The sequence below is a fragment of the Canis lupus genome, chromosome 19, assembly GCF_003254725.2.
Source record: "Canis lupus dingo isolate Sandy chromosome 19, ASM325472v2, whole genome shotgun sequence".
Classification (NCBI taxonomy): Eukaryota; Metazoa; Chordata; class Mammalia; order Carnivora; family Canidae; genus Canis; species Canis lupus.
This window is the reverse complement of record NC_064261.1, coordinates 2,385,914-3,525,092: the sequence shown is the minus strand read 5'-3', so window position 1 is coordinate 3,525,092 and position 1,139,179 is coordinate 2,385,914. Positions and strand designations below refer to the sequence as shown.

At 44.1% G+C, this 1,139,179-nt stretch overlaps 10 protein-coding genes, 8 long non-coding RNA genes, 1 other non-coding gene and 1 pseudogene across 80 annotated transcripts; 11 read left to right on the top strand and 9 right to left on the bottom strand.

Moving 5' to 3' along the window:
* The first annotated feature begins 9,845 nt into the window (after positions 1–9,845).
* LOC118351461 (cationic amino acid transporter 3-like) lies at positions 9,846–10,801 on the top strand (annotated as a pseudogene).
* A 15,943-nt stretch (positions 10,802–26,744) lies between these two features.
* On the bottom strand, positions 26,745–77,550 carry SETD7 (SET domain containing 7, histone lysine methyltransferase). The gene is made up of 8 exons (XM_025462307.3): positions 77,308–77,550; positions 68,947–69,076; positions 54,261–54,462; positions 50,101–50,290; positions 43,486–43,567; positions 40,726–40,843; positions 36,658–36,815; positions 26,745–32,328 (listed from the first exon to the last, which is right to left on the bottom strand). Exons 1-8 carry the CDS (start codon positions 77,345–77,347, stop codon positions 32,148–32,150), a joined length of 1,101 nt encoding a protein of 366 aa, XP_025318092.1. The 5' UTR covers positions 77,348–77,550; the 3' UTR covers positions 26,745–32,147.
* A 92,463-nt stretch (positions 77,551–170,013) lies between these two features.
* On the top strand, positions 170,014–207,087 carry MGST2 (microsomal glutathione S-transferase 2). 3 transcript variants are annotated; one of them, XR_007403913.1, is made up of 6 exons: positions 170,038–170,193; positions 174,769–174,868; positions 187,450–187,520; positions 190,186–190,267; positions 204,396–204,608; positions 206,718–207,087. XR_007403913.1 is itself a non-coding variant. In XM_025462308.3 (5 exons), exons 1-5 carry the CDS (start codon positions 170,136–170,138, stop codon positions 190,843–190,845), a joined length of 441 nt encoding a protein of 146 aa, XP_025318093.3. In that variant the 5' UTR covers positions 170,014–170,135; the 3' UTR covers positions 190,846–190,937. The 3 variants fall into 3 exon arrangements, 2 of the variants coding, with proteins under 2 accessions (XP_025318093.3, XP_035558003.2); XM_025462308.3 differs by lacking the exons at positions 204,396–204,608; positions 206,718–207,087 and adding an exon at positions 190,716–190,937 and having other exon boundaries at positions 170,014–170,193; XM_035702110.2 differs by lacking the exons at positions 170,038–170,193; positions 204,396–204,608; positions 206,718–207,087 and adding exons at positions 171,100–171,216; positions 190,716–190,937.
* On the bottom strand, positions 196,115–796,082 carry MAML3 (mastermind like transcriptional coactivator 3). 35 transcript variants are annotated; one of them, XM_049097303.1, is made up of 27 exons: positions 795,949–796,082; positions 794,926–794,982; positions 787,222–787,262; positions 757,960–758,041; positions 733,927–735,217; positions 728,984–729,168; positions 727,998–728,111; positions 725,902–726,064; positions 719,549–719,648; positions 714,046–714,183; positions 712,884–712,950; positions 712,274–712,412; positions 706,922–707,082; positions 705,976–706,122; positions 693,822–693,962; positions 672,615–672,700; positions 668,216–668,291; positions 666,127–666,152; positions 664,314–664,598; positions 662,472–662,581; positions 617,586–617,648; positions 611,360–611,457; positions 605,761–605,891; positions 365,744–367,240; positions 207,059–207,364; positions 203,272–203,356; positions 196,115–199,234 (listed from the first exon to the last, which is right to left on the bottom strand). In XM_049097303.1, exons 24-27 carry the CDS (start codon positions 367,109–367,111, stop codon positions 198,246–198,248), a joined length of 2,748 nt encoding a protein of 915 aa, XP_048953260.1. In that variant the 5' UTR covers positions 367,112–367,240; positions 605,761–605,891; positions 611,360–611,457; positions 617,586–617,648; positions 662,472–662,581; positions 664,314–664,598; positions 666,127–666,152; positions 668,216–668,291; positions 672,615–672,700; positions 693,822–693,962; positions 705,976–706,122; positions 706,922–707,082; positions 712,274–712,412; positions 712,884–712,950; positions 714,046–714,183; positions 719,549–719,648; positions 725,902–726,064; positions 727,998–728,111; positions 728,984–729,168; positions 733,927–735,217; positions 757,960–758,041; positions 787,222–787,262; positions 794,926–794,982; positions 795,949–796,082; the 3' UTR covers positions 196,115–198,245. The 35 variants fall into 35 exon arrangements, with proteins under 35 accessions (XP_048953260.1, XP_048953258.1, XP_048953263.1 ...); XM_049097301.1 differs by lacking the exon at positions 719,549–719,648; XM_049097306.1 differs by lacking the exons at positions 712,274–712,412; positions 712,884–712,950; positions 714,046–714,183; positions 719,549–719,648.
* On the top strand, positions 213,242–219,551 carry LOC112669309 (uncharacterized). 4 transcript variants are annotated; one of them, XR_004806943.2, is made up of 4 exons: positions 213,242–216,643; positions 217,274–217,353; positions 218,104–218,213; positions 218,422–219,551. It is a non-coding gene; the product is annotated as an uncharacterized LOC112669309 (long non-coding RNA). The 4 variants fall into 4 exon arrangements; XR_003142165.3 differs by having other exon boundaries at positions 217,274–218,213; XR_007403914.1 differs by having other exon boundaries at positions 213,242–217,353.
* Positions 293,852–298,738, top strand: LOC112669311 (uncharacterized). The gene is made up of 3 exons (XR_003142167.3): positions 293,852–294,803; positions 297,501–297,631; positions 298,068–298,738. It is a non-coding gene; the product is annotated as an uncharacterized LOC112669311 (long non-coding RNA).
* Positions 410,365–435,987, top strand: LOC112669308 (uncharacterized). The gene is made up of 3 exons (XR_003142163.3): positions 410,365–410,503; positions 413,569–413,648; positions 435,583–435,987. It is a non-coding gene; the product is annotated as an uncharacterized LOC112669308 (long non-coding RNA).
* LOC125753041 (uncharacterized) lies at positions 598,465–602,399 on the top strand. 2 transcript variants are annotated; one of them, XM_049097319.1, is made up of 2 exons: positions 598,465–599,353; positions 602,123–602,399. In XM_049097319.1, the coding sequence occupies exons 1-2, from the start codon at positions 598,974–598,976 to the stop codon at positions 602,397–602,399; spliced, it is 657 nt and encodes a 218-aa protein (XP_048953276.1). In that variant the 5' UTR covers positions 598,465–598,973. The 2 variants fall into 2 exon arrangements, 1 of the variants encoding a protein (XP_048953276.1); XR_007403912.1 differs by lacking the exon at positions 598,465–599,353 and adding an exon at positions 600,940–601,077 and having other exon boundaries at positions 602,123–602,260.
* LOC125753042 (uncharacterized) lies at positions 656,717–658,844 on the top strand. Its single transcript, XR_007403915.1, has 2 exons — positions 656,717–656,836; positions 658,355–658,844. It is a non-coding gene; the product is annotated as an uncharacterized LOC125753042 (long non-coding RNA).
* Positions 698,984–705,989, top strand: LOC112669310 (uncharacterized). Its single transcript, XR_004806948.2, has 3 exons — positions 698,984–699,758; positions 700,726–700,825; positions 704,520–705,989. It is a non-coding gene; the product is annotated as an uncharacterized LOC112669310 (long non-coding RNA).
* On the top strand, positions 763,793–806,159 carry SCOC (short coiled-coil protein). Of its 7 annotated transcripts, XM_049097321.1 has the most exons (6): positions 796,230–796,375; positions 798,125–798,247; positions 799,789–799,893; positions 802,409–802,480; positions 802,821–802,904; positions 804,555–806,159. In XM_049097321.1, exons 4-6 carry the CDS (start codon positions 802,459–802,461, stop codon positions 804,695–804,697), a joined length of 249 nt encoding a protein of 82 aa, XP_048953278.1. In that variant the 5' UTR covers positions 796,230–796,375; positions 798,125–798,247; positions 799,789–799,893; positions 802,409–802,458; the 3' UTR covers positions 804,698–806,159. The 7 variants fall into 7 exon arrangements, with proteins under 7 accessions (XP_035558004.1, XP_025318095.1, XP_035558005.1 ...); XM_049097320.1 differs by lacking the exon at positions 799,789–799,893; XM_049097322.1 differs by lacking the exons at positions 798,125–798,247; positions 799,789–799,893 and adding an exon at positions 797,908–797,987 and having other exon boundaries at positions 796,284–796,375.
* Positions 806,160–811,958: 5,799 nt separating this feature from the next.
* On the bottom strand, positions 811,959–860,818 carry CLGN (calmegin). Of its 2 annotated transcripts, none has more exons than XM_025462299.3 (15): positions 860,797–860,818; positions 843,044–843,196; positions 840,872–840,945; positions 840,148–840,206; positions 836,131–836,272; positions 831,954–832,035; positions 830,232–830,424; positions 827,032–827,221; positions 820,108–820,221; positions 819,786–819,936; positions 817,556–817,771; positions 816,225–816,350; positions 815,841–816,000; positions 814,733–814,833; positions 811,959–812,505 (listed from the first exon to the last, which is right to left on the bottom strand). In XM_025462299.3, exons 1-15 carry the CDS (start codon positions 860,815–860,817, stop codon positions 812,425–812,427), a joined length of 1,863 nt encoding a protein of 620 aa, XP_025318084.3. In that variant the 5' UTR covers position 860,818; the 3' UTR covers positions 811,959–812,424. The 2 variants fall into 2 exon arrangements, with proteins under 2 accessions (XP_025318084.3, XP_025318085.3); XM_025462300.3 differs by lacking the exon at positions 860,797–860,818 and adding an exon at positions 860,236–860,374.
* Positions 860,819–865,624: 4,806 nt separating this feature from the next.
* On the bottom strand, positions 865,625–918,243 carry MGAT4D (MGAT4 family member D). Of its 7 annotated transcripts, XM_025462302.3 has the most exons (13): positions 918,107–918,243; positions 905,440–905,598; positions 902,962–903,099; positions 897,216–897,349; positions 894,448–894,494; positions 887,894–888,007; positions 886,097–886,172; positions 884,448–884,562; positions 881,760–881,890; positions 876,659–876,766; positions 875,224–875,391; positions 869,283–869,398; positions 865,625–866,762 (listed from the first exon to the last, which is right to left on the bottom strand). In XM_025462302.3, the coding sequence occupies exons 1-11, from the start codon at positions 918,198–918,200 to the stop codon at positions 875,377–875,379; spliced, it is 1,131 nt and encodes a 376-aa protein (XP_025318087.1). In that variant the 5' UTR covers positions 918,201–918,243; the 3' UTR covers positions 865,625–866,762; positions 869,283–869,398; positions 875,224–875,376. The 7 variants fall into 7 exon arrangements, with proteins under 7 accessions (XP_025318087.1, XP_025318086.1, XP_025318088.1 ...); XM_025462301.3 differs by lacking the exon at positions 869,283–869,398; XM_025462303.3 differs by lacking the exon at positions 869,283–869,398 and having other exon boundaries at positions 903,076–903,099.
* A 20,295-nt stretch (positions 918,244–938,538) lies between these two features.
* Positions 938,539–969,797, top strand: ELMOD2 (ELMO domain containing 2). The gene is made up of 9 exons (XM_025462313.3): positions 938,539–938,677; positions 939,435–939,599; positions 941,955–941,983; positions 950,381–950,478; positions 950,731–950,860; positions 953,256–953,389; positions 957,311–957,379; positions 958,171–958,304; positions 966,212–969,797. Exons 2-9 carry the CDS (start codon positions 939,458–939,460, stop codon positions 966,355–966,357), a joined length of 882 nt encoding a protein of 293 aa, XP_025318098.1. The 5' UTR covers positions 938,539–938,677; positions 939,435–939,457; the 3' UTR covers positions 966,358–969,797.
* Positions 969,798–973,747: 3,950 nt separating this feature from the next.
* Positions 973,748–982,709, bottom strand: UCP1 (uncoupling protein 1). Of its 4 annotated transcripts, none has more exons than XM_025462317.3 (6): positions 982,487–982,709; positions 981,419–981,623; positions 977,796–977,993; positions 977,594–977,695; positions 976,208–976,388; positions 973,748–974,417 (listed from the first exon to the last, which is right to left on the bottom strand). In XM_025462317.3, exons 1-6 carry the CDS (start codon positions 982,610–982,612, stop codon positions 974,303–974,305), a joined length of 927 nt encoding a protein of 308 aa, XP_025318102.1. In that variant the 5' UTR covers positions 982,613–982,709; the 3' UTR covers positions 973,748–974,302. The 4 variants fall into 4 exon arrangements, with proteins under 4 accessions (XP_025318102.1, XP_025318101.1, XP_048953329.1 ...); XM_025462316.3 differs by having other exon boundaries at positions 977,796–977,996; positions 982,487–982,655; XM_049097372.1 differs by lacking the exon at positions 973,748–974,417 and adding an exon at positions 974,447–974,899 and having other exon boundaries at positions 977,796–977,996.
* On the top strand, positions 982,326–996,217 carry LOC112669338 (uncharacterized). The gene is made up of 5 exons (XR_003142180.3): positions 982,326–982,520; positions 992,598–992,717; positions 992,855–993,040; positions 995,515–995,601; positions 995,861–996,217. It is a non-coding gene; the product is annotated as an uncharacterized LOC112669338 (long non-coding RNA).
* Positions 984,757–990,811, bottom strand: LOC125753062 (uncharacterized). Of its 2 annotated transcripts, none has more exons than XR_007403976.1 (3): positions 990,675–990,811; positions 985,769–985,905; positions 984,757–985,491 (listed from the first exon to the last, which is right to left on the bottom strand). It is a non-coding gene; the product is annotated as an uncharacterized LOC125753062 (long non-coding RNA). The 2 variants fall into 2 exon arrangements; XR_007403975.1 differs by lacking the exon at positions 990,675–990,811 and adding an exon at positions 988,322–988,566.
* A 10,893-nt stretch (positions 996,218–1,007,110) lies between the features above and the next one.
* TBC1D9 (TBC1 domain family member 9) lies at positions 1,007,111–1,121,198 on the bottom strand. Of its 5 annotated transcripts, XM_025462320.3 has the most exons (21): positions 1,120,997–1,121,198; positions 1,068,874–1,068,984; positions 1,057,449–1,057,567; positions 1,050,899–1,051,127; positions 1,050,208–1,050,469; positions 1,048,051–1,048,258; positions 1,044,702–1,044,908; positions 1,043,612–1,043,782; positions 1,042,643–1,042,793; positions 1,039,771–1,039,985; positions 1,037,008–1,037,125; positions 1,034,983–1,035,268; positions 1,034,146–1,034,275; positions 1,023,783–1,023,881; positions 1,023,567–1,023,635; positions 1,019,435–1,019,675; positions 1,014,468–1,014,533; positions 1,013,117–1,013,203; positions 1,010,973–1,011,047; positions 1,010,774–1,010,877; positions 1,007,111–1,009,257 (listed from the first exon to the last, which is right to left on the bottom strand). In XM_025462320.3, exons 1-21 carry the CDS (start codon positions 1,121,124–1,121,126, stop codon positions 1,008,535–1,008,537), a joined length of 3,801 nt encoding a protein of 1,266 aa, XP_025318105.1. In that variant the 5' UTR covers positions 1,121,127–1,121,198; the 3' UTR covers positions 1,007,111–1,008,534. The 5 variants fall into 5 exon arrangements, with proteins under 5 accessions (XP_025318105.1, XP_048953327.1, XP_048953328.1 ...); XM_049097370.1 differs by lacking the exon at positions 1,057,449–1,057,567 and having other exon boundaries at positions 1,120,997–1,121,137; XM_049097371.1 differs by lacking the exons at positions 1,057,449–1,057,567; positions 1,120,997–1,121,198 and adding an exon at positions 1,080,043–1,080,180.
* On the bottom strand, positions 1,038,715–1,038,818 carry LOC112669350 (U6 spliceosomal RNA). Its single transcript, XR_003142191.1, has one exon. It is a non-coding gene; the product is annotated as a U6 spliceosomal RNA (small nuclear RNA).
* Positions 1,121,199–1,123,287: 2,089 nt separating the features above from the next.
* LOC118351472 (uncharacterized) lies at positions 1,123,288–1,127,045 on the bottom strand. The gene is made up of 3 exons (XR_004806937.2): positions 1,126,832–1,127,045; positions 1,125,161–1,125,264; positions 1,123,288–1,123,459 (listed from the first exon to the last, which is right to left on the bottom strand). It is a non-coding gene; the product is annotated as an uncharacterized LOC118351472 (long non-coding RNA).
* Between the last annotated feature and the right edge of the window lie 12,134 nt (positions 1,127,046–1,139,179).

Here is a 1,139,179-nt window from a genome sequence, read left to right as displayed (position 1 = left end):
TTATTGGATTCCTTTAATTTGCATGTACCAAAAGTTCGATTCCCGTAATCTGTCATTTCCGTATTTGTTTTTCAGACATTTGAGTCCTGTGAAATTTCTCACTTAAAATTATTTGAGTTTTGTGCTCTAATGCTATTAGATATTTATACTTTTAAATAGTTATGGAAGATTTTGTCTATTTTTCTTGAAGTCTTGGAGCGTTCTTTTAGTACTAAAACAAAAGGTGGATTTTCATATTGTTCTTCATTCCATAGAAATAACAGAGTATACAAAGGCATTTAATTTCATTACTTCTCTTGGCTCCTCAATCCTTTGAGAGCTCTGTTTATCTGTAAAATATGACAATAGGGCTTTTTAAAAATTAGACTTTTGTATAGGAAGTATATTCACATGGTTCAATGTTTGGGCCATGTACAGATGAGTAACGATGAAGTCTCCTCCCCACTCCGCTCAGCTCTGGCTCTTCCACCACAAAGAGTCATGATCACGAATTTGTGGTTTCTGGGCATAGCAACAAAATACCTGAGGATGAGGACATCTTAGGACACGTAAGCATCATTTCTCTCTTAGGCCTCATGGAATTCCTTTAAGTTGATCGTAATTTAGATTTCCCTCTGCTGGTGGACATTTGGGTTGTTTCCAGTCCTCTACTATTACAATATTGAGATGAATAACCTTTTACAGAAATCATTTTGTAAATGTGTGAATACGTCTGAAGGGCAAATTCCTGGAAGTGACATTGCTGGATGAAGTCTGCATTTGCGAGTGGGGTTTCCAACTGCCCTCCCCAGACGTCGCACTGGCAGTGGAAAGTGTTTCTAGACTCCCCGATGCAGGCTGTCACCGAAGTTTTTGATCTCTGCAAATCACTGGGTGAAAAATTGCCTTTCTCTCAACTGTGAATAGGGTTAAGCATCTTTTTAATGATCATTTGTATTTTCTTTTCTGTTGAATTGTCTGTTTCCTTTGTCCTTTTTACTGATTTGTAGGAATACTTCATATATTGGAGAAGTTCACCTTCTTTGGTGAATCTTTTTTCTAGTGTGTGTGCTTTTAAAAAAAGATTTATCTATTCATGAGAGACACACTCAATCCCGTGTCTCCAGGATCAGGCCCCGGGCTGAAGACAGGCGCTCAGCCACTGAACCACCCAGGGATTTCCCTGAGGAAGTCTTTTAATTACTGGGCCATGAGAGACACACTGGATCATCCAAATGGCAAAAAACATTTTTATGGTCACTTATTATGATGTTTTTTAAAAAGCCCATAGGTTTTGCTTTTCTTTTTTTCCTTTTTTATTTATTTCTTCATGAAAGAAAGAGAGAGGCAGAGACCCAGGTAGAGGGAGAAGCAGGCTCCCCGCAGGGATCTTGATGTGGGACTCGATCCCGGGACTCTGGGGTCACGCCCTGAGCTGAAGGCAGATGCTCAACCGCTGAGCCACCCGGGTGCCCCAAGCCCATGAGTTTTTCACGGCCTCCACGCACAGAGTTTATACCTCCTTCTCTTAAACCCACATAGGGTTTCGTGATTGCTCCTCTGCACAAGTAGAGCAGGACTTGGGAGCTCAGTTACACACCCCAGGCCTGTCCTGGGCCACTGGCTCTGGGCATCTCCGGCCACCCTATAAGAAGTCTGGCTGCCTTGAGGCCACCATGCAGGGAAACCAGGGAGACAGACGCCAGGGGAGCATCAGCGGTGCTCAGCCTTTAGGGAGACCCACCCCAGAACTGCTGGGCAGAGCAAGGCCCGCATTCCTGAACCACCGCAACAATAAGAGATAATCAGGGGCACTTTCATCTCGAGGTCCTGAAGATTGCTGTGCAGCAACAGGCATCACGCCTTACCGACTCCCGTAACTCCCACAACGACCGTTTTGTTATTGGCAGCCCCTTATAAAGACGAGAGGACATGGAGGCACCGAGAGGTTTCACCGTTAGGACACCTGGGATTCCATCAAATGCAAGGGGTCAAAGGCCGTCCAAGCAACAGACCCGCGTGGGATGCTAGGTGTGGGAGAGGGGAGAAAAGGGAGCCTCAGAACTTGGAAGTTTGCAGGAAACACAGGAGGACAAGCTTAGGGAGGAGGTTTAGGAGTTTGGGTTTGGCCGTGTCTATTGGGTGTGCCACTGGTACCTCAAGGAATCCAGGGGCAGTCGAGGCCCTGGAAAATAGTCTGGGGAGTTGTTTCCTGAAGATGAGATCCTAAAGGGATAGGCTGTTCAGCCAGAAAAAAAAAAAAAAGAGGAAGGACAGAGGCTCCGGGAGTGCCTCCTTTCAGGACTGTGATACACATGACCTATATGATTAAGTTCCCAGAATTTTCAAAACTTAAAAACGTATACTACACGGTTGGTACACGTGCAAACTTGGGGCTGTCACTCTGGAAAACAGCATGGAGGGGTCTCAAAGAGTTAAAAATAGGGCCCCTGGGTGGCTCAGTGTTGAGCATCTGCCTTTGACTCAGGTCCTGGGATCGAGTCCCACAGCGGGCTCCCTGCAGGGACCTGCTTTTCCCTCTGCCTGGGTCTCTGTCTCTCTCTCTCTCTCTCTCTCTCTGTGTCTTTCATGAATAAATAAATAAAATCTTTAAAAATAATAATAAAAATCAATCAATCAACCAATGAATGTGTGCTCAGCAGGCAGGCAGGCGGGAGTGCAGCGTGGAAGCAGCTCCCGGGCCCACTCAGTGATCTCCCGTGTGCGTGACCAGTTCGTGGAACTGACTCAATCAGCAGCTTGGGGAAGATGTGCGCTCACCGTGGGTCGTGCCTCCGAGGGGCCTGGGCACCAGGGCGCCCCCCAGGACACGCAGGCGGCCTTGCTGCCCGGGAGATGCTGTGGCTGGACCAGACTAGGCCCCAGACTAAGCCCCAGACTAGGCCCCAGACAAGGCCTCTCGTCCTGCCCTCATGCTCTCCCCTTGCAGAGCTTAGAATGTTCCAATCCATCGTATTGGGATGTCCCTGTGGCTTGGGCTCCGTCTACACAGCAGGCAGCCTCCGGGCTGGGGGGCCACAGAGAGGGGCCCTCCTTGGGGGCGCCGAGGCCTGTGGGCAGCCCTGGGCCTCCCGCCAGCCCGGGGCTCGCAAGCGCCCCGCAGGCCCCCACCAGCCCCCGCGTGTGCACAAGCCACGTCCCCACGGGCTGCGATCCCCGCCAACCTCCACGCAGCTGCCTTGCGCCCGATGGTGGACCGTCCTACCCAGGGTAGTCGGGTCCACGGACAGAGCTGAACAATCCGAAGCCAGACATGCTTTCTTGGCATAACTTCCATGAGGCATCAGTTGCCCCCAAACAGTGCTGGGCCCAACCAGACAGACACGCTGCTGGGCCCGCTGGGCCGCCTGCCAGGCCCGGGGCCCTCGGTCCGCCCCGCTCCTCCCGGGGCGCTGCTGGGGAGCAGCTGCGGGCCTCACACATTGTCCACGAAGTGCCTAAAAGGGTATTTTTCCGCGGCTTGGAGGGCAGCAGAGCAATGGCGAGACTTCCCCAGCAAGTGCCCCCCACGGAGGGCTAGCGAGCGGGACAGCCGGTGGCCGCCACGTAGGCTCGCCGTCTACGAAGGCGCGGCTCCCGGGCTTTCTCCACAAGCCCTAATCCCAGTGTCCCCAAGTCTCCTTCACCCTTTCGCTTCAAGTGTCCTTCCAGGGGCGCCTGAGCGGGGGGTCAGCGGTTGAGCGTCTACCTTTGGCCCAGGCCGTGACCCCGGGGTCCCGTCGCCTCCTTGCATGGAGCCCGCTTGTCCCTCTGCCTGGGTCTCTGCCTCTCTCTGTGTCTCTCATGAATAAATACATAAAATCTTTAAAAACAAAAAAATAAAGTGTCCTTCCAGCTGGGGTTGGGTTAAGCTACGTGTAACCGAAGCCTCTCCAGAATAGGGGTTATTTTTCTCACCGGAAGTCATGAGCTGTGGTGGCTTTGGGATGCCACTCTCCAGACCCCTTTTCTCTGTAGTGAACAGACCCCTAGACCAACTCCAGCCTCCCTTTCACCCGCCACGTGGAACAAAGAAGGAAGCAAACAGAAAGGAGAGTCCTCCTTCCGGGAAAGCAAAGCTTACCTGAGAATGGCGGGCAGGCGTCTGCCTCTCTTTGACCACAACTGTGGCATGCGGCCACACCAAGCTGTAGGGGACGCTAGGACTCATTGGGGGCATATATGGCCATCCCAAACTGATTTCTCTTACCTTCTTTCTAGGATTGCAAGTCCTTTCCTAACTATTTAAGACTGGGGAGTATCTGGGTTCAATTCCTCCACCTTGACCAAATGTGGAGAGTCCTGAGACGCATTCTCAGAATACTTAAAAATTCCAAAAACATAAATTTAAAAGGGCAACAACAACAACAAAAATAATAAAAATAAATAAAAGGGCAACAAAATAGATAAATAATTAAAAATAAACCTCTCCAGGAAATAAGGAATATCTATATGAAAAAACAAAAACCCTAAAAGCTCCAGAGGGACCCAAAAGAACAGTGGAGCTAATGGGAAGACTCGCCATGATCTTGAACAGGAAGCCTCAGAGCATAAAGACAGCGATTCTCTTTAACCTCAGTGTTGAACAGGGATTTAATAAAAACACTAACAGGATTTTGCTGTTGTTGTTCTAGGCTTTAGATCTTAAACCAGTTTTGAAGTTCTAGTGGAAAAATAAGCAAGAACCATAAAAACTTTGGGAAAAGAGAGTAAAACCAGAACTGATCCTATCAGACATTAAAACAATAAGCTATAATTATTAAAACAAATGGCACATGAATAGGTAGATTAATGGAACAGCAGAGAAAAATCCAGAAAGAGGTCCAAAAACATACAGAATTTAGGAAATGATCAAGTCGGCACCTCATGTTCAAGGGGGAAAGGACAGATTATTCAAAACCGAGTGTTAGGCCAAGTAAGTGTCATCTAAAAAGAAAAATTTGTGTTCCTATGTCGTATCTTTCACTGAAATAAATTTCAAATGGAACAAAGCTGTGGAAAAAAAAAGAACCGTAAAAGTATTATAAGAAACCAAGTGAGAATTATTTATTTATTTATTTTTAAAGATTTCATATATTATTCATGAGACCCAGAGAGAGAGAGAGGCAGAGACACAGGCAGAGGGAGAAGCAGGCTCCATGCAGGGAACCCGACGTGGGACTCGATCCCAGGGGTCACGACCTGGCTCAACAGCCCTAAATTTATTTATTTAGGGCTGCCCTAAATAAATAAATCTTAAAAAAAAAAAAAAAAGGAGAGAGACCTTCGCCTTGCTTTGTCACAAAGCCTTAAATCAAGGTCTTCAAACTAAAGCCTATTTATTATTATTAGCAAAACAGGCCTTTGTGGGTGTGTGACAGGGTGAATAAAAAGGCTTTTTTAGGACTAAGTGAAGAGCAATAAAATAATTATTTAAAGATGATCTGTGTTTTGTCTCATCCTTTATTGTGCGGACTCTTACTGTTCTGCGGGGTACCTGTGCAGGTGGCGATGGCCAGTGCAGGTGTGCCAGGTCTCCCCCAGGGCAGGCCAGGCACCCGCTCCATGGGGTGGGCCTGAGGCGGCCTTGATCACCTGCGACGGTCCCCACAGCATCGCAGGCGGGGTCTCGGGTTGACTGTCCTTGGCCTCCTGCCCCCCAGCCTCCTGCCCTTTGCGATCACTCCTCGCCCGGAGGGATTGCTCTGGATTCCCTAACAGTTTGGCTGGAAGGGCTTCAGGACGTGATGGTCGAGTCACGGCCTCGTGCAAGGGAGCAGTTGGTCCCCGGCCTGCGGGAGTGACCTTCGGAGTGACCTTCGGAGTGACCCTCGGTTACACTCACAGAGGACGCGTGTCTCCTGGGAGTTTGGTTGCATGAAAGTAAAAATGAAGCCACTCTGAGTTTAACTCCTTTGCTAAGCTTAACAAAACAAAGCATTTCTTTCTTTCTTTTTTTAAAGATTTTATTTATTTATTCAGGAGAGACGCAGAGAGAGGGAGAGACACAGGCCGAGGAGAAGCGGGCTCCCTGCGGGGACCTGACGTGGGACTCGATCCCGGGACCCCAGGGTCACGGCCTGGGCCGAAGGCACACGCCCAGCCGCTGAGCCACCCCAAAGCAGCATTTCTTAATTTAAAGACGATAATGAAAGTACTGAAGTCCCCACTTTCCTGTCCTGTATCCTGATGGCAAGCAAGGCCCAGCTCCGCCAGCTTGAGCCGTGGCAAGACTCCCACCAGCCGCCTTACACTGCTCAGCCTCAGTTTCCCTAGCTGCAAAGCAGGGTCAATGAGACCTGCCCCTCGCAAGCCTAAAAACGGTTATTATGAGACTGACCTCCCTAATGAGACCTGAGGCGCCTCAGGGGGACCCCATTCTGCGGTCGCCTGGGGTACGCTTCTCTCCATTCCGTCCCCTGGCTCCCCTTGCTCCCAAGTTGCCCACGACCAGAATCTGCTTGGGCCTCATGAACTGAACTCTGAGAGCCTCCATTTCAGCCTCCACAGGAGACACCCAAAGGGTCAAGAAGCCACCCAACTCTTCCAAACCGCGGGCTCCGGTCTGGAGTTTGTGACCAGCGCGGAGGCTTGCTCACATTGCCTCTGGCTGCTTCTGGAAGGTTCCGTCCCCCAGAGCTGACGGGCGGGAAACCCATGTCTCTTGGAAGCAGCTTTTCTCCTCACCCTTTCCTCCTCTCTGAGGAGGACTTCTCCCCTCAGCCCGGCGTTTGGAACAGGGAGGAGGAGGTTCTGGGCCTCAGTCCCTTTCTATTGCGGAGGCTGCCCACTGAGTCACCCTCTCCGGCCCCAGCCTCCAGAAGGCTCCCTGAGTCCTCTAGGCAGCTTCCGCACATCCCCAGGACCAAGGAGCTTCCTGAAAACCCATGAGCATTTTTGACACCTGAAAAAAGAAAGGGTTGACCTCAAAACATAAAAATGAAACAAAATTGAGAAACAATTAAATTCTACAAACTAAAAATTATGCTGACATTATTGATTGACACATGTTAATATTCACATAAATGGTGATCATACTTAAGGACACTTAGTAGATTAGATTATTTCCCTCTGTGTCTCTCATGAATAAATAAAATCTTTAGAATAAAAAGATCATTTGCCTTTATTTTATTTATTTTTTGATAATATTTATTTTTATTTGAGAGAGAGGGGCCAGGGAAGGAAGAGAAGCCCAAGCATGACGCCCCACTGAGCGTGAAGCCCAAGGCGGGGCTTGATCTCAAGACCCTGAGCTTAAGGGACCGCGTCACCCAGGCCCCAGGTTAGTTCCCTGTAAAAGGATCACGTACCGTGCTCGCTGAGAAACGGATTACAAATGAAATGGTTACCTTGTAGCTAATCATTTTAAAAAGTTTTCAGAAAACCAGTACCGTGCGTACATTTTTTTTTTAAAGATTTTATTTGTTTATTCATGAGAGAGAGAGAGAAGCAGAGACCCAGGCAGAGGGAGAAGCAGGCTCCACGCAGGGAGCCCGACGTGGGACTCGATCCCGGGACTCCAGGATCAGGCCCTGGGCAGAAGGCGGCACTAAACCGCTGCGCCACCCGGGCTGCCCGTGAAGCATATATCTCTTCTCACCTTATGGATTGTCTTTTCATTCTTAGGGTGTTTTTCTAAGAACAGGCATTCTTCGTTTTAGTATAGCTAATTTATCAATCATTTTATTTCAGTGTGTTTTTGTGTCTGATTTAAATTTTTTCCTTATCCTTTAAGTAAAAAGAGATATTCCATTTATGTTATTCTAAATGCTTTATGACTGTGTTTTTCATATTGAAGTCCTTAATTTACCTGGAATTGAGTCGTATATAATATGAGGTAAGGACTCAAATTTGTATTTTTTTTTTCATATGAATACCTTGTTTGGGCACCATTTATTAAGTAGCCCACCCTTTCCTACTGGTCTGTAGTAACCACTCTATCAATAAAGACACCATTTATGCATTTGTGTTTCTGGGCTATTTTATTCCATTGGTTTGTCTGTTTCCAGATTGATACTATACATCCTTCAGTTTATATCTTGATATTTATACCAAGAGCTTTCTATCTTGATATTTAACAGGAAAAGTCTCTCACCTTGCCAGAGTCTTGTTTTTTCTTGAACCTTTGTTTTTCTGTCTAAGTTTCAGATTTGACTTGTGAAATTCTATGAGAAATCCTGTTGGGATTTTCATCTGTTAAAATGCTCTGAAGTTGAAAAAAAAAAAAAAAAAAAAAAGCTCTGAAGTTAGCAATCAGTGTAGAGGAATGGACGTATCAACGATGTTGAGTCTTCCCACCCAGGAATATGGTAAATCTATCCATTTATTTAGGCTCTCTTTAATGTCTTTGAATAAAGTTTTCTGATTTTCTTCTTAAGAGACTTGATTTATTTTTAAGAACTTTCTTTTAGTTCTTTTTTAAAGATATCTTCACAAATCTTTATTGTCTGACTTCTTGTTGCTAGTGTATAGAAAGATCCTTGATTTTTGTATATTGATTTTGCATATTGGTTTTACCTAGGAACCAAGTGAAATATTTATTAATTTTATTTTATTAATTTTTAAAAAAAGATGTATTTATTTATTCATGAGAGAGAGAGAGAGAGAGAGGCAGAGAAACAGGCAGAGGGAGGAGCAGGCTCCATGCAGGGAGCCTGATGTGGGACTCGATCCTGGATCCCAGGATCATGACCTGAGCTGAAGGCAGATGCCCAACCGCTGAGCTACCCAAGCATCCGTATTTATTAATTTTAATAATTTATTTGTAGATTATTGTCAGTATTCTACATAAGTTATCAATCACCTGCAAACAAGAATCAAACTTTTTTTTTTTTTTTTTTGTATTTCTAATTCCTATGCAGTTTTTACCTTTATCTGGTTTTGTTGCACCGGTCAGGATGTTCACCATGATATTTTTTAAAAATATTTTATTTATTTATTCATGAGAGAGAGAGAGGCAGAGACACAGGCAGACAAGGAGCCTGATGTGGGAGTTGAACCTGGGAATCCAGGATCACACCTTGAGCCAAAGGTAGGCGCTCAACCGCTGAGCCACCCAGGTGTCCCTCACCATGATGTTCAATAGGAGAGGAGGAGCTGACACATGCATCTTGTTCCTGATCTTAAAGAGAATGCTCGAAGCTGCAGCTTTGAAGCCTGAGCAACCGAAGTCCATACCCCCAACCCAGCTCGGTTTGACTCACCCAGCCCTGAGACTCTCCTCTCCCTGGGCTTGCAACAGCTCCCGATCCTTGAATCCACTTCAATTGCAGCTAGAGTGCTGCGGCAGGCGCTTCGCAGATTTGGCCAGAAGCTGGCACGCAGACGTGCGCTGGAGCCAAGCCTGGCTGGCACTCGCCCTGGGTGTGGCCCTGGGTGTGGGCAGCACACGGGGTGCAGGTGTGTGTGTCCTGGCTGCTGAGGCGGCCAGAGATAAAGCAGGACCGTCCGCCGTGATCTGCTTCGTGGTGGCCGCTCTAGCTTCTGCGTTGGCTGGACTGTGCCACGCGGGGTCTGGTGCCCGAGCCCCCCCGTCGTGGTTCCGCATGTCTCCGCAGCGGTTGTGCTGCTCCTGATGCCCGTTACTGGGATCACTGGGGTCACCTGGAGACAGCCCCGGAGTTCCACTCCTCTGCACTTTAAGGGATCTGCTTGGGGATCCCTGGGTGGCTCAGCAGTTTGGCTCCTGCCTTCAGCCCAGGGCGCGATCCTGGGGACCCGGGATCGAGTCCCACACTGGGCTCCCTGCATGGAGCCTGCTCCTCCCTCTGCCTGTTTCTCTGCTTCTCTCTCTGTGTCTATCATAAATAAATAAATAAATAAATAAATAAATAAATAAATAAATAAATCTTTAAAAAAAAGGTACCTGCCTGGCCTCTCCTCCTCTAATGAGCATCTCTGTGAAGGCTGACCTCAGCTGCGTCACAGGGTGAGCTCGGGCCTTCCGCCCCGGCTGGAGCCTCCTCCCCTGCCTTATGGGTGCAGCCGGCGTGGCCCGGGCCTGCAGTCGGGATCCCTCTGTGCTCTTTCTAGCAGCCTCTCAGGCTCTATGTTCCCCACGCCTCGGTGACCCAGGCGATGGCAGCACATGGCCTCCTCTTCTGTGTCCTTGCCAGCGTGCACACGGGTACACACGCCCCATCGGGCCACCGTGGTCTCCGCATTACTGCAGCGTTCAGGGCACTCCTCTTTGGACTCGCCGATCTTGTGGGCCTCGGGTCGACTGGGACCCTACTTGCCTAGTCCCTGGTGGCTATTGGTGTTCTCATCCTCAGGTGTCAGCCTGAGCTGAGGAGTGAGGGGGATGGGGTGCAGCTGCAGGAGGAGAGGATGGCTGGGGTAGAGAGGCTGACCCTACGGGGGTCCACTCAGCTGCATCCCTACTCCGCTCTCCGGTCAAGCTGTCTCTGCCTGTCCTCATGGGTTGCTCTGCTGCTGACTCATCTTTGCCTGGTGTGGCCCAGTGGCCCGTTCCACTGGTTTCTGGAGACCCAGTGTGGACTGCAGTGGTTGTGCTGCTCCTGATGCCCGTTACTGGGATCACTGAGGTCACCAGGAGACAGCCCCGGAGTTCCACTCCCCTGCACTTTAAGGTACCTGCTTCGCCTCTCCTCCCTCTAATGAGCATCTCTGTGAAGGTTGACCTTATGATGCAGATGGCACTGGCACCTGGACCCGATTCGGGGTCTGGATGTGGATTGGGTTTGCCGTCTCCTTCGGCTCTGGGATCCAGCACAGCCTGGAAGAGGTTAAGAGTGACCGAGCCCCGCTCTAGTGTAGGGCCCAAACTGCAGACCTTGATCTCAGCAATGGTCTCAGCAATGCGTGTACACACTCAATTTGACGTCATCACACCCGAGTGCTGTCTGGACCCCCCGTGCAACAATGGAGAGCACCCCTGAGCACACGCGAAGCTAGGGCCCCCATGGGATGTGGGTGGGGAACACTAGTAGAGCTCTGTATTTATTGCGGAGGGAAGGATGTGTCTTTGCTGTTCCTCATCTCTTTTTTTTTTTTTTTTTTTTTTAGTGATCTACTTTTCACTTGTGTCTGTAGCTGCTTACTGGCCTTTTATAAAATTATTAAAAGAAACTAGAAAAAGAAAAAAATTAAAGAGCATGCTCTTGAAATTTCACTGGTAAATATGAGGTCTGCCGTAGATTTTTCATAGGTACCTTTTCTGACATGTTTTTTTTAATTTATTTTATTTTTTGTTTATTTTTTTCTGACGTGTTTCTGAACACCACCAATTCTCAGCAGACACTGACTGGGTGTTCTCAAGCCCCCTCCCCATTTTTAAAGATTTTTATTTATTTATTTTTAAAGATTGTACTCATTTATTCATGAGAGACACACAGAGATGCAGAGACACAGGCAGAGGAAGAAGCAGGCTCCTGCAGGGAGCCTGATGCGGGACTCGATCCTGGGTCTCCAGGATCATGCCCTGGGCCGAAGGCAGGTGCTCAACCGTTGAGCCATCCAGGGATCCCAGATTTTATTTTATTTTATTTTTAAATTTTTATTACTTATTATTTTTTTATTTTTATTATTTTATTTTATTTTCAGATTTTATTTTTTTAATACACCCAACATGGGGCTCGAATCCACAACCCTGAGATCAAGAGTCACGCGCTCTTGACCAGACCCAGCCTGGTGCCGCAATAGTGTCCCTGCGAGTTTAACTCACTTCTGACACTATCTGCCTGGAGATGGGGTCAGATCCCACAGGTTTAGGACTCACCCCCACAAGACTATCCCAAGTCCTGGTTGTCATGGACTGTAACTTGGGGTTCCCACCAACCCCTCCTCGGGTTTAATTAATTTGCTAGAGCAACTCCCAGAACTCAGGAAAACCACTTTACTCACTTGATTACTAATTTATTACCATAGGATATTAAAGGGTTTGAGGGAACAGCTGCATAAAGAGATACACAGAACGAGGTCCAGTAGAGTCCTGAACACAGGGGCTTCTGTCCCTGTGAAGATTAGGGTGGGCCACCCTCCAGGCATGTGGATACATCATGTTCTCATTCACCAAACTTGAATCTCTCCAAACCCCTAAGTCAGGGATTTCTACGAGGGCTTCAATAAATCATCACATAATTGATTAAATCATTGATTATTGGTGATGGAACTGGGTCCCTAGCCCCTGTGACTTCCTTAGAGGTCTGGGGATGGGGCTGAGAGTTTCAAGGCTCTAATCACCTGGTTGGTCCTGTGGGCAGCCAGCCTCTATCCTTAGGTTACCTAAGGCACTTTCCAAAAGTAACTCATTAACTTAAGGAAGGGTGATTAAAAGGGGCTGTTATTAATACCAAGCCCCCCCCCTTCATCTTTATTGCTCTGAAGCTGCTTGAAGAACTAAGGGCGAAAGATCAGATTTTATAGCAAAAGATACTCCCTTTGCTCTTATTACTTAGGAAATTCCAAGGGTTTGGGGGGGCTTGAGCCAGGAACTGTGGGCAAAGACCAATACCCATTTCTCATAAACCACAAGATCACACACATCCACGTTTCCCTCATTAAATCCCCTCCAAGTCCACCCTGCTTGTTCCAAAGTTATAACTTTATTACTCGCTTCTCTACTGGCCCAGGTGCTTCATATATCACGTCACGGAGTCTTTACAGTAACCCTTATGAAGTATTAATGCTGCTCTTAGAGAAATTAAGGAAACTTTTCTAAAATAGTATTGTGGGAGGGGCCCCTGGCTGGATCAGTCAGTTAGGCGTCTGCCTTCGGCCCAGGTCATGATCCTGGGGTATTGGGATGGAGTCCCTCTGCCCCTCCCCTTCTCTCTCGTTCTCCCTCTTTCAAAATAAATAAATTAATTAAAAATCTTTAAAAATAGCATTGCTGGAAAGGGATTGAGCAAGGTTTGCCTACCTTTGCAAGCTCTGCTTTCTTCCCGTAGCCTTGCCGCCGTCTCCTCGGGTTGAAATCCATCCGATATAAGGAAGGCTGTGGAGATGAATCAGAGCAGTTGATGTGAACAGAGGAGCCTGGGAGGGGAGGAGGTAAAGAGCAATGGGACTTTCAATGGACAGTAGGGCCCCCTCCCCTAGCAGGTGATGCTGAATTGGAGGGGGGGCGGGGAGGCAAGCATTTGACCTTGACTCACTGGGCCACCTTCACGCCCAGAGGTCTTCTCTCAAGGCTCCCTCCGGTGTCCATAGCCGGGGCGATCCAGATAATCAGGGGCTGCTGAGGGCCACAAGGTGCTGCCCACAGCCTGCCGCTCCCAAGCCGATCACAATCGCTCCCTTACTTTTGTTGTGTTGTGTCTCGTTTTGCTACCAGGTTGGCTCCCCTGCTTACCGCTTCCTGGACGTCATCTCAGCATCCTGCATGTCGCGTGTTAACCACCTGTTACTCCTACTGCAAACTCTTGCTGATGAGCCTCTCATTTCCTTTGATGAGGAAGTTAATAAATAGGGGCTGGACTTTGGCTCAGGTCGCATTCCTGGGGTTCTGGGATCGAGTCCTGTCTATGTCTCTGCTTCTCTCTTGGTGTCTCTGATGAATAAATAAAATCTTTTAAAAAAATCAACTGCATGGATCATAAACATATTCAAGACCCCATTAATTCCATCCCTGGGCCCACCCCAGTGAAGATTAGTACCAGTGTTCACCAGAAGATGTAGCAGTAGTATTTGTAAGAGCCCAGACTGGATACGACTCAGCTGTTCATGAACGTGAGAACACATCGAGCAGCGCTGCACCCAAACAGGAGCTATTAGGCAGTGACGAGAAGAGGTCAGGTCTGACCACTAATGTTCTGATGAGTCTCACCAACATTGTGTTGAGGGAAAGAAGTCGAGTTGGAAGGGCACGTACTGTATGGTTCCATTTATGTGAAGTGCAACTCCAGGCCAAATGAATCCATAGCATAGTGATAACCTTGGGGGGTCGTAACTAGAAGTGGTTTCTGGGGTGCATGAAATATTGTTTTGGAATCTGGATCCTAGTTAGTGGGTATGTTTACTTTGTGAAAATTCATCAAACTATACACTTAGGATCTGTGTACTTTCCTGTAAGTATGGTTTTCTTTCAGTAAAAAAGTTTACTTAATAAAAAATCAAAGAAATAAAAAAATATTTTTATACGTATTCAGCACACTGAATACGTTCAGTGTGCTCCTCTCACTGCCTTTCATTTTCCTGGGCTCTGCAAAAGGCTGACCCTGGTCACACAGAAAGCCACAGGGGAGACCCGTTTGCTTGCTGGGCACATATCGAATGAGTGCCCCATCGGTCTCGGGCCCCATGCAAGGGGCTAAGGATCCAGCAGTCCACAGAGCTGGAAAAGGCGGCGTCTCAGGGATGCTTGTATTTGAGCGATAGACGACAAGCACCAGACAAGTAAAGAAATGCACAAAGCAGCCGTGGGCTGGACTAAGGGACCCAAGAGGGTGACGGGCTAGAGGGTAAAGGGCAGGACTCCTGAGGTGGGATGGCTGGGGAAGGCATTTCCAACACGCACCGTAGGAGCTGGGCGCTGACGGATGAGAGAGAGAGCAAGCCCTGGAACGAGCAGGAGATCGCTGGGCACGAGGATCAGCAGGTGCAAAGGCCCGGTGCCAGGAGATCGCTTGGCAAGTCCAAGGAACAGAAGGTCTGGTTGGAGCCGGAGACTGGGAGAAAGGACTAAATGACACTGGTGGGGAGGGGACGCAGGCCACTGCAGATAGTTTGTATTTTAGTCTGACTGCAGTGAAAAGTCAATGAAGGGTTTCAGCAGGGCCAAGGCATGATCTGCTTTACTATTTTAAAACATCACTGGGGGGGATCCCTGGGTGGCTCAGCGGTTTAGCGCCTCCTGCAGCCCAGGGCGTGATCCTGGAGTCCCAGGATCGAGTCCTGCATCGGGCTGCCTGCATGGAGCCTGCTTCTCTCTCTGCCTCTCTCTCTCTCTATGTCTATCATGAATAAATAAATAAAATTTAAAAAAATAAATAAAAGATCACTGGGCTGTGGTGTGAAAAGTGGGGGCGGGGAGAGTAAGAGATGAAGGCAGCAGGCCGTGGAGCATGGCTTTCCCAGAGGCTCGCTCGGGGGCCCCCGGCTCCCCCGACACCTCATGGGTCAGGCGGTCAGCCCTCGCTGCAAGAGAGCCTCGAAAGGGGACTGTTTCAGGCACAGGAAGGCGATGGGAACAATGGTCTGCAAAGGGCCTTCGTTGGCCACTGGGCCTCGGACAGGCTGCTCTGGCGGCGGAGAGGTTTCTATGGGGCTCGTTTATAGGGGCAGTGGTGTGAAAGCACCCAGAGCTCATAGGGCTGGAGTCCTGGGCTTTTGACCTCACGTTCAGTGTGCTCCTCTCACTGCCTTTCATTTTCCTGGGCTCTGCAAAAGGCTGACCCTGGTCACACAGGTCCTGCTGCGTCTGCAGGTGCACATTACAGATTACGTGCAATGAGTATTTAACACAGGTACATTTTTTTCAGATTAAGGAATAGTGTCATGTAATCTTTTTTTAAAAGATTTTATTTATTTATTTGGCAGAGAGAGAGAGAGGGAGCACAAGCAGGGGGAGGAGCAGAGGGAGAAGCAGGCTCCCCACCGAGCAGGGAGCCTGGTGCAGGGCTCGATCCCAGGACCCCAGGATCATGACCTGCTGTGTCTGCAGGTGAACAATTCTTCCAACACTGTGTTCAATGTCCAGGGTACCTGGGTAATTATCCTGGATGAATGGGTCCGGGGGGTGGGGGTGCCGGGTGACCGGATCAGGCTTTGGGATGGGAAGAAGCCTTTTAAAAATGAAAAGATAGGGCAGCCCGGGTGGCTCAGCAGTTTAGGGCCGCCTTCAGTCCAGGGCCTGACCCTGGAGACCCGGGATCAAGTCCCACGTCGGGGTCCCTGCTTCTCCCTCTGCCTGTGTCTCTGCCTCTCTCTCTCTGTGTCTCTTATGAATAAATAAAATATTTTTTCTTAAAGAAAAGATAAAATAAAAAGTACTGTCTTGTGTTATAATAGGAAATACTGTTCCGGTGAACAGGAGAATGTAGAGACACCCCGGGGGGTGTGGGAGACAGTCCACTGGAGTGTGGGAAGGACGGGTAGACCTTGTGTTTGTGTGCAGATAGATGATACAGACCCAGAGGTTTAGCACTGACGATATTTAATACGTGAACTGACACTGGACATCAAACAGGCCCAGCAGCGCCCTTACGGTACATCCCCTTTCAGTGGATTATGGCAACATGTGTTTACACCTGCCTGCCTGGGGGGGATTTACTAGTAATATTATCTTAAGTGGTAAACTATGATTTTTTGTGATGAGATGGGGAGTGTCCATGAAATTATACTTAGAAAAACAATGGCCTGTAACTATAACTATATAAAACTATAAATAAATAAAAATATATATCTTCACGTGGTTTTGTAGCCAGAATGTGGCATTACAGATTACGTGCAATGAGTATTTAACACAGGTACATTTTTTTCAGATTAAGGAACAGTGTCTTTCAAGTAATCTTTTTTAAAAAAAGATTTTATTTATTTGGCAGAGAGAGAGAGAGAGAGAGAGAGGGAGCTCAAGCAGGTGGAGAGGCAGAGGAAGAGGGAGAGGCAGGCTCCCCCCAGAGCAGGGAGCCTGATGCAGGGCTCGATCCCAGGACCCCAGAGTCATGACCTGAGTCGAAGGCAGATGCTTCAGACTGAGCCACGGAAGCACCGTGTGTCATGCGTTGTTTTGTGCATTTTGCGCCCTTTATAACCGGTTGGGATGGTGATCTTTTCCAAGTAATGACACAACCCCATGTTTTCCATTGTGAAAATTAAGTGACATAACTAATGGATAACTAATTAGACAACCAATGGACAACTGGAATCCTAGATTAGTCACAACGAATGAAAAATATGAAGAATGTCACATGGGTCGGGGATTCCTGCTAGCGTGATCAGAGCATTATCTCCCTGAAGGCAGACTGACACTCAGAGGATTGCTTTGGTGTGTAAGGAATCGGACCAAGGGGAGATTTCACTTATAGACACGTAATGTTTGACGTTCTCTGATAGACCCATTCGTAGCACGCATTATGTCGCCAGTGGGACCAGGAAATTCAAGGAAGGCAATTACCTGGACAGAATTAGGATGGGTAAGGTTTGCCCCCGGGACACTTTTCTGATATATTTATGGTCACTTTCACTTTTTTATTAAGATTTTATTTATTTATTCATGAGAGACAGAGAGAGAGAGAGAGAGAAGCACAGACACAGGCAGAGGGAGAAGCAGGCTCCATGCAGGGAGCCCGATGTGGGACTCGATCCCGGGACTCCAGGATCACGCCTCGGGCCAAAGGCAGGCACTAAACCGCTGAGCCAACGAGGCTGCCCTAACTTTCACTTTTTAAAATTTCTTTTTTCCTTTATCTTTTTATTGTGGAGATTCAGGATCCTAGCAAAATCCACCGTATAGAAGAACGGCCGCCCCCCTCGTCACGTACCCATCGCCCAGGTTTAATCGTTATTCACACCAGGTCAGTGTGGTTTTGTCTCCACCCCACCCACTTTCTCTGCCTCTTGTATTGGACTCGGAAGTAAATTCCCAAATCCTGAGTGTTTCTTAAGAGAGTTTATGGACACCAGGCCTGCAGGTTTGACAGCCACTTTTGTCTTTCCCCGGGGACTGTAGATTTCTCTGCTCGGATCTCAAAACGGCTCCCAAAGAGCCAGTTTTGAGTTCCTGGAGGAGGCGTTAAAGTACGGAGGATTTTGAGCCCAAAGTGCTGAAAAAGTGAAAAAGGGACTTTTAGAGAAGCAGCCGCATTTTCTAATGCTTCTCCCTGCGCTCTCTCTGGCTGACGGCTCACGGGTCAGAGGCTCCGAGGCTGGAATGTTCACGTCCCACCGTGGAAGCGTCCGGGAGCTTCTGCAGAACACAGGGCATGAACTTTGAAAGAGCTGTTGGCTGCTCAGAAGTCACTGGCTTCCAGATTTCCGGCTGCGCTCCCCATGGCCTTGGGGGCTGGGAGTCTTCCCAGCATGAGCAGTATTCCAGGACACGCACACCCATGGGCCAAGGGCTCAATTTTGACTAGCTCTACTGTGTAAAGAAATTTTGAGAAATTTCTCTGATATCTCCATTCAACTGGGATACATTATTTTCCTTCTAGGAACCAATTTTGGTAGGTATGGACGGACACCCCCCACTGCATATCCCTTCATGTGGTATATAAATATACACATATATTTTTTATTTTATTTATTTATTTATTTATTTATTTATTTATTTATTTTATTTATTTATTTATTTATTTTTAAAGATTTTATTTATTTATTCATGAGGGACATATTGAGAGAGAGAGAGAGGCAGAGACCCAGGCAGAGGGAGAAGCAGGCTCCATGCAGGGAGCCCGATGCAGGACTCGATCCCGGGTCTCTAGGATCAGGCCCTGGGCTGAAGGCGGTGCTAAACTGCTGAGCCACCTGGGCTGCCCAAGCATATACATTTTAAAATGTAAAATTGGGATCCCTGGGTGGCGCAGCGGTTTAGCGCCTGCCTTTGGCCCAGGGTGCGATCCTGGAGACCCGGGATCGAATCCCACGTCGGGCTCCCGGTGCATGGAGCCTGCTTCTCCCTCTGCATATGTCTCTGCCTCTCTCTCTCTCTATGTGACTATCATAAATAAATAAAAATTAAAAAAAAATAAAATGTAAAATTGGCTATGACTCCATTTTTTATTTTAAGCTGCTTAAGATTCTCTTGTTTTGGAGAAAATATATTCCTCTGCCCCAGCTATGACCTAGAGTCTAGAGATCAGAGGAAGCTCAGGAAGCTGCTCATTGGTGAAAGAGTCTTAAATATTTTCATTTGGTTCTGCATGGTTTGTGCGTATGGTTCACTAGAAGGTGACCTCTGTCCCCTGGTGATCCATGACTCTCTCACAACTCATGGTTGACTCATAAAAAAAGGAAGGAAGGAAGGAAGGAAAAAAGAAAGAAAGGAAGGAAGGAAGAAAGGAAAAAAGAAAGAGGAAGGAAGGAAGAAAGGAAGGAAGGAAGAAAAAGAAAAAGAGAGAGAAAGAAGTGATGGGCCAGGGAAGTACAAGGTTAGATTAATTCAGGACTAATGAGTTTATAACCCACATTTTACAGAAAACTGTGCTCTAGCCAGATAGAGATTTTAAAGAGCTACACGACACAAAATGCTTTTGTTTTTAAAAAATAAACAAGTTCTGTTCAACTTAGTTTACTGCAGGCTTCAAACGTTTTATTGGCTCTTTTGACACCTGGGCTTATGCAGAAACTGAGAAAGCCCTGGACGTGGTGTCTTCACTTGGTCAGTCGAGTCCAACCCGCTGCTGGGGCTAGACATCCGCACAGGGGTTATGTGGTCTCTGAAACGTATTAAACCGTCCTTTTTATTATTATTATTATTTTTATTGGAGTTCAATTTGCCAACATATAGCCTAACATCCGGTGCTCATCCCATCAAGTGCCCCCCTAGTGCTGAAGCCTGGCGTTCAGCCCTTCAGGCGGGAAGGCTACCAGGCCCTTACCACAAGAGGGAGCTGCCATGCAGAATGACTGGGTGGTTTGGGGCCTAGAGGTGAAAACCGGGGAGAGGGCATGTGGCTTGGGGTGGAGACAGAGACAGAAGGTAGTCTGCAAGTGGTCACCCCATCCTTGCAGTTGTTTACACCAAAATTCAGCGTTGGCCTCGACTCCTAACCTCCCAGTGTGTCAGCATGTCATTCTGTCCTGTCATTGGACACGTGAGGCTTTGGCCACCTGGGCTACAACTCCTGGAGACAGCAAACGGCTCATGCCTCCTAATGCGCAGCAACCAGCTTCTTCGTCCACGGCCCTTGCAGGCTCTTGCCCGGCAGGCTGCTGTCCCCCGGGGCAGCTGAAGGCGCCCCTCCTGCCCTCCCGAGCTGCTGAAATTACCCAAAGTAGTCAGTCCCAGGGCTGCTCACCCTGCCTGGCCTGTTCCTTCCCCCCAAATCATGATAGAGGTCCCTGTCCACCGTCTTCCCTGCTCCCTTGGGCCTGGCAGTGATCCTTCCCGCTGTGGGGTCTCCCCAGCAGCGCCTGCGCCACGGGGTGCCCTCCTGCTCCCTTGGGAGCTGTGAGTAACCAACTGTCTTTCTTTTCTCTTCTTTTTATTTTTAATTTAATTTAATTTAATTTAATTTTAAGATTTTATTTATTTATTCATGAGAGACACAGAGAAAGACAGGCAGAGACACAGGCAGAGGGAGAAGCAGGCCCCATGCAGGGAGCCCAAAGTGGGACTCGATCCCGGGACTCCAGGATCACACCCTGGGCCAAAGACAAAGGCTAAACCATTGAGCCACCCAGGGATCCCTTTTCTCTTCTTTTTAAAACATTTTATTTATTCACGAGACACAGAGAGAGAGAGAGAGACCCAGGCAGAGGGAGAAGCAGGCTCCCTGCAGGGAGCCCGACGGGGGACTCGATCCCAAGACCCCGGGGTCACGCCCTGACCACTGGGCCACCCAAGCCTCCCAACCATCTTTCAGTGGCGCTTGTCTCCTGACGTGCCGGCCTCACTGTACCCAAATAATAATAAAATATACCTTGGAAGACAACCCCATGTCTTGTCTCTACAAGTCCTGTTGTCTTTGGCCTTATGGGATGTCTGAGACTCAATCCCTCATCCCGTCCCTTCTGTTCCCCTCCACCGTCATCTAGTTCTTCCTGCTGTCACCTGGCCCCACACTCGCTGCAGTCTGTTCCCCACCTGTTAGCGGCCAGAGCCATAGAGTCCTCTTGTAGCAGGTCTAACCGCTCTCTGCCCAGGGTACTCCAGTGGATGGACTAACAACAATGACGATCTGAAGTGTTTCTGGAATCTGTAGGAAACTAAGTTACACAAAGCTGGTTTGTTTCTAAAAACAGCAAAAAGTCTTTCAGGGCATCTAGCGATTTCCCATCACACTCCAGGTTAATCCACAAAGTCCTTCATGTGGCTTTGAGGCCCCAGGGATCTGGGTTCCTGCTCTTGCGTCAAGCTGTGCACCCCATCCTGCCCTTGCCATCCACCCTGGCCTCCTGGCTGCCCTTGGACACTCCACTCAAATTCCCACCTCAGGCCTTGGCTCCTTGCAGCACCCCCGGTGCCTGGAAACTTCCCCCAGGCCCTCTGGTTTGTGCTCTGCCTTCCTTGGCGAGGCCTCCCCGATCTCTCTTGCCCCATCTGGCCCCTGCACCCCTCTTTCCAGACTCCTTCCCCCTCCCCTGTCCTGCAGCAGCACTTCCTGCACAGATGGCCCTTCCCTGCCCAGGGTCCCCACACACGGAGGCTCCACGGGCAGGGACTTGTTATTGTTCACGGCCGAGCTGTTCATGTCCTGGAATCATGACCCTTCGATGGCAAAGCTTAAGAAACCAATGTTGAACAGCTGAGCAAACAGAGCATGAGCCTTAAAATAAAGACACCCTAGCCCAGTCATTGTTACTTCCAATCTTGGGAGCCTGGTTGTATGCATCGGGTCGGATGCCCTTGCTGCTCCCCGAAAGCCTGTCACTGAGAAGGGAGCGGGAATGTGCAGTCTAGACAAGGGGGCCTGAGAGGGCAGGTCCTGAAGAGTCAGCTGAGCTTCCCGGGCAGGGCCTCGGCTGTGCCTGGAAGCTTCCAAAGCAGTAGGGCCCCCGCGGGTCAAACACAATCTTTTTTTTTTTTTTTTACAAAACTCGTAAGATTTACGAATTTACGAATAAAGAAACTGAGGCACAGAGGAGTTATGTCACACAGGGCACGACGGAGTCGGGTGATTGCCAAGGTTCTGTTCACCACTGCGATCTACTGTCTCCCGGGCCCTGTTCGCTCAGTTTCCTGTGGGCTTGCTCCACAGCTGGTGAAGACCCACCAGCGAATGAAGCAGGTGACACCCACGCCACCTGGAGCCCACGGCATCACCGACGACCGTGTTACATGGTAGGATGGGGACAGTGGGATGCAGAGAAGAGAAAGGATGGTAAACTGCTTTGGGGAGTCTCGGGGGGAACAGGGGGTTGCAGGTGGGTGGCCAGGGAAGGCCTCTTTCAGTGAAGGCTTGAGGGAGGGAGGGAGCCAGGCTGCTATCTGGGAGGAGGACATGCACAGGTCCCTAAGGGAAGAGAGCCCCGTACTTCAAAAGAGGGAGGTGCATGGGATCCCCCGGTGGCTCAGCAGTTTGGTGTCTGCCTTCGGCCGAGGGCGTGACCCTAGAGTCCTGGGATCGAGTCCCACGTCGGGCTCCCTGCATGGAGCCTGCTTCTCCCTCTGCCTGTGTCTCTGCCTCTCTCTGTGTCTCTCATGAATAATTAAATAAATAAATAAATAAATAATCTTTAAAAAACAAAAGAGGGAGGTGCAGGTGTCTGCGGTGGAGGAGGGAACAGGGAGGGAGCATAGCATGCATCACTCCGTCTTTTCAGTTCCAAAGCAACCCTGTGCAGGTGGTTTTATCCACGTTTGCTAGAGTGCGACTGGAAACCCAACGTCACCTGTGGCAAAGCCGATAAAACCACTCCGACTGAAAAGCAAACATTCCAATAAAAAAAAATGGGCAGAAGACCTAAATAGACATTCCTCCAAAGAAGACACCCAGATGGCCAACAGACACAGGAAAACATGCTCAGCATCACCAAGCAGCGGGGAAATACAAATCAAAACCACAATGAGCCATCGCCTCACACCTACCAGGAGGGCTTGTCTCAGAAAAGATGAGAAAAAACCAACCGTGGTCAAGGATGCGGAGAAAAGAAAACCCTTGGGCCCTGTGCGAAGGTCAAGGCCGCAGCCGCCGTGGAATGCGGTACGGAAATTCCTCAAAGGATTGCACTGGAATTACCAAGTGATCTAGCAATTCCACTTCTGAGTATTTATCTGAAGAAAACCAAAACGCTAATTTGAAAAGACACATGAAAAAAAAAAAAAAAGAAAAGAAAAGACGTATGCACCCCCCTGCTCATTCCAGCATCGTTTGCCAGAGCCAGGATGCGGAAACCCCTACGTGTTCACAGGTTGCTGAATGGACGACGGAGAGGAGGGATGCGGACACAGTGGGACACTACTCGGCCATGACCAAGAGTGGAGTCCCGCCACGTGTGACAACGGGGATGGCCCCGGGGGTATTAGGTGAAGGGACCTAAGTCAGGCAGAGAGAGACAAATACCGTATGATTTCACTTACGTATAGAATCTAAAAAATCAAGCCAGACCACACACACACATGCCCAACACAAACAAGCAAAATGGAAACAGACTCACAAATACAGGGAACAAACTAGTCGTTGCCAGAAGGGAGAGGGGAAGGGATGGGGGAAAATAGGAAAAACCAAAAGTACAAAGCAAAAGACCGGTCTGACTGTAGAGCCTTCTAGCACATGCCCCAACCCCCCGCCCCCCAGGTCCCACCAAGGCCAGGCAGGAAGGTGAAGCCTGGCCACCGATGGGCCTTCATGGGGTGGAGGTGCGGAACGAGCCGGGATGGAGAAGCTGCAACTGAAATCCAGGCAGGCGGGAGTGGGAGTCCTGGCTGGGCAGAAAAAGGTGGGAAGCAGGTCTGGATGTCCCACCGACTGGCTCGGAGGAGGGGACCGTGGCGGACTGGTTGGCCAAGCAAATGATCAAGGGAAGGGAGGACGCCTTCCATGACTATCACTCAATTAAGACTAAAGTCACTTGGGGATCCCCGGGTGGCTCAGCGGTTTAGCATCTGCCTTCTGCCCAGGGCCTGATCCTGGAGTCCTGGGATCGAGTCCCCGTCGGGCTCCCTGCATGGAAACTGCTTTTCCCTCTGCCCCTCTGTCTCTCTGTGTCTCTCATGAATAAATAAATGAAATCTTTTTTTTAAATAAATAAAATCTTAAAAAAAAAGACTAAAGTCACTTAACATCTCTGTGCCTCAGTTTCCCCTTCTGTAAAATGGGATAATAGCAGCACCTGTATTACCCGGCGGTTAAGAAATCATCTAAATATCTAAACCCGCCTTGTGAACTCTACCCAAATGAATCTTCGTAGAAACCCTCCCACTCCCACCACTTGAGAATTCTCTAAATGGATGTGAATTAATTTTTAAAAAATCCACTTATTTATTTAAAGAGTCGAACCTCCTTTCTTTTCTGAAGGAAATAAAACCCTGGGTTGCAGATGAGGCACATGCTGTGGGGGGTCAGCCCAACTGTCATTTCTCCTTTCTTCTTGCTGGGAAAACCCCAGCGTGGTTCCGGCCACCCACGCTTCTCCACACAGCCCTGTGCCTCCCTCAGAGAGTCATGGCACCCCACAGCCCTTGCCAGTGATTTGCTTAGATTTCCTCAGTGGTAGAGAGGAGACCCCTCTCTCCATGCACCGGATGGTGGGTGTGATGTCCCGGACTGCAGCAGCCATGCTATGAGTGTGAGGGGGGCCGGCCCCTGGGGGCGAGCCTGACCGCAGAGCCAGAGATGGAAGGACCTGGCGGGGCTGCTGCCTCAACAGCTCCAGGGCCATCCAGTGTCCCATTCTGTGGGGGTCTTATTATGTGAGCTGATGAATCTTTAGTGCTTAGGCCCTACTGAGTTGGGTTTTCGTGGCCTGAAGCTGGAAGCATTCTGCTACCTTGAAGTAAAGACCTAGTGGTCAGCTAGAGAAATCCATTCATCTTTTTCTATTTTTTTTCATCTTTTTCCATGTACACGATAAGAAGCAAGCTCTGATGTCAAAACCATGGCTTTAGGTTTTCAACAAAGCAACAAAATGTTAAGAAAAATATCCACCACCAATACATTGCTGCAGAGTTAGCACTATCCTTTTATGGCAAAGGCAATACTTGTTTTCTAAAATAGCTTTGGGGCAGAGCTTCCTTATTGAACCACCGCACAGCAGTTGGATGCTGAGCTGAAGTCAGACGTCGGGCACAGGGGCAGCTGGGTGCCTCAGTCATTTAGTGTATGGCTTCGGCTCAGGCCATGATCCCGGGGTCCCAGGATGGAGTCCTGGAGCCGGCTTCTCCCTCTGCCTCCGAAGCTCCTCCCTCTTGTGCTTCTTTTTTTTCCCCACGATTCTCTAAATAGAATCGTGAAAAAAATGTTGAGCACAGCATAAAATCCTTCTGGATGACTTCTCCAACTCTGGAGATGGCCACTGAAATAATTTCGAGTTTATTATGAACCAGGAAGTGGAACAGTCTGGAACATTAAAACCTAAAGACAGAGATTTAGTGAGAGGCATATGTGCGACGATTCCTGAGACTAAAATAATTCGGTCTTGGGGCACCGGGGTGGCTCAGTGGTTGAGCATCTCCCTTGGGCTCAGGGCATGATCCCTGGGGTCCTGGGATCGAGTCCTGTATCTGGTCCCTCTTCTCCCTCTGCCTGTGTCTCTGCCTCTCTGTGTGCGTCTCTCATGAATAAATAAAATCTTTAAAAATAAAATAATTTGGTCTCAATCTTCCTCACCTTAGCTTATCCTACCCCCCTTGACTCCACACCAGTTTTGAGGTCTGAAAAGTTGCCAGATGCTTTGCTTTTGAGACTGTAGCTTCTCAGGCTTACCCCATTTGCATTAAAATTTTAATCTCACCCCCCTCTATCTCCCTCAGGGAGCAAGAATACTAATATTGTGTGTCGGTAGGTAAGACTCTGCCTTAAAGATCCACATACGGATGTGTCCCCATCCAAGTGATGAAGCCGATCCAGCGTCAGTTTGGATTTAGTCATCTTCCTTGCTTCCCTTTCCTTCCTTGGATGGAAGGAAGTGTGATAAAATCAAAGACTGAGGGATCCCTGGGTGGCGCAGCGGTTTGGCGCCTGCCTTTGGCCCAGGGCGCGATCCTGGAGACCCGGGATCGATTCCCACGTCAGGCTCCCGGTGCATGGAGCCTGCTTCTCCCTCTGCCTGTGTCTCTGCCTCTCTCTCTCTCTCTGTGACTATCATAAATAAATAAAAATTAAAAAAAAAATCAAAGACTGAGGGAGGGAGGGAGGGAGGGAGGGAGGGAGGGTAAAGCAGGAGGTCCCACGGATGCTTCCCCTGCTTGATGCCCAAATGTGCCTCCCTTAGCAACTCCTGGCTTCCTGGGATCCCCCACTCTGGGTCCCTGGGCACGGGGTGCGGCTGGTCGCAAAGTACCATTTTTACATATCTGGGAACGTGGTAGGGGTGAGTTTGGGAACGTCAGCTGTGATCTGGGGAGGAATAAAGGAGTCCCGGTGTCCTCAGCTCAAAGCTGTCCTAAGATTGCCAAAATCTACCACGTTTAATAAAATTCCCATTATCTTCTTTAAACCATGAGCTGAAGCTTCCCATCCTTCAGCTATTTCCCCGGTCACTTCACTTACATTCAATACCCTTAACATTTATGTAATCCACTAGACCCTTTGGGCTGATGTTGATAATTCTTTTGGATTCACAAGTATATGTGGAGTCATGCTAAATAAATATAAAGCTCCCAGCCATCCCAGACCCCTCCCCTCCTCACACCTCCTCTCTTCTCCTGCTTTGAAAATGGTAAATAGCTAATAACATTTTAAAACAACTCAAAATGTAAAGCTTGCTTAGTAATTTAAACATATAGGTAAACATGTCATAATGGGGCGCCCGGGTGGCTAAGCTGGCTAAGTGTCTAGACGCCTTTGCTCAGATTATGATCTCAGGGTCCTGGGATGGAGCCCCTGAGCCAGGCTCCTCACTCAGGGGGAGTTTGCTTCTCCCTCCCCCCCTGCCCTCCCCCCCATCCCGGCCCCGCTCATTCTCTTAGATGGATAAACCTTTAAAAAAAAAAAATCTAAAAAAAAAGAAAAAGAAAGTCACTGCCTTTCTGCCCTAAATGACCAAAGGAAGACAACGACAGATGATTGTATATTTTGTTTAATACTTGCATTGTTTCTATAGCGCAATTATAGCAATCTTTAAATTTACTTTTCATTACAAATATTTGTCAAGTTTTGTTTCAGAAACATTTTTCCTACTTTCTTGCACATGCACCCAGACACACTACAAAAAACTCATTCATAACACAGTAAGGGCAAACATTATTCATGTAAACATCTTTCATTAATTTCCCATAATTTAAAAAAATCATAGAATCATAGATATTGAATAAGGCTCATAGATTTAGTTCAGATTCCACGAAAGACCAATCTTTTGTTAACTGTGATGGGGTTAACTTTTGGTTGCAATAAATGCTGAAAGCACACCCCTAGGTTCCAATCCTTAAACATACCTCACAACCTAATAAATGCATTTCAGGATAAAAAGAGAACATAGAAAACCCAGGAGGAAACCTTTTGAAGGAGGGAGCTCAGACCACGAACCTAATTTCCTCAATGATAAGCAGGCATTACACATCCCTGTGGTTTCCCAAGACAAGAACTGAGGTTAATTAATAGTAACCCAAAATGTAACCGAGTCGCTATGTTAAGATACATTGGCATGTGTGTACATATTGCTAGTATACACAGTGAAAATTTGTCATTATTTATCATTTCATTATATCCAGGACCAAAGCAGAGGGGAAAAAAAAAAACCAAACCAAATCAAACCAAAAAAAAAAAAAACCCAAAAAAACCAAAAAGCCCCAAAACAACCCAGTCAAGTTGCATACCATTATAGAGGAGTGTTCTAGTAACGTAAGAGTCAGGAGAGTTGGGAGGTATGTCCCAGAGATGTGATTGGTCTTGATATTAAAACGACTTCTAACAACAGTGTGTAAAGTCACAGACAGAGGAAGCAAGGATCTGCGTTATCCGAGGACGTCTCTCTCTGGTTGGAAGTTTGGTGCTTCGGTGCATAGTCTCCCAGAGCTGAGACAGGAAATGGACTGTGCTGAGAAATGGGCCCCTTGCCAGCTGCGCCGTCCCCCTTCCTCTGGGTGAGGCGGAGGTCAGGAGGCAGGGCCTGCTGGCAAGACCGTGAAGTTCCACCCCGGGGTCTGAACCCCAACTCCACTGAGGGCAGCCTCCCTGACACGTGTGGCTAGGCAGTAGGGTGGCGGTGGAGGGCGGCCTGCAGACCCAGCTCCGGGTTCACGCGGCCACATCTGGCTTCTGATTCTGCTGCCCTGCAAAGAAATTGTGCTCTGGATAACTGCACCAGTGTCTCTAATGCCTCTGATTCACTCGCGGGCCCTCGGAGGCCGGAGTGATGTCACGTAAAGGTGGACACACCTCCACGAGCACCTAACTTACACCAGGAAGCGGCTTGAGGCACTGGGGAAGCCTACCAGCTCTCTCCGGGTCAGGTGCAACAACGCACGGAAGTTGCCGTGAGTCAGAGTCATGTGTAGGCTTTTTGATTTTTAAAAATCACAATTGATCTTGCATTGTATATCTCAATAGACTCAGAGAGTTCTCACCAAAAATTTCGTTAATTTGTTTAAATAGCACTGGAATAATTCAACTTCATTTAAATATATTCATTCTACCATGAAAATATTTCATACAAACATCTATTTACATACAAACACATTAAAATTTGTGAAAAGGGTTTCCGTCCCTGTGGTATTTGTATGGCTTGAAATCGTTTCATTGCTTTGAATATGTATGCACACATTTGGCAAAACAAAACTAGTAGAATTTAGTATCTTTAAAATTAAAAAAAAAAAAAAAGTGACACCAAGGCTCCGAATTCCAGAAGGGAAAGGTCAAAGAGAAAACCACCGAGTCAAGGGACCTCAAGTAGATGTAAATTCAAGATTATTTTGCGAACCTTTGATCTGTGGCAAAGAAACGTCACAACGATCAGTCTTGCAACATAGTTTTGCTTGTTTTTTTTTTTTTTCTTTTTTTTTTTTAAAGAAAAAAGAGGCCTGGGTTCTAAACCACTACTCGTAAGACACAAACTTGAGGCAACGGTTTTCAAAACAAGGCGAAACGGAAACATCTACCTTCTTGGAAGATCTTAAATGCACTTTGCAGTGAGTGACTTAAAATTTTACGTATTAAAGGAAAGTTTCTAAAGTGCCACGTACTGTCTCACGGAGAAGCCAACCCTTGAATTCACTGCTCACACTTCCTGCCATTTTAATGGTTCCATGTCATCAGTGGTTACACCGGCCCCCGCGTTGGCCCTTCTAGGTTGTGGGTGACCAGGAAATTGGTTTTTTCAAGTGTGAAGAACCCCCGGGGGGCAGGTACATTTAACACAAGCACCCCCCCGCCCCATGGGGTTCAAAGAGGTCTTGAAAAACGAATTTCCGGCCTCATTTCTTAGGGCGACCAGGAGGAAGGTTAAAGGAAGAACAGCCACCGCGCACCTCAGGCCCCCGCCTTGGCCTCTTCACGTCAGGCCTCCCCACGTCCTGCTCTGCGGCAGGAACCCGGGCCTCTCCCCCTCGCTGCCCAGAAGCCACCCGAGGGTCCCTATGGGGACACGCTCCCATGGAGGACTTCCCCTTCCCGACCCTAACTCGAGCTAACGTGTTGTCGCAGGGCAGCTGCTCAGGAAAGATCGAGGCTCGCAGGGCTGGCCTGGGCAGCCATTCCCTCTCCACTCCCTACCACAGGGCCCTTGCTCAGGTCACCAGGCTCGTGACCCCTTCCCTTCCGCCACCACGTAAAGCTGCTGTCACATGAGACACCCCGAGGCCTTCCCTGCCGGGCGAGGGTGAACAAGGCCCTTCCCTCCTCGCCACGATACCTCACGGGCCCCTCGATGTCCTGACCTACCTGCGGGATGCGGGGACTCTCGGGGTCCCCCCTCCCCACCCCGGGGTCCTGTCTGTGACAAGGCCTTCCACCCGGGAGTGTGTGAGGGGGGACACAGGGTGGAGGCACGAGTCCACATGGGGAGGAGAGCCACACAGGCCAGGGACGGAGGGGGCGGAGGGCATCACGACGTCAGCATTGTCACCCCCAGAGGGAGAGGACAGAGAGATGGGGCGGGAGAAAGAAAAGCCCAGAAGGCACAAACAGAGAGGCGGGGGCAGGGGGGCTGTCTCCTCTGACTTGTCTGAAGGTCACACACACTGCTGGGGTTCAGACCGAGAGCCGTCCTTCACCGTCTAACCTGCAGACGCACCGGCTGGTTCACTCCTACCTACAACTCTTAGATCCCTTGTAGCCAAAGAAAGACAAGAAGGAAAGGCGGATGGATTCCATCCGAGTGGGGTGATCAGAGCGACCCCCCGGGACGGAAGTCACCCCCCACCGCAGCCTCGGCAGGAACATCCCCGCCGCTGGGGCAGCGCCACCTGCCCCGGCCTCACGAGCCAAGGGCCTGGGGCCACCGGAAGCCGTCCTGCTCCTGAAGACGCTCAGCCGCTCGCCTTGGGACGCGCTTGACCGGAAGCCCCGCCAGCAGCCGAGCCCCGCCGGGCCGCCGTCACAGTTCACGGACCGTCTCTCTCTCCAGAATGAGGCCCTCCTGTCCTGCTGCGCGGCCATCGCACACCCCGCCCGGTGCCCCCTGCAGCCCTGACAACTCCCCACGTGGGAACCATGGGCTCCCCCCGCCCCCCGGCTGCACCCCTTGGCCTGGCCTTGTGCGGCGGTCGCTGCTGAAGACAGGGGCTCCGGGAAGCCTGGGCCTGCAAAGGAGGGAAGACCGTCCCGGTCTCCAGGGCGGCCCTGTGGGCCCAGGGGCCACCTGAGCGGGGCAGCCCCGGATCAAGCACTTTGGTTAAAGTCTTCCGAAGATCGACGTGTACCTGCCCAGAACCAGCAAACTTCCTGCCTGCCCGTTTCCTTACTGGTCTCGCTCCCAGCAAGCGATCCCCGCTTGGCCAGAGCTCCCCGGCGGCCGCGGCTTGGGAGGCTCTCGCTTTCAAGACCCAAGTGGCTCGGGCGACAGGTGCCACCCCTGGCAGCTGCGGGTGGGAGCAACTGGCTCTGTCCACAGCTCCCGGCGGCCTTGTCAAGGCATCGGAAGAAGACATGGCCACGGCACGTGGGGAGGGCGCTTACAGAAGCCCCAGACTCTCAGACTCCGTTCAGAGCAATCCCAGATACGTCACACACCTAACTAGCTAAACTAAAAAAACGGGTTTTCTCCTGATTTTTGCAGTTGTGATTACACATGGCTTGCAAAAGGGCTGAAATGCTATTGACACCGTTGCTTGCAAACTACACAGGTGTTGCTCTTAATTCACGAGGCCTTGAAGCAGGTTAGTGCTTTGAGATTACAATAATGAAGAGTTGGCAGCGGTAAGGTTTGGTTTGCACCTAGTGATCGGTATGTCTCTCCTAACAGTAGCGATTAACCCCCCCAACCCCAACTTTTCAATTCTGCGTTAGAATCCTAGTTTGCGATTTGACTTTTGAATTCAATGCACTGCGCCACAAGCCAGACTGCTCTAGGTTATGTACATTTAGTGTGTACCCGAGGAGAAGAAATTACTAGCACTAATTGAAGATATTGCAAAATTGCCACGGTTACTGCTTAGAAATACTAATTTCCTTCTCTCCTTTCTTAAAAGTATATATTACAACTCTCCCATAACTTAATGCACGCAAAGTAAATTCATCTCTTCTCACATCTTAAAGCAAAGGTATCTTTGTTTACATGCGAGAATAATAGTTCTATAATAATACCCCGGCCCTATGAGCCAGTTCTTTATATTAGGACATAATAATGAAACAATGATCATAGAAAGAGCCAGAGAGACCTACACACTGGCACGGACACGAAATCCATTTGGAAGTTTTTCTTCTCTTGTAAAAGACAGATCTAAGAGAATGGGACCGAGGGGTGAAATGGGTTGAAAAGTGGGGTTCTGTTCGCTGGGGGAAAAAAAAAAAACGAAGCCATTCTATTGCAAGATACAGATCAAAGGTTAAAAGGCGAATTATACTACATTTAGAGAATAAAAATGTAGTAATTCTCTACCCTCCGTACGGCGCGTACGAAAGTGTGAAAACACACTTTACGTCGACCGTAGGGAAAGAACACCGTGGAAAAACCACGGCTAAAAAATGACCGAAAAGCCCCCTTTCCCTTTTTTTTTTTTTCAGTCTAATCATTTGGCATCTGAGCGTGGTACAGATTTAGACTTGAACCACCCAAGAACATCACGCCGTCTGTGTCAAGTGTTCGACAATACCTCTCGGTAGGACGCTGCTGCGAGGCTAGCTAATTTTAAATCTGGCATGAGTAATACAGTCAAACCTAGTTAGTATGCGAGAGAAAGTCGTTGCTAACGCAGAGTGAGAGGATGTGATGTCACAGCACGAGCAGTCCCTGGTTGTCCCGTTGTCGGAAAACGTAGTGCATAGATCCGAGTTTCTAGTCGGGGTCTCCAAAGCCCAGGGCGGAGCCTTTCACTTCTGCTGGGTGGCCTGGAAGGCCTTCAGCTCCACCTGGTACCACTCGGGGGCTTCAGGCCCGCTCTTCCCCGGGGGGCTGTGGTCATAGCCGTAGGCAACCGTGAGCTCCTCGTCCGCCTCCACGGCTCGGAGTGTGCGGATGCACTTGATGGGCCCGAAACGAGGGTGCACAAACCTAGACATGGAGAGCGCACGGTCACTGCAGGGTCTCAGGGAGCTTAGAGGCAAAGCCTGGGGGTGGGGGGGGAGGGGAGGGGGAGGGATCACCGGGAGCCCTTCCCGGGGCGCCACCGTCCACCACATCCAGGGCGGCCTGCAGGGGGGCCAGCACCAGCTCCACCTGGGCGCTGCCCATCGAGGCGCAGGTCGGCCCCCCCCACACCTGCTGGCTTGGGGCCTGCCCTTCAGCACCTGTGGGTGATTCATACGCACTGTGCCCCCTGCCTCGTTGACCATACAGGGCACTCTGTATTTAGGATCCCACGGGCACGGGCAACAACAGAAACCTATGCCTCGTGAGCGACTGGATCCAGCGGAGCCGGTCCACACTCCAGCTCCTCTGGCCCGCAGCGTCGGGTCACCGGGCTGCACCTGTGGGCACGGCTTCACCAGGGCGCTTTGGGAGGTTGAAGGAAGAGCCCCCTGGATTTTCAAAAGCAAAGAACTCTGTGCTCTGCCCTATACCCACAGAGGAAGCATTTATCATCCTCTGGCATAAAAGTAGATGAAGATTCCTTTCCAGGAGCGAAGCCTAGACCTAACCTCTCTGCCAACCTGCTTTTTAAATATTTCCCTGTGAAGCACCTTGCGAAGGGAGCAGCCACAGCACCCTGGAACCCGAGGCAGGGCTGGCGCTAGGCCTGTTCCTCCGCCAGAGGCTCCCGGCCTGGCTCCCCCCTACAACCCCTGCCCGGAGAATAGCAGATAAATGAGGAACAATGGCTTTAGCTCACCTGCCAGCTTCTGAACCCCCAAACGGGCCCGTGTAAGGCATGGCCAGAAAGAAATTCGCTTTATCTCTATATGCATCTGATCAAGTCAATCTCATTCATTTATAAAGTCACATTTTGAGCAAAGGACATTGAGACGCTGCAGGAGAAGTTTCCAGGCCCTGAGTTAGATCGGCACATGGGCCGTGACAGTGAGTACATGGCTGGTTCCTACTGTTGGTGGTGGGGGAGGAGCGTGTCTGTGGCTTAAGGACAAAGGACCAAACAAGCTTGCCCGCACCCCAGGGGGCGTCTGTGTCCACCTCACTTGGGTGTCATCTTGCCTGGAAAGGACACGTGACTTGGGATCAGAGACTCTGGTGTGAACCCCGGATCCACGCACTATGACCGCCCCGTCTGGGAAGGCTCACTTCCGTCTCCCCGAATCCCACTTTCCTCACCTGCAGGTTCACGACAATCCGAGCAATCCCAGTCGTGGAAGAGGTGTCACTGGGAGAGACAGGGCCCCACAGGTGAAGCACCTCACACGGTGCCTGGCACGAAGCCAGGACTCAGTTTCTCCTAGTGGCCACGCGTGCACATGTGCGTGCGAGCGGGCATGCGCACAGACTCCTCACGCTGTGCTGCTCCATCACACACATCCGCGAATCAGGGATTCGGGAATTCCTAATTAAAAATCACAATTCTGGGGGGCGCCTGGGCGGCTCAGTGGTTGAGCCTCCACCTTTGGCTCGCGCTGTGATCCCGGGGTCCTGGGATCGAGTCCTGTTCCTTGCAGGGAACCAGCTTTTCCCTCTTCCTCTCTCTGTGCCTCTCGTGAATCAATAAAATCTTAAAAAAACAAAACAAAACACAACTCTTTGTCTCTAAATTAAAAACATTTAAAAAAAGATTTTATTTATTTATCCACGAGAGACGCAGAGAGAGAGAGAGGCAGGGACACAGGCAGAGGGAGAAGCAGGCTCCATGCAGGGGGCCTAATGTGGGACTCGATCCCAGGACCCCGGGGTCACGCCCTGGGCCGAAGGCAGGCGCTGAATCGCTGGGCCACCCAGGGATCCCTCTAAATTAAAATACTGCATTAAAAGATAATCCCCCTGAATGGAGCTGTAGCTAATCTTCTCGTATACTGACGAAATTCCGTAGAAGCCTGCTTGTGCTTCTGGTATAATCCTCTTTTACGGGCAGCTTCCTGCTTATCGTCATTATCTTCAGAGTAGAAAAAGGACAGACTGCAAAGAAACAACCCAATCTCAGGTGCTCATTCTCCCCGGTGGCCCTAGGGCACGGCCACTAGGAACACCTGGCCGCCGTGGCTGCGAGGTCCGCGTGTCCAGTCACACCTGGGGCGGCAGTCCCTGTCTGCTCGCCCACTCGGCATTTTGCGCCGGGCGGCAGCTTCTATGGGGACATCGCTGGGCTGATGTCCAAGTGCGCATGATCACACCAATGACGGTCCAAGCAAAAGAATGCCATGACTTGGTATCTGAATTTTACATTTTACTGTATTTTCAGGGTAGTCTTCCTATTTTTCCCCAATAACTAACTGTTCGCATTGGGCTGGAAGGAAATAACCCTGAGGGGTGCAGGGACTTGGTTTTGCACAGACGGCTCCCCTCCCTCGTCTCCTTGTGCGCCCTTCTCTTTGGTGAGAAAAAAACAGATCCTTGCAATGAAATCATAGAACTAATCTGGCTGAAAAGAGTAGTCTAAGTAGGTTTGTCACTGTTAGCACCGCTTTAAAGGGTAGTTGGTAATGGGGATCCCCGGGAGGCTCAGGGGGCTCAGCACCTGCCTTCGGCCCAGGGCGTGATCCTGGAGACTTGGGATCGAGTCCCCCGTCGGGCTCCCTGCACGGAGCCTGCTTCTCCCTCTGCCTGTGTCTCCGTCTGTCTCTCTCTCTCTGCCTCTCATGAATAAATAAATAAAATCTTAAAATAAAATAAAGGGTGGTTGGTCAGCTGCGTGCAGCCTGGAACGATGCTCTGGCCTAATTCACGGTGGCCACGAAGGCCTTGGAGTTAGGACCAGTGTCGGTCTCGTTTGGCACGACACATGTCCTTTGCCATCTCGACCTGCCCTTTAAACAGAGGTCGTAGCTTCAGTCCTTGCTGCCGGCTGCCGAGGAGAGCAACTCACTGCCCGAACAATCTCCAAGGCGTCTCAGGGACGCGAGAAGGGACATGCACAGCCTGGTCATTTTCCTACAGATTCACCGTGCGCGATCTGATCCTGCTTCTGTTAACGAGCGACAGACGGAGGGACGGCAGGCTGCAACCAAGCAGAAAAGGTTGCACGCAGCCACCTGGGGGTGCCTGGCATTTTCGGGCTGAGCTAAGGGGATCGGTGACGACGGGACGAGGCATGCAAACCGTACCCTTCAAGAACAGATCCTGGACTTTGGGAGGAGACCATCCAGGGGACATATATGAAAACTCCTAAAATATTTGTGGGGCCACTGTGTTGAAGACAGATTGGCAGAGTGCGTAGGGAAATAACGGGGGCACAGGATGTTAGGGGCGTTACGGAGAAAGCCATTGGGCTCCCTCCACGGAAAGAACACTTTAACCATCAGAGCCCGAAAGCTAATTTCATGATATCTATTTCAGTTTGTCCCGATAGCTGCCTTCGTGCACAACAGGAAGCTCCCCATCAATGGAGGTTTACAACAAGTTTGGGATCAGCGAGCAGTTGGAAGGGGAGGCTCATACTCTAGGAGGTAGGACTACTGGACTTTTTAAAATGACCGCATTGTCGAGATGTGATTCATATACCCTGGGATTCACTCACTGGAAGTGGACAGTTCAGGGGGGTTCAGGTGGGCAACCATCACCACTGCCTAGTTTTTAGCAGACTGCGCCACCCTCAAAAGAAACCCCATTCTTGTTGGCCATCAGCCCCATTTCCCTGGGGAAACCACAGATCTGTACCCTGTCTCTGTGAATCCCACGGTGACGGGCAAGTCCTATCAACGGGATCATACACCGTGGGGTCTTAGGCGGTTGGTGCCTTGCGCTCAGCGTAACGTTTTCAAGGCTCGTCCTCGCTGTTGCATGGGACAGTATTTCTTTCCTCTTTATTGTTGAGTAATGGGGACTCTTGATTTTATCGGTCTTTTCCAACACCAAGACCTCATGCTCTAGGTTAGCATCTTATTTTCTTCCTTCCTTTCACGTAAAACACTTCACTCTTCTCCCTCATGCAGAATAATTTTAGTTTTTCTAATATTTCAAATAACACCACCCTTCATTTTCCAGAGACCAGGACAAAAAAAGCACCAACGACACAGCAACCACAAAGGGTCCTATTTCCACAGCATTTCTACTCTTCTAAGCCCTTTGGCACCTGTGAGCCTACCAAGGCCAGAGAAGGGGCTGTTGGGATTCTTGAGTCTCAGGTCATAACTGTGAAGCCCCCGGGGAGAGGAGCCTCGGGGACTCGGAGCGAGTGGCCATCCTGGGTGCTGGATCACAGCTTTGACATGCCCTCCCCAGTCGCAGGGCCCGGGCGGTTGGGGCCCAGGTCCGGCCTGGGCAGCTCGGTGTCATACTCACATGTCGTAGATGCAGTTAGGAGTGAAGGAGTGATTTGCCTTGTGTCCCAAGGAGGCACAGTACTTGGACACGTGGTTGTAGGGCTCAGGCACATCAATGACCGTTTCTTCATCGAGGGAGAGGGTGTTTCCATTAAGGGCCCAGTCCCTGTTGTCAACCTGCAGAACACGAGAAAGCAAACATGAGAGGGGGCCCTTCTCCCCACACCTCAGAGAACACCAGCAGTACGAACTCATTTATCCTTCCATTTCACGTACATGAAAAAAACCCACGGCAGCCCTCTGGCCGTCGATGGTGAGAGCCAGGTGGGGGAGCACCAGCCAGCTCCACGTGTTAGGTACGGAGTTCAGCTCCCCTCACATGAAATGAAGGACTTAGAGTCTCTTACAAAGACACACGAAAATATAACCAGGTAGCCCTAGGTTGTTTCTTTCTTCAGGCTAAGGCCTGTCACCTCGAAAGCCCTCCAACACCAAACTCAAATGTTTACACGTCTGTTTTTTTATTTTTTTATTTTTATTTTTTTTAACTATTAGTCTTCTTTTTAAAGTTTTATTTACTTACTTATTTATTTATTTATTTATTTATTTATTTATTTATTTATTTATTTATGATAGTCACACACAGAGAGAGGCAGAGACATAGGCAGAGGGAGAAGCAGGCTCCATGTACCGGGAGCCCAACGTGGGATTCGATCCCGGGTCTCCAGGATCGCGCCCTGGGCCAAAGGCAGGCGCTAAACCACTGCGCTACCCAGGGATCCCTTTATTTATTTATTTATTTTATGATAGACATAGAGAGACAGAGAGAGAGGCAGAGACACAGGAGGAGGGAGAAGCAGGCTCCATGCCGGGAGCCTGACGTGGGACTCGATCCCGGGACTCCAGGACTGCGCCTTGGGCCGAAGGCAGGCGCTAAACCGCTGAGCCACCCAGGGATCCCCTGATTGTTTTTTTAAATAGTCCAAACAGGAATGCCCAGAAGGTTCAGCGGTTGAGCATCTGCCTTTGGTTCAAGGCGTGACCCTGGGGTCCCGGGATCGAGTCCCATGTCAGGCTCCCTGCATGGAGCCTGCTTCTCCCTCTGCCTGTGTCTCTGCCTCTCTCTGTGAGTCTCATGAATAAATAAATACAATCTTTGAAAAAAAAGTAATAAAAAAAAATAAAATAGTCCAAAGCAAGCAGAGTGTCAGCCACTTAGGGCCTGCTTTCCCCGGGACACCTGACGGCACATCTGCTAGCAGGTTAGATACAGCCCAGAGCCAGAAAGGCCCCAGGCTGCCTCTGTCCTTTGGAGCACTCTGGGCCAGAGACTCCTCACTGTAGGATGGTCCCCTCAGATGCACAAGCGCCCTCTCTTTCCTGGGAGCTCCCTGCCCCCCTCTTGCTCTGGATGGTGGCCCCTGTGCCAGGGCTGTCATCCCCTCTCTTGCTGCCCCATCCAAGCGCTGCCCGGCATCAGGGGAGCCTGTGGGGTGCTCCTGCCTCCTGTGGTTGTAGCTGCTCCTCAGATCAACCCCCAAATCCCTTTGACCCCCCTCCCTTTGTGAAGAAGACGAGGCAACAGAAAAACAAAAATAAGAACATCAACGGGAACCAGGCCACAGCGTCACCAGTTACCACTGCGCTTTCTTGGCTACAATGGGACTCTGCAGTGCGCTAACAGGCTTCCCTTCTCCAAACCACTTGCCCACTCCAGCCCACACCCCAGGATCTGGTGATGTCAGCAGAGCAGTTTTTTGGAGCAAGCAGGATTACATTAAAAACAATTTCTTTAAAGATTGTATTTATTATTTTAGAGAGAGAGAGAGCGCAGAGGGAAGAGCAGAGGGAGAGGGACGGGCCAACCCTGCACTGAGCACAGAGTCCCACTGGGTCCTCAATCCCACGACCCTAAGATCCCGACCTCAGCTGGAACCAAGAGCCGGGTGCTTACCCGACTGAGCCACCTGGGTGCCCCTCGGATCACACTTTTATTTTATTTATTTATTTATTTATTTATTTATTTATTTATTCATTCATTCATTCATTCATTCATTTATTTACTATTTTTATTTACTATTATTTATTTATTTTATTATTTTTTTCAGATCACACTTTTATTTTTATTTATTTATTTATTTTTAAAATTTATTTATTTTATTATTATTATTATTTTTTTTTCGGATCACACTTTTATATAGAACTGTTGACTCCCAGAGGTAAGCTGCCTCTCCTGTCCCTAAATGAAAACGATGCTCTTACTTGTATCTGATATTCATTCAACAAATATTTGCTGAGTGCCTATCATACTCCAGGCACTGTTCTAGGTGCAAGGGATACAGCAGGGGTGGGAGTGAAAAAAAATCTTCTTGGGTCTTAATATCCCAGGCCTGTCATAGGATACTGATGTTTGGCACTTGGTGCCATCTACCTTATGTTGCCGTTAGCTGTGTGTTTTTATTATATCCTTACAGGATCTAAAGATTTATTTATTACGTTAGAGAGCGGGGGTGGGGAGAGGCAAAGGGAGAAGGAGAGAGAGGGTCTCCAGCAGACTCCCTACTGAGCCTGATGCAGGGCTCGATCCCACAACCCTGAGATCAGGACCTGCACCAAACAGGAGTCCGGCTGACTGCACCACCCAGGCGTCCCTCCCCAATGAGATCTAAATGCCATGAGGGCAAAGACGGTGCCTCATTCACGTCCACAGCACAGCACAGCAGGAGTTTCACCCCGAGCCCGATTCTGCTACTTGGAATCCTGCTTGTACGCTGCTAGTTCCTGTATTTGTGACCTTGGACAAGTGGCTCACCCGTTCTGGGCTTCTGTTTTGTCTTCTGTAAAATATTAGAATTAATAGACTGCGTGGCAATAGTCTGAGCCACCTTGCATACGCTGAACCGGACTGCCAGGTGGCCAACCCGAGGCCTGGCAGTCACCAGGGGGTACTGAGTTTGGGTGCCAAGCCATCTCTGTCTGTACGATGCCCCTGAAGGGGCAAAAACTGCATTGTTTCACGGCATTTCCCCCTTAGCATCCCTTTGCAGTAAGTGAAAAGGGGGGGACCTGACTGAGGGATATGAGCAACACGCCCAGGTCCCATACGCATAATGCAAGTGAGCCCAGATGGAGACTACAAGCCAGGCTCAAGCGGCGGCCTTCTTGTCCTCAAGCGGACGTGTCAGGAAGGTAATTGTGACGCGAAGAAGCGAAAACAAAAAACACCTATGAATTCTGGAAAACATAACAAAGATTGTATTTTAAAGGCAAGAGGTGATGATTCTTAGCTTTTTATTTTTAGCTTTTTTTTTTTGGCAATAGAAGCCTTCCTGGCTGGATGTAGGCTACTGTAGGACTTTTGCACAAACAGAAGTAGGAGGCCTTCTTAGGAAGCACCCTGTGCAAGGTCATAAATTAATTACTGACAGAGTCCAGTTGGATCTCCATTTTTTTCAGACACTGGGTGTAGACAGTACAAAGCAATTGCTGTCTCGTTGACGGGTGCCTCCCATTCTCTATAAGATAGCTGTGAAACCTAAAAGAGACCCCAGAGAGTTCCCCTGTTCCTCCGGCCACGTGAGGCTGCAATGAGAAGAGAGCCCTTTATGAACCGGGAAGCGGTTTCTGACCAGATACCAATTCTGCTGATACACTGATCTTGAACTTCCAGCCTCCAGAACTGTGAGAAATAAATTTCTGTTGCTTATACGTCACCCAGTGTATTTTTAAGATTTTATATATTTATTTGAGAGAGAGAGACAGAACACAAATGGGGGTGGGGAGGGGCAGAGGAGGGGGAGACGCAGATTCCTTGCAGAGCAGGGCTTCCCAATGCAGGACTCGATCCCAGGACCCCGGGATCATGACCTGAGCCCAAGGCAGATGCTTAACCAACTAAGCCACCCAGTGTATGGTATTTTTGCTACAGCAAAGACTGCGATAAGACATTATCCCATCAATGTTACAAAAAAAGACTTTATTCTTCATACTTCTAGTGAATATGAAAGTAAAGGGGCTAACAGGAAAATGAAGAGTGTTTGAAACCGAGCCCTTTAACCAATCCATTTTCCACCTCCACCCCACTCACCTCTTGGTGTGTGATTCGGACTCCGTTATAAAAAGACATAACAGTATTAGGTCCCACCGCTACCTTTGAAAACAGTCCTTCTCCAGCACTGGAAATGAGAGATTCAGCAACATAAACCCTAAATAGAAAAAAGAGTCAAATAATGGTTCTTTTGGTTTGATCCGTCACTCTTTACATCAACCACCAGAATACCAGTAAGGCGACTGAACACAAAGCATCAGTTCATAGGAATCCCACGAGGAAGGAAAGAAGGAAGAAAAGTTAAATCACAATATTTGGCACTGAAAATGGAAGAATTAGTACTCACGTATCTTTTCAGAGTGGTGTTTAAAATCTGCTCGCTAATATGGGGATTATTATATAGAACAGCATGGGTGTGAACTGTGCGGGTCCATTTAGATGCAATTTTTCAAATGTCATTGTCTTATGACTTTCTTTTCTCTCTCTTTTTTTAAGGTTTTATTTTAATTTGATTTAATTTAATTTTATTATTTTATTTTATTTTATTTTTTTTAGGTTTTATTTTTAAGTAATCTCTCCACCCAACGCGGGTCTCCAACTCACAACCTCAAGATCAAGAGTTGCGCGCTCTATTGGCTGAGCCAGACAGGCACCCCCTCCCCCCATGACTTTCTTAACATTTTCTTTTGTCTTGCTGACTTTATTGTAAGAATACAGTGTATAAAACGAATCACATACAAAATGTGTGTTAATCAACTGTTTATGTGATCGGTGAGGCTTCCAGTCAACAGGAGGCTCTTAGAAGTTATGTTTTTGGGGAATCAAAAGTTAAATGTGGATTGTCAACTGCATGGGGCCAGGGAGGGGGTCGTGGTTTCACTGTATTCATAAAGCAACTCAGTGTTTGATATAAGGTTTTATATTTTTTTAAATTATGTTTTCAGTTAATGAGTAGTTTCACTGTCTTCCTGGACAAGTAAAACATTTCCAAGATAATTAAAGCTGTACCCGAGTCTGTCAATGCCAAATAGGAGGGGAGGACCGTTTTAATTAAGCCCGAAGATGAATCTTTCACATTAAAGAGTGACAAACAGTAAGACATATCCAGTAAGCACTTCCCAACAAAAGAGTTTATAACGGGTCTACCAACTATGGCCCCTGGGCCAAATCTGGCAGCTGCACATTTTTGTAAATAGAGATTTATGGAACACAGCCACACCTATTTATTTAGTGTCTATGGCTGCTTTGGCTTGCAGAAGTAGAGCTGAGCAGTTGCAGTAGAGACCCACAGAGCCTGAAATATTTACAATGTGGCTCTTTACAGAAAAAGTTTGCCAATCCCTGGTTTACAAGAAAACAGCACTCCATGATCACTGAACTGGATTTACTAGGCCAGCACATGCCCCTTCAACAACTATTTCAGTTCTTTGGGCACTAAGATGTAATGACTCTGGTGGAACTGGGCATCCTTAGTTTTTATTACATGGATCCTATGCCTATTTTATTTTTATTTGTTTATTTTTAAAGATTTTATTTATTTACTCATGAGAGACACAGGGAGAGAGGCAGAGGCACAGGCAGAGGGAGAAGCAGGCTCCCTGTGGGGAGCCTGATGCGGGACTCGATCCCAGGACCCAGATCACGCCCTGAGCTTAAGGCAGATGCTCAACCGCTGAGCCACCCGGGTGCCCCTAAACCACCGCTAGTTTTGAGGGTCCCATTGTACAGCATCATCACAACAACAGTAGCAAAAAAGACTGATAAATGTGAAAATCGTGCTACTGTGCTTCCCTCTGTAAATGGAGCAGAGCTTTGTATCCGGAAAGAGGGCATGCATTCATTGGGATGCTGTGGTGTGCGTCCTGTCAGTTCAACCAGGGAAGAGGCCTATTTTTCAGGTGGAAACAGAAGAAAAAGTGAAGGAAGTCCTTCTTTTTATTTTATATATTCATGAAAGACAGAGAGAGAGAGAGAAGCAGGCTCCACGCAGGGAGCCCAACGTGGGACTCGATCCGGGGACTCCAGGATCATGCCCTGGGCTAAAGGCAGGTGCTAAACCACTGAGCCACCCAGGGATTCCCAGGTGGAAGTCCTCCTTTGTGATCCATGCTTACAAAGAGCGAGGCAGAGAGAAAACCAACTGCAGGTGGCACTCTTCCGCACGAACAGGCCAGTTGCTAGGGGAGGAGGGTACCAGGGAAAGTCATACCAACGACCAAGGAGGGAGGCCTGGAGTCCGGAGAAGAGGAAATGGAACGGGCCTGGGCACTTGGGGAGCCAGCTCATAGAATCAGAAGCCTGTCACTTGTGAGCTGGAATGTTTTCAGGCTTCTTACCGTCTTTCGTTCACACCTGTTCTCCCTTAGTGACTAAAGGCTGTGGTCCAGACCCCCTCAGCTGGGCTGGTGAGGGAGGCATCCTGGTTCCTGCCCAGGCTAGAGCCTTACGGAGTAACATTCGAGGTGCTCCCCTAGAGGCCAGCATGTGGCTGTAGCTTCAGCTGCACCAGGGCCCCCAAGAAAGGGGACATCTGGGCAGGGCCTAGTGGCTGCCTGGCCCGACGGCGCTTTAGATGTAGACGTTTCCTTCTGGGACGGACACCTGGCTGCTCTGTGCTTTACAGGTGGGAGAAACTCTCACCGGGACAGATTCTAAATAAGCATAAAAACACTCTTCATCAGGATATATGAACATTTTTTTTTCTGCTCAGAGAGCCACAGAGGAGAATTAGTTTCCACCATTCGGGCTATTTGACTTCCCATAACAATGCCATTCAAACCACAAGGAAAAAAAAATTACCTCTCTGACTCATATGGGTCCGGAAGAAGAACACTGGTAGAAATGCAAGATGAAGTCGATTTATCAAAGTGGTACACGGAGCCTGAAAAGCAAACGGAACAAATCTCAGTCTAGAGATTACAGTTAGGGAAGGGCTTTCACAGCATCTCTTTCTACTCCTGGCACAGAAGGAGTTTAGGTGATGAAAAATGCCACTCAGGTTACACCAACTAGAATAAATTCTTCAATACAAACGAATGGTTGTTAGATTTGCCTTTGAGTTTTATTTTTAGGTCTTCATGAGCAGCCATCAGACCTATGCCTCAAAAATCCCATTTTTGCTTTTGAGTTTTCTTTATTCAAACGGTTTACAAAATGCTCGTGTGATTACAGTTTTTAATCAAGAACATGCTTTGTCATGAAATTTTGAGAGCTCTCTGGTCAGACCGGGTTGGAGGATGGTTTTAAAATGTTCTTGTAAAAAAAATAAAAATTAAAAAAAATAAATAAAATGTTCTTGTAAAAAAAATGTAAAAAAAATAAAAATAAAAATAAAAAATTGAAGTGAAAAAAAATGTTCTCGTGGGCAGGCGGCAGGGTGGGGTGGGGGGTACTCAGCAGTTTAATGCCGCCTTCAGCCCAGGGCATGATCCTGGAGACCCGGGATCGAGTCCCACATCGGGCTCCCTGCATGGAGCCTGCTTCTCCCTCTTCCTGTGTCTCTGCGTTTCTTTCTCTCTGTGTCTCTCATGAATAAATAAACTTGAAAATCTTCAAAAAAATAAAAAAAAAATAAAATTCTCTTGTGGTTTCCTTCCTACTAGAAGCAGTCCATAGACTCCAGCCATCCAGCCCTGGCAGTTGTCCCCTTCGCTAAAAATAAACACTCGCCTCACCAGAATTAGGAACAGAACTGCTTTTGATAAAGCAAAAACAAAGTCTTCTTATTTCTATCAAGGTGGTTCAGAAGCCAATTAGTAATTCATTCTACCCACTAAAGTATACAACCGCTCTAGAATTCACACTGGTTCTCTGCAAAGGATTAGCCCCTGAGAATCCTCCCAGGGCGCAGTGACGACGTCGGGTGCTCCAACGCCTAATAAGTAAAGAAAGATATTTTATTTTATTTTTTAAAATATTTTATTTATTTATTCATGAAAGACACAGAGAGAGAGAGAGGCAGAGACACAGGCAGAAGGAGAAGCAGGCTCCATGCAGGGAGCCCGACGTGGGACTTGATCCCGGGTCTCCAGGATCACACCCCGGGCTGAAGGCAGCGCTAAACCCCTGAGCCACCCGGGCTGCCCCAAGAAACATATTTTAGAATCAAAGGGCTTTACTCCTGCAAATTCTTTCAGGCACCAAGGCACCACAGATAATCCCATTAAGCAGCTCCTCCGTGGTTACGAGGTCCTCCTTCTGGCGTTTGTTAGATATAGTCACAAAACCCAAATGGATGTGTCAAACTAAAAGTGAAAAAGCAATCCAAATCAGTCTGCTGGGAAACAGACCGTTTGTGTATTTGAAAGAGAATCTCGCTCAGGAAACTGGTTTTCTAGAACATGAAGAACTGAGAGGCCCAAGGGGCCCGGGAGGAGCCCAGAGCCTGGCAAGGGTTGGAAGCCATATAACCCTCAGCCAGAGGGACAGAGCGGGCGGTGGGGGGTGCCTGGGGCTCTAGAGCTGGGCTCGCCCCATGGAAGCTGGGGTGCTGGGGGGTACTTCGTGGCGGGAGATGCCATCAGGACAGAGGCCACTGCTGGAGACGCTGCTGGACACACAGAGGCAGCTCCGACTCCTTCCCTTGTCGTGCCCCTGGCTGGGGCCTCCCTGTGGCCAAACGTAGACGGGAGCCTGGGCCATGCAGCCTGCAAGACGCAGCAGCCCCCGCCACAAAAGCACGGCGGGAGGAGGGCGACGGGTGCACCTGAGAGCAAACAGGTAGTGGCCCAACGCACAAACACCCAAGGAGGTCAGTTTAAGGAAGAAGCAACCCACACTTTCAAACCAAACTTTTCTGTGAAGTACATGCTCTGTTGTGCAGAAAATCTGTGACACCCCCCCCCCCCCCGCCCGCCCCGGCCTAACCCTTCCATCACGAAGCCCCCAGCGCCAGCTGCCAGTGCTGCTGCAGGCACGGGGCGGGGGCGGCCAGGGGAAGCCGCTTTCAGGGGCCGAGGCCACCTCCTCCAGCACACACGGGCCTCCTGTTCCTCCCACGCTGGCCTGCGTCCTGGGCAAACGGGGCCCACGCTCACTGCTCCTCCTCTCCTCGGGGACGCATACAAGCCCTTGGCCCAGCGCTCGTTCATTCCCTTGACGGACGTTAGCTCTAAGGGACCAGCCGAGCCTTAAGGACGGGACAGGAATGACCGCAGGAAGGAGCTCCTCGTGGACAGGTGGAGAGAGGAGGCAGGAAGCAAGCCAGCCTGAGCCCTGGCGAGGAGATCGGCCTGCAGCGAGCGGGGAAGCAGAGCGGCCTGCGGTTCCAGAAGCATAAGGAGAAAGGGGGTGGTGGGAGAGGTCGGCGGGGGGCAGGCTGGGAGGACTCTGGGTGCCATGTGTGCATGACGGTTTTCCTCCCTGTCCCCAGCCTGGACCACATGGAGGCATGACACCCGAAGGCCCGGGCCGCACCCCCCCCCCCCCCCGTCCCAGCTCACGGTGACGGGGGCCCCCAGAAGCACCCAGGCACCCCAAGCAGCTAGGCCTCCTGAGCCTGGGGAAACCCAAACCGTTCAACATGTGCTGAAGCTAGAAGGCATCCCAGCACCTTAGCAGGAATTCTGCGCCTCCCCCCACCTTGTCTGCAGCCCTAAGCTACGGTGACCAGGGTGCTTGCTGGTTACAACCTGGAGTTCTAAGCAAACGAACCCTTTGAGAATTACCCCCCTCGCTTCCCCAAATCTGCTGCTTACTCACACCAAGAAGGATGTAAAGATAACAGTGACTTTCTTTCTTTCTTTTCTTTCTTTTTTCTTTCTTTCTTTTGTTTTTTTTCTTTCTTTCTCTTTCTCTTTCTTTCTTTTTTTCTCTTTTCTTCTTTCTTTCTTTCTTTCTTTCTTTCTTTCTTTCTTTCTTTCTTTCTTTCTTTCTTTCTTTCTTTCTTCTTTCTCCTTCCTTCCTTCCTTCCTTCCTTCCTTCCTTCCTTCCTTCCTTCCTTCTTCTTCTTCTTTCTTTCTTTCTTTCTTTCTTTCTTTCTTTCTTTCTTTCTTTCTTTCTTCTTTCTTTCTTTCTTTCTTTCTTCTTTCTTTCTTTCTTAGATTTTATTTATTTATCTGGTAGAGAGCAAGCGAGCGAGCGCACCAGCAGGCCAAGTGGCAGGGGAGAGGGAGAAGCAGATTCCCGGGCAGGGAGCCCGTCGGGCAGCTCCACCCCAGGGCCCTGGGATCGCGGCCTGAGCCGAAGGCAGCCGCTTACCCAACTCACCACCCAGGCGGCCCAACAGTAACTGTGGTCACGGTGCTGTGTACTAGGTGCCAGTCTCTGTCTCTTTGAATGAAGAAACAGGTTCCGAAGGGATAAATAACTTGCCCAAGACCACTATGGTGGATGTTGAAGCTGGATCACAAATCAGGGGACGCTCAAGGTCACGGATCTTGCACTAAAACACACTGCTTCTGAAGTTTTAAAATTGGCATCACCAGTTGGCATCCTCCTCTGGCCCGGGTCCCCTCCCTTCTAAACATTGTAGGGCCGTCTCCTTTCAGGACGTATGCGAAGAGCACAGATATTAGAATTTGAAGTGCAAAGATTACTAATTTCAATTAAAAAACCCCCAAAATTTCATTTTGGGATGATATTAAATTTATAGAAAAGTTGCAAAGATGGAACAGAGCACCGCAATACTCAAGGGAAGAAAACCAAGAAACCTCATGGTTTCTTGTGATGTTAACTTCTTCTGTTACCTGGTGTGTTTGTCAAAATTAAGAAGCCAACATAGCTACGTTACTATTAACTAAACTTCAGACTATTCATATGTCACCAGCTTTTCCACTAATGCCTCCTTTCCGTTCCAGGATCCGATCCAGAATCCCACGTTGCATTTAGGCTGCCTCAATTTTTAACTTAAAAAAACAAAAACTGAGACATTTAAAACAACCAAGTTGGACCTAAGTATAAATGCTAGATTTCCTATTTTTGGACATTCTCCTCTGGAGATTCTCCTTCAGATCACAAATAGCAAAATATTATTTAGGACTATTCATGCATAGACTTATCTACTACTGTCTTATCTACTTTTTTTTTCTCTGTATAACCTAACTTAGAGTGCACATAGATGCATATTTTGCTTTCAAGGAATCAGACCAATTCAAACAGCTTTCTTTTGCTGTGCCACCCAAAACACAAAATCTTGGTTTTTCCCTTGTGTTTTTTTTTTCCAGACTTTCTATAATAAATAATTCTCTACTCAGAAAAAAATGTTTAGTATGCAATACTGTACTTCCTAAAGGAAACAGGATTTTTTTCTAACGTGGATTCCACTGGGCTCACTCGTGTATCCAGTATGTGCCCCGTGAGGATGCTGGGCTCTGAAGACGGCAGGGGATGCCAACACGCACTTATCTGTCCCAATCAGAGCTCAGACCGAATCAACTTTACAATTTGTATCAACCTGGAGATCGACCTAATTTGATCCTTTAGTATCATTAAACTGTACTTCAGTTTTTTTCTGAGACCTAACCTTTTGAAATTCATTGGATTACTGCTGCCATTTCTTCACTTCTTCCCTGTATTAGAATTACATAGCTATGCCTTCATCATGTGACTTTTTAGCATCTGCTACTGAAACACATGGTATCTACTTCCCCATCTCACTGATATTTGGCTTGGCTGCGTGACCTGCTTTGACCGATGAAAAGCAGGCAAAAGAAGAATGAAACTGGACCATTCTCTCACACCATACACAGAGATAAACTCAAAATGGATGGAAGATCTAAGTGTGGGACAAGAATCCATCAAAATCCTGTGGGAGAACACGGGCAACACCCTTTTTGAACTCGGCCACAGCAACCTCTTGTGAGAAACATCTATGAAGGCAAGGGATACAAAAGCAATAATGAACTATTGAGGGGATCCCTGGGTGGCTCAGTGGCTTAGCGCCTGGAGACCCGGGATCGAGTCCCGCATTGGGCTCCCTGCATGGAGCCTGCTTCTCCCTCTCCCTGTGTTTCTGCCTCTCTCTCTCTGTCTCTCATAAATAAATAAATAAATAAAATCTTTAAAAAAAATGAACTATTGGGACTTAGTCAAGATAAAAAGCTTCTGCACAGCAAAGGAGCAGTCAACAAAACTAAAAGACAACCTACAGAATGGGAGAAAATATTTGCAAATGACATATCAGATAAAGGGCTGGTATCTAAGCTCTATAAAGAACTTATCAACCTCAACACCCAAGAAACAATAATCCCTAGTCATGAAATGGGCAAAAGACATGAACAGACATTTCTCCAGAGAAAACATACGCATGGCCAACAAGCACATAAGACAATGCTCCGCATCACTGGCCACCAGGGAAATACAAATCAAAACCACGATGAGATACCAGTTTACACTGGTAAGAATGGCCAAGGTTAACAAGACAGGAAACAACAAATGTTGGAGAGGATGTGGAGCAAGGGGAACCCTCTCCCACTGCTGGTGGGAATGCAGGCTGGTGCAGCCACTCTGGAAAATAGTTTGGAGGTTCCCTAAGTAGTTAAAAATAGACCTGCCCTACGTCCCAGCAATTGCCCTGCTGGGGATTTACCTCAAGGATAAAGATGTAGTCAAACGGCAGGACACTTGCACCCCAATGTTTATAGCAGCAATGTCCACAATAGCCACACTGTGGGAGGAGCCTCGGTGTCCATCGACAGATGTATGGATTAAGAAGATGTGGTCTATATACACAATGGAATATTCCTCAGCCATCAGAAAGGATGAATACCCACCATTTGCTTCAATGTGGATGGAGCTGGAGGGTATTATGCTAAGTGAAGTAAGTCAATCGAAGAAGGACAATCATCATATGGTTTCACTCATACGGGGAATATGAGAAATAGTGAAAGGGACCATAAGAGAAGGAGGGGAAACTGAGTGGGGAAAAATTAGAGAGGAAGACAAACCATGAGACACTCCTAACTCTGGCAAACAAACAAAAGGTTGCAAAAGGGGAGGGGCTGGGGGGATGGGGTGACTGGATGACGGGCACTGAGGAGGCACTTGATGGAGTGAGCACTGGGTGTTATATGTTTAAAAAGTGGGCAAAAGTGACATTGAGTCAACAAGCTAAGCTTTCAGAAGCAACACAGCATCTGCTCATGCCCTGGCTTTCTGTGACCCACTTGGGAAAATCTTGACTCAGGTCACCAAAGTCCCTTCAGACTGGGTCCCAGAATTAAAACGTGTTAGACGTAAAATGATAAGACGCATTCAGTCCAGCCATGCCCAGCCCAGCCCAGCCCAGCCCAGCCTATACCAGCTGGAGTACAGCTCGTCAGCAGACCCGTATTTGAGGTGTGGAGGTGTCTGTTATGCAGCAAAGCTGATTAATCCACGATTAAAGTGAACTAGACAAAGAAATTAATTTCTCTTAACCATGCCTAACAACCTGCTTTGGAATCAGAGCAACCATCTGAAGCAGCTCCAACTTACTTCCAGGCATCAGCTCAAAGTGAGGCCTTCCTTCTTCGGTGGACATTAGGGTAGCCAGTTTTCCCTCTATCATCTCTCCGTCAATGAATTTTCCATAAAGTGCAGTCCTCTCATCGGGATACACATAGGCGATCTTCTCTCCAGTCATCTCCCCATCTTCATTTACTTCTCCCACAAGGCTGCCTCCATCCTGATGGGAGAAACCAAAAGCCAGAAAATATTATATGTAGTATTTATCTATAGGACACGACTTCAAGGAATTTTTCTTGTGCACTCCCATCATTGGTGGCCCTAATGCAACAGTTTAAGAACCCAGAGCTTTCACGTGGGTGAGAAAAATGTGATGCGTACCTCCCCATCCAGGCCTGTACAAGTAAACTGCTAGAAGCTACACATAGAAGCACAGAAGTCTGATCCAGGGAGTCAGAGACTGAGCTGCACTTCATAATCCTTACAAGCTACTGACACTATTTTGGTGTGTTATCTAAGAAGGAAATGGGTTGTATTTGTAGTATCAGTTACAAACACTTAAAGGGAATGTAACTAAGTGTTATTTTGGGGCCAATATCAAATGCTATGAGGATCTGTGGCAAGACCGTTTTACCGACTATTCGTACCATCTCACCTCTCCATGTTGGATTTTGGATTTCTGGTCGATTAAGAAAATCTTCACTTCAAATGTATTTAAGAATTAATTTTAGTGTACATGAATAAAGAGAGTTGTCTGCATTTCCTAAAAGATAAGCCAAAGGACTTCTGGACACTGCCTTTCTGAGAATCCTACACTGTCACTTTTTATGGCACTATAAGGAATAGTAAAAAAATAAAATAAAAAAATCAACTAAATTCCATCCCTTCCCCATCACCTCTTTCTTCCCCCTTTGTTTATTTACTGCTCCTTTCTGCGGCCTTCCAGGAGAGGAGCCAGCTGTGCTTCCTGTTTAACTGTCACTTGCCTTCATTCCTAAGAGTCATTAAATACTTTAGGGTGGAGGCCATGTATAATTCTGTATCCTGGTAAGTGCTAGGGACATGATAGGTGAACCACAAATACTTTTTGAATTGAATGGGGATACCAAAAAATAATCTAATAAATGATTTAAAAACATTGAATCTAGGGTGTAAGCGATATTTCCTCCTCCCCCCCCATGCAGAAGGTCTTCACAGTATAACTGAAAATCTGAGACCTTTGTGGGTTCAATATAACAACAGTAAAGCCATGACATCCTCTAAAAGCTTGGTTATTTCTCCAACTCAAAGTTCTAGAAACAGCCACTCAAAGTCGGCGGTGTAGGGTGATTTCTGAGCGATCCCAAATGCTGCTCACTGAGAGACAGCAGGAATAAATAACATCAGGTACCTGATTTCTACAGCTCACCATAGTCTAACTGCCCTTTGGAGAAAACAGGTCATAAATTTAAAAATGAACCACAGCACTTTCATAGAAAGAAAAATACTTGGCAACATTTTTAACGGACAGAAAGTGCATTAGAGCTATATTATGGCTCTTTCTCCTCCCAGAGTTAATTCTTAATAAGCGAGCATAAACGTGAATGATACTTTCTTGCAAGATCTGCCTTTAGGCTTTCAGGGGTGATGAGAGTTGAAGGGTGTTAGAGCATTTGTGCTTCCTTTTTTTTTTTTTTTTAGCATTTGTGCTTCTAACCTGCTGTAACTAATGTCAGCCAACGTTACTAGTTATTTGTACAGAATTCTTCTCTTTCTGGTCTCTCACATTTTTTTCCCTCTTAAATACTTTAAACTTTTGGTCAGGGAGGCAGTGAATTTATTTGTCTAGGACGATAAAGCGGAGATCCTGCTTTGATTTCCAAAAGGAGGTAGACATTTCAAACTGAAAACGGCATCACTGTTCCAAGATAAAATTTTGAAAGAAATAAGCTGTCCTGAGAGCAAGCTGATGAATACCGGAGGGCGAGTCATTCTTTCTCCTCCCTTTGTTCCTGCTTTGACTCTATGTCACAAACCCGTCCTTGTCTGCTGTGTCAGGGAGTGTCGGGGAGGAAGCTGCTGCCTTCCCGCCTCTGCTCGCTGGCTCCTCTTCATGGGAGAAGGAATCACTCACTTGATTAGTCAGAAGGCAGGCTCTGACACCCACTGACACCCATCTCTTTAGCGGGTGGGGGTTAACCCCTGCGGCTCCCAGGGGTCCTGCTATATTTTCACTCATGCTGTCCTGGGAGCAGTCGGTGCCTGCAGGCTGCGACTCTTCCCATCTCCATCCCTGCCCTGTCCTTGGGGATGCTCCCTGGGCAAGATCTCCAGCTGCAGCTGGCCCAGGGGTTTCGTTCAGAGGGGCAAGGAACAGAGGCCCACTGTGACGTGAGGTCCACATCACATCTCCAGTCCAACACTGCCATAGTGAAACCCACATTTTGGCCTCTGACACCTACCGACACAGGTTTTAGCTGATTCCCAATCCAGAGAGAATTAGAGGATGCGATTAGCCCCCTCGACTGCCAACAGATACCCTATATACAGCACACCTTCTCCCAAGTTATTTTTGAAAGCGTAAAACTCCCCGGTGCTTCTTTTATAAGGCAGAGTCTTCTCTTGGTATTTAGTAAGGTAATAATTAGCACCAAATGCTAAAACGTGGGTGTACAATTCAGGTTTCAAGACGCTACTACACTGAGTGATGCGGATCTGTTTACCTTGGCGCATCTTTGGTGTCTTGTAGAGATGCTAACTGGTCACAGTCACAGGCAAGAGGACAGGTAACAGGAGGATCCGGCCGTCCCTATGTTGCCTCTTTCCTATACCCAGTCTCCCAGCAGAGGGCTCCACTTTCTCTGACTTCATGATTCACTGTATCAGCGGATCCCCAGGGCCAGGGCGCAGGATGCTCAACTGGCCTACTCACGAGGCAACGGAAGTCTCAATCTTCCTAAGCTGCTATGTGCCTCCACCCATCCCTCTCCTGCTCACCTGACAGGTAACCAAAGGGACTTCTGACCTACTGCAGAGCCTACCAAGAACATATGTAATTGTTTTGGTAATTATTTTAAAAATGTTTTCCAGTATTCTTTCCTTAAGCCCTGTTCCTAGAGTATAACTTTTTTAAATTTTATTTTATTTTATTTTTTATTTTATTTTTTTATAACTTCTTTTTAAAGAACAAGAATAAGGAGATTTAGCTGGGGCTACTTTTCTTGTTACACATGTAATAGATCATTTTGTTTTGTTTTGTTTTTAGATCATTTGTTTTTATTAACATTTTCTTACTCATAAGAAGATAGGGTTCAGAGTAAGAAAAATTGTATCATATCTTGCCTTAAGCTTTGGACAAAATAAAACATTACTATTATTAGTTTTAGTTTTTTGGTTTTATTTTTCAAGTAAGAGCTACTATGTCCAACACAGGGCTCGAACTCATGACCCCAACATCAAGAGTTGCATGCTCTAGGGACTCAACCAGCTAGGTGCCCTGGTCAAAAATAAAATCTTGGGCAAAATATTTTCTAAGGTCTATTTCCTGAGACATTTTCTGGAAATTCACTAATGACAGATGGGATATTTGAAATGCAAACAACAACTAGAGCATTAATTCCCAACCCAGTGGGTTTTGCACATCATTTTGCTCTAGTGAACTCCAGAAATATTGGAAGATGTTATCGAATACTCAAAGGCAAGTTCATTTTTATCATCTTAATTTAAGCGACATAAGCCATAAATCGCTTATAAAGTGGGGAGGTGGGCTGTAAAACCAAGTAGTGACAGTGCGGTAAGTCCCAGAAGATGGGAGACCGCTGGATCAGTTCTCCTGCATGAGAACCAGAACCAAATGAATGGCAACCCTATATACTAAAAGAATATTTTTGAAAGGCGTATGTTTTTTGTCTTTATTAGTGGCACAATAAAGCAATTTTGTCCCAATTTGCTTGAATCAGGACTTCTTGTTCCTTTCCAAAACAACCTTGAAGAGGAATGAGCAGTAGCTGTGAGGCTCAACCATCTGAGTGCGTAGAGGTAACAGCGAGGGGCACACCTCGTGAGCCAGTGGCTCCAGCTCCTGTGACTCTCAGGTGTCACAGCTTCACATTTTCTAACATAGAGAACACATTTCACTCCTTATTGCGAGGAGTTGAAAAATTGGTTAAGACACGTTACATTCCAGCAAGACGAACAGTCACCAGGCTTACTGGGTAGTATATCCAGCAGACTCCATGCCGAATGTTATCCTTGTATTGCCCCTTGAAGATCAATCTCCCATCTGTGTCATACTCCTGGGCGGGCCCGTTCAACTCTCCGTCTACATATGTGCCCTGGAGAACGCCCCCGTCCTCATAAGTGTACACTCCCTGGCCCTGCAGGGCGTCGTCCACATAATACCCCTCCAGGGTGCTGTGAGAGAAGGGAGAACAAAAGGGAACAGTCAGACTGTGAGTCCACTCTTAGAAGAAAGGATCACATGCAAGGAACTGCATGCCCAGCTCTGTTTCGATGCTGACCCGTATTCAGTGCATCTCCTGAATCCTCTAGCTCGCTAGGAAAAACACTCCCGAGATATGGGTAGGATTGGGGACAGAGGGAGAGCTCATTCTTAACTTCCCAGGTCCCACCAATCCTTTGTGTCTGCCAGCAGAAAGAGAGAGGAACAAAGCCACAGGTGGAAACTGAGCACAAGCCTCATCTGATTATGTTTTTAGCGCAAAGATGCCAACCAACCCCGGGCCCTGCTCACTGCACAGAGACCACTCACGCTTTATTCTCTCAAGAGAATAAAGTCCAGACTTTATTGGGTTTTCAATTTCAGATGGCTTGTATACAGTGGTCTCTAATAATACAAAACTGGTTCAGAATGTAAATGTCTACATATTTATTTAAGGCATGAATGTATTACTTATGGAGGACAACTATAATTGATATCCAGCCAAGAGAGTCCCTTCCATTTCTTTGGATGATATATGGGGATATTTAAAAAAGATTTTATTTATTTATTCATGAGAGACACACAGAGAGAGGCAGAGACACAGGCAGAGGGAGAAGTAGGCCCTGCAGGGAGCCCGATGCGAGACTCGATCCTGGGACCCTTGGGATCACAACCTGGGCTGACGGCAAATGCTCAACCACTGAGCCACCCAGGGGGCCCTGATATATGGGGATTTAGTTAGGTCCATGCATGTGTGCATGTGTGTGTGCATATGTGTGTATGTACATGATCGTGGTAAATGGGGGCAAGTATGGGGACTGCAGGCTGACCCTTGCTAACATGGCCAGTGGCCTGATAGCGTGGAGACCCCTCCGCTCAACAGAAGAAAGCTCACGGGGTGCTGCTCGTGGTGAATTCACAAGAACCTGCCCCCCGCCGCCCTGCTCTCTCTCCCTCCTCCTAAAACACTCTGGGAATTTCAATATGTTTTCAGTATTGGTTTCTCAAGGACCACTGTCCAATGAAATGATCTTTACCCCCAAATTCCCTCTGTGCACTACAGTTTGGAATAAGGGAAAGAGCAGCTCAAATAATGTTTTTAAGTTTTTTTTAAATGTATCTATTCTTGAGAGAGACACACACACACACACACACACACACACACAGAGGCTGAGACACAGGCAGAGGGAAAAGCAGGCTCCCTGCAGGGAGCCCCATGCGGGACTTGATCCCGGAATCCCGGGATCACGTCCTGGGCCTAAGGCAGATGCTCAACCGCTGAGCCACCCAGGTGTCCCTCAAATAATTTTTAAAATTTAAAATGTTCAGCAACAAAGAGTCTATTTTAACATCTGCAGAGAGCATTCCCTGGGTTATCATGAACTGCGCCCACAAGCAGTTGCTGGGCGCCCTCTGAGGAGCCAGCACCAGAGGGGAGCCCGAGGGGGCATGGGGGGGTTGCTGGCGGGTACACACCGTGCACCGAGGGAGACGGAGGCCATGGGGCCTCGGGGGCTGCACCAGGCTGTGCCTGGCAAGTCCAGTCTCACTTACAGAAGACAGAATGATCAGTGATTATTAAATGAGAAGCACAACCTCCACAACGGTGGTGGCCTCTGATCGCACCGTAATTACACTGTGGGGCGCCCCCGGGGAGAGGAGTAGCTCGCTTTTGGGTTTGTTTGCACTACTGATGATCAACAGGCTGAGTAAATCCATGAAGAGGACAAAGTGCACCTTAGCACAGCCCTTGCACCAACAACCCAAATTCTCTATCAGCCAGGTTGGAATTCATGCGGTTCCAGGGCCACTGGACTCCCTGCATGGCCACAAAATAAAAATAAAAATAAAAATAAAAATAAAATAAAAAATAACGACCTTGAGGAAGGACAGTTAATCAACCGACCGAACTGGTGCAGTGGTGCAAATGGCCATGTGCTCCCCTGTCTTCCCCGTGGGAGGGCCAGGCTCAGGTCAGGGTCCAGGTGCAGATAAACCACAGGTTGTTTTTTAGTATAAATACGGCCCTAATATTGAGTGGCACACAATCTAAAATACTTATCGTTGCTTATCTGAGATGCCATTTTTAAAAAGTTCATTCATTCATTCATTCATTCATTGGACACATGGAGAGAGAGAGAGGCAGACACCCAGGCAGAGGGAGAAGCAGGCTCCCTGCAGGGAGCCCGATGCAGGACTCGATCCCGGGACCCCGGGGTCGCGCCCTGGGCCAGTGGCAGGTGCCCAACCGCTGGGCCACCGGGGGATCCCCTGAGATGCCATTTTAAGTGGGTGCCCTGGACCTTACTGGTCCCCCTGGACTGCGCACAGCCCCCCAGGGCAGTCTGTCCCGTCGTCCCGGCCGACGCAGACCAGTACGGACAAAGGGCGGCTTCCCTCCTAGCCCAGGTGACCAAGGTGCACAAGTGCAGCCTCTAGAGGCTGCTGCAGGCAACGGCTCGGCGCCCCCCCCCCCCCCCACCTGGGCTTCGGCCCGGGGAGCCCTGGTGCAGCCACGGGACCTGCGATGGGGGGCGGGGGGTCCTCGGGGCAGCGCAAAGGGCAGGCTCGGAAGCCCCGCGTCGCCAAGGAAGGCGGACAAGCTGCTCCGGCTGTCAGGGTGCTCAGGGTGCGGACGCCCTTCGGGCTTCCCTCCCGCGGCGCCGCCCCGCAACCCACGCTCGTCCTCGGCCGCGGCTCCGCCTGCACTGACCGCCCCACCCCGACCACCTCACCTGCGCGGGACAGGTCTGAGGACGCCCCTGCTACAGGCCTACTGGGGCTCCCCTCCTAGAGGCCCCTGTCGCGGGGCTCGCCTTCCAGAGCCCCCTGCTCACATGGGCTCCCCTTCTAGAGGCCCCTGCTCGCGGGGCTCCCCTTCTAGAACCCCCTGCTCGCGGGGCTCCCCTTCTAGAGGCCCCTGCTCACGGGGCTCCCCTTCTAGAACCCCCTGCTCGCGGGGCTCCCCTTCTACAACCCCCTGCTCGCGGGGCTCCCCTTCTAGAACCCCCTGCTCGCGGGGCTCCCCTTCTAGAGGCCCCTGCTCGCGGGGCTCCCCTTCTACAACCCCCTGCTCGCGGGGCTCCCCTTCTACAACCCCCTGCTCGCGGGGCTCCCCTTCTATAACCCCCTGTTCGCGGGGCTCCCCTTCTACAACCCCCTGCTCGCGGGGCTCCCCTTCTAGAGGCCCCTGCTCACTAGGCTCCCCTTCTAGAACCCCCTGCTCGCGGGGCTCCCCTTCTAGAGGCCCCTGCTCGCGGGGCTCCCCTTCTAGAACCCCCTGCTCGCGGGGCTCCCCTTCTAGAACCCCCTGCTCGCGGGGCTCCCCTTCTAGAGGCCCCTGCTCACGGGGCTCCCCTTCTAGAACCCCCTGCTCGCGGGGCTCCCCTTCTACAACCCCCTGCTCGCGGGGCTCCCCTTCTAGAACCCCCTGCTCGCGGGGCTCCCCTTCTAGAGGCCCCTGCTCGCGGGGCTCCCCTTCTACAACCCCCTGCTCGCGGGGCTCCCCTTCTACAACCCCCTGCTCGCGGGGCTCCCCTTCTAGAACCCCCTGCTCGCAGGGCTCCCCTTCTAGAGGCCCCTGCTCGCGGGGCTCCCCTTCTACAACCCCCTGCTCGCGGGGCTCCCCTTCTACAACCCCCTGCTCGCGGGGCTCCCCTTCTACAACCCCCTGCTCGCGGGGCTCCCCTTCTATAACCCCCTGTTCGCGGGGCTCCCCTTCTACAACCCCCTGCTCGCGGGGCTCCCCTTCTAGAGGCCCCTGCTCACTAGGCTCCCCTTCTAGAACCCCCTGCTCGCGGGGCTCCCCTTCTAGAGGCCCCTGCTCGCGGGGCTCCCCTTCTAGAACCCCCTGCTCGCGGGGCTCCCCTTCTAGAGGCCCCTGCTCGCGGGGCTCCCCTTCTAGAACCCCCTGCTCGCGGGGCTCCCCTTCTAGAACCCCCTGCTCGCGGGGCTCCCCTTCTAGAGGCCCCTGCTCGCGGGGCTCCCCTTCTACAACCCCCTGCTCGCGGGGCTCCCCTTCTACAACCCCCTGCTCGCGGGGCTCCCCTTCTACAACCCCCTGCTCGCGGGGCTCCCCTTCTAGAGGCCCCTGCTCACTAGGCTCCCCTTCTAGAACCCCCTGCTCGCGGGGCTCCCCTTCTAGAGGCCCCTGCTCGCGGGGCTCCCCTTCTAGAACCCCCTGCTCGCGGGGCTCCCCTTCTAGAACCCCCTGCTCGCGGGGCCCCCCTTCTAGAGGCCCCTGCTCGCGGGGCCCCCCTTCTAGAACCCCCTGCTCGCGGGGCTCCCCTTCTACAACCCCCTGCTCGCGAGGCTCCCCTTCTAGAACCCCCTGCTCGCGGGGCTCCCCTTCTAGAACCCCCTGCTCGCGGGGCTCCCCTTCTAGAGGCCCCTGCTCGCGGGGCTCCCCTTCTACAACCCCCTGCTCGCGGGGCTCCCCTTCTAGAACCCCCTGCTCGCGGGGCTCCCCTTCTAGAACCCCCTGCTCGCGGGGCTCCCCTTCTAGAGGCCCCTGCTCGCGGGGCTCCCCTTCTACAACCCCCTGCTCGCGGGGCTCCCCTTCTACAACCCCCTGCTCGCGGGGCTCCCCTTCTACAACCCCCTGCTCGCGGGGCTCCCCTTCTATAACCCCCTGTTCGCGGGGCTCCCCTTCTACAACCCCCTGCTCGCGGGGCTCCCCTTCTAGAGGCCCCTGCTCACTAGGCTCCCCTTCTAGAACCCCCTGCTCGCGGGGCTCCCCTTCTATAACCCCCTGCTCACTGGGCTCCCCTTCCAGAGCCCCCTGCTCACATGGGCTCCCCTTCTAGAGCCCCCTGCTCACTGGGCTCCCCTTCCAGAGCCCCCTGCTCACATGGGCTCCCCTTCCAGAGCCCCCTGCTCACATGGGCTCCCCTTCTAGAGGCCCCTGCTCACATGGGCTCCCCTTCTAGAGCCGCCTGCTCACTGGGCTCCCCTTCTAGAGCCCCCTGCTCGCGGGGCTCCCCTTCTAGAGGCCCATGCTCACTGGGCTCCCCTTCTAGAGGCCCCTGCTCACGGGGCTCCCCTTCTAGAACCCCCTGCTTGGGCGGGGCTCCCGATCTAGAGCCCCCTGCTCACATGGGCTCCCCTTCTAGAGCCCCCTGCTCACATGGGCTCCCCTTCTAGAGCCCCCTGCTCACTGGGCTCCCCTTCTAGAGCCCCCTGCTCACTGGGCTCCCCTTCTAGAGCCCCCTGGTCGCATGGGCTCCCCTTCTAGAGCCCCCTGCTCCAGGGCTCCTGATCTAGAACCCCCTGCTCGCAGGGCTCCCCTTCTAGAGCCCCCTGCTGGGGGGAGCTCCTGTTCTAGAATCCCCTGCTCACATGAATTTATTCACTGGCCCCTCAGGGCACACCTCTTTATATTTTAGCTCCCACACTATGTGATTCTTGTTTTTTCCTTTAAAATGTATGTAACCAAATGTTTTAAATCCCTGAGATCACATTTTATTTCTTTTTTTTCAAATTCAAAACAAAATAACCTTGTGATAATAATGAATATTCTCAAGCCCCTGGCATTTTTCTATTCAAAAAAGAAACTGACATAAAGGCGCTGTTTTGTGACCACTACATTGTTAACATGTGATATTATTTGAGAAGTAGCTGCATGCAAGTAGCTTTCTAATCCTTGCTGAAATCAGATTTAGAGGTACATTTTGGAGGAAGTCTGCTCTTACTGGCTTGACTGGAGCCTACCCAACCTTCCTGACCACCCCCCCGGTGTGGAGCTGTGCTGTCCCCAGAGTCTGCCCTGACCTCCGCAACCAGTCCATATTTCTCATCTTAGCCTCATCATGACCCATCACAGGACTTTCCATGTCTTTACTGATGGTCAATTTATATGTCCTATTTCACTAACTAGACTGTAAGCCCCCCCCCTTTTTAAAGATTTTATTTTATTTATTCATGAGAGACACACAGAGAGAGGCAGAGACCTAGGTAGAGGGAGAAGCAGATCCCCTGCAGGGAGCCCCACATAGGACTCGATCCTGGGACTCCGGGATCATGCCCTGGGCCAAAGGCAGCCACTCAACCACTGAGCCACCCAGGTGCCCCGATTGTAAGCTCTTTGTTGGAACAAATTAGGCATTATCCATCCATGCATCTCTCCCCTAACATACTTCAAGTGACACTTCCTAAATGAAAGAACCGAAATGAAAACTGGGCTGGTTTGCTTTGAGAAGAGAAGACTGAGAGGGAACATAACAACGGTAACAATGTTACTCAAGTGCAGGGAGTACTTTCTTTTTTCTGGGACATAGTGATTGCTCCCCTAAGTAAAAGCTATGATTATGCATGAGTACTCATGGGTATGATAGCTTTCTACTGAGAAACTGGGCTTAAAAAAGCATCAGGGGAATAGTTAGGAGATACCAGAATAGTCAAAGAAATTTACCAAAACTGCTTTAAATCTACTTAAAAAAAAAAAAAAAAGGCAAGAAAGATTCCTTGGTCTGGAATAACTTATGAAATGACCCATTGTGTGGCACAAGGATGGAATAAATGTGCTTCTTTAAGTGAAAAAAGTAACATGTATTGGTTGTTAAAACAAACAAAAACCAAACCAAGTAGAAATTCCCACTCCTCTTGTTCAGTTTAGCATATACCACTTAAAGCTTTTTTCCCCATTTATGTATCATGCACTTTCCCACCTCTGTTGTTGCTGTTTTAATAAAAATGGGATCATTCTATATACAGTCCTCTTGACTGGTATTTCCTGAAGTCTCTTTCAACATCTTGGCAGGTTCTTTAGTATGTTAAGAAACTTCAAAAATGATCTTTCGACTGTTAGATTTTTCTGGCACCAGCATCTGAGTCAAGTAACCAGAAAATGTAGAGAAAATTAAAACATAAATTTTAATTAAAATTCTTTCTGTACATATACATACAGACTATTGTTACCTGTTTTATCAAAGCTCTTGTAGTTAAAATTCCAGTAATAAATTAAATTAGGAAATCTAACTTAAAAAGAAATGGGGAATTTTTGTAATTATTTACCTAAACTGATGAATCTCAATTTTACTCAAACATTACTGTAACATCATTTTAAGATTCTCTTTAATATCTGAATACACCAAAGTCCTCTTAGGAGATTTGACAGCTTTGGCTTTTCCTCGGTACTCTGGGGCCTAGAATGTTTCAGGCTTTCTGCCTCATGAGGAATGAACTCTGCTCCCTTCCCCTACTGTGTTCCCTTCCTTTTGTCAGCTGTTGTAATAGAAGAACCAAGAGGGAAATTTTAAATGAATTTTAATTCTACCAATTAATTCTTAATTCTGCCATTTCTAACCACATTAAAGTGTGACTCTTAATATTAAAACATCGTTTGAGCCATTATTTTATATGACAATATATATTATCTTTTTAAAAAACTGAGATGCAACTGACATATAGTATTGTATCCAATATTATCTCTTTAAATACTGAAAACTAAGGAACCATAAAGAAGAAGAACATCCACAACAAACCCAAACCATCTGCTCAGGCTTTATCTGAGAGAAACTTCACCTTCTTGCAAGGTGTGATAAGCGAGCTGAATGAAGCACTATCATGCTTCCATGTAATACAGTGTCTTGTCTATCTTTAGAGGTTTTTTTTTATCCTTTAGGAGATCTGTGAGTCTGTAGGATCTGATTATTATAAAGGCTCAAGATGACAGTAAAATTTTTGAGGAGCAATTAGTGAAATTCAGTTTTTCTCTCTAAAAAGAAATTCTAAGGGGCGCCTGGGTGGCTCAGCCCGTTCAGCATCTGACTCTTGATTTCAGCTCAGGTCATGATCTCTGGGTTGTGAGATGGAGCCCCTTGTTGGGCTCTGTGCTCAGTGGGGAGTCTGCCGGGGGCTCTCTTTCCCTCTGCCTCTCTCTCCCTCTCTCTCTCCTTTTCCCTCTCTCTCCTTGTCTAAACTTTAAATAAATAAATAAATAAATAATAAATAAATAACCTAAGAAAAGCTGCTAGCCATTGTTATCAACGAATAATAACAGCAAGGGAGAAATAATAATAATAATCCATCCTTGATCTTGAAGGCATGATGCTATGTGAAATAAGTCAGACAAAGACAAAAATTGTTATGTCCTCCTTTGTATGTGGAATCTAGAGAAGCCTAACTCATAGAAACAGAGTAGAATGGTGGTGGCTGGGGGCTGGGGGCTGAAGAGGTGTTCTTCAAAGCAGACAAACTACAAGCTGTAAGATGAATAAGTTCTGAGGATCTCACGTACAGCCTGATGACTATAATTAACAATACCATATCGTGTACTTAAAAGTTGTTGAGAGTAGATCTTATCACCATTTAAAAAAGGTAATTATGTTAGAGCACGGAGGTGTTAACTAACCTTATCATGGTCATCATTTCACTATATAAATGTATCAAATCATCATGTCGTATACCTTACACTTACACATATCATATGTCGATATCGCAACAAAGCTGGAAAAAATGTAGATACAGAGCTATAGAAAAAAAAATCCATGTTTCCCCATATGTGCCGCCTAGGTACCCTCTACTCTGCAAGGTCTTTACAGGTTTTCTCATTCGATCTTCACAACAACTTGGAGAAGTCAGTCTAATTATCCCCACTTTACAGATGAGGAAACAAGTTCACTAGATCAGAGCTCTTCTGACTTGAGTCTTCAGGTTGACTTTCCATGTTTGCCAAGCTCCTACCAAAGTTGTTCAAACTCCTACAAAGAAAGTAAATTAATTCACCCCAGACTCCTTTGAACTGTTCATAATTCTAGCTAATGAGTGACTTCAAGTAAACTTCAAGCAAGCCAGAGTCAGAGCTATTTCCTTGGTCTTGTTAGAGGGGAGTGGCAGGTGCAGTGAGAAGAGGAGGGCTCTGGAATTGAGCTCACCTTCCCTCGAATCTCAGCTCTAGGCCCCGAGGCGATGGAGTAGGTGACCTTGGGCAAGTTATTTAACCACTCTGTGCCTTAGTTTCTTCATTCGTAAAATAGGACGCTACAGCCTATTTCACTTCTTGTGAACGGAGAAGGGAACCTGTCCAGCACTGAACAAATGACAGGTGTTCAAAGTTATCCATTTCCCCCCCCACTCCTTTTCCTTTGTGTAAGTCACAAAAATTTTTGTCTTAATCAGAACAGTTTGTTAGAATACAGACAAATATCTTTGTTGGGCCTGGTTCCAGCAGAAGCTGGATGACTACTGGGAACATAGAAAGGACTTTTGCCTTGTGTGGGAGGCTGGAATACATGACTTCAGAAGTCCATTCCGACTCCAGTTTCCCTGAACTGTGACCAAGTACTTTCAAAAAACCAAATACAATGGGGCACCTGGGTGGCTCAGTTGGTTGGGCATCTGCCTTTGGCTCAGGTCGTGATAATCAGGTCCTGGGATCGAGGCCCCAGTTGGGCTCTCTGCTCTCTAGGGAGTCTGCTTCTCCCTCTCCCTCTGCCTGCTGCTCCCCCTGCTTGTGTGCTCTCTCTTTCTTTGTCAAATAAACAAATAAAATCTTAAAAAAAAAAAAGAAAGAAAAACCCAAACGCAAGAAATCGTGCATGGGCCTGTGGCCTGGGAAATGTCAGCCTTTCTCAGTGACTCATCAAATGGTCAGCCTTGCTTAGATTAATTTGGCCAATGATATGTTAGAAAAGCCCTAACTAGATACATCAGTGTAGAAAATCAACACCAGGAGTAGTAAATAATACTTTGAAATCTAATTGGCACATCAAGGGGAAGCATCAGTAATAATGATTCAAAAAACCTTAAATGAATGAACTCACCTTTATCTCACAGTCAGGCTAAAACTCACACAGTTCCCTAATATTACCCAGCCCATAGCCAAGCTGCATTGAAATGCCTCTCTCTTGTTACCATTGTAAAATTTCAAGAAGTTCTATAAAGTTGCCTTTACATCCATAAATCTTGGTTGAAATGAGGACAATTAAGGAAAAAGTACATTAAAATGAACACCCAGAATTGGGGATTAGTATAAAAATTAGAGGTGTGTACATCAAAATACTCTGCATACTAAATATTCTCATAATATGTATTCCCCAGCCCCAACCTTCCCAGTACTCCAGCGGGTCCAGTGGTGCCAGACAGACTCCAGAGCCACAGCAGCCAAGCCTCCAGATCCCTTTCTCCTCCCTGTATCAATGCTTTCATCTCAGGACCAGAGCAGATGTTAAGCCCCAATGACCTAATCTTAGGCTTAGGACATTTTCCTCATTTCTTTACAAAGGGGGCTGAGAATGGAAAAACAGTAACTGCTTGAAAAGACAATTAAAAAAATAAGGTCAGTTTTCCCATTCATTCCTAGGTTGTGAGATAAATTATCTGGTAAATAATCTATCAGAATCTAGGTTCTGATAAGCTGGTTTTAATAAATTTTTCTGTTCTATATTTCAACATATTAATAAAGGAGAGGTCAACTGTTGATGAAGATCTCAAAACTAGCAAGCATTCTGAGGCTGAGATAATAGTAATGTACCATATTCATTTTGGCTATTTAAACTGATTTAGAAATAGAGAGCTGTTTCCTTATTTTACCTTGAATATGTTTAATTAAGATGCTTAAATTCTCTGCCAACGGTGGTCACCTTGGTGATGTAGGTGGTAGCGGTATAAAAAAGGGGGAAGCATGTTCACATTTTACATTAGTGTAGTTCTTAAAGTTTATTATCCTACCAAGTATTTTGCTACATGTGCGATTTAAAAATAGTCTGCTTCTGTCTAGGAACTTGGTTAAACAATTTACCAGGGCCATTTTTTCCTGATGATCTCAATATTTAAAATTCTTATTCAGGATTATCATATGCTATGTGACTCTAGAATTTCCCTGATATAAATGTATATGTTTAAAACCCTCTCAAAAATTAATATACCCAGCTTATGGCACAGATTGTGGTAATGGTTTCACGAGTATATGCTTACCTCCAAATTAATCAAGTTGCGTATATTAAGTGTGTAGGGTTTTTTGTATGTGAATTGTACCTCAGTAAAGTGGGTTACAAAAATCTCACACCCAGTGGCAGGTGTCATATAAGATTAGAATGCACCGGGACAGATTTTCTATCCTACACTTTGCAATTATCAGAACAAGTTCTGGCCATTCCAAACAAACCCTTTGATGGGAACATAAGCCAGCATTACAGGTTTGGACAGCTTTTAAAAACTCTAACAGAAACTTTTTGTTTCCTCATCTGTTATTTTAAGATCTTGATTTCAGCCTTTTGGAGGGGGGGATTTTTGCAGACTAAACCCTCCTGACTGGCAATGAAAGCATAGGGACCCACTTTGTTTTACTCAAAACATCAGACCCTAAAAATGGGGAGCAGTAACAGGGAAAATTAATAGACAAATGTAAATTAAAGTACTGTTCCATGGAGAAAGAGCTGACTTCTCATGATCACATCCTGCACCCTCCTTAAAAAGACCTAGTATGGCCTTTTGTCAGTCATAAGATTATCTCACTAATGTTGATGGCACATCCTTTCAGCAGATGTCTCATAATATTATCAGTATTTGGGCTTAAGAAAATAGGTGAGGGGCGCCTGGGTAGCACGGCAGTTAAGCATCTGCCTTTGGCTCAGGTCATGACCCAGGTGTCCTGGGATCGAGTCCCACATCGGGCTCCCTTCAGGGAGCCTGCTTCTCCCTCTGCCCATGTCTCTGCCTCTCTCTCTCTGTGTTTCTCATGGATAAATAAATAAAATCTTTTAAAAAATTAAAAAAGAAAAAGAAAATAGGTGACAGTGACCTTTTGAGAACCCATCACCATACCACTACATCACATGTCATAAGAGCAGGGGTACTGACTCTCTCCTCAGAGTCTTAGCCCCAGTCTATCTGAAGGAGGTTAACAAAGATCACCTCTTGGGGTCCCTTCTGATACTATCACTGTTTGATTCTACTATCTGACCTAAGTCTCTACAGATGTTTGAGTGGTACATGTGAAAACTAGTGAATTAGTGCCTCAAAAAGAAAACAAAAAAACCCAACGAATGTATTTCTATTCCACTGATGGTCACTGGCCTCATGTTTCAACCTGACCTGGTGCTTCAGCTCTTTGCGTCGAGACGCATATGCACATGGCTGCAGGGGGAAATGGAGAAAGCTACTTGCAGCCAGAAGTGACTGCCCTGACTGGGTAGTGGCTCGGGAAGCGTCAGGCCCCACTCAGCTCCCCCAGGGCCAACAGGATCAGTATCCTGGGGCTAACACAGCCCATTCGTACCACACTGGTGCACGAGATCAGTTTGGCCCTTCAACACTGTGTGTCAGGTCTGGGAACCCAACATAAAAATCAACCCCACCTAAAAATAAATAAATTAAAAAAAATAAAAAAATAAAAAATAAAATCAACCCAACCTGCTGGACTGTTTCTCCAGAGTCAATCAATCACAGGGTATGATCATCAAACTACCAGATTTAAAGCATGAGTGTGTGTGTGTGTGTGTGTGTGTGGTGGGAGTGGAATGGGTGTTCTGGATGAACGCCACCTTTTCTCAGCTCTCACACTCACTTAGCTAGACATTTTTTTTTTTTTAAGTATCAAATTAAGGGAAAGTGCCAGGAAGCCTAACAGACGAAACAGAGTCGATCTTCAAGGAAACCTCTGTCCTATTGGGGAAATAAGATATTTACATAAGTGTACATTTGTTGAGTGAATAAAAGAATAACTGCAGCATGAGGTAAGAAGGAACACTTTCCAGAAAAAAGGTATAAATAAACTGCTCTGAAAATGAGGCAGGGAAAGTTTCCCTCTGGACAGGTTAAAGGGATCATGAGAGAGTAGGGGCATGTGGGTGGCTCAGTCAGTTGGGCATCTGCCTTTGGCTCAGGTCAGGATCCCAGGGTGCCGGGATCGAGTCCCCCATCGGGCGCCCTGATGCTCAGCGGGGGAGCCAGCTTCTCCCTCTCCCTCTGCCACTCCCCCTGCTTGTGCTCTCTCTCCCTTCCTCAATCTCTCTTTCAAATAAATAAATAAATCTTAAAAAAAAAATCTTGAGAAAAGAAAGCACTGATACCAAATCTTGAAAGAGTCCTGTGTGGGACTCAGGTGTCAACCAAATATCCACAGCAGGGCAAAGGAAAGGCAGTGCAGGGAAGTATCTGTCCATTTAAGATGTGCAGTTTGTGGGGCAGCTGGCTGGCTCAGTCGGTGGAGCGTGTGACTCCTAATTTCAGGGTTGTGAGTTTGAGCCTCGTGGTGGGTATAGAGAGTACTTAAAAAAAATGAAGTCTTTTAAAAAAATGTATAGGTTGTATGCAAAGCTCTGCTAGTAAGAGATGCAGTGTGGAGGTGGAGCAAATGGGAGAGAGAAGGTAGGGATTAATAACGAAAATGAACTTTTATACAAGTTCTATGGTGGGTTAGTAGCGCTTTCTTCCTCTTTTATCAGATAATGGAGATCCTAAAGGACTGTTAAAAACTTTGAAAACAACCCACTTCATTTACAGAATGATGATTCTATAGAATGACCCATCTATTCCGGGGCCCAGGCCCGCTCCTGGATCCCCCTTGAACTGTCAGCTTAGACATTCTTTTTCCCAAAGGAATTCCGTGATTGAGGAAGCTTTGGCTTCTCACCAACACCCAGAGCTCAGAAGCAGAGCTGAACCCTGCAGAATCCTAGAACCTGCTTCAGCCAACTGCATTTCCATATTCCCCAGGGAGGCGGGCAGAGAGGAAGCAGGCCTCCCAGGGCTCCGAATTCCTCTAAATCTAGAGAAATAAATCCGCCGCCGGTGGCTCTCTGTTTCTGAAGCTGACACAGCTTAAGAGTCCTGGTTGGAAAGCTGCACCAGGACAGGCCCACCTATTTCTGCAAGAGAGAGTCCCTTCTACAGTCACTCCCCACCTGCAAGGCGCCTCGGCCTCACTGCTGGAACCGGGATGATGCGGCTTTCAAGAGCCCTGCTGACCGTTTTCTTGTCCATCTCTCGAGGACAGGGAACAAGCTGGGAAAATGGTGAAGCCGCAGAACCCACGAGGTGGCCCCCTGGTCCTTCAGGGTATGAAGGAACCAGGAGGGGACATCGGGCAGGGAGAGGGACTGAACGGAGACTTGAAAGAAAGGGGGAAATCATCACTACCCGCACTGTCCAAATTGGGCCCTGTGCAGTGACCTCATGGAGACTCATCCCCTGAGCCAGCAGGTGAGACTGGCCACCAGGCTGGGTGAGCCGAGCCACCAGCCCACGCGTGATGGGAGCTCCCTGAAGGCGGCACGACCCAGCAGTGGGGTCAAGGGCAGCCCAGGGGGCCCAAGCCTCAGGATGGCTTCCCCACAGCAGCGCGGGCGGCTTCCTTAGGCCCCCAAGCAGTGCAGACCTGCTGGGGTTGCTTCTGCCTTTTCTAGAAGTTGTATCAAAACCTCCACCTAAATCCTTTCATTGGCATCATCCCTGCAAGTAAAGTGAGCTGGTCCTGCCCCAAACAAGACAGGACAAGACAAAACTGTGAGTGCTACCTGCCGTCAAAGAAGAAGAACTTGCCCCGTCCATTTTTCTCTCCGTGAACAAAGCTCCCCTCGAATCTGTCCGTGGAGGAGTAGGTGACCGTGCAGAACCCGTGTGGCAATCCATCATCATCCAGGTGCCCTGGAGAAAGGGAAGCAGAAGGCACACCTCAGCATCTTCAATGCACTCCCGGCCCCGATCCTTCCAGCAAGATCCCCGGGCAGCCACAGGCCCCCTCCCTGCCTCGGGGGAGGGTGACTGCCCCCCGTTCTCCGCCTGCATCAGCAGGATCAATGTGTCTGCTGTGCACACTTTGTGAACAGATGGGGGCCACGGCAGACGGACGAGAGCACGCTGTAGACGAGGAGCCAAAAATAAGCTTGCCGTTTCCCAGGGCCTACCAGGGCCTCCGGGTAATGCCACCTGCATGCTTCAACTTACCAAGAACTTCCCAACATAGCAGTGCTCAAATCTGAAGTTAATGCCCTCAAACTCTCCTGCTTACTGCAATGTGACTCGGGTGGCGCCTTCGATCATCTCCTGTAAGGTACGCGGTCTTTGCACTAAGTTTTCTAATGGTAGGAAGTACAACACGACCGTACATCTCATCCACAGGAGCATGTGGGGGACCACTAGCTGGGCGACCTTTGACAACCCTTACTGCGGGGCCCCTGGGTGGCTCAGAGGTTGAGCACCTGCCTCCGGCCCAGGCCGTGACCCGGGGGTCCTGGGATCGAGTCCCGCGTCAGGCTCCCTGCATGGAGCCTGCTTCTCCCTCTGCCTGTGTCTCTGCCTCTCTCTCTCTGTGTCTGTCTCTCATGAATAAATAAGTAAAAATCTTTAAAAAAAAAAAAAAGAAAAGAAAAAGAAAACCCTTACTGCTTGCTGTTTGTTACACTCAAAGAACAAGGGACACAGCCACATCTCTGAAACTGCCATAGTGTTTATACACCTGGTTGTACTAACACATGAACTCAGAGTCCCTCTAAGCCTGAACTAGAGCTTAACCTTGAACCTACTGCTTTCCTTTAGTGCCTTTCAGCTTTGAGTGTTTAGTGATAACCTTGTCGTATACCCTGTACCACGATGTTCAGAGGGGTGATGCTTTAAACGCAGCTAGCAGTATCCGCAGGGCCGTCTAAACAGTGATTTTGAACATCCGCAGCTCTTATTACACTGTGAGCCTTAACTTGCTGGTCCTTCCTGGGTCACAGACTGGTATATTCCACTATTTATATTTACAGTCAACATCTAGGCTTTTGTCATGATCTACATATTTCACAAAACCCAGACGTCACCCCGTTGGTGTCTCCCCAATTATTCCGGTGAGCTAATTTTATGGAGGTGGGTGAGAATGAAGGCAGTAGTTAATCTCCTGGCTTTTTCCTTGGGTTAACAACCTGGGTCATGGATGAAAAAGGTAGGAAAGCATTAAACACGGTGTGCAATGCAGGGACATTAACACTTATGGGACTTCCAGATGGCTCACAGACATAAAAGAGAACACAAGCCATATCACCACAATGAACGCTTTAGTCTCCTAAAATGACTCCTTCTAACAGGATAAAAAAAGAAAAGTCATCCCTTAGACGAGGTTAAGTAAGCGTTATGAAGAACTAAAAAAGCTCTTAATTTGTGTTATTGATTACACAAACATAAAATAACAATGAACAAATACACTGTCTTACTGCTACATCTGACTCTGTATAGAATGAATTACCTAGAATATTACAACAAAACACGACAAATAAATCACAATCGATATGGCTCCTTTCCTCTTAACACAAATTATTTCTACAAAGGGCAGGAAATTAATGGTTAGAAAGCAACTAGGCCATAATTGCTTTCTTCTTCCTCAAAAACTAACTATACATGACATATTCAGTGATACTCAAGTCATATGAAATAATTTGGACAATTATTTTCTAACTATGTACTGACGACATTTCTCTCATTGAAATAAATTACACTTTTTTCTTTTAATAAAAAAACACTCCGTGTAGAGCTAAAAGCTTTCTCTTATGAAATGTTGGGATTAACATTTTTATGAATTTAGTATCTTATTTATTATGATTTAGGTATAACTATCAGAATAATCATGTTAGCCTTACATCGAAGTGTTTACTAATTAGTTGAAAACGTTTTCCCCACAGAAAGCAGTTCACACATTTCAGACTTTAAAAAGTTAATGTTTGATGCAATTTGTTGTTCTACTTTAGATAAAGAGAACGATTATGATAAACATGAGCACTAAGGGGACGGGGTGTGTGTGGGGGAATCCAGTGTAAAGACTGATTTCCACCTTCCCTCATTCACCACAGTCCTGTCCTATTTCAGAATAAAGCCTCACAGGTGCATCCCCATCGGTGGAAAATTAGAGTAAAATCTAAAGTGTCTTGTAACATGCTAAAAGCATTTGAGGGACAGCCCTAATCCCAATGGAGATAAAAGCAAAAACATCAATCCCATTCCATGAAGGATGCTTGTGTCAATGTGTCTTTCAACAGGCCATGAAGAGGCGTCTCATCCCCTTCTGGGTCTCTCGATGAGAGAGGAATAGAGAATGTGAGCCATGTCTTGGGCCACACCGAGTGTTCGGAAAGATGTGGGCCTGTGCTGCTTCCCTCTCCCTCCCTCAGTCTGCAGCAGGACCCTCCTGGTGGCTTCGTGATTCTGTTCTCCTCTCCTCTTTCCAAAAGGAGGACGATGTTATCAATTAATGGGATCAATTAAAAAGGAGCTGGAAATTCAAGGCTGTGATCCTTCGAGAATTCCACCCTGAATCTCTGACAGCCCAGAGTGGTTTTCCTAAGCAGTGGAGCTTTGTGTCTAACACAACCCAAACAATAACAACAACAAAGAGACTTTCAAGAGAAAGAAACACAGGGAAGAGAAGAGACTGGGTTGTTATGCGCTCACGTCTCCTTTCAACATTCACGTGCTTCTAGAGCAAGTCTGGTACAGCTCTTGTTCAAACACCATTTGGATAATAGCATCATGGAATAGTTGTCTGGGCAGGATTAGTCACTTAATGGAGAGGGATGCTGCTACAGAGAGAAGAAAAAAGTGTGCATACCTACTAGGCATCTGGCACTGCTGACGTCCTTTCCTGTGATCTCAACTAGACCTCACAACAATGTCCCACATTCCAAGCTTATTTCCTCATCTGAGGAAGCCCATGCTGTGCACTCAAGAAACACATTAACCACTCTGAATGTGCTAATGAATATCAAAAGCCCCTGCCCCAATTCTTTCCATCTTGTTCTCTCCAGATAAGGGCAAGCTAGCAGCATGCCCTTTCTTCCCTGCTGCTGGTGGAAGCAGGTATTGCCCAAGAGGCAGGCATCTTGGGGACCCAGGAGGAGAAGTAGGAGAAGCCTTTGGAGTTAAGATAGTTCTAAAAAAAAAACAAAACCAAAACCAAAACAAAAACAAACAACCACCAGGAACTTCAATAGCATGTCGTGGGTGCAAATTCCTATCCCTTCCAAGCGTTACCTAACTCAAAAAGAAACCCTAGTCCTCCTCGCTCTGATTGAGGTCACTCTGTAAAATGCTCCAAGTCAGCCAACAGCCGTCAGGGCCAGTTCCCCCTCAACAGAGGTTGAACACCAGACTCAAACAACAGGAAAATTCACTTGAATGACTGTTCTGTGTTGACAATGCTGTCCCAGCTCATGTGCCATCGATCTGTCCACAACATGATTTTAAGTATCTACAGAGATTAGAGAAAAAAAGGTAACAGTCTCATAGCTTTACTTTTTCACTTTGTGCTAAGGATCATTATCTACTGAACAGACAGAAAGTTAACATTTCCCAATCCAGTTACCTCTGAGCTTTTTTCCTGACCTGATGAGAGCCAGGCCTGTATTCTGTGCGGTGATGGTACATCTCAGCAAAGGAAACTCCCTCCCTCTGGGTCAGACACCTGGCTGCTTACAGCCTCAGGCTTACCCACAGGAGATCTGAGAGTAGGGCGTGTGTGTGCACATGCACGTGTGTGTGTGTGTGTGCGTATGTGTGTAGCGTGTTTCCTTCACAACAAGAGTTATGGCCTCAGGCTTACCTACAGGAGATCTGAGAGTAGGGCGTGTGTGCACGTGTGCGTGCACGTGTGTGCATGTGTGTGTGTGTAGTGTGTTTCCTTCACAACAAGAGACCCTTTCACATGCCTTGTTGATTCTGTAGAATAGAACTGCTTTTAAAAAGTACTACTAACAACAACAACAAAAAAAGTACTACTAACAAAAGGCAAACTTACTCTCTTCAGTGCAAGGAACATGCCCTCATGATGATGCACTTACACTGGTGGTTAAAAACATAATTTGATTTTTGAGGGTAGTTCTTTGTCAGAGCTCAACTATTAGTTGTGAGGGTCAGAATTTGACCGCGTGGGCATGGGGAGGGGTGCTATCAGTGCACTTAGCACCTATTTGTCCTAAGTGCAGAGCACCAGCCAGCCTTATTAGAGATGGGCAGGATAAGATATTAGGGGGACTTAAAAAAATATTTTTTAAAGATTTTATTTATTTATTTATTCATGAGACACACACACACAGAAAGAGAGAGAGAGAGAGAGAGAGAGAGAGAGGCAGAGACACAGGCAGAGGGAGAAGCAGGCCCCACGCAGGGAGCCCGACATGGGACTCGATCCCAGGCCTCCAGGATCATGTCCTGAGCCAAAGGTGGTGCTAAACCGCTGAGCCACCCAGGCTGCCCTAAAATTATTTTTAATATTTTGAGGAGGTTGGGGTAGCGGAACACTGATTTGCTTGTTTTCGTTCTGGCTCCTTTTGTTCTGGAAATTCTGATACTTCCTCTCTTTGAGTATTCTTCCTCAGTGGCTGCTGTTTTTCCAAGCCTTTCCGTTTTGTCCTGCCCGCTTAACCACGGATCTGGATTCCTTCAAAGAACCTTCTAGGTGATCCCTTCTCCTGCTCACCATTGCTGGTTCATCCTCCCAGAGCAGAGCTCTGATCCTGTCATTTCCAGCTCTACAGGGCCGCTGTGGCCTTCCATCGCTTTCAGCACACAATCCTCTTTTTCAGCCAGTGACACAGGCTCTTGCCCTGTCTTATCGTCCACTTTTCTCCTAGGCCCTGTTACCGCAGAGCCAAAGGACTAGCAACCAGATGCGCCTCCCTAACTACCGGGTGCCAACCTGGTCACTCCCCGAGGTCCCCTCTCAACTAGAATCAACTCCGCACCACCTCTTCTGGGAAATCTGCCCCCATCTATTTCCCCAGGCTAGAAATAATTTTTTACTTCCTCTCACCCGGCACAGTTCAACTGTTTGGATATGATACACTTATTTAAAATTATATTAGGGGCCACACTGTATTCATCTTTGTTATCTATGGGTAGTCAAAGAAATAAATCTAGCAATAAACACCACTTCCTACCGAACCAATAAGCCTGGGAGAGATTTTAAGAAGCCACAGCAGGATCTCAGGTGGCTTTCTCGGGCCCTCTGAGGCCTGGGGCCTGCTGTCTTCCGGGCCCAGCCAGCGGGAGTAAACAGATCCTCCCTCCACCGCCCACCTCCCCTCGGGATCCATGGCTCAGAGGCGAGAACCTCACCCAGGCCACAGTTCTACCCTGACACAGAACCAGCACTGAAGCTCTAGACCTGCAGAGTCCAACTTCTTCTCCAGGGTAAATTGTTAAGGAGGAAGAAAAAGAGGAAAAAGGGTGTCTGTTGGAGAGGCTGCAAGTTGGATTCTCTTTCCCCAAATACATTCCTCTGAAAGTCAGTCACTGAACTCTGTCAGAACCGAGCTCTGGAGTGATACAGAGTGACATCATACTGAACCGTTGCTTCCAAACTCAGTTACCAAGGACTTTGTCTATTTGACTGACTCATTAAAAATAAAAAAAATATGGGAATCTCTGGGTGGCTCAGTGGTTTAGCGCCCGCCTTTGGCCCAGGGCCGATCCTGGAGCCCCAGGATTGAGTCCTGCATTGGGCTCCTGGCGTGGAGCCTGCTTCTCTCCCTCTGCCTATGTCTCTGCCTCTCTCTCTCTCTCTATGTCTATCATGAATAAATAAATACATAAATCTTTCAAAAAATAAAAATAAAAAAATAAAAATAAAAAAAATAGGAAAAATGTAGAGAGACAGGTAGGGTGGAGCGAGGTTCTGGAGGGCTAAGCCTGTCTCCTACCTCGAGGAGTGTCCCTGAGTTCATTCTTAACTCTTCTGTGCCTCAGTTTCCTCCTCTGTAAAATCAGGCCAATAGCAGTGCCCTGTCTCATAAGACTGAGTGGATAATGTGTGTGTGTGTGAAGCATTGGGCGTAGAGCCTGAACACAAGAACTACACAACTAGAGCAGCGATGGTAACAACAGCGAAGACAGTTGAACTGCGGAGGCCAGAGGCTCTGTTTACGGAGAGAGGCAGGGGACCCTTCAACACCAAGATGTTCACACTAGCCTTTTACCAGCCTCCCAGGCACTTGGGAGGTGATAAGTAAAGACTGCCACAGATGACACTACAAAGGCCCACACTGGTTGGAGAAAAGCCCACTGGTACACTTCACCTCGTGTGCACACACACGCTCCAGGCACGGAGTTTGGGCCTTGGATGCTTGTAAGGACTCTACAGATTCTGCGCTACACTAATTGTTTACTGTCAGGTACAACCGAGTGACAAGTGTCCTGGATTGTCCCAAACACTTGAGGCTTAACCTAGTTGTTCCAGCAGCAGTACTAGCAATGACCCCTCTCACTCGCAAGCATATTCTGATTTGGGACGATAGTATACACGGCTCGGCCTACCGAGCAGATGCCTCCTTGTTTGTGTAAAGAACTACCCAGCGGACGACCTCGACAACAGCAGATGCAGGTCTCCAGCTGCCTATTCACGTTCTGCAAGGAATCCGGGGGCCGTGGACAACTTGGGCCTTGTATTTCTCAACAGCTTCAAAAAAGAACTGTGGTCTAACCTGGGGAGCGCCGCCCGTGATCAAGGGCTTGCACTGAATTTTTTACAAATAAAAGTAAACTCTGAGAACAGGCTCTAAGAATTTGAAAAGAGGACATTTTACATTTTTCACTGACCTCTTCATAACATGAAAGAACAACAGGTCAATCATTTCAATCAAACCAAGGCTTCCAACAGACCCTCTCCGTCAATGTCTCCATAAACCCCCAAGGTCGGCTTTAACTCCTGGAGAGTTTTGTGAATTCACAACATTGTGAAAATAAAACAACAACTGTCTGAAGCCGGGTAAAGAAATAAGTTATAGCAGTTACATCAGGATGGGCATCTTTCAGAGAACTCGGAATCATAATTATCATACTTAATCTCACCGTAAGACCTCGAGATCACCGCAAAAGGGGTCAATCATGCTTTGTGAAACCATAAAAATCGATTTCTTCTCCCAAGGCAGCGACGACTCGGTGCCCTTATGCGTTCGTAGTACAGCGCTGCCACTTTATTGTCCTGGGCCCTCTGGCACAACTCGGGCACACGAATGAGAGGCCAGATTGCACCCAAAGCTTCACCTTATCTGCTTGGTCGCTTGGGTGTAAAACATCCCGGGATCCCGGGGCGCCGCTGCCCGTCTGGGGTGGGGGTGGGGGTGGGGATCAGGGAGGGGGACGCGCTATGGCGAGGGTTTCCCAGGGCTCGCTGCTGCAAAAGCTGCTACAAACAGCTACATTGTATAACGTCCCCACCTCGCTTTTTGGAACTAGCAGGGGGAGAGGGGGGAAAAAAAAAGAGGTGGAGAAAGTCAGCAAAACAAAGTGGCGAGGAGCGTCGGGGGAGGGGCGCCGGAGGGGAAGGGGCGGAAAGGGCGGCCCCGCGGCGGGGGATCCGGAAAGTTAAGTGTCACCGGGCGGCCTGGGTCGGGCCTGCACCGCGCGGCGGGGGCGGGGGCGGCGGCGGGGGCGGGGGCGGGGGCGCGTGCAGGCCCGGGCATGGGGGCGCGCCCCGCCGCCTGCAGGGGGCCCGGCGCCCCGGGGAGCGCGGCTGCCACGTGCCCGGCTCGGCCCGAGCGCTGCGCCGGGGGCCGCCCGGAGGGAGGCGCGCCCCGGGGCGGCCGCGGTCACCGCAGGTCGCGGCGGCGGGCGGAAGCCGAGGGCTCGGGCCGCCCAAGCTGCGGGGAGGGGGGCGGGGATGCTCCTGCGCGGCGCCACCTGCCCCGACCCCGGGGAGGCCGCGCACGGGGCGCGGGCAGGTTCGCCAGCCCGAGGGCGCACGCAGGGGCCCGGGCCGCGGCGGCCGTGTCCCCCCTCCCCCCCTGCCCCCCTCCCCGCCCCGGGGCCCCGAGCCCGGCCTGCGCCTCGCCCGGCGGTGCGCGCTCCCGGCGGCTGCCCGGGGCCGGGGCCGGGGCCGGGGCCGGGGCCGGGGCCGGGGCCTCGCGTACCTTCCACCGCCTCCTCCACCATCTCGTCGTCGCTGTCCATGGCGCCTGCGGGCCGTGCCCAGCTCCGGGCCGCGCGCCGCCTCCCGTCCGAGCCGGTGCTGCCGGCGGCGGAGCGAGCGCTGGGGCTGAGCCCGGCGACTTCGGGGGAGGAGGAGGAGGAGGAGGAGGAAGAGGAGGGGCGGTCGGGCGGGCGCGCTGCCTCCCCCTACAGCCCTGGCAGGCGCTCGGCCCGAAGCCGCTGCGGCAGCGCCACCCCCCCCCGGCCCAGCCCCCGAGGCCCCGGGGCCGCCGCCGCCGCCGCCGCCGCCACTTTCCCGGCGAGGCGCCCTCTTTGTTAGGGAGCCGCCGGCCGCTGACATCACCCCAGCCGCAGCCCGAGCCCGAGCCCCAGCCCCAGCCCCAGCCCCAGCCCCAGCCCGAGCCGGAGCGCGCCCCCCGCCGCTGACTGACGGCTCCCCGGCCCTCCCCGGCCCTCCCCGGCCCTTCCCCGGACTGCGGCTCCCGGGCCCGCCCGACCCCCGCCCGACCCCCGCCCTCCCTTCGCTTCTGCTGGGGGCTGCGCTCGAGCGCGCCTCGGGGGGCCGGGACCGCGGGGACCGCCGTGACCGGGGGGGGGGGAGGGGGACCCAGGACCCCGACCTCCAGCTGTGCGGGGGCCTCTGGGGGACCCGGGACCGCCGTGACCCGGGGGGGGGGGAGGGACCCAGGACCCCGACCTCCAGCTGTGCGGGGGCAGCTCAGAGGACCCCCAGGTGACCGTCCTCGGGAGGAGACCCAGGACCCCGACCTCCAGCTGTGCGGGGGCAGCTCAGAGGACCCCCAGGTGACCGTCCTCGGGAGGAGACCCAGGACCCCGACCTCCAGCTGTGCGGAGGCCTCTGGGGGACCCCCGGGTGACCGTCCTCGGGGGGGGGGGGACCCAGGACCCCGACCTCCAGCTGTGCGGGGGCAGCTCAGGGACCCGGGGACCGCAGCGACGGGGGGGGGACCCAGATCCCCGACCTCCAGCTGTGCGGGGGCAGCTCAGGGGACCCCCGGGTGGCCGTCCTCAGGGGGGGCCCAGGACCCCCGACCTCCAGCTGTGCGGGGGCATCTCGGGGGACCCCCGGGTGACCGTCCTCGGGGGGGGGGACCCAGGACCCCGACCTCCAGCTGTGCGGGGGCAGCTTGGAAGCCCGCGGCGCCCCGCCCCCCGCCCCGCCTCGGGTCGGCCTCGGATAAGCAGGGCAGCGGCCCCGACCCGGCCTCGACGTCCTCCCGCCCCGCTCCACCCCGTTTGCCACCCGGAGCTGCACGGGGGCGGCACGCAGGTGCCCAGGTGTCCCTGCGTCGCCGCATCGCATCCCTGAGCAGGTCTCCCGGACGCGAGGGGGCGGGGCGGGGGTGGGGTGGGGGGACCTCCAGCCGGGTTCCGCCGGGCCGGGGCTCCCACCCTCCTCGGGACTGTCAGGCGGCTCGGGTGATGCAGAAACTCAGCAAATCCAAATGGCAGCGGGCCCGTTACCAGGCAGGAGAAGCCGCTTGGAAGGCCCGGCAGGTGCCTCGTGGCCGCGGTGCCCTAATGGCAGAGGAGCCAGCAGCGGGGGTCCCCGGGAGGCACCCTCCTGCCGGCACCACCCCCCCCACCTGTGATGCCCCGGCGGTCCCCTTGTTCCTCCAAGTGCCAGGGCGCTGCATAGACGCGGGCTCTTCAAGTGCAGAAAATCTCGGGGCGCCCAGCTCGGCCCAGCCACTTGGAGTCCTTGTGGCAGTGCCTCTTACAGGTGGCGGTAAAGGGCGGCTGTAAATAGCTGGTTAAATGGATGCAAATGCACACAATGTACCGTGGAATTACAGGGTGCTGCCATGGGCATCTGCCAAGAACAGCTACTGCACGGGAGGAGGGGGCAGGAGCGAGCAAAGAAAGTCGTTCCATTTTGTTTTCAGAACAACCAGCGAGACTTTGGGGATTTCGGAGTACTTCCAGCACCCCGGCGACCACGCCTTGTTTTTGGCTTGGTGCTTAAAATGCTAAATATTTTTTATGGAGTATTGTGAGTTTCTTCTTCAATTCAGTTTTCCCTTGGCGGAAAAGAGAACAATGTTAGGGACACTTGTCCCATGCACTGGCCGGGAATTTCAATCCCTTTGGGCTGTTTTACAAACAGAGGGAAGGGCCCTGGACCAGGAGTTAGGGACACTTGGGGGTCCTCGTGCTGCTGACCTGCAGAGGGGCCCTGGGAGGCCCCCCCTTGCCAGCCTGAGTTCGGGCTGCAGGAGATTAGAGGCTTAGGCTAGTCCGGTATAAGGCTGCTCAGGCCTAGGCTAGACCAGTCTGAGATCCCCAGCTTAGGCCAAACCCCTCGGAGGTCCCTTGGCTTAGGCTAGGCGGCTTTGAGTCCCTCCTACTCAGGCTCTACAGGTGTGAGGTCCCTCCAGTGTAGTCTAGACCGCTCAGAGGTCTGCCAGCCTCGGCTTGACCCTTCTGAGGTCCACCACCACCCCAAGCAAAACTGTCCCCACCCCACCCCCTACCCCCCCACTGCTGACGCTAGATTACTCTGAGTTCCCCTGGCTTAGAATACACGTTTCTGAAGTCTTCTGGCTCAAGTTTAACCTCCTTAAAGTCCTGCAGTGTAGATACCTAAGCCTTAATGCTACGTCGAGAAGGTGTTCCTGCAGTGGAAGATGAAAGAGCCGCTTAGGGTTACATCATTTTCAAACATGAACCACAGAAAGAGGATTTTATTTCTGTTCTTTTTTTTTTTTTTTTTAAAGTATCAGGTACTGAACTTGGTCACTCACTGGTTTTGAGTTATATTTTTTTCTTGTGTTTTGTCTTTTTTAAACATATCATCTCCCCCCTTTCATATTATATTGGTGCACAAAAACACACCAGCTACGCATCTTCTTCCCCAGTTTCCAGTTTGCCAGGGGGCAGAAAAAGATGCTGAAAACTAAAGGAAGCAGAAACAATTTATTCCTTTACTTGAAGAGAGCTAAAGCTGGAGAAAAGTAGTTGGAAGAAATCGCCCATCACAACCCCCGGGGGGAACCACAGACCTTAAGTCTATGGCGGGCGGGTATGTGGGCCTCGGGAGGAATCATGTCACAAGTGTCCTGTCCCTAACTTTAGGTTCAGAGGAGGATGTCCAGTTTCCCTGGGGCTGTGAGGTTGGTCCCCGCCTGTACTGCTCACCCAAGCTGTCGAGTGCTCACTTTCCACCTGCTACTTTGAAGGAACCCCGCACATGGCCCCCATCGCTGAAGTGGGCCTCCTCTGGCCTACAAGGGTTGGGGCGTGGCGAGGGGAGCAGCAGGGTCTTCTGATCAGAATGGGCAGTAGGGAGTGAAAGCTTCCTGAGAACCTTCCTCGGATTTGCACGTGAAGCAGGCAGCAGATGGGACACAGCCCCAGGCCCCTTCCCCTACCATTCATCCCTGTTGGCTCTGGCCCCAAAGTTTAGGCAAAATTGCTTTTGTGGTTCCCTTAAGACACATTTACATTTTTACAAATCAGTCTCTGTATGTTTTTGATTGTCTTCTCTAGACTGCTGCTTTTTTTTTTTTTTTTGTAGCTTCAGAGCCCAACACAGTGCCTGGTACAGAGGGAAGGTTAAGCATTGTCCGTGATGATTTTGCAGAGAGGAATATTTTGTTTTATATAAACAGCACTGAGTCTCACAGACTGGATCGTCTTCCTGTGTTTTGGCAAAGTGCTTTGTTTTAGCTCAAGTCTGAAGAGCGATTTTGAGTTGTTCTACTTTCCCACATCTACTGGCCTCAAATCTGCTTCCATCGCATTCTTTCCCACAGTTTCCTTCATTGAGAGCTCATTTCATAAACCCTTTTTGCACTTGGCTCCCCGCCATTCTCCTCTGTCGTACTCTGTCCCCACCAATGTGGTCACGGGCTAGAAAATCAATAAAGCTCTTAATCAGCATGTGCAGCGGCTGCAGCACTGCGGCCCAGCTCCTAACTCAGCAGATCCAGGAGCACCGCGGCGGGCCCCACCAGGAGGAGGGGGCTGCACGGGATCCCCGACGGTGGCCGGGCCGGGGTGGGGGAGCTTCCGTGCTCCCACAGACACGGGACTTTGCTAAACCACTAGATCTTGCTTCCTTTGCATCCAAGGATATACCCTTCTCACCAGTCTCAGCCTGGGAAACGTAAGTCCCTCTTCCGCTGCGGCAAGCAGTCACCATACTCAGTTATCTTATTCATTTTACTGTCCCTGTCATTCCCTAGAGAAGGCTGGTGCTTCCTTATAAGACTCATAGAACTCTGGCAATAAAGATATTTTTCTAGGCGTCGTGTATTTTGTGCACCTTCCTCCAGGTAGGGGCGACAGTCCTGTCGGTTCATCGCTGTGCACTAAATGAATTGGATGTGGCGCTCGTGCAGGATTCACTAGTGCTGGCAAGGGACCCCTGGCTGGTGACTGCAGGGTGACTGATCTCTCATCCTGCCCTGCTGGTAGGTCTGGAGGGGCCCAGCTGGTCTTCTGAGCCTCCAAAATCCTGGCAGGCAGGAATGTCTCAGGTGTCCTGCTGGAACCTGGGCTGGTATCCTGGCTCTTTGCTTATACTGCCAACAGGGAGGTGAGAGCAGAAGGGGCGAAGGAACTCTTAAATAATCATCAAGTCTCATCTTGGCACTGCTAACCCCTTAACAAGACTTTTTCCCACCAAGTCCACGAACGTGATTGAATTTCCACCCCATTTGTTTTGTATCCTTCAAGAGCTAGCCCTGCGACGGGGCAGTTAAGCTTTCTGGACCTTAGTTTTTCCATCTGTAAGTGGGCTCTAAAAATTCTTTTCCTGGGAAGAGTGAAATAGAGCACGAAGAGCCCCAGGGACATGCACAGAAAAGGGGAAAGGGAAGAAGCCAGGGCAACTCTAACAAATGGAATGGTTAAGACCCAAGTCATCTCAACTTAATGGGACTGGGATCTGCGGGGTAGGGAGAGAGAGAGAGAGAGAGAGAGAGAGAGAGAGAGAGAGAGAGCTTTATCTTATTCTAGGAAGAGAGGCATGGGCCTTTCAGGAGCATCAAGGTGCTTGGATCCTGAATTACTGAGTCACTAATCAAGTGGCTGTGTTAGTGACAACTGCAGAAGCTGGAGGGAGGGGTGGGGAGAGGAGCTGGGAGAGGGTGTGGGGGAGGAGATGTGCAGGAAAAGGAAGCATTTACAGCGCGGGGTGTGCAGCGGAGGGCCACCAGGTACATCCGGGGCACCAAGTAAAGGTTCGGGGAGCAAAGGAAGGGATGGAGAAGATTCATTCTGCTGGAAATAGACCTGCCTGCAGTCATGAAGAGGACTCCCGAATTCAGGGTGACCTAATTTGGTTACGGCAACAGGAAGTGCAGGAGAGCACAGAGTTACCTGACCCGAGGAAGTGGATCGAATAATAGGGAAGACATCGTAGTTGCCATGGCATTAAAATACCTCGCATCACATTAAGCGTCTTTTTTTTTTCCCTTTCTCTCTCTCTCTCTCTCTCTCTCTCTCTCTCTCTCTCTCGATTCTTGTTCTTGCAACATGTTAATGTCATTGCAGTAGATCCAGTAAACTAAATTTAGATCTTCTGGGGCAAGGGGGAAGGGAAGACGCAGCCCAGATCTCCCTATTTGGGTCCACTCTGGGCAAGTGCTCTTCCTCTGCCTTGTGCTTGGTGCTCTTGGTTCTTGCGGTGGTAGGATATGAAAAATCCGTGTCGGGCTTGGGTCTGGTGAAGCTGCTGAGTGATATTATTTGGAGGAAAAAAAATATGAAAATTGGAAAACAATTTTCAAAGAGGCGCCTGCTTTAAAAAATCAATGGGATGCTGAAATTTGAAAAACACAATTACCGTCACAGCCAAATGTGTTTTTCCTAAGTACTATTTTATATGATTGCTTTAAAAATTATTTTACTTGGCTGCAATTAAGATTTTTAGGTCCTGCCATCATTCAGATGCAAATGCTACCGTGGCAGGGGTGGGTACATTGCATGCTCTCTTGACATTACTGTAGACCGAGTGAATAAAAGGGTATTTCCAGCTGACTTATGTTCCATGGATGTCACCACATCCATCGAGGCCCTGATCTTGCCCTTCCTCAAATGGATTCACATTAATCAGACCTCAGGGGCTGATGTATACACCCAAATTACGACCAACAGACCAGAATATTCACGTTGTCACTGCAAGCACAGTCTTCCTCTGTAGATAAATATACTTAAGACAAATTCCACCCAAGTGTTTGCTTAGTTAGCCTAAAGTTAGAATGAATGAGGTTAGTTGTGTGGTTCCTCAAGAGAAATGCTCCTGACACAACGTCCTGAAATGGCGAGGCTGCCCACCGACCCCACTCATCCTTGCCTAGGTGGCCCTGCCAGCCTCTGGGACTTGGGGCTTCTTTTCCGCTTGCTCTTGTCTCCTCAAACCGGTTTCTCTGCACGGCATCCTGTACAGCCTGCTAGGCAGATTTACAGTTTTAAAGTCATAATCACATTCTATTTCTACCTTCCCCATATCACAGTCAAGTCACTTTGATGGGGATTTGGGGTATCGCCAAATTCTTCAGTCACAAATTTAGTTCCTGTCTTGGTTTACTCCCTCTGAATTCCAGTCCAATCCCCTGTGTATGCAGATTCTGCCAGCCTAACTTTCTGAGGGCAACGTGGTTCCCAATTCTAAGAGAAGCACCATATTTTTGCTTACGTGGGCCACCAAGAGCAGCCTGACCTGCCTTAGGGTACCCTGCGCTGTGGATAAAGGGATCCGGCTTATTATTAAGATCCATACATTCTGGGCTGTGATAGAGGGGCCCCAGGGTTTCTTGGGTATCCAGCCAAGGGAGAGGTCCCCTCCTTGCAGACACAGAGAGGCTGGCTTTCGGCTGTGATGACTGAGGCTGGGCAGTTTCCCCTCGAGGGGGCAGCTACGATGTGCTGGAACACAGTTGGAGAGCAAAGCGTACGCCTCATTGTCCAATTTTGAACTCAATTATCCGGGTTCAACGATTTTGAACTTGTTATCCGGAAATGAAAATATTCAAGTGTCCCTGTTAATGCAAGTCACAAACCAGGACAAGCTGATGAAGTGTTTGGGAATCCCTGGCATTGAAATGACCCCTTTGGCCTGTAAGCAGCCCATACCCTGAGGAGCCTGATGCTAAGCCGCCCCTTGTCTGAATGCACTTTGCTGGACACCAGTCTTTTTGAATGCAGAGTGTCCTTTCGGGTCATTTAAGGTCCCATTGATCCTGTTTGCTGAGTCTGTAGATCAATTCCCAGGAAAAGATGCTGTGGTCAACTTTTTGGAATACCTTTCAGCCAAATTTAAAGAGCCCAGCTCAAAAGCCCCTGTGCTCAAGATAGAAGATGACACAGAAGAGCCCCGGGGCAGGCCTTGCTTCGCCCGCACAGAGACCAATCCTAGTTGAGCAGCCTGGGCATCTCTTCCCAACCTGGCATCTGGTCGAAGCCTCAAGCCTGGGCTGAGCGCGGCTTCCCCATCAGAGCCGGCAGCCTGCTTGTTCAGTGGGGAAGGTCAGGGCACCGCCTCCAAACTAGCTTCCCCTCTCCGAACTGGCTTCCCCCGTGATCCGCTACCCATTGGGGTTGTGAACTGAAGCAGGCTGGGTTCATTCTTGGTCATACACAAGAGGGGGGCAAGTCCGTTTTCTTTTCCCTTCCGCCAATTCCATGTAAGATTTGGGTATTTTGCAATGAACTTTCCTATTTCAGAATAGTCTCACTGAAAATGCTTATTGAAAGATTTTGGATTATATAGTGGATTTATCTTTTTTTAAAGATTTTATTTATTTATTTGAGAGAGACAGAGACAGTGAGTGAGAGAGAGAGAAACTGACAGACAGAGAGGGAGCAGGAGGAGGGGAGAGGGAGAAGCAGACTCCCCCTGAGCAGGGAGCCTGATGTGGGGATCCATCCTAGGACTCCAGGATCATGACCTGAGCCAAAGGCAGATGCCTAACTGACTGAGCTACCCAGGGGCCCCAGTGGATTTATCGTATTTATTGGTTCATTTTCCTCCAAGGGCTGTTTCTCTTATTACCATTGTCTCCTAGTTTTTGGAGAGCTTTATCTTGAACAAAAGGTAATTTGGTGTCTGTGATCTTGTCTGTATCTGATGATCATCTCCAAGACCATGATGGGTCAAAGACTTGCCCAGGATCCCCACAACAAAAACATGACCAGTTGGGGCTCAGATCCAGGCTCCACTGGGCCTTCAACCATACCACACATCTCAGCGAGGAGTACGAGATCCTTCTGAGGGTGGGCGTGGAGGGCAGGAGAGAAACGAGAAGGGACTAGCGTGTAGGGATGGTCTACTGTATCCCAGGAGCTTGATCCTTATGATTTCATCTAATCCTGAACATGATCTTGCCAAGTACTATCTCCAATGATAGATGAGAAAGCCTGAGGGTCAGAGTCTGAATTGCTTGTCACATAACTAGAGGGAGCGGGACTGAGACATGACTGTCCACACCGTGGAAACGCACACAGAGAGGGAAGAGAAATAACAGGACAGTGGCGGAGAAACAATTCTAGAGGACGGTGGAGTAGAGGCAAGGTTTGGGGAGAAGCTTCACGTCAATTCCATGGTGTCTTCAGGCTGGATGTGCGGGGGCATCTGCGTGTCTAACCTCGGCAGGCAGAGCAATTTATCTCTGGAAATACGCTCTTACGGAGGTGTCTCAAGGGACCCTCCCTTATTGGAGATGACCCTCACTCATACGACTGCGGCCCAACTTGTTCACTTTGTTCTTCTGGCTTCGGTGGCCGGAGTGGAGGGCAGAGGTTAGGTTTGCTGCTGCTGCTGCATCAGGCCTCAGGGTGCTAAGCACGGTGCTGGGTGCTGGGTGCTGGGTGCTGGGTGCTGGGCCTGTCTGAGGTGTGGCAGGCTCGTTGCCAGGAGGCCTGCTCTGCCTTTGACCCTCCCAGACCAACCCACCTGAGCAGGTGGCCGGGTAAGGCAATCTTGGGAGGAATTTGTGTCCGCCCGGTGATTTTTCAACTGTCAGCACAGAGGAGGACAGAAAAATGCTTTTCGGAGAACTTCCTTATATTAAAAAAAATCCAGTCTTACTCTATAATTTTAAGCCATCACTTACTCTGTATTATGGTTCCATGTTTTTTTCATAGTTTCATTCAAGATGGATTTGTGGACGGTATTTCTAAAATCAATAATAAAAACATAAAAACCCTGTAATGCACGAATTATGTCACATGTAAGTAAGCAGTCATATGCTTTAGAGAATAGTAGATAATGTATTTGGTAGCACAACATCTGGAAATGCAGAGACCAAAATGTTAACAGTAGTTCTCGCAGAGTGATGGGACCTCAAGTGAGTTAATTTTTTGCTTATTTGAGGAAGTTTTTTATAATAACTATTATTGGAATCCCTGGGTGGCTCAGCAGTTTAGCGCTTGCCTTCAGCCCAGGGCGTGATCCTGGGGTCCCGGGATCGGGTCCCGTATCAGGTTCCCTGCATGGAAACTGCTTCTCCCTCTGCCTGTGTCTCTGCCTCTCTCTCTGTGTGTGTGTCTCTCATGAATAAATAAATAAAATCTTAAAAAAAAGATTATTATTAACTTATATAATTAGGAAAGGAGGGTTTTTTTTTGTGTGTGTGTGTGTTTTTTTAATCCTACCAGCCAGAAGCAAGCTTCTTTATTTTTCTAGGTTTTATTTTTTCTACATGTAATATGGAAATTCAGTTAATTTCCACGGGATAGAGCAGTTGTGAGGACCAATCAACACATTGCAGGTGGAAGTGCTGTAAAGAGTTCCAGGCACAGGGTTAGGTGCATGGGAGCTGATGGCCACCACCATCCCTACTGTCTTGATATTAGTTAAAGCTTCTGCTTCTACTCTTGCCTTCTCACCGAGTAGGAGACTGGCCTTTCAAGTCAGGTCGCGGAGGCTGTTGCCCTGCTTACAGCCTCTGGTGCCGCCCTTGCCCTCAGGACCAGATCTAACCAGCCCACCCTGGCCACAAGGCCCTGTAGGATTTGACTTCTCACCACCCCTGCAACCACCTCTCACATTACCCTGCTGCCTTCTCAGTGGCTGTACTGCAGCCACACTGACCTTTATTCATGGAATAAAATCCAGTTTTATCTGACCCCAGGGCCTTTGCACTCCCTGTTCCCTTTGGTGGAATTCTTTTCCCTCTATCTGTTCATAGCTGGGTTTTGGTCTCAGTGTAAAAGTCCCTTCGGGAGGCCTTCCCAGACCATCCAACCAAAAGTTACTCCCCAGGCACACGTCTCCTGTTCAATATCCCCCCCTCTCCTCCTCCCAGCATCTCCCCTTGCTTAATTTTCATCAAAGCATTTGTTGCTACTTTACATGTTGTTTATTCGGTTTATTCTGTTACCTAGTGTCAGTTTCCCCTATAAACCTGTGTGTTTTGTCAGAGTTTTCACTGGAGCGCCTTGCACTGGAGTGTCTAGCATGTCATAGGTGCTCAATACAGGGTTGTTGGAAGATTTAATTAAGTAGATGATCATTGTCAAATGGATGGACAATTTAACCACCACCTCCCACCACCTCCCTCTTAGAAGGCCGGCATTTTCCTAAAGAGCAGGAAGGCAATCGTGTCGTATTATTTCTTATTATTTCTACACCTCTCTCGCAGTTAGAAAGAGGATGATAGAATCATAACGGCCTGTTTCTCAGGGCCCCCCACATGTGGCCAGATTCACAGCTTTCTATCCCAGATTGAAACTTTAAAAAAAAAAAGGCTGCCCAGATTTGAAAAAAAGAATGCTTGTATGCTTTAACTCTGATACATGAGGCTGGACAGGCGGTCCTCCCTCTACAAAGAGGTCGTGTTCCCAACATTTCTTTGTGCATGTTGTTTGTCTCCAACACAGAATGCATTTTTCACTGGAAACAATGTTCCCGGACTGGCCCACAAAAGCCCATTTAACCCACATTGCTCACTAGAAAAAAATCGGTTGAAATTCTAGGAAACAAAATGAGGAAAATGAATGCGAAGTGCAATTTAAATGTTTATCTTGAATACTGGCGCTGGAGGAAAGGCAGCTTAAAGGAAAGGAGGATGAGGCTCTGGCCGGGGCGTGGAAGCTTCGGGAGCAGAGTGGAGGCCGGGCAGCGCATGTCTGGTGGGCTGAGGCTGTGCACAGGCCTGCGTGGCCCCAAGGAACATTCCAGTAGATCTGCAGCAGCCGAAGGCAGGCGGGCTGGGGCGTCCACCCGTGGCATCCGAGTGGCTGCACTCCACGTGGGAGAAATCCTCCCTAAAGCCTGAGTATGTGATAATCAGTGACCCGTGAGCTCCCTTGGGGGAGTTCTTGCTGGACTTGGCCGAGCACAAACAGGATAACGCAACTTAAAAAAATCAGAGGTTCAGTTTTGGTTTCATTGTTGAAAATCAGTGAGATTCACTGGGTAACTTCAGGCTTTGCCTCCCCGTGTCTGATCTTCTCACCACTACCTTGAAGCCAAAACTTTAAACCCCTAAAATTGAGAATTGAGGCCTCACGATCCAGGGGAGGGGAGTCTCCTCATAAGGGCATTCTAAAATTCCTCGTGTCATTGGAGTAAGAAAGTATGTTGTTTGGGAAAGACCCACTAACCTGAAACAACTCCAATCAACCCTAATTTTGGAAGCTTGTAGAGAGGATCTCCCAGTTTAAAAAAAAAAAAAAAATCTTTTTTTTTTTTGGCTTAGTGCTCCAAAAAAATTATTTTTTTTAAAGATTTTTATTTATTTACTCATGAGAGACCTAGAGAGAGGCAGAGACACAGGCAAAGGGAGAAGCAGGCTCCCTGCAGGGAGCCCCATGTGGGACTCGGTCCCCAGGCCCAGGGATCAGGACCTGAGCCAAAGGCTGATGCTCAACCACTGAGCCACCCAGGTCCCCCTCCAGGTAAAACTGATAAAAGAGGCAAAGAAATTTAACCCATGGCTGATCAGTTATTATTCCTTGCAAGAGGACCTCACGGTTACTGTGCTATGCTGTGCGGGATATCATTATAAATGAATTCTTAAAGATCATTTCAAAAGCAACAGTGGTAAATAGTTATACGTGCAGCGGGGATGAGACTGTTTAGAGGGCAAATACAAAAGGAGGGAACATTTCCAACTACCGTGTCCTGTAGGGAATTTCAAGTGCTTAAGCAGGAGAAGAACGTGCCCTGGGAAATTGTTGTTAGGTGATTCCAAAAAGGGCTCCCGTGATGATGAAGCCACTCGTGTTGAAGATGCTTGTGAAGGGCTTGAACAAAACTGTTTCTTGAAATGAGATTGCAAATAGCAATATTTCTTACATAATGTGTAATTTAAATATAGGTGCCACCAGATTAATTTATCTTTTAAAAGGTTTTATTTATTCATCTGAGAGAGAGAGAGAACGCATGGGAGGTGTGTGGGGGGGAGCGGGAGGGGGAGAAGCAAACTCCCTGCTTTGCTGGGGGCCCCATGTGGGGCTCCATCCTGGGACTCTGAGGTCATAACCTGAGCCTAAGGCAGACGCTTAACCGACTGAGCCACCTGGGTGGCCCGCAAATTAATATCTTAAATATTATAGATGTTTGACTCTTTCCTCGACAGCCCTAATAGTTTATATATCCAACTGGGTAAATTCAGGGGGAAAAAAAAATCTCATTGGAAAAACCACATGATACACGTGGAACACATCACGGACACGTTTGCGTCCAACACAGAGCACACAAGACTAAGAGTGAGGAGGTTACACTACCCAGGCTCGGGTCCTGGATCTGGTGCAGCCACGTCCTCGGGCAAACGCCTTCTCGCTCTGCAGTGCTCAGGGTCATCGCCTGTAAAATGGAAACAGTTGTGCTTCCTACATTGTGGTTTTGATCATCTTTATAAAATATGCAGACTCAGTTATTGATTAATTTATATGAAGAGCTAGAAGCAGGGTCTGGACAATCTCAGAAGACTCCATTTAAAGCCCTTTTACATTTTACTTAGTGTTGTGTTTTGGTATTTACCTTTTCCATCCCATCTGCAATTTCACTTTAAGCAAAATAATGCGAGGAGGCCATAAATACTGGCCTCGGCGGGTTTCTAGGAATAGCTTAGATTTCTCTTCTAGGTGTGGTTCTTCCATGGAGCTTACTCCATAGTGTCAGCAGCAATGTAACACAGAGGGCTTTAGGGGCCGATGGCCTAGACCAATTCTAAGTGCCACTGCTTTTTTCCCCTAATTTTTAATTTTTATTTTTTTAATTATTTTAATTTAATTAATTTATTTTTTTAGTGCCACCGCTTTTAAGCTGTCTGATTTTTAGCAAATTTCTTAATCTTACTTAGCCAGGCCTGCCTCTTTTCTGAAATGGGGGTGACAGTAAAATGAAAGTGGGGATGATAAACCCAGTTTGTTGGGTTATGGATAGGGTTAAATGAGATCACGCATGTAAAACCCTGCAACCAGGGATGGTCATTGTTGTCGTTATTTTAAAATCTAGGCTGGTAATTGTATCTGTGTCCTAGGGTTGCCGTAACGGAGCACCACAAACTGAGTGGCTTAAAACAACAGAAATGTATTGTCTCACTGTCCTAGAGGCTGGAAGTCCAAGACCCAGGTGTGAGCAGGGCCCATGCTCCCTCTGCAACATGTAGGGAGTCCCTACCTTAAGGACTGGTGGGATTTGCAAGGAGAGAACAAAGATCCCCTTGCTGCCTTCCTCGGCTCCTCCGAGGGCCTGGGGTTTGTTGGCCATCTCTGGTGTTCCTTGGCTTATAGATGCATCTCGCCCGTCACATGGCATCTTCTCCACGCGTGTCTTTCTCTCTGCTTAAATTTCCCCTTTTTATACAACCCCAGTCATATTGGATTAGGGCCCACACGAGTGACCTCATTTTAACTTGATTACCTCTGCAGAGATCCTATTTCCAAATGAGGACAAGTTCTGAGGTACTGAAATTCGGACTTCAACATGTCCTTTTTTTTGTAGAGGACACAATGCAACTCCTTACAGCGATAGTTCTTTCCTTTTCTTTCTTTCTTTCTTTCTTTCTTTCTTTCTTTCTTTCTTTCTTTCTTTCTTTCTTTCTTTCTTTTTTTCTTAGATTTTATTTATTATTTGAGAGAGACAGAGAGAGAGCATGAGCAGAGGGAGGAAGAAGCAGACTCCCCGCTGGGCACCGTGACCTCTGCAGGACTCGATCCCAGGACTCCGGGATCATGACCTGAGCCGAAGGCAGATGCTCCACCGACTGAGCCACCCGGGTGGCCTGCGATAGTTCTTTCTTTCAAACATTCTCCAAAATAACGAGTGTCTTACAATTAGCTCTCTAAAGTGTCTTCCCTGCAAGATGTTGTCGTCCTAGAGACTTTGCTAAGCAAGAATGTTGAGATATAAAAACAGAAATGCTTCGGTTGGTTCTGTTTGTCGATAAACCTGAAAGCAAGGAACCTGCTGTGTAAAAAAGGAGGCATTCTTTCCTGCAGGACTCTGGCAAGAGCATGTTGCAAATTGCCACTATCAGGCCGCCCTCAGAGTTAGTTGGACACGCCCTTAGATATCACCCAGTTCAGTGGTTTCCAAATCTGGCTGTAGGTAAAGGTCACCTGGGGAACTGTAAAAAAATACTGGTTCTTGGGCTTCATCTGTGAGATCTTCAATCAGAGTCGCAGGATAGAGCTGAATTTGTCAAAAGCTCTCTAGGTGATTTGGTTGCAGTTAACCTGGCACCAGCATCTGGAAGTTGCTGAGGCCCAAAGAGGCTGCTTGACTACCAAGGTTGGTCGGCTGTGAAGTAGTTGACCGATGCCCAGTTAAGGGCGGTTCCTCAGCTCCACCTTTTTTCTAGCGTGGTGCCAGGACTTTAAGACTGGTGGGATTTGCAAGGAGAGAACAAAGATCCCCTTGCTGCCTGCAGTGGTTCCAGAGAGCCTTTCGAGGTATAAAATAGCTTTGCAATGGGCCGCACAGGTTTGGCATGTGTCCTTCTAAGGGCTCTGTCTTTTTTGTTCTTTGTTCTGACACAATTTTCCACTTCGCTGAATCATGCTTCCGCATTTTAAAATATAAGCTTGTTTGTTTTCCCATTTTTTTTTTTCAAAAGAACGAAAAGGATGGTTATAAAGAGCCATCAACACCTTTCCATCAGAAACCGCCCATGAAAGGTAGAGGAATTTAAGGAGGGAGAGGCAGTCTGGAGGGAAAAGTGGCAGGAAATCATCTTTTCGCAGAGGCAGAGGCGAGGGCTTGGGATCCTGAAGAGGAGGAGGAGCCTCCCCCCCCCAGCCCCGCCCCATGGGGCATTATTTGGCTCCCTACCTTAAGACACTGCTTTCAATGAGACTCAGGATGAGCTAAGAGCTAAGAACGTGGTGTTGAAGTCAAGCAGACCCAGGTTCCGATTCAAGCTTTATGACCGTGGATCTGCAGCCCACACTACCGGAATAAGTGGGGTGACTTGAAAGTGGCCTCACTCTGCTGGCAGAGGAGGAGGCACTGTTTCCACCTTGCTGGTAGGCCATCAGTGGACCTAGAATAGAAACCCTTTTCTTTGCTCGAATGAGATGAGTGTGGGAGAAGCCAATTGTGTTTGGGGGGTCAGAAGAAGCTAGTGGCTGGTGAGGAGGACCTGGTGCCAGGCTGGAGAGGGTGAACCCCAGACACTGGTTTTGGGGGCAGCCGTGAGGCTCAGGAGTCCATCTCTGCAAGCAAGCAGAGCACGTAGGGGCAGAGGAAGGAGACACGGCAAAGACAGGACAACCCTGTGCATCTCAGACGTCTGCCCAGGCCCAGCCTGCCGGGTGGACTTACTCCTAAGCTGTGAATTCCTCCCCTGATTGAGACTGGTCCACCTTGAGGGGATGCTCCCCTCCAAGCCTCAGCCTTTTCATCTCTAAGATGGACAAAACCCAAGGCCTCCCTTGCAAAGTGGTCAGAACAAGTAAGCCCTAGGTCAGGAATGGCAGCAGAAGTCTCGATTGTATTGCTTACACATTAAGAGACGGCGAGGGAACATTCCCTCTCCCCTGGAGCTTTGAGAGGGGCAGTCCATCACCCTGGGAGGGACTCGGGCAGGTGTGTGGCAGCCACACTCCGTCACCCTATTTTCCAAAGCTTTATCTTCCGCCCTCTGTGATTGTGGCTGAATTAGCTGGAGTTGTGTTAGTTGTATTGACGCCGGGGTAAGTGCCGAATTGTGTGTGCGCGCTCTTTGTTTCTCAAAGACAGTGTCCAGATGTTATTTATATCCCAAATCCCTTCTTAGCTTCTGAAGTTTGCTAAGTCCTTTGATACAGCGATTATTAACCAATCCCTTGACACATTAACAATGAAGTTCTGGAGAAAGTGCAGATTCGGGTCATTTCGTCTCCGTGAGCTTCCTTTTACTATGTAAAAGAAGGTGGTCTGAGCAACAAGGAGGAACCGTCATCGAGATGAAATCCTACATCTCATCAAGAAGCACTGGCCCAGGCAGTCCACAGGGGGCATAATGCGGGAACCCACCGTTAGCGAGAGTGGGGGAGGATGTGTGTCAGGGACTCTCGCAAAGGGGGAGAACGAATCCACTCACTCTTCTTTTATCCTTCACCCAACAAACCCACATCGAGCCCCCAGAATGTTCAAAGGAATAGCAAAGCTAGGATACAGTTCTTAAGGAGCTCGCAGTGGAAGGAAATGTGGGCAGACTACAGACCTCCTGGAAGGGTTCGTGCAAGAGGGCGGATGGGAGAGATTGCCCAGGAGGTGCCAGGGAATGCAGTCTATGCCTTTTGATGAAAAAATAATCCTGCCTCCTTTCTCCACAGGCACCTTTCTTTTGTTAGGCATGCACCACTACACTGGGTTTGACAGGCTCTGAGTGGGACACTGGATGGGATAGCACTGGGTGTTATTCTATATGTTGGCAAATTGAACACCAGTAAAAAATAAATTTATATAAAAAAAAAGAAACATTTGATCAGGGTGGCCAGGGGATGAGAGAATCATGAGAAGGCATAGTCCGCCTGCCCCATCACTCTCCAAGTCAGAGGGACGAGCCAACGCCTGAATGGGCCCACTTGGCCTTGACAGTGGGATGGGTTCTGGGTTGGCAGCTCAGGTTATGCATGTGGAGGAGCTGGAGGGGCCTTCAACACACTATCCAGTATCTCCCTGAGTTTGAGAGAATAGGGTAGAGACTGTGATATCCTAGGACCAGCTCTGCCTGTGGCTCTTTTAAGACTTCTTTTCGTGATCTTATAATGGATCCACTCACCGTTTTGTGATGAAAGAAGGAGGAGTTATCACCTCTCCTATTTCACGCACGGGAATACCGACCAATGAAAAGCTTAAATAATGTTTCCAAGGTCATATCCTGAATTAGTAACAGGAATAAGGAAAGGATTCCCATTTCTGGTCCTTCCAGTTCCGTTGCTTAGGTGTTAGATCTTGCTGTTCCTTTAAATCCCACATTTAGGGACACCTGGGTGGCTCAGCGGTTGAGCATCTGCCTTGGCTCAGGCTCAGGGCATGATCCCAGGGGGTCCTGGGATTGGGTTCCCCGCAGGGAGCCTGCTTCTCCTTCTGCCTCTGTCTCTGCCTCTCTCTCTGGGTCTCTCATGAATAAATAAATAAAATCTTAAAAAAAAATAACCCCCACATTTAGTGAGGATTAGGGGCTGTAGCTATGACTTATTTCCCCCTTGACCTTCCTCATTAAAAACAGAAAAAGCGTAGCAACTCTTGCTTTCCTGTTCTTCTACTGCAAAACCAGGTTATGACTTTACTGAACAAGGCCCAGAAGATGGGTCACGTTTCCCCCTCAGCACGTAGGAATATCCTTGTCCTTTCGGCTATTGGTATTCGGCAGCAGCTGTGTCTTCTGGAGCCTGGAGCGCTCCAGCAAGAATGGGCCGGAACTCCAGCTGCTGGTGAGCAAGTGTTCACTATTTATAGCGAGAGGGGGGCTGCAAAGCAATGGAATTTTTTCCTTCTGAGTAGTTTTGATGCAACCAACAGGAAGTGGGCTGGGAGAGATGCTAAATTCTATGACATGAATGAAGTCTATCACGATACTTTTCAAACCTGGTTGGGCATCAGAAACCCCTGGAGGGGCTTGTTAAAATGTGGGTAGCTGGCTTAGCCCCCAGAGTTTCTGCTTTAGTGGGTGCATTGCTGGCAAGTTTTCAGGTGATGCTGGTGCAGCTGGTTGGGGAGCCCCTGCTCTGTTACGATGGGGGGCGTCTACAGGGAAGGGCTATCCTCCGTGGCCGTGGGTTGAACCGAAGCAAGGCACCGACGGGCACTTGTTGGTGATGTTGCTGTCTCTGTCAAATCAATTTCTAGAGCGAAAGTGTTATTTCATAGATAAAAGAGGGCTGCATTAAATTGAAAGGATAGGGTTCCTGAGAAGTATGTGTGCATACTATTTAATAAGAAATTATTTTTCATCTCCTTTTTCTAGTGGAAAGATGCAATCTACTTGGTCATATTATCACCTCGTAATGTTTGGAGTCAAAGCTGGCAGATTTGACCTCTCTACCTTCAAGTTCAAGTGGAGCCAAACGTAGGCCCTGTGGGCTAATGGGACCGTCCATCCTTGGTCAAGGCCAGGGAAAAGCAAGCAGGCAAGCCCTGGAAGGAGGTGGCTCAGCTGCTGAGCAGATCCAGACCTTGGCTTTGGCCTTTGATTTATTCGACGAGATTGGCCTGTTTAGGTTTTCTGCTGATTTTGGAGTGAATTTTGATATTTTGTGTTTTCCTCAAAAATTATCCATCCTCAAAATATTAGCACATACTTGTATAAATGATTCTTTTATAAGAATGATAGTTTCGTATATACAAATACTGAATCATGATGTTGTACCTAATGATTCCAGTGTAATGAAACCGACATAATGTCAGTTATACCTCAAATATATAAATACAAGTTTTTAAAAAAAGAATTATAGTTTCTTATATTCACTTCGAATTCCTAAGTTTATTTGTATTTTCCCCTTTTTTCTTGATTAGGCTAACTGAATAGATGATCTGTTATTGTTGCTATTTTTGTTGGTTGTCAATGAACCAGCTCTGGATTTCTTTGTCAAAATGAAGACCTGCAGAGGGTTTGAGATTTTAATCCAGTTGCAAGCTGGGTGGTTCGTCTGCTTGCAGAACACATGAGCCCCCCCTGGCCCAGGTGAGCCAGAGCATCCGCATTTGTGCCACTTCCCGCAGGTGGATGCCATGAGGACCCCGCACACCTGCCCACATAACGTGTTGCATTTCAGGAGAGGAATCTGAATCCCAGGCTTAGGGAACTTGAATTTTTTATAATGGACGGGAGAATTTGCCCTTGGTTCTGGGGAGAGGCACTCTCTATTTTTCAAAGCTGTTTGCTACACAGACCTCCCTGAAGCGATCGTCCAGAACAAAAGCAGCTGGTCCGTCTGCTGCCGAGATGTGCAGAAATGCAAGAGACACATGGAGCATTTTCTCCTCACAGTTCCAGTGATTTTGTTTTCAACTTCATGATACTCTGCTTTTATTTTTAATTCCTTCCTTCTACTTTCCTTAGATTCTCGAAATTATTCTTTAGCTTATTTTATCTTCTTGAATAGTCACTTCCTTAACATGCATTCCTCTTAAACCAAGAAGGTTTTAAGATAACGTTTCCTCCGAACAAATCTTGGACTACATCTCATAGATTTTAAGGAGTATTTTCAGTAGTTTTCCCAGGATCATTATTTGTTAAATTATAGAGGTTTTTCTCTCTTATTTATGGAAGTCAAAGGTGTTGAACAAAATTTTTAAAAAAGGTTTTATTTATTTATTCAGGAGAGACAGACAGAGAGAGGGAAGCAGAGAGAGAGAGAGAGAGAGAGAGAAGAGCAAGGAGCCAGACCTGGGACTCGATCCCAGGATCCTGGGATCGTGACCTAAGCAGAAGGCAGATGCTTAACCAACTGAACCACCCAGGCGCCCTGAACAAAATTAATCAATCATCTTTGGGTCTCCTTGCTCTCTTGGTTCACTCTGGAAATGACTGTCTTTTCTTTGGTCCCTTATATTTAATAGGATCTCTGTAACTAGCGTGCTAAATGAGGTTAAAATGCACTTCATTGCAATTTAAGAGGAAATGTAATTTGGAATTTGAAGATCTTGAGTCCTGACTCTGGCACTTCTTACTGGTAACCAAATAAACCAAGAGCCGTGAGTCTCACTTTTGTCCACAAATGTAGGATTGAATTACATGATCTCTAATGTCCTTTTCCATGTATGACCCTAAGACAGTTGGACCTCGTTTCAATTAACGTGGTGTAATGGTTTCTAGGCTGACTCGTTAGTTGAGGGAGAGACTGGAAAAGCTGAGTTCAACCCTTGCTCTGTTTTCTTGTGTGACACTCTCAGAGGAAAGAAAAATCACATGGCCCTGGAGGCTCCTTTCCTTCTCTTTTGTAGTAAGAAGCCAGCTCAGCTGGCTGGAGTAGCTAAGGGAGGACGAGGCTGATGCCAGAGGCTGAGCCCTGGAGCCTCTCCTTTCTAACAAGGCTGTTTCACTGCTCAGGAAGCTCCATTACTACCGAGTTATCCAGATGTTCCTTTGCTTCTTTCCCCAAATGTGTGTGGAGCACTAAAGGCACAGATTTCCTCTCCAGGGTGTGTCTCCTCCTCTGCTGAGTCCTGCACTCTTCTTTGGGAGAATCATGGGATCTCAGAGTCTCATCCATACTCATTACTTCTATGCCTGTAAGTTTTTCCCCCCATAAATCCTACTTTTAATTCACACCATGTGTGCTGTTAATACATGTTCCCATCCTTTTTGCACAACACATACTATTTGATGAATGTACCGCTAAGTGCTAAGTCTTGTTTAATCCCCACAACAAGCTTGGTAGTTAGGTATATCGTCCCCATTTTACAAATGGGGAAAATGTAGTGCTCAGAAAAGTGAAGCAATGTGTCCAAGGTCACACGGCTGGAAGAGGCAGAGGCAGAGTTTGAATCCACATCCTTTGGTTTTAGGGCCAGAGTTTGAATCCACATGCTTTGGTTTTAGGGCCAGAGTTTGAAACCACATGCTTTGGTTTTAGGGCCAGAGTTTGAATCCACATCCTTTGGTTTTAGGGCCTGTGCACTGTTCACATCTTAGACGTCATGGACAGTTTTCCTGCAGATGGCACTAGAGGGGCTTAGTCAAACAAAATTAGTATGTTATGACAAATTTTTAATAGAGAAAAGTGTAAGGGACACCTTTTCTAACTTGTCCCAAAGCACCACATGGATGAGCAGCAGCTCTGATATAATATGACTGTGCCTCGGGAGCAACTAATACGTGGTGATGAAAATGTAGTTTTTTTTCCAGATGACATGTTTAATTCCAGATACACTTAGCACTCATGAGACTGCAAAGCCAGGCGTCAGAGGGGAGGAGAGGGGCAGGGCCAGAGGTGTGGGTTCAGCGAGCCCAGTACTTTGACCTCAGAGGACCTAAGGCCCGCGCATTCAAGATGGCGCCGCTTCTCTTTCCTCGCTGCTCTCTCTTGGCCCTTATTTCTCAAATCTTCTAGGAAAATTATTGGAGGCTAGGGTGTTTGTTCCACGGCATTGCTGCTTGAAGGAAATACGTACTGTCGATATGGAAGGCTCTGGCTAGGAACATCTGTTTTATAAAGGCAGATGGGGAAAAAAATCTTCATTTTAAAGAAATTAACTTTATTATCTTTCAGGAGCTAAAAATGACCCTTTGGATCCACAGTGCCTCAGGCCCACATGGACTGTAGAGACCCCCTACCTTCTGAGTGGCATTTTGTTACAAAGTATCCTTTAATGCTTTTCCATAAGGCTCAAATGTCCTACTTCCACATGCTATTTTCAGTTTTTGTGAGCAAAATACTCTTCTGAGATCTGCCAGCCTTCACATTAACTCATTCCCTGCTTTTATCCATGGCTCAGCAAATGACGATTCTCTGGGCTCCAAGGAGGGCCCAGCCTTCTAGGTTCTCCCTTGACTCAACCTTCATCTGGTTGAAACAGACCGTCCCTTCTGGGCCACCAGCAGCCCTGAGCCGTCCTCAGAGTGCCCCGCAACAAGCCGCAGCAGTATATACACGTACGCCCTTCCAACACCCAGACAGGTACATGTGTGCATCCACAGGTGGGTGATGTGCCTCAACAGTGAGGTGAATGTTCACATGGTGCTTGTGAGGTAAAGCACAAGACTTTGCTGCCCCACTGCAAATCCATGCACCTAAATGCAAACGTTTGGACAGTCACACTGAAACACAAGCATATCCATATGGAAATGGATGTATCACCCAGGGAGAGCATGTGGGTGCATAGAGGTCTTCCTGTAAGAGGCATACGAGATGCCTTCAAAGACTCCCAATTTAAAAGGATCCTGGGGGGACATCCTGGGTGGCTCAGCAGTTGAGTGTCTGCCTTTGGCTCAGGGACTGATACCAGATTCCCAGGATCGAGTCCCTCATCGGGCTCCCTGCATAGAGCCTGCTTCTCCTCACTCTGCCTCTCTCTCTGTGTCTTTCATGAATAAATAAATAAAATCTTAAAAAAAAAATAAAATAAAAGGATCCTGGGAATTAGGAAGAAAGTAAAATTGGCACAAAGTCGAGAAGATAACTGCCTTGATGAAGATAGGTTCATGGACAACCAAAGGCAAAATAATAGGACCCTGAAATTTCATGTAAGCGTGGTTTCTAGCTTGGAGTCTAGGGAAAGGAATGATTCCAATAACATGATTAACTGTCATTCTACCAAGAGAGGGGGGATCTATGGTCTGCACAGCAATGTCTGTGGTAGGAAAGTAGTTTTGCGTAAGTTGTGTGAATGACTCGTATGAATGTCCTTTAAATCGATGTAGTTTCCATTTTACTGATCCCAAGTTCTTCTGTATTAGCTTTCAGATAATTAATTTGGCTCCCTGAAAGCATAAATACTGCTCAACTCAACAGAATTTTAGTAATACCAAAGATAGTTCCCCTTGAAAAATTTTTGGGACACTTCCTAGGGAAATATTAGATCAGATGTATCTCCTGCTACAAAGATAATAAGTATATCCTGGTGTGTAAATTAGTCTCTGGAGGGTTTGGTTAATATAAATTCATTCAGTAGAATTTGAGCTAAGAAATTGAGTTTCTTATCTTTAATATCAGCCAAAATAGCATCTCCTCAGGCAATTCACTCTAACTCCTCAGAAGTAATCTCAAAGCTTTCATTCATTCAATAAATAGTTATTTTGCATCTAATCTGTGCCTGGCTGCCTTCTAGGTAGGGAACAAACCACACAAAACTCTTGTGGAGTTTGTATTCTTGAGGAAATAGCACCTTGGACTCTTCCCGGAGCTTCACAGAGGGTGTGGTTACTTGTTTGTGGTTGTGTGATTGCTAGATTTTTTTTCCTCTTGTGTAAGGTCCATGAGGCCTGAGTCAGTTTTGCTAAGCTTTGTACATCTGGCACCAACACAGTACCGGGTTGTAGAAAGTGCTCAATAAATGTTTAAGGAATGAGTAAATTAGTACACTCTCAAAGCTTCATAACTGGACTCTGGGTCACAAGGAACTGATTCTAAAACCTTAGAGGCTTTTTAAAAAAAAAAAAACTTTTAATTTATTTATTCAAGAGAGACACAGAGAGTGAGAGAGGCAGAGATACAGGCAGAGGGAGAAGCAGGCTCCCTGCAGGGACCCCGATGCAGGACTCAATCCCAGGACCCCAGGATCACGCCCTGAGCTGAAGGCAGACGCTCAACTGCTGAGCCACCCAGGAGTCCCAACCCTCAGAACCTTTAACAAGTGTGCATGCTTGGAAATTATTAATGAACATTGCTCTCTTGGTACACGATTTCTGTCCCATCCAGTCTTTGGCATAACCTTAGAAAGTCTGAGCAGTCTGATCAGGAAAAGAGAGGCCCTGAGATTTGCTTTCTGGAGCTGCCCTCAGCTCTTACATGGTGAGGAAGTTGAACTGAGAGTTGGTGGTCCCATCATGGGGCCCTTGTGAGCACTGGGTGCATGGCCCCACAGCAGGGCTTGGGGTAGACCAGCTGGCCACATGGATTTGCAGGAAGCCCAGGATTTTGCAGCAAGAACTGAGACGAGGCTGAGTCGATAAGCGAGGAGTCCCTCACCCCACCCCACCCCACCCCAGCCTCATTCCTGCACTGAACCAGCAGTTGCCAGTTTCAGCATTTGAGGCCAGTGGCACGAGGAGAAAGAGGAGGATTGTTTAGAGTCCAGCAGATTGTGATCAGCAAGTACCTAGAGTACAAGTACACACAGCAGGGTCACATCCTCCACCCAGGACCATGGGGACAGCCAAACACATGTGCTAATCAAACACATCAGCAAGATGCCAACCCAGGCTCTAACCTGGCTGGTTATCCTACTACGGTGCAGGTGAAGATGTCTGTCAGTAAGGGAATGAATGACCACAAAGAAAGAGTTCTGGACCATAGCTTCACTGGGACAACCCTGGCAGGTACTACCAAATTTCACTACTTGGTTTTTACCAAGCTAAAAAAACCCCAATCTTTCCCTTCTTGGGGAGGCAAATGCAGATTCCACCCATTTCCTTGTCTTATCATATCTTATATTCCTCTTTTGTTGGAGAACTGGCTGGACTCTGTGTCCCAGAACAAACCAGGGACACCAAAGTTCTCTTCCCTCATATACCCTGGAGCCATTATAGGAAAGAAACAATGGGAGGGAAAGGCTATCTGAAAGAGTGAGATTCTAAGTTTTCATAATTAACTTTACTGAGATATTATTTCCATGCAATAAAACCACAGATTTTAAGTGCATAGTTTGACTTTTGACAAATGTGCTCATGAAACGAACAAATGCTCCACGGAGGACGTAGAACACCTGTGTTACCACAGACGTACACTCAGCCCTGAGGGGTGAGCATTTTTATCTGAAAAGATAGAATCCTAAGGACACATAAATGATCAGGTCAAAACAAACTTAAACCCAAGGACCTAAGTTATCTTTTTCCTGACACACCCACAGTTTTAAAGCTAACGAAGGTCAAAATGACAGACAAAGCAAAGTATGTACATTTTATCTGTATATCTCAATTTTAGTGGAGTGAACTTTGTGTCCTTGCTCTGCTTGAGAAGTTGGAGGATTTGATATCGGAAATTAAGAGAATTACAGATAGGCTAGAACAGGGGAGAAAAGACTATTTAGGTGAAACGGCAGGTGTCAGAAGGCTGGTATATCCTTATTCATTACAGCATTACTCAGTAGCTAAAAGGTGATGGATCCCTAGTGTCCATCAATGGGTAAACAGACTAACCAAATCTACGTGCATACGTATATGTGTATATACAATGGAATATTGCAATAAAAATACTGGAATAATTTAGTATTATTAAGCCTTAAAAAAGAAAGAAACTCCAACACATGCTGCAACACGGATGAACCTTGAGAATAGTATATTAAGCGAAATAAGCCGGTCCCAAAAGGAAATACTATGTGATTCTACTTGTGGGAGGTACCTCGGGTGGTAAAATTCGTAGACACAGAAAGTGGATGAGTGATTGCCTGGGGCAAGTGAGAATGGGGAGCTGGTAATGGGCATGGAGTTGTGCAAGATGGAAGGGGTTCAGGTGATGGATGGCAGCAATGGTTGCACAGCACCGTGAGTGTCCTTCACCCCTAAACTGTGCACTAAGTGTCCGTAGTGCACCACTAACCTGCACACCTAAAAATGGTTAAGATGGTAAGTTTTATGTTAGGTCTATTTTACCTCAATTTAAGAGAAGAAAAGGCAGGTGATGAGAGAAGTACCATCTGACTCCAAAGCCAGTGCTTTACCATGAGGTATACACTCTTCACTAGGCCAAAGGGGGTACAGACTCACTCTGTTTTCTTTTAATCATGAACCCCGCTCTGGACCACAAGGCCTTCTCCCATGACACCCTGAAGAAGTGCGTCTGTGGTGTGCATGCCTATGACCACAGGCTCACACGAAGCACACATCTCGAGCATTCCGCTTGGTGCAACTCAAGGTGGTAACTGGTGTGTGGACTTGTGGCAACGAGCTAATCGATAAGCTTGTTATTGAGTAATCCTTGTGATCACGCTGAATTGAGCTCAGTGGAAAAATGTTCATAAATTAACACTCCTCATAGATCTGCTAAATGACTGCCATGTTTAGGTACTGGGTTAGGAGCTATGTGTGTACGTGTGTGTGTGTTGGGGGACGGAGCAGCAGCTGGGGGGAGTGAAGAGGAAAGACCCCCGCTGATGCCCTTAAGGAGGTTATGCTGTATGGGGGAGGTTAGTTTGTATGCAAACAACTACAGAACAAAGTTCAAAGTTCAAAGTGGCGCAGTAGAGATAGAGATAGAATGTTAGGAGGAGGGCAACTGGAGAAGGACATTTATCTACACTGAGTTGAGTCCCGTGGTTGGCAGAAACAATTTTGCGTGATTTTCCGAACAACTTTGACATGGATATTATAATAGAGATCATTGAATTTTAGAGACAGCAAGCGACAGCCCTCCCCAGATCACAGTGGCAGGAAGTGACAGAGCCAGGATTCAAACCCAGTCTTTCTGACTCAAAAGCCAATGTTCTATTTGTTGTACCAACAGTCTCCAATTAGGGAACCGAACCCAGAGGTATTCCAAGATATCTCAAAGGGTATGTGGGTGAAGATGGCTGTAAGGGTGTGGTCAGTTTTGTTTTCCAAAAATAGGTTAAGCACTATTTCCCCACCCACATGCTCTTCTGGGATCTTGCACACCCCAACAAGAACAAGGAGTCTAGGCCTCTTCCTCCTTAAACGGGGGGTAGGCCTTTGTGAATATCTCAACTTACAGAGTTGGCAGGAGTGAAGCCGCATGACGTCTGAGGCCAGGTCTATCTGCTCTCTCACGATGCTGGCTTTTAGAATCCAGCCACCAGGCTGTGAGAAATCCCAAGGAGAGACCCACAAAGAAAGGAACCGTGTTGGGGGCCCCAAGTCCACCCCCAGGTTTGATGATTCACATGAGGTATCACAGGACTCAGTGTTATAGCTGGATCATGGCTAAGATTTATTATAGGAAAAGGATACAATGCGAAATCTGGAAAAGTAAAAGGTGCGTGGGGTGAAGTCTGGAGGAAGCAAGGCGCAAGCATCCAAAATAGAGTCACACAGGTCGTACTTAATTCCTCCAGCAATGAGCCATGACAACCCAGGTTAAGTGTTGTCTGCGGCGCCCAGGGTTTTTATTGGGGGCTCATCACATAGCTTCCTCTGCCTAGCATGGGCTAAGATTTCAGACCCTCAGAAGGAGAGCGGGCGTTCAGTATAAACCATAGTGTGTGTACAAATAGTTTTAAGCGCCAGGAAACAGGGCGGTGGGAACTCTCCCCAAATATGAATTCTCAAATACCAGTCGAAAGCCAGCCTTATAAGTAGACCTGAGTAAGGAGAGCTGTCTGGCTCGCTGCATTAAGCCCTTTCTGCACAGGACCTCAAAGCTTCTGACAGCCCCCCTGACCGAGCTCCCGGTTGACAGCCATCAACACCTGATGTCCATGTAAAGAAGTCCTTTCGGAAACACATTCTCCACCCCTTAGTCGAGCCATTCCCGCTGATGCCACAAGGAACCGAGTCGAGCGCTGAGCTTTCCCTTCTGAGCCCTTCGGCACAAGGTGCAGATTTGTGGGCAAAGTGCACGATTGTTATTGTTTCAAGCAATTAAGTTTGGAAGGGTCTGTCATGCAGCAATAGATGTGGAATCGTTTTCCAGATTCTAATCTTTCATACGTGTCTCTTCTAAAATTGATCATCCTGAGAACCCAGGATCGAGGCAGACCCTTCACAAAGATCATCCTTTCACTTAACAAACGAAGTTGTATGTGCACCTTCCAGGCTGTTTTGTCCTAGATCAGGAGTTGGAAATCTTTCCCTGAGAGGAGCTAGGTAGTAAATATTTAAGAATTTGTGGGCCACATGCTGTGTTTGTATGTTCTTGTGTGTATATGTGTGTGTGTGTGTGTGTGTGTGTTACAATCTTTTAAAAATGGAAAAACCTTTATTGGCTCGAGGTCTGTTCAAAAGCAGTCTGGAAAGGATTTGGCCATCATCAGCCAGCCTTAGTTTGCCAACCTCTGTCCTAGTAATTAAAACAGCAATCCCCTCCAAACAAAACCCCCCAACCCAGCAAACAGATAAAACCTGCAGTGCAGCAAAGTACCATTGGAAATAATGGTGTCGATCCTGAAAATATTTGGCTCGCAAACCCTTTTGCAAACCACATGTTTTCTAATTCATTGCTTTCAACTGTATTGAAGGAGAACCTAATTAAATTTTTAGCTGGTAAATCATAAAGTAGATCATACTTTAGATGTTAGATCACTATATGATTGTTAGTCTATAACCTGGAAGGCATTCAGAGAATGAAGTAAGATTGAAGTTGTGAAATTCATTGTTTTCACCTACTAATTCACGTCAGCAATATTCTCTGATGCATGTGTCTTTATTTTTTTATTTTACTTTTTATTTTTATTTTTTGAGCCCAACACCAAGCCTAACTTGGGCCTTAAACTCATGACCCTGAAATGGAGACCTGAACTGAAATCAAGAGTCAGACTCTTAATCAACTGAACCATCCAGGTGTCCTGGTGCATGTGTCTTTAAAAAATGGAAATAGGGGGGAAAATATAAATAAAAACGGGGCACCTGGGTGACTCAGTCGGTTAAGCAACTGAGTCTTGATTTCAGCTTAGGTTGTGATTTCAGAGGTCTTAGGAAGGAGTCCTGCATTGGGTTTTGCATTGGGTTCCATGTTGGGCTCTGCATTGGGTTCCACATTAGGTTCCACCCTGGATGTAGAGCCTGCTTGGGATTCTTTCTGTCTCCCCCTCTCTCTTTGTCACACAGCCTCTGCTCTCTCTTACTCTAAAGTAAATAAATAAATAAATAAATAAATAAATAAATAAATATAAAAGAAAGAAGGAAAGAAAAGAAATAGAATTCATATAGAAGCTTGTATCCTTCTACCAATAAGGAATATTAATGAAAAAATATAAAAATTAATTGTAAAAAAAGCAATCCCACCTAATTAAGAGATACATTTCCAATACAATTTTACATTTCATCTTTAGTAAATATATATATGTTGTTTTGTTCAACTGTATACTTCTTATAATTGTGATTCTAACTCAATCTAAAGTAAACATTTCAAACACTCAGAGGCCTAATAGTCATAGGAAATTGAAATTAATTTCAATTCCAATTTCTATACACATATTTATGGCAGTGATGTATGATCAATAAAATAATTTGAAGAAAAAATATATTGCATTAGCACAGAATCCAAAGGAGGAAATGGAATGGAATGAAAGTGCAAGGAGGAAAAGGAACAGTATAATATTTCCAATTGTCAGGAAGAGCTTATTCTTGTATTTTTTAAAGTGGTTGATGGTGGGTCTCAAATTGCTGTGATATTTAGATCCCACTGGATGCACTAAAAAGAGCGATATGACAGTTTTATTTTGAAATGTCAATATTTACAATATGCCAGGATAGCAGTTCTCATAGTGTGGTTCCTGAGCCAGCAGCGTTAGGATCACCTGAGAACATTACGGATTCCCAGGCCTGCCCCCAGACCCACAGAGTCAGAGACTCAGCGCTCCAGGTGATTCTGATGCAGGCCCACGTTTGAGAACCGCTGCATCGGAAATGACTGTCATTGCAGTTACTTAAACATATAATGAATAGCTCTTTATGTCAAAGTAACATATGTGAGGGGACACAGGGTCTTACAAAAAATTATTGAGGTCCTCAGGCAAAAATGTTTGAGGACCACCACCCCAAAGCCTGCACCTCTTTCTATTTTATTTATTTATTATTTATTTATTATTTATTTATTTATTTATTTATTTATTTTAAAGATTTTATTTACATATTCATGAGAGACACAGAAAGAGAGGCAGAGACACAGGCAGAGGGAGAGACAGGCTCCTCGTGGGGATCCCCATGTGGGACTCGATCCCGGGACTCCGGGATCATGCCCTGAACCCAAGGCAGATGCTCAACCACGGAGCCACCCGGGGGCCCCTCTTTCTGTCTTTAAATGAAAGAAGAGTTTTCTCCCGAGGAAGGACTAGCAGACTGGGACAAGCATTGAGGCTGGTTTCGCAGGAAGCGGGGAAGGATTGGGACATTCGCAGAAAGAAGAGTGTGACCTGCAGAGAAGATGCTATGCAACAGCTCAGGGGAGGGGCAGCACAGGTGTGAGTGAGGGGAGGGCGGGGATGGAGCCTGAGTGTGGGCAGAGTGGTCGCAGGTAAATCTGGAAAGACAAGATCGTGATGGTGCCAGGACTTTATTTTGAGCAGGAAGAGATATGGTCAGAGATACGCTTTATCGGAATGAGTGTGGCCCATAGATTAGGTGGGAGACACTGGAGGTGGTGAAACTAGATGTAGGGCTGCACCCTGCAGTCTTCACCCTGGGGGTTACCGTCCTCTCTCAGCTGGGGTGGTCCCTGCCCACCAACACTGAGGAGTGTGGGGGATGCCCGTCTGGGGTATAATAGGAAATGTATTTGGTCTTTGTCCCTGGTTCCTGACACAGGGCTCCTTATGCCTTTGGAATTCCCTGGGTGATAGGAGGGTCAGGTGGTATCCATAAGGAGCCCCTTTAGAGGACACCTGGGACTTTACCCTGATAGGTGACTTAGGTGGGGCCTCTGGATAGCCTCAGGATGCATCTGGTCACCAGAAAGACCAAGTGATGGGAAGGTTGGCACGTTCAACCCCACAAGCTGGCCTCTGGGAAAGGGGGTGGGGGGCTGCCAATTAAGTTCTCTGAGCGAGGAGGTCTAATGAGCTTCTGGGTTGGCGAAAGCATCCCCAAGCTGGGGAGGTGGTACACCCCGGCTCCACGGGGACAGAAGCCCCTGTGCAGGAAGCCCTTCTGGACCGTGCCCTACGTGCGTCTTCTTTTGGTTCCTCATCTGTGTCCCCTATAATATCCGTAATAATAAACTGGCAAAGGTAAGTAAATGTTTCTCAGAGTTCTAGGAACCGCTAGCAAATCAATCAGACTCGAGAAGGGGTCGTGGGGACTTAGGGCCAGTTGCTCAGAACACAAGTTGGGCTTGCGGTGGGCGTCTGACATGGGGCCTGTGGGGTTTTAGCCCTTGACCTGTGTGATCTGAGGCCGTTTGTTGCAGGTAGTGTCATAACCGGCTTAAATTTATAAAACACCCAGTCGGTGTCCACCGAGAAATGGAGGATTGCTGGATGGTGTTGGAAAACACTGCAGACCACCCAACCCAGGGAGACCGGGGACAGAGGGACGCATGCGGCCACTCTGAGGCAGCTGAGGGCCATCTGTCGCTTTGGGCTCTAGCCTGGTGCCACGTTTGAAATCCTTGCCATTCCCTAAGCAGAAAGCATGCCCACCTCCTGAGATCAATGAGATGTCTGCAAAATGCCAGGAGTTGTTCAGGCAGAAGGAATTCACCAACTCCTGGAGCACATTATCATTATCTTTGTTTCTATTTAGCCAAGGCCTGGCCAGGGAGAAAGGCATGACGTCATCAGAGCAATCGCCCATTGGCTGCCCATTCCCCGAGGGGAGGGCCGTCTTTCCAGTTGCTTGGTTCTCCTAAGTATTATTTGCAGCACAGATGCCTGTCCCGTCACTTCCTTTTCCAGGGTCCATGCCTCTGATACCATTAGGTTCCGGCAGGAGAGTGAGAGAACACCACGTGGCGGGAGATTGGAGTTGACACAACCATGCCCCTTGGGGGGGCGGCTCTGGGCCTCGTGCCAGCCCCTGTAAGGTTGCTTCGGACTTTGCATCACTACATTAATTCATCATGCAATATGCATGAGGGACAGGGGTAATGAAGCGGTGACACTAGCTCTTCTATTCGGTGCCCTCTGGAATGGGGGGCAAAGGAATTGGCTCCGTCGGTGCGTTTCATAGCGAAGCTTCCATTTACAGTTCACCTGCCATCTCAGGTTTCATGACCCGCCTCGTTCCTTGAAGGTTAATTACGGATATATATTTTTTTTAAGTCTTAGATAATGATGTTGAAGAAAAGGAGGAAATTGTCACAATTTCTTTTCTCCAGACTTGAATTTGATGTTTCTTTTGGATGACGAGAGTTCAGAGGAAGACCTCATTTTCTTGGCAGTTATAAAGCAACGTAATGCAAAAGTGAAATTTCACTTAACCCATCAAGTGGTTCCAATCTTTTGATGATGAAAAAAATGTAAAGAATAAGATTTCGCGGGGATGCTGTTGGAAAACAGCCGCTGGGCATGTACTGTAATAAAACTTTTAATGATGGCCTTTATTTTCCATTTCTGAGCTCATCTTTAGAGAAATTACTGGGTGGTGAACAAAACCAGAGCGATGGCCTGGCATACAAAAGTCCCTGGTTTCTGAGATAAAGGTAGCATCTTTTGGTGATTTAAAATCTTTCCCGGGAACTTGCTGCTTCTTTTAAGTAGGCTGATCCAGTCCTCCTGAGTATTCCCTTGGGGCTGGTGGAGGCAGGTGGAGGCCGGTGGAGGCTGGTAGAGGCAGGTGGAGGCAGGTGGAAGCTGGTGGAGGCATGTGGAGGCAGGTGGAGGCAGGTGGAGGCAGGTGGAGGCTGGTGGAGGCCGGTGGAGGCTGTTGGAGGCTGTTGGAGGCAGGTGGAGGCAGGTGGAGGCTGGTGGAGGCTGGTGGAGGCTGTTGGAGGCAGGTAGAGGCTGGTGGAGGCCGGTGGAGGCAGGTGGAGGCTGTTGGAGGCTGTTGGAGGCAGGTGGAGGCTGGTGGAGGCTGGTGGAGGGGCATCTGACCACACCTGCCACCTTTGTCCAGACCTTGCGGGTGTGGGGTTGAGGAAATCCTGAGAGGTGCCATTGCTTTACTGAGGACACACAGCCCCCAAATCAAGTGACACTGGTCCCCCAGACTCCTGGCAAGAGCCCCCCTCAAACCCACTCTCCCAGAGCTCCACCCCCAGCATCTTCGTGGGGCCAGGCTTCTCAGCAGCACAGCGCTCAGGAGGAGCTGGCCCAGCGTGTGTTCCCTTTCTCGCAAGTACACCAGTCTTTCTGGGACACAGACCAAGTTTACAGCACTGATGTCCAAAGGAACCATCAACGACATTGTGTTTTGTGAAGGGCTTTTATGTTTTCAGAGAGAGTTTGGGGTGGTATTTTTATATCTGAATGTTAAAAGCTAACACGGCATTGTGGTTCAAGGCCGAAGCTTTGGAATTACAGTGGGCTGGGCTCCTGGATTCAGCACTTATTAGCCGTGTGGCCTTGTTAATGACTTTCTGAGCTTCACTAGGTTTTTTCCGTAAGACTGAGACCCTAAATCCACGTCATAAGCTTGGTGTATGGATTTAAGAATGCATACATTTATATACATACAAAAATAAGAGAAATGAGAGCATGTATATTCCTAAATACATAAACATATATTCTTACATAAACAGGAGTTCTTCTTTATGTAAGAATATATATGATATATAAGAATGTGTATTTGATGCTCAGCATAGCGGCTAGCACGTAGCACACACTCCTAGAAATTAAGAATCTTCTTACTGATGCTACTAGAGTACATTGGAGCCATTGTTGAGAAGCTCCAGAGTGCTGCAACCTTTTCTCTCTACAAGATAACCCAACATGCGAATCTGAGAGGACTGGGGTGGAGAAAATATGTGGTCTCCACTTCAGGAGGCTCTCTCTTTACTTGGGTGCTGGGAGGCTGGGCCGAGGCTGAAATAATTCCTCTGGCCTCCAGCTCCTCTGCGGGCAAGACACGCCGAGGGTTCTCTCTCGGGTAGAAGGGTATGGAGGCTGTAGAGGAGCCGCGGCGTGGATCTCTCTTCCGAAGGGCTCTAACCACTGCTCTTATTTTCCCTCTGGGTTCTGTCTTTTGCTGGAATTGCAAACAGCCTACCGGGCTATCATTTTAGAAGATAGTACATTTCCAATCTTAAAAAAAAAAAAAAAAAAAAAATCTAGGATGCCTGGGTGGCTCAGTGGTTGATCCTAGAGACCTTCAGCCCAGGGGGCCTGCTTCTCCCTCTGCCTGTGTCTCTGCCTTTCTCTCTTTCTGTGTCTCTCATGAATAAATAAATAAAATCTTTTTTTAAAAAAACCTTTCTGGGGAAGTGTTTCAGTTGGAGACAGAGGGGACATCCAGATGGTTCTGGAAAGTAAACTTAGGTGAGAGCCTCTTCTTGTATCAGTCTATTGGCAATGAGAGTCCTCCTCCGACCTCCGCAGAGGACGCATTCCAGGACCACAGTAGCTGCCTGAAACCACCCTGGTACTGGCCCCTGTATATGCGATGCTTTTTCCTATGCATACGAGGGGGTTCAGGACAAGTCCCCCCACCCCCGAATGTGCCACTTTGGCTTGTGGATTATTTTGAATTCTCTGCACTTGAGACACTGTGGGCTCAAGAGAAACTTTTATCCGTCCCGTAACCACACAAAAAAATCTAAATTGGGGGTCTTTCCCAGAGTAAAGGTCATTAATGGAGATAAATCTCACCTGAGTGACCCATCTGCATGGCAGCGCAAGCATCTAATTACCCAACATTTGCTCTTCTTCTCACCCCGTGAAGCGCATTCCTTCCCTCTCAAGGCCCAGACCCCCTTCGCCCAGGTTCAGAATGATGAATATACCTCGTTTTGCCTGAGTGTCTTTGGAACTTCCACGTCTGTGTGGATTCCCTGTACGCACACTATTAAATTCGATTTTCCCCTGTTAATCTGTCTCCTGGCAATTTGGTTCCTGGTCAAGCTAGAAGGACCTTTGAGGGGATGAGATTTCTTCCTCCTGCTCCACACCTGTCCATGACCAAGCTTAGTTTGTAAGTTAGGCACAGTAAGGAATTAATGGCGGTAATTAAGTGGAACAATGGCAACAAGATGCTGAAGTAAAAGTTATGCGAATGTGGTTGCTCCCCCAGAATGGCTTAGTGTACTGTACTCCCCCCTCCTTCTGTGGTGATGTGTGACGACAGGGGCCTCTGGGAGCACATGCAGCGAGGTGGATGGCCTAGCGTTAGGCCCCTGCTGCCATCTTGATGATACTTGGGAAGGAGGATCTTTTGTTTCTGGGCTGCTCCATGGGTGGGTGACTGCAACCCTGGATAAGGGAGACCATGTACTGACACCCCGAGGGGTCAGGAGCCCCCCGGGGAGAATGGGAACAGGCTGACAGTGAGGAGACTCCACTATAAAGGGTGTTTTCAGAACTGCCTCCCACACACGCAGCGCTGACTTCACGCCCAGGGGAGAAGAGGGCTTTGTGCCTGGATTGGAAGGGCTGGTGACTCAGGCTTGTGGCACTCTGAGGCTCAAGAGGCCTTGTGTTGTCAATGATCCGAGTGTAAGCACGGAATGTTCTTTTTATTATTATTATTATTATTATTATTATTATTATTATTAAAGATTTATTTATTTATTTATTTATTTATTTATTTATTTATTTGAGAGAGAGAAGCAGACTCCCTGCTGAGTGTGGAGCCTGATGCGGGGCTTGATATCACCACCCTGAGATCATGGCCAGAACCAAAATTAAGAGTTGGATGCCCAACCAACTAAGCTCCCCAGGCACCCCTCAGAAGTCTCTTACTTCACCAGAGACCAGAGGCTTCTCTCCCATTTGGGGTTTTGGAGCCACCCCAGCCCCACAGGTGTCCAGGTAGAGCAGAGGCTCTGGGTGAGCGGAGGAGCCACCAGCTTGGAGGAGCTTCTCTGGGGTCTTCTCTGAGGTCCCCTCTCAGCCCAGCTTGCAAGGTTAAGGACACTATAAGTACACACCCTGGAGACCCCCAGATACACTCGAGTGCGGAGACTCTTGATGTCAAGCTGATGGAGGCTGTGAATCATGGAGACTTAGATATTGATATATATGAAATCCCATTCGTGGTCATGAGCTAGTGAAACCTGAGATACCTTCTGGCCACAGAGACACAAAAACAGTTTCCACAAGATGTATTCTTTAGGATTTAGCACTCGCCTCTCTAACCATTACCCATCCATTATCACTCACTAAAAATCCAAAAGCTGTTCAAGTTTAGTCTGCATCTTCCAGAAGCCCATTTGGTGGAAACTCTAATCACCTCACGCTGCTTTCCGCCACTGGATGGCACACAACCTGTTTCCGATGTTTAACTGCATTGATGGATTTGGCCAGATGCGTGGCAGCGTGGGACAGACCTGCAGTCAAGCCTGTGGAATTTAGAGGGTTCCTCACTAATTGTTGCATTAGTTCCTGAAGTGGCTGCGCTCTTCTCTAGCAATAGAGCCTCGTAAAGCAGTTTCTCTGAGGGGTTTTCCTCACACAGCCACCAGTGCTCTTGAAGACACCAAGGCCTTTACCTCAGGAACCTAGAATGCTTAAAAGCTTCGGACTCAGTCTTGGGGTGTCTTCTGACCCTGTGTGGGGATGAGTCGAGGGCCTTTCTTTCAGAGTCAAGTCCTCTAAACACTGACCTAACCCAAAAAGTCTTTGCTGATGAACACAATAAAACAACACTTTGAAAATACACGTCATCATGAGGTAACTTTAGGGTATTTGAGATGATTTCACGTAGACGCCACTTGGCTTTCCCACATCATGAAAGAGGAGTTACGTGAACATTGTGAAGTCTTATCACAGGAAACCACAGAGGAAATTTCAACTTGTACCTGGAAGGCCGGGTCTGAGAGTGTGCAAGTGTGATGCCACAGCTGGAGTAAGGATCTGATCACTCCCACCCCTTGGAGTAAATTCTTCCCTTGGCTTCTAGGCCCTCACCCTTTCCTGTTTCTCCTCTCACCTCCTTGGCTGCTCCTTCGAGTCGCTCAGCTGGGCCCTCTGGATGCCGGGACGCTTCCCTCTCCTCTCTGCACTCCTCCCCTGGTTGACGTCATGGGTCTCATTGGCTTCCAAAGCTGCCCGCATCCCGGTACCTCTGTACAACCTGTACGTTGCCCTGAGCACCAGGCTTCTTCTCCCAGCCTGCTCGACATCTCCACCAAATGTTAAATGGGCATCTTGAGGCTGACTCGTCTGACCCTGAGATCCTGGACTCTTCTCTCAAATCTGTTTAATCCACATTAAGGGAAGGAAGGAAGGAAGGAAGGAAGGAAGGAAGGAAGGAAGGAAGGAAGGAAGGAAGGAAGGAGAGAGGGAGGGAAGTAGAGAGGGAGGGAAGGAGAGAGAGAAGAAAAGAAAAAAGGAAAGGAAAGGAAAGGGAAGGGAAGGGAAGGAAAGGGAAGGAAAGGAAAAAATCCATTGTCAAGGTTCACAAGATCCATCTTAGTTGATGGAGAGTTCATCCTTGCAGTTGCTGAAATAACTTAGAGTCACTGCAGTGAGTTGAAGAATGGCGGCTCCCAAGAAGGTACACCCACGTCCTAACCCCCGTACCTGTGAATGTGACCTTATTCAAGATAAAGGTCTTTGCAGATGTCATTAAGTTGAGGATCTTGAGATGAGATCATACTGAATAACTGAGTGAGCCCTAACTCCAATGACAAGTGTCCTTACGAGAGACAAAAGAAGGGATGACAGAGGCGAAGGCCATGTGGGGGTGGGGGAAGGGACCTGAGTCATTGGGCCACAAGCTGAGGAATGGCCGGACCCCCCCCACCCCTCCCCAGAAGCTGAAAGAGGCGAGGAACAGAATATCCCCTGGAGCTTCTGGAGAGAAGGCGGCCCTGCCAACTGCTTTGTCTCAGACTTCTGGCTTCCAGAAATGTGAGAGAAGACATTTCTGTTGCTTTAAGCGTCCAGTTTGGTGGTGCTGTGTGACAGCAGCCCAGGAACCAACGTGGTTCTCTTGAACCTTTCTCTTTCTCTCGAAACTCATGTCCAGTCTCATAGCAAATCTTGTGAACCATGACAGTGGAATTTTTCCTTTCCTTTCCTTTCCTTTCCTTTCCTTTCCTTTCCTTTCCTTTCCTTTCCTTTCCTTTCCTTTCCTTTCCTTTCCTTTCCTTTCTTTTCTTCTCTCCCTCCCTCTCTCCCTCTCTACTTCCCTCCCACTCTCCTTCCTTCCTTCCTTCCTTCCTTCCTTCCTTCCTTCCTTCCTTCCTTCCTTCCTTCCTTCCTTCCTTTATCCTTCCTTCCCTCCTCCCCTCCTTCCCTCCTTCCCTCCTATGATACAAGTGCCTGACTTAAGCTTTGATGACTGAGGCCTCCACCTCCTAGAGGCGTCACTTCCAGATGGCTATCTCAAAAACACATGAAAACACACCGCCAGCCACAGACTAGGTAAAGAGCCCGGCCATCTGCCCACATCGAGGCTCCTTTGTTCCAGAGGTCTCCGTTGATTTTAATAACTGACCATTTGGACCACTTGTGTTGGCTCTTCCCACGTTTAAATTCCCGCTCTTAAGTTTTAAATTCACCCATGAAGAACGAGCTTGGTGAAACCCTAGGTCCCCACCCTCACCTCAATAAAAACAGAACCTCGAGCTGGCGCCCCCTCTCTACCGGTGACCTTGCCATGTGGCTCCAAGTGTGCTGGATAATCTCCAGTGTATGTAATAGACCTTTATTATTTTTTTTTAAGGTTTCCTAATGGCTATTGCTAAAGGATGTCTTATAATCATGATAAGAACCACAAGGGCTGGTCCAACCACGACCTTGGTTATTGGTAGGCTGAGACTGGCACACAAAACATTCTATTTTAGAAATCTACCCAGAATCTGACAACTTCTTACCACCTTCACTGCCATCCACCTGGCTTGAGCTCTCAGCATGTCTTGCCTGGAACACCGCAATCCCACTCATCTCCCTGGCTCTGACTTTGAACCCCAGCAGTGATCCTTTCAACATAGAGGTCAGAACATGTCACTCCTCTGGCTGCTCTCAGAGTCAGAGCCAAAGCCTTACTAAAAATGGGCTGCCATGGCCTTCATGGTCTGGGTTGGCCTCTGATGTCTGTAATTTCATCTTAGACTACTCCCCCGCCCCCTCTGATCCAGCCACCATGGTCCCTTTTGCTCTTCCTTGTCCAAATAAGTCATATTTCTACCTCAGGGCCTTTGCACTCACTTATTCTTTTGTCTGAAACCCTCTCCCTCCAGTTACCTACGTAGTTAATTCCCTTATTTCATGCAAGTCTTACACATCTCCCTCTCAGAGGGGTCCCCTCTGGCAGCTCTATCGAAAACTACAACCCTTATACGAGTTCCATTCTTCTTCTCCATAGCTCTTATTGCCATCTAAATACCATAGATCTTACTTGTTTGTTTATTGTTTTTCTTCACCTGCTGGAAGGTGAAATCCTTATGGAGAGGGAATTTGCTGGAACTTTTCTGTTCACTGCAGTAACTCCAGCCTCCAGAACAAGTCCTGGTACATAGTTATACTCAGTGAATATTTGTTTAGTGAATAATTGAAAATCGGAAAGCCTTCAGGCAGTGGTCTATAGGAATAAATGCGACGGGATGGCACATCCTGGCTACCTTACATTCCCATTCATCTTCTGGAGACCAAGAAAAGGGAGATAGTTCTATGCCATCACAAGATGTATTTATATATTTATTTTTGAATTTTATTTAAAATGTTTAATGGTAGTAAAATACCCCAATTACCATCCTAACCGCTTTTTAAAAGAAGATTTATTCATTTATTTGAGAGACAGAGAGACAGAGAGAGAAAGAACGAGCAGAAGAGGCAGAGGGAGTGAGAACCTCAAGCAGACTCTGAGTTGAGCGCAGAGCTGGATGTGGGGCTCTGCGTGGGGCTTGATTGCATGACCCTGAGATCACGACCTGAGCTGAAACCACACTCTCTGTCTTTATGATTTTGACTACTGCATGTACCTCCTGTGAGTGGAATCATATAGTATTTGTTTATTTGGGGCTGGAGTATTTCACTTAGCATTACTTCCTCAAGTTTCATCCACATTGTGACATGTGTCAGAATTATATTCCTTTTAGAGTTGAAAAGCTGTGCTTTCCAGTAGCACCTATTATTCCACTTGGGCTCCCCTGGAGTGATTCGATACCCTCACCACATTCACTGCCTGTCCAGCTTAGGACAAGTCACCCAACTTGACTCCAGGGTGAGGTCGTGATGTCGAAAATCACAGATCACAGGGTTTCCCATAAGTTCTGTTTCCCAAGATGTCAACTAGCTTTGCTGGGCGCACTGCTGGGATGGTAGGGGGAACTGGGCAGGTCTGCAGGCTGGAGAGAGCCCTTTCCCTGCCACAGCATCCTCTCTAGTACTCACACACTCGTGCCCACATGATCCAAATGGGGGCTTTGTCCTCATTTCAGTGAGTGCAAGTCAACTCGTCATTTCATGAAACCATCTCTATAAACCAAGAATTAACTCAGATGGCAGGCAGTCTGTCCAAGCAGGATTCAAGGATTCTCACAGTGAACTTCTCTCCTGGAAGAAGTGACCCTCTGGCTTAGGCAGAAGGGGGGAAATTGGGCAAAGAGGAGCAATCCTTATTGCTGGCGCTGAGGTGCAGAGAAGGCCATCCAATAATAATTAGAAAAAAATACATGTATATATTTCCTATGTGTCTGATACTGTATAAGTGCTTCTCAACTGACTCATTCAGTTTTCTTAACTTTATGTATGTGTGTAAGAACACTTAATATGGGATCCTTCTAACAGAATTTTAAGTGTACAACACGGTACTGCTATCTACAGGGACACTGTTGTACACGGGATCTCTAGAATTTATTCATCTTGCAGAACTGAAATGTTATGTACATTGTTTAGTAACTCCCCATTTTTCCCTAGAATGGGAACCACCATTCTATTCTCTGCTTCTATGAGTGTGACTTTATTTTTTTTGATACCTCATGTAAGTGGAATTATGCAGTAAAATAAAATCTTAAAAAAGAATAAAATCTTTTTTTTAAAAAAGAATAAAATCTTTTTTTTAAAAAAGAATAAAAATCAACTTCCATACTGTTTTCCACAGCAGCTGCACCATACACAGGGGTTCCAATTTCTCTATATCCTTGCCAACATTGGCCTTTGGTTTTTGATGATTGCCATCCTAATAGGTATGTGGTGATATCTCATTTGGTATTGATGTGCATTTCCTTGATGATTTGTTTTTTTTTATACATTTTTTTTTATTGGTGTTCAATTTGCCAACATATAGAATAATACCCTTCCTTGATGATTCGTGATGCTGAACATCGTTTATGTATGCCTGGGTACAGTATGTTTTCTTTGGGGAAATGTCTATTGAAATCTTTAGCTCGTTTTTATTTTTATTTGTTATTTTAAAAAAGATTTTATTTTTTCATTCATGAAAGACACAGAGAGAGAGAGAGGCACAGACACAGGCAGAGGGAGAAGCAGGCTTCCTGCGGGGAGCCTGATGCGAGACTCGATCCCAGGACCCTGGGATCATGACCTGAGCTGGAGGCAGGCGCTCAAACCCTGAGCCATCCAGGTGTGCCTTTAGCTTATTTTTAAATCAAGTTATTGTGGAGGCCTGGGTGGCTCATTCGGTTGAGCATCTGACTCTTGCTTTCAGCTCAGGTCATGATCTTGGGTTGTGAGGTCCAGTCCCGCTTCAGGCTCAGCAGCAGCGTCTGCTTGGAATTCTTTCTCCCTCTCTGACTGTTCCTCTCCCCCTCCCCACCCCAGCTCTCTCTCTATCTCTCTCTAAAATAAATTTTAAAAATTAAAAAAAAATCATATTATTAGTTGTTTTGCTGTTGAGCTGTAGGAGTCACCTCACCTCTCTTCCCCATTCATATATATATATTTTTAACTTATTTCTCTATAGAAAAAACAAACTGTAAGATCTCACCAACTGAGGAATCATCTTGCAAACAGTTGCATCTTCCAGAGAGCATGAAGCTTAATTCTGGCCCTCCGAAAGATGAAAGACGCATGTCGTGTCTTGTGGGTAAATACAGATGTATAGAGCTTTGAGAAAATAGGAGAGTGAAACTATGAATATACAAAGCAAAGTCAGAGTGGGCTTGTTTACATTACAAAAGGATTCTTTTTTTTTTTTTTTTTAATTTATGATAGGCACACAGTGAGAGAGAGGCAGAGACACAAGCAGGCTCCATGCACCGGGAGCCTGACGTGGGATTCGATCCCGGGTCTCCAGGATCAGGCCCTGGGCCAAAGGCAGGCGCTAAACCTCTGCGCCACCCAGGGATCCCACAAAAGGATTCTTTAACTTAGAGAAGAAACCAGTATTGAGTGCCTGTAAACAGCGCTTCCCTGGTGCAGATGAGCGCTTATTTGCCTAAATGGATAGGGTCAGAAAAGCTTCAGACTAAAATGTTATTAGGTCGATGTGATCTTTTGAAGATCAATCAGAAATGATGGCAAATTATCACTAAAATGATTATGTAATTGATGAGAAAATCCACTTGCTCCCTCCTCTCCAATCATCTTAGAATACACGTTGGAGGACGCATCTTTGACATGAAGCTACGCATCCTCGTACACGCAGTTGCCATGTGCAACAGTGACATTGCGGCTCACTGGGAGACAGTGTAGCTGTTGGCATTTCATAAGCTCAGGAGATAAAGCCAGTCTGTTTTGCAGACAGGCAGCCAGACCCATAACTTCTTATTTATAAACGGCACATACCCCAATCTTTCTGTGTGTGGTTTGTTAAAAAAAAACAAAAAACAAAAAACCAAACTTATTTTCTCTCACAAAGAAGGTTTAAGGGATTTGGGGGGCTCTATGTCTTAGGAGTGTAAGCAGTTGCTTATAAAACACTAGGCTTTCCAAATGCTAATTTAATTGGACCATAAAAACCGTGGCTATTTGAGGAGAAAATGTTGTAGCAGACAGAACCTGAAATTTTGCATTTCACAAGAAAATCCCAGTGTTCAAAACACTCAAGAGGACACTTGCAAAGGCTTTGGAGGTTAGACGCTCTTTGTGACTTTTTAAAAAATGTTGTCGTTAAATACACAATTCCAGTAGATTCCTTTTAACTGTGAAGATGAAATTCAATTTCTCCATAATGAGAAAATCCTGCAGAGCAGCGGGTAACTAGATTTTGTGTCAATCCGGACATATTTAGAACAAGAGATGATTCATTTCTGGCACCAGAGGGCACCAAAGCTCAAGTTGCTAAGAAGACTGCAGGCCCCGGTCCCAGCGTCAGGGCCGAGGAAGCCCTGGGAGGTCATGGCCTTCAGAGGAGACCTTCCCTAATTGTGTCAAGGGACACCGAGGAACATCATGGAAGAGATTGTTTTGAGCCATACAGGAAAATTGAAGTGATGGAGATCATGACCGACCGAGGCAGTGGCAACAAGAGAGGTTTTGCTTCTGGGACATTTGATGACCATGACTCTGTAGACAAGACTGTCATTCAAAAACACGGGACTGTGAATGGCCACGGCTGTGAAGGAAGGAAAGCCCTATCGAAGCAAGAGATGGCTAGTGCTTCATCCAGCCAGAGAGGCCGAAGCGGTTCTGGAAACTTTGGTGGTGGTCATGGAGGTGGTTTTGGTGGGAATGACAACTTTGGGGGTGGAGGGCACTTCAGTGGTTGAGGTGGCTTCAGTGGCAGTCGAGGTGGTGGTGGATACGGTGGCAGTGGGGATGGCTAGAACGGATTTGGTAAGGACGGTGGTTATGGAGGCGGCGACCCTGGTCACTCTGGAGGAAGCAGGGGCTGTGGAAGTGGTGGACAGGGTTATGGACACCAGGGCAGTGGCTATGGCGGGAGTGGCAGCTATGGCAGCTGTAACAGCAGAGCAGGCGGAGGCGGCTATGGTGGTGGTAGTGGAAGCAACTTTGGAGGTGGCGGGAGCTATAACGATTTTGGCAATTACAACAATCAATCCTCATATTTTGGACCCATGAAAAGAGGAAATTTTGGAGGCAGAAGCTCTGGCCCCTATAGTGGTGGAGGCCAGTACTTTGCCAAACCACGAAACCAAGGTGGCCGTGGTGGTCCCAGCAGCAGCAGCAGCAGCTATGGCAGTGGCGGAAGGTTTTCATTGCTGCCAGGAAACAGAGCTTAGCAGGAGAGAAGTGCCAGAGAAGTGACAGGGAAGCTACAGGTTACAGCAGATTTGCAAACTCAGCCGAGCACAGTGGTGGCAGGGCCTCACTGCTACAAGGAAGACGTGTCTTCGACAATACTCATGGGTATGGGCAAAAAACTCGAGGACTGCATTTGTGACTAATTGTATAGCAGGTTATTTTAGTTTCAGTTCTGTGGAAAGTGTAAAGCATTCCAACAAAGGGTTTTAATGTAGAGGTTTTTTTTTTTTTTTTTTTTTTTTTGCACCCATGCTGTTGATTGCTAAATGCAATAGTCTGATCATGACGCTGAATAAATGTGTCTTTAAAAAAAAAAAAGGAATAACTTCTCTAGCTTGTTTTTTTTTTTTTTTTTTTTTTTTTTTTAGCCCAGTCTACTATTTAACACTCTCCTGGCCAAGAACATCATTTGTTCATCCAGCTCATAGATATTTATTGAGCACCTATTACGCACCAGGGCCTGGGGAAGCAGTGGCACGTAAGAAAGGCAAAGTCCCCACCCTCCTGACTTTGCTGTCTGCAGGGGAAGACTGGCTTCAAACAAACCCCACTATGGGATATGATATGGAGTATGGGAAGGGCAGCAGGGGCCTAACCTCAGCCATGGAGTCACGGATGTGTATTGGCTGTCTGTGGCTTCTGTAACAGATAATCACAACTGGGTGGCTTAGAACAGCACAGTTATTCCCTCACAGTTCTGGAAGCCAGAAGTTGAAACACGGTGTCGGCTGGGCCATTCTCCCTGAGGAATCTGTTCCTTGTCCCGCCCTCATCTGGTGACTCCAGGCATTCCTTGGTTTGTGGCTGTATCGCCCCAGTGTCCGCCTCTGTGGTCACGTTACCTCCTCCTCCTCTCTGTGTGTCTTCTCCTTGTGCGTCTACGTGGTAAAGACACATTTGATTGCATTTGGGGCATGTTATGGATTGAATCGTGTGTCACCTGCCCTCCCCCTGCTCAAATCCACATGGAAACTCTAACCGTATTAGAGGTAGAGCTTTTAGCTAATTAAGGTTATAAGGATGGGGCTTTGATTCAATAGAACTGTTTTTTTTTTTAAGATAGATTTATTTATTTATTTATTTATTTATTTATTTATTTATTTATTTATTTCTGAGAGACACACAGAGAGAGAGGCAGAGACACAGGCAGAGGGAGAAGCAGGCTCCATGCAGGGAGCCGGACGTGGGACTTGATTCCAGGGCCTTGGGTCACACCCTGGGCCAAAGGAAGACGCTCAACCACTGAGCCTCCCAGGTGCGCCCAAGTTAAAGCTTTCTGCAGCAAACGCTCTTTGGTTTGTGTCTTTCTTGGCCTCCAGGTAACATGGGGACTAGGCCCTGCTTTCTCACTTTCTCTGATGCCAGCGCTCTCTTCGTCTCAGATTTTCTGTGTCTCCTCACCATCCCAGTCTCCCTTTTAGACCCCTTCACCCTCGAAGGATGCATTTTGTTCTGTATTTTCTCCTAGGTCTTTGCTCTAGGTTCTTTTCTCTTCTCACTCTCCAAATTCTTCCTAGATGAGCTCAGTTACTCTCAAGGCATCTTTTACTATCTAAAGTCTGGCCATTGTCCTAATACCCAAAACCTGCAAGTATTACCTTATATGGCGAACAATGTTACTAGGCTAAGAATCTTAAAAGGAGATTATTTTGGATGAACTAGGTGGGCCTTACATTCATCTGCTTGGGCCAAAACAACAAAATTCCTCAGATTGGGCAGCTTAAATAACAGAAATTTATTTTCTCATCTTTCATTATGCTGTAAGTCCAAAGATCAAGGTGCTGGTGGGTTGGATTCTAAAGAGCCCTCTCTTCCTGGCTTGCGGATGGCTGCTTTCTTGTTATGTCCTTACAAAGTCTTTCCTTGCAGAGAGAGAAGAGAGAGACTCTGGTATCTTTTCATCTTCTTTTAAAAAGACCAGTTCTAGGGCACCTGGGTGACCCAGTGGTTGGGCAACTGCCTTTGGCTCACATCATGATCCCAGGGTCCCGGGATCGAGTCCCACATCGGGGTCCCTGCAGGGAGCCTGCTTCTCCCTCTGCCTGTGTCTCTGCCTCTCTCTCTGTGTCTCTCAGGAATAAATAAATGAAATATCTAAAAACAAAAGAAAGCTTTAACCTGTCCAGTGGGTGGCCCTGGGGAAAGCCATTTTGGTGGCCACAGAGCCAGAGACCAGCTGGAGCGGGATGGGTGGGGGAGTGGATAGAGAAAATAGGTCTCTCATGGAGAGGCAGGAGACAGGTTGGAAGTGGGAACTGAGGGAGATTTTTATCTTATTTTTTAAGATGAGAGAAAATGAACACATTTAAATACTAATGGGAAGAATCTACAGAAAGGGAGAAACTGAAGATAAAAAGAGGAGCAAATCTGTCCCCCAGAAGTGGTTGAGGAGCGGTCCAGAGCTCAGGAGGGTAGGATGGTGAAGGTACCCTTGAACGCTGTAACCAGGGGGAAGGGGGAAGGTGGACAAAGGCGGGGGCTGAAGAGCTGGTAGCAGATGTTATCAAGGTTCTCTCATGGCATTTCTGCCTAGGTGGTCAGGGTGTGTGTGTGTGGGGATCCCCAGGTGGGATTAGAAGCAGCCACCCTGGAGATCAGGAGAGAGTTGACTCAAGAAACAAGGCGGGGCTGTCGATGTCAAAGAGATGTCATCTGGAAGGTGGTTGAGTAAGCCAGTTGGAAGAGTACCAAGTGACGGTTCTGTGTATGATTTCAGAGCGGCTGGTGGGACAAGGTCAGGGTGTGTTTATGAAATGAGGAGCTCTGGTCATCAACATGGATCCTGAGGTCACCTAAAAGTCTGATGGCTTTTGGGGTGGAGATAAAGAGCTCAAATGAGCCAAGATCTTTACCCGAAGACAGAAGCCTGTGTGGCTTAAAGGTAAATGGAAGGAGGAGGTTGCAGGAGGCTGGACTAGGGACAAGTATCCCTCTGGCTGATGGAAGTCTACAATCCAGTCTAAAGATGGGCTAGGAGCAATGTCCACAATAGCCAAACTGTGGAAGGAGCCTCGGTGTCCATCGAAAGATGAATGGATAAAGATGTGGTTTATGTATACAATGGAATATTCCTCAGCCATTAGAAACGACAAATACCCACCATTTGCTTCGACGTGGATGGAACTGGAGGGTATGATGCTGAGTGAAGTAAGTCAGTCAGAGAAGGACAAACATCATATGTTCTCATTCATTTGGGGAATATAAATAATAGTGAAAGGGAATAGAAGGGAAGGGAGAAGAAATGGGTAGGAAATATCAGAAAGGGAGACAGAATACAAAGACTCCTGACTCTGGGAAAGGAACTAGGGGTGGTGGAAGGGGAGGAGGGTGGGGGGTGGGGGTGAATGGGTGACGGGCACTGAGGGGGGCACTTGACGGGATGAGCACTGGGTGTTATTCTGTATGTTGACAAATTGAACACCAATAAAAAATAAATTTATTATAAAAAAATAAAATAAAAAATAAAGATGGGCTAGGTTTTCTCAAACTGAGTTAAAAGCTAATTAAAATGTCTTAACTAAACAATTACCAAAAATTATCCACCGACTTATCCAGCAAGTTATGCAATAAATGAAGGCGGCAGGAAAAAAAATAATCTACGGAACAGTCAAGGGTTGTTTTCATAAAGACATTCATTTCTTTAAAAAGTGGCAATGATAAGTGGCTTCAGTTCGAAGCCAAACAGTGCTTTCCATTATAAACTAGTTTGTATTATCGGTTTCTTTTATTCCAAGTGTGTTTAATCCAGAGTTGGCTAAATCTCTACTTTAAATGCCACAGTTAAGCCTCACTGTTCATTTCTGTCTCAGTGGAGATGGAACAGAGCTGACCACTGGACTCATCATAGCTTTAACAAGCCTTATTGAAGACGGCTACTAATTTCACACACCCTGACTTTTTTTTCCCCAAGCCAAATCCTACTTCTTTTATCTCTTTCACAGTGTATACCCCTTAATGAGTTTATATTGTAGCCTAAAAATCCCCCCTTTAAAAAGGAAGAGCTTTGATAGAACCCCATATCTATTAAGCATGTCTGAAGTCAGGTCACTGCTTGAGCACTGGAGAGGTCACATTCAGGAAAATTTCTACTGTAACAAGGAATTTATATATATATATATATATAATTTTTTTTGGCTTTTAGGAATTTATATTCTTTTGCTGATATAATTTTTGCTATCCCAGGGACAAGCCGGGGTCTCCCTTTCTCTGATCTTTAGCGGAAGAAAATTAGTCCAGGATGAGATTATTTTTCCAAGTGCCTCGAGTGGCTAGCACGGGGAAGCAGTCCCATTAAGTGAGAATTGACAATGTGCCAGGCTCTGGGCTAAATATCTTATTACACCTAATTTAAACATCACAGAATCCATAAGGGAGCTGTTTTTATTATCCTCATCTTATGGACAAGGACACAAGTCCAGAACTTGGTTACATGCCTGATGGGCACAAGCAAGTGAAAAGCAGAACTTGAATTCAAAGTTAGATCAGTCTAAATCCAAAATCCGTGCTATTAATGACCTGTTTCCTACTGTGATACGAATGCAGGACTAATGGCTGTGTGTGTGTGTGCACATGTGTTTCTGTGTGCATGCGTGTGTGCAGGTATGTGTGTGCACATGTGTATGAGAGAGCAAGAGAGAGAGAAAAAGGTTTTCAGTGAGGATTTGGAAAGGCAGGGACAGGCATGGAGAGAATAAAGAGTGCTGTGAAGGGATAGGAATAAGTGAGACAGAGAAGTACTAGAAGTAAGGGGAAAAAAGCGAAGAAGCATAGATATATATTTAATGACAAAACTATGAGATGAGGTGTGGGAAATCTTTGTCCCTGCGAGAATATACTTTTTCACTTTTTTGCTCCATGAAAATCCCAAGGGATTTGGGATTTGGGACTGACTAGAATAAATTTTTTACAAAGTATTCTAATTTTGTTTGTAATCATCTCTTTGTCGTGGTTGAAAGGACTATAATTTGAAGCCCGGCCTTCTGTTAGCCTGGAAGCAGAAAAGTGACCGCTGTTAAGACAGGCAGATGTTCATTTTACTTTGGAATTGACTCTTAGATGTGCCATCCCATCCGGTGGCACGTCCTCACCAGAATTTTCCGGCTACAGGGTTGCTATTAGCCTTTGAGTTTAAACCTGGACCCAATTATATTCCATTGATCTAGATGTCTTTCCTTCTGCAAGAACCACAATCGTGATTATTGTTGCTCTATAATAAGTTCTTAAATTGACAAGTATGAATCCTCTAACTTCATTCTTAGTTTTCAAGATTACTTTGATTATTCTGGGTCTCATGCATTCCCATATGAATTATGATTATGAGATCAGCTTGTCCATTCAATTCCGGAAAAAAAAAAAAAAAAAAAAAAGAAGGCAACCCAGATCCTGACAAGGATTGCATTAAGTCTGAAGATAATTTGGGGAGTGTTGCCATTTTAATGACATTATCTTCCAAGCCATGATCTCAGGAAGTTTCTCCACTCATTTAGGTCTTCTTTAATTTTTTCAGTGACGCCTATAGTTTGCAGATCTTGCATTTCTTTTGTAAAATTTACTCCTCAATATTTTATTTTTTAAATACGATTGTAAATGGAATTGTCTTCTTAATTTTACTTTTGGGTTGTTCATTGCTGGTATACAGAAATACAGTTGATTTTTGTATATTGACATTGTTTCTTGCAACTTTGCCAAAATCACTAGCTCTTTTTTTTTTTTAATATTTTATTTATTTATTAGTGAGAGACACACAGAGAAAGAGGCAGAGACACAGGCAGAAGGAGAAGCAGGCTCCATGCAGGGAGACCCAGGTGGGACTCCATCCCAGGACCCAGGGATCATGACCTGAGGATAAAGCAGATGCTCAACAGCTGAGGCACCCAGGCATCCCACTTACTAGCTCTAATAGTTTTTTGGGGTGGATTATTTAAGATTTACTGTATGTAAGATTATGTCATCTGCAAAGAGAGATAGTTCTATTTCTTCTTTTCCAACTTTTATTTCACTTACTTACCTAGTTGTCCTGGCTAGAACCTACAGTACAAGTCAAATAAAATATGAGAACAGACATTCTTGTCTTATTCCTGATCTTGGAGGGAAAGCATTCAGCTTTTTACCTCTAAGTATGTTGTTAGCTGTGGGTTTTTCACAGATGTCTTATTAGGCTGAGGAAGTTCCCTTCCATTTCTAGTTTGTTGAGTATTTTTACCATGAAAGGAAGCTGACATTGAATACATGAAAAAGACCTGTGTTCCATCTATCTTTTGCCCTGTACATGGAGCAGACCCACTCTTGTTAGAGCAGAGTGGAGGAAAAGCATACAGATAGAGACCCTGTTGCTAGAGCCTTGATATACATTATAGGATGTTGTACCCACTAGGGTTATCTTTGAATGTAAAAATACTGACCTCAGTGGTTAGCCCTATCATGGCTCATTTTTCTGATGTAACAAACAGTTTGGAGGTTGTCAGTCAGGGGATAGATGCTCATGAATGTTGCCAAGGACCCAGGACCCTTCCAGATTCCCACTCTACCATCATTAGATTTGATGCTCATCTTTACTGAATGGCTGTCCACCTCCATGACTACATCGGTGTTCCATGAGGGAAATAGAGGAAAGGAGTGAAGGGCAATGAGGATGAACTAGGTGAGGTTTTTTTTTTTAAACTGTGAAAACAGTGGTATTTCTAGAAACTCCATTCAGCAGAGATTTCTGCTTTAATCTCATTGATTGCAGGATCCCTGGGTGGCACAGCAGTTTGGCGCCTGCCTTTGGCCCAGGGCGCGATCCTGGAGACCCGGGATTGAATCCCACGTTGGGCTCCCGGTGCATGGAGCCTGCTTCTCCCTCTGCCTGTGTCTCTGCCCTTCTCTCTCTCTCTGTGAGACTATCATAAATAAATAAAAATTTATTAAAAAAATAATAATCTCATTGATTACAATGAATTACAAGGTCATCTCTAGTTGCAAGGGAGAAATGAATTTTTTTTTCAAAAGATTTTATTTATTTATTCATGAGAGACCCAGAGAGAGAGGCAGAGACACAGGCAGAGGGAGAAGCAGGCTCCATACAGGGAGCCCCATGCGGGACTTGATCCCAGGACTCTGGGGCCATGCCCTGGGCCGAAGGCAAGCTCTAAACCGCTGAGCCACCCAGGGATCACAGAAATGAATATTTTTAACGAGGCATGTTACTACCTGTTTAAAAATTGAGGTTCTAACAGCTAGAAAGAAGGGGAAAATGGATATTGCTTAAGGTACTAGCTTGTAAGTAGAATTGCTGGGAGTTAAACGCAAGCAGTTTGATTCCAAAGTCCATACTTTGCATTAGGGATTATGATAATCAATAGATGCATTTTCCCTTTAATTTATTTAACCAATTAATCAATCAATCATTAGATATTTATTTGTTGGGCTTCGTGTACATCGATAAGCAAAACGGATAAACCCTCTGTTCTTTTAGAGGTTTACCTTACAGTGGGGGATGGAGTGGGGGGGCCAAGAAAATAAAACAACCAACAATTGACATCTTAAGCATATTAAATGAGTCAATCATAAAGGATGTTGGAAGGTGGTAAGTATTATACAAAAAAAAGGCAATAGAGCAAGGGTAATGGGGACTGGGAGTGGGTGTATGTGGATAGGTTTCCCTGAGGAGGTGGTGTTTGAGTGCAGATTGAAGGAGGAGGGGGAGTTCTTTGGAATCCTATCCAATTCCCCTTTTTCTATACTTGTAAATATTTCTCAGTGAAATTTGAGCCCGTCTAATATCTGCCACCTCCAATCTATAGGGTGACATTGAATTTATAGCACCATCTGTAGCCTCCTCCGAATGTTCAGTGTGCAGAGGACTCAAACTGAGATACCAACGTACTGGAAACCAATGATACACGCTTGGTCTCAATTATTTGGACATTAGATGAAAACGGATAGTCCTCCTCCTCCCATATCTGATCTACATACATGTGTCGACTCAATCCGAAGGACGTCTATGAAATTCAGGGGCAAGATAAACATAAGTGACCTAGAGAACCAGAGGAGAAGCTACCGGAAAATAAAGCCAAATAGTTTGCTCGCTGGCCTTGGCTGTTATGCAAATATCTTCCAGTGAAATCAGCGTGATAATACCTGAGAAGTTTTGAGGCTTTTTTTGGTGTGTTTTGTTCTCACTTTAGATGCTTGGTGGCTTGACATAAAATATTCATTGAACTGCTTGAGGGAAATATTTTTGATATGTCAGTTGTCCCCCCCCCCCAAAAAAAAAAAAAAAGAGAAAGGAACTAAAGTGGCCTCGAAGTAAATGTCTGGGCTGAGCATCCAGTGTGTTTCAACCCTTGAGAGGATTGTAAACTCCGTGAGGCCAGGGGGTGATTGTCCTTCTTGGTGATGCTCAGTACTTATTTGTTGAATTAAAGGAGACAAGGAGAAAGGAAGAAGAAAAGGAAAAAAGTTTAAAAAAGGAAAGGAATTTAAAAAGAAAGGAAAAAAGAAAAGAAAAGAAGTTCTTTTTATTCCACGGCCTTAGATATACTGCGTGGTATTTTGAGTAGAGGAAAGTAAAATGTAAGCCTGTGTTTTGGGGACAAAATGTTTGTTGAACTTTCACACTGTATGTGTACTAATTGCTTTTTACTAAGATGATTGTGAAAGAGGAATCTGTGCTTGAAAAGGGTGACACTAATTCACTCATCTTTAAAAAATTTAAGTGTAATTGAGATACAACATTATATTAGTGTGAGTGTACAGCATAATGCTTTGACATTTGTATTCACTGTGAAACAATCACCATCGTAAGTGTATTTACAATCTATAACCACACAAAGTTACATTTGTTTTCTTATGATGAGAACTTTTAAGATTTATTTTCTTAGCAACTTGCGAATTTGCAATACAATATTATTGACTCCAGTCCCCGTGCCCTACATCCCAGTCCATGACTTATTTATTCTATAACTGGAAGTTTGTGCCTCTTAATCTCCTTCACTTAGTTCACCCACCCACCAACCCTCCTCCCCACTGGCAAACCGTCGATCTCTTCTCTGTATCTGTATGTTTTGTTTGTTCATCTGTTCTGCTTTTCAGATTCCAGGTAAAAATGAAATCGTACGGTATTTGTCTTTTTCTGTCTGGCTTATTTCACTTAGCATAACACTCTTGAGGTCGGTCTGTGTTGTTGCAAATGGCAAAATTTCATTCTTTTTTATAATCGAATAGTATTCCATTGCATGTATATGCCATATTTCCTTTAGCCATTCATTCATGTATGAACATTTAGGTTGTTTCCACATCTTGGTTATTGTAAACGATGCTGAAATGAACATAGGGACGCGTGTATTTTTCAAAATAGTGTTTTGTTTTGTTTTTCAGATAAATAACTCAGAAGTGGAATTGCTGAATCATATGATAGTTCTATTTTGAATTTTTTGAAAAACCTCTATACCGTTTTCCACAGTGATTGCACCAATTTACATGGTCACTAACAGTGCACAAGTGTTCCCTTTTCTCCATATCCTCACAAACAAGATGACAAGATGTCATAAGACATCTTATTTTTTGTCTTTTTGATAATAGCCACTCTGATAGGTATAAGGTGACTTACACCTCATTGTGACTTTGATTTGCACTTCCTTGATGATTAGTGATATAGACCATCTTTTCATGTGCCAGTTGGCCATCTAATATGTCTTCTTTGTAAACATGTCTATTTGGATCCTCTGCCCATTTTTTAAAATATTTTATTTATTTGAGAGAGAGAGAGAGAGAGAGAGACAGAGAGAGAGAATGAGCAAGGGAGGGGCAAGGGGAGAAGCAGGCTTCTGGATCCCAGAACCCTGGGATCCCAGGACTCTGGGATCATGACCTGAGTCAAAAACACACGCTTAACTGACTGAGCCACCCAGGTGCCCCATTTCCATTTTTTGATTGGATTGTTTTTTTGTTATGGGTTATATGAGTTCTTTATATGTTTTAGACATTAACCTCTCATTGGTTGTATGGTTTGTAAGTATCTTCTTCCATTCAGTAGGTTGCTTTTTCAATTTGTTGGTTTTCTTTATTGTGTAGAAGCCTTTTTTTTAAAGATTTTATTTATTTATTCATGAGAAACAGGGAGAGAGAGAGAGAGACAGACAGACAGACAGGCAGAGACACAGGCAGAGGGAGAAGCAGGCTCCATGCAGGGAGCCAGAATCAGGCCCTGGCCAAAGGCGACACTAAACCGCTGAGTCACCCAGGCTGCCCTGTAGAAGCTTCTTAATTTGATGTAGTCCCATTTGTTTATTTTTGCTTCTGTTGCCCTTGTTTCTGGAGTCAGATTCAAAAGATATTGCTAAGACCAATGTCAGGGAACTTACCACTTACTCTTTTCTTCTAGAAGTTTTATGGTTTCTGGTCTTACATTCAGGTCTTTAATTCATTTTTAGTTTATTTTTGTATATGGTGTAAGAAAGTGATCCAGTTTCATTCTTTTGCATGTGGTTGTCCAATTTTCCCAGAACCATTTATTAAAGAGATTATCCTTCCCTCATGGTCTATTCTTGCTTCCTTTGTTGTGATTCAATTGACCATATATACATGGGTTTATTTCTGGGTTCTATATTCTGTTCATTGATCTGTGTGTCTATTTTATGCCAATATCATGCTGTTTTGATTACTATAGGTTTATATTCAAAAGTTTGAGATCAGGGAGCATGATGCCTCCAGCTTTGCTCTTTTTTTCTTGGGGTTGCTTAAGCTATTTGGGATTTTTTTGTGGTTCCATATAAATTTTAGGATTGCTTATTCTATTTCTGTGAAAAATGTCATTGGAACTTTAATAGAGATTGCATTGAATCTGTAGATTGTTTTGGTAGTGTGGACGTTTTAAACAATACTGATTCTTTTAATCCATGAGCAGGGAATATCTTTCCATTTATTTGTGCTTTCTTCAGTTTTTTTCATCAGTGTAGTTTTTTATAGTTTTCAGGATACAGGGCTTTCACCTCCTTGGTTAAATTTCCAGGAATTTTATTCTTTTTAATGTACTTGTAAAAGGGATCATTTTCTTAATTTTTCTGACAGTTCATTGATAGCATATAAAAACACTACAGATTTTTATATGTTACTTTAGTGTTACTAGAACTGTTATTCTAGCAGCGTTTTTGGTGGAGTCTTTAAGATTTTCTCTATATAAAATCATGTTGTCTGTGAATAGTGATAGTATTACTTCTTCCTTTCCAACTGGGATGATTTTATTTCTCATATCTAATTTGTCAGGCTAGAATTTCCTATTTATTTATTTATTTAAATTTTTTTCAGGCTAGAATTTCCAATACTGTGTTGAATAAAATTGGTGAAAGTGGGCAACCTTGTCTTGTTCTTGATCTTAGGGAAAGAGCTTTCAGCTTTATGCTATTAAGTATGGATGCTAGCTGTGGACGTGCCACATATGGCTTTTATTATGTTGATGTATATTTCACATTGGTTGAGACTTTTTTTTTTGCCCTTAAACTAGGCTAATTTTATTTATTTATTTTTTTTAAAGATTTAATTATTTGAGAGAGATAGAGAGCACAAGCATGTGTGAATGGGGGCAGGGGCAGAGGGAGAAGGAGAGAGAATCCTTATGCAGACTCCCCACTGAGTGCATCCCCTATATGGGGCTTGATCTTAGATCTCAGGTCTGAGATCATGACCTGAGCTGAAATCAAGAGTCAGCTACTTATCTGACTGAGCTGCCCAGACATCCCAGATTAATTAATTTCTAAAAATCTATGCCATACATCATTTTGGGAGGAAGTATGTGCCTAATGAAGTAAAAATACAGTATCATAACTCCAAAACTGTTGTGAATCTTGGGAGTGAACCATCTTCCTGATAAAGTGGATCAGAGCAATGATGGGCAGTCCTGCATCAAAAATTTAGAATATGATCTGGGGAGGGCTAGAATGTTCACAGCAACACTATACATGTGGTCACGAACCAGGCCACCCAAAGGCCCCGATTAGTAGAAGCGATGTGTAAATCCTGCATGTTTAAGCAACAGAATACTTCACAACAATGAATGCAAAAGTCAACAAACTATATGGCTCTCCCAAACATAAGGTTGAGTAACAAAAATGACATAAAGGAATATGCGCTGTGTGATTCTATTTTTTCTATTTTTCTATTTCTATTTTTGATTCTATTATTTTTTATTTATTTACTCATGAGAGACACACAGAGAGAGGCAGAGACACAGGCAGAGGGAGAAGCAGGCTCCCTGTGGGGGGCCCGATGAGGGACTCGATCCCAGGACCCTGGGTTCACGCCCTGGGCCCAAGGCAGACGCCCAACCACTGAGCCACGCAGGAGCCCCATGATTCTATTTTTTATGCAAGTTCAGAAATAGGCAAAACAGCCTATCATGGTTAGAAGCCAGTCAGGGTCATGGTTGTACCTGAGGAGGCAGAGGCTGAAAGGGACATGAAGGGCTCCTGGGTGTTGATAATGCTCCATCTCAGGACCTGGCTGTGTCTGAAGCTGACTACTATGATTTGTGTATCTTCGTGTACATATGTTACACTTACATAAAATTTTAAAATACATAAGCAAAAAATGGCAGTAGTCCAGTGTTAAATTAGGCCTGGGCTGAACGGATAGCTCTGCTGGTCTATATCCACTTTGTTGAGAGTTTTTATCTCAATGTTGAGTTACTGTCAATGTTGAGTTTTGTCCAATGCTTTTTGTGCATTTATTAATTGTGATCAAATTGTTTTTAATTGTGATCAAATTGTTTTTATCCTTTTTTATTTTTATTTTTTAAAAGATTTTATGTATTTGTTCATGAGAGACACGCAGAGAGAGAGAGAGAGGCAGAAACACAGGCAGAGGGAGAAACAGGCTCCATGCGGGGAGCCTGACGTGGGACTCGATCCCAGGACCTTGGGATCACACTATGGGCTGAAGTTGGTGCTAAACCGCTGAGCCACCCAGGCTGCCTGAATTTTATCCGTTTTTGAAATGTGGTGATTATGTGGACTGATGTACAGATGTTGAACAATCCTAGCACCCCTGGAATAAATCCCACTGGATCAAGGTGTATGATCCCTTATGTATTGTTGAATTCGGTTCACTAACTTTTGTTGAGGGTTTTCGAAGCTATGTTTTGTTGTTTTGTTTTAAGCAGGCCCGAACCCTCGTTTATTTCAGTGTCAACAACATCTCAGCCATCACAAAAATAAACTCTACCAAGGGCGACAGAGGTCTCTGCGGTGAGGCTAGGTCCGGCTGGCAGGTGGCACACATCAGAGGTGTCAGGCGGCACTGCCTGGGAGCAACTTAGGAAACTGCAGGGCTGGTGACGAGGGAGGTGTGAGCAGGTACTCACGTGGGGCGGGCACGAGGTGGGCACGAGGCGGCCGCGGCCTGGCTCTGCTCGGGCTGTGCCGCAACTACGCGAGCAGCTTCACACCGACCCTCCCAGCCGGGGTGGTCTGGCCGCAGGTGGTGAGGACAGTGAAGACCCCACCACAGCAGCCGTGGCCACGCAGCCCAAGCCTCTTTTCTGAAGCCGCAGCCACTTGAGGACCTCGGGGAATTTCTCAGGCTGGCCCAGGTGGGGCAGTTGGATGTGCACACCTGCCCGCAGCCTGGTGCCCAGGTTGGATGGGCAGGTGAGGATGTAGCCCAGGTGAGGGTTCCACGTGAATCTGTAATTATTGGGCCTGAAGAATCTGGGCGAGGCCATTGCGAGTGAGTGGACACGGTCACGTTGCCCCCTTTCTGCATGGAGGTGACCCACAGGTGGTCCTTCCAGTGGATCCCCACCAGAGAGGTCTTACTGTCATCGTGCCAGATGCTGAGGCCACCAACAGGGGCAACACGTGCTTGTGGAGGAGGAAGGGCTCGTCCTGGAGCTGCTGCTGCTCCACCCATGCTGTGCACCTTGAGCATGCTGTACCTGCCACCCTGACGGGAAGGCGCTGGGCCTGCTCTTGGGGCTCAGTTTCTCGTACATCTGGGGCAGGGGGGAGTCAGCCCCTTGGCCACGTGGTTGTTGTGGCCTCTGACGTTGCAGAACAGGGTGTGGTGGCCGTGGGAGAAGGGTGGGGTGGTGGGGGCACTGGGTCCATCTTCAGCTCTAGGTGCTGTGCAAGAGAACAGCCTGAATCTGGTTGGTTGGTTTTGTTTTGTTTTTAAGATTTTGTATTATTTTAGAGAGAGAGTAGGAGCAGGGGGAGGGGCAGAGGGAGAGGAGAGACTCCCCGCTGAGAGCAGGGCCCCACACAGGGCTGGAGACAGGGAGGTGGGGGGGGGAGGGGGGGTCTCACCACCCTGAGACCATGACCTGAGCTGAAGTCGAGTCCTCACCTAATGAACTAAGCCACTCGGTGCCCCCCTGATTCTATGTTCTTGAGGGATATTGGCCTTTGCTTGCTTATTTGCCTTCCTTCCTTCCTTCCTTCCTTCCTTCCTTCCTTCCTTCCTTCCTTCCTTCCTTCCTTCCTTCCTTCTCTCCCTTTTCTTCCTCCTCCTTCTCCTCTTCCTCCTCCTTTTTCTTCTTTCTCTATGTGTCCTTATCTGGTTTTTGGTTCCAGGGTAACACTGGCCTCGTAAAAGGAGTTTGGAAGCATTCCCTTCTCTTCAATTTTTCTGGAGGAATTTGAGGAGGATAGGGATTGATTGAATCTTCTTTGAATGTTTGGTCAAACTCACCAGCGAAGCCATTTGGTCCTAGACTTTTGTTTATTGGGTGTTTTTTGATTCCTGGTCAGACTTCTTACGAGCAAGCGGTCTGTTCAGATTTTCTATTTCTTCATGATTCAGTCTTGGAAGACTGTATGTTTCTGGGCATTTATCTGCTTGTTCTTACATAGTAAAGACCATGTGAGTATTAGTGATTACTGTTCTTATTGTCGTAGCTGTTATGTGATGAGCACTGTGGGAGAAGAGACACATACGGGGTCTTATTTAACCCAAGGCCAAGTACGAGTTTCCGCACATGCGATGCTTTGTACTTTATCTGAAGTGGAGTCTGGCTAGCCGACTTGTAAGCAGAAGCACCCAAAGCAGATGCACTCAATGTCTTAAAAAACAACACAACAAAGTAACCATTTTCCTAGCGGTTCTTCTAGGTAAGATCATGCGGAATAACTAGAGGCTACGTTTTCATCTGGATAGTCAGGTTTTTCAAAAAAATGTTTTTAACTTTTAAAATATGAATGCCCATAAGCAGAGATTATATATAGTCTCCTATTTACCCCAGCCCTTATCATTTCTTATTGTTTTAGTTTAGCCACTTGACAATTTATATGACGTATCTGACCCCTGGATGCATTTTTTTTTTTCCTGGGTTTTCTGACTTCATCATTATTTTATTTTATTTTTTAAAATTTATTTTATTTATTTTATTTTTTAATTTTTTTTTGTAAATTTATTTTTTATTGGTGTTCAATTTGCCAACATATAGAATAACACCCAGTGTTCATCCTATCAAGTGCCCCTGGATGCATTTGAGTTTTATTTTATCATTATTTTTAAAGATTTTATTTATTTATTCATGAGAGAGAGAGAGAGAGAGAGGCAGAGATACAGGCAGAGGGAGGAGAACCCGATGTGGAACTCGATCCCAGGACCCTGGGATCACGCCCTGGGCCGAAGGCAGATGCTCAGCCACTGAGCCACCCAAGCATCCCTGCATTTGAGTTTTAAATTTTGCCAAAGACTGAAGTTCCTACCACTTTCTCATTCTGCACATTGTTGCTCAACTTCAGAACTTCAAACTGAATTAATACATGCATTACTTACCCGTGCTTTGCCCCTTTCCTCCCCGTCTCCTGGCATTTTGCCTACAATGCAGAGGGAGCAGTGGCTCTGGTATAAGCATCTTATCTGCCCACCTTGCACAAGTTGCTCCGAAATGGAGAAAAGCCTCTATGAAGCACATAGTTTGCCAGACACAAAGTCACACACATCTGTCGAGGGACAACACCAGACTTGTGTTCTGAGTTCCAGAGCTCTTAAGACGGCAGGTAGAGGAGGTGTGTTCATACTGCGGCCTAGAGTACAATCAAATATGTGTAAGTTGGCGTGTTATGGGCCTCAGCTCATTTTTAACTAGGTCTTAAATTTATATAGCACCATTCTCTAAAAAGCAATGTTACACATATTGGATCTAAAGCATCACCACGCCACTCTTTTAAAGTAGATGAGTGGGTGGTGTATGATCTGGAGAAGATATAGCCACCAAATGGCTGCTCATACTAAAAATATCTGAGGTTATATAGATGTAAAAGCCATGGTTTTTATCTATTCCATGCTAAGAGCACAGAGATTTGACATTTCTGGTTCATCTGATCGATGCAGGTAGCCCAGAGCCGTACCATTCAGCCACCCTATTGATAACACTCGCCATTTCACTTAGGGCTGTATAAAGACTCCCAATGTCTACAGTTCCCTCAATGGCCATTAAAGTCACCGAGGGGAAAAAAAAAAAAAAAAAAAAAACAACTTCAGAAAATGCAGTGTGAATAATGGCAGCAAGAGAAGACATTCCTGGTTATAGCCCACTCATATATTTTTGAAATGTAGGTCAGATCTAGAGGAAGTGAAAGAAACTTCCTGTTGGATTTTCATTTATAGCATGTGTCTGGAAATCTCTAAATGTAATTTCTTGGTGTAAAATAAACTGCAGAAATCTGGGATGTGTCAGTCGGCTTTATGTTTATTGAAGCTATTCTATTTGAAGCTGAAATGTTGTAAAATTATATAGTGGAGTGAACAGCTACAATTAGTTTAACAGACATGACTGTATTCCTCAATTGAAAAGCTGTCAAGACCTCAACAATCAGATACAAAAAAGAATCAGGAATCCCATAAAACCCTGTCTCTTAGGAAGGATAACATTTCTCTTTGGTTATTACACATCTCTTAGCATATTTTACTACTTCTGCCCTTTTTCATTGTTAAAAAAAAAGCCACGTCCCAAAGAGAAACATTCATAAATAATGTTTTTAAAAGTTTTGAACTGATTGGGACAACTTGGATGTTTTGATAACTCCAACCGAGCTCTCAAAATAAAAAGAGTTTGGGAAAAACTGTAAAACTGTCATTACTGTGATAGACATCCCCATTTACCTTATCTATAGTCTACTTTGATTTTGGATTTTTCTAAATTGAGATGAGAACTCTACTAACGTTGATAAATGCTATTTGGTGATGATAAATATTACTTGATGTCTCTTGTAGTAGACACTGTTGACTGCCTTAGTAATAACAGCAGGAGCTCTGAGTTTGTGGTTGTTGTCCACACTCCTTCATGTGAAGGTACCTCACATGCTCTGTGTTGGTCACTTTAGTTTCCATCCAGGGGTAAATGAGGATTTCCTTGAGCCAATCCGGATAATCCCATTTTCCTTGTCAGTGGCTGCTTTAAGGGTGGGCTTCTGGACCATATGCAGAGCTTGGGACATTTCCTGGAGAAGGTGTCTTCTCCCGTTTTGGAGGCTGTTGCGTGTGTCTAGGATGCCTGGAAGAGCAGTAGTTATGTTGTGATGCTGGCACAAAGCCAACACATTGAGAGCAGCGAGGATGTGAATCTGGGTCCTCCACTGTATCATTAAACCATCAAAGCCCAAAGAAACCTACACTGAGACCTTAAAAAATGTGGGATGATTAATTTTTTTAAATGTGGAAACCAAATTCAGTTAGGACTTGCTGTTACTTGCTTTCCAGACACCCTGACTGATACTGCAGCAAAGAAAAGATCTCTGTAATGCTGTGGGAGTAGAGCCTTCTGCTTCATATACTGAGCTAAGACTTGGCTTCTGGAAGACTAGCAAGGCAGCATTCCTATCGAGCAAAGAGCAATGCACCCAGGGTCAGAATAACTAGCTTTAAGTGACACCCCTTATTTATTATTTGTGTGACCCCAGGCAGGTAATTTAAGCTACTTCAGCCTCAGATTAATAATGCTAACTCATGGGCTGGTTGTGAAAGTTAAATTAAGTGATACACGTGAAAGTCCACCGAATGGGTCTCCTTGAGGGCAAAGATTGCGTTGTGCTATCTTTGTATCCCTGTCACACACTGGGTAGCATGTAATAGCAAATACACATATATCATCTACTCTGGCTAGTGTTTGTCATGTATTAAGTATTTGGTATGTATTCACTTATTGAATTGTCACAGCAACACTATATTATTACTCTCCTCTACAGATGAAGAAAAAGGCTCAGCGAGATTAGGTCATTTGTTCAAGGTCATCCAGATAGGAAGTAATAGAGCCAAGATTTGAACCCAAGCAGCCTTCACAGGGTCTAGGGTCTCAACTACACAATAATCTGCATAGTAGGGATGCATGGCACCTGGTAGGAGTTCAATTAAGGTTCATTGTACAAATGGGACACAGTAGTTGAATAACAATTTCTTTTTTAAGAAAGAATGTGTTGTATCATGATTTTTTTCCTCTTGAAAAAACAGTTCTTCCAAGTGTAATGGGCTCCTGTGACCACTGGTCAATTTAGGGGGCATTTTTCCATTGTAATAAGAGTGGCCTACAAGGCAGCCACCTGCAGGATCAGACCTGAATACAAGGACTATTCTCTCTTAAGTCTGAAGAGTCTCTGAAATGAAGACTCTGCTTAGGTCCTTTATGTCCTCTTCTCCCAAATGGCTTCTGAGAACTTATGCTGATATTCTTCTGGCTTAAGTATAACATCCTGGACACACACCCGTGACTACTGGTAGCTAAACGTTGGTTATCGTAGGTGAGTTCATCTCATTGCTCTGCTGTGTCCCTATACCCTGTGGCACTACCATGTCTCTGTCCCCACTCTCAGCATCTGTACTGCTCTGCTCGCCACACTACCCCCCTCCACCCCCATTAAAATCTGTGGTCAGCAAACAGTCCCGAAGGGAAGAATTCTAACAATGAAGTCAAACACATAAATGATCAAAATAATAAATTCCACACTGTGATACAGCATTGACTCATAGTTTAATGAATGTGCTCTTTCTCTGCAGACAATTAATAGAAGGACATTTCTCAAGTCTGAGAGATCAAGCTGACAGGCCGGTGGGGAAGAGTTGGTCTGGGAAGGAAGAGTGACAAATGACATCTTAGAAGGAGGATATCTACTCTTCTTGCCAGGCCATACATTTAGTTTTCTCAGTGATCCTATCGCTTCTGAAGTTTGTGGTCTTCATCTTTCCCTCTCCATGCTTTCTTTCCCTTTCTCCACATCTCACCTTTCTCCATCTTCCTAGGGAAGCCACAATTTCCACAATTTGTTTACAGTCTATTACAGGACCCAGAACACCACCCCGAGACTGGTCTTTGTGGGAATATTGCTTTAAAATCACTCCATATTCCATAACTCATAGGTCTTATAAATATAATAATAAGAATAATAAGTTTAAAAAGTTTATAGGAAAAAAAAGGACCTAATAAACATTAAACTATAAACTAGCACTGTCCAACAGAAATATAATGCAAGCAGGGCACCTGGGTGGCTCAGCAGTTGAGCATCTGCCTTTGGCTCAGGACATGATCCCAGGATCCTGGAATCAAGTCCCACATCAGGCTCCCTATGGGGAACCTACTTCTCCCTCTGCCTGTGTCTCTGCCTCTCTCTCCGGGTCTCTCATGAATAAGTAAATAAAATCTTAAAAAAAAAAAAAAGGAATATAATGCAAGCTACATATGTAATTTAAAATTCTCTGGTAACCACATTAAAAAAGTAAAAAAAAAAAGCCAAGTGGAATTAATTTTAATCATATATTTTATTTAATGCAATATATAAAATATAAACATTTCAACATATCATCACATAAAAATCAATGAAATACTTTATGTATTTTTTCATACTAAGTCTTTGACTCTGGTTCTATACTCATGACACATCTCAATTCAGACTAGCCATATTTCTAGTACTATTGATAGCTCCATGTGGCTAGAGCAACCATATTGACAGTGCAGCTCAATGCTATTCATATCTTCTCACATAGTCTAATTTTTCTGAACAGTCACATAAATTTTGCATGCATTTTGAGCCAGTGTATTCAAACTCTCTTGCAATCCTTTCTCCTGAATTACTGTATATATAAATAAATGTCACATGTATTTAGATGTTGCATGTATCATGTATACTAAACATATAATATATATTTATCTCTATGATTGCTGCGGTCTATATAAATGACCAATCATTTATAAAGTCAATCTAATGATCTTCTGTTGTGTGTACTGATTGCTTGTTTATTTGCCTATTGGGCATCTGGGCAATTTATCACTATTCTCTCTTCCAAGTATTACTGCCATGAATGCCTTTTTTAAGAGTGGAATTCATTTCTTCCTTTTTCTATCGCTCTCCTTTCCTTCTTTCCTATTCTATTGTCCCTTTCAGGATTATAGAGAATGGGTTGAGAAACCTCCCTTTCCTCGGTTGGTCCAGGATTGACCACCTTGCCACCATGCAAGTGCCACGTGAGGGCATCCATGTCTTCTGTGATAAAGGAAAGTCAGTTACCAACTTGGAGCCCAGAGCAATTAATTCATGAATGTGTAGAGAAGGAACAAAGGACGGTAGGGGTGAGGGGAGCTTGAAAGGTGTTGAACAAACAGCGCTTTCATAAAGGTTTTGCAGGAGAAAAGAAGAGCCCTTCATTTTGAAGTGTAATGAGAGGATGGAATAGCAAAATAGAAAACACACACATGAATATGGATACAGCTCTCCACATGGCCCCACTGACTAGAATATGACAAGGAAAAGACTATCATGGCTTCTATTACAAAGGTGATGGGCTGGATGTAATTAGGGATTAATCTGAAATTTCTAGTACATACCCAGTGTCTCAGGAGCTTGACAAGCTGCCATCTCTCCAAGATCCCCAGGAGGAGCAGTGTGGCTGGCTTAATCCGGAGGTGGGAGGGGTGGCAGGGGAGGGCCTGCCCATAGCAAGCCACTTATCACAGTGCTAATGAACTGGGAGGCCTTCCAAGGGGGGAACTGGAGTGGTGGTGTCACTTTCCCTTTGTTGTGTGCACATTAGCCAGCATCTCTGCAGGGGCGGTGACTTGTCTGCAAGGAGACAAGTTGCTAGGTAACCAGGGAATATGAGAGAAGCCCCCTCCCCATCCCCAGGGAAGCAGAGTGCCAAGGGGATTCCAAGAAGGATTGGTGGCTAAAAACAAACAAAAACAACTACAGCCTTGAAGATGGAAAGATTAAGGGCAACTCTAAGGAGCAGCAAGCTAATATGTTGGGGAGGCGGTGGAGTGAAAGGTTTATTGGAAGAGAACCGCTGTGACCTGGGATTGGAAGGAGGGGCCAGAGAATAAAGGAGGCAGAGTATTTAAAAGGGAGAGAGGGGGCACCTGCGTGACTCAGTGGGTGAGCGTCTGCCTCTCAAGTTGTGATCCTGGGATCAAGTCTGGCATCAGGCTCCCTGTCGGGGAGCTTGCTTCTCCCTCTGCCTGTGTCTCCGCCTCTCTCTGTGTCTCTCATGAAAAATACATAAAATCTTTTAAAAATTAAATTTAAAAAATAAAAGGGAGAGAGGAAGAAGATTGTGGGGAAGAATGCATCTCCATCATTTCCAGAAATGACCTCATTACGAGAAGTGTCCTGGAGCCTCCGTTAACTCCAGGGGCCTTCAGAAGCTTAGGAGTCTGCAAAACACAGGCCGAGGTATGGTCTCTGGACCAGCCATGTCTTCTCTGGAGACTTGCTAGAAATGTATCAAACCCCACCCCAGGGCTCCTGCTTCAGAAATTATGTCCGGGGGATCCCTGGGTGGCTCAGCGGTTGGGCGCCTGTGATCCTGGTGTCTGGGGATCGAGTCCCACGTCAGGCTCCCTGCATGGAGCCTGCTTCTCCCTCTGCCTGCGTCTCTGCCTCTCTCTCTGTGTCTCCCATGAATAAATCAATAAATCAATAAATCAATAAATTAAATTAAATTAAAAAAGAAAGAAAGAAAGAAATTGTGTCCTAACAAGCCCTCCAGGTGATTCAAAAACACCCAAAAGATTGAGAGCCACTGCAACAGTGGGCTGATACGGCTTTTGGAGGGTGAAGAGGGGATGGCAAGGCAAAGATCGCACCAGACAGAGTTAAACGGAGTTAAACGGGTGAGGAAAACTTTATGCAAGACTATAGCAAAAAGGAGTGAGGTCAGAACAACTCAGTCTGAACTCAATTGCCCTGAAGCAGAGGAGGGAGGGTTTTTGAAGACTGGGGTGAGCTAGCAGCAAAATACTAGAGAACATTGGTGGGAGAAGGGTGTGTGTGGGGGGTCACTGTCCCTTTGTGTTTGCTAATCAACGTCTCTTATTTTATGACTGGAGGGAGTTTTACAACTTGGAGCCAGAGGTCCTGCTGAAGTTAGCCTCCTGGCCTCCCACAGAGACTGGAGATGGGCGAATTATCTCCTTTGATGATTACATTTCAAAGAGATGGTCCCTAGGTCATAGAGAAAGACATTCCTAGGTCGTAAAATTGGCAAGAGGCCTTAAAGAGGATTTATGTACACCTCAGAGGGGGCAGAGAAAGAATTTACAAGTTTTCTAATGAAAATGCTCTAAGAAAGGAGCCTGTCTGGAGTTTTCAGAAAAGCTGATGGGAATGGGAAGGCTGTTTTGGTCAGGGGGTGGGGGAGGGGGCAAGCAAGACGCTTGGCACAACGAGGGAAAGTCGTCCCCTCTTGGAATTGAGTTCTCCCCTGAATTCTCCTGCTTCTCTTTGCATCTTACCCCCAGCTCGTGACCACATCCCACAGAGCCGTGTTGGAGGTGACAGACAGAGGCCTTTCATCCTATTCCAAGACACTTCCTCCGGGTGCTGGATAGGAGGGAGGCGGGCGGAGGGCAGAGTGGGGTGAGATGGAGAAACCCGCCTGCACAAAGCCTCAGTCCGTCTCGGTTCTGCTGGGTTCGTTTCTCTCCTGGGAAAGCAGACGGGGACACCCAGAGAGGGAGGGCGGCTTGGGCTGCACTTGCTTGCTTGTCTCTAAGGGTTTGCCGAAGAGCAGCGCCGATGGGGCCAGACTCTGGGTTGCAGAGGACAGCTGGCTTTGCTGGGGGCCTTTCAGATCGCCTGCCTTCTGGCTTGGGGGCGAGGGAGGCTGCTTTGTCTTGGAATGGCAAGGTGGCAGCTGTTCCCCGAAGTGCAGCCAAGAGGCCTGGCATGGGGCCTCGGTTGGTGCACCAGGGGCCTTGGCCGGGGAGGCTGAGCAGCCCCTCGGGCCCAGCTCCCCAACCCACGCGCCCTCGAGCACCTTCGCTCAGCTAAGCTGCCTGCTGCCCAGCGGAGCACCGAGGCTGCCAGGGCCCCCGGCTGATGCTCCAGAGGCGCTCACCTGAGGCCCAGCGTCTGCCGCGGCCTACCCGGTCTGTAAGTTGCTTCTGGACCAACCAAATGGTGAGTTAGCAAATCTAAAAGTTCTGAAAAGGTCCACTGTTATCACTTTATCTTGGATCCTTTTCTTAGTGTTTCCTTAGACCTCGGGCTTTGAAAGTCACGGCTGGGTCCCAGGCGGTGCGTGTGTCCACGCGTGTGGAGGAGAACGCACGGACTGACCCGGCACTCCTTTTGTCCACCCTGCTACTGCCTCTTACCACCTTTGATTTCCTCCGTAAAAATGTTCCTGAGCTCCAGATCCAAAAGAGGGGTGCGTCCTTCATCACGCTTAGGAGTTTGAGAACTGCTGCCACAAGAACTATCACAAGATTGGCCATCTTGGCCATATTATAAGTATTAGTATGTATTAATCTAATTTAAAAACCCCTAAATTGGGCAGCCCGGGTGGCTCAGTGGTTTAGCGCCGCCTTCGGCCCAGGGTATGATCTTGGAGACCCGGGATCGAGTCCCACGTCAGGCTCCCTGCATGGAGCCTGCTTCTCCCTCTGCCTGGGTGTCTCTCTCTCTCTCTCTCTCTGTCTCTAATAAATAAATAAATAAATCTTTAAAAAAAAAACCTAAATTAACTAGAAAAGAACATCATCCAGGACATGGTAACATTTTTGTTTGTTTGTTTGCCTTGCTAACAATGCAACACATGCAGGGAAAATGCTCATTTGTGTAAAAGATTTACAAACGGCCAAACCAACAGTTTAGTCCCAGATAAGAGATGAACGCAACTGCATGTACATAAAGAAATTATTTAGCGAGTGCTCACTGTGTGCTTGGCAGGCACGTGGCCGGACCCCCGGCTCCTGTGGGTCTCTGGGACTAAGCTGCCCGACTGATGAATGGAAGCCCACGGAGCCTGGAATTATGGGCATCAAAATAACTTTCCCGGGGCTAACAGTATTAAGAGACCCGTTTAAAAGACACTATTTTAAGTACATTTAAAACAATGGTTCGCATTTTACACTGTTCAACCTGCGGAATACAAAGACGTTTTCCTTAGGCTATGAACTCTGAACACACCTAAGCCCAAGGATGACCTGGAGCAACTGGTTTCAGCCATGAGAGGAGAAAGCTGGAACCAAACCCAACCAAACCATATCCCCCCAAATTGTCTTTATTCCCTCTAATTCTAAGGAGCAAGTCGGGAGGCTCTTGTAAGCATTTGCATTGCAAAGCAGGCTGGCAACTGGCTTGGGGAACCTGCGCCCCTGCACCCCTCTGCTCCGCCCTGGGTGGTGGCCCCCTGCCCACCGAGAGGCTGACACGTGAGCCCTGCGGCTGAAAAGGGGCCTTTGAGCAGCTCAACTGTTTAACTAATTAATGCAGTTGTCCCCCTAAGTTAGGAAGGGGGGATGAGTTTGTGAGCAATGCACCCGGGGGGGCTCTATCACAGGCTGGCGCAGGGTGCACAGGCCGCTGCAGCCCCGGAACCTGCGTCCCCTCCCCGGGGCTGCGGCTCGGCCAGGCCTGTGGCGGGTGGCTCTCCTTAGACTCCACACCGGTCCCCAGCACCAGGGCCGGCCCAAGCCGCTTTGCACCCTGGCATAAATCAGAAGGAGGAAAAAAACCATCTGCAACTCCCACTGTGGAGCTGTCGTCTAAACTGGGAGATTTAAAAACCCAGCGGACCTCTGAGAACACGACACAGTGACCGGAGACCAAGGCAGAGAACCCCCAACCCCACAGCTGCCTTTGTGTGAGGCCCAGCATTTGGCTCAGTCTGAGGGCCAGAGCCAGGAATGCAGGGACCCCGGGGACCCCAAGCAAGGGGAGGGGGAGGCAGGCAGGCTGGCCCCGGAAGCCAGTGTCCTGCTGGGCGACAATCTGTGGGTCACGTTTCTCTCCTTCTCCCTTGCCCCCAACTTATGCCAACCACAGCCAGACCTATGACACCTAGTGAAAGAAGATCCAGGTTTGGTATCCTAGACTCACCTTCCCATTTTATTATTATTATTGTTATTATTATTATTTTTTACTTAAAAAAGTGCTTGTTTATTCATTATTATTATTGTCGTTGTTGTCATTTTTCTGCAGGAGTCCTCTTGGGCTGCCATAATGAGGTACCACAGGCTGGGTGACTTAATGCAAATGACATTCTCACCCTTCTTGAGGCTGGAAGTCCAAGATCAAGAAGGTGGCAGGGTTGGGTTCTGGTGACGCCTTTCTCCCTGGCTTGTGGACAGGCCTCCCGTGGCCTCTCCAGGCGTGTGCACTCCTGTGTCTCTTCCTCCTCTTTTTTATTTATTTATTTTCCTGAAGACTTTATTAATTCATGAGAGACACAGAGAGAGGGGCGACATAGGTGGAGGGAGAAGCAGGCTCCCTATGGGGAACCCACGTGGGACTCGATCTCAGGACCCTGGGGTCACAGCATCACGACCTGAGACACTCAACCACTGAGCCACTCAGGTGTCCCTCTTCCTCCTCATAGGACCCCCGTCTTAGTGGATCAGGGCCCTATCCTTGTGACTCATCCAATCCTACCTCCCTCCTTCTGTCTCCAAATACAGTCACAATGAGGGTGAGGCTTCAACAAGTGGGATTTGGGGGCACCGTTCTCCCCATAACACAACTCTTTCCTCTTCTTCCCGCATTTGCAGGTCTGTCCTTTTTTTTTCTCTCCCTAAAGCTCTCCTATAAGCTCCACTCAGGGAGGCTGTGGCTGGCATGCCCCTAGGCCTATGGGGACGGAGGGCTGGGTGCTGGAAAGGTGTCCTTCGTTAGGGGCCCCTGATGGCGTGACGAGCACGCGGGGCCCGGGCTGCAGACACCGAGGGACAGGGCTGCGCGTGGGCTGGGATGCGGACTTTCTCTTCGCGTTCAGCTTCTAGAAAAGGAGAGGCATACCTGTATCCACGTTCCCATTCCCATTCATTCCCCACCTGGCCTGGCTCCCTCCACAATTCCGAAATGTTTTATACTGAGAGGGCTCAAAACTGCCTGCTGAACATCTGTCCGCATCGCACTGCGAGTGTTTCTCTGCTCTCACAGCCACTCGGACTCCACTTCTCACACCAGCTCTGCGGGTTTATTCCCACACCGACCAATTGCACAGCACTGCCTGGAGGTCCTATCATTTAATTCAGTTCTGACCCTACTAGGGGATCATGTCAGACCACACAGGAAGTGCAGGGCAGTTGCCAGTCCAGGTTGTCACCTGTGCCTCTGACCTAGCGGCTATACAGCGGAGGTTCCAACGATCACCCTTCCCGTTTGATTGATTTTCCAGAGCAGAACTCACAGAACTCAGGGAAACGGTTTGTTTACTAGCTTCGCAGTTTCTTATCAAAGGATATAACTCAGGAACTGCCAGATGCAAGAGATGCACGGGGCGAGGCATTTGAGAAGGGGCGAGGACCTTCCACAAGCCCTCTCAGGGAGCCACCCTCCCCACGCCTCCATGTGTTCACCAACCTAGGAGCTCTCAACCCTGTCCTTTTAGGTTTGTATGGAGGCTCCATTAGGTAGGGACGATTGATTGTATCACTGGCCATTGGTGATCGATTCAAACTCCAGGCTCTTTCCTCCCTGGAGTGGGGTGTGTGTGTGTGTGTGTGTGTGTGTGTGTGTGTGTGTGAGTTCTAACCTTCTAATCACGGGGTTGGTTCTCCTGGCAACCAGCCCCCATCCTCATGGGCTTTCTAAAAGTCATCTCATTCACATAAACTCGGGTGAAGTTGAAAAAGGTTTGTTATAAATAATAAGACACTCTTTTCCCCTTCACAGCTCTGGAGCCACTTCAGGAACCAAGGCCAAAAAGACCAAATATTATAACAGAAGATGATCCCATTGCTCTAATCACCTTGGAAATTCCAAGGGCTTTAGGAGCTCTGTGCCGGAAACTAGGGACAAGCACCAAATGCATATTTCTTATTATAAATCACAGATTCATATACACCTATACACACTTTGTTCATCCAAGCATGCATTCAACTGGCCATAGCATTTAGCCATAACCCAACGTCCCCACCTTGACCTAACTAGAGCCCTGCAGACAGACAGATCTTCAGTTCTTGGATCATCTCCTTACTGGGCTGTGGGACTGTACACGAAATTTCTCTCCTCTTCCATTTGAATTAGAAAAGTGCTATTCAGGGGATCCCTGGGTGGCTCAGCGGTTTAGTGCCTGCCTTTGGCCCAGGGTGCGATCCTGGAGTCCCAGGATCGAGTCCCGCGTCGGGTTCCCTGCATGGAGCCTGCTTCTCTCTCTGCCTCTCTCTCTCTCTTTGTCTATCATGAATAAATAAAATTAAAAAAAAAAGTGCTATTCAGCTTTTAAACACTGTCGCCCACATGGTGTCATTTTATCTTGGGTAGTAGGAACATGATAGCGTTGTTTTATTAGAATGATGCCGTGGCTATTGCAACTGTGCATTTTTGGAAAGGAGTAGAATTCCTCTTACAGACTGATGGTTCTTTTCTTTAGAAAAATATCTTGAGGGGCGCCCGGGTGACTCAGTCGGTTAAGCATCTGACTCTTAATTTCGGCTCAGGTCATGATCTCAGGGTCATGAGATGGAGCCCCGAGCCCTGCATCAGGCTCTGCACTCAGCAGGGAGTCTGCTTGAGCTTCTGTCTCTCCCTCTCCTTTGGCCCCTCCCTCAGCTCACGCTTTCTCTCTGAATAAATAAATAAGTAAATAAATCCTTTTTTTAAAAAAAGATTATTTATTTATTTATTTATTCATGAGAGACAGAAAGAGAAAGAGAGAGAGAGGCAGAGACACAGGCAGAGGGAGACGCAGGCTCCATGCAGGGAGCCCGACGCAGGACTCGATCCCCGGTCCCCAGGATCAGGCCCTGGGCTGAAGGCAGGCACTAAACCACTGAGCCACTCAGGGATCCCCAATAAAATCCTTAAAAGAAAAAGAAAAATACTTTGAGGGGCTCCTGGGTGGCTCAGTCAGCTGAGCAACAGCCTCTTAGCTACAGCTCAGGTTACGATCAGGGTCATGAGACTGAGCCGGGCGTCGGGCTCTGCGTTTAGCATGAAGTCTGCTCAAGATTCTCTCCCTCTGCCCCTTCCCCTGTGTGCGCTCTCTCAAAAAAAAGAAAAGAAAAGTACTTCAAAAGGCCTTTTGGAAGTACGTGGTGGGATCCCCGTGTGCGGAGGGTTGTGGAAAAATTGCACCACTGCGTGGGTGTTCAGTCACATGAGCTCCACAGCATTGTCCTGGAGGCTTGCACCCAGGAGGGCAGGAGGGCTCTGGGGGCCAGATAACTTGGAGAGGAGGAAAGGTAGAGAAGAGTCTCTGTGTAGAAAGACGACCTGAACAAAACTGGCCGAGTTGGAACCCAAGGGGGAAGATGGCCCTTGCTATTAAGGAAGGTACAGTTTTAATCATTTCTAGACTTACGCTCTTCTGTGGGTCTCCTCCTTTATCTGCAAATAGAGGCACACCTCAGAGATGTCATGGGTTGGTTTCCAGGCCACCCCAATAAAGGGAATGTCATGATAAAGCGAGTCAAATGGATGGTTTGGTTTCCCAGCGCATATAAAAGTTATGTTTATACACTGTACTGAGGATGATCAAGTGTGCAGTGACATTATGTCTAAAAAAACGTATGTACCTTATTGCTAAAAATGCCAACCATCATCTGAGCGTGCGGCAAGACATCATCACTGACCACAGACCGCTGTGACAGATATTATAACAATAATGAAAACGCTTGAAATATTGTGAGCGTCACCAAAATGCGACACAGAGACACGAAGGGAGCAAATGCTGTTGGAGAAACGGTGCCCACGGACTTGCTCCGAATGGGGTGGCCGCAACCCTTCAATCTGTAAGAACACGCAGTAGCTGCAAAGTGCAATAAAGCTGAGGATCCCGATTCTCCAAGGCTCATGCAAGAGGTGAGAGACTCCGACCCTTTAGCACCCATAAGCTGGGTACTGACCTTCCAGTACCCGTGTAGATTCTCCGTTCAACACCATGGGCTCACCGTCCCTTCCTCTCCCTTCCTTGGCTCTCATCCCCTGGTCTGTCTCAGCCTCTCACTCCCACGTTCATAGGTAGATCTCACCGGTAGCAATTGCTGCCTCTCTTCCAAGGTTCTGGCTTCAAGCATCCTACTCGACGACTACCCTTACGTGTCCCTTCTGCTCACTTCCTGCGGTACCTTTGCTCTAAAAACAATCAAACACACAGGGATTCTCATTTTTAACCCGCCGACTTTCCCATCCTTGCATTGCCATTCACCCTCCGTGACCTCACCAATCTCCCCACCCCGCCAAGGGCCATCCTTGATGTCACCATTGGTTCCTTCCCCTCTCCTCAAACTTCCCTGGCGAAGGTCCAGCCCCAGTTAAACCCAACTCTCTGCCTAGTCTGTGCCTGCACCCAAAGAAAAACTGAAAGCCACCGGGAAGAGTCACACATCGTCCCGATTGTTTTCACTTTCAATTCATAAACTTGAACTTCCAGTGGGCAGTATCAGACTGGGGCCAATCAGGCAAACAAGCTGATTGAATACCCAACATGGTGGGAACCCAATAGAGACAACTGGTCCCCTAAGGGATGGATGGACAGAGAAGTCAAATGGGCGGGGGAGGCATGAAGCTTGTTTAGGTTGGAGACAAAGAGGGGGACAGCATCGTCAGAGCCCAGGACCAAAGTCATTGGGTGATGGGTGGAACAACGGCGAGCCTGGTGGGAGGGAGCCGGAGACAGAGATGCAGATTGGGGCCAGAGAGGGTGCACGCAGAACAAGACGGAGAGGTTCCCTGGCTTTGTCTGCCTCGGCCCTCTCAGCTCTCATTAGGGTCCCCACTAGCCAAGGCAGGCTGGAGGCCTGGGAACACGGAGCAGAGCAGGGAGAGGGTGAGGAGAGAGCTGGGGAACCACAGTCCTTCCCTTTCGCTACTCTGGCTCCTCTTGTCCTTTCAGTCCGTGTGGGTCAGGGTTCAACCTGAGAAGCAGAAACACACACGTGCACACACACACACGTACATTTGTGTTTTAGTTTAGGCTGCTTTCCTGGAATACCAGGCCTGGGTAGCTTATAAACAACAGACATTTATTTCTCACAGTTCTTTTTTTTTTATTTTAAGATTTTACTTATTTATTCATAAGAGACACAGAGAGAGAGAGGCAGAGACACAGGCAGAGGGAGAAGCGGGCTCCATGCAGGGAGCCCGATGTGGGACTCGATCCCAGGACCCCGGGGTCATGCCCTGGGCCGAAGGCAGATGCTCAACTGTGGAGCCACCTAGGTGTCCCTATTTCTCACTGTTCTTTAGCAGAGAAATCCAAAACCGAGGTGTCAGCAGACTTGCTATGTGGCAAGGCCTCATTCCTGGTTCGTAGATGACCGTCTCTTCACTATTTCCTCACGTGGCAGAAGGAGTGAGGGAGCTCACGGGATCTCTCTCACAAGAGTATTAATCCTATTTATGAGGCTTTACCCTCAATCCCTAATCTCCTCCCCGAAGTCCCATCCTCTAATACCAACACATTAGGGGTTAAGATTTCAACATAGGAATTTTAAAAGGACACAAAAGTCACCTACATACATAGGGACTTTATAGGACTAGACCTCGTGTGGGGTGGGAGCTGGCTACGCAGCCTGGCTGTGGCTTCTGGTGCCGGGGCCCGAAGTCAGTAGGGCAGGCAGTTGGGAAGGAAAGACGTGAAGGGAGGAGGAAGCAAGGACATACTAGGCCCTCGCAGGATGGGCTGGACCCACGAGGATGGACTGGGTCACGTCCGCCTCTCGCCCTGGTGGCCCCGATGAACCCAGCACTTCTCAGAAGGAGGATATTTCTAGCTGAACTAAACTGACACTATACAAACCCATCAGGTGCATGTCAAGATGGACTCTGTAGTCTCCTTTCAATGATACTTAGATGTAATTCTAAATTAATAAAGCAGCAGAATAATGCTTCCCTCCCTCACTGTGTAACTGTCTCCCATACAACCCAAAACACTCTTTCTCCAAAAGATGACCCAGAGTCCCTTTTTCCTTCTTTGGGTGATAATTATATGTCTTCTCACAGAGTCACACTGTCTCTGTGAGATAGAGGGTTACAACTCATGAACACATTGATGCTAGATGGCAGGTGAACAGAAGAGGGGAAAAGAAAAACCTAGTTACTCTAGACACAACTTCATATCAAAACGAGAGAGAAACGCTCGTAACTATGAATTACCATTCTTCCATTCTTGTCTCTACTACGGATCGTATGGTCTTAGCTGGTCTTTATGACCACCTTCCTCCCTTCCTCCCTTCATATTTCCTTTGCCCAGAGCAAATTTGACTCGACATGATTCTCTGTCTTCATTCCTTAAGGCTCTGGGCCATTAGCAGTTGTGATAATGTCATTTCCCGTGGACTTCCATCCAAGGCCTGCGCGTACTACGAGACACTCGAGGGAAGCACCTGCAGCCCAGGTGAGATTCAAGCCTGACCACCTCAGCCAGGACACAACCCAACCGGCGGGATTGCGTTGATTCACCAGCGTGAGGAACCCAACGTGGCCAGATGGCAACCTCAACTTCCGGTTTTAACGAGACCATTGCGGAGTCCACCGGTGGAAGCGCTCCTTCTTTGGAAGCTAAATGTCTAGGCTAATGTTGTAGGGTTGGGAAGTAGAGCTTTCCTAGAGAATGTCACCGTCTCCCAAATAATCACCCAGGTGCTCTGTAGCAGGCCGATTACAAAAGATACTTTCAGGGGCGCCCCAGGTGGCTCAGTCGGTTCGGCGTCGGCCTTTGACTCAGGTCACGATCCCGGGGTCCCAGGAGGGGACTCCGTGTTGGGCTCCCTGCTCAGTGGGGAGCCTGCTTCTCCCCTTCCCTCTGTCTATTGCTCCCCATGCTTGTGAGCTCTTGTTCTCTCTCTCTTTTTTTTAATTTATTTTTTATTGCTGTTCAATTTGCCAACATATAGAATATAGAATAACACCCTGTGCTCATCCCATCAAGTGCCCCCCTCAGTGCCCGTCACCCAGTCACCCCTACCCCCCGCCCACCTCCCTTTCTACCACCCCTTGTTCGTTACCCAGTCTTGCTCTCTCTCTAATAGATAAATAAAATCTAAAACAAAACAAAACAAAACAAAAAACAACCCCGAAAACAACAACAAAACAAAAGATGCTTTCATAATGGAAGGGGCACGCTTTGTTCTCATTAAAATAGACACCTATTCTGGATACTGACTCACCTTCCCTGCATGCCACGTGTCTGACAACAGCACGACGCTGACGGTGAGGCTGGACTCAGCCGTGGTGCCTGCACCATCGGGCCTGACAGTGACGGGACATCTTGCGTCTTGAGGAGGGCAGGCTGTCCTTGCAAGGGCCGAATAGGGAGTGGGCTGGGCATCGCTTGGGTCGTTAACTTGCGCTGGTTTGCCCTCTGAGGGGACAGCAGGGCATTCTGGGAAAAAACAGGGGCTGGAGACTCACAGTGGCTAAAATGAGCACACGATCACTCCCCAGCTTAGGGAACCTAGGACCTCCAAGCGCAGGCCCCGCTGGCCACTGTCACACAGCAGCTGCCACCTTCTTTTTTTTCTCTCTTAAAGATTTTGTTTATTCATTCATGAGAGACACAGAGAGAGGCAGAGACACAGGCAGAGGGAGAAGCAGGCTCCCTGCGGGGAGCCCTGATGTGGGACTCGTCCGGGGACCCCAGGTCACACCCTGGGCCAAAGGCAGGTGCTCAACCGCTGAGCCCCTCAGGTGTCCCAGGAGCTGCTGTCTTTATTCTCCAATTGGGCATTTCTCTCGTCTCCCCTCCATAGCTTTCCCTCTGGGAAGGGACGACTTCTTTGGGATTTCTCTAGGACTTTCTTCTAAATGAGGCACCATGTAGCCTGGCCTGGGGCACCCCCGGGTTGAAAAGACCCCTGTGGCTTGAACTCTCAACCTGGGGACAGTCTCATCACCTGTAGAGCCACCCAGGGTATGGCAGGGACATCCAGGTGGCCTTCCACAGACTGTCTCCCGGAAAGTCTAGCGAGTGGGGGAGTTCTGTGACCTCCGGGAGTGCTCGGCATCGGAAGGCCATCAACAGAGAGACATGAAGGGAAACAGGACTTTTCATAGAGAAGCAGATGGTGGGGGTCCGGGGGTTACTCCAGTTAGTTCATCAGTTAGAGACACCAGGGCACGTTGATCCAGCAGGGCTACCATGTGACTGCCTGGCACCGATCATTTTGCAGCTACTTGGATTGTTTTGGCCATTTTTAGCCTTAACGTCAGATAATCACTGAAGTTCACGAAGTGAATATTGTGACTTAGGACATTTCCTCTCATTTCTTGGGGCCAAAATCAAACGAAAAATTTTGCCCTTTGCCTGGGATTTTAAAAAATCAGTGATGGGGCGAATTGTGTGCTCCTCCCATTCTATATCGAAGCCCGAAGCCCCCAGCACCCTAGAACGTGGCTGTATTTGGAGATGGGGCTTTCCAGGAGGTAACCAAGTTCAAGGGAGGCTTGAAGGAGGGCCCTAATCCAGTCTGGCTGGCGCCCTTCGAAGAAAAGGAGGTTAGGACCGGCACAGAGACCCCGGGGATGCGCCCAAGGGGGGCACCTGAGAAGACGGCTACCTGCAAGCCAAGGGGAGAGACCTCAGAAGAAAAGGAACCTGCCAACACCCTGATCACCCTGGACTCCCAGCCTCCAGAACCGAGAGGAAAGAAGTTTCTGTCGTGCAAGCCACCCCATCTGGGGTGCTTTGTTACGGCAGCGGGAGCAGACTCGGCCGGGCCCCTGGGGTCAGCGTGGGTGCGCTGGAGGGGACGCATCTGGGGGATGGACACCTGCTGCCTAGCGGAGGGGCTAAGGCCCTGGCTGCACCCCAGCTCCGCGGCCCTCACGTGGGTGGGAGCAGGGCCCCAGGGTCAGGGTGGAGGGAGAATGGAACCCGGGCTGAGGGTTAGCAGCAGGACAGGAAGGAAGCAGGAGGCACACTCCCGGACAGTCAGCGGGGAGCCAACCCAGGATCCGGGGGGCCGGGGCCAAGCACGAGGCTTTGCTCCCCTTAATCCAGGTCTGTTGTGACACCTCTCCTGGCAGCTGTTGTCCCCGTCGGCCTGCGGCCTGCGTGTGCAGTCCCGCCGCTCGCTGCGCCCTCCGGTGGCTCCTGGGCGTGCAGGCCTTCCGCTCCCTGAAGTGGCCCAAGGTGGGGGACACGGCCTTGGGAAGGAGGGGACCCCGCAGCATGCCGCACTGGGCTGCAGCCAGAAGCGGACTCCGGCTCCGCATCTGATGAGCTGCACAGTCTCGGGCAGGTTAATTCATTTCTTTGAGCCTGAGCTGCTTCATTTAAAAAAATATGCATAAAAAAAAACCAAAATGTATATGGGTCACTAATCCCAGGAGGATTTCGTGAGGATTCACGGGTACAAGTCCCAGGAACAGCGCAGGAATGTGGTGCCTCCTGACACGCTTCACCCCAGCTTCCCTTCTTCAGGCTCCCTTGCATTCCTCTCTCCCCCACTCCCACCACGACCGAACGGGACTTTGTAAAGAAATGTTATTACTGCTGGGGCCCTGCTCTCTTGGTTTTAGCGGTGGGGTCGGGGGCCTGGAAAAACCTGCATCTGCATGTTGGGAGAACAGGAGCAAGTGGGTCATGGGAGTCCCGGCTGCGACTGGGGGATCCCCCTCCCCAGACCCTGCCCTGGAAGGGATCAGAGCTAGTGTCTCAGAGCTGACCGTGACTTCTCATTTTTAGAAGAGGGCCCCGCCTTCTGACAACCGGGCACAGGTGATGGGCATGGATAATTGTTTTACGTTATTACTTTTTGAGATCTCCTCCAGGCCGGAGAATATTATGAGTCCCTGAACTAAAGCAACATTGGCAAGTGCAGGAGTCATAGGCACCAATTATCTAAATAATGCAAACCAGACTAACGCTATGCAGGCGTAGAACAGGTTCAAATTGGGTTAAAGGTGAGAGGGAGGAGATAGAGGACAGGTGCATGTAGAAAAGGGATTCCAGCGTGTTTGAAAATAACTGAAATATTTTCCCCACACATTAAAGAAAGCCCTGATGGTGTCCCTCCTCCATCTCACTGGGCATAGGGCATGTTTCTGCATGTGGCAGCTCCTGCACACGTCACGCGCTTTCCTGGGCCTGCCTTTGTCTTCTCTAACACGCTGTTCTTGGAATACGAGACTTAGCCGGGCAAGAGTCCCACCCTAAGACCTGGAAAATACTCATGACAGAGGAAAGAAGACCTTGAGCACTCTGGTGACCTGGGCTCCGTCCTCTTGCCCTCGACAGTGGCCCCACAGACACTTCATACCGAGCCCCCTCCTTGGAGCTAAGTCCTCTCTCCGTTAATCTACCTGGTTGCTCCAGTCCAGAAACCAGAAACTCGGAAATCCTGAGTTCCCGCTTCCCCTTCCCCTTCCCTTCTATTAGGCATATGCAGCGGCCAGGCCAGAGTGCCTGACCTCATCTCCCCTGCACCTGCCACCCTGGCTCCCCGTGGGGTGTCTGTAATGGGTCCCCTGGGAACCCTGGCCGTCCCCCTGGTGTCCCTGGGTCCTGTCTGACGTGACACACTGTGCAGCATCTGGTGCTGTCAAAGGGGCAAGTGACATGTGCTGGTAGGCAGGGCCACTAGCCTGTGAGGACGCTGTTCAGGTGAGTGCTCAGGTGTGATAACCCACCTCAAAGCTGGGGGTTTGGAACAACTGTGTGAGTAAGGTCATGGGTGACTTGGGTCAATAGGGCCGCCGTAGGGCTGACGGATGTCTGCCCAGGGCAGCCGGCGGTGGAAGGTGAGTGCTGCCCTGATCGTGCCCTAGGCCCACCTGCCATCGGCCTCATGCACAGCTGCTGCTGGGCCCCTGGGTGGCGCTGCCGGCACGGCCTTGAGTGGGGGCCTGGGACCAGGCCTTCACCCAGTGCGGCAGCTGGTAGCTGACCTCTGACCTGCGGCCCAGGGCTCTGAGTGCAGGCACCTGGGGGGCAAGGCCGCGGGGAGCTGACCTCTGGCCCGCTGCCCAGGGCCCTGAGCGTAGGCACCCGAGGGGCAAGGCCACGGGGAGCTGACCTCTGACCTGTTGTCCAGGGCCCTGAGCGCAGGCACCTGAGGGGCAAGGCCGCGGAGAGCTGACCTCTGACCCGCTGCCCAGGTCCCCAAGTGCAGGCACCCGGGGAGCAAGGCCACAGGGAGCTGACCTCTGACCCGCGGCCCAGGGCCCTGAGCGCAGGCACCCGAGGGGCAAGACCGCGGAGAGCTGACCTCTGACCCGCTGCCCAGGACCCTGAGTGCAGGCACCCGGGGAGCAAGGCCACAGGGAGCTGACCTCTGACCCGCTGCCCAGGACCCTGAGTGCAGGCACCCGGGGAGCAAGGCCACAGGGAGCTGACCTCTGACCTGGCTGCCCAGGGCCCCAAGTGCAGGCACCCGAGGGGCAAGGCCGCGGGGAGCTGACCTCTGACCCGCTGCCCAGGGCCCTGAGCGCAGGCACCCGAGGGGCAAGGCCTGGCCGCGGCCGTCTGAGAAGTCTCCCCGCCCCGCCCGCCGGCTCTCGGGGCCACACGCGCAGCGGCCAGGCCCGCAGGAGGGGACGTGGCCCCCGCGCGAAGAGAGGATCATCAAGGAGTCTGGAGTAGGCGTGCAACTGCCGCAGGGCGAACATGGCCGAGGGGAGCCGCGCCGGAAGACGTGGCCTTCCTTCCGCCCTTCAGAGGACTCGTCCTCACACGCATCCCCGGGGGGTGGCCGCGTGTCTCGGCGCGACCCACCCGAAGCAGGGGCCCAGCTGGGACACCCCGGCCTCCCCCTTGCCGCCCTGTAGTGAACCGTCCAGATAAAGCGTCGGCGTTCAAGTCTCTGTGCCCGAGAGACACGGGCTAAGCCGCCCTCCACACCTGTCACCAAATCCGAGCTGCGCTTCTAAAGATTGACTGATTCATGAGAGAGACAGAGGAGGCAGAGACCCAGAGACCCAGGCAGAGGGAGAAGCAGGCTCCCTGCGGGGAGCCCCATATGGGACTCGACCCCGGGACCCCAGGGTCACACCCTGAGCTGAAGGCGGCGCTAACCCGCTGAGCCACCCTCGTGCCTCTGATCTGTGCTTTCAAATATCTTTCCTGTCCACTCACTTTTCTCCCCCCACACTGACATTCCCTTGGGTCAAGTGCCATCTTCTCTCGTGTAGACCGCCATATACCTTCCTAACAGGCCCTCGATGTCTACACTAGTGGTTCTCTCCCATCCGTCCGCACTGAAGTCGGAACGATCTTTCTGAAACAAGTCTCGTTGCAAAATCTGCCCGCTTCCTTTTTTTAAAAAAATATTTATTTATTTATTTTATGATAGACATAGAGAGAGAGAGGCAGAGACACAGGCAGAGGGAGAAGCAGGCTCCATGCAGGGAGCCCGACGCGGGACCCGATCCCAGGACTCCAGGATCGCGCCCTGGGCCAATGGCAGGCACTAAACCGCTGAGCCACCCAGGGATCCCCAATCTGCCCGCTTCCAACGCTTTAGTGGCTCCACATCCTCATTACGCAGCAGGGCTTCCAGCCTCAGCACCGTTGACATTTTGAGTGGGATCGTTCTTTGCTGTGGGGGCCTGTCCTGTGCAACGTCAGATGTTCAATAGCATCCCGACCTCTATGTGCTCGTTACCAGTAACACCGCACTCTCCAGGTGTAATGAGTAAAAATGCCTTCAGACGTTGTCGGATGTCCCCAGGGTTGGGAGGTGGTGGGGTGCAAAATCATTTAAGTTGAGAGCCTCTGGTCTAAAATAAGCATCCTTGGGACACCTGAGTGGCTCAGTGGTTGAGGGTCTGCCTCTAGCTCAGGTCATGACCCGGGGGTCCTAGGATCGAGTCCCATATGGGGATCCCTGCAGGGAGCCTGCTCCTCCCTCTGCCTGTGTCTCTGCCTCTCTCTCTGTGCCTCTCAGGAACAAATAAATAAAATCTTAAAATAAATAAATAAATAAAATCTTTTAATAAAATAAAAATAAATAAAATAAAATAAAATAAAATAAAATAAAATAAGCATACTTAAGGTGGCCGTGTGTGGGCTGGCCCTACCTTCTCCTAGGTCTCCATGCAACGGCCACCCTGCACTTCTAGGATTCTTAGCCATGGGGAGGCCTTGTCCTCTTCAGGCCTTTTTGCTGCTGTTCCTCCGCCTGGGACATACCCTTTGCTCCTATCTCTCCGCCCCCAAACACACACCTGCACATAGTCACCCAGCTGACATTTTATTATCAGTTCTCAGCTAACACGTCACTTGCTGATGGCTCTTCTGGGCCCCCGGGCTAGGTTACGCCCCAACTGGCATCTGGGACTTCTCGTAGTTCTCATCACAATTAATTAGCTTTGCGAAGCCTTGTTAATACTTGTCCTCACTCCTTTGTCAACTCCACGAGAGCAGGGCTGCCGTTCCCCTTGCTTAGCACAGAGCTTGGCAGGTGAGAGGTGCTTGGTGCATTTGATATTGAATGAATGAATGAATGAATGAATGGAGAGTGAATACTACTTACATGCATTCTTGGGACTATCTTCAGATTCCTTCCTTGCTTTAGATTTTTCTCTGCCCCTCCAGAGCCGGGCCCTCGCTCCGGGTGTGGCTGAAGGCTCCATCCTCTGACGTTTTACCAAATTAAACTGTCTCCCTGGTCCTGAGAATCTCTCCAGAGTCTGCACAGCGTTCTGACCCGCTCCCCTGCAGCGGGTTTCTGCAAGCATTACGTTGGGCTCCCGAATCGTTCCGAACTGCTCTGGAGGCCACAGGTGCATTGAAGGATCAAGTCAAGGTCCCAGATGTTGTATTTGATTCTTTGGATCTCCCCCAACCCCTCTGGGTGTGGTCGCATCCACCAAAGGGGACTTCATTCGTCTTTTCTCACCTGTCACCCCTGACTACCGACCTCGGATGGTTTCCCAACAGGGATGCCAAGTGTCAAGTGTCCTGTGCTGGGTCCTAAGTCTTTGGGGGCACAAACCGTGTTCAGATCATATTCGTTTTTTTTTTAATTTTTATTTATTTATGATAGTCACACACACACACACACACACACACAGAGAGAGAGAGAGAGAGAGAGAGAGGCAGAGACACAGGCAGAGGGAGAAGCAGGCTCCATGCACAGGGAGCCCGACGTGGGACTCGATCCCGGGTCTCCAGGATCTCGCCCTGGGCCGAAGGCAGGCGCCAAACCGCTGCGCCACCCAGGGATCCCTCGTGTTCGGTTTTGAATGGGTCAGGGCTAAGTCCTGGTATTTTTTACATGTAAGCGCTTGTGGGTTTTGTGCCCCGTGTGAGGCTCCAGGGCGCTGGAGCATTCTTGCTGGAAATGGTCAATACGTCGATGTCTGAAAACCTGCAAAACGTTTTTTAGGGCATTGTCTAGAAATGACTTTGGCAAACAGTTTTTGTTAACTGACTTTTCTGGTCTGCAGATGCGCATTCTTGGGACACTCCCCCCCGCCCCCCCCCCCCCCGCCCCCCCCCGCCCCGGCCTGGAAAGCTGGAGGAGGAAGGAACTGCACCCCAGAGCCTACCTGGTCCCCAAGCTCCAGCTTCCTCCAAAGGTGCGGAATCCTGGGATTTACTCCCCCTCGTGGTTTGACTAAATACAGCTTCTCTGGATGAAAAAGGACCACGTTTAAGCCACAGCTCCTCGCAGCTCTGGACGTGCAGCTGTTCAGAAGCTTCCAGTTGCAAATTAAGCTTCCAGTTGCAAATTAGGGGTGAACCGAGATGATGAGTACATGCGTCCTTTGAGAAGAGAATGGGAAGTGGGCTCCTGGTGGGGGGCGGTCAGGGGGGAGCGTGGAAGGGCAGGCCGTGTTGTCTGGAATTTGGTCCTGGATAGGTTTGCCTGGGACCTGCCAGAGACCCACGTTCTGAGGATGTTTTGCTGACAACGCCCCAGAAACAAAGGCGAGAGCCAAACACAATCCAAGGGAAAGCAGGAGGGATAGACACAAAGAAAGAAAAGAAAGAAAAAAAGGAAACCAGGCAACCGACCTTTGAAATTCTTTATCCTCTTTCTACGAAGCAGAAGAAAACAGGAGCAGGCCTTCAAGCGTTAGGGTGTTGCCCCAGGCTTTCCTGCGTGGGGCTGGTAGACTGGTCTGTTGTTTTTATTTTTTATTTTTTTATTTTTAATTTATTTTTTTATTTTTTTTATTTATTTATGATAGTCACACAGAGAGAGAGAGAGAGAGGCAGAGACATAGGCAGAAGGAGAAGCAGGCTCCATGCACCGGGAGCCCGACGTGGGATTCGATCCCGGGTCTCCAGGATCGCGCCCTGGGCCAAAGGCAGGCGCCAAACTGCTGCGCCACCCAGGGATCCCTGTTGTTGTTTTTAAAGATTTTATTTTTTATTTGTGAGACACAGAGAGACAGGCGGAGACACAGGCAGAGGGAGAAGCAGGCTTCCTGCGGGGAGTGGATGTGGGACTGGATCCCGGGACCCCAGGGTCATGCCCTGAGCCGAAGGGAGACCCTCAACCACTGAGCCACCCGGGCGTCCCAGTTATTGAGTTGTAAGAATTATTCTTGTATTCTAAATAGAAGGCCTTTACCAGATATATAATTTTCACAACTTTTTCCTTATTCTAGGGTTGTCTTTTCAGTTTCTTTTTTTAAAAATAGTTTTACTGTTTTATTTTTTTTAAAGATTTTATTCATTTATTCATGAAAGTCACAGAGAGAGAGGCGGAGACACAGGCAGAGGGAGAAGCAGGCTCCCTGCGGGGAGTGCATGCGGGACTCGATCCTGGGACCACAGGGTCACGCCCTGAGCCCAAGGCAGATGCTCCACTGCTGAGCCCCCCGGGTGCCTGCCCTTGGTGATTCCAATGTGAGAACCACTGGTCTAGCTGCACTCCGAAGCCAGTTAGCGGCTAGTGCTGGGAGCCCCAAGGTGCAATTAGCTGAGACACAGGCCGCAGCCAGACTTCTCTCTGCCGGTACCTCAGAGCACCCCTTTGCCCCCAGCTCAGCCTCGATTTCCCTCCTCTGTCTGTCTTCTCCTCCTGCCTCCCTCCAGGCACCCCAGGAATCGCTCCTCTGGAAATCCCTGTCTGGCCCCCAGCATCCCCCCTGGGCTGCCCACCCCCCTGCAAAGCCCTCTGGGTTCCTCCAGCCCCACCCCCTCCTTCCTGCTACCGCAGAAACTTCCATACCCCTTCCTGGGCTCCACTGACGCCCACGTCGGCTTACACCAGCTGGTTTATTCCCCCGACCCCACCCAAGAGGGTGTGTGATCTTTCCTCTTTGGGGAGCAGGGGGGTGGAGCCATTGGGCAAGCCCCCAAAGACTCCTGCATCTGGTTCCTTACCTGTAAAGTGAGAATAATTTGCCACCTCACAGGAGTGATGTCATGTGAGGCCAGGTGTGCCAAGCCACCCGGATCAGGTGCTTCCCAGTGGATCCCAGAGGAAGCCTGGAACTCTACACGTGTCTATCACTTGGGGTGTTAGGTGTCGGTAGCAGGTGGTGAGGACTCCTCTAAGAAACAGTGCCTGCCTGGTGGTTCTCCACTTTGGTCAGACATTGGAGTCACCTGGGGGGACCTTCAAAGTGGTGAGGCGCCTGGGCTGAGCCTGAGACCAGTTAAATCTGTATTGCTGTGAGTGGAGAGAGCAAGCATGAGTATTTTTTTTTTTTTTTTAAGCATAAGTATTTTTAATGGCCACTAGATTCCAGTGCACAGGCAAGGCTGAGAACAAGGCTTTGGGGTCGGTGGGACTGGAGTGTACTGATCTCGAGCAAGTCAGCAAGCTCTGAGTTCGTTTCTCCCATCAGAAAAATGGGAATAAAATATGTACTTTGTCGTTTGATTATGCAGATTCGTCGAGACGGTTCTGCACAGGGCCTGGCCCGGTGCTCAGGTTCTCCCTTCTGTTGGGGGAATTGGGAGCCAGGGGTGGACATCCGAGGCCCGTGGCAGGCCAAGGCCCTCTCAGCAGCCCTGGGCCCATCTGGCATGCCTCGGCCCTCCGGGCTCAGCGCTTATCTGCCTCGTGCTCGTGCTGCTCTGGGTCCAGCAAGTTCATGAATCCAGCTCTCGCACAGCCCACAGGGAGCCTGGCTTCTCCCCACGGGGCAGGGTAGGGGTCATGTCAACGGCTTGATTCCGTTAAAAAAAAGTGAGTAATGATTAAAAGAAAGAGGCAAATGAGTAGTGTCCCTTTTGTCGTTCAATCACCGATACGCAATATGGTCTCTCACTTCGGGGCTAAAGTTTTGTTTAATGTTGGGCAACCTGGAGACGCGGCCAGCGCTTACATCATTGCCATGAGAATATGTGCTCTGAGGTGTAGACATTCCGCTTACAGATCCCCCTTTCAGGACACGAGCGTAGCACACGTGAGCGTGCCCTGGCATGCATGAGCGTGTGGTCGCGTGTTTGGAAGGCGCGCACGGGTGTTTCCAGTGTGTGTGGGTCTATACGAGTGTGGGCGTGCGTACGTGTGTGCGTGTGTGTGGCGGGCTGCGCGTGCTGGGAGTTGTCGGGGATGAGGATTTCTCATTCTCCTCGCCGGTCTCTAGGTTCTGCTTTGCTTTATCCCCTCCTAAGCCTTACGTAAACTTAGGACAACTTGGGCTGAGACCTTCTATTACTGTCAAAAGCATTTTGAAGTGATCCAAGCACTCCGCTTCCATTCTTCTGGGAAACCCTCGCAGGCTTGGCCACCCCTGCAGCCTTCTGCGATCATCCGTTGCTTTGTAAAGTGGCTTCTCGACAAATAGATGGTGTCTCTTCTGCGGCCACCCGGGGCGGGAGGGCGTGGGGGCTGTGGCGGAGAGGGCTGTGGGCGGCCTGCCACGTGCCAGGTTCTGGGCTGTTGCACTCTTTTCGCTGTACTACACCGGGAACTGATCTTTATTTTCCTTTCTTTTCCACTCTTCTTTGTTGCAATTTTTAATTTTTAATTTTTTAAAGATTCCATTTATTCATGAGAGACACAGGGAGAGATCCAGAGACACAGGCAGAGGGAGAAGCAGGCTCCCTGCGGGGAACCCAATATGGGACTCAGTCCCGGGACCCCTGGATCACGACTGGAGCCCAAGGCAGATGCTCAACCATTGAGCCATCCAGGCGTCCCTCCACTCTTCTTTTGTCCGCGTCTTTGAGCCCGGAGGGGGCATCCCTGGCACTGGGTGACAGGCAGCTTGTGTCTGAAGTTTGGTGTAACCCGACCGTAACCCTCCCTGTACCCGGTTGATCCCAGGACAAAGGTCTCCTCGATGGGAAACATGCCTTGGCCTCCTGAAGCTCCTTTGTCTACACCCAGGACGGCCCAGCAGAGCGCTCTAGTTCCTAAAAGGGGAGGACGGATCCTGAAGGGTCGCTGCCCTTCTCACTTGTCACGCCACGTAGGTTGGGGCAGGACTTCTGATTTGGTGTATCTGAGTTTGGTTTAAACGCTCGCTGTGTCGTCACAGCAGCCTTCAACTGGTCGGGACTTCCAGTAAGCTAATGCCATCAACCCTGGGCGCGTGGAGAAACTTCCATGGTCTCTTTTTCAGTTGAGAGTATCGTGGCTGTTGGTATTTTAATCGTCCTGATTATTTCTGGCCGCCCTGGGGGAGGGCGAGCGCTTTCTGCGTGTCCTTCGGTCAATTAATGAGGGCTGGGGAGAGGACGGGGCGGCAAGGCCAGGGAGTGATTGGGGGGATGCGACTGGTCCGAGAGAGGGAACATGTCTATAGTTAAATATATCATTTCTTCCCATCTATTACCAAAATTACATGGAAATCGTTAGAGTTAGCATTTCATGAAAACGGCTCTTCCACATGGCTCAGGGTGGCTTTTATGTTGCCAAACTCTGGTCTCCCTGTTTTGCCTTACCCAGAGTGTCTTTTTTTTTTTTTTTAATGATTTTTATTTATTTATCCATGAGAGACACACAGAGAGAGGCAGAGACACAGGCAGAGGGAGAAGCAGGGTCCATGCAGGGAGCCCAATGCGGGACTCGATCCCAGGACCCCCGGGGTCACACCCTGGGCCCAAGGCAGACGCTCAACCACTGAGCCCCCAGGTGTCCCCCAGAGTGTCATTTTAGTAACAAACACTGATTAACAAGGTAAATTTGCAGAAATCCTTATAGATTCTTTTGAGTTTGTATAGGTAGTGTATATTATATAAATATTCTCAAAACCACTTTATTATAGTTACCAATATGCTGTTTCTCCTGCCCCGACCCCTTTCCTTATAAAAGCGTAAGCAATGGGATGTGTACCAGAAGGATCTATGTGTACTGCACACAGGGACAATGTTTCTCATCTTCAGTCCATCCAGGTAAAATGTACAGAGAAACTCAAATTTTTGCTAGGTTCTGTTATTGCTGTGGCAATATTTCAACCACAGGATCATCTGGGAGTTTTATCCCCACAGGAGGTGATGAGCAGTTCATGATTCAAAGCTCCATTGTCCTGTGCCTTCCTAGAGGCAGAAGCTATACCAACTTTCGAGATCGATCGAAGCAGCTTACCCACGAATGCACGAGGTTTCAAAGCACTTGGGCACTTTGTTTTTTTTTCATCACATCAGCATCTTTTAGGATCTGGGTTTGGAGACTGGGTACGACTGGGCTTGGAAAAGTGAGTAGGGATTGTCAAGATTTGTCTGGGAAGTGGGAAGAAGGCAAACCAGTGGGAGCCAAAGAAGGTCATTCTGGAATTGTTGGGGTTTCCTTCCAAACTAGTTCCCTAGTGCAGATGGCCTGGCCCCGAGTTTCCCAAAACAGGAGCTATGAACACTTAAGACTTGCGGCCATCGCCTGGGGGCCCCATTCCCTGCTCCCCTCTTCCTTCTGCTGTTTCTCTTTCTTGAAGCAATTCTCTTGCTTTGTTTGAGAGCCCCTGCTTGCCCACAGGCCCAGCCCAGACCTCTCCTTCCAGGCCTGTCATTTGAGGAGGTTATTTTAGGACACAGCCAAGAGGAGTTCAGGGCCCATGGCTTGCCGGTTAGAGTCCCTGCCAGGGACTGCAGGGGAAAGTTTGGTGCGTCCTGAACTTCTAGGATCTGCCTTCTTACATAATCGTCCTCTTCAGTGATTTCCAAACAAACAAAGGCAGAGGGAAGCTAAAGAGGCCGACAGGGCGTCATGAGCAGACCTGGTTTGCAACTGTTTGTAAATTAATTTCCCCATTCCTTATTCCCGACTGCTAATGACAGGCCTGCCGGCCCCAAATAGTCACTTAGGCTAAGTCCCGCGTCAACGCAGCGAGACTTGACTTAATCACTGTTTCGTTAACAAAAAAAAATAATAAAATAAAATAAAATAAAATAAAATAAAATAAAATAAAATCACTGTTTCAGCTCTCTGAGAAATGGGATCTTAAACCAGTCCATGAGGAATCACCGGATCAGCGGTGGTGTGGCAACCTACCTGGTGAGACCCCTGCCGTGCCCTGGAGGCAGGTCACCTTGCAGTCACCAATTTACCTTTGCACTCATGTGGCTTCCTTGTTCCATTGCCTTCTGCCTGTAATAGTCTTTCATTTGGTGCAGCCTCTGGGAGCCCCTTGCTGTCTGCGGGGTGGGATGCGGCCTGATGCAGGAGGGGCTGAATAAGGTAAATGAAGTCTTTCAAATGCACTCCGCTGAGTTTTGGTTTTAACAGTTCCCTGTGTGTATGGGCTATTTTTTATTTTATTTTATTATTTTATTTTATTTTATTTTAGTTCAATTTGCCAACATATAGCATAACACCCAGTGCTCATACCATCAAGTGCCCCCCTCAGTGCCCGTCACCCTGTATGGGCTTTAAAAATTTTTTTATTTTTTTAAATTTTCCTTCCAACTGGTTAAAAGGTCATCCCGGTTACCCTCATCAATGAATTCGATAAAACCTTTGATATGTTTTCATTTTCTATGTGTCTGAGAGGCATGATTTTTACCTTTAAAATAAATCTTTTAACACTAGGTACCTTGTATTCCAAGTACTTTTCCAGATGCTGATGGGGAGCAAGAGTTTTCTGTCCCCTCAAGGGTCTTCCCCGCCGGACTAAGAATCAAACTGACACACTAGGTAGGTTAACAGGAGAAGATCAGATTTTGGGGTGCGCCTAAGGGACATCCACATAGAAGTGGAAATTCCAAAGACAGGCAAAATAACATAGACATGTCATTCTGAACTAAGGAGAAGAGGGGGGAGAGGTGTGGGACTTGACAGGGAGGGAATGGGCATGGGGGAAGATGAGAAAGTGTAAATGTTTGGTAAACAAATGTTTGCTGGGCCCTAGGGGGCTCTGACCACACAGCACCGTACCTGGGTCACAGCACACTGTCGTTCTCTACACCTGGAGCAGCTTCTCCATCTGAATTAGCTGTAGGGGGTTGGTAAGGAGCTTTTCCTGAAATCTGCTGGATTTGATGGCTTTTTGATTCCAAATGATCTTCTCACCAGAGTGGCTCATCTGGGGGGTGGCCTGGCCCTGGCCTGTTGCATAAAGCCCCTTTGTGTGTTGATTCAACAAGCACAGAACACCTTTTTGGATGCTATGCGCGCTGTTTGACGTGCCTGAGACATGTTAACTGACTCCGCAGACCAGACCCTGGAGCACTCAGGTGTCCCTTCAGCCCTTATTAGCGGCTTATCCACCGGGAGGCTCAGAATCCTGGTCAGGGTTGTGGCATCACCAAGGGCCAGGGGAGGGTGTCCAGGTGCAGACCTGGGTGAGGCTGAAGCCCACAGGCCTTCTCCTGGCCCTGGGGCTCTCTCTCTAAGCCTCCTCTGGTGGGGGAGGGAGGTGCGGCATGGGCAACTGGCAAGCCCGGTGGGGGCTGAGCTGTCCTTGTCCTCTGTGGGTGCCCCTGGATGGCGCGTGCAGAGGACCGAGCTGGGGCTCCCGGGGCCGAGCGGCTGTCCCAGGCCCCAGGCCCTGTCCGGGCCATACCAGAAGCTCTCGTTGGTGACCACCAGTCCATGATGCTCTGGCTGCAAATTACATAAAGCCTTTAACTGTGGTGGAGCTGAGCACTCAAACATTTTGAGTGGTGATTTTTAGTTTTGTTTTGAAAACAATAAACAGAGATGAACCTGAAAAAAAAAAAAAGCGGGGCGGGGGGTGTGTGATGGGGAAAGAGCCCCAGGTTGTTCTGCAGGAAGCTGCAGCTTTAAGGAGCAGAAGGGTCATGTTGACAGAGGGCAGGGGCTGTGATAAACGGGTTCCATAGAGGAGCCCCCAGCCACGGAGGGACCCGCACCCTACCCGGTGGCGTGGGGCATTCCTCTGACCGCCCGATGACTGTTGTGCTGTGTTTCCTATAAACATCAACTTAAAATATTGCTCTTTGGGGACCTGGGGTGGCTCAGTGGTTGAGCGTTTGCCTTCGGCTCAGGCCGTGAGCCTGGGGCCCTGGGATCGAGTCCCGCATCGGGTTCCTGTAGGGAGCCTGCTTCTCCCTCTTGCCTAAGTCTTGGCTTCTCCCTCTCTCATGAGTAAATAAAATCCTTAAAAAAAGCATTGCTCCATTTCTTCCCCCAAGGGCCCTCTTCCTTCTCAAAACATAGGTTTCGGTTTATTTATTATTATTTTTTAATTTATGGTCACGCCTATGGGAGAGTCAAGGTGACAGTGAGACGGCATGATTCGCCGGTAGAGCACAATGGGAATCTGCTGGGCCCGGGTTCAAATCCCCCTGCTCCTGGAGAATGAGGTTAGAACCCAGCTAACCCAGCATTAAGCCTCTGGGGATTAAGTAAACGCTCCCAACTCTTTTCCCACGAGAAATGGCCACAGGATCCGCGAGGCCCCGCAGTCGGGCGAGAGGCTCGAGGGCCCAGAGGGGGGACGGGCGGGATGGAGGTGAGGCGGCTGGAGGAGGCGGCCTGCGAGCGCTGCTGCTCCGCGGTAACCTGCCCGCGCCCCACGGGGGCTTCCAGCAGGCTCGGGGCCTCGGGGCAAGGGGGGGCTCGGGGGGCTCGGGGCGCGGGGGAACCCGGGGCTCGGGGGCTCAGGGCGTGGGGGCGCTCGGGGCGCGGGGGGCTCGGGGGGGGGGCTCGGGAGGGGGGTCTCGGGGGAGCTCGGAAGGGGGGGCTCGGGGTTCGGAGGGACTCGGGGTTTGGGGGGGCTCGGGGCTCAGGGGGACTCAGGGTTTGGGGGGCTCAGGGGGGCTCGGGGCGCGGGGGCCTCGGGGTTTGGGGGTCTCGGGGGGTCTCGGGGCACGGGGGGACTCGGGGTTTGGGGAGGCCCAGGGCTTGGGGGCTCGGGGGGCTCAGGGCTCACGGGGACTCGGGGTTTGGGGGGGTGGGGGCTCGGGGGAGCTCGGGGCGCGGGGGCCTCGGGTTGGGGGGGCTCGGGGCACGGGGGTACTCGGGGTTTGGGAGGCCCGGGGCTTGGGGGGCTCGGGGGGGCTCGGGGTTTGTGGGGACTCGGGGCTCGGGGCGCGGGGCTCGGCCAGATGCGGATCCGGACGGGCAGCCCCGGGGCCACCCGCCCCGGGACTCCCGCTCCAGAGCAAAGGTCGCGGCGGACGCCGGCTGCTCGGGGCTCCCCGGGGCCCTGGGCCCGCCCCGCCCGCCTGGGGCTGCGGCTGAGGAGGAAGGCCGCCCGCCGGGGGAGCGCCCGCGGCCCGCCCTCCCTCCCGGAGCCAGGACGTCGGTGCAGGATGCCGGCGCGCTCGGTCCTGCTGGCTGCCGCCTCGGTCCTGTCCGCCTGCCAACAAAGTAGGGGCCGGTGCGCGCGCGCGTGTGTGTGTCCGCGTGTGCCCGCGTGTGTGTCCGCGTGTGCCCGCGCGTGCGGGGGGGGGGTCTGGCCTGTGAGTTCCCCCGCCTGGAGCCCGGCTCCGCGGCGCCTCCCGCTCTGGGGACTCGGCTCTGGTACATTCCAGGGAGCGCTTCCCTCAGAGGGGAGGCCGGAGGCCCCCAGGGCGCAGGGACGCTGCCCTGTCTGTGGCACAACCCAGGCCCCCAGTGCAAACCAGCCTTACAAATGCACTAGCCCGGGCGGGGGGGCGGGGGGGACTCAGGGGCTGCCTCGGGCCCAGGGCGTGACCCCGAGGTCCCGGATCCAGTCCTGCCCGGGCTCCCTGCATCGGGCCTGCTTCTCGCTCTGCCTGGGTCTCTGCCCCTCTCTGTGTCTCTCTTGCATAAATAAATAAAATCTTAAAAAAAAAAAAAGGTTAAAAATACCACTACCGGTGGCCCGGGTGGCTCAGCGGTTTAGCACCTGCCTTCGGCCCAGGGCCTGATCCTGGAGTCCCCGGATCGAGTCTCACATCCGGCTCCCTGCAGGGAGCCTGCCTCTCCCTCTGCGTGTGTCTCTGCCTCTCTCTGTCTGTGTCTCTCGTGAATAAATTAGTAAAATCTTGTTTTTTTTAAAAGAAAGAAATGCACTGGCTAAGCTGAGGGGAGCGGGCTGGAAGTACGAAGTGGGAGTGTTCCAAGGGACCTTGCACCTGCCTGGACGGTGCTTGTGATTCCGTGAACCCTGATCTTTCAGTGAATGCTTCTTAAGGAAACCGGCTCGGGCAGGCACGATCAGCAGGTTTAAAAACGTCTGCGGAAACTGGAGCTTCAGGTTGGGCGACCAATCCCAAGTTTGAAAGCACCTCCCCCTGGGGGGTTGGCATGTCCGGTGCTGGCTGTGTCAAGGGCGTTGGCTCCACGGGGGCACACTTGCCCAGTGCTCCTCACCTTATCCATGATGTCACCTTAACACGCTAGATGGGGCAAAGGGCCTGGCCACCGGTGAGCAAGCCTCGGAGCCACCCATGCCTGCCTGCGGGGGGTGGGGGAGGCCCAGGCCTGTGCGCACCATCGGTGCCTGGCCTAAGCAGTGCTGTGAATCTACGAGAACACTGTACTGTGCGAAGACACACGTTCAGTGGTTGCACTCCCAGCCTTTTCTAGACTGGAGCAGGGTGTTTGCCGCCCACCAAAGCAGCACTCAGGTCTCCAGCACCCCGATGCTGACCCAGGGTCTCACAGCTGTGGCCCTCCTGTGCCCCAGGGAGCGCAGGAGCAGTTTGCATGCCTCTGCTTGCTGTGGGGGTGCAGGGGACAGTGGGGACTGGCCAGAGGTCAGGTGGGGGTGGGCAGGGGTGGGTGGAGACGAGAGGAGATCCAGCCTGCCCTGCCATGGGTGATTCAACTGAGTCCATTTGATCTTATTATTTTTAAAAGATTTTATTTATTCCTGAGAGAGAGAGAGAGAGAGACAGGCAGAGGGAGAAGCAGGCTCCATGCAGGGGAGCTGATGCGGGGCTTGATCCCAGGACCCCAGGGTCACACCCTGAGCCCAAGGCAGATGCTCCACCGCTGAGCCCCCCCACACCGGGCGTCCCCAGCTGAGCCCATTTTAAAGATCTTCCCAGCTTTGTGCAGCGTCCCATGAAGCGCATAGAAAGGAGCCCCGAGAGCCCAGCGAAATGTAGGACTTGTGCAGTGAGAAGCGGGCAGGGCAGGAAGCTGCCTGGGAAGGCGGCTGCTTGTGCAAAGGCCACCTGCTGGCAGGGGCTGCAGGGGGGTATCGGGGAGGTGGGCTCTCTAGCGCCAAGCAGGTGGATGCAGATTGGTGGCCCTGAGACTCCCCTGGGGGGTGGGGGGGAATGGTAATTAAGTGAGGTATTTAGTTTCGCTTTGGTGACATCGGGCTAGCCCCAATGACTCCGTTTGGGGCCTGTTGTCTCCTTTTTAACAGCGGTAGGCATGGAACATTTACTGATTGGGGTGGGGGGAGGAGACAGAGAGAGAGAGAGAGAGAGAGAGGAGACATAAGTGGCATAACTCGTTGACACTGAGGACCAGAGTCGACTGCTTCGGCAGATGCCTGGGGTCTATGGAGGGGCCACCGCGAACCACGTAGGGGCAGGTCGGGTTGTGACCTGTATCTCGTATCTGTCCAGTTCGGCCACTAAGCAGCCGGGTGGCCCTGGCCTTCGATGTTCCCCTCAGACAGGGTTAGGCAGGACACTGGGTGAGGATGCCCCCCAGGGGCCTGGCCTGGGGTTGGTGCCCTGCATGGTCAGTCCCCACCCTTGGCTGCTCCTGCATGGACAGAAGCTGCCGCCGCCCTGAGCGGTGCCCCCCCCACCCGGTGCAGGAGCTGAGCTGTGGCCGGGGAGGGGGGGGACTTGGGGGCATGGGGGGCGGGGGGCCTTGGGTCACTCGCCCCGGCCCACACATGCCCCTCTGGACAAGTGAAGGAAAGGGGAAAGACAGGCCAAGCAAAAGGCGAATATGGTCAAGTGGTTTCTAGGTGACTGTGAAGGCGGGAAAGGAAACAGAGGCTCTCCGGGGAAGGTAAAGCAGCCCTTGCACCCTCATCACGGGGTCCCAGTGGTGGACACGGTGTGTCTGTGGCCCCTGACCCGGGAGATCCCTCCGGAGGAAATGCATCACGCCCAGTGGGAAACTGGTTCTGAGACATTAGCAAGTAGGAAGCGGATCTGGAGGTACTGGAATAAGGGAGACCAGAATAATGTGGAGACAACTGGTAAGGAACTGAAACGGGAAGAAATCATCCGAAGGGAAATAATAGACCCCAGAGCTAATTATGGGGTAAGAAAAAAAGGGGGGTGATAAGGACAGGAGGTGAGAACACCTGACCGAGGAGGCAAGCGTGGGTCTGAAATGCAATGAGGTTTTCCAGGCCTGGTCATCAGATGTGAGGGACTCCGGCACTGGGCTCGGGAGGTCTGTGCAACAGACCAATGACGGAGAACAAAGTCATAGTCGTTTTAGAGTAGGGAAACTGAGTCCGACGGGGAGACATCATCCCCTAAAGTTTTCTTGTGACCGTCCCTCCTTGCTCTTGTCATCTCTAGGGAGCCGCGGGTCCGCTTTATGTCGCTGTGGATTCATTTTTGAGACGTTTGTATAAGTGAAACTACCCAGCACTAGTCTCTCCTGATCTTGCTGCTTTTGCTCGATGTAATAGGCTTGAGGGTCACGCAGGTTGTTTCCTGCGTCAACAGTTCATTCCTTTATATGCTCTAATAGTATTCTATTGGATGGATATGTTGCAATACTATGATATGTTTATCCATTAACTGGTTGATCCACCCTAACCCATTGGTGTTAGGGTTCTCCAGAGAAGCAGAACCAATACGATAGACACACACTCACACACACACACACACACACACACACACACACACACACACAGGCATTTGTCTAAAAAATTGGTTCATGTCGTTGTGGGGGCTAGCAACTCTGAAAATTTACAGGCTGGGCTGGAAGGCTGGCCAGTCTAGCAAGAGCCGGTGTTGCAGCATTGAGCCTGAAGGCAGGGTGGAGGCCGACTTCCATTCTCTTTGGGGGAACCGCAGTCTTTTCTCTTCAGGCCTTCAACTGATTGGATGAGGCCCACCCACACCAGGGAGGGTAATCTGCTTTTTACTCAGAGTCTGCTGATATAAATGTTAATCACATCCAAAAAATATTTTCACAGAAACATCTAGACTGGTGTTTGACCAGACAGTTGGGTGCCGTGGCCTAGCTTAGTTGACACAATAAAATTAACCATTGCAGAGGCGTTCCTGATTTTTGGTTGTTATGAATAAAGCTGCTGTGTATGTTTGTGCACACATTTTTGTGTGGACACATGATTTAATTTCTCTTGGAGAGATAACTAGGATTGGAGTGACCGGCTATATGGTCTACGTATATCTAACTAAAAAATCCTTTCTAGGTGGTTTCCTAAAGTGATTGTACCATCTTACATTCCACCAGAGTGCATGAGAATTCTGGCTGCCATTATAGCCTTATTTCTCTTTTTTAGTTGATATGATTCGTCTTTTTTTTTAATTTTTTTTAATTTTTTATTTATTTATGATAGTCACAGAGAGAGAGAGAGAGAGAGAGAGAGGCAGAGACACAGGCAGAGGGAGAAGCAGGCTCCATGCACCGGGAGCCCAATGTGGGATTCGATCCTGGGTCTCCAGGATCGCGCCCTGGGCCAAAGGCAGGCGCCAAACCGCTGAGCCACCCAGGGATCCCTGTCTTTTTAATCTTAAACGTTTTACTAGGTATGTAATGGTATCTAATTGTGGTTTAAATTTGTGTTTTCCTGGGCAACTGGTGGCACAGCAGTTTGGCTGCAGTTTGATCCTGGAGACCCGAGATTGAGTCCCATGTCAGGCTCCCTGTGTGGAGCCTGCTTCTCCCTCTGCCTCTCTCTCTCTGTCTATGAATAAATGAATAAAATCTTAAAAAAAATAAATTTGTGTTTTCCTAATGAATAGTGATGTGCCACATTCTAATGCCACATTCTAATTGTTAATCCCTCTATACTTGCAGGTTATTTTGCTTTACATGTAGGAAAGGCAAGATTAAAATACAAAGTAACGCCCCCGGCCGTTTCTGGGTCACCAGAGTTTGAGAGGATGTTCCGTGCACAGTAAGTAATGCTTCCCCCACCCTTGAGGGATCCAGGCCTCCCACGTATAGAGAACTCTGATCGGGAAAGACGCGCAGAGAATGTATCCCATTATAACAAACCACCCTTCACAGCCAAGCCCCTCGTCATGATGCTTGAAGCTTGAAGTAGCTAGCACATGGAGTCTCTACCAACCTATATTTTGAATTTAGAGGGTACGTTTACAGAAAAGGCTGGGATCTTAAGAAAGACTGCTATCCACGTCTAAGCATGGCAGTTTGGTTAACTGTACGCTGAGAGTTCAATAGCCTCCAGCCGGATTAGCTATGACATCAATTTTCCATCTTTATTTTTCCTTTCCACTTGAAACAGAGATGGGTTAGTGTTATCCTCTGTCCATGAACCATTTCCTAAAATCTCCAACCTGTAAGAATGAGAAAGTTTTCCATTTCACACATATGTATAGTGATTTTGATCATCTTGTCTTTTCAGATCCACACAGAATGTTCCACCATAAACACCATGAATTTGGCTGCTGCAGATGCTAGGGCTCCCTTTGTATTTCATCCCCCAAATAAGTGCTTTTAGAAACATTACATGTGTCACCATTTATGTGTCACTCAGTTCTTTTGTTAATACTTTGGGATTTTTCATCTATGAGTGACGTGGGCCTATAATTTTCCTTTCTTATATGATTTTTGTCTCACTCTGATATCAAGATTTTACTAGTCTCATTGAATGAGTTAGAGAATTATTTTCTGAGAGAATTTTAATAAGATTGGGAGAGTGTGTTCCTTTAAAATTGTTAGAATTTGTCTGTAAAATGATCTGTACTGATGTTTTCTTTGTGGAAAAAATTTTAAACTGTGGATTTTGATTTCTTTCATGATAATTAGATTCTTCAGCTTTTTATTACATCTTGAGTCGTTTGGGGCAAGTCATGATCCTTGAGCTGCAGCGTTGTCCTCTTGTCCATCTCTCTGCTTCCACAAGAATCACATAGACTATTCTGTAGGCTTGAAAGTGTGGGATGAATACACTGGTATAGAAGGGAGAATTTTAAGAGGTGCATAAAGATGATTTTTGCAACAAAATTTTATTGAGGTAAGAACATGTAATAGAAGATATACCCTCTTAAAAAATTGAAATGTATAAAACATTATTGTTTGTAGAGGTCGTGTTGTACAGCACATCTCCAGAGCTTGATCTCTTACTTGATTGAAACTTTATGCCCAGGATATGATTATCAGTAACATCGGACGATGTGGTGAGAAACTCATTTCCACTTTAATTGTCTTTGAATCTTTATGATTATGTCGAGTGGAAGGCATTGGTTTGGTGCCAGTATGTTCCACACTCCAGTATTTATTTTTATTAGTGTAACATATGTATATGGTCTGAAAGTAAAGTGAGATTACAAGCTCGAAAGCAACAAATAACTCTCCTTACTGCCAATCCATCTCCAGAGACAATCACTGGCACCCTTCTGACTACTACTTTTGGTATTTACTTCCATGTTTCTAACCATTATGATTTCACTGCTATTTATTAATTCATAAATTTTAGACATTATTGATTAGCTTCCTTTTATGGAATAAAGAATTTGAAGTCTCTGCACTTCCTCTTTTCCTTACCTCCACCTTCCAGTATAGTTACATCACTTTGTTGAGTTAAACCAATAACCAATGCTTATATTATTGTTATTAATTAAGTAATGTTCAAAGCTGAGTCAGATAGTATACTATGATTTCATCTTCCTGTGAATTTTTTGTTTTACCTGGGGTTAATGATTGCCTTTTTGTTTATTTGTTTGCTTAGTTTCATCCTCAAATCTTTAACAGGACTGAAAATCTTCTCTTAATACATTCAAATACATTAATCTAGTAATACCATTGGTTTTTGTCTTGGATAATCTCTGCTTGAATCCTCCATCTTTCTGCTCCAATCTGGAGGATGCTTTTTTTTTTTTTTTTTTAAACATTTTTATTTATTTATGACAGTCACAGAGAGAGAGAGAGGCAGGGACACAGGCAGAGGGAGAAACAGGCTCCATGCACCGAGAGCCCAACGTGGGATTCGATCCCGGGTCTCCAGGACCGCGCCCTGGGCCAAAGGCAGGCGCCAAACAGCTGAGCCACCCAGGGATCCCCTGGAGGATGCTTTTTAAATCTGCTATATGCTGTCATTTTGGGACTTCTCATCATCCTAGAAATTTATTCTTTAATATTTTCCTGATTTGGATTGCCTGTTTTCCTGTATTTCCTATTTCCTATATATTGATTTTTCTCTCATGTTGGTGGAACATACCCTGCAGAAGTTTCCTGAGAGAGGGTAAATAGTTGGTCAATTTTGAGACTTTAAATTTCTATATATGCTTTTATTCTGCCTCACAGCTGATTGTAGGCTTGGTTAGACATGTATTTCTACGTTAAAAATCCTTACCCTCAGATTTTTGGAAATATTCTTTTGTTATTTTCTAGTTTTCATTGATATGGTCATGATGTTCAATGCCATTCTAATTCCTGATTCTTTGGAAACTGTGGAAGCTTTAGGATCTTCCCCTCACCCCAATGTCCAAAGATGGTATGGTGCTGTGCTTGTTTAGAGGCATCTGTCTTCACTATGCTGAACCTTAGATAAGGCTTTTTTATAGCCTGACAACTCATGTCTTTCTGTTCTAGAACTTTTAAAAAATAATCCTTTTCCCTGAATTACCTCTTCTCTGTTTTCTCTGTTCCTTTATTCTTAAAACCTATATTAGTTGTATATTGACCCCCAAATTGGTCATCTAGTTTTCTTTTATCTTTGGTTTTTCATCTTCTTGGACTGTTGTTCTTTCTGGGAAATTTCTTGAACTTCTGTTTACTAATCTTTAAAAAAATTCAGACATCAATTTTAACTTCTAAGAATTAATTTTTATTCTTTGGTTGCTCTTTAGTTATTGCTGCTATCAAATTATTCCTTTTCTGTTTTATGGATGCAGTTTATTCTCTTATATTTGAGGATTTTAATGATAATATATTTTTTGCCTTCTTGTATCATTTCTGTTTTTTCCAAGTTCCTTCTGATTTGTCTGTTTTAGCTTTTGTCTTTCATTTTTATTTATTATTTGCCCATTAAATATTTATTGAGCACCTCTGTATAGCCAGTGCTCTTCCAGCAGTTTGGGATATATCAGTGAAAAATTAGACAAAGATCTTTGCCCTCTTGAAGTTTACCTTATAGAAATATTAGGCATAGAAGATAGAAAGTAAATAGATAACATCCTAAGAAAATACTATATTATGAGAGAGGTGGTAAGTGTTAAGGAATAAAAGAAAAAGGAGAACATTGTAAGGAGCTTTTTGGGGTGGGTTACTGGGGGGTAAGTTGGGGCAGGTTACTATTTAGGGTGGTCAGTGTAGATGCCACTGAGAAGGTGACACTTGAGCAAAGGCTTGAAGCAGGTAGAGTTAGTCATGCAAACATGCAGAGTAAACACTCTTGAGGTGAAAGGAATAATTATTGCAAAGACCCCAAGTGGGAATGTGCCTGGTGGGTTAGCAAAGAGGTCAGCGTGGCTGAAAGGAGCTGACAGGAAGTGGCGGGAGGTAAAGTCAGAAAGGTAATGGATGGGTCACGTAAGGCCTTAAAAGGCTGTTGTAAGGACTTTGGCTTTTCTGTGAGCCAAACAGAAAGGCATTATAAGGTTTTGAGCAGAGGAATACACGATCCTATGTTCTAAAAGGATCATTTGGTCTGCTTTGATGAGAACAGTCTATATGGAGGCATTAGTCGAAGCAGAGAATTCGGGTTAGGAGGCTACCTTGAACCAGGCAGGTGGTGAGAAATGGTCAGATTCTGGATATGTTTGGAGAGTAGAGCCAAGCAAATTTCCTGACACAATAAATATGGAGTGTGAGAAGCATCAAGAACGACCTCAGGGTTTTGGCCCGAGCATCCCAAGAGACAACAGAGAGAGAGGGGGCAACAGGAGAAGCAGTTTGGGGGGGAAGACCAGGAGGTTCCGTGTGACATGTGTCTGAGACATGACTTATGCTACAGCTAAGGAGGGGCTGTAAGCATGGTCGTTCACCAGCTACTCAGATCATTTCCTCTTTCCTTGTAAACTACGCAGTACATTGTTTATGCATCTGAGTGGAGAGACCCAGGCAGGTGGACATATGAATCTGCATTTCAGCAGAGAGATCTAAGCTGGAAACATAAATTCAAGAGTCATTGGCACACGAAGATAATTTAGAACCATGAGAGTGGACAAAATATTAAAAAAAAAAATTTTTTTTAAAGAACTCTTTAAGGGAGTGGGTGTGGGTAAAGGAGAGAAGAGGGGCAAAGACTGAACCAGCCTTAGAAGTCAAGAAGATAAGGGTCCAGCAAAGAGATCTGTGCAAAGGAGATCTTAGAAGCTTTACTCAAATGTCAGGTGGTTCTTGATTGGCTGTCTGTGCAAATTTAATAAAGAGCATCAGCAAATGAATTGGAAGCTCTGTGTGCATGGGTGGGGCTTACTGAGTGGGCAGCTTCCCGAGAGGGTGATTGATCAGCAGCAGCTTTCTTTTGGAGACCCCCAAATGCCAGTATCTGTAGGTTATCTTTCTGGGACCATTTGGTTTCTCTAAGGAAACCCCGTAAGCCCTCTGTGGGGGCAGGCAAGTATGGGGTGAGGGAGGAGGATGGGTGGGTATACTAGGTCTCACTTCTAGAAACCAGACAGTGTGGTGGGTGAGGGAAGGAAGGTTCTTCTACTATACAGTATGTGGGTTAGCTCAGGTTTCAGCACAGAATTTTATCCCTACCCTCCATTGCTCCTGGACTCCCCTGAGATTCTCTGTCTTGGGTTCTCTATTGTCTAGAGAGTGAGTGCTGTCCTTCTTCAGAAATTTGCTGATACCTCTCTTCCCCTGCCATGTCTGCTCCCACTCTCTTTGTTCTTGATGACTTTATATCTACTTTTTCCCCTTTCCTGGCATTTTAGTGAGGCTCCAGGAGGAAGAAGAAATAAACATGGGTTCAATCAGTCACATTTAGCAGGGAGTCCTCGTGATGTGTTCTCAACACCTCTTGAACATCCATTCTCCTGTTTGACAGAGAGAGGGTCTCATGCGCCGAGCCTTCAGCAATCAGCAGCATCTCATGAGAACTTGGCAAATTTTGTTCTCATGGGATTTATACTTATCCTTTATTTAGAAAGCGATATTCTTTTTCTACTCATAAAATTTCATTCTCCCTAATTTAAGTAAAAAATAATATAACTGATTTATAGAAAAATAGTAAGATGCTATATGGAGACTCTAAAATTTTGACACTGATATATTAATGCTGGAAGTCTGGGAGATGCTGTACTATTTATAAAAATCATCACAGGAGGAAATTCCACATCTTCCCACCTTATCTTCCGTCATCTGAGAACTTTCCATTGGGGAGGGTTGGGCTTCCAGCCCATGCAATCCTTGGGCCGCTTCTGGTTTGTTCTTATACTTTCCACAAATTTGATTTCTTTCAAGTTATTGCTGTCTTCCTTCTCCATCTCTTTTTAAAAAAGATTTATTTATTTATTCATTTGAGAGAGATTGAGTACGGGGAGGAGGGGTTGGAGGGGAGGAATAGCAGAGGGAGAAGAGGAGGGAGGGGGAAAGAATCCCAAGCAGACTCCATGCTGAGAGCGGAGACTGTTGTGGGGCTCAATCTCACGATCCTGAGATCAAGACCTGAGCTGAAACCAAGAGTCAGACACTCAACCTTAAATGAGCCACCGAGGTGCCCCTCTCCCTTCTCGTATACAGCTGAACACCGATTTGAAATATTTCTCTTAAGTTGCTGTTTTTAAAAAAAATGTATACAAACCTAATATCCTTGTTAGAAGTGTTTTGTTTGTTGTGTTTGATTAATAATGGTAGAAGAGAGAGGGATAAAAAAATAATGGCCAATAAGCAAGGCAGAGGGAGTGAGGAGTCACAAAACATCTTCCAGGGCACGGTAGTTTAGTAATTGTCCTGGGTTCTCTCTGAAGGGTGAGTGGGGATGGTCCTACTCACTTCCCTGAATTCCTTCTTAGATGTTCCATAGCACTAGCCCAGATCTTTGCCTTGGGCTATACGGTTTAGGTAAATTAGGCCAATTCAGATTGAATTCATTGCTAGTGAAGCTATTTTAACCTTACCAGAGGCAGTTGAGGCAGCATCCCCTGGGATACCCGGGTCATTCCAAAGCCTACTCGGCTATTCTTGTCTTCAAGGGTAGGCTCTGTTGAACTCTGCAAGTCCCTGAGAGGAAATGACTTTTTTTCCTGACTCTCCTAGACCAAAGCATTGAGTCCTTCAGCTTCCCTTGAAGGTCTTATGACCTTGGCTATATCAGAATGCTGTCTTTTCCCTACTCTTTTTTCCCCCCACTGCTTTGCCCTAAGTATGGCCAAGAAGCGTGGTGTTGGGACTGATCCTATCTCTAAGTGGGAACCGACATCTACCAATCACTTCCTAGGTCCCTCTGACCACCACGGAAGTACCTATTTCCTGTCTCAAGCTCACCTCAGGTTGGATATTCATTTGCCAAGCCAAGGTGATTATTATGGCACCCACTTTACCCATGTTACCAGCCCAGGGCCTCTTCCTCATTCAGGTCCTCTTCTCTTCCTATAGGGAGGGCCTGAGAGAGGACTCTCTAGAGTTTTGCAGTCTTTTGCCAGAATACAATTTAAACTTGTGAACAAAGTAGGTGTAGTTTCAACAAGGGCCATTCCTTCATGTTATTGCTAAGCTTAGAAATTTCTATCTAGTCTAATTTGGGTACCTTGATTCCTTTAGATTGAAGGCTTTTATAAATCTAAAAAGTAGATCCAAGTACTACCTTGATCTTGTTGCAATTTAAGTATATTCCCTCTGATTCTGTTCTCACCAGAAGAGAAGAATAGCTGCTAATGACCCCACTCTTTTATACAGTTGGGGACCATTATTAAGTACCTTTCATCTTCTGTATTTTGAGGCTAGGTAGTAATAATTCTTCAGCTCCCCCCCCCCCGCCATTAAAAAATCTTGGTGGTTCTCTTTAGACTAAGATTTTTCATATTATTTCTAAACCTGAAGCCTAGAAATATGTGTAGTGTCCCAACGATGGTTTTGTTAGCGCTGGGTAAGAATGAAGAATTTCCTCTTACTTAGTTCTTTGAGCACCCCTATTTGCTTAATATTGAATTATTCAGTTCCTGTTCCAGAATCAGCCTGTCACAAGTAAGCCCAATCATCATGAATCTGAGTACTCTTGAGAAATAGTACCCTCTTCTTCAGCTTCAATGATAGCTGTATTATTATTATTCTTATTAATTTTTTTTGCTATTTCACTTACTTTTTATAGTCATTTTGAATTCAAATCCTGAAATTTAGAGGTTAAAACTAGTGGCTCTAATGTATGTCTAAAAACTATGGAGAAGGGAAAATTCACAATTCAGGAATTCTGCAACACTGAGCTTATAAGTGATATGGGTCACCTATTTCTGTAGTAAGTACAAATAAGTTAAATAAAATAGAGTGGACATATTCCCATTTTTCTGACAAGTGCACCCATCTTAAAATCAGCTGAAAGCCTAAGATGTACTTACCCACTGAGTTAGAAAGGGCTGGAGGTCCCTGAGGAGAGAGAATGACTCTGAATGATGAGCTCTTCAAACTGTAGCATCCTCCTGCACAAACCATCTGTATCGGTCAGCTCAGCTGCTGTAACAAAACACCACAGACTGAGTGGCTTAAACAACTGACATTTGTTTGCTCATACTTCTGGAGGCTGGAAGATCACGATCTTGATCTGAGATCAAGGTTCTGGCTGCTTGGATTTCTGATGAGGGCTCTCTTCTTTTGGCTTGCAGATGGCCGCCTTCTTGGTACGTCCTCACTTGTCCTTTCCTTGGCGTGTGCACGCCAGGACAGAGAAGGGGGGTGGGCAGGGTGAAGCTGGTGGGTGTCAAAGAACTCTCTGGTGTCTCTTCTTATAGGGACACCAATCCCATTAGATCAGAGTCCCACCCTTCTGACCTCTTTTACTGTAATTGCTTTCTCACTCCACATACAGCCATACTGGAGGTTAGGCCTTCAACTTATGAAAATTTTTAAAAAAAGATTTTTATTTATTTATTCATGAGAGACACCCAGAGAGAGGCAGAGAGAGGGAGAAGCAGGCTCCTCGAGGGGAGCCCGATGTGACCCAATCCTGGGACTCTGGGATCATGCCCTGAGCTGAAGCCAGATGCTCAACCACTGAGCCACTCAGGTGTCCTTCAACATACGAATTTTGAGGGCCACCCACAGTCAGTCATGCCACCACCAAATAGCTCTGTTACACGAGCTGGGCAAGTCTCAGGTGGTGGGGGGCTGAGAAGCGGCAGCAACGTGGATGAGGTGCAAGCCTCCCTCCCTTATCTGCTCATCCCGTTGCTTATCAGCAGCATCCCTGAATTGGGGGTTTGACTCCTGCCCTCCTGACATCACAGGCAACTGCTCTCTGGTGTTCCCACACAAGGGTCACTTGACAAGGAGCAATTTAGATAGTTACAAATCTATATAGAAAGATTAACTTCCACGGCTTTCATCCCCGAGCCTTTTCTGAACATATTAACCTGTTGCTCTGACCCTCAGCCAGTGTAAATAATTGAAAAGACTCTCCAGGGTTAAAAGCCAGCAGACTGAGGCGGGGTCATCTGTTAATAGAGCAAGCTACTCAGGGCGGTGTGCAGCCCCCTGCTTCCCAACGAGCCACCAAGGAGCAAACGAAAACTTGAGAGAGGAAAACCTCCTAAGAAGCCTTTAGCTCACCTTGTCTGTTTTTACTTTTTTATTTTTATTTTTTTGTTTTTATTTTTTAAACATGTTATACCATTCGAAATTCACTCTAGCTAATCGGGTTTTTCCATCTGGTACCTGGTTCAGATTTTTCTCTGAACAGGATTGCTATACACAGTTTCCTGTTGTGTGTTTATTAGAACTCCACCAAAGAGCAGAGTAATTCAGAAGTGTTTGAGGTCAGAGGTGTCCCAAGTGACGTGTGCATGCTGAGGGTGCGCTGAGGAATCTGCTGGGAGGGTGAGGAGATTTTGGAGCTTCTTTTTATATTTGCTCTTAAAATCTCTTCCTTTAATTTCTATTTTGTGTGTGTTTTACGATGTATATGATATTCTCTTCCAGTTTGTATTAGTGGCGCTAATGAATCAACCCCATGTTCCCAGTGGTTTAACACAATGCAAGGTTACACCCTGTTCACACAGGGTCCCTCATGGGTGTTCCTGCTTGAGTGGCCTTCCATGTGGCCATGTAGAGGCCTATGCTCCGTCCATCTAAGGGGTCTGTCCCCATCCATGTCCTCGGAGCTCTCTCCCCTCAACCAATGTATGTGTGGGGTGGGGAGGAGGGACCTTGGCACACCAGCTCCTTAATCATTTGTCTCAGAAGCGACAGGATTTACTTTCTCTTTCCATTGGCAAGAAGTAGCCCCACCCGAATCCTGGGAGGCCGGGAATCTAGTCCCTGGCTGGGCCGCTACCCCACAGCGCCAACTTCACACCATCTTTGTGGTCAGCTAGCCGCTTCGGCTACGCACAATAGGACGTGTGTTGCTGTTGTTGTTGTTTGTTGTTGTTGTTCTTAATGAGGTTATGCAACCATCAGAACTATACACATTTGGAGACTAGTGGTTTAGGAGCTGCTAAATTTGGCTGTCAGGCCAAAACTTGATCCTTTTTTCCAAAATGAGGTGAACTTAGCAGCATAGTTAATGAGGAAGACAGGATCAGTTGGTACTTAGTTCGGGACTGCCCTCACTCCTGCCAGCCCTCGGGCCCGAGGGGGACATTGCCGAGGCCCCACCGCCGGGCTCCCTTGGAACTGGGGATGACCCATGAGACGTTTCAGCAGCTTTAACTACTCCATCTCCGTAGGCTCCTTTAGGTCATCCTTTATGGTGACCGGCTCTTTCCAGTTGGCCCTGGGCTTTCCTGGTCTTAGTACTCAAAGTTCCATGTGCCAGGAAGCCCTCAGCTCCAGGCAGACCAAGACAAGTTATCTGGGACTGTCCTGGTTATAAAACTGAAAGAGTCCCATGTTCTGAAATCCTGCTCAGTCCAGGGTGATTGGTCCCCTGACTGTCTTTCTAGCAGATTCTGTTATTTGCCCCTGGGTAGAATTCGAGCCACGTCGTGACATCTGCCTATATAGCAAAGGAAAAGCTGCTCCCTAATCATTTTATGGGAAACTTCAATATCAAAAGAGCACAGGAAAAAAAAAAAAGAGCACAGGATTACTGAGCAAAGAGGTCTCTAACCGCAGTGTGGACATGCAGGAAAGGGGTCATAAGCAGCTCTACACTCTCTTCCCACACGAAGGGAAATGGGCACAGCCACTGCCAGCTGTTTCCTGTTGCATTTGGAGACTTTTCCCGAGGATCGCCTATAGTACGAGGACAGGCTGTATCTGCCTCCGTGTCCAAAAGAGACCAGAAATTATTTTCATTGTAGTTTTCTCATTGATGTAATTAGTCGTTGAGGGGACTGTTAAAGAACAGATCTTCAGAGCCTGGTCCCCTTGAGTTAAACAACGTTCACTCGCTGTGAACAGTCCTGGGGCACCTCCAGGCATGGACCATTTAGCTGTGGCTGCAGAAAGACCAGAGGGGGTGAAGAGGCTGTAAGGAACCTGTAGAATGGGATGCGAGGTATTTCAAGGCCAAGCAATCGTGGTATTCTCAGCAGGCAACCAGGAGAAGACCATCTGCGGACAGCTGGCCCCGGGCTGGCCATCGGAGGAGTATGCCCAGTCTCCAAGAGATGATGTTAAGTGGACAAAACCTCATTTCGGAGGGCCTAGGTCAGCAAAAGTGGGGCCAGGAGAAAAGTATAACAAGCAAAGCTACGACCTGAGGTCAGGGTGAGGCCAACGATGGCTAGCTGCTTCGAGGGGACAAACGGACTCATTTCTTGGGAGCCGAACTGCCCCAATATTCCAGGCTCTGCCCTCAGGGAGCACAAACGCAGTGACGTTCACACCCTTGCCTGAATCTCAATGGCTTCTAACCACCTCTGCTCACACCCAGGACCTCAGCACCCCCCCTTCCTTCCTGGGGCCCCACTGATTATGCACCTGGAAACAGCCCCTTCCGGCTAGCATTTCAAGGGAGGGAATGTGCAGCTGTCCTACTAGAGTCCTCCCCCAAATCCTGTGGATGCAAGCCCCATTAGCTTTGGGAGCTAGGTTCTCAGGGGCCCAGCCCTCAACTGGAAATCTTAAGAGCTGGAGTGCTATGCGTGGTCCTCAGGGAGAAGCTGGAAGTTGAGGACTCCTGCCTGACGGTGTGATGCTGTGCCAGGGGGAGAGGGAGTGACGTTCAGTGTGGTGGTTTTCTCCTTGCCTAAACTGTAGGAGTCACTCAGCTGGTTTGGGATTTCTTTTGGAGGGAACTGCTCTGCGTGTGGTTGTAGAATCAGTGTCTCCGTGGGAGGAGGAAGTTCAGGAGCCTACCTGTGTCGCCATCGTGGTGGCAAAAAGCAAAACAGAACAACTTTTTAAATTTTTATTTTTATTATTTATTATTATTATTATTATTTTATTTTTAAATTTTTTAATTAAGAAAAGAAAGCCACTCATGGTGACCTCGGTTAGAAGATATAGCTCTTCAAGAACCAGTATAACTATTTCTGGGCCAACTGCCTCATAACCTTAAGTAATCAAGCTTTAAGGAAGAATGTGGAATCATTTCTGATTCTATGCACTATGCGGCTTCCACCAGGATCAACTCGAGACCTCATTACAAGTTACATTAAGGTTCTTTCCGGTTGTAATATTGTCAGCAAGGAGCACAGCCAACCTAACCAAGACCACTTAGGGGCGTAGCATGGGAGGGATGAATATAATTCATCTTTTTTCCCTTTGCTAGGTGCAGATGAATTACAGTTCCCAGAGAACGATTCCATTTTGCTTAAAATAGAATCAAATTTTCCGTCCAAGTCTTCTATGAATAGAGGCAATTTGACTTGCTGTTAGGACAGAGCTTTGGAATCTGGTGGGGACCTAGTACCTTTGATTCTCTGCAAGGCATCACTCAGCTTGTGCTCTCAGGACTTAGTTTTTTCCTCCATAAAATGGGAATGAAAAAATACTCGTTTACTTCTGGAGATTTTAGGGGAATTACCTAAAACCATTTTTTTTTTTTTTAACCGCTGAGGAACTCAAGTGGAAGGCAATGAATATGTAAGAATTTTGGGGAAGAAAGCCTATTAATATAAACCGTGTTCCTTTCTGGGTTCTTTAGAGAAGATATGCAATGCATTTTAGGGTTAGAATCAAGGCCATCTCAAGATCTGTGTTTTGGAAAAGGGCTAGAATTCATTCCTAGCACCACTGGCGGCTCACGTGGAGGAGAGTGATTCTTGGCCCTGATCTAAGGTTGAAACAATTTTTGAGTCTTATCTTGGAAGACTCCTTTGACATGAAAACACACTAAGTTTTTATGTAATTCTTATATTATTTTTATAAGAAGAGGTTGGGCATTTGCCTCCAGATGAAAGCATACTACTTTAGTGTATAGTTTTCTCATAAAATAACCCGTGTCTTTATTTTTTCCTGCAGACAAAACTGTGTGGAGTTTTACCCCATATTTCTGGTTACATTGTGGATGGCTGGATGGTATTTCAATCAAGGTAATTTATTTATTTTTATTTTTTAAAGATTTTATTTATTTATTCATGAGATGCACACACACAGAGAGAGAGAGAGAGAGAGAGAGAGAGAGAGACAGGCAGAGGGAGAAGCAGGCTCCATGCAGGGACCTGATGCAGGACTTGATCCTGGGTCTCCAGGATCAGGCTCTGGGCTGAAGGCAGTGCTAAACCACTGAGCCACCCAGGCTGCCCAATCAAGATAATTTAAAAATACGGTCCACTCTGTTCTAATAATGACTGTGGTTCTTAGAACCCTGAAAGAACAGATGTGCAGCCATACATGTACTGATCCCAGAAATTGTTTTAAATGAAATTATCCATGGGTGCCTGGGTGGCTAAGCAGTTAAGCAACTGCCTTTGGCTCAAGTCGTGATCCCAGGGTCCCGGGATCGAGTCCTGTGTCGGGCTCCCGGCGTGGAGCCTGCTTCTCCCTCTGCCTGTGTCTCTGCCTCACTCTTTCTCTGCCTTTCATGAATGAATGAATAAAATCTTAAAAAAAAAAAATCTATGTTTGTGTGCATCAAAGAGTACTGCTCTGCAGGTAAGCTAACTTTGGCTTCACTTCAATTTAATTCAGTAATCAAACAAAAAACAAAACAAAAAAAAAAACAAAAACTTGGAACAAACTGTATGCTGGGCCTTCCTGGATAGAAATGACATGAGCTCTGTCTTCAAATCTGATCCCTTCGTTCTAGTTTATCTGCAGCAATTCACTCTAATTATCATAGCTGTTATTTATTGAGCATTCACTATGTGCCAGGTCATGTTATAGATTTTTGAACCTCTCCACCATATCGGGTATATAAGGACTAAAAACCTTCTTATGAGGTAGGTTCTATAATTAGTGCGTACTTTACAGGGGAGGAAACTAAATCACGGGGTAAGTCATTTGTCCACCTTAACTTTCTTGAGTGTAGGAGAAAATTGGCTCTCAAGTACAGGCAGAGTCTGTAAGCATCTTCCCAATAACACACACACCTTCTCTTGAGTTTGCAACTCTGTAGGCCTCTACCTTCTGTTTGGCTGGGAATATCCTTGGTGAGCGGAAGGCGTCCCCCCTTCTTCAACAGGGGGGCGGAGCAGCCTCAGCTACCCTAGTTGGACAAATTCAGTCTCTCTTGCTTTCTGATAACTTACCTCACCTCTGACGACTGGTTGCTACGATTTCAATAAACCCCAGTCCTGCTGCTTTCAAAGGCAGCCCCATCCTTGTCTTCGTGTAATTTTTACTGTCAACTGAAGGATCTCAGATAAAATGTCCTTCAGAGAGAGACTGCCTAACTCTAGTCCAGCTCATGTTTTTGTTCCCTGAGGGCATGAACAGAGGCAGTTGTTCCTTGTCAGGTGAGGTGGCCTTTAACAGCTAATCAGAAAAGTGCCTTTGAGGATGGGGCTCCAGCTCTGCTATTTGACCCTCTGGATTTCACTGTGGTGGGCTGAATAAGGCGGCCCCAACCATCAGAAAAGGATTTTTTTTGTCATAATTTTCCATTCTTTCCCATGAAAAATTAAGTTGCCTGTTAATTGGCCTGAAGAGGTCTCATTGGCTTCGTGGGAGTTAAGCCATTAGATGGGGTGTTTCAAACGTGCACCCTGCTCAGGATCTCAGAAAGGGGTTTTGTTTTTTTAAGTTTTTTTTTCTATATTTATTTATTTGGGGAAGTGAGAGCAAGCAAAGAGGGGAAGGAGCAGAGGGAAAGAGATAAGTCATTAGACGTGCTGAATGTGGAGTTCAATATGGGGCTCGACCTTGTGACCTTGAGATCATGGCCTGAGCCGAAACCAAGAGCTGTATGCTTAACCGACTGAGCCACCCAGATGCCCCTAGAAAGTCTTCTTATGCCCCTGCTTGCCAGACATCTTCAGAGGCAAACACTATTCTGGTCTTTTTCATCATAGTTTAGTTTTGCCCATTCTAGAACTTTACATAGTTGGAATCATACAGTATGTACTCTTGGGCAACGCCGTATTCACTCAGCAAGATGTTGAGACTCACCATGTTGTTGCAAGTGCCCATGTCTTTTCATTGCCGAGCGCTGTTCTGTAGGATGATTATCTCAGTTTGGTCATCCACTCTCCTGTTGGTAGGTTTCCGGGCTCTTTCCATTTTTCCCATTATGAATAAAGCTGCAATGGACATTCTGTACAAGTCTTGTTATGGACACGTGCTTTCATTTCTTTTGGGTAAATAGGTAGGCATGGGATTGCTGGGTCAAAAGTATGCTTAGCTCCATCAGAAACTACCAGAACTTTTCCCCGAGTGGCTGTACTATTTTTCATTCCCCCTAATAATGTATGGGCCAAAATTTTATGTTGTTGGTCTGTTTAAGTTATAGCCATTCCAGGGAGTATGCAGCGGTGTCATCCCATCGTGGTCTTAAGATGCAGTTTGCCGATACTGACTGCAGTTAAATAATGTTGAAAAAATTCTCGTGTGCTTATGGGTCCCTTGCTCATCTTCCTGCATTAATTATCTATTCAAATATTTTGCGCATTAAAAGAATTAAGTTATTTTCTTTTCACGATTGAATTGTTGGAGCTGTTTGGGTATTCAGGACACGTGCATGTTCTGCAAGCATTTTCTGTTTTCATGCATTTTGAGAGCCCGCCATCATATTCCGTGTCTTCTCTATTTTCTCTCTAGTTTTTGCTACTTGTCTCAGTCTGGTGTACATATACGCCCGTCACCAGTATTTCTGGGGATATTCAGAAGCAGCTAAGAAAAGGTAAGGAGAACCTACAAATTGGGTGTTTAGGCAAAGAGTAGCAGGATGGAGTCTGACTTAGGTGTGTGCGTGTTCCTGAGGATAGTGACTGCTCCGAAGGCCGCGATGGCACGAGTGACCTGTGTGCCATGCACAGCCAGGTGTGAGATGGGAGCCTCAAGTGCAAACTATGCCCTGGATGTGCGCTCGTGGCCGCCATACTTTAAATTCTTGCAAGAATTGTGCACTATCTCCAAAAAGTTGCAAAGCAAATAATCCTGCCCAGTCTTGATCATCCTTTGAATGTTCAAAGGAGCCAACTAACCTCTGTGGCTAGGCATCCTCTTCAATTTATGTGATGAATCAAGATTTCCAAATGGCAAAAGCATAGAGGTCCAGCCTACCTCAGGACACCTCCCTTCATCCCTGCAGCTAGTTATCAACTCTCTGCCACATGTCTGTCCTGCAGGATCACGGGTTTCCGGCTGAGTCTGGGGTGTCTGGCCTTGCTGACAGTCCTGGGAGCCTTGGGGATTGCAAACAGCTTTCTGGATGAATACCTGGACCTCAATGTCATCAAGAAACTGAGACACTTCTAATGTTCCCCCCTTCCTTTGCCCAAAGGCTTGCAGAAGCTATTTCCACTCTGAAGGTTATATGGGGTCACTTGATAAATTTTTAAAAAGAAAAATCTTTACTTTGTTTTCCTTGAAATGGCTTTGTAGGAACATACCCTGTAGAGAAGACATTTCCTGCTTAAGAATTAAAGTCGGCTATGAGGGGATCGAGCCGTACCCTCAGTGGAAGTGCACAGAGCCCTGGCTTTTGAAGTGCATGCTGAAGTCATGATTGCTTAGGTGGGGAATAAACAGCCCGACCATGAGCTGGGCTTCCTGTGGGACCACCATGGTCACCTGCCCCTAAGACCACTTCTCCCCTGACGGATGCTAATAAGGAGCCAAGCTCACTTTATTGGTGGTAGGAAAGCAACAGATGGCTGCGTGTGGGGGAAGTCAGGCAGATGTGTGGAGTAGCCAGAGAAGAGCCATTGACTAATAGCACAAAATGAATCTGGTTGCGGAATGTTCTTGATAAAGAAAAAACGAAAAGAAAAAAAAAAAGAGGCCTATCTTTTTTTTTTTTTTTTTTTTTTTAAGGCCTATCATTTTTAAGGAACCATCCAGAGACTGTGTGCAGTGATAGCGAGGATGCTAGCTGTCCTGTGTCACATGGGACTTGGGGCCCGCAGCTGTTGTGACACAGAGATGCAGTCACTGTGTGGCACGGTGCAAATGACCCTTCTTTACTTTCCTCATCTGTAAAGTGGGAATGAGTTCACCTCACAGTCTTCAGGGACTTTAGGAAATTGGGAATTATGAGCACATAGGACACATTTTAACGTCAGGAAAAGGGCTCTCTGTCAATTCTTCTAAAGCAAGTGGACAGCCTTGAGGCTGTTGCAGGCATCTTCAAGACGCTGTCTATTGGGACTTTTCTTTTTTTGTGTGGCTACAGAGGAAGTTTTAAAGACGATGAATAACAGAAAATGAAATAAAGGCATTTAAAAACTAGTGTCTCCAGAATAGGGGGGAAGATAGGACAAGCCCTTGACTCCCAAAGAGCAGTACTAAATATTCCAAATGCCCTGAGAACATCGTGATCTGGGAATGGGGATATCAGGTTCCCCCCATTCACTGGCTGTTTGCCTGGCATAAGGCACCTCATCAATGGGGCGGGGGGGGGGGTGTAGTGAAGAAGTGAAGACCAGAGCCAGACCACACTGTTCCTCTTCTAGCACTTGCAGGCCATGCTGCTGCAGCACTCTGGCTCTCTGCCTCTGCTTTCCCTGGGCAAAATGGGGTTGTTGCTCACTCTAAAATGCTGTGTCTCTTTCTTTCTTTCTTTTTTTAAGATTTTATTTATTTATTCATGAGAGACAGAGAGAGAGAGAGAGGCAGAGACACAGGCAGAGGGAGAAGCAGGCTCCATGCGGGGAGCCCGATGCGGGACTCGATCCCAATACCTGGGAGCACAACCTGAGCCAAAGGCAGATGCTCAACCACTGAGCACCCGGGTGCCCCAAATGCTGTGTTTCTATGGTCCTTTTTACTTTTTAGTATTCTGATCAGTTCTGGTGACTTGACACTTTAATTGTTTTACACGTGGAAGACAAGGAAGAAAGAGTGCAAATGTTTGACCCTCAAGAACAATTACTGCATAATCATATCCATAGGAAATGGGGGCAAAACACAACTGCCCCAACCTACACTTTAAGATCTATAAACAATTTCTATTTTGCATCTGAATTGGAGCTATTTAAAAAGGTAAACTACAAGGGCACCTGGGTGTCTCAGGGGGTCAAGGTCAAGCGTCTACCTTCCACTCAGGTCATGACCCTTGGGGTCCTGACCAGGTCCTCAGCCTGGAGTCTGCTTCTCCTTCTCCCTCAGACACTCCCTCTGCTTATGCTCTTCTCTCAAATAAATAAAATCTTAAAAAAATAAAAGGGTAAACTACAAGTTCACACACACAGAATTTAGCTGAAAACTTGTGGAAAAAGATGGGTGCACTAGGATATCAGAGCTTTGTATCCGTAGACATCTGAATCATAAAATTTATTTCCTTTGTTCTAATTCTATTGTCACCAAGGCAACCTCTTGATTATTTTAATTCCTATAAATTTGGCTACAAGGAGGAAACACACTGGCCTGAGAGATGTGAGTTTCCGATCTGAGAGTTATATATATATGTTTTGTATATTAATGAGTTCATGGGGTTTATTTTTAGAAATCAGGTTGTCTCAAGAAAATGTTATGAAAAAAGGGATGGGGAACTATTCTATATTAAAAAGAGTCTTAAGAGGCATAAAAACCAAATGGCAATATGAGATCCTTGATCAAATCCTGGTTGGAAAAAAAACAAACAACAACAACAACAACAACAACAAACCCAGCTGTGGAAGACATTTGGGAGACAATTGGGACAATCTGAATATAAAGTGAGAATTAGATGATATTAGGGAATTAATGTTAATTGTGTGAGGTGTGATAACGATCTTGTAGCTAAGGAAGAGAATGTCCTAATTCTTGGGAGCTGCTTGTTGAGGGGTTGAGGGGTGAAGTAGCTGAACGGGTATAACTTATTTGAAATGGTTCTGCAAAGTATGTATGTAAAGCACATATGGCAAAGTATTAGTTTCTAAACTGAGGCAGGTGTGTGGTTATTCATCGTACTGTCTACTTTTCTGTCCAATAGAATGTTCATAATGAAAAGCTTAAAGATCATTTCTAAGAAGTTAAAACCTAAAATCAGATTTTTGGTTTCAGCTCTGAAGTTTTTTTTTTTTTTAAATTGAGCACTACATGCTTGCTTTGGGATCTGTGGGACTGATGGGGCCGCAGCATGAGCGGTGGCCTAGCAGCTGTCCGGGGCATGGCGGGGTCACTTGGGCCCCACTTGTGTGGATGCTGCCATAATTGCCTCCACCTGTTGCATGAAATCAGACAGGTTGTGGTAGCTTACCCAGGAGACACCAGAGTGGGAGTCAGATGTCCTTGGAACTTAAAAAGAGACCAGAGGACAAAACTGAAGAGAGAAGAGGGGGAAAAAAACAAAAAAATAAAATGATACAGGGCCGGGCATACAAACAAGTAGCCCTATTCCCTTCCCAGGCACTTCCCCTCCCCCTTTACAGGGTTGGTGGTGGGTGCCGTATTTGTTAATACGGAAAAATACCAGGTCATTTGTTTTTTGCTCTTTGTCTCCAATTTTCCTTGAAAAGAATGGTCACAGGCTCCTCAGGTGAGAGAGCTCACCTGATGCTTCTGGGCACTCCTTAACTTTCAGCACTAAAATACATCTTTCTCACTGGGACAGATGCTTCGTGGCTTCCTGGGTAGATGTCTACTTTCTGCTTCTTCCCCCTTCACACACTTACCGCACTGGGATTTGCGGATTGTAAATAGGTCCCTAAGATTACTTACTAGGAGTCGTTCCGAAGGAGAAGGGGCTGCCGTTCGTCCAGTGCACAACACACTTTCGTGTGAATGAAAACGTGTGGTTTTAGTTACTCGGGACTAGACTAAGTACTGCACTCTTCTGTTTATCAGCCTTCCCACCCTCCTGCCCCTACCGCCCGAATCCGTTCATCCTTCAACCTCCTGTTACCTGCAGGAGTGCTGAGCCTCATTGGCACAGAGCCTGGCGTCCCACTGTTCCCTCCAGCCCTGAACCCCAGGCCCCTGGGGGGAGGGCCGGCCTCTTCGTCCACTGCAGTCTTCGTCTTGGTTGGTACGCATTAAAACTCACCTTTGTTTTGGGTCTGTTTTTTTTTTTTCTTTTCTTTTTAAGATCTTATTTATTTATTCATGAGAGACGCACAGAGAGAGAGAGAGAGAGATTGAGAGGGAGGCAGAGACCCAGGCAGAGGGAGAAGCAGGCTCCATGCAGGGAGCCCGACATGGGACTCGATCCCGGGTCTCCAGGATCACGCCCAGGCTGAAGGCAGGTGTTAAACCACTGAGCCACTCAGGGATCCCTGTTTTGGGTCTGTTTTTGATGATGATTTTATTCCGTGCTTGTGGCCTATTTTGCTGCTTAACCCAGATGGTTTTGAATCGTGTCGTTTGACTATGCTTTTTCCAGTTTGATGGGAAGTCTTAGGTCAAGTCTCCTAGAAGGGGAGGGGTGGAGTCACATGTGTGTGATTCACCAACGGAGGGCCCCCAGGAGGGTAATCAGAACAGAGTGGGGAAGGGCGAGAAGCCAGGTAAGGGGCAACTAGAGGCGAAGTCCCAGCCTTTGCCCGATCCCACAGCGGGGCTCTAGAACCTACATCCTACCTTGGAGCTCATCCAGGCTACCTGACCCCGTCCTCACACTCTAGCACTAGTGGGTCACTGACTCCCGTGGATCTGGAGAAATGTACACTTCTTACCATCCCCAATAACCTGTAGATGGTGCAGGCAAAGCCAGGCCCGGGCCCAGGGCGGTCCTTCGGAGAGAGATGCGGCCAGGGCTGGTGGAAATGAGGTGTCCATGGGGTATGTGCGTGGGTGCGTGCACAGGCGGTGTCCACTATAGTGGGGCAAGGCCCCTGTGTTACTTTCCCTTCCATATATTCCTTGAGGTTTCTTCCTTCTTTCTTCCATTTATTTATTTTTAAAGATTTTTATTTATTCATGAGAGACAGAGGCAGAGACATAGAGGGAGAAGCAGGCTCCCTGTGGGGAGCCCAATGCGGGACTTGATCCCTGGACCCGGGATCACACCCTGAGTCCAAGGCAGATGCTCAACCACTGAGCCACCCAGGCAGCCCTTTTTTTTTAATGAAAATTTTATCATCAATTTTCTAAATCCTCTGAATGAACCAGTTGAAAACTGAATTGTGGGGATCCCTGGGTGGCTCAGCGGTTTAGCGCCTGCCTTCGGCCCAGGGTGTGATCCTGGAGTTCTGGGATCGAGTCCCACGTCGGGCTCCCTGCATGGAGCCTGCTTCTCCCTCTGCCTGTGTCTCTGCCTCTCTCTGTGTGTGTCTCTCATGAGTAAATAAATAAAATCTTAAAAAAAAAAAACTGAGTTGTTTCAGCACGAATCTACAAATGGGAGGGACTTCAGTAGGTTCCTTTCAACGCTAACTTTTTTCTTCCCTTTGCTACATCCCTCGGGTTGCAAAGTTTGAAAGTTTTAGTTATGTGGTTGAATTAAAGTGACTGGAAATGATTGATCTCCACTGTTAAATAAAGGTTTAATGATATCAAGAATTTTGAGACAAGAACTGCAGTTAATCAACTAAAACCCAGGCATTGTATATCTGTTGAATTTAGGTGGGAGATCCAGTGACAATCCTAAAATAAACTATGCTTTGGGTTGATTCAGATAATGATCTTTTATTTGTTTTCTTTTCTTTAAAAGTGGTATGTCAACATCACTTCATTTCTACATTTCAGAGTTCTGTACATTTCTTAAAAGGAAATAAGCAATGCTCAATGTACAAAGTAAAAACAGAAAACTAGAAAAATCTGAATAAAATGGAGCAAGTTGCCATAGGTCATACAGTACAAATTAGTCATTAGATGTCATCTGAAGTGCAATATACCACTGCTGTGATGATGAGTTAAGGAATGAAATAAAAATACTCTATTTTAAACAAACAGTATATATATATTTATATGTATATTTTTTACAGATAGTAGACCCAGTGATATCTGCAGTATTGTAAAAACTTATTTACAAATAACTTTTTTTTTTAGACATTACATATACATCAGCACCGTAGTAAAAACAAAAACAAAAACAAAACAAAACAACCTTATGAAAGTCTACCTCTCTATTGAGTTGGTCCCAGTACTAAGCATTTGGAGGAAGCTATTAAAAGGTAATGGAGCCCCCCGCACCCCCTCAGCCACCTCCAGTTTCTCATCATTGCTTCTATGTTTCCTGTACCTTTCAGATAAAGGTAATGGTTTTCCGTCTTGCTCGTTTACTTCGTTTGTTTGTTTTTTTGGTTTTTATCTGTTTCTACTCGAGACTTTCCATGGCGGGGTGTCCCTCCCAGGCGAGGAGGTCGTGGTCAGCTGCCACCACCTGTTCCCAGGAGGAGCACAGCCCAGGTCTGGGCCTCCTCTGTCCTCCAGCCCGCCCTGGCTTGGTGCATCCACCACCTCGACGTGCGAGCAAAGCCAGTGGCAGTGTGTGCACCCCGCCTTCCACGGAGCCCCCGCCTCAGCCCCCCTTGAGTGGGCCCCAGAGGGAGCCAGGCTTTGGGACACGCAGGGAGCGAGCATGTGGTGGGGGCCGAGCACTGGCCCCCCCAGTTCTCTAGACGAGGATGAGGCCACAAGGCCTGCAGAGGCTGCAAGGGCCTCGGGCTCCGGAGCCCAGGCTGCCCAAGCCTCGCACAGACCTTGCCGGGGGACGGGAGAGAGTCCCAGAGAGGACACCTGTACGGGCTCTTGGAGCGGAGGACTTTGCCCCCGTGGAAGGAGCCGTGTCTTCCTCCTGTTTATTGTCCAGACGTGTCAGGTGGAGCAAGTGACTTAGCAGTTCCTTGTCCCCCAGTGTTCTGGGTTGGGCTTTCCGGCGAGGCCAGCTTCCCAGCATCGCCCCTGGGCTGCTTCCACGGGGGGCCAGCGTGGGCGCCCCTGGGCGGGCCTCACGGGGGCTCACAGCAGCTCACCGGGGAGCTCAGAGGGCCGGCCTGCCTGCCGGGCCGGAGAGCTGCCCCCCAGCCACCGTCGGGGGACCGACTCCAGTGCCGCCTTCGCATCCCAGGCCTCATCGAAGTTCCCGCATCCGTTCTGTTCCAGGCCCCCCAACGCAAAAGCTTTATCTGCCAGCGTCTACGTGGACCAGCCGGGGCAGGATGGGGCGGAGGCCCGAAGCGCCGGGGCAGTGCTGTGGGGGAGGCGGGATGGCCTCGGTGCACCTGCGGGACACGGCACCCCGCTCTGGGGCGCACCCCCCCCCGGGTCCGTGTGAGGGGCTCCTGAGGGCCAGCACCGGGCAGCAGCCAGGCCTCCCGGGACCTGTCCCCGGCCTCGGCTGACGCCCCCATACAGTGAGTCCTGGCGCCTGACCCTGACCGGCGGCCTCGGCTCCCGGAGGGCCGGCCTCCTGCCCCACCTGCCTCACCTGCCTCCACCTGGGGCTGAGCAGCTCCCGGAGGGCCGGCCGCCTGCCCCACCTGTCCCACCTGCCCCACCTACCCCATCTGCCTCTACCTGGGGCTGGGCAGCTCCGGGAGGGTTGGCCTCCTGCCCCTCCTGCCGCACCTGCCGCACCTGCCTCCACCGCGTCTCCCTCCGTGCGGCCCGGCGCGGCGCGGTTGGCCCGATGGCCGCGGGGAGCGGGGGGAGCAGGCCCGGGCCCGGCGGGGCACCCGGCGCTCTCCCGGTCGGCCGGCTGCAGTTCTGCTCAGTTTATGGGGTCGACGAAACAAAACCGGGGCCGGCTCGACAGCCTGTTTCCCTGTCACGCGCGGGCTCCTGGGGCTCCCCGGCTAGGGGTTCCCGAACAGCTCGTCGAGCTCCTGCATCCACTCGTCCCCCGGCCCCGCCTTGATGATGGAGTCCACGAGGTCCGCGCCGTCGGGGAGCCCGGGGAACGGAGCCGCGGCCGCGTCGCCGCCGAAGCCGTAGGGCCCGTCCTGCGGGGGGTTCCGCTCGTAGGCCTGGCCCGGGCCGAAGCCGCCGCTGGGCACCTGCTGCGGCGCCGGGGGCGGGCCGAACGGCGGCAGCCCGGGCACCCCCTGGCCCAGGCCGGACAGGAGCATCGGCCTGGCCTGGCCGCCGCCCTGCTGCCCCGGGAGCGCGGGCATCACCTGCCGACCCGCGGCCGCCGGGGCGAGGGGCCTGGGGGCGCCCGCGGCCGCGTCCACCACGGGGCCCAGCGCCTGCGGGAAGTGCTGCTTGCTCAGCCGCGGCTGGCCAGCCTGCAGCGGGTAGCCGGCGCCGTTGTTGAAGGAGCCCAGGTCCCCACTAGTCCTCCCGGGCACCCCCTGCAAGCTCCTCTGCTGCCAGCCCTGCGTCCCCTGCTGGACGGTCCCCAGGATGCCCTGCAGCCGGGGCGGGCCCTGGGGCCTCTGCAGGGCCTGGCTCACCGGCCCCTTCATCTGCGGGTGCTGCTGGGCCATGGCCGAGTTCACCAGCATGCTCTGCCCAAAACCACTCACCATGCCCACCCCTGGCCCGGAGGCGGGCGGCCTTGTCCCCTGGGCTTGGCTGTGTGCGATGCCCATGCCACTTTGGTTTGGGTGCTGCAACATTTGGGTCATTCCTGTGCTCATGTTGTACATTCCCGGCTGGCTGGTAGGCGGGTTGCTGTAAGGGGCCAGTCCCATCTCCGACTGGGCTGGGGCCGTGCCCATGGTCCCCGGGTTCTGCGAGGGCCCCATGCCCATCATGCCTGCGTTCTGTGCCATCAACCGTGACGTTCGAATGCTCTGGAGGGCTGCCTGGCTTCTCACGGCTGCTATATCCTGGGGAGAACCTACAGGGGAGAGTAAGACATACCCGTTCACTCCTCGCCATCAACAACTTACGTGTTGTTGGGATTGTCTTCAGGCATGACAAACACTTCCACGTGAAAGGGTCTACTCTGATGATAAGTCCTTAGTAAGCAACAGTCATTCTTCTATAACATACGGTGATCGTAAAAAAAAATTCAGAAACTATCGAAAAGTACAGAGATGAAAACTGAAGTTACCTGAAACCCCCCACCCAGAGGTAACCACTGCTAACTCCTATAAACAGACACGCGAAAATAGAGATGTACAGGACCCACGCTTTTGTAGTTGGCTTGATATACTCTGCTATTATTGTTCACATCTGAAAAGCAAATTGTTTCTCACTCATCTTGCTATGATGCCCTCCTCAACCAATCAGATCCCATTATTCTTGGAGGTGAGAGGGAATTCACCTCCTGGGCTAGATTAAGAAGAAACGGCTGACCACTTTGTGTCTTCTCTTTGTGAAGTGGAACATGGTTCAGTAGAGAATACTATCAATAAAGAGCATTACACTAATTTCCCTTCAGACTCGAGCAGGATTCGAGAGGTTAAAGGCCACCGCTTCTGTTATGAAGCTGTTTCGACAGATGGGACATTTTTTGGATCCACTCTATAGATTTCCACATGCTCCAGATTCTCTGAATCATAACCTGTCTGTGCAAACTGGCCAGCTTCCTGAGCTAGAAAAAGAAATCATCCTGTTTCTTGTTCCTCAGCAGTGAACTTTATCCATTTCTTTTTTTTTTTTATTAAGGTTTTATTTATTTATTCATGAGAGACAGAGAAAGAAAGGGAGGCAGGGACAGAGGGAGAAGCAGGCTCCCCGCAGGACAAGGAGCTCGACGTGGGGCTCGATCCCAGGACCCCGAGATCATGACCTGAGCTGAAGGCAGATGCTTCACTGAGCCACCCAGGTGCCCCGACTTTCTGCATTTCTGCAGTCAAGTCCACTCAACTCCTTCAAATAGGCACTATTTCTCTTAGCAGATGGCTAACATGGTTTTAATGATGTTTAAAAGTTGGCCAGAGTATAAATGCCAACTCCTTTAACTCTAATTAGGCATTACAGTGAGTCCCTCTTTACATGGTCCTAGGAAATTTCCAGATTCTCCAGCCAAGAGAATAGAAATGTCACCCTCAGAACTCTGGTCAATGTTGTAAAGGGCTAGGAGGTGCACAAAAATGAGTTTTTTTTCCTGTGTCCCTGCTAATGATTAAGTCTATGAGACAAAGAAAAATAGTTTTTTTTTTTTTTGACACTTAAAAAAGATGCAGCATGGGAGCCAATCGATATTATAAGCAAATGCGATACTACCTGGAACTGGGTTGAGAAACCAGATGAGAACAGTGTAAGCTTGTTAAGCCTGGCACCTGGGCAGTAAGTGTGTTTCTATCTTCCTGATGGGGTTATTGATTTTTGGGCAGCACATATGTCTCCATATTTTCTTTCTTTCTTTAAGAAAGAAAATTATGGGAATTTTCATTATAACTTAAGTTTTTGTGGCTTGAGATCAATATCATGCTGCATTGAGAAATGAAATGGTTTCTGTGGGCAAAGCTGGAAGGGCTGGGGGGAGAGCTCTAGAAATGTTTCAGTTTTCTGTTTTAAGCTTCATTATATCTAAGTGATTTAAAAAAAAAATCAAAAGTTCCTGTTAAACACTGGATGGAAGTCTATATTGCAATTTGTAATCTTGTTACGAAGTTTTGTGACCTTAACGACTAAATCTGTATTGACTGCATGGCCAATCTGATCAACTGTGGTGAAATGGGTTATTGAGTTGTTTATAAAAAAAATTTAAGGAGAAAATATTGCTGACTCAGAGACTGATTGGCTAGACCCAAATTACATAAACAGGCTGATGAGCTGCTGGAAACAAAAAGACTTTCATATTTTGGACATTTTTCTTGTATGTTTATAAACGCTATGTTGAGGGACTGGAGATGGTCTGGGCTACTTTGGTGAGTGGGATATAGGTGCCTCTCTTCAGAGGACAGAAATGCTGCAATGCCTTTTAAGAGGTATTGAAGCCTTAATCCAAGCCAACCTCTATTTTTATATACGATGACTGTCTTATCTAGGTGGAACTCTTAAGAAAAACAAAAGGGGGCATTTTATTTTATTTTATTTTTTTTAAAAGGGGGCATTTTAAAACCAGCAATCAAGGGACGCCTGGGTGGCTCAGTGGTGGAGCCTTTGGCTCAGGTCATGACCCTGGGTCCTGGAATCAGGTCCTGCATCAGGGTCCCTGCATGGAGCCTGCTTCTCCCTTTGCCTGTGTCTCTGCCTCTCTCTCTGTGTCTCTCGTGAATAAAGAAGTAAAATCTTAAAAAAAAAAAAAAAAAAAAAAGAATCTCTAAAACCAGCAATCAGCATCTTATTTTTATCCCAAGGAGAAAGCAAAACACTTTTATTCATCTAGTTTTATGCTTTTAAAAATATATAGAGAAAAAAATGCAAATGTGCCCAGAGAACTACCTTGTCTTTATCTGATTACTATATATGTTAAATAATAGACTAATTTTTTCTTCTTTTATTTTTAGCCAAAACAGGTATTATTGTGGGACACTGTACTCAAATTAATTTTCTTGTCCACTGGTTAACGTAACAATGTCAAAGAAAATCCTCCATATTCAAATAGAGATCATGTGCAATTTTTTCTTAAAAGGGTCTGTTTTCCTTTTTCACTCACAGGAAGCCTGTATTTGTGAAAAATAAGCATTTCTCCATAGGCATGTAACATTGCCCAGAGGCATAAAACTCAATAAGAGAAAGATAGTCATTAAACCTTTGAAATGTGTAGTGGTGAGAATGCGTGGAGGTTCTCATGCAAGTTATTCCTAACAGAACTCTCCAAGGACAATACTTCTTATCTACCAATTTGCTATTTTCCCAGATACATAACATTATGATATCTAAGGTGTTAGTAAAATAAAATAGGGAAGGGAGTAAAAAAAAAAAAAAAGAAAAGAAAAGAAAAGTGTATAAAAATCAGCTCAGGGACCCTACAATGTCACCGGCTGCTTATATTAAGTACAGCTAAATTTCTAGGTTGATTACTTAGGGGGTGGGATTTTAGAAAAGTTCAGAGTAGAACTTTTAAACTGGACCCAAAGCATACAGAATAATTCGAAATACAGAAGAAGTATTAAATTTCGGTGGGTCCCTTTATTCCAAAAGATAATGAATGAGTTATGAACCTAGAAAAGTCAAGGGATGCTATGCTGGGTTTAGAGGATTTCATTTTTTTAATTAGTTCTTAATAGAAATCATTGGTTTGGGATGCCTGGGTGGCTTAGTGGTTGAGCGTCTGCCTTCAGCCCAGGAAGTGATCCTAGGGTCCCGGGATCAAGTCCCGCTTGGGGCCCCCTGCATGGAGCCTGCTTCTCCCTCTGCCTCTCTCTCTCTCTGTGCCTCTCATGAATAAATAAAATAAAATAAAAAAAAAAAGAAAGCAAACGAGGTTAAAAAAAAAAAAGAAAAAAAAATGCAACCAACCCCAACCCATCCCCAATATTTCTCTTAGAAAAGTCACATCTCAAAAAAAAAAAAAAAAAAAAAAAAAAAAAAAGAAAAGTCACATTTCACAGGAGAGGTGTGACACAGGGCTGTTCCTCCCACGCTCCCCGAGAGCAGATCTTGAACCAACCGGGGGCCAGTATGTCCTTACTGCCTATCAAACTACGGAAAGACCTCCGTAGGTTTGGTCAAGAACGGCTGCCCCAGCCTAGCCCCCTGCAGCCACTCTGACCCCCCGTGAGGCCCACCGGGGCCTGTGTGTGACCCAGCCGCCAGAACGGGGAATGCATGGCACAGGAGGGGGCTCCCAAGGTGCATCTTCTGACTGATGGAGACCCTCTGCCTTTAAGTATTTTTATTTTTATTATTATTTTTTCCTTTAAGTATTTTTAATATGACCCGAACACAAACCCCGCCCAGAGGGCGATGCCACTGGCGACACAGGCATGTACACTTCACAGCCAGGGGGTATACAATGCAAGGGGTGGGCAGCCTCACCTTGGAACTGATTGACCTGCTGCACTGGGTACGGGCTCCGCTGCTGCTGGAGGTGCTGGCGGGGCAGGTGTGTCTGCTGCAGCTGCTGGAACGACAGACAGCGAGGGCAGGGAGGTGACACGGGGAGAGACAATGAAACATCGTGGCAGCATTGAGGAAGGCCGTGTTAAGGCCCGAAGCGCTGCGCAGAGGCGTGAGGTTCGTCCGGGCAGGTGCACACAGCACGAGGTGGACCGGTTTTCACAAGAGGAACGCGTTCCCCGTGACCAGCACCTGGCTCCAGCCCGCGGGCTGGGCCCAAGCCCCGGATGCCCCTTCGGAGTCTGGACCCATCCCGGAGGCCCCCAGCCCGCCCTCCCACTCCACGCACACTGGCCGGGTCTGCCCCACGGGGGTGCTGGGTGCACTGGGTGGCCTTCTGCGCTCCGCTCGCGGTCACTGCCATGCGGGTCCCTTGGGGAGCACCTGGCACACCTGCTGCTCGCGGGGGGCGGGGACCGCGGGGGGGGGGGGTCTCGGCCTGACTCTCCAACAGCAGCCTGCATGCGCCTCCTAGCTCTGTGCCACTCAGCTCAGGGGACAAGCCACTCATTTCTAATGACCTACATAGATGCTTCCAGCATAGGAAGATGGGCTTCTCAGAGGCTATATATATAAAAATAAAGGCTCGTCTTATTCCCACGAGGCCACGCTGCCTGTCAAATACGCCTGGGCAAGTACAACACACCTCGTGCCCTGGGGAAACCGCGGGGGACTCGGCGGGTGCCAGCGGCAGGAGGCTGGCGACCTCGTCTCTCTCTGTCGTGCACGGGGCTTCCTCGCAGCTGCTGTGATTCCCCCTACACCGCGTGGGGACAGGGGAGGAACCCCGAGCGACGTGGAAAAGGCAGGGGAAGGGGCCTGTCGTCACCCCCTCCAGCCCCCGCGGAACAGTCGCAGGGCACCTGCCATCCGCCCGGGCTGCTAAAGACCACGCAGCAAGGTCTTTATCATACACATAACCCCCCTGGAGCACTTCGCACCTAACGCATGTGTTTAGTTCTATTTTTTCCTCTTGTTTTTGTTTCCGGGCAGCTCTGTAATCTTCTTTCTCTTTCTTTTCCCCTTTCCTTTCTCTCCACAAGGCCAGCCGGCTCTCTGGCAACCGAAGAAAAGAAAGGCCTCTGCCCCGCTCACCCCATCCTGCGGTGCCTGCCGTGGCGTTTTGCACAAACTGTGGAAATTGATTAATTGTGTGGATAAAGTGTAGATGAGGAAGCACGCCAGTCTCCTGGGCGGCAAGGGACAGTGAACCGAGCCCTCCAGGGGCCTCTCCTCAGCCTGACTTGTCGTATTAGGTGAGCATCTAAGCGTCCCACCGCCCACTGGAAGCAGCAGCCTCGGGGTGGCCCGGGGTGGGGGTCAGGGCTCCGGTTCCAGTCCTGGGCCGTGCCTCCCTAGCTCCGAGAAATCGCACGAGCGCCCTGGCCTCAGTTTCCTCACGGGTAAAATACAAAAGCCTTCACGATCACCAACACCTCTTCTGGGTCTAAAATCCTAGGTTCCGTGGAACCTTCGTGAATGCACGAGGGGTGACATGCTCCGTGCTCTTTGAGAATGAGGGATCAAAACACTTAAGTCACACGTGCTTTGCACGCGCTCTGCCGTGGTTCCGAAGTCCACCAGAACCGGTTCAGAGCCCCCAGTCCCCCGCTTCGCCCCTCACCCGGCGTTCAGGAAGCCCCAGGCTCTCTAGTCGCTGGGCTCCGCAGGCAGGTTAGTAGGACACCGGGGCCGCTGGCGCAGCGCCAAGGAAGTCAGCGTGGCATCCGTGTGGCAACAGCGTCCTCAAGACCAAAGGCTGATGGCTCAGCACTTGCAGGCCCCGCGACAGCGCCCCATCAACTGCGCGCCCGGGCAGACGGGCCGAGCACCTGCCTCCCCGCAGCCTCCCAGCCTCCCTTCGGCCCCGTCCCACCGGCCTCATGGCCGCAGCCCTCATGGCACACTCTGGGACCCCGGGGGCACGGGACAGGTCCCCCCACACCTGCGCACGGTCGCCCAAGAATCTTGCATGCCTTAGTCCACGTGATCCTTACCCCGGTCCCAGGACAAAGGCTGGGGACTGATCGAACCTCACCTGGCCCATGAGGAGGGAGGGTCAGAGGTTCTTCCAAAACCCTACACGAGCAAAGGATGGGGCACGTCCTGAGTTACACTGCTCTGCCCTCAGTCCCTCCTCATTGCTTGGTGCCCACAACCTGCTGGGGATGGCACCCGCTTCCCGATCTTTTCCAAGGAGCCCTGTGCCTCTCTGCATCCTGGTTCAGAGGGGCGCCCTGCTCCCTGAGGTTTGGCTGCCCTCGCGGAGTTCCCCCCCCCCCCCAGCTGGCCTGGCTACCCCGTCCCCTACCTGCCCCTGGGTCATGGCACCCACGGCACAGGCCACGGCTCAGAGCATCAGACGTGCCCGACCCTCACTGGATTGGCGGAGGAGAGGCCGTCCAAAGCCCAGTGTCCATTTGTCACTGCCTGAGACATGTGAGCCCGGTGCCTTGTCACACACCTTATGCAGGGTGAGAGGGTGAGAGGTTTGTTTGTACAGGAGCTGCCAGGCGGCTGACCGACCTTGGTAGAGGGGAGATAATTACACAGCTGCTCAGGAACAAAAGTCAAGAAGGGAACATACGGGAACCGGGCTCAGCAGTAGGATTTTTCTCCTTGGGGGATGACTGGTGGTGTTGCTCTGAACTGCAGCTCTTGGTAGGGGCCTTGGCGGGTCTGCGTCCCACGAACTATCCCATGTGCAGATGGAGACACAGATACGGGCACATACTGTGTGTATATACGTGTACGTAGCATATGTGTTGTATTTTATGTATTGATAAATTTCCAAAATTCGGATTGTATTAGGAATGTTCTGGGAGGGGAACTGGCACGCAGAGCTCTGTTGGGCTCTCAGCCTCATATGACGACCTCACACCCACCTCCTGTCATCAGAGAGAGCTGCCCTGTGCAGACCCCACGGGAGCCAGCGAGCCATCTCCTGTGGAAGGCCTCAGGCCTTCCCCGGGATGCTAGGGAACCAGGCATGGCCATCTTGAAAAACAAAACACACAGACCTACAGAAGCAGCTCTCAGGGAAGGCTTTCTTCCAAAGCTGGAGGAATTATATGGCAAGGGTGGACAAAGATGCCGAAGGTAAGGCTTTATTTGTGTTAGGCCTTCCTTTAACTCAAAGATTTCTTGAGCTGTTTTAAAGCTGTTGGGAATCTTCTTAAGTTTGCACCCTTTCCGTGACCCTGAGTTCAGGTTTCCAGGTAGTTCTGTGAGCCCTATTATTCTTCTATTGTTCCTGTCCCATTGTTCATGACCAATTCTGTAGAATTCTCCTCGATCCCTCCTTCTGACATTTTCCTTCAAGAAGCAAAGTTCTCTGAGTTATTTTCTTTTTCTCTTCGTGCTAGAAATATTAGCGTCTATGAAGAATGTGAGGCAGCCTCCCAGCCCCCATACTGATGGGCGCAGACCCCTGCACCAGAAACCAGAAGAAAAGGAGTCGGGCTTGAATCGAAGAAATGTCTCTGGCAAATGGGCCTTCGCTTGATGGCCAAGGCCTGTCTTTTAAGAACAAACTCATTCACTCTAAGAAAAAGCCTAAGTAATTGAAAGGTCTACCTTCTGCAGGGTCTTCTGTGATTGTGGGAAATGCTGGACTGTGACTATTTTGACAAAGGACATGAACTGGAACTCTCCCGCAGACACCAGGCACTGAATAAATGCTTGATGAATAAATGAATCGTGTTACCTGCTCGGCCAGAATCTGCTGCTGCTGTTGCTGCTGCTGCTGCTGTTGCTGTTGCTGCTGTTGCTGCTGCTGCTGTTGCTGCTGCTGCTGCTGCTGCCTTTGCTCCCGCAGGAACTGTTGCTTCTGCTGCTCCATCAACTGGGCCCGCTGGTCAATGAGCATCTGCTTCATGATGGCAGCCTGGGGCTGGGTGCTGAGGAAGCCAGGACCCGCAGGACTGGCTCCGGAGACCATGCCACCCGAGCCCGGGGGCACCGAGGACTGCATGGAGCCTGTGGTCCGGGGAAGTCCAACTGGGTGCTGCTCCTGGGAGGACAGCAAGACGAGAGAAGGCACAGATTTCATACCCTTTTCATGAAAGGAAGCATGGGGCAGAGGTCTTGGCTTGTGGACCTGAGAGGTTCCAGGAGGCACACACTCCATTCCACAAAAACAACCCAGTGATCCTCAAATCTGGCCTTGCCATAGTGGAACTGGAGGCCCGCAGGAGGACAGTAAAAGAGGATGGCTCCAGGAAATCTGAGAGCAAGTCCAGCCTGTTTGATTAAGGGACAAAGACTGGGCAACCAGCTAACAGTCTGCACTCCTCCAAAGGAGAGAGACCAAGACCCCAGGGTGGGCTCACCTCAAGTCTGGAACGAGAGAGCCTGGCCTTACCTCTTAGCCTTTCCTGCCTCCCTGGCCTAAATGGACTTCTTCTAGCTAAGTGGAGAGACATTCACAGAATAATTCTGGAATTTTTTAATCATTAGATCTACTATTCCATGGAATTCTAATTGATTGCAACATTTGAGAGCTTTGCTATACGTAAAAAAAAAAAAAAAAAAAAAAAAAAATTCCTGCTAGTGGGAGTTGTTGACAGTGAAAACTGGAAATGTGTGTTATTGAACAAAGCTATATAGTCTCCCGACAACTTTAAAAATAGAACTGAGCCTCCTATGTCTGGGACAATTTATAATGTGGGGGTTGATGGGGGTCTTCTGATTTTACAACTGTCTCCATCAAACGACGGGAATTTGTAAGGATTGGTTCTTAAGGAGTAGGAAGTAAAGTGGCAGAGAACTACTCACAGACTAAGTGACTACCTGGAGAGCGTGCTCAGAGGGGAAGCCTATAACAGCCAGCCAGGGTAGACTAAGGAAAAAAAAGCCTGATGGGAAGCGTTGGTAGATGACCATACGATTCGGCTTCTAGATAGTTCCTTTCTTGTTCATCTACCAAGCACACCCGGTAATGGCAAGTATTGTGTGAATATCCCGCAGAAACGTCCCCTTTGATTCGAGTTGCCAGTGATTAATCGGAACACAGCGGATCTCATGTCTGAGATGAGCACAAATTAAGTGGGCACACATGCAAGAACTTACCGGTCATAGTACAGGTACCATCATGAGGCCAAAATAGTAAGAAATGAGTATGAATAGTTCTATAGTTATTTAAATATTTTTGTATCCAGTTAAGCTAGATTTTAATATTTTTCCTACTTCTGCTTTGCTACCTTTTTGATTCACATATAGTCAAGCATGCTGGCCCTGTCCTCTCAAAAACATACTGTTGAGCGTGACCTCTGGCTCTCCTAGACAACAGCCCCGGATCTGATTCCGCACAGCCTGGACTTGTATACCTTCCCCTGTTGTGTGGTGCTCAGCCCCTCCTACTTTTCTTTCCAGGTGCCAGATACCTCAACTACATCTCCAGCTGCTCTACTTCCCTCCCTCCACCGACACAAATGAAACCAAACAAACAACAAACCACTATCCCTCCTCCCCTGGGAACGAGAGGCCAAGAAGTCCTGCATAGTTAGTGCAGGAGCCCAGGTCACACTTAGCAAATGGAAGAATCGGAAAGAGCAGAATTGGAACGCTGAGCTTGAGTCTAAATTTAGTATCCCTTCCACCAGCCCAGGCCCGTCTCGGACTGTGGGGCCGTGGCACCAAGTGTCCACCCAAGACTTGCTTGTTAGCTAAATATATAGTCCACCTCCCATAAGTGCACAGTGTTCTATTTTTCAAATGTAAGTGTCATTGCAAAACCCTTTTTGTCTTTGGGTATTTTCTCAGTAGACAATTATTAGGTAGAGAGCTGTGAAGTCTTTATGTGAAAAAGAACTTATACTAAAAAAAAAAAAAAAAAAAAAAAAAAAAAAATTGCCAGAGACCTTAATGCTACCACAAAGTTTCCTTTAGGCCTGATCCCCAAAGGCATCAAGATATCTCAGAGTCTTCCGTTTCCCCCCCAATACTTGTTGCCCATTTCCCTGGCCCTCCTCCTAATGCGATAAAGCTGCTTCTTGCCACCCTTAGAAACAAATGGCTAATTTGACTTAACACTTTAACAAACAAATTTGCAGTGAAGTATAAATAGTTAACCGCTCAGCAAAAATACAGACTACAGGTTCCCCTCTACCGTCCCCTCTGAACCACATATTTCAGTGTATTTTATATTTTCCAGTTTTGATAAGGAAGAGTTAGGAAAAAAAAAAAAAAAAAGAGAGAGAGACCCAAGGGAAGATAAAGTTTGCTTCAGCTCATTTTATGAGAGGGCTAGTCTGGGCGGGCCCCGGCTGGCCCTGTTTCTCTTTGGGCACTTTGGGATATTCTTGTCCTGTGTGAGCAGCCCCGGGTAGATGGGGCTCATGCCTAGAAGGGGTAAGTAGGGCCGCGTTGCTTTCCTAGCCTTTTCTCCACCCAGGAAAGAAAGGGAGAGGCAAGTGAGGTAGTGAGGTAGATACATCCAACCACTTTTGGGCCCTGTCTTTTCCCCCAATGGGGGAAAAATGTCCCAAAGAGACAGTTAGGTTATTACTTCCCAGGATCATGCATTTCTCCAAACGGTTCCCTCCCAAAGGTTTTGCCTTTGGGTTTCTTGCGGAAGACCTGGAGACCCAGGGGCAGGAGGGCCATGGACGGTTTAAAGGCTTGTCTTCCATATGAAACATTTGTGAATCTAGGTTGATGCGCCTCTAGAACTTGCCCAACGAGCTCTGCTGCACTCAGCAGCGGGTGAGTGACACCCGGAGCCCCGGCCTCAAGTGTGTATTCCAAAGTGTGAAGCACGCAGCAAGTGACTCGCCTTACAAATGGGGCTGGCTCAGGCCATTAGCTGTTTCATATTACATGGCAGCTTTTAACCTCCAGTCTACCAGGGCTTAATGAGCAATGGCCCGTCGCATTTCAGGATTTCAAGCCGCCGCTCTTGTTTCTAAGGAGGACACACACTGCGCGTGCAATTAGAGAAAACCAGGCTGGGCTTTCGTCAGAGAAATGTAATGCCTGGAAGCCAAATGATGCAGTATTTTTAGTTTTAATTACTGGCTCCTTCTCCAGCCCGCCCCCTGCCCAACCACCTCCCTTGCATCTACCAAGAATCTTAACTCAGTAGCCTCCCCCCACCCCAAATCCTACTGGCCCCACCCATCCTCCTAACTCCCCAAACCTTCTCACTCTCCAGTAAAAGGGGGGCGAGGGTTAAAACCCACAGACCCATTTCACATAGCTTCTTCTCCAGGGAAGAGATCTTAGCAATTTTCTAAGGGCTGGAGAGAGGCAGGAGGTGTAAAAAATAATAATAATAAAAAAAGTTAAAGAATAATGTAAAAAGCCAAAAATGCCCCACCTCCTCCAAAGAGGCAGTTTTCTACTTCAAAAAACAGCTGTGGTAAAAATATCTCCCGAGAGCAGCCAGCTGTTTATTTATAAATCTGCGCGTAGCGAGGCTGTATTTCTCCTAAGTGTTTTCAAGAGCAAGCGGGGTGCTGGGGTGACGGGGCCGGGGCTGCTGGTGGTGACCCGGGGAGGGGGGGGCGGGAGGCCTCGAGGTTGCGGGGTCGGAAAGTGGGGCGAGGTGCGGGGGCTCCGGGAGGGCCCAAGGCTGCGGGGTCCGGGTGCGGGGCGGGGGTGCGGGGGCTCCGGGGGCCCCAAAGCTGCGGGGTCGGGGTGGGGGCGGGGGTTCGGGGGTTCCGGGGTCCAAGGCTGCGGTCCGGGGTGCGAGGCGGGGGTGCGGGGGCTCTGGGGCCCCCAGGCTGTGGGCCGGGGTGTGGGGGCTCCAAGGCTGCGGGGTCGGGGTGGGGGGCGGAGGTGCGGGGGCTCCGGGAGGGCCCAAGGCTGCGGGGTCGGGTGCGGGGCGGGGGTGCGGGGGCTCCGGGGGCCCCAAAGCTGCGGGGTCGGGGTGGGGGCGGGGGTTCGGGGGTTCCGGGGTCCAAGGCTGCGGTCCGGGGTGCGAGGCGGGGGTGCGGGGGCTCTGGGGCCCCCAGGCTGTGGGCCGGGGTGTGGGGGCTCCAAGGCTGCGGGGTCGGGGTGGGGGGCGGAGGTGCGGGGGCTCCGGGGGCGCCAAGGCTGCGGGGTCGGGTGCGGGGCGGGGGTGCGGGGGCTCCGGGGGCCCCAAAGCTGCGGGGTCGGGGTGGGGGCGGGGGTTCGGGGGTTCCGGGGTCCAAGGCTGCGGTCCGGGGTGCGAGGCGGGGGTGCGGGGGCTCTGGGGCCCCCAGGCTGTGGGCCGGGGTGTGGGGGCTCCAAGGCTGCGGGGGTCGGGGTGGGGGGCGGAGGTGCGGGGGCTCCGGGGGCGCCAAGGCTGCGGGGTCGGGTGCGGGGCGGGGGTGCAGGGGCTCCGGGGGGGCCCAAGGCTCCGGGGCTGGGGTGCCGATGCAGGGGTGCCGGGGCTCTGGGGGCCCCAAGGCTGCGGGGTCGGGGTGGAGGTGCGGGGGTTCTGGGGGCCCAAGGCTGTGGGCCGGGGTGCGAGGTGGGGGTGTGGGGGCTCCGGGGGCCCAAGGCTGCGGGCCGGGGTGCGGGGCGGGGGTGCGGGGGCTTCGGGGGCCCAAGGCTGCGGGCCAAGGGGGCGGGGGCTCCGGGGGCCCCAAGGCTGCGGGGTCGGGGTGGGGGGCGGGGGTGCAGGGACTCTGGGGGCGCCAAGGCTGCAGGGTCGGGGTGCGGGGCGGGGGTGCTGAGGCTCCGAGGGCCCCAAGGCTGTGGGGCGGGGGTGCGGGGGCTCTGGGAGGCCCCAAGCCTGCTGGGTTGGGGTGCGGGGCGGGGGTGCGGGGGCTCTGGGAGGGCTCAAGGCTTCAGGGTCGGGGTGCGGGGCGGGGGTGCGCGGGCTCCGGGGGCCCCAAGCCTGCAGATCAGGGTGTGGGGCAGGGGTGCGGGGGCTCCGGGGGCCCCAAGGCTGCAGGCCGGGGTGCAGGTGCGGGGGCTCCGGGGGCCCCAAGTCTGCAGGCTGGGGTGCAGGTGCGCGGGCTCCGGGGACCCCAAGCCTGCAGATCGGGGTGCGGGGCGGGGGTGCGGGGGCTCCGGGCGCCCCAAGGCTGCGGGCCGGGGTGCAGGTGCGGGGACTCCGGGGGCCCCAAGCTTGCAGATCGCTGTGCGGGGCGGGGGTGCGGGGCTCCAAGGCTGCGGGCCCGGGTGCAGGTGCGGGGGCTCCGGGGGCCCCAAGCTTGCAGATCGGGGTGCGGGGCGGGGGTGCGGGGCTCCAAGGCTGCGGGCCCGGGTGCAGGTGCGGGGGCTCCGGGGCCCCAAGCTTGCAGATCGGGGTGCGGGGCGGGGGTGCGGGGGCTCCAAGGCTGCGGGCCCGGGTGCAGGTGCGGGGGCTCCGGGGGCCCCAAGCCTGCAGATCCGGGTGCCCCGCCAGGGGAGCGCGGGCTGCAGGGCGCCGGGCCGAGCCGGCGCGGCAGCTGCGGTTCCCCCGCTGGCCCAGCAGAGGGTGGTGTCTGCCCGACTGTCCCGCGGCGCGGCCCCGCCCCCCCCCCCCCCGATGGCTTAATCAGGACCCCCCCCCCCCCCCCCCCCCGGTCTGGGCGGCGCTGCGCAGCCGAGCCAGGCAGTCAAGTGTTACTGCGTACAGCAGGTAGCCTGGCAACTGAGAGCATAATACCGAGCAGATGGCGTTCGCACGGCGTGATGGACATCACACACGACAGCCTGAGACAATCCAGGAATTCCCTGGTGACTCGGGGCCCTCTTTACACAAAATGAGCTCTCTCTCCACTGCCGTGCATCTCTGGGGTGATCCCCCCCTCCTCCGACTGACACCGAACTGGTTTCTTATTACCGACTTTTCTCGCAGCCCGAGGGGAGGGAGAGTGCAGGTGGGGGAGGGGGAGGCCCGGGGGCGGGAGGGGAGGGCGGGGGCGAGGGCCTCCACCTGCAGCGCCCCCCCCCCCCCCCCAGCCCAGGCTGCACAAAGCCCGCGCGGGAGGGTGGCCTCGGCTCCGAGTCTTTGCAATCCCGGGGCCTACGAGCGGCCTAAATGAAATTTAGGATTTTACTTAAAAAGTCCCCTGGGGCGTAATTTAGCCTCTTGACTCTATCCTATATGCTTACAAGTCCTTAGGGGGCTCTAGGAAGTCGGGAGAGGGGCGGCAGGCCCGAAGATGCCTCTCGGCGCTGGCGTCTCTAACAAAGACACCGAGGAGGCCAGGCGGGCGCGGGCGGGTGCCCCGGGGCGCGGGGGTCCTCGCAGGGCGCGCTCCCGGGTCCCTAACCACTTCCGCCCCCCCCCCCCCCCCCCCCCCCGCCCAGGGCGTGCATGCCCGGCCGGGCAGCAAATGGGTGCGGAGGGCAGGCGAGGAGACAGGAGGGTTGTTCATGTAGGAGAAAGTCAAAATAGTACAATGGATGTCCCAGGAAACCAGTCTATGCCTTTCACGTACACTGACCTGGATCAAGTTATTAAAAAAAAAAAAAAAAAAAATCAGCCCCTCCAGCCCAAAAGGAAGTTTGCCTACATTCTATACACCAAGAGGCTCCTATGTCCAACCAATCACCAGCATCCGGAGGCTTTCTCCTGCAAAGGTACTTAAGCGTCAGAAGAAGGAAGTCTTTTCAAAGGTGGAAGCTAACGTTTCACGCGGAACATCCCACTTGCTGGGAAAGAGCTCAGCGGTTTTATGTCAGAGGGCAGCAGGGGGTGAACCCCACACCCATTGCAGCCTGATGGAGGCCTCTGGCTCTGACACCCCGAGGCCCAGAACTGGCTGAGGATCTGGGAAGCCATCTGACCTCTCGGTTTGGGTCCCCACCTCGTCACATGAAAATCGGATTCTTAAGACTCTTCCCTTGACCAGTGGAAACTTTGGAGGTGAAAGAGTTACAGAAAGAAAATGGTTATTAAGAAGATGCCAACACCTCCCCCACTGCCAGTTTGGGCAGTTTGGGAACCATAATGGGCTAAGTTCAATCAGAAGTTCTGAAAGTGGGGTTCCAGAATCAGCAGCCTTAGCATCACCTGGGAGCTTGTGAGAACTATCAGTTCGCAGGCTCCACCTGAGAATTCAGGGCCTAGTGAATCAGAACTTCTAGAAGTGGTTTAAGTGCCCTCCAGGTAATTATGATGGCCCACGGTTTGAGAATCACTGGGGCAAATAGTCGTCCTAATTTATTATGGGCGCTGACGGCAACCTGGGGCATCTGAGTTCTCTGGGCCCTGATTTAGACTGCAAATCTTGCACTTTCAAAAAGCAAGTCAGACTGCTGAGTTGCTTAGGTTTTTATTGCAAATTCTTCAGCATTGGGAACAAAATTCTTCAGTTTTCAGAGGGCTGCTCAGGCAGTGCAAACCCAAGCATTCTGAAAGGAGCCCATGGCCATGATTCTTCCTGGAAGGTCGGTAGTACTCATGCAAGTCTGCCGTGGGGGCAGAGCAGCAGCCAAGAGGGAGGAAGAGGTGAGGCCCCCGAAAGTCCCTTGCTAGGAAAGGAAGCATAAACATCACCGAACTACCCATCTCCTGGTCTGATACAAGATACAACTATGGAAAGCTGTCATTTGAGGAGAGTTCCCTCTGTGGGAAAAGGTTCTTCAAACGCGGAAAAGACCAGAAGCAACAATGGAAGAAGACAAGCTGCATTTGCAGAGCAGCTACTGGATGCTTTCACCTGCATAATTAAACACATTTTGTTGATTAAAAAAACCCCAAGTCTCTGAGAGGTTAAGGAACTTGTCTGACGACCCACAGCTGGTGGTGGTGTCTCTGGGATTCTCACTTTTCCATTGACCATAACATGCATCTGGTCTAAATTGAGCAGACCACCCAAGAGGACTGTGGAGTAAAGAGAAGTGGGAAGGGGGCGGGGGGTGGGGGGAGAGGAATGGGCATAGAATTAAAAGGTAGAATCTCTACAGGGATCAAAGGACGAAGCTGAAAGAGCACGAAAATATGCATCATTTTTTTATATGTTGCCTGATGCCCAAAATTAGGATGCCTTTGTGGTATCAACTTTGACATTTAAAGAAAGGGCATAAGATTAGACCATCCAACCATAAGTGGAAGGAAGAAACAAAATGAAATAAAACCTTAGAATTCTCTTTGAAGTCGATCAAGTGTCAGGGCAGAAACTTGGTCTCAGGATGGTGGCTTCTTTTACAGACTCTCTTTGTCCTTGTCCAGAACAATTTTTCACTGTGGGTCTGGAGAGTGGCTTACAATAAACTCACTGCAGAGCCCCAACGGGGCCCACCCCACGTAAACCCTCCCCCGTTTCTGCAGATTATTGAAGACGATTGGATAAAAAGGTTTGTTTTATGATCTCTGATGGTTGTGTCCCCAGGACGATAGAGTTTTGAGGCCGTTTACCAATATAGAGTTTTGAGGCTGTTTACCAATATAGTTTTGAGGCCGTTTATCACTGAACTGGCAGTAACTTGAGGCCCAGCGGTAAGCCTGCTAAATGGGTTCAGCAAAGTTTTTGGTTCAACCTTGAAGGAACAGTTTACGTTGGAGGAACCCACCAGGCCTGGGTAGGAACACAGTTCCAGCACAGGCCCGGAGGCTGGCACTCCTGACTGCACAACCAACAGCTTGTTATTATTACTGTTACTGTTTTAACCTCTTGATCATGCAGCCCTACAAAGTCAGGGTGACAAAAGAGCTGGGTTTCTGTTTCTAGCTTAGCTCTAAAGCGATGAGGACTGAGATGTTCTTCCCAGGTTCTCAATGAGCAGAATGGAGTCCCCGCCCCCCCCTTCCCCCCCCCCCAGCATTTAACTATTGAAAAAATACATGTGTTGCTGATTCTCCCCCTGATCCTGGGAAATATTTGAAACAGTGCATAAAAGTAGAAAGAACCAAAAAAAAAAAAAAAGCGCAATATTTATTTTTAAACGCTCAGAGGCAACCATGTTAATATTTTGATGTGTTTTTGTATTTCCCCCAACTTTTTCCTCTGTCGACAATAATCTGCTTTCCATGGTCATGGTTATGTTCCATACAGGACAGTAGCACTGTTTCTAAGTGACACAAGAGAGTAGGAAGTTTCAGCCTTCCAAATGCATCCAAGTTAGTTTTGGGGTCAAGTGACAGCCTTACGGGAATATATCTGCCAGGCCCTGAGGTTCTGTAGGAGTCTTCTAGCATCCAGCAGGGAGCGAGGTCCACAGTTGCAGCAGAGTAAATGTTTGCTGAGCAGAACTGCCTACAGCATTGGCCGTGATGAATCCTAGCCTGACCCAGTATCCTGTATGACCCGAGAAGAGAGGGGGAAAAAAGATGGCCCTACAGTGGACGGCTTCTCCCAGCTACAGGAAAGGAGCCTCCAGTGACGACGAAAGAAAGGGTTAAAGTTGGTGGTCCAGCGCCAAGACTGGATGCACCGACCACAGGAAGGTCAGGCTTTCAAGGTCTTACTTGGGGGGTAAGAACAACAAAAATACCATTTGTCCTTACCAGTGCTTTGAACGCAGTCACCATAGGTCCCTCCAGTGGAAACACAACTTTGAGAGTTATGCTTTTCCTCTGCCTTTGATGTAAATTATAGAGTCCTTTTGATCCCTTTGTTGTGATTAATCCTACCAGCAAAGCAACTCTAAATTGGTTAAAAGTTCATTAGTGTGCAACAATAGGAGCTTGATTAAATAAATTATGGTACATCCATACCATGAATACTAGGCAGCCAATAACAATCATGCCGTCTTAGACTGCCTAATCACACAGAGAAAGGCTTACAATGTATAGTGAAGAGGAGGGGCAAAAAAGCAGTTTCTAGAACAGTACTCACACAATAATTGTGTTAGACAAGAATTATAAGTGATTTTTATTTTTATACCCTGTCAGGTTTTCTGTTAGGAAAATGTTACCTTGAGTAAATATTACTTTTTAAAACATGCTCTAAAAAACCAAGTCTTTGAATTGTCCAAAAAGAGAAAAAAGGAGAAACAAAAGGACAAGAAAAGGGGGCCTGTTGTTTTCAAGGATTCCAGAGTTGTGATGAAGACTGAGGCTTCCCCTCATTTCTAGGCATCTGGTGGCATTTCTAGGCAGAGAAGGAAGCACAAGGCAGGTCCCTGGGCCTTCCGCAAGCAGGCACAAGAGCACAGGTACCTCGTGCTGAAAGCACCTGACCCCACCTGGGGAGGGGATGGAAGGCTTATCAGAGGTGAGGGCTCCGAGCGGCCCAGGCAGACAGGAGGGGAATGGCTTCCAGGGTAGAGGCCCAGAGAGATCAAAGATTGAATACATCATACCCTGAAGTTCCATTTCTAAGGCTTCATCTCATGGAAGGAGTCACAGCTTTGTACAAAGATTGATCTGAATGGTTAGCTTGAAGGGCTCAGAGTAGCAAAAATTAAAAACAGCTTCTATGGTAAACATTTAGAGGATTCATTAAACTAGGAGCCCCCCCGCGCCCCATCCCATTAAGCGTACTTCATCTGGACGGACGTGGATGGGATGTAGTGAGTTCAAGGGAGGCCCTGGCCGTGTCTGGGATCGGGGCCATTTCCACCTGAGCCCACCTTATGCTGTGGCATGTGCATAGACATCCTTAAGGAGCAGCAGCTCTCCTTTCAAGACCCGGACATAGCATGAACATGAACAAACTGGGTTTAGCTACAGGCTCAGCAGCTGGGCCAGCTTTTCATGGCTTCCACAGAGAGCTCCCACATCCCACAGAAGGCCCTCCTGGGCACTGACCACGGTCCAAGAATGCTCCAATTTACCGGGAACAGCCTGTCTGTGCTGCACGCCCCTGCTCTCTGTGGCTTTTCTCCAGGGCCAGCCCTATCTTGAACTCGAGAGATGAGTGGAAAGCCACCATCATTTGCCCTCACAGGTTGTCTTCTCCACAGGGCTGCGAGAAGACCCCAGCCCCAGAGGCCCGCGCGGCATCTGCTCCCATCCCAGTGGCCCGAAGGACACATGGGCTGCAAGTGGTTTGACAGCTGCTCCAGGAATGAGGGTTTGTTTGTTTGTTTGTTTATTTATTTATTTATTTATTTACCCAATGTTTGCTGCCTGCCTTTCCTGCCTGGATTTAAAAATAGAGAGGGGGAGGAAGGAACCTCAGCTGTCTTCAGCGGGGCTGCTGTGAAGAGTTTTTCTCTTGAGCTACTGTTCCCCCAAACTGTACCTTTCTCTTTTATTGCCTCCCCCACTTTCTGATGAAGTCATCACAGCGAAGATTGCATAACTGATGCAGAGGCCTATCTTGTGTTATACTGGGAGACAGGCCAACGTTTCCATTTATAGACAAGAGCACTACCGCGCTGCCAAATGGAGCTCTCTGCTGCAAGCACTACAAGACGGGAGGAAGGGAAGGAAGGCTCCGAGCGTGAGGGCGAGCTGTGAACAGAGGCGGGCGCCCTCCCCGTCCGCTGGGCCGCCTTGGAGGGGGGCTGGCTGCCTGCGAAGAGCCACTTCTACAAAGCTGTGTGCGCTCGGCCCTTGGTTCTCGGGCGCTCGGGCTCCCCTGGCACCAGGAGACGCTGCCAGGGGGAGGGTCTGGTCTGTCCGGTCAGCCTGTTCGGCAGGTTTTCAGACTGCTGAGCCTGTGTGCGGGCAAGCCAGGTGTGAGCACCCCGAGGCCCCGACGGGGGGGGGGGGGACTGGCCTCGCCGCACTCCGGAGGGCCGAAGCCAGGCCAGCCGTCGTGGCACTGGAGGAGGCCAGGACTCCGGGGAGGGCATGAGAAAGTAGGAAAGAAGGAGCAGCATGTCGAAATCTGGGTTGGTGCATCACTTATTTAGAGATTTTGGCTGAGAACCAGGTTCTCAGAGGAAGCAAGTCTAGAAGAGGGGCTCCCACAGGGCCAGGGAGGGCTTCTGGGCGGCAGGGAGGCCCTGGACCTTACGTCCTCAGTGGTGGTCGGGTTTAGATTGTTAGATACATTCTGCACACGGGGTTTTAGGGAGGGTCACTGAGAAACCCTGACAGATCTGAAAGATACCTTCTATTTTATGTTGTTGTTTTTTTTAAAGATTTATTTATTCATGAGAAACGCAGAGGGCGGGGGGCAGAGACACAGGCAGAGGGAGAAGCAGGTTCCGTGCAGGGAGCCCGATGCGGGGCTCGATCCCAGGACCCCAGGGTCACACCCCGAGCCGAAGGCAGACGCTCAACCGCTGAGCCACCCAGGGGTCCCTATTTTATGGTCTTAAGTTGTACCCTTAAAATACCAGATCACGTGGCTCTAAGTCTATTATGAATTACTACTCTTTATCAGTCCCATGCTTATCTCGTGAATGGTGTAATAGCACCATGCTATCTTTAAAAATAAAAACATCATGTTTTTTTGGGACCCTATTGACATTTCTTCGTCTCGTAAATACACCTGGTGACTCAAAGAAGTAGAAGTGGCCAGGGTCTCTTGTTAACCTTGAGCAGAGTTGGGGACAAACTGGGATAAAAAGAGTCTGAGAAGAAACATGGGCTCCAGGGATTCTCCGCCGTTGCACCCGCGCCGCGGGCAGCACAGCTCCTGACTCCCACCTCCCACCTGTAGTATCCTGGTTCATGGAATCTGAAAGCAATTAGGAACCATCCTCTACAGATCTTAAACTTTTCACCCAATGTTATCAGGACTTCAGTCAGGTAGCATGACTCCACAGCACCCGGCATACAGCAAGTGCTCACAAATGTTTGCTCTTCTTAGCACCAATATTAATAAATGATGAGAAAATTCGAAACTTTAAGGAGGGCTGATATTTTTGGCTCATATTCTGTTCTTAATAACGAGACCAGCTCCTCAGCCTTATCAAGGAAAATATCGTCTTGCACAGGAGAAAAACTCAGCCGATAGCTAACTGTGGAATCAGGCCCTCGCGTGATGGCGAAGCTTCTGTGAAACTTCCATTTTAGTGAGGAATAAACCCACTCATGTCGACAACAGCGCACAGGCCTTCTAGGATGGGGGTATGTGCCCGTAATCGTTTGCCACTTATCCCCTCTGAAAGCATCAGCATTTCTGCTTCACCCTCTGGGATGGCTCCCGCTCTCCCATCCCTCGCTATCAGAAGCTAAGGCCGAGTCTGACCTCCTTGTCATAGATCACCTCCAGTGCCCAGCCCCTCTCCACTTTCCCTACAGTTTCCTGGGCTAATTCTTCCTCTAGCTAGCTGACCGAACCTTCCCCTCCTCTGTCTTCCCAGGGCCGGGTGAGCAACGCTACAACACGCACGTGATCTCTGCACACAAACCCCTCGCCCCCGAAGCAGCGCCTCCTCCAAGAGCTTTCCCAGCTGCCACTTCCCTCCTGGTTGATGCTCGCAGGAGGTCAAAATCAGGACGGGGAGGGTCAGGTGATTAATGTGGGAGGTGGATACGGTGAATATGGGGAGCCAACCTGCTGCTCAGGGGCCTGATCAGCCTCAGAAGGATCTTCGCATTTCTGGTCTTCCTTACCGTTGGGCCATTTCCTAATATGCAGATTTGTTATCTCCAACCTTGAGCCAACCGATGACCTTCTCCTTTGGGCTGCTTCTCCTCTGTAGCCTCCCCCCATCATTAAGAATAGACAGCTTCTCAATCGGCCACGATGAAAATCCCAACCAAGTCAACCAAACCCTTTCTGGAAGCTGAGGATAAATAGGAATGGCTGGAAGCCTGCTGCGGAGTGTGGAGGTGGGGATGATGACCCCCTAGGCTGAGCTGTGGGTCTATCTCAGGTTCCCATGACGTGACACCCAGGAGAAGCCAGTGCAGGAGAGAGTCCCTTCTTTATTTACCTTAGGTTTTTGAGGACTTACTTTTTTACTGAGGATTACTTTCTATATAAGGCCCAGTGAATATTACCTCTTAATTCATATTTAGGAGCATGTAAAAAAGGGTGACAGGGCCTATCTATCTTTCATTCCTTTTCAGGGGTAGTTGTAGAGCATTTCCAAGGAAAGAAGGAGTCCCTGAGCCCTCATTAGTTAGTAAACACAAGCTTCCCCCCGCCCCCCCCGCCCCGGGAGTCGAGGCCTATGTACGGGGTGTGGAGGTCTATCTCACAACACGGAGGGGCCACCCTGCGCCTCGGAGCCCAGCCACCATTGCCATGGAAATATCTGGGGCTTCTGCGGGTCCCACCCACTCTCAGTACCTCCCCAGAGGCTTCTTGGGGACAGAGTCCAAATATATCCCGCAGGCAGATGCACACACATCCCAGGTGGGAACCTAGAAAGGCCCGGAATACTCTGGACTCACTTTTTTGCTGAAGGACTCTGGTAAGAAACAGTACCTAGGTGAGTGAAATGTACTTGCCGAGGCTGCTAAGCCCCCTAAGTTCAGGGCCCTGGTCCAAGGACGTGAAGCCTCACGCCTGCCCCTGGAAGCTGTACAGTGCTGTGCATCCTTGATGGCATCTCCGACTTGAGTTTTTCTTAGAGAACACTTGGCCCCAAATAAAACCCAGGCAAACAAATAAAACAAAGCAGACAAGTAACAACTGACTTGCATAATAGAATATGGAGAGGCCTGGGTATGGATTGTGCTTGCCAGTTTGCTTTGGCTTTCTGCATGGTAAGGACTACTGCTCCGTGGCCAAAATGCATCCATCACCCTAAAATAAGTGCACACCACAAACCATGCACCTGAGATCTGAGCACTAGTACGTTACATATACTTTGCCACTGAGGTCTTTTTTCATTTCAGACATCACATCCCCCTTTAAAAAATGCTTTGATTACCCTGGGAATTCCCAAGGGCCTATGGCACCCCAGCACGATGGCAGGAATCTAAGAGAAGGGCCACTGTGGCCTCGTCCCGTGGGACACCACAATCCCAGTGGAGAGACAAGGTCTCCCTTCATAGGAAAGCTGGAAAATGATCCCAGCTCATCAAAGGTGAGCCTGTGGCATGTGCTGTGGTTCCACAGGATTTCCATAAAGCCAGCTGGGCCAGACCTGGGATGGTCACAGTTACATGGCAGAAAGGGGGTGGAATGGGGGACACATGGGTTCCAGAGACTGGTTGCCCTGGGGCAAGTCCCCAAACATCTCTGAGCTTTAGTATCCTCCCTTATAAAATGATGACACCTGTGATCTTGAAGGCTCCCACCTGCCCTAAAATTCTCTGGTTCTGCTTCGGAAGAGCTTCATGGACATGGGCACACTTGACCAGAAGCCTCGATGGAAGCAGGTTTGGATTTGAGTGAGCAAAGAAGGAAGGAGCAGCCACTCGCAGGAGGGAGGGGACGGTGCTCAGGCCCCATGCTGAGGTGTGCACTGGGGTGTGGGAGGAAAGCTGCACTGCGTGGTCTGACCACGGACAGGCCTGCATGCAGTCACGTGCCCCGACCAACAGACGGGAGCCACAGCAGTCTCGCGGAGGGAATACAGTGATCAGAGCGTTACTTCCATAAGATTAAGCTGGTGTCAGGTAAAGCAGGGATCAGAACGGGGCCGGATCAGAAGGGGAAGAGCAGTGGGCAGGGCTGAGAGGCAGCCCGGGAGGTGAAGGCGAGGTGGCCGAGACCGGGCTACCGACCGTGGGAACTGAGGAGGGATGCGCCAAGCCACCTGCAGGGTGTGTCTGGGTAAGAAGAGGAGCCCACGCTCTTCACCACGTGCAGTGTCCGGGGTCCCCCCCCAGCCCCGGTCCACTGGTTCTCACCCTGCCCTCACGTGGCTACTGAAAATCTGGCCCGAGAATGTGATCCCCACCTAAAAATGGAGCGTGAGGGACAACTGGGGAGGGGCTCAGTGGTGGAGCGTCTGCCTTTGGCCCAGGGTGTGACTCCGGGGTCCTGGGATCGAGTCCTGCGTCGGGCTCCCTACATGGAGCCTGCTTCTCCCTCTGCCTGTGTCTCTGCCTCTCTCTCTGGGTCTCTCATGAATAAATAAATAAAATCTTTATTTTTTAATTTATTTTTTAAAGTAAAATCTTAAAAAAAAATCAGGTATGAGGGATTCCAGTTTTCTTGGTCCTCCCTCCTCTTTCACAACTGAATTTATTTAAATGTGAGTACAGTACACCACCTGGCTTTTCACCGAGAGTAGGACAGTGGGCATGTGCCTCGAACACTTTCTGAGCCCTAAAAGCATATTCGGGGGCCGAGGAGGAGATGCCAGACAGTAGCAGGAAATGGGACCACAAGTACTTTGAGAGGAAGAAACCTCATTTGTGTGCTTCCTTCACGTGTTCTCTCAACTTTCTACTAACTGCTCCGTGTTTTTACTTAATGCTTTTCAAGGCCTGATGAGGAACAATGACTGCGAGATGGTCCCCAGTTGAAAGGGCTTAGATGTGACAAGTAGACCTCATAACAAATGTGACACCTGGTGTTTCCTAGGCTGAGTTGCTGGGTTTACATTCTATGGTGGATTTTTTAAAGCAGTCAGAAAATCACCCTGGGTCTCAATGCTAAATCTTGTTCGTGTGATGTAGTTTCCTAAGATGGTTAATGTTGCATTTGTAACACCCACCTTGAAAACCTAAACTGGAGATGATAATAAAAATCATCTCTGGGGGATCCCTGGGTGGTGCAGTGGTTTGGCGCCTGCCTTTGGCCCAGGGCGCGATCCTGGAGACCCGGGATCGAATCCCACATCGGGCTCCCAGTGCATGGAGCCTGCTTCTCCCTCTGCCTGTGTCTCTGCCTCTCTCTCTCTCTCTCTCTGTGACTATCATAAATAAATTTAAAAAAAATGTGTTTAAAAAAAAAAATCATCTCTGGGATCCCTGGGTGGCTCAGCAGTTTGGCGCCTGCCTTTGGCCCAGGGCGCGATCCTGGGGTCCCGGGATCGAGTTCTGCGTCGGGCTCCTGGCGTGGAGCCTGCTTCTCCCTCTGCCTGTGTCTCTGCCTCTGTCTCTCTCTCTCTATCATAAATTAAAAAAAAAAAACAAAATATCTCTAACTGGGCAGCCTGGGTGGCTCAGTGGTTTAGCACCTGCCTTCGGCCCAGGGCATGACCCTAGGGTCCTGGGATAGAGTCCCTCATCGGGCTCCCCGAAGGGAGCCTGCTTCTCCCTCTGCCAGGGTCTCTGCCTCTCTCTCTCTGTGTCTCTCGTGAATAAATAAATAAAATCTTAAAAAAATAATGATAATCTCTAACAAAACAGTTTATCTCTGCAAAACCGGGTAGGTCACTGAAGACTCATGACTGAGGGTGCATTTGGAGCTTCCAGGGGAAAGCACGCTTTTTATGGGCAACTGGGAAACCAGGTGTCTTCTCCAAACGCATGATAAAAATCTTCTCTTTGGAAACCTTCGTGCCCCTATTGAGACAAGGCCGAGGAGCGCCGGTCCGCGGTGCCCAGGGCTCCCACCACCGGCTCTGGAAAATGGATTGCTTCACCTATTTGTTCTGTCTCTAATCTGAGGGAGGGGCTGCAAGCCTCCCCATCTGTCTCTCTCGCTTTCTGGGCCCCTCGTTGCCATGGTCTTTCCCGCAGCGTCTGAGGGAACAAGATGCCTCTGACGTCTGACACTGGACCTCTGCAGGCAGCCAATTTGTTTTCCTCTCGCCGCCCCACCCCCAACTCCTCTCTCCCTTTCTAATCTAGGACATTCTTTCTGTGCATCCACCAAAAGTAATGTGTCAAACTATGATTATGTTTTCTTTTATGAAGCAAGTAGAAGGGAGGCAGATTGCTTCCCTCCTCTGCCCAAGCAGAGGTAATCAGAGGCCGAGGGGGAGTGGGGGCGAGTGGGGCCCGGCGTCTGCTCTGCTGGCCTCGGAGGGTCCTGGCCTCGGCTCCTCTAAAGGAATCCTGGGCCAGCAGCGGGGGTGGGGGGTGGGGTGTCTCCCGGCTACTGTGCACCCCTCGCCCCTCAGCCGTTTCGCCTGCGTCCTGGTGGGGAAGCAAAGGCCTAAGAAGAGAGCAAGGCCCTGCCCTCCGGTGTTCCGGGAAACTGCGGCTCAAGTGACACATTTCCTAGGCTCCTGGCAATCTCAAGGAAGTTTGTGGGTTCAGGAAAAGAAATCCCCTTAAACCCTTAAAAGCTAACCCACACTTGCGCGCCGTTGAGACAGAGCAGATGTCATTTGGGAGTTTTGCGGGGAAGAAGGGGAGAGGACACAGAGCAGGGGGCAACTGCTTTTCTGCCCGGACAGGGGATTTTCTTTTTTCTTTTTTTTTAAAGATTTATTTATTTATTTATAATAGATACACAGAGAGAGAGAGAGAGAGAGAGGCAGAGACACAGGCAGAGGGAGAAGCAGGCTCCATGCACTGGGAGCCTGACGCGGGACTTGATCCCGGGACTCCAGGATCGCGCCCTGGGCCAAAGGCAGGCGCCAAACCGCTGAGCCACCCAGGGATCCCCGGGGATTTTCCTTCAAGTGTTTGCATCCACATTTCGGGGGTCAGGGGCTTTGAGAAATCCCGCGTGGTGTTTATCCCTTGCAGCTATGATGTGATCAGTGCCAGGCGCCAAGAGCAGCGGGGCACACGCAAGGCGAGGCCTGTGGGCACCGAGCGGCCCCCGAGGAGGCTTCCTCCCTATGATTGCAGCCGGCGGCGGCCAGGCCCGTCCTCGGGAATGAGGCCTGTGGTGCTGAGGCCGCCAGAAGAGACACATTCTAGCTTCCAATTTCCAGGGCTCGGCCTGGAATGTGACCTGACGTTTCTTGCGCTCCTCTTGCAGGCCCCAAAGAAAGAGGCCCACTCCTCAGGACGGTGCCAAGGCGGGACTGGGACACCAGGAGGAGGAGCTGGAAACTCCTGCAAGGGATGCAAGTCAGGCCCAAACCCCTGGAGCCGGCACCCCGGGGGGCTCAGGGGCTGAGCGTCTGCCTTCGGCTCACCGCACAATCCCAGGGTCTTGGGATTGAGTCCCACATCAGCCTCTGCCTGTGTCTCTGTGTCTCTCATGACTAAATAAAATCTTAGCAACAACAACAAGGGTATCTGGGACCCAACAGCAAGAGCAGACGGGAAGGGACAGAGGGGATGACATTATGTCCAGTACATAAATGGACATGGTTGGAACCGAGGGGGCGGTGATGCCGCTACAGAAGCACCAGCTGGAGGAAAGTCCCAGAACAGACCCCGGCTGGCAGGTGCCTCCATCCCCATCCCCAGAGTAGGATGGGGTTTGGCCTGGAGACCTTCTCCAAAGCGCCACTCTCTGCTGTCTAGATGATGGGCGGGAAAGAACAAAGGTGCTTTTGGAGGGAAATTTCCTATTTTTCCTTCAGTCTGAATGCAGCTTTGGAAAGTTGAGCAACTTCAGGGGCCCGCACCTGAGATGTCAGCTGGAGGAAGGGCAGGGGAAAGAAGGAGGGTGTCAAGCCGCCCAGCTCTTCTGCAGCAGCCGTTCTCAAAGCCTGCTAACTTCATCCCGGCTTTGCTGGGCTGGCCTCAGAGGAGGGCTCCTCTTGGGGCCTCCTTGGTGCGCACCCCATGTCTGATCCCGCATCCGTGGCCAGCAGACTGGGGGCATGACCCGCTGCTGCTCGAGGCCTCGGAGCGCCTCTTCCCCACCCAGGCCCCCAAACTCTCAGCAAAGAACAGTCCCCCTGTTCTAAGCAGAGCTCCAGTGGAAGAAGTATTTTCTTCCAGGGAAGATTGGGAATTTCTTCACATTGAGGAAGAACAAAAGCTAGCTTATGAACATACGGTTACTACGTTTATAAATATAATATATACCCTGAGTCTTCAAAATAATGGTGAAGTTCATTATTTTGTCCTAACCCTTTTGCTTTTCAGGGTCTTTTTTTTTTTTTTTTTTTTTTTTTTTGCAGTAGTGCAGATTTTTAAGACATCAATCATACATTCATGCTAAAGCACTAAAAAAGTTTTCCCTATGAGAAATGGCTACTTAAGCACCAAGGGGCCAAGTTCTAGCTTTTGAGGCATCCACATAGACATTTGCATATATTTCCTTCCTAATCTGTTTTCTTGCATATCTGAGTGAAGATCTGATTGTTTTTTTGAGGCAAGACGCAGCCACAGGAACAGCTCGTAAACCTCACCACAGACGCAGCCCCCAGAGCAACAGGAGCCGTTTCCTCTGGCGTGTGAGCTCCCTCACTGTCAGAGGGGGGCCACCGATCAGAGAAATCTGGGAAGACATGAGTCTGTCAGAGCACGTGAAAGGACGTGACACGGAGTCCACATTCGTGTTGCACAATTTGCATGAGCACTTCTGGACAAATTCCGTTTTCACATGCAATTCACAGACCTGCGGCAGCCGCGCTAATTGGTGAGGTTGCCACTCAAGTGTGCTACTGAACGGGAGCTCTGGCTACCCGGATGAATAATACAGAGTTCGGAGCAGCACAGTAATTATTTTACAGTTATTCTGCATGACCATCCTGCCATTATCTTTGCCCCCGGCCCCCAGCCCCCGGCGGAGGTGAGGAGGAAAATCCCCACCTGCGATTCCGGAGTGGGATTCACTGTATTTGAAGTCAGCTTGAGAAAAGGAAAAGAGACGGCAAGGGAACAGCTATCATTTCATTAATATGGATGGATTATTCATGTCACCAGAGTGACAGTGAATTTGATTGTACCCTGAAGTGCCAATAGGATGCCAAACGCAGCCGTGAACGACACAAGTAACTCTGGGTGGCGGACTGCTTTGGGATTCATCTGTGAGAATTCCAGTCTCCCACGATAAGGTTGTTCATGGTCCGCATGATATTCCAATGCTAAGTGAAGGGGCACCCGGGGAGGCTCAGGGCTTGAGCACCTGCCTTCGGCCCAGGGCGCGACCCCGGGGTCCCGGGATCGAGTCCCAGATCCAGTCCCCGCAGGGAGCCTGCTTCTCCCTCTGCCTGTGTCTCTGCCTCTTTCTCTGTCTCTCATGCATAAATAAATAAAATCTTAAGAAAAAAAAAAGATTCCCTCGGTGCCTCCCATAGCCACCCAGCAAAGGAGAAGGAGGGTGACAACCTCTCAGCCCCTTCCTAGGTGGCATTAGACGCTTTAGAAACTCAGGACAGATGCTGTCCTGTGGGTCACTCTCCATCTCCAATAAAGTCAATTGTTCAGAAAGAAGGAGGGGCCTTTGGGTCCCTGGTCCTCCTTCTGCAAACTGTCAGGCATTTGCTGTCTCTGCACTAAATGCAAACCAGACGGACTCTAGAGATGCCTTTTGGGGCGGTTTTGGGTTTTCTTCCCCTTTGTTCCTTGGAGATACTAAGCCTTAAATCCTCTTTGAATCTGAGAGTTACCGATGGCGCTGGATCTAAACCATATCACGTCACGTGATGAAACCTGACCCGGTGGCATTCACTCCTGCACGGATGCTGCTGTGTGACCTCAGTGCAGGAGCCTACCCTGGGCAGCTGAGAAAAAACACATTGCAAGAGCCAGTCAGGCTCGCCTTAGGTTCAGTCAACCTCGTTTTATATTTTACCTAGAAATGGTCTAAGGTCACTATGTCTCGAATTTCAAAAGTCAGTGATACCTTGTCACCTGGCATTTCCCATCCTCAAGCTTAGTTACTGGCCACACTTGCCCCCTCCCTCTCTCCTAGGGGTGGGAGGAAGTTTGGGAAGAAAGGTTTTTGTTGGGCTTTCACATTCCTGATTTCAGCCCCAGTTGAAAAGGGTCATCCATCTGTGGGGAGTAGGATGGGGCCTCCTCGCCGGTTTGGGACAGCCGGCAAATGGTGTCTGTCGGTCCGATCGCTCCTTTCCCCGGGTTCAAGACTTTCAGGCCTGGAAACCAGCCCCCAGCCTTCAGGCTCCAACTCTGGTTCGGACACGCAGAGTAAGCAGGATCTTATTGTAAGATGGATCTCAAGCGCAGGTGGGGTGGGTGGTCACCCATAGGTATGATTTCCCAGATAACAAAATGCCTCTTAGAAACTCTCTCCCATGTCTCTGTCCCAGTAGAACGTATTCACATTTGGGCTTCGGTTTTCTAGGACATCACTATGACACTTAACATATTGCTGAGGGTGGCTGGAGCCCACACAGTCCCTAACCCCAGAGAGCGCTTAGGTTCCAAGTGGTGGCATACAGGATGTGCAGGCCTGGTGGACCTTACGCCTTGTGGGAGGGAAGGAGAGGACACGGATATAAACCCAGCCCAGGTCACAATTCGGCCCACGGCAAGTCACAGCGTTCCAATGGCATCTTTGACCTCTCATCCACAAAGGAACCATTCTTCTTTCTTGCAATGTCTGCTTGCAAGGTTGTAACAGCCCCTTTGATAAAGAAAGGTACACATTCAAGCAGAGACCTCCATGGAGCCCCATGCGTAAGGAGGCCTGGGCCGCATTTATCACTACTGTGGTCCAGGCCCAGCAGCAGAAGTCTGAAGCTCATCATCGTCAGCTTGCCTCTCAACTAGACTTGTCTTCTCCCTCGCGTGTGACGCAGGGATTCAAATTCTAACTTTCCCTGCAGGTAGGGGTTGCAAGGATTTCTTTACAAAATGTTGCAGATGTTGACCTCAAGGTTCTCTCTCTATGTCGTATTGCATCAAGTGTAAGATTCATAAATTTGAAGACATGTGTTATATACCTCTCGAAAGAAAGAAAAGAAGCTTCCGCTAAACTCTAGAGAGCCATTGGCTCTAAGTTCCATCATGATTTCAGACATGTAAATGTCTGCATGTTGGGATCAGTGAGATATGGTATTTTGGCTTGTTGGCTACATGGACCCAGGCTGGGGCCTAGGCACTTGGATAGCTGGCACGACCAGGGTGATAGTCCTCTTGCCTACATGGCGTATCTACCCTGGACCTGGCCTGGCTCTCTTGGTGCTCACAGCCTCACATCAGAAAATGGGTGAGTGATGACAACCTGTCCTTGCCCTCTTCTATGGGAACCAAGAGAGGACGGCTGGACGAAGGGGGGGCTGCTACCAGAAGCCCTGGAAGCTGGGGCTTCCCTCTCCTGGCTTCATTCAGAGCAAGACTTGATGCAAAACCTTTTGTATTTTTCTAAATGATAGTTAAAAAAAAAATCTTTACCACGTAGCCTTGCACATATTTCTTCTAAGAGAGCATGTGTATAGATAAGAAGTAACACGGCCACTCGAATAAACACAGGATTACCACCAAAAGGATTTTAGATTGATTCTGGAAGAAAAAAAAGCTAGGGGCAGGCAATAATTTTAAGGAAAAAAAAATTGACCCTCTACATTTATAACGGTAGTTCTTCAGGCTGCTAATGCTCCTGGTCATCAGTCGCTTCCTTGTGGTGACAATGGGAAGAGCTGAGAGGAAGAAAGAAGACAGGAGGCAAAGTTTCTGCAGCCGGGCGATTTTTTTTGGACCTATCTGCTAGGTCAAGATAATAGGATACAATACAAACCTGAGGAATTTATTCTTCCTGTCTTCAAAAAGACTTACTGCAGTCTTGAATCTTGTTCAGGAAAGGGCTCAGCTAATAAAAACCAGATTTATAGAAAGAGTGGGCGCCACCCGACTCCATTTCTATTTTCCTTTCATTTCTCTTTCCCTCCTTCCTTCCCTCCTTTTTCTTTTTTCTTGTGGCAAAATATACATAACATTTATGATTTTTACCACCCTTAAATGTACACAATTCAGTGGCTTTCAGTACATTCATGCTGCAACCACCACATTATCTCTTTCTAGAACTTTTACATCATCCCACCCAGAAACTCCGTACCCATTAAGCAGCCATTCTTATTCTGTTCTTTTATAGTTTTTTTTTTAAAGTTTTACGTATTTATTCATGAGAGACACAGAGAGAGCGAGAGAGAGAGAGAGAGAGAGAGAGAGAGAGAGAGGCAGAGACACAGCAGAGGGAGAAGCAGGCTCCATGCAGGGAGCCCGATCCCAGGACCCCGGGGTCACGACCTGAGCCTAAGGAAGACGCTCAATCGCTGAATCACCCAGGTGCCCCTCTTTTTAGTTTCTTTAATTAGTTTTGCTAGGAGCATCTTAACCCTTATGGACATTGATCCGAATTTGGAAAGGAACGTGATGCACGTGAAGCGGGAAAAGTCTGGACCAAAGAGCCAAAGATGTGTTTTAGAAGCTGGTAACAGAGCTATTAAAAACAGGCCTTGAGAAGTCAGGGTCTAAAAGTTGCTGGGAATATAAAATATGGTTTCACAAAATGACTCCAGGGGAAAACAAATGTGTTACCTTTTATGCTCCTCACCTTCGCACTTCACTGAGGCTGAAATTAATAAGTTTGCAAGGCTACTCAAGCCAAATGGATATTAAATCATCAAATCCTAGCCCTGCTCTCTTCTTCCGTCTGTCTGTTGGTTCACCTCTCTTTCTGCTCATGGGTGTACCTTTACTGAGCAAATATTATGCATGTGCCAGGCGTCGGCCTGCCCAGGAGATACACAGGATTGGCCTGCCCGCAGGTAACTCCTGCGTCAGAATGGGGACAAACAAGGAAACAAAGAGTTATGTGTGCAGCGAGCAAGACAGGGATGAGTGGATGATTAATTCCGTTCAGGGGCTGGGGTGGGGGCAAGGGGTGGGAGTTCATGAAAACCCTCTTCACCCAAGGCAGACTTGATATTACCTACTGTGTGTTGGACATTAATCTGTTGCAATGTTATAAAGTTGTGAATGTGAAATTATAGATTATGTATAAGATGGAGCTCTAATGTTAGCTGAAAAGCAGAATATAAAATCGCATGTGCCTTACGACGATGACCGTGTTAAAACTTAAACTAGTGTATAATGTAAAAAATACAAATATGCAGAACAAAATGGTGTGAGGGTGGTGAAGTACGGGTGGCTTTTAAATTCAGAAATGTAAACATGCTCTTATATTTCCTTAAAGTTGTTTTTCTTTTTGATTATACATTTATCCACTACGGAAAGTTGAAGCAACAAATACAACACAGGAAAACAAAATCACTGGTAATCATTACCACAGAATAGGAATCAATTGGTTACTCCTTCCAAGGTACTCAGCCACAATAAGGATCCTATTATTCCATTCTAGGGATGTGGTATTTATTTAACCAATTGTCTACTGTTGGACATTTAAACCGTTTTCAATTTTTTCCCATTGTAAGTCATGCCGAAATGAGTGGTCCTCTGTGCATGTCTTTGATTATTTCCTTTGAATAACTTCCTAGAAGTCGGAGTTCTGTGTCAAAGAGCCTGAGTGTTTTTAAGGCTCCTGTTTTGGAACATATTCCCAAATTGCCCTCTGGAAAGACTTAAACCTATTTACACTTACATCGGGAATACACAAGGGTCACCGTATTACACTTTGGATTCAATTTTTTGAAATGACCAATTGCTCCAGTGCCATTGTGATTCCGGGTGTTCCTTTCCTAATGAACACAACGGAAGAAGCTACAAATAGGATCAATTTATGGCATGTAGTCCCCCAAGCTTTTCTCTCCGTTTCTCTTCCTCTACCCAAAGCCCTGCGAAAAGGCATGGTCAGTCTTTGCTTTTCCTCATCAGCATGCTGACAACAGATGTCTCCAGCCCTGCTTCTTCAGGGTAGTGAATGCCTGAATGCCACAAACACTACTCCTGGGGGCTGTCACCTGAGATTCTTCAGCTGTCTGCTCAGAGGCAAGGCCCCCGTGTATCAGAGTGAAAAGGCATGTCTTTATTCCTGTAGTTGGCTTGGCCAGCTGGCCAGCACCAATTCTTATGAATGACAGCTGGTTTGCTGTTCCATATTTCAACAGCCTTAAGCCAGGATAACACCTGTAGGCTCTGGGAATGAAAAGTGCCCAGACCGACGTTGGAGAAAGCCGGCTCTTGTTATTTGGCGCAGACCTCACGCTACTGAGCATCTTGCACTGCAGAGAACTATGCCAGCGATGGGGGCAACCAATCAAGTTAGAGTCTACGGCTGTGTCACTATTGCAATTGATTTGATTCAGAGTTTCAAATGACTTTTTTGGGTTCCCATATATGGTTTATTATGATAGCAAAAAAAAGAGAGAGAGAGACAGAGCGAGCTTTTGCAAGTCAGTATTAGATGAACATCCTCGATGCATGAAGCGCAGAGACAGTGGGTGGTCCTGCTGATGAACCTGCTGGAACCTAGGAAGCTCTACTGAGATTTCTGGTTGTCTCAAATTTAGGTGGTGCGTCGCGATGTGGCAATAGTCTGAGCAGAGACAAACAAACCCAAAAAACCCTAACTCTGTGATTTCCGATGTAATTTATTTAACGGATTCCATAGGGTCCAAACCTGGTGGAGAACATGTTTTCCAAGTTTGAAGCCAAATTTCTAGCTTGGGAGAACTCCTGCTAGAACCCCGCAGCAGTCTGGGGAGAGGAGAAGTAAGTGTGAGAATGAGAAATGGAAAGTCACCTCAAAAGTTGTTTGTTCGCCTCCATGATTCATTAGGAGAGCGGCACAGAGGAGAAGAAAAAAGCAACTTTGTGCAGAGCCCTGCAGCACTGTAGGTTGTCTGCAGAATGCTACTTTGAATCTCCTAATCCCAATTTATTAGTCCTGTAGTATGCTTTATTTTTATTTTTTTTTAAGATTTCATTTATTCATTTAACAGAGATAGAGAGAGAGCACAAGCAGGGGGAGCAGCAGAGGCAGAGGGAGAAGCAGGCTCCCCGCTGAGCAGGGAGGGAGCCTGACACGAGGCTCGATCCCAGGACCCTGGCATCATGACCTAAGCCAAAGGCAGATGCTCAACTGACTGGGCCACCCAGGTGCCCGGGGTTACTCTTTTAAAGTCTACCATGGTGTTAAAGGAAATGGACCTCTAGTTTTGAGAAGATTTTTACTATGCCCGCCAAGACATAGAAACGAAAATTGAATCACATATGGCTGGAGAGAAAAGAAAGGCCCTAGGAAGCTTGTACCCTACGGCGTCCTAGAATATCTCGCCAACTACACCTGGGAGCCAAGGACTCCCAGCCTGGACCTTCAAAGGACCCTGACGTGTACCAGCTGACCTCAACCCCACAGGGACGCTGCCCTGGAGAAGCCAGTGTATACATTCAAGCTGGCAATACAGTATTTCTGGAAACGACTTGCACGTGTCTTGGTGCTTTGGTTGTGTTAAGCTGGGTTAGGTTCCTACCAGCACAGATGGCTTTTTGCTGATGGCACGTTGCTCTCGCCCTGCCCCGCCTGCAACTTTTTGCCCCGCACCGGGGTCCGTGACCAGTTGTTCCTAGGAGTATCAGCACACTGTAGCCCTGAGAACCAACGTAAAGAGTCATTCCTTAAGGAAACATCCAGGTTTTATGAAGTGAAAACCCCCTGCCCTTCTCCTTTAGGGTCGTTCCAGGGGTAGTAGGCTCTCTGGCTTCCCAGGGCCTGATAGGAAGGTGGGACTAAATCTTGTGCCAGGTCAGCTCCTACCATCAGCAGCTTGAAGGTAAATGCAAATTCACAGCAGGCGGGACTCACAGTGGAACCAGAATGAAACCAGTTACCCCACGTGTCCTTTCCTCTTCAATCCGGCCTCCAACTCATGCCTCTCAATGGTGCTGCCATCTGGCTTGGCCTGGCCGGCTCACGAGGCCTAGCCTCGTCCTTTACCCTTCTCAGTCTTCATGCCTAACCCAGTAGAGACTCTGGTAGGTTTACCTCCGTAACCTCCTCCTGGCTGCCATTTCCCTTGGTCCAGGTCGTCACTTCTCCTGGATCACCTGCTGGTCTCTCTCCCTGTTTTTCACTTTCCTTTCGGGTCGCCCTGCCATACACACTCCCGCCACCCAGTCATGAGACTGACCTTTCTCATGATACTTGTGCTCCTCAGTTCTGCTCCCCGCAGCTCTGTGCAGGGTAAGAGTCACATTCCCCAGCAGGGCACCCTTCGCGCCCTAGCTCTCCAGCCCCGTCTGGGGACCGCCCCCACCTGAGCCCCAGGCTGACTCTCGTTCTAGCAAATCACTTTTATTTGGCCGAATGCGTCTGGCTCTCCACTGTTGCCTCTGCCTCTGCCCCCACCGCTCTTCATCCTTCACCTGGCTAACTCCTTCTAGTCATCCTTAAACCCTGAACTCTAACATCACACGCAGGACATGTTCTCTGTCAACAGCTCAGCTGCTCGCTTCCCCTCTGAACACCCAGAGCACCCTCTGCTTTTCCTCCACTGGCCTCCTAATTGCCTGCATTGCAACCATGTGCTCACCAGTCTCTCTCTGTTATGCTGCAAGTCCCTTGCCAACCTTCATTTTGGTACTCACTTGCCTTTTTTTTTTTTTTAAGATTTTATTTATTTATTTATTTATTTATTTATTTATTTATTTATGAGAGAGAGAGAGAGAGAGAGAGAGAGAGGCAGAGACACAGGCGGAGGGAGAAGCAGGCTCCATGCAGGGAGCCTGATGTGGGACTCGATCCCGGGTCTCCAGGATCACGCCCTGGGCCCAAAGTAGATGCTCAATCACCGAGCCACCCACACGTCCCTACTCACTTGCCACTTGGGGGGGGGGGATTTAATGAATGACTGAGTGACAAGTAGGCCTGTGATTCACTGTTTCCAATAACTTTCCTAAATTCCTACCTGACCGTTCCACAGATTCTTTTTTTTTTTTCTCTTGAGAGAGAGCGAGCCATCTGCTTTTCCTGAGGTTCCTATCTAAGTCACTGTCCCCAGCCCCCACGTAAGAGAAGGTGTGTCCTCCTACTTGGCAGGTGCAGGCTGTCGGGCTGTGCATACATTGCTAAATGAAAGAAGGGCGTAGGCACTATAGCATCTGAATATACCTTTTAAAGTTTTTTTGGATGATACTCTAAGGTGTGGTTACTGCAACGGATTGTTATTTGTGCATGCAGAGGTGGCCAGAGAGATGGATGTGAGCCCAACTGTTTATTGGAGACCAGACGTGTAATTTGATCTGTGTCTGAAACCTCTACCTGTATGACCTGCTGTTGCCTTACGGGGTACAGTTCCTGACATAATGGTTATTGCAATTTTCTTGTTTCCTTTCCTGCCATGTTCAACTGCAGGATTAGGTTTTGTCTGTTATCAAACACTTCTGGTCCTCCCTTGATTCCTTCCCCTCTTATTTTCCATTGACAACTTTCCCAGAAAGGCTTTTCCATGTTTTTTACCCATGCCATCTGATGCCTAGCTTGTCTCTTCTGCAAGCACCTCCGTGGGATTCGTATCTTCCTCAAGGCTTTCCCCAGACTGTACTCAAGTTTCACGAGGATCACCAGCCCCTGACAAATATACCAAGTGATATCCCCATTTCTGAAATATCAATCACAGATTCAAAGAATCACTGAGCTGGAAGAGACCTCTGGGCAGCCTGCACCTGAACTTCTCTTGATGAGAATCTACGAGACATTTTGTTAGATGTTTGTCCATCCACCCATCTGTGAAAAATCTGAGTGATTGATTGAGAGATTGGTTCTAAACTGAACATAATGCACTGGGAGACAGATGTCCAACATATCACAGTCACCCAGAGGGAACCTTCTCGCCCATATGATTCCTCTTCTAATCCCTGATGTGCAAGCTGACGTTTGAGGGGAAGAGAGAAATGTGTCCAGATGAAACTCTCAGGCTGGAGAGTATGGAGCACAGCAGTTTTGACAGCAAAAGGAAAACTACAGCAGAACAGCAGCCCGGTGATTCTCCTGGGGAAACAACCTCAAGAGGATTGGGGGCCCACTGTGTGCTGCATCGGCATGCTGAGGGGCACATTATCCGCAGAACGGACCTGGCTCCCCCCCCCCAACAGATGCTTCAGGGCCCACGCGATGGGGAGACCCTGGCTCCCGCCATCCCACAGGCCATCCCACTCTCACCCTGGGCGCCCCATCTTCCTTGTCCCCTTGAACTAGCACCACTCTCCTACTAATCTTCTAGCTGCTATTAGGCTGTAGCTCCTGCGCTAGGTATGGGAAAGTAGCCCTAGATTTTGACCATAAATCATGTAAGCACCTGGGCAAACTGCCTTCTAGATTATAAAAAGAATTAGCGGATGTCAGAGGCTTTTTCTAGGATTACTGGACATTTGGGGGGGGGGTGCCTTTTTTTTTAAGATTTTATTTATTTATTTATTTATTTTTAATTATAGTTTTCTTTTTTTTTTAAGATTTTATTTATTTATTCATTCATAGAGATGCAGAGAGAGAGAGAGTAGCAGAGACACAGGCAGAGGGAGAAGCAGGCTCCATGCAGAGAGCCTGATGTGGGACTCGATCCAGGGTCTCCAGGATCACGCCCTGGGCTGCAGGCGGCGCTAAACCGCTGCGCCACCGGGGCTGCCCAGATTTTATTTATTTATTTATTTATTTATTTATTTATTTATTTATTTGAGACACAGAGACACAGGCAGAGGGAGAAGCAGGCTACCTTCAGGGAGCCCGACGTGGGACTCCATCCCAGGACCCCAGGGTCACGCCCTGAGCTGAAGGCAGATGCTCCACCGTGGAGCCACCCAGGTGCCCCGGGGTGTTTTCTTTACCTATATTTGTACTTCCCATATTTTCATAAGAAGTACTATGCATTATTTTAACGTTTGGAGAAAAGGAAAAGTATTTAAGATACAATTTTTTTTTTTTGCATCTGTGTTGTGAAAACATGGTTGATATTGAGAATGAAGGAATGAATAATGGAAGATTGGAATGAATAATGAAGACTAGAGCCAAGGCAATAGCTCACTTTCACACGGGGGGTAAAGAGAGGTGAACATGATATTGATTTCCAGCAAAACTTTAGGATGAAAGATTAAACATAGAATTTGTGAGAATATCTATATAAAACAAAGAGGCCACCTTCCATAGTACTCCCTGGCGTTGTTAGCTGCTAGAGGGGAGGAGTGCTGCACATTTGACACGTCTCAAGCCAACACAGTACCTAACAAACTCTGTCAGGATGGCTTTCGGACAAAATGGAAAGAGGTGAGAAGAATTTAAAGGAAGGTTGCCTAGAAGCTGTTGGAAAGTCTGGGTGCTACTGTATCCACCTGCGAGGAGAACTCCGCTGGCGAGTCATCGCACGGTTGTTGATTTGGATGCAGGCAGCCGAGAAGATGGTATGAACCAGGAAAGGTGAGCTAAAAACTCTGCCTGCGGAGTTGCTGAGATGCTGCAAGTTGAGTAGTAGAAACTCAGATCAAACTCAACAGAAAAGTCTAGAATTTAGGTAAAAAAAATCAGCCGTGCAAGTACAGAATGGGAGGTGAGGCAGTGGGTTAACCAGAACGGGGGCTTTGGAGTCAGGCAGTCTGCTGGGTTCACATCCCAGCACTGTGGGCAAATCACTTGACCTCGCTCAGCCTCAGTGTAGATGAGAGAATTAAGGAGCGGATGCGGGTGCAGTGACTGGCACGGTGCCTGGCTCATGGGCCCAGGACACGCTCAATACCTGGGAGTGGCTGTCGTTAAATGTGGCCTCATAGGAGCTCGTTGCACGCAGAACGCGAAGGAATTTCACTGCCCACAAGAGCGGCAGGAACCGACCAAGTGACGAGGCCGTAAAACAAGTGAATTTGAACTTACACTGTAGGTGCAAGAAAGAAATTGTAGTGTCATGACCCATACCGGTAAGAAGCCACCTGGAATACTGTGTCGGCTCAGGATGCCATGCTTTGCAAGTGCCCTCAAGAGGCTTGAAGGCATCCAGTTGTGTGACATGATAGTGAGACATCGCAGAAGATACTAGAATTATTTGGTAAGAAAAAAATGAGTCTACATGGGTCAGGAGGGCACTCGTTGGATACCTGAAGGGTTATTGCAGGGAAGAGAGGGTCACATTATTCTCTTGCTCTAGGGGACGCATCTCCACAAGTCTTCAGCAGAGTTTGCTTAGCAAAAGGGAGAACTTTTCAACAGAATGACAGAGGAACAGATTGCCTGATGAAGCAGCAAGTTCTCGGTCACTGCAAGCGCTCAAAGGAGTCTGCAGGTGGGGGGAGCACCCTGCACCCTTCTGTACTCCAGCAGTACCAGCCTCCACGGCCCCACCCGCCAGGTCCCTTTTCCCCATGGACTACTATTAGGTAAACTAGACAGTCTCCGATTCCAGCCCTTTCCACTAGGGCGGAGGTGCACACTCAGCCCGCAAGCTGCCACCGCTAGCAGCCTGTCAGCACCTGTGCCATTTGACAGGGGCAGCAAAGATGGATCTGGCCTGAGCCCAGGGAGCACCCAGGTCGGTTGGCAGGAAAGCACACCCGCACCAGAGCCTTGAGGCCAAGTGCAATCAGGGATCAGCACCACGGGCCCTGGACGCACCAAGGAGGTTCAACCAACACAGCCTCATGGGGGCACGGAGGGCTGGGGAGAGTTTTCCTGGGGAGCAGATTCTAGAAATGGTATAGAAATTGGTCAAGGGAAGCTTTAGAGGCAGCAGGGACAACATGAGCAAAGGAATGGAGGTAAGAAAGAGCCCCGGGGCCAACCTCATGGGTGGCTGGACTGCAAAGCGTAGAGCATGGGATTGGAGGAAGTTGGGCTCCCGAGGCTGGGAGGGGTGAGAATCCAGAGTCCCACCCGGGTTTCTAAGGGCTCGCACGCCACATGCACACACTCCTACTACAAAGACCTCTCGCTCAAGCTGCAGAGTCTCAACTGACCCCTGCTCTCTATGAAGTTTTTGTGCAATAGTTGTTTTTTGTTTTTTTTTTTTAATTTTTATTTATTTATTCATGATAGTCACAGAGAGAGAGAGAGAGAGGCAGAGACACAGGCAGAGGGAGAAGCAGGCTCCATGCACCGGGGACCCGATGTGGGATTCGATCCCGGGTCTCCAGGATCGCGCCCTGGGTCAAAGGCAGGCGCCAAACCGCTGCGCCACCCAGGGATCCCAATAGTTGGTTTCATTACCATATGTGTGCTCCGCTCCGTGAGGGCAGGAACTCTGGCGACCTTGGTCATTGCTGCCTCCCCAGGGCCTCACCCAGTTCTTAGCACATGGGGGGGGGGTGCCCAATAAAGCACATGGGGGGTCCCAATAAATACTGTACGTTTCCACGGAAAGAAAGATGGCCTAGAGAGAGGATGCAAGCTCACCGGCTTGTTGGGAGGTCTCTCCAAGTGACTGCAGGCATGCTGCTGACAGCAGCGCCGGGCCTCAGGAAGCTCTAGTGAGGGGGAACTGTGGCTGTTGCTATTCGTTTGCACTTCTTGCTCTCTGTCTTGTTTGGTTTTGCAAGCCCACTGTTCAGTACCTTTGTTTTTGTTGCTGCCTCTGCTTAATAAATTTTGATGAGTAATGGTTGTTGGCCAAGCAGTAACAGCCCAACAAGAAATCCTCAAAGTACAGAGAGTTACAGGAATATTCAGCATCATAAACCACACAGTGACGTGCGGGGAGAGCACTGACAGACTGGTTTCCTCAATGGGCCTCCTCAGGCTCATCTTTGCAGGTCTTCCAGAGAGTGCGTGCAAGCGTCAGACAGGCTCCATCGCTAGACTAATGGCCAAAACCTGTGCCCCCGGCATGAACCCTGGATAAGAAGCAAGTAGAAAAGTGGTGGGAATGGATAGGACGCTGTAGACTCCACTGACCCCAATGACCTTCTGAAGCACGTTGGATCTGGTGAGGTGAGACGGGGCACTTTTCCATAGCCTCCCTACAGAGGGCAGGAGTGGGGAGGAGGTGCAGATTTGGTGGTCCAAGGGCAAATGTCAGGCTTCCTCACGCTGCTTTCTGTGGCTTCTCAGCATACTGGCCAACGGATGGCCTGGGATTGGCTAATCTTGGTTATAGGGAAGGGACCAGTGGCATTCAGTGTACACTACTGGTTCTAAAGGGTCAGTAATTCAAGATCAAGTAATTAGTTGAAGATTAAGTTCTTGGACTTATGCGGGAACAACAATTTAGGCTTTTAGCATCTATTAAAAAGGTCAATGCATCCCTTGTGGACCAGAACTTCAGAGAGGAAGTTTCCCCTATCACGACCCTCCTACTAGGTCTGAAAAAATTCGACATTCTTTTCCTTTGTCAAGTCCTCAAATGATATGTTCCTTAAAAAAAATCCTGGAACCTCTCCTCCCCTGAGCGACTAGGGCCCTAGGCGAAGTTGGAAGAAGAGTCTGGATTCTGTGAGAGCGAGTGAGGTGCTGCCCTGAGTCAGCTGCTGTGGGGCCATCTGTTCACCCGCGTACAAGGACAGGGCTCCGGGGATCCCTGGGTGGTTCAGCAGTTTAGTGCCTGCCTTCGGCCCAGGGTGTGATCCTGGGGTCCTGGGATCGAGTCCCGCGTCGGGCTCCCTGCACGGAGCCTGCTTCTCCCTCTGCCTGTGTCTCTGCCTCTCTCTCTCTCTGTATGTCTATCATGAATAAATAAATAAAATCTTTAAAAAAATCTTTAAAACAAGGACAAGGCTCCGAGACTCACGGTCTTCAAACATCCCTGGTATAGGTCTCTACCGGGGCTTCTGGTCAGACCCCGAATCAGGACAGAAAATGAAGCTTAGGTGTTCAAAGCTCAGGGGAAGGTGAAATCACTTCAATTGCCTAAACAAACAAAATTGCTTAATTAATCTAACGGGAAAAAAACAAAAAACAAAAAACAAAAAAACCCTGTGCAGCATTGGATTAAAAAAGTCCTGTTGATGCTGCCCCTGTTTATTTGGCTGAGTGCTGGACTGAGAAGGTATATTTAGCCTCAGTGTGCTTGCAGGATTGCATCTTGCAGCTCAACAGGAAGTATCTGGAGTCACAGCTAAAGATATCGCTGCGTGTTCAGAAATTTATGAGCAGCTGTAAAAGTGGAGCCAGGGTGGTCAGGGGGCCGGGACAGGCTCCCTTGCAAACGACAGAGGCCGCTGCATTAAACACTGGAATATCCAAGTTCATGGCGGGCAGAGTACACCTGACAGGCTAAAAATAGCCAAAGCGGAGGCCTCTGTTGCTAAAATAATACTGAACTGATGTGCTCCTTTCCTAAACCTGCAAAGAAATGAGTGAGCGGAGCGAGGGTGGGCTCGGGGAGTCCAGAAAGTGTGTGGGGAACCATGCCAACACGGGGGAAGCAATCTCCTACCTTTGCCACTTCTCAGAAATAGCTCTCCTAAGCTGGTACCTGGAGCAGCAAGTAATCAATACATTGGTTTTTCATAACGTGAGGTAGCAATGGTAGCACCAAATAGGCACTGCATACGGGCCTCGGGGTCCTGCTGACAAGCGGTCCTGATGGCCCCCAACCCTTCCATCTTGGTTGAAGAACTTTTTTTTTTTTTTTTTTGAGATTTTATTTATTCATGAGACACACAGAGAGAGGCAGAGACCCAGGCAGAGGGAGAAGCAGGCTCCATGCAGGGAGCCCGACGTGGGACTTGATCCTGGGTCTCCAGGGTCACGGCCTGGGCTGAAGGCAGGCGCTAAACCGCTGAGCCACCCAGGGACCACCCCTTTTTTTAACATCATTTTGCTAGACTCTCTCATCAGCCACCCCACGCCCTGCTCAGCGCTGCCGGATGGGAATGGTCCCTACTTACTTGCGTCACATGCTTGGGAAAGCCGCTGCCTGAGCATGGCCAAGGGTGCGTGTGCGGCTGTGTGCTGCCCGACAGAGTGGCCCACTGCCCTCTCCAGAATGGCCAGTGCCTCCGAGATCAAGTCCACGTCCATCCTGGGACCGGGTGGGACACTGCCTCGTCTTTCCAAGTCTCGATCGCCCTTCCATGGGATGCGGAGCTCATCGAGATCACTCTGCTGACCTCCAAGGTCCTCGTGGGGACACAATGAGCGCGAGAGCCTTTGGGGGTCCGTACAGCTTGGAGGCGGATGGGAGACGTCGTGGCCGGTGCTGCTGAGCACTCCACCGGAAGGCCGGGCAGGGATCAGCAATGTCCCCACGTGGCTGTGAACATGCCACCAGGCCGTGAACTCTCGTGTGGGACGGTGCCGCCCCGAGCAGGTGACAGCAAGGTGTCCCAGCTCCGAGCAGCAGGGACTGCAGCAGATCTGCTGGGTTTCCATCTCCGCGTGGCTCACTGTGGTCACGGCCTGGCTAGGCCCTGCCTCGGGGCTGCTCCTCCTCTGGGTGGCCCACAAAGCAGGGTGGGCCCTGGAGACCCTGAGAAGCCGGGGGTGGGAGGCAGGGCCTCACCTCCACATGAGGGGTTGCTAGGTGTCTGCCCCGGGACTGGTCCCCCTGGCTGGTTTAGCTCTGATTGGGAGGTCGAGAGAGGCCCACCTTCTCTTAGGCAGCCCCCCTAAGGGCTGCTGGTTGCCCATCATTTAACTGGCCATTACTTATTTTCTTTGGTTCTTCTCTTTTCCCTCTCATTTGTCTCACTTGTTACATCCAAAGCTGATGGAAAAAAATTGTGTGTTCACCGTGATGGTGACTGTGATGCATGTGGACAAAAATATACATGCATATTTGTCTAAATCCGGAAGGGAATATTTAAAAAAATGAAATTACTTGTTGTGTTAGGACGGAGGGATTATGAATGTTTCCCTTGCCTTTTTCTCACACTGTCTATAATGTTGTTAAATAGTCTTTAAAATAAGAAAGGAAAGGAACTGTAACTGGAGTTTTTAACATTTTATAAAATGGCACCCAGTTACCCTGGTTTTTATTTCACTGGGCTTGAAAGTGCAAAGTTAAAGAAATGCCACATAGGCTAAAGTGTTTCAATGTAATAATTATATTTTCACCCTCTAAACTATTTTAAAGGTGGCCTCTTTCCTTTCAAGGTATTTTCTGGAGAATGCAGTAAATGGCAAAGACAGTGAGATAAAAGTTGGGGATCATATCATAGCTTTTTTATTTGGAAAACCCATAGTTAGAAGTCTACTTTCCGAACAACAAAGAATTAAATATTTATGGCTTGCTTACTATGTGCTGAACATTGGGCAAGGCTTTGTGTATTTCTCTTTAGTTCATCTTTTTTTTTTTTTCTCCCATTTCTCTTCCCCCAAAGTGATTATCACTGGTTGTTTTAAGGCACTCAGCAGTCAACTTGCTTTGTGCGTAGTATTCTGGTTTTGTTTGTTTAAAGCAGTAGGTGCCAAGGCACCTGGGTGGCTCAGTTGGCTGAGTGACTGGCTCTTGATCTCAGCTCAGGTCATGATCTCAGGGTCCTGTGATGGAGCCCCGTGTTGGGCTCCGAGCTCAGCGTGGAGTCTGCTTGAGATTCCCCGTCTCCCTCTCCCCACCACTTCTTGGGTGCATGTGTGCTTTCTCTCTCTCAAATAAATACATACATATTTTTTTTAAAAAAAAAAGGAGTAGGTGCCAGGGCGCCTGGCAGACTCAGTTGGAAGAGTGAGTGACTCTTCACCTCAGGGTTGTGAGTTCGAGCCCCGTGTTGGGTGCAGGGATTACTAAAATAAACAAAAACTTAAAAAAAAAAAAGTAGTCGGTGCCAAGAGAGCGGCAGTGAGGGGAAATCTTAATAACTTGCGGTTCCTCAAATAAACAACCATAGACCATTACAAAACAAGGTTTGGCACCTAAGGCAGTCGCCACCACCTAGCTGTTTTTTTTTTTTTCAGGGATACAACAACAGAATGGGCAACTGCTCAGAGCCCCTAGTTTTTCTCCAGGTGCTCCAAGCTCACCACTTCCTCTAGCATGATTTCAAAAATCATTCACTCCATTTGACAAGGAGGTAATGAAGACAAGGTGAGGTGAAAGTGCCAGCTTCAGGGCAGCCAGCAGAAGAGCAGAAGGGAGGAGGGGCGTGTGGCTGGCTGTGGCACAGCTTCTCTGCACACTGACTCCATCACCACCCGTGGCCGTGGGCACCTGGTGAACCTCAGGAGGCCTTGCTTTGAGCATGGGCTAGTTATTTACTCTCCGTATTTCAATAGACACACATGGAAAATTGAGGTTATGATACATGTTCCCCTCCCGTCCCAAAAATGTCTTGGGCACATGTAACAAGGATATGCATCACCATATCATGGGCCATTTCATTATCATACCATTTGGTCACTTTCGTAAATGAATTTCTATCTCTTTGCCTCCTAAGGAAACAAGTAGACACAACAAGACATCAGGGATGTAGCAGCTTTCCAGGTGGTAAGGGCGAACATTCTACACTAACTCCACTCTGGGTCAGTCCCACCATCTCTCCATTCAGCTCAGCACTGAATCTCTTTGGGTGGCACCAAGGGACATATTGGGGGCTGTCTGTGTCGACAGGTGGGTTAGGGCCACAGAGCAAACCCTTGCATTGTCTCTCACATCTCTCTCGTCATAGAGCTATCATCCATGAAATTCGTTTAAAGTCTAAAAACTACTTATAGTTCGGGCCTTACCACATCTGAAGTTGATAAAATTCCATAAGCTTATGAAACCAGCCATGTAAATCAGTAATGCTATTTTTGTTTTCTTTTTTGAATTTGCCTCTTTCAAGCTTCAGGGTGGTCCTCCTGATTTTGTCTTTACTACATAAAGATATGGTGACCGTGCCCATGTCTGTACTAATCACATACTGGGTGACTTAAAAAAATTTTTTTTTATTATACATAGCTTTTCTCAGTCTTTATGTATTCAGACAAAAGAATCCAGACTTTTTTAAAGTTTATTCTCACATGGCGTTTTTAAAATCAAAGGTTCTGAACTTTGGTCTGGACGACCCCCAGTTAGCCACAGGTGTGCACGAAATTGCATGCAAAATTGTGCGTGCATATCCATGTATTTCTTTGAGGTAAAAGAGAAGAGAGAGCCTCAAAGGAGTCTATGACTCCAAAAAGGTTAGGAACCACCACTTTGGATCACTTGGCGCCTACTTGAAGCTTTACTTCTGGTTTGTTATTTCCTGAGATGCAGTGGCCAAAATGGCATATAATATTCTAGATGAGGGTATGTCAAAATTCTGAATAGGATTATTTTTTTATATTTGTAATTCTTTATCAGACAGTGTCTGCTATTTTGGTGAAAAAAAATTTTTTGGGGGGGCTGTATTAGCCACCAATGCATGTCTTCAGAGAATGGTGTATAATGACTCCCACTATTCACTTTCTGCATGGAATTTGATACTGTGGCATATTCTCATACCTTTAGTACCAACTAGTTTGGGTCATTTTCCCTAGATGCCCTGCTTTACGTTCCTCCATACTGAGTTTCATGTATTACTTGTCTCCTTCTCAGCTGTAGTAGTAGCAGATCTGTAATTTATGTTAAGTGAATTTGACTTTTCACTAAGTGAGTATCCTCTGCAAACTCAGATGCTGTCCTGTGTACCAGACAATTAATAAACAAGTAACGAAATCCGTATGGCAGAAACAACTAACTGCCCCCGAAATACAGTGCTCATCTTTCCACAGTGGAGGGTTGTGACTGAAGGGGCTCCCTAGCAGAGACCGCAGTTTCCAGAACCTCTTGTGTCTAGAGGGGGCCTAATAACTAGTTCTTACCAGGGGGATGTAAGCAGAAAGTGAAAGGTGTCCTTTTAGCCAGAGTTGCTTAAGAAAGGGGGTGACTTTCCCATCATTTCCTTCCTTCTGCGTGCTAATGGGATACTGAGGACTCTGGGAAGCGAAAGATGGCAGAGGCCAATGGGGGAACAAGCCTGTGTTCCTGCATCGCCAACTGAAGAAAAGCCCCTGATGACCGAGAACCCCACATCAGACTATTAGGTCTTGAATGAGAAATGAACATTTGTTGCTTGACTTAAATTTAGCTACTTTTTTTTTTTTTTAATGACAGCAGATAGTCTTCATATAGGCCACCACTTGAATTATGTCCATTCATAGAAAGTTCCATTTCTCTCTATCCTTCATTCAAATATGCCTATGCCATTCTCCCTGAAGCACTGGGGTCCGAAGCATTTTAACAGGTTTTGCATCAAGGACCATGTCAAAGATAATTTTGATAGTCTTATGCAGTTTTAAGTGCATACTTAAAACTGCCCAAATCCAGGTTTTACTAAAAGATCAACATATCTGAAAAGCATTTTTGATTCTTAGAAAACAAGTTGCTTTGTAATTTTCACATGGTAATATTCATTATTGCTCAGATTCATCCGGCCTTAACCATATAGCAGTGATGGCTCTGCCAGTGAAGTACAAACACCTAGTTTAGTTTATATGTGTGGGTACTTCCTTATGCACCAACCACAAAGTAGACAAGTAACACCAGATCCTTAAGCTGTTCTACCAATGTTTATGAAATAAAGCAAGATCAGCGTGAACTCCGGTGCTGGTCTTCAGTAACGCAATGATGGAGAGAAGGTGGCTTGGGTGGGCCAAGGTAGAAACCAGTTCTCTGCCGTGTGACATGGTCCCAGCAGATATATGGGGCTTCAGTGGACGGAAGTCAAGGTCTGAGCGTGATCATGGCTCTCTTGGACCAAGAGCTGGACATTCATTCGTCAACAACCTGCTTACAGTGGGACCAACAGCCTGTCCCCCCACCCTGGACCTTTCCTCCCAGGAAGTAATAGAGGACAAGACTGCTTAAATTCACTTGGTGTCAATCAGCATTGACACAAAGTATGCACGACTCTTCGCAGAGGGACAGGAGCCCAGTCCTGGCTGTGGCTGCATTGGTAGGAACAGTGCAGTTTCTTTCCTAAGCTCATCTCCTGGTGAATTCACTGAAGGAATTCTAAGTCTTGGCAGAAGCAGAGGCCCTATCGTCAGCAAAAGCCTGGGGAAGCCCCAGGTTGGTAAAGGACCCTGGGGTTCCAAGGACTCAGCCGGTAGCCGGGAGCAGGTAAGACTAGAGAGTTGCATGGTGTGTGCCCGTGTCCCACGGGAGGGCAGATGCTCCCTCCCACTCAGAGGGGCTGCGAGGTCCCTGAATCCTCATGTAGTAGCAGACGAGGAAAGTCAAAACACGCTCTCCTGAGGACACATCTCGGGGACACCGAACATAAAAAATGCTGCTTTGATGAAGTGTGCTCTCCCGTCAGTTTCTTTGCTGTACCCCACAGAGAAGGCTATCGGCACAACAGTGACATTCTCTTCCCTAAAGAGCCTTTCCAGGAAAACCGTTTTGAGTGGCATATCTTACAGGAGACCGCGAGACTTAATATAATCACCAGGAAAATCTACATCTACATATGATGCTTATCAACCAGCAATAGAATATGAGTGATTCTGAAGAACTTTCATATCAAGGCTCCTTTCCTCCCTTAGGAGGATTCTGAGACATCCTGAGAAGCATTTTCTCTACCTCTGAATACGAATAAAGCAAATAATGGTGTTGGAAAAAATCCTTGGACACTGCTGGCTTACGTGGGCTTAGGGAGGAAGCTCTTTGGAGTCCAATAGTTATTATCCCATGGATGGCACAGGGAGGGGGAAGGAAAAGAGAAGTCCCCACTTCAGAACTTAACTTACACCTTTTCTTTCAAAAGGACTATGCTGGGGCACCTGGGAGGCTCAGTCAGTTAAGTGTCTGCCTTCAGCTCAGGTCGTGATCCTGGAGTCCTAGGATCGGGCCCCACAAAGGGGCTCCCTGCTCAGCGGGGACTCTGCTTCTCCCTATGCCCCTCACCCTGCTCGTAAGGTCTCTCCCTCTCACTCACTCTCTCTCTCTCAAATAAATAAATAAACTTAAAAAAAAAAAAACCCACACAACCCAAAACAAAAAAAGAACCACACAAGGACTATGCTGTTTGTGTCCTTGGCAACGAGCTCCTCCCAGGCTCCTAAGGGAGCTGCTAGATAGGGAGGAGGAAGCGAGATTGGCAGTGGTTGGGTTGCAGCAGGACAGAACGGGATCCTGATGTCAGAGGGCGAGGCAGGCACTCAGTTGGAAAGTTGTTTTTTGCTCCTAAAAATAAAACATTCAACCCTCCTTTTTTGGATCCTTCCCTGGAACGAAGCCAGTCAACTGCTGGCTTCTTTTCAGGATTAGCTCAATAGCCCTCAGCCCAAAGGTGAACTCCAAAGGCCCTTAAGATCTTCTGCCCCTGATAAAATGCTACACAATAAAGTGAATGACATAAGAGAATGTATCTCTTGAAAGGCAATGGCTGCAGTATACATTTGTAAAGCAACACAGGCCCAGCGGAAAGGGTGAGAGGAGAGAATGAAGGAGAGAAACCATGTTGGGAAGGCTGCCCGGAGGCTGGGACTGGATGTGGCAATGTGCTTTAGAAAATTCCCCAGAAGGCCAGGTGGCAAGGCCTCCTCATCTAAAGACCCTGCCCCCATGAAGGATCCACAGCACACCTTCCTTCCAGAGAGCTCTCTACAGCACACTGAATCTCTTCCAATTTTTCTCCATTCATGAATTCTTCACCCAAAGTTACAGCTTTGGTTTATAAAATGACAGTGATGTATTATGCAGCATATCTAACCAACAGAGGGGTCGCAGCCCCTCTCTTTTGAAGAGGCTCTATTTGGGGAATGTTTGGGGCAGTCATTGTATAGACCAACCACACGCTATGAGGTCCAAAAATCCAAGCCATTTCTCAGCACTCTTCTAAGGTTGAGCCTCATATATATATATATAAAGAGCTTTCACAACATGAAGGGACCCTCTGCAGTGTCTTTCCTACCTATCTCATCATGTGGTCATTTTAAGACTAAATACATAAATAGAATGTCAGGTGGTGAAGAAGACCTTTCCTTCCCTGGAAGAGGAAAAAGATCCCATAGGCATTTGCTGATGAGCGACATCAGCAAAAACTGAAAAGAAGATTCACTAAAATCATTATTTCCTATATATCGTATAGTTGGGACCAAACAATGTCAAAAATGGGCAAAATTCACTAGTTATCTACATACTACGCCTCCAGAGTTTAGCTGTTGGAAATAATTTTCTGGTTGAGAAAATAGAGCATGTAAATTTTCCAGCCTAGACCAGAGTTTCTTCACTAGGTGGTCCAGAGAGACCCCTTGCACCAGAATCAGCTGTAGGTGCTTCGAAGACACAGATTCCTAGGGGCTCATCCCAGACGTGGCTCTACGGGGTGGGCTTGAGAATCTTTATTTTGAACAAGCTCGCTGGGTGATTCTTTTGCACATTGAAGTTTACGAGTCACTGCTAAGTCTGTAACTTCCCCCTACTTTTTAAAGCAGGAAAAAAAAAAAGAGATATAATAGTCCTTTAGGTATAGTTCTTGCTCACCTTGTTCATGGACATTTTGAAGAAGTTACCTTATCATTACTGGCCTCCTATTAATTTTTACATGTATTATAGCATGTATTATAGCAAGACCTAAAAGGATAAGCCATCTAAAATGGAATGGGTTAGTGAACTTTCCATTGCTGGAGGTGTTCAAGCAGAGATTGGAAAACCTCTTAGCAGGGAGACTGTAGAAAGGATTCAAGTAACAGTCCAGGGTCCCAACCCTGAACTAATTTTACATTTCCTCCAGCTCCATGATCCTATGATAATATTGTAACAAAATCAGCTTCAATATGTCAAGTACTACTTTTTTTTTTTTTTAAGTCTAAGCATCTACTCAGAAATTTTATTGGTAGTTTGTAAAAGAATCAAGAAAGCCAGTCTATAAAACGGAAGTTCAGAAGCTGGGGATAGAACCAACAAGGGACTTGGGGCTTCTTAGCTTTAATGCCAGCTCTGGAACTTCCTGGCTAACCAGGTACTCATGATGACAAACAGATAAAAGTCAAGAGTCTGTAATCTCGAGAATAGTCTCCACATCCCAAGCGTCCCCATATCTGATGGGACTAAGATACCGTTGAGTCTTCTCATTCTTTGACTTGATGTTCATTAGATCACAGACCTGAAATCTTCCCCAGTTCTTCAGGTTCCTCCACCCCAAAGAAGGATGTCATCAAAGGACCAAAGGAATCACAGATCTCAAGGAGATAAATGCCTGCATGTGCTGGTCGAAGCAGCTCTTTTCCATTGCCCTACAGTTTACTGTTAGTTGGTTAAGAATATATTTGTATATATGCATGTATATGGATCATTGCTACCATGGAAAAAAAGTGCCAGTGTAGATGGTGGTGAGGGCTTGGCCTAGCAGTTACTATATTTCCTGAAAGGCTCAGATTTAATGGGAACAGAAGATGGGCCTGTGCAAAATGAAACAGAAAGGAGATCCCGAAGCTCCCCCAATCAATAAAAACAATTCAGATAAAGTAAGAAGCGAACTGGTGGAGCCTGAATTATTTGGTAAGACCATCTGCATGCATCATATGGATAAAATGCATGCCAAGTTTGCCCATACTTCGAGTCATGCTGTGTGGATGGTACACAAGCACCTCGACAGCTCTGGACCTCAGACGTGACATAGGCTCTCGGTGAAGATGACCGAGAAAAATGTCCAGTCTGATGAAAAATGACAAACAGCAGAACCACAATGAAGTCACATTTATGAATTATTTCTAACTCTGCACTTCTGAGAACAGTTTTCAAGTTCTGGAATCTAAGACAAATGGTTAAGATTTGAAGCAAGCCACACCTGGCCAGCCTTGCACTGTGGTTGGCACATAATAGGAATTCGATCTGTAGTTGTCAAGAGGATGAAGGAATGAGTGAATCAACAACGGATGAAGGGAGGAACGGAGAGACCATAATAGACTCCAAAAGGAATTAGGGCTTGCTTCTGTAGGCCACTGCTGTGAGTGACAGCACTCTAGGGGACCCTGGTCTTTTAGATTCAGGGATCTTTAAGTATATAGTCTAGTGACGCACGGAAACAATTTTACAAAAATAAGTAAAAAATAAAAAAATAATTTAAAGTCTGTGCTGCTCCACGAATGATCAAGACAGGAGGACTCCTACGGAGGGACCAAAAAGTGCGGACGAGGAGAGGACAGCGAGAGGAGAATCACATTTAAGAACTAACTGAAGAGTCATGCTAGTGATTTTTGAATCTCAGACATGAATCGTCCAACCGTGATAACTAAATTGGGTGCAAACGGCAGCAATAGGACGGCCCGAATGGTTACACGATATTTTTATGGAATCTTCACACCCGGAATTGGTGGAAATGAAGCTGTTTGTAATTTACTCCGGAGGAAGGAGAAATAAACATGCGTGTACACGTTAATCAGGTTGATGACCTGGCTTTTTGAGCAGTTTGAGAGGTCCACCTGGGATACGAGTCAGACTCTCTTTTGGGGAACACTTGCTTTCACAGCACCAGCAGTCCCCAAGTCCGGTAACGGGGAATTACACGGGTCTTAGAAGCCGAGCAGCAGCCAGCAGGATTAGAATGAAAGGATGATGCAGGGTAGCCGGGCTTCTCTGGGCTGCACGCACGAGGATTCTCTGGGTCTTATGCTGCCCCTTCCCCAGCGCTCAGAACTCTTAATCCTATTTTCATTGCCCCAGGTAAACTGGGAAATATTTTCTCCTCCTAGACTGCAGTTACTCACACAATAAACAGGTAATAAACATTTTATTGCCCTAAGCAACCTCCTGCTAGGCAGGCAGTCGGAAGAGGAAAGACTGCGCAGAGCAACCCCCTACAGGATAAACTGCAGGGGACAAAGGATGTGAGCAAGCGGCTAATAGCGGCCCCCTCTCCGCCGGACACCAGCGGGGCTGCTGGGGTGCATTAGGCCGCCGCGGCCTAGGATTCCTCTCTGCTGGAGGCTAGTGGGGAAGATTTGATTTCACCAAAAGGTAATTTAGTGGCCATTTCAAAGCTCTGTCTAGCTAAATTAAGGCTGAGGAATGAAACTGGAGTTTACAGTCTCCCAGGTTAAACCACCGGTTGGGAGACTGGAAAGCACGAGAAGGGACAGTTGGCCGCTGACCGAAGTGGTTCCGGGGAGAGAATCATTCAGTTTGATTTCAGGTTTGCATTTTATTCTCCAACACACCCTTTGTTTGGTTTCTTTGTTATTGTTTACATCTTCCCCGTACATCAAGTCAAACAGTTGTTACCCTCTGTTGGCTGTGGGAAAGGCACAGTGGCCATCCTTTGACATCCTATTTTTCCCACTGTACAGGGTTCCCTCGAAAGCCTATTACCTGAAGGCTCTTCCAGTTGCGACTGCTGGGGAAAATCTCTCAGTTTCCTTTCATGCTGAAGGGGCCACTTGCAGCTGCTCGAAGCCTCTGCACCTTCCCCCATCGCGGGGAAACAAGGGCCGAGCCGAACCCAACACGATAAGCTCTGCTTCTACCTCTGCCATTTAACTTATGGGAAATCATAATCTCACTTACACAAATATTTTCCACCAAAGAGCATGCCAAATCTGAATGTATTAGCCCAAGGTAAATGATAAATGCCTCCACATAAACAATTTTCCGATTCATGTAGGTAGAAAAAAGGGATTATTTTGTAAACCAACAGTGCTTTGATATCAATTGCAGTTAATTTCTGGTGTTTTGCTCTAGTGGAATATGATTTTTTGCTGTGTTTTGCGGCAGAAGTGTTGCAATTGTCTAGCAAGAAATAACACGCCGAATGTCTAAACAGATATATCGGAGGTCCGATAGAACCCAAAGGGGCTGCTGTCTTGACACCGGGCTCTAGAAAACCCCCACATCCCCTATCTGCTCTTGTTTCTCTTTTGAACCTTTCTGGAGAGGGTTAAGGCAGTGACTCTGCAGATTGGATGATAACGATTAGAGAGCACTCTGGGGATGCACGCCCCATAGAAAGGGGAGGCATCACGAAGCTGCTGGCAACTGCAGGAAGAAGTACAGCGTTGCAGTGGGGCTACTGGCCACTTCGGCCCGGGCTCTCAAGGAGAGCAAGTCTTTCTTTCCCTGAACTGGTTTCCACCTACAAAAACACGGTGGAAATATGCCCAAAGCAGATCTGCTTGCAAAGTGGAGCACTGACACTCCCAAACAAAAGGCACAGTCACTGGATGGCAAAGCCCGGGCACAGACAGAGGTCAAGGGACAGAGATCACAGGTGGACCCGGGATCCAAGTGGGGACATTCACAGAAGAAAGGGATGATCATCCTGGGATGGCCGAAAGAGAGAGAGAGAGACACAAAGGGAAGGCGGGTACTGGACTTCTGTGTCCTACTTTGGCCCTAGCATTTACAAAACGACACGTAGGAAACCCGTGAGGACCCAGAGGCCAGCAAGGGCCACGATTAAAGGGATAGAAAAATGGTCCTCTGAAGCAGGATGAAAGGACCTGTGTTGTTTATCCTGGAGAAAAAAGGTTAAGGGGTGACAGTGATTGCATTCAAATACAGGAGGGATTTGGGAGGGGCACTGATCAACTCTCCTCCACATGCCAGGGGAGGCTGGTGGGAAGGCACAGGCTTAAAGAAGAAGCTGGAGAGCTTTCATTGGCTAGAAGCAAGAGCTTACAGAAAGATACAGGCTAATAAGGATCTTGGATTTAGTGTATCCAAGATAGAATTTCTTTTCTCATTCTTCCCCGTACCTGGCCCCTCTCCCCTCCCATTGCCCCCCAATTCCTGACACTCCTGAAGTCTTCCCTCTTTCAGTGAACAATACCAACATTTAGCCTGGCCAAGTAAAAAGCCTAGGAATCATTTACATTTCTTTCCTTTCCCTATCCACCCCCGATACAGTCCTCCAGTAGATCTTGCCAGCGTTCCTTCTGGGTTTGACTACTGATTTTCAATCTCCACTGTCACCTTCCCAGTGCAAAGCATCATCATTGCTGCTTGGACCCAAGCCAGGAGGATCCTTGTATCCTCCTTTAATCCATTCTCCATATGGCTGTTTTTAGAGCATAAATCAGACCATGTTATTCCCCTGCTCCACCCTATCCAAAGACTTCCCATCATGCTTAGAATAAAAACTCATACTCTACAATGGCCTTCGTAGTCCTGCATCATCTGGTTCCTGCCCGCTGTCCTCATCCACCCCAGCAGAGAGGTCTCCCTGCTGTCCATGTTAGCCACACCAACTTTCTAGCTGTTCCTGAACAAGCCATTTTTGTTGCATCTTTGTGCCAGCTGCTCCCTCTGCCTGGAACACTCTTGCCCCCACTCTTGACTTGCTGGCTCCTTTTTGTCATTCTGGTCTAGGCTTAAGTTCACCTCTGCAGACTTTTTCCAGCCACTAAAAATGTACACTCTGAGCGTGGAAACTTTATCTATCTTGTTCACGATGGTATTTTTGAGCCTTCAACAGGTACCTGACACACTGAGGTGATGCAATAAATATTGGTTGAATAAAGAAAGCATTGACTATAAAAGCAGGCTGTTACTTGCTATCTCAAGATAGCCAGCAATGAGAAAAAGACGCTTTTGTGAATAGACTAGGTGATCTCTTGGTCAGAGAGGCACAGGGCTGGGTACTTTTGTAGTGAGGAAGGCGGGGGGCGGGGAGGCGGCGCGGGGAGGCCTTGCATTGTCCACTGAGGTCCCAGTGAAGAGTTACGCTCAGTGGGGGCATCATCCTTATTAGGATTAGGGAATGTTCAGGAAGTTGCTCTGAGCATGAGAAAGAGCACTGACCTTGGGTCTCAGAGGGCAGTCACAGTGGATGGAGAAAAGGACAGAGGTAGAAGATCTACTAACTCAGTCAAAATCCATTATGTTGGATCACTCTTTAGGATGAATTGACATTTCTATTTTTCTTCTTCATACAGAGTCACAAGACTCTCATCTGAGCGGAGTCTGAACTTCTCCCTTACGCTTCCTGAAAGTTAACCCGTAGCTCTACCTCCATAACATTGTAAGGCCCTGTGATGTTAAGGTCCTGAAAGAAATGTTGTGAGTGATCTTAAATCTACTGTCACTCACACTACTCTGATTCAGAAGTGGACGAAGGAGGGACAGGAAGGCGTGACTGCAAGATTTCTGTAGGCCTTGCAGGCAGCAACTTACCATCACCTCAGCCAGTTTTTAAAACCAAGGCCAATGGCTTCTATTTTATTTTTGCTCTTAATATCCCCCCAAAGCTGAGGGCTGTCTTTGGCTGCGGACTCTATAAATGTTAATGACCGATTGACTCATAAACCTCATAGAATACATAACTCTAGCAGGTTTTTGGTAGGCTTTGTTGCCCTTCAGTTCAAAATCCCAAAGTGTCATCATCAGTTGGCCGATAGATATGGCATATAATTAAAATAAATGTAGAAACTTCATTTAAAAAATAATTTATGACCTCCCTCTCCAGGAGCCCCCCAAGTGGCCACAGTTTTGATTATGCTTTTTAAGGCCAGAATCCTGATTTTCGACATTTAACATCGTCTCTAAAATGTTTGAGAAAGGCCAGTAAAAATCTCCTCAAATTTAGAAATACACGTTAAAACTGCTCTCCATTTCAAGAAGTACTTCTTACATTATATCTGTGTCCTGAGATTTGCCAGGGATACATATGACCATACGACACGATGACACAACACGGACTGGATTCTTTATAAATCAATAATTGGAGGAGGGGTGAGGGACTGTCCGCTTTGGTGATTTCATTTTCAGCCACAGCTGGCCAGATTGCTTATTGGAAAATAAAAGTCATGGCAAATTGAGCTTGACAATAACCAGGCTTGACTACATAGGCCCCTTCTCCACTCTGCAATTAGAACGAGCAGAGGAGGGGAGGCCGACAGGGAAAGACTTTTCCTCTGCTCTGTCACAGAGCAGTCTTAGTTTATTTTGTAGGGCACAAGCCATATGTTGTGTGTGTAAGTGCTGCTGTCAACTCGAGCACTCTGCTGTCTTTGTGCCTCTAGGCTAGTGAGGTGCTGCCGTTTTGGACTTCCAGGCTCCTTAAGAAGTGTGTGAAAACTGAGAGCCATGCTGTACAGTTCTGTACCGGTAGTTTAATTTAAATTAAATTACACAAAAGTTGCACTAGTCAGTTTTCAAGTGCTCATAGCCACATGTGGCTAGTGGCTATGTGTGGCATGGGACCATGTAGGCACCAAACATCTCTCGCATCCCAGAAAATTCTGTTGGATAGCCCTGATCCTAAAAAAGTTCAATGGTGCCAAGAAGCTCTTCCTTCTCTCTCTCTCTCTCTCTCACTCTCTTTTAAAAAAGATTTTATTTATTTATTCATGAGAGACAGAGAGAGAGGCAGAGACACAGGCAGAGGGAGAAGCAGGCTTCCTGCAGGGAGCCCGATGTGGGACTCGGTCCCGGGCCTCCAAGATCACGTCCTGAGCCAAAGGCAGACGCTCAACAGCTGAGCCACCCAGGCATCCCAGCCCTTCCTTCTCTATTTGCAGATTCTGAGATCATGGCTACCTTTGTGGTGAAGATGAGAACTGAGTCTGTTATAGGATTTGAGAATTCTCTGGATGCTGTGCATCTATCTGGAAAGCAGGTGCCACAAATCTGTGATTCAGGACTCAGTTCAAGGAACCTTACACCAAAGACAGACTCTGAACTAGCCTCAATTTTTGTTTAATAGGAGCATAAACTAACTAACTAAATAAATAAAATTAAAAAAATAATAAAAAAAATAGGAGCATAAACTGCAAATGTCGATTTTACCAAACCACAAAAAGCATGTGGGATGCTTTACTCTGTATCTGCTACCTTTTCATTGTTACTCTTGAGTGATCCTTGACAAAACCGCTTTTTTATTCTCTATGTGGCTATGCGTGTCTTCCATCTCTGATGACAAAGAATTACAGAGGCTTTGCTAATTCACTGTTGCTCACAGGACAGTTGTTGAAATCATAATTTCCAAGCCCAATACTCTCTGCTCAGACACTGCAACTGGTTCTACCAGCTTCTTACCTAAAATACGTTGGTATCTAGACGTTGCTTGCATTGGATATTATGAATTCCTAAGTTCTTAATTCAGTACCCTCAAATGTGCTCTACTCCATCCCTGAAAATTTAAGTTGCAAATCTGGAAACATTCCAAACCATGAGGCAATATAACCCACCCTTCCCTCTTTGGATCAGAATTTATCTGTACAACTCAGTTGATGAACTTCCGGGAGAGAAGAGTGAACGGGAGAGCTCTCCATATCTAAAAACTGATCCCAAACTGGGGAGTCATAGTTTGAAAAGTTGAGGTGTGGTGTTTAAATTTGTCAAACTTCATAGTATTGAAGTTTGGCAAACCTCAAAATCCCAATTCTACTAGTACACTGAATTTCCGGTTAAGAACTTTCTTCCAATGATCTCGAAGCATTCTCATACAAATAATCTGCGCTGCGTACCCATTATGGCTATTTTCTCTGCACTGGCCTCATTTGTTCTCCTGCATTAGGCAAGATTAGCTCTTATTCTAATTTCATAGGTGGGCAAAGGGAGGCAGAAAGCCCGTAAAAAGACGCATGCCTCCCACAGGGCAGCGGAGTGTGGTTTTACTTCCAGCACACTGAACACAAGCCAAGCTCATTTCACGGCTGGGGTACACGGGCACTGGTTTCGAAGCCAGGTACTCCATTCATGGTGATGCTGCTTCCTCTCAAACACTTGAGAAAATATCTGGCATCCCAAGGTCAAGGCGATTGAGTAAAATGAATAGCAGAAGATGTTAGGGATGACAAAATCCCCTCACAGCATTTACCATATGTGCAAACACCCCATTTATATCCCTTGATTAGAAAATACACACAATGATCTGTTTGGTCCAACAGAAGCCAAAGGGGGGTGTCGGGTCCCATGGGGAATGGCACCACATTAACACGAGCATTGAGGCAACTTGGTGGGAAGTGGCAGGAGAGAGCAAATGATGAGACTCAAGAATTATGGTGAGTTCTGTATGCCTAACTCATAAATCATGATGAGTCGCCCAATCAGTTGTAAAAAAAAAACAAAAACAAAACAACAACAACAAAAAAAACCCCAAAACCCAGCCAAAACCTCTTTTGAACAATTTAACTGTTTTTTGGGCCAACCTGGTGCAGTGAGACTGACGGTTCACAAGGATGCAGAGACAAGAGCGTCGGATCACACACCTCTGCAGGAAAGCCGTCCCTGGATGGCGGTGGGGAGGGCTGGGACCCCAGCACTTGAGGTGCAGGTGGAGGTGGGTCTCCCTTGCCCCTGCACTGAACGGGGAAATGGGGCCGGGAGCACCTGTAGGCTGTGCTCTTTCACTGCGGAGCTGGTGGCCTGGAACCAGCAGCGTTGTCGTCGTCGTCGTGGTCGTGGTCGGTGGGTGCCGCTTCACTGTGAATGGGGGCGCGGAGGGAGGGTCCCTGCTGTCCCCTGTGTGGCCGTGGGCTTCTGGACACGCCCGGGGCTCCGTTCGGGACCGGCTCCTCCTCTAGGAGTGTCTCCCCCTTCATCTTTCAGATGGGGATTTGCAGCAGCCAAAGTCGGGCCTTACAGTTTTATCTGCTGCTCTTTCCTGTGCTCCAAATTTGGCTGTAGGCTGCCTATTTTCAGAGTCTGGGAACCTTAGGAAGGAGCAATGCAGAAAACCTCCAGCAAACGCGGATCCTTCCCCAGGGCTTGGCATTTAGCTGCGGCTCCGTCAGGCATTTTGAATTTAGAAAAGAAAAAAAAAAAAAGGCCCCCACAGCGTCTCTAAGTACAGGGCCCTATAAGCCCTGTTGTGCTGGGACTCGCGGGGGCACAGGCTGGTGACAACGGGGCCGCGCCTGGGGTGGCCCATTGCTCCCCTCTAACCTCATTTCCCCCGTGTTCCCACGTTCTGCGATGTCCTGCCCCCGAGTCAGGTCCTAATCGCTGTCAAACGTTCAGAGACAGAAGTGGCGTCTCCACGTCACTCATGCGAAGGCGGCTCCGGGCTGTGACCCTCAGTGGCCACAGCGGGGACGGCGGGCGGGCGGTCCCTGCAGGTGCCATCGAGCTGCACGGTCCCTTTGCTACGGCTTTGGCGGCCCGGGGCGGGGGGCCTGCTGGGGTCCACAGCCCCCTCTCCAGCTGCAGCCTCCCTCTCGTTCCCACGTCTCTGGGCATCGGCCTGACCAAGTGGCCCGGGGCAGGGCCAAGAGCAGGTGCATCGCGTCACAGGTTGGGGGGACGGCTGGTCACCCCGCTCCGACCGCGCAGACAGGTGACCCTACAGGCCGGGACCCCGCCACTCAGTGACCGGCCACCTGACCCGATGCACATTCATCTTCAAATTACGCAGTGTGACAGCCCGGGCTGCCGAACACCACTGCACGCAGACCGACCCCCGGAGGCCCCTTCCAGCCGCCGCCCCTGCTAACGTGCATGTGTTCACCCCCCAGGGCTCCTGAGGCGAGAGAAGCAGAAGAGAAAAGCCCCTTGGTTCTGGGATCCAGCGAAGGGCTATGCAAACAAGCGCGCCTCTGTGGGGCCGAGGAGGCAGGGAGGCCCGGCCTCCCGAGGCCTGCCCGGCCGCCCACCGGCCTGGCTGGGCGCGTCCACACAGCGCTCCTCTGAGCGACACACAGACCCGCTCTTTCTCTCACACACACAGCCTGAAGTATTTTAAGCAGAACACTTCCAACTTCCTGTTTCTAAAACCGTCCTGCATCTCCAGCGGCGTTCCAAACGCTCCCGGGGAGGGACAGGACACAGGGCGAGCGCGCACAGGGAAGGGGGCTCCTACCTAGGAGGCTCTGGGGCCCCCTTTGCGCCCCTTCCCTCTCCTCCTTCTCCTGTGACTTACCTCCACTTGCTAAGAATGTTGCTCTGTGCCCTTAGGCCACTCTGGCATGGACACGGATGTTTTGGCGTGTGAGTGTGTGCCCTTGCATCGCGTGTGTGTGCGCGCGTGTCTCCCTTCTCAAGGATCTCTTTCCTTGCCTTAAAAGGAAACCACATTTGCATTGCTTTTTAAAATTCCCACCTCTATTTTATCCCCCTATGTGGTATTTTCTCCATTTCTTCTGAAAGACCAACGAAGCCTGAAGGGTGTCCAGCTCCCGAAGGCCTTTACTTTGGGCTATGCCTTGGCCACGTAGCACCGCCCCCTTTCTCCACGATCAGTGGGGTCTTCCCAAATTAGGGACTGAGTGGGCTCTCCTGCTTCCTTTCTTTGTTGCCACCAGAGGAAGATTTAGGAGGCTAGCTTGAACACCAGGCCCGTACCTGGATTCCTAACCAACAGCCGGCCTGCCGCGCTGTCTGAACAGCCGGCCCCTCAGCTTCTGAGTCTTTCCAAGCATTGCTGGATCCTGATATCAAGGGCATGGAGTTTTGCTATTTACACGTTTAAAATATTAAACAGCAGAGTTCGTTTTAGTAAGGCTCTGGGCAGAAAGAAAATAAAACTGACAGCAGAGCTATATTCCTAATTCCCCTGGAAAGGCTGTGAGGAGGAATAAAATGGTTACCAACGCCTGCTCTGGGATCAGAATGTTCCTGATGCCTGAATCGGGCAGTGAACGCAGCCTTTTATTTTTGTATGGGATGCGGTGATCCCCACTGACAAGAACAGGTTGCATGTGGTTGCCGGGCTGTTGCTCGGCTGGTGTCGCCTGTAAAATTGTTTGGGAAGACATCACCCAGCAAGGACAGGATGGCTACCCAGGCCCGAAGCGGTCTGTGGACGGATCTGTCCCCTCATTCGCATATCTCACTCTTTTTTTTTTTTTTCTTTTCCTGTGATAAAACAAATAGATCTCCTGAATTTAGATGCCACTGGGAACTGCTCTGTTTTAAGAAAGATCTTTGACGAATGAAGCAGGAGGCAACGTGTGGTCTGCAAGCTTCTCACATATGCGAGAAAGGGCCCTGGATTTCGGCCCTAAGTGTAGGAGTTGCCACCTAACTCTTAGGGAGAGTCACTAAAGCCGGTGTCTTGGAGTCATGGTGGTCAAACGGGGGTGTTCCGGGCTGCATGCTGTCCCCCCTCCGTCACATGTGGCGACTGCATTTGGAGCTGGCGTCTCTGAAGAGGTGACTAAGATGGAAGGAGATCACTGGGGAGAGCCGGGCCCAGTGTGACTGGTGTCCTTACAGGAAGAGGAGGGGAGCACGGGGGCTCCCAGGGAAGACTTTGTGAAGACCCCAGAAGAAGATGGCCAATCTACAAGCCCAAGAGAGGCTTTCAGAAGAAACGAATCCTGCCAACACCCTGACCTCGGGCTTGGGGCCTTGGCCTAGCAGCCCTGCTGCTTCCAGGTGTGGGGCAAGGGGACTGTCACAGTGTTCGGGGGATCTCCAGCACCACGTTAGCTGACGCACCTGGAGAAGGGGGGCCCCTCGTTCTCAGCCCAGGTGCTAATTTCACAGGACCAGGGGCAAGTCAGCTTGTCCTTCCGTCGGCAAAGCACCTGGAAAGGCGTGCTTGCTCGCCGGCCTCCCGGCTTTAAGGCAAAACTGACCCCCTGCACTGAGACGATGCTGTGAAGGGCCTAGGTGGCCCTTCAGATGAATCTCTGCGTTATTGGTGGAGCCAACCAGTCAGTCCTCCGGGCGTCCTCGGGTGTCTTCGGGCAGCAGACGTGTGTGTCCTTGTCGCCGGTGGCTGGCGTCCGCAGCGGCTACTTGTACCGGACACTGGATGACCCGGGGCCAAGTGTTCGGGGGGGGGGGTGTCCCAGTGGGGTCAAATGGTAGTACAGTCTCCACTGGACAAAGAGCGTGATATACTGGTCCCAGGGCAGTGGTATGGGTCTCTAGCCTGCCCCTCGTTGGTCCAGGGACACCACTGCCGTCAGGAAGCGCCCCCACTGGTTGTTGTTGTGGCAAGTGCCAAACCACGAGTGGGGCCGGAGGGAAACAAGGGACACAGGCCTAGTGAGAGAGGCACGCCCGTGGCCCGTGGCTCGGTGGGCCTGGGCTTTCCCTCGCGGCTGCCGGGGCGCCCACTAGGCCTTGCCCGCTTTGCACACTGACGAGGCCTAGTGTCCCGCAGGGGACTTCCTCACACTCCACTTCCTCACTCTCAGCTGAACAAGCACGAATGTTAATGTAATTCTGTGCCCCTTAATCAAACACGAGTCCCCCGCTCCTGGAGCGGGGAAATCCACAACTTGAAGGAACACTGGTTGAAGATCACCCTACAGCTCTTTTAATACTCTTTTTTGTTGACTTCACCCAGTGTCGGCGTCTTCATATCTGGGGACCCCGGATCCAGGCGGAAAGTATCCCTTTCTCAGTTGTTATTCCTGCTCTCTCTATTACACCTCTTCTTCTTTCTTCCCAAATGCCATTTTCTAAGTCAGTAAAAGCTTCCATAAATCCCAAGTCTCGCAACTTTTTAAAAACTATTTTCAAGTCCCTTTTCTGGGATTTGAAATCTCCTATGACAACCAACACTGGACACAGAATAGCACTAATGTTTTCTATGTTATCTTAAAGTTTCTGTATTATTTTTTTCTTTTAACCCCCAAGCAGCCTATCGGCTTTTTAAATTGCTACTGCGTACCAGACAGATATTTTCCCCAAGTTATCAGCCATGACTCTTAAATTTTTTTTCCTAGGAGTTCGGAGCCTATCAGAGATTATGAGAAGTTTAGGTTATTTTTCCCAAAGCGCATTATTTTGCACTTAACCAAATTAAGTTTCATCTGTCTTTCACACTACCCAATCCCCTAGTTTGCTTAGCTTTGCCTGAAGTGTCTCGTAACAATCCTTAATTTTTTATTAACCGTGCCAATTCAGAGCTTCCTACTTAACTCTCTGCTTTACAGCTTCTGCCCTCTACTCTCTTCACACTTTTGGAAATCAGTGGGGTTTTCAACGGTGTGCAATGAAGAGCTATTTGGTTAAGATTCTATGCTAAGTGGTACGTAGAAGACCCCGATAAGGCACCGAAGTCCAACTCAACCTCAGAAAGGACCTTCATTCCTATACTGAGAACCAGCCACCCTAAGATGTTTCCCGTTTCATCTGGATATTACACCGAGAGCTCAGATAGGAATCCTAGCTAATTTTCCTGTGGAGCCACCCTCTGTTCTGGCTTCCTTGGAGACCGCGGTGGCAGCCGGGAGCCTGCCAAGCTCCTGCCACACTCCTGTCCCTCCCCGCCTCTTCCTATCACGGTGGCTTTTCTTCTTTCAATTCAATAGAAAGTAGGATTGGTTAGCTCAGTAGATGCTTTTCTGTGGGCATTTCCCGGTTTCTCTTCTCAAACAGCAAGAGGAAGATAAATCTGTTGCATCCCGGCCCCGGTTCTTTGCCCCTCACTGTCCCTGATCCTTCCCCCTACAGGGCCAGGAGAAGGGATCTGGGACCTAACAGAATGAAATCCTCCCAATTTAAAAATTACCATTAGGAATGTGGCCGTGTGGAAACAACCCAGGTGTCCGTCAGGGAATGAATGGGTACAAAAGATGCAGTGTGTATATATATACACAATGGAATATTGTTCCGCCAGAGAGAGAAGGAAATCCTGCTGTTTGCAACAACCTGGCTCAAACTGCAGGGCATTAGGATACATGAAATAAGTCAGACAGAGGACGACAAATACTCATGACATGGCTTATAGGTGGAATCTAAGGACGCGGAGCTCAGAGAAGCAGAGTAGAGTGGTGGCTACCAGGGGCTGGGGGTGCGCCGGGGCGGAGGAAACGGAGATGTCGGTCAAAAGCAACACACCTCCAGTTACAAGACTGACAAGCTTTGTGCATCTATGGAACAGCGCGGTGATTACAGGCAGTCATACTTTACTAACCCGAAGGTTGCTAAGACAGTGGATCTTAAATGTTCTCACCAGAAAAAAAAGAAAGCGTAATTATGTGACAGGATGGAGGCGTTCGCTAATGCCGTGGCGCTGATCCTTCTGTGATACGTGAATGTATCAGATCCACGAGTTGTGTACCTTAAACTTACCACGTTCTCTGTTGATTACAGTAAAGTTGGGGGGAAAAAAGAATGTGGCCGAGGCTATTTTAGTTGCCTATCCGGTATCAATTTTTCCCATTTTTAGTTGGGCCCACCCCTATCACCTTCAGCTTCTGTTGTAGATAGGGGTGGCCTGTGAGAAGTCACCGAAAGTTTGGGTAGCTCCTTTTGGGAATTTCCTTTAAAGAGACCATGCTTTCTTCTGTTCCTGGAAGTTCTGCCTGGAACTCTTGATGTGACGGCCAGTGCTCTAGAAGCCATTATAGACCATGAGGGTCACAACTTAAGGATGGCTGAGTAGAGAGCTGGAAAAAGCCCGAGTTCTCAATAACTTTGTGGAGCTCACCAGATTGGCCCTGGGTTGCATACTCCTGGAGCTCCTTTATGAGAAAAAAACAAAACCAAGCTGCTTACACCACTATGGCATGGGTAGAGAGGTGAAGCTAGAGGTGGGGAACCTCTGTTATTTCCAGCAGGATTTAATTTTCATTGGTACAGAAAGACTCGGCTTTGGTTTTTTCATATAAACAATACATTTGAATGCTAGAGAGTGGCCTCACAGGGCATCAAGTACAATGACTTTAAATACAGTCCAGTTTAGGGATGCCTGGGTGGCTCAGCAGTTGAGCATCTGCCTTCAGCTCAGGGTCTGACCCCGAGGTCCCGGGGTCGAGTTCCCCATCGGGCTCCCTGCATGGAGCCTGCTTCTCCCTCTGCCTGTGTCTCTGCCTCTCTTTCTGTGTATCTCATGAATAAAGCAATAAAGTCTTAAAAAAATAAATACAGTCTAGTTTATTTTGTCTTTTGATTACCTACTATGTATGATTACCTACTATGTGAAAGTCATGATTAAGTGCCACAGGGGAGACAGAATGCTGTGACCTTTCTTTTTTTTTCCCCTTAAAAGATCTTCAGTCACATAGATGAAAGTAACATAAGATGGAATACATCAAACATCATAAGAGAGGAACTTCTGGTGTGCTGCAGGAACACTGGGAGGGTTATAATTGATGAGGGGGCAGGACGAGGTGGCCCAGACCAGGGAAAGCTTCACAAAGGGTGCTTGCACTGAGCCTTGAAGAAGGGTAGCATCTCAGGGCCAGGGTGGGCAGAGGGAGAAACAGTCTAGACCGAGGAAGCGCCACGAGGTAAGAGAGGCAGAGAGCAGGGAAATCTAGTCTGTGTGTGGGAATGACTGGTGGTCCACCATGACCAAACGCGGAGGATGAGAAGGGGCAGCCAGGCTAAGGTCCAGAAGGGGGCTGAGAACCCGAGTCTGCCGGGCTTGGAATGTTACGTCAAAAATCTTCATGTTAGTCTCTAAGTCCTGGGGAGCCATCAAAGTTTCTGACTGAAAAATGTGATAGATGATCATCTTAAAAAAAAACAAAAACAAAAACAAGAGTCTTGGAATAGAGAAAATTTTGGAGATCATAGAGAACAACTAGGAGGAAGTTACTCCAAAGATATTTCCCAAGCTCAACTAGGGCAACCTTGGTGAGTTCCAAAAGGAGGCAGGCAATGCAGAAGGCATGGAAGGATCTGAATATGGGGGTTGAAGCTGACTGTTTGCAACTGAGACACACTTATGATGCTACTAACTAGATTTTAAATATGGAGAGTTCGGGGTGCCAGCAGTAAGGGCCTCAGAAAGCTAGCTGACCGTGGGAATGCAGGTCCTGAACATGGGGCATTCAAATCTTGTTTGGAAGCTCAAGTGGAAAACTAATTATTCAAGCCTGCTCCACTGACAACTCCCTGAGGATGCTAGAAACAGGCAGGGAGCACTGAGGGGCCAAGGGGCCACTCAACCCGCCTGTATGATTACTTGCCTCCACCACAGTGACCAGTAGAAAGAGATAACATCCGTGTCCGAATGAGCTGGGGTGTCGGGGGACAGAAGTAAACCTTGAAGTCATTGGTTCCGAGGCGAAGACTGAACATGCACGTCAGTGGATGAAGGAGAAAGTGAAGTGTGGCAAGAAAAGGAAAGGCAGGTGGACCTCTGGTGAACTTACCATTTTGTTTACAGTGTTGTGGAAAAGGTAGAGTGTGGAAGACGGGTCAATGACAAAGATCTAGAACAAGCAGCAGGAAGAGGAAGAGAAGTGCCGTGGATGCTGAAAGCTGGAACTTTCAAGAAGGAAGGTAACTTCCTTATGGAAACAGCTTGGGGTGTTAGAGAGGCTCTAGGCCATTGACTCTGTAGGGCTTGGTGTGGATCCTCGCTCCACTGTTTGTGCCTGGGTGATCTCAGCAGAGTTAGGTGAATTCTGTAAATCTCAGGTTTATCAAATGTAGCATCAGGGCACTGAAAATACTAACTTCTTAGGGTGTGTTAAGAATTATACAAAGATTAGTAGGAGACCCACCCTACAGTAAGTACTCAAGGAATACCAATCAAACAAACCACTAATGATAAAGAAAGCCCTAAGGATGTATTACTTCCCACCCCCTCTTTTTTTTCTCCCTGTGAGGTAAAAACCACTTTTTTTTTAAAATTGTGAAAAATATACATAACAAAATGTATTACTTTAACCATATTTAAATGTACAGCAAAGTAGCACAAAGTACTACATTCACAATGGTGAACCATCACCACTACTGTCTCCAGAGCCTTTTCATCATGTCCAAGAAACTCTCTACCCATTAAACAGTAACTCCTCTCTGTCTTTGGTAACCACCGTTCTACCTTTTGTTTCATGAATTCGCCTATTCTAGGTCCCTCATATAAATAGAATCGTACAATATTTGTCCTTTTGTGTCTGGCTTATGGAGCATAAGGTTTTCATCCTATGTGGCAGCATGTATAAGAATTTCATTCTTTTTAAAGACCGAATAGTATTCCATTTTATGCATATGACATATTTTGACTATCCACTAATCTGTTGATAGACATTTGAGGCTGTTACCATCTTTTGGGGATCGTGAATAATGCTGTATTTGAGTAATCTCATATTAAAATCTCTATAACCAACCAGCTTTTGACTAAGTTCCCATAGCAACATGGGGAAACTTGAACACTTTTATGGTGCCCCTTCTATTTTTTTGTTTTGAGAGTTCTGCAGGGGTGTTATATCATGTATAAAGGCCATATTAACAAAATTTTTGAATAGAAAACTAATCTGATATCATGACATTAAATCAAACTTAAAGAAAATTCAGATAAGAATTTTGCTTAAATATCTTTTTAACTCTTAATATGTACTGAATTCTTATTTTTTATTTTTTTTTAATTTTTAAAAAATTTTATTCATTTATTCATGAAAGACACACAGAGAGAGGCAGAGACACAGGCAGAGAGAGAAGCAGGCTCCATGCAGGGAACCTGATGCGGGACTCGATCCCGGGACACCAGGATCACGCCCTGGGCTGAAGGCAGGCGCCCAACTGCTAAGCCACCCAGGCGTTTAAAAATTTTTTAAATTTTATAATGGAACCTTATTGTTACACAAATCTTTAAAGTTTATAAAATATATTCTTATCCATTGTCCTTGAGGAAAATAAAGGACCCTTTATCCAAACAGATGACGTCAGTGACTTATATGTTGTATGTTTCCTCTGAAATATAATAAAAAGAAGTTTTATAATATCTATAAGTATTTCCTCCAGTGTATTTGTCTTTTAATGCTCTTAATTTCAAGATGCGAGTCAAGGCAGCTGTCCTCATAATACAGAGAAATGCCGCCCACCCCCCCCCGCCCTTGAAAGTTAACCATCGAGCTGTTTGGCCATAAGGCACATTATTCCAAAATCAATATTATTACAGTCTTGAGCACATTTTGCAGTGTTTCTAGTCCATTGTGTTCCAGCCACATGTTCTGTATCATTTCCTCGCCGACACAAGCTATTGTTAAGAGTCAGCTCCCTGGCACTGTCATAGGAGAAGGTGTTCCTTCCCAGAGCAGCGGCTGGAGACAGATGGACACAGCAATTTTGGAGGCTCCGTCCGCTAGGGAGTGCCCGATACCCTGGAATCTCTGAACTCCGGGCTTGTGAGCATTTGGGCCAATGCATGTTATGGGCTGGAGAGGCATTAATTCAGACACTGCTACATAAGTTTTTGCTGCTTTGAACAAATGAATTCAAAACAGTCATTTATTGAGCACTTGTGAAGTCTCAGGCATGACGACAGGGGCCAAGCATGCAATTCTGCTCATGGAGATGTGGAGAGAGCAGAAGGAAAACCTCATCACTGTCACATACGGAGGGCTGATACTCAGGCTCAGGGGTATTAAATCTTAAAGAGACCTGAGACATCATCGACCTCAGTTCCTCCCTTAAAAGCAAGCAAATGGTATCTTTACAGAGAGTGTATTTAAAACAGTATAGATGGGGCGCCCGGGTGACTCAGTGGCTGAGCATCTGCCTTTGGTTCAGGGCGTGATCCCAGGGCCCTGGGATCGGGTCCCGCATTGGGCTCCCTGCATGGAGCCTGGTTCTCTCTCTGCCTGTGTCTCTGCACCTCTCTCTGTATCTCTCATGAATAAGTAAATAAAATCTTAAAAAAAAAAACAGTATAGATGGTTTTGGAACGAAGATTTAAGCTGATACCTCAGTGCCAATTCAGGTCTAAAAAATTTAAAAAAGAAATTTTGTCTGACATTGATTTATTTACATTCCTCCTAAATTAATATGCCCTGAATTACAAGCATTCTACAATAATACTATCTCACAGAGGTTATGTGGGTTAACCAAGATCACACAGCTACTACTGTTCCAGTCTGTATTTTCAGATAAACAGCATTAAAAATGTCGTGTGCTTTACGTTACTCTGACACAAATAAGACTCATGCAATGTCCTCAGTGCCAGACAATGCCGGAAGCCCTTCTTTTTCTGTTACATGATTCTTAGACACTATTAATATTGCATTGGACGATCGAATTGTACCTTGGGTAGAACTGAATTTCTTTAAAAATCTTAATAAGGATGAGTGGGCACTACTTCACCAGTAGAATCCAGTCTTACTTAAGGAACGGAAGGATACGCATTTATTTATATAACAGGTACCTGTTGTGCTGAGTACTCGAGTCACCTCTCCCTTCAGCTTCTCTGGCCTAAACGGAAGAGTTACAGATTCATGGAAAAAGCACCAACCCAACTTCTTCATATCAGACCAGGAACCTGAAGCCTCAACATGGCTGTGGGACCCCCTCAGCTCACAGATTCCTCTTGGGGAGCCGCCACTGACTTTGTGGATTTACCAGGCAAGGAATCAAGGTCTCCTCCCACCAAGGTGTTTGCATATGGTCCACTGGCCAAGTGGACACTTTTGCCCACGTCTCTGAGTCTCAAGCAGATGAATCCAAGAATGGGGAACCCTTGGAGTGGACTCAACCTAGTGGTGACTTCCTGAAAATCTAAATCATACTTCCTTTTTTTTTGTATATTTTTTTAATTGAAGTTTGATTTGCCAACATATAGTGTAACCCCCAGTGCTCATCCCGTCAAGTGCCCCACTCAGTGCTCGTCACCCAGTCACCCCCACCCCCACCCTCCTCCCCTTCCACCACCCCTTGCTCGTTTCCCAGAGTTAGGAGTCTCTCATGTTTTGTTACCCTCTCTGTAAATCGTACTTCCTATTAAAGAGCCTTGGAGTTGCTCTCATTTCCATGCTTTTCCAGGCATGGATCTATCTCCAGCACTCTGGAATCTGTGGGCTACCTTACTAGCTTTTTTACACATACACGTAGACACACGCATATGAATATTTATAAAACCCACTTATATATAATTGTTATATTAAATATGTTATATATAATAATTATATTGTATTATTATATGATTATGATTAATACATTATATATAACATATATATATAATTTTGCTAAAATTCATCTGAGTTGATTTTTTACTGCTTTCTACCGAAGAACCCAATGTACATACTATCGGAGCACAGAAATGCAGATCTCCAGCTCTGGAGGGTACTACAAACATTCGCCTATAATTTGTTCACTTGTTATTAGCAAGCCACTACAAGTGAGTGTTTGAATGTTCCTCCCTAGTGTCTACCGGTGAGGCACAGCCCCAGAAGAATATTACTACAGTTGTGCACTGAGAATACATCACTTCCCTGATCAGAAGGGAAAGGACGAGATGAAGAGCGCTGTACATCTTGTCTACCCACATTTAACATTAACCAAAGCTCCATGTCAGGGAGCACTTGTTGACCTAAGGAACAGTGCACTACATGGCTAGCCCACGTTGGTGCCTGTGACCCCCGGCCCTGTTATGATCCCGAAGTGACTTATAAGTCATCATTAAAGAAAGATTACATCATATTTACTTCATTTTAATGCAACGTGTATTTTGAAAATTTAGAATATTCATGTTCAGTATTCCAGTTACTCTCAGGAGCACCTAGAATCCCTATTTCCTTAGAATTCCAGGAAACAGACAAAGCCATCACATATCCTTTGGCCAAAAACTGATGCTGTACCTGGGAAGGCTCTCCCTCTCTCCGGCTTGTGCCCCAGGAGGGACACATGTAGAATGGTGAGGAGGGAGGCCAGTCACCTAGTGGGATGGTGGGATCGGCAAAATCAATGTACGCACCCAACGGGGCTCCGGGTGTCCTCCCACGCAAGCTGACGATGCCCTGAATGCCCCTGGGGGGCCATACACACCCTCCCACTGTCCCTTGCTCTGCCTCTATGTCTACTCACAAGGCCTTAGGGATGCTGTTATTTTGAACCCCCACCATCTCCACCCAGACAGTCCCTTGGCTCTATAATGTGAACCTCTAGGACTTAGGAAGCCGGCCTCCAATTTTGGCTTCCACGTGGTCTGAAAAACTCTCTTCTAGCTTTCAAACTGACCTCCTATTGGAAAACTGCTAGCCTCTCTGCTCCCAGGTTTGTGGCAAAATGCAGCTGGAGGGGCAGGTGCATTCCACGCTGGAGGAGCACATCTGTATTCGGTTCCTGCTGCCGGCACTGCCAACGGTCCTTGCTCCTCAGCGGCCAACATCATTCCATATTCACGCTGCCTAATGGAGTGGGGTCAGGTGCCAAGAGGTGGCCTGCCCCGAAGGCTTCTTTTCTGAAGGAAGGTAGGAATCGGTGGCAGTGACACCTAGAAGCTCCCAAATAGCTGAAGTTTTTGAGGGAAAAAAAAATTATTCTGGCTCACCAATAGAGTCATCTCTCCGACAGAGTGACTGAGACGGCGGTGATGCTGCAAGGTCTTCCCCAGGGCGCAGAGAGGGCAGCCGCTGACTGGGGCGAGAAGGCACAGGCGAAGGGAGGGAAGATTTGCATCATACCTGTCAGGTATGTCAGTAACCCATCCTGAGATTCAGGAAAGCCTGAAAAACTGTCTAACTTGGAATTTCATTAATGATACTAACAAAACAAAAAAAGAAAGGGGCCAACCCGACGACAGCTCGCACATAATGTTGACTTTCACACACATTTTACTGGAGGAGAGAACAAGCAAATAAATCTGGAAGCCCCTTAAGATGCACACTCTGGCTATTGTTTCTTAAAAACAAAAGTATAAGGATGTCAACAACATTTGAATTCGATTGAACGGGTCATGCTTTATGTGTCATGCACATCATACATGAAATGTTTTTGAATGCATTTTAGTGAGTGTTAAGGGTGAAATTAGAATGGCTTAAAAAATCAGAGGCAATTTCCTGTTAAATTGTCAAAGCTATTTTGTCGTAGGAGCTTCTGGGGAATGTTTAAGGCACCCCAGTGCTTGTGTTCCCCTTCACAAGAAACTGAAGAAGTGGCGGAAATAGTCACATCTTCTAGAGGGAACGGACTCCATTCCTTTCTCTGTAACACAGAGAGGTTCCTGGCGGCAGGTTGACAAACCTCCCTACCGCAGAGATGTAGTGTCCTGAAAGCTGCGAGCTGGGAATGAGCTTCGGTCTTCTTTGCAACAGTGTTAAATGAGGTTTCAAGCTGACCCCACTAACAACACGCTGCAGCCTTGCTGTTGGCACGTAACACCCTTCTGGAGGATCCTAAATTACTCTAAGACAGGGTGGTCCCCAGGTGTGTTCCCACATGTGTACGTGCATAGAAATGCACCCACAAACCCAAACACTCTGTCTCCCCCCGGCAGGTACTCCCAGCTTCGTACATCCACCCCCCTAACCCCAGGTTAGGTACAACCGTGACTTCGGCCCAGGTGTATCACAACGCTGGCACCCGGCCGGGTAAGTTTTAAGTAGCACGTGGAAACCTCTTCTCTGAGGTTGGAAAACTAGTTTCTCTTGGGCAGGCAGTCTGAGGGGAGAGCTCATCAGACATGGAAACGTGGGGGCTTTATTGTTTTGTTCTAGAACGCCTTTTCTGTAATTTTTTTTTTTAATAAACAAAGGATAGGATCCATCTCTGACACTGAATCAGATTCGTTACGCATTATAATCCTTGGCTTACAGACATGATGGACTATTATGAGGTTTTAGGAACTGCTGATATCGGCTCGGGTTTTAGAGGGAGAAAAAACTTTGAAAAAAAGAAGATATTTTATGCTTCATGTGTCTGACAAGGGTGTGTGGGGCCAATTTACAGCAGGGGCTTAATATATTTTTGATGAAAATTGCTGCAATGTGGCACACAGATTAAAGAGAAAACAGCTATTTTGTAATGACAGCGGTAGATTTTGAAATGAAGCCCAGCTGGTACAAAGATCCTACATGGATTTTAAGAGACGCTACCCTCTTCCCAGCCTTTGCAGTGGCAGTTAAAAGTCCTCCAGGCAGGAGAACCCTATCGGAGTTTTCTGTGGCCATGAACTCCATAGGTCCTTCAAAAGAATCAGTCCATTATAATGGAAAATCAAGTTATAGGACTGTGCTAAAAAAACAACCAACCAACATGGATTTGGACTGGCCATGGTTTTGCTCACCCTTCCAGAAGCTGTGGTAAACACCTAATATTAGATAATGAGCCATAAAGCAGAGGCTACTTCTCTCCTTCTACAGTAGCAATTGTAAAAAGGCTACAGGAGATATTGGCCTTAAAGTCACCACAAATCAAAAAGAGAAGGGATATTCACCAAAGCCAAGCATCATGCCTGGGAGATAGCAAGCGTGAACGAATGAACAGCGATTAGCTCAAAGACTCAGTGGTTTCCTGGATCTTATTTTACCCCTGAGCGCTGGACATGGACTCAGAGAACCCTAGGTAGATTATCCAGTGTCCCCTAACTCAATTTCTTCATCTGTAAAATGGGTCTGATAATCCACAGGACTGCTGAGATGCCTAAAAGTGATTATGTCAGAGTGCCTGGCACAGAGCAGTGCTTCATTAAGTGACTGCTTATTGAAACTGTTTCAGGGATCCCTGGGTGGCGCAGCGGTTTGGCGCCTGCCTTTGGCCCAGGGCGTGATCCTGGAGACTCGGGATCGAATCCCACATCGGGCTCCCGGTGCTTGGAGCCTGCTTCTCCCTCTGCCTGTGTCTCTGCCTCTCTCTCTGTGTCTCTCATGAATAAATAAATAAATCTTTTAAAAAAAATACTTCAGCAAGAGGGGGAAAAAAAGGAATGAATGAAATAAATATACTTCCCCTCCAAAAAAGAGACTTAAAGATGTAATACCTACATGCAATAGATGAACTCTGTTTGGATCATGACCAACCATAAAACCAATCATAAAGGACATTTTGAGGCCATGTTAATATAGACTAAACAATTACTAGTAACCGATGTGTGATAGCAACATTGTGTTTACGTAAGAAAATATCCATATTTTTGACTTGAATACATATATGTATATATACATATATACAATGGAGGGGTGAAGTGACCTGAGGTCTAGAACTTGCTTTAAAACACTTTAGGTTTAAAAAAATAAAGTGGGAGGGATCGGTCAAGGAACTGCGGCGATATCCTGATAGTTGAAATCGGGTAATATGTATATGGGAGTCTACTGAAGTAGTTTTGTAACACTTGCTTAAATTTTTTCATAATGAAATAAGAACAAAATAATTTACTCTTTCTGAGACTTAGTGCCAAGGGTTTAAAATCAGTGATACGCCTTTGGGTGAGTCGTATGAAATAGCCATTTTTGTAGATCAAAAACAGTTGAATGTCAGCAACTTAATATGGTTCAACCCAATCCAACTCAAGACCCTCAGTGTCTTTCTTTCTTTCTTTCTTTCTTTCTTTCTTTCTTTCTTTCTTTCTTTCTTTCTTTCTTTCTTTCTTTCTCTCTCTCTCTCTCTTTCTTTCTCTTTCTTTCTTTCTTTCTTTCTTTCTTTCTTTCTTTCTTTCTTTCTTTCTTTCTTATTTTACTTATTTATTTGACAGAGAAAAGGAGCACAAGTAAGGCGAGCGGAGGCAGAGGGAGAGAGAGAAGCAGGCTCTTCACTGAGCAAGGAGCCCAATGTAGGGTTCGATCCCAGGACCCTGGGATCATGACCTGAGCTGAAGGCAGGTGCTTAACTGAGCCACCCAGGTGCCCCCTCACATTGCCTTTCATTTTGACATTCTATGCATAGTCGTAGGCAATGCTAAATCTGAACACAGCTCCATGTCGAAGCTGTTGGGCAGCACTCAACGGGAAGGGGTGCAAGGCTAGACAGCTGATGAGCCACCTTCAAGAACTCTTCTCATTTAACTGTATTGCATTTGTCAGTATTGAAAGGCAGTTGGCCCAACGAAACCTGGGACGTAGCTTTAGAATTTTCCTCGGTTCTGTCACATGAAAAGTCGTTATCCATTTCCCGGAGCCTTTGCATCTATCTTTAAGATGGGGATACCAGCGCTACTTTCTTCACAAATTAGTTCAAGTTGTCATGAATTTTTAAAAGGGTTCAGTTTTTAAATTTTCTTTTGAATCTCTCCAAAGTATGAATGCCAGGTGTGAAATATAAGTTAACCCCCCCCCCCCCCAATTTCCTTGCCTTTTGTAGACTGCATCTTACTTACTGTAAAGTAGATCAGAAAGGAAAACCCAAAAGCCAGAGCTGTTATCTGCCTTGATTTTATATGGTCAAGCCCCCCAATCACTGGTCACAATGTGCTTTCCTGATGTGATCGACCCCGGGAACGTCCCTGATACAAGTATCACAGGGCTCATAGTCTACGAGGTAAGACAGATGAGGGCCAATCCCATAGAAATACGCTTCCTCCAAGTGTGGAAAGTAGAAGCTCTCAGAGACTCACATTCTGTCCATTCCTAAATGTAGTACAGGGCCTCACCTCCAAAATTAAAGAAAATAACAAAACTACTTTTGGTATTGTGCTTTAGAGTAGGGGAGGTTATCTCATTTAACAGGATGTATAAGCTGTTCCTTTTAAATCCTGATCCTCTCCCAGGACCATTTGTGACCTTCCTCCATTAAACTTTTTAATTTTAAATACCTCACAGGTTTATCTCTTCATCTGAACTGGGCAGATTAAGAGCAGCCGAATCTGTTGGTCTACACGTAATTCGTTTAGGCAGTTAAAGAAGCCTAAGCTTAACGGGTAAGGTTTTGAATTTCTTTCCAGAGCTTTCTTCTCTGTACTATGGTTAATAAGAGCATTCCAACCCTAGCCAGCCTTGCTGTAACCCCACCTCACCCTAGGTTCATAGACTGGGGACTGAGAACACCGAAAAGCAGGAGGTGAGTAGGTGATGAACACAACCTTTTTGTGTCTAAACTACTACCCAGAACTAAACGACCCACTTCGAACGCGAATCACTTCCATGAGTTATAACCATTTCGGTGTGGGATCAACAGTCCTTCAAGTGATTCTTGCAAAGGAAAACATCCCGACACCATATATCAACCTAATGCTACAAATGGTCTAATGATAAAGGTGGCTGTTCCACTGTCAAGGTTGAGGCAACTAAACTCAGAAAATAACTAGACAAAAGTGTGCACATGTGCACATGTGTGTGTGTGTGTCAAGGAAAAATAGATGGTTAATATAAACCATGGGGCAGTGGGGAGAAAACTCGAAAGTCCCCAAAAGGCACTTAGCTACACTCTTTCTGTCCTCATAAGACAGGGCATTCTCAGGGTCATGTGAGGAAAATCAGAAACAAAGCTGGTAAACCAGAAGCAGGATGGGGCTGGGACGTGGAAGGCGAGGAAGGGGCTCGAGTACCATTTTTTTTTTCTCCCAGGTTCAAGTGATATGTGTCTTCTGTCCTGTAGAAATTAAAGACTGGGCTTTGGAAGGGAGCGGTGCCCTGCTGCGAGAGAGGACAAAGCACGGCTACAGCTGATTTCAATTGTGGTACTTTACAATTATTTTTTCAGAGGGAGTGCTCCCAGTAAGCCCTGTGACTCATATTTAAACAGAAGCAAATGCACTTTAATATTTACCCTCTCCAGTTTCAGAAGAAATAAAGGAAATAGGAGAAAAAAAGGAATATGATACCAAATATTTATAATATCAAAAAAGGTACTTTTTTATATGAAACATAATTGTACTATGAAAGACTGTGTCCATTCTTCCATCATACAACAGGATATATAAGTGTATTATTACAGTATTAAGTCGATGGCAAAAATTATTTTCATTTCAGGGGCATCTGGGGGTGCTCAGTGGTTGAGCATCTGCTTTGGGCCCAGGGCATGACCCCGGGGTCCCGGGATCCCGGGATCGAGTCCTGCATCGGGCTCCCCGCATGGAGCCTGCTTCTCCCTCTGCCTGTGTCTCTGCTTCTCTCTCTGGGTCTCTCGTGGATAAATAAATAAAATCTTTTTAAAAAAACGTTAAAAAATTATTTTTGTTTCAGAAAGAGGAGCCAGGTTATTTTTTTCAGAACTTCAACATCATACACTTTTTCTTTTTTTCCCCAATGTTAACACGCACCACCCAAAGTAAATATTCTTAAATGTTTTCCTGTGAAGGTTGATGAGTGCCATGATTTAGGAGTAGTTAGAACTGGAAGAAGGCCATTTCTATGTCTAGATTTGTTTAATGATTACTTACTTGTCCCATCTTCCTTGAGAAGGCAGAGAGTCGCATAGAAGCCTATGTGTGTGGTCTCAGCAAAGCAAATTTATAAAGATGTTGCCTTTCTAGGATACAGACTCCTGGGTGTGGGGCTGTCTTGAATACCTGTGTACCTGGCAATTAACTGGATGATGAGAATACACAGAGATGAAAAATAGAGCGAAATACATAACTCACAAAAAAAGATAAAGTCTCTGTTTTAAAAGTTCTACGTATCAGAGAGGGATTTTAAAGAGGAGAAGACTGAGAGCGCTGCACAGTTGCAGTTGCCAGTTGGACCTTCACAACGAGGAAGGCCTTTTTCCCTGGAAGGCTGCACACACAAGACAAAACAGAGAGCATCAGAAAGGCCTCTGATTTGTTTTCATCCGAAAACTCAAAGTCAGCTTTAATTTTTGAAAGGAATGAAAGATAATGACTCAAAATACGGCAGACTAGTTTTACAAACAGCCATTTGCCCAAAATGAATAATAATTTCGGATGATGAGTTGTAAACAACACTGATTTCATTTATTTTGCAACCAGTAATCCTGTTGAGGAGAGACAGGGCTGGCAAATTGTTTGAGTTATCTGCAATGTTTCTGGCCCTCATTTGGAAAGCTGGAGGAAATCCTGGCAGAGAGAAATAAAATAAAAATAAAATAAAATGACATTTTGATACTTGTAGAGAGCTGTATCCAGGTAAGGAGATTTTTCGGGAATCTGGGCTTCAGATGTGCCTGGGCTTGGCTGATGGATCAAGTTGGAATCTGCTTAGTTCTTAGAAATAACCAGGTTTCTAAAAGCCTACTGTGGGATAGGATGGTTGCAACGGCAAAAGTGTCCTTTAACACGGGCTGTGATCATGAGCAGACCTCTTCCTCGGAGGGCGTTGAGTGGTCCCAGGCGAGGCACGGCTCCCAAGGAGAGTTGCCAGAAAAATATAGGACACTCAGTAAATCTGAATTTTAGACAGACAAGTTATATTTACATACATATTAAAACACTGTTGTTGTTTATCTGAAATTAAAATTTAACTGGGCTTCCTGTTGTTTGCTTTCTAAATCTGGCACCCCTACCCCCAAGATGAGGTAACTCGCCACAGGGGAGGGTCGGGCCATTCTGCTGTTGTGGGTGATGAAGTCCTGAGGCAGGAGTAGGGGCAGGGGAGGGAGACAGGAGGAGCATCCACCGTGGGCTCAGAAACCCAGGACTTGGGGGGCACCTGGTTGAGCATCTGCCTTCCCGGGGTCCTGAAATCGAGTCCCACATCGGGTCCCTGCAGGGAGCCTGCTTCTCCCTCTGCCTGTGTCTCTGCCTCTCTCATGAATAAATAAATAAAGGATTTTCTTAAAAAAAGAAAGAAAGAAGCCCAGGACTTTGTTTCCCACCAAAAGGAAGGCTGTAACAGGTACGTCCTGGTGAAGATGGCAAAACTGAGGATAATTTTAGACTGAAGTCAGCATCCAAGGGAGGCCCAAATGTGAGGGAGCAGAAATAGGGTATGTATGTGTACACACGTGGGCGTGCATGTCTGCTCATGTCTGCTTCTTTGGAAATTCCAGGCAGCAATGGTGGCTTAGCATCAGGAGCAGAGCAAGTAACTAAGGTGGGAAAGTCATTCAGTGAGAAGAAAAGATGTTAAACAGGAGTACAGTCTTATCAAGAGTTACCTGCCAAGGACAGAGCGGGTGGCAGCAGGTCTAGGCTCCCTGGATGCCCAAAAGACCTGGACAGAAGGTGGCCAGAGAGACAGCCCCTTCAGGATGAGGTTGGGTGTGTGCTCCAGGGGGCCGTGGTCTGGTTATTTCTAAACGCCAACATTCTCTTTGGCTAGAGAGTTTCGATCCTAGGGCTCAGGTTAGCATCAGACCACTTCCAAATCCTAGTTACCAGTCAGGGGGAGCTCTCCACTGGGATCCCACTGGTCCTGGATGGGGTAGGGAGAGTGCAGGACGAAGAGAAGGAAGTGTGCCGCAACTGGGGACATTTGGAATGAGCTGGTTGGTCTTGAAGCTGACTAGTGGACCTCCTAGTGGAAATTAATATACACCTTTTTTTTTTAAGGTTTTATTTATTTATTCATGAGAGACACAAAGAGAGAGAGAGAGGCAGAGACACAGGAGGAGGGAGAAGCAGGCTCCATGCAAGGAGCCCTACGTGGGACTAGATCCCGGGACCCCAGGATCACACCCTGGGCAGAAGGCAGGCGCTCAACTGCAGAGCCACCCAGGCTGCCCTAATATGCACCTTCTAAAGTGCACCTCTCCTGTGAGTGCCTGGCACAGCTGGCTAGGTGTCTGTCACTGTGTCCCCTTCCCTCTCTCCTTGGTTCCTCATCTCTCCTATCCAGAGGTTTCTGTTGAGTTTGTTCACTGCTTTCCCATGAACAAGTCACTTCTTTTTGCCTTCTGCTATGCCATCCTTCTTTTCATTGCCTTAGCTTTGGCTTCTTGCTTTTCCTTTTGTTTATTCATTCTCCACATTGCCCTCCATCCAGTACACTGGAATAATACAAATTGCAAAAGAAATACACAATCATTATATTCTCTTAAAAAATCAAATTGGGAAAAAAAATCAAATGGAGTCTAATCGTTTGTTACAGGACCAGAGTCCTCCAGGTATAGTTATCAGAGGAGACAGGTCAAGCCCTGGCTGTGCTGATGGTTAAGTGTGGGCCTCTGGCCACTCCTTTCCTTCATTTCAAAAATGAGGGTAATCATTTCTTCTTAATAGAAATGCTGAAAAGATTAAATAAAGTGTATATTTGCACATTAAATATGATGTTGTAAAACTGCTTTAGGAACTGAGTAGCACGTTTCCATATAAGTATTATTACCTAAATGACAAAAAAATACGTTATGCTTAATTGTAGTCTGCAGTAAAGAGTGTGAAATGAAACTACGTTACGGTGTTTAAAAATCATACAGACACTGTTCTTCATCACATGTTCCCTCCCAAATACCCAGATTAGTGGTTCTTCCAGGATGACTAACATCAACGGGTAAAGTTTCTGGACCAATTGAAAATGCAATGCTGCCAGATATTTTTTAAAAAAACTTTTATCTATCTATCTATCTATCTATCTATCTATCTATCTATCTATCTATTTTTTTAATCTATATTTTTTATTTATTTTTTCAAGATTTATTTATTTATTTATTAGACACACACACACACACACACACAGAGACAGGCAGAGGGAGAAGCAGGCTCCATGCAGGGAGCCTGACGTGGGACTCGAGCCTGGGTCTCCAGGATCACACCCTGGGAGGAAGGCGGTGCCAAACCACTGAGCCACCGGGGCTGCCCAACTTTTTTTTTTTAAACCCAAGTTTACTATAATCTTTCAAATGGTATAGCTTCCCATATTTTGGAAAAAGTAAAGATTTAATAAAGCAAAACAAAACAAAAACCAGGACCCCTGTTATGAAGTTCTCAGAGTTATGTGTTCTTTTTCCGAGGCATGTCATCATAAAGAGCATTTCTCCCAGCGGTTGTTTGGGAGACGTGCTCGGTAATGACCACGTCTGCTATCGGAGCAGTGGAGAGGGCAGCTGGCACAGAGGGCTGGTCCTGCTGTGGGCTGGGATGTTTGGTGGATGCAAGGTGGCAGTGGCATGCTGCTAATGCTACCACATAGACCTCCACTGTACTCCTGCAAGTCCCCTGGAGCCATGATAAAAATAAGGACTAACACTCCCCAGCACTCGACAGTTTATAAAGAACTGAGGTACACATACATACATACCTACATATACTTACATATACATGTGCATATACACAGCGTTTAATTATATCTTCTTTAAAACTCTAGGAGATAGGTCTTACTCCTGCAACTCCATTTCATAGAAGAGGAAACTGAGGCCAGAGTTGAACAGCTTGTACAGGGTCATACAACTAGTGAGTCCAGAGCCAAATCTCAATCCGGGGCCTTGGCTCCAAATTCCACACTAGTTCCAACACACCCAGTTCACAGGACGCAGGCACGTTGGGTATACAGGGAGATGAGAGACTCTTCATACGTGTGCGCAGAAAGGTGTCACGGAAAAGCTGAAGGTCAGGAGGCCCAACTTCCTGCCCTGGCCCTGCCTCAGAAGGGCTCTATGCCCAAGGGCGTATCTCCTCAACAAGTTGCCCCGTTCTCTTTTTTAAATCTCACCTGATCAATGATAGGCTTAGAGTAGCCCAGTCATTCTCAACTTTTTTTAAGGGTCTTAACGGTTGGCAAGCACGTAAAATTCGCCCACAGACTCTCCCCAAAGAAAAATACACAGATGAAAACACACACACAAATGCAATCTCACTAACAACTTCAGGGCATTCCTGGATCCCAGTAAGACTAGATAACTCTGGGGGTATTTGGCTGTTCAGTTCGTAGAGCATGGGACTCTTGATCTTGGCGTCATGAGTTTGAGCCCCACGTTGGGTACAGAGATTACTGTAAAAAAAAAAAGACTAGATGACTTTGGCTAGCTGCTTCTTAAGGTCTGTTTATGCTCTAAAATCCTATAATACATTCCCTTTCTGTAAACATATTAGTTTATATATGCATATAGTCTCATTTGCATGTGTAAATTTAAGTATTACCATGCTAAAACAGCCACTTTAATTAATTAATTAATTGATTGATTTTAAAAAATATTTTATTTATTTATTCATGAGAGACACACACACACACAGAGGCAGGGACACAGGCAGAGGGAGAAGCAGGCTCCATGCAGGGAGCCTGATGTGGGACTCGATCCCGGGTCTCCAGGATCATGTCCCGGACCGAAGGCAGCGCTAAATCGCTGAGCCACCGGGGATGCCCCAAAACAGCCACTTTTATATTGGAAAAATGTATCCTTTTAGAAATCAGAAGAAAAGTTTTGGACGCGCGAGTGGCTCAGTTTGTTAAGTGTCTGCCTTTGGTCTCAGGGTCCTGGGATGGAGCCTCTCATCGTGGAGCTCCCTGCTCAGTGGGGAGTCTGCTTCTCCCTCTCCCTCTGTGCTCATGCTCTTTTTCTCTCTCTTACTCTCTCTCTCAAGTAAGTAAATAAAATCTTAAAAAAAGAAAGTTTCACAGAGGTAAAGCCTGAGACAGGACTCAGGAGAAAAGTGTGACTTCGAAGTAGGGAATAATGTATCTAAAACATTGCCATTTAGTTAAAACAAATAGCAATGTGTTCAAAAATGAATTTATTACAGGCATGAAGTTCATTTATTTCTCACTTAGTCAAGAGTGGTATATTATTAGGGTTAGTCACTGGTGATAATATACAAATAGCAGTTGGACATTTCTTGTCTGTGAAATAATACCTTAAAATGGGTTAATTTAATCCAATTAATTTTCAGATGAAAATTATTTAATTACTAATGACTTCTAGCTTGTCAGGTTCTGTTGGGTTTTCTCATAGTCTGACCTCAATTTAGCTAATCAAGACCCTCCTTTTAAAAATGCCACTTTGTGATGATTTCAGAAACAGAAATAATTAAACACTTGAGTTACCCAGAAATAACCTTAATAAGAAATGAATAGGAACTATATGAAGAAAATTAGAGAATCATAAAAGAAAACTTGAATGAATGGAGATAAATTTCATATTCCTGAATGGAAAGACTATATACTGTAAAGAATCAATTTTTCGTGAATTATTCTATAGATTTAGGGTAATTCGAATCAACATTCCAGAGGGATTAATTTATGAATTTAATGAAATGTTTTTATAGTCATTCTGGAAAAATAAACCGGGAGGAAGAGCTAACGCAGCTAAAGACAAGCAAACGTGAACCATTAAAACTTACTATAAAGCCAGAGTAATTTAAAATTGTGCTATTGACGTAAGAATTGATGGGTCAATGGAAGAGAAATGATAGTCTAAAAAGACATCTTAAGAATTTGTTGTATGTTAAAAATAGAAAGGAAGAATTATACATTGACAAGAGTTGAGAGAAAAGTTTGAAGATAGATCTGCCCCCACTACTATACCAAAATACGTTTTCTGAAAAGCATATAATTAACTGTAAAAAAATGAACTCCAAAAACATTTAAAAGTCAATATTTAATGATTTTTACATAAAGTCCTTCCTAGTATAGAATAACTGGAAGTCATAAAAAAAGAGGTTAATAGTTTTCATTACATAAAAATGTTAAAATGGCACACAAAAAAGCCTTAAAAATTAAGAGGCAGATTAAAAACTGGGATGAAATATATGCAAAAATTGCAAAATTTAATATGTAAATCTTTAAAAAGAAATATCCCATTCTGAAAATGGGGAACAGGCATGAATAGAAGATAGTTTAGGAATGAAAAATACAATTGAGCCAATAATTTCTTTTTTTAAAAGATTTATTTATTTATTTGAGAGAAAGAGTGGGTGTGCACAAGGGGGAAGAGGGCAGAAAGGAGAGGGGAGAGGGAAAGAATCTCAAGCAGACTTCCCAACTGATCCCACTACCCCAGATCGCAACCTGAACCTAAATGCAGTGGGGTGCTTAGACTGAGCCACCCAGGCACCCCTTAGCCAAGAACTCTTCTTTTTTTTTTTTAGCCAATACTACTTAACAAAGATGTTCAATCACACTAATGATCATACAATACAAATTAAAATAGTGAAATACATATTTTTTATTATTATATTGTCAAAAAAAGTTTTAAGTTCAGAGGCACCTGGATGGCTCACTCAGTTTGAGTGACCCACTCTTAGCTTAGGTGGTGATCTCAAGGTCAAGAGATCTGGGAGGAATCACAGAGTCTGCTGGAGATTCTCTCCCTTCCCCCCCCTCTCTCTCCCTCTGCCCCTTTGCCCCTATTCCTGCTTGCAGGATGCTGTCTCTCACTTTCTCTCCCTAATAAATAAAATCTTTAAGAAAAAAAATCTAAGTCCCTAATTTTTAAATCTGGGAAGGGTATGGAGAGACAGCTCACCCAAATGGTGGGTGTAAATTGATAAAATCTTTCTGAAAACCAATTATACAACCCATGTCAAGATCTAAAGAATTGTTAATAACTTCTCACCCAGAAATCCCTCTTCTGTGAACCTATTCTATAACAGTAATCAGAAATTCCACTGAAGATTTGTTTACAAGGATGTTCATAAACAAAAAAAGGTAAACAACTAAAATGTTCAACAATCGGGGATAGATTAAATTTTAAATAATTTATGGTATAGTCCTACCGGGGAAATTATGCAGGAATTAAAAATCATGTTTTATAGACAATGTTTAATGACAAAGAAAAAATTCTCAATAAAATGATAAGTGAAAAAAGTAAGACACAAAACCAAATGCTGCATGATTTAATGCTGTCTATATCAATGCCTTATATTAGTCTTACATGCATAGAAATGACTAGAATGAATCACTTCAAATGATATTGAAGAGATCATCTTGGATGGCACGATTATGCATGATTTAAAAAACATATCATGTGTTTATTTTTAAGACACTTCTGAGATAAGCATTTTTTTTGCATTATAATATAATGTAAAAAGTAACTTGCTAAAATTCACCACGATAATATAGAAGAGATAATATATGCTCAATGGCATTGAAACTAGATGCTTCATCACCTGGCTTCCATACCTGTTTCTGTTTTCTCTATGACCCTAAATAAATCACTTAACTCTCTCTAAGCTTTGGTTTCTTCAATTTAAAAATAGCAACTGACAAGACCTGCCATATGGAAAGCTGCTTTGCAAACTGTAAACTATCATAGAAATATAAGCTATTATCATTGTGTGTGTGTGTGTGACTGAATTTAGAACTGCAACCTAAACAGACCTTCTGAATTAAAGCAAAAATGTACTAACCCATATCTGTAGAAGCCTAGATCCTTGAAATCTTAAAATACATGTACTGTTTCAAGGCTCCATCTTTGGTCCCATGTTCAAACACATGCTGATAATGCAATGACTGGGTTGGTAGCCAAAAGAGGAAGGATTAATTACTTCTAGAATTATGGGTGACACAGGTAAGAGAAAGATCCAACCCAGGATGGGCTGAGCTCAGACTCTACCGGATACTTCAAATGAGCACACATGTACCCCCAACACCTGCACCTCTGTGGCAGAGGGGACTTGAGTAGAACGCATCTAGTATCACGTCTGGAGTGTAGCTCTTCGCCACCACTTCGCTCTCCTTTCGAAGTTAGACAGTCGGTACCAAATAAATTGCAAAATAAATAAAGAAGGTTGATTTTACTATTAGTTTGACAAAGGTGAAATGGGCTCTGTGCATACAGGTATAGAGCACATCAACGGCACCTTCCAAGTTTGATATTTTTTTTCTTAGCAAACAAAACAAATGACTGAATTCTAGCTCTGACTCACAGCCAGGGCTAGTTGGTGCACTAACTGGTGGCACTGGGAAATGCCCACTTTTCCACTCCTGTCTAGCTTTTCTTCCCCTCGCTTCCTCTTCTCTGCCCATGGCCATAGTCCTGAGGATAGTTAGAACTTAGGGTGTGCGGAGAGGAACAAGGCATTCATCTGTCACAGAGGCTCTGTAATTTTCCTGGCTTTTCGACCGGTGCTCGTAACACAACACTGAACTCTACTCATCCATCATTCATTCATCCATCTATCCATTCATGTATTCATTCACCCATCCATTCATTCTTCAAACAGCTATGTGTGCCTACAGAAGCCCCCACCACCCCTATCCCGGTGGCCTCAGCGTTTTCAATGAACATACATCAGGGTACAAGAGAAGGGTGTATATCACGGGCCTGTGGCCAACCGCTGCAGGCGCCACACCACTTCTAAGCCGTTATTTGATTATCACCATCTTTATTGGCCACAGAGGGGAAGGGATATTATAGCTTTGTGGCTTTTGAGAGTTCGGTCCTTAGTGAACTGCCAAGCCTCAGCAGCAGCTCCCAGATCACAGTGTGGGGGATTTTTATGACCACATCTCAGTTCTCACCAGAAAAGGCAAAAAGGAGGAAGCAGGTGACACATCATAGAATGCACAGCGATGGAGCAGCCTAACAAAGCCAAATCATAACCATCCCCCTCTTACCTTTGTGTTCTCTCCCTCCCACTTTTCCTGTCAACCCTCCCAATAACCCCTCCCAAACTCTACTCCAGAAGAATTTAAATTGGCTCCAGCTCAAAGAGAAGGAAACATAAAACTGACTATTCATTATTCTCTGCCATGCTCTTTTTTTTTTTTTTTTAATATGGCTCACTGAGCCCACCCCAGTGTGAGCGACTCCTGAGAAGCGGGGGTGTCCATGTGGGTGCACACGTGTGGGACAAGCTAGAGGCGATGGCGCGTGTGTGTCTGAGATAGAGGGAGGGAGAGAGAGAGGGGTAGAGAGAGAGAGAGAGAGGGAGGATATGTCGGTGTGTGATCCCCCCCCCCCCCAACTGCAGAGCCCGAGAGGCACTCCTCTCTCAGAGCAATTACTACAAATGATTTATGTGGCCAGTCAAGAGGGCCTGCCAGGGTTCTTATTTCATCTCCAGAAAAAGGAACTCTGCTGGAATGTTATCAGGGAGTTTGGGATTAAAGTGACAGCTGCCTTTTGTTTTTTCCGTGAAAGAGCTTCTCCTTTAGACTGTGGCATTGGGTTTCTCCACAGAGAGCCAGAACTCAATGTAGGCAGAGACCAGCTAGAGAAGGGCCACGAAGGAAAGAAAACATTTGTAAATGGGAGAGGTTTCTTTCTTTTCCCTTCTGTATTTATCTTAAGAAGATGTGTTCCTGGATGCTGATTTTAGAAGGCAGCATGGCTCGTGCGAGATTGGAATAGGGTTTCTTTTTTCGCTGTACAGAAACAGCCACACCACCACACCTCTTCCCTCTGTCACTGGTGCTCACTTCGCTGGGGACAGGAAAACGGAGGTGCCTTCCAGTTTAGGTTATTAAATGTGACCCTGGTCCCTGTCCCCTGTTAGACCGTGTGCACTGGCACATGTTAGGTCACAGGGCATGGGGCGTGAAACAAGGTAGGGCACAAAGCACTCCATCGTATATACAGACAGGAAAATTCCATGGACATAAAAACACAGAAACCATATGTGTTCTCACCCTCTGACGCCCCAACTCTAATAGACCATTGCAATTTTCATAAATCCTCAGTTGTGGCTTGGCTGGCCACAACCTTCCCCTCACATTAGCTTCCCCACCTCCCTGACCCAACCCCGTTTATAAGGGCTTCACACAGCTTTGCTTTGTGTGGAGGGAGCAAAGGGGCAGTCAGTCACTGGGGTTGATTAAAGAAACACACACACACACATACACACACACACAAAATGATGGTCTAGTGACTGCATAATAAAGCTTTGTAGATAAATAATAGTAAATACAAATTAAAGGAGCTCTCAAGAGATCAAGGGAAGAGTGTGGTCAAAAGAGGTTGATGGGTGGGATAGCTATAAAGGCAAGAAATATAAAGGAAGATTAAGGATTATAATAAAATACATGGACTGTAAAATCATCTTTATAGTCATATGCTCTGTGTCTTATATTCAGACATTCTTACATCCAGTACATTTTTTGACTTGTGATTCCCAAATCTCATTTTTACTAATGCTCTGCCATTAGGTGTTGTATAATGCTCAAAACAAACTTAATTTTTTATCAAGTAACATACATCTGTGGTCTTCACAGCACTTTCTGACACTGTGGCATGCTCAGAAGCAGACCGATATTAGGGATCACAGCGAAGGAAGCCACACGTATGGAGGGCATGTTATGTGTTTGCTATGGTGCTATATGCCTTATACACATTTTCTCCTTTATTTTGCATTGTGACTCCATCAGGTAAGTGTTTTTATTCTGACTGTGCAAATAAGGTTACTGATGCTAAGTGAGACTAAATAACTTGCTCAAGGAAGTACACCTAGTGTGGCAGGCACTATTAGCTGTCTAGTGAATGAATACTCCTCTTTCTTTCTTCATTAGAATCCTGATTGTTGTACTGGAGGGGAGATTCCCAGTCTAGAGGTGGCCATGGAATGCAGTGCTGGCCAATGAGATGAATGTAAAGTATACTGGGAATCTGTGATTGGCCCTGCCCCCTCTCCTTGTCCCTTTTTTCTTTTTCCTGGAACCTGAAGTGCAGATGTTAGGCAAGTGGTAGAGATTCTATCTTAGGACCTTGAGAAGACAATAAATATGAGGATAAGAGCAACAGATGAAGGAAAAACAGAGAAGTATCTGACATCAAAGATCAGTTGCATTTCTTCTGACTTGCCTATTCTGGTTTATTACATGAAAAAAAAGGAAATATATTTTTTATTGTCTAATGCCTCTTTTACATAGACAACCAACATTCTATTAAGGGGTAGGGCTGAAATTGAAACCTAATTCAAATATACCCAAGGACCTTGGTCATAACACGATATTTAATCTACTACTGGATCATGATATACTGTGTTTCAGAGCGCCAACAGTCTAGAAAAGCCTTAGACTAAGGGATGAGTATGGCATAATTTCTGTGGCTCATACTGAGACTCATAGCTTAGATAGTTCTAGTTCCTTGGGCTTTTCTGGAGTTTGGGGCCAGATCTTAGTCCAGGATCTACGGAACTGATTGGTTCTTATCTTCCATGAGTTTTAGGCTACTTACTGGGAAGCCAGAAGAATCTGACTTATATCACTTGGGATAGCTCTAGATCACACTGCATTCGTTAGGGGTATTCTGATGCAGAGCCACATCACTGCGGCAGCCCCAAGTGGAAATATTCCAAGATGAGGGGCTTGCCTGGTAACCCAGACAGTTTTATTTTGATGCAGAGAAAAACAGTGTATCTTTTAGAAACAAAGGGTTGGTTCGCAAATTGCAGTTCAGCATGGCAGATTGAATACATGTTTATCTCCTCTCCTTTTCTACCTTACTTACCTTCCACAAAAATGACAAAAAAAAAAAAAAAAAAAGAAAGAGAGAGAGAGAAAGAGAGATTTTTTTAAAGAAAACACAAGGCTCTACATAAAGAGGATAGGAAAGAAGCCAAAAGCAGATATGAGATGTCAACATAATTTTGGAAACTGGAAAGCTGATGAATGAGTGGTAACTAATTTAGCATAGCAGGAAAAGCTGAAATCTGAACTTTCAATGTTGGAAAAGCCAAGGAGAAGGAAGACAATGTATGTTAAGAACCTTAAAAAGCTCAGGGCTGTATACTTTGTGTGGCAAACACTATTGGAGGCACCAGATACCTCTTATGATAGGGTGCAGATGGGGCTAAAAACCAGGGGTGTTGGTTAAAGGTCTGTTTAAGAAGGGTTGACACTGAGACCCTTCTGTGCGTGGCTATACCACTGTACTTTCTCTACCCAGAAAAGGTTTCCTTTCAATAAGTGGAAGCAGAGGGACTTGGCATATGGCCATAAGGCACAGCTGACAGCGGCATGCTATACTGGAAACAGGGGAATTAAGTGGAAATCTACAAGTTAGTGGTGAGATAACCCTACTCCATTCCAAACCCTTCCTCCACTTAGCTTGTATCTCCTAAACAGAAGATCAGTAGGGTCCTCCCTAGGGAAATTAACCAGTCTATGATAATGACTAATAGATTTTGGATGCCCCATGGCTGGGTTCCAGGCCAATCACCACCACTTGGAAGTCCTCACATATAAACATAGGACTCCCAGTTACACTGCTAATATCTTCCTCTTAACATTGAATGCATAGGTATGACGAAAGCCTTTAACACAAAATGCAGAATCCAAACAAACAAATAGAAAACAGAAAATAAAGGCAACAGGAGAATGCTTTAAAAAAATCATTAGTACCAGAAAGAAAATTAACTGAACCTATAAATTATGAACAGGACCATAAAAGCAAAAACAAAACTTTTATAAATTAAAAATATGGTAGTAGAAATAATAAACTAAAGGCTGGGAAGGTAATATCAAGAAATCCTTAGGAAAGCAGAACAAACATCAAAGAGATGGAAACTAGAAGAGAAAAAGATACAAAAAATGGGGGATCAGTTCAGAAGGTACAGCAACCAAATAACATGAATTCCAGAAAGACAGAAAACAGAGTAGAGGATATCATCAAAGAAATCACATAAGAAAATTTTGCACAACTGAAGTTCAATATGAACTTCCATATTGAAAAGGCCTAGAAAATTCCCTGAACAAGGATTACAAAACAGACCATACTGTGATACATCACTGCGAAACTTCAGAAAGCCAAGAATTTCAAAAGATCCTCCAAGTTTCCAAAGGGTGGGAATTAAAACAACAATGGGCATTTGGGCCGCAACCCTTGGGAAGCCAGAAGAAAATGCATTAAGTGCTCAAAATTCCTCCTGAGAGGTATTCATGGCCTACGATGCTATATTCGGTCAGATATGAGGGAAGAACAAAGCTATTTCCATACAGGTGAGACCTCAGACATCTACCTGTCATGTCAATTCGGGAGTTCTCAGGCAGTTGTCAGAGGCTACATTCCACTAAAATGAGGATTAATGAAGCTGGAGAAGAAGACGTGGCTTCCGTGAACAGGGGACCTGACAGAGGAACCAGGCGGAGAGAAGGCTCAGGAAACCAGCTCTGCAGCCGTTGTAGCACCAACCTGGGTGGGAGCAGAAAGATGGGGAACTCCGGGGGAATAAGTCCATGAAGAAATGGACTGGTGACCTTTGTTTGCAAAGGTACTGAGAGGAGATTTGTACTGCTGAGGAAGATTCTGTGAATGGCTGAAGAACAGGAACTTCAAGGACTAAGCAAGCGAACAAAGCAATACAGCCAATAACCTCAGGAAAAGCAAATGATGTGCAAGATATAAATGTAGTCAAAGCCCACCATCTGGCTCAGCTGTGAACATTCATCTGCCCTACTACACACACACACACACACACACACACACACACACACACACAGAGTACGGATTTCACCAAGAGTTGTGATACAACAAATATTTGGGAACAAGGAGAAGAAGCATGTCTGAGAGGTAGAAGGGGTAAGTGAGCTGAATCCATATTTTCTGTGGTAAGGAGTCAACAGGTAACAGTCAACAGGTAATACATCTAAAATATGATAATCAAGAGATAACTGGAAAAACATGTTATTAAAAATACAGAGGTTCGGGATCCCTGGGTGGCGCAGCGGTTTGGCGCCTGCCTTTGGCCCAGGGCACGATCCTGGAGACCCGGGATCGAGTCCCACGTCGGGCTCCCGGGGCATGGAGCCTGCTTCTCTCTCTGCCTCTCTCTCTCTCTCTCTCTCTCTCTCTGTGACTATCATAAATAAAAAAAAAATACAGAGGTTCGTAGCAGAAGAAACAGCTAAAATATTGTTAGGCTGGGGTGCCTGGGTGGCTCAGTTGGTTAAGCAATTGCCTGCAGCTCAGGTCACGATCCCAAGGTCCCAGGATGGAGCACCCCCCCCCGCCCCAATCAGGCTCCCTGCTCAGTGGGGAGTCTGCTTCTCCCTCTCTCTCTGCCCCTCTCCTGCTCATGCGTGGTCTCTCTCTTTCTCTCTTTCTCAAATAAAATATTTTTAAAAATGCTACCTATTCAAAAAAAAAAAAAGGTTTACCATCTAATAAGGTAGCATTAGATAAGTCAAGGAAAAGTCACTGCATGTAAAATATGAGAAGCAGGAAGAGAAGAAGAAGAAATAAAATTACATGAGAGTCAAAACTAACTCTGATGAAAGGAGACTCAAATTCTGGCTATGTGAAAGACAGACTGGAAAGCGAGAAAGCTCTACTTTTGAACAAAAGACAAAGAGGTCCATTCTATAACTTAGTGTTCACTCAGGTGTCCATTAAATGGATGGCTTGTACATTCAGAAACAAGGGGAAGACGGGACACCTGGGGGGCTCAGCAGCTGAGCATCTGCCTTGGGCTCAGGGCCTGACCCCGGGTCCCGGGATTGAGTCCCCCGTTGGCCTCCCCGCATGGAGCTTGCTTCTCCCTCTGACCGTGTGTCTGCCTCTCTCTCTCTGGGTCTCTCATGAATAGATAAGTAAAATCTTTAAGGGGGAAAAAAAAAGAAACAAGAGATGATAACATCCCGAGGTGCACTGTACTTATTAAAATAAAATTCATTTGAGGACTGAATCATTTCTCTCAGAACAGACAATAAGACCTGTTGAATAATCACAGCCAATATTTATTGAGAGCTTATTATGTGCTAGACACTATTTTTTTTTAAGATTTTATTTATTTACTCATGAGAGACCCAGAAAGAGAGAGGCAGAGACATGGGCGGAGGGAGAAGCAGGCTCCCTGTGGGGAGCCCGACGTGGGTCTCCATCCTGGGACCCCCGGGGTCACGGCCTGGGCCGAAGGGAGGTGCTAAACCGCTGAGCCACCCGGGCGGCCCTGTGCTAGACACTATTTTAAGCATGTTATAAATATTAACTTAAGTAATTCTCAAAACAGTTCTACAAGATGCATACTATCATGTACGGCTGAGAGGTAAAAGTCTCTATCTTAGAGAAGGGGAAATAAAGACCTAAAGAAATAAAGTAACTAGCCCAAGATTATGGGTGGTAAGTGGCAGAGGGGGATTCCAAAACCCCAGGCTCTTAATTTAAATCTATCTCTGTAAAGTACACAATTAATATAATTATCAGCACCCGGAGGCCTAGGTAAGAAAAGATATTTTGCATCAATGGCACATTTTTTTAAAATTTTTTTTACAGGTAGTATTCTGTTTGGTATATGCTTTATGTGGATTCCAGAATTCAACTGGGATAAGGTTAGAAGTTTCCGTTCAAAACTGAAGTTTTCTCTGAAGATGAGTTTCAGAAATCAGGTCAGGACTTCCTTCCTTGCCTACAATTCATCTCAGACCTCAGGAGATAAACAGCAGTTGGAGCAGTAACACAGCAACAATAAGGATGACGATGAGCATAATAAATAATACTTACAATGTTTGAACCTTTGTGCCAGTGGGAAAAAAAAAGGGAAAATACTCATTGTATCCAATGGTAGAAATATCACATCTGTGCATATAGTCACCTCAGCCCCAATATAATTCTTTTAAGACTGCCAAGCTCTGAGACCCAGAAATGGTGAGTCACTCAGGAGGGGAGAGAGGGTGGGGGGCGGGGGGGGGGGGGGAAGAAAGGATAAAAATAGAGATGTTGATTGCATTGTTGCTAATTCAGTTTAGCTCCAGCAGCCCCAGCCTGGTGAGTCAACAGCAGTGACAAGAAGACACAAGAAAGAAAGCAGCACGCTCCGGGGGGGGGGGGGGGGGGGGGGGGGGGGGGGGCCTGAGCAGAGGGGATGCAGAAGGCCACCTTGGGAACGTCACGCCAAGACAAGACCAACAGCACTGAGACGGTGGTGTGGGTTCAAAAACAAACAAGTAGAAAACAAGTAGAAAGGGCTGAGGGATGAAATGGGCTCAAATCGATGAGCGGTGGTGCCACTGACCCTCTGGTAAAAGCTGCCTTTTGTAAGAATGCCCTGGACGTGGGGGATGGGGCCTGCACACCCCAGCCGCGGAGGCCAACTTGCACCGTTCAAACAGAGCATTGTTTTCTCTGGGGTATAAGGCTTACTGTGATTCCAGACTTGTCGCCATGGCAGCGGTGGGGGAGGGAGGGAGGAAAGGAGGAACAGATGGGGGTCACCCAGGTCCTAATTCTCATGCAAAGGCCCCCATCCCTCTCCCCTCTCTCCTGGAGGAGTCCTGCCCTGAGCTGCATCTTCTCTCACTACCCCGATGACGTCAATCCAGTTCGAGGCCATAGATCTTCTGGGGTGCCTACTGTGTGTGCGTCTTTCACTTCTAATAATTAACATTAGCTTCCATTAAGATACTTTCCCTCTGCTGGGTTATGAGAAACTGAAACAGGAAAAAGACCTAGTTTCCTACTCTCAGAGTTTATCTTTTCCTAGTCCCAAATCTAAATAGGTCAAAAATCTGTAGCCTTGTGTGCGGAAGATAATGAATGAATGTACGTGGATCTGACTGTCAACCCCTCATGGCAACCTTGGGTTACACTTACAACCTTATAGGACCATGGGGTAGCCTGCGGGCATCTTCAGTTACCGCGTGATGGTCCTTCTCCCTCTAGTTTCTTGCCTGTGTATCACACACCGCTAGGCCCATCCTGCCCGAACATACGCGGCCTGCCTTCCGTGGTTATCCAAAGTTGCCGGCTTGGAATTCAAGATCCGCCACGGCCAGTCCCAACGCGCCTACCACTAATCTTCCTCTGTCCTTGTAATGTTTCCAAGTTCTTCGGAGGGTAAGGGTGCAATGGGCAGAGTGAATGAATGGATCGATGAATGAATCCATAAATAAAACAATAAAATGGGCAAGCAAACATCAAAAAACTCATCTCCATCTCCAAGCTTTGGCTCATGCAGTTACCACAGGAATTGTTCTTCTCCCTGGCTTTCATCCATCCAGTTTCGATGAAGGTCTACTTCCTATCTCAAAGGTTTCTCAAATTCAGTACAATCCAAGTGAAATACGTGATCTCTACACTCTGTATCTCAGGGACTGGAACCACCGCCGCCAATCAAGTTTTCGCAGCCCAGAAAGGTAGGCTCCGCCTTGATGCATCTTTCTCCCTCGATCCCAAGTTTGAAATACGGTCAAAGCCCTTTCACTGTCACCTCCCCAGGGTGTCTCCACCCCACTCACTTCGCTTTGTTCCAGTAGCCTCCCACTCTATCCTGGCAGTTTTCAAACTAGAGGACTGAAGTCTACTCAGCTCTACGTTGTGGTCAGGGGGACGTCTTCAAAATGGACATGTGATCATACTGCACGCCTACTTGAAACTCTTCAGTGGCTTCCCATGGCTTTTAGGACAGTGGGGAGAATCTTTCCCCCGGACCCTGATGCGATCTGACCCAGGTGTATCTCCCAGCCTCCAGCCACCCCACTAGGGTGGAGCCTTCTGGCGATTCCACTTGCTCTCCTGGCAAGCTTGCCATCTCTCTCCCAGCCTTGGGGGCTCACGACACTATTTCTTCTAGCTGGGATGCTCCACGCTGGGTGCCCGGTCTGCTGGTGCAGTGGTTCTCAAACTTCAGAGTCCATCACAATTACCTGCACGGGTGGTTAAACCCCAATCGCTCGGCCTTTGATTCAGTGGGTCTGGGGTGCCTAATTAATTGCAATTCTAATAAGCAAGCTTCCAGGTGATGCTGATGCTGCTGGTCCTGGAACTACACTTTGAGAATCGCCACCCTAGCGACCTTCTTTTGCTTTTCTAGATCTCTGAGAAGTCTTCCCTGACTAGTCTTCCACCCTTGCTAGCCTATACGTGCTCAGGGCCATCTATACATTCCCTTCCCAGCACTGGCCCTCATCCTGTAATTATGTATCTGTGTGATTATTTCACTAAGGTCTGTCTCTGTGTTAGACCCCTATGCGTGAGGTTGAGGACCATCTCTGTTTTGTTCAGCATTCTGTCCCCAGCTTCTACCTGGCCCATAGTGTGTGCTCAATAAACATTCGCTAAATGTGGACTAATCCCTTATATAATGTTTGCTCTAGTTAACGGAAGGCATAGCGCTGTTCCTTCTTTTGAAGGTTAATTTTATGTGTCAAGTGGACAGAGCTTCGTGATGCCCAGATAGGTGGTAAAACATTATTTCTGGGTGTGTCTATGAGGGTGTTTCTAGAAGAGATGAACATTTGAAAATACAGCAGACCGAGTAAAGAAGATCCCTCTCGTCAAGTCAGGTGGGCATCATCCAGTCCACTGAGGGCCTGAACAGAATGAAAAGGTGCAGTTAAGGCCAATTTGCTCTTTGCTTGAGCTGGTACGTCCACGTCTCCTGCTTGTGGACTTTGGCACTCCTGGTTCTCAGGCCTTGGACTCGGACTGAGACTTAGATCACCCGTCCCTCGATTCTCAGGCCTTCAGGTTCGGACTGAATTATATACCACCAGCTTTCCTGGTTCTCCAGCCTGCAGAGAGCAAGCAGACTGTGGGACTTCTTGGCCTCTGTAATCATGTGAGCCAATTCCTATAATAAATCTCCTCTGGTATGTATGGTATATATATATATATATCTTATCGGTTCTTTTCTCTAGAGAACCCTAATACGCTTCCTATGTATGACTATTTTATTTACAAGAAGTTGATATATTCTAAAGCTTCCCTGGAATAAGAAAATCACCAAATACTGTTAAAGACCAGGGATAATTGGTGAAAATGTGTCAGAACCAGAGAAATGGTTTACAAAAGATACTAGCGCCCATTGCGAGGCCCACTTCCTTGTGACAGAAATAAGCAGGTACCCGGCTGTCCTGCACAAATGCTGGCCACCACCAGCAACGAGGGCCGCCTCCAAGGTGAGAAAGAGAGAAGCTCTGCAGCGGCTCTCAGGTTTCCTGGTGAAGAGGCTCCTCCAAGTCTTGGCTTCCTATTGCTAAAATACAGATATAATAATAGTACTTACACCTCATAAGGTCGTTGGGATGATCAAAAGGGATATTATGTGGAAATAATTTAGTGCAATGCCTAGAATGTAGCAAATACTCAAAAATGTTAGCTATCATTATGGGTTGGTATTACAGTAGTCTTCGTAATCTGGGTCTTTTAGGACTAGTCTCATTTAAAATACTCTGCCCCAAGACAGCACAGAAATTTTTTTTTGGTCAGGAAAACACAGTTGCACATGTGATCTCTATCAAACACCTTAGTATTTATATACTATCTTGTATTTTAATGAATTCAGCAAACATGCATTAAGTGACTACTGCATGCAGTCATTTGGCTTGGCATGGGAGGCATTTCCAGATTGGTTAACAATCTTAAGGGGGGAGAGAAACATAAATAACCAACTAGAGTGTAAGGTAGAGTGAAATAAACATTATGAGGGCACCTATAAAAACCTACAGGAAAGGCAAGGAAGGTCAAGATCATTTCTGAGTGAGGTGGTGTCCGGTTCGACCTGGAAAGTAGAGTGTGATCTTGATGAGCAGAGAAGCAGAGTGTTTCAGGCCATTCCAGGCCTCAGGAACATAATTGGCTGAGGCTCTGACTCCCTGAAGTGCATGGCTCACTTAGAGGAAAGAGAAAAGAACAGTGTGCCTGCAGAGATGAGGGACGTAGTGAGAGGGAGAGGAAGCTGGGAAGGTATTTGGGGTCAGATCATATATAATTTTGAATGTAATGCTGAGAAGTTAGCATTTTGCTCTATAGGTAAAATGGAGGTAACACGGTTCCAACTGTATCCTCTATATGAAACTGTTCAATATTTTATCTTGTCATTTTTTTCTCAGGTTTGGCTTGGGGAAGACAGGCATGATGTCCACAGTCATCTGACTGGCTGGCTGGGTTTGCAAGCCTAGCCCTCCATTTGCTTCCACATCTTTTAGGGCAATTTCTTCCACTTGGGCTACACTGCCAACAAGTAAGTGGTCACAAGTAGTCATGACTATTTCTAAGCACCCAAGTGTTCTCAGGGATATGATTTATTAGGAAAGTGCGATTAGAATGAGTAGCTAGATAGAATTAGGTGGCTTTCTTACACATTCTTGACTCAGATTTTTCTCCACTCCAATCCTACTGAGGTTTGAAGAGCTTCTTAAAGCGATTCTGCATGTTCACCTTTTATACTTTATGTCAAAATCAGGGAACACACACAGTCCTCATTTTCAGCTGTTTTCCTACATGTTGAGCAATCTGCTCATTTTCTTCTGCTCCAAATCCTCTGGTAAGACAGTATTTTGATGACTTGGACTTTCTCATTTGGGCAATGGTGCTGTGCTCAGCACTCCAATACCCTAACTTTCTCCCTCTCATTCACCTCTAGTATAATGAAGAAATGACCTTGTTTCCATCCACAGGGCTGCCACGAGAGAGGGTGGCAGATATGACGCGTGCATTCAGGTCAGCAGTGCAAATCTCCGACATGGCATTTTTCCATTCAGGAAAATGTCTGTCAGCCCCTTGACCAACTTATTTGAAGATCCTGGCAATGAAGTGGCTGTTACACAAGTGGCACAGAGACCTCTGCTGCTCTTTGAAAGAGACTGCTTCTGAAGGAACATGAAACTGCAAAAAATATCGGCTTGTATTAGACTGTGACTATGCGTTACATGTGTTTTAAAGAAAAGAAGGAAATTGAAGAGAAGCATGAAGTCATTTCAAGACTGATGCTGAGCTATCCTACCACTCATTTCACTGGAACTTGGGCTGATGAGAGAAAGTATCTCTTCCATCATTACAATTTTCTCTAGGTTATTCTGAAAAGTTCTACTCTGGTTTCAGTGATGGAAAAAAAAACAAAAAACCCAACCCAACAGAACCTTATTCTCCATTTCACTAAATCAAAAATCCACTCTCAAATTGTTTATATTCTAGGTCTCCTTAAAACACTGGCTTCATATGTTTTATGTTCTGCATATTTTCACTTATATCATGGACATTCCCCATGTTCTTAAGCACTCTTCTAAAATACTTCAATAGAAAAAAAAATAAAATACTTCAATATCTTTGAAATATTCCTTCAGTTGAGTGTACCATAATTTAACTAGTCCTCTACTCTTGGTCATATAGTTATTTTTTTTTCTGTTGAATTTTTATTTTTTTAAAAGAATACTCTTGTTCTTAGTGGATTTTATGAAATATATAGTTATTTTTTGTAAATTTTTTACCACTAAATAACACTGTTATAATAATGCAAAATTACATATATTTACAATTTTTTTCCTTCATCTCATTTCTGATCGTGTTCGTAAGATAAATTTCCTTAAGCGTAGTCGCTGGGCCAGGGGACAGGAGTATCTTTGGGGACTTCTCTACACAGACTGCTAAATTGTTCTATGCCTATTTCCCATGTGTGAAATGTTTGGTGACACTGCTTGAAGGTTTCTATGAGAAAACCCATTATCAAATTGACTGGAAGCAGCAATTTCTGTTATCAAAGTAAATCTATTGTTATCATTATCAGAATGGATTATTTTGTTTGCCTGAATGGAGCTGATCACTGAGCTTCACTTTAAGTTAATTAGATGAACTATCAATTGCAAAGGTTGTGAAACACATGTATTAGGCAACAAGCTAATCTCAGGAAGCTCGAGGTCCTGCTGCAAGGCCTGTCTTTCCGCCACCCATCACCCAGAGCAACAGCAGAGGCTGAGAGCAAGGAGTCGGGGAACCTGACCTGGCTGTTAGAATGTGCCATTTCTGAGTTCAAAGCCTGACTCTGTACCCTGGTAGCTGGGTAACTTTGGGTCAGGCTCATTTTTCTCCTCTGTGGAATGTGGATAAGGATGTGGGAAACCAAGGCAGAAGAGAAATTATTAAATCTCCTTACTATCTACAGCCCATTGACAAGTCCTTGAAACAGGCAGAGTGACCTCCCTCTAGGGACTCAACTCTCTCGATGTTAATACTTTGCAAAGGGCAGAAGGCAATCTTAGCCCAACCCCCAGGATCCTGCGAGTCTACTTTAACATATAAAAATTCCTTTGGCAACTTCCTTTATCTCTACCCCCAAGATATGTGTTGGCAGTCAACCCCAAGCATATGACCCATCGATATACGTCTGAGGGGTTTCATGACTCAGGTTTTATTAGACAGCAAAAAATGACTCTTTCCCAACAATAGCTGGCCCCCTCAAGGTCCTGGAAACCTTGCTTCCAAAATTCCTTGGAGACTTCTGCAATCCCTGACCCCCTCTCAACTCGAAAGTATATAATGGGCCATTCCTCATGATCCTGGTGCAGTTCTTTCTGCCCATGGGTCCTGTCCCCGTGCTTTAATAAAACTACCTTTTTGCTTCAAAGACATCTCAAGAATTCTTTCTTGGCCATTGGCTGCAAACACTAACGTCTTTTCCTACATCAGATAATACGGCCTAAATTTGAAGGATGTGTGAGGATGAAGTGGGATAAAACACTTATCACAGTCCCAAGTGTACGCTTCCGGGAAGTACTTATTTTTTTAAAAAAATTATTAATTCCAAGTTCACCATTGTCTATGGAACTTTAATATTTGGAGATTAAATGAAACCGGAAATAAGCAATCTAATTGGGACCAGAAGTTTCTAAACTTCACACAGCTTTCTTAGCCCTCTGTGTTGGTAAGGCAGTTGAGAGTCAAGATCATCATTATCATCATCATCACCATTATGGTGGCAAACAAGGCAGTAGCGGTCTCAGAGGCAAGGGCTCCAGGAGACTAGCGCCTCCCACTCTGTACTTGGTGCCGATTTTCTTTCTTTTTTTCCTTTATTTTATTATTTTTTTAAGATTTTATTTATTCTTTGAGAGAGAGAGAGAGAATATCTGAGCAGAAGGAAGAGCAGAGCAAGAGAAACAAGCAGATCCCATGTTGAGTGTGGAGCCTGATGCAGGGCTCAATCCCACCACCCTGAGATCATGACCTGAGCTGAAATTGAGAGTCAAGACACTTAAGCGACTGAGCCACCCAGGCGCCCTGGTGCTGACTTTCTAGTGTGCGTCCTGGGCCTCAGGCCTCTTACCAGCCCCACTTCGCTTCTTTGGGTAACAGGTATGTGGAAGGAAGAATCAGGCGTCATGCTTTCGAGTCTCAGGAGTGCCCTTATTGGTCCTAGACCTATGGGCAGGGCTTTTCGGCCCGGGGAAAGGTTCTCCACACTTAGAGCACAGCATCTGCTCCATCGGAAAGTGGGCTCCCTTAGAATCCATTCCTTCCTTTTGCTGACCACAAACAAAAAGGAAGCAGCTGCAGAAGTGCACACAGACATCAGGGCCTCGGTAGGATGGCTGCCTGCAAGGGGAGGGGGGTGAGTTACGGGCCCACTTCAGTGATCCGCTCCACATCTAAACCCGAACCAGGCAGGAAGCTACAAATCCTAATTCCAGTTCCAAGTAAGGAGTGGGAAAGAATAATCAGAACTCTTATCTGCTTCGCTTTTCAACCAACTTGATGCCATCATCTTCAGAGCGATGCAGGAAGCACAGCCCTGACTCTGAGGAACAGAAGAAATGGTTGCCTACTCTCTCTCCCCAAAGTGCTCGAAAATCAGGCAGGGGCGTGGGTGTACAGATCTGTGCCTCGATCCTTCCTGTTTAGCTGCAGGTGTAGAACACATGCAGGCAGGGACAAAAAACAAACCAAAACAAAACAAAACAAAACAAAACAAAACAAAACAAAAAAAAAACCACAGAGTTTTAAAATGAATAAAATGGACTAAACGTAGGGGGAAACTTGGATATTTTGTAGTTTTGTGTCTGGGATGTCCCTGGGTGTTAAGAAATTCATAATGCTGCCTAACTCCTTCTGAGAACATCACTAAGTGATTCCTCATCATCCAGGTCAGTCACATTTTAACACCTGTACCTCGCGATTCCATGATTATGACCAGCACGGGGAACAGGTTAAGTTTCACACCGCAGGTGACATGATGAACCACTGCTGAAAAGCTCAGGACTGAACTGGTACAGCCGAGGCTAGCCCTCTGCCCCCACGGAGGACCTTAACCATCCTTCGGCCGCCTTCCACCCTTGCCCTCTTTCACAGACACACACGCAGAGCACCACCGGCCATGGCAGTGGTGGGACAAAGGCAAGGGATGGTGGCCACTGGCACCTGTGTCATACCTCTCTTGGCTGTGTGCATGAGTGCTGACCTTCCCTGTCCTTGGGGTTTGTGTGCAGGCTCCGCTCAGGTGGGAGGCAGTAGCACAGGAGTAGGATGTAGGGCATCAACAGCTCATAAACCCACTGCCCAGGACCTTCACTCTACCTTCTGTTGAGTTCATCAAACAAGGAGGCCAAGAGACTGAGGTGGTTCTAATACCTTGGCAGCCCAAGTAAGCAAACCAAAACCTAAGTCTCTAAGTGCCTCCTGGAGAAATCAAAACCTAAGGACAAACAATCATAAATGGCCAACTGGGCTTTTCCAAGTAAGGCAAGTAAGTTTTTTTTTTTTTTTTAAGATTTTATTTATTTATTCATGAGAGATACAGACAGAGACCCAGGCAGAGGGAGAAGCAGGCTCCACACAGGGAGCCCGATGCGGGACTTGATCCCGGGTCTCTAGGATCTGGCTCTGGGTTGAAGGCAGCGCTAAACCGCTGAGCCACCTGGGCTGCCCAAGGCAGGTAAGTTATAGCCCATCAAATAATTTCCTTGCTCTGCCTCTGCCTTTTCTCTGTTCCCTATGCATCTTTCCCTGTAGTTTCTGACTGTGGAGCGCTCCTACCCATTTCTGGTTTGGTGCTGCCCCATTTGAATTGACTTTCGCTCAAATAAACTCTTAAAACATTTTTAAAATATGCCTCAGTTTATCTTTTAACACCTCCTCCTCCCTGCTCTACTTTTTCTTTTCTTTTTTTTTCCCATAGCATTTACAACTAACACACGATATAATTTACACTTCTATGTCCTGCTTAGCAGTCTGCTAGAGCAGAATGCGAGCTGCACGAGGGCAGGCACCATTAGTCTTTTTGTACACGGACATTTTAGACATTTAGACCAAAAGTGGTTGGCGCACAACAGATGCTCATTAAATATTTGTTTAATAAATGCATGCTCGGGATCCCTGGGTGGCACAGCGGTTTGGCGCCTGCCTTTGGCCCAGGGCGCAATCCTGGAGACCCGGGATCAAGTCCCACGTCGGGCTCCCGGTGTGTGGAGCCTGCTTCTCCCTCTGCCTGTGTCTCTGCCTCTCTCTCTCTCTGTGTGTGACTATCATAAATAAATAAAAATAATTAATAAAAAAACAATAATAAATGCATGCTCGTTAGCCATCCTAATTTAGATTATAGTTAAGCAACGGATAAGGCCACAGGCCAAGACCTATTTATCTATTTGAAATACTTACCCCCACCTCCTGGGCCCTCAGGCCCAAAGCCTCTTGGCATCCACAGAGCAGTTAGCTCTGACGCTGCCCAACAATCACTGTCACTTGGTAAAATTGAGGAGGAAGTAAAATATTTACTGAAGCAGAAACTCTGGGGGGCAGTAGCCTGGGTTGTTTTCACTTAACTAATGATGCCCACTGACACCCCACACCCACCTCGGTATTTATTTCAGGAGCGACACAAGCAAGTGTACGATTTTGATCTGGGTTTTGATTCATGGGTTTTGTTAAATGTACACATCGGTCATAGCGCCACTAACTAAATGAGAGAAGATCCTTGCTTAAGTGGCTTCCTGTCCTCAGAATGCCTCCTGCGTTTCTTTTCAGTACATGTTTAAGAAGGGCCTTGAAAGTATGCAAGGGAACAGAGAGCAAAAATAAAAGAATACTGAGGCTGGGATCTCTCAGGTCCTTCCAGTTGCTGAGCGGTGGAATTAGGGCAAATAGAGAATTTTTTGCACAAACCAGGATGAGTGGCATCAACTGGGACGTCTTGGGCAGATGGTGCACGCGGTGTCTCACATCATCAGCTTCTATCCCATTAGAAGAGGGCAAGGGGCTGGCAAAGATCAGTGCATCCGAAATGCCAGAAGTTCTGAGGTTTGCATCCTACTTGGTTTGAATCCAAGGGTCACAGATGTTGATCAAAATATTCATGTCGCCAATGTACACTGATTTCACTAGTTCCTAAGTAGCGGGCAAGAGTGCTGGATAAATGACCTCACAGGTGAACCTACTTCCCCATTAGTTTCCAGCTCTTGGGCAGGATGGTCACCGAGACCCTGTCACAGCCAAGGCCACTGCAGCTGTGGAGCTGGCGCAGCCGATGCCTCCTTCTCCGGGGGTGCGTCCCTCTCCTTACCCCCTGCCCCCTAGCGTGCGGTCCCCACTCCTTCCAACCGGGTCCCGACTTTTCAGTTCTTGCAGCACAATCAGAATAAGTGAAAGAGGACCCTGGTTTTCCAGAGGGACCCGGCGTCTTCAACATCGTTAGCAGTTCACCTTCTACAACCTCAGGGCAGCCTCTGGGCAGCCCCTCCTGCACCCCCCCCCCACTCCCCCCTTTGGTGTCGGCTTCTCAAATTCATGAAGCCCATCTAGACGGGAGGAAGTTGGACCAGAATTATGAGCCATTCAGTGCAAGCTCCCCCTTCCCTTTAAAAAAGAGGTATGGGGTGGCCTGGGGGGCTCAGTGGTTTAGCACCACCTGGGGTCCCAGGATCAAGTCCCATATCGGGCTCCCTGCGTGGAGCCTGCTTCTCCCTCTGCCTGCGTCTCTACCTCTCTCTCTCTCTCTGTGTCTCTCATGAATAAATAAATAAAATCTTTAAAAAATAAATAATAAAATTGCAACCATTAAAAAAAATTAAAAAGAGGTATGAATGGGCGGGGGGTGACCAGAATGTCTTTTTTTTAGAATGAGAAGAGGACAGGGACGCGCTGTTGGGGTGGGGTGGCTCCTAGCTTGCCTCCTGGTGCCCTGAAGGAGGCAATGTCCTTTGTCTCCCCCGACTGAACACCTGCCCGCCAGGAAGGCTGGGGCCTTCGTGGGCAGGACCTAGAAGGGCCACGTTTTCTCCTGGACAGTGCAGAGCTGGGCCAGGGCTCTAGGTAAAGGGTAAAGCAACTTCCCGACTTTGCCCCTCATCCTTCTGTGAGGCACCCTCACGGAGGGGAGGCCGGGCTGGGGGGGTGTGGGGGCTGGGGGTGGGGCAGGAGACAGATCCCACCCTGCGGCCTGGGCTGGGAGGCTCGGGAGGCAGTGCCATCGGGGGCCCCTCGGGCCCCCAGATCCGGAGCAGAGAGGCAATTTTCAGCGCAAGGTACAAAACACATCAACACCTCTCATCACATCACTGACCTAAATATAGACAATGACTTCAAGGGGAGGAAAAGTTGCACATTCTTTTATACCTGCAGATGCAGCAGAGCTCTTCCAACAAGCACTGGCAGTGAGGAACAATAGGTAACCAGTCAGATGTGAAGGGAGAAGAGGGGAGAGAAGGGTGTTCTAGAATGATTGCTGTGATAAGGTCATTACAGCTTCTAGGCCTAACATCAATCCTCAGGTGTAACCTGCCCTCCCGCCACCCTCCCTTCAGCTTTTCCACAGGGAACTCTGGCGGGGGGGAAGGGGGCTTGTGTCCTGGACCCCTGGATCTGCCGGTCTGCTCTCTTCACTGGGCCAGGCAGGTCTCTGAGTCAAAGAAAGGGGCCCATTTCCTTCCCATCCCAGAGGAGCCTGTCATTGGTTTCTTTGTTGTTCTTGAGCGGCCATCCCTGGTCTCTGGTCCCACTTCAGCATCCTGCTGCCACTTCAGCATCCTGACTCCGGGCCTCCTTCCTCGTCATCGGACGCACAGCTCACCGAGGACCTGACTGCAGACAGATGGCGGCGGGCTCACTTGTTTGCACCCCAAGGGATGTCCAGGAGGGTCACCTTCCCCTCATAGTTTGACCTTGCCTTTTAATGCTAAGTTCCTAAGTGGGCTCACCTTTTTATTAACTTGGGGATCATGCCCCTGCTGGGGGAACAGAAGGGCCACATTAGAAACTTTTATGGACACGAATCCTGTAACTAGGGACCCTGAGAAAGACAGCTGAACACAACGTTAAGTACGGAGAGAACGGGTGTTGTCAGCAATTAGGACACAATTGTGCTAATCAATCGCGGAGGAGAAGTCCCACGTCTGCACATATTTCCACTGCCCTTCCTGTTCGCTCAGACAACTACCTGCGTAAGAACAGCCTGAGTGCAGGCTCCCCGAGTAACCGAACCGCCTGCTGTTAGGGAGCCAGAGCACTTCAGGCTTAGGCCAGCCCCAACTCCAGTATTTAGGCTGAAGCACAACCTCCTGCTCTTTTGTGCTTAGCGAAGCGCCCACGAATGCAGCCACCGGTTGGTTTCTTCAGAGAGCGCGTATGTGACCATTGTAGGGACATATTATATCTTCACAAAGGGAGCCTCGTCCTTTGGAAAAATAATAATGGAAAATAACAGAAAGAACGCATCTCCTATAAGATAATAAAAGGAAGCTAAAGGCAGCTGGTAAATGAAATAAAAGGAAAACTGCGAAAAGAATCCCAACGAGAGCGGAGGACAAAAAGATAGTAAACCAGAAGCTCTAGTTGAACACGACAGTGAAGGAGAGGTTGCGGCGACAGCAGCCCTGTCTGTGCCCAAGGTGCATGCAGTCTCTGCACACCTGGGTCTGGAGAGCAACGTCCCCGTGGCTTCCCTGGCACCCGGAAGCCTGGGTGCTCACTGCTCTTTTACAACGTGAGGCTGAATCAGAGCGTGGAAAACAGGGGGGCTACACGTCCTCAGAATTAAAGGCACTTGAGGGTGACAGGAAAAATGGCTCTGGATTTCAAATACCAGTTTTAGGTCACCATAACCACAACAGCAATCTAACTGCTCTATGATTTGCCAAGAGAGAAAGAGAAAGAGAGATTCTCAGCATTGCCCTTCTTCCACAAAGACTGAAAGCTGATAGTTGCTACCAAGACACTGGACTGAAGTTACTTGGAGATCCTGACACACTAACAGGGAATTCTTTCCAGAAAGTTTGCTTTCGCTGGGGTTCTGCTTCTGCACACAGCGCCTTGGAAACACCCTCTCTGAGATAGGCGCATGCAATTAAAAATTACCACCGACCGGAGGGGGGAAAAAATAGACAATAATTTGGTCAAGAAGAAATATGCCCAGAGTCATTTTTTTCCAATCCAGTATCTTTGTTAATTAAGCATTTTCCAACCTATGCCGAGAATACTAATAGTAATCTAACACTATACTACTCATTACTAATAAAACATATTTATGAAATGGAAATATAATGTGCCTACTTCCAAAATGTGGTTGTAAATGACTTACTCTAAGCCACAATTTAAAATGGTTTGAGAAATGAGTCTTTAATAAAGAATTGATGAGGATGATGACTGCTGATAATAATTCTATTTGGTGAGATTATGTGGTTTGCTATGGCAATTTGAGCTGAGGTGATTGCCTTAAAAATTACTGCGAGTAACTAATATAGGGAAATTTAATTGATGATAAATACAGCGGTGGTATGTCAACTCTTGAAAAAGTGAGCATGTAATTGAAGCCAGCATCGTCTTGCTTGCTGATTATATTCAGTCATTATAGTCCTGTCGGGATGTTATTTGTCTGACATATCTGCACATAGTAGGGATTTAAAAAGTCAGTGAATAAGCACCTATAATTATTCCTCAATGGGGGTTCCTATATGCAATTGTAGTTAATCATAAGCCCATTAACATTTAGAAAAAACAATTAGAATATGGTTTAGGACAGAGCCATAATGGTATTTGTAACAGTCAGTGAAGTAGATGTTCAGCAGGCTCAGAAAGCTCTGACACTAGGACACCAGGATCTTCCCAAGCTTTTTAAAAAGGGCGGAAAAACAACCCAACAAACCACCGCTGCAATGGTATTATTACGCTAACAGGTCAGGGTGTCTTGACTTGAGCAAAGCATTTGATATAACTGCTCTCACTATCCTTTTGAACGAAGAGAGTTAAGTGTACCAGCAGACCTGTAGAGCTCTCATACACACATACAATCTTACTAGATACCAAGCACCATTCTAGATGGTGAAATGTCACAGAAACCTGACCATCACGGAGTTGAAAGTCTAGGGAGGCCAAACAAAGGAACAGCCAGTTAGATGCCACAGAGTAAATGCTACATGTTGCCGTGATAGTGTGGAGTAGGTGCTTCAAGGAGATGAAGGTTGACACTGGACCAGGCAGGGCTTTGCAGAAGATGCAATTCTCTTTTCTTTAAAAGAAAAGAATATATTTTGATTGCTGATGTCCCTAGCACTTATCTTATAACTGGAAGTTTTACCTTTTGATCACCTTTCTCCAATTCCTTCTCCTCTTACCTCCCAACCCCACCCACCTACAAAGTGGTGCTTGCATTAAGCCTTAAAGGGCAAACGGAAGTTTATGAGTCAGAGAAAGTGTGGCCAAAGCCTTCCAAGTAGAGAAATAGCCTGTATGAAGACATGAAGAACAGCTGTATTTGAGGAACTGCTGTGGCAGGTCCCAGAAGATGCATGAGGGAGGGAAAGGAGATGAGGCTGTGAAGGTTGACAGAGGGCAGATGATGAAGTTGGATGACATATCAAGGGGGCTGGATTCTATTGTGTCGTGATGGACAACCCCTGGAGGAATTTTGCTCTCCATGGATATGAGTGATTTGTATACTTGGCGTAGTAAGAAGGAAGAATGACAATTACAAGAAAAAAAATAAATCTTAGCAGGCCAGGAAAGATGAGTATTAATATTTGAATACACAGATTCACAAATATAACTGCTATTGTCCCGCACTGAGAATGTCTTGTCTACATGTGGTTCATATTAAAAGATTTGAGGTTTTTAATTGATGCAGGCACTTCTAAGCTGCCGGCAAGTTGTGATAATTTTTACTAAACTCTGCACTGGTCAGATGACATTTGGGATCTTATATGAAGATCTAGGAATCTTATTATTATTATTTTTAGGAATCTTATTTTTAAAAATATATCAGTTACTATGAGTGTATCTAAGAGAGGACAACCTTTGTATCAAAGGGTCAGATAGACATGTTAATACAAGGAATGATGGAAGGATCTGGGAATGGCCAAATCTGGGAGGATCTAGGAAAGAGAAGGTAGAGAAATAGGAAAGCTTTTGTTAGTTCTCTAAAGGCTGCATATGAAAGGAGTAGGTTAGTCTGTGTCACAACATCAGAACAAGCTGGAGGTTTATGCAGAGACTGATTTCAGCTGAATGCAAGGAAGGACTTTCAAATTATTCCATACCCCAGAAATGAAAATGAATGACAAGCAAGGACTTGATAGTCATCCTGACAAAGAATTTTGGAGGAGATTCTTGCTCTTGGCAAGAGGTTGAGCTGCGTGACCTTGACAGTCCTTTCTACCCACAGATCCCATAAAATTGTCAATACATCCTGGCTCTATCAGAGGTCTGTAATCTCAAACTCACCAGTGATCCCATATAATTTATATCTCTGAAAACCCAGTTCATGTTAAAATAATCATCAACTATTTTGCACATTGTGGTTTCTGAGAAGAGTCAAAAAATAAGACTTAACTCTATCATCTCTCCTTTCCTTAAGAAGGCACTCAATGTGATCCCCTGGACAATTACTGACCTCTTATGAAATTGGGAACTGATCCAAATTTGGCATTAGTTAGGAGGCAGAAATCACTCAAAAATAGTTATGGTAACAGCGGAGCTTATGATGTACTTTGAGGATACAAAGGATTCCTTTGAACTATGACACCAAAACAATAAAAGAGATATTGGTAGAACACTTAGAGTGTATCTGGTATTCCACATTCTGGTTTCTAGGCTCTAAGAAGATGAGCAAAACAAACAAACAAGAACAAAAGAATTTTCTTTTTCAGATTTGTACTCATGACACAATAATGATCAACAAAATCCCTCACAGAATAGGAGAGGTTTCAACTTTCATAAGCAGGGGACAGTCAATGAGGTCATGATGAGGAGGTTTCCAATTACTTGTTGCTAAACCAGTAGAAGTATCAATTTTATACACCAGAGATCTATTTCCACCTATTATTTATTATAAAATCCTCAGGGTAAAAATTAACTTTAGACTGCTGTTTTAAATTTTTAATGACTCTTAAAAGCTCAAATGAAAGTCTCTGGCCCTGTTTTGGGCAAAACAACACATGAAATCTTAAGATGAAAGATCTAGATTAACTAAACATTTTAAGATTCACTGGTCCCAAGGCCCAAACTCAACCCCGAGATCCCTCCTAGAGCCTCCAGAACGAGGTTCTCCCACTTGATAAACACACTGTCCCCCCCCCCCCCCCCCCCCCCCGCTTATTGATAAAGGCACGACACACAACCACACCTTCCGTCACCGACCCAGAGGATGGGGGCCTTCTTGATTCCGGTGACAAAGTGAGAGCCAGGGAGTACTTCTTGCCTGACAAAGGTACAAAATACACATACCCACTGGAACATAACTTTACACGCAGACATGGGATTGTTTTCTGTGTGTGGCTAAAGCCAAGATTCGGAGCATGTGGCCAGAAAAAAAAGAATCATTCAAACTGAACATGGTAAGGCAAGGAACAAAGACCAGTACCATTCCAGGTTGACTCCCCACCCCTGTGAGTCAGCTTTGTTTTCCTCTAAATGTGTGGGAGGCTTGAGGCAGGACTTGGGATGTAGCTACTGTCTGTACCTCTCCTCTGAGTCCCACCCGAGCTACAGTAAATACAGCAGCAATTCTGCTTGTCATCTTCTTCCTAAGACTATAGCCTCAGAAGTAAGGATGTACAAACCTTGTTACTTAAAAATATTTTTCCTTAGGAGGGAAGACCTTCATAATCAAATGGAACGTGTAGAAAAGCAGAGGCCCACGTGACCACATAATCAGTACAAACAAATGATCTTAAAGGTTCTGGGCGGCAAGTTTGAGCATTTGTGTGTGTCATCCTTCTGGGACCAGCGTGGGCTCTTCCTCTAAAATTTTAATAATAACCTTGGAAGGAGAGAAACACATCTCCTTTCTTTCCAGTTAAGAGAAACAACAACAGGCCAGAGAGCATAACAGTAATTTATGATTTTGCTGGTGTATTATCATCCGGTAATAAGTGCAACTTGAAACTGCCAATTATCTCATAAGAGGGGTATCACCTTCTCTGCGGCGATGCCTGCATCAATACACGCAGGTCCGTCCCCGCTCTTCGGCGTGTCACCGGCGGCCTTGCAGCGGCACAGTGAGCCCCGGCAGCACCGAGGGAAATGCAAAAACAGTCAAGACACAAACACGCAAGTTAGCCCGGCCTGTGGCTGGGGGACCCGGGAAGGGCCAGGGGAAGATGAGAAAGCACGGGGGGGGGGGGGGGGCGGGGGGGGCAGCGCCCAGAGCAGTGGGCAGGTCACACACACGCGGGGCTCCGCAGCCAACTCCGTTTACAAAGAGACATCTGTTCCATTACTCCGATGCATTGTGGCTAATTACATCCTGGCCCGTCTGTGAAATGACAGCCACTTATTCTCCAGTGAACCGTAAAATCTGTACATGCTCCATTCGGGGAGTGGGAGAGCAGAGGAGTGGGGCCGAGGGGAAGGAGGCAAGACCGGAGGGAAAGGCGAGCACCAAGGCTGCGGGCCCTCGGGCGGAGAAGCGGCGGAGGAGCGGGCCTCCCACTTGGGGCTCAGGGGCCCTAAGCTTAAGGGGAGACAACGGGTCCTCCCAGCTGTTGCTTTTCCTTCCTTTTCAAAGATCCCGGAGCCGGGGGGTTGGTGGCTCGCGGTTCTCCATCATCACGACCCCAAGCTGGTGGCTTGGGGACAAACCGACCCTCCCATTCGCTCCGATCCCTGGGGCGGGGGGGGGGGGGTGGAGGGTGGTGTCCTTGCAGGAAGAGGCAGCTGGGGAGGCCCGGGTGCGCTGCGGATGGGGGGCAGGAAAGCAAAGGGCTCGGCCCCTGGTGGGCGGGGCGCTGCCTTAGAGGAAGCGGCTCCCATTGATCTAGATCCTGGGGCAGGGGCAAGGGGTTTTTAGGAGAGAAAGGTGCTGCCCTGGCTCTTGGTCCACATTAAACTGCATCCCAAGAAATGCGAAATGGTTCACGCAGCTTGGTGCCGGCCACAGGGAAGCAGAAGCGGCAGCCAGGGCCCGGCCGGCCCCTTGTCGGCTTGAGGTTAGACTAGAGTCGCCAGGGCTCTAACAGGAAACAGCCTGGTTCCCACGCAGCCGCTCTCTTGACCGGGACTCATACCCTCCAGCAGAATCTGCCTTAAGCTCCTGGGATCCAGGGGTTTCTAGTGTGGTTCAACGCTGATCTTGTGTCTGCTTGGGACAGCACTGTCTTCTGAGGATCCCTCTGGCTGGATCCCTCTGGCTGGATCCCTCTGGCTGGATCTCTCTGGATGGATCTCTCTGGACAGATCCCTCTGGGCAGATCCCTCTGGATGGATCCCTCTGGATGGGATCTCTCTGGATGGATCCCTCTGGCTGGATCCCTCTGGCTGGATCTCTCTGGACGGATCCCTCTGGACAGATCCCTCTGGATGGATCCCTCTGGACAGATCCCTCTGGATGGGAGGGTTTGCCCAGAGCTTCTCCCAGCTGCCACCACTACACGCAGCCCCTTCCTGCCCTTGGACACCCAGGCTGCCACCCCTCTGTGAGGCCTGGGATCCCGGCGACCAGCCAGTGCCTCTGGAAAACAGTGCTTCTCAAGCTTGAGGGTGCACGGCGCCCCCGGGGCCTGTGGCAAAGTGCAGATCCCTGTTCAGTGGGTCCTGGGCGCGGCCTGAGCTTCTTCCCTCAACAAGTTCCAGAATGAAGGAAGCTGAGGCTGCTGGCTTCATGGAGAGCAGCAGAACTATAAAATACACCTCCCCTCCATACGCCCAGTATCATTAGTTGGGTTAGTGTGGAGCGACGGTGGGCCAAAGCACAGGGGGTTGACTATGAAGCACTGCATGTAATCATTCTGGGAATTTTACTGATTTTGAGTCAAAGTCATTTTAACGACTCTGGACTGACTGCACAGATCCTCAAAGGGTGACCATCCCTCTTTGGGCGACACCGGAGGGGAATCAGGCACAGTTAGAAGAGAGGGTGTGAAACATGAAATAGCCCTGATTTTACTCCAAGAAGTTAATATTGTTCAGTTCACAGGGGAAAAAGTGATCTTAAAGGCATCCTGGGCTTTTACTCACATCCTACCAATACATTTCCAGTTGGGCGAAGAAGCACACCATTCTGGCAAAAATCCCACCTGTAGGGAGGGGAACGAGGTTCAGGGGATGGCCCGTCCTCTGATGTGTGTTCTGGGATATGGTAACTTGGTTTAAACTAAAGTTAACTGAAGTTTAACGAAACGTCTTTGCGAGGAGCAGGGCCTGGGGGAGAGGGCTGGCCCTCCCACCCCAGCCCTGAGCAGGCTCCCAGGGCTAGTGGGGCCACAGGGCCTCCTGGCTGCCAGCGTGTTTGTAGTTCTGTCCTGTGTGGTGGTGAGCGAGTTCCAGCTTAGGCCTCAGGGAGCCCGATGCCACACTACGAATGCGAAGTGTCCAGTGAATGCTGCGGACTGACTAAAGATTCACAGGTTAGCCTTCATTTATTCCTGGAGGCATCCTAAGACTGATTGTATTTTGGTCTTTGCCCTCTTCCTTCCAGAGTCTGAGCCGGGGGGTTTCTAGGAAGCAGAAAGCTATGATGTAGCTTGTAAGGTGTTTGGAGGTCCACCCAGCACTGGGAACAACATACGGACGCCCGAGGTACCGCTACACGTTCACGGACCGGGAAAGTAGTTTTAAGAGTGAAAGGAGGGACGCCTGGGGGGCTCAGTGGTTGAGCATCTGCCTTTGGCTCAGGTCGAGATCCTGGGGTCCTGAGATCGAGTCCTGCATCAGGCTCCTCACAAGGAGCCTGCTTCTCCCTCTGCCTCTCTCTCTGCGTCTCTCATGAATAAATAAATACAATCTTAAAAAAAAGAAAAAGACTGAAAGGACCCTAGAAATGATCTAATTCGGCCTCCCCATTTTACCAGTGAGGATCGTCCCCATGCTACTCAATGACCCATAGCCACTGAGACAAAATGAATAACTGGGCACTGTCAGCTCCTTGACTTGAACCCAAATCTCATTTCTATGACACCCTACTGCTTCTCACCCAGGTTTAATAGAACTTTTCCAAAGAGGCCCTTCATTTCCTTCATGCAACAGAAGAGTCAAATATTATTTCCACGAAGAAGCAAGACACTGTGGCTCAAAAGAAGCAAACCTAAATACAAAATTATGTGAAGAATTCCACCTGTATAATGCAAAAGAGAATACCTTTTAATTCAGGGAGCTGATACTCAGGAACACGTTTTTTCTGCTTGCCCTCGAAGGTAAGGAAGCCCCAGACAAGGCGATCCGGGGCTGCAGCAGAGGGTGCTCTAGGGGGCCTGCGACAGAGGCAGGTCATTACACAGGACGTTAGCAAGGAAGCCAGGAGACGTGGTGGACCGTGTGGCCCTCGGTGTTCTGGGCCTGACATGCCCGGAAGAAGACGTCAGGACTCACTGTTCTGTCTCCGTAAACAGCAGTTTCTATAGATAAACCACATTAGAAAACGCACCCAAAGAACAGATACATAAATAAACCGATACCTACAGATGGGGCAGGCAAGGGGTCATGTAGACCAGACAAACGTCCACATTTCGGCCACTCGATCGGTTGGTCTGCTCTACACTCTTACCATCTGCTGGCTTATCAGTAAAAGAAACAAAGCTAGAAAGGGCAGTTGGGAGAAACGTTATCAATACAATAAAATCCCAGACCCACACGGTGTAAGACGCACACAACCAGGAGTCAGGCTGGCCACGGGAGACACCCTCGGAGGACTGTTACGAGAACTCTTTCTAATTCAAAACAACAGTGATAATCAACTTTATACAATTATCCACTTCTGCTGTCTTGATGCCATGGTTAGGGGTGGTCAGATTACCAATTAAAAATAGACGACCACGGTGCCAGCAAGCAACCCCCAGGGGTTAGCAAAGTGTTAGAGCCCTCCTTTGATAGGATGGCAAGGGGCCCCTCTCGGCTTGCCTGACACCTGTGCATTTCTCCAAAAGCCAAGGAATGCTGGAGAGCTTGGACCAACTTTATTCTCAGTGGAATAGTTCATTACTCTAACCTACAAAACAATACTGTTTTTATTACGATTCAACTATTTCTCCAAGAGGGAGGGAGGGAATTATAAACCTTTAATTTGCTCAAGAGTTACGAACCCCTACCCTACCCCGACCGCACTCCCTTTTCCCACAAGAGCACAGTTCGGCTCTGAGACAGGATAGAAGAGCTTTCTCCCACATTGCACGTGCAATTATCTTATGATGCTATTAATTGTGAGGAAAATGAAAACTGCTTCAGCTGAACAAAAACCATGCCGTCCTGTCTGCATTAGACGAAAAGGATGGAAGATAAGCTGATGGAAAGACTCGTCCATTTTAGGTTCTATTCCGAGTAAGGGGATGGTCTGGTGAGGCCAAGGCTGGGTTTGTGGTACATTTGTGTGGCTCATCATTACTGGGGGGATGGAGGTGCCAGAGGCTGCTTTGTTCATACTCCCTGTAACACGTCTTCCTCTGTTTGGCTCTAAGACCACTCTTTTTTTTTTTTTTTTTTTAAGATTTTATTTATTTATTTGAGAGAGAGAGAGAGAGAGAGAGAGAGAGAATGTGCACGTGTGCATGAGTGGGGGAGGGTCAGATAAAGGGAGAGACGCAGACTCCATGCTGAGCAGCGAGCCTGATGTGGCCTCAGTCCAGGACCCCGGGATCGTGGCCCGAGCCGAAGGCAAATGCTTACCTGACTGAGCCACCCAGGAGCCCCTCCAAGGCTACTCCTGATAGCAGTGTTAGCATGCATGTGAATCTATTATTAATTTTCAACCAGGCACTAGATTTTTAACTTTCTTTTTTTGGGGCTGTTCCTCCCCAAATGATGCATTTCAGTGGTATTTCTCTACCCCACAGATATTTACCTTCACTAGGGAGTCCCTCCTTCCTTCCTGTCTAGTATCATTTTGATCCTAATTTTGCAGAGGACAGTACCCATTAGATATTGTTCAATCTTTCTTTTTCTTCACCTCTGAGCACCCCTGCTTAGTCCATTGAACTAGTTTGGGAAATGTAAGATGTCTTTCTTAGAAAAAGGAATCCTAAGCTTAGTAAAACACATTTCTGAGAAAAGGAAATTCCGGAAGTGTTGCTGCTCAGGTCCTTGAATAAAAGGTTTTATTTTTGGTTCTTCTACTCATTTGCTTTTTCCATTTTTCTCTTGTAAAATGGATGTATTGTCTAAATTTTCTATAGGAAAAATAGTGTTATATTTAGGACAAGATACTGTTTTGTCCATTCTAGTTCCTTCCCCCCTATGACAGAAAAACCATTATTATTATTATTATTATTAAACACTAATTGCCACTTTCAAAGCATCCCCCTAGAATCAAGATGTGGTATGCACCTTGCTGCCGTGGCTTATAACAGTGAGGTTAACGAGGGAGATGTGGCTTGCGGAGCCAGTTGATACGGTGTCAGTGACACAGCTCTAAATAAATTTCCAAGGTCTTCTGACCTGTGGCTGAAGTCACTTGAAAACACTCACTTTAAAAAACCAGGCCAGCTAAGTGCCAAGCCTTAGCCGAATTCTCAATAAAGCTGAAACGTCTTTTCAGACAGCAGATTTCTGGAAGCCAGGTGGCTTGCACATCTGCAAGTCTGGCTTGAGGACACCATTTGCAATCAAGAACCTGCTGGCATCGTTCCTTGTCAGAGCAGCCTGCGATCCCCACGCACGGCCCTCCCCCTCCTTACAGGGAACCAGGTCAGCTCGAAGACAATCAGACAGAAGTATCTGAGTCTCAGTTGGCACAGAAAGTTCACTGCTGTCCACCGACACACAAATCAGATCCTACCAGAGCAAGGGAGTCAAGAGCTGACGCCCTCTTGAGACACCTTCTTTACCAGAATGGGAGTTAGGAATCAATTGCTTTTGGCGTGATACCCACAATTTTTCAAATACGAACGATCAGGAACTAGCTCATCTTCTGCTACACAGCACCCCTAGCCCAAAGATCTCTTCTATTTTTTTTTTTTTTAAATGGAGGGCACTTCTGTTGGCATTCCTTCTATATCTCCCTCAAGAGGAATTGCATTTGGGAGCAGATATGCAGCGAGTGTGTACACCCAGCATGTGTTTTCTCGTTCCCACCCTACATTGTTTGTTGAAATAAATATGGAAATAAGGCTGAGCAAGACAGCCAAGCCAGCCAAACCGAAATAAATTCATCACTCATGGGCTCTCAAGGGAAGGAAACCGTGCATTTTTTTCTAAATGATTATTTCTGAAGCACTGAAGGAATGGCTATATCACTAATGAGGCCTGTACGCCATGACTGCTGATTATAAATGACCTGCAAAGAGACAAGGAGATGGTGGCTAGGAAGGGGAGCCGCTGGGAAGGGGCCGGGGGAGGAGGGCGGAGGCTGCTGGTGGTGGCAAGTGGTGGAGACGAGTGCCCAGAACCAACCCCTCGGCCTCTCTGACCCAGTACTGAGTCCCCCAGAAGAGCGTGTGACTTATCTGTGTAAATTCAGGTGAATGGGAAGACGTCACAGGTGCCCCAAAGATAGGCAAGCATCCTGTGTGTACAAGTACTTAGGCCACTACGCACGTCCTTCCTCCGGTGCATGGAAGTTCTCAGCAGTGACCTGGAAGAGACCCTGATGGAGAGGACAACGACATGTACACCACACTCCGCCACTAAACGGTGCCACGGCTCCTGGCCCCCGATATCCTGCCTTAATGGTTCGATCCCGGGAATATAGGAAAAGAAGGTGTAAGCACAGTTCATGAGATGAACTATTCACCAGAGCTGCTGGACTCTGGGATGGGCTGACAAGGGACTTGCACGCTGGGTACCATAATGCTTGGACAGAGGACGTCCTAACGGATCCAGATGGCACTTCTCAGAGCTTGCCATTCAGCGGCACGCCTATGTCATATGACGTGCTTCAGGAAAATGCCCAAACATCTCCTGGCGTGACCTAACGAGAATCACTCAGAAGAACCCACTGTGCAGTGTTAACAGCGGCAGCTAGACGACCCAGCAAGGAATATTCTAGACAAATGAAATGAACCAGTCTCCAAGGGCAAGGGCAGAGTAATGTGGCAGTTGCTTTGTAAAGTGAGTGTAAACTATGTAACTCTGGGGCCTGTGACGAACAGCACGGTGACTGTAGCTGATCACACTGTACCGCAGTATTTGAAAGTTGCTAAGAGAGTGGGTCTTAAAAGTCTTCATGACAAGAAGAAGACTTTTCCGTTGGTAACTATGTACCATGATGGATGGTACGCAGACTCACCCGGACGACCATTTCATGCCGTATGCAGATATTGTACACCTGAGACTAGTGTGATATTGTAGGTCAATTATATCTCCATAAAAAATAAACAAACCCCTATGTGTTGTTTAACCCAAGGAAGTGCATTAATTATCCTTATATCCTCATGGAAACGTAGAGGTGGAGGGAGCTTCTGTAGCCAAACAAAGACGCCAGGGCAGGGCATGAGATAGGTTAGCGATGCGGGGTGCTGCCTTAGGTCCCTGGATTTATGGAAGGTGCTTGCTCTGTTTGCCCTTTGCGTTCTCCTGCTCGCGCTTTCCTGGCTGGAGAGTCCTGCGTAGCCAGAGTGACCACCTGGGCTCCAACTCTTGATTCCATGAGCACTCCAGCTGTTCTGGGTTGTCAGCAACTGGTCCGGTCACAGTGACTGCAAGTGAACCAAGGATTCCGGAATAAAACCCTCCATGGTCTCAAATGTTCAGAGGGATAACAAGACGAGACCCAAAAGACGTGAACTCAATCACTCAATCTAGTCACCAAATGCGTCAAGGTAATACTCGTGAACAATAACAACAACAAAAAAAAAAAAAAAGAAAGAAAAAGAAAAAGGAGAAAAAAGAAGGAAACAAAAGACTAAGTCTAGAGTTCCACTCAGTTGACTTCCTCTTTTCAGCCTCGTTTGCTGCGGCAAGAGGCGTGCGTGCACTTCACCCCTCCCCGCAGCCCTCCTGGGCAACAAAGAGCAGTACAGTTAGCAGAGAGAAGAGCAACACGCAGCAGGTCCCCACATTCCTGTCCTCCCTCACTGGGGTGAAGGCTATTTCCAGACCTCTCCTTCCCTCTCATCTTCTCCAGCACCCTCAAAGAATAAACAGGGGTTCTCAAATCATCATAACAAAGGAGAGAATTCCAAGCCACCCATTCCTGGAGGCCAGCTCCTTGCCTGGCTGCTTCCCACAGAGGAGCGGAGGGAGGGAATCCCACCGCCGCCGACGCCGCCTCGTACTCCTCTAATGAGTCTGACCCCGGCTGCAGCTCTAAAAGGGTGCAGCAGCGTGTCAATGTAAACAGCTAAACCTAGTGTCATGTCAAGTGGTAACAAGGCCACTGCTGGTTTTTTACAAGCGCTGTGCACTTAGCAGATAAAAATGAGCATCCTATCGCCGGCCTCCACAAGTCACACTTATCAACAGTGAGAAGAAACAATGCTTTGTTTGAGAGGTGTTGCTCGGTGCCAGTGAGAGGAAGTCCAATTTCTTGTGGGCCGCCCATTAGCATGATGCAAAGGTGAGCAACGGCTGCATTAGCAGGATCTTTTTGCAGGTGTCCACTGGTAAGCGGCTCAGAGCCTCCTGATGTTCCCACCAATAAAGAGAACTAATGACCCCCCACAAGGCCACCTGGGCTTGAGACAGCCCGTGTCAGGAGAGGGCTCTGACAAACATTTATTTGTCCAGGATCTAGTCTAGGGCCTAGTCTAGGGCCAGCCACCTCCATTCTTCCTGGTATCACAGTGGAGCCAGAGGCACTTAAGATCAATAAAAGGTCCCCAGTTTACTGCAGGCTGGGGGGGGGGGCTGCAGGCAAGGCCTCCCCTGGGAGGACGAGGGCCTCAGCCGCGGCTCTGGGGGTGCACTCTCAGCCCGCACGGACTCCGCTCTCCTGGGCGCCGGGACTGGACCCTGAGCTGGAGTCCTCACTGGAAGAGAGCGGAGAGGTCTGACAGGGCAGACGGGGAAGGGTGGTTGAAAAGAAGGGAGGATTGTTCTAATGAGGCTAAGCTGCTTGCTCTTTATTTTGTTTTATTTTTAAGATTTTGTTTATGTATTCATGAGAGACACAGGCAGAGGGAGAAGCAGGCTCCCTGCGGGGGGGGGGCAATGTGGGACTCGATCCCGGGACCTTGGGGTCACGGCCCGGGCCAAAGGCAGGCGCTCAACCACTGAGCTGCCCAAGCATCCCAAGCACTTGCTTTTTAGCAGTAGCATTTTCAGCAAATAAATATTAGTCAACGTTATTATTCCTCATTCACATACAAGGAAACCAGAGTATAGAAGAGGTAACCATATGGCTTATCTGGAAAAAGGAAGAGAAACTCCATTTACCGAGCACCTACTGTGTACCAGTCATTCTCACACGCATTATCTAGTTTAACGATTTCCACACTCATAGGAGGTAGGATTTCTAGACATGCCTACCCAGGGGCGCACGCACACATACACGCTCCACACACGCACCCAGACACACACACTGAGGAAAGTGAGGCTTATGGAAATGGATCAACTGCTCAGAATCAGAATCACACCCCTAGGACTGGAGTCACACCTCCATCCATCTGACTTTAAAGTCCCTGCTCGGTCCCCCCCAAGCCACCAATGCCATGTTGAGCACTGAGTCTGTGCAAGGAGCCAGGTGACCTGATTTGGGGAGTTACTGGAGGGCCTTTCTCAGGCTGCTGGAGCTCTCAGGAAGCTGTCAGGCTGTCGGGGTCCCAGGCCACCAGGGAGGCTCCCCTGCAGTCAACAGTCCGCCTCCTGTTGTTCCTTGCAGACACTTCCACCTCTTCCTCTAAAGAAAAGGCAGGACCTCAATGATAACTGGTGGCCTCCGTTCTTCCCCAAAGCCCTGTGTGTAGCCATTTCATACTGGGGCTCTGACAATGACCTTATTTCCCTCAACCCAACTCCTTGGCGCACCGTAGATCGCAGCAAAAGACAAAAACCAAAACGAAACACAAAAAACAAAACCAAGGACCCCTTTATAGCTGACACTCACGATGATTTCTACCTAGCCCGTGGTTTTACTTTCTTTAGCTCATCCCATTGAATGTCCGAGAGAAATTTATGAATTGGCTGCTCATAGATCTAGGTCGTTACATACAGTTGGTGTTTTTCTAGAAGTTACTAGTAAGGGACCTTCGTTTGTTCGTAGTTTCTACTGAAATGGCCACGATCCCGAGTTTAATGGCCAAAACTATCCCGCTCGGTGTGGTCCATCCTAGTCCGGATCCCAGCTGCTTGATGGTGGGCACTTCCCCTCATTTCCCGAGACCTCCCTCAAAGGCCTGACGCGGCCACCTCCTGTGGGCCGCATGACGGCCTCGGCGAAAGAGCCCACCCGGAGAAGGAGAAAGCTCTGCCCACAGGGCCCCTGGGAGGTGCCATTTTCGTCTTCTATTGCACTGCACTGACATTTTTAAATTATAATGACTCCATATCCCAAATGAGTCCTAAGAACATTCTGAATCAGCTAATTAATAAATCAATTGCTCTTCAGGATGGCATTTATCAAATTCACAACTAATATGTGAGGTGAGGTGAGAGTGGAAGTCTGCAGCTGCTGCACTACCAGGAGCATCCGTGTACGTGGAACCAGCTTGTTCCAAAAGTGTTGCCACACTCTGGCTGTAAGTTAAGCGCGTTCAAGTATCTATGCGTACTATTTGAGTCCGTGGGGGTACAATTTCATCGAAGGAGACAATGACTTACAGGATAATGAGTAGTGGCTTGAAAGAATGAAGAACGGGAACATCCCTACTAATCAGACACTTGGTGTCCCATATGGTGGCAGTAATTGAAACATCCTTCTGGTCACACTGTTGAACTAAGATTAAAATCAATTAGATGCCACCGTTTAGATGTTGGTGGCATTCTGGTGTCTTTATCTTGTTCATTAGGCACACATATGAAATGGGGATTGACAATGCCAAGCCGGGCATGGTCCTTCGCGAAGAGTAGATCTCTGGTGAACTTTTCCATTTCTTAAGACCCGAACCTTCCCCTACAGGCTTCAGAATCACTGCCAACACATTTGGAAGCGGTCGTGACAACGAGGTTGTCAGAGCAGCGTGTTCTGCTCTTAATCGTCTACCTAGAGCCTTGTACGATCTCTGTTTCTCCATCCTAGACCCTCCCCTCCCCATCAACCACAGCCAACTGCCCTTCTTTTCAGGCCCCCGAGGGGTTGGCACTGACAGTGCGGGTGGGACAGAGGGTGTATGGGGCGACAACCCAGATGTGCAGGCCTTCCACAGGGGCATGACATGAGGTTGGATGGGAAGACTGCACAGCAGACAGACTGGGGTCTCGGTGAGCAGAGGCGCAGAAAGCCCCTGCTCGAAGGTGGGACGTCTGAGTAGAAGCCTGTCATTGGTTTAATCCAATTCTGGCCCATATCCTTTACCCTTCTTTGTAACGTTGTGAATATGCCTTTTCTCCTGGAGGGGACTTTTTTTTTTTTTTTTTAAGAAGCAATAATGGGTGTTGGCCGCTCAGTTAAATGGTTATTCAAGCCTCATGGCTCCCAGAATCACAATCTGAGGGCAAATATCAAGAAGAGAGTAAATGTGTGGGGAATTAGCAACATCACTGTGTAACAGGACAAAGAAGGAAGATGGAAGGGGAGAAATAAGGGGCGGAAGATGAGGGGAAGGAATTAGACGTGTGGCCTCACTGGACAGAGTACATGGAGGGTGCACCAACACAGAAATGGGAAAAGACATAAATTAAGAATGAAAGCAGAAAAGAGTGTCTTCATCCGAGGTCAGGGTGTCCAAATCAGGTCAACTTGGCAGAGACACTCAGGCAGGAATGAAAGTCAGAAAAATTAAGTGCAAGGAAATCCTATTTTGCTGTATGACAACTTCATTTCTGGACAGAGAGATGCCAGAAAGCTTCCATTAATGCCTAAACTCTCTTCATGGCTGTAGTTAAGATCCCACACACTAAGTGCCATCCGGAATTAGACGGACTTGGGACCAAGACAAAGCAGGAAACTGCTTTGAATGCAATTTTCCTCATCTCGGTGTTTTTGGATTTTAAACAGATGCTTAACTGAACTAAAGCATTTGTGGTGTGATTCTTCTTTTCTCTTTTGTAGCCTCATTTATAAAGCTATGGTAAGTGGTCTATAATCGTTTCATTGGCAGCACCGTCTCCTATGCCTGATACTACGATAATTCTGAAATACAAACTGAATAAATACATAGGTAGGTCATTTTCAAAATGATTTTTATTTGCTCAACAGATTGAATCTGCGCTGTAGTAAAATTACAGTTGGTTAAGCAAATCTTGAGTCAGAGTAAGGTTTATCAGGGTGATTTTGATCTTTAACCCATTAGTCTAGAAGATAGTTTTAGGAGCCAGAAGAAATTCCAACATCCATATAAACAGAGAATTCAGAGTTTGAAATGCCTCGAGCAGACTTTCTTATAGTTATTTGTGACAACTTGACAGTGACAAAAAAAAAAAAAAAAAAAAAAATCAGGATCCGGAATGTTTTCTCCCCAGTTTTGTGGCTGACTTTATGCAATATTCCATAGATCATCTTGTGCCTTAATTTCTCTTTCTGCAGATGGCCAGGAGCCCTGTCGACTAGATTATAGGTTATAACGAGCTAGCATTGAACCTTATTTTTATTTTACTAGCCAGATTTTGTCACCAAACTAAGCATTTTTTGGCCTATTAGAGAAAGAGTTTAAGAAATAAGTGATCTATTAATATTTTAAATATTATTTTGTATTAAAAGATATATTTAAAAATAGTCATTAGTTCACGACTTGTGGTGGCAGACAGGGCTTTTCCCTATAGCTGCAGTCCTTGAAACACAGCTCCATGTAAGTAAGCTCCAGTCTTGCTCGTCCTCTATACTTAAAAATACTGATTGGGTGGCTTTATCAGGACATCCCGTAATTTAAAAAAAAAAAAAATCAAGATGATTCATTTTGCTATTTTGGAGGAAAACTGTGTGGCTTTCCCATGCAGCTACTGGTCCATGTCTGAGCCCTTTGACAGCAGAATGGCAGTGGGGATTTGGCAGTGGGGGCGGGAGGGACCCAAAACTGTATAATAAGATGGGTCTGCTTTTCTCCCACCATTCAATGAGATTTTCACAGTTCACACTCAGGATTTTCCGCGTCTAGGCAGGCCAGAGATGGAGGAATGGAGCTGAGCTCTAACTGACTTGCAAATGGGTCCACATTCCCCGACTTCCATCTCTCTGCGTCCCTCGTCCCGCCCCTTCCCCACATCCTCCCTTCACCATTCAGGCTGTGTACGATCAGAACATTTATTTATTTATTTTTTGTATTTTATTTTTTTTTAGATCAGAACATTTAAAAGGACAGAGTGTTCTTTCTCCCCGGTCACTATAGGTCGTTATCGGTCCAGGCAAGTGGGGAAGGTCGGGGGACGAGGGCGGAGTGGAGGGACCCTGATGGCTCGCTGATCCCCTCTGCTGAGCAAACCTCCAAAGTAGCTTCAAAGCGGTTCCTGCAAGGATCATAGGGACAAGGACGCCCGTTCAACTGTGCTTTCCACGTGGACTCAACACTGTCCTGTTCTCTCCAGGGCTTCGGACAGTTGGGGTCACAGGAAGCGTTAGGTAAGCTGCTTTCCTGGGCCCTGGGATGAAGCCTTTTGCACCTAATGCAGACAGCTGGGGATGACCACGCTGGCCACCTGTTCAGGTGAAGCACCTGCACTGAAGCACCTGCACGGATCTTCGCACCTACTTCCCAGCCGCGCCTGGCTGCTCCTCTCCACACTCCCGGCAACGACAGGCCACACACTTCCCCCGGTCACTGTGGCACAGAACACACGCTTGTGACCATCTGGCTCGAAAGAGAACATTTGGGCAGCTCGGGGGGCTCAGCAGTTTAGCACCTGCCTTGGGCCCAGGGCCTGATCCTGGAGACCCGGGATCGAGTCCCACGTCGGGCTCCCTGCATGGGGCCTGCTTCTCCCTCTGCCTGTCTCTCTCTCTCATTAATAAATAAATAAAATGTTTTTTTTTTTTTTTTAAAGGAAATGTTCGGGGGGAATGAATGAATGACTGGAGGGCCAGGCCCGACCCACAAAGCCCGGCACCCTTGCCAGCAGAAATCCCTGTCTGCGTGGGACTCGGGAAGACCCAGAACTGGGGCTACTTTGTTTGTTTGTTTGCTCCAGTGCTATGTTTGATTTGGGCAAGAGGCTATTTTAGGATCTCCAAGCTCATCCACTTGATCGGTTTCTTTTAAGCATGTGTGCTTTAGTAAATCATATATGGTAAGCGACCCTGGGGTATGCAATCCCATCTCTTTTAATACACTTTTCCATTCTGACAAGGAGCTTCAGTGGCTTGGAATAATCCTCTTCAATTGACAAAAGCAGCCCCCAATTTCTAAGTTTTTAAACCATTAGTGGCTGATCAGTTGCAACAAATATGCCGCCACCGCCGCTGCTGCACCTAATGATTGAATTTTAAATATTCATGATGGATGGATGTCTGTGTGTGTGCACAGAAATGACAGCATCGACGGCTGCTTCTCACCAGGGCACCGTTAAAGCTGAGCAGAAGCTGCATATGTCAGATATTTTCTGGTTAAATATTCCAGTCATTAAAAAAAATTATTCTATCATATAGATTGAGCAGCATTAATGCGTGAGATATATGCGTCTACAAATACACAATGTGGAAATGGGCAGACTCTTTCCCTCAAAAACGACCCTTTAATCATTTAAAAAAAACCTCACTGAACACACCAGCGATTTTGATAGCGGTTATTCTGGGGTGGTGTGATTTTCAGCGATTTAAATTTTCTTATTTTTGCTTCTCTGTGTTTTCAAAGACATTTTCTACAATAAACACACATTGTTTCTGTAAATAAAAGCTGACCTAGAAATCCCATGCGAAGCAAAGTAACTGTCATACAATTTTGACCAATAAAAGAAAATTCTTCATTGAGAAACATGCACCTCTAGCTTATACAGGTGAACACAAAAGAGGAGAAGAAAGAAAGTTATGCCTGGGTTTTAGCTATAAGGTAAGTGGAGAGTAAGATGCGTTTCTTCGCTAAGACTAGAGAAAAGGCAAGTTAATTTTTTAGAGGAAATTCAACGGATATAGCAATCAGAAAAGGAACATACATGCTTCATGCAATGGAATGACACCAAATATATTCTTTGGCCATCACTTGTGGCTGAGATTATAAACCACGGACAGAAATTAGCTGGACTGAAAAATGCCCTCCGTTTTGATCTACTAGGATGAGCTCCTATTCCTTTCTTGCTTCTTTCCTCTCTCTCCTGTTCCCTTTTAACTGTCCTTTTCTGAAAATGTTCTTCCTGGCGTATTTAGACATTATTAAGTCACACTGCCTATTGCATTCATGTAATCCTTTTTTTTTTTAAGATTTTATTTATTTATTTATTCGTGAAAGACACAGAGAGAGAGATAGAGGCAGAGATGTAGGTAGAGGGAGAAGCAGGCTCCAGGCAGGGAGCCTGATGTGGGACTTGATCCTGAGACCGCAGGATCATGCCTTGAGCCAGGGGTGGGTGCTCAACCGCTGAGCCACCCAGGAATCCCCATGTCATCCTTTTTCAAACAGACATACATTTCATAGTAGATATGACTACCCTGGCCACAGGAAAAGGGAAGAAATAATCAACAAGCATAGGCATCATAGAGAACAAAACCAGATATACGTGAACTGCTCCGTGTGTGTGAACACTCAGGTCATCTGTAACAGGATCCTATTACTTCTCCAGACCAGAGACTAAGTGGTTAAAAGAAAAACTGTATTAACTGCTTGGTTCTGATTGGTCCCTAGAAACTTCCTATAGAAAAAGGATTAGAGCAAATCCACTGAAAGGAGGGCCCAGATTCTGTGTCTATAAGAAACATGGGGAAAAAAAATAAGACAGGGTCTGACCTCATGGCTGATAAATGGGTTAAACTATACAACCAGGTTTGGCTCTCCCCAGTTAAGAGGTTAGATCGTGAGTTTGCTCAGAAGGAGAAACAGCAGGGATTGGGAAATGATGACGGCAAAAGGAGCCTCACTGGAATAAATAGTTTAAAAATTTGAGCCTGAAAATCATGTGCCTCATAACAATAGCGCGCTCGGTAGCAAGAAAGTCCCCAAGTACAGCCAAGTACAGCCTAGGTAACTAAACGGGAGCCACTGTAATGTAACTGCTCAGCTTTTCACTTGTTATGTTTGCTCGATCCCATCAAAGTATCCCTTTACAGTTCATCTGTGGTTCGGTTCCTTTCCTCGAAATTTTACATAAAATTCTTAAAAGCTATTTTTCTATAATTGTTAATCTTTAAAATAATATTTGGTATTTAGAGAAGTTATACAGAAAACTATCTTATAAGAAAATATGGCTTAGTATGGTTACTGGAAACACAATTACATATGGGCATTTACCCTATATACAAAACCACGTGTTGCATGACTTAGGTGAGATTTACAGACGAGCAGAACCTACTGGCATTGTAGACCATCTTTTTAGTTTGCTTAAAACTGTCACTTGCCTAAAACCCAATTTTATTTATTTTCAGTGGCTTTTTTCCCCTTCTTCTAGATTCTGTTGTCATTTGTAGCCAGTTGCTCTGTAGCTTGTATTGGGATTTAAAAATGAACAAATAGCAATTTATGAATTCCATGTAAAAAAGAAGTAAACATTTAAACAATGGCAAAACAAAATCCTAAAAGATGGTTTTGAGTTATTATTACTGCCTTAGCAATCTGTTCATCCAGGTAATCTCATTGTGCGTACTTGAAATGACCATACCTCCTGACCTGACCAGGACATTTCTGGCTTACAGTGGTTGTCCTGGTGATCCGTTTGGTTAGTGCCCTCTTTTGCCCTCAAAAGAGTCCTGGTTTGGATGATAAATTAGATGGAATTGTTTGAGGTTTCCCATGGGCCAACAAGATAAGTGAGATTGTGTTGTCAACATCGAGCACTGGGGACAAACCTCAACCTCATATGCTTCCTTTGCTTCCAAAAGGACTGTTGAGAGAACAAAGCTTTCGCTGTACCCATACACCTATGTTAAAACAGAACTACCTGCAAGATGAAAGAGAGAAAAGAGAGTGCATTCCTCCAAAATATAGAATATGGTCAACCTTAGAAGATTACCCATATTTAAAAAGCCCCTTTCCAGAAAAGTGGGAAATTGTGGTATTTTTATTTTTATTTTTATTTTTTTAAATTGTGGTAGTTTTAGATGGAATATCTTTGGATTTTTAAACTTTCATTCTGTTGGTGATTTGGGTTCCAGAACTTTCTCTAATTATACTTTTCTTTCAAACACTGCCCCTTTGGGTGTCTTTTTTTTTTTTTTTTTTTTTTTCAATAGGCAAGCAACCCAGATCAGATCTTTTGGGTGTCTTGTTTCTGAAGGTAGCCATGGTCGTATAACCCTGCAGACTCCCCACTGGGGCACCTAGAACTGACAAGAACTAGGAACTGAAGTCCATCCTCTTCTCAGATACATCAGAGTTAGGACAAACCAGCTTCTTTTGGGGGTGCTGTGTATCTATGGCCTAATGCCTCCTATGCATCACAGACTTAATATGTCACCTGGACTACCTTCTTCTTCTACCGGAATTTTTGAAGACTCAAAGGAAGGCTAGCTTCCTTTCACGTTGAAAATCCAATTTATATTGCCAGTGCCCAAGGCTGTAAATGCTGGACCTTGGAGGGAAGTAAGGAAGAAAAGGAAGAAAAAGAGCAAGAAAGAGCAACGAAACTGTTTTAGAATATAGAATGTCTTCAGGCTGTTTCTCTTCTCAGATACGGACAACCAATATATAAATAGTTCATTATTTCCATTTTCCAAACAGAGTGTCCGTGTCCGTGCCTGGCAACATGGGGCCAACATAAAGAAGTGAAACAGGGTGGGGGAGCACATTGGCTCAGATTCTTATGCAGAAAGTGGATTTTGTGCACATGCCTTCAGGACTTCCCTTGATCCTGCAAATGAAATAGGAAAGCACGGCTCCGTTTGCCGAGTGTGATCATTTCAGTTTGTAGGTAAATGTTCTCACATGACCACAGTGGCCACTTGTGAAGGCTGATCACTCAGGGAAGGCCAAAGGCTCCTCGGCATGAAACCCAGCTTAGAGACTTCTTGCGTGAAGAGCTGAGGGGTCAGTGATCGGAACCAGGGAAGTGAAAGCTGCCCTCCGAAGTCTGTACTCAGTCTCTTTTCAGACAAAGAGAGAGGTTCTAAGACCCTGATTACCTTGGGGTTGCTAACTGGAATCTCTTAGATGGGTGACCTAGCGATCTTCACCCCGCTTCTCCCAGCTAGGTCACTGACTGTCTTGACCACATAGAATAATACAGACTCAGAGGTTCACCACTTGGGGGACTCAGGCTCGAGGGAAGTACACATTTTGGAATTATTGAAAACATCTTTCAGAACACCTGTTGTGTTTTGCTAAAAATCATTTGATCAGGATATCGTCACCACATTATTGACCAAAGCTTGATGAAAACTTGGCCGGGCATGACAATTTGCAGGGGTGAGTTTCATAAGTTTTTTTATATCAACTCTGCAAATCGACTTGGGCTCATGCCATGGTTGCAGAGTAAAACGTAAAAGATACAGGAAGCACCACGGGTCCCAAAATGGGTGAAACCTATCGCCAACAGCTTAATTTTATTCCCAGTGTTCATGAAGGTTCAGAGGACTGTGCATTTTTAGTTGTATGGTAACCTGCCTATTTCCGGGTTGCCATTAATGCCTAGTAATCCATTCTAGGAACTCTGCACTTGCCAAAGTATGTAAGAAATATCCTGGTCAAGGTGTATTGTACGCCTTATCATTAGACTCAGCTATTGTGAAATGGAAGGAGCACGTCAGGTTTGTCTCCTGGCTCTGCCCTTTATCAGTCGGGTGCTCTTGGCTAAGTCACACACCTCTCTATGGGCCTCAGTCTGCCCACGGATAAAATAGTTGTCCTCTCAGGGAAGGCTTAAAGGAAGTAAAGTATGTGAAAACGATCTGTAAGTGGGAGCGCACAGTACATGTTACTACTGTCCTCTTGTGTTACAGATGAAGAATTGACGACACGGAAAGACCAAGACAACTAAATGACCAGAAACAGGAGCAACCCCCTCACAAAGGTGCAGTCAGACCTGGCACCTCTGCGTTTCGGGGGGCGCATGCCTTCTCATTCCCACTTCCATGTAGACACAGACTAAGGACAGGCTTCCAGTCTACTTAAACTTCCACCAGTTTCGAGTGGCATCAAAAAAGCTGTTTCTTTCTTCATTGTAATAGTGTGTGGCCCCTTTGAAGATGGCAAACCCAACCAACGAGCATTGCCAAGGATGCTCAGATTTTCTGGCTACAGAATAGTTAGTCCTTATATTCTCAAGGCAAACAAAGTGAAAGAGGAATGGGGTTGGGTTGTGGGGGCTGGGGTGGGGGGGGAGCTGCAGGTGCATTTGCTGGATGCCACCAGGGGGCAAAGCCTGAAGGATGCTTTGAGGATTATGGCCTGGGCCTGGAGGTCCCTAGGGGGGCAGGGTTTTCGAGGCTGGGTGATAACACACAAAAGGCTCTGCAGGAGGCAAATGGTCTCTGATCACCTCTGTGCCGAGGTAAGCAGCGAACCTGATACACCACCTCAGTGGAAAAAAAAAAAAAAGATCCCAAGTTTGAAATCAAGTTAGTTGCATAGAGTACCAAGAGGACTAAGAATCTTTAGCTTCCAGTGGTATCTGATCACTGTTCTCTATAAACTGGAATTTTACAACAACACCTCCATGCACTAGAATTTTCTGTGAGGCCATTTTTGTGCTTCATCTATGGGGATTTAATTAACTAAGTACTAAATTAACCCTAGACCAATGTTACAGAGGTGGTCTGTCCATCATTCTCTTTAAAGGAATTTCATTTCGCAAGTTTGCACTATATTATTTAAATACTTCTATAGATCTAAATGGACTTTACACCAAAATCTTATTGAACAGATAAAATCACCTGCCATTAGCAAATCACCAAAGGTATCTGTGCTGGCATTTCTGTTCACAACCTAGTGCTTTAACTGATGGCTGCTGTCCTTAGGTGTTTGAGTACATCTATAGCAAATTTGTTGAGATTGATACATGTTAATATGTACTCTTTTGTTCCTAAGACTAAATGGTTTGCAATACAGTATCCCAACTAACTGATGTAATAAAAGCCCATAATGAAAACAGTTAAATTATTTGGATGAGAACTGACTCAATACAGGCACATCCAGGGAACCATTAATAAACATTTTTATTTCTTCCAAAAACAAAAAACAAAAAGACAAAAACACCTCAGTGATCATTCCCTTGCCCAGGTCTAGGCACCCCAGTTAGAAAGTCAGAGGATGTGAGAAAAATCACCTCACAGGGTGTTTGAGAATTAAAATCTGGTGTCTACAGAGCTTTCATCTCAGTGACTGGCACAGAGTTAAATGTTCAAGAAATGGCAGTTGTTCCTGCTACTAATTCAGCTTCCTCGGTTCCAACACGGAGAAAATCAAGGGCCAGAGAGGGAGGGTGCCTCGATCAAACCCACAAGGCTGGGGTGAATGGCAAACTATGGATGACATATCTGATCATCCTGCCACTATTACATTTTCCTCCACACCCTGTGTGAATTTTGATGCCCGATGTGTCTCTGGGATGGCCATCTGTTGAACGGACTGGATGAGCTTTGAGGGCCCTTCTAGGTCTACAGAATCAATGATGCGTAATGTCAGGGCAATACACAAAACCGTTTCTCAATGTTTTATATTGATGGTGGGGAATATTTTCGTGGATAACCCCTGGATGCAGATGATCCACTCACTGCTGGTTGGGGCTCGGTGGCAACAGCAGAGAGCAAAACCATGGTGCCTAATCCAGGAGATCTCTGTCCTCAGGGTGCTCCCCCCACTAGGCTTAAGATTATTTATCAAAGCTGAATGCTGTTTAGGCAGCAAGGCCCGCCCATTGCTGTGGAAGGGAGCGTGGGTATGTTGGTCATCTAGGCCTCTCTCTCTAATAGTATGGTAGCTGTCAGATAAATTCCACTGGAGAATGTTCCACTCTGTTGACGGCCCCAGCCAAGTTGTGGAATCCGAGCCTTAGACTCTCACAGCTTGTTGACCAATCTCAATCGCCATCCCTCCACCTCCTCTCTCTATTTCCTAAATCATGTACGTGCTCTCACCCAGGAGAAAAGGAAATCTCAAGCTTATTGAATCTACTAACCATCTACCTCCAATCCTAAATCAGGGGACTTGGTCCTGGTGGTGGCTCCGTGTCTAGGGCTCTGTCCCTTACCACTAGAGTTGGATATGTGGGGACGTCTTAGGGTTCCAGATAACCCACCAGAGGATGAATGGGGTGTAGCTGGAGCAGGTGTCATATGGTAAGCAATCTTGTTCTCACTGTACTTGAATATGAACTTCATCCTGCGCTACCTGCTGGTGGATAATAAATCTTGGGGTCTGACACTTTGGGAGGTCTGGGGGAATGGAGCTACTGCAAGATAAAAAAGCATTTCATGCAAAGAGATGAACCACCATCAGAATACAAAGTTTATCAATGTATACATTAGAGAAAAGAAGTTGGCCCACATAATGGCTTCAGAGATGTTTTACAGTCAAAGTAATTTTCAAAAGGCCCCCCTCTACTTTTTCCCCTGTTTTTCAACACATGTTCTAAATTTATCATCCTCGTGGCCTATCTACATGCATTGCATAGTATTCTTTGCCTCATATTTCTATAGGGTTTTTAGCTTTTCAGGTTTAAAATCACCATGGAATTTATAAGGAGTGAAATATTCTCAAACCTTACATTCGTGTGGCTCCCTCTACTTTACGAAGTGCTTTTATACACATTATCTCATTTTTTATCATGAGCATCAAAGGTTTGATATCATTTGGAGAGCATAAGCCGAGTGCAGGTCTGTGGAGACTGTATTACAAAGCCTTTCCTTCTATGTTTTAATTTCCACATGGCAGCAAAAAAATGTAATGAGTTTACAGAAAAACAAAATCAACTCATTATGAGGAAACCCCTACATGCTTCCTTATAAAAATTCCTTATACAAATCGTTCCAAATGTTGGCTCTGGAAAACTCTTCCTCACCCTTTAAGACTGTCTAGGCCTCGCTTTTTCCAGAGTAATCGACCTCACGCTGACTGGTTCCCCATCGGACCCTCGGGCCTCCAGAGGCACCAGCGTCGACCAGATGCCGACTCACACATATGGTGCTGTAGTGTGTCTGGACTAGATGCTCCTCGAGGGCAATGGCAATGTCCTGCTTTTACCTCCCCTGTCCTTACCCAGCACACCGTGAGGTACGTGGGGGTAGTCAGCACGTATCGACTGACTGGAGAGAAAAACACACAGGGAACAGGTACCACGTGGAGCGCATGCGGTAGAAATGGGGCCTTCTAATGTAGTCCCCGTATATTCTCCAGCAAGAAGATGAGTATAGCTCTTATCGTTTATGAGATCAAGTTCAGATCGGACCAGGAGGATCCCTGCAGGCACAAGGACTTGCGATTTAGGGCATCTGGGTGGACACGGCAGTGGTTGAGCCTAATTCTCGCTCTCGGCCTACACAGCTCTCTGGATGGGAAGACACCAAGGAGGGGATGAGGACGTAGTGCTCGGAGTCCAAAGGCGAATCAAAGGCTTCGTCCTGATGGGTTATATGCATGCAGTTAAAGGTTGGGGTAAAGCCTCTAGCCCAAGTCCCATGAGACCACAAAGCACTGGAGTCGGAGCTAAACCTACACACAACCTTTAAGAGAAGCAGCAGTCTTTCACCTCGAAACTTCTTGATTCTGTGGAGCCTACCGGAGACTTCCAGGGCCCCATCCCACCCTCCAAAAGAAGAGTAAATCAACAATCATAACCTTCGCTGTTATTGAAGAATATGATTTGGAACTCTCCGGAGACTGCAACTAATAAACCGTATCTATGTGCTATTTTGTAGTATTAACAGATGCTCAAGGCGACAATAGATATAAATACGCAAAGGGGAGGCGAGACGGTCTATGAGTATCTACGTGGTCCCCAGTTTTAAATTCTAGTAGCGAAGAAGTGAAGGAAAATCCAAATAAGGAAAAGTCACGAAAACACAACTTGGATGTTGATAATTAATTAGCATAGGCATAATGAAGTCTTGTAATTTTTAAACAACAAATAGACCCCAAGGCAAACAGGAAGCACAAATATCAGTGACATTAAACACCAGAAAAGAAAGAGGAGTAGGGAGTAGTAGGTTTAACCTCTGCACGGGGTTTACTGCAGCTGAGGCAGAGAGAGGTTTCAAGGAGATAAAGAAAGATAAGCCACGTCTGTTGAGCCACTCTTTGGCCGTATGCATCCCGTCAAGCAGGAGGTCTGTTTTGAGCGACTGGACTCACATAGGCCCAGTGAAGACAGAAGGATGGACAGCGAGGCAGCATTTGCTCTAGAACATGACAGGGACCCCCACCCCATTACCTCCACCCTACTCCCTAGTGACCCTGATAGGAAGCCCGCCATTAACCAGGTCCTGGTCTGATGTTCTTCCATCTTCTCCTTTGGTGTATGATAACTAAACCTATTGATAATAAGTTTTCTTGCTTGTTGTCTTGACTAAGCACAGAATTTCAGAGATTGGACATTAAAGGGACTGAGTCCACCTACCAGCGTACCAGTGGCCATGTGGCCTACAGTCCCCTCTAGCGCCGAGGACCTCATTTCCTCTAGAAGTGGTTGCCACCCTCTTACAGCAGCTCTGACTATCAGCGATTTCTTCCTTAGATTGAGCCAAAATTCGTCTTTCTGAAATATCCCCTTTGGCCCCCCCAGGGTAGAGGATAAATCTAAACCTCCTACAATATGAGAACCTTCCAGATGTCCGAAAATGCTCCTACGCACGACCCAAGTCTTCTCCGTGGCAGGCTAACACACTCCGTTCTTTTAACCCTTCATCATCACGTGGTTTTAAGCTTCCTCCCCATGGCGGCCACCTTTCTCCGAACCGAATCCACTTTCTCTACCTCTTGGAGTGTGGCATTTGCCAGACGTAGGCCACACAGCGTGGCCTGACAAGCAGCGAGCGCAGTGGACCACGCTCACCTTTTCCGGGGCACCGTGTACCCCCGCCAGCGAGCCGCAGGGCCCAAGGAGGATTGGCTACACTTATGGAGCATCTACGCTGTGAAGGCCTGTCAACGCTTCACACGCAAAGACTGGAAGGCCGAGCACCAGCCTGTGTGCAGGGGCTGACGACGTTCCTGTTTTACACCTAGGGGCCCAGAGACGCAGAGGGCCAAGTAGCCCGTTCCAAGTCACACCGCAACTGGCAAGGATGGCCTGTACCTTGGTAGGTGCTGCCCAACATTCCAAACTGTGAAGACTTTTTTTATGTTTAGATCTCCCATCTCTCCTTCAGGGTATTGTATTCTTTTTCCTCTCAGCCCCAGCTCCTGTCCAGCTTGATAAACTGTGCCCTGGATGACTTTATCTGGGTCATTCATAAAATTCTGGCCAGGACAACAGAACTATGGCTGGGCCTCCTCATGACTCTGGGATTTTTTTTTTTTTTTTTTCTCCCAATGCCAATGGAAATGATTCCATGGAGTCAAATTATGAGACTTGATTTAAAAAATGAATTCACTATAAGATCTTTGAATGCTTGTCCCCTGTTTCTTTGCATCCCACACAGCCATCTAACGCCCAATAACAATCACTGAGAGCAGCACTGTGTTCTGAAACACGAAGCCCTGAGTTGGGCACGGGGGGAGGGGGGGGTGGCACATGCACTGCCCGTAGTCTGTAAACAGGTTTCTCCACTCCCGACTGTTCCATCATTATCCCAGCCTCTCTGCTGGCGTACGCGAGTCTATGCTTTCCGCACATCCGGAACAGTGGTGAACACATCCAGGATATGATGCTCTGGAGACTGGGGAATCCACCAGAGAACTTTAGGAAATGAACCACATTTAAGACCGAACTTATCATTCCTGGATCAGAAGCAGGTCATGATGAGAAGTATCTGTCCACCGTGACAAGACTGGTGTCCCGAAACGAGAGAAGGAGTTTGTGGACTATCCTTCATGGCTGAGGATGCCATGATCCATGATTACTGCACCAGCTCTCTACGCATAACACCACGGTATCCGCGGGCAGCCCGGGTTCTTGGAAGCCCCATCCATCTCTGCTCGCCATGGATCTGTTAACACGGTAGGTCACATCACCAGATAACCACTCACAGGAAAAAAATCTCTGATTTTACCCTGAAGGTCATCTTGTCCTCTGACACCAATGTTATCGGAGCTTCTATGTTTTATCTGCAATGTCTTGGTATAAAGGACACTGGAAGCAGTGTTAACTTCCAAAATAATAACACACGAGGAGTACTTAGTGTGCGTCAGGAACGCTGCTGATTATTTTACAAGCATTATCTAATGTAATAGTCACAACAATTTTGAGAGAAATATATTAAAACTACTCCCAATTTATAGATAAGTAAAATGAGACAGAGAGAGGTGAATCACTTTGCTTGTAATTGGCAGGGCACGAAAAGTTGAATCCAGCAACTTAGTATTCATTCTCTTCACTACAGCGTGCGTCAGGTCAAGACACCGAACCAAGACGGGATTAAATGTGCAAAGTTGTTTGCTTGTTTGTTTGTTTTAGAAAAAAAAAAAAAGATGAACAAAAACGGGGAGAGAGGTGGAGAGGCTGGGAGGGTCGTCAGAACACAGGGCAAGTGTGACCCCAAGCGAAGAGGGGGTGAGCAGGGGAAGTCACTGGGAGGAGTCTGCTCCCAGCTTGGGGAGGCCCTGGGCCAGCTGTCAGAGGGGCCCTGGTCACCCCGACGAGTCTGCTCATCAGTCACTGGCCAGGGTGGCCACGGCCCCGTGGCCTCCAGAGCAAAGCAGCGCCAGGAGCCTGGAGCGCAGCGGCCAGCCCTGAGTTCAAGGTCCGCTTGCAGGTTCTCGGCCACTAGCGCTGCCTCCCGGGAGCCGCGGGGGGAGGCACTCATCTTTCTTAAGGTCTAAAAGGGAGGTCTTAGGGGACATTTCCAAACCCACACCCACTTGACTTGCCAGAGACACTCATGCTCAGGCTACAGAGTGGAAGGCCCGGCCCACGGGAGTCAGGCCCCAGGTTCTGGAAGGTGCAGAGCAGAAGCCCTGCTCCTGGGAGGGGAGGAGGCAGTAGTTTCCTACCAGCACCTGGAACAGACTCATGTCGGGTTCCTCACTCTGCTTGCGAAGAACACTTCCATAGACAGTTGCCTGGACTCTCTGAAAAGCATTCAGGAGAGGGGCTTCTAATAGGTATATTCCAGAATGTTCCCAAAGGGGCATCTCTTGTGCCATGCATCTCACGGAAACAAGGACACGAGTTGCAGGAGTGGATCCTGGCTGAGCCTAATGCTGTTAACACACTGCCCTTTTAATCTTCTCTTTCTCATATTTTTCTTTTTGTCCTGATCAATTCAACTTTTATTCAGCCGCAAAATAAAGAAAACTGTGATAGAACCGCTGCCTTTAGTTTGTTGAGGACAGCCAGGCTTATTTGTTCACTTTGACCACCATCGGGCGGCACTTACCCAGTCAGGGATCTGGGTCGGTTATAACTTTGTCGGTCTTCTGAGCTCTGGCTCCAAGTTAAGCTGTGTGCACAGATGACACACACAGGGCACTCAACTTATCCTTTTGAACATACCTACAGATACACACCCACATGTAAATAAACATACACACGTATATGTCTATATATCCATATGTTATGTGCTACATATATCATATAAATTATCTAAAATAAAAAAAAAATGAAACCCTCCTTTTCCCCGGCAGACCTAGGACCATCACACAATTCCCGTCTCGCTCTCTAGCCCTTGACCTATTGACCTCTCCGTGGTGGTGCCCGGTGGCCACTCTCAGACCTCAGACATCACTCCTGCCCGGCCGTCCTCATCCTCCTAGACTCCCAGATACTTCTTTCTCATCCCTCTTCCTTCGCTGTTTCCTCTTTACCTGCCTAATTCTTAACTATTGGTGATCCCAAAGGCTTATCCTTGGCTCATTCTTTCTCCCCTGTGTATGTTCCCATCGTATGATTTTATCTACTTCCATGCTAGAGACCTTAGGTATGTCGCGGTTCCTCCTACTACTTTTTCCCTTCCCTTCCAACCTTGTCCCACCATCTGAAACTCCAACCCATCTACCACAAAATATCCTCAGCATCATTATGCTGCTGTGATAAGGGCACCAAAATATATGCATGCCTTTCCGATGCCACACAATCTGCAAGGTGCTCTCTCTCAATCTATCTTTTTTTTTTTTCAAGATTTTATTTATTCATGAGAGACACACAGAGAGAGGCAGAGACACAGGCAGAGGGAGAAGCAGGCTCCCTGCAGGGAGCCTAATGTGGGACTCAATTCTGGGACCCCAGGGTCACGGCCTGGGCCCAAGGCAGATGCTCAACCACTGAGCCATCCAGGTGTACCTCTTTTCTTTCTTTCTTTCTTTCTTTCTTTCTTTCTTTCTTTCTTTCTTTCTTTCTTTCTTTCTTTCTTTCTTTCTTTCCTTCTTTCCTTCTTTCTTTCTTTCTCTTACAAGTTCTGCAACAATCAAGCAAGATAGATTTTATAAATTCTACATTACAGAATTGAACCCACAGAAGTTTAGCTAACAGCCTGAAATGTACCGTTGGTCAAGGTGGATCTTGACTTTGAATCAAGGTCTTGAACTCCACAGGGCAGGCTCCTCCTGCAGCCCGCTCGCTGTTAGCCTCCTGCACAGCCACTTCTCCCCCCTTCCTGCTGGTGGCTCCAGACACTACCTGCCCGGTGCAGTTATTTCTTCCAGGAACCAGTAGGATCGGGTCCCTCCTTTTCCAGAAGCCTCTGTCGGTTATGCTTCAGGATTAAGTCCTTACCAGCTGGTTTGACCAGTGGTTACCAAACTCACCTGCACATTGGAATCACCTGAGAAACTGTGAGAAGTACTGATGACCGGATCCCATCCCCTAGAGGTTGTGAGTTCATCGGTCTGGGACTTGACCTGATTTTGGAACTTTTACAGGATTCCAGGTTACTCTGATGGAGAAACGAGTTTTGAAAAGGTGCCAGCCCCCCTCACATGCTGATTCCCATCTCTCCAGCCACTGCCTCCTCTGCTCCAAACCCCACTGCAGCTTTGAACGCCCAGTTCCCTGTCCTAGAGTTTTTCCTCTCTTTGACACATTTCTATATCCTTAGATATTCCACTCAAGTTACCTTTGATTTTCTCTGTCCGGACCACTTATGCTTTTGCACTGGCCACTCAAGCTACCGGGCAATCTGGCTGTCTACCCAGTGGTTACCCCAGACATGTGCTAGAGGAGAGCAGATACCTCTCTTCACAATCCCCCAGAACTCAATGACTGTCATTCATGAATGAATCAACAAATGAGCGAATGAGCGAGTCAATGAATACCTATATGTCAGATGTGAGAGGGACATGGGACTAGAATAGGACGCAGGTTTAAGTCTAGGCTGCAACGTGGGATGGAAAAACTTGGGTTTTGGAGCAGTAAGAACTTGACTTTGAACCCTGGGTCCAGTTGCTAGCTACATGACCCTCCTTAAACTGTTGAAATACTCTGAGTTTCAGTTTTTTCTTCTACAAAATGCAAATAATAATAGCAATACCTTCATTGCAGGGTTGCTGCAAAGTAGGAATTGATATTTGTAAAATGCTTAACATAATGTCTAACACTCAAGTATTAAAAACATATTGATTGGGACACCTGGGTGGCTCAGCAGTTGAGCGTCTGCCTTCGGCTCAGGGCATGACCCCGGGGTCCCGGGATCGAGTCCCACATCGGGCTCCCTGCATGGAGCCTGCTTCTCCCTCTGCCTGTGTCTCTGCCTCTCTCTCTCTCTCTCTCTGTGTCTCTCAGGAATAAATAAAAAAAAAATCTTTAAAAAAACCATATTGATTTATTTTTATTTATTTTTTTTAAATTTTTTTTAAATTTTTAAAATTTATTTATGATAGTCACACAGAGAGAGAGAGAGAGAGAGAGGCAGAGACATAGGCAGAGGGAGAAGCAGGCTCCGTGCACCGGGAGCCCGATGTGGGATTTGATCCCGGGTCTCCAGGATCACGCCCTGGGCCAAAGGCAGGAGCCAAACCGCTGCGCCACCCAGGGATCCCCATATTGATTTATTATTATGTCACTAGCCCTGGTTTGTTCATTTGTGTGCAGTGAGTTTTTTGGAACATGACACACCCTTTCTGTGCCTTTTTCTCATCTACGAAATGTGCACAGTAACACTGCTAGATGGAAAAGATATAAAATGTTCTACAAATGCAACAAATTACAACTGGTATACCATATTTGTGTTTACTTCCTAATCTCTGTACCTTCTGTGATAACATCAGAGCAAACATTTTTCTTATACCACAAACCCTTGACATTTGGGGGAAGGTATCCAAAAACATTCTTAAATCCATATCTGCCAATACTATAAGAGCACACAAGCATCCCCAGGAAATGCAACAAATCATAACTAAGTATTTCTTTAGGTCACACCTTCAGATCCATAGCAATCTGACAAATACAGAACCAAAGGTATTCTAAAAGCCTTTAAAATAGGATCCCTGGGTGGCTCAGTGCTTTGGCGCCTGCCTTTGGCCCAGGGTGCGATCCTGGAGTCCCAGGATTGAGTCCCGCGTCGGGCTCCCGGCATGGAGCCTGCTTCTCCCTCCTCCTGTGTCTCTGCCTCTCTCTCTCTCTCTGTCTCTATCATGAATAAATAAATAAATCTTAAAAAAAAATAAAAGCCTTTAAAATAATATCAGTCACAAAAATAATTTCCCACTATCAGTGTCAATGACTGTACTAGTGGCAGACATAAACTGAACAAAATTAGTAAAATCTGAAGAGCAGTGATGAAAAAGAGCAGATTTCCATTTCAAAGGTGCTACTGTGAGGTAGAGGGCAGGCAGGGAAGCAAGGTGGAAAGGTACACACTTGGGCCACTCCGGGCCATTCACAGAATGCTGTGCTTGCCTCTTGTACTAGCCTCAAATTCATACCCCAGTATAAGTATGAATTACTCTTACCATGGATCTTTGGCTTTACTTGTGTAAATAAAAATCTTGAATGATAAATTCCCGAATACTAGAAACCAACTACATTCACTTACTCCTGTCCTAGGACTGCCATTAACATGTTCAGGAGCCAAGGGACAATGCTAGGTGGGGCCAAAGGACTCTCAAGGAACCTCAAATTCTCTGCCTACTAACCTGATCAGGGATAAAGCTAAGTACAAATAAAAAGACTTTCAGAACCATAGTAATACAGAGTTGTACCTGGATTTTTCTTTTCTATAAAGCTTAACTTGTTACTCATTTTCCTCCCTTCTAAATCATTCATTCATTCATTCATTCATTCATTCATTCCATTCTTTATTCATTTATTTATGGGGTAGGGCACAGGGAGAGGGAGGGAGAGAATCCCAAGCAGGTTCCACACCCAGCCCAGGGCCTGAAGCAGGGCTCCATCTCACAACCCAATCCAAAATCAAGAGTCAGATGCTTAATTGACTCAGGAGCCCCAAATATTGTATTTATAAAACAGAAAAAGTTGTGAAATGGAGATAAATTCCAATGTTGTGATATTAGAATTTTCTCCCATTCTACAGAGCATATTTGTGTGGAACTTCAAGTATCTTTTCCTCTTTAATTCTCCAAATAGTACAATTTCAAACATAGCAACTCTCCTCTATTTAGTTAAATAGTCAACATTGATATTCAATATTTTACACAAATTATTTCTCAATACTCAATACTCTAAAAAGTTACTTCCTTCTCCTTGAAGAATCAAAATTAACCTTCAATCTTATTCTCTTCTGGGGGATATGATATGGGGTAAAATGTTTCCTCCTGAATGGGCCCAAAGGCCAGCATTATAGCAGGCAGATGGGACAAGGTGCAGAAACAAGATGGAGCCAGGTGACCTTGGGGAGAAATCATTCTCAGTCTCTGCTTTTAGCTCTGAAACCATTATTTTTTGCCTTTCACATCTATTGCCGCTGAATCATAGAGCCCTTTGGCTTCCATAAAAGCAGTTTTTTCATTCTCTAACTAAACGCCATAATAAATTAAGTCTACCTTTGTAGAGGTGGTCCAGGTCTGGCCTTCTCTCTTCATCAACCTCACTTCCATTCTGTTTGGCTTTTCTCAACTTATACCCAACTAGCCTCCCACCCAACCTTCCCCAGGAACTGAGCAGTCTTAGTGACCTTGCCATAAACTCTCCCCTAAGCCTTCCTTCTTCTCTGCAATTATGCCCATAGGGGCATGCACTGAGGGTCCCTGCCCCTGCCCCAGCTCTAGATGGTCAATCAGCCCCTTCCTGCCACGTCCTTCCCTTCCAGGGCAAGTAGTCTGCAGGCCCAAGGTGAGAGTGCAGCTCCCCCTTTTAGACTGTGTTCTGGATGCCTGGAACCCAAATTCCCTACTCAGAGGGCCTCAGTTCTGCTCCCTCAGGCTATTCCTCCTCTAAAAGGTGAACGCTCACCTGTGTGACCCGAGGCCTACAGAGTGGCTAATGGGTGTGAGACCGGACGACGGAGGTGCAGGCTGGAGGGTCCTATAAGTGTAGGAGCGCCCTGCGGTATAGCACAGAGCCAGGGCTAGAAAGAGAACCGGGTGGTCCAGGAAAGCCATGCCTCCGAATCCCCGAGAGACAACAATTCTACATTCAAACCCAGCCTTTCCAGTTGCTAGGAAGTTCTGCTCGTCAAGGTCAGAACACCGAAGATATTTCCCTTAATAGTTAGTTTGATGTATAACAAATGTGAAACATATGGTATGTAGGCCTGCATTTGTAGTCTTGCCTTGAGTCCATAAATGTGAAGGGCAGGCCTGTTTCTCCTCATCCAGCAATGTGCCTGCAGATCTCCTCTGCTAAATTCCCCTGCCATTCTGGTGTGAATGTCGAGCAAAATCAGAGACCTCGGGGCTCCTGAACCCCCTTCCTAGTGGCCCGCCCTTCTCACACCGCTCCTCTCCCTCTGCAGATTCAGCACAGAAGGCCCAGCAGTTCATCTGTGAACAGGGACCAGGAGCTGTCCTGTGTCCCACACAGAGGTTTCCTCGGAGCGTGGGTGCTCCTGGGTCAGAGCCCACCTCGGAGGGAGGCCGCTGGCAGGGGTACCACAGACCGACAGGTGACCTCTTTTCTCCTGACTGCATTATTTCACTCTTCTTTTCTAAAGTGTGTTTCAGACAGAGAGGAGGAGGCTGTGCCGGAAGTCGGCCGAGCAAAGACGAGGGGTGGGGGGGGTGAGGGGGTGGGGGGAGCAGTCGGCAATTCCAGTTGGTCGCTAATGATTTGTGTACAATTCAAGGTCAGAGAATGATATGTGAGGCTTGTGCGCCCACCCACACGAGCATACACAATTTAGTACTTGATTATATCAGCATATAGCACTAATACATCTAATGCTGCCTTGTTCACTTGCCTCTCCAATTAGACAGAAAACGCTGAGGGCAGGGACCACATGTTAAGCTTCTTTTGTTCCCCATCACACCCACCACCTTATTAGGCACATAATGGACATTTGATAAATATGTTTTGTTGAAAGAGGCCTGCCTCTGTTAATGAAATAAATGTGTTCTTGAAATGTTCTGAATAAAGCGAGTTTTGTAAACGGAATCCTATTTGAATGATACTGGGAGAGTTGCAATGGGAATAATATGATAAGTCCTTTAACAAATTGGGTAATCATTCCATGTGGATTGTTATATATATATATATATATTTTTTTTTTTTTTTTTTTTTTTTTTTTTTTACCCTCTTGGGCCTAAACCAGGAAATCTCATCCTAGGACACGAGTGTGTGTGAATCCTCTACAATTGCATTCAAATTTGTTTGGGGAATGTGTATTTTTTTAGTGATATTGCTGTAGCTTTCATTGTATTCTCAAAGGGATGTGATACTTAAAAAAAGAAAAAAAATGTTAAAGCCCATGGGCCTAGAAGGTACTAAGGAAGTTGTCTAAGCTTGTAGGAAAATCATTCACCTGCTTCGGCAGATAGAAAATAATAACCAGAGTTAACATTTGTTGAGCATCTGCTATGTACCAATCCCTTGACTTTCACCATATTTAATCTTTCCTGCAAGGCAGCATTATCATCTCATTTTGCAGATGAAGACACTGTAGAGACTTGCCTCAGGCACAGTCATTAAACATTAAATGTGAGATTTGAACCAGGATCTGTCTGATTCCAAATTAGGAAGCTTTTCACAGAACTTGTTTGTCTCTCTCCTTCTCTGGTGCCCTACCTAAAATAGTAATACTGATAATCATAAGAGTAAATAAGTTAACTCTGAGTATATTATTATCCCCACTTCACCGATAGAAAATCTGAAGTTGAGAAATACGTATGACGTTCAAGTATAAGTGATAACTTGCAAAGGACTCCCCAGCTGGTAAGTGAAGGGGCCAGTATTCGAACCAAGGTCCATCTACTTCTTCTTCTTCCTTTTCTTTCTTTCTTTCTTTCTTTCTTTGTTTTTTTTTTTATGATTTTATCTATTCCTGAGAGCCACAGAGAGAGAGGCAGAGACATAGGCAGAGGGAGAAGCAGGCTCCGCATGAGGAGCCCGATGTGGGACTCAATCCCAGAGCCCCAGGATCACGCCCTCAGCCGAAGGCAGATGCTCAACCACTGAACCACCCAGGCGTCCCAAGGTCTGTCCACTTCTTGAGCCCACTGTTCCTTGGAGCCTTCCACTGCCCTTGGTAGACACCCTGGCTTCCCCAGGACCCATACAAAAATCTGTGGATTGGTTCCTAATTTCAGTATACCCGAATTCTTTTGGAATTCAATTCTTCTCCTTTATATTTTCTAGAGATGAGTGCAATCCCTCAAGCATTTGAACCTAGGGCTGTGTTAGGCGCTGTGGGAAATGGGAACACATCTCTGTGTGTGTGCACATGTGTGTGTGTGTATAACGTACTTTTAACCAAAATTCTGGAGAATGTGTCTGACACATGACTGCATTTAGAGCTTTTCAGAAACACAGTGACTGTGCGCTCAGTGGGCAGCTGTAATACTCCCCCCTCAATCCTCAAGGAGGCCTACCTGCAATTTTAGCAGGAACTCAGAGACCATTCTGTTACTATGGGGTACCTACGGAAGGTTGGCCAAAAAACCATTCAACATTCATCTGATATTATGAATTCACTCCATTTAACTACTCGGCTTGATACTATGACAGTACTAATAAGTGCCAGTGCCGTTAGCGCTTCGAAATAAAATCATGTTGAAACCCTGCTTTAATATATAACCTGGAAGGCAGTTTTACACAAAAGTAAAGCAAAGCCTGGGCCCTGAATACAAAGAGATCTGAGTCCCCATCTCCACTCTCCCATTTACTAGCTCTGTGCCCTCAGAGAAAAACCACTTGATTTTGCTAAGCCTCAGTCTTCTCACACATAAATGGAGGAAAAATAATACCTTTTATGACAAACTTTGCAAAGATTAAATGAGGACATGTATGCATAGAACAACGCTTGAAACATGGTATTCACTAGACAAGGGTTGTATTTTGCTTTTGTAACTTCATGTCTAAAGAAATAATTAATTTGTAAAATTTCTCTCTAAAAATCAAAACAGGATAAAGGCTGCAAATAAATTCTCTTCTCCACGAGTGATGACGCTGGTATTAAAAAGAAAATTCTGACAATAGAAGCTCACAGGAAAGGAATTCTAAAATAAGTCTTTTTCTGTATATAGGTTTATCCAAATTTCCTTTCTTCCTTTATCACCAGTCACATTTTAGGAGTTGAAATAATCTTGTGGGATCCAGGGAGAGCCACAGAAATGGGTGGGGCACTCTGCAACGTGCTACGGTCTTTCCGTACACAGCAATGTCAGAGCTAATTATTTCAATCCCATGTTGGTGTGAGAGACATGGCAAGGGGAAGACAGATTGAGTGGTACTTTCCAATTCTTGCTTCCATAGTGATTTAGTCCATGTAAGACAAAATTTTTTAAAAATCCTAATTTTCAATCAGAAAATTAGGAGTGAATGGTGGCAGCAGAGCAGAGATATACGAGGGTACACAATGGTGGGGAACTCGATTCTTCCCTCCCAGCTGACAAGCAAGCCAATTAGATCCCCCGAATTATGGTTGATCTATGTTTTCAAGGACCCAAGGAAGTCAGCTCTCTAAAAGCAGTAAAATTTTTTGCTTTTAATATGCAGTTGTCCTTCAGTGGAAATGACAGAGAGTTTGAGGTAACTCTAGAATGCTGGAGACAAGAATTCTTTATCCAGTGATAAAGGTGAAGAGACCCAGAAAGCTGGATAAGAAGAACGTGGGGTGACGACACTATATAAAGATGACACTATATGAAGTATGACAATTCTCATACATTTTGGGATTGCTTCTCCATGACCAAAAGGCCTACAGACCAGAAAGATATCGGCTCCCATTTGCACAGCTAACCAAATACCCCACCCCTGCTCCAAATTCCAACAAAAAGCATATAATACTCGCACAAAAAAATAAACACCTATCTAGAAGATGGGTGTGGAAGGAAGGGTGAAAGGGAAGAAACAGACAAGGGATGGAATTTGCTTTGCTGGTTATTGTATTCTAGGAGAATAAAAGTGATTCTGAAGCCACTGCCTTGGCGGGGGTAGAAAATGCAGACCAGAGTGTCCGATGTGACCTTCAGATGGCCTTCTGGTTCCCATTTCACTCTGTGAGTCTCCACGCTGAGGCAAAACTGCATAAAGTTTAAGAGCTCAGGTTTGGATTCAAACAGACTTGCTCTGGTTCCTATTTCCAGTACTTACTCTGTGACCTCGAACAGACTACTTAAACTTTATATGCTTGAGTTTCAAGATCGTTTGAAGATGATATGAAATGGCTCGTGTCAAGTGCTTAGCGCCGATTTGGGCACACAAAGGATTCCACGGACGGTAGCCACCATAGGCCCCTTCCTTAGGACAGAGTTTCTCAACCTCAGTAACATTGACATTTTGCACTGGAGAATCTTTGTTGTGGGGGCTGTCCTGTGCATTGCAGGATTTTTGCAGCATGTCTGGCCTCTACTCCCTAGATGCCAGTGGTAGCCCTTCCCTTACCTCAGTTGTGAACAACCAAAAATGTCTAGACAGTGCCAAATATCCAATGGGGCATGGGGGAACCAACCATCCCGAGTAGCGAACCACTGCTTTGGATCAATCCACCATCTAGAAGATAAGAACAACTCCTTCTCCTTGGCATTTATATTTTTAAGCCCCAGCTTTAGAAAATTCATACTCTTACTTTAAAAGCCTAGCAATAAATCACGTAACTATAGTGTCCTCAGTTCTCTCATCTTGAGATGGTATTATATCTGGGTTCGCTCTCATTCTGACCCTAAACAACTATTCCTATCCCTTCCATTTCACTGAGAATTTAAACATGATTTCTAATAAATAAATAAATAAATAAATAAATAAACAAACATGATTTCTCCCTATGAGGAAACTTACATAAAGCATACATGTTCAACTGGAAAAATTAAAATTAAATGCAGAGAAGGAAAAAAAAAGAAAGAGGGGAAAAGAAGTATTCCTGATAATTCTGGCAGTTAGAACTAACTAGGGCTAACACTACAATGAATGGGTTTTCAGATATTTTTTGAATACAGAAACGTGTGCATTTTGAGTACATAAATGTGTGCATATGCACAAATACACATGCATGTATATACTCACACAATATACACACACATCACGCAAGCATTTCTTGCATGCTTGTCATTTTTCCCAGTCATTAATTCTAGCAATCTCCAGACCTAGTGCTAGACACTATATATTTTTTCTTATGTACAACTTCCCTCAAGAACTGGTTCATCAACTCATGTTTTCAACCACCATCTGGACATGGATTAACCAGAAACCTACTGCTTTAGTGTTTTATTTCTCCACTGAAAGACGGTTTTAATTGACTGTCCGACTGACAATTAAGCCGAGCAGTGCTATGACTGTCCCATTTGGTTGACTCTCCCTTTACCAATAATGATGGCTATATTCAGTTGCGGGTTTTTTTTTGTTGTTGTTGTTCTTTTTTTTTTTTTTTTTTTTTTTTTAAGTAGGCTCCACACCCAGCATGAAGCCCAATAGAGGGCTTGAACTCAGGACCCTGAGATCAAGACCTGAGCTGAGATCAAGAGTCAGATGCTTAACCGACTGAGCCACCCAGGCATCCCGGTTACAGTCAGTTTTTCAGGCTGGAAGTTTGGAAGTTAAATTTGACTCCCCTTTTCCTTACATGCCCTGAATCATGCCCATGGTCACTTCCACCCTCCTCTGACTCTTTCTTTGGCTCTACTTCCCCGGTCACAGCAGTCGGGTCCTAATTATTTTGTTCCAGGTTTCCTAGCCTCTCTCCTGCCAATCACTTTGATCAAGATAGTACTCTCCTCTTTTCAGAAAGCTACAATGACTACCCATCGCTTCTTGTATCACAGGTTAGATCTTAATAACGAGCTCCGAGGGGCTTCCTCACTGCCTTCAGTTCTCCTCCCAAGGCCTTGTCCGCTGCTCCTCCTCAGCTTGCACTTCTCATTCCTTATCAACTCTTCACAGCTCACAATTCCCTTACTCCCCTTTCTGAACAACAGTCCATTAAAAGTAAAGTAAATCAAAGCACAGGGCTGATGTCTTTTAAAAAAGAAGAAAAACTAGAATGTTAATAAATTATCCTTCTGCTTGTGCCTTGCTTGGTTACCAGCAGTAGCTAATTATTTATTATATTAATAAGGTGTGTCTGTTTTAGATTATTAACTAATGCTTTACTTATTTATTTTGATTTCAAAAACACAGTTGAATTTTCACTGCAGTGGATGAAATGTGTTTATGATACCAGGAAGTCAGTCTCACAAAATGATTTTCTTGTAGCAGGATTTCTCATCAAGGTGCATGCATTTACTGAATCCAAAAGACAGCCAGTTTTTTCAATTAGAAGGTGTACAAAAGAATGGGATTGTTGTAACCTGGACAATGTATCACCCTAACAGCTATAAATAGGAACCTGTATGCTGTTATTATTTAAAAATTATTTTAGATCCAGCTTTTACTAGAGGATAAACTTCTTAAGGGCAGGGACCAGGCCTTTTACATCCTTTTGTGAGGCTCACAGTAATGGGCATGTAGCTTGCTGCAACGGGTCCTCAATAAATGTTGCTAGGTGATTCGCATCTGAAGGGGAAACAGAAAGAAAAGCCTGAAGGACTGAAAGGATTTGCACGCATGCATCTTGCTGTGAATAATACAGATGTGCAGAGAGGTGACTAAGGGGGTAGCGTGGGCCCCAAGGCTCGGGCCCCCACACCTTCAATAATCGGAAGGGAAGAACAGCGCTCCCGGGGTGGTACGAGGGAGGCCAAGGGGACTGGAGGAGGTGCTGAGAACTCGGGGGATCATGGCACCCAGCACGCAAGGCTGGCTCTCGGGGGAAATACTGCGCAGGGGCAACACACGCAGAACCGGAGAAGAAACAGGATTGAGGCAGGAAGTGCCTTCAAGTGCAAAGGTGAGGCAGAGGATTCCTAAAGCAGAGGTGAGAACTCACATAACTGGGGCTCCTGAGGGGCTCAGCGGCGGCATGTCTGCCCTCGGCCCAGGGCGTGATCCCGGGGTCTGGGGATTGAGGCCTGCATGGGGCTCCCCGCATGGGGCTCCTCACATGGAGCCTGCTTTTCCCTCTGCCTGTGTCTCTGCCTCTCTCTCTCTGGGTCTCTCATAGATAAATCAATAAAATCTTAAAAAAAAAAAAAAAGAGAGAGAGATAGCATGGAGGCTGCCTGGGTGGCTCAGCAGTTATGCATCTGCCTTCAGCCCAGGGCGTGACCCCGGGGTCCCGGGATCGAGGCCCATGTGGACCTCCCTGCATGGAGCCTGCTTCTCCCTCTGCCTGTGTCTCTGCCTCTCTCTCTCTGTATCTCTCAGGAATAAATACATAAAATATTGAAAAAAAAAAAGACACCAACTCACATAACTAACAGTGTTGGGTCTGGTGTGGACAAGAGAGCAGCTCAGATGCTAGGTTCTCTAAAATGTTTTTTCCTACTTAAACAAAAGCAAAGACTTCTCCACATGTGACTGCAGAGCTCAACCCTGGTTCTCTGCCACGAGGCGTAGTTTGGATAATCCGGTCTGAGGCTGCAAAGCAAGAAGCAGCCAATTTCCGGCGTGCTTGGGATCTGTGACTTCCTTCCCTCTGCCCCCACACTAGCCCCCTCTCTGAAGCGGGCACACCTCCCTCATCCACGTACCCCCACGGGGGTCTGCTCTTCTCTGCCACCCGATTCTTCCCATCCCAAGCTTCTCTGTGCCAAGACCACTTAAGTGCTTTATGAAAAGTCGAAAGCCTCGCGTGGGACTTAGATTTCACAGATAGGTCCACAAATTCTTGGCACTCCCTTCAGAGGGCAGGACTAATTCTCCTCCCCTGGAGCACGAGTGGACTAAATGGTTTGCTCCAAATAAACAGAATGACGAAGACATGAATGTATGTGGCTTCAGCACCACATCCTAAAAGGCGCTGTGGCTTCTTCCTTGTACTTGCTCGACTCACTCATTCTGGGGAAGCCACTGCCATGTGATGAAAACGCTTGAGGGGCCCCATGGAGAGATCCACATGGTGGGGACGGAGGCCTCCCGTCAGCAGCCAGGTGAGGAAGCCCCCCCACCCCAACGCGGGCAGCAGGCCTTCTAGCCCCAGTCGAGCCTTCAGATGACTGCAGCCCCGGCTGACAACCTGATGGCAGCCTCATGAGGGACCCTGACCCAGAGCACCCAGCTGAGCTGCCCCTGGATTTCCTCAGACCCACGTGGAAAATAAATGGCATTTTGAGCTGCTAAGTGTGTAATTTGTTACATAGCAATAGGTTACTAATACAGCAAATTTTCCAACAGAACTCTGGTTCATTTTAGAGTTTTTTTTTTTTTTTAAGTTTCATTTTAATTCCAGTTGGTTAACATACAGTCTAATATTAGTTTCAGGTGTAGCATTCAGTGATTCAAGGCTTTCGTACAATACCCAGTGCTCATCAGAATACGATCCTTTCAAAAGCATTTGACACAGTATAACAGCCATTCATGATAAAACCCTCAATGAAGCAAGCTTAGAGGGAACACACTTCAGCATCATAAAGACCATATATGAAAAACCAACAGCTAATATCATCCTCAATGGGGAAAAACGGGGAACTTTCCCTTTGTGGTCAGGAACACGTCAGGGATGTCCGTTCTCACCACTGTTATTTAACATCGTACTGGAAGTCCTGGCCTCAGCAATCAGACAACACAAGAAAATAAAATGCATCGAAAGCAGCAAGAAGAAGTCAAACTTTTACTATTTGCAGATGACGTACTTTATTTAGAAAACCTGAGGGGCACCTGGGTGGCTCAGCCAGTTAAGTACCTTGACTTTGGCTCAGGTCATGATCATAGGGTCCTAGAACAAGCCCCATGGCCCTCTCCCTCTCCCCCTCTGCGTACTCATGTACTCTCTCTCTCAAATAAATAAATCTGTTTTTAAATAAATAAATCTTTTTTAAAAATGTGAAATTAAAAAAAAAAAGAAAACCTGAAGAACTCCATTAAAAATGTGCTAGAACTGACACATGAGTTCAGTGAGGTTGCAGGATATAAAATCAACACACAGAAATCTGTTGCATTTCTATACACCAATGATGAAGAAACAGAAAGAGAAATCAAGGAATCGATACCCTTTACAATTTCACCAAAACCCATATGATATCTAGGAATAAACCTAATCAAAGAGGTAAAAGATCAGTACTCTGAAAATTATAAAACACTGATGAAAGAAACTAAAGAGGACACAGAGAAATGGAAAAACATTCCATGGCTCATGGATTAGAAGAACAAATACTTGGAGTTAAGTTTTAAAAGTTTACTAAAATGCCTGTTTTAATCTAAAGACCGCCAAGAGAGGAACAAATTGAAAGTAATAATAGTTTTTCATTATCTTGGGAATACTTGTTTACCTGCTCCTAATACATGAAAAGTTTAGATGTTGTTAAGTGTTCAGTTAACCTAAATCCTGCCTTCCTTTTTGGCTTCTGATTTTGACACAGACAAATGATTTTTCTCATATAATGAGGTTCCAAAAAATACTGTGGACACTGAAAGGCCTCATAGAGTCTAGGAAACCTAGAGGGTAAGGGGTGGCTAGATTTTCTGTTGAGATGTTTTATTTTTTTTGTTTAATCTCATTTAACACAAACAAACAAAAAAAGGTGGCATTTTCATACTGTATATTAAAGTATGGCTGAGCCAGGTGGCTCAGCGGTTTAGCGCTGCCTTCAGCCCAGGATGTGATCCTGGAGACCTGGGATTGAGTCCCACATCGGGCTCCCTGCATGGAGCCTGCTTCTCCCTCTGACTGTGTCTCTGCCTCTCTCTCTCTCTCTCTCTCTGTGTCTGTCTCATGAATAAATAAATAAACTCTTTAAAAAAAATAAAGCATGGCAAATAAGTAAGTTTTATTTTAAACAGAGGTAAATGCAGGAGGAACAATCTTGGAATAGCCAGGAATGAAAGAAAATTCTTTTTATGAGCATTGAAAACTTGCTAACTGTTGGCATGTAAAGAGAACATTAAACACTTCTACTACTTTGTTTGCAGCTCCTCTCTATATAATTTCACATATACGATACCGTGTTTCTCCCAGGCTCTTTCTCTCCTTGTTTACCCAATGCCTAGACATCTTAGACACATAATAAATGTCTGTTGAGGGGCACCTGGGTGGCTCAGTTGGTGGAGCTTCAGTGTCCAATTCTTGGTTTTGGCTCAGGTCATGATCTCGGGGTCATGAGATTGAGCCCCAAGTCTCATCTGCAATCAGAAGAGAGTCTGCTTGAAATTCTCTCCCTCTGGCCCTCTCCCTGCTTGTACTCTCGCACATGCTCTCTCTAAAATAAATAGATAAATCTTAAAAAAATATCTGTTGAATGTGTGAATGGGTGAATGACTAAAGCTCGTTTAGAGGAAAACTGGAGTTATATTCTCCTAGAGATTAAAAAGGTATGAACAGCATAAGATACAACTAATGTCTTTTTTTATTTCTTAAAAAATGATTTATTTATTCATGAGAGACACACATAGAGAGAGGCAGAGACATATGGAGAAGCAGGCTCCCCATGGGGAGCCTGATACAGGACTCGATCCCAGAATCCTGGGATCACGACCTGAGCCAAAGGCAGATGCTCAACCTCTGAGGCACCCAGGCATCCCACAACTAATCTTTTAAATAATAATAATAAAAACCCCACTATGGGTGGGTCTAATACTATTCTAAATGCTTTACATCATTTAAGACACAAAATTGTCATAATAATCCTATTATTATCATCCCTGTTTTCTAGATGAGACACCGAAAGCTCAAAGAGGGTGGTAACTTGCCCAGGGTTGTACAGGTAAGGAAGTGGTGAAGTTAGGATCTGGATATTTGTCTGAGCTTCAGAGTCAGCCCTTGCCATCTCCCCACCTCACGGTAGCTCATACCCAGACAGTTCTTCAGTCCAGAAGGCGGGAGTGGTGGGAGAGAGTCCTGCAAATGGAAGGACTGGGCCTGCTTTGTGCTGTTTTGGGGAATTGTGTTTATTCACGAGTTGCTCTCACTAGACCACCAATTTAACACTCTGCCAACTGTCCAATTATTTGTGCTCACGTGGAGCTAAGTGGGTTCTTCTCCAGCTGCACACCTTTTTTTTTTTTCTCTACATAATTAATGAAGCTCATCAAAGCCCTAGAAAACAAGCCCAGAGCACCAGCCACTCTCATTGACATGTTAATAGGGGGTCAGGTGCTCCTGACCCCGCCACGGGATGTTTATATGGCTCCAGCGCTGCTCACAAATGTTCCATGTTGATGATAGGATATGGATGCATCAGGGCTGCTCCTGATCAGCAGCCGCAGGACACACAAATGGCTGTGAAAGTATCTGAAGGCGGCAGGCCACACAGATCAGGTAAATCCTAATGACTAGGGCACAAAACCTGCTGTGTGTAGGTTGTCCAGAGGAGCGGGCTCAGCGCCACCGTGAAGGGCCTCCCTAGCCAGTGGAGGGCACCAGGAAGCCCTCATCCGTTCTGTCCTGGTGAGGATTATGTAACTTTTAAAAGATGATGTAGACAGTCAGAGGTTTCAAAACAGCAAAAAATATATTTTCACTTTGCTTCACCTCCGGTCCTGATTGCCCTCCTGAACACAGTAGATTTTTCTGTTGCTCTTAGACCTGCCCTGTCCAGCGCAGTGGCCACTCACTAGCCACATGCGGCCACTGAGCGCCTGAAGCATGACCGCTCCAAACTGAGCTGTGCTGTTAACTATAAAGGACACATTGGATTCCAAAGACTTGGTATGAAAAAAAAAAAGAACGTAAACTATCTCATTAATAATTTTTATATTGATTACATGTTGACATCATAACATTTTAATATATTGGGTTAAACAAAAACATATTAGAATTAATTTCACCTGCTTTTTGCGTTTTCTAATGTGGCCAATGGAAATTTTTTTTTTTTAAGATTTTTATTCATTTATTCATGAGAGACACACAGAGAGAGAAAATTTCTAAATTCCATGGCTTGGATTTGTGGTTTGCATCATATTTCTGTTAGGTCTGTGCTACTCTAGATTTGCTGCTCTGAGAGGAGCGCAAAGGCCTAATGATTTTCCAGGTCTTTGCTCTGAGCTTTTCTGTCACATTAACAAAAGTCTTACTAATAGGTGATGCTGAAATCAGCACTGTCCGTCATGCAGGCTGTTCTAATGCAGACATCAACCGCTATCCAGAACCTTCAGTTTCCAGAACCTTCAGTCACTCTTCAGCCGACAGTGTAATGCTCCGGACACTGACTGGCCACATCACGGGCACATCAGAGCACCGTGTGGCACATGTAACTCATGTTCTCACTGTACCGACCTGAGGAGCTGACTCTCCACTCTGCACCTAGCAGCTTTTAGGGAATGAGCAGGTGCACCCAGAGCCCCTCCCTATGGGTGTACAGCGTGTGGATAATGCAGCGGTGTGTAGCCAAGGGTGCAGGGAGGAGGTGGCCATCACACTTGGGACACCCGCGAGGCTGTGGCTGCAGTCCATCTGCTCAGAGGGGGTGCCTTTTCCTTAATTCGTACCAAGGCACCAGTAAAACTAGTGATGGCCTGAGATGTACCGCTTTCTACCCTCATTTTCCTTGCACCACTGCAGATCTTCGGTTTGGCACCAAAAGTAGTCCTTGGCTTAATAAGCCCATTAATGTCCTTTGTATGAACTGCCTAGAGTCTGGTGCACAAAAGCAGCTCAAATAAAATTTCAAACATTTCAGATGCAAAAGCAATTAGAGGATGCAAGTATGTTTATAAACCTCTTCTAGGAAATCACAATGTTAATAAATGGGAGTTATCAGTTTTGATACTATTTGGGGTCAATATTTACTGTTTAGTAAATAAAAACGTATAGGTAACCTGCGTAATCTCATGAATCATATTAACTAATCATGACAGTGTATTGGAAATCTAGCTAACATGAAAGGTATTTTGATTCTTTATGCATTGGGTCAGATGCAAGCCATTTGGTGTCATAAAAAAGATTAATTCCATAGAAACTTGCTCAGGAACCAAGATATAATATAACATCTGTATAGGAAAAATAGCAATTTTTTTCCCAAAGAGTTTTATAACCTCTAGAAAAGCTGAGAGTTGCTACAGATAGTTAATGAAGGATGACATAATATGTTTTAAAACTTGGAACCCAGGATCCCTGGGTAGCGCAGCGGTTTGGCGCCTGCCTTTGGCCCAGGGCGCGATCCTGGAGACCCGGAATCGAATCCCACGTCGGGCTCCCGGTGCATGGAGCCTACTTCTCCCTCTGCCTGTGTCTCTGCCTCTCTCTCTCTGTGTGTGACTATCATAAATAAATAAATAAATAAATAAATAAATAAATAAATAAATAAAATTTTAAAAAAATTAAAAAAAAAAAACTTGGAACCCTGCTCCTCTTGCATAGTGACTCTCTTTAGCGGGGGCTCTCTTTAATAGATAAGATGTGACCAAGTAAATCCTTAATATAGAAATATTAAGCAAAAGGAATATATGATAGTATGTTACTACTCTAAATAAAAAAACAAAAACAAACATTTTCATAATAATATGAATTTATCGAACAACAAAACGTGCAAAACCAAAAAACCCAACTCTAAAACAGGAGTAGCTATTTGAGGATCAATTTAACACAAACTTTTAAAAAATTGCTACAAGCTTGCTTCACACCTTTTGCTGAGTTGGATCAAGTACCTCAACAAATGAGAAATATGAATCAGAAGAAGGTAAACAATAACAAGTGTTGGACTTACTTTTAAATACAAAATAAGATGATATTTAGATTTATACATGACCTGCTCGTCCTCTTTCAGAAACGATTACACCATCCCAATGTTTAATCTTATGATCGTAAGTATTTGATTCATGGGGTGCCTGGGTGGCTCGGTTTATTAAATGTCTGCCTTCGGCTCAGGTCATGATCTCAGGGTCCTGGGATCAGGTCCCACCTCTGGCCCCCTGTGCCGTGGGGAGTCTGCTTCTCCCTCCTTCCTCCCCCCTCGTTTGCCCATGTGCATGCACATGCTCTTTCTCTCTCTCTCTCTCAAATAAATAAAATCTTTAAGATAAATAAGTAAATAGATAAATATTTGACTCATTTCCCTTTCCTCTTACAATATAGTCGATCACCAAGTTCTGTTATTTCTTTCCTTTAACTGCTGCTGTGCCTGTTTTCCTTTAAATTGTAAAAGACACATCCAGATAGAGATTCTTACTGACTCAAACTCGAAATAGTAGAAAGTCCCCTAACTGCTCTTCCCTGCATTTCACCTCACTGTTCCCCAACATGAACCTCTCTCTCCAGCCTGGTCATCGTCTGCATTGCCCACCTAAGGAACAACCCTTTGCTGGAACCAGAACACCTTTCTACCCCCTCACCATCCGATCTAACTCCCAGTCATTCTTGGTCTTAAAGCTTATCTCTGTGGAAGCTGCTCTTTCTTCTCCAGGCTGTACTGACCGCTGCCTCCTCTCTGCCCGTAGTCCCTAATGTAGAAATCAGGAAGGTGGTACTTGACCACTGGCTGCCTGGTTTGACTGACCTTTGTGTCTCCTTATCCTTGACCAGAATGCACATTGTAGGACACTGTAGATGCTATTACTCTAGTATCTCTTTTTAGTCCACAGCATTTGGAATTTTAGAGGTGAATATACACAGGGAGAAGTACGCTTGGTCAAGTTTCACAATTTTCCACACTTGTGACAGACCCTTCGGCTGATAGACTCCTGCTAGGGTAAAAACAAAGCTAGACCCACTCGCTTATGTGTAAACGCACTGGATATCTATTGGGAGGCACTGGGCAGGAGCTTTGGGTGCAGTGAATGACCTTGAAAGGAAGGGAATCTCAAACCCAGGAAGTAGAATGAACTTAGGCTTCCAACACCTCCTCAAAGCTCAGGAACACCAGGGAAAGGTGCCTGAATCCTATCCTTGATATAACAGCGTCAGAATACGGAACAGCAGAGATGGGGCTGTTGTGTCTGCAAGCAGTCTGTTGCAGACACTGTTGTGTCTACAAGCAGTCTTGCCCTAAGGGGATGTCCCAAAAGAGGCCCTAAGTAAGCCTAAGTGTGCTTCCTTTAATGCATGCACTTCCATTCTGTGGCAGTCTCTCTCCCTATAGATAACTGAGGAAAGCAGGGCAGCATACACGAGGCCATGCCCTCAGCTGGTCCTGAAGCAGAGAAATGGACAGCCAACCATCTCTTGGAGAGACCAGGGAAATTCCACGCTTCACCCTGGTGGAAACGCAGGTGGGGGTGGAAAAGAGGATGGATTGCTTTGTCCTATTAAGAAAGCCAACAGCAACAAAAATTCTATGATTTACAAAACACAGCTAGAGTCCACAGGATTTGATCTCTTAAAAAATTTCACTCTATCCTAAGAAAAATCCATTAACTGCAGAGTAAACCTAAATTTTTCCATCTTACCTGAAACAATACAAGTTTGAGACCCTACAACATTTATAGTTCCACAGACAATAACTGCCATATTTAAGCACATACAAATGTGGAGCATGAAATAAGCATAGGTTGCTTTAACTGCAGATTCAGAGTTATCTTATGTACAATTTCTCCATACTGTTTTCTAACAGTAGCAGTGGTGGCCTTATTAAAATGCACACTCCCAGGCCCCATCCCAGACCTACTGACTCCAGCATTTGGCAGTAGAATCTGATTATCTGCATCTTGAATAACTGCCCCAGGTGATTCTTAGACCCACAAAAGCTTTAGAACCACTGGCTGTTGGGGTGTAAGCTCTCTAATTACGCAAGAATATTCTTGACCCATGAAACCTTTAAAAGGTATTCTCATAGGGCGCTAATTGAAATCTCTTTCTTGCACAAATGTATCATAAAACAAATTCCTAAAACTTTTCCTTTTCTGCTGTTTACCCTTAGCCTCATATTTCTAATACTTTGACAGAAATATCAATCAGGATTTTTAAAATATGCCAGCGTGTGTATGGAAATGACTTATTATACCCATCAATATGAACATTTCGTTTATTACCTGGATTTTTGTAGCACGTCTGTCCACTGCTTTCCCCTCAGCTGGGAGGCCCTGAATTCAGTCAGTGATGAGTGTTCTGTCAATATTTTACCTTGCATCTAAGTGGCCAGATACTATTGGCTTTGTCAGGGTCATGGAACCTAAATTGTTTTTATAGTCCTTTGAGGTAAGTCAATATTTTCAAGATTCTAAAAACTATTCAACGGCTATAATCATAGGATCTTATTTTAAAGAGGGACGATGATCATGTGGACACTGCTGTCCTTTTGAACACATGTATTTGACATACGTAAATTTTATAGCAAGGGAGCACTTTAGGTTTTATGAAATCAGTCCTATGAAAGCCCAAACTGTTAGAAGCGATAATGTGAAATTCGCTAAAAAACATAAATTTTAATATTACACAATATTCTATATTCAGATAGAAAAATGTTGAAAGTCACTAAAGGAGTCTCTGGTAGGCTGAACACCCCCATTTATCTTGGTTTCCTCCAGTGCCCCATTACAATGAAAATAAAGGGATAAAAACGATTAAACGTTGAAGAACAAAGAGGATGGGAGATAGCAGTAGCAATTGGAGGTATCAACAAAATTTTGGAAGATGAAAATCAGATGGCTGAGTGGTAAACAATTAGCAGCTTAGAAAAGCTAAATCTAAGCTTGCAGTAGGGGAAGCCAAAAATAAAGCAAGATGATTCAAGCCAAAGAATGCTATAAATTCTCAGAAATTAGAAGGACCTCTAAATGTCAGGGTGGGAGGTGGGGTGCACAAAAGGAAAATTGGTTAAAGTCCTGTTTAATTAAGAAGTGGACTAGATACAGTCCCCCAGACTAGAAGAAGGAAGCTGTACTACTTCACAGAGTGATTAAGCCACAAGTCTTTGGAATCCTGGATCCCAGTCATAGCTGAGGGTGAATCGAGGAGCTATACAGGAACAGGGTGATTGAATGAAAGTCTACATAGCATTTAGTGAGACCATCACAATCACAATCACAACCACCTACCAACACCCTTCCTCCGCTCAGCTCCAAAAAGCCAGCCTCCAGATTTACAACTTTCAGTATTGAGACTGAAGGAATCTTTTCTGATTAACCATGGAGGCGGGGGGTGGGGGGGGGGTGGGGGATATCCTACAAACACCCAGTAAAATGGTTGGGTCTTGGCCCAATCCCTCTATAGCAAAGCCCCACATACGACAAGACAAGCCCCGTCTAAGCACACAAAGTAACTAACTAATTAGCTATATTGTATCTCATTCTTAAAATAATTAGACTTTTGAGAACAGCTTCTAACATGAAAGAATGAAAAATCAAATGAGCATATGGGTAAAAGGTGCTTGGGAGAAACAGAGACAAAGCAGAGAGCATGAGAAAACTTACTTAATTTAATGAATTTAATTTCAATGATAATATCCTTAGATCAAAAAGGGTAAATCAGAGAACAAGAAAGAACTTATGGAAATTTGAAATGTGATGAATAAACTGAAATATTTAATTTTAGAGTTGGAGTATAAAGTTAAGGAAATCTTACAGAACACAGAACAAAAGGACAAAGATACGGAACATTGAAAAGATTTGAAAATTAGAGAGCAATCCAGGAAGCCCAATATATGATGAGTAAAAGTTCCAGAAAGTTAAAAATAGAGAAAAAGGAAGTGAGAAATAATCAAAGAAATAATACAAGAACATATCCTAAGGACATTTTTCCAGATTTTTAAAGAAAAAATTCATAATACCAGAACACAGTGAATGAAAAATGGCTACATTAAGGCATACTGTTATTAAATTTCAGGATTATAGAGAAGATCTGAAAAGCTCTCAGAGTGAAAAAAAAAAGAACAAAACAAGTCACACACATAGAAGGAGGATCCAAATTTCACTAGATTTTTCAATAGTATGAAAGCCATAGGATCTTGAAGAAATGTCTTTGTAATTCTGACTGAATATTTCTTAACTATAATTCTACATCTGGCTAATTGTCAATGAAATGTAAAGTTCTTTTCAAAAGTAGCTTCCATCAAAACTCTCTTGAGCACCCTTTCTTAAGAAGCACTGAGGATGTGCTCTAGCAACTTGAGGGACTAAGCCAAGAAAGAGGTGGAGGGATTAAGAAAACAGGTAATGTGACATGGAGCGGGGTGAAACACTCCAAGAATAATAGTGAGGAGCAGTTGCAGTACTTCAGTTAAGAAACAGACCAAGAAAACTGTAGATAAAACTGGAGCAAGAGGGTATAAACCCTCAGGAGAGACACTGAAGGAAAGAAAGTAAAAAAGATCAAGGAAGAGAAAGAGGAAGAAGTGAGAGAAAAGGAGGAGAGAAAAATAGGAAAGAAAAAAATAAGAAAAATAGATTATTTGATGTTTGACCATATCTCGAGTTTTACAGAGTCAGACAAGTTTGAGGATGGATTGAAGGTAGGTAGGTGTAAGGACAACACCAATTTAAAAAAAGAGGCTATTATTAATTCCAAGGAAAACAAAAAGTTGTGCAAGAAAGGAAATATAACCATAGTATACTACATAATGGAATTGTGGTGTGTTATGCAAAAATCACTCACGTAAATATGGAATACTTCAGAATCATAATTTGTGATATATCCAGTTATACTGAGAGTTCAGAGGAGGAATAAAGAGACCGTGTGTGGGGGGTTATGTCTGTTTGTGAAGCAGTAGTATAAGCAGGTTAAATCCTCATCTTCAACAGAATGGAATGACTGAAAAACTGAGGAACAGCAGTTGATGGAGATAAAATAAGAGAAAACAACTTCAGAATGGAGGGGATGAAGCAGAGGACTCTCCTCAAAAGCCTTGCAGTCTGATTTAATTTTGGAAACTATGTCGTGTATTATTTGAATGAGATAAACAATATACTTTAAGGAAACTAAACAAAGGAGCTCCAGGTTTTTAAAGTTAAGAAAAATGCATCTTCAAAGAGATTTCCAAGATGGCTGTGAATACTGGAGCTCTGTTCTTTTTGTGGGGATTTTATTTTATGAAAAGCTCATAATAATATACCTCACATGGTACCCAACACATTTTAGAAAAATAAAACTGGAAGAGGAAAATACTTGATAAAATATGAGCATACGTGTTCTCATTGTGATGCAAACAGCCACACATAGCAAACACATATGTAAAGAATAAAGTAGCACAGTAGCCTATGATTTAGCTAATCCTATGACAGTAATCCTAAAAATTAACATCACGTTTTGGAAATTATTCACTTTCCACTATTCCATGTAGGAATTATTTTTAGGCTTTGGGTATCCCTGTAACCTTCCTTGACCCGCAGACAGCCATTTGCTTTTGGTTTACTTCTTTCATAGTTGCTCCATTATTTTTTTGTTTGTCAGACACAGAGACTGAGTTTGCTGTCCCAGCAATCTCATTGTTGTTCTATTGGTTCAAGATAACCACCTCCTATCAAAGGATTCTTTTTAGACCTGTCTTTCCGGTTCTTCTATTTGATCTCAAAAACAGCTCGGTGTTATTTTTGCTAATGCTCTCTCCACTGGAGCTGATAATCAAGTAAACATATTTTTGGCTTGAACTTTGATAATTGCCGTGTTTAACGATTATTAAACATTGTTACGTTGGAGACACAGTGTTAGATACTATGAAAAAATAGCAAAAATAGAGAGACAGAGACAGAGGGAAAGAGAAAGAGAGAAACAGAGAGAGAGACACAAAGAGATCCTGTCTTTGAGAAACGAGATTAGGAAAAGATAATAGACATGACCAAAGTAAGTTCTGGTTATTTCAACCCAGAAATAGATACTTTAAAAATTAAAAAGCAATCCAGACGGTCCAATACATGATGAAGTTCCAGAGAGTAAAAAAAAAAAAAAAAAAAAGGAGGAAAAAAAAAGAAAGACAAGAAAGAAAAGAAAAAGGAAAGAAATGATCAAAGAAATAATACAAGAACATGACCCAGAGAAGATTCTAAACACTTTCTCTGGGTTATTGGTGGAAATATTGGCGGAAAATTTATTGATAGTTCCTGTCACCTGTCTTAGCTGAAATTTGATGGGAATTAAAGAGGATGTGGAGAAAGAAAGGAAGAGAGTGAGTGAGAGGTGTGGGTTTTAGAACTATCTCCTGAAGCAGGGGGGAATTTACAACATACGTAAATGAATAGAAATAACAGTTCACGTCCATCCAACTGGCAAAGTGGATAAATAAGGATTTTTTAAAAAAAGAATTAGTGAAGCATAAACCTTTTTTTTTTTAAACAGGGGCTTTCCTTTGCTGAAAAAGTATTTTTCCTGAAGGTAGAATTAACATACATACAGTATAGAAAATTTAGAAAATTCAGTAAAGCATAAAAAGGAAAACAATAATCAAAATTTTACCAACCCAAAATACCACTACTCCTAATGTTCTAGTTACTCAATATTTTTCTACACATATTAAAAAACACAATCTGGACTATAACATACAAGCTAATGCATGATCTGATTATTTCGATCATCTTACGAGCATTTCCATGTGATTAATCATTCATTAATATCATCATTTTCGTGTACCTTGTTGATTTTTCCAAAATATTTATTTTGGTCCCCATTTTTCATTATTGTAAACTAAACCATGGGCATAATCTTTGTACATAAATCTTTGTCCAGTATTCTAAGTCTGAGGAATAACATGTAAATTCTGAGTTGTGGCATCATTTGATAAAACATATTGGAAATTTTGAAATAAGCTTTTTTCGCCTGGTTTGTGATTCACTCTTTAAAAAAATATCCAAGTATACGTGAGAAATGGCATCTTCTGAGAGAAATGGCATTTTCTGCAAAGATCCCAAATAAGTAAACATCCATATTAAGATAATTATCTTGGAGTAAATGTTTCAGTATTACTGGCTTTGGTATTCCAGTTCTTCAGTAAAACTAAGTGCTCATCGTGATCCTTGTGGCCAGCAAAGAGTAAAGTGAATTTTCACTAGCAACAGCAGAAAACAAATTTGAACTGCACCTATATATAATTATATTTTATATCTTGTCTGTAATTTGAGCTCATATTTGTGCAATGTACTCGCATATAGTGTAATTAAATATTCTGAGAGCTGTGTAAATACTGCTCCACAATCAGATAAAAGCATGAAATAAATGGTTTGTTTGCAGAAAGATATTCACATGTTTATATATGTATTTTGAAGCTCGTTTCAAACAGTGGTGAGTTAATATTTCATTAAAAAGTGTGCTTTTTGCTTGACGGTTCTTTTTGAGGTTAAGAAGTGATTATTCTAATAAGGCCTCAAAAAGGCGACTCCGTCCACTGTGAAAGTACCTCGTGAGATGGAAGGAAAGAGGAGGAGCCCACAGATTTAATCCAGAAAACCATCACTTTTGTTTCTACACTTGACTGAGTCCTTTCAAAACATGACCTCTGCAGCTCAAGGCTTCGGTTACTCATAGTTAGGCAAGCATAAGGATCTGAAATGAGTACCTTTAAAATTCATGTTCCAGCAAAGACAAGAACTTTGTCCCAAGTTAGCAGATTTCAAAAGACATTTAGTGAGGGTGAGGGGGGGAGGTGAGGATGGGTTCACATTGCACCCACATGTCTACAGAGCCTGTGAGTTGGAATTAATCATCTTTGGTCTGGCTCGGAGAAAACACTCTACTGTCGCTCACGTAAAAACAGCCAACGTAGAAGCACAATTTGTATTAGGATTAACAACAGACCATTCTGACAGCTTGTGATCTCATAAACCCCTGACTCGTCTGGCCTACAACAAACATCCCTGTGTGTTGCCTGTATTTTTGCCTCCTTCAGAACTCAAGACTGAAGTGTATAAAATGTTGCATTTTCCAACAGTGCTTTAAAAAAAAAAGAAAAAAAGAAAAAAAGAAAAGAAACCAAGATAAAACGTAAAAGCTCACATTTCAATGATGTTTTTCTACCAGCTACTGATTACAGCTGGTGTAAACCAAGCTATATTTTTATTTCTCCAGACAGGATTTCTCCGGAGCTGGCCGGCATGTGCAAACAAGAAACCACTGTGGGGTTTTGGGGTTGGGAGGCTGTGAAGGCCAAGAATCAAGCCATAGAGCTCAGGCCTGTCTCTGCAGGCTGGCACCACCTCCCGCTCCGCAGCCTCCATCAAGCTTTGGGAGGGTGAGGGTGGGGAGGGGCGCCCATACAGGGAGACGCCAAAGGCCCCTCGTGGTGCAAGACCTGCCTGCACTACTTCCCAGCCCTTCTACTGCTTCCAATCGTGGACACATATCCAAGTGCTAGTTAGAACCTGCTTGCACAGGAGAGGCCTTAATGCAAAGAATTTTCCACAAAATCCCCAACTACGACACAAATGTCAGAATCCTGAGAGGCCTGAGGCACAGTGTAGCAGTTGGTGGTGATATGGTGGCTCCAGTGAGCTCACCCAGGTTGGAGAAGTCAGTAGAACAGCGCATTTCCCCACTCCTCCCAGGGAGATGAGGTGTTAAGGGAGCTTTGGCTACTTGCTGGTCAGGATGAGGGGAGTGAACGCTTGTCAAAGAGGATTCACTCCCCACCCGGCTGCCACTCATGTTTACCACAGATCGGGGACAGCCCTACAACCCTAAACCAGGAGGTCGTGAAGGAAGGCAGTGGGAAAGAGGAGAATTTATTTAGATCCAGCACTAAGATATAGTCACCATCAACTTCCCCTGAGTTAGAGCTGAATGCTTAGGGAGGTTCGACTGCACTCCCAAGTCATGAGGGTGAAACAGCTTCTAATTGCGTGGGCTTGGCGACCAATGTTTGAACACTGAATGGTCCTACCGAAATCTACCCTCCACTTCCCTCCGAATCTACAGAAAACTCTCCCACTTAAACATCAAGACTCCACATCTCCATCATTCACAATTCAGTCCGAGGGGGTTATCCAGGGCGGGGGGTCAAACAGGGCCTCCCGAAACACTCTGGAAATGCTCGGCCTTGCTACCACCCCGAGTGCAGGACTGTGACCTGGGAGAGAAGCCACAGAAGGGGAAGCATGTTTTGCCCTGCAACCTCTGCGTCCTGCCTCTCTGGGGGCACAGACTTGACCGAATTTCTGGTTCCTTCTCTGCTGGCAGGAAGCAAAGAAGTCGGATTCCCAGGCATTCGAACACAGGAAGGCCTATGGTCAATCTTCCCCACCCCTTAGAAGAAGCGGGGGGACAATCCAAAACCTAAACCTGGCGACCATCCCAAGGATGGACAGGAAGGTTCAGCAGGTAATGGGAGCCGCCGCCCGAGCGCCCCCCAACCCCAGCTGGGGTGCGGCTCACCCCCACCCTTACCTGACCGTGGGACGGGAGCGCGGCGTAGGCCATGGGCTGGGGCATCGCGGCCTTCTGCTTCAGGAGAAGCATGCGCTTCTGCTCCTCGCTCAGGTGCGCCCTGGGGGCCTGCAGCGGCGGTGGCTGCGGCGGTGGCGGCTGGATGTAGGGCATCAACGGGTTCTTGTTGGGGTTGGCCATCGGGGGGGTCATCCTCTGACTCAAGTCTGCGTTAAAATGGGTCAGAGGCTTAGTGTTGCCGTAAGTGAGAATATTGTGCTGCTTGTTTAAGGAGTTTGTACCCAAGTTATTTGGCTGCTGATTGATCATATTCATGTGGTTCTGAGGGAGGTAGTTATTCATTGTCGTCTTCTGCAGGTTGTTTGCCATGGGAGGCACTATGGGGTTTTGGTTGTTAAAGGCTTGGGGGTACATCATTGGGCTATTTGGTTTTTCCGCAGCAAAAGCTGCTCCGTAGGGGCTGGACGGGGGCCCTAAGGGAGACCAACTGGAAGTCTGGTTCGAGTGCTGCTGCTGCTGCTGCTGCTTCTGTTGCATGAGTTTGGCCCTTTGCTGCTGCTGTGCAGCCATCTGCTTGAGCTGCTCCGCTGGGGACATGTCGGAGCCGGCCACGGCCACTGGGCCCGACGCAGAACCGGCCACGGTCACCGCTGCGGGATTAAGGAGATAGCCGTTTCCAGGCCGAGGTGGAGCCTGGCCAGGTGTGTGGCCTTGGTTCGGAGTCTGAGGGGACTGGACGGCACAGTTTGCTGGTGAGCTGGCGGGGTTCGGAGCTGCGGGAGTGCTGGCAACCGAAGGTAAACTAGTGGCCGTGGAGACGGTAGAAAAGGGAGGGCCAGAAGAGGAAGGCCTGGCCTGGGGGGATCCCATGGAGACGTGTGCAAAAGGAGAGTGAGAAGGGTCGCTCTTCACACTGGCACTTTCCTGGGAGAGGGGGGTCTCCGTCGCCGGCTGTGAGAATTCGGGCTCCTTCTTCTCTTCAAAGTCTTCGTTGAACAGGTCCTGTATGTCATCTTCGGGGACCGTGTTGGCCAACTCATCTATTAATTCTTGCCACTCCTGATCGTTCAGGTTGATGTCTGAGAACAGTTTGTTCTGATTCGAAAGAGATGTTTCTGATGTGTCTATGCAAGTAGGGTCGTCTAGAGGTTCTTGTTTGAGCTCCTTGCTCTGCAGGATGGTGAAGCTGTCCTCCAGGTCACTGCAACCATTGACAGGGAGTTTGATCTCTGGAAGCCTACCATTCTTACTCAGATCTTCCAGAAGCCCAGGAGTGTGAGTTCCACTATTCTGCAAGGGCAACGAGGGCTTCAGGTCAAGTTGGTGAAGAGGAGAAGCTGAAGGCAGTGGCATGTTGATGGTTTCCATTCCTGTAGGAATGTCCTTGCGTATTCTCTTGCTAGTTGGAGAAAAACTCCCGTCGCAAGCACCATTCTGCTGGTCTCCATTCAGCGGTGATCGAGCTCCTTCCAACTTCCTTTTCACAGTCTCCTGGAGCTGGAAAAGCAACAGGAAAGAGGGTGAGGAGATTTCCAAGCTATCGTTTACTCTTTGGGCAAGGTGACGTGCAATTGCTGTGAACGAACTTAGAAATGCTTTATAACACGCGGCAAAGAAGTTCTACATCGAATCTCAAAAGTGGCCAGGCTTCAAATCCTGTGGGAAAAGGTTGTATCCAAAAGAAGAGCTCATAAGGCTAAGAGGTAGAGAACAACATAGATTGGAGTGCGGGGAACAAAAGAAAAAGAGACAGTTAAAGGCAGTACTTCTCCTACAGCAAGGAATCCTCTACTATTATTTTTCAAAGAAATGCAAAATGTGAGACTTGGCCCAAAATGTGTTATACTTGAGAAAGATGTTAATACCTATCTCAGCTTTTTCTCACGTCTTAACTGAAGACATCAAGGAATTAAATCAACAATATTTTTAAAAAAAACACTAAAAACCCTTTAAGAATATGGAATTTAACACATTTACTGAATAGCACAGACATGAAGATTCATGGTTAGCATAACCCACAGCTTGCTTTCGGCTCTTATTTACTTGACCACCCCGCACCTCGTGAGGCGGCAGCCCGCTCTGCTCAACAAGCCTGCTTTCATTGCTCTCCTTGCCATCACATTTTCCCGGATTTCCTTCTTTCTCTCCATCTGCTCTTTCTCAGTATCCTACGTATTCTTCGTTCTTTCTCCTAAACAATGCGTAAGTGTTTGCTCCTGCCCACTCTGCGTGCTCACCTACGTGGTTTCATCCACTACAACAGCTTCAACCACCTTCTCTAGGCAGACAACCCTGTTAACAGTGTACCCAGTCCAGTCTTCTCTGCAGAGTTACACCAACTCCAGCGTCTTCTTTCTGGATGTTTCATAGGCATCTAAAACTCAACAATGTCTCAAACATGATCCTCCCCCATGCGCCCTTTCTCGGTATCTACCCTGTTCCCTACTCAATATCTACTCACTTGCCCCAACTGGAAACCTGAGCATTCTTCTCAAAATGTCTCACATCACCAACCACCGAGTCCTGTGGATTGCACATCTTAAATATCTCGCTGATACACCCACTCCGAGGCCAGGATACCATTTTCTCTTGCTGACTGATTGCAATAATCTTCTAACTGGTCTCTCTGGCTTGCCTCCATTCATCCATCCAATCTATTCTCTATACTGCCACCGCTTTCGAGAAATGTATTGCCTTTCCTGTTTATAACTCTGCAATGATTTCCGTTGCCTTTAGTTTAAAATCCAATCTGAGCCTACTTCACCTAGTTTCTGCTCATCATTCCAGGTTCATCTTCTTGCTTCTCTGTTTAGCATCACCTCCCCGTCTCCTGCCAAACATTTTCTATCAACTCTCTTGAAAGTCTTTCAGTTTCTTAGATGTGCCAAGGTTCCTTCCACCTCCAGAGCACTGTACACGTTGCTTTGTTTTCTAGGGACAGACTTCTTCCTTCCCTCCTCCCCTTCCTCAGGTTAATAGCTACCTATCTTGCAGATTGTAGTCACTTCCTCTAGGAAATCTTACATTGCTTCCCCACCTCAACTACATTAGGTACTTTGTTTGACCCACCTATATACTGCGTCGGATATCCTGGAATAGAGGTTCCAAGCAACCTCTACTTCCTCATTAGAGCTCCTACCATACTTCGAGGTGATTGCCTGAGTGGCTGTTTCGTGTGTTCCAAGAAGGTAGGTACTCTGATTTGCTTACTGTGTATCTGTGGGGCTGCACCTACTGTTCAGGTTCATAGCAGGAGTTAATAAATAAGGGCAAACTGAATGATTAATTCTATTGTGTGATTCACAGGAGCTGAAAGAGGTGAGTTTTAATCAGAGCTGGAGAGCACGAGAACAGGAGGGAGCCCCATTGACCATAAGGAATACCCCTTTTCGTGTGTGTGTGTGCCATGGGTTTGGCTTATTTATAGGAAAGATCTTGTTTGCATAGATTGCTAGCAATTTGGCGTGCAAACAGAGGGCCCCGGTGCGCATGGCCTGTGGTGGATGAAGCCGTGTGATGCTCCTCAGTCCAGGCGCAGCGTCATCCATCTGCAGCCCCGGCCTTTTGAACAGATCCCTGAGGCCCCTAAAGGGGACTCTTTTGTTCCAAAAGCTGCAGGTCAAAGCAGAGCTAGACCTCCCGGGTGGGGACCTCATGCAGCAGGAGTCCACGGGTTGTGGGGCCTTTGCTTCCCTGTTCTGTGGAAATTTTTGCCACTTTGGCTTCCGTATGACCCAGGCACTGAGGTTTCTGGTAATGGGAAATATACCAGTTAAGGGTTGTGTCCACTTAACTGGACTTATTTGAGAAGTCCAGTTAAGAAAACTCTTGCTAACTCTATGGATTTATTACCTGTAAACCTAATTCACCTGTCTGCCCCCTTCTTTCCTGCCAGAAAGGGCGAGTGCATGGGGGTCTGGTGAGATAGCGTGCCATAGGGTAGGTTCTGAGACAGTGCCTGCTGAATGACCAAAGGAAGACGAAGGCAGGTTATGAGGAGTTTCAGTAACTTTACAGAACAGAAGGCAAAAGGCAGGATGACATGGGGAGTGGGGAAGAGGCAGCGTGGCCCTCCACTTGGGCATCGCCTGTTCTTGTCAGAGGGGCAGTGTATTGTGGAAGCCAGGGAAGACAGGTGAGTTCCCTCTGACCTCATTCCTCAGCACTCACACGTGGGGCTGCCAAGGCTCCAGAGGAGCACTGGGTATAATCAAACCAATCTGCGGATGCTGAGGGAGATTCTCAGCAGTGCCACTTGATTGCTATTCTCTCCTAAGTAGAGGATTCCATTTCAAAAGTAAACACAAAAGGTCCTCGAGTAAAAATCCAGTCTAACTTTGTTCCTAAATCTTGTATTTTTATTATTTTATTTTTAAGATTTTTATTTTTATAAAGATTTTATTTATTTATGCATGAGACATACAGAGAGCGGCAGAGACACAGGCAGAGCGAGAAGCAGGGTCCCTGCAGGGAGCCCGATGCAGGACTCAATCCCGGGGCTCCAGGATCACACCCGGACCCAAAGGCAGGCGCTAAACCGCTGGGCCACCCAGGGATCCCCCTAAATCTTGTATTTTTAATCACAACACCAAACATAGTCTGCAGTCACTTGGTGGAAGCTCCAGGTTGCTGAAAACAGGGCCTAACTGGGAAGCACTGGAATCTGACTTCAAAGAGGGTACTGGTTCCATCCACATTAGATAGAAACTGCTAAAAAATTATGTTATTTATTTAACAGACCAGGAAACCATGGTTCTGAACATAAGTATGGCAGATATTCGAACGGAGCTCCAACGCACAGCAGCAAGTTCAAATATGACAGTTCCAAGGCCTAAAGAAGAGAAGACATGGGGCCCTTGGCACCCCCCGAAGCAATGTTAAAATAATAAAAATGTCATAAAAACCAACCTGACTTTATTTGTAAAAGTTCAGGTCCATGACTCTGTTCTAGGCCATGAAATGGATGAGGCAGGATGGGGAATGAAAGATAAATGGTCTGTTTCTCTGTAAAACAATGGTGGCTGAGACCACGCTGAAGGACAGGTCTGGCTGGGAACCTCCACGTTTCACCTCTGCCCAGCTGGGCGGGGGGGGGGGACTACCAGGGTGAGGCAGTCCTGGGCAGTAATACGGAAACGGGGGCCCTGGCTCTGTAGTTACAATGCCTGGCTTCAAGCCTATGACTCTAGCTCACCCCCACCCCCACCCCCACCTACAGTTAATACATATAAATGTTGTCTGGTACTGAATAAATATCAGCGATCATCTCCTCCATTAGAAAATGAGTCCCATGAGGGGAGGGTTTTTTTCTGTTTTGTTCACTACTGGGTTCCCAGTAGCCCACAGTGGATAGTCGATAATTATCTGTTGAATGAACGGATCAATCCTGGAAAACTTATTTAACTTCCCCTAGGTTTTGGTTTCCTTATCCACAAAATGGGTTCGTAGTATCTAGCTCATAGAGTTACTGTGGGAACGAGCTGGAATGCAGTAATATGGAAAACACTTAGCTTCATGCCTGGTACCCAGGAAGCACCCACACAAAGCCTTAGCTATTATTATCTTTAACATTCAGCGATACCGACAGTCACAACTGCAAGTGAGATAGATTACTTTCTGGATCTCCAAACTATGAATAGGTAGAGTGATAATATTTCTGTTCCCTAGCTGGCGAAATTTTCATGTTTTCCAAGCATCTGGTGTGGCTTTTTTAATGTGAACAACAGCAATCAAATTTGCAATTCGAGCCCAAGTCCAAGTGCTAATGTATTCGTGTCCTAGATCGTAGAATGGTATTGGATGGTTGAAGTTCAAACCAAACGCATTTTCAGCATGTGACCTGAGGGCCTTTTCCTAGAGGGCCTCGATCTCCACCCATGGCCCCTTTAACCAGTACCTTGACAGGCAGCATTTGGGAATATAAGGAAGACATCATTGAATATGCCATGCTGTGGTTTTACGTTTAGTTGTGTCCAAAATAGAGCAATCTTAGCATCCCTACTGTCTGGCTCACCACCTTTTGCTATACGGGAAGGCAGTCGGTGAGTCTAACTCTCTTATTCCCTCTTGGGAGACAGAGGAGAAAAGGCAGGAAGAGATAGAAACTGTAAGGTCGAGAAGGCTGAGGAACTTGCAGGCGCTCTGCTCAATGAGCAGGAGGGTGGCTGATGGAATATAGGGCATCCTTGTGAGCCCCTGCCACCCAAGGACTCGGGTAAGAATCTCATCCCAAATGGCTTCATCTTAGGGGGGCCCCTGGCCCTTCTGCTTTACAAAGCTGGAAGCTGCTCAGTAGGATTTGTGCCCTTGTAGAAGAAATCACAGAAACTCTTGACTGAGCATCAGCTTCCTTGTTCCTGTATTACTATTATTACGTGTAAATGTTTTCTCCCATTAAGGGAAGCCTTGGTGCCAGGAGCTGAAGGAAGCTGTTCATCCAACGCCTATGACAATATGGGCCACTGTCGTGTGTCAAGTACTCTGAAGGAAACAATTCCTCCTCCAGAATGGCTTGAGCACGACTCTCTCATCTACAGTGTGGCTTGACAGCATGTGTTTCCGTGAGGCTGTGGTGTGCATGTGTGTGTGTGAGAGAGAGAAAGAGTGAGAGAGAGACAGACAGACAGACAGAAAGGGAGGATGGCATAGGGAGAGAGTGGAACTGAGGGACAGAAATTGAGAGGTAGAGAGAGGATGGCTTGGGAGGGTTGACAGGCCACTCGCACCAGTAATAGGAAAAAAGCTTTGCCTTCAGGGTTAGGAAGCACTTTCACACAGGATCATATTTTACCCTCATATAAAACATTTGGGGGCAGGTCACGGGCTGGTCTTACGGTTCTATGGGGAAAGGGTCAGTGTTTTGGAGCAGGTGGAAAGGGAGGGGGGTAGATGACACCCATAACGGGGACGAGGAACATAGCTAAGACTGCCAGGCCTCTGCTGACACGGAGGGGCTTCGGTCGGGGCCCCCAGGGCCAGCAGATCCAAGAGTAAGACCTTTCGACCTTTAGCAGTGTTAGTGAGTTAAAAAAAAGAAAAAAGAAAAAAAAGACACCTCATATTGCCTTGTCCCTAATTTCGCGTGAAATTGGGCAGGGCCACGGAGTCTGGGAATAAAGAAGATGATCCCATTAATAATGAAGCCTTTAAGATGAAAGCCATCGGTGTAAGCCATCACATTCCTTGTCTCCTATGCCCAAGGATCGTCAAAAGTAGGCTTTATTATAACCATCTTACGGAGAAGGCACTTCAGGCATAGTGAGATTAAACAAGATTACAAAATGACAGAGCTGGGGCGGCGGGAGGAGGAGGGGGCTCCGCCCAGGTTCAAATTTAGACTCAGGTGTGACTGTGGAGCCCCCCACACCGTCACCCGGGGGGGAGGGGGCAAGCCAGGCTGTGCCTTGGTCCCTGGCACCGGACTCTGATGCTGATCGTCAGAACGTTCTCTCAGACTGTTTTCAGGAACCATCCCTGATGCCATCCTCTCCCCGCCACCCACACCCAATTAAACCTCAAGAACTATCTGTTCTTATCATCTACGGATTTTATTTTCATCTTCCACCCCCAATGTCACTGCATCCGTTCAGATCAACCCTCCCCTCCTCGTGATTTATGCAGCAGCTCCTGAACGAATCTGCCCCAGTCTGGCTCGCTCCCCTCCAAGCCCCGTCTCTGCCCTGGGCCTGCGATTTTCTTTGTGAAGTGTGAACCTGGTCGTGCCCATTCCTCACCTGCAGTCCTTCTGTCTTCAGCGCCCCCTAAATGCAGCACAGAGGCCCTCTGCTACTCGGCCTTCACCGCTGCTTACTCACGTCTCCTGTCTCAGCCATCACCTCTAACCTTCTTCCCTTTCACTTCCCTGTCGACACCCATCAACTCTAAACCTTTGGTTACACGTGATGATTTGCAGGTCCTGGGACACAGGTGCTCATCCTGTCTCTCAGAGCCTCTGCGTAGGTTGCGTGCACTCTTACGCAACTTCTTCGCCTGACCAATTCGATTTGGCCTTCTCCGTTCAGTTCAGACATTACCTTCTCTACAGTCCTGATCCCAGTGGGCCTCCCTGTGCTCCCATGGCCTTCTCATACGCATCATACTATGACCGCCTTCCTGTGTCTTCGTGGGACTGTACGAATGACTGACGGCTAAGGCGATCTCTCCAGTGACCACGCCCTGTGTATGAAATTGTCCCCCAAAGTACACACTTGAAGATGTTGGCCTGCCTAGCGTTTTCATGACCATTGAGTCAATGTCCCAATTTATTTTGGTTATTTTAAGATGCTGGAAGTGGCTTGGGAACTGTCCCTTCCTCAATAATTCTGAGGACTCTTAAGGATTCCGGGAATCTATGTAGAGAACGACCAGAGAGCACAGGAAGAGAATCGTGCAAAGGCAAACTGAAACTGAAACCCGGAGACTTCATGTGCCATTACCAAGGTCCGATGTTTTGACAGGTGTGTCAGCTCAAAATGCTGGACGTTTTCCTCGCTGAATTTTGAATTTTCATACAAAGGCTTTAAGTGGTTTTCACTAACCAACCAAAAGTGTGAGTGAACTTCCCCTCAGTGGAGATATAACCATTTCCCAGGACCTGAAGATGAACTGGAATTTCAGTTTGCAGATGCTCTAACTTAGAGGCCCAAAGGGGACATCTTGGTCATTTTAATCTGCTCTGATCAAACCAGAAGATGATTCACTGTATCAGTTTTCCTACGGTTATTGTCTTCTCATTCTACCAGCAGATAAATAAGCTTATGAACATATGGATAATCTGATTTGCTTATCTAATGTATTTGAAGAGTGACCCAGAATACTCATGTGTTAGGTATTTTAATTATTAGAGTACGAACGGTGCACAAAAACACTTCCAAAACTGTCTTCCAGATTTAGGCACCTTTGGAAAAGGATCTTTTGAGGTTTATGTAGAGGTTCAATTTTCTAGACCATTCATCATCCAACTGTGAAGTCACCTGGAGAGCAGTCAAAAGGCAGATTTCTTTGTCCCATTTCCACAGTTTCTGAGTTAGTACCTCAAAGTGGGATCCAGACAGGGACACAGGTTGGAGGCACAGGTATTTAAAGAAACCCAACAAAACTTGATTCCTCTGAGGTCATTGGTCCAGGATCCCTAGTTTTTTAGGAATTCTGGTAGAGAATAAGAATTCCATTGGAGTTCTGACATGGTGAAGTTGTTGGTGTGATTTTTTTTTTTTAATACACATACACACAGAAACCCACTGTCCTTATAAAATGTTCCTAAGTTGACTGGTGATACTCTGAGACGGTTCACAAACAGGACTAAGAAATGAGGCTCTAGATTGTTTTATTTCAAACCTCAGAAAACCTTGAATTCTGCAGAAGCCTGCTGGATTTCTACAAGACTTTTCAAGAAAATGCTTATTTTTTCTTACGTTTTAGGTGTCTCTGAGCAAAGGAACATCCTAGCCCATTTTCTCCCTCCACATTATATATGCACGTTCACGCTCATTCAAATGAACCGAGGGCATGCTGTGTCCCCATATGCCAGGTGCTGAGGGGTGAACTCAGTCCTAAGAACAAAGATCACACCCGAGAGTAAACACGTGTCAGACATACAGTGACCAAAGTGGAGTACTTTTTTTTTTTTTTTTTTTTTTAAGGAGATCTATGTGAAGGGCAGAGCACCACAAAAAAAAGAGAAATCTTATCACAGCTCCTAAAGTCTTCCTTGTCAGCCTTTTATGCTCCTAACATTATTTTACAGAAAGAGCAATTTTACTACGTAAGTCCTACAAAAAATACACACACACACACAGCTATTTTCCTGAGAGCCAAGAGTTAAAGCCTCTACTTGTGACCATCCTAAGACACGGCTTCTCTGGATTCCATCAGTGGGAGACATTGGGTCTCTGGAAGGAATGTCAGCCATGGGCAGTTAGAAATCCCCGTTCCAAAATTCCCAGAAGGAACAGGATCCTCCTACGAGGGGCCTCACCCTCCTGGTGGGAAGCTGTAACCTTGGTCACAGAAGCCCAATGCTGGGGCACTGCTCAGCCCCCAGCTCAAGGGAACAGGGCCATTCAGAACATTCTGGGGGACTTTGAGGTTATTTTTAGAAAAGACCATGATCTTTTTTCCTTTCTCCTATGAGTCAGATTTAAAACTCTATTTCCAAGTCGTCTCAGGTGTACACAAGAGTGATTGTACCTCTTTCCAGTGTTTGAAACACAGATGCTTACGCAGTTCCAGCTGTGAGGTGCCAGAGCAAGGTACTCTTTAAAGGCCTCTAAAATGTGTGTGTGTGGGGGGGTGGGGGAGGTTGGATTTTTATGTATGCTTTTAATTTTTATTCCTTTTTTTAAAAAAAGATTTTATTTATTTATTTGAAAGAGAGAGAGCCCACGCGCTTGTGCATCAGTGAGGGAGGGGCAAGGGGGAGGGAGAGGCAGGCTCATCCCAGGGCCCCGGGATCACGACCTGAGCCAAAGGCAGATGCTTAACTGATGGGCCACCAGGTGCCCCATCCTTTAGTTACTCTTAAACGTGTGATGAGCACCAACTGAATGCACAACAACACACCGAGAGCGGATCGTGAAGCTTCAGCCGCGGTGGCAGTCAGGCCCTCGACACTGAGAAACACTAAGTCCTAAGACCTCAAATCTCCACACTTGCAAATACATAAATGTTCTTCATACAGACGCTTGGCTGTCTCTCAATTTTTTTAAAAAAGATTTTATTTATCTATTCATGAGAGACACACAGAGATAGAGAGAGGTGGAGACACAGGCCAAGGGAGAAGCAGGCACCCTGCAGGGAGCCCGATGTGGGACTTGATCCTGGGTCTCCAGGATCACGCCCTGGGCTGAAGGCGGTGCTAAACCGCTGAGCCACCCGGGCTGCCCCAGACTCTCGACTGAACGAATAAATTATATTTTCATCACCAGTCACGCGAATCCCGTGAACTCTTTATATCTGAAGTCATAATGTTTTTCACAAGCTTCATGTACGCAGTTCAGGTTGGTGCTTCAACGATCACTGACTACTCGTTAAAAACCGGGACTGTTCCCTCTGCAAGTGCCAAGGTTCTAGGATCTTCACATCTCCTCACGCAGTTTTCAGTGGGAAGCTCTAAACTCCTGAGTTTTTACCAGAGAGGGCGATTCACTGCTTACAAAACATTTCAAGACCCGAGCCACCGTGCCACCTGGTATCCTAACTGGTGCAGGCCTACCCTGCAGCGGGCAGTAAGCCAAGCGCCCTACACATAGCACCCCGATGGGGCGGCAGGGCCAGGACCCATGGGGCTGGGGCTCAGAGGCGACAGTGATGGGTCCCAGGGCGCACAGCATCCGGTATCCCCACCTGTGTCCGATGCCCCTGGCCTGGTTAGACCCCAGCACCCCTTGCCGGGGAGGCTGGCCGAGGGCTCTATCCCCCGGGGCGTGCGGCCCTAAGGAGGATGTGCTCCTCAAGGACAGAGCCGGCCCTGCCCAGTTAGCAGGCGTCTGCGATGCAGGGAGAGCCGCAGGCCTGGGGGCTGGGGGGGCGGGGGACATGCGTGGGCACCCCGGCGGCAGCTTCCTGGTTGGCAGCGGCGGGTCCCGCATCAGCGCCGGCAGCTCCTTTGGGGCTTTGCCTTAGGGCAGCGCAGCAATGCCCCAAGGAGGCTGGGGTGCAAGCTGAGCAGAAGCCACGGGGGGAGGGGCAGAAGGAAGCTCAGACCTTCTGTCCCTGTTGGCAGCAGGAGCGCAGCCCGGAGCGCAGGCGAGGACCGCGGCTTCCCCTGCCGCCTCTGGGAGGAGGGAGGCCAAGCAGCGCTCCTGGGGCAGCCACTTCTCGCCTCGCCCCTGGGGACCAATCCAGATGACTTTTTTATCACCGTTTACTCCAAAGGTCCCTGCTTTTCAACAAGAGATGCTCATTTTAGCGCTGGGCCCCTTCCAGGGGACGCCCTCCCCGGCACTGGGCCTGCCCGAGCTCAGGGGACACAGCGGGCCACCGCGCCCAGGCCCGCGCCGACGGCCGGGTGAGCTCCCCCGGGGAGACAACAGCACATGAGGCTTCCTCGTCTACACAAAGCCTCTGGGTTCCCTCAAAGGGGTCACAGGCTGCTCTCCCTTGTGACGTGCAGTTTGCACAAAGACCGGCCGAGGGCCACCCACCCCCCAAGAGCCATCGCAACCTCTCAGCGCCTGCACACCCCCCCTGCCCCCCGGGACCAGTAAGTGAGCCACCGGGCTACTGTCCCTCCCAGCCCGCACGCCCTGGCAGGGTGCCACTCCGGAGCCGAGAGCCAAGGGACCCGGCCTCCATTTGCCAGCTAGGGGGGCACCACGATCGACGTGCCTTTTGAGAAACTTTGTTCACAAACGGGAGACGAGGCACGAACTTGTGAATTTTTCTTTTCCGGGATGAGTCACCCGTGGGCAAAGACGTCCGCGTGCACACAAGCCCATTCGCACGTCCGGTAAACAGAGGCATGAGGGACTTAACTGGCTCGGAAAATCTCCGACCGGGCGGCTGCACAGCACCGTGCGCTCCATCCAGAAACAGCTGGGCTCTGGGGGCTGTCGGCAGGGCTTTCATCTGTGGGGAGAAGCTGCTTGGCTTCATCCCACCAGCTGAAATTCATTTTTCAAAAGAAATTAGACCAAGGTACTGTTGTTATAGCAACAGTCAGAGTCACTTACACAGCCTCTTCCCTACAACCTCACTCTGACTTCTGCGGGCAGCAATTTCAATTATGGACAGGGAGTGACCAAGGCCGACCCGGGGGCCGGGCGGGGGGGTGGGGGCGCTTTTCTTAGCCCTTTAAGGAGCAGGAGCGTAAAGCCTCTCTGTCCAATCTGAAGCCCAAAGACAAGACCTGGTCGTGTCTCACGGAGTCCTCCCAGTCCTGAAAGTCAGTGAACAGTGAAGATGCCAGAGAAAAACCTTCAGTCCCTATGCTTTCAGCTCTTGGGTAGGAACTGGACATGTGACCAAGTTTCCTGGGGTTAACCAAGTACCAGCCGTTTTGGAATGGGGACTTTCGGTGAGGTCGGCAACGTGGGCCAGCACCGTCAGATTCTGAAGTGGTCTTATTACTTTAGTCCCCTGCATTTCACTCTATTCTTGGGGGGGGGTGGATTTCCCAATACTTCCAATCACCCACTCCAAGCCCTGAAAACAACAGTCAACTCCAAAATATCCCTTTCTTTTTTCTTTTTTTTAGATTTTATTTATGAGAGACAGAGGAGAGAGAGAGAGAGAGAGAGAGAGAGAGAGGCAGAGACACAGGCAGAGGGAGAAGCAGGCTCCATGCCAGGAGCCCGACATGGGACTCGGTCCCGGGTCTCCAGGATCACGCCCTGGGCTGAAGGCAGGTGCTAAACCGCTGAGCCACCCGGGCTGCCCCAAAATGCCTCTTTCTTGATGAAAATGTACACTTATTATCGAACCTCTATGGCAGACAGCTCTCTAAAGGTGTCAGCAAGGTAGTAGTCTACATTCACCCCAGGGATACCCCAAGTGGCAAACATCCATTAAACCAGTGCTCATGACTAATGCTATAAGCTGAATTGTGCCCTCCCCACACTCGTCTGTTGAAGCCCTAACCCCACCACACTTCAGAATATGACTGTATCTGGAGACAGGGTCTTTAAGGAGGTAACTAAGCTAGGGGCACCTGGGTGGCTCAGTCGGTTGAGTGTCTGACTCTTGATTCCACTCAGGTGATGATCTCGGGGTCTCAGGGTCGTGGGATGGAGCCCTGTGTCAGGTTCCATGCTCAGCGGGGAGTCTGCTTGACGATTCTCTCCCTCTCCACTTCCCCTCCCCACCTCTAGAATAAATAAATAAATCCTTTTAAAACTGGGGGTAGGGGATCCAGTTTAGCTCAGCAGTTTAGCGCCTGCCTTTGGCCCAGGGCATGATCCTGGAGTCCCAGGATCAAGTCCCGCATGGGGCTCCCTGCATGGAGCCTGCTTCTCCCTCTGCCTGTGTCTCTGCCTCTCTTCCTCTCTCTCTCTCTATGTCTATCATGAATAAATAAAATCTTAAAAAAAAAAAACTTGGGGTAATTAGGTTAACATGAGTTCATTAGGGTGGTCCCTAACCGAATCTGACTTGTGTCCTTATAAGAAGGAGAAATTGGGACAAAGATACATAGGGAAGACCATGTGAAGACACACAAACACACCAGCCTTCCAGGAGCCAAGGAGAGAGGCCACCAACCCTGCCGACAGCTTGATCTTGGGCTTCCAGCTTCCAGACCCGGTGAGGAAACACATTTCTATTGTTTCGGCCACCCAGTGTGTGTGCTGCTCTGTTAGGGGAGCCCCAACAAGCCCATACAACGAATAATCTGGTTTAGACCCATCTCTGTCCTTTCTGTGTCTTACGTAGGTTGGGCACCCAGTAACTATTGTCTCTCTCTCAGATTTGTTCATGCCTTGGAGCGCCTCATGTGTGTCAGGTTCCAGATCAAGCCCTGGGACCCACGAGGGAACCAGCCTGGGTGTCTGACCTCAGGAGCTTTCAGGGTGAGGGAGCGAGAAAAGCAGAAAAGCAAGGACAAGATCATTTGTCGTGGGCCCCACTGCCATGGAAGCCCAAAGGAGGGGCACCTCGCAGAGGGACTGAAGTGGAAACTGAGGCTCTGGAGTCATCACGAGGTGGGAAGCCAGAGGAGGATGACGGCTTCCGAGTGAAACCTCAGAGGGTTGTGTCTGGCGTGAGCCGGGGCACAGGGGAAGAGCCGAGACACGAGGCTGGGGCAGTAAGAGCCGACCAGATTTGGAAGGGCTTGCCTGCCATATTATGAAGTCTGGGCTTTCTCCAGAAGGCTTTGGGAGACACCAGAATAAAAAATAGTCCCTTGTCAGGCTACCTTCAGACCTCACAGTGAGAGAAATTGGTTGCAAAAGGGAAAATACCTGCAGTGGTTTGTTTGCCAGGCCTGCCCTAATAGCATACCACAGCTGGGGCGTCGAACCTGATTTCCTCACAGGTCTGGAGGCTGGAGGTCCCCAGTCAAGGTGTGTGCACGGGTCTGGTTTCTGCAGACGTCATTCTTCTCGGCCACCACACCACTGGGCCCTCATATGGCTTCTCCTCTGTGCATGGGCATCCCTCGTGTCTTTTTGTGTGTCCGACTTTTCCCTTCGTGTAGAGACACGGGTCAGGTTAAAATGAGGCCCACCCTTATGGCCTCATTTTAACTTCATCACCTCTTAAAAGGCCCAATCTCCAAATACAGCCACATTCTAAGTCCTGGGGGGCTAGGGCTCCAGCATGCGAATTTGGGGAGCTGGGGGGGGGAGGCACAACTCAATATCATTCCCGTACAGCTGACCAAGCAAATGGCTAAATGCATCCTTAATTCATAAAACTAATACAACACAGACCTGGTCTTGAGGCAAGTTGTTCGATAATAGCTATTTGGTCCAGAGTGTAACAACATATTTTTTAAAAAGTGTCTCCCAATTTAATTTATTTTTTATTTATTTTTATTTATTTTTAAAAGATTTCATTTATTTATTCATGAGAGACACAGAGAAAGGCAGAGGCACAGGCAGAGGGAGAAGCAGGCTCCATGCAAGGAGCCCAACGCGGGACTCGATCCCGGGACCCCAGGATCACGCCCTGGGCCCAAGGCAGATGCTCAACCGCTGAGCCACCCGGGTGTCCCTGTCTCCCAATTTTCGTCCCCATTTCAAAATAACTTCACATTTACCCTTTAACGATGGGCCACGAGTGTAGGCAGGGAGGGCTCTAAGCAGAGCTTCAGTGCGGGCAAGAAGAAACGTGCGTTATTGAGGAGATTCTGAATAATGACCATTCCCGGCGGCTTAGTAAGTGTTACTTTACACAGATCACCCACCCAACCTCAGGGTCTCCGACAAGGATAGTCGAGGCGCAGAGAAACTAGGGCCACCCAGTAAATCAGAGGGAGAGAAAGGACTGGGAGCCAGGCCTCCCTGGGCCAGCCCTCCGCCACCTGCGATAAATCACTTTGCCTGTAACAGGTTCAGAGTTAAAACAAAACAAAACAAAACAAAAAAACTAAACAAACAAACAAAAAACAGGTTCAGAGTTTGTCAACTTTGGGTTCAATTTGTGGTGCACTGTCAATGCACTGTATCAGTGTAGAGTCAAAGTATGGATTTCCATGGTTTTATCGTTCTTACCTAGCCAACCAGATATTATTTACGCAGTTCCCATTCTAATGCTACAGTTAGGTTTGCATAATATTTTCTCTAAGTGCCTACTTTTGCATGGTTACAGCTCTCTAAAACTCCCCTGGGACAGAATTTTGTTCACCTTGGTCTCAGTTGTGAAGTAAAAAAAAAAAAAATTTTGACAACAAATGATGACTTTAGGGATATTTTTGAAGTTACCTGGCTGGAAAAAAAAAAAAAAAAAAAAAGGAGATTTCTACTGCAATGACTATTTTGTTACCTTTTGTCCAATCGAACACCACAAATCAAAAAGAGCTGAACGTAAAGGCATCAAGCAAGGCAATGGAATAGATTCCACTGAAGACGGCCCACCCTGCCAGATTGAACTAGATGAGGTCTGCACTCACATGCTTATCAGTATTTAAAAATACCCCAAGTGTACACAACAGAAAATGTCAGGAACTTGCAAAGCAAAAATACGCATGTGGCGCTTTCCAGATCTCACTAAAGCACAGCAACTAAACAAACTTAATTACGTGAGCAGGCAACAGTTACTTAACCTCCCCGGACCCCCGTTTCCTCAGTTATAGGACCAGAGGGCCGCCTGCCCGGTCTCCACAGCTTGTTCCAGCTCTAACAGGGTCTTTATTTGGACTCTGGATTCAAATCTGTGACTCACTTTGAAAAATCACCCTGGAAGGCACCGTTGATTCAGATGGGCAGCTGAACTTGACGTGTAGGTACCAAGGAACTAAGAGCCTCATTTGAAGTCTGAGAGCTAGAATTCATTAAATTCTTCTGCACAGGTTTCTTGGCTTTAGTCAATTTGAAAAAAAAAAAATACACTTAAATTCTCATCACTGTGATCTTCAAAACAAAACAAAAGCGTGTAAACACATGGTTCATTTAAAAGGATTTTTTTTTTGTCTTTTCAAATGGTCAGCTTGGTGTCAGGTGCTGAGCTGGGGACAGAGGATGTGAATGATGCCCGAGACCTCTGCTTTCACAGAAATTCACAACCTGTTGCACATTTTCATTCTGCTCCTAAGCGTCTAGTGGAAAATGCTCCCATCATGTGTAACACCTGTCAGACATAGACAACAGCCATGTTCCTACTCTGGTGAGCACAGTTTGGTTAACTTCTAGAACAGTGTGTGGCTCTTCTCCACCTCCACCATGAATGAGTCTGAATACATTGGCTTTAAATTACATGAAAAGCCTGAATGTGCCGGACCAGGCTACAGGTAGGAGCTCTCCACCTTTTCTGGGTATCCACTATTTCACTTTGAAGAGGCAGGCGGGTACGGGCCTAATCTTAGCTTCGAGTCAAGGGCCCTGGGTTCTGAAATCACTTCTCTCATGACTAAGCCGTGTGTTCTGTGGAAGTGAGCTGAAGATTTGTACCTCTGTTTTTGCCTGGACAAAATCATCTCTACAAATTGCTTATAAATCTAGCAGCCAGGAATTTAACTCTCTAGTTAATTGGGATACATTTGGAAGGTGAACCAACTGACATTTTAGGGTTCTTCTCAACCTTGTGGTTCTTTTCTAAAATGTGTAACTAATTCCTAATTTGAAAGAATGAAAAAGTTTGTGTCTCCTGCTGTTTCTACGCATTATGTAGTAAAACCTGATTAATTCAGTTCCTGATAATTTTGCCTTCAGCTGCAACTTGGCTAAGGGCCAACCTGATATGTATTCTTATGTACAAAAAAACAGAGCTTACTATTAAAAAAAATAGGTATAAAAAAAGATTATATGGGGAAGAGTAGGCCTGCTTAACCTACTTAAAGGTAGAAATGGGTCTCAAGGACTCAAGCACTCAAGAGACTCAAATTTAAATAAACAGTTGATACATACATTATGAACTCTTCTCATATATTAATTAAAGTAGCTCCCCAAGGATGTTTATTTACTAGCAGTTTGATAGTCTAGTTTGAATTGCAGTTGTTACTTTTAAATATACGCATGTAGTATATATTTACCACCACACTTCAGTTCAGATTTTTCTCAATTCAGGCAGCTGTTTGCCCAAATTAGTTTAAATTAGGGAGAGTCTATTGTATTCATAAACTCTTCATCTAAATGGCAGAAATGATGACTATAAAATTTGTCTTAGGTTTGTTGGAACTCTGAGGCTTAGCTTCTTGCCTGAGATTTGTAAAGAATGAACATGGAATGATTAATGGCCATTACTGATTTCTTACAGCTGTAACTTATCAGAATATGTATACTCTAATACTGTACCCATGGTAATTATCTCATTACTATGAAGTGTCACAGAAATGCATTATGCGAAGTATGCGTTGAATCACATTTAGCAATTTCTTTTTATGTTTAAATCCAGAAGCTTAGTGTTCTCTAATAGTGGGAGCTTTGCATGGGAGTTGGGGGCTTTACAAGAGCGTTGGAGCTTAGCATTGGAGTCATGCACAGGAGGGAAAGTTCCTTGGCACAAGTATAACAAGCTTTGTGACTTTGGTCACTCTTTTAAACTTTTCTGCACCTCAGTCCCTAATTTGAGAATGGGCATATTCATGTGTGACCCCTACTATACCTCATGGAAAGGATTAAGCCGATTAAGACTATAAAACAGTTGGTCACCAGGAGGAAAGGCATTAAGGAAATTACTCAGCATACTATAGTGGTGACTTCTCTAACTGCATGAATATTTAATGAACAGGTACACATAATATTTGACACTTCTATGGAGCTTTTCATGCAAGTGTCTTAACATCACTTAAAGAAATGCATGGCAACAATTATCAGACATCTGGGAAGCATAAGCTCATTGGCCAGAGAGGGTAGAGACACAGCAGTTTTGTTTTTAACATCACAGTATTCCAGAGTTATATTCAAATACAGTTATCCCACAAATCTGTAGATAGGGCCTTAGAAATAAAGCAACATTTATTTGAAAGCCATCCAACCATACATATGTGGTGACTTAAACAACACAGGTGCGAAACTTCCCTAAGAAGTGTGCACAGAGTTGGAGATGGGCCCTGTTAACTGGATGAGAGAAGTCAGCAAAGAGACAAAGAGGTCAAAATAAAATATCATTAGGAAAGTAGGACAAAAAAGATTTTTTTATAAAGATTTTATGTATTTATTCATGAGAGACACACAGCAGAGAGAGAAGCAGAGACATAAGCAGAGGGAGAAGCAGGTTCCCTATGGGGAGCCCAGTGCGGGCCTCCATCACAGGACCCCAGGATCATGCCCTGAGCTGAACGCAGATGCCCAACAGCTGAGTCACCCAGGTGCCCCACAAAAAAAAAAAGATTTGTAACTTCATTTGCAGTTTGAAATGATAACTAAGAGACCATTAGATTAGTATCAGAGTCATTCACAGGGAACCTAAGAGAGGGTTCTGCTAGGATATCCAGCAGCATCAATATCATCTGGAAACTCACTGAAATGCAAATGCTTGGCCAGTTCCCCAGACTTCCTGAATCAGAAACTCTGATCCTGGAGCCGGAATTCTGTATTTTAACAAGCTCTCAAGGTGAGTCTCATGAGTTTGCGGGTCCTTGTTGAAGAACAGTGGTGCCTGTCCAACAGAACCTACCGAGATGATGGAAAGGTTCTGTATCTACACTGATAGATTAGCATTTAGCCGCGTGGGGCTCTTGAGTGCCTGAAATGTGCCTAGTGTACTGAGGTACTGACTTTTACATTTCATTAGTTTTAATTAAGTCTAAAATAGCTACGTTCAATGAGTGGCTATTCCATTGGACAGCAAAGTTCTAGAATGATGCGATAAATGAATGCCAGGTTTTGAGTCAGTAAGAAAAGCCAATCGTGAGGAATGGAGATGCTGAGTGTGACTCTTCAGTCTAAGAAATCTTGTTTGGAAAAACAAGAGGGTAAAATGCATCATGGCTGGTATGTCGGGAGGTGAAGTAAAGGTTTTTTTTCAGGAAAAGGAAGTCTTGAGTGTGTTTGAACTTGAAGAGAAATCAGAGAGCAGGAGAGGTTGGCCCCAAGGAAACAGAGACAAAGGAAAAATTGTGATGGAGAGGACTAACTGTGGTAAAATACCCATAACATAAAGTTTACCATCTTAACTGTAAAGTGTACAATGTAGCGTTATTAAGTATATCCATAGGGTTGTGCAACCATTTCCACCACCCATCTCCATAACCCTTTTCATCTTGCAAAACTGAAACTCTATGCCCATTAAACAATAACTCTCTATTCCCTCCTTCCCTCAGGCCCTGGCAACCAGCAGTGCACTTTCTGCCTCTATGAATTTAAAGATTTTATTTATTTATTTATTTATTTATTTATTTATTTATTTATTTGTATTTGAGAGAGAGAGAGAGGGAGAGAGAGAGAGAGAGGGAGAGAATGTGCACATGCACATGGAGGGGAGGGGCAAGGGGAGAAGAGAGAGAGAGAGAGAGAATCCCAAGCTGACTCCTCACTGAGCATGGAGCCCGATGTACGGTTTCATCTCACAACTCCAAGATCGTGACCGGAGCTGAAACCAAGACTTGGATGCTTAACCAACTGAGCCACCCAGGTGCCCCTCTGTCTCTATGAACTGAACTACTCTAGATAACTCATTTAAGTGGAATCACACAGTATTTGTCTTTTTGTGACTGGAGTATTTCATTTGGTGTAACACCCACAAGGTTAATCTACGTTGTAGCATGTGTCAGAATTTCTTTTCTTTATAAGGCTGAATACTATTCCATTATGTGCATATACCATTCGTCCATCTATGGACATTTCAATTGCTTCCACCTTTTGTGCATAAATTGTACTACTATGAACATGGGTTTCCAAATATCTCAAGGCCTTGCTTTCAAATCCTTTAGGTACATATATCCTGAAGCAGAATTGCAGGATTATATGGTCTTTCTAGTTTTAGTTTTTTGAGGAACTTCCATGTTGTTTCACGTGGTGGCTGCACCATTTTACATTCCTATCGAGATATTTGTTTTTGAGACCATGAAGAATGGATCAGAGCCATCGAAAGAATGATATAAAGACAAATGTGGAGAACAGGTATTTTGAAATGCAATTGCACGTGTGTGTGTGTGGGGGGGGGACGGACAAGGCAGTTTAGCTCTAAAAGTTTCAATTTTCTCACTTATGTTGATGCAAGGACCTCGCGCCCAAGAAAGAACACTGCTGAGGAGAAAAAACCCAGGGCTTGAAAAGGAAGCCAAGGAAGGTTTTGTAGAGTTGGTCCAGCACAAGAGAACAGGAAATCTTTTTGAGGGCTCTGAAGCAGAAGTATATACATAGAGTGTAGACGTATGTTATGGGATTGAATTGTGTGTCCCACCCTCCCCACCAAAAAAAGGTATGTTGAAGTCCTATCCCCAGTATCTCAGAAAGTGACTTCATTCAGAAAGAGTCACCACAGGTGTCATTAGTTAAGACGAAATCACACTGGAGTAGACCGGACTCCTACATCAATGTTGAGTGTTATGATTCTTATAAAAATACGGCCGTGTGAAGGCATGGAGACACACAGAGAGAACACCATGTGATGGCAGGAGCAGAAATTGGCGCCACTAGCTATAAGCCAAGGAATGCTAAAGAATGCTGGCAATGAGAGAAGCTAGGAAGAGGCAATGAAGGATCCCACGCAGAATTGGAGGGAGCATGGCTCTGCTGACACCTTGACTTCAGACTTCCAGGACTGTGACACCATCAATTTCTGTTGTTTTAAGCCACCTCGTTGGTAGAACTGTGCTGTGGCAGCCCTAGGAACTCATACAGCTGCAGAGTATGAATCTGCAACAGGCCAAGGTCACCCCACGCCAGGGCCAAAATGAGTATTTCCAAATTACTGTGCATCCCGCCTATGAACACTGTGCTTTCTGACACACTGTGATAAGACAGGTGATAAGTCAACGTAATATATATTTTGAATCCCGGTCCTTAACTAAAAGATTCTCTTTCTTTCTGTCTTTCACAGGAACAAATGGAGCATGCCTATAAACACACGAAACGGTACGCTTCTAAGAACCAAATGGGAAAGAAATCTCAGTATCTCAGGCTAGAAGCACTGTCATTACTTGGAAGTTCTTCTGGATTTTATTTCATCTGCATGTGGCGTCTAAATTTTTTTTCTGGGTTATAAGTCTTGAGTATAGCTCTGCTCTACCTGTAAAAAATCAAAGACTTTTCTCATTTTTTAAATGTCTCAGTTTGTCTACTTTTTGCTGATTTTGGCCTTTATCTTCTGTGCTAGTTAAGGATTTGGGGAAAAGAGTAATACAATGATTTTCCTGCTTTTACATTTGAGCTTTAGGGAAACAGCTTTGAGGTGATGAGTGCCAGCCGATCAGGCCATTTAAGATTTTTCTTAAACAACCAACCTGGTTAGGAACTCCTGGGTGAGTCTCTCCCAGAGCTGGAGGTGTACTGGCTGTGGGAGCCAGGGAGGTGGGAGGGGTCACCACTGCCACTGGCTGCAGAGCAGGGTCAAGGTCAAAATCCTTCACAAGGTCTCAACAGAAGAGTCTGGTTGGTGCACAGTGGAAGCAGCGTGGATTATTTGGTTAAGCAGAATAACCTTGAGCATTTGCCAAGTCAAAACACAAGTTGTAAAAACAAAGTCTTTCCCTTGCTGCCTACTTGCTCTTCTCCCTTTAAAACACGGCTCTTGCTTTTGTTAAAATTCACCTACATCCTAATGAAAGTGGAAGAAAAGAGCCATAAACTGTGGTTGTAACAACAACAAAAAAATCCAGAGATAACTACATTTTAAATTTCTTTACAAGAAACATATCCAGTTAACAGACTCCTTCCCATCCTCCTTTCCACAGCTCCTCGAATTAAAAAAAAAAAAATTTTTTTTTAAACTTTGGCTTTTCATGAAAGGCATACAGCAAAAGTGTCATTGTTCCAAAATTCCAAAGCAATTTCACAATCATAATGAAATGAGGGAGGAAATGGTTTTCTTGAGGTCTTGAAAACAATCACCCCATGTTGCTATGTGGTGTATCTTTATAAATTATAAAGAGAATTGCAAAAATTAGTTCATTCATTCAACACACACTCACTGAGCATCATTTATGCACCAGGCCCTGTGTAAGAAGCTGAGGATGCAGAGATGAATAAGACACAGTCTGCCTGGGAGAGCTCACAACAGAGGGAGACAGCTATTATTATTATTCATTATAATATGGCTAGGCTTCCCATGCCCTACTCCTACCTCCAGCCCTAGGAACCTTGATTTTAATTCACAAAGAACCATATTGTGGGGAGAAAAAAAAAAGAAAATGACCACAGTAAATCCTGTAAAGGTGGCAGGTCTCTCCAGAAATATAGCTACACTGTGAGCTTAGACCTCCTTTAAACTAAGGGCAGGGAAAGAAAAGAACACAGCAAAATGCCTAAGCAGACTACCAGACCAAACCACAACAAACATCTGGAACTAAATTATAGAAATTCAAACCTAACTGGGAAAGAAAATTATTTATAGCATAAAAAGTAGTTAAAAAGGAAGATGAAACATATTGGGATAGAGTCAAAAGCATCTTTCTCTCCTTGTTCTTTTCAGAATTGCCCCAGAGTATCATATGAGGAAAAAACATTACCCTCAGCTCTACTGGAGACTTTGAGCTTCATAGACAAAGGGATCCGCATCTCAAATTGATAACCCGATTTCTACATAGTTTGGTTTTTAACTCCGATGAACCAACTGGAATACTGAAACTCAGGTTTTCCGATGTGATTTTATGCCTGCTTAGAATCAGTGGCTGACGAGAAAAGTATATACACAATAAATCTCAAATCATTCAATTACCTTAAGTCAATTGGGAGGCTTCTATTTACTGAATATCGGCATTTGACTCTCATATCACAAAGACATGCAAATGACTCCCAAGTCGCAAAATCATTCTGGATGGCTTATTACTCCATTCTCAGATGTTGGAGGAGCAAGGGGAGGCTTGAGAGTTTGATCAAGAAAATACTACGCTTGTCATTTGGCAAAAACAGCATGCTAACACAGCCTCTGGAGTTAACGGCTGTACGAGTGTCAGCTCACAGGAAGGAAAAGCATTCAGCCCCTCTCTGGAAACAGATCCATGCTGCAAAATTATCCGAGTTAATTTCCTTCAGTTAATTAAGCCAGTTTCCTTATTAGCAAGGGGAGATGACCAAGTCTAGTCTACATCCAATGACTCACAGAATGAGGAGGTTAGCTGGCCCCAGCTCAGTTTCAAAACTTCACTTGCAGACAGAGTGTCCTAGACTCTGTAGAAGCAGTACTGGCCCTACCCAGTATTTAGGTCTGCTTTTGCCACTGCTGAACCAAGGATTCTCCCAGAAATGCCCATGTAAACTACCACCAAGTTCTTTTCTGCTAATTGCTAAATTCCCACAGGGCTTCATCTCAGGGGTGTGTGTGTGTGTGTGTGTGTGTGTGTGTGTGTGAGCCCAACGTCCAATAATATCCAGCACCCCTCGTGAAGCTGGCGACCAAGCAGCCCTGAGGGCCCAACGTCCAATAATATCCAGCACCTCTCGTGAAGCTGGCGACCAAGCAGCCCTGAGGGGTGGTTATTTGAACCCCAGTGTGACAAGGTGCCTCACATGGAGGATGGGTTCATGCTGGACACACTTCGACCTCCTCATCATAAGCAAAATTTTGATGACGATGGTGGGTGGGAATGGGGACACGAATTCTTCTAGAATGGCTCAGGGATCCAAGTCCAAACCAAGGTAAGTCTGAAAGTAATGCGGAACCAGATCAGGGACTGTTACCCGGACCAGCCCCGCCAGTTGAGGCTCTCCTCGAAGTTATCAGCAAAGAGCATCCATTCGTTGTGCATCCATTACATGCCAGGCAAATCTGAGATGCTTCCCTTACTTCCCCCCTCAACCCTGCAAGGTAATAAACACCATTTGTACAAATGAGGAAACTGGGGCTCAGGGAGATTTAAATAAATTGCCCAAGGTCACACAGCTAGTGTGAGGGAGCTGAGATTTGAATTCCAAAGCCTGCGCTTTTCCGTTCCACACCTCTCCACTTGTGAATGGAACGTGTTTCTCATTTCCAAACTCCTCTGAAGTGAGATAGGAAGAGGGGAGGCATCCTCAGAACTCTCTCCCCTCAGTGGTGGGCTGACACATGAGGACGGACTATCTCGAAGTGGACTTCCCACAGGCACTAGAGCTTTGGGGGATGTTCTCAGAGCGGTTTTGCCCCTGAGTTGCTCAGATAGAAATAGATGCTGGCCACTCCCCTAGGCCTAGCCTGATGCTGAAGACACCAGCGTAGGTGATGGTGGGAGTGACCAATCGCTTGGCCAACCGCTTTCCAGGGCCATCACTCCAATGGCACCAGCAGAAGCACATACTCCCCAGGAAACCCGCCCCCCAAGCCTGCACAAAAGCTTCTGAAATGTTATGCTCTGGGTCAACACGGTCTCAGCTCTTCAGAGTACAGAGGGCCAACCATGGTTCATCGCTAGTGCTTGACAAACTCACAGCATGCTAGCGCTGCTTTCACCTGGGTCCTCCTAATTCTTTGTGGCTCACGGTTTATTTTTCCTTGTTAGTACTCTTCACTTCAATTTCGCTGTCCTCTTAAGATTGGGCTAATATTGCCGAGTTCAGAAGATGATTATAAGGACTAAACGACGTAACATAGGCAATATATTCAACAGCTCCACTTCACGTCTTTGCGACTTTCCTCACCCTGTAGTAATTCCACTGTAACATGGTAACCTGTAGGGATTTTCAGGGGGGTGTGCTCCATCCCTCTATATAAATAACCCTGTCATCCAATACAGAAGCCATGCAAATACACAATTTCAGATGACAGAACCAGGTTTCTGCGATACGGATACTGACGGACTTTTAAGCTTGGAAATTACATGAGAAGTATTTTAGGATCTCTGAGAACCCCCAGGGGTTGTGTGCAGAATTTTGTAGGTGTCTTTTTTTCAGAAGAGAAGGCCTAAAGCTTTGTTTTTTTTGTTTTTTTTTTTTTGTTTTTTTTTAAGATTTTATTTATTTATTCATGATAGACACAGAGAGAGAGAGGCAGAGACACAGGCAGAGAGAGAAGCAGGCTCCATGCACCGGGAGCCTGACGTGGGATTCGATCCCGGGTCTCCAGGATCGCGCCCTGGGTCAAAGGCAGGCGCCAAACCGCTGCGCCACCCAGGGATCCCAGGCCTAAAGCTTTGATCACGTTCTCCGTGAGGTCCACGATCCTCCAAAATCCTAAGAAGCATTCTCCCACCAGTTAGCAGCAACAAGTAAGATTGAGTGGAACCCGCCTTAACAAGCAGCTTCGATTTCCCTGAAGCTCAGAGCCACGTGGTCTTGCAATTCGAATGCAATTTGAGGTTGCATTAACGAATGTATGTTGTACAGATCCAGGAAGGCATACGTATACTCCACCCTGATGGCACCTGGCAGGCCGGGCTCGACTCCGGAGTCCTCACTTGCATCAGGCAATAGGATGGCAAGAGGGCACGACTGGGGCCGAGGAGGCCCTAGAAACCCTGGGCCGTGAGAAGCAGATACAGGAGCAGAGGATGTGTTGCTGGAGAAAGTGAGAGCAGGGCGGTAGGAACGCCACAGCTCCTCTTTAAGTGGTTGCCACCTGCTGTACAGGAAAAGGATTAGGATTAACCTATGTAGCCCGACATGGAGAGCTGGAAGTTACGGCGGGAGAGAATTCAGCCTCCATATAAGGAGGAACTTTTAAAAAACAATTAGAAAGATTCAAAAGAGAAAGGGCTACCTCGTGAGGCTAATGAACTTCCTGTCCCTTGAGTCTTCATCCCAAGGCTCCATGTTCAGGGATTTGCAAAGAGGATTCTTTATTGGGTGGAAGGCAGGAGAAAATGACCTCTACGATTCCTTCTCATTCCATGATCTATTAAGATTTTATACCTCTTATTAAAATTTATGGTCAAAGATCCAAACACATGTTCCCTTGCTTCATATAATAGAATCACTTTATAAGGAGGAATCACCACTCTTCTTTTTCACTTTTGATTTTTATGTATTTGTTTTCTTAAAATGGGGCATGTCCGTGTATGAAATGTTGCCTCTGCATCTCCATTTGTCTCCTCTTTCCTCAGAGTCCCCGCCACTGCCCCCACCCGAATTCACTGCCCTGTCATCTCTCCCTGGGCTCCTGCACTATGCTCCTACTTGTCTATTTGTTTATTTTTAAGTAATCTCTACACCCAACAGGGGACTCGAACTCATGACTCCCGAGATCGAGACTTTCACGCTCCTCCAATGTGAGCCAGCCAGGCCTCCTCTTACCCCCCTAACCGTTAAACCTTGCTTCCCATCCAGTCCATTCTCCGTGAGCACCTAGAGTAATCACTTGAAAACATTAATCAGGGTATGTCTTTCTCTTAAACTCGAAATTGTGGCTTACAGGGCACTAGATGACCTGGGGTCTTCAAGCTCATCTCATGCCCCCCTCCTTCCACATGTTCAACACTGCCAGCTCCCCCTGCTCCCCACTCCCCTGCGGCTGCAGCCTCTGGGCCTCTCCTCCCAGTGCCCCACCATCCCTCATGATTCAGCTCAACTCTCTCCTTATGAAGCCTGTGCGTGGTCATGTCTCGGACGCACCTCCCCACTTACGCCCTGTTATGTCACTCTGTTGCATTTTCCTCACGCTGCTTATTACAATTCATAATCACCTGGCTTCCTGTTTTTGACTTGGTACGGGCTTCTCCCTGCTTTGAGTATAGGTCCACGGAAGGTACGGGCCTAGTCTGAGTTGTTCATTAACCTTCTGTGTCCAGAGATTAGCACAGGGACTAGCTCGTGGTTGGTGCTCAGTAAGTATTTCTGGAGTGAAAGGATAACTGAGTGAGCGACTGCACGAACAAGTCTGTCCGGCACCGATGGTGAGCTCGGCGGTTGTGTGTGACGGGTGTCGTCAGAGTGGAAGCATGACGGTGTTTGCTCGAAGCCTCATCCTCTTACCTAGGACAGGGCTGTGCACACAGCAGGCTCTCAAGAGAATTTTGGATTGACTCCCAAGAAGCTCACAAACATCACTGAAAGCCAAAGATGTGAGAAAACAATCTTCTTCACTGACAAGAAAAAGATATTAGCCATGCCTCAGAGTGCCCTTCCACACACACCGTGGGGGTGAAATCCTAGAGAGAATAGCACAGCTCCCTAAATCTGGGATCTGGTGGCCCCCCCCCCCCATCCCTGAAGGCTTTTAGAAAAAAAATATCCTGGCGCCGAGGAACAAGAGATGCTGGAATGGGTGACTGAGGAGGTGGTACAAACTCCTTTTCTGGAGCTCTTTAAAAATAGAACAGCCATCTGGGATGATTTAGATATGGTCTTCATTGAAGAAGGGGGATGGAAGAGGGAATGAAAGATCTAAGTCCCATCGCATCCTTGATTTTCTGATATTTCACTTTAAAGTTTGATTCATAGCAAAAGCCTGAAAGGAGCAAGGAATTCACTTTTTCTTTTCAACTGAAAGTTAAATCCCATTTTACTTTGAACTGTAATTCTGCTGCATCACTCTCCTCCCGTCAAATGGGCAATTTGGATGTCATACTTTTTTGTGTTATGTAGAAAGTTGGGATGAAACTAAACTCCCATCCTCTCTTTCCTAGAAATGAACGCAAAGGGACTTAAGATGGGAGGGTTCAGATGTCAGGATGCGACAGCCTCAAAAGTGTAAGTCTGGGTCGGGTGGGGGGAGGGCATGAGGCAGCCCGTGGGAAAACAGGCAGGATGTCGAGGAACATCCCACAAGAGGAACCTGCCGTGGTCACGCACAAAAGTGAACTCTAGAAGCCTAGTCCGCAGTTCCTAACAACTGGTTCTTCATTTCTTGTTTTGTTAATGGGATCAAGCTTGGGAAAGTCATGTAAACAATATAAGGTAGGTTTTTCTTACGTTCGGCTATGAAATTATAGCAATTGAACTATCTCCTGGCTTTGTTCTTGTGACTCCTGCTTGATTTGTCAAAGCTGCACGGTCGAAAGAATAATAGATTTTAATACACAGAAGCCTGAATTTTACTATTTTTTTTTCTGTAGAGGCCACACTGCAAAAAGCTTTGTTAGATTTGTTTCTCAGCAGTATTTGTATGCCATAACTGTTTTTCTGACCTAAATAAACTTGGTTGTGATGATCAAATACATTTATTTTTAAATGTTCATTACGAGCACGGTTGTACGTAAGAAACTAATGGCCAATGTGGCTCTAGTTTTGTTTTGTTTTGAAAAGGAACACAACCAGATTAATGACATTACCTTTTTTTCTTTTTTTGCCTTTCTTTCTGTAAGTCAATGAATAATCCATATTTTCTACAGAACACAGTGTGACCATAAGGGTCTCCACAAGCCATACCTGAAAACTGGGCCTGTCACCTTATATGACATGAATCAAGTATACAGGGTCCTCCATTTACTCCTTGCTCTCAGGATGCTGGTGGAGTGTCCACATGGGTGACATCTCTGTGGTCTATGTGTGCACATCTGTGTCCACTTGTGCTAGAAAATGGAACTTGCCAGACCTTCACAGTAAGAGAGCTCTAATAAAGCAATAAAAACTCCTGAAAACGAATAGAAGGAAATGGGGTATTCTCAGAGGACTTGGACCCGAATCACTTTAAGGTGCCTCCATAATACAAAATCCACACAGCGCTGTGTTTTGGTACATCCTGCTATGTAACTGTTTGCTGAAGTGGTCACCACCCACCTGTCATTAATGGATGGAGGGTACATATTTGTTCAGGGCAGAGAGAAACATCTGATCCTTTAACAGAGCAGGATGAAGTGTCTGCGAAGCTGTAACTTCTACGGAACATGGTTCCAACTTTTCCTCCCACGAGGCCACAGTCTCACTGCTGGAATTCCCTGGGATTACTGCTGGGGGTAAGTGACGTGTGGGGACCGGGCTGGGGTCTGGCTACAGAGCTGTGGCGTAGCAGGATTTAATCCTTGGGGTAAAGCCTGGATGAGTTTGGGACCAGCCAGGTTTGCTCTGATGAAAGTGAGGCCCCTGAACATGACCTTCTCTCTATCTGTTTTGTAGCCTTCGTTTTGCTCCATCACCCAACCTGGGTGGATGGGAACGGGTGAGAGTCCTCCCATATCTCCCTGGCTGCACCTTGCTGGGTGAGAGTCCTCCCGTATCTTCCTGGCTGCACCTTGCCCTATTCTTACTGCTTCTCATTGGTCCCTACTCTCCTGTCCATTTGATGTTGCCCTCAGCAGGCTCTGGGGCAGGCCTGGGTCTGACTCTGGAGCCCCTCCTGTACTGACCTGACCCTCACATCCAGGCTCTGGGACAGCTCAAACTCCGGACTCACCGTTTCCCTCTCCTGACTTCTGGTCAGCTGCCCCCCACATCCCCCCACTTGCTGCCACACTGGAAAGCTGGTCACTTTCTTATTTACAAACTACAGTCTCACTTCACTCTACGCACGGTTCACTATTGCTCCTTTGGGGTTTTCTCACAGCCTTCTCTCACAAATTCAACACCACCATTCCCTCGGTGCAAAACAAGCGTCTGGAGCTTGCTGGGGCTTGCAAAAAAAAAAAAAAGAAAAGAAAAGAAAAAAAAAAGTGGCGGCGGGGCTGGGGAGAGGTGGGGTGGGAGTGGGGGGTGCTGCTTTCCCTTCCTCTGGCACCGCAAATGTTAACGCCGATCTGCAGGGAGATTGCAATTCTAACATAATGAGATATTAATGAGCTTTGCACATGTCCCTAGCCACAACATTTCTCTCCCCCTCCCCCCCGCACTCCCTTGTCTGCAAATCTAAAGAGAACCTGCTCCTTCTCTGACACTACAATGCCTCCACTTCCCTTCGCACCTGCCCTCTCCCACCCGGGCGCCCGGGCTGCCCTGCTCACCTCAAGCTGCCAGCACTAGAGAGCACCAAATGGGCTGGCACCGCCTTGTTTCCTGGCCTAATGGATGCTTGTTTAAACACTGGAGCTGTTTGCATTGCTGCGGCTCACTGCATGTTAAACACAGTCCTCTGAAACCCTATCCCAATCCAATAAAGGTATCAGCAGTTCAGTGTGGGGAGGCAATTACTATATGGTCCCAAGTGTGCCTTCTAAGCTCGAGGAAGGAAAATTTGATCGAACAACTAAAAGGAAAATCTGATTCGGCTCAGCATCACGTGGAGGACACAAGGCTTAACTGCAGCCAGGTCTGTGGAGGGCAGAGGGAAATCAATGATGAGCTGGGGAGAGCAACCGCACATTGTTAAGAGGGCTTTAAGCCAGCCTGTTAGTAACACCGTCTCCTGCCTTTGCGCTGAGACACCTGCCTGTCCTCCCACTTCGGCTCCCTTTTTCGTTCTTTCTTTTTTATTCCGAGGGGTATACTTATTTATTTTTTAATGACAAACTGCCATCCTTCTTAACACCCTCCACCTCTCACTCACCTTTAATTCCTTAAGCACTCATATAAAAAAATGGCTTTTCTTGTGCAAGATCATTACCATATCAAAGGCAATACAGGGAGAGCAAAAATGATAGAGGGATAATGTACTGGCAGAGAGAAGAAGGCAGGCCCGCTTCAGAGAGAGCAGAGGGTCCCTAACCTCAGGCTAATGATACCCGTCGATACTGCGATGGATCGGTTTGCTGCCTTAGCTAAGTCTGAAAAATCAGGGGAATTAGACACAAGATTTAAATTTATTTCTCACCCAAGAAACAAAAGTTTTGGAAGAGTGAATACTCTCCTCCATTTTTAAGTTCTGTGGACATAAAGAGATATGGGGCTTAGGTTTCTTTTTACTTTTCCCTGTTTTTCACCAAAAAGCCTGCCCTGCGATGGCCCTTCTCTCCACAGGAAGAGTGGGAAAGCAGCAATGGAAGCATCTGGCAACACGGAGTAACGCCACACACCACGCTCATGGGGGCACCATCCACTTCCCAGGCATCTTGCCAGAGCCCCGTCTGTTCCCGAAGTTTCCTGGCACAAGGGAGGCAGCCCACATAGAGCCGGACGCTGCCGTCAGCATCAGGCGGCAGTAGCTCCTCTCTAACGGGCAGAAGGCTAAAGCTGTCCCTTCAGAAGAGACAGGGACCAGAGGGCTAAGGCCGTCTGCAATTCCTCCACCCCAAGGCGGAGAGGGGCTTCAAAGGCTCCAGAAGGATAATTAACACACCGAGAAGTGTTCAGTCTATAACCATGGTCCTGGGCCTCTAGACCAGCACACAGTCTCTGACCGGGCCCCGTGCTCCACTGCACCCACCTTGAGCGAGTCTGGCTCCCGCATCCCAGGCTCCAGGCGCTGGGGCATGTGCACACGGAGGCTCCACCAGGCGAGCAGCATGGCTGGCCGGGTCTTGCCCTGCAGGGAGGCATGTACTGCACCTCCCCGTGTCACCAACTGGAATAGTCATGGCAACGTGTAGAGAGCAGTGACCTTCGATGCCCATGGCTGTCCATGTCAGGTAAAGCATTCCTGAATTTACATAAGCCACGAAAAGTATCCTGGGTTCTTGTGTTCTCTTTGGTCTCCTGACTTAACATTCATGGAAAGGCCTCATTACGTCAGGCCTGGAAAATATGGGCAAGTGAACAACAGTAAGCCCCTCTTGAAAATTATAATACATGCCTCACTTGCCCTGCACACTGGGGAACGAGGCGTTCCACTTTAGATATCTGTGTATCTGTGAAAAGCTTTCTAACAATATTGGATGTTTCCCCAGTTTATTAGAAGGTAGATAATGTTTTCGATAACTCGTAGGGCCACACGGTACTGACCCTGCCATTGGTTGTAGGTCTGTTGTTTGGCTTTTTGGTCTGGGAAAAAATAAAAGGGTATTTGATTATCACCTACCTTTATCAGGATAAAAGAGAACCTTGCAAAAGATGATAGACCAATACATTAATGACACTAATTTATGGCCCTGTTTTGAGATATCACCTTGTACGTCCAGTCTGGCATCTGTAGGAATGCTAGATGTGTTTCTCAACAAAGCATGAACTCTCTCCCATCTCCACACAGCAGCAACAGCACATTTTAATTTTTTTTCTTACTGTTTGAAATATCACCATAGAATAAAACAAAAAGAGGGAGAGAGAGGGATGACCCCAAATTTCTTCAACCTACTATCTTTATTCTCTCCCCAGGCACAGAAACTCACAAAATCCTTGTGCTCCTATAATGTCATTCTAATCCAGAGGTAGCGGCTGCATTGAAATAAAATCACAGAAAGAAATTCTATTCTGAAGACGGAGATGTGTGGTCAAAGAGAATATTTTGTTAATGGCACATCTGAGATGATCGAGGTAGAGACAATCACAGGTGTACATAAAGGTATTCCTCTTCTTTTGATTGCTTCTTTGCAGGTACATGAAGAGGCTATTTTAACTGAACGTATAAAGAACCATCTCTGGTATCTTTACCTTTCATTATTTCGTTGCATGAAAACTTTTACTCTTTTTTATATTTGTAACACATGAAAAATCCCTCCACGTAAACATCTTGAATTCTGTTAGCCTGGACCAAAAAATGGCATTCCACCTTTGCCACCATGAAATAAGAACCCTATCCCACTGTAAAATGGTTTGGTGACTCCTGAATCAGGTACTCTTAGCACTTTCCCCGACTGGCGAGCCTCACTCCCTACTACAACTTCTCTCAAAGAGGTGCGGCTTCACACTTCGCTATCCTTCTTGGATACAGACGGAAAAATCTTTCTTCCCCTCAGGAAATGAGTATCTCATTCACCTCATTTCAGTATCCATTTAGCCATCATTTTCTGACAACAAAAACTGTTAGAGTGCTTTGCTAGCAATAAAACCTGAGATTCCCTAACCTGAGTTACTGACGATGGAAAAAGCCAGATGAACACCTGGACGAACTCTTTTGCGTGAACTTTCTGCCTTCAGTGTTTGGTAACACGGAGGTCTAACCAGAAAAGCACGATTTCAGCTTCTGTTAGGAGAACGACACTTTTCGAGCCAAAAATGATTTTGAGATTAGCATCAAGTAAACTTGAGCCCCTACGCAAAAACGTTTAAAGAGGTCCCTCTTTCACGAGCCACCCCAGAAATGATCTCAATCTGCATCATACGAAGCGGTGGGAGAGGGAATGTTCTGTGAGTCCCTGAGCTGGAGCAGTTGCTCCTATTGTGGATAAAACAAAGTGGCCAAGAAATAGGATACGGTCCCCAAAACAAGGGCATAAAGATAAATAAGAAAGAAGTCTAGGAACTGGGGCCAGTGTTGTCACCTTCATCGTCACCATGCAGAACAGGGATCACTGATGACTCCTGGAAGAGGATCTGTTTGGTTAAGAACAAGCTGACAAAGAGTGTATCATCCTCTCTTTATTTTTCTGTGTGTTTGAATATTTCCAAAACTAAAATTTTTTAAAAGTATGTTGACTGAGGATGTCATCTGGTTCACTGGAAAAGGAGAATGTGTAGAGGGAAAAAGAAATGAATATTCTAACAGTCTAGTCATCTCAGGATTGGAAATCCTGAGCGCTTTGCCAAGTCACAGTGCAAGAGGAAATAGGAGGGAGAAAGCACAGATGCCAGGAGGGCTGCCTCTGGTCCTGCTCAAAGACCTTCCTGGGGCGATTCAGATGATCCAGGACCTTCCTGGGAAGGTCCAGGAAAAGGAGGAAATGCTTCTGCCTGCATCATGTTCTCAGAAGAATTCTGGACAGAGCCTTGGTCAGCTCAAAAAACCAAATATCCACACATAGAGAAGGCGCACGTACGTTCTGTATTTTCTGACCCAAAGGAGATCGCTTTTGTACAGGCGGTTCGGCCCATCTATCTAGAAACACGTGGAAACAAGAGATGGAAGACAGGGCAAGAAATGGTGTGTGGAAAGAATACAAAGGATATTATTTGACTGCTTGACTTTCTTTTAAGGCATTTTGGATCCTCTTTGGTTAAAGAAATGCTTATAATGTTAATTACTAATGGCCTCCCTTAACTTTTTTTTTTTTTAATTCTGAACTATTTTTTACCTACAGAGAAGTTGCAAAAATAGCACAAAGCCCTTCTTGCGACCTTTATGCTGCTTTCCTTGCTGTTAACATCTTCCGTGACCATAATGCACTTATCAAGAACGGGATATTAACAGTCACACACTATTATTAATTAAGCTAGAGACTATTAGAATTTCACCATCCTTTCCATTAATATCCTTTTTGTTTCAGAATCCTGAGAGGATCCCATAGCACATTTAGTTCTCTTTTTTCGTAGCCTTTTCCAGTTTGTAACTGTTTCTCGATCTTTCTTTGCCTTTTGTTGCCTTGATACTTTTGAAGAGTACTGAACCGTGGTTTTGTCGAATATTCCTCGGTTGGGCTTTGTCTCGTGTTTCTTCATGGCTGGAGTGAAATTATGCATTTTTTAGCAAGAAGACTACAAAACCGATGTTGCGTCCCTCTCAGCGCATCACAGCAAGGGTTTGTGATGTCAACATGTCTTATTACCAGTGATGCTTCTTCCCTTGATCACCTGGTGAAGCTGGTGTCTGTTCCTTTCTCCACAGTGAAGTTACTATCTTTCCCTTTGTAGTAAATACGTATCTTGGGGGAAATATGCTGAGACTATGCAAATCCTGTTTCTACTCAGACTTTGCTCACTAATTTTAGCATCCATCTGTGGATTTTGACTGAAACAATTATTACTGCGGTGCCTGCCTAATGGCGATTTTATATCCCATGTACCTTCAACATTTACTTTTTGGAATTCTACTTAAGGAAAAGCTGCCCCTTCTCCTCTATTTGTTTTTTTAATCTGTTCAAACCCCTGGATGTTAATTTAATCTATGGGTTAAAATTCAGTACTATCATTCTTCGTTTTGCCACCCAAATTGTCCAAATTGTTCCAGCTTTGGTCACTGGGAACACACTTACGTTGACTTTTGGAGAATGTCCTTATTTATTGGCACTATAAAATGGAACGTAAGATAGACTCATTTTGTGTTTTCCCCACCTGAGCCCTGGAATCAACTGCTTTTCCAAGGAGAGTTGGTTGCTTTTTATTGGGGAATGGTATTTAGGAGCAGGACATGGATGCTACGGTGAGCTTATTGCATCTCGGCAGACTGAAGGATGTACTAACCTATTTATCTATCTACCTATTGAAATATGTCGATGACAGTAGTTTATCCTGCTACTCTGATTCTAATCCAACACCACGGGGTTCATGTTTTCCTTCCTCTTTGCTTACTGATAACTTTTTTCTTCATCAGTGCAATGCCCATAATAGCTTTCTTTTAACTTGGAAGATAGTTATGTTTAATCATCAGCTCCAAAGTCATTAATTGATTAGACTGGAAATGGATTTATTAATTTGGCCAATATTAATGGGCATGTTCTGTGTTTAAGGCCCTCTCTACAACACGCTTTTGGTGGAAGAAGGATGACTCTTAGACCTTCCTTTCAGGCAGTTTATGGGCTATCAGGAAATATATTAAAATGATACAGAAAGTAAGGAGTGTTAAGAGAAACAAATAAGTTGCTCTCAGCATATGGAGGAAGGAGAAATGTACCTCTATTGAAGGAATAAGGAAAGGCTTTCTGAAGCAGCTGTGGATCTTTAAGGATGAGTAGGATGGAATCTGTAAGGATTAGGGGAAGGCAGTTCAGAAAAGGGAGCAGCTTGAACCAAAGCATGAAGTGGGAGCCACACACAGCAAGGCACAGGAAGGTGACAGGGTGTCTGGGTAGAGAAGAAGGCCTAGGAGTCAGCATGGTGGGCGGAGCTGGATCACAGAGCTCCATTCTGGCTGCAGAAGAATCTGGGCTCTCCGTTCCGTGGGCGATAGAGAGCTCCTGAGAGTTTGGAAGCAAGAAGAAACCTGATAGGAGTGACACAGTGGACTCACAATGGAGGGGGGATCTGAGGGACAGGAATGGTCTTTGGAGGAGATCAGTTTGGAAGCTATTGATAGAGATCTGACAATCTGAGGGTGACTGAATTTGGGCAAGGACAACAGGTATGGAGAAGAGGGGATATACCTGAGGAACTACCATGAGCAGTTGGCCACACTTGACAATAGATTATATGAGAAGAGCAAGAAGTCTAAGGTAACTCCAGCATTACAAGGAAGTATATTAAAAACAGAAACTAGTAAGCAAGGTGGTGGGAATGTGTCCAACAGCCCCCAAAATGCCGGGTTGAGATAAATCACTTCCCTTGTGACCATTTTTATGCTATTTTAGAGTGGACAGAAAAGAAGAGAGAAATCAAACTTTTAATCAAACAATGCTGTTACTTTTTAGCAGCAATGCTATATCTCCAATAGAGTAGAAAACTGTATTAAAAATCAGAGTGAAATTTCTAAATGACAATGACATTTAATTAACCCATGGTGCTGGTTAGCCATTGGCATTGATAATCACCACAAAGCAGTGTTTTCTTTGAAGTCTGATAGTTAACACTCTCTAAACTAGAAGCTGCCCACATTTTATCCATTATGACTCGAAGGCTATTAAAACAGAGCCATATAACTTCAGTCACCAGGGAGTTTTGGAACACTGAAGTCAGAATGAAACCATCACAGCTACTCTATTAATGTTGTATCACTATTCAGATGTGATAGTGTATCTCAGGAACAGCTTAAACTCAAATGTACTAGTATCTACACAATCATGACTGCATTTATTAGTTAGCACATAACGTATAGGCGTAGGCTGGGCTTGCTGGAGGGTATTTGGCTTTCAGGCTCGAGAAGCAACTACGCGTCAACGGTCGTTATGCCAGGCCCTGTTAATTACCTTCTTTCTAAGGCAGTAAGAGCTAAATTTGTTCATTTGTTTTGCAAGAGGCTAGTCAACCACGCCATAGGGCAACAGAAAGGACAGAAGAGGAGGGAAAGAGAGCAAATCCAATTTTTCTTTGGATTGTGCAAAAGTTTGGAAGTGAGACCCACTGGCTCTAAGGAACTCTGGCATGGATGCCCAGCTTCGTCTCAGCAGGGTGACCTTGTGGGGATGGCTCAGCATCCACGACCACCTACTCCTCCTTTCCCCTGATTGTGCAGGTGAAGGCACTTCAAGCCTGTCTTAGACAAGGTGTCCCTCCTACCTTCAAGACTCTCTTGGAATGAACCTACTCAAAATTCTTCCTAAGGAAATATAGATCATCTTAGTGGGTGGCCAGCTATTCTTCTTCAGTGGAGTCAGAAGAGCCACAGTGAAGGAGAGGTCCACATTTTCTATCCCTAGAAACGCTCTATGACCATAAGCGTTGTCCACCACCAGAACTTGTTTCCAGGTAGAACTGTGTGGACACAGATTTCCACACTGAACTCACAAAAGTGTTCAGGAAGACTGTGCATTGGACCTTCACTAGCACAAAGGGGGGCCGAGGGTACGAGATGAAGAGCTCAGCAGCTCTGAAGATATTGAACAGTCATTCCTGTAGGAAATCAGTTCTCTTATTACAAAATTGCTGTCTTAAAAAAACATCTTTATCAATTAAGGCAAGCAGGGTTGGCAGGACTCAAGGGTCAATAATAAGCACTCAAAATACAGCAGCAAAGAAGAGGTTAAAGGCAAAAACCATGAGGCAGTGAAGACACATGTCACATTGTCATGTCATCATAGTAGCTGTCCCCGTTCTTACCTTACAATAGCCTCCTCCCCTCCTTGGCCACTTCCCCTCTTCTAGGTCCTTTCAGGTACCCTTTCCAAGTCTCTTTTTCTTTTTTTAAGATTTTTATTTATATACTCAAGAGAAACAGAGAGAGGCAGAGACACAGGCAGAGGGAGAAGCAGGCCCCATGCAGGGAGCCCGACGCGGGACTTGATCCCGGGACCTCGGGATCATGCCCTGAGCCGAAGGCAGATGCCCAACCACTGAGCCCCCCAGGAGTCCCTAAGTCTTTTTTTCTATGTCTAATGGAGAAGTAATGTGACAGTAGATCTTTCTACTATTTATTAACCATATTTTAGTATGTTGGTTATTTAGGTTATCATGGTACCAACTGATTCCATGAGGGTGTGTTTTGTTGTTTGTTTGGCTTATTTGTTTCTAATTATGAAACTGAAGGTTTTGTCACCGCTATAGAAATTTCAAGCCTTGGCCAGTTGTAGGTTGTATGAATTGAGTGATGAGAAGCGCAGCTACCGTCACATCTTTAGTTCTCTAAGAAAGATGTGGGGTAGAAGAGTTGGAAGGAGGGTGGAATCTGTGTTTCCTCCCTCCAAGAATGACTTAGATTATGATTCATGTGTCCCAAGACGCTGTGATGGAAACTCCACCTCCACTGACTAGACAATTTGTAGGGCCCAGGCAAAATGAAAATGCAGGGCCCCTTGATCAAAAATTATTAAGAATCTCAAGACTGTGACAGCAGAGCACTAAACCTACCCCCAAGTTTCAGGGGCCCCAAGGCCCAGCTGTCTTGCATCCAGGTTCCTGTTCCCTGACTACCTCATTGATCCTTCCATCATCCAGGTTCCTGTTCCCCGACTACCTCATTGATCCATCAATGCTCACTGGATGAGAGGCATGGCAGTCTAGGCAAGCCTATTGCTCTTGCAGCTAAAATTCACCAACACACTACAACTCGATTGGAACATGATGGGGCTTCCTTGCACTTTTCTCCTTACCTTGTACCGCCCAGAACTGCAGAAGAGATATTAAAGTGTTTTCCACTTCGTGTTTTGTTATTTTAAATGATATTTAATTACGTTTTTATGTTACAACATGATGCCTGATGTTCTGGAACATGCCCCCACAGTTCTTCTAGTTGTTTTCTACCACGCTGAGGTCTTTACCAGTCATGTAGGTCCCTGGAATGCGTTCTCTTCATCAGGGCAGGCACCCGTATCTCCCTCTCGCCTAAACCTCTTCCCAGTGTCAATACTCCACCTGTGTAGCCTCCACTCATCCCCTTTTCTGGAACTGCTTTTAGAGAGTGAAAAGGACTTTTAAGAAGTGCTTTAGAATTAGGGACCCCTGGGTGGCGCAGCGGTTTGGCGCCTGCCTTTGGCCCAGGGCGCAATCCTGGAGACCCAGGATCGAATCTCACGTCGGGCTCCCGGTGCATGGAGCCTGCTTCTCCCTCTGCCTATGTCTCTGCCTCTCTCTCTCTGTGTGTGTGACATTAAAAAAAAAAAAAAAAAAAAAGAAGTGCTTTAGAATTAAATTTTGTGATTTGCATAATACTTTGGTGTTTCTGACTGCCTTTCTTCAACCAAATATAAGGTAAATAAAAGGTATTCAGCTCTCTTTAAAAAAAAAGATTTTATTTATTTATTTGAGGGGGTGGAGAGAGGGGGAGAGAGGGGGGCAGAGAGAGAGAATGAGAATGGAGGAAGGGCAGAGGAAGCCAGAGAAGCAGACTTCCCGCTGAGCAGGGAGCCTGACTCGCAGGGCTTGACCTCAGGACTCGATCCCAGGACCCTGAGATCATGACCTGAGGGTAAGTCAGACACTTAATTGATTGAGCCACCCAGCTGCCCCTCAGTTCTCATTTCTTACATCAGGTCACTGACTTTCTCCTATGCTCTGATTTTTTGGTTTTTTTTTTTTTTTTAATTGTTAAAACTATATTTTTTTAAGCGTAGTTTAAGGTTCATAGCAAAATCAAGGGGGAAGGTAGAGAGATTTCTCCTACGCCACCTGTCCCTGTGCTCAGCCTCTCATCACTTACACATTAGCTCTTTACTTGTTCAGATGTTTTTGTTAACCTTGATATTTTTTGGTATCTTGGAATATTTTGCTATTTCCCTCTATTCAGACTGGCTGGAAATGAAGAAATGTCAGCACATGGGAAGAATAAATATAAAATACTTGAAAAGTTAAGTTTCATGGGTCTCAGGATTATGCAATACCTCAAGCTAAAGTTAATAAAGTTGCTTAGTTAACAGGGACTTGGAGTCAGGTGCTTCAGTAAACAGAAAAAGGCTTATTTGTAAGTAGCATATTGATGGTTTATGTGTAAATGAGTGTTTCTAACGTGCTTGCTGGGAGTTAAAAATGGCTTATTAAGAGTTTTAAATCCCCCCCTTACAAATCATTTATTGCAATGCTAACAGACACTTTTTTTAAAGATTTTACTTATTTATTCATGAGAGACACCAAGAGAAAGAGAGGAGAGAGGCAGAGACACAGGCAGAGGGAGAAGCAGGCCCCATGCAGGAAGCCTGACGTGGGACTCGATCCCAGGACTCCAGGATCATGCCCTGGGTGGAAGGCGGCGCTAAACCGCTGAGCCACCCAGGGATCCCCCCAACAGACACTATATTTTTTTCTTTTTACAGACACAATTTTTGAACCAAGTATTTGTTAGGCCAAAGAAATGACCCAAAAACTTAAGTCAAATTCCAAGTAAGTACAGTCCATTAAACCTTAATTTCCAGAAAAATGTTACCAAAAGTCCCTTCAAAGGTGGGTCATGTTTGCATGACCGACAAACTACTGGTACTAATGTGGTTTCAAACTCTGTCACCTGCACTGCTGACCTTCCGAATCTCCATTTGGAGATGGAAATGACCAAGTGCCACCGGTTTTGTACGTGAGGCCATATCCCTCTGTTCAGAGCTGCCTGAACCAGAATGAGCACCCGATCCAGGCTAAGCCTGTGGTGTCTGTAGGACAGAGCTTGCTCTCTCAGCCTCTGACTCTGGGAAGTGCGGTGGCAACAGAGAAGCACACGCAGTTAGAGGGGACAGCAGAGCCTGCAAGGTAACAAGTGACACAGAAGGGAAGGCGGGGGGGGGGGGGCGGGGGGGACAAGCCATGAGGGAAAGTGGAGTTCCAAAGAAATTACTAGGAGACAGAGATGTGGACAGGGAAGTTGACAGGAAGGGGGGAAGGATGGACGGATGGAAGGAAGGAAGGAGGAAGGAAGGAAGGAGGAAGAGAGGGAGGGAGGGAGGATGAAAGGAAGGAAGAAGGAGGGAGGGAGGAAGGAAGGAAGGAAGGAGGAGGGAAGAAGGAGGAAGGGAGGGCAGGAGGGAAGAAAAAAGAGGAAGATATATATATAAATGGACACAGCGCAAGCAGATGGAGGTGTGGCCTTGAGAGGCTGCAGTCTGGCCCTGGGGGTCACTGTGCGCCCCCGAGGTCACTGTGCGTCCCCGAGGTCACTGTGCCCCCGAGGTCACTGTGCGTCCCCGAGGTCACTGTGCCCCCGAGGTCACTGTGTCCCCGAGGTCACTGTGTATCCGCGAGGTCACTGTGTCCCCGAGGTCACTGTGTGTCCCCGGGGCCACTGTGCCCCCGAGGTCACTGTGTGTCCCCGGCACCTCTGGGGAAGGGGAGCAAGCGCCGGGCATCTGGCCTAGCAGGAGACACAGAGGACCCCAAAGCCGTCTCCACCCCTGACTTAAAAGCCTGGGGGGCCCAGGAACCTCGCTTGGGGCTTGGTGGGGGGGGGTGGAAAAACCAAGCTGCGCTCAAGCCCGCTCCCCCTGCGCCCGGGACCCTTGGGCCCGCTGCTGCTTCCAGCCCCCGTCCCAGCGCCCCTGACTCCACAGGCTCCTCGGCTGCCCGAGGCCCCGCAGTCCCCGCGTGCTGCACGGGGCGCGGGTGGTCGCGGCAAGGCCGGGCTCCCCACATCCCGCCGGGGAGCGAGGGGTGCCAATGGAGGGCCCGCTTGGCCAGCCCCGCGATGTCCCGGCCGAGGCACTGCTGCCAGCAGCCACGTCCCCCTCGGCAAGACGGGGGGCCCGCAGCCCCTCCTGCAACCCCGCGCTCCGGCACGTGCAGTCCAGTCCGGCCACCAGGCCCATACTTCCTCTTTTTCCAGACCAATATTCTATTACTCCTCACAAGTTTATTAGTTCTGACTCATAACAATCCATCAGCCGTAAGCGCAATAAATGATGCTTGGAAATTAAAACCCACATTTCGGCAGAGGAGATTTTACATGTTAAATTATCTTTAAAGTTATAAATAAATAACATACGTGGAATAGATTTAAGCAATAAACGTATATTCAGCAAACAATACTCAGGAAGCTTCCAGTCCAGCAGGAAAATGTGATGTGTGCGCTCTCTTGCTAATAGGCCCTCCACTCTCTGCCCTCCTTCTCTTCCTTGGTAAGATCATGAATCCATCACATCCCATGTTGGGCTCATTGCCTTCTTAGGACAAACGGTGCTTCCTTCATCTAAAACTCATTCGCAAAATGTCTTTCAGCTTTCTTAGGTTGTTGTTTCGTTTTTGTTTTTTTCCCTGGTTATTTTCAAAGAGCGACTTAGAAATTTTCCAAGATGCCTGCTTGCTTCCAGCTCCTCCTCTCTGTAGGCAGCCCCACTTCCTATCATTGCCACTCGAATCGCTTTTAAAAAGTGGCCCCCTGAAAGAAGTCCTATTGAACCCAAAACAGGAGAAACTCCTCTCACTCGCGGGAGCCAAGAGGCTGGACTCAGGAGCCAGGAGTCTGTTCTGTTATTTTATGAAAGCAAAGGAGGGTCAAGTTTCTACCAGGTGTTGGAAAACACTGGTTTGTTTTTTATTTCTAAACACAGAAAACAGGAAAGAAAGGGAGAAAGAGGCTGCAGTGCTATCCATCAACTTGTGCTTCTTACCACGTAAAATTTTCTAAAAGATACACTCAAAAATCAGAAGTTTCATAGGCATACTTTTCTTCCAGTACTCAATTAAATCTGCATAATTTCATCAAATTTTGTCCCTTGTGGAAATGCAATTATTGCACTCTGGTTTCCTGGAACTAAGAATTTCATTCTTAACCTCATTCAGAGATTTAACCCACGACAACAAAACACGACAGGATTCACGTCAGTGACAATTTAAAGAGAACTGAGGGTTAATGACAAAAGTCTGGTCTAGACAATACTGTATCAAGGGACTTTCAAAAAAATGACTTTATTTATTAGAGAGAGAGAGAGAGCACAGGGGGGGAGAGGGAGAAGCAGGGAGCCCAAGCGAGGCCCCGTCCAGGGCCCGGGGTCACGGGGTCACGACCTGAGCCGAAGGCAGACACCTGTCTGACTGAGCCCCCCACGCACCCCTCAAGGGACATCTTTATCACTTAACCTCAAAGGCAACAATAGCAGAACCCGACCTCGTGTCAGTGACGCCTCTACCTTCTCCGACTCTTCCTTACGCGTCTCCCTCTTCCCTTTGCTTCTGGGCGCACATGCAGGCTTTCCGCATCTGGATCCAGAACTGCCTCACCGAGCCGGGCCACACCTTCTCTGACCCCACGCCTCCCCCCAGGCGTCAACATTTCACAAACCAGACAGATCAGGATGCAGCGACTTCACCCCGATGTCGCCCTGGATTCCGAGGCCCGAGGGATGAGCACGGGGTCACTGAGTGTCTGCTGGGCAACAGCGCTTCTCTGATAGGACACACGTGCTCCCTGGTGTCCCCTGCCTCCTGTGCCCGTGTCTACACACTTACATCCCCACAGAGTCTGGTCATGCTGTGACCAGGGCCATGCTGTGGTCTCCAAGACCGAGAGGTGTTAGAACACAGACAATGACATATTCTAGAACTCTGATTGCAAACCTTTTGTACTGCCCATAGTCACTGGCTGCGCTTGGGATAGATGGGGCAGGAAGACTAAGTCCTGGGTATCCCAGAGCACGGGGGATCTTCTAGGTGGGGACACCCTAGTGACCACCTAGTCCAACTTTATCTGAACAGGTGAGGAAGAAAGGAAGGAAAAGGAAGCTACACTCCAGAGCTACGGAACGATTTGCTCAAGGTCAGAGGCAAGTTGAAGCAGTTGAGGCAAGCTATGGCCAGAACCCGGGGTCTATGATCCCGTTAGCTCGGCGTCTTACACTTACTCAGGCCGCTCCCGACCGGATAGCCAGAAAATATAATGACGTCCTAATGCACACACCTGCATTACACTAGCATATTACATTTTTTTAAATTTTTATTGGAGTTCAATTTGCCAACATATAGCCTAACACCCAGTAGCACATCACATGCTGCAGTAGTGCCTGGGTGGTGAGACACGATGGGACCGTGGGAGCGGAGCGGTGGCGGTGGTGGCAGTTAGGAGAGGGGTGAAACACTTTGGAAGCCTGACACATTCTGCGATGCTGGCACACTTTCATTTTGCCTCAAGGGCTCCACAAGGGATCAAGATAAAACCCAAAATTAAAACAAAAATGGATAATTCAAATCAACAGAGGCCATCTTTTCTTTGACAAAGGTGCTTTAAAGATACGCAAGCGAAAGATGTATTTTACATGCTTACATATTGAAAGAGATGTATGACGTGGATTCTCATTAAAATAACGAGATTAATGTACGGCCGATGGTATTACGCCTCCCCAGTGTGCAAGCATCTCTGGATATACACCAACCCAATTAATATAATATGTGGCACATCTATTGTCCTTGCCGGACATAATGCCACTAGCAGTCTTCCAAAACCTCGATGTATCTATGACTCAAGTTGTGTGTCACCAATACTGTTGCCCCCTCTGCGTCCTGGGAAGACCGAGCTGAAAGTCTGTGGTCTCCACACAGCCTTGCTTCCTCTACCTCCTGGAACACATGACGCCTTCACTCACGAAGACCATGGCCACATCACTCACTCCTTGTTACTCTTCATTCTCCACATCTTTTCTGAGGCCACCTCTCCAGTGACCGTCTCTTGTGTGTGTTTCTTCCTTTCTCGCTGCCACAGACTCGTTAAGGTCTCGCCACCTCTTATGTAAACCATGACTGTGAAAGCCTTGTACGTGTTCTCATTTCTCTTCATTCTTGACACAGGCATCAGAATTATTACCCTAAACCACAACTCCAGACATCATGGAGTTGCTCAGAAATCATGGCTCCTTGCGGCCTAGTCCAAACTTCTTGGCATAACGGTCTGGGATCTCCAAAAGATGGTTCAGTCTGGCTTGCCCCTTTTGACCCTGTCTTCTAGGCACCCCTTGGTATTCCCATCATGTACCTCTGCGCCTACTGACCTCAGTGCTGGAATGCCCTGTCCCACGTTCTTATCCGCACCCCAGCCCCGTTACCCTTCACCAAAGCTTTGTCTATCCCTCCCAGCCCAGCTCTACAGCCTCATACTCCACAAATCCTTCCCTGAATCTCTCAGCTATAATTTGCTTTCTTCTCTCTTGTGCTTCCATAGTACTTTATTAATATCTCTACTGAGAACTCTTAAAACATTGTTCTATGTCTTTTTTCTCCATTCAATTATACATTCCTTGAGGGCAGTGGTACCTCCCATACATCTGAACGAGGCACCAGTGTAGAGCCTTCCACAAAACAGGCTCCCGATAATTATTTGTTGAAATGATTTTGAATGTACCTCTACATGTGCCAGTGCTCCAATTTTCCAATCTGCATGGCTTTTCTGCATTTTTCAAATTGTTCTGTAGGTGCATCCCTTACACCTTCCCTTCTTTCCCCCTCCCCTGTCCCCCTCGTGGTTGTTTCATTTAACTTGCCAGAAACTGCCGTCACTTGTGTTTTGGCAGGCTTATTTAATCCACGTTTATCCTATCCATCCTACGCCATACTGGCACAATATGTGTCTTAGTTCGCTTGGGCAGCTAGAGAGTGGGCAGCTCATAAACAAAAGAAATGTATTTGTCATAGGCTTGGAGGCTGGAAGTCCAAGATCGGGGAGCCAGCACGGTCAGGTCAGGGCCCTCCTCCAGGTTGCAGACTTCTCTTTATATCCTTACGTGATGGAAGGGGCAAGGCGACATTCTCAGCCATGTTTATAAGGGCACGAATTCCACCCGTGAGGGTCTACCCTCATGATATAATCGCCTTCCAAAGGCCCTACCTCCTAATGCCATCACCTTGGGAGTTAGGTTTCAACCTACGAATTTCGAAAGACAAAAAAATTCAGTCTGCAGCAATGTCTACAGATTTACTAGGGCACTAGAGCAAAGGATGACTGGAATCTGTACTCCCTGACTTCCTGACTATGTGACCTCAGGCAAGGTACTTAAGCACTCTGAGCCTTGGTCTCCTCTGTGGGCAGAAAGGGACAGTAACCCTCAATTCTGTGAAGACGATTGTGACAACAATATAGGCAAATCAGCTGGTACAGAGAAGGCAGGCTGAGAAAGGAAGCAAGGTGTTTCCTGAAATCTGTGTTAGCTGCCTTGAGAATGAACGCTGAGGCTCATCTTCAAAACCGGGCTCCTTCCTCAGAGACCCACTTCTCCTCTCCCCAGCACACTGGATTCTGAATTCCTTCAGACAGATGCTATTATTTACCTCTCCTCACATGCACAACATGATGCAATGCCTGGCACATGTCACCCTTCACTTTAAGAGCACAGAACAGTTCCAACTCCATTTATGCCATGTCCCAGCAGCACAGAGATAGGATGCAGGGAACTGCTGCTGTTCATTAAGCTTTACTTGTAGAACTCAGGAGTGGGCTCGATCCTCAGACTTCGTTATTAATGACGTTGCCCTTAATCTATGTTAAATATAGATCATGAATGATGCTGATGAGTGGGTTGTATGTCATATTTGTGTTAGTTCAATTACAATCATAAATTAAGAAGCTCTGTACCCCTACTATGTAGATTGGGTCTAGGGTTTCATTATGATGACATAACACTCTCTTAGTTTTCATAAAGACATGCTGGCTTTTTTATTTTGTTTTCTATTTCTAGATTTAGTTGTACATTATTGGCAACATATGCTGCCCAGATTCCAGAACTTGGTAATAAATTATATTTATACCATCTTCGAAAATTCTTTCCAGGGTATAACATTTTCTAGCCTACGTTGTTATATGCGTTTAATCTTTGGTTTTCCTACCATGTTATGCAGATTCTGCAAAATGACCCATAGATTCATGAGTGTATCACCGTGAGTAAGTTTCTCTGAAACAAAGCCGTCAACACCCAGAGGTAGGTCAATGAATTAGGTCTAAGATTTTCATCAGTGCTTGTACTATGACTGTAAAAAAAGTTTCCTCCCCATCTGTCACGCTATAGTCTATGCCTGGTGCAGAAAACCGGAACAATATTAATTTGTGGTGTGGGGGGTGGTGTGGTATTGGAATCTTTTTTTTCAGAATCAGGGGAGGATTCTGGAGGCAGAAATAATAACAGTCAGACATCAACCAAGGCATGTGTACTCACACGTGCATATGTACACCTAGGGGCATAAGCGTATGTTGTGTACATGTGTGTATGCTTGGAGCACTGACACATGCCAACCCTCACTAGGGGCAGCACGTAGAGGAATGATCAGCCACTGGGCCCGTGGGCCTCATACGGTCTTTATAAGTTCAATATGACCACACAACTGAATGGACTACACGATCCTCTCTTACTTCACATTAGAAATCCTCCAACCCCAAAATAAAGGGGTACGGCATCAGAATACAACCCAGAGGATTCCACTACATGCTTTCATAGCCAGGCTAAGAGATTCAGAAGTCCACTTCCCACTTCCCACTTGCTATTTGCCCTTCTACAAACATGCTGTGGCCCGATCCACCATATATGCAGACTGAAGTATGATCTCTGTGATTAATGTGGACATGAAGCTGGCCAGAAGAATCATACCAGAATATCACACCTGAGAGCCACGATTTTATGACCACGGCATGAGGCCCCTGAGTCCCCTTTGTCTTAGCTTGGATCTGACTTAAATCACTCATCAGAAAGATGATTTAAATCAAACTTCAAGAAGATACAATTTCGTTTCTTTTCCCTCCAAGGTATGCCCCTGTTGTATATATTCCTAATATTAATTACAGACAACTCAGGTTTCTAGTTTTCCCATGTAAAAGAGATAACAAACAATACATGTAAACTACATAGAAACACACGTTGGGGCAGTTACATTTGCACCCTGAATTATGATTTGGCTATTTTGTTCCTCAAAGCTAGATAGAGCAGGTGTCTGTGAAGTCACAGAGGGACAAAGCATTTCCAGTCTGACAGGTTGATTTGGGCATCAGGTTTTACTCTGCTGTATTTGAATAACAACCATCATAACTCAAAACAATCAATATTACTGACTTTTTGCAAAGTAAGATGTTTGTATAAACGTGTTTGTATTTTGATCTGTTTCTTCAACAAAACACATAGAATTTTTAAGCAAAATATACAAAATCAAGATTTATTTTATTTCTACCTGTGAAATGGGGCATTGACAAAAATAAAAAAGAATGTTTCCCTTAAATAAAATGATTCACCCAAAATGAAAAACTTAAAACACAGGGTTGTTTGGAATAGCATCTCATTCCCTCCATTCACATAACATTAAAGAGCAGAAAGCTTCCTCTGTTAAGAAGGAAAAGTTTATAACCTTTCTAGCACATGGAGGCAAAAGAAGATTTTGGAGGAGCCAGGCACGATGGACAGGAAGACAAAAGGGGTCTCACAATTGATGGGGCCTAGAGACAGGATCCCAAGAGAGGTCACAGATCGCTAGGGGCTCGAAAAGTAAAATGCCCATGCTTTGAAAACAGAGAAAAGAAGTAGAGAAGAAACAAACCGAACATTAGAGAAGAATAGGATGCCATGTAACTGAAGCCCTGGGGCGGGAGGGGGATGGGCACAGAGGACGGTCTAGGGCACAAGGAGAGAAGCCTGCCTGCTGAGCACTCTGGCAATTCTAGGGAATGACCAGTTCTGGGATCCAAGTGATTACGGGGACTATCATTTTGGCTAACACCACACACAAGGAGCCAGGACCAAGAGTGGATGTGCATCAATACCTACACTAAACGCATGCCATTTATTTACTTAGAATATGTACAATGGAGAGTTTCTTATAAGAGCAGATTTTATATGCTAAATAGATAACTTTCTGTTGATTGTCCACAATCTGTTGCTAATACAACATGGTACTACAGGGTTAGGTTGCAGGCCCAAAGACAAAAATTTTATTTTATTTTATTTTATTTATTTTCTTTTTAAAGATTTTATTTATTTATTCATGAGAGACACAGAGAGAGGCAGAGACACAGGCAGAGGGAGAAACAGGCTCCCTGCGGGGAGCCCGACGTGGGACTCGATCCCAGGACCCCGGGACCACACCCTGAGCCGAAGGCAGATGCTCAACCACTGAGCCCAGGTGTCCCCAAAGGGCAAAATCTTAAAAAAAAAAAAGAGGATCCTCCACCCCAAGCAAGCCCTTGGCAGTGATGAAGACAATCTTCAGGAAGTTCTGATGTGAGGTCCACTTCCCTGCCTATTAAACTTTAGTTTCTAGATTAAAACTGAATTATTCTGAAGCAGAGAACTCTTCCTATCCCTGCAGATTATGTGCATTACCATTTTACCTGCTTCTGATGAATTCAGATGTTTAAATGACTCCCACAATACACGGATGTGACTTCATCTAAAACCTTGTTAGGAAACACTTTTTAAAGATGTATTCTTAAGCTCTGAAGTTCCATACTTGGTATTACGGATTGATGGTGGCTGGGTGCCAATTCCTCTTTTTTAACAGGCAAACAGTTATCCTATACGAAAACCAAAGCACAGACAAGACAGCGTATTTCACGACGGTATTTCACATTTAATTTAAAGTCAAAAGTTTTAATTGCATGGAGATATTTAAATGTCACCAACTCATCATGTTAACTTTAAACTAAGCGTCACCAACTTCGTTCCACTGAGTTTCGACAGCCTGATCCTAGGTAGATACTTGATAGATGTTTGTCGGAGGCTTCTTTGCCCCCCAGATTAATAAAAGCAAAATCAAAATTTTATTGGAATTGTTGCAATGTATTAACTCCTCCAAGAGCATGATTTGGCCAGCGCAGCTTCATCTACCTACCCACACGCATCGTACCAATGCATCTATTCAGGCTGTGGTTTTTAATAAGCCTCCATATGAAACAAACAAAAAAAGTGGAAGGTGTTGCCTGGGAACTAATAGCAGTAATAAGGAGCCAGCGGATCGCTCCTTAATAAGCGTATGCACTGCACATCTCCTCCGTCCTGATTAACTACATTCTATTTTAGCACCAGACACTTTCTAATGAGAAAATGTTCAGTTTCCCCAAATGGTATGATGGTAGACTCAGAAGAGAAAATATCAATAAACCCCGTGAACAGTGTACCCCCACAATGGGAGCTCGTAAGTGGTTTCATCTTATTTCTATCTCCATTTCTTTTGAATTAATCATTCAATACACCTAATATGAAAACTCACTATGTGCAAGGTGTGGTCAACTCTTATAGTCAGAAGCTCAAGATACCATATGCATCAGATTCTTTAAAGGTGGTTTTTAAAAGGTGAAGCAGAGTTTATTAATTACTCGACACACCGTCCACGCTGATTCTTTCAAACTCAGGGACTGTGGGTTTGAGCAAATGCTCATGGTTGATATGCAGGACCCACAGCTGGAATCAAGTACTTCTCGGTCTGTGTAATGAGCCTGACAATGTGAATAATCGCGATGCAATAATTTTTTCAATGCTAAACACACAGGTATGTACAAACACACAAGGTAACCCCTGGAATAGTCGAGAAATAACTATCTCCAACATGTAACGGTGAATTCTGGGGATAATATGATGAACGCTGCAGATTTTTTTTTTTTTTAGGATAAATTTCCACGCTGGATAAAACTTATTACTAGTAGAGTAATCAGTGCATTACTTAAGTAACCAAAATGAAAACCTTCTAAATAGGCCCAACTGACATCCCTGGTTTTATTCAAGTAAATAAATATCAAGTAGTATGATAAGAGCTAAAGGGGATGAATAAAACATGATCCCTGCCTTCAAGGAGCTTATCAGCTCACAGAGGGTCAAGAAATACTGTACTTCTTAGTTACCCTCCATCAACTCCTACTGATGCTTCAAAAGGAAAACAAAAGTAACACCTGCATTTTTCCAGCCAAAGTAAGCTACACACACACACACATGCATGCACGCATGCACGCACATGCACACACACACACCCTTTACAAAAGCAAAGTTTGCTACATGCTATAATTAAGCTTACATCCTGGCAGTAAAAACATGAAGTTTTATTCTAAATATAGAGGAGGGCTCTCCGCATTGCAACCTCTCTGACTGTGGTTGTTTAACTTCAGTTATTGATACATCAGTGTCAGCTTTGCATTAACGAATCACTTTCTGAAAACACAGGTACAGTGGACATGAAAACCATACTGCTTTTTGTTGGGAGTGGAGATATTCTTTTTTTAAAAATATTTTATTTATTTATTCATGGGAGAGAGAGAAAGAGGCAGAGACACAGGCAGAGAGAAAAGCAGGCTCCCTGTGGGGGGCTCAACATGGGACTCGATCCTGGGACCCCGGGACCATGACCTGAGCCAAAGGCAGATGCTCAACCACTGAGCCCCCAGGGGCCCCCAGGAGTAGAGATGTTCCTAACATCTCTGGTGAGTGTTCTCCCAGGTTTGTCCTTCCTATGGCTCTACATGGCTGTTCAATGGCATTTTTCTTCTTGTTCTCAAAGTAGTGAGGTCCTGTTGCCACACGGATGTGAGGCGCAATCCCTAACCCAATTCCTAGGCCTCAGTGTTCTACGAGGGCCATTCCCAAACCTCCTTCAGAGGTTAAGAAACTTGGCCATGGCGGAGACCCTACACACACAAGCAGCCATCGTGGACCTGGGGCAAGTCCTGCTCAGTGAAACAGCCACTATACTGGCACGCAAATAACTTCTTAACGTGTCAGACTGGGCTCAGTATTATTTAATAAAAGAACTACAGACCTGAGGGCAGTTCAACCCACACTTTGCAAAACATCTAGCAGAAGAGAAGGTCGGGCTGATTTTAATGTGTGAGACTTAAAGGCCATTAGAAGGTAGTGGTGTACGTCTGGGCTTCCGTACTCCTGCTACCTGGAAACACAGCGCCTGCCACGAACCTGGGGCAAGTTCACCTCTCAGTTTCTTCAAATGGAAGAGAGGGATCATAGTGGTACCTACTTCTTTGGAGTAAAGATTACACATGATGTGATAACATGTAAAGCATTTAATATGGTGCTTGGCACGTAGAAGATCTCAATAAAAGATAATCTGATTTCTTATTTAGAATTTTTAGGACAATAAAAGCTACTGCTCTACTCTGAAAACGTCAAACACAACATATACCAAAAAAAACCCAAAACTGATGTAGAAACCCCTGGCAATTTACAAAGATAAATTAGATGTAGGAAGGACATTCCCAAATACGCCCTCTACTCTACCCCTACACTTCATTTGACTGTTAGGAACAATTGACAGGCCTTTGGGGGAAATATTTCAGCTTTGAAATAACTGCTTAGAAAAGGTATAAAAACTAAATTTAACTGCCTCTCCGGCAATTAGACCATGGCCACTGCCACATCTGCTATTTGCTCATCAGGAAACCGCTTCCGAGACATTTAACATTCATAGGTGTATTAGCTCATTATTAATATGCTGAAAGTTCTCTGTGACACTATCAACTACAGCACAGAATCTGATACATGGAGGCTCCATCTTGGTTTCAATTCATCTAAGAGGATTATGAGCAGAATTCCCTAAAGGACAATACTTCATAAAGGAGTCTCGTACGTGGACTACTTCAGAGTCAGATTTCAACGTATATCTATCTCTAAAAACTTCTCTGCAACGATCTCAATTCTCTATTCACACTTTTTGTCTTCATAGTCCCAGGAAGTAAGCATAACCACAGACACCTACGTGGCACTCTGTGTAGACGCATACATTAATGCATTTAATCCTCATGGCAGCAGGAGCCCCCGGGAGGTAGGAACTATCACCATCACCCCCTTTGTACACGGGTGGATACTGAGGCACAGAGAGTTTCACTACGTGCAATCATGCCAGAACTGGGATCTGAATCCAGGCAGTTTCATCCCAGGGTTCAAGCTCTCCCCTCTGGCTATGCAGCCTCTGGGCCTTACTGACCTGTTTCTCAAAACACAGAACTAGTGGTAGAAATTAATTACTCCCAGCCCCTTATCACAAGGCAGTATCAGGAATTGAAGTCCTGCTCTCTCCGTGCTCCATGCTAGCCCATGTACTATTCTTCTGACATCAGGTAAAGAGCACCATTTCCAATGAACCTCTTAGATCAGAGGTTATGCCAAGAATATCTGACACAAGCAAACCAGCCAACATGTCATGGAAACTGCTTGGTTTATAACATAACTTTCATAACATTTGACCTATGGGCATCTGAATAGAATGTTCCTCTTTCAATGTACAAATTCCCCATGCGATGGCTACTTTTATGTGTCCGCTTGGCTGGGCTATGGTGCCCAGCTGTTTGGGCAAAGGGCTACGGTGCCCATCTGTTTGGGCAAACACCCATCTAGATGTTGTTGTGGAGGTTATTTTTTCAAGGCGTGATTAACATTTAAATCAACAGACCTTGAGTAAAGCAGGTCACCCTCCTTAATGTGAGTGGCTCTCATCTAATCATTTCAACACCTTAAGAGTAAAGACTGAGGTTTCCTCAAAAAAGCAATTCTGCCTCAAGACTGCAACATGGAAACCCTGCCTCAGTTTCCCATCTCCAGAGTTTGGACTTAAGACCACAGCATCAACTCATACCTGAATTTCCAGCCTCCTGGCCCGCTCTATAGATTTTGGACTTGCCCGCCTCGATAACTATGTGAGCCAATTTCTTAAAATAAACTTCTCTCTCTCTCTCTCTCTCTTTCTCTCTCTCTCTCTATATATATACACCTATATATAATATACACACATATATTTATATGTGTGTGTATATAGATATAGATATGTATATATGTGTATATATTATATATATTTCTTAATATTTCTTAATATATTTAATATACAGAATTTTATAGTAGTTTATTTCTTAAAATAAACTTTTTTCTCTCTATATATATATGTGTGTGTATATATATGTGTATACATATATAAATATACACACATATATGGAGATTATATATATGAAATATAGACCTATATATCTCATATATTCTCACATATGTCATTTATATGTATATTTATCTCATATATACCACAATGGGAACAAGATACATATATGCCATGAGTCCATATACCAGTTATATATATATATATATATATGTGTTATCTATCTATCTATTTATAGATTTACAGACACACCCACACACCTCCTATTGGGTCTTTTTCTCTGAAGAACTACCTAATACGCTGCAGGGCCCACGTCCATCACCTTTAACATAGAAGGCTCTCAGGAGAGCAATGAATTATAAACAAGTCCAGCCTCAATCCTAATTTCCCACTGTAGTTCTTTTTTTTTTTTAAGATTTTATTTATTTATTCATGAGAGACAGAGAGAGAGAGAGAGAGAGAGAGGCAGAGGGAGAAGCAGGCTCCATGCAGGGAGCCCGATGCGGGACTCGATCCCGGGTCTCCAGGATCACACCGGGGGCTGAAGGCGGTGCTAAACCACTGAGCCACCTGGGCTGTCCCCCACTGTAGTTCTTAAAAGGAAAGATGAAGTTGGCTACTTTATGTCCTAGCCCACAGACAGCAAACTTTCTGGAAGTGGGTGACACACTCTCTCTAATTCAACTGTGGTAGACTCTAGCCCACACGCCCTCTGTGAATGGTTGTGGTTTGACAAGCTACGAAGCACACATGCTTGTCTGTGGAAGCTCCCCAACAGGGCCCCAGGGGCCTGCTGCCGCCCAGCTCTGAGTCCGGCCAGGCCCTGTCCTCTGGGCATGGGACCACCGGCTTTCCATGCCACTCCGGGCCAGCCTAGGGGACCTGAAGAGGCAATCTGTAAGCCTCTCCTCCCAAGATCTTGGAGAACTACTACCTGGTTGCCGTAGTGGCTCCCAACTTTTATCTGCATGTGGGTTTGGTTGCTATAATCCAGTTTTGCTTGCCGCAACCCTCCCATCTTAGCTATTCGAATTCCTCTCCTGTTCCAGCTCCCAAAGAAAGGTCCCGGTAGAAAACCAATTTTATTTCCTTTTAAGAAAAGATCTCAACAAGCGGAGCCTCCTTCTTCCCCTCTCCGTTCTTCCTCCCCATCCCACCCAAACCGCAAACGCCTGTCCTTTGTAAAGAGCCTGTGCCGGGAGCTCGGAGGATGTCACACCAAGAAAATCCAGCGTTGCCCAGAGCTGTTTTCCTTGTGGCTTCTTCAGTAGCGGGCATACTGCTGTCAGTGTTTACAGTCAGCAATTTTGAATGTGCTGACATGGAGATTGGTGACCACAGAGTCCCTGCAAACCAGCCAGAAAGAGAAAACAGATGCGGCGATGCCAAGGCCAAGGCAATGCTAGGCCTCTCTCCTCCTTGCTTCCCCCAGGTCAGCCAAGGAGGCACCGGCCGGCCCATGGAGGCCAGAGGGGAGGGATGAGAGCAGCTCTCCTCCTCTTGCTCTCTCCTGGTCTACCCAGCTTCATCCCCGGGTTTCCACACTGGGGCTGACCCGTGCAGAGCTGTGGAGGAGGGAGAGGCCCGTCCCCTACATTAGGTCTCCCTCCCTGCTATGGGCTGTTCGGAGAAGAGGGGACGAGGGGAGGACAGGGTCAGGCTGCTGTGTTCCCAGCGGCTTTGTGAACCTCTCCCTCTCCAACACTTCACTGACAAAAGTTCTTTATGCTGCTGATTTGTTTTTGTGCATTTTTTTTTCTCTGGGAGCAAAGGAAAGTTTTGTAAGCAAAAAGAGTGCCAGAAAATTGCTAGGTAGCAAGTCTAGCATGAAAGAGAGAGAGAGAGAGAGAATTAAATTAAAGCTTGAAAAGGACTATTATCACTTTAATGTTTTATAGGCAGGCTGGGATTTGGGGATACTGGAATCCCTCTATTCTTGGCTCTACCTGGGTTAGATAATTGGGAAGTTATGTAGTCTGAGGAGCTCAAATAAATGAAGCAATCAGCTGGATAGTGGGTCTCCCAGTCCACAGACATGTGATGGAGCAGTCCTGGCACCTGGGCTCCCCCATTAGCAGGGACAAAAGCTGAAATGGATCTTTGGCCTTCTGTGTAAAGTCATGGTCCTCAAACTCTTATAGGCCACATCTACAGCACAAAAATCCATACCAAATTGCCCACGGTACTTCCACATATCAAGAGGAGGAAAAAATCCCCTGCAAGAAAATCAGGCACATCTGCAGATAAAACTATTGCAGAACGGTTAGCTATCCACCCGAGATGTGTGCACCCCTTCACCTATGTCAATCTGATTCTGGTAAGCAGATGCCCAGTCCAGGACTACATGTCCCAACTCTCCTTGCATCTAGATGGGAATATAGGACTTAGTTCTTGCCAAAAGAATGTGGGCAGAAACAATGTGTGTCATTTCCAGGGCTGATCCATTAAAAAAACTCAGGAAAAGGTCCAGCAATCCATAAAAAAAACAGAAAGAGGTCCAACAATCACCTAGCCTTTCTCTTTTCCCATCCACCAGCTGGATGCCAAAGGTCCTAAGACCTTGGGGGAACTTCAAAACGGGAGGAGCTACTTGCTCGTCCAGCAAATAAATGCCTTTGTTGAACTGTTGCATGACGGAGCAATAAACTTTTTTTTTAAGATTTTATTTATTTATTCATGAGAGACACACAGTGAGAGATAAGCAGCGACACGGGCAGAGAGAGAAGCAGGCTCCATGCAGGGAGCCTGATGAAGGGCTCGATCCCAGGACCCCAGGTCATGCCCTGGGCTGAAGGCAGACGCTCAACCGCTGAGCCACGCAGGCGTCCCAAGCAATAAACTTACTGGTAAGCTACTGGAGATTTCAATGTTTCTATATCATGAAAGTTACTGTAACTGCACAAAATCACTAAGTGACATCAGAGGAAAAGTATCAGTTTAATTAGACACAATGGCACAGATGGTGAACACGGTAGAGATGCAGACCGTGGTATGGGCACTACCTAGGTTAAGGGAAAGAAACATCTTTCCAATATATACAATATACACACCTACATATATCCTTATATATGCCTGGGATGTGACTGGAAGGAAACATAAGAAAATGTTTAACAGTGGCCACCTTTAGGCAAGGAAAATGGGAGACAGGAAGAAAGGACGGGAAGGAGATTTACCTTTCATCATAGACTGGTTTTAACCTTTTGAATTCTTGTGCCTTGTACATTTATTACCCAGTCAAGAGTTACACTTAAAAAAACACCCATTCTGAAAGAATCCAGTTTTCAGACCACCTGGAGAATGCTTACAGACATACTATTAGTCCCCAGGGCCTTTTTCAAAAACCAGTGGTACAAAGTGTTGACATTTAAAAATACATAAAACTATACTTTTCTTGAAAACTCCAGGGATGGGTAGAAGTAGCTGCTATTCCCACAGCGCACCTGAATTCTTGGAGTGAACTTTTTCATCCTCTTAGAGACTCTTCTTTTCTTCCAGTGGTGACAGGAGGCTGGAATCAGAGAGGAGTTGTCCCTTCTGCTAGGTCGGGTTATTACTAACTGCACATTACAAGTTACTCACAGTGCCGGGTAAAAAGGATTCCTGGGCCTCTTTCCTGAAAATTCTGATTCAGTAATTCTGGGGTGAAGCTAGGAAACCATATCATTAAGTGTTAGTTGCCTTCTCTGCCCAGGCACACTTGGGAAACCTTATTCCCAGCTGTCCGTGTGTCCTATGTGCCACCTTGGGTAAGTTGCTTCACTTCCATATTTTATGTCCCTGGACTACAGATAATGAAATGTATGACCTATGAAACTCCAACGTGTCTGCTGCGACTAAGGGGATGCCGGTGAGAATGGCAGGGCTCCCTACAGGATGACATTATATACACAAGCGCCAATTATTATAATCACTGTTAGCATGTGTATTTGGCATTGCTATTTCAGGTTTTAAAATATGCTTTATCAAAAAGACTTCATTTTATAAGAGGAGTGGAAAAACGTGTCAGTGTTTCCATGGGAAGCCTTTGTAAGAATTTCTGCTGTGCAGCTAGGTGTTTTTCAGGGAGCTCACTTAGGGCTGGTCCTCCACCCATGATAAGAAGGGCTGTTTCCAGAATGCACAGAGCAGGGCTGGAGCCACAGGGAAGCCATGCAGGTGAGTCCATTGGCTGGAGAAGAGATATCTGGGCAGCAACTTGTTGTATGGGGTGGGTACTTTCTGGAACAGGGGTGGACGCAAGAGATTCACTGTGTATGAGAAGTGTCTCAAGCAGTCTAGCTGGTCCTGTACCATTTTATTTTCTGTTCAGCTCACAGGTCCCATCCTTATCATTGAATATTCTAAAATCTTTGGTACGAAAAGATTACACCCACACTCCACACTTACACCCTCAATGTAACTCAGATACAAACTGGCTCATGTCCCTTGATTACAATTTTTCTCTACCCCAATGATCCAAACAGAGAGAGAGGGCAAACTGCATAAATGCTTATTTGCTGAGAAATACCCTGAGTGACTAATAAAAGTTGTTTAGAATGACTTGATCGTTAAGAGTAAATCTCGATATTTTCCAAGGAATAACTTGAAGATTTCTTTTTAAAAATTTACAAGTTTATCTGCAAGACAGATTGGGGAGAGGAGGAAGAGAATTAGTAAATTTAAACCATAAATTTTCTGTTCATCTTTTAGAGATCAGTCTAATTTTTAAAAGATCAGGCCCCAAAAAAGCAAAGTGTATCACCATAAGGAAGGAAGGAAGGAAGGAAGGAAGGAAGGAAGGAAGGAAGGAAGGAAGGAAGGAAATAAAGAAAAATAAAGGGAAAGAGAAAAAAAGACAAATATTAAATGATGGATGGGTTAATTAACTAGATGGGGGAAATCCTTTTTCACAATGTATACATGTAATAAGCCACTGCAATGTACAGTAAACATCTTACAATCTTATTTGTCAATTGTACATCAATAAAGCTGAAATTAAAAAAAAGAAAAAGTCGACATGACCTAGTATGATAACAAATTGTTTCTTTTTCCTTTTTGGCAACCACCTCACACATAAGGTGCTACTTAAATTCCTTTTATCTTTTTTCATCCTTCTCAAACAAATGAAATGCCCAGGTTACAATATTTATGATGAGGTATGCTTAATTCCACATGGGCCCCATGCGCTGCATAGTGCCTTTAAATGCACCACCTTGAAGCCCACAACAGAGATCTCTGGGGCTCACGAGAGCTGGGTCTCATCCCTGTTTGGGTGTATGGGGGACTGCCCAAGCTCCCACGTAGTTAGTTTAGGACCATGCAACTAGTCTGGCCAAGGGCTAAGAGCAGAGAAAGAGTAGGTGTGAATTTTCCCACTTTTTCCTTCTGCAGCAAAGTCACACAACTAAGCATCAGCGTTGTCAGATGGCGGGGCCTTGTCAGCCTGGATCCCTGAGTGACCGGGTGGAACAAAGCCTCTCTCTAGCCTTCTCCCACTGACAGGAGTTGGAAATGCGGCAGGAACGTTCGTTGTGTTAAAGCCAGTGGAACCAAGGGGTGGGGTGGGGGGCAATGCATTACTGCAGCATAATCTTACCTTTCCCAATTAATCAAAACTACTGGTTTAAAAATCTCTGAGCTCCAGTCAAGACACCAGACTTCCTATCTGGATAATTAGTAGGCAAGTCATCTAATTTTTCTGGGCTTCCGTTTCTGTTGCTGCTGCTGCTGCTGTTGTTCGTTTTGACTGCAAAGGGGGAATAATAATTTCTGACATGTCTACCATTCAGGGATGCGTGGGATCAAGTGAGTTTTTCCAAAAGGATTTGGAAATCTGTAAATACAACCATAGATGTAAAGTGTCAGCAGCACAGTTGCTGTGGATTTATCTGGAGAACTAAAGGAGCTAAATGTGACTGCTTATTTGGGGGTCAGTTATTAGAATTCACTGCTTCATCATTCTTAAAAAGCCAAGCAATACACGCCGGTGATAGATCAGGATCACGAGGAGTCCAATTCTGATACCACTTGGAGAATAATTCGTTATCTTAAAAATGTCAGGGCTAGCTGAATGGTTTCAGAAGCCTCACATCCAGCGAGCAAACTCAACTATTTGCCTCTGGCATAAAAATAAAGGAAAAAATAGAGGCCCCAAATGAAAGGCTTGGCACAAAGCCCTTTATTTCCTCCCACAGCCTGTCACGGGGGGGGGGGGGGGGGGGGGGGCAGGGAGGAACAGAGAGATTGGGCATTCTAGACTCCACCCCTGCACAAAGAAACAGGGAGAGTGGTGCACATTCAGAAGGGATGGTGCCAATCTAGTCTGTGTTACTCTCCCAGAGAAGTCGGATTTCTCTACAGAGGAAAGGAGAAACGGAAGAGATGGCCTGCACACAGAGAAGATCTAGAAGCAGGGCAAGGATCGGTGTCCCCTGCCGTCCCTGACCCTCAGTGCAGATGACACAGCTCCCCAGATGGATTTGCAGAGGGCCATTCCCCCCCAGCTGCTGAGGCCGCAGGATAACCTCACTTACTAAATGCCAGGTGCTGACATTTTAGAGATCCAGAGACCGAGGCACAGCAGGGCGCAGTCACTAGGGTGCACGACTGGAATATGGCAGGACCAGGAGTCAAATCCAGACCATCCAGTTCCAGATGCTGTGGCCTTAACCACTGCATTCATGAGGAACACAAGCAGGGAAGGGAAATGGATGCAGTCATGGCCTGCGACATGCCTGGCAACGGGCTTCAGACACATTAACTCACTTTACCATCACGTCTATTCTAATATGTTTGGGATTCTTACTTCATTTACAGTAAAGAAACAGGAGCCCAGAGAGGTTAATTAACTGGCCCAAATTCACCCAGCCCACAAGTACCAAATCAGAAGCCAAATCCTACCTGCTTCCGGACTGAAGTGGGACGATTTATGGCTGGAAAACCAGAGTCTGGGGAGGGAGCCAAAAACATTAAGAAGGTAGGAGAAAGAAAGAGTACAGAAGGTGGGCAGAAGCTGGTACTCCTGGGTTCTAAGACCTACAAATACAGGCTAACTCCTGGCAATAGATTTCCCCTCCTCACAGAGCCTTTTCGTCCCTAGTAAGAAAGGTGGTGAATGCAGTGTTTGCACCAAAGAAACTCAGGCCTTGCCCATGAAGCAAACCTTTTTAAAGTTCAGCAAATGGAGAGCTACTATGAAAGTAGCCAATTGGTTTTGGGCTGTCTTTACATCTTCTCATGCTAAATTGTTATGATCACATACTTCCACATTTCCTAAACTTCTGAATCACTGAATAATTGTTAGTTGTTCTGTTGTTGTTATTTTGCATCATTTGCTAATCCTCAGCTAAAATGTTCTCCCAACCTTAAGCCAGAGAGGCGCAATGTAATTATGACACCGGAGCAAAAAGAAGCTCATTAACATACCCGTGACTGACACGGAAGATCATTAATTAGGCATTCTGAGCATAAGTATATATGTATAAATTAGCATCTATTCACCATTTAAACTGTAAGAGATTTTTCATATCTGAATATTAACTATGTTGGAAAATTACTAAGTTTTCCTGAGTGAATTCCACAAACAATACCCATCCCTGGTAACAAAAACAGTGCGAAAAGATTCTAGGAGCAGAACCGGACACAGTGGAGGAAGTCAAGTAACATGATTACTCTTCATCTATTGTCTTCATTTACCTCTTTCCTCCTTTTTTGGATTTTTGACTGCTCCACCTGTTGGGAGCTTTGTGCGTGGACCCCTTTCTGTCAAGAAAGCTTACACATGGGACTAGCACTGATATTCTAGAAATGCTTTCCCTATGTCTGTGTTCTGTTATTGTACACTCATTTATTCCTTCAACACATATTTATTGTGTGCGACCCATCTGCTGAAGACAATGTACATGGACGTGGCAGTTTCTACTCTCAAGGACTTTACAGTCTAGTAGGAAGGACGAGACAAAGTATACACATAAAGCGATGATGGAAAGCAGAGAATTACACTGCCTAAGAGTGCCAACCCCACCCAGAGGAAGAACGGACTTCTTCTGGCAGGGAGAGGACTGGAGGACGCTTCACGGAAGAAGTGGCATAAAGGAGGAGGAGCGGAATCACATCTGGCAAAGGTCGGGGCATGCAAGACAGTCACCTGCTGCAGAAACCAGTCAGGTCAATGTGTATCTTCACACCCAGCTCTTGAACTGTGCTACTTCTGCAGCCACCAGAGATCCCCCTGCATTTTTTCAATGTGTCTAAAGTACCTATCTCTCCAGGGCTCTGGAAAACTACTAGTATCAGGACCACAATGAGGATAATACTCTATTGTCCTTCACATACATGACAATGATACTAATTACTTTGTAGAGCTGTGCCTGCATTGTTTTTCCTGCAGTAGGGTTGGATTCGTGCCAGCAAACCCATCATTCTCTGTTGATTTCTCTTGGGACTGGTGGCACACTTTTGTAAGATGGCTATCCAGGATGAAAGCTGGAATTCGCAGTTTTTAGACGATTTTTTTTGTTCAGGTGGAGCTAACGAGTCTATGTGGGGAATGAACGAAGAACTTGGTCTTTTGGGCACCACAGTATAAGCACCGCAGTTCACCAACAACGTTAAGTTTCACTGATATGTCTTCTCCAGCAGAACTAAAGCTTTTTAATAAAATCTCCTATATGAAGAAAGGCAGCTAACTGGACAGCTTGTAAATAGGTGAACAACTTGTATATAGGGTATAATCTCAAAGCCTCCATAGTTTTTGACATCTGCCTGGACAACCTAGGTAGCCCATAGATCAAAGGCCCAGAGGATGGGCGTTTCCTAAATGTTGATTGAGACTACACTCATGGGGATTCAGGCTATGGAGCTTCTTGTTCTGAAATCCTTATTCTGAGGCCTCCACAGCACTTAAGTCCCTGAAATACCTTTTACAGGATTCAAGACGTATCTGCTTCATATCGGGTACTACTCTATGGCAGAAAGGAAGGCACCTATCAAAGTTAGGTTTCAGGTGTACTCATGGAATTAAAAGATGAAGCGGCCAGCAGTGATTTTCATAAACATGTGAGCCTTTTTGCCTTAGCTATTGGCGAGTACTGAAGTGTGTGAGGCACTCGAGTCCTGAAGGAGATGAACGAGTTACCTATAATGGACTAATCTGGAAAAAACATCAACTGTTTTTTTTTTAAAGATTTATTTATTTATTTATTATTTATTTATTTATTTATTTATTTATTTATTTATTTATTTATTTTAGACAGAGAGAGAGAGAGGGGCAGAGACACAGGAGGAGGGAGAAGCAGGCTCCATGCAGGAGCCTGATGTGGGACTCGATCCCAGGTCTCCAGGATCACGCCCTGGGCTGCAGGCAGCACTAAACCACTGTGCCACTGGGGCTGCCCAACATCAACTGTTTTTGAAGAAAGAACGATCTAGGATCATGATTGTTGATTTCTTCCATGCTCCTAGCTAAATATAAATCTATCTTCTATTTGTGGGGCAGATTCATGTAGGACAAGTATAAATATTCCATCATTCTAATGGAAGTACAAGTTTCTAAGGCCATTAGAAACTACCCATGATTAAAATGATGAGAGAATTCTTACTCTTAGGGCATTATAATGGAAAAGAATTAATTGAAAAACGATTCATTAGGACATTATATATCCTACCCCATGCCCAGCATGTAGTAGAAACAGAGAAAATGGAAAACCATAGTATCACATAGTTGGAGAGAACCATAGAGATCCAAGTTCCTGTTTGTCCTAGAAATTCAGAGGAAAAGAAAGCACGGCAGTCTTAGGTCATTTCAAGCAGCCTAAATGGGGGCAGGAAGATACAGAGTAGGGGTTACATAAAATGAGGAAGTTATATGATCTTCATGGTAAAAAAAAAAAAGCATAGCTTGATTCTTGGAGGTATACACATGGAGAAAAATCTGAGATAGATAATCTCAGCAAAAATTTCTCAAATTTTATGTGTCAAAGAAAGAATATAGGGACTATATAGGAATATATGGGTGGCTCAGTCAGTTGAGTGTCTGACTCTCATTTTTGGCTCAGGTCATGACCTCCGGTCATGAAACTGAGCCATGAGCTAGAGTCTGCACTTGGCACAGGTCTGCTTAAGATTCTCTGCCTCTCCCTCTCCACCTGCCCCTCCCCCTGCACACATTCTCTTTTTCTCTCTCCCTCCCTCTCTAAAACAAGTAAATAGAATCTTAAAAAAAAAATACAAACATATTTTCCTGTGTACATCTGCTGAAATGCATCTGTGTTAAGAGATGATTGGCTGCAGCCAATGGTTGCATTTGCCCTTCTCCCTCACTACCTTCTAAAATCGGACAAAGCTCTTCCCATGGTGGTCTTCTAACAAAGACGGAATCCTGGATTTTTATGCTGAAGCTCCTCTGCTATACCAACTGTAGTTTAGTAAAGCTTCACAGAAAGAGATATTCTGAGCCCAACCTACGGAGACACGTCCCAATTTAGGCTGCGGAATGAAAATTACAGGGCAGCCACAGAGGCAAGTTTAAAATTAGGACAAGCTTCACTTTGGGCCTCTTAAGCCTCAAAGAGTTAGTACATGAGGCAAAGGAAAATGAAAAGAAATATATAACAGTAGGAACTAAAAAGCAAAATCCCCAGACTTCTGTTCCTTGCTATGGTCCTCCTGACATGCTAAGCTTTTTGTCCCCCTGAAAATCAGCAGCACAGAGCTTTTTTAGTTCTTCAGCTTCATAGGAGCCACAGTCTGCAGGAGCCTGCAAGGAAATTCTGGAGGTAAACAAATTGGGATCATCTTGGCTGGGAAAGAAGGAAGAGGAACTGGGGAGTATCTTCCCCCATCCAAGTCCTTTTGCTCAAATCCCTGTCGCTCAATCCACAAACTTGCCCAGGACTAACGTGGAGGGTAGTTCCATGCATGGAGCCTCCTTGGGGTATGCCTAAGTCACCAATTCCAGGCCAGTGACAGATTTGAGGTTGCAGGGTAACAAACTGTCACCTGTTTTGTTGTTGTTGTTTTTTTTTTTTTTTGAGGTTTTTATTTAAATTCCGGTTAAGAAACTGTCACTTCTTGATTGCCCTGCCGGTGAACAGTGACCACCTTCCCTCAGAGGTGGTCTCTGGGGAAAGTGACTAGGGTACTAAGGTGTATTTACTTCTTACCTCTGCAATTTCACTGCTCTGCTTTTAAAAGTTAAGAAAACACCACCTACACTTACTTTCTTTTGTGACTGTTTTGACTGGGTACTATGTTTGTAAAGAGTTTGAATTCTTCTAAGAAATCCTGTGATTACTAAATAGGGAAGGTATTACTCTTACTATACCACAAGAAGGGTTATTTTCAGTGGAACATCTGTTTTCAGAAAGCTCAAAGGTATACATGTTCAACCATCAACAGACAACCCTCCATTAGATTATCCTGAAGCAGGTGCCAAGTATCTGAACGGGGGAGGAACACGTCGGATGCAATTGTTCCTGCAATGTCCCACAGTGGATACATTTCAGCCCCCTTTCCCACAATCATTTGTTAGTCAGATTCACTTCCTAGCCTGGCTTCTTGGAAGTAGCTCGTCTTCTACGTGCCTTAATTTCTGGTTCTACATTCTGAAAAGCCAGAATGTGGAAGATCATAAAAAGTGGAAGAATGGTCATGGTCTTCGTGTTAAAGGAAGTGCCCACTTTCATTAGGTCCTTCTTTGGGAAAGAATTCTCAAAAAATAGGAAGTAGAATGGGTCTCTAAGTGAAGTGTAAATGCATCCCTAATTCATCAGCAAACTAAGAAGCCAGATGGATTTAGAGTGTTATGGCTCATCTAACATGGCCATGTTAATCCCATGACTTTCTTAGTCTAGAGTGCTAATAAACTAAATCATCATGGCAGTGGGCCTCTCCTGACAGGTGTTTCCTTTTAGATCACAAAACTCACTTTGTCAGAGTGATTTTAGCTCGACTCGGAGCACAACTAGTTACACAACTTGATCTCATTGAAATATTTGGCCCCTGCTGATATGTTCAAACAAATTCACCAGATCTTGAGTATGTTCTGGCAATTAAAGCTATTAAGTGAGTAGATAGAGAGCAGGTTATTTCATTGCTGGTTGAAAAAGCCAGCTTTCTTTTCTCCCCTTTTTATGTGACAGCACTGTAATTAGCCTTAATCAAATACTATTTGTGTTAGGTGCTGTAACTTTGCTTCCTTAGCCAGGAAGCTCTGCCAATCTAGAAGCAGAAATACAACTCTGGTCAAAAATCAAGAGGAATGGGTATGAGGTACATGGGAACGCAGTGCTCTCTTTGCAACTCTCTATAAATGTGAAACTGCTGTAATATAAAAAGTTTAATCTACATAAAGCAAGAAAGAGGGAAGAAGAAAGGAATGAGAAAAAGAAACGCTATTTAATGTAAGACTTGAACTTGAGCAGCTTACCATGTAACAACAAGCTTTAGAAACAGAGTTAAAAACATGGTTCCCTTTGGAGATTCCAGGTTTATTCTCCTACTACACTGAGGATACTCCAGTGCTGCCCCTTTTTCTTTTTCTTTCTTTCTTCTTCTTCTTCTTCTTTTTTGTTTAAACCTCCGCAATGTAAGCTCATAATGGAGACTGGAGCCAGGTAAAGGGAAAGAAAAGAATCATGAATAAAACTGATTCTTCCAACATCTACACAAACTTCTAGTTTGTTTCTGTGTGTCTCAAGCCTAATATTTCTTTCAATATCCCTGGAAGGGAGAGCTCTTCTTCAGACAGGCTGCAATTGCAGTTTGGCAAATGGGGAAGGCAGTGTTTCTCAAACTTTAATGTTCATATAAATTGTCTGGGGTCTTGAGAAACACCACATTCTGATTTCGTAGGTCTAGAATGACCCCCCAAGATTCTGTGTTAGTAGCAAGCTCCTAGTTGATACCAAAGCTGCTGGTCTATGGACCATAATTTGAGTAGCAAGAGTGTAAGAAACAGTAACTGGGGGAATCCCTGGTGGCTCAGCGGTTTAGCACTGCCTTCAGCCCAGGGTGTGATCATGGTGACCCAGGATCGAGTCCCCCGTCGGGCTCCCTGCATGGAGCCTGCTTCTCCCTCTGCCTGTATCTCTGCCTCTCTCTCTGTGTCTGTCATGAATAAATAAATAAAATCTTTAAAGAAAAAAAAAAAAGAAATAGTAACTGAGTGAGCGACCACAGCCGGTCCAAAGCAGAACCACAGTATCTTGTCTATATGGATGACAACAAGATGTCTGCATGAAGCAGTGGCCAACAAAAATAGACATCTTCTATTTTCCTTGGTCCATAATCCCTACGTCCAAACTTTAAAAGGACATTGGTAGAATGGCATTATATCATTGGTCAAATTGTCCATTAGCTCAGAGAATCCCAATAATAGAAGTAGCTCTTTATTCTTGTTCAAAGTGCCTGAGCCATGATAGGGAGGAATAAGGTTCAATGAAAAAGAAAAGAAACAGGGATCTGATTTTTTGTTCATTATTTTGACTATGTCTCTTCATATCTCAAATTCTGTATCTATAAATTATTAGCTACTAGAACTAGTAATATTTGGAGGTGAAGGGAAAATGCCATGCAACTCTGAGAGCCTCCCTAAAAGTACTTTATCATTTTAGGAGCTGGATCTTAGCTTTGTTCCACAGGGGTGACTGTTGCAAGACGAAGGACCTTCCTGCCAAACGGTTAATATTCACTTGACAAAGACAGGATTCATTTTACACCATCTAAAATGGTCAGATCAAACATTAGCCACTTTGAATAACTAAAAAACATATTTCTTACAAGTTGTGGAAAGTATTTTGGTAAATGCCACAAATGCCACATTTCTAGTTCTCCTCTACTAGTTGGGGTTTTTTTTTAACCCCTTTAATACAGTTTTTGAATTCTAGTGGGTCTTCTGCTTATTTTAGATTTCTCTCATATCTTAAATAATGCAATTCAAGTAGGTTTTATATCCAGCGGTGTGCAGGTAAATACTTAACAACCAGCTCTACAGGAAGAAAAGCCCTGGTATATAACTTTTGCCAATTTTGATGGTGTGAGTACTCCCACTATGGCTGATTTCAAGTATCAACCTGACTTTACTGAACAAAGAATTTGGAAAAAATATGCATAATCACACAAACCTATACGAATCAACTCTGGCATATAATAGCAAATGACCCCAAAGATATAAAACACCTTTTTTCAAAATTAAATTGCAGTAACAGAGGAGGGGTAAACGAATTCTATGACTTTAAGATAGCTTGTCTCTTAAAATGTTCTCATTTTGCTATTGAAGAGAAGTCCATAAGCCCTTGTCTTTATAAGCCAAAAATAATTCCCTGCTAGTGTTTTTCTTTAACGATAACCTCACAATCGGTATAATCTTATAAAGTAAGCCCATTTGGATTTTAATGACACAAACATGCTGAGAGTTCAGAATTCTTCAATATGACCTTGAGAGTTGAACTCTTCCATTTTTGTTTCTGGCTCATTCCAAGCTCTTCCTTCCATGAACTGTAAGGCACAGCTCTCAGTCAGCCTCTGTGGCCTTATGGGTCTGCAGAAGAGGCTGAAATCACTGTGGTTTTCACTGTCCCCTACAACTACCTCTGAGAATAACGGTAGCTTAGTATCTTTATTTCCTCTCCTATATCAGAAACAATCTCCTTCACATTAAATTTTTTTCTTTTTCTTTTTTAAGGACTTATTCATTTGAGAGAGAGACATAGCATGAATAAGGGGGAGGAGTGGGGGGAGAAGCAGGCTCCCTGCTGAGCAGGGAGCCTGATGCGGGGCTCAATCCCAGCACCTGGGGATCTCGACCTGAGCCGAAGGCAGACTCTTAAGCCACCCAAGTATCCCCAAACCCCATTTTCTATCAAAAAGTATACCAGAATGAGAAAACTACATGTTTAACAAAAACTCATAACATAGGAGCATTTTTCTGCACATTAAATGTATCCAACTCTTTGTAACATATCATTCCTTCATTGTACTTCTAACCTACCTGAGATTATTTAACTGTGTTTTCCATATTTTTGCCCACAGCACACCTGCTTAGTGAGGTTCTTACACGGAGGCAAACACAAACGAGGCTACAGTTCCCAGGATGGACGGGAGGAAGGCACTGGTGAAAAATATCTGGCCGAGGAATGTAATTAACTTGAAGAAAAACATTTGCATCGTGACTATACTCGTGTCTTTTTCCATCAGCAAAAGCCCAAACCAAGCAAACCAAAAGCCACTACCATTCGCCCACCACCTTGAACACAAATGATTTTGGCAGAGCGGTTGACATAAAAAAAATACTGCTTGAAACAAACCAAGAAAAAAAAATGCTTCCAATCAAGTCTTCCTGCTTTGCTACCATCAGGTTTACCTTTGTATCTTTTGAATTGCGTACTGTGTGTATCTATCAACTCTTCAAAAATATATATACATGTGGGCTTTAAAGTCTTCCTATTTTTTGAACTTTTAAAATTCTTTTTTCCTGAGCACCCCATTTATGATGAGCACATTAGGTTATAACACATGCAGAACACGGTGCAGTAGACCCCCTACCAATCACCAGATGTTAGGAACTAGAAACATGCAAGGATTTTTCATGTTAGAAAAATGGTGGAAGTCAGCTCATCAAGGCAAAACAGGCGGAGTATGTCCCTGCCTCTGCTTCTCCTAAGATGCATTTAAATTCACTAGGTTCATCTCTAGTTTGACAGGATTATTAATGGGATGGGCTTACCACTCCTGTGGATGGATCTGTTAGCCACAGGAAAGCCTTTTACTATCCTGGATAGGTCTTACCAGGGCCTGATGACTGCCAGCTGATCTTCAAAATAACCAGAGACTCTGGCTCGTGATCAGTTTCTAACAGAGTCAAACTAGTGACATTATGACCACTAAATTGTAGTCTAGCTTTTTTTTTTTTTTTTTTTAACAGATTTTTGACATCAACCAGTAGACTGGCCAAGAGGCTCGAACAGCGACAGAAATACTCATCATGAAAGAAAAAGTATTCACAATACCAGATCCTCTTGAAGGACTGTGGCAGAGAACTCTTGACTTCCCACGAGTCAAGTACACTAGCCCTGCTCCAGGAAGGTATTTAAAAGGAGACACGCAAAATAAGGATCTATTTGAGGGACAGACAAATACAGACATAGACACCAACATCACCGAAATAGCCAGGGGCATAGGTACATTCTAGTAAACAAACAAGCATTCATGCCATTTTTAACAATTGGGAATAAACGTAATTATGCATAAATTAAGAACAAAACACACACAGAGACATTCTCCTATTCTCTATCAGAAGAACCAGCAGCCACGGAAAAGAATGCTCTTAAGGAATCTTCACAGATCTTTTGGGATTCCTTACTGCTGGGTAAGAAGCAAAGGAGATATTAGAAGGTGGTGAAAGGAGGGACACACAGGTGTTCAAAGAAGGCAGCCACCCCAGCCACATTTACAGTTCTTGCCCTGAGGTCACTTCTCTGTCCCTGCATTTGTGCACTTCCTGTTGGTAGCATTTGGGAAACACAAGAAGGAAGAGGGATTGAGAAGCAAGCTGGCATTTAAATACAATCTTACTCTATTTCTCTGCAGCCTAGAGTACATTCCTTTTTAAAAATAACATGAAAAATATCAACTTGGTTTTCCTTTTAAGGGACACACACACACACACACACACACACACACACACACGGCTATTCTCTCTCGGCAGCAGTTTTCCCAATGAAAGCTGCCATCCTGAGGCTGTTTGAAGAAGGCAATGAGAGAGGCTCTCCCCGCCAGGCCTAAAGAGTTCTTGAGGGCACCTAAAACCAAAAGCTCTTAGCAAAACTCAGATGCAAGCAACCTGCAAAAATCACAGTGTCTGCAGGACTGGATTCTGGTTGGCACAGGTTTGGAGATGGTTTTTTAAACACCTGGGCAAAGGGCAGAGGAGACTGCCTGCCTGCCTCTTGGCCAGCCCTGTACTGCATTCAGATCTCTCTTCTTACTGTTTTCTTGCTATACTTTCATTCAAATTTTCCAGCAGACATCCCAACAGATGCACACCCCAGGCTCCATCTGATTTTAGTCACATTTAGGCTGTCTATCCTTCCTTGAGAATACTCAGAGGGTGGACAGAGGCCCATACTGGGCTTATATGCATCTTAAGTCACTTAACACAATGGACTCCATCTGACTACCTTTAGCTGGCAGCTTTATCACACTGCCTCAGTTTCTCCTGAGGCTATTAATCTCTCTTAAGACGTCCATCCCTTTTTTTTTATAAATTTATTTTTTATTGGTGTTCAATTTGCCAACATATAGAATAACACCCAGTGCTCATCCGAGACGTCCATCCCAAGTACCGTAAGCTAAATCCCTGAGCAGCAGGCAAAACCATTCTTACACTTAACAATGGCTTAATATTAATATGAATATCTATATTTATATATCATTTATGGGCCAAGCACTCTTCTAAGTGCTATATCCAAGTTAACTTACCTAATCTACACAAATTCTGTAGGTTTTACTACCCCCATTTTACAGATGAGGACACTAAGGCACATACTGGTCAAGTAGTTACCAACTTGAGATGTGGAGGGGCTGGAAGGCCACCACAGAGGCCTGCTCTCAATTACTACCTCTCAGTAAGAACTTTTTCAAGCAAGTCTTTAATTAAATGCCTTTGTTTGCATGTACTTTAGTGGTTGTAGGGACTATAGGAGGCAAATCCCCTCCATTGAAGAGTGGAGAATGGAGAATGAGGAGGCTGTTGATCTCTTCATCCCACTAGCATCTTCCCCTTGCAGGAAAGCAAGCCAACCAGCATGCAGTCCCAAAACTGCCTAGAAGCACTCAGACAAGTGACTATAAGCCAGACAGCATACACAAGCAAGGGCAAGAGAAAACAGGTAAATGGTGCTGGGTGGCCCAAGCCAGGGTGATAAGGAAGGTGGATGGAGCAGTGTCAGCCAGCTGGTAAATGGGAGAACTCAAATGAATGCTCCTAGAGCCTGCGGCATGGTCAAGATAACAATGGGGCCTGACCTGCAGAGGAAAGAGCATGCAGTGTAAGAGGAAGATGATCTGCAACCCCCTCCTCTTTCCAGATCACTCCACTGCATACGGTCAGTGCTGGCTGACCAGAGACTTCCATGCAGTCCTCGCAATATAGGTTAGTTAGATAGATAAACAGGAGACAGAGATTGATTTAAAATAACAGACTGAGCCAGTCACTTCTCACTTCACCCATACTCCTTTCTGCTTCCCATATTTTTGCATCAGAAAATTACACTTGAATAAATGAACACACACACACACACACACACAGTATCTCCTTTCAGCACATTCTTTTATCAAGGGCCTTTATAAGCATGAAAATTTTCCACATTTCATAATTTACAACAAACTTTTCATTTGGGTATTAAAATGTAGACATTTGAAAAGCTCCCTGACACCACTTTTCCCTACAATGGCAACATACTTATATAAAAGAATTCACAATACAGATTTTATGTTAATATTCCTTAATCTTCACTTCTTGCATTTCAACTTAACTTCCCTCATAGGAAACAGCTTCCAGACTCCCCTTCAAATATTCATATAGCCTATTGTGGACAAGGAAATCGTGCTCCACATAAACACATTCATCCCAACCACCTCCTCCACCTGGCTGCCACCACGAATGCTGGGAGCCATGACAAAACTGGCAATTCTGCACCACAGACAAAGAAGTTTTTGTGAAGTGAAGCAACCGATGGAGTGGATACATGCTAGATAATGTCTTGAAGTTCCTAAAATCTTGATATAGATAAGAAGAACCAGGTTTTTAGGCCTGGTCTGCCACTAACATCTGACCTTGGGCAATAGCCAACAACATTTGATGCAGATTTTATTTTTTCAACATGAGTTATGAGGTCAAAGAGTCCCTGTCTGCTGAGGATTTATAATAGAGTGAAAAAGACAGAATTATAAACACTAACCATAATCAAAGCAGAATGCAACCAGTTCCGTAGAAGTTGTCTGCAAATGGATGTTGTGGAAATGCAAAGAATCAATAATCTAATCAAACTGGGAGAATCAAGAGCAGACTTCATAGACAATGTAGCATTGGAGTTGGGCTCTGAATGGGTTGGATGCTGATTGGTAGAGGAGAAGCTGAGCAAGAAAGAAGAACATGAGCAAGAGCTGGAGGTAGGAAATGCCAGCAGAACACAAAGGCAAGAGAGTAGGCAAGGGTGCTGAGGCACAGTTTGTGGATGGATGTGGTGGGAGGTGGGAGGAAAGTAGACAGAGGCTCTGCATATCATGGCAGCGACTCTGGGTGTACTGTGCCCATTTAGGGTTTCAAGAAGAAAACAGAGCCATGGTTTTAAGAATGGACCAGAGAATCAAGAGATGAGTAAGCAGAAGGGAGGTTGGGAGGATGCCCAAGTAGTTTCAATGACAGATGATGAGGAAAGTCACTTCTTTCTCCAAACGAGGGAACAAGATCAATCATAGAATACATAAGCCTAAGTACCTTGAGGCCGACTTAGGGGCTTGTTCCCCTGGGTTCTAACTGTGCCTGGTACGTGTCCTCATTATGGCAACTTCCACAGAATTCTCATGGTTCTCTTTCATGTCTGTCTCCTCACTATTAGAAGTGCCTTATGAGCAGGGCCTATGCCTTTTCATTGTATTTGCAGAGGCCTAGAACAGGGCCTAGCACATAGTGGGCAGCCAAGTATCTGAATTATTCTACTCGATTATTTCCAGTTCCCAGATACAAGCGTGGAATTTCCCATGACCGCAGATAAGCAAACAAGAATCTACATTTCAGGTTTATACCGTTAACTACAAACTGTCATACTATGCCAAGGGCACTGTAGAATATATATCTATGTTCTAAGGACTTTGGAATTAATTTTGCAATCTCTTCATATCCCAGTTTCCCCCTCTAGTTTTGTTTTTTCTTTTAAGATTTTATTTATTTATTCATGAGAGACACACAGAGCAAGGCAGAGATACAGGCAGAGGGAGAAGCAGGTCCATGCAGGGAGCCTGGTGTGGGACTCGATCCCAGGACCCCGGGATCATGACCTGAACCGAAGGCAGATGCTCAACCACTGAGCCACCCAGACACCCCTCCCCTCTAGTTTTCAAAAAGTACAGCCACCAGCTCCCACCCCTTTGAACGATCTACCCTTGCTACCAACACTTCCCATCGCACCTTCTGAGCTACCTAAATGGCACTGCAGCGAGGACTCACCACCAGCCTACGGGGCCTCTCAATCAAACACCAATCTGGTGATTGTAAACTAAACTACTGAAGTATCCAAAGGATTCTCTTCATCTCTAGCCCAACAGATTCTATTTCAAATGTCAACCTCCCCCATATTCTTGTACACACATCAGGTATAACCATATTTAATGATGCTAGTATCTAAATAACAAAACTTACAGAATAAACTCTCAACATTCACGAATCCCCAAATTCAGAAATATACTAGTATGTAATTTGTCTTGTACTTTATAGCAACATAGATAGGACCAAAAATGTAAGGGATCTCTTCAACCTCTGATGACTTCTCTCATAAGGAGTTATTTTTTGCATTAACCTGATTGTTCTCTGAAACTATTTTAAAACTTTTTAATTTCCATATGGCAAAGTCATTTATGGCCTTGACCTAACCACTCTTTAATTTTCTCAACATTTCCATTTTTTTTTCCAGTAAAGAAAAATTATTTTCTTAGCCCTCTTTACTTCTATTTCCAATACTAGCACTTAACTTTCCTTGAAGAGCCATTTCTCACACAGACACCATGTTTCTATCACACTATGAAAATTACCCCATTCAGACTTGGAAGAAACCTTTATAATGGTTCTTTGCAACTGAGATGATTTGCAGCAGGCTTGGCTCACTCACTAGTGAACCCACTTACTCTTGTAACCCATCCAGCTTGTAAAGTCAAGATTCAAACTTATGTGTTGGCAAAACTACAAACTTCTTATTTCAGACCTTTTGGGTTCATTTAAATACACAAAATGTTAAATCTGCAATACCACGGGCCTAGAAAGGAACCAATAAGTGTTGCCCTTTATAGTAGTAGCCATACTGAAGGACAATGCAAAATATGGAGAATACAAAATCTGTCACAAAAATATATCCAATCCATCACTCAAAATGATTTTAGAGCTCAACTTTGAAACGGCTGTCAGAATCCGTTAACAACCCTCATCAGAAAACAGATGCCACAATCTTACAGTCACATCTTCTTTTTGACCTGAAGTCATATCACTCCATGGGATCCACCTTAACCATTGGACTTGGCTTTTGTGCTTTTTCAATTCCTACAGGAGTCAAATCCTTCAAAACAGTTGCTATTAAGTAAAAGTAATAGTCAGAAATGTGTTAAAATGAGGGAACTTTTTGGGAAGATGAAAACGTTCTACATCATAATTGTGATGGTAGTTATATAGATATATATTTATCTAAACTTACGTAAGTGTACACTGAAAATTAATGAATTATATTTTATGTAAATATCTCAGTTTTAAAAACTGAAAACAAGTATGAACTGAAGAAAATTTCCACAGAGGAGCTGCCCATATCTTAAGTGTGAAAATAAATGTACGAAGCTTTTAACAACTCTACAGGAACAACGGTCATTTATAGTACTTAGAGAACTAGATACATATATACATAAACCTACAACAAAATACAACAGAAAACACCTTCCCTAGAATATGTGCAAAAGTACTAGATATTTCATTTTATCTTTTATTTAAATATACTATCTGGATTCTCTTTCAGGAAGACCGTATTTCTCATGAATTCACTGGGCCATTTACATCTTATCTTGGATTTGTAACCACTGATACTCATCTGTTAGGTGGCTAGTTAGAGTTCAGTGTGTGGCCATAAATCAAGCTACTTGGTTCATTTGGATACTTCATCCTTCTTCTTAGTGTAACTATAATCATGGCATGGTCAGCTAAGTTAACTGACCTACTCATAAAGTTGGACTATGGGTCACTAATACAGGATGTTAAAAGAGTTCCCCAAAGGCAGCAGGACTTCTCCATGGGTTTTTTTCAAACCTTAGGAGCTTTGCTTTTGCTGCCGTGCACCACAAGCAATGGAAAACTGAATTCACTCTCCATACATCAATCAGCTGTTTCGGTGATACACAGGCCAAACTCAAAACACTGCTGAATCTATGGGCAAAGATTAAAACACTGTAAAATCATTATTGATATGTCTGGGTGGGTCTGCATTTTAAAGGTGAAGTGTAACAAGTCTACATTCTGCGTGACAGCCTCTTGGCAAGCACTTTGTTTCATTGCCTACTTAATACTGGAACAAGGACCTAGCATCACCCCTACATGGAGCTATTTTCAAGTAAACCCTATGCTTGAGGAGGATATCTCTGGGTCAAAAGATGAATTAGGTCTCCTCAAATAGTTCTGGTAGGCCATCAACATCTGTGAACATCGTAAGTTCACATCTGTAATCAAAACTAATAGTTCCCCAAAGGAACAGCTCAGAGGACAAGACTCAGCCATGATTGTTTTTCCTTTTTGGACAAAGAATGGTAAAAAAAAAAATTGTTTTTAATCCAAAATGCTTCAATAAAACTTATTGAAGCATTAAAAATAGATGTATCATGTAGAGATGACAGGATTCTCTTCTATCATCTCATAAGAACAAAACCTCCAAGAAAGGCAACATTTTTTATTCTTCCACCTAACCACATACATGCACAAGCAAATCCCTAAATCCAAAGCCAAATCTCACACAAGTGTTTTACGTGCTTTCCGATTCAGATTATCTGTGAATTTAAAATATGATTAATGAATTAAGGTTCGATGGTGTTCCTTTAAAAACAAACCAAAAAAAAAAAATACTTCCTTTTATATTAAATTGAACTCAATAAGCATCTGTTACCTAGGTGCTATGTTAACTGGCATTATAAGGGAGTTTGGAGAAGTAGAAGGCACAGTATCATCCCTTAAAGAACTGGTCATGTCATTACAAAAGCTATTTTCACATTAAACAACTAGCTAAGTGAACTTGAACAATGTCCTAACCTTTGCTAAGCCTCAGTTTCCTCACTTGTAAAACAAAGGAGTCAGAATCGATGATGCTGAGGCCTCTTCAGGTCTCCAAGTCCCTAGGCCTTTGGTATGATACCTATGAGACAGTGGGCCATGGAGTCCAAAGCACACTACAAGTAATCTATACAGCAAGTCAGAGCCAAGAGAGATCAATTTTGGGGTGATAAAGGTTTTCTAGAAAACAGAAACTTCAGTTTGGCCTTGTAGGATGAATAAGATTTGAAGGGGTGGGGGTGACCCTTTCCTGAGCATGCAGAGGGCTTTTGCAGGGTGAGTGGAAAAGTTCTTGAAGAGGGGCAGGGAGGATGAGGAGTTTGTGTCTGACTCTGGAGATAATGGGAGTGCATGCTGTCAAGTAGTGGGGTTAAGTAGGGGAAATGATGACTTGATGACAGGATCCTAGTAACCTGTAGGTCGAATCACACTGTACTTTGCAGAACCATGCAGCAACATCCCATCTCTCCTAGATCAAGGCCAAAGCCTTTGCGATGTTCCCCGAGGCCCTGCACCATTCATTCCTCCTCACTCACGTTGACTTGCCCCTTACTTATCACTACTTCCCTCCACCAGCCTTCTCAGACCTTTCCTCAAACACCGGACACGCTTCAAGCTTCTACACCTGCTTCTCCTCTGCGGGGAATGCCCTTCCCCTTCCCCCAGGAGGAACCTATGTTTGGCTACCTCTTCATGTATCTACTGGAAAGTCATTTTCTCAGGTAAGTCTTTCCTATCACCAGATTTTAAATCGCAACGCACTAGACACACAGACTCACTTTCTGTCTCACGTGCGTGTGCGCACACACACCTCTCCCTGTTTCCCTGCCCTGCTTTATTTTTTCCATGACACCTACCAGTTTCTACCATACTAGACCATTTATTTTGTACAATGTGTCTCCATCTGCGGCCCCTTCACCCTACCCCAAGGAGAATGTAAACTCCACGAGGGCAAGGATTTATGTCTGTTTCTTTCATGTTACTGTTCCGGAGTCTAGAGAGTCTAGAACAATGTCTGGCCTAAAACAAGACCCTAGTGAATGAATGCATGAATATGATACAAAGGTGTGAGGCCAATTATCCCACGGGTTGAACTATAAGCAAGAGAGCCTAGAGGTCACTACAATCAGAGCGCGAGGTCATGACAGCCTGAACTCAAGAAGGGCCATGGGAAGGGAGAGACCACACAATGGAGTAACAACCAGAGGGACTGTTAAACAAATTCAATATCCAGGCATGGGTCTAAAGGAAAAATATTCACCATGGGGGTTAGGAGAATGTTCAAGGGCAAAAGAGGAACTGGAAATGTACTGAAAATAAAATAATGCATAGTTTTATAAACAAATACTAGTCAGATTTAACTTCAGTTGTTTCCAAACATAATTGATTGCAATTTTCTTCCTGCTTACATTTCTGAGAGTGGCTGAAAGGAAACTAAAAAAGAAGGAAGTGGAAAACGTACAGCATGCCATGTTTTCCTTTTAAGGCAACTTCAGCCTGAATGGCAGGGCAAAACCTCACACACATTTCACAACCGGTTCGCTATCAGCTCCTAGGGACACAAAATAGAATACAGGAAAGACAGGTCCTGTTCTTCTGCTTTGTTTTGTTTCTTCGTTTTTCTTCACTTCATTATGTTTTCTTCCCGCAAACAGCAATCAGTGCAGATGACAATACATCTTTCTAACATCAGCCTTGGTGTAATTAAACATATTGAAAATGGAAAAAGAAAAAGAAAAAGGGTGTGTGGCATAGCTTTTACCGGTCTCTGCAGATGTTAAGACTTGACTAGAGTCATCGTGAGAAAACACTATATATGTGAAGCTAATATCTGATTCCTGTGTTTCTTAGGAAATTATTAAAACGTGATATGTTAACATTATCATCCAATATTATTTGCAATCATATGTGATACCTTTAGGAGAAAGAAAGGTAGGTCGATGGCTCTCTTTCTCATTTAACGATACCTCAAGCGCAGCTGAAAAGGCATATGAGGATGGTGTGTATGTAGGAGATGAGCTTTATGAGAGTCCTACACTAACTCAAATTTTACTATTATCTCTTTAGAAATTCAGTATTTTTTCCCAGAGGCATTTGCATAATTAAGTTTGATTCTATATTTGTTTTTCTCCCTTTCAAATGCATACCCTAAATCAGCCCGAAGTCAGTGGTTGTCAACTGGGGGTGATTCTGGCCCCCCAGAGCACATTTGGCAATGTCTAGAAACATTTTAGTTGTCACAGCTGAGGAGGGGGATGGTACATGTATCTAATAGAGTCCAGGGATGCTGCTAAACATCCTGCAAATACACAGGACAGTCACACAACAAAAAAATGATCTGATCCCAAATGTCACCGTGCTGAGGATGAAAAACCTTGCCCTATATTAACTCAGAGATCACCAGATTATGATAAAGTAATAACCTCTTTAGTCTAAGTGTGTCCTTCACAGAGGCTAAATAGAAAAGTCAAAACCTGCAACTTTCATTGCTTAAAAATGCAGTTAGACCGTGCTTTGGAACATTCTGTCCCTATTGGTAACGCTAATTAGGAACATTTAGATTAATCTCCAGATAAGCATTAAAAGGATGTTCTATGTTTTCTTCTGTTTCTGCCCAGAAATTCAGGGAAATTCATAATCACAGAATCAGGGAACACCAAAGCTAACAGAGACCTTAGCGGTTATTATGACAAACACTCTCATCTTACCAGTGTGGGTGGAAGAGTGGGGTGGGGGTGATGCAGAGGGAGGTCAGGGCACTTGCTTCCAGCCCCACAACTGGTTAGTTTTACAGCTGGGACTAGAACTCACTCCGTCCCTCAAGTCTGTGCTCCTTCTGCTTCAATCAGAAACAGATGTGGAAAACAGAGCCCAAGAAGGTCACAAAGAAATCCTTGGATTAAAGTCCACCTCCTGATTTCAACCTCAAAGACATTAAGCTAATAAGGCGATGCATGGCATGCCGTGCTCTCTACCCTTGGGAGTGGCGAGCTACCCGAACAGGCGACGATCCGGTGCCAACTCTGGCTGCAGACCTCTCCTGAGGCCCAGCCAGCATCAGCCAGGCCCTCCCAAGGGGGCCCTGTTAACAGACAAAAGAACAGTCTCAACAGGTGGCAGGTACATCTCGGAGGCCGATTCCCCGAGAAAGTCCTACCAAAAAATGAAGATCTAGAGATGCTTTAAAAACAAGTGGCATAGGATGGCCTCTCTGCTCTTTCTCCTCCCAGTTAAGGGGCAGTTGTACCTTCCCCACATCCTCCAGATGCTTCCCATGACTTCCCAGCACCAACCACATCATAAGAAAGAAGAAGGCACACAACTGCACTGGGCATTTGCGACTTCCTCTCTCCCCAGGGTCTCCAGTCTAGGCCCTGGTGGGTTGTCAAAGAACCTGGGGTCTCTTTCTAGCTCTCCATTCCCAACCTGCTCGTGGGGGCTCCTTCGGCCCTCCCACGGATGACATCCCTCCCAGAGACCTTGCCAGTCAGCCTGCCCCTCTCCAGCGGCCACCACCTGTCCTTTCCCCGCAGAACCGGCTGTAGAACAGGAAGCAGATCTGTCACTTCTCCATTTCCAGATGGCACTGAAACGAGTGTACATCCCCCTTTCATTTTCAAAGGGCTTTATGACTAGTTGCTCTTAGAGAAACCAAGAAGAACAGAAGCAACAAACGGTCCTGGGTGGTATTAGTGAACCCTACCAGCCACTGTTTATTAAGTGTCTTGTATGTGTCCGACCTTGTGTTAGATGTAATTCCTACATTATCTCTAAACCTTTTAACACCCCCAGAAGGTAGGTGTTTTCACTTCCATTCTAAAGGTGAAGGAACCAAGGACTAGAATGACTTCAGGCCACCAAAGAGCCAGTAAATCAAATTTTAAGACATTTTGGTCTAAGTTACGTCTTTCTTCAACATGAAGTAGACAAGCCTAGCCATGCCTGGCTCACAGCTCCGTCCTCAGATCTTTTTCATCATGTTCACTTGAACAGGCCTTCTCACATTTTGTGCCTAGGAGCAGGGCTCATCAACCCTGCCCTCTGAGGTGCCCACAGATGGATTCCTGGTTTTGTGGAGCAACCGTTAGTAAGTCTGAGGGGTCTGAAACTATCCTGCTGTCCCATGTAGGGTCTAGGTGGGAATAAACAGAGTCTTGCCACCTGACTGGGCATCAACCTGTAGTTCCCCTGGGCCATCCTACTATCTGCTTGGCTGGCCTGTGATAGTACTTAGGGCAAATATTTCCCCAACCATTCAGTTTCTTCTAGAGCCTGAGCCCAGCCCCGACCGTTAGCTACCTCTCTCTACTAGTAGCCCTAGTTCCTACTAGCCTCTTTATCTGGATCCCTCACCTCGTCTTAAAGGCCTTTTTGGCCTTACAGCCTCTATACCCACAGATAATAAAGACCGTGTCTGCCCTCAGAATAAGATGTTGCACTCCACTGCTGCTCCCTTAAAGACTTCCTCTCCCTGTGCCCCACCCTCCCACACTTCTTTGGTTGTCAGCATAGCTTTCTTTGGACTTGATTTTGGGCTAGTCTCTGAGGCATGGTGAGGGCCTCTCTGGCCAGCCTCCATTCCTGGTTGAGACTCAGGCTACTTCATTCTCCTGACAGGAATACATACCAAAACCCAAACACCTTGGGCCACAAGTCTACCCACCCCCTAGATCCCAGTAATTTAGGAAGATTTGTAGAGGTGCCTTTCGTCTAATAAGGAATCCAAATCAAGACTCCCCAGACTCTGGGGGGATTCATTAGCCAGTCAACAAATAATTACTAAGTACCTACTATGTAGCCAGCCCTGGTCCTTATACAGGTTCTGGGGCCCAGCAGTGAACCAAGCAGCTGAGGTTCCTCCTCTCAAATAACCCGTATCTGTTGCAGGAAGACAGGCAATAAATACATAAACAGATGAGAAAACAGCCGTTGCTGGGAAGCCCCCTTGGAGCAAAGTAAAATAGGGTAATGTCATGAAGAAAGAATGGTATGTATAGTCAGAGAAGTTTCCTGCTCTGTGGGTGATCTTAAGCTGAGATCTGAATGACAAGAAGAAACCCAGGCCATGGTCCCAGGTCGGTAACAGAAAAAAAAAAAAAAAAAAAAAAAAAAAAAGGGCCAGTGTTGCTGTTTTAAATAACCTTTCATTTTTGAATAGTGTATTCATTTGCTAGGGCTTCTGGAACAAAATACCATGGACCGAGTGGCTTAAACAAGAGAAATGTAATTTATCACAGGTCTGAAGTCTAAGATCAGTGTGATCAAGGGCTGGGTTCTTCTGAAGCTTCTCTCCTTGGCTTGCAGATGGCTACTGTCTTTTCTTAGGGTTGTTCCTTTGTGCATGTGTATCCCTGGTGACTCTTCCCTTTCTTATAAGAACACTAGTCATATTGGATTAGGGCCCTACCCTAATGGCCTCACATTAACTTAATGACCTTCAATGACCCTATCTCCAAATCTGGTTATATTCTGGAGGAACTGGGGATTGGGACTTCAACACTTCATGAATTCTGGGGAAGGGAGGAGGGGGACAATTAAGTCCATAATAAAGAGTTTTAAATTTACAGAAAAGCTGCAAAGGTAGTACAGAGGGTTCCCACGCATCCTACACTCATGTCCTCTGTCATTAACCTATCAGTATGGTACATCTATCACACCCGATACTGGCACATTATCATTGACTAGAATTAGCATTTTATTTAGATTTTCTTGTGTTTTATCTAATGTCATTTTTCTGTTCCAAGATCCCATCCAGGATATCACACTTTAGTCATTACATCTCCTTAGGCTCCTCCGGCTGTGATAGCTTCTCAGACTTTCCCTGTTTTTGAAAACCAGTTTGGAGAGGAACTAGTCAGCTGTTTGGGTAGGACTAACCAGTTTACAGAACACCTCTCACTTGGCATTTGTCTGATGGTGTTCTCATGGCTATACTGGGTTACGGGTTTTGGGGAGAAAGCCTACAGAGTGCCGTTCTCATCAATCATATCAAAGGTACATGATATCAGCAGGATTTACCACTGTTGATATGAACTTGATCATCTAAGACAGTGTTTGCCAGATTTCCTCACTGTAAAGTTACTTTTTTTCCTCCTTCCCATATTTTTGACTCTGTGACTCTGTGAGCACATTTAGGAATTAGAAATTATGCTCCGTCTCTTTGATGGCAGAGCAATCTACATAAATTATTTGAAATTCTTCTGTGTGGGAGATTTGTCTTTCTCTCCATTTATTTATTTATTCAATAAATTTATTTATATCAGTATGGACTCATGGATGTCTATTTATACTTTGGGTTATAATCCAATGCTACTTTATTTATTTTGTTACTCAGACTGTTTCAGCGTTGGCCACTGAGAGCTCCTTCACTTGGCTCCTGTGTCCCTTTGGCATACTCCCATTAGTGTGTGTGTTTGGGGGGGGGGGAGCGGGGGGGTTGAACACTTCCTTACTTCTTGCCATTACAGGATTCTCTAGGCTCATCTTCTACACTTTCTGCTCCAGCCACCTCTTCAAGAAGCCCAGGTTCTTTTTACTAGAGAACATAGGAGAAATCACGATCTGGGTAGTAGAAGTGTTTCTTGTTCCTGGGATGTCATTTCTAGGCCCTCTCAACTGACTGAGCAAAGGAATATACCTGTAAACAGTAAATGTGTACCCATATTTATAAATATTTCTATTTGATAAATAAGTAAACTATGCTAAATTAACCACCAGGTCATACTAATGTCTCCAATGCTGGCCTATTACCTTAGGGATCACTCTAGCCTTCTCTCCCTGCTTCGCTGTAACATCCCACTTAACAGTAAGAAACCTGCCACCCACAATCCACTATCCATCTACTTAGTTGTTCAATTTCAGTACCCGCTATAGTTGTTTCAGGATGGTTAATCTGCACCTGCATAGGAAAAAACTATCAATCAGAGAACAGTGCTTCTGTAAAACCCCCTTTACCATGAGTTTTGCAGGGACCTACTCAATTCTAAAGCTACTTCGGTCAGCACCTATATCCTCTACTTTCTTCAATGAGGCTACTTCGTATATTTGTAATAGATTCTTCTGTCAAAATCTGCATTCTATTTAGTGTCTTCGGACTCCCTAAACATATCCTTTTAAAAATTTGTATACAGTAAGGTTCACTCTTTGTGATGTAAAGTTCAATCCATTTTGACAAACGCAGTGAAATGTACTCGTCATTATAGTATCCTATAGAATAGTTTCACCATCCTAAAAATTCCCCTGTGCTTCACCTATTCAACCTTCCTTTCCCCTCAAATACCTGGCAATCACTGTTCTGTTTATTTCTATAGTTTTGCCTTTTACAGAAGGTCATAAAAATAGAATCATACAGTATATAGCCTTTTCAGCAGCAGGAACACCAATGTTTTTAGAAAGGGGTGATGGCCAACAGTGTTCAATATTGCTGAGTGGTAAATAAGTACAGAAGAGTGACAGGTATTAGCACAGTACAGGCTAGGTCTAGAAGTTTCCAGCAATAGAGCTGAACTTACTGATTGCTATTTTAGTTCTCAAGGTATGTGACTCAAGTGTGAGAAGAGGACTGTAACGCCAGACTCCAAAGAAGGGAAATCTTACCACGGGGCAGAGCTCTGGAGAAGAAAAGATCACATCTCTTAGATCCTTAAATCATAGAATACATCACATGTTGGGCAACAGGCAGAGAAGGATGAGCCAATACTTTGTCACAGTTTAAGTCTCATTGCACACAATAAAAGGTCAGTTCTTTTAGATGTACTTAAAGTATTTATTTGAGCTAAAATGGATTGTGATCAACAGTGAAACATGCTCAATTAACTTGGGAATCACTTAAGCCAGCTGTCTATGTCATTTTGCTAAGAGGCCCCAAATGAAGAGTGCACATGTAGAAGGATTACAATTCTGTACTTTCTAGAAATCACCATGTATAGATAGGTGCTCACTGAAAGCCTCATTTAGGGGCAGGACACACATGCCCATATTTGCCCTGGCTTGTGGAGAATTAGCTAGAATTCCACTGCGTGCTACAGATGCCAAAGAATATTCAAGGAACAAACAAAAAAACACCAAAAGAGGCAACAACGTTTCCACTGAGATCCTTACAACAATTTCTATCCATAAATTTTGGAATATGAGCTCTTAAAGACTAGCCATGCAAGTAGAGCAGATCTTTTTGTGCTAACACGCTACCTCTGCATACTCTTCTCAGTCTCATTCCTGCTGGGTTCCCAAGTTTACTGGTGGGCTTATTAGCAGCCATCATGTTGTTTCTTCCGGCTCCACTGAAAGCAATATTGGGATGAGCCGAGTGGCAGACCGACACGTACTTTCCACCATCCACGGCTCTCAGTTTTCCCCTATAGATGGCTAGGTACAAACTGCTTTTACTGATTTTGGTCACAGACAGTATTATCACTTGTCATCAGGGTGACATGTAAGAGTCATTTGTTTATTTTTCTCCATTGACCTCCTTCTCCTTCTGTTGTGTCTCCTTGCGCTGAGTCTGAGTTCCTTACTGCACTTCGGGGACAGGCATATTTGCCAAGATCCAAGGAGAAAACATCTTGGAAGGAAGCGGAGAAAAAGGTGTATCCACTGAATTTCTATTTCTTTTTATAACTACTTTTAGTCATTATCAGTGGATTAAACACACACACACACACACACACACACACGCACACAACTGATTAGTTCTGGTTGTTATTCATTATTCTCCCACTTCTTGTTTCTAAAAAATCTGCATTACAAACAACCCTCCAGGATCTTATTCCAATCAACCTATCTCAAGTCTTACAATTAATATTCCTAATACAACCACTACACCGTTAGACTTTTTTTTTTAAAGCAACAAAACCCAATGCCAATGAATCACGAATCTCCAAGAGGAGAGGGCCAGAGAGGTTAACCAGAGAGTGGATTTGACATTGCGAAGCAAGAACCTCCCCTGTGTTTCTCTGCTCACTGAAGCTAGTGGTTTGGGTTAACACAGGAAATGCAGTAAACACACAGTAAACTGTACACACAAAGCAGCCATCAGCAATTTGCCTGGTGGGGTCGGATAGCATGTGGCTGATAGGTCTCTGGAGATGAGGAACAAACAGCCATGATGGATTAAGTGATTGCTATTGGCTGCGTGCTTGCCCTGCATATTTCACCATGGACAGTAATCAATTACTGGAGCCCAGTAATGATACCAATCAAACGCACTTAGCACTTCTGCACTATCAACCTGAGGGCTGCCGACCTGCCAGTTTGAAAAGGCTTAAGGCTGTGTGAGAAGTGATATGTGAGGTAGCCACTGTGAAGCCTTTAGATCCAGGGGAAAGCGGCCTTCTTTCCCTTCACGTTAAAAAGATAAATGGATAAATTAGCCTCTCACCTGCCCTACATTAAGGTTTCTTTTAAAATAAGCAATATTCTCCCTCTCTGTCTCTGTCTCTCTCTCCCTCTCCCCCCCCCCCCAGGGGGATGACTGTTTACAAATATTTTGGCATAATTTGAAGTCTCCTGGTCAGCAGTTTCTTGTGAGCAAACAGCCTCAAAGAAAATGACCAAACAGAAGCTGCGGTAAAGCAGAAAGCCAGCCAACCGATTGCTTCTGAATACCACCAGTCGCCATAGAGTCCCGTTGCTATGATGTCACTCGCTGTCTTTGTGTCCTGTGGTGGGAACGCCACGCGTCATCCCTGGAGGCCCAGAACGCCCTCGCCCACAGTGCTGTTCTTTGTGGTGTCTGTGAGGAAGTTGAAAAAGAAATGCGTCTGCCTCTGGTTCTAGCATGTCCAAATCTAAGTCAGTTCCACCTCCTCTAGGGGTTGGGCATCCTATCTCCTTCCTTTGTAGTCATCTTCGTTTGTCCTACGGCGGCTCTCAGGAGGAAGCAGGGGGCGGAAGTTGGCCAAGTCCCCTGAGACCCTCTCTGGGCTGCTGGTGCCCTCTCTGCTACCGCCCGTTTGTTCAGTGCCGGGCTCCAGGGCAACAGCGGGCCGTCCCACAATTTCTACTTTGACGGACCCTCTGCTATAACAGTAACGGTAACGGATCGAAGGGCTAGGGCCCGGGGAGCCTCAGAAGAGCTGTCCCACTCTGAGTTCTTGAGGTTTAGTTTTTGCTGTGTTTTAAGCGTTTTCTGAGACAAGTGTAAATTCCCTCTTCATGAGCTGGAGACGAGCAGAAGACACCGGGTCCATGACAGGCTTCCGTTAGACTGTTGTTTACAAGTCACTTCAGTTCTCTACTTGTCCTGGCTTGAACTTACACAGCACAGGCACAGGGAAGGGCAGGGGAGACGACATCTTAGAGTGGTGCAAACGTCTGCCTCTCGCGTGCAGTGGCGCTCACACGACTGCAGGCATCTGTCAAAGCTCGAACGCCATGCTTCAAATCGTTCCATTTGTTGTATGTGGATTTAACTCCATAAAATCGAGTTAGAAACTCCTACCTAACAAGCAGCTCCCGGCTAACAGGACACAACCTCAGATGGGGACGCGGGATAAATGTGTCCTTGTCTCACCCCCGTGAAATGGAGCGACACTTCTGGATGCCACATGGTGAGGTCCGCCTGGCGTGGGAGGCCCACGCTTCCACCTCAGCCTGGCCTCTCCCAGGCAGCTGCTCCTGATGGGTGTGCCCAACCACCAACTGCCTCGGTTGGCACAGTGGCCCCTTCCCAGAGATGTACGAACTCTGTCCACCTAAGAGCACAACCCAGAGTAGGGCTCCAGACCAGATGGAAGCAAAATCTTGGCTAATGACACAAATCTCCCAGAACCACGAGAGGTGCAGCTCTCCAGGAAAAGGACATCCTGAATGGATTCATTCATGTCCCATTATCCAGATCGTTCCTAATAATATGTGCCACCTTCCCCATACCACAAGGGCACTGTGAGAATTAATGAAATAATGAGGCCTCTGGAGGCCCTTCCCAATGACAATGCCAGGAAATCAGAGCCATCAGCTCCCCCCGAGCTCAAATTTAAGGACAATACTTGTGATGGCTTCAGCTCCCCACTCTTTCTCCATATGACGGTATCTCTATTATGCAAACCTGGACAACAATCTTGTTGAACTTGTCCCTGAAAGTGTGTAACTTTTCAGCTGCACTCTGTCCAGTCTGGGATGTTACTGCATGTCTGTGAGTCACGGACCCTCACAGGTGGAACCCAGAAATTCAGCCCGGCCCCTTATCCCTCCAGCATCACCAAGAGATTCGTGATAAGCTTCCTCCTGCTAAAAAGGAGATGTCCTCTGGTTGTCTTTCTACCCAGGTGCTTTTTTCTTTTTCTCAGAAAGACAGCAGCTATGCCCCGGCCCTTAGAGAACCGTGGAAGACCAGGGAATGTGCGAACATGTTAATGCTGTTAACTGGGAGCCTGGCGTTTTCACAATTTTGTTTATCTAGCCCCTGCCCTTAACACCACTGCTCCCTCCCTACTTTTTCTCACTTTTGAGAGTCTGAAGCACTGTTGACTACAACCGCTATACTTACATGAGTAACTATCACTACAAAGCAATCTTAATATTGTATTACTTTGACGGACCTAAAAACCATATATAGTGAAAAAAAAATCGAATGCTTTTGAGTCACACATGCTAAAAAGTTTAACTACGGTAAGAATACTTACTTAAAATATAATACTAAGATAATATTAACAACATAAATCTTGTCCCTTGAAAATAATTATTATTGGAGGTTTAAAATGTGAGGGTTTATGTCTGGATTTTCAGTTCTATTTCATGTGCCTATCCTTGGGCCAACAGCTTATCTTCTTGAATACTGACTTTAAAGTACATTTTATTTTATTTAAAAAAAATTTTAAAGATTGTATTTATTTATTCATGAGAGACAGAGAGAGAGAGAGGCAGAGGGAGAAGCAGGCTCCACACAGAGAGCACGATGTGGGATTCGATCCCGGGTCCCCAGGATCATGCCCTGGCCCGATGGTGACACTAAACCACTGAGCCACTAGGGCTGCCCTAAAGTACATTTTAAAATACTACCTGGATACTATCTGTTCGCCTTTTTCTTTTTTTATATGTAGATTTTATTTATTTATTTATTTGAGAGAGAGAGAGAAAGAACATGAGAGAGAGAGGTCACAAGCAGGGGGGAGGGGTAGAGGGAGAAGCAGACTCCCCAGTGAGCGGGGTGGGGGGCAATGTGGAACTAGAACCCAGGACCCTGGGATCATGACCTAAGCCCAAGGCAGATGCTTCACTGACTGAGCCACCCAGGTGCCCTGTTCACCTTTTTCAAAACTGTTTTAGCTATTACAGGCCCATTGTATTTCCCTGTAAATCTGAGGGCCAAGCTTGCCAATTTCTACAAAAAAAAAGTCCAGCTGGGATTATCACATTGGGATTGCGCTGAATTTAGAGATCAATCTGGGGAGAACTGCCATCTTGACAATACTTAGTTTTCCAATAATGAACTGGAATGTTTCTCCATTTATTATGATCTTTAACTTCTTTTGACCATATTTGATAATTTTCAATGTGCAAGTCTTACACCTCTAATAACTTTATTTCTAAGACTTTTTTTTTTGGATATGAGTGGGAATAGTATTACTTAATTTAATTTTCAGATTGTTTATTGCTTATAACAGAAATGGAATGTTTTTGTATATTAATCTCATGCCCTGCCACCCCGTTGAACTCATTTATTAGTTCTAATTCTGTGTGTGTGTGTGTGGATTCCTTAGGATTTTCTACATACACGATAAAGTCATCTGCAAATAAACTTTCTCATTCTTGATGTTTTTATTTTACTTTTGCCTTCTGGCACTTCTGGTATAACATTGAATAGAAGTGGCAGGAGCAAACATCCTTGCCTTATTCCCTAGCTGGGTGGGAAAACATCTAATCTTTCGCCATTATGCATGATGCCAGCTGTAGGGTTTTTGCTGATGCCCTTTATCAGGTGGAAGAAGCTCTCTGCTATACCTAGCTTGCTAAGAGTTCTTATCATGGATGGACGGTGGATTTTGTCAAATGCTTTTTCAGCAGCCATTGAGATAAAAATGTAGGGTTTTTGTCTTTTAATGTGGTATACTAATGAATTTTCAGATGTTAAAGCAATCTTACCCTAATGGGGCACTTAGTTTCTACCAATGCTTTCATTCCTGAGTATGGGTCATGCTCTTCTTTCTTTGCATATCCCATAATATTTTGTTTAAAATGGACATTAAAGATGGATAGATTATAGTAATTCTGGGTTGTAAGATGTTCCCCCTCAAGGTGGTGGTTGTTTCCATTTCTGCTCATTTCTTTAGCTGTTAAGTAATTTGCCTGCATTAATTCTGTGAAATCTATGTCCCCTGCAGTGTGAGGTCACTGATGACTCTTCTCAGTTTTGTTTACTAATTCTCATTTTTATTTTTAAACCTGGTTTTCTAGTGGTCACCCCTTGTCTGCACAGCTAAATGGCAGGTCAGTGATTTGACTGAAACTTGTGATCAAAAACCTTGAGCCAGTGAAACTTCCCTTCTCAGACGATGGATCTGCTTGTGGGTAGAGGAACCTAGTCAAAGTTCAGGGCACTTTCCAGTGGGTCTCAGCTTCTGCTCTCCACTGGGCCCTTTCACGTTTCCTCTACGCATGTGACACAGCATCAGGATTGGCCACTTGTGTGTAGATGGTTTGGGCCCTCTCTTGACTGCTGCCCGTGCAGTCTCATCTAGAAGTATGCTTCTAGATGAGACTACGCCCGCAACCTCAGAGTAAAAGAGCCACTGGCCTCTCCAATCACCTGCCACCCAGATCATTATGCCCACCCACACCACCACTGGGGTTAAGCGCTGCCCACTGTTCCAAATCAAGTGAGTTCTCAGCAGCAGCAACAGCAACGGCCAGTCCTTAGGAACTGTGGTCTCCTTACCCCCCAAATCTCCATGACAACAGAGCTGAGCAAGGAATGGGTGCAGCCCTGGGCAAAAATTCCACCAACTCCCACTATTCTTAACAGAAGTTCAACAGATTTTCTAGTATAAACATTTCTCAGATTGTTTCATGCCTTTATTCAATTTCCAGAGCACTGAAATGATTGTTTTTGTTCATTTTGTCCAACTTTATATTTGCTTTTTTTAAAGAGAGGGTCTGTTGACCTCCTTACTTGGCCATAGCCAGAAGTCCCGCCCCAAGATTTATTTTTAAATGCTGTGGATACTACACAGAAACTTGGCACTCCAGATTATTTATATCCCATCCAATATGACTTTTTGTAGTGTCAAATGCTATACAGTTCTTTGTAGGTCTGATAAAACGTTTATCTTTTCAAGTGAATAAGGCGCAACTTGAAACCGTGGAACAAAACACAAGTAATAAAGATTTAAGTCAAATGACTTGGAGGCCCAGTTCTGGAAATACAGCAGGAAATCAGTAAATGACCTTTGATTCATAGATGTGGATCACCACCTATACTGGGAGGGAAAATGTGCTTATTTAATTCCATTTTTATGATATTTTTATCCACTATGTTTCACCAACCATCTATACCAAATGCCATAGAGAGGATATAATTAAAGATCCTTAAAAAAAAAAAAAAAAACCAACCTCCTCTAAAAACATCCAATCATAGCTGCATTTTACTTTTTCACATGATTTTCCTCTTGAAAGTCACAGTGGGTTTTCCAGTTAATCTCAAGCAAGTATCTGATTGAGATGTTGTTAATGTTAAACAGCAATATCATTTGATTAATATATTAAAACTGTTCATGGTCATCTTCATTCACCTCAATAAAGACTGTTCATTACTTTCAATGGCTTCTTATTGCTGTATGTCTGAAATTACAAGATAAAAAAAGGCTGCAAAGCAGTAGGAGATCCGTAACCTCTATCCACCTAGCTCTGAAGGGGGAAAAAAAAAACACACAGCACTTCCTATGGCATGATTCAACCTGGGAATAAAAAGAGCTTTGCCAACATCAACTAAAACTCACCACAGCTGGTAAAGTTAAACTCAATACCAGCCCCTTAAAGGAACATAAACATATTTGCCTGAGATCATGTAACAAATTGGTAGAACTAGAAAAGTAGACCAGAAGGCTTGTCCCCTAATCCCATATCCCAGTCTCCTTCTATTTACATCAAAACCAAACTCTATGGCCAGTTACCCAAAGCTCTACCCCGGCCTCCCTTCTCCTTGAAAGTTTTTTTTTCCTAGAACAGACCGATGGTGTGGAGGAGGGCAGAGACCCGTTCTCTGATCCAGCTGTGTTACCAGTGCCCTCAGTGGAAAAAAGAACAAAGAATTAAAAGATATGGCCATCTTTTCCCTCAAATGCAATGCAAGTATGATCAGAAACCCAAATCTCAAAAAAACTAACAAAACACAAATTGATTTGCTGTTTCAGCCCAGAAGGAAAGAGATGTGTGTTAAATTTGCAACATACCACTCCAATTTTCTCCATGAGCAGTTGCAGTTTTAGCCACCATCAGTTCTTACCATGTTAAAACACATTTTCCAAGCTCTTCTCGATAATGAAACCACTCTGAAGGTTCCAGATTGCTTTCTCATGGGCGATGTTATCCCCTACACCCTGCTAACTGTTATAATACACATTGAAGGAAGGTAGGGGAGCAGGTATTATATTTCCAGGGAGAGGAAAGCCAGGAGCTCAAAAGATGCACCCAAGAGGCCTCGGAGTTCCAGAGTAGCAAAGCGACAAGTCAAAGTCACTGATGTTGGTAGAGAGCTGTGTCTAAAAATTGAGCGGACTCCCTCCTGAGTCATCATCACTTTATGTAAGAAATGGGTCAAAATTACAAGTGGAAAAAAGAGAAACCCAGATGAATACTCTCACCTGTCTGCACATCAGTACACACGCACACCTTAATGCATCGGGGGTTTTATTTTGTATGTTGACCAACCCAACAATGTTTCCCAGTTTATGACTGGGAAAATCACAATGATCATGTGACTCTGACAATCACAATGAGTCTTTCCCCATATGCCATAACTTACTTGGATAATGAAAGTTATGCTTGCCTTACAAAAGTCTATCACTATTTAATTGTATCTGTGACTTAACAGATATTGTCAGTCTATACTAGGAGGCTTTCTTTTTTAAAAAAAAAAACAAAACAAAACAGGGGATTCCTGGGTGGCTCAGCAGTTTAGCACCTGCCTTTGGCCCAGGGCGGGATCCTGGAGACCCGGGATCGAGTACCGCGTCGGGCTCCCTGCGTGGAGCCTGCTTCTCCCTCTGCTTGTGTCTCTGCTTCTCTCTCTCTCTCTCTCTCTGTCATAAATAAAGAAATAAATCTTTAAAAAACAAAACAAAACAAAACTAGATCCACATCTGGACTACCGTGGCTTTCTCACAGCAACATGGAAAGATGAAACTCATTCAAATGAACTCTCTTGTTTCTTCTCTACCTGAAATCTGTTCTGTTTAACTTAAAATTACATTTGGAATAAGCTTAAAATCTGAAGAATTATTCCAGTTGAGGCCTGAAGTGGGAAAACTTACATAGCAGTAGAAGCAGAAAACACAAATCATGACTTTTAATAAGTCACATTGGGAAAGAGTAAGACCAGTCAATTTCCTATCGAATTTATTTTCATGACACGTTCATAAATATTCAGAAGACAATAACGACTTCAAATTCCACCAGACTATAGGTTCTAAACACAATACAAAAAAATCAGAAGACCCAAGACTTGTTGTCATCATTAATGACCTATTGAGTGGCAACGCAGCCCTAACACTTGCCACCACACTGTTGTCCTTAAGGAGCTTACACTCTGGTGTAGACAGGATAAAATTCACACAACACGGAATATCCAAATAACATGAACATACTTATAAGTATCCCTTGATTTGTTTATTAGGTATACTCAAGCCAACTTGCCAAAAAAGAAACTTGTGTGCATTAGAATTCATCTCCCAATTACAGAGCATCTCGTGTCCCCCAGAACTCCCTGTGGTCCCCCTTGGGCAAGCGTAGGCAGCACTGGCTGGAGCCGCTCCCAGCTCCCAGAGAGGCAGCCGGAGGGCAGAGCAGAGTCCCAGCACCCAGCTCCAAGGCTGGGCTACAGACCTGGGTGTCCAGGAGCCTGACCCTTTAATAACACAATTTGACTGGGTTGATGCTTCAACTGAACCACTCTTTCTCAAAATTCCTCTTTACAAACTTCACTGAACATTTGGGATTCTAGAATTGGAAGGAAACTCGCATGGGAGTCCACAGGGGTCAGTAACTTTCTGCTGGGGCTGGCACCAGGACCGACTTCCTGCCCCCAGGCCTGCTCCGTTTCTACCCTGCCACGCTACACCAGGGTACATTTGGCAATAACATTGGCACTGCCTCCTTGGGAACATGGGTTAGGTCTGGACTGCCTAGGGGAAAATTCTAGATGGAGCTCCTAGGGTTTTAGACACCCTGAGAGGGAAGGACCTAGTGAAAGGGAAATACAAGACGCACCCGGGTATAAAGGAGAAAAAGCGCCACATGGTGCTGAGAGGGTAGGGATGGGCACTGGGGGGCAGGGCAGGAAGCCTGGGATGGCTGGGCCAGGGACCTGAGGTCTGCAAGGCCACGAGGATTCACCTCAAGGAGCTTGGGAGGGCCGTGGAGAAGACAGAGCCTAGATCGCTGGCTTGGCTGCACCGTAACATGGGGCCGTGGCCTTTGTCGCTCCCCATTTTATTTTTTATTTTTTTTAAAGATTTATTTATTTATTTATTTATTTATTTATTTATTCATTTATTCATTCATTCATTCATGAGAGACAAAGAGTGAGAGAGAGAAAGGCAGAGACACAGGCAGAGGGAGAAGCAGGCTCCATGCAGGGAGCCTGAAGTGGGACTCGATCCCGGGACCCCGGGGTCACAACCTGGGCTGAAGGCGGCACTAAACCACTGAGCCACCTGGGCTGCCCTGTCGCTCCCCAGTTTAAAGTGAGGCTAACAACAGTTTGCCTGTGGCATCTCTAAGAGGGACCTGAGCTAGCAGAGCGAGCCCCGAAAGAGCCCCAGAGGCAAGCCCTAGACTGGCCCTGTGAGGAAACACCCAGAAGCACCCCGAGCTCCACTTCCCGAGGCACAGCAGTGCGGGAGCGTTCCTTGGGGGACGGCTGTCCCAGCTCTAGGATTTGCACCGGCGAGGTGCCTCATGCTCCCCAAGGAGAGTCTTTGTGTCAACGGAGGGAGGTCTCAGAGCTCCGCAGCCCGCACCCTTCTCCCCTCCCAGAGCCACACGGCCACCTGTCAAGATCCAGGGCATCCGGTCTTGTCCCCTCACTTCTCTGAAGCTCATCAGAAACCTGACCTCTTGAGCATTTACTTCCCCCAAATGTTCTATTTTTTTTTTAAGATTTTATTTATTTATTCATGAGAGACACAGAGAGAGAGAGAGGCAGAGACACAGGCAGAGGGAGAAGCAGGCTCCATGCAGGGAGCCCGATGCGGGACTCGATCCCAGGACCTGGGGTCATGACCTGGGCCGAAGGCAGATGCTCAACCCCTGAGCCACCCAGGTGTCCCCCTCCTCCCAAATGTTCTTGGATCACTTGAATCCTAAAACCTGCAGGGGAGGAAGGAGCCTGGGAGGTGTGGGGCAGGGGGTGGAAGAGAGAAGGAAGGAAAACGGGGTGCGCAGAGGCTGTGAGGCCGAGCCCCCCAGACCGAGAACGGGGCGGGTGGGCGGGAGGGAGAGCAGGGGCCCGGGGACCAGGCTGCGCAGGGGACACAGGCCGCGCAGGCCGCTCCTCACAGGCTACACTCACTTCCTGGCTAAAAGGATTCCTACCGTTTTAATTAGGCTTTTCTCTCCTTTTCTTTTCTTTTCTTTTCTTTTCTTTTTCTTTAAGATAAGAACTAACACATCTCTGTTGACACATCCCCCAGATACAGCTGTATTTTCAACTACGGAAAGAACCAACACTGACTGTTGGCTTCTGGAAGAGTTTAGAATTTCCGGTGAAATAAATAATTAGGACAAAAGAAGTTCAGCAAAGTAGCTCAAATCTGTGCTGGTGCACGAAGACACAGGTCGGAAAGTACTGATGGCCCAGGTGGTGGGGTTGGGGGCGAGGGGGGGCTTCTTCAGTTGGAAAATGAACCCGAAGGCTCGGCCACCCCGGGTCGCGTTGAGCCTGAGTGGTAGGACAAGGCACAGGGGCAGAGTCCTCGGGGCTTCACCCTCCTCTTTCCCACAAAAGATCTAGAGCGGGGTAACTCCCCAGTGATTCCCAGTCATCCTTGACAGAAAGGAATTGGGGATGTCACAAGTAGTATGTGTACAATCTTCCTTAACCTAGAACCCGTTGGGGGGGGGGGGTGGAGATCTCAGAAGTGAGATCTAAAACCAAAACATGGAAAAGAGAAAAAGTAACAGTGCAGCTGCCGAAGAGCCGCACTAGGATGCTGGAGACATGCTCACCGCATGACCAGATCCCCTAAAAACCACGATCTGTTCACATCGAAGCACCACTAAAGGACACCCCAGGTAACAGATGATGATGGAACGAGGTCCGCTCCTTTAAGTAACAACAGACTGGGGAAAAAAACCGATTTCAATACCATCAGACAACGAATTAAAATGAAACTTTTCTAACTGGAAAAATGCAGAGCTGGCTGGGAAGACTGATCTCCACCCACCCTCCCTTCTCCCCAAAGGAGATGAGGACAAGAAAACCGAACAACCGGAGGTGAATTTTGTTGAGGAGCGCCCTGCACATGCACAGGGAGGGCGGCTCCTGTTTCAGGGGTGTTGGGGGAAAAATTTTAATATTAGCACACGTGAGCCAAACGCCCAGCAGTAAAATGCATTTGCCATTTAATTTTTTTTTTAAATACACTGCAAGAGGGAGTTAAAGTCTTGTCATTCGCCCAGTGAAATTGAACACCAATAAAAAATAAATTTATAAAAAAAAAATCTGATCTCTCTCAAACCATCTCACCCAACAGCGTTAAAGACGTTACTGCTCTGACCTATTCCAACCTCAAGACATCTTGTGGGAAACACAGGTCAGTTTTAAAGCACCAGGTGGGTAAACAGTCGTTATTTGGTCTTCCAACCTTGAATTTTAGGGGTTGTTTACTTAGCTGCCGCTTAGAGGCTCCCACTTAAGACCATGTGGCATGCAAGGGTTTTCCAAATGTAAGTAGACTTTGTAAAGTAAGCAGACTCTTACTCATCAGAACAAATGGTGTGCCAAAAAAAAAAAAAAAATCCGCTTCCGTCTTGTCCTGAGTTCTAAGGTATCAATAGTGAGAAGGGGAGTGGGGAAGACAGGGACATAGAGCCCTCCTCTCTCCAGGTCAGTATTGCAGTAAACAAGAAAAAATTAGGGGCCATTTCGAGATCCCTGGACAAAGTAGGGGAAAAAAAAGGTAGTCAGCAGGTTTCCTTCCTCATTTAACTGAAGTAGTTCTATTGAGCCTGGATGGGCCAACAATTTCCAGGCTAACTCCACATCCAACCATACACTGAAATCCATATTCTACGTTCTATCAAATTAACACAACCGAGCAGGTAGCAATAATAATAGCCAATACACGGAGTTTATTTATTAACCCCGTGCCAGGCACAATTCTGAGTGCTTTGCGTATATTAACTCATTTAATCATCTCAACAACACGCTGAGGTAGGTACTGTTCACATGTGAATATGACCTTGGTTGGACCTGAGAAATAAAAGGCAGGGATAAAATGAGACAGAGGTGGCTAAGAATTTGGAAAGGAATCTCTGAAGGCCCCATATCCTACAGACTGCCTTATACATTGCTGGGGCAGATGATACACAAAGAGAGCATACAGATCTCTTATCTGCATTTTGCTTAAATAGCTTTGTTCATACATTTCCACTGAAGGGACTACTAATCTCTGTAGACAGAAAAGTGAGATTTAAGAGAGATTAGGAAAAAAAAGAGGATATTTCATAAAGGGTGATAGCTAAAAATCTATCACCGACTTAAGGAAAATTATCTATACTCATTTCAAGAGCAGAAAATTTCAAAAGCAAACTGGGCCGGTCCTTCTCAGAAATCATAATCATTGCAGCTTTCACTTCCTGGGATTCTTCTTAATGTGAATTCCTGGTAGCTAAAATAACAAGGGTGTGGAAAATGAGGCAGAGGGAGACTAGGAAATGTTTCTGTATTTCATTACATTTGGGGGGAGGGGGAGGTGGGGCAGCGGGAGCCCCAGGGATCTAGAAAGAAAGAGGAAAGAGAAATAACAATTGAAAGAGGGTTCTTGTTTATAGGGTGACAGATGGTGACTGCACTTACCATGGGGAGCGTTGCGTAATGTGTAGAACTGTCGAATCGCTATGCTGTGCACCTGAAACTAAGATATCAGTGTGTACCAACTATACTTAAATAACAAAAAAAAAAATCTTTAAAACACACACACACACACACACACACACACACACACACACACACGGTTCTTGTATCTGTTGCTTCTGCCCTTCTCACCCATTTTATATTCAGCTGTTTGGAACAAAAGGAAGGGAGGGATGATCAGGTTATATTTCAAAGCCACAGGCCCGGAACAGCCTTAGAAGACCAGGGTGGTGGGCAGCCCGGGGGGCTCAGTGGTTTAGCACCACCTTCGGTCCAGGACATGATCCTGGGGGCCCGGGATCGAATCCCACATCGGGCTCCCTGCGTGGGGCCTGCTTCTCCCTCTGCCTGTGTCTGCCTCTCTCTCCCTATGTCTCCCATGAATAAAAAAAAAAAAAAAAAAAAAAAAGACTAGGCTGGTCACACTCTTCTATCAACAGCTAATGGAGAAAGTTGGGGAAAAATACTAGTCTTATTCTTGACCCTATGCCTCTTTCCATACCCTCCTGGAGAAACCACTGGCTTTTATCCCTCCAAACTGCTTCTCTGCTCTTCAACTAAAATCTTCGGGAAAGCCTGCCTTTTTTAGGGACATAGCCCTTTAGGTCACACTAATCCTGTATGTAACTCACGGTCATTTACTTGGCCCTACTGTCAAAGAGAATTTTTCATCAGTAAGAAATGGCATTGTTGGGTGTTAAGTCCATTGAGATTGCAGAGAAGAAAAATCCCAAATGTCTAAGGTTCACATCTGTGATATTTATTCTAGGTTAGTCCCAGAGTTCGAATATTTTTTAAATGCTTTTGCACGGTGTTTACAGGTTGCTGACCTTTTAGAATCACATCGCATGGGGAAGGCTACACATTTTCTGACCAAACATTTTTTCAACTAACGGAGGTTTATTAGGAACACAGTTTACCACCTATCATTCCCTTCGAACACTGGTCCCTGAAAGTACTACAGAGAGAAACTACGGGCAGATAAGAGATGAAAAGGCAAATGGCAAATCTTGTTCTTTTTTTTTTTTTCCCCTCACAAGTTAAAAGCCTGCCTTTATATTGATTTTCAGATACTGAATATACATAGTTCATCTTCCAGATAATCTCAATGTGTCTCACTCTAATAAACAAATAAAATTTATGAGAATGGAAAAAAGAGATGAATCTATATCTGTAAATAACCTTTATACACACGCACGTGTGCACACACACCAGCATGCTACTCCATCGACTCTTTGCCGTAGAACAGACATTTTTGTCAGCCCTCAACCTGTGAGCCTTCAGAGGGATGTAGATCCATCCACCTGTACGTTTCCCCATGGCCCAAACTCTTCACTGATTGATGTGCCAGGAAAGGGACAGTGAAACGGTTCATAAATTATAATCTGCAAATCTGGCTTAATATTGAGCCCTCTGAAAATCTAAAATGGTCATCTTTCCTTAAAACCCTAATGCCTTTCAAACTGACTTGATGGTACTTACTCCTGGGAGCTTGAGTTCTTACTGTAATGCCACGACAAATACCCAAAATATAGTCTGTATGGGCACCACTGTACAGACACAGGCACCTATATCTGCTCAAGTGTGACAACAGCCAATGTGGAGACAACGCCTCACCCTGTGCTTGTTGTTAACACGTCACGCACATTCCAGTCACCAGAATCTTGGTTTACTAACGGGGAATTGCCAGGAGACACAGAGAAAGGTCAAAGTCAGGAACCAACAGCCCCCAGGCCCTCCCAGGCCTCCTGCAGCAGGGTGAGGGATCTTACTTTTCCCCTTCAAACAGACTAACCCCCACCCCTCCCATCACACACGCTGCTGTTCCTGACCACTTCCCCTGGTCCATGCCAACGTAGAATGCGTGCTCCTAGCCTTCTCCTTCGTCTCTTGTTCTGGTTAGCAAGAGATCTTTTCCTATCAAGGTTTTTTTGTGGGTTTTTGTTTGTCTGTTTGTTTGTCCTCAATCAACCATGCTGACCAGTGTTTAAGAATCTTTACATTAGTCAATCCTCTTACTCAACTGTAACATGTATTATAATAATAATAATAAATTTCAGACATCGCTTCACTAAGTTCTCCTGAAGCCAAGGAAACTATTCTCAGTAATCCAGGCACAAAAGCTACTCATTTATTTCATTTGGCAAATATGTACGGAGTACCTGGAAACATATCTAGAATCACAGGAATTTTATCAGTTTAAGCTAAACTCCTTTTGAGAGGAAAATGTGTCTTGGTATAATACTATCATCTGTGTATCTGAAGGCCGCTCTTGGAGCAAATGACTGGATGGTATAGGAAATTAATGAACTTTTGGGGATCCAGAGAAACTTTTAAACTAAGACAGTGTGAAAATAGGTACTGCTTCTATTGGGTTCTTCCGCATTCTGAAAATTTTGTTTCCTGGTGCAAAAGGTAGTTTTATCCTCACTTGTAGACAGGTAGCACAGACTACACCATTTTGAATAGAGTGAAAAAAATATCATTAATGTCAGCTTACAAATATGAAGGCCCTGTTTAGAAGTTAGTTCTAAACTCTGAAAACAGACCTCTCTGAAAGAGATTCATTTCACCTAATTCTAAACTATCTGGTATTCAGCGGAAGGAACAAATTCACATCAGGTATTTTGACTGGGGTGATTGGAAATTTGTACCAAAGAGAAGTACACACAAACACACACACACACATCTGTGTTTGTGGCATATGGTAGGTGTGTTTTTAAATGTTAGCATTCATTCAAAGTGAATATATGATTTATACTTATTTGCTAGTTTGGTTCTATTTGCTCTTTAATTCATTCTCCTTGTAGGGGGAAGATCAGTCTGGATGATTTAAAAATTAGAACTAAGAATTTTTCTTTAAAGAAATGCTGTTTGCTTTCACGCACATTATTAACTAGAACTAAATCAATAAAATATAAGTGCTGCCAAACGTAAATCCTTAAGGTATCTACTTGAATGCATCTTCTTGAGTATGTTCACAGAACTACCACAGTTTCAGAAGATCTACTCATGTTAGAAAAAAAAATCTTCTAAAGATCAGTTGAAACAAGACAAGTGTCAAAATATTTGAAAGGGGGCACACTTGATAAAAAAACATAAAGCCATTTCTTAATTTGAAACAAGGGAAACGAACGAAATCAAATGATCCTATTAAATAATAAATAAGAGACATATAGGCCTTAAACGGTCTACTTTGATGACTTTACAAAGCAGAGAAAGATTATTCATTACTTTTTCTCCAACAAGGTTCTTTTTGTTTTGTTTTTTTGAGGGGGGAGGCATATTTGGCTCAAGTGAGCTTATGAGCCTAATCATTTTTATTAGTGCTTAAGGTGTGGCCATATATATCTAACCTCTCTGTCTAATTGCCGACTGGCAAGTTTCTGTTTATATGGAAAGAGATGCTTTATTTAGGATATTAATCACTTCCCCAAAGTGCTGTATATAATTTAGTCTCTTATTCAATCTACCATAAATAGTTCACCTCTAGAAAAGAGAGAGAAAAAGGAGGAAGACCTTTTTCATGGAGAATTATACTAAAAATTTCTTCTTGTCTAAAGTATCAAAAATTCTGAATTTGTAAGTCTAAATTAATTTTTACACATATTAGAGAAGTAATATCTCAAAGAAAGGTCTTCAGATGTTTTAAGTGCTTACCTACTATTTAATAGCTCGTCAACCAAACAAATTTTATGGAAGGTTTTTAAAAACAGATAATCCTTGCAAGTTTGGCAACCAAAAAATGTTCACTTTGGAGCTAATTCAATGAGGAAAAAGAGATAAAAGAATAAGCACTGTTTAGTTTGCTTCTGAAGGCTAAGCTTTAGTTCCCATAACGCACGACAACTTATCATGCCGTATTTGCCAAGAGACATAAAGTGTGAGGGGTAAGGCTGTGGGGACAGACATACCCAGAAGGTCAATGTGTTGAAGCTCTCGGGTGTCTTGGTTCACTCTCTCTTCCGAGACTCCTCGCAGATGATCAGCCCTCTAGTCCCTCCTTCTTACTTGGCGTGTCTCCTTCCACTGCTGTACTCATCCGTAGCTGGAACTTAGGAAGTTTCCACCAAGTGAGCTTCCCACCTTTGTCCTCTCACGTACTTCACCACCAAATAAATGTTCCCAAATTCCATCTTGTCACTTATTTAGCAGCCTTCCAAGAGACCACTCTGCCTAACAAGTAAAATCCATTATCCTTTTTAACCAGTAAATCAAGTTCCCTAGGATCTGGCTCTCAGCTACCTTCCAAGCTCTAACTTCTACCCCTCTTCTTCATCTTCATTGTCCAATTATGTAAATACCCAGTGAGACAGCTGCCCTGGCACCATCCCATAGAGGGCATCAAAACATCGCTGATGGAGTAGAAATACAGGGCCAGTTAACTCAGGTGTCTACTCTCAAACTCCTTATTCGTGAAATGTAAACCAGACCCACTCCCATCAAGGCAAACAATGCCCTGGGCAAAGAGACCATGTGACTGTATCCACATAAATTACTTCTATCCTTGGTGAGTATAACTAACTGTATCCAATTATGAGTGATAAAAAAAAACTGTAAAATGAAAGACAAGCCCAAATAAGTTAAAATGTCATGTTATATTCAGAGCATGTAATAGACATCTTTATATTGAACACAAAGAAACATGAAGGAAGATAGACTGATTTTATTACCAGGAAATAATTTTCCCTTACTCTCCACTAGAAAATGTTCAACAAATACTCAAGGAGCCAAATGCTGAGATCTTGCCAGGGGTACCTACGCATCTCAGTCTGTCTTCACTCTTGCCATCTGGTCTGCCGATAGCCCCATGACCACACCTTGCCATCCTTCCGCTGTGCACACGCTGTTCCTTCCTCTGTGATACTTTCCTTACTTCTTCTATCAGCCACCTACAACTCCTATAAGACTCCACTTTTTTTCTGGGACATTGTCCTTAATCTCACTAGCTGAAACTAATCTCTCTGTCCTCTGAAATTCTGTATTTCTGACACCAAACCATACTATTTTTTTGTGCCATTTTTCTTTTTTTAAAAAATGTACACCTACCTCATGCCAAGCACTGTTCTAAGAATCTTCTATGTGACTTCTTTCCATTTATTTTTCAAAATAACCTTAGATATTATCTTTATTTCCATTTTACAGATGAATAAACTAAGGCTTATTGAAGTAACTTGTTTGAAGTCACACATCCAGGAAGGAACACGGTTTAAATCCAGATATCTAATTCTGGAGCCTAAGCTTTAACCATAACGTCACAGGGCTTCAGCCCTGGTGTAAGTCATTTGATGGCAAGCACCATATTTCTGATATTTATGTGCCCCCTGACAATCCCCAAAAGAGACCTTTTCCTGACCATCACAGATAGTCAGTAAATGTATGTTAACCATGATGCTGAGACTACTTGCCTCTTTTGATAGAGGTCCTGTATAGGTCCCACTACAGCTTCAACTGTTCTGAAAACATGTCAGGGTATGAACAGGTTTCCTTCCCATGTGCTGCAGGAGCAGCATTACAGAAATTACACAATTTGAAACCAACTTTCCATGATCTTCTGCTAAATTAGCCTCATAAATTTTAGTCACAGCTTTTAAACTTTTCCTGGTCAACTTGTTTCAGTTGCTCTAGAGAGCTCACCATCTAACATAGTTTCAACTTCTTATCACTGTAGTAGAACAGTAAAGTAATGCCATATGCTCATTTGTTAAGCAGCTTGACATAAATAGCCAACCAAACAACCAGAGAATAGAGTAATTAAAATGACAAAGCACTGTAAAGGATGAAAAAAAATAAGGATGTCCAAAGTCTAATGCAGACATAACTGAATTTTAAATGAGATGCCTCATCAAAGCAGGAGGGGAGCACCAAGATTTAGCTACATGTCTATCATTGTAAAAACTGGGAACAGCCTAAATGTCCAACAAAAAGGAACTGCTTAAATAACTGATGGTGTATCCAAGCAATGGAATACTGCACAGCCATCAGAAATTATACAGTCATTAAACAAGTATTTGTTGAGTGCCTCATTTGTACAAGATAAATGAGAAAGAAATGATGCCTACCCTCATGGTGCTTAGGGTCTAGACAATGATACAGAAGAATATGTAATAAAAAATTTTATACTGTTGAGTGACATGGTGGGTTACAACAGAGTTGTTGCTCTTTCCCATAATTGAAGATATAGGTGTTCTATGTTCACAGCCTGCCTTGAAGAAAAAGGCATCTTAGTGAATATATCTGGTAATATTTAATTTTATAGAAAAAATAAAGCTGCATATCCTAAAACTTTTCTGAGTGAAAAGTCAGCAAGTACAAATAAAATAAAGATTTGGAACTGCAAATGAAAGTAATTTTCAGATAGCTTTTGGAAGTTTTTCTATACACATTATAAACATATATTGTCTTAAAGAGTAAATTAAAAGGCTTATGATGACCACTTATGAAGGTATTGCCTATTGAAGCATTTTAAAAAAATAGAAAGGAATCAAAGTCAAGTACAAAAAGCAAGAAGAAATAAAACTTAAAATCTCTTATAAATGGCAATAAAAAGAACATCTAACACTCTAGGTTGTGGTTTTGCCCAAGTCCTGAGGATATACCTAATTAGCAAGAAGATAAGCTCCATAATAGTATCTTAAGTTAAACAACAATGACCTATAAGATTTATAATATTCAAACCTCTTTACTCTTTTAAATCCTTCATTTTTAGCAATAGAGGGAAACTTCCAATTGATAAAGAACATATTAAAAAACCTCATATTTGATGATGAGAAAGACCTAAAGCTTTCCTCCTAAGATCAGGAACAAGGCAAGTATGTTTGTTCTCATACCTATTCCACAAAGGATAAGAAGTGCTAGCCAGGGCAATAAGGCAGGAAAGGGAAACAAAAAGTATACACATGAGCAAGGATCTGTTCCTATTTGCAGATGACATGACTGTCTATGCAGAAAATCCCAAGAAATCTGCCAAATAAACCCTCCTAGAGCTAGTGAGTCCAGCAAGGTAGAAAGACACAAGATTAACATACAAAAATACAACCATATTTCTATATACTAGCAATAAATGTGGGCACCAAAATTAAAAGTATAATGCCATTTATAATCCCTAAAAAATGAAATAGGTGTAAATCTAATAAAACTGTATAGGACTTAATATGCTGAAAACTAAAAAACATGATGAATAAAATCACTGAAGTTCTAAATAGATGGGGAGGCACACAGAATTCATGGATTGAAACACTCAAAATAGTAAAAATGTCAATTTCCTCAAATTGATATACAAGTTTAATGCAATTCTTATCAAAATCACAGAAATATTTTTTGCATATGAAGACAAGGATAGTCTAAAATCTAGAAGGAAATTGTAAAGAGATGAGAATAACAAAAAATTTTGTTGAAGAATAAACAATAGAAGGAAGAACAAAGTGGAAAGAATCAGTCTGCCGGACTTTGAGATTTACTATAAGCTACAAGGCATCAGTACTATGTACTGGTGAAGAGATAGTCACCAAATCAATGGAACAGAATACAGAAACCCAGAAATAGATTCACACAAATTAAGAATGTTCAAAAGGTTTTTTATAAAGACGCAAAAGCAATTTTGTGGAGGAAAGATAACTACAGTGACTGTGGAAAACATTTTGGCAGTTTCTTAAAGCACAAAACGCGCAACTACCATACTATTTAGCAATTGTACTCTTGAGCATTTATCCCAGAAAAATGAGTTACGTCCACAGAAAAACCTGTACGTGATTATTCACAGTAGACTTATTCATAATCTGGAATTAACTCTTCCTTCACTGATTATATGGTTTAAACGATCTTTGGTACATTCATATTCATGGAATACTACTCAGCACTAAAAAGGAATGAGCTCTTGATACATGCAATAACTTGGATAAATCTCCAGAGAATTATGCTGAATTAAGAAAAAAAAGGCTCAAAAGGTAACATAATGAGTGATTCCATTTATATGCTATTCTTGGAAGGACAATTATAGAAACGAGGAGCAGATTAGTAGTTGCTAGGGTTAAGAAAGATCGGAGAGGGGGGTACATGTAGCTACAAAATGGCAACTGTGAGGAATTCTGGTTTTTAAATGTTCTGTATTTTCACTGTATCAACATCAATATCCAGGTTGTGATATTGTACTATAAATATTTGGGATGTTATCATTGGGGAAAATGAGGCTAAAGATACATGGGATCTCTCTGTATAATGTCTTACAGTTGCATGTAAATCGACAATTACCCCCAAAATAAAAAGTTTAAATAAAAAAATGAAATTTAGTACTAGTTAAAGTTGGCTAATTTTCTATCAAGGCTGAGAGGCCATCGATAGACAATTGCTGGTGTAGATATCCCAAGTTCAAGTAATCTAAAATTTTAATTTGAGAACTTACTTTGATTCTAATTCAATCTGCCAGGTATCCCATTCACCTATGTAGCAGCTTTTGCTGATATATGTATTGAGCAAATGGTTAAGATACATACCATAAAAAATTAAAACCCGGGGGCACCTGGGTGGCTCAGTGGTTAAGCGTCTGCCTAGGGCCCAGGTCGTGATCCTGGGGCCCTGGGATCGAGTCCCACATCGGGCTCCCCGCAGGAAGCCTGCTTCTCCTTCTGCCTGTATCTCTGCCTCTCTCTGTGTCTCCCATGAATGAATGAGTAAATGAATAAATAAATACAAAACCCCTTCACACGACCTTATTAAAGTAGAAAATGTATGTGTGAATACTGAAAACAAATATACACACGTTTTCTCGCGGAACAAATGTATACTAGGATATTTTTGTAGCAATGATAGAGTAAATGTTCTAAATGAAGAAATAACCTTGTTTATCTCAATATAATATAAGTTCACTAAATGGAAAGGAACAGAAAAAAAGCACTAGATAGTTATTTGGCCCTGAAATCGTAATTTTAAGTATCATTTTTATTTAAAATATTTTTGTCCAATGTCTTGGGATGACTTTTCGGCAGTTAATTTCTTTGTGAAAGGGAAAGCCCAGTAGTCTCTGTGGCCGTGCTTAGTCTTCCCCATTCATTCATTCATTAATGCATCCACAAACACTGCTGACAGTCTATTACCAGGTACTACTTGGTGCTGAGGGAGGCAGGAAGGTGAATTAGAAATGGTCTCTGCTATTCATGTTTTAATGACTTAAAAAATAGGTTGAAAAATGAACAGCTCCACATAGCTACATGGTTTGTATAGTCTTTCTCCATATTGTACATAGCATTTTTTAACACTATCAGTTTCCGCTTACTACAATTTATGTAACTAATCCCCCAATGTTGGGCATCTGTTTTCTCAATTTGCCATGATTGTAATTAACACAGAGTAGTAATAACTGACAATAAACCAGAAATTAAAAAAAAAAATTTTAAAGGTACTTAAAAGATAGATAAAATCTCCTACAACCTCTCAACACAAATTGCTAATACACGAAAAATGAGTAATCAGAGAGTGATTATTTTTTTCCTCTTTCAAAGTTTGTTTCTCAAACTCCTGACCAATTTGGGTTCCAATTGTTTTCTATTGACTTATCTGTTAAGGTACCCTTGAAATCTACCTCCAGCCACGCTGAACCACTTTCAGTTCCCTACCTTTTCCAGGGATTTGCTGTTTCCTCAGTCTGGAAAATGTCCCCGCTCAGTACTTGACTATATCCTACTAAATCTTCAGTCTTTGAAGACACTTTTTTTGTGTGTGTGAAATCTCCTCAGATCCCCAGAAGGCTGAGTGAAGCAAACCTTATGTGTCCTATAATTATTTCACCATACAGTAATTATCTCTTTACTTATCTGCCTTCCTCACTAGACCTGGAGCTCTTTGAGGCAGGGGAAATATTTGTTTACTGTTTTATCCCCAGGATTGAGAACATGCCCTGATCCATAGCAGATGCTCAATAAATACCTGGGAATGATGAAAGAATGAATACGAATGAACAAACAAATAGATTCTTAAATTCTGACATAGGAAGACAGGGAACCCCTTGCTCACCCAGATGGCCAACAGCATGAAGAAGTTCCCTGGAGGGTCACCTGGGTGGTTCAGTTGGTTAAGCATCCCACTTGTGATCTCAGCTCAGGTCTTGATTCTGGGGTTCTAAGTTCAAGCCTTGAGTTGGGCTCCATGCCCAGCATGGAGCTTACTTTAAAAAAAAAAAGAGGTTCCCTGGAGATACCCCAAATCTATTCTAGAGCTTTCTCTTTCTACTACCATATAATCTAGAAGCTTAAGTACTTTTCTAGAAAACTCCGCCACCTAATCTAACAGGTGTCTCCTGTCTCCTGCAAGCTACTCTTGCAAGCAAGTACCCAAGTCCTTCTCCGCAGACACCGTAAGGTCCGGGGAAAGAGCTATCCTGCAGCTTCAGTGTGCAGTGAGTGGCGAAGAGTGTGGGGAATGAAGCTGGCATGAGAGAGCACCATTTAAAATAACAATTTTTAAGTAGCTTAATTTGACTGCTTCGTTTTCCTGGAAAAATATTAAAGGCAAGGATATTTTTAAAGTGAGGACTTCCTGGTACTAAAGTCTGTCGCTAAGTTTCCATCTTTCTCAGGATTCAGTCTGCAAATCTTTAAACACCAGTTCTGAGAGACGTGGGCAGTACTCCCAGGGACAGAGGCTGTGGAGACCCAAGATGCGTGCCTACCCCTCGATTTGTCACGTCTCATTTCGGAAGGTTCTTCCCCCTGCAAAGAGCAGGGCTGGTTTTGTGTCTTTTTTTCTTCCCTCCTGACCTTTGTCAACTGTGTTGCTGTACTGCATTTGGAAGCATTAACAATGGTCATTACCTGCCCTGTTTATTCAGTGTTAAGTATTAACAAGGCCTGTGCTATCTCGGCTGCTGCCATATTTTTCCAGAAAAGACATGCCTGTGTAAATGCCCTAGTGCAAACAGGGGCCTTGTCTTTCTCTAGGCTGGGGTGGGGAGAGGACTTGGAGATGAAGGGTAGAAGAAAGGACAGAAGAAAACAGTCGCGGTTTTTAAAATAGAGTGTTCAGAAACGCAGAAAATACTGCGCCACGAAATCCTGCGTGCGTTTGGTCAGTTCAGGTGTTTGCCGACATGGGGCCTCTATCAAGCACACATTTCCGGGTTTGTTTACAGTGGCTTCAAACAGAGTGTAAGGACACAGCATATAAATATTTTACAGAATAAAGAGACGAGAAGTAAGCCCTGGCATTGAACTCTCTTTGTTTAGGATTTGCAGGCTTGGTTTCCTGTGTGAAGCAGCTAAGGCAAGGTGGGCAGCAGCCTGTTTATGAGGGGATGGAAGGCAGCTGACAATATTTGCTTGAGCACCAGGAAGGGTGAAGTGTTTTATTAAAACTCCGATCAGATACTGCTTGTTGGACGGCGAGATCGCAAGGCTCACAGACAAGAGGGCCAAACGCCACGCAGAAGACAACAAATACAAATAAAACATTCACGTGGTGGGGCGTCGGGGGGGGGGGGGCATCCTTCACCAGAGTCAGCTTTTCTGTGAGAGTTGGCTCCCTCTCCTAAATTTACCTGCATCTGGGCATGAGGCGGGTAACAGGCCACATTGCGTCCTCAGGTAGGTGCAGGGAACTGCCAGAGAAACAAACCGGGGCCACGTACACGCTTCCTGGCCAAGACCCGATGCCCAAGCAGCGAAGCCCCAGGTCGCCTTTCTGTTCCTAAAGCGCTCAGGCCGTTCCATGGAGACCAAGCCAGGCCACGAGAGGAGAACAGAGGGCTGTCTTTTTCTGTGTATAAGAATAAAGCAACAACAACAACAACAACAAAGGATAAAGCAACAATGCTATTTCCATTGGGATTTACAAATCTGCGTGTTGTTAAGAGGAAGGGCTTTGGAGTTAACACCTGCAACCTTAGAAGCTCAATTTAACCGCTTCATTCGCAGCTATGTGAGGGACAGCCACTTCGCTATTTTTCTTTTAATTTCTTAAATATTTTTAATGTTCTACTTCTCAAAGATGAGCATGGATGACTTAAGGAAAAGAAATCCACTAGGGATGGAAAAAACAAGAGTGATTTCCTGGAAGGACTTTGGCGATACAACCTCTGCGTCACAACAACGGCCACCATTTACTGAGGGCCTAATATGTGCCAGGCATTCCGGGCACATGATTCTAATCTTTGTTCGACCCTGCAAGGTTAAGATTATTATTCTCAGCTTATAAAATGAGAAAGCGGAGGTTCAAAGTCGCTAAGGAATTAGACTTGGTCTCAAAGCTGATATTTATACACCTTTCTCACCTCCATTTTTTTCTCTCTCTTTTCTTTTTAAGGACTCCACAATTCCCCTTCCCTCTCGGATTCCTCTTTCATTAATCCTAGGCCAGATCACAACTGTATTGGGAGTCTTCCTTTCTTCCTTCTTGCTCTTCTTCAGCCAGCTTATCTTTCCTAAGACCACTCCCCCCACCTACTTCCTGGGGCCACCGACCCCGATAAAGTGATCTGACTTGAGCTCTGTCCGCAGCTCTACAGTTCCTATCAGACCCCCTCCATGGTCAAGGCCATCACCATAATGGCGGTCAACACTCCGCACCTTCCTAGGTGCCGGGTACCTTATGAGCTAGGTAGGTACTGTTCTTGTCTTAGAGATGTGGAAACTAGGTCACTGCAAAGTTACCTGGCTCGCCAGGGCACAGAGTGACAGAGATGGCGTGCTGGTCCCAGCCGCCTGGCTCAGAGCCCTTGAGCTGACAACGCTGGACTGCCTCCATAGCCCCGAGGGACCCAAACTAAGTTCTGATCCAGCAAGTGAGTCTGAGCAGGAGAGAGGAGCATCTGTTTAAAAAGTGGGTAAATATGTTTTAGAATGTTTCAAATAAAACTGCCTTTTTATTGAAAATGTGCAGTTTTTTTAATCACTACAGACAAAATTATTTTTTAGCGGGCTAGCCCTAGGAACGTTGCTTTTTTATGGGAAGATAAATTCTGAGTTCCCAAAAAAACTACTGGAACAGGCTGTTTATAAATTCGAGACTGTCTTTTTTTTTTTCCCCATTCAGGGTAACGTTAAAGTGGGGGAGAACAGGAAAAGGAGACACTTCAAATTCCTGGTAGATACAAATCCTGCACAGCAGAGCGCAATCTGGATAATACATCCCAACTTTCTAAGTGTGCTAAAAATAAATGTAAATGGTTCATTAGAGCTAATCTGGCAGCCAAAAGTGAATATTAATAACATAGAAGATCAATAAGATGCCTAGCAAAGAACAATGGATTAACTTGGTTCTCGAAATAGCAAAATCTGTGTAGGCCAAGGAGGAAGCAATGGGACAAGAGGCACAGTCAGAAGAGAAATTCATCCGTTCTTTCTACAATTCAAGGAATTGAGAATAGATAATAAAATGTGCCCATCTCTTTTTGGCTCTGCTCACTAAATAAGTCGTTTAATCAATTTTTACCTTTCCCTCCCTGTCTCCATCTGCCATTACCAACTCAATAGAAGAATGTATAACCCTAGTTCAAATACAGGTCAAGAGGACTATTATAAATATTATGAGCTTATCCTATTACTTTCTCCCTCAGTTCTTGTCTCATGTGCTCTATTTAGGTAAAGGACTGCACATGGTAGTTTTTACCCAAAGCATATTCAATGAAAAAAAGGAGATTCCATGGTCAAATAAATCTGAGAAATGCTGCATGATAATCCCCCTTTTAAGATACTGAAGGCTCTCTGAAGTCTTTCTGGAAAGACACCTGTTTAACATATGTAACCCAGTGTTTCCCAAGCCTTGTGGCCACACAATCCACTTAACTCCTATTAACATCTCTGTGTATAATGAAGGTCAGGACTCTGGTCCAGGAGGAGGAAAAACCAAATTCCCATCCTTCCTTCCTGTGTGACTTCAGGAAATCACTGAACTTCCCAGCACTTCAGTCTCTTTAGGGAGCTGGACCACCTGACCTGGGCTACCTGGAGGGAGGCTTCTAGCCACCGGGCTCCGAGAGCGTCTTCAACTCCTCTGCTGAAACAGCCATGGCCAAAAGCATGGAAGCTGGGTTCTGTGGATGCGCTGGGGCCCTGCTAGCTCCCTCCTGCTGAGCCCACACCTCAGAAGCGCCTCACATCACCCAGGAGCAGCTTAGACAATGGGCTCTTTTACACCCTTGACATTCAGTCCTTTATGCCCAGGCTGAGCGCTAATATTGCAAAGGCTGTCTTGGGGGTTTTAAGTGGAGGGAGGGAATTTGTAGGGAATTGTTAAAACAAGCTTACATTTGTTCTTCGAAACATTTGCTGGCATTCAAGCATGGCGTTTAAAATAGTTTCTTGTGCTTTTTCATTTAAATATGCAAGTTTAATAAACATTATTCACCCAAAACAGAGAAATGAAGCAAACTCTTATAACTGATTCTTTAGGCCTACATTCTTTGGCTACATTCTCAGCTGATTTCACTTGAAATGTTGTTAATCCTGACATTTCAACTTTCTTTTTGGAAAAATTATCACAATCCAGAAGATTGTTCTTAATACCGAAAAACATAACTTATAAACTGTATAAACAGTTTCACAAAATTTTTTACCTTTTACTTCTATTTTTTTTACTTTTATTTTACCTTTTACCTTTACTTTGATTTTCTCCTTTAAAACGGTCTAAAGAAAACTAAGGGTTATTTGTCTACAAGTTGAGGTTGACTTTATTTTCCTGTTTTTATAGCGAGGACACGTTAGTGATATAACAGTGATGTTGTGTAAGTGCCTAGTGGGTGACAGACGTGATTCTGAGCAATGTGTGTATGTGTGCATTAGTCTGAACAACAACCCTATCAGATAGGTACTATTATGATCCCAATCTTGGAGATGTGGAAATGAGTGACTTGCCAAGGTCATCCACTACTACTAAGTGGCAGGGTTGAGACTGGAATCCAACTTTAATCACTACCTTAGTCACTGTGCCATCCTACTTCTTGCTTAAATTTGTAAAACAACAGAACCACTGCCATAAAAACGTATCAATTGTTGAGGGTCACACTGTGGAGTTCCATAAACTCCATGATATAACTAAAGACAAAGGAATCTCTGACCTCTTGGTTCTACTGAAGTCAGAGGGAAAAGCCTGACATATCAGGAAGGATAGGGCTTAGATACAGGAGTTCAGTGATGTGACAATGGCTTGCCTAAGAGGCTGGAAAATCTCTTTCCTAAATACTTAATAAGAAAAGTGAGAGAACCATCTGAAATAATTCTGAAAAAAGTTCTCATGGAAATTAAAATGGGCTAAGGTAACTGTCTTCAGCCTTGCTATTCCGATTCCTTCCAAGGAGTACTCTATGGCTATTTCTCTAAGTCATTAAAAGCATGTTTTTCAATGTATTACGGTGGGGGTGGGGGAGGGCAGGAAGCAGGGGAGAATGCAGGAGACATGTAACACATGGACTTTGTCTCAATCCTGAGTGACACAGACCAGCTTGCAAAAGGTCTTTTTTGGGGGGATAGCTGAGGACATTTGATTATGAACTGGTTATTACATGATACCAAGGTGTTACTTTTAATTTTGTCAGGTCTGATAACAGCACCATAGTTATAAGAGAAATCTCCCCTAATTTTTAGAGATGCATAGAGATGATGTCTGGGATTTTTACTTTGATCAAAAAGACCGGCGGGGGGCGGGAGGCTGAAGTGTGGCAAATACTTGATAACTGTAGAACTTTCTGAGTAACAGACATGAAAGATGAATGACTATACTGTTCTCTCTGCTTCTGCATGTGTTTTGCAATTTTCCAGATAAAATACATTGATAAAGAGTATGAAGGATGTTTCCTGGTGAAAAGAGATAGATGATAGGTAAAATAGTTTTTAAAAAAAATCTACTCTAGAAATAGCCAGGTACACACCTGGGTATGGAGGTTAGCTCTCCTGAGACTGAGGCCAGGAGAAAAAAAAAATTTACAATTAAAGGGAGGAGCACAGGCAAAGGTGGAACAGACAAAGACAGGAAGGAAAGCACCACAGCCAGGTGTTTCAGGGAGATTGTAGAGGACCAGCCTGTCAGCTCTAGTTTGCTATTTCTGCTTCATCTTGCTTTAGAAGTGTGCTTCTCACCCAGCACTCTCAACCACTGTTTGAAAAGTACTACGTAAAATGGGGCTGGTATCAATGTTCACCTTTTGCACTTGGTGTTTATAATCTCACCCACAAATTGGTTCACAGTTCTTGGAAGTAACTTATTTGATTATTGAGAGGTTGTGCGTGTGTGTGTGTGTGTGTGTGTGTATGTGAGTGTGTAGTCAGCTCCTCCTTCATCACATGGTTATAAAAAGCACATCCTTGTCTTTTATTGGATAAAAGACCTTTATTATAAGACCAAAAGCCAAATTTCCATTTGGTTTTCCAGTTATACTTAATATACATCCATCTTCAGGACAGCTAATATCCCTCAATAATTAGGAAATAAGTTTTTTTTTTCAAGGAAAATGACCACATAGCTAAATCATTATACCTTCCCCAAGTACCTTACTAGAGGCTCATCAAAACATATTAAAATGCAAATAAAAACCTTTAGAGACAAGAATAAACACTGAACAAATTAGTTGATCAGACTCAACAAATACTACATTTTCTAGCATCCTCTTCCCCCAAAGACAACCACTGATACGCTTTGTTTCTAAACATACACTAGGTTTTTCCCTTGTATCATGTTCTATGGTAAATTCTGCATCCAACTTTTCTCACCTACCATTAAAATACTGTTCTAATTCTTTTTTTGGGGGGGGGTTGCTGTTGTTTTTTTTAATAATAAATTTATTTTTTATTGGTGTTCAATTTGCCAACATACAGAATAACACCCAGTGCTCATCGCGTCAAGTGCCCACCTCAGTGCCTCCCACCCAGTCACCCCCACCCCCCACCCTCCTCCCCTTCCACCACCCCTAGTTGGTTTCCCAGAGTTAGAATACTGTTCTAATTCTTCATCAACACCCATTGATGGATGGAGAATAGCCCAGCAACTGGAGACAATAAATTCTACTTCAACTTTCCCCAACTACTGGACATCAGGGTGTTGCCATTGATTCAGCATTATAAATACCACTCTAATGAATGTCTTTTCCTGCAACACTTTCTACATAATTTGTCTATTTTCATAGGACTAATCATTAGAATGTAATAAAAAGCTAAGAAAGGTATCTAGCAGTTTACCTTAAAACAAGAAAGAAAAGAGTTATATTATTTTATTATTTTTTTAAGATTTTATTTGACACAGACAGAGAGAGAAAGGGAGCACAAGTAGGGGGAGGGGTACAAGGAGAGGGAGAAGCAGGGAGCCTGAGGCGGGGGGTGGGGGGGGTGCTCAATCCCAAGTCACGGGGATCATGACCTGAGCCATAGGCAGACGCTTAACTGACTGAGCCACCCAGGCGCCCCAAAAAGAATAATTTTCAAAAGGTCCCACTGAGAGGTGAGTTTGCACTAGATAAGCCCGGTGTCCTGACTCCATCATCTGTGGCTCATACTGTTTGCTTGAAGAAAAATGTCACTCTGTGACATTCTTGCTTCTCGGTTGCATGTGGTGTTATCCTTGATGGAACCCCAGGCACTTCCCCTAAATGTTTCTTGCTCCCGTTGTTTTTCTTACCCTGTCACAACATGAATTTGCAGTCCTGACTGTTCTATTTAGAATTTCATCACTGCTTTGCCCGCCGCCAGCTTCCACCGCAGACCCTTTAATGCAGCACCTCCCTCATCCTCCCTCGTGGTACAGTTACTTGTCCGCATCTGCTGAGTCTCTCTCTGTCCTCTTTAATTCCATACGGTGCCTGGGACTGTGCTCTGCAGAGAGTAAACACTGTCAGCATGTTCGCTGACTTTAATCAAATTATTAACATCGTTTTGTCCTTGAGCGGGTTAGTTCCCTTTATATTGTCCTCTGCCCCACCCAGGGCTTAAAAACACGTATCTATTTCGCTTCTACAAGTTTAATGAATGTGCTGTTTACATCCTTTCCTAGATAATTAATGAAGATGTTAAGTAAGACCTGTGCTGAACACAGATTCCCATCCTCTTCTAGACTCAATACATTGCCATTTATCATTACACTTTTAGTCCTTCGGGCAATTTTCAATCAATTTGACATATTCAAGTCAATTTGAATTCATTTTCTGAACTAGATTTCATGAAACCTGGTATCAATTCTTCCATTAGTGTCTGGATGTATTTAGAAATAATAATACATCTAGTGCACTCTTCTGTCCATTTGTTTTCAGATTTTTAAAAAAAAAATCAATTAAGTTGGTCTAACATAAAGAGCTTTATAAATCTATGTTGTTTGTGGCTTATGGCGCTAATATCCCCTAGATGTTCATATATTTACTGCTCAAATGTTCTCTATGCTAGTAATACAGTTTCCTAGTTCATTTATTTATTCAACAACTACCTATGGAATACTTACTATTGTGCTTGGAACAGGCTTAAAACTAGTTCTATTTCAAAATTAATCACTCAGGAGCTCTTGTTCTGTGAAATATATAGGACAATGCTCTCTTAAACCATTATTTTTACTATACATTAGCAACACTGGATCATAGATGGGAGGAAGAGAGAAAGGAGTCTTACTGGTAGCTAGGATAAATAGGTTTCTGGCTAAATATGGGGAAAAGTAGCTAAAATAAGATATTAGGATGAAGCTGTGCTTTGATTATCTGTGATATCTCTGCTAGCAATGCTCTGCACAATTTAGAATTCATTCTTTCTTTTTCTCTCTCTTCCTCTCTCTCCCCCAATCTCTCTCTCTCTCTCTCACTATTCTTCATGGTTTCCAAAGGAGAGCATCCATATTTTGATGAATTCATTACTACTTCCATTAACACTGGTTAACACATCACCCAAGACCTTGCCTATTTATTTGTTTTCTTCTTCTTCTTCTTTTTTAATGAAACAGGTCTTCATTACTGTTTAATTATCCTTATTTATCTTCTTAAAGGCCAGTTTTAAAAAGCAGTTCAGAAGCTCAGCCATTTTGCCATCAATAGCTCAGTCATTTGAGCATAATCATTAAGCTTATCTCCCAATTCATTTAATGTGAGGCCTCCTTTATCTCTGGTATGCCTTCCTTTCTCTTCTTTATTATGTTTGTATTATTACCCTCTGCACCACTGATCACCATAAATACTTCTTGGTTGTAACTCTGGAACCTCTTTGATGATTCATGTTCTCTTGTGGGAGTCCTACAGACAGACTTCATTTATTCTCAGGTTTCTTTTCTTTTTTTCTTTCCTATTTTTGCACGGTTGTGACTGTCACTCGGATATTGCTTCTGGTTTTTCCAATAATGTCTGGCCTTTGTGGTGAGACCACTGACCTGAGTGAAGCACCTGCTCAATTTTACAAGGTGAAAAGTGCTGCAAAACCACAGGACCCAGCTAACTGGTCAGAGACTGCTCTGATACCCCAGCTCTTGCCCCCATGGGACAGATGCCGCCTTCTCAGTAAAACCCAACCCTGCTCAGCACAGTACAGGATGAAGGCTACTTAACCCGGGGAAAAGGGAGATGATCCCTATTTTGAATTTCCCACTTCGAAATAGCACACTTGGTCACTTCTAGCAATGGTTCCTCTCTTTGATACTGGCATTGCAGTCAGGACAACTAATTGCTTCTCTCACTTATCAATTATGCCTCAAAGACCACTAACTAAGAGGAACACTAACTTGTCTTTTGTTTCCAGGTAACATCCATGCTTATCTTTGGAAGATACGTTGAAACATTCACTCTTTCTCTTTTTATCCCTTTTTTATTTGTGCGGTTTCTGAATTTGTTAATTGTTAGGCTAGATTAATTACCAACTAGTTTTCACTCTTTATTGTAACACAGAAATACTTTATTTTTAAAGATTTTATTTATTTGTGAGAGAGAGAAGGAGAGAGTGCACAAGTGTGTGTGTGGGGGGGGGGTAGGGGCAGAGGGAGAGGGAGAAGCAGACTCCCTGCTGAGTAATGAACCCAACCTAAGGCTGGATCCCAGGACCCTGCAGAAGCTTAACTGACGGGGCCACCCAGACGTCCCCAGAAATACATTTCTTAAAATAGTGAAAATTTTAAGAAAGATTCATTTTACAGAGTCCAATAAAGAAGCCACAAACTAGAGAAAAAACGGCATATTACTACATTACTAAGTGTAATACAATTTGCAAATATTACATCTATCATTTCAATTATGTGCTTCTTTTAAAAAGCCTGAAATAAGACACCCATAATTATTACATAAATGCCATTTTTTTCTATCAGCTTAGCAAATGTTTGCATTTTTCTTTCAAATCTGAAATAAGTAAAGATGTCAATTTATTATGTTCTTTAAAATTCATACCAAATAAACCAATCTAAATTTTTTGATCCCAGACCTATATATGTATTTTTTAAGTAAACTCTACCCCCAGTGACTCACAACCCTAAGATCAAGGGTCTCGTGCTCTACCCACTGAGCCAGCCAAGTGCCCCCCCAAACTTATATTTTTAACTAAGGTTATTGTGGAAAGAGGACTCTTAGCTTGGTTTGACAAAACAATTTGGTTTTTCCCCCTTCTGTCTAAGGAAGAGCTACTCACGTAGTCACACTTTTTCACTCAGGAGTGGATACAACATTTCTTCAAGTGGGGAGAAATGAATACAGGGAAGTTATTTCCCACCACATTTTTCCCTTTGCCCGTCCTGGTATCTGTGTCCATATGGTGCCAACTTCTTTCCCCTATAGTTCTTTCCTTCTCCTTCAGTTTCGGCATAGATCCTGTCTGAGGTTCATTCCACCCCTCCTCTTCCTTTTTTAGGATAAGTGCCCTCTTCGTCTTTAAATGTCACACGGATCACACAACAGTAACTCAGTGGCAGCTTCGTTGGAGATAGAGGATTAAATTATTTTAAAATTACAACCATGTGTTGATAAACTACCACGCATAAGACACTGGACGACAAATACCAGCTTTGGCAAGCAGCTAGCCCTAAACTGTCCAAACACATACCAGGAGAAAGACCCTCTTCAGGGTGAAGACAAATGCCACAGGGAGACAAAATCAGGTTTCACTAACTGGCTAAACAGAAACAAAGGCCAGGCTTGACCCGGCCTCTTCCAAGGCACGCCATCCTCTTGCCATCCACAAACCCCTATTGCCTTCTCTGCTCATGCTTTCTATTTTTACATTTTCCATCCTTTTTGCTTCTGTACTTCCTAAAAACCATAGATCACCTTCCCTCCTCTTTTCCCTTCAGCCCTCAGGCACTTGACTTCGCCTTCCTGCCCCCAGGGCTCTCCAGCCTGGCCCACAGGGCGCTGGGGCACAAATGCAAGCTTCCAGCTGCTGCCAGCTAAGTGCTTTGGGGAGGGGGCCCTGAGGTCACCCCCTGCCACTGGGCAAGCCTCATAACAGAGGAGATACCTTCAAGGAACCCCCAGGGATGATAGAAATCATCATCATTATTACCTCTCTAGGCATTGCGGCATTAGGCAGAGATGGAGGCTCCTGCCTTTGATCATGAGAAACTCGAAAATGACACAGGTTGGTAACACAGCATCCTCATAAGACCATCTGAAAAACTCAGGTTCTGGTTATCTCATGATAGGCAGCGACGGCAGAGATTGAGATCCAACGAGAAACAGCTGCGGAGTCTGGAGATGCTGTGCTTCTGCACCAAGTGACGCTAGCCATTGACCCTGTCACTCGTTGGGACCACTCTGGCTACCCTTAGTATGCTGGGACATCTTTAAAAATGGGACATTTAAAACAAACTGGAGCACAAGTAGATTAACAACAAAACTTCTCCATTATTCTTCCAATGCTTACTCATTCTGTGATTTAAATATTTATTCCTCAAATATAGCCAGTGTGTGTCCATACGAAATCATTAGAACACTGGACCTTCAGCTCTCCTCTGAGGGTCAAAGCCGAGATTTTGTGTATATAATATTATTATAGAAAGAATAAATATTTAAAAATGAACTAAGTAATTTTTTCTTTCTTTCTTTCTTTCTTTCTTTTTTTTTTTTTTTTTTTTTTTTTTTTGCTTATAGACTACCACAGAGAACAAAAAGTTTCACACTGGTTCAAACTCTGAGGAAGTTTGTGACTTTTCGTGAGGGGACTACAAAATTATTAGAGGATAGACAACAAACCCTATGAGCCCGTCACAATTCCGTCACTGAAATTTTGTTATATTAAATTTTGATTCAAATAAGTTATCCATCAGCAAAGGCTTTGCAATATTGGTTCGACAAAGATTTTCAATGAATGACATTGTTAAAGTGGAATTTAACCTAAATTTTATAATAATCTTGTAGCAGCGGCATGGAAACTTATATCCATGAATTTTAAACTTTCATAGGGTTAGTCTTCATGATATTTTGGAAATGACAAGATTAGTTTAGTCAGAAACTTCCTTCCACCATCTTTACTTGCCAAGATGCCATCTGAAAAATTTCTTCTTTCACAAAGATGTCCCTTCTCTCCCAACTGAGTATGATCTCTCCACCCTCTGAACTATGCTCAAATTCTCACACAGGGCCACTCCCCGCCTTCTCGGATTTCTCACTTCCAAGCCCTACTGGAAGCAACTGTACCAGCAATTGAAACTAACTTTGCAGCCTCTGCCCTGGCTGACTGGCCCAGTGCCTTCCATAGGGAATGAGTACTAAATAAATCAAAATGGTCCAAAGAAAAAGTGGAACTTCGGATCCTCAGATTCACTCAGCCTCAGATCCGCTACCCAACAAATGGTATTCCCATAGTTCTAGTTGTATCCAGATCCATTTAGATCAACAGTTCTAGGAGCATAGAATGGGAAAGGGTTCTAGACATAATTTAGCCCAACCCAATAGTATTAAAGGGGTCCAGTGGGCTTTTATCAGAGTTGATGCTAAAATTCAGGCAGCATGGAAAGTGGCCACTCTGGCCTATTTTTGCAGCAGAATGACCAGGTCTTAGAATCTGTTGAAACTCTAGCATTGGATAAAGAGTGATTTTAATCTAAATGAAAATCTCAAACTTGAAATTACCCTGTTTTCAATGAACCTGAAATTGTTAATTAGTTATACACTTAAACCACATATTTAATACCATCTCACTTTTCTGTTCAGTTCTTCACCAAGCCTAAGCAGGCTCAAAGGCTGACTATCAAAACTGTTAGCTATCTGAAAATAATTTCTATTGCACATTAAATAAAAAGAAGAGTCCTAGATGCATACATGCATCTACAAATTGCGTCTACTAATTGCTGCTACAAATTAGTGAACTAGCACAATCTTTCTGAAGGGCATTTGGCAATATGTTATAAAAGATTTTTAACATGGGAACCCTCTTCAACATGTCACTGTCCCTTCTAAAGATTTATTCTAAGAAAAATTACTAGAGATCTAGGAATATGATCAAATTTTATTCTTCTTTCTTTGCACTTCTAGATACATACCAAGATTTATTAAAATGAATTTATGTCATTTCTGCCATTGGAAAAAAAATCTTATTGTTTGTAAAGAATGAGGAAATGGAACTGGCTGTTTACCCTCCAAAATCCCTTTGGCTCTCATACTCTGGTTGATTTTTATTTATTTATTTATTTTTTGGTCAAAGGTTATAGAAAGAGAGAAATCGTGTTTTCTGGAAAAGGCCACCAGCTTGTAACAGTAAACAGATGTTCAGAGTATTGGTTGGTGTGCGAATTTCCAAAAAACTAAAGAAGAATAAGGATCCAGCTGACCCTCTTCTTCCCATATGGATTTCACATAATCAATAGACCTAAAAATACTTATTGAACACAGCCTATGACCTGCATGCACTGAGAGAGATGCAGAAACAAACCTCAAGAGTGTTTTCTTGGCCTTCCTAACTATCATTGGCCTATAGCAAAGACATAAGACCATGAATAAGAGGCAGTCATTAATTTCTAAATGCACAATATAGGAATCTGAAAAAGGGAGTAGCTCATGCAGAATGAGTTGAGAGGAAAGGCTTTGCAGAGAAGGAAGGATTCAAGCCTTGAAAAAGAGATAAAGCATGAAGAACCAGAGCATGGGCAAGGGCCTACCAGGTAGGTAGGTACGGGGGTATACATAAAGGTATCCAGGGCCTAATGCTCATGGGACATTTCACCTATAGGATAAAGCTGAAACCCACAGTACATAGAGCCCTTCATAATCTCACCTAAACCTCTGGCTTCAGTTCTCACTGACATACTGAATTTATCTCCATTTTCTGGTTCCTTGCCTTAGCACATGCCATTCCATCTGTTCTTCCTTATTTCTCCCCCTGTAAAGTCCTACACATTTTAAAGTCCAGCCCAAACATCACCTGCCCCATGAAGCCTTCTCCTGGTGGTCCACAGAGTTTGTTACACTCTCTTCTGCTCATGCTTTTATTATAGCTCCTTTCAATAAAAGACCATAATGACTCTCCCCTATTTGATTGTGGACCCCACGGGCACAAGGGCCGTATATACTTTGCTTTGTTTTCCAAACTTTGCATTATTAGTTTTCAGCAGAGTGTCAAAAGAACTGCTGCCAAACAAACAGACAAGTAACTGAATGAATGAATTTAATAAAAGCGAAAATTGGAAGACAGCATGAAGAAAGGCTTTCCTGGTTTGGAGTGGTAAAATCCTGAGAAGCAAGGGTCAGAAGGAAAAGCTGACTGGCCCAGCCTGAAAGGCACTTGAGTCTCTAATAACATATGATCACCTGTCACTGAATCCTCACTGGGTGTCTATTTTGTGCCGCCAGATGCCACAGGAAGCAGCACAGCACAGTGGCTAAGAACACTGTCTGGAATCAGAGCATCTGCATTTAAACCAGCTCTGATGCTTACCAACTCTGTGACCTTGGACAAGTCACTTAACCAATTTCTCCAGATCTGAGTTTCCCGGTACATAAAATAGTGGCATAAAAATGGGCATAAAAATAGTACCCGTCACACAGAGCTGTCAGGAGGATTAAATAATTTACGTGTAAGAACTATGTAACTGTTCAAATGTTGGCAAGGCACTGGGTGTAAAATGAAATGATGTCTGCCTGTATTAAGCAACAGTTTGAGAATTTATTTTTTTTTCAATTCCTCTTTTTTGAAAAATAATCTCTACACCCAATGGGGGCGTGGAGGGGGTGCTCAAATTCATCACCCAGAGATCAAGAGTTGCATGCTCTACCCACTGAGCCAGCCAGGTGCCTCCTCAGCTGTTATTTAAAAATCTTTGCAAGGCATATTAAATTATTCACCTGCCTTTGAAAATATAAAGCCTAAACATAAACTGTTTTTTCAGGAGAAAGCATCTTGCAACAGGTCTCCTAGTCATCATTACATACAGCTCTTTTCAAAGTGCGGACCGGTAATAATAATAATGACAACTATAAGCTTTATATGGTTCCCTGAGTAGGAACCCACAATTTCCATGTCCTTGGCCAGGGCTCCAGCTGCTTACCAAGCAGCCCCCCGGGAAGAGACCAGCTGAATACAAACTGATCTCTAGTCTCAACCTGGAGGTTAATTCCTTATAAATGAACATCCGATGTGTGATAATTCAGTTGCGGTTTGACTTGTGGACAGAAATGGAGTAGATTCCCAAAAACTTTAGACCCTTAATAGCTTGTTGAGGTTTTCCTGTTCAATGTTCACATATCTAGGAATTCAGCTGTGCAGTAACCGAACAAACTTGTGCTTTAGATTTGGAGGGGAGGGTAATAAAGAAGGCAATTCTATCATTTGATTGTATTTGGCTCCCTAATTGTCTAATTCCAATAAATTCCAGTTAATGATATATAACCAAATCGAATAGAGCATTGGTAGGGCTCAGCCATGGGTAGAGGCAGCAGAGTAAGGTTCACAAGCCCCACTGGAAACCAATTACCATACACAGGTCAAAAACGCATTTAGTCGTCCAACAATAGGAGTCAAAGATCATCAACAATATGAATCAAATCCTGAAAGATGTAATGTCATGTTTCCAAACGAGTGAAATCATCAATAGTCCTTTTCAGATCCACTGTTTGAACATGGGACCCAGCATTTCCCTGGTTTCATCCAACAGTATAATTACTGGAATCATCACTTAAGAAAATATAGCTTTTAAGAGACAAAAACATGTCTTTACCTCTAGGGACTACATGGAAGTCTTTCTATTAAAATGCTAATAGAACAATGAAGTTTAACACCAAATTGCTCCATGAAGGTTGAGGGGTAGGGCTGGAGTTTAATCCCTTCCAGAACACACCGTGTACCTTTTTGTTGGTTTTATCCTGCTGTATTTCTTATTATGGAGTTCACGGTAGCACAGCAGAGTCGAGGACAGATTGAGATGAACTCAACCCAGACACAAAGCAGATCTACAGAAGGCAACGGGCGGCAGAGGGAAGTAAGGATCGGGACATGTTCTTTTTCTAAATGGCTTGTCCCTGCACTACAGCCTTATTCTGCTCATGGTATTTCTGCCGTTCACCGGCCTTACTACCCTGCCGGCCAAGGTTTTCATTAAATAACAAGTGCCTGTGTTTTTCTAGTGCAGTTTGCGGCCCATGCTGACATGGTGTGCGTGCTAAGAGGAGGCAAGGGCATAATCCACCAACTGCCCACGTCGCAGCCCGCCTTTGACTGCTCTCCTGGGGTCATCTGCAGCAGGCTGGGGAGAGAGAGAGAGGCAGGGAGAGACCTCGGGCACCCAACACGCAGGAACACAAGTATTTACCTGCCACATCTTCCTTGTCGGGGAGAACTACACAGAGGATGAAAGAGCTACAGTGACTTCAGCCCTGCCCCTCCTGAAACGGCCCTGGCACTGCTGCGCCACACAATGACCCTTTCAAGTCGGGTGCTGAGCCAGCCGGCACCTTTGCCTCGACCCCTTTGATGGCTCGGGGCACACTGCACGGTGCGCCTGCAACTCCAGGCCCGGCGCCAGCAAGGTCCCCGGGAGCAGAAGGAACAGCGATGATGAGAAGGAGCAGCTTCCCACGTCCACCTGGAGCACAGCTGGGGTGCTCCAGCCCCTCTGTGCCTCCCCCACATGAAACGTCCTTTCTTCCCACCCATCTCTATCTCACAGTCACACAAGAGTGTTTCACCCACAAGCTCTTAGTTTACCAAAATCATCACGCTTCCTTTCATTCTGTTCCTCGCTGTTGGTGCCCTAGGGGGGATCCCCAGACTCAAAGTCTTGGTGTGGATCTTAGGAGATGTCTGGAAGTGGGGAGGGAGAGATGGAGAGCGGTGGGCCAAAGGGAACAGAGTTCAGTACATGAGACGGAGGAGTTCCAGGGATCACCTGTGCAACACGGGGCCTGTGACTAAGGATCATACACTTGCATACATTTGCCAAGGGGGGAGATCTCATGTTAAGTGCTCTTACCATAGAAAGAAAAAAAGAAGACTTTTAAAGATTTTATTTATTTACTTATTTGAGAGAGAGAAAGGGAGAGCATGAGCAGGAGAGGGGCACAGAGAGAGAGACGAAGAATCTCAAACGGCAGGGGCTGAATGCAGACCCCATGCAGGGCTCCACCTCACAACCTCAAGTTCATGACTTGAGCCAAAAGCAAGAGTCAGACACTCAACCAACTGAGCCACCTTGGTGCCCCCACCCCAGGAAAGAGAAGATTTTAAAAATCTTCTTCTAAAATAAAGCAAAGGAGGGGAGGAAACTTTTGCAGGTGACAGGTAAGTTTACGGCCTTCATCGTGGTAACGGTCTCACGGGTGCGTTCTCACCTCTAAACTTGCGGAGGTGCATACATTAAATATATGCAGCTTTTACTGTGTCAATCACACCTCCATAAAGTGTTTTGAAAAAAGAAAATCAAAGGGGGCACCTGGGTGGCTCAGTTGGTTAGGTGTCTACCTCTTGGTTTCAGCTCAGGTCATGATTTCAGGGTCCTGGATATTAAGCCCCAGGTCAGGCTCTGTGCTCACCGGGAAGTCTACTTAAGGATCCTCTCTGCCTCTCCCTCTATTCCTCCCCCTGTTTTTTCTCTCTTTCCCTCTCTCTCTCAAAATAAATAAATAAATCTTTAAAAATTAAAAAAAAAAAAAAAAAGCAAAGACAGGACCTGGAAGATGGCATTGCTGAGAAGCAAGACACAGTACATGCCGTGATTACAGCCATTCCCCTGGGCTCCTCAGCCCCACCTTCCACCAAGAACTGAGACTTTCTTCGAACACAAGAATAGACATCACACTGATATTGTCAAAGCTCCTTGTCACGTGCCTTGTCATTCACAAGGACCCCGAGCATAAGCTGACATCACTGTGGCCAACAGGAGGGACAACTGAAGTAGGAGACACTGTATTATTCCCCTGGCATCTCTTGCTCTGCTGCTGATTGTGTGACACAATTCAGTCGGTTACCGGGTAAGTCAAGTACTAGGAGGCCTGATTTTTCTTTCCCAGAAAAATCTCAAAAATCAAGGCTGTTTACAGAGAAGCACTATAAATGACTTTTGACCATCTGCTTTTATTAAAAAAAAAAGGGGGGGGGTACTAGACGTGATGAAGAAGTTCCTTGACTAAGGTTTTAATGTGAATCTCTGACACATTATGATCTTTCTGCTCTAAAACTGGAGTTTGCACTTTAAACAGATTTCAATAAATTAATGCATTAGCTAAAAAGAAATGGAGTCGATTTAAAGGACTAAGCAAGTGACCTGAGTATTATTTCCTCCTCTAAACAGCCTAAGCAACACAAAAAAGAAAATGAATACAAAAAGGAATCTGAGGAACGCCCTATGCCTACAGGACTGCATCGAAGTCGAGTGTGTCTCGGTGCGACAGGACCCATGGGAGGCCTGCAGCTTCGGTCGTGAGCAAGCACATGCTTAGCTTCACCCAGCACAAAGCTAAGTGCTGTTAGTCACACAGCAAACTAGCAAGCCAGGCCACCCATGTCTGAAACGTAACCGGGCACACATCTGCCTTCAATAAGACAAGGCCCACTGAGCTCAGGGGTGACCTAGGATCCGCGTACTCCAAGGCGTGTCAAACTGTACTTTTCAGAAAATGATTTCGTGTAACAAACTCTCAGCAGGCACCCTGCCTGGACATAATCTATGAGGGCCTTTTGTCTCAGGCTGCACCGCTCTGCTGTATGGGGCTCTCTTTGGCGCGATAATTGGCTTGGCTGTCCATTCCACCCATCAGGTGATAGAAAACTATCAATCAGGCTAAATGCAATGTGAGAGAAGTCTCTTTAGCCAATTAGTCAGTAATGAGAACATTAGCCACGATATCTTCTGCAGAGGGCACCTTAGCCATTCCACTGGAGTCTGAGAAGATGACAGTCTCTGTGTGATTAATAAAGATCACAGGATGCTTCAGAAATTCTACATGGGTGAAGAAGAGAAGCAGAGAGAAATGCACTTGGAAGTGCTCGATGTTTTTAAGGCCACCAAGTGCACTCTGCAAAAGTACTCCCAAACATACAGAACCAAGCAATGTCAGAGCTGGAAGGGATCTTGAGGATCGAGATAATCCGATCCAACTCCCTCGGTTTATAGATGAGGCAGGGAACGAAATGACTTCTCCAAAGTCACATGGCTGGCCGGCAAGGGTACACCTCTCTAAATAAAATAAATAAAAATTTTACGGCTGTGGAAGACAAACGAAAGGCAACGCACCACTATGGAGAGACCCCTAGGTGGCTTGTGAGATTTTTCTATGTCTTTTATCTCCACTGAAAGCAAGGATCTCTCGTTTCACTTCCCTGGCTTCCTAGGGCTTGCACAACTGTGTATGTTACCTGGAGGAAGGACTTCATATGCATCTAGGGCAGTGACATCTAAGCCAGACTGTCTGGGCCCATAATGCCAGCTCCACCTCATTTACTAGATGTATGTATGGCCTTGCACAAGCACTGCCCTCGTTTCTCCATCTGTAAAATGGGAGTCATAACACATCTACCTTGCAGGGCTGTTACGAGGATTAAAAGAGTCAGTCTACGTAAAACACAAAGCACAGATACTGCAAGCTCTGCTGTTACCTGGGAAGGTGCTCTCGGGCTGGCAATGCCAATGACAGGGCTACTTCTATATGTGGAGGAACGATGCTGAGGTAAATTAGGGGAAAGGAAGCAAAACTCTATAACCTTCACGAGGATGAGGTCTGAGGCAATAGCTCAGAGAAGAGTAAACTCTAAAGGGAGAGCCAAGGTGAGGCTAGTGTGGTAGAGACAGTTCCCTGTGAAAGTATCACTGAAGTTTTGGGTGATGATGTCATAACATCCTACCTGTCTGCTGGAACGCTCCCGAAGAGAGCCACCTGGCCACATTCTGGTACAAATCCGTGTGCCCACTCCCTCTTGCAGCCCACCTGCCAAGGGGCCACATTCCACATGACTCTGCAGAGTGATCGTTACTTTCATGCACATGAGTGGTCTTAGGGCTCAATGCAATTTGGTCAGAAACATGGCCATTCTGCTGAGTTGCCAGGCCCTGACCCCAGAGGCGACTTTACCTCTTCCAGAGGCTTCCCTCATCTGTTCCTCCCATTGCCCTCATGGTGCTTTAGGCCCAGCCCTCACACCGCACGGGTCATACTGTGCCACTGCCTTGTTTACTTACGTGACTCCCCTACTCATTCCGTGTCTGGACTTCCTACTCCCCCAGTAGTGCTTCTCGAAGGCAAGGTCTGGCAGATATTTGGCAAGAGGGTCACCTCAGTGGATCATCCCAGTGTGACACAAACCAAGCAACAAAAGCTACCCTGCTTTTCTAGTGCTGATATACTATACTATCAACACCACCATCGTCACGTCATCCCCCAACCCGTCTCCTTCCAGCAACAACAACAAAAAAAATGAGAGCAAAGGCCAAGTCTTCTGCCGCTGCTGGAGCAGAGGGGCAAACAACACACATATACAGACACTCCCAGAAGCTAAACAAGTGAATGAAGAAATGGACGCATGAAGACATAGGTAGACAGCTCACTTAAGACTAGAATGCACTTGGGAACTGAGGGTGTTGGACAGGAAAGGCCCAGGACAAAAGGAGGGACACTGCCTGGCTTCTGGCACCTTTCCTTCCTATAGTGTGTACATCTGGCCTTAGAAAAATGGAGGAAGGAGAGAGGGAGAGAGAGAGGGCTGGGGAGGAGGAGGGGCAGAGGGGTGACTTTGTAAGATTTTTGAAGGTAGGAATGCTTTTTCACTTTCATTTCTATCCCATCATAGTGTTGAGGGCATCTCTCATCACCTGAATGAGTGAACTGACACTGGGTAGGAGACAAAGAGAAACAAAGAAATACATCCTGAACTTCGGAGATACACTCCAAAACTTGCTCAACTCCCGAGGGCCAGGTACTCGTCTTGTGTGTTTTCAACCACCGCACAGAATTCACAAATGGAATTACTCTAGGTAGAGCATGAGGGGCCTCCCACCTGAACATCCATATTTGATCCTGCTCTCTCTCCCCAATACAAGGGCAATATGGTTGGTATCCCCCAATCCCTCCTTCCTCCAATCCTTGTGGGCCGCATTACATCTAACGTTTTGTTCAACAGAAATTAGAAACTTCAAAGCACACCCCCTCAAAAAAAAAAAAATCAACAACCCACAGGGTAAAGTGCTTCACAAAAGGACATCATAATTTTGTGAAAAATGCAAATGCTAAATTACACACAGAGTAATTGCCATATTTATGTCTTTCATACTGACCTCATCTTGCCAGAGTATGGGAATCAGTGTCAGGAATGAACCCTTCACTGATTTAAATAGTATTCAAATATATATATTATGCATAATAATAGTCTTTTTCAACTATTACATAAACATAAAATATTACTCTCCTTCTATCCCGGAGACGTTATGACAATCTGAGCTAATACATTTAATTCAACTCAAGTCCCTGAGAGAACAGAACTACAATTACTATTTAGCAAGTGTATGATCCACTCCGCTTGTCTCTGAAATGCCTTCTATGAAACCTTCATGGAAGAAATCGCGGAATCATTGTGTCATATGACACACTGTGAGTAAGTTTTAAACTTCTATATTCCTGACATTTAAAATAAGACATTATTTTCTTTAGGCAGGAGTTCTGTCCGATAATATGCAAGCATTTCAATACAAGTGCATACTGAAGTACCCTAATTTTAGAGGGGCAAATTATACTATTTTAAGAGTGAGTCTTGAAGCACTGACTATGAATGACAGTGGTTATAGACATGCCACTGGGTGGATACACCTTGGCTGGCGCAGGTCCATGGAGTAGGGCAGAGGCAGACCGACAACCAACCAGCCCAAGAAGACAGAGAATGAAAGAGATGGAGGAGGGGACATGGGTGGCTCAGCGGTTGAGCATCTGCCTTCGGCCCAGCGCGTGATCCCAGGGTCCTGGGATCGAGTCCCACATCGGGCTCCCTGCAGGGAGCCTGCTTCTCCCTCGGCCTGTGTCTCTGCCTCTCTCTGTGTGTCTCTCATGAATAAATAAACCTTTATTAAAAAAAAAAAAGAGAGAGAGAGAGATGGAAGAGAAGAGATGACAAGATGGAAGAGAAGAGATGACAACTATGCAAAACTGAGGAAATGGAACTAAGCACTCCCACCCCCAATCAGAACAGTGATCTCACCTCTAGCCCTCTAGCTCTGTGCAAGATGACAATATTTTTTTAAAGATTCAGACCATGATAAATACAAAGAAAAAAACCATTCCTCTAGGACTTAACAGCAGCATTGCAATTCCATCATCCTGAGAGCTTGACTATGTGGCTAGAGATCTCTAACTAGAGGAGACCTCAGTGAGGCTGCATGGGGGGGTGGGGGGGTAGCCATCGCTCGTTCGAGATAAATGAACAAATCAGGTGAACTCTACTAAGGTCTTATCAGGTGGAAGGTGGTGTTCAGAGCACATATTAGCTCATTTAACCCTCACAAAGCTCCTGGAAGATAGCAAAGACTAATACCCATATTTGGCCAATAAGAAGAAAGGAGTGTGCCCAAATCAGCCAGGAAATGGCAGAGCTGGGATTCAAACCCAGCTGTCAGACTCGAGACCCAGTGCTGTTAACCGTTTCGTTACTGAGGGAGTCAATAAACAGATGAATGCAAAAGCCACACTGGCTGTTTCTAGCTTGTGGCTTTAAAGGTGGCTGCGGGGGAGCCTGTGGGTATCACTAACTGCCTTCTAAGCGAACCTTGGCTCGGCAGCCCATGCCTCCCCCCACCACCCTCACCCCGATCCACTGCCTCCTTTTATCTTTTTTAAGATTTTATTTATTTATTTCGGGGGGGGGGGCGAGCGAGCATGAGTGGGGGTTAGGGGCAGGGGGAGAAGCAGACTTTCCACAGAACAGGAAACCTGACGTGGGGCTTGATCCCAGGACCCTGAGATCATGACCTCAGCCGAAGGCAGATGCTTAAAGGACTGAGCCACCGAGGTGCCCCCAGTGCCTCCCTTTTAAAAGGGGGAAAATTGGGATCCCTGGGTGGCTCAGCGGTTGAGCACCTGCCTTTCTGCCCAGGGCGTGATCCTGGAGTCCCAGGATCGAGTCCCCCATCTGGCTCCCTGCATGGAGCCTGGGTCTCTGCCTCTCTCTCTCTCTCTCTGTCTCTTGTGAATAAATAAGTAAAATCTTAATAAAATAAATAAAAGGGAGGAAATCAAACCTAAGTTTCACATCTCCTGGTCTGACCCAGTGTCACAGGGACCGTGGGCCAAGGCAGGGCTGCAGGCCAGGAGAGACTGCAGAGCTTCCTGTGGGCCCCCGGGTGCTTCCTGCCAGAGGACAGACCTCCATCCTGCTGTCCTGGCAGCATTCCAAGCCGGGCACAGACCTTGCACAGAGCTCGAAGTTTCGGTTGGTGGCAGGGTCTCCACTTCCGGTTCCCAGCCGCTGAGGAACAGTCTCGAACTTCGCAGCCCTAAGGTGTTTCAGGAGCAGGGAGGGACCCAAATCATTTTTTTTTTAATTTATTTTTTATTGGTGTTCAATTTGCCAACATATAAAATAACACCCAGTGCTCATCCCGTCAAGTGCCCCCCTCAGTGCCCGTCACCCAGTCACCCCCACCCCCCGCCCTCCCCTAGTTCGTTTCCCAGAGTTAGGGGTCTCTCATGTTCTGTCTCCCTTTCTGATATTTCCCACTCATTTTTTCTCCTTTCGAGGGACCCAAATCTGACAAAACAGGTCTACCCATGAGGACAAAGGGATAAACTATTCAAACTCAGGCCCGGTCCAGGAAGCACAGCGGCCTACCCCCAACCCCGACAGCCTGAGCACGAAGCGCACACTTGACGCATGTATTTCCCCCTCCCCTCCACTTCTCACGCCTCTTCTCTCTCTATTTCTCAAGCCTTCATTATGGAAGAAGCAGGACGGCAGGCAGTCACGTCAAATCTGGACTCATTTACCTAAGCCTCTGCTCAAACTCTCGGACCCTGGGTGCAATTCTTCTCCTCACCCAGTTTCCACCGGCTCCCTGTATTCAAGACATGTGCTGGGTCAAAAGCCTTGCTTTTCGGTTCATAAGAATGCTGAGGAACAGGCCCCAGGAAAGCAATGCTCTTAACATTTTCCAGTCATCGGGAGTATTCGTGACCTTACAAAAATTTCTGGTGGTTTCTGACATCCAACTTCCTCCCTTCCCCGAACTCTATCTCCCTACATCCTGCCACCTATTTTGAGGCAAGTATCTTGGGCTAAGCGGAGAATTCAAAACGGAGATAAGTGAAAACGTCCAACAACTGCAATTAATTTCTCATTTTCAAACTGCAGCACCGTACCTGGAACAGGCTGTGCCAGTATGCACAGTGTTTTAATCATACCAACTGTGCCCACCTAGATTTAGCTCTTGGGAAAACTCTAACAAAGACAACACTCTCAATCAGTTTAAAATAGTCTATTGCGACAGGAAAGTACCTTGAAGATCGGTGAAGACTCATAGGTAGAACCAACGGCCCCTCTAGGGGCAAATCAGTGACTATAAATTCATTAAGCTAGTTGAATTCCTCCGTGTAAACAGCCCCTCCCATCACTGGTACTACTCCGAAAAATCAGCAGCCTTTTCCACCGAACAGATTGTAAAACCTAAAGTGAAAGGAGTTGAGTTCTAATTATGCTCCTTGGAGAGAGGGAGTAATAATACATGTTCCTTTTCCGTGGGGATGTTGTAAGAATAAATAAGACAAATGGGTAAAAATACTTTGAGTTCTTCTGGGTAAGCCGCTACCTAATCCCAAGATAGTTCTGCAAGTAAGAAGAAAATAGACTGGTGTGTTCTCTGCAGTTTCAATGAGGGCTATAGGCCCAAAATGTTTTAAAAGCAGAAAACTGTTAACTCTGGAGATATTGTCAAAATACATTTCCCTCCGGTTAAGAAAAGGAAAGAGGGAGGGCCAGAAGGGTGGAGTGGAAAGGAATTGTCATCAAAGCATCGTTAATAGGAACTGAATTATATTACAATGGCGATACTTCAACATGGGGAATGAAAATTGTTCTGTATTATTGTGGATTGACAATATGACAATCGTTCATTGAAAGAGGATGACAGCTGTAGCATTATAGCTCGGTACACAACGCAAGATGAATGAGCGTTACAGGTTCTTACAGAATGGGCCCCTATTTCACGAGACTCTGCAGCATCCCAAAATAAATACGTGCCAGTTTTTCACGAATCTCAGCAAATTTAGCATCTCTTTACAGACCAGTGTGCGACCAGTGGCCTGAAAGTGCCAGTGTCGTGCCCCTGCTTAGTGGATCTGCAGCAGCTGTGGAAATGTCAAGTCAGAATGGCACGGAAGATCTGTACAGCACCTTGGCAGAAGAAAGGGCAAGAAATGGTAAAATGACTTCGCCTGGACGAGTGTGAACTGACGTCAAACTGTCTGCTGATCCATGGGAACGCTGTTTCTGAACCTCTGTCTTGGCACCAAGCCTCATTCCACCATGTACAAGAGCCACCTCCCTCCAAACTACTCACCTAGAGGAAGTAACACCACCTACAGTACCTAAAATTAACACACAAAGGCCACACATATTTACATATCCCCTTATGCGCAACAAAAGTGATCCCCCAAAAAACAAACAAAAGTGATCCCTGCTTAGTTAAAAAAAAAAAAACTCAAGAGCTAGAGCACAAGAACCATTCATAATATTATCACAAAGAGATAAGCTCTGTTCACATCCACATATTATTTTTCCTTCCAGTCATAATGCATTTTTAAAAGCAAAATGGGCTCTTTGTTATGTTCTACTGCCTGCTTTTTTAAGACTTTGCGATCAATATATTGTGGACGTTTTTTTCAATCTCATTAAATATTCTTCTGAAATAGAATTTTAATGGCCACGAGTACCCCCTATTCTACATATACCATAACTAACCTGGCTAATCCCCTATTGTTGGACGTTCAAGTTGTTTCCAACTCTTCATAGGAAATGCAGCTATGTTGTAATATTTGTACATTCTCTAATTTCGTAGAATGAGCTCATAAAACCTTATACTAATTTTCTATGATCCTGACTGAGGCAACTCTCAAAGTGAACCAGGGGTACTCCTTGAATATGTGCCTAGAGTATAATTTGCCCATCATAAGAGTCTCTGAAGGGCTGGTAAGAACAGTTGAAGAGGTATAAACAATGGGCAAGTTCTCCATTTTATACTTAGAGACAACAGAATTGCTTCTCCCTTAACTGCTGTGGCCAAGTCTTCTGGAGTTAAGCAAAGCAATCTGTCTTGGTGGGTAAGGGAAAGAATACTGTAAGCAAAAAAAAGAGGAGTTGTGTGAATATTCTCCACGCTTGTTCCAAGTTCAATATTAAATATAAACTTCCTCTAAAAACCTGTGAGTGTTCAATAATAAAATGTGGGAGTTATTTTATGCAGCTCTCCAAATATTTCTAGCTTGCAGACATGCAGCAGAATGACACTTCCTGGGCCTTATGTGGTTGGATGAGATCACATGGCCAGTCCCGATGAATAAATTGAGAGCCGAATGCCAGGTACCAGTTCTGGGCTGGAACATTAAACTGCTCATGTTAGACCCTCTGGAGCGCCTTCCTTTGGCACAACCATTGGTGTGAGATGGTGCCTACCTTGGTCAGTGATGATGATAAGCAGGGTCCCTCCTCTCCCTCTCAACTCACAGTAAACATGAGCAAGAATTAAAGCTTTGTTGTTTTGAAAAAAATTAAAAATTAAAAAAAAATAAAGCTTTATTGTTTTGAACCACTAAGATTTGGGAGGTTGTTGGTCACTGTATCATCACCTACCCTCTGCTGATAAGTACAACAGAATTTAACTTGGTTTTGTGATCTAATTTAAAATATTCACATAAAATTCCATTCTTCTCTATGTAGTTTGAAAACCTAGGGAGTCACAGACACAATCTTTAAGATTTCCTGGCTTCCTTATGTGACAATTCAATAGCTATTTTTCAGGGCCTGTTGGGTGCAAGGCACTTACATTAGAAACTCTGAGAAATAAGATGAGGAAGACACAGCTCCGACCCTGATTGCTTAGAATAAAGTAGAGAGGATGTAGAAAATCTGTAAGGGAGGAATTTAGGGGTAGCAATGGAGTCGTAAACTGCCCTTGGGAGGCTGTCCTGAAGCTGGATTTGCACAGCAAATGCAGTCTGTATTTATTTATATATTTACTTAAAATGGTTTTGCAGGAAACTTTCTGGGGGACCCAGGAGAAGGGCCATCTCTCCCAAGCTCCTGTGCCAGCTACAAGTCCAGCTCTGAGCAGAACATGAAGAGTTTCAAAAGAAAGGCAGGAAGAGATGGGCCAGGGTGCTTCAGAGGACCAGTAGGGGAGGTCTGAGTGGGAACTGAGAAAAGTTTCACTGAGCAAATGCGGATGGGGCTTGCGAGGCCCCAGCCTCCACAGGAAGAGACAGAGGGCAGGAGCCATAGTCCCGGAGAGAGGCCTGGCGTGAGCATAATCAAAGAGGAGAGACCACGGGGCACCTGTGAGGTATCCAAGGCAGGGAGGCCATGAGTCAATGTCCAGAATGATCGTCAGACAAGCGTAAAGGTGGGGTAGGTTGTGAGGGGCTTCCAGGGCTCTGTGCACGGATGGCTGAGAGAGGAATTCAGGGCAGTGGAGGTGGGTGGGAAACAGGGGTTGGAAGGAAGAGAATCATCAACTAGGAGACAACCAGGTAGAGCTGGTGCTGGTGCACTTCCGTAGCTCAGGTATCACACCTGTATCTGGACACCTAGTTAGTAGAGCGGAGAGGGCTGTGGGAACACACTCCTCATGTTCTGCATTTCAGCTCAAAATCCTCAGTGCGAGGCCGAACACTAAGCAGGTGGGCAGTGAAGGGATCGTGGAGGAGGTCACTTTAGCTTGTCATGACCCCCCCATCACAACGCGCTGCCAGCAAGGGGCGTGGCGGACTGAGGGCATCGCTCAGGACGGAGCGTCTGGCTACCTGCACAGAGTTGTGGTTTAACCTGGAAGACCCTGAAAGGAAAAGAAATGAGGTCTGGAGGCTCTTTCCCAGTCTCCCTTCCAAGTGGCATGAACGAGAACTGGTGGCATGGCTTACCTTCAGGATGCTGACGAAAAGGTGGGCTCCTGACACCAACAGGAGAGAGTAGGAGTCCCTCAGCACCTGCTGAGGTTTTCCACTGGTAATTCCCTTTCGGTTAATCTGTTCCCATTTGCTTCCCTTTATGAAAACATTTTAGTTTTGCTTCAAAAAACATGCCGAAAATTAGTATAACGTCTAGAAAAAGCAGATGGAGTGGGAGACTAAGGATCACTGTTCTGGGTGATACGGAGTGAGTGCATGGGATTTCTGGCCACGCAGCGGGATAGTATTTCAAGTATGAAAGGAAAATCTCGTGAGGGAAATGGACAGTTTAACCATGAACATGGTCCTTTGAAATCCCACCGAAACCCGGGCAAACCCAGGAATAGAGCACAGGAAACCACAGCACCCTTGACTGAGAAGTAAACGCAGGTTATTTTTCCAAAAGGCACAGGAGCAGCCAAATAAAAAGGCCATCCCCCAAACGTCAGGGGGAACGTGCTGGGAACGTACTGGCCACAGAACTGAAGAGAGTCTCCTTTTAACTGGGCTTCACGTAGTTGCACAAACAGTGGACGCCTTCCCTACCTTTATCACCAAAGATAGCAAACATCTTCCACGGAAAACTTAACTGGAATCTGTTTTGTTCTAAGGTCAGATCTACAAAGCCATAATTACCCAGGTGACTTGGGTCTGATGTTGCCCAAAATATCCAGGTAATTATAGGAGAAAGGTCATTTCCTCCATATAATCTCAACTATACCACTGGCTGTCTACACTGGCAGTTATCCAGTTAAGAACAGCCTTTCATTTCACTTTGTGTTTGCACAGACCTTGCCAAAGACTGTGACAACCTTAATAGGGGTCTGGGTTGGGTTTTTCTGTTTTGTTTTGTTTTTTTTAATTGCCTTTATAACTATTCCCGCTGACGACTTCCTCCAAAGGATGATACCTGAGCCCCCTCCTGCCAATTTTCACATTCAAGGAAATGCATGCTGGAGTGCGGGACTACCAGGAGGCAGAAAGAACACAGGAGAGGTGAAGAGGAAGAGTGCAGACGGGGTGCCAAGATCTGCAAAGCTGTGGGGCTTAAAAAATTCCTAGCTCTGTCAAGGGAGGAAGAGGGAGGGCGAGAGAGAGGGAAGCGAGGCAGATTTGCAGGTCACAGGGCCTGCCCAGAGTTTGAGCTCTGACAACACAGGGCCTTGGGGGCAGAGGGAAGCCCACTGCCCCTGCCGGGACGCAGGCCGCCTCCCTCCTCCTCACAAAGAAGGATGGCATTTAGCTCACGTGAGCCAAGGCCTGCTAGGATTCACCTCCCCCATCCCCATTCTCTGTCTTCCCTCTCCAACCTTCCAGCTCTGCACCGCCTCCCCTTCCTGTTGGGAGAGAGAAGGTGGGAGGGCCGGGGAGGGGGGACCCAGGTCCAGGGGGCGGCGGGGCCAGGATGATGTGATTGGTCCAGCTGCCAGCAGCGCGGGCCCTCACTTAGCAACAGCGGGATGGGGAGGCCACCTGGCTCCGGGGGTGCGGGTGCAGGTGCAGGGGGGGCAGCCGCGTGCTGCACCATCCCGAGCAAGGCTTGACCAGGCCATGGGGGGGACACTGGGCAGCAGTGATTCTCATTGGATTTATCTGTGTATGAATTCTGTATAGAGAGCATACATTACACACACACACACACACACACACACACACACACGCGCGCACATATGAGATGCCTTCCTGTATTTGTTAAGGACACACTTCTCTGTGCTGCATGGGTGACGGTGGGCAAAGACATGGGCTCTATAGGCAAAAAAAAAGAGGCGAGCCGAATCTGAAACTCTACCGTGATCACCGGGTTTCATTTGGTTTTCACACCAGGGTGCGACTAGAAAGGAAAAAAAGTAAAATGGGGCGCACTTGAAAATGCAATTGGCTATGTCATCACCAGATTTTTTTTTTAATTAGTCAACACAGCAGCTGTTTCTAAATCCTAAATTCCATTCTGGCGTTTGAAAATGGACTTTCCGGAGTGGCAAGTGGCAAGAGAGAAGTACATCTCTGCTAGGAGGAGTTGGTTTTTTGTTGTTGTTGTTGTTGTTTTCCCCTTTGCTTCCTTTGTGGTAAAAGGGGAATTTCTGAGAAGGATGCTGACAGAAGTTCTGAAAGCTCACACTGCCTGACTGTAACAGGGCTCAAGGCCAACAACAACAAGGAAATATAGTCTGCTATTCCATATTCTTTCATTTCTCTTAATAGAATTTTCCTTTCTCTTCTTGCCCTAGGCACCCCACCAAACTTTAGAAAGAAGGCTTATCTCACCTGTTTATCCACCCCACCCCAACCCACCCCATAACACCAAACAGCCTAGCTGAGACTCTAGAGCATTGATGGGAATCTTTCCTCCCCTTTTAGAGAAAATGGTGGCTTTAAGTACGGACTGGGGCCTCTCTTTGGAGCAACCAGGGACCTAGAGACAAAGACAAACACCCCAGAGGGCACAGATGGACCTCCATCAGCCCAAATAAACCAGACCCAATTAACCCCTTCAGCTCTGAGCCAGAAAGCCACTGACTACAGTGACACCTACTGCTCGGGCCACAGCTGTACAACCTGGTATCACCTACTAGGTTCTCGAAAGCAGCCATCTGCTCCACTGACGTGGGCTCCACTGAACACGTTTCTCACGACTCTGGGCTAACACCGGAAGGAGGAAACTCTCAGCCCTTCCCACCTTGTCTGGAGTCGGAACCTGTAACTCAGGACCTCCTAATGGCCCAAGGACCGAGGCCCCAGGAGATCCAACACACTCCCATGTACCAAGAGATTCCCTCTAGTAGTGATTCTACACAAGAGCGAGGGAAAACAGTGTTTGGGAAGGGCCCGCACCTCCTTCAGAATCACTATTAAGCTGAAATTGCCTCGTTAACAATCCTCTTTGATACCTGATTAAATTATCCTGGGAAAGGTGAAACTTTCACCAATACCAACTAAATTTCCCCACTAGAGAGAAAAACATGACCGTGGAGCACTCGTATAACAGAGGTATTTAGAGACTCCACTTCCACAGCTCCTACGATAGCATGCTAACTAATCCAGACTTCTTTTATTCTGTTCATTGTCAGATCCCAGAAATTCTGTCCCATTGAGAAAAAAAAAATCCATTTAGTTGTGAAAGTCAAAGTTATGCTTTTCTGAAAGCACAGCAAAAATGTCTACACATGATAATGACAAAAATTAAGCCTATGATTCTTTTCTCTAGTAAGGACAACAAACAATGTCGCTAACAGAATCCATGATTTCCCCCCAAAACAGGCAAAAATCAGTTTAAAACCATACTGAAGTTGCCATGAGTAGGGAGTCAGCATGATTATAAAAGTATAGCCTGATTCGTTTTTGGCAAAGAATATCTAATGAGTCTTTACCAAGATAGGTACACATTGGACAGAACTCTAGCAATGCTGAAAATTAAAATATCATTTTTCTTTGAGGCTGCTCAGAGTACTTTGCAAATATTTTGCTTTTTATTCCCAAACATTCTACTTGGAAGAGCTGAATGGTAAATTGTGACATTCTCATTTCCTAACTGGGAAACAGAAGTGGTCTGCAGTTCACCCAATGTCACAGAGCAAGCCAGGGGAGGTGCTGAGAGAAGAACCGGGCTTCCCGACGTAACACCCATGGCCTTGCCGCTGGGCCAGTGGTCTAGACAACTGTCTGAATCACAGTGAGGTCTGCTTTATACCTCTTATGGATGCCTCATCCTTGTGTGTTAATTTGTGCTACTGTCTCACTCTATGCACATTCTTCTTCAAGTTTTCTGATTTGGCGATCTCATTTATTGGGGGCTTTCACAAAATGGGTGAAGGGGAAAAAAATCGGTTAAGTGCGAGGCTTGAGTAAACCTATGAAAAATCCAGAGATGCTGCAAACATAAGTCCACTGAGAAGCTAAGTTGACCCACCGATCACTACCTCCCTGCCTAGCGTTTTGACACTAAAATGAGTTTTAAGTGAGAGGATACTCAGAAAAGTAGCTGCGTTGGCCTACCACCGAGACACAATCCACAAGGTGGAGCTACTATGGGGTGTCCAGTTATGTGGTCTAATTAATAGACAACAGTGAAACTTTTATTCTTTTTCACAGAATTTCACACTAGCAGAACACACCTGAACACGATCTATACTGTGCATGCAAGGTAAAGCTCTGTGACTACATCATGAATCACGCAGCCTCGTGTGTCGAAATCTGTTCAGTAGAGTAAGGGTGACAGAAATGGCATCCTCAAATGTCTCTGAAAAATCCCACATATTTCTATATAATAAGAGGCTCCTTCACACCAAATATTTTTAACCTACAACTATTTTCCTCTAATAGGGAAGGTAAATGGTGCTAAATTTGTCTCCATGACTCATTCCTTTTGCAGACACTATTTAAACAAAAAGCTCAAATACCCAGCGTTAACCTCACGGACACCATGTATTAATTGAATATAGCTGAAAACAGGCCAATAGAACGCTCCTTGTTCAAAATGTGAGAGGTGTATTTTATTAAACCAATCATGCAAGATGCAAATGAACGGTACGGAGTCAGGCATTCTTCAGACAGTAATATGAATTACTGGCACCAACGACTGGTGCTTCTGGTGAGAGAAGGACAGACCCCTTCAAATTTCAAAGTCCAACACTTGCCTTTCCAAATGGTCCTTGCCAACATTCTTCATGCCTCCCGCGGCATGGACCTGGAAGTGTGAGTGTGAGGCTCCTTTGACTCTTTCCTGCCTTGTCCTCAGTAACTCAACCTGCCCCTTGAACTATATTCTTCTTGGAATGTCACATCTGGCTCCCACTCCCATCTGAATTCAGGTAATCCAGGCCTGGAGCACGTCATTTACATCTGTATCACTACAGGGGCCACATTCCCTGATCCTTGGTTTTCACCTCTGGGACATCTGGCTCTGAAACACTGGTTACCCTTAAAACCCACAGTGGCTTGAAGTTATTTAACTGTTCCAGATCTAAAGATTTTTGTCATAACATGGCTCAGAAAATTCCACTTTTATAAATAAAACAGAACACCACAAACATGTATCTGTGTGTATACCTATTGAGTTTTTTTTGAATGGGGGCGCCTGCATGGCCTAGTCAGACATCTGACTCTTGGTTTTGGTTCAAGTCATGATTTCAGGGTTGAGAGGTTGAACCCCATGTTGTCATGGTTGGACTCTATGCTCAGCGGGGAGTCTGCTTGAGATTGTCCCCGCCTCCCTATCCCTCTGTCCTTCCCCCTACGTGTGTGTGTGTGTGCGCTCTCTCCCTTTCTCTCTCACTCAAAAGAAGAAATCTTAAAAAAAAAAAATTAATGAATATACAAAGACTAGCAAATCTTTTCTGTAAAGAGACATTTAGCAATTATGTTAGGTTTTGGGGGCCAAAAAGCAAAACTGAGGTTCTTTGAGAGATATTTACATAATAATAAACAAATTTCCACATGCATGTGGACTATACAAAAGCAGGTGGTGGGCCTGTTTTGACTCATGAGCCATACATAATTTGGCAATTCCTAGAATATATATATGCATCAAGTGGTTAAAACTATGGGTAGGTTTAGGGAATGGGGTGAGAAATGCAAAGATCTTTTTTTTTTTTTCACTTTTTAAAATATTTCTGTATTGTTTGTATTTTTATTACAGGCAGGTATTACATTCATGATCTAAAAAACAGTAATGGAAGGCATAATTGGTTGATCGATTAATTAAAATAAGGATTTCCTCAGAGCTTCCAAGTTTCCCCATATTCTTTTATTTAACTTAATTTTACTTACTATCATCTGTGTCTTTTGGGATGGTGGTCTCTTCATTATTTGCCTAAAACCCCATGCCCCTCTCCTGTTTTCATACCTTTGCTGCTTGGCAAAGCCCTCCTCCTATTTCAAGGCTTATTTTCCATGCCTAACTTTCTCCTTTAACACTTCCACACCTATGACAATATGGGGAAAACCTTAGTCCTCTGATCATCCCTCGTCAGGGATGTAGGATTTATCTCGTCTTGTTATTAGCCCGTGAGCTCCCCACAGGCAGGGACCACCCCAGAGCCCTCGGCATCCTCACAGCACCAAACAGTGAAGGAATTTCCACTTAGGTGTTCAATAAACACTTGACAGCATTTTGGTCACCTCTGCTAAAATGCAACTGCAGAATATTTAACAAATATTCTGGGATCAATAGATGAAAGTTGGAAAGATAGAAATGTTGTCTTAAGGTATGACAATATTATTTTTTAACCTTTAGAGCTGTCCACCAATGATATATGCTGCCTCTTGAAATAACACATTTCCTGACACTAAAAAGTATTCAAAACACAAGTGTGACCATCTGTCAGGGATTCTGTGGAAGGAATTCCTGTATTATTTACACCAGACCACATAACCTCTAAAGCCCCTTCTCACTCAAGAATTTGTTATTCTTATTGACACTGCAGTCCTACCCTAAATATCTCATTTATTTGTTAAAATTAAGGTGACAAGTTCACAACTCAGATCATCAAAAATTCCATTTCTCTGACATTTGCCACAGTTCCATGGATGTATTAAGATGGTATTAACTGGCTTGTTTTAAGCAGGCTTAGTATATTCGATGAACTACCAATGCTAACCCGAAAAAAAGATCCCAGAGCAGAGAGAATTTTTTGCCCCTTATTTAGAAAGTTCTTTGGGGACACTTCTCTTATTGTTCTTGTTTATTTGTCAGCTTATTCTTTTTTAAGAAGTTACTGGGTTGCTGTTACTAATCAGCCATCTGAATGAAAACATGTAAGGCATGCCACACCTATATTTTGCTTGTCCTGAATCTAGCTTTCTAGATCCTTCAGAATTCTGGGAAAACCACAGATTCAAAAGGAGCTTAGAAACACATATCCCATCACCTCTCTGGATGTAAGAATATAGCCACTGAGCACTCAGCCGCATATAAACATGACTGAAAAAAGCCAAAGTTCCAAAAATACACACTTTGAGTTCTTGGGCCAAGTCCCTACTGAACATCCACCCCTGGCTGGGCTCTAAGGACCAAGGGCATCACCAGGTGAGCAAAACAGCCAGCCTCAAACCCAAGGACTGACACTGGTCACCTAAAGTAGGGTCAGTTCGTTTAAAAGAAAAAAAAAAAGGAAAGAAATACACTGGCTTTCCGGGTCTATTGAAGATCTATTGTTTTTCTTTTTTTTTTTTTTTTTAAGATTTTATTTATTTATTCATGAGAGACCCAGAGAGAGAGGCAGAGACACAGGCAGAGGGAGAAGCAGGCTCCATGCAGGAAGCCCAATGGGGGACTCGATGCCAGGATCCTGGGATCATGAACTGAGCCCAAGGCGGACACTCAACCGCTGAGCCACCCAGGCATCCTGAAGATCTACCGTTTTTCTTCAGAAGCCTAGAGATGGATAGCTAGGTGACAGACAAGCAAGAGAAGTCCATGGAAAGAAGAGAAAGAGAGAAATGAGAATCGGCCGCAGCAACAAGACCATGTGGCATTAGGCCTAAGGACGCGAGCAGTAGACACTTGACAGTGAAAGGGTCACCAGGAAGCTACCTGACAGTTCATAGTGAACCAGTGAGCCTCCCGCATGAGTGTCCACAGCCTCTAGTGCCACACGGTTCCCTGGCACACAATACCTTCCAGTGGGTGAGTCACACGGTGTTCACAGTCAGGAACACCGCTCAGTACTTCAGTTTCCCCAGTAGTTTCAAAGGGTGTCATGACCTTAAAGTTCTAAAAAGCACCTAAGTTGGGGCCTGGCACGCAGTTCACCTTGAGCTAACATTAGTTTTCCCTTCATACTTCTCTTGAGTCATTAAAAGATTCAGTTGGGACGCCCGGGTGGCTCAGTGGTGGAGCATCTGCCTTTGGCCCAGGTCGCACCCCCGGGGTCCTGGGACTGAGCCTGCTTCTCCCCCTGCCTGTGTCTCTGCCTCTTTCTTTTGTGTCTCCCATGAATAAATAAATAAAAGCTTTTAAAAAAGAAAGATTCAGTCATGTTTTAAGTCTTCTGGCCAGAAAAGCAAATCAGTGAGTGATAATAATAGCTGCTAGTTTTCCAGTGCTGTGTGCTGGTTAGGGTGAGCACTTTATTTATTTACTTTTTGTATATTTTTTTTAATTGGAATTAGATTTGCCAACATATAGTATGACACCCAGTGCTCATCCCATCAAGTGAGCAGTTTAAATGGATGATCCCAACAGTCCTATATCATACGGCCCACTTTTTGGACATAGAGACTGAGAATGGGAGAGGTTAAGTACCTGACCCAGCATCCTAAGGCTAGTAACTAACAGAGCCAGCACTTAGCAACCCAAGCAGTCCGGGTCTAAATCCAGGGCACTCTTAACTACCGAGCTGTAACATGGTAAAATACCATGGTGACTCGCCTTCTCCACGTCAGAGGCCTTACTGCTTTTATGCCTGCGGAAACTATTCACTATTCTCTCTATCAGAGAGTAAGACGGGGAGAACTTTGCTTCATTCGTAAGTAAAATTAAACTAAAAAGTTCTTCTCTTAAACACACACACACACTTAATAAAAACTGTATCTTAAGAATCTGAAAAATAAAATCTGCCCCCAAAGACTGATGCAGACTCCAGGTACTATTTGCCAGAAGCTTGTTTCCTGAAATGATAGGAAAGGACAAAATCAGTCAATTTGGTGCCAGTAAAACAGAAGAAATTTAAGGAAAAATCCTCGTGCTCAGCAAAAGAACGTTCCCTTAAGAACACTGGCCAAGGTAACACTTTATCCGGCTTTCAGAGTCTAAAGAGAGTAGTCTACATAGCACAGTTAAACCCAAAAATGGAAGTTTTGGTCATTGAAATAAAAGCAACTTTATGGAAATCTTTCTCTAAGACATTACATACTTACACTCATATATTCTTATATAGAAAAACCCATTTTTTTGGTGCTTCATTATTCATTACAGCCATCATCATACATGTGATCAGTCCAAGAGGCCGCTATGCAGTTCCATGGGGGGTGGGGATGTGGAACTCAGTACGCTCGCTCTTCGACCCTGCATGAAAGGACCCCAATGGCCAGGCTTTCCAGGTGGCTGTTTAGATTTCTTTTTTTTCCCTACTCTCTGCTCTCTGAACTGCTTGCTTTCACACCGCTTCAAGTCTGCTCTCTTATTTTACACACGATTGGCCTGCTGGAGGCCTCAGGGTGGCTCCATGCCCTGTAAAGGGTTTTCCCCCAACCCACCTCTCTCAGAGCTTTTTATTTGTAATGTTTATTTATTTTTTAAACTCACTTCCAGGTTCCAGATGGTTGAGACTGATGGAAGCCTGACCTCCAATCAAACACAGACTTACTCTAATTTTCTCTTTAAAAAAAAAAAAAGTGTTTTTTGTTTGTTTGTTTGTTTTGTTTTGTTTTGTTTTGTTTTTTTTAAAAAAAACCAGGATGTGGATTTCTGGAGAGGTTTTCTTTTATTCATTGGAGAAATTAGGTGCCATACCCTTTTAAAGTTAATTATCAACATATAATGTACAGAAAGGAAAGAAAGTCGGATTCTTCTAAAAAGTAAGATTGAATTTTGTTTTCAACACTTCATTTGTTTTGGGTGGAAATAAACTTCAAGTTTACAATATTTTTTAAATTGCTACTGTAAGTTACTTTGGTAATAAAAAGAACCTAATATTTGATGTAATTCTTTCATTATTCCTACTTGATTTTGGTCAATGACTGGATTGATAGACACAATGAAACGGAAGATTTTATGATATATACGGCACTATTGTTCCTCTGTACATGCATGGTATTTGTGTTCTACCAACCTCAGGTATTCCGTGTTTCCATATTTCAGCACAGCGCCCAATTATCATGGTATAGCTTTCTGGTATTCCTATTATTTTTGTTTCTCTATTCCCCTATTATTGAATGTTTTGTTTATTTTACAATATTTTCGTTGTTGTTTTAAAAAGCACTAACATGAATGTTTTCATATAAATTACTTGTTCTTCTGAATTAATCCTATGGGTCTAAACATGGATCTTCATGTTATTGACCTAGTAAAAACAAAATCCAAGCTCAGTTAGAAATGAGAAATGGAAGAAAAAGGAAAAAAAAATAGGTACAAGAGAAATCAAAGAAGAGTCTGGGATATATTTTCTCCTGAGAAGGCTGCATCTTGTATGTAAAATGCTGGTTGTATCATCTGTTTTTCTGTGCATGCTAAATGACGCCGTGATTCAGGTGAAGGACCTTTTTTTTCATTGGGATTTCACTTATTGCCTAGAAATTCTACTTGTAGCACAAAATCAAAGTTCCGTGCTTTCCAGAATAACTCTCGTTATTTCTACCTGAGGTTTATTTTCATTTTTTCAATTTGTCTAAAAATAGTTGTACACTACAAGGAAATTGATATGATTATATCATCAAAAGTCATCAGGTGACTTTAAGCGTGATGAAGGAAAGAAAAACATCTTTCTTATTCACTGTTATATCCCTAGCACATTGACAGGAACATAGTAGATATTCAATAAGCAGAGTCATTAGGAATAAGGTAGGAATTCAGTAAGCATCTCCTCAAGGAATGACGGGGGTGTTGGGCAGAGGAGGTCCCTTTCCATGAAGGAAGCCACTTCCCCTACTGTAGAGCATACTTACGGATGGAAACACTTTAAAAATCTGATAACACAGTTTCTAAGGAATGTGCTCAGGAGTATTGGCTGACTGGGGATTTAGGTCAAAGTTGACCAGAAATACTGACAGTCTCATTACCTGATTATTAAGGAAATAAAATAAATCCTTATTATGAAAAAAAAAACATAAAAAAATACATGCACAAAAAAATGAATGAGGGTTCAATAAAGGGACAACCAGGTCTGAACCAGAAGACAGTCTGATACCAGCCAAGTCTTAGAAGTCTGTATTAGTATATTTCTCACTGAAGGGAGTCCAAGGAGCCTCATGAAGGAGGCTGGGGTGAAAACTGACCTTGGTGACTTGAAATGTGTCTGTAAGAGTTAAAGATCAGGTTAAGAGATAGGAAAAAAATAAAAGGATCTGTTCATTTTACGCAAATTGCCAGGGTTTCTATAGCACTGCAGTGGAAAAATCAAATATGCATCTTTTTCAAATAGGAATGTTAGAGGCATGAAACATAGGCAAAAACGTTTTCGTCGAACAAAAGTTACTATGTTTAGACCTTTAATTTTTTTATATATGATGTGATACACGGAGAAGTATCAATTTTTATTTGTACTAATAAAGATCTGGAAAAGTCCAGCTGTGATTTGCAAGGGCATCAAAGAAAAGGGACAGTTAAGCCATTGGAAGTCACAGACATCATTTGCACAAGCCTGAAATCAAAATAAAAACTAGGAACCAAGATGGGGTAACTTCTCTTAATTTAACCCCAATACTCTGCCCCAATACAGCTCAATAACAGAGGTCTTAAAAAAACATTATAAAGATTTCTTTGAACAGGCCATTAGATCAGTGCTAACATGAGCCGTCACAATAAATGCACAGAAAGCTATTTTAAAGTCAGACACTAAAGTAAAAGGAAAATTAAAGTCTTGCTTAATTTTATAGATTTCTCCTACAGAGTGTGTCAGAGCCTACATTAATGTTATAAAACAGCGTTTGAATAGCCATTGCCTACCTAAAATATCACTGGTATAAATGATATGCGATGTTCTTAAATATTCTAGAATCTATTTAAATACAGGTACTGAATATTTTGTATTATTCACACAGAAGTAAAAGGTCTGACCTATTCCTAATTACAGTGTTACTGCAATGATCGGCATGACCACATGTAAATAGAAATCCAACTACACAAGCCACTGGATTTCAGCCACAGGGCCCAGGTTCTAGTTGAAATTCAATGACATCAGCGGAGAATAATCTACTCAGCTCAACAGGCAGAGAGAGAATGAGCAACTGGGGTCCCAGAAATTTTTGTTTTTATTCCAAGTTATCAAGGAATACACGGCTCCAGTTTCATATCGTCTGTAGTGACCATAAGGTATGCACATCCGATGTGGATTTCTACGCTGTACTCACGCGCAGAGGTGGCTTTTCAAAGCTCTCTACTCATCTCCCTTTTTTGTTCCTATTCCCCCTCAGCCACCAGCACCAAACCCTGGAGCCATATTTCATTTTATCATTAAACACTCTGGGAACAGTCATCACTTTTTATCAGAATTGGACTGGAAAAAAAAAAAAAAGAAAGAAAGAAACCCACCTTCCCTGCGTAAGTTAAACAGTTCAATGCACCAAGGATATTTATCATAGAGCGAGATCTGCCTAATGAAAGCAATCCCCTAACTATGATATGGAAGACTGCATCCCTCTCTAGTTAAAAAACATACTGCCTCCGATACAGGAGGAAGACAGCGCTTTAGCACCTCTAAGATTAGCAAGAAACAAAATGCTGTTCTTAGAAGGTTTGGTACGAGAGGATTCTGAAGGATTTCTGTAATCCAAACAATGATCAAAGTTCACCATGATGCAAGAGTTCCAATATGTCCACTCAAGCCAAGCAACAAGACCAAGTTTACACCCAGTTACTAAAATACAACATTGGCCAATAGTAATTTTTGCCAGTCTAGATATATCTTCCTCTTATTTAGTGAACAAAATCTAAAAATCTGATGATCAGAATGGAAATGGCCTTCGTGAGGAAGGCTTGTCGCCTTTCCACAAACGGTCACCTTCGTCCAATGACTTGTCACTTAGACTTTATTTGGTGCTGGCAGAAATTACCCCTAACTGGCAAAGGGAACTGAGAAGGGAATGACAATATGGTGTCTGTATACGCAACTGCCACGGAGCCCAGTGTTTTGACATTGTTACTGAAACAAACTCAACTATTTATGAGAGCTAAGTTGAATCAAACAGTTGGTGTGGCAGAAAAAACATCTGTTTGTGGAAGTCTTTTTGTCTAGAAAGTCACTAAGAAAAGGAAGAGGAAGCACAGCGATCACACAAACACAAATCCTACCTCTGAAGAGTCATAAATGGTATCGCCAAGTGGGAGCAGATCCCCGGCACCCCCGCAGGCCCGGCTACCCAGAGCCTCAGGCAACGCACCACTGTGAACGGCTATCTCTTCCGAATCGTTCAAAGGTCCCTCTTTACAATCGAAAAAGTTATTTTTAATTAATTACTTTGAAAGTATTATCCTTCTAGAATGAAGCACCGGCCCTCCTGCCTTCTTATACAGAGAAGAAGGGCACAAAACGCAACTTTCTTCTTGATCTCTATACCAGCTGACATTGTATTATCTCTACACCGTGTAGCCCCAGGACCAGCAGCAGCAGCAGCAGCAGCAGCAGGAAGCATCACCTGGGAACTTGCTGGAACTGCAAATACCCAGAACCCACCCCAGACCTACTGACCCAGACACTCTTGGGGGGAGGCCAAGCGATCTGTGTTTTAACAAGCTTTCTAAATGAGTCTGATGCGGGCTAAGGTTTATGAACCAGTGTCATCCACTAAATGGCTCTGAATTTCTGTGCTCTTAGAGCTTGCTGTCTGCTTTCCATGGGTTTGGTTGGCCTTCTGTCTGCAGTTGAGTCATTACTTACTTCTGCCCACCCTGTATGCCTCCACTCGACCCTCTCCCTTCTCATCTGCTGTATCTAATCCACTGTAGGCTTAGAAATCAGTTGTCACAGTTGTTAAAAATTGTATGTAAAACACAACTACATAGACTCGAGTGAGTAAAGGACTGCATAAAAACTGGAGAAGTGCCCCTATGAGCAAAGGGCATAGTTCGAGAACATAGATCTTCAGTATCTGTTGGCTATTCAGAGGTTTTTCTGCTTACTTCCTTCATTGTACAATATTTACTTGTTTTTTATTCCTGAAGAGTAGCAGCAGTTGCTGAATCCCAGTAGATGAAATGTTTCTATGGTTTACAAGTGAGTCACTGCAACGTTCGTCTTAATATTTTTAACATAATGTAATAACATTCATTAAACGTTTGCTATGTGCCAGACACTGTGCTAAAGGTTGTAAATGCATTATTTACTTAGAACCTCACAACGTGAAGTAGGTATTATCCTCGTTCTAGAGGCACAAAGGAGCCATTGAGGAACTGCCTGAGATCACAGGTCTAGTAAGAAGCATAGTCAGAGCTCAGGTTAGCTAGATTCCAGAGCCTTCCTTTGCCTTTTTTTTTTTTCCTAGGATTTTACTTATTTATTTGAGAGAGAGAGAATGAGAACATGAGTAGGAGGAAGGGCAGATGGAGATGGAGAAGGAGAGGCAGGCTTCCTGCTGAGCAGGGGGCCCGACCTGGGGCTTGATACCAGGATCCCAGGATCTCAATCCCAGGACCCCAAGAATCATGACCTGAGCCAAAGGCAGACGCTTAACCAACTGAGCCACCCGGGTACCCCTCCCTTTTTCTTTTGTTACCAAAAAGAGGCAGCCAGGTATGCACTCTGAGCTTGGGGGAGAGGAGGAGAGAGACAGTCAATCTAAAGAATTGGACAGAATTGTAATAAATGGTCAATATTCCTCCTTCCCAAGAGGATGGACGAAGACAAATGACTCAAGTCATGCCATCCTATCTGGAAAGTCAAAACCGCCAGTGTCCATGGAAGTTCCCCCCACTTCCTCCCACGTGCTCACTGTGGGATGCCCTCAGCACTTTCTCTGCCTCTTGTCTGATGCTAATCCACATTTTGGACGGCCTTAAGGGATTTCTTTATTTCCCAGAAGGATCCACATTCCCTTTTATGCTCTACTTTGGGGTCCGTACAGTTATTATTTAAGTTTGGTTAAAGCACACCTATTTGTAAATATCACGAGGTTAGAATCTGCTGGCACGTGGCTAAGATACTACAAACTGACAATTACTGGCCATCTAGGATACTACCTATTAAAATGTCCTCTTTACTTATTTTGTGTATTTGCTTGCTTGCTTTTTAAAAAAAGGAAAAGAAAGAGATTTCAAGCTCTCTTTCTTATAGCCTAGGATTTTGCTAGACACACAGTAGCACTAGGATACGATGTTCTGCGCTCTCTACAATATTCAATATACAAACAGATGCTATGGGTGGGTACTGGTGGAATAAAACACATTAGGCATATTGAAAAGAGATTATTTAAGAACATGTGTCATGAAGTATTAAGGCAGACCTTATGCTCCCTCTTCTCCATCCCTGGAGCTGCTGGAAAAATTCCTTTTCTTCTGGAGAAAATCAGAAGCAAACTTCACATTTCAACACCTTGATTATAATCTGTATTTAATTGCATAAATGGGTCTCTGTTTTCTAAATTTCTTTAAGATTCTTTCTTTCTTTCTTTGACAGAGAGAAAGACAGGGGGAGGCAAGCAGGGGGAGTGGCAAGTGGAAGGAGAGGGAGAAGCAGACTCCCCCATGAGCAGAGAGCCCCACATGGGACTCCACCCCAAAACCCCACGATCATGACCTGAGCCGAAGGCAGACGCTGAACCGATGGAGCCACCCAGGTGCCCTGTTTTCTAAATTTCAAAAAATCCCCTTTGGTTTGATTCTTTGAAGAGTCTGATCTTTGGGGAGGTGTTTTAGGACAAAAAAAAATATATGCATCCTATGGGTACTTCATAAAGTCACTGAATTAAGGGGGAAATATCTAATTGTCTCCTAAGTGAGATATCTTAGCAATCTGATAGAATGCTCATGCCAGAGGAAATAAATATAAGAAGCACATTATGAGCCTTTTTATGTTTTGAGGAGGAAAACATTATATAAGACAAAATAATCTTATCCAAAGTTTACCGAATTAGTGGCATAAAAAGTGCTTTATCATGGATGCCTCCTGAACTGTAAATGTTTCTATTGTTTATTTTTGGGCTAGAGGTGGCTTTTTCCCTTTCCACACTTGAAGCACTAGTTGGCCTGGCTGATTTGTCCGGAGAGGGCAGAAGGCAGAAGCCATCTCTGATTCCTGCAGGTCAGTAGGGTACAAGACCAGAGCCTTTCTGACTCTGCTGTGGCCTAATCCTCTCTGGAAGCCGGTGTCCACAGTATTAAATACTGATCGGCTCAGCGAACACACACCTTCCTTCTATCACAAGAACAATCACCTCCTCTCTCTCATGACCCTCATCTCTCCTCACCTTACCAAAAAAAAAAAAAAAAAAAAAAAACCAGAACAGCTGTGCCCTAAAATTAAATTAGGTTTTATCCCTTGCAGCTCTCTTCTAATTACCAGAAGATTTTTCTCAAGACTCTTCAAATTGCTGGAAGGTTCCAATGACTACGAACCTCCTATCTCTTACATTTCTTTCCCTCAAATCACCAAATGTGTAAATCACAGAGACACCAAAATTTTCCAACAACCACGTCTGTCTGGATTGAGGTTATCTTTATCTTTCGCTGACACGTAAAGCTTCTTACAGTGTAAAAACTCCTACCCATGAAAGCGTCTCCACCACTAAATGCCAAGACCTCATAGAGAAGCAGAAGTAAAGACTTGCTGTTTTTATAGAGGGTTTGCTGGCAAAATTCAAAAGCCATTTTTGTGATAGGTACATATATGGAAGGGAACGTACGAATTAAGTTGACATTAAATACTCAGTTGTGTTTGGAATTATGGTTTGCTTTGACTTTCCTTTGTAAAATTCCATCAAGATAGAATTCCATCTTTCTTTTTCTTTTTTTTTTTTCTGATACACATTGCTACTTTTTATTTTCCTGAAGCAAAAGGAAAAGAAATATAATTACAGCACATATAAGTTGGCTCAACTGATGGTGCTATTTCTCATAAAATGCAGCCGATTCGTTCTGCCTTTGGAAATCAGGAGCAACCTTTCACCTACAGAGCTGTAACTTCAATGTCTCTTGGCTTTACCATCTCCATGACCTTCTGGATTAAAGTCAGTCCAGATAGGATCTGCTGACCTTCACAAATCAACAGCCTTGCAAAGCCAACATAGTTTACTGTGAGAAATTTGGGCCCTGACTCATCCATATTAAGATTTTCGAAACCTTTGGCAGAGCCCTGCCTTAAGAGTCTCTCCTAGCCTATACAGGAGCTGTAAATTTTACTCCGTCTTTAAAAAGTAATATGACATGTGAAAATTCAAAGCTATAGATCAACTGGCTCTGTGTGAAATTATTCTCATCATAAAATGGGCTTTCCTCTGCCCAGTTCCTTTGCTTCCACATTCCCGGCACCTCTGTTAGGCAGCAAGCCCCCTAAGGAAGCATATCACAGCTCAGTTCCTGGCATGAAGAGGTACCCGCCTAATCAATGAATGACACCCCAACTTTACAAAAGGATTTACTCCAATTCTTCTTCCTGTGCAAGAGCTTAGACAGCCCGGTCTCCTAGTGCACACCACCAGCAACGGGTGACTTACACAAAGGTTTCAAGGGCACACCCATGTGTCTCATGCAGACCAAAAAAAGAGGGGCGAAAATAAGTATATCAGACGTATGAAACATCTCAGATTAGACCCTGGCTTTTCAAGACGGGTATGTTATGAAGAACATGGACGTGAGCAGCCAACAGACTGAAGTTTGAATCACAATTTAGCAACTGGATAGAACTGGTGACTACTCTGGGCCTTGATTTTCTAACAGTAAAAGTGAGTATACTACCTTTGAAGGTGCTGTCAGGAGTAAATAAATTATGAGGTGGCCAACACAGTGCCTTCACTGCAGAGAAGACATGCAGTAAAGGCCAGCTCCTAACGTGTCACAGATAGCCGGCAGAGAGATGTGCCTGCTATCTTGGACAGGGGTTCAAGGAAGTATCATAGGAAGTCTGATACTTACAAAATTCTTTCTCTCAACCACAGAGATCAGTGGCTTGGCCCATCTGACGTGTACGTGCATGGATGTGCCCTGGGAATTAATCTAAAAGGAAGGAGTACCACCTGACTTCAGCATACAAGTATATTCATGCAAATAGAGCAGGAAAAAAAAATCACATTGCTGAAAATGACTAATGTGAGGTTTGGGTATTTACAGCTGAGTGATTAGAAAATAATAAATTTAAGTGTTAAATGAATCCCAGGTGTGTTTCCACTAGGGTCACCGGGGACAGGGAGTATGTGTAACACTGGACCTGTGTAGGAGCTGCTGCAGCAAGTACAGCCTGACCTGGGCTAGCATGGCCAAATGCTTCTCCAACAGTACCAGGACCGCCCCAGACTGTCCCATCCTCCTAGCTGCCACTTCCTTTCTGGGAGATCCCCTCCAATTTAAGTCTTGATTAGTACCAATTTGAACCTAATACCTTTAGATCAGTGTTGAGAGGTGAACCACAAATCTTTTTGTGCCACTTATTCAGACACAGAAGAAAGAGATTTTTATACCATACAGGCTTTTTTTTTTTTTTTAAATCTCCAAGACTTCCACACTTATGTAAATGGGTTAGGGCTTGATCACTTGTATGAGCAACCTCAGCAACAATATTCACATAGGAATTCCTGAGTGATACATTTTGGCATGCTTTTACTCCAATATCAAGGCTTTCTAGAAGCAGGGAAAGTGACTCAGGATAGTAATCAAGGAAATCACTAAATATTACAATCCCAGTGGATCATTCAGGATAAGACTTTATAGGGTACGTATGTGCATCAGAAAGACAGAGAATAAGAAAAATAACAAGGAAAAAGAAGAGAAGGAGCAGAGGGAAAAAAAATCCAAGGCTTTCAGAAAGGGTTCAATTTCCTCTATTGCTCAAGGACATGTCTTAAACCCAATTATCAAAATGGCCAAGAGTTTGCAAATCTGTCACACAGATTCTCAGAGACCTGTTGGGACAGCCACAAAGTCAGGGGAAGGAAACAGCATAATGGTATGTACAATAAAACTTGCAAACAATTTCTATATAAGCTATAATGCCCCAGAATATAAAAATAACTGGGGGGGGGGTTGATAGTATTCAATTCTTACACAGCATGGTTTTCTGCAGTGTCTCTACTGTTCTGCCAAAATTAGACAGCTAATTCTATTTGTGAAAATAAATATAATAGGACTGAATTTATTTCCTGTATTTAAAATTTTTCAAACATTTAAAATTTACACTTCAGGTAATACATAAATATCAGTCTTAATCTTATTTTATCTGCTTTTGGTGAACAGAAAAGGAAGGATAAATTGAGGAGTAAAGAACATACAATAATTACAGTAAATACTATAGAAATCACTACTCCTCTCAAAACAAAACTAGTCATTTCTTAATTAAGTGACCACTGTTAATACTGCAATATATTAAGGTATAAGGTCCTTTAAAATAAAATTAATAAGTCATTAAACCACAGAATATCTGATTTCAAAGCTTGAAAATTTTTAAAATTTTGTATGTATAAGTGATTCTTATAGTTTTAATCGCTATCCCCAAAATCCAATGGCTTAAAACACCATTTTGTTTTAGTGAGTCAGGAATTTGGGAAGGGCCCCCTTAGGGTTTCTTATGGTTACACGCATAAGTCTGTGGGTGCTGCATCATTAGAAGGCTCTATTGGACTGGCCTCCCAGTACGGTTCATCTGCATGGCAGGCAACTGACAGTGGCTGTTGGATGGGCAGTCCACTGGAGCTACCAACCAGAGAGCCTACTTGTGGCCTCTCCAGTATGTCAGAGAGGCTAAAATTCCTTCATTGTAGCTGACGTCCCTCAGAGCATGGGTACCAACCAGGAAGACCAGGTGACAGTTACCATGGCCTTTTCTGACCCAGCCTGGGAAACCTTGGAAGTCATGAAGCATCAGCTCCATCATTCTGCTGGTCCAAGCAGTCCAAAGCTCACCCAAATGTAGGGAGATACAGACCTCATCTTTCAACAGGAAGAGTGTCAAAAAGTTTTGGCATCGTGTTTTACAACCGTCACAATGGATTTCTCAATCTTTACATTCTCTATCATTCCTGGCAGGTAGTTTGTGCCCATAAACATGAGCGCGCACATGCTTTGTATATAGTAGGTGTTCAATAAATGTTTGGAAGGTATATCATGAATACTTTTCTCAGAGGGAAGAGCATGGCATGGCCTCTAATGAACTCACAAAGGAGTGACCGAAAATACGGGGTGGATGTGAACGCTTAACCAAGAGTCTATGAGTAGGCACTTTTCAGACTAACTGGACCAGTTCTTAAATTTGTAAGGGAATGAAAATAAGCATTGTTCAGTAAAGAGAAAGAGTTCTCTTATTAAGAGCTTCCTCTATCAGCTTTCGAGTGAGAAAAATATGGACTTGAATCCTGATCTTATCATTTACAAATTGGATCTTAGAACACATTATTTCACCCTCCTAAAATCTGTTCTCCCATTTTTCAAACAAGCACAAATATTACCACGTCTTTCATATTGTTCTTGTGAAAATTAAATGTGTAAATACCTGTACCTGGCTAAGAACAGGGTCAGACATGGAGTTGGCACTAAGTAAATACGTATTGCTTTTATAACATTATTACTATTTTAAAACTCTTAGACCATTCCATAGTTTATGAGAAGCACTCAGTGTTAGTTATTAATATAATTATAGCCCACTAACACTCATTCTGTCCAGTTTCCATCCACCTCTCTACCTTCCCACTATAACCAAACATTTCACAATTTGACACATCAGACTTTCAAAACTTCCTAATTCCTTGTTTATATTCTGAAAAACACATAAAAGAACAATGGAAATGCCCAACTCTGGGTAACTACAAAAAACCAGGCTGTGTAAGATGCTTGAATAATCATATAATCAATACATGACTTGATCAGTTTAAAACATACACAAGAAAAATATTTTCACCTTGATTCCTGCAACTAGGAGAAGGTAAAATGTGAAGTCTTTTTCCTTTAACAAGGTTCTACAATAGGATGACTGCCTCTTTCTTCCACAGAGGAAGGTAAGACTGAGAAACAAAACCCATATGGTATGCCTAGAGGCCTGATGCTATCAAAGAATGAGCAGGGTTGGCATTTATAGTAGAGGGCCTATAGAACAGAATTTATAGTTATATCATGCTACAGAGATGGGTCACATTGGATTTTTTTTTTAATATTAAGCTAAAAATGAGGCAGGCTATAGAGTTCTGTGAGGATAGGACAATGTCTGACTCATTCACCATTGCATTTCTGGTATCTACTTCAGTATTTGGCACCGAGCAAAGATTTCAGAAGTATTTATTAAAGGAGTTGCATAATTTTATATTAAAATAAATGCCTGGGAAAAGAATCCTCTAAATATTTTAACCTAAGTATTTTGACTTCGAGGTCTATAGACAATCTTATTTCAGCCTATTATAATCTTGTTTTTCCATTATGAAAATGTTTCTCCCTTTTGAAAGTAAGCTTACTTTTTTCAGTTCACTGATGAAGATAATCCAAATAAAGTAGAACACACTCTCGAGGAGGGGGAAAAAGGCAAGCATCAAAACTGAAGTCAGAACCCACAAAAACAAGCAAACAAACTGCTCCACAGATCTGCAGCTGACACTCAAAGAACCAAAATGAAATTGGCCTTTGCTTAGCAAAACCCAAATTAGAATCCTGAGAAGTAAGTCCTTGAAGGAAAAATGACACGTATGTGACAATGAGCAAGTTTTAAAACATCAACACAGAGGGGGCAAAGGCCTTCAAATGAGCCGCTCAAGAGGGGAGGGCGCCTACCCCAGGCAACTTCTTCGGGCTTTAGTTTATTGTTTTCTTTATTTGAACATGATTGAGCCTTATACACACACAGATGATTTTTTTTCCCCTCTGCGTTTGGTCAAGGTAGACGTCTCTTAAAAATCATTAGTAAGTAGAAGGCCCCTTCCTTCTCTAAAGGGGAACCTCTTCCATGCTAATACCCGTACAGCAGTATCTGGCCTGGCCAGCATCCTTCAACCCTGCCCAGGTTTTTATGAGAACTGCCAACCTTCCCACAGCAGATTACAGTGTGCCATGCAAGTAGGAACGTGGCATCTTTCCATCCCAGATTCCAGCTTCCAAGACCACCTGGTTAGGTCTCCTCTTCTGTAGCCTCCTTTGTCTTTCAGTTCTTGGGGATTCATTCCATGTCTTGTCACTGTGGGGAAGGTTTCTCAACAGCTGTCTCAGAGAGCTGCCACAGAGGACACAAGTGTGTGAACTGGAACACGGGCGCACATGCACACCCAACCCCCCACCCCAGAAATACCATCTATGCAAGCTGCAAGGCTGCCCTGAACTTGTTCCATCCACTGAACTCTGCCAACCTTTTCCTCGAGATGCATTCCTGTAGCTCAACAAAACCATACAGGAGCAAACACTTGCCCAGCTTTCTAATTTTACAGCTTTTACACTGAAGTGAGACCCCTCCACCTCTGCCTTGTAAGTTCCCATTGTTTCTGTTAGCTTTAAATGTTTTTTTAAAAAGGGGGGGATAAAGACACCTACTTTTTCAACATTGAGAAATCCAAACGCAGAAAATAAACACATATACACTAGCCCATGACTTTAAAAAATCAATTAGACCCACAGCCTCACATTCTCTTACTCTAAAAGAAAACAAACAAAAACCCAATGAAATGTATTAGCAGACCTCCTCTTTCAGATTTAATAAAGAGAAAATCTTTACGTTTATAATTTTACAAGGGCTAAGATAAAAAAAAAAAAAAAAAGAGCATCTGCCTTATGTTCTCAGTGACCAGCCGGACAGATGGTTAAGAATATCATTAGTTAAGAAAGGTCTCATTCATTATCCAAAAGTCCCTTGGGCAGGCTTGGTGTGGGGTGCAAGAATGTTCCAGAATGCGATATTTGAAGAATGTGTTCATGTCTGAGATATGAGGCCATGCAGTGGAAGTGGGGGAGGAAGGGAAAGAACAGACAGCCTGTTGTGATCCAAACAGCAACCACGAACACCTCAACATTGGTTTGTCACCCAGACACTTCCGGCTTCTAGTCCACAAGTTCCCTCGATAGTATTAATAGTGAAGAAAACCATTTAGAGGTCCCCATAGTTGCCTATAACCTCTTCTTCTCTAGACATAAGTAGATAGAAAATTTTAAAAACATGGAAGAGGATAGGCTGCTTGAGATTGTCACTTCTTTGGCACCTCTTCCAGCTTCACACAGAAGATGTAAAAACAGGGGGTCTGATGTGTTCATCTTGATAACAGAGATTCCAAGAGTAAAATTTCTCTACATTGAAATCACCATTCCACCTGTGTCACAGAAAGTGTATGTGTGTGTTCGGGTGGGGCGTGGGGAGGGCAGGAGGATGACAACAGGCCCTAGTAAACCTGATGGAAGGACCAGAATCTGACACTGTCTAGATTTTTATACCAATTGATATCTACCTTTCAACTCCATCTCTTATGAACTTCCATCGGAGGGATCCTGGTACTGACAGATGAGTTTCTTGGCCCCTTGGGTCCTTCTTTCCACCCAGCACTGAGCACCTACTGGGTTTGAGATGCTATGCTGGGAACCCACAAGAATACACAAGAACTTGAGGTATGGGGATCCCCAGCCTCCACTCTGGAGGAAGGGGGTATATATGAGTATACATCAATCAACACAGCTTCTGAAGCTGGAAAAAGTCTTCAAAACATGTTTTTGCCAACAACTCATTGCAGTACTTTGATTGGAGAGCTCTGAAGAAGAAATTAATGAGAAGCCTTAGAGGTTAAGTAGGAACCAGGGTCACCAGAGCCAAACAGGAGGCCAGCTTCGGAGCGGGGAGCAAAGCTATCAGAAAAAGGAGGACATGTACCATAAAGGAGAGGCTCACTGTGCATCCCCAGCTGCTCTCCAGCTTCCATCTGCAGCTCTCCTGGGTTCTTAGAAATCACTTCAGGCAGAGAATCTTTAACTGACCTCCAGGGGGCAAGAACCAGTAGGAACAACAACGATCCTTTACCACACTGAGTACTAACTCTAGGCTTGGCACTATGTTCAATGCTTTAGGCCTGTCCCCTCATTTAGTGCTCAGAATATCTCCGTGAGGCAGATGTTTCTGTCAATTTACAGACAGGAAAACTGAGGCTGAGGCAGGCTAAGTACCTGGCCCAAAGTCATACCGCTAGCAGGTGACAGCGGCAGGAAGTGGGGATGTCCCCTTCCAGTGTCAGGGCTCCTAACCACTTCAATATGAAGGGCTCCTCTGAATCCTGGCCAGAACAGGTATGGACTTTTCCAAAATTAACTTTACTGAAAAATTAAGAAAAAAAGTAAAATATAGGTACATAGGGGGAAAAAAAACAAGCTGAAATCCAAGTCTCTTGTGCTCGTGACATCAAAACCGAAACGTTAGTCAATTAATAAATTCACCAACTAATTTTCCTCCCAGGGTGTTATGAAGAACATATAATACATGCATATACACTTTACACACTCTAAAACACAGTATCCAAGTTACTTATTTATTCTTTCTAGGAATATCCCCTCTATATCCCCGCCCCCCAAGGACTGCGAATATCTCAAATGAGATATTATGGTGGCTGAGAATTCTGCTTTAGATATTTTTGTGCAATCTAAAAAAAGGTATTAACATTTAAATCTTATATCTTCAAATGAAAATCTATGCCTATCGCTTTTATAAAACAAGCAACAGAAATAAAGCTAACGTATCTTAACTAAGGGAGACCTCAGGATGAGGGGTACACAGGAAAATGAGACGAATGGGATATTTGTGCTCAGACTGAAGATGTCTCCAGTCATTTTGTACTGACTCTGCAGCTGTCTCTTTAAGGTCTCCGGCTCCGGGCCCTTGGAAAGCCTGCCTTCCCCTCTGGCCTCCTTCTCCTGGTGCCCTTGGATTCATCTAACTTTGTTGAGGTTGTTTCTATCCTTCCCAAAAGCTCCTTTTCTTTGCCATGTACCCTGAGCTAGCAACTGGCCTGTTTCACTTGTGGCCTCTACACGGGCATCATCTTCTCCTGAAGCCCTCCTGCATCCTCCTAGCCCTTCTAGCCATCCCCGGCAGAGTGTGTTCCTCCAGAGGACGGGCTGCCACAAGCTGCTACTCCGTGACTGGGGCACAGCGCCTGCTCATGTACAAACACAGGGGATGCATTCTTCACCTCAGCAATTTCTGCAAGCTCTTTCATTGGAAACACCCTTAAGAATCTTCTCTTCCTCTCCCCACGTCTAGAACAGAAATCTTCTCGATTCATGTTATAATACCAATGCTCCTAATCCACATCAGCCTGCTCAGTCAGCAGTGCCACAAAAGGAAGCACAGCTCACCCTTAAAACAACATGGGTCCACTTATATGCAGATTTTTTTTAGATAAATACAGCACTGTAAACATATTTTCTCTTCCTTATGATTTTCTTAATGGCATTTTCTTTTCTCTAGCTTACTTTATTGTAAGAATAAGTATGCAATATAAATAACATACAAAATAAGTGTTAACCAACTGTTTATGTTATCAGTAAGGCTTCTGGTCGACGGTAGGCTACTAGCAGTTAAGTTCTGGGGAGTCAAAAGTTTTATGCGGATTTTAGACTGCATGAGGGTCAGTGCCCCTAACCCCTGCATTGTTCAAGGGCCAACTATACAGGGCTGTTCCTTCCTCACCCAACAGAATCTGGCAGCCCCATGTCAAAGGCAGCCCTGAAGTGTCAAACTAGTGGAGAGGCCAATGCTTTTATCCATCGTATTGCCTCTTCTTGATATACTACTAGGCTTTGAGGTCAAACAGATTTGAATTCAAATTCCAACTCTCACAAAGCTCTGTGATACCAGGCAAGTCATTAAACCACTCCAAGCCTTTGTTTACTCATCCTCAAAGTGGGGCTGATGATAATAGCTACGTTATCATTGCTATGTTCTTTACTAGGGATAATGTATATCAAATCTTTGCACAGAGGACACAGAAGTAGACTAGCATTATTTATCTAAATAGCTTCTATCTCCTTCTGAGCAAAGCAGAGTTAAAAATAAAGTCAAGTCCTCTGTCTCCAAATACTTCTGGAAATCAGTGTTATAACCAACCATCTTTCCTAGAAGTTAAGTTTGCCCCTTCTTCCCTGCCTCCCTTCTCCTTCTTCCAAGAAGCCTGAAAACAACATAAAGAATATAGGCAAAGGACAAGAAGGTGTCATAGCAATCGGCTCTAGAACCAAAACACAGAAAGAAAACATTTGGGTTTTTAACAAAAATATCACCCACTCCCACACCAATCAATCCAATTTTATCAACATGCTAATAAGCATGAGCGTTATGACCCGTACCTTAGTGTAGAAATAGTAGAACCCTACAGAAAAAAAAGACTCTTTTAATCATTACCATCTTTTATTACACTTTGCTGCTTCCCACACAAGGCTTTGAGCAAGGCTATAAGAGCTCAGCACTGTTAATGTAACACCAGCCACGCCGTGGTGATCAGGGTGGCCACTCTGCACTTTGCTTTTAGAAGACTCTGCACTCCAATCCTGAAGCCTGCCTGGACTTGATGAGCTATTTGTGCCTTTAGAGGAAATTTAAAAGATGGACAACTAAAGACTCAAAGAAAGGAGGACTAGACCAAGAATAGACAAGAAGGACATAAAAATGAAAAGACAGCTACAGAGTCAAATAAATTAAGCTTTGTCTCTGGTGTCCACTGCCAGGATGACAGGAACTGCTTTGTGCTAGGCTCTAAGGGAAGGGGAGCTCCTAGCTCAGCACAAATTCATCAGGGCCTATGCAGAGGACTAGGAAGGAAAGGAGATGAGACAGAGGGAGGATTTCTACCCCCAGGTCCTAGTGACCATTGTCAAAGGAGGAAAGATAGGCAGGAGAGAGAAAGCGAAGGTCTGGGTGGGTGCTACGTTACTGAACTATGTCCACAATGACATATGAAAAACCCCAAGGATATGCTCATCCAGATATGGAAGCTCTGGCTTCTGAATCTCCTGAGAGATTCTGAATCAGGATCCCGGGTCTTCACCATGAAACCCAGACAAGACCAAAATCAAGTGCTCAGTGCTCTCTCTTTTCTGGGGCTCACCACTGTCAAGGAAACCTCTGCCTCACTTTCCAAAAAAGAAGGCAACCTCTTAAGCATGATGGTCAACTGCCTTTAAGAAAGGAAGGATTGGGGGAACGTAATTCATGAGTGAGGGCGGGAAATATAAGAAGCAAAGAGTAGGTCTATATATCTATTTTTACTCTTTTTATTGGGAAACTCAAGAGTAAACAACCCCTACCTTCAAAAGAAAGTTTCCTCTGAGTCCCTAAAAACTGTTTAGTCAAGGGTTAGCGATCTTTTTTTAATAATAAATTTATTTTTAATTGGTGTTCAATTTGCCAACATACAGAATAACACCCAGTGCTCATCCCGTCAAGTGCCCCCCTCAGTGCCCATCACCCAGTCACCCCCACCACCTGCCCCTCTCCCCTTCTATGAGAGGGTAGTTGCTATTTCCTAGGTGCCTCCAGACTGAAGAGTGAAGTCTGCATTACCCATCCCAAGACCTCCTTCCCATTGACTGCCGTGTTTATAGGCATTCAAAGTCAGAGAAAGGAAGTTAGCAGAATATTCATTTTCTTAATTGTTATATAAATGTCTCAGACTGACCTATAAAACGTATGGCATCACGGAAGCCATAATGCGCTCCAAAATACATGTTTACAAAATGCAAGACAGGTGTTTGGATTTATTTCAAATGTATTTAAGAAGAAAAAAAAAAAACCAATATGCTACTCCCAAAACAAAGGATACCACAGTGTGTGGTAGTTAATTTTGGAGAAAAGAAGTGCATATAATCACTTACATTTTTGAAGTAAAGGTTAATCTGCAGGAAACGGGAAGTTAAGACGTGTAATTAACCTGAAGGTACATAACATAAAGAATGGAAGGCAACAGCTAATGAAGGAGCTAGAAGGAGCTAGCACAGAAATGCTTGCAGAAATGACAAACAGCTGAGATATCTCTTCTTTAGCTCTTTTCCTCCTGTAACCATCGCAGACAGAACACAGGTCATGGGTCAGCATGCGCTGGAAGACAGTGTTACTCCAAGTACAGTTCCTGAGCCCCGTGCTCATCCCCAGGCTGACAGTGTTCTATACCCACCGGATAAATACGGGCTTGGAGAGGGCGCAGCTAGAAGCCTTTACAGCAAGTCGCGATTGAAGGAACATCCAAGCAGGTGATCATTCCTCTAATTATTTATTTTTACTGTATTTTGTAAATGGATCAGTGCACCGTGGGCTGGAAGCAGAAGGACAGGAGGAAACTGGCCCTTTGGCCGCAGGCGGTGTGAGAGCACTGCTGAAAAAACTAAAATCGCAAAGGGCAGGGCGTAAGCGCTCCGCACAGGGTCAAAAGACGACGTGCACATTTTCTGTTGTTCGGTTTTTACCTTCGATTTGTTTCTCCCCGTGCAGAAGCCTGGCTGGGCGCAGCACCGGGTAAGGGCGGCTCCCGGGGTCGGCCGCCCGAGCCCCCAGCGTCGGTTCCGCTCAGGACCCCATACCTGCTTCCACCTGTCGACCCAGTCCCTACCAGGCAAAAGTCCGCATCACCTCCCTGTGTGCTCGGATGTGAACGCTAGTCCTGCACGGTCTTCGAAGGGGAGTCGGGAAGTCCAGTGTTAAATACCAAGCGCAGCCAAATATCTGTATATCGTTAAATGCGACACCTGCGAGCGGCTAGGTGGCTGCTTTTCTCCCAACGTCTTCATCTAAAGGAGTCCCCTGCAATACACGGGTCGCCTTACGCTCTCTACTCTCAGTTTTTGTTTTCCGATCTGTGGTTACGGCAAATATCCCTTCTATCTTCTAAAAATGATTTAGACTTCTCCCTAGAATTTTTTTTGCCCCCGGAATTCTGTTTATGAAGAGGTGTGGATATAAAAAAAATGACTCTGTCATAACATCAAACGCACCAAGAGAATGAAAACCTACATGGACGTTCGTACATGAGCACGAATGCAAACCTACGTCTGCGGCAACTCCCGCAGTCCCCCCCAGCAAAAGCCTCACGGACTCCCAGTCATCTCACTGAGAAACCACAGGCCCGGAGATCACAAGGCAACGGTCTCGTCATTTATATTTACCATCGCTAAGAGTTTACTGAAATAAAACTTTTTAGCTACTGCCCCGGTTACATGTTAAGCAAGTCAGCTTCAAGTTCAATATGTAAAATGCAAATTCCGCTAAATATGCAGCCGTTGGGTGGCTGCAGAAGGGAGGGGCATTCATATTGGGAGACTACATGGGGAGGCGAAAACAAGGCGACAGTGACTCGATTTTTGAAATCCCATTAGTACACAAACACTGGAATCTCACTGACCTGATTTCATTTAATGGCTTTAATATTTCGCTGCCACTACAGACGCCGGGGTCATCGCATGGGAAGGTGGGACACAGATGTCACGCTCTAGACCCCTGGAGCACGTGCAGAGTAAAGGCCTGCGCCTAGACCTGCAGAAAGGCCTGCGCCTGGATCTGCAGAAAGCACGCATTTCCCATCCAAGCCCTTTGTCGAGTGGAGCTCGAGCTGTTCATCCTGCCTCCTTGTTCTATTAGGTTTACTTTCTCGATGCTAAACCCTGTCAACTTTACTGCCCAGAAACCTGACTTCAGAATAGGACTTTCTGCTTTGAAGGCTCCTTTTAAGAACTGTCAAGGGGCAGTAAACATAAAGTGGGATCCGCAGCACCACCAACGACCACAAAACCGGGACCCGAGCTAATCAGCCTCCCCATAAAACACACGCTGGGTCTCGGCCTCCCTCCCACAGGAGCAGGCAACGAGATCCGCTGAGTGGATGGGAGCAAGAGAAGGAAGCAGCTGGAAAGGATTCCCGCTGTGTTCCCCCCTTGTGCCTCCCTCCCAGTCAAAAGGGTTCCAGGAAAGAAGGGTTTATCCCACACCGCTGTTGGCGACGCCAGTGCCAGTGTATCGGGCCCGGGGGCTTGAGGGGGGCGGGTTTGGTCATCCCCATATGTTCTCAAAGTGGAACTCTTCCCTTTCATCCTTCAGGCCTGGTCTGCCTTAAAACAAGCCAGAGACACAGCAAACAGAGGGGGCACGCGGCTAGGGACAAGGAACGAGGGCCTAGAGCCCCAACAGAATGCGAGCGATGGCCCTTTTCTCCTTGCCTCCCAGGCCCCCTGCCTTCCCTGGCGCACCCCGGCCTCACGAGCCTGCACCCGGAGGCCTTGGGGGTCCACGGCCCATGACCTCGGCCTCATAGGCCCAGTCCACCTCAGGGACATCAGCAGATGAAGCTTCAGACGAGGTGGTCACCAAAGTACCCACCAGGCTTTCCCCAGAACACAATGAACCCACTTAGGGAATCTCTCTCTCTCTCTTTTTTTTTTTTTTTTTTTTTAAAGAAGCAGAGGGGTGGGCACCTGGCTGGCTCAGTCGGTAGAAGTGTGTGACTCTTGATCTTGGGGGTTGTGAGTTCAAGCCCCATGTTGGGTGTAGAGAGGCCTTAAAAAAAATAAAATCTTAAAGAAAATAAAAAGAAACCAAGCTTGCATCTTGTGAAAACTGTTACAAGTGCACCCTGAGGCTGGAGACCAGACTAAGACTCCTGGGACTCAAGGGGGCTCGCCTCCTACAGACAGTGGGGCGGGCGGGGGGCAGTTTTGTTTATGAGTCATACTCCTGAGGCTCTGTCTAGCAGGTAGTCCCCGAAAAGGGGAGGCGAGCCAACAACACTAGTAACACAGGGCATGTGACTATCCTGTTTCTAATCACAGTCATCTTACAGGTGTAGAGTGGGCTTACCATGCGCTCTATGAACAATATTTTCATCTTGTATTCACTACAAATCTAGGAGGGAGAAGGGCAGAAATGGCTATCCCTATCTTATGGAAGAAACCAAAGCTCAGGATTGTTAAGTGATTTTCCAAAACAACCTATCTAGAAAACTGAAAATAAAAAACTCAGGTCTTCTCTCTTTCTGCTACATCCCAGCCGACCTTCAGAAAGAAGTCTTAGCTTTTCATAAGCAGGTAAAGCATTTCTGTTTTTCCCCCCAATTGCCCGTTCTTCTCAAGTATGGGAAGAAAATACCCTCTACTACTTTCATCCCTATAACTAAGGCTCAGGAAGCCACGTGGAAATCCATGAGCGCTCGCACTGCATGCTGTTTCAACATACCTTTATCCTTCCTGCTCTGGGCCAGATTTAGGGGGTGACGTGTGTCTAATACAGAATCTTCAGTAGTCACGAGAACAGGAAGGAAGACAGATGAATATGCCCCTTGTTTGCATCAATGTCATTTGGACTTCTCGGACCTGACACTTGACACTTCCCTGAACCGTTTGCTTTGTGGAATAAGCACGTCTGTCTGCAAAAGTTATGCCACCAGGCTGCCATCCACCTCTCTAGAAACTCCAGGTATTCTTTAGTTTTACAGCATTCCGTTTTACCAGAAGGTTCCCCAAAGTTTTCCTTGTTTTAACATAGCCAAACGATGTTTTGTCAGTGCACGGGTTGGGGGTTTCTGTTTTGTTTTCAAATCAACTTGCCATCCCCCACCTCTCCCAGGCTGTTAGTAGGCATTTGGCCCACCCCACTCCTCCACCAGGCCTGAGTTCTCTCCCACACGCTGGCTCCTGCGGGCTTCAAAGCAGCCCAGTGGCAAAAGAAACACCCTATACTTAAAAATAAAAAACAACCTGCTGATAGTGAACTCAGTGCTAGGAGTACCAGGTGCAACTCACTGTTAACCTTCCTGCCGGCAGAGAATGTCCAAACCCATCTCCCTGATTCTGGTCATTTCTAGAAGTTTTAAAATCTATGATATGTCAACATCATTCAGCACTTCATCAATCAATCAATCAATCATGAATGAATGAAAGAATGACTCTGATCCTATAATATGCACTTAAGACAAACTTTACCAAACTCTTACTGAAAAATATAAATTACTAGGCAAGCAAAGGTCAATGACGACTCAGATGTTTACCCTTCAGCAGCATATGCAACGTTAAAGCCACGTCCATATGTCTTGTTAATAATAATTTAAATGTCTTACTGATTTACAAAATTTTTCTCAACTATTGTGCATGATTTGCCACCCCGTGAGCACCGTGAGCACACGTAAACACGGGTAATGAACGCTGCGTGGTGCTGGCACTCTCCATTTCCAAAGATCAGACTCCTCAAAGGCCATTACGATGTGGTTTCTTTCAGTTTACATTTTTACTAACAGATCAACCATGTTAAAGTTTATTCCTTCCTAAATTCTACACCTTCCCGTACCTGAACATGTCTCAGATTTCCCCGTCAACACTTCATTCCTAGTATTTCAGTTTTCACAAGTTACCATGAAGCATGACCTTTAGCCAGTATTTATTTCCTGACCTCCAAAATGAAAAAGATTCATAAACAAAGAGAGAGAGAGAGAGAGAGAGAGAGAGAGAGGAAGTTTTAGCAACTATTTTTGGACCCCATAAACAAAGCTGAGTTTTCCAGAGAAAGAGAACCCTTTAACCTACTTTGAGGACTAAACCGTGGCCTAAACACATTTGTGCTCAACGTTTTAGCATTCGATGGGAAAAGTACAAAGGTGTAATACTTAAAATGCTACAGGTTTTTTTTTTCTTACAACCAGCATCCATCTAGTCCAAGAGGAACTTTAGAAAATACTTTTTTTTAAAAAAAAACCTAGTTCACACAGTTTAGGGTCGGGTGACTGTCCTTGCTGCTGCGGCTCAGTAGCTGGGTGATCATTTGCAAATGCTCCTCGTGAAGTGCTCTCGAAGGCTTTCTGCATCTTGGTTTCTGCTCCCAGGACCATAACGAAGCTGCTGGCAGGCGGTGAACAAGTTCACAAAATCAAGGATTTGCTGACACGCCAGCCACAGCATGGAGAAGCCAAAAGGTCTAACCCGCTGTTGTCTCACGTGTTTTTGTGTTTTCTTTGCTTATTCCTTCCCAGGCCCTTACCAAACAGGTAATGGGTAGTTAAATATGGGAGACCAGTCACTCATCTTGCTTTGCAGCCCCGGGGCGAGTCCAAGTGGAGCAGCTGGTGACTTCGAAGGACACCCCTAGTTTGGATCAGTTTCCCAGGGGACAGAGCCCAGGCCCGAGGCCACCCTTCTGAAACTCAGGAGGCCGCGGCTTGGTTCGATCCCTGCCCGGGTCACCTGAGCCACACTGTGCACACACAACAGCGACCAGACCTCAATCACTAAGCAAAAGGGTTCTCCACTTTGCCCCCGACTCTCTCAGAAAAAACGAAAACCAGACAGGTCCCTGCACTGGTTCCTTCCACTTCTTCCTGACTCCTGTTCTCGGTGCCTGTACGCAAGCCACTTAGAAAAGTCGTGCTTTTGGAGCTGCTTGGCCAAGGCAGGCGACACACTGTACGAAACTGCGAATTCTGAAAATACTTCTGATTTCCTTTCTTGTCCCTCACACAAGTGCATGCTGAACCCACGTGGACCTTGCCATTTTCATTTATGACACAGATTCAAAATAAAGACTGAGGTACCGCATGCTGTTCAGAGATACCCGAAGTCCTACCTGTTGGGTAAAGCTGATGCCTTCCTTCGTTTAGGGTCACAGGTTCCCCGAGACTCCTACCTCCAGAGGAACTGAAAACCACCCTTTGTACTGGCTTGTATCTGTGGCCACCTGTCCCACAGATTGCTTCTTTGGTCTCTAACATTTTCGCCCATCCAGACTTAGGCTTTCTCCTTTAACTACTACTGGCCACAGTTTACTAAAGGGAATTCTGGCTCTAACGAGATTCGTGTAAACTTTCTATTTCACCAGAATGCCTTCTTTTCTTGGCTGTAGCACAAATCTTTTCTGAATCTAAGTAGCGGCCCTTAAAGGCCCTCCATGTGTGTTTGTTTTCCAATTTGAGAGCATCTCTGCGTATATGCATAACACATTAGGAGCTTTGGTCATGTGTCCAAAGGTCCCCTAAGCTTGGAGTAGCTGGTCTGCATGGGGCCTCTGCCATCCGCCCCACAGGCTCTGCCTCACAAGCGTGGCTGGAAGACCCTGTCCCCTGGGTGTCCAAGTCTGGCTAGAAGACCCCTTGGTGTCCAAGTGTGGCTAGAAGACTCTGTCCCCTGGGTGTCCAAGTCTGGCTAGAAGACCATTTCCCCTTGGTGTCCAAGTATGTCTAGAAGACCCTGTCCCCTGGGTGTGCAAGTGTGGCTAGAAGACCCTGTCCCCTGGGTGTGCAAGTGTGGCTAGAAGACCCTGTCCCCTGGGTGTGCAAGTGTGGCTAGAAGACCCTTTCCCCTTGGTGTCCAAGTGTGGCTAGAAGACCCTGTCCCTTGGGTGTGCAAGTGTGGCTAGAAGACCCTGTCCCCTGGGTGTGCAAGTGTGGCTAGAAGACCCTGTCCCTGGGTGTGCAAGTGTGGCTAGAAGACCCTTTCCCCTTGGTGTCCAAGTGTGGCTAGAAGACCCTGTCCCCTGGATGTCCAAGTGTGGCTAGAAGACCCTCTCCCTTTGGTGTTCACTGCAACTTTACTTTCTCTAATTCCACTCTAGTAAATACACATTTTCAGACTCAAACTCTCGCCAGTTCAGCTCTGGTATCGATTTCCTCAATTTTCTTTTGTCTCACAGTAGAGTTAAGCAGTGCACTACCCAGTTGTCAGAATGCTTCAGGTGCTTCTACCTGTTTTCTTTCGATGACCTTCTCAGCATTAATGGAAGAACAGAGAGGACCAGGATATTGGCTTCAAATCTTATTAGTGTGCAAAACAGAACTAAAATATCAGCCTCCAGACTCTCACAGATACCGTTAATTCATCAATACTACTCTGCCTCCTGAATATATGGTAAAAATAAATTGGGTCTGAACCACATAAAGAGGAGAAGGAGGGGCGTGGCACACTAATAAATAGTACATTACTTCTCCAGAAATTTTCTTTCTGTTTTTCATTGTGCCTCCATTTGACTCAATTAGCAAAAAGAAGGAAAACACACACACACACACACACAAAAACCCTTCAACTAATCTCTTCCCTGTATTACGAACTTGCATTTTTTGTGTGTGACTCTAAGTTCTTTTACTGAAGTCATGTTCTCTAGCTATAAGCAGAGGGTCCCTGCTATCTTGTACATCTTGCCACTGAGTATCACTTTAAATATGCATTCCTGTCAAGACATCCCAGTGTAAACCCAAAGAAAATATCCCATTAAGCAATATTTGCCTTGACATTCTGTTATTTTGGGGGATTTGTACTGTTTTGGGTTCTTAACTGTTGAAAAGAATGCTGCCACAGGAAACATCATTTTTTACATTATTTGGGGTTTTCTATGGTCTTAAAGACTAGAAAAAGTAAAGTTTTAGCTCATCTTAATTGTCACTAGATTTTTCTCTGGATATAGGAGTTACCAGCAAAGTGTAGGTGAACATGTTTTCCCACACAGTGATCAAGGCTGGGTTTGAAACTTCTATTTACTTTGTTTCCAGTCTTCTAGGCACACAACTTCACCTTAAAATGGTCTTAATATAGGTTTATTTAACTCCTAACTAGGGTTTGCACTTTTCAGAATGATAATTTAAGGTCTGTATCCCATCCTGTGTTAACTGTCTCCTTCACTACTCACACCGCCTTTTTTTAAGCTTATATTAAGACAACTTTAGGGTGAAGTTATGTGCCTTGAAGACTGGAAACAAAGTAAATAGAAGTTTCAAACCCAGGTTGATCCCAGTGTGGGAAAACATGTTCGCCTACACTTCGCTAATATTTCTGCAGAGGGTACCCTATATCCAGAGAAGAACCTTGCAATAGTTAAGAAGAGTTAAAACTTTCACCATTTTAAGAATCATACCATAGGTGGGAAAAGGGGTCAAAATCACTGTTTGGTCATAACTATCAACACTGTCAACTCTTTAGGACAAAAACAAGACTTCTCTACTCAAAGAAAGTGGTAATTCTTTAGCCTTCTGGAAATGAGTAACCATCATAAATACCTATTAACAGGTTCACGCATTTGCAAAACTGTTCGCACAAAATTGACCAGGCAAAGGGGAGAAAGCCCTTTCCCTCCTCCTTCACTACATTCTCCATCATCCACTTACCACCCACCCCTCTTCTTCCAGACAAACCCCAATTTCTCCATCATGACACAGCTGCCCGCCCCCATCACCCAGGACACGATCTCATAATCTTCTTTGAATGCTTCGTCTCCCACCCAGCTAGTTCTACCTCTCAAACACCTTGCCTTTCCATTCCTACCGTCCCATACTTTGTGTTTTCCTCATTTCTACCCAGACTAATGCATTTCCCAGCAAACTCATTTTCCAGCTTTCAGTCTCTGCTCTGCCATCTATCTATGTGGTGCCACCAGATAAACTTGCTATCAGCACAGCTGTGACTCTGTCCTTCCTGTGCACAAAATCCTGGGTGTTTTATGCACCTCTAAATCATATTCCAACTGGTTCACAACCAAAACAAAACCCTGCATTTCCAATGGCACTCTATTTGTACCTCTCTTTGGTATTTATAAACTACTCGGGGAAAGAAACTTTGCATTATCAACCTCTATCTTCACAGCGCTGAGCAGGATCATAAGTGTACTCAGGAACTAATCTGAATTAGAGCCCTTTACATCCCTTTTGATAGTACCCATTCACATGTAAACTTCTTAAAAACAATGCCTTAATTATATCTCCTAGAGTTCACGGCTTTCCACAAGGCAGAGGTTCTAAAAATAATTTTTAGAGAAATAAACTAAGTAATCCGTAGTTTTTGTTTGGGGTGTAGAGCCCAGTGGAGGGCTCAAACTCACAATCCTGAGCTCTAGAGTCAGAAACTTCATTGACTGATCCACCTCGGTGCCCCCAGCAATCAGTAGTTCTTGATTCCCAATCCGGATCTACAACCTGTGTGCTCTGGAATAAGCCACCTAAAAAAATATGGATACTTAAAACATCAACTAAAAGGAAGGCAGTAATTTTCAGAAGACTCCTATAAATTAGGTATCAAAAAAGGCTTATTATAAACACCAAATAAACAATAAGCCTTCGGGTTAAGCTCCATAATCGAATCACATCTATAATCGATGCTAGCAAACTTACAGATGTGCCACTGGAAGAAGTGTGTTTAGAGACCTTCTAAAAATTGCACTCCTTCAAAAATTACCATCTTAAGTAAGGCTCAGTTTGCTTGATCAAATTTTGACCAAAAATAAGAAGAACAGAGCTCCCCCTTGATAATCGGCTACACGTTCTTTTTAATCCCAGTGTGATTGAGCAGATGGTGCCGGACAAATAGCTGGGAATTCCAAGTTCATGTTCCTTCTTTAATTAGTTTCATGACCTTGGGCAAGTCACTTCACCCTAAGGGTTCTCTGTTTCTTCACCTGGGAAATGAATGTTTGGCTCTGATCTCTAAGATTCCATCCAGTTTTAGAATTCAATGATTTAGGAGTTAAAAAATAAGCTTGTTACTGATACATGCAACAGCATGAATGAGTCTCAACTGCATTATGCTAAGCGAAGAAGTCAGATTCAAAAGCTACATACTCCAGGATGATATTCGCATGACATTCTGGAAAAGGCAAAACTGTAGGGATGGAGAGCAGATCAGTGGTTGCTAGGAATTAAAGGCAGAAGGAGGGATTGCCCACAAAGAGACAGCATGAGGAAGTTTTCTTTAAAGGTGGAGTAAACTTGACAGGATGAGCACTGGGTGTTACTCTGTATGTTGGCAAATTGAACACCAATAAAAAAATAAATGTATTATTAAAAAAATAAAATAAAATAAAGGTGGAGTAACAGAATTGTTCTGCATCTTGATTGTGGTGGTGGTTATAGGACTGCATTTGCCAAAATCCACAGGACGGTATAGCAAAAAAGAGTAGATTTTGCTATATATGAATCAAATTATTTAAAGCATTAAAGAAACATATTTCTCCAAATCCAGGGCAATTTTTGCTGACATAATAGCTGCACATAATAGCTCCTTCCCCCAAGAAGCTAATACCGACCTCTGAATCTGCTCTCACCATTTTGTTCCAAGATTGATGAACCAAGTTGGTATCCAAATAATTTGCAGATTGATGAACCAAGTTTGTATCCAAATAATTTGCTGCTTGTTTTTGTGGTGTTATGGTTGTTTGGGATCTCTAGATAGACATTCTACAGAATCCTTTCCACGTAGCTCATTTTCCAGCATGGTACATCTAACAATGAAAAAGTAAAATGAACCCAAGTGGGAATGTTTCTGGGGCTGCCCAGGCCCTGCATGGTGTTTATGGAATGTTAGAATGTTGTTATTAGTCTTGTGATTCATACTAAAGACATGAACAGTATGGAACGTGAATAATAACAACGCAGCAGTGACAACGACAAAGGACATTTAATTAGCACTTACTGTGTTCCAGGCACTGTTCTAAGTGCTTATATACAGCCTTATTAAGTGTCATAGTAAAGTCCTGTGTGGAAAAAATTTATTTAAAGGAACCATTTATTCAATCTTTTGGAGAGTCTATAGCTACTACCTGTGATTCCACAAATTCTTATCTTGGCTTTCCTCAGCAGTTGGACAGAAAGGCCTTTCTAGTTAGACAAGCCAGCATCTTCCCCTTCGCCTGGTGAGTTCATGCAGCGTGCATAGCCAGAAGCCCCACATGGATGACATTTCACAGCCAGGCACCGCGGGACCTTCCTCGCCCACCGTTAGGGCCTGCAGCAAAGCTGGCCCTAGCTGAGGTTTCCTACAGCCTCCCAACGCCAGGCAAGAGAAGGACTCACCTTCTCCTGCCTGCCACTACCAAGGCTCTACCTTTTTCTTTTTGGCACATTGCTGCTTTACGTAGGTTTGAGCCACTGGGCAGAAACGTGTCCCAAAAGCAAACAAATGCCTATGTCTTGAAGTGACCAGGTTCTCTGCCCGAGGAGGCGAGGGTTCTGTTAGAAGCCTTTCAAGCAGAGGGGATGCTTAGTAAAGAGTGACCAAGCTGCCCAGGCTGAAGGAGACCAACCAAACAAAACCAATGAGCCCATTAGACAGTACTTGAAAGGCATTTAGGTCCTGAGCCCTTTGAATGCAGTAGGAAGGCCGACTGCGCTAAGCAAGGGCTCTCACGTGGAGGGACCTGGAGGGTATGATGCTGAGTGAAATAAGTCAATCAGAAAACGACACACATTATATGGTCTCATTCATTTGGGGAATATAAAAATTAGTGAGAGGGAATAAAGGGAAAAGGAGAGAAAATAAGTGAAAATATCAGTGAGGGAGACAGCACATGAGAGACCCCTAACTCTGGGAAACGAACGAGGGGTGGTGGAAGGGGAGGTGGGCAGGGGGTGGAGGTGACTGGGTGGCGGGCACTGAGGGGGCACTTGGCAGGATGAGTACTGGGTGTTATGCTATATGTTGGCAAACTGAACTCCAATAAAAAAATAAAAAATAAAGAAAGGGCTCTCAATCGAGGGTGTGTTTAGTTGGCCTAGCCCATCAAGTCCAAGCTAATCATCTCAAGGGTTGCTGATGACCAGATCGGGGTTCAAATGGCCTTTGGGAGAAAGCAGGGCAGGCTTGGCCCAGCCGGCCCTAGATCACAACTTGCCCTTTCTCCCACCCCCTCACCTTCCACGGGACCCCAGGCTTCTTTTATTAAGGACATGGACCTTCAGCAGGTGACACAGCAGGCCATAGTTTCATCTACTTTCCTGTCTTTCTCTTCAAACCAGACCATCAGCTCCAACTCGGGCAGGGACCATCTCTAGTGCTCGACACTGTATCCAGCTGATTTTTTTTAGAATAAAACTTAAAAAAAAAAAATCAGAGGGTTCATGGACCTCCTGGAGGGCAAGCTGGCAACCTGGGAGTGGGCGTAAGGGGTCTCTTTTCCCTGCCTCTAGACACCAGGATGGAGACTGAGGCTTCACACGTCCCTCCCTCCTGCAAGGGAGCTTTTTACAAAACCCTCAGACTCGATCAACTATCAGTTTCACAGGAGGAAGAACATCAATCTCCAAAATTCGGATCCAAGCGGAGGAAGGGGAAGGGGCTGGGGAGAGGCAGTCAACAAAGCAGTTGGGCCGGCCACCTACTCCCACTCCTCAAAGAGAATCAGATGGGAAGCCGGGTGAGGCGAGTTAACCTAGAGGCCCTCCTCCAATTAATGTGTTATTGCTCCTTTAAAACCCAAGAACAAACGGCCCGGTGCTCGTGATCCCGGAGGCTGCAGAGCAGTAATTGTCACTTAGCCACTTAACTCCCTGCCGCCGCCACACTGCTCCTGTTCCTCGGGTTTATCTCTCAGCCAATTACCGCTGTCATTTGCGTTTCAATCTGGGCCGTCAGGGGCCGCCGTCGAGGGCGGGACAGGAAACCCGGACGAGGCAAGCACCCCGGCTCCCAGGGAGGGGTGGAAAGACCCACACTCCCCGCCGGCTGTTGGGGGGCTGCAGAGGCATCGGGAGGCAGGCCCTCCTCTGCTCACAGGGCCCCAAGGCTCCCGGCCCACCTCGCTCCGGCTTTGTTCTGAGCCTGGGTCTACACGGAGGCACCTGAAAGGAGGACTGTCTGACTCTTACAAGCCCTAAGTCAATAATAATGACGGCAATATGAAAGCAATAGAAATTCTAGCTGCTGAGCGTGACAGCAGACGAGACAAGGAGGGGAAGTGGCAGGATTACTGCAATATGTTATTGTGAAATCAAGGCAGGCGCGGCCTCCAGATGCAAAGACAGCAGGACCTCGAATCGCTGCTCTTTCGCGCCCTCCGATTGCAGCAGGGCTTGATCCATCTACACCTCGGCCCCCGGAGCGTAGGGAAACGTGTGATTTTTCCTAGACTATCCTGAGTTGCATGACCTAAACTGTGCTCGTATCCTATCGTCCGATACCATCCATTTGTGAGAAGTTTGCACCTCGCGACGAGATTTTACTTTTGTTAAAAAAAGTTTCCTTAAAGGCACAACCAGTTGGGAATTTTTTATAACTGGATCAGAAGAAAAAAACCAAACAAGAAACAAAAAAAGCTTTTTGCCAGGTCACGTGTCCAAATTGTGGTTTTTGAGAAGAGGTCGTTTCTGGCTGCCCAGTGGGTCCTAAGCACAAAAGGAAGGAAGGCCTCACCTTTTCAGATATTTTGTGCACCTGGCCTTCCCGGACCCGATCTCTACCTCTCATCCGCTGCACTGAGGCTTTCAGCCCTGAAGGTTTAAATCTCTCCTGTTGGCAGAGGAGGCCTCAGAGCTGAGATGTGTTAACCTGGCCTGAGACATCCTTAGGCACGCGCTTGCTCTGCTTTAGGGACAGAGGCGCAGCTCTAAACCCGGGGTATGGGAAGAAAGGAGGAAAGGACGAGAGGCTCGGGGACAGACCTTGATGACCGGGCTGGGGGCCCCACGGTTGACAGCACAGGGAGGCAGCGAGCGGCGGCCAGCCGGCTGGGTGGGAGCGGTGCCTGGCTCGTCGCATATCCCCTCCCCGCGGACCAGCAGCGAGGCGTCCTGCCCAGCCTGCAGGTGGCCGCAGGCCCCCCGACCCCCCATCCTCTGCCACTCAAGCCGGGGGAGCCCTGTTCTAGCTGGACCCACACACCCTAGTCTCTGAGTCTAAAACAGGACCCCTAACCTGGGCCAGGGGCCAGGGCCTGGGAGCAAGGGGCTCCGGGAGGACGGGCACCATTCCGCCGGGGCACCGGGCCGCTGCGGGCCTTCTAGCAGGAGCACCCTCCACCTGGACTGGGTGCTCCTCCCTCCACCTGGACCGGGTGCTCCTCCCTCGCTCCTCTCAGCCTCCGAGGCGGGAGGAAGGCTCCGGGAGGCCAGGGCTCCTGCGGCGGCTGGGGGGGGGGGGGGGGAGGCGCGAACTTCTCCACTCAGGACCTTCACAAATGTCACTTTTGCCTCTGTTCGGCTCTTTGTGTTTTTTAAAATGCTGTTTCAAGCTGAACAGACTGTTCATCAGCCCCCTCCCACCTTCCCTCTTTCCTCTCTCTCTCTCTCTCTCTCTCTCTCTCTCTCTCAGCTGATCAGTAGCTTCTCTCTCCATCACGAAGCGTGCAATAAACTGTTCTTTTTTTTCCTTTGTCTCAAAGCCAAAAGTCACTTTATGGAGAAACGAGTTCCTCATCTCGGGCCCCGCCCCGCGAGCGCCCAGCAGGGCCTGGAAGCCTGCCACCCAGGCTCAGGCCCAGGCCAACCGGCAGGGCGGACCCGAGCCCACAGGACACAGGCCCTGCTGCTGCCCCCACGGCCCTAAGAGCCGCCCGGCCCGGCAGGAGCCCCACCTTCCTCCATCGAGGTCACAAGTCCCCTGCGGTTGCAGCGCAGCCCACCTCCCATCACTGTGGTCGGTACATTCTGACTGAGTGGCAAGGACCTTGGCTCTCCCCTTGCCTGCTCCCAGCCACCGGCTGCTCTCCCCAGCTCTCCCCGAGCAGCTGTGAGTCCCCAAGATCACAGGGAGAGCTCGGCCCGGATCAGGCCGCCCTTGGGCATCTCTGCACACGGGCCAAAGCTGCGTCCCCGTTGCCTTCCTCGCAGGGTGACCCTTCCGTTCATGACTGCACCTGCGCTTGGGGCTGGGGGCCATGCTTCACTGTCTCTCCTCCTCCCCTGCATCCAGCTGCAAGCTCTCATTTTTTTTTTTTTAAGATTTTATTTATTTATCCATGAGACACACAGAGAGAGAGGCAGAGACAACAGGCAGAGGGAGAAGCAGGCTCCCTGCAGGGGACTCGACACGGGACTCGAACCCGGGTCTCCAGGATCACGCCCTGGGCCCAAGGCAGACGCTCAACCGCTGAGCCCCCAGGGGGTCCCAGCTGCAAGCTTTCTGAATCTGACGTCACATATATTCCTCAAGTCCAGCCCCAGAATCCAGAGGTACATCCAGGGCCTTCGTTTCGCCCGAACCTCCCTCTTGGCCAGCCACCCTCCCGAATACCCCCAACCGGACTCCCGGCCAGGATGCCCACGCTGCAGCAGTGTGGGCCAAGCGTTCCCTCCACCCACACACGAGGCAACCTGGGCCCCCCGGGTCCTACCGCTGCACCCAGTTCCGCAGGCCAGCCTGGGCGCCGCACGGCGCTTCTCCTCGTGGCCTCGGCCCGTTAGGCACGCGGCCTCCCTGCCCCACGCTAGGCCTCGGCCCGCACGCTGCCTTGGGCGCCGCAGGATTCTGGGCTAATGCCATCCATTACCACAGCACGATCAATACTTGAGTCGGAATTAGATCCATCTTGGTGTTATCTATTTAAAGAAGACAGACTCCTAGACACCAAGGACCGTGTCTACGTAATATATTTTGTCTGGCAACTTATGGACTCTGGGTACTTAATAATGTGATGGAGCGGACAATGATGACGAGGACAGTGACGTCAACCGTGACAGGAAACGAGATGATTAGACATCCTTTTATTCTCTGAGGCTCTGTAGTTGCTTAAAACAGTATACGATGAGTCACCGAGTGACAGCTCACTGGTCTTGAAACCTTAACTAACCGGAATACAGTCAAAGGCACTTCTAGAGGCCAACAGATCAGCATGGGCGCACACCAGGGCTTAAAGAGATCACTCTTTAGGGGTCACCTGCTGTGCATGCGGGTCCTATCTATTCCCCCCTGGATGCCACTTCCCAGGATCTGTGCCATCTCATTCCCGGGTCACAGCAAGTCAGATGTAAGATAGGAGGCGAGGTGAGGTGGCAAGATGCTCCCGGGGACCAACGCGGGGGGTGCAGTGCAAAGGGGGAGACAAAGTCAAAAAAGGACACGAAGTACACACCAGTCTGGCAGTCTAGAGACGCGTCAGGTTTAAGGACAATGACTTCCACACATGTTAATAGACCATAATGATACATCGCACAAGAGAGGTATTTACCCTCCTGCTGATGACCGAGATAGCAAAGGGAGGCTGAATTCGGTCCAACAGTCTCCACTTGCAGAGAAAAGGAAGTGGAGACCATTTCAAGAATGATTTCCATCAAAGCGTTTGGGCGTTTGGTTTTGGTTTTTGTGAAGTGTTAGCACTTGCTGGGGTAGGTTGTGTTTAATCTGGAAACGTTGCTGCTGAGCTAACCTGACAAATGAGCCACTGCTTAACTTCATCCACTGTAGAGCGGGGAAGTAAGCACGTCACAGGCCTTACCCACCACGGGTGGACCACCTCAAACAACCCAACCCCCTGGAGAATTCATTTGTATATGCAGCTTGACTTTAAAACACAGTGAAACAGGAAACCCTTCTGCCAAACGCTACCAAATACAGCATGTCATAGCCCTTCCCATCCATGCAAAACACTAACGGACTACGCTTCAAATTCCGGTCAAGAGCACAAGGGAGGAATCCATTTCTTTCTTTTTCTTTCTAAATTCATTCATTCATTCATTCATTCTTTCTTTCTTTCTTTCTCTTTCTTTCTTTCTTTCTTTCTTTCTTTCTTTCTTTCTTTCTTTCTTTCTTTCTTTCTTTCTACAGATTTTATTTATTTATTCATGAGAGAGACAGAGAGAGGCAGAGACACAGGCAGAGGGAGAAGCAGGCTTCCTGTGGGGATCCCCAGGATGCGGGACTTGATCCCAGGTCTCCAGGATCACGCCCTGGGCCCAAGGCAGACACTCAAGCACTGAGCCCCCCAGGTGCCTGGAGAGGAATCTATTTGAAGGCAGCTTCCACTTCCTAAGCAATTTCCCTTCAGTCTCGAAGGCCCTCCCTCTTGTATGTCTCCCTCCCTTTCTCTCTCCCACTGCCTTTCCCCATCTTTTCTCTGATCCTCAGGGCACAGGAGCAGCCTAGACGAGGGGAAAGGCCAAGACTACTGGGTTCTGTTTACTGCATGCCAGTCACGTGGTCCCCACTTCCTTGGTGGTTGGGCAGGTACAACCCAGGCAGATTCAGAGAAGGGCAGGATGACAGATATCTGGTTGTTTTTCACAAGAAATAGGCATCAAAAATAGGATTCAAAGAAAAGGCCATTGGATCAGGAAATATTAAAGGAGAGACTCTTTTAGAAACAGGTTATTGCAAGAAGGAACGTACCGAGGGGGAAAGAGAGGGTGGGGGGGGGGGGCAGAAGAAAGAAATTGGCTAATCCTGTGAACAATATCAAAGAGAGAAGTCAAAAGAATGATGGGAAAGAAGCTAAGGTTTGGCCACTTATCTGACCATTCCTGAAAAACCGGAAATCTCTTGACTGCATGTCCTGGCTCACTGTTTCTGCCCTTCCTGGTGTCAAGAGGGAAGTGAAGGCGTTCGGCAGGATGGAAGAAATTACTACCATCTTCCCAATGTTGTGTTCCTACCAAGTGTTTCCGAGCTGGCACAGGAGGAGGAGCACGAGGCGGCTGTCACCGACTTGTCTGACATTTTGTCAACCCACCTCGGTTATGAAACTTGTCTTGAAAACCTTCGAGTCTTTCATAGTTTCCCCACAATAATGAACAACAAAGTAGTAGACTGGAAAGAAATAAATGCTAGTTACTCATTTATCCAACATTTCCTAAGTACTTATTATGTGCTTGGTCCAGGGAGTTCTCACATTCTCACACTGGGACAGATTCGGTTTTGCATACGTGAAAGGTGTTGATTTAACTGATGAAGAGTGTGATAGTGCAGTGAGACTCAAAAGGGCAAAGGTTTCAGAGCTACACAGATCCAGGTTTGAATTCCAGCTCCATCACTTCCAAGGGACTTGTCTTGGGGCAAGTTACTGAACTTCTCTAGGCACTGATGTCTTTATCTGTTTCATGGGGGGCCAGGTTTCATGGTTTTGTGAAGATTAAATGAGACATCAGATGTAAAGCCCCGAGCAGAACCTGGCACACGGTGTTAAGGCGATCACTCTTTCAGTAAATACTTACTGAGCACCTACTACAAGCAGGCGCTGCGCTAGCCATGGAGGCTCAGCAACAAAAAAGGAGAAGCAAGAACCCTCTTCTCATCTTTTACATGTCTGCCCCAGGACCTGTCAAGGGCTCTGCAAAACCCAAGAAAATGAAACAAAGCGGGCGTAGTGCCAATCTTCCAAGGGCCATGATTTTCAAATCTCACTGTGATCTGCATCAAGAACTGCATTTTCAAGTGAGAGTTCGCCCGCACCCATGAGTCCTGAGCTCCTGGGCACAAAGGCAATGTGGCTGCTGGGTGGCTCCTGCTGTTCACCTGAGGAACCAAATGCAGACAGCTGCAGCACCCCAGACCCTGGCCTTCGGGATTTGGGCCGAAACAGAACTCAGGAGACATAGGTTGTTGTCCCTCTTGCCTTTTGCTCTTAAAATGAGAAAGGTGATTTAATTTTGTTTGGGGAGGTTAGGTGGGGAGTGCAGGGCTACAGAGAGGAAGTTCCCAGATGAAGTGCTACATTGTTTCTGTTACTCTCTGACTCATTTTTACTTTTCCTTCTCAGCCCTCCCCAATGTCTTGGTCTGTTCCACATGTGGCACAATAGAGTCTCTGTTTACAAGATCTACTGTGCAATAAACCTGGTTATTAAGCCAAGAATTATTTACGCATAAAAAATAGAGTCAAGATCTGATAAACTGACATGAATTGTGTCTTTCACTTTCCTATCTCTGACATTTAAGTAGACAGAATTGATAAAGTAGCTGAAAATGCTAATTGTTTGAAAACTATATGCAAGTTGGAGGAATGTGCCTAATACACACACTCATACTTAAATACATATATACAATCCGGGAGCAAACATTTTTAAAAGCCTAAGCAAGATGCTGTGTTGTCTATTTTTGTTACTGGCACAACCATCCACCTAGTCTCACAAGTAAGAAATCAGTAGTTATTTTCAACAAGTGAGGCAATGAGGTTTTTGTGGAAAGTCATACATGCTTTGTAGCCAAACACACTTGGCTTTGAATCTCAAATCCTACTCACTTCTAGCTATCCAATGTCAAGGAGGTCCTTAAATATCTCTGAGCCTTAGTGACCTCATCTGCAAAGTGGATTTTGGAGAGAAAGAAGTCACATAAAGGATATAAACAGAGTACGTCAGAAAAAGGTGTTGTGCCTCCCCCCCCCCAACGCATCACTCTCAACACCTTTTCCTTCCTTCCATTTTATTGCCCAGTGACTGCTCTCCTCAACAGCCGTCCTCTCGCTGGCTTCTTGGCCTCTCATCTGCAATTCCCCCCATCCATCCAAACCTGCTATTAGAAACAGCAGTCAGAATGGGAAATTTGATCGTGGCACTCCTCCGCCACAAATCCTTCTATGGCAATTACATTCTGAACAAATCTGCATTCAGAGCAAAGTCCACACGTCCCCAACCCATCTGTTCAGCCGTGCCTCCTATGACCACCCCACCTCTGACCCCTGAACAACCGCAGCCCCCATGTTCCAGGCTCCCAGCATTGTTTGCAGAGCACACCATCTGCTCTGGTGCATTGACTCTCTCTGCACCTCCTCCAGGATGCCATCCCCACTCCTCCCCCTCCCATCTGTAGAGACCACTGTCCTCCTCAAGGCTCAGCTCAAATGCCACTTCCCCTTAAAACTCTCCCCAGCGTCTCCAGCTGACTCAGTGTTCCATTCATGATCCACTGATACCTTGCTCAATTTTATTACTTAAGCTTTGTGTTCTCAGTTATCCGTATCCATCCCAGTCCTTCTCCACTGGATTGTCAGTTCCTCCATGATAGAAGCCAAATTTTATCCATTTTTGATTTTCAAGTTTTATTATTCTTTACATGAAGAAGAACAGAACCAAAAGGTAAAAATGGGGCAAGATATTCCGAGATACTTCAAATTCTGATAAGAGAAAACTAAAGTGCACTGGAAATGAAGCCTGGGGTGTATTCAAATTAAAAAAAAAATACTCAGCAACCCACAGAGGTGTATGCCATCTGTGGTGGATTAAAGATGGCTCTAAATCCTTTGATCCTTCTTCCACTGAAAGGGGAGTCTATTTCCTTCCTCTTGAATATGAGCTGCCTATAACCATTTTTGAACAACAGAGTAACATTATGCCATTTCCAAGTCTAGCGTTTAATATGAATAACAGCTTTGGCCTTGGTCTCTTGGAACCTTGAGCACCCTCCCTATAAGAAATCTGATTACCTTAGTGGAGATATCTCATGGAGGGGCCCTGGGTCTATATGGAAAGGCAGAAGGACCCAGGAGAGATCAGCCTTCCAAGCATCCTTGCCAAGATGCCAGGCAGGTGAGTGAAGCCATATTGGCCCCTTCGAGCCATACCAACCATTGAGTGAATACCACTGAGTGAGGAGAGTTAATGCTATAGAATAGAAGAATCACCTAGCAAAGCCCCGCTTGAAATCACGATCAACAAAATCACAGAAATAAGTAAACAGTGGTTGTTTTAAGCCACCAAGTTTTGATGTGCTTTGCTAGCAGCTATAGGTACCCAGATCACTATCTTAGGCACTTTTGGCTCAGCATCCTAGCCTACTTAATAGAATGCTTTATTAAGAGAGGGAAATACTTATTTGTAACAGAATAGTTAGGGGAAACTGAACTTATCTTAAAGAAACGTGCATTACACATTATACATATGTGCCACAACCCCAACTGTCCTAGAGCCTGGTGGGTCTCTCATCTCAACTAGATGATCAGAACCTGAGGGCAGTTCCCATGTCTTGTACTATACTTTTATTCCACAAGGTCTGGCCCATAGCAGGTGCTCAATACTATTTATTTGATTTATTGAATGCCAGTTTAGTAAGGAGCATTGTATTAGAAGACCTGCAGGCACAGAACCTAAATTCTCTTCTTTCCATTTAGGAAAAAAACAAACTTGTCACTAATATTTGGACAGATGTAGCTAACAGATAACACAAAACACAAGCTGGTTGAACACTGTACCCGAAGCCAAGAGACTCCATTCCAGTCTTCTACCCCCCACACCTCTTGTACATATGACGAGAAAATCTTTGTGCCTTCATCTGTCTAGCTATCAAGTGAGAAGAATCATAGATCATATCTGATACCTCGTAGAGCAGGGTAAGTTAGAAGTGAGGTTTTAGACTGAAAATATCTTCAGTTCCTCAGACAAACAATGCTAGGGAAACTCAAGGTAATTTCACTGTTTTGCAGATATATGTGATTCTAGTATAAAACAGCCTGATTTAGTATATGCAACTCCATGTACTGGGTCAGTTGAGCATTTGTTTAAACTTATCAGATTCCCCTTTCATTGTCTTTAAGATGGAGCAAACAAAACAACACTAAAATGTATGATGAATTCAACTAACTTTTTTTTTTTTTAAGATGTATTTATTTATTTTAGAGAGAACTCAAGCAGGAGGAGCAGAAAGAGGGAGAAAGAATCTCAAGCAGACTCCACACTGAGCATGAAGCCCACTTGGGACTTGATCTCACAACCCTGAGATCACAACCTGAGCTGAAACCAAGAGGCGGATGCTTAGTCACCTGTGCCACACAGGCACTCCTCAACTCTTGAAGGAGATATAAGAGGTGTTGGAACTAGAAAAAAAATTACCTATGCTTTTTTTTTTTTTTTTTTTTTTTTTTTTTGTCTTCTACAAAACATCAGCCAGGCAAAATGTGGTGGGATACTCAAAACTTACATGTGTAATGGTTTGTGTTGTCTTTTGTGATGCTCAGTACTCAGCAAAAAGCATGGGCTATTGGAAAACAAGCACTAGTCTGGGGGCACCTGGATGGCTTAGTTGGTTGAGCTTCGATTTTTTTTTAAAGATTTATTTATTTATGATAGACATAGAGAGAGAGAGACAGAGAGAGGCAGAGACACAGGAGGAGGGAGAAGCAGGCTCCATGCCCAGAGCCTGACGCAGGACTCGATCCCGGGACTCCAGGATAGCGCCCTGGGCCAAAGGCAGGCGCCAAACCGCTGAGCCACCCAGGGATCCCCCGGACTCTTGATTTCAATTCAGGTCATCATCTCACAGTTGTGAGACTGAGCTCCACTCCCAGCTTGTGCTGAGAGTGGAATCTGCTTGAGAGTCTCTCCCTCTCCCATTGCCCCTCCCCCTGCTCAAGCTCACTCACTCGCTTGCTCGCTCTCTAAAATAAATAAATACATACATAAAATCTCAAAAAGAAAAAAAGGAAAGAAAAAAGGAAAACCAGGCACCAGCCGATTCTTCTAGGTATCAATTCTCCCATATATGAAATGGCATCTACTGAGGTCCTATGCTGATTGCGTTATGTCATTTCTCATACAACAACCCTATGATACAGCAAAGACTTCTGATTCCAACTTACATTTAGGTGGGGAAGTGGACAGTCCTGGAGCGATTCTGTAACTTTCCTATATATGTCTAGGATATATATATATATATATATATATATATACACATATATATATATATATATATATATATAAAACAAATATTGTTTGTCATAACAAAATACCACAAACTGGGTGGTTTAAACAACAAAAATTTATTTCTCACAGTTCTGGAGACTGGAAGTCAAAAATCAAGGTGTCGGCAGGTCCAGTTTCTCCAAAGGCCTCTTTACTGTGCTTGCACACGGCCACCTTCTCACTGTGTCCTCATGTTGCCTTTTCTCTGCACAGACTTTCCTGATGACTCTTTGTCTTCTTATAGGGACACCAGTTACACTGGATTGGGGGTCTGACCCTTAAGCCTCATTTAACCTTAATTATCTTCCTAAAAGTGCGATCTCCAAATACAGCCATGTTGGGAGTTAGGGCTTCAACTTATGAATTTGGGAGGATATAGTTCAGTCCATAACATCTCCCCCAAAACACAGACCTCGTCAGTGGTGGAGCCAGGGTGTGCATCCTGACTCCCTGTTACTCCCTGTTACTTCTTATATGATCCACCCAATTGCTGTCTGTGGTGCTTCACCATTCCACCTCCACTGCATTCTGTGTCCACAGAAAACGGCCTTGTGTAATTACCCGTTGCACAAAGTTAAGGGAACAAAAGCCAGAGTATGGACATAAAGGACAAAAGGGAAGCTGAAATGCAAAAAGTACAAAATCCAGGAAAACTGACTTTTAAAAAGGCAGGAAATGTAGCTCACACCCAAATTACTCTTCCATGGCCAGAGTCCTCTCCCCACCCCCATGATGCCGGCTTTGTTGTAACAGCAGGCAACTCCGCCATCCTCTCAAATGGTGAGGATGGTCTTAGGGACCAGTGCTTGCTCTACTAGAAGCTATTGGCAGGGCACAACCCTGTGACATGCTTTTTGCAAAATTACAAAATAATATATGACTTAATTTTTTTATCACATTTTGCAACCAAAAAATTTCAAGGCCCCTCTTGCAGTGCTATACAGTTCATAAATGCAATTAATAAAGATTTACTGATTAGCTAAAAATGTTAAATCCAAAAAAGCAATACAAGCTTTTCTTTTTCTCTCAGATAATGCAAGGAAGCATCTTATATTTATAAAGCACAAGCTTTCAACTATATTGGATTTTCCTTTTAAAAAGAACAATAATTTAAAGTGGCTGCTAGCAGAGAATTGTTAGGTGCATTTAAATGGGTATTTGTGTTCTGAAAAATCTTAATTGGAACTCTTTTATTGTTGCTGTTTATGTATGTGTTTGTTTTGGTTCTGAGGGAGAGCTGAGGTTCTTTGCGCATTAGCCTTTCATCTGAAATTCTGATTTCATACAAAATTAGACCAGCATCTTGGAGGTACAACTTTATACAAAGCATTAAGACATGCTGAAGTATTGTTTTAAAAATATATGGAAAATCAAAATGGTTTTCTATGTGAGTCATTCTGTAACAAATACGAGACAGAGCAGGACTGATGTAATTTGGAAGGACATAAAATCTGGGTTGCCCATTACCTGTCCTCGCAGCATCGCTCACCTGGAGCTATAGGATGGTCAAGACTTACTCGCTAACCCTCAGCCATGGCTGATGAAGTAAGAATTCTGCTCATCCTCAGTGCTGCTGGCCACTACATCATTCACATGAAAATCTCACTCTCAGTTTGACCACAGCAGAAACCAAATTCTGCTTCACAGGTCGGCGCCCATCCTACTGGTCAGGAAATGACTCAAACAATAATATTTCTCTACTCTTTTTCTCCCAATAAAGGGACAGTAAGTACTGTTGCACACATCACGTCAGTAACCTCTGGTCTTGAACAGAGATACTCATTTGGTACTAAAACCCAATAATACAGAAACTTAAATAAGAAAAATAAGGCATCTTTATAAAATTTTCTTTTTGGGGGGAACCCTGGGTGGCTCAGCAGCTTAGCCACCAGGGTGTGGCTTCGGCCACAGGGTGTGATCCTGGGGTCCCAGGATGGGGTCCCATGTCGGGCTCCCTGCATGGAGCCTGCTTCTCCCTCTGCCTGTGTCTCTGCCTCTCTCTCTGTGTATCTCTCATGAATGAATAAATAAAATATTTATAAATAAATAAATAAATAAATAAATAAATAAATAAATAAAACTTTCTCTTTTTTTAACCAACCCAGGGATTTAAGATTACATATATATTTTCATGTGTATCTGTCCATTCTAGATATTAATACAAAGCCTTTTTTTTTTTTTTAAGACTTTCTCTCTAAACTGAGTCGGTATAGAGGATCCAGACTGCTTATGTAAGGAGTAAAAGATAACTCTGATATTTCTACCAAGATCGCCTCCTAAGCAGGAACATGTTCCAGGATCCTTGCCCTGAAGCTCCAGGACTGCATAAAACCCTCCACTATCTGCAAAGCCACCACCACCAGCATGTAACTTCCTTAGGCCTTTTTTGTGTCCTATCGCACACACAAAAACACAACGCGTAAAATAAAATCCTTTTCTGCAAATTCACATTTCTGGATGAAGTATTTCATTTGTAACTTGAGAAAAAGCCCTTTAAAATGGTAATCAAAATAATCATGATACTAGATGTAACCAGTGGTGGATCTAGAGGTTTCATATATGACTGCGTTATCATGGCCTTAGCCTCACATTGCATTTCAAATTCTCATCAAGTCTACATCTCCTGCTCTGCTTTTTCAGAACTCAACTAAGTGCACGTAAGCGTCAAGGCCCCTATAGAGCCTCCTACTACCTTGTGGATGAATACTAGGAATGAAACATAAAAAAGCTCAACTGGTCAGCCGTGCGCCTGTCTGACAAAACAGGATTATTCCCCGCAGGGTATTTCCAAGTTAGATCATATCCATTTTTCTTATTTACAAAGGCTAGTATTGATAAAATATAATAGCTGCCTGTTTAAAAAGCTTAATTGACAAATTAATAAGTGAGCATATAACTCTGAGAAGTTGCTTGTGGGAAACATGGAGGGGGAAAAAATGACCCCCTCTTTCAAGTCTGGTCAACACATCCAGGACACATCAACACAGTAAGTGATGGAGATACTGGTACATTGATGCCAAAATCCTGAGCTCCTAATAGGTAAGCACCTAATGAAATAAGCAGGAGAACATTTCTTTCTTTTTTTTTTTTTTTTTTTTTTTTTTTTTTAGCAGAAGAACATTTCTGTCCTTAAAAATATAACTGAGTATGAAGTGGCTATAGTTTTCCAAATTCAAAAAAGACTTTAAATGAGCTAGCATTTTTTTCTACCTCAGTGCTCCCAATCCTACTTTTAAGAGTTCTTACTAATAATCCCATCACTCTGCATTATGCTATACCACTAGGGACAGTCATCCTCAAATGAAGAAAACACTTGTCATCTTTATTTCAGGATATTTCTTTGTAAAAACTGACTTTTCTTAGAAAAAAACAGAAACCCTCCTGAGACCTGTAGCAAGATTGGAGAAGAGGAGGCTCAAATTAATTTTCCATTTCCTGTTGTTTTCAGAAATCTTTCTCTTTGATTAGACATTCCCAACTAATTCTTCTATTCAGTCCTGGCATAGAAATATTCTTTTTCTTCCAATTGCTCCTTACTGTCATAAGGCCTAGTTTTGGTCAATGGATTTACAGCTCTCCAGAGTACATTTCCTTCCATAATATACGTGTTAAATTGCAACATGCACTAGTCTTAGACATACCGATCCAACAGAAGTATGCATTGATGTGTGCATGCATGCATCCACAGATGAGTAAGCTGTGGAAGTCAAGAACAATCTTCCTTATACAACTGGGACCTCGGACTCTGGCTTCTTTGTCCACAATAAAACAAAACAAAAATCAGTATTTCCAAATACCTGTAAAGTAGCAGGATTTGAAATCTTATACTAACAAACTATTGTAGTGTGGCCCGGGGACTGATGCACATCAGCACTCCATTTCATCACTTGTTACGGTCTTAACGCTTAACTCTTCTTAATAATATTGGTATTGTAATCAGCTGGGCCATCTGTAAAGCACTGACAAATAATCACAGCTTGAGAATGATTCTTTTTTTTTAATCTAAAATAAACAAGGCTTAGCAAAAATCCTGCAATGAATTTCTAGAATGAAATCTATTAAACAAAAAAATTTTTTTTAATTTAAAAAAATAAATAAATAAATAAATAAATAAATAATAAATAAATAGAAATCTATTAAACAAGGAGTTTATTAAAAAGGTGGATGTCTATGCAAACAAGAAAACAAAATGCAGGAATTTGTGAACACTACTGAGTGGAGCACTAAAATCTCCATTATGTGTATAAACTACGTGATGAAAATATATTGGTCAGCAGTTAGCACAGAGACTAAAGCTGAGTCTAGTTTTCAATCAGCAACTTGGGGCTTAAGAGCTGGAGAACCATCACCACTAAGTCTTTTAGAAAAGGTACAAATCTTCTTCATCTGAATTATTCAAATTATTTTTCCGGGACTGATGGGTGACCAGATTCTTGGCCTGTTCTGCCGAATATCTTCTTTTATTTAGAGCCTCACAGACTATGGATTGGAAAATGCTTTCTTAGGTAAAGAAGAGAGCCTTCCACCAGAACGATAAAGGAAAAGACAATGGCAGAGTGGGTGCAACTATACCCTGAGAAGAGACAAGGCACTGAGAGAAAAATACAAATTAAACAAAATAGAACAAAATCCAGAGGGAACTATCATGCAAGTCAACAACCTCTAGCTTATAAGAACTTAAAAGGCAACAACCATTCACCACAATCTTTGAACAGTGAATCATATACATAACAAAAGATATACTTGGCTCTCCTTGCTGACTGGACTCTAGAGAATCACTTTGTGCACCTTTCCTTCATCCCGTCCCTCAGCTAACTCAACCTACTGCGCATGTGCCTGCCATTGCAGAATGTGCCACCGTCTCACTCTTTTGTGCCTTTACTCAGATCATTCCCTCAACCTGGAATTCCCTTTCCCCTTCATCTACCTTCAAATGATCTATTCATCCCTTAATAACCAGCTCCATCATGAGCTCCTCTTGGGAGCTGGATGCCCCCTGCACCCACACTGTACTCCCTGATGCACATGTCTATTACAGCACTTAACAAATTGTATTGTAATTATTAAAATGCTTCCCTGGGTCTCCGATGAAACTGTGAGCTCCTTGAAGGCCAAGGTGGTCTTGTACGTCTCCTGAAACCACATCGTGGGGGAAAAAAAAAAAAAGATACCTAGAGTCTGGAGCCAGACATTTGAATCTTGGTTTCTGTCAGTGTGCTTATCTGTAAAATAATAATGACATCTATTTTTCAATATTGATGTGAGGATTAAATAATCTCATTACCTCGTACATACTAGGTGCCCAACAACCATTAGAGCTACTTCTTTTTGCTTTGGGGGTTTTCAGGTTTTTCTTTTTAAAGTAAACTCTACACCCAGAGTGGGTCTCAAACTCACCAGATCAAGAGTCAAACCCAGATCAAGAGTTGTATGCTCTATGGGGGCACCTGGGTGGCTCAGTGGCTGAGCATCTGCCTTTGGCCTAGGGCGTGACCCCGGGGTCCCTGGATCGAGTAATACATCAGGCTCCCTGCATGGAGCCTGCTTCTCCCTCTGCCTGGGCCTCTCTCTCTCTGTCTCTCATGAATAAATAAATAAGGGCTTAAAAAATAAGGAGTTTTATGCCTTGCGGACTACGCCAGCCAGGTGCCCCCACAGAGCTGCCTCCTTGGGAATACCAGTACAAGGAAATACACCTGCCGGTTAGGACATTCCCAACACATCTGTGTAGATGAAACAGAGTCCATAATACTGTAGCTGATCATTACATACCAACGGTATATAAAGCTCATTTCACCTACTCTTACTAACTCAAGACTTCAATACTGAAGAACATGCCAAAGACAATATCCCAAGTAAACCGTCAGAAGCTGGGGCCGTGCACCTGACACAGAGGCCTACCAGGAACCACCCACTGCCTCATCCGTGCTGCTTCACTCACCCAGACACAGGTTCTCCTGCCCAGGGACACTTCTTTTTAAATTTCATGGTACCTCCTTTTCCTCAAATATAACATGGAAATGGAAACATACGTGATTTTTCTTCTTTCTACCTACCAAGATCGTAGGACTAAAGACAACGATAATGCTAGCTGCAACTTCTTGACACAGGCAGCACACTTATACCCCTACACCACACAAACACACATCAGACTCCCTGCTTAGCATTTGAGGGTTCCAGTGCAAGGCATGCATACATTTTTAAGGAGAGACGGAAGACGATGAGGAAAGAGGAGAGAAAAAGAAAAGAGGAAAAGGGAAGTGCGGTAACTGCTGTTGACAAAGAGGAACCTCTCCAGATTTGAAGAGATCCTCCGACACCCAAACACGCTTAGTCCAATATGCATAACTGGGTATAACTCCATTCCTTACGGAATACTTAAAGTGCTATGTTAGAGATCCATGATGATTTCTTACCACTTCTTACTACCCAAAATTCAGTAGCACTCTCTGGAAAAAGAAGGACGCAAACCCCTGGCAGTGTACAGAGCTGGTTCCCTAGGCCCCAAGCAAAGCTCCCAGGCCTCGCGGTGTCTCGTGGCCTCTTCGGAAGCCACTATATTATCACATTAGCTCAAGGGGGAAGCAGAAAGGCACCATGTTAATTATGTGTACGCAGACAGCAGTGCAACATCCAGAAATCATTTTTTTCCCTTTTAATAGTCCACTTTCATCTTATTAATAAAAAGTAAAAACTCCGACTTCTTCAGAATCACCTAGGGCTTTTAATGGAAATCTTTTCTTCAACTAGGCTAGCTTTTCTCCAGCTGATCCTATAAACACTGCTGGCAATTTTTTCCCCAATGCCTCTAACATATTTTCACTTAGCACCAGTTTGATGTATAAGATCTGACAGCCCGGCAGTTATAGGCCACCTGCATCACTGTCGCCATGACAACAGTGAAAGACAATCCATGATCCCATGCCCTGGTCACACGTTTCAATACAGCTTATCTGTCCAAAGCCACTGAGTCTAATGGAAGAGAGTAATTACCATCTTCCACTCATTGTCAAAATTCCCACCATATAATGCTCTTCAAAATTATTTTATTCCTCTCACATGGCTGCTTTGCAAAAAACTAAAAGAAACCTTAAGTGGAAAGAGGCGGGGTGGGTGGGAGAAAGAGGAGGCTGTGACTGGTATAAATGTAGCTGACTGCGCGTGAACTGTCCCTTTGCAGCCAAGGAACGCTCCAGCCAACAGGAGGGATACAACGCAAACGGCTCCAGTTCACTGATTATCGTCTTTAAGATTTTGTTCTAATTTGGGTAAGGAAAATTAGTCAAATTTCCCAGTTTCAGCCTATTCTCAAGCAGGTCGTTACTGGCACCACAGCCCCTGCCCGAGTATCAGGAGCCCCCTCCTGTACTCCGCAGCAGTCACAGCGACATGCCACTCGACAGCACCAAGCTCCCAAGGGTGGGGGGCAGAAGGAGGCAGAGACCCGCCACGTGGACTCTTCTCCAGTCGTGTATCCCAGCACTCTCCAACCTCCCCCTCCACATTCCAAAGACAAAAATGGATGCTTGACTGACTGCGGTTTGGATTCAGGACTGCATATTCTTGGGGGTGGGCATGACACTTCCTTTGAGAAAAGTCTCATTCATATACTATGCAAGTGAACTCTGGCCAGCAGATACTTCTGCGGAGCCTCGTGGAGAAACGTACTTACAGAAAAGAGTAATTAAATGCAAAGGCAAAGCCTAAAGTCATATGGACTTGAAAAGCAAACCACCAACAGCAAAACCAGACAGAAGGGCAGAGAAGCCCACCCTTCACATGCAGGCAGCTCAACTCTTGGTAAGACTGCTCCACCTTTCTAACCTTCAGTCATTTTCACAGAAATAAAATCGCACCCACCACCCACTCATCAACTACCAAGAAGGCTACATGAAGTGGTACCTACCTCCATGGTTCACATATAATAGTCCTATTAAGAGAAAATGAGGAATTTCCTAGGATGGGATAAATACCAATCCAGAAAAGGACATAAGTTATGTAATTTTAAGTATAAAAAATTAATTCTTAGATTTTATGTGTATGCCTGTCAGAATGAGCCTGAAATGTTTTGTTTAGGCTAAACCCTAAAAAGCCACAGCCATAAAACATTTACCCAGCTGTCACAACATTACAGTTATGAACTAGCATTACCTACAGCGTATATTATGTACCTTATACAACAAACATGGAAAGCCTGATTAGCCAACGTCCTAACACAACCCCTTTAATTATTTGGTGGTTGGTGCACAGAGCTTTCTATCTTTCTCTTGACTACCCTTCGGTTCACTGTTCATTTGCATCCTCAGAGCAGGCCACGAAAAGAAGTAGGAGATGACACTGAGGTCGAGGCATAGTTTGCATCACGCTATAGGGCACCAGAGATATAAATCTAAACACATGGATGTTGATGGATGTTGAGTAATCTCTAGTCAAAATGGCCAACCCATGACCAGAACATCCCAATCGATTTTGTCCTCTTGTAACACACAGATGAAATGTTTTCACGTGAACGTTTGTGGATTTCATCTAATCGTCCTGCTTTGTCCCCCTCCCCTTCAGTGGAACTTGAAAAACATCATGCAGATAGTAAGGGCTAGATAAATATAAAGGTCTTGATAGAACAGAGCTGGAAAATTCAAGTTGCTATCAGCAAATTTCCTATCTGTGATGCCCCCGCTGTGGTTGGAGATCCAGCTTGTAAGAGTCTTCTGTAGTGTCTGCTGTAATCTTCATTTAAAAAGATCTTCTCTACTATCCCCGCCTCACTTGAAGAACCCAGAAACCTTCTCATGAGAAAAAAACAGAAGCTTCCACAATCAACACAAAGAGTGAAGTATTTGCTCTCCCCACAACCTTCAACTTGTCCATTTCTGAAGTCCCAGGCCTCGCCTTGCCCTCCTTAGCAATTCTTTGTCTTCTTGATCTTGACGTTTTTGAAGATTATGGGCACAGTCCCTTATAGAATGATGCTCAGTTTGTCTCATGCTTCCTCACGATAGATTTGAGGAATTCTTTTTCAGGATAACACAGAAATAATTCTGTGTCCTGCCCGCATCCTATCAAGAGGCACTGCTGTTGGTTTGTCTCTATATTGTCAATATTAACTAGGATTATTTGGTTAAAATGAAATCCCCTGGATTTCTCTAAGATAAAGTTACTACATTGCCTTTGTAATTAATAAGTAACTTGTGGAGAGATACTTCAAGACTATTGATATATCCTATTCCTCATAAAAATATCACATACCACACTTAGTATATAGTGATGATTTTGTAATTCCATTGTTCCTTTCATATTTATTAGTGGGCCTTCTAAGTTAGAGCTTTTGCTTCCTTCCCACCCCCATTTATTTATTTATGTATGGGTCATTTATTTTACTATATTGGTTATAATCCATTACTAGGTTTATTTTGACCACCAGACTCTCCCAATATGACCAGTAGGAGCCCATCAAGCAGGCTCCTCAGTCCTTACAATTCTTTGACCATTCCACCTACCTTTTGGCTCAACAAGATGCTGACCATGCTGTTCTTTTCCTATCCCATCTCAGGAAGCAGCTGTTTCTCCAAGTCAGCCTCTACACATTTAAAGGTAAAATGTTGACCTGATGGTTTCCAAGACCATGATATAAATAAGTTAAAAGAAGCATCAGTCTGTTCAACATCAAATGGAGACACCTCTGGTCAACTTGGAAAAAGTGGCCTAGTGCACCTTTGTCATGTGCTCATTTGCACGGACATCAGAACTGACTTTGCACGGGTCATACACAGTCGGGCTATGAAAGCCATGGGGCAGCTTCAGGTGAGAAAAGTGAGAACACGGAGATCAGAGTTCCAAAGCAATACTGCAGGATGATGGAGACAAGGGATAACATGCCAGCCAGTCTGCTCAGGGCAGAGTCAGACAACAAAGATTCTTTGCAGGACTAGCTGAGTCTACTCAGGGAGCCTCAAGGAGGCAGGGAAGGATACCTTTGTTGGTACCAAATTATTTATCACATTTCACTTTCTCAGAAAATAGCTTCTGGGCCCATTTTACATAGAATTGCTTAGTAATCTGTGACTGATCTGTGAGGGAGAGAATATTGTTATCTGTTCTTTCCAGAGAGAAAAACTAAAACAAAGAACTTTCTATAAGATGCTCAGGGCAGTTTCGGGTTCTGTGGGGGCCTGAAGCTCATGACATTTAATTCTTTAAAAATAAAATTACTAATATAAAATAAAGCATGACTCTATGAAAATCTGGGGGCGGGTGGAGCCCTCTCAAAATTCTGTAAAGGAAAAAAAAAAAAATTCTGTAAAGGGCTGTGCAAGTGACCTTCACTTGGGTAAGTGAGAGAAGCTTCACTGGCTTCCTGGTAAAAATCCACCTCTGCACCAAAGCAATGCCAGCTTCCTGACATGGACCCTAAGGTCTAACATTAGGGAAATAATTCTTCAGTGAGGTCAGCCCGACAGCCCTCCACTGGTCTGAGAGAATCAGAGACTCCAGGAAATAGTATTGAAGACTTACTTACAAGATGGGCTTCCAATCCCACCCGTTATCCCTCAACATCAAGCAAGAAAGCAACCAGAATTCCTGTAAAGCATGGGAGCAACCTGTCTGGCAGAGGATGGAGAGTCTTGTTGGCCGTCTGTTAGCAAACTCCATCTGCACACAAATGCCAGTCCATCTGCCCAAGTGAAGTGACAATGCGGCTAGGATACCTAGAACCCCTCAAATCAAAGTCACAGATGGAGTTTAAGATTCAGGCTAACGAGTCATGCTGCTCTCCAGGCTTGGGGGAAGGGGAAGGACTCACATTTTTGGATCTGATTTTTATGGTCTTGTATCAGCCTCGCCCTCCACTGCATCCACCCCCATTTTACACATGTTTTTCACATTCACTAAACCTATTGCCATTGGCTGGACCCGTTTTCCCATCTTCGTGCTATTGATCCGGTTGCTTCCTATGTCTGCGATGGCTTTCCCACCTTCTCTGCCTTAGAAAAGCCCTCCCTACTCATCCTCCAAGGCCTAGGTCAAAGGCCTTCCCTTGGACCTACATGGTCTTCCCTTACATGTTCCTAACCTTCTCCCCATGCCCTACAAAACATAACGAAATCATTCCACCCTCTGTTCCTGTAACAGTTTCTTATAAGTGTATTAGAGCCCGTATCACATTATTCCGAGGAATGACGTGTAGAAATCTCACCGGCTACATTAGTACGATGCCTATATCCACGGTCTTTGAATTTCCAGCAACTTCTACAGTACCTGGCCCAGAGGGGCTTTGAACATATATTTGTTGAAGACTGCTGCCCAAACTCCAAGTGCTCCTTTTCCTTTCACCTAAGAGGAGGCTTATCTTAGTTAAAATAAAACTACACCACTATTCGGTTTTAAAATCACGCAGGTAGCTGTATATATCTATATATAATTACAATGTAATCAAACCACTGATATTTTTAGGCCCCTCTTTTCCTTGAAACCCTCACTTGACTATCTTTGATGAAATATCAGTGTATTTCTATGGTATAAGTGTTCTGTATATATGTGTGTCTTTTTCCTTTTTTTAAAACTATTGAAAATTTCAAACATACTGACATACTCCAAATAATATAATGAATCCCCGTTGCCCAACTTTAATCCAAGGCTATAATTTCCTGCTTCACCATACTTCATACTCAATATTAGGGTCTGAATATTTGTGCCCCCACCCCCAAATTCACATCGAAATCTAATCCCCAAAGGTGATGGCATTAGTGGATAGTGCCTTCGGGAGCTGCTTAAGATGAATGCGGGTTAGTGCCTTATCAAAGAGGTCCCAGAGAGATCCTTAGCCTTTCCTGCCATGTGAGGCTACAAGAAGAAGTCCGTGACCCAGAAGAGGCCTCTCATTCGACCATCCTGGCACCCTGTTCTCAGACTGCCAGCCTCCAGACCTGTGAGCAATAAATGTCTGTTTATAAGCCACTAGGCTGTGATAATCTGTCATAGCAGCCCAGATGGACTAAGATACCCAATTCCCTTTCCATATGATATCAAAGCAAATCCCAGTCACCATATCACATCTGTAAGTTCTTCAGAATGTACCTCTAAACATTCTTTTAGAATGTTAGGCAGTTTGAACAAACTGCCTTTAAAAAACAAACAAAAAAACATAACCATAACACCACATCACATCTAAACAATATTTATTTTTTTTTAAGATTTTATTTATTTATTCATAGAGATGCGGGGGGGGGGGGGGCGGGGTGCAGAGACACAGGCAGAGGGAGAAGCAGGCTCCATGCAGAGAGCCTGATGTGGGACTCAATCCAGGGTCTCCGGATCACGCCCTGGGCTGCAGGCGGCGCTAAACCGCTGCGCCACCAGGGCTGCCCTAAAAAAGATTTAATGATAATTCCTTAATATCAAATAATTCAGTTAGTGTTAAAATTTCCAGTTATCTCAATTTTTTTTGCACTAGATTTTTAACAGTGAAACTAAACTGTTACTTTATATAACCCATAAACAAACTGTCCTATTTAAACAAAAACTCCCTAAACTTATGTCCTATGGAGCCATAACATTCCACAGGACAAGACTCATGACGTCTCATTTCATTGCAGCGTATTAATTATGCTGCTGAAATTTTGTTAAACATTTGTCCTATAAAGATATGTAAAATAATTTGTTTTCAGTCCATTTACCTTTCTACCCAAGGATTTTATTCTACAAAGATTTCCACATGAGTTAGCACTACTTTAGAGTTATTCATAGCTCATAACAATACATTTTATTTTTAAGTCTTAAAGTACAACTTTTTCCTTTCCCTGAAACTCAAGTGTTCACTCTTAATTAACACAAATGCTTTCACTCTAAATTTTCACTTTTAAAATAAAACTATGACTAGAAAAGAAATGCCCTCAATAAACAATCCATAAACAAGTGAAGTGTGCAAAGCTACAAAATACCGTATAATTTTTACTTGGGCCTGCACATGAATCCATAAATGTTTACATAACACAAGTCAATGAGCACCAAAGACCAACACCAGGGTCTCCTTCAAGGGACCACAGCTCTGCAGCGATATTCAGAAGCAAGAACAACAGCAAGACTTAAGGACAGTTGCATGAGTTCATTTCTTGATGATCCTGGACATATACTGTATAGTCCTTGATTCGAAACTGGAAACTGATACATAAAAAGCACAAAGTGCATTCAATTTATGCAACTGAAATGTTTCTGAAAAACTGAATACAAATAACCAAACATTTGTTTGGGGAAATCTTGCCATTAAATGAATAACATCGTGGAGACTTTAAGAAATTAAAATTCTTCTTTTATAATACAAAAATCATCCTTCTTAAAGTTAGGGTTTCCCCCACAAAATCACAGGAAATTCAGATGTCAATCTAAATATAGAAAATATCTACTAATTCACACTAATTGAATGTAAAGTGACACGGACAAGTGAAAAGTAGACTTAAGAGTAGGAATTATTTCCAAATAAGTACAACTGTACAAACAACAAATATTTGCTAAATATATGTCCTTTTAAGATTTTATTTGCAACTATTTTATTGTCCCCTATTCAAAAAAAATAAATGCAGTTTTAGTTCAGTTTTAAAGATTTATTCATCTATTTTAAAGAAAGTGCATATGGGCACACGAAATGGGGGAGGTGGGACAGCAGAGGGAGAGAATCTTCAGCAGACTCCCAGCTGAGAGCGGAGCCCCACACAGGACTCCATGCCAGAACCCCAAGATCATGATCTGAACTGAAATCAAGAGTCCCATGTTTAACCGGCTGAGCCACCCAGGCATCCCCAGTTTATTTAAAAGGTTAAATATCCTTCCCTACTCTTGTTTTACTTACCCTGTGATTTGTTTACTGACCTCTTTCATATAAAGTTAAAAGCCGGGATCCCTGGGTGGCGCAGCGGTTTGGCGCCTGCCTTTGGCCCAGGGCGCGATCCTGGGGACCCGGGATCGAATCCCACGTCGGGCTCCTGGTGCATGGAGCCTGCTTCTCCCTCTGCCTGTGTCTCTGCCTCTCTCTCTCTCTCTGTGACTATCATAAATAAATAAATAACTATTTAAAAAAATAAATAAAATAAAATAAAGTTAAAAGCCAAATTGCAATTACCACAAATTCTGGACATCTGAGATCAAATTAATCAAGTCATACTATATTCTATATTCTGAATTTTTAATTTTTTTCATGTGTTTCAAACAACTCCCTTCTATATCCAGGGTCTCCAGAGACAGCCCTTTTGTACTTTAAGATTCATGGAGCTCCTTCCTCATAACTGGCCCTTAAGTGCTGTTCATGTGGTCTCTTGGGGAAGACACACACACACACACACACACACACACACACTACACACACACACATACACACACGTTACTCTTGCATGTTCAGGACAATTGCCAGTCGTCAGAAATCAAGAGGGTGTCTACTCTGCTTAAGTACAAAGACAGGGAGACCAACAAACACAAAAGAAAACACATGTGGAGTCAACTGCCCCTTGGATGCCTTCAGGATTCAATTCCCTAAGTCTGCCTAGAAACTGATGCTTTAACCCCAGGTGCCAACCCCACTGCTTCACAAGTTGTCATTCCCTCTACCCTCGATGGCTGTGGCCACTTCCAGACTAAACCATTAGAGCTGGTTTATACCCTACGGGGCAGGAAGTGAATCATGTTTCACCAACTGAAACTGCCGCAGGTTTGAAGGAAGTCAACCAAATGGAATCAGTAACGCTTATCTTGTAAAAAAAAAAAAAAAAAAAGAGTATCATGGGATTGATATTGATGACAAAGAATTAGCACTTTGGATTTACATCTCCCCTCCCAGACGAGACTTTTGAAAAGCATAAGGCACTTTACCCACCGACAGAGAGACAGCTCCTGAAATCACCTTCTGCAATGTGGGTTCTGGGTGCTCTGACTAATAACCGAGGCACCTCAACTCAGCAGGATCTCTAGCTTGCAGAACATGCCTGGTTCCAGACTTTGTCTTTCCTCTTCCTCAGCAGAATAAAAAAAGTTCTCCTTTTTGTTCTCAAAATGCAGATTTGTCTCCTCTTTTATCCTTGATGTGATTTGTGGTGATTTTTAGGGTCTTAATACAAGAAAATCCTAATTATGAGGAAGGCTATTGTTTTATATCTTATTTACTATAACCTAAAAGCATGGGGTGCCTGGCTGGCTCAGTTGCTAAAGCATGTGACTCCTGATCCTGAGGTTGTTAGTTCAAGCCCCACACTGGGCATAGAGCCTATTTAAAAAAACAAATTAAACAAAATAAACAAATATTTGGGGTTCCTAATTATGTTGATCTAAATAGTTCCCTCATGTTTTCTTAAACACTCATTATTCTCTCTCAAATAAGACTTTTAAAAGATACTTCTAATAGAGAAAATTTCTAAATTTACACTTTTACCTAAGGCTGCTGACTACATAAAAATCTAATCTCTGAAAAGAAAGTGAAATTTGAAAGCAATTTTATGTTTTTAAGCATATCCTAAATATAGAACTTAAAAAGTTTAGAGAATACTTATTTCCTTAAGAAAATATTCAAATAATCCATCAGTAACAAAGCAAGATATTCCAAATCAGAAATCCTTTGTAAAACAGTTTCTTTAAAAAACCATAAAATACATCAAGATCATAAGTAGAGAATAGAGAAACTGGTCTCATCTGATGCCACCTTCCCAGGTTTCATTAAAATACAAATTAGAAGTTTCTAAATTATAGCTATATCCTTAATAAAGTTACAAAAGCCTGAGATTATCAAAGGAGCCAAACAGGTTCCCTAAGTACATCAGACAATATCAGAGGTCAACAGTTCAGATTAAAAATAATTTTACCTAGTAATTCTCACGGTAGCTTCTATGTACATGTTTTTAAGGCTTCTCACAGATAACCATACCTAATAATATGTGCAAATACACAAAAGAAATAAAGCCCTTAAAGAACACACTAAATTCACTTTTTAGAATGTTCTAAAATGAGAATCATGGCATCTACAACAGGCGCTTCTTCAGATACTACAGAGAGACCTTTGGCACAAAGTACTTTCTCTCTGATAATCAGCTACAACCCACAAGACAAAATATTTTAGGGTTTTTCCTGTGGAAAAAAAGAAAAAACTGTGTTCAGTTTTTTAAGAGCTAATAGTCATGAGCACAGACTCTGGAACTAGACTTCCTGAGTTCAAACCACAGCTCTATCACTTACTAGTTGTATGACCTTGACCATGTCACTTAGCCCTTCTGTGCCTCAGTTTCTTCACCTGTAAATACTGCTTCTCCATTGGTTGTTTTGAAGATTAAATGAGTTAATAAGTGGAAAATGCTTATTATAGTGTCTGAATAATAACAGTAATTAATAATATATACAAGGATCTGGTAATGGAACCATTAACCTTGACTATCATTGTGGAGCATCTACATTCCAGTGTGAAAATGAATTCCTTTTTTTTTTTTTTTTTGAAAATGAGTTCCTAATAAAATACAAGTGTATAACATTGAAAATATCTTGGACAGTTCTGATTCATTCCTCTGGTCAATATTTACCTTATAGCCCGCTGGAATTGAACAAGCTATAGCAGGGGAAGAAAGAACTCTCTTCAGCTGCAAAAATAACATACACAAGAGCCACTTCTGATCAAGTGATTCAGATTGACTGGATTCACTCCCTCCTGCCAAGGCCGCTGATGGCCCACAGGGGAAGGACACAGGCTCCCACATTCTAAATGTAGTCATCCAAACCAACCAAATTATTTTGGGGGAAGGAATTTGGAAATCAACGTAGGCTTGTCAGCTAGAGGAATGGTAGTTAGCAGCAGCTGCAGTTAAAGGCAGTTTCAATATACATTCTAAAACTCAACGTCTATGACAGCATCTTCCCACAGAATTCAAGGCAGAAGGTAGGCGTGGTACAAGGGTGTTTCCAAAATTCAACCTGATAAAATCAACCTCAAGATCTTGTCCTCAGCTCCAGTCTCACTTGATAGGAAAACCTACTTAGTTTTCCACTACATAACGTGTTTTAGAGACTATTTTAAAAGATGTTACTGCAATCAACAAGTTTAGAACATACGCTAGAGATGGCACTATAACCGTCTGTCTACTCATTTCAGGTGATACGAGAGGCACCTGGCTGGCACGTGACTCTTGATCTCAGGGTCATGAGTGCAAGACCTATGATGGGAGTAGAGATTACTTAAATTAAAAAAAAAAAGTTTGCATTTCAGATGACATGAGGGGAACCTAGATTCAGCAATTAAGACTTATATTAGATAGAGACCCATTTAATTCAACTACTTTGATACCTCCTGAGATATATTTTTTTCACCTTTCTCAAACTTCACAATCCAGTTATAGGTATGAACTGGTGGTTCACTAAGTAAACCTAAATACAACCATTGCAGAATTTTTCAATAGTACCCTCTGAAGAAACACTTTCGGATGTACAATATTTACGCATTTGTAGACAGGCACTGCTCTGTGGTCAAATATCTCTAAATCTCTCCGTTTCGTCAACTACTACTAGCTCTTCTGGAGAAGCAAATTAATAATTACCATGGGCTTGAAAAGAGACTTCCAATCACAATCAAGTCTGTCTCCTGGGGTTAAAAGCTAACCAAAGTGTGACGCCTACCTTCTGAATCTGAGTGCCTCTCCTAATGAGTAACGAGGAGTACTAAATTACAGGTTACTACCCATACCTTATATAGAAAGCTGCACATCCAAGCTAGATGATGTCTTATAAAAGTAGTTATTAACCAAAGGAAAATTAATGAAACCTTTGGTTAAACTGATATCCTTCTTGTTTCTCTATTTCCTTATCGATAACAGGAAACTGTAAAAGTATCTAATGTAGATTAATATTTAAGAGTACCCAATCCTTAGGCATCCTGCTTCCACATTAATCTTTTGCATTTTGTTGCATATAATTCTTTCCCCAAAGTTCTAATTTGAGAAATAGTTGGTCCATTAGAATTAATCTGTTCCCCTATAAAGCCTGGTCACAGCCAAAATCTACTATTTCTCCTTAATCTTTTTTTTTCTCATGGAGAAACATATGAATTATGTTATTACCTGTTCTTTTAAAATTACCAACAGAAAAGGTGTCCTCACCTCTTGTTCCCAGAGCTAAAGAATCATAGTAACATTCATTTTGCAACTCAACAGCTTCCTTAGGAATGGATAACATCGTGGTGAGCTTGAACTATTACTTAAAAAAAAAAAAATACATTGGTTTTAGGGAAAATGTACTTCCGGTATCAAAGCAAATCTTTTGGGCTAAAAATGCTGCACCCAGACTAAGAGGCAGACTTAATATTAAGCTTTTAATATAGTCTGCTTTTTTCTAAGTTTACAGAAGAGCAGTTTTATGGAAAATTCTGCCTCTGGATATGCTGTAGAGAGAAACATCAAAAGGAAAAGTCATTTTCATTTGGACTCATAAACTATGAGGAGCTCAGACTCAATTTCTTGGCTTCTTTTGTTTGTTTTATTTACACAGTGGTCTCTGAAGCAGGGAGATTTGTCTGCCTCTAGTTGGGCCAACGAGGTTCAAATATTAATGTTTCACTGGGACTCACCATGGCCCAGGTAAAATTTCAAATGCTAAAGACTCCTTATTGTCAAACTCTGAAGCTTTAGAAATCTGGTCCACTTTACAACATAACATGTTTTTGCCTTGATTTCAATAGTAAATAAGTTCCAATGTCCTCCTGAAATCAATTAGAAATATTCTTTGGCTAGCTATCATAAGTAGACCACTTTATTGAAAGGAAAAAAGAGGTGTCGGGTGAGGGGAAAGGCTCTATTTTTATACATTAACCACTGATTTATTTGTGTTCACAGAAACCCAATCTGGTAAAGCAAAAAAAAAAAAGAAGTTTTACAGAGAGACTTTAATTAATTAATTGACTTTGTTCCCTCAAAGTGTCATCTGGGTCAAGTTTTAAACACCTAAAGAAAATTGAAAATATACTAGAGATATTTATTATTATTATTTATTATTATTTATTTGAAGGGTACTGAGGCAAACTACTTATCTAATCTAAAGAAAAGCACTCCAATGACAGGAATAATCAACCTTCAATCCATTTAGTAAAGCCATTTTGTAAAGCTGAAAAGTATCACCATTTCTAGAATAAAGCACAGCAATATTTAACTAAATATTAAGTAAATATCTGCAAGTACTTCAAGTACTTAGAGTTTTGATCCTACTGATAAGATCTGAGCTTTCCTGAAATACTTTTCTTACTATCTCATCCTCCATTCTTCTCATTCTCTACTAAACCAATATGTTCGTGATATCATAATAAGACAGAAATAGAATTTTGTGCATTTCAAACTTTTTCCCAGGTCAAGAAAACTCTACGGCTTTTTTAAAGAGATAGCTACAATTAGAAAAGAAGCAGCACAATTTGGATCGTATTTACTTTTATACCACATACATTGTGACTCCATATTTATTTAGTCCCATCTTGTCCCCGAAAAGGGTTTAATCTGGCTTACAAATATGCATACAAAATAAACTATGAAATTAATTATAAGGGATTGGAGATTTGGAAAGAGTAAGGGTACATATATGTCTACACACAGAGAATAAAATAAGATATGAAAAGTTATACCTCAGTTCCATAACATGTCCCCTCTGAATAGTGGAGTTACGAGTAATTTTTTTACTAAGATGCATTTTAAAAATTGTTTTAAATAGATGAGAAATTACTGTTGGTGAGAATGCAAAGTGGTTCTGGAAGACACTATAGAAGACAGTATGGAGGTTCCTCAAACAATTAAGAAGTACCCTATGATCCAGCAATCATATTACTGAGTATCTACCCAAAGAATACAAAAACACTAATTTGAAGGCATATATGCACCCCAATGTTCATAGCAGAATTATTTATAATAGCAAAACTTTGGAAGCAGCCCAAGTCTCCATCAATAGATGAATGGATAAAGAACTGTGATATATATACAATGGAACATTATTCAGCCATAAAAAAGAATGACATCTTGCCATTTGCAACAACATGGATGGAGAAGGGATCTAGAGGGTATAATGCTAAGTGAAATAAGCCAGAGAAATACAAATACCATATGATTTCATTCGTACGTGGAATTTAAGAAAAAAACAAATGTACAAAGTAAAAAGAATGAGACAAACCATAAAACAAACTCTTAACTATGGAGAACAGATGGTTACCAAAGGGGAGTTGGGGGAGGGGGGTGATGGGTGAAGTAGGTGAAGGTGATTAAGAATATGCTTATCTTGATGAGCACAGAGTACTATATGGAATTGGTGAATCACTATATTGTACACCTGAAACTAATATAACAGTATATGTTACTTACACTAGATGTTTTTTTAAAGTGGAGAACTTGATCATTCTAAGATGTCCAGGTAGGTGAACTTATTAAATGTATTTTCATGTATCACCACCCCCCTCTCTTGTTCTCAACTGTAACTTTTATTAGGTTGACTGTGTTCTGGCTCCTAAGTCTGATCCATTCAGAAGAATCCCCTTTCCGGTGACAGAAAAAAAGCACAGTACAGCACACCTCACCAGAAGAATCATGCTTGATGTCCTCCATTACTCCCCACCATTAGATCTGAATGAGATGAAGCATTTAAAGAGTCAAAAAAAAATTTAATTCGGGGCACCCAGGCGGCTTAGTGGTTGAGCATCTGCCTTCGGCTCAGGGCATGACCCCAGGGTCCCGGGATCGAGTCCTGCATCAGGCTCCCTGCGGGGAACCTGCTTCTCCCTCTGTCTCTCTTTCTCTCTCTCTCTCTCTCTCTGCCTCATGAATAAATAAATAAAATCTTTTAAAACATTTTTTAAATTTAATTTTCTGGGGCAACATCTTTAAAAGACGGTTGATTTCTTTTACGAAATGAAAATGGAGAGGTGAGAGAGAACTCACAAATTTTTTAAAAAGTAGGGGAGAAGGACAGGAAAAAGAATCTTTGTGAGGTTTCTGGGGTAGAGCAAGTGGTCTTTTTCATTCAGCCTCAAGACAAAAAAAAAAAAAAAAACAGCTCATTGTGTCACTTTTTACTACGAACCACAAAGTGAGTAAGATTTGAAATGCTATTCCCTACATTTTACTCCAGTTTTTTTGGGGGGAACACCAAGCCAGATTAGCCTCGAAAACTTTCAAGCACTTACAAATGACCACTTAACTGGTTTTCACTCTTTTCAAACTTCCAACTTGAGTAGGCAAAATGCTTTTCCTTCCAGCAAGCTCTACCTTGACTCTCTCCTCTGAGGTTTTTAACAATCCTGCAATCTGCCTTTTTTATCCAGAGTTTCCTTGAGGCTTCCTGAACACCGGGTCTTCATCCACTGCTGTGCCTACTTGCCGTGTTGTGTGTCAGCATCTTGACACCCATGAATGGAGAGCGAAAAAATGATAGCTACTCTGACAAAATTCCCATGACACTACCTTCTTGATTAGCCCCTGAAGGCACCGAGACCAAACCATGTTGGCCACACAGGTGCAGCACACTGCCTCTCCTGCAGGGATGCCCTCCTTCGACCACAATCACTGGGTCTGGTGGGACAGTCTCTAGGAGGGAAAAACACTCCAACATTCCAAGTCTCTCTTAATTTGGAAAGAGGTAGAAATCATTACAAAGGCTCTCTCAAGAGCCTAGGGATCCTACACAGGTTATCCCTTCGAGATGAAAGAACAGAAGCCAAAAGCTATCACAACACAGAAGCCCAGGCAGAACCACCAGGGAAGGTGGATTTAGTGTTTGGACTTACATGGCTACCAAGCCTATTTCCAACTCTGATGAGTCTTAACTTGACCCTGTTTCAGTCCTTCCGGGGACAGCTTATGCCTTGTCCCTACCCCAGGAAAGCACGTGGTACAGCAGCAGAGCCTTGGGCATCCTGAGTTCCATGACTGGGATGCTGAACAGAGTAATGGGTCCAGCATCTGAAACTCCCACCAAAGCAAGTCTTACCAGGTGGATACCCACTCAACAGATGCCCTATATCCAATGTAAAAAAATCAGAGTCTGTAAGGAACAAGACGCAGATTCCTCCAAAAGAAATAATTTATAGAAATTAACTATTCTCTAATGTTCTTTCATTAAAGAAACTGGGCAACGACTTCAGTTTTTTAATGAAGCCCAACTTAAGCTTATTTTTCAATATCCTGAGGTTTTGATGTTCATTCAGTCCGTACAGATTCTATTAAAAAACACTCCTATTAGAACAGAAATTAATATTAATATATTTAACTGATAAATACCCAATAAAAAGATCATGTATTTTAAAAAGTAAGGGCTATTAAAATGTATATATTTAGAAACAATAAAGAATTCACCACGAAAAATGTATTGGTGATCACGTGGCCTTATTCCTCTCCTCTTCTCCTTTTCCAAGAATCCATATTATATCACACACATATATATAAGGAAAACCAACTGACCATATCACTCCCATGTAGAGAAGAATGTACAAATCTTAAAGAGGCAACACCGTAATTTAATGTAATGGACCCTCTTCAAAAATAATAATCACAGTAGTAGACTGTAATAGGAATTGTAAAAACAACTACATAATCACAAATACTCACATCTCTACCTCCAAGAAGCTTATCAAACTACTTGTAAGAGCCCCTTTTCTTGAATGTGAGACCTCCTCCTAGCCACCTCCCTACCTCTCTATGAATGCTGTTTTTTCCAGTCAAGCCAGCCTCTCCTCTCCACACTTCTCATTCACCACCTCTATGCACACCCTCCCACTGCAACTACTTTGACAAAAAGCCAGGAGCTTCCAGGGACCAAATCCCAGGGCACTGTCTGCTCCCTACCTTGCTGCATGTGACACTACTGGCTACTCTCTCTTAAATCTTTAATATTCCACTCTCCTGGTATTCCTCACCAATTGGACTATTCCTTCTTCAACTCCTCTTAAGGCTCTCCCCATGCCAAAAATACACTGAGTATTGTCTTCTGAAGCTCTTGCCTTTGTTCTCTTTTCATGCTATATACCTTTCACCAACTTCATCCAACTCTGAAGTTTCAATGTCTATACCTACAACTCAGGACCCCTGAGCTAAATTCTAGGTCTATATATGCAAATAATTTTTGGACATCCTTTCAGGATGGGCCATAATCCTATTAAACTGTTCATGTCCAAAAGATGAACTGATCACCTTCCCTCCAGAACCTCAGACATTTCTTATATTGGATAATGAAGCCACCACCCAAGCCAGAAACCTGGAAGTTATCTCTGATTTCTCTTAATCATCCCCGTCTACTCAATGAATTGCTTCCATTTTTTGAAAATGATCTCATATCTCCATCTGTACCGACCACTTACTTCAAGCTCTTCAATATCTCTTGCTGGAGTATTCAGCAATCTCCTACCTGACCTCCCTGCCTCCAATCCTTGTCTCAAATCCATCTTTCATATGGCCAACAGAGTGTTTCACCTAAAGTCTACAGACCACATTACTTCCTTATTTTACAACCCTTTGATGGCTTTTCTTCACTTATATCATAGGGTTTAAGCTCTTGAGCGTGGCATATGAGGTCCACAACTCCTAATACCTGCCCATCTTACCAGCCTCTTGCCCCCACCACTTTCTGCCCTGATCCTTCTGTTTCAACACTAAACAACTCATAATTCCCCACTTGTGCCCCATGTTCCCCACTTCCATCTTTCATCCACCCAAACTTTTTTCAGGCTCCTCCAAGGCAGGTGTGGTGGTCCAGTTACAGTTGTCACTTCAGTGTTTAGCCCAGCATCTGGCTCGTTAAGGTGCCATGTGAATGGTCAATGATAAATAATGGAAGACAACATATGGCAAGTCCAAAATGAATGGCATCAGTAGAAAGTATTGAAGGAATCCGGACTCACATTGAAAGTCACTGCAACGGGGTTCACACATGTCAAATGTTTTCCATACAAGAAGTACAAGAGAGCCAGCACAAGCTCAACATCTCCTTACAACAGCAACTGCACACTTAGAGTGTGCACTATTGGTTTTGTTGGGGGGTTTTTTGTTTTTTGTTTTTTTTTTTGGATAAAACACATAGGCTACCTGCTAAGCCTGCCATCACAAGGCACAATAGTGGGCATCTTGGTGATGTGCTAATAATAACAGCTGATATTTATAGAATGCTTATCGTGTATGCAGACTTTCTCTCAGACTTCTACACAAATTAGACCTCTCAGTTCTCACATTAGCACTATGAGAATATAACTACCATTACCTCTGCTTTACAGATAAGGAAACAGAGGCCCAGATATCAAATAACTTTACTAAAGGCACAGAGATTTAATATTAAGGACACCATTCACCAGAATACAAGCCAACACTCCATACATATTTCACTTAGTTCCTAAAATTGTATGCGTGTATCAAGAGCTGACCATGAGTGAAAGGTCAAAAGAACCCACTGTGTCATCAAACCTTTGAGCCACTGCTCCCACCAAATAAAGACTTCCTAAATTACCTCACGAAATTACAGAACCAATGCCACTGCCTCATAGACAGCATCGCCAGCACACCAAGACCTAAGGGATCAGACTGACAGCTCCTCTCCTCCTCGGTGGGCCCCTTCTCTTGTGTGCCCTTTCTTCTGCTCCCTCATTTCTCCATACTCCCCTCTGGTCTGCTCCAAACTTCTCCTCCCGCCTTTGTTTATGAAGGGGGCTTTACGACACATAAGAAGGGGCAAGATCACTTCTTCATAAAAATAGAGAACACATCACCGCAGGAGGTGCAGAAGCCAAAAACATTTGCAGGTTCCAGAAGGATTTAGATAAATTCATGGATGAGAGGACTCTGGGGTTCACATAAGGGGAAGTATGGAACTTGCAGAGGAAAATTTGTGCCAAGGGACAGCCACACTTGGCTCTCAAATTGAACCCACAGATATATATTGAGCACCTACAATATACAAAGCACTATTTCAGGCTCGGAAGACAGCAGAGAACGAGACCAAATTCCAACCTTTATGGAGCGTCCGACTCTGACCACTAGTTGGTTTCTGTTAGGTAATGTCCGCTCACCTCAGGCAACTGGATCTACAGAACAGAGGCCTCCTCCCAACCTTGAGGACCTGGCACTCTTGGGAAGCTTTCTCTGTGCTGTTCAAAAAAGGGCTCATACACGTGGGCTCTCACCATGCACAGCTCCAAAGGCAGCTTGCACTGGTCCTCGAGATCTGTGCCCAAAGCTTTCAAAAGGTTTTGACTCTGGCAAACTGAGGGAGGAACAAATTGAAGGAAGTAGACAGTACATTTTGGAACAACCATGGCCATCAGGCCACATGCAGGATCCAGGCAACTCAGAGTTGGCCCCCAGCAACCCAGAAATGTCACCCTGTCCTTAAGGGCAGGGCAGAGTGGTGAGAGCCAGTCAAGGGAAAAAAATGGTAAGAAGCAGCATCTGGGTGTGGATCTTTAAGATCTCCCATCAACCATGCTCCAACCATGCTCCACCAACACAGGTAAACAGTCTTCCAAAGCCCTAAATCCAGGACCAAGCCTGAGAAGCAATTAGACACAGTAGTTAGTCACACATACTCTGGAGCAATATTGTCTGGATTTGAATCCCTGTTCTACACTCATTAACCTTGGCATGTGATCTGACCTCTCTGGGACTCAGTAGCCTCGTCTTTTAAATGGAAACAATAATTTTAACAGCCTCCTAGGATGGTTATGGAAACTGAAAGAGCTGATAACACATAAAGCAGTTAAAACAGTGTCTGGCACTCAGGAAATGTGAGCTGTTACTACTTTTTATATCAGTAGGATCACAGGAGCCCCCCCTTCCAGGCCATGGCAAATTCTGAAAGCCATAAAGATGCCATATAAATGAACAGCTTAGAAGCACACTGTCCTATTCTGAGGTAAAAACAAATTCAACCAAATTTCTAAACACATACACCCCAACTCTGACCCACGCCTTCTTTCTCTGAATAAGAAAACTATTTTTCATCAAATTCAGGTAAAACTGATTGTGACTGCAGTATACATTTTTCAAAAGGTGGAGGCAAAAGAAAGGGTAGGTTTATGCTTCTTACTAATTGCCCCTAGCCCCCTGGAAAGACAGGCTGAGTTTTGTCTGTGGAAGAGCGGAAACAAATAGAAAGGAAAGGAGAACAAGAGTTTTCAGGCTGGGGGCCAATCAGCACAGCAACTAAAAGAGCCAAAACCTGAGTGGTCTTTCACAGTGCAAGCATCCTAACATGTGTTACCATCCTAATGCATCTATAGAGGCGGCCACAACACCAACAAGCAGTCCAAGTAGGCATCAGCTAAGGCACAGACACAGGGAGAGATGCAAAAAAGTTAACTTAGAAAAAAAATCTTTTATCTGCAAACATAGAGCCAACCAGGTAAGTTGTTTTTGTTGTTTTGGGGTCGGGTTTGCTTTAACCGTGGCCCAGGACAAGAAGAGCATCGGGGCATCAGAGCAGTTGAATCCCCTATGTAGTCCCCAGGCCAAAAGTGAACATTAAATGCCACCAAGTTCAGTTCCCTAGTCCTTTAATTTGATTGGAGTGGTTTTTATCTTTCACCTCGGAGTCATAAAAGAACATAAGTTGTTAGCAAAATAATCTGAAGTTGACTGGATTCTGAGGCCTTCTTCTGTCATTCCATATGCTTGTCAAAACCACTCAGAGAGAACGGGAGAGAAAATATGCTTGCCCAAAGAGGGTGGACACAGGGGACAGAAAAAAAATTGCTACATACACAAGAACATGCTAGCTAGTGTACTACATCTGAAAAGTTTCTTGTTATTTATCCTGCTTTAATGAGATAATCCCAGCATTCCAACTTATGAAATTCTTTACTTAGAAAATGTGCCAGTAAGCCTACTATAAAGCTAACCATTCTTAGAACTGAAAAAACAATATCTATATTTACAAACTATGTCCATATCATTTGCACATAGATTATGAGTCCTATAAACTGGCCCGTTACTCATTCTCACAATTTTATATAACCAAGCACATATTTCTGAAAAAGAAAATCAACTACAAGTGGTGTAGTATTATGTTCAGCGAGTCTACTAGTAGGAAATTGAGACTCTAAAAAATAGTCTTGAGGGTCACCTACACATACCTGTTACAAAGGCCCTATAAACTGAAGTTTGTATGATTTTTAAAAACTGATTAAAATCCCTGGGATACTATCTGGCCTTATCGAAGGAAGGGTTTTACTTACAAATCATAAGAAAAGGTATATAAAGCATTGCCTTGGTTTCACTATTGGATAGCAGATGGAGGCATGCCAACTCAAAGACAAAAGTGGCTCCAACCAACCAGAAAAAAAGTTGGTTTTTCTAGCCACATTTAAGACGCTAGCCCTGAGGGGGCCCTGGGTGGCTCAGTGGTTGAGTGTCTGCCTTCAGCTCAGGGTGTGACCCCGGGGACCCGGGATCGAGTCCCACATCGGGCTCCCTGCATGGAGCCTGCTTTTCCCTCTGCCTGTGTCTGTGTCTCTGCCTCTCTCTCTCTCTCTGTCTCATAAATAAATAAATAGAATTTTTAAAAATAATAATAATAATTAGACCAAACTGCATCCCAATCGTGAGGATGAGAACCAAAGACAGAAATGACTGAGGGTGCGTTTGTCATATTGATAATCAGAATGTCCATCTGCGAACACAGATTATACAGTCATCCAGAGAAAGTTACTGGTGTGGCATTGATTTAGCCTGGGAGACCCACAGAATAGGCCAGAAGACAACCAGGGCCTGCACCGGAGCCAGAGGCTGGAGTACTGACTTGTGCACCACGCCCAGAGAGCACCAGGTGGAGCCTCCATGGGGGGGAAGAATAGGATTCCCTAAGTCAGGGATTAGAGGAAGCAGATCCCTCAAGGGGTGGCCTCACTTATGTCACAGAACCCGCTTCTGCTTAAGAAAGATTTGGTGTGGAAAACAGGAAAGAAAGAAAAGAAAAAAGAAAAGAAAAGAAAAGAAAAGAGAAGAGAAGAGAAGAGAAGAGAAGAGAAGAGAGAGAAAAGAGAAAAAAAAGAAAAGAGAAAAAAGAAAGAAAAAAGAAAAGAAAAGAAAAGGAAAGGAAAGAAAAAGAAAAAGAAAAAAAGAAAGAAAAGAAAAGAGAGGAGAGGAGAGGAGAGGAGAGGAGAGGAGAGGAGAGGAGAGGAGAGGAGAGGAGAGGAGAGGAGAGGAGAGGAGAGGAGAGGAGAGGAGAGGAAGAAAGAAAGGTAGGTAGGTTTGGCGTGAAGAAGGCTGCTCAGAATTGGAGCAGAACCACAAAGATGCCTCAGTAGGTAACATGACAGGAGGGAAAGTCAGAATGAAATTGCCACAAGCCATCTCCGAGAAAAGTGGACAAACCCTTCCTCTCACTCTTTAAAAATCAACTGTAAGTAGTGAAGAGTCCACATCCAAATATCGCCCAGTGGTCCATACCTTGATTCACTTCATTCGTTCCCTTCTTCTTCCTTCCAGCTCCCGTCTCCTTGGCCCATGTCACCCGCCTCCACTAGCAGTGACAGGAGGGCCAGAGCACCCACAGCAGCTCACTGCCCCAACACCAGGCCACAGGCTGCGAACCAGTGGAGGCCAAGGCTCTTTGGGTCACGGGTGTCTGGCTTCCTGTCGGAGGGAAACCTTGTGGGTGTTCCCCACTCTCCTAAATTCACATGCATGGCCTCCGATTTCCATGTCAAGCCATCAGAGATGCCATCTCTTCCATCTGCTTCTCGGACTAAGACAGTAACACGCCTCTACAGGCACAGTGGTCCCGAGGCCGCACAGCAGCTGAGCAAACGTGCTTGCTCACCGTGAGGAGGTGCCAAGGTGGGGCTGAGACAGGTAAAACCATCATCCCTCTTCTCAGGCCTGCCCGCAGCTCTGCATCCTGCAGCTGATCTCTCCCCGGCACATGTGCTTCACTAGTACCAGGCCCAGAACAGAGAACCGGAGGAGGGGCACACACTCTATGAACGCGTGTACTCCCTTGCCCCCCTTTCCTCGAAGAATAGAGTTAATCAGGCACAAGCCTCAGGAAAAACTGAGAAAAGAGAAGTTCTCACTGATGTATTGACACTTGCCACAAAGTTTGGCCTATCTCAACAACAAGTCACTTTACTTTCCACATCTACCTGGTCTCTCGTAGGACAAAAAAAGAAAAAAATAAAATAAAGACGATGTCCAGATAACTATGCTTCTCACAGCTGCGCAGCCAAGAGGGGGGAAAAACACCTTTTATAACTTCCTCTGGCGCTTGCTGAAAACTCTGGACTTTGGGGAGGCTATTAGAAAAAGGTTAAATATGAGACTAGATAATGATATACCAAGGGACTCGTGTCAGGGTTGTTTGAACACTACTCAGAAGCAATTGCTGTTGAGAGTTGGCGACCACTTTAAAGAGTTCTGGAAGAAGGCAAAGTCTGCAAGTAAATGCTCTGTGGTGTCCCTGGGAGGAGCAGGAGAAAGGCTCCTGATCTTGCACAAGCATCCGTGAAAACATTTATTCTCCATTCTTTAATTCAAAGATTACTGGGTATCCACATCCAGTAATTATTTCCTAGAGGTGGCATATTGTCTTGTGTTATTCTTTATTTGATTTTATTTTTACTAGGGCATGACTTCACACACACAGGAGCACCCTCCTCCCTTCTTCTACTCTAAGGTGTGGGGCCTCTGGTCTCCATCTCAAGGCTGCCATGTGTCATTTACTCTCAATACATCAGTCAGAAAAAGAAAAAAAAAATACATCAGTCAGTTGTTCAAGATGATTCTATCAATAAGCGTTGACTTCAAACCCCTACTTGTGTAACTTAAAAATTAGCATGTAACCCTTTTCTGCCCCTAAAACTTGATCAGGACCCCCTTATAAAGCTGGTGTGGTTACCCAAAGCACTTTGTGCCATCATCTGCAAGGTTATGAACCACCAGCCACGGAAGCCACCTGATTGGCTCTTCGTCCCCTGGTGCTTCATAATGATAACTAGACAGTATATAATTACACGGTCCCCAGAAGATACTTATAATTGAATCACAGGGCATTTTGTGGATGTTTGGGACAGCGATTAGAGGACCACAAAGTGATAGTATTTCTAACTCTTGCCAGCTAGAATATAAATGAAGCACCCTAAAATTCAATTACAAGAGTCCTTTAGGTATTAAATAATTATAATACAAATCACATTAGGGGGCAAGTTTTTTTTTTTAATTGAACTGTCCCCGTAACCCCTGAAGATCGTATTTCCTAATAGTTTGCAAAACAACACAGCTGGATTTTCATCCAACTGAAAAAGCTTCACCAAAGATGGAACATACGCAGCAGCCTGGTCCTGCTTGTGCTGTGCCGCCTACTTTTCTGGTGTCTTACCAAGTGAGTTGGGTCTCACTATAGCTCCACTTATCCCATAAACATGCGGCATGATTAGAACATCTAATATTACCATGCAACAATAAAACAGCTATAAAGATATTTACAAATTTAATAGAAATAAGGATACTTCATCTATGCAAACTTTCACCTATCCTTAACACCCAGAAATGTCTGATTTCTTCCCCTCACCTTTCCCTTTCTCCAACTTTCCCTCCTAGCCCTCTTTCTGATTCTCAACCATTCCTTCTGCTCTCTGTACCTACTTTCCCTCAGGGCAGGTTGTGACAGTTGTAGTAAAACCTCCAGGAGTGATTGTAGTTGGTCCCTAGTGCTCAGGGCAAGGCTACAAAAGCGTCAAATGTAGATCTTTTTCAGTCATTATCTTTTTGCTTCCATTTCTTAAAGGGAGGGAAGGTAAATATTGCTCCTCTAACTCAGGAAAGTAAAAACAGAAATACTTCTCCCCTGACTGATTTGTGTAAACACGCGGTCAAGGGAAGGTTGAAAGCCTGGTCAACAGTGAAGTCGCTCCTACAACCAGCCGGGCGAGTAAAACAGAGAACGGGACCCTAATCGTTCCTCTGGATGCACCGAATCGGATCCAGGGCACATGCAGAAACTTTCCCAACCCCTGAATGCTACAGCAAGCACATATCATCCACTTAAAGCAGACTCGTGGCACTTCTATTTCCCTCCACTTAAACATTTTTTTCAAGGCCTGTGATCAAGATGTAAAACTAAGGCCTGAAAAAATATCAGTTCCCCCAGCAGAGCGCCAGTGTTGAAATATAATCTCTGATTAGTGATTAGTGGAACATCACAGAAATAAATATACATATACATACATATGTATGTTTTTTCCAGGAGATTTGGCCTTGTAATGACATTTGCTCGTGAGAAAAAGAAATCTACTCATCCCAACGTCGGAATACTACCTAAGTGCGGCCTGCAAAAAAAGAAAAGGTCCCGCAGAGACCAAGAATATAGTGACATTTGGTGCTCTTCAATCAGAGTATCAACACCATCGGTTTCCTCCTTTTAGCTCCTGAAATAAAAATATTCTCATGCACGGAGCACAATAGCACAGGCTACAGCCCTTCCTCATGGAGTGTGATTCTCTCTGAGGATCGCCTTCTGCTATGTTTGCAGGAACCACCCTCCCAGGACTGTAGAGCCCTTCTGGATCTTTCCCTACACCTCCGAGTCAAGAGCAAGGGAACCAGGATGGATGACCATGACTACACAGAGGCTGAAGTCATAAAGGATTGAAGATGATGGCGCCACTCCGGCCAACGTGGAGCGCATGAACAGGGCAGCCGAGGAGACCCCTCCAGAGGAAAGTGGAGTTAATTAGTCTTTTTATGCGCACACACATGCCAGCTTCACACATTTAAAAAATAGACCCATGCTAAGCAAAGGGCCTATTTTAGCACTGTCTTGTAAAAACTAGATAGACGGGTACTCTCTCTCCCTCCTCGCAGTACCACTGGCCCCATAACAGACTCCCAGGCCTCTGCGATTCTAGCCTGAAGAATGAAGGGGTCCTGGGCAAAGTGCATCTGAAAAGCCCCAAAACAAAACACAACACTGCTCACTGCTCACTCTCCCACGAAGAACTGAGCGCCAGTGAATTAACGCACCTAATAATTAATTGGCATTCCTGTAGAAAATTTTCCTTTCGCAATGTAGCCACTGGGCCGCTATGGAAAAAGATCCTAATTTATCCTCGCTGAACAAATGATTTGATTAGTGACCAAAGTAAGGAGGCGTGAATGCTCTCCAAGCACGAGCTTTTCCGCATGGCCTGAGTCAGCCGCCGTACGGCAAGGCTGGCATGGTGCCAAGGGCCCTCCTGCCAATGAGACTAGAAGTTTCTGAAGAGCGACCACAGACCCAATGCTGGGAGAGTCCCCCGAACAAAAGGCGGCCACCGAGTTCAACAACTGGCTTGCAATGGCACCATATGCTCCACAATATTGTCCTGCTGCAACACTGGGGCCTGTCTTCAGTGTTCCCGGGTGCTGCACAGCTGTCAGCCCATGAGCTGTTTTATCATTATTTTCACTGTTTTATTACTTTTCTGGGAATTCAAATCAGTGTAACTGCGCTTGATGCACTGGGTGAAAAATGGTGTCTCCCTCCCCCTCCTCCTTCAACCTAATGAATTGCCTTTTTTCATATCAAAGAGTAATGAGCACCAAACCACATAATATTTATTCATGGAACAAAAGACATAGGAATGGAGGGGGTGGGGGAAGCAGGAACAGCTCCTGAGTGAGGAGAGCAGAAAAGCTGGACATTTTAAAGGAACTCCTCACCGCGATTCCCAGTGACACTGGGTTCAATTTATGGGGAAATCCAGACCTTTCGGCTCTCCCCATTCTTTCCCTTGGAGCCCTCCATCAAGCAAGACTCTAGTCAATGCTTAGAGACCCCGCTGCTGAGAGCTGACAGTAACCAAACAGAACTCCTACTGTAGACTTGACAGGGAACCGTCTAAGCCTTTTCTGGCTCAGTGGACATCCCCCTAAAAAGCCCCTTCTTTCTTAGGAGCATTAGGGCAGCATAGCGAAGAGCGTTCAAGATAGATCCTCTTACCCCTGCCCCCCCCCCGGCTCGTCATGGCCTCCCTTACGGATGAGATGAGAGCCTGACCTGGCCTAGGGAGGAAGAGCCACTGACATAATGGCAGTATCGGAGACTCGCTTGCCTCCAAGGACAGGAATTTTCCCCTCCTCCCCTTCTGTGTTACTCTCATGATCACACTCTGTCTTCAAGTTTTCTTTTGAATCCACAAAATAGGAAATAATGTACAATACTAGGAATAACTTAACCTAACCCAGGGTTAATCTTCTTCCTTATAGATGTTGAGACAATTTAATTGTCCCCTTCACAAAGGATCCCCAAATTGGGAGGGGCAGGATGGACCACGAAGTCAAGTTAATGCTAAATGAGCCATGTTTCTTGAAGGCTTCCCTGAATACATGCGCCACCAAAGTGAAAGGAAAACTATCCTCTAAGGTAAGATAGCTATTAAACAAAGGCTCCTCAATAACAATCCACACTCACGCCAAGAGACTGAAGGAAAAGGGCGTGCAAGCCACGTGAAATCTTAACACGCGTGGCTGAGCTGTTTCCGCCTCCCGTTCTATTACACAATGTCTTGAATATCTCCATTTAAAAACTCTTTTAAGAATCAAAAAAAAGATGTTTAAATTATGAAAAATATTGAAATTTTTTAGGGATCACAAAATCACCCACTTCCTCCTATAACCTGTGCCACCCAAATGGCTATGAATTTTAACACTGCAGAATTTCTGACCTGGATAATTTCCCTTAAACCCAGAAATGGAATCCTTTTCTGAAGCAACCCTCTTGCTGCTTCTTCGTAACAGTCTCATTTTCGTTAAGTCTGTCAAAGCTAATTACCTCTCTCCTCGAATTTATGGCTCTTCAGTGTATCATAAACACATACATTATGAAAAGTTGAAGAAAACAAGTGAAGTGTGCATTACACTGTGAAGGAAAAGACAGATGTAAATAATTATTCGAAGTATCCAGTCTTTGTTAATAAAGTAATGAGAATGGCATTGGGAAGTGCAGATGGAGATACCAAAGCCGGGCAGTCCTCCTGGCCTCTCCCACACAGGGTTGTCCCCACCTCCCGAGCTAACACCAGAAACCCCTACACCCTCACTTTAGGGTAAAGAGGGAAGCAAAATTCTCAGGTTTGCGGTTCCTTGACATTCCAGACCACATATAAACACAAAGTCTACCAAACCAGGAGTACAGACAACCTGTGCCTCGGAGAAGGGAATAAAAAACACAGGACACACTACTCACAAGCACACTGAGCGCCCTTACTCGGAACTACTGCTGCGCCTTTCTGAGTGTTCCCATTCCAATCTGAGACCACAACTTAAATAAAAGGCTCCTGAATGACTCCTATCAATCCTTTTCACCCAGGACTGAACACTGAAAAAGCAACAGCCCGTCTGAACCTCAACAGCCTAAGTGCCAGACAGCTCCCCCATCCTCAAAGTACCAGTTTATCCTACTTTGTCACCCTCGACGTTGCCACTACGCACATCCCTAGTTCATCCTGGGCTCCAGGTGCATTCCACTCTAACTCAGACAACCTGCCAACCGCACTGAGTATGGTTATTTACAGCCACAACACACGAGTTTGCTCAGATATTCCTTCAACAGGTCCCGAGAACTTGGCAGCACGAAACCCAAATCTAAAAATCATTGTTTCCATACTTCACTGAAGAAAATGAACGTGTTTTTTTAAAAATCCCATAGCAGCTGCAAACCCTTTAGGAATTCTTAAACTGCAAGATACGCTCTCAACCGTTTAGCCACAACAACATCTCAACTGAGAAAGTTGCTTCTCTCTATAAACCACCTCTGTTTACCAAACATCAGAGAACCTCCCCAGGATGTGAGTGGCAGCGGGGAGGGCATGTTGCAATCCACGAGGTGCTAAGGTCCACACTCCACTGTGAGGAAATACCTTCAGTGATTAAAGATAAACAGCACCTGCGAGCTTTGCAAAGGCATCCCTCAGCTGCAGCCACACACTTTTCTAGGGGCTGGACAGGAGGGGAGAGAGGAGGGACTGAAATACCACAGTGGATTACAACTGGGACAATGGGAGCCCTGGCGGATGGATGATGGGAACGGGCAAAGGGAATGTATGTTTTACCCCCGCTGGGAACTCTGGCATCATTACCACTTAGCCATTCTGAAGCTAAAACCCAAGAATAAACTATTACAAGAGTTTTAGCTCTTTTCCTTTTCCTTAGCATCCAGAAGAGTTTGTGGGGCTCTGATATGTCACATTTCTCTGCATTAATATGTGAATGCTGACCCCTGACACTCCTATTTACGATTTTATATCCACAGTTGCTGAACTCTCTTTAAAAAACAAATAAAGCTCAAAAGGCCTGAAATATTTTCTGTAAGATATGTTTAAACACACACACACACACACACACACACACAACAACAACTCTACAATAAGGTAAGACTGAATTGCAGTCGTTTCTTTCCTATTACAAATCATCTCTGGACTCTTTCAACCGGAAATAAGAAAATGCTTTCCAAAGGAATTAGAAATTAGAAGTTTAAAAAAAAAAGAAAGAAATTAGAAGTTTATTACAACATAGCTGTGATCTCAATGGCCTTTGGAAAACAGGTTTTATCTAATAATAGAATCAGATGGCTATGAAATAACAAATATTCAAAACATGCAACCATTTACCTGTCTGCAATCAATACAGAGGTACAGGTTCTACTTTATGGAAAATGCAAGGCAGTTGTTGTTCACCTTGTGCACAGGTGAAAGTCATCCCTGAAAGAAAACATTCTACTGCCAGAAATGAAGGAAACATTCAGGAGCATTCAGAAGCAAACACACACAAAAAAATGCATGATGACACTCTTCAGGGGGACAGACGATTAGCAAAACTAGGCTTGACTGTCGGCAGCGAAAGTCAAAGGTTGAAATTTCATCGTATGACCAGAGCGGCAACAGTAAGGAACTCGTAAGTTTGTCATATTGGTCGGCTCGGTTCGAAAATTAGGAGCTTCAAGACCTCCATTACATCTGCAAAATCTCTTCACCTTCATGTCATGTAACTCAATGAGGGGAGTGACACCCAATCACATTCACTCATTCATTCATTCACAGCACACTCTCAAGGTCGGGCAGGCATTATATGGAGCATATATATCAGATGTGGTAATCTTAGGGACCACCTTAGAATTTTGCCTACTGCACTTGGTGTTTGGTCTTTTGGGCAACTGTAGAGTTGCCAATATTTTGATTTTGGAGCATTTCATACAAATCACGTTGTCTGGCTTCCAGGACATTTTTCATTTGCTCTTAAACAAGCAGACCGTTGGGGAGAAGACCACGTGGTAGGGACAGTGGATAGCCTTCTTGGTACTGATGGCTTCTTGGTGCTGAGGACCTCCATCCGTTGTAGGATGTTTCACAAGAAACTGAATCCTGTGAACAACCAAGGAACAACACAGGCCTCAGGTGGGCTCACTGTAGCCCAGCCAACACCTTGATTTCGGCCTGATGAAATCCTGACCAGAGGACCCGACCAGCCAGTGCCCAGATGTGACCCACAAATGAGATAATAAATCTATCATTAAAAAAAAAAAAAAAAAAGAAAGATTCTTAGTTTACAAACATGACCAACTCTAGTGATTTAAGCTGTTGAAACAGAAGCTGTCTAGCTGTCTTAGGCCGAAGCCCCCTTCCCTAAAGTCTGCACCGAGCACACGGATGCATTACCTTAGCTGGCCACGGGTTTTGTGTGGATGTGTGTGTGGGGGCGTGGGGGGTTCTCGTGAAGATGCTAGGTGGCTCGGCTAAATGGCAGAAAATGGTTGCTGCTAATCAACACGTACGTCATAACTTGAAACAATGCCTAGTTTATCAGAATCACTTGGTAGAGAATGACCTACAGAGTTTAGGTGCCCAGTCAACTTACATTCCTCCCCTGGGTTTATTTCTGTGGTTCGAATAATTGCCACCTACATCCTGCACAGACTTCAGGCCCTACTGCCACTGTGACAAAGGTGAAACATGAGGTGGTGATAAAAAAAAAAAAAAAAAAAGATGGGGAAAGGAGGCCAGAGGCAGATGAGGCCAAGACACAGCAAAGTGAGGACCCTATTATAAGATAGCGGGGCCAGGCAAGGACCAGCGCTCCATGGGAGACCACGTATCTTCATTTTGGCTCCTGCTCACACTGATCCTATAACCCACAGGAAAGTCAAGTAAGTGAGGACTGTTCCTTGGCAGAGCATGGTTATTTCTAAATCCCAGCTGCTCACACAACCTCTTCAAGAAGGAACACATCAGGCAGGTGAAGGCCGGGTGATGTCGCCGAGAGCACAGAATCTGGAGCCCAACCATTCCAGCTACGTAGAAACACAGACCATAGTTATGAGCATCTCGGCATAGGGCGGCCGCTATGCCAGAGGTAAATCAAAATGACCAAGAACGCCATGAAGGGCAGTCTTCAGACCATTTCAGCACACACGTATAATGAAAACGGATAGGACTGCTCACTGTCTAAACAAATGCTATAAGGTGACTGTCGAGGCAAGTCCATTTTGATGCATTTTCTACAGTTGGCCAGGTCAGCAGGTTGTTATTACCATGTTACACAGATGACTGGATTAGTCAGGGTAATTTAACCTGTGGGAAGTGGCAACTCACAGGCCTGAGGTTTTTACGACCACTCAAACTTGCACCCACTGCCACCCCAGCCACTCTATCACCAACTGACACACATTTTACAAACAAAGCCACACAGGTCTGTGAAACACAAAGCTCAGGAAAGGTAAAAAGAACTATAATCTTGTTCAAGAAAGTGAATTTCCCACTTTCACAGCGTGAGCAGGTACCGATTAACCAGACTCCTACGAACTTCCTCTTGAGGACCAGATGAAAAGAAGGAAAGTCATTCCTGTAAGCTGTGTCGCCAGATACACAACCTCTAAAAACTAACAGTGTTCACCCTAGACTGCAAAGACCAACACCAGTGACTAGAGTTGACACTGTTATGGTTTTTTTTTTTTTTTTGAAGCTGTATTTTTAAGGAAACACAATTATCATTTGCTCTAAAATGGGTTATAATAAGATTCAGGTGCTATATTAAACCATATTAGATTAAGAGATTTTTTTTGGTCAATCTTTTCTGTTTATACATATTACATATATAGAAAGAAATCCAAATCTGTGCTACAGAAATGCTCACATATGTACAAGGAATACATGAATAAGGATGTTCATTGCTGTAACGTTTAATTGGCAGAAGAAATGACAACAATGTCCATCGATAGAGGATCGTTTACTAAATGATGGAACATTTATATTATGGAATGCTATATAACAGTTAAAAAGAATCAATTGAGTATCTGTATGTCATGACTTGGACAGATCTCCAAAATATATCATATGGAAAGAGTGAATCTCAGAACCATATGTACGATTCCATTTATGTAGGAAAAAGCTAACATGTGATGATGTACAATATATAGTATATATGTGAGGAATAGAAGGTCTGGAGAGAGATATTATGAACCATAGTAACTTCTGGGGGGCGGGTAACATGGAGGAGAAGAATCAAGCCCCTTCTTAAACTACCTGCATTTAGCAATTCATTCGACAAATATTTTGAGGTCCTCCTGTGTGCAGGTAGGGCTTTTTCTAGTCACGATGACATGAAGATGAATAAAGACACAAAATCTCTGTCCTCACTAACTAGTATTTTATTTCTATATTGTTTACAAGTGTCATAATTTAAGGAGGTGCCTGGGTGGTTCAGTAAGTTAAGCGTCTGCCTTTGGCTCAGGTCATGATCCCAGGGTCCTGGGATCGATCCCCATGTCAGGTTCCCTGATCACTGGGAAGCCTGCTTCTCCCTCTCCCTCTGCCTGATGCTCTGCCTCCGTGGGCTTGCGCTCTCTCTGTCAAACAAATAAATAAAATCTTAAAAAAAAAAAAAAAAAAAAAAAAACAGATGTCATTGGGTGTCTGGGTGGCAAGGTCAGTTAAGTGCCCAACTCTTGATTTCAGCTCAGGCCATGATCTCAGGGTCATGAGATCCAGCCCCATGTCAGGCTCCACGCTCAGTGTGGCATCTGCTTAAGATTCTCTCTCTGCCTCCCCCTCTGCCCCTCCCCACCATGCTCTCCCTCTTCTTTCTCTCTCTCAAGTAAATAAATCTTAAAAAAAAAAAAGATGTCATAACCCCTTCTCCAACACTTAACCAACTGAACAACTTTTGCTGGAGCATTTTTACTCATCAAGACAGCCCATCTCATCTGTGAACAGGTTTAATTTTCATATAATTGTTTTTTTAAGTATTAAACCAAACCTGGCTCCTAATAACCGCCAACCACTGATCCTAACTTTATCCCCTTGAGGCCATAAAGAGCACATCTAATCCTTTCTTCACTTGACAGCCCTTCAAATATTTTAAGAAAGCAATCATACCCTCTAAGTCAGACTAAACACCTCCAGGTCTTCCAACTGTTTTTTGTATGATATGGTTTCAAGTCCTTGCACCTTCCTGCCTGCTTCTTTCTAAATGTTCCCTTCTTTGTCTAATTTCCTCTAAAAGCTTGATGTCAAGCCGTGATCGTGGTGCTACAAGTGTCACCTAGTTAAAAAAAGGGAGGGGGAAAGATGATCATCTGCCTCATTTTTAATAACCTTACTCTTACTCTCCACCACACCAATGAACCCACTCCCTACACAAAGAGATTTCATTTGAAAAATAATGAAATAAATTAATAGAAAACAATGCAAGAAAACCATAGCTACAGAAAGCTTGCAAGAAGATACAAAGCATTTAGCACTCTAGGATTTTCCGAAATGTTAGTTTATTAATTACTTCCATCAACATGCTCTCATAAAACTGCAAAACCATTTCATACAGCTAGTCTGAACCGTGAACGCATGCCCTGCAGGGTGCGTCCAGTGAGAACAAGGATGCCCCTTTCACCAGGATATGCCCAGTGCCTAGAAATCAGGTCCAATATGCAGCAGTTGCTCAAAACCTAGTCGTCCGAAGTTGGCTTATTTGTGAGTGAAAGAAGCCTCCAGCCAATCAACTTTAAGTCTGCACTTGGGCAGGAGGCAACCAATTAAGTGATAGGCCAATAATTCATAAAAATAGGCCTAGCATTTGTGTAGTGTCCCAGAGTTTCTGGGACTCATATATATATGAGTATATATGAGTAATATATATATATATATATATATATATATATATATATATTCATTCATTTAGGCCTAACAGTCACTCGGTGAGGTAAAAACAAGGGATTACTGTTCACCTTCTGCGAGGCAAGGAGACAGCAGCAGACAGACGGACAGACCAAGTGAAAAGGCAGATGGCCACGTGCCCAGAGCGGATATGCGGCACAGAGGCCCTTTACCTCCTTCCAGGGTACCCTGGGCTACACCTCCTCCTTTCTCTGCTCCTTCAGTAGCAAGAGTGGTTTTGAAAAGCTGTGGGCACAGCCACATTGTGTGTTTTCCCCATCCTGGGGGAGCTCCTTATTAAAGCAGGGTTTCTCAACAGCAGCAACACTGACAACCTGGAACAGGCACTACGGACACACCGTAAGCTTTTAGCCTTACTCCTGGCTTCTGCCCACTGGAACAGGAGTAGCATCCCTCCCGTTGTGACGACCAAAAATGTCTCCCGACATCGCCAAATGTTCCCGGGGGGCGGATGGGAGCAAAATCTCCACCGATTGAAAATCACTGATTTTAAGGAATCCTAGAGTAATAAATCCATCCAATGGCAGTAGCAATAATTCAGAAAGCATGAAAATATTCTAGGAATATGATTTTTTTCCATATACAAACACTACTGCCATCAACTCCCGCAAAACATGTATTTGAGTTTTCATAAGGTCTGAAGGTTGAGACTAAAAGCACACTTTACCTCTGTAAGCTCCCAAGACGCCAGGACACCGTTTGCCACAAATGAGCAAAACGATCATTTCTCTTGTTTCTCCCGCTTGCCATCCATTCCAGATGAGGCCTCCAAAATCTCCATCCCCTTTTGCCTCTCCTACCTTAATACAAGTTCCTTAAAGCCCTCTCCTGGGTACCAGTCCCTTTAGATTCACTCTCAATCACTGAGCTGCTTTCAGCATCTAACAAACAATCAAAGAAAGAAAAATAACCAACCACTGTGAGAATAAAGGGCACTAGCAGAGCTTGTCTTTTAGAGCCAGGCAATCCTTTTGAGTCAGGGTTACAACCCAGGCTGAATCTGCACAAACAGACTCACAGCACTTCAGCCTTTTCCTTTGAAGGGAAAGGAGCCTCTGCCCAGACATGAGTTTTCTGGAGGTGATGAAAGATATTGTGAGAGGGGAGAAGAGATGTGCAGTAATGTATCCTAATAGCGTCTTCACAGGTCCAAGTACATGATTACACAGCTGAGGGCTGCAGAGTCCACAACATGACACCTGACACAACCAGGGGCTACCCAACAGGATGGAGACTTAAGGAACGGTAAAGGAAATTCTGGAGGTGGTTACTCAAAAAAATTAAATATCTCACTTCCGTTTTCTACAGTGGTTAAGCCATTCATTGCTAAGGAGGATGAATGTTAGTTATTTGTATTTTAAAAGATTCTACTTTCCCAGAAAGGTCATTCCAACCAATGGGAGGTCCAATATAATTAAAAAGAAGTGTCTAAACTACTCCTTAAGGAATCACTTTCCTTTTGTCAGAGGAAGTACCGCAAGCCTTTGGAGATTTTTATTAAATTCCCCCAAGAATAGTATGCACAGCTTGCCTTAAAAAAACCCCGAACCATAGGAGTAATTTCCTTTCTTCATGCACGTGTGTATGTGGCCCTAAGGGAACGCTGCGCTTCTTTCCCAAAAGGAGCTGCTTATCCACAACTCAAAAGCTCCTCAATTGTCTAACAGATGGAACAGCCAGGTAGACTCAAGGAGGGGGGGGGTGCCCCTTCTCTGATCCATTGAATGAAACTCTATGATCTTTAAGTATTTACTATACAGCTGGCTCACAACTCCATCCTCTGAGTAATTTTATCCAACCTTATTTGTTTAGTTCTTTAGATTTTCCTAGGTTTAAACAAAAGTTTTTTGTTTTGTTTTGAAGTTAGGAGAATTAATCAGTTCTCAATGATAGCTGATTTTCCAGGAGCTACATTTCCAACTCACAAACATGAATAATGAATTTCTGGAATGTGTCTGTCTGAAAAGCATGCTGTATTTTTAATGAAAGTTAATTTAGGGGATCCTACAACTTTGGAGCAGTCATCTGTAAATCGGCTTTGTTAAAAAACAAAAACAAAGCAGAAACCAATGCCAACTTAGTTTGAAACAAAAGGAAAGTAAGGCATATTATTTTATTTAAAATATCATGAGAAAAAAATAAAATAAAATAAAATATCATGAGAAGGGGACATAACGCAGCCTGAAGCTGTTGAGAATCACTGGCATCAAGCCTAATGCTGATTAAAAAAAAAAAAAACAAATAAAAACTGGGTATCCCTTTAAACCTAGCTAGAATAATACTGAAAACCCTACAGAGAATATACTCGGTCTTGGAAGCAAGAGTGTGATTTAGCATTTGGACTTGTACGAAGCACTATGGACTATGCAGCGATACCGTTGAATGAATGAATGAATGAATGAAAAATTTAAAATTCAGCGTATCCTCCATTATCTGTGCCAATGACAAGTAAATTGTATACAATATCATATCCACAATGAATCCAAAATAACTGGCATCTTCCCCAATAGTTTCATTAGTTATGGGAGGAGGAAGCCCTGAAATTAAATTTCTCTTCTTATTGCTTCTTCCCACTCTTTGGCAAAGGTGCTAAAGGTCAGTGAGAAGACCAAAAGGTCGGCAGCAGGAGGGAAAGGAAAAACAGAGCAAGCAGCTACAGGGCCTGAAAACTGAATAAACAGCCTCCGATTAATAAGAGTGAAAAAGCGCAAAGCTATTGGGGAGAGTTAAAAGGCAGATATTATAAAAATCGTGGGACCGAGTTTTAAACAGTTTCCTCTTTATGAGTTTTGATGTTCGATTGATTTCACAGTTGTCTATGATGAGTCATGTGGAAAAGATGATGGAATTTAGCCAGCCTAAGCTTCGGAACATAGGACTGTTAATTAACAAACACAGAACGTGAATCACAAATAAAATTCCACGGCATTAAGTAACCCGTAAGTACTTAAATCTGTCCGAGAACTACTATGTGATGTGCAAAATGATTTATTATACTAGATTCCTGGTGTGGCAGCCAGCACTCCTATGAGAAAGAGGGCGACCCCTCTGCCCAATCTCAACCAATGGAAGAGCAAGGTCAGGAAACCTCTAATTTCTTTAATTTTTTTTTTTTTTATTGGAGTTCAATTTGCCAATGTAGGAAACCTCTTTAATTAACAGGTGGCCACTGGTCTCAGATATTTATAAAATAACTCTATATACCTCGCTTTTAATGTTTAAAATTCTCACCTCTCTTCTTATAAAAATGTCTGTAGACTATATACACCTGGACTGTTTGCTTTCCTCGTATCAGGTAGCCCAAACCTACAAAGATTCTAAAAACTTGCCCTTATAATTCTAAAGAGTCGGGATGGAAAGTATCAAATATACTACCTGCCTGAAAACTCAAGCTTTCCCTGGGAAGGAACTCAGCCTGAAGAGCATTTTGTAGATTATGATTAATGATTAGCTAAATGTGCTTCTACTTTTCTGATCTCTAGCTGCTCAGTACTAAATAAAATGCACCACCACCGAAGAACATAAATAATTAAACATGTATTGGAGCTTTTAAAAGAAACGCTTTTTAAGAATTAGAAGACAACACTTGTAAAGCACAGAGAAATGAAATTCCAGAAAGTTTTTCACGAACCTAAGGCATACCCTGTGCAGGCTATGGAAGGCTTTTTCAAGAAGCAACTGTCAATCCTATCGCCCAGGATAGCACTAGAACAAGGCAAGCCAATGAAAAGGCTCCTACGAAAGATTTAGAAATGGTTTGACATTATAAGCCTGCCAAAAAACCTGGATACAGAGCCAGTAATTTACCTTCAACAGGATAAGAAATGGGAAACCAGATTCATTTATAAGGAGGGTTAGCCCTGAACTGGTATGTTGACATTCCCTGGATCTGTTCCAGGAATGGATGAGAAAATTTTGGCCAGCTTGCTGTTCTCTCCAATACTCAAGTAATTAATAAGTTTATTATCAATTGAATTTTTACGTGATAAAACTCTTGAGAGCAAGAACCACACAGATTCATGCAGTCTGTAAACTCTGTGTAAGTTAGGCACACTCTGCAAGTCAGGATGGCGCTGAGAGAGTGAAAAGGTCACGAAAACGCAGGCCTGAACCAGGTCAAACCAGGCGGCCACCATCTTGAGGTTCTGAAGACCTCAATGCCCCGCTTCCCGGCGTGCCTCTGTCAAGTCCACCTAAGCTTGCCTTGAAAACGACGTTGTCCGCTGGAGTTTACCTTAGCATTTCAGCCAGGCCTCCAGTTCCGCGTGCTGAGAATGAACAATGCCTCTCGTTGCCACAAGTAATAAAAAATATTTTAGGAAAAGACACCCCTTCAACTGAGACTGTCTAAGAGGTGAAATCAAGAGTTCTCACCAACAGTTCTTTGAGAGGCAATCTCTTCTTGGTGAACAAAGTGCAAGTCTGTTGGGGGTAGGGGGTGGGTAAAGGGTCATCTGACCCACTACATGTCCAGAAAGTACCTTTTTTCAGGGGAGGTACTACAGCTTCAAACCCGGGCCTTTTTAAGCTCCCGGCTCTCTTAAGAGGGCCACTAGGAATCCACACAGAACCCAGGCTTCTTCCAGCAGCCTAGAACCAGGGAAGATTTCTATTTTACTTCACCCGCCCTACTTCTTGTTTGCTTGTTTGCTGTCATTCGTGCCTATGCTTGTAAATTAGGTAAGAAAAGAAATTCAGGGGATCCCTGGGCGGCTCAGCGGTTTAGCGCTTGCCTTTGGCCCAGGACATGATCCTGGAGTCCTGGGATCGAGTCCTGCATCAGGCTCCTGGCATGGAGCCTGTTTCTCCCTCTGCCTGTGTCTCTGCCTCTCTCTCTCTCTCTATCATGAATAAATAAATAAAATCTTAGAAAAGAAAAGAAAAGAAAAGAAAAGAAAAGAAAAGAAAAGAAAAGAAAAAAGAAAAGAAAAGGAATCCAAAGGCGCACAGAACTGATTAGACCGCCTTCTTAACCCAAACCAGACAGAAAAAGGACGAATCAATATTTAGTACTTTGGACACACTGGCCCCAAGAAGGTAAACAATAGCCATAAAACAGAAAAGAATCCTATTCGTCTTTATTTTTATCGTCACCATTATTGTGTGGCTCTGCCTGATTATTGCTTTTCTTTAGGGATTCCCAGATAGCCCAATCCTACAACCCAATGGAGTTGTTCTGTGCCCCAACCATGACCCAGCAGCCAATGCAAGGAAACAAGGTCCACGTTATCTTTGCAACTAACTCCTGCTTCCAAGATGTGATCTCCTACACGGGCTAAGTGAAGGAAGGCCCTCTCGTTTCAGGAACCAACGTGAATATTTCAAGTACTTATTTTTAAGGGAAAAATAGCTTGTGGAGAACGATGCGATCTTCTTCCCTGTTTGTGGCACGCAGAATTCCCGTGCAACTCTTGGCTTTAGGGCGAAGTCCGTTTATTTTCATCACACCCGTCACCCGTAGTTCCCACCGACGGCAACGGGAGGTGTGTGTGCGCGCGAAACACAAGTGGAAGCTGGAACGCGCTCCCGCTCCGTACCTGGCCTGGCCTTCCATCGGCGTAATCAGTGCGCTAACTCATTGTCACAAAATTGCTATTTTTCAGGCAATCGTTCTCCAAGTGTGCTGTTCACTTGCTGGGCCGGGACCCACTCGGAGCCACAGCCTGGGGCGCCTCCACTTAGGCCAGCGCGGCCTGCGCCTCTGCAGAGGGGCGCTCTGGCCCGGCGGGCTACCTGCGTCCAGGTAACGTCAGGCTCCCCAGCGCCCTCCACCTGCGGGGGGCGGCCCCCGCCCCGCCCCCTCCCGAGCCCGCGGGGCGCCCCGAGGTCACCCACGCGGGGCGCGAAAACTTTGCGGCCGCGCCCCCGGCCGCAGGCGCCCGCGCTCCAGGGAAGGGCCCCGGCTTTTGTTCCGACCTGGCCGGGCCGGGCCGGCGGGGGCACACGGGCCACGGGGCTGCACCCCGGAGGTCGGGGGACACTGCGCGGCCCGGAGGTGTGGAGCCTGGCGGAGAAGAGGAGGAGGAGGAGGAGGAAGAGGAGGGGCGGGAGGAGCAGGGCCGCCTGTTTTGACGCAGCGCGCGCGGCCAGGGCGCACGGGCACAGGGCGGGGAGCGCGCGGGCACGATCCCGCCGCGGCCCCGGGGTCGTCGAGCGAACCCTCCGGGGGCGGGAGCCGGGGAGGGGGCGCGGGAGCAGGGCCGGCCCCCCCACGCCGGGGCGACGCGGGGTCCGTGCGCCGGGACCCCCCTCCCCGCCTCGCCCGCCTTCCTCCGCCGGAGCCCGCCTGTGCTTCGCGCTCGGGGCGGGATCGGGGGGCGCGCGGGGGTGGGGGGCAGGGCCCCGGGGCGCAGCGCCTCCGCCCCCCCCAGCCGGGCGCCCCCCGGGCCACCGCCGCGCCGCCCGCGGACAAAGCGCCGCCCGCTCCCCCCACCCCTGCGGCCGCGCGCCCGGGAGGGCGGGGGGCGGAGGGAAGGTGCCGCCGGCGGGACCGCGAGGAGGCGAGGACGCTCAGAGCCCAAGATAAACAAATTGTTCCTCTTCACGTGCGGGGTGGGCGGGGTGGGCGGGGTGGGGGCGGGCGAGCGCCGCGGCCTCCCCTCCTCCCCGTCCCTCCTCCCCCTCCTCCTCCGCCGGCTCTTTGTCACCGAGCGCCCGGCGAACGCCGAGGACCCCGGGCCGGGCTGCGCGCCGCTGGGGGGCGGGGGGCGCGCTGGGGACGGAGCAGCGCTGCGCCCGGGCAGCCCGAGCCCGCGGTGGGGGAGGCCGCGCACTGCGCCCCCCGCCCCCAAAGCCGGAGACGCGGCGAGCGGAGATAAGAGAAAGGATCGTCCCCCTCCCCCCTCCCTCCCCGGGCTGCGAGGGGAACTGCCCCTTCCTCCCCGAGCGCCGAGGCCATTGGCTGCGCCTCCGCCGCGCACCCACCCACCCAGCCATTTAAGCCGCTTTCGGCGGCCGGCCGCCTTCCACTGCCCTGGGCGCGGGGTCCGGCCTGCCGAGTGGGCGGGGGCGCGGGGCCGGCCCAGGCCGCTCCACCTGCCGGGCGCGCCCCGGACCCCCGCGCCCCCCCGCCCCTGCGCGCGCGTCTCACCCACTGCAAAGTTCATTCACAAAACTCCCAGACTTTCCCAGCCCGCGGGGGGCGCGCGGGGCCTGCGCTCCCCCCGCGGCCCCGACCTGGCGCGGCGGCCCCGAGGGGTGGGCGAAGGGGGACGGGTCTGGGAAGGCGAGGCGAGGCGGCGCGGGGTGGGGAGCGCCGGCGGGAGAGGAGGAGCGAGCTTCCAACTCCGGGTTCGCTCGCCCGCAAATCGGCGTCTAAGAAAGGGAAAGGGGGGGTGGGGTGGGGGGAAACTTTTCCTGCGCCTCGGCCGCCGCTCCTCCGGGCTCCCTCCGCCCCTCGCGGTCGTGACCGGCTCGCGCCCTGTCGCCCCCTGGTCCCCGAGTCTGACAACCCCGACACACGGACAGGTAGCGGCGACCGCGGCTCCCCGCCCGGGAAAGTTGGGTGTCCCCGCGCGGCCCCGTGCAGCCCCCCGCCGCTGCCCCGTGCGGAGCTCCGCGCCCCCCGCGCGCCCGGTGCGCCCTCACCATGATCAGCGTGTGGTTCCTCTGCTCCGCCGAGGCCGCCTCCGCATCTTGCTGGGGTTTGCTCTGGAGCGGCTGCTTGCCCGCGCCGGCGCCCGACTTCTTGGCCCTCTGCTCCAGGGTCCGCTGGTACAGGCTCACGGTGTCCCGGCGCTCCAGCTCCAGCTGCTCCACCTGAGCCTGCTGGTACCTGTTCTCGCAGTTGACGTGGTGCCGCCGGCAGCCCTCGATGCGCTGGCGGAGCCGCTCCACCACGGTGCTGTGCTTGGGCACGGCCGCCGAGCCGCCGCCGGGACCGCCGGGGCCCCCGGAGCCGCCGCCGGCCGCGGGGTGGTTGCTGCTCGGAGCGGCGGGAGTACTATTGGGAGTATTATTCACGCCGATCCCGGCCCCGCCGAGGCCGCCGCTCAGGCTACTGTTGATGCAAATACTACTGCCATTCGCGGCAGCGGCGGGGGCTGCGAAATCCCCCATCCTGCTCCCCGGGCACACTATTTTGGAAGAACTTTTTTTTTTTTTAAATCCACCCCCCTATCAGCCTCCTCCTTGGGTCCAAGAATTAAAATAGTTTAAGTGGAACGCGGGGGAGACGCAAGCACATGGATGGAAACAGCAATCCCGACGGGGAGGAAAAAAAAAAAAAAAAGAGCGGGGATGGCGGGGGGGGGGGGGTGGAGAGAAAAGATTTGAGGGGGGTGGGTTTTTTTGTTGTTGTTGTTGTTGTTTCCTTTTTTTTTTTAAACTGTAAAGCTCGAGGGGGAAAAGAAAAAAAAGGAGGGAGAGAAGGGGGTGTTATCAGAATACCATCAGACACCTATCAACAAAAAGAATCGCAACAAACTGAGCCGGCAGCAAAAATCGGGTTGCAACTCAAGGGGAGATCCGCTCGTCTCCTGCTTTCTTTTTATAATCCATTATTTTCTAATAGGTTCCAGGAGGTTTCCGGTGGCTGGCAAGCCTTTTTCTCCCTACGTGCCGACAAAATGCACCCCATGGACACACACACAAGCATATGCCTCCGGTGCGGACACGCGCGACACGCACTCACTCCACCCCGCCTCGGACCGCGGCAAGCTTGCTTATTGCATTTTCCTTCCACAAAAAAGTTTTGGTGTTTATGCCGCCCCGTGTTCTCAAAGTACTTTGGCTGCTCAGTTGCATTTCGCAGGAACCTAGATCCCGAGTCCTCGGGCTGGGGCGCGTAAACACAGGGACGGCCCCGGGCGACTGCACGCGTCCATCGCTGAGCTCCCCTGCAAGACGCCGCGCGGAGAGCAGCCCCTGACGCCCGGCCGGGCTGCCGCTGCCGCCGCCGCCGCCGCCACCATCACAATGATCCACGGCTCGCCGCCGCCGCCGCCGCCTCCTCCTCCTCCTCGCGCTCCTCCACCTCCTCCTCCTCCTCCATGCCAGCGGAGTGATATCAGGACGCGCGAGCTCAGTAAACACGGCAGCGGCGGCGGCGGCTGGAGGCCGGGAGACGAGCCCGGGGACGCGGCGCAAAACCCGGCCCGGACTCTCTCCGCGGCGGGAGCGGGCGCGCGGCGCACCGGGCAGGCCCCCGCCCTCCGCGCCCCGCCTCGCCCTCCCCGCCCCTCCACGCCCCCCGCCGGCCGCGCGGCTCCTCGGACGGGAAGCAGAGCTGCCGGAGCCCCGAGAGAGAGAGAGAGAGAGAGAGAGAGAGAAGAGATTCCGAGCAGGCGGGGGGATGGAGCGGGGGGGAGGATCAACTTTTGACCTGTGTGTGTGTGTGTGTGTGCACGCGTGTGTGCGCGGATGGCCTCGTGAACGCGCCCGCCTGGGGTTCCTCGTTGCGAGCGAGGTACCCTGCAAAGCCCTGCAAAGCCCTGCAAAAGCCCGAGCTGCTGTTGGACCTCCTTCGTGCATCCTCCTCGTAGAACCGTGCACGGCCAGGCGGCAGCAGCGGCGGCAGCAGCGGGGCCTCGCAGCAGCTGCGTGTCGTCCCTACCCCGAGTGGCAACACAAGGGCAGACACAGAGCGACTGGAGTCCAAGGTAGTTAGAGTCCTTCGCCAGCCAGCCGGAGGGCTCCTGCGTATGGACACTTGTTCAAACTCCCCCCCACCCCAACACACACACACACACACACACACACACACACACACCACCCCTCCTCCCCGAGCCGGTCTGAACACACCAGTGCCTGATTCTGAACAAAAAGAAACAGGCAACCCCAGACAACTTGGGGGTTTGTGATGCGGTTCGCTGTTCATGATTGTTGTCATTGAGGCAATTATTGTTTTACTTAGCCCTGGAAAGGAAAAAAAAATTAAGATAAAGCAAGCAGGGACTTGGAGGTGAGACTTACAGTACATTTTAACAGACTGTTTTGAACGCTAGGTGCTAATGACAGCAGTAATTAAGGGTCCTTCGTAAATCAAGTGGAAAGATTGCAGATTTCATGGACTAGAACTATAGGAAAAACACAGCATTTCACAGTTTGTCATGACCAAAACAAAAACAAGCAAAAATAACAGGCTTACCTTATTGCTAGATATATTTCTTTCTGCGTAAATGAAAGCACAGTAAGTACAATTAAAATTGAATAACTACCATAGAAAGCAATCTCAACTTTCCTTTATCTTTCCAGTTACTGAATATTAAAAACAAAACAAAACTAAGGATCAAATATAATATCCTTGAACCTGGACTTACCTAATCGTATACACATAATTAAAAAAAAATTTTAAATGGAGAAACAGCATTTCTGTGATCAAGGGTAGTACAAAATCTTGATTGTGGGCTATTAATAATAAGGCATTTTGTATTATCTCAGTAAATCTTATAGAATTAGTTTTTAGGGTAAAAATACACCCCAGTTTTCTAAAATAGCCAGGAATAAAAGAACTTTGGATCTCATGCATTAGTCATGAGATCTGATTTAAACCATCTTCATTTCTTGGCATTGCAGATTAGCATAGGATGCTATTTCTAACCTCATAATGTCAGCAATAAGAAGCTATATTTTTCTTCAATTAATCAGGCCTATATGGTAAACTATATCTTTAATATCCCTGGATTATATGGTAAAGCGGGCAGCAAGATATTGATTAATGTGCTGTGAGATTACCTTTAAGTAGTGAAACCAACGTGAGAGAGTCTCTTTCATTGACGCTGCTGTACTATTTCAGAAGACTACTTAGTTAACGTGCAACTTTCTGTGTCGTAACTGCCCCTCCTTGAAGTCTGTTACAAAATTTTACTGAATTAATTCTATAGCGAGAAATCAATTCAGATTCTAAAAACACAGAAAATTGTAAGAAAAAGACATCACAAAGTAGTCTTTGTCTTCTTCACATGTTAACTAAATAATATCTCTATTAATTCAGGAAACACATGGCTTCACTGCAGAGAGGAAGCTATGACTCTGCATTCACGCTAATCTCTCTTCACTATGCTTTAATTCTTATTCCTTCTCCCTCCAAGCATGTGCATCAACCATAAAAGACTATAGTTTGATTTACAGGGTCTTGAGTACTGGGTCTTCAGTTTTGAAACCTGAGTTCTAAAGCTAGCTCTTTCCTGTGGCTCAGAATTTAATTTTTTATTGAGAATTTGGCAATTCTGAAAAAAAAAAAAAAAAAAAGAGGACAACATAGCAGCAAAATGCATTCCTGTCCGGCTCTTTACCTCTCCTATCATGAAGGGAAACCAAAAATACACAAGAATTTGCATCCTTCCCTTTGAGGGCCAACAGGTGGAGGAGCACATTTTGTGGCTTTACCCTAGAGTTCCCCAATGACAAATGGAGCTATTCTTGCACAACTACAGCATAGTTTGCTACTTTGGTGCATGAGTGGACCATACAAAAAAGAAAGGCCGACTCCTCATGGGTGTATGTTCACGTGCGTGTGCACACACACACACAGAGGCACCCGCCTTTCATCTCATCAGGATGGTGGGAATGGCAGCCACAAGCGCCAAGACCAAAATGTAGGGACAGAAAGGACTGTCAAGTTGTGTACTGGGAAACAGGGGAAGAGTCTTTAAGAAAACTGACCTGTGCAGTGGAACTGTGACATATTTGAGGTCAGAAACCCCATCCTAATTGTGCTGGCTGATTAGAAGAAAGAAGCAGGAAGTGAATGAGACTTGCATCTTGAGCAACAGAGTCAAGTCATGCTGAATTAGAGATCTTAATCTGCTCCAGTGACCTTAGAAGAGACAGAAGCTTTCATACTGGCTACTTCTAGACTCTCGTGATATACTCCCACGAGGCTGCCAGCCTTGTTGGTCACCATCCCAAAGAACTCCATGAAAGTCCTAGAGAAGTCCAAGTCCTGGGGAAGCCATATTAGCTCCTTTTCCCTACCATACTCTCCGATAGCAGAACCACCTTTATCTTTTCTTTCAGCCTGCTATGTAGAAAAACTTCTAGATGGGAGCTATGGACACATCATCAGTGCTGTTGGTCTAGAATAGCAAAGAAATCTGAGATGCCATAGCAGTAATGAGAAAGAAAGAAATTATGTGGCTGCCTCCCCAGACTTTGATGATATCTCTTCGAAGGCCAAAAAAAAAAAAAAAGAACGTAATGAATAAGTACCTGTACCAAGTTGTCCTGAGGCTCTGGCTCTGAGCCAAAGTTGGCAGTTCTAAGGAGTTGAACCAGATTCCCTTTTCTTTAGGCCAACGATGCATCATCCTTCTGTGTCCATCTGATAGGACCCAGTGTTCCTGTGTCAAAAAAGAGGTCATTGGGTAGAAACTCCAGCTTAGGTGCCACTTCTGCTTCCCCATTTATGTGGATCATAGGACTCTTTATCACTACACCATAAGAGTACTCTGCTGCGCATCTAAAGGTAAGCAAACCTTTACCCACGGAGTGGGCCCTGGTGGTCCTGAGTTACTAGCAGCAGTGAGTGTGCCATCAACCATCTAGCAAGAGCTATCATATTTCACAATTTCACAAATACAGCTTTGGCCTTCTGTGTGCCAAGAGCCTGTGTTAAGCGCTGTTAATACAGCACAGCACTCGAGAGCCCAACCCCAACCTCAGTGATGACCAACTAGACTCAGAGCAGTAGATGCAGTGGTAGAACTAATATGAAGCGGGTATGAGAACACATCAAGGAGACTTCAAGTGCATACATGGGGCTCTAAAAAGGCTTCCCCAGAACTCACTCCAAACACCCGGCAGGAGAAAGCCGCGCAAAGGTTGGTGGGTGCAGTATGCAGTGAGGAGCTAGGAGACAGCTAGAGCAAGGCTGTTCCAGCAAATCCTCCAGTGGTTCATTCACAGGAGTGTGGGGGTGGGAGGATGTGCTGAGAAACAAGGCTGAGGCTGGGGAGGGCAGCGGGATCCAGGTTGTGCAAGGCCATCCAGAAGTGTAGATGATATCCCTGCAACAATGCTCCCATTGAAAGGATTAAAGCTGATTCACGCTTTTTACTTTGGCAATGCAACAGATGTGTTCATATAGCATTTTCTGTGTTTCTGAAGAAACTGGTTCTATAAAATGTTTCACCAGAAAGGCTCCTGAGCCGAGTAAGTTTAGGAGATGGTACTGTCTCTGTCGAAGATTCATGACCACACTGAAGGCCGCAAGAAATCTTGCAGCAAAACATGTTCAGCTGTGTTTAACCTAGTAATGCCCAAATCCTGTTATAGGCCACAAAATGAAACATATTGGAGAAAGCTCCGAGTAGGAGAGAGCAAAAATCGAAGACAGTTCCAAATCCACTTAAGTTCACAAAGATTGCCTGGGCAGGCAGCCTCTGACAAAGATGCACTCCCTTTACCATCTGCTCTGCCCCATCCCTAGCACCCAGGGCTCAAGGCCTTTCCCCAGTGTTACCCCCTGTGTTGCGCTCTGACCTTGGAGCAGTCAGGAAGTAGCAAGACAAAGGCACAAATCCCAGGAGGGTGGATTTGACCAGCCTTTCTCAGCATTAGCACTTCAAGTGTGCTATATTAATATCTATCTCCAAAAAAAAAAAATATCTATCTCCATATAATAAACCTCCTTATTAGGGGGAAAGGTCAGCTGTATTTAACTGAAAATCTTAATTATGTAATAGCTTAAAAGATATAGAGTTTCATTACTTTTGAAGCACGTGCTTTGTCTAGTCCAACAATTACTGGCCTCTTGGAGTTATTTTAATAAGCTCCTTCTACCTACTAAACCAATTGTATATAGGAGACATACCCCATGGGCTAGGGGTGTGTCAAAGTACGTTTCCTTAGGTATTTAGATATTTCTAGCAAGACCTTGTACATTATTCATTCTCACTTTGTATTAAGAAAGAAAGTGTTTACTAATCTCTAGACCATGTCACAACTTTTGAGAGGAATATGAATTAATAGGGTTTATTTTCTTATTCATGTATTTTAATATATATATGTATATAATAGTTTTATGGTTATTAGGAGAGAGAACATGCCTCTGGGAGTAATCAACCACATAATAGACTTAACTACCTCTGCACACCTTTTCTACCCTTCCTCTTCTTGAGAACCACTGCCATGATTAGCTTGTCTCTACTAGAGAATTACTAGTTCACAAAGTATTCTTGAATAAAGTCCTTCTCTGTCTGTGTCTCTGCCTCTCCCTCTCTCTCTGTGTCTCTCATGAATAAATAAATAAAATCTTTTTTTAAAAAAGTCCTACATTTATAATTATTAACTTAGGTCAGATTTTATACCTATTAAAGACAGACATTCATGTTAATATCAGGAATAAGAAAAAAAAAACCATCAGTCCACATCTGCTTGTTCAGACAAGCAGACAAAATTTTTAAGACCCTTTCATTGCGTTGCACATCTACCTCTACTCTCAGTGCTAAATAATTTTATATAAGGCATCCATCTTGAACAAGGTCTGGCTTCCATGTAAGATATTGAAGACTTTTGAAATTAGGGGAAATGTTGATAAAAATCTTTTATTTATTGAAGGCTTATCAGCAGAAAAGCTATTAACTTTAGAAACAATTATTTAACAAATAAAGAGCTGAATAATTGTACTTTCTTGTAAGCATTTGTTGGTGATCAGCAAGAGCATAGGATATAATTTTAATGGTCAGCATTTATTGAAAACTGGCTCTTGGAGCCCATGGGTGGCTCAGTCGGTTAGGTACCTGCCTTTGGCTCAGATCATGATCCCAGGATACTGGGATCAAGCCCCATGCCAGGCTCTCTGCTCAGTGGGGAGCCTCCTTCTCTCTCCCCTCTGCCTGCCACTCCCCACATCTGCTCTCTCTCTCTCTGTCAAATAAATGAATAAAATCTTTAAGAAAAAGGAAAAGAAACCCGGCTCTCTTTCAGGTTCGATTATTTTCCCCACTTCATTAGTGAAGAAACTGAAGCACAGAGAACTTAACTTTCCCCAAACTAATCCCCACAGATTAAAGGTAGCAGAGTCTGAATTCAAACCCAGACCTTCTGACCCCAGAGCACAGGTTATTGAAGGAGCATGACATGGAAATAGGTTCCTAAGGTCCTTTCTATGAGACTAAAATTACTGTGTTTTACCTAGATCTCACTTTAGCAGAGGCATGTTGTTGTAGTTGAGGAGGGACTCAGCTCAGGAGCCTTTCTTCCAGAAAGCTGTCTTTCCCCCTTGCTTCCTCAGCCCCCGTTCTAGGTTAGCCAGTCCCTCGGTGTTCTGCAAATTGTGACCGTTGCCCCATCTTGGCACTTACCTGAGCACATTGTACTAATAACTGTCCCTTTACTTGTTTACCTCTCACTTGTGTTCTGTTGGTCTTTGGCCCTAGCCCAGAGCCTGGCTAGGACAGAGCTCCGTAGCAGTGTTTGAGGAGTGAGTGTTTGGGAAAGAGCAAACAATTCACAATTCACCAAAGTTACAAAATTGGAAAGGGAGTCGTGACCAGTCCTGAATTATTGTCCCAGAGGAGAGAAATACTGTGCTGCCGTTTTGTAAGAACCATTTGGATGCAATATAAGAAAATCAAAGTATGATGTGATCTATTTTTCAAGATGCTGTTTCTTTGGGGTTTGAGGTAGTTTATAAATCGGCTTGAAGAAGCTCAGGGGCGGAAGGCAGATGAGAGTCGATCCAGCCTCTCACAGATCCTCTCACTGCACCCTGCTGTCAGGGTGCCAGGGGAAAGGGCTCACATTAATCCTACACCCATGGCTGTGTGTCAGGGACTAGGCCAGGCTTTTTTCATACGTTCACCAGCCTAATCTCAGCAACTCTAGAAGGTATGTAAACCAGAGTTGGCCAAAATGTGCCTTTAACAGGAATTCAACTATATGCTCTCATTGTGTGTGTGTGTGTGTGTGTGTGTGTGTGTGTGTATGTGTGACAGCTACTTCATCTGCACTAAAAAAAGAAACAGTGAAGGGAACTATTTTAGAGTAGCTGAGAGTCAGTAGAGGGCTGTACCAAATCATGTATACTTATTTTACTTCATGGATAATGTCTTAAGATAATTGTACCTCGTGCCTGAGTACAATGTAACTTCACCATATTATGGTGAAGACTCCAATTTTATGATTGAGAAAATGAAGTCTTAAAGAGTTTATATAACTTGTATTCAAATCAGCCCTCAAGCCCCTGTCTTACGCCCCTGTCCAGAAGCCCCTTGAGTCGTTTTCTTGCTGTTCTATGGGGCTTGTAGCCCTGTCTCTACTCTTGTCATCCATTCAGCAAATATTTATTGACTATTGGCAAGTCCTGTGATAGGTGCAAGGGATGCATATTTGAACAGAAACGTTTTCCTCTCCAAGGGAGCTACAGGAAATGTAAATCACACAACAGGCTGACATGAGAGGAGTATCGTCAGCTCTTGATTGACCGGAGCTTGAGGGAGGGTTAGGAAAAGATTTGTCACAGTTAAAACAAAACTAGTGAGAAGGGGACTGGAAAAAACTGTTAACCTAGGCTTAGTTGGAGTTACACCTGGTATTAAGGAGAAGTTTCCCATCCTCTCCATGCCATCCAAATGGTAGGCGACAATAAGGTAGAAGAGTTGAAGAACACAAAGCCTCACTTTCATTGTCTGATGGAAAATTGCACAAAGCTACCTGTTTAATGGCTTCATCTTGTCTGTTCCTCAGCCGTGCTCCCTTTTTAACATTGGAACAGAGCCTAGGCAGCATCAGTTTGTCTCTGAGCAAACTACATTCTTCACTGTTACTCTAGTAGACAGTTCAGGTCAGCAGTTTTTAAGCCATGTTGAGCCCTGAGAATTCCCCAGAGGGCCTCAGGGGCTGCTGCTGTATGGTTGGGGGAGGAATGATTGGGTCTTGGCCACTCTTTAACCCAACTGCCTTCCTTTCCAACTTGGAGTAAAATTTCCTTTGAATAAAGGGTTCCACAGCTAAAAAGAATTTGAAAATAGTTCTGTGTTTCATCTTATTTTTGCTGGCAAACTCTCCCTCCCTCCCCCAGCCAACCCACACCCTCTAATCCATACATACTATCATTTCATTCTCTTCTCAGTGTCACTAAACCCCAGGTCACGTTGGCTCAGAATCAGTTAACTTTGGCTCCAAAGTTTAATGATCCACTTGCTAAATGTCAGCTTCATCAAATTTCTATACATTCCTCCCAGCCGGGCAGGTTTAAGAACGGCCCCAACTAAGTTTGCAACGAGATGGAGAAAACTGTTTTTCTAGAACTCCAACTGGGTAGTGTTATGCATGCTCAGAAGGAACACTAGGATTATCGGCCTGGAATAGTGGTGGGGTGGAGTTTACGAGACCCCAGAGTCATGCAAAGGTAGACAGTTGATAATCTGCGTGCTAACAAGGGTGTGTCTTGGTGTCACCAGGTTTTTGTCCTACTGAGTGGGGCGTCATGCAAGTTTTGGACAGTGGAGGGGAGACAGCTACTGGTGATGGAAGCTTTTCTGCTAACTCTGTTTCTCCTAAATGCCAAATAAAGTGATTTCAAAGGCTCCAAATGATTAACCTACCCAGGTCATTCATATGCTTTGGAATAGTCTTGCCTCAGATTATATGCAGGCCTTTGGTGAGACCAGAAAATAATCAAATGCAAAATGTGACAACTTGGGGATCAGTGTATTAGTTACCTAATAATCTCCCATGAGATTCAAAACAAAGATCTCAGCTTTGGCTACAATGCCCTTCATTGCCTCTGTGTCCCCTCCTGCCAACTCTCTGTTAAAGAAAATCTTCAGCATGGGATAAGTAAAAAAAAAAAAGTCTGTAATACCTCAGCTGCCATAAGGAACAGACCTGGATGAAGTAATGTCTGCCGGGGACAGTGGAAGTTCACTGATCCAATTCCGCTCACCATCCATGGATGAGTAACTGACAGATGTTGCAAAAAGACAAGAAGACAAGGCTGATTGGCAAGGGGCAGGAGTCTACCCAACCTTAAAATAGAAACAGTGTGGCATCTGTTGGTTAAAATAAAGTTCCAACCATGGACATTTTGCAGGTTGATGTTATATAGACTTATAGTCATTAAAAACTTTTTTTCTCCACAAAAAGCACTATTTTTTTTTTAACTCTGTTAATCCACCCGAAGTATTGCATTGTTGTTTTGGCCTTCTCGATTACCATACCTGTGTCATCTGGTAACAGAACACCTATACCTCTTCCAAACCCTCCTACCTACATTCTCAGCCCATGAAGTTTGCAGAGGGAAGGGGAGACCAAACTCTTCTCCTGGCTCCAGGGGCAGGTTGGTCACCCAGGTCACCTTCCTCTTGATAACAGTGATTCAAAGATGGTCATGTGACCAAGGCTGGTCCAGTTAAAGCTTTCTCTGGGAATTTTGCTGGAATTACCAGAAAAGGAACAGTTTCTCCTTCAGAGATCTTGGAAGTCAAGGACAATATAAACTTGGAGCTGCCTGGGGCCAGCTTTGATATAATAGGGACACAGTCTGAAAATAAAGCCAACTGAGAAGAAAGCAGAGCCAAGAAATGGACATAGTTCTCATGGCACCATTTCTGTCCTGGATCCAGTTGGGTCTAGAGCCAGGATACCCTGGAACTTCCAATTATGTGAGCCAATAATTCTCCCTTCTCCTACATTTTCCTTCTTTCCTTCCCTCCTTCCTTCCATTCTCTCAACTGTGTGTGTGTGTCTGTGTGGTGTGATCGACACATCCATCAGTTAGGGCCGGTTGAATAAATAATATTATATCCAAATAATGAGATATATGCAATCATGAAAAAGGCTCATGTAAAGCTACATATGAATCATTGCATTATTTATTCTAGATAAAAATAAGTGAAAACAACTGAAACTCTCATTGGGAGATGCGATAAATTAAGTATATTATATCCATACACTCAAATAAGCAACTGTTAAAATGAGTCATACGTAGCTAATTGATTGACATTAAAAGATGGTCATGACATATTGTTGATTATAAAAAGCAGGTTATGAAACAAGTTACAAAAACATTCTTATTTTTAAAAAGTATGTAATTTGGGGTAAGCAAATCTAGCAAACTCTGAAACCTAAACATTATTACCCCGGGATTTTACATGCTTTTTTCCCATCATTTATTTTCTTTATTGCTTTAATTGTAAATGTATATACTAGAGAGAGAAAAAGAAAACTTTCTATTTTCTACAAAAAAGAAAAATTGAGAAAGGAAGAAAGGAAAGGAGGGAGAATCTGAAGAGAAGTGTGAATGGGAGCATCTATTGTTTGAACTTTGCCTAAACAATTCAGGAAGATTCAGGGAGAAGGTTATACCATCTCATGAATCTTCAAAAAGGTATTTTCCAGGTGGACAGATGAGAAGAGAGCATCCAGAAGGATGAACCAGGAAAGGTGAAGTTTCAAAAAACTAAGAAGCCATTATATGTTAAGGAATAAGTTTTCTCGTATAGCTGGGTCAGTAAATTAGCAGTTTAATCTTAATAACTAGGACAGAGTCAAAGTCGATGTTAACACAAGAAATTTCATATCAGGATTATGTATGGGATGTACAAGGGAAAAGAAAAATACAGTATCTCAAGGACACTGGTCTCTATACCCAATTGTTGACCCATATCTCTCTTTTTGAGGTCCACTGACTATTTCTTTTTTTTTTTTTTTTTTTTTTAATTTTTTTATTTTTTTTTTTATTGGTGTTCAATTTACTAACATACAGAATAACACCCAGTGCCCGTCACCCATTCACTCCCACCCCCCGCCCTCCTCCCCTTCTACCACCCCTAGTTCGTTTCCCAGAGTTAGCCCACTGACTATTTCTAACTTACCACGTTCAAAGCAAAACTCCTGTTCTCCTCTACAAATCTGCTCCTCCTCTAGAGTGGTTAATTTTGTATGTCAACTTGACTGGGCCATGGGGTGTCTGGATATTTGACTAAATATCACTCGAAGTGTTTCTTTGAGAGTGTTTTTGGATACAATTAACATTTTAAAATGATTTTATTTATTTGAGAGAGAAGAGAGCATGCACAGGGGCAGGGGTTGAGGGGCAGAGGGAGGGGGAGAAGTAGATTCCCCACTAAGCAGGGAGCACAATGCAGGACTCTGTCCCAGGACCCTGCGATCATGACCTGAGCTGAAGGTAGAGGCTTAACCCACTGAGCCACCCAGGTGCATCCATCTGGATGCCATTAACATTTAAATCAATAGACAGAAAAGCAGATTATGGTCCTCAAGGTGGGTGGACCTCATCCAATCAGCTAAAGACCCGAATAGGACAAAAAGGCTGGGCCCCCTATAAGTAAGAGAGAATCCCTCCTGCCTTCATGCCAGAACATTGGATTTCTTTCCCTGCCTTCACATTTGAATTGAAATACATTAGCCCTTCCCGGGTCCTGAGCTGCTGGCCTTGGGACTGAAACTACATCATCAGCTCTTCTGAGCCCACAGTTGGCCAATTTGCCCTGCGGATCCTGAGGCTTATCAGCCTCATAATCATGTGAGCCAACTCCTCATAACAGATTTCTTTCTCTATGTTTATATACATCCTATTGATTCTGTTTCTCTGGAGTTCCCTGACAAATACATTCTTCCTTTCCCTGTAAAAGAAAAAAATGGTTAAATGAGTTTACTAGTACGTCAAGAAGAAGAACCTTGGGGTCATCCTTGACTCTCCTTTCTTTCACACTGAAGGTCCATTCAAGGTAAACCATGTCAGCGCTGCCTTTCCAACACACCCAGAACCTGAACCTGACTGCTGCTTATCGTGCCTCCTATACCATCGTGGCCTAAACTTCCATCATCTCTCATCTGGCCCAATGCCGTTGCATCCTTCCCGGTCTTCCTGCTTCCGGCCCTGCCTCTTTAAAGTCGACTGTCTGCACAGAAGCCACGATGGTGCCCCTTCCCAACAGGTCAGATCACGTCCAGCCTCTGCTCAAAACCCACTAACGGTTCCCATCTGATTCAGGGTAAAGTCTGCTGTCCTCCTCGGGGCCTCTGCACGACCTGGCTGCCCCTGCTGCCTTACTGGCTCTGTCATCGGCCACCCCCAGGTCACTGCTTCCTTGCCTCCTTGCCTATTTTTTCTCTTTCTTTTTCTTTCTTTCTTCCTTCTTCTTCTTCAGGACTTCACTCTGTTGAAATACTCTTCCTAGCTATCCAGTATGTCCCTCAGACCTTCTCTGCCGCCTCGTATGAAATAATCTTCTCCACCTCCCTACGTCCTCTTACTCTTCTTTGAGGCATGTTTCACCAGCCAATGTACAGTGCATCTTATTTTATCCTCTGAGACTCCTCCTAGAACATGAAGCCCATGAAAGCAGACGGCTGCCTTACTTTGGTATCCTCTGCACATGGAGCAGAGGCCGGCATGCAAGGGCGACTCAATACCTGTTTGCTGATTAATTAAATTTCTTTCTATACATTGAACGAAACAAAATACTTTCGATGTGGTTACGGTTAACAGTTATTGGTCACATACTATATATCGGGCGCTATGCCATGCTTCTTACATAAATTAACTCCTTTAGTTCTCACAACAGTCCTCGGGGGCTCAGAGCATTTTCTGAATGAGAAAGTGAGGCAGGAATGACTTTACTAAAGTCACGTGCTGATAAGGTGTGGAACCTGGATTCTGGCCCAGGCCAGGCTCCAGAGACCACACTCAACTGCCAGGGTCTCCCCTTCAGAACATACTTCCTGCAAATGCATTAAGAGACACTGAAGAAGCAAGCAAGGATGAAAAAGACTATCCCCTAAATGTATTCTTCAAGGATAAAAAAAAAAAAAATGTTTCCCACCATATAGTATGTCACCAGTTCACAGCGAAACAGCACAGCAGAGAGTAAACACACAGTGAAAAGCTCAGGGGACTCCCCTGCAGTTCACACTGTGGCAGCTTTGAAGCAATTTGGTAGAAACTAACAAGGTAACAGCAAAGGCTTGCTTGAAAACCTTTTTCGGGTTACACATACATGGTTAAGTTGGTAGGAGCATCACCAGCCCATTTGAAGAGGCACACAGTCCTTTTTACCCTTGTAAACTTCTTCACGTGTGTATTCAACAAATATTTACAAGCACCATTAGGTGTCAGGCACAGTTCTGGGCACTGGACATATAGAAATACCTCCTTTCATGAGCCTTCGTCCCCATTTGGAATCAAGTGGAGCTTACATATCGTAGTGACTTGGAGCTAAGCTGTATAGTCAGACTTGGGTACAAATCCCAGCCCTGCTGCTCCTGGTTACATGATCCCCAGCAAGTTACATAACTTGTCTAAATCTGTTTGTCTATAAAATGGAGGCAATGTTGATAATCAGATCTACCGCACAATTAGTTTATTTGAGGGATAAAATGAGGTTACCCGATACACCCCAAGCATTCGGAAATATGCTACCTGTGATGGTGAGAGTGGACCTGTAAAATCCTTGTGATTTTAAAAAGGTTTTGTATGTACGATGAATTTAAAGTTTCCCTAAGTTTTCCCACTAGACTCAGTTTCTCGTTAGTGACAAGATGTTGTTCAAATTTTAGTGTCTTAAAAGCGTGCACGTTCAGTCCACATTTTCAACCAGAATGCTAAATTTTGTGATGAAGTCATAGGGCCTTACACTCACAGTTAGACATCATAATGTGACTATTAAAAGAACTCTGATTCATTAATTCATTCATTCTTTTCTCCTTCTGGGGTTATCTGGGAAAACTGCCCATTTGCAGAGAGCTCCTTTGGCTATCTTCCTTTACTTTGCAGAGCCCTCAAAACCAAGTTCTTAAGTACCTCATAATGGTTCCATGAGATTGTTGATTTTGCTTATAACATGTCAGAAGTAACAATTCTTATACTACTAAAAAACTCATTACAAAGTATAAGGGATATCTCAGGTGGTTTCTGAATGGACTAAATATTCATATTTATTTACAGGCTCTTCTGCTTTCGTGGACATTAGACCAGGAACTTAAAACCATAAATTCTAATCCTAGGCCTGACACTAATGAACTGTTTGATCTTGACTTCATTGGTATTTTGGTGTTTACCTATCTGTATCAGAAAACAATTATCCGGGGCACCTGGGTGGCTTAGCTGGTTGCATATCTGACTCTGGATTTCAGCGCAGGTCATTATCTCAGTGTCCTGCAATCAAGCCCCCAGTTGGGCTCCACACTCAGTGGGGAGTCGGCTTGAGGATTATCTCTCCCCTTCTCCCTCTGCCTTTGCCGCTGCTCGTGCTGCCTCAAATAAATAAATAAATAAATAAATAAATAAATAAATAAATAATTTTTTTTTTTAAAAAGAAATGTATTGTCTATATCATCTCCAACTCTAAGATTCTACACTTGCCCATAAATAAAGCTAATCAAGAAATCTATCCCCCCGTGGTCCATGGAACCGAACGTGAGGACACAGGGACCTATTAAGGAACAGAGGAGCACAGGGGCTCTTGCATTTCAAGTTGTAATCCGCAGACAATAAGACAGTAATAAGGGCTACAGGAATAAAATTCATACATTTTCAAGCATAAAGATATATAATAGTTGCATACATTTTCTTGAGAAATGTGTGAATAATATTGAGCATTTAAAACCTATTGAAAAAAAAAGAAAAAATAAATAAAAAATAAAACCTATTGAATGTGCAAGTGCTGATAGACCTAATCCCGTGTACAAAAAGTTGGAAACTAAGGCTTTCTTTGTTGGTTGTGCAGTGACTCTAACCAATCCCATGGTGCTTTTGAGTTACAATCAATATTAGATTTGAGACTCAATTCAGACCCGCACTTCAGAGGGGGCCGGTCTTCAGATGACAAGTTATCGCCTGGCACATAACTTTTTGAGGACTTTGGGAGCCTTTGAGATAAAAGGGACACATTGAGTCTGAGCTCCCAATGAAACAGAATTAACAAAATGTCCTAGCTTAAAACCATTTCACCCTTTGAAAACAAAAGAGCTCCTCCAGGACAATTGGCTATATATTTTGCAGATTGAAAGGGATCACTGAGTAAATGTTCTGGTGCTAACATCCTCCTGGTGAGGAAAATGCTTACCAGCATTCCTTTGGACTCTGCAAGTCGGGCTCCTTGCACAGAAGAATGAGTCTGAGGTGTTTTCTGAAGGGAGGTTGGAGACAGCTTGTTAGAGCTGTGGCTAAGCCAGTAGTATTCTGAATCCATTGAGCTCTTTTCTGTTTCTTTTTAATATTGCAATGAATCATTTATTCATAGAATTTTGAATAAATAGACATATTTTCTCTAGTAAACTTTTAAATAAAAGAGCCCTCAAATTCATTTACTTTAAAAATGTAAACATTTTTTAGTTGATATAACATCTATCACATAACCCATTTTCATAAAGTAGGATTATTAATGTCATTACTTAATTTAAAAGTCTTATCTTGGGGCACCCTGGTGGCTTAGTGGTAGCGCATCTGCCTTTGGCTCAGGGTATGATACCAGGGTCCCAGGATCAAGTCCCACATGGGACTCCCCACAGGGAGCCTGCTTCTCCCTCTGCTTGTGTCTCTGCCTCTCTCTGTGTGTCTCTCATGAATAAATAAATAAAATCTTTAAAAAATAAAAGTCTTACCATTTTTTTACTGTAATCTCATATGTATATATATTTTTTAAATTTATTTTTAAATTTTTTAATTTAAATTCTAATAATTAACATACAGTGTATTATTAGTTTCAGAGGTAGAGGTCGGTGATTCGTCAGTCTTGTATAACACCCCATGCTCATTACATCATGTGCCCTCCTTAATGACTCTGTTACCCAGTTACCCAATCCTGCAACCCCCTTCCTCCCCAACACGCTGTTTTGTTTCCTATGATTAAGAGTCTCTTAATGGTTTCTCTTCCTTTCTAATTCCATCTTGTTTTATTTTTTCTTCTTCCCCTATAATCCTGTTTTATTTCTTAAATACCACATATGAATGAGACCATATGATAATTGTCCTTCTCTGATTGACTTATTTCACTTTACATAATACCCTCTAGTTCCATCCACATTGTTGCAAATGGCAAGCCATTTTTTTTCATGGCTGAGTAGTATTCTATTGTATACATGTACCACATCTTCTTTATCCATTCATCTGTCGATGGACAACTGGGCTCTTTCCATAATTTGGCTATTGTGGACATTGCTGTTATAAACATTGGGGTGCAGGTGCCCCTTCAGGTCACTACATTTGTATTTTTGGGGTAAATCCCTTGTAGTACAATTGGTCGCTGGTAGGGCAGCTCTATTTTCAACTTCTTGAGGAACCTCTGTACTATTTTCCAGAGTGGCCGCACCAGCGTGCATTCTCACCAACAGTGTTGAGAGGGTTCCTCTTTCTCTGCATCCTCGCCAACATCTGTCATTTCCTGACATTAATTTTAGCCATTCTGACAGGTGTGAGGTGATATCTCATTGTGGTTTTGATTTGCATTTCCCTGATGCTGAGTGATGTTGAGTATTTTTTCATGTGTCTGTTGGCCATATGTATGTCTTTGGAGAAATGTCTGTTCATGTCTTCTGCTCATTTCTTGATTGGATTTTTTTTTTTGGGGGGGGAGTGTTGAGTTTGATAAGTTTTTTATAGGTTTTGGATACCAGCCCTTTATCTGAAAAGATTATTGCAAGTGTCTTCTCCCATTCTGTAGGCTGTATTTTGCTTTTATCGACTGTTTTCTTTGCTGTCTAAAAGCTTTTTATTTTGATAAGTCTCAAAAGTTAATTTTTGCCTTTGTTTCCCTTGCCTTTGGAGACAGATCATGCAAAAGTTGCTGTGGCCATGGTCACAGAGGTTGCTGCCTGTGTTCTTCTCTAGGATTTTGATGGATTCCTGTCTCACATGTAGGTTTTTCATCCATTTTGAGTCTATTTTTGTGTATAGAAATGCAACTGATTTCTGTGTATTGATTTTATATCCTGCCACATCGCCGAATTCCTGTATGAGTTCTAGCAATTTCGGGGTGGAGTCTTTTGAGTTTTCCACAAAGAGTATCATGTCATCTGTGAAGAGTGAGATTTTACTTCTTTGCCAATTCAGATGCCTTTTATTTCTTTTTATTGTCTGACTGCTGAGGCTACGACTTCTAGTACTACGTTGAACAACAGTGGTTGAGCGTGGATGCCCCTGTCATGTTCTTGACCTTAGGGGAAAAGCTGTTTTTCCCCATTGACAATGATATTCGCTGTGGGCTTTTTATAGATGGCTTTTATGATATTGAGATATGTTCCCTCTATCCCTACACTGTGAAAAATTTTAATCAAGAAAGGATGCCCTGGGTGGCGCAGCGGTTTAGCGCCTGCCTTTGGCCCAGGGCGCGATCCTGGAGACCCGGGATCGAATCCCACGTCGGGCTCCCGGTGCATGGAGCCTGCTTCTCCCTCTGCCTGTGTCTCTGCCTCTCTCTCTCTCTGTGACTATCATAAATAAATAAAAATTAAAAAAAAAAGAAAGGATGCTGTACTTTGTCAAGTGCTTTTTCTGTATCTATTGGGAGGATCATATAATTCTTGTCTTTTTATTCATGTAGTATATCATGTTGATTGAGTTGCAGATGTTGAACCACCCTTGCAGCCCAGGAATAAATCCCACTTGGTCGTGGTGAATAATCCTTTTAATGTACTGTTGTATCCTATTGGCTAGTATCTTGGTGAGAATTTTTGCATCCATGTTCATTAGGGATATTGGTCTGTAATTCTCCTCTTTGGTGGGGTCTTTAGTTTTGGGATCAAGGTAATGCTGACCTCATAGAATTAGTTTTGGAAGCTTTCCTTCCACTTTTATTTTTTGAAAGAGCTTCAGAAGAATAAGTATTAATTCTTCAATTTCCTTGCTGGTTATGGGTCTGTTCAGGTTTTCTGTTTCAGTTTTGGTAGTTTATACGTCTCTAGGAATGCACCCGTTTCTTCCAGATCATCTAATTTGTTGCATATAGTTGCTCATAATATGTTCTTATAATTGTGTTTCTTCAGTGTCGGTTGCGATCTCTTGTCTTTCATTTATGATTTTATTTATTTGGGTCCTCTCTCTTTTTGTTTTGATAAGTCTGGCCAGGGGTTTATCAATCTTATTAATTCTTTCAAAGAACCAGCTCCTAGTTTCATTGATCTGTTCTACTGTTCTTTGGGTTTCTATTTCATTGGTTTCTACTTTAGTCTTTATTAATTCTCTTCTCCTGCTGGATTTAGGCTTTATTTGCTGTTCTTTCCCTAGCTCCTTTAGGTGTAAGGTTAAGTTGTATATTTGAGAACTTTCTTGTTTCTTGAGAAAGGCTTGTATACGTTCCTGTTAGGACCACCTTTGCTGCATCCCAAAAGTTTTGAACAGTTGTATTTTCATTTTCATTTGTTTCCATGAAATTTTTTTAATTCTTCTTTAATTTCCTGGTTGACCCATTCATTCTTTAGTAGGATGCTCTTTAGCCTCCAAGTGTTTGAGTTCCTTCCAAATTTCCTCTTATGATTGAATTCCAGCTTCAAAGCATTGTGGTCTAAAAATATGCAGGGAGTGATCCCAATCTTTTGGTACTGGTTGAGACCTTATTTGGGACCCAGTATGTGATCTATTCCAGAGAATGTTCCATGTGGACTCGAGAAGAATGTGTATTCTGTGCCTCTTGGACTTCATTGCCTGCTTCCTTCCCCAGATTAGGGAAATTCTCTGCTAGAGTGTAGAGGGCAGTGTACCTCCTGCCCTTCTCTCTCTTCTTCCTCTTCTTCTAGGATCTCAACTATTCTAATACTGTTTCACTTTATAATAACACTTCTTTCTTGAATTCTCCCCTCATAATCTAGTTTATAATCTAGTTTATATCTAGATTATAGTTTATATCTATAATCTAGTTGTTTATCTCTTTTTCTCAGCTTCTTTATTCTCCATCATTTTGTCTTCTATATCACTAATTCTCTCTTCTGCTTCATTTATCCAGCAGTTAGAGCCTCCATTTTTATTGCATCTTATTCATAGTCTTTTTTATTTTTATTTGATTAGACTTTAGTTCTTTTATTTCTCCAGAAAGGGATTTTCTAGTGTCTTTTATGCTTTTTTCAAGCCCAGCTAGTATCTTTATAATTGTTATTCTGAACTCTAGTTCTGATATCTTACTTATATCCATACTGATTAGGATATAATGGCAACAAGCACTGCCTCTTGTTCTCTTTTTTGAGGTGAATTTTTCTGTCTTATCATTCCTACAGAAAGTCATCGCTTTTCTATTTGTAGAGTGGCAGCTATTCTTTTCTTAGATCTCCGGTTGAGTTCGCAGGTGTTCAGAATGATTTGATAACTATCTAGGCTAAATTCCTGGGACCAGACAAAACTAAGTGCTCCTACTCTTCTGCTATCTTGGACTCTGTAATCTCCATTGAGTTCTTAATTACCGTCCTCCATGAGCCAAGCAAATTAACCTGGATCTGTTGCACTGCCTGAGAAGGAATAAGTGACTATATTTTTGCATGTCTGTTACCTCAGTGTGATTTTTCTTGGAATGTGTGTTGCAGTGTGACTATATTTGATGCAGATAGATGGTTGATTCCCTGAGCTTGATGAAGTAGGGTGCTAAACAGAAGATAAGACATTTTAAAAAATCTTCATCACTGCAAATGAATTATTTTTACATAAAATAGGCACTCAACTTATGAAAATTATAACTAAATAAGGTAGAATAAATGTAAGACATTACCCTCTTGAATATTTAACTGGCCACAGTCCTGAATTTTCCTTACCTCCACACATGACTGGATACTTACATAGTTGAGTAGCTATAGGAATCAATTAAAAATGAACATCCTTAAGTATAAGAAGATATGAAAAAGAACTGATTAGAAATTTTAGAAAAATATACATCCTTTAAAATTAAAAATCTTAATAGATGGGATAAAGTCAAGACTGAAGTCAACCAAGGATAGAATTGGAAATAGTGCTGGGGAATTCACACCAAATGCAGCATAAGAAGACAAAAACTATGAAAGAGAAGTTGAGTCATGAATAATAGATGGAGAGTCTCCAAAATAAATCTATAGGAGTTCCAGGGAAAAAACAGATGAAAGAGAAAGACAGAGAAACAATATTTGGAGAGGCAATGGTTGAGAATTTTCCACAATTGAACACCTATCCTTGAACTAAAAGTTCACAACAAATTCTAAGCAACATAAAGAAAAATAAATGGTTCACATTGTAGCGAACCTGTAAAACATCAAGGGCAAATAGGACAATCCTAAAAGCTACCAGAGAAAAAAGACATGTTACCTATAAAAAAGGATAATTAGGCAGGCAGCAATCTCCTTATCAGCATTGATAGATGAAATAACGATTCAAATCATCAAAGGAAAATAATTTCCTATCTAGCTAAATTCTCACACTGGACCTAATCTATCATGCAAAAGAATGACAAAATAGATACTTCACTCATAGAAAGTTTATGCCTCATAGACCCACTGCAGAATTAACTTGAAAATAAAGAAATGAGCCTAATAATAATATTATAACAATAGCTAACACTTTTCATACACCAGCTACTTTTAATCCTCACAATAACCCTATGAGGTAGATATATATTTTAAAAGCTCATTTCACAATGAGGAAACTGAGATACAGAAAGATTAAAATCCTATAGCTAGTAAGAATCAGGATTTGAATCAGGCAGGCTAGGGAGACATTGGAGAAAGAAATAATAATAAGCAAAGAAGTTGAGAAAATAAGTGGGTATGTTTTAATTAACCATTGACTATAATAATAAACCTTTTGTGATTAAAAAAAGAAAAAACTAAAACTCTATATAATAATAATATCAAGAGTTCTATGTCTAAATCATGCTAAGACTCTCAATGTGTTTAGGAGAATGGTAATAAATAATAATTTAAAACTTTCTATAAAAACTTATAGTTACATAGGTTAAAAATATAAGGGTAACTACAAGGATAGAATGGTAATTTACAGCTTCAGGATCAGCAAAGAAAATTAAAAATGGAATAAAGGCATTTATCAACTCAGCAGAAAGCAAGAAAAGAAGGAAAATTATGATAAGGAAAAGAATGGTAAAAAGAAACAAAAAGACAGTAGTAAAGACATATTCAAATATATCACTAATCATAATAAATGATTGTGAAATGAAATTTGCATACCAAAGGAACTTACCAATCTACTGTATTTTTAAAAATTAGCCAAGAAAACTTATTATCCAAGTTTCCTATCTGCCTCCTACAGATTAGTATTATTTTAGTCAATGATACATTGAGAACATTCAAGGGATGTATCTTGCATTTCTAATTTAAAAACCCATATTTAAAATTGAGACTTGTGTTTACATAACCATAATGATAAGGGAAATTAAAACCTGACAGATGGATATTTATAAAAACTTATATTTCAGGAAAGGACTTAAAGTAAGAAATCCTTTCCAACTGTTTCTTTAATTAGAGAGCAATTATTTTAGAATAGAGCTTTTCCTAATTGTACTCTAGACTATGTCAAAGGGAAAACTTGTAGCAGTCTTTAAACTTTCTTTCACCTAAATTTTTAGATAGGATTGCTTTCCAGAATGATTTTCTAAACAACAGTATATGAAATCTTGTTGTTAAAAGGCCAAATGTCTACGTACTTCTTCAAAGTTGAATGAATTTTTTAATATATTAATGCAGATGGCATCCGGTATTTAACACACTGAGCTAGAAAGAATAACTTTAATTGTCCATGTGCTGTATGAATATGAAATTAAAATGTAATTCTCATTGATGAGAACCTTAGATTCCATGTGATGATTAACTCCAAGAACACAGATTTCTGCATCTTGTGTGGAAAATGTACTTTGTAGTAGTAACAACATTCTCCGTTTTCAGGTTGTCATTATTTTGCTTTTTTGATTACAAAGTGCAAAAGATTTCCGGAAAAATTGCCTGCACATTGAGAGCTGCAGCTACCACCACAATCAACATGGAAAACTGTTTCATTATCTAGGGCTCCCTCCTGCTACCCCTTTAAAGCCACACCCACTTCCTCTCCCACCCATCCCTAACCCCTGGCAACCACTAATCTTTTCTCTATCTCTTTAATTTTGTTGTTTCAACAGTGTTGTATAAATGGAATCATTCAGTATGGAACATTTTTTTTCTTATCCATCGTTATTCTCTTGGGTTTCATCCAGGTTATTATGTTTGTCAAAATTTCTTTCCTTTTCTTGGTGAGTATTCTTCCTTGGCATAGATATACCACAATTTATCCATTCAGTCTTTGAAGGACAATTGGATAGTCTCCAATTTGGGGCAATTATGAATAACACTGCTATTAACATTCATGTACAAGTTTCTGTATGAACATAAGTTTCCATTCATTCAAGTCGCTAAATCATATGATAAGTACATGTTCAATTTTTTTAAATGCCAAACAATTTTCCTGAGTGGATGTACTATTTAACATTCCTACAAGCAATGTATGAGCGATCCAGTTTCTCTGCATTCTTGCAGCATTTTATGTTGTCATTATTTTTAATTTAATCCATTCAGGTAGGTATGTAGTGATATCTTGTCATTTTAATGTACATTTCCCTAAGGAATAATGAAGTTGCCTATCATTTTATGTGCTTACTTGCCATCTATATGTTCTGTTTGGTGAAGTGTGTGGGCATGTCTTTGGCCCATTTCCTAATTTTATTATTTGTTTATTTACTGTTCTACTTAGAATTCTTTATATTTTCTAGATACAAGTCATTTGTCAGATATATGTTTTGCAAATATTTTCTCCAGGTTGGAATTTGTCTTTTCATCCTCTTAAGAGCCCTTCCCAGTGCAAAAGTTTTTAATTTTGATGAAGTCCAAATTAACAGCTTCTCCCTTTATAGATTCAAGTTTTTGCACCTTTTTCAACAATAAGTTGAGTCTATTTTTGTGGATTTCTTTAAGGTTTCTCTATTCTGTCTCATGGATCTACGTGTCTATCCCTCCACTCATCACATACAGGTTTGATTACTGTAGCCATATAAGTCTTGAAATTGGGTAAGCTAATTACTCCTACTTTCTTCTTTTTTCCACTCCCCAGAATTGTTTTAGCTATTCTAGTTCCTTTTTTATTTCACAGAAGTTTTAGGTAATCTTAATTATGTCTACAAAAAATTTTGCGGGTATTCTTATAGGAATCACTTTAAACTTGGCAAAATTGACATCTGTATTGTGTTGAGCCTTTCAATCCATGAACACAGTATATCTCTTCATTTATTCAGATCATCTTTTTGTATTTTTATCACACAGATTCTATACATTTTTATTGGATTTATACTTAAATATTTATATTCTTTGGAACATTTGTAGATAGTATTCTGTTTTTAAAAAATTCAATTTCTACTGGTTTGCTGTTAATATATAGAAATGCAATTGATATGGGCATGTTGATCTTATGTCCTTTTACTTGCTGAACTCACTTATGAGGAGGTTTTGTTGTTGTTGTTGTTGTTGGTGGTGGTGGTGGTAAATAGATTCCTTTGGATTTTCTAGCTATACAATCATGTTATCTGAAAATAGACTTTTTTTATTTCTTTCATTCAACATATTGTATTTTTAAAAAGTTAAGTTCTGTGCTTGGTTCAAAATACAAAGCTTAAAAAGATTCTGAAAATTTGAAAACAAAGAATAGAACTAGATATGCCAGGTAAATACACACATACACACCAGATGTTAGAGATTTTTTTTAATATTAGAAAAACTAGAATATAAGCATTAATAATGATAAAAATGATATACTACATAAGTACCAATCCACCAAGAATACATAATTTTCATCAACTTCTCTGCAAATAACAACATAATCTTGACATCAGCAAAGAAAGACTGATAATTATAAAGGCAATTTTGCAAAATATGGTGTGTATTCTAACATACTTATATCAAAACTAATTAATCAGAAGAAAATTACAAGGAAATAAAATTTTGAACAATAGAGTTACCAAGTTTGAGCTAATATGGGTGCACACACACACATCCCACATCCAAGTAATAGAAAGTACACTTTAATCAAGCACTGGTGGAACTTGTACAAAATGAACTGTACAAGCGAAGTTATAAGTTTATTTATTTATTTATTTATTTATTTATTTATTTATTTATTTATTTGAGATACAGAGAGAGAGAAGCAGGCTCCATGCTGGGAGCCTGACGTGGGACTCGATCCCGGGTCTCCAGGATCACACCCTGGGCTGAAGGCAGCGCTAAACTGCTAAGCCACTGGGGCTGCCTGAGGTTATAAGTTTTAAAGTAAAGTTGCCATCTAGACCACAGTCTCTGGTCATGGTACATTTAAATTAGAAACAAACAGGAAAAGGAAAATCTGAAAAGCACATATGTTTGGAATATTAAAGATACATTTAAATATCCAATGATTATGTAGGAAATCATAGTGGAAATAATAAAATATTTAGAAATAAACACTATGAAATTGCCACCTGTCAAAAACTGAGATAGGCTAAAATGGTACTTAAAGATAAATTTAGCCTTAAATTCAGTTATTAAGAAGATAAGAACACTGAAAATAATTGAGCCAGAATAACAAGCATAAACCTGGATAGAGTGAAAGGTAGGAAATAATAATAATAAAGCTGAAATTAACAAAATAGAAAATAAAGAAATAAGAGAAAGCAAGAAAACCCAAAATCTGCTCTTTTAAACTATTTAAATCTAATTCTTTGAATTGGGGGATCATTCACATGGTTCAAAATTCAAAATGTATGAACTGCTATGTTTTTAATTAAAAGCTTTCTTTTCATGTCTTTTAAACAACCATCCAATTTCCCTCTGAAAAACAACCAATGTTATTTTATTTCTCATCTTTCCAGTGATAATTTTTGTACATTAATTCAGTATATACAGTATAGTGCCCTCCTCCATTTGGATATATTTTCTGGGGCAGTCTGCTCTTTAGCAAGACTTTAGCTCTTTAGCAATACACACTTGAGTAAGTGTGTATGTGTGCACACGTGACAGAGGGACAGAATGAGAGAGAGATAGGGAGAGATGGCGGGGGAGAGGGGGGCACAAATAAACAATATTGGGAATGAAAAAGAGGACATAACTATGGATGGGGTAGAGATTCTTAGTATCTTAAATATTAAACCAATGATTTTTCATATGTATGTCAATAATCTGGAAAACCCAAATGAAGTACACGATTTTTCAGAAAAATATAAACTATCCAGGTCAATCATGGTCCACGTCATGAAAGCAAAGCCTCTCCAGGTAGTCTGATGAGAGAATTTAATACAGGAGATTTGTTACAATAGGAGAACTTCAAAGTGAAACATCAGGTGGTGAGACAACCCTAAGATTAGTACTATCAGGAAACTGTTACCACCACTAGGGCTGGAGGGATCAAGGGGGAAACTGGCACTAATGCACTGTATGAATGAGGTCAGTGATGGGAGCTGGATTTGTGGCAGGGGCTGAAAGGGAACAGACCATGGAAGCTTGAGCTCCAGAAGAGACAGCCACCACTTGAGACCAAGAGGAGACAGGCAAAATGGGTAGGCTTCTCCCTTCCTCCTACCCACCAGTCTTCTGCCAATGCTTAATATTGACCCAAACTAGCTAATTGGATAGGAACTCTCAGAAATGTAGTTTGCAGCAGGAAAGCAAAGAAAAGATCTGAGAGCAAATAAGAAAAGACTGACCTCCTAAAATTAACTCTAGAAAAAAAAACAAAAAAACAAAATAACAGTAAACCAGTAACCATTAAAACAATGAGGTCTGCAAGTCAAATATTTTCTATACCCTCCTAACCTCCTAATCTCCAAAGACCCTGGACACAGAAAGTTTTATAAGAATTAAGCAGATATCCTAGTATTATGTAAGTTAGATAGCTTAAAGATGGAAAAGTTACCCCATTTATTTTATGAAGCAAGTGTTACTTTGAAACTAAAGCTAGAGAAGGATAGCATAAGGAAAGGAAAATCATAAAACAATCATATCTTTTTTATGAACATGATAGGAAATTCCTAAGAAAATGAATTCAACATACTTATCTGTATGTATCTATATAAATGATACATTATAATTAAATGGAGTTTTCCCATCATGCAAGGATGTTTCAACATCATACAATAAGTAAAGGCTTATCAGCATCGTCAGATTGTAAGAGAAAAATCATTCTCAACAAATGCAAAAATATATGTTGGGATAAAATAAAATTTTAAGGTTTTAAAAAACTTTCAAAAATTATTAATAGAAGGGAATTCCTTAAATCTTATTTCTAGACTCACTGCTTCCACTTCTTCACCTAATATTTTATCCTCAACCCAACTAAATCAGACCATGGTGAAGACTTTCACCACTTCACTGCCAAATTTAATGGAAATTGGTTATTTTAGTCTCTTAGCAGCTTTTGACACCGAGGGTCTCTCTTTCTTTCTTGCAATAGTTTCTTCTTTTGGCCACTATGACTATACTCCTCCGGTTTTTCCACCTAGATCAGCGGTCATCCACTGTCAATCTTATTTGTTGGTGCCGCCATATCTTTCTGATATGTAAATGTTTAAGTTCCCTGGAGTTCAGCCTTCCATCCTCTTTGTTTTCCCTCCTCTCTTTATACTTGCCATCCTGAGTGACCTTAAACACTACACGTGCACTGATAACATCCAAAGGCATATCCAGCTCCAACCCCTCCCTGCATTGACATCTTCACTGAATGTAAAATAACTATCTCAAACCTAACTTGTCCAAAGCAGAGCTCTTGGTTTCCCTTCTTCCCCCACCAACATTCAAACTTTTCCTCGTTAGAACCTTTCTTACTCTGCAAAGGCAACACCGTTTCACCAGTTGCTCAGGCCAGATATGTACGGTCATCTTTAACTGCTGTCTTTCCTCCACCTCACGTCCAACCCATCATTAAATCTTGTTGGTTTTATCTTCAAACATATCTTTAATCCAACCAATTCTCACCACCTTCACAGCGACCAACACAGGCCAAGCAGCATAATCGCTCAGCTTCCATTCTTGTTGCCCTACAGTCAATTCTGCTAACAGCAGCCAGAAAGAACTTCCTGAAATTTAATTTAATTCAAATCACGTCCCTTCTTATGACTCCCCTGAGTCTTCTATAAGTACTCAGAATAAATTCCAAACTTCTTGCCATCACCTATGTGGCCTGACAATTCTGCCTCAGTGACCTAGCTCCTACTGCTCTTCCTGTTTGCGTCCTTCTAGTCGCATTGCTCTTCATCTGCTTCTTGGACATACTAGGCTCATGCCTATTTAGCATTTCTTGTATTGCCCCCTGTGTAGACTGCCTTTCTTCCAGCCCTTCGCATGACCTGTGATGCTCAACTAGATCCCTTTAAAGGGTTTTATTATCTCACCGTCTAGAATCTCAGTGAACAGCCTGCAGTGGATGCCCTCTTTAGCCTTACCCAAAGAAACCACCTTGTTCGTGGTCATGCTATTTCCTGGGAAAGCCATATCTAATGCCTGAGCCTTGCAAGGGTACAAAGGCCAAGTCTTCCTACTCCCACTTATTCCAGCCCCTGAATGGGGTTTTTGCAACCCTCCAGCTCCCTATCAAAATGGACAAGGCTGTTGTTAGATCTGCACTGCAATTCAACTTCTCTCTCTACCCACTCTTCCTCACTTTGTCTCACTCCCACAGGTTTTGGTGCCAAGGGCACTTCCTAATACATGATCTGCGTACTGATTTCTATCTCAGAACCTGCAACATGTAACCTACCTGGCTTATCCAGTTCTCTGCCTTCATGCTAATTTCCCAGATAGGGCTTCTCTGAATGCACTCTCTAAAATAGCGTTTCCCGACCACTCTACTTTTCTTTAAATTATGTATCAATCCCTGAAAAAATGTGTGTACACATGTGCAGATAAATATCTATCTATCTATCTATCTATCTATCTATCTATCTATCTATCTTATAAGCTCCATGGAAAACTTCGTCATATTTACCACTCTATTCCCATCACTTAGAAAACTTCCTGGCACAGAGTAAGATCTGAATAAAAATGTGTTAAACGAAAGGTTTAATAAACCTCATAATGGGTGCCAAATATAAAAAACAATAGAAATCCTTTTCTTAACTATGCAGTTTTAGAACTTTAAGGAAAAAAAATGTATAAGGTATCTGGTATTATCCTACTGCTTAACAGTCAATAAGATGGCAATAATGATTAGAGGAATAAGAACTGGAAAGGAAGAGACAGAAGTGTCTTCATAGGTAAACTCCATGAATGCCTATGAAAAGAAGTGTAAAAAGTATCCAGACAATATAAAAATTCAACCTAAAAAAGGAATCTGGCCTATGCCGAATACATTAGATATGAGATGAAAATACAGCTCTACAGCATTGCTGTACGTAATAATCAGTTTGAAAGTATGATAAACAAGATCACTTATAAGATTGATAAAAACTGTAAGTACTTAGAATAAGCATAACAAAGGTGTAGAAGACAATTTGGATTTACAATTTACAAAATTGTAAATTTCATGTTGAAGAACATGAAAGAAGACATGAAAAAAACAGTGAAATTCTAAGATCGTGGATAAGAAGACAATATAGTAAGTCAATTTCTTCCAAATTCACCTAAAAAGTAAATACAGCTCTAATGAAAACTACAGTAGAGTTTTTCACAGAACTTGACAAGATAATCCTAAAATTTATTTGAGAAAGTAGAGGGCAAAAATGAGCCAAAATAAAATTTTAAACAACAAAAGGGGAGAATTCTGACTTAATATCAGAAAGGTATATTTAAGATAGGGTAACTTCAGGGCAAGGAGAGACAAACTGATGAAACAAAATATAAGCACCCAGAGATTGGACTGTGGAAAAAAGGTTGCATCACAAATCAATGTCATTATTTGATAAGTCATGCGAACGTAATTTGTATGAGAAAGAAATGCCTCCTACCTCACACCACATACACACAAAATTCTGATGAATTGCAGTGTTAGACATGAAAAGCAAAATTTTTAAAGATATAAAGTTTTATTTTAACAAATCAATGTAGGGAAGGATTTGTTAGATAAGACATAAGGTCCCAAACCATTAAGAAATATTGATCTATGTGATGACATCTTAATTTTAAAATCTAACATCAATGGGTGCCTGGGTGGTTCCATCAGTTAAGTGTCTGTCTTCAGCTCAGGTCATGATCCTGGGGTCCTGGGATCCAGCCCCCCAGCACATTGGGCTCCCTGCTCAGTGGGGAATCTGCTTCTCTCCATCTCTGTCTGCCACTCCCCCCTGCTTGTGCTCTTTCTCTCTCTCTCTCTCAAATAAATAAATAAAATATTTTTAAAAATAAAAAATTATAAAATTTAACAGCAAGAGCAAGAATAATCACACAACAATAACAACAAAACCCCAACAGATGTAAAAAAGACAAACTATTGACTAGAAGATATTTGCCATGTATTAAATTTATGAAGAATTAGTAAGATAAGCAATCCAATGGACAAATGGGCAAAAGATAAAACTGGGCAATTTTCAGAAGAAAACTGAATGATCATTAAGTATATAAGAAGATGTTCAACCTTACTAAAAATCAGGATTGTGAAAATAAAAATGAGATACCATTTTGTACCTATTGAATTGGAAAGAATAAGAAGTCTGACTCTAACAGAGACTCTCCTGTGCTACTGTCAGGGGTACAAAAACAACCTGGGCGGACAATGTGAATAGCAAAGTTAAGATGCTTATATTTTACCATCCAGTAATTCCATTTCTAGGAAATATTCTTTAACAGAAAGAACTCTTACACAAGGAGTAATGTATAAGAAATTTATTGCTGCATTATTTGTAGTAGAAAAATATTGGAAAACACCTAAATAACCTTCAATATATAAGAGCAACTGTATAAATTGTCAAATACAGTCATGTAGTGAAATACTGTGCAGCTATGAAAATTAATGACCTAAAGCTCCATGTTTCAATGTGGATAAAGATTAAAAAAACAGAATGCTGAAAAAAGTAAGCTAGAGAATATATAGAGTACAATAATATTTATTTAAAAGTTTAAGAACAACAACAACAAAAAGGAGGCTATATGTTGTTTCTGTTGTACACCATGTAATAACGGATATAATCCATTTTAAAACCATTCATTGGGAATACCATACAACAATTTTTCTTCAGGGAAGGAATAAAAGTGATATGATTGGAAAAGGGTATACAGGAAGCTTTAACCATATTTATATTGTTTTATTTCATTTAAGAAAAGGTTGGTGTTTTGCTTTTCATTTAGGAGAATGTTGGTAAAAAATAAAATGTTGGGATTTGTTAAAACTCAGTGCTAGACATAGAAGTGTTCATTATACTATTCTTTGTACTTTCCTGGATGCTTGAATATTTTATTTTAAATATTTAAATTTTAAGATATTTTAAAATCAAGAAAAAAATAGAAGACTCAGTTTTTTCAAAATTGCCCAAATGCCCTGAATAGGGAACTAGTTAAATAAATGTAGTATAAAATGAACTACTATGCAAATATATAAAATGTTTTATATTTATATGACATGGGATGAGGACTAAATATTTTGTTGAATGAAAAAGGTTATAATTTCATATGTATATAATGTTTATATATATATATCAGAAATGTTAAAGAATTTTAAATGATTGTCTATGGTTATATCTAGGTAGATATCTGCAATTTTTCTCTCTTAATCATCATGTGCATTTCTATAAATACGATAAAACTATTGAAATAATGCTTCAGAATTCATCTACTATGGAACTGCAAATTAAAATGAAGAAGAAAACTCAGTTTTATTTTATTTATTTATTTTTTAAAGATTTTTAATTTATACATTTGACAGAGACAGAGACAGAGAGAGCATAAGCAGGGGAAGAAGCAGAGGGAGGAGAAGCAGACTCCGTGCTGAGCAGGGAGCCCAGTGTGGGGCTTGTTCTCAGGACTTGGAAATCATGACCTGACCTGAAGGCAGATGCTTAACCATGTGAGCCACCCAGGTATCCCCAGAAATACCAATTTTATTTAAATTTTCTTTTTTTTTTTTCAGTGTATAATACTGAGTGCCAGCAAAGCTGTAAATAAATTTTACCCTAAATCTCTGATGTTAGCCATGTGAATCATTATAACATTTTTCGAAAAGTGATTTGGCAATATGTAACAATAGCATTCCCCTAATAGGGAGTTATCCTGAGGAAATAATCGAAGATACACACAAGAACATACAAGCAAGGCTGTTTTTGTTATAGCAGCATGTAGAGTGTTAAAGAATTGGAAACAACCTAGATGTCCAACAATAGGGGATCACTCGATAGAAAACCGTACATATAATACTGAGTCACACGCATATTCTGTGTAACAGTACATAAAATACTGAGTAGCCAGTAAAAAGGACGTGTTTGAGGAATGCCAAACAAGATGAAACATGCGCACAAATAAAAGCAGGATATAAGATATCCTTCAAATTTTGTCATACACGTATTTTAAAGACTAGGAGGAAACACGCCAAAATTTAACAGTGGTTATTTCTGAGTGGTTAATGATCAGTGATTTTTTACATTTAAATCTATTTCTGTATTTTCTAAATTATAACAAACATAAATTTAATGACCTGAAAAAAAACGGTGATCTTTAACAAAGAAAGTAGCCTATACACCTCTGGGCCTTCGTCATCCCAGCACCTCATGTCACTGTGCCCCCGGTTGGTGCTAGCCCATGGACTGCATAGAGGTCCCCGGGAACAGTCAATTAGCGAAAAAATTTAAGAAAAAAGGGGTGGATTAAACAAGGAAGAAAAATGATCAACATGACATAAAATAGACATGCTATTTCTAATTTATTCCTGTTCATTTGAGCAGCACATCTAATGTGTTACTAACATTTCTAGTAATACAGTGTCGTTGTCCCTCTGATAATGTGTTAGTGTCTGTAACTCTCATTTGGACTTAGTGAATTACTGTTTTATTTAATGAAAAAAAAAGATAAATTGTATTTGATTTGTATTTATTAATTTCTATGAATTTGGTATATGACATTTATGAAAGCTTAGGCACATAATTTCTCCTTTCTTTAATTTACAGCCTGGGAACTGTTTAAATATAATTTTAAATGATGCATAAAATGCTTCCTGGACTATTTGTTTTCTGAATTTCCAACATGCATATTTGCCATTTCTATATGATGAACAAACACTGCCTTAAATTGGGGAGATAGAAAAATGTTACCTGTTCAGGATTCTTTTATTAAATCTTAGCTCTTGTATTTTGGTGGCAGCAGGCTGAGTTTCCTGGAGGTTGATAAGTTTAGTTGCAATTGCGATCTGGTTCATGCTAACTCAATTTGATAGGTAAGGCTTTGCAGGTGTAGCAATCATCAATTTGGTGCAAATCCTCAGAACAAAGTCTAAAAATAGATGTCACTTTGATAGTATTTTGGGGGAATAGAAGAAGTTAAATAACAGACGTATGTTTCTTAAAGAAAATCATTATATCCTGGATTCTTTCCTAGGCATAAAATAGCCTTTAAACAAAATAGGTATTTTTCTTCATATTTAATTTTTCAGAACGATTCTATCTTTCCCAGTCTGTATTTGGGGCATGTTAATTTGTAACTCCTTTGAAATCTATACATACAGCTATTGTTGAGATAATGTTAATATTATGAAATTTCAGTTTTTGAGTTTTTCAAATGCATGCAAGCTTCCTTCCCTTGGTATTTCTCTTCCTTCAGAATGAGAGTCAACTACTTATTTTGCCTTAGTTTTAATAAAAAAAATTTTGAAAAAAATCACTATTTTGCCTTAGTTTTAATAAAAAAAAAAAACATTTGAAAAAAAGATCACTCTTTACTGAGCAATCAGCGAATAAAAAAAATATGGAGGGGCTCAAAGTGCTGCTCTTCTACTGACTTCTGTCATTAAAACAGATGTTCTCTATAACCTTGACCAAACAACTCCATCCTCTAATCAGAAAGGAGCTGACTTGTTTGTGGATTTATGATAGATGTCTGTGCCAGAGCCTGGAAGACTGTCTAGGACTGTGGGCTCTTACAGACTTGTTTTCGTGCTGAAATCTGGCTTATAATTCTTATTTTAATTTGTTTTATATACTTTCATCCAAACATGGATTTCTTTAAAAAAAATCTTCTTATTAATTGGGTATTTCGAATGGATTCGTCACAATTATGAGTAGCTATAGCTTTAAATATATGATGGACTTGCTGATGTCAGCAGCAAAAAACTAATGCTGCTGATATCAGCTGACAGGACACTAATTACTAGTTATGTGGCTGTTGCCTGCTTAAGGAGCTATTCAATGAGTTATGATTTAGAAAAGCTGGAGAGCACAGGGCTGATTTGTGAAGAGATATCTAATATGAAAATACCACAGAAGTTCTCAGATTGATCCTCATGACAGAGATCTGTCTAATTAGGAAGTGTCTATTTTAATACTAAACCACAAAAAAGCCCAGCTGGAAAAGAAGAATTTATAGGAAGACATGAGCCATCACTAGTTGGGCTGACAGCAAATGCAACCTAAGCATGTTTCTCAGCGTTTAATCAATAGTGGCTATAGGACAATTACTCCCTAACAGACAATCTATCTCATCATATCAAGAGGGAGGGTCTTCATAGGTGATCTGGATGGAGGCCCCCGTTCAACCCCACTTGTCTTACTTTCAGAGTCGAGGCCTGTCTAGAAGCCAGGCGCTTACTAAATTATCATTAGGGAGTTCGTAGAACCGGCAATGTCCTGTCCTTGCGTGATCAAGGGGGTCACTGCGTGCTGAGATCCGGGGGAAGCATGACAGTGGAGAGGGGGGGCGGTTCGTTTGACTGAAGAATTAGGTTGGTAAATTCTGTTGTTAGACTCAACTTTTTCAGAACAAGAACGTGTTACCAAGTTGATAGTCTATGTATGTGCAGTAAAGGCTGGTGGACTGCCCCAGAAGAGGTACTGGGTGTGTGTGTGTGTGCATAGTTTCCTAGTTTCCCTGGGAAGCTACAAAAAAATAGAAATCTGGCCACTTATTTGCCAAACACGAGAAGACCCCGAACCTTCACTGAGCAGTCTTTCCATGTGGAGTTCTCAGGCTATGTCTACATCACAGCTTTGAAACACTTTTGTGGGAACGGAGCCAGGTATGTGGGTGTGGGCGCTGGTCTTTACACCTCAGCTGCTTCCTTCCCTTCTTGCCTCTGTGTCTGTGTCTTCAGCTGGTGGGTGAAGAGTGTCACAGGCCAGCCTCTTACTGCGTCAGGCCTGCCCCAGCGTCGTTCTGGCGCATCTCAGTCTCCATGAGGAGACACAACAGGGGAGAAAAGGGTATTTTGAAAACACTTGCTTACGTTGCTGCCTGTTTTCTTGTTGCTGATATAGCCACGGAATAGGTAATAGACGGCAAATCATCAGAGGCTATTCCAGAAATATCAACATACTGATTTCACACCTTTCTGAGTCTTTATTCCTGGACTGAGCCACAGGGTCGGATGGAAACAGGATGGCCATGGGGCCTAAAAGAATGGTGTGTGTTCTGTGTCTGGCTGGCACACTGTGCAGCTCCGTGACTGTGAACACTGCAGGTTTCGCATCCACGAAAGAGCTCCTGCATCCCAGGGCTGCGGAGAGCAGTGAATAGGGTCGCACCTACAACAATCCTAGCATGATGCCGGCCACGAGGGGCATTCTTGTAACCATTAGTGCCTTTGCCCTTATTTTGGGTTTCCACCACAGCAGAACCTGAAACACAGATTCCAGGACCTGGGATGCTCCAGAGGAAGTGAGATAGGGACTGGGAAGCAGCCAACAAGGGTGTGTCATTAGGCCTGACACCAGTGTGGGTGACTGAGACTTAATCCTGCAGGAAAATGGTGTGATGTGGGACCTCCGCCTTATCCCCGCTGAGGGAGGAGAACATTGGGATATTTATACACCTATTCCCAAGACTCATTGGTGGAAGATGCCTGGGAGGGGCGTAGATTCATTACCAGGCACTTCCAGCCTGCCCTGTGTCTTCTGCTATTCTTGGGGGAGGGGGGGCGGCTCAGCACAGAGATGCAGTCCTGACAGCTGGAAGCTGGCCGAAGAACACTCAAACGTCCCAAGGATGTGGGCAGGGCAATGACATTCCAGCGTCTTGAGATTATCAAGACGTCTAAAGCATGGTAGTTTCCACCAAGAAGCCACCAATCTAACAAGGCAGATAGAACAGTTGAAGCTTCAAAGGAAAAGGCTTGTGATGCCAAGATGTCTGCAGCTTCCAGAGAGATCAGCGCCTGGATCTGCCCAGGATGGTTCTCGCTACATCGGGGCCTCTGGCTCTGAGCCTTGCATCTGATCTGTCAGCGTCCACAGGGTGAATTCAGAGGAGCTGTCACATGCACGGGAACCAAAACCTGCAGAGTCTGAGCGAAAAGCTAGAGTGCCCACGGTTCCTGGGCATTCCCCCTTTGTAGGAGGAGCTGCGTGAGATGCCACATTATATTCTTAAAGTTCATTTAAAGATGGAGATTCAGAAAAATGGATGTTGTTAAGAACTGCTCCTTCATTGAGATGTCTTGAGGATGTCTTCTTCACTGAAGGGATGGCCTGGCCAGTAGGGTCAGAGGGAAACAGTTTGTCCCCAGGTCCTCATCCAGCTCTGCCAAGCGTGGACACTAGTTCTCCTATTTGTGGCTTCCAGAAAGCCAGCATATAGAGTGGTTAAGGGAGGCAGGGCCCAGTTCAGATCTTGTCCTACCATTGTATTAGCTGTGTGAACTTGGCAGCTACCTAATCTCTGTGTGCCTCAGGTATCCCAGACACAGGGGTACCTAATTTATAGAGTTATGACGATAAAATGTAATTCATATAATGTAAAACATATAAAGAGTCTAGAATAGTATTTGGCACAAGGTAAGTGTTAGTTGTCTCTATGGCTGCTATTCAGAGCCCTCCTTACATGGACACAGTCCTCCTTTGGGTTTGGTAATAGTGCTCAGCAAGGTTTCTTTTGAACTAGCTTATCTCACTGAGGTGTCCTTGCCTCTTGATGTCCTAAAAGGTCTGTTATTGTGTGTTTGGGGAGGGGAACGGTCTCCCTTCTCCTTCCATCTTCCGGACTGTACACATAAAGACAAAAACAACTTAGTTGCAAAACAACTCAGCCAGCTCAGGAGCCCGTCACAAAGTCAAGTTGCTCAGAGGCCAGAGGGCTCCCTATGGTGAGGAATCAGGAGCACTGAAAGTGCATTTGAGGAGGGGCTGGACAAGCAGCCAGTCTAGGATTTTATGTTAGGAATGGTTGCACAATCCAGAACATCTCTGAGTTCTATTTGGCCCTGGAATGCACTCTGGGATTGTGCCAAACATATCTCTCTTACAACTTGAGGGCAAAGCAACAAATCAAAGCCACTGTCAGATTTAGCCCCAACAAATGAAGTATGTTCGTTGATGGGACCAAAGATCCCAAACCATCCAGGAGCACAATAGGACTCCTGCACAGTGAATGAAATGTATCAGTACGGAGCAGACACATTGAAAGAACTGTTAGAAAACCTATCAGCTGCAAGTGTGTTGGAAAGGATGCCAGACTTAAAGACCCTGCACAGCCCAGGAAAATAAAAGGATTCCTTAGAAGGTGAATGGACAGTATCACTACAAAATGTGGACATTGAGAGAACTGTAGGAAGCAGATAGGCAGCAAGTGTGATAGAAATGTTATTGAACTGGAGGGAAGTTTCATTTCAAATGGGTCGCTAATTGCCTGTGAGACTCTGGGGAAGGTCATTTAGCCTTTCTGGACTTTCTCTATCAAATGAAAAGTTGGATGGTTGTTCTGTAAGAACACTGCAAGTCTAACACTATCCTGTGGTTCTCAATACTGGAAGAGACAGAAGAATGGAAGAGCTGTTTCCGTTGGAAAACAACAATTTCAGTGTTCCTTAAAGCTTTCCCCCTATCAATTCACAGTCCTGGCAAGAAATCCAAGTATACTAAAACGAAGCCAATTAACATTCCTTACTACTGCTCTGTCATAAATCATCGTTAACTCAGGGAAGGCAGATGGGTGAGTAGCTACACGACACATTCTTATAGATGGGTTTGTTCATATTCCACGAATTTAATTTCATAAAATCAGAACCCCATTCTATACTTCAGACACGTGGTGTCCTGTGGACTCTCCAGGCACACATAGATAGAAAAGATGCTGATAGACCAATTAGATGAGGACCAAGCACTGCCCCTTGGACCTGAGTAGTGTGGAGTCATTGGTGACTTGATAAGGGCAGCTTTGGTGCAGTGGTGGTAAGGAAAGCCTGACTGGTGTGAGCTTAAGGGAGAATGGGAGAAGAGAAACTGCATACAGTGCAAAATAGCCGATTCTTAAGTTTTGCTGTCAAGGGAAAGAGGTAAATGGGATACAGTGGAGTCTGAGAGAAGTTTGTTGGTTTGTTTGTTTGAAATGTGAAAATAACAACATGCTTGTACGCTAATGAGAATTATCCAGTAGAGAGGGGACAATTGATGGTGCTCAAGGAAAAACGGGACAATGCTGAGTAAATGTCCTTGGGTAGGTCAAAGAGGATGGGATCCGAAGGCAGACTATATGGGCACGGGCAGGTGATGGCTGGACATAGTGTTGGGAGAATCACTTCTATTTTCTCAGTGACATAGGAACACTATCAGCCGAGGGCAAAGATGGGAGAGGAGATGCTGGAGGTTTAAACAGATAGAAGACATGAACTGGCTGCCTAAGAACATAAAGTGAGGGAACCAGGATGTGTATCAGGCAATCTCAAGGCCCACTTGAGGCGATTGACAATGAGTTTAAAGTGAAATCAGTCAGAATGTTTGGGCGTTAGTCTGGCCATGCTATGAGGGTCCAAGCAACCAGTAGGCAGACTTGAAATTTAACTAGAGTTTTGGTTTAGTCAAGCCAGGACAAGGGAGAGAAGGGCAGGGGAGTCAAGTATATATGCAAATGGATGATTTTAAAGATATGCCCTCAAATTTTAACAGGATGGAGAAGGGAGGGAAAGAGGACATCAAGGCAGTGGAAAAGCGAAAGGTGATAAAAGCAACTTTAATACAATTAAAGTCCTGGTGATAAAAAAAAAAAAAGATTGTGTTGGGATACCAGAAGGGGAAAAAAAACCTCAAAAGCTAATAGGTGGGGGTAAGAAAGTAGGACGTCTGAAATTAATTTGGGTGCACTGCAATTATTAATAATGACAGTGTCAAAGGTATGACTATAGAAGTGAGTAGCAGAGATCGAAGGGAGGACGAAACCATTGGAGAAAGGAGATGAAGGAGCCAAAAGGCCAGGATACTGGAAAGAATATCTGGTTATTGAAATCACATGAGTAATAACTGGACTTACCTTGAAGACCCTGACCGTGAATTGGCTGCTAAGATCTTCAAGGAGCGAGGGGAGGTGGAGAGCTGGAACTAAGTGATGAGTGAGGTTCAAAGTGGACTGTTTTTTAGAGGGAGCACAGGCTCCAAGCAACAAAGTGGAACATGGAGAACACCTGTTCCATCTCTGGCTCTGTAGCATAAGGAGTAAATACCCACCAGCCCACCTGACATGGCCTCAGGGAGAGCCAGGTGTCAGCCAGAAGAGGATCAAGAAACAGTCTTCAAAAAGGTGGAGAGTGTAGGGCATCTCTGGCAGCAAACTACAGCCCGTGGCCCCCTGTTTTTGTAGCGGCCCTACGGGAGGTTTGGAGAGAGCCAGTGAGCAAGCAGGACCCTCTCGTGGCCCCTGCTGCTGGTCATCTGCAGAGTGGAAGGGTTGCTCTGAGTGCCCATGTCTCTTCACCTGGGCCAGTGAGTCTCCGGGCCCACTGAGGGGACTGGTCACCTTGGTTAGCGCACATCGTTACAGAACAGCCTTGGCCTTGCAGTCACTCCTCTCCTTAGATCTGGCACTTGCTGGTCAGACTCTCCAGTACAGATGTACTCATTCCAATTTAATATTGATGCTTTGTTAACCTGGAGGACTTCCTGCATGACCTTCGGTAACATTAGCTTGATTCTGCTTTATGACAAATGGTACTAAACACCATCCATGGACAATAACTTTAATAATTAAGTTAAAGATTAAAGGCAGACGATTTACTAATACATTCCATTTTGTTTAAAAAATATTCTTAGCTGCACACCCAAAGACTAGTGATTCAACTTGGACTCTTGTCCCAGGGGTCAGACCTGAGAAGAAGCTGTGACACACACAACTTTGCTTTCTTTCTTTCTTTTTTTTTTATTGGCAAAGAAATAAAACAAGAAGTCCTTAAAACAATGGCAAATTGGAAGTGAAGCCATATCTCTGCAAACATTACCCAGCCTGGGTCACATCTTGCTCAAAGGACCTAAACTTGAAGATTGCCACATTGACCAGGAAGCACTTTTCCCAGAACTCCCTTCAGGGACTAGCTCTTTTTTTTTTTTTTTTTTTTTTTTTGCTTCTCTGTGAATCGCATCTAAGGCAGTAAGCACTTTCAAAGCTGCCTCTACATCACATCCAGAAGAAGCACAGAACAGAGCTGATTTGTTGGTGTGCATTACCCAACATTACATGTTTATTTGAATAATTTCATTTAAGCTGTCCAAGAGATTTTAGTGGATAATAACCCATTATTTTTCATTCATTCGTTTATGAAACACTCACCAAGCAACTACTTTTTATTTTTCAGAATGCTGCTCAGCCAAAAGGAAACCAAGCCAAGTAAGACATGATCCCTGTTCTCATGCTCAAAAAGGGGTGAGGGCAAGGTGAGAATGGATTCTGGAAATCTAAAGGCTTGCTGATGATTTTAGACAAGGTTCTAGAAAGGATTTTTAAGCAAATGTTTCATGTGCACTCAGACAAGGGGGCCGCACAAGTCAGAGTGCATCCACTAGGGATACATTGAGCCTAACCTAATTTTCTCTTTTGATAAGATTAGTGTGTCCAGGAAATGATAGAAGTCAGATAGCCTTTCATGGTTTCCTTGTGGACTTATAGGAAGGTGAATATGAAACCAGTGGGTGGATTTGATTCTTTCTCTTTTAAAAAACTTATTCATTCCACAAATGTTCATGGTGCCAAGTAAACAATGTGTAAGGTATTTTGTTAGGTGGTGGAGATGGTGTGAGTGATCTCTGCCTTCATGAAACTTATCATCTATGGCAGGAATAAAACGATTACCGCGCAAAATACACATACTGAGTGGCTGATTTACAGGAGAATCATCAAGGGTATTGATTAATGGATTAGTGTAAGTCCCAAAGGGCACTTCTAATGATTTCGGTGGCAGACTTGGCTCTGGACTTCCCTAAAGCTTTATCAGTAAGTTGAATGATAATATAGAAAACATTAAAACATTTGAGATGAAAATTAATTTCTTGCCCATATGTTAAAGGACATGCAAAACCATTCTCAAGTAGATTGGAAGTGTTAAATAATTCAGAATTATATGAAAGTCTGGTAGAAAATAGAATAAAATGTTTATAGATCTGCAGAGGAATGATCATGTTCTCAGCTATAAGGAAACATAAACAGTCTAAACAGAACGACTGGCAAATGACAGGTTTGAATAAGTAAACTTTAAAAATACCCATACGATGCAAAACAACATCACCCGCGTTAAAGGGGGAAAAAATCAGGCTGTGAAAAAGATTTGCATCAAATATAACAGAATAATATCTATAATACCTAAAAAGCTGGATTTAAATTTATAAGAAAAAATCTGAATAGAAGCAGTAATTCATCAAAGGAGAAACACCCAATGCATTTAAAGGCGCATCCACAGGCTGGAAGTTCACACTTTGCAGAGCAGCAGGGGCCTCCAGAGGATCTCGGAGTATCATGTTCACCAGTAGGCACTCAGCAGAGAATCCCTGACAATAGGAGACATGATCCCTCCCTAGGGTGCAGTCCCTGACATCCCGCCTGCCCCCATAGTGTCCTCCGTGTATTTCTCTCGCCGTGCTTGTTACTTTGAGTTCTAATTATGTGCTTCCGTATAGCCAGATCTTCCTACATCTGATTGGAAGCCTCCTGGGGGAAAGAATCATACATGCATCCCCGTATTCCTAGCACCCTGAACCAGTCAGTACTTGGCTAGTTATCCAATAAGTGGCACGCGCGTTCTTGATGGAGAGACAGTGAGTGGGTGGTGGGAGGCCATGGGGTGAGGGGACATAGCGCCGTGAGTCTAAGTAGCCCTCGGATCTCTTGTGTTCAGGAAAACACTGCCCCTCTCCAGACATCTCATTGCAAAGAGTTAAGGGATGGCACAAGAACTTGGCCCACTCCGGACAAGGCCATCACTCCTCCCTCCATCCCCTCCAAACACTGGCAGCCTCAGTGCCCTCGTTTGCTTGAAGACACCCAGGCCAACCCTAGCATGGCCTGTATTCCTGTGTATGTCAGTTGTCATCGGAAGTTCAGGACATTCATCCCAGGAGTTTTATCTCCATGAGCAATGATGCTGCCGCTGTGTCCTCCAACTCCTGACTCCATTAAAGAGGCTCTTTTGCTTTATGGCCTCTGATCAGATTCAACCAATGGAGGCTATGGCCAGGGGGAAGGAGGAGGCTGAAACTGGGGCACATATTTCCCCGATGTCCTCCTTGCTAGTTTGCTAGAGATTGCCTTCATCCCTCTCCAGGCACAGCTCCTTTCCATCAAGCTTTCTGTAACCACTCTCTCCTCTTGACCCTTTAGGTGGCAGCAGGATCTATTTCTTGCCCTTCTTGGCTTCCTGAACTCCTGCCCATATTTGCAAATACTCCTTTTATCAAACTCTTCTCAGTTACCCAGTTTGAAGATGCCACCTGTTTACTGCTGAGATTTTGACTGATACACTATCAATAATTTGTTGTTACATGAGTGAATGACTGAATCTCTGTAAGAAAATGGAGATTTGCAGCAAACATGGTAGCTGTGGGGACGGTGGCAATTCCCTCATTTCAGTAACTTAGCACTAGAAGCAGGGAGGCAGGGAACAGCCACCTACGTCCAGACGGCGAGGACATATGGGCCATCTAGAGGGGGAGGAGGGCACGAAGACCCATGCACTGAGGCACGGAGCCGACCCTGAAGCCACCACCAGTGGGAACCACAGCAAAGGAGATACCACCGGCAAGACACGCCAGGAATCCCAGGGAAGGGACAGAGTGTAGGTCAGGCTGTGATTTCACAACCCTAGAGGTGGAGGCTGGGCCAGAGAAACGATGCCTCCTCTCTCACTTCTTCCTCCTGCCCCACCCACTGCTTTCCTGTGGCCTCGCTGAGCTTGGGTGGCACTCGTTATCGAAGAAATGAAAATGAGAACAGCCTGGATAATATTACGGCTGCAAATTCAGCAGTTATATAACTGGTGGAACTAATATACCTGTGGACTTCAGTAGCGTTATAAATCAATGCAACTCTTTCAGAAACCTCAGTGACAATACGTATTGCATTTTAAATAAAACTTTGTATCTTGTGACGCTGTAATCTCCTTCCTAATGTTCAACCTAAAGGATGTTTGTGAAGACAAATTCGCGATGCTGCATTATCCCTAGAGTTGGACAATGTGTAGTATATAATATTCAGTAAAAAGAATACAACGTAAACATATAGGTACAATGAGCAGATATATAAAACTAGATATGCATCTGGGCAACATTTGAAGAGAATAGGCAGAAATGAAAAGAGTATCAATAATTATTTTTCCTAAAATTCTTTAAGGTTGCTATAAAATTTTTTCAATCTAAATAAAAAAATATATATGTATATATTTCTAAATTTTAAGTGGATACCACAAACAAGGGTCATATCACTTTCTTGCCTATAACCCTTCAATCCTCCAATGGTTGCCTCATGGAATAAAAATACTATGCAAATTTCTTTCCATAATCTTTAAGATCGGACATGGCAGGCCTCTGATACCACTTGGATCTTGTCTGCTGTTTCTTTTCCCCTGTCTACTATGCTCCAGCCATCCAGAGATTTTATATCCCTCACAAACACCAAGTTTACCCCATTTAGTCTTTATTCCTGCTGTTCTCTTGGTCTAAAATGTGTTTTCTTCAGATCTTTTCCTTTTAAAGGTTTGTTTATTTACTATATAAGAGATAGGGGCAGAGCAGGATGTCCAGCAGACTCCCCATTGAGCACGGAGCCGTATCTCACAACCCTGAAATCATGACCTGAGTTGAAATCAAGAGTCAGATGCTTAACTCATTGAGCCACCCAGGCGCCCCTATCTTCTTCAGAACTTCATATGTCTGCCTTTTCTCATTATTTAGATACTGCTTCAAGTGTCACTTTTTCAAAGAAGCTGTAGAGATATTGTCTGTTACCTACTCAGCAACTGAAGGTTCCTGGCTCCCACCATGGAAGTTCCTGAGGGTCAGATATTCTTTCCCTGCCTGTGGAAACGAAGATGAGGGCACATGACTCAAATGCAACTAGTTTGTTCTCCACTCTGGGTTTCAAATCTCAAGACAATGGTGATGCCTGGGGGCAGGGGCGGTTGTAGTTTTCACAGCAGCTCTGATGTCATGGAGAGTCCAGGAGAATGCTGGCAGTAGCTAAGGTTGGTGGCGTTCACCACAGTGATGGTTGTCCAGTGACGGTGCTCTGGGGTGGCTGTTGTGGGGCTAGTGTGCCGACTGCTATGTGATTTTATCTTGGTTGTGTTTTACCTGCTGTAGGTCCTGCTGAAGCTGAGGTCTGCAGCCTATGTATCAATGCTATTAGCTACCTGAGATTCTTGCCCAAAATGTATTCTCTGCTTAAGTTAAGCAGAGTTGTCTTTTATTGTTTGCAAACAAGGACCCATAGCAAAGAATTTCCCCGAAAACCTAAGCTAAGGCAGCCAGCCCCCTACCCTGGTTATTCTGTGCCTAGAGCATTCAGTTCTTTATAGCATGTACCACTACTTGGAATAATTAAGTTGTGTATCTGTTTTTATCTGTTTATTGTGTATTCCTCCCACTGCAAAACTGTCCATTCCATGAGAATAAGAACTGTGTCTGTATCCTCTGTATCAACTAAAATAATGCCAGGCACATAATTGGTACTGATAAATATTCATTTCATAATGAGAAAGACAGTAGAATGGATGGTAGACACAAGATTCAGGAAGACCTAAGGACCAAAATCAATGTGAAGAAATTTATTTTTTTAAAGATTTTATTTATTTATTCATGGGAGACACAGAGAGAGAGAGAGAGAGACAGAGACACAGGCAGAGGGAAAAGCAGGCTCCATGCAGGGAGCCTGACATGGGACCTGATCCCAGGTCTCCAGGATCACACCCCAGGCTACAGGCAGCACTAAACCTCTGGGCCACCAGGGCTGACCCAATGTGAAGAAATTTAACAGAGTAAATGTGAGAGCTGACTTTAAGTTCATCAGTCAATTGTATATGATCAGAAAGGGCTTACTTTCTACAAATTTGAATGTTAGAAATGAAAAACCTATGGGTTGTGATAGATGGCAAGCTCAGTAAGAACTTGACTTTTAAAAGGGGGCCAAAGTAATCTTATTCTATACTAATAGAAATACATAAGGGATTGATGCTTCTGGCCAGGATGAATTAACCAAAAACCAGATTTATCTTCCCACTTCAAATAACAAAAGCTCTGAACAAAAATGTGTAAAACTAATTTTTCTGGACATTGGACAACAAGCGGCACAGGAAAGTGATCACTGAGAGAAGGAAACAAACAGCTGACCTCTATGGTTTCCTGGTGTACTGCCCGGACAGAATTTGCAGGCTGCAGGACAGAGAGGGGGAACCCAGGCAAAGGCTGGCCATCTCCCTAAATTGAGAAGATAGAGTTGGGAGATATGAAGGAGGTCAAGTAACTTACATTTAGGGGTCAGTGCATCAGAAAGAAGAGAGCTTCACAGAGAGAGGGAGAGAGAGAGAGAGAGAGAGAGAGAGAGTCCCAGAAGTCATCAGCTAAATGCCAATTGGTGCATGTGAGTGAGAAATAACCTGAGACTAGAAGGACCTCTCAGAGGGCAGAGGTAGCAATTTGTGGGGAATCACACAGTCTGGGAATATTTCCATGCTCCCAACACCTAGAGTGGGGAAACCTCAGCACATGAGGCATCAGATAGATACTCAAAGGGTATTGGGGGTAAAATTAACATTAGACTAGAGAAATTGAATGGACAGTTTAAAGCCTTCTCTCTCTCTATCTCTCTCTCTCTCTCTCTCTCTCTTACACACACACACACACACACACACACACACACACACACCCTCCAGGCTTAGGTAATTTCATTGGTGAATCTACCAAATATTTAAAGAAGAATTAATACTAAACACAATTTTCTCCAGAAAATGGAGTTCTCGACTCATTTTTTGATTCCAGTGTTATCTTGATATCAAAACAAATATATTATAGTAAAGGAAAACCATACACAAACACCCCACATGAAAACAGACTCTGAAATTCCAAATAAAATTTTTAGCAAACTGAATCCAGTAATACATAGAACAGGGTAATACATCATAGACAAGTGGAGTCTATCCTAGGAATGCAAGGTTGCTTTAACATACAAAAATTAATGTAATTCACCACGTTGACAGGAGGAAAGAAAGAAGGAAAGAAAGACTTCAAACAAGACCATACGTTCACCTCTATAGATTCATAAAAACATTTGACAGAATTCATTTCTAAAAAAAATTCTCAGCAAATTTTTTCTTTTTTTTTCCAGCAAATATTTTCAATCTGATAAGAGGCATTTACAAAGAACCTACAGGTAAATTCACGTTTTACGGTGAAAAATGGATTGCTTTCCTCCAGGATCAGGAATAAGACAACAATGTCTGCTCTTACCCCTTCTACTCAGGATTGTGTTGGAAGTACTAACCAGTGAAATAGGCAGATTGGGTAGGAAGAAGTAAAACTATCTTTATTTGCCTACAACCTGATTATCTATGTGGAAAATCCTTAGAAATAATTAAAAACCATATGATTTCACTCATGTGAAATTTAAGAAACAAAACAGATGAACATGGGGAAGGGAGGGAAAAATAAAATAAGATAAAAACAGAGAGTGGGGAAAACCATAAGAGACTCTAAAGTATAGGGAACAAACTGAGGGTTGCTTGGGGAAGAGGAGGTGGGTGGATAGGGTAATTGGGTGATGGGCATTACAGAGGACACTTGCTGTGATGAGCACTGGGTGTTTTATGCAAGGGATGAATCACTAAATTCTATCGCTGAAACGAATAATACACTATATGTTAACTGACTTGAACTTAAATAAAATCTTTAAAAAAGAAATAATTTTTAAACTCTTAGCAAGGTTTTAAGATACAATATTGATTTAAAAATCAATTGCATTTTCATAGGTACTAGCAACAAACAATTGGAAGTTTGGAAAATGGTATCATTTACAAGAGTGTAAAAATAGGACACACTGAAAGAAATTTGGCAATAGGTGTGCAAGACCTGTACTCCGAAAACTATAAAATATTGCTGAAAGAAATTAAAGACTTAATGAAAGGAGAAACATACTATGTGCATGGATTGAAAGATTCAGTATTATTAAGACAGAAATTACCCCCAAATAATCTAAATTTAATGCAATCTAAGTTAAATCCCAGCAAGCTTTCAAAAATATATATATAAATTGGCAACCTGGTTCTGAAACTGATACAAAAATGGAAAAAAACCTAGAATAATCAAAACAATTTTGAAAAATAACAAATTTGAAGGACTTAGGCTGTATCATTTTAAGTGTCATTGTAAAGCTCTCATAATTAAAATACTGTGGTATAAGTATTAAAAAGTATATAGGTCAGAAATAAACCCACAATGGGCATTTGAGTTTTGACAAGTGTGCGAGACAATTTAATAGAGAAAGGCAACTTTTTCAACAAATGGTGATGGAACAATTGGATAACCATACGTGAAGAAAAAAAATAGGAAAGAAGGAGAAAGAAAAAAGATGAAAGAGAAAGAAAGACGAAAAGAAAGAAAGAAAAAAGAAAGAAAGAAAGAAAGAAAGAAAGAAAGAAAGAAAGAAAGAAAGAAAGGAAAGAAAGAAAGAAAAAAGAGAAAGAGAAAGAGAAAGGAAGGGAGAAAGAAAGGAAAAGAAAAGAAGAAACACTTGGGGAGGGAAGGAAGGAATTGAACCATTTCCTCACACCATACCCAACAATTAACTTAAAATGGGTGATGGACACAGGCGTAAGAGCTAAAACCATAGACTCTCTAGACCAAATAGGAGAAAATCTTAGTTGGATTAGTGAGGTATTGATTAAATAGGACAGAAAATGTACAAAGTATAAAAGATAAAAACAAACAAGTTAGGCTTCACTGAAATTTAAAACTTGTTATGAAAAAAGAATTAAAAAAATAAATAAATAAAACTTGTTATGAAAATTAAAGAGCAAGCCACAGACTTGGAGAAAATATTTGCAAGGCATATATCCAAGAAAGGACTTGTATTTGGAATATGTAAAAGAACTTTACAACTCATAATAAAAAGAAAAGCAACCCAATAAAAAGAGGGCAAAGATTTGAATGGATATTTTTCAAAAAAGATTGAGGGATGGCAAATAAACTCACTATCGTTACTTTGGGTGAAATGCATATTAAAAATATATTAAGTTACTTAATACACATGCACTAGAATGGCTAAAATTAAAAAGACTGATGATATGAAGTGTTTGAGGTAATAAAGAATAACTGTTGATAAAGAATCATTGTAGGGACACCTGGGTGGCTCAGTGGTTGAGCATCTGCCTTTGGCTCAGATCCTGACCCCGGGGACCCTGGGATCGAGTCCCATGTCGGGCTCCCTGCATCAAGCCTGCTTCTCCCTCTGCCTGTGTCTCTGCCTCTCTGTGTCTCTCATGAATAAATAAATAAAATCTTTAAAAAACAAAAAAAAAAGAATCACTGTAAAAGAATACCTTGCCATTTGCAGCACGAATGGCCCTGTAAGGTGGTATGCTAAGTGAGATAAATCAGACAGAGACAAATACTCTATCATTTCTCTTGTATGTGGAATATAAAAATAAATAAAAAACAAAAAACTAAATATACAGATACAGACAATAGATTGGTGGCTGCTAGAAGCAGGGGGTGGTGAGCAAAATGGGTGAAAACTGTCAAAAGGTACAAGCTCCCAAAAATATTTATAAAATAGATAAGTCATGGGGATAATGTACAGTGTGCTGCCTATAGTTAATACCGTATTATATTTGAAAGCTGCTGGGAGAGTAGATCTTAAAAGATCTCATCACAGGAACAAAAATATGTGATATGTGTGGTAATAAATGCTAACCGGACTTATTGTGGGGATCATTTTGAAATTTATACAAATACTGCATCATTATGTTGTACACGAAAAACTAATGTAATGGTATATGTCAATCATATCTCAATAAAAATTACATGTGTGCATGGAAGAGTCTAATAGTACTGGCTCAACTGTTAAGAGCATTTAAAAGAAAGGAACCACTGCCATCCTCACTGGTGCTGGTGCTGTAAAATGAAAACAATTTGGCAGTTTCTTAAAAGGGTGAACATATACGCATCATAGGACTCGCCCCTTCCCCTCCTAGATTCTTGCTCGATAGGAGTGAACGGTGTGCCCACACTAAGAGTCACACTCGACTGTTCACAGGAGCTGTACTGGGCATCAAGCCACATGGCCATCAACAGATGAAGGACAAAGGAAACGCGCTCTAGCTACACCGTGGAGCCCTATTCAGCAGTAGAGAGCTAACTGGTGATGCGCACAGTAACACGAATGAATCCCAAAATAATTATGCCAAATGCAAAAGGCCAGACACAAGACAATGAGTGAGTACATTTGACTGCATGTGTGTAAAATTCTGGAAGCCACACACTAACCTGAAAGGGCTTAGTGACAGCAGATCGGGGGGTGCCTGGGGATGAGCTGGAGGGTGAGATGGGGAGAGGGGACCACCAAGGGGCACGAGGAAGCTTTTGGGAATGATGGATACGTTCATTATTTTGATTGTGAAGATTTAGTGGATTTATACATATGTGAAAGCTAATCGAATTAGACAATTAAGGGGCGCCTAATTCAGGTGGGTCAGCGGTTGAGCGTCGGCCTCCAGCTCAGGGCGTGACCCCTGGGTCCAGGGTTCGAAGCCCGCATCGGCTCCCTCCAGGGAGCCTGCTTCTCCCTCTGCCTGTGTCCCTGCCTCTCTCTCTGTGTGTCTCTCATGAATAAATAAATAAGTAAACTCTAAAAAAAGACCATACAATTAAAAATGTGTAGGGTACTGCACCTCAGTTATAACTCAACAGAACTATGAAAAAGAAAAAGAAGTGTGGGGTGCAAAACAGGACACTCGTGTCGCGGTGCCCCTCACTTAGAGTCCTCGCCCGATTCCCCCACGAGAGGCGTGCACGCTTCCCAGGAGAGAGCCGCAGGGCTGGGCTCATGGGCAGAGGACTGCAAACCAGCTCCACTCTCTCAGGGATTATTCCTGCACAAACGTCAACTAAGTATTTGTTGAATGAATGCATGGATGATAAATGAATATACTCCTCCCCCGAAGCCTGTGTGATTCCAATTTGTGCCTCAAGAAAAGCATGTCACAGAACTTCAAATAAATTCTAGACTGCAAATACAACTCCCCACATGGCAAGGGTCTACTGCATTAAACCTGGGCACCACAATTTAGGAGGTTGACGTCTACGAGAAAAAGGGAAGGGATGCGAAGTCTGGAAAATTGTTATTTATGAAATCAGTGATGTTTATTTGAGAGAAGTCTTAAGAGACCTGAACGTTTCCTTCAACAGGCAGGAGGAAGGTAAATTAAGCACATGCAGGTAGCTCCAGAAGACCAAGCTCATCACGGGGCATGGATTTGAATCCAGAAATCAGCCACAAAGCTGGGTCAGGTGCATCTTCTCTGCTTCTCCACACACCCGTACTACCCTGCACATGTGTTATGTTAACACTTAGTACACTGCATTACTGGTTTTTAAAAATGTTTTCCTGGCTAAACTGTGCACGTTTTGTTTTAGGATAGCAAGACTAAATAGTACAAAGGTGTGAATTATCCATGGAGTGCCTGGGTGGCTCAGCTGGTTACGTGTCCAACTCAGAGATTTCTGCTCAGGTCAGGATCTCAGGGTTGTGAGGTCGAGCCCCCTGTGGGGCTCTGTGCTGGGTGTGGAGGCTTCTTAGGATTCTCTCTCTGCCTCTCCCTCTGCCCTTCCTCCCCCACCCCCTATTTGAGCACATGCTTGCTTTCTCTCTAAAAATAAGTGAACCATTCCCAAATTCATCTACCATCTTAATACAATACCATCAAAAGATAAGTAGGCTTTCTTCTTCCATCCTGTTACTGTTTTGAACTTGCAAAGTGAAAAGTGTATGAAATCATTTTGAAAGAAAAGAAGTGACAATCATCAAGAAAATTCTAAAAATGAAGGGGAAGAATAATTCTATCATATTACAATGCATCTTTAGTAACTAAAAAAAAATACTTTTGATTCTGGGACCCCAATAGACAGATCAGTGGCACAGAGTGGTGTCTAGATGAATCAACTTAAAAGAATGAAATACATCAGCAAAGGGTTACATGGGACAATGTTCAAGACACTCAGCTATGCATAGTATAGTTGCTGGGGTTTTTTTTTTTTTTTGAGGATAGGTACACAAATTTAAAAGTGTGTGTGTGTGTGTATGTGTAGAATATGGTGGGATTTATTTAAAAAAAAAAAAAAACCTCAATGAGTTATTTATTTTCAATAGGAAACTGGGTGTGCCAGAACTGGGGTTAGGAAGTGAGAATGGATGAGAAGGGAATTGTTACTTTTCACTTTATTCCCTTCTGTAGGTCAAAAAACATTTCTATATGTTGCATGTATAATTTTTAATAAATTACAGAGGAAAAAGAGGGCAAGGGAGAAAAGGAGAAAGAGAAGGGCGCAGAACTAAAAATAGAATTACCATAGGATCCAGTAATTCCACTACTAGGTATTTACCCAAAGAAAATGAAAACAGGACTTCAAAAAATATACATGCACCCCTATGTTTATTGTAGCCTTATTTACAATAGCCAAATTGTGAAAGCAACCCAAGTGCCCATTGGTAGATGAATGAACGGATCAGGAAGATGGAGTACATCGGAATCTTATTCAGCCATAAAAAGAATGAGAGCTTGCCATTTGCAACAACATGGATGGAGCTAGAGAGTCTTATGCTCAACGAAATAAGTCAGTCAGGGAAGACAAATACCATATGATTGGACTCCTATGTGGAATTTAAGAAACAAACGAACAGAGAGAAAAATAGACAAACCAAAAACCAGACTCTTAACTATAGAGAACAAACTGGTAGTTAGCAGAAGGGAGGCCGGTGGAGGATGGGTGAAGCAGGCGAAGGGCCCTGAGAGTACGCTTATCCTGGTGAGCACTGAATAATGCATAGACTTGTAGAATCACTATTTTGTACGCCTGAAACTAATATAACACTGTATGTTAATTATACTGGAATTAAACTTGTTTAAAAAAGGAAAAGGGCACAGAAATAACAGAATGGAAGAGATCAAGGATGGGCTTGGAAGTTGCAATAACAAATTACTTATCTCCCTTTTCTGTAAGATGAGGGTCATAATGTCTCCTTCCCAGAGTAGTTTTGAGCCTTTAATGAAATAATTTATCTAGAGGGCTTAGCTAATAATAAACAAGAATTATAAGACATCTATAATCATTATTATTTGCTACTACTAATTGTTATTATTTATAGTAATTTTCACAATAAACGGGCGATTGGAAAGTTAAAGGAACACCTCAGATTCGTTCACAATAACCTGAAGGGTAAGCTCAGGGAAGCATGATGGTAATGAGATGATCACCAGGAGAGCTTTAATGTAATCAACTGCATTGCGCTCCGTCCGAAGGAAGAACATGTTAACGGAAGTGTGGGTATGATCTGCGTGGAACCTGGGGAAGAGGCTATTAGGGGAAATGAGACAGCCTTCATCTGCTAGGAGATGAATGTTGAGAAAAACAACCTTGGGATTAAATTTTAACTCCCTGGGGTAGACTCTGCTATGGAGCAAGAATACTCTGGTTAACCAATACTTTGGCCTTTATATCTATATTTTGGTGTAGATATCCACCTCTTTTGAGTTTGGTTGGTGTGATAACGCTTGACAATCTGATCTCATCCGAGCAGACAATCTGATCTCATCCAGACCCTAGAATTTCATAATTCTCTATAAACAAATGTTTGCTTTAAGTGCCTGATATGAATGGAAGGAAGGCAGTTCTCTGTTTTGGAAAACCAAAACTTCAAGACGAATGGACCAATGGATGGATGAGCGAATAAATTAGCACCGGAAGGAGCTGCCACTCCAATTGTAAGCTCTGCATCACTGTGTTGTTTGTGTGCGTGAGATTGCTTTGTCCTTGTGTCTAGTTGACCATCCTTTCCAGGTGCTCGACAAAACCCCACAGGAGCTGATCTTTGTGGATCTCTCAGTCTTGTTCTTCCCATTTTCCCTCACCCATGCCCTCGGGCCTTTCTGGTTTCCCCATGTCAGAATGCCGTCCCATTGGCTCCCTGCATGGTTCTCACCTTTCCCTAACTTAACACCCCAACCCCACAGTCACTTCTTGGAGTTCAGGATCAATCTCACCGATGCATCTTCCGACTGTCTTATGTGGTCACCATCACCCCATCATCACCACCACATGACTCTCCATCCCAGCATCCAGCATCCTACATAGTTTATGGAATGTTTTGGTTTATGTCTGCTGAGAAATGGAAGCCTAGATGGGATTAAACATGCAAGAGATTTATTGGGGGAATTGCCTGTGGAGGATAAAGGCAGAGGGAGCAAGAGGGAGTGAGGAGAGCCACCAGTTGCAGGTCTGACATCTGTGATAGGGAGGACAAAGAAAAGAAGGGTTGTTGGGTAGGAGGAGCCTGGAACTGCAGCAAGTTCAGGGAAAGTCTTAGCCAGGCCCATGGGGAATCTTTGAACCAAAGTCATCTATTGGAGGAATCCTGCTTCTAGAAAGAGTGGGCCTTCAGTAGTACCCTGTCATGCTCAGTTATGAGTTGGGGGCCCACAGCTTTGGTCTTGGTGCAAGCTTAATGGTGGTTCCAGAAGGGCAGCAGCTGGAACTTTTGGTCACTCATGCTCTCTGCAGTTATTTAACTGCGGGATGCATTCTCATGGTTGTCAATGATTTTAAAAAATATTTTATTTATTTATTTGAAAGAGAGAGAGTGGGGGAGGGAAAAAGGAAGAGGGAGAGAATCCCAAGCAGGCTTCGTACCCAGTGTGGAACCCAATGCAGGGCTCGATCTTACAATCCTGAGATCATGACCTGAGCTGAAATCAAGAGCGGGAGGCTTAACCAACTGAGCCACCCAGCTGCCCAAATGTAATGGATATTTGTGAATGTTTGTGTCCCTACCCAATTCATATGCTGAGGACTTAATCCCCAGTAGCATGGTATTTGGAAGTGGGACCTTTGGAAGTTATTAATTAGGTTTAGATGAGCTCACGAGGATAAAGCAGGAGCAGTGGACCAGGGAGCACTGGACTTCGGTTTGCAGCATGGTGGAAATGTCACAGATATGCCAATGGAAATAAGGAGGAGAGATAGATACCCTATAGATACATATTTCTGCTGGGATTTCTTGCTTGGCTATCAAGGGGTTCCAAGTACTCTTCCCCAAAATTTTCCTTTTTGCTTCAAGTAGTTGGAATTGGATTTGTGGGTCCTATATAATGTACTCTGGGGATGTCAGAACACAGGGCAGCTAGCAGCCACCTGGCCTTAGTTCTTATAATAGGGGGGTGGGCTGTGCTAAGAGGGGTTTTATAGAACCAGAAGAAACAAGAAGAGACTTTTAGAAATGGCTAGCCCCTGCTCTGTAGCAGGCGGGCTGCATACAGAGGTCAGAGGCCGGGATAGTGGCAGGAGATAGCGCATGGAATGCAAGTGAGCTGCCTTGGGGAGCTGGAGAGCTGGAAGCGTGTTACCCCTCCAAGTTGCCTGGCTCGACCTGCTCTGTCCTGTCAGGCAGAAGGATCATCCAGTGATGGGAGGAGTCAAATACAGTTTTTTCCACTGAAGACTTCTTGAGATTCAACCTAAATCAATCACCTGACATTTGCAGGTGGTTCTGTAATATAGTTATTGATAATTTATTAAGTATCATTAAGGTGAAATAAAGGAGGCACCCATGAAAGGAACAGCATAGGGACGCTGATGAGCGTAGCAAACTGACCAAGGGTTGCTCCAGAGGAGGAGACAGGAGGAGTGGAATGCAATGGAAATGAGAGCACAGTAGGATGGAATGATGAAGGGGAGATCATTGGAGGTAGTGTCTGTGGTATCCAAGGAGATACTACAAAGGCTAGAAGCAGGTGAGAGGAGCAGAAAGATACTCTATATTTTTTCTTAGGTGGGAAAAGGGATAGAGAGACATATGTGGGTATTTAATCATTCATCTTTATTCACCAGTATCCATGAGCACCTACTCTAGCCAGACGCCCCTTAGGTACTGATGATCCACGGTTACCAGGATCGCCTGCACTGCGGCGTGCAGGTCTTTCTCCCAAGCCCCAGTGCCATCTTTAGAGAAGCACTGAACGTGGGCTGAGGGCTGTGATGGGGAGATACCATGGCACATTAGAGGCTCCATCATGAGGAGATAAGGCAAGAGGACACAGGAGAACGGCCTTCACACAGGCCCACTGTGGCAGGGAAGGCTAGCTAAGCCCTGAAACCCATCCTTCCCTCAAAGCAAAGAAGCAGCTGCCTAGCCAAAAACTATAGCTTCTTTTGCATTCAGGTGTGGCCATTGGGAAGACTTGCCACAGGGATATGAAGACCAGTGAATGGAGGCTACTTCCAGGACAGGACTTTTTAAAAAGTCATAGACTCATCTTTAGTTGTAGCATCCAACATGTTTGTATTTATTTATTTTTATTTTTTAAGATTTTTTATTTATTCACTCATGAGAGACACAGAGAGAGAGAGAGATAGAGGCACAGACACAGGCAGAGGGAGAAGCAGGCTCCATGCAGGGAGCCCAATGCAGGACTTGAACCCGGGACTCCAGGATCAGGCCCTGGGCTGAAGGCAGGCGTTAAACCGCTGAGCCACCCGGGGATCCCCGACATGCTCGTATTTAATAACACCCAGCTATATGACAGCAAGTTCATCCCGTTTCTAGTTACATGATGATGTAATGAAATTCAAACAATTTTTCATATCTCTATTATATTAATTTTTACCATGAAATATAGCATATATGTGTATTTTTAAATTACTAACTACTTTCAAAAATATTATATAAATACTTATCCCTCAACTAAGAAAGATGCATGGGATTCCAACAACAAAAAGCAAACAACAATCTCCGCTGCATAAACTCACATACAAAAACGACAAATCACACTAAGCAACGATCCACTGTGAGAAAAGAGAGTCAGCAGAAGCATCTAAATAGGGACATGAGATCATGCAACAATCTGAAGGAGGCAAGAAATTAGCTACATTTAAAATTGTGAAAGAGATAAGATATGGAATAGAAACCATTAAGAAAAGGACTGGGGTCAGGGGCGGGGGGACAAAGAATTAATAGGAAAGAAGGAAATGGAGAAAAGAGGAAGGGACATTTTTAAGCTAGTTAATTCAAAATCTAAGGGGCGCTTGGATGGCTCAGTCTGTTGAGCGTCTGGCTCTTGGTTGCCGCTCAGATCATGATCTCAGAGTCAAGTGATCGAGCTCCAGGTCAGGCTCTGTGCCCAGTCTGCTTGAGATGCTCTCTCCCTCCTTCCTGCTCCCCCCGCCCCTCCCCACCTCGCTCCCTCTGCCCCTCCCCCCACTCATACATGCGCGTTCTCTCGCTCAAATAACAAATCTTTTTTTAAAAAAAGGTACCATCTTAAGTTCAGATAGAAAAATGAACAAGACATAAGAAGACAGGAACGTTGAAAAGAAAGAGGGTGAGCAGAGGAGGACGATGGAAGGAGAAAACTCAGCACCAAGTTAAATTAACAGCTAAGTGGAGAAATATACTGTACTTATTGCCAAAAAAGTAAAAGATAACAGTTCACCAAGAAAGATGACTGGTTTCTGGCCTTGACACCTAAGAAAAATTTATTTTGGAAACAGTTTTAAATAAGATGAATTAAGTAGCATCGTGAACTCTGTCCTCAACAGTAGATGTACTGAAAATGCAGAGGGTTTGCATATGCTTTTGGTTGCTCGGTCCTTGATGAAAGCTGAGGACATGACTTAAATCATAAAAGAAATTCTCCAGAAAGTAAGGATGACACAACTTGCTTTTAGGATGACAAACCTTACTAGAAGGAAAAAAAAAAAAAAAAAACCTAAACGCAGTGACACTATGTAATAATATACATATTATGAAAATGCCATAACATTTGGAAACAACAGAGAAAATCTCACTCTAATTCTGGGTTTCTCAACCTTGGCACTGTTGACATTTTGTACTGGATGATTATTTGTTGTTGAGAGCTGCCTCAGTGTTGTAGGATGATTAGCAGCACGTCTGGCCTCTGCCCAGTAGAGGCCCACCCCATACACCTCTTCTAGCCAGTGAACAACCAAAAATGTCGCTAGGTCTTGTCCAAAGTCCCCAAGAAGCAAACATTAACCCTAGGTGGGAACCACTCTTCTAATCATATCAAGTAAAGACAACTTCATCTGAGTAGTCCATATCTCATGGTAGTTCTATCTACATGATACACATACTGTACCCTATGTTTTCCATTCAGAGAATGTTGTGGATGGCTAGTGCAGACCTGCTATCCGAGAAGGATACCCAAGACTTTTGTAAACTCCCAAATCAGTAAATACCACTTTAGTATATAACAGCTCCCATAATTATGTTGAGAATAGAGATGGGGGGTGAGTGAAACTGCTCCAAGGTTCAGACCACGAGCCGTTAGCAAGGTTCATTCAGCAACTCAAGTATCTGGGTGTCCCCTCTTCAACCTCGCAGCTCACTTTAATCAAATTTGTCTCAGCTACACTACAAATCAGTATAAGTCAAGGGTTCCAGGGTCTCTCTGGAGTACTTCAAACAGTGGATCTAAACTCTTCAAACGCCAAGGGACTGCTGTGGATCCCAGGGCCTGTGCTGCAGACACGTTAACAATCCTGGGAGGAAGGATAGAGGTCCATGAGCTCTTGCGGGGTAAAGCCTCAGAGGGCATTCATTTATGTAAGATAAGGCCATAAGGCCTGTACATTTTTTAAAGTGGTTTGTTTTATAGATAAAATTTTTTCAAAATATAAGAAACGGGCAGAAGAGTGAGATTTGGAAGTTAGGGTGCAAGCAGGACCCCGGTACTCGATGTTTCGCATCACCTCTGAGGCCCCTAAGACTTTGTACAGGTGTAACCGAGCCCAGGAGCTGCAGACCTAGCCTGGGAAGTTCACCGTCTGCACAGAAGAAGGCACTGCAAATTGTTTCTGGTCATAGATGCGCTGAGGGGCCGCTTCGATTCTGGACCTCAGAAACAATCTGAACCTAATCTCAGACAAGGCCATGCATGAAAATACTCTCCGGTGTAGACAGAGCATGCTAGGACAGAGAAGCAGATGGGATTGGAATAAGAAGATCTTTGTTCCAATGAGGACTTTGCTCCTGACAGCCTTGCCTTCCTAAATAGTGGTTTAACTCCTGCCAAGTCCAGGTTCACTGCAGACCCAAGGCCGCTGCGTTTTGAGAAAGAAATGACAATAAAGATTGTGAAAAAGTATTCTGAAGGCTTTAGAGTGCCAGGCTCGTGCGGCAGTTTCATCGACTCCCAACACCCCTGTGCCACCAAGTCACGGAGAGGAGGGCATCATTCCACAGGGATGATGGGGCAGCTTGTGGCGCCGCTTCCCTCTCAAGCTGTAGAAGGCCAGAAGCAAGGGTAACTTGCAGACCTGGGGATTAAACCGGAATGTGTTTGTCTTTGTGCTTACACCCAGAGGGTAAAGTGAGATGGTGAAATGACAGGAAAGCTGTTCACAAAGTTTTCAAATCATTGAAGCCTTTAGTCCCCTCTTGGCCTCACGTCCCATGGCCCAAAACTTGATGATGCGGAGCAGAGAGGAAAACACAGCATTTTGTGCCTCTGTCACACAAAGGGACTCCTCCGAGAGTCACCTAATGTCTCTAGACCTCGGCTCTCTCACTTGTCAAACTGGAAATTTGAGGAGTCAATTCAATGGTTTGTATGCCATCGATACAAAGCCTTTTGCAAATAACAGGTATTGGCAATTTTTTTGTTTGCTATCTGCTCCACTGGGACTTAGTATAAAGATAAGTGAGGAAGGTCAGAGATACAAGTGAATAAAGAGGAACTTGAGAGTTGCCTCTAGATTTTCAAAATTTGTTGAACTGAAGTTTAGCTAGAAGTTGAGATCTATTTCGCTGCCAGAAAAAATAAATGTTTGCACATCAACATAGGTGAATCTCAGTATGTTTTGTGCAAAAAAGAAAGTCTCAAAAAAGTACACAGAATACAATTCCATCTATATAAAATTCAGGGATACATGCACACCAATAACTGCCTAGTGATATGTACTTCTGTAGTAAAATTAGAAATAAAAGTGTAGGAGTGGTAATATGTTGGGGAGGGTATAAAGGGTATCTTAAAAGGTACAGAGATATATTCCTTAAGTGGGATGGTGGGTGCAAGCATGAGCATTTTATTATTTTCTTTTAAACTTAGTTTATTGGGGTGCCTGAGCAGCTCAGTCAGTTGAGTGTCTGCCTTCAACTCAGGTCATGATCCCAGGGTCTTGGGATTGAGCCCCGCATCAGGCTCCCTGCTCAGCAGGGAGTCTGCTTCTCCCTCACTCTCTGCCCCTCATCCACCCCCAACCCAATTACATTCTCTCTTTCAAATAAATATTTTTAAAAATATTTAAACTTATTTTATTTTTTTAAGATTTATTTATTTGAGAGAGAGAGAGTGCACGCACAAGTGAGCAGGGGTGAGGAGGGGTAGAGGGAGAGGGAGAGAGACTCTCCAGCAGACTCCCTGCTAAGTCCAGAGCCCAATCCTGGGATTGATCCCAGGACCGGAAGATCATGACCTGAGCCAAAATCAAGATTTTGAAGGCTTAACTAACTGAGCCACCCAGGCGCCGCTAAACTTAATTTAAATAGCAATAGTTTAATAAGAATATAGTTATTTAAACAATATAGATCAGCATATATGTATATACACACATACAGTATCTATAGTATATATATATTATATATATATACACACATTCGGTATATACTATATACATAATAAAACAATTTTAAAAGATTCGCCATGCTTCTAGAATCATACCATAATAAAATCTTATTGATATAACTTTTTTTTTCCCTCCTAACTTGTTTATGGCTCATCTGGGGCCATCAATAAGCCTCATCTTGTACCAGTGTCCCTCTCCTCCCCTACGCTCTGCCCATTACGGAGGTCTCAGGTTCTCACCTGTGCCCAGCACCTGCTGCCTATCTGTGGGGCTTGGCACCTGCTGTTCCTCTGCCCAAGGGGCTCCCTCTCCAGTCTCTCATCCTTTGGGCTCAGCTAAACCATCATTTCTTTTAGGAAGTCTTTCTGACTGAGTTAGGTTCTCCTGTGACAAGCTTCCAGAGTATCCTGCATGTCTTCTTCCTAATATTCATCACACTTGTAAATACTTAATTTATGTCTTTTCAACAGACTGTAAACCCTAGGAAAGCAATGCCACATCTGTTTGGCTTACTGCTGAATCACTAGCGTCTAGTTAGTGAGCATCTAGTGAGCATGCAGTAATATGTGTTGAATGAATGAATAATGAATGGATGGATGGATGGACGGATGGGTAGATAAATGCCAAAGCCAAAGGATCCCCCCTGGCAGGTATGAATATGAGATTATAAAATAAATTTTATTGGCTACACTTTGGGCATTGCTTCATCTGCTCTTTTCCAGGAGCTCAATGAACGATTAGCACCAGCTTTAAACAGCTGAAAGAGTTGTCACCAAGATTTACCTTCGTCGTATTTAATCTGGTCTAGCAGTTGCTTCTCGCCAGTTGTAGTAAGTTGGGATTGGCATGGTGATGTCACTTTAAATGCCTCTATGAAGTCTTCTTTCACTGCTCTGTTAAAAAAAAAAAAAAAAAGAAAAGAAAAAAAAAAGGCAGGTTCCTCTCAGAGAGGGGCACGGGATAATGTATTATCTGAGTTATCACTGTTCAATCAAAAAGTACATGAAGGAGCCACATAATTCATTTGGACAGCAATCACCACGGAGTTATGCAGGTCTCTCGTGTAGGTGATGAAACAGCCAAATTCCCTGACAGTGGTGAATTACTCCTTGTGTCACTAATAGCAATGCCAAAAGAAGTGTCAAGGCTACAGACATGGAGCATGGGGGGCTCTTCAAACTGCACGAGTAAAAATGTGATATGTTTTATTGCTTTCTTTTAATCTTGATCATTGAGGTTTTAAAATGAAATTACAGGGATGCTAAGCCTAGCCAATGGGTAGGGTGATTCATTTCTACTTGGCAATGGCACTAGTATGGTGGCTTCCGTCCAGGCCAAGCCTGGGCTGAAACCCCGGTGCCTCGCCATTCCACCACCATCCCCACGGCTCAGCTGGCACCTAAGATCCTAACAAAGGATGCATGACATATGGGAATTTTTTTTCTTTTTTCATCCACAGTCAAACCACTCGCCAAATATATATCTCTTTCTCTCGCAGTTAAAATACTGACCTGATGTAATAAAATCACTGATTTTTAAGAGCCTTGTAGTACGAGAAAGAGACGCTAACATGAATTTGAAATCTGGTGATTAGGAAGTGTTTTGAATGGCCTTGAGAACTGCAGGTAAAACATAAAATTATACTAATATTCTTGTTTAGTTAAACTTTTTAATGTTTTAAAAAGCCCTTCATAATATTATGGATAAGTAAATTCTTGGGCCTGATTTCAATTTGGGTCAAATTCCAACTCATAATGTTACACACATAAACCTTCTCCTTAACAGCCCATAACATTAAACTGAAAACAGAATTCTTAAAGCACGCTCTTATGCTGTCTATCCATGAAATAAGCATTATGGACGTTCAACAGATGTCTTTAATAGACATTGTTATTAAAAAGAATATTAAGTAAAATAAATTTAGACTGCTAGTCTAGCACAATTATTAAAGGAATACTGCTCCCTGTTCAGATAATCTCATCTATACTTAATTGGGAAGGAAAAAAAAATTCAGTGGACATTATTACCTTCTGGTAGTAGCCATGTACTCATTTACCCCTCGAGCTCATTATCCCAGATTAGGATTTGTTAGTGCCTCCTCGTATGCTCTAGCATAAGCCTCAATTCTCAGGAAATTAAAAGTTGGTCAGGAGAAAAAAAAAAAAAGAACTCCAGTTAACAAGCATCAGTCTAAGAGCAAATTCCTTATAAAAATCTTGGGGGGAAAATTTCAGCTCTTTTTCAGTTATGAGTGCCAAAAAAAAAAAAAAAAACAAAAACGTTTTGTGGTTTCAGGCACTTTTAAGTTTTATAATTTGAAAATAAGTTAGGCTTTCAGCAGAAAAAAGAAAGTTCCAAGTCCATAATATGGATTAATGCCTCTGGTTTGTTTTGAAGATGACACAAAGCTAGTGAGAACAACCAACCTATTTGCTGGGAAATATGCTGTAGTGTGCATGAGCATTTCAAAATAACACTATCAATCTGCGCCAGAACTGAATTTTGGTTTCTGCCTTCAGGCCTGTAATATGAAAAATGTTATCCACCCTAGTTAATTAGGTAGTGATGGGAATTTGCGTGCCATCTCCCATTCTAGGTGTTAAAGGAAAGGGAAGGGCCACTTACCTGACCAAGGGTCTGTCCCCAGGGCTCGGCTGACGAGGAGGCGAAGCGGAGGGTCGGGCCACCAAGGCGGTCTAGACACCGTCGTTCTTTGTTGGCAGAGGAAGCACGAGAAGGGGGCCCTGGCCAGGATCGCCGGCTGTGGGGCCTGAGGCTCCGGGCCTCCCCCGGCCTCCCCTAGCCTCCCCGCCCTGGGCCGCGGCTCCGTGGACCTCGGTCGATGGACCCTCGGCCCTGGAGTTCATTGGCTCAGGGACTCGGGAAAGCCAACGGGCCTCCCTCACCGACCTGTAGGAGGAGGGGAAAGAAATAGACGCTCAGGATAGTTGTCGGGGCTGCGAGGAAGGGGCATTGGGGAGTAGGAAGGACCAATAAATGTCGCCGGCCTTCCTCCTCTTCCCCCTCTCCTTCTTCCTCCTCTTCCCCCTCTTCTCCTTTATCCTCTTCCCCTTCTCTTCTTCTCCTTCTTCCTCTTCCCCTTCTTCTCCTTCCTCCTCTTCCCCTTCTCCTCCTTCATCCTCTTCCCCCTCTTCTCCTTTATCCTCTTCCCCTTCTCTTCTTCTCCTTCTTCCTCTTCCCCTTCTTCCTCTTCCCCCTTCATCCTCTTCTTCTCTTTCATCCTCTTCCCCTTCTCCTCCTTCCTCCTTCCTCTTCCCCCTCTTCTCCTTTATCCTCTTCCCCTTCTCTTCTTCTCCTTCTTCCTCTTCCCCTTCTCCTTCTCCTTCCTCCTCTTCCCCTTCTCCTCCTTCATACTCTTTCCTCTCTTCTCCTTTATCTTCTTCCCCTTCTCTTCTTCTCCTTCTTCCTCTTCCCCTTCTCCTTCTTCCTCTTCCTCCTTCGTCCTCTTCTTCTCCTTCATCCTCTTCCCCTTCTCTTCCTTCCTCCTCTTCCCTCTCTTCTCCTTACTCCTCTTCCCCTTCTTCTCCTTCATCCTCTTCCCCTTCTCTTCCTTCCTCCTCTTCCCTCTCTTCTCCTTACTCCTCTTCCCTCTCTCCTCCTTCCTCCTCTTCCTCCTCTTCCCCTTCTTCTCCTTCATCGTCTTCTTCTTCTTCTTCTTCTTCTTCTTCTTCTTCTTCTTCTTCTTCTTCTTCTTCTTCTTCTTCTTCTTCCTCTCCCCCTTCTTCCCCTTCTTCTCCTTCCTCCTCTTCTCCTTCTCCTTCTCCCTCTTCCCCTTCTTCTCCCTCTCCCTCTTCCCCTTCTTCTCCTTCTTCTCCTTCTTCTCCTTCTTCTCCTTCTTCTCCTTCTTCTCCTTCTTCTCCTTCTTCTTCTTCTTCTTCTCCCTCTCCCTCTTCCCCTTCTTCTCCTTCTTCTCCTTCTTTTTCTTCTTCTTCTTCTTCTTCCTCTTCCCCTTCTTCTCCTTCCTCCTCTTTTCCTTCTTCCCCTTCTTCCCCTTCTTCTCCTTGTTCCTCTTCCCCTTCTTCCTCTTCTCCTTCTCCTCCTTCCTCCTCCTCTCCTTCTCTTCCTCTTCTTCCTCCTCCTCCTTCGCAAATTCCAAACCTTGCTTCCCAACTACCTGTAGGTCACACTTCAGAGGAAGCATCTAAAAACATAGATGTGACTACATTGTACGTGTAGGAAGCTAGCAAGTGGCAACAATGAGCTTTTACTTGCATACATTTTATGGAAGCTGACCACAGAATTCGCTAGAGCAGCAGCAGTGAAAAGGGGGCCACGGAGGAACTCAGACAACCTGGTTTCTAACCTCAGCGACCCCCCACCCCATTTACAGCTTGAGCAAGCTGCCTGAGCCTCTCTGAGCCTCACTTGTTTTTGTTTTTTATTTAATCTGAAAAGTTGATGGGTAAATCTTACCTACCTCACACAGTTCCTGGGAGGACTCAGCTGGAAGATAGATGTGGAAACATCTTGAAAACTATAAAACACTCAGGTGAAATAAATTAGAGTATTTTTTATCATTTTCATCATGCTCAAAGTCACTTATGATGACAGATTTCCATATCTATAATTTTTCCCTGAAAGTTTACTCATATTTGGAACAATTGTTATTTATTACTCACTTATTAACAGACATAAAATTAGTTCCGATGGCAGCCTTTTGCTAACAATAAGACAAAAATGGAATCATGGGTTAGTAGTGCTGGAGAGCTTGTCTTCTTTTTCTTTGAAAAGTTGAGACTTCACAATTTGTTAGAGCAAAGTTGTTGCTTAATAACTGTTCTACTAAAGTTCAGCGAATTGTACTTGATGTTCTGGCTTTTATTGCTTACACAGAATATGTGCTTTCCACCCGGCCTTATTAAACACACACACACAACCTGGTATGACCAAAATGGTCCTACTAATATGGGAAGAATAACTACAGAGAAATTCAATTTGCCTGAAACTTCAGGGTTTCAAGAGCTAATTCCAAGTGACAGAGTTATTGAGACATTTGACCAAGAGAAGAACCTTATCTTAGGAAAGACAAACATTTTGTGTAAACACACTGGTTCCTTCCCCTGGCAAGGTTGTTTATGCTTAGTCATTGGGAAATTTTCAGCTGCACTTTGATCAACACGGCTCAGTAATTATCAAGACATTGACTACCTAGAGCCACAGTAGAAAAGAAAAAGCTTGACCTACTTGTACAGCGGACACTGGAAGGAATAACTCAAGTTGATGAAATGCCACCCCTTTATTTTGTGATCACACCTAGTATAGCCTCCCTGATCTCAGGTCTGCTCTGCCCGAGAAATAAGGAACTTTGAAGGTAGAGTAGAATTATGATTCAACTCTCTGCTTTATTCAATGCCATCCAAACTTCCAAAATTCCACGGCTTAATACACTTTCTGTCCACTAACCTTCAAGGAAGCAAACAATGCATGATGAAGTGTGATCACCACCCAGGTAGGAAGTCATTGTCTCTCAGCTCCACATCCACCCTCAAATTTTTGGCTTTCTGATGCTGGAGCTGGGACTCCATAACCTACACTTTTCCTTTTCAAGCAGCTCCATGTTAGGCTCTGAAAATCAAGAGCACCACAGGGAGCCTTCAAGGCTGGAGTAGAAGGGACTAACTCCTTTGCCTTTGCTCTTTATTGGCTTGATTGGCTGCTGTCAATGCCAAGAGCACCACCCCTGCAGGCCCACTTCTTCACTCAGCAGAAGCAGTTCTTTCCCACAGCAGTGAGGGAATCCACTACTGAGTTTGCCCCAACACTTGCACAGCCAGCCTATGGTTTCTGTCTCCCAACTAGACCCTCACTGACACACCGGCTGACAACCTGAACTCATATGTTAAACTCCCATGATAGTCTCTTGTAGGCAACATCTACTGTATTTATGTGCCCAGAAAACAATCTTTTTATTGTGGCAGAGCTCCCCAAACTTCCTCTCTGTCGAGGTAGTGCAGGCAGGACTGGCTCTACCCTTTGTTCCAGGGGTAGGCTGCTGGTGACTCAAGTCTAACAAAAGAAATGATTGTCTGGCCCACCCACAGAGCCTGGTTTGGTGGGTGAACATGTCCTCCAGATGTATTTGAAATCAGTGTCACCTTTTTAAACTTGCAAGTTTAAAAACTTGCAGACCCATAAATTATCATTCTTTAAAAAAAGCCTAGCCTAAGTTGTGTGTTTTTCACCGAAAAGCTGTCAAACAAAAGGAATGAATCTTTACCATTGGTTCTTTAGCAGAAATTTGGTGGATGTGTGGGTTGGGTGCAGACAACACTCTGTGGCCTCCAGAGTATGGAACTGGTAGTGGAGGCAGGTGCACACCTCTCATGGTCCTCCCCCAGCCTACAGCCTGGGACTTTCATTGCCAATTTTCTCGTAGGACTAATTGCATACGACCATTTGCCGATCAAAAGAGCCTTGGAGTAGTGGCTGAGGATTTGACATCCATAATAGGAGACCAATAGAACTTTCTAGATGCCACATTCTAATTGATAATTTGGCTTACTTACCTTACATGATGATGGAGACAAGACTAAAATACTTCCTCATATTATCTTCTAAATATGGCATATCTGATACTAGCATCTAAGAGAGAAGTAGGAAAAGAGTAGACATTCATTAAATACCACCGTAGATAGATACTGGGCTAAGCAATTTCATTTTACAACCAACCCAGGAAATATGTGTTATCACGCACTTTTTAAAGATGAGAAAAGTGAGGTTTGGGAGGGATAAGCAACTTGTTCAGGTCATAGACTAATAGATTCAAATCTAGTTCGCTCTGACATTGGCGTCCATTCTCTCTCTCCACATCAGGAAGGGGAGTCAACAGATAGTTCAAAGAGAAATGATTGCTGAAAATGTCTTGTGTCCTACTTTTCTTGTTTCTCCACACCTAAAGCCTCAGAGCAGAAGTGTGGCTAGAAACTTGTTCTAAAGCATCACTAAATCAGACAGGAATTTATCCTGTGTATTTGGGGAAGCAAATCCAAAAGCAATCGTATTTGGAATGTTAGAAAAGTCTCAGCTTGCTTCTAGTCTAGCCACAAATAAATAGAAGTTTATCTGGGCAAAATGATTTACTATCATTCATTAGTGTATTTTATACTTCACTGAACTTAGATAGGCAAATTATATATACATTTTACATATAAGCAAAACATGTCAGATGTCAGGACTCAAAATATGTATTTAATTAAAAAAATACATCTCTTAAAACCAAAGCCCTAAATACATATTAAACGATACCCTAATCTGAAGGTAAATGAGACACACCACCTAACAGACATGAAATGACCCACATACACGGGAATACCTCCATTAATGAGGCAAATGCATCCCCCCAGCACATTTTAGGGTCGGAAATTTCATTATCTGATGAAGAAGTAACACAGAAGTCATAAGGACCCATCCAAAGAGGACACAGAAGAAGTGGGTATGGTATGAAATTACTAAATATTAACCAAAATGATATTGAGTAGGCTGCCAGAAAACAAGATTATGGAAGTTCTAAGCCAGAGAGAGAGGAGTACGAGGGGGTGGGACTCCAAGGACTCATCTGTGTGGAGGTATAGAGGTGGGGGACAAGATTTGCAGGAGAAGCCTGCCCAGTGGCATGGACTCAGCCTAACTGGGCCACCCCAGCAGCCTCAGGATCAGCCTCGAGGAGCTGGAGCAGAGCCCCCTTGGGCAGGTTCCTGCAAGGACACAGAATATCTGGAGAAAAGAGATGGTACCTCCAACCCCCTCAAGAGCCCCCAGACCCACCGAGGGCAAGCTCAGGGTTGGAGTCACACGTCCATGATTTCACTTGTTCCACATTATTGCCCCATCTATCTGCAAGGCCTTCTATAAAAGGGAGGGTCCTTCATTATCCCATTAGAATTCAAAGACCAAGCACATGGGGATGCCTGGGTGACTCAGTGGTTGAGCGTCTGCCTTCAGCCCAGGGCGTGACCCCTGGGGTCCCGGGATCGAGTCCTCCGTCGGGCTCCCCGTGTGGAGCCTGCTTCTCCCTCTGCCTGTGTCTCTGCCTCTCTCTCTATGTGGCTCTCAGGAATAAATAAATAAAATCTTAAAACAAAGACCAAGCACATTTACCTGGTTGAGGCTCCGCCTCGACTCTGAGTGCCCCTTATCAATGAATAGGACCATCAGGATCTGAAAATGCCGGCCCCACACTTGGTCTGCCCTCGCAAAGACAAGGAGGTGGGGAGCTGGGTTGACCCAAGGCAGCTGCAGGGGCAGAGGAGGCAGCCAGGGGTGATGAGACTCCAAAATGAGAGGCTGGGGAACCCCTACATCTTTGCTGATTTCTTATTTATGCCATAAACCGTGCAGGACAAACACACTCTATTCACTGAGGTATTTTTGTCCCATGCAGCTGCGGGGCTTAGCAGGAGCTTTGCTGTCGAGCCATATGACTCATGCCAACACTGCTGCCTATGATTTATGAAGACTTAAAGAAAAAGAGAACAGCCAGCTTCATTATGAAGGAGCGTCGTTTCCAGGGAATTCATTCGTTGAGGATCGGGGTGCCATGTGGCCCCCTCTCGCCTGCTCTCTGACCCAAGCGGTGGTGGGCCCCGCTCCCCCTGCCCCACTCCCCGATGACACAGGCCGGACCCCTCTGGTCTAAGAGGACTGATGGCTGCAGCCAGAGGTTCCAGGGCCTTCGGCTGTCCGGGAGGTCTACTGACTGACCAAGGTCCTGCTTGGGGCCAGGCCTGCTTCCCCCAAAGACACAGTCTGCAGCCCCAGGAGTGGGGAAAAAGGCTGAAAAGGGACCAGGTTTTGCTGGTTTGCAGGCTGGTCCCTCCCGTCGGACCCTCTCACCTCCCTGATTAGGAGACTGGCCCGCATGATTTTGGGAAATGCTCCACCGGGAGCATTCAACAAGGCATTTTCCCAGCCGCACCCCAACTTCCTACCCCAGAGTGCCAGAAAGGGAAGGGCTAGGGTCTCTTACCCCAAATGGTTTCTGACTCCGACCTTGGAAACTTTCCACACTGGATTTCTTTTTTAAAGATTTTTTATTTACCTATTCATGAGACACAGAGAGAGAGAGAGAGACGGAGACACAGGCCGAGGGAGAAGCAGGCTCCCTGCAGGGAGCCCCACGTGGGACTCGATCCCAGGACCCTGGGGTCACGCCCTGAGCTGCAGGGAGACGCTCAACCACTGAGCCACCCGGGTGCCCCATTCAAGCTGGATTTGACCAGTCTTGTCTTTTCCTACTTCTTTCCCTGTTTTAGCTTTCACTTTCAAACAAGGCCAAGCTCACCCTTTCTCCTTGAAAAATGGGAAAATCGGGCCAGTTGAGAGTGGAGGTTTGTGGCTATAACACATAACAGCTGCCTGATGGGAAGGAAAGCCACTTTGGTAATATCCTGTTTACCTCCTCCCAGGAATGCTCCGCTGCCCATCGATACCCTCGCCACAATAGGGCGGAATGTAAGTTCATAAGAATTTGTGAATAATAACGTGGTCACAGAGCTTGAACTCTGGATGCTTTCACCGTAAATTAAATTGTGAGACGCTCTGGATAAAGTTTGTATTCACGTTGTCTGACTTATTAATAAGATACACAGTGGATCTGATTCCTAGGAAAGATGAGAATAAGGCAGATTTGGAAATTTTATAAAAAGGAACATGAAATGATAAATGTCATACATTGAAAATATGTACCACCTGCCAGCAAGGTTTTATCTTAAACTGGAACATAAAATAAATAAATGAATAAAAGTTTTAGTACGATGCCTTGTTTTCCAGCAAAAGTGTTTAAAACCCTGTTCTTTGTTTTTCTTTGACCATAGTTAGCTTGGCGACAGTGCTTGCAGTGTGGCTTTTGGTTTATTTATTTAATTTTTGTGTGGTCCAGTCCCTGCCCCCACCAACACACACACACAAAGGACCTGAACAATTGGTTACAGGTAGTTGTTGTAATCTCTCCCCCTGGAAGCTTTGAAGGTGCTTCCCGCAGCATCAAAGTGCTTCATTGCTCTGCGCATCTCTGCCCAACTTCAAAGCCTCACTGCGGGAATTCGGAGTGTAGTGTACCCTGTAGTTCTAAAGGACCTATTACTCTCTATTTATCGTGCAAATTTTTATGGAGATGCCCTGGTATCTTTCTTGACTCACTACTTAGTGTCATAGTAGTTCCCCTGGCTCTGATTAAGAACTGTCTGGGGGGAGGGGGGTGCCTGGCTGGCTCAGTGGGTGGGACCTGCCACTCCTGATCTCAGGCTTGTGAGTTCAAGCCCCACGTTAGGTGTAGAGATTGCTTAAAATAAAGTCTTGCCCAAAACAGAGCTGTCTAGGCAAATTATCTAAAGGAATAGGTTAGGGTCAGACTGCCTGAAACTAATCCGGCGGGCTGCTGTCCTTTCAACGTCTCTGATGCCGCACCCTGTTCAACTAACTATAAGTTCTTACCAGCCAGGTGGCCGGGGAGCTCTCCCTAAGGAGCCGAAAGGAAGCAGATCGCTTGATTTAAGTTGTGGCTAAAGAAAAAAAAAGTTTCATGTTTTATAAAAATTATCAGTAGAGGATCCTGAAAGGAACAGAAGTCCTGGGATACGAGAGCAAGTAGATGCTGTCGAGGAGAAGGACCAGGTGTCTGATAGAAGCGTCTGCAGTGATGGAAACGTTCGTAATTCTGTGCCATCCAACGTGGGGGCCCCTAGCTACACGTGGCTGCTGAGCACTTGAGATAATTCCAGAATGACTGAAGAGCTGAATTTTCAGTTTTGATTTTCATCAATTTTAAGTGTTCTAAAGGGTAAGTGTCTATATTTGTATTGAACAATGTAGTTCTAGGAACAAACGCTGCATGTTATGTGCATGAGTGGGAACTCTAGGACTTCGGGTGGAGGAAGGAGGAGAGTGGGAAGACAAACCATTGCCTACCTGCATCCTCCTGGGGAAAAAAAATCCTTTCGACCTGTCGACGTAATGGCTCCACCCAGGTAATAAGGAGATCCTAGCAATCAGACCTGAAAACGATAGTGTCATCATTTATCTTCATTAATCATTAGGGAACACGGCTGCCGGCCCGCACACAGGCTGGCACTTCCCGGCTCCCGCCTACTGATGGATGACATTTCAAGTAATCTGTGGTCGGCAACGGACAAGGGGGAAAGGTAATGGCATTGCCTCCTCATTTGCCAGCCCAAGCCGATAAGTGTCATTGTGCGTGGCTGTCACTTTTACACGTCAAGGCTGCCCAATACCAGGGAGGACACTCGCCCTTTCAGAGTGACATAAATCAGCAGCTGGTGCAACAGCAGAGAGGAGGCCTCGAGAGGCCACGGGAACTTCAGGCCTGTCCCCTTGTCTGATTTGGGGCCTTGACCTTGTGCCCTGGGGTGGTAAAAACTGGGGATCAGGAAACTTTTGCTGGGAACTCCAAGCCACATGGGTGATGCAGGTGGCCTCCCTGGGGGGGGGGGGGGGCAGGACGGCCTTGTGTGCGTGGGTGGAGAAGGCCCCTGCTGGCCTGAGTCCTGGGGAAGCCCGTTCCAGCCCCTTCCTCCGCGATCGTCTTCTCGCCACGTTCTAATTAGAAAACACTGAAGACGCGCCGGAAAGGATGAAAGACTAGACATTAATACGTTTTTCTCCAAAACAGGAAAAAAGAACTTGTTGATTAAGCCACAATTCATCCTGCAAGGTTGGCTCTTTTTTTTTTTTTTTTTTGCTTTCCCACCTGGAGCAGCATCAGGGCGGCACCGAAAGGCTCGGCGGCTGCTGAAGGACTTTGTGGTCAAGGCAGATGGGCCTTTTCCGGCGTGGACTCTCTCATCCCACCCCGTGGCCAGCTGCGGCCGGGCTGCGGCAGAGGGCAGGTGGGCGGCGAGGGCGGGTGGCAGCCGGCGCTGCTCCCCGCGCTGTGCAGCAGGTGCAGGTAGGGGCGCGGGTGGGGCGCACCGAGGGTAGGTGGGCTGCGAGGGCAGGTGGGCCGCGAGGGCAGGTGGGCGGCGAGGGCAGGTGGCGGCCGGCGCTGCTCCCCGCGCTGTGCAGCAGGTGCAGGTAGGGGTGCGGGCGGAGCGCGCGGAGGGCAGGGCACCCCGGGGCGCAGGCCCCGCCCTCCATGCCCACCGGCCGCCGCGGCCCTTGTCTCCGCCTCCCCCGGCCCCTGTCCCGCTCCCCCTCGGCGGCCGCGGCTCCGGGCTCCATTGTTCCCTCGGGCCCTCCCTGGGCCTCGGGCCTCCCTGGGCCGCGGCGGCGCCTAAGGACCGGCGGCTGCGGGCTGGGCGCTGCGGACGAGGACCCCCGAGGTCCGGGACCCCCGGCCCTGGAAGGAAGCGCCCACGGCCTTGGAAGGAGGCGGGGCAGCCCTTGTCGGCCTCGAGGCTCCCAGAGGCCCGCCGCCCCGTCCTGCGCCGCAGCCCCGGTGTCTGTGCCCGGCAGGAAGCCGCCGCCTGTGCACCTGTGCACCTGGGCACCTGCGGCCGCCCCCGCCCTGCCGGCCTACTGCTGCGCCGGGGTCCCGCAGGGGGCGGGTGCAGGTGCTGGGCCCAGCCCGGGGGCGGGGGGGGCTGGCGCCGCCTCAGGGGGGCAGGCCCGGCGCTGCGGGGGGGTGGGGGGGAGAAGGCCCGGCGCTGCCTGCGGGGAGGCCCGGTGCCGCCTCGGGGGGGGGAGCCCGGAGCCGCCTCAGGTGAGGTAGGCCCGGCGCCGCGTGGCAGGTAGGCCGCGGGCCCCTATGGCGGCGGCAAAGGGGCCGCGCCCGGCAGGCCCACCCGGGGAGGCCTGAGGCTTCGGCCGGCGCGGCGCGCGGAGGCGGGGGGCGAGCAGTCCCGCCGGCCGCGGCCCCATGGCCGCTCCTCGTGTCCCCGCCTCGCGGTCCGCGGGGCTCTCGTCGCCGGGCGTCCTCGGCGCGGCCCGCCTGCTCGCGTGGGCCCGTGGGGTGGTGGCCGCTGCTCCCCGACCCTGGGCCTCCCTCCGTCCCTCCCGCTCCGGGCGACGCGGCCGAGCAGCAGGTGGCGGCGTCGGGGCCTCGGCGTTGGGGCCTCCGCCCGCCCGCCCGGCGCGGGCAGCTCCCGGGACCCCGTGACGCGGGCCCCGCGGCCTTGCGGGGCCGCCAGCGACGAAGAAGCCGACGGAGCAGGAGCAGGCGGACGTCCGAGGGCGTGGGCCGAGAATGGCCGGAGGGGCCCGGCTCCCGGAGGCTGCGGGTGGCGCCCTCGGCCGTTGCCCGCGGGGACGGAGAGACACGAGGGCGACCGACACGGGCAGAGCGCAGCCCTGGGTGACCGCGGGCCGCCGGGCGTTTCCGCGGCTGCCCCACCCCGCGTGGACCCGGCACCCAAGGCCGCTTCTCGGGTTTCTCCTCAGCGTGGAAACGCGTTTCGCGGGGGAGAGTGACGCGGCGGAAGCGGCGGAAGCGGCGGAAGCGGCGGCCGCGCGTGCTCACACCTACTTCAGTGAAAACCCAGGCCCGGCCCGGGAGGGGCCTTCGCGGACCACCGTGCCGGGAAGGAAATGTCGCTTCTCAGGGCCTAGGATCATCTTTTCATTAAAAAAAAAAAAATCTTTCCTGTGACGTTTAGAGCCCGGGCTGGGGCTTTACCCCATGAAGGGAAGCAGGAGTGTCCCGGGCCCCTTGCGGCGACCCGGCGCTTCCCAAGGACGCGTGACCCTGAGAGGAAGGCAGCGCGTCGACCCTCTCCACCAACACATGGAGCAGCCGAAGCACAAGGCGGTGAGCCAAGGTCGCCGAGGGAGCAGGCGACGCTCTGGCCCCGGGCTCCTCGCCCAAACCGGCTCCACCGCGGCTCTCGGCTCTCGCGGAAACGGCCGTCGAGCACTTCACTCCCAGGCCCGCCCGGCTAACCGGCTCCCCGGTCGGCGGGCAGCGCGCAAGCGTCCGTGTGCGAGCGGCCCTCGGCCGCCCCGGGCAGAGCCCCGAGCCCCGAGCCCCGAGCCCCGAGCCCCGAGCCCGAGCAGGAGGGCGGGGGACGGAAACCCCAGCAGACGCGGCTGTCACGGTGACGGGCAAGGAACAGGCGAGCGACGCCCGGGAAGCTCCTTGCCGCCCGTCAGCCCGGCCGTCACACGTCGGGACCTCCAGCCCTAGCACAGGGCCCCCGGAACGTACCCTGGACTGGTGACAAAATGTGAAAATTGCACGTTAACGTTCACGTGTCGTGATAACGCGGATCATCGCGGATCGGTCCACCAACTGCTCGGGGTGACGGAACATTTTTATTTTATTTTGTTTTGTTTTATTTTATTTATTTATTTTATTATTTTATTTTATTTACTTATTTATTTTATTTTTGGAGGAACATTTTTATTTGAGACTTAACATTGGGACCCAGTTTCTTTTTACATATTGCCTACTCCAACACTTACCTTTACTCTTTCAGGGTTTCATTCAGCCTGGCTCGGCCACCCACTAGCTTTGCAGGGAAGAGCTTGAGGTAAAAGCTCTCCTCCCCAGTTTCCTCTGCTGCGATGAAGAGATCATGCCAATCTCAGAACTGGGTTTTTCTTTTTTTCTTTTTTTTTTTGCTAAGACTAAGTGACTTCATGTTTATGAAAGCACAACTCCCAGGACATAGAGAGTGCTTGGTATGGAAATGCTATTTCCTTCTTCCCCATCTTTGAATATATTCCTTGTAAAGTGTTTTTTTTTTTTTAATTTTTACTTATTTATGATAGTGAGAGAGAGAGAGAGAGGGGGGCAGAGATATAGGCAGAGGGAGAAGCAGGCTCCATGCACCGGGAGCCCAACATGGGATTCGATCCTGGGTCTCCAGGATCACGCCCTGGGCCAAAGGCAGGTGCCAAACCACTGCGCCACCCAGGGATCCCATGTAAAGTGTTTTAACTGTTGGGAGTTGTTTCCTACGTTGTGCATGCAATTCAGCCGGGTGCTTAAGGAATGCGTAATGATCCCTTTCAGATAAACGAAAAAAACTCCATTTCTGAGCTGTTAAGTGATTTGCTCAGAGTTGCACAGCAAACTGGTGCAGAATTGGAAGCCTGGCACCTACTCCTGTGATCGCCTACTCCTGTGATCACCTACTCCTATGATCTTTCCAGAAACTTTTGTCTCTTGCAGCCCTTGCCTCCACCTGAAGGAAAACAGCTGGTTTACAGTTCCACCCCACGCCAATTCCAGCTCTTTGCTGCCTCTTCCTGGCCCTCCCTGCACTGAAACCCCAGCTCCAATCCCATCTTACTCCTCAGGAGCTTTCCTCTTCCTCCACCTGGGGCTGGATGGTCAGGGACTAACAATCTACATGGCACATGAGTGGAAACGAATTGGAAGGGAATGTTCTTTTAAATGAAAGGGTTGGATTAGACACCACCATACATATTATGTTGTTAAATATCTACAGCATGATAAAATCATCCCAAATGTCACCAATCCCTGGGGGACTTATTAATAATTAAGCATTTTTAGTTCACTTAGGAATGCAGATTCCATTTAACAAGAGAATGTACACTAAATATGTCCATTATATTGCAGCTTGCAACAGAGTATGTTAGAGATCGCAGCTGGGTTTCTCCAGGACAGATGACGAAGTTAATGCAAGGATCGGTCTTTTCTAAAGGCAGCGTGAGAGCCAAAAGTAGCATCCTGGATTGGTTTATAGGGTTTGTGTTTATTAGAAGTGTTTATTAGAATGACTAATAATGGAAGAGAGCCGACTTGGCAAGGGCTGGGGGAGAGCCAAGAGAAGCCCAGAGGAAATGGGATGGTCTCAAAGAATATAGGGCAAAGCAGAGACCCAAGGCCTCCAGTGGAGTGAACTATCTGCACCCCCCCCGCCCCCGCTGTCACTGTTAAGGTTTTTAAGGACTGGAATAGGCTAAGAAGGTGTCCATCTATATGTTCCACTTAATGGGAAGGCCACTTACATTTTTATTTAGCTTTCTCCCAAAAGATATATGGCCCTGGTCCTACACACACACACACACACACACACACACACACACACACACACTTTTCTTTCAAAAGCACTATTCTTTATTTGCTTTGTTTTGTTTTTAAAGATACCCGATTCTCTCTCTCTCTCTCTCTTTTTTTTTTCTTCTCTATTTCCTGGGCAAAGTCAGAATACTGAATATCTTGAAGGAAAAAAAGGGAAGCTTGAAAACTGGTTGCCAATCTTCTTTGTGTCTTTCAGAGATTAACTGTTTTTTTTTTCCCTAGTCCCACCAAAAAAGGTCCCTTTTGAAGATGATCAAGGGGGAGAGGGAGAGAGACAGAGAGAGAATGAGAAAGAGAGGTGAAATCTGGGGAAATTGGTTCATCCAGTCTTTAGTCCTGGGGCTTTTCTAACTAGCTTTGCAATGTGTGATCTTTTGGGCATGTTATTTAAACTTTTTCTCTAGGCCCCTTTCCCTACCAACAGAAGTTTCCATGATCTAGAAAACCCCGCTAAGCCTTAATGTACCAGAAATCCAGGCTTGAAGCAGGAAGGAGCCTTCCTCTCAATGGTGCCTGAAGAATTTTGCAACCTTTTAGCAGAAAAAGACTGTGGTGGATATGTTTTTCCACTTCCTTGTTTCCTGTATTGAACTACATGCAAATCGAGCTGCTTCTTTACACCCTCACTGAAAGCACCTGCCAACCTAATAAAAGAGCCATAAATGTAGTTGTAAGGGCCCCAACAAAGCAGGATCCTCTCCTGACCAGGGAGGTCAGTGGGACAGGCTGCCACCAGGAAGGAGAAACCACAGGGAAGATTGTTGGCATGTCTATTGTCACCAACCTGGGTGCCAAAGGACTCGGCAAAGTGGAGAAGCAGCAGGACTTAATATGGAGAGTGGACTTGGCCTGCCTTACGGCCTCTTCACTTTCATCCTGAAGTTATTAAGGTTCAAAGTGCAGCCAGAACTGCCTCCAGGGGACTTCTGGTCTGAAAAAGGTGTGTGTGTGTGTGTGTGCGCGTGTGTGTGTGTGTGTGTGTGTGCGTGTGTGTCTACAGGAATCACTCCCCAAGCGTTCTCTAAAACCACTCCTTCCTGGGGTGGGGTACAGGGTCCAGACAAGGGCACTGTTGAGTAGAGATTCCCACCCTACTCTCTGGAAAGAAAGGACACGGAGACAGAGGAATGTGAGCAGGAACGGGGGAGAGAGCCCAGAGGGCACAGGGAGCTATTTATCACCGAGCAAGCAGCCTTGGGAGACGCAGGGGAGGAGGGGCTGAGTTTCAAAACAAGTCGTGGACTTTGAGACTGTAAAAATGGTGGAGAAAAGATGACTTCAAGTCAAATAGATGAATAAATTCAGTTACCCTGGATGGTTTTCTTTTGCCACTAGTTTTCTCCTACTAATAACCAGCTCGTCCCAAATGCCAATGGCGTATACTCTATTTCACCATTTATAGAAGCAGATGGTAAGGTTTCTCACTTTGCCTTCACACACACACACACACACACACACACATCCCATCACCACGGCCCTGACAGTCCAAGGAATTACTTTGCTCTCTCTCTTTAAACGTCTAGAAAGCACTTTGGGTATTGTCAAGGCTAATCAATCAGAATTATGCTTATAACTAAGGGGATCTCATGACCATGGTTCATAAGTTGCTTCAGACAGGGACGGAAGGGTCATATCCAATGGGGCATGGCCTCGCCCTTCAGCAGATGAAAAAATACATGTGTACGTGTGTGTGTGTGTAGCGGGGGTTGTTACTTGGTTCAGCTGCTGTTAATTGCCCAGTCTTTTGGCTCCTGGCAAAGAAAAGCATGTTTAAAATTTCTAGGGCTCTAAGCATAATCACAGATTTTCCAAGTTTATAGGGAACCTAATGAATTCACTGCACACTGATTAAATTGTGGCCCCGAGAAGTTAGCCAAATTAAGGACGGGTCACCCAGCAGGTTAGCCACAGGTCCAGAGAAGCAACATGGGCCTCTAGGCTCCTTGTCCTGTGCTCTTTCTACGCAGGGCAGATTCTAGGAGATCCGTTTGACGGAATTTCCTTTCCACTTTGTAGCCATATAATGGGTTTATTATGCAAAGTCTTCACCAGTCCAACTCTCCCCACCTGCACCTTCGCAAGGCCACACATCTGCATAGGGACGGGGTGGGAGCACTCTGCTCCCACAGGACACTTGTTCTTTTTCATTAAGCCCTTTTTCTTTGTCCTGAGGTCAATTTCTCTTTTCCTGGCCTCGATGTCTTTTTCACCTCGGTCTACTCACATATATTAGTTTGTATACCAACACTTACATACGGTACCTGTAAGTTACGGGATACCTACTAGAGCTGAGTGCAAGCCATAGTACCTAAAAAGTCATCTAAGACTGTGTAGCCTTTCTTATGTTCTCCCTTTGTGATCATGTGAAGGGTGGGACCTTTGAATCCCATCAGTATCAAAGCTCTCCTCAAAGCTCTCCTTCACGAGGCGAGCTTACGTGACTTGCCCAAGAACAGGAGGCAGAGCTAAGAATGAAACAGTCCCCACAGAGTCACTGGCTTTTCTTCTTTCTCTCGGGCCACCAGACCGACCTGCCAAAATCGCATTCTACATCCTCGCTTCGCTCCTGTCCAACCCCTGGCAGAGATACTCACGGGCAACAAGTGGACATGACGTGAACACAGACAGGATGTGGAGAGGACAGAGTGAGGCCGGAACAACGCAGTCTGCACTGTTCAACACATTAGCCCCAAGCCATAACTAGATAGTATAATTAAGATTGAGTGAAATTAGGGGCACCTGAGTGGCTCAGTGGGCTTTTGGTTCAGGTCCTGATCCCAGGGTTCTGGAATCGAGCCTGCATCGGCCTCACTGCTCCTCAGGGAGCCTGCTTCTCCCTTTCCTCCCTGCTTGTGTTCTCTCTCCATACCTCTGTCACTATCTTTGTTGCTCTCTCTCAAATAAATAAAATCTTTAAAAAAATTAAATTGAGTCAAAAATTTCGTTCTGCAGTTGCACTGGCCACCCTTCCAAGTGCTGAATAGCCACAAGTGCCTAGTGGCTATGATATGGGAAACTTCTATCGGACAGCTCTGCTAGACCCTAGGCCATCAGGGACTAATAAATAATAATAACTACAATTCATTGAGCGCCAACAGTATACGAGGCATGATAGTTGGTGTTTTATGCCTATTTTATTAATCTCCAGAAAATCCATGAAGTACTATCATTTGCATCTGAGACAGGAAAGAACTGGTACTAAACATTCTTAATCATTTGCCCTTCATGCTCAGTAGTAACTGGCAGAATTAGAACATAGACCAGTTAATGTCAAGCTGGAACATGAACTCCAGTTTCCTATGGTGAGCCTTATAGACTGATCATACAGCTGACATTTATTGAGCACCTACTACTATGTGCCAGGCATTGTTCTCATAAGTAACATACATAAAAGGCCGGGACTAACCTACGGCTTGCAATTCCAATCTCTGTTTGCAGGGCCAGTTGCTCTTTCTAGATGGCCTCTCTCCTGCAGCCAGCTGTCAGATGCCTCTGCTTGGAAGATTCAGCTCCATTTCACCTTAGAGTTGGACAGCAAGGTCTGTTGCTTTCTTGGCCAAGCCATCATCACTAGAAGTCATCACGAAAGTCATGCTTGAGCAGATTTTGAAAGGAGTCCTTTGGCCTCCTTGGAGGGGTCCCACCTCAACTCACCAAGAGCATGCTGTTGACATTCCTTTTTTGACATTCGGTTGGCCCAGGAAAGACACCTTCAATCCTGGTGAGGTGGTTGCATTTCAGGCACTTTGGTGAACCTCTTATCCTTTAATATGAAGCAGGTCTAGTAGGCAACCCTCAGGAGCTGGCTCAAGAAGCTGGCCGTGATATTTGTGGCACTTGTCTGTAGATGTCTTTTAGTCTGGTCTAGAACTAAGTGCTACATGGACACCGTACTCCACCTGCCCAGCCTCATTAAGATAGCTTGAAATTTTTTTTTGGCTTATTTTTCTATTTCTTTGATACTTTTAGAGCATTACTGCCATCTGAGAAGCAATATCCAATGGAGGTTTTCTCTTTTATGGGTGAAATTCTTGTGACTACCAACGGGGCTTCATTGCATGAGTTAGCATTTAATCTTGGTCAGCTTGTTGACTTTTCACACTCTTAGCAGTATTATAATTCTGCGATATGGTCCAAAATCCTCTGAAGATGGTTTCAAGGGGGGTACCTCAGCGGCCACCATATCACTTCATAAATGGCTTTCAGAGGGAGTAGCCTGTGAGTTGTCAAGTTGGAAGTACCTCCCTAAGACCTTGAAACTTAGGTTTCTTGATGTACCCTTGAACAAACACTCCACCCGGGCTCAAACTATTAGTGGTGTAGACTGGCGGTGGGGAATATCTTCAAATAGATCTTCCATATATTTATGGAATCCCATTGAGTTTCTGTAGTCAGATCAATAACAGGCCACGTGTAAGTCAACTCACATTATCAAAGACTTTTGTAAAATTGGTGGATACGTGCACTTCCTCTACATGATGTACCACAAACACCACAGGAAAGTCACTCCCACCTCACCACTACAGCCCAAACACACAGCTGTCTTTCAAGGGTACAACTGACTTTATTGTGCAATCGTTGGTTTGCTAAGATACTGACATGAATTTTGCTACAATAGAAAAGTGTGGGGAGTTCACAAGTGCGGTCTTATTATTCTCATATTTTTTTTCTTCTAGAAAAGAACGATGAACTTGAAATCCTGCTGTATGTCCTTGGCACTCCACATAATAAAGAAAGGTAAATAGAGCTATCTAAGTAGCTTCTTGCACTTCAACTTGAAAATTTCCTCAGGTGCAGGCCCGTGACTACAATTCATGATTCCAGTTCCAGCTTCCTAGTTGGAACAAATTCATATTTTTAACCTAAACTGGCATGGCTACTCCAAGACATAGTACATTCTCTCTTGTGGAGAGACTCAAAAGCATGAGGTGATTGGCTATTTAGAGGGAGTATTGTGAAGGGGATTTAGAAACTGGTCCGGTGGCCAGACTAAATTACCCAATCAAAACCTGACAGGCTATGATTTAGCATGTTCTCTAGTCTGCAAATTTCTATATCCAGAATGCTCTACTCTTTAAACACATCAGACTTTTTTCTTCTCAGGGTCTTTGCCCACACTGTGTGTGTGTGTGTGTGTGTGTGTGTGTGTGTGTGTTTTCCTGGAATAGCAGCACATGGCTAGAGTGAGTGTGTGGTACAATTTATTGTTCAGATGTTGATTTAAGTGTTTTCTTCTCAGAAAAGTCATTATTAATCCTTCATCTGTGCAGGCACACCATGTTATTCTCCATCTTTGAGTCCATCTAAATTTTCCCCCAGAACGTACGCAGTTGTGAGTGTACCTAGCATTGTCTGTGGGTTGACTGCTTGGTAGACTCTAAGGAGAAATCCAGGTCTGTTGTATTCATTAACATATACCTGGGCTTAGTGTATAATAGACATTTAAGCAATTGTTACACATTTAAGCAAATGTGTGACTGAATGAATAAATATTAAAAGCAGATTAAAATTATTTCTAGAATCTAAGCCGCAGAATTTTTTGAGCTAGCAGACCTGCTTAGAGACACTCTATCATTTGTCAGTGAGACATAAATACCCTCAGTTTCTTCTTTTCCTTACCCTGTAAGATTGGTTGAGCTATGTAAATTTCTAAGCACTACATAATTGCTATTTTTGATTAGGTTACACACTGGGACTTGTGTACCATACCATCAGAAAGCCCAGCAAAAGAAAAAAAAATAGTGTTGTGTTCTGTTTTGGTTGTTTGTTAAAACAATACCCAGGATGATACTGAGAGCCTGGATGATACTGAGAGCCCACCGGTTCCTGTCCAGTTCACTTGGAACAACCTTATCAGCCTTCAGACTCCACATACCTCCAGCTCGTCTGACCGGAGTGGGTGGATCCTTGAGGGCTTCCTCTGGTCCCGTGGGTGGACAATGTCCCTGCCCATCTGACTCATGGGGGCGGGTCACATTAAATATGATAGGACCAAAGTAGAAGGCACCAGTGACCAGATGCATCAGGAACAAAGAGGGAGGAAAGCAGGGCCCTGAAAATAGAAATCACATCAAAAAATAGATGACGAGTTGATAATGCCTTGAGGCCTTTGTTCAGGAACACTCTGGCACTATAAAGGGAAGAATGACAGCACCATATTCTCCTATGAAGCATGAGATGGTTTTTCTTGAAGAGTTCTTCCCAAAGAAGGCCTTGTGGGTTGTGGCTAGCTCTGTTTTCCATTTTTATCTAGATTTGTTCTTTAACGCAAATGTTATTCTTTTTCCAAGGATTGCTGTATCATCACATTAACAATAAGATAAACAAACTTGACAAAAATTCACTGGAAACAATAAGTGTGGTAATTGCATATTCTTGTCCTAGGTATTCCTTTTTTGTTCTCAATTAAAAGCAGTTCCAAGCAGTCGTGTATGCCGTATCATTTGTTCACCTTAAATAAATACTTTTGAATCTAAAAATATAGCAGAAATAAAACTTTCTGAAAAAAATAAAAAACTGAAACTTAGAATCACATCAAAAATAAGGAATGGATTTTTAGAGGATCTGGATGGTTTGCGAGAGGTGGAGGTTTCCTGACCAGCCAACTCTGTGAGGGCCCTAGATCTAGGGAGCAGAAGGGTTTGTGCAGAACAGCCCCAGAACACTGAGTGGAAGAGACGCCCGTCGGAGATTTTAGATTTGCTCAGACTTAACAAAATCATGAGTTAACTATACTCATTGGCAGATATTTCATGAAAGAACAGGATTTCAAGTCGCACTTGGTCACCTCAAGAGTATTTCATAGGATTATCATTTTTAATCACTCCACTTCCATTAAACAGGACATTCCTGGACCATGAGTGCTGGACCAAGTTGCTGCCCAGGAGTGACCCGGCCACTCTCAGGGGCATGGCCTCCGCCACACGTTTCTGTCTGGAAATGGCCAGGGGGACTTCAGGAAGGAGCAAAATGAGCTGAGCACCGTAACTTCCATAGCCGATCCATGAAGTAGCCCACTTCCACGCCCTTCGGGACATGGTAACCTGCCCCCCCCCCACACCTACAGGCTTACAACAGGATGCCCCAGAGATCTGCCCCAGCTTCCTTTTCTGTGCCCACATTTCCCCCACAACACGCTGCAACCAGCGCATCAGAACAGACACACTCATAATCAGACCAAAGAGCAGTGACAGCGCTGGCAATTTTATACCTGGGCCAAGTGCCAGACCCGGCTGGGGGAAGGAGGTGCGGGCAGGGGAGGGAATGTCCTACCCACAACCCCTTTCAAAAACGAAGGTTGGGGCTGCTATTAACTCAGTCCTGCTAGGAGACTCGAGCTTGAGCTTTTCCCCCACATGCTCTGGAGGCAGGGCCTTCAGATGAGGTCAGTGAGGGGCTTTTAGACTCCGACATGTATACGGAACTATACTCGCAGAAGTGAGGGGGGGCGGGAGCCTCACTGTACCCCCCACTGTAGCCTCTGGAAACCCAATGGTTCTCTGGAATGTTGCTAAATTAGTCACCACTGATACACCTCCTACAGCACCTCTGCCCTTTGCGTAAGCCTAAACAGTCTTGTTTGTTTATCTCACACTGTTTTCCTGAGTCAGGAATTCAGGGATAGCTTGACTGTGTGGTTTTGGTTCAGGGTCTCTCATGTGGCCAAGATGGTAGCCAGAGCTGCAGTCATCTGAAGGCTTGACTGGGGTTCGAGGATCCACTTCATGCAGGATGATGCCCTTCCACGGCTGCCAAGCTGCTGCCGGCTGATGGCAGGAAGCGGGCTCCTTGGTGTGTGGGGCCCCCATAGAGCTGCTTGAGTATTGTCAGCACACAGAGGCCAGCCTTCCCCACAGTGCGTGATACAAGAGAGAGCAAAGTAGAAGTCACAATGTGCTTTCTGTGCTAGCCTTGGAAGTCACACACTGTCATTTTGTAACATTCACTTGGGTTGCACAAGTCAGCCCTGTTTAATATGGGAGGAGATGACACCAGGACATGATAACCAGGAGGCAAGGCTCGGGGGCCATTTTGGAAGCTGGTGCCCACAGCTGCTTATTGGCCCTGCCACTGCCCTAAGGAATCGGTCCACGCATTGCCTGAGCTTCCCCCAGGAGCTCCACGAATCCGACGCTCGTGGGGATGCCCGAGCGTCCTTTCAGAGCAGGGTCAACAGCTCCTGACCTCCTGCCTGCCTTAGGCAGGTGGTGGCTCCGCGCCACACCCTGGCTGCCGCGCTCTGCCTTGGTAGCCGCGCACGTGTGGGCAGTGCTAATGAGTCACCAAGACACCGGTTAGCCAGGCACACACCACGGCCTAGAATGCAACCCTAAAGCAAGACCCTCCCCTAGAGAACCTTCCAGCTGGAGTGTTGCTCCCAAATGGGCGTCTGCTGGCCCCAGAAGGTCACAGGCCTATTTAAGTGTCTGAATGATACCTGTGAGGCTCTGGGGAGGACGCGCCCTCACTGGATTTCTGCTCTTTGTCTGGAGGGGAAACAAGCCTTGCTGACTCAGGTGGGAGTAGAGAAGCTAACTGTTGGCCGTTGCCGGGCTCCTTCGGTGGCTGGCCGTGCAAATTCCAGTGAACCTCCATGATCTTCTGCAGGACGATCTAACCTAGCTTCCAACTGTAAGATGGGAAATTCTGAATTCACTGAAGAGATCAGCCCCGCTAGGCGGTGTGTGCACCTCACCTCCGTCAGTCTTCCCAGGAACCCCGGGAGGTCGCAATCAGACCACCGTTTTAGAGAAGAGCAAACAATCTCAGGGACCCTAAATGACCTGCCCAGTTTCCCAGCTGGCAGGTGAGGGTCCAGGATTCTCACCTGGGTGAGTCCCCCTCCCCAAGCCCAGGGCATGTCCAGGGAGAGGAAGGCCAGGACCCTGGCAAGTGGCCACAGCCCAGCCCGGCCAGGAGGAGGCTGGGGCCGAGGCCCACGGCCACGGCCTTGGGTGGGGGGTGGCTGGAGCTTCCCCCTCTCCTCCAGCCCTTCTCCAGTCGGGGCAGCAGGGATGCGGGTCCCACTCAGGGGTTAGAGTGTGCACCCCCCCTCCAGGGAGGCTCAGGCCGTTCATAGTAATAGTTGCCGAACCGGCCCCCCCAAGCTAAGCACCACTTGTAAACCTCACAGCATTCCTGTGAGGTAAGTATTCCTGCGGCAGGCAGCGGGGCTAGGACAGGAGGGCTGGGGAGCACCGCAGGCCCCGGAGCCCAGGCTCCACGCTCCCGCTCCCGCTCCCAGCCCAGGGCCCAGCGCCTCTGGGGCCATCGTGGCCTCGAGGCCCAGCACCAAACAGGCTCCTCGTGGGAGGGCCTGGGCCACTGGAGCCTCCCGCCCCCAGGCCCCCAGGGTGCTCCCCCAGGCAAAGGCGGCCGCGGGGGGGGGGGGGGGGCTGCAGGTGGAGGGCTCCAAGGGGGGGGGGGCGGTGCTGGGGCTCGGGGGGGGCGGGTGCTGGGGCTCCGAGGGGGTATGGGGGTGCTGGGGCTCCGAGGCCGGGGAGGGGGTGCTGGGGTTCCGAGGGGGGGAGGGGGTGCTGGGACTCCGAGGGGGGAAGGGGTGCTGGAACTCCGAGGAGGGGGTGCCGGGCTCCGAGGCAGGGGGGGTAGGGGATGGGGGGTGCTGGGGCTCCGAGGCCAGAGGTGGGGGGGCGGCTGGGCTCTGAGGCCGGGAGGGGGATGCTGGGGTTCCGAGGCCGGGGCTCCGAGGTCGGGGTGGGGGCGCGGGGGGGCTCCGAGGTCGGGGAGGGGCGGGGGGTTGCTGGGGCTCCGAGGCCGGGGTGGGGGGCACCGAGCTGGGTGCTTCAGCGAGCGACAGCGGCGCGGGGGCTCCGCGCCCAGGGCCCGAGTTCCTCGCAGGGGTGGGTCCGCCCCGAGGGCGGGAGCCAGGGCCGGGGGCGGGAGCCAGGGCCGGGGGGGCTGCTCCGGGCCGCGAGCCCCCGTAGTCTTTGTGTCTTTGGAACCGGATTCCCCCCTCGCTCCCCGCCCGCGCCGCCCGCCCCTCCCCGCCCCTCCCCGCCCCGAGTCCCAGAGGAGCATCAGCAATTAGCCCGGGCCGGGGGGGGGCGGGGGCGGCGGGACCCCCGCTCCTCCCCTCCCCCCCGCCCCCGATCGGCCCGGCCCGGCCCGCCCCGCCCCTGGAGCCCGCGCAACCCGTCTGCGCTGCCTTCGTGCGCCCCCTGCCGGCCGCTCAGGGCCGGGCGAACCCCCGGAGCCGGTCCTCGGCAGAGCTTCATCTCCGCGGACAATAGACAATGGAATTTTTTTTTTTTTGGAACAATGATTTATTTTGGGGGGTGGGGATAAGGAGGAAGGAGGGAGGGAGGAAGCGGCAGTGTGTTTGTCATCGCTTTGGAAAAAAAAAATCTCTGTTCTATCATTGTTTCTGCATATCCATTATATTGAGGACAAAAGAAGCCCGTTCTGGAACAACAAAGCCAAGGGAAGTGTTTTCTGGGGCTGACATTTAATTGTGCGCGCAAGGTGCCACAGGAGCATGCGGAGCAGGAGCGGGAGCGGGTCGAGGGGAGAGGGCACAGCCCCAGGCCCCGGCCCGACCTGCTGCTTGAGGCCTGGGTCCCCTCCGCCGCCCGCAGACCCCCCCAGGGCACACACTGCACACAACCCTACCTTCCTTACGGCTTTCCCACCCATCACAAGGCTTCCTTGCGGAGGATTTTCACAGCACCTCCCAGCTCTATTCTTTTACAGCCAACAGGGAAGACTATGCTTTGCCTCCCAACCTCAGTACACGGTCCTTACCAAGATGATCCCAATTTTTAGGAGCTTTTAGGAAGCTTGGGGACACTCGGTCCAACCTCTGGTTTTACAGATGAGTGAGAGAGAATGCCTGGACCAAAGTCTCACAAATAATCTGAGGTGGAAGCAGCACCAGAACCTTTCTATCCTGAACCCTGGTTTCTATTGTGACCTGCCGCTGCATGTCCTTGATGCCCAGCACCCCCTGGCTTGCTCACCCTCATGGCCTCCTTTCCGCAGGAGAAGCCCATACACAGTGAGCTGTGTTGCACCAAGGTGGGTGATAAGCCTGGGGGGTGGTGGGGGGATGGACAGAAGCATTCCTGCTTGGTGGCAGTCTCTTTCACTCCCCCTCTTTACCCCTGTCTCTCTGTGCAATGAAGCAGGGCGGGGGGGGGGGGGGTCAATGCGGATATCATTTTCAATTTATTTATTTCACTATTTTGATGTAAGTCCGTATGTAAAACCTATTGTAATTATCCAAAACTCTCCAGAAAATGCTCTTCCTGGGTCTCTGTCCTTGAGTCCCCAGGGCTAACCTGGTTCCTGGGAACACAAGAAGTGCTTTCTGTCTTTGAAAACTGCTCAGTGGTCTCTTGGCAAGAGTGGTTTGCCCCTGGGAACCTGAATAATACAGATTTCCTTCTGAGGTTCATGAAAAAAATCCTTGGAGAGATGCAGATAGCTGATCACGCTGTAGAACAGAGACATTTTTTCTTTTTCCACCTTCTAAAACATGCTACAACAGACGGTGCTCCCCGTTAAACCCTTAACTGTGTCACAATGAGAGAAGAATCAAGTCTGAGATGAGAAGCTCAGTAAACATCTTTGCACATCCAAAATAAGGCAGCCCGTCACAGAAGTCTGCTTATTTTAAAGGTTGTTCAGTCTGTTTAAAGCAAATAGACCAATCTCACAGTCTGCAGACAAGTAGACAACAAGCAGAGGAAGTTTCAAAACAAAGGGCCAGAAGATTCCCTAACTCTCTTTAAACTGTCTTATAAAAAGCACAGAGGAAGAAGACAACACACTCGGCTTGCAAGCAATTCCTAAACCTTTCTGCTGGGTTTTGGCACTTTAAGAACTCGGGTTTATACAGGGGCCTCGTGAAATGTTAACAGGGAGCTTAGATCTCCAAATCCCCTAGTCTTCATTTGTTTGTTCCTTTTTTCCTTACCCGCTGTGATTCATCCTGGCTCTACAAAAAGCCCCACTGGTTCAATGATATTTTAATATGACAACCACACACTTACAAACACCTTGCCTTGAGGACTTTGTGAGACTCAAATGTGATCAAATGAGATGATGTAGGTGAAAATACTTTAAAAGTCTAAGGTACCCTTCAGATGTGAAGTGTTATTCCCATATATCCGAGGTTTTGAAAGTACTGAAGTCATCGGAGCACTTAGCATCACTGTTTGGCAAAGTTGTGATCCGGCCCATTTTTCAGGACTCAGCGGTTACGCATCTGGGGTAAAGCTTCATGTAAATTTTAGACTGTCCAGCTCTCATTTTAAAGAATACCCTCGCGGCATGCTGGAATCTGGTAAGTGCTAGAACGTTGGTGACTCACTGCTTCCCCCATGTCCTTATTTGGTAGCATGCAAATAAAAATGATCATTTTCAGATTTAGAATTTCTCAGAGCATGGTGTGAGCAGCTATTTTTGCTTTTGCTCCAGTCACCATTCTGTGTAGTAGAAAGTGCATTTAGAGTTGTAAAAACTGTTTTTCCATTTGCAGCCTAAATTTAAATATGGAATACAGCAACCCAAGTACTCCCTCGGCTAGGTACAGAAGTCACCATGACTCAAGCCAGTACTCCTGGCACGTGGCCCTCATTTCTGCCCGTGAAAGGCCTGCACATCACTAGATGCACAAGTATTCACAAGACTGTGTCACCCATGCACGTGGCATCTCTCTTTGGGGCACCTCAGGCGGTTTGCGGGTGTTCTGTAACTCCTTCTCTTACCGTCTGTATCGGAGAGGTAGGGACTGATTGAAAGGACACCCAGTTTGTGGAAAGTGGAACCCTAAAGCGGTCCACTGGCTTCTCTATTCCAGCCCCGGACTGAAGAAATGATTGATGCCGCTCAAGATGAGCAAATCTTGAAACCCCAATTTTGCCCATAGTTGGCGCCCTATCTTCCTAAAACCAAGCCTGCTAGAAGTTTCTCCAGAGGTCGATGTCCAAATTTATCTCCTGCTCACGAGGCTGGCAGCTGGACCCGTTACCTGATTTAACCCCAGGCCCTACACAGTCCGCACCTTGGACCTGACCCGGCAGCCGAGGTCATGACTCCCTTGCTGTGACCAGGCCTTCGGATGTGAGTGTCCATGATGCCCCTTCGAGGACAACCGGTCCAGGCTGGCCAGCTGCAAGACCAATTTCAAGCTGGTTTCAATTAAACCACATTCCGGTGACTATTTCCTTTCTCTTTTAAAAAGAAACCTTCCGTGGCTCCTTGGGGCCAGGCTGGTGGCCCTAACTTCTTGGAAGCTTCTGTTTATGTGCTTTGTGGGGCAGGCTGATGAACATCAGCTCGCTCTCCTCTCCCGGCGCCTCCCTCACTGCCCCAGCTGCTCTCCCGAGCTCCAGATCTTGTGGAGGACCAGCATCTGATGCCGCGTCCCGATGAAACAGCCGTCCCCGACTGGGCCTTGGCCACTGGGGCCTCGGAGGAGGAGGAGCTGGGCATGTGGCTGCTCGCTCGGCCTCCCTTCCCCTCCAGCTCTACCATCTGTACTGGGGACTTCTGTCCCTGTAAATTCTTGCAATGTAGGAAATGCCCAGTGGAAATGCAAAAATAATCATGTCATCTTTCACACATTTATGGTATTTTGGCAATGTTTCTAATAGCCGCTAAGGGACAAGAGTTTATCTTTCTATCTTACATCTCATAAATCTTTTCTTTTTCTTCCATCGCTAGCGTAAATTGTGCTTAGTCCAATAACAAGGTTAAAATTATAGTGCTTTTCATCATTACGGAGATGCTCTTGCCTCTTGATGGGGACAACGGCTACATCTAAAGCTTAGCAAATGTTTTTTTTTTCCCCTTTGCCTGCATCGAGATGTTGTCTGGAAGACAAGATTTTCACTCCGCTGAGCGTCGGCTTTGTTCGAGGCCTCTGTTGGGGAGTGTAAACACTTACAGGAGAGGCCTGTAACCTGCCGGAGAGTCTGATACTGTGTGCCTCTGTTCTTCCCTGAATGTCATTTCCAGACCAAAAAAATAATAGAGGGATGGGGGGTGGGGGGCGGAGAGTCATCTGAGGTATCTGGCAGTGGTGAGGAACCTGGGCTATCCATATAAACAAGTCACTTAACCTCTCTGAGCCTCAGGCTCCTCATTTGGGGCTAATAATCATGCCTCTTAAGTTCATTATGAGGATTTAAAGCAACAGAATGTGTAAAGAGCTTGCACAGTGGCCGGCACATAATAAGCCCTTGGTAAGCATTTGCCAGCATCCTCATCGTTAGCATTTCTATCCTGTCACCACGTGACAGCCTTCTGCCCTGCAAGACCCTAGAGCTTCCAGAAGAATCCATGTAGCATTGCCATCTTGTACCTCTGGCTATGGCGTCATGACTTCCCAGTTCAGCTTCTGCTTTCCCAGGCCGGAAACGTTCCCCAGGCAGAATTGGCCACCAGCTCATAGAAACTTGAATCCCAGGCAGGAATGAGGTCCTCAGCCAGTCGGCCTCTCCTCTCTACTACCGACTGCTGCTTCTCCCTCACAGAGGTGGTCACGCTGCTCCCCTGTCAGCCTGCCACTCCCCCCCACCACACAGGGGTCTGTTGGAGGTGATCTGGGGGACATGCTCTTTCTACCTTTCCAGAAGTACATCCTCATCGATCAGTTTCTGCAGCCTTCTGTGGTTCTCCCTGACGCCAGCTTCTGTTGCCAACCATCCAGGAGACACCTCCATCCCTTCTCCATCACACACCTAATTTTTGACTGAGGGTTCAGTTAGGATGTTTTCTGCATCTCCCCGAACAAGACGATCCATCTACTCAGGCTGTCATCCCTAACTGAGGCACTGACTCTTCTCTCTGGAACACAAGGCCAATGTCATGCCAACCACGCTCTCAGCTGAGCTCATTAGTCCAAGTTCCTTATTTTCAAACTCGGTCAGACATTCATTCACTGTAGAAGCGGAAGCGGCCTTTCGATGATGTCTGAGTTGGAGCACGGCTCTCTCACCAGAGTTTCGGGGTCTGCTTTCTCTTCTCTTTCTGAGTAATTCAGCTAGCCTCAAGAAGAGCTTGTATTTTCCTCTTAGGAAGCAAGCCCAGTGTGGAAACTATACTTTAGGTTTGGTTTTTGGAAACGATGGATCATATGGACTGACCATTTCTTCCTAATCACAATCCTCCTAGTAAGCTAGCTAGCTACCGTCTAGGTGTCTCTCCATCATCGACCTATAGTGCTTCGCTAGTGACTTCCTTACATCTGACCCAGAGTACCTGCACTGAAGGGTAGATGTGCCAAGACATGGCTGACAACTGATACAATGGCCTGGTTTTTGCCAGACTCTGTTTGTCCTCAACAAGTGGGACTGGACACGTCTCTGAATTACATTATTACATTAGAATGCAATAGGGAAATGCCTGGAAATGCGCAGACTGGCTTATGCTGAAGCTGATGTAAGTCAATGGAAAAATGCACTGGCAAGGTTCAGACACGAGGAAACACCTTTTTCTCCAAAAGGTTGCATACAGCCGACCAGGGATCAATACTTACAAGATGAAAATGGATGCTCTATTTTGATTTCTCTTTCTCCCTTGAAACCCCATTTCCCATTGGTTCTGAGTTCTTTCCTCCTTTCTTTACTTCACAATATCTCTCACTCTTGTTTCTTTCTTTTCATTCCTACTCGAACCCTGGTCAAAGTCCTCTTAACCTCATGTCTGGTCCATTATAATCACATTCAGACGGCTCTATCTACTTCACCTCTTTTCTCTTTAAACATCATCCTAAAACTGCCACCTGATTAATCTTGTTAAAACACCACTTTCCCCAAACTCCACTGACTCCCAATCCTCCAACTGCCCTACAGGACAATGTCTCAAATTCTCTTGCTATGGCATTAGAACTGCCCCCCACCCCCAAACAGGTCTCCAACTTGCTCATCCACTCCCCACCTTTCTCGATTAACCTCCACAACCTCCTCATCTAAAATGTGCCCGTGCCACAATCATTCCTGGACACACCTTTCCTTTTCCTTCCTGCTTTTCCAAATCTTCCCCTGTCTTAGAAAGGAGGCTCAAATGGACCCCCAGCTCGAAACGATCGCTCTCCTCAGAACATCCTGAGATGCTGCTTGCATGATTAATTCCACGTAGGCATCAAACACCTTCTCTTGACTTTCCTTGTCATGTTTTGAATTGTTCCCTAGTTGTCATGTGCTTACCTCCCCTAGCAGGTCCCCGGTAGTGGAATTCCTCACACACGGTTGATTTGTAGTCCAAGTTTCTTCAGAAGTATCTTGCCCACGTCTTGCATTATGCAGGCATTCTAGAATGTTGGATTTACTGCATAGAAGAGCGAACAACTGAAAAGGAAAGCAAATGAGTCAAGCTGTGTTCATCTACCAGCACAGAAAGGACACGTCCAGAGTTTTGTTCACGCGCATGTCGAATTTGAGGGGATGACAGAGGATGTGCTTTTCAAAGGATTACGTACATAACCAGAATGAATCTTGTGAGGCCATCCTGCCCAATTTCCTGGCTCTATGCCATCTGAGACAGAAACAGATCTGTCCTATGCTTCAAGACCCCAGAGACGGAAAGCCTTGGCTCCGTTCCATAGTCAAGTTTCCGAGCTACACTGCCTCTCCCTGTGACAGACAGTTCTTGAACCTGTCATGCTAGGCCAGTGCTCTGCAGGTTTAGTTTGCCTAAACTCCTACAGTGCATGTTTAAAATTTAGCTTCCCATGCTTACCCCCCAAAATAACATTTAGTCATTTGGGAGTGGGGGGCACATGGATCTGATCATTCTGATCCAGTGGTCTGGAGAACACACTGGGAAAGAAGGAGACTACTCTGATTTAATATTTAAAGAAAAATAGTTTAGGCCTGTTAATTCCCGGACCATTTTCCGCAAACCTTACAAAACAACTGATTAATAGTTTTTCTTAATAACTGAGCGTCCTTCTAGGAGTATTGTTAACCTCATGAATATTAAGCTCCAAGAAACATTTGCTGTTCCACACATATTTATTGAGCACCAATGTGCCAGGCATCATATTCTAAAGATGGATGAATTAAGTAATAAAGAAGGTGGATCCTCGTTCTGAGGAAGCTCGTAGCGTAGTGAGTAGGAAAATGAACCACTGTGGTAGGGATGGCGCTGACCTACCACCTTTCATCTGAAGTTGGGAGACATTATATGTGTCTGTGGCAGTTCAGCAGGGGCAGGCACTTGGGGTCCACTGTGCATGACACTAGCCAGAAAGTATATATAATATGTCCCCTCCCCTGCTCCTGACTTTGTGCCTCTAGGGCAAATGAAAAGAAAATGCTGTCACCCCACCACTCCAACTACTTTCCAAAGGGGATGAGCATTATTAGTCATTCAATCAACCATGCCTTATTAAACATTTAGGATGACTAGCACTCTGTAAGACATTTGGAAAGGACATTGTTCCTCCTTCTCCCTGCCCTAGACTTTGCCATAAGAGTGTTATAGTTCTTCTCCATTCATTTGGGGCCCTTTGATTTCCCTGCCACCAGCACTAAAGGCTGAGTGTTCATTCCGTTCAGGAAATGAATATTTAGTGAGTATTCCAACATGTAAGGCACTTGCTAAGTGATGTAAGGAATATAAAGATGAATCAAGCACAGGTCCTACTCTGAAAAACTCACCTCTAGTATAGAGACACATTGTGTGCAGAAATACTGTGCCGCAAAGTCAAATATAAGTACATATACCATGGGGGTTCCTTCCGGCAGGATTGGGATTGAGAAAACGGGGAGAATGGGAGGGATGGGGAGTGAGTGGGTCATGCCTAGGAGAGGCAAGTCCAGGTCTGTAGGTGTCAGCCTGGAGGTGTGTAGGGGCCTCCTGGAGAAGACAGCCAGTGGCTGGTTAGAAAACGTGTGCCCGGTGCACGGAGAGAGGTAGAGGCAAGACGCATTAGCGGCATATGGAACTACAAGACTGGGCTTTATTGCCAAGAGTATTGCAGGCAGGAAAAGGGGAATTGAAACATCAGAGATATGTGTCAGACATACCATATTTTCTTATTACACAGCATGGTAATCACTGAGAAGCTGAACTTGTAAAATCTAAAAGGTGAGTTAAAATATTGTATTTACTCATATAACTAATAAAATACATTTGGTTTTTAATCCTTGCTTTTCTCGGGGGATGAGCCTAAAATATTTTCATGCAGCCTGGCCAATTTCTCCACGAAGTCTGTGAGGGGGAGATGTTTTAGTATCAGACGAATACTTTTGTGCTTATTTTACTCAGGAGAAATTGGAAGGAAGGAAACATGGAGTAAAGAAGAGAACAAGATCTCTTTCTCATGGCACCGATATGTCTTAATGACTGAGGAAAAAACTATCATGTATTCTGACTGTGATGTGACTGGGATTATGTGCTTTTTAGAAGGCTGGGTTTATTCTCAGGGTCCCAAACGCTAGATGTCGCAGACCCCTTATCTTTGGCCTTTGGGTTAAAACTGTGATCTCCAAAAATCTGCCCCACAGTCCTCATGGGCTTTGCTTTTGGTTTTATCTCCTTTCTTGTCTTTTTATAGCCTCCTCTCTCTTTATTTCCGATAAGGAGTGTTGGGTAGCAGAGGTAGCCAAGTGATAGGAGCAGGGGAAAGTGGGGGGAAAGCCAGTAGGGAACAACACCTAAGCGTTGATTTGAGAACTCCCTTCAAGTCACTGTTAGAGGCACATGCAAATTAATGCCATGTGCATAATCCTCTTTGAATGTGTGGGTTCAGAAGATCCCATGCAGCTGGATGCTGTCCTCAGAGGAGGTCCTGGCGGGGATCCTTGCCAGAGTAACCAGTAGATCTTCAAAGACCTTGACACTCAAGTTTACTTTCTCGACATCAGGTTCCCCTGCGGAAAATGACCCCTCGTCTTCCACAACTGAATTTAGGAGCATCAGTGTTGCAGAGCGGGTGTCCGAGCTCCCGGAAGCCAGCCAGAATGTGCCAGGGCCGAGCTGGGGCGCTGGAGGGGGGTGTGGTTGGCGCTGAGCAGGGCACTCTGCACTCTGGATGTGCTCTCAGGAACTCCCGAGCCACACGCTGAGCAGCTGGGTGAGAGGGGAGCTCCTCGCTTCGGAAACACCCCACTCGGCCAAGCGGGCCTTTGTTTGAGGTGACTCTGGGAGTAAAAGCAGGTTATCATCACTGTACCCAGTGGTCTGATAGAGCAAACGGAAGAGCTCCGTGAGGTGAGGAGAGGTGAAGAGAAAATTAGTGAGGCTCAAATGGGATAATTGGAAAAGCAGAGGGAAGGCAGTAAATTATGCCTCTTTTGCTTGGTTTAGCTATCATAGCCCAAGAATGGATGAAATAGGTCAGCGACCCGCAGATGAAAAGCAAGATCAGGAAGGATCTGGGGGGGAAGGGAGGCCTGAGCTCCCACTGCACTGCCAAGGGCCGCGGAGGGCCCCTCGGGGAGACAAACAGGGCGGGGGGAGGGGGGCAAACAGCTTTCTCTGCCCGTCCGGAGGCCTTTCTCATGTTGTCAGAGCCTAGACCTGTCAGTAGGAAGCAGGTTGGAAAAACAAGTCTCACAGATGAAGACGCAAATCAAGAGAGAGGGTGCTAATGGCTCATGCGGGCCGGGATGGCTTCAGTGGAGCCTCCACCCCCATGGGCACCCTTGTTCTGTGACCTTGGGAAGTTAGGTAGCCTCTCGGAGCCTCAGTTTCCTCGAGCGTGATAAGGAAATAATTGAGCCAAAAACGTCTTACATATAAGCTTCTTAGGACCCTTCCTAGACCTTAGGACACACTCACAAGGCTCGCTGATTAACACTTCAGAGCATGATTTTCAATGCTCTCGAGGGCATTTTGGAAATCTGGGGGGGCTTTGGGGAGCTGTTACAAGGTAGGAGGGACTACTGCCATTTAGCAGGCAGAGGCCAACAACAATAACATTTTCTTGCATCCCACGTGACTTTTGAGCATTCTACAGGGTAGTTTCATATATGAAAAACCTGACTCACAGTATGGGAACTTAGAACTTCACTTGTTTTTTTAAATTTACACGAGGTCTTTTTGCATTGTTTTAGCACACACTGAATTTTATACAACCATATAAATCAAGATGATTACACTCTGCTTTGTTCAGAGAAATGTCAAGAGCTGTTCATCGTCTCAGAAAAACCCCATCGCGGATGGAGAAACAGCCACCTGTATGGGCTGCCTTTGTAATTATTCCGCTGCTGGGATCTCTCCACATCAGTGAGGCCTCATAACTTGATTGCAGCTTCCAAAGCCATAGCGCACGGTGGCTGAGCGTTCACCCACTGAAATGCCCCTTCTTATATTATAGCGTTGTGCTCTTCTATCGGTATTGCTATCTTTTTGAAGTGTGAAGAGTTACGTTATTTTCTTCCGGATATTAAAGGGGGAATTATAAACCAGTAGTTATAATAAAGAGGTGCTAGCTCTGATAGGTTTGAAACCTGCAGGTCTGGAGAGCCAAGCTCAGCACAACTGTTGTACTTCCCAGAGACAAGGAAATCAGAACCCAAATAGAGGGCATTCCACTTGGTCTAAATTACCCCTGTCCTCTCTCAGCTAGGTACTTGATGCTTGTTTGGTGGTCAGAACAGTTGGGAGCATTGCCGACCCGTGCTGTCTTCTTGCCTTCATGATTAGTATGGGCTCATCTGTCAAGTTTCTGTAGAATGCATACCTTCAAGAGGAAAGGCCATCTTTTCTTCTCCACATGTAACTTTTCTCTACTTTCTCACTCTGGGAGCTGGATCACTCCAGAAGTCCTCTTCCTGGGCTTTCTGTCCCCCTTCCCTGTGGAAAGAGCAAGTTTGGCCAGCAGGAAGGACTGGAGGACCCCCTTCCACTATGGTGCCTCTTGATTTGTCAAGCGCTATCTCCCCACCTGGTCCACAGTCCCAGATCCTGCTGAGTAGGCCTAATCAAACCAATTCAGAGGTGCTATCTCTGACTTGATCACTGGAAGGCGTGTCATAGGGGAGGGAGTGGATCTGTGTACTCCCTGACATGGGCAAAGAGAAAGAGGAGCACCTGCAGGAGAACTCTATGGTGGAGAATGCGCTAATCGTACCTTGAAAACGGTTGTGTGGCCAGACAGCCATGGGGAAGATGGCAAGTGGAGTCAGTCTTCTGAGAGTGGGTCCTGATAACTTTTCTTTCTATTAATATATTAGGATATGTTAGTGGTGAGGGAGTTTGAGTCTAGTCTATTGAAATCAGGAAAAAATAAAGAGCCATTATAAATATTTCAAAGTGTATTCTGTGATCAAGCTCTATGCAGAGATGGACTATTTCCCAAAGATTAACTTTTCCCGTCTCTAGGTATAATAAGAAAATAAAAAGGGAGGGAGGGAGGAAGAGTCGGAAGGAGGGAGGAAATCTTTGAGAAAAACTATTAATTAGGATTGAGGAGATCTACTAAGTCTCTGCCTAGGGCTCGTTGTATTTCCAAGGTTGGCCACAAAAATACCTCCCATCCCACAAGCTCTTCTGCAAACAAGTGAAATCTAACCCCCTTTTCCCTTGAATTGGGTCCATCATGAGAGCAAAATGCCACCTTCTGCTGAAGGAGAGAAATAATAATAATAATATATATTTCTATAGTGAACAAGAGGATTATTTGACACCAAACCAGACCACACTCACTGGACCTAGGGATCAGTTTACAAAAATGGATCTTTGACACAATCAAATTGGCAAAGATGCTCAAGAGTCAGTGGGAACAAGAGTGAGCTAGGAGACAGCAAACATGTAAGCAAGGAGAAGAAGCCCTCGGGGACCAGGGAGGCTGGAGGAGCCGCCGACCGAAAGTAGAGACCCGACCAGATTGGGGACTTGCTGAGAAAGGCTCTTTGTTCCTGGACAAGGTTGCATCAACACAGTCAGAATAGATATCAGTGGCTGGGACCTTCAAGCAGCTGACAGTGACCTTGGCTGGAGGATGGATGGTGCAGGGTGCTGGAGACACCACATAGAGCCGAGTGGAAATAGTTTCACAGGGTTACTGCAGGGCACGTTTTCCTGGCCGTTTCTCTTGGGTCTATTTCTTGGTCTTTCCTTACCCTGTTCTGAATCAAAAGGCCTGACCTCTGCCTGTTGCTTTTCCAAGACTGGAGGATGGGAAGCACTGACAGGTGAGTGGAGGGTGAGGAGAAGGAGAGAGAGAGACAGGAATGTCTTCCCCTTCCTCTTTGCAGCTGCTCAGCATCTCTGGTCCACTACGGTGCCAGCCTCTAGCCCGTGACAATGCCCTGAGCTCCGAACTCCCTCCCCTCTTCCCTCTGCCTTGTGGCAATGCCAGCGTCCAGTCTCTGGATTCCTCGCTGCCCCCCAGCTGGCCTCTAGGCTCTCCCATCCTCGTGTAATCAATCCCCACATCAAAGCCCTTCTGTTTCAAATTCCCCAGTGGTTCCTGTTTTCTAGTTGGATCCTGACTCCTACACTGGTCTCAGGAGCTGGTCAGCTCTGATTCGGGTTGAGAGCTGCTAAGAACCAGCTGGGGAACACCTTGCTGGAAGAGATTTGTTGGCAAGCACCTGGTGTTCAGGACAGCTAGGTGTGTGCCTGCCTCTCCAGAACCACATCAGCTGTTGCCTTTAGGAGGGACTTTAAGAGAGGAATTGAGTGAGGAAGAGGGGCTAGCTAAAAACTTCACCGCACCAAGGATACCAGCAGCGGGAGAAAACTTAAGTCAACTCCGTTTAGAAAGAACCAAGGTGCTCTGATGGAGGCTCATGAATTACTGAATTACCATGGCATCCTTGGGCCTCATCTGTTTGTATCTTGAGTCTGGTTTCAGACAGAACAGAGAATAATGTTGAGTGCCTCTAATTTAATATTCTGATAATATTTCCACCACATCAAATTCCCACTAGGACAAATGTATACAAATGAATCATTATAATTTCCCCCTCTTACCCCAGCCAAGTCACTTGGGCCTCTGCTAAGAAATGATGATAAAAGTGATGAAAACAAAACAAAGCATACATTATAATGTCATTTAAAAAAGAAAAGATTTCCAGGAGATCCTTTGTTGTACTGGAAGAGCACAAGCTGCATTTTTAAATGACTTTTTTTGTTTTCCCTTTTGGATAATCACAGAGAATAAGGCAACCAGAATACTGCTTGGCTGCTGCTGAGGTCATCATTGAGCTCCTGCTGACACGCTGAGCCGGTCAGAGAGCCCAGGACCTCAGAGGAGGTAAGTATAGCCCTGGAGACACGACAGAAGGCATCATTCAGAGGATGGAAGTGTTACGTTTGGCTCTGGTTGTACAGGACCCGGTCACCATGCTGGGGATGAGGACAGAGCATCCGTGCATCACGGGCCACCGTGGACTGCAGTGGGAGAGAGAAAGGCCATGTGGGACTGTGTCCTTGGGGGATATGATTTTTCATGCTGTGTAATGAACCTGCAACAGGGAAGGGCATTTCATTGTGGGTTTTACTGCACTAGGCAATTCTGACAGGTATATGGATACTTATTCCAACTTGCAGTCATAAGATGAAGACAGTAGTTGGGAAGCTGCCTGGCTTGCAGTGATGTATTTGGAGAGAGGGCGTAACATCCAAAGTTCAGAGAACAACAGAGTACAATCATGAAGTCCTAGGGTCATTTGCTTATGTCTTCTACTCCCTTCACTAGAAACAGGGCTGCAACCAAATATCACAGGGCAGTTTAAAAACATGAATCTCTAGTTGGCAGTCCCAGCGGGGACCCCCCCTTCAAGCCACGCCAGCAAGGTGTCAGATGCGTGCATACATTGACCTCTTGGCCAGTACCTCTTCGAGGAGCTTCAATCAATGTCTCATGTAACAGGCCAACCTGCTGAGCCCTGTGCAAATTCCTGACTCACAAAATCATGAAATATAACAAAATGGTTGTTATTCAAAGGCACTAAATTTGGGGGCAACTTGTTTTGCAGCAATAGCTAACTAGAATATACTCCTACCTAGACAAGTTTCTAATCTAGTCCCAGATGTATCTTAGTAAGTACTGTTTGCCACTTAGTAGTGCTTCGGTGTCAAACAGTCATCAGCATCTTTAATGACTGCCTGGTGCAAGCCCCAGTGATGTGCAGGATATGAAGCACAGGCGCCTGTTTCTGACCTACAGGATCTGATAAAATAATAATTATGGGATATCATTTATCGAGTGATTGCTATGAATTAGGCTAATAATTCTCAAAGTCGGTACTGAAAGATCAGTGTCCGCATCATCTTGGAATTGCTTAGAAATGTAAATCCTCAGGTCCTACCCCAGACTTATTGAACCAGAAACTCTGGGAGTGGGCCCAGCAATAGGTAGTTTAGTAAACCCGCCAGGTGATTCCAGGGCACGTGACAGTCTGAGAGTCACCTGAAGTACACACTTGACTTACTTGACCTCATTGAATCCTCACCGAACCCTGGGTTTCTCACTCTTGCCAGGACTGACGTTTGGGGCAAGAGAATTCTTGCTGTGGTTGACCTGTGCATTGTAGGATGTTTGATGTTTGACAGCATCCAGGCCCCTACCCACTAAGGCCAGTAACGCCTCTCTCCCCAGTTGTGATAACTAAAAATGTCACTAGACACTGCCATATGTCCTCTGGGAGTCAGAAATCGCCTCCACATGAGAACCATGACTTTAACCCTATGAGGTAGTGTTTGAAAATAGACCCAGAATTGATTTTGAATGGGTATGGTAAGACAGGTAGACATGGAAATGGCTGTCACAAAGAAAGAAGTTTTTATTCAGAGTTCCCTAGAAACAGGAGGTGGTGTGCTACATCATGGGGAGGCCACAAAGCAGAGTACCAGGGTCAGTAAGGAGGCAGAGGGAGCAGGGGAAATAGAGGTTAAGAGCCTTTATTTTGGCTTCTGTGCAAAGGAAAAGGTGAGGCATGGTAAGTGGGGATAGGACTAGCTGGTTTGGATCATTTTAGTGGGCTCTGGGGCCAAAGGACTGTTCCTAGTTGCTCTGGGGAGATTAGGGCATGGGCTAATGGTCAGAATATGAGACCCCAATAAAAGAGGTGGTTAGGGGTACGGGCTTTGGATTGGTTGGCTCACACATGAGAAGGATGCTTGCAGGCTAGTCCCTTGCCAACTCTAGGAATTGACTAGCCCTGAGAGGGGGCAGTCTCCTGGAAGTCAGCAAGGCCCCCGATGTCAAGGCATCAGCATACGAAGGAGTGCTTGATACAGGCAGGCACAGTTGCCCTATTTTATAGATAGCAAAGCCGAAGTGCACAGAGGTAACCTGTCATAAGTCATCTCTTCCCCAAGGGGAGGACCCATGTTGAAACTTAGGTCTATGTACCCCTCCAACCGTGCTGTTACCTGTGTGCTATACTGCTGTTCATCTAGCTGGTTGAGCACACGTGTGAGCATCTATAACTATATAAAAAGATACCTGACACAGCAGAGGAGGATGTTGAAAAATTTCTACATGAAATAATTACACGAAGCAATGAGGAGAAGAGATGGCCTATAGCGGTCAAAAAGGCTTTGTAGAAAATATGTCATTCAGACTGCTAGTACCATTATGCTTGCTGGAGGGTCTTGAAAGTTGGAGAAAACGAAGCTAGGCAAAACTGTGGAGAAAGAATATTCTGAAAAGATGGGAAATGATGTGATCACAGGCTCAAAGGCTCCTAGGAGTGTGCAAGGTCTGATGAAAACACCAAGTGTTAATAGGCTGCTTTGGTTACTTGAAAGTAGATTAGAAGGAAAAAGAAGAAAAGGGGGCTGCAGCTGGATGCCACCCACTTTAATAAGCTAAATCCATCAGAAGCAGTGCACGGAAGCACAAAATATTCAACATGATGAACTAAATATCGACACACACAAAAAAATCCCCATTGAAAAGCAGTGCCATAATTCCAATGCCTGGGCTCCATGAAATTTAGAGTAAGAATCAAGCTGGAAATTTCTACTTTGACATGTTGCAAAATCTTCAGCTGGGCTGGGAATGGGTGACCAACAGGGACTGCACAAAGAAAGCCCTTTCCACTGAGACTAAACGAGCGTCAAAGGCCTTGGGAAGGGGAGCGGACCGCCATTCATTTACTTAGAGGTTTCTGAGAGCTGATGCTGCGCCAGGCACTGTGCTGGACGACAGATCATTAGTCACATTAATAAAACAGGATCTCTGCTGTTGAGGGACGAACAAAGTAGGGAGCTCACCCGGGCAGAGCAGAGGAGACTTTTGTCCAGCCGGGCGGTGGAGAGGTACAGAACGAATGGGCACCTGTCCAGGTGGTGAAATCCCAAGAGGAACCTGCAAAGATCAAGGTCCCTCCCTGGAGGCAGGGGTGCCCTCCGTCATCGCTCTCACGCCGCCGGGCGAGTGTCATAGTGCACACCATTGCTGGGGCCACCCCCCAGGGGTACTGATTCCCTGGGTGACAAAGGGAATGCTACCCTCAGTCCTTGACAACTCCATCAATACCTTCGTTTCCAATTGACATTTCCGCAGAAGGCCTTAGCAAGAATTTAGCCAGAATGCAAGCTCCAGCTGGGCCGAGATATTTGCCTATTTTGCTCATTGCCATATCCAGAGTGCTTGGCCCACGTTAGGGACTCAGTGAGTCTTTCTGGAATGAATGAGTGGACACATACACATGCTAGAGGTAGGGGAAGGGCAGACGTCAAGAAGAAATAACAAGAAAGGGGTACTTTTAATAAGGAGGTTGGAACGATATGAGGTCCTGACTTGATTTTTACCAAAGTTCTGCGGTGTTTGGGGAGAAGCAAAACCCTCTGGTCTTGCTCTGCTGAACTAGAATTATGAGTTGAATGGCTGCTCTTAAATAGGCATCCTAAGAAATGGTGTGGTCATGACAAAATAACCATTAAGTGCCTTTCAAATCCTCCAAAGGCTCCTGTCTGTGACTATTTCTAACCCGCAGGCTGGGCCACAAGAATTCTCTGACAGGGCTCTGCGTCTCCTCGCTCACACACATCTACCAACTCACTGTGGACTCAGGCCCCAGGAACAGCCCAGGCGCCCTGCCGTCACGCCTCCTTCCTAAGGCCGGTGCACCGGCTGGAAAGCACAGACCTTGGAAACGGTGGAGGAGAAAAATCAGGGCATCCCAGCAAGTTAAGCAAACACCTAATCAAGTGTCTGGACACAAGGACTGTGTTGCCAGATTTTTATAAAATTATTTTCAATGGGAAAAGCGGTCTTGCTCCAGATGTAGCAAACATTAGGTCTTCAATGCCCCCTACCCCCACCCCACCTCCGGCCCAAGTCCTTAAGTACTTTTCAAAATTCTCAGTTCAGATTTTGACTTTAATTCGCTCCTTCTACTTACATACCTTCTTGGGAAAAATTTTTTTTCCTTGTATACCTTTTCTCCTTTCTTGTCTCACTAATCAATGTCTGTATTTGGCCGAGATCTCCTTTAACTTGGGCCCAACAATGGGTGGGCCTCCAGAGGCGGGCAGAAAGGGAGCAGGTCTCTTTAACAGAACCAAGCAGATCACAAAATGTCTGTCAAAAGAACACTGTCTGCCTCAAGCTTCCCACTCTGATGGGCTCAGTGCCGAGCTCTGATTTGCTCTAGTTAAAAAAAAAAAAAAAAAAAAAAATCCCCTAATTTTACTGTCAAGATTTTGAGAAGCATTCTCATGGTTTTAAAGAGATTATTGCATAATTTGTTCATGTTTAAAGAATTATATTGTTAAATAAATTTAGCTCTCCAGATTCTAAATGACAAAAACAAGTGAAGTTACATCATTTGAATTATGAAGTGATAATGTCTTCCAATTCTGCCCCAATCAAAAGTGTAACAGTTTAAAGCTTATAATAATCATGTTCAAACATATTCAGATTATAATTACTTTTCTTCTGATAATGATAGCCCGTCTGATTGGATGATTACCTATTTGACTTTGATAAGTCTCAGAGGTCAAAAAAGGGATAATTGCAGACATCTGTTTTCTATGGAAAATATAATCTCAGAAAATAGTGTTTAAAGTGACATCTGCAAATATGTGTTTTAGAAAGAAACTCGTTGCACATTTAAAATCACAGGGAAAAGAAGCAATTCCTAAGCTACTATGCATCACACTGTCTATGTAAATAGATGAACAAGTTTAACTTACTAGTATTCATGTATGCATAAGTAATTACAAGCAGGCATGATTATATTTTGTGCAGGTAAAATTAAGAGATGGAAATAGACTATGAGAAAGGAATTTGAAAGGGCCTATGATGTGGGATGACACAGAAGCTTTCTCTCTCTAGTTTAATCCTGTCCAGATACATAAAGGAGTAACCATTTTCCTGGTGGTCTTTAATGTGCAACTGGAAGATTTTGTCCCCTGGCTCCCTCTTTGTAGACAGCCTCCCCCACTTACCAGATGGCTCTTAGTGTGTGGAAAGGTTTGTTCGTGGCCGCCATGAATCTCTCCGTAGGGGAGACCCCAGTTTCTCCTTCTGCAGGTGCATCACCTTTCCGACCCTTAGGGAGATGCCAAGAGCTTCTCCCTCCCTCCAGCCAACAGCTGCATTTTGCAATGAAAAGGGAAAACTTTATTTGATATTCCTTCCCACACATGCTAAGACTCCCTTGGTTTTTAATCAGGAACTCCGAATCTTTTCTAATTTGTGGAAGGCCTGGGTGATCACTTTTGCCAGGCTAAGCTTCTTAAAATAAAACTTTCACCATAGCGCTTCCCTTCCCAGAAGCCTTCCCTGGCTCCCCAGTGTCTATAGAAGGAATTCCAAACTTCTCAGCAATTTACAAACCTTTAGCACCTGACCTTATCCTGTTTTCTCAACCTTATCTTCTTTGTGAGATTCTTTGGTTAAGTCCATCTGACACCACGTGTTAATTAAACTTTCTTGACTCTAGTCTAAATTTCCACCTCTGTATTATCATCTCTGCCTATTAATCTTTTGGTGGTGGTGGTGGTGGTGGTGGTGTAGTTTTTGCACCTCAAGTGTACAGAACTAGATAAACCACAAACTTTGGTTCATAACATACTAGTACGATGGGTCTGTGCAAGAGCCCCTTCTGTCTTTACTCACCTATATTAAAATTTTCTCAAGGTTGCCTTAAATCCTATCTTTTCAGTAAGGTCTTCCTCTATACACATAGGAATGATCACTCTGTCAAGAGAATCTTTCTCTCCTCTGAACAATTATAGCATCTATTACCTAGAGTCTAGAAGCTATTTGCATACCACACGCAGCACATGCAACCACTGTTGTCTGGGCACATCTGCAGCTGGAGTGAGCTGTGTCCTGCTATGTGGTATGTGATCAGGAGTTTGCCAGAGCCCTATAATACACAGCACTCACCAAGTTGTATTTTATCTGTCTTCTCCGCAAAAGAGTTAGCTCCTTGACACCGGACTCAGCTTCTCATTCATCTGGGCACCCCAAGTGCCAACCATAGTGCCTGACAAGTTCTGTTTAGGAAGCAGTCATTGAGTGTTTTAGGAAAATGACATCATAAACTCCTAGGAAGCAAAAATAAATAAATAAATATAAATAAATAAATAAATAAATAAATAAATAAATAAATAAATAAAATCAATAAACTCCTAGGAAGCAATGAAGGGGCCACAGAACTTCAGGGAAGGGAAGGACCTCCTGACTCCTGTTCCTTCTGATCTCACCGTGCCCAGTGGGGAGAGTACTGGGCAGATGTAAGCATTCAGTGAATACCCAGTGATTGATTGATGCTTAAACTTCAGAAAATTAATGAACCCTATCTATTAGGGAGGGTGGACAACTTATCTCAGTTTCCCCCTAACTGTCCTGGTTTTAAAACAAAAAGTTCCATGTCTGGGAATCCCTCTTGCACCCCGAGCAAACCAGGACAGTTGGGCAGTCCAGTTAGAGTCACACACATACCAACAACATAAATGCTAGTAATTATTCTCTCTCCTGGTTGAAGTCTTTTGAGGACCACTTTTGCAAACTCCACTTGAATTTCTGTATATTTGAAAGTGACTTTTAAAAAAGTTTCCTGAAGATTAAGTCTAAAATTCAGGCTTTAGGGAAACAGACTACAGGAGACTCAATGATAGAGAACAAACCGAGGGTTGATGGGACGAGGTCGCGGGGAGGATGGGTTCAATGGGTGATAGGGATTGAGGAGGGCACCCGTTGTGATGAGCACTGGGTGTTGTATGTAAGTGATGAATCATGGAATTTTATCACAGAATTCTGTTCCTGAAACCAATCTTGCACTAGATGTTAACGAACTAGAATTTAAATAAAAATAAAAAATAAAATAAAATTCAGGCTCTTCAGAATTTAACATTTAAATGTATTGTTATTTCTCTACTGTATTGTTATTCTCCCACTCAAAATGAGTATGATTTTATTTTTTTAAAGACTTTATTTATTTTTAAAGATTTTATTTATTTCTTCATGAGAGACAGAGAGAGAGAGAGAGAGAGAGAGAGAGGCAGAGACATAGGCAGAGGGAGAAGCAGGCTCCATGCAGGGAGCCTAACAGAGGACTCGATTCCGGGTCTCCAGGACACCCTGGGCTGAAGGCAGACGCTTAACCACTGAGCCACCCAGGCTGCCCATTAAAGTCTTTATTTATTTGAAAGACAGAAGAGGGAATCCCTGGGTGGTTCAGCGGTTTAGCCCCTGCCTTCTGCCCAGGGCTTGATCCTGGAGTCCCGGGATCAAGTCCCACAGCAGGCTCCCTCCCTGCATGTGTCTCTCATGAATAAATAAAATCTTTAAAAAAAAAAAAAAGAATATTGAAAGACAGAAGAGAGAGAGAGCAGGAGCACAAGAGAGCACAAGCAGTGGAGAAGAAGCAGGCTGCCTGCCCATCAAACAGGGAGCCTGATGAGAGACTCCATCCCCGGATCTGGGATCATGAGTTGAAGGCAGCCGCTTTAGGGACTGAACCACCCACATGCCCCAAATGAGTAAGATTTTTAAGGTAAACTGGGAAATTTCATTTCTGAGAGTGGGGGTTCTCTGTTGAAAGCAAAAAGAGGGGCACCCGGGTGGCTCAGATGGTTAAGTGTCTGCCGTCCGCTCAGGTCATGATCCAGAAGTCCTAGGACCCAGAGCCTCACTGGGCTCCTTGCTCAGCGCTCAGCCGGGGCGTCTGCTTCTCCCTCTCCCTCTGCCTCTCCCCCTGCTTGTGTGTGTGTGTGTGTGTGTGTGTGTGTGTGTGTGTGTGTGCTCTCCCTCTCATGTGAATATTTAAAAAAAAAATCTTTAAAAGAGTGAGAGCATAAAGAGACAGGGCTCAACAGAGATTCGAGTCTATGACTTTTTGGCTAAGCAAGAATCAGGTGAGCCGGGCACATTCCGGCGGAGGCCACACCCCCCTAGAGTGCAGCAGGGGCACTGCTGGGAGTCCACCAGTCCCGATTGTCTAAGACCAGCCTCCTTAGATCCTCTCGGAAATCTTTTATTAAATCTCTACGAATTTTCATATTCTCCACACCGTTCCATATTTATTCCATTCCACATCCATGGTTATTGAGGGAATATTTACTTGCTATTGAAGGAAGTCATGTGGGATGTATAGTCAATAATTTCATCAAGGAATAACTTATCTTTGTGCTTTTGGTGGAAAAAGGAGGGAAATAGTTTCACTCCAAGTAGCTTATGAGCTTTTGAAGAATATTTACGAAGGGATGTTTTTAGACAAAGAGATTATTATTTTCCCATTTTAGTAGAAAAGCAGAATAAAAACAAAGCCTGAAACAAAACAAAACAGTAGAGACATAACCAGAGACTGTGATGGCCATGGATTTCTGTATTAGCCACTTAAATACAACCAACGCCACAGAGGACACATGCTTGTTTCTACGGAAACAGTCAGATGAGAATTATCCTGGATGTAACTTACATGATTAAAGATTTGCTGGCTAAGGAGAGGGAAAAGGTAAAACAAATTTAAAAAATTAAAAAAAAAAACCCACCTTTTTGTTTTTGTCGAAAGTGACAAAACATTTAGCAAAAGCAAACTTTTGCAATAGTGGATTTTGAACTTCGACACACAACGGACATGATTTATATAATTCTATGGTTTTATTTTTGCTTCTTTTGAAATGTCTATGTGAACTCTGGCTAGCTAAGGGTGTGATTCCCTTTTATGCCAGGAAAATTGACTTTCAAGTAAAAACCATCTTCACTCCCTGACCTAACTCTGGTCCTCATGGTCATCGTTTCTTGCCTGGGCAACCAGGCAAGTGATTTCTCTCCTGTATGCACTCCACACACCCACACCATCTGTTCTTCGCAATACAGACAGAATCAATGTTCATTTGCATATATGATCATGTCATCCTCCTTCTGCCCCCGTCCTCATTCTTAAATCCTTACTTGGGTATGAAGTACTTTGAGGTGGAAGACCAAGATCCTTAACATGGTCCTGAAGACCCTGTGGAGTTTGGCCCCATGTCCTTTCCATCTTTCATGCACTAGTCTTTCCCCATCTCTCTGTACTTCAGTAAGGCCTTCATCCAGTACAACTGCCATGTTTCCTCCGACCACAGGGCCTTTGCACATGTTGTCTCTACCAAGAACATCCTGTCTCTTCCACTCTCCACTTAGTTAAATCCTCTTATTCCTTCAGAGTGCACGTCCCCGGGAAAGACATCCCAGCAGCCCTTACTGAGGTCAGATTTGAGAATGTTGAACACCAGAGCTAAACAAACTCACTCAACAGCCCTGTACCTAAGCAGACCATCTTGTTCCCTCCCTACAAGGAAGTGCCTTCCCTGAAGGAGGAGAGCAGAACAGGCTTCCAGGAGACAACTTGTTCCCAAGAAAGAGAGGAGGAAGAGGCTCTCTGGCACTTAACCAGCTTCTCCTTCCAAAGTCTGATTGCATTAAATCCCTCTTTCTTCCTGGGGCAAAGTAAAAGGAGGGAGGGGGCAGCCAGGAGTGTTAGGCTAATGATTCTCCTTCCTTACCTATGGGCAAGAAGGGTTTTCCCCTAACAATAAAGAACGAAAAAATATTTCTGATAATGAGTTTCTCATTTCTTCATGGGTTAAGTGAACAGGTTAAAGTAGGTTAAGCTCTGTAGCCTTTTGCTGCCCCCAAATTTGTGAAACAATTTCAACTACAATATTCACGGCTTCAAGTGTTGGTTATTTGAGTTATATGGAAGCTTCTATAGGCAGTGCTGTATCTCCTGCTTTTTAAATTTTTAAGATTTTATTTATTTATTCATGAGAGACACACAGAGAGAGGCAGAGACACAGGCAGAGGGAGAAGTGGGCTCCATGCAGGGAGCCTGACGTGGAACTTGATCCCGGGATCCGGGGTCATACCCTGGGCCGAAGGCAGGTGCTCAATCCCCGAGCCCCCCAGATGCCCTGTCTCCTGCTTTTTAGCCCATCTTTGTCACCCTGGGTCACAGAGAACTTGCCTTTGCCTCATCAGCCCTTTGTCCAGTCAGCTAGGGCTGAGGACCAGATGGCCTTCCCCATGTCTCCAACTTAGAGCCAAGGGACTGTGAGAAGCTTCACTTGAACCCACTCCCGGCTCCCCCAATCAGCTTACTTAGGGAAGAGCACGACAAACGGGAAATGGGCAGATTGGAGGTCAAGCCCCTTGGGCAACTGGAAAGTCTCTGAGAAACTGCGGGTCTCATCTCCAACATCGTCATCCTTGTTCTATGGTGAACAGCGCGTTTTCTTGTCTTGAGAGCTCTCTAAAATGTATCCCTTGCAAATGGTAAGGAAATTGAGTGTCCTATATACATATAAATAGCATCCTTAATCATCATCAACCCAATGCACTGTGCCCTCCTTATGATGCTGCAGGAAAGCAACCAGGGCATTCCCATGGCCTTTACGGGGATTTTCCTTGATTCTGTAAAGCCTCGAGTAATACTGAAGCTCTATCATAACACCGAACTACTTTTGCATTCATTCTGGTCTTCGGTTTGAACACTATAATATTAGTTGTTTAAATTTTCATAGATTCCAAGGTTCAGAAGAGTTCTGGGGGAGTCATTTAAACTCATCCCCCTCTGGGTCTCTAGGTAGAGCTGCAACATTGCCTAACAAAGACAAATGGTTTTCTATCTGATGTGGAAAGGTCTCCAGGGGAAGAATCCATAACCAACCACAGGCATCACAGATTACTAACATGAGTGTGCCCTCACTTTAAGAAAACCTGATGGTGGGATCCCTGGGTGGTGCAGCGGTTTGGCGCCTGCCTTTGGCCCAGGGCGCGATCCTGGAGACCCGGGATCGAATCCCACATGGGGCTCCCGGTGCATGGAGCCTGCTTCTCTCTCTGCCTGTGTCTCTGCCTCTCTCCTCTCTCTCTCTCTCTGTGTGACCTATCATAAATAAATTAAAAAAAAAAAAAAGAAAAAAAAAACCTGATGGACATGTGAAACCTAAGTGGTAGGATAATTTATTGAGATGTTAATCTGTGCTTTGTTCCTTATAATTCGCCTTTCCTGCCCTGCCTCCCTACCTCTCTGGGAGGTGAGAGAATTGACTTGTGCCGTGTCTCTACTGCTTTAGTAGACAGAAGCATGGAGGGATGGGGTTCACCTGCCCATGTGCTACGCCTACAGTCAGAGTCCAACCTCTCAAGGGTTGGTGGAGAGAGGCATGCTCCCTTGAGAGAGTGGCACTGCCCAAGGAGACAGAGGCAAGTAGCTCTAAGTTCTTAGAGAATGGTTTTTACCTCACTGACCTCTGATCACCTGTAAAATGAGAGGGTGATTTAATGACTCCACTCTTGAGTCTGTGGGATGATCAGTCTGTCAGGCTGTGATGCCCCAGGACCACAGTGATGCATCTGTTTATAAAGCCTTTTGGGGTAGGGTCACCAGCTGGTAAGTGAAAAAGTATAAGCAATATTTGAGATTACACTTATCCTTAAAAATTATCTAAAATTCACATTTAATCGGGCATCCTATGTTTGACCTGGTAACCCTATTTGGGGGCACCTGCGTTTTGGGAGATGGGAGGCTGCAGACAGAAGAAGCCGACACCTGTTCGTGCCTACCAGACCGCACCCAGTGTTCAGGAAGCAGGTGTGTGTGTTTCCTTGCCCTGTGAGTATGCCCGTTTTATTTTTAAGTTTAGAAATGTACATTTTGAATGAGATCTATCCTGGGATGGTTTTCTTCAAAACCTTCAAAATCAATACTTAACAGGAAAAATATAAATGGGATCTGCCCGTTTAGTGAAAGCCCAAATTTCTAAGCTTAATAGAAATTAGAAACGAGACCAAAGAATCCTAAAGCAAGGAGAAGCCAACGGCTTAAATGATCAAAATGAGGGAATTTCTTCCACATTACCTTTCCCAGGGAGGACATGACAGGTGTTATCAGTAGGAGCTGTATTTTTCCGCTGCCCTCAAAATCTCTATGAAACAGGGAAGCAAATGGAGTCAAGGTTCCCATTGCCTTTTCTACAGCACTATAAGCTTTTTAAAAAATGTGCCTTTGAACTTTCTATTCTTTATTTTGGAATTGCATTTAATATCATTCTATGATTTAAGGAAATCATCTGTGAATCGAGCCAACCTTGATGGCACAGGATGGGCTGCCTGTGATTTCTTGACACAAAACAGGTCAGGATCTAAAACTGAATGTGGAAAGAAACACGATTTATATTTCATCCAATTAGTGCATCCATGACCTTCGTGTGAAAGGAACGTGGCCTTGGGTAAAAGGACTCTCTCATTGATTTATCCCATTTTTAATCAAAGAAAGGTATACCAACACACACAGGATGCCCGTAACTCAGAGTTCTCAAGACTCAACGCTGTCTTGAAAATTCGCAGGAAATTTAGCATCGAACATATCCTCCCCCATCACAAGGAGATCACTCTGTTAGTGAGGAGGTCTGGGCACAGAATTAGAAGTCTACGTCCAGCTTTAATAATTTAGTGGAATCTGAAGCTTTGTGAGTGAGAATGACTGCCCCCTAATGCCTTCGGTGCCACTACGTTGAATTGAGATTAACATAAGTATGATGTGCAGGAAACAGTTACCCTTTAAAGGGTGTGTGTGCGTGTGTGCGTGAGATGGACAGACAGTGAGACAGAGAATCTGAGAGACCACATGAAAGCAACTCATTTACCAACGTTCGATTTTCCTCAATATCAATCTGATCTCTCTTTTCATACTTTACAATCTAGAAATAGGTTTGCTTTGAGTCACAGGAAGCACCAAAAAAACTCCACCTATTACTCCGATTTTGTTTTATCAAGAGATTTTGCTGTACTTGTGCTCGTTGGAAGGGCACGCGGAAAGCATCTCGGGGCCACTGGGCTGGGAAATCACGGGCATGGTCTGGCTTCAGGACCCTTCTCCTAAAATGCATTTCGGGACAACTTAACACGGTCATGCATTTTCTAAGCGGCAGAACTGTCCCCGCAAAATAGACAAAAACAGCCCAACTTCAAGGAGGTAGACAACTGTTTGATTTTTAAAAGAAAATTTTAATGACGCTTACCCTTGGCAATATCCTGAGGCTAAGCAGGAGTGGAGGGTCCCGGGCAGGTTTGGTCCCCCAGGGGGAGCAGAGGCTGGGTGGAAGGTGGAGAGAACTTGGATCGGATGCGATGTTGCTTAATCAAGGTTAAGCCTCAGGCTGTTACCAAGGAGAAGAAGAGCCAGTGAATCTGACTATGTAATTGTTATTTACCTGTCTGTCTCTCTCTCTCTCTGTCTTAAAAAAAGAAAAGAAAAGAAAAGAAAAGAAACAACTGGGAAAGAAGGAAGGAAGGAAGGGACAAGCTTAGACCCTGTAGGTTATTTCTGAATAATGGAAATACTTTAAATTCTTGTTGTAATTAATCAAATCTATGTTCTTTCAGAGTAGAAAACTAAATGGATGCATCATTAATGGCTCAGTGTAAAAATACAATCATGCAAATTTAACAGAGCCTTCTATTCATTCCAACCGAAGACTAATGATAACAGTTAACATCTTGAACTTTCACTGTGTGCTACATAGACGTCGTGTCGCAAGCTCTGCGCTCATTATTTTCCTCCAACCACGGGGAAACTGAGGCTTCTAGAATCGAAGCGAACTGGCACATCTCAACGTTTATATAGGGTGCACATGGGATTGGAACCTCGGCGGTCGTACCCCAGAGCTGTGTTCATAGATGCTGTGCTAGATCCATCTCCTACGTCCCTGCAGCAGACGCATCCTTGCCACCAGGAACGGGTTTTTCTTAAGGAGCCAAAGGAGAGAAGAGCCAATTTAGATGATGGGAGGGGCACCGTGGCAGAGCACACCCGTCACAGCTAGCTCTCTGAAAGCCCCGGGTGACTGAACTGAACTAAATGGAAACAACGTCCTTATCAGATGCAGGGCACGGCTTACCGCTGTAGGGGATCGGCAGAGGGCAAGACGCGCTAGGCCCGGAGCCCGCAGGAAGGGAGCTCTTGGTCATTGCCTTCTTGCTCAGGGCTGCCAAGAGCCAGGGCACTTTGTGGGTGTCCCTAGATTTCAATATGTGTGGTTTGGCTTAGGGAGATAACAAGAGAAATCATATGGAAGTGAGGCTTTTCCACATTTCCGAACTTCAGAGGGGAAGGCAGCGTGTCCCCCGTAGTGAAGGCTGGGTAGGGAAGACTCAGTTTCCGCATCTGGGAATTAGATTCCCAGATCTAAGGACTGGGAATTAGCATCCTTATCCACGTGGTGAGGATGCTCTTCTGGGCCGTCACGAGGATCGTGCAACTGTCCCTGGCACGGAGCGGGCACTTGCTAAGTGGTTGTTATTACAGGTGCCCGGTTTTCACTGAGCGGGTGGGAGAAGCCTAAAGCAAGAAAGGAAAACACTGGAAAGGCTGAAAAAGAGACAGAGGGAAGGATGGGCCGAGGGCATCCGGCCTGAGGGCCCTGCTGTCGCCCCTCCCGCACTCTGTCCTAATGAGCCATATGCAGCTTCCGATGGATGAGATCTGGGTCTGCAAAGACAAAACGGAGCCAAAAGGCGATGTAACATGGAATTATAGACCGTTTCCCGCTAATGAGCCAGCCTGCCCGGTAAGAACGCAGCGCCGTGCGGAGCCCACATCGGGTGCGCGTGCAGTGGTGCGCCCGCCCCCTCCTAGCACACGCTCACGGGCGCGTTGAGCACACGAGCATGACGGCCAATATCACGGTTGGTTAGTTCGCAGCCCTGCGCTGGGCGCTGTGAGGCACGCGGGGGGCGGTGGCTGGGGCCCGGTTGTTAAGGACGACGACGGCGGGAGTCGCAGGCCCGAGCTCCTGGGGAAACGGCCTCTCATCAGCCAGTGATGCTCTCGAGACCTGGCCGAGTGACGGGTAGGGCCTCTGGAAGCGGGGGGAGGAGGCGCTAGCTACTCCTGCAAAGGGCTTACCGCCCACGTGGAGGGCCACACACCACACGGGCACTCTACACACACGCACACATATGCAGACCACACACACACCATGCATCTCACGGGCTTGCATGCACTAAATGTGTGTGTACAGATGCATACCTCACACATGCACACATACCCGACACACATACGCTTTGCCTATACCACGTACGTATACACACATCACACGTGTACCGACCACATACAGGTTGCAGACACATACACACACCACTTATTGCACACACTTGCACATACCACGTGCCACACATTACACACATGTATACACATATACCAAACACACACACATACTACACATAACACACATGGCACATATACACATATCCATCTACATCACTTACATACATACACACCAACCCACACTATACTCAAGCACATATACCACACACAGCACGTATTTGTACACGTACTATACACATAGGCTATATGCATGTGCACAAATCACCTACACCCCCCCACACTATATCACATACACCTCATGTCCATACACATGCTACTCCCATAATTATGCAACACTATATGCATATAGACATGTACAACATGCAAACACACATATACCACATACCACAATACACACCACACTCACAGCACACATGTACATACATGCACACACCAAACACCCCACACATAACACATGGATGTACCCACCCCACACACATAAAAACACATTCCCACGCAGTACACATATACCCACATATTACATATACACAACATATATATATGCCTTAAATGCACACCACACACGCAGAGAAATCCGCCCACACACATCACACATGTCCATATCACAGACATGGACACACATGCACCATCCATACCACCCATATAGTACTTAAGCATAACACATACCACATGTGTACATATACACACATCCACCTACACATAGCACACATGATACTCACATACAAGCCCCCCTCTGCATACACATACCACACATACACACACATGCCACACACCTGACCATACACCACACACACATAACACACGCCGTTACCTTTCACACATTCCATAAACACACATAGCAAGTACATACAGGATGTACCTCGCTGTGTCCCCTTGCAAGAATGTGCCTCCCTGGGGACCAGGATACTAAACCCACAGAGCTCAGATTGGCAGGGACAGGCCGCATAACTGAGGCAGTAAGTGACTGGGACCGGCAGACTCTGGATGATGAGGGATGTGACACAGTGAGGGATCCCATGGGTCCACTCCCTTATTTTCTCCACCATGAAGTGAGTCTTCTGTTGGATGCTACGTTGTTAGGGATTCTGGGACTGTGGATGAAACATGCTGCAAGCCCCTGGATGGTGTGCTGACTGAGGCTCTGTGGGCAGGAAAGACAAACTCCTGTTGAGAATGGTATCTATCCCTGTGAAGTGGAGCCGCTAATCCTTCAAAGATGGGAGATCCTTCAAAAATCCTTCCCAATGTAGAGACTGGCTACCAAATGGCCCACTGGGCTCCTTGAGGAGGGCCACGTCATGGCCTCAATATTGATCTTCGTTGCCGACATGCTGGGCATTCCAAAGGCAGTATCTAGGCCAGCCTCATTAAATGGAAGCCAGTACTGCTGTGTCCATCCATGGTCTCCGTCTCTGTCCTCGTGGCCACTCCTTGATTGTGGCCATCATGCCAGTTCCGCAACAGCCGATGACAAAGAATGCGTAACGCCACCTGGCCGAGTCATACTGTCTACTTGGTTATTCAGTACCTCTTCTGTGACAGTGCTTTTTTAGTGTGTATTAAAGTGCGATACAACAATCTTGACACTTAATGCTCCACACCCTATGTCCATCCACATGCCTCTACCCAAAGACTGCTCACCAATCTTCCAGTTCTTTCACTCCCAGGCTCTGGCTACCCCAGGAGTCTCTGTACAGTCGACCCTTGAACAACACTAGTTTGGACTGTGCAGGTCTACTTGTAGGTGGATATTTTTTTTGATACGGTACAGGACTCTTCCTTATGATTTACTTAATAACATCTTTTCTCTAGCTGACTTTATTGTAATGATACAGTATATAATACAAGATATAAAACGTATTAATCAACTGTGTGTTATTGCTAAAGCTTCTGATCAATAATAGGCTATTAGTAATTGTGTCGAGGGGGAGTCAAAAGTTACATGGGATTTTCAAATGCACTAGGGTTCAGGGCCCCTGATCCCTGCATTGTTCATAGGTCAGCTGTATATTCTCACCTCAGGTCACAAAATGGATGATCTGGGGCAATGTTCATTTCTCTCCCCATTGGGAAGCTTTTTCTCCTCCACTGTATTTCAAGGTTACTCCCCCGAATATGGCTGTAAAATATAGTCGCTGTTCATTTCTGGCTCGCATCCCATATTGAGCCATGCAAGAGACAATTCTCCATGGGACTCTTATTTCTGCATGTTTGCAAGGAGAGGCACTGACTTCCTTTTTTTCAGATCATCTTTTCCAGGATGCTTACATAGTAGATGGCCTTGGAAAACAGAGAGAGTGTCTTCCTCCAGAACGAAAAGCAGTCATGCTTATAGTCCATCATAGAAGATTTGGGTTTTGTAAGTTCAAAGTTTCTCTTCTATAATGCAACCTACTACATGTGCAGGTGTCACTTGGCGTTCTTTACTTCACTTTATAGGAATTGGAACTCGGGAAACTACTGCAAAACAAACAAACAACCCCAAACACTGATACCCTTGCTACTGTTATTGTGCTCAGTAGTAAAGTTCTTGGTCTCTGACTTTACACCTTCTGCCAGCTGCAATACAACTATGGCAGGATAACCTGTTCTTGACAAGGTGACCCATCCTAAACAAGATTGGACTTTCTCTCTCCTCCTCTAACTGCTCATATGGAACACTCCTTTGGCGACACGTGAGAGCTTGGGATAGGCACCAGTGAAACCCTGGTGGGTGACAAAGGGACGTGGGCTTCCTACTCATGCAACTTCCTTATGCTTCTGGTTCCACCCATTTCCATCTTACAACAGATTATTTCTAAGCCTATCTGACTTCACGACTTGGCAGTTCCAACAGAACCCAGATCACAATGGAGAACCTGGCATAGTCATGTGATACTCCATGGGTTAATTCTAGCTTTCCATCAGAAACATGCCCCAAATTATGCCAGGAGCTTTCCCAAAAGACATACAATTTTGCTGTAGGTAACATGGCCTTCTTCTAGAATCCCAGAGACCTGCATTTTTGTTTTCACAATGGGATTTGCCATAGATTCCATACTATATCTTTTGAAAGTACATTAACACTTTCAACACCATAGGGTCTGTTGGATCATATGGCCCACATGGCAGGGAAGCCTGGAACTTCTTTAGAACCCATTTCCACTCAAGGCTCCACTGAAAACTGGCAGTCCTCTGTGTCATCTGATATATGAACTGGAACAGTATCCCCAAGTTGGAATGTGCTATTTTAGAGGCCAAAGAGAGCTATCAGGTGCTAGGCTTTCTTTTTCTGGAATAAGGATGCAAGACATTTGTCTTTTACTTTAGCGGGGATATCCTAGACCCCTAGAGACTTCACTGCAGTAGCAGCTCCCTGATTCTACATATATCTCAATGTATGCATCTTCTCCCCAAGGCCGTCAGTATATACCAACCTCTTGCTTATCTTGCCTGATCAGCATGATGTCATCAGTATAATAGATCAATGTAATGTTCTGCAGAATGTCCAGGTTGCATGGTCCAGAGCTCCAGGGACTGTGTTGTGACAGAGGGGGGAGTAAAAAACGCCTGAGAACAAAGTTGTTTCTTAGTCACCAAATCAGAGGGTATGTACCATATACCTGAACTATGTTAGTCTGCTCTATCAATGAAATCCTGTGGCGCAGCAGCTTTATCAGGATTACTACTTGGCCAAGTTCACAATAGACAATAACCATTCTCAAGGACCCAAATTCAACACAGATATGTTGGGGACTACCACCCTATATGCTTTAAGTCTTTAAAGGGCACAAATCTCCACTCCTAGAAAATGATATTGCTTTTGATTTACCATCTTAGTTGGAGATTTGGGTAAGGACTGAGGGCAATTTCAGAGGCTTCCATTTGGCCTTCCCCTCTGGGATTGCTCATCCCCAGTATGCCAAGGATCCAATGTGCAAGTTACAGCAAAAGCCAAGTGTATTCAGTGTTACTCAGGGATATTGGTTGGATCCACAGACTACCCAGAGGACACCCTGGCTAAAAGTCAAGCTTTAGCCTGGACTTACTTTATTTCTTGGCCCTGTGAGCTCTAACTCTAACAGAGGACTGGGATAACACTTCAGGTCTCCAGGCATCAATGTCAACCCAGACCTGTATCTGATAGCCTCAAAATATTTGAGTATTTTCCTTTCTACAGTGTATGTAGGTCCCTTTTGGAAAGAACTAGGGGAATCCTCATGATATATACTTGCCATGGTGTTCGGGCCTGGTGATATGGCCACTTTTTTAGTCAATGGGATCGAGATCTGAAAATCTTCACAGGTCCAGGAAATAAAGCAAATGGTGACAACTTTTCATTGGAGTGCACTCTGCCACTGCTCCTCCATTCATGCTGTCTTCTGATTGGTGGTATCAATCAGCACCCTCATTAGCTAACCATCCTTTTGCCCCCAATCTTACATTCAACCATTTTGAACAAGCATGCTCAAAGTCTCAATTCCAGGGGTACTCCTCTGGCTCCTGCTGGTTCATGCTAGCTAAACCTCACAGCTCTTTGAGATACGGTATCTATCTTTCCTTATCAAAACCAATATATCCTCAGCTGAATTATGCTGAAATTTAATCTTTGTTTCTGGTGTAGTAGCCAGAATAAAAGATGGAAGAGTTCCTGGGGGGTGGGGGGGCACACCTAATTCCTTGCCGAGAAAAGAAGCCTCTGTATCTTTCTGAATTACAAAAATACTAGCTTTTACTCTGGCAGCACTGAGCATTAGGAGGGACCTGAGGAATCAAATTCTTAGGAATATCCACCAAGATGTCCCTGTCTCAGTTTTTAAGATCTCATGCTTTCCCGACCAGAGCCTTCATCCTACAACAGATCTGTCTGAGCTGAGCATTTACACATCACTGAGGCTTTGCAATCCTAAATCAGATTCTGTATTTGCTCCTCAATTGTGTCTGCTCTTCCACCGCATGAGATGAAAGAAAGCTTCTTTATAAACTACCAATAAAGCCCTGTGGCTACCACACTTAGCTTTTATCTGTATTTAACTGTACTCGGTTTCTTATTATTCCCCTGGAGGCCGCAGGTACAACTTAGTAGCAACCAGTAAATTCTACCGTCCGTGTAGGCCACGTTCCCCCACATATCTTTCAAATATCTTAATCATTGCACAGGCAAGGGCATTCTCCTTCACCAGGAGATGGGAAGATCCTGGGAAGACAGGATGTCGTCTTCCCAGGCAACCACACATGAAATCTTCAATAACTGAGTTGCCACCTTCTGCCAGGGAGTATCTATGTCCCACATACCACCACCCAGGAGGAGGCCCTCCTGGTCAGCCACATTGCAAGCAACTCAGTTGCAAAACCCATCTTAACAACAGCTTACTCAGACCACTCCTGGTGTCTCCTCTGTCTTTCAAGCAGCGGACACCCACATAGGATCAGATATGGAACGGACTTGTTGGAGTAAACAATTATAAAGAATAAAAGGGGAACAGTAAGCAAGAAGAGTCTTTAGACTCAATGCAGTTCTGACATCCATGAAAGAAGACAGGGAAGGAAGAGCTGAATAGGAAGAGCTATTGACCCCAGTAGGGGTTCTAAGTTAATCTTGGCCAGGTCAATGGGAAGGTCCTGAGCCAGGGTTGCTCATTAGACAATTCTGCATTTAGGAGGAATGGACTGGTTTAGTAACCCCATTATTCTCTGTCATCGATTGGGAGCAGCCTAGAAATCCAGTGGATCCCAAGGTGCAGGAGCTAGAGGCCGTCAATCAGCTAGGGCTTCCACGGCAGAACTGAATGATGTGCCTTCATGGCCGCCATTATGGGATAACCATCCTCCTGTGGGCTTGATGGGGATGGCTACCAAGAGGAGAGCAAAGCACAGACAGCCTCTGGGCACTCTTCAAAAAGTAAGGAGAAGCTATCCATGCAAGTAGGGTGAGGGTTCCTGGGAACCAGCTCCTAACTTAGCTTTCCCCATTCAATCATAACTTTCTACTCCTTTGGTCAAGCTGGGATGAAGTTAAAGACTCTTTAGGGTCCAAAATACTTAAAACAGAGGCACCTGTAACTGGAATCTACAACGCACGCTGGCAGGTGTGGTAACTACCATGGCTTCCAAAACACCACGTAAGGGTGAGGGAGGCAGTCTCAGACATACTGCACGTGTGTATTAGGCAAGGTCACACCACTTGGAATGCCCACCTCACTCCAACTTCCAGTGATTCTCTCCATTAATAAATAGGAGAATAAGGTGGCGTCCAAGGAAAGGTACTAAGGAGGGGGCGGTAACCTGCCCAAGCAGTTCTCACCTTACCTGCTATGGAAGCACTTGATGCCAACATGAAAACTAAGTGATTCACAAGCTAATATTGCTTTGGTGTGTGCATGAGCATAAAAGTTCCCTGCTTGCGTGAATGCAATTCTCCATCTAATTACCTAATTACCCAGCCCATTTCCAAGAAGGGCCCTGGGCCCTGGAGAGTTCATCTGGGTACACGATAATTGGCTGACCAACTGACTGAATTCTCCTGTTGAAAAACTTGGAGGAAATGAGTCCAAATTCTGACAGCAGGAAATTTTAGTGGCTGTGTTGTTTCTCGGGCTGGTGGAGATTATGTTAGGGGTCACCCTCATCACTAGACCCACCTCTGAGCACTGGGTTTGCAGTTCTAGTTTCATGGAATTTCAAGGTTGGAAGGCACCATACAAAGTCATCCCAGGCCAAACCCCATGACCTGAAATGTCAACAGTGCTGTCCTATAGATGTACAGAAATGGTGGTGCCATCCATACCAACTCTGGTATCACATTTGCTTCCTTTTCTGCTGATCTGGACACAGCTAGCTAGCGGGCCATGTTCTGGCTCTTACAATTATTTGCTGTCCAAGGTTTTCGGTGTCCAAATGTCTGGGCCCTGTGTCTTGAGAGCTTGCACAATGTGCACAAATGCAGTTATGATAATAAATCTGAAATCAAATTTAATACTAACTTCCCCCAGCCATCCCACACAGTCCCATCTCACCACGCAATCAGCTGGCATATGGCTTAGGAAATATCAGCCATACACCAGTAAAAACAAGGCACAGTTAGGAAGCATATCGCTGTCAAGAAACCATGCGATTAATTTCAAAGTAAAAAATAATTGGATTATCTGTGCTATGGTTTTCTTCATTAGTGCAGATAATTGGGAGATTTTAGTAGTATATTTCCTTCCTTGAAGAAAATGCTTATAATATAATGATGGGGATCCCTCCCCTTTAGGTTTCCACTGAGTGGGAGTTTGTAGGAGCCTATATCTGGTACCTCTGACTGGCAGGTAAGGAATAAAATAGTAGGAAAAAGTGACCTTAGTGGCTGGGACCATGAAAAAAAAAATCACTGAAGCTCTATCACCACCACCCCATGTGAACATGACATCTGCCACACGCTGCCACACTGGGGTTGAAGCCACACAGACTCATGCTCTCCAGAAGGAGTCAGTGGTCAGGGTTGGGCTGGCCAAGTGGGATCTGGCAATAGAGTAGCAGAATAAATCCAGGCAGGAAGGATCCTAAGGCCAAGGGCTGAGAGTCAGCACTAACAGCAGGGAGAGAAAGTTGAACCCAAGATGAGAGGCGACACTGCTCAGGCCTCCACGTTGCGCTGCCTGCTGGCTGGGCTTGGTGCAAAGTGTGGTCACAAGACCACCTACAAGGAAAAGCACCTGAAGAGCTTACAAAGATGTGGATTCCTGGGTCTCCAGCACAGACCTGTTTAACCAGTATCTCTGGGATCTGAGCCCAGGAATATGTATTAAAACAAATTTCCTGGGTGATTCTTAGACAATGCACATTTCAGACTCACCACTCTGGGCATGTGGTACAAACCCCGGCACGGGAGCTCCACCTGCCTAGGTGTGAACCCCCATCCTACTGTGGCACGCTCATTACGGGGGGCTCTTCACAGCCCCCACCGGCATCAATATTCCCCAGGATCCAATCCAAAATGGGTTTAATGAGCATGTTCTTTTTGAGAAACGCTGTTCGGGAATCCCAAACCAGCAATGGGCAATCTCTCAAGGCAGAAAGGCTGAAAATCAGCCACAATTTATTTTCTCAGAACTGGGAAGGGTGGAGTGGCTCTTCTCTTCTAGCTGGATGTGCTGAATTAGAACCATGCAAAACAAATACAGTTCCCCCGGGGCCCTGTGCATGATTTATTTCCAGATTTAATGAATGGCCACGTGCCTGGGTTAGTGGAAAATAACCCGCAGACCGGCTCATCCCTGAAAAGCCTCTCTCCGCCGATGCCACTGAAGGACGCTGACCCATTTCCACATCCTAATCTCTCAGCAAAGCAGGTGACACGGCAGGCTGACAAGGTACTCAGGATGCCTGCTTTGCCTCTGAGAACACAGTTTCTCAACATCCTATGAAATGTCTATTGATCCAAGCATGTAGCTGATGTCGACGCTGATTGTCTGAAGGGAGGCTGCTCAATATCACAAGGTCATGATGAGGGGAGAAAACAACGAATAATTCACTATCCTTGTACACAAAGGACCGGGCGTTGTTTTCTTCCTTCTTGACAGTATCTTTCTGAGGCACCGAGTGACTCTCCCTGTCACTGGCCTTGCTGGGGGATTTAGGCCTTACATTGGCTTGTATTTACCTGTTTCTCCCCTGGCTTAACTTTTCAGATTCCTGTCACAGCAAACACCTGTTTTATATGCTCTGTCCCTGCTGCAGCCTCATCACACAAAAGGCTGATTTAACTCCTCGAGAGAAAGGCATTATTTCACAGGCCCTGGCACTTTCCGGAAACCTATTTCCTACCTGCGAGGAGCACCATCTCTCTACCGAAACCGTATTTATCAATGCTTAATTGATTTAATAGGCCCCGTCTTGCAGGTGTACTGTCAGGCTTCGTGGATTCACTCGTGCGTGAGGTTCTGGGGGCTACGCAGAGGGAATGAGGCCTGGTGGCTCCAGGAGCGCTGCTCTGAGTATCTGCTGCCACTGCCCACATGGCGACAGAGATGAACCCAGAACGTGCCACTCCTCCCCGGGCAGGGCAGCCAGCGGGAGGAGCAGGGAGGTCTGCAGGAGCACACAGGTAGCTCTATCCTTAGGGCTGCTCCTCTCCAACACTATGAGGTAGGCGGAGTTTGTATTCCGAAGTATCACTCTCTTTTTTTTTTTTTTTTTGCACATTTTGCCCCTTGATCCACTCATTCTCTCCTGCCCTCCCACAGCCCTGCTCCTTCCTCTCCATCCATCCCTCACCCCCCTTCTCCCTCCTTCTCTTATCTAGGCAACAGTCCTTGCTTGTGCTCTGCTGCCAGAAAAACAGAGGATCAACTGATGCACATTAAGGGCTAAACGACTAGTGAGGTGAACATCTCTCAATAGCATGTGTGTTTTAAGAGGACATTTCTAAATCCAAGGGGGGACAAACATTATAATGGTGGAAATTCACAATCAAGCACAGAAGGGAGAAAATGAGGCTGTCATTGTTTCTGAAATCACAACACTAGTTATATCTGTTTGCCTCTCCTTGAAAGTCAGTAGAAACCTGTTTCTTGGTTCACATGTGTAATAGGTATCAATTTCCTTGCACATATTTACATGTGTCAGAAACATGTTTTGTTTCCCTTTTTCTTTTCTTTTCAAGCCTCCATTCCTCTGGGGCTGCAGGAATTTAATTTCAATTAATCTGGCTTTTCCCCTTCCACTTTCCCCTGGATTGCATCTAAATTTTGGAGACTTCCACAGTGCCACGTATTGGAGGGGACATCTGGTCCTCAGGATCACTCACCATCCATGCTGGCCTCCCCCGAGGTGTCCACCTTGCCATCTGCTCTTCAGTTACTGGTTCACCAGGTGGCTGCTGACTCATCCCTTGTGCCTGACCATGAGACTCTTTCACATCCAGCTCTCTCTTGGCTACTTGCAGGACCTCTTGGGCATATGGGTGTTCACTGTGTTGCCATACAAAAAAAAAAAAAAAAAAAAAAAAAATCAGAAATCTCCAAGAGGCTGTGCAAAATCGTTCCCCATTTTTTTTTTTTTTTACCAGTAACATAATCCTACCAGTGTCCCACACCTTGTTGGGGCATGAGAACAGCATTATTTTGTGGGGTCATGCTGTTCCTAGGCTCTAGCTGGGAACCTGGAATGCAGGTCCCTTCCTTCTTGAGGCAAAACGAACCAAAGTGGGGAAAGACGGCATCTGTCCTTCCTCCCCAGTCCTGCACCAGGCTGAACCCTGGAAAGGGGGCAAATGAATGTTTCTCAGGGACCTACCAGCCTCTAGTCCTTGGGGCTTTTTCCTAACTTCTTCCTCTCCATAGTTAATCAGTTATTTTTCTCTAATTTCCACTGGTATCTTTTTCTTGAGGCCAAACATGCAAAATGACTAAAGACAGGGAAAGTCCAAGGAATGCAAGAAAAAGGAGGACAGACTGATTTTATTTTAAAATATTCACCAAATTGTAAAATACTGTGCTAGCCCCTATGAGAGATATACAGTATTATAAAGCATAGGCTTTGCCAGCAAAAAAACTTATACACATAAATGTAATGTTAAATATGGACTCAGAAGTCACATGAATTTATGGGAAAAAAGAAGTCAGTTCATAATTGCCCCCACACTTTTCCTTTTTTTTTTTTTTTTTTTTTTCTTTTCTCATTTTTCCCTTTCAAGGAATGCCTCAGATGCCAGGGGGAATTTCTTAAAGTTAGAAGCTAAATAGAGTATTGACCAGACTCTATATCAACAAATATTCCTATAGCTTAAATCTGTGATTCAATTAGAAATATCAAAGTGTTACCATAGAATTTACTTACCCTGAGTGGTATTGGATACAAATGAATTCTAAGACTAAAGACTAAGACTAAGACCACGCTTAGAATTACAACGTCATTTGCCTTCTTTAAGATCTCTTAGTTGGGAGACTTTATTTCTATTATAAAAAATTTAGAGCAGCAGCCACTCATTTTTAGGGCTGGTGTGGAAGATGATCTTATTAGCCAGGGTAAGTATAGCCAGCTGCTGTAACAACAATTTCTAGGTCTCCAGACCTTAGCACAGTGAAGGTGACTTTTCACTCCACAGTCCATTGTTCCCCAGAGTCATGTGGGGACCTAACCTCTGCCTTTATGCACAGCTCCCAAACTTATCCTGGGTGACACTGAGCCCACTAATGGGCACGAGGGGGCATGCAGGATTGTGCAGGAGGTCTTTATTGGCCTGCCTTGGAGGTACTACATGTTACTTCCTCTTATTTTTCACTGGCTGGAACTCATCACACACATTAGGTTCCATTTAATTGCAGAAGGATGGGAAATGTCATCGAGCTGTGGATCCAGGAGAAAAAGGCAATGGGGTTGGTGAGCCCATCATAGCTTCTCCGCCATATTTGTGAGCAAAACTCTGTGCCTGCAAAATGCTCCCTGGGACTAAAAGCCTTGTTAGCCAAGAGCCAGAACTGTTTAAAAGAAAAAAAAAAAAAAAAAGAGCCAGAACTGTTTCATATACAAAGAGAGCTGGAGTGTCAGAGAGGCATGATAGTTCTATCTGACCTCCCTCCCTCCCTTCCTCCTGCTCTGGCTTCCTCATCTCCACCCGCCTTCCTTGAGACAGTGGGTAGGCACATTAGAGCCTGCATCTGCACACTCGCTGCCACTGTACAGGTTTCTTCAGGAAGTAGAGGCAATAGCAGTCAGAAGTGGGCTTTTCTTCCAGGTGCTTGGCAGCACCCTGCCCCAGCTCAGAAAGCACAGCACATGGATAATCAGCACTAATCAATGTCAGCCTCGTCACTGGATGTTGGCAGAGGCTCAGCATGGCACTGAAGAGAAAGCCTGGTAGCTATGCTGGGCATGGGGGGTGGGGAAAGAATTAAGACCTACCTCGGAGCCTGGGTGGAGGACTGTCTGCGTGCCAGGAGGGCTCTGATGGAAGAGGTTTTGGTCTCTCCTGTGCTGTTAGCCAAGCCTGGGCCCTATAAAGTATTCGCCTGTTGACTGAAAGGGAATCATTCTGAGGCAGAAAAATGCCAACAGTGCTCCTGGGAATTGTGCTTTTGCTTTTTAGTGTCTAAGTGGCTTTAAGGAAATGGATTAACTTGGTATTTTCAAATGAGATATTCTTCACTTCCTGCCCTCAAATGCATCATGTATATAGGTAAGGCAGCCTTCTTCTGGAACAAGCCACCACCTCAGAACAGAGGGCTGGCACCTCCTTAATGGCAGTGACATTTTTATCAATGGATCAAGCTTGAGGAGCCGGTTGGTTTAGGCAGCCATCTTCTTACATTACACACACCACAAAAAAACTGGGGCCTGAGGAAAGGACATCTTAGCCAACCTTACCAAAAAAACAGTAAGGATATTTAGGTTATGGTCCAGGGAGAAGGGCCATCATCACCCAATAGAGGAACTGCGGATGGAGAATGAAGTCCTAGGTGAGGAGGATTACTGTATCTGATAAAGAATGTATAGTACACAGAACTCTGTTGTTCTTTCCTTTTTCCTTCTAGTAGGTTCTAAAACATAAGGTATTAAAATCTCCTTCCTAGGGCCTTTCAGCTAAAAGATAATCCATCTTCAGGGCACCTGGGTAGCTCAGTTGGTTGAGCTTCTAACTCCTGGTTTCGGCTCAAGTCCTGACGTCAGGATTGTGGGATCAGGTCACGTCCAGCTCTACACTGGGCAGGGAGTCTGCTTAGGATTCTCTCCTTAATAATCCATCTTCATCTCCACAAAGTCAGCAGGGTTGGATTATATGAAATTTGAGAGTATCTTCCCTCTGACATTTCTATACTGATAGGCTTCAAAAATATTCAATCCAACCAACTCTTCACTGCTACATACAATCTCATAACCCTTTTATTTACCAGAGCAGGTCAAGCTCATAATCATAGCTTTCCTCAGAGACGGCAGTTGTGCTGGATGTTGGCTCCAGAGAGATTCATTCTGAGTACCTCCCAGAACTCTGTCACCAACACCGTTTCCTGTCGGAGTGAGGTCAGGATCCTCAGAATTTTCTTCTGGAAAGATCTTTGCCCTATTCTGTCCAGCTCTGAAAATCAAATGAGATCCTGGGTCTCAGTTGTGAGGTTACAAACAGTTATAGTGGAGCTCTGGTAATATAGGTACATGTTTTCTCATATACTGTCAACCTGCCATGGAACCACATAATCATTTTTCTCTCGAGGATCTGTGTTTCCAAAAAAAGCCTAATTGCAAGATGTACACGAAATAAGCTTTTGATTTCTAAAGCAATTGTTTGGATCAGCTAAGTTTTTTCAGATTATAAAACTCTGAGATAAGGTCATCGCATGTCCTGACCACAGAAGGTCAAGGAAGTCTTTGTCATTTCTTTTTTTTTCCCCATTTTTTCATGCCCTCATCAATGATTTATTGTTGAACAGTACTATGGACCAGGAGATAAATCACACAGGAAAGAAGAATCTTGTTGCTGAAAGGTATTGAGGAAATACAGTGCTTTGAGATTGTTTTTAAATAATTGGAGGAATTAAGAGAATAATCAGGAATTATAAATTTGAATTCTGGCATGGGCACTGAACCAATGTAAGACTGCGTAAAGTTGGTTGACTATCCAAGTGTTTTCATTTTCCCATTCATATGTAAAGGCCTTAGGTAAAATGCACTAAAAATAAGCCAGATACTATTTCTAGTCCTGAAGTCATCCTGAACAGTATCTCCAGAATGGATATCGTCCTCAATGAAAATCAGGTGATTTGCTAAGATTAGAAGGGGAAATAAATCAGCTAAGTAATGCTTATGTCATTCACAAGAAACCAAAGTGAACATCAAGAGACGTTATGAAGGTAGGTGTTCCTATCCACATATAGCACTGGGAGCTAGTACTGCAGGTAGACTGTAGATGCAGTTACCCAGTTGAATATTTAAATACGTCCTTATTTGACTGTGCAATCACACAGCCAAATATATTCAAGGGTAGTTTCCTTTATAAGAAAAAAAAGACTAAATGAAATGCTCAAAGATGACATTAGCTCAATTTTATGTTTGAAAACTTAATTGCACCCAAGTGAGAAAATACAAAATTAAAGTTCTCACTGCAAGAATTGAGCCTTACAGCACCTCGTAACAAGAAGAGATTTTACCACACATGTTGGAACTCAATGAGATGTGTGTACTGAAACCTAGACTGGAAAACTGCCTGCAAACCCATTACTGCCCCTCTCCGAGAGTTTGAAGGGTAAGCCTTCTTTTGAGATTATACAGAGGTTTTATCTTGAGAGTTACACCTAGGATTTGCACCGTGGATTGCACCATCTAGTTAATGTCCTACTGGATAGTAACTCATATAATTTTATATAAAAACAATTTTGTCTTTCTGATCCCTCTATACTGTGTCTACCAAGACACCCCTATGAATTAAAAAAAATGAGACAAAGGCTATGTGAATGTTGGAAGTGAAACCTCAGGCCCTGTGGTCCTGCTTTATTATTAGAGCACATGAGTGACTAGAGAAGCCACTAACTGTGGTGACCTTCAACCCTTTTCATTGCTTCTGGTTTAAATTCTGATACATGTCTCTCCTTTGGAGACTTCTGGAGGCTTAGAAATACCTGATGTCGCTTCTTCACACCCAAACTAGCCCAGAAGAGCCTAGGTTCCTGTCTTCTTTCTGCAGTATTGTCTCCTGAGTTCCTGAGGTCAACTGGAGCTGTGGAAAATTGTTTACTGTCTTTCTGAAATGCCTTCTAGAATCCAGGAAAGAAGAAATGAGCTGTCTACTGAAATAGAGTCTGGAGACCTTTTGCCTAGAATTCCCCTGATGTGACTTAATCCCTTCCCACTGTTGTACACTTTAGGAGTACAGGCAATAAAGAAAGCAAGCATTGCCTGTGTCACTACCAAGGCCTGCTTGTCAATCTGTTCTTCAATCTAATTTTTTAAAAGATTTTATTTATTTACTTGACAGAGAAAGCGAGCAAGCACAAGCAGGGGGAGCCGCAGAGGGAGAGGAAGAAGCAGGCTCCCTGCTCAGCCAGATTCATATGACCTGAGCCGAAGGCAGAGCTTAACTGACTGAGCCACAGACACCTCTGTTCTTCAATCATTTATCCAACAAACTGTAACTATGAGTCTATCATAGTGCTAGTCTCTAGGACATTCAAAGATGATTAAGGTATTGTCCATACTCTAAAGGGGCTCACACTAGTTTGAGAGATGATGTTTGTACACATATATATTCATAAAAAATCAGCTAGAAAGCGATGGGTGCTATGGGAGAAACCCAAGTACCAGGAGGATTCAGATTTGAGAGGAGGCCTCAAGAAAGGAGTGGTGGTTGAGCTGGCCCTTGAAAGGGAAGAGTATGGCATGGGGAGCCACAAGATGCTGGTGCCACTGATAGGATGTCAGTAGATAAAGAGAAAAGACAGGGATTTGGGGGGTGGTTGTGGTGGGTGTGTGCTAAGGGCTGAGGCAGCAGGTAGGAGGTAAAGGAGAGATAATGCCACTGGTTCTGGACATGTTGAGTTTGAAATTGCAGTTGGAGATCCCAGTAGAGCGTTCCAGCAGGCAAAAAGAGCAGTCCTGAGAAAGTTTAAACTTGGGATCATGTCTGCACAAAGAGGCCTGTTGAGATATTGGATGTTGCTTAGGAACTGGAGCTAAGCCCTACAGCAAAGCAATTAACACTCAGCAACAGATACTAATGTCTTCGTTACTTGCAGGCAGGCCATATACCAAGACACGGAGAAATTCAGCTTTTTAGAAATCTGGGGAGACTCTTTCCTAGATTAGAGAAGTAAGGCCAGTCTCTGGTGAGTGGATCCTGGTGGAGCATTTCGGTATACTGAGCCCCATGAGTATATGATTATAAGCTCATCTGTCCCTTTAAAAAAAAAAAAAAAAAGCTGCACTTTGCTCCTTATCCAGAACTGCTTGAGGTTGATGTCATGAGCACCCCTGTTTGCTTCTTGCTGTCTAGTGGGCCCCATCTTCTCAGAATGATGTAGATGCGTGTTCTAGCCTTTCTGTGATTTGTCTACTGCTGTACTATTATAAGCATTATCGATCACGCAATCCATTAGGGCACCATTCACCATAAATAATTTATCCCTTCAGGCATGAGCTCGTCTCTGCCACAGATGCCATCAGCAAGAATTCCCTTCAGGAGTTTGGGCTGGGTGGGGAGGGGGGGCGGGGAACAACTGCATTGCAAATGTAGTTTAAACACGCAAGGCCCAGGGAGAAATAAAAATAATGACTGAGCAAACCTCGTGCCTGGAGACTGGATTCTACTGGGGATGGTCTGTCAAAGAGAGAACAGATCTGAAGTTTTCCAAGACCAGCACTGCACCCACAAAAAGCAAAAAAGCATGCTGTCCTGACAAATAGATATAAGGCTATCTTCCTAGCTGAGGGAATTTGTTTAGGCAGCACATCAATATTTGTTGAACACACCAGAGCAATGCTAAATGTTATAATTGCCAGGGACTGGCGAGGCTGAGGGAGGCGTAGAAACAGGCAGCAGAAGAAACAGTAGACATGGTCTTGTAACTGCATAGACTGGAAAATTCTATCAGTCAAATAGGAAAACGTGTGTAATTAAAACTATAAGATTTCTGACAAAAACAAAAGAGTGCAAGAGCATTAGAGCTCAGAGTGCATCTATAACTTGTGGAAGGACCGTCACAGTAACCAAGTGCTCAGGCCTCAGGCTTTAGGCAGGGTTGCAAAGGAAGAAGAGCCATATAGACAGAGAAGCGAGGAAGAGAGAGGTACTTCTAGCAGAGGAGGATGGATGTGCAAAAGTGTGAGGTTGGGAGCTCACGAATCGTGGATGCCAACCAACAGATCTCAGCTAGGGCAGAGAATCCGTGGTGTAAAATCTGAGAGTAACGAGTCAGGATGGCGGAAGGAGGCTGCTAGGTTGTGGTTTTCCCACACGACACTAGAGTCGGAGTGGCCCTTGGTAGGGTAGACAAGACCTGGGGAAATTTTTTCACCCTTTTTCCCTTTGAGCCCTTCTGTTTTGAGCTGTCTAGGACTTCCCAGCTACTGTAGGTCTTGTAGGAAAAAAGATAATTAAGCTTATTTATAATATGTTTATACATTTACCCTCTGAATTAGTCAGAGTCAAGACAAGAAAACCAGAGCCCAAGTCAGGTAGTTCATGAAAGGGAATCGATAGGGGAACTAGCCACAAATAGGTTGGAAGAAGTGAAGAGCTAACAGGAGCTGGTGAGGCCACGATTAGTAACAGCTAGAGCTGCAGAAACCAAGGGAGAAGAGCCTGGAGGACACGGAGCCATGGTCGAGCTGCCTGGTAGGAGCTGGGAGCACAGAGGAAACGCAGACAGGAAAGATACCACCTGAGGCTGAGAGAGGGGTGGGAGTTCCACTTCTCCCCCCCCCCCGCCCTCTGACTTCCTGCTAAGACCTCCCTTGGGCCTAACCTAAGTGGAAGCCAGTTGGTAAGGAAACCTAGAAAATACAATTTGGATACTTGTTGATATCAGTAGTGGAAGGGTAGGGAACAACAGGTATCCCCTTGATGATCAGTACAGTATTTGCAGATGACTCTCACAGGGAAGCAATGCCTCTCACACGCAAATGGACTTAAACTGGTGGAATTAAGCATCCAGTGAGGCAGTATTTAGGGACAAAATCTTATTAGAGACTGCAATTAACACTACTTGGTCCACCACCCGACCTATAGTAGAAGAGCTGAAATCAGAATCGTAGCTTAGCTGGGAAGTTGCTGAGGTCTCTCGGAGCCTGAGCTTCGTTCCACCATGACCGCCCTGGTTAGCTTTGGACAAGAATCAGCCAATACCTGTCTGCTCCAATGAGAGGGCTGCAGGCTCAGTGAAAGCTGAGCAGAAACTGATTGAAGACTATGGTTTCTGCTCCTCTGACTCAATTCCACAGGCGAAGTCTTAAGGCCTAGAACCCTCCAGTCTCTGGTTCCTTACAAAGGTCTGCTGATGTCATTTCTGGGACTCTGTTGTTCCTCAGAGGCCTCAGAGGAGCATTCTTGACTTGTCTGAGTCTCTTTGGCCTGATTTGATTAAAAGATTAAAGTATATACAAGTTTTACCAAGGGGGCTCACACAAAAGCATTCCAAGGCCCAATGGAGGCTCTTAGACACTGGGTCTCCCGTAGAAATCCTGTCCCCAAGGAGATGCTTCTGATTAACCTTTAGGGATCATGTGCTTTTACATTAAAGAGTCCAAATTTCAAATAATGGTCACAACTAGGGATGATATGAAGACAGACTCTGTTTTGTTTTATCCCCAGAAGTTAATGTTGATGTACATCACATTCATTTAGTAGAATTCACTTAATATGGATTGATCAACCACAGGGCAGATGGCCTCATAAGACATGATCCCTGCCCTATGCCAACTTAGTCAGGGCCAGGAAGAGGGAGTCAGATGCTTGTTGGTGGCAACCCAGGACTGTATAGGCAGCACACCGATTTTCAAGAGTGGGATATGATCACTGCATTGTTCATCTGTTTGGTACTATTGCTGCAATTCGCTGATTCTTAAACAGAGCTCGACAAAATAGGCTTGTTGTTAAGCCAGGCTGCTAATTGTGCTGGTAATTAAAAACTGGCTGTACTGGGTTTGGCCCATGTTCCCTACCTCGAAACCTTCCAAATCAGCGTTTGCCTTTCACAATGAGCAAAACACCTACTCTGTTTCCCCCACTCATTTTCAAAAACTTTCAAATGCCACTTAGCTGATGCTTTCACGGAGTCTGGAAGGACTTCTGGTATTTCATTGAGAAAGATGCCATGTGCACAGCAGTAAGCAGGGCTATATATAGCCAGGGACGACTGAGGGCGACTGCTGAGAATGCTCCAAGGAGCCAAGGGGATGACTGTGCTCGTGGCCTCATCTCATCCTCCTGCCAGGCTTCTTTGATGACGTCACATTCCGTTCAGAGTTTCTGGCTCTGGGAGCCTGAATGTCAATTCCTGGAGGCTGAGGGCCACGTGGTAGTCCACAGCTTGTAGGCTTGTTTGTGCATGCATGCTCATGCGTGCACATCCACTCAGAGTTGGTGCGTCATCTTCCTATATTTATCCAGTTGCTGTTTTACTGGCTCTGAGAAGCATCTGTAAAGAAAAAAAAAAAAAAAAACCAAAGCTGCCTCCTCCTGCTATGCAAGCTGTCTGAGCCCCAGAGACAGGCTCTACTGTCTCAATCATGTGTGTGCAAGTAGGGGTTGTGATTCCCCAGAGTGCCTGGGTCACTGAGGAGACACCCTCTCCCTCCTCCAGCAGGTTGAGAGCTTACAGTACAAGAGCATACAGCCTTTGTGCTCCAGCCGTGGCCCTGCTGTCCTTGCTCACTCCCAGTTAGGTCTGATTGGGAGAGGTACAATGTGAGCAGAATGAATACCTGGCTGGGGAAGGGGAGCTGGTCAGGCCTCTGGGGCAGGAAAAATTGGTACTAACAGCTGCAGTAAGGAATAAGGACCTGGAAAGTTATCATGAAATGTTATAGCTGAAAGGGATCACTGATATTGTCCACCTAAGACTGTTGTCTCATAGAGAAGGAAACTGAAGCCAAGCAAGTAGAGTCATCCAGCACTAAGGCTGACCCTGAAGTGCAGCACTTCTGGATGCCAGTGCAGTGACTTTCTATGACCCTCTACCCAGCAGCTGGAGCCTCAACTCACCTGCAGGCCATTCTCCAGCAAACATCATTCAAAATAGAAGACCCAAAGATGATATGCTGAAGACCATCCACAAGTTTTGTCCAAGGAAGCCCATTGACAGGTGTTGAGAAGCGTGTTGGTGAAGAGTAACTAGAAAGGTCATTGTAGGTCAGATCTCTGGCTTATGCCAAGGGCCACCTGCTAATATATCCCTGTCACCACTCTGTGCTTGAGCCATTGTCACGTTCTACTGTGTAGTCTGGCCACCTCCTAGGCACATCTTTTCAACAATTACCACTTTACACTTTGTGAACAATCTCAGCACCAGTGTCCACAGGATGACTCAGTCTAGAAATATCCAAATGGAAAAATCCAGAGTCTTGTGGGTGGTATAGTTGGTTAAGCCTCCGATTCTTGGTTTTGGTTTAGGTCATGATCTCAGGATTGAGTCCCACATCAGGCTCCATGCTCAGCATGGAATCTGCTTGAGAGTCTTTTGCTCTCCCTCTCCCTCCCCCTCTGTCCTTCCCCCATGCACACATGTGCTCGCTCGCTCTCTCAAGTAAATAAATAAAATATTTAAAAAAAAAACAGATCTAAATAAATCTGGGCTTCTTTGCCATTCCTTAAAGTCTGTTGCCTCATAATACCAAGAGAAAAATATAACCAATCTTTAAAATCTTGAAGAAATACAAAGATCTTTCCAAGAGAAAAATATATCCAATCTTTAAAATCTTGAAGAAAGACAAAGATCTTTATCAAAGCCTTTTTTGATATAAGAGAGAGTTACTCAGAAGTGCCTATTGAAAACTTGCTGCAAGTCACCTTCTCCATTCTGTTCTCCCCCAAATCTCACAGGTCAGAGAAGCTACTCAAATTTCTCTCTTCCTCTCTTGTAAAATCTCTAGCCCAAGCTGCCTCTCCTGTCACTCCCTCCTTCCCCCTCTCTTGCAATCCTTCTTGGATCTTGAATGTTTTCTTTCCTCTCTTAGGTGGTTCTATGACTTTTTCTACGTGGATCAAGTTATTTCTTTTCACTTTCTCCCAATTCTACTTTCTACCCGCTTTCCTGACTAGCACACCAGAGGCACATGAACTGAGCTACTAAGACAATAATTGTCCTTAAAACATGAGGAGAGGAATGGCTATAAATTCTTATACGTTCATCCTTGCTACATGAAATATCAAGTCAAATTGATGTGCAACGAGTTGTTCTTGGTTGGGTTCCTCCATTATTGAATTCCTAAAGTTCTGCAAATAATATAGTATTAATCAAAGACTCCCTCAATATGATGCATCCTTATTTTAAATAGGCTTCTGCTGCTTCTCAGACATGGAAAATAGCCAGCTTTTCCCCTTGACAGAAATGATTTTAGGATGCCATGGTGGGTGCATTCCCAGCTACCTAACTGCTGCCAGCTGGATTCATAGCTCCTATTTCATGAGGTTATGGTCAAACCTTAAATCAATCCCAGAGAACAATAAACCATTCAGGAACCTTCACTCTATGTGCAATAGACCTGTGTTCCTGTTTTACCTGAATAGGAACTCACTGCCAAAGCAGCAACCAGCATGCTCAGAGCATTCAACATAATTTCTGCCATTTGAGGGAATCCTTCCTTCTTCTTCCTTCTAGGAATCTGGCCATGGACCAAATGATGGGAATTTTCACCCCTTTGAAAGTGTTGGGAAGTGGCCACAACCCCTCTCTCACCCTGTTTACTCTCCCCTGAGGGCCAAGTAGTACCTTACCTGCTTGGTGAAGTCAGAAGGACGAGCAAGAAACTCAGCCTTTTCTTTCTCTTTCTTTTTTTGGATTTCCTTGTCAGAGGATGGGAGTTTTTGCTTACTTCCTGCCCCATGCATGGCAGTCAGGAAGGGGTCAGAGCTCACTTGCTCCTAAGGCCAGCTCTAAAGACCTAGCTCTCACTTTGTTCCAATGGAGGGACACAGTAGATGCAGCTCTTTTGCTCTACATCTATGTTCTACAGAGCTAGCCCTCAGAGTCGGACTGAGGAGTCCGACTGTGACCACAATGAAGTTCTACTCTTCGATCCAGATCTATCTTTCATAAAACATATTCTTAAAATCTTCATTTGTCTGATTTCTGCCATTGTTTCTCAGTAGCACTTGTGAAACCATAATATCTGCATTCAATTCAATTAAACTAATATTCAACTGCCTATTTCATACATACCCCTAGGGAGGGAGCACATTAACTCATTCCCTTATAATGAGTTAATCTATATCATGCAATTAACATTTCCCAATCATTCACCATGAGTGAGTCTAAAGCCAAGTGGAATGCTAGGACCATCCCAGGTAAGTTCCTAGGATGATATCAGGGGTGAGGATGAAGACATGCTCCATGATCCAACTTACAGCCTATGAAACTCCCCTCTCCTTCCGGTGAACCTGGACCTGTGTTGGTAGCAACACAGTTGCTAGGCTTGAGTGGTTGGCTCAGGATCGCAACTTGAATTTATCCTTTCTGCACCTCAACCATAAGACTGTGGGCTAGTAAACTCTTTTTTTCCTAAGAAAACATTCCTTGTCTGGGAAATTAGAACAATATCTCTTATCATTGTGGGAATGAGAGAATTGTGTAATGATCTTAGAATAATGCCTGGCAAGTAATAAGCCCTCAATAAATGTTAGTGATCAGCAGTAGTAGTAATAAAATATTTTTCTATCACCAAAAATATCCCATCAGGATGCATCTTTAGAATGTGTCAATGAAAAAAAAAAGTGCTTTGCTTTTAAAATAATCGTTTTATAAATATTTTAGAATGAATATTTTAGTGAGAAACAGGTATATCGCTTTCTAGCAAATACGAATGGGAATTTGCTTGCTGAAAAACAGAAATACCATTTTTATCACTTTCCCCACCCAGAGCATCTCAAGGAACATTTCTTAGCTGCTTTTATCCAGACACATGTCAGACCTAAGATGTAGTGACAACTGCCTCCTGAAAGTCTTGACATGGGCCCCTAAGTGGGGGCATTTCTAATTTTGAAATGAGCTATGTGGTTCAAAGCTCCATGCTTTCCAACAAGTAGATGATTGATAAGACTTTCTCGTCCACTGATCAAGCTTGGTAAAAAGGAAAAACAGGAACTAAAAATACCATTTATGTTTGAACTAGGGGCACTGAAAGTAAAAGGAGACCCAGATTTACATACGTGATTACATAATTATATATTTAACTAGTAGTTTGGAGTAAAATTGTCCTTAAATCTAGGGATTTTTGTTGTTTGATCCCATAAACTTGTAGTTGTTATTACCACAGAGCTGAATTTTCTTAAAGATTTTATTTATTTATTCATGAGAGACACAGAGAGAGGGAGAGACATAGAGAGAAGCAGCTCGCTATGGGGAGCCCAATGTGGGACTCAATCTCAGAACCCCGGGATCACATCCTGAGCCCTGAGACGAAGGCAGACGCTCAACCACTGAGCCACCCAGGCAGGCATCCCTGAGCTGAATGGTTTTTTGCTGATGACTTTTTTAATTCAAGGTACTGGTCATTATACCATCTAGACATTTTGCAACCTATAGAACTACCAAGAAAGAAATTCATTTGGATGTTGTATCAGCCTTCATATGGATTCTCTGTAAAACTGAGATGACATGTTATATTAACTAAGTAAAGGTGATGTAATAAATTTAGGTTCTATTCCTCCCTTCCAGCTGGCATGCCCAGGTGACAGTCTCCTTAGAGTACCTCCCGATGAGTCCTTCCTCCATCTCTTCATGCCAGGAGATCCTCATGTCATTCAATGTATTTGTCATAAATTATTGCATTTCTACTTGAACAAATAAATAGTCACTAACCTGAAGTTTCCCCTGCAAGCAAAAAGTTACCAAACTGGAAATGTGGATTTTAAACTTAGCATATGAGCTAATGTGGAGAGTAAGAACAGAAAATTCATCTGTTTTATTGCAAATCTTCCATCTGCACCTAAGAAATAGGCTTCTCAGGTCCAAGTGCCTAAGCTAGTATCCTGGGAGATGCGACCATTAAATTTAAGACTCTTACTAATTTATAAAGTAAAGCCAAGGAAAAAGCAGTAAGTCATCCTTTCATGAAAGAATTGGGTCCCATTCTATATGTATTTTTGGGATTCTAGTGCTTTCCATGAGTGAGAACTCAGCCCCATAATAGAAGACCTATATATCAGAGGATAACAAAATATCCCGGGCCGATTCTCTCCTGTGTATGAATCTCAAGGGGACAGGGAAGCAAGAGCAACAAGTGTAGAAGTTGACAGGGAACCTCGATGGAGTCGCCAGGGTCAGGAGCAATCAGAAGTTGGTCTCAGAAGACAATGAGATGACCAGGGCCAGAAGGGCCACTGGGACCTGCGACTCTGTATCCATGAATGTCCCTCCAGTTCTCCAGGAGGCATGGTTATATGGCTGCTGAGTTGGTTCCTTGCCATTTTTTTTGCTATCCCGTCTATTCTCACAATAACCCCCTACCACCAAGTAAGTCTGAGTCCCTTGAACCCAAGAGAATCAAACACTGGATCATACTTGCTATCAAGAATCGGAGCGTTAGCTGGCAAGTCGGTGTCCCTGTAGTAGGCTGGGACTCCTGTGTAAATTACCTGGTTCTTGGACCCCAAGGATCACCTAAAGGATGTGACAGTCTCTCTTCTCAGTGAGTGAAATAATAAAAATGCAAATCTTCCCCTGGATGTCAACAGACATTCCTTTTCTAGGGGGAAGTGACCTTTGAGTAATGGTACAGAGTAGTAGGCTGTAGCTTCAATATTTTAGAAGGGGGAGAGCCTGGTTAACAATATCTGACATTCACTGCGTGCCTCCCCAGGTTCTGCACTCCATTACCTAATCTGATCCTCACAGTAGGCCTTTGTGTATCTTCACAACTAACCGGAGGTCACATAACGAGGAAGTGGCAAAACTGGGATTCAAACTCAGTGTCACTTCCAGAGCTTGAGCCTCTAGCCAATGTGCTGTAATAGGAACAAACTCTCAAAAATATTTCATCCTGGGACGCCCAGGGGGCTCAGCGGTGGAGTGTCTGCCTTTGGCTCAGAGCGTGATCCCCGGGTCCCCGGATCGAGTCCCGCGTCGGGCTCCCTGCATGGAGCCTGCTTCTCCCTCTGCCTGTGTCTCTGCCTGTGTTTCTGTGTCTCTCATGAATAAATAAATAAAATCTTTAAAAAATGTATTTCATCCTGTCTCTGGACATCTTCAGTTTCCAGTAATGTCTCTCATTAGCAGGTCTAAGTAGTAGCCCACACCCAGCCTCTTGGGCAGCAAACAGGCCCTCTCAGTGTGTCTACAGTGACACCCACACTGGCTGGTAAAATTTCGCTGATTTTCTGTGCTCCACTGATAAATCACAAGGGATAACCTTCTGTCTGCATGCTCTTTGAACACTTTAACCTAGATTTTTAGAAGTTTCTACTTTACCTGCTTCTTGCTTTTTGCTTCAGCTTCCAAGAGATTCCTGGTCTCAGGCCTTTCTCCCCACCAGGGGAGAGCCGAAGTGCGGTAACATGATTGTATTAGACATCAGAAACAGGCACCACATGTGCAGCAGCTTCAAGATACCAGGCTACTGGGAGCCTTTTGTGGTGGTGAAACATTGCCCAAACTAAGAAAATGAGTCCCACCATCAGGTCTCTTAATTGTGTTTCTCCACAAGGGCATCTGACAGCAGCTCTGGAAAACGTCAGACAAAATGCACTATCCCCTCAACGCTCAGGCCCAGCGAGCCGTGGTCTCACCGGCAGGAGCACCAGCTAGGAACACCTGTCTCTGCTGTGGTGATGTCAAGGACCTCTCATCCATACACCAGCACCAGCTCCTCAGTCCAAAGAACGAAACAGAGAGAACTGCGGTAACTGTCTCAATTGTTCACTTTGGGGACATTTTCATGCAGATGCCTATTTGTGTTTCATAGAATCCCTCTTACAACCTCGGTAGGAGGCAGGGTCAGAAGGAGGACAGTTTCCCAAGTCAATAGCCACTTCCCGAGGAGGAAATCCACGGATTTTTTTTTTCTCTCCTGGCTACAGAGTCACAAATATTCCTTAAAAATTATTTATTATTTAAATTCAGTTAACATATAGTGTATTATTAGTCTCAGGGGTAGAATTTAGTGATTCATCGGTTGCATCTAACACTCCTTGGTGCTTATCACATCAAGTGCCCTCCTTAATGCCCAACACCCAATTACCCCCAACCCCCCCCACCTCCTCTCCAACAAATATTCTTTAGTTGTTTGTAATGCAAATAACGGCAACCATTTCAATTTATGCATATAGCACTCTGTGTTTTCCCAGAAACAGGTTTGCTTTTATGTGAACCTTTCTAGGAACATATCTCCCACTTAAAAGAGTCAAATTGTGCCTTTGTTTCAGTGTCTTAATTGAAAACAAAATGCACAAAAACCAGGAGAGGAAAACAGGGATTCTCAGCCAAGTGCTAGGCAAGGGGAGCTACTGTGGGGGAGGAGTGGTTGTCAGAACACCTGGGGGATTTATTCAAAGTGGCTTTCTGGGCAGGCTCTACACCCTACCCCACCTCACCCTAGAAGGAATCATCAGAATTGGAGGCACTTTGAAGCCCTCAGATGCACCTGAGTGGAAAACAAATCTTTAGTTACTAGAATCCAAAACATTTTCAACAAAACAGAATGGTAACCAGTTCCCTGGGAACTGAATCCTTTAATAGCAGGCATGATTCTCAGTCTACAAATTAAGATGTGCAAACAATATTAAATCTCTATTTTCTAGAAGTGTACTATATTGACTTTGAACTCCAATCTCCCCAAACTTGTGCGAAAATATAATCTCTATGATTACTGAGTCCACCCCCTTCCCTCAAGATCATGTAGGGTGTCTAGCATATTCTGCTGTATGAAGTTATGGATGGAGGTAGAGAACTCTGGTATTTGTCATCTGTCCCACAAGTTTCCACTAAGATTTCCATTGTTTTTGGTCCTAAGGGCTTTTCAGGACTGGTGCCACTCTATGCTTCCAAGTCACACCTAAGACAGGGGAATCTTTTGTGAGGTAGTTGAGGGGACTTGTCTGCCTAGGTAGCTCTTCCTCCACAGGTTCCTGTAGCTCCTGTTCCAGTTCTATTCCAGATGTTCCTTGATCTCCAGTCCTAGTCAGGAACTACTCTCTAATCTGTCCTTTTGTTAATCCTCTTTGCTTCTTATAAACCTTAATGCTCTTCTTTCCCTGCAAACCTTCTAAATTCTACTACAGGCTCAGGACTCTGGTAACAAAACCCATAAATCCTTGGAAGTTACTTCTCCTTTCTATCCCACCACATGACTCCCCCCACTACTACCACCAATCTCCCAACCTTGAGGCATTTGAGCTCCAAGTTTGAGTAATAGAAACATACAGAAAAAAAGAAAAAATATATAGAGATGCAACTAAGCAACCCAAAATATTCCATCACATTTTTATACTCTCTTCACTGGTGATTCCCAGTTCTAGTTTCCAAATATTCCCAGAAAGATGTCTTTAGGTTATAAAAATCTTCCAAAACTTTTCTTTTTATTTATGTATTAATTAAGATTTTATTTACTTATTTATGAGAGATACAGAGAGAGGTAGAGAGAGGCAGAGACGGGAGAAGCAGGCTCCATGCAAGGAGCCCGATATGGGATTCTATCCCGGGGCTCCGGGATCGCAACCTGAGCCAAAGGAAGACGCTCAACCACTGAGCCACCCAGGTTCCCCTCCTCTAAAACTTTTAAAATCAAGTTAATGCTGATGACATTTAAATTTATTTTTCATCATAAGTGTAGTTCTTAATCCCCATCACCTATTTCACCCATTCCCGTAACCCTCTCTCCTCTGGTAACCATCAGTTTGTTCTCTATAATTAAGAATCTGTTTTTTGGTTTGTCTCTTCTTCTCTTTTTCCCTTTGCTTGTTTGTTTTGTTTCTTAAATTTCACATATGAGTGATATCATACAGTATTTGTCTTTCTTTGACTTATTTCACTTAGCAGAATACTCTCTAGCTCCAACCATGTCATTACAAATGGCAAGATATCATTCTTCTTTGTGGCTGAATAATATTCCATGTATATAACACATCTTCTTTACCCATTCATCTATCGATGGATGTGGATTGCTTCTATATTTTGGCTATTGTAAATAATGCTGCAATAAACATAGGGATACAGCTATCCCTTGAATTAGGGTTTTTGTATTTTTGGGTAAATATCCAGTAGTGTGGTTAACTGGATCATAGGGTAGTTCTATTTTTAATTTTTTGAGGAAGCTTCATATTGTTTTCCATAATGGCTGTACCAGTTTGCATTCCTACCAACAGTGCAAGAGGGTTTCTTTTTCTCCACAGACTTGTCAACACTTGTTTGTGGTTTTTTTTTTTTTTTTTTTTTTTTTTTAGCCATTCTGACAAGTGTGAGCTAATATATCATGGTATTTTTGATTTGCATTTCCTTGATGATGAGTGATACTGAGCATCTTTTCATGTGTTTGTTGAAATCTGTATGTCTTCTTTGGAGAAATGTCTGTTCATGTCTTCCCATTTTTAATTTGGACTATTTGTTTTGTGGGGGTTGAGTTATATCAGTTCTTTATATATTTTGGATGCCATTTGCAAATAAATATCTTCTCCCATTCAGTAGGTTTCCTTTTAGTTTTGTTGATTATTTCCTTCACTGAGCAGAAAAGTTTCCTTCACTTTTTATTTTGATGTAGTCCCAAAAGTTTGTTTTTGCTTTTGTTTCCTTTGCCTCAGGAGACATATCTAGAAAAGTGTTGCCATGGCCAATGTCAGACAGATTACTGCCTGAGTCCTCTTCAAGGATTTTTATGGTTTCAGGTCACACATTTAGGTCTTTAATCCATTCTGAGTTTATTTTTGTGTATGGTAAAAGAAAGGTGGTCCAGTTTCATTCTTCTCATGTGGCTGTCCAGTTTTCCCAACACTATTTGTTAGAGACTGTCTTTTTTGCATTGTAAATTCATTCCTCGTTTGTTGAGGATTAATTGACCATAAAACTGTGGGTTTGTATCTGGGTTTTCTATTCTATTCCATTGATTTATGTATCTATTTTTAGACCAATACCATACTGCTTTAATTATGACCGCTTTGTAATATAATGTGAAGTGTGGAATTGTGATACCTCCAGTTTTGTTTTTCTTTTTCAAGATTGCTTTGGCTAGTCAAGGTCCTTTGTGATTTCATATAAATTTTAGGATTATTTTTTTCTGGTTCTGTAAAAAATGCTATTGGTATTTGATAGGAATTGCATTAAGTCTGTATAGACATTTTAACAACATTTGTTCTTCCAATCCATGAGCATGGAAATGTCTTTCTGTTCCCTTGTGTTGTCTTGAATTTCTTTCATCAGTGTTTTATAGTTTTCGAAGTACAGGTTTTTCACCTTTTTGGTTAAGTTTATTCCTAGATATTTATTGTCTTTGGTGCAATTGTAAATGGGATTATTTTCTTAATTTTACTTTCTGCTGCTTCATTATTAGCATATAGGAATGCAACAGATTGCCATACTCTGATTTTGTGTCCTCCAACTTCACTAAATTCATTTATCAGTTCTAGGAGTTTTTTGTGGAGTCTTTAGGGTTTTCAATATATAATATTATGTCATCTGCAAATAGTGAGAGTTTTACCGATTTGGGTGCCTTTTATTTCTTTATGTTGCCCAATTGCTATGGCTAGGACTTCTAATACTATGTGGAATAAAAATTGGTGAGAGTGGACATCTTATTTTGTTCCTGGCCTTAGCAGGAAAGCTCTTAGTTTTTCTACCATCGAGTACTGTGTTGGCTATGGGTTTTTCATATAAGGCCTTTATTATATTTGAGATATGTTCCCTGAAGACCTACTTTGCAGAGGGTTTTATCATGAATGGATGTTGTACTTGTCTGCATCTATTGAAAGGATCATATGGTTTTTATTCTTTCTCTTATTGATGTGACATATCATGCTGACTGTTTTGTGAATATTGAAAAACCCCTACATCCTGAGAATAAATCCCACTTAAATGTGGTGTATTTTTTTAATGTATCTTTGGGTTTGATTGTGCTAATATTTTGTTGAGGATTTTTGCATTTATATTCATGAGAGATAATTGGCCTGTAGTTCTCTCTTTTTTGTGTGTGGTGTCTTTATCTGGTTTTGGAATCAGTGATACTGGCCTCATAGAACTATTTTGCAAGTTTTCCTTCCTCTTTTAGTTTTTAGAATTCTAAATTCAATTTTTAAAATTTTTTTAAATTTTATTTTTAAGTGATCTCTGTACCCAACATAGAACTCGAACTCACAACCCTGAGATCCAGAGTTGGTCTACTGACTGAGCCAGCCAGGCACCCCTAGAATGTTAAATTAAAACATGACTAACGGTTGTGGTTAGAGTCAGAGATTTAAGAGCTGAACAAAAGCATTGTTCCTACCCTTACAATAAGAAGAAAAAACCGAATAAGCTTCAAATTAACAACTTTTCTTATACCTAAGAGAACGAATATTGCAGGCAAATAACTAACTTAAAATGGAGAAAAAGAAAAAGGCTTACAGGAAGAAACAGGATTCAAGCATTTGCTTACTTGAGACAGATGCTGTCGAATCCCATAAAAGCTGATAAGAAGATTAAACTAGAAATGTTTAAAGAATTGCTAAAGGCCAAGTGTGGGCTAGCATGAGAGTGCGAAGCCCCAGGGGGCTGCAGACATAGGATGCTTAATGCCCTCCTGCAGATTTTTCCTCTGGGAACACCAGGTGCTCACAGGGAAAATCCTAAGAAAATGTCCTGTAAGGTGCCAGCTGGGGAAGGAGAACAGCAGCCGTTGTCCACTGCCCAAGTATCACCCTGATACATCTTTATGTTCTCGCCCCAAAACCCTTAATCTGCAGCAGGAAGAGGATCATGGTATAGACTGTGAGAGTATCGGTAGAAACTGACTCTAGCTAGAAGAGGAGAATAGGAGGGGAAAGAAGTTTCTTCACTGGGGGAGGGGCAAGAATAATTACTAGGCCAGCACTACAGCTGGAGAAGGGGCAGGAACACCTGAGACCCAGGTTTCCAGTGTCTGTCTAAGACCAAGGCTTCATGAGAACAAAAGAGGTCAACACTTCCTCATCCACTACCACCATGCTAGTAAGAGTTGCAGTGTGTAACATAGCTGAGACAGCTACAAGGTACAGACCTTCTCTGAGAATCAGCCTAAATGAATATCCCAAACTCTCATAGCAAAGGCCTAGCAAAAGGAAAATCTTGCTCCTCTCTGAGCATAAAAAATGTTGTTTTAGTATCTATTGTCATATACTGTATGTTCACCTTTCAACAAAAAAAAAGTACACAGCATACAAAAGGGCAGGAAAAAACATAGTATGGAAAGATAAGGCAATCAACAGAACCAGAATCAGACATATGTTGAATTTATCAGACAAGGAATTTAAGATTACTATGATTCATATGTTAAAGATTCTAATGGGAAAAGTAAATAAGATGCACAGATAATTTTAGTAAAGAGATAGAAATGGTAAAAAAAATCAAATGCAAAGCTAGAAATCAAAAACACAGTAACAGAGATGAAGATTATCTTTGAGAGGCTCATTAGTAGACTTGACATAGTCAAGGAAAGAATCAATGAAGTTGAATATACATCAATAAAATGTACCCAAACTGAAACACAAGGAGAAAAAACTTGGAAAATAGACCAAGGTTTCAGAGGTATGGGACAATATCAGACAGTCTAACATATACATAATTTAGAATCTTGAAGGAAGAAAAAGAGAGAATGGACGTAAAAAATATTCAAGAAATAATGGCTGAGAATTTTCTAAATTAGTAGCAAACACCAGACCTCAGATCCAAGAGGTTTAGAGATCCCCCAGAAAAATATGAAAACAAAACAAATAAAATAACCAAACAAAAACTCTAAGACATATTAAAAGACAAAGAAAATCTCGACAGAAGCCAGAAGGAAAAAGACATTACCTATAGAGGAATAAAGATAAGAATTACAGCAGACTTCTTGTAAAAAACTATAAAATAGAATGATATCTTCAATGTGATGAAGGAGGAAAAAAATGTCAATTCAGAATTCTACATTCAGGAGAAATGTCCTAAAGTATATTTCTATACTAGACATCAATAAAGGCTTTGTGAGAGAAACAAAAATGTAAGGACCTACCGATAAGCAGCAGACCCACCTTATCAGAAATATTGAAAGCCATTCTTCAAGGTAGGAAAAAATGACATACATCAAAATATTAGATCTGCACCAAGAAATAAAGAGTATCAGAAATGGAATACATGAAGGGCTTACAAAATCATTTTTGTCTTATTTTAAGTGCTCTAACAAATAACTATTTAAAGCAATAGTATTAACAAGTTGTATATTTATAGCATATGTAAAAGTAAAATTATGAGAACAATGGCACGTGAGAGGGAGAGAAGAACTGGAAATAAACTTAGAGTTTTTGAACTACATGGGTATCAAGACAGTATTATTTGAAGATGGATTCAGATTTTGTAAAATTTTATTATATAGCCTAGGGCAACCATTAAAAAAGTTTTTAAAGGTTGAATTAAATCCAGAGAAGACAGAGAAGATAAAAAGAAATAAATAACAAGTGAAACAAAAAAACTGCCAGTAAGATGGCAGATTTTAATCCAATCATATCAATAATCATCTTTAATGTGAACAGTCTAAACACACAAGTTAAAAAGACAGAAATGATCAGAATTAAATTTAAAAAAAAAAAACACCTGGATTCAACTTTATGCAGTCTATGAGAGACCACTTTAAATAAAAAGGCTTATTTAGTTTAAAAATAAAAGGATGGAGAAAGATACATCACACAAACACTAACAAAGTATTTGCATTAATTTTAGACAAAGCAGACTACACAACAAGGAATATTATCAGAGATAAAAGATGATATTACATTATGAAAAAGAAGTCAGGGATCCCTGGGTGGCGCAGCGGTTTGGCGCCTGCCTTTGGCCCAGGGCGCGATCCTGGAGACCTAGGATCAAATCCCACATCAGGCTCCCGGTGCATGGAGCCTGCTTCTCCCTCTGCCTGTGTCTCTGCCTCTCTCTCTCTCTCTGTGACTATCATAAATAAAAAAAAAAAAAAAAATTTAAAAAAAATAAAAAATAAATAAAAATAAATAAAAAAAAGAAAAAGAAGTCAATTATCCAAGAAAATATAATAATCTTGAATGTGTATGCACCCAACAACAAACTTCAAAACACATGAGGCAAAAATAGGCAGACCTTAAATGAAATAGACAGATCTACAATTTTAGATGGAGACTTCAACACCTCTCAAAAATTGATAGAAGTAGGCAGAAAATCAGTAGAAAGAAAATCAGCAGAGCAACGCCATCAACTAACTTGTCCCACTTGACATTTATAGAGCACTAAATCAGCAGCAAAATACAAATTCTTCTCAAGTGCACAGAGAATATTCTTAGCCATAAAAAAACTTTCACAATTTAAAAAAATGAAAAATATGAAGTATAATCTCAAACCTTATGGAATTGATAATAATAGATAATAATATCAAGATATCTGGTAAATATCCAAATATTTGGAAATTAAGCAATACATGTCTAAATAATGCATGAGTCAAAGATTAAGCCTTTAGGGAAATTTAAAGTATTTTGAAATAAAAGAAAAAAATATATATTAAAAATTTGTAGGATGCAATTAAAGCATTTTTAAGTGGAAATTTATATTTAAATGCTTATACTAGAAAAGAGCAATAGAAAGACCTGAACTCAGCAATGTATTCTCCCATCTTAAGACATTAAAGGAAGCGAAATTAAGTCTAAAGCAAGCAGATGAAAAAAGGGAATAAGAAAATAATATAGACCAGAGAACAATGAAATTGAACACAGAAAACCAAAAGCTGATTCTCTGATAAAGTCATAAAATCAGTAAGCCTCTGGTCCAGTTTCCCCTCAAAAAGAGAAAGACACAATTTACCAGTATCAGGAATGAACTGATCGCATAGGTATTAAAATATATAAGGGAATACTACAAACAAGTCCATGTTCATAAATTCATCAGCTTAGGTAAGATGGACCAATTCCTTGCAAGGCCCAAGATTCACTCAAGAATAAATACTTAAACCAAGTAGTCCCACATCTATTAAAGAAATTGAATTTGTAGTTTAAAACTTCCAAAAAGAAAACCCAAATGATTTCACTAGTGAATTCTATAAAACACGTAAGAAAGAAATGATGACAATTATACACCATATCTTTCAGAATACAGAAGAGAAAGGAATATTTCCCAGTTCATTTTATGAAGTCAGCATTAGTTTAAGACCCAAACCAGAGTGTATATTGCAAGAAAACTATAAACCAAGATAGATCACAAATATAAAGTCAAAAAATTTCAACAAATTAGCAAACTGAATCTCGTGATATATATAAAAAAGATAATACATGACCCATTGAGATTTATCCCAGACCCTAGGAATACAATAATTACAAAGATACAAGGTTGGTTCAAATTTAAAAAAAAATCAATATAATTTACCATGTTAACAACCATATCTATCTAACTACCTATCATCCATCTATCTATCTATCTATCTATCTATCTATCTATCTATCTATCATCATCTATCTATCTCTATTCAGTAGAAGCAAAAACAAAATTTAATATCCATGCATGAAAAAACTCAACAAATTAAGAATAGAAAGGAACTTTCTTAAACTTATATAGGAAATCTATTAAAAACCTTCAGCCAACACTATACTTAAGGGTAAAATATTGAATGCTTTTCCTCCTAGTTTAGGAATAAGACAAGGAATCCATTCTCACTCTACTTATTCAACATCATACTGGAAGTTATAGCCAGTGAAATAAGCTAAGAAAAAGAAATAAAAGGCATATGGATTTGAAAGGAAAAAGATAAGATTGCCTTTATTTGAAGACAAGATGGTTGTCAATGTAGATAATTCCCAAGATCTAAAAAACACTCCTGAAACGAGTAAGTTTTAAAAGGTCAATACACAAAAGTCAATCATATTCCTATCTTCTGGCAATGAATAATTAGAATGTGATATTAAGAAACGAGATCAATACAATTGTAACAAAAAAGTTAAGTACCTAAGTATGCACTTAACAAAAGATGTAGAAAGGATGCTAAAAACTATACTGATGAAATATATTAAAGAAAATATATTGAGAAATATACGGTGTTCGGGGTTTGGAAGCATCAACATTATTAAGAGGTCATTTCTCCCCAAGTTGATCTTACAGATTCAATGCAAACTCAATAAAAGTCCCAGTAGGTTGTTTATAGATAATGACAAACCAATTCTATAATTTAGATGGAAAGGCAAAGGGCTTAGAATAGCCAAAACAACTCTGAAAAAGTGGGAGGACTCACACTATGGGATTTTAAGACTTACTATAAAGCTCTAATAGTCAAGAGAGTATTGTATTGACTAATGGATTCATGCATAGAACAATGGAACACAATAGAGAAATCACACATGGACCCAGAGAAATACAGACGACTGATTTTGCACAAAAGTGTCAGGGCAATGCAATGGACATTCGAGAATCCTTTCAACAACTGATGCTGAAACAACTGGACATACATATAAAAAACAAAACAGAATAAAACAAACAAAAACCCTCTACGTATATTTCACATCTTGAAGAAAATTTAACTAAAGATAGATCATATACCTGAATGTAAAACTGTAAATGTCTAAAAGAAAACCTGGCACAAAGTTTGAATGACCTGGAGTTTGGCAATGAGTTTTTAGATACAATTCTAAAAGCACAATCTACAAAACAAAAAACTGATGAATTGGACTTTATTGAAACTGAAATCTTGGCTCTGCCAAAGGCACATTCTGGGAAAAAAATATTTACGAATCACATATCTGACAAAAACTTGTATACAGAATTGATAACATCTTAAAACTCAACAATAGGAAAACAAACAACCCATTTTTTAAATAGCAAAAGAGATGAGCACATATTTCACCAAGAAGATATTAATGGAAAATGAGAGATGCTCAACATCTTTTGTTACCAAGAAAATGTAAATGAAAACCATGTTGTGATAGCGCTGCAAACTTATTAGAATTTTTTTTTTTTAAGATTTCATTCATTTATTCCTGAGAGACACAGAGAGAAGCAGAGACACAGAGGGAGAAGCAGGCTCCATGCAGGGAGCCCGATGTGGGACTCGATGTGGGACTCGATGTGGAACTCGATCCTAGGACTACAGGATTACGCCCTGAGCCAAAGGCAAATGCTCAACCGCTGAGCCACCCAGGTGTCCCTTTATTAGATTTGTTAAAGTGAAAAAACCCTGACAGTACCAAATTCTGGTAAAGAGGTAGAACAACAGGAACACTCATTCATTGCAGGTGAGAATGGAAAACAACAGTACAACCATATTGGAAGACAGTTTGGTTATTTTTCATCAAGGTAAGTATATACTTCCAACATGACCCGGAAATTCTACTACTAGATATTTCAATTCCAAATGAGTTGAAACACATTGGAATATTGATCACAACTTCATTCATAGTCATCCCAAACTGGAAACAACCAAGATATACTTCAACAGGGCAATGGGTAAATTAACTTGATATCCATACAATGGATTATTACTCAGCAATAAAAATGAATGAGCCATTGATTCACACACAATAACATGTTTGAATCTTAAATGAATTCTGTAGGTGAAAGAAATCAGACCCCAAAGGCTACATCTGATATGACTGTATCTTTATAAAATTTTGGAAAAGGCACATCTGCAGGGATAGAAAACAGGTCAGTGGTTGCCAGAGGTTGGGGGAATAGGGAGAGATCTTCTACAAGGGGGCCACACCAAGTAATTTTTATAGTGGTGAAATGCTCTATACGGTATTGGGGTGACAGATACATTTGTCAAACCCCATAAAACTGTGCGCTACAAAAAAATGAATTTTACTGCATAACATTGAAAAAAAATCAACCAAGATGTCAGGGAGATCCCAATAGGAAATACAGAAAAAAAATACAGAAAAAAAAAAAACCCTATTTGCTGAATAGCAACTTTTAAAGAGTGTCAGAGAGTTAAAAAAAAAACACAACAAACAAAACCAAACACCAATAAATGTAGTATCATGACTTCAAAAAAAGTTGCTGTATGACCTTTTCACTCTCGTCCACTGTGAGGAATGCTGTGTTAATGTAAACTCCAAAGAGCAAGGCCTGTGTTTGTCTCCCTCTGTAGGCCTTAGGGTTACAGTACAGTATTTCTCACACGGAGAATATACAAGACCCCCCTTTTAAAAGAAAAATTTCTCATCGGTTGTCCACTCATACTGTTGACATCTTTTATCACTTGTTTTAAGAATATGTATAAACATCCAAATATGTGATTTTTATGCTTATGGTTCTTAGGCAGCTATGAAACTGTAACAGCAAACTGTAACCCCAATAAAGCTCAATCTAGTAACAGCAAATTGGCGAAACCCAATCACTGCCCACAATGTGGTTGGGTCTTTTGAGGTGCGCAGGCTGGACGACTGTAGAGACTACTCAATGTTCCTCCACTATTTTCTCTTCAGTTACACAAACCTCATTTTTTATAGAATACTTTAATGTCATATAAGATAGCCTAAAAGAGATTGGGACCCACTTCCCATGTTAACACAACGATAACTGCTACTAGACCCTGTTATAATGATTCTATTCCCATATGTACCTAGTCTGTGATAAATAAAATTCCATGTAAGTTACACTTGGTCCTTGTTGTCTGAGGAGCCTAAGTGTGAAGACATCACAGTGATGCAGATGGACATAATCTGTCTGTGTTTGAGGAGAAAAGACTGTGTTGGCGATTATGGGGGGAGGGGAGAGGCTCAGCTATCTTTGTAAGAAGTCTTTATCTGCTTTAGAAAATTCTGACAGGAGGAAGATGCAAACACCACCTTCAGGTGGGATTTCAAACTCTTGCACCACTACACTGATCTGTTTTGAACTATTTGGAATTCCCTAAGGTTACAATAATGCTTTTTTTTTTCTTTTTCTTTCTTTCTTTTTTTTTTCCAATAATGCTTTCTACTGTGCTTTCAAGACTGAAAAAAAAATCACTCGTAGATGGTGATAACTCAATAACATAGCGCGTCAATTTAAATAGAAATCTACAAAAATTGTCTGACACCTGGTTCTGATTACCTGTGATTTGGAGAAATTCATGTCATAACAATGGATAGCCACGTGTGCACTGGAGTAATTTTTGATGTATTTCATATGAAAAGTAAACATGCCTTTGAATTTTTACAATGATGCAGCCAGTTTTTGCTCAAGTCTGTAAGATAGGGAGCTGGGGGCTGGATGAGGGCTGTGTCAGAGGGGGACAATGATTGGCATATTTTCCTGTAGTGCTTTGCGTGACTCCTGGTTGGAGAGCCCAACAGACAGGACACTCAAAGATTTCCCTGCTCCCTTCCTTCCCTCGTGTGCCTCCAACACCACGCTTGAGAAACAGCAGCAGGGAAACGGATGCACATGTAGGTGATGGCACCACGTCCTGGCAGCCACACATACCAGCTATGTCGTCCTTGGGCAAATCACCAGCCTCTCTGTGCTTTCATCACTTCATCAGTAAAGTAATGGTAATAGTGACGAGGTTCAAATGAGATGTAGGTAATGTCTTGAGAGAAAAGCTTGATATCCGGACGTACTCCATAAACGTCAGCTAGTATTACTGTCACACGTAACACACTGGATTGGCATCACCCATTTCCTCCCATTCTATGAGTTCTTGGAGGACAGAGACCACAGCTTCGTCTTCTCTGTATCCACAGGTCTGACCATACAACATTCCATTAAGGTGTTTGAACTGAAGACGGAGAATCGAATGGGAAAATCATTCGTGAGAGAGAGCAAAGAGATGGCAACCAAGCTAAAGGACAGAGATGAACAACTTCCGCTTTGGGGTGGAGGGTACTAAGATCTGTGTGCTACTTCAGAGTCAACTCTGTACCCAACATATTTTCATCTCGATGCATTTAACAAATTATTCCTCAAAGTGCCTTTGGGTAGGCTACTGTCAGAATCTGCACCTAGAGTTTGTTTCCTCTGCTGCAAAATAGACCTGAATGCTACAGAAGCAAACCAATTTTTTAAAAACCTTATCGTAAGGTGCTAGAAATGTTTTGGTCTCGATGTTGGATGTATATTACATATCTGTAATTTTCTAATTTGCAACTTTACTACATATATATATATATATGTTATGCCTTAAAACAAACTTTTAAAAAGCCCATCGGTAGCAATCCCACCTGATACTTGTTTACAAGATCACCACTGCTACCCTGAGTGTCCTTCCCTTGGTACCTCGGAACCTACTGCTCCCAAAGGCATCCTGTGTATACACAGCATATAATCATGGGAAATCTCCTAGAACTCACTTTGAATAGACAAGCCCTCAGGGCTTCAATACACCGGAGCTTTTTGTTACAAGCACCCAAAATTAATGTTCATGTCATCTATCCACCAGAGGGAGCCAGCACAGCCGGAATAATAACATACTGACCTTAGCAAACCACCAATCAAGCTTTTCAGACAAGGACTGCAGAGTTTCAATACATGCAAGTATGAATTTCTTAGTTCCTAGGAAAGCATGTGAAATTTTACTGAAGTTGGATTTCATTCATGGCTTTATTTCTCTCCTCAGATGTAGACATCTAATAATAAGAGGCAATTAACTTTGGAGGCATTAACGTTAATAAATGCCTATTAAGGATAAGGGTGTGTGAGTGTCAGGATAGCTCATCTTTGAAAAACACGTTATGGATTATGAAGAATCTTCAGAAATGAGAAATGAGTTTTGACAATTTTTCTTCTTAATACAGGAATTTATAGTTTGCGCCTCTTGGAGATGAAAAAGCAGTTTCCATTGCATTGATGTTGGGCTATCATTAGCATATATGCAAATTAGACCTGTGAGGTCCAGGGCATGGTTTTTCCAGCAGAGCATGGGATAGATTTCAGGGCCCACACACCCTACCAGACAGCTCTGTACTGGGACAGGTACATGGGCACATTTGCAGTCTCAGGTCTGGGCAATGGTGGCCCTAGATGATGCTTTGATAAGGACAATGATGTTTTCCTAATATCATGTAAAATGCAGTTCCAAGACAAGTGGCAACTGCCCCCTTCCAATCAAATGCTGACCTTGAGTTCTTGCTATAAAGGAATTCTGGATTCACTACTGGGCTATGGAAATGAACATTTTCCATCCTGTTCTCCTTGGCTGCAACCTGCCCTGCTGGACAGGTCTTGCTCATATTTTCCAATTTGTCTTTTTCTTTATAATTTCCATTTCCTGATCTCTCCTCATCTTCTTATTTTTGTAGCCATGAATTTTTCTCGTTGGTTGAAAATTTTTGTAGGAGGAAACTGAAACCAGGCATTCCGTTAAACATCTTATATGCGATCATTCCTGACTTAGCTTATTTGACCTGACAACAGCTCTTAACTCTGTTGATCACTCTATTCTTAGAGAACAATCTCTCATTTGGCTTCCAGGACATAGCTCTTCAGCTTCTCCTCCTTCCACGCTGGCTGTTCTTTCTCAGCCCCTGCATGGATTACTCCTCATATTCCTGATTTCTAAGGGTTGACATTCACGAATCATTCTTTCCTCTGCTCTGTCTACACCACTGCCTAAGTGATCTTACCTGGCCTACAGTGTTACACACCATTCATCATGAACAACTCCCAAGTTCTATCACCCCAGCCTCTGCCCTGAACTTCACACTCCTATTCAGTTGCCTACTCAACATCTCTATCTGGATGTTTAAAGGCATCTTGAATTGACATGCCCCAAAGCAAACCCTTAATTTTCTCCCCTTACTATGTGCTTCTCTCACAGTCTTTCTTCCTGAACAAATGATACCTCCTTTTTTGCTTTTTTGGTTGCTTATGCCAAAAACCTTGGAGTGATTCTTGGTTCATCTCTTTCTCTCACTCCTCACACCAGCAAATGCTGTTGGTTCCCAGTTTGAAATATGTCCAACACTGGACTACTTTATTACCACCTCCACAGCTATTGCTCAGGTCTAAATCAGCACCACCTCTTGGCCTGGATTATCACAACAGTCTTCTAATTCACTTCCCTGGTTCTGCCCTTCTTCCCCTCCCCAACATTCTTTACTATGATCAGAGTGATTCTAAGTGAACCTAAGAGAGATCGTGTCTCCTCTAGGTCATAATGTGTCTCACTTCAGAGAGTGAAACCCAAGAAACTTGAAGACTGTACATGGTCAATGAACCTTGGGTCACAGATCCCAAAGCTCTACATGGATAGCCCCCTGCTGTATTTTTGGTTATTGCTCAAGCCTCACTGTGCTTTGTGCACCTTCTTTGAATATGTCAAACCTGCTTCCATCTCCAGGTCTTGGTACTTGCTGGTCTGTCAGGAATGCTCTTCCTTCAGATGTTCCCTCAACTCTAGTATCTGCTCAAATATCATCTTAACAGATAGGTCTTCTCTAACACACTATATTAAATAATACCACACTCCTATCATTCTCTATCTCCCTTACCTTGCATTATTTTCTTTCCTAGCACTTCCTAACACCTCTCTTCATTGTATGGATATGTGTCTGGGTATATGTATTTGTACATACAAGCAGTATATACATTTGTATATGTATATGTGTGTGTGTTTGATCACTGTCTTCCCACCAAGAATATAAGCTCTATGATAGAAAGTATTTTGTTTCATTCATTGCTATATCTGCCAGTGCCTAGGAAAATGCTTAGCACATAGTAAGTGTTCAATAAATATTTGTTGAGGGTGCCTCGGTGGCTCAGTGGTTGAGCACCTGCCTTTGGCTCAGGGTATGATCCTGGGGTCCTGGGATCGAGTCCCACATCCGGCCCCCTATATGGAGCCTGCTTCTCCTTCTGCCTATGTCTCTGCCTCTCTGTGTGTGTCTCATGAATGAATAAATAAATAAAATCTTCAAAATAAATAAATAAATAAATAAAAAATAAATATTTATTGAATGAATGTTGAATAAATCTAGGCAGTTTTTATTCTGACTGAAAGTTACATACAATATATAAAATAAAATGTGTTAAAATTTCCTTAAATTTTCCTGGGTTGCCCAAGCAGGATTGGGCATCACCAAAGGCATTTAAAGAGATGCAGTATTTACCCTTGAAGTACAACGAGTCCACATAACGTTTGATGAATATTGGAGTGAAATCTGCCATCTTTATGCTGCATGAGTAGATCGTCTAAAGGCAATTGGGCAAAACAGAAGCTGTTAACTAACATTACTTGACCCTTTTTGGCCTTGTGTTGAATCACAAAGCATTATATTTATTACACGTTTGTTTCTTTTAACCACGTGCCATCAAATTCTATGTAATCAGGATTTGCATACATGTTATACGCTCACCTAAAATGCATGTATTATGAATGTCATGGTACATTATTGCAGATGCTGAAGAATCCAGGCTGATGTTTTCTGAGGGAATATCCATCAGTGAAGTCAGGAATTGTTTCTATTTATCACTCAACCGCCAAAACCAGTTGTTATATGTAAAAATTTCTTGATGTGAGCTGTTAGCATATTCAAGTATGTTTGAAATTGAATATCTGATCTAAATGACATATATTTTAAATATACTTGTGAAAGCCAAAAGACAAACTCATTTAAAACAGGGTATAATTAACGAAAAGCTTCTATTAAAAAAAAAAAAGGCCCACACTAATAGCTAGTCTGATTTATAGTAGCCTAAAGAAAAACACAAATCTAAAATCTCCTAATATTTCCTTTCTTATGTATTTTAGTGTTTGATCTTTATCTTTGAAATGAACATGTAGAGGTAAAAATACAGTATGAATCAGATAGGATATTTTAATGCTTATGCATTTTAAAGGCCACGCACCAGTGTGGTTGGAATGGGCTTTAGACCTGGACTCCCCGAGTATGAATCCTGGCTCAGCTACTTCCTGACTGTGGGTCTTGGGCAAATGATCTTGTCCACACGTTTCCGCTTCCTTATAGGGTTGTTGTGAGGAATAATGAGATGCCTCCTGGTAAAACTCTTAGACTGTCACTGAGTATAATCGCTCAATAAATACTAGCTATTATTATCAACTATATATAATGAAAATAAAATTCTGCCTCACAAACCCCTTTGTAGCTAATGGGCTGAATTAATCCAATTTGCACTAATTTGTCAAAAATATCCAAATAGTCTCATGTGAAATTACTCCTAAAGAAAGAGAACCTTTTATACAGCAAAGGAATGCTTAGCACCTTCTTTAAAGATGCCAGTTTCTCTCCAGGACTCTGATTACATATACTTCAGATGGCATAATTGGTACTCAGGGCCCAGAGAGATGTTTCCCGAGCTATTGCTTTTAAAAAGCTCTGAGAAAGCCAGTAGTAGGTACTAGCTTCTGATGTGCTTCGTTATTGATATTGATATTTTGAGATTATGACAAAGGCAGTGAGAATCCTGATTAATGAATTCTCTTCATTTTATACTTTCTTCAGCTCTGTTACCCCCCAAACCCATTAATGTGCATACACACATGCATTTATATCTCACACTCCCCACTTAAAAAAATGAGAGAAGATGATTTGTCCCATACCCATATTTGCTTTAGTGTTTATCTTTTGAATCCTGTTTTAGGGTAGGCTATTATAATAAAGATTTGTGCCCTTAACTTTTCTAGCCTTATCAATTTTGTGAGATGTGGTAGATAGGATACAAGGTTTATTCTAACCCTATTAATTCTATGATAGATTGTAGACTAGTCTTCTGTTGAATTTGAAATTGTAAAGTATGTTATGATTTGGGGTACTTAACTCAGTTCTCTCATTCACATTATAGATGGACAAACCATGGATAATTTTTTTCCTAATTGAGTTTTCTCAATCTTTCTTTTTTTAAATTGAGGCAAGATTCATATAATAAGCAATTAACCATTATAAAGTATACAGTTCAGCAGCATTTAATGTGTTCCCAATATGGTTCAAGCACCACCTCTCTCTAGTTTCAAACTTTTCATCATCCCAGAAAAATACCCATACTCAAAGGCAGACACTTAACCACTGAGCCACCCAGACATCCCCAAAATACCCATACTCATTAAATAATCACTCCACATTTCCTCCTTCCCCCATCCCACGTTTTCTGCCTCTATAGACTTTCCTATTCTGAATATATCACATAAAAGGAATCATATAAATATATTACTCTTTGTGTCTAGCTTCTTTTACTTAACATGTTTTCAAGATTCATTTCAGTCATAGCATGTATTAGCACTGTGATCCTGCTTTTTGATTAATAATATCTCATTGTATTTGTATATCACAATATGTTTATCCATTCATCCACTGACAGACATTTGGGTTGTTTCCACCTTTTGGCTTCTATGTATAATGCTACTATAAGCATTCATATATATAACTTTCTGTGTGGACATATATTTTTTATAACTTTTGGGTATATACCACAGGAGTGGAATCTCTGGGTTATATGATAATTCTATGTTTAGTTTTTTGAGGAATTGCCAAGATATTTTCCACTGTGGCTGCATCATTGTACATTCCCACCAGCAATGAATGAAAGTTCTTATTTCTCCATATCCTTGCCATTAGGTTCCAGTTTTGTTATTGTTGTTTTTATTAATGCCATCCTAGTAGGTGTGAGGTGGTATCTCACTGTGGTTTTTTTAAAAAAAGATTTTTTAAAATTTATTTATTCATAGAGACACAGAGAGAGAGAGAGGCAGAGACACAGGCAGAGGGAGAAGCAGGCTCCATGCAGGGAGCCCGATGTGGGACTCGATCCCGGGTCTCCAGGATCATGCCCTAGGCTGCAGGCGGCGCCAAACCGCTGTGCCACCGGGGCTGCCCTCTCACTGTGGTTTTGATTTGCATTTTCTTAATGACCAATAAAATTTAACATATTTTCATGTGTTTATTTGCTATTTACATATCTTCTTTGGAGAAATATCTGTTCATGTTCTTCACTCATTTTAAAAATTAGGTTTTCTTTTTGTTGTTGAATCATAAGAGTTCTTTATATATTCTAGAAATTGAAGTCTTATCAAATATGCAATTTGTAAGTATTTTATCCCATTCTGTAGATAGCCTTCCCACATTCTGATAATGTCCTTTGATGTACATACTATTTACATTTTTATGAAGTCCAAGTTATTTTTAATTCGTTGCTCATGTTTTTGCTGTCAAATCCAGGAATACATTGCCAGATCCATGTCAATCTTCAAATTCATCTGAAATTTCAAGGGACCCCAAATAGTCAAAACATTATTTAAAAACAAAGTTGGAGTACTCATACTTCCTGATTTCAAAGCTTACCACAAAGCCACAGTAATCAAAGCAGTGCAGTACTGACATAAGGATAGACATATAAACCAATGGAACAGAACTGAGATTCCAACACTAACCCCAAACATCTATGACCGATTGATTTTTTTTTTTAACCAATTGATTTTTGACAAAGATCCCAAAACCATCCAATGAGGGAAAAAATGTTCTCTTCAACAAATGGTGTTGGGATAACTAAATATCCAAATACAAAGAAGTGAAGCTGCATCCCTACCTTACTCCACATAGAAAAATGATACTGAAAATGGTTCAATGACTTAAATATGAGAGCCAAAACAATAAAACTATTAGGAGAAAACATAGGGGGAAATATTCACTATTGATAATTTCAGGCCATAGATAATTCTTTTTTTAAAAAAGATTTTATTTATTCATGAGAGACACAAAGAGAGAGAGAGGCAGAGACACAGAGGGAGAAGCAGGCTCCATGCCGGGAGCCTGAAGTGAGACTTGATCCTGAGACTCCAGGATCGTGCCCTGAGCCACTCAGGTGCGCCCAACCCATAGGTAATTCTGCAATCCAGTTAAAAGTGAACATTCCATCATAACTATTGCCCAAAGACTATGGAGATAGTAGCAATGCTGATGGACTTGAGTTTTATCTCTTTTCATTCCCCTGTCCATTAGGATAGATATTTCATAACAAATGACCTTTTTTAAAAAAAAAAAAAAAGATAATCCGAAAGAAGGCAAAGAACATAGGCTAATTCTAGCAAAATGCACAATTGGCCATGAATAATAAAAATAAAACCCAATAAAATAAAATAAAATAAAACCCAAATATGCAATTTAATCAAATGTGCCCTTTGATTTCTAAATTCTTTTACCAGGTTAATTAATTCTTCTCTTCCATCCTCTGCCTAATAATTTTATTAGGAGTAGTTAATATAGAGGTTAAGAGCAAGTGCTTGCAGGAATGTCCTAGGAGACACAGGACTGCCCTTATGATCAGCTTTGACTATAGTATTCTTTGACAACCTTGTTGACACTTCCTTAACGTGAAAGATAAGCTAGGCCTTCCCTCCTGGTTTCTCCTCACTGGGTTAGTCTTGCATCATTGTCTGATGGCTCTCCCAGCCTTTCCTTTGCTCTTTCTCTATTTTTTCTCACCCTTTTAATCCCATGTAAGTGTCCAATTCTTAGAGGACTGGACACAGTCTGGCATTCAACGCTCTCTTAGATATGGCCTTACCCCATATTCATCCTTATCTCCTATGCCTTAGCTATGTACATCCTCCACTCTTGGTTCCCATATGTGCTTACTTTTTTCCCATCTCTGAGTCTTTGTCCATGTTCCTTCACTGAGAAAGTGCTTACCAGTGGCCATTTTTGCCTATTGGATTCCACTTGTCATTGATCATGCATCTCAAATGTCACTGCCTCTAGCCTTTCAAGATCTGCTAGCCAGACATACTCTTTCCCTTTTATAAACCTCCAGAACTCTTGCCTTTGAGCTCTTTTATAAGCCTATTAACAGCAATAACCATCCGTTACTTTGAACCCTCCAAAGTCCCTAGCTTGTATAGAACAGGCACTCAATATTTATAGACTGTCATTAGAAAATTAGAGGGAATTCTATTCTAGCGAATTTAATTTTTAACATTCAGGATTTCCAACAGCTCACATCCATTTTGCTTGATATAGTAACAATGAACTCAGGTGAATAAAAAAAAAATCCTATGTATCAAAGCACTTAAGGTAGAACTTATTATGTAGTAAGTCAATTTTGATATCTGCTTAAAATTCTTCATCAAACTTGCTGATTTATTCCCCTCCCCCCACCCGAAAGAGCGATGACATGACATTCTAAGATAGTTTTGGGTTTGTCTACATATCTGACTATGGATGAGATGACCAAGAAAAATAGTTATAAAAGAATGCTTCCTCCTCTAACAAAGGGCTATCGGCCTAAGGGCTGGCAAGGCTACCATCCTCTCCCTTGGATTCCTCCAGGATAGAGAAAGGAGATCTATCATTTTAATAAGCCTTCATAGGGTCAGGTACAAACACAGTAATATGAGAGGGCACTGATGAGCTCACTACATAGAGAATTTTACTTCCTCGCATACGTCTGATGATTTGTGATCATTACTGTGGTTGACGTTTATCAAGTGAATGTTACTCACTCTTAATTCTTATAAAAGATTTGTCATCATATAGGACAGGAAACTGAGGCTCTGTGACCGAGTCCTGCTGCTAGGTCACCGACCAAAATCCTTGACAAATTTATGGTTGGTGTCCCAAAAATATGCTAACCACATAAAATTTAATCTCTTCCCCCAGCCTCATTCTAGCGCCTTTTGGGCAATGTTCCTGGGCAATTCAGCTCAAGCAAACTGTCACTGGACTGAAGGTAAGGTTTGGCTTTTGGCCAGGGTACAGCAGTAACGCTAGCTCAACAGCTCCAGGTAAAGGATTATAACTCTTTAACTTGGGTCTCTATTTCCGGGTTAGGACTGCACTGTTCAGGTAAGAACCTCTCAGGTGGAAAGCAGGAAGAAAGGGGCCAGTGCAAGGATCAGATAAAAAAATGAGCGTGGACGCTCACTTATTAATGATTTAACACGGGCGATCACATGGAGAACAGTCGTTTCCCCTGTCCTCATTTTTCTAACAGGCCAGAAAAGTGAACAAGATGGACGGGTCCAGCAAAGAGGAAGAGGAGGACAACACATTCACCAGCATTCCTCTTACAGATGACATAGGTAAGGAAGAGCTTGATGAATTCTGAAACATAAAATCCAGCTACTGCTCAGTTTTTAAAAAACATATAACTTATTATTTTTATTATAATGCTAAAACACGCTCATTATCGAAAACTTAAAAAAATATAGCTACCAAAATAAAACAAAAAATTTTTCTTTAAGAGCTATTTTTCTTTTCCTTTTAAGTTAAGTGATTATTTGGAAAGTTTCTGTGGTTGTATTACATCTTCTTTTGAAATAAATCAGCAAGCAAAAATATAAAATGTTTATTTCCTAAAAGCCCAGGAAATATAACCTTAAAGTTGTTAACCAAAACAACCTATGTTATCACCATTTTTTGTTGAATTACAGTCAATTTCTTCTCTATTTTGTAAAATAATTTGATCATCTCCGAAAAATAAACTAGGATTTACTGTGATTGACTTTAAGAATTATTTCCAAAAAATGCCTTGATTTTAAGCAAGGGCAAAGTTTGGTGAATTCAACACGAGAGAAGCAAAAAAGGGGAGGATAGTGGTTCTAAAATGCTGATGGAAGGGATAACTATGGCTCATTCAACATCCCAGAGAAATCAGACAATGCTGAGTTGCACAATGTTAACTGGAAACACTTCAAACCCATAAGCACCCACATCTTGGGGTGTGTGTATGTGTGTGTGTGTGTGTGTGTGTTGTTGGCATTGTTTTGTATCCAAGTTTCTTTAGCACAATCATAGTAAGAAGCCAGCAAGACAGAAGCTAAGCAATGGGGGTTACTGATTTTGATTAACAGAGAGCAGAGCATGAATATTTAACATCAATTGCTCTTTCATACAGCCACGCTTCTCCACTTTCTCCCTAAATGCTCAGATTCAAAAAGCCTCTTTCTAAAGTGCAGCCAGACAATTAGCACAAACCGCCAGCCAGCCAGCCAGAGCTAAGCTTCCCCTCCTGGCACCGCATAAACATGCTGGGGGCTTTGGAAATCAAAGAGGAGCATTTTCAGCCTTTATGAGGAGAGGCAAGGTACAAGGTACGCGGGCTGTTGAAGAAACGGGACACCGCTGGCCTTAACATGCTCCCGCCGGGGTGTTGGAGCAAATGACAGGCTGCAGAAGGCAGGGAAGGAAACAAAGACCAAGGGAAACCTGTCTCTTAGCTTCTAGAAGGCACGATGAGTGAGAAGGCTATGCGTGGGGAGCCGTATATGCTGTGGGTGGGTGCAGTTCATACAGAGTGCTTGCCTGCTCTAAAATCACTGCAATCCACGATTCTTTCTAGATGGTAGCGTGGGCTGGGCCTGAAAGCAGGGACGGGGCTGTGGCAGGGAAATGAGACTTTGTGAAACGGTTCTTTCATCCAGCCCTCGGGCCTTCCAGGTCTCAGCTTCGGCCACCCCCATGCTGGCAGCGCAGACAAAGGCAGATGAGGGCAAGGGGGGCGGGGGTTGAAGTGTCCCTCCTCTGCTGGCAAAGGTTTGGAGAGGGACCCTGGGGAGTTGCCTGCTGAGCCTGAGCGCCCTGGGGCAGGGTAAGCAGGACCACCAGGCTGGCCATGAATGGTGGCCGCAGGAGGGCAGGGCCAGTGTCTCCTTGCTCCCTCTTGCTGCCCCCCCCTCCTTGGTTAGAGGAGGCCGCATCGTGGAGGGCAAAGGGCCTTAAGGGGTGGGATGGTCCAGCATGGTACCCGGCGGTGGGCTGAGCCATGAGTGCTCATCTGTGCTGCTTCACGGTTTCAAGATGTCAAATACAAATTGTTCATATGCTTGTGACAAAAATGCACTGAAGCACCGCGTTGTTTTTGGCTTCTGGAGATAATTTTATCAATTTGATGCGGTAACCCTGTGGTTTGCTTTTGTTAATAAGGGGTTCCTTGGTCTTTGATAAATAAAAACAGGGAAACAAATTATTCTGAAATAAATGCACCTGGTTTAGCAGACATCATTCAAATCATGGAGTCTGTACAGGAGCAAAGCATTAGAAGGGTATTGCTTATATTAGGAAAAGTTTAATCCAATTTCTCAGTCTTCTTTCAATATATATTATGATATTTGTATTGCTACAGGCCACACACACACACACACACACACACACACACACACACACACACATAAAGAGGCCCAGAGAGGCTAGGTGACTTGCCCAAGGTGCACGCTGGCTAGCCTCATGTGCTATTTGAATGGAGCTGCTAGCTGCTAGATAACGGAGCTTCTCATGCAGGGTCTTTGAGTATATAGTCAGGTCTCAGGTGCCCTGGTGCTGAGTCCCACCTTGGCCGCTTTAGACAGTCACTGTCTCCTTTCACTCCCTCCCCACCCCTTTCCCCTGTTTCTTTTCTAATCAGAGGAAGGCAAGAGAAAGGAGAAGAATATATTTGCAAACTCTGGGGAAAGGCTGGTTTGGGGAGAGCACTGAAGGCACTGAACTTTGGATTTATTTAGGTAATCCTACTTCCCAAGTTAGTATAAAGCTCTGACAACTAGCGGGTAGCAGTTACTCAAATCAGAAACCAGTCAAGACTCCATAAATTCATTTGTAGGTTAGTCACATGGATTTCAGACCAAACGACTCCATAGAAACACAGTTATAAATGACAGGATTCTAGACCAGCTCCTATTGTCTAACCCCATAGTTCCCAGACTCTGTGCCAAGGTGTCTCAGGGCACCACAGCAAACCTATAGGGGGTTCTATGGGGCACACCAACCTCTAGCAGACATTGTGAGCATGGCCCGCTAGAGACTGTTCACAATTTCACATGAGCTAGAGCTACATTTTTTCCAATGACCTCTCTTTCCATGCCGGGTTTACTGTAGTTGCTGTGATAAAAAGCAAGTTCTGTATAAAAATCAATGTAGATCAGTTAATGAGAGTGTCAGTTTGAGAAGGTTGGTGAAGTTTTACAGTGCCCAACAGAGGCATACATCCCATAAGTGAGTCATTGTGGTTAAGAATGACATAAAAAAAATAGATTAAAAATTTCTTTTAGGTATAGTATTTTTTCAAACGGTTATTAAGTTTTAAGGACATAAATACTTAACATGTTTGGACCTAAATACTTAATACATGGAACTTGTTTGGTATTTCTCTTGGCCTTGGAGCACTGTGAAAAAAAAAAAAAACCACTTATACTCAAGGGTATTGTGAACCAAGGTAGCTTGGGGATGTCTGGTCTAAGCTGTACTGTCTGTAGCTGGGCGGGCCTCCCTTCCGGGTTGGAGGCATACAACACAGAACAGAGACACTTGATAGTCTCTCCCTCCCTTCCTTCCTTCCTTCCTCCCACCCTCCCTCCCTTGCTTCCTTCCTTCTCATGTTTCGGCTCCCCTGGATTTGATGCTATTACACTTCTCAGGTTCCCCTTCAACCTCTCTCATCCTTAATCAGGCTCCTTTGGGAATCTGTTTCCTCAAGTGTTTCCCCAAACTTCTGTCCTTGACCTAGTTTTCTTCTCTCTCTAGACACATTCCCTGGATGATCTCATCCATGCCTCCTAGTTCCATCCTCCCATCTAGGCCATATACCAGTGACAATACAATACAGGTTGCAAATTCAAACGCCTTTAGGGCCAGGCAATGATTCATGGTATATCATCATTTATTTCAATTTCTTTAAAAAGCTATTGAAATTTCAATTCTTTTTTCAGTTTATTGGCTTTCTCATTGTGCATCTTTTTTTTCTTTTAATGTGGTAAGAACACTAAATATGAAATACACCTTCTTAACAGATTTATAAGTGCACAATACAGTATTGTTAACTATGGGCACAACATTATACATCAGATCTCTAGACTTACTCATCTTACATAACTGACATTCTAAACCCGCTGATTAGCAGCTGCTCCTTCTCCCTTCTCCCCAGACACCCCTGCAACCACCATTCTATTCTTTGCTTCTATGAGTCTTAGATGCCTCATATAAATGGAATCATACAGTATTTCAGTCACAGAAGGACTGGCTTATTTCACTTAGTATAACGTCCACATGGTTCATTCATGCTCTGGCATATTGTGGGATTTCTTTCTTTTTAAAGGCTGAATAATATTCCACTGCATATATATACACATTTTCTGTTTATCCATTCATCTGCTGATGCACATTTAAGCTGTTTCCACATCTTGACTCTTGTGAATAATGCAGCAATGAATGTGAGAGTGCTCATATCTTTTCAAGGTCCTGATTTCAATTCTTTTGGATAAATATCCAGAAGTACAGTGGCTGGATCATATGGTATTTTTGTTTTTAACTTTTTAAAAGTAATCTCTATGCCCAGTGGGCATAGACCCTGAGATCAAGAGCTGCGTGCTTTACTGAGGCAGACAGTTGCACCTATTTTTAACTTTTTGAGGAAACTCCATACTGTTTTCCACAGCAGCTGTACAATTTTACTTTCCCACCAATAGAGTAAAAGGGTACCAATTTCTTCACATCCCCACCAACACTTGTCTTTTTTTTTCAATGATAGCTGTCCAATCATTACAGTTTTGATTTGCATTCCCCTGATGATTAGTCACATTGAGCATCTTTTTACACATCTGTTGGCCATCTCTACATCTTTTTTGATGAAATGTCTGTTCAAGTCCTTTGCCCATTTTTCATTGGGTTATTATTGGGTTTGGTTATTGAGTGTGGGAATTCCTTATATATTTTGGAAGTTCACTCTTTATCAGATCTATAATTGGCCAATATCTTCTCCCATTCTGTAGGCTGCCTTTTTATTCTATTGTTTACTGTGCAGGAGGTTTTTAGTTTGATGTAGTCTTATTTGTCTATTTTTTGCTTTTGCTGTCTGTGCTTTTGGTGCCATATCCATAAAATTACTGCCACAATCTATATCATGAAGCTTCTTCCCTATACCTTCTTCTATAAGTTTTACAGCTTCTGGTCTTACATTTAAGTCTTCAATCCATTTTGAGTTGATACACCATAGCAAATGGTGTAATGTAAGGGTTAAATTTTATTCTTTTACATGTTGAAGTTTAGTTTTCCCAACATCATTTATTGAAAAGACTATCTTTTTTCTCCGTTGTATATTCCTGGCACCCCTGTTAAAGATCAGAGGGCAATATATGCATGGCTTTATTTCTGGGCTCTCTATTCTGTTCCATTGGTTTATATGTCTGTCTTTGTGCAAGTACCATACTGTTTTAATTACTATAACTTTGTAATACATTTTTACTACACTGAAATCAGGAAGTACCATGCCTCTAGCTTCATTCTTTTTATTTTCTCTAAGACTGTTTTGGCTATGTGGGGTCTTTCGTGGTTTCATAAAAATTTTAGAATTATTTTTTTCTATCTTTGTAAAAAATGCCTTTGGAATCTTGATAGGGATTGCACTGAATCTGTGGATTACTTTGGGTAGTATGGACATTTTAACTGCTGACAACTACAAAACGCTGATGAAAGAAATTAAGGATGTAAACAAATGGAAAGTCATCATGCATCTTCTAAATAAAGCAGATACTGTTCATAATAAAATTTGTTTCATAATGGTATCTCAACTGTAATTCTTTCAAGAAAGACATGCTTTCTTTGCATATCAAACATATAAGAATATTCTTCATTCCTTATCACTATTTATCTTGAAACACATAGTCGTCTTAGACTAGATTTCATTTATTACTTTTGATTGAGATAAAAGAAGAAGAAAAGTTTACTTTGCTCTTAACTCTACTGTAAGAAAGACAACAGAACAATTGTGCTGGGAAAATGGTAACCAGTGCTGAGCCTCAGGGCCAGGAGTCCAGGCAGGTGAAGGCTCAGGCTCCCTGGAGAGCACATGGCCTGCCCAGAATGCAGAGCTGTTTCCCACTTCTAGCTGACTGTTGCCATGAAAGAAAAAGAATGCAAAGAAGCAGAATTGTCAAGAGACATCAGACATAAAGATTTGTGTGTGTGCAATTTCCTTATTTTTCCATGGTTTTTACCTAATTCTAATTTTAGAAACGATATCACAGAGGTCCAAACAAAACACTTCTGCAGGACAGATGTGACCACAGTAAAACTATTTTCAGACATCTGGTCTTGAATCTTTATTCCTTATATTAATTGTCTTTAGCTCTCTTCTGAGTTTGTTTCATAATCCAACTGCTTGCTAGGCAACTAGATATGTTCCACGTGTCAAAGGAACTTATCTTTGCCTACCCTGACCCCTAAATCTGCTCCCATTTCTGATTCACAATTTTAATGAATGGTCCCATTATCCACCTAGTTCCTTAAGCTGGAAATTCATATGTCATCATTCCATTCTCATTGCTCACAATCCAGTCAATCACTTGACCTTGAAACTGTTTCTCAAATAAATCTGGCTTTCTTTCTCTATCCCTGCCACCACTTCCCTCAACAATGCCTTCATTATCTCCCACATAAACCACAGCATCAACCTCCCAACTGTTCTTCCTATTTCAATTCTTATCCCTTCAAATCAATCCTCCACATTGACCATATCACTCCCTCTCCCTGCAGAGAACAATCAATGTGTTGCATCCCCTGCTGGACGAAGTCCAAGACTCTTAGCATGGCATTTAAAGTTTCCCTCTGCTTGGCTCTAGCTTTCTCTTCAGTACCATTTCCTGTCACGTGGTTTGGGCTCAGTAGGAAATCATGTGCCACTCACACTCTATTTCATGCCCCTGGACTTTGTTTATGCTGTTCTCTTTGCCTGGAATAATATCACTCATCCTCTCTTTGCCTAGCTAATTCCTATTCATCCTTTAAGAACCCGCTGAGGCATTGCCTCTTCCAGGAAGCCTTCTTTGGCCTTCCCAGGCTGAGTTAGGTTTCCTTTCTCCTTCTTGAGAACCCCAAGCTTATCTCTACCGATATTTTTCCACAGCATATTGTACTTCATGTATATGTGTCCTCTCCAATAGAATGTGAGCTGCTACACAACACAGCCTGGGTTTTTAAATGTCTGTGCTTCCAGAACCTCACAGTGTCTGGTATAAAATAGACAATACGGGAATCCCTGGGTGGCTCAGTGGTTTGGCACCTGCCTTCGGCCCAGGGCGTGATCCTGGAGTCCCAGGATCGAGTCCCACATCGGGCTCCCTGCATGGAGCCTGCTTCTCCCCCTACCTGTGTCTCTGCCTCTCTCTCTGTGTCTTTCATGAATAAATAAAATATTTTTTAAAAATAAAATAAAATAGACAATACATTTTTGCCAAAGAATTCTGAGTCTGTGTGTATACTGGGGTGAGGGCCAGTTAGGCAGGCCAGTCCCTAGCTGAAAATCATCTCCTAGGGTCAGCTCTCCGAAGTTATTTATACTTTTTACAGCTTATTTCTTATCTTCCTTCATGGATCAGTTTAGTGGTGCTTTCAAAAAGCCATTTCTTGAGCACCTACTATATGACCTGCCGGGTAGAAGACAGGACCTGGCTGCTTGAAGAATTAGCTCAGGGTGGTATAGTGGGAAGGGCTAGAACTTTGGGGTCAGAAATGCCTGGATCTGAATCTGTGAGACTCTAAGCAAGTTATTTAACATCCCTGAGCCTCAGTTTCCTCAGTTCAAAGTGATCGTAAGAATATGTCTCAGAATCGTTTTGAAGATTAAAGAATAAAGGAAGCTTCTTGAACTAGCCCGGCCCACAGTAAGTGCACAGTACATTTTAGTTCGTCCTCTGCCCCCTTCAAGGAGCCACACAAAAGTTTCTTTAAAGGCTCCAAGATTTGGCCACATCGGTTGTCATGGTAACAGCAGCATCCTGTGGACGCTGCTCTGTGAGCCAGGACTGCCTGTTGACATCCTCCTGATAAGGAGGCTTATGGAAGAGGGAGGAGGTGGATGTGAATGAACTGTAAACAGGAGCATGAGGGGTTTTTTCCTGATAAAAATAATACAGCTCCTCTGTTTCCTCTTCGTCCTGGCCCTCGTGTCTTCCCTCCACTGTTCTTCCCGTCACTGCTCTCCGTGATGCTTCGGCCTCCTTCCTGACTCTGCTCTCCAAAACCTCTCCTGAATAATATTCAAAGCTGCTTCTGCGTCTGCTTTTGGCATCAGCCAATTAGCCCTCATTGTAAGGTTGTAATAAGCCTCCCAGAGAAGTGGCACAATTGTTGTGTGCTTTTATTCGGTGCTGCTTCCTACCACTATATGGAAAATGTAACAATACCCTCCTCATGCCCGGCTGAAAGCAGCCTGGGTTTGAAAAGCTTTCACAAGGCCATCTGCCATCCCCTCAGCCAAGCAGAAGATCAGACACGAGGCCCTGCATTAGTTAGCACTCCAAGTAAAAGGTATCAAGGGCCTGTATTCCTTTTCATCTCACCCTCCATTATAATACAGCTAAAGAAGGAAACAGACTTGTGGCTATCCAGCTGGGAGACACACTGAGCCATAGCAGGAGTGCTGTCCATGAAAAGGGAGCCGGCCTTTCTTTTCTGATGGTGAATGGAGCTGGTGTTTGCAGCTAGCACCAGGCTCCTGAGTGTCTGCTGTGCTGATGGTGATGGCTTTGCCAGTTACACTGGACCTCTTGGAAGGATAGTGTGTGGATGAGAGTCCAGGAGTAGAGAAATCATTGAATAAGTACACAAGGATGTGGCAAGGGTCTGCATGTGTGCCGGTCAGGAAGAGGGAAGCTTTCCCTACGTCATCTCTGCTTACCCTCTCCAATAAGTCAGGCCATGAATATTAATTGAAAAGATTATTCAGACATCTTTAGGGATGTCAAAAAAATAAAAGATCATCTCTAGCACGGTGGAAATGATTTTGTAAAAGAATTGAACAAGTGTATTTGCTGCACCAGCAATGGCAGAAAGTTTCAGCAAATCTTAATTGGCATGTGGGATCCATATAAGTATAGATAATGACACTGATTGAGCGAAATATCTGTTCCTGTAAGCTGAAGATAATATGGACGGTGGCATTAGGAATACCTCCTCTGGCCCAGCAAAATGCCTTAGAGACTTAGTATAAGAGATTCGATGAAAAAAAAAAGGAGATTAACTCTGCTTCTCAGTAGCTTCTGAGAGTGGCATGGCTCTGGGGTCACTAATGTATTGCTAGAAATTGTAAGTGCTCTGTCCGTGAAAAATCTTCAATCAGAGGAAACCCACTTAACTGAAATAAATTATCTAGCATAATGCAAAAACTAGTTTTAATAAACAAGCTTAAGAAATAGAGTGTTAGGACAGTATCTAAATGTTTTCAGGAATCTTGAGCGTTCTCTCATTTTCTCATCAAAGGATAAGTATTAATATTTTGACTCTTCCTTTAAAAGACAAAACCACCCATCAGTTGCTTTGCATCAGCAATGTGTTTTTTTCTTCTTCGTTAGATTAACATCAAAAAAAAAAAAGGCAAGAAATCCTTCATAATTGTGCTAATTTTCTTTCTAAAGACAAATCTGCAGGTGATCTAAAAAAAAAAAATCAGTAGTGAATTGTATTTACCTGAGCTCATGATCCAGTGAGATGCTGACTTTTCCCTGGTCTTTCTCCCACGGAGAAGGGGGCTAGGTAGCTGTTTTCCAACACTGGGACCTTTCTTTCACCAAGGCTCCAGTTGGGTTGGATCAGCTTTGGACATACTTCTTCTCACAGGTCTCCTGCCTGCCTGCCTTGTTCAGAATTTGAGGGTCATGGCCTGGTTGCCTCAAAGACCCTTGGAGTTTCCTCAAGCAATTCTTTGAATGCTCAAAGAGATATGAAGTGTATAGAGAGGGAGGATAACTCTAAAAAACTAGGACAAACCATATGAATCAGCTTCCATTGAACTCCTCCACCCTAGGAATAAAAATTTTCAATAATCCAAAAGCGATAAGTGGACCCTACTGGAAATAACATGTACGTCCGTCACAGAACCGGAGTTACTGTGAAAATTGTTCTAGAAAGACGTTTTTGCTTGCACAGACAGACATCAGCATTCATTTTCAATCCCCGACATTGGGGAGGGAAGGGACTCAGTGGCAGCCCACATGAATGGTTCAAGAGAACAGTGAGCCTCCCCGTGCTTTCTTTCTCTCCCAGTGACCTGGGTCTTCCCTCCACCAGCCTTCCTGGGTTGCACGTGGCCAACAACCGCTTCTTTTCAGCCCTCGCTGGCTTTCTTCCCCATTTAATCATTGTTCCCTTGTTTCTCCACACACACATGTCATTGTCAGCTTAATGACTTTGGCTCAGAGTACTTGGCTGTGCACATGCGTGGTTCTCCCATGGCTGGTAGCATGATGTTAGTAAAAGCTGTTTGAAAAAGCTTGCATTTTAAAACACAGTCTTCTTTTTTTATCCCTCCTGAGAATCTTTACTATCTTTTCCCCGTGGACAAAAGACTGCTATTATTTGTTCGTCCATGTGAAATTCTGCTTTCATTTTCCTTCTTAATGGAGAGGTTAGTGGGCTTTTCTAAGGTCATGATAACTCTTTAGAAAGCTTCGTTTATAAAAATATTCAGAAGATTTTTCAATAGTTTATCTTTTTTTTAATTTTAGAATTTTAAACAGCTTCAGCTATGTGCTATTATAGTGTTCCTCAACTTACACAGCGGAATCCTGTCCTTTCTGCTCTAAAATGGTTTAAAAAAACAGAATTTCTGTAAATAAAATGTAATTGATGTATTATTTGAGAGACTCAGTCACACTTCGCAGTGACTGTTGGCCCCTAAACACTAGATTTCTCAACCAAGGTTTCTCTGTTACATACTGTGACCCCCAAGCACAGAAGTGCCCAGGGAAAGCTTCTATTTCAAGGGATTTCTCAAAGAATAGTTTTTTGCAGACTGTGTATTAACATAAATAGTAGCTCCTTTATTGGCCCATTTTGTAAGTTGGGACATTATCCTTTTTCCACAGTCTGTAATCATTTGACTGTGAAAGAATTAGGCAAATCCATAGCTAACTGATCACTTTTCATAAGCAAACTGCATATGTAATATTTCTGTCATGTTCCAACAATTACATCTTTTAAGGGTTCTGTTTTATTTATTTAACTTCTTTTTTGGGGGGGAGGGTGGATACAGTAAAACCAAAGCAGGTGTCAGAGAAAGAGGATTAATCAGCTGTCACTCTAGTTTTTCTATAGGTTCTCAATTCTGGTGATGCTTAGAAAATTAGTTGGTTACTTAAGAAATCCTAGTTAGCTCTTGGGATACTTGGTACCATCTAAAAAATAACCCACCATTCCCTAAAACTCAGAGAGTTACAAAATTAAATACCTGAAGTAAGCCCACATTTTACGAACTAGTCATGTATTTCCTAGATCAACAATGATAACAAATATCTATTAAGAGCTGAATACGTACCAGGTACTATGCCAAGAACTCCACATTCGTTATCTCATTCAATCCTCAAAAATACCATGCGATCAATATTATCCCTACTTTTCAAATTGAAAAGTGGGGCTCAGAAAGGGTTAATAACTTGTACAAAGCAGAGCTGGCATTCCAGCCCAGGTTTCAGGGACTTCAAAGCCTTTGTCAAATGACAACATTATCTATCTGGATAGAAGTTACTAGATAGAGAGCATAACCACATCATACTGACCTAGGTGGAAGCAATAAGGTGCCCATGCTGCAGCTATTGAATAATGAAATGTGGTCCCCTAGTTATATTATGAGGTCAGTGTTTCAAAAATGTAATCATAGAATCAGAGGGCAAGAAGAGCCCCAGAGGCTCTCTGACAATATTGGAGTATGTGTAGACAAGAAAGGGAGAATATAAAATTTTATCTGTGTTGTGATTACCGCCATGTAAAGGTAATTTATGTATATAGACTAGAATGGGAAGAGAACTCAGAAAAGTGTATTTATTAGCGAGAAGGGATTATAGGTTATTGTTACATTTTCATGTTATATTTATGCAATAATTTCTTCTTTAACAATAAGATTATCTTGAAGAGTTTTCCTAGTGTATGGAAGTAAGATATTAATCCTAACATTGAGTGCTCATCTTGAGAGGCATGTGAAGTTACCAATGCTAGGATTAGGGGCATCTATCAAAACATCACTAACTGACTTTTGCATTTTTAGTGATGTGCACAGAAAGCTGTCTTAGAAAAAAAATATGCAGAGTGGCAAACTTAAGAGGCCACACAGGGCATACGACACACACAGGTACATAAGAGCAGGGGAGATAAGATATAAATTATAAATGCCACCCTTCAGCACAGTCATATCTTATTTTGATTTTCTATATTGAAACAATCTCAACTACAGAAAATTTGCAAGTACCCTAAAATGGATTCTTTTCTCCTAACTTATTTGAGAGTCAGTTTGCCAACCCAGTGCTCGGCCACCCTTGGATGCCTTAGCGTGTGCTTCTTATGAACAGAAGCTCTCTCCTTCATAATCACAACACAGAGAACAAAAACAGGAAAATGACATTTGTACATTACTGCCACCCAATCTTCAAAGAGAATCTGTGTCACCAGTTGCCTTGATAACATCCGTTACAGCAAAAGTATCCAGGACAGAATCATGAATTGCATTTAGTCATCATGTCGCGTTAGTCTCCTTCGGTCTGGAACAACCTCAACCTTTACTTGACTCTCATGACCTCGATATTTTTAAAGATTAGGGCAGTTATTTTGTAAAATATTCCTCGAGATCAGTAAGTTTGGCAAGAATATTGCAGAAGTGATGCTGTGTCCTTCTCACTGCATCCTATCAGGTGGTACATAATTTCACACTTTTATAAGTGAGGTTAACTTTGATCCTTTCATTATGGTGGTATCTTACTCCTTTGTCTGTTAGTAATCAATTAGTATTTTGGGGTGAGATATTTTGAGACTATGAAAATATCCCATTTCATATCAAACTATCTATCTATCTATCCATCCATCCATCCATCCATCCATCCATCCATCCATCCATCCGTCATCTATTTATATCAAAGTAAACTCATGGTTTCCTAATTTACTACATGGGTTACAATCCTCAGTATATGCTTAGAGAAGGAAAAGAAGAAGAGCTACATAGTATTTTGAAATCTCTTATATGTAGTATGTGTGTATGTGTGTATGTATGTATGGATGTATGTATTCATGAGAGACACAGAGAGAGAGGCAGAGACACAGGCAGAGGGAAAAGCAGACTCCCCCACAAAGAGCCTGGAACCCCGGGATCACGCCCTGAACTGAAGGCAGACGCTCAACCGCCCAGCCACCCAGGCGTCCCTATATGTAGTATTTAAGCCAAGTACACATATATTCTATTCCTACCACCCTGGGCTATTAAAATTCTCACTTATATTCACTTTATTGCTTCTCTGTATGTTGAGACTATGAAGTATTTCCTTTCACATCAAAGTATTTAATTATTTATATGAAAATAGACTCAATGTCCTAATTTATTGAGTGGGTTATAATTCTTAGTATATGAAAAGAGAGACAGGGAAGGATGGCCAGCAAGCAAAAACTGAATACTCCTTTATTTATTCATCCATTTAACAAATACTCAATAGAGCCTATGATGTACCAGGCACTCAATTTGGGCTGTAACTTCAGTGCATCTGGTTTGAGCTTCAAGCTGCACTCTTGCTGAAGTGAATGGCCACTGGGTATAGACAGCACTTGTTCCTATTATCATGTGTCTGGGATCCCCAAAGGTGTCAGTCTTAACTTCTTTAAGTGAACCTTTATTTCTCTCAGGAGATGGGATCATTATAAACCAAATACTGGTATTTCATATGGATCTCAAATTCAGGACTCGGGTTAGGATTATGGTTTTAACTTCTACGTATCAGATATAACATCCTTACAAAGTGTCACAAAGAGATACAGACCAAAGCTAGCTGTCTTTGTCATTTCATTACACTACTTTTCATAATCTTCTTCCTACATTTGTTTTAAGAAAAACACTTCCTCACATTTGGTCTCATTTTCAACAGTACTAAAAATCAATTTGTAGTAGCCTCTTTTTCTAAAAAATAATTTTTTAATTTATTCATTAGAGAGAGAGAGAGAAAGAAAGAAAGATTGAGAGCCTGAGCAGAGGGGAGGTTCAGAGGGAAAAGGAGAAGCAGACACCCCGCTGAGCAGGGGATCTGGGGCAGACAGGACACCAGGATTATGACCCGAGCCAAAGGCCGACGCCTAGTCAACTAAGTCACCCAGGCACCCCCATAGTAGCATCTTAAATTCATTATACCACATATCTTCTCTTTTTTTTCCTTTTTCCTCATTCCCTCCACAATTTTTCTTATCCACTCTGTTCTTTGTCTTTACCTTGCTTTTTATCCTTTCTTGATTGTGCTCTGTGGCCTCGTTTCTTCCTTCCACATCTTGTTCTATCCTCCATCCCATCTTCTTTTTCTCCCAAGAGGTGCTAGGTCCTCCTTTTATTTTCCATCTTGATCTCATGAGCTGACCTTTGCACGTTTTGTTCCTCTCATTCTGACATTGACTACACTCCCTATTGGTTGTTGGCTTAAGGGTTTGGAGATGACACAACACTTCCCTAATCTGAGTTGAATAATTCTTTTTGAAAAGTTTTAGTTTTATTACTTTAAGTACAAGGAAAGGAAGTCTGTGGCTCAGGTAAATTTAGGCGTAAGCACTTATAATTTGCAATAGTTAATAATCATTGCTGCTAAGTCTTTAACTGCTCGTAGGCAAACACTGCCACTAAGGTTTGTTTGTTTTCTCTTGTTAGTCTTGTGTGGAGTGAAAATGCCTTTTCTTTAGGCAGCACTGAGTAAGGATTAGTCCCCAAACTCTGCAGTTGAAGTCTCTGGAATCAAATCCTGGCTCAGCTAGCAGTGGCAACTCGGGGCAAATTCTTCAAGCTCTCTAACTTTGGCTTCTTCATCCAGAGCATTGAGACAGCAAGTGTGTATCTCATAAAACATTTTGTAAGAACTACATAAGATGGTTCTTGTGAAAGTGTGTGGCACCTAGCAAAAGCTGAATGAATGTGATCTATTATTATAGATGACACTAGATGGTACAATGTTCTTATATGGTTTTTTATAAAAAGAAAATCTATTTAGAAATATAGTAAAAAAATATGTGTGATATATCATGGAAATTCCCTTAAATTAATATTCCTAAGTAAATTATTTTTGAAGCACTCAAAATTCTCACTCCCAATATGCAAAAAATAAGCTTAAAATACGAACTTTGTATTGTAATTAGCTAAAATCCACCCACATTCTTTATAGTTCTACCTGAAAGAACAGTTATTTTTCTTTTTCTGTCACCACCTCAGTCCTAACAATCTCCTTCAGAAAATTCCATTAAGTTAAAATATTTAAAGATATAGGGACACCTGTTTGGCTTAGTCGGTAGAGCATACAGTTGCAGGGTTGTGAGTTCAAGCCCCACACTGGGTGTGGAGATTACTTAAAAGTAAAATCTTTAAAAAACTAAAGATATGGAAGCTGAATGACTTGTGGTTGGGAGGCTATAGAAATCTTGCTCCATCAGGTTGGTGAATGACCTCTAAAGGAGTTTGCAGATGTTCTGGTCAATGCCCAGGACTCCCCAGTGAAATGTCATTATGAGGTAAACCCTTCCCAACCTCAGCAGATTACAAGGCAGAGGAAGGGGTACCAACCCCAAGACGTGGTGGGGGTGCAGAGAGGGAAAGCACTCAGCACTTCAGGCAAGACCTGCAGAGCCCTGTAAGCTCTGGGCTGTCTACATAGTGGTACAGTGTGACCAACCAACAAGGTCGAGATTCTGGAGTCATCATTTTATGAAGATAAAGTTACTGATGGAAGAGAAAAATCTTTCCAAGAAAGTTCTTTACAGAGAAAACAAACAGAAAAGCAAAACAATTAAATTCAATCAGCTGGGGGCATAAATGGTCTGAGAGCTCAGAGCTAGGAAATTACTTAATAAAGGTAGAACTTTGGAAGAGTACTTTCCTGGTCAAAGTTACACAGTTTTGAGGTTATCTACTAGACCAGCGAAGGACAAGAGTGAATAGGCTAAGTGAATGTTTCACAGTTTTCCAAAAAATATTCTGCTAAATAATTACAGCCTTTCTTAACCGGGAAATGAACCATGGAACACAGAAAAGGATTTGTGACTACTTTTTCAACACTCCCAAGGATGGCATATAACTAGTACCTCTCTAGATGCAAGGAGACCATTTATTTCCTACAGTGGGTAACTTAGGAGGGCTTAATTCTCTCTCAGAACCTTAGGTTAAAACGCACTGGAGGCACTGGAGGCTAACCCATCCACAGGGTAGAGTTGCAATAAAGTACTATCATTTTTCTAGAACCCGAGGCTAAAAACCATAGTCCTCTTTGACCCTTCCCTCACCATTATTTGTTGATTTAATCGTTAACACATCCTGCTTTTATTTTATTTTTTTTAAGATTTTATCTATTTATTCATGATAGACATAGAGAGAGAGAGGCAGAGACACAGGCAGAGGGAGAAGCAGGCTCCATGCAGGAAGCCCGACGTGGGACTTGATCCCGGGATCAAGGATCGCGCCCTGGGCCAAAGGCAGGCGCCAAACCGCTGAGCCACCCAGGGGTCCCCCCTGCTTTTACTTTTTTTAAAATGGTTTTTGGTAATGTTTCCTCTTCTCCATTTCTACTGCCTCTACCTCTCACCCTGAATTACTACAACAGTCTAATACAGTCAGATGACTTAGCATCTAGGATGTCAGCATCTTAGTTTGCTCATGTGCAAAATAAACAGAATCGTAGTATCCATCTCACAGGATTATGGTGAGGATTGAATGAGTTCTTTTCAGTGCTCAATTCAGCACCTTACAAATAGGTAGACGTCAATAAATGTTTGCTATTATGGTTATTATGTACTCTTCCTGCTAAGGTCTCTCCCTACCAAATCCCTCCTGCCTACTACATCTATACAAATCTTTCTAGAAAGCATGTCACTTACCACCTTAGGAATCTATTTTATCAAATTCCTGCTTGGCTTTCCATACCCTCTTCAGCTGAATCATTCATTCACTATTTCTTTTTTTGAAATATTTTTATTTATTTGAGAAAGAGAAAGAGCGACAGAGACTGTAAGAGAGCAGGAGCAGAACAGGGAAGAGAGGGAGAAGCAGGCTCCCCGCTGAGCAGGGAGCCCGATCAGGACTCTGATCTGAGCCAAAGGCAGCTACTTAACCTACTGAACCACCCAGGTGCCCCTCATTCCTCATTTACTCTTTCATCTATTACTTCTCGTTGGTTCAAACTCTTGATATCCACCTTATTTCCCACTATTTCTAAGCACATATCATTCAACCATTAATTTGATATGTTATACTGGATCCCCATTATGGGGCAGGTAGAAATTAAGGCAAAAGCACTAACTTTCAGGAAATTTACAGTTGGAAGAATAAAAGATATACCAGCCAAAAAATGTCTTCATATGCCCCCAACATATCCTATTTGTTCCTTTTTTTTTTTTTAAATCTTTATTTTTTTTTATTTTATTTATTTATGATAGTCACATAGAGAGAGAGAGAGAGAGGCAGAGACATAGGCAGAGGGAGAAGCAGGCTCCATGCACCGGGAGCCTGATGTGGGATTCGATCCGGGGTCTCCAGGATCGCGCCCTGGGCCAAAGGCAGGCGCCAAACCGCTGCGCCACCCAGGGATCCCTGTCCTATGTGTTCCTAACCCAGCCCAACAGCTCTCTCTTCTCTTCAAAATTCTATCATGCTGGGGATCCCTGGGTGGCTCAACAGTTTAGCGCCTGCCTTTGGCCCAGGGTGCGATCCTGGAGTCCCGGGATCGAGTCCCACGTCGGGCTCCCTGCATGAAGCCTGCTTCTCCCTCTGCCTGTGTCTCCACCTCTCTCTCAATGTGTCTATCATGAATAAATAAATAAATCTTTAAAAAAAATTCTATCATGCTTAGTACCATCCTATTTTACACTGCTTCTATCTAACGTGGGTTCTATGTATCTTAACAAATAGATAATAAACTCTTTGAGAGACTTCTATATTCTCTTAAGTGATTAACATTAGGAGCTCAAAATATACTTTTCAATTGACAATGACTTATTTTCATAGGACTTCATAGATTTTTATAGGATACGGAACACATGTCCTCCTTTTGGTCCATATTTTCAAAATTTACATATTTAAAATCTGAAGTCTAATGAAGGGAGGAGAACTTAAATTTCCATCAATTAGAATATTCATTTAGACCAAGAGTTCTTTGATTTCTTATGGCTGTTATTACTGCCTGCTAATAGATCAACTGTGATTCCATGAGTATTTGAGAAGCACATGTCACTTTGCCTTGTTCAACTGGTATTTTTTATAGGACCCGAAAAAATTCCTAAATAAACTCTGTGTTCTGATTATCACTGCTGTGTAACATACCCAAAAACTTAGTGTTGTAAAGCAACATTCACTTTATTTTGCTCACCATTTTTATGTTTCAGAGATTCAGAAGGGCCTAGCTGGGTAGTTCTCCCATGGGAGTCTCTCATGTTCCTGAGGTCAGATGTCAGAATGGGGGGGGGGGGGTTGCGTTTTCTAAAGTTTGAAAAGATCCTTAGACTGATCAGACTTTTAGTCCCACCTCTGCGGTAAGACTTCAGGCAAGTCACTTCATTTCCCTGGGATTCATTTTTGGCACATGGTGAAATAAAACCAATACATCCCTTTGAGAATTCTTACAGCTCAAAAGTTCTGTGATTCTATGAAATGCAAAAGTAATATTTGGGTATGAATAGATACAAATCACTGTGCAGAATTAAGGTTATTTTACAAGTAGAAAATGTTACTAAATGAAGGGAAAACAGGATTGATAAGTAATCTAGTTTCATTCTTCTTCATGTGGATGTCCAATTTTCCCAGCACCATTTATTGAAGAGACTGTCTTTCTTCCAGTGGATAGTCTTTCCTCCTTTATCGAATATTAGTTGACCATAGAGTTGAGGGTCCACTTCTGGGTTCTCTATTCTGTTCCATTGATCTATGTGTCTGTTTTTGTGCCAGGACCACACTGTCTTGATGACCACAGCTTTGTAGTACAACCTGAAATCTTGCATTGTGATGCCCCCAGATATGGTTTTCTTTTTTAAAATTCTCCTGGCTATTCGGGGTCTTTCCTGATTCCACACAAACCTTAAAATAATTTGTTCTAACTCTCCGAAGAAAGTCCATGGTATTTTGATAGGGATTGCATTTAACATGTACATTGCCCTGGGTAACATTGACATTTTCACAATATTAATTCTGCCAATCCATGAGCATGGAATATTTTTCCATCTCTTTGTGTCTTCCTCAATTTCTTTCAGAAGTGTTCTATAGTTTTGAGGGTATAGATCCTTTACCTCTTTGGTTAGGTTTATTCCTAGGTATCTTATGCTTTTGGGTGCAATTGTAAATGGGATTGACTCCTTAATTTCTCTTTCTTCAGTCTCATTGTTAGTGTATAGAAATGCCACTGATTTCTGGGCATTGATTTTGTATCCTGCCATGCTGCCAAATTGCTGTATGAGTTCTAGCAATCTTGGGGTGGAGGCTTTTGGGTTTTCTAGATAACGAAGTAAAATTTTCTGTTGAAGTAGAAACTTATCTTGAATCAATTTTGCCACTAGAGGTCACTAATGTACCATCTCCAAGCAAATACAGGCAATCAGGACACTAGCGGTTCCCTATGGATGGCGACCAAATGACATTCCTGGTGTCTTTAGGTTTATTCTGAATATCTCCTGACAGTTGTCAGAGGCATATGTTGTGATGAGGTCACAATCGGTTGGATCAACTGGTGCCCTCAAGGAATTTAAGGAATTGGATATCGGAGGTTTTGGATACAATTAGTTCTTATAGACCACGATGCCGGGCAAATTTCCCTCAGCTATTTTAACTTCATCTTTCCAACAGACCTTTAGGAGAAGCACTATAATTCCCATTCCTGTGGATGGCCACTTGTGGCACAAGAAGAGTCAGTGGCTTTTATGAGGTGATGCTTGGAGTAGATTATACACCTTTTACATCAAATCCAAAACTGAACCACAGAGATACTTGCAAGAAATGCTAAAATGCTGAGTTGGGTTGTGGCTGGTGATGCTTGTTAGACAAAAATACTAAAATTCATTTCAACAGAAAACTCTTTGGATGGGAGAAACAATGCTCTAAGTGAAATTAATGCTTTGAAACATAAAGATCCAGAGAGAGCACCTCTGAAGGGCACTTCTGTTAGAGGGATGAACTCCAGAACACCTCTGATGGCCATATCAGTTTTCTCCCAAAAGGAAATCTACATATTTTCTTATAATTCACTTCCTGTCGTATATAGAGAAACTAAAACCCACAATTCTATCATCAAGGATGAGTCACAGGGCATTCTGGGCTCTTTCCATAATTGGAGGACCTGTTTCTTACACAGTTTTAGGGGGTTCTGAACTGATTTAAATTAGTTGTCACCAGACTTTAGACCAGACACAGAAGCTGCTTCTGAGCAGGGACACAAGCAAAACCGTCAACCCTTAGCAGCAAGGCTTGCTCCTGTTTTCTGCCTTCACTAGAAAAGAAGAAAAGAGGAGCCTGGACATGTCTCTGCTTCAAACCAAGGACACTTTTATCTGCTTTTGCTGTGATTAATATTACTATTCTGAAAATTATTCATTTTAAGCATTATTTTCAAATCCTTCCTTCTGACTGTTGCAAAGTGTGGTGAAACAGTGAAAAAGAAGGGTAGGACTCTAAAATAACTATAAAACACGACTTGATTTATCTTAAAAACACTCCTGTAATTGTGCCACTGACTTTCCTACTGGTGCTTCTTCCATCCCGGCTACTGTAGTTCTCTTCTATTTTGACTTATGGACATCCCACTATCACTTTATGAGACATTTTGTAGTATTTCCCTGAAGTAATTGTATAAGGAAGGAGGAAGAAAAATGGGGAGTTTGTCACAGAACTAAAGATTATTCAAGTTAGAAGTCTTGGGGGGAGAAGCAGTCCATAATGAGCCCTGAGTGACAATACATGCTGGTATGTCAAGAGCACAAGGTCTTTACCTAGACCATTTCTTGGAGTGTGTTTGTAGAGAGCAACTGTTTTTTTTCTTTTAGAGATTTTATTTATTTATTCATGAGAGACACACAGAGAGAGGCAGAGACACAGGCAGAGGGAGAAGCAGCTCCCTACGGGGAGTGGATGTGGGACACGATCCCAGAACCCCGGGATCACGCCCTGAGCTGAAGGCAGATGCTCCACCACTGAGCCACCCGGGTGCCCCTGCAGAAGCAACGTTAAGGGTTGAGGTCATGCCTCTCCCTGGTTAAAGAGCAAGCTTGCTTCCACTAGCTGCAAAGTGATAGATTCCTGAGCTCAGCATTCCTCCCCCTGCCGTAACCCACTGCGCGTGCAAGCACCTATCTGGGCCCTCAGCCTCTCTACTGCAGGACTTGGGGACATAGAGAACAGAAGCACATTGGCATGAAGCTCATGCTGCTGGGGAGCTATGCATAATAGAGTCCTTGGACTCTGACCAGGCATCTCCTTCCTCCTTCCAGCATTCACCAGTACATAACAAGCTAACTTGTTACCTGATAAGTAATGTAAAATCCTAAAGCCTGACAGAGGAGCTCTCCCAAGTTGGTTATTTTTAGTGTAAGCAGTTACTAGAAGAACAAAAAAACGAGGAGGATTATGCTTGTATATTGGGAGAAAATCCATCAGCACTCTGGCATTTTAGAGCATTGCTAGCAACTCACTTGCATTCTTATACAAAACATCACTTTCACTATTATCCTGACTCCTGTGCCCTTCAAAGAAGCACTGTGTCCTATTAAACAGAATCCCCTTTGTGTTCCCAGAGCCCAATGGTTAGTGTTGATTTTAAAGCAGATTGTTTCATAAAGATTTAGTGGAACATGCGACCAGCCGAAATGATTGATAATGGTAGATTTCTGTACAGAGAACCACAGAAACCGAAAATCATAGAAGCTGGAATGGAGTGACCCCAAAATAAATCACTGGAGAAAGCTTTCAGAACTTATGGCAGGCTTGTTACTAAGGGCTCAATGGTCAGACACAATCAAACCATCACAGATTGACTCTTAAATATGGGCACTGTCTGTTATCGCTCACTTTATCGTTACTTGATAAATTCAGTGGTATTTTATGTGGTATTAGAGAAGCAGAAGGAACTTTCTTACAATCCCTCATTTGAGTCTATAGTAAAGTGACTCATCACCCACAGTCAATTTCAAATATTTGGATATTCTATAGTATCTAGCTCATAATGAACACTGAAATAAACTTTTCAACTGGTTAATATATGAAGAACTGAACAGATGAATATAGGTTGAGCCAGAGCTGGAACCCAGGCTTCTTCTTCTTCAAGCCAATGCTTGTTGTAATGCTGGTAGATCAGGTTTTCCAAGCCAGTCATTTGCATCACACTTTTTTGCCACATTAAATTAACCACTCAAATGACATCTTTTTTTCTTAATTTATTTTTAAGTAGGCTCCACACCCAGCGTGGAGCCCAATAAAGGACTTGTATTCACAACGCTGAGATCAAGGCCTGAGCTGAGATCACGGCCTTAGCTGAGATCATGGCCTTAGCTGATTGAGCCACCCCAGACACCCCATAATTAACATCATTTTTTAACTTGGCTTCGTTCTAGGCAATGACATCTGCAAGTTGAGGGTTGGTTGTATTATTCATATTTTTCAATTACAATAAAGTATGTAACAATTTTTAAAAGCTAATCTTGTACAGCCAGAGATATAAGCACCCATCTTTAGGAAAATAATTAAACATTACTTTGTGAAGAGAAAAATAAGCATCAAGACTGTATAATCATTCCCAATTACTTTCACTTTTGCCATAAAGTTGAAAGCTTGATTCCATGAAGACCTTGAAGTCCTTCTGAATTCTCATTTGAAAAACTCTATAAAAATAACACTGGTAATTTCTTACTTTTTCTCTATTAAACCAATGAATGAAAATAACTGATCAAAAAGGCCAACTATTGGTTATTATCAAGAAGTTACAAGCTTGAGAAAATTACATGAACAAGGTAATTGACCAAATAGCAGTATGGTATACTATTTTTTTTAAAGATTTTATTTATTCATGAGAGACACAGAGAGAGAGAGAGAGAGAGAGAGAGAGAGAGGCAGAGACATAGGTAGAAGGAGAGGCAGGGAGAAGGCTCCCCTATGGGAGCCTAATGTGGAATTTGATACCAGGACCCCGGGATCACCACCTAAGCCAAAGGCAGACGCTCGGCCACTGAGTCACCCAGGTTCTCCTAAAAAAGATTTTATTTATTTGAGAGAGACAGAGGGAGAGAAGAGGAGCAGAGGCAAAGGGACAAGCAGACTCTGCACTGAACACAGAGCCTGATGTGGCGCTGGATCCCATGACCCTGAGATCATGACCTGATCCATGAGCCACCTAGGTGCCCCAGTATGGTATACTATTAAGTCTAGTTTTGCAAACAATTTTCAATAAGTACAGTGTATTCTCTACTCACCAAATTTAGGACAGCATTCATTCTCCAATGAATTCAATAACCTTTCAAGGGAAAAAAAATAAGTAAAAAGGAAAATGTGAGTTCTTATTTAGGAATGAGATGAAACACATTTTGCAAATTAATGAGCTTAAAGTATCAGGGAACACACCTGGTTACACTTGAAAGTTATCAAAATGCCTCCATTTAGCATATTTCACTTTAAAATACCCACAGCATGTTTAGAACTCTCTAATTACTTAAGACAAGTTAGAAGTTTCATGTTCATGATGAGACTATGTCAGTCTGGAACATCAAAATGATCTTGAAGTTCTCTACTATTTATCATTTCTTCCTCACATAATACATTGCCTTGCAACAATAGTGTTCACTTTGGAGTTCTCCATTCTCTATGAGGAGTATTTTAATTTCATTTAGATGGTTTATAATATTAATATATGCATATCCCAGATAACATTCATTTATAATCAAATATTTCTGTGCAATTTAAGTAGTTTCTGTTTGTATGTGTATGTTTGCCTCATTCAGAAGAAGGGAATTTTTATTGCTATTTTTAAACAGTTTTTTAATTGAAGAATATAATGCAAATATGGAACACCGTATAAAAATAAATGTATAACTTCATGAATGTTCACATCCTATTTTGCTAAAATTTCAACTCCCTTTTTATACCCACTTGGGTGTACTGTTCTTTTTGGTCACATTTTTGTTATTTCAAGGATTTTCTTTTTCTATATTTAAGGGCAGATCTTCATTATCAGCAACACTGTCCGATCAAACTTGGAACATTCTCTGATATGTTGCTCTCTAACTTTATGGTTATCTTTGGTATGTTACATTTCTTGAAATAGTTTGTGTAAAGCCTTCCTTTAAAGCCTAAATTATCCTACAAGATATAAGTTTGGCTGCAGAATCTTTAAAAAAGGTTATGAATACTCTAAAATAATTACATTCTAGTTAATGGCAGTACTTTTCATGCATCTTTTAAATGGCTTTAGCATCCAAAATAAACGACAGGTTTTTTTTGTCTGTTTTTAAAAATATGTATTTTAAGTGTCTTATCTACAGATTTCTTTCCATTCTTTTTCCTCCAGTGTAATTTGTTGTTGTTGTTTTTTATTGTTTTTGTTTTCCATAGCCACATTTTGCTAACTTTGTCCAGGTGGTAGATTTAACATCTCTCTGCCCTCTCTATTTCTGGTTAAATTGCTACTTTATGGGCTTGATCAGGTCAGGTTGCAATTTTTGTTTTGTTTTGTTTTGTTTTGTTTTGTAGTTGGCAAGACTATTTCATAGGCGGTGGTACATTCTTCTTCCATTAGGAAATAAATGCTGTTTAGTAGGTTCTCTCTGTGATGTTAGTGATGTTGGTGCTCTAGATCAGTGTTGCTCAACAGTCTTTTTCATTATACCCCACCCCCCAGAGTCTTTGAGACATTTTCCTCACCACGCCCTCCCCTTGTAAAATTGTCTTTTGTGAAATTTGGAAAATCATTTTTTTTCAAGTATTTTTCAGAGCCATACTCTCCTTTCCTTTTGGGCCTCCGGTGACACAAAAAGGCATCTCTTTTGTTGTCTCTCATTCCTGAGGTTCGTTGGTTGGTTGGTTGGTTGTTCCCATCATTTCTCCCTGTTAATTTCTACTGAGGTTTCCTCAAGTTCACCAACTCTCTCCTCTTTCATCTTCACCCTACCACTGATCCTTGCAGTTTTACAGTTCAGTTACCTTATTTTTCAGTTATAAAGTTTCCATCTGGTTCTTATTTGTACCTTCTATTATGTTGCTTATACTCTTAATTATAACTTCTGTTTCAGGATTTTTTAAAATTTTTTTTTATTTATTTATGATAGTCACAGAGAGAGAGAGAGAGAGGCAGAGACATAGGCAGAGGGAGAAGCAGGCTCCATGCACCGGGAGCCCGACGTGGGATTCGATCCCAGGTCTCCAGGATAGCGCCCCGGGCCAAAGGCAGGCACCAAACCGCTGCGCCACCCAGGGATCCCTGTTTCAGGATTTTTAATGATTGCTCATTCAAGTATCTTTTAAAAGCTGCTTAAAATCTTTTCTGGATAGTTCCAACATTTGTGCCATCTTAGTATTGGCATCTGTTGATTGTGAAACTCATGTGAATTGAGATTTTCATGGTTCTTCATGAGCTGAATAATTGTGGATCCAATCATAATCATTACATTATGAGACCCTGGGTCTGGTTTAAGTCCTATGGAGAATGTTAATATTTTTGTTTTGTGGGAATTTGAGTTGGTTAAGTAGAGGCTGCAAGTTCTAACCTACACCGTCTTTGGAACATGGTTTCAAAATCACTTCAATTTGGAAAGTCTTTGCAGTGCTTTATTTTTACTTAATTCTAGTGATCCTAATAACAATTCAATAAAGTAGGTTTTATGATACATAGTTTACAGATAAAAAACGTAGGTTTGGATTCAACCTATCATCAGCTGTATGACATTGGACAAGACACTCTGAGCCGTAATTTCCCTATCTGCAAAATGGGATTGACAATACCTGCATCACTGGATTGTTTGAGGACTGAGTAAAATAACTCATGTATCATATTTAGCATACTTCAAACTCTAAAGAAATCATGGTAGTCTTCTCATTAAAAAAAATTAAGTTTCACTGAGGAAAAATAATATAGAATCAAATACAAACAATTTAAGTTACAGAAAATTACTTTTGACAGTTGTATATACTGTGTAACCACCTTACCAATAAAAATATTATAGAACATTTCCACTACAACAGAAGGTAGTACCCTCACGCCCCTCTGTAGTCAACTCTCTGTCCTCAACCCCAAGCAACCAATGATCCGACTATCACAATAGATAAGTTTTGTCTGCTCTAGAATTTTATATAAATAAAATCATAAAGTCTGTACATTTTCTGTCTATCTTCAGTCAGAATATACTTTAGATTCATTCATATTGGTAGTTTGTTACTTTTTACTGCCAACTAGCATTCCATTATTTTATTTGAATACTTTTTTTATTACTGAAAGAGTTCTTAAATATTCTAAATCCAAGTCCTTTTTTAGATAACATATTATGACTATTTTTCCCAGTGTATAAATTGTCTTTTCATTTTCTCAATGGTGCCTTTCAAAGATCCTATGTGTTTGTTGTTTTTTAATTTTTAATTTTTATAAAGTTCAATTAATTATTTTTTATAGGCTTTTTTTTTTTGTGACCTTTCTCAAAAAATGTTGCCAACACCAAAGGGATGAAGATTTTTTTCCTTTGGCTATTTTCTAGAATTCTAGCTTTTATGTTTCAGTTTATGATCCAATTTGAATGAACATTTTTGGGTATGCCATAAGGTAGGGGTTGAGGTTCAGTCTTTCTCCATACTGATAGGCAATTGTTCCAGGACCATTTATTGAAAAAAAAATATATCCTTTCTCATGAAAATACCTTGGTACCATTGTGAAAATCAATTGACCATATTAGGTGTGGGTTTATTCCCAGATTCTATTGTTTCATTTATCTTTGTGTCTATAACAATATTCCATTTATTTTATTGCCTTAGCTTTATAATAAGACTTGAAATAAGGGAGTATAAGTCCTCTAACTTTGTGGTTCTGTTCAAAAGTGTTATTCTGGATCATTTGTTTTTCCATATGAATTTTAGAATCAGCTTTAGGCCATAATCTGTGAGAAAAATGAAACTCATGAAGCCAGGCTCTTGTCTCGGAGCAATTGTTGGATTTGACTTCCTAAAGGACTTTTGTGTCTATGTTCAGTTTCATATCTTTTAATGTCTTTGTCTGGTTTTGGAATCAAAGTAACAGTATTCTTATAAAATGAGTTGGAATGTGTTCTTTCCTATTTTATTTTCTTGAGTTTGTATAGAATTTAAATAATTACTTAATTTCCCAATATTTTACAAATATCTTTGTTATTAATTTCTAATTTAATTCCCTTGTGGGCAGAGAAAATATTTTCTATGATTTCACCATTTTAAATTTGTTGAGGTTTGTTTCATGACAGAGAATATGATCCATTTTCTTGAATATTCCATGTACATTTGAAAAAAGGTATGTTCTAAGTATTGGGTGGAATTTTCTATAAATGTCAATTAGGTCATATTGGTTGATAGAATCTTCTATATCAACAGTTCCCAAATTTGCCTGCACTCTGTTGAAATCATCTTTGTATCTTCCAAAAATATTAATGCCTGTATTCCACCCCTAGAGATTGTGATTTAATGAGTTTGGGGTTTGGCCTGTTATTTAGAAGTCTTAAGGATTCCCAGGTGATTCTAATGTGCAAGCCAAGCTTGGGACCTGAGGTCTGTATCCTTAATAATTTTCTGTATATTTATTTTACAAATATACAGAGAAAGGAGTGATGAACTTTCCAAATGCACTGTGGGCTAGTCTCTTTTATTTTTTTTAAAGATTTTATTTATTTATTCATGAGAGACACACAGAGAGAGGCAGAGACATAGGCAGAGGGAGAAGCAGGCTCCCTGAGGTTTCTTATTTCAGTTATCAGTTTTTGCTTCAGTACTACTTTATAGCACTATTTGGATTTTGAATCTTTTTAAATAAACTGATGCCATTATCTGGTTTTAATATGAATTTCCCTGATTACTAGTGAAGTACACATTTAAAAAAATCTTTCTGGTTATTCAATACTCGTCTTCTGTGAGTTGCTTATTTGTGTTATATGAATAAGGTTTTATTTAAACTGTCAGAATTCTTTATATTTTCAGAGCTTAACTATATTCTCCCAGTCTGTGGTTTTTCACTTGATTAAAATTGTCTTCCCTTCTGTTTAGAAAACTTATATCTGGGATCCCTGGGTGGCGCAGCAGTTTGGCGCCTGCCTTTGGCCCAGGGCACGATCCTGGAGACCCAAGATCGAATCCCACATCGGGCTCCCGGTGCATGGAGTCTGCTTCTCCCTCTGCCTATGTCTCTGCCTCTCTCTCTCTCTCTCTCTCTGTGACTATCATAAATAAATTAAAAAATTTAAAAGAAAGAAAACTTATATCTCTTCTGTTTATAAAACAATCAATTTAATCTTTTTGGATAACAAATGATACTCTTTTGTCTGGTTTAACAACTTCTCCCTTATGATTATGTCATAAATACATCTGTTTTCTAAAAGTTTAGAGGGTTTTTGTTCCACATTTACTTCATTTGGAATTGAGTTTTATTTGTGGTGGGGGTCAGAATCCAATTTCATTTTTTATATGGATAGTCTAACTAGAACCACCATAATTTGTCTTTTTCTTTTTTTTAAGATTTTATTTATTTATTCATGAGAGACACAGAAAGAAAGGCAGACACACAGGGAGAGGGAGATGCAGGTTCCCTGTAGGGACCCCAATGTGGGACTCGATCCCAGGACTCCGGGGTCACGACCTGAGCCAAAGGCGAATGCTCAACCACTAAGCCACCCAGATGCCCCTAATTTGTCTTGTCTATAGCCAATTAACAAAGTTATTGTACCAGGGCACCTGGGTGGCTCAGTTGGTTAAGGCCTGACTCTTGATTTCAACTCAGGTCATGTACTGAAGGTTGTGGGATCAAGCCCCATGCTGGGCTCAGCACTAGGCATGGAGTCTGCTTGGGATTCTCTCTCTCCCTCTCTGTTTCTTTCCCACAGCAACAACAAAGTTATTGTACCATTTATAGTTTCAATGGTCATGAATAGTTCTTCCCCACAATCTCGCCAACACTTATTTCTTTTTTTTAAATAATTAATTTTTATTGGTGTTCAACTTGCCAACATACAGAATAACACTCAGTGCTCATCCCGTCAAGTGGCCCCCTCAGTGCCCGTCACCCATCCACCCCCACCCCCGACCCTCCTCCCCTTCCACCACCCCTAGTTCATTTCCCAGAGTTAGAAGTCTTTATGTTCTGTCTCCCTTTCTGATATTTCCTACCCATTTCTTCTCCCTTCCCTTATATTCCCTTTCACTATTATTTATATTCCCCAAATGAATGAGAACATATAATGTTTGTCCTTCTCCGATTGACTCATTTCACTCAGCATAATACCCTGCAGTTCCATCCATGTTGAAGCAAATGGTGGGTATTTGTCATTTCTGATGGCTGACCAACACTTATTTCTTATCAGACACCCTTATTGCATACCAACTTCTAGGTACAGGTATTCTCTGAATTATTTTTGTTTCTTCTTGTGTCATTACCACATTTTAAAAAGTTGCTTTTAAAATAGAAGTCACCATAAGATCCAGTAATTCTGCTTCTGGATATATACCCAAAAGAATTGAAGACAGGGTCTCAAAGAGCTATTTGCACAGCTCATGTTCACAGTAGCATTCACAATAGCTAAAAGTCGGAAGCAACCCAAGTGTCCACCGACAGATGAATGTGATATATACATACAATGGAATGTTATTCAGCCTTAAAAAAGAAGGAAATGGGCAGCCTGGGTGGCTCAGCGGTTTAGCACCGCCTTCAGCCCAGGGTGTGACCCTGGGGTCGTGGGATCGGGTCTCGCATCGGGTTCCCTGCATGGAGCCTGCTTCTCCCTCTGCCTGGGTCTCTGCCTCTCTCTCTCTCTCTCTCTCTCTCTGTCTCTCTCATCAATAAATAAATAAAATCTTTTTTTAAAAAAAAGGGAGGAAGGAAATTCAGACACATGCTGCAGTGTGAATTACCTTCAGGATGTCACACTAAGTGAAGTCAGTCACCAAAAGATAAATACTGTAGGAAATTCCACATACATATGGTACCTAATGTAATCATATCTGTAGAAACAGAAAGAATGGCAGTTGCCAGGTCCTGGGGAGAGAGATAAATGAGGAGCTGTTTTTTAATGGGTATAGAGTCTCAGTTTTGCAAGATGAAAAGTGTCATGGAGATTGGTTGCATGGCAACGCAAATATATTGAACCGTACACTTTAAAATAGTTAAGATGGTAAATGTTTTACGTTATATATATTTTATTCTACTTTTTAAAAAGCCTTCTCTAGCAACAACGACAAAAGAAGTCCCTTTTAATAGTTCTTAGTCTTTGGTACTCTACAGTTTGATCAGGAACTCTTTAAACCTGCTCAAGAATAAGTGCATCTTGAATCTGAGCGTTCAAATATTCCACAATCCTGAAAAACTATCAGTTATTATTCTTCGAGAACAGCTCACAGCCATTCTCTCTAGTTTCCCTTTCTGACACTACTGGATAGACACCGGACCTTTCTTTTTAATTTTCCGTTTATTTAGGTCCTGTATTGCATTCTAGTATAGTTTCTCAAGTTACGTGTCAGAGTTCCCGCCAAAAGTCTAGTTCTCAAATACTGAATGGAAGATTCAGTAACAGTAGCATTCTCTTCCACACTAATTCTTGCAGACATCGGAGTGGTGACAGGTGGACGCTTTTGAAGGAATAACAAAGTTTGAGCAGATTCACATCATTAGTGTAAAAACCAGCTACCACAACTCCATTAGAAAGCCCCACAGTGACTTGTCCTCCGTCACTTAGTGAATCTGCTCCAGCAGCTGTTCCATCATTTGGGTTTGCTGCTGTGTTTTTATATGAGATCAGCAGTTAGGTTCATTACTATAAATATTCCAGTTTTCTGGAACAAACCTTTGTGTTCTGAAAAGCCCTGACACACTTACAGCTCTTTTTAACGAGAATTGCTTTATGGTTGACTTTGTTAATAAGTAGTTGAAAAAGAGGAAAATAAGCTTAAGTGGAATTGTACTTTACCAGATGTGAAGCAAAAATATCTAGATGCATTCTCATTCTTAGTAAAACAAAGTTGAACTAAAAAAAAAGAGAAGGAATATATATATACATAGGATTGAAGATATATTTAATAATATATATAATAATATATTAATATATATAATATATATTAATATGCATTGGATTAAGGATATATATATATTGAATTAAGGATATATTGGATTAAGGATATATATTATGGATTAAGGCAGTAGGTCACCAAATGGAACCAGAAGTGAAAAATCAAGAAACAGGGAGACACAGGCTCTTGTCCACAACTCAGGAGAACGTGCTGAAGCCAAAATGATACAGTATTACTATCCTGCACTCGACAAATATAAAACACAAGCAGGAGGCTGCTTCCTGTCAAGTGCTAGGCATCAATGAACACCATCAAGCCGGATTGCATGACATCCCAAAGCCTGGCCGCAGCATCTCACGCGGCGTTTACGGCCTTGAGCCCGACATAATTCCTAAGCTTCCGTTCCCGTTACGTGGGCAGCCGTGAGAATCAAAATGAGATAAGGTGGGCGAAAGAGCTACACACCGAAGTCCTGTTAGGATATTTTCTCAATCCTAAAGCATTATTAGGGCGGCCCGGGGGGCTCAGCGGTTTAGCACCGCCTTCAGCCCAGGGCGTGACCCCGGGGTCCTGGAATCGAATCCCGCGTCGGGCTCCCTGCAGGGAGCCTGCTTCTCCCTCCGCCTGTGTCTCTGCCTCTCTCTCTCTGTGTCTCATGAATAAATAAATAAAATCTTTTTTAAAAAATGGTCAACTGCATTATGGACCTAATAATAATCGTTTGGAAAGGAGGTGAAGGGCAACAATGCACTAGGGGGTGTACTTAGGGACTTTGCGATTTGGGAAGTTAAAAAATAGGGAAAAAATGTGCTTTTAGAATTGAGGTAGCACGGTCCTGTACCAGCTCTCTTTACTGTGTCCGCAAGTGCCCTTTTCTTCAATTCGCATGAGTCCCCTCCCCCTCAGCGCTCGGTTTTACCAACCTCCCTCCGGACAGCGGCCAGAGCTCTCCGCGCTGGGTCTCTAACCCGCGTCTCGCGGCTCCCACGGGACCGGCTCTCTCACGCCCAGCTGCGCTCCTGCACTGTCATTGGCTGCCGCTCCCCCGGCCCCGCCCACAGCAGCGTCCCTCCTGATTGGACGCCCACGTCCTTTTGTTAGGGCGGGAGGCGGATCCTTGGGCTTTGACAAAGGACGATTGGGGCGTCGTGCCGCTAGTGCGCAGGCGTGCCTTCTCGAGTGGGGATTGGTGGGCGACGGGGCGGGACGGGGAGGGACGGGGCGGGGCTCCGGTCTCGGCGCATGCTCCGTAGGCTCAGGGGGGCGGAGCTGCCGGCGCCAGTTGGTCCAGGCGTCCGGGCCTGAGCGGTCCTCCAGGTTCCCTCCCGCTCGCGGCTCATCCGACGGCAGGTGAGCGCCTGGCCCCGGGCGAGTGGAAGCGCGAGGGCGTGGAGGGCGGGGTGGGCTGGACGCGGCCCGGCGCACGGGGGACCCGGGAGCAGCGGCCGAGGGCCTGGGCATGGGGGATGCTGAGGCCTGCCTCCCTGCAGCCCCCTGCGCAGCCGCCTCCCCATCCTCCCATTCTGGGCCGGGGGTGCCTTCGGGGAGGGGCTGCCCGCGTCCCCGAGGCGGGCCTTCCGCGCCTTCTCCCGCCTCCTCCCGCGCTGCACCGGGCCTGCGGAGGGGGGTCTGGGCGGGATGTCGGTGGCTGCTCTGCCGGGAGCCGGGCAGGTGGGAGGAGCGGGCGCCCCGGGGCGGGGGTGGGGACTGGACGGAGCCCCCAGCTTAGGTTCCACCGGGGCTTCCCCCAAGGGTCCCGCCCAGCAAGTTTTGGGGAGTTAACGGTTGGAAAAGGAGACAAGAGGCTGCGTCTCCGAAAGGCTGGACTTCAGTTATACAATGTATCCATTCCACTCCTATGACGTAAGCATGTTAGGGACCTGCTGCGCCGCGGTCCCAGCAGCGTGGGCCTGGCCCCCACAGCGCCCAGGGCTGTGCCCGTCCTCGGGGGTTGAACCCACCACGATCCTCGCCGTGCTCTGGGGATCTGGCCTCCCCCCTGTTCCAGTCCTCACTGGCCCCAGGCCATGAAACTGGATTCATGCAACCACAGTAATTGAGAACTTGAACAGGCCTGCACGGACACACCCACGTCGGAAGTTGCTGCAGCTGTGAATGGGACGAAATTCACTTTCAAGTCGCTTAGTGAAACATCAAGGGAATTTAACGTCAAAGATGGCGGGAAAAAATAATTTGGCGATTTTTAGATGAGGGCTGCATTTGCATCATACAACGGAGAAAAAAAAAAAAAAAAACCACCACCACCACCAAAAACCAGGGACTTCACAGACTTCATGGTTAGACCTGCCTGCAGCATCTTGGTAGAGACCATTGGCTGTGAAGCCTAAGGCAGGTGCATAGCCCCTCTGAGGGGCGGTATCCACAAATATAAATTACAGTGCCCTTCTGCTGATTTGATGAGTTAGTAGTATCGTGAAGCATTTAGCATATTAATGAACAATGACATTATTTTAGTCGCCTTACTCGTTCACCAGTAAGTGGGTGACGTGAAAATCAGTTTTAGATGCAGAAAAGTTGGTTGGTTGAGGTTGGATGGATGTCAGGAAACAGTCTCAAAATCTTAGGTGTGGTGGTGCGGTGGGAAAACTAGCCTGGGTAGTCCTGGCCTGGCCGGTGACTACTTCTGTGACTTTGGGTAAGCCATTGCGATCTTGGGCCTCAGTTTGTTTATTTGTAAGGTGGGCAGCTAGATCAGATGATTTTTGTGGCCTGAGTTAGAGCCAAAAGGTAGAGAAGATACTAGCTAACGTTATTGAATACCTTCTACGCATGAGGTACCATTGCAAGCACGTTCTATAGATCAGCTCATTGAATTCTTGCAACGAAATTATGAGGTACATACTCTTACCCTCATTTTACAGATGAGTAAACTGAGGCCGAGGTGTTAACCTTGCTCAGGGTTCCAGAGCTTATAAACAGCAGAGCTAGGATTTAAATCCAGGTAATATACATTTAGTCCTTAATTATTGTGTTTTGAACCTGCTTCTTAACAGTGGTACTATTCAGGGTACTAGAAGGGAAGGTAAAGGTTTATTTTATTTTTTAAAAAGATTTTATTTATTTATTCATGAGAAACAGAGGAGAGAGAGAGAGGCAGAGACACAGGCAGAGGGAGAAGCAGGCTCCATGCAGGGAGCCCGACATGGGACTTGATCTCGGGTCTCCAGGATCACGCCCTGGGCTGAAGGCGGTGCTAAACCGGTGAGCTATACGGGCTGCTGGTAAAGATTTATTTTGATAAAACAGTAGTCTTTGGTCACAGGTGTGTTAGCATGGAAAATGGGTCCATCCTGATGTTTTTCACACTTCCTAACCCTTGTTCTCTCCATACCTTTTGTGTTCTGGACTTAAATTATCAGAATAATTCTAGATTTTCTTCTACTGACCAAGGCTAGATGAAGATAGGCCCCAAGACTTACTGTGATTTTTGAGGAAGGTTTGAGATCCTACCTAGGCTTAGGTCAGAATTGACAGAGCGATGGCCATATCCATTTACAGCTTTAGGATAAAGAGATCAGCCTTAATATCCCACACTCAATGTTCTCACACTTGAGAGACTTTGGTCTGGATTTTCTTTTCACATCGGCTTTGCATTTATGTCCAGGAACAGAAGGAATTGAAAATGAGCTCATTATTTTAATTAAGTAGGCTCCATGCTGAGCTCCAAGTCAAGCCCCTGAGATCAAGAGTCGGACACTTAACTGACTGAGCCACTCAGGGACCCAAAAAGTGAACTCTTGAAAGCAAATTTCACATGAAATTGGATTGATACAATAGCAACTATAGACTGAAAAAAAGGTTTTATACCTGAAAAACTCCATCTGGTATTAAGTGCATATTATGACATAGTACTGTACGAATGTAGGCATTGTGAGGTTTGAGGATTGATCTTATTTTAAAAGAAAATAAAATCTGTGGCTAAAATACTTTGATATAAAGAGCTCAATGAACCTTCTGATCTTATATATACATAAATCAGTTTATTAGTCTAAATTTCCTGGAAGACCTTGAATATAGACAAGAATAGCATTTTGAGGCCAGCCTGTTTAATCGTATCAGAATAAGAGAAAATTGCTACTCATCTTTTTGTTGTTGTACAGAAGCAGCTGGCTATGCTCTTGTCTGCTTTATTAGAGAGTCATGAAATACCCTTTGCACAGGGTAGCCACATAGTGTTGGGCAGATTGTGCACTGTACAATCCTTAGGGTGCAATCTTACACAGGCTTTGATGTGAATAGTATTCTCTTGGGTTGTGTTGTGTATCCTATAGCACTGTTCTTGTGCCAGCCAGGCTTTTGTGCCCTTGTTTCCACCCCCCGTCTTCAGTGTGTATATTTTTAAGCTTCATTTTCCCTCTAATAAGCCCCTTCTCCATTTTTCAGCCTTTTTTTCTTTCACTTTTTCAGATGAAATCAGACTATTGATAAACCATACAAAGATTTTCTATGGTTTGGGTTACACGTGGCCAAATTTCAGAAACTGGCTTCATTATTACACTGATCAATTTGGAACACTTTGCTTTTGTAGAAGACTTTTGGGTTTCAGTGTTAGACTGAAACATAGGCAAAAGAGTACACCACATCCGTATACTAAACCTGATTTCAAAGTCAGTTGCTTTGATCGTACGATTGCTTTGGCTTGTGTATAGCTTTTTTCAGCTGTTGTGAAAATTTTGTTTTAGCTTGTATTCTTAAAAGCACTAAATATTAGAAATTTGAAGCACTTTTTGTACATTATTTAGCAGGCGAAATAGCCAAGCTGCAGACTACTGTTGCTGAGTCCTCCTAAGATCGCTTTTGTTTTTGGCTGTTGCCTATGTCATCCATCCCAGACCTGTGTTAGCCAGGTCAGTGGTTGGTAGGAAAAGTGCTTTATGTATACAATGGAATATTCCTCAGCCATTAGAAATGATAAAATACCCACCATTTGCTTCAACGTGGATGGAACTGGAGGGTATTATGCTTTGTGAAGTAAGTCAATTGGAGAAGGACAAACATTATATGTTCTCATTCATTTGGGGAATATAAATAATAGTGAAAGGGAATATAAGGGAAGGGAGAAGAAATGTGTGGGAAATATCAGAAAGGGAGACAGAGCATAAAGACTCCTAACTCTGGGAAATGAACTAGGGGTGGTGGAAGGGGAGGAGGGCGGGGGGTGGGGGTGACTGGGTGACGGGCACTGAGGGGGGCACTTGACGGGATGAGCACTGGGTGTTATTCTGTATGTTGGCAAATTGAACACCAATAAAAAATAAATTTATTATAAAAAAAAGGAAAAGTGCTCTTTTCTCTGGCAAGTGCCAAATAAAGTTTTCACTGCTAACACTCTTCCTCTTCAATTATAAAGAGATATGTTGTTGATTGAATGGAGAGGGATAATTTTTGACTGTGATCTCCAAATATAGTAAGTTGAATAATATGAAGAATTTTTGAAAAGGTCTTTAGTAATCAGTCTACTTGGGTTTGTAGATATACTAATATATATTACGTATTAATATATGTTTATAACATACAATATGTAATATATATGTAGTTATATATTTTTTAAAGATTTTATTTATTTATTCATGAGAGACAGAGAGAGGCAGAGACACAGGCAGAGGGAGAAGCAGGCTCCATGCAGGGAGCCCGGTATTACATCTTTTTCACGTGGTTTTCTCAGGTTTTTTGTACTTCAGAGAAAGTTCACACATATATGTGATACAATATGTACACATTATATATATTACATCTGCATTATACATATGTAATATATACACAATATGTAATATACATATAAACTTTCTCTGAAGTACAAAGAAGCTGAGAATTAAAACCATGTGAAAACAGTGTGAGGAAGAGCGGCTCTAGTGCTAGATAAATAGATTCTAGAAGACTCAGAGTAGATGTATTAAACATTGTCAATTTTATACCATTTGTAGCTAGTTCTTTAATAATGCCATGTAAAGGATGTTTAATGTCTTGCTTCTTTAGACAAACAAGTGATCTCTTATTTCAAAGAGTTTGTACATTCGTACACTAAGCATTTTATCTCCATGTTCATGCCAGTGTCTGAAGTGTCAGTTTTATTAACTGTGAGAGAATATTCAGTACACTGATAACTCTTGTGATTCGAGTTCTAGAATGTAGGTATCCTTGTTCAGTATGTCTGGGTTCTGCCAGTTAGCATATAGAAGCGTAAGAATGCCTTGGTATAGTAGGTACTCCGTAAGTAATTTGTAGAAAGTAACAATATTAACAGGTCTAAATTGCTTCAGTGAGTAGATTAGATTGCTTTACCAAATCTGTCTGGTTTACTTAAATAAAATGTTGAGCACACTGACTATGAAATGAATGTTAGCTATAGAGCAGAATGTGTTTCACAGGAATTTTATGCTTTAATATTTTGGAAACTTTTTTTTTTTTTTTGAGAGATTGTACCTATAGGTGAGGGGGGAGAGGGAGAAGGAGAGGTAGAGAGAGTCTTAACCAGACTCTGTGCTAAGTGTGGAGCCTGACATCAGGCTCGATCTCACCACCCTGAGATCATGACCTCTGCCAAAATCAAGAGTTGGACATTTACCAAGTTAGCCAACCAGGTGCCCCAATATTTTGGAATCTTTTATAGAAACAATAAAATGTTCATATTGATATTCTTATTCACATCCCAATTAATCTGTTGTAACCATAACTAGGAAACAAGTTGGTATTTTTCATTTATCCCATATTAGTGTTTCAGATAACTAGTATTTTTCTCTTGAACTTTATCAATTAAAAAGTATTAAATAGTATATGTAAAGTAAAACTTTAATAATGAAAAATATTTTTTTTTTTTATGAAAAATATTTTTAAAGAGACTGGTCTTCATCCCTGTCATCATCCTTAACATAAGAGCTGTTTTAATTTTGTTGTTCTTTATTTGTATTTATGTGTACTTTACATAATTTACCTCAGTGAATACACAATTTTGTAAACATTCTTCCATGTTATTATAGTCATCCTAATTATTTTTAGTAGCCACTTGAATAGAAACTACGGTAATTAACCAGACTCTGGACAGTCCATGTTGTTTCCAATTTAGTGGGTTGTAAATAAAGTTGAAGATTTTATGTATCTAATTTTTTTCCTTCTTTGTGATTTTCCTTAGGCTAAATTTCCAAGAGCAAAATTGCTTAGTAAAAAATATTTAAATGTTTTTATGAATCTAGTTTGTTACTATACTGCTTTCAGAGAAGATACATATTTAAAATTTGTGTCTAATATTTTATTTGTTCCATAACTTTGCTAGCATTGATCATTATTTCCATTTAAAACTTTTAATAAATGTACAGTGATATTTTATTGCTGTATATGTGTCTTTCTAACTCTGTCTTATTGCAGACCATTCATCAAGGATTTTGTATCCAAGGCCCAAAAGCTTGTTACCCGAGATGATGAATGCCGACATGGATGGTATGTTCTTTATTTTCCTTTTTTTGTGTATTCCTGGTTTTGCGGATGCTTTTGGCTTAATTAAGCAATGGAAAGAACAGAGAAGCAATATTTAGAAAGCTTGAATTTGACTAATATACTTATTTATATCTTAACTAGTTCTAGAAAGGATTGGTAATGGCAAAACAACTTATCTTCCACCTTGGTGTCCTTATCTGCCTTGTGGGCATCTAACTTTTTCCTTTGTTGGGCTCTTAAGTCAAGTAAGATAATGAATGCAAAATATTTTGCATATCTTTAAGTGCTACAGGACACAAATGGTACCTAATGTTAATAGTAAATCTGAACCTTTGTATTACAGCAGTTGATGCTGAAAATCAGGTGGAACTGGAGGAAAAAACACGACTTATTAACCAAGTGTTGGAACTGCAACACACACTTGAAGGTTAGTTTCCATTTTGTAGTTTTCTTGAATATCTAATTAGCTGAAATGGTAAGCATTTATTTTGCTAAATTTTGTTAGTGTGCCCCCAGTTTTTAAAAGTATAAAACTTCAGGTCTATATCAATAGTTTCTTTTCCCTCCTGCCTGCAGCTTTGGCTAATGATTGTAAAGAACAGATGTGCTTCAATAAGAAAGTCAAATAGAGTTCTTATGCATCCTCTGGGTTTAATGTAATGCTATTTATTACATGAGAGTCTCTCTTAAGCCCCTGCACTGTGTTATTACTGAGTCCACTTTAATAAAGCTTATACTGGCACGCCTGGGTGGCTCAGCGGTTGAGCGTCCTGCCTTCAGTTCAGGGTGTGATAGCAGGGTCTGGGATCGAGTCCCATATTGGGCTCCCTGCATGGACCTGCTTCTCCCTCTGCCTATGTCTCTGCCTCTCTCTCTGTGTCCCTCATGAATAAATAAAATCTTTAAAAAAAAATAAAGCTTATACTAAAGTTTATACTTTAAAGGAGTATGTTAGCTTCAGAGATTAAAAGTGAATTGATATGAGTTTTTTCATTTCCTAAATGTCTTGCACAAAATACTACCACTGAAACATCGGAATTTTAATAAAATTAAGAGGTTGTGGGGTTTTTTTCCTTTAATAGCAGAGTGAGCAGATCATGTCATTTCACTGGCTTCCCATTTCACAGTTAATAAAAGCCAGGTTACTCTCTGGAAGTCTTTCAGAGTCAGTCATGTCACACTCTCTGCCTCATACATCCTACCTCAGACACGGATCTCCTTACTATTCTTTCAGCAAGCTTCTACTCAGGGTCTTAGTGGTTGCTGTTCTCTGAATGTCTTTCCCTTAGGTGTTTGCATTCTATGTGGCTCATTCCCTCACTTCCTTTAGATTTCTGGTCAGTTCCTTTACCAAAATAGCTATAGCTATTGCTGACTATACTGTATAATAGAGCAACTTCCCTTTTGCTTCCTCTGATTTTTATCCTTTTTTTCTCCTGACCCCTACTTGGTTGGTGCCCCCTAGATGCACCGTGCCTACATGTACATTAGAATGTAAGCTCTGTGAGGGCAAGGGCTTTTGTTACTATTGCCTCTAGAACCGTGCCTGGCTCCTAGAGGGTACGCAGTACTTAGCTGTTCAGTGAATGAATGGAGGTAATGTTTTACTTGATCATTAAGAGCTGTGTCTTTTGAATTTCTTGCTAATGTAAAAATACAAAATGTTCAATTGCTTGGAAACTTTCTATATCCAGTGTATAATTCGAGTTGTATGTTTGCCTACCACATTTTCTAAAGCATTTCTAACAAAGATGCAGTTTTTTTTCTATGTTGATAAGATGTGAATCAAAATTCACATTTTAAAAACCAAGTCTGTATAGAAATCACAATTTTAAGAAATTACTCAACATAGATGCTATTTACCAAGAATAACATTTAGCCTAATGTGAAATCTCTTTTTAAGAATTTTAGTCATTGATTTGCACTGTTTACTTTGTTTGCCTTAATTTCTAAAGTTGCATGAATTTAAAAACAAAATTTAAAGATTTTTTTCTTTTAAGAATGAATCTTTATTTTATAATATGAAGTCATTGCCATCATTTTATTGATAATGGGCTTTTTTTGTTTTTAAATACAGACCTCTCCGCAAGAGTAGATGCGGTTAAGGAAGAAAATCTGAAGCTAAAATCAGAAAACCAAGTTCTTGGACAATATATAGAAAACCTCATGTCCGCTTCTAGTGTTTTTCAAACAACTGACACAAAAAGCAAAAGAAAGTAAGGGATTGACATCCCTTCTATTTCATGGAATTGCTGCTGATCTTTTTTTCTTTAAAACTTGGATTTAAAAAGTTATAGTACTTTTGTTTGTGGCTTAATTGAATATTTATGAAGATGTCAGATATAGGCAAAATTAAGAGCATAACAGAAGACTTCCATGAGTTTGTGTATAATATGTTAGTCTATGAAAATGTGCAAATGTATTGTAGAGACTTTATAATTAGAAATGCATATATTTATGAAACTTGAAAATGAATGTTTTATCAAATTTGATTTATAGGTTTAGCACTATCTTTTATTATAAGCATAAGAGATACAAGAACCACCGTGTTGTGAAAAGTGACCAAAATCATGTACTGAACGCACAGCTTTATGTACCCTGCCCACCATGTTGTGCCTCTTCTCCATTTGCTTCTTCCTTCTCATTTCCCTTCCTCTAAGGAAAAAATTGGTTTCACATTTGTAAAGGTAATAGTTAATCATCTGTGAGAGTAACCTGAGCTTGAATTGTTGAAACTTAACTAAAATAAGATACTTTCTCAGTTAGGGTTTGTCATAGTAATAGATAGGATTGTTGATTTTTCTTTCATCAGTTGAAAACAGAGGCTATAAGTATGAAGACTTTTCTTTGCAACTGAATTATCAAATTGGGAAGGTTTGGTTAAAAACTTAACTTTTGCACAAAATAACCCCACTTGGTATCTGAAAAAATGAGCTCTGGTTATACGTTTGGAATAGAGTATTTTGAGAAAAACATTAATAGGATGGGAAGATACTTGGCAAACAGTAGTAACCAACTCCAAATGTTTTTACTCCAGATTTGTGTGATCTCTGGCACAGACTAGATATTTTGGGTGATACACACACACACACACACACACACACACACACACGAAGGTAGATTAAATGTGAATAACCTTATGTCAACCACATGTAGAAGAGAACAGTTACAGAGTTTAGTCTTAACATTTATTTGTAGCACCCAGCAGATCAACTTTTGCAAAATCCCTTTAGAAGAGTGTTTTGGTATCAGAATCATGAATAATAAAATGGAGTTTTACATGTATACTAATTGATATTTTCTCAGTATTTTAATCTCACTACTTATCCCAGAATTTTCTGTAAACCTAACTGCTTGGTTTGCAGAGTTTTAGTCACCCTTTGACAGTTTGTAAGAATTTAGTTTGTAGATTCCATTTGGTAAGAAATTAGTATCGGAAATAATGTTAAAATATTAACTAGGTAAAGACGTCCACTAATATAGTTTTGGTTGTTAGATTTGGGCTACTTTTAATCATGGAATAATATGTTTGTATTGGTGTAAGATTCAATGAATGACTTTAGCTGTAGGAATATAATAGTTATACTGCAAATATTTTGCATCCCTTTGTGACCTAATTTACAAACATTTAAAATTGTGTTGCAATTTTGCTTTGCTGTTTAATAAAAAGCTGTTTCAGAGATTGTGTGTGTGTTAATACAGTAACTGCGGCATGTATAATGGTGTAGTGGTGTATCTGGGGTGGTTCAAAGCCACAGGGGAAGTAGCATATCTTATTTAAATACCAGTTACTGTATGTGTAGGGAAATATTCTTATTAAACAAATGTTATGGGGTATTTTACATAAATTTTAAAATAAAAATTCAGAAAAATATCCAAGATTGCCAGGGGAAAGGTGGTTGTAATTTTTAGATTAGGCTAAGCTCCTGTAACAAGAGATACACTAATAATAAGTTTCTCTCCGAACTAACGGGTCTGAGGTTAAGCATTGCAAACTAGCAGGCTTTATTCCCCATAATGATTCAGGGACATGAGCTGAGGATAGCCCTGCCATCTTCAACCATGGCCTCCAAAGCACTCTGATCTCTCATTTTCAGAGAAACTGCATGGGACACATACAAAGTTGTAAGGGTCAGGCCCCCCGGAAATGGTACATAGGTTCTTCTTACATTCCAATGGTACAGAGACTTAGTCACATCTAGAGTCTTTGGCTGGAAGCCAAATGAGCTAATGAGCTTCTGTGCACAACCTTCCCCCACACACAACATACTCAACCCCTTCTTAACCAGTTAGTGATTCAACTCAAAATCCAGGATCTCCGACAAGGTCCATCAGTTATAGATGTGGCTTCTAATAGTCTGACAACTTCTAAACTGATGTGCAAGTTATTTGGTCTCACCCTCTCCTCTGCCCATTTATAATGAGGTGGTGAGGACAGGAACCCCAAATAAAAACTCTTAACTTGGAAAATGGAATAAAGGGAAACATGTATTGATTCAAGGATTCAAATCAACTGTAGGATATTGCTGGGAAACCCTGAGTAGAGTCTGTCCCCGAAGGTGAAGCTACAAGTACCTTGATCAGACCCTGATTCTGCTCCCTGGCAAGGGACTCCCTTGTTACCCTCAGTGGCTTCCACTCTGCAAAGTTACTCTTACCACTTCTCTCCACGGCTCTGTCTGAAGTAGGGGCTGGGAGTGTGCCTTGTATGGGAGTTGTGGAAACAGTGCACTTATTGCTGGCATGAGCTTGGTGCCCATTGTTTTAGGGCCAAGCTCACATTTCTTGAGCAGTAAAATTCCCTCAAAAGTTCTCTATGTTTCTAGTTCCACTTGTTAGGAATCACAATCGAGCAGAGCACTTTTCTAGACCAAATTCTCCAAGTGTGCTTTCCTTGTCCCAGAACCCTGCCTCTCTTCAGTGGAGGCTACCTTGAGACCAACTGAAAGGAAGACTGCACTGGGAACGCTACACCCAGCTCATCACTGCAGGGGGTGGATCCCTTTGGCTTAATGAGGGGCAAAGAGGACTTTCTGGGCTTCCCTCTCAGCCTCCCACACTTCAAAAAGAAGACAATCAGACTTTTTTTATTATTATTATTCAGGGTACAAAAGCACTTGGCTCTTCTCATCCTTTGGAGTTCCTAATAGCTGATGTTTCTCTATTCCTCTCTGCTTGGGAGACTGCCCACTTCTTTCATGTTATGTCTTGCTAAAAACATCAAGGACCAGGCAATTCATTTCATTCTGACTTTTCCAACTGCTACCCATAGAGCTATCAACTCAGTGGGTGACAAAATGTGACCTGAAATACAAGTCCCACCTGCTTGTCATGTGAATGGTAAACCCGTGCTATATATACATTTTGTTTTCCTTCATCTCACTTCAGGCTATCAATTTCTGTATTAGGAATATAGACAGTGGGGTGCCTCGGTGGCTCAGCAGTTGAGTGTCTGCCTTAGGTTCAGGGACTGACCCCGGGTCCCGGGATCGAGTCCCACGTGGGGCTCCCCGCAGGCAGCCTGCTTTGCCCTCTGCCTGTGTCTCCGCCTCTCATGAATGAATGAATAAAATCTTACCAAAAAGAAGGGGCAAGAAGAAAAGAAATATAGAGGGTAAGCTGTATGCACAGGGACTGCATCTGACATAGACTCTCTCCGAGACCAAACTTCAACCAGGCTCTTCTGAGCCTTTTAGCCTGGACCTCATCATAGGCCCTCTCTCTGGCCTATGCCAGTTTTCGAAAGAACGCTGCTAAGTCACTTTAGAAATAACCCCCACCCCCGCCCCTCACTCTCAGCATCTGATCACCCTGGTTTGCCAGGGTGAAAACAGTTTAGCAAGCATCCCTTTACCCTTGATGTCTCCTCCTCTTAGTAATTTTCCTCTCCCTGGATTTTGCTAACTGACTTTAAATCCCCAGTTGTCTTTGCTGTCTTTGGAGTTGATCCAAGTACCTCTGCCCTCTTGCAACGGTCTTGGGCACCTCCTGTAGTAGAATAAGTCTTCCTCACTGTTTAACAAGGGTCAGGATCAATTTTTTCTTTAATACTTGTAGCACTAAATGCTGGTGGAATGATGACTGGCAGGAAAACCAGCACACTTCTCTCCTAAACCACCTCTTCCCCAGTAGGACTCCCCTCAATAGCATTCCATCCAGAATTTGTCCTCTTTATGTACCCTTTGGACTTTATTTATAGCAAGTTAACTATAGATCATAATCCCTCATCTGGAGTTCTTGGGACCAGATGTTTCAAAATTTAGAATTTTTCAGATTACACAAAGTATTACGAACAAGATTTGGAGAAGCACCTATAATCAAATACATTAACATTTCCGTAGCAAATATATGAATTTAATACTAGGTACGATAAAGGCCCGGCAGAGAGGTCAGGTTTGGCTGCCAAATGAATTTTGGTGTCAAACATGAAAACCCTGCAACTTTTCACAGACTTTTTGATTTTTGCAACAAAAATTTGTGCAGAAAAATAACCAAAATCATCTAAGCATGTAACCCCTACCAGTTGATAATGTCACATTTCTATTCCTGTCCGTCACTCTTCCCTTTGATCTTGCCCTTTTTCCAAAAGAAAAACGAGACGATAGAATAGAAAACAGAATTCAAAACTAACTTTGTGGTCAACAAAACCATCTTAATTCTGAAGAAAGTAAAATCTTTCTTCACTTTGCCCAGGAAGTTTCTCCCTGTCTGGAGTTAACACCCTCTAGTGGTTGTCCGTAGACACTTCTCCAGCACTGAAATAATCAATTACCAGCTAAGACCAAGAGATGACTTCAGTTAAGACCATTTGTAAATCACGAAAGAACAGAAAATGTGATTACATTCAAATTTAAGAATTGGTAGAAAGAATGACTTTACAGCCTCTTAGCTACTCTGTCTGCAAAACAACTACAGTTTATTTCTCTTAAATCAGAGATTTCAAGGTGTTGAAACACAAATTTACCATAACAAGAACTTATGTTGTTGGCCTTAGGATCTAATTTCCCTTATAATGGAGATGGATCTAATTTCCCTTATAATGGAGATGGATGTGAGGAGTGAGGACAAAAGTAAAGTAATGCAGTAGAAACACTGGTATAATGTATTTACCTCGTTTTAGGTTTTATATATTATTTATAGATGGCTTACCAAGTGTTTACGTTATTAAAACTTGAGAATATTCCCAAATTTTACAAAGAATGTAAAATTGTGTTCATTAACAAAATCCAACTATGTGGTAAAATACTACGCTAGGGGTTAAAAGATCCAATAATCCGTTTGCCCACCTTCTCTAAAACTACCATTACTCTTGCATGCATTTGGATTTCCAGAGAAAAACTCCAACTGCACTCTAAGATACATTTCCTCTCATCAGCCTACGTCCTCTGACATGCCAGATTAAAGATTTTATTTCCAAAACTCTTCACGGACATCATATATGGGAATGCATGAGAGCTAAAACTTAGGATGAGATTGTTAAAACTTAAGTAGAAATGTTATCACTCATTTACATCAGAGACTGAAGTAGTTACCGGATAGTAGCTATGTGATATGCATCCCTAATTCCTGCCACGTCAATATGTAGTCATGATCAAAGAGAATGAAAAACTGTACACGCCTAAAGTGTAATATATTTATGTCTTAACTATTCTGAATAGGTTTTGTCGAATACAAAACTATTTTTTGGATTAATGTTCTAAATTTCTAAGATACAATAAACTCACTGCTAGTGGTTAATTATGAGGTCTAAGCAGTTCCATCCTGTATCTCAAAAACATGGCCTGACACTTCAAAAAGGCTACTAATTCTAGTAATATGGGTATTCCTAGAGAAACGAGGAATGGAAGCAAGCCTATCTTAAAAAGATATTGAAGAAAACGGAAGCTACATTAGCCTGGTCAAGTTAAAAAGCCCCTAAAAAGGCCAACTAAAATAAAGAAAAGCAAAATACATTTATATTTCTCCTTTATTAGAGAAAAGGATAAAAATTAAGTCATTTTAAACAGAATAGGGTGGTAAAAGGAAAAAGCCATCTTGTTATTAAGAAGACTGTGCTTTGTCTACTACATGGATCTAGCATATGTACTTATATAAATAAAAGTTTACGTTTTGGTTAAACCTATCAGCCGTGATACATCCACAGAGGCTCCATCCACAGGAAGTAGCAGTGCGCTGGCAAAACAGGTTGCTCAGATTTTACCACTGCAGGCTCATGGAGTTTAACCAAACACTAAAAGTAAAATGAATCTGCAACCAAGAAAGAAAAAAACCTTTAATAAATCTATAGGAAAAAAATGTTCACATACAAGACACTTGTCAAGCAAAAAGGTTTCCATAAAATTAAGGATTTATCTCTTGAAGTAGTTTACCTTCAGAAACAGTCTCCTCTAGAATCACTCAATATGCCTAGCTCATTTGGATGTTCCAAATACAAAGCAAGAAAGGGAGCCTTTGCAAGATGTGTAAAGTTCAGTTAGTATTAAATAAACATAAAATATGGCTAACTATTAAGATTTTCCACCACCAATTTATGAAAGTCGGTACACAACAATGAGAATAAAGCACTTATTTTCAATTCACTCTCTGAAATAAGGAGAGAATAGTATTACTGGCGGTTTGGTTTAACTTAAGTAAAAAGAGAAGCGCGAGACTCATTTTCCTTATACATAGGCTCTAACTGTACTGCTAGGCAGCAGGCTGTATGGGAACGGAGCTGGAGCCTGCCCAAGGATGGAGGGTATATGCACACAAAGAAATCCAAAATATTACCCAGTAGTTGGTGTAAAGTTCCCTAGATAGTATCAAAGTAGTTCCATGGTCTCAAAGATTCAGATCCCCTTCCAAAGGGTCTAGCCTGTTACCCAAATATAAAAAGTTCTTAAAATATTTTAAATGGAATGACACAACTCCATTATAATGTAGTTCTGTGATTTCTGGTAACTACTTTAAAAAAGAGGAGAAATATCTACTATCTACCTGAGAGGCAGCTTTGAAGCTAAGAATAGATTTGAATTTGTCAGGGAAAAAGCAAGATAAAAAATACAAAGCATGATGATTGATGGCTTAGCTATTAGAATCTCTTAATGACCAGGAAAGAGAAAATAATTTAAAGCTTCCCCCTCGATACTTTACCTATTAAGAGGGTATAACTTAAAGAAGAAAAAATATCTAAATTTTACTTTCAGGAACAACGTATGCATAAGCAATCTTCTGAGTGTAGGGTAAGCCTTTCTGGCATAAAGCAATTATAAAAGCTTAAAAAGTATCTGTACACCATTATATTGTGATGAACCTATTATCTTTGAATTAAAATGTAAAATATGCTGCACTATTAACCAGTGATTCTATGAATGACACGTAGACATTTCTGTTTTGCTGACTTGTCAACAAAGCACCTCTTTAAAGAAATCTATAATTTAAGTGAACAATAGGTCATAACTATAATTTGACACAACTAAGCAAATGGGGACACATACAACTCTTTCAATTGTTGATAGAATCAAACAACCATACAGAAACTTTATTGCAGTTAGCTCTGTACAACAGAACACACTCTCATTTTTATTATAGAACTACCAGTAATATTGTTGTATAGCTGTTTAAGGGGAAATTCCAATAACTGATTTTCCAACAGCAGCAAAGCTGCTGCATATTATTTTTCTCTGTACAAACCAAAACTTTCTCCAACTATTAAAACTTGGTAACTTCTAATGGTATTAGTCTCTTAAATCTGATACGTAACATGCCCCTCTTTTTTACTCTAAATCCAAAGACCAGGTAACTTGAAAGTTTTTTTTTTCCTGAAAAGAAAGACTAAAATAAGTGTCTGAAAGAATAACATTGCTAGATATTAGAAACATGTGCAGACTGACTCAAGTTCAGCTCTGGCACACTGATTTTAGAATGCCAAATATCTCGCTCAGGAATTAAAAATACTTGAATATAGTTTATTCCTTTCGTACTCTTCTTTTGCGCACTGACTTCACTGGCCCATCTCCAGATCCTGTGCTCTCATCCGCTTCCTTCATCTAGAAGAAAGAATTGTGCAAATACTTGTTTTCATACAATGGATAAATAGTAAATAACAGATTTCTTATCCTCTAAAATACAAGTTCTAACAAATGCTACCATACATGTGGTCTTTAATGCATGAAGCTGATCAAAAGTGTTATACATAAATTAGTGTGTTTTATTTTGCTCACCTTTTGGCATGATTACATTTTCAGAATAACTCTGCTTATCAAATATGTCCCTGACAGGGAATACTACTAACAACTGAATTCATGATTTTATCATTTAGAATTTAATCTGGTTAATTCAGGGCTAGATGATCTTTTCACTGTGGGATCTTAAACACTAACTTCATCGTGATAGTTCTATAAGTAATGAACTGCTGAGCTAGATTTGCAGAGACTTTTTCAGAACTTCTGGCACATGGTACTTTGAAAAAATTAGGAGAGGGGAAAGGAAACATCACGTTTTTAGTTTGGGTTTTTTCTTTCCTTATCCAATAAGCACTCGTACATAAGTTAAACTTGTGTAACAAAATGAAATAATGAAGGTATTGTATGGTATTTTACAGATAGTTTTTATTATTTTTCAAGGTCATACTATACAAAAGTTGGCTTATTTAACTCCCTAACATATAAGAAGATTAAAAGACAAAGAATTAAGATGTTTTTAAAGGTACACAAAATATTTTGTGAAGCAAAATATAGCTACATATTCAAATGAATACTGCAAGTTTTCAAAATTGCAATCAATATCAATCAGTATCAAAACTGCAAGTATTATTATTAAGAGTGACAGGTGAAACAATGACTGTTTAAAAACTCTGTCCCAGGGATCCCTGGGTGGCGCAGCGGTTTGGCGCCTGCCTTTGGCCCAGGGCGCGATCCTGGAGACCCGGGATCAAATCCCACGTCAGGCTCCCGGTGCATGGAGCCTGCTTCTCCCTCTGCCTATGTCTCTGCCTCTCTCTCTCTCTCTCTGTGACTGTCATAAAAAAAAAAAAAAAAAAAAAAAAAAAACAACTCTGTCCTGGAAATCATCTTCACTCAGCTTCCTCTACTATGGACATTCAGACTAATGTTCCCCCAAAACCCCTTTAAAAACTCACAAAGCAATTAAGACCAGTAACCAAGTACATATACTGAATAAGCTTTAGAAAACAAACAACAACAATAAAAATTTGAGAGATTTCTTCAAACAGATAAAACAAAAAAATTATGTCATCACGTACAGGAGCACAGGCAAAACTGTGCTCTTACCCTAACCTAGCACTGAGTAAGAAGGGTGACGAGGATGGTGACCGCGGTGGGGTGATGTAGCCCCTGACGGTTAGCAGATAGAACGGGCCTTTGATAGGTTTCTCCTGTGCAAAAGGAGAAAGCTCTGGGTCTGAAACACATCCTGGATGGTTTCTGATTCTGTAATAACAGACTAAAAAACGGGCACTGTGGAAAGTTCTATCATATATCAGGATGCAGGAAGGCGTAGACATATTAAGTTAATGGGAAAACTAGTTTATTAAAGATTTGAGAAAAAAAAAAAAAAAACACCAGATCAGGCAGATAGTAATCAACTACCCAATGAATGAAATATTACAAAATGTGACAATGAATTATTCAGACCATGAGAATGTTTTTATAATAGGTATAGAGAAAATCATCTTATAATAAACAGAATTACCTTTTAAATATTCAAGTGGTCTGTTTATTATAATTTTCAAGAGAGTATTTTTATGATACAGTCATAATTTTTTACAGATGCAGCTCTCTGTATTTTGTAAACCCCTGGCTTACTTTATGCTGTTTCCCATTAGGTATTAAGATGATAAAAATTACAGTATTTTCTTGCCTTTTTTCTTTTTTTTAAAGATTTCATTTATTTATGAGACACAGAGAAAGAGAGGCTAGAGACACAGGCAGAGGGAGAAGCAGGCTCCATGCAGGGAGCCTGACGCCGGACTCGATCCCGGGTCTCCAGGATCAGGCCCTGGGCTGAAGGCAGCGCTAAACCATTGAGCCACCCGGGCTGCCCTCGCCTTCTTTATGGATGCATTTTAAAAACAATATGGAGGATCCTACGAAAACTTGGGAGAAATATGGCCAATACTTGCACTGTATGGCCTTGAAAAAAATTCTCTATAACCAAACTGTTTTGATTAAAATAATTTTTCATGAAAAAAAAAATAAATTTTCATGGATAATTGTACATAAAATCTAGCGTATTTTCTGTTAAAGAGCTGCTTACCTCATCCTCTGATCCAGACTTATTTGATTTATTACCTTCTTCTTGTCCTTCTATGATTTCAATTTCTTCTTCACTCTTTTCCTCAGGTTCAGCTTCCTCTTCTAGAATACAGATTTTTGTTACAGGCAAAGACTTGCATTAAAATTTTGCTACTGAGAAGTATATATAGGATAAGGAAGATTTATTTAAATTCCAATATTTAAAAGCAATTTCTATCACTAGAAATTTCTAAAAAATTAATTGCAAGTATTATTTTATAACATTTTGTAAATGAATCATTATGTTTGAGGGAAGAGACAAGTTTAAGAAATTATTAAGTATTCAGTCTACATGTAATGCAAAAAGCATGTATGTATGTATGTGCATATATATGGACACAAACATATGTCCAGATTTTTTTTCAGAGTATGATTTTTAAGTCAACTGTTTCATCAACTATGAAGTTAAAAACAGTGCTTAAAACATAATTTCAGTTGTAAGGACTCAATCTGGAGCTTGGCTTGGGACACCTGGCAAACATCAACAGTTTTACTTCTACCTAGATGAGTGCAAGACCCACCAAAAACCTCACTTCTTCAGTTCTAACATGTTTAGGAGTTTAGTATAAGGTGGGAAGGAGACATATGATTAGCAGTTCTTTTGAGCCATTAAATTATTCATTTGATAAGATAAACTGATGAATAAACAGTCACTAAAGGACTTGGTGTTGATTTTATGGCCACAATTAACCTGCCTTAAACCTATTCTTCTCCTAGAGGCTGTGCTGTCTGTACTTCCCATCTCACCTACATTCTTGGCGGCAAGAAAAGTCCGGGCAAACAGCTACAACACATGGGACTCATACTTGCTCTTAAAACTCTTCCTAGAAAACAAGAACTGTAAGCAGGATGGCTGCTCAGGGTACAACACCCAGGCGGGGGGCATTACTCACGCCTCCTTGCCGAAGTCACGGATTCATGGGGATTCAGATGGTATATATTTGACAATAAGCAAGTGTAATGGCTACTGTTTACCAAATACTCTGCTCTTTTCATGAACAAGGGTCCCCATTATAACTCACTATTACACTATCCTACCTTTGTCCCCATTATAACTATCATTATCCTACCTTTTTCAACAGTTTCACCATCACTTTGCTTTTTTTCTTCTTCCAAGTCTACTGGTTTCTCCAGGGCAGCTTTCTTTTCCTTCACTTCTTGCTCTAGTGCTCCCTTTGTTTGTGGCTTGCATATGTCAGTCTTTTTATACTCTGAATCTTCATATTTTTTCTGTGGTAGTTTAACATAAGCTATTTTTAGTAAAAGCAAAGCTTTATTTTTTAAAAGGGTTTGGTTTTTTTTTTTTTTTTTTCAACAACTGGTATCAAATACAGTGACTCAGCAGTAAAAACCTAGAGGACATTTAGCTTATTGCTTTAAAGGATCACTTGCTCAACAGAACTCCTAAACACTATGACATTTATTTTATATTGAAGAAAATTCCATTTCTTTACCTTGACTTTTCTTGGCCAACAAAATGAAGCAATTAATGCTATTGGAAGCCCTGCTGTCACAAAATAAATGAGCCAAAGCCATGGGCGCTCTTCAGCAGCTGCCATTAACTGTTTAAATATACCAGGCTATAGAAGAAATAAGCATAAAAATAAAATTCAGATTTTATAAACATTCACTAGGAAATACAGCCTGTAAAAAAGCCAACTTAGTTTACACAGGTGTTTATTAAGGAGTGATGAACTTGTAGGCTAAAAATATTTTCCCATCTTATACTCTGTACAGTTTATTTCTTTTTTAAAGATTTTATTTATTTATTCATGAGAAACAGAGAGAGAGGCAGAGACACGGGTAGAGGGAGAAGCAGCTCCCCATGGGGAGCGCAATGCGGACTCAATCCCAGGACTCCATCTGGTACTTCAGGATCACGCCCTCAGCCCAACTGCGGAGCCACCCAGGCGTCCCAACATACTGTACAGTTTAAACTCTATTAGTATGTATCACTGTTTGAGATTTTGTAGTAGAAGATAAGTTACTACATAGGTAGAAATCACTAACCTACCAGCAAGAATTATAATTTTATTTTTTAGTAAGCTTAAGGATAGAACTACTCCTTCATTTAGATGTATACAATGCTCTGATAATTCATTCTGTACTTTTAAAGAACTTATTAATAAGATCAACCTGGGAATTATGGTGTTTTCCTTTTCATTAACAAATTTCACACGCAACCTTCAGTGAGGAAACTTTTTCTCTTAAAATCTAAAATGATTAAATGTTTTAATTTAAAAAGTTTCCATATGAAAACCTCTTTACCTACTCTATTGATGGCGTTTGTCCAAAGATACCAAATGTAAGGTATTTTTTCTTATGGTAATTGGTTTTAAAGATATATTCTCCAAGGTGCATTGTGTTGAAATATTTGTAAATAGTGTTAAGATTTGAGTAAAAAAGCACTGAACATAATAATAATAAATTTTAAAATTCTCTGTACTCCTCTAAGTGAAAAGTAGTTAAAATTCATAAAGAATACTATTTAGATTACTATTACACTTCGGCCTTGAATTGACAAGGTGATCAGGATATTAAGTAGTATCCTTATAAACAGCAAGTAGGCAATTAAATCCCATTATGCTATCATAATTTAATGAAGACATACACATATGTATATAGTTCATGATGAACTTGCATCATAATAAGGCTAAATATTTTACCGACAAATTTATTTAAGTACATGTAGTAATGACTACATATTCATTTACCTTTAAAGGGTCATTTGTATAACCTATAATCAGGACCAAGTCCTGTGACTACTCTATGATAAATACTGTACCTCGTTAGCATTTGCTACCAGTATCTTCACTCCCCACCCATCTGCAGCCCAGCGATCTGCTGTTTCCTTTTCCGAGCAGATAATAAAATTATCAAAGTAAATATTAGAGGTCATAGACCAAAGCTCTAAACCAAGAGCACGGAAAGAAGTCAGAAGAAATGGATGATCATCTTCAAAATAATCTGGATTCGGGATTTTTCGAGGACTCCAGATTCCCTAGAAGAAAACATAATTTAAAGACATTTTCAAATAAAATAATCTCATTATAAATGCTATTCAAGAAGCCATTGCTGTTGATGGGACACCTGGGTGGCCCAGTCAGTGAAGTGTCCAACTCTTGATTTCAGCTCAGCTAACGGTTGCAGGGTTGTGAGATCAGCCCCATGTCAGGATCCAAGCTGGATGTGGAGCCTGTTTGGGGTTCTCTCTCTCCCTCTCTCTCTGCCCCTCCCCTGCCTCTCTCCCCCCTCCCCCACCCCAGCATGCACACTCTCTCTCCTAAAAAGAAAAAAATACTGTTGAATGAAATCAGCAGTACTAATTGGAGAAAAAAGAAAACATTAGCTGACAAGAATTCATTAGCAACTTATTGGAAATAAATATTTGTTTCTTCTCATTCTGTACACAATGTTCCCTATGAATAAAACTGACCTGAAACTGCAAAAAAAGGCAAAGTGAAAATCCAACACACAACACACAGAAACTTGGGTAATTAAATTTCACTAGTAACTGATACTATTTTTAGATAAGTTTTTTTTACGTTTAGTGAAGTTATCCAAGGCAAGAAGTCATTAAAATTGCCCAAATCAGAGAGATCACGGTATGGTAAATATGAAGACACTTATTTTAATTTTTTTATAAAGTACCTTTAAAAAAATTATTTGTTTGAGAGAGAGCACAAGCAGGGGTAGGGGCAGAGGGAGAGGGAGAAGCAGACTTCTCATTGAGCAGGAAAGCAGGTGGATGTGAGACTCTATCGCAGACCTCCAGGATCCTGACCTGAGCCGGAGGCAGATGTGAAGCCACTCCTCTTATCATATACTCACCATGGGCATCAATGATCAGACATGGTTGAGCCTCAGAAAAAAAAAAAAACCTCAACATAAAAGTTCCACTAGATTTTAAATGATTAAACTTAACCAAATCAAAAAAATTCAACAATATGATTACTCATTCACTCCGCCATCATATGTATCTATTCTGTGCCAGGCACAGTGCCAGATGCTAGGGACAGAATGGCACAGTCAAGAAAGACATGGACCCTCTATTATTAAATCTAAAGCAATGAGGGAGGCAGAGATTCAACAAAGAAGTTACCAAAATAAATATTATGTGATAAATGCTATGAAAAAAAAAACAGTAAACAAATTGGAATATGTCACTGCATCCATATAATAAATATTAGAAAATATCAATGAGTAATTAAATAAAACTACAGGGTTAAATGGACAACATGGATATTTCTACCCAAAAATCTAGGTACAATCAAAAGATATCTAATTCATATTTTAAAAAATCTATAGTTTAACAGCACCAGAAAGTAAGGAGCATATTAATTAAATACAGGCATTAATTACTAAAATGTACAACATGAGGTCTTCTGATCAGAACTCATTTCTTATGTCTAATTCTAAAATAGAATAAGAGTGATCATCAGTTACCAGGGAAAAATATAGTATGAAGTCACTGATCTTTAGTTCTTAATATTATTCCCCCAGAAAATCACATAAAGAATACTTAAAAATTTTTTAAAAGTAAATTCTATGCCCACCATGGGGCCTGCACTCATGAGGCAGAAATCAAAAGTCACATACTCTATGGACTGAGCCAGCCAGGTGCCCCAAGAATACTTTACTTTTTAAATATAAATTAGTTGGAGTCTATTTTCTTTGACTTCTTAAATAGTTAATGCATACTATTACAAATCAAATTTCTAAAAGTTAACATTATTTTTAAAAATATTTTATTTATTTATTTATTTATTTATTTATTTATTTATTTAAGAGAGAGGACAAGCGGGGTATTGACGGAGTGATAGGGAAAAGCAGACAACCCACTGAACAGGAAGCTGGAGCCAATCCCAGGACCCTGGAATCACAACTTAGCCAAAGGCTTAACCGACTGTGCCACCCAGGCGTCTCCCAACATGACATTAATAACAACTAGATACAGAATAGAAATATCACAGCATTTTAAACTTGACTGTGGAATTGGAAGAAGTGGTTATTACCTGGTAGTTAGGATTATCTATCATTGGAGGTCTCCATACTCCTTTGTATTTGGGATTATCTATCATGGGAGGTGACCACTCACCACACCCAATTCGACATGCTGGATTAGAAATACGAGGTGCCTCCCATTCTCCATCCATGTCTTCATTCCTTAGGAAAGTAGGGGAAAAAATTCAACATAAAAGCTTTACAGACGAAAATGTGTATCTATGCATTTATAGTGACCTCAAGTATAGTAGCTTCAAGTCTCTCCTGTAAGTCACATGAACTAGTAGCACAAAGCAAGAAAGAAATTGACATTTGAAGATGAAGAATATTTACCAGTCATCAGGTTTTTCAGCATTTGGATCTGGAATAAATTTTGGTTCATCATCAAGCCAGCCATCAGGTTTAACAACACTTAAATCTTCTATTTGGGCAGGTTCACTTTCATCCCTGGAAATAGAGTATTTTGTGCCAAGTATTAATTATTCAAAAAGTTTAAAAATACATATGTTACAAAATTCAGAAGATATTCAACCGGTATTTCCTACCCTTCTGTCTTTTGTGCCTGCTACTTCCCCCATCTCTCATTCGCCAAAATCTTCTGCTAACTTGTCACTTTTTATTTTTTATAATTTGTTTTAAATTTTTTTATTTATTTATTCATGAGAGACACACAGAGAGAGAAGCAGAGACACAGGCATAGGGAGAAGCAGACTCCTCGTGGGGAGTCTGATGTGGAACTTGATCCTAGGACTGCAGGATCACAACCTCAGACAAAGGCAGACACTCAACCACTGAGTCACCCAGGTGTCCCGTAATTTAGTATTTTCATTTAAAAACACTTAGAAAACAAATTCTAAAATATATAAAAATAATCATATTAAGTACTGAATAGAACTCCTAATGATAATTTTCATCTTTATAGAAAAGTAAAAATTTTAAACAAGAGGTTACAGTATGATTTTTCAAACAAACCTAAGTAAGATAAACTCAAATAATCAACTCCCTGTAACTAAAGACTTGTACTTGCCTGATATCAATGTTATCTTAAGTCTGTCAGGGTTCAGAGTAACTATTAGAGTTTAAAATTTTAAGGGAACATTTCTTTTAGCAGTTTATAAAACAAATTCTAACAGGTATCACCAATTGGAAAAAGGTTATCATAACCCATTTCTCTTATTTAAGGGCAATCTTCTTTCTCAGCCTTACTTTTTATGGGTAAACAAATATGAAGCAATGTAAGACAATCCACATGAAGGATTGTAGTCCTACCCTTTTCTGAAAGTGAATTCATGAAAGTTATGCATTAATAAGTGACTTTTTATTAGTTTTTTAAAAAACTATACTGTTCTTCCTACCTTATAAAGGTTGTTTCCCTATTATACTATTTGCTTGAAGGCAAAGACATTTTTATCACTAATCAGAATCTCTCTTTATCTACAAGAGAGTTAACAAGTAAACACTTTTGGTTATCCAGAAGCAACACTCTTATTTCTGAGTACGTAGTAACCCCAATGTTTACAAACAAGTAAGAATTTGAAATAGGAGTAGACATTTTCCAAAATGAAGCAGAGAGAAAAAAAATTGGTTTAAAAAATGAACAGGGGTGTGTGGGTGGCTCAATCAGTTAAAGTCTGCTTTTGGCTCAGGTCATGATCCCAGAGTCCTGGGACTTAGCCTTGAGCCTCTCATCAGGCTCCCTGCTCAGCAGGAAGTCTGCTTTCCCTCTGCCCCTCCTCATCCTGCTCCTGCCCCCCCAACAAATAAAATCTTTTTAAAAATGAATAGATCCTCAGTAACCTGTGACATCATGTAAATGTAAACATACATTTTACATGATGTTCCAAAGAAAGGGGAGACACATATAAATATTTAAAGAAATAATGGCCAAATATTACCCAAATTTGATACAAACTATACAGCTATATGCCAAAAAGCTCAGAAGCAAAGTAAACCAAAGCAAACACATATACACAAAACCAAACTGTTGAAAATCAGTAATAATAAATCTTAAAACCAAACAGGAAAAAATTACATATTAGGTAAAGGAGAAAAAGGATGAGAATAACAACTGACTTATCAGAAACAATTCAAGCTTCCTCAAGACAACGCAAGAAATTATGGTTTTAAAATAACTATGGGGCAGCCTGGGTGGCTCAGCGGTTTAGCTCCGCCTTCAGCCCAGGGTGTGATCCTGGAGACTGGGATGGAGTCCCACATGGAGCTCCCTGCTTGGAGCCTGCTTCTCCCTCTGCCTGTGTCTCTGCCTCTCTCTCTCTGTGTCTCTCATGAATAAATTAAAAAATAAAATAACTATCAACCTGCAATTCAATAGTAAAAACAGCCTTCCAAAATTAAGGTAAAATAAAGTTTCAGATAATTAAAAGTTGAGAGGATTCAATGACAGCAGACATATGTCACAATATGTTGGGAAGTTTACTAGGCAGAAGGAAAATAATAACAGATGAAAATGTGTATCTACAGAAGAGTACCAGAAATGATAACTATGAGGGTAAATAAAAGAACTTTTCCCCTAATAATTGTCTGATCAAAAGACACTGACTGCAAAATAAATATATGTGGCCTTCATAGTATAGATAGAAGTAAGTGTATGATAGCAGCATGAAAGAGGAAAATATAAGGCCCTTATAAGATTAACTTAGATGTAAAGTGGTATGATGACAGTAGACTGAAATAAGTTAAAGATGAATATCATAAAACTTACAGCAACACTAAAACAGTAAACCACAGAGGAAAAGGTAATATGCCAAGAGAAAAGAAAAAATAGGAGACTAAAATAAAAGAAAACAAAATAACTCAATCTAAAAGAATTTAGGGAAAAAAATACCTTATAAAGGACCACAGAATATATGGGACAAACAGAAAACAAGTAGTAAGAAAAGAAAATAAGCATAATTTATATCCAACCATATTAATAATTACATTAAATGTAGATGGTTTAAAACACTCCACTTAAAAGACAAGCTCCACATATAGGTTGCCTACTAGCAAATCAGTTTAAAAATAAAGGTATATATAGCTTACAGGTAAACAATGGAAAATAATATTCAATGGAAACATGATTTAAAAGAAAGCAGGACTGTTGACTTAGTATGAGACTAAAACAGACATCAAGACAAAATATTACAAGAGTTTATAAAGAAGGATATTATTCTATAATAATAAAGTGTTTAGTTCCTCACATGAAATACTGCAAAAAGATGGAGTAACAGACCTTCAAAATACATGAAGCAAAAACTAACAGAATTCAAAAGATATAGACAAATCTACCATCATAGTTAAAGATTTTAATATTCTTCTCTCAGTAAGGGAACAGACTGAAAACCTATAAATATATCAACCACATGACATAGTTGACATTTGTAAACTTTCTGACAATAGAATTAAAAATTGGGAGTCAAAATGAAAATCAAAGTAATTAAACTTCTGGGGAATCCATAAATAATTGCCACCAAAGCAACACATTTAAAAACACATGAATCAAAGAAAAAAAATCACTAGTGAAATTAGAAAACAGTATGACCTGAATGTTCTTGTAGGTGACATACATTTGTGAAACATAGTTAAAGCAGTGTTTAGAGAAAGTTTATAGCTACTTCTACTGAAAGAGATTTTCTAATTTAATAAGGCTAAAAAAAAAAGAAGCAGTTATTTGCTTCAAAGTAAGAAGAAAAAAACAAGTATTTAAAAAGTCAATAGAGGGGAAAAACTAAGACAAAAGCCAATTCTTCAAAAAATGAATAAAATTGATAAATCTCTAGTTAGACACATCAAGAAAAAAACACAAATTACCATACTAGAAATGAAAGAGGAGTCATCAGTATAGATCATTACAGATATTAATGATGACAAGAGGTGTTGAAACAATTAGACATCCATATTTTTTAAAAAATTGATCTTGATTTAGATCTCACACTACATACAATTAACCTAGAACAGAGTTTTACTCCAAATTATTTGTCTAGAAAAAAAAGCACGAATCTCTGTAACACTCATTTGGGCAAAGATTTCCTAGGTAAGACACTAAAGTCATGAATCACCAAAGACAAATCTTGACAAAGTGAACTTCATAAAAATTTAAAACTTTGTTCTCTATTAAGAAAATTAGAACAATCCTCAGAGTGAGAGGACATACCTGCACCAATTGCCTATTGCTATATAACCCCAAAATTTAGGGGCTTAAAAATAATGTTTATTACTGAAGTGTCTGATTCTGGGTACCTCCCTTACTGGGTCCTCTGCTCAGGCTCTTGGACAGGCTGCAATCAGGAATGGGTATGGGCCAGGACTGAGGCAGGGGGCTTCTGGAATAGTTTCCAACGATCCCTGCCTCCCAGTCCTCATGCCCATGTGTGTTCCTCTCCTGGAGTGTGGGTTGGATCTAAGAACTCGCTACTGATGAACAGAAATTACCGATGGGATGTTACCTCCAAGATTAAGTAATAAAAGACCAAATATTAGTGTCCTGAGGCTGCTGTAACAAAGTACTACAAACTGCAGCCTGAAAATGACAGAGGTTTATTATCTGAGAACTCTGGAGACTAGAAGTCCAAAATCCAGATTTTTGATAGGACCATGTTCTCCCTGAAGGCTCTCAGGGAGGAACCTTCTTTGCTCCTCCTTAGCTCCTAGTGTCTGCTGGCAACACTTGGCATTCCCTGGCTTGTTGATGCATCACTTTAATTTCTGCCTTAGTTGTCACACGGTGGTCTCCCTGTGTGTACCTGTCCAAATTTCCCTCTTCTTCTAACAACACCAACCATATTGGATTTAGGGCCCATCCTAATTCAGTATGACCTCATCTTAACTTGATTACATCTGCAAAGACCCTAATTCCAAATAAAGTCATAATCATAAGTTCTGGGTAGATACGGATTTTTGGAGGACACTGTTAACCCAGTATGGATTGTGACTTTCATCTTCTCTGCACCCTCTCTTCACTCGGTTTTGCTTCCTTGAAGGGAGCCTATCATATTGTGAGCTACTCTATGGAGAGACCTAGATTGGCAAGGAACCAAGGGAGGACTCTGGCTAACATCCAGCAAGGAATTGAGGCTCTCAGTCCAACAATGACAATTCAGTCCCTTGAGAAACAGAACCTTGCCAAAACCTGCTTGAGTGGACTGAAAGTGGTTCCATTCCTAGTTAAGCTTTTAGAGGACTACAGTCTCAGCTCCTAGGTATTTACCCAAGAAAAAGGAAAAATTATGTTCACACAAAGCCCTGTCCACATTTATAACAGCTTTATTCATAATTGCCCCAAACTGGAAACAACCAAAATTTCCATCAATGTGTGACTGAACAAATAAAATAAATCTCTACAAATAAATCTCTGCAATCTCTACAAATCCCTAAAACAAAACTAACTACTGATATAAGCAAAACTATGGATGAATTTCAAAAAGTATTATTCTAAGTGAAAGAAACCAGAAACAAAAGCTATATACCATATGATTCCATTTTATAGGATATTCTGGAAAAGGCAAAGCTCTAAAAGACAGAAATCAGATCATTGGTTACAGGAGATAAGGGTGGAAGGAACTGATTACAAATACAAGGGACCTTTTGGGGGTGATGGAAATATTCCATATCACAATTGTGGTAGTAGTTACATCACTGTCCATGTCTGTCAATACACATGGAACTGTATATCTAAAATAAATGAATTAACCTACATGAAAATTATATTTTGATAAATCTGACATGCAATTAGAATCCAGGAAATATAAAAAGGTCAATATTTGCTGACAACGAGGACTGCTGCAACGTTAGCCTAATATTGAAAATCAATCACCATAATACACTATACTAAAAAAATAAAAGAGAAAACCCACATGGTCATCTCAACAGCTATACAAAAGCACTTTATAAATCCAACACCCAATTATGGAAAAAAAACACAAAACTCATTAAACTAAGAACAGAACTTTTTAAAATCACAGTGAGTGGGGCACCTGGGTGGCTCAGTTAAATGTCCAACTCTTGATTCTGGCTCAGGTCATGACTTCAGGCTTGTGAGATGGAGCGTGGATCCTGCTTAAGATTCTCTTTCCCCCTCTCCCTCTGCCCCTTTCCCCTCTAAAATAATAAAAAATAAGATCATACTTACTATCTATACCTTTGTGTAGTCCCCTCCCAAATGTACCAGGCAGGTTAGTCCGAAATGTGACAAACAGAATCAGCTGAGGTGCTCAAGTGAGGACAGGTCACTTCAGAGATAGGTTATAAAAGACATTATAATTTCTGTGGTTGCACTTTCTCTCTCCCTTCGGGGGAACCAGAAGGAGAGGCCACCTGGCGAGGCACTGAAACTTCGTGACAACAGCCACATAAGCCAGCTAAAAAGTGAAGCGGATCCTCCAGCAGCTAGAGTCAAACCTTCAGATGAATGCCTGAGTCCAACCTCAGGAGAGAGCCTGAGCCAGAACCAGTCAGCTAGCCACTCCCAGTTTCCCGACCCCTAGGAACTGAGTGAGTTAGGATGAGCCAGGGTGAACAAAAATGGTATCTCTTGCCATCTGAGCTCAAAGCTATGGGAACTCAGGAACTGAGTACATTTAAGGAAAAAAAAAAAACTCCTATTCCTGTAGAATGAAAACAACACAAATACTCAGCTACACAATCTAGTATGAGTGAGTCCTATATAGTTGTACACGATCTTGAACATATGGCTATTTTAAGGCCAGTAATCATTAACTGAAAAGACTATATATTTCATACAGAATACATGATAAAGATCAAACTAGGAATTAAAATTAAAGTGTTGGTATTGTAGATTCACGGAATCCTCCCTATCCTCAGCATTAGAAACATAAAAAATATTGAAAAAGACAACAAAATTAAAATATTAATTAAAATGAAAATTAAGATCATTAAAAGGTAAGGATATACAAAAGCTATTTTGTTTTTTTGGGGGGGCTGGTGTATAAGGGTAGAGGGAGAGAGAGAGTCTTTAGCAGGCTCCATGCCCAGTGCAGAGCCCAACGACCCTGAGATTGATCTCAACCCTGAGATCATGACCTGAGCCGAAATCTAGAGTCGGGCAGATGTTTAACCAACTGAGCCACCCAGATGCCCCAACAAAATCGATCGTAGAAAAATACTTCACCCCAAATAGTCAAAATATATAATTTTGATGTTTAAAAGAGTATGCTTCACTGGTTGTAAACTTCGCTTATATGCAGTATCTCATTACTGAATTACACCAGCTAATGCTTTGCTACTGAATTCTTCGCTTACCAGTCTTCTGGTTTGACAGCAGAAGGATCAGGGATTTTTGCTCTTTCATCCCATTCATCAGGCTTTTTATCACTGGGGTCTTCAATTTCTTTGGGAGGATTGATAGGAGGAACCACATCTTCTAGGAGGCTTCCTTGGTTTACAACTACTTGATCAATTAGTACTTCAAATGTGTCATCTGGATTCATCACTAAAGACCAATTTAAATATATTATTACACTTATCAGAATGACTGACATTTTCAAGACCATCTTCTAAATAATAAAATTACCCTAAATTCCATGGGTAAATATTTTTCTCAACCAGAAATAGAGGAATTACAATATATTCAATCAAAACATCCTGAGATCACCAGGTATAATGTTTTCTAAAACCAAAGATAAAATTTTGTCTTAAGTAATAATAATTTAATAAAATCCTCCATTACTTCTCAAGTAAAGAATAGCCAATAGCTAAGTCAGTTTGGCACTCACACAACCAGTCAACTTCACTTTTGTGTAATTACAGAATGCAACCCAATCTTCTTCAGCATTTCAAAATAACTTTTTTGAAACCATCTCAAACTTCAAAAGTCACCAAGTGCACTGTAAGGAGCTTTTTTCAAGAACCACTTGAGAGTAAGTTACTGACCTCATATACATCATCCTGGAATGCTTTAATGTATATTTTCTACATACGAGGACATTTTCCTACGTAACGCCAATCTAGTTACCAAAATCAGAAAATTCACATTGATACATTACTACCATTTCCTAGAAAGTTTTAAAGTTCATTGACACTTCAAATTCAATGATTCATACACTGTAGTGTATCTTAAGGCTGACTGAAAATATTCAAGCTCACACTCACGTTTGTTCGGAGGTGAGTTCTAACTCTCTAAAAGTACTCAAGCCAAAAGTTTCATAAAGAACCCCCTTTTCTATTGTAATGACAAAATAAAAGGTCTCTCCTCTTCCTGTAAATTTGGGAGATGGGGTCACTAATAAACTCTGTGTCTTTGGAAAGGATGGTAGATGAAAACAGATACCTAGGATTTCCTTTCAGTAAACTAAGGCAGTGGAGCTGTCAATGAATGTCAGGGCCATCCTAACTTAATTAGTAAGTGGGCTACCGCTTCCTGAAGGAATAGTTGTGAGGCAAGACCAATTTCCAGAGGTTTTAGTTACAACCCCAAATTACTTATCTCGGAATTAATACTGCAATTTATACTCAAACGCAAATGACACAAACACACTCAATGTTCTCTCCCTTCCCTTTTTCCTTCAATATTTCCTCTTCTATTATAGCCGAGAGTATAAAACTATACTATACACAAAGGAAAAAGTCAAGGTTTAAGCAGAGCTAAGAGTAAGATCTCAAATGTAAAAAAGTATTAGATTTTTCCTAATTCAAAAAAAGGCATTTCGCAAGAAAAATCTTGAAAAGAATGTGAATAGATTCTGCAACTGAAATTCTTAAAAAATTACTTAAAACAAAAAAGCATCTGACAAGTATTCATATGTGAAAAAGCCATCTTTGTCTAAAACTGTTATTAAATATTTTACATGAATTTGCAATGAAAGGCATTGGAGTATAAAGCCCTTAAAGGTACTCCGTAAGGTTCTTAAAACAACTACAAAATGATGTTATAAAAACATAATAGTAATATGGAAAATTGTTTCAAAAGTCATTCCATAATCCTAATACAACAAAGTTTTTGTGTAAAGTAGTAAGAAAAAAATGTTTAAGAGTCAGATTTGAATTTCAAGTCCAGTCTTACCAGTTACTTTTACTTCTTAGAGCAAGTTACTTACCCTAAGTTAAGGTAAAATAGAAACTTCTCACCTCACATGATGACTCTAAACTAAGTACGTGCTATGTGTCAGGTAACTAATGACAATTAATCCTTTTTTTTCCTGGTCTTTCTGTTTGTATAAATTGCCTAATGGCCACTATGATGATGTACCTCCACTTTGAATCTCATTTTCTTTTAACATTTTAAAATTATAAACATTTTCCCCTGTTGCTAAATACTTCCAGTTATTATTCTCGTACGTAAAATTCCCACTGTAGGATTCGAGCTGCTTTAAATTTGCAGTATATTTTCACACATAGTGCATTTTGTTTCTTCTGGGTTATTTTCTGTGGATAAATTCCTGAAAACGGAATTGTGGTTTCTAAACACATAAACTTACGGCCTTTGATATATTACACCAAGTTGCTTTTCACCAAGTTTGTACAAAGTCTAATGAGATTCATTTCTTCTGTTCTAGTTACAATTTCTCATTACTTCTACAGCTTATGTGGCCCAAAACATCCAGTTCCTGTTTTCTAATTTCAAAAAAAAAAAAAAAAAAAAAAAAAGCTCTTGGGTATCAATGCTGACATTAAAAATAAAATTGGTCATTGCCTTGGCAGATGACATGAATGTTATGAATGTTTCTACAACTGTAGTCTTTGGAAAGGAAACTAAAATACCAAAAATAAATAAATAAATAAATAAATAAATAAATAAATAAATAAATAAATAAATAAAATACCTTAGTCCTGGATAGAGTTGTCTAGTCAGGTTCCGACGTGCTAGGATTTTAAACAATCATGGAAACATCAAAGTTCCACAACCATACGCACTTGGTAAGAGGAGAAACAAGCCCTTGTAATGTTCCTTCCCCTTAATGTCTATGGAAACTCCTATTTCCTAAAGTAAAGCTGGGTATGGGGACATAATCGTTGCTCAATGCTTTCTCTTTCAAAGTTTAAATATCTGTGCCACAACAACCATGAGGTAGGACTGAACCGTAATCACAACGGTCTATAAAGTCTAAGCTTCTTCACTTGGCATCGAGGACCTTCCTCTTTCACCTTATTTTCCAGTTTCCTGTTCTTACGGCACCACTAGTGTCACAGCACCTGAAACATCCTTTTCTTCTCTTATTTTCCATGTTCTATCCACACTTTAGGACTAATTCATATATAATCTCCTTTACTAAGTTTTCTCCGAGTCTCCAAACTGGAAGTAACATTGCTTTTGAACTCTCACCTCATCTGCACCTCTCATACGGCACTTTACTTTCTACCTACACTATAAGCATTATAATTATCTTGAAAAGAGAAGCTCCTTAAGGGTAGGATCCATGTTGGTTTCTCCCAAAGCACCTGCCATGAAAATGTCAGTAGTCAGTAAATATTTTTGAGTTAATGAATTAATTAAAAGGATATACCAAGGGTATAAAGATGAGTCTTCCTGTCTGTAAAGAACTTTTTAAGGTCTACATCTGGAGGTTTGGCATGTTTCTCTTCAAAAACTCCAGTTTTAGGATGTTTGTGTCTGAAGATGAAATGAAGTTTATAATCTTCTCCACATTTATCTGGTCCAAACATAATGGTATAGGATGTTTTATCATAAAAGTTTTCCTTAAAAGAGAGATGAGTGTTGGGATTAGTCCAGAATTAGAGAATTTAATGAATCTTCCTATTGTATCCAATTGAGTAGAGGTCATAAAAATGTATTAAATGCTAATCCACCAAAGCATTATTTGACACAAATGACAATAAAGGATGTAGAGAAAAGACCATTTTTACTTCAAAAACAGATTTTTTTTAAAAATACACATGCTCCTTCCTTCCTGAAAATGTAGGAGAAGCTGAAACCACCCTAGCAACATCATAATAAGCTTTAATTACTTTATGTAACTCTGTACTATTAATATTTTGTTAAGAAAATTAAGCATAGAGGAAAGCATACTTATGACCTTAAGACTACAATAATTACCCATTACTGTTTTTCAAGAAAACACCAGGAAACGACCTTCCTGAGCACAGAGTGAAGAGAGATTCAGACACAAAAACAGACACAGAGACACGCTCCCTGTTTTACTACTAGTAGTTTCTCTTTATTTGGCCTGGTCTATTAGTTAAAAGCATAGGATATGTTGTCAGATACTGGGGTTCAAATCCTACCCCTGCCACTTAGCCAGTTGTATGTGGCCCTGAGTAACTTTCTTAGCTTTTGTTGTCCTGTTCCCATTACTTCTCATATATGGAAGTAATAGTTGTACCTACCTTATAAGGTTTCTCTGAGGATTAACTGAGTTAATCAGATAAAATGCTTAGAAAAATGCTGAGCATTTATTATGCCATTATACCTTTGAGTCATAGTCCCCTGACAGTGCCCAAAACAAGAGCTTCAACCTACACTGCAACATTCACTGGCCTCCCCTTTAACTAATTTTAATAATAGTAACATGGATTCTCTAATCCATGTTTTTACAGCCTAGCCATGGCCCTGCATTCTGACAAATATGTCACCGGTGTTCCATTTTCCTTATTCTGTTACGCAGAAGCCCCGACACAGCCCCCCGCCCTGCAGAAGAATGCGACAAGAAATGTCTCCAACCCAATACACTTGCTTCATTATGAAAACATTTCTAACCCGGTTATTTTTTTGTGGACTGCCAACTCCTGAACCGGCCCACCTTTTTTATTAGGTTCTTTGGCCATTTCATTTTACTGCTTTGCTCTGTTATTTTACTTATCTGAGCCAAACTTTTGATTCTTAATTTGTAAAAAAAAATAAATATAATAATAATAATAATAATAATAATAATAATAATAACTAACTGATCTCTCAATGACATTTATAAGCACCATGGTATTTTTTTACTGTATTATAGGGCAAATTTTATTATGTTGCTAAAGATTATAAAACCAATGCCATAAAAAACAAAAAAACAAAAAAAAAACAAAACAAAACCAATGCCATCAAGTAACATAGCTACGAATGAAACTTAAAGGCACACTCTTAAAGTTATACAAAGTCACCCTGGTTAAAGATTTTTAAGGTTCTTTTTTATTTCAGTTGATAACAGAAATTTCAGTTTTCTTAATTACTCCTTAAAAATATTAACTTTAATAAGGTTTTCTTAAACATTAAAATATCATACCAGATTCAAACCATCAGTGTCTGCTAGGAGTTTAATGTATGCACCTCCACAATCAATACCATCTTGAAAATTTACTTCATATCTAAATGAAGGGAAAAAGAATCATACTGCTGATAAATAATTGCTAATTGCTCTTCAAAATCTATGTATTACTCTCAATTCATTTAACATAAATGTTTTTACATTACCAGAAAGCTCTCACAAAGCATATCTAACAACATGTAGGGAATAAGCTGAAATGTTTTTCTATGCACATCCTTAAAATATTAAAAATAGAATGATTGCCATCAACTATAGAAAAGCCAACCAACTCATTGAAATATTTTTTCCATCAAAACTGCTGAATTAAGAATAAGATACTTTAAAAATATAATAGGAAATTTCAAATTTAGATAAAGTATACACTATGCATATTTCTTTATAAAAAAAAAAACAAAAATGATGAGGACCATAGCTATAGTAACAGATTTCTAAGAAATTTCTGATAGATACATCCAGTTCACTAATTTGTATTTTAGTTCAACTACATCTAAACCATATTAAATAACTTGTACATTTAATTAAGTACCTCCAGCAAATAAATTTCATGATCTCAATCAATAACCTGGACTATTTTCAGACCTTAGCAGTCAGGAAATACAGAAAAACAACTGAAAGAGTAAGCTGATGTGAGAGCCTTTTCATGGATTTACAACGCTGTGATTTTCAGCAAAAGATTTTTTTGTTGTTTTGTGTTTTTAAAGGAAATAGTCTTGTTTAGGCAGTAGATATTGGAAGCAGTATCTGGGAGAAATTTTTGGTAAACTGATGAATTACATGTGAAATAATCAATGAAAGAGCCCTCAGGGTGAAAACCAGTAAGAACCAAAATGGTTGTTTACTTGGTTTGGTGAATTAAAAGAAAGAAATGAAAACCAGAGAAGCAACAGGAAACAGTGCTAATTTTTTTTTTTTTGTAAGAATAAATTTTATTTATTTTTTATTTTTTTTTATTAATTTATTTTTTTTTATTGGTGTTCAATTTACTAACATACAGAATAACCCCCAGTGCCCGTCACCCATTCACTCCCACCCCCCGCCCTCCTCCCCTTCTACCACCCCTAGTTCGTTTCCCAGAGTTAGCAGTCTTTACGTTCTGTCTCCCTTTCTGATATTTCCCACACATTTCTTCTCCCTTCCCTTATTTTCCCTTTCACTATTATTTATATTCCCCAAATGAATGAGAACATATAATGTTTGTCCCTCTCCGACTGACTTACTTCACTCAGCATAATACCCGGAGCACAGGGAACCAGTGCTAATTTTAAGGAAGGGCTGCAGTTAAAAATGTCTCTAAAAAACTTCAGTGATACAAAAGTAAAAATAAACAAACAAAAAATAGCATACAGAACTCTTGACAGTTTGAACCTAATTAGTGTATATATTTTGCACTGAAAAGAACAAAGGAAATACGGTAAAATTTTAAGTGATTGTCTGCATTGCCAGATTATGGGGTGATCTTTTCCCCCACTTTCTCCTCTGCTTCTCAAGAAGCCTACAAGCGGTGATTACAAGCATGTACTGTGGAGCCAGAGACCTGAGGTTTATTCTTAATTCCGCCACTTACTCTAGCAACACCTAGGGTAGGGCAAGTTACTCCAGCTTGAGGACCTCAAAAGATTGTGATGCTTAAATGATAATGCCACACGTGGCGCTGGATGGATGCCCAAAATGTTAGCTGCTATTATGATCAGAAGAAAGGGTTTGTTCTTCTCTACTTTTTAAATAAAGGACAGTTTGTTTTCCTCAAAGCCTTGTCACTATTTTTATTCTAGGCAGCGACAAAGAATTTTTTTTCTCATGGAACATGTTCTTAGAGACTATAAAGTGGGACCCTTGGGGGGCTCAGCGGTTTAGCACCTGCCTTAGGCCCAGGGCGTGACCCCGGGGTCCTGGGATCAGTCCAGCATCGGGCTCCCTGCATGGAGCCTGCTTCTCCCTCCGCCTGTGTCTCTGCTTCTCTCTCTGTGTCTCTCATGAATAAATAAATATAATCTTTAAAAAAAAAAGACTATAAAGTAAAAGAAATGGTGCATAGGGGCAATTAACAGTAAATGTTAATTATTTTAGGTAAAATAAAATAAAAAGATAGTTTTATTATAGGTGATCTAAGGACAAAGTGTTCTGTGAAAACGTTAAGAACTGAAAAAGATAATTTTGTAAACTGTGTCTCTAAATATAAACATAGCTTTGTGGTTGTAATATGCCTAGATCCAATTATTGTGTCTATTTCTTAACACTGCAAACTTTCAGAGTTTTCAAATCATTAACTTGTGCCCAGTATAAATGATTCACAGATTAGAGATCAGTGAAATGTGTGTTATTAGTCACAGGGAAAAGGAGGACGTGTAAGAGGATGTGGCACTCTTATTTTGAGTCAGAGCATCATTCCCCATACTGTCCTAGGAGGCAGTAATTATGGTTAGGGGGAAAGTTCTGTGGTCAGATACGTCTGGAAAACACAGTACTGAAGTCAGAAACAGGTTTTTGCACGCAGAACTTCTCCAACTCTTTAAAGCGCAAGCAAATACGCTTCCCTAGACCTGCAGATAGGACACTCTTCATTTCTGAAACTTACGTGATCCCATAATGCATATTAACACATACACCATTTGAGAAAAGCAGCTTTAGAGCAAAGTTATATTATGAATTCATAGTATTTTTATTAATTTAAAATCTATTTATCCCATTTCATTTTATCAACATTAAGACATTCACTCTCCTTCTTTGAGTTATTTTTTAAGCATATCAAAGACTGCCATTCAATTTTTCTTGGCCATCCTCTTCTTTTTTTCAAGATATAATTTCACAATTACTCAGTAATTTCACAAGTACTAAATGTGATTCATTTCACTCAAAATATTATGCTATTACTCTTCTTTACCCTTTCATTTAAGCCACAGTCAAAATAGAAAGTGATCTTATATTCAACTAAGTTTCAAAAGAATAAGATTACTTTCAAACTTCCAAGAAAAAAGAAAAACCAAACCCTGAATAATGACAAATAATATCAAGCTCAAATATTAGTTCCAGTAAGTACCTATAAAAATATTTTTGTTAAAATAATAGTCATATAATTTTTGACATTTAAAATTTTAGATTTATGGACATGAGAGTGCAACTAAAGCCAAACAACACAACAGAAAAATTAAGCCAATTATACCAAATGCCATATTTCCAAAAAATTCTAAAATACAAAATGGCATTCTAGTTATACTATGCAGGAACATGTTTAACATATTAACAACAAAAAAGAAGGGGTTCTAGAGTGATATACTTTATGGGTAATGATATTTTTTTGTGTTGTACTTAACTTTGGACAGCCAAATCTTCTAACATAAGGGAGAAAATAACATTTATGTGTTTTCTTTTCTTTGTTTTTAATATGAATTTTATCAGCTTTGTAATTCGATTTGTATAGATTTATTTTGTTTTATACCCATTTTATATAGGTGAATCTTGAGGAATTTATACCTGATTTTATGACAGTACACATATAAGCAACATCATCATAAAGCCAGTTTATGTCACGTTGTGGGGGAGGGGAGAGAAGGACTGTCTCTGAAAACGTGTGCCCTCTGATAGGATGAGCACCGGGTGTTCTATGCGACTTCGAATCTCTAAATTACCTCTGAAACTAATAATACACTACGTGTTAATTAAATTGAATTTAAATTTTAAAAAGTAAAAAAATAAAAGGGCTCTATGCTTGGAAGATACTGATCTACATATACGTATTCTTTCTAAGAGAAATTTGTTTCCTCTGAATCTTATAACTGGTTTAACAGTAACATTTCCGGTTCTAGTCTGAATTTACTGAAGTTAATATCTGCAGAGCAAGTAGTTTTAAGAAAAGAGTTAAAATAAAAACAGTGATTGTTGTATTATGCAGCCTATGGTGGCAGAATTTTTTATATAACAGTATATATTACATAATTTTTAAATTAACCTGCTGTTCCCTCAAATCCTCAGAGGATCTAGGTGTATACACGCATTGTATATTTAGGTAAGTGAAATTGAAATCGAAATCTGGATTTTTATGCCCATTTTATAACCATCATAGCTATAATCAGAAGCCAAAATATATAAAACTAATACAAATTTCAGAAAAAGTACTGAAAAACACAATACAACTTACTGAACGATCAAGGGTTTGTCAGCAAAAATGAAGGGTTTTGCTAATACAGCAGCTATTGCATGATGCTTTGCTCTAGATTTCAGTACCAGCCCTCTGTCACCAGGCACTCGGTTTTCTTTCAATTCTTCTATTTCCCATCTTCCTAAAATATAAAGCAAAGCAATTAAACTAAAACTCAAAACACTGCCCTACAAATTACTGACCAGCAGTGACCAATTTTTTCATGAAGGCTAATTTGGGAAAAATAAAGTTTTAAAACAAGAAATAATATCTGCAACTGTATGCATGTCTGCTCTTTTTGGCTCCTATCAGAGTGGTTCCATTTTCTTAACTAAAATTGGACTATATTTCTCTGCCTTTTCAAACCATGAAATTACAAAACGTGGTCTGTCGCATGGATGTATCAACACTGTATTTTTAAAATGAGATATTTTAGGGGACCCTGGGTGGCTCAGTGGTTGAGCATCTGCCTTTGGCTCAGGGCGTGACCCCGGGGGTCCCGGGATTGAGTCCTGCATGGGGCTCCCTGCATGGAGGGTGCTTCTCCCTCTGCCTGGGTCTCTGCCTCTCTGTGTCTCTCGTGAACAAATAAATAAAATCTTTAAAATAAAACAGAATGAGATATTTTTAAATTACAGATAAGATAAAGAGCATCCTTAACACAAAATAAAACAGTTTGCAACAAGTGATTTATTTTGAAATATATGGTACTCATCAGCTACTTTTCTTACTTTGCCAAAGTTACTGTAGGGATTTAGGGGTACCTGGGTGGCTCAGCTGAAAGAGCATGTGACTCTTGATCTTAAGGTTGTTAAGTCTGAGCCCCTATGTTAAGTCTATGCCCCTATGTATGTTAAGTCTGAGCCTCTATGTTAAAATTTATTTTAAACAAAACTTAAAATAATAAAAAATAAATTTAAAAAAGTTATTCTGGGCATTTTGAAAACCGTATGCCTAATGAACACCAGTTAAGGTCACTCTTCTCAGGCTAGGCCAATTAGCCCTCAGAACTTGTGGCCAAGAAAGTAGCAAGCACTGGATAAGCACGTAGCTGTAATATGGTAAAGTTTGGTTAGCTCCTCTCTGGGCTGGGATTTTCCATGTTTTAAATCAGAAAGCTCCTGAAATTAGATAATGGGCTACAAATCTTGTAAAGTTCAACGGGCTGCCTGTAGCCCAAAAGTTGTGTGTTGGACTTTTCCTTTTTTAGAACAGAAAATAACCAAATCATATTAATTTGTATAAAATATTCTAGTTTTGAGAATTATAGGTATTGCCTTTTCCAAGGACAATCAAATTAGCAAAAACTAGCTATTTTCCAGTATTATACCAACTTCAAATATTGACAGGCACTTATGAATCACTACTGCTCTTTATATTACTTTTTTTCCGTCCTAAAAACAAAACAAAAAACCAACAGTGTAAGAACCTCAACAGTCCTGAGCCAGAAAGTATTTTTTGGTCTATCACTGTGCAGAATTTATTGGGCTTTATAAAATGCATTTTTAAAAGTTCATAGGTTTCTATTCCTTTTTCTCTCCCTAATTTGGTTATACTATACTTCTCTAAGAAAGTTGAGTTCATTTGATATTTTTTCTCTCACATTGATAATAAATTGTATTATCACTACTAACCTGTGGTTTCAGCAAAACAAAAGGTATTCTTTTAGGAAATAATAACTTTATCTTCAGGATCTTCAGAATATTTAAAGAATTTTTAAAACTATCTTGTCTTTTTTTCTTGCAATTATACACATATATTTATCAGCTATGCAAAAGGCACCATCTAGCACTTTTAGAAAACTTGTGACAGGGAAATTATTGCTCAATGACAAGAGGTTTTCCCCAATTCCAAATAATCAATAACTTTCTATTAAATGATCACATAGCCAAATTCTAGGCAATCAGTGAATAGAAGTTCTAGTACAAATAGAAAAAATTTTTTAAGATTTCATTTATTTATTTATTTATTTTAAAAGAAAGAGAGAGAGAGAGAGAAAGAGAGCGTGTCGGTGGGGGAAGGGGCAGAGGGAGAGAGAGAATCCCAAGCAGACACCATGCTGAGTGCACAGCCATCCCATGACCCTGAGATTATGACCTTAGCAGAAACCAAGTCAGATGCTTAACCAACTAAGCCACCCAGGAATCCCAATTCTGGTGAAAATAACAATTTTAAAAGGATTTCACATGGTTTTACATCCTGAAAATTGGTTACTTAAATAACTGGTATTTATTCAATATTTATACCCTTATTAATAACTCAATCTGGAAAATGTGAGTTTATTCCAAATGCAAACTCTATATCCCAGCATGTTTCATGTTTCATAGGTGTGCTTTCTCCTGAAAAGTTCAGAATGAGCTTTATTCAGGTGGCACCTGAAGAAGCTGCCATTAACTACCATGAATAATACTCCTGCAAAAGAATCTAATATTATTAACCTCAACCTACCACTTTGTAAACAATGCTACTACTATAAATACCCAAAATACCATTTTCAGGATCTAAAACTTTAACAGATTCCATATTTTCTGAAGTTGCTTTCAAGACATTGACAAAAGCCATTCAGAAACTACACTAAATCTAACTTGTGAGAAAATTATTTTCATGGATATTTGTTTAATGAGACTATAGACCAAATCTGGATGATAAGTTTGATTTTTTGCTTGCTTGTTCAATTTTTAATTTTGAACTGGAGAAAAAACTCATTTAAACATTAAAAGCCACTTTTGTCCAGCAAGAAATAGATATTTAAACTCACTTGTAAGATAGACCACAGCTTAATTTTAGGAAACTCAATGGATTCTTCTAAAATACAAATGTGAAACAGATATCTACTCAAATATTTTGTTTTGTTTTGTTTTGCTTCAGTTACCTCTACACCCAGTGTGGGACTCGAATGCACAACCCTGAGATCAAGGGTCGCATTCTCTTCTGACTGAGCCATTCCCGGCATCCCTAAACACAGATGTTTTAAGCCAAACATTCTGTTTAATAATGTGCATTTCCGTGGGTATATTTTAGGTTGCATTCCATCTCTGCAGACATCCTGCTTCTTTGAGTAAAATTATTCTTTTCTCTAAATGGATTTAGACTAAATGCAATATTGCTTGATCCGTGTATGGTAGGGCTCTTTATGGAGAATATAAGCACATACAAACCCAAAGGAAGTGCTGGGATGGAGAACACTGCAAAGGGAGACATGCAGGTACAATCTTCATCTCACACTAAAATAAACTATGAAAAGGAAGTCAATAGGTGACATCCTACACATGCTATTATCTCATGTACTGTTCTTGTTATTGTTCTCATGTAACAGCCAGTTGGCGTCTGCGTGTGAGGTCACATCCTTATTGGCATGAGGTCCTCTGAGAGTGGGAATTCCCATGATCAGGCACCTTGAGAAGAAGCTGATCTTGCTTTAGGATACAACCAAGGAGGAGGCTGATTTTAGACTACAAAGAGAAAGAAATTCTTCCTTCATACTCCAAAAAGTCCTCTTGGGGAAGAAAAGATGACTCTTGCATACAGGACCTTTCTTTCTATGGTTAACCCTCAAGATAACCCTAGCAGAGACCTAATAGTAGTGGATGTAAGGCCCTGAGATCCGAGCTCCAGGAGCAGCCACATTTCTTGTAGCTCTCATAAATTACCCTCTATTCTGCTCTGGCTAGGACAATCTTGCCCTCAGTTACAACTTGATATAAGTGTGCCCATGCTTGAGATGAAACAACAGAGAACAGCGGGAGCCAGGGAAAGAAATACTGCTGCTGGACATGTAGTGACTAACTGCAGTGGAATGAAAATTCAATTCTTCCGAGTTAGGAAACCCGATGGTGGCTTAAGCATGGATCGCCCAGAGACTTCCAGAAATATCAGAAAGGAGACAAAGGACTGAACATTCTGCTGTGAAGCAAAATGGGGCCCCGGACTACATATATTGAAGAGAAATATAATCTCAAAAGCTAGCAAACTCTGGACTCGTACTGGTTTTCTCGAAAGTTTAAATAAATATTTTACCATCATATATGGAAATCTCTGCATCTGTATCATCTTTCTTTGCTTTTGATAAGACCCACCTGTAAATAAAGATGGAAGCAAATATGTATCATTAAAAATAAAACCAGCAATTTATAGACACAATGAATATTGGAAATATAACAAAAGACTACCCAATAGTCACTTCTCATTAAAAAATAAATGCTTAGAGGCTGCACAAAGATGCCCATACAGAATCTTGCAAGGCTACAGTTAAATCATGTTTGGAATCCACAATCTACTAGTTGTATGATCATATTTAAGATATATTAAGCCTCAGTTTCCTCACCTGTAAAATGAAGATAAAGATAGTATTTACCTATCCCCTTGGGGCAGTGTCTGGTAAATAATAATCAATAAATAGTAACATTTATTTTTTTTACCAATATTTAGAATGGAACAGTAATTTGAATGTCATTTGAAATCAGATTCATAATATCTGTCTTTAGGAATGAAGAAATGTCATAAATTTTTACTATTCTCATAATTCATTTGTATTATTTTCTTTATATAAATGACTTCAAGTTAAACATTTCTCTCAACAACAAAAATGTGTTAAGGTACTGGTTTACACTGTCAAATAAAGTACTTTAACATTTTTTATAGTTCTGTAGAAGAGGCAATTTTCATAGGCCCATAGCCAAAAACTTCAAAAAAGCTAATTAAATCAAAGAAAACAAATCAAGAGAATTGAATGAATACTCACCCAGCCAACCTTCCACTATCAAAAGTTTCTGTAAAATATACTTCTCCCATAGGCTGAGGTGTCTTATAATTAATCTAGAAAATAGAGTTTTTAAAATCTAAAGTTAATCATCTTCGCAAATATTTTCATTAAATAATCTCACTAGTTAAGAACCTAGTTTGTAATGCACATATAGGTAAATAGATAAAAAATGACATGGCCTCAAAACTTCATATCCTTTTGCACTAACATACAGGAGAATATCAGGATACGATGACAGAAAAAAAAACTGTAAGCGCAAACAGAGAATACACTGATTCCTTCTAATACAGGAGGGATGGGAAAAAATTCTACCAGAGGAGGCCTCATGACACAGCTGACATCGCCTTGAAAGGGTCCTAACAGGTGACAATCTTTGGAAATATAAATCATTAGAAACAGGAAATACCATGATCCAACACATATAAGATGAAAAACTTAGCCAAGCATATAGACTGGTTTAAGATTAGCTGTTACATTTTACTGTTACAGGTTAGAGGAGCAGGATACCTTTTGAGAGATGAGGAACCCAGAAAAGAAAAAGATTCAATAGAGAAAGATCTGCAAAGCACAGTTTCAAGTGCCCTATAAGTGTTATGATGGTGGTAATTAAATTGGTGCTAGTGATACGGTGGTTCTTTTAATCCTCATAAGACTTCTGAGAGCAAAATACTATCATTGCACGCATATTATATCAACTGTTGTGCAGTTAAATGGTTACAGGACATGATGGGACTCCAGCTGTCTGGCTTCAAAGCTCATACACTTAACCACTATGCCATAAAGAACATACCACCAAAACAATTTAAAAGACTATAAAGATTATTTGACAAATTATCAAAAGATAATTTGAATTGATGATGAATGAATAAATTCTGCCTAAAGTAACAGATCAAGTTGGGTCCTTTCTGAATCAATCTCTGTGATTCAATCTGTGTGACTATGAGATTTCTTTTCTCAGCCTTTAGGGAAAAGGATGAAGTGCTTTTTTTATTCACTACCCCTACCCTAACCTGATAGTACATTTCTTGTCTAAGGGGGGGTAGACATCAATAATCAAACATAATTGTATGTAATTACTGACAAGGTCAAGGTTCCACGTCCCATCGTTTTTTTTCTCAAATGTCACCAAATGCAGTTAGAGTGGTAGGTATCTCCTAACTCCTTTGAAGTATTAACCTCCAGAGACCCTTGCAGGGACTGTACCTAAGTCCATCATCAGGGCTTTGATTCCTTACTCTCTCTAGATGGCATAGCTGGGTCTTTAAAAGAAACGCCCTTACGGAGTTCAAAATTTAACAAGAAGCAGAATATTGACCTTAAACAGCTAAACAACACCTTTCATCTGCAAATAAAAAGCTCTCATGGTAAGTGAGGCCAAGAAGTCTGTACCAGCTCAAGGCTATGGCCCTCGGCCCCTTAAGCGGCCACTGGCGTCCTTACCCTCAAAAAGATTTCTGAAAAACTTCCTGATTGTCCCCAGATTACCTAGGACGACTCCTCGATGTAAAAGTTCTTCTGGATTGTCAGGATGTACAAAAATCTCTGCAAGGTTTTTCAGACTCCCATTAGTCACCGCCTCAAAACACATCTTAACGACGCTGAACCAGAAACACAGATGAGCCTTATTATAGGCCCCCTGCATGATCACCTCCCTTTCTGATTCCTCCTCCTAGTTGACATTTCCTTTCCTTAGAGGAGTAAGAAAACCTACTTAACTTTACTTCTAGGAAGAACTGTAAATTATATGATCTTCTATCTGAAGAAGACTAGCAGTGTCAGAAATAAGGTTGAAAACCTTTCTCTTAGACACAAGTCTTCAGTCCTCTTCAGGCAAGGACAAATTCCTATTATTACAGTAAAAACCTTCCCCATATTTACTTAGCAATAAAACTGTGCTAGGTGCAATGCATACATTTCTGTAATACATGGGCACTCTAAAACACAGCAGGAAAAAAATAAAAAATAAAAAAATAAAATAAATAAAACACAGCAAGAACTAGCCAAAACAAAACAAAACAAAACAAAACAAAACAGTGTTTTTCTATTTGTTTAGAAAATGAATACTATTAGAACTGAAATGAATCTTAAGAGGTCACTGTCCTCGGTATCCTGAAAAGAAAGAACTTACAACTCATTTCTCAGTAACCATACCTCTGAGGGGAGTTCACCTTCATTAACATCAATCTCTTCTGAATTTTCATCAAAATCTTCCATCTCAACATCATCATCCATAAATTCTGCATTAACTGAGATGAACAGAAGTCCCAGACATAGCCAAAAGCTTTGGAAATGCATACTGATTACCTGTGAAGTTAAAAATTTATCAGTGAAAATAAAAGTTGTGAAAAATATGTATGTACACTTAACAAAGAAATACTTTCTCTTTAATACCTCCTCTATTCCAGGATGGCCTTTAAAATGACTCATTAACAAAATTATTTAAATTATACCTTGAACAAATAAAAATACAAACTTCAAATCCCACAGGACACAGATTCTAGAGCTACCTACCTGCCTCTAAAAACAAAGAGCCAAGGGGCACCTGGGTGGCTCAGTCAGTTAGGTGGTTGACTCTTGGTTTGGGCTCAGGTCATGAGATCCAGCCCCACATACCACTCTGCCCAGCAAGGAGTCTGCTTGTCCCTCTCCCTCTCCCTCTGCCCCTGTGCATGGTCTCTTTCATAAATAAATAAATAAATAAATAAATAAATAAATAAATAAATAAATACATAAATAAATACATAAATAAAATCCTTAAAAAAAACAAGAGCCACATAACACCTAAAGATATCAACAGTGATTATCAAACTCAAATAATATGTGGACCCTTTAAAAAAAAGAAATGAGCATCATGATTCTCAAATGTTTATTTTTTATTACAATCTTGCTTAAATATATATAAACAAACATAGAGTTTCATAATTATTAAACCAAAGTATATTACATATAAGCACAAAAAAACTAAAGAAAAATAATTTTATCACAATTTAATGTGACAGTCTTTTCCTGAATCAAATCCCAGCTTAAAAAAAAAAACAAACAAAACAAAAAAAAAACAAATAAATATGAGACTTATCAGGTTGACTGTATTAAATAATGTTCTTTTACATTTAACATAATACTTTGAAGACTCAATAATCAAACTTTCCCCATTTAAATACTGCAAAATGTCTTTTCCCCATTATAGTATTACTTGAGTAGAAACCAAATATAATTTGGCTGCCCCTTGGCAGAAATATATGATTTGTATAATTATGTTTTGCTCTATTTCCACTAACATGTTAAAATTCAAGTTAAGAATCTGCTTCTTGGTCTCTTTTTTTTTCCCTTTGTTTCTTAAAATTCCACATATGAGTGAGATCTCATGGTATTTGTGTTTCTCTGATTTATTTTGCTCAGCATAATACTCCCTAGTTCTGTGTTGTTGCAAATGGCAAAATTTTTGTTCCTTTGTTATGGCTGAGAAATACTCCATTGTCTACGTACACCACAACTCCACAACTATATCCATTCATCCATCAATGGACACTTGGGCTGTTTCCTTGGTTTGACTATTATAAATAATGCTGCAACAAACATAGGGGTACATATACCCCTTGAATCAGTGGTTTTGTATTTTGGGGGTAAATACCCAGTAGTGCAATTCCTAGATTATAGGGTAGTTCTATTTTAATTTTTTGAGGAACTCCCATACTGTTTTCTACAACGGCTGCATCAATTTGCATTCCCACCAACAGTGCAAGAAGGTTATTTTTTCTCCACATCCTTATCAACATTTGTGTTTGTATTTTGATTTTAGCCATTCTGACAGGTGTGAGGTGATATCTCATTGCAATTTTGATTTGCATTTCCCTGATGATGAGTGATAGTATCTTTTCATATTTGTTGGCCATCTGTATGTCTTCTTTGGAGAAATGTCTGTTCAAATCTTTTCCCCATTTTTAATGGACTATTTGGTTTTTGGGTGTTGAGTTGTATCAGTTCTTCATATATTTTGGATACTAACCCTTTATCAGTTTGCCATTTGCAAATATCTTCTCTCATTCCATAGGTTTTCACTTAGTTTTGTTGATTGTTTCCTTCACTATGGAGAAATGTTTTATTTTTATGTCATCCCAATATCTTATTTTTGCTTTTATTTCCCTTGCCTCGGACACATACTTAGAAAAGCGTTGCTGTGGCCAGTGTCAGATTACTGTCTGTGCTCTCTTCAAGAATTTTTATGGCTTCAGGTTGCACATTTAGGTCTTTAATCCATTTTGAGTTTATTTATGCATGTGGTGAAAGAAAGGTGGTCCAATTTCATTCTTTTGCATGTAGCAGTCTAGTTTCTCCAACACCATTTGTTGAAAACACTTTTTCATTGTATATTCATTCCTCCTTCATCGAGGATTAATTGACCATAGAATTGTGGGTTTATTTCTGAGTTTTCTATTCTGTTTCATTATCTATGTGTCTATTCCTATGCCAGTACCATACTGTTTTAATTACTACTACTTTGTAATATAACTTGAAGTCTGGAATTGTGATGCCTCCAGTTTTGTTTTTCTCTTTTAAGATTGCTTTGGCTATTCAAGGTCCTTTGTGATTCCATACAAATTTTAGGACTGTTTGTTCTAGTTCTGTGAAAACTGTTGTTGGTATTTCAGTAAGGATTGCATAAATGTGTAGATTGCTTTGGGTGAAATAGACATTTTAACAACATTTTTTCTTCTAATCCATGAGCATGGAAATGTCTTTCTGTTCCCTAGTGTTGTCTTGAATTTCTTTCATCAGTGTTTTACAGTTTTCAAAGTACAGGCCTTTCACCTCTTTGGTTACATTTATTCATAGATATTCTATTGTTTTGGGTACAATTGTAAATGGCATGGTATCCTTAGTTTCACTTTCTGCTGCTTCATTATTAGCATATATGAATGCAGCAGATTTCTATACATTGATTTTGTGTCCTGCAACTTTACTGAATTCATTTATCAATTCTAGTAGTTTTTTGGTGGAGTCTTTATAGAGTTTTCTATATATAATATCATGTCATCTGCAAATAGTTAATTTTACTTCTTCCTTACCAATTTGGATGACTTTTATTTCTTTATGTCATCTAATTGCTGTGGCTAGAACGTCCAGTAGTATGTTGGAATAAAAGTGGTGAGAGTGGATATCCTGGTCTTGTTCCTGACCTTAGGGGGAAGCTCTCAATTTTTCATCATTGAGTATTGTGTCAGCAGGGGGTTTTCATATAAGGCTTTGATTGTTTTGAGATATATTCCCTCTAGACCATTTTTTTTTTTTACCATGAATGGATGTTGTGCTTCTTCAGATGTTTTTTCCACATATACTGAAACGATCATATTGTTTCAATACTTTCTCTTATTGATGTGATGTATCATGTTGATTGTTTTATGATTATTAAAGCTTGCAATCTGGGAATAAACCCCATTCAATTGCAGTATATGATTTTTTAAATATATTGTTGGATTCAGTTTGCTAATATTTTGCTGAGGATTTTTACATCTATATTCATGAGATATTGGCCTGTAGTTTTCTTTTTTGGTGATGTTTTTATCTGGTTTTGGCATCAGGATACTGGCCTCATAGAATGAATTTGGAAGTTTTCCTTACTGTTGTATTTTTTGAAGTAATTTGAAAAGAATACGTATTAACTCTTTTTTCAGTGTTCAGCAGAATTTATCTGTGAAGCCATCTGGGCCTATAACTTGGGTTTGTTGAGAGTTTCTTTTACTGATTCCATTTCATTGCTGGTGATTGGTCTGTTCATATTTTTTATTTCTTCCTGCTTTAGTTTTGGTAGGTTACACATATCTAGGAATTTATCCATTTCTTCTAAGTTGTCCAATTTGTTGGACAAAAAACTGTATAGGTTTTCATAATACTCTTAATTGTTTATATTTCTGTGATGTCAGTTGTTATCTTTCCTCTTTCGTTGGTAATTTTGTTTATTTGGGTCCTCTCTCTCTCTCTCTCTCTCTCTCTCTCTCTTTTTTAAACAAATCTTGCTAGAGGTTTATCAATTTTGTTGTCTTTTCAAAGAACCAGTTCCTGTTTCCATTGATCTGCGATTAGAACCCTCCCTAATGAGATCAAAAGTTTATGTGAATATGTGGGCCAGTTAGCCTTGATTTCTTCTACGGAACACTGACTATGTAACACTAAAATTTACTTTGAAAAACGCATGTTTTCGGATGCCTGAGTGGCTCAGCGGTTGAACGTCTGCCTTCAGCTCAGGGTGTGATCCTGGTCCGGGGATCGAGTCCCATATCCGGCTCCCTGCAAGGAGCATGCTTCTCCTTCTGCCTGTGTCTCTGCTTCTCTCTGTGTCTCTCATAAATAAATAAAACACCAATTACCCATAATAAGAATATTCTATATTAAAAAGTATATTAATACAACCCTCTTTATGGACAACATAAAAAATGATGTATGCTGTTATGTGCTAGAAGAGTTTGAGTTTCCTGAATCATAAGTAAGAGGTGTAACTGACATAGGAAATAATTTTTTAAGAAATTTTATTTATTCATGAGAGGCACACAGAGAGAAGCAGAGACACAGGCAGAGGGAGAAGCAGGCTCCCTGCAGGGAGCCCGACGTGGGACTCGATCCCCCGATCCCGGGATCATGACCTGAGCCAAAGGCAGATGTTCAACCACTGAGCCTACCAGGTGCTCCGAGGTAGAAAGTAAATTTAAGGAGATCTTTTTGACTCAATAACCATAGTTAGGTTTATTTAAATATTTTTACTTATTGGCACAGGAATAAGTGCATATGCAAATTGTTTATGAATTGTTAATGATTCTAAAAGCTTTGGTTCTCAAGTTTTAAAAGAGTCCCACTATTTCCATAATGTAATAAAGTGTTTTGCTTGACTCGCTATCAGTAACATTTAAGTAAAACAGAAGTGCATAATAGCAGCAATAATGACCATTAATATCACTGTGATCCATATCTTCCCCTTCAAAATGAACACACACTTTACCTTCTTAATAATTAATTTGTTGGAAAAATATATTCTAAGTGCTTTGTTCTGGTGTATTGAGCTGCTGGGAAAGTTAAAGGGAAATGAAGCACACAGTGCTGTCTCTGGAATCCTATTCTTCAGCCAGAGCAACCCCATTCTATTTTCTGTATTACAATTCTTCCTAACTTTCCTTCAGGAATAAATAGTTGACAAAGCTTCAGGAAAAAAAAAAGTCTAGAAAACCTTTCATCTTAAAAGTCTGTCTTGTCTCTAAAGTTCTATGACTATGATCATGCATTTGCATAAAAGAATGAGCTAAATTGATCTCTGCGGCCCAGGACACGAATAGGATAGGCATTATTACTTCCAACCTAGACACTAAAACAGATTTAAAACTTGGTCAAAGTCACATGGGTTGGAAGACAGAATCTAGAATGTACATCAACATACCATGCTACCTCTTATTTTAATCTTATCCCACTGCATTATTAAATGATTTTGATAAAGCAATGGAAAGAAATTACAAATATGGTAACAGCATATACTTTTGAACCTCTAAATTTACTTCAATTTAATCTAAATTTTCAAATTTAGATTATTGTAATCTAATTACAATAATTAAATAATTGTAATCTAATTACAATTAATAATTGTAATCTATAATCTAAAATAATCTAAATTTCTCAAATTTAGATTATTAGTATTAAGCTATTAAGATATTTACCCAGAAATGACCATATTACCTTACAGAAGTGAAATAGTTAAAAATAAATTCCTATTGGTCACAAACCATCCTGCAGGCAATATGGTTCTACAGATAATAGTCTCCATTTAAAAATGATGTACTTCAAGGTAACTGAGGCTATTTATTCCTTTTAAAAAAGAAAAGCAGACCTAATAGTTTCTGCTTAATTCTTTCTTTTTTTTTTTTTTTAGTTTCTGCTTAATTCTTGAGTGCTCTATTTACTGTTCAGTGATGCACCAGCTGACAACTAAGAATTAAGCCACAAAGGTCACAGTCTCACTTGAACATCATCACGCTATGGTACCAATACGTCATCAAGCTCCAAACAAGCTTGTGAGGTTTGTGACATATCGTTTCTTAAAGGAAGGGGCAAAATATGTCCAGGCCTGCACTGGAGCTTTGAGAGGGCTGACAGTGAGATAATACTACAAAACACAAGTAAATAAATTATGCAGTTAAAGACATTTTTTAATTGTGGTAAAATACACAAAAGTTACCACTTAAACCAATTTTAACCATTCAATTCAGTAGTGCTAAGTACATTTACACTGTTGTACAACCAACCTCCAGAACTCTTTCCATCTTGTAAAACTAAAACTCTGTATCATTAAACCACAGCTTTCTCATTCTCCCTCCCTCAAGCCCCTGGAAACCATCATTCCTTTATTAGTTCTAACATGTTTTTTGGTAGAGTCTTTAGGGTTTTTTTTTTTTTTTTTTTTTTTTTTTTTACATAGAAGATCATGTTATCTATGAATAAATTTCTTCCTTTTAAATTTTCTTTTTTTTTTTTTTTTTTTTTTTGCCTAATTGCTCCTGCTAGGACTTCCAATACTATGTTGAATAGAAGTGATAAAAACAAGCATACTTACTTTGTTCTAGTTCTTAGAGGAAAAGTTTTTGGTCTTTCACCATTGAGTATGGTATTAGTTGTCGGCTTTTCACGTACAGCCTTTATTATGTTGAGGTAGTTTCTTTATGTTCATAGTTTGTCAAATGTCTTTTTTTTTTTTTTTTATGATAGGCACACAGTGAGAGAGAGAGAGGCAGAGACACAGGCAGAGGGAGAAGCAGGCTCCATGCACTGGGAGCCCGACGTGGGATTCGATCCCGGGTCTCCAGGATCGCGCCCTGGGCCAAAGGCAGGCGCCAAACCGCTGCGCCACCCAGGGATCCCTGTCAAATGTCTTTTATCATAACTCCCACTTGTTCATGGCATACAATCTTTTTTAAAAGATTTATTTATTTTATTTTTTATTTTTATTTTTATTTTTTAAGATTTATTTATTTTTTTAAAGATTTATTTATTTTAGAAAGAGAGTGAGAGAACATGCAAGTAGAGGGGAAGGCAGAGGAGAGGTAGAGAGAAAAGCTCAAGCAGACTCCCCACTGAGCATGGAGCCCAACGCAGGGCTCAATCTCACAACCCTGAGATCATGACCTGAGCCGAAATTAAGAGTTAGATGCTTAACCGACTGAAGCACCTACATGCTCTGGTGTATAATCTTTTTAATGTGCTGCAGAATTCTATTTGCTAATATTTTGTTAAGGATTTTTGCACCAGGGATCCCTGGGTGGCACAGCAATTTGGCGCCTGCCTTTGACCCAGGGCGCGATCCTGGAGACCCAAGATCGAATCCCACATGGGCTCCCGGTGCATGGAGCCTGCTTCTCCCTCTGCCTGTGTCTCTGCCTCTCTCTCTCTCTCTGTGACTATCATAAATAAAAAAAAAAAAAAAAGGATTTTTGCACCAATATTCATCAGGGATATTGGTCCATAGTTTTCTTGTAGTTTCTTTGTCTGGCTTTGATATCAGGATAACACTACCCTTACAGAATAAGTTTGGAAGTTTTTCTTCCTCTTTAATTATTCAAAAGAATTAGAGGAGGATTGGTATTAATTTTTCTTTCAATGTTTGATAGACTTTACTAGTCAAGCTATATGCTCCTGGGCTTTTACTTGGCAGGTTTTTGATTACTGAGTCAATCTCCTTACTATATATAGGCCTGTTCAGATTTTCTGTTTCATCATGATTTAGTCTTAATAAATTGTATCTTCTAGGAATTCATCTATTTCATCTAGATTATCCAGTTGTTGGCATATAATTGTTCAGAGTATTCTCTTACAGTCTTTTATACATCTATAGAATTAGGTGAAATGTCCAGTCTTTCACTTCTGATTTTAGTTGAGTCTTCTTTCTTTTCTTATTCAACGTAGCTAAAGGTTAATTTTGTTGATTTTTTCAAAAAACTCTATGTTTCAATGATTTTATCTATTGTTTATCTACTCTCTATTCCGTTTATCTCTCATCTAATCATTATTATTTTCTTCCTTCTGCTAGCTTTAGTTTTTCTAGTTCCTTAAGGTGTAAATTTAAGTTGTAAATTTGAGATTTTTTTTATTGTAAACATCAACAGCCAAACGTTTCCCTATTAAGAAAATTTTCACTGTATCCCATAAGTTTTGGGATGTTGGATTTCTGTTTTCATTTACCTCAAGATATTTTCCAATTTCCTTATGATTTCCTTTTTTTTTTTTTTTTTTTTTTGCCTTTTGGTTACTTAAGAGTGTTTAATTTCCACATGTTTATGGATTTTCCCGTTTTCCTTCTGCTACTGATGTCTCATTTCATTACATTATTATTGGAAAAAATACTATGTAAAATTTCAGTTTATTAAGATTTGGGTTTGCGGGATGCCTGGGTGGCTCAGCAGTTAAGTGTTTGCCTTCAGCCCAGAGCATGATCCTGGGGTCCCGGATCGAGTCCCACATTGGGCTCCCTGCATGGAGCCTGCTTCTCTCTTTGCCTATGTCTCTGCCTCTCTCTCTGTGCCTCTCCAGAATAAAAAAATAAAAATAAAATCTTAAAAAAAAAAAAGATTTGGTTTTGGGCCTAACATGGTTTATCCTACAAAATATTCCATATGCACTAAAAAAAGTAATGTATTTGAATCAATATTCATCAGGGATATTGGTCTGTACTTTTCCTGCAGTGTTTGCCAGGCTTTGAGATATGGGTAATACTGCCCTCATAGAATGAGTTTGAAAGTATTCCTTCCTCTTCAGTTTTTTTGGAAGAGTTGGGAGGAAGACTGATATTAATATTTATTTCAATCGACTGGTATTAATTTTTCCTTGTTGATAGATGGATTGTTCTATGTAGGTCTATTAGGTCCAATTGGTATATAGTGTTGTTCAAGTCTTCTGTGTCCTTATTGATTTTAATGGTTGTCCTAAGTTACCCAAGTTTAGTGCAGCAAGCAATTGTTTATATAGTATAAGGTACAGCATTTAATGCTAATGCTACCCCTTTCCCTGTTTACAAACATAGAAAAGCTAGCAGGTCCAGGATTCTAAGCTTCCCCTGCATTCCTTACTCCATACAGATAGCTGAAATCACCAAACATCATTTGCACCTTCCTGAGGAAGAAGGGAGGCACTAGAGAAGCACATCCATTTTTCTGTGTCTTTGAGCTCGTGTATGTTCTCTGTACTCCTTCTGGTCTGATGCAATAACAGATTAAAGCATAAGTGACTCTGGCTAAGTATGAGATACTACTCTTGCTAATATTTGAAACCAAGACCAAGCAGCCTGTTGAACCTCCAAGAGTTTTCACCAGCATCACCTAAAAGCCCTATTCAATCTCCACTGTGAGCCCACAGTCACAAATTATAAAGTGCAGCTCATTTACTGGTATTGAAGTAATGCTCACTTCTACATCAAAGGTAGCTGGAGCACTAGAAGAAAAGACAATCACAGAAAACCTAATAGTTGTTGTCAAGTGTGAGAGAGAGATTACTGGCTGTGATCACCAAGCTTTCTTCTCTTTTTCCAGCAAATGTGACTGGACTATATTTTCCTTGGAGTTAGGTGAGACCCAGAAAAGCCAATGACGTAGGTGTAGTCTGAAGGCCTGAGAGCCAGGGAAGCCAATGGTTTAGGTTCCAGTCTGAAAGCCAGCAGACACAAAACCCAAACACAGCCAATGCTTCAGCTCTGAGTCCCAAGATGGAAAAAGACAGAAATCCCAGCTCCTCCAGCCAGGCAGGAGGAATCCCTCTTCCTTGCTGGAGGGTCAGCCTTTGTGTTCAATTCAGGCTTTCAGCTGTTGGATGAAGGCTACCCACACTAGGGAGGGCAGTCTGCTTTACTCAGCCTATCAGTCAAATGCTAATCTCATCCCAAAACACCCTCACGTACACACCCAGAAAAATGTCTAAGTATCTGGGCACCTTGTGGTTCAGTCAGGTTGATACACACAATTAACTACCAGAACCACCCACTCTTCCAGAATGGCAGCAACCAGAAATTATCTTAGGTCTCCAGGATATTTTTATTTTCTATTTGAGCATTATCTTAACTAATACATACTTTTGACTAATACTGGGTTTTTTTTTTTTAATCAGAAAAACCTAGAAACAATGAAAACACCTCAAGCAATATAGCGAAAAGTAGAAAAAGAACCATACCAGCAGAAATAATAGAAAATACAATAGAATAATAGAAATGCAAGAGATAGAAATAATAGAAAATACAACTTTCTGGCAGTTCAGACAGTGCAGTACTATAAAACATTCCAAGAAGCCTGGATCTGATCCTAATAAGTGACAAACTACTAAAGTTCTGAGATAACTGGAAGAAACAGAGCTGAAATCCTGGATATAAAAATATCATTTGAGTTATATACTAAGGTCATTTTCAAAATAATGTTTATGTGAACATTATAATGATATACTTTCTTATGTATTTAGGATTTACACTACCTTGGCACACTTCCAAAAATATAGCTTGAGGCATCATGTAAGACACAAAACAGACAAAAATATAAGCCTGCTGAGGACTGGAACTCCTTCTCATTTCTATATTCACACTATCCAAGAGTGCCAGCACATGATGAATAGGAACAGATACACGTTTACAGAATGAATGAATGAATGAATGAATGAATGAATGAATGAATGAATGCCTGAGAGGGAAAAAAGGTCAGGTAGGGGAGGGAAATAGATGTTACTAAGCAACCGACTAGAATGACTTTGTTGTCGAGGCAGTACTGCAGCAATAAATTTAGCAAAAGGGTTTCCATGAAATTAGAGGAAAGCCAGAAATAAAATGAGGGAGTTTTCATTGTCTACAAAAGTCTACAAGATCCGCAAAGAGAAAAATCCTTTTTTAGAATTAACTGCTAGAAAAATTTATGGGCTAAATCCTTATGTAATAGATGTCTGTAACTATTGTCAAGAGAGAAAAATAGTTGTTATATAAATATTTCTAACACTGGCCCTTTAAAGTTTGTTAGAACACTGGTAAAACTAACACAATTAAAGCATTTCTATAGAGGAAAGAGATACTGATCCAAAAGTTTGCATTTTATTATCTAATTTAATATGGGAAAATTAATCATATTTTTATTTTTTAATTAATTAATCATATTTTTAAATTCTACTCTATATCTAAGAAGAGGCATCTCTTACTATGAGTTATTTCAGAATCTTGCTACAGACAGACTTCATTCTAACAACCCAATTTATAATTTACTAGAAAAGATAATAAACAGAAAAATCATATTAAAAGATTTTGTGTTACCATATCACAAAAATAAAATGGGACAAATTCTCACCAAAATTAGAGAGCATTCTTGGAATTCTCCATGTGCTACATGGATCTCTGAAGGATCACAGATGAGATGGAGAGGCAGGAAACTGGCCTCTCAGAAGGCGGCCTTCTTCCAAAGATGCTACAAGACTCCATGTGAAATGCAGCTATTTTCCACAAAAGAAACCAGCATCCTTCAGAATGAGCTGCACCAGAGTTTTATTAATGTTGCGATGGCTGATGTGTCCAGAAATTCAGGGGAGGTCAGCCAGTATATAATAACATTCATCATTCACAAATTCATTTAACAAATATTTCTGATTGCCAGTTATGTGTCCGGAATTATGTCAGACACTGAATTTACAGTCATTAGCAAAACACACATAGTCCTCGATCTCAAAGAGCTTATGGTCTAGGATGGAAAGCAGACATTGAACAAAGAACCCAGGTATTACATGTAAACCACAGTAAGTGATATAAAAGGAAGTAAGTTCTAAGAATTGGTAGTTGAGGAACTGAATTTACATGGTAGGGGGAGAGGTCAGAGGAATCCTCCTTAAGAAAGTTGAAGTGTGGGGATCCCTGGGTGGCGCCGCGGTTTGGCGCCTGCCTTTGGCCCAGGGCGCGATCCTGGAGACCCGGGATCGAATCCCACATCGGGCTGCAGGTGCATGGAGCCTGCTTCTCCCTCTGCCTGTGTCTCTGCCTCTCTCTCTCTCTCTCTCTCTGTGACTATCATAAATTAAAAAAAAAAAAAAAAAGAAAGTTAAAGTGTGATGCAGGGGAGCCTGGGTGGCCCAGGTGGGTAAGCACCGGGCTCCCTGATTTCGGCTCAGGTCATAATCTCAGGATTGTGAGATCAAGCGGGGGGCAGGGGGGCCTCCATGTCCAGTGGGGAGTCTGCTTAAGAATCTCCCTCTCCGTATTACGCTGAGTGAAATAAGTCAATCTGAGAAGGACAAACATTATATGGTCTCATTCATTTGAGGAATATAAAAAATAGTGAAAGGGAATAAAGGGGAAAGGAGAGAAAATGAGTGGGAAATATCAGAGAGGGAGACAGCACATGAGAGACTCCTGACTCTGGGAAACCAACTAGGACTCTGGGAAACCCAACTAGGGGTGGTGGAAGGGGAGGTGGGCAGGCAGTGGGGGTGACTGGGTGACGGGCACTGAGGGGGGCACTTGATGGGATGAGCACTGGGTGTTATGCTATATGTTGGCAAATTGAACTCCAATAAAAAATATACAATAAATAAATAAAAGAAACTTAAAAAAAGAATCTCCCTCTCCCTTTTCCCCTCCCCCTGCTCGCATGCACTCTCTAAATAAATAAATAAATAAATAAATAAATAAATAAATAAAATCATCTTAAAATATTTTAATTTTATTAAAGATAAAGGAGTGATTTCCCTAAGCCAAGGACAAAGGAAGCAGCATATGAGGAAGGAACTGAAGGGGGAAGAGTGGTAGGAGAGAGCACGTGCTGTTGTGAGAACACAGTATTTTTCAAACGCGTTAATTCCAATCTCTGCAGCCCTCTTTGGTGGAGGTATTATGCTTCACTCGCTTATGCTAAGAAAGTGTTTTCTTACTCAAGAACACAGAATACTACTAAGTAGAAGGGACAAGACTCAAAGTTGAGTCTAGTTTCACATGATACATTCCCTTTATTGGGCTCTAGGGTTAGACTGCTTACTAATTTAATCCTTGCCAAAAAGGATTAAAGTTCTAGATCTATAAAATATAAGATTAAATATTTTATATTCCATCCTTCAGACATACAGTCCATTTTCTGTAGCTTTTATATTTGAAAAGCCATATTTTTATATGTATCCAAACTATGATTGATGCACTTATATTTAGTTTAAATGGCTTTTAAAATTGGGGTGCCTGTGTGGCTCAGTGGTTGAGTCTCTGTGTTTGGCCCACATCGGGCTCCTTGCATGGAGCCTGCTTCTCCCTCTGCCTGTGTCTCTGCCTCTCTCTCTGTGTCTCTCATGAATAAATGAAATCTTTTTTAAAAATGGCTTTTAAAATCTTTCTAGCAAAGACTTTAAAGCAGTTCAAGGCTATATAAAAATATAAAAGCCAACAACTTCATGCTAATTCCTTACATTACTATGATCCTTTAAAATTTTATAGATTGCGGGCAGCCCATGTGGCTCAGCAGTCTAGCACTGCCTTCAGCCCAGGGCCTGATCCTGGAGATCCAGGATCGAGTCCCACGTTGGGATCCCTGCATGGAGCCTGCTTCTCCTCTGTGTCTCTGCCTCTCTCTCTCTCTCTCTGTGTGTGTCTCTCATGAATAAATAAATAAATAAATAAATAAATAAATAAATAAATAAATAAACAAATAATAATAAAATAAAATTTTATAAATTGCTTACATAAATTTCAGGATATTTAAGATAAATGGCTTACTATTGGAACAAAAATTATCACATACTAGACAATATAAATGTTTCTAGCTATCTCCTCTCCTTAACAAAAGCTAGAATGTTTTCATTAACTGTTAATACTTCTAATTTCCTACAGTAGATAGAATAATGACCCCCCCCAAAGATGTTCACACCCTAATCCTTGGGTGTTGTGAATGTTAGCTCACATAGCATAAAGGGCTTTCAGGATGGAATTTAGGTTGGTGATTAGCTGACTCTAAAATAGGGGGAGTCTCCTGGATTATCCAGATGGGCCCAGTTACATGGGCCCTTAAAAGTAGAAGAGGAAGTCGGGAGAGACGGGTAGAAGAGATCTGAAGAGTGAGAAGGACTCCACCCGCCAGAGGGACTTTGAAGATGGAGGAAGGGAGCCATGGGCCAAGGAAGGTGAGTGGCTCCAGAGGCTGAAAACAACCCTCAGCTGACAACAGTCAGCAAGGAAACAGGAACCTCAGTTCTACAACTACAAGAAAGTGAAATCTGCCACCAACTGAATGAGCCAGACTTTCCCCCAGAGCTTCTAGGAAGGAATGATAGGTAGCTCGCTGACCAATACCTTGATGCTAGCTCAGTGAAACCTGGCTCAGACTTCTACCTACAGGAAAATTCTGTGGGAAAATTACTGTGGGAAAATTCATATTGCTTTAAGATGCTACGTTTGTGGTAACTAGTTATGGCAGCAATGGCAATGAATACTTTTATCTTTCCCAAGTTCCTTGATTACAGCTTCTTTGAAACTGTTGCTACACACCAAGTCTTTGTTGGTAAGCGCAATAACATTTTTCAACTCTATTGCCTACTGCCCCTCCGGACAGCCTGCTTCCTGGAACCATCTCCTCCTCTGGTTTTCTTGTCATTCCTGATTCTTGATTCTTTTCCTTTTCTCTGCCTTGTTCACAGGCACTTTCTCTCCAATATTCTCTAAATGTTGCTATTCCTTCGGGTTCTGGCCCCAGGCCCTTTTCTTACACTACATATACTCTTGGCTTCTACCTATAAAAGCTAGCCAGGGACTCCCAGATCTTATCCGCAGCTCAAAAGTCACTCCTTTCACTGATTTCACTCAAATCACTATATATCTTCAAGGTTGTCCCAAAATTCTGCTAATCTGAACACAGTCTTTCTGCCCAACCCTGCTTCTCTATCTTCTGAATGCTCTTACTCCATTAACTACCTCCAGTCACCCAAATCAGTTCAGTTACTTTGCCATTATCTTAAGATGATTGTTTCTCACTGATCCCCTGTGTCACTGGTAGCCAAACGCATTTGAGTATCTCTTAAATGTCTTGTTCTATCCCCAAGCCACAGCCTTACTTAGGAACCTATCCTTTCTGGAGTGGATTAGCAAACTCTCGCTTTGCCTCTTGACTTTCAGTCTTGCCAATCTCTAAATCTATCTTCCACCTTCTCCCTAGCATGTTTTCTTATTTTTTTTTTAAGATTTTATTCATTTATTTGAAAGTAAGAGAGAGAGAGAGAGAGCATGAGCAGGTGGGAGGGCAGAGGATGAGGGAGAAGCAGGCTCTGTTGGGCTCCATCGTGGGATGGAGGACCGTGAGATCACAACCTGAGCTAAAGGCAATACTTCTCTGTAGTTCTCAGGATAAATTCCGTCCTTGTAAGATTCATTCCTTTCACCCTCTGCCACACTCACCTACGTTAATACATGAATACTTTTCTGTACACTATGTCTTCTAACTGTGATGCCTTTCTACTGTTCAGTCTCAGAGGCTGACTGAGGAGGACTCATCCAACACTGGCATGCTTCAAAAGATGTCTTTGAAAAGCATAATTTTTAGAGTTTTCGTTGTCCTGCAGCTTCAGGAGGAACTCAACTACAGAATGATACAACAGAAAGTACACTGACCTTGGCACCATCACACCAAGCTCCTAGCTCTAATATTAAAAAGGCAGGAGGTTAAAACTGCCTCGGGCTTGTTTTGTTCTTCATTTGCCAAGTGAAAGGGTTAAAATAGGGGATTTAAAACTCCATGAAAATGGACAATTCTAGTTTTCGAATTAAGAGCACTAAAACTTACTAGGCACTGGAAAGCAGTAAGGCTAACTTAGAACGCTGCTCAATTTCTGGAGATCCATCAACATACTTAGGTCACTCATACACAGTAATTAACTTTACCAACTAGATAATCTAGATGATCTTGTTCTAAGGCTTTGGGGATTGGTCTAAATAAATGGAAGATCAAACCAACTAGATGTGAGGGCGAAACTGTACAGTGAAAATAGGCCACTTTGCAGTTACCAAAGGAAGGCTACCTGCAGTGACTTAAATGGCCTAGAGTAAGGTAAAAAATTTTAAAGCAAGCAAAATCTTAAGGCCAGATCAGGGTTTTGATGGCTTTCATGCATCAAAAAGTTTCAAAACAATTCTTTTTCTAATCTGAGACATTTTCCTAGGGCCACTTTTCTCTCTCCCCCTTCTGAACTTTGTTGCCACTCGCTTTTAAAATCTTAAGCAAGTTAAATAAATAAATAAATAAATAAATAAATAAATAAATAAATAAATAAATAAATAAAAATCTCAAGCAAATGCCTCCCGGTTGCTTGGGCGAGGCTATAAATAAAATCGGCTAAAGTGTCCGATTGATGGTAAACAGGCTTTAGGCGATAATGAGCTGAGTAATTAGGGCGCGGCTGGACTCCACCCAGCGCTCCCGCTCCCTCCTCCCTGGGGGCTCTCCGCCCTTACGGAGGCGCGGACTGCGTGCCCGGAGCCTTTGGGGGCTTGCTCACATTTTTGTGCAAAGTGGCGCGTGGAGGGAGCGGCGCCCTCGCACGCCCCGGCCGGCCCTACACCCCTCGGGAGCGCGCCCCGGGGCTCGAGCTTGGAACGGGGCTGAAATGGTAACCGCTGGGGTAACGGCGGTCGGCGCGGCGCCGCAGGTGGACGCGGCAGGTGCACGCGGCAGGTGGACGGGGCAGGTGGACGCCGCATGTGGACGCGGCAGGTGCACGCGGCAGGTGGACGCCTTAGGTGGACGGGGCAGGTGCGCGCGGCAGGTGCATGCGGCAGGTGGACGGGGCAGGTGGACGCCGCATGTGGACGCGGCAGGTGCACGCGGCAGGTGGACGCCTTAGGTGGACGGGGCAGGTGCGCGCGGCAGGTGGACGGGGCAGGCGGACGCCGCATGTGGAAGCGGCAGGTAGATGGGGCAGGTGGACGGGGCAGGTGCACGCGGCGGGTGGACGGGGAAGGTGGACGGGGCAGGTGCGCGCGGCAGGTGGACGCCTTAGGTGAACGCAGCAGGTGGACGGGGCAGGTGGACGCGGCGGGTGGACGCGGCAGGTGGACGGGGCAGGTGGACGCGGCGGGTGGACGCGGCAGGTGGACGGGGCAGGTGGACGCGGGACCCAGCGCGGCACCAGCTCGGCCGCCCGGCGCGGGCTTCCCCCCCGCGGAGAGCCGCCAAGCCCCGCGCCCGGGCGCCTCCATCCCGGAGCCTGACTCCCCCTGCGGGGCCCCGCGGTCGCCGAGGCCAGGGGAGCGGCCCGGAGCCCCCGCCCGGACTCCCGACTCGGCACCCCGGCACGAGCGCAGGGGGCGGCGGGGAGGCGGCCCCGGCCCCACGCACCTGTGTTGCGGGCCCGTGTTCGGCAGCGGCAGCTCCGATGTCCGAGGCGCTGCCACCCGGTCCCGCTCGCCCCAGGCCAATCCCGCCGGCGGCCGCCCAGCAGCGACTGCCAACCGCGCATGCGCGTGCGGCCCAGGCGGGGAGCGGCGGCGGGAGGCGCGCGGGGTGCACCTGCAGCGGGGGCCCAACCGCCGCGGGGCCGCTCCTCCCGCCCCGCCCCCGCCCCCCCCCCCCCCGGGCAAACGGCGGCAGGCGCGGGCCCCCTGGCAGGGGGCGGGCCCTCAGGACCCCAGGCTTTGCCCCCCGAGGAGCACCTGTCGCCCGACCCCGGGCTCCCAAGGGGATGGAGCTTTACAGACCCCCCCCCCAACAGCGTCCAGTTAGTACCCCAGGCCTTCCCTAGAGCCCTGGATGTCCAGGGATGCCAGGTCCCTGCGCTCCGCAGGGAGCCTTCCCATTGGAAGGGGGGGGTGATAAATACGGATTAAGTGTCAGCATAACAAATGCATTCTCCTTTCCGAAATGCTCTTAATAAGAATCGGTGACATTTATTGTGCTCACCGTACTCCAGGGGCTTGACATTCATTATTTCGTTTAACCGTCACAACCCCCCAGGCAAGGAACTGAATGAAGATCCTCATTTGCTCGAGCCTTGGATTGACAAACAGGGTTCGAATCCAGGTGTGTCCCTCTCGGAGCCTGTACTTTTAACAAACCACACACCGAACATAAAAGTATAGCATAGAGGTGAGATTGAATCACAAGCTTCTTTGCCCCCATCCAGTTTACCATGTAGCTTTCACCAATCTTTGATAGTAAATCTTGACTGGATTTGAATGGCTGCGATGTATATGGTAGGCATGGGTTGGACTCTGAGAAGGTGCTGAGCTGTTTTCCAAAGTGGCTGTTTTTATGCTCCCACCAGTAACGTAGGAGAGCTCCAGTTCTGCTACATTTTCACCATTGCTTGGTACCAGGTCAGTCTAGGTCTTTCCAGAGGTCAATCGATGATGCCTCACTGTAGTTTTATTTTTATTTTTAAAGATTTATCTATTTGAGAGACAATGCAAGCAGGGGAAGGGGGAGAGAGAGAGACAGTCTCAGGCCGACTCCCTGCTGATGTCTCACTGTAGTTTTATTTTTATTTTTAAAGATTTATCTATTTGAGAGAGAGACAATGTGAACAGGGGAAGGGGGAGAGAGAGAGAGAGAGAGAGAGTCTCAGGCAGACTCCCCGCTGAGTGCAGAGCCCCAGGCAGAGCTGGATCTTAAGACCCTGAGATCAGGACCTAAGCTGAAATCAAGAGTCTGGGTGTTATGCTATATTTTGGTAAATTGAACTCCAATAAAAAGAAATTAAAAAAAAAAAAAGTCTGTTGCTCAACCCGCAGAGCCACCTAGGCCCCCCTCACTGTGGTTTTAAATGCTATGTAGTTGCCTCACATACCACCAAATCCCCTCCATAGGAGTCCTATCATTTTGTATCCCCATTGACAGTATATGAGAATGTCTGTTGCTATATAACTTCACCCAAACGGAATCCACTGGCTAGGTTTTGAATTTTTGTCAACCTGATGATGGGGCAGTTTTTGATATCTCATTGTAGTTTTAGTTTTTACTTGTGAGGCTGGATACATTTTTATATATAAGGGCAAGTTCTTCCTTTTTATTGCATCCAGATTTTGAGTCATAGTTAAAATACCTTTTCCAACTCCCAGGTTGTAGAGAGATTCACCCATATTTTCTTTTAATGCTTGTATAAATTTATTTCTGATTCACTTGAAGTTTATTTTCGTAGAGCACGTGAATCTTGTATTTCTCCAAATGTCCATCCAGTTGTCCCAATGTCATTTATCAGAGCATCTCTTTGCCCACTGATTTAAGATACTGCTTTTATCATTTACTAAATAACCATATGTGGTTGAGCCTATTTCTGGACTTTCTATTCTATTTCATTGATTTGTCTACTCAAGTGCTAGTACAAAGTACCACACTGTTTTAATAATAGAGGCTTTGAAAAATATTTTAGCATCTGGTTCCCCTAGATTCCCTTCTGGCTCTTCCTTCAGAGCTTTTCTAGACATTTCTGAATGTTTTTTTTTTCCCATATGAACTTTAACATCAATATGCCAAGTTTCAGATTGTTGGCATATTTATCAGGATCACAATAAAATTGTAAGTCAACTTAAAAAGAACATTTTGATGAGATGTCCTATCCAAGAAGAAAGAAATTGCTTGAGTCTCTTGGAACTTTAGGAGTGTTTTATAGCTTTCTTTGTATAGTTTTGCACGTTTATCTCCAGATCACTGAGATTTACATACAGTAAACATCATTCATTTAAAGTTTACAATCTGATGAGTTTTGACAAGTGTACACACTTCTGAAACCACTTCCACAATCAAAAGATGGACTATCACTTCTAAAAGTCTCCTGCTTTTGTACATTTTTTCTTAGGTTTATTCCTAAATATGTTTTTCACTGCTATTAGAGGTTTTCTCATTCATCACATATTCTAAGGGTTTATGATCACTTTTAAGAACTTATTCATTTCTGGATGTTAAATTTATATTCTGATATCTTGCTGAATTATTTAGATTTGTGATTAAGTCCCATGATTTTTTCCACTTAGAGTATCATGCTATCTTTAAATAGAACTTTACTTTTTATTTTCCAACTCTTGTGCCTACAGTTGTTTTGGCTAACATTGCCAGAACAACCTAACAGTCCTAGAGATAGTGGGGATCATTTGCCCTATTAGTAGAAATGCTAATAATAGCCTAGAAAGGCTAGTAAAAATGCCTTGCGTTTCCCCGTTAAATAAAAAGACATTTTTAGGATTGAGGTACATGCACTGTGTCTATCATTGTCATACTTAGCAAGTTAAAATATAGGACAACCAATGAGAATCTAATTTCATATAAAGAATTTTTAGTACATATATTTTTCATATGTGAATTTCATCTGGCCCATAATTTTGTGTTGAGAAAGCATCCATTCATTGCAATTTTAATATTTTTTAAAAGATTTTATTTATTCACTCATGAGAGACACACAGAGAGAGAGGCAGAGACACAGGCCGAGGGAGAAGCAGGCTCCCTGCAAAGAACCCGATGTGGGACTCTATCCCTGCAAGGCCTGATGTGGGCCTCAATCCGGGACCCTGGGATCACTCCCTGGGCCAAAGGCAGACACTCAACTGCTGAGCCACCCAGGCGCCCCTTTAATATTCTTATAGAAAATAGTTAAAAATAGGTGTTGCATTTTTCAAAGGCCCTTTCAGCATCTGTAATCATACGATTTTTCTCCTTAAGCCTATTACCAAGAATCCTACCCAGATTCTTGCACTCCTGAAACAATTTTAAAACATTGGGACTCTCCGATTTCTCAAAGTTCAGTTAGGTTCCCTTGTGCAATCATCTGTACCTGCTGTCTCTTTGTCCCTATGTCTCCATAATTAGTTCTATTTCTTCTATGAAAATTCATTGATTTATACTTTGTCTCTATTCACATCAATTTCGGTAAACTAAATTCTCCCAAGAAATCCTCATTTTACCTGGACTTTTATTTTTTTTTTAAAGATTTATTTATTCACGAGAGACACACACAGAGAGAGGCAGAGACACAGGCAGAGGCAGAAGCAGGCTCCATGCAGGCAACCTGACGTGGGACTCAATCCCGGGTCTCCAGGATCAGGCCCCGGGCTGAAGGCGGCACTAAATCGCTGAGCCACCTGGGCTGCCCCTTACCTGGACTTTTAGAAAGAAAACTAGTATCAGCAAAACAAAAACCCCTTACATAAACTTCCTCATTGGAAGTTTGTATACTGACAGTATATTGACGTATACTGTCAATGGGGATTCATTGTCTATGACTGGCTATTAATAACATAGCATTGGGGATCCCTGGGTGGCTCAGCGATTTAGCACCTGCCTTTGGCCCAGGGCTTGATCCTGGAGTCCCGGGATCGAGTCCCACGTCAGGCTCCCGGCATGGAGCCTGCTTCTCCCTCCTCCTGTGTCTCTGCCTCTCTCTCTCTCTATCATAAATAAATAAATAAATCTTTAAAAAAAAATAACATAGCATCTAAAAATGTAATTGGGGGGAAAGGTAAAGAAAGGGGGGAAAAAGTCAGATGATGGTTTTGATGGGAAAAATGCCTGCCCAGATTTAGCTCCCATTCTTTGTTCACAATGGGCTGTGAACCTGCCACAGAGTGGAAGGTCCATATAAAAATATACAAGGTTAATTTGCTCTTCCAACCAAGAGTGTTGTCACATTTGCTATTACTACTAACATCAGTAATATCACCATGTTTCTATTTATACTTTGATGGTGCAGTTGTTGGTAGCTTATCTCAATACCTGAGAGAATTTCACCTATCATGTCTCCAAAGTTTGCAGAGCTTCTATTTACTTCAAACACAGTGTTCAACGGAAAATTTTTTTTTCATTAGAATCTTGTCTGAATATGATTTCTCCAAACTCATCTGCTATATTGAGCCAGGGGCATAAATACATCACATGCCTTTGTGTATATGCTCAAAGGAAAGTGATTTTTTTAAAGATTTTTATTATTTATTTATTCATGAGAGACAGAGAGAGATAGAGGCAGAGACACAGGCAGAGGGAGAAGCAGGCTCCATGCAGGGAGCCCAACGTGGGACTCGATCCCGGGACTCCAGGATCAGGCCCTGCATCAAAGGCAGGCGCTAAACCACTGAGCCACCCAGGGATTCCCAGGAAAGTGATTTGAAACAGCAAAATCACCATGAATGCTATAAACAAATGCCCAAACCAAGCAATAAGCATTTTTGCTGTGCTATATCCCAGATGGGTGTCAGGGGTTCTCCAAACTGCCCCTTCCTCATACACCTCAGACCAGACACCATGGGTGGTGAGTGAAACAAATGTCAGCATTTGGGTAGCAGGGATGGGGATGGAAACTGGGGGCATCTGTCCTGGCTGCACTATGAACGTTTTCTGGAAATGCTTTGTGCTGACCATCCAACTCTCTGTCCTGGAATTATTTCATTAAGGACGCAGCTATTGGGTTGAATCTTTAAGGTCGCTCTTCAACCTCTCTCTCTCTTTCTCTCTCTCTCTCTCTCTCTCTTTCCTTCTATCGTCTGCTACTCTCAGGGTACTTTGGCCCAAAATTTAAGTCAAATTAAAAATTTTTGTAACATACATGTAACGTGATGTCCCCCACCAGCCGCTTTACTGAAATATACTTGACATATTGCTGCTTCTCTTCTAAAAGGGCAGAATGAGATGGACACATTTGAACAGTTCAGCTTTCATATTCTTCTTGTATGTTGGTATGTAATGCAGTTCAGACGAAGGTAAGTATGTAAAGTTTTGGCCCTCAAGGATAGATAATACAGCAGTATAAAGTACAATTTTCATATTTTATTGAGGAATCAGAAGAAAAAATCTCTTATTTCACAAAATAAATAAAGTAAAATTCAATAGAGTAACAAGAAGAATGGACAATGGGTAATAGACTCCTATAAGAAACTAACAGATCAAGCAAGCAGACAAAAATTAGTAAGAATTTTAAAAACTTGAAGAAGTAAATTAAAAAGCCTGATATAAGAGAATCCTTTACCCACTAAATAGGAATATTTTAAGAAGACATTTTAAAGGCATAAAACACTTATTAAAAAAACAAATGAATGCAACATATTTTAAAGGGAGTGTACAGAGACTATACATTCTTTTCAGATTCATATGAAACCTAAGAATTCATAACAATTCTCAAATCTTATCGCACAGATAAAATTCGCTAACAATAGTATAATTGAGAAATCAATAGTAAAAGATGGCAAAACCCAATATATTTGAAAAAAAAAAAAAAAAAAGAGAACACACTCCCAAATAACCCATGAGCTAAGAAGGTAATAATACGAGAAATTATAAAATCTTTAGAACTGAATGCTATCAGAATATTTAAATATCAAGAGGTTGGTAATCAGCTCAAATGGCACTTAGGGGTAAGTTTTTAGTTTCAAATGCATTTATTTAAAAGACAAGAAGATACTGTGGCACTGCCAGACTCAGGCTTGCTTAAATTGTGCCTTCTATTTCTTCAGATATCCTAACAAAATGGATAAGAACCTATACTAATTGACACAGAACCTGTTCATGACAATGGCAAGTTTCTAAACTTGTAGTTATTTATTGAGATTATGTGGTAGCATCACTATCCAAGTCAACAAAATACATTTCTTTTTTTTTTTTTAACAAAATACATTTCTTAATTTTCAAAAACTTACTTGCCTTTACTATTTTTAAATTAAATTGTAATAGTAGTGGTACAAACATCATAAATAAACATTCTAATTTTTCTTGACATAAGAGGTAGTTTAATACTTCCAAGCCTAGTAGTTCTATTTTCTCCTCTTCTATACAATTATGCATTTTCATTATTATAATTTCTGAAAGATGCCATGAGCAAGTAAGGTTATCTGAGGTTTCAAGGTATTACAGAGTTTTTTTCTTGTTACACTTATTATTCTTCATATTTTCTGAAATAAAAACAAGAAATCTGTAACATCTAGAAATAACTAATTCACAAGGATGTAATTATTTTCATGAACATTTTTGACAATATTCTTTCCTTACTATGTCCTTTTGACCACACTTTTCCCTTATAGAGAAGATAATTTTACATTGGCAAAAGATTTGATTCTTAAGATGTATTAGACAATATCAGTTTTAATACAGTCATGGTGTTAAAATTATTGAAACTGGACTTCCATCACTGGGATACCTGGAAAATCTATATTGTTGGATTATCATTAAAGCCAACTAACTGTTATAAATAAGGTATGGATATTTTTAAACATTCACTTTACTTTTATTTTTTAAATTTTAAATTAAATAAATATTGAAAATATTTAGGATAACAAAGTAAAAACATAATCTTTTAACACTAACATATGAAAGAAAATCAGAGACTTATTATAAAATTAGAACTGGAGAAATTTTGCTGTGAATAAAAGATAATCTGTGTACTACATTTCATATGAAATTAGTTTTGAATTTCTTGTCAGTCAAAGGGAACAAAAATACCCACAATAGGCAAAAGGAATTATGACAATTCTTTGGGAAAGAACATTTTTTTTTCTAGCTCCAACTTCTAAGAGAAAGCTGTCACATATACCTTTACATAGAAAAGAAACATAAAACTTGAAATAACAGTTTTGAAGGAAATGCAAATATGCCGTACATCATTCTTTAATGAAAGTCAAACGCATAAACTCAAATAATTCAGTTAAAGCATTTTGATGGGAAATATTCATCTACTTCATCACCTCCAGTAGGCTTACCAGATTTTGCAACAGCAATAAAACAAATGGGTCATACATACAAAAAAAAAAAAAAAAAAGTCTGTGTTTAAATTCAAGGTTGAGTGGGTATCCTGTATTTTACCTGGTAACCCTACTTCCAGCACACAGAAACATTTTGCCCTGTTGCCCAGTAACTGCAGTAAAACAAAAGTTAACTTTTCATGTAGAATGAAGCAGTAGCAAATTTATAGAAACATACTATTTTCTTGCTTATCAACAGAAAAACTTTAAAGTATCTTTTTTTAAAAAAAGATTTATTTATTTTAGAGAAAGAGAAAGAGAGAGCAGGAGGAGGGGCAGAGGGAGAGGGAATCCCAAACTGATTCTGCACTGAGTGAGGAGCCCGATGTGGGGGCGGGGGGGATCCCACGACCCTGAGATCATGACCTGAGCCGAAGCCAAGAGTCGGACATTTAACTGACTGAGCCACCCAGGTTCCACAAAATGTAACTATCTTATTTGAGTTTTAAGTATCTTATTTGAGTTTTCAGAAGTTATTTGTACAGAAGTATTTGTTTCTAAAAGAAATTTATTTTATGTTCATTATAGGTATAGAACATGAGATGATAAAAGAACACTTAAACTTATGAAATAGTCAAAATTTTTAAAAACTTAAAACTCAACTAATTTATCACTAAGACAAATTTTTCATTTATTATCATTTTGACCTACAAGCTAGATGAATAGAAATAAACCAAACTATTTTTCTCCATAATGAGCTCTAGAAAATTTATCTTATGTTTTAAAAAGTTTTATGAGTAGCATAAACTGTTTAAGGCACAAATTTCAGAAAGGGAGATAGAACATGAAAGACTCCTAACTCTGGGAAACGAACAAGGGGTGGTGGAAAGGGAGGTGGGCGGGGGGGGGGGGGGTGACTGGGTGGCGGGCACTGAGGGGGGCACTTGACGGGATGAGCACTGGGTGTTATTCTATATGTTGGTAAATTGAACACCAATAAAAAATTTATTTAAAAAAGGCACAAATTTTACATAAAAAATATTTTAAAGACTTAATTTAGGAAAGTGTAGCAATACTCATGCTGCTATGTTGGACCGGGTTAAAGAAGGGAGAGTGAGGGATCCCTGGGTGGCGCAGCGGTTTGGCGCCTGCCTTTGGCCCAGGGCACGATCCTGGAGACCCGGGATCAAATCCCACGTCGGGCTCCTGGTGCATGGAGCCTGTTTCTCCCTCTGCCTATGTCTCTGCCCCTCTCTCTCTGTGTGTGACTATCATAAATAAATAAAAAAAGAAAGGAGAGTGACATTTATCTTGCTGGGGTCATGAGTGTAGATTTTATTTTACTTAATAAAATGAAAAGTTGAAAAAAGTTGAAATGTCATATCTAAACTGGTTCTAGGTGGTGGACAGCTAGGCCCCACTGAAATGATCATAAATGCACAGGAAAGGAAAGATGTAACTCCAGACTACGTAAAGCATGGAGGGGGCTCTCAGCTGAGGAGACGTTTAATCAAATAAACAAAAGACATAAATCTGATGGAAAAGTGGGGACTGACAGCAGAGCCGAGGAATCTGTGACCTCAGCACCGGGGACAGGGCTGGAATGGAGGTGGCAAGTTTGATGAAAGACAGGAGCCAAACTAGGGCTGACCCTGGAGAAGGAAGGGGGTCTGTGTCAGGAGCACCCCACAGGAAGGCCTTCAAGCCCTGGGCCACTCACACACATAGCCTTACCTGAGGAAAGCCGAATGTGCCACCTGGATGGAGCCACCGCAGGCAGTGTGGGAACTAATGCCCCAGAACAAAGCTCTCTGCATTTTGGTTATGTTGTTGCCCCTTCTCTCAAATCACTGGGAAAACAAAACAAAACAAAACAACAGCAAAAAAAAAAAAACAAAAAAAAAACACAAAACAATCACAACCCAGGCCCCCGCATACTCTAAAGCAAAGTGTGTAGGCCAACACATCCTACCCATGTACCAAAGACTCTCAGGAAATCTCATTCCTTTCAATTTTATGAAGGAATATGAAGACAAATGCAGTGTCAGGGGAGGAAAGAGGAAGGAGAGGAAATAAATTACTCATTGTCACCAGACAACCGAGACTCGCTGAATATTTGACGAAAGCGTACAACCTGACAGAGACGGATCAAAATAGACAAGCAGAGTGATCTGGTCACAGGAAAAACCCAGCTCATTCAAAATACAGAAGAGAACTTTAAAAATGTTTCACGAGAAGATCTAATTAATACTCTTGAGATTTTAGGAAAATTGTATCCGCAAAATGAGTACAGGGTAGGAAAAAAGGAACAATAAAAATGAAACATTTGTGAGGAAAGTTAGTCAAGGAACCCACCTAGTACGTAGAAAAACAGGTGACAGTAGATAAGAGCTATGACATATAGAAGATCAATTCCATAAATTTAAGATTTGATTATTCTTTCAGAAAAGAGTAGTTACAAAAGAAAGGAGCAAAATAGTCATGATATGCTATCGGCTATTTGTGTCTCCTTCCTCAAAGTCATACGTTGAAGTCTTAAATCCTCAGTGTATTTGGAAATGGGGCCTTTGGGAGATAATTAGGTCCCGAGGGTGGAACGTTCGTGAATGAGTTTAATGCCTTTATAGGGGGATAAAGAGACTAGAGATTTGTCTACTCCTGGCCGTGTGAGGATGTAGTCAGGAGACAACAGTCTACAAACCAGGGAGTGGGCTCTCACCCAAAGCCCCACGCTGGCACCCTGATCTTGGACTTCCAACGTCTAAAACTGTGAGAAATAAATTTCTTTCCTAAACAGCCACCTGGTCTGTGTTCTTTTTTGTCATAGCAGCCCAAACTGACTAAGACATAATAAAATGAGTAAGCATCTGAGCTAAATACCCATCTATACTGCAGGAAAAATCATGCAGATAAATAAAAATTAGCAGCAGAAGCATATTACGTAGCAATATGAAGGAAACTACCAGGGGCATGCAAACCAGAAATGATGAAGTGCCATTGCCTCTGGCGAGTGAGACAAGGCTGGGGAAGTGCAGGCGGTTGCTTCCTCTTACTGTGAGCACCTCTTTTTATTGATTCTTCGCCAGGTATGTGCATATTGCTTGAAGAATACATACAAGGCTAAAAAGCTTGTACGGTTGAATTCTATTCCATTTTGAAATACACCCTTTGGAAAATGAAAGGGGTAGTAATCCATTCTGCAGCTCTTTCATCAGTTTGGAAACATCCAATTTTAAATATCTAACAGTCTTAGCAAACTTAGCAAACGGACGGTTCCTTGGTTCCCTGAAGTTGTTTTTTTTTTCTTTTTTTAAAAAAAGATTTATTTATTCATTCTGAGAGAGCGAAGAGAGAGGCAGAGACACAGGCAGAGGGAGAAGCAGGCTCCATGCAGGGCCCGATGTGGGACTCGATCCTGGGTCTCCAGGATCACACCCCGGGCTGCAGGCGGCGCTAAACTGCTGCACCACCGGGGCTGCCCCTGAAGTTGTTTTTGATAAAGCCACGTGGTTGCAGCGCAGGGTGCTAAAGGCGTCTCCAATCCCTACCATGGGAGGGAAACCACGAGGTGCTGGCAGTCTTCTTGTTCTTGCAGGAAAGAAGGGAGACGTCCTGAAAGGAGCTAGTAGAAGAGAAAGACAGGGGGCTGAGAGCATGACGGATAAAGGCTCCTGGGAAATTGGCCAGCCGAGCTACCTTCTTCAAACTTTTGCTGATCTCAGTCCCATTAAAAAAAAAAAGAAAGAAAGAAAAGAAAAAAGAAAAAACCTTTTAGCCTGATGCAGGTCTAATTGAAACGCACAGAACACAGGTCATCTTTATGGAAATGCACCCACGTGTCCGCGGAGTGGTATGTGTATAGATAACGCACGCTCCTGACTGTGTTCTGTGCCTCTTTTCCTGCTGAAGCGTCAGAAGGTAACCCTGCACGAACACCCTTCCATGCACATAAACCATGCACAGGGAGCGTTAGATGGAAAGCAGATGCAACTTGATTAGCAGGGGAAGAATTCAAGTTCCAGAAACACAGGAGAGCCAGCTGGGGAGGCGGTGGGCCCGGCCCTCAGGACTGACCCAAAGCCAGAGGTGCTGGAGCCTTGGTGGAGATGGAGTCGATACCCCTCAAGACTGGGGTCGCCCCCACTCGGAAGAGGAGCTTCTGTACACCGTGAGCAGCAGATGGCCCCACACCCCCAGGTCCTGGAGGAAGGCCACAGGAAACCGTGGACAGTAGAGGCCAGAGGTCAGGCGAGGAGGCCCACGGCCCCTGAGGTTTGAGTCTGAATAAAGAAATGCACTGCCTGCGGCTCGAACCCAACTGCTGGGGGGGGGGGGTCAGAGGTCAGGAGGCCACCTCTGGAAGCCTTCAGCAGGGCCGTGGGCCATTTCCAGGACCCTGCGAGCCAGGGGAGCGCCAGTGCTGAGCCCGGCCTCCTGCCCACAGCGGGGCCTGCGCCCTCTCGGGCGCCTCTTGCAGCTCTGCCGGGGTGTCCCTGCTGATGTAACCGACACGGGCCCTTGGTGGGGAAGGGCATTCTGAGGGGGGGCGCCCCAGGTTCGCCCCGGGAAGCAGGGAGTGAGGAGGACGGCAACGACGGGTTCGGGGAGCAGTTCCAATGGGGGATGACACAGGCCCTGGGGACTAATGCCTGGGCATAAGGAACTTTCTCCGAAAGGTAGCAAGGCTACTGTGTGCATCAAAAGAATCAACGGAAAGTCCTGGTAATTAAAATTTGTTTTTGTAGGTTAAAAAGCAAACGGGCTGGAAAGTAAAAGCTCGGGAAGGAAACAGCAGCAGGCCCCATAAGGACGGCGGATCAGACACAACTCTTTACTTTCTAGAAATGACTTGGCCATAAGGGCAGGTTAAAGACCCAAGATCTTACAGCTGGAACGGGAGAGCAGACAATGGACCAGTCGGAGGTCTGAGGGCGCTGTCTGAAGCTGCTGGGAAGCAGGGAGCACAGTCTGCAGCGCAGAAAGCCCCCCACAGCTACAAACGAGGGGAAGGGGGCAAACCATGAGGATGGCTCCAAGTCTTGGCAGTGGGTAAAGCTCTAAAGATCCTCTCCCACCCCATGGAGCCAAGTGATTAGCTTTCCTTCACTGTTGAAGGGTAATTCTCAGAAAAGGCAAACATGTGGTATCTAGACTCAAACCAGGGGAGGGACAAGAATGCTAAGTAGGCCAAATAGGGGCACCCAGGTGGCTCAGCCCATTAAGCCTCTGACTCTTGACTTAGGCTCAGGTCGTGACCTCAGAGTCAGGATTTCAAGACGTGAGATCTGGCCCCCCTCCCCTCGTTGGGCTCTGCACTTGGCAGGGAGTCTGCTTGAAGTTCTCGATCTCCCTCTGCCTCAGCCCACCCGCCCCCCCCGCCCCATAAACAAACAAACACACAAATCTTTAAAACAACAACGGGACACATAAGTAAATACTGACAAAGTGAATACTGAAAGGCCCAGCTATCTTTGCCCACCTGGCTCCCAGACTCTCCAGCAATCTGACTGGCCCATGCAGCAAGACCCAGGCACTAACCCGGCTAATTCCTTAGGGAAAGAGCTGAGCCACTCCTGCCCTACAGTGGAACGCGCAGGTTCAGCCATGTGCTCGGAGGCTCCAACCCGCTTTCTCCACCTGAACAATCTCTGACCACTACATACATGATGAAGCCCTTAGCAACAGTGACCAACAACAAGAGAACTCAGAGGAAATAGAAACTGCAGGAAGAAGAAATTTTTTAAAAATCTTAAAAAAAAACAAACCAACTATTAAAATCCTGAGAGGGTTAAGTGGAACCATTTCAAACATAAAACAAGAACCAAGTGTTATAAAAGGGGATGATAACAGTAGGAGCACAAAAGGGGTCCTTAGACATTAAAGCTATAATAGTAAAGACAAAAACCAACCAATCAATGAAAACTGCCTCCCCCCCCCCCCATTTTGGAGTTCCTTAAAAATAACATAGAAAATAGAGCAGAAAATGTATCAGCAAAGTAATTTGTATTTTCCAGAATTGAAACATGAGTTTTCAGATTAAAAAGCCCTACCAAATATTAAGAACAATTGATAAAAATAGACACATACCATCATGAAATTGTAGAATTCTAAATACGATAAAAATTTTAAAGGCTGACGGAGGGGGAAATGGGTCCTATACCAAGAAACAGGAATCAGAATGGCTTTCACTACTTTTCACTGGTTACACTCGTGAATACCTTCAAAAATCAGAATTCAGAATTCTTTGCCTAGCCACCCTAATGATTAAGTCTGATAGATTGCAGTCATTTTAAGATGTTTTAGTTCTCCAAGAATTTACCTCCCATATGATCTTTCTCAAGAAATTACTGAGGGGTGTGGTTTACTAAAACAAATAAGTAGACCAAGTATGTTGCAGATTTGGGATACAGAAAATGGGAAAATCAACCCCCTGGTTCCTAAAATATCTGCTAGAACTGTCCGGTTGCAGGAGAAATATTTTTCAAGATTAGGAAGCGGCATTAGGAAATGCAGATAAGCATTTGAAAAATATTCAGCATTCATCCACGGTTTTTAAAATGTTTGAATACACCGAGAACAGATTTGGATAATTCACAGGGAATCTGAGGGTGAATTAGTGGTAAGTACATAAAAAAAAGCTGATTTAAAACTAAAAAAAGTCGTATAATAAAAGAAGAATAGAACATACTTTGTAGCTTAAGTGTAAACAGCATTTATACTCTCATTATAACATTATTGAATACTGAGCAAACCAGTCACATAACTATATGGACAGAGTGAAGGCTTGGGTGGAGTGCACTCTATCAAAGTTAAAATCTTTTGTTCATTAAAAGGCATTATTAAGAAAGTGAAAAAGCAAGCCATAAACTGAGACTTGTGGTCAGACTATATGGAACTATAACAATTCAAAAAAACAAACAGGTGAACAACCCAATTTTTTAAATGGACCAATACTTAAGACATTTCACAAAATATATACATACATTTCATTAAATCCATATTTCATAAGGATCTATATTTTATATATATAGATACACACACAACTAGCACCTAGCATATGAAAATATGCTCAACATCATTGGTCATTAAAGAAATGCAAATTAAAATCATAAATGAGGTATCAGGATCTGGCTTTTCTAACACTCCATACAAATTGAATCGTATAGTATATAGTCTTTGGCATCATGGCTTTTTTCATTTAGCATAAAGTAATTTTAGAGATTCATCCATATTGTTGCATCTATTGATAAAAATGAGGCTTCAGGGGCACCTGGGTGGCTCAGTGGGTTAAGTGTCTGCCTTTGGCTTAGATCATGATCCTGGGGTCCTGGGATCGAGTCCCACATTGGGCTCCCTGCTCAGCAGAGAGTCTGCTTCTACCTCTACCTTTCCTCCTCCCCCTCCCCTTGCTCATGCTCTCGGTCTCTCAAATAAATAAATAAAATCTAAAAAAAAGAAAGAAAGAATGAGGCTTCCAACTCAGATGTATTGTCTCCAAATTCATTGTATGTCTACAAGTATAAGATAAAAAAGGAAAAAACACTTATTCACTCTTCTAAGACAAAATATTAGTATATCAAAAAGTTATCTGTATAGACTTTTAAAAGACACAAAATATATAAAATAAAACTAACGAGTATCTGATAATTTACTATATATCAATTTTTATACTTACCACTATATTGTCAAAGGTTTAAATTTTTGTATATGATAAAGTCTCTTATCCACTATGAAGAAAATTGAGAACTAAGACTAATCCTTATTATGCCATTGTTTCCAAAGAATGATGCCGATCATTTTGAAAGAAGGTGTTTGAATTATAAGACTCCTAATAATAAATATCCTGTAAGAAATTTTAAAAATAATATAATTAAATAATTGTAACAAAATAATATAAATTTTTAAAATGTACAACTACCTTTGACATGTCATTAAATTGTTATTTATTTCTATTTTACATTGGGTGAGGTATAAAAAGGGAAAAGGCTATATTATAATATGAAATATGAGTGATTAAATTTTCTACTTAGTAGGTTGTGAATTTACAAAGGTAAGGTTAAAATACCTTATTCAGCAAATAGTATAATGGAAGAAAAGAGTCCCACTATAATAGCACCAACAAATAGAATGGTATTGATCAATTTCTTTCTGCATCACCTGCGACTATGTTTTATGTATTTTCATGGTGTTATTTTCTGCATCAAGATTCATAACAGTTAAATTTTCATTATTCCTGGCACTTGTTTTGCTTAATGAACACTTTTAATCTAGAATTTCACTTTGCCTAATTGCTAATAGCTAAATTTACTGAATTCATGCTATTTTTCAGGCAGTGTTCCAAGAAGTGCAGTACAACAAATACACAGAGATAAGGAGTAGAAAAGGTGGAAAGAGGGCAGGTCATAAATAATGAATGAAATGATGGGAGTACGTGTATGTAAGTGTCTCTCATTTCAACTGACAAAAGAGTAAGGCAATCATCTGTTTTTTTGTATGAAGAAACTAAAAAGGGAGACTCTTTCAAAGGTAGGAAACATCTTAAGGCTCACCTAATTTAAACCGCTCTTACCATAACTAAAAACTAGTTGTTTTGACTCTAAAGTCTCTGCTTTTTCTACCGTACCAAGAGGCTAAGTCAATTACAAATAACATTGCTTCCAAAAATGATGGAAAATTAAAGAATGATTAAAAATCAAACAATACCGAATTTTTCTTGACATGGCAAATAGTGATCTGAAAAAAAAGAATGCTGATACACTTAAATTCTACAACAGGGGCATTTTATTTAGAAATATTCCTCTATAACTCTAAATATTAAACTAAAATAGTGAATTCTATCATGATTTTTAAAACACATTTGTAGTCATTACTTGAATCATACAGCTGTAACAGTAAGGCAAAGAAGTTTACGTAGGCTGGATTTTTCTCTCCATGACAGATCACTTGGGTCTCGAAAAGATGATGGCTCTTCACAACATATAGTTACCATAAGATGAATTATGTTTAAACAACCATATTTTACAGTCTCGTATTTTCATCCCTTTTCTAAACACTACTTTACAAGTTCATGAGACATTGTATATTACTCAAGTTACATTTCAAAATCTTACTTTGGAATATTGTTCTCTTCCAGGGAATGATGACTGTATACCCACATGCTGGAAAAGAGAAGGTTTATATCGAATACGAATGTGCTTATTTCGTTCTGCACATTTTTCCTGGGAAAAATAAGAGAAACAACAATCTTCCGTAATAAGCCAAATATACTCCCTTTTTATTGCATATATGGATGGCAGAATTTTGGGTTATATTGTTTTATGTCAGAATTCTGTTTTAATATTTAAAAATTAAATAAAACTTTCTTAGCTTTTTAAATTTTATTTTTATTTTTTAGCTTTTTCTTCATAAGTATAATAAAATACAAGTTGAGATACAAAAAGGTTTCAGTTAAAGCATGTATTTTCTACTGTTGTACCAGCTATCATTTTCTGTTCCCTTCTTTTTATTTCAATGACATAGATGAAATCTTTTGTATTTTTTATCCATTTCTTTCAGACTACATTGTTCTTTCTCTTTCTATAGTCATTAATTGCTACATTGAGGTACACCCTCCTGAGTTTCTTCTTAAGTAGGAAAAAAACATATGATTAAAACAAAGAACCAATATTATACTTTATGGAAAAATATTTGATTAATCTCATTAAAAATAAAAATAAGGGACACCTGGGGGGCTCAGAGGTTGAGCATTTGCCTTGGTCTTAGGACATGATCCCAGGGTCCTGGGATCAAGTCCTGCATCAGGCTCCCTGAGAGGAGCCTGCTTGTTTCCCTGGCTCTCTCTCTGTGTGCCTCTCATGAATAAATGAATAAATAAAATCTTTAATAAAAAATAAAAATAAATAAAAATTAAAAATAAAAATAAGAAAGATGACCTGTGACAGCAATCCTATTGAAGCAAATATCTGAAACTACTATGAGTGTTGAGAATGATTTTGTATACTGTATATGTAGAAAGTTCATAAAAATGCATCTCAAATTTATATACTCAATAATTTTTAAAAGATTCATTTATTTGAGAGAGAGAGAGAGAGAGCAAGCACCCCAGGGGGAGGGGTGGAAGGCAAGGAAGAGATATAATTTTTTTTTTTTTGAAGAGACATAATCTTAAACTGACTCCCTGCTGAGCACAGACCCAGATGAGGGGCTGGATCTCACGACCCTGAGATCATGACCTGAGCCAGAATCAAGAGTCAGACGCTTCCCTGACTGGGCCACCCAGGCATCCCATATTCTCTAATTTTTATTCCAGTATGGTTAACATGCAGAGTTACATAAGTTTCAGGTGTACAATGTGGTGATTCATCAATTCTGTACGTTACCCAGTGCTCATCATGAAAAGTGTATTCTTCATTCTCCTCCCCTATTTCACCCACTCCCCCACCCACATCCTTTTGGTAACCTCTGCTTTGTTCTCTATCGTTGAGTCTATTTCTTGGGGCAGCTGGATGGCTCAACCGGTTAAGTGTCTCACTCTTGATTTCAGCTCAGGGCATGATCTCAGGTTGTGATGTCAGGCTCTGCAGTAGGTGTGGAGCCTGCTTAAGAGTCTCCCTTGCCCTCTGGCCTCCCCCACAAAGAAAGAGTCTATTTCTTGGTTTGTCTTTTTTTTTTTCCTTTGCTCATTTGTTTTGTTTCTTAGATTGGGCCTATGAGTGAAATCATATTGTATGTGTCTTTCTCTGATTTTTTTCACTTAGCATTATACTCTCTAGCTCCATCCATGTTGTTGCAAATGCGCATATTTCATTCTTTTTTGTGGCTGAATGATATTCCGTTGTGTTTACACACCACATCTTCTTTATCCATTCATCTATTAATGGACTCTTGGGCTGCTTCCATAATTTGGCTATTGTAAATAACACTATAAAAACGTGGGGTACGTATACCTTTTCCAATTAGTATTTCATTTTCTTTGGGTAAATATCCAGTGTGGAATTACTGGATCATATGGTAATTCCATTTTTAATTTTTTAAGGAACCTCCATATTATATTCCACAGTAGTTGCACCAGTTTGCATTCCCACCAACAGTGCCCGAGGGTTCCTTGTTCTCCACACCCTTGCCAATACTTGTTATTTCCTGTGATTTTTTTATTTTGGCCATTCTGACCAGTGTGAAGTACTATTTCATTACGGTTCTGCTTTGCATTTTCTGATGATGACTCATGTTGAGCATCTTTTCATGTATCTGTTGGCCATCCAAATGGCTTCTTTGGAAAAACGTCTATTCAGGTTATCTGACCATTTTTTCATTGGCTTGCTTTTTTAGTGTTGAGTTGTATAAATTCTTCATATATTTAGGATATTAACCCCTTATCAGAGGTATATTATTTGTAAATATCTTCTCCCATTCAGTAGGTTGCCTTTTTGTTTTATTTTTTATTTTTTATTTTTTATTTTTTTTCTTTTTGTTTTATTTTTTAAATAGCAGACTTACTTAAATGCATTTACTTACTTACTTAAATGCATTTCTATTCAGTACTAACATGTAGTAAAATATTATATTAAACGATTGTTTTTAAAACTGTAAACTAAATAATCTAGAGTTAATCTGAAACTAAAGTCAGATAAAATTAGTTGAGGAATTAAAATTTAGGAAATATGCTTACATTTGCTAAGCTAGTAGTAGGAAGTACCAATGAGATGGTATTATCAAATTCTGGCTTCCCCAAATCCCTCAAATAACCTGTTGATAAAGAAAAGCTGAGTTCATTACTTATTGCAGTAAAGAAGAAAATACCTTGGTGTAGTGTCTATTGAAGTCTTGTGCCTACTTTTTAATTGGGTTGTTTTCCTGTTGTTAAATTTTGAGTTTTATATATATTCTGAATACAAATCCTTGTTTATATGGAATTTACAAATATTTCCTCCTAGTCTGTGGTGTCTTTTACTCTAACAGTAAAATTTATAGTACAAAAGATTTTAATTTGGATGAAATCCAATTTAGCAATTTAAAAAAATGGATCATGATTTTAGTGTCATGTCTAAAAACTCTTCTCCTGGTCCTGGATCCTGAAGATGTTTTTCCACACTTTCTTCTAAAAGTTTTATAGTTTATGTTTTATATTTAGACAGATTATCTGTTTTGAAATGTTCGTATCAACTGTGATGTTTACGTTAAGATCATATAGATATATATGTATAGAGATATATATGGATGTATAGTATATATCATATAGAGATATATATAGATATATATGGGTGAGTATATATACATATACACACACTCACACACTCAGCTCCCCCAATACACATTTGTTGAGAAGACTATTCTTTCTCCATTGAATTGCATATGCTCCTTTGTCAAATATCAATTGGCCATATTTTGTGGACCTATTTCTGAACTGTTTTGTTCCATGGGTCTATTTGTTTACTTCCTTACGTATAAATGTGTGTCCTGCTTACTGTAGCTTTATCATAAGATTTGAAATTGAATAGTGTGATGCCTCCAACTTTTTTTCTTCTTTTTCAAATCATTTTAGCTAAAATAGTTCCTTTGCCCTTTCTTAAAAATTTTAGAATTAGCTTGTCTGTATCTACCATAGCAAATCTTGCTGGGATTTTGATTGGAATTATGCTAAATCAATAGATCATTTTAGGAAGCATTTGTCTACTTACTATTTACAATCACGATCATGGTATGTCTATTTCTCTCATCAGCATTTTTAAGATTTCAGCATACAGATAACCTATATATTTTGTTATATTTACACACACATACACACACACACACATACCTAAGTGTCATGACATTCTCTCTTAATTTTAATATTGATGATTTATGTTTTGGGGTTTTCTTTGTCACTCTTAGAAATTTATCAGTTTTCTTGCTCTTTTCAAAGAACCAGAGTTTGGCTTCATTAATTTTCTCTACTGCTTTTATGTTCTCAATTTTCTTTCTTTCTGCTTTCATAGCTATTATTCCCTTTCTTCTGCTTGATTTGGGTTTATTTGGGTCTTCTTTTTCTAGTGACTTAAGGTGGAAGCTGAGATTATTTATGTGAGATCTTTCTTTTCTTCTAAGATAATGATTTCTTCTAGGATAAATTTCTCCATAAGCAGTGCTTTGGCTGCATCCCACAAATTTTGATAGGTTGTATTATCATTTCATTCAATTCAAAGTATTTTCTAATTTCCTTTAGAGACTTCCTTTTTTACTCATGGCTTATCAGGAGTATACCATTTAAATTACAAGTGCTTGTTAGTTTCTTAATTTTACTTCATTGTTGTCTGTCAGATTTTAGTTTCATTTTTGTGTGTGTGTGATTTCATCTTAAATGTGTTAAGCTCTGTTTTATGATACAAGATATGTCTATTTTGGTGAATGTTCTATGTGTATTTCAAAATAATGTGTTTTCTACTGTGGTTGGACATAGTGTTTTTAAAACAGAAATTAAATCCAAATGGTAAATGGTGTTGTTCAATTCTTTTATTTCTTTGCTGGTTTTCTACTCACCAGTTCTGTTGCTTACTGAGAGAGGAGTGTTGAAGTTTCCAAGTATAATTGTAGACTAATCTATTTCTCTCTTTAGTTCTGTCACCTTTTGCTTCATGTATTTTGAGGCTTTGTCGTTAGATGCATACACTTTCAGGATTGTTATATGTTTCTGATGATTCGACCCTTTTATCAGTATATAGTATCTTTCTTGATCCCTGGTCAAATTTTTTATTTTTTTGCACCAAAGTCTACTTGATATTAATTTAGCTACTACAGATTTTCTTTGATTAGTGTCTTCATAGTTTTTCTTTTTTCACCTTTTCCTTTTAACCTTCACCTTTCCTTATGAATATTATTATATTTGAACTGAGTATAGACAGCAAGTAACTGCATAGTGTTTTTTAATCCATTCTGATGAAATAGCTCTTAATTGGTATATTTTGGTCATTTATATTTGATGTAAATAGTGGCATATTTAGATTTATATCCATCATTTTATTATTTGTTTTGTCCCCCTTTTTCTGCTTTTCACTAACTTATGGCCTCTCATTACTTCATTTAGTAAGTATAAGTTTCTGTAAAAATTCTGGATACCAGAAGTTAAAAACATTAATGCACTCATCAGGATTAGTGAGGTATTAGTGAGGTATAGGGAGGATTAGTGAGGTAAACAAATTTTAGGGAATTACATTTACAAAGTAAAGAAATACTCACAGGAGTTTCTCCTGGGTCACACATCTTTACCTGAAAAATGTCCCCCAAGAGCAAATCTATGGGTTTATCTTTGTAGAACATTAAAAAAAAACGTACAAAGTCAGTTAAGTCCTCAGATTTAAACAGCTTTCCTATGGAGAAAAAGTAAACAAATCCAAATAACTCTTGAGTGTTTACACTACATATCATAAAATAACACTTATAGTTGTTCATTCTATTAACATGAGCAAGGACCAAAAAAATCATTAAAAATTAAATACATCATATTCCTTCAAAATAAATAAGGCTTAAAGTACTAGTGAAGTTGAAGGATAATGAAACAAAATACTATATCTGCCTAAGTATTAAGGATTACCACTTCTGGGCAAGAAAAGGTAAGGCAGGTTTAGGATAGTGACTACTCTCAGGAAATCAACTTTCTCATGACCAATGAGATCAATTTTCCAAGTCACATGAAAGATAAATACATTGTAATAAAAAAGATATATAAATAGGATGAAAAGCATAGGAGGTATAATCTTTTACTTAATTTTGCATAAACTGATTTATAACTTGACTTTAGTAGAACTTTATCAATCTACCAGATTTTTTATGTTTAGTACTTAATTTTGATTAAAATACAGTATTATTTCAATATTTGAGCATCATTTTATGTGAGTTTTGTTTTATATTTGTGATTCTTAAGGATTTGCTATATTTTAAAGTAATATATTTCATTAGGCCCAGTTGCTTTTTTCCTAACATACTGCATCTTTAATTTTAAAATTAATTTAAATGAAGTTGAAGGTCTAAGAGTAAGGTAAATGGTCAGTTTAAAGTAAATAGTATAAAATACGTCTAATCATTTAATAAACACGATAGTATGAAGTAAGCATGTTTCATTTTATCCACCAGGGGCTGAGTCTGTATGGGTTATGTAATCAAATATATGGCTGTATTCTAACTTTTTGGCACCCATTTATGTAGTGACCAAAACAAGTGATTTAATGATGGAAACAGATGATTCAGTATTTGTGTTTTCCTCATCTGCTATCAGTCTGTTATAAAATTGTGTTTAGCAAACTCATAGTTTTGGTAATATTGAGTGAAAAAAAATGGTTATTATTATAACCACAAAACACAAAGCCCTTGTAAACCTAAGCTCTAGTAAGACTTCACCTGTCAATGTGGTCTTGTGATCAGAACATGAATATCCTCTATCCTTTTACTACCTGACTTTGTTAAGAAAGAGAAAAAGGAATTTATAGTTCACAAAGTAACGTATCAACAAAATGACTTCCTCTTCAAGCTTATCAGGTATTACTTTAGCTACAATTTCTCTTCTTATTTAAAGCAAGGCTAAGGAAAACCTCTGGAGTCTTAAAATTGGATTCTACAACACTTGACAGAAAGTATGGAAAAGAAGATGTCAAGTAAGTATATGAATAACAGATTTCCCTAGCATTCAGAGAAATGCTTTACATTACTCCCAGTGGCCAAAAAAAAAAAAAAAAAAAAAAAAAAAAGTCATGGATAGCATCAAATGCAAATGTTGTCAAGCAAAAGGAAAAGAAGGAACTCAGACGCTGCTCAAGGGAGTATAAATTGTACAATCTGCAAAGCAATCTGGCACCATGTAGAGACACTGCTATATTCACCCTCAGTGATCCTGCTTCCAGGATATACATGTCCCTTCATTTCTTTGTGACAGCAAAGAGTTGGAAACAATCAAGGTCAACCGCTCTGATCATGGATAAATCAAATGGATTATTACGTAGGACTTAAGCAACAGCAGTAAGAAACAATAAACTAAAAGGACATAAGTCGACATGTTGGCAGTTTTAAAATCTAGTTTTGAGGACAGAAGCATAAGGGGTATGAATAGGCTTATCACATCACCGTTTATGTAAACTTTAAAGTTACAAACATGATAAACACCAAGTATGTGACACAGATACATGCATATTTCTGTGTATTCTTTGAACATAGTAGAGTGCAAACCTATTGAGGGGCAGGAGGAAGTGGGAGTATGGACTGGGCATAAAACAAAAGGATAAAATAAGAGAGGGCTTCCACATGAAGCAAGAGTTGACATGCACCGTGAAATAAGTATGGTCATTCAGCCTGCTGCCTCAGGATTCAAATAAAAGGACAAGTATAGAAGGAAGGGTGGAAAGGCTGGAAGGAAGAAAAAAAGAAAGTCTATAGAAGACATTTTTAAAAAATCACATCATGGGCACAATTTTAGAAACTTTTCCATGGTGGGTCTGACTCATATATTTTTATACTTTTCTAAGTGTGTCAGCTTTGGCATACTGGAAATTATAGGAAATTTAGAGTAGGGTAGTTCTAAGTTAGAATTCCTTTCTCTATAACTTCAATTCTTTAAACAGAATATTTTTCCATATAAAATAAATACACCTTCATCACTGAGCTAATAACACATTGCACCAGACTCCCAGCGAGCATTTAGCAAGTGGTAGCTTTCTTATGTTTTTATAACATATATGTCAACCTGCTCATTTATATTTCCCATCTAGGAAAAATTGGTTTAAAAATACATTTTCTGAAATTCAGATACTTGAATTTGATCTTATTATTAAATTAGTATTATCTTTTATAGAAATCATGTTATTCCTTTTCATTTAGTAACAAACTGGTAAGTTATTTTAAGATTATCGTGTGCTAAAAAATAGATATGTTGCTTACCTATGAATCCAAGAATTGAAAACTCAATATAAAACCAATTATTTGAAGTACCATTATGCACAAAATCTGTGATTTTCGTAAAGTACATCTTTTTAGCTATGATATCATCTTCTAGCTGGAAAAAACCCAAAAGGTCATTAGTACCTTTGATACTTCCATTGAATAAGTTGTATTAGCTTGAGAATTGAAAATACTTTCAATAGGATACATTGAAGAAAATCTTTTTATGAGGTTAATTTTATTTTTAGTTCAAGTCACTCAGGGTATTTACTGTTAATTGGTTTTCACTTTCAGGTTCTAAGACCAGAGATGATGTTTGTTTCCTAAACACTAATATGGAACACTCAATCTAACTCCTTTGTTTTTTTTCAATCTAACTCCTCACTGAAAAAAAGTTATTTGAATCCATTTTCATCCTTACAAATACTGCAGTTTCTAATTTAAGGCCACGCAGGTTTATGTTTGAGATGACAGGTGCCATGTCCTCTTGCCAGGAAATGTGGCTGGCATAGAGATGACAAAGGGGGAATTGGCATTGTCATCCACAACTAGTTCTGTAGAATGATGGTGCAGGCAAGCCTAAAAATAGTTCTCCATAATAAGAGAGGGGAAAGGGGAAATTAGAATTTTCTTTTTTAATTTCATATATGTTATGTGTAATCTATGCACTAAGAGGCCATCCTAAACGACTCACAAAAACGTGAAAGTCTCTAAGCACAAAAAAGAATTGACGCTTTTTCAAATTGGGAAGAACACACTGGCTGGATCTCGTGTTTCTGTTACATTCCGCTAGCTAGGAATCAAAAGGGATTTCTTTTTTCTGCCAGTAAAAGAGAGAATCCTGCTTCAGGACTTTGTAACATTCTCTCTTCTCCAATGGTATCTTACAAACTCCTCTTACAACTGCACATTGTCACATGCAGTAAGGCACAGACTCACTGCTGGGAAACATAACCCTATTGTTTAACAGTGCCACAATTCAGGGAGTACCAGTGATATATAATTGATTTATTTCAGAAATACAGTGAGGCACTGTAGAACTGGGAAGAACATACAATGCGAGCCAAGGTAGGCAGACACACTGACATCTAAGATGTGTTCAAATAGGTCTACTTAATGTAATAAGTCTGTGGGAAGAGAAATGTAGGAAGTACAATTTCTATTTTTTCTAATTTGAGAATTTCTTTTCAGTTTGCTTCAGGTAACTATAATCTCCTCTGTTAATAGTAAACCCAGCAAGAAGACTTGTATAAAATCAACTCTGGGACGCCCAGGTGGCTCAGTCGGTTAAGCATCTGCCTGCAGCTCAGGTCATGATCCCGGGGGCCTGGGACCAAGCCCCATGTTGGGCTCCCTGCTCAGCGGGGAGTCTGCTTCTCCCTCTCCAGCTCCCCTGCTTGTGCGCGCTCTCTCTCTCTCTCTGTGTGTCAAGTGAATAAACAAAATCTTTTTTTAAAAAAATCAACCTTAAACTTTTTTTTGGAACTTTGATATAGCGATTATTTTCTATTTTCTGAATAAAAAGTAAGGAGGAGGAATATAATGAGGAAGGAAGGAACCAAAAGGGAAGGAGAACATACCTCCACTTTAAATCACACACACACACACACACACACACACACACACACACACACACACCATGGTCTTACCTGTAAATAATACATAGCCTTGGGTTGGGCATACAACATCAAAAAACAAAAATCCAGTACTTGTTTGATGCGCCAACTAAAGATAAGTAATAAAATCTGTTAATATTTGTCATTATTATGTAATTCTTATTTATAAGCACATTTCAGTAATCAATTTTTTACCCTTTACTAATATAGAGTACTATCTACAGTAAGTAAAATTGAATATGTTATGCTCAGAAGTTATATTACAGTGTTTCCCATCTTTACCCAGTGTACCATATCTGCCATCACTAAACTAGGATAAGCACAATCTATTTATTTTACATTTTGGTCAGTTAAATTTTGATCTGTGTAGTAAAGTTAATACTCTTTCTAATCTTAGGTCTTGTTCAAATAAAAGAAAGAAGAAACTAAATTATTCTAATCTATTACTAAGCTAAGTATTAGCCCAGTTCCCGAAGATACAAAGAGCAAGACACGATGCAGGTCTGCCCTTCTGGGTTTCATAATCCAGTATGAAAAGACAGAAAAATTATAAAATCAGAACAATGAAAGAACTGCTATATAGAGACACTGGCAATGATGATGTAAAATAAGATGGGGCGGGTGGCTCAGGAAGCCGGGCATTCAGTGAGAGGACTGGAATTGCAAAGGCATGAAATGTGTGGGAGCATGTGCCACCTTAGATCCAGAGCACCAGGAGTGGATGGAAAAATCTGACGATGGTAAGGTGGGTATAAAGACCAGATCATGAAGAAAGTTGGACCTGATTTCCTATGAGAAGGGATTCTTCTTGGTTACCCTACGGAGAATGAATTAGAAGAGAGGCCAGATTAGGCGAGGTTTAGGGAAAATAGATCATGAATGGCCTGAACTAAGTCGAAGGCAGAGGAATGCGGATGAGAAGGATGAGGCAGAGATTTTTTACAAAAGAAGAAATTATGATAGAGACAGAAATGATGAGATGTCTCTATATGATAGAGACAGAAAGAGCAGAAAGAAAAAACAGGATCTAGAATGTCTCCCTGCGATCTAAGAACCGACTACTTAATTCAAAGCAAAAACAAAACCCTTAAGAGATGTCCAAACTCTGACATGCCATTTATTATTGTAAAACAAAACAAAAGCTCACAAGTTTCCTGGGATCGGATTTTTTTCTTAATTTTGACATTCCTTTTACTCTATTTAAAGTTCTGAGAAACCAAACTATTACATTTCTTATGATACATTTATAATCAAACAAGAGTGATCCTATATACACGTATAGACCTTTAATTCTTCAAAATTCTTTCATAAACACGATCATATTTTATTCTTACAATGACTTTTCCAAATGTATAAAGTAGATTTTATCATGCACACTGGAAAGGTGAGGAAGCTAAGAATACAAAGGCTACATTACCTGTCTAGCATTACCAGCAAACAGAAAAAAAGTTGTAACTAGAATGTACATGTAATAATTTATAACCCCACGCTTTCTTTCTCCCATCCTTATGCCCTTGTTAATTATTGGCTGAAAACGTGAACATAGATAATCAATGGTGTGCTGTTGATAAATGTTTAACAACTCATTCTTCCCATAATGGGGTGGGGGTGAGCCACGATTTTTAGCTTTTGCCCATTTCCATGGTGTAAATGCTCCTACCAGGGCTGATTTCATGCTACCAACTTGATGTCGCTGAACGCAGATTGGGAAGTAATGCGCACAGTCAGCTCTTGCAAGCTAGTAGGAGCTGGCTGTGTTTGAAATGGGATCTATTAGAGGCTGGTTCCAACATTACAATGGATGAGGTTATTTAAGGCAATATGTCATACCTCTCTAATTTTCCCGAGTCCTCAGTTGACTGTGTGAGAGGTAATATGTTTGGATAAAAAAAGGCAGGTATTGAAATGACTTCTAAGGATCCAGACTTAAGTTGCCTTTTGAATCTGTAAACAGAAGTAAATGGAAGCTTGCAACTCAATTTTTGATTTACCAAAATAGCAAATACTTCAAAAGAATGTCCTCATGCCTGTCCACATAATATTTTTATTTGAATTTTCTCACGTTGATACACGATATCCACATTATGAAACTAATACTTTTTAGCTAAAGTATTTCTTTTATAAATTAGTGAGCAACATAACAAAAAGTTAAAATATACAATATAAATTTAGTCTCATAAAAATTACAGGCATTTAATTTTTTGCAAGTTTACAATTAGATAGGTACTCTAAAAGATTCAAAATAATGGAACTAATGAATTAGCATAAAACATTAGATGATTTTTCAAAGTGCATAGTTTTGGGATGCCTGGGTGGCTCAGTGGTTGAGGTGCATTGGGCCCCCCCACAGGGAGCCTGCCTCTCTCAAAGCCCATGTCTCTGCCTCTCTGTCTCTCATGAATGAACTAAAATCTTTTAAAAAAATGAAAATAAAGTGCATTGTTTAGAGTAGTAAGAGTCCTACTGACTAGTATTGTGTTTGCTGAAGCTATAGACTCCTCATAGCAAGCAAGGATTCAGTGCGACTCTTGTCCAAAATTCACTGGATGATTATGTATGCTTTTTGAATCTTTATTTTTAAAAGTTAATATTTATAGACCAACTAGGACATCATTAAAATGCACAAAATATTGTTCACAAAAGCTGTAATATACATCTTGTGCCATCGAGGTAAAGGATGGGGCATACCAAGTAGAGCATTTTAAACGGTTTTCCTTTGGAGATAGATATTATGACTTTAAATGGGATTAAAACTTAGGCATTAGAATATTTATTAAAATGTTAAAACCTCAAGAAAATGTTTGTTCTGTGCTAATAGTGAAAACGCAAGATGGGAGTTTTATATGCACAATCTCAATTACGTGCAAAATAGGCAGCCCCCACTTTGCGCAATTCCACTATGGGAACCCCAGTTACCATGTCTTAGTTAAATGACATGTCTCCCTCAACCACACTGTTCGAATTTGGCTCATCCTACTGTATTAACCGTTAACAAGCCCATACAGTACAAACTTGCTTCGGGCTCTTCAGCTCACAAATCACTACATAAATGACAAATGCATATCATCGTCTCACTGTTCCTTTCAAAGTCTGTTGGTGCCCAATCCCTGTGACTCTGTTGTTAGGTCACCTACAGACAGGAGAACATGCGGCTGTGTTGCCTCCCTGTGCCATTGGAATGTGGACAATTATGCTCCTTTCATTTGCTTTTTAAATGATTTCCAAATGTTTCATCATTTGGATGTGTCATGAGCCTGGGGAAGCAGTAGCTACCCGCTAGAGAGCAGGTAGGGTTTAGACCCAGAAAAGGGTCTCTACCAACTTTGCTTACTTCACTGACAAACTTTAAGCAAGTCATTTACCTTCTCTGACCTTCAGGTTCTTCATCTGTAAAACTGGAATAGCACTACTACCCTTGCAGAAAAAGAATTGTTCTATTCTTCTCAGGCTCTATGCACCAGTGGAAGATTTCCTGGTTATTTGTTTGTTTGTTTGTTTGTTTATTTATTTAGGGGGGAAGTGTACATGGGGAGCATGAAAGTCTTATTGGCTCCTCATATTTTATGGTATATCAAGTGGAAAGTTTTCCAAAAGCTCATTTTAGTATGTTCCTTGAGGAGCAGAAAATGTTGGTATGGAAGAAAAGACTGAGGAATTCTAGTTGATTTGGGGTTAGTAACATAATATCTACATTTTAAAAAATGAAATTGCATAACTTCATACAGCAACTCAGAATAGCAGAGACAAGCAAAAATAACATTAAGTTGCGGTATATACAATCATCAGAAAGTTTGGATTGCAGATGCTTCTAAGTAAATTTTGTCCTCTAGAAAATTTCATACAAAGTCCCAAAGCAACAAAAGTCAAGTTACAAGTAATTTCTATCTTGATGGTATAATCTCCCATTATAGATAAAGAGGAAGATCCCAGGCTCAGCTTTATTTAGTCTGTCTTAAGCAAGACTTTTGAAATTCTGTGTGGTGACACCTTTCTAGGATTCTTCAAATCTTTTCTAGCTTGTTAGGTTATGGATAGCATCAAAAGTCATTGAGACAATGATACCAGGCCTGTTAGTTGCCAATGACTAGAGAAATAGTATAAACTGTACATCGTTGCCATTATAAATGATTTTACCTTATAGTTATAAAAATGTGGAAACTTTACAGCTTTATCATATTATATAAAGTACACAGTTATATACAACTTCATATAAGGTCATACATAACCTTAGTTGGTCCTTTGACAATTACTATATAGCCTCAAATGTAGGATCAATAAAATACAGAGCAATCTCTCTTAACCCCAATGAGAAGACCTAGAAAAAGGGTCTTGGCTAAATTAAATATATAAAATTTAGGTATATAAATGAAAAGTTATGAATCTATATTAACAATCTCATTTAAATTGCGTATTCTATAATATCTATTTAAAAATTAGTTTTACTCTATTCTCACAAAAAAATAAAACAATTTTATTCCAACTCTTTATCCTGCGTTAACATTAACATTCTTATCACCATGAGAATCTCTTTTTGAATCATCTAACATATGATCATCAAGTCTAACTAAAATTCTTAGTGACATTGTCTTTGCACATTTCATAGAAAACACAAGTATCTATCTACATCAAGAAGTATTTTTACTGTGGTCCTCACAAGTAACCACATACGATAATACTTTTTGAAAGTCATCTTCAAAAAATTTGCAAGTATGCAAACATATCTCCAGGAATTGTTTATAAACCTCTGCCTGCTTTGTAACCGGTTGTTAAGACTCCCTTATAAGGACACCAAACCAGCATAGACTTAAGTCATTTCAGGCTAATGTGTCTTCTCCAAACAGTGGTCTATTATGCAGAATAAAGCAACCAAGAGAAGGAGTCTTGGAATATGAGAACACTTTAAGGATTCAAGTATGAGGCAACTTTTTTTCCTGGGGAAACTTTTTTGGGTAAAACGGACAGACAAGGATGTTTTAGTTGATCTTGCCCAGTTCTATCTCCTTCCATAACATCATCTACTCCTCTCAGGCTTCACCACCACTCTCAAGTTCAAGTTCACTGCTAATAAAATCCTCATTCTCAGCACATCAGCTTTCTTTCACAGAGGAAAAAAAAAACCTTTAAGGAGGGAATGCTTTCATTTCACCCTCTTTCTCAGACTAATCATGTTTTTCTGCTCCTTCACCTGTTCTTATCTTTACCCCCTTTATCTTAGCTTAGTCCTGTCTAAATCCTTCCATGTGTATCTTGCATCCAACTCCCCCTAGACCTTGTCCATCAGCTTCCTCCCCGGGGGATGAGGGCACATATAAAACCACTCCTGGGGATCCCTGGGTGGCGCAGCGGTTTGGCGCCTGCCTTTGGCCCAGGGCGCGATCTGGAGACCTGGAACCCATTTCGGGCTCCCGGTGCATGGAGCCTGCTTCTCTGTCTGTGTCTCTGCCTCTCTCTCTCTCTGTGTGACTATCATCAATAAATAAAAAATAAAAAAAAAAAAACACTCCTGGTGCTCCCATTTCCAGACCTCCCCAAACACCCTTAGGCTGCTCTGATTTAACACCTCTCCCCATCAGTCGAGGTTGTTGAGAACAGTCTAATTCAATTCTTTAAATTTTTATTTTGAAAATTACCTCACACACACTGAAAAGTGGGACTACGATGAATCCCAAATCACCTGATTTCAACCATTCATTTTTACTATGTTTGTTTCATCCATACAGCCCCCTTTTTGGTGTTGAAGTATTTTAAAACAAATCCTAGGTATCATTTCTCACCCTTTAATTCTTCAGTGTCAAATCAAAAAGGACATTTATTTACACAACTACATGCCATTATCACACCTTATAAGACTAAGAATAGCTATTTAATATCACATAATATTCAGCTGATATTCAAATATCCTCAGTACCCTAAAAAGTATCTAACAGGTGAATGGGTAAAGGTGGGGTGGGGGATGGTGTTCAAATAAGTAACCACATAAGATCCTCTTATTATAAACTGTTATCTCTGGGTTCTTTTTAAAATTTATTTTCCAGACCAGTTATTTCAGCTTTTCTTTTTTTTTTTTCCCCTCAACTATCTTTTTGAAAAGAACTGGATCAACTGTATTCTACAGTGTCCTGAATCCTAGTGGTTACTACAGACTGCTTCCTCTAATCACTGTGTACACTCTAAACTGGACTTTAGATTAAAGGTCATTCAGTCTTGAACATATGATTTCACTCATATGTGGAATTTAAGAAACAAAAAGATAAAATCTTTTTTAAAAAGGTTGGGGGCGGGGGTAATGCCTGGGTAGCTCAGCAGTTGAGCATCTGCCTTTGGCCCAGGGCGTGACCCCGGGGTCCTGGGATCGAGTCCTCCATCTGGCTTTCCACAGGGAGCCTGCTTCTCCCTCTGCCTGTGTCTCTGCCTCTCTCTCTGGTTCTTTCATGAGGAAACAAAAAATCTTAAAAAAAAAACCAAAACAGATGAATATGGGGTAAGGGAAGGAAAAAGAAGAAGAAACAGAGAGGGAGGCAAACCATGAGAGCCTAACTCTAGGAACCACAACTCTAAGGTTGCTGGAAGGGATGTTGCTAGGGGATGGGGTCCCTGGGTGACCAGCACCAGGGAGGGCTCTTGATCTGATGAGCACTGGGTGTTACATGCAACAGATGAATCACTGAATTCTACCTCTGAAACTCACAAACATTTTAAAAAGCCTGTTCTGTCTTGTGTTGTGTTACATTGTATATTGGAGGGTGGTGGGCAATAATGCCCCGCTGTGATTTCAGTGTATTTCGCTGGCTACACATCAGAAGACCCAAACGTCTGTCTGGCATCCAGGGACACTGAGGCTGACCTGGGGTTGAGCTGGGGGCACCTGAGCCCCCCTCGGGCTTGCCTGCCTGCTCTCAGCTTGGTCTCACACTTGTGCTCTGCCGGTATCGCAGCGGCAGGGGGTCTGCACGCCAACCCCGGGCCCTCGCTAGCTGGATCCTGCTGGGTTCCACCTGCGGAGGGGCGCAAGAGAGGCTGTTCTTCCTACCTTGGGGCTCGGTGAAGGCCCCCCAGGAGTGGAGTCCACGGGGGTGGCCCTGCGACAGAGCCCCCCGTGGGTAGCACAGCAGCAGGGCGCAGCCACCGTCAGACCTTGAGCTGTAAGCCATCTCCCTTTAGGCTTCTCCCATTTCCTTTCTTCTCTTTTGTTCTCTCAACCCCTGTAAACACTTTTTTTGACCAATCCTTTGAATTCCCTCCATCTCAACTACCAAGGGGTTTTCCTGTTTGGATGCTGGCAGGTAGGCCTTCCTCCTAAAGTTCTCCAGCCACAAGTCACTTAATGACCTGCCTGAACCAACTGTTTCAAAACGGTGATTTTCTGATACATTTCTTTCTACAGTTATTAGCTGGAATTCTTTTGACTAAAATAACTTTGCCTCCTCCCCTTGAGCTGTTTGGTAAGGAAACAAAACACTTTGCTAGTGAAGCCAAATGGTCTGGTCTGTTGGCCAGATTCAGCTTGAAGGCCATGCTTGCAACCCAGGTCTGTAGCATCAAGTGCATGATCCTTAGCATATTCCCGAAGGCTCTTCATGACCTTATGCCAGCCTGTCTTAATTAACTCCTACTCATACTCCTTCCTTAATCTCAAATATCCACACTCCAGGATATACTTCTTTTTCCATAAATCTAGCATGCTCCTTTTAGGCCTTTCTGCCTTCTCAAGCAATCCTATTTGCCAAGCATTCCCTTTCTCCTTTTATCTGCTTTAAGAGTATCCTCTTACACCTTCACACTCAGCTCAATTATTACCTTCTTCTTATCTTGCAGGCAGAGTGAAATGCTTCCTCCTCTACGTGTTTTCCACTGCCCTCCCTATACCAATACAAAACACCAGCGTCCCTGTTGTGATTGGTTTTTACCAAGTGTATTACCCACTGGAACATAAAGATCTGAAAGGCTGGGTCCATTCCACAGCATCTTGCTTGATAACTAACAATGTTGGTTCATCATCATGTGCTTGCATCTCCAGGGTTACATCCAGCAGGAGATTGTAAACAGAAGTGGAGAACGTCACTTCATACAGTAAGGTACACAAAAATGCTTTAAAAATAATCTAGCAGGCTTCTGTCAGAGGAAGTGGATTTCATGGAGAATAGATACAATGATAATAACATGAAAAAGGTGGATTTTATTAAGCAGACGACCTGCAAAATTGGGGAAAAATCATAAGCTATAGTTGATTACAGCTTAGAACTACCTGCAGATCTCAGTAGTTCTTTCTATACAGCTACACTCATCAAAATGGATATGATCACTAATAAAGTAATGTAACTGGGCAGAAAAAAAATAGAAAAATGAAAGAAGAGCTATTTTTAAACTTATCAGACAGTACTTACCTTTTTGTAATCATGTCCACAACATATTTTAAATAATCTTCATTTCTCTAAAAATGAGAAAAGTATTTCACTGAAATAAAGCATGCTTAATAGTTTCGCTACTGTATGGTTGCTACACGTAAATCTAGTTTATATATGGAATGTTATCGTGTCCTAATTTTTTATTTTTTCACCCTCTATAAAAGAATTTAAAATATCCATGTGTCTAAAAGATCTGACTTCAGTACTGAAAAGATTTCATTCTTCCTTTGTCACAGTACAAAGTATCACTATACATTATTTAACACTTAAAAATTAGCATGCAGGGTGCCTCTGTGGCTCAACCGTTGAGCATCTGCTTTTGGCTCAGGGCATGATCCTGGGGTCCTGGGATCTAGTCCCACATTGGGCTCCCCACAGGGAGCCTGCTTCTCCCTTTGCCTATGTCTCTCTCTCTCTGTGTCTATCATGAATAAAAAAATAAAATCTTTAAAATAAAATAAAAATTAGCATGCAAAAACCTATGTATCTAAAACAGTTTTGTCTAAGAACTGCTCTTTTTGAAAATGTCTTCATTTTATGATAGTATAATAAAAGTACTCAAAATTATACCAGCTTTCCAGACAGTATTACTCAGCCTATTTCCCAAATTTTCTTCAATCAGCAAACCTTGTGTGCCTACTCTTTATCAAATTCTGTGCTATATCAGATGAAAAGATTCCTATGTAAATAGCTTTTGATAGTACATTCTCAGATTTTTTTTTTTTTACAAAATTGATAGCCTTCACACAACATTGCCTCAGGGCCCCAAGCATTCCTAATACAAAATTCTGAAAATTTTTGAATAATGACAGTTCTATTGTCAAATCTGAGTACTCTAAAAGTATATAGTCAGATTATTTTAAAATATCTATCATGATGTATGCAGATAACTCTATGACAGTACCTAAGGTTTTTGAGACAGCCATCAATTGAATCACCAGCTATTTGTTACACTGAAATATTTTGTATTTTAAACCTAATACTAAAGTTACACTTCGTAAGCATTATACATTCCATTTTAACATTTGTCCTTAATATTTTATTACTCGCCTAAACATTTTAGGTACATGTGCACTGTGTCAGCAGCAAAGAAATAAAGATTGTAATATTTAATGTACAGAAATGTGACAAAACATTTGGAGATTATGTATACGCTTTCAATATTAAGAAATTAAACTTGGACAGAATGTTTAATTTATTTATTAGATTAATCTTTTATTTATATTTTCCTCTTAATTATTCTATTGCTTGTTTTTGTTTTTTGAGTTTTTTCTGCATCCAAAGACATGTTTATTATAGAAAATTCAAATAGAGAAAAGAATATAGAAAGGACAATAAAGATCCCTTCAATCCAGAGATAACCATTATTTATATTTTGGAGACCATTATTCCAAGATTTGCTCATTTTCTTTTTTCTTTATATATTTTCTCTGTATATTTTTTACCTCCTTCCTTCTATCACATTTTACGTAGATAATATTATGTTAGATGTGATGTTCTGCAATGTTTTCCCACTCAACAATATGATATGGATATAATTTTATGTCAGTAAATATACATAGCTATTCATTCTCTTTTCCATGGTTACAATTGCACTGCAGATTACTGCAATGTAGACATAAGGATTTAATCAGCTTCTTATTGATACACATTTTTGGTGGTTTCCAATATTATGCTTTTAAAAAGCACAGTGCACTGAAAATCCTTGAAATAATTACTTCATTCTAAATACTTTAAATAGCTAATTTAATTAACAAAACAACCCTATGACATAGATGATATTATTATCACTGTTTTGCAAAGAAAAAAAGTGAAGCATAGAAAAATTATGGAACTTGTTCAAGTTCACAAGCCAAAAAATGACTTTTGAACCAGCCAAGGCATTTGAACCTTGGCAATCCAGATCCAGTGTAAGTGTTCTCAACTACCGTACATTCCGTCAATTTTTTATTATTTTGGAATTCTTGCCTGATTATCTCCCTAGGATAACTTCCCAGAATTGAGGTTTCTGATATAAAGGATATACACATTTTAAATCTAATACAAGTTGCCAAACTCCTTCTCCAAAAGGCTTTATGATTTTAATATTTATACAGTGCTTTATATAAGCTTTCACATGGCGTTAGAAGATAGAAAATTTGAGTGCCATTAGACATAGATTTGAATCTGATGTATTAATTACTGGGCAACTTACTTTCTATAAGCTCCAGTTTCTTCACCTGTAAAATCAGGATAGCTACACCTACTTTACAAGGATGTAATGTGAGCCACAAATAATGTATATAAAAATTGTCTACAATCCTTCACACATAGAAAGGAGTTCCTCAATATTCATGACGGTTATTGTTACTTAAGTTAATATAAATTATCTCGGTTCATATACTTACCTTTTATTGGGCTGGCAAGTTTTATTACTCCAGTTTCAATTTTAATTTTAATGTTCTGTTTGTAAATATAAGTTCTGTATCATATAGTATGCAGGGCTCCTGGTAATATATTTAACAACATAATCTTATTTCTCCACATGGAACCACTATATTTTCTTTTTAGACTGATGTATTTAATTCCTTCTCAGTGGTGCCAAATTAGTACTGAATACATTGTCTGCTATCCAAAAAAGGCATCTATGAATTGCTTTTTTAAATTTAAGGAAAAAAATCCAAAACGATACAGTGATTACCATCAAGGAAGGGTATTTGGAGACCACAGGTTGGGCATGAGGAGAGCCACTTATTTTTCATACGTACATCTGCGACAGAGACAATCACCACAGAGTCCTTCTCTTCTGAAGGAGACATCCTGGAGACAACAGAATTCAGTGTTTGACTCAGGTAACTTTGATTCCCTCTGTTAACAGTGGAAATACCCAGTGCAAAAGAGACTGCAGACATAGGAGCATGGAATCATCATTTCAAGCCACAGAGAAAAAATATAATTCATCATTAATATCTATGCTTATTACTATGTTTGGGTTAATTCTTTGGTCATAAAGAGTGTCTGAAACTATATTATAAAAAGTACCCAACTACTATTAATTTTTATCACTAAGTTCATTTTCTGCTTGAGCAAATTCCAATTTGTAGTGGACTGTTAGTAAATGCATTCAGTAGACTCCAGGATGTTCTCATGTTGGAGGGTTTCAGTGTAGTGAAAAATAAAACTAACCACTCTCCATTTATTTTAGCTTTTACTTAACTTGGGTACAAAATGTCACACATTGGCAGATTCTCTACTTCTGTTCCTAAGGAGATGCTGGAGCTCAAAACAGAAAATACTATCATATATTTTCATCTGTGAAAAAAAATGCATGAAGTAATTTCCAAGTGATTTGATGGAATGAATCCATGATCCTAAGTTATTTTCATTGCTCAATATTGACTGGAACAATGGGAGAACAGATCTCATGTCATCCTATATAGATACTAAGATTATATCAGTAAAGTTTGCCCAAACTCAACACCAATCCTGGATGTATGAACTTGGGCAAGATACACAGCCTCTCCAGCCTCAATTTCCCCACCTTCAAGATGGGCATAAGAACTTCTAGAATGGCTAAGTAGGGAACTCAGAAATTCTTCTCCCTAAAAAAGCAATAATAAAAGTAGCAAAAATTTGTCAAAACAATCAGGGCTCTGGTATACAAGACTGAGAAGCATTTAAATGTAACAAAAAACTATTGAACTTCAGTGAGAACAGTAAGAATTAGTTATTTCCCTGATTACTATTGAGTTCGAACATATTTTCATATGTTTATTGGTCTTTGGACATTCTTTTGTGAAATCCTTGTTTAAGCTCTTACCTGTTTATTGAGTTGTCTGGATTTTTCTTATTTATTAATGCTCTTTATAGATTCTGAATACGAACGCTTTGTTAGTTACGTGTCTTACAAATATCTCCCACTCTGGGTTCCCTTTTCAATGTTTACCTCTTGATGAACAGAAATTCTTTGTCAGGGTACCTGGGTGGCTCAGTCGGTTAAGCACCTGCCTCCGGCTCAGATCATGATCTCTGGGTTGGGATGGAGCCCCACATGGGGCTCTCTGCTTAGTGGGGGAGTCTGCTTCTCCCTCTACCCCTCACCCCTGCTTGTGCTCTTTCTCTCTCTTGCTCACTCTCAAATAAATAAATAAAATCATTTTTAAAAAATTCTTAATTTGTTTAAAAGATTTTATTTATTTGATAGAGACACAGCACAAGCAGGGGGAAGGGGAAGCAGGAGAGGGAGAAGCAAGCTCCCCACTGAGCAAGGAGCCCAATGCAGGACTCAATCCCAGGACCCTGAACTCCTAACCTGAACTGAAGGCAGAGGCTTAACTGACTGAGCCACCGAGGCACCCCAAGAAATTCTTAATTTCAATAGAGTACAATTTATCCATCTCCTCCTTTACATAAAATTAGTGTTTTGATTCCTGTTGAGAAATCTGTATCTTCAGGTCATAACGACATTCTCTTGAATAGTGTCTGGATGCTTTATTGTTTGCCTTTTATTTATTTTATTTTATTTTATTTTATTTTATTTTATTTTATTTTTTATGATAGTCACACAGAGAGAGAGAGAGAGAGGCAGAGACACAAGCAGAGGGAGAAGCAGGCTCCATGCACTGGGAGCCCGATGTGGAATTCGATCCCGGGTCTCCAGGATCGCGCCCCAGGCCAAAGGCAGGCGCCAAACCCCTGCGCCACCCAAGGATCCCATTGTTTGCCTTTTATATTTAGATCTACAGTCCACCTGGAATTGATTTTTATGGATAGCGTGAGGCAGGAATCAAGTTTCAAACTTTGGGATCCACTCTAAAATGCAATTCCTAGGGCAGCCCGGGTGGCTCAGTGGTTTAGCGCCGCCTTCAGCCCAGGGTGTGATCCTGGAGACCTGGGATCGAGTCTCACATCAGGCTCCCTGCATGGAGCCTGCTGCTCCCTCTGCCTGTGTCTCTGCCTCCCTCTCTCTCTTTCAGGAATAAATAAATAAAATATTTTTTAAAAATAAATAAAATGCAATTCCTGAAGTGACTTCCAATGCCTTAGGGTAAGAAATGCTGTTTACAAACATTTACAAGGCTTTTAATGACCTAGTCCCGACCTACATTTTGTTTCAATTATTCTCTCTCTAAGTCAGTCTTACTTAGTATCTTTCAGCTTCTCAGATTGACCAAACAGGACTCTCTCATCTCTAGGCCTTTGCACACATCATCCCTTCTCTGCCTGGAACGCTCTTTTTCAGCTTCTTTGTGCTAATTCTATTATTCATTCTTTCTAAACTAGGTTGGGTGGACCAGCTGTATACTCTTAGTTCATCCACATAGCATTTATCATCTAATAAAAAAAAATGTTATTAGAAAACATAATAATTGGAATAAATTTGGGGTGAATAAGCGAATGGCCAAGTCCCTTTATTATTTGGCCTCTGCCCCATGTTATACTGCTAATAACTTCTAGCCCCAATTGTGCACACATGCCACACTTTTTGCCTGGGTCCTCTTGCTGTTAGACCTTTCCTATTTCTTTTCCTCTACCTGGATGAACATCCTCTACTTTTTTCCACTATCCATCACCCGCTTTTTTCCCTACTTAGTCTATTCCAATTCTGTTCACCTAAGTCATGAAGGTTGACTCAGGTGAACAGCACTTCGTCCAGAAAGTCTTCCCTAATTCTGCAAGTATGGATTACTTGTTCCACCTCGTATTTCCCTTGTCACAGCACTGGTCACTTTACACTGTAACTGCTTTCTCACGTGTCTGTAGGAGGATGAAGGCCACGGCTTATCCATTGCTCTTCCCCAAGGCCTAGGACCTGAGAGAAGCTGGTTACTTGAGGACATGGAGGACTGCACAAAGAAGTTGCCAACTGAGCTGAAAAGTCCTATTGAGTAAGGGACTTACATGACAAGTTAATCGTGGTTGATAGGAGGTGGTGTGTTCATTGAACGCATGTGCTATTGCTTGGCTTATTCATAGGGATTGTAAGGGTTCTAGGGTTGCTGAAATGGAGAGGAAATGGCAAAAATTGAGATTTGAAAGATAAAATCTACTGTGCACACTCCATGTTAAGGAGCTAACTTCATCCTATATGCACTGAGGATCTTCTAAAGGATTTTAAGCAAGAGTTGAGCATGACGTTACACATTTTAGTACAAGCTCTGAGGAGGGTATGAAGAACGGATTAACCGTAGTCAATTTACAAGTCTATTTCAATACACTGGGGAAGAAATGAAAGCTCAAAAAGAAGTTACAAGAGGGTAGAGAGAAGAAATTGAGATATACTCAGAATCTAAAATAAAGAAGCCTGATGACAGCTTCCCCAGGAGGCCTTGCTACAGGCTTCAGTGCTTTTACAAGTGTTTTATGTCTTATGGTCTTTTAGTTACTAAGAAAAAGAATCTCCATTTAAATGGCCTTTGGTAATGAAGGTTTATATGCAAGCTGGTCCTCCCAAGAACCTATGAAAATCCACCAAAGGGGCCTCAAAAGGAGGATCAATATATACAGCATGGTTGGAAATCAAGAAATAGTTGGGGAATTAGAAAATTATTCAGGATTTAACACAGTTCTGCTAACTAGGTTACCTCAACACCCCAAACCCCCATACAAAGAGTTCTGTTCTTCCCAATTATAAACACCTCTCCCTCCATCCTTTCTGACATGGGCTTCTGCTTATCTTTGCTGATGTTTACTTAAGGCTATGCTTATTCTTAGTATCTAGTATTTTATAGTTTCTATGTACTGGGTTTTTTTCCCCCTATGTCTTTCATCGCCTCCTCCTGTTCCCTATAACCTTTGTGTAGCACACACTTTCTCATACATTCACACACATATGCATGTCTACGTACATACACGTGCCACATTCAAAATACTCTGAAGAGGGAATCTGACACAGTTAAAGTCCCTAGTGTGATCTCAAGATGTACCCTGGTATCTCTAAACCTCAATTTTCTTAGGCATAAAATAGAGATAATTGAAGGTCCTGCTGTATTGTGTTGTGAGGGTCAAATGAGACAATGAAAGAAAACATTTAAAAAAAGAAAACACAGTAACTCAGTATACAGAACACAGTGAGAATTCAGATGTTAAACAATGCCACATGGCACCCCTGTCCCAACACAGTGGGCTTGGCAGAGGCACGTGCTATGGAACAACACTCCTTATTCTCAAGGAACTACCTACATCAGTCAGAGGTCAGTAAGACTTTTCTGTAAAGGACCAGATAGTAAACATTTTTGTCTTTTGGGCCATACAGTCTCTGCTGCAACTACTCAGCTCTGCTGTGGTGTGGGAACAGTCACAGAGAAGTAACAATGAGCACTGACTAGAGTTCAACAAAATCTTATTGTAAAAGAGCAGATTTGGCTTGGGGGCTGTAGTTTGCTGCCACTGGCCTAGAGTGACTCACGCATTAGAATAAATAAGGCTTGTGAGAATGGCAAGCATTCTGAGACTTCCCTAATATCCCTGTTTCTAACTTAAATGCTTTGTCTCTTCTTTCATACCTGCTGGAGTCAAATTCATTATTTAAGGATTAGCTCAAAATCACCTCTTCTGTAAAGCTTTTGCTGACCTTGGTCCCCAGAAAGATGAGGAAATAAGAAGACAACCGGGTAAAAATGAGTTTATCAAAACCAAGGAGACAAGAGTTGCCAGGTACTCAGCAGATGCTTAATATAAGCCAAATGCATATGTGACTTAAAATGACTTCTTTTCAAAACATCTGTATTAAAATTGAATTCGAATTTAAGTCTCTAAATATTTATTGAACTATTTTTTTCCTGTCAGGTCAGTACTGATTTCTGGCAGTCCAAAAATTAATGCCACAGAGGCTGGAGATCTATATATCAGAGTATTATATTAATGGGTTACATTTTAAAGCCTAAAATCATGCATAATAATAATTAGAGAAACGTTCAAAAAAACTTAAGGGGCGCCTGGAGGGCTCAGTTGGTGGAGCATTCAACTTTTGATCTCAGGATTGTGAGTTAGAGCCCCACGCTGGGCATGGAGCCTACTTAAACAAACAAATGTGGTTTATGTATACAGTAGAATATTATTCAGCCATTAGAAATGACAAACACCCACCATTTGCTTCGACGTGGATGGAACTGGAGGGCATGATGCTGAGTGAAATAAGTCAATCGGAGAAGAACAAACATTATATGGTCTCATTCACTTGGGGAATATAAAAAATAGTGACAGGGAATAAGGGGGAAAGGAGAAAAAAATGAGTGGGAAATATCAGAAAGGGAGACAGAACGTGAGAGACTCCTGACTCTGGGAAACGAACTAGGGGTGGCGGAAGGGGAGGAGGGTGGGGGGTGGGGGTGACTTGGTGACGGGCACTGAGGGGGGCACTTGATGGGATGAGCACTGGGTGTTATGCTATATGTTGGCAAATTGAACACCAATAAAAAATAAATTTATTAAAAAACAAACGACACAACTTAAAAGCATGTCCTCAAAGATCAAAATATCTATATTTGATTTTCTAATTCTAAGTTTGCTTACCGCCTGTTCTCTTTTTGCCAAAGATTACATCAGGATAAATCCTGCCTACTTTCCTTAGATGAGGAAAAAAGAACTTTAGGATTTCAAACGTATCAGACACGGTTTCATTCTTACCCAATGTATTCACTTTCTTCTCAACTAAAAGAGAGAAAAAAAATAGTGTTTCTAAGTTCATGGCCATAGGGATTTTTCTCTCTTTGGCACAATGTTTCACAATGAGATGAACAGGTTTAGTATTCAATATATAATAGAAATACAACTAAATGTGAATTACTAAAATCATACTGCTACAAAATATAGCTCAGATCTTATTCATACTTATTTAAAACATCATAGTTAAGTCTAGCACTAGGAGCTACCTAACCAGAGACTAATAGAACTGTCAGTTCCAAATGAAGTATACTGAAACACAGTATAAATGATCTGCTCTGCTCTTTTGATTAATAGCACACTAAAGTTTGTATCTCTAACAACTTTGTTACGTAGCTCAACATTTAATAACTCCACGTGTACCATTCATTTGAATATACCTCTACAATTTTGAAAAAGAACAAAATTAGAAGACTCACACCCCATTTATTTAATTCATAATACATAACACAACAATCCAGACAGTGTGGTCAGTGTGGTATTACATTTAAAAAAGATACACAGACCAATGGAACAGAACAGAGAATCCATAAATATAGCCACACAGCTACTGTTAATTGATTTTTGGAAAAGGTGCAAAGGCAATTCAATGCAGAAAGGACAGCTTTTTTGAGAAATGGTACTAGAATACTTGGCCACTCACTTGAGAAAGATTGAATCTTGACCTGTACTTCACACCGTTTATAAAAATCAACTCATAAAAAAAAAAAAAAAAAAAAAAAGTGCAGCCGGAGTGGCTCAATGGTTTAGCACCTGTTTTTGGCCCAGGGTGTGATCCTGGAGACCCAGGATCGAGTCCCACATTGGGCTCCCTGCATGGAACCTGCTTCTCCTTCTGCCTGTGTCTCTGACTCTCTCTGTGTCTCTCATGAATAAATAAATAAAATCTTTTTTAAAAAAATCAACTCAAACGTTTCATAGACTCGGGGATCCCTGGATGGCTTAGCGGTTTGGCCCCTGCCTTCGGCCCAGGGCGTGATCCTGGAGTCCCAGGATCAAGTCCCACATCGGGCTCCCTGCATGGAGCCTGCTTCTCCCTCTGCCTGTGTCTGTCTCTCTTTCTCACATCTCTGTGTTTCTCATGAATAAATAAATAAAATCTTAAAAAAAATTAAAAAAAAAAAGAACGTTTCATAGACTCAAATGTAAAACCTAAAACTATAAAATTAAAAACAAACACATAAAATCTTCATGAACCCATGGAACCTAGAGTGCTCTTAAAGATAACACCAAAAACACAATGTATAGAAAGAAAAATTGATAAACTAGACTTCACAATTAAAAATGTTTGCTTTCTGAGGGACACCATAAGGGGAATGAAAAGACTAGCCACAGACTGGGAGAAAACATTTCCAAATCACATATCCATCCAATATGTATTCAAGATATATATACATATATATGAAAATTCTCTTCATACAAAAAACCTGTACATGAATGTTTATAGCAACATGTACTTGTAATTGCCAAAAAAAAATGTCCTTCAATTCGTAAAAGGATAAACTATCCACTGTACACCCATACAATGAAATGTTACTCAGTAATAGAAAGACAACAAAAAAATTGGTCACATAACAACTTCGATGAATCTTTGCTAAGTGAAAGAATCAGTCTCCAAGCTTTACACACCATATGATTCCATCTGTATGGCATCTGGGAAAGGGAAAACTGTAAGAACAGAGAACCGATTGGTGGTTGCAAGGGATTAAGAGTGAGGACTACATGACTACAAAAGGGGCGACAGAGATAGGACTTGCTATGCTAGAGAAACAGGAGCCACTGCAGGATGATGCACAGGACAGTGAGGCTTCGCTTTGGCTACGGTGGAACCAGATAGGGGAGGACAAGTCTGGAGAAAGAGAGAGAAAACAGAGAAGTATGTTAGCAGTGATTCAGATGAAGAATGAAGGCTGCCTGACTAGAGTAGCAGAGACGGTGATGGGAAAACGTGGACAGATTTGTGAGATACACAGATCGAGAATCAACAGGATTCTTATTGGCTGAAATGGAACTATGCAAGAGGAGGGAGGGGGAGTCAGGGTGACCCACAGGGTTCTGGCTGCATCTATGGGATGGGTCACGATGGTGGTGCAATTCATACAGGAAACATAGGAAGACCATTTCCGAGCTACAGAGGAGAGGAAGTTTATTAGTGTTATCTCTTACCTGATGTTTGTATCTCTCACGATAAAAGAACAAGTACTAATTTAGTTATATTTGTTGGGAAGAAGTGTCCTAAAATCAGAAAGTGCAAAATCTAAATTCCCAAACACAAAGCACAAAACCAACAAACAAACCAACACACATAAAAACAAAAGCAACACAAACCTAAGTTTACTGACGTATTTTTTCTCTGTGTCATTTCGTACTTTATTTTACTCAAGGCTTTGATCAGCTCTTGGCGATTTCTTTCAGTCTTGTTTTTTAAAAGTAGCATTTTTTCCTTAAACTCCAAAATATGGTTTCTACAATTAATTAATTGATTACCTGCAAAGAAAACATACGTGTATATATTTATTATGTAGCAAGAGTATCACACAATTTTCTATAATATACAACAAAAAAAGTAAAATCTATGCTTCAATGTAGCTACACATAGAACTATATATGTGCATATACACGTACATGGCTTATATATAAATATAAATGTATGACACACAAAAGAGTCTAGAGAAAGAGTGAGCTGTTAATATCGTACTCTCTGGAAGGCGGCATTATTCTAAATGGTTTTTGCTTTATTACTTTGTGCTTTTTCTATTTTCCAAATTTCCATTTTGTGCACATATAAGATTCCTAATTAGAGGGAAAAAAATCAATGGAACCCCAAAATTCACTTTTAAGAATTGATCTGAAGAAAATAACCAGAAATATATACACAGATTTGGCTCTCGGGATGTCTAACACAGGCAGCATTATTTATCATTGTAAGAAAATCAGAAACAACCTAAATGCTGGATGGTGGAAATAGGCTAAATAAATTACAGGATATCCTTTTTAAAAGTTACAGCGGATCTGGTGTTAAATCATGTATAACTGAAACCCAGTTTCACCACTTCGTGTTTGTGTGACTTTGGACAAGCTATTTAAAATTCATTAGCCTCTGTTCCTTCATGTATAAATGGATATACAGAAATCCTTGCCCGAGTTGGGAAGAAATGATATGATAATGCACGTAAGCCACATGGCAGACCACATAAAAAAAATGCTTTGACAAATGTCTGATAAATATTATTTATCAGTGGGCTACTTTTTATTCATTTAGCAATGAAGATGGTCCTTCTCGGAGAACGAAAGGAAAGATTTCCCCATGAAGGAAATACAGGTACAATAAAGCAGCATTTCAAGCCCTGGCTTCTAGAGACAGTTTCAATGCACGTAGGGCACTGGGTCCCCCCAAGAGGGGATCCCCTGGGCGAGGATCAGGGCAGGAAGTCAGAGGAGGATCTGGAGGCCAGGCTGCCTGAGGAGACCCTGCAGGGAGTGGGGGTCGGGCAGTCCAGGGAAGCAAGGGCAGGGGTTCTATTTGGAGCACTGCTGGGAAAGCAAGGAGGCATTCAAAAACATGGTCACTACACACCTAGAGGCTATGCAGTATTTCAGGGACAACACGGAGAAATTCAGAGGTTAAAAGAGGAACCTGGTTCTGCTGATCTTTTTTTTTATATATATAAATTTATTTTTGTATTGGTGTTAAATTTGCCAACATATAGAATAACACCCAGTGCTCATCCTATCAAGTGCCCCCCTCAGTGACTGTCACCCAGTCACCCCCACCACTTGCCCACCTCCCCTTCCCCCACCCCTAGTTTGTTTTCCAGAGTTAGGAGTCTCTCGTGTTGTCTCCCTTTCTGATATTTCCCACTCATTTTTTCTCCTTTCCCCTTTATTCCCTGTCACTATTTTTTATATTCCCCAAATGAATGAGACCATATAATGTTTGTCCTTCTCCAATTATTTCACTCTCTGCTGATCTTTTTGATAAGCTATGATAAAGAGGTGGAACATGACCCTAGTACACCTGTGTTTCTTAGAGCTTTCTTCTAAAAAAAAAAAAAAAAACCTAAAGACGGTATATTTGAATAAAAGGGATATGGGTGGAGGCATAACTTGAAATAGCCCTCCACAGTCATGAAATTTCTGTGAAGTTTCTTTACAATGTTTGCAGATTTTGTAGCCCCATTCTACAGTACATATTTGTTTCATTTTGGTTTTTGGTTAATTGATTTTCATTTACTTATTTTCTAATTGAGGTACAGTTGATGTAGAACATTAGTTTCAGGGGTGCCACGTAATGCCTTTGATATTTGTCTATACTGCGAAATGATCACCACAATTAGCCTAGCTAAAATGTATTTGATATAAGATAACAGAATCATCTCCTGCCCTCCTCCCAGTTTTTTTCCAGGTGATTTTATATATTTGGAATAGCATCACTGGCTGTCATGGGAAGAAGCATTTCAATTGAGAAACACAGCTCAAGACTATGAGGCGCAACATGTGTTTTAGAAAGATCCTTCTGGTGGCCATATAGAACATTCAGGAAGGCCAAACCAAAGTCAGAGAAACCACCAGTTAGGAACCTGTAGTGATAGTAGTTTCCTGTGACAGATGATAAAAGAATAAAGCAGGGCAGAAAGGATTAGGAAATAGGAGATAATGTGAACAATATCTAAGAGCTTTTATTGGGAAGACTTTGAACTGACTGAGAGAGAGGAGACTAGGATCCCTGCTAGGTTTCTACACGACTAGAGATTTCTTCCGTCTGAACCGGGAAAACAGGAAAAGGAGCAGTGCTGTTGCTTATTAGGCATCTCAATATGTGGCAAACATGTGGCTATAGGACTCTGAAGTTCGAGGGAGAGATAGGGCTGGTGCTACAGATTTGAGAGCAAAAGTGAGATTCACTTATAAAATGGAGCAAGAAAATGTAGGGATAAAAACTGTCCCAGTCTCATCTCCTGCTGTGTCCTTCCTCCCTGCCTTGGCTCACGCCAGCCTTAGCCTCCAGCAGAGGGTTCAGCGTTTGAGATCCAGCAGGGTGCCTAAGTGTCTGGTTCCCAGGGGTCTTGAATCCCTGGCCATGGGCAGACTTGGCCCCTCTGGACAGCGCTGTACACCCACCCATCTTGCTGGTTCCATTCACCTTTCAGATAAGCCAGCTTGGAACAAAACTTGTGTCTTCCCTGAGCTACCTTACTGAAGATAGAAAGCAACTAATAAACTGTAATATCCTAATATTTTTCTGCCAAGCCTCAATGGATCATCCATCCCAAGCTACAACAGAGTAAAGTAAACCTGCTGCTTTACTGCCCTCTAACAAGACGTTCTGGCTCCCCCCCTTGGGTTGGAGGGAGTTCCACTGCTCCGCTCCTCCCTTGGTGGCCTCCCTCCATCTCTAGGGTCTGTCATAACACCCTCCATCTCCAGATATGTGTCACTGACTGTCTCGAATGCAACAATTTCGTATTATATGGAGTGTCCTGCCAATGGGGGCTCCCATTAATGGGGTACACACACAAACAAGTAGATTTGGGTTTTAATGGAGTTGGGCTTGCTGAAACAGGGCAGTGGAGCTTTAGAGAAAGACCCAACTGGCTGGCTAATCATTACAGAGAATTCCATAATTATAAAGGATCCCCGCCCTCTCTCGCAGTGAGTGTTGTGCACCATCCATACACAAGTCCTCAGCTTGTTAGGATACAGCCAGCAGAACCCAAGACTCTGCATCTGTGGTCTTCACTAGTGAGTGGGTGGTGGCACAAGATATATGGTTTCCTCTCTCAATCCACCTCCAGGGAAAGGCCAGACAAGAGTGAAAAGGCACTGCTACATCCAAGCCACAGTGTAATCTATACATATAAATCACTCTGTAAGGAAAAGATGGAGGAACTTGCTACTTTGAACTAATTTCTTCTCAGCAGCCTCGTGAAGGCCTCCTAATTTGGGCCCTAGAATCAGTCCAGCTAAAGCAACAACAGGTTGGTCTCCAGGACCTATCAATGTACCGGTTGGCAATTTGTGTTGGTCATCACCTCCCTCACAGTGCAATACTAGGAATTTTGCATATTCTCTGCAGATGGAAAGACATGGCCATAGCAGAGAGATCACCAACCATTTGTTCTTCATAGACAAGGGGATGTCAAGAATAAAGGCAATTTTTGGTTTGTTCCCGAAATGCTATGAAGGAGTATTCAGAATTTATTTACAATTCCAAGCAAAGCCCGAGTTTTTCTTTGAAAAGGGGTGCTCTTCTCAGGAGCTCTACATCTCCCTAGCCAGAACAGTTGCCTGGCCACTCAATTCATTCCCTCATTCAACAATTATTTATTAAACTTAATACTGCTACATGTTCTGGGGATATGACAATGCACAAAACAGAAGGAACTCCTGGCCCCCTTGGAATGTACCTCCTACTGGATGGAAAAAAATAAATAAATAAATAAATAAATAACTGAATTATACGTTTTAATAGAAGATGGTAAGTACAAGAAAATACAATAGGGAAAAAAGGATACAGAGTGTTGATGGTGCAGGGAGGTTTTAACTGTAAACAGGGCGATCAGAAGAATCGCGAAAAGCGAAAGAAGGAATGCTGCAGGTAACCTGATGTAGAGAAAAGAGCACGTGCAAAAGCCCGGAGACAGGAGCGTGCCCATTATCTCCAGAAACAGCATGGAGACCAGTGTAGCTGAAGCAAAATGAGTGACAGGAGGAGTAGTAGGTGATGAAATTACAAAGCCCCCTTTGTAAGGACTTGAGCTTTTACTTTAAGCAAAGTGGGGAGCCAGTGAAGTCCATAAGCGCAGTCACATAATCCGACTTATCAGAACAGGATCTTTCTATCTGCTGTGTGAAAAACAGAGTTGGGGAAACTAAGTCGGGGATCAGGAAGCAGATGTCTGTGGCTTAGAAAAGATTGTTGGTGGCATAAGTGGTGAGGCATCGTTTAATTCTGGATATAGTTTGAAGATAAAGAGGATAGGATTTGCTGACAATGAATGTAGGCAAAAGAGACAATGTGAGCAACTAGAAGAAAGGAATAACCATTTACTAAGGTGGAGAAGATGAAGGAAACAAGTTTTGGTGTGAATGTTAGAAGTAGAGTTTGAGACATATTAAATTTGAGATGCTTAACACACATCTCAGTAGGCAGGCAGCCCCATGTGTGAGTCCGGCAGGAGGATGGGCCTGGCCTGGCCATAGACATTCGGAGAGACCTGTCTGTGTTTAGATGCAGATCACTAGCAGAATGAGGATGAGTAGAGGAGAGACCAGGCCCAAGGGCTAAATCCTGGGGCACCCCATGTTCTAAGTTGAACAAGTGAGAGGAAGTCAGTAACAAAGCTAAGACGAATTAGCCGGTGAGGCAGGAGGAAACTCAGACCCGTGTGTCAAGTCCTGGAAACCAAGTGAGAAAAATGGATCCAGGAGATGAAAGGCATCAACTCTCAAGGGCTGTTGAAGAGGACAAGGAGGATGAGGGCAGGGTGTGGACGTGAGATGGCAACATGCAGTCCCCGGTGGCCTTGATGACAGTGGGTCCGTGGAGCAGTGAAGTGAAAGCCTAGCTGGAGAGGGTTCAGGAGAAAGCTGGAGGACAGGGCTTAGAGACAGGACATGGGTACACCTTTTTTTTTTTTTTTTTCTTTTTTTAAGAGGCAGAGAGAGAATTCCAAGCAGGCTCCACATCCAGCACAGAGCTGGATGCTTGTTTCAATCTCATGACCCCGAGACCATGACCTGAGCTGAAACCAAGAGTCAGATGCTTAACTGACTGAGTCACCTAGGGTTCCAAGTGATTTTTAAACTGAATTGTGCTTTAATCAAAAGAACTGCAATGATCCCAGATAAATCTCGGAGATTTATAAAATAGCTAACTATTTGAAGATGTGGACAAACTTTAGAAGCAGACACAGCTTAACCAGTATAGCCAGCCCTATGTTATTGGGGCTCCTAGGGTAATATTCTCCTGCAAATTGAATCCTGTATTTGAAGCTGATAAATCACGGCTGATGTAACACATCTAAGTTTCCACAGTGTTAAGTCAGTTCCTGAGGGATCAATTTGGTAACATGAAAAGAGTTTTCTCTAGAGGAAGTAGTATTTGCAGAAACAACCATGCAAAAAACTTAAAGGATATATTCCCTAGTCTTAGATCTGCTTTTTATATATTTTTACTTAATGATTCTATTCAATAATATTCTATTTAAGATATTTACATCACTTGCATATTCACTCAGGTATTTCATGAGGGTGAAATGTTATAAAACTATGTTGCAAAGATTTGAAATAAACAATAATTTGTTGTTTTGAGTTAACTGTGGTGAAATTGTGAAAACAAATACCAGTCCATGTGTGTGATGGGCCAATGTAACTTCTGCCCATAAGAAAGGGGTCAAGTGAGGTCCTAAGTGTCGCTTTACTTCTCACAGCAAGAGTCCAAGGCACTACTATCCAGCAGAAATAAAATGTAAGGCACATTCGTAATTTTAAATTTTCTAGTAGCCACATTTCAAAAAGGTAAAAAAGGCAAAGTAATTGTAAAGAATGTATTTAATGTAATTCAATATATCTGAAATGGCTTAACATGTAACCAACATAGAAAATAACTAAGGGAATAGTTTACATTATTTTTGTACTATGTCTGCTAAGTCTTGTGTATATTTTATACATCTTAATTCACATGCTCAATTTTAATAGTAACAGTGAAATGCAGTCTTACCAAAACAATAAAATTTTGCTTAGTGGAGAAATATTTTGCACTGCTTCAGTCTTTAAATCAGTCAAAATAAAAGAAAATTTAAAATTCATTTTCTCTGTTGTACTAAGTATATTTCAGCACTGGACAGTCACCTAGATAGGGGACAGCAGGTTCTTGGCACCAGCTGAGTCCGTCAGAAATGTAGCATCTCTTGGGATGCCTGAGTGGCTTAATCTGTTAAGTGTCGACTCTTGATTTCAACTCAGGTCATCATGATCGAGGGTTGAGATCCAGCCCCTTGTTGGGTTCCACACTGAGCATAGCGCCTGCTTGAGATTCTCTCTCTCCCCCCCTCTGCTCCTCCCCCCACTTGCTTGCTTGGTTGCCCATGTGCTTTATCTCTTTCTCTCCCTCAAAAAAAAAGGGGGGGGGAGGGGAGAAGGACAGAAATACAGTATCTCAGGCCTTACCCCAGACCTACTCTAATAAGATTCACAGGTGATTGGTATACATGTTAAGCACTGTTATAGATCTCTTTAATTGTTTTATCTCTCTCGTCATTGGCTTTACCCTAGTTCAGGTCATTACTGCCTCTAGCTGCACTATTATAACTGCCTCTTAATTAGTCTCTCACCTCCAACCCACAATTAATCTTCTGGAAACACTGCTCAAAGATTTTTTTTTTTATTTTTTATTTTTTTGCTCAAAGACTTTAAATGGTTCCCTGAATGCTCACTGAATTAAGTCCAAACTCCTTGCCTTAGTATACAAGATCCTGTCCGACATGGCCATGACCAGACTCTTCCACCCTATTTTATTCACTAAGCCTCTCCAGCAATGAGAAGCATCCCAGGGTGCTTTCTGCTATTTGAAACTTAGCGTGTGTTATTCCCTGAGCTACGTGACAGGTAAACAAACACGGATAAAGTCAGGTTCCTGCTCTAAGTTACCTGACGACAGATGGAGAAAGGAGCATGTATTTAAACAACCAATTAATGTAATTGTGAAAATGGAGTTATCCTCAAGTGCCACAGGCAAAGAGAGGCAGAGATGCTTAACTAGTAAGGACTGAGGAGTGACGGAGGGGTGGGGAAGGGAGGAAACGTTTCAGAGAAGAGGGAATATTTGAGAACTTGAAGAGTGTACAGAATGTTGCCATATAGCGAAGGGCATTTCAAACTAAGACAATAACATAAATGTGTAAGTTTGAAATGCTTTGGTGTACTCAGGGGAAAGCAAGTATTTACTGGGGGGTGGGGGGGGGTGTAAAAAGAAAGAGGAATGAACGGCATGAAGTATTGGCAGACCACTTCAAATTTATTCTTCATTTATTTGTACCCATTTGTTCCAAAGAACCACTATTTGGGGAGGTGATTGATGAAGCTAACAAGGTGAAATATATTTTGGATTTCTCCACTCCACGCATGCTCTGCAATAATCAAATCACACTACGAACCATGCCCTCTGAACGCCCTTTGAGTGGTCCCTCATTAGGTTTTATGATGAAATATTTCAGACATCGCAAAGCATATATAAGCTAGTTTGAAAGACGATAACAAGTACGAACATCCATGTACCCACTACTACCTTAGTCTTAAATATTCCATCTATTTCCTTCCAAGATCATGTTCCCCTTCCTCCTCACTCTCAGGTAAGCAGAAGTCTGAATTTTGTATTAATCATCCATTGCTTTTCTCTCAAGTTTTACCACTTGTGCAAGCTGACTCACATTTGTTTCTAGCTATTAATAAATAAAGTAATACTTGTATGTATTCTTCTGTACTTGCTTCTTTTGCTTAACTTACATTTTGGCAACCCTTCCATACGGGTAAGTCAACTCTAGGCCATTCATTTCCACTCCTGTTAATTGTTCCACTGAACAACACATTTAGCTCTTCTACTGTTTTGATGAACAACTATAAAAGTGCTACCAAGAATCTTCCAGGTCAATACGTTCAAGAGTTTGCCTTGGATATATCTGGTGATAGGGATGTTATTTTAAATAGTGAACAATCTACATGGCATGGGGTATTGATCGGTGACAAGAGGAACTGGCCATGAACCACCGGGTAAGGCTGCATACCCGTTTCAGTCTTGACTTGCAGGAGAATTGCTAGGACACAGGAAATGCACATCACATAATGAAAATGATTGAGCATCTACTCCCCACTGGCAAGAGGAGTGTGTGCAAATTCCTGCACTTCCATATCCTTACCAAATGTCTTATCTCTTAAATTAAAAAAATCTGAATGGTATGAGATGCTATTTGCATTTCTTTGATTGCTAATAAAGTTCCTCCCTGTTTACTCAGCATTTATGTTGCACTTGGCCTTGGAGTCTATTTTGCTGATATTAATATAGCCCTACCAACTTCCTTTTTGGTTCAGGTTGCTGGTATATACTTCTTCATCCATCTTCGAACATTTCTCTATCTTTATTTTTTTTTAAGATTTTATTTATTTATTCATGAGAGACATGGAAAGAGAGAGAGGCAGAGACACAGGCAGAGGGAGAAGCAGGCTCCATGCAGGAAGCCCAACACGGGACCCGATCCCGGGTCTGCAGGATCACCCTGCCCATTTCTCTATCTTTAAAATTTAAATGTATCTCTTGTAAATATCATCAAGTTTGGTTTTGTTTTTATATCCAGCCAAAATTCTTCTTTTTGAAGCATTAACTATAATGAGTGATATTGTTATGCATTATTTTACTATCATTTTAATAGATTAGAGATTTCAGTGTGAACCTTGACTTATTACAGTCTAATACAAATTCTCACATTCTCACTTTTCAACAGTGCTACAAGTTTAGTACCATTTAACTACATTTACCCCTCTTTTATTTTATCTTATAATTGTTATACGTTGTTGTTGTAGATATGTTTTTTGTTATATTTTTTATTTTTTTAATTTTTTTGTAGCTATGTTTTAAATTCCACAAGACATTTCCATTATTGTCTAGAATGGCTCACACTTGCATCCTGGACTCTGCTGACTCAGAGCTACACCTGCTATTGAAAGAATAATAGTTCATGATAATAGAATATATATAACTTCTTTATCCATTCATCCATTGAAGAACTCTTAGGTTGCTTCTGTAGCTTGGCTATCACAAATAATGCTGCAATAAACATGGGAGTACAGATACCTTTTCAAGCTAGTGTTTTCATTTTCTTATATAAATGCCCAAAAATGGAATTGCTGGGTTAGATGAGCAGTAGCATCTTTAATTTTTTGAGGAATCTCCATGCTGTTTTCCAGTGGCTGCACCAATTTACATGCCCACCAAGTGTGAAGGATTTTTTTCTCCACATCCTCACCAACACTCCCTTATTTCTTCTCTTTTTAAAAATAGCCATTCTAGGGCAGCCTGGGTGGCTCAGCGGTTTGGCGCCGCCTGCAGCCTGGGGTGTGATCCTGGAGACCCGGGATGGGGTCCCACGTCGGGCTTCCTGAGTGGAGCCTGCTTCTCCCTCTGTGTCTCTGCGCTTCTCTCTCTCTGTGTCTCTATGAATGAATAAATAAAATCTTAAAAAAAAAAATAGCCATTCTAGGGCAGCCCGGGTGGCTCAGCAGTTTAGTGCCGCCATCAGCCCAGGGCCTGATCCTGGAGACCCAGGATCAAGTCCCACGTTGGGCTCCCTGCATGGGGCCTGCTTCTCCCTCTGCCTGTGTCTCTGCCTCTCTCTCTCTGTGTTTCTCATGAATAAATAAATAAAATCTTTTTAAAAAAATGAAATAAAAATAGCCATTCTAAGAGGTAATGAGGTGATATCTCCTTGGGTTTTGATTTGTGGTTCCCTGATGATTAGTGGTGTTGACCATGTTTCCATGTATATGGCTTCCTATTACTCAGAATAAAAGTCATAGTTCTCACTATGGTCTCCATAATCTTACCGTCTACACTTCTTGCTCACGTTAGAGCCTTAGCTGTTTCTCAGACATATCAAGCTGATCACACTATAGGCCCTTTGCACCTGCTTTTCTCATTGCCTGGAAAACTCTTCCCCCACATATCCACACAACAGTCTCCCCTACTTCATTCACTCAGGAATAAGCATTAATATGACTTTCCTTAACCACCCTATCTAAAACAGCACTTTCTCTCCCCTGTCAATATCTGACATCATAGAGCAGTATCATTCCTGTTTGTTGTTTTCTTCCCTTAATGAGAATATAAACTCCTTGAAAGTGGGGGCTTAAAAATATTTTGTACAAAAAAAAATATTTTGTTGCCTAGTTCCTACAACATGAGGAAGTATTTGTTGAATTCATTAATTCACTCATTTATTCAACCATTCATCAAATACTTAACATACCTATTATACACCAGGCATTTTTCCTGATGCTGGGTACACAGCAGTGAACAAAACAGGTAAAGACAGAAAAAAAAATTCTTCTCTTCATGGAGTTTACATATTTATTGAGCAAATTAATGAATTGTTAATACTATGAGCATAGAGAAACAAACAAAAGGTTATATGCACATAAAAACTTAAAAGGGGAAAGAATAAAGCACTAGGTTGTGACCAACTTTTTTTTTTATATATATAAGTAGACTCCATGCCCAGCATAGAGCCCAGTGTGTGGCTTGAACCCACTACCCTGAAATCAAACCCGACCTGAGATCAAGAGCTGGACATTTAACCAACAGAGCCACCCAGGCACTCCCTGGCTATCTTTATAATGAATATTCCCAAGTTTCATCGATAAGAATTACAACTGTGGATTAAATTTTAAAAACCATTGGGATTATCTTTGGTGTCTTATAAAAATTGCTGCTTCCAAAAAAAAAAAAAAAAAATTGCTGCTTCCAAAACTAAATAAAGTCTGTTTTCTTTTGTTGACATAAGAACATCTCAGGATTGGTTTTGTACTAGGACTGATTTTGTAACTGTTTTAGAGCTAGGTTACACAGAAACATAAACATAAAACACGAGAAACCTGTTTCATCTGCTCTTCTAAGAGTGGTGCATTTTCAAAAATAGTAGCTCATATTCTGAATCTTAACATATGAATGATGGGAATAGAAGTGCCTTGAGGGACTAAACTTCTTTCTCTGGGTCATAATACAAAGTTCACAGTTTATAACATGTAACAAATATTAGCTATATTAAAATGCCTTCTAAGGTTACCAATGGAAACTGCCTTCCAAAATTACTCTAAGAGGGAGTTTATACTTTACTTTCTAATTACAAGTAACGATTTATTTTTTGTTATAAAAGTGCTAATTGTTCACGGTCCTAAAATACATAAAAACGCATTGGGATAATGTTCCTTATGGAAAACGAAGAAGAGGAAAAGTGTATTAAATGATCAGATATCAATAGTACAAATCAGATAAGTCAATATGCATTCCCAAACCTTTGAAACAAACGGAGTAGAATGTCGATATTATGTATGCAAGACAAAATTTAGTATTAATTAAGAGGACGAAAGCCACTTCCAAACTTGATCCTTGACACTACCACCAAGGTTGCTTTGTTGAACCCTGGGTCATATATGTGTTTAATTAGAATGAAAATGTGGCCTAAAACAGCCTAGTGGCAATCTCAAAAGGCCGTGGCTTAATAGACTTATGGGATTCCTGAGCTCAAATTCAAAATCCAAGTACTTGGACCCTAAAACGTTACAGCTGAGGTTGGGAAAGTAGAGCTGGAAGCAAAAAAAAAAAAAAAAAAAGGAAATCTAGTTAAATTTGAATTTGAGAGACAACACATGTTGTAATATAAATACATCTTTGTGCCACCTTTACCCTAAAAGCTTACTCACGGTTTCTCTAAAGTTCAAACGTCCCCGGCAAGCTCTACTTTTCTCTGCTAAACCGGGAACCCTCAGAACACAGGGAAGTCAGGCCTGGGGTGCTCCAGGGGAGCGGGTCGCGGCCCCACGCGCTGCGCCAACGCGCCCCCAGCTCGGCCGTGCGGGCCGCGCCCAAGCCACGCGGGGGCCACGCGGGGGCCAGGCGGGGCCCTGCCACGGCTCGGTACGCCCGTGGGGCACGGAGGGGGCCCGGCCTCGCCAGCCGAGCTCGGGCCGGACCGTCACGTGGCTGCAAACGACGGCAGGCGACGGCCCGGCACGCGCTCCGGGGGCCCCGCGCGGCACAGCCCCGGGGTGGGGGGGGCGAGCTCCTGGGGCGCCCGTTACGGCCCAACCGCCCGCCGGGCCACGGCGTGGGCGCTGCCTCTGGCCCCTCCACGAGCGCGGGCGACGGCGCCGGCCCCCGCCCCTGCGCCCCTGCCCGGAGCCCCGGGAGGCGGCCGGGGGAAGGGGGGGGCGTCCCGCGGCTTACTGGTCTGGGTCAGCCTGGAGATGCAGAAGCAGGAGAAGCTGAAGAGCATGACGGCGGCCAGCGCGACCAGCACGTTCCCGCGCTTGGGCCTCATGCAGTCGCCTGCTGCGCGCAGCCCCCAGCGCCGCGACCCCACGCGACCCCCAGCGCCCCCAGCAGGCAGCCCGCCACCAGCGCGCGCCGCGCCTGCGCCCCCGCGCCCCCGCGCCCCCGCACGCGCGCCCCGACCCCTGTGCCCCTACACGCGCCCCCGCACCCCGCCCCCTGCGCCCCCGCACGCGCGCCCCGACCCCTGTGCCCCTACACGCGCCCCCCGCACCCCGCCCCCTGCGCCCCTGCACGCGCGCCCCGGACCGCGTCCCCCGCGGCCCCGCACGCGCGCCCCGGACCCGCCCCCTGCGCCCCGACCCCGCCCCCTGCGCCCCTGCACGCGCGCCCCGGAGCCCGAACCCTGCGCCCCCGCACGGGCGCCCCGGACCCCGCCCCCTGCGCCCCTGCACGCGCGCCCCGGAGCCCGACCCCTGCGCCCCCGCACGGGCGCCCCGGACCCCGCCCCCTGCGCCCCTGCACGCGTGCCCCGACCCCGCCCCCTGCTCCCCTGCACGCGCGCCCCGGAGCCCGACCCCTGCGCCCCCGCACGGGCGCCCCGGACCCCGCTCCCTGCGCCCCTGCACGCGTGCCCCGACCCCGCCCCCTGCGCCCCTGCACGCGCGCCCCGGAGCCCGAACCCTGCGCCCCTGCACGCGCGCCCCGACCCCGCCCCCTGCGCTCCTGCGCGCGCGCCCCGGAGCCCGACCCCTGCGCCCCCGCACGGGCGCCCCGGACCCCGCCCCCTGCGCCCCTGCACGCGCGCCCCGACCCCGCCCTCACCGACCCTGCACGGTCGCCCCGGACCGCGTCCCCCGCGGCCCCGCACGCGCGCCCCGAACCCAACCCCCTGCGCCCCGACCCCGCCCCCTGCGCCCCTGCACGTGCGCCCCGGAGCCCGACCCCTGCGCCCCCGCACGGGCGCCCCGGACCCCGCCCCCTGCGCCCCTGCACGCGCGCCCTGGAGTCCGACCCCTGCGCCCCCGCACGGGCGCCCCGGACCCCGCCCCCTGCGCCCCTGCACGCGCGCCCCGGACCGCGTCCCCCGCGGCCCCGCACGCGCGCCCCGGACCCGCCCCCTGCGCCCCGACCCCGCCCCCTGCGCCCCTGCACGTGCGCCCCGGAGCCCGACCCCTGCGCCCCCGCACGGGCGCCCCGGACCCCGCCCCCTGCGCCCCTGCACGCGCGCCCCGGAGCCCGAACCCTGCGCCCCCGCACGGGCGCCCCGGACCCCGCCCCCTGCGCCCCTGCACGCGCGCCCCGACCCCGCCCCCTGCGCCCCTGCACGCGCGCCCCGGACACCGCCCCCTGCACGCGCGCCCCCGATCCCCGGCTCCCACGCCCCGGCCCCCGCGTGGCCCCCGTCTCTTGGGGCCCGCATCTCGCCGGGCCTTCGGGAGTCCCCTTCCGGGGCTCCGCACCGAGCATCTCCCAACCGCTGAGTCGGGCGCTGGTAGTTAAATGCCATAAACTACTGGCAAGCTCTGCGGTGTCCAGCCTGTGGCGGGGCTCGGGAACTCCGTTTCATCTTCCTGCAGCTGTGACCTCTGTGCCAGACCCTGGGCTAAGTAGTTTGCATATATTACCCCAGTAAATCCTCACAACATCCCAATTTTTTTTTTAAGGTTTTATTTATTTATCCATGAGAGACAGGGGGGGGGGCGGAGAGACCCAGGCAGAGGGAGAAGCAGGCTCCATGCAGGGAGCCCGACACGGGACTCGATTCCGGGTCTCCAGGATCAGGCCCTGGGCTGAAGGCAGCGCTAAACTCCTGGCCACCGGGGCTGCCCACATCCCAAATTTTTAAAGGCAAGGTAACAATAGTTCTAAGAGGCTGTTGTCCGTTTTATCTTAAAAAAAAAAAATGAAAAAAGAGCCATTGTGAGATGGAAATGTGTTAAAAATGTGTTAAGTTCCTAGGTAAAATATGCATCTTTAGCTTTAAACGAAAGCCATCAAATGCTCAAATAATTTAGCAGGCTTAGATGTTTGTGCGAGGAAGGGCCAAGGCCAGAGACTCAGCTCCATCCTTCTTTTATCTTTTGGCACCTCCTGCCGCAGGGAAGGGCAGGGAAGGAGCCAGGATTCAACTTCTGTGAAAGGAAGAAGTTACCTGTACGTTGAGCAACGCAAGGGAGACCTGCTAAGCGATGCCAGGTTCAAGGCATCATCAGTTTCTCAGCCCCTTAAAAGCAAAGACTGGGAAACACAGGAGAAACCCAGTGGGGAGAGACTGTGGGCTCCTCGAGCTGTGGTTTGATACGTGGGTTCTCCACGCTGATCAATCTCACTGGCGGCGTCTACCAAGAAGGGTCCTGCTTCAGAGCAGCGCGTCGCCACTGGCCGGGCCAGCTCCTGGCTGCTTGAAAGAGATGTGAACACCTGCCAGCCTGAGGATGCACTGCAAGCTGTTATTTTCTCGAGTGCACTTGGCCCGGAGTTGTGACTGGGGAGTGGGGCCTGACCCAGCCAGATCCCAGGATTGGGAGCCGGCAGGACACCTCAGCTCCATTCTCCTTCATCCCTTCGGTCTCTCGCCAGTGCCTCCCGTTGGCTAAGCTCTACTGGAAGCCAGAAGGCAAGGAAGTTCCGTGGGGTGCACTAGATCCCGAGCACCGCCTCCTGGGCTCTGGGGCTGGGCCCAGGAAGGGCCCGCTGGTCTGGGGGAAGGAGCTACACAGCACAGGATCTTCCCGAGCCGAACATCTCACAGTCCTCTTGCTTGGTCTCCAGCTTCACACTTTTCAGCTTTTCATTGAAAAGCACACGATGTTACAATCCACTAGCAGCATGTTGGGAAAGTTTCTAATCCTCTCTAGGCGAGGGTTCCTCCACCAAAAGATGGCATGAATGAGGTCTGTTCAAGGTTGCTGGGTTAAATAACGGGCAAAACCAATTAGCATATCCCTTGTCATCGTGGAATGCTCAATGCATTCTGGTTCTCTGTGGTTGCTCATCAGAAGCAGTATTAATTTTCTCACTAATTCTAATATTTTTTCTTTTTTTAAAAATACTTATTTCAGAGAGAGTGTGTGCACAAGGTGGGAGGGGCAGGGGGAGACAAGCAAGCAGACACCTTGCTGAGCAGGGAGCCCAATGCAGGGCTCAATCCCAGGGCCACCCATCATGACCTGAGGGGAAGGCAGACACTTAACCAACTGAGCCACTCAGGTGCCCCTAACTATTCTTTTCCCCACAAGCAGATTACCTGCTCAAAAATCCTTCAGCAGCTCTGTTAAAAGTGTCGTTAGCCTGGAATCCAGGGCCGTACCCAATCTGGTTGTATCTACCTTTCTAGCTATGTAAATACCTCTAATGTAGTTCTCAAAAGTTCTACTCCACTCAAATTCACCAAATACCGTGTTTTCAAGACTCAAAAAAGCACTTTGCTCTCACATCTTAATGCTTTTGAAATCAGCATGTGTCTTCTGATTTTTACATTTTATATAGTTATTTTTTTCCCTTGGTCTTTTTTCCAAAGGGAAAAAAAAAAAAACCCCAAAACTTGACACATCACTTAATGGTTTGTCTATGGGTCGGAATACATGATATTTCCCGAACATCTACTGTGTACCAGTCACTGGTCTAGGTACTAGGGACATAAATGGTCCCCTGCTGGTTCTTGGCTCCACCTTCTTCATGCTCAAACATGGATTGCAGTGCGCACACACTCACATCCCTACCTTTCAAAAATATTCAAGACTCAGCTGAAATGCCACTTCACGAAGCCTTCATTGATCACCCACATATAAAGAAATCTCTATCTTCTTTGAAATCCTGTGGCACTGGGGTCCTCTCTCAGGACACTCAATGTGCATCATATTTATTTGCTATGCACATATTTCATTTCTTTTACCATGTTACAAATTCCTATGAGAGAAAAATGATGCTTACATATTTCCATATCATATTCCCCACTGTGCGTTCCAGGGTGTTTTACAGATCAAAGTGTTGATTGAAACACAAGCCTGTAGCACAACTGAGCTATATTTTCAACTAGCCACCTGCACTTACTACCTGCTATCATTTAAGCCAACGATAAGCATCACTCCAGGAAATCCAGTGGATAAAGAACACCATAGCACTTTCTTTTCTTTTTTTAAAAAAAGATTTTATTTATTTGAAAGAGTAAGAGAGAGAGAGAGAGAACAGGGGTAGGGTTAGAGAGAGAGGGAGAAGCAGGCTCGCTGCTGAGCAGAGAGACTGACTTGGGGGCTCCATCTCAGGACCCCGTGATCACGACCTGAGCTGAAGGCAGATGCTAAACTGACTGAGCCACCTGGGCGCCCCTGCAGCAGCGTTTTCAAAGACCTTCAGACTTCCCTTTTGTGATTTGTTTTCTAAAATTAGTGCACAGTCAGACCATGGGAAATAGAGAATTGCCAGACCAAATAATTGCTAACTATGTATAGGAATATTTGTAGGAATGATAAAAGGGATGGGAAGAGTATCCTCTAGGCATATTACCAGCAGGATAGTCATCAGGGCTTCTTGAGTTCACTTCAGTCTAAATGGTGGTCTCAAGACTGTTAGTAGCACAGAAAAATAAACTTAATGGGAACAGATTTTTCTAGTCTCACATATATGTAGGATCTTGAAGGTGAAAACAATCTGAAAGATAATAACTTAATAAAATGCCAGTTGTCCTGGCCCTATTTTCTGTTTCAAGTTATTTAGAAAGAAGTCATCTGTACCCAGTGTGAGTGCCATCTGTTCAGCGCAATTCAGGAAAATGACAGTACCGAAAGGAACTTTTACAGATCATCTATGACAGTTCTTCTTAAATAAGAATGACCTGGAAACCTTGTTAGACGGATCTCTGGGCCCACTTTCAGTTTCTGACTCAGTAGGGTAAGGCTGGGACTCCAAAATTTGCATTTCTAACAAGTCCCAGATGATACGCATGCTACTGGTCCAAGGGATGACACTCTGAGAATCACTGCACAATCACTGCACTTCATAGGATCACAGGTTGGACTTAGAAAAAGGTACAGATTACCTAGTTTATACTCTCTTTGCTCAAACCATACCAAAATACACATTTAATAAAGACATCACATTCTCTGCCACCAGTGAGGGGGATTCCATTATGTGTCCTGGTCTTTATATTCTAGAAGTTAACGATGTCTATAAAAATTTGTCTCTGGTCACCTGGATGGCTCAGTGGTTGAGCATCTGCCTTTGTCTCAGGTCGTGACCCCAGGGTCCTGGGATCGAGTCCCACATCGGGCTCCCCACAGGGAGCCTGCTTCTCTCTCTGCCTGTGTCTCTGCTTCTCTCTGTGTGTCTCTCATGAATAAATAAATAAGATCTTAAAAATTAATAAAAATAAAAATTCGTCTTATATCCCTGAATATACCAAGACAGGCCTGATTGGGGGAGGGGGGAGCTTAAAAAAAAACAAAGTTTCAAGTTTCTAGAATTATCTCCTGAATTGAAAGACTGTAATCCTACCAAAGAGGCCTGCCTAGGTGAAGGCTGAAATCAGTACCTGTTCCACCTGTACTCTGGTGCAGGATTGTGTTTGTTCAGAGCAAGGAATGCGTCTTCTATTAATTCACATGAAAGCATCAAGTAGGCTGAATGAAGCCTCAGCATCCTCAGAAAGGGTTGGAACAAGGACGAGGCATTGTGTCGGTCCCAACAAAAACTAGGAAGCCACCTAGATTATCACATAAGGTACCAGAAAAGCAGCTGAAAAAAAAAATCTTATAAATCACAACCCAAGTGACAGTGCCAGTCTGCTCCCATTGAGGCAGGGGCTCAGGGGTCCTGTGTCCTGGTTTTCTCCAGATTATCCTGGCCAAGTTTTCAAGTCAAACACGTAAATCAACTTCAATCTAGTTTTCAGAGAGAACAGACAGACCTGAGGGCTTATCCCATCATCAGTCATTACGTGGCTTTACATCTGAGAGAGATCACAGTCATAAGTAGTATTGTCTTACTATCAGACATTCTTTTTTTTTTTTTAAGATTTTATTTATTGGAGAGAGAGCACAAGGCGGGGGAGAGGGAGAAGTAAACTCCCCGTTGAGCAGGGAGCCTGACATGGGGCTCAGTTCCAGGACCCTGGGGTCATGACCTGAGCTGAAGACAGACACTTAACCAACTGAGCCACCCAGGGGCCCCTACTATCAGACACCCTTGAGGACTGAGAATAACAGTCTCCTTCCCCAGCATCATCATTTACTTATTTTCCTTTGTTTATAATTTCATCTTTTTCCCATTTATCACCTGTCAGAATAGACCTGGTCTCCACAGGCCAGGGCCTCGGTTCAGCCACACTCTCAATCCACAAAGACAGCAGCGGTGGTTGGAAACTTGCCAGGGCCTCCCCTTTGTCCATTCCTAGGAAGAAGTCATAGAGTTGCCTTGGTCAAGTGCCACATAGCTATATTCCCACCCTCGGGGGTGACTGGGAAAAGTAGAATGAAACACATAGCCAGTTTTTGTTTGGCCACGTGATAATGAAGTCACTACCCAACACGGGGCAGGGGGTTCCCTAAAAATACGTCACGTCAAAAATATGTCAAAAGGAATGGAAATTGTGTCTTGGGCAGCAATTCCCTCTTCCACTGGGTCTTCCAAGCATAATATTATTGATCCCTTAAACATAGGATCCAATAAAATAAGTTTGTATGGTGGGAAAAAGAGAGTTCTATCAGAACACCATCCTCCACCTCTTTATTCTCATTGCTGTATTGTCATTTATAATAAGAAATATATATTGTGTCTTCAACGGGTCCTGGCACAGAGCTCCTAAAACCCTAGGAATTTCCTGAGAGGGAGTGGTAAACGTGAAATTTGTTATGTTAATGAAGCCACTTTTGGAAAGCATCTAAGCAGGGGTGAGGGGGGTGAGTGTCGGAACATTCAGTCCCATCCCCCAACCTCTGAGGATGGGAGAGGGGTAGGAGATTGAGTAAAATCCCCAAGGGGGCCAAAGATTTAATCCATCGTGCCTACGTGATAAAGCCTCCATAAAAACCAAAATGGATGGAATTTGGAGAGCTTCTGGGTTGAGGAACACGTGGCGATCAGGGGGGAAGTGGAGCGCGCACACACTGTCCAATGCATCTCTTCCATTTGACTCTTCCTGAGTTATATTCCCTTATCATAAACCAGTCATCTAGTAAGTAAAATGTTTTTCTGAGTGCTGTGAGCTGCTCTAGCAAATTAATCCAACCCAATGATGGGGTCTTTGGAACCTTTGATCCATGAGGGTGGGTCAGAAGCAGTTGACAACCTGCAGTTGGTGTCTGAAGTAGTGGGGTGGAGGAGCAGTATTGTGGGACTGAGCCCCTACCCTGTAGGATCTGACACTATCTCCTGGTAGATCGTGTCAGAACTGGATGGAACTGGAAGTCACCCAGCTGGTGTCTGAGCCTGGCTCCGTGGTGTGGGAAAAACCCTTATGCTGGACTTGGCGGCCAGAACTGGACCCATCGCCAGCACCCAGAAACCTGGGTAAAGCCTCCTTGACTATCCCTATATTCAGACAAAACACACATACACCTAACTGATCCAGCCAGCCCTCCGCGTCTTCATGTTGTATTTTCAATAATGTTTCAATTACTGGCTGTGGGATCAATTTAACAACTACTTTACAGATGCCAAAGAGCTTGATGTGTCCATATCATGCTAGGATTTGAGGGCCTATTTCTGCACCTTGGAATATAGGATGCATTTTTGGTCCAGAACGTAGAGTGAGGTAAAAGGGCCCACAGCAACCATCTACCGGTGAGCCAACTGTAAACAGGCTATGTAAACAGCATACCTACCTCAAAACAGCCATAGGCCCTAAATGACCAATTAAACAAGGAGGCACAGTGCCTAAGATTACCAGAAAAGGGAAAATTCTACACTCAGCCCTACCTGTAGCTGTGGCCCCTCACCACCGCCTCGTCCCCTCCTCCTTTGCTGTCCTGCCTGCTGCTCCCTTGCAGTGTATTCATAAATTTTTCTCTCTTCTGTTCTGCCTCCAGTGAACTCTTTCACTGGCCCTGCCACCGGCCTCCACCCTATCAGAGCACCCCCCATTTGGGGCCCCCCATACGATCGGGACACCTCACACTAAGAGATGTATGACGGGAACCAAATAGCACTCGACAGTGTTTAGGCTTTAATCCAGGACAGAATAAATGTCAAACTCATGTGGATCCTGTAGACACTGCTAACAGTAACCCTGTATAGCTCCCTGGCTTTTATGCTCGGATTCTTTAACGCAGGAGATTTTTCTGAATGCCATCTTTATTTTTTTTAAGATTTTATTTATTTATTCATGAGAGACATAGAGAGAGAGAAAGAGAGAGAGAGAGAGAGAGGCAGAGACACAGGCCCCACGCAGGGAGTCTGACATGGGACTCGATCCCGGGTCTCCAGGATCACACCCCGGGCCGAAGGCGGCACCAAACCGCTGGGCCACCGGGGCTGCCCTGAATGCCATCTTTAAAAGGCTAATTTTGTCGTTGTTATTAGCATTCAGCAGTCTCTTACCACATTAGTGGCACAGCTAAGAGACAAGTAGAATATATCATTATTCCACCCACTACCGCATGGCTTTGGCACCACTGTACCCATATACATTACCCACATGGCTACTTCTAGAAGGTGGCAGGGTATCGCCTTGGCATTCCATTCCCCTCTTGAACCAGCTCAGTTCTTGTTGTGGGCATTTCTATGATCCACTATAATCCTCCTTGGGAAACCCCATTGCATCTTCCACAATTTTATCACCTACACTGTAAGAATTCTTATGTTCATTCTCATTTGATTATTGGCCCATGACTGTTCAAACATGCAAACATTGCCCTGACATAAATAAAAATGAAGTTCTTCCTCCACTGTCAAGTATACTGCCTTCAGCTTGGCCCCTTGCGTGAACTTACCTTGGCATTGTTTTAGTTTTTACTGTCCCTACAGCAAATGGTAGCTGACTTTTCTATTGGAGTTTTTACTATGCAGGACCTCTCCTGGAGAAAGCAAGAAACTTGTTTTATTTTGGTGAAAGGAAAGCCATGAGGTTTAGACTGTCCGGCAAGAGAAGTGGACTGTCATTTAGTCCTAATGCAGAGATGCTACTTGGTCACAGGTGTGTTACAGCTCCTCGGAGAGCCCTCTCATGACATAAAATCCATTTCACTCGAGAATTTGTGCAGCTTCCTCTTTCTCACAACTTCTTTCTGGTGTCACCCATATCATATCATAGGTAGTTCAGATCTTAATGTAATTTGCTCCTCTTAAGTTATGGGGGCTGTTTCCTTGGCAAACCTGCTCTCTAGCTCCATCATCGGGAACTTCTGGAATTAAAAAAAAAAAAAAGAAACAAACAAACAAACCCAGTGGTCGCCACAAGGCGTCAGTATTATACCTTAGTCAAAGCCTCCAATCTGCTTGTGTTCTGGTGTCAGAGACTTCTAAAATTACGTGTGAATGTATTAGAATCAGAAGGTCTCGGAGCACACTTAGGCCACTGCCCATTATGTATTCTTCATAGCTTTCCAAATAGTTCATAAAGGTATTGTTCCTTCTTTTTATTGGCAGCGTCCTGGAGGGAGAGTTATTTACTATTTACTGTTCATAGAATACCTCCGGTAGCCCAAAGTTATGTTTAGAAATTTCAAGGATTGCAAAAAAAACAAAAAAGAAAAAAAAAAGAAATTTCAAGAATTGCAATAAGTTCTAAATCATATCTGGATTGATGAACCATTTCACTAGTCATATTTGCCACTACATATCTCAAATCTTCTGAGTTTCTTCCTTCAAGGGCAAAATGACCACAATGTCATCAATAAAATGAATTAATAGGGCACCTGGGTGGCTCAGGGGTTGACCATCTTCCTTCGGCCCAGGGCGTGACCCCGGGGTCCCGGGATCAAGTTCCACATCGGGCTCCCTACAGGGACCCTGCTTTTCCCTCTGTATCTCTGCCTCTCTCTCTGTGTGTCTCTCGTGGATAAATAAAATCTTTTTTAAAAAGTGAATTAATAATTTTGATGGTCATCATCGCTAAACCCAATCTCACCAATCGTGGCAGTCAGTTGGAGAGGTCAGGTATCTTGGGGAAGGACCATAAACATATATTACATTCCTTCTCATATACAAGAAAATTGTGCTTGACTTCTGAGAGTGGATCAAGAAGACCGCATTCGCTGAAATGATCACCAAAAAATCCCAGTCCCAGTCAGCATATGGAACCTCTTATAGTTTTTACAATGCCTAGCACAACAGACACTTGTTTAAAATCATGGAAAGTACCTTGGTTAAATCATGATACTTAACACGTGACTTTCAAGAGCCTTCTTTTTTTGGTCCTGGGCCACAGAGGATTCATACAAAGCATTAATGGAGATTAGCTCTTCTGCTCCCATCGTTTCCTTAATGAAAGGTGAGATTTTCTGTGTCCTTCCAGAATCTGACACTGCCTGATATTTACTACAAAGGAAGCCTTGGGAAGTTCTCAGGACTTCCATTTTGTGAGTCCAATTAAAACGAGACGAAGGGCAGACTTCTCTGTCTCTTAAAAACATTTGGCCTTAATCTGGTAGTAACAAGGACCATCATCACATCCATTCTAATTATATATTCAGGTAAAGTCAAGAAGTGGATAGTTCTTTCCTATTTCTTCATCTTCAGCTTCATGGTGACTTCGGTGCTACCCACCCTACATTTTCATATGCTCCAGACTTTAATTTTCATACCTTAATATTGTCTTTCCAGTCCCCTGCTGGTATTATGCTACATTTTGTATCAGTAATCCCCAAACAGTGTTCCACTACCCTCTGTCACTCAACCTTAACTCTATTAAACCATCATGGACCTCCTACCAGGGGTGAAATGAAGACTCTTTGACCCTCAAGTTAAATGTCCTTTTCTCCCACAACCTTAAATGGATGAATTAAAATCACTATTCTATGCTAAACACTCTTTACTTCCCTATTTCCCTTTAGCATCTTTGGCTTTAAACTCTCCCAGGTTGGGATCATTGGAACAGATCTGATAGTTCAGCTTAGGTGAGGTGGATGTAGGAGCCAGAGTAGGTTTCCCTCCTCTCAGCCACCGTTACCAAACGTGCTACCAAAACCCTTGTAGGCAGTCCAATTTCCAGCTTCTCTATACCCTCTCACCTCCCCCCCCTTCTTTTTTTTTTTTTTTTTTTTTTTTTTTTTATTTTTTTTTTTTTTATTTTTTTTTTTTATTTTTTTTTTTTATTGGTGTTCAGTTTACTAACATACAGAATAACACCCAGTGCCCGTCACCCATTCACTCCCACCCCCCGCCCTCCTCCCCTTCTACCACCCCTAGTTCGTTTCCCAGAGTTAGCAGTCTTTATGTTCTGTCTCCCTTTCTGATATTTCCCACACATTTCTTCTCCCTTCCCTTATTTTCCCTTTCACTATTATTTATATTCCCCAAATGAATGAGAACATATAATGTTTGTCCTTCTCCGACTGACTTACTTCACTCAGCATAATACCCTCCAGTTCCATCCACGTTGAAGCAAATGGTGGGTATTTGTCATTTCTAATAGCTGAGTAATATTCCATTGTATACATAAACCACATCTTCTTTATCCATTCATCTTTCGTTGGACACCGAGGCTCCTTCCACAGTTTGGCTATCGTGGCCATTGCTGCTAGAAACATCGGGGTGCAGGTGTCCCAGCGTTTCATTGCATTTGTATCTTTGGGGTAAATCCCCAACAGTGCAATTGCTGGGTCGTAGGGCAGGTATATTTTTAACTGTTTGAGGAACCTCCACACAGTTTTCCACAGTGGCTGCACCAGTTCACATTCCCACCAACAGTGTAAGAGGGTTCCCTTTTCTCCACATCCTCTCCAACATTTGTTGTTTCCTGCCTTGTTAATTTTTCCCATTCTCACTGGTGTGAGGTGGTATCTCATTGTGGTTTTGATTTGTATTTCCCTGATGGCAAGTGATGCAGAGCATTTTCTCATGTGCATGTTGGCCATGTCTATGTCTTCTTCTGTGAGATTTCTGTTCATGTCTTTTGCCCATTTCATGATTGGATTGTTTGTTTCTTTGGTGTTGAGTTTAAAAAGTTCTTTATAGATCTTGGAAACTAGCCCTTTATCTGATATGTCATTTGCAAATATCTTCTCCCATTCTGTAGGTTGTCTTTGAGTTTTGTTGACTGTATCCTTTGCTGTGCAAAAGCTTCTTATCTTGATGAAGTCCCAATAGTTCATTTTTGCTTTTGTTTCTTTTGCCTTCGTGGATGTATCTTGCAAGAAGTTACTATGGCCGAGTTCAAAAAGGGTGTTGCCTGTGTTCTTCTCTAGGATTTTGATGGAATCTTGTCTCACATTTAGATCTTTCATCCATTTTGAGTTTATCTTTGTGTATGGTGAAAGAGAGTGGTCTAGTTTCATTCTTCTGCATGTGGATGTCCAATTTTCCCAGCACCATTTATTGAAGAGACTGTCTTTCTTCCAATGGATAGTCTTTCCTCCTTTATCGAATATTAGTTGCCCATAAAGTTCAGGGTCCACTTCTGGATTCTCTATTCTGTTCCACTGATCTATGCGTCTGTTTTTGTGCCAGTACCACACTGTCTTGATGACCACAGCTTTGTAGTACAACCTGAAATCTGGCATTGTGATGCCCCCAGATATGGTTTTCTTTTTTAAAATTCCCCTGGCTATTCGGGGTCTTTTCTGATTCCACACAAATCTTAAAATAATTTGTTCTAACTCTCTGAAGAAAGTCCATGGTATTTTGATAGGGATTGCATTAAACGTGTATATTGCCCTGGGTAACATTGACATTTTCACAATATTAATTCTGCCAATCCATGAGCATGGAATATTTTTCCATCTCTTTGTGTCTTCCTCAATTTCTTTCAGAAGTGTTCTATAGTTTTGAGGGTATAGATCCTTTACATCTTTGGTGAGGTTTATTCCTAGGTATCTTATGCTTTTGGGTGCAATTGTAAATGGGATTGACTCCTTAATTTCTCTTTCTTCAGTCTCATTGTTAGTGTATAGAAATGCCACTGACTTCTGGGCATTGATTTTGTATCCTGCCACGCTACCGAATTGCTGTATGAGTTCTAGCAATCTTGGGGTGGAGACTTTTGGGTTTTCTATGTAGAGTATCATGTCATCGGCGAAGAGGGAGAGTTTGACTTCTTCTTTGCCAATTTGAATGCCTTTAATGTCTTTTTGTTGTCTGATTGCTGAGGCTAGGACTTCCAGTACTATGTTGAATAGCAGTGGTGAGAGTGGACATCCCTGTCTTGTTCCTGATCTTAGGGGAAAGGCTCCCAGTGCTTCCCCATTGAGAATGATATTTGCTGTGGGCTTTTCATAGATGGCTTTTAAGATGTCGAGGAATGTTCCCTCTATCCCTACACTCTGAAGAGTTTTGATCAGGAATGGATGCTGTATTTTGTCAAATGCTTTCTCTGCATCCAATGAGAGGATCATATGGTTCTTGGTTTTTCTCTTGCTGATATGATGAATCACATTGATTGTTTTACGGGTGTTGAACCAGCCTTGTGTCCCAGGGATAAATCCTACTTGGTCATGGTGAATAATTTTCTTAATGTACTGTTGGATCCTATTGGCCAGTATCTTGTTGAGAATTTTTGCATCCATGTTCATCAGGGATATTGGTCTGTAATTCTCCTTTTTGGCGGGGTCTTTGTCTGGCTTTGGAATTAAGGTGATGCTGGCTTCATAGAACGAATTTGGAAGCACTCCATCTCTTTCTATCTTTCCAAACAGCTTTAGGAGAATAGGTATGATTTCTTCTTTAAACGTTTGATAAAATTCTCCTGGGAAGCCATCTGGCCCTGGACTCTTGTGTCTTGGGAGGTTTTTGATGACTGCTTCAATTTCCTCCCTGGTTATTGGCCTGTTCAGGTTTTCTATTTCTTCCTGTTCCAGTTTTGGTAGTTTGTGGCTTTCCAGGAATGCGTCCATTTCTTCTAGATTGCCTAATTTATTGGCGTATAGCTGTTCATAATATGTTTTTAAAATCGTTTGTATTTCCTTGGTGTTGGTAGTGATCTCTCCTTTCTCATTCATGATTTTATTAATTTGAGTCTTCTCTCTCTTCTTTTTAATAAGGCTGGCTAATGGTTTATCTATCTTATTAATTCTTTCAAAGAACCAACTCCTGGTTCTGTTGATCTGTTCCACAGTTCTTCTGGTCTCGATTTCGTTGAGTTCTGCTCGAATCTTTATTAGCTCCCTTCTTCTCTTGGGTGTAGGATCTATTTGCTGTTTTTTCTCTAGCTCCTTTATGTGTAAGGTTAGCTTTTGTATTTGAGTTCTTTCCAGTTTTTGAATGGATGCTTGTATTGCGATGTATTTCCCCCTTAGGACTGCTTTTGCTGCATCCCAAAGATTTTGAACGGTTGTATCTTCATTCTCATTAGTTTCCATGAATCTTTTTAATTCTTCCTTAATTTCCTGGTTGACCCTTTTATCTTTTAGCAGGATGGTCCTTAACCTCCATGTGTTTGAGGTCCTTCCAAACTTCTTGTTGTGATTTAGTTCTAATTTCAAGGCATTATGGTCCGAGAATATGCAGGGGACAATCCCAATCTTTTGGTATCGGTTCAGACCCGATTTGTGACCCAATATGTGGTCTATTCTGGAGAAAGTTCCATGTGCGCTTGAGAAGAATGTGTATTCAGTTGAGTTTGGATGTAAAGTTCTGTAGATATCTGTGAAATCCATCTGGTCCAGTGTATCATTTAAAGCTCTCGTTTCTTTGGAGATGTTTTGCTTAGAAGACCTATCAAGTATAGAAAGAGCTAGATTGAAGTCACCAAGTATAAGTGTATTATTATCTAAGTATTTCTTCACTTTGGTTAATAATTGATTTATATATTTGGCAGCTCCCACATTCGGAGCATATATATTGAGGATTGTTAAGTCCTCTTGTTGAATAGATCCTTGAAGTATGATATAGTGTCCCTCTTCATCTCTCACTACAGTCTTTGGGGTAAATTTTAGTTTATCTGATATAAGGATGGCTACCCCTGCTTTCTTTTGAGGACCATTCGAATGGTAAATGGTTCTCCAACCTTTTATTTTCAGGCTGTAGGTGTCCTTCTGTCTAAAATGAGTCTCTTGTAGACAGCAAATAGATGGGTCCTGCTTTTTTATCCAGTCTGAAACCCTGCGCCTTTTGATGGGGTCATTAAGCCCGTTCACATTCAGAGTTAATATTGAGAGATATGAGTTTAGTGTCATCATGATATCTATTCAGTCTTTGTTTTTGTGGACTGTTCCACTGAACTTCTTCTTAAAGGGGAATTTTAAGAGGCCCCCTTAAAATTTCTTGCAGAGCTGGTTTGGAGGTCACATATTCTTTTAGTTGCTGCCTGTCTTGGAAGCTCTTTATCTCTCCTTCCATTTTGAATGAGAGCCTTGCTGGATAAAGTATTCTTGGTTGCATGTTCTTTTCATTTAGGACCCTGAATATATCCTGCCAGCCCTTTCTGGCCTGCCAGGTCTCTGTGGAGAGGTCTGCTGTTACCCTAATACTCCTCCCCATAAAAGTCAGGGATTTCTTGTCTCTTGCTGCTTTAAGGATCTTCTCCTTATCTTTGGAATTTGCAAGCTTCACAATTAAATGTCGAGGTGTTGAACGGTTTTTATTGATTTTAGGGGGGGATCTCTCTATTTCCTGGATCTGAATGCCTGTTTCCCTTCCCAGATTAGGAAAGTTTTCAGCTAGAATTTGTTCAAATACATATTCTGGCCCTCTGTCCCTTTCGGCGCCCTCGGGAACCCCAATTAAACGTAGGTTTTTCTTCCTCAGGCTGTCGTTTATTTCCCTTAATCTATCTTCATGGTCTTTTAATTGTTTGTCTCTTTTTTCCTCAGTTTCCCTCTTTGCTGTCAACTTGTCTTCTAGGTCACTCACTCGTTCTTCCACCTCGTTAACCCTCGTCGTTAGGACTTCTAGTTTGGATTGCATCTCATTCAATTGGTTTTTAATTTCTGCCTGATTAGCTCTAAATTCTGCAGTCATGAAGTCTCTTGAGTCCTTTATACTTTTTTCTAGAGCCACCAGTAGCTGTATAATAGTGCTTCTGAATTGGCTTTCTGACATTGAATTGTAATCCAGATTTTGTAACTCTGTGGGAGAGAGGACTGTTTCTGATTCTTTCTTTTGAGGTGAGGTTTTCCTTCTAGTCATTTTGCTCAGTGCAGAGTGGCCAAAAGCAAGTTGTATTGGGAAAAAGAGAAAAAGAGAGGAGAGAAAGAAGGAAAGAAAAGAGAAAGAGAAAAAAAAAGGGAAGAAAAAGAAAAAAAAACGAAAAAAAAAAAAAAGAAGAAAAAGAGAAAGAAAAAGAAAGGAGAAAAAAAGGGGGTGGGGGAAGGAAACAAATCAAAAAGCAAAACAAAACAAAAACAAAAACAAAAACAAAAACAAAAACAAACAAACAAAAAAGAACCACCGGGGAGTATCTTCTGATTCTGTGTTCTTTAAGTCCCTTGGCTTCCCCTGGAAGTTGTCCGTCTAGCTGGTGTTCTGGGGGAGGGGCCTGTTGTGCTGATTTTCAGGTGTTAGCAGTTGGGGGAGCTGCTGTGCCCCTGCCTGGTGCAGGGCTCAGTGGGGGTTGTTTACCCCGTGAGGCCGCAGGAGGAACAGCCCCAGTGGCGGGGCAGCTCTGGAAACCTGGATTCAGCTCCGGCAGGAACTCCGTCTGCAGGGCCTGGAGGCTCCGGGGCGGGGCCGCTGATCTGCTCAGCTGGGGCAGGAGCGTCCTTGCTGTCCTGGGCCCTCCCGGCCTCTGCCTGTCCCGGGGGAGGCGGGATCCTGGGCTGTGTCCCGGCGCCCTGTGCTCCGGAGCCTGCGCTGGTGGATTCGCGCTCCCGGGCCGTGCAACCCCCTCCGCGGAGCTGCCGCCCGAGCCCCTCCGAGCTGCTCCTGGAACCGCGCAGCCCCCTCCGCACGGAGCCTCTTCCTCTGCCCAAGCCCCTCCGAGCTGCTCCCGGGGCCGCGCAGCCCCCTCCGCGGAGCCGCCGCCCGAGCCCCTTCAGCTGCTCCGGGTCCCGCCGGGTCCCGCCGTGCGCGCTGCAGCCCTTAGGGAGCTCGGCGCACTCTCCTGGGCGCGCAGTTGCTGTTACTGTCCCAGGGAGCCCGAGGGCATCCCCGCCCTCCTGGGTCCTGCTCCAACTCCCCGCGAGCCCCTTTCCGCCCGGGAAGGTCGGTGCAGCTCCTGCTCCTCCGGGACGGGGCTCTCCTGTCCTGGGGACACTCGCCCCGGCCTCAGCCTGGCTCCTCGCGGGGCCCCTCCCCCTTGGAGGCCTTTGTTCCTTTATTTCTTTTTCCCCGTCTTCCTACCTTGATAGATGCGCGAACTCTTCTCACTGTAGCATTCCAGCTGGTCTCTCTTTGAATCTCAGGCCGAATTCATAGATTTTCAGGATAATTTGAAGGTTTTCTAGGTAGTTTGGTGGAGACAGGTGATTTGGAGACCCTACTCCTCCGCCATCTTGCTCCTCCCCCCCCCCCCTTCTTTTTTTAAACAATCATATAAATCATTTAACCTGATTCAACACTTATTTCCTTTGTTCTGGTTACCATTTTCACCCTAGTCCAATAACTTAATCATGAATAGTCTAAACTTTCTTTTCATCAGTGAAGCTCAGTACTGGTAACTTTGAGAAACAGTCTGCTTTGGCATTCTCTGTATTTCTTGTTCTTCCACTAAAGGAATCATACAGGGAACCATATACCTTTGAGATAGTTCCCCTAATTACAGTGTCTAATATAGCATTTAAAATAGTTTTAGGGAAGTACGACCCAAATCATCATAAAAATAATCAGGGCTGCCACTCTCCTTAATATTTTTTTCATCCTTAATATTTTTAATGCTTCCACAGAGATAATCCACTTTGCTGTTAGTGAAAGGAGTACGCAATTTTCCTTCTCACTATAAATTTGCTGCATTCCAGACCTTACACACTCCAAAAGGGGGCACTGATATTTAATTTGTGTCCTCTATGGGTCACGTGCTGAACGCTGCAACAAGCTGTTGATTAACGTCATGGCAAACAACCTTTCTATTAGGCAATTTCTAAAATCAACAGTGCTTGATTGTTTAGTGTGAGAATCTAAGAAAACAGGGATTCTTGAGTACTACTTAAAAATATAAGCAAACACCATTACATTGTAGCCTTTGTTTTCCACATAGGTGATCTGATAGGGCCAGGTAAAAATTCACAGATTAGTTCAGAGACCTAAGTAGGTTCCACATTCTCCCTGAAGCCAGAATTCTAATCCAAACTTAGCCACCATTGAGCCAGCCATATGGAAGAAGAAAACCAGAGTGGATAAGAGAGAAAGAGAAAAGGCCAATCTTCCCCGGGCAGACAAGAAGGGCTTAATATACCTGCCAGTTACATGCAAATGAGTTAGTGGAAAACAGAAGAGGCAATCATATGCACGTGACATTTTAATGTAAAGTGATCTTGCTTCCAATGAATGCAGTTCGATCAACTTTTCAGGATCTGACCAGTTACCATTATTTTCTCTCTGAGAAAAACATGGATACAAGTGGGCCAACAGGCAGCATGGAGACAAGGAGACAGTTCCTCTTTATCCTCCCTACTCTCAGCATAGCAAACTTAAAAGGTAAAAGGATTATGTAATTGTACTACAGGATCATCTCATTTTCAATTGTATAAAGATCTTGTGTCATAATTGAGAGACCTTTGAAATAGAAGTTTGTTTCTACTTCTTAACTTGCCAAATTGGTTGTGTACTTTGCCTTTCTGAGTCTTTTTGTGTACAATAAAAAGTATTCAAGGAGATGATCTTTAAGTTCCCTTCAAGGTCTAAGATTCTATGATTTTATTATTATAGTATATGTCTAGGTTTTATTACCAAGTTGAGGGATTGGTTGCTTCTATGGGGCTTCCCCTGCCTGTTTTACAATTAGCACTTTAAAAAAAAAAAAAAAAAAAGGAGGGGCAGCCCTGGTGGCGCAGCAGTTTAGTGCTACCTGCAGCCTGGGGTGTGATCCTGGAGACCTGGGATGGAGTCCTACGTCGGGTTCCCTGCATGGAGCCTGCTTCTCCCTCTGCCTGTGTCTGCCTCTCTCTGTGTGTGTGTCTCTCATGAATAAATAAATAAAATTTTTTAAAAATAAAATAAATAAATTAAAAAAAAGGGATTTTTATTCATGAGAGACACAGAGAGAGAGGCAGAGACAGAAGCAGAGTCCTTGTGGGGAGCCAGATGTGTTTCTTGAACCCAGGACCCCAGGGTCATGACCTGAGCAAAGGCAGTGGCTCAACCACTGAGCCATCCTGGTGCTCCACAATTAGCATCTTTTTAAAAAAAATGTTGGGCAGCCGGGGTGGCTCAGCGGTTTAGCGCCTGCCTTCAGCCCAAGGCGTGATCCTGGAGTCCTGGGATCGAGTCCCACGTCGGGCTCCCTGCATGGAGCCTGCTTTCTCCCTCTGCCTGGGTCTCTCCTCTCTGTGTCTCTCATGAATAAATAAATGAAATCTTAAAAAAAAAAAGCTTAAGTGTGGAAAAGTGTGTATTGCTGCTTCGATGTGTGTTAGCAAAGGGATGCAGGGAATATACAGATACACACTTGCATAAAACATTCCTGGAGGTATAAACAAGAAGCTAATACTGGTTGCTTTTGAGAAAAGGGGTTGAGGGATCTGGAGCTGTGGGGTGGCTAGCAGTAAGTTATTTCTCAATGGAACTTGTCCTTTGGACTTACATTGCACTCTCCCCTTGTTCTTTCTCCTCCAGTTACGCTGGCCTCGCTATTTCTCCCATTGATTCAAGGCCTTTGCACTCGCATGTCTGGAATACTCTCCCTGCAGATACTCTTAAATTTAAGACAAAGCCCAAACTTTACTCAACATTACTCAACATATAGAGCTCTCCCCCCGCCCTTTTTTTTGGCGGCGGGGGGGGGGGGGGCAGGGATAGCATGGGTAAATCATTAAACCTAAATCCCGATTCTTCATCCTTAAGGTAGGACTATTAGAATTACTTTGCAGGATTAAGATTAATTGCAGGTCAAAGTGCTTTTGCACAATCGGTGCTACGAAAGTTCCCGAAAGCACGCTGTTTCTCCCGAGCGGGGAGTGTAGGAGGAGCTCACAGCTCCCATCAGCGCACACCCCCGGGGTTTAAGGGGACGAAGGTGTCGGTACCTGGAGAGGCCGACCGGGTGGCCGTTGCCAGGGCAACCGCCGGGCGTCCCCGGACGCCGAGCACGCGCGCCCGCGCCTCCGCGCGCCCTCCTCCGGGCGCCGGCGATTGGCGGAGCTCCGGCCAATCGGCGTGGCGGGAGCGGCGCGGGGGCGTGGCCTCGGGGCCGGCCCTCCCTCCCCGACTTCCGGGTCGCGGTGCTTGCAGGGAGCGCCCCGCGAGCGGCGTCGTTTCCGCGGCCGGCCGTCTGCAGTTGGGGAAACCGAGGCAGCTCCAGCTTCCCCCGTTCCCCCGTAGCTCTTCCGCTGCTGTGAGGTGGCTGCTGTTTCTCTTCCTCTCGCGCCGCGCTGCTGCGGTGCGGCCGCGCCCGGCGGCGCCCCGAGGAATCCCGCGGGGCCGCCCGGGGCCGGCGAGGCTTTGTGCGAGTCCGCGCGTCCCCGCCCCGCCCCCCGCCGGCAGCGCGCCTGCGCGCCCTGGGCTCGGCCGGGGCCCTGGAAGGGGGGGCTCCGCGCAGCGGCTCCCCGGGGCCCCGCGCTGCCTTTGTCCCGGTGCCTTCGCGCTGGAGCCGCCGGGAGCGGGGAGGGCGGGGGGGACGAGCCGCCGCGCTCTCCTGCGCGGGACGGAGGCGATGGAAGGAGCCCCGGGCTCCCAGGAGCTGCGGCGGCGCGGGCCCCTCGCAGGTGTCGGCGCGCTCGCTGGGGCCGCTCTGGCCCCGGGCCTGCCGAGCCCTCCGCCCCGCTCTTCTGCAAGATGCGCACGTAGGGGACGGAGCGGAGCGGAGCGCGTCGTGGGGGTTCTGCAGCCAGTTCCTAGATGCGGCGACCCGTCGGGGCCTGCACTGCCTAACGCCTCGCAGCGCTGCTTCCTGCCCCGACGCCCGACCTCTTTCCCGCCTCCCGCATCCCGCATCCCGCCTCCTGCATCCCGCATCCCGCTGCGGGGCCAGCCCAGCGCTGCGACCTGAGATGCGCAATCCGGGATTGGAGCAGTCGGATCACCTGCATCTCTCTCTTTTTTTTCTTTTAAGATCTAATTTAAGGTCATTAAATCTGTCATATATTTCCTTCTCTAGGAAAACAATCAAACAAACACACCATGTTTATTTCTTTGTGGGAGTTCTTCTATGGGCACTTTTTTCGGTTTTGGATGAAATGGCTCTTACGACACATGACTGGCAAGTGTGAACTGCAACGGATTTTTGACACCTATGTAGGTGCACAAAGGACGCACAGGATAGGTAATGTCATCTGAAAAAGAATACATCGATTTTAACTGAATGAATCTTTTTTTTTCCTCCCCTCCCCCCTCCACCTCCATATTCACAGTGACAGACGTACTCGTTTGTGTATCCTGATCAAGAAACAGTGATTTTATTTTATTTTTATATTTTATTTTTTATTTTATTTATTTTATTTTATTTCATTTTTTATTTTATTTTTTATTTTTATTTTATTTTATTTTTGTACTTTTTATTTAATTTTTACTTTTTAATTTTATTTTATTTTTATTTTATTTTTATTTATTTTTAATTTTTATTTTATTTTATTTTTATTTTGTTTATTTTTTATTTTTTTATTTTATTTTTTATTTTTATTTTATTTTTTACTTTTTATTTTTTATTTCTTTATTTTATTTTTTTACTTTATTTTTTACTTTATTTTATTTTTATTTATTTTATTTACTTTTTATTTTATTTATTTTTATTATTTTTTATTTTTTTATATTTTATTTTATTTCATTTTGTTTTATTTTTTGACATTTGAAATCTAGCTTCGAATGATTCCAGCTCTAAAACGATGATTTTGTAGAGAGAGAAACATTATGACTCCATTCCACTTCTGTGCAAAGAATGATCTTCTCTGGCACCCCCAAAATTCGTCAGTTGTACCTTACATTATGGCTACGACCTATTTTCCAGAAGAAAAACCTCTCCCATTTCTAGGCCCTTGGAAAAATCTTCCCTTGAAATGATGGGGGAAGAGGGAGTATCTGAAATCTAGATCCATTTTTATATTCAGAACCTTTCATCGGTCTCTTAGTCTTTAATGTAATTCATGGAAGAAAAGTAACAGGTATCCAGTGATCCCTGGTAGAGACTTACCCTCAAAGTCTGCACTGACCAGTGTCATGGCCGGTTGTCCACATGAGGCTGATGGGCCCTGGAGATGGGATTGATGTGGATTGAGATGTGTGGAAATATAAAATACACCCTGGGTTTCAAAAACTAGATTTAAAAAGGAATGTAGAAATACCTCATTAGTAATTGTTTATATTCATTCTATGTTGAAATGGTAATATTTGGGATATAGCGGGTTAAAATCTATAAAACTTCTGTGTTTCTTTTATTCCAATGGGGCTACTAGAAAGTTATAAAAGTTACACACGTGGCTCACATCTTGGGTCGCGTCCTATTTCTGCGGAAGAGTAGCATTCTCTTACCTTTCAAATTCATCAGCTCCCAATGCTTCGTTGAAAATATATCGCTTAAAATTAGAACACAGAGGAGTGAGAAATCTGGTAGAGGAGAGAGAGAACTCTTGGACCAGAGTAAGGAAGACCAGGGATTGGCCGCAGTTCATGTTCACTGTGTCACAGGGAAGATCATGACTTAACTAAATCTTTACTCTTTTGTGTCCAACGAGTGTACTTCAACTAAGAACACCCCGGTGAGATCTGGGGAGTGGGTGTCTGTATCCAAGGCAACGTGGGAGGAATAAGAGAGAGAAGGAGGGAGTAAGCCTCAGGGCAGCTGGATGATTGAAGTTTAATTACTTCCCTAGTTTTTTCACAACTTCGTGGCCGACTTCATTTCCTGCCTGCTCTTTTGATTTGCCCTTTTGGCTGCTCTCAGAACAAAGTACCTCTTGATAAGAAATCTCAGCAGTAATGGTTTACATTTTATACTATGGGGTAAGAACATAGGCATTGCTTGGTGGTAAAACCATTTTTCTTGAATGTTTCAAATTGCTGAGAATAAAGAGACTTGGTAAATGTGCCAGAAAAAAAAAAAAGTTTAAATAGACTAAGAAAAAGCTCTAGTCCTTCTTGAAACAGAAGACAGGAGTGGAGAAGCTATTTGTCTGGTTAGAAGATAGTTGGCCAATATAATCTAAGTCTCAACATTTTTGCCCCTTTGTTGTCATATGATTCAGTCTCTGGCTCCTCAAATCTAAATGCTTACTCCAGAAGAGCTACAAGTGAAGAAAATGTAGTAGAGAGCACTTTCCTTATAAGTTCTTTAGATGAGTTTCTGGGGCCTAAGCTACTGGGAGGCAGCCAGTGAATGAATTTGCAGTGATTAGTAGACCCTTGGGGATTCGCACAGAAACATGATCCTAGGAAAATTAGGAGGGTCTCACCTCTTTGGCTGTGGTGTGTTGAATTGAGTTGAGGGTCTTGGAATCATACCTAGCTCCCTATACTATGCGGATAACATTTAAAAATGTTTGCTATGTTACACATGAAGAAATTTTATCTTCTGGTGCTATTGATTTACTACTGGCTTGATATTTATACTCTTTGTATATCGAGTAATTCACAAACAATATTTAAGTGGTAACATTCTTTTTTCTTTTTTTTTTCTTTATTTCAGAAAATTCCTTGACATACTCCAAAAATAAGGTAGGATTATACCAAAGTGGTAATTCTAGAAAACTTAACCTGGAGATATTTTTAAGAGAATGCCTCCATTTTAGAATGAATTTTTTATTATTATTATTATTATTATTATTATTATTATTATTATTATTTTATTTATTCGTGAGAGAGAGAAAGGCAGAGACACAGGCAGAGGGAGAAGCAGGCTCCATGCAGGGATCCCGATGTGGGACTCGATCCCGGGTCTCCAGGATTAGGCCCCGGGCTGAAGGCGCCACTAAACCTCTGAGCCACCCGGGCTGCCCTAGAACGAATTATTTTTATTTTATTTTATTTTATTTTATTTATTTATTTATTTATTTATTTATTTATTTATTTATTTATTTATTTATGATAGTCACACACAGAGAGAGAGAGAGAGAGAGAGAGAGAGAGAGAGGCAGAGACACAGGCAGAGGGAGAAGCAGGCTCCATGCACCGGGAGCCAGACGTGGGATTCGATCCTGGGTCTGCAGGATCCCGCCCTGGGCCAAAGGCAGGCGCCAAACCGCTGCGCCACCCAGGGATCCCCGAATGAATTATTTTTAATGTTCTACTAGAAGAGTCTTTGCTGTAAAGAGAATTACATGAAATTTCTCACTTTAAAGGTATTTTTTTATTTTTGAAACATTTCCTGTGTGCGTGTTAGTGTGCCACTCATGCACAAAGACAGTATTTTCGTAATTTGTCCTTATCTGACGTTTTGTTTGCTAAGTTTGCCTCAAAACTTGATAGCCTTTGGGAAATAGGTTCTTAGAAGGAAAACCTCAAAAACTTTGTGTCCTTTGGAAAAATTCTTAGGTGAGAAAGAAGCATTTTGTTTAGTTATAAAAAAAACAAAACAAAACCGTGAATCATGTGCCTTTGATCCAAAATATGTCATAACCTCATACTACTTATTAGTAGCTTTTGCTGTGTAACAAACAAAATCTCAGAGGCATATATAACAGTACATTGTTTATTTCTTGCTCATGATCTGTGGGCCAGCTAGACAGATTCTTCTTCAAGTAATTCAGATCTGTTCCAGTTGTGTCATTATGGAACCCAGGTTGCAAATGTAGTGGGTACCTGGAGAATGTTCTTTTCACAGCAAATCATTGAATGTCCAACCACACTAACATGTCTGAAGTTTCCTTCTGTCATGTCCATTAACATCCTATTGGTTAAAGTAAGTTACGTGGCCAGCCTAAGTTAAGGAGGAGAAAAATACACTGCGCCCGCTATAAAGCCGTGGTAAACCTGTGAATATATAATTTAATTATAGGGAAGTTAAATATTGGGACCAATGATTCAATCTACTACATGCTATACTTCTCTATAGTAGCTCAGAATTTTACCTATATATGTATGGATTATTTGGCATGGCCAAGGTAGAGTATGGTAAACAATCATCTAGATCATTGTTTAAGATCCTATGGTAGATCACAGCCAGCATTAAACAACACAAAAGGAATAGAATAGAAAATAATCAGGGATGCCTGGGTGGTTCAGCGTTTGAGCATCTGCCTTTGGCTCAGTCATGACCCCAGGGTCCCAGGATCGAGTCCCGCATTGGGCTCCCTGCATGGAGCCTGCTTCTCCCTCTGCCTGTGTCTCTGCCTCTCTCTGTGTGTCTCTCATGAATAAATAAATAAAATAAAATCTTTAAAAAAAGGAAAATAATCAGAAAACACTGGTTATAATGTTAAATATTGTTTTATAAAATTTTAATTTTAGTTATCTGTGTGGGTGGATCTATTTATATTTTAGATATCCATAGATATGTTTGTACTTGGTCAAGATGTACAATGTGGATAAAAAATAATAAAAAACTGTTGACTTGCCATTGTCTAGTGATAGTGATATGAGTTACTAATTCATGCCTGAAAGAAAATGGACATCGTTGAATGTTGCAAGCATATCAGTTATGTTCTGGGGAGTGGTCCATAAAATAAGTGCCTTATTGATTTAGTTAACAGTATTCTTTTGTGAATGGTCAAGGTAAGAACAACTCATATACATGGATATATATCAGAGAACAGGAGTCTGGAGTCCTTTTGTTCAGAATCCTAGAGAATGATTAATATTTTTGTTCTTTTTTTTTTTAAATATGAATGTAGGGATCTAAAAAGTTAAATTTCTGGTTCTAAAAATTTATTCACCCATATTGTTCCTTTCATTAATTGAAACTCAGGATGCACTTTTGCAAAGTAACTATCATAAATTGTGGACGAACCTCTAGAGAAGTTCTGAAGCTAGCAACTCAGAGTCACAGCTGTCTGTGTAACTCTTGTCACCACAACCGATTATAACAACGGTTTTGGTCACAGATTTTACGAATAAGATTTTATGTGTGGCATAATTATGCCAAACTTAAGTGGGACCATATATAGCATGTTGCTTCTTAAGAACTCTAGTGCCTTGGTCAAACCCTTGACCGAAGATTTGAGTGGTGCCATATGTTCAGCATTTCACAGGGTCTTTGGGATATACAAAAGAAATAAAGAACAGTGTTGAAGGTAATTATGCATAGGCATTTAGAGAAGGTACAGGTAAACTTCATTGGGACCTTTAAGGTCATGGTAATGTGTTAAAGAAAAATAGAATATTTATTCTTTTTTATCTGATTTACTGACTGAAAAATCCACTTGAAAAGTAAACATTAAAATTGTATTGTTAAACAATTTTATTACTAAAAAGTATAGGTTGCTGATAATGTTATGTAGGGCATACTAAAAAAAGAGATGGTCAACAGATGGGTAGTTACTTAATTAAATCACAGAAGCTTTGTTTTCATGAAGTTTTAACTCTGAGGTGAACTTATCAATAAATAAATGGAGGGGTCCTCATCAATTTAAAATTTAAATTTAAATGATAAATTTAATCATTTCTGGCATGTATTGTATTTCACTTGTATATTTCCATTTGCTTTGTAGAGTAAAATCAAATTCTAATTTTGTGGTATTTCTGTTAATCCTGATATACTTTTTTATCTGTCTGAAAAAAGTCAGGGTCCAAATCCTGATTTTATCACTTGCTAGTAGTTTGACTTTTGTGCAGGTTATTTATTTTCTCATCATAAAAAGAAGCGTTAATACCCACATATTTGTTACAGGATCACAGATACTAATATGAAAGCAGTCTAAGAGAATGCCTAGTACATGATAGGTATCCAACAAATAGTTATTAGTAATATTGATGATAATGGAATTGAACCAATATATACTACAAGATTTTTAGAAGTTTAAAATATTCACAAAAACTTCTAAGGTATTTAAATACTTAACACTATTGATGATTGCTGTGAATAAAAGTGATTTTAATCTGTCAAGGCCATTCTCTAAAGCAGTGATAGTATGGTCCTATTGGGTTGTGAACTATTTTATAGTGGAAATTCTTTGATTATTAAAAATTGAGTCTCATTTGCTTGTATTCTAGGCTAAGGATTACTTATTAATCGTATATTAAGGGTTACTGAACTTTAGGACTTATAAATGAAAATGAAAACCTTAATGGAATTTGAGCAATCTAATTCAGTATTGTGCTAACAAGTCTGGCTGCTGTGTAATATTTGGTAATGTTGCAAAGCTCTACTGTACTAATGCATATACAAGTGTTTGAAAATTTGAAATTTAGGGAAAGAACACTTTGTCAGTATAATAGTGTTTCTGACTGCCTGTGTTTTTCAATTGCAGCTGCTCTCTTAGCTTTTAAATAATAATAACATTCTAGCTGTTGAATAATAAATTAGTTTTATGGATCAGTTTAGTTGTCTCTGAGTCGATGATATAGTGATGTACATTTGCATATTTCTTTGTCTTTAATTTTGCAAAAGCTAGACTTTAAGTACCTAACTTTAAGTATATAACCACATAGGTATTGTGGTTTACAAATGAAACGTTCATACTCTGTATGTATAATCTCCCCAAATTTGCTTGCATAGTGAAACCCACTGTTGATATTTGCTGCCCATGAATATGTGTCATTAAGTAATTTGTAACCTACTCTCAAAGTAGGTGTTATTTTACTTTTATGTTCATCAAATGTTGTTTTATATAAAAATCACATGCATAAGCATATATAAAATATATATATATTTTATAAAATATATATTTTGAATATAAAATATGTACAATATAAAATTCAAACTATATGATAAGTGATTCATATTTATTCTCTTATTCTTTATTATTACCTACTTTTTCTTTAGTGCTGACTTTGGCAGCACATATACCTCCTTTTGCTTTAGTATAAAGTAAAGGATGTTAGGAAAATAGTTTTTGGGTGCATACGTGGTTTGAGGTTAAAAAGGAAAGTTTTAGAATTACTGACTTCAGAAATTCTTTAAGTACGATATATTCCAGTATTGAATATGCCTTCAAAATGAACTTAGAAAATGTTGTGATGGTTTATATGTTATCCTCCATGCAGGCTGCTATTTTATTTTTGATGAGGAAGCAAAGACACCAAAAAGTTAGAGAATAAGCCAGAGATTGACAGATGGATAAAAAAGTAAGACCCAATGAACTGAATGTTGTTTCAAGACATATACTCTAAACATAAAGACACAAACAAATAAAAAGCAAAAGGATACACCATGTAAACAAACATAAAAAAGCCATTGTGTCTCTGTTTCAGAAAACATAAACTTGGAATATGACCAGTGACTAAATCTTTTTTGTAATGATACAAAGATTTATTTATCAAGAAAATATAATAATATTAAAAGTATATGCACTTATTAACAATGCTGCCAAATAATTGAAGCAAAAATTGACTTAAGTAAAGGGAGAAATATATGAATCCACAATTGTAGTTAGAAATTTTGACATACTTCTCTCAATAATTGACAGTACAAAAACACACAAAAAAAAAAATCAGAAGGAACATACACTATTTGAACAATACTTTAAACTGTCTTAAGCTAAGTAACATTTATAGAATGCTACACCGAACTGACAGTGAAACACACATTCTCAAGTACATGTGGAACATTCATCTACATACATCAATATATGGGTCTTTAAATTAGTCTCAATACATTTCAAAGGCTTGAACCTATATGGAGTATATTTTCTGTCTCCATTGTACTTACTTAGAAATAAGAAAAGTGTGAGACCTCGAAAATCCCCAAATATATGGAAATTTAAAAATTTAACTCATGGATCAGAAAAGAACTCACAAGGGACATTTTAAAAAAAAATTGAACTAAGTTTTCAGGCCTCAAATCAATGATCTGTGCTTACACCTTAAACCAGAAGAGAGCAAATTATACCCAAAGTAAATAGAAGAAAGAATATAATAAAAACACAAAAGTTTAACAAAATGGTAAACAGACAAAAAATAGGAAATAACAAACTCAAAACTTGATTCTTTGGAAAGATTTGATTCTTAGTGATATTAATAACCCTCTAGCAACACTGATCAGGAAACAGAAAACCCAAATTACCAATATCAGGAATGATAGAGTAGGTATCAGACTACAATCATTAAAAGTATGAGGGGATTCTGTGAATTTATGCCAATGAATTCTGTAGCTTAGATGAAAGAGGCAAAGTCTTTGAAAAAGACAATTTATCAAAACACAAAAAGAAATTTAAAAATATAAATAGCTATATACCTAACAAATGGAATTTGTAATTAAAAATTTTTGCACCAAAACCCTTCTTTTACTAGTGAATTCCTTTCAAACATTTAAGAAGAAATAATACCACTATTACCTAAACTCCTAGGAAAAAACACATTTTGCAAAGCCAGTATAACCCTGTTACTAAACCAGACAAGGACAGTCTGATAAATGAAAATTATAAAGCAGTATCCTTCATGAACACAGATGCAAAAATTCTTCATTAACAAATTGATCTCAGTTATCTACAAAAAAGCTAAGACATCACAATTGAGTTTTCAGAGTCAATGAATGTAACTCACCACATGAACAAAGTAAATGAGAAAAATAAGATCATTTCAGTAGACACTGAAGAACTATTTGGACAGAACTCAATACCTATTCATGATTAAAAATTCAACTAGGAATAGAAAGAACTTCTTCATCCTAATAAAGACCACCTGTGAAAACTATGCAGCTGATGTGATGTGTAATACGGAAATATTGAGTGCTCCCACTGTGAATTGGAAACAAGGCAAAGATGGTTCTTTGATTTTTTTCAGCCTTGTGCTAGAGGTCCTAGGTAGTCCAATAAGGAAAAGAAATCTAAAACATAATGGTTGGAAAAGAAAGAAAACTTTATTAACAGATGACATAGTTTGTGAGTACAGAGAACCCTGAGAAATCTACAAAAATGATTAGCATTATTAATATATGAATTTAGCAGTATCTCAGGACACAATCTGTTTCTGTAAGTTAACAACAAACTTTTGGAAAACAGAAGAATACTACTTAAGTAGCATTCAAAAACATAAAATATTCAGTGATTAGTGAAAGCTACACAAGACTTCTGTACTAGAACTCCTTTTCCTTAGGTTAAAGGGGGAAAAATACATGGTAGCCATCAATTGGAAGACAGTATTGCTAAGATGTTAATTCCCAAATTGATCTATGGATTCAATGTGATTCCAGTCAGAATCCCAGCAGGCTATTTTTGAAGAAAGTGACAAGATCATTTTAAAGCTTATATAGAAATGTAAGGTATCTATTGTAGCCCAAGTAATCTACTAAAAGAACAAAGTTGGGGCACCTACCTGTCCGTTAAGTGTCTGCCTTTGGCTTGGGTCATAATTCAGGGTCCTGGGACAAGCCCTGCATTGGGCTCCCTGCTCAGGGAGGGGTCTCCTTCTTCCTCTGCCCCCCACTACCCCGCTCATGTTCTCTCTTATATGCTCTCTCTCTCTCAAATAAATAAAATCTTAAATAAAAAAAATTAAAAGTCACAGAATAGTGTCTTTAGGAAAAAGTATTTGCCGAGAGACTAGACATTCCTAATCTGAATTCTGTCTCTAAGTTTATGTAGACTTGAGCAAGTTCATTCAATCGATTATTTATTCATCCATAATGTAAGAGTAAATAAGACAAAGCCTGGTGGCGAATATGTAAAAGTAAGTAAATATAGTGTAGGTAAGTGCTCGTTCACTGAGTATGAGCATAAAAGAGAGTAGCTAACTGCAGGGCCGAGGAAGGCTTCACAAAAGGAGGTGATATTTGACCAGGTTTTTCATGTTTTAGGAGACAAAAGTAAAGGTAACAGTAAAGGTTACCTTTACCTCAGGATTTGACCAACTGGACCTTGTTGACCGTATGTGTATCCTTACTGACTGTTAGTCTTTGATGATTTTCCTTCTCACTTTTTAATTTACTTTGAGGAATCTTCTTTTTCTTTCCTTCCTTTTCTTCCTTCTTTTAAATCATCGTATGCATTACTGTACATGTCTTTTACTGAAACGGTTGCCTTAAGGTTTTTACCTATTAAATATCTCCGTTTAACAGTTGTCAATTATCTTTTACATGCAGGATATGAAAAGATGAATTAGATGCAATCTCTATCCTCAAAAAATTTTCCACTTAATATATAACAGTAACTATAATACAGAAAGTAGAAAGGATCATCAAAAGGTTATAGATAAATTATTATGGGAATTCTAAGAGAGGAGAGGTTAATTCTACTTAAATAGAATCAGGGGGGATAAAATAGAATCAGAGAAAGCTTCTTGGACCTGGTATTGTGAGCTAGCTTAAAAAATGGGCATCATTGATATGTTTAGTGATTGGGAGAGAACATTCCAGAAGAAAGACCCAGGATATGCAGAGGCATAACCCCAGGTATGATGAGATTATTTTGCCTGGAGTTATAAGAGATACCGGAGAGGATTTCAGTGGCAGTTTACAGAAGATGAAGAGTCAAAGAAATTTCTTAAGGGTAAGAAAAGCCTGAACTTGCTTTTTTGTTAGAAAAAAAAGGATCCAGTGGACATTTATAGGACATATAAGAAATCTGTTTTATGTGCATAGAAAAAAGACTAAGGATATTGGTTACCAGTGGCTGTCCCTGGTGGTGATAAATAATTACAATAATATTTGAGTTCTCTTCCTTTTGCTCTTCTGACTTTAAAAGTTTTTTGACTTCTGCACTAAAATTTTTGTACATGTATATGTAAAAATTTTAGAGAAAGTATCTGCTCCATACACCCACTATGGTGATACCTCATTTGTTAGGAACTTATCAGTTGAGAACCTGTTGCTTCTCAGTTGAGGAAGCCTTCATCTTGATACATCATGCTGTTTCTCTTGTATGTATGGATGGATGTATGATTTTAGCCCTAGTGAAACAAATTTGGTTTCATTTTGCATTTTAATATATGCATTGTAAAGTTGACTAAACACCCCCAAAATCATTGTTCTGTTTCAGCTATAAGAGATTTTTCTCATTCAGCTTTCTTTCACATAAATAGATTTTGCAGAAAGCAACACTTGTTGTCCAGACTGAAGTGGACAAATGCGTAGAAGATATAATGAAGGAAAAGAATATTAACCCTGAGAAGGATGCCAGGTATGCTCTTTTTATGGTGTTCTCTCTTATTGTACCCTTCTACTGTGAGGTGTGGGGATAGCACACAGTTGTAAAACATTGAAGCTGTGAAACAGTTATAGAGATCATCCAGTTCAACCCTTTCACTTCTACTGGATGAGGAATTGAGGAAATGCTTTCTAAATAGACATATGAACCACAAGCTATGGATGGCACTATTTTATTGTGATAAGAAGGTATGATTTTTAAAAATAATAACTTTCTCATTTTCAGTTTTAAAATTTGTATGAAGGCATGCTTGCTGCAGATATCCGGTTATAAACAGCTCTATTTGGATGTAGAAAGTGTGAGGAAAAGACCATATGATTCTGAAAACCTCCAACATGAAAAGCTGCTTCTTAAGGTAAATTTTTGTTTTCTGTATTTGGAGTTAGTAGACACTGGAAAAATAAATCAGACTTGAGCTAGTAAAGTCAGTGTGCCAATTCTAGAGGCTCTTCTACAGTCATCCAGTTTCTTTGCCCCTTACTATGTTGGTGAAAGATTTTGAGTTAACTATTTTTATGATTTTCTGATAAGCCTCATTGAAATATATACTCGTAGATTTTCTCTTAATGCTTTTACTTCTAAAATAAATTATAAACTTATTAACAGAGATCTTTTCAACTGATGAGTCTGCAAGCTTCAGAGGTTCCCTTACTTTTTATATAAACTGCTCGTATACGTCAGGCTTTTTTTTTTTTTTTTTCAGCTTACTTTCAAATTGTAAACATGGCTGTCCCTTTTCATATTATTAGATCAAGTATTTTGGGATTTACAGAGTATGAATTGCCAAGTAATGTCACGATAGATTTAAAGCTTAAGAAGGTACTAAAATTAAATTTGAATTTTCCTGTTTTTTATTTCTAAAGTTTAAATACATAAGTTCAGTGAGAGGCCAAAACTAGAGATTATTGTAAGCTTTCTAGATCGTCTAGTCTATCACCTTCATTTTAGTTTAAGGGATGAGGATTCTGAGGCCAAGGGGAAATGAAGTAATTTGCTTTTGGGCCAATTTTATTTTTAAATGGTTAAAGTCAAAGAACATAACATAGCACATTGGACTTGGAGTTAAGAGTTTGTTATATCTAAAAATGCTGTGGAAAGACATTGGTAATATCTAAGTAACAGTAAGAGACAGATAAGTTTTTTTTTTAAAAAAAACACCTTTTTTTCTGAAAAAGTATAAATATACACCTCACCTAATTTTAAAATTAAAAATAAAACTTGATTTTGTAAAATGAGAATGAAAATACCTCAGGGGGCTGTTGGTGTGGACCGACCCTTTATATTTAAAATTTTAGAATGGTGCCTGGCCCTCACTGGGGGTTGACCACCATTTATATCCTCATTGTTAACCATTATTCCCTTAACTTCTGACCCTTTCTGCACAATACCTTCCCTTTAGAAGGGGTAAGATATAAATCCTAACATTTCAGTCCAGGGAATTTTTATCTTGTTGATTCATTACGGGACTCAGTTTTAAAGGTAAAGAGTCATTTGCTGGGTGTGAATCACGCAGCCACTGCATATACTCCGCAGTCTCTGTGGGTAAAGCCTTAAGTAGATCCGTGTTTCTCAAAGTGTAGTTTCTTAAATACATAGGTAGTTTCTTAAAGCGTAACGACCTTCACTAAGTTAACCAGTGTCTTAATATTTAGAATTTAAGGTTCCACCTTAGCCTCATCAGAATCCCCAGGGGCGCAGAACCCAAAAATTTGATATGTATGCGTGTTAACCTTGACTATAACTGGTCTTATTGTGTCTCTCCCCACCTCACTGAGGCGCTATCACTGGTATGATCCAACCTCTTGCCGAGAACTCAGGAAGAGACGCTAATGTGTTGGTAAAAAGAGAAGGGACCAGATAAAAACCCAGTCTAATGATTGGATTAGCTTCAGGGCCAGAATCCTGACCCTGTCTTAAAGTAAGGTCACAAGTCTTCACATTTTATTTTAGGTGACAGGATACTCCTTTCATTAGGAGTCCTTTACTCAACAATGCCTGAAATGGTAGTGAAATGGAAAAAAATGCAAGTATTTCTGTTCTGCAGATACAAACTTTTTAATCAACTTTTGTAAGTCTGTTTTGTTTGATGACTTGTGGTGTTGAATTTAAAAAATGATTACATTTTTTAAACTTTGTTTTGTATTGGTTACTTTGTTGCTAATATTCAATTGCTATTCTTAAACCCCCAGTCTTAAGGAACATACTTAAAACCAAGCCATATTATTTTCTTATTTTAAAATTATGAAAATTTGTAAAATAATCATATGGATTGAAATACTATCAGTCTTATTTCTTAATGATTCTTTCCATTTCCCTTCTTCTCTTTAGGGACTAATGACCCACCACTAGAGTGGAGCCTACTTATGTATGTAGTGTTTGAGCCAAGGGCCAAGTGCCTAACACTGTTTTTTGTTGTTCTGTTTTTTCCTTAAGGAGGCAGTTTACCACTCCTGGTATATATTACTTAGTAAACAAAGATTTCTCATTGTTTTAGATTTCTGTATACTTGTCACTTTTTCCAAATCCACTATTCTTTATATTAGCCTTTTAAATTGGAATAAGTGTGCTGCATTTTTTAGGGTAATTGAAAAAGTTCTCTAAATATAGTCTGTGTTGAACCTCTGTTTTGTCTACTAAAGCTGTTTAATTGAAAGCATTCAACTTAGTTGTATGTTAGCTATGAGAAGAAAAATGTCTTAGGAAATTAAGAATACTACTATTATTTGTAATATGGAAGTATGTTTGTACAGCTTTGGAATCTTCTAATGCCTACGAAAAAGTTGAAGGCTAGAATCTCCAAGCAGTGGGCTGACATTGGTTTCCAGGGTGATGATCCCAAGACAGACTTCAGAGGCATGGGCATACTTGGATTAATCAATCTTGTGTAAGTGAAATAAACTTTTTCTTCTTCTCTAAATGAGATTACATGTAACCTCCAATATTGTTAAATTCTAATAAGAATTGATTTAGGTGTTTCCCGCTATCTCTGAATTTTAACAGTGCTAAAATGTGCTGGCACTAATGTGCTGGCAATAATATGAAGACATTGGAAACATAGTGTGTGTGTTTGTGTGTTTGTTTGTGTGTGTGTGTGTGAAATTTCTTTACTTTACTGATATCTTTCTTCTTTCTCTTTCTGACCCCCTTTCTGATACCTCTTAAGGAATTATGTATACTCTTAATTATTTTATCATCTTGCCTCTTCTCTCTTGGCTCTCTAATTCTGTTTTGGGAAATATAACTTGATACTAATAAAGTCTCTTCACACTTATTCTTCACCATCTGTGATAAATTATCTAAAGCCCTGAATTTTCAGAGCCTATATGAACTTCCTTTTTTTTTTTCTCCTTGAATACTCATGCTTGGGCACATAAGTCATCCCAAAATATGTAATTAAAATCAGAATTGATGGCCAAAACTATTCTAGAAAGTAAACTGAAAGATTAGTAGGATGTGGATATGAAAATGAAAAGATTTCAGAGTTAGAGTCTGTCCATAAATTGATTTATAGACTATAAAATGCCTAGAATGGGAAACCTAACCATTAGCAAAGTTTGGATAATTGCTACTGTGAAAAAATTAGTCTTAAAACTGTTAAATTGTTATATTGAGAAAAAAAATGACTAGATCTGTATGGATAAAGCTATTTTGGGGGAAAATAGAAGACATAATAGGGTTTCAGTATCTACAGTTTTTTCCATTTACAAAAGTATTTAATTTTCTGTAATACCTAAATTTTATAAGTATAAAGATTCCTTGTAAGTATCGCCTAGGTGACTCAGTTGGTTAAGCATCCAACTTCGGCTCAGGTCATGATCTCAGAACCTGGGATCAAGGTGTGCATTGGGCTCCCCACTCAGAGGGGAGTCTGATTCTCCCTCTCCCTCTGCCTCTCCCCTCCCCCTCATGTTCTCTCTCTCTCTGTCTCAAATAAATCTTAAAAAAAAATTAAAAATAATTACAAAAACTGAGATTCTACTTTGATAAACTTCCAGTTGGAATTGAATTAGAATATGGAATTGAAGTAGAATAAATGCAGTTTGTTTCCACTTGGAAAAATTATAAAATATTTTAAAACTCATTGTTTTTCAGAACACATAGATTCTTTGTTCTTAGCCTTTAAAGACCATCTTTATTCTGGTACTTGCAATCAAGGATATTGAACGATATTGAACCTCAGTTTACTCTACACTATTCTGGTGTTTCCTTTTTTATTTTTTATTATTTTTTATTTTTTAAGAGAGAACGTGTGAGGGGTGGGCAGAGGGAGAGGGAGAGAGAATTGTAAGTAGGCTCCATGTGGAGCCCAGTTGTGGTGCTCAATCTCACAACCCTGATATCATGACCTGAGCTGAAATGAAGTGTTGGACCCTTAACCGACTGAGCCACCCAGTCACCCCATATTGTATCTTTTCTTTTATGAATAACCTTGCTTCTTACTCTTTTCTTAAGAAACTAAGATTTTTCAGCATTTGCCAGAGGAGAATTTAATGTAGCTTAAAATTTAAATAAGTTAGTAGGATTTGATTCAAGACTATGGTAAAGGATTCTGATAGACATTAAAATGATTTACAGATACTTTATTTAGCGTTAGTATCTACTAATTTGAAAAATGACCAAGACTCATATGTATTAGTAGTTACATTTGATTGCTGGTGATACACTAGAGATGGTTGAAAACATGAAAAACTGGCTCTGATTCCTCTATAATTACGTTTGTTGTCCTGTGTATGGAGCTATGTATCTTCAGGGTCAAAGTAAAGATACAGTCAAGAAGCGGACAAGCTCTTCAGATTCCCTTATGTGATTTATTTTTTAACTTTCATGGCCTTTGTCATCTAATCTCTTGAGATATTTTGTTGCTTTGAAGGATAAGCTGGTAGTTTGATAACGGTGCCCTAGGCACCGAATGTTGAGGCAGGTGTAGAAAAAAAAAAGGATATTGTACAGAAAATGAAATCAGGAGAGATGGAAGAAAGCTGAATAGATGAGGAAATAGAAGAGGTGAGTAGAAGAATATGCTGATTAAGCCCAAAAATGTATGTAGGAAGAGAGAAGGGGTAGGAAGGAAGGAGAAAGATAGAAGGCAAGCAGGCGGTAAGGAAGGAGGGAACCCAGTATGGATTTTTGTAAAGAATAGTTTGCCATATTGCAAAGATGTTCGTTTTTCATAGGTGCTGTTAAGATAGGGTTTGATTAAGTTCATCAAGGAAATTAAAAATCGTTCGGTGTTACAGACAGTATTTTAAGAGTAGCTTGATTATTGAAATATTAATGTAATACTAAATTGTATTAGGAGTATCATATATAAAAAAAGAAATACAAATAGTTTAGTAAGGATATCCTTAGAGCCAAACTAGGGATAAAATAGAAAAATTAGTGTATGTAAGGAAAACATTGCACTAAAACAGGACTTTTTCTTGTTTAGGGAGTTACAGATCCCTTTGACAATCTAGTGAGAATTTTGTATGTTCTCTCCCCAGAAAATGTATACGCAGAAAAATTTATGTGTAATTTCAGGTAGTTCATGGATACCCCCTCATTCATGAATGAGTCTTCATTCATGGACTTCTAAATTAACAACCCTTGTTTTAATGGTTTGAAAATCAGCCAGTAAAGAAAAATGGAAGCCTGTCGTGTTAATCTAGGGAAGGAAATCCGTAGGAAAATTTGGTTAGAAATTTCTGTGCTTTATGAAAATTTCAACAATTGTGCCCTCTAAAATTTAAATGAGCCATGGAAATCCACTTTTTATTCTACTTCTTATCTTCATATAAACATCCAGTCATCGTATATGTATATGTGCATGAGTACCGGTGTACTGTGAGGTGAAGAAGATTTAATCTCTATCTTTAAGAACTCAAAGAATTTGAATTAGTATAAGCCAACAGGATGTATGAGCCTACAAATAGATAGATTTATATATTCTTCTGTTGTACCTGCTAATACTTCTGTTTTATGGCCAGCGTTTTAATTATACCACTGATCAAGTGCGAAAGAAAAGTTAGTGCAAAAGTTTAGTGCAAAAGAAAGGTTATGGAGTTTCTTCTCTATGCACAGAAAATGGTGTTAAATAATATATATTTAAATTACAAAAGAAGGAATATACCAAGGGGAAAGGGTGAATGTCCTAACAGGTACACATGGACTATTTTATACACATGGACAAATTTGTAGGAAATTTGGTATCACTCATGTGGAATTTAGGAAACAAAAACAGAGGATTATAAGGGAAGGGAGGGAAAAATAAAATAAGATGACATCAGAGAGGGAGAGAAACCATGAGAGACTGTTAACTATATAGGAAACAACCTGAGGGTTGCTGGACAGGAGGGGAAGGGAGGTGGAGGGAGGGGGTAATTGGGTGATGGGCACTAAGAAGGGCAAATGATGTGATGAGCGCTGGGTGTTATATGCAACTGATGAATCACTGAACTCTACATCTGAAACTAATGATATGCTATATGTTAACTGAATTTAAATAAAATAAGAAAAAGTAAGATAACAAAAAACTAGATTTTTTTTTAAAGGTAAGCAGAAAGTTTCTTGTTAAATCATTTATTTTTAAAATATTTTAAAGCATTGCCAAGGGCCCATGTCCTGTACTAACTAGATAGACCTGATCTCTCAGAATTAAATTTCGATTCACAGCATTTCCAAGTCACTCAAGTGATTAGAGATGGAGATTGAGATGATTGTGGCAGTAGTGGGACTATCATCTTAATAGTCAGTAGCTTTTTAAATTTCTTCTGGATATCTTCAATTTGAATAACATATATTAATTTTATTATTAAACTTTTTCAAGGTATTTCAGTGAAAATTATACCAGTGAAGCTCACCAGATTCTTTCCCGTTCAAATCATCCAAAATTAGGGTAAGCTGGGTATATCAAAGAAATTTTAACTTCTTGAATTTTAAAATGTTGATTGGATTATCTAAATTTGAAAGTATTTCAAGGTATTTTTTAAATGAGATTATTTTTATTAATGACTTTGTAAAAGATATTACATGATATATTATTTATAAAGCAAAATCTTATCATAAGCCAATTTTGTATTATTTTAATTTATTTTTGTCACAAGATATAGTTTGTCTATAAAATGGAGGTAAGGAACTTTATGAAAGTTTCTTGAATAGATTTCAGAATAGGAAATAGCTTTGTGACATAGAAATAGGAAAATGAGAAATCGTTTTGAAAATTGTAAAATGAAATGCAGCTGAAGGTCTATCAGCTTTATCATTATTATTCTATTTTTATATTCTAATGATACATTCCTTTGAAAAAACATTATAACAATATTATCTCATAAAAATAAATACCCTGATAATGGAGGAGAAAATGTCAGATTACCCACTGTGTTTTAAAACCAATGAGAGTGTATTCTTTTTCTTTTTTTTTTTTTTTTTAAGGATTTTGGTTTTTGGTATTTGAATGATCAAAGCTTCATTATTCCCTCTTATATATCCAGAAAATCAACAGCATCTAAAAGAACAAAAATCTTCTATCTATTATGGTTTATTTTTTTAATAGGTAGAGATTATTGTTAAACGAATACTGTATTAGAAATGGATCAGAGTAGTTTTTCACTAATTTCTTGCAGGATTTTAAAGTTATTTTATGAGCTATTTGGCTAGCTGGTATAACTGGTAATGTTTCTGACATAGGTATTCTTATGCAATAGTTGGAATCAACCTTACCGAGATGGCTTATAGCTTGCTGAAGAGTGAAGCTCTGAAGTTTCATCTCTACAACTTTGTTCCTGGTATACCAACGATGGAACACTTTCATCAGTTTTATTGTGAGTATTAAAATGAGTTAAAACTAGATATTTCTAGATATAATGTCTCTATTAAATATATAATTTATGCTTGTCATTTTATTATTTAGAATTTTGTAAAACAGGGAAATAATGGAGGTGCCTGGGTGGCTCAGTTGGTTAAGCATCTGACTCTTGGTTTCAGCTCAGGTCATGATCTCAGGGTTGTTAGATCAAGCCCCATGTGTGGCTCTATGCTGGGCGGAGTCCACTTGAGGATTTTCTGTCCCCTTCTCTGCTCGTGCACTCTATCTGTCTCTAATAAATAAATCTTAAAAAAAAAAAAAAAAAAAAGAAAAGAAAGAAAGAAAGAAAAACAGGGAAATAATGGAAGACGAGTCCCTAAGGGTGTTTTTATAATCAGTTTCTATATTTGTCCTTAAAAAATTTCAGCAAGACAGTTTTTTCACATATATGTAAATTTAGGATGTATGCAGTTTTTCCAGTCAATTGTAAAATGAATTTTACCTCTTGAATACTGGTTAGTGAATGCTACTGAGTCAAGGACAGACCATTCACAGGTTATTTTGTTAGTCTTGTAAGCAAATTTAATTTAAAGGTGCATTCCCACCCTACAACCACCTCCCCTTTTCAAGATGAGGTTTCCTTGTGTTAGGTTAGAGGTACCTAATAACTGTTCCTAATGCAGTCATTATTACCATTGTTCCATTAACTTCTCTTGTGATGATATTTGCACACTGAAGGTTTAATTAAATGAACTTGTGAAGTTATTGCTCAGAAGCAAAGAATGTAAACCTAGCTTAGTTTCACATTCTTCTTTTCTTGATCTTTTTGTGTGTTCCGGATGCCATTTTGCATGTTGGCAGGATGCAGGAAACTAGCTAGGTAATAAATGGTCAGATCATAACTTCTTCATCTCCATCATTGAAGGTGTCATCAAGGTCTCCCCTTCCTGCAACCTTCCCTGTCTTCACTTAACTCCTTGTTCCAGGTTGGTCACTTGCTGACTTTCTCTTGCCTTTGTCTACTCCCCCCCCCCCCCCCCACAACCCATTGTAATTGTGCAGGAGGAGACCTATGATACTAGGTTACAGTAATAACTTTTTCACGAGTCTGTCTGTGATGACCTTCTTCCAGTTTCTTCTCCACATTGCAGATAGAAGGATTTAAAATGGAAATCAAATCATTTTGCTCCACTGCCTGCAATTCTTCAAAAAGTTCCATTACAAGGCCTTTTGTTGTTTTTTTTTTTTTTTAATTTTTTTATTTATTTATGATAGTCACAGAGAGAGAGAGAGGTGCAGAGACACAGGCAGAGGGAGAAGCAGGCTCCATGCAGCGGGAGCCCGATGTGGGATTCGATCCCGGGTCTCCAGGATCGCGCCCTGGGCCAAAGGCAGGCGCCAAACCGCTGCGCCACCCAGGGATCCCTACAAGGCCTTTTGTAATCCCTACCTTGGTAACCTCTCCAGATTCATTTTTCTGCCAAACACCAACTGCCCCTAGCCTGAAATGTGGGCACACTGGCCTTTTAGTTGTACAGATGTATTATGCTCCCTCTTGACTCTGGACCTTTCACTCTGCCTGGAATCCCCATCTGCTTCCTTCTTTCTGTCCAGGTCATAACTACTTGTCTTTCCAATCTCAATTTAGACATGACCTTCTTTGGGAAGTCTTACCAGAGATTTTGTTTCTTCAGTTGTCCATTTCATTATTCTTTCCTTCTCTTTTGGAGTATCCCTATCAGACTAGGGACCTGCTACTGGACCTCCCATTCATTCATTCATTCATTCATTCTGTCAGTTGCTGTTCTGGGCACTAGGGATAAAGCAGAAATGAGGCAAAAGTCTCGGCATTTTTAGAGCTTTCGTTTTCAAGACCAAAGCAAACATTCCCTTAGTGCAGCATCTACCTCCAGATACCACTCCAGTTATCTGCTCCCCTTCATCATAAAACTTTTAAAATAAGTGCTGTTTTCACTTCTTCACTTCTAATTGTTTTTTCTAACTTCAGTTTAGCTTCTCTGCCCACTATATTGCTGAAACTGATTTTTGCAAATACATAAATGACCTTTTGTTGCCCAATCCACTTGCCACCTTTTTCTCCTCATTTGATACTTTTAGCAGCACTACAGAAAGATCACCATGCCTGTCTTCTTGAAACGTTATCTGGGCTCTTCTGATGGTACATTCTTTCTGGCTTTTCTCTGACTCCTGGCTCTTCCACAGACTTTTGTTAGCACATCCTTACTAGGTGTAGGAGCACCTCAAAGCCTGGACCGCCTTCTCTCTTTAGCCTTCATTCTGTCCCTAATGATCTTATGCAGACCCCTGTTTGATATACCAAGTGCATACTGGTCATACCAAAATGTACATCTTCAGCCCAACCTCCCTCTTTAGCCCCCACCATTTGTATGTCTAGATTTTTTTTTAATGGATAAGTATAAAGGATCTTATGGGGATGGTTACACAAAGCAGGAATTGATGCCACATGTTTTCAGATGGAGGGACAGGTTTTTCAGGTCCCTAGGACCACTGCTGATGATTCAGACTGGCAGGACTGAAGATTCCTAGCAGGCATGAGATGCTTTCCTTCACCCTTGCAGAGTCGACATTGTTGCTTTGTTTAAGCACCCTCCTGGTCCTTCCTGACTGTACTGGGGATGGCTCCCTGCCACTACTGCTCCTAGATATAAATGCCAAAACTGGGTCAGTATAGCCCCAGTGTACCCACCCTTTACTATAGACTGTGAGACTGTACGTTCATCTTGTGAGCTGAGAAGAGACCCTTGCCTAGGGTCAAGCTCAGCCAGTCTCTTTTTTTAGGGGTTGGGCATTATGAACAGACTTTTATCCAAATCCACATCTTCTTTTTCCCTGTTCCCTGGGTCTTTTCTCTCATCTTGTTGCTGGGAACTGTTTTTCCCCCCATTAGTCTTGTTTGGTTTCTTCCCCTAAATCTCTTATTGACTCTTAGCATAGTGTCTAAACTCTTGAGACTTTGCTAATAGCCTCTGATATTTGTTTTCTTTTTGAAATGCATGCATGTTTAATGCTGCCTGTTGAACATAAAACAAATAGAAAAAGAAACAAAAGGGATCCCTGGGTGGCGCAGCGGTTTGGCGCCTGCCTTTGGCCCAGGGTGCGATCCTGGAGACCCAGGATCGAGTCCCACGTCGGGCTCCCGGTGCATGGAGCCTGCTTCTCCCTCTGCCTGTGTCTCTGCCTCTCTTTCTCTCTCTGTGACTATCATAAATAAATAAAAATTAAAAAAAAAAAAAGAAAAAGAAACAAAAAAATCTCTTTCCTCCCCCAAATTAAATATTTTACCTTATTTAAATAAATACAGGAGTGTGGTAGATAGGAAAACTGTGGAAAATGACCTTTAATTATGGATATTTTTCCCCCTAATTATTGGTAACATGAGCATCTTTGGATGCTGTTGATCTCAGGGCATCTCAGCACCCATGTCTTATTTGGCTCCTGTCTAGGAAGAGCATCACAGTAATACCTGAGGTGCAAAAGCCATTATAGGACCCCCTCAGTTGCCTTGTTTCTGTCAGTTCAGATCCATAAGAGCTGTGGATCATCCTGGAAATTTTTCAGATTTCTTGAAATATATAAAGCAAACATACATGTGCACACACACATACCTCTCAATCTTATACACGAAGTTTCTTCCCCAAATTGGGAAGAAGTCTGTTTTTCTTGGAGCATATTCTAATTAGAAGATAATTTGAAACCTTATCTTTTGAATACATACATACCTTATTTATTGGGGGACTGGGCCCAATGGACCAAAATCTGTTCCAAGGTCATAGTTTTTGTGTAGAACAAAGAACTATGAAGAGATGAGCTGTGATCTGTCTCTATCTGTCCCTTTCTCCCTTTATCATACCTACTGCTGTTGTCTAAAGACAGGGCTGGAAACGGTGAGTGCTAATTCAGTTTCTTAGCTCCGTTATCATCCTTTTGGACATTTTGTGCATTTAAAATATCCAGTGTCATCCTGATTGGTTTGGTGATTCCAAAAAAATAACTCCTCAAGTTTGTATAAGAAAAAATGTATAGCTCAATAACAACTGTATTGAGGTATAATTTATATAACGCTTACCCTTTTTAAGTGTGCAATTCAGTGAGTTCTGGTAAATTTGGTGAGTTATACAACCAACACCATAATCCAATTTTAGAACTTTTATCACCCCACAAGATCCCTCATGCCAGTTTACAGTTAACCTCTGTTTCTATGGTTCCCTTATTTTTAACCCCTATTGGAAAACAAGGTGCTCCAAGGTGGCTTTGGTTAGGGACAGTAAAAACACAAAGGGAATGTTAAGGTTAGAAATTTTGTGTGCTATTTCTGTAGAGTCTAGTGTTTTGTTTTGTTTTGTTTTTTAAGATTTATTTATTTATTTATTCATGAGAAACACAGAGAGCGAGAGAGGCAGAGACACAGGCAGAGGGAGAAGCAGGCTCCATGCAAGGAGCCCGATGTGGGACCTGATCCCCGGTCTCCAGGACCACATCCTGGGCTGCAGGCAGCGCTAAACCGCTGCGCCACCAGGGCTGCCCTAGTGTTTTATTTTTTATTTTTATTTTATTTTCTTAAAGATTTTATTTATTCATGAGAGACACAGAGAGAGAGAGGCAGAGACACAGGTAGAGGGAGAAGCAGGCTCCATGCGGGAGCCTGACATGGGACTTGATCCCAGGTCTCCAGGATCACGCCCTGGGCTGAAGGCAGCGCTAAACCGCTGAGCCACCCAGGCTGCCCGAGTCTAGTGTTTTAAACCTCTAGAGTGAAAAGGATAATAGATATTTTTTGTGGAAACAACTCTTTTGCATCCTTTGCTGCAAGGCTTTTGGAATCTAGGCCGTGTAAGGCCCTGCCAGCTTCCTATAATTTTGGTGTCATCTGCAGTTTCTTGAGGTCTCATCAATTTAACCATTACAGTCTCAAGACTTTAGGCCTGTCTTTCTCTGAGACCAATGTACATTATAGACCAACAACCCAACTCTGAAGCAAGAAATTTTAGTACTTTCCACTGGAGCAGTTTGTTCCAGACCTAAATAATTCTTTGCTTAGGCAGTAATGAAAAGCAGTTTTGGGCTTAGGTGGCTCAGTTGGTTAAGCGTCCAACTCTTGATCTCAGCTCAGGTCTTGATATGGTCGAGTTCAAGCCCTGCATTGGGCTCCACGCCTAGCTATGGAAACCACTTTTTTAAAAAAAAGGGGCAATTTAAAGGACTTATGTGAATGGTAAATAGCTAAAACAGAGTAGCCAAAAATACTGATATAAAAATACCATAAAGTTTGGATAGATGTCTTATTTTTCATACTACCCAGATTATTACTCTCTCAATTTTTTATTGTATATCCCTATCAAGGTGATGGGAGTAGGAGTGGGGGAGAGCACAGATTCAATTTGTGCATGAATGTGTAATTTCTATAGATGTACTGTTGTTCCAGTGTATACATAAACTAAATTTTGAATGAAATAAAGATCAAAAATACTACTTAAGTATAATTACGAGATTACCATTCTCATTTGTCTTTTGGGAATGAGAAGCAGGTGGTTTCCCTCTGCCCAAAGAGGCCTTATTCTTTACTTTTCTCAATATCCTAGTTAACAAAAATCTGTTTTATCATATTAAGAGATTAATCTGAAATCTTTTTTAAATTGGGCTTTTTATCAAATGATACTTCATTGTTGAAATGTTATGGTTCTTAACTGTTAATATTTGCTTTATTTATAACTAATGTCCTAAAATAGAATTTACTTTCTTTCCTACTAAGTGATTATGATAGTCTAGGCACACTTTTATGTAGTCACTTATCATTTATCTAAAATAAATTACTTCTATCCCTTCTTAAAAATCCTTTCAGGGAAGCCCAGGTGGCTCAGCGGTTCAGTGCTGCTTTCAGCCCAGGGCATGACCCCAAGGACCCAGGATCGAGTCCCACGTCGGGCTCCCTGCATGGAACCTGCTTCTCCCTCTGCCTGTGTCTCTGCCTCTCTTTCTCTCTCTCTGTCTCTCATGAATTAATAAATAAATAATCTTTAAAAAATCCTTTCAGAAGAGGAAATGTGATTCTGGTGGAAAAAAAGTCTTAATTTTTAACATAATAGAGGTCACTTGGAAACTGTATGATTTGGGCAAGTCATTGAAGCTCTTTGGGCAGCTGGCTGGCTCAGTCAGTAGAGCATGCACCTCTTGATTTCAGGGTGGTGAGTTCCAGTCCCACATGCAGCACAGAAATTACTTAAAAAAAAAAAAAAAAGCAGTACAAGCTGTCTGCCCATTCATTTCCTCCCTGATAAAGTAGAAATAATGTAGTACTGCGTCATAGGATTGCTGTGAGAGTAAATACACATGTGAGCACATGGATAGCACCCTGATAGCATTTGTGTGTTTTTTAAAAAAATAATTAAATAAGTATATTTGGTCAAATCCAAATATGGTTAAGTAACTTTATATTCACATTTTTTATCGTAAAAATTTCTATATACATGTTTATTTTTATTAAGTAGTGTTCACATTTTGAGGGCTAATTTGGCTACTGTCATGAGGATATTGAAAAACAAAAATATTAAGCCTACTATTTAGAGTCCATATATTCTTTAATTTTTTTTAAGGTTTTATTTATTTGAGTGAGAGATTTTATTTATTTATTACAAGCCAGAGGAGGAGGGAACAGAGGGAGAGGGACCAGCACACTCCATGCTAAGTGCAGAGCCCCATGTGGGGCTTGAGCTCACAACCCTGAGATCATGACCTGAGCCAAAATCAAGAGTCAGATGCTTAACTGACTGAGCCACCCAGGTGCCCCTCATGTATTCTTTTAAAAAGAGAAAGTGCTGATAGTTCATTGAGGAAAGTAGAAATAATGCTTAGATTTATAAATCAAGCTGTTAGAAAACAGTTTTCACGTACTTTACCTTGTCTAATGTTTTCTCGTTACTTTCATATTTGTGTTTCAGAGGTCTCTGGGGATAGCTTTTTTTCCTATTCCCAAGGTATCTTTTGACAGTACTATACCTCTTAACATTTGAGGGATTTTATTGATATTTGAGGCAAATAGTAAATATACTAAATATTTTATTGAAATTTCTTCTTATTTTGAACGTACAAAAATATTTCTTATGAGGTTTTCTAGGTTTCTAGTAGTTTATTAATATAATTTGTGATTATTGTATCTTTTTTTAAAATTTTTTTCATTTAAATTCAATTTAGTGAACATATAGTATATTATTAGTTTCAGGGGTAGAATTTAATGACTCATCAGTTGCATATAACCCCCAGTGCTCATCACATCACCCGCCCTCCTTAATGCCCATCACCCGGTTACCCTGTCCCCCCTCCCAAGTCCTGTCTAGCAGCCCTTCAGTTTATTTCCTGTGGTTAAGAGTTTTTTATGGTTTGTCTCCCTCTCTATTTTCATCTCACTTTATTTTTCCTTCCTTTCTCCTGTGTTCATCTGTTTTATTTCTTAAATTCCACATATGAGTGAAATCATACGGTATTTGTTTTTTTTCTCTCATTTATTTTGCTTAGCATAATACCCTCTAGTTCCATCCATGTCATTGCAAAGGGCAAGATTTCATTCTTTTTGATGGCTGGGTAATATCCATTGTATATATGTACCACATCTTTATCCATTTGTTTGTCGATGGACATCTGAGCTCTTTCCATAGTTTGGCTATTGTGGACTTTGCTTCTGTAAATGTTGGGGTGCACGTGCCCCTTCGGATCACTATTTTTTTATCCTTTGGAAAAAATACCTAGTAGTGCAATTGCTGGGTCCTAGGGTCTGACTATTATAAGTTAATGTGGAATTTAAAGGATGGTTCTGCACTTTAAAATGAGATGTTTTCGTTGTGATTTCCTTGAGCACTGTATTTATGTTTTATTTTTCTTTAACTGCAGGTTACCTTGTCTATGAATTTGACAAGTTTTGGTTTGAAGAAAAGCCAGAAAGCATTATGTATTTCAACATGTATAGAGAGAAGTTTCATGAAAAGATTAAAGGACTCTTACTGGATTGTAATGTATCACTTACTTTAAAAATATGAATCATCCATAGTATCTTCTATTTCTACCACATTTTGCACACACAACAGAATTTATATGTTGTAATAGAAATTATCTGATCAATTACACTCCTTATATATAATTTCCTACAAAAATATTTCAGAAATTCTATTTAAGAAAGCTAGTGGACAATCAGTGTATGTTTACAGTCGTTTATACACTGTTCTCCAAAGGTACCTTATCCTTCCAAAGATCCTTCTGTAGAGGCCTGTGAACTACAGTTTGGAACTTGGGACTTAGCCCATTTAGTGTAAAAGTATAAATCAGGTATTTGTATTAAATTGGTCGATTAAAATGTGTAAAAATTGGTTTTCATTTTTATGTGTTGTAGCTATCAAGTCAGTCTCTTTACAGAACTCTGAAGTTTTCTTGTGTTTTAGTTTGGAAGTGATTGTCTATTTCCTTCGTCTTGTTTTCTTCCTAGGTTAATTAACAGGGAGAGTAGTTCTTCATGGCTTTCTTTGTTTGCATCTCAATCACATGTCCTAATGTCGCTTCATTAGTAGCAAAAAGCATAGATTTGTCAGACAGGATAAAGAATCATGACCTCTTCCCTTTTGTTTTCTCTGATTATTTAGCATTATAGATAATGAAAGAATGACAGTATTGGTGACTACCTTTCTGTTGTTAAATACCACACTTGAAAATATCACAGTGGTATTTTAAAACTTAAAGGCATTTTGTCATCTTCAGTATTTGCTTTTCAATCAGTTGTACGACGAAAAGGACTGTAGTTAGTGCTTGGTGTGGGGCCTTTTATGAGGCTTCTCTACCTGTGAGTGTTTATGAAAAAGAGGTGTGTTTGCTAAGAAAATCTTGACTGTATTCAAAGGACAGTGGCTATTCCAATAAAGCTGTCTTTGAACTTAAACAAAAGGAAAACTTAAAGTTTTTAAAAAATACCCGTTAAACACTGTTGGTTTGTTTTACTTGCTGTTAACTGTTGCTTCTTTTTGCTTTGCCTCCATAGTGTTTCTAGATAATGGTGTGCGATTTTATGGGTATTCTTTGCGTTAATGGTCTGTGGGATTCTAAAGTAGCCTGAGGATGATGACTGTGCATTTCGTATAGCTTTATTCTCAAATCTCAGGAGGGCATCAAGTGCTATCAAGGATTATATAATGATGAGATTCTATTGGGAATAATTTCTTCCTTGTGTGTTTTAGAAATTTGTACTCTTAGCAAAACTAAAAAGGTTTAAAGATAATTTGTCTGATAACTAAGTTCTTCTTAAATCCTACAGAAACCAGCCTGTTAAAGACATTATTTAAACATAAGAGCACATCTTTTAACATGGTATATATATCAAGTGTTTAAGGACTGACTCACATGGCATAACACAGCCCGAGACTTGCAGTATTTGTTCATGTCTATTGACAGACTTCTCTCTGCAAACTTGCCAAAGAGAAGAGCGATAAAAAAAATATCCGAGTGGAAAAATACAGAAGCAGTGCTGTATAGCACGTACATTGAAAGCCCAGCATTAAAACTGTTATTTTCTCAACAGGATAAAACTTTTAAAAATTGGGTTCATTTTATTATAAACATGGTTGGTTTAGTGTCTGAGTATCACAGGAATTTAAAAATTGGTTTCTTATAGGAGACCTCTCAATCTTGGGATTATCTTTTTTTTTTTTTTTTTTTTAGTGTTTTCAGTGCTTTATTATCCAGCTCTAGAGTTATAGGAAATGTAGCAAAATCCTGGTAAGGATCAGGTGCTAACCATTAAAGTTCGTTTTCTATAGAAGTGTTTACTCTTACATGGAAAGCAATTCTGTTAGTTTTTTAATTTTCATGCTGAAAATACTCATATTTTAATTTTTCAAAGCTGAGGTCTTGAACTGATGTAAACCTTTGTCAGTATGCCTCATAAAGAATGATCCAACTATGGAAGGGGAAATTTTTTAAGTAAATTTTTCCCCTTCTAGGGAGGAAAAAAAAACTTTAAGAATGTCATTAGAAAGTTTGGTCAATAATATGTTCTTTAAATCATCTCTGTTTTTGTACAATATAGATATTGTCCTGTTTTTGCTTAAAATAATCAGTAACCATTTCAGAAGTCCTATAGTGAATTGGTCTAAAAGCTACCAATAAATTCTAATGTTTGATAGTCAAAAAGCCAAGCTAAGTGTCCCCACTTGTAGATTAGAATGTAACATAGTGACATACAAGAAAAGAAAAACACAATTGTGTGTACCTTCCTACTTTTCCTTGCTTTCAACTTATGTATGCTAGAATTTTATGTAGTCTTAAAAATCCATATTTAGAATCTTACCTGTTTCTATAAGAATGAATAAAATACCAAAGTAGTGATAGGTTTGAAGTAGCAGGAAAATTATGTTTGCTTTAGCATCAGAAAAGTGAATCGATACCGAAAAGAACTTTTGTATGTGCCAGGTTGAAGAGAGTGTGCCAGTGACAAGAATAGTGTAAGAAAATAATTACACTGGTTGTGGTTCAAATATGTTCTGAAAGACAATCTTTAAGGAAATAAGAGAAATCAGGGGATACCGGTATATCAGTGACCCTAGACCAGCCTCTCTTTGTATATAAATATGGTGGGATAGTTAGATATAAAATCAGTGTCTTACTGGCACCAGTTGAGAAAACAAGATCTTTTCCTTCAAAATGCCCATCCTGCTTTTTTTCTACTTTAACAACTACTTGGATTTGTATGTATTTTTCTATGTGAAAAACATATGTAGTCTCCATTTTTATTCCAGTATTAATAATTGTTTATGTACTGTTTCTCCCCTTTGTATTCAGTGAAATTGAACTTGGTCAAAGATTTGCTCAAAGGAGCAGTATTACATGAGTGAAAAGCGGAATGCTCATTGCCAGAGCAGGAAAATCACACACTGTGATGGCTCAGAACAGAAGAGGTTTGGCTTGGAGAGCAATAATGTTTATTATCCTCCTTGAATTAATGATTGGGGTCCAGCAGCTATTTTCTCAGGATAAATGGTCCACCCAGCTTCTCTGTGAACAAGTCTGGAGAGGCTTACTTTCCTTTTTCACATTTATGAACCTCTCCACACAAGCAGATTATTAACAAAGATTAATGGACTTAAACATCTGAAAGAAATCATGAATGAGCTTGTTTTGTTTTGTTTTGTCTTTTTCTGGCTTCAGCTTTTGACAAGAAAAAAATTTAAATGTAGTTCAGGTAAGACCCAACTATTATAGGGCAATTTTTTTTTTTTAAATTATAGGGCAAAATCTATGTTTCTGTTAATGTATTCAAAAAATAAGCAGTGGCTTTCCCTGGGGGAAAAAGTGCTGGTTGGCAACTTAAAGAAATAGATTTTTGTCTACTTTGGATAAAACAATTAACTTCTTATGTAAAAGCAATAGTCGAAATGTGATGTCATTTTGTTCGGAATGTTGTGAACAAATAAAAAATGTGTCAAAATTGTTATAAGCCTTTCTGTTAATCTTTCTGTGTTTCCCCACCATCCTCATCCCTTAAGTCCTTTGTATTCATGAAATAGTGCCTTTATTTAATCCTTTACTCATGTTCCTATAGAGTAAATGAGAATACACAGAAAATTTTTATTTTTGTGATTTTAACTCATCCACTAATTACCTATTTAAGATGTTACTGGGTAACAACAATAGGTTATAAGACCAGAAAAGAAGCTACCACTCCCACCCTCCATTCTTACAAAGGATAGGAATAATTCATACTGCACTGCAGTATGCTGTACTTAGCAATGTAGCTTAGGTACATTTTTATATTAATACAAAGCTTCCTTATTCTGTTTATTTACAGCTGCAGAGCATTCCTCTGGGTATGTGTGTGTGTGTCTTATTTTGAACTAAAAAATACTACATATGTCACTGGTTGGATACAGCAAAAGCAGTAATTAAAGTTAATACTAATTATAGTTTAAATGTATGTTAAAGAAAGAATGGCTGAAAGTTAAAGACAAAGTAATCATGTCAAGGAGTTTGGCCAAGGACAAAATAAACCTAAAAATAAAGATGGAAATACTAAAGGCCAGAGCCCAGATGCATGGAATAGAAATGGACAATAGAATCATCAGAAGTAAAAAGTTGTTGCTTGAAAAGACTAGTAAGACTGATAAACCTGGGTGAGATAAATTAAGAATAAGGAAGAAAGCAAACAATGATATCAAGAATAAAATATGAACCATCACCACAGATCCTGCAAATACTGAAAATAAAATGTATTAAGGATAACCTCAAAATTTGAAAATTTAGATGAAATATAAACATTTCTAGAAAAATATACTTAGCAATACAAAATTGTACAAGAAGAAATAGGTAAGCAAAAAGTTCTAGCACTATTCAAGTGGATTCAGCAATTAAAATTTTCCATGAAAAAACCTACAGTGCTGGGTGGCTTGCACTGGTGAGTTAACACATTTAAGAATAAAATAATGACAGTTTTCACAATCTCTTCTAAATAATGAAGTGTGGACACCCTATAATTCACAAAACTATCATAATCTTAATAAATCCAACCAGAACAGAATGAGAAAGAATAATTGTATGCCAGTGTCACTTTAGATGCAGTAATCCTGAATAAAATAGAAGCACACTGAAATCCAGCGATAAATGTAATAAATCAGTAATAACTACATATAGATATGCTGTTTTTAAAAAAATATTTTATTTATTTATTCATGAGAGACAGAGAGAGAGAGAGAGGCAGAGACCCAGGCAGAGGGAGAAGCAGGCTCCATGCAGGGAGCCCCACGTGGGACTCGATCCCGGGTCTCCAGGATCACACCCTGGGCTGAAGGCAGCGCTAAACCGCTGAGCCCCCCGGGCTGCCCTAGATATGCTGTTTTAATGTGTGACCAATTATAGCTCAGTTAGGTTAATTCCCAGAATAAAATTAATGAAATTTACCACATGAACATTGGAAAAATCACATAATTTAAAAGTTGCAGAAAAAGCATTTGATGAAAATTCAACAACCATTCATGTTAAAAACAGCAAATGAGAAATAGGGGTCACCTTAATTTTATAAAACGTCTCTATAAAATAACAGCAAATATATATATATATATATTTTTTTTTTAAATTTATTCATGAGAGACAGAGAGAGGCAGAGACACAGGCAGAGGGAAAAGGAGGATCCCTGCAGGGAGCCCGACGTGGGACTCGATCCCAGGTCTCCAGGATCACACCCCGGGCTGAAGGCCACGCTAAACCGCTGAGCCCCCCGGGCTGCCCATTAGCAAATATATTTAATGGTGAAACATTGGGATCACCACTTATATCTGTTTTTGCCACAATAACAATGTATAGCAATCACACTAAAATCTTAATGGCATACAAAAAAAGCATTTCCTCCTCACACATGGGCAGGCTAACCAGGCAGCCTTGCTGATCTCAGCTGGCCTTAAATCCAGGTCCTGGGTGGAGTTCCTTTCAGCTCCACGTGGCTTACTCCTCTGGGACCAGTGGGCCACCTGAGGCATGCTCTTTGTGCAGCAGAAGCACAAGAAGAAGCCCAATGGCTCACAGGTATTTCAGGCCTTTGCTCGCATCATGTCCACATTCCCTCGGTCATATAGCAAGTCTTGTGGTCAAGCCCAACATCAATGGAACAAGGAAATGTACTCTACTCAGAAGGCCTAAGGGGTGAACATTTGATGAATAATCCAAATTGTCACAGCATGTCTATTCAAAATTGTGTTAGAGGTCCTAGCCAGAGCAGTAAAGCAAGTGGGTGGAAAGAAAGAAAAGTTATTATTCATAAATGATATAAATGTGTATATAGGAAACCCAAGAGAATTAACCTGATATCAAGGGTAGATGAGGAACTTTTGACCAATTATCAAGGGTGATCATTTATCAAGGATGAGGGATTCTGGATAAGTCTATTTAGCCCGATTCTTGCTAAAATTGGGCTCTTGAAGACATACCTAAGAAGCATTTAGTAGAAAAAGGCAGCTCAGAGGAGCCTGACTACAGTTTGATCAAGGGGAAGCACCTTGTCACTATTGCCTGTTGCCTTACAGCCAAGAAACTATCTTTAATGTTTTCTTCCCTATTCTTGACAGAAGCGTGCTACTCTGAGGTTGTGGTTAGCTTTCGTTTGGATTCTCCCAGAATCAGACCTTGCAACAAGGACTTGTCATCCATCTGGGAGGTGATCCCAGGAAACACTGCTAAGGGAGTGGGGAACCGAGAGAGGGAAGTCATCCCATAGAGGGTTTTTGTGTTAAGTCTACTGGACTTTGAGTCCTTGGGTGAGGGTGAGGGGACTGAAGTATTCACAAACTCCCATCGGTTACTGGGTAAGGGCTGCTCCTGGGGTGTGTTATTTCCCTGTTCCTCTAGCACGCCACGCACAGGGACACAGATGGCTCGAAGGCGAGGAGAACACAGAGATGGCTCGGTGGCCAGGAGAACAGAGATGGCTCGGGGGCCAGGAGAACACAGAGATGGCTCGGGGGCCAGGAGAACACACAGATGGCTCGGTGGCCAGGAGGACACACAGATGGCTCAGTGGCCAGGAGAACACACAGATGGCTCGGGGCCCAAGAGGACACACAGATGGCTCGGGGGCCAGGAGAACACACAGATGGCTCGGGGGCCAGGAGACACAGAGATGGCTCGGGGGCCAGGAGGAGGACACAGAGATTGCTTGGGGGCCAGGAGAACACACAGATGGCTCGGGGACCAGAAGAAGACCCTATGGACATGCCTACGGGACAACAGGAGGTCAGGCCCCCCGGCGCTAGAGGGGTGAGATCAAAGTGAGAGACGAGAGATGTTGCAGCCATCTGCTACAAGATGCTTCTACAGGTGAAAATAGGGGAAATAAGCACCAGGAAAACCTCATAATGTCAAGGAGTAAAAACACAGCAGTAGACACAGTGTGGGGCTGATTAACAGAGCTGCCTGACAACCCGGGGGCTCCCGGGCCCTTCTGACAGCCTTTGTTTTTGGCTTGTACTTCTTTTTTAGTCTCTTGTTTATTCTTTCCCTGTGTCTCCTTTCCCCAGTTTGTGGGCCCCGAGAAAAAAGATAACCACACGTGTTAATGATAAATTTAGCTTTGCTGGGAAGATGCCCTGAAGATTCGTTTTTATCTCACGAGAAATCTCAGACTGTTCTTCTATCTAACCAAAGGTGCCTTCTGACTCAAAAATTCTGTAATTCTGGGGTAGATATTACGATTCTAATAATGATATGCCCAAGTGTTTACAGCGTCTTGGAAGTTGCTATAAATGCCATAAAATATAGACTCCAAAAAATTAAAAATCTGTACCAATTACATGTAAAGTCAGTTTATGCTTATTGATTCTAAAGACCTTTCCACTTGCTATGGGGCGGTTTCGTCATCTAGGGGAACCGCACGTTTTACAATCAGATATAGATTCACAATGGTAAACGTTCAAAGATATTAGCAGTACTTTATTGAATATATTAATGGACAACTGGGTTAATAAGTTAAAAGGAAACAGCAGCATTTTCCTTGATAACTGTTCATCTTTAAGTATTTATCAACATAAAAGGCACCACTCCGTTTTCCAATTCTGTCAACCTGAGTTAGAGTTAAAATATGTAATATTTCTTCATATTCAATCGTAAGACTCCCCCCCCTCTCAAAACAGCCAATCAAATGCAGTCATCTGTTTGCACATTGCATGTGTCGGGGTGCACACTGAGCCTTTTGCTTTCTCCCTCCTAAAACACTGAGAATAAAAGGCACGAGAAACAAATACTGAGTTTTGTTTCAAAAGCCCAAAACTCTCTATCAGAATTCCTTTATCTTCTTAGGGAGAAGTAAAGGGAAGAGGTATTTTTGTTTTGTTTTGTTGGTTTTTTTGTTGGGTGTGTTTTTGTTTGTTTTTCTTTTTGTTTTGTTTTGGGTTTTTTTTGTTTTCAGTTGTGTGGTCTGCAGATTGTCACTGGTGTGGTACAGCCTTTTCCTGAAGATGATTATGTGGCACAGTCCACGGTCCGCCCTGACTTCATCAGTTCTCGCTTCAGCTGTTCAAAGCACACAAACATAATGACGTTCCAGGATCCGAGTCTCAAGAAGGAAGGTACAAATCTAGAAAAGTGCATGTCGTCATTGTCTGTTAGAATTCTTAAAGTTATTATTGCACCGACAGCTTATGTTTCCCGTTGCACCACTCTTCTCAAATAAAGGCACTTAGAACCTATTCTTATGCCTGTGATAATGTCTCATCTGGCTGTCTAATACTGCTTCAAAAACAAAATCCGGTGGCACCTGGGGGACTCAATGGTTGTCGGCTCAGGGCCTGACCCCGGGGTCCCCGGATCGAGTCCCACGTCAGGCTCCCTGCATGGAGCCTGCTTCTCCCTCTGCCTGTGTCTCTCTGCCTCTTTCTGTGTGTCTCTCATGAATAAATAAATAAAATCTTAAAAAAAAAACCCAGATGATCACATCTACCCAAATACATAAACAGCCTGCTTTTCCAACAAACCAAAGCACATGTCCCTTTTGAAGGGGCATTTCCCAATACCTTTTTTGAGGAGCGGGGGAATTTTCGCTTTCTTTTGCTCTGCTTTCTGAATGAGAGGTAGGAGACCATTGAAAGAAGAAGAGGAGAAAGTGGACCAAATGGTTAATGGTTAATAACTGAGATGCCCATTCTAAATTAATTTTATAATGTATTTCATTTGTGTTAATGTCTCATTAGTGCTGATTGTGATGAATTGAGAACCTTGTATATAATATGTATGGTGCATTTATGCTTATTTTGTAAAGTTTGAGGCATTGCCTTACGATTTTAAAGGGTTATAGAGGTTGCTATGTTATCCTAGTGTAATCCTTATACAGTATATATGTAAATTAATTCATTCTGCATTTTCTTAGGAAGGTAGTATCCAATAAATGACTGCTTAATGGAAAATGTGGTCTACTACACAATACTACAATATTCATGAAAGAGAATAAATAAATAAAATCTTTAAAAAAAGTATACATGAATAAATAAAATCTTTAAAAAAAAGGATACATGCACCCCTATGTTTATAGCAGCATTATTTACAATAGTCAAAATATGGAAGCAGCGCAAGTGTCCACTGATTGATGAAGATACACACACACACATTCACACACACACACACACACAAGAATGTATTATTCAGCCATAAAAAAAAATGAAACCTTGCCAGTTGCAATGATGCAGATAGAGCTAGAGAGTATTATGCTAAATGAAGTAAGTCAAAGAAGACAAATACCATATGATTTGACTCATATGTGGAATTTAAGAAACAAACAAGCAAAGAATAATAAGAGAGAAACAGACAAATCAAGAAACAGACTTTTAACTACAGAGAAAAAACTGATGGTTACCAGAGGGGAGGGGAGTGGAGGGATGGGAGAAATGGGCGATGGGGATTAAGGAGGGCACTTGTGATGAGCACTGGGTGATATACGGAAGTGTGGAATCACTGTAGTGCACACCTGAAACTAATATAACACTAAAATCAACTAACTGGAATTAAAATAAAAACTTTAAAAAATTTTAATAGTGAAAAATCACATCTTGTTTTCTTGTAGCCCTCTATTATGCTTTCCCTTCCTTTTAGAGTTCCCTAGCCCTGAGAAGGCAAAGTGCTGTCCACATTCCCAATAGGTTGGGACCAAGCGAAAGGTCACTGAATTTAAGTGAGTCTCTGATCAAGGTTGAGAAAATTTTAATATTACAGTTTCTAATTTTCTGGCCCAGTGGAATTGGTGAATTGGAGACGGTTATGGCAAGAAAAAATAGACACTAAGTATACAGCACAGACTAAGGCTGGTCAACTACTCAGACAAGGCACACAGATACCCCAAAGATGGCATCATAGAGAGAGAAGACCATATCCTACCCTTTGAAAAAAGCCAATGGTCCTTCCTTGGTGAGCATTGTCATTGCACAGTTGGGCACACTTGTGTACTGTTCTGGTACAGAATTAACAAATCTGGTTTTTACCACATCCACCGGAGAGGAGAGAACGGTTGTGCAAAATCCAGCAACAAGAGCTGATAGGAAGTGGCAGGGTAGGTCGTCTAAAACGGATCAATGAAACAGGTTAGCATCAGACTTTTGGAAGAAGCTTCTAGCTTTTATTTATCTATTAGATCTTTGTAAACGTGATGATATCGGGAGACCAGTGTGGATGTCTTCTAAGCAAATAAAATATGGGGCACCCGGGTGGCTCAGCGGTTTGGTGCCTGCCTTCGGCTCAGGGCGTCATCCCGGGGTCCCGGGATCCAGTCCCACATCGCGCTCCCTGCAGGGAGCCTGCTTCTCCCTCTGCCTCTGTCTCTGCCTCTCTCTCTGTGTCTCTCATGGATAAATAAATAAAATCTTTAAAAATAAATAAATGAATGAATAAATTAATTAATTACAATAAGGAAGGTTCTACTTACTGTTACCAAAAAAGATGACAAACAGTACGTGGCACAGTGGATTATGTTGTTTTTTTTTAAATGAAGATGTTTATTTATTTATTTATTTTAAAGATTTATTTTTATTTATTTATGATAGAGAGAGAGAGAGAGAGGCAGAGACACAGGCAGAGGGAGAAGCAGGCTCCATGCCGGGAGCCTGACGCAGGACTCGATCCTGGGACTCCAGGATCACGCTCTGGGCCAAAGGCAGGCACGAAACCGCTGAGCCACCCAGGGATCCCCTGGATTATGTTTTAAGAAAATAATCTGTCAGTCTTCTCTGTGCCCTTTGGGAATGGCATAATGCCTGATACACAGGCATCACAAATACTTTTTTATGGAATTAAAGTCATTGTCCAAGGAGCATTTCAATGTCTCGAGAACCTGTTAGAATATCTCAGGGACCTAACCAATGGTACTACTTTTTGGATGAAAACACTGATGAGCTCCTTACACAACCAGCCCATTTGGATACAGTGTGGGATGGACTCATCCCCTGAGTCACGCTATATAAAGAATAACATGCTCATGAAAGTCGCATATATTAGTATTAAATGAGAATTATGCTGATGTAAGAATTACAGTTAAACTTTTTGTCGCAAAAAAAAAATTTTTGTTGCAGCAAAACTCCTAACACTTAATGTTGTGGGTTTTTTTTTTTTTTTCTTCAAAGATGTATCTAGCACTCAAAATCACTTAATCTTTTAATCTTTTAACTGTTACAATTCAGGGATTCAGTACAATGTGGCCAGAGAAGCTCCAAGATGAAATTGTAAACGTGCAGACCAACGGGTTTTCTATATATGATAATAGGACGTTACCTGCTAGTAGATGGTTTTTCACAAGGGCCTCCTTCATTAGGTCATACGTGACTAGCTCCGTACAATTGATGATGACATTTCTCATCAGGTTGGGAGTAGTCCCTAGAAAAAAAGAAAATGTTTAATAGCTCCATTATGTGATAAGGTGCTCACAGGATGTACGTGTTTTAATAATGATAAACTTCACCTTGAAGTCCGTTACCTTTCCAAAGGCCCGTCAGGCCCTCCGTGGTGGCTATGATTCTGTAGGCATTGTAAGTGCCGGTGTACCGAGGTTTGCGGCCATGCAGATGGCTCTGTGCTTGAAGTCTCACCTTCACGACCTCAGTGGGTTGCCCTATGAACACTGCTGCTCCTCCCGTCATTACACCAGCGGAGATCCTGCTTCCTAAACTAGCTGCTGCTACCCAGAGAGAAAAGATTTTTACCAAGCAAAAGTGAAAAAAATATATCTATAACAAGACCCAGGATACAATTCTACGCCTTTTTAATTTTGGTGGTTCTATTTTTGTATGTTTATATTTCTATTTCTCTAATGCTCGAGCATGTGATGATCATGTACTAGGTATGCACGAAATCACTTTAGGGCTAGAAACTTCAAAGTTGATTAGAATGCGTTAAACAGTAAAAACTTGCAAGGACAAAGAAAACACAATGCCTATTTAAACAGTGCTTAGTTCTTTCCTATGTTTAGCTCTTTTTTTCAGTATTTTCCAATTGGGACGAGGGACTCGTGTTCGTCAATGATGCTTAGCCTTCCTCTCATCGATGGTAATGTTAATTATCAGACTTAGGGGCTTTAGGAGAATCCCAAGTGGACAAACTGCCTTCGTATGGGATGTCAAGCGGTATGAGGCTGCAACAGGTTACAAAAGGAAGAAAAATTCAAAAAAAGAGTGAAGAAAGTGGTTTTCGATTTGAAAATTTGAAAAATGAGCTTAGGGTACTCAAGACAGATAATACTTAATAAACTATAAATAGTCTTGGAGCCTCCCTCCCCCATGCTCATTCCTATCATTAAAGTAGGGATCAAGAACATCTACTCATCAAGGACTTTCTCAGTCTGTCTGTTTCCTAATCTGTAAAATAGAGATAATATCTATCTCATAGAGTCATTGTGTGAGTTAATATCAATAAAGCACTTAACTTACTGTCCTGCATCTGGCAAGTACAGAAATCCTTTTCCTAACCTTTTCTCATCATGCTTGTCCAGGAGCTGAGCATACACCAGATCATCATCTTTTACTTGGCAAGGTCATGCTGACCACGCCCTTCACTCTGGGCCCACATTTATGATCTTACTCCGATGCACTCCTCCTGGCCCCAGTCCCCTTCTCATTTCCCCCATCCAGCCCCTTGAGAGAGAGGCCATGCTTCCTGTCTTCACCTCTGATGCCCATTTCCTCCTCCATCCTCCACAATCCAGCTTCATCTCGGCTATCGCCCCTTGGATGTTCTTGCGGAGGAGACCCCTGGGCTCCTACTGTCAGGCACTTCAGTCACATTTCAGTCCTTTCCACCCTGGGTCTCTCTGCTCTGTTGGGACCATCTCTGGATGGTTCCTCCTGTAGCTCTCTGCAGTCGGCCCAGACATTTCCTCCAAGCTCATGTGTTGCCTGGACATTACTTGTTGACACATGTTCAAGTGAATTTCTTACCTTCCCCCCAAGCCGGTGTCCATATTCCCTCCCCCCACGACTGGTACCTTTAGAACCTCAGAGGCCATCTTCCCTTTCAGCCTCTCCCTTACACCTGCCAGTTGCCTAGCAAGTTCAGTCAGGTGCCCTTCCTACATCTGATTTCTCTTCTCCTCCTCTACTGCCATTGCCCTAGCCTACCCTGATCGTTTTGCACTTTCTAACTTACCTCCCTCTTGCCCTTTTTCTACGTATCCTCTAGATACTGCTGCCAAAGCAATCTTTCAAATATATGAAATGGTTCGTGCCACTTTCCTGCTTAACATTTTTCAATGACTTCCCATCACTGTAAGGACAAAATCTACACTTCTAAGCATTGTCTGCAAGGGACCTTGTGCTCTGGCTCCTTCCTGCCTGAAAGACCCGGAGTCTTTGTACGTGACCTTCACTCTGCTTGGAAGTGCTTCCCTCACTAGTCCACCTTATTACGCCTCCTGGTCCTTCAAGGTTCAAGTCAGACACCAACTGCCCCCAAGACTAGATAAAACAGTCCTCTTTCATGTCCCAACATCCTGTAATTCTAACAGAGCATGAGTCATAGTCCATGGTGATCTATTAACCCATTCGCAGCCCATAGCTCTTGCCAGGACAGACACCCCCGATCTATGCGTCTAACAGAGTCTCTGGCACATGGCAGCTCAAAAAAGCTGATGAAATGCACGGAATAGGCATAACGTAGAATATTGCCAAAATATGTCCTATTGATTTAGTACCTAAAGTGCCCGCTCAACAACTGGTTAGAACAATCAGTTGTGAGGAAAACGACCAGAATGGGCAGCTGTACATCCTTTGGGAGTCTTCTCATGCTACATCTACAAATAGGACAATTTGATCGGTATTGAGCGGTATTGATCTCAAAACACCTAGACTTTACTTTGAAACTATTTGTGTAGAGTAAAAACTCAAGGTAATGTTTGTATAACTAATACTTATAACTTGCCCCATGAAGTCATGTTATCCTAAAGCTACTTAAAAAAATAATAATAAGGGCAGACTGCCACAGACAGCACCTCATTTGGATGTGTCTGGAGCCTGGAAGGTTGGCTCCCTACATTCTCCTACAAATGGGCCTCAGGAGCTTGTCCGCAGCTTCTAACAGGGGGTGCAGCTACTCGTATACCCTCGGCCAGAGAATGGTCCTCCTCTCTCGGGGAAGGCCGCCGCCCCTGACAGAGCGTGCAGCTTTGGGATGGACACACACGGAGCGGTGCGGGAGGAAGGGGACGCCCATCTAGGCGGCCACATCAGTCAGAGCAACCCTGGCAACCAATGGGGTGACCCATGTCGCAGCCAGATCACCTTCACATCCACCCTAAGGTCACTTCAAGCAGAAATGATGGAATATGCCCAGGCAGTCACTTAACATACTCGTTTTGTCATCGCCTGTCTTCTCTCTGGATTGTCTGCTCTTTGCTGGGTGGGTGGTCTTGATGTTACTTGACTTTTCTCATCGTTTCCCTACCTGCCTCTGGGGCTAACACTTCGTATCTCACAAAGTGACTGAACGACGCACGGAAGCGCACGCACACTGCGGGGCCCAGGCCACGGCTCTGGTTAGGAGACCGAGGTTAGCTGCCAGACTGCCTGGGTTTGAGCTGGTGCTCTGCCCCTTTCCAACTGTGTGACCTTGGGCAAGTCCTAAAAAATTAAAAAAAAAAAAAAAAAAAAGCTGTGCCTCAGTTTCCCCATTTGTTAAAAGATACAGATAATGGTATCTTTCCAGGGGTGATGGATCTGAAGCTCTTAGAATAGCGTCCAGGACATAGGAGGCCCACTAAACGGACAGGAATTCTGGGTACACCGCGCTCCCAAGAACTACTAGCTTTCTTTTCTTGGATTTGTGACACGCTCTGTGGATGCTCCTGGGAGACTGTGCTGCTCGGGGAGCTCGGGGTCAAACACAGTTTTGCAGCCCCCCCACCCCCGTCTTCTCCAGGTGTCCAAACTGGGCCTCAAACTTTCCACGACTCCCGGGGCGATCGCTGCACGTACAGATCTGCCCCCAGAAGTGGATTTCGCGCGCTTCCTTCCCACGTGGGAGCAGTGGGTGCCGAGCTGGGGTGGGCAGCCCTCTGGCCAGTGCGCTCTGAAGGCCACGGCCCGGCCTGCGCCCCAAGGCCCCGCTCACCTCCCTGGCCCGGGCTGAGCCACTCCCGGACGCTGTCGTACAGGCCGATCCGGAGGGACGCGAAGCCCACCTGCCTCTGGAGGCCCGCGGGCAGCCCGCTGTACAGCTTCTGCAGCCCCTCGGTTCTTGCCAGGGTGGCCACCGTGCCCAGGACGCCGCGGTACCTGGGGGCCCTGGGGGGCTGGCCCTGGCCTTCCCCTTGGATCTGGAGAGGAGAGGCGCGGGTCAGAGGCCTGGGGATGGCGCCAAGGGCGCGGGGGGTGGGGGGAGGTGGGGGGGGTGGGGGGGGTGCAGGCCGGGTGCTGCCCCCAGGAAGCCCCAGGCCAGGGCTTCTGCCCCCTGGGCTCCTCCTTCCAGGCCCGGCCGGGCCACGTCTCCTCCAGGTGCCCCTGCACCCGTGGGGCCCTGCTGCCGCCTCTGGGCCTCCAGGCCCCCAGGCGGCGGGGCCAGGCCGCCCCCCAGGCCACGGGAGGACCCTGCGCCCGCCAGAGAAGCCCTGTGGACGCCGTCCGTGGGCGCCCTGCTCTGCTCGCACTAGTGGCGGTGGGCGCCGGCCTCCCGGCTCATCCCCCCGCTCCGAGGCACCGGCTCCCCACGCGTGTCCCGGAGGCACCAGCTTCCCCCCCCCGCCGCGTCCCGGAGGCTCCCCCCCCCCCGTGTTCCGGAGGTCCCCCCCACGCGTCCCAGAGGCTCCCCACGCGTGTCCCGGCGGCTCCCACGGGTGTCCCGGAGGCTTCCTCCTGGGTGTCCCAGAGGCTCCCATGGGTGTCCCGGAGCCCCCCCGCGTGTCCCGGAGCCGCCCCTGCGTCCCGGAGCCCCCCCGCGTGTCCCGGAGCCCCCCCCGCGTCCCGGAGCCCCCCCGCGTGCCCCGGAGCCTCCCACGCGTGTCCCGGAGGCTCCACCCCGCGTGTCCCGGAGCCCCCAGGCGTGTCCCGGAGGCTCCCCCGCGTGTCCTGGAGGCTCCCCCCCCCGTGTCCCGGAGCCTCCCGCGTCCAGGCGCTGCGGGCCCTACCCTGGGGCGCCCCCGCCGAGCGCGGAGCCAAGCCCGGGCCGCCGTGGCCGCGCTACCTGCAGCCGCACTTTGGCGGTGTCGAGCGGGAAGGTGAGCAGGTCCGCCAGGCAGGCCGCCCCCGCCGCCGCGGCGATCCGGACGCTCAGGGTCGGGGGCGCGTCGGAGCCCGGGGCCCGCAGCATCTCCGCCCGCCGCGCGACGCCCGAGCACCCGAGCACCCGAGCACCCGAGCACCCGAGCACCCGAGCACCCGAGCACCCGGACGGGACCGCGCTGCGGCCGCGCTTAAGAGGCGGCGGCTCGGGGGCGGCCCCGCGGGAGGGGCCCTGGGGGCGCTGGAGGGGGAGGGGAGGCAGCCGGGGGGGGGGCCCTGGCCGGGGTGGGGGTGGGGGTCGCCCTGGCGCGGGGCCGTCCCCCCGCACCCCGCGGCGCCGGGAGCTGCTCCCCGCGGACCTGCCCTGGCCGCGCGCCCCGGGCCGCACGGGGAGCCCCCGCCCCCCGACCGCGGCGACCTTGGCCGGGTGCAAGGTCCCTCCCGGTGCGGCCCGTCCCGTCGGGTGCCCGCCCGCCCTCTGGTGTCCGGGGCTGACGGCGGCGGCGGGAGGCCCGGGCGGAGCCCCAGCGCCCAGAGCAGGAGGAGCTGCCGCCGGTGCACAGGGTGGTGGAGGCGGAGGCCGGTGACCAAGCCTGGCTTCCAGGGGCGGCCTGGGGCGGCCGTGCTGACCCCCCCCCCCCGCGCCGTCGTCACTCCCCTGCCTGCCTCCTCCTCCGGAGAAGGTGGGCTCGGGACACCCAGGTGTGAAACCTGCGCCGCCTTGGGTGGGGGGTGGGGATGAATGCCGCCTGCTGCGGGAGGGGGGCCTCGTTTCCCCTTTGGGTTCAAGATCAGGGAGCAGGGGATACAAAACTGTTTGACAATAGTCCCCGAAGGCCCGGGGAGAACGGGGAGGTGTCTGTGCAACCCCGCAAGAGGCCACCGGCGGGCGCCCAGGCCACAAGGGCCACAGACCAAGGGCCCTGGGTAAGCAGGAGAAGGAGGGGACAGCAGGTTCCCTCCCCTGCAAACACCTGCTGAATTAAGGAGCACTTGAGCCGGGAGTGGCCCCACACGAAGGCAGAGATTGGGGACAGTGGGGCGAGTGTATGGGGGTGCGCTCCATGGGCCTGCCCGGGAAACTGGGTGCCGGGAAAGGACAGAGACTGGGTAACAAGTTGGTGAGGGATGCAACTCGGAGCCAAATGAGGCCACTGGACAGGCTGAGCCTGAAGGTCCCACCAGGATGTGGGTTCAGTCTGTTACCACTGCACACATGCACAGTCCACCCCCTCCCAGGGCTGTAAATGTGACCCAGACGTGTCGCGGTTAAAGGATGGACAGCACAACCTTGGTGGACACGGAGCGTTCTCAGGGACAGCACGAAGTCTGAGAACCAGGGTAGTAGGCTCAGGGGGCAGAGGTGACTCCGCGGCCCCAAGGCCAGATCAGCTTTCAGAGCCGGAAATTCTTTGAGGAAAAGGGGATCGTAAGTGGGAGCCACCACTCCCCAGTAGCTGGTAGGGTACCAGCTACCCTTTCAGATGGGATGAAAGAGGGTAGCGGGAACCAGGGGGCCAGGACGTAGGGGACCCAGGTCATGGTCTGCAAGGAACGGCCTGGTCAGAGGTGAACCCAGGGGCATGTGCTGTCCCCGAGCAGCAGCAATGGACACTGCCTTAAGGAAGCGTGGGGTCTTGACTCACACGAAGCTTAGAGGAAATGGCGAGAGAGGGCAGGGATAGGGGAAAGCCTGTAGGGTCTGGCTCCAGCGCTCTCCGTCCTCCCAGGGAGCACGCTGTGTGGGGGCGTTAGGTTGCACCAATGACTAAGCAGAGATTGAGAACGTCCGGCATAGTGCGACCCAACGTCGAAGATGGGGCCACCTGTGGTCCCCAAGCACAACCCGGCCCTAATCAGACTCGGTGGCCGTGCTCCATCCGTGCTGGTGTCCATCGCGACAGCCTTGTCCCCTCCCCCTGCACCTGGGCAGCCTTGAGCAGGCGTTGGCCGGCAGAGCAAGGCCACACAACGCTCTGTGGCTTCCCGGGCCACACCGCAACTGTCCTTCCCCGTCCGGTCTCGGTCACTCGGGCCTCATGGGCCACCAGGTAGGTGCAGCCCCTCCGAGGCTGCCGACCCAAGAGGCCCCACGGAAGGCGCCAGACCCGATTCTGCAGACAAGCCCCCCTGCCCTCTCTGGCCGCGTGGGTCGCTCGGAAGAGTCGTGCAGCCAGGAGCACTGCCCGCACTTCTGACCCGCGAAACAGCGAGATTCAAGGCAACGGCGGCTGCTTTAAGTGGGAACAGCTCCTGCACTTTTTTTTGAGAACTCTGGGGTGCATGCACGCTCTGCACCCTTTCTTCCAAGACCAGCTCCCTGAGGAAGAGTTGGGGGCAGCGAGTGGGTACAGACTTTCTAGATGGGGGCCGCACACTTCGGATTTGGACTGTGACAGCAGGTTCCTGGAGGAGGCGCCAGGTGAGCTGAAGTCCTTTTGCTTCTCGGAAGCGCACGTTTCCATGTTTCCAAGGCGGGACGTGAACAGCTGGAGCAGTGGGTGAAACGAAAGCCACTAGAAGGGAAGAATGGACGAGGAAAGGATCCATTAGAAACAGGAAAGATTGGGGTGCCCGGGGGCTCGGGGGTTGGGCGTCTGCCTTGGCTCAGGCCGTGACCCCGGGGTCCCGGGATCGAGTCCCGCGTCGGGCTCCCTGCAGGGAGCCTGCTTCTCCCTCTGCCTGTGTCTTGGCCTCTCTCTCTCTCTCTCTGTGGCTCTCATGGATAAATAAAATCTTAAAAAAAATAAAAAAGAAATAGGAGAGACTCCCATAGGTGAGAACAGGTAGAGAGAGGGGGCCCGTGGCGGGATGAAGAGGCTGACTTATCTGAGACCACAAGGAAGGATGACAGCCGAGCCCTTGGGGTATCAGCAGACGTGGCCAGGGAGTGACCCCTGCAAGACACAGCGTCGGATTAGTTCGACGGCGACTGGGTACCCGAGACGTCCAGGCGTGAGGCCAATCCTGAGGGTCAAAGAAGCAGCAGACGTGAACAGCCTCCCGTGCGGAGACCCCCTCCCCCCAGAGGAGGGTCACGGGAGCTCAAGATGCTGAGAGCGGTTCTGGATTCCAAGAAGCCGACGACCTCAGCCCTTCTGGGAGGCCCGAGGAAGTAGGAGAAAGGTTGTGCCAGGTTGGCGGGAGCAGTAGGGTAGAGGGTGGCGGCCCCAGAGGGTCGACCGCTCTTCTGGCCCAGGGAAGCCAAGGTAAAGGAGAGGTCATAGGAGCAGGGGTAACAGACCTTCCATGACGTAGGTAAGGAGTGGCCACAGGTCCGCCTGCACTAAAGTCCTGTTTCCTCTTTGAAAATGTAGCACGACATTTACAGCTGTACTTGCCCAAACCGTGGTCAGGGGTCACTGAACCAGATGTCTCCATCTTAAAGGAAAAAGGATAATGTCGTGCATTTGAATAGTGTCCTACCCTTTCCCCTAATGCTCTCCTTCATCCCCAGCAGGAAATACCGCCCCGTGTAGTTGTGTAGGTGACCCTGCAAATGACAGAGAAGACCATTTATAGAAGGAGAAAGACGAATGTTAAAAATAGAGGGCGTATGTTCAATACCATTAATAAAGTAATGTGCGGTTTTCACCTAATTAATACCTCGTCTCCACCAAAATTATAACATTTACATACACATTTTAATATTATAAACTTAATTTACAAATATACATAAATAATGACTTTTATTTTTTTATTTTGAATTTTTAAAAGATTTTATTTATTTATTCATGAGAGACACAGAGTGAGGTGCAGAGACACAGGCAGAGGGAGAAGCAGGCTCCCTGCAGGGAGCCCGATGTAGGACTCGAACCCGGGACTCAGGGGTCACGCCCTGGGCTGAAGGCAGATGCTCAACCGCTGAGCCACCTGGGTGCCCTAATGACAGTTTTAATGGCAGCCTGAGCTGTGCTCGCTTTGCACGGAGTCTGCCGGGTGACGTGCAAGGGGCCGGTGGCGGAGGGTGCCCGATGTCCTCCACAGCCCAGTGCCTGGGGTGCTGGCCCGGGGAGCGACATGAGGTCAAATACCTGGGGCACATGCACCGGGTAGCGGGTGCAAATCCGACCGTGTGAGTGGCATCCCCAGCACTTCGCTCTCCTGCACCCGACCCCTGGGATCCCGAACGGGATGGATTTTAAAGGGTCTGAATTGCACAGATCAGAAAGTACAGCTTCCCCCGCGTCAGTGCTCGTGCCCCCTGGATCAGCTCCTGCTGGCTCTCCGGGCAGCGGCCCTCGGCCAGAGTCCACGTGCGGCCCCCCTCTTGGCGTCCAGCCCCCTCAGGGGCCTCCTGGGTGGCTCCCTGTCCGCTAGCTCTCCTGGTCAGCATCACCTGGTGTGCCAGGAGGGGGTTGGCAATGGGGCATCTAGTCATTGGGTGGAGCCGCTCCACCTCTGCCTGTCTCACCATTCTACTTGTTCACGCAACGCATGCGATGCTACATGCACTTATTGAGCACCCACTGCATGCACCGTGCATGTGCCTGAGGGGACGGACACATTGGCACATGATCACCATATCATACGCCCAGTGCAGTGTTAGAGGTGCACCCACGTGCTTGGAGAGTAGAAGAGGGCATCTGACCCCCACTGCGGGCATCTGGGAGGCTTCCCGAAGAGGCTGCAGACGGGCTCCAAGTCTTGAAGAGTGAGTGGAAATTACCCGGGCAGGACGCGTAGACAGCAAGGTCAGGCCAGGCAGATGAGACAGCACAGCAACGCACGGAGCCAAGGAACAGCATCGTAGGGTCGGATAAATACAAGCTTATTGGTCTTTCTGGACCATTAAAAGGCAAGCTGGGGCAAAGCAAGGGACGGCCCGAGCCCGGGGAGGCAGGGCACACCTGGAGCTTTTGATCCCCTCACCTCCCAATTAACGGGGAGGTTTTAAACATGCAAGTGACAAAGTTAGTTTTATGTTTCAGACAGATTTATGTGGCTTTGGGGTGAAAGCCTTGAGGACTGTGAGGAAGACTCTGCTCCACGCCCCTCCCCTACCTCCTGGGGGTTTGCTGCTGATTGCTGGACGTAGAAGCACCATCCTGATCTCCGCCTTCACCTTTACGTGATGTTCTGCTTGCATGTGTGTGCGTGTGTGTGTGTCTGGGTCTGCGTCCAAATTTCCCCTTGTTATAAGGATACCACCCCCGCTGGATAAGGTTCCCCCCAAGGACCTCATCTATTTTTTCATCTAATAAAAATTGTACATATTTAAGGCATACGACATGATAATTCATATATGGGCACACCTCAGAGATGCTTCGGGTTGGGTCTGGAGCACTGCAATAAAGCGAATGTCCCAATGAAGCCAGTCAAATTAATTTCTTTAATTTTCCAGTGCGTATATAAAAGTTAACATTCACACTGTAGTCTATGAAGTCTGTGATAGTATTAGGTCTAAAATATTCATGTGCACGCCTTAATTTAAAAATATTTTATTTATTTATTTATTTATCTATCTATCTATCTATCTATCTATTTATTTTAAAAGATTTTATTTATTTATTCATGAGAGACACAGAGAGAGAGAGAGGCAGAGACGCAGGCCGAGGGAGAAGCAGGCTCCATGCAGGGAGCCCCATGCGGGACTCGATCCCAGGTCTCCAGGATCACACCCTGAGCAGAAGGCAGGCACTAAACCACTCAGCCGCCCAGGGATCCCCAATTTTAAAATATTTTATTGCTAAAACATGTTAAGCATCTGAGCGCTCAGCAAGCTGTAGTCAGTGATCACCGATCACCATCACAAATACAATAATAATCAAAAAGCTTGAAATATTGCAAGAATTACCAGAAACGTGATGCAGAGATTTGCAAAGTGAGCAAATGCCACTGGGAAACTGGTGACGCGGAGTTGCCACAAACCTTCAATTTGTAAAAAATGCAGTATCTGTGAAGCAGTAAAAGACAGCCCAGTGACACGGGCTACGCCTGTACATATACAGAGTGAAATACTACACCCGGGCTAATACCATATACATCTCTTCACATAGTTCCCATTTTTTTCTTGTCGTGGGGAGAGCACCTGACATCTACTATTGGCAAATTCCCAGTATTTATTTATTTATTTATTTATTTAATTTATTTATTCATGAGAAACAGAGAGAGAGAGAGAGTCAGAGACCCAGGCAGAGGGAGGAGCAGGCTCCATGCAAGGAGTCTGACATGGGACTCAATCCTGGGACCCCAGGATCACGCCCTGGGCCAAAGGCAGCACTAAACTGCTGAGCTACCCAGGCTGCCCAAATTTCCAGTATTTAATACAATATCATCAGCTGTGTCACATTGGATGTCTAGATTGTTCCTCCTGCAGAACTACGGCTTTGTACCCTTTGACCAACATGTCCCCATTTCCCCCACCTCCTTGCCCCTGGTGACCACTGTTCTAACCTCAGCTCCTGCCCATTTGACTTTTTATATGTCCTCCTCTAAGGGAGCTCCTGCAGTTTTTCCTTTCCGGGTGTGGCTTATCCCACGGAGGATCACGTCCTCCAGGTTCATCTCTGTTGCTTAATGACCCCACCTTCATTTAACTAATTACATCTGCAGCAGCCCTATTCCCAAATAAAATCATACTCTGAGGTGCTGGGAGTTGCATCTTTAACATCGGAGTTTGGTGGGGAGAGGGACAAAATTCAACCGGTAGCAGGTGTCAGTGACAAGCTGCAGAGACCTTGTTTGGCAAATCTGAGTCTTAGAAGTCACCCTTGGGTTAAAGAGGGATAAATAGAAAAACAAAGAGGACATGTGATGGCAAAGAAAGCTTCTCTCTTCAGGAGCCAGAAGAAAGTGTAAGACAAATATTGTAGCCTATTAAAAAAGATGTAGAGAAGACATGAATTTGGGAGAAAAAAAGTAAAAAGGAGGAGAAAGCCCAAAGAGAAATCATGCTGAGATGCAGATTGAAAGGATAAGAGGCAGACAAGTGGAGAAGAAAAGGGACCCACAGGAGATAAGAAAGGAAGGCAGAGAAATCAAAATTTCAATAGTCAGATGGAAATCTGATCTGGTGGAAGGAATACACAGTTTCCATGGGGCTACTTAATTGTTCCAAATATTATTTTAGGGATTTTTTTTCTTCCCTGTATTTTCCCCTTGGCCTTCATCCCATTCAAGTAGGTTGCTGACTTTACACTTCATGCTCTAGGAGGCAGATCTAAGGTAGGATGGAATGGACAGGTTGCCCTGAAAATTTCTCCCCAGCTTTTGTCTTCAAGAACCCAAGTCCCAGAAAGGGAGAGGGTGTTTGTTAGAGGCAGAATGGCCTCCAAGAACCGTGGGACCAGAGTGGACTGGCCTCCCTCCTTCATACCTACTCCCCACCAAACCCCAGGAGAGAAAAGCAGCTCCAGAGCAGTGCGCTCTGCTGCAGGTGTGGGGGACGAAGGCCACAGAGACGGGCTGCTTGTCTTCTCCCACCCTTGACCCTGTAAGATCCACAGCATGACCCCAGGCTGCAGAAGGCCCCGAATAATCCAGAATAAATCTCCCAGCCCTTCAGGAAGGAACGGGAATCAGAAATGAAGTTGCATCCGTGAATCCGCCAATGACTTACGGGCACTCCCTGACAGCATGTAATCAGTGATTAGAGAACAAACCAAGGGCAAACTGAACCTCAAATTTCTACATAGCTTCCTGAACGTAGAGAACATTGGGCAGGAAAATAAAGGTGATTAGAGATACAATAAACAGAACAAGAGAATATGATTTAATTATAAGATATGCAAGGCTTGGAAATATCCAGATACTCTGGTAAGAACTACTTGAACAAGTAGGCCAGCTCCTGGAGAGATGGACCAAAATGAAGAGCCCAAGAGGAAAGGCAGAGGAGGCTCCCTGCAGCCTGGGCCTCCCTGGGCGGGCGCAGCAGCAGCAGCAGCAGCAGCAGCAGCCATGGGAGGGCTCCGGGCGGTGTGGCCTTCCTGGCCCCCTACCTGCTCTGGCATCCCGCCCCCTATGCTGCAGGACCTGGGGGTGGGGGTGAGGTGCTTGTTCCCTGCCTGCACTACCTGCGGGCAGGTAAGTGAGCCATCCCTGGGCTCAGCTCCCGCGATGCACGGTGCCCAGTGCAGAGGTCCTGGGCCTCGTGAGGGACCCCCCAGCCAACTCCGCTCAAGGAGGAGCCCACAGATTTGGCGCCTTACCTGTCCACAGCTCTCAAACGCGGCAACCTCGACCTGTACAGAGACAAGTAAGAGAATCAGCGGAAGAAGAACATAAATCGAGTCATCGTGGACCAAGAAATACCGCACTGGGGGGAGAGAAACCCCTGCCGGAGAAGTCGGGACATGAAAAATAAAGCCATATAGTGCTAGAGACATAGATTTCAGCAGGACTTCCAAAGCTCAACAAGTGGGATGTGCCTGCTTCTGGAGCACCAGCCATCCAGCACTGGAGCCATCCAACAAACCATCCCTTCGATGATAGCTGCCTGGTGTTCTTGAAGTCACATTTGGGAAACAGAATGAAAACTTTCTGATAGGAATGTGAAAAAATGCCCACGCGTTAGGGAGCATTTTGCATTTCAGTAGCATTCATCAACCTTTCACTTTGGGTGGCTTATCCATCACATCCTGTTTCAAGATTTTGTATCTTTATGCTTGAGTTATTAAATGACTGCCTGCTTGGATTACTACCTTTACTTGTGGCTTTTTTTTTTAATTAGCAAATTGTTTGGTTTGTTGTGCAGATTTATCCCCAAACCGCCAGCCATCCGTATATTCATCATACAGACTTTATTTTCTTACAGTAAAATAATTTTACTTTAATTATTTAATGAAATAATTCGCTGTGCAATTCCCTATATTTCTTTTAGAAGATCCGGTTACCTATCAGAGCCTAAATTCATACAAGCTCTACTTTCATCCATCTCTTTTCTATCGTGGGATGATTTTCATTAACATGGCTTCCGTAATCTCCTGGGCAGAGGTTGTTACTCTGGTACACAGGACGAAGATAGTTTCCCACATGGATGAGCCTAGCCATAGTTTTATTTCAGATATGATCCTATATTGTAATCCACCCTCGTTTATTACCTGTTTCTTGGAAACTGGGTGTTCTATTTACTGTTTGAGATAATAATATTTTTTTTCTAGTAATATGGACTTTATCTTGAGATGAGCATTGATTGTGTTTTATATTAATTATATATTTGTATATATATTTTAAGATATTTTATATATTGTATATATATTTATATATATATATTATTTTATATTAATTATGTAATCAATTTTCTCATTTTCACAGTTTACTAGTGTAGGTTTCATAAGGTAAATTAACCAGGCATTATACGTGGACATATATATAAATTATGCAAGTATAATATATAATATATATATCCATTTACCAGCTCTAAATGTAGTTTGTCTTATTTAAAGTCCATAATCTTGAATAAATGGGAAACCATATAAAAAATGATCATTAATAGGTTGCAACAGTTTGCTGTTATCTAAATAGGTGGAGGACAAGCGTAAATATTTTGCATTCAAAAGACAGAAAACATTGTAAAATATCCAGAAAAGGATAATTCAAACCATATAAAAGTGCTTACTTAGACGAATCAGTTGACATTCATAGTACAGGGGTAATTGGGGGTGCATAATCAAGGTTTAAGAAGGAAGTCTGGGCCACCTGGGAGGCTCTGTCAGTTAAGTGTCCGACTCTTGGACTCTTGATTCAGCGCAGGTCATGATCTCAGGGTTGTGAGATGGAGCCAGCGTCAGGCTTAAGATTCTCTCTCCCTCACCCGTTTGTCCCTCTCTCCTTCTTCTCTTAAAAAAAAATTACAGTATGTGTTTCAAATGAACTCATTTCTGTAGATAAATAACTTGACTGGGACTAGTAGGCGCTAACTAATAACTGGCGGTGACTATTTCAGAGATTCTTGGCTCTGATCCTCTTCAGTGGATTGGATTCTCTTGGTTTCTAAGTTGTTTTAGGATCCAGATCTGTTGCTCATAGACTTTGTCATATATGCTCTTAATTTTAATCGACTGAAAGATTTAGTTCTTTAAGCTGCAACCAAAATTTTCAACTAATATAAATCATACTTTTTCATAATTTAGGAGCTGCCGGCCTGGAAAGGAATACTTAGAGCTGCTATTCTGTAGAAATTTACTAACTATACAGTGTCCTATTAACACGGCTTATAATGAAAAGAAAGAGAAAACCCTAGGCTCAGGAAGGTAAGAGGAATCCTTCTTTTCTAGCACATTTTCTTAAACTCCAAATGTCTGAGTTCCACTTGTCCTTCCTCAGAAGAATTCTCTGCCCTGTAAATTATATGTTCTGTTTTACAAGAGTTAAATATTGTGATTTTTAGAATTTAAGCTTGCCTTCTCTGGTGAAAACTCATGAAAAAAAAAATCAAGCGATGCATTTGCCACCTGAAGCATCGTCACTGACCACGAGTAGAGTGGCTCAGAGGAGCTGAAAATGTGTGGGAGAAGACACTTGGGATATTTACCTCTTCTGGGCCTGCAGATACGCCTTACCTTTCACCTGGAAGGTACTACTGGGATGGGAATTTAGGATAACGCCTTCCCTGGCCTGCCCTGTCCCTCTCCTGGCTGAGGCCCCACTGGATCTTGCTCATTGTCTGGGGCTGGATCCTAAAACTACATAAATAAATATGATGCCTTGGAGTCACCTGCTGTTTTTATTCCCTTGTGTGATTTGAAAATGTATCTGGCCCATCCATCTTTTTAAACATTTATGGTTAGACTATAAATTCAATTAGTACAGGACTTTGTCATTTCTATTTCATATTTCCTTCAGCATAGCGTTTTATCTAAGCAGGGCTCAATGTGCATTTCATTTATTAAACACTTTTCTTTTTTTCTTTTTTTCTTTTTCTTTTATTTTTTTTAAACAAATACATTTCAACATTTGTACATTTCAAGAACTATCCTGGGCCCTGTGCAGCAGCATACTAGAGATAATGGACAAATAAAGGCAATGATGATATGATAATACCACAGGGGACAAGAAGTGCTGTGAAGAAAAATGAGCCAGAATAAGAGGACACAGAATTGGGGACTGCTGTTTATGATACAGGGTGTGATCGGCTCAGGGCATGATCCCGGGTCCCGGATCGAGGTCTGCATGGGGCTCAAGAGAGGCATTATTAATAAGGTAGCATTTGAACAGACCAGAATGAAAATTACTATATGAGAGAAGTGTGTTCTATGCAGAGGGGGCAAGAAGTGCAAAGGCCCTGTGGTAAGAATTTGATGACGTGTTCAAGCAATAGCAAAGAGAGATCAATGTGCCTGGAGCAGAGGGGACAAGGTGGATGTTGGAGACAGTTACTAATGAGTTAGAGCAGCTGTCAGGACTGGATCCTTTGGGCCATGATGACAACTCTGGAATTATTAGTGCGATGGGAAGCCACTGAACATTTGAGAATACAAGTGATGTAGTTTACATTTTATCTTGTTTTTTAAAGATTGTATTTATTTATTCATGGGAGACACAGAGAGAGAGGCAGAGACACAGGCAGAGGGAGAAGCAGGCTCCACGCAGGGAGCCCGACGTGGGACTCGATCCCAGGACCCCAGAGTCACGCCCTGAGCTGAAGATAGATGCCCAACCGCTGAGCCCCCCAAGTGTCCCGTAGCTTACATTTTATTTTATTTTATTTTAGTTTAGTTTAGTTTAGTTTAGTTTAGTTTAGTTTAGTTTATAGTTTATAGTTTGTTTATTTATTTATTTATTTATTTATTTATTTATTTATTTATTTAGTAGCTTAACATTTTAAAAAGAATAACTGTATGGGAACAATAATTATAGCACAAAGACCAGTCAGGAGGCTTTTGCAAAATGCAGGTAAGTTGTGATCGTGGCCTGGACTAGGGTAGCAGGGGCAGGGGTGGTGAGACTCGGGCACGTCTGATAGGACTCTGTGATGTATTTGATGTGGCGCGTGGGCGTGAGAGAGGACTCAGTAATGAACCCAAGAGATTATGGCCTGAGCTGTTGGAAGAATGGGGGTCACGTGGAAGGAGCAGATCTGAGGGATGAGTGATGAACTCAGCTTCGGGCTTGTCGAGTTTCATCGATTAGGGATCCGAGTTATTTCAATCAAGCAGCTGCGTAGGTGGTTCTGGGCTCAGGGTGAGTCATCAGCATGGAGATGGTATTGAAAACACAGGACTTAGGGGCACCAGGGGGCCTCAGCTGGTAAGTGGCTGCCTTCGGCCCGGGTCATGATCCTAAGGTCCTGGGATGGAGCCTCACTGCCCCTGCTCATGCTCCCTCTCTGGGACCACGTGGAGTGGGTGCACACGGGGAAGAGAAGAGGACCCAAACCCGAGTCCTGGGGCACATCGGCATGTGGGCATCTAGAGGAGAGGACCCAGCCAAGGGGACTGAGCAGGAGAGGCCAGCGAGGCAGGAGAGCACAGTGGCTCCGTTGCCGACTGCAGGAAATGTTTCAAGGAGTTTGAAATGGTTGTGCATAAAGGCCTGAGTTAGTCCCTGTGATTTGGGGGTGACCACAGGTATACACCTGACCCAAGGAAAGTGGTTGGGAGAAGGAACAACAGGTACCCGGGTCTGTGACCGAGCTCCCTGGGTGCCTTGCATCCCTGCAGGCGGCCTGCCTGTGAGGGCCCCTCTCCTGGGGCGTAGGGGGACCCAGGGGGGCCTGAAGGGTGCAGAGTGAAGGGCCCTCTGAGCGGCCAGCCCCGCGTCCGCCCCCAGGCCATGCCTAAGGGGCATGGCCAGCGTCCCTGCAGGGCCGTGACCTCCACCCGCGAGGCCCCGGTTGCAGCCGGAGGGTCTGAGCCAGAAGGGCCCGACTCCGAAGCTTGGCCTCACTTAGTCGCCTACTACACGGGACGGGCAACACGCCTTACCTTTGCCTTTTGTCACGTGGGACTGATAAACACCCACCTCGCCAGGTGGTTGCAAGGTCAGGAATGACTCGCATGTCAGGCTACGGCCTACACTGCGCGGAGGCCCTAACTATTGTCGCCACAGGTGGAGGCGGGCAAGCGGCTGCTGGCGAAGACCCTCCTGTGCAACTACGCAGGGAAGGAAGGACAGTGAGGCTGCGTAGACAGCCAGGTGGGAGCAGGTGGCGGGCCTGAGCCATGCAGACAGCTGGGAGGGGTGGGCCGCGGGCCTGGGCCACGGAGGGGGCTGAGGGAGTGGGCGGCAGGCCTGGGCTGTGCAGACAGGAGGGAGCGGGCCACAGGCCTGGGCTGCAGAGGGGGCTGCAGGAGCAGGCCGTGGGCCTGGGCCAGGCAGACAGGAGGGAGCAGGCCGCGGGCCTGGGCCGCGGAGGGGGCTGCGAGAGCACCGTGCACCCTGCCTGTCTTCCCAGGACCCTGCAGAAGGCTCCCCTCCAGGGCTGTGACCGCCTCTGGCCGCGGGGAGCCACCACTGGCCCGACCGAGAGCAGGAGGCCCCCGAGGACCCCGCGGCCCCCGCAGCTGTCCACCTGTTTCTGAATATCATCGGGGAGGATGGCGAGCGGGAGGCCGTGATACCCATGCTACCAATGGTGCAGCAACAGGGTCGAGGTTTGAAGATCCTTCTGGAGGGGCACCTGGCTGGCTCAGTTGGTTGGGTGTCCGATTCTGGATGTCAGCTCCGGATGTGATCTTGGTGTCCTGGAATCAGGCCAGCATCAGGGTGGGGTGGGGTGCAGGGTCTGCTTGGGGGTCTCTCCCCCTGCCCACTTGAATACTAAATAAATAAATAAATAAATAAATAAATAAATAAATAAATAAATAAAATCAATCTAAAAAAAAAATCCTTTTGGGATGTCTACTCGAGCTTCCTGGTTTTCGTGTCCCTGCTCCGTGAGCATGCCTGATGTTCTGCTCAGCTTCTTAACCTCTTGGTCCTGGGCTTCTTAGCAGTGAGCAGCACACAACATAGACTTTACTTGTCTTTGCTAATATTGTCTCCAGAATTTGGGGTCCTCATGTCCTTGTTGCTGTGTCATGCCTGCACCCCCATTTTGTCTCTCCAGCCTCAGGAGACTACTGAGTGCTTTATTCAGCACCTTTCCTCTTTGCCACCTCATTTTGCTTGGCCTCTCGGCCTCTTGATCCTCCACTGATAAGTGACGGACAGATTCCTTAAGGGGGAAAACAGAGCAGTGGTGGGATTTTCCTTCCTTTTTTTTCTTTTAAGATTTGAGAGAGAAAGAGAGAGCATGAGCAGTAGGTCCCTGCAGTCCTAGCTGCCTCCATTGCTGTCTTCATTCATTTGTTTTTGTTTTGTTTTTTGGTTTTTGGTATTTCACCCAGCTTCTCCACTTGTTCTTGCAATAGAGTTGGTCTGACCCAAGCTAGCCCATCTTACCAAGAAGCAGGTGTCCTCAATGACGTTCTTGAAGCAGAGTACAGAAGGGTGGGCAGCTGCTTTACCTTTCGGGTGTTAGAAAGTCATTATTAAATTACAAAAATGAAAATAGACTGATATCTTTGAACCTAAAATAGTTTATCTGAATTCAAACAAATGATTTCTACTGGAAACCCCGAAGGACATCAACTGATCCGAATCAATAAAGCATGTCCTTTTACATGCATTCGTTGAATTTTTTGTTTGAATATATGAAGCGTCCTAAATCAAAATCCATATGAAAGCAATTTGACCATACTATATTCTGCGGTCATAACTTGATGTCATTTGTACAAATGGGGCAATTTTTGCTGCCAGTTAAAAACAAACAGGGATTTTTTTTTTACTGTAAATAGTAAAAAGCAGCAGAGAGGTTTAAATTTCCATTATAGGGGCGCCTGGGGGGCTCAGTGGTGGACCATCTGCCTTGGGCTCAGGGCGTGACCCCGGGGTCCTGGGTTCGAGTCCCACATCGGGCTTCTATCACCCCCCCACCCCGTATCTCACTAGCAGTGGCCTTGTGCACATGCTATGGTGCCCCCAACTCATACGTACAAGCTCCATTAACAACCCCCCCAACAGGCAGCTCATAGGCGCTCTTCTGCTCCACGACGCCCACGACTAGGATCCCTGGACCTGCTCCCAGGAGGATGGGCCGAAGGCCTGCAGGGCGCCGTCCGGGGCTCAGGGCTGTGTGGGCCGGGAATGAGGGGCCTCGGCCTGGACTGTGGGCCAGACGCTGAGCGTACGCTGCAGCCCCACTGGCCGGTGTCCGTGCTCCTCCTGGGGCGCTAGTGGGGGGCTGCGCAGCCTGAGAGGGCGGGCCAGGCAGGCCCCACAAAGCGTGAGGCCCAGGCCAGGTCACCAGGTGCTCACGTCTGAGGCCGGTACTGGACGCAAATGGCTCTCTGAGTCATGGCATTTCAGGCAGCATTACACTCAATAACGTATTTGTTTAAAAGAGTTTATTTACTTATTCCTGAGAGACACAGAGAGAGAGGCAGAGACCCAGGCAGAGGGAGAAGCAGGCTCCACTCGGGGAGCCTGACGCGGGACTCGATCCCGGGACCCCGGGGTTACACCCTGGGCTGAAGGCAGGTGCTCCACAGCCAAGCCACCCCGGGGGGCCCCAATAATACGTATTTTTAAATACAGGCAGAGGAAGGACGAGTGTCAGGGGAGGAGGCTGCGCACACGGTAGCTCCTCTAGTGGTTTTCCTGAACCTTCTCCCCGCTTCCTCTCAGACACCGGGGGTCACCGAAGGGCCGGTAGCTCTCTCCTCACAGGAATCTGAATGGCAGCGGCAGCCGGGCCGGGAGGACAGCGACCAGGGCTCAGCCTGGAAGGGGCAGAGGCCGGGAGGATGTCTTCTCCCGTGGGACGTGGCTCCCCATCTGCCCCCGCCTCGGCCACTCCTGCCCCGGCAGTCCCTGGGGCGCAGACCCCGCACTGGGGCCCCCTTTGCCCAGGGCCCCGGCTGCCTGGCTCCCGTCGGGCCTCGGCATGGGGAGGGAGCCCTCGTGGGCCGCGCCTCCGCCCGCTGCTCTCCAGCCCTGCGTCCCCACGCGGTCCTCTCCCTGTCGCCCGGCCCGCGCCCGGGGAGCAGCCGGCCCGCTCGTGCTGGTGCTGCCCCCCGGCCCCCCGGCCCCCGGCGGCTCTGGCAACTTCCATCGCGGGCCCAGCGGGCTCGGCTCACCAGCTCCGCGGCCTGGGCCAGCGGCCCGAGGCTTCGGCACTTTAAAAGGAGCACCTTGCACTCCTTAACCGGCTGTCGCAGGGCCCCGCTCCACCTGACCTTTGTCTCAGTTTCTTCAGATTTTTCATCTTGACCTTTGTTTCAGTTTCTTCAGATTGTTCCTGTTTTGGAAGGAGCTTCCATAAGAGCAGCTGGGGTTGTCTCCTTTGCAGAGAAGGGAAAATGTGTGCCACGGAAGGCAGTGACCTGGGACACACGGAAGGTCGAAGCGTCGCCCGTGCTAGCTCGTGCTGGGTACGCGATTGGAGTACATTTTTTTTTTTTAAGATTTTATTTATTTATTCATGGGAGACACACACAGAGGGAGAGAGAGAGAGACCCAGACAGAGGGAGAAGCAGGCTCCATGCAGGAAGCCCGATGCGGGGCTCGATCCCAGCCCCCCGGGGTCACGGCCTGGGCCTAAGGGAGATGCTCAACCGCTGAGCTCCCCGGGGCCGCCCGGAGTCATGGTTTGGGGCAGCAGATGGGCTCCCACCCACCGTGTCCTGAACTTATGACGCTCGGGGGAGGCCGGCTGTGTGGCACGCCAGCTCCTGGTGGCTGCAGGGTGGCCTGGGCGGCCCGTGGGACCGGCTGGCATTGGCAGGGCTGAAAGGGAAACTCAGCCAGTTTAAGGCCGTGAACCCAAGAGGACATGACATGTTAAGCACGAATAAAATGCCGCCGACTGTTCCGTGCTGGGTGACGCTGGCGTCCTGGAGGGCGTGCTGTCTTCTCCAGGCCGTCCTCCTCCCCCGGCCCCCCGGCTCCCGTGGAGCCTGAAACTGAGTCTAGTCACTTGGCACCTGTCAAGCTCTTCGTGTTGATACTCTCGGGTCACTCACACTTGGATTTAAGGCTCCACTCTCCTTTTCGGCCCTAAATGTCTTGAGTGTTGATGGGAAACACATCCTTTTAGTTTTGACCAGAGAAGTGAGACTTTAACCAGAATTTATTATTATTTTTTTATTTTTTAAAGATTTTATTTATTTATTTATGAGAGTCACAGAGAGAGAGAGAGAGAGGCAGAGACACAGGCAAAGGGAGAAGCAGGCTCCATGCAGGGAGCCCGCTGTGGGACTCGATCCCGGGCTCCAGGATCACACCCTGGGCTGAAGGCGGCCCTAAACCGCTGAACCACCGGGGCTGCCCTAACCAGAATTTATTAAATGTGGGTCTTGAGGCCCGGCACAGGGAACGGTCTTTAGCCTGACACTACTCTCCAGTGGGAAGCGACCCAGCAGACACCACTAGCCCACGCCGGATACAAACGCGCAGGTGTCACTGGAGGCCGTGTGTCCAGTGCGCTCTGCGGCAAGGACAGCGGCTCTCACGGACGCCGATTAAAACCCCCTCTGGCTCCGGAGAGCCGGCAGCCTTCCCAGGAGGTGGAGCCACTCATTATGCTTCCCACCCTGCTTCCGCTCCCTGTCTTTCATTTCAGCCTCCTGTTGTTGCATAATGAGCGGCACGTGAGACGCAGAGAAACAAAACCAGAAACCATATCTGCAGATCAAACAGATCCGACCTCATGGAAATTACACACCGTGTAGAACGCAAGCCACCAAAGTGGGATGACAAATCCAGAAGACATCTAAAGGGCTAGTGAACATTTCAGGAAATATTCAAGAGCCCCATTCTGAGAATAATTAAACTTGAAATATCTTTCACTGATCAGATTAATACAAGCTACAAGGTTGTTATCTTCAAATGTTGGTGAAGGCACGTGAGAAGAGAGCCCTGGCTGTCAATGGGAGTGTGAGCAAGTAGATTGTTATTATTATTTTTTAAAGACTCCATTTATTCATTCATGAGAGACACAGAGATAGAGAGGCAGAGACACAGGCAGAGGGAGAAGCAGGCTCCATGCAGGGAGCCCAACGCGGGACCCGATCCCGGGACTCCAGGATCAGGCCTTGGGCTGAAGGCAGGCGTTAAACCACTGAGCCACCCAGGGATCCCACAAGTAGATTATTTTGAAAGGTGTTTTGGCGATATTTGTTACAATTTTCAATGGGCAGCTTACTCCTTCGATTTTGTCCCAAAGAAATATTTTTATATATGACCCAGATGTCTTTACAATGATATTCGCTCCCACAGGGTTTATAACAAGAAGACTCTACCATAGTGAAAGTCCGTCAACTAGGAGGGGAAAGGTAGGCGTGTGGTATGGGACGTTCCTTTTCTATGAAATATTGTGCTGCCATGAAAATAAAGGAGGTAGATCTACACATTCCAACATGAAAAGCTGTTTCTGATACTTAGTGAAAAAAAAAGGAATCACAGAATAACTTTTAATTTGATCTCATTTTCCTTTTTTAAAAAAATGCACATGCATAGATATGTATATAAATTCATAGAACAAATAAGCTTTAAGCTATCAATAGTGCTTACCTCCTTGTAGGAAGTAGAAGTTGAGGTGCTAATAAAGGAAAACTTTCTTTCCACATGACTTTCTGTTGTTCAAGTTGGGTATTCGTGTTCAATTGTTGCATCTGCGTGTGACTTGTGTGTAAGAAGCAAACAAAATAATTGAGTATTACGTGATGTTCGTGCAGATGTACTAATGTTCATCGGAGGCTTCTTATAGGGTAGGGAGAGTTTATTTATTTATATTTTTTTAAATATTTTATTTACTTATTCATGAGAGACACAGAGAGAGAGAGAGAGGCAGAGATACAGGCGGAAGGAGAAGCAGGCTCCATGCAGGGAGCCCAATGTGGGACTCGATCCCGGGTCTCCAGGATCTCGCCCTGGGCCGAAGGCAGGTGCTAAACCGCTGAGCCACCCAGGCCGCCGGAGAGTTTAAATTTAACAAAGTAGAAGGCTGTGCAGTGACAAGTCTTTCCACCAAGTGTCATTTTTCAAGAAATCTCAGCACATGGAAAACATTTTGCTAGAGAAACGTGTGGATCTGTAATCTTCCGGAGAGTTTGCGGGAATCTTTTCCTGGCCTTGTCACTGCGCAAGCCAGCACTGTCTACACGGGGCTCTAGACTGAGCAGTGGTGGACGAGAGTTGGTGGCAAAAGAGTCTGCAGCCTGAGGACCTCCAGCCATCATTCTCTTCACAGCAACCCCCGAACCTGGCCAAGCCACCAGGGAGATGATTTGCTCCACAAAAACCCTCCCTTTTGTTCTACCCTGTTCAGAAAGAAGAGGAATTCCAACGGAGATTCTGAAAGCTCCCTGTCAACCCGTGTGTGTCATTAAAGCTACTTCACAGAATACATCGTTTTCAGAGGAGTTTACAATTTTATACTTTGCTTAAGTCTTCCAGGAAGTCGCCATACGTGGGCAGCTCCACCGCAGGAGGCATTTACAAATGCCCTAGTCGCATGGTGCATCTTCTTCTTTATGGGACCGGCTACGAGGAAGTCACCCAGTGCCCCACCCCGAAACATTTTGTGCTCTTAATTTTTTACATGAACTCTTTCACATCTCTCCTCGGCTTCAATGAGCACTTCTTTGACTTGTCTCGGGAAGGACCCAGTGAATTCTCTATTTTTTTCCTTGCTCAGAGGCACAGTTCTTTACTTCTCATGATGAGACGAGGTACTGTGATGTATCACACTGGGAATACCTGGTGTCTCCATTTATACAACAGTAATGTCCACATATCTGACCCTCCGACCTTTTGGCTGCTGCTGAAAGTCATGTTGACCACATTCTGTTTTATACCAAGATCCCTTTCACTTCCAAAACTTCAAGAGTCAACACCGTCCTTTACAAAATCTCCCCCAGACCCAAAAATTGGCCACAGGAGTTGAGGGAGAGGTTAAAATATAAAATAGCACACGTGGCTCACAGATTTTGACACCGTGACAGAGAATGCTGTAAATGATGTGCCCAAATCAGCCAGTGGGGAAGATGGATAAGCTGTAATGCTTCTTACACCCCAGGTTCTGCTCCTCTCAGAGGACACGCCAGTGTTGAGAAATTAGTCTGTACATATACAGGTGGTGGCTGCTCATAACCGTTCCTGCCTGTTTATTTTTCTGTAGGAAGTTGGGACAGGAGCAGAACATGATTACATGGAAGTTTTACAAAGATCATGTAACAGCGACTTAAAAGAGTAACTGGAGGGTGTGGAGGGAGACTAGAGGCAGGAAAATAGGGCAGCCACAATCCCGGGGTCTTTGTTCTTTGAGACACTTGCCACAAGCATGAATATACACGTATGAATGTGTGGCACCATGAACTCAGAGACTTGATCTTTTTTTTTCTTGCTTGCCAGCGATTGCAGGAGTTGCTATGTCATGCCTGGCCTGACCAATAGCCAAAGGGCTCTTTTGAATGACTGCCTTCCAGTTATTCAAAGAAACAGACCCAATTAAGGGAATTTGCACTGGAAAGAGGCTATCCATCCAAATGTGGTCTTTCATCACAGCATCAACCTCTGAGTCCCCCTTTTGGGTACCAAGTTGGGGCGTAAAAGTTGATGGGCAGGTACTGTGGAAAGGGGTCAAGAAAAGCAACCTGCTGAGGACCTGCTTGATCCACCACAGACTGAGCATGCTCTGTTCTTATAAGTATAAAGCAATAGAGCTACTCTTGTCATAGGGTAGGTCGTTGGGATAGCTACTTTTGTTTAAGGATAACCTTTTTTTAAAAAAAAAAGTATAGAGTGATGAGGATAGATCAAATATTAATATGAGCTTCATAAAAACACCTTGGACCAGGGCGCCTGGGTTGCTCAGTGGGTTACACCTATGCCTGTGGCTCAGGTCACCGTCCCAGGGTCCTGAGATGGAGCCCCGTGTTGGGATCCCTGCTCAGCTGGGGAGCCTGCTTCTCCCTCTCCCTCTGCCCCTCCCCCTGCTCATGCCCACTCTCAAATAAATAAAACCTTTAAAAACGACGACCCTCTTGGGCCTATAGACAAGTACAAAGCTAGACTGATTGCATAACTGGCAAGAGACAGAGGAACCCAGATTAAAAGGTATTTAGAAAAAACAATGGAGGGCAGCCCAAGTGGCTCAGTGGTTTAGCACCACCTTCGGCCCAGGGTGTGATCCTGGAGACCCGAGATCGAGTCCCATGTGGGGCTCCCTGCATGGAGCCTGCTTCTCCCTCTGCCTGTGTCCCTGCGCCACCCCCCCCCCCTCCACTGTCTCTCTGGGTCTCAGGAATAAATAAATAAGTTCTTTTTTCTTTTTTTAAAGGAAGCTTGGATTAGGGACCTGGGAAGGGCTTGGGGAGCGGCATCCGGGGCTCGTGGGAGAGGTGGGAGCCCAGGTGTGGTGTAAGGAGCCCCCCACCCCCCACCCCACCCCGCAGCCGACAGGTGCTCCGAACGCCTCCCTCCCGCCTTGGGGAGCGGGGCGCATGCGCGGCCGGCAGGTGGGGGAGGAGGGGCGGGGGTCCGGGAGCCCCGGGAGGCAGCGCCGAGGGGAGCCTAGGGAGGGCGCAGGGCGCGGGCTGCGGGGCCAGGAGCCGCGTGCGGGGCAGGAGAAGCCGCAAGGTCACGGCGCGGGCTTGGGGGCCTTGGCGCAGCCCCCCCGGCAGGAGCGCCGAAGCCCCCGTGTGCCCGCGCCCCCGGGGCAGGGCTGCGGCTGGGGCTGCCGACCTGGGAGCGCGGGCGGGACTCGGGGAACCAGGCGGGGCCGTGACACAGGGCGGGCCGGGGGTGGGGGAGGCGGAGGCGGGGTGGGGGAGCGCTGCTCCGCACACAGGCTGCGGCTCCCGCGACGGGGTCTGGGGCCTGCGCCTGCTTCCAGCACTGGGCTGGGCGGGGTGCGGGGTTGCGGGGTGTGCAGGGTGCGCGGGGTGTGCGGTGGGGGCAGGTGTGCGGGGTGCGCGGGGTGTGCGGGTGTGCGGGGGGCAGGTGTGCGGGGTGCGGAGTGTGCGGGGCGTGGGTGTGCGGGGGGTGCCGGGTGCGGGGATGCGGCGTGTGCAGGGTGCGCGGGGTGTGCGGTGGGGGCAGGTGTGCGGGGGGCAGGTGTGCGGGGTGGGCCGCAGCCGAAGCCGCAGCCGGGGCCGTATAGCAGCGCGGGGCCAGGGCAGACCGAGTGTCGTGAGTCCCCGGGGAGTTCCTGCCCCGCCCCGCCCCCCCCCCCCCCCGCCGGGCCTGCTGCGCCCCTCCCAGGTGGTCACTAGCAGGCTCCGAGTCATCAGCAGTTTGTAGATATTTATTAGAGAGAGAGAGAGAGAGAGAGAGCGCGCGCGCAAGCAGGGGGAGGGGGACGCTGGCCGCCCGCCCCCCCCGCGGAGCCCGAGCCCCGCCGCCCCCGGGCCCCCCGCGGAGCCTGACGTCCGTGCCCGGGCCTGGGCCTCCCGGGGGGCTCCCACCGCCCTGCCAGGGCTCCGGGGCGGGGCTTCGGAGCGGGGCGTCCTGCGCAGGAGGGGAGGGGGCGGCGGGCGCGGGCGCGGGGCGGGGGCTGAGCATCCCAGGCCTGGCCCCTGGAGCCCCCAGCCCGCCAGGCACCGCCCCAGGCAGAGAACTGGCCGCGCCCTCGCCCTCGGGGTCCCGCCGCGCCCATCTGTCAACTCCTTTGTGTGGCTCCCTAAGCTGTCCCTTAAAGGACTAGACTGTCAGGAACGTGTTCGACAAAAAGGCGCAGGGCCCTAAACATTACAGGTCACCTGAAGGCACAAACCCTGTGAAATGCTCTGTGCCCCCCACGGCGGCTGCTCTTCGCAGGTTGGCAGTGGACAGTGCAGCAGAAGAGCCTGGGGGGGGGGGGCGGGAGAGCACGCTGGACCCACGGACCCCCAACGAGCCCCCCCCACGAGCCCCCCCTCCCCAGGCCCCCCAGCAAGGCAGTTTCAACACTCCCGGTGCGCTCCACTCTGTTAGATTCAAGAGCTCAAGTGCTCTAAGGTTAGACCCCCTGGAGGTCTAACGTTGGAGGCAGAGGCCTGCCCAGGACTGGGTGGCTGCTACTGGGTCTCTGCGGTCAGAAAAGTGAAGAGAAGCCCAGCTGCCTGTCCTAGGGCTGCGACAGGACACCCTGTCGGCCAGCTGCCCCCGCCAGGGTTCCCGAGTTCCCAGCCTGCATCCCCCGGGGGAGCTGAGACGGCTGGCACATGAGCCTTCTCCCGACCTGGCCTCCTTTGGGGCATTTCCACGTGGTCTCCCTCTTATCCAGAACCAGACTTGGAGTCATGCTGGATGGATGGCCTTGGCTCAGCCACCTCCCTGGCACCCAGGCTCCGTGTGGTTTCTTCCTTCCCCAGCACCAGCTCTGTCTGCGTTCTCACATGTAAGCTCTACGGAGGCCAAGCCCCGTGCTCTGCAGCTAGGAGCCCACCGGCTGCCAGCTCAAGGCCGTCCTGATGCTCCACAAGAGCCACCATCCATGCCGTGTAGTGACGATTAGCCTGGGAACCGAATGCTCACAGAGCTCGACCCAAAGGGACCATTCAGAGAGAGTGAGCCACAGTCAACGGAAATAAAGAGAAGAATCCACGGAGATACTAAAAAGACGTAACACAAACCACTAAAAGCAAGACAGGAACTTTAATCTTTTTTCAGAAAATGCTCCTGAGATGCACTCGATGGCCTTCTGGAGGCCAAGGAGGATGGGCTGGCAGGCCTGTCTCCCGGACCATTAGGCCATAAATAACCAACTCGAAGCCTCGGGGCTCCTCCCCAGGTAGCCTGTAGAAGCCAACAGGCTGAAGCTGGCCATTGTGCAGTAATATCCCTGAGTGAGGCCCTCTGATGTGTCTGAAGAGATGGGGGCATCAACAGAGACATCTGCCTTCAGGGGGACACGCTGTTCAAAGTCCCTTTCGGAGTGATCACGGAAAATTCTGACCCTTCTTGTTTATCTAGGGCAACACATTTATTTTTTATTTTTTTAAAGATTTTATTATTCGTAAGAGACAGGAGAGAGAGAAAGAGGCAGAGACACAGGCAGAGGGAGAAGCAGGCTCCATGCAGGGAGCCCGACGGGGGACTCAATCCCGGGACCCCAGGATCACGCCCTGGGCAGAAGGCAGGCGCTCAACCGCTGAGCCCCCCAGGGATCCCCAGGACAGCACGTCTAAAGGCATGCTCATTCCCCTCCCGAATCCATCCTTGAGTGTGGCAAGGCAGGGCTGGGCAGGAGTGTCAGCCTTTACAGTTATTTCTTGAGGTGCCCCGAGGTGACTTTACAGACAGAAACACACGATGGAATGATGTAGAACCATCTTAAAGTGAAATCGAATCAACGGTTACTCAACCAGATACGCACCAGATGGTGCTACAGTGTACTACTGAGCATGAAACAGAGGGATTTTCAGCCTTTTATCATTTCTGCAGGATAAGCTAAATAATTAGATGACCGATAAGCCTTTCTTCCTTATTTTAAATACACCCATTCACACACACATCACTACACATTGTATTTCCTATCTCAAAATATTTGCCTGCAAGTGTTGGCTTCCTTAGTCAAAAATGGTTGCCTAAATATAATCCCCCCCCTCCCCCGCCCTGCGACGTTGTCCAAAGAATCCCATTATCGCCTTTAGGCAGGAACTCAGATAAAAGCCGTATATCTGAATATCTGATGTACTTTATTTGTTCACATTTGTCCTACTTGAGGTTAACACTACTTCATTGGACAGTTTAAAAATCATTCTGTAAACAAAAGTAAAAAACAGCAGCAAGAGCTAAAATAAAAAACACAATGCCTCATAAAGGAATGTGTCGAAAGGAACACCGAACAAGCGACAGAAATGTGACCATGATGGTGATTGAACAAGAAGGAGAAGACCCTTCAACGTCTGTAAAAGGCAAAACTGTAAAAGTAACAAAATAATAATGATTAAAAAAAGCAAGAATCCAAAGTGCAGGTGCGCTATAGTCTTCTTTTCCACATCCCTTCAGGAAATAGATAGAGCATATCATTCTTTTAATAAAGTGACAAGTTCTGCTTTAAAACATTCAGGTACGTTATCTTGCAGATATTTTTTACAGTTTACATGATCTCTACTTTACATTGACTTAACTGGAAAGATGATCATATGCAATACATGGTATAACTTTTCTTGAATCTATGTAGAGTATAGAAATGGTAAAGTTTATTGTTTTAGTTTTTGCTTTATTGGCAATGAGTAACAAGAAGCTGAAGATCCAGGATCAGAAGCGTCAGTACATTTACTCTTTCAAAAAAAAAAAAAAAATTCCCCGAGCCTTCCGTCATCTTTGTTATCATTTTCAGATTCTTCGTAACAAGAGACTGTTCATTTTCCCTGAATTCTGGTCAACTGACTTAAATAACCAGAAGAGCTTCTTAATGCAAAATCAGCCTGGTATTGGTCTGAATTGATCAAATAGAAGTGTTGTTGTGGCATCATGTAAAAATCACTTACGCTTCCACAGTTGTTTAGAAACTCAAGTGTTTTCTCCTTGAAAGGAAACATCTGTTGAAATGATTTTTGAATAGAGGTCTTTTATGAAATATATTTCAAATCTTAAAAAATATTTCTGAATGCTCCCTAAAATGGCATACGAGTTCCCTCTCCTGACAATGCTTTTTCCTTTTGGGACATTCATGGCATTTCATTTTCCTTGCGGGTCTAGTTTCATTTAGAAAGCCCAAATACACAAAGGGCTGTCGCCTTATTGAGCGTTAAACAGCACTATTTTTAAAACCATGTATACAGCCCAACAGCAAGATTAAGGAGTTAAAATACACACATATCACGGACAGATTTTTTTTTTTTTTTGGAATTCATTGAATAAATTGTATTCTGGTAAATCCCGCCCCCCCAAGACAGCTGTACCTACGGCGAGGTGTTGAGATGTGTCTCCGACAGTTTTCATTGTATCGCATTATGAAAACACTAGGCGTCAAGCCAGGTGCTAATAAATATTTAATTTACAAGGAAGAAAGAAACCCCCACACGGAACGTTAAAAAAACCCCAACCAACCAAGCCGCCAGCCCCAGCCCTCCTGCCCCGGCCCGAAGGCGCGGGTCAGCCCGACATGGCCGAGATCTCGTAGTCGCTGGCCGAGGCGAGCGGCTTGCCCATCAGCCGGATGTTCTTGGCGCTGGTGATCCGGGCCATCATGCACACGGGCTTGTCAAAGTACCTCACCAGGGCCGGCTCCGTGAGCAGGGAGGCCAGGAACTGCTCGAAGGTGATGGCCCAGTCCCGGTCCAGGCTGGCGCTCCGGGGCAGCGCCGCCGAGCCCTGGCCGCTGCGCACCAGCACCGTGTCCTCGCCGATGTCCTCGCAGTGCAGCTTGTCCTCCTCGTGGGAGCCGGCGCTCAGCACCGAGTACGAGGACATGGAGCTGTCGTCCTTGGTGTCGTCGTCGGAGATCAGCATGGAGGAGCAGGCCCCGTTGTCCCGGGGGGACGAGTCCTCCAGCTTAATGTCCTCCATCTGCCCGCCCAGCGAGTGCTCCTCGGCCTCGACCGGCAGGCTGGCGGGCGCGGGCTCCGCGGGCTCCACGGCGAAAGGCTGGCCGGGCCCCTTCTTGGGGAAGAGCACGCCCGGGATGCCCGGGGGGCAGGTGGCCCCGCCGCCGCCGCCCCCGCCCTCCTTCGCAGGCTGGGCCACGAAGAGCTTGCCCACCTCCCCGATCTCCAGCAGGAGGCTGGTCACCGCGGCCGTGGCGTGGTACAGCTCCTGCTCGTTGGGGTCTTCGCTGAACAGGTTGTACATCGTCTTACACAGCTCGATGAACTGGCCCTGCAGGGGGACGTGGGCAGACACCAAGGATGGGACCTCAGGGGCGCGCGGAGGCCGCGGACTGCAAAGCCACCGACTATTACGGCTCCCCAAAGACTCCCGAAAAGTCCTATATGTCGGATGAACTCACGTGTTGTTAAAGCCTCTTAACTCATGTCTATTCTTGTTTTTTGGTTTTTTTGCTTTTTTTTTTTTTTTTTTTTTTTTTGGAAACTTTTCCAACATCCATAAAAGTAGAAAGAATGAAATAATGAATCTTCATGTACCTGTCACAGAGTCTGGAATGACTGTCAGACACTTGCTCCACTCTTTTTTTTTTTTTTTTTTTTTAAGATTTTACTTATTTATTCATGAGAGACAGAGAGAGAAAGAGAGAGAGAGGCAGAGACACAGGCAGAGGGAGAAGCAGGCTCTATGCAGGGAGCCCGACGTGGGACTCGATCCCGGGACCCTGGGGTCACGCCCTGGCCAAAGGCAGGCACTCAACCACTGAACTGCCCAAGCGTCCCTCCACTAACTCCTTTAGCCTTTGTTTAGGTTTTTTTTTTTTTTTAAATTTTATTTATTCAGGAGACACACAGAGAGAGAGAGGCAGAGACCCAGGCAGAGGGAGAAGCAGGCTCCCTGCAGGGAGCCTGATGCAGGACTCGATCCCAGGACCCTGGGGTCATGCCCTGAGCCGAAGGCAGGCACTCAACCACTGAGCCCCCTAGGGATCCTTTGTTCAGGTTTTTTTTTTTTTTAATTTATTTTTTATTGGTGTTCAATTTACTAACATACAGAATAACCCCCAGTGCCCGTCACCCATTCACTCCCACCCCCCGTCCTCCTCCCCTTCCACCACCCCTAGTTCGTTTCCCAGAGTTAGCAGTCTTTACGTTCTGTCTCCCTTTCTGATATTTCCCACACATTTCTTCCCCCTTCCCTTATATTCCCTTTCACTATTATTTAAGTAAATCCCAGACCTCGTCTCATTTCATGTCTACACACTTCGGTATTCAGCCCAAGGTGAGCTCAAATCCCCTGTCCCGTGTCACATCTGCTGGTGTCCCTGGACAGAATTAAGGCCTTCCGCTCCCCACCCACGTGATGTGTCGTCTCTCCTGTTGGGAGACTCAGCATTGTCATCCTGTGTTGTAATTATTTATATTGTTTTATCTGCCTCATTACATTTCAGCTTTATTTTAAGGAGAATGTGTTAGATATCTTTATAGCCGGACACAGTGATTTGAAAACAGCACGAGCTTGTCTTCTGAGTATCTGAGGATATTTTTAATGACTGAAATGAGAATGCATCATCTCTCAAAACTGATTATTTTGTGCTTCACATTTTCTCTGAGGGGGTCAGACTTCTCACGACTGAGCACATTTTTGATGCACAAGAACGTGCAAACAGGTCCCAGTTAGATACCTCAAGTTCCACGATCTTTGAGGGGTACTTATTCTACATCTTTCTATGACTGGAAAACAGAACTTCAAGGTTTGAAATGAATAGACCGAAATGTTAAACACTCACCTGATTCAATTTCGGCAAATCCTTTGCATTCTTTGATTTGGATTTATTTTCTGGAGTCCAGAGTCTCAGATAATTACGATTTTCTTGAGAATTTGCCCTCTTCCCTAAAATCCAAGTGTCAAGAAATTAAGCATTTGGATGTCAAGAAACCAGTGTTCCACCTGCAGTAAGGCAAACATGCAGAGGAGGACGTCTTTACCTCTGTCTGGCTGCAGACTCACTGTAACGAAGCCGTCGTCCGCACCGTGTTTCCGTCTGCTATCCAACCCAACCACTGCCAAGAAATATTCAGACGAAAAAAAATGCAATGTTATATAATACACTCACAGATTTAGCATTTGTAGTAGAAAACAGAAAAGCCTCTAGGTCGGGCTGCCTGAGTCAGTAAAACAAACAAAATAAAGCAAATAACAAAACCCAGTACACACCGTGAAGTTTGAATTGGAGATAAATAAAAAAATCACGTTTTAGGATAAGAGAGTCCTAAATATCACATGGAATGTACTTGGGCTAAACAAATGATTTTTTATTTATCTCAAATTCAGATTTTACTAGGCCTTCCATATTTCATCGGACAACCCTATTTCTCGGTCATGGTTTCTCCCCAGAATTACTTTTCACAACTGGGGTTGAGTCCAGAATTAGGCATGAAAGGAACGATGTCACGTGGTCTTCCATGCTTAAAACATGGTAGTGTTGGCCCGATGATGTGGCCCTCCCTACCCTCTCTGTGACATTATCATCTTAGCTCTGCATACCTGAGACTGGTTTGCTCTCAAGCCCTGCGAAAGATCAAGAACTTAAAAAAAAAAAAAAAAAAAAAAAAAGTGAAATCTATGTTGATAAAAGGAAACAAAAAAAAAATCCTACAAAATTCCTTCACATTCATAATTTGGCATTTCAGAAATAGGACTGTCAAGGAAACCACTTTTTTTTTTTTTTTAAGGAAACCACTTCTGTTTTCCTTTTTCTTAAAACAGGACATCGCAGGGCATAGGAGGACTTCAAGAGGGAGAGGTCTACAGCCCCCGCTCCCCGTTCCCATTCAGTTTGTCCGCTGCCAAAATGCATTCCAGAACTTCTTCCCTCACCCAAAAGGTGGCTGGTTTGCCAGATAAGTGACCCTCACTGAATTTAGCATCAGGTGAATCTCAGCAGCGTTTAAGACACAGCGTGACTGGTGACTCTATGTTACCGAGAAGCTCTTCTCCTCCTAATATCGAAAACGATTTAGGAGACCGACATTAAAAAAACATTTAATACATGGTAAGTTTGTGCAATAGATATTATACAGCTATTTAAAAACCGTGTTTTCAGAGAATGTTTAATGGCAGGGTGACGTGCTCACTGGATTTTAAGTGAGAAAAGTAGGATACAAAATTGTTTATGCAGTTTGATCCCAGTCTTATGATATATACCTGCATATTATTATAAGTACATGTTATACAAATTAAAAGGACAGAAAATATTTCAAGATACCGTTATTTTTGTATTACAAAATTTAAAGATACCTCTGGCTTATTTTACATATTACCTCCATATTTTTAAGATTACAACACAGAGCAATTGTGATTTTGGAGTTAGAAAAAACATTTTTAAAAGAGCAACTTTTAGTGATTATTACATGCCATTGGTACGTGAACGCTGCTAAAGCATTCTGAAACAGGTGGATCCTTTTCTGAAATGTTTTGGGGTAAAGGGCCAGGGAGTAGGTATCTTAGGTTTTGCAGGCCGTGCTGCCTCTCTGTGCTTGACTCTAGCACTGTAGCCTGGAAGCAGCCAGAGGCTCTGCATAAATGAACAGCTTGGCTGTGTTGCAATAAAACTTATTTATAGGCCCTCGAGTTAAAATTTCATCCAATTTTCCCATGTCTTGAGATATTATTCTACTTCTGATTTCTAAAAAAATGTTTAAGAAGGTAAAAAGCCCTCTGTGCTCACGGGCTGTACAGACAGACCATGGGCCACCTTAGGTCCATGGGCCGAAGTCTGCTGACACGTGCTGCAGAGCAAGACAGACACAGGAGGACTCTGGCCTCAATGTCCTGATTCTGGATAACAGCGTGATGACAGGACGACGTGCTTAAGGAGTCTGACTATGGCCGGGAGGCGAGAGCCAAACACGTAGCTCCACAGGCCATGATTTCTCTGAGCCCGGGGGGACACGGTGTCCACGGTTCCACCAGTGGGAAGTACCTGCCCCCATCGTCGGCTGCCAGGCTTCACCAGTGTGAACAGAAAGTCACACATTAGGGAACCAGATCGGTACATGTGTCCGCCTCACTAGCCCTGGGGGCAACTCCTTCCAGTGGCAGAAGCCCCCTGGGGAGGAGACCCACTCACCGTGCGTGCATTCCGGGGTGATGTCTTCAAAAAAGTACTGAGTTGCTTCAAACGCAGAATCTGGCTCATCTTGATCAGAGGATGGCTCTAGAGAGGGACGGAGAGGGACGTCTTACATCGGCAGAGCAGGACTCAGCGGAGGTGACATGGGGGGCGGGGAGACGCTGAAGGTAAGAAGGTGGAGCGGAGGGGCATCCGGGGGCTCAGGGCCTGACACCCGGGTCCCGGGATCGAGTCCCACATGGGGCTCCCCACAGGGAGCCTGCTTCTCCTTCTGCCTGTGTCCCTGCCTCTCTCTCTCTCTCTCTCGTCTCTCTCATGAATAAATAAATAAAATCTTAAAAGAGAAAAAAAAGAAGGCGGCATGGGGCACATCACCAGGGGCCCTGAACGCCTGCTGCCTCCAAAGCCTTTGGGAGGTGGGGGGCTCACTCAATCTTCCCTTTTAACAACCTCACGCCAAAGTGTTCCTTTACATGAGATTTTTTTTATGAGATTTTCCTAAATTTTACTGTGAAATGCTGCTTTCACAAACCAAATTCTAGGAAACCATATGCAATTAAAGCTAATCCTCGAGTGTACAATCTACCCTGAGTCTGTCCTTAATGCCAATCCCCCATTTTTAAAAAAGTTTTTGCTAGATATATCCCGGCTTATAGGGCAACCTTTGTAAACCTGAGCTCCACCTTTCCCACTTGTTTCTGTCAGTGTGAAAACGGCTCCTTCTAGGGGAGGCTGGGTGGCTGGGATCGAGCCCCACGTCCTGGGATGGAGCCCCACGTGGGACAACCTGCTCAGCGGGGAGCCTGCTTCTGCTTCTTCCTCTCCCTCTGCATTTCCCCTCCCCATTGTGCTCTCTCTCTATAAAATTAAATCTTTTTAAAAAAGATTTTATTTATCCATTCATGAGAGGCACAGAGAGAGGCAGAGACCCAGGCAGAGGGAGAAGCAGGCTCCCTGCAGGGAGCCCGATGTGGGACTCGATCCCGGGACCCCAGGGGTCACGCCCTGAGCCCAAGGGAGATGCTCAACCACTGAGCCCCCACAGGCATCCCTAAATGGATGAAATATTAACCAAAAAACATCTCCTAAACTCAGAATCTCAGGGTCCTCTCTTCTCTTTCATGCTCTCGTATCCTATGAGTTACCAAATCCTATTTGTTCTCCTTCTCGCAGAAGGTCTGCTCTTTTCTATTACAACTCCTACCTTGGACAAGTGAACGACCACGGGATCAAGCACATACTGAGCCAGGAAGCTACGTAGGTAATTACTATTCAGTTCTTCTCTAGTGACCAGTGAATGATTTTGTAAATCAAAAAAAAAAAAAAAAAAAAAGGAGAGCTCACTTACCGGGCAGGACGTGCATTTTGTACAGGAGTTTGAGTTTCTCCGTGAGGTCCCCATGGCACGCAGCACCTAGAATCACATAAGCACCAATGTGGAATGTACTGTGTGTGGTACTAACCCTCCAGGCTAAACACTCCCCTGGAAGGTCTTCTTCTTGCAAATTGAAATCAAGACATCGGGGACACAAGGTCACCCAGGCCAGGACGTATCTGGGCTAAGAGCTCTGGAACCAAATCCCCTTTTCCTTACTATCTGCCCTTCAGAGACTTAACCTCTCTCTACCTCAGTTTCCTCTATATAAGGCCAGATAATAAATAGAAGATTCTACTGGTGGTCTTGACATCAGGATCAGAGGACTGTGAGAACTAAATGTGCTAACAGTGCCCGGCACATAATAAATGCATTAATAAGAAAAACCATATGACTGAGTCTCAACACTCTAACAGAATTCAGAAATAATCCTAAAATAGGTTTGTGATCGCTTCCAATTACTCATCGTAGAGATCCCTTTTGGTTGTTTTTTGGGGTCTCTTAAATGTCTCTCCAGTTTAATTCATCCTACTATACCTGACACTGTATCACCGTCACTTCAATCCAAAGAACTCTGTTATTTTTCCCTTTGAAGTCCATGTGTATTTTAGGAATCAGAAAATCCTCTGTAAATATCTAGCCTCGGAGCACCTAGTTGACGATTAATGAGCTTTGGAAAAAGAGGAATCATAGAATCTGGGTTGGCAGGAACATCAGGGGGTGTCTTGTCCAACGTCCCGCTAAATGTAGGCATTTCCCCTCATCCATGAAAATCAGGAGTCTAGCACCTGCTTGAACACTCTCAGGGACAGGGAGCTTATCACCACCAGAGGCATTCATTCCACCCATGTGTTCTTTAAACACTGAGAGTTCTTCTGCAATTTTTTAGTCTTAGGATCCTTAACCTGCAATCTCAACTTCAGTACGTCCCGGAAGCCCCGAAAATGTAAAATGTTGTCTCTGTGTGCGTATGTCATTTTGTGGGGAAGAACATGTTCATAGTCCTTAATAAACCCCAGAGTCCACGACTCAAAAAGAGATCTAGAAACGCTCTTCTTCCCCTTATTCTACTCTTAAAAGCCAAACAGAATAGGTCTGTTGCCTCAATGCAACAACTCCTCAGATTTTGGGGACAACGCACCTGTCCCCTCCCCCCACCCAAGATTATCTTTTCAAGGCAAGTTTATACACGCCTCTGCTTTTACTCACATCTACCTTAGGTGTCAACCGTCACTATCTCTCTGGAGAGTTCCAGGAGCCTCTTGTCTACTTCAGATAACAGTGGAGTTATTCTAGATCCTTCTACCAGGACAGCCTTGAGTCTGCGTTCGATTGTTTACACTCTCGCTCTGGGATTTCATTCTGACCACATGGTTAACTAAACCCCCAGATGCTTGCACACCAACTAATATTCATCACAAAAATAATGACATTTATTAAGGACTTGCTCTGTGTGAAGTCCTATGCCAACTACTTAACATGTGTAGTTCGCTTTTCTCTCACAATAATTCCATGAGATGGACATAAATATTATCCTAATTTTACAGCTAAGGAACGTTGAGCTTCTTGGTGGTAAGGACCGTGTTCAAGGTCATAGGCTCCTAAGTGGGAAGCCCAGGATTTGGATTCAGATGTGTCTAACCCTAGATCCCATGCCTGAACCCACTATACCATATGCCAAAACCCTAGGTTTTTTTTTTTTTTAAGATTTTTTTATTTTTAAGTAATCTCTACACTCAACCTGGGGCTCAAACTTACAACCTTGAGATCAAGAGTTGCATGCTCCAGCAGACTGAGCCAGCCAGGTGTCCCTGCTTCTTTTTATAATCATTTCTCAAAACTTAGGATTTCTGGTTTATCCTTACCAATTCGTTTTTGCCAATCCTATCTTTTTAATCTCATTTTTGTCATCCAATGTGTTGGCTCTTTCCCAGCTTCGTGTAGCCCACACATCTGGTAGTAGGCCTTCCCCTTTTTTCTATGATTTCAGTTTACTGACTGAGGCCAGCAGAGGGGGATGAAGTGTCATCCTAGTAACAATCGGAACTAACCCTTTATTAAGTCAGGCACCGGTCCAGGAACTCTACGTGAAATATTTCATTTGATCCTGACGGTAACTCATTTGCAGAAGAAGAAATGATCCGAGGTAAAATATTAAGCCCAAAGTACTAGAGACCTCTTCACTGAAACTGACTCCCTAACCGGCCCGTTTTGGGGGGCCAGGGTTCAGTCAGTCACCCAATCACCAACCATACCCCCACCTTTTCCATGTATAACGAGTTCTGTCCAACAACCACCTGAATCGTGACACCAATGACATCTTTAGAGACTGCCTTTCGGCAACATGACTGGGAAAGGAGACACAGCTCCCCCGGGGCCTCTGGTAGTAATCCCTCATTTCTCATTCCGTACAGACCATCTGTTCATGAATTTCTAGACGGGACTTTGTGGGGATTGCCGTGAAAACTACCGATCCATCTTTTCCAGGATTCATTTTTTAGTTTTTTAAAGCCTGGACAGTTTCTCTTTTTCGTCTGTCTGTCTGTCTGTCTGTCTCCGTAACTGTCATTGACCCACATGACTGATGACAGCTCTGAGCTTTCTCCCAGGATCCAGGGCGAGGCTGACTTTGCTCAACAACCTGACTGCTTTCAGAGAAGCCTAAATACTCCTTCCCAGTGTTTTTCATGATCCCGGACTGCAAACTTTCCTCTCTTTTCTTGAAGATTTTGAAGAGCATTTTCCGTACTGGAATCACTGAACTTCAGTAAATTAAATGTTTATATTTATTTCTATGACTTCCTACATGCAGAACCGGTCTCTTTTTCCTCCTCCTTATTCTCGCCCAAAGGTAATTTTTTATTTTTTTAATTATTTAAAAAAAAATTTTCCCCCAAAGATAATTTTTTAAAATCTCCTTTTGACAGCCACCCATCTGACCATAAGTTACCTGGGGGGCAGAAAAGATTAAGAGAGGATCAAAGGATTTTTAGCCTTGTTTGGATCGTTTCACTTTTTTTTTTAAAAGGTGGAAGGTAAAAAAAATATATAAATAAATAAAAATAAATAAAATAAAAGGTGGAAGGTACTTTATGTGTTACTTGTGTAAATAAAAATGGATAGCTCCTCCTTCCCTAAAAAAATACCCTGCCTGCCATCCCCAGCACAGAGTAGTGAGAACAGGGTGAGCGACGAACCCAGACAGCCCTTGTTCGAATCCTGGGCCCAGCACGCACTAACTGTGCCGCTCAGTCCAATGACAGACTAAGTACTGACTCCCTCAAAACTAATGTCCCAGCCAGTTATTTAACGTTTCTGAGCTTTCATCTCTTTAACTGCAAATGGAGATACTAAGAGTCAGCAGGTGGGTAATAAAGCCTGATAGTAACAGCACATACTGCCCCTGGAGTGCCTGGGTTCAAACAGCAACTTTGCAGTTGTGAGCTTTAGGCAAACTCGATGTACACACAGCATTAGGGCAGCACCTGGAGCGGAGTAAATGCTGTAGGAATGTTAGCTATGGGGCAGCCGGGGTGGCTCCGCGGTTTAGCGCCGCCTTCAGCCCAGGGCGTGACCCTGAAGACCTGGGATGGAGCCCCAGGTCGGGATCCCAGCATGGAGCCTGCTTCTCCCAATGCCTGTGTCTCTGCCTCTCTGTGTCTCTCATGAATAAATAAAATCTTTAAAAAAGAAAAAAAAAAACAGAAAAAATTTTAAAAAATAATAAAAAAGAAATGTTAGCTATCATTACATCCCCCTCTAATGGCTTTGTGTGGATTTAGTGATAAAGTATAAATTCTGAAGCTTCCAAACAGCGTCTGCACTTAGAAAAGGGCTAGTTCTCACACATCCTTCTCCCTCCATAAACATATATGTGAGTGCTTTATACAAATACTTTTTTTCCTTCCTAAGAGCACCGCATCTATACCCCTTTTCCTTTTTAAAAAACCATCAGCTTCCTCTGGCTTTTAAGCCTTCTAGTAATTCTTCTTAAAGACTTAGAGCAAAAAAAAAAAAAAAAAAAAAAAGACTTAGAGCACTTTTTGGAATCGTTGTTGGCTCTGTGCCTGACCCCTTCATCATTCCTGGGGCATGCTGTTTTTTCTGGGGGGGGGTGGGGGCATGCTGTTTTAAAGTACGCGGCCCAAGGTCACAGACTGGCACAACTGGAACGAACAGTTTTGTGTTGCTTCTCTCATTCTGGCAGCCTGACTAATATCTGCTACGACCATCACCTCCCATCCGGCAGGCCAAGCTCTACTCCCCTTGGCTCTTCTGCTCAATTATAAATGGCACAAGAGTTCAAAAGAACACAGGGCAGTCCTGCCACAGAGATAGCGGTCAGAGAGGCTGGCAGGCAGAGACCAGGAGCTGCTTTTGGGTGGGGGTGGCTTGCTCATGATGGACGGTCCTGCCTCCAAGCCAAATGGAGAGATGAAAACCTCCATTTATTTATTTATTTATTTATTATTATTATTTTTTTAAAACCTCCATTTAGACTGCAGAGCTGTTGTGGGTTCTTCAGCCCATTATGAAATGTTTTTAAAGAATTTTATGAAATATAATATAAATATAATTTTTGTCAAAGAAAAACAACCCACCCACATATTTTGCCCTTGTAAAGTTATCCTAGTCTGTGGTTTCCAGTGTTTAAGCTGGCATTTCATTGTCCTGGAAATTCTCTGAGAAGGCCTTTTAACTAGTGCTGAGAACTAACGAATGTAGAAGGCAAGGCTTTAATCCTTTAGTATACTCATGAACTAAAAGAAAAAACATCACCAGCAGTTTGCAAACATTACAATGTGCTCCTCTGCCCTCCAAACCCAATCTTTGGAGGCAGCTGGGGCCCTGAGGGCAGCTCTAAGGACCCTGAGGAGAGGGGCAGGTATTCCGGCCCCAGGGTCCCCTTCCAAACTCATGCAACGACATCAGGTGCTTACTTAGCCCGGAGACAAACTCTCGGAAGTTTATCAGAGAATCTCCGTTCTCATCTAGTAACTGGAATAGGCGGGAGGCCAGCACTTCAGAGTGAGTCCCACAGGCCCAGGGAAAGAGGAGAGCAAACATGCCCTTGAACTGCTCAAAGTCAATGCGATACTGTTCCAGGTAAGGCAGGCTGGGGTCGTGCCGGTCCAGCGCGTTGCTGCTCCCGCCCCAGTAGCAGCTGGTTAGATGCTCCGCCTGAAAAATGAAAGGACAGGAAGGTCACTGCGGATGCAATCTCTTGGCAAACGCCAGGAAGAAAAGGCCCCGACCGACAGTGGGAAAAAGGCTTTCGGGCAACCTGTGTGCCTCTCCTGGGGCGGTGTTCTAGTTTCAGGGCTCCTTGTACCCCACCCCCAGACCACCCCACTAACTCCATGGCAACCACCTCTGCAGCTCACATCTGGCGTGAAAGGTCCAGTTCGATTACTGGAGGTAGGTGGAGGAAGGGACCCCCCCATCCCTGACCGCACCCATGCTTTCTCCCCTCACATACACACTCACAAAGCACTCAAAAAAATAACTCCCATGAAAATAAATAAAAGTTTTTTATCAAAAAAAAATTAAGTAGAATGCAAATCCAAAGGATGCCTGGGTGGCTCTGTGGTTGAGCATCTGCCTTCGGTGCAGGGTGTGACCCCAGGGTCCCGGGATCAAGTCCCACATCGGGGTCCCCGCAGGGAGCCTGCTTCTACCTCTGCCTGGGTCTCTGCCTCTCTCATGAATAAATAAATAAAATCTTTATTTAAAAAAAAATAAAGAGAGAGAATGTTAACCTGAAAAGGCTCTGTAATTTAGGCGATGTGACCACCTTGTTTTCTAGGTGAGGGTGAGGAAGCCGAAGCTGAGCGGCTCCTCCAAGGTCATCCAACCAGTTACTCAGAACAGAAGCATGATGACATCAGGGGTGTTTCTGAATTCCTAGTTTAGCGTCCCATAAACCCCCTGTCTCTTGGTCACTGAAATGACATAAATATCATAGTCACACTATTCAAGCTACGAACGCGTGGTGTTCTTATTGAGCACATCTGAAAATAGCCCGAGAAAAATTATGAGTAGGAACCAGCATGGCGAGAACAGAGATCTGGAAACAACAAAAAGCTTCCTGCTTCTGTCCTTGGAAGCAAGGCAGCCTCTTAGTCATGAAGCCATATCGATTCTGGTAGATGTTTGCACTCACTCTAGGAAGACCACAAGATAAAACTCCTCATAGAAAGGCCCAGAAGGACACCCCTCCCCCGACACTTAGCTCTGGATGGTAGATGGGAGAGATGGGAGGGGCATGGAAAGGAGGACTTCATTTTTACTGTTCCCTCTTGCATTGTCTGAGTATTTCACTACAGCAAGTGCAAATACTGCAAGAGAAAAAAATAGCACTTTCGAAGCAGATCTTTTTCCCTTGCCTAGGACTTGTGTAAGCGGGGAGCCAGCAGCCTGTGTGGTGTTTCACTTTCGTTCTCACTTAGAGAAAGGAGCAAAGCCCAGATGGCTTTATCACAATCGTTTACTGGGAATCATAGCCAATAAACCGAAAGAGGGAGGAGGGGGGTAGGCAGGAAGCACGGAGGGAGGAGGAGAGGTGGAGAGCAGAGCCAAAGCCAGGTTTCTGGGGTGCAGCCTCAGGAGAATAAAGGAAGCGGGTCAGAGTTCGCCAGGGCTTTGGGGCTGCATTCCTGGCTGTGCCTGGTGAGGTCGGAGCAGGGACGTCGGGGCAGGAGGCAGGGGAGGCTGAGATCAGAGAGGCCGCAAGGACTGAGCTCGAAGGTGACGCCCAGCAGCCCTGGGAAGGGAGGCCGGGGTTGGTGATGGGTCCCTGGGAGGGGCCTCCTTAGCTGAGCTAGGTCCGTGGATGAAGGGTGTGCAGAGCATTTCCTCCCAACTACAGCATCCAGGTTAACCTGGAACCAGCCTTGAATGTGGGTCCGGGCACTTTCACGGAAAAGACAAGCCTGTTCGCTGGTAAGCCCCGTACTGCACCAAAAGGGGACCAGACACCCGGACGTCCAAAATGGACCAAAGGACTAATTTAGGGAGTTCAAGAGAAACTGGGGCAGAGTCCCTGAACTACATTTTCCATCAAATGTGCCTCAAGGGGGCAGCCTTTCCACCTTTTCCTTCCGAGTTTTAACTTTTTTTTTTTTTTTTTTTTTTTTTTTTTGAGTATAGTTGCTTGGTGGTTTGACAAGTTTAAGGGCTGCTTGGAAAGATGCAGAGGACTGCATCTTTCCTTTATATCTGCAGGAAAACCCCATGAAACTGGCTTTTTAAAGGACTAAAGAGTCTGGCAGAGTGTCTGACACATACTAACGCCTCAGTAAGTGTCTGTTCAAGTGACTTGAAGTCAATTAAAGTGTTCAGGAGACTCAAAAGAGAGTCTGTAACTGAAGGGTTTTTTAAAGATTTTATTTACTTATTCATGAGACACAGAGAGAGAGAGAGAGGCAGAGACACAGGCAGAGGGAGAAGCAGGCTCCCTGTGGGGAGCCTGATGAGGGACTCGAATCCGGGACCCCGGGGTCACGCCCTGGGCCAAACGCAGGCGCTCACCCGCTGAGCCATCCAGGCATCCTTGTAACTGAAGTTTTTATCTTGGGTTCCACGGTATCTCTTGGATCATTGTATTTTTCCTTTATGAAACCAAGGGGGACCCTTCTGTTATGAACAACCACCTTACACTGAACAGTTGGTTACAGCATATGAGTGAAGTACGAATGGGCTGGCACGCTATGAAGACTTCGCCATCAAGTGCCGAATGGAGGCTGGTGGGGGTGGTGGTGTCCACTCAGCTGATCACGCTTCTGGGCTGCACGCAGGGCATCACTAACTAACCAGCAATGAAAGCTCAGTCTCTTTGTACCCCCATCAGACATATGCACAGGTTGTACTAGATGGGTAAGCCATCACTAATTTACCTGTGTATGCAGCACACATGTGCAGAGTACCTACCAGGGAGAGACGCTCGCGTAAACACTAGTGACACAAGAACACGTAAGTTGCTGGTGCTCTGCAGTAGCCTACAAGCACGTGGGAGTATTAGCAAAAACATTCCCAGCTATCACATCCTCTGATTCTAAGACCTGTTAGTATTCAACTCAGATCTTTGTTTGTCCTTTGGTGCCTCCTGCTATCTTTGCAGTCCTCCAAATAGTCATGTTCAGCTCTGGCAGTAAAGGGAACTAAATATAAGAAGCTACCCAATCAGAAATCAGGATAAACTTAGTCTCAGCATAAAAGACCTCTTTTAAAAATTAAGTCCTGCTAATTGCCACATTTTTACCTATGAGGTTGATCGTGATAGTTAAGACAAAAGCATTTTTTTCCAGAAGAAAAAAATCTGCTTGGCTTTTTTTTTTTTTTTTAATTTTTTTGGGAAGATTTTACTTATTTATTCATGAGAGACACCAAGACAGGCAGAGACACAGGCAGAGGGAGATGCAGCCCAATGCGGGACTCGATCCCAGGACCCCGGGATCCTGACCTGAGCCAAAGGCAGATGCTTAACCACTGAAGCCACCCAGGTGCCCCTACTTGGCTTTATTTACTAATAAATGTTTTGTCATTCAGGATTAAGACTGGTATGGGCGGAGTTATAGGATGAAAACTACTGAAGTTTAAACAATCAGGCTTTTCCTTAGACATTGGAACAGCTTTATTTTTATTCTAGCTACATATTTCTTTTTTTGGGGTGCTTTATAGCTTAATATAGAAGAGCTCTAGGGGTGCTTTAAAACAGCTTAATATTAAAAAAAAATAACAATTTACAATAATTTCAGGCAGCGTTTAAGACTCACTTGCCATTGTTCCAATGAGTATTATAAAGTAATACCCTTTTTTGTCAAGTCCAAGAAGACAGCTAAAATATTTTATGGAGTGGAACAAAGCTAAAATATCAGCTTCAACTGAGTTGTGAGGGTATGCTTATTTTTCATATTAAGCATTTCATTTTTATACTCTCAGTTCTACACATTTATACACATTGATACTCATGTTGTCTGTTAACAATTTAACAGAAGAATCTAGAACTAACTAAAATATTAAAGTGAACCCTTTTATTCTCCTGAATATACACGAATTTACTTTGAAACTCACCTTGAAAAGAGCATAAAGTTCTTCTAGCTCATCAATGGTAAAGGACGTTTCTGTCACAATAGTTCGGACCTATAAGAAGGTGGACACAATGGATTTCACAATCTCAAAAGATATTACATTGGGAAAGTGCCTGATTTTCTTCTTTTAAGTCCTCTCAGTCTGTCAAGCAGGACTTCATGGAGCAAGAAGGCCACAGCTATTTTGCAAAGAACTTACCACGTTCCGTTTCGTAGTATCCTCCAGGGTCTGGATCACCTTCAGCCTCTGTTTGAATCTCATCTGCTCAATCAGATCTGCCCGGATGGTTCCAAATTTCTAGAAAGGAGCAATATTGGTATTTCTGAGAAATCTGCTGCAAGTACATAGTATCATGTCTGCAAGACTTACGGAGACACAAGCTGGATGGATACATAGAGGAAATTTCTTGTGAAATAACAGGCATCCTGGACTAGCTCTTTATTTTAAAAACAATTTAGCAACCGTAAGTAAGTAACAGGCAACTCTCATGCTTCTTAACGCTGGAGCTAAATTTCACAGTTAAATGAGTCTCGCTGGAATCAATAAACCAGTTTAGAGGGAAGAAAACGTTGGATAAGGCTGTAAGGGCCATTTACGGAAGAATGAAAATGCTTCAAAGGAAGGATTTTCTCGACAGGAAGAAAGGAAATATCTGAGGCTCACCATTAGCCTGGGAGGTCAGAAGAAGTGCTTGTGGGAGGCTCCCTGTTCCTGTTCCCTAGCTCAGTAGCACTTGTCCCGATTCAGAAACCCACATTGTCTCTGGATGGCAGACACTGTGGGCTAGCTATCTTTCCAAACTCCAAAATGCCTCCTAGTACCTGGGTGTTTGTTGAATGAAATTTCAAAAGCCAAATGAGTCTTTCAATCTGAAGGTGGAGAAAGAATATATAAAGCTTTCGATCTCCTACAGGTACAAAAGGAAAACAAAGCAATTCTGCTGAAAGCATGAAGCTTGACCCGTGCAAGCAGTGCTGCGATGGTTCAACACATTCAAAGGGTCAAGAAATAGTTGACGGACGTGTCAAGTGTCGGCAAGGTACAGCCAAAACCCTCATCTGCTGCTGCTCAGGGTATCAGTTGGTATGACCATTTGGGACATCTGTCTGCAGTATCTACTAAATCTGAAGAGAAATATATACCAATGACACACATAAATTCCTAAGTACCTCCCCCCAAAAGCGTTTATTTTTTTCTATGCAAAAAATATTCATAGTGCTACTGTTAGCCAAAAGCAAGTAGTCACTCAAATGCTCGTTAACAGTGGAGTGGATAAATAAATTGTAGTGCTATCACACAGCAACGAAAATGAACCATTCGGATAAATCTCACTATCATAACGCTACGCAAAAGAAACCAGAACCAAAAGAGTTCATTCTGTAGAAGTGGAATCATACATTCATGAATGAAGTTCAAAGAACAAACACAACTGACATATTAATTTTGGAGAGAAGTACAGGGACAGGAAGGAGACGCAAAGGGCATCTCGAGGGTGCTGGCATTGGTCCGGGTAACAGTTACGGGGGTGTGTGAATCAGAGGCTTTGTACATCCGTACCACAGGCTCCTACTCAAGAAATCTTAAAAAAAAAACCACAACTATTTTATACAAAGTGACTTGCATGAATCTCCTAGAAGTCATGATGAAAAAGACTAATCGCAAAAGAACGCATAGAGCATATTTTATGTGATAATCATGAAATGAGATTACTGTAGAGAGGGGGGCTCCCGACAGGGTGAGAGAAGGGTGGCTGTGGCTATAGGTGGACAATCCGGCAGCCCCAGGGGAGCAGCACCTACAGGGGAGTATCTCACCGTGGTGGTGGTTCTGCAAGGCATGTGACAAAACTGTGCGCACCTGCACCCGTACCTGCACCTGCACACACACCTGCACCTGCACACGCACCTGCACCTGCACACACACCTGCACACGCACACCTAGAACTCACACGCAGCTGCTGAAGCCTTACCAGGCGTGCCTGGGATGCTCACTTGGAGCGGGTGAAGGCCTGGGGCGTGCACCTGACTCTGTACCTTCTCTGCTACCTCCTTGAAGCTATAATTCCATCTAAGGAAAAGGTCTTTTTGTTTGTAAAGAAGGGCTTTAGCGCTGCTGCGGTGTGAGCGTCAGGACGGAACAGGATGGTCAACTGGAGAGGCAAGTGCTCATCAGGGAGACGGGAAGCAGGGGGGCGCGGAGCAGGGTAGTCTCATAAGTACAAACCAAACACAAGGTAAGATGACGCATTCCAGTAAGAAGCAGCACAGCCGGCTAGAAAGTAGATGTGCTGGTTCCCTGGAGGTCTGCTTTTCTGGTGACATCACATTTAGCCAAGACACAAAGGACACGGGGAAGCAAGCACACGGATCTTTGCAAGAAGCACATCCAGGCAGGGGCGGCTGGTGGCACTCAGGCCCCCCACGTCCCCCTGCAGGCACTGGAACCTGCACAACGCCTTTGAGGAGCAGCGGGAGGCCACTGTGACCCAAGGGGCGTGAGAAAGGGGCGGTGGCAGGTGGTCACAGGTGATCAGAGAGCCAGCTGCTGCAGCAGGGAGCGTGTGTGGGGCTCCAAGGCCTCGGGAAGCACTTGGAGTCTGCCCCCGAGTGAGCCAGAAGGCTCCTGGAGCTCAGGTGAAGGAGTGTCCTCTGCTCCCCATGTTAGAGGGACGCGCTTGCTTCTGGGGGAGAAATAAAGGTGCCAGGCTTCGGGGAAGCAAGAGCAGTTTAGGGGCTCTGGTGAGAGACGGTTGTGGCTCCGACGCGGGTGGAGGGTGGTGACGGTGCCCGGAGGCCCTGGGAACACCAGGAGGGAAGTGCTTTCTCTCTCCCCCATTCCAGAGACAAGGCCTCAGAAGTCAACAGAAACCATCCAAGTCCACGGAGCCGCTGAAGCATGTTGCAAAGTACGTGCTACAGACAGAGGACGGGGTTTCCATCAGACGGGTGCACCGTATGCCTTCGACCGACGACGCAGAAACGTTGGTCGTGAGACAGAAGGAAGCTAAATCTTACGGCAGCTACAGCGGCAGGCCCGTTATCTGATCGGTCACTGGCTCCTTCCAGTAACCCTGGGCGTTGGTACCGTTACTTCCATTTTACAGACGGGAAAGCCAAGGCCCCGAGGGGTAGAGGACGTTACCCAGGGTTCCCCAGGGGCTGAGCTACAAGGCTGAGGCCCAGACTCCAGCTCTGGAACCCGCCACCTACCATTCGATCCCACAGTAAGTTCTTCCCAGTGTCCTCGATGACAACCCAGATTTTGGGACTAGACAAAATGGGATTCAAACTCACATTGACTAGTTGGGTTGGCTGTCGTGATTCTACACAACCCAGTCGCATCCTCCGAACCTCGGTTTATTTCTCTGTAAGATGGGGCCCCCAAACTGTCCGCGTGGACGTGCTGTTAGAGATGCATGTATTAATGGGAAGCAGCAATAACCGGGGCACCTGGGAGGCTCAGGCGGTTAAGTGTCTGCCTTCGACTCAGGTCATGTCCCGGGCCCCGGGGTCCCGCTCCGCGTTAGGGTCCCCCCCTCAGCGGGGGCCTGCTTCTCCCTCTCCCTCTGCCCCTCCCCCGGCTCATGCTCTCTCTCTCTCTTTCTCTCTCAAACAAATAAATAAAATCTTTAAAAATAAAATAAAAAATAGGGCAGCCCGGGTGGCTCAGCAGTTTAGCACTTGCCTTCGGCCCAGGGCGTGATCCTAGAGACCCGGGATCGAGTCCCACGTCGGGCTCCCGGTGCATGGAGTCTGCTTCTCCCTCTGCCTGTGTCTCTGACTGTCTCTTTCTCTCTGTGTGTGTGTTTCTCATGAATAAATAAATAAAATCTTTAAAAAAATAAAATTAAATTAAAAATAAATTAAAAAATAAAGTATCAGTAACAGTAACAAATACTAAACGTTGGCTTGACAATGTCTGCAGACTGCTAAAGAAAGGATGACTTCGCCCCAAGCCTGACCCTCCAAGAGCCTCCGGCACTGGCCACAGACAGAACACAATGGACATAACGGAAATGCAGCGACTCTTCCATCAGAAGCAAACAGTCCCGACCTGCAAGGGAGCCACGGTCTCCACGTTCCTGACGGGCTGTTTCCGGGGGATGTCTAAGGAAAACGAGCGCTGACTAGGTCCCTCTGTCTCTCCCCTGCTCCCCCTTTCGCTCCCACCACTTGAAAAGCTACAAATAGGGCCAAGGAAGGTGGTTCGGGACCCCCTGGAGCCAACATTTCCCTTTACCCAGAGCAAGGGCCTGGGTGTGAGCCCGGCTCCCAGCACCGTGCATTTCAGTCCCATGAGGACAACTGATTCACTAAAGTAACAACAGTGCTTTTTTCTAACAAATAGAATTCAGTGATGGGGGTGAGGGAGCCTAATATTTTTTTTCTTTCATTTTCTAAAATCTACCCTTCCTTAAACAAGAGACAAAATAACCCATCTCATTTGCATCTCGCTTCCAACTCCGTTTTTATCTGAATGTTTCTGTGGCCTCTTTTCTTTTGTTTTTTTTTTTTAATATTTTATTTATTTATAAATTACACAGACAGAGGGAGAAGCAGGCTCCGTGCAGGGAGCCCGACGCGGGACTCGATCCCGGGTCTCCAGGATCAGGCCCTGGGCTGCAGGCGGCGCTAAGCCGCTGGGCCACCCGGGCTGCCCTGCGGCCTGTTTCTAATCGTCCGATGGAACTGCGGAGGTCTGCGTGCAGGTCTGCGTGCGCTGGGAGGCCCCTTCAAGGCAGGCAGAGCTTCGTGGTCCTGCTGCTTGCCCCGCTCCCCTGGGGCTGCCCATCGCGGCTAACAACTAGGTCCCCAGCCCTTGGTTTCACACCCCGTCACCTCCGCTGTGCGCAGACGTCCCCTCCTGGCCACACAGACCCGGGACGAGGGACAAGTGGCTGAGGGAAAGGCATGACGTGGGGACCAGCTTGTCTCAAGTCCCCAGCTCAGTCCTCGGGCCTCTCCCACCCACACCGTCCTTCCTGGGGGGACAGGGGCTCCTGCTGCGCCGGGCGGCCCCCCTGTGATTTCCCTCACCCCTCCACGCTTTCCCTTGCGTGTCTGGGACGATGGAGGCGACGACCAGGTACAGATTTCAGAAGGAGATCGCCAGGGCCGGTCTCCGCCGAGTCCCATAAGCTCCTCCTTTCCTAAATCCTCCAGAGGGGCCTAGAACTATCCAAACGCTGCAGCTTAAAACACGCACACACACATCACAGGTGCACACACCACTTAGGCCATGAGTCCACGGGGTGGTGATCGGAGCAAATGTGCAGGCCGTGGGGACATTTGTTGAAACAAAAAGAAGGTGGCGTTTCTGAAATCGGAACTCTACAGCTTCCCTTTTTATGTAAAAGTAGTTCACTGAAGCTCTGCTCATAGGCGCCTTTGAAATGTCTCTTTATTCATCTTCCTGGGGTGCAGGATGGAGTCACTCCTGTTCAGAGGACCCAGCACCATTCACAGCCCAGGGTCCTTGCTTTGGCCAGAAAGCTCCGAGGATCTGGGTGAGTGAGGCTCTGCCTTGGAGGACGGGGTGGGGGTGAGCAGAGGCGTGAAGGGATGTGGCCTCTGGACTTAGAAACACGGTATAAAGTCGAGGGAGGCTGCGACCAGGGGATGGGTGTAGACGCCCAGACAGCTGAGGGAGTGCTTCCCCCCACGCCCCCTTGCCTCCCTCCACGCCGCGTGTCGGATGGGTGGGGAGGCAATATTCAGGGGGAGGGAAGGAGGATGAGGAGGGAGAAGGGAAGAAGGAATCAGGTATGAAGTCGGCGCCAAGACCTCGCTTGTTGGAGGCGCAGGTATGGCGAAAGGGCTGCCTCTCGAGGGTCCTCTGATCTCTAAGGGATTCTCAGCTCGTGACGACACTCAAATCCATGCAACACCTTCGGGACTCCTTGTCAGAAAGCAGGCCCTTATTTTATGACCAATTTGTGTTGGCAAATGGAGGAGGAAAAAAGCACATATGTAACGATCTAGCAAAATGAACTGATGCGATCACTACGGTTCCACTAACAACTGGTGGTCTATGGTTCTTTTTTGAGGGATGTATTTATCTTTTTAAGAATTCAACTTGGAAACCGAAGCTATGCATCAGCAAAAAAAAAAAAAAAAAAAAGCCCCCTGGGCCTTCCTGTTGGGAGACACATGATGAAGGACTTACAAGTAAAATACTATGCTGTCTAGACTTTGCTTGAAAATATTCCAGAAAAAAAAAGTGACTTTGATGAAAGCGATCAGAAAAATGTTGATATCTGTCGGACTGTGTGATGGGTTAATGAAATGCATCAGGTTATCCTTTGGATTTCTATTGTTTAAGATCAAGAAAGAAAGAAAGAAAAAAAAATCACAGCAGGTGTTGATAACGTATCCCCAGGGCTGAGCACGATGCCTGATAGGCACTTATAACATCTTTAACAAAGATTTTTTTTTTTTCCGATAAATGGACAATCAAGCAGTGGTTTCTTGCATCTCCGGGTCTCCGCCCACTGCCCCAACCATAGAATCTTCTTTGCTAGTCTATTCCTTTGGCTCTCCCCACTCCAGTTTGCTGCATGAGGAGCAGAAATAATGTACTTGGAGAGAAACTCCTCAGCTTCCAGCGGGCTGCTGAGTGCCTTGCAAAGCAATCAGTGGCTTTAAGAATCTCCACTAAGCAGCCCCTACTGGACCCACAGACTCATGTCCATATGTACATTTACAATTCCACCTGATTCTATCCAGACAAACCCCACTGGCTCTAGCGTGAATGCTAGAGAGCTACTTTCTAGCTGTGTGGCCTGGAAAAACTAGCTCAACCTCTCTCAACTTACATTTTCACCTTAAAATGGATTAACATTGACCTGGTGGGGCTGTCTACGAAGCACCCAGCACCCTGCCCACACCAGATGGGCTCTCCGTGAGTGGTAACTCTTGGGGTCATTAATAAGCTCGACACATGATTCAGAACCTACATGACTGCCTGTCCTGCACAAACTCCCCCTGTGTTTTATTAGCCATGTCCTTTCCCTGCTTTTCTCAGGTTGAAGCCACTGGGCTGGGTTGTCTTGAACATGAAGAAACTCTGTGGCGGTCATGTGCCCCTGTGCCTTTGAGGAGGGTCATCTGGGTCTATGGATCACACCTGAAGGCTGGGGCTTTGTCTTTCACTTCCGTCCAACTGCAAAACTGCAGAGCCTGCAAAAAAGAGCACTGTCTTCTTTCAAACCGTCCATACGATTCCTTCCAGTAGGGTCTTGGGAGAACTTAACAATGAGTAAGGATTTCTCCATGAGGCATTTATGAATAAAGTTATCTCATCAGGAGAAATCTGATCAATATCTAACCAACCTCCAGCAACCTGGGGAGGGTCCCTGAGGAGACCTCAAAGCTGAATGGACTTTCAGGATTTTTCCTACTTTTCTATCTTCCTGGCTACCTATCCTGAAACACAGAAATAAATGTGTTGCAGGCCTCAGAAAACGGGTGTCAGGCCTTAGCTCAAACCAGGTTATCACCAGCTTCTGCGACCCGTGGCCCCATTCTGCATCTAGGGCAGTGATTCGCAACCCTCACCGGGCACTGGAGCATCTAGGGAACTTTTTAAAAAAAATGCTTATTTCTTAGGCCTCATGCCAAAGATACAGATTTAATGGGTCTGGAATGGAACCTGGGAATTCACATTTTTAAAAGGCTGACTTTGAAAAAAAATTGTAAGTGATTTTAATGCACAGGTGAGATTGAGAACTACCAATCTAATGGTTAGGAGGGAAAAAAAGAGATAAGCGAGAGTTTGTGGTGGCCTCTTAGGTTGATCGGTAAGGCACGGGGGAGCCCCTGGAAACCTGTGAGCATTGCGGTGACACGAAGGAGAAAAAACAGAAAACCAGTCATTATGCACTGAAAGACCAGGTAATACAAGCACGGGTGCAAAGAAAAGGGGTTGTCCCTGCAGGCAGAGGAAGGAAACTGCTGCTGTATCCTGCACCAGGATGTGTGGCAGCCCACGGGCCACCACTAGGCATCAGGCGGACAGGATGTAAGTGGCAACCAGCTCTTGGTCTTGCCTCCATCCTCTCCTCTTTCCCTTTAAAAATGGCTCAAGTGCTGACCTCAGCAGTTGTTAGCTTATCTGTTGTCAAGAATGAAGCTGAGTTTCCACATATTAAGCTTTATGACTTTGGTCCAGAATTTTCTTAACAATAAAGGTTTCAGGGGATGCCCTTAGAAAAACAACCCACAGCTATAATAACAAGTATCGCCTTTAATCACATGGGCTCTTTCTCCATCCAAAAATAATCATTCCAAATTTCCAACAGTGTTGTCCAAAAGTCCTGGGGCGATGATGTTTCTTTACTGCATTATGATGATAACCAGTTTTGGAGAGACTGAAGTGAAATATCCATCTTTAATCTCCATTGGTGGAAACATAAATGGGATAATCTTTATGGAAATTGGACAGCGTATGTGCTAGGAGCTTGGAAATAATTCATACTTTTTGATCTACTGCTATACATCTATTCCTTAGCATGGACTCTAAGAAAATAATCAGAGATGAGATATTTGCATACAAGTTTATCACAGAATATAGAGTATATATAATCATACCATGTAAGTTTGCCATAAAATACTGAAAACTTGGAAGTATTCAAAGTAAATGTCCAACAAAAGTGACCAGTTAAATAAATATTGGGACTTCATTAAAGCAGAATGTTAAGGATCTATTAAAATTATGGCTTTACAAACTATGGAAAGAGCCCAGATGTCCATCGACGGATGAACGGACAGAGAAGAGGTGGCACATTTATCCAATGGATACTACTCAGCCATCAAGAAAAATGAAATCTTGCCATTTGCAACAACGTGGCTAGAACTAGAGGGTGTTATGCTAAGTGAAGTAAGTCAGAGAAAGACATTTATCATATGATTTCATTTATATGTGAAATTTAAGAAAGAAAACAGAGAATCATAGGGGGAGGGAGGGGAAAAGTAAAACAAGACAAACTCAGATAAAGTAAAACAAGAGCCTCTTAATCATAGGAAACAAACTGAGGGCTGCTGGAGGGGAGGTGGGTGGGGGGATGGGGCAACTGGGGGATGGGCATTAAGGAGGGCGCGTGATGGGATGAGCGCTGGGTGTTATACGAGACTGACGAATCACTGACTACCTCTGAAACTAATAATACACTGTACATTAATTAGCTGAATTTAAATTTTTAAAAAAGGAAAACACATTATTGCTTTAAACAATATTTAACATATCAGAGAGTGCTCGTGGTGTATTTTAAGTGAAAAATAGGCTGTTACAAAGCACTTTTTAGTAGAGACTTATTTCTTTAAGTCTCTTTAAGTGTATATTGCAAATATAAAAACATACTTGAGGGAAAGTATGGTAAACGTAATTTATAGAATAGTTTGTTTTCCCTCATATTTCTCCATGGTTTCTACACTTTTAAAATTAAACATGTGTTACTTCTACGACTCTAAAAGATACAAAAAATGTCTTGTTTTCAATACATACTGAGCGTCAAGGAAAAATTTTAAAAATAATAAATTATTGGGCAGCCCCAGTGGCTCAGCGGTTGAGCGCCGCCTTCAGCCCAGGGTGTGATCCTGGGGACCCGAGATCGAGTCCCACCTCAGGCTCCCTGCATGGAGCCTGCTTCTCCCTCTGCCTGGGTCTCTGCCTCTCTCTCTCTCTCTCTTTCTCTCTCTCTCTCTCTCGTTCTGTGTCTCTAATAAATAAATAAAATATTTAAATAATAATAATAAATTATTAGTCTCACTCCCATTAAGAGTGAATGGACATACACTTCTGAGAAGGTTTCAGGATCTATACCAATATTTTTAAAAACACCAAATTTTTCATTCTTTAAGAGAGGCTTTCTGACCTCAGCTTGTCCCTCACTATTTCTCTCAATCCAGGCTGCTAGTAGGTGGGATGCTGATAATCATAGTCACGTAACTCCAAAGCGTCTGTGCAGGTACAGTGCGCTCAGCAGAAAACTCCTTCTCTTTCAAGCCTAGATCCAGGATCATGAACCAGGAGACATCCTCTCCCAGCTAGACCAAGCAATTCTAGAGAAATACTAGGACTCTGGTTCTTCTCTAGGATGGCACAGGCTCTTCCATGTATCTTAGACTGAAGAGAACCGGCTTGTCTACCTCAGAGAAGATCTACGTACTTGGCACGGGAAAGGAAGTGAACTGATGTGTCCAGGTCGACCTCCCCACACCTGCTCTTGACAGCGCCTCCTCAATATACCCAGAGTGGGATATGAGCTGCTCCTTGATCAGGCGTGAAGGTGAGCATGGCAAAGAACCAGGGGGCCAGAGCGTGTCATGCCACTTGCTTTATGGCATTAGATCCAGCGGGAGTCCTAAGCCCTGTTCAGTTCCCATCTTTGGAGCTCAGAGCTGTCAGCTGGAAGGTAGCTGCTTGCTTTGGTAATTAGTTCTCAGGAGGTAAAAGGAAACAGGCGTACCCACAGTCAGTAATGGAAGTGGGTGCCACACATCCGGCGGAGGCCCTCCCAGCCCTCTCAGAGCGCGGTAACACTCAGGCAGGAAACAAGACCCACCTCATAAGATGTCCTGATGAGCCTGAAGATGTCTACCTCAGGGTAGGGCTCCACATCATCACTGAGCAGCGAGTGGAGGTGAGGAATGGGAGGCAGCGTGCTGTCTTTATTGGTCACACTGTCTAAATACCTGGACAAAGAAATGCACCATAGTCACCAGAGGCTACTTCGGAATTCTCCCATTACAGTGCTCTACCCATTTTCTGCAAACCCTGCATCTTCAGAAAGACTAGAATTTCCTTAAGAACAGGATGGCATTTTCCTTCTAAAAACACAGCATATGGGGCAGCCCTGGTGGCTTAGTGGTTTAGCACCGCCTTTAGCCTGGGGTGTGATCCTGGAGTCCCGGGATCGAGTCCCACATTGGGCTCCCTGCAAGGAGCCTGCTTCTCCCTCTGCCTGTGTCTCTGCCTCTCTCTTGAATAAATAAATAAGATCTTTTAAAAAAAAATAAAGACACAGCATATGAAAATAAATCCTCGGCCACGGACAAAAGTGGGCATTATGATTACAGTCAAGCCAATGAAGGCTCTGAAACTAAGGAGACAGAGGCAAGTTTGGAGAAGAAAGCAGAGGTGTTTCCGAGTGAGGCTTAGGGGCCCCCCGGGTGGCCCAGTCGATTGAGTGTTTCAGCTCAGGGTCGTGGTCTCGGGGTCCCAAGATCGAGCCCCATGTGGGGCTCCATACTCAGGGTAGACTCTGCTTGTCTCCTTTTCCCTGGGCCCCTCCCCCTTGCTGTGCGTGCATGTGCTCCCTTCTCTCTCTCAAATCAGTAAATACAAGCTTCACCACCACCACCACCACCACCACCACAACGCAGTGGGCCTCGTGCATTACCTTCCCAAGACAGTCATGGCCTCCCCGTCGTCCTTGCAGCACAACAGTTTGTCCACGTTTGCATCCAGCACGGCCAGGGCCAACTGGAATATCACCTTGATTCCTTCATAGAAGAAACAGTCCACGACCACGACGGCGCTCTCAAACGGCATCACGCTGAGAAAGAGCGTGAGGAACCACGACAGGGAAATGGTAGAAATCACGCCCAGGTCCTGCATGCAGTCGTACAGCTGCGGGACGTAGTCTCGGGCCAGTTCCTCGAAGACTCCCTGGTCCACCAGCGCGCCTGCGGCAGGGGCACAGAAGGCCCGGGTGAACCCAGCACACCTTCTTACGGGGCTCCCAACCCATCGGCTCCGCTGGGTGATGCAGCTCCCAACTGCCACTGAGACAAGGCGGCTCCTTTCTCCGACCGTTCTGCTGCTACCCTGTTACCAGTCACCATGTTACTGGACCAGGGGGTCATCACAGCGCGGTCAGCACATGACTGCTGGGTGTTTCCTCTCTTTCCTGAGTTCTCCTCTCTTCCCTGCTTCCCTACCACAGAAGAGCAATAACACAACCACGAGGGTTGTTGGAAAAGTCAGTTTAATGAGTTTTCATGATATGTAATCATTTGGACAGGCACGAGCTATACATCTAAGTAGCTCCATTTCTTGGCAAACTTATTTAGAAAACAGGTCGCTTTTCTGGATGCGTGGTCCCCACATATGAGGTGTTTTTTTTTTTTTTTTTTCAAATGTGTGCTTGTTAAATGTAAAAGCATTCCAGGGGCGCCTGGCTGGCTGGCTTAGTGGGTAAAGCATGAGGCTGCTGATCTCGGGGTTATAAGTTTGAGGACCTCACTGAGTGTAGAAATTACTTTAAAAAGAGCCTCGGTGTCCATCGACAGATGAATGGATAAAGAAGATGTGGTCTATGCATGCAAGGGAATATTCCTCAGCCATTAGAAATTACAGATACCCACCATTTGCTTCAACTTGGATGGAACTGGAGGGTATGATGCTGAGTGAAGTAAGTCAATCGGAGAAGGACAAACATTATATGGTCTCATTCATTTGGGGAAAATAAGAAATAGTGAAAGAGAATAAAGGGGAAAGGAGAGAAAATGAGTGGGAAATATCAGTGAGGGAGACAGAACATGACAGACTCTTGACTCTGGGAAATGAACAAGGGGTGGTGGAAAGGGAGGTGGGCGGGGGTTGAGGATGACTAGGTGATGGGCATTGAGGGGGGAACTTGATGGGATGAGCATTGGGTGTTATCCTATATGTTGGCAAATCGAACTCCAATAAAATATAAAAAAATCTAAATAAAAAAAGGCACTCCGGTTGTACATACACACTCAGGATCAACTTACTGACATTTCTGGAGAATCACGTCCAGTGAATCAAATTAGTGCAAAAAGGTTTAGAAATGAAGCGCACAAGAGGGAAGCATAAAGCATACATTTTGCTACACTAGCAACAAGAAGCTTGTCCTGCTAAAATGAATGTCTAACACTTGGGAGGACTATAAGGAATAAAGGACTTAAAGGAATAAATAATAATTTATTTAAATGCTTACAATCATTGTTTGTCTTGCAATGAAATCAGTTCTGAAAAAGAAACTGTAGAAACTCCGTTTCTGATAAATTTTTATATGCTCCTTTTTTTTTTTTTTTTGCATACTTCTGCTGTCCATAGATTCCATCCACTTCATGAAAACCTTTGTCAAACCTAATTGACAGTTGACGTGTTTGGTACGGTTCTCACATGCCACAGAGTGGCTTGACACCCACATCAAAGTTTTCTAAGATGATTTCTCTAACAGTGATACACGTGTATTCTCTTACGCTCCGTGGGGCTCTTCGGTGTCCCAGCCACATTAAATCAAGCCCTCTCATTCCCGTTTTGGGAAACTAAAGTAGTCGGAAACTCCTTTGGCTAATGGTGACTGGAAATGGTGTTCCAGCCAGCATCCTGGCCCCAGAAACATCTTTGCTATGAGACATGGGGTTCAAATGTTAACTACATCCCCACATACCAACGACTCTGGTGTTGTAGTAATCAGGAAGCATGCGCTCACACAAGGCCACAAGCAGCCAGAAAGCTTCCTCCTCTTTGGCATAAAGCAGCAGCACTGATGTGACAATATTCATGGCCTAAAGGAATGAAAAAGGGCATCATCAAATATCCTCTACGTACATCAAATGCATGTTAAGAAAGTTTGCTGACCTAAAAAATTACTGAGTTGGTCTCCCAGGGCCAGCAAACTTTTTCAGCAAAAGGCCAGATGATAAGAATCTAAAGGCTCTGCAAGCTACACACCCATATTCTTCTAAGTTTTTATTATTTAGAACCCCTTAAAAATGTACGAACCATTAGTCCTTGAGTCTGTAACCATTAAGGGTCTCCATGAACACCGAGTCACCAAGCACCGAGCCCCTGCACACAGGCAAGGCCTCATTCAAAAACTCCGCCCGAAGGCTATCTGACGAAGCTTTTAACTGCTAAAATCTCAGTGTTTCTAATCCTTCCTTAATCCACAAGATAAATGTTTCCCTTTTTAATCTTCCATAATGGGTTTATAACCAAGTACACATAGCCTGAGGCTCTCCTTTTTTAAAATTTTTTTTTCCTTTTTCTTTCTTTCTTTTTTTTTTTTTTCTGAGGCTCTCCTCTGAGAACAATAAAACCTTTCAAACTTGGAGTCCTCACCCACTACTTCCATCCGGATAAGGATGGCAATGACAAGTAACAGTGACTTAAATTCTAAAATAACCTACTTTACTAAAAGAAATTATCACATAACTCATAACCACTCAAGGCTCAACTACTTTAATAGTCCTCTTAATTAAAAGAGCAAGATCAAAAGATAAACACGAACCCTACAATTGTAGAAGCCAACTAACTCCTGTACTTCTTTTGATCTTTTACGAACCAGTAATTGTTCGTCAGACTTCCACCATGTAAATACCGAGAAAGGAATTTTGGTCTAATAAGCTTTTTCTTGTAAGTCTTAATATTTTCCCAAGTGAAATCATTATTAAAATTCCACCTGAGAATTAACCTGCAGATTCTAGTACAGGGTCGCAGTTAGTGCCTTCGTCACGTAGTCAAGGTAGGTTTGTGACAGGCTCTGGACTAAGTACTAGGGGATGGGAGGGGTGACAAGTCTCCCAGGACTCTAATGTTGATGTCAGAGAGAGAATTAAAGACGTAAAGGTTAATTGATCAATTTGGGGTGTATTTAAGTTAAGTACTACTAAAAAGATAAAATAATGTGGTATATAGAGGACCTGTACTGTGTGTGTGTGTGTGTGTGTGTGTAGAGGAACTAACTCTGCTTTAGCATCTATCTATCTATCTATCATCTAATCTATCTATCCATCCATCCATCTAATCTATCTATCTATCATCTATCTCTTTCCCTCTATCTCTCCATTTTTGTGTTAAGCAGTCATTTAGTAAAAAATCTATTACACCATGGTTGTTCTGGATTTGGGGGGATGTTTGAAGTATTTGTCAACACATTAAGTTATACTCCATTGTGATTTCTTTTCACATGTTTTTTGAGTATAGTTGATACAAGTTTATAAATTATGCTACATTCATCACAGAGTCGCTACCATCTGTCTCCACAGATCTATTGATACACAGCTATTACAATATCACTGGCTACATTTCCTTATGCTATGTCTTTTATTCCCATCACTTACTGATTCCATTACTGGAAGCCTGTATCTCCCACAAAAATATGGAATGCTTTATATATTTGCGTGTCGTCCTTGAGCAAGGGCCATGCTAATCTGTGTATTGTTCCAATTTTAGTATATGTGCTGACAAAGCGAGCACAAGCCTGCTTTAGCTTTTAGCTGGATGGTCAGGGAACGCCCCTCTGAATATGTGGCCTTTAAATCTAAAAATCACATTATCTTGGAGCTCTCCAAATCGTGGCATATGCACTAGTATAAGAGATAATTTTAGTTGGGATGGGGGCAACATTCTTTTAATACCAGACCAAGCATTTATTTTAATGTATATTAAAATACAATCATAGCACATAAAAGCTATATTCTCAAGTATGTTCTTACTTACTATGCAAAGTAGGAGCACCAGGGAGCTTAGAATCCAGAATTGGAGGCCTGGTGCTCAGGCATGCTCTCTTTTACCTCCGGGAGGGAGGAGGAGTAGCTCGGAGAGTAATCAGAAGCGACTCTAAGGTCACCCAGCTATGAGGTGGTGGATCCAGAAAGGGTACTCTGTCTCCTAGCTCCTCTGCTCAGTACAGTTTTGCTCCCCAGGGGAGGTTTTCCTCTCCAGGGGACATTTGCCAATGTCTCAAGACAGTTTGGGGCACCTGAGTGGCTCAGTGGTTGAGCATCTGCCTTTGGCTCAGGTCGTGACCCCCGGGGTCCCGGGATCGAGTCCCGCATCGGGCTCCCCACAGGGAGCCTGCTTCTCCCTCTGCCCATGTCTCTATCTCTGTCTGTATCTCTCATGAATAAATAAGTAAAAAAATCTTAAAATAAAAAATAAAGACAGTTTGGTTGTCACAACTAGGGAGTCAGACCAGCATTTAGTGGATAGATGTTATGAAATGTGTTATTAAACAGGAAGGTTGTTAAACATCCTACAAAGCACAGGACAACCCCAAACAAAGAATGATCCAGTCCACAATGTCTATAGTGCTGAGGTCAAGAAACACAGGTGCAGTATGGTTCTGTTAACCATTCTTCTTTCTTCTTACTTTCTCACTGGTTAGTAAACAAACAAACAAAAAATCTAAACCATCTGTGTCATTTACCTGGCAATATCCTATGTTAGGATTTCGAAAAGCATAAGCTGTTAAGACTCTCCTTAGAGCTGCGATGCCCATTTCATTCTGGAAAGCTGGGTGTTCTGGAAGGGAGCGGTGTAAATCCCTCTCAATCTCCTCTGTGGCGAGATTGTACTTCCCCATGGACTTCTCCACTAGGTCTTCGTAGTACCCAGGGTGCGTGGCCTTTTCATTGATGGCACCTAGGAAATACCCAACACATACAACATCCAAAGGTGCGGGCCCTGCCCTCGGTCTGCAAACACAGCTTACCAAGTGAACTGAATCTCTTCACATTCCTTACCCAGCTCAAGGGATACCTGGGAAAATACCAATGACAGTCCACGATGAGGCGGGCTGTTGCAATTGTGGCTAGACTGGTAAATTTACTTGTGGCCCGTGTCCCTCTTTCAACCCTACTGGAAGCCAACTATTTTAAAAGCTCCTAAGGTAGAAGCTTGGAAGCTAAAAATGTTCCCCAGAACTTCCACAGACAATCCTGGGGGGTGGGGAGGCTACTGAGGGGAAGAGGAAGAAGAAATAAGAGTAAGCCAAAGTCTCCTCATCTCAGCATCCCTGCAACCATAGCAGTTTTGCTGGTATTCTATTGGGGTTTTCCTTAAGATTTCACTTGAAAAGGAAAGTTATGCTCCCCAAAACAAGTCTGAAAACCGCTCGCTAGCATAAGCCTTGGCGAGTTCCAACAGCCATACTGCAGAGGAGGAGGAGGCGTTAGAATATATGCGGGGATTTTCAGAAGGGCAGTGGCTGGTGTGGGTGTGGGCATTCCCCACAGCGGGGATGGTACGGCTGGGGGTTCCTCAGGCGGCGGCGATGAGGACGGAGAAATGGGTTGAGATCACTGGTGTGAGATGTTTGCATTTGAAGACAGAAAACCCTGTATGAAATTACTGAATCTAAATCTAATTAAAGAACTTATGTAATTATAAATTCTATACACACACACACACACACACACACACACTAAATGACAGGATACAATGATCTGTATTTCACGGTCTAGAAATTAGAGCCCCTGGGCTGGCCTGGACCTTGTCAGTGATAGCCACCCAGAAGAGGCAGCATTACCCTTACCCTGGGAGAGGCAAGTTAACACTGGCGTTTGCTTTGTTCTCAAGGGAGATTTGCAAGGATATCTTACCATCTGGCCTGCACTTCAGTGCACTGGGTACACCAGCCAGGTCCTGGTACAGTGGCCCTAAGAGTCATAGGGAGCAGAGCCGGACCCAGGCAGGGCTTGCCTACCAGGAGCGGGGTCTCCCCATGGATAAGCTGGCATCCACCTGTATCCCACCCCCCACGCCCTAGGTGGAAATCTGGGCTGTTATCTACGCAACGGAGGTACAGCAGGTCCACCGCTCCACCCTCCTGGCCCCACTCAGCCCATCACCATTAGAGAAAAGACTGAGTCTAGCTCTACACGTGTGCAAGAGTGCTGTGTACCTCTGTGTACTACTTCTTGGCTCTCACTTTGAGTTTCATTTTCATCCAAAATGTGGCTGTAAGTAACTTCTAATTTGAATGAGGATGAAAATGGGATTTTTCACTGACTCTATCAGTGATCCGAATCAGTTTTTTTTCAAGGTGACTAGTTCGCCGAGGCTCCTCTTGGGCTGGATTTGTAATCAGAGATCACTCGATGCCAATTTGGATTTCTAAATGAGGAGCTATGGCTGGTCTACTTAAAGAAAATGAAAAAGCCATGTAAGTGAGGATAGAACAAGCTAGTTTTGCATGAAATGATAAAGCCAATTATTCCTCAGGATTCTATCCCCCAATTGCTGAGATGTTAATACATCTCGTTACGGACAACTACCATTTATATCTACTTTTACAAAGAGCTTCAAGTTTGTTTGTTTGTTTGGCTTTTTTTTTTTTTTTTAAGCTTTCCTGTAAGTCTGGCAACTATTCTTTTCATTTTAATGTCATTTTTAAAATGAAAGGTTTTGATAGCAGCACTTGTATTGGATCATCTTAGGTTCAAATAAAAATATTCAAATAAGCTTATTTAAGGTGATTACATTTCAGGCCTCTAACCAGGTGAAGAAACTGATTTATAAAGACTGGTGACACACACACACACACACAAAAATGCCGTGGATGTTCACGACAGATCAGACCCCTGGGATGCACTGGATGCTTTAGGCCAGCAGGAAGGCAAGACAGACGCAGCCTGAAGAACCTCTAATTCTCCAGCAGGACTCAAACCGCCTGACCCCACAGGGGCTCTGTGGGGCATGAGCCTGGCTGTGGAGCAGTGAGGTGGGCACATCTTTCCCGTAGGTCCCTGACAACCCCCTTCTGTCCCTCCTGGCATCTCTATCTTGGAGTGTAAATGTGATCTACGTAGGCCTCTGGTCCTGGTGCACATTCTGGCCTCTCCTTCCCATCTCCAAGTAAATTCAGGAGGTGGCAAAAACCAACGCCAAGGCTTTCTCATTCCTCCCTCCCCTGCCTCAACGATGACCCTGAACATGTGCCACACCTTGAACATTCTCGATGAGAGGTATTCTCATCAGAGCTAGGAAGAGGGAAAAAGAAATCTCCCCAAATCACAAAGAATTACACTCTTTCCCTCAGGTTCTCTTTCCTCATAAACAGTGTAGGTGAAGGGATGGAAGGGGTTATGCAGGCTTGGGGGATGGTGGCTTTAACATTTGGACAGTGATAAATGTGTTCTGTGTTTTTGCTGAGGGACTTCAAGGGTCTGGGAAGGAAAGGAGAGTCAGTGCTTGAACCAAAGGGCTGATATATGAAAACGCCCAGATGCCTGAGGGAAGGCTGAAGGGGAGTGCTGAGGTCCTCTGGGGTCTCTGCCACCACCCCAAGCCGGCCGTACCTGACAGCAGCAGCCACAGCTCCCCCCGCATGCTCTCCGGGATGCCCTTCAGCACCAGCTCTCGTGTTTTTTCTGTGCGGTACATGCAGATCCCTTGCCCATACTCCGCAAAGTGAATCTTCCAAGCTTGCTCCTTTAAAAACTCTTTGGCCTGAAAGGGATAATGAAACATTACAACATCCCAAAGCACCTCGAGGATGGAAAGGAGAAGTCAGGTGCAAAAGTCAGAGTAGTTCCCCTGGTGAATGGAGTGGTTATGTTCTGGACAGAACCTGACAACAAAGAGCTCAGATTTTCTCGAGTCCTGCCCTAATTGGACACCTGAACCTAATTTGAAGCCTGTGGTTCTGCTTTGAAGCTTTCTGGACCAGAATCAGAACTCCACTTCCCTGAAACAGGTCAGCAGAATGCAAATTATATTTATGGCTTTATGCCTACATCTCCAAATGAAAGTGAGCTGATATTTTTTAAATGTGGGCTGAGAAATTATATACTCGCTGGCTGACTTAAACAAAAAGGAAAAACAAGACAAAAAAAAATGTTACCTGTACTCCGTATAACTCCTCTTCTTCTGTGAAGAAGCCATTCTAAAATCTGATGAGAGAAGAATCTGCTTTTCTTATAGAAAAATATTTACATAGGTATTTATGAGTTTACTTTAATTAAAAAAATATTTTGGGGACACCTAGGTGGTTCAGTGGTTAAGCATCTATCTGCCTTTGGCTCAAAGTGTGATCCCAGGGTCCTGGGATCGAATCTTGCATCAGGCTCCCTACAGGGAACCTGCTTCTCCCTCTGCCCGTGTCTCTGCTTCTGCGTCTCTCATGAATAAATAAATAAAGTCTTTAAAAAATAATATATGTGTGTGTGTGTGTATATATATATATATATATATATATATATATATATATATATTTAATGTTATTGTTCTAATGTAGAAAGTTCCAGGCAGGAGGAGGCGGCACCCACCAATTTCGGGTTGAATTCCTCAGGAGACCGCCGCCGATACATGGTCATCAGGGTCTGCGTGGCTGTGGGGACGTTGTTGCCGTTCAGGTTAAACTGGCGCTCTCCATCGGCGTCGGAGCTCGTGCTTCTCTGGGGGCTGGAGGAGACGAGGCTGCTGGGCCGAGAATACACCTGCCGAGGCAGAGAGGAACAGAAATTGAAAGAGTTTGGCTGTGGAATCAACTCCTTCAGTGTCCACTGTTCAGACACCAACAGCTGTACCATGGTTCCCAACGTGTTTCTTGGTGACCTGAAAACCCAGGAGGAAGACAGCAAGCTAGCTTTTTGGCAGAGACTAGACAGGTGCATGGGTCACAGACCATGAGGCTTCCATGCTCAGAACAGGTTCCCTCTTATTTTAGGTGCATTTTTGCAACCAACTGGTTGGCCCTTAGTCTCGGGTCAGCATGCGTGCAGAGCACGGCATGGGCTGAATCAGCTGCTTATGGGGCCAGCTCCTCACGCCTGCTCTAGTCTCTGATGCCCACGTGAGCTTGGACTGGGTGGACAGGGGCTGGGATGTTCCTTGTGAGGTCACCGTCTTCGCAAAACATTTTAGCTGCCGTAATTGCCTTATCACTTGAGCTGGTCACCCATCTTCCTGGGCTCCCATTTCCCCGGATGTTGGTCCGGGGCCTAATTCAATAGGGACACAGGATGTATTTTATCATAATAGAATTATCATCATAATGTCGCATTTCAGATTCGAGACTTTATTTAGTGACCTCTGTACATTCCCAACAACGTGACTCTACGGACCATAGTCGCGTGTTGCATAAACAGCACAAATTACTTCATTTCTTCAACTGCTGAGTAAGAAAGTTAGGCCCGATGATGATCTACAGGGCTCCGTCCAGCTCTGTGATCCCCAATACAAACTCCATGAGATTTAAATGAGCCATTGCTGAGACAGTGCTTGGGGCATCAGGGGAGGTGCCTTATCTTAGCACAGCTGCAAAGCTCAAGGATCAAACAAAGCGGACAAGGAGGGGAATACTCTTGGGCAGAGTAATAGGACGAACGCAAACACCCTCAGGAGAATCCCACAGACCTCATCATCTGAACTGTTGTAGCTGCCTGCAAACTCTTTGTCCGAGTATATCTTGGAGGTCGTCTGTTGCAGGAAATCAGAGATCCTCTGCACTAGAAAGTCTCTATCTTTCAAGTTGGCGAATAGGAAGGTCATCCTGTTCCTGGTGCTGATGGATAAAGGACTAGGGAGCACGCTGGAGCTATCTGCCTTTTCCACAATTGTCACCTGAAAGAAACACGAAACGAGGAGCGTTACTTTCCAAGGATTACCCAACAGCAGCCTCTGAGCAGCACCAAACGAGGAACGCAACACTTTTATAATCTTTAGGAACCACCCATATTTTACGGAGGCAAAATTGAGATTCTTTGACTCTGTTCCAAGAAAATAAAATAGCTCATAACAACTCAAACTGGAGCTCATATCAGCTTCTGACGGGCTGGTCTTTCTAAATCAGCGGTTCTACTTTGGGAGTGATTTTGATCTCCTGGAGACATCTGGCCACATCTAAAGGCACTTGCGGTCACCACGAGTGGAGGGTACCCGTGGCATCTCGTAGGCAGAGGCCAGGGATGCCACTCAACAGCCTGCAGTGCACAGGACAGCTGGTCCCCAACAAAGTCTGGCCCATGATGCCAACAGGGCCATGGGTTATTAGAAAACTGTTTGTGAAGTAACTCCCTGATTTTCAGGAAAATTTCATAGAGTCACGAAGGCGAGGACTCCTAGCTGCCACTGCATCCCTAAGAGACGGAAACAACCCGTGACAGTGGTGCCTTTTTACTGAGCTTAATGTGGGGATGGTTTTCAAAACCTCATCAATCTTTCAAACATCTCATCCAAATTCCAGGGCTTTGCAACCCTCCCCTCTTACCACCTGAATGTTTTAAAGGCTCATTTCTGAACGGACATGACGTAGACAGCCTCACTGCAACCCCAGCTGCGCCGGCTGACTCCGCGTGTGCAGGGGGCGTGCATGCGTGTGGGGACCTAAATCTACCACATGAAGAGACGAGCAGGAAAGAGGGATGTTTGTTTTAGCTCTGAACTGACACATACAATTGGCGCTTTATCATTGGATTTTCATTGACTGGAAATTAGGATACATGCATAAAAATATTTTTCTTTTGCACACTAGGAAAAAAATATCTCAAGGCAAGCCCTAGATAAGTGGTTATTTGCAGCAGCTCTGACTATATACTGGAAGTTCAGTTTCTCTTCCACTCTTCATTTCCACCTGTGAGCCACCCAGACAGATTCAACTTTAACCTCTTCATCAACATTTTCATGTGAAATACATTTTCTCCAAAGCAGAATTTTTAAATTCCCCTTCAAGGTTAAGATACCTCTCGGAGTTGCCTAAAAAATCGAACGGCCCCAAATGCAAAATGGGGACAACTGGGATCCACAGAGGGAGAACTGCAGGACCGGACTTCTACTCTCAGATTTTATCACTACATATGGTTAGACATATATTTATATATTTTTAAAGGAATCCCCTGAGGTACTTGGAGCTGCACACAAATGTGTTTTTCCTAATGCAAAAAAAGCTGGAGAAAAGGAAAAAAAAAAATCCTTTTCATGAAAAAGACTTTCCCACGGCACTTAAAACATGCTAAACAATACCCATTTTTAAAAGACCTATAAAAACTCCTTTTCCCACAACAATTTTTTTCTGATTCTTCTGGTCAGCAGATGACTCAGACCAAATGATAAATGTCAAGGGAACCAAAGGTTCAAGTTCCACACCTATAACCCAGATAACCATGTAGATCTTGATGAGGTCAAAGTGGAAAGTCTTTCAGCTACATCATGAATACAGAAACAGCCAGAAGCTCCCACATAAAACATATGAATGCTCAAGTGCACTACAAAGTATTTTTGGCTGACAAATTATTTCTGGTAGAATCCGATCCCAAAAGCTCTGTGATACCAGCAAAGAGTAACAGCTACATTTGAGTATTCTAGTTTAATGAGACACATTTCATTACCAAGTTGGGTTATAAAAATAGACTGGAACTTAATCAAAGCTTGATGTTTACTATGTAATATTGGCAAGGTAATTTATGATTTAAAAAAAAAGAGAGAGAGACTTCCTCTGAAATATCTAAGGAGGAACCTGATGGATTCACTCTATCTCCCCTGCTTTGCTGCCTCAGGAATTTCTTCAAAATCTGTAGTAACATGATTCTGTGTCTATTTGATCTACCTTAAGTCTATCTGTGGAATATATATTAACAATCTTCAGTCAATATTTTAGCTTATTTGTAAAAAAATGTTAAATGAAACAATTCTTACTTTATAGAATCCTAAAGTGGCCATTTCAAGTACGATGTAATGTACCCATGGAGGCTGTTGCTCATCAATCAGCTTAACTCAAGTTCTGGAAGGTGCCCAGTTCACGGACAGACTGCTCTCTGCTCAGACCCCAGGTATGAGGTGGAAAGGGGAGGGGAGGGGGCCCATCCCATCATCACTTTTCTGTCACTAAGGTAATGGTTGTAAAAACTACGCCAAGTCCTTTGCTTCTTCCCTTGGGTGGGACTAGGGAACCATCATTCATGTATCTTGGAGATTCATCGGGTTAAAGCGAAGGACACGGCTGCCTTCTTTAAAGGTGCAGCCACCAACCACAACGTGCTTTATTTCTCCATGCTCCTACCTCCACTATTGCTCCCCCTCTGATCTACCCTGAAATATGACTAAATTATTTCTGCTCTACCACCTGTTGGGGAATACAAGCAAGCCAAAGATGGGCGGAGAATATCAATCCCCATTCTCTCAGCTGCCCTAACGCTCACTGTTGTATTGCATACTGCACTGAAAGGTGAAGAGAGCCAGCTGCAGGTGGTGAACGGGCGAGTGGGCATCTTGACAGCAGCTTACGACCGACCCCTCTCCACTCCGTATCTACCTCTGGATAAACAGAGCGATGACTCGCTCAGATTCACAAATGCACATCCTTAATCCTGGAATGGGTTCCCCAGCTGTTGCAAGTAACTTGCTTTGGGATGGCACTTGAAGAAAACTACGTTTAGTGACAGTTTATGGCAAAGAACCTACATTTGCTGGAAGAAGTTATGAAATCCATCCCAGAGCCAAATGTAATGAGTTGTCGAATTATCCACCACAGAATTCACCCCCTGCAACGTATCCTGGTCTCAACAACCAGTTTGCTCATCTGCAGCTTCACTAAGAGAGCAATGACACAACGACAACACACAAAAGGGTGTGGCCAGTGCCACCAAAGAATTGTGAACATTCACCAATGGCCAAAAGCCAACGAATGCTGGTGACAAATATCCATAGTCCAGATAGAAAAGTACTGCTGATGAAACTCCTGAGATGCCCGTTTTCACCTGACACCTACCTCACGGAGCGGGATGATGAGGCTACACAGGTTCTCTCCCTTGCTGGTAAAGCAGATATAATTCGTGGACACAAACATCTGCCCCAAAATGTGCATTTTGTTGAATGGAGTCCAGAGGGTGCAGTCTGTGTGGCCGTCTAGTTTTTCATCCTTGGGCAGCCGGAAAAGTGCGCGGTATCTCTCACTCTTTGCCCTGGCATCAAGATCGCTGGAAAGCAAGAACGACGGCACTTCATCCAAGAGCGATGTCTCGATGCCTCCTAGAGGATGCAACAGTGGAGGCCCCCCACCCACCTCTCCGCTCCTCAATCCTGCCAGACGCATCCCTACCTTCCTGGTTTTCTACGGGAGCTACCTCCACCCCACGACCCAAAAGCATAATAAAATTATTTTAATATATTTAGGTCCCGTGTGCAGTCACTTTACAATCAAACTTTGTTAAATGTTAAAGAATCTTAGGAAAACTAGGCCTGACTAGGAAACCCATCCTTTTTCTGCAGGAATACAATAATTTCTAAAGAGATTATCGTATTCACACTTATCCAAAGCCACTTTTGAGGACTTATCTTTTTTTTTCTTTAAGATTTTATTTATTTACTCATGAGAGACACAGAGAGAGAGGCAGAGACACAGGCAGAGGGAGAAGCAGGCTCCATGCAGGGAGCCTGATCCCGGGTCTCCAGGATCACGCCCTGGGCCGAAGGCAGGCGCTAAACCGCTGAGCCATGCAGGGATCCTGAGGACTTATCTTTGAAGAATGATCTAATGAGAATGCAAACAAGCTTCATGAAACTGCTGGCTACCACTGTCTGCCCTAAAAAGACAACAAAATTGCCAGAAACACAGGAACAAGTCACCTCTTGGACAACTAGAGTTTCCAACCTCAGTTCAGTTTTTTTTTCTTCTTTTTTTTTTTTTTTTTTTTTTGGTTTATCAAGTCAGGTGTTCAAACCACTCTTCTCAAGCTTTTAGGCCACCTCAGCTCCTGGGTGGTGGAGTTTCTGGCTTCACAGAGCAAAGAGGAGCTCCCCACATCATTCCCTCCCTTTTACCTCCGATTTGCTTCCATCCTCACCTACTCTTACTTCCTTCCCATTTCAGAGGCAGAGCTATGGGCGCACAGAAGGATCTTTTTTCCATGCCCTATCGGATGTCACTTTTCAAATGATCGGTTTTCTTATACTTTGAGCTCTGTGCTCCCTCCTTCCCCACACCTACCTTCAGCACAAACTCTTCCTTCTCTATCTTATATTCAAATCTTTTACATTCTAAGAAGAGCAATCCCTTCTATTTACCATTGAGTTTCTAGAAAAAGCAGTCTGTACTTGCCTAACTCCCATTCCTTGCTTTTCATTTGTTATTCAGTCAGCTGCAGTGACACCATTCACCCTCAACCACTCTACTGAAACACCAGACATCTTAATTGCAGTGATCTCTTGGCAGATTCAATGACCAGCTGCCTGCCAGCGATTTCCATTCCATATATGTTACTGGGCTGATCTTCAATATGATGCTCTGCAGACAACTCAACATGATCAACACTGAGCCAGCACATCCCTTGGACATGCTGTCCCTCTCTCATTCCTCATCTCAGTTCAGGACAATTCCATGCACACATTCACACTTGAGGGCATTAACTCTTCCCTCACCTTCCCCCTAACTCTACTCCCACATCCGGACTTCCAGACTTTTCTGCAGCCTCTCCTTATCACACGCCGCACCACTTTCCAGACATCGATGGACTTCATTCCCTCTGTGCTTTTCTCTTGTGATTTCTGTACCACGTTATTCCCTCTGCCTGAAATATCCATCCTACTGAATCTGCATGGGTAGCTTCTACTACGTCTTGAGAGTCCGCTCCAAGCAGCCTCCACTGAAGGCCTTTCCCACCACCCTGCGCCATCTCCCCACAGCACCCTGCCCCTAGGCACCCCGCCCCTGGGACCAGAAGAGTTCCCATCACTTTGTGCCAGAGCTGGCCATGTCTACCTCACTTGTTGACCATTGAGTGCTTCAGACGGTCTTTTTCAGTTCTGTACCTATACCCAGAAACATTTTCAGAACCCTTGAAGTGGTTCAGAAAAGGTTACATTTCATAAAAGAAATGTAAGGGTTTCCTGTTTCTGAAGCGTTTAAGACTCTGCCTCTGTCACCTACCGTTTTAGAGCTGACACTTTTTTAGGAGACTTCTTTTTCAGTTTGGGCAGGGATCTATCTTGTTCAAATCCCTCATTGTCTAAGAGTTGCCTCATGGCTATGTTGGCGAGCTGCTCCATTAACTTGAAGGTCTCATTGATGTTAAGAAATACAGAGAAGAAATGTTCACTGGACCTCGTGCTCACTTTGATCACATCAGGCAGGAGCAGCGTGGCGTTCTTCTCGAGCTGTGTGATGTCCACCCACCGGATTACCAGCTTGGCTGAGCACAAGGAACAAGCTGGTCAACACCTGGCTCCTTAAAATCCCCTAAGGATCCTTCCATCTCACAACCCAACCTCCAATCTCGCTGAACTCCTTTTGAGTTTTCACGTCTATTCTTATTACTGCTTCGCTTGTTTAAGAGACAAATTCAGACCACATAAGTTCTGAGTTCATCACTATTATGGATTTAAGTCATGTCAACTACATGTGTTATAACTTCAGTGAATCTTTATTACTTAATAAACTTTTCTTTTTTAAACAAATATTGGGTGAAAAATAATGGACTTTGCTTGCTACATAGTTAAAACACAGTGTAGACCACGTCGTAACTACAGATCTATTTTTGGCATTTTGATGTGATTTGTGAGTTTAGGGCCAACCTCAGCAGACTTTCCCAAGCTTCCCTCTGAAATTATGGACAACTCACCTTCCCTTCCCATAAGGAAAGAATAAAAGCAAAGGTGGTTAATACTGAGGTACATCCAACCCTGACGGGGGACCTTCCCCTTCCAGTAGCTGCAAGAATAATAGTTGACGAGCTTCTCTTCCTCGGGCATCCCGAACAGCCTGTGGAATTTCACAATGGCTTCTTTAAACTTCTCTGTGTCATCATCTTCCTTCACATCATTGATCTTGTTATACTCTGCAATGATTCCCTAAAGAGGAGAAAACGAGGCACGTGATGAGTATTAATAGGACTAGAGCTGCTTTTTTCTGCATGCTGTAAATATTGGAAAAGAAAAAAAAACAATTTCTAATGCTAGATTTTTTTAATTGATAAATTATTTTCAAAGACACCCCCCACATTCTAAGCCTGTAACCGAAGAGTATTTGTGTACTAAAAAATCTCCCAAGTAACAATATCGATTTGATGATCTGTTTAATGGAGCTCATCATTTTAAGAGTTCACTCAGAATGAAGCCCATAGTTTTGTTCTACAAATGAGGAGATGTAAAGATTTTGCAAATTCTACTGCTTTTCCTAGCTCATCATGATAACAATCCCCAAAGGTCAATTTCTGCTTTTCTCAAGATTACTACTTCACTAAGAGAATAGAGATGGTTGGCTTTCACAGAGACCAGGGGAGATCCACTTTGAACTGAGGCTAATTTGAGGTGAACAGGCTTTGGTAGCGTGCTACATTAGGGAACTTTAGACAACCATGAAATAGCACGAGGGCACCGGACCTCTGGGTAGGGAGAAGTTGCCAGTTCAGAAGAAGGACGGTAAAACCTTTCCCAGTTGGCAAATATACCTACAGCCTATGCGACATTTCAAAGTTATCAATGCCTTTAGAGGGGAATAAAAAAATAGATATAAGAAGAAATAAATGAATGAATAAATAAAAGTGACTGAATTGGAACCCACTAATAAGTAGTAGCAGTTGGGTTTCTAGGCAATCCCAAAGGCCAATCAACTTGAGTAAGCCTGGACACCCCCAAATGGGCTAATACCTGTTCCCCCAGACCACTTAGCAGGGCTTGGACCTGAAGTCAGAATAAGGAGAATGTTATATTAGGAGGGAGTGATGCATAACAAACCAAAGGATACCAATGTTCTGAGTGGAAAAACATTCAAACAGCATTATCCAAAGTCTACCAAATACCACACTTCTAGAATTCTCCTCTAAATTTAAGAAACAGAAATGTTTCTAACTGAACTGAAACTCTGGAACACTCAAGGGTCTAATACACTAGTATCAACAGACCAGACCTTGCTGACTAATTTCAACAGTAAAGGCAATAGTTCCCATAAGATTCAACTCCCAACTTCCCCACCTTTAAGAAAAGAGAGGATCCAGAATGCAGAACCTCCCCTTAGTTTGCTTGTAATTTTTTAGGCAGGTGGACTGGGTGATGGAACACAGGGATGGACTATCTCCTTCCTTCATGTTCTACATAACATAAAATGGGTTATCTTGGTTCCAGGCAACAGCTCCACATAACTTTGAAAAATTATTACAATCCGAATGTTTGGGATGTCTAATATAAACCTGAATACACAAAGGACATGGACACAGAATTCACGAAAAGTAAAAATAACTTTGTGAACATTAAAAAAAAGTTCGACTTCATAATCAAAGACAGAAAATTAAAACAATAAGACCCCAACTTTTACCTATTAAATTTGGAAAATCATTTAAACAAGCAGAATGCTAAAAAGTGAGCAATGGTGTAGCTGCACAGGGATTCTAATATACTGACAATCTCTACTAAGGTCCATTAAAAATGTGTCAACTAACTCAGTAATCAACATTATTTTGTAATCTATCCAAAAGCAAAGAAACAAAAACTATAGGAAAACTTATTTGAAGAAGTGTTCACCGTATTATATAACTGTTGGTGCCTGCCCCCACTGGTCTAGAAACTAAGGAGACTTCTAGAAAGAGAGGAATAGTAAGGTCAATAGTGAGATAATATTCCATTATTAAAATAACAACTAAAAATTCTATAACAATGCCAGTCAAGGAAACAAAGACATGATACAAAATGATATGCACAGTAAGACTTCTATTATGATAAAAATGCATTCCAGAAATCTAGAAATATACAAAACATTACCTATGGGCTTGAATTATGGTTGCCTCTGTAGTTAATTATTACTTTTATAATTTATAAAAGTTAATTAAGTCTCAAAACAAATAAATTTGTTGGTTCCCTTCATTACTGGACAACTGGGAATGCTTAAACCATTCATTAGCACATGAATGACATTCTTTCACACATAATTGCATTAACAGTAATTCCTTCCTCATAATTGGTTTCAGGGGAATTAAATGTGACATTTTTGATGTAATAAAAACAGTGAGAAGAAGGGCTATTCGACATAATTGGTCCTTGTTTTATTTTCTGTTTTTTTGTGTGTGTTTTTGTTTTCCTCCTGGCTATTGTCACTTCTAAGCATCTGCTTCTTCCTACAGCTCTTACTTGTGTCTATTGCCCCAAGACCCTGCCATCCGAGGGAGGGCTAGCAGAACCTCAGCAGCGGGTGGCTCCGGGATGGGGAAGAGCCACCCCAGTCAGCTGCCTCCCTGCCACTCGGTCAAATGAGGAACCTCACACCCTACCCGTTTCCATTACTTCCCAGAAATTCAGACACATGACTCAGAAATGAAATGAAGAAGTCATAAATTCGGATGGGTTTTGTCAATAAAACAGCTCTCAGCTATCTGAGAACACTTTTTTGTTTGGAAGCTCCCACTTCCTCCCAGCTTCAAACTGACCTTTTAAAAATATTTTATTTATTTTATTTTATTTTATTTTATTGTTTTATTTTATTTTATTTTACTTTATTATTTGACAGAGAGAGAGAGAGAGCGAGCACGCAAGGGGAGGGGCGGGGGTGGGGGAGAAGCAGGCTCCCCACAGAACAGGGAGCTGGAGCGAGACTCGATCCTGGAACCCTGGGATCACGATCTGAGCTGAAGGCAGATGCTTAACTGACTGAGCCACCCATGAGCCCCAAACTGATCTTTCCCAACATCTTCCCCATTCCCATTTTTTTTTTTTACCCTCTTCACTACTTCTCTAGTTTCTTTAATTATGACCATGGAGTAAAAACTGAAACCCACCATCTGGAAGCAGTGAAAAGTATCCACCTTGATGGGCAAGGTATGGGAGAAACAGAGAGGGTGCTCTGTTATTCGTGCTTTTGTGCTGTGCAGCCCTCTCTGATTTTATGTGGTCTAGTTAAAATTCAGTTCTCTCCCTCCAAAATATCAGACCCTAAAAAGCAGTGGTATTCCACTTGTTTTTCAGATTATAAAACTACTGTTTGTTCATGTAAAAGTTTAGTGAAAGAGAAGAAATCAAGTAGAAATGGACCATCCTGTGTAATTTCAATGAGAAGCGAACTATCAGATCACTTCCTAGAATTCTTCCTTAGCCTGGGTGTAAAGAAAGGACTTTCTAACTATGACTAAAAATCTGGAAAGGATTTCTCATTTTGACTAAATGAAACATTTAAACATTCCATGGCAAAAACTATCATGAGCAAAGTCAAAAGACAAATGACAAACTTAGGGAAAATGTCCATGATCTGTATCACCGACAAAAGGCTAATGGTCTTTATATAAAAGAACTTTTAAAAATTAAAGAAATATAACACCAAAAGTCCCACAGAAAAATGGGTGAAAGACATGAGCGGATAATCTACAGAGATATAAAAATGGCCATTGAACATTTAAAAAGGTGTTTAACTTCACTCATAAGTGAGATAAATGCAAATTAAAACAACACTAAAATACTTCTCCCCCATCAGATTGGCAAAACCTCAAAAGCTTGATAATCTACTTTTCTGGTGAAGATGTGGGAAAAGAGTCCCATACATGGCAGTGGGAATGTAAAATGGTACAACTTCTGTGGGTGAGAATCTGGCAATATTAAGCAAAATGACACATGCATTTACCCCTTAATCTGGCAATCCCACGTCTACCAGTTTATCTTAAAGATAGATCCCTGGGCAGCCGGGTGGCTCAGCGGTTTAGCACTGCCTTCAGCCCAGGGCGTGATCCTGGAGACCCGGGATCAAGTCCCACGTCAGGCTCCCTGCAAGGAGCCTGCTTCTCCCTCTGCCTGTGTCTCTGCCTCTCTCTTTGGCTCTCATGAATAAATAAATAAAATCTTTAAAAAAAAAGGATAGATCCCCACAATACAAACACACACACACACACACACACACACACACACCATGTATATTATTATATGTGTGAATTATAATTCATGCATATACTATGTTTGTGTGCGTGTGTGTGTGTATATATATATATATATATATAAAATTATTTTTAATCGCAAAATATTGGAAACTACCTAAATATCCAAGTGTAGGAGAGTGCTGAATTCTCTACAGTACATACACACATAATATGCACCTATTAAAAAGAGTTAGGCATTATATGCAATGTGGAATCCTGGATTGGACCATGGAGAAAAAAAGGACATGAAGTAGAAAAACCAGTAAAATCTAAATAAAGTCTGTAGTTAACATTTTTTTTTCTAAAGATTTATTTATTTGAGAGATAGAGAGGGTGCATGCATGCAGGTGCATGTGCGAGGGTGAGGGGCAGAAGGAGAAGAAGAGGGAGAGAATCTCAAGTCTACTTCACACTGAGTGCGGAGCCTGATGCAAGGGCTCCATCTCAAGATCCATGAGATCACAACCTGAGCCAAAACCAAGAGTAAGACGCTTACCTGACTGAGCCACCCAGGCCCCCCTGTAGTTAACAATATTGCATTAATGTTCACTTCTTAGTTTTGATAAATATACCATGATTACAGAAGATGTTAACATCAATGGGAGCTGAGTGGTAGGGTCTATGAGAATTCTCTGTCCTATCTCTACAGTTCTTCTGTAAATCTAAACATTAATATTTCAAAATAAAAACCAAACTATTAAAATGCTTTTTTAAAAAACAAAGAAATAACTAACATGTGGAACCTCTCTATGAAATGATACAAAGTGTTACCCAAGAGTTATTGAGTGAAAAGAGCAAATGCAGAGAAGCATATGTACTTGAAGCCTTATGTGTAACAATTAAAAAGAAGTAAGAAAAATATCTATATCTGCTTCTTACAAAAAAGAAACCCTGGAAGGCTAGACCAGATAACAATGAGTTTGGTTAACTGCAAGGTGTTGGGGAGAACAGGGTGGCGAGGATGCAGAAGGGAGTAACATTTGGGGTAATTCAAACTTTTGGAAGCAGGCTAATATTTTCTGCATGCAAAAAATAAAGTTAAACCGACAGTGCAACAAAGAAGAAAGGGCCTGAAACTGAAAAGCAAACTGAAACAAAGGGTTGCTTCTAGGACGGGGACAGAGAAAGTACAAGCGGAGTCTGGGACAGCCTGCTGAGGCAGAAGTACAGAAGTGCTCAAAAAAGGAACAGGGACATGTCACAAGGATGGAGGAGGTAAGCTGCAGGTGTTTCCTCTCGCTAAACCTGGGGGAGCACGAATACCAACATAACTAAGTCCAGTAATGAAACAAACAACTGGAAAACACGGGAATCCATGAGTCCCTATCAAAAATAGATAGATGAATAAATGACAAGCGAGCTCTTGCTGATGGCAAACTAGCAGGTGCCAACTGATAAATGAGAGAGTGCTGGAGTTGGAAAATCATTGTTTGTAAAAACATCACAGCAAAGATCGGTTCAGACAAAAAAAAAAAATCATGAATGGACACTCACCATGGGGAAGTTCTGATAAGGAGTAGGATGTTCGTGTAGCTTTGAAGTGTTTTCCCACAGAAAATTTTTAATTGTTTGTTATTTGAAAAGTCAAAACCATCCACTCTACAGCAGGGAGCCCAGGGAGGCAACACCTTGCTGGGTTCTTATCACTGATAAGGGGAAGTGGGTGGGTAGCATTTGCCTCCAGAAATGATCCTCTTACAAGGACGTAAGGTTACTTAACGAAGTGTTCCACCTGGGAATGCATAACCAGAATCAAATCCCAGGAAATGTCTGGCAAAACCCAAAATGAAAACCGTCCGGTTAAGGAAAACAGAACCTCACGCTTAAAAACATGAGTGTCATAAAAGACAAAGAAAGGCCACAGAAAAAAAAAGAAAAGAAAGGCCACAGAAATGTTCTAGACAAGACATGAAAACCAATTCAATAAGCTTCCTAGACTGGATCGGGCACTGGGCCTAAAGGCAAAAAATGCCAGACACTGGGTCAGTTAACAAGATTGGAACAGGTGCCAAATATTAAAGTATAACGTTAATGTTAAGTTTATTGAAAGTGTAACTGCGGTGTTCTTATTTAACAGAATATTCCCCAAAATACACACTGAAGTATGGGGGGGGGGGGAGGTACTCCGCTCAAATAGAAAGTAAATGAGCACGTCAACGGGGTGAAATGTTAACAACAGGAGGATACTCAAGAGGTCGACAGGCTCTCATTTTTATGACTTTTCTGTAAGTTTGAAGTTATTTCCAAATAAGAGTTAAAACAAGACAAAGGAACCCACTACCTGTATTTTCCCTCTCACAAATGTGGTGATATCGTTCTCGTTTTCAAAGATGGACAGTGTCTGCAGCAGGTTCTGCTCAAGCCATTCCCAGTGTTCAGTGATTTCTTTTCTGGAACCACCTGTGTAATAATAAGATGATAAAAAAAATGATCATAGAATTTTGGGGGGAACCTAAAAGATACTTAAACATAGAATTTTGGGGGGAACCTAAAAGATACTTAAACATAGAATTTTGGGGGGAACCTAAAAGATACTTCCTCGATACGCAGTGTCACGAAAGGAGACCACGGTTCTAACAGCTCTGCCTTTAAATGCTTTCTCCCTTTCAGAGGAGACAGAGAAGACACGTAAGGCTATGGAAACCCAAGAGTAAGCACGGGGTTACAGTCAGGTCTGGTCACGGGGGTTCAGGACGTCCCCGACACGGCTTCCAGGGAGAAGGTAGCAACGTCTCTCCGCCTCCCTTCCCTGGATTGGGACTTGAGCACTGCCCTCCGCTCTGCTCCCTTCTAGAACCTGCACTTCACAGGGCAACCCCGATCGTGTTAGGATACTGGGTTATAGTTGTTAAGCTGCAATGATATGAGAGTTGAGCTGCCACTGGAGAGCTGATGCAACCGCCTCCTGTAATGGGCAGAAACGATCCTCGCTCACTTCAATTATGAATGAGATGGGAAAGTGGACCATCGCTGGGGAATAGCTGCCTGGCTCCCCCAAGCACGGCTCCTCGGGATGTGCCGGGATGAGGTCATCCTCACTGCCTCGGAGCAAGTCCCTACCCTTAAGAAGCGCAAGCCACCCGGCCTGGCACCCTCCACGCCCATACAACCCTGGCCTTGTAGCGAATGTCCCCGGCACGGCTCTCGGCCCACGACTGTGGGGCATCACACGGATGCCGTCAGGATGTGGCTGTAAAGACGAAAGCCCTTCCCCTTTCCTTCTTGCCCTGGGATTGTTAATGATCTTGCAGAAAAACACTGTTTCATAAATCACCCGCATGTCATATATATAAATCGCGTGTGTGCTGCTCGTTCCAGAATTAAGGACTGATTTTGTGATTTCCACTCATTCAACCTCCAGGTATCTCCTCAGATCGCCAAGCGTTCTGTTACTTGGTTTCTTAACGGCGCCTTTTCTGCTCTTTGTTCTCTGTCACCTGTAATTCGAGGCGATCAGAATCTCCGTCTGCGTCCCGACAAAGAAGGGCAGGAGACGAGAATGTGTCTACAGCGCTGCTCAGGACTGTTAGGGGCAGAACTAAAATCCCTTTGAGACGAGGTAGGTTTGAGGGGTTTCAGAATCAGTGCTTAAGGAGAGGAAAAACACAACCAAAGGCAAGTTCATTTTCTTTTCTCTTAAGGCTAAATACCAGAACTGCCTACGTGAACACTGACGGAGAGGACGAAAAGCAGGTTTCTTAGTGGAGGAGCAGCCCTGTGAGGACGCAGAGGAACATACTGTAGCCTCTGTGGGCATTATCCATGGCTCACTCGCTGGGGGCCACGGTCAACCCCACGCAAAGGCAACTGAAGACTCTGCACCACGACATCACGGTGAGAACTAGAACTCAGGACACCTGGTCCCCCGCCCTCTGCCACCAGCCAGTTGGAGGACTTTAGACTGTCTAATCTGTAAAACAGAGATGAATGAAAACAAAACAAAACACAACAAACCCTTTACCCATCTTAGAGCAACGTTATAAAAAATCCTGAGGAATAATGTCCACGGAGATACTGGAAAGCAGGAAATATTTTTCAGACGAAAAGAACAATGCCCATTTGGAGTATTTATGTGGAGTGAGTTATTTTGGAGTTTACCAGAGAGCTTTCAAACATTTCAGAGTTCAAGTTTTGGAATAGTCCCTGGAAACCTTTTTTTTTTTTTTTTTACTGGAAACCTTTCTAAAATACACTACACCCTTCCCTGTGTGGAAGCAGGTCCCTACCGGACCAGCCGCGCTGGCTGTCCCACCCAGAGCCCCGCCAGTGCCTGCCATGCACCGCCCCCCAAGCCACCTGCACCTGCCGGCCCTGTCGGATGCATGCACCTCAGGACGGAGGCCCTCCCGGGGGCCCCAGGCCTGCTGAGCTTCGGCACACCGTGCAGCACAATTCCCAGCGTCCCTCTGATCCCGCTGCTCCCTCTGCCCCCGCCTAGGCTGACCGCAGACGGGCCTTCCAGACGCTGGTTCTCAGCTGGTCTGGCCATTGACGGGTGTCAACCAGGTCGCCACACCAGCTACGGGACTTCAAGGTCCCCATGATCCTGGCTGCGGAATCCAACCTCACTAACCCTCAGTTATCCTGGATGGAAAAGTGCGTCAGCTACAAGACCTGGGACAGAACAGCTACGCGCTCAGCTTTGCGCATGCTGCCGCCTCCAAGCTGTTCTCTCTGCACCCACCTCCCCGCAAAACACGCAGAGTAAAACCGGCCTGTGCACGCGCGCACTCATTCAACAAACATTTGCTCATATTTCCAATTGTCGTGGATAGAATACAAACACATCATGGCTAATTCCCACATTTTTAAAAGAGATAGATTTTTAAAGACTTTATTTATTCATTTTTAGAGAGAGACCGAAAACACTGGGGGGGGGGGGGGCAGGGGAGAGGCAGAGGGAGAGAAGCAGACGCCCCAGTGAGCTCAGAACCCGACGCGCGGAGCCCCATGCCGGGACCCCGAGATCGTGACCTGTGCTGCGATCCACCGGCCCCTGAGCTGTTGAACCAACGCCACACCCGGGCCCTCCCATCCTTAAGGCCAGCCGAGCACTCTTGTACTGAAGTTCGCATTTCCCAGCAACCTCTTTCCCCACCTTTGCGCCGTCCCCCGCCGCGGTGGCCAGCATTCCCACCATCTCTGCATCCTCCCACCCAACGCCATTTGCACCACCGGCTCTTCTCTCTACTTGGTCCGCCCAGGATGGAAATCCCACATTTCCATCTCTGATTACTACCCCCGCGGCTGCTGGTGGGCTTCGGCTCTGCTCTCCATCTCCTGTTGCTTCTCCCGCCCTCCTCAGTGTCATGTGGAAAGGCTGCGCTTCTAGACTTCTCCTGAGCCACTCGCCGCTCCCGCATATAGCGGAGGAGCTGACACTGCGCATCTCAACAGCTTCAGGTCCTGCAACTCTTTCGGCCTTGGGTCGGCTTCGGTGCTATCAAACAGGTTTTGGAGGTTTCTTCTGGCTACATCTACATCTAAGATTCCAAGGTCCTAGGACACTGCGCTCTAGATAAAGAAGGACTCTGTGTGCCATTCATTACATGAAACCATTACCACCATAGACTATTTGAGAAGAGAAAAAGACAAAAATGCCATAAGCCGACAGTAGTTTCAGGAATTCGCTATGGATACTGGTCTATGCCCAACAGATACTTTTCTAGGGTGAGTCATGAAATACACCTCCTACATTTATTGCTTACTATACAAAAGCACTACATTGAACACTTTCCTAAATGCTCCAGGTTCTGGGGACTAGAAGTGTGATCAATACCGACACAGCTCGATTCCCTGACCCAGCAGACAAGACAAATTCTGAAGATGCCAGTATTGTAGATTTATTTTTAAAATCAGGTGTCCATCTCTGTCCCCCTCTCATGAGTCCACATAGGAACGAGCGGAACTCCAAAGGGAAAACGTGGGAATCCTTAAATGTTCTTTATAGATAGCTTTTCCATTTGACAAGGAACTAAATACAAGGGCTGCAATATTTAAGATCTTGGAAGTTTTCTTTGGATATTTTTTTAAGGTGAGATAACACGAAGCCCTTGTGCTGTGACTGTGAACAGGGACTGGTCTGTTTACCCAGCAGTTTGAACAGAAGGTGTTAGATGCTCAGAATAAGAAAGGAAGGGCTTGGCTGTCGATTTTCTGGAAAGGCTTCATTTACAGAGATACAGCAGGAAAAACAAGCTGACCTGACTGTGCAATCAGCTGGAACAACAAAGAAAGCTGGTGTTGGGAATAAGAATCCTACAGAAAACCCACATTTATCCAAGTTAAAGCATTCTGCTGTGGTAAGGACTAGATCAACACTTGATGGGCTTAAGGTTACTTAGAAATTAATTTTGGAAAAAAATGGGAATCTTTATCATTCAGGGTGGTGGGTTTTATTTGGTTTGGCTTGGGGTTTTTTTTTTGTTTTGTTTTGTTTTGTTTTGTTCTATTTTTAAGAATACTAGCCACAGGCCCTGTGTGTATATCTGGGCAAAATTTGTTCTATTTTTAAGAATACTAGCCACAAGCCCCTGTGCATATATCTGGGCAAAATTAAACAAAATTAAACACGATGAAAAGTACAAAATCATCCTAACTTCTCATCTAGCTTTAAATGTATCTTAAAGTACATAAAGACTACTTGAAATCAAAAGGAAGAAGCATTAGGATGGACCCACCATTTGGTTCTATCATATCTGGCCTCTGAGGATTAAGAACTAAGGCTTACGGGTTTACGGCCCCACCGACAGATAATCAGCAGGTATTTCTTTGTGATGCATGATTACCTCACTCCAAAACCCATACTTAAGTGTGATAAGTATGCCTAGAGGTTAGATTATCTGGAATCATAAGAAGCCCAGTTATCAGGGAGACAGTATGACATCGTGGATCAGAAGACAGGCTTTGATGTCCAAAAAAAAGTACAGCTGGTTTCAGAAGTAACACATGCTGACTTTGTGATCGTAGGTAAATTACTTAATTCCTTTGTGCCTCAAATAATCCGCTCTGTAATATGTAGGTAACAACACCTGCCACCACATTGGTTTGTGTTGAGGATTAAGGAAAATAATACGTACATGTGAAGTCCTTAGCGCAGGTGTAGAATATACAAAGCACGAGATAAACAGTTGCTTTGGCTATCGCCATCACAAACAACAGGACGCAAAGCTCTCCTCTTCACATGTGATGCAGGAGTTTGTACCTTCCGATGTCAGGGTGCTAAGACACCGGCCATCCCACCCTTGCCCGCCTAACAGAGCAGAAGTCCCTCTGGCCGCGGCACCATTATGTTTGGACTGCAAAGGGTGCGCGTTATTGAAGTAGGCGCGCACACAACTCCTGGTGTGACTCTGTAAACTTCTTCCCGAACTCTGCTTGTAATCTTTTACAGTTCATAACAATATGCTCATAGCTTTGTGACCACTTTGAGACAAAAGAGCCCCAGGTAATTCATCCAGCCTTGACCGTAAGAATCTTACGAGGCTGGACACGGTTGATGTCCTTATTTTACTTAAGTACCAAGGTCCTTTCCCCACTCTGATGGGGAGAAAGTAAATGGGTATCTTTCTGGAAGGCCACTGAGCTAGAGACACTAAAAGCCTTACAGATATGTGTATTTTTTGACTCAGCATATCTATTTCTAGAAATGTATCCTTAAGTGATAATTTAAGGAATATAAAAAGTTTTTTTTTTTTGTAAGGGTATTGATTAAGGTCGTTCAAAATGCAATTAACATTAGGAGAAAAAAAGACATTTCCAGTAATAGTTTATCAGATAAATCATGTTACACACTCAATAAAATATTATCTACCTATTAAAACTGATGCTATAGGGGCGCCTGGGTGGCTCAGTTGGTTAAGCATCTGCCCATGATCTCTGGTCCTGGGATTGAGCCCCCTGCTCCTCGAGGAGTCCGCCTTACTTCCCCCTCTGCCATCCCCCCTGCTTGTGTTCTGTCTCTCAAATAAATAAAATCTTTAAAAAAAAAAAAAAAAAAGAACTGACGTTACAGAAATAGGTTTTATTGACACGGATAATCTATACATATAAGTAATACACTCATATATAAACCCGTATACGTGTATGTATAGACACACACACAAACATACACAAAGTCTAAAAGGTGATTTGGAAGCGCCTCTGGATGGCATAGTCGGTTACGCATCCGACTCTTGGTTTTCAGCTCAGGTCGTAATCTCAGGCTCCTGAGATTGAGCCCCACGTTGAGCTTCAAGCTTGGCAGGGAGTCTGCTAAAGTTTCTCTCCCCTCTCCCTCTGCCCCTTGCTATGCTCATGCACGCTCTCCCCACCCTCAAATAAATAAATCTTTAAAAAACATAAAAATAGTGATTTAGAATGTGATACTGTTTTTAAATTTTTATTTTTGCTTATCTATATTTTCTAACTTTCAGCAATGAGCATGTATTAAAGAAAAAATAACAAGTTCTCTTTTAAAAAGATTTATTTATTTGAGAGGGAGAGAGAGACAGAGAGAGTGAGAATGCACACGTAGGAGGAGCAGAGGGAGAGGAAGAGAGGATCCTATGCAGACTTCCTGCTGAGCATGAAGCCTGACACGGGGCTCGATCCCACAACCCCGAGACCCGTGACTTGACCCAAATCAAGAGTGAGATGCCTGACTGCACCACCCAGGCACCCTACAAGCTGTTTATTTTAAGCTGCTGTGTTCCCAAGGATACAAGAATAATTCTTGACGTCCCCGGACCAAGAAAGGATTATAAAATACCAACTTCCACATAACATGTATTTTATGTGGCTGGCAACTGAACTACCCCACATTTTCTCTCCCTATTGCAGAGAAATGGTTGACGCGAAACCAATTAGCAATCTTTAATTAAACTCTGGGTCTTACCAGCTGCTGACTAAAAGAATGCTTAATCATGAAAGCCAGCATGGTGCCACTTTCCAGCACTGGGCTAGGAAGGCAGAGACCCAACAATGAGGCCTCAGCTCTGCACTAACCAGCTGCAACTAGCACTGTGAACTTGGGCGATTCACCTTGCCTCTGTATCCTCTTAAAATAAAAATGTTAGGCAAGAGGGCAGCTAAAGTATTTTCAGTTCTGAAAACGAATGACCATCCAGCCCCAAATGAAATTCTGGGATGGTAAAGAAAGGAGAAACTAAATCAATAGGCAGCCAAATCAGGGCACCATGCAGGGCCATGTCATCAGTGACGTGCCCATCAAACACATACCCTCCACCCCATTTCCTTTATCAGTCCTGCTAGAAGGTCAGATGTATCTAGAAGGAATTGTCACCAGCTCCCTCTTTCTGTTTGTCACTCTCCTCCTGGTTGGTCCCAGAGCTCCTCTATAGACAACATCCTTGGAGCTACCAGCATTTTTATGTATCTGTATTCTCACTGAGGCTGTAAAACCCTTCTTACTGTTAGATCCTTCTAGTTCTTCTAAGGGGGGAGCTAAATGGGTTGCTTTTACTTAAATCCACTAAAGACCAAGCAGGGCAGCAGACTGGCTCCTCTCCTGCCCCTGGGGCACCAAGTCCAAACCACCAGCTGTGGAGGGAAAACCTGTAGCTGTGTGGCTCCCTAATGACAGTCAGGTGCAAAACAGTCAGTCAACTGACTGGTAGGGGAGAGGGGGGAGACTGTCAGAATATAAGAGCTCAGGCTGTCTGGGGGGCTCAGGGGTGGAGCGTCTGCCTTTGGCTCAGGGCGTGACCCCGGGGTCCTGAGATTGAATCCCACACTGGGCTCCCCACACAGAGCCTGCTTTTCCCTCTGCCTGTGTCTCTGCCTCTCTCTGTGTCTCATGAATAAATAAATAAAATCCTTAAAAATATATATATATAATGAGCTCAACAAAGCTGGCTAGACAAATTCCTGTGATACTGATTTCTTTATGTTCTTAGAGATGGCAAATGTGTAATTTACTGCATGAACCACTGAGAAAATGCAATTCACCAGGTTAGAATTGATGGCGCAATGGATTATCAACCAAAGAGAATGGTGGCTTCATCCTGCGCAGTAGTGAACAGAAACAATCATTACTTAGGAACGTTTTTGGCTCCCTTTCCCAATTAAAAGTCTCAATGCCAAGGGAAAGTAAAAAAAAAAAAAAAAAAATCAAACCAATCTGGATATAACTTATAGAAGATTAGAAGAAGCTTATGAAAATAATGTTTTGCCAAGTAACTCTTGCTTTTTGTTCCACTCTTCTTTCTGTATGGTTCACGTTACTGCCAAGGGCCAGGTGATTATATTGGAAGCAAGTGAGACTAGATTTCAAAGACTCCTCCTGCCTGGCTCTTTGTGGCTCAAGTCTAAGGCAAGTCAAACAACTAGGACTTACCACTGCTCTTCTGCAGAACGTGGTCTCCCTGGGGGGAGCCTAGTAGTGGTTAAGTGGCTGCCTTTGGCTCAGGTCAAGATCTCGGGGGCCTAGGATCGAGCTCCACATCAGGCTCCCTGCTTCTCCATCTCCCTCTGCCCCTCTGCTCTCCCTCCCCACTTGTGCTCTCTGCTCTCTCTTGTACTTTCTCTCCAAAACAAAAAAATCCAATCTTTAAAAGAACACAAGAAAATGGTCTATATGAAGGCACTGATGGTAGATGCTCCCTTTAATTCAATTTATATGCTAAAGATTCACAATGTGCATGACTTACAAGCAATGTTTTTGCAATCCTATGGATTCTACAGGGCAGTGAGTTAGACTCACCTAGTTTCCTGCTGAAGCTTCTCTTACAGCAAAGATTTATGAAAGTCAAGCAAATTAAAAAGCTCTTGATATACTGTCCCACCACATACCAACTTTGTAGTTTACAACAAAACATTAAAATTACAAACTGAAAGGTCAGCAAATCAGAGAAATCTGAAAGCTGGCAGCTTCCGCTCTTAAAATCCTCTCCTGAAAGGGAGCCAGCAATTTGGGTTTTAAATGGAAATCGATAAGGAGGACTAATGGGTGAATGGGACTTCACGGAGGCTGTCACTTCCGTGGACTCTTCCACAAGGAAATTCTGGAGGTATCTCTATGGGTAATCAATACATACAAAAGCTAAAACTGTTCTGGGTTTATTAAAATGAGATCATGCAGTTGTGACAGGCATTACTTACTGGGAAAATGAAAGTACATCTCTGTGGTATAAATTATGCCGTCAGCATTTACTGCCTGGTGCTCCTTAGCCTCGGTCTGGCAAATAATTCAGGAATAACTCAGCTTTGTAACTCTGGGCTCTTTCCTACACGAGCATTCACAGGAGCATCTGCTTCGTAGATTGGCAAAGCCCCAGAAACGAGCTGAGGAGTAGTGATGTCAGTAACGGGGAAAGAACAAAGGGTTAGGGCTGAGGGGGCAGGAGGAGAGGAGTCACAGACGCACATGCCAGCAGCTCTCACCAGTGTAAATGCACGCTGACCTGGGAAGGCCAGGCGCCTGGAGCTGCTGTAAGGAGAGATATGAGGGCTCTAAGGAGCTCCCGGCTCCAAAGGATCTCAAAAGCCTCTGGACACAAGTGGGAGGCAGGCTGGAAGGTGAGAGAGAACGTGTCAGAGTGTCCTTTCTGCATCCTTGTCAAGTCAAGTGGTTAAGTGGCTCCATCTGATTGCTAATACCCTTTCTTTTTACTGCTTCACTTGCTGGCTATAATGTCTATTTTTACCTCAATTCTAGAATGTTTCTGCCGACTAAATGTGACACTTTCCCCATCAACCACCCCAGGGCACATCCCCCGCCCCAGTAGCTATGGGGTCCTTCCCCTTTGTATTGAATGAATGGCACAGATGACTGGAGTGCTGGTCTCCATGCCCTGCACCCTGATGCCATTCCTTCATTCGCCGGGATGCATAAATGGCTGACATATCCCATCATTTCTCATGAGGCTGTCTGCATCTTAACCAGAATAACTCAAAAGGGATATAACACTACAATGTTAGAATTTTGTGTGCCATTCAATCCTTGAGGGAGCATTACTAGGCCGCCAGGGCCTTCCAGCAGCTGGAAATCACACGGAGATAACCTCTCCTGCCTAGGTAAAAGGCCAGCTGAGATTCCTGTATTTAGTTGGGCACCCTGCAATTCACTGGCACTGTGTGGTACTGGTTCACACTGGGCTGTAATTGAATATTTACTTATGTTCTCAAGAGCAGAGACCGGATCTAATTATCGTTATATCTTTAGATCCTAGCATAGCACTTCCTACTGAGTAGAGATCAATTTAAAGACTGAACAAAGTCAATTGAAAGAGCTCCAAATGGCCAAAGCTAGAATGACTTGAGCAACAAAATAAAGTAGCACTGGACTCCTCCAAAGTATAAAATCAATGTGCATGATTGCATACTGATAAAAAATAATTGAATAAATTAAAACTCCCCATTCCTTAAGAGTGGGTTGTGCGTAGTGACTTCCAGAGAGTATACAACATGGAGAGGGGAAGAAAATAGTAATGTAACAGTAGAGAAACCCAAAAAAGCCTGCTTTGGCTGGATGATCAAGGAAGACCTCATCAGTCGTAAGTTAGCAATATGTACCCTTGCTTGACATAATGCGATAAAAATAGCACTTTATCTTTGTGATCTTCCTCAGCAAAAATTCATCACCTCAGCCTAATCGTAAGAAAAACATCAAATACCAATAGAGGGACATTCTCCAATATACCTGACTGGTATCCTTCAAAATTGGGAAGGGAAGTCTGAAGAACTTCCACCGCCAAGAAGAGCCTACAGAGACATGAGAGCTAAATATAATATAGTATCCTGGATAGGATCTTGGAACAGAAAAAAAGGACATTAGGTGAAATCTAAATAAACTATGGCTTTTGTTTACTAATAGTATAATCAATACGGGTTCATTAACTAAAACAAACGTACCGTACTAAGCAGGATATTGATAACAAGGGACACTATGTATGTACAGGGCAGATGGGAGCTCTCTGAACTATTACCCAACTTTTCTGTAAATCTAAGACTGTAAAAAATAAAGTCTATGAATAATAATTTTAAAAATCAAGTGAATGTAAAAAAAAAAAAGGAAAGAAAACTAAGTGCTCCGTGCTCTTGCTTTTCCTATGGTTATTTGCAAAGCCACATGCAAACGAATAACTGAAAAAATCTTGGCCACTTTGGATTAAAAACCCTTGAGAGAGATCCAATAACGGCAGGGCTATTGACCACCATTTTAAACACAGGACATTATTATAGATTATGATCAGGAAGGAAAAAGGATCCCTACTCAAGTAGGAAGTACTGTGCTAAGATATAGAAGTATTACTCAGTACACCCAAGTAGTCCACATGTTCCTCTTTCATTTCTTTTCATTTCATTTCTTTCATTTCCTAGCTGCCCGTGGAGTTAAGTTGGGGTCATATGACTGGTTCTAGCCAACAGAGTGTGCGTGGAAGTGGTGTGTGACCCGTCCGGCCCAAGGGAATTAAATGCAGGTATACCTCAATCTTCCATTTTTCCCTTCTCAGTTGTCCTCCCATGGAGGCTCTGTGTCACTACAGATGCAGAAGGCCACAGGATCCAAAGGAGACTTTGCCAGGGTGAGAAAGAAACCCTTACCGTGTTAAGCCATTGAAGATTTGGGGTTCACCTGCTGAAATGGCTCTGGTTAATTACCCTAAATTATCAAGTGATTGTGTTCCCAAATAAAGGTTCCTTTCATTCTGACGGAAAACTGTTAATCATAATGTTTTTCCATATTTCTGAATATCGCTACTTACCACAGGCGATGGTCCAATAGACCAAAGAGTCTGGAGTCTGGTACAGGATTCGGTAAGGAGCCACCCGGGCACTGGAGTCCAGCACGACATCGAGGGTACCCACGAGAAGGCCTGAGGATAAAGAAGGGGGAAAAACGCTTAAGGGTTTCCCCAGTGCTGCCCCAAATTCCCAGAGGCAGCGTCAACACGCCCCTCCTGTTGGACCTCCCAACGGTCCTCCCCTACAACCCTTCTTGACAACCCCTCTCCTGTTGCACCCCACACCTTGACAAAATTTTCATCTTAAACATTCTGATGTTGGCTCTACATTACTTGTTCCAACAACCTCCAAGAGAAATCGCATTAAGTTGAAAGGCAGTCTGCTGGCATCAAAACTAATGGGAGGCTAACAAAGCTGGTAGCCCAGCCCCTGGCATATGCTGATATTTATAAATGCCTATAAATAAAAATAAGTAGGGTATTAAGCACTTACATGTTGGAGTCTCGGCTTTCCCTACATTATACCAAATGTGCATTATTTTCTCCCCTTTTCACCTAAGAAACAAATCCTTAATTTGAGTAACTTGCCAAGGCCAGGAACCAGTCCTGTCTATCTGAGTCAGTGTGCCAGGCTTGGCCTACATGTTATTTTAACCTGCCCCATTTCTCTTTGTATTAAAAAGGTACAGTTCAGCTTAGAAAACATCAATTAAGTCCCTACTGTGTGCAAGGCAAACCCTGTGGCACAAAACATAGTAAGAAAGAGTCCTTAAGGTATTTAGAATCTAGCAGCGAAGGCCAAGCAGTGTCTTAACACTTGTTTAGGAGCAAACAAGGGCTGTGAAAGGAGCGCTTGCCCATCCCCGGGGCAGAGTCCTTTGCTATTTGTTACATCAATCATTAAAACCAGAGATGGCTGCAGATGACCACCCTCTGCAATGATGCAGTAATGAGGCCGAGGGTCAGGAGAGGCACTGGCGGACGGTGGCCTTCTGTGGGTCAGGAACCTCACTGATCCGTCCACCCTGGGGGAAACTCACCACGTTATCCAAGTCCGGGCAGCCTGAACAGTCAATGAATGAATTTATCTATTTATCTGTGAGAGATGCAAATACTCAGGACACCAACGCTCACTTAAGAAGAGGCAGCATCTTCTGCTTCCAGGAGTGCAAATCCATCTCATAACTACCATTCCTGCAACATCGGCCCTCCAGAGATGTGTGCCTCCTTTACCTACCCCAAGCTGGGATCGAGCACCAAACACTTCCTCCACTGTTCTAAGACAGCACGGGCATGCACACAAATTCCACAAAGTCAAATAAACTAGATTCCTTGCATGGCAGGATGAATCCAAACAATTTCCATAAAGTAAATGCCCATAATTATTCCAAAGTCAGATGGAAATCAGCACAGAGCAGGATTTGGATGCAGAAGAACCAATTAGGAACTCTGGCTAGTTTTCTTTCTTTCTTTCTTTTTTTAAGATTTTGTTTATTCATGAGAGACACACACAGAGAGAGAGAGAGAGAGAGGCAGAGACACAGGCAGAGGGAGAAGCAGGCTCCCTGCGGGGAGCCCGACGCAGGACTCGATCCCGGGACCCCAGGATCACGCCCTGGGCCGAAGGCAGGCGCCAAACCACTGAGCCACCTGGGAATTCCCTGGCTAGTTTTCATGTTAGGGCGGGACATTTTATTTTCAATGCCTTGGTTTACTCAGTGATAAAATGGAGTCAATATCACAGTTACAGGATTGTTCTTGTAATAATACGGAATATAATAGGATTTAAGGGCAATAGGCTGATTGGAATAAGCAGTTTAACAACCTGCCTAGAACTTGCCAAGACTCCTTTATTTAATTTGACTTCTACTTAGATGACATGTTTATGAAAAATGGCTTAGATATGACACCAAAAGCATAAGCAATCAAAGGAAAAAAATAAATAATTTTTGGCTTCATCAAAATTAATCATTTTTGTCCTACAGGGGACACAATCAAGAAAGTGAAAGGGCAACACAGAAAGTGAAAGAAAATATTTCAAAACCATATATCCGATAAGGGACTCGTTTCCAGAATATGTAAAGTACTGTTTACTTCATATGAAAATGCAAATAACCTAATAAAAAATAGGCAAAGGATCTGAAGAGACATTTCTCCAAAGAAGATATACAAACAGTCAACGAGCACATGAAAACAGACTCTGTATCATTGGGCATCAAGGAAATGCAAATCAAAACAAGTTACGCTTCACACTCACTAGGATGGCTTAACCAAGAAGAGAGGATATGAAGTATCGCCCAGGATGTGGAGAAACGGAAAACATCTACTGCTGGTGGGCATGTAAAATAGTGCAGCCACTTAGGAAAATCCTTTGGCAGATCCTCCAAAGGTCAAATGTGGAATTTACGTAAGACTCAGCAGCTCCACTCCTGGGTATATACTCAAGAGGACTGTACACGTACGTCCACACAAAAACTTGCACGTGGATGTCTTAATGGCCCTAAGTCGAAACAACCCAAATGTTCACCAACTGAAGAAGGGATAAATAAAATGCAGGATATTGATACAACAGAATATTCTTCAGCAATAAAAGGAACGAAGTACTGGTAGAGGCTACCACACGGATGACCTCTAAGAACACTACGCTAAGGCTACGAGGCCAGATGCCAAAGACCGTATCTTGCAGAAGTCTATTTATAGGAAGAGTCTAGAATATGCAAATGTATAGAGACAGAAACAGATTCGTGGGCGCCTCAGGTTGAGGTGGGGAGGGGAGGGAAGGGTGTCCTGCTAATGGGTATAGGGCTTTTGGGGTGGGACAAAAAATGTCTTAAAGCTGAGTATGGTGATGGTCGTGCATCTGTGAATATACGAAAACCCATTCAATTGTCTACTTTCCACAGATGACGTGTTTGGTAGTGAATTACGTCTCAATTAAGCTGCTATTAATAATTTTTTTAAATGGCTTTGGGATAATCCTGATAGTGCTTGAGGCTGACAGGGGGAGGCTAATGTCCCCGGGTCCCTTGCTCTGTGACTGCGGAAATGAGTAGCACACAGGGAAGCAGGAAGCTCAGCGCGTGGCTCGTGGCAGGCTCTTCATGACGTCCTACTGAATCTGAACCGTCAGTTCTCCCAAAACTGTCACCACTAGTATCTCCTGACATGTCATCCTATGACAATGTCCCCATGTTTGGTTCCATCTCACTGTATCTGATACCTTGATGTGCAGGATGCCGCTGAAATCCACTTCCTTCTGCTCCAGCGGCATGGGGTCACGGAAGGAGCTTTTGCGGAGTCACCTAGTGTTCAGGAGCTCAGTTCTGGCTCTGAATCTGTCATGACCAGTTCTGTGGCACAGACATGTCACTTAACTCTTCGATGCTTTGGCTGGCTCAGCTGTATAAAGTGATCATAACGGCACCTGCCTCCCTGAACCAGGTTTTTGAACCAAGAAGCGTACAGGAGGTTACCCATGGGCAAGTCCTACAGTTGTCCTTGGTCTCTGTCCAAGGACAGGAACCCAGTTAGGTTCACTCCAAACCACAGTGACCGTAGTCGACCTGAACATACCAGGAAAAACAAACTTCCACTAAAGTGAAAATTAATTAATTCATTTGTATAATCTGGCCTGTAAGAAATACATCAAAAATCCCTACAGCCTGCACTTTCCCAAGGGCTTTGTGAAGATCCACATAATGCCACACACATATGCATTTTTGTTTTCTCTACCGTGACGTGGATTTACTGCAAAGACCTCTAATTGTTTTTCAGGTATCTGCAGATGGACGAGCATATTAACAGGAAAGGCCGACAGGAGTGCCAGCTAACCTGGCAAACACAGGTACATCACTCGTAACTGAGGGTTTGTCACACTTCGCTCTTCTCGAATCAAAAGAAGAAATGAAATCCCCAGAATACTGGAAATGTCACATACGTTGGTTCTAAGGAATGCACACTTCAGGGTGGGCCTAGGAAATGCAGCCGAGGATTAGCTTACGCGGTTTAACGAGCCTCTGAAAGAATGTCATCGCAGATCAAGGTTCTTGCAAGGGCAGCAAGCACAGCTCACTGGACAGAGCAGCCAACGGCAGTCCCGCTTCTAGAATTCTTCAGGCCTGGCCCTGCCACCACCCAAGTCTCACAGCCGGCCTCCCTGAGCCTCAGTCTCCCCACCTTTAATGTCTCACTAGACTTCTATGCTCTATAACACGCAAGGGGTGGGGGGGAGGCCTCTGAAAAGGTCCAACCTAATCCAGTCATCTTAACCACCACCAATGTCCCCCGCTAGAAGACCCCGAGTGTGGGCTTCTGATTAGACACCAGCTCCTCAACGCTCCGTGTGCATTCATAGCTGGCACCACTAGCTCCCACTAAGATTTATTTTTTTATTTTTATTTTTTTTTTTTATAAATTTTTTTTTTTAAATTTATTTATGATAGGCACACAGTGAGAGAGAGAGAGGCAGAGACACAGGCAGAGGGAGAAGCAGGCTCCATGCACCGGGAGCCCGACGTGGGATTCGATCCCGGGTCTCCAGGATCGCGCCCTGGGCCAAAGGCAGGCGCCAAACCGCTGCGCCACCCAGGGATCCCCTACTAAGATTTAGATGAAAACAAAGGGCACATACAAACCTACTGTAGGGGCCATGCTAAAATATTTTTTTTTAATATTTATTTATTTATTTATTTATTTATTTATTTATTTATTTATGATAGACACACAGAGAGAGAGAGAGAGAGAGAGAGAGAGAGAGAGAGGCAGAGACCCAGGCAGAGGGAGAAGCAGGCTCCGTGCTGGGAGCCCGACGTGGGACTCGATCCCAGGACCCAGGGTTGCACCCTGGGCCGAAGGCAGGCAACAAACCGCTGAGCCACCCAGGGATCCCTGCTAAAATATTTTAAACTACGGACAGTATAGTGCTGTGACCCTCACGTTAGGTGCACATACAAGTAGAAAATCGTTGTGAAAAATTCTTTTCGACAACTTGAGGTACCAGATACTCAGACAGAAAGTAACACTGTGAATCGGTACGCAGTTGGCCAACCGAATCAGTAAATACACCCTTCCACGTTAACCCGCGTGTGCCCTTGCCCTGGGTAACACGGACCACAATTCTCCCTCCCTTTGGGATGTTGTGCTTATGTGTCAACGCTCACCCGCCACGGCCGAAATGCCAAACCCCCAAGTGTGTGACACCTGTCTTCCTATCCCCCCCCTCCCATCCTGCTTCTGCAGGGCCTGTCGAATTCATCTAGAATTACTTGCACACTTGCCCCATTCCGCTTCCCCTCCTCTTCCCAGAGGGGCTCCTCCCGGTGCCTGGGGTCCGACTCCGACTCCCGGGTCCCCCACTTGTCTTGGAGCACGGTGAGCCCTGAGCACACACGTCATCACCGGAGGAGGGAGTAGTTTTGTTGTTTTTTGAAAACCGACATAATAAGTCGTCGCCGTGCTGCCTCGATGCTGTTGGTACAAAGAGTCAAGTCTCGGGGAGAGGGAAACCCGTGCTCCTGTGTCCACCGTCCATGCACCATACGAGAGGACGGGGTCCGGATCCAGGGCCCACCCCACCGCACCCCACCCGGAAAACCAACCCAGCAATCGAGACTTTCTCAGAAGGTCTATTACTCACTCCTCTGAAATCGTTGTCAACCCTCCGGACCTTTGGACCTTTGGCCATTTCCCACACGACGCTGCTGCAGCCAGCCGGCTGTGGCTGGTCTTAAACGATCTTGATGGCCTGAGATAACGAAGTCAGACTATGGCCCTCAAAACAACTCTCCCCCACACCTACCTACTGTATTAGTTCGAGGGCATCTTGTTACATAAAAATGCTTTTGCAAGGAGGCTCAGAAAACACTACTAAGTCCGTACATTTAGGCTCTCCAGCGCCTTGGGGCGCGGGGGGTGGGTGACACACGGGGAGCCACGGCTTGCTCAGTGTCAGGAGAATGTGGGCCACTTAGGCGCGTGCCTGTGACCATGATCAGTCACCTGCCCACGATCCTGGAGAGTGCAGGCCGCGTAGGCGTGTGCCCGTGACCATGATCACCTGCCCGCGATCCTGGAGCACCTTGCGGATAAAGCGGGCAAGGCCCTGAGGCCTACGAGGCCACAGCAGGCAGCACAAAGGTCAGACGGACCGCCACTACCTGTACCTACTCAGAGAGTGCCCTGCGGGCTCTACGCACTATTGTTAAATAAAGAATTTCGAAGCCACGGAAGACTATAGGAAATTGCAAATACACGCAATACAACTCTGACCTTTGACATTTAGCCTTACCTGCTTTGTTTTCCTTTTCAACCAAGAAAATGTAACACTCCTAGCAAAGGTCCCTTTGATGCCTCCTCCATCCCACCTCCCTCTCTCCATCCACCACTGTCAAGCTGCTTTGTATTCTTCTCATCCGGGTCCTTACACTTTAATTGCCCCATGGGTATGTACACGAATGCACATTTAACACTGATGCGCACTTTAAATTTTACATTAACGATAAAGAGTTCATATGGTTTGGCAACCTTTTTCACTCAATAAAACGGTTATAAGATCTACTCAGGTTATCCTTGTAAATCTGATTCACTCATTTTAAATGCTGTATGATATCCACTAGATAAATGCCAGTTACTTTTTCCTAATAAAGGACATTTGAATTTAACTATAACTTTTTCCCCCCTATAACAGGCACTGAAATCATTTTCATTGTTTGTGATGTTTTAAGCATATTAAAACATTTTAGAATGGAATTCTTGGGTCATAGGGGAAGTGTATCTTTAAACCTTATCAGACTTTACATAATTGCTTTCCAAAGTGATTGTGCCAACTTACTCTCACCAGGAAAGCGAAAGAATACATTTCTCCATAATGGTCCCAACATTATCCGTGGTTTGGTTTTGTTTTTCTAATTTTCACCAATCTCAAGGGTGAGAAATAGTAGCCATTTGTTGTTTTTAAGTAAGCTCGACAACACTGGAGCTTGAACTCACAACTCTGAGATCAAGAATTGCATGCTCTTCCAACTAACCAGCCAGGTGCCCCTCCATTTGTTGTTTAAATGTTGCATTTTTCCAATTATCAATGAGCTTGAGTAGCTTTTCCTGTTTATTGGCCCATCCTGGTTTCCTATTCTGTGAGCTATGTGCCTTTCCTACTGAAATGACTTTTGCTGGAGATCTAGTGCAGAGATTTAGAATTTACCATTTAGAGGCTTCCACGAATATACAGCCTGATCAATTCATTTCACCAAATATATACGGATCTCCCTAAAGCCAAAGGAGCAGTACACTTGGGCTTACTTCTTTATATATATACTATATAAGTGGAGGAATCTGTGATCAGTATTTGCAAACTCCACTTCCATGGAAAGTTCCTGTAGGTCACAGGCTCCCACCTTCTCCTACCTGCTGATCCTAAGGTGCTACTGGTATGTCCCCCTGTAAGTCTTGCGCTGACGTTGGATTACGTGCTCTTAGGCAGAAAGTAATGAAACAGTAACGCCCAGAAGCAGCTGCTGACAGTTATCAACTCCAGCCACACCAGTTTTTATACTTCTCTCTCTCTCTTTATTTTTTTTATTGGAGTTCAATTTGCCAACATATAGCATAACATCCAGTGCTTATCCCACCAAGTGAAGAAAGAGAAATTAAGGAGTCAATCCCATTTACAATTGCACCCAAAAGCATAAGATACCTAGGAATAAACCTAACCAAAGAGGTAAAGGATCTATACCCTAAAAACTACAGAACACTTCTGAAAGAAATTAAGACACAAAGAGATGGAAAAATATTCCATGCTCATGGATTGGAAGAATTAATATTGTGAAAATGTCCATGCTACCCAGGACAATGTACACATTTAATGCAATCCCTATCAAAATACCGTGGACTTTCTTCAGAGAGTTGGAACAAATCATCTTAAGATTTGTGTGGAATCAGAAAAGACCCCAAATAGCCAGGGGAATTTTATTTTATTTATTTATTTTTTTTTTAGCCAGGGGAATTTTAAAAAAGAAAACCATAGCTGGGGGCATCACAATGCCAGATTTCAGGTTGTACTACAAAGCTGTGGTCATCAAGACAGTGTGGTCCTGGCACAAAAACAGACACATAGATCAGTGGAACAGAATAGAGAACCCAGAAGTGGACCCTCAACTCTATGGTCAACTAATATTCTACAAAGCAGGAAAGACTATCCACTGGAAAAAGGACAGTCTCTTTAATAAATGGTGCTGGGAAAATTGGACATCCACATGCAGAAGAATGAAACTAGACCACTCTCTTGCACCAGACACAAAGATAAACTCTAAATGGATGAAAGATCTAAATGTGAGCAAGATTCCATCAAAATCCTAGAGGAGAACACAGGCCACAGTAACTTCTTGCAAGATACATCCATGAAGTCAAGGGAAACAAAAGCAAAAATGAACTATTGGGACTTCATCAAGATAAAAAGCTCCTGCACAGCAAAAGAAACAGTCAACAAAACTACAAGACAACCTACAGAATGGGAGAAGATATTTGCAAATGAGGTATCAGATAAAGGGCTAGTTTCCAAGATCTATAAAGAACTTCTTAAACTCAACAGCAAAGAAACAGACAATCCAATCATGAAATGGGCAAAAGACATGAACAGTTTTTATACTTCTCTTACTGAATCTTGTTTGTAGTTTCCCCCTAGCAGTCTGAGAGCTCCTGGAGGGCAAGCACAGCCTTGTTTATCCTGGGATTTCCAAAGCCTACAGTAAGTCCTGTAAGTTATGCTGAATATTTTATAAATTGGATCACAAAGTTTTCACCCTGATGGACATTGGGAGAAACCAAGAAATATTTTTAAACCTTATTCGGCTACCATAGTACCTAATAGGTTCTAGCAAATTGGCCTTAAATAATTAAAATTGTCCAAGAATCATTCAATGAAAGGAGACCAACACTTGCAAAAAGTTTGGAAAATCCCACCTTGATGCAGATCAGACTCACATCTAAACTTTGGACCATGGGAGACCAAATTCTCTAATTTTGAAGTCATCTGTCACTTTTCAATGAATACTGAGATTTATCTAGAATTAAGATGGATCAAAAGCAGAGATACTTAGGGAAAGCACAGGTCTTTCTATTCTCCTACTTTTGGAAACCAGTCCAGAGATTGGCAGCTGTAGCCCCCCCCCCCCAAAAAAAAACCACAGAATTACCCCAAAGTTTAACTAGTTTAAAGTCTTGTGCCCACACACAGACTGGTAACCAATCTGCCCATCCTACCGGCCAGAGGACCCGGCGACAGATCAGGAAAACCATCGTGGGCACACAGCAGCACAGGGGGAGGCTGGAATTGCTGGGCGCGGGGTCAACTCCAAGCTCTCAGTGCCCCGAGTTCGTACAGTCACCAGGAACAGTGCACAGGTATACATGGGGGGACGCGACGCACTCCTGTCCTCTGTGCGAGACGCTGGGGACACAGGCTTGTCGGGAGGGGTGGCTGGGGCAGGAGAGGGGGGCAATCTATGGGGTTTCTCAGGTTCACAGCGTGAGAACAGGCTTTCCCGGGCTGCTGTCCTGCTCGCTACGGGACAGACAGTCAGGGCATGTTTTTAAGTGTTGCACACTTTCCAGCCCCTCTAGCATGTTTAGGTAAAGCAGGCACAGTTCAAACCACTGTTGGTGGTTTAAGAGACCGTCCACAACTCTCTCAACCTCAACAGCTGTGTCCCAGGACACGGCCCGAGAAGCACGGCCGCCTTACAATACGACCTGGCCTCTGTCTTGGGGGAGAGAGGAGAGCGCCCGTCTTACGTGTGTGCACACACACACATGCACACACACGGGGATTTGTCACCATTTGTGGAAAGATGAACTAATGAGAAGTTCGGTAACATAGGAAATACCCTGCCAACTCGGTCAATGAGGAGAGTACTTCCCAAACTATTGGTGACCAAGAATCCGTTTGGTTTTAGTTTCCAACCTGATAGAGACTGATACTTTTGTAAAACATGATATATGTGAAATGCAGGATCTATAGAATATGAAAAGAGACACAAACAACCCTCCAATTTTTTATTACTTAATCCAAGAAATTGCTCTAGGTTTCTAAATGCTTAATCTCAATTTCTGTTCCTTAGCTCAAGGCGCTGGCAAACACAAAGTTGCAGACCAGGACTTTAACTAGCACTCAATCAGGAAGGCAATGCTGGAGGGCAGTAATTTTCTCAGGGCTGTGTTTATTAGGATCATACACATAGTTTTAAAGAGCACATTCAATTCTAATAATAACACATTTTTAAAAAAGATTGATTGATTGATTTATGAATGATAGACATAGAGAGAGAGAGAGGCAGAGACACAGGAGGAGGGAGAAGCAGGCCCCACGCAGGGAGCCCGATGTGGGACTCGATCCCGGGACTCCAGGATCACGCCCTGGGCCAAAGGCAGGCACTAAACCGCTGAGCCACCCAGGGATCCCCAACACATTTTTGTTTGGGAAATTGAAACAACTGTCTACCCACTGCAAAGTAAAACAAAACTCAACAAAATCATTTCTCAGTTGAAGGCAAGACTACATCAACAGGGGAGGCAGGAACACAATATACACTGTGCTGTGTATTTATCCCATGGGCACTGGTTTAGGAGTACAGAGAATCCACAGTCCTGCACTAGACGAGCCCTGGGAGACCCTTGACGCATTTCTTAACACAAGGGGGGCAGGCTCAGAGGCAGAAAGACAATGCTTAAGGGGCAGAGCATTCCCTCTGTAGTATTCCAAACTACTTCTGGGTTGTAGGGTCTTTGAAATTCATGCTTGCTTCTATAAGTACATTAGTTCCTCTTACTCGTGGTTTCACATTCCTGGGTTTCACATATGCCCAGTCAAGTGCCATCAGAAGGAGATGATCCTCCTTCTGAGTTGTGGTTTGGAGTTCGACAGCAGCCTCACCCTATGGCCCCATGCCTACGTCATCCACCTCGCTTCATCCCACCACGCAGGCATTTTATCATCTCACGCTAGCAGAGGGTGAAAGTGAGTACAGTACAAGAAGACATGTTAAGTGAGAGAGACCACACTCACATAACTCTATTACAGTCTATTATTATAATTGTTCTATTTTCTTGGTGGTATGTCTGTAGAGGGAAAACACAGTATACGTAGGGTTCAGCGCGATCCCCAGGACCAGGCATCCATGAGGGGATCTTAGAACTTACCCCCCGCAGACAAGGGAAAACTGCACACAGAAGGTTAGAGCTCCAAAGGAGAGAAAGAAACCATGACGTTCATATTTTCCACCACAGAAGATAAAGCACAGGTGGGTTATACCTACGTAACTGCAGAAAATTGAAATCTGAAGACTGTTTCCTCAGCAAAGCCTTTGTCATATTAGCCAATTATTAGCCAATTAGCCAATTATTAGCCAATCAGCAATTATTAGCCAATCAGTGCTGTTCACACCTGCCACGCATCCTTTGAAGGCCACGTCTTCCAGGAGCTGCTCCATTTCACCCTATAGGCCAGTCTCTTCAAGTTCCAAGCACCAACTCCTACAAAAAGGGAGGGTACTTGGAATTGGTTTTTCCTTCTCTTTGGGGCCGTGTCTGAGAAGGAATCATTATCATATTTTAATGCCTAACACCCCAGTTACGACCAGCTACATAATTTGCAGAGCCCCGTGCAAAAAGAAAATGCAAGCCCCTTTGCTCAAAAATTCTTGAGAATTTCCACACAACTAGTAGAACATTCACCCAAGCCTGGAGTCCCTTGAAATGCAAGTTCCTGAGCTACGGCACAGGCCACATACCCAGCAGGCTGGCTCCGACCCCAGCAGTGCGCTGGTGATTTCATCCCCACAGACAAGCTTGTTGTTCTCAGACTTTTATCGCAGACTCAAGTTTGCTCTGATATGGACCCATGAGGACAATGAACTGAATTTATTCAAAAAACACTCTAGATACCTGCGTGTCCTGGTTCTGCAAACAAGTCCTCAACCCAGAAAGAGGAAGGTAGATGCACTTTTCTTACCTTTACGGCTGCTCCCATATACGCAACAGGACGGCGTACTGCTTCTAACCTTGACTAGAGGCATGAAAACCTGAGACTGAGGGCTCAGGGCTGGCCAAGGTCCTCCTGGAGAGTGAAGGCGGAGGGGCCCTTTTGGTGCTGGCGGGAGTACTTCATCACTGTGAAGTCCACCGTTTTGTTTTGTTTTTTAAAGATTATTATTATTATTATTTTATTTATTCATGAGAGTCACAGAGAGAGAGAGAGAAGGGCAAAGACACAGGCAGAGGGAGAAGCAGGCTCCATGCAGGAAGCCCGACGTGGGACTCGATCCCGGGTCTCCAGGATCAGGTCCTGGGCTGGAGGCGGCGCTAACCCACTGAGCCACCCAGGCTGCCCAAGCCCACCGTTTCTAAGAGACAAGCCACATCCACCACCTCGGGGAAACCTGGGCGTGATGCCCCTCATACACCTACTGCCAGATGGACCACATTTGTAGGAGCCACTCACTGTCCCAAGATCACTGCCCACCCTCCTAATTCATGTGGCCCCTTCTCTATAATGAATTAATATCATGAAATAGAAGTAATTAGGAATTTTAAATTACATTTAGGTAATGACCTAATAGGTCTCAATAAGTTATAGTACATTTATGCAAAGACAGACATTTAAAATCATGCCCTTGGGGCACCTGGGTGGCTCGGTTGGTTAAGTACCTGCCTTCAGCTCAGGTCAGGATCTCGGGGTCCTGGGATCCAGGCCTGCATCAAGGCTCCCTTAGGAGCCTCCCTCAGTTGGGAGCCTACTTCTCCCTCCCTCTCTGCCCCTCCGCCCCCCTCATGCTCTTTCTCTCTCTCAAATAAATTAAATCTTTAAAAAATCATGTGCTCAAATATTATTGAATGATATATCTATGATAGTATGTTACATGAAGAGCACAAAACTATAATTTTTGTTCATGATTCCAATCAAAATATATTACTATATTATAAACTATAATAGATGTATCATTTTTAAAGACTACAAAATTAACATACTGGTGGGTAAAATATTTTCAATTTTTTCTGTATGGTTCTGAGTTTCCAAAAGTTTTTCAAATGTACATTCAATACTTTTATGATGCAAAAGAGTTTGTTTGTTTGTTTGTTTGTTTGTTTTTTTGGTTATCTCAATTTCCCACAACCTTCTACTTTGGGCTTTCTTTTACTCAAAGAAAGGTAAAAGCATTAAGCAAATAAATGGTTACTGTGTTTACAACGAAGCTGCTACTTCATTCAAGATCGTCACAGGTTAGTCATCTTGTTGCTAGCATGCAACCCCACAGGGAGGGGGTCAATATCTAAGAGCGGCATCCTCAAAAACACTCTGATGGAGAGGGTGCCTGGCCTTTATCTTTAGAAATTTGTTTAAAGTTCATTTTTTCCCTCTAGTATACGAAGCACATCCATACCATAAACACATACACATTCAATCACACAGCACCAACTTCCTTAACTCATTTGTAGGGACTACACACCTAAACAACTAGCTTAAGTCAGGAAGTTGATATCCCATCCCCCCCCCAAAAAAACCTGCAAACATTAGATGGGTGAAATTAGTTTTGCCACTTTCATTACTGAGTCTTCATTATAACTGTAAATACTCCCAGCGCTGCCTTTGGCTATGCAGATGTGCGGCAAAGAGGTTATGTGGGGACGTCTGGGTGGCTCAGCGGTTTAGCACCTGCCTTCAGCCCAGGCCATGACCCTGGAGACCCTGGATCAAGTCCCACGTCGGGCTCCCTACATGGAGCCTGCTTCTCCCTCTGCCTGTGTCTCTCATGAATAAATAATAAAATCTTAAAAAAAAAAAAAAAAAAGAGGCTACGTGTGCTTGTAACTACATAGGAAATGTCTGGGAAGTTGTACATTAAACCGTTAACAATGGTTACTTCTGGGAAATGACATCAATATAGGGAGACACCCCACGGGGAAGAAATCAGACTCTTTTAACTAGTAGAGCTGCATTTTTAAAAGTAGTCTTTACGGACATCCACATGCAGAAGAATGAAACTAGAGCACTCTCTTTCACCATACACAAAGATAAACTCAAAATGGATGAAAGATCTAAATGTGAGACAAGATTCCATCAAAATCCTAGAGAAGAACACAGGCAACACCCTTTTTGAACTCGGCCACAGTAACTTCTTGCAAGATACATCCACGAAGGCAAAAGAAACAAAAGCAAAAATGAACTATTGGGACTTCATCAAGATAAGAAGCTTTTGCACAGCAAAGGATACAGTCAACAAAACTCAAAGACAACCTACAGAATGGGAGAAGATATTTGCAAATGACATATCAGATAAAGGGCTAGTTTCTAAGATCTATAAAGAACTTATTAAACTCAACACCAGAGAAACAAACAATCCAATCATGAAATGGGCAAAAGACATGAACAGAAATCTCACAGAGGAAGACCTAGACATGGCCAACATGCATATGAGAAAATGCTCCGCATCACTTGCCATCAGGGAAATACAAATCAAAACCACAATGAGATACCACCTCACACCAGTGAGAATGGGGAAAATTAACAAGGCAGGAAACAACAAATGTTGGAGAGGATGCGGAGAAAAGGGAACCCTCTTGCACTGTTGGTGGGAATGTGAACTGGTGCAGCCACTCTGGAAAACTGTGTGGAGGTTCCTCAAACAGTTAAAAATATACCTGCCCTACGACCCAGCAATTGCACTGCTGGGGATTTACCCCAAAGATACAAATGCAATGAAACGCCGGGACATCTGCACCCCGATGTTTATAGCAGCAACGGCCACGATAGCCAAATGTGGAAGGAGCCTCGGTGTCCAACGAAAGATGAATGGATAAAGAAGATGTGGTTTATGTATACAATGGAATATTACTCAGCTATTAGAAACGACAAATACCCACCATTTGCTTCAACGTGGATGGAACTGGAGGGTATTATGCTGAGTGAAGTAAGTCAATCAGAGAAGGACAAACATCATATGGTCTCATTCATTTGGGGAATATAAATAATAGTGAAAGGGAATATAAGGGAAGGGGGAAGAAATGTGTGGGAAATATCAGAAAGGGAGACAGAACGTAAAGACTGCTAACTCTGGGAAATGAACTAGGGGTGGTGGAAGGGGAGGAGGGCGGGGGGTGGGAGTGAATGGGTGATGGGCACTGGGGGTTATTCTGTATGTTAGTAAATTGAACACCAATAAAAAATAAATTAAAAAAAAAAAGTAGTCTTTACGGAACTCTAAAACTACAATCTTGTGCGTGTCCTACACTAAAGTAATAATACAAGAACTAATAAAGGAGTAACAGAACATGGCACCGAATGTCCTGCTGTAAGGCTTCAGGAAAGAAGAGACTATGTAGCCAAGGTGCTCTTGGCGACCCTAAGCACCTCTGCCTCGGGGTGCGGAGAGGTAGGGTGCCTGTCAGCAGGACCGTGGTGGGGCCCGACGCAGGGCTCGGGGTGGGCCCAAGTGAAGGACGCGCAGGCCAATCACACCCTCTTCCGGGGAATTAGAGCTGAGAAATGCTAAGAGAAAAATCGAAGGGCTACAGAAGCAGAAGATGAAAGGATGTCACGAGAAGGGAATGGACCAGGCAAGCCGGATGACAGGGAAGCAGCAACCCTGACTATAGAAAAGGCAGGAAGCAGAGGAGGAGGGAGCCAGCCATGGCACCAGGAGAGGGCGGAGGGCGGTGGCTGGGTGGTGGGTGACCCGGGGCTGGGGGGCGGGGTACGAGAGGGGCCATCTCCCGCCGCCTGGCTGCCCTAGAGCGCCCCAGCCTGGCCCCAGCGTCCTGGCAGCTACTGCCACCAGGGCTGCCAGGCCTCAGCTCCTTGCGCCCCGGAGCGCCACCCAAACCCTAGCCACCCCTGGGGCCTCAAAGGTGAACTGAGGAAACGTTCCCTCTGTACCGCGGGAAGACGGGTGTTACACAACCACGAGTGGAGGCATTCAACCACCACTTAATAATACGCTTTCCAGCCTGGCATCCCGATATCCTAGAACAGACAAAAATAGCGGCTGCAGAACTGCAATTAAAACAACCATGCTGTTGACAGCGGAGAGATATGGGAGCAGCCCAGCCTGACTACTGGGAACTTGGTCTGACGCCGTCACCTTGAAGGCCTGCACCCCCACTCGCATTCCCTCTTCAGAATTTTAGTTCGGGGTGCCTGGGTGGCTTGGCTGGGTGGCCAACTCTTGGTTGCAGCTCCGGTCATGGGTCAGGATCTCAGGGTCCTGGGATGGAGCCCCCCGTCTTTGGGCTCTCCACTCAGTGGGGAGTCGCCTTGAGGACTCTCTCTGCCCCTCACCCCTGCTAGCACACGCATGCACGCTCTCTCTCTCTCATCTAATAGACTGATATCTAGATAACTAGAAGAATTCCAGTTCTAGCTCAGCCTTAATGCACCTGGATAGGGCTAAAGGGATATTTCACAGAACACACTCGGTTTGGGATACATCAAGTGAAAGCAGCCTCACCTAAGGTCCAGGAAAGCTTTGAAGAGGAAAGTGAGCTGGGAGGACCTGAAAATAAAGAGGCTAAACAAGGAAGCTTACCAAATATGGTTTCCCTTGACAAAGCCAGGTGGATAGCAGCAAGGAATGCCCTATTTTGTCAAGTTGTCCATTATAATATTGTGTGTTTCCCAATACACGTAAACAACCTGCATATGCAGATGAGTCCCTTATGGAATACATGAGATCCAAATGAGATTTCTGAAGAAATAGTTCAGGGGATCCCTGGGTGGCTCAGCGGTTTAGCGCCTGCCTTTGGCCGAGGGCGCGATCCTGGAGTCCCGGGATCCAGTCCCATGTCGGGCTCCCGGCATGGAGCCTGCTTCTCCCTCCTCCTGTGTCTGCCCCCACCCCCCGCTCTCTATGTCTATCATGAATAAATAAATAAATAAATCTTAAAAAAAAAAGAGAGAAATAGTTCAGGTATGGCCTAGAAATAGCCTATAAACTATTTGGAAAAATACTGATAGGGGATGGACAAAGGGATCACTGGCAATAAAAGAAAGCAGATCCCGAGGTGGGGCAGCGTTCCACTGCAAAATGACTTCAAAGTTGTTTCCAAGAAATTGTTCTTTTTTCACATTATGAACAATGTCATGACACAAGAGCCAGCAGTTACAACTACCAACCGTATGACGTCAGCAACGTCACTGCCTCATATATCCTCAGAGGTTGAAGAACAAAGATGAAAAGTGAGGGAAGTTATTGTTCATATTATTGCTTTACTAATGAATGGGGCAATTAAAGTAATAAAGGCCTTATTATGTTTCTTTCGCCTTGAATTATATCTGACCCCTAGCTCCTTAATCTGTAAGGGACACACATGTACATGCACACACCCACAGCATACGCACATGTACGCGCACACACGCTATAGCACCTTATGCGCGTTGAAAGCATGACCACTTAAACTGACTTTAGAGCAGTGTGGGCTCTGAAAGGCCCCTGAAAGTTTGGTTTTGATCTCTGGACTTAATGAAACACAATCAAAGAATAAGATCACATCAAAATAAATATTTTTATCTTTTTAAAAAGATAATCACATGCAAGAATCCCTTTTGTGCCAATGTTTCTCAACCAATATACTCTTTGAATAAACATGAATATTTCACTATCAGCTTGTTATGCCACCATGAACAGGATTCTGAACAGAATCACCTTATGTTCCCTGAATCAAGATGATACAGACAGAAAATTTTTGTCCCAACTGTCCTGTCATTTGTTTGAGAGAGAAATGGAGAAATAGAAGTAGAGGGAAAAAAAACCCTGTTTTTTAAAAAAGTTATCAGTTTTCTCTCTCAAAAATAAGTTGAATTTTAAAAGAGGGGGGCACCTGGGTGGCTCAACTGGCTAGGTGCCTGCCTTCGGCTCAGGCTGTGATCCCAGGGTCCTGAGATCGAGCCCCAAAGTGGGTTCCTTGCTCAGCAGGGAGCCTGCTTCTCCCTCTCCTTCTGCTCTCCCCCACTTGTGCACTGTCTCTCTCTCAAATATATAAAATTCTTAAAAGATTATCAGTTATAAAATAACAATATTTTTTAGAATTTTATTTTTAGAGAAAGAGCACAACGGGAGGTGTGGGGGTAGAGGGCGAGGCAGAGAATCCCAAGCCGACTCGGGGCTCCATCTCACCACCCTGAGATCATGACCCGAGCCAAAATCAAGAGTCAGACACTTAACCAACTGGGCCACCCCTAATATAATAACATTTAAGATGCTTCTTCAAACTGCACCCACCTTCCTGTTCATAGCTACTGCATAAATAATTCCAGAATGCCAGTGATTGTTTCTTTGATGGCTATCACGTTCACTTCCCGACAGCGCGTCAGCGGTACCCACTGATGGCAGGCGTAGGAATGATCCTGGGCACAAAAAGCTGAGGCAGTGCTCTGCCGAGAAGGCTCAGGTGCAGTGGGGCAGCGCATCCCAGCACTCCCTGGCTTTAAAATTTGTCCTTCACTGGCTGAGGGCGAGGGCCTCTGAAATCTAGAACATTGATTAGAAACCAGATTCCTTCCACAGCTCAGTCACATCGTGAAGACCTGCACTTGGGAGAGGCGAATGCTTCACACACTCAGTTTCCACCGGGTGCACCACAGTGCAATCAGTGAGCGACAGGAAAGCAGGGTCTGGGTTCCCAGGTTGCCCACCCCTTGACCTGTCTGCTAGGCCATGAGAGTTGTTTGTGGTTGCTGTTGATTTTGGGTTTTTTTTGTTTGTTTGTTTTGTTTTTGTTTTTTTTTTTTTGCATTTTCACAGTTGTACTGAATATACTGGAAAGCCGTTCTCAAGGGTTCTTGTGGCAGACACACCATGCCCCTAAAGTTCGGTTTTGAAATATACTTTCAGGGGCACCTGGGTGGCTCAACGGTTGAGTGTCTGCCTTCAGCCCAGGGCATGACCCCAGGGTCCCGGGATCGAGTCCCGCATCAGGCTCCCTGCATGGAGCCTGCTTCTCCCTCTGCCTGTGTCTCTGCCTCTCTCTCTCTGTCTCTCATGGATAAATAAATAAAATTAAAAGAAAAAAAAAAAAGGAAAGAACGAAAGAAATATACTTTCAGCATTGGAGAGGCACATGGATTCTTCAGCCCTTGGTGGAGCTGAGTAGGGTCTACCTGTGTGTGTCCTGCTAATATTACCATTTTCAAAGTGTGCTGTGATGTGAAAATAGGTGGAAAGCTCTGTATTAGACAAAACAAAGCACGATAAGCCTTCAGGTTGCAGCACATTACACTACAAAATTTCTATACATTTAATCCCAGTGTACACTGGCATTATTCAATTGAATTAACAGTATTTAGTTTTTCCCATAGTTTGCCTATAAATTTGTACTAAACATGCTTTAGTTTACTTAAATGTATGTATTTTTTTTCTTTTTCTATAAGGAAAAAAAAATAGGGGCACGTGGATGGATCAGTCAGTTAAGTGTCCAACTCTTGATTTTGGCTCAGATCATGATCTCATGGGCTCAGGTCATGATCTCAGGGTTGTTGAGATCTAGCCCCACCTTGGGCTCTGTGCTCTGTGGAGGGTCTGCTTGAGATTCTCTCTCTGTCTCCCCATACCCCTCCCCATGGCTCATGCATGCTCACATGCACACTCTCTCCCTAATAAATAATTTTTTTAAAGCAGAAAAAGGAAAAAATACACCTAAATTTGTACATGGGGAGGTGACTCATGCAACATTTGCCTGCTATTTCCTTCTTGTTATGCTAGTTCTTGGGAAATTTTTATTAGGACCAAAAAGATCCTCCCTAAAAGTGTGGGGATCTCTGATCCTTTTCTTCACTCGTCTGAAGGGCCCCTGAGGAAGTGATCCAGGACCCCCGCAGGTAACTGGTGCCCAGGTTTCAGGTCTCCTGTCCCCCAGCCAGGGTCCAGGGAACAGACAACCACTGTGATGGAACACTTTTACACGAGCCAGCCAAATGATTAGGAAATTACGAACATGCCTATTTCAAATTATTTTCAAGAAGATCATCAGGAAAACCCTTTAGAACAACTCAGCTTGCTTAACTTCATTCTGGGAGAGTACCCAGGAGTCAGAAGGGCTCCTGGAGATGTTTGTACTGGCCAACTTCCTCGACTGGAATAGGTACATTTCTCACCCTGCCGGGCCCATCCTGTGCTGTACAGAGTCATCCCATACAGTGGACTTAGCTTCCCACTACCCACCCCCACCCCCAGGAGCTGTGTGGCTTCAGGCAAGTCACCTAGCTTCTCTGAGCCATAGTTTCCTGCCACTAAGTCAGAGATAACTTATCTTCTCTGCCTTTCTCCCAGGGCTGTTGGGAAAACCAGATGACATGCAGAGGATCTTGCCTGTAATAATGTATCTAGAAGGTTTTTGGAAATAATGTTTAATCTTAGAGCAAGAGAGAAGCTTTCAGGGATACATTTCTATCTTGTATTGAGAAGGAGATTGAACATTAGGTGAAAAAGTGCTTGCCAAGATTATGTTTTTGAATCTTACTAAGTAGTCACCGTGGTTATTACCGTCCAGAAGACGTGAAGGAATAAATATGGTCTCAGTCCTGGGGATGTGTGTTTTCATCCTTATCCTCGTAAAAGAGAAACTGAGTACGTGTGGAGAGGACGGTTTGTTTTGGGCACTGGAGATGAAATCTATCTCTGAGGTTTTAGAGAAAAATAGGATCTGGCAGGAAGACAGAAGTAACCCGGCGAACAAGAACTATTAACAAAACAATTTGCTCAGTTAGTTCAAGGATGCCTATAATAGATGCCATAGGGGCAACTGCCCAGGACTGGGGTGCTTGTGCAAGAGGCAGCTTGGAATAGCATCCTGGAGCTGGGCTTGGGTAGAAGGGGACACTTAAAAGCACTTAGACCAAAAAGAAAAAAGCCAAAAAAAAAAAAAAAGGCACTGAGACAACACTTGCTAAGAAAATAGATCTTAAAAGTTCACATCACAAGAAAAAAAAAGTCTTGTAACTATGTATGGTGACCACTTTGCAATATATACAAATATTGAATCACGATGTAGTACACCTGAAACTCACATAGGTTGTATGTCAGTTATTCTTCAAACACATGAACACACACATTAATGCATAAATACTCGTTTGTGTAATTCTCAGCAAAGCCAGCAGGGTGGGGCGCCTGGGAGGCTAGTGGTTGAGCGCCTGCCTCTGGCCCAGGGCGTGACCCCGAGGTCCCGGGATCGAGTCCCGCATTGTCGGGCTCCCTGCGTGGAGCCTGCTTCTCCCTCTGCCTGTGTCTCTGCCTCTCTCTCTCTCTGTCTCTCATGAATAAATAAATAAAATCTTAAAAAAAAACAAAAAACCTAGCGTGGAGAACCTGAGTGGAATCTCAGTTTGACTCCATCCTAAGGTCTGGATGGAGCAAAGCATATAATTCACAGAAGCCACAGTTTCTGCGCCAGACAGGGCTGGAGAAGGGTTAAGGGATGTAGCGGTGGCTGTACCCAGGCAGGCTCCGGCCGCAGCTCCCACGTCGCTCAGGAGCCCCCCGGTGGCAGCGTGTCGCGGCTGGGAAGGCGCAACAGAGGCTGGGGCCGAGTCAGCCACCTTTTGACGAGGAGGAGCTTTACGGGCTTGCTCTCTTACACCAAGCGCTTTCCTCACACAGGATCTCCCCTTCGCTCCTCGTGAACCCCGCAAGTTCTCATCCCCCTCTCAGATGAGGTAACGGAGGCGCCGGGGGTTAAGAGCTGAAGCCCTGAGCTGCCCACCGCGGCGCTTCCCTGGGCAGGCGGACGAGGGCCACCTGGACGGCCAGGTGCAGCGGGGGGACCGGACACCCCGTTACCTGGACGGCGATGGCGGCCGCCCCGCAAAGGTGCCCCACTCTCGGCTGCTTGCATTCCCATCAGGGGCAGGGCTGCTTCGTCCACTGTCTCCCAGGGCCGAGCCTTTGAGGAGCTGGTTTCCAAGGTGATCCATAAGCTTCCACCCGCAGTGGGAAGTTAGGCCCTCACGAGTTTAGTATTTTCTGTTGATTCTCCAGAAGGGAGGATGGACCATTGCAGCTGGACTCAGACCAGCTCCCCGTGTGCGTCCCCAGAGGGCAGCCACTGTGGCACCAGCAGCAAACACAGCTCCTTTCCTGGCAACTAAAAGGTGCTTTTTGTTTGGGATAAATGTCCTCATTATGGCTCGATCGGCCTTCAAAAGAAGCTTCCAGAATTACCCTGGCACCTAACTAGCAACAGATAACTAGACCCAAAGGGTGAAGAAGACCCTAGAGATCCTTAGGGTCTGAGGAACAGAATCCACATCTCCACTAGAAGCCTATTTGTTCTCTGGCTGGAGAAATGAAATGAAAATTCATTATTATATTACGTATTAATATGTATTAATACGTATATTATGTATTAATAATATAACGTATATTATTCCAACGGACCTGTGAAACCACTACCAAATGTCACCAATAATTGCTAACAGCAGCGACCATATGCCAGCTGCTGTCCTTATCACTTAAATGCATCTTCTCATTTAATCTTCACAACATCCTACACCATATATATGTATATATATGCCAGACACGTGTAAACATCTGTATATCTGTGGTGTGCGCACACACACACACACACATATATAAAATCCCTATTTGATGGATGAGAACACCGGGGCTCAGAGAAGTGGAGCATCGGCCCAGTGGATATGCAGCGTAGATGCCCCTCCAGTCACTGGGCCCAGGGTGGAGCTCCAAAGCCTGTGACCGTTGCACTGCATCAGCTTATAGAATAATTTCTTCAAGGGAGTGAAGCAGTACAAATAAAATGAGTAATAATAAGAACTTTCTCTAGTTTCCAGAAAATTCAACCTTCTTTCCGTCCTTATGTACTTTAGACCCTATAGCATCTTTACCAACTCTATTAATTTTTTTTTTTTTTTTTTTTTTGCTGGCAATCTGTAAAACCGTGGTATTCTCCTCAACCCCCACTGTGTGACTGTCAGAAATCCTCCTATATAAAGATGATTCACAGTCAAGATGCAATACTCACAATAGGCATTGTCTTGGAAACTGTGAGTCAGCTTAGAGTCCCGGTTAGCCTGTTACCCACCCTGACTTAGCCTCCCGGCCTGTGAGCCTGCACCGTCTTTCATCATCTCTCTCTCTACGTCTTCCTAACTCCCAGAGTGGAGGAGCGTGGAACACTGGTGCTTGGCTATCCGCAATGTTCTGTGACACAGGGTCCTTGAGGAGCCCCCATCTCCCTGCTGGTCCTGTTAATAACAACATCATCCGGACCCGATGTCTAGGATTATTCTCCAGCGGCTGAATGGCTGTTTTGGTGTCCTGCCCGGCATCCTCATTCTCTTGGCACACAGTCTTCCTACTTGATAACCCCGGCTCATCTCTGCCTATGGTTTAACCATCTGCCTCTTGCTGAGACTCTCTCAAAAACACGCCTAGCCTCAGTGGATCTAAGTGTTTAGCTCCATTCTCTCAGGGCCAGCCCATCCCATCACCCACCCAGGATTTAAGCCTCCTCTGCCTAGGTGCACAAGGCCTGCACCTGTTTGTCAAACAATGGACGTAATAACGGACACTGAATCCACAGGAGCAGGGGGCCTTGGGGGAAAGAGAAAAAGTTTGCTCATGTCAAGCTTCAATGATCAGAATAGCTCCAAATATGAAATCAAAGGAAGTATTACAATATTACCTGGGCATAGGAACCGACGGCTGAAGCAATCACCACACCTGCCATGACGAAAGCAGGTATTCGGTCATTTGAGAAGTTCCACTGATCACTGATTATTTTTCAACTCCACTCATGTACCATAAAAAAAACGCAAGCCCCAGAAATACAGAAGGAATGGTGGCAGTGTGTTCTACACCAAGTGTGTTTACTGAAATCCTTTCCATTGACCTTTCCGCCTGGTTCCACAAAGAGGTAAATCACTGTCATAACAAAGCCAAGGCCATACATATTTTTACTGTCTGAACTTAGGCCAGAGATCTAAACATGCCCCCAAACAGATCATTCATTTATCAATTCGATCATTCATTCATCCAGCAAATATTTACACAGGGGTTTACCAGATGTCTGGTATGGGGCTGAGTCGTGGCAACGCTATGCTGACCTTAACTAAACGCTAGGTTACTGGGAACTAATTTGGTAAGTAACAGAAGATAGAGGACACATGTTTCTGCCCTAATATTAATTCTCAAAATAATGCCATTCTAAACCTTTCACTCTTCAGCTATTATTAAATCAAACCACTACTTTCTGCTCCATACTGTTATTTATTTGGTGGGTTTTCTTTTTTTTTTTTTTTTTCATATTACTTTGGAAAGACTCTCATCCCATTTTTGTCTGCAATGTCACTCTCGTCCCCTCCAAGGTATGCCTCTTGATTCTCCCCCTTTTCTTCTCAGAGCATTGGATTTTGCCAGCAATTCTCCTCTCTGTTCATTGAATTATGACTAAATTACGCTTTGGGCTCTCTTAGCATCTTTCATGACTCCCCTCATCCCTGTTTTTCTCCCTCTTTTTTGTTCCTTTCAACTTCCTTTGGGAGTGGGTGAGCTTTTCACTTTTTTTAAACCATCAAATTATATTGCATGATGGAAAGCACAGTATCTACTCATTAGAGTCCTTTCAAATGAGAAAGGCCTCACTGTGTCTGATTATGGTGTCTTGAATTACAAACTCTAATAACTCCTAGTAATTACCCCTTATCTGCTGTGCACTCACTCTCAGCTTCTCAAGACCCTGGATGGCTGACGTAAATAAAAGGCTGTCCGTACACCATAACTTAACCATTGTGGCCTTCCTTGAAGGACTTACTATGAAGAAGGCATCACCAACAGACAGGGCCTCAAACTAACAGATTTATATCATTACTTCCCAGTCTTTGACAGCTTCCTTCCAATTTGGATAGGCATTTAGAATTATTGAAATGAGAACATGTTAACATATAGGCTCCATGAAAGTGTCAAATTTAATGATAAAAATGCTGCTTTTCAGGGGTGCCTGGGTGGCTCAGTCGGGTGAGTATCTGACTCTTGATTATGAGTCAGGTCATGATCTCAGGTTCGTGAGATCCAGCCCCGATTCAGGCTCCGTGCTGGGCATGGAGCCTGCTTAGGATTCTTTCTCTCTCTCTACCCTTCCCCACCTCTTAAAAAAAAAAAAAAATGCTGCCTTTCAACTACATAAATAGCATTACTTTCTGAATAAATGTAAGATAATAAAAGTCACAAAAATAGCAAGTGATGTTATATTTGCGAAATGAGACCAAACGGGCCTGATTAATGCAAGGTCACTGTGCAGTTTCAGCCGGCCGTTTCTGCTCTAGCCTTCTCTCTCACCACTCCCTCAAAAAGTACTAAAAAAAGGAAACAGGATACAGGCTAAGGCCAGAATTGGTTCTATTACTGGTTCAATAGGCAACTAAGGCGTCCTCGTCCAGCTTCAGCTCCCTGAAGTTCTGCAATAGACAGAACGATGCAGGAAGTGCCATGGGCGCTCCAACATCACATGGCTATGACATAGCCCAGAAGGGCCACCTCATCAGCACTGGTGAGTACATGGTGTCAGAGACATTTTCAAAATTCCCTTTGCATTTGGAGTAGGAAGGCTTTCTAACTATGATTCACAATCGAGGAACCACTTTTTAAAAAACCCCAAATTTCTACATTGCAAAAATACCCTAAGTCAAAAGACAGAAGACAGACGGGGGGGGGGGGGGGGGGGGGGGAAGATGCAACTCAGATCACAGACAAAAGGCTCACGTCGTTAATATATAAATAGCTCCTACGTGTTGGTAAGAAAAAGAGCAGCCACGCAACAGAAAATGAGCAAGGAACAATAACTGACAATTTACAAAAAAGGAAATGGAAAGAGCTTATAAATATATGAAAAATGGAAAGAGCTTATAAATATATGAAAAATGGTCAGCATCACTTGTAGGAGAAATGCAAATTAAAAACATACTGAGATACTATTTTCACTTATCAGAATGAGAAGAATCCAAAGTTTGATAACACATTCTCTTTATAAGAAGACTGGGGAAAAAAGGCACTCCTCACATATTTCTTGGGAGAGTGCAACTAGAGTAAAACCCCAAGGGTGGGTGATCTTGGTAACATCTATGCATGTACCCAATGGCCTTGCAAATTCACTTCTTGGTATTTATTCTACAGACATGTTTCATTTGGATAAATGACATTTACAAGGTCATTTATTGCAGCTTTAGTTTTACAGTAAATGCTTAAAAATAATATAGGGGAGGGGCACCTGGGGGGCTCAGTGGTTCTGCCTTTGGCTCAGGGCGTGATCCCGGGGTCCTGGGATCGAGTTCCACATCAGCTTCCCTGCAGGGAGCCCACTTCTTCTATGTCTCTGGCTCTCTCTCTGTGCCTCTCATGAATAAATAGATAAAATCTTAAAAAAGAAAAGAAAACAACATAGGGGAGAGGTTAAAGAAACCATGGATTTGCCACATAATGGAATAATGGGCAGCCATAAAAAAGAAAAAGAATGGAGGCACTGTAAGTCCTGAAATAGGAAGATGGACTGTTCACTGAAACACAGTAAGGAGCAGAAAAGCTTTTCTGGACAAGGAGTTGAGGGAAGGATGGGCTAAAACTATCTACTGGTGTTTGCCTGTACATGCAAAAAAGGATCTGAGGAAGATACACACAAAAAGGAATATAGTGGTCAGCAAGAGGGAGTAACAGGGCTGAGAGATACTGCAGTATATACCTCCTAATAGATTTGGATCTCTGAATCATAGAAATGTATTATTATTCAAAACTTATTTAAATTTTAAGAAGCGCCTTGACTGTCAGAGATGTTCTTCACTGAGGACATTAATAAATCATTAACTCCAAGAATTAAGGGATACCTGAGGCAAAGATGCCCAGGATCATTATTTGCAGTCTCTCCTTGTCTTGTATAGCTTCCCAAACATGAATTAGGGACCTTGCTGGTGGAAAAATTCTCACCACCCCCTCCCCGGTAGTATCTTTTCTTAAAATGGCATGGCTTACATGCACGTACAAGCACAGAACCAACTATAAATTTCTCATACTCAATGCTCATTTACAACTCTAAAATCAAAACGTATTTCCAAATTAGACACAGCAAAATTACAGAACCAAGAAAAATCTAAAATAACCACGTTATAATTGAAAGATGAGGTTGATGTGTTTGAACTAAATTGTCACTTGGAGGGCAGCCCGGGTGGCTCAGCGGTTTAGTGCCGCCTTCGGCCCAGGGCCTGATCCTGGGGACCCGGGATCGAGTCCGACGTCCCTGCGTGGAGCCTGCTTCTCCCTCTGCCTCCCTCTGCCTCCCTCTCTCTCTGTCTCTCTCATGAATAAATAAATAATATCTTTTTTTAAAAAAAATTGTCACTTGGAGCAGGAATCCTGAATAGGTCCTCTGGAATCCAGCATACAACATCATCTTTCGTCACGTAATACGGTGACTCCACCACCATTTTCCTCTATTCACGTTCAGGAACCATCTGTGTAGTGTGTTGTGAAACCATCTGACCTTCCTCTGGCCAAACATATCTTTGATGTATTCAACTCCTCCAATACTTTCTCAGTGGCTTAAAACAGCTGATGTGGAAGCAGCAAACACAAACCCACATGCTACTTGAGCACTGAAATTGGTATCATCCATAAGGTGGTCACTCCAATAACCCAGAATAAACCTATATTAAGATTATTTTACTCAGGGCACCTGGGTGGCTCAGTGGGTTAAGTGTCTGACTTGGGCTCAGGTCGTGATCTCAGGGTCCTGGGATGGAGCCCCATGCACTCAATGGGGAATCTGCTTCTCCCTCTCCCTCTGTCCTCCCCCGCCCCACACTCATGCCCCCCCCTCAAATAAATAAAATCTTTTAAAAATAGTATTTTATTCATATTATTCATTTTTAACATCAGTGTATCTTCCTCTATCAGGACATAGAATGTTGCCATTCTTATTATTTATTTATTTATTTATTTATTTATTTATTTATAAGAGAGAGAGAGACAGAGAGAAGCAGGCTCCATGCAGGGAGCCCGACGTGGGACTCGATCCCAGGACTCCAGGATCACGCCCTGGGCTGAAGGCAGCGCTAAACCGCTGAGCCACCCAGGCTGCCCTCATTCTTCTTTCTTATATCTGCCTCTCATTTCATCATACGGCAAATCTATCACATATTTAACCACTCCCCTATCAAACACTTACTATAAAACTAATGCTGCAACATCTGAAACTAATGATATACTGCATGTTGGCTAACTGAATTTAAATTAAAAAAAAAAAACTAATGCTGCAAAATGGAAATATCAAATTTAAAAATCACGAAGAGCACTCAGGCTGAGAGTGAACACAGACCCTAGGATGCAAAACGCAACTGTAATCAGTTACTGTGTTTGAGAGATGATGTCTATTCATTGCTCCAGCTGAAGACTGTGCCCTGGTTTTCAAGCCTCCCAGGGGTTCTCCTCTGGCCCCTCAGTCCCCCTTCACCTTTGATGCTGTCTCTGTGTCACTGCCCACAGCTGTGGAATAGCCGGCCTATTTCCAGGCTTTCAAACCCCAGCCTGGGGCAGAGACTCAAACCACCTATGGGTTAGGATGAGAGTGTGGACCATCCTGATGATGTAATCCCCATTTAGTACAAACAGCAAATCTCCATAGAGGGAACATGCATTTCAAAGTCTCTCTCATTAAGTCTTAACCAAAACCAAGAAACTAATTTCAGCATTAAACATCTGGGCCAGAAAAAAAAAATCTGTGCAGATTCTCGCTGAATCCAGTCTCTCAAGCATAGAGATGATGTCATATATTTTTGCATCTTCAGTGCCTAACAGGTGGTAAACACTTAATATCTGTTTGATGGATGAGTCAGTCAACGGATGAATAAATGAGTGAGTGAGTGATGAAGAGCAGAGAGTAAAAATAGGGAATAATTATCTTTTTCTAATTAAAATCTTTCTCCACATATGATGTTCTTTATTTTTCTGATAGACCGCGGTTTGGGGAATTTTCGTGCGCATTTATTTGTGAAGCATTTGCAGGTATATTATAGGGAATCGGTCTGACTTTTGGCCCGTCACCAAGACTAAAGCTAAAACAAGCAGATTGTACTGGAGTTAATAAAGAATGCAATGTGGTAAACACTTTCCCATCAAATAGTACAGTGATTATAAAGGTCACTGGCTACATACTTCGGGCACATTCTTTTGATACCATGTTCAACATCAGTCAGGAATGTCGGCTACAGTCCAATCTAAGGAGGAAAGGAAACAATTTTCTCTCAAGTTCAAGCAGTTTCTGAGCTACGTGAAGGTCTCTGTTTACTTACTTTACTTCACACGGTAGAGAAGTACCGTTTTACCAAAGCTCTCGATGAAGTCAGCCACTTTTAGAAAAGGTGGAAATCTACCTCCTTTGATGAAAATGTAGGCACATGTAACACAAATAAATGGGAGTACTTGCTGCCATTCTGGGGTCCATACCAGATTCTTCTGGCATTGCCTTGGTCCCCTTTGCATCTCTCTCCTTTTTAGCTTTTCTCTACACCACAGTCTTCATTCACCATAGCTACAGAAGTGCCATTAACTGTCTGCCCCACCTCTCTCGGTTGACACTTTGGGTTTCACGGGACAACACAGTGAAGCCACCTTGCTGGATTTCAGAGTGTGAAGACCTCATAAAAGTAATGGGGGTAAAGGTATACCTCTCCCTAAGATGTGAGGGATGCTCATGGTTTGAACAAATCCCCAGTTTTAATGAGATTTTACTACAGCTAGAAGATTCTGATGATGTGGATACGAGACTGCTTTCAACCATATTCCTCAAGGTCGACTTGTGCATCCCAACAGCCAAGAGCCTACTGAAGGCACTACGGGAGGTGATAACCTCTGTTCTATTAAATAAGCCTTATTTTCCTCCTCTTGGTTTTGAAAGCAGAATAAAAAAATAATTTAAAAAAATGATGCAACGGGATTTTCCCTTACACCTTTGCAAAAATCTCCCTTTGTATTTCATGGGGATTCGAGCAAGTATTCTATTTTTTTTTATTTTTTTATTATTTCTTTTAGTACTCTATTTTTTAAAAAAGATTTTATTTATTTATTCATGAGAGACAGAGAGAGAGAGAGGCAGAGACACATGCAGAGGGAGAAGCAGGCTCCCTGCAGGGAGCCCGACGGGGCTGCCCATCAAGTACTCTATTTTGGAGGGATATCATCAGTGACTTACCCAGATATTTTTGCTACGTCCTCTATGGGGCCCCAAATCTCAGTGGTGTGAGTGGCAGAGATTATGTCTTCCCCCACATAGGCTCTGCTTGGTCTCTTCCCTTATCTTCACAGAGCTTCACCCTTTAGTCCCATTCTTGCTGGAGGCGCTAAGAGGCTTTGCATGAGTGTTCAGTTCCTGATACAGTCAGCAGGGCTGCTCGGGGCTGTCATGAGCATCCCTCCCTCATCAAACCTCTCTGACATCAACACCTACCTCTCCTACAGCCTGGTGTGTGCAAACTGGCCACTCTGAGAATAAGGGCACCTCGTCAGGAGGAAGGCCTCCGCCCTACGCTGTTGGAATCAGGGGAAATCAAACAGCAGCTACCCTGACAAATGGTGGCTCTGATGGCACCAACTTCCTAAGACGTCAACAAGAAATCGAGCATGCATCTGCTTGCGCACCAAAGCCACCAACACTCAATGGAAGTGAGCTGGGCACCGTAGGTGGCAATGTGAATGACAGGTCCCCTCCACCCCAAAAGGGAAAACACTGCAGATCGGCCTTCTTGCTGCTGGAACAGTCGCAGTCCACCCCGAGTAGGCCGTGAACTGCTATTCCAAACAATCCATCAAACGGGACTTGCCTGTCCTCAATGGATTCAAGTTAAATGAGTTAAATGACACTTATTCTTTATCCGAAGATGTTCAACCACATTGTTACCCAGACTGTGGGGCCGTTTAAACTTGCCTCTGAGGTTCCAGAAAGGCAAGGGGGAAAGGAGGTCGGCTGCAGAGTGTTGCAGCAGGTGGGCTCAAGGTACACGGTCCGGGTTGGCATGGCACCAGCTCCAGCACTTACTGGCTGAGTGACCTTAGGCTCAGTCTCCTCCACCAAAAGCAGATAAGGTACTGGTAAGTGCTACTTCTTGGGGTTGCTCTGATGGCCAAAGGAGAGCGCCAGACTCAGTAAGTATTCAACTGGGATTACATATTATTATTATCATTAATTATTACAAGGAGTCTCACTGCCCAAATCCAGACGCCGTCTTCTAACTCATTAAAAAAAAAAGAAAGAAAGAAAGAAAGAAAAACAAAGCCTTTGAAATCACCAGAATGAGTGATTCACAAAAGGGTAAATGGTTTGCAAGCTGGTGCCTGTTTCATGGAAGGCTACTGGTCTAAAACCCAGCACAACCTCACAGGAAAACAAAACTAAGCTAAACATCTGCCAAGTACTTCAGCGCATCCGGACTCACAATTCTTTTGATTGTAGTGAAAATCCTGAGGAGCAGTGATCTCTCCGACCCTGTACCTGTATGAACAAACTGAAATTGGTAGCAGTGGGACTGAAAGCCCAATTTATTTCTTATTCCAAATCCTCTTCTCTTTCTGCTACACCATGAAGTAATTTTTTTTTTTAAAGAGTTTACTTATTTATTCATGAGAGACACGGAGAGAGGCAGGGACATAGGAAGAGAGAGAAGCAGGCTCCCTGCAGGGAGCCTGATGTGGGACTCGATCCCGGGACCCCAGGGTCATACCCTGAGCCCAAGGCAGATGCTCAAAAACTGAGCCCCCCAGGTGCCCAGTAAAAATGTTTCTTAACTGGTGCTTTGACCCTCAAGGCTGAATCCAGTTAAGATGCAAGCCTACTTTGAGCTTCCGCTTCTTCCTGCCAATGGGAATCATCTACTAACCAAAGGAGCTGGGTGGCCATGGGTGAAGCTCCCCAGTCTCACTGCCCGTCCTGGAACTCCTCTTAATCGGCCATGACGCACTGAGCTCTTGCTAGGTTCTGGGTGCTGCCCTCAATGCTCTCCATTTATAAATGTAAACCACCCCAGTACAAGCACTGCTTTTACCCTTATTTTAAAGAGAAGACGGAGGCGGGGAAATGCAATTTGCCCCAAATCATACCAGCTTGAAAGTCAGAAGCCGATTTCAAACTCCAATACTGGGTTGTTCCAGGTGTCAGGGCCATGTGTGCCTCGGGTGGTGGTGAAATGTAGCCCCAGCTCCATATGGGGGCCTGGGAGGGGTGGAGGGGGGTGCTGTGCCTTCCTGGCAACAAAGCTCAGAAAGGACACCTTGTCCTTAGTGCACAAGACCCTTGCAGGACCTGCTCGGGGAGCAGCTCCCAAGCCATGCCCTGAAACACAAGTCTACACTCAAACTCTATACCCGTTGGGGAGCACCCGTTGGAAATATGAACTCAAAAGAGCACTGGCGCGTGCGTGAATGACATACAGTAAGTAACGGGTTCTCCATTATTAAAGGGGAGTGGGATCTCAGGCGCGGGGTGGATTATACCTTAATCTTCCCTGGCGGGCTTCCAGGGCAGCCCGGCTCCCCGTCGCTACGGACAGTCGCTTCTCCCTGTCACACACCTGCCCTGGGGCTTGTTTGGAAAGGAAACCGAACACAAGGGATCCCTGGGTGGCGCAGCGGTTTGGCGCCTGCCTTTGGCCCAGGGCGCGATCCTGGAGACCCGGGATCGAATCCCACGTCGGGCTCCCGGTGCATGGAGCCTGCTTCTCTCTCTGCCTGTGTCTCTGCCTCTCTCTCTCTCTCTCTCTCTCTGTGACTATCATAAATAAATAAAATTTCAAATAAATAAATAAATAAATAAATAAATAAATAAAAGAAAGAAAGAAACCGAACACGAACATGTACATTTGTACACCTGCAAACACACCCAATTATGCAACTGGGTTCTGGCTTAACAGGTAGGCAGTAATGTAAGATGCTTGAGATACAGACAACCCTTGGGCACGCACCACACCGTTCCGCCAGGACACTCCTGCTGTTGGTTCGTGCAAGCTCCAAACAAAACGTTGCTCAGTTCCCACCACATCCCACTAAGGGTTTGTTTCACTAACTGAAATAAAATCTGGTCTTGGTCTTGGTCAGCTTACATCAGGCTCGCCACCACCAGAGAAAACCGGTTTGCACTCAGAGCCCCAGGCTTTCCAGAGCTGTCTGTGCCACAGGCTGGGACACGCCACCAAGCCCCAGACTTTCCTCAGTGTTAGCAGGAAACCAGATTTTCTACGGAAAGTGTGATCACTTGAATCAGTAACTTTGGGGCGAATTTTGAAGCTGCTGAACAAATAGCAGGGAACGAACGTTCCTATGGACACATTCCAACCAGCAGCAACTATTTGTAAATTATGATGACAGGCGGCGAGGGGAACCTGTACCACTGGCAGCAGAGGTGACAGCCCGGCCGGCCACCTCGGGAGGCATGCGCTCGCCAGCCTGGTCGTCCGTCACCCCCACTGTCTCCCTGACACCAGGACGAAGGCCACTTTCCATTTAACGCCTTGCTCTCAAGAAGACTGCAATCATTGCTCAGAGTAATGAACTGCATCTCTATGTCCAGACACTGCATCTCTAGTAAAGCTGGAAAAGAAAACAACAGGCTGAGAGGAATAAACGTCTCAAGATATTGGGGAAAAGGTATTTCTTTGTGTGATAAAAAAAAATACTCCTAAGTGTTTAACACCTTAAAAAATTGACCTTTGCTACAGAGGCAATATCCCTCTCCCCTCCATTCCCTCCTTCCTCTCTCCCCTTCTAAAATCATTATTTGAGTTTAAAATGCCAGGAGTTATTAAACATCTAGGTACTAATCCTTCCTTTATTTAGTCTGGTGTCAAGACCAGACTTGCCCCAGGGGGAAAATAAGAAAAAGGCTTCCCAGAGAAATTTCTCTAAGAGAGGTTTTCTCAGGTCCTTCAGGGGTTGGGTGGGAGGCAGGGGTGGGGGTGGTACGGTGAGTCCTTCTTACTGCCTGGATCTTCATCTTCCCTGTTAAAATTCAACAAACCACCCAACAACTTTAAATGACACAACGTCAAATTCTTAACATGTGCGTTTACATACTCATTTCCATGAACCCAGATTCTTCCCAATTGTACCTGGGAGCCTGGCAACCTGGACAAAGGGCTGCCCGAGAACAGGTGGGCAGGCTTCCTCCCCATTTCCTGCTGTGATTGTCCCAGAATGAAATCATAACGAGGAACACGGAACTGTTTGTGTGTGTGTGATGTAAAAAATAACATGTTATCTACTCCCAAAGAAATTAAGAAATAGTCAGGTTCACTTAGATTTACAAAATACATATCCTGACAATTTGCCATCCTGGTTACTGAAACCAAACATTCTTCTTTTCCTTTTGCTTCTTTCCTCCCCTTCCCTTCTTTCCTCCCTCCCTCCCTCCCTTCCCTTCTTTCCTCCCTCCCTCCCTTCCTCCCTTCCCTCCTTCTTACTAATGGACGTCTACTCCTGTGAGCAAGTCCATCTTATTTACGCACTGTTTTTCCTGGGAGCTTGCTGCCACCGAGCCCGTGGCCACGCAGTGGATCTGTAATGCCGGCCACTGCAGCTGGCCCTGATTTGGCTGAGGAGATGGAGGATCCTTTGGTAAGAGAGGACTTCTTTGGAAATACAAAATCCTGATACCATATTAAACCTGATTGATGCTTTCAGCTTCCAAAGTACATTCAGTACCTCATTTGGCCCTCACAATGAACATATGAAGTGGTTAGGGGGAACCATCTCCATTTTCAGATGGAAAACAGTCCCAAAGAAGTTAAGAATCGTGGTCATACTTTAAGAGACAGCATTGCTGGGTCTCCTCCCATTCTAGAAATCCCTTTAAGAAAGCAACCACCACAAATGGTTAAGTTCTTTCACTACAAATGTAATTTACAATGAAAGATAAATAAGAATTTCTTTTCATCAAACTGTATCTGCCGTAAACAATCTCAAAGAAGAGCAGGTATTTCCTTTGACATTTATATTCTATTTGAAGGACATTTCCAAGGCCCTTGTGGAGATGACTATCCCCATTTGCTTTTTGAAAATACTCTCCCATTCTGTATAAGCATTATGGATCCTTTAAGACAAAGATCTAGTTGGTGAATAAGAACAAGGAAAAGAGGGATCCCTGGGTGGTACAGCGGTTTGGCGCCTGCCTTTGGCCCAGGGCGCGATCCTGGAGACCCAGGATCGAATCCCACATCGGGCTCCCGGTGCATGGAGCCTGCTTCTCCCTCTGCCTGTGTCTCTGCCTCTCTCTCTCTCTCTCTGTGACTATCATAAATAAATAAAAATTAAAAAAAAAAAAAGAACAAGGAAAAGAAAGTATTCAGCTAGCGACTTGAAAAATCCATGTGCTCTTCATCTAAACCTTAAAAATGTGGGTTATAAGCACAACAGAAATAGAAACCTGCAAGTGGCTTTTAAGAGCACACATGCTAAGAGTTTAGTACATCTGTAACATCCAATTGTACACAGTCCCAGTAACAAACTGCAATGTCCACAAAAGGCAAAAGGGTAAGGAAGTGTCCTCTACTACCCAACGTTTCTATCGGCACTAAGAAAGGGGAGACAAATCACAACACATTATAGATATTTCTACCAAGGGTACAACCTAAGTTATTTAGATTGTGAAAAAGCCATAGAGTATTTGCTTGATCAAACACATCCTGAAATTGGCATCATAGGGGCAAAATTAGCAGGACTCCAAGAAGAAGAGCCTATACATTTATGAATATTTTCAAAAATAAAATGAAAAAGACTCTGCGAAGACTCCATGGAATCTGCCATGAAGACAGGTTGTCAGAAGAGGGGAAAATTGGCTTTTATCGGGGACAGAGTTAGGAAGAAGGGGACAGTGGGCTCTCGGATAAACAGGTAAGAACAGATAAGTGGTTCAAGTCGGAGGGCAGACGGTGCCCTCCCCCTAAAGACCACAGGTTACACTCAGGCAGTAATCTCAAGCCAGGACAGAGGGACAAGAGGTGGTCCAGCTGCAAAGTGGAGAATAGGAAGAAAGCGGAGCCTGCAGTTCTTACGCTGAGGATGAGCCTTCTGGCAGTGAATGAGGTGGGAGCACATGCTCTGTAGTGATTCGCCATGCCATCTGCTTGGACTTGCACAATGACAGGCCGATAGCTGAACTGTAGAGAGCAGAAGGGAATTGTCAACTCACTGCTTGTATTCAGACTCCGTTCCTCCCTCCAGTTGCCCACAGAGAAGGAGAATGAATAAGGGACAAACGCCAGAGTTACCCCTTAGAGCTGCTTCACATCACAGAGCATCCCGAGCTCTGCTGCCTGAGAAGAGCATCCCCAGGGAAGGGAAGGGCCAGCTCCTTCCCTGTCTGCACCCTTCCCTGTCCCTACGCACACATGCACACACCCTGGGGTCTTCCCCAGCAGAAGAAACTGCAGGGGAACCGTCCCACGGCTGGGTATCAGGGTAAGAGTAAAAGCAGCACCAGCATTTTTATCACTGTATTCAAAGACAGTGATGAGCTGCTGTTGTTTAAACAATAGACAGCAACAGGATTACCTGGAAATGGGTAAGACTTATTACAATTCACAGTAATCCTGGTACAAGCAATAACAATAAATTTCTGAAAACTGCTCTGGTGGAAAAATCAGAATTGAGAAAGGTAAGACTCTAGGGTCTTGGGCTCTTCATGTATTTGATTCACAATCCACTTTAAGTAGCTAATGGAAGCGGTAGAGCCTCAGTTCCAGAAAAGTACACACTCCTAATGAATTCCATAAGTCTTGTAAATGATTTTGGGCTATTCAAGGACCTCCTGAAATCCCCACCAGCTTAATTTTTCTAAAAGAAAAAAAAGTTTGAGGAGTATGATCCTATAAAATACTTATATTTTTATATCCACAAAGAGAAAAGTAGACACTAAGTAAAATCTTTATGATGTTTGACATAAATTACGTTACTAAAAAAAAAATCAATACTGTATATCAAGTTTACACTTTTCCTCCTTGGTGGCCATAAATTTTTTGAAACGGACCTCATTCACAATAAACATGGATTTTGGTCTTCTTTGTGTAATATTCATTTTTTTCCTTGTCTGTCCTCCACCCAAAGGGTCAATGCTTCTTGATTGGAATGACTCCATACTGTGGGCCCAAAGACAGCTTACTAGAAAACTGGAAATGGGAAAAGTTTGGAAACCCTTTTAGGAAAATCCAGAGATGGTGTTTGGATTTCTACCCTGGCACACAGGCATGTACGTGGAAACCACAGCTGCTAGTCAACAATGTCACAACCCCAAGGTGTGGCCTTGCCCTGCCTATTCCCTTCATTTCCACACCGCAGACTGCTTTTCTTTTTTTCTTTTTTTTTTATAGATTATTTTATTTAGCACCAGCAGGGGAAGGGGGTACAGGTAGAGGGAGAAGCAGGCTCTCTAGGGAGCCTGACACAGAACTCGATCCCAGGACCCTAGGATCATGCCCTGAGCTGAAGGCAGCTGCTCAACTGACTGTGCTACCCAGGTGCCCCAACACTGCATCCCTAAAACTGTGGCTCACTTTGCCCCAGTTTCCTTTAGCTTTCCGATTACTTCTTCCTCTCTCTCTTTTTTTAAAGTTTTTTTTTTTTTAATTTATTCATGAGACACAGAAAGAGAGGCAGAGACACAGGCAGAGGGAGAAGCAGGCTCCATGCAGGGAGCCTGATGTGGGACTTGATCCCGGGACCCCAGGGTCACACCCTGGGCCAAAGGCAGATGCTCAACTGCTGAGCCACCCAGGCATCCCTCTCCCTTTCCAAATTCAATCAAACTCAAGTACAAACCCAAGCTCTGTCTGTTAGAAGCAGGGCCTCCTCAAGTATCTTACTTCTTGAAGCATTCAGTTTCCTCATCTATAATAGAGGGAGCATCTAACCTACAGGGTTTGTTATGAAGATCAAATTTGTGACATATGATAAGTCCTCAGCAGAATGCCTGAACCACAGAAGGATTTCAGCAAATGTCAGCTCCTCTGCCTTTATACCTTATGACATTTGTAAAATTAATAAAAATATACATAATCAAATGTTAATTTAAAAATATGACCACAGTAACAATACTCTGAAATTTAGCTTTGGACCACATAGATCTGAAATTTTATTACAAAGATGCTTTTAGAAAGTGTATTTTCTATTATTTGCTAAAGCAATAGACATGTAAATGTTAAAAAATGCCATGGGGTGAAAGACAGTAAAGGAATTAATGGGTGACGGGCACTGAGGGGGGCATTTGACGGGATGAGCACTGGGTGTTATTCTGTACGTTGGCAAATTGAACACCAATAAAAAATAAATTTATTATTAAAAAGGAATTAATGATTTCTTCTTTTTTATGCTTTAATGAAAGAGTCCATATAGGTCTGTTGAGTATTGCTTATTCTTATTAAAGACCACCTTGGCTCCTAGGTTAACACAGAGATCTTAGAAATTATTTGGCACTACTGAAATATAATCATTTTCCTTACTAAGAAGTATTACATGCAGGTAATCTACTAAAAAACTTAGTGAGGTCAACAGAGTTCCCTTTTCTGCTGTTCAGCGTGCACACGGGGGGTCATGTGGTGCTGACCTTCCCCGGAGCAGCGCCTGCCGCAACTGAGCTCCACTTCGGGCTACCTGCTCCTCAACTCGGGGAGTCTGCTTCTCCTCTGCCCCTCCTCCCACCCATTCTTTCTTTGTCTCTCTCTCTCTTAAATAAATAAATAAATAAATAAATAAATAAATAAATAAATAAATAAACTAACTAACTAACTAACAAACTAAATAACTAAATAAATAAGACGAAGAAGAATGCAGCTGAGAGGGGAAGTGTTTCACAGACATCAGCTCTTGGACTAAGACAGTCACTGGCCTCGCTTTGAGCTCCTAGGACCCGCACAGAAGGTGGGAGAGTTGATTCACCTGGAGGTTGCTTTCTAACCCAGATTTCCAAAGGAGAGTCCGAAGCAGCCCGAATGGATCTCTAGAACGGATCCGACGCTAGAAGCCCAGGTCTCTTGAAGGGCCAGTAAATCACCTAACAGCAAAAGTGGGAACGGAGATTTGAAGAAAGCTGGAAGCCAGTGGCAATTTTAAGATTTATTTATTTATTCCTGAGAGACACAGAGAGAGAGAGAGAGGCAGAGACCCAGGCAGAGGGAGAAGCAGGCTCCCTGCGGGGACCGGATGCGGGACTCGATCCCAGGACTCCGGGGCCATGACGTGGGCCGGAGGCAGGTGCTCAAGCCCTGAGCCCTCCAGGCATCCCACTAATGGCAATTTTAGAGCATCTTTTAAAAATAACTGGCCTTATCCTCTGAGCTCTCTAGAACATACACTGGGCGGGAAAGAAAAACAAAGAAACGGGACAAGTGGGTTAAGGACGTCATCATTCTCTGGGGTAATGGTTAGAGCCCACGTTTCCAAATGATAAACTCAGATGGACTAATAACCACGTATACATATAAAGAGAAAGGTGGCCCCTCTGCCTCCTACCCCAGTCTTCTTAGAAGTGCCACTTGCCACTGTCAGAGAGAATCATTTGTGCGAGGAGAGAAGGGAGGAGGAAGCACAGAGGAGAGAGGAGGAGGTTTCTGGGCAGAGCTTTCAAAACAGGCCTGGCCCTGAGGGGAAGAGGGAGCGGGAGGGAGGGACGGAAGGGGGAAAAAAGACAGGGGTGTAGAAACAATTTAAAGTTGCTGATCAAGGGGTGCCTGGGGGGCTCAGCGGTTGAGCGGCTGCCTTCGGCCCAGGGCATGACCCCGGGGTCCTGGGATAAAGCCCCACATCGGGCTCCCTGCAGGGAGCCTGCTTCTCCCTCCACCTGTGTCTCTGCCTGTCTCTCACGAATAAAATTTTAAAAAATAATAAAGTTGCCGATCAAAAATCACCTTTAAGAAAAATTACCATCTTCCCAAAGCCCTGAATAGGACTTAACTGTTTTAAGCTGCTTAAACACCAGACAGTTCTCCTTCTGCTTTGACGGCACCCTTTGAAAAATGCAGTGTCTGTAAACTGCAGACTGTAGAGTGGCTCGCACACGGGTGTGAATCAGATCAGCTGCCTCCTGACACCTTCCTGTGGCTCAGCGGCAAGGGTGGAACAGTGGTGCGCCATCATCTGTGAATGGCTCCTTAGACTTCCTGTGCTTTAAAGACCAGTTTATAAAAATCCAGAAGACCCAGAGAGCCACCCCAAATCCTACACAGATTATACGCATTCACTCTTCAGCTTCTTTGTAGAATAAGGTAAAGTCTCAAGACAAATCAGAATGGGAGATTAAATCATTCTGTGAGGAAGTTCTCTTCAAGTTCAAAATAACAAGCAGAGGGGAAAGATTCTTGGAACAAGCAGGCAATATGTGCTTTTACCTAATCATGCGTCTTGCTGGAAGCACTTCCTTATTATGTATTATGAGCCAACTCCATACACAGCTGGAGAGGACCGCCCAACCCAACACAGAATCACCAGTTATGACATTAAACTTCATTAGGAACCAACATGAATTTTGCTTGTTTTTTTTTTGAAGATTTTTATTTATTTATTCTTGAGAGGCAGAGACACAGGCAGAGGGAGAAACAGGCTCCATGCAGGGAGCCTGACGTGGGACTCGATCCCAGGTCTCCAGGATCATGCCCTGGGCCAAAGGCAGGTGCTAAACCGCTAAGCCACCCAGGCTCCCCGAATTTTGCTTGTTTTTACATATAATTAACACACAAAGAATAACTTTTACTGCTAAGCCAACTAGAAGCAACTTTGTTGATACAGTTACTTACAAATTAGCAAGATGGAAGCATTTACCCTAAAAGCAGGCACCTGTTACCTGGTGAGGGCTTTAAGGGCATTGCTTTGTTACTTCTCTCTCCACTGGGAGTTCTGTGCTCATGCAGGGGAGGAAAAATTTTCCTTGACTATCTTAGGATCCCTGGCTGGGTCTGAAAATTAAACTGACGAAGGTAACAGGAGAAAAATGTACAAATTTTACTGAATTTGTACATGTAGAGGGGAGCCTTCACAAGAGAAAAGAGAAACAGAAGTGGCCCGGAGCAGGAAGCTTTTAGACCTTTTGGTCAAAGAAGCAATACTTCGTAAAAGATTGACAAGACCTAGGGGTTTGGGCAAGGAGTAATCCAACTAGAGCTAGGTAGAAGATAAGGATTTGTTCAATAAGGTTTGTTTACAAATTCCTCTGGTGCCTCTGTGGGCTGATAAGAGTCTGCCTCCAGGAAAAGGAGATTTTATTTTCTGCCTTTAGGCAGAAAAGTGAGAGCTTTTTCCAAGTTTACTATTTCCTAATTGCTTTCAGCTCAAAATAATATCTATGTCAAAGAGACGGGTTTTCAGGTGACAGCCTGGTTTTCTCTACCAGTAAGCAAGTGGGGCAGGTCTCTAGTTGTGAAGGTCTCCATGTGGTCAAAGAAGTCCAACTCCTGGACAGTCCAGGGCTGACTCTCCGATGAAAACAATCTGAGGGCCTTCATCTTCCCCGGGATCATGTCCATGCCTATGTTCCCGGTTCTCTCAAATTTATTCACACAGGTTTGATCACGAGGTTAGGAACCAATGGCTTAGCAAAAGAATCTTGCCTTTTCCCTCCTGTAGATCTTTATAAAGTTCAGCACTCCGAAGAGCTGACACTCAAACACATTTCTGACAGGACAGCTTACAGCGGATGCTACACTTGTGATTTGGCGTAATGAGAAACTGTCTTGATCTCTTGGTGACGTCCTCTAACTCGATGCACCTATGTTCTAATTCACTTGTGATCCATGCAGCTCCTGAAATTGCATGGAAATTTTGGGGGTGTTTTCATTTTTCTGCAGACAGAGTCAATAGTTGTTATTGAATAGTAAAGAAAATAAGGTTAGTCCACTCCATTATAATTAGTCTTGCAAAAATAAATACAAAAATCTAACAGGCCTTTAACTTATTAGCTGTGACCCATGGCAAGTCACACAACCTCTCTAACACCTCACTTTCTTTTTCTATAAAATAGGAATAATAATAGCAGCCACCTGGGCCCCTGGGTAGCTCAGTGATTGAGCAGCTGCCTTTGGCTCAGGGTGTGATCCCGGGGTCCTGGGATCAAGCCCCACATCAGGCTTCCCAAAGGGAGCCTGCTTCTCCTTCTGCCTATATCTCTGCCTCTCTCTCTGTCTCTCATGAATAAATAAAAAAATAATTTAAAAATAAATAAAATAAAAAATAAAACATTTAAAAAGTAATAATAATAATAGCAGCCACCTTATAATGGCACACAAGGTAATTTGCTATTAAGGACAACTATTATTATAAAAGAGATAAAATATACTTTGAAGTATCAAAGAATTAAAAAAGAAAAATTACTTCACTTAGGAAAGCATTTCAAAGAGAAGAGCCCTACATATGGGACAGCTATTACATTGGGAGGCATTTGCCTCTTCAAGAGGAGCTGCTAAGTGGCTGAAAATCTGCATGTACTTTTAACAGAATCAGAGACACCAAAGAGGTAAGAAAAGCCAATGATGCTTCCCTTTCTTTGCCTTGGGACCTGCAAGACCTACAACCTAATCAAAAGTGTGCATCCTAGGTAGGCAAAATCACCTCTGTTAGAGCTCGGTTTTGAAATATATCAATACCTAAAACTAAAAGGATTTTGATTTGCAAGTGGCAGGAAAAAAATTCTCTCTTACATCAATCACCTTCCACTTCACATTACTTCTGCAGAGTAGAAGTACAATGTCCAGTACGTAATCAAAAGTAGCCAGGTATACAGGACGACACTACAACATGAATGAAAACTGGGAGAAATAAGAGACAACAGCATAAATCCACTTGGGCTTTGGGATATGGGAGAGAACAGAGACTGTAAAATAACTATGCTAGCCATGCTCCAAATAGGTTTTAAGATTTATTTGAGAGAGGGGATCCCTGGGTGGCTCAGCAGTTTAGCACCTGCCTTTGGCCCAGGGTGTGATCCTGGAGTCCCGGGATCAGGTCCTGCATCGGGCTCCTGCAATGGAGCCTGCTTCTCTCTCTGCCTATGTCTCTGCTTCTTTCTCTGTGTCTCTCATGAATAAATAAATAAAATCTTAAAAAAAAAAAAAAGATTTGAGAGAGAGAGAGAGAGAGCAAGAGCAGGGGGAGGAGGAGAGGGAGAAGGGGAGGGACCCTTAATCAGACTCCCTGCTGAGCACAGAGCTAGACACGGGGTCATCTCACAACCCTGAGATCATGACCCCAGCTGAAACCAAGATTCCGATGCTCAACCGACTGGGCCACCCAGGTGCCTCTCAAGATAGTTTTTTTTTTTTTTTCTAAATATTCAGAGTTTTGATATATAACTGGAATTTATAAAAATGAGCCAAATGAGAATTTTAGAATTGAAAAAGTAATCAGAATGGGTAGGTGAACAGACTAAAAACAGGTAAAGAGATGGTAAATTAGAACATAGACCAAGGGACGCCTGGGTGGCTCAGCAGTTGGGCATCTGCCTTCAGCTGGGGTGTGAACTGGAGTCTTGGGATCAAGTCCCACATCCGGCTCCCTGCAGGGAGCCTGCTTCTCCCTTTGCCTGTGTCTCTGTGCCTCTCTTTCTCTCTGTGTCTCTCATGAATAAATAAATAAAATCTTTAAAAAAAAAATAGACCAAAAGAAAATAACCAAAATAAAGCAAGTGAAAATCAGAAGGTTGGGGCAGCCCAGGTGGCTCAGCGGTTTAGCACCTGCCTTCAGCCCAGGGCCTGATCCTGGAGACCCGGGATCGAGTCCCACGTGGGGCTCCCTGTGTGGAGCCTACTTCTCCCGCTGCCTGTGTCTCTGCCTCTCTCTCTCTGTGTCTCTCATGAATAAATAAAATCTTAAAAAAAAAAGAAAGAAAATCAGAAGGTTAACAGACATAGAAGATAAAATGAAAAGATCTAATATACATATAATGGGTGTGCCAGAAAGAAAGATGAAGAGAATGAGAGAAAAGCAGTATTTGGAGAGACAATGGATGAAAAGCTTACAAAACCAATGAAAGAAGTCCTCCTACACCCAGCAAGATTTTTAAAAATCCACAAATAGCTGGACCATAATAAAACTGCAGAAAACTCTGAGGGTTGCTGGAGGGGAGGTGGGCGGGGGGATGGAATAATGGGCTGACGGGCACTAAGGAGGGCGCATGATGTGATGAGCACTGGGTGTTATATGCAACTGATGAATCACTAAACTCTACTTCTGAAACTAATAATATGCTATGCTAATTAACTGAACTTAAGTAAAATAAACTTGCAGAAAACCAGACTCAAAGAAAAAAACCTTAAAAGTGGCTGGAGAAAAAGATATATTATCTACCAAGGAATAATTCAGAGTGACTGTTAACTCCTAAAAAAAAAAAAAAAAAAAAAAAAGGAAAATCATTAGACAATAGAAGAATACTTAACCATGCTTACAAAAAAAATGAACTGCCAACCATTCGAAACAATAATATCCTTCAAGAATGAAAACAGAATACATTTTCAGACATTAAAAACAAAACTTCGGGCAGCCCCGGTGGCGTGCAGTTTAGCGCTGCCTGCAGCCCAGGGTGTGATCCTGGAGACCCGGGATCAAGTCCCACGTCGGGCTCCTTGCATGGAGCCCGTTTCTCCCTTTGCCTGGGTCTCTGCCTCTCTCTCTGTGTCTCTCGTGAATAAATAAATAAAATCTTTAAAAATAAAAAAATAAAAAATAATAAAAACAAAACTTCTCAGCAGAAGTCTCTAAGGGAAACCGAAAAGGACTTTTTTCCCAGTCAATAGAAAAATGATTCCAAAAAAGTACAGAAATGGAAGAAGTATAACAAAAACTACAAACATATGTGGAAATGCAAATGAATACAGACCTTTAAAATTAGTAATAATTATATTTTCACGTTAAAATGTAAGACTCAAAATATACGAAAACAATGCTATACAAATTGGCGTGGGGGTGGTGGTAAATGGAGTTAAAGTATTCCAAGTTCCTTGTGTTGTCTAGAAAAAAATTTAAAGTGGCAATTTTTTTTAAATAGCAATTTTAAAAATTAAATAAAATCAAAGTACCTATGAACAATATACTTTAATATATCAAAAATGCATTATAATCTCCAGAGTAACCACTAAAAGAATGGTGAAATGAATATAAAACTTCTAATAGAGGCTTGAAAATGTAATCATCAAAAAAATCCCAAAACCTACCAAGAGGCAAGAAAAAATTAAAAATAGAACAGATAGAAAAAAAAAAAAAGCACTTAATATAGTAGAGTTAAACCCAAGTCACACATACATTGACTAAATAATCCAATCAGGAGGCAAAAATTTAAGCTGGACTAGGAAAAGAAATCAACTCTGTTACTTACAAAAGATGGGTCTAAAATATATCACTGTACATCCTACAGATATTAAAAATAAGAATATTAACTAATTTATGCCAAAATATGAAAATCTAGATAAAACATATAAATCTTAAAAACAGCTTATAAGACTGACAATAAAAGAAAATTTTAAATTATTTGAGTAGTTGTCATACCATTCAACAAACCCACAAATAAAAGTTCAAGGCTGGACTTCCTTACCCATGATTTTTGCCAAACACGTCAGGATGAAATAATACTGTTGTCACACAAACTCTACTAGAAAATTAAACAGAGTGAGCTGTCCGCAGCTTACTTTTTTTAAAAAAAGATTTATTTATTTGAGAGAGAGAGAGGAGAGCACAGCAGGGAGAGGCAAAGGGAGAGGGAGAGAGTCTCAAGCTGACTGAGTGCAGAGCTCCAGGCAGGGCTGGATCTCACTACCAAAGATCACAACCTGAGCCAAAACCAATAATCAGATGCTTAACCAACTGCACCACCTAGGCACCCCTCTCCAACTTAGTTTTTAAGGCCACTATAATCTTGATAACAATGATGTTGTGAGAAAGAAAAAGTACAATTTAATTCTACAAATGTATAAGGATACAAAATTCCCACATAAAAGATTAGCGAGTGGGGGAGCCTGGATACAAGGTCAATATAAAAAAACAACCACCATATTTCCAGAGGTCAGCAAAAAAGGATTAGAGAATGAAATTTTAGAGGGCTCCACCCAGCGTGGAGCCCAATATGGGGCTTGAACTCACACCCCTGAGATCAAGACCTGAACTGAGATAAAAAATTAGAGTCCCAAGCAACTGAGCCACCCAGATACGTAGATATTTATTTATTTCCTTTTTCTGAAGATTGTATTTTAGAGAAAAAGCAGGGCAAGGAGCAGAGGGAGAAAGCCAAGCAGACTTGGTGCTGAGCACAGATCCTGATGTGGGGCTTGATCCCATGACCCTGAGCCATTCATGACCTGAGCCAAAACCAAGAGTCAATGCCCAACTGACTAAGCCACCCAGAAGACCCCCGGCACCCTAGAAAATGAAATTCCAAAGGCACAATATACAGTAGAGTGAAAAATATGAAATATCTATGAATAAATCTAATAAAATATGTGTAAACCCTCTACACAGAAAACTCTGAAACATCGAGAGAAATTTTAAAGATCTAAATAAATAGAGGAACATACCATGTTCATTGGACCAGAAAGCTTGATACTATAAAGGTATCAATTTTGCCCAAATTTATTTACAGACTCCATGCAATTGCAATTTAAAAAAAAAAAAAAAATCCCAACAGTTTAAGTCTCTGTTGCTGCTGTGGTTTTGTTTTGGTGGAAGTTTAAGAAGTTGACTCTAAAATGCTCTGTCAACATAAAAGACAAAAGATAGTCAAGAAACTCTTCAAGAAAAAAAAAATTAAGAGTACTTGATCAAATGAATGTAAACTCTTAGTATAAAACTACAGTGTGGAACTGGTGCAAGAATATTCTAACAAACAAAAGGAACAGACTAGAGCGCTCAAACAAATCAATTGTCATACATTTGGGCACTTGATTTATGACCAAGGTAGTCCTACAGAGCAGCAACAACAGAATAGACTTAGCAATAAGTCTGGGGCATGCTGGGGCAACTGGATGTCCACACACATTTTTAAGAAATAAAACTTGACCCCTATCTCACACACAATATGCAAAAATGAATCCCCAATGAATTGTAAATATAAATTTGGGGGTTCAAACTGGAAAGTTTCTAAAAGATAATGCATTTATAACCTCTATTTAGAAAAAGACTTTTTGGGGACATCTGGGGGGCGTCTGCCTCTGGCTCACGGTGTGATTCTGGAGTCCCGGGATCGAGTCCCACATCGGGCTCCCTGCAGGGAGCCTGCTTCTCCCTCTGCCTCTCTCTCTGTGTGTGTCTCTCATGAATAAATAAATAAAATCCTTCAAAAAAATAAAAAAGAAAGATTTAGTGAACAGGACACAATAAAACACTAACCATAAGGGAAACAGAACCTATAAAGAATTTGGACATTAAAATTAAGAGAGAAATCACTCTCTCCTTAAGAGAGTAAACAGGCAGGCAAGCACAGAATGAAGACTCTGCTACACATATAACCAACTATGAACTCATCTCCAGAACATATTTAAAAAAAAAACTATAATCAGTAAGAAAAAGACAAATGATCAAATTGAAAAGTGGGCGAAAGATTTGAACAAGCATGTCAGAATATTCCAGACTGCCAATTAACAGGAAAAGGTGCTCAACCTCATTAGGAAAAAGCACATGAACTCCACAATGTGATACTGGCATAAACCACCAGAATGGCGACAGTTACAAAGACTGATGATGTTGGCAAGGATGTGGAGCAAAGGAAAGGCCCATATGCTGCTGGTGGGAGTATATTGGTACAACTACTCTGGAAAACAGTTGGGTATTATTTGCTCAACTTGATGGAACACATAACCTATGACCTAGTAATTCCTCTCCTGGGTACAGACCAAATGGAAACGTATGCCCACCGGCACCAGAAACATACACCAGAAAGATCGTAGCTACCTTACTTTGGGTGCCTCAAGACAGATCACTCAAGGTCCACCAACAAGACAGCGGATTAATAGGAACAAATGATTGTGGTATGCTCATGTAATAGGTTTCCGTCCAGCACAGAAAAATAAACTACAGCCACAAGCAATGACATTCATAAATATCACAAACATAATACTGAGCCAAGAATTCAAACACATGAATACATACTGATTACATCCATTCCTTGTTCAAAAATCAGGCAAAACCAAAACACTGTGTTTAGAGGTATGTTCTTTGTCAAAAAAGAAAAAAAAACTATAAAGAAAAGCAGCAAACTGTTACCAAAAAAAACACATAGTTTTGGTTACCTTTGGGACAAGGTGAGTAGTGACTGGGTGTGGGTTATAAGGAGGAGCTTCTGGGGCAATGTTCTATTTATTATCCTGGTATTAGTGCAAGGAATCATTTTGTGATAAATCACTGTACTCTGCGTCTTTTTTTTTTTTAAAGATTTTATTTATTTTATTTATTTATTCATGATAGTCACACAGAGAGAGACAGAGAGGCAGAGACACAGGCAGAGGGAGAAGCAGGCTCCATGCACCGGGAGCCCGACGTGGGATTCGATCCTGGGTCTCCAGGATCGTGCCCCGGGCCAAAGGCAGGCGCCAAACCGCTGCGCCACCCAGGGATCCCTACTCTGCGTCTTTGTATACTTTTCTGTATATGTATGAAATCTCAGTTAAAGGGGGCTAAAAAAAATAAGTCGAATACATCTACAATAAAATACTTCATTGCCTCAGTACTTATGTATATTGCCTGGAATCAGAAAGGAAATAGCTTAATTTGTTTAAAAAAAAAAAGCAAGCATCTTCGCTGTGACCATTATTTCTTACAGCTTTTTCTAGTATCTCACCAAGCAGTATGGACCACTGAGCACTCCTGGCCAGTTCCCACTGAGCAGGTTTCCCATATTCATCGTTTCATCATCATCCTCCACTAAATGAGTGGACAATGGTACACTGGCTCAGATAATGCACATTATATGAAGGTCCTGAGATCTTCCAGAAAATCTCCAACACCTGACGCCCAATACTTGGTCTTCCCTCCTCTCTTCACGGGCTGATCTTTTTCTTTCTTCAGTTCAGGTCAAATGTCACTTCTTCAGAAAATTCCCCTTGCCCCCAGTCCCACCCCCTTTCTCTGAGTGGGGTACCCAACATCTTCCTCTCATTTTGATGTTAGGACAGGTCATTCTCAGTTTGCTCCCACCTCCCAGATCCATCCCTAGGAGGCTGATCCTTAGGGACTAGATCACCAGGGCATCCTGTCCAGCTGGCTTCTTGTGGGTTCCACTTTCGAATGAAAGACAGTGGCAGACCTACCATTTACACCGATGTGGATGGAACTGGGGGGTATCATGCAGAGTGAAGTTAGTCAAACTGGGGGGTATCATGCAGAGTGAAGTTAGTCAATCGGAGAAACGATTGTCATACGGTTTCACTCCTATGTGGAATATGAGAAATAGTGAATGGGACTATAAGGGAAAGGAGGGAAACTGAGGGGGGCGGTGGTGCCGGGAATTGGAGAGGAAGACAAACCACGAGAGACTCCCAACTCTGGGAAACAAAGGTTGCAGAAGGGGAGGGGGGGCAGGGTAACTGGATGACGGGCACTGAGGAGGGCACGTGATGTGATGAGCACTGGGTGTTGTACTGTATGTTGGCAAATTGAATTTAAATAAAATATTTTAAAAAGACAGTGGCAGAAACTGGCAGGGCAGGCAGGAGGAGAGAAGTCAGGCATGTCCTCTCCACTTCCTTTTTGCGGTGCTCTGTTTCTAGGGGAGGCTGCTTCTCCTGAGGCCCACGCTCCTCCTTCCTGGTTCCAGCTCTGGAGGCTTCCAGTAACATCTTTCCTACTGCCTGGGGTGGTAACAGCTTCACTGGTGCTAGTAACCCTGCCTCCATCCAAGATGTCTTTTCACCAACTCGCTTCATTTGAACCAGGTTTGGTTCTGTTTTCTGCTGGGACCCCATGGAGCAGCAATTTTATATTAATTTATAGGATTATTTTATCAACACTTGTCTTTTCCACAAGGCTCTGAGCTTCATGACACTGGCACTCCAGACACTGCCAACAAACACTTGTTAAATGATTTCATAAGTTAACGAATACATGAAGGAACTGACATTATGGATCAAAATATACTCAACATAGTACAAGGATTCCTAGAACGCTCCTGCTACATTTAATGTGGTACCAATCTATCAGAGCAGACATTTTCGCTCTTTTAGCTGAAAAGAGCCTTTGCTGGCAGGAATATTGTTGCTCATGATAATAATTTCAATTATCCTAGCAATAAGTGCAATAGCTATGATTTTGCAATTAAAAAGATAGAACTTTATCCTTCTTAAGTAAGCTATCAATAATGAGATTCCAGGTGGACTGTGGTTAGTCACAGCTCTGAGTCAGTAGGAACATAATAAAAATATTAACTAGGAAAAGAAGGCTCTGTATCTCTGAATTTTTCATAAGTCAGGATGGTTAACTCCACACAAGAAAATGTCCTTTGTTAATACAAATAAACTACCTACTTTACACTGTTATTTTAGGCTTAAGGAGGGACAATCTGGGTTGATCCCAGTATTAGATATGCAAGCCCCACATTAGTGTATATAGTTAGACAACTTCTACAAAATGAACTGGAAAATCCTGATTCTAGGCCACTAATCAGAATTTCCAGAACAGAGTCTGGAGCTCTGCATATTGCCTTCTCTTTCGTGGCAGCAAAAAAGTGTAGAAAAATCAGGTTAGCTACAGGCGGTATGAGATACCAGCAACGTTCTTTAAACCCATACATGCCATCAACTGTGTCACTTGAATCTTCATCTTGGGAAAATTAGTCTGTAAACTCTGATCATAATTAAATATGTACCGTATCAAAATTTTTAGTTCGTAGCACAGCATTTTGAAAGCAACAATAGAGCCAGCATGCCAGCTCCCAGAGGCTGATACAGTTTGGTCTCTTTCCTGGTGAAACCTCTCCTGTTTCTTCTGCTAACTTTATTGTAAAGAAAAGTATCCCAGTTCTCCTCATTCTAACCACCACGCAGGCGGGGGGGGGAAGGTCCAATTCCTCTAGTATGGTAGGAGTTCAGCATTATTGCTAACTTCCCAGCTAGCAGACTCCTTAGTTAATACCCAAGACCCCTGTAATAGGGCACCACTTGGGAGACGAGCCTCATCCTATAATCCTGAAACGACAGGGCATATGGTTTCAGCAAGAGTCACATTATGAATAATAACTGGGGAGGGGGGGATCGCGCTCGGTGAGTTAAAACAGTGAAAACGCAGCTATAGTGCTAATTCTTTTTGGAACCAGATAACTTGCTTTTCTCTGTGTAATTAGGTGCAGCAACAACAGAAATCCTTGTGCATTGTCTTGGGCCACAGCCAATACGGGAAATGACCACAGCAGCCCCTTACTGATGGCTTCTCCGGAAACAAAAGAGCATTTTGTGCCCGGCCCTGCGGCGATCGGTAAAGAGGGCGAGTGGAAACGAAGCGTCCTCCACCTGTCGCCCACACGCGAAGCGGTCCTCCTGAAGGGGCCCGGCTGCGGAGCCCAGGCCCTGCGTGCAATTCACCAGGGATGCTCCCCCACACACCTCCACGCCGCAACCTCGCCCACCCGCGGGGCGCCCGGTGCCCCAGGGCCCGCACACGACGGCGTCGGACTCGAATCATCTTTTTCCAGGAAAAACCCGGGCTCCTGACGCCTTCCCGGCGCCCCAGTGGGGCAGCCCCGGGGGACCGGGCGGCGTCCCGGCTGTCCGCAGCGCAGGGCCTCCGCAGCGCTCCCGGGCCCCCCATCCCGGCCCTCCCAGCCCCTCCCGGGATGCACGCAGGTGCCTACCCGGCAGCCCGCAGCAGCGCCCCGGACCCCCGACCCCGACCCCGACCCCCGGGCTGCCCGCAGGTGCCTACCTGCTAGCCCGCCCCCTCCCCACCTCCGGGTTGCGCGCAGGTGCTTACCCGGCAGCCCTCCGGCCCCGGCCCGCCCCCCTGACCTCCACCCCCCTCCCCGGGCTGCGCGCAGGTGCTTACCCGGCACCCCCCGCCACCCCCATCCCCGGCAGCGCGCAGGTGCTTACCCGGCCCCCGCCCCCCTCCCCGGGCTGCGCGCAGGTGCTTACCCGCCCCCCGCCCCCCATCCCCGGCTGCGCGCAGGTGCTTACCCGCCAGCCCGCCGCCGCCGCCGCCGTCGCCCGCGTGCCCCTTCCTCCGCTGCAGGATGAAGTAGGGGTTGGCCCTCTCGGCGACCCAGAGCGCGTTGGCCAGCAGCACCTCCTCGGGGTTCACCCACATGGTCCCGGCGCCGCGGGCCGGCGCACAATGGGCGGCGGGCCGGGCCCTGCGCACAGGCGCGCTCCCCGCACCCGCCCCCCGCCCCCGCCCGCTGCGGCGACAGCGACCGCGACCGCGACGGCGACGGCGACGGCGACGGCGAGCTCAGCAGCCGGCGGACCCCGGCGCCCGGGCCGCAGCGGAGCCCCCGCGGGAGGCGGCCGAGGACCGGGGCGCGCCGGGCTGCATCCTCCCCGCGGCCGCACACGCCCGGCCCGGCCCCGCGGCGCGAGGACTGCGGGGGGGGGGGGAGGAGGGGGGGCGCCCGGGCCGGGGTCGGGTCGGGGTCGGGGAGCTGGGCCGCCGCTCCCGCCGCTCCCGCCGCACCGAGCGGAGTCCGGCTCCCGGCTCCCGGCTCCCGGCTCCCGGGGTCCGCGCGGGCACGCTCGGCGGCCGGCTCAGGGGCGGCGGACGCGGCCCGGCCCCGGGGGCGCCCTCTGCGGACGGCGGGCCCCACGCCCACGGCAGGAGCGGCCGGGCCGGCGGGGCGTGGCGCGGGCTCGGGGCGCGGGGCTGCCGGGGGAGCGGGCGGGGACGCAGCCAATGGCCGCGCGTGCTCGGGTCCCGTGCGCCCCCGCCCCGCCCCCGCCCCGCCCCCGCCGTCACGCGCCGCCCCCCGCCCCGCCCCGCCCCGCCCCGCCCCGCCCCCGCCGAGGCCCGCGGCCCGCAACGTGCATTACGTCACTCCTCGCCTCGCCCCGGGCCGCGGCGCGCGGGGCTCGCAGCCTCCAGGGGCTGGGGGGGGGCTGGGGGCTGGGGGCTGGGGGGCCGGGCCTGGGGGGCGCCCGGGGCTAGGGGGCGGGGGCTGGAGGGGTGCGGGACTGGGGACCTGGGGAGCCGGGAGCTGGGGGCTGCGGGGACTGGGGGCCTGGGGTCGGGGGGCGCTGGAGGGGCTGGAGGGCCGGGAGCTAGGGGGCCGGGAGCTGGGGGGCCGGGGGCTGGAGGGGCTGGAGGGCCGGGGGCTGGGGGGGCGGTGGGGGAGCTGAAGGAGCTGGGGGGCCAGGGGCTGGAGGGGCTGGGGGCCTGGAGGGCCGGGAGCTGGAGGGGGGCTGGAGGGGCTGGAGGGCCGGGGGAGGGGAGGGGGGCTAAGGGGGGTGGGAGCCGGGGACTGGGTCCTGGGTCCTGGGGGGCTGGGAGGCCAGGCACCGGGGGCTGGAGGGCTGGGGGCTGCAGAGCTGGAGGACTGGGACCGCCCGGCGCCCGCCGCACCTGCACCTGCACCTGCTCGGGTTGCAGGCCCTGGTGCTCCAGGACCCGGCAGAGCAGAATTCGGCGATGTATTCACACCTCAGAGCTGGACTTCAAGAAACAATGGTTTTAATGGTCGAAATGAGACCCACGCAAAGGCCCGCTTTACCCCTAGCCGGTTCCCCCAACACGTGGAGCCTCTCTCGGCTACTACAGCCGCCTCCCGAGTGCGCGATGACCTTTTCCACCTCCTCCTACTCCTGGGGGCGCGCAGGGGGCAGCTCCAGGAGAGGCTCCACCGCCCCAGGATGGGAATTCCCCAAGCTCTGCTGGGCTTTGAAGGCACCTCCCAGAGACTTCTTCCTTTCCAGATAAGCAAAAGCAAGAGGCTTCCTTGTGTGGACTGAAGCATTTTTGCTTCTGGAGCTTTGGTTGGCGCCGCTGAACTCTTCCAGGGCCACAGCGGAGGCACCCCAGCCAGGCACCCCAGCCGTTTCAATGAGGCTCCCTCCGTGCCTGCTGGTTCCCTACTCCGAGCTCGAGCTCGCAAGGAATGGGAGTGTCTCCCCACCTTATCACACTGACGGACCTGCGGCCTCTTTAGGAAACATTTTAGACCTCTCAGTGTTTGGGGGAACTTCACATATTTAACACAGACTCAAAAATGTCATTTGGCATCTTTGGCCATAGTGGTGCCTTGGCCAGAGTCAAAGAATCTCTTGCAAGAGGTAAAATCCATTGCAAGTCAAACACAATAAACATTACGATTGCAAATCATACATATGTAAAAATGTGGTTAATAATGTATTTATGTATAGGTGCCTGGGTGGTTCAGTCAGTTAAGCATTTGCCTTCGGCTCAGGTGGTGACCTGGAATGGAGCCCAGCATCCTGCTCCCTGCTCAGAGGGGAGCCTGCCTCTCCCTCTGCCTCCCTCTCTCACGAATAAATGAAATCTTTATATATATATATATATATATAACTTTTAATATTTTTGAAGGCTTCCATGAATATTCCTTCATTCTATGCAATTAGCATTTTTAAAAATCCCACTGAGTGCCTTCATATTGTCATTTAGAGTGTCCTTGTACTGATCAAAGATGTGACCTGAAAAAAAAAAAAAAAAGATGTGACCTGATAGCTCTACCATTACTCTGAAGTGTGATTTAGCTTGGCACTTTTTATCTATTAGTACCAAACCGCTATTTATTTATAATTCATGTGTTCTTTCATTCACTCATTCATTCATTCAACACATAATTATTGAATGCCTACTATATTCTAGGCCCTGGGGATAGCAAGAGAACAAACCAAATAAGAATCTTTGCCTTTATGAACACTAAAATGTAAAATTAATAATAAAAAAACAAACCAAATTTACAAAAACTTGCTCTGAGGACAAGATTGGGTGCCAAGAGGAAAAAAAGGAGAAAAAAATTGAAGTCCTCAACTATTTTCTAGTTCCTTGTAAGAGTTAGAGAACATTCTTTCCAGGAAGTTGGGGTTTCCAGTATTATAATGAATTATATTAACCTGTAGTACAATACATTGCAAAGAATCAGAGAAGCTACAAGGAGTTTATGGCACCTTGCTGGTCTCATACTGCCAAGGGCTCACTTATTAAAGTGTAGCTTTGTTTAAAAAAAAAAAAAAAAAAAAAGACAGTCAAATATACTTGAACTAGAAATTATGCAAAGAGAACCTAATTAATCCAACCAGTTCCTCAGTGAAATAGGTATTTTTAGCTTTCAATTCATTCTCACTGGTTTTAATCTCAAAGATTATCTCAAACCACTTAAGGAAGAAAAGCATTAAACAGATGCCTAGATAAAATAGGGGTAAATTATGTCAGTCTTTATGTCCCACTGAGATCTTCTACTCTCCCCTCCCCCATATGGAAAGAATCAACTCCCATAGGGTGTTGATGCCCCCTTCCCCTTGGAGCAATCAATGGGTTTACTGCAATTAGTGGGCAGATCTAACTAACAAGATCGTGAAGGTGGTAAATTTGTCTTTGGCGATTCTCACCCCGCATTCCTACAGAGTTTCTACATTTTCTGCTTTTCACCTTCACAGGGGTGTATTTTCCTCCCTGGCCTCATCCCTCTCCAAATAAGCCTTTATTTTGCTTTTTGGGGATTTGCCCCCCCCCCCGCCCCCATGGAAATGCTGTGAAGTCTTGGGCACTCTATTTGTGCCCACATCCTCTCACCTCTCAACAACAGCAGCCTCGAGAGTGGGCAAGTCAATAGAAAATTCAGGTCTAGTTTCCGCAGAGAGAATTCACCCAGCAGAGTAAGAAAGTGCTAATGCTTCCCTGGGAGAAGCCGACTCCTCCCTGGCCTTCTAGCTGAAGGTAACATGTTAATAGGAACCACTTTTCTAAATGCCCGCACTTTGCTTGTCCAACCTGGAAGGGCAGTAGCTGCAGTAGGACATTTGAAATGTCTAGTAACCAGTGAGGTAGAAAGAGAGGGTTACCAGTTGGGGGTAAAGAAGGGTGACACTGCTTCAAAGATCCAAGACTTCACAGTAGCTTTGGTCTCTGAAGAAACCTTCACAGTGGATCTGAGCTGCTAACCCAGCTGGAAAAACTCGATGGACCAGTCACCACAATGTCTGCTTTGCAAGTAATAGAGCTAATTGATGATACAGAAGCCACAGTTTGGTTCTTTCAGCTATAAGTGGCTACACAGATCTGTAGCCAAGACCATCCTTACACAGAGTGCACATGGAGGGGGAAGATCCTTCAAAATAGCTCCGTTCCGTAATAGTACTGCGCAGCCCCTAGTCAGCCTGTCAGTCTACCTTTCTGAATTCTGAGATGCTCTGGAAATCAAAAATGAATAACACGTCACGTCCTTCCATGTTGGAGAACTGTGGCCAGATGACCTCTGTCAAATGCTGTGCTCCTGCAATGAAGAAAGGAATGAAGACAGCAAGTCTTCCGAGAAAAAATGAAGCAAGGCATCGCACCCATCCCTTTTCCAGGTAACTGTCATTAAGGAGGGCAAATTTTAATGGTGGGGAGTGATGAGGTCAAGAGCTTAGACCACAGGGAAGGGAAGGGAGACGCTTTGCCTACTTCAAAATCATCCACTGCAAGTTCCCCCAGGGCCAAGACTGAAAAGATCACTGTTTATAACCCCAGGCATAATACCTGCACCTCCAAAAATGCCCAACAAGGAGGTGCACACTCGACTGCTGAATTTCAAGCTTAAGAAAGGTTTACATATTTAGGAAGGAAAAGAGACCCTGAATACAGTTGCCTTCAGCTCCTCCTATTATGTACAAAAAAACTAAAGCTGAGAAAAAGGAAGAGGCTTGACTCAGGTCACTTAGGTAATGAATAGCAGAGTTGGAAGTTGGTCTTTTTATTTACTATTATGGCCCCAAGTCTTTTTTTTTTTTTTTTTTACATTTTATTTATTTATTCATGAGACACAGAAAGAGAGAGAGAGGCAGAGACACAGGCAGGAGAACCAGGCTCCATACAGGGAGCCCCACCCGGGACCCCGGGATCACGCCCTGAGCCGAAGGCAGACTCAACTGCTGAGCCACCCGGGTGTCCCTATGGCCCCAAATCTTAACAGCAACTTTTTATTCTTTCTTCACATATTATTTGTCACATTTTTCTCAAAAACTAAAGTGATTCATAATTATATAATGCTGTCGTGGCCATTACCTATGACTGTGGTCTGAGTGCCCATATGTGCTGATGGCTAGACCTGACTCTCATGCTGCCCTGGAAAGGCGGTGACGAGGTCAGTGGGAGTGGGATAGTCCCCAAAGGAACATGGAAAAACTGTTATCAAAATAAGGTGAGAGGGTTGTGGGCAAGCCTAAACAACAGATAACCTAGTACGGGCAATTTGTTCTTTAATGACTAAATCTTCTTGATTGCAATTTTATATTGCGTAAATACAACATACTTTGTTTTGTTTTCTGCTAAAACCTAGTGGTTTGACACTTTTGATAATTAGGGTCAAAGATCATTTAATTTACCAGAGGAAGGAAAGAAAAGAAAAGAAAAGAAAGAAAAGAAAAGAAAAGAAAAGAAAAGAGAAGAGAAGAGAAAAGAAAAGAAAAAGAAAGAAAAGAAAAGAAAAGAAAAAAGAAAAGAAAAAGAAATAAGATATTTTGTAAGGACTCACATAGACAATACAGGTATCAAAAACCTTCAGCAAGCTCTGGGACCAGGTCTCAGCCCCTCCTGCACTCACCTGCCCTCTCTCTGTCTCTCTCTGAATCTCGCTTTTCTTCACTCATTTGTTTTCCTATCTTTCCTCCACTGAGCAGCCTCCTTTCCTTAACCATAGTTTCTGTTCCTCATAACTTAAGCATGTGCGTGAGTCGTGAAAGCTTCTCTGGTTCCACCTTTTGTCATTGTTTTCAAGCTATACCTCCCCCCATTGACTAAAAACTTTAGGTATTTCATACCTATAATTCATGAAAGGAACAGTGATCGGCTCTTCTTACCTTCATGTCCAAGGACCAGGTTGTTGGCCAGCCCACGACTGGCTGCCGTTTGGTCTGATGACCGAGACATGGGAGCCAGGTGTGCTTGCTTATCGTGTGCAAACGATACTTCACCAAGTTTCACTACAAGTTCATTTTTATAATAAAATTAGTAATTTTGAGAATGACCTATTATTACTTGGCTTTCAAGTGCTCTCTAGCTGGGAAATGTCTATCATCTCCCCTGTTTTGCATTAAGTCAATGAGCCAAATCAACAAAGGCAAACACTCTTCACTCTGGTATATGGGTGTGGGTTCCGATGATGGTAAAACAGCCCTCTCATTCCTTTTAGGACAAAGTTTTCCCTCAGTCATGCTGTTCTTTTGCCAGTGATTAAGTTGTCCATTTTCTTGCTTGTTAAAAACATGCAAAACAACAAAACAAAACAAAACCCACCATCAACAGGATTTTTTTTAACATTAATTTTTTTAAACGTGTGAATATAGGTAAAAAGCAGATCAGGACATTGATATTAAGTAATAATACTGTTTCTTCTGAATTGCACATGTGCCTATAAACCTAATAAATAGGTTTTTCTTTTTTTTAAATAGAAGAATACAACTGTTTTTCCTCTGAGGATAAGAACTAACATTTTTACTGATCTTTTTGAAATAAAGTACTTTGATCCACATACATGTGTTTTTATAAAAGAAAATGGTCAATTTTACACAGATTCTCTAATTCAAAAATTCCAGGAAAAAAATACAATTTCCTTTTCAAATAAGACAACTGAACTGTCTTTTTATTATACTGACAACATTCTTGTTAGAGAAATACTACATTCTACTTTGAATCTCAAATCTTTAAAACATTTGTTTTGACTATGTCATGTTTAAATGATTTAAAAGAAAGCAATATCTAGGTATCAATACTGACACAAAATAACAACATATCACCCAAACTCCCTTCATTATCAACTATATCTAAATTCTTTACCTCTTAATTTCCAGCCTCTCTGAGTTTTAGACTACAGATTATAAAACAGGATATAACCTGAAGATCACAAATCTTTGAAAAACTGTTAAGTATGAAATACTAAGTGAGAAAAAGACTTATTGTCCACACCAAGGGAGAAATAGTTCAGATCACTAACTCCTGAAGGATAAGCATGAGTTGGCTGGTGAGCTACCTTTATCAGAATTGGGGAAAAGCAAAAAATAACTCACCCTTTATTTGTCCCCAGAGCTCTTCACATTTTCAATAGGCATTTATCACCAAGTGGTTTTTTTTTTTTTTTCAGAACATATTGCCTTTAGTGATGTCTCTGATTTCTTCTATAAAATACAGACCTAATAGGCATTTTCATCATAAAATTGTACTGGTGAGAACTTTGCTTTTTTCTTTCTTTCTTTCTTTTCTTTCTTTCTTTCTTTCTTTCTTTCTTTCTTTCTTTTTTTTTTTTTTTTTTTTGTGTGTGTGTGTCACTTGTGATCCTCTTATAGGCTGTGAAATGCAATCTTCCATAAAAAGGGATGTGCTAAATCACACTGATTTCTATTCCAATGAAGATTACAGTTTGCTTTTAATGGGAATGACTCAGTCAATCAAAGTGGAAGCTTAAACATTCTGTCCCTGAATGAAACTTTAAAACATAATTCTTTCTTTCTTCCTTTGTACAGAGCCAACCTTCACTCACCTAGAGAACATTAAAGTGAAAGGCACATATTTAAAATACAAAAATGTATACCTTTTGAATGCATCCATCTCTACAACCGTGGCCTTTGGATTTTAACATGAAGTCTCAATTAAGAAACCTTTTGAAAGAAATGAGAAAATCTATCTCAGACATGCCAAGGGGAAAGCACAGAATTGTAGATAAAGACAGCTGGCTGGTGGTTAAATGAAAGTGCAATATTAAAGATTACATTTGATCAAGTTGACTCTACAAAAATATTTTTATGGCTACAGTGGGATCCCACAGCAATTTCGAGGTAATATATGGCTTTGTATCTGTCCTTAGAAGATTTCTTTGATGCTTGTTCTATATGTAGAGTTAAAGGGAAGATGAGGACTGAGATTACGGTCTCTTTCCCTCAGGGTGTGCAAGGACAGGCCTGGGTGGAAGAAAGGGATCTCTTTATGCTCCACTTTCTTAGATCTATCTGGGTAGAGTAGGCCCTGAAAAGATTGTGAAAATGTGGGCAAATTTCAGTGAATACCCCAGCATCCTGCTCAAACTGAAAAGGGAAACATAGCCAATGCCAGTGATTCTAAATTTTCCCCCTTTAAAAGAGAAGCAGGATTCCTATGTGAAGTTTGTGATAAACTCTCCCCTGCGCTGCCAAGGCAGATGCGGTGTTTCCTGAACAGAAGGGTCACCTACCTGCACAGCTGCTTCACAGGGTTTGGATGAATCTGGTGTGTTTTGAAAACGGATGGCTTCTAGACCCTCACTTCACAGCTAAAAATGTCAGCATTTAATGCCACTTTAATACTTTTCCCCCTCGCCTGCTTGTTAGGATCCTCGTGCAGTGTGGTTTTGCCAACATTGCATTCTTATGGGCAGTGAGCTCCCGCCTTGCTGAGGGCTTGCTGTTCAGAGGGACTCAGGCTGAACACTTGTCTGAGCACTCTTCCTCTTCCCAGAGAAGGCCCTCAAAGGGCACCGGGCTTTCTGGACCAACTCGCATCCCATTGGCTCCTTGGCATTGCTGACCGCCCAGGTGTGGCTGCATCCATACCCTTCTCATAAGACTTCCCTTCTCCCAATCATAGGAATCCCCTCCAGGACTGCTGGTGGTCGAGGGGTGGGGGTAGAATGGGAAAACCAAAGTTTTCGGACTCCTCTCTGCCTCTGGGCGGTCTGCTTCTTCCCACAGACACGACACAACTCCACTTGCTGTTGTACCTGCTGCAGCATGGTGGGGTGTGTGCGTTACTGAGGGCACAGGGAAAGCAGGGTGCGATAGGCTCTCCTTGAGGCACATGGTTGCACGGCACGAGGCCCCAGTTCTCTTCCTGTTGTGTCTTTAAACCTACAGCAGGAGCTCTGCTGCCACATTAACGTAGGATTCAACCTGGGAAGGCCGGGGAGGCAAGGCAATGTGTGTGTGTGGTGGGGGGTATTTATGCACACATTCTGCATATTATAGGGTGCTATTTATTAAGCATGAACCATGTGCCAAGGCCATATGTATTATTGCATTTAAATTTCACAGCAACTCTATGAGGGAGGAACTGAATACACTATTATTGAACTCCCTGTTGTAAATGAGGAAACCAAGTCACAAAAGGTAAAGTAACTTGGGGCACCTGGCTGGCTCAGGGGGTTAAGCAGCTGCCTTTGGTTCAGGTCATGATCCCAGGGTCCTGGGGTAGAGCCCCGTGTCGGGCTCCCTGCTCATGGGGGAGCCTGCTTCTCCCTCTCCCTCTGTCACCCACCCTGCTTGTGCCCTCTCTCTCTCTTTCTCTCAAATAAATAAGTAAAATCTTAAAAAAAAAAAAAAAAAAAAAAAAAAGTAGAGTAACTTGACCAAAGTCATGCAACTGAGAAGAGATAGCGTCAAAATTGAAAACCAAGCTGCCTAATCCAGTGCTGAAGGCAGACACTCAACCCCTGAGCCCCTCAGGTGCCCCTTATCCTACATTCTTAATCTTATTTTACTTCTTTTTCTATAAATATTGTCTATTATTACTATCACTTTATATTTATATCATAATATAATAATATAATTATCTCAATAAACTTTTTGGGTCATGAAATTATCCTCAGATCATCTTTGGTGTAAGAGGAAGTTCTAAGCACCTTGTGTGCAGAAAGGCAAATGAGATTGTACAAAAACAGGAACATGTCGGTGAGGCCGTGGTGGGCTAGTCTGTTGAAGAAGGCTTTCACCAGGGAACTGTTGAACACAGCTAAAAACTCTACGTAGACTTTGGTCTCCAGTTCTTTCCTCCATTTTTTACATTTACGTTTCCAACAAGAAGCTTGGGCTCCATGTTTTCATTAGTCTAACTTTCCTACCATTTGAAAGTGGTAAGATTAAAAAAAAAAAAAGAAAGAAAAAGAAAGAAAGAAAGAAAGAAAGAAAGAAAGAAAGAAAGAAAGATTCGTATATTTCAGTGGTCTCAAATTTTAGTGTGCCAGAACCACCCAGACTCTTGTCAAAAGAGACAGTTAGACCCCTGCTCCAGAATTTCTGAGACAGTAGGTCCGATTGAGACATGAGAATGTACATTCCCAACAAGTTTCCTGGTGATGTTGATGGTGTTGCTCCAGGGGCCACATGTCTGGGAATCGCAGGTATAGATAAAAAATGGGTACTTCAGCTGGAAGCTATTCTATTTTTTTGTTAGATAAGCCATGGATTTACATATATATATTTAAAATCTAGGGATCAGATCTTCAGCTCTGAATTAATATATCCCTTGACACCAGGCCTTAACTCATAATGTGGAGGCCCAGAAAATTAAGGCCATACCACCTCCAGTTCAGCGTTAGCACAAGTATAGCCATCTCAGGCCCCTGTGAATAAGAGCTTAACACCCGTGGCAGGAAGCCCCATATCAGAATGAGAACAGAGCTTAACGCCCTTGAAAATCCCATATTGGAATGAAAACAGAGCTTAAGAAATTCCTCCCCCCCACCCCCCTTCTGGAGGTCCCCTAGACCAGCCCATAAAAACCCAGCTAGAACCCACCTCCGGGTCCAAGTCCCTGCTCCACTGTGTCAGGTATACTTGGACCCAAGCTCGAGCTTGCTAATAAACCCTCGTGTATTTGCATCGGTCTCGGCTCCTTGGTGGTTTCTCAGATTCGCAATCGTGGGCACAGCAATAAAATGATCTAAACGCATCCCTCAGTTTTACGTGGGGCCCCAAATTACCCTTGTGATCTTGTATTCATTGTTAGACTCTACTTATAACCAACACATGACTCCACTGACTGTTCACAAAGACCTCCTAGACGCCTGGCATTCTGCTGGATGCTGTCAGTGCATGATGAAGAAAATCAACACCCACAAGAAGCTTATACCAGGTAGGATTAAAATATTAGTCAACAAACACAACTAAATTCTATTGTGAGAAGTATTAAGCAGGAGAAGGCCATGTGTTCTGTGATCTTAAAGTTAGGGGTTTCTCTAAATCGTAGTCATCAGCATCCCCTGAAGTGATGCTTTAAGCTGAAAGGTCACAAAAACCCACTGACCCTACTCAAAGGATATTTCAAATGCTCTTTATTTCAAGTGGTAAGTGACATTAAATACAAGATAATTTTAGGAGAGATGTTCCAAAAATCCAGGAAGGTCCTTATGGATTGTCAGAAGGACTAGAATTTGTGGTATTTTTAATAAACTACAAACCCCCTGACACCTCTGTACTTCAAACCGTCAAATCAAGTTTTCAAACATCACATGCATCTAGTAAGAATTGATCTAATTGATCAGGGTTTATTTCTCACTTATTCAGGGCATCCTCTTGTATTAGGGAGACTATCTAGACTTGGGAAAATGGTCTTGAGTCAAGGACAGGCAGGGCTAGGTAGGGAGAGATAGGTAGGGGGCCACGGGAGCAGGCTCACAAAAATCCCCAAAATGTGGAGGTGTAAAGAAACCAGAGATGATGAAACAAACCAGACCAGGTCCTAGGTGTCAGAGGTGGGATCTGGTTATAACAGCTGCATGTGACCAACAGAGAATTACAGGGCCCCCAAAGGGAAATGGGCCATCAAAGATGTTACCACAAGTCTTTATTCAGTGGTGCTCTCAATAAAGATGTTAAAAGGATTTAGGTTCCCTGGCTACCTTTAATAAAAGATCAACCCAACAAGCCCACGTGGGCAACCCTGTTGGCACCCTTCTCACTCCTGAGAGCTCTCTCTGTATCCCTGCTTAACACATTTCTGTTGCTTCACTCACTCTCCTTTGTCCATGAGATTCCCTCTTCGACTCCGTGAGATGAGAACCTCATTCTCCTGCTTCGTTTTGGTGCGGAAACCCAGGATCACCCCCACCACAGGACTCTTCCTTTCTGGGAGATGTCTCGCTCTTAGATAATCTTTTCTTTTGATAAACAACAAAACCAGGCACCAGTTGGCCAGTTAAAGGTGAACAGCATGGCCCCCAATCTTAAGACTCAGGTGACAGGCTTCTGGAAAAAGGTTCGGTCAATCTTCCTTCCTCAATAGAAGGAAATGTTGGCTTAACCCTACCAAGTTCTGCTTTCTGTTCATTGGCTTTTTCTTGAGTGACTTTCTCCTGCCTCAGGGACTTTGCCTATAGTAAGGCGCTGCTTGCTACTCAGGGATCCATTTCAAGGGTGCCTTCTATCCTCTGCAATTCCTTCTCTAGCACCTGGGAACTTTATGGGTCCAGTGGTCCCACTGACTTTGTCATATGGAGGAGAGTACTGCTTATGTAAATACATGATTTTTTAATTTGAAAGTGCTTTTCAAGAGAATTTAGCTTAGGATGAACTATCTTTTCGTCATTTTTGTTCCCTGGTAAGACATATGGTTTTCTGTTAGGTACAATTTAGGCTTAATCATGGCCAGAAATTAAAACTGAAATTATCAGTAGGCAGGATTAGAGTGATCTCTTTATATGATAAATTGTAGGCAGCCTGGTGTTTCCTGGGCATTTGCTCCACTTGGAATACTTTGGGTGTTAAGGAGGAAGTTAGTTACAAACCCCTAGTCAATCCCTTGAGCTGACTCTCCAGGGTCATATAGTTGAGGCTTTCTTCCAACAACAAAAATATAAAACTGTGATGATGCTAAATCTTGGGGTCTGCACCCTTCAATAGGGCCATGCTTACAAATGGGACCTCAGGTGTAAGGACAGAAAAAGTGCCCCAGGGCAAGGCGAGGAAGCATTTAAATTGGTTTATAATTGGCCTCGACTGGAGGAGCTAGGAATGCAAGCAAATTTACATGACCAAACAATGAGAGCTCAATCAAAAGAATCCCAAGAATGAGGTTATTTATAGGACTCCCTGCTTTGTTTTAGGTTCATCTGGGAGCTGGACCCCACAGGAGGACTAGTAATCCAGTTCTCTGAGCCTGCCCTTTGCTGTTTTTGTTTTTTTAAGATTTTATTTATTTATTCATGAGACACACACACACACACACACACACACACACACACACACAGAGGCAGAGACTCAGGCAGAGGGAGAAGCAGGCTCCATACAAGGAACCCGACATGGGACTCGATCCTGAGTCTCCAGGATCACGATCTGGGCTGAAGACAGGCCCTAAACCTCTGAGCCACCCAGGTTGCCCCCTGAACCTGCCCTTTGGTCACCACCACCACCACCTTGGGGCCTTGGGGTCTCTAAGGATGGAGACCGGCCCTGGAGATTGCACCGTGAAGGCTCATCTGTAAGCAGCACACACCTCCCACTGAGAGACCCTACCTGTTTAGCCTTCTAAAAAGAGTTTCAAAGTTTAAACTGTTCATCTTGCTAAACCCCATGATTAAGCCAGACTTTTTGGGGGGGAATCCAGAGGAGACAAGGGGGATCTGCTGATGGGTAATTAAGAGTGGCTACACCTGCCGGTTTGATGCCTCCTCAACCCAAGATGTTAGGCCACTCTTTCATCTTGGGTAGGTAAACCAGGGGACACTTTGGTCTAAAGGGGAGAGCTGATATGTAGGGACGCCTTCAGTTCCCAAGGACTCTCCCTTGGGGTGCTTTTTAACCCACTGGAAACAACTGGGATTGCGAAGTGTAGGAAAGGACTGCTCTCCTGTAACACTGTATGACCTCCATGGGATCTATCCATTAGATCTCTTCTGCAGAGAACAGGGCTCTACATCAGGACCCCCACCTAAGGGCCTCTTGCAGAATGTGTTTGCCCAACGTGTTGACTGGTAAACTCCCTCCTGACAAATTGGATAATTCTCTAAATAAGCCTCCGAACAAACCCAAGTTGCTGGAGGAAACACAGGCCATCCTTAGGAGAGAGGACTCTGACTCTGTCACTGTTCCTCTTCCAAATAGATGTGGGGGCTTCTTCCTCATTCATTTCCCACGTTAATGGTTATAACTGGGGGCAACTGTGGTTAGTCTACCTCAGCACAGGGACTTTAAGGAATATTCCCAAGTGGCTGCCAAAACTCTCTTTGTTTCAGAGAAATTCCCTGTCTTCTCTGGCCTGACATGGACTGCCTCATTCCAAAGTCAGTGGAAAAGCATGACATTTGCTCAGCCGTCCATGTGGATGAGCTTTAAAACTGGGAACCTTGTTTCTCTGCCTTCTGGCTGCACTTTACCTCTTCTGCCTCCCCCTCTCCCTGCTCCTGTCTCTGTACCACCTTGGGTGTGGCCGCATACACCCATCACTTCAGATTTCCCCACTAGTGTCACAGTTAAAAATTGGCAGTTGGGAACACACTGACTTTTAAAAGTGGACTGAGGTGAATGGGGAAAAACTGAGAGCCCTTCCCCTAAGGTCAGGAACATGACAGGGACGTCCACTCTCACCACTGTTGTTCAACACAGTGCTGGAAGTCCTAGCGCCAGCAGTCAGACGATAGAAAGAAATAAATGGCATTCAAATTGGCAGAGAAGAAGTCAAACTGTCACTCTTGCAGATGACATGATGCTGTATATGGAGAACCTGAAAGACTCCACCTTAAAATTGCTAGAACTCATACAGCAACTCAGCAGCGTGGCAGGGATATAGAATCAATGCCCAGAAATCAGTTGCATTTCTACACACTAACAGTGAGACAGAAATTGACAGAGACAGAGAAATTAAGAAATTGATCCTATTTGTTTGTTTTTTTTTTAAATTATTTATTTATTTATGATAGTCCCACAGAGAGAGGGGGAGAGGCAGAGACACAGGCAGAGGGAGAAGCAGGCTCCATGCACCGGGAGCCCGACATGGGATTCGATCCCGGGTCTCCAGGATCGTGCCCTGGGCCAAAGGCAGGCGCTAAACCGCTTCGCCACCCAGGGATCCCAAATTGATCCTATTTGTAATTGCACCAAAAACCCTAAGATACCTAGGAACAAACCTAATCAAAGGATCTGTACTCTAACAACTACAGAACACTTCTGAAAAAAATTGAGAAAGACACAAAGAGGTGGGAAAACATTCCATGCTCATGGATTGGAAGAAATAATATTGTGAAAATGTCTGTGTTACCCAGGGCAATTTACATGTTCAATGCAATCTCTATCAAAATACCATGGACTTTCTTCAGAGTGCTGGAACAAATAATCTTAAGATTTGTGTGTAATCAGAAAAGACCCCGAATAGCCAGGGGAATATTGAAAAAGAAAACCAAAACTGGTGGCATCACAATCCTGGACTTCAAGCTCTATTACTGTCAAGCTATGATCATCAAGACAGTGTGGTCCTGGCACAGAAACAGACACATAGATCCATGGAACAGAAGAGAGAACCCAGAAGTGGACCCTCAACTCTACGGTCAACTCATCTTCAACAAAGCAGGAAAGACTATCTACTGGAAAATGGACAGTCTCTTCAATAAAAGGTGCTGGGAAAATTGGACAGCCACGTGCAGAAGAATGAAACTAGACCATTCTCTTACACCAGACACAAAGATAAACTCAAAATGGATGAAAGATCTAAATGTGAGATAGGAACCCATCAAAGTCCTAGAGGAGAACATGAGCAACACCCTTTTTGAACTTGGCCACAGCAACTTCTTGCAGACACACCCATAAAGGCAAGGGAAATGAAAGCTGTAATGAACTATTGGGGCTTCATCAAGATAAAAAAAAAAAAAGGCTTCTGCACAGTAAAAGAAACAGTCAACAAAACTAAAAGGCAACCTACAGAATGGGAGAAGATATTTGCAAATGAAGTATCAGATAAAGGGCTAGAATCCAAGATCTATAAAGAACTTATTACACTTAACACCCAAGAAACAAACAATCTAGTCAAGAAATGGGCAGAAGACATGAACAGACATTTCTCCAAAGAAGACATAGACATGGCCAACAAGCACATGAGACAATGCTCCGCATCACTGGCCATCATGGAAATACACATCAAAACCACAATGAGATCCCACCTCACGCTTGTCAGAATGGCTAAAATAAACAAGTCAAGAAATGACAGGTGTTGACAAGGACGTGGAGCAAGGGGAACCCTCCTGCACTGTTGGTGGGAATGTGAACTGGTGCAGCCACTCTGGAAAACTATGTGGAGGTTCCTCAAAGAGTTCAAAATAGAGCTGCCCTGCGACCCAGCAATTGCACTGCTGGGGATTTACCCCAAAGATACAGATGCAATGAAACGCCGGGACACCTGCACCCCGATGTTTCTAGCAGCAATGTCCACAATAGCCACACAGTGGAAGGAGCCTCGGTGTCCATCGACAGATGATGGATAAAGAAGATGTGGTCTATGTATACAATGGAATATTCCTCAGCCATTAGAAACAACTAATACCCACCATTTGTTTAAACGTGGATGGACTTGGAGCGTATTATGCCGAGTTAAGTAAGTCAATCGGAGAAGGACAATCATCATATGGTCTCACTCATCTGTGGAATATGAGAAATAGTGCAAGGGACCATAAGAGAAGCGGGGAAGAGACTGAGCGGGGAAAAATTAGAGAGGAAGACAAACCACGAGAGACTCCTAACTCTGGGTAACAAAGGGCTGTGGAAGGGGGATTGGAGGAATGGGGTAACTGGGTAACAGGCATTAAGGAGGGCACATGATGGGTGAGCACTTGGTGTTATATGTTGGCAAATTAAATTTTAAAAATAAAAAGATAAAAGAGGATGGGGGTGAAAGATTCAGTGTTTAAACCAATTTAAGCTTGTCGATTTAATTAAGATAGACATGTCTTTAAAGTTATCAGCATTAAATATGAAACTTTTATTCTATTGAGGTTTACTAAAGGCCAAAAAAGCTCGTGTTATCTCTGTTGCAATTTGTTAGCAAAAAGATGATTTATTATTTATTTATTTATTTATTTTATTATAAATTTATTTTTTATTGGTGTTCAATTTGCCAACATATAGCATAACACCCAGTGTTGATCCCGTCAAATGCCCCCCTCAGTGCCGTCACCCAGTCACCCCCACCCCCTGCCCACTTCCCCTTCTACCACCCCTAGTTCGTTTCCCAGAGTTAGGAGTCTTTCATGTTCTGTTTCCCTTTCTGATATTTCCACTCATTTGCAAAAAGATGATTTAAAATGATGGTTAATCTTGTCTGTCTCAAAGTTTTCATGGGTGATTGTTAAGATAGTTTTCAAAGTTTTTGGTAACCTAAAACTTTAAAGTTTTGCTTGGATGGTTATTGAAAGTAAATTCATAGGTCATCTAGCTCTTTTCTAAAAAGATAAAATGTGAAAGCATTAATTACTGAGCGTAGGCTTGTGCTTTTGACTTCTTATTGCAGAGAAACTAAGGATGTTTGAGTCTGTTGATAAACATGCTTTGTACTTAATAAATGCATAGATTTGTCATATAAAGAGTTTTGGTGTAACAGTTCACAACTGGTTACTACTTAGTTTTCACCGAACACTAAGGTTTCTAAGAGTTAAAAATTCTGCTAAATGTAATTAAGACTGATGGGGAGGGAAGTAACTCTGTATATAAGAAAGTAGAAGACATGTAAAAAAAAGATATAAGAAATGAGAATGCATTTTTGTTAAAGGTCAAAGAAGGTACTTTTGTCCTAAATGAGAATGGTTGTTTGAAAATAAATAGCTTGGGACAAAACCTAATTGCAAAAACATAAGAGGTTTATAAAGCAAAAATCTTTGGAAAGGAATCTTGTGTGTGATCAGGATGGACTAAGATTAAAGTGAAGGGATTTTATTTTATTTATTTTATTTTATTTATTTATTTATTTATTTATTTATTTATTTATTTATTTATTTTTAAATGAAGGGATTTTAAAAGTACACTGGTATAAGATTAAAAGTCTATTTTCTGTTCAAAAAGACAAGTTTTCCTGAATTGTTGGTCTGAACTTGATTAAAAAATGTAAACAAAGGGTTTTTCCTTTATCTCCAAAACCCAGTTTCTATGTTTTGTCTTTATGGGGCCTTCAATGATCCCTAATCCGATTTAGGCATGTGCTTAAAAACTTTCTAAGGGGGAGACCTGGGGGGCTCAGCAGTTGAGCGTCTGCCTTGGGTTCAGGTCATGACCCCAGGGTCCTGGGATCGAGTCCCGCGTCGGGCTCCCTGCATGGAGCCTGCTTCTCCCTCTGCCTGTGTCTCTGCTTCTCTCTCTCTGTGTCTCTCATGAATAAATAAATACATCTTTAAAAAAAAAAACACAAAACTTTCTAAGGTTTTAACAAACTGCCCAAGATTTAAAGTGTAAAAAAAGTCTTTTTAAAGCGTTAATTAGGTCTTTTTATTT

Coding starts and splice junctions, on each gene's coding strand:
- SETD7 (XM_025462307.3), bottom strand. CDS start 77,347: ATGGACAGCGACGACGAGATGGTGGAGGAGGCGGTGGAAG. Junction 40,844..43,485: donor GACCCATATGAGTCAGAGAG/GTAATTTTTTTT, acceptor TTTTCTATTTAG/GGTTTATGTTGCTGAATCTC. Junction 32,329..36,657: donor CCTAACTGCATCTACGACAT/GTGAGTATGACA, acceptor CTCCATGTCTAG/GTTTGTGCACCCTCGTTTCG.
- MGST2 (XM_025462308.3), top strand. CDS start 170,136: ATGCCGGCGCGCTCGGTCCTGCTGGCTGCCGCCTCGGTCCTGTCCGCC. Junction 170,194..174,768: donor CCTGTCCGCCTGCCAACAAA/GTAGGGGCCGGT, acceptor CTATACTTGCAG/GTTATTTTGCTTTACATGTA. Junction 174,869..187,449: donor GAGAGGATGTTCCGTGCACA/GTAAGTAATGCT, acceptor TTTTTCCTGCAG/ACAAAACTGTGTGGAGTTTT.
- LOC125753041 (XM_049097319.1), top strand. CDS start 598,974: ATGCGATCTTCTTCCCTGTTTGTGGCACGCAGAATTCCCGTGCAACTC. Junction 599,354..602,122: donor GGCGGGCTACCTGCGTCCAG/GTAACGTCAGGC, acceptor ATTTTCTAATAG/GTTCCAGGAGGTTTCCGGTG.
- MAML3 (XM_025462285.3), bottom strand. CDS start 601,668: ATGGGGGATTTCGCAGCCCCCGCCGCTGCCGCGAATGGCAGTAGTATT. Junction 207,365..365,743: donor CGCTCCCGTCCCACGGTCAG/GTAAGGGTGGGG, acceptor CTGTCCTCCCAG/GAGCAGCACCCAGTTGGACT. Junction 199,235..203,271: donor GCAGGTCAATCAGTTCCAAG/GTGAGGCTGCCC, acceptor TCTCCCCTGTAG/GTTCTCCCCAGGATATAGCA.
- SCOC (XM_025462310.3), top strand. CDS start 763,811: ATGGACGGGTCCAGCAAAGAGGAAGAGGAGGACAACACATTCACCAGC. Junction 763,881..802,408: donor TCCTCTTACAGATGACATAG/GTAAGGAAGAGC, acceptor GTCTTATTGCAG/ACCATTCATCAAGGATTTTG. Junction 802,481..802,820: donor GATGAATGCCGACATGGATG/GTATGTTCTTTA, acceptor TTTGTATTACAG/CAGTTGATGCTGAAAATCAG.
- CLGN (XM_025462299.3), bottom strand. CDS start 860,817: ATGTCAAGCCCCTGGAGTACG. Junction 820,222..827,031: donor GCTGTCAAACCAGAAGACTG/GTAAGCGAAGAA, acceptor CTCTATTTCCAG/GGATGAAAGTGAACCTGCCC. Junction 814,834..815,840: donor TGGTGAAACTGTTGAAAAAG/GTAGGATAATGA, acceptor TCTGTATTCTAG/AAGAGGAAGCTGAACCTGAG.
- MGAT4D (XM_025462302.3), bottom strand. CDS start 918,200: ATGAGGCCCAAGCGCGGGAACGTGCTGGTCGCGCTGGCCGCCGTCATG. Junction 905,599..918,106: donor CTCCAGGCTGACCCAGACCA/GTAAGCCGCGGG, acceptor TTTTCTTTGCAG/GTAATCAATTAATTAATTGT. Junction 897,350..902,961: donor TGGCAAAAAGAGAACAGGCG/GTAAGCAAACTT, acceptor CTATGTCTGCAG/TCTCTTTTGCACTGGGTATT.
- ELMOD2 (XM_025462313.3), top strand. CDS start 939,458: ATGTTTATTTCTTTGTGGGAGTTCTTCTATGGGCACTTTTTTCGGTTT. Junction 941,984..950,380: donor TGACATACTCCAAAAATAAG/GTAGGATTATAC, acceptor TCACATAAATAG/ATTTTGCAGAAAGCAACACT. Junction 953,390..957,310: donor CTTGGATTAATCAATCTTGT/GTAAGTGAAATA, acceptor AACTTTTTCAAG/GTATTTCAGTGAAAATTATA.
- UCP1 (XM_049097372.1), bottom strand. CDS start 982,612: ATGCTGCGGGCCCCGGGCTCCGACGCGCCCCCGACCCTGAGCGTCCGG. Junction 977,997..981,418: donor GCTCAGCCCGGGCCAGGGAG/GTGAGCGGGGCC, acceptor CTCTCTGGGTAG/CAGCAGCTAGTTTAGGAAGC. Junction 977,696..977,795: donor CCTGACGGGCCTTTGGAAAG/GTAACGGACTTC, acceptor CTTTTTTTCTAG/GGACTACTCCCAACCTGATG.
- TBC1D9 (XM_025462320.3), bottom strand. CDS start 1,121,126: ATGTGGGTGAACCCCGAGGAGGTGCTGCTGGCCAACGCGCTCTGGGTC. Junction 1,042,794..1,043,611: donor AGGAATTCAACCCGAAATTG/GTGGGTGCCGCC, acceptor TATCCCTTTCAG/GCCAAAGAGTTTTTAAAGGA. Junction 1,019,676..1,023,566: donor AACTTTATGCTCTTTTCAAG/GTGAGTTTCAAA, acceptor TTCATTTTTCAG/GCGGAGCATCTAACCAGCTG.